Genomic DNA, 837,148 nt, shown 5'->3' with positions numbered 1-837,148 from the left:
CCCACTGAGCCACCCAGGCGCCCCCTGAAAACAGTTTTGATGACTGGCTCAGCTCTGATGGGGAGCGGGAGGGCCCTGGTCTGAGGGCATTTTCCAGCGCCGCCACCGTCTTTTGGCGTTCTCCCTGGAGCAGCTGACTGGTGTTCCTGGGTCTAGTTCACTGTCGCCCCAGTGAAGAAAGAGGACTGTTGGCCAGTGTGTTTTTCGCCAGAACATTTGGTTAAAAGAGGCAACGTAAGTAGAGTGATTGATGAAGAAAACTCCAGATCTGTATACTCTCACTACCGTCTGTCCATCATTTTCTGGAGTGGGGGTCTGCCGGCACAGCTTGCTTGCCTGCCACGTAACTCTCCTTGCTTTCACTTATGTGGGTCCTCGTCCATGCAAACAAATCTCCCCCAGCTCTGAGAACGGCGACCTTTAAAGTCTGCCTGAGTGATGCAGAAACACACATTGCATGAAGCTGATGTAAGATTTGTGTAGAACTTTAGGAAAAAAAACTGGAGTCGGGGGTGGGGGGTCACATTGCATTTTCACAAGAGGCCCATTCAACAACACAGGATATGGCGAAAATAAAACAGGATTGGGTGGGATGCGTGTTTGGGTTCTCAGGGGGCCGAAATCAAAGAGGTGTGCAAACTCTTCTGCATAAATCCCTGCCATCCGCTTTGATAAACGAGATTATGGACTTGAAAGGTCGATTATATATTCTTGAGGAGAAATGCCAGGTTCTTGTTAATGTTTGTGCCTGACAGGATCTTAAAATAGACTGGAGTGAGCTAATCACATTGATGACCACGTACAGCAGTGGAGTAGGAGCTTAATACAGTTTTATTACCTCCTATGGGCAAATATTTGCCTCATGAGACACACCTACTCCCCCCAGAATAGTCTATTATAAACAACGGGCTCCCCTTTCACAAGAGCTGAAATCTTTATGATGTTTGGGAATGCCAGAACCAAAGGGTAAACAGCTTATTTGAATCTTGTCTTTCATCCAGGAATGCTCACCAGTTGATCCCCCCCCCCTTTCTTTATCACTAACTATGCCTAAGGCATGTTCTAGAAAACTAATACTGGCAAGAGTTCTGTTCACCCTTCCCAGTTTTATTCCTGGGAATGACAAATGGTGGGTCTCTGAGAATCGCCCGTGTCGTTGCAGCAGACAAGTCTCCTTCCATTTTCACCTGCTGCCTTGAAGCTGGGGAATTCCTTCAAAGGCTTAGATCTCTGACAGAGAGAGGTGAGAGTCATTTCTGATCAGTTTGCTCTCAAGATTTAAGCCTGTAAGAGTTGAGTCTGTTTTTTGCGTGGCTCATGGAGATAAAGTGAGTTTCTACCCACAAAGCGTGTTGCTTACAATCAAGCGGTCCCTAGGTGAAAATTGTCGCTCCCACTGCGTGCAGGTTTGGGGCAATGTGACTCCTTCAGTTTCAGTTATCTTCCTGTGGCTCTTTCATTGGACACAGGCATATTAAAAAGAGTGAGATTTTTAATAAATGGAGAGAAAACTATCTTTTTCCCCGTCAGGATGTGGCTAGTTGTGTTAGTATGTGCGTTCATATTAATGCAACCCTTTGCACTTGGGAATTATTCCGGACTACTTAAAATCATTCCCATTGTCAAAACTGACTCAGTCGAAGCAGATGAAAACAATTGCGGCCGAAACGGGAGTCATCTGTGTTCCAGCCGGCCTTCAGAATTAGGAAGGCCTCGTTGATTCATACGTAACTTCTGAAATTTTGTTTGGCTTGTTAATCATGCTTAAATTCTATCAAAGGAAACATGGCTTTTGCACAATTATAAGCCTCCTTTCAAATTGTTCTCATACTTTTGGAGCCGTATTAGTCACCACTGTCGTGTGCTGCCGGTCGGACTCGGAGTCACGTACTGGGGCCCGTCTCAGCAGTAAGAGAACCTGCTTCCTCCACTGGGACCCCAAGGCCGTGTAAATAAATAAGTAGAATAAAATGTGGGAAGTACCTTAGAGGATGTGTCCAGGGCTATGTGGGTCACAAAAGAACGGGCAGTCAGTTCTAACTGGGCTGGAGACGACTGGCAAGGCCTGTAGGAGGTGAAGCCTGAGCTGACCATTGGGAAGATACTGAGATGTTCACTGGTAAAAAGAGGGAAAGAACTTTGTAGAGAGATCTGGAGGTAGGCCCCAGGCAAGCCCTTTCTCTTACTGGCTGTGTGATTTCGTGAGAGCCACATCACAACTGTAGCCAAGTTTTCTCACCTGTAAACTGTAATCCCTGCTTTACAAAATTGCTAGAAAGATTATATGAGTGATATACCTGGAAGTGCTTTGACAAGTGGAAAATAGTCTTCAGATGTAATACATTCTTAGGGCACTAAATGTTTTTCTAACTTTCAAAGCATCTTTGAAGATAACTGTGCTTCTGTGAGTGCGTGTGTGTGTGAGTTTTCATATAAGATATGACTGGGGGTTTATTTGTTAAGTTAGGCTCAACTGCTGTCGTAAGCAGAACCAAAAATGTATTGTGGTTTAACAGAAAAGGAGTTAATTTCATGTTCCTGGAAGAGTCCAAAGTGAGTGTTCTGGTCAGCAAGTGGCTTTCCTCCCAAGTGTTTCTAGCTGTGAATCCAATAAGCAAAGGAAAGAGATGCGAGGTAAACGTCTAGCAGGTATTACTACCGCAGGTAGCTGTTTGTGTCTAATATATGTACTAGCATAAGCATATGTGCTTATACTTCCGGCTGCACAGGGACACCTACCCAGAGCAGAAGTCAGTGCACACAAGAATAACCAAAGGCCCTCTTTTGCAAAAGTAGTAATGTATGTTCGGTTTAGGGAAGATGAAAACCAGGGAAGATGGCCCCAGCAGAGAAAGCCTTTTCCTATTTTGTGTGTAATGGCACTAAATCAGCCGGTAAAAGAAACAGATGCCAAGAGGGAGAGATCGGTAGATGGGAGAACCTCAGGGGGAGGCTTTCTGCAACCTTGTCTTCCAGAGTTTTATCACCATCCTCCCTCCTCTTTCATGTTTCCTCCTAACATCATTTCTGTTTGTTCACTGCTCCTCGAGAAAGTCTCCGCTGCCTCCCCCCAGCTCAGGTGGCCCTGACCACCCTAGGCTTTAATGGCAAGAAAAGATCATGTCTTTTCCTCTCTACATGATGAATATGCCAGATGAGCACAATTCCCAGGAATATCAGTGATTTAAAAGCAACCCTAGATTCCTACATCTAAGACAAATGCAGTCAATGGTTAGGGTTCCGTTTCTGTTCACGTGGTGGCCATTTGACAAACCTACAATGTACAGTTAGCACACAGAAGTCTTTGAAAGAGGCTCCGGATTCTTGAACAGCTCAGCACCTCACCCCATCTTGAGAGTGGGAAAGAAGACAAAAGCTACAACTTGCAGAAGGAAGGGGGAAACCCATAAAGAAACCAACCTGACATTTATCAGTATTAGCTCTTTTGTTTTGGTGACATAACACACCATGTCAGTTCCTGGCATGCTTATTTTCTGGCTTGCCTCAAGTAATAACGATGCCAGTTACTAGAAATACAGAAGCTATAAATGGTAACTGATAATATTATGCATATGTTTAATGACTTGAAAAAGTGTTTTCAGAAAGCTGCCTTGGAGGCTCCCGTTTCAGTTCTGTAAATCAAGGGGTGATAAGATTAAGCCGTGTAAATCTGTGCTTTCTTGGGCTGGGATACCTCCAGCATCTGCCCAAGATTCTGGCTGAGCAGTAGGCTGCCTCTGGCCTTGTCTTTGAAACAGAAATTTGGGGGAAGCCCCAGAGGTGGGGGAAGGGCTGGACTCATCCTGAACTGCCACCAGGATTCAGTGGCTACAGGCATTGGCTTTTGCAGACTGGATGGGTTGGAGGCTATTTGGCCCTGCGGGCTGGGATGGAGTCAGCCTTGGTGTGTCGTTGACCCCCACCATATGTGAAGATGAGAATTCGTCCAGAGTGCCTGCCTTCAAATACTGCACATAAAACCCTTGATAAAAATGTGGCTAACAGTGGCGTCAACGTATTCATTTGAGCATTGGCACTGGTTTTTCTCCAGAGCCCAGAAGTAGGTACTTAGTACACTTTTGGATGTGGAGAGCCTTCTCAAAGCACCTGAGAGCTGAAATCCCTGTTTTGAGAGTCCTGGCCTTCACCAAAGTAGCCTCTTACTTCCTTAAAAGTTAATCTGTGGCCTAAATGCCACCTTTGATTAAGCTGATATGGTAGGGTTGTATTCATTAAGGTTTCTAACCAACTGGCATTTTTGTTCTGCTCCGTGGGACCACTCTGATAGCATTGATATGATTTCTTCTTATTTTTTTAAGGATCATTAGGACACCACTCCTCTTTCTCATCACCCTTCCTACATGTGTTACAAAGGAATAACCAATGGTTTGGATTTGCCACGGTTTGAGATGATCAGCTGTTCCGGAAAATCTAGAAAACTTGGACATAAATAAAATTTCCATCAGAGTTAAACCGTTTTATTTTTCTCACCTTTATATATGAGGTAAATGCGAAAATCTTGATGCTGAATTCCACTAAGATGCTTTGAAGAGACTATAGGAATTTTTGGTTAGAACAAAGTAAAGGATTAAATTACTTATATTAGCTTTGAGAAAATCAGATAAATTTCCTATTTAGGAACAATACAGGAAAAGCTTAATTTCCATAAAATTTACCCAGAATTGAAAATATTTTAGCATTTAAAAAAAGTCAAATTTTGTAACCCTTTATGGTCTGTGAGGGGAAAAAAATCTGGTCGTGGATATTCAGGCCTATGTCTTTTCACTTGCCTTATTGGTGTCTTACCATGGGGCAACTAAAAGTTGATGGAATTCAGACTCAAGCTATTTTGCTACTTGCTAGCAAAAATATGAGTGGAGAAAACATTTGAAATCACTGATGTAAATAAAAATGTTAGATTATTTGGATTTAATTCAATCCTTCCATCCCTGACTTCCTTAATTGTGTAAGGATCAGCATGGCCGCAGAGCCTTTCCTCTTTTAAGGAACATTTGAGGCGGCCTGGCCTCTTTGTGAAGGCACCCCCCAACATGGCGGACATAGCAGAACCCCACAGACAGCTCTCACTGTGGAAATCACCCACCTCCTCGCTTCCTCTGCTGCTCCCCTGTATCACTACTCTCATTTGTATGTCTTATCTTCCTGACTAAATGCTAAGTCTCTTGAAATCAGGACCTGTCTACAATCTCTTTTCCCTGTATTTATTACAGCCTCCTTGCACTTATAGCGGTTGTTCTAAAAATGTATGCCGGACAAACAAATGAAGTTGGAAACTCATGAAATTTTCCCTCGCCCCTTGATTTTTTATCTCTTACCCATATTCATACCTCACAATCCTCCCTTTGAAAAAGAGCGTATTACTTTTTCTTTTCCTGATTAGTAGAAAGGGGAAAATTTTTTTAAAAAGGTAGAGAAACAATAAAACATCAGGTGCAAACTTGTGCCCCAACAACCTATAGTGTTAGTATTTGGTATATTTCCTAGTAGTGCTTTTTCTGTGCGTGGGCATGCGTGTGTATACACACTTGTTTTTGGAAGGGGGGGAGTGTGTTTTACTGCTTTCACAGGTTTCCTGCCACTTTTTCACTTAGTTACAAATTAACATTTTCCTCATGTCTTGAGACATTCTTGGTTGTATTATGTTCCATCATAAGAATCTACCATAATTTATTACTTAGTCTCCCTTTCAACTTGCAGGCCCAACTCAACCTAACTGAAGCAAAACAAGAAGGGGGAATATTTATTATCAGGTGACATAAAAAGTACCACAAATGAACATAATCCAAAGCATATAGTGATACGTGCCTAAGTCAAGGCGACTATATGAAGTTGTAAGAAGAGATTATCTCGGTCTGGACAACTGGAAAGGGGGATAGTATTCGATCTGGGCTCGAAGGAGAGGTAAAAGTGATAATGACTTACGTATTTTAAGTACTGACCAGGTGATACATTATATTAATAATTTTACATATATTGGGGCGCCTGGGTGGCTCAGTGGGTTAGAGCTTCTGCCTTCGGCTCAGGTCATGATCCCGGGGTCCTGGGATCGAGCCCCACATCGGGCTCTCTGCTCAGCGGGAAGCCTGCTTCCCCCTCTCTCTCTCTGCCTGCCTCTCTGCCTACTTGTGATCTCTGTCAAATAAATAAATAAAATCTTTAAAAAAAATAATTTTACATATATTATCTCATTTATTCACCCAAAATTTTGCTCTTTCCACTTAACAATCAGAGGGTAACATTTTCCCAATGCTTTATGACATTTTTGGTTATATTATATTCTGATACTTGAATTCCACATATTCTATCATATGGATACATCATAATTTATTTATTAATTAGGCTCCTTTTAAGTTGCAAGACCTACTCAACCTAACGGAAATAAAGCAAGCTTATTACATGTATTATAAAGTATTTTCATTCCCATTTCACAGATGAGGAAACCCAGGCTTAGAGAGGTTATATAAACTTGCCTGTGTTCAGTTAGGATTTTGACATGGATAAAGGAGGAAGGGGGTCAACCTGGGTTGGGGAGGGGGTGCCAAGGGAGGCAATTTACCAAAATGAATAGCTTCCCCAAAGCATCAGTAGCCACATATGTCCGCACAATGTCACAGTGAGTCTGTTCCTTGGGGTGTGTTTCGTTAGGACCTGCCAGATGGAGAAGACAGGAAATAACTACCTTTCATTGTGGCTCTTTCATGTGGTTCCTTAAACAGCCATCTGTGCTACCCATTGCAAGGAACCAAGGATTTCAAGTCATCTCTTGAATCTTCTGTGTGACAGTTCTCCCATAACGGCTCCTAAGTCAAAGATCAAAGGCCACCAGTCATTTCAACATAGAGCCAACTTTTAATAAGCGATCTCTCTGAAGATGTGTAGTTGAGGTGTATGTATGCACATACATACAAAAGAAAAATTTGAGCTCATTCCTAGCTTCTAAAATGTGATGTGTAATCTATTACAGAAGTACAAGTGTTGGTCAAACTAACCTGCTCTGATGAGCTGGTTCTCCTCATTATTTGCCTAGGACAAAAACATCTGTCCGGGACAAATGCAGTTAGGACTTTGCAGAGAGCCCTCGACACCTCTCCTGGCTCATTCTTGCCTCATGCATCATAATTCACAATGCACACGGGGCAGGTCTAATTTCTTGGTTTGCCTTGGCTCACTTGTTGCATGCCGGGAGTCACCAACTGGAGGCGGCAGCCCCCGGGGCTGTTGGAATGGCCGCAGAGGGTCTGTCTTTGAAGTCCTACCCTGCAGTTATCTCTCATTGCACCAGGCGGGCTGTAAGCAAGCCCGTTGCATGCAGCTGTCACCATTTAAGCCAGCAGGCGTTTGAAGACGTGCCGTCCCTCACCCCTTGTGAGGGGAGCCAGAATAGAACAAAGTGTGGTGTTCCATGAAATCGTTTGAATGCTTGATAAGAGTGTGAGTCTGCACCTTTTCCCCTTGACGGAGGTGGTTGAGGGGAGGGGGTCTGAGTAGAGACTAAGGCAGGGCTACCGCCTCTTTGCCGATGTCCAATGCAGGTAGCTGGAGCTGCCCCGGGTCGGGGGGGCGGGGAGGGTTCCCTATGGGTCCTGAGGACAAAGCAGTTTGCACATGGACGAGATGGTGGGGATGGCACGGGAGGAAGGAGGGAGGGGAAAGCGGGTCTCGGAATTGCTGGAGGACTTGTCACACGGGCCTCTCCCACGCAATGTTTCTCTCCTCTCCTCCCTGTGTTTGGAGCCCCGTTGAGACCCCAAATCCTCACGCCACTGGGGAACATATGTTCTAAATGAGTGGTGAGATAATGTCGCAGCCGTTGAGGCAATAAGCTTCGGCTGTGGTTTTCTATTTCCTCACCATGTCTTTATCACTTGACAAGTGCGTTGGTCTGTTTCACCCCTGGAGTGTGAGCTGGGACAAATTTTTGCCACCTCTTCTCCTCACTCCCAGGACCCAGCTCTCAAGAGAAGAAGTCTGTCCAACGAGAGTGGCTGCCCAGAAGGGCACTGCATTTGCCCAGACCTCCCAAACATCTCGTCAAAAAAACGCTTCCTTCTGGGGTTGGTTTCTCTGTCGCGGCGGATACCACCCATGGAGACCTGGCGCTGGGCTTCTGGAGAGCAGCTCTGTGAAACAAAACTACTTACACGATCTGGGCGGGGGCAAGGCTTGGGCGATGAGCTGGAGGCGCCGACTTTTGCTTTCACTGACCATCTGGCCTCCTTGGTGAGCCGCCCTTTCTGCCGACTTCACAGGGGAGCCAAGCGACCAAGAGCAAATCGCTCATTTTCCAAACAAAAATGCAGACAGTTGGGAGAGCCTGTGTAAGCGGGCTTACAAATTGCTATCAGGCCTGGGTGGGAAGTTGGCAGTCAGGAACGGAGCCACAGGTTCCCTGCCACTGGAAGGAAGGCAAGCGACCTGTAATTCATGCTGGAAGGACAGCGGAGGAATTCCTGGTATGAGAACTGTCGGGCTCTCTCCCCATCTGCAGACACCATGTGGCTGGCCCCTTGGTGGCCTGGGACATTACATAAAGAGTTGGAAGGCTCGCCCTCTTTGTGAAGGATAAACATCTTCCTTCTGCCACCAAAGTGGTAGCAATTGTGGTTCCGGGATGAGAGGTTTCAAAACAAAACTAGGCCAGGGCTGGGGGCATTGCCTTGCCTCTGAGAAGATACCATCAGCTCTCATCAGACACCGATTTTCTAGTCTGTGGATGACCCAGACCTTTATTCTTCCCTTCCCACTTGGCAGAGTCAACGAGACAAAATGAGAGCCAGACAGTTTTTCGATTTGTGAACACCTTATAGAAAAGGTTCGGTTGTCGAAATGATTCAAGCTACTAATCAAAATGTAGTTTGCTGACTATGTGTGCCTGTAAGTGGCTCTGGCTCTTGAAGAGAGGTCTGAGGGAGATCAAAAGGCTTGACCAAGCAGGTTCCGGGTCTCCCCATGCCTTACATCTTAAGTCACCGTGAGGCCAAGAAGAGGGTGAGGCCTGTTCCTATTTGAGCATTTTTGGTCCTCAGGGGGATCCTGGGTCCTCTCTCAAAGCTCTGGGCAGCATGAGGTACGGTGGGCGGCTTTCACCACAGAGCATACATATCATGGTCTCGGTGAAATAACTTTCAGAGCGAAGAAGTATTTTGAGGGTTACGACCACCCAGGATGAAGAACTGTCTGAACATGTTGACTCCATTTTTTATATAAAGGATTGAGGAGGCTATAAGGCTGTTTCTCAGGGGAAACTACCTGAAGATTATGTGTCCCTGTGAAGCCTCACATGCTATTTACCTGGTGAAATGAATTTGGAAGGGGACTGTGTCGAGCTTCCAGGGGCTCTGTGCTCTAATCTTTCCCTCATACACTTCAGTTCCATCAGCTGTGTCAGAATGGAGCCAGGAGAGTTTGGAGGGAAAAATACGCTTTTCAGTTCTTGCCTTGCCACTTGATGGGTGTTGTTTATCCTTCCTGAGATGCAGTTGTCTGATCCGTAAAATTGCGATGATCATGTCTATCATAGAGAGCTGGTGAGTGAGGAGATAAATCAGATAAAGCTTGCAGGGCGTCTGGCCCCATGCTAGGTGTATAATTAACACCCAACAAGGGTAATCACCTTCTTTCTATTCCTTATTCCCCTGTGCCCAAGATCAACTGAGAAAAGGCACTGACAGGGGTGCCTGGGTGGCTCAGTCAGTTGAGTGTCAGACTCTTGGTTTCAGCTCAGGTCATGATCGCAGAGTAATGAGCTCAAGCTCCACGTAGGACTCCACGCTCAGTGCAGAGTCTGCTAGAGATTCTCTCTCTCTCTCTCTCTGGCCTTCCCCCTACTTGCTCATTCTCTCTGTCTTTGAAATTTAAAAAAAAAAAAAATCTTGGGTGCCTGGGGGCTCAGTCAGTTAAGCCATCTGCCTTCAGCTCAGGTCATGATCTCAGGATCCTGGGATCGAGTCACGCATCGGGCTCTCTGCTCCGTGGGGAGTCTTCTTCTCCCTCTGCCTGCTGCTCCCCTTGCTTATAGTCTCTCTCTCTTTCTCTGTCAAATAAATGAACAAAAAGATCTTAAAATAAATAAATAAATAAATAAATAAATAAAATCTTTAAAGGAAAAAAAAGAAAAGAAAGAAAAAGCACTGACATATGGGTTTTAGCTATTTAAGACATAAACTGGAAGGTCAAGATGAACTGGAAGATCCATCTGAGTGGAAAAGAATGCGTGTGGTGCCTAAAGCCACCCAGTAATGTCCTGGGCCTGACATCTAGCATGTGCATGTGAAGCAGAGGCTGAATAAGTGGCCCATGATGGAGAAAATTATAAAAAAAGAAGAGTTAATGTCGGCGCAGACATGAATAAAAAGTAAAACAAGCAAATGTACACTACAAACTAGCAATGTGTGATTACTTGTATAAAACCCTAAGAGGCAGGAGAAAGATGTATAAGTATATGCAATTGGGAACAAATTCAAAATATTTCCAAATATGTTGCTAACAAGGGCACCTGGATGGCTCAGTAGATTAGCATGCAACTCTTGATTTTGACTCAGGTCATGATCACAGGGTCAAGAGATCAAACCCCACCAGTCCATGCTCAGGGTGGAGTCTGCTTCTCCCTCTCCTGCTCCTCCTCCTGCTCTCACTCTCAGTCTCTCAAATAAATAAATAAATAAAAATCTTTTAAAAAATATGTTGCTAATAAACAAAATTGGGCCAACATGACTGAGTTGTCTTTGGTGGTACTGAGTTCCCCACTCCTCGGTGGAAGTTTTCCTCTGTAATATTGATATTTAGTAATAAATATCATAAACCGGTGTATTTATTTCTCAATTATTCTGTCTACATTGTAAAAAAAAAATGGAAAATATTCTAGAAACTCTTCTGAGGATTTTGACATTTCCACTGTTAAACCCTAGACCTCGAGATAATTCGCGTGTGCCTGGGTACAAGCGTGGGAAAAGCTACAAATCCCTTGACAATTTCTAAAAGATTTGGAGGATGGGGGGTGGGGGAGTGGACAGTGAGCATCTGTTTCTTCCCTCCCCAGAAGTCTAAGTCAGTCATGTCAGCCAGGCACAGGCAGGTTGGAGGGTAGGAAGCTGCTGACTACTAAATTGGTCCCTACACCCTCCAGCGGACTGGTAGTTAGAATGGGCTGGGGGTAGAGGAAAGGGAGAGAGAATACTTCTGATGCCAGGATAGACTTCCCACCCTCCTGCCACCTCCCACTCCAGAAGGGAGGCACCGGTAGCTAATTGCACCTGGCGCCCAGGGCGCGACATCTGGGGTCACTGATGTTTGGCTGTTCCTCTGCCCAGTTCCTTTACTTGGTGTGCTTGGGTCAATTTCTTCTCTCGCCCATAAATATTTACAGCTCCTACATGCCCTTGCAAATTGGATTAATCTCAGCATATTTCTGGGACAGAGACGCCCCTGTCCAGCCCTAGTCCTGAGGAATAGGCTGAAGGATTTTTTTTTAAACGTCTTTATACTGAGTGAGTTCAAGGAGAGAAAAAGAAGAAGGGAGAAAGATGGAAAGCAAATATTAAAAATTTCTAAATGTACGCCAAATGTCAAAGGAGATAAGAGCTCAACATTTGGGGAACAAACTCGGGAAATGGGGCTTGCGGAAGGATGGTATCAGTACCCAGGTCAGGGTGTGAAGAGATTGGGTAAGTGAGTCCAAAAATAGATTGTGGCATATCTCAGTTCTGGAGAATGATGGCAATTAATTGAAACCTTCTTCCCCAGGTGAGGAATCAAGGATATGCCTTGCAGTCTTTACAACGTTCAGGAAGTGAAACCCCAGATAAAGAAGTTTCTGAGCAAGGTCATTAGTGTGGATAATTACCATAATCATTCAAGTTTTATTTAGATTCATATGGTATCTTTGGGAAAGGAATTTTAAAGCAGTTCAACTGCCAGGAACTCCTTCCTTGCAAATTTTAAACCGCCTGAGGTTTCTATCTTTTCAGATATTCACCATTTTCTGTTAAGAAAATGCCTTCCCTGAAATGTTGCCTGTTAAGGAAATTTATCTTTTCCTTCAGTCTTCGCAGGAATGCAGGCGATTAGCCACGGAGCCCTTCTCTGTCTAGCACTAGGCATCAGTCGCCCAGCTACGCAGAGACCGTTTGAATGGAACCACAGAATAATCTTCAGAAGAAAAAGCAAGCTCACAGGAGTAGCAGCGGCCCATTGTGCGGAGTTAAACACGCTGGACGGAGTCTGATTGGTGGCAGGGAGGTGTGGTGTTAATGACAATGGGGAGGGGGCGTGGCAGTGGTGGAAAGATTGGTATCTGTCTCCCCAAGCCTCGGTAATTAGTATTCCCTGTTACATCCTAATTAAAGACCCCGGGTGCTTTAAAAACTTTAAGTATTTTTTGTTGCTGTTGTTGGCAGCAGAAGACCTTTAAACCCTTTAAACCTAAAAAATAAAGAAATAAATACAGGAAACCCCTTAAAACCTAAACATTATTGGGAATTCCAATATATAAAATGGACAATAATACCTAAAATGTATGTAGCATTTTTCGTGTACCAAATTTTATATATTAATTTATTTAGTCTTCATAATACCCTGTAAAAATATTACTGCCATCCCTATGTACAGGTGAAGAAACTGAGGCGCAGGAAATGTAGGTAACTTGCAGGAGATCCCGGCTTGCTAATTAGCAGGGCTGTGAGTTGAACTTGGACAGTCTGCTTCCTGCTTAGGTGGGTGGGGAGGACTCTCTGGGCTCTGGCTTTCTCCCTCTCTCCTTCTGCTTTAGAGAATTCCTTGGGCTCTATGAAACTGCTCACAGCCCCGGAAGCTGCTCACACAAGAAACTGTAAATAGAAGACAACTCTCTTCTTTCAGGGATGGGGAACTTGAAACCCAGAGAGGTAAAATGACTTTCCTAAGATCTCACAATCAGCAAACAAGACGGTCACTCACAGCCTCTTCTTCATATTAGAGATTCACCAGATTTTCTCCTTATTGTCACACTTTGTGTATTTCCCATTGAAAAAAATGCCTTGAGGGCGGGTGAGACTATACTGAAGAGAGTTTAAACGAATGAAGGAACCCGATGAGCATCAAAATGATCGAAGAGAAGCTTGGGGGAAAAAATTCCGATTAATTAAATTGTGTCTCCCCTTCTTCCTCCTTACACGAAGCTCAGAATAAGATGAGGGAAAATGAGATGCAAGTCACAAATTGTCATCATTCATTTACTCAATAAATAATGACTGAGAGCCTAGTACGTGTCGTGGACTGATCACATGCAGACACATACCACGTGTTACCTACTAGATGGGGGGACACGGTGGAGAAAAAGTCAAGTTCCTGCCCCCTTGGAACTCATGTTCTAGGACTGGTGGGAAGACCAATTAATTTAGCATGGAGATGGTATTTAGAGGGCCTGGAGCCAGTCTGTACCTTGGCCAGCTGTCTCATGGCTCTGGGCCCTTGGTCACTGGAAGACAAAGTGAGAAGATAGATGGCCTAGAGCAAATCCATCACTATTTCTCAGATGCTCCTGTCTTCCTCATGGTGAACCATTAGGGGATTTGTTTAAAAGATTTTTACCTTAACAATTTTAAGCTCTGTGGCTCACTTCATAGTTGAATAGTGAGTACATGTAACATCCTTTATTTCCATGGAAGCATATAGAAATCTTTCAGCAATTGATAGCAACTTTTCCTGTCTACTAACTCACTAGGCAATGGTCTATTCCCATGGATAAAAAAAATATAATACTTTGCAACTTTCAGATAATTTCTAGAGCTTGTGGATGATAGAAACTTTAGTAACAGAAATGCGATGATTAGTAATGTTATATTTTTATGTGGACAAAATGATAGTACTTATAACTATGTGACCATTCAGCAAATATTTATCGAACAATGTTGTGTTATTTTGGAAGCTTTTGACTGCAAGCAACTGAAGCTCAAAGCAGCTTAAAATAAAGATTATTTGTTGGTTAAAGGTAAAAAAGGGTTATTTCAAGCTTCAGGATGTGCTGATCAGAGCTCTGTTTTTTAAATTATTTTTTAATTTAAAGATTTTATTTATTTATTTGACAGAGCAAGAAAGCACAAGCAGCGGAGTGAGAGGGAGCAGACTCCCTACTGAGCAAGGAACCCTATACAGGACTCTGTCCCAGGACCCCAGGATCATGACCTGAGGGGAAGGCAGATGCTTAACCAACTGAGTCACCCATGCACCCTGGGGCTCTGTTTCTTTAAACTTCTCTCAGGACTGGTTCTCCCCTGGGTACTTCCTTTATTCTCAGACTGGTTTTCCTTCTCACAGAAAAATGGCTGTTTTATTTTAAGGCTCATATCTGCACATCACTGTGTCTAGAGTCAGAAAACATTTATCTCCTAATCGGCAAAGGAAAGTCTGGGCTTCACTCATTGGACTTACGTGCTTTCTCTAACCCAATCACAGTGGGTAGGAAATTTGCGTCACACTGATTGATCAAGGCTATTTAAGGTTGGCCCCTGGAGTTGAAGGAGAGGTAGCCCCTCTCATACAAACCACACAGCAGCTACCCAATAGCCGAGAGGAAGGTGCTGTGAGGCGATTCAATTTTGCTTCAACCTACCATGTGCTATGCACTGTGCTGGACTTTGGGAGGATCACCGTGGACCATATATCTAGCCAAACACCCATAGGCAGATCTTGAAAACATTCGTAGCACAGCTTTGGGATTCTTAAAATATGATATAAGGCAAAACTCCCAACTGCTGTCCTGATATTTCTAGAATGATTGCCTGGTCTCCAGTGCACAGTGAAGGAATTGAGCCAGGAGTCAGAGGGCTTGTTCATTGACATCCCCAACAAGCAGATTTTGTGTATGAAATCCAGAACTAGAGGAAGCATAAGCAGTAGGTTCACTCTGGGGATTTATAATCTTCCCATTAGACTCTGCTTTAGATTTTCAATCGGAAGCAATTAAGCTCCATTTCTATATTCTACCAGAAAGAATATATTTAAATATTTAGGTAAATTGAACTAAAATAATTGATTTAGATGATTACATTGTACACTGAACCCAAGTCTTAAGCAAGAGTGCAGATGGGAAAGGGAAAGTTGTCTGGAAATAGTCTCAGTAACAAGTTATGTCTGCAGTTTGCTGGCCTAGCAGCCCCCACGTGTGACAAGACTGTCACTAGTGGATCCACCATGTCATTAAGGCTGGAAGTAGGGATGAGAGCTCATGGAAGCATCCTGAAAATTCCATTCCTCATCCTTGGGGCTATGCAAGTTCTATCTACTGCATAGGAATGAACCGTATCCTTCCGCGAAGTATGCTGTATCCCTGAAAATCTTTAAATTGCTGTCTGAGTAACACTCATGAGCTATATTTTATAGATTTCTAAATTACATGATGCTATAGCATAGTAATCTTTGTCTTATTCACAGTTCTAGCAAAGATCCACAGAAAGCTCATGAAGTTTGCTCTAGGATGACCGTATCAAGCCTTATTCAAGGAAGCTCAGTTCAATCCAGTCTCTGCCAGTAGTCTACTCTTCCAATCACTGTCACCACATCACTTGTGTAACACGCACAAGTTGTTCATCGCCTTATGTTGAGATCCTTAGTCAACTTCGAGAGAACTGCAAAAATGAGAAAAATTAGGTATTGAGATCGAAAGAGAAGAATCAAGTTTATGCTGTGTCCATTTCATTACGCTTAGTTTAGAACAAATTGTACATTTTCCCAATGAACCATAATGATAAAATAGGTAATGTGGAACAACATTTCCCTTTCTCTATGTCTGCCATGACATCGGGAGTGGGTGGGTGAGAGGGGACCTCAGATGACTCAGTGTGCTAGAAGGACAAATCTTCTTACAGAGGGCAATAGGGTACATTTTACCCAAGGATCAGAACTCATAATTCTTTAGTTAAGAGAACCAGGGATGGCCTCAGAAGCACAAAGGCATAGCATTCTGCCTATTCAATGTGGTTCTACGTTAATTTAGAAATTCTTTGTTGATAACCAAATGCATAGCAACCACATTTAAATTTCAGAACACCACAATCAGATGTGTTTGAATAAAGAAGAAAAAAGGGACCCCAAAGCTATTAAGTGGAGCCTCTAAAGTCATGGGTAGGTGCTATTTCAAAACAAACATGGCAGCTCTATCCCAATTAAAGTAGATAGAATCCTCTGGTCTCTTTGGGAGTTGTACTTGGAATCTGAAACAGGAATTTTGTTGAGGGCTCTCCAGGTGTGATGTTTAAAAAATTTTTTTGCAAATACTCTTTTCAATACAGTTGCCTTTGAACAGGGCAGCGGGAGAAGCCAAGTTAGGTTAACAGATCGACCAGAGAAAATTCAAGAGGGTCCTTTGCAAGGTGAGAGGGAGTCTGTGGCTTGACTATGTGGTTGTGTGGCTCCCCCGAGTTGCTCTGCCTGTTTTGCAGGGGTTTGTGGTGTGTTCGCTGACACTCCGGCGGCTGCAGGGCTGAGGATGGCTTTTCTGCGGGCTCAGCCCGCTTGGCACACTCTCAGCCCGGGAAGTCCACGCTGTTTTACAAAGAGCAGGTGGGCGAGAAAGCTCAACACTGCAGGGCACGTTGCGCAGCTGGGAGAGGTGGAATTCCCCTCAAAAGGATCGGCACAGCTTTGAACATAAATTCATCATTAAAATGGGAGGATTTCTGAAGCGGTAGAGGAACACAGGGCTTGATTGGTTTCGAATTAACTCTTTGTACTCGTCTTTCATTCCTCCTTTAAGGGAATGTCTCTGCCTCTTCCAGAGAGGTAACACAAATAATCCTTGACGTCTTTTCAAGGAGGGGAGTGCAATGTTGGAGCACTTAGGCTGCATCTGCTTTCCATTCCCCCCTCGTCTTTCCTCTCTCCCGCGGCAGGGAGGGCCCCGGGGCTGCCATTCCAGCACCCTGCTTGACTTCACGTGCAGTATTTCGAAAAGGCTCCGGCTGTGCTTCTCCCTGGCAGGAGGGCCTGGGCCTCTGCTGCGGCCACAGCGAGGCGGGGGTGTTGATCGTTGCTCCTCCTTCCTTCTCGCTTTCCCTTTCTCCCCCTCCCCCTTGCTGGGTCTGTGCTCTTCCCGGGGCTCTCTTCCTCCCTCCGCACTCCCGGGGAGGTAAGACCGGCCTCCTCGCTTCTGTTCTTCTTGCTACTAAGGGTAAAAGCCTGTTCACTCTCCTGGGGAAAGCATCTGATAACACCGTTTTCTCTGAGGGAGTCTCTTTATATATCTGTTAAAAGTGTCTTTCACCCACGAATCCCATAAACAATTAAATGCAGAGCAGGGCTAGCCTGTGGAAACCTTTCTGGCTACTTAAGTGAAGTTTCCTAATCCTTTTCTGCAGCGACCAGGACCCAAGCGCTAGGGCCCATTCATTGGCTGTGGCTCCTCAAGCACTTTGATCTCGGGCCTTCATTACAGCTCATTTCAGCATTAAGGATGATCTGAATTCATGAGCTCTTCCCTTTCTAATAAGTGCCATTCATATCCATCCTCGGGAGCCACCGCAGCTCACGAAAAACTGGTTCAAACCACACGCAGGAGAATAATGGACCAGCTTCAAACACCAGTGAGAAACGGGGGTTTTATTAGCCAAATGAACCTTTGAATGAGAGGCTTCATTAAACAGGGGAGTCTCATTTTCAGGGCACTGTTAAATCCACCAATTGCCACTCTGAGATTAGTAAGTGTGAATCTCTCACTTTTTTTTTTCAGGTGGGAATCCTGAGGTGGTGAGGAGGCTATCCCCACTGTATTCCAAGCTGTGCTGGAGGTGATTTGGGCTTCATTCAGCTTCATAGATTTCTGAAAACCGGGGATGCCTTTACGTGGCTTTCCTGTTTGATTCGTCTGGAGTGAATTGTGCCCCTCCAGAAAAGAACTTACTCTTTTTTTTTTTTTCTTTAAAAAAAAGAAAGAGAGAAAGAAAGAAATTCATTTGGATTCACATAATACCCTTACAACATCTAAAGCTGTCAAACAAAAAGAGGAACAGATAATTAGAAGATGACAGGAGCCAGCACAGAGCCAAATGGAGGAAAAGACAGGCACACAGTAAGGTGGCAAAAGCCACCACCTAATCCATCCATAGCCTTCGCTATAATTATGTTTTGCTCTGGCTTTAAACTGGTGAGAGCACAAAGGAGGCACTATGAAAGTCTTAATTCCTGCAAGACAAAGCTCATCCTGTAAAACAACACCTAGTGTGCACCAAAGGGGTTCCACAGCACTCTGGCAAATTTTAATTTAGCACTTAGTAGGAGCATTCAGTAACATGGCCCAAAAAAGGGGGAAAGAGTGGATAGTCTTCTGATGAAAAGTCCCTCGGAGCTCCTACAGAGCATTCCTTGTTACTGCTCCGTTGGTTCATTTTCTCCCTACCTCCCAACCTTCTGGACTCTTCTCCCGCACCCCCACCACACCAAGCCATGTACCCCGTTCCTCCGACCCTCCCCATCCAGGCCTTATGAATGTGGCTTTCATGAAAGGTGCTGAGGGGGTACCACAGGCCAAGCCTTCTTCCTTTGGCAGAAGGAGGCATGGCGTGGCAACAAGCTTACAGAGGTAGAAGACTTCAGTTGTTGAGAAAAACAGGTCGGAGGGGATGGAAACTCCACACATTTTTGTGGGCACCACCTGTTGTGCCCCACTCCACCGTGGTTTTGCAGGTTTCTGTGGGTCAGCCCTTCAGCCTCTCTCCAGGCGAACCTCATGATTCAAAATGGCCACTCCCGGCCATCACCTTCACTCCTGTCAGTATCAAAGCTCACATTGAAATTAATGGCAGGAAGAGGAGCCTTGAGATCCCTTCACTGAGCCTTTCAATTAAGGCTACTGATTAGATCCTAGATTTCCTTACCACATAAAAAAGACTGAGGGTTTGCTCACAGGAGTGGTTGTTTCTCCCCGCTTTGGCCCAGCCTGATGTTTTTAATTTTGCTGGGCTGCGGAACAGAGCGTGGAGGCTCCACTGCTATCAGGGCCGACACAGGGCATCTAGGATGCTCCTTCCCTCTGGAGCCCTGCTTCTCCCCAGTACAGTTGACCCTTGAACGCGTCCAGAGCCCCCTGCAGAGTTGAAAACCCAAGCGCCCTGTATATAGTATAGGGGCGCTTGGGTGGCTCAGTCAGTTAAGCATCTGCCTTCAGCTCAGGTCATGACCCCAGGGTCCTGGGATCAAGCCCCACATCAGGCTCTCTGCTCAGTGGGGAGCCTGCTTCTCTTTCTCCCACTCCCCCGGCTTGTGTTCCCTCTCTCGCTGTCTTTCTCTCTCTGTCAAATAAATAAGTTAAATCTGAGGAAAAAAAAAAAAAAAGAAAATCCAAGTATAACTTTGACTCTCCCCAAACTTCACTATTAATAGATGACTGTTGATCAGAAATCTTACTGATAATACAGTCGATTAACACATATTTTGTACGTCATACATATTACATACTGTTATAGATGTAGAGTATGTAGTCTTATAATAAAGTAAGCTGGAGAACAAAAAATGTGAAAAAAAATCACAAGGAAAACACACTTAAAGTACTGTACTGTATTTATCAAACAAAATCTGCATGTGAGTGGAATTCAAACCCCTGTTTGTTGTGCGAGGATCAACTGTGGCATGATCCCCCCCACATCTTGTCTCTGCCAGTGAATCAGGGTAATTACAGCCGTTCCCCCTCAGAGGGAATGATCACTTGGTCGAATTCACTCTCACTTCCCACCCCATGGAGGCTGAGCAGCCAGTTGGACCAAGACTTACACATCTTGGTCCTACTATTAGTTAAGGACACAAATAATTTCTTTTTTTTAAATGACTGGTTTGAAGAAAGACCACTAAGACATTTATGTATCTTTGGTGACAATCACTGTTATTTCTCCTTCTCTCTGTGTAAGTCTTGCCCTGAGACTTCTTTGTTTCTGGGATGTTCTCTGGCTAAATTCGTGTGTGTGTGTGCATAGTCCTTGCAGGTAAGATGTGTTGGAAATAGGGTTGTCATGAGGGCCAAATATTAGACCAAATCTGTGGAGTGCAAACTAGTGAATTTGACCATGAATAGAAAGTCAGTGTTGATAACCTAGCCTTTTAACTGTTGCTCTGAGGCCTGAATACTTTGGTTTTGATACCACACAGTTTATATTCATATTATATTGCCAGAACTTTTCTATTTTTGTTATGTAGACCTGTTTCACTAAACCTGAATAATTAATTATTTAAACTGACCGCAGTGCATTAAGAGGGCTTATATGCAAAGGAACCAGTATACCCAATTTTTGTAACTCATGTTGTTGGAGAAATTGGAAGGACCACTTTTACCAGTTCCCTCTGGTTCCGCCACAAATAGAAAGACAATTGCAACTTACCATTCATTTCTTCCCCATCTTCTGACTTTTCTATGCTAAATACACTAAGTTCAGGACATAGGTGGGCAGATATGATTATTATCATTTTAGAGACCAGAAAACTAAAAAAACGTATAGTGAATGCTCTTAGCCAGGGTTGTGTAAATGAACTTACACCTGAGGCCTCCTGACGACCAGCCCTAAGAAAACCCTTTTTAAGAATGGAGACTCTATAGTCAGCAAGCTTCACTGAATATGCTGGCTTTTGCATCCTTTTTGTTTGTTTGTTTGTTTGTTAAAGATTTTATTTATTTTGAGAGAGAGAGAGCGTGTGCTTGAGCAGTGGGGGGAGTAGAGGGAAAGGGAGAAAAGCAGACTCCCCACTGAGTGTGGAGACCAACAAGGGGCTCAGTCTCACAGCCCATGAGATCATGACCTAGTCAGGCGCTTAACAGACTGAGCCACCCAGGCGCCCCCAGCTTTCACCTTCTTAAAAGTGCATGTGAGTCACTGCACCTCTCTGAGTCTCAGTTTCCTCACCTATAAAAAGGGGGCATAATGGCACCACCTCAGGGCTGTCGTGAGAGTTAAAAGAGATAAGTGTGTGAACTTGTTAGAACAGAGCCACTCTCATAATACATGTTGAATTCCCAATAAATGTACTATTATTACGGTGATTATTACTGTTATTGATGAAGAAACCAAGGATCAGACCCCACAATTAAAGAAAGAGTTAGGACCATGGCCAAGACCATGGTCTTTTTTTTTTGTTGTTGCTGTTTTTGTTTTTGTTGTTATTGTTGTTGTTGTCCTTTTATTTTGTTTTGTTCGTTTGCTTTTTGGTAGCTTTTGAGCCCCCTTCCTAGCCAGAGCTCATATTTCTTTTTCAGCTAGAACTGTGAATTTCCTCTAAGACTGCCGTTGTTCAGTTTGGTCAGTTTCCTAAGAATATACATGTTTTTAAGCAGGATTAGTTTGCAGAAGCAGCCAGATGAAGAGCTGGTGGAAGGACTCATCCTAATATTGCTTCAAACATAAATTTTAATGTGGCCGAATGCCTCCAAGGACCAGGGCTCTGTTTAGCTGGGTACCAAGTATTCCAACAAGTATTACTCCTCGGGGGTGCCTAGGCCAATGCAATGGCCCTAAAATGCTATACCATTTGGAAACGAGCGAGCAGTCAGATTTGCCAACAAACATGTCTGCAATTCTAAATCCATCATTCCAGCAGCGCTCATGAAACAAGGTCCAGATTTATTTTCCACTTGCTGTTTATTCTGCTCATTAATTATATTCATATCTGCTTCTTTGAAGTGATTGAGACTATTGGGAAATGCAAAAGAAAGCTGTATTGATTTCAGTCTTAATATCATTCCATTTCTATTTCCTTCATCTCTGAGTGCTCAGGCATGTTGAGTGACGTGTGGTGGCGGGTGTAGCATGTCAGGCACAGAGTAGGGCATTATCAACAGAGCCCAGGCTCTCCAGATCCGCAGTCTCTTTGGTGTGAGGGTTTAGATTTAGAACGTCTGGATTGTATTCTACGAAAATCTCCACAGCCTTTCCTTTCAAAATCAATTTCAGTTGTCAAAAAAGGGGGGGTGGTGGTGGTGGTGGTGAGTCACTTTGAAATCATATAGCTTATTATGATCATCGTTTTTTAAAAGCTTATTACTTTAATTTTTCTCCCAAGGGAGTTGAGTTGATTTATAACCCCACCCTCCTTATCTCAACATGTGGCTGAGTTCAGAATGGAATTAAAATTGGGGGATTTTTTTCCCTCTAGGAAAAACTGATAGAACACACCCCAGCTTCGTTTTCAAGTTCAGTGGGAACTTTTTTAGCCTCTTGACTTGACTTTAAAAATGCATATGCAGCAACTAAGCCCCCACCTCACTCCCAAATGGACATATTTGTCCTGGGTACTTTGGAGGCAAGGCCTACCTGGGAACAGTCTTCACAACCGTGGAGTGTAGACTCAACATTGCCATATTGACTGGGCCAAATGTAACTTCTTGGAGGCTGGGGATTCCTGTCTGATTTGTCCTTTGTTGTATCCTAAGCACCTAGAACAGCGCCTGCTTCATAGCAGATGCATAGTAAATGTTAGGTAATTGGTTTTCTTCCTCCAAAGATTTTGTTGTTGTTGTTTTGTTTGTTTGTTTTTTTAAATGAATGGGGAAGTAACAGCGGTAGCTAGGAGTCAGGGCGTTAGGGTCAAACAGACAGACCTGGGTTCAAATTGCAACCTGCTGCTCATGAGCTTGGTGACCTTGCCTAGGCTGCTTAGCTACAGCATCACCCTCTGTAAAATGGGCATAAGCATGGGACCCCCTGCTCAGACTGTGGGGAGGCCATGTGTGGAGAAGGCACGGTGGGTTTCTGTGGATGCAAATGCTACATACTCAATTCATGTTCTTATTCTTACGAATCCTCCAGAACGGCGTCTGAAAGTTCCCCTCAAGTCAAGGTATTTGGGGCTCAGGATGCACCATCTGTCTTCCCAAACTGTGCTTCACATTAACACGTGGAAGTAACCCTCCCCCTGGGTCCCATCTCCCTTCGCATTTCTCGGATGGTGGGAGCAGCTCCTCTGAGTCCCTGCCCAGGGCTCCTATCGCTCATGGGCTAAGGGTCTAGGTCATGTCATCCCAGGCACAGCAAAGGGAGAGGAAGAAGCCGTTTTAAGCTTGGATGACTGATGGCCTGGGATTATTATTCTTTAGCTTCCAGGACACAGCGCTCCTATTATTTCCAGAGCGCTTTCATTTATTTTTTCAACGTTGAAAGCTCATGCCAGTGTGCTCTCTGAAACCTCAAGGCAGCATATATATGAGCTGATCATATTCCATTCTTGGTTCCCCTAAACAGGGTGCTACTGTTGCAGAAAGGAAGTTCCAGAGGTAACTATTCCCCTGTGACTCCAATGTGGTCAACGGAACTGTCTTATGCAAAGTAGCCTTTGAAAAGGTGTTTGCTGGCTGCAGCGCAGGACTTGCCATTCCCAGCTGGCCTGCGCGCCCATCCTGGCGCGTATCCTGCCTCTCGCCGCTGCCACGACGTGACATGCCAGACGAAGCTTTCCTTTAGCTCCCTTCCGTGAAAACAAAGACGCATCCTTCTCCCACCTCTTCGGCCCTTCCAGAAGAGACTGCGGGTGTGAGGGAAATCGGAGAGGGGGAAACCCGCGGGAGCACACACGTGTTGGGAATGGCAGTCCCGAAGACAGGAAGATCCTGTGACGGGATGGGGGAGTGCAACACGCCTGACAAGGGGCCAAGCTGGGGGCGGGGGGTTCCTAAATGAGTGAAGAGGGCAGACCATGAGGCCGAAACACAGAGGGAGGGGCAGAAACTGGTGTGGCAAACTGCAAAGTGAATGTCTTGCCCCAAGGGGACAGCCATGACTCGATTTCGATTCACAGTCCTGTGTGGGAATTGAGGCCTAGTGTGGCCAGATCTTTTGATTTTTAAAAGAGAAACCAATAATCCACTTTTTTTTTCTTTGAAAACTCTGAAACGGTAAACATTCACATTTTTATTATTATTTGTAAGTGGTGTGCCTCAGAAAGAAAACCCATGCCTTGGGCTTGACTTCTCTGAGATGAGAAGTCATTCTATAGTCATTGGCTGAGTACCTCAGTGTGCCTGGCACTGTTAGGAGCCAGCAGATCTAAAATGCAAAAGACATGCTGTGTGTTTTCAGATATTTTGCTAAACGAAGGAGAGAGATTCAGAAATCAATATAATACAATGGTGAAGATCAACAGGACAGGATAGGAAGAGACCATCTCAGTTTCTGAGGTGGGAGGTCCTCAGAAATCAGGAGAGGGGTTGTACTTGCCAGAGAGATGGCAGGTAGGAAGGGAGGCTGGTTGTGGTGATTAAGGGCTGTCATGGCAGAGGGAAGAGCATTACCGAAAGGAGGCAGGGGAGATACTGCACGCGCACCTCGGAAGCCATGGGTGGGCTTGCTGGGCTGGTGTGCAGGGCAGAAGACAGGCGAGGAGCCTGGCTCAACCAGTGCGGTCTATCTGACTTTCTTGGGTCTCAGGTTGATCCAGTGATGGCAGGACACACTTCGGCTCACCTCCAACCCTCATGGTGGCACAGCAGCAGCCTGGAGGACTGTTGGGGAACCCACATGGATATGTTTGCCTTTATCCACGTCCAGCCCACATCTGTCGCCATTCTGTCTCTGCTCATCATCTGCATTTCTCCTCCCATTGTAACTGTATCCATTCAGCATCTGCACACTTCAATACCCACCCATACCCAGCATCTGTTTAGAGTTGTGTACGCAAGCTGGATGGCAGCAACACTGATTTCACCAACAGCTAAAATTCCAATATTAGGTAATTGCTTATCCTCCTCCAAAGTTTTTTTTAATACACAGCTGCAAATTCATATGGTTATCTTTAATAATCTTGGAATAGGATTCCATTGTGCTGGGCCTGTCTAATATGTTTGTTGTTTGTTTTTTCTGTGTCTTGCCTTTATCCTCTTACCTGAGTTGCGCAGGTCACAGTATGAAATACATACATACATTGCCTTTCCCCTGCACCAGTTGTAATGTGGCACAGGGTAGCATGATGGCTAAGCATCTAACTTGTGCCTGGGTTCAAATCCCAGCTCTACCTCTGATGTCATGACACCGCAGGGGGGCTACTTTACTGTAATGGGTTGAATTGTGTCTCCCCCCACCACCCCCAAATCTTTATGTTGAAGCTCTAATTCCTAGTACCCAAGAACGTGACTGTATTTGGAGGTAGGGCCTGTAAAGAGGGTGATTAACTAAAAAGGAGACCTGTAGGGTCGGCTCCAATCCAGTGGGGCTGGTGTCCTCATAAAAGAGGGAAATTTGGACCTACAAAGGGACATCAGGGAGGCGGGTGCACAGAGGAAAGCCCATGTGAGGACACAGAGAGAAGGTGGCTGTGTGCAAGGCGAGAAAAGATGCTTCAAGAGAAGCCAACTCTGCTCACACTTTGAACTCCTTCTTGCTTTTCCAGCCTCCAGAACTGCGAGAATAGAATTTTTGGTTGTTTCTGCCCCCTAGTCTGTGGGATTTTGTTATGGCAAACTAATATGTTTACCTCTCTGTGTCTGTTTACCATGTAACCCCCCGCAGGGCTTTTCTAAAGATTAAACATGCTAACATAAGGAAAACACTTAGATGTATATAAGCATTAGCCACCATTAATAGTAATGGTATTATTTCTAATGGCCCAAAGTCAAAGAAAAGAACAGTATAATAAAATTCTATCTTCTGCTGGTCCACATGCTTCTCCGGCTCTATAGTTGAAATGTGCAATTTTTGTAGGTGGATAGAGTAGATCAGTTGAAAAGAGCTAAAACATTTTAGCATGCAGACGTTGGTGAGTATGGCGTATTTTTTTTTACTTCTTTGTATTAAACTGCGGTGTGTAATTCTAGAATTTACTCGCAGATTGGTTAGAAGAGGTTTCCTCTCTAGATTGAAGTAATAATAATCTCATTTGCCCCAACTCTGAAGCCCTTTGAAGTTAAACATTGAGAGAGAGGATGGCGGGCCCACTCAGCAGAGATTAGATCTTGTTTTAAATGCTAGCTGCTCTGAAAATAATTTCCTTAATTAATATTCACAAGATATCATACACTTGAGACTGTATTTTCATGTAACCTACTTGCATGTAATTGTTCTTTGCTAAGGCTCTTCACTGCGTTTGTATTTGCCTTTTGTGTCAGTATTCAACAAAATCATTTCCATCTAAAAGCAGGGCTGAAGGGGGTGGGAAGTTGGTTGGGTCCCCCTTCTGTGTGAAAGCTAGCACACATGGGCTTTCATCTGATTTCTAAAGTTAATATTGTTTTGTGCTTATTCCTATTCTTAACTGGATACACATGGCTCCCAGACCCCCTCTCCCTTCTGGACTCGAGGCCCGGACATTTTCAGGTGCTGCCCTCTTGTCGTCTCACAGCACATGGCGGAGTTTTTATCAAAGCACCCTACACTTCCCCTGGCCCAGGGGCCTGAAAACCTCCAAGAAGCCACATCTGCGATCAGTAACAGCTTCAGAGGTTATCAATGCCCATCTGTGTCAGGCAATCAAACATCCTCAACTGAAGCAACTATAGGTTATTTAAGAGTCTGCTTGCCCAAGGATCCATGAAAGGAGCTAAAAATGACTTGGAAAGAAATCTTTCTGCATGTCTAATTTCAAAGCTTTGCAAGTATTGCATATATTTCTGAGTAAATTGAAAAAATTAAAAGGCTACCTTTTAAATACATTTTTTAAAAAAAGTTTAAATAAATTTGCTCACTGCTTAAGATCTCCAACCAGTGACTTTTCTACATTTGCAAGCAGATGCCTCCCACAGGAAAAGAGCATCCCCTACCACCAACACACCCCACAACACACACACACACACACACACACACACGCACTCACTGGCAAAAATATTTTTCCTTGTTTTGTTTTCACAGCTATTTTTGCATAGAATTTTTAAAATAGTTGATGATTCTGCCATCAAACAATCAATGGTTGAGCTAACTCTCAGGATAGATGAACATTACTGTCATAAAGGTACAAAATACTTGAATACTAAAACATAATATTTATGTTATTATATATATTAAATACAGTATATTCTATATATGTATTCACATTCATCTATTTATCTTTCTAGCTACATATATTTCCCTCCCTGGATTCAGTAACTCCAAGACTAAATTTCTTCAGTGCTGATAGGTTAGAAGGTCTTACATGGGGAGGGTACCAAGTATTTTCAAGAATTTTTGCTTGTCTTGCAATTTCCTGATTGTCTGTTCAGCTGCAGCATAATTATCTGCCAACAATTCTCTCTCTGAAATCATCCCCCATCTGTGGATTTGCCGGCATTAGGGACATGACCTAAGAACTGTCTCTGTGCCAGGCTGCAGGTCGCCACTGTCTAAATTTGCATCGTGAAGCACGGGGCCTCTTCCCCGTGACACGACATCTCACCAGCGTGGCCACTGAAGTAATTGCCCCGGCATTTTCACACCTGTCCTGGTAAGCCTTCAGACATTGTGTGCAAAATGAGAAAACACAGGTAACTGAAATGTATGGACATTGTTTGCTCAGCCTCACTCAACCGAGATTCAGCATGTGACGGATCAGACTGCCAGGATTAAGAAGTGTGATAGCACTGTGTGGTGGCGAGTCTGAGGGGATGGGCACTCTGTTGTGTGGGGGGGTGTCACTGCTACACCTCCAGGGGAAGGCAATTTGGCGACATCATTAGAGTGATGACTTCTCACGTACTCTGACCAGCAATTTGTCCTGTAGGTATATTTTCACATGAGCTACAGGATGCGTTTAGATTACTTATTGCAGCATTATTTGTGACAGAGGTTGGAATGTTCAAGAAGGGACGGGTCGAATAAACTGTGGAGCATCTGGGCCAAGGGGCTGTCATGCAGCTACAGAAGGGGATGAAGAACTTCTTTTGTAATTTGGAGGATCTTGAATGTATTCTTACAAGGGGGAAAAAAAAACCAAGAAGAACAGTAACCACTATTTATGTGAAAAATATGAAAGTGTGAGGCTGAGTGGAGGTACAGAATATAAATACACAGTTGCTTGTATAGCCTGAGTATTGCTGGAAAGATTCTCAAGGAACTATTTACTCTCATTCTGGGGCATGAGGGATAGTGCTGGGTGGCTTTGGGACAAGAATGGAAAAGACACTCTCAGCATATGCACTTTTGTAACTTCTGGATTTTGAAGTATAAAAAAATTTTCTCTACCAAAAATAGTAATTGAATTAAAAATTAAGTAAAACGAGGGGTGCCTGGGTGGCTCAGTGGGTTAAGGCCTCTGCCTTCGGCTCAGGTCATGATCTCAGAGTCCTGGGATCGAGCCCCACATTGGGCTCTCTGCTCAGCAGGGAGCCTGCTTCCTCCTCTCTCTGACTGCCTCTCTGCCTACTTGTAATCTCTGTCTGTCAAATAAATAAATAAAATCTTTAAAAAAAAAAAATTAAGTAAAACGATAAAAATCATGCTCGTATCTTGGCGTGTTCATTCCTCTGATGTACAAATTACTTGAAGTGTGGTAAAACTAGAGAAATTAGAGGAGAAGAATCAAAACTATTAAACACCTTGGTTCAATGGCTGTAAGAATTGGGATCATCTAGCTTCTTTTTTTAAAGATTTTATTTATTTATTTGAGAAAGAGAGAATGAGAAAGAGACAGAGAGGGAGCAAGGGGGAGGGGCAGTGGGAGAGGGAGAAGCAGACTCCTCACTGAGGAAAGAGCCCAATGCAAGACTTGATCCCAGGACCCCAGGATCATGACCTGAGCTGAAGGCAGATGCTTAACTGACTGAGCCACCCAGGTGCCCAGGATCATTTAGCTTCTGAAAGAAGAGGCCAGAGGCAGATTTTCTAACAGTCCTTAAATACCAGTAAGTATACAAGTAAAGTTGCTGTTCTCTTGTGCTGGGTGTTAACATTAAAGTTTCACAATAAATGTCAGCAAGGAGAAAGGGGAACCCTCCTATACTGCTGGTGGGAATGCAAGCTGGTGCAGCCGCTCTGGAAAACTGCATGGAGGTTCCTCAAAAACTTCAAAATAGAGCTTCCCTACGACCCAGCAATCTCACTACTGGGTATTTACCCCAAAGACACAAATGTAGTGAAAAGAAGGGGCACCTGCACTTGAATGTTTATAGCAGCAATGTCCACAATAGTCAAACTATGGAAAGAGCACCGATGTCCATCAACAGGTGAGTGGATAAAGAAGATGTGGTATGTATACATATACACACACACACACACACATATATGTATGTGTATATATATATATATATATATATATATATATATATATTTATTTGAATATTATGAAGCCATTAAAAAAACCAAAATCCTGCCATTTGCAACATTATGGATGGAACTAGAGGGATTACACCAAGAGAAATAAGTCAATCAGAGAAAGACAATTATCATATGATTTGACTGATACAAGAAATTTGAGAAACAAGACAGAAGATCATAGGAGAAGGAAGGGAAAAATGACACAAGATGAAACCAGAGAGGGAGACAAACCATAAGAGACTCATCTCGGGAAATAAACTCAGGATGGGAGGGGAGTGGGAGGGATGGGGTGGCTGGGTGATGGACACTGGGGAGAGTATGTGTTGTGATGAGTGCTACGTGCTGTGTAAGACTGATGAATCACAGACCTGTACCCTTGAAACAAATAATACATTATATGTTAATTTAAAAAATTTAAAAAATTTCAAAATCACACACAAAAGAAACCCCGAAACAAAAAACATTAAAGTTTCGAATGAGAAAAACATAGCTGGGAAATTCCAAGTGAATTGGAGTTAGCAGATTACCACTTGTATATTCTCTGAAGCAAAACAAAACAAAAAAAGAATTGGCTCTATAGTTCTCTGACACCTTCAGCCAGACTGTGGCCCGAAGTGGGTCAGAGTATGTGGGAGAGGACCAGGAAATATTTGCAAGGAAGTTTCTCTTCAAGGGAACTGTGGGTACACTGTGATTCCCCACTCCCTCTAAGACTAGGGTGTTCTTTCCTTCACTGGATTTTGGAGGCACTGTCAGGGGACTGGTCAGAGGACCTGGAGATGGAAGACAGGCTGGTCTTGAGTCTGGTCCTCGGGCAGATATAGAGGACAGGGCAAGTGAAGGGCATTGATGGCAGCCTTGGGAGAGTAAAATTCAGTTGGGGGTGGGCTGCATGTCTTATTTCTTGGAAGAAAGGATGCATGGATGTTTCCCGGAGATTAGATGTGGGCCACGTCTGAGAGGAGAACACACTAGAGCTGCTCAAGTCCTGCACAAGAGGACCCCACCTGCGGGCCCACCTGTGGGTAAAGCTGCCAAAGGGCTGCAAGAGGCCGGGTCCCAGGAAGGACAATCTTGGAAAGGTAAGCGTCAATCATCTGCTAATGGCAGAGAGCACAAAGCCAGCAACCAAAAGATTAATTCCATTCACTTTCCTGGCCTGTCTTGCCTCCCAGTGCATAGCTAGAGTTAGCGTAAGGGGCAGGAAGTAGGCGAGCAGGTGATCAGGGGCAGAAGCTGCCACATGTCCCTTCTTCCAGGAAGGCAGAATCCAGCTACAGACCTCAATGAGAAGGAAGAGGAAGAGCTGTCCACTCTCCGATTGAAAATCAAAGAGTTGATTATCATCTTTGGCTGGATACATTCTGTTTACTGATTTGAGCAAATAGGCTATTTTCTTATCCCAGAATGAGCAGAAAGGCCGTAGGGCCTGCTGAGTGTTCATCAAGTGGCAGAAGAGTAAGTTTGAAGGAGGCTAGATGGCAGGAGACAGAACTTGAAAGGAAAGACAAGAATAAAATTAAGTTTGGGTCCTCTACCACGTACCCAGTTCCTTGGTGAGATTTATTTTCATAAAATCAATAGAGCTGAATGTAAAGTGCAATCAGGAATAGGGAGGCAGAGTGGACACCAAGAGGAACTTTCTTGCTCTAAAATTAGCAAGATATGAACTTGTTTGCTATGGAAAATTGTGATATCTTTCTATTTTTTAAAAACACAACTTAACCAATACAATTTTCTTTTCTTTTCTTTTCTTTTTCTTTCGTTTTCTTCTTCCCCATCTCCTCCTCCTCCTTCTTCAACTCTCTTTTTAAACAAGGTTAAAAAAACAAAAAGTTGATCTAAAAAAAATTTGAAGTGAAAATTAGAACAAGTAGATGAAAATTTGACCTAACCTGTGAAGATGGGACATAAATGAAGTTTGGAAAATATTATATTCTAAACAAGGTTTGTAGAGAAGTCAGAGAACATAATGCTGAGGAGTTCTATTCTAAATTAACATTCAGAGGTAATTCTACACTTTCAGCTAAAGTTTTCCCATGATTAGTTAAAAATAATCCATAGATTTATGATATTTTTCTAAATGATAATTCCAATCAATTGGGTCTAGTGACAGTCTCAGGAATCAGTAATGTAGGACTCAAAAAAAGCGGGGGGCAAAAAAAACTTAAAATAAAAAGAGAAAAGTGAAAGAACAGAAGGAAGGAAGGAGAGGAAAGGAAAGGAAAGGAAAGGAAAGGAAAGGAAAGGAAAGGAAAGGAAAGGAAAGAAGAAAGAAAGATAGGTTCCAAGCAATAGAATATGGATTATGAGCACTTTGGGCCCTTAATTTCATTTTGATGGCTCTGATAGCTCATAAGACACTTCGATTTGCACTCTCAGTTTAAAATATTTATTAAGCTCTTCTGACTCCATAATTCTGGGCCTGTAATACATAGGAATTATTCAGTTTTCCCTGTTATACATTTAAATGTACAGACACTATGATTTTATTTAGCTAATTTCAAGATTAAAGATTTCCTTAATTGTAGTCTTCCGTTAGTTCTTTGTAGTTACTAAAACTGCATGCTTCATAGCTTAAGGGAAAATTTCTACTATTTGAGTCCTTGTTAAAAGTAAACCATGGGCTTCCGCTTCCAGGAAGATAGAGTAGACACATTGCTCCCTGTTACTCCCACTAAGTACAGCTAAAAACTCTGGCTTATATATAAAGCAAACCTGAGAAGACTATGAAGGGTAGAGACAAGAATGCAATCCAACTAATGAGTTCAGGACCTAGAAACAATACAATGGTGAGTTCCTTGGGTTTTCTTTTTTGCCTCATAACCTAGCCCCAGAACTAAAGAAGTCGACCACTAGAAACACCAATGGGCCTAGATGAAGAAAAAAAAAAAAGGTCCCAACAAAAGTTGGCTCCCTCTAACCAGTGGAGCAGAAATGGGACAATGTAGCAAAGCAGAAAACTTGACAATAACTGGTCTACTACAGCCAAAAACTACAGAAAAAAAATGTGGCCACACTCCCTTTAATAACAGTCTATGCTGAATGGAGCCTAGATGTCTTCTCTCACCAGGTTTTAATGAGGTACCCCAACCCTTGCTCCAAGTTGGTGCCAGAGAAGGCTAAGTAGGGAGTCAGGACTCTCACCACTGCCCAACAAGGCCAATACCTCCAGTGGTGTCAGTGGATGGAGGACACATGAAGAATAGCAGGAGGCGCTCCTACCCTGCCCAGTCCAGGGATCAGTGGGGGCTCAGTGGGGAACATAGCTCCTACCACTGCCCAGCAGTAATGAGGAATAATCCCATCTCAGGTGTCAACAGAGGTCAAGAGGAGAGCGTGGAAGTCTACTCCTTCCTGGTTGTAATAAGGCAATGCTCCTTCCTTCTTCCCCTACCAGACCCGTACCACAGACAGTTAAAACTGAGGCTTAAATATGATCCAGAGTCTCATAACATAATACCCTAAGTGTCTAGGTTTTAAGGGGAAAATCATTCACCATAGCAAGAATGAAGAAGCCTTCAGACTGAGTAATGAAAGGAAATCAATAGATGCCAGCACTGAGATGACAGAGATAGTAGACTTACCTGACAAAGTTTTTAAAGGCGCCATCATACAATGCCTTACCATTCAATTAGGCACATGCTAAGACAAATAAAAATTAGAAAGTCTCCAAAAAGAAATAGAAAATGTAAACATGAACAAAATGGAAATTAAGAAATGAAAAATACAATAATAACCAATAATAACAATCAAAGCCAAAGGTTAGTCTTGACAGCGGAATGGAAGGGACAGAGGAAAGAATCAGTGAACTTAAAGATTAAACAACAGAAAGAATATAATCTGAACAACAAAAGAAAAATAGACTGAAAAATTAAAAAAAAAAAAAGAACAGAATCTCAAGGAGCTGTAGAACTATAAATAAAAATCTGATACTCCTGTCATCAGTGTTCCAGAAGGAGGAGAGCAAGACGATCGGTATGAAAAAGACTCAGAAAAAAAAAAGAGTCATGAAAACTTGCCAAATTTGGTAAAAAATGTACAGCTGTAGATTCAAGAAGCTGAGAGATTCTCAACTAGAATCCGAAAAGAAATCTACACTAAGACATATCATAGTCAAACTTCTGAAAACAAAGCAAAGAAAAAAAAACCTTGAAAACAGCATGAGAAAATAAAACCTATTCCATACGGGGAAAACAATTCCAATGACAGCAGATTTCTTATCAGAAATTATGGAAAGCAGAAGGAATAAAGGATATAATAAAAGAATCTTGGGGGCACCTGGGTTGCTCAGTCAGTTAAGCCTCCAACTCTTGATTTCATCTCAGGTCATGATCTCAGGGTCATGGGATCAAGGCCCACACTGGGCTCCATGCTCAGTGTACAGATTCTGTTGGGGTTCTCTCTCTTCCTCTGCCCCTCTCCTTACATTCTAAATAAATAAAGTCCTTAAAAAAAGAGAGAATTTTGGAACATTAGGAAGGAGGAAAAAATCATAAGTAAAAATATGGCTAAATATAACAGACTTTCCTTCTTCTCTTGAGTTTTTAAAATAATGTTTCACTTGAAGCAAACAGGATAAAACTCTGATGTAGTTCTCAACATTTGCAAAGGAATTATTTAAGATAAATATAATGTGAATGTAGGCAAATAAAGGCATATAAAGGGAGGTGATGTTCCTATAATTCACTCATACTGCTAACACCAGTAGGCTGGGAGAAATTATGTATATGTAATGTAATGCCTAGAGCACCCACTAAAAGGGCTTTATAAAAATGCACATTTAAAAACATTGATATGTAATATAGATATAAATACAATATATGCTTAGTTACATATGTATATATCCTAGTGGCTCTGCTTCTCTTTCTTATTGAACCTAGACACATCATACAAAATATATTCTCTGACAATACTGGGATTAATAGAGAAATCAGTAATAGATAATAAAAATTACCAAACAGTTGGCAATTAAAAAACTATTATAAGGAATGAAAAAATGATTATCACTAAAAACACTGTAAACATCAAAAGATAATAAGACAATATTACAAATACCTCTGCACATTTAAATTTGACTTAGTTGAAATGGGCAATGTCTTGAAAAATATAAACTAGTACAACTCCCCCAGTATGAAACAGAGAATTTGAGTGGATCTCTGTTAAAGAAATTAAATTTGTCATTTAAAAATTTCCAATAAATAAATCTCCAGGCCCAGATGGTTTTACTGTAGAAATCTACCAAATATTTTTAAAAAGAATGCAACCAATTCTATACAATATCTTTCAGAAAACAGAAGAAGAAAGAATAGTGCCCTGTTCATTTTATGAAGCTAGTGTCACCCTGATACCTGAACTAGACAAAATTAGTACAACAAACAAACAAAAACCCAAGAAAACTACTCCTTCATAAGTCTAAATGCAAAAGTTCTTAACAAAATATTAGCAAATAGAATTCAGCAATATAAAAAAGAATTATACACTATGGAAAGTGGGATTTATTCCAGGGATACAAGGCTGATTTGATATGTGAAAATCTATCATAATCTACCATATTAACAAGCAAAAGAACAAAAATGGTGATTATATCAGTCGACACAGAAAAAGCATTTGACAAAATTCAATACTCTTTCATGATAAAAGTTCTCAGAAAAGTAAGAATAAGGAGGAACCTCCTCAACTTGGTATAGAGCATCTACAAAAGCCAACAGCTAGCACCATAGTTGATGGTGAAAAACTGAATGCTTTTCCTAAGATCAGAAACAAGGCAAAAATGTACACTCTTACCACTCTTCTTTAGTATAGTTCTATAGCCAGTGCAATAAGTCAAAGAAGGAAATAAAAGGCATATAGATTGGAGAAGAAGAAGTAAATCATTCCTAATTTCAGAGGATGTGATTTCCAACGTAGAAAATCCCAAGGACTCTACAAATACTGCCTATAGTGAATAAGTGAGTTCAGCAAGAATGCCAATAAACATACAAGACCTATTTTATTTCTCTATACTAATAATCAACATATGAGCACCAAAATTTAAACTATAATACTATTTACAACTGACATAAAAAGAGACACATAGACCAATGAGCAGGATCAAGAACACAGAAATAAATGCAAGCATATTCAGCTAAGGGGACCGAGAATAGTCAATTCAATGGGGAAAGATTAGTCTTTTAAATAAATGGTACTAGGAAAACCAGATATTCTCATGCAAAAGAATGAAATCGGACCCCTATCTTAGACCATTCACAAAATTAACTCAAAATGGATTAAATATTCAAGTGTAATACCTGAAACTGTAAAACTCGTATCAGAAAATATAGGGTAAAAGGTCTCTATGACATTGGTCTTGACAATAGTTTTTGGATATCACCCCAAAAGCATAAGCAACAAAAGCAAAAATAAACAAGTAGGACTACAGCAAACTAAAAAGCTTTTTCATAGCAAAAGAAACAATCAACAAAATGAAAACACAACCTACGGTATAGGAGAAAATAGTTGCAAATCATATATCAGGTAATGAGTTAATATCCAAAATGTACAAGGAACTCATACAACTCAATAGCAAAAAACCCCAAATGATCCAATTAAAAGTTGGGTAGAAGACTTGAATAGACATTTTTCCAAAGAAGATATACAAATGGCCAACAGGTAAGCAGAAAGATGTTCAGCATCACTAATCAGCAGGGAAATGCAAATCAAAACCACAATGAGCTATCACCCAATATCTGTTAGAATGGCTACTATTGAAAATAAACAACAGATGTGGGCAAGGACATAGAGAAAAGGAAGCTCTTGTGCACTATTTGTAAGAATGTTAATTGGTGCAATCACTATGAAACACAGTACGGAGGTTCTTCAAAAAATTAAAAGTAGAACTACCATATAACCCAGCAATCCCACTTCTGGGTATTTATCTAAAGAAAATGTAATCACTATATTGAAGAGACATCTGCACCATACCCATGTTCATTGCAGCATTATTCACAATAGCCAAAACATGAAAACAACCCAAGTGTCCATCAGTGGATGAATGAATAAAGAAAATGTGTGTACACACACACACACGCATGCACACACAATCATTACACAGTATACCTTAGATTTACCCAATGTTGTATGTTAATTATATATCAATAAAGCTGAAAAAATTCTTGAAATTATATAAAAATATATAAGAAGATGCTATCTGTAATCACAAAAATATGAAATACTTAGGTTAAATCAAACAAAACAGGTATGAAAGAAGTCAAAGACAATCTTAATAAATGGAGAGACATACTGTGTTCAGAGACTGGAAGACTCAGTATGGTAAAGTATGTCAGTTGTCCCCAAATTGATATACAGATTTAATGCATTTCCTATCAAAATCCAAGCAAGACTTTTTGTAAATATAGATTATTTTATTTATTTATAGATTATTATTATTTATTTATATAATTTTAGAGGTTATTCTAAAATTTACATGGTAAGGCAAAGGAAGTAGAATTCTAAAACAATTTTGAAAAGAATAATATAATAAGAGGAATCAGTCTACCTATTTTAAGCCTTATCATATAGCTACAATAAAGAGGACTGTGTGGTACTGGCACAGAGATTAGCGACACAGATAAATGAACAGAACAGAGAGCCTGGAAATAGACCTCCAACTGATTTTTGACAAAAATGCACAAGCAGTTCAATGGAGGCAGAACAGCCCTTTCAACCAATGAAGCTGGATCACTTGGACATCCATAGAAAAATACAAACAATCAAAACCTCGACCTAAGTTGCATGCCACTTACAAAAACATTAAAAACAAAAACAAAACAAAAGATCATAAACCCTTTTTTTTTCCTAAAGATTTTATTTATTTATTTGACACAGAGAGAGTGAGCATGGGCAGGGGGAGGAGCAGAGAGAGAGAGAGGGAGAAGCAGACTCCCTGCTGAGCAAGGAGCCTGATGTAGGGTCGATCCCAGGACCCTGGGATCATGACCTGAGTCGAAGGCAGATGCTTAATCAACTCACCCACCCAGGTGCCCAAAAGATTATAAAACCTTTAGAACATAGTAAAAGAAAATCACTGGGATCTAGGGCTAGAGAGAGAGAGTTCTCAGACTTAATGTCGGAAGCATGATCCAGAAAAGGAAAAAAAAAAAAGGTAAACTGGATTTCATTAAAATTAAAAAATTCACCCTGTGAAAAAGCCATTTAGAGAATAAAAAGACATACTAAAGACTGACTGGGAAAAAAAAATATTTGAAAAGGACATATCCAACAAAAGACTAGCATCTAGAATATATCACAATCTCTCAAACTCAACAGTGAAGAAACAATCTATTTAGAACATGGCCAAAAGATGTGAAGAGACATTTTACTGATGAAGATATATAGATGGTAAATAAGCAAATTAGGCAAATTAGCAAATTAGGCAATTGCAAATTTAGACTACAACAAGATATTACTACATACCTATCAGAATGAAGAAAATAAAAAATAGTGACAACACCAAATGCTGATGAGGATGGGGAGAAACTGGATCACTCGTTCACTGCTGGTGGAAATGTAAACGGTACAGACACTCTGGAAAAAAGTTTGGCACTTTCTTAAAAAAACGTCCACATGAAACTACCGTATGATCTACCAATTGCACTTCTGGGCATTTATCCCAGAGCAGTGAAGAGTTGTGTTCACACAAAAACCTATACATGAATGTTTACAGCAATTTCTCTTGTAAAAGCCCCAAACTGGGAGTAACTCAGATGTCCTCCAACAGATAAATAGCTTAACCAACGGTGGTCCATCTGTACCATGGAATGCCTTTCAGGAATAAAAAGAGGAACAATCTATCAATGCATGCAACAATCTGAATAAATCTCTAGGGAATTATGCTGAGTGAAAAAAGGCCAATCCCCAAACTTTACATACTATCTGATTCCATTTATATGACATGTTTGAAGTGACAAAATTGTACAAATGGAGATCGCAATGGTTTCCTGGGGCTAATGTGAAAAGGAAGTGAATGTACTCTAGGGCCACATGAGGGATCCTTGTGGATATGGGAAAGTTCTGTCCCTTCACGGGAACGGTACTGATAATGTCAATATCCTGGTCATGGTATCGTACTATAGTTTTGCAAAATGTTACCACTGGGGGAGACTGGGTAAAGGGTACATAGGCATTTTCAGTATTATTTCCTATAACTGAACATGAATCTGTGATGATCTCACATAAAAAGATGAGTTTAAAAGTCAAACACATTATAATATATATGTGTGGTGTATCATCCCCAAACAGCTGGAGAGCTACACACCCAGCGAGCTACACACCCAGCTTTACCAGAGATTACTCCTGGGAAGGTGGACAAGTGGATCTGATGGTCAGGTGGGGATGAAGGGAGGCCTCTTTCCATTTTACTCCCTTTGGAATTGTATGAAAATAAATTCTTAGCAGGAGCATGTACTGCTTTTATAATAAAAGGAAAGAAGTTAATAAAATTTTTAAAAAGTAAACCACATTCTCTTATTATGACTTCAAGAGGATCTTTTCCACACTTTTCCATGTTAAGGAAAAAAAAAGTTTTTTGTCAGAAGCAGCCCTGGTATTTAGGAAATGTGTTAAGTTCAGTCTTTTACAGAAGGAAAACTGTGAACCTTGTCTTTCTGAAGAAAAATTCACGCCAAAACCAATAGCTCACAAGATCCAGGCATTATGAAATGCAATTGTGTTCTACAAAGTGCTTCTCAACTATTTCAACACAATCTCTGACCCAAAGTGCCAGAGGTGGTTTAGGATACATCAGGGTCATTTCTCTTGTTCCTTCATGGAAGTAGAGGGTGCAATCAACACACCAAGAGCCCAGCTGTCCCCGAGAAAAACCTAACCATTGGGAACACCCCAGCTGAGGGCAGGAAACTGGGGCAGTCATCTTGGTCCCAAGCAACCAGGCGACCCTGACTATTCTCCTCTAAAGAAAAGTTCCCACCCCATGGTAGGACAACCCCTTTTGGGTGTAGGCAACATGGTAGAACACAGGACAACTTCATTTACCCATTAAAGCCACATCTTATTCTGTCTTTATCCTGTAGACCACTTTCTATCATGGTTCTCCACTGGATTCACAGCTTTGGGAAAAGGAAAGAGGCAATGGGTTCATGACAACAGGTTTCGAGTTTCCACATCCTCCAAATACTGGTGAGAAAGTTGAAAAGGGAAGATTGTTGGAAAGCTCCAGAGAACATCTTTAAGTAGACAGAAACAGACCTTTGCCTACTGGAATTGCTTTGAAGCCTCAGGTTATTTGACATGCTCTTTCCCCACAGATTTGGAATCAGATGAAGGAATGCTTGAGTGCAGTCAGTGATGAAAAAGCTGACCTGGCAAATGTGGGTATCACCAAAGGAGAGTTGGACCACAATAAGGACACATCATAGGTGGTGATGTCATCCTTTTGACCCAGGAGAAATGAAGAACTAGACTAAGTGAAGATCTTCTCAGATTGCTTTATTCCAATGAACCCCAAACAATAATTAAAGTTCCTGGTTACCGAACATTTACTATATGCCAGGCACTTTCCTGGTGCCTAATTCTCTCCAAATCACATAAGGTCAGAGTCATGAGAGATTTGCAGATAAATAGACAAAGGCTCAGAGAGATGAAATAACTTGTCAGCATCATATAGGTGAAGAGTCTCAGTCAGGATTTGGAGCACACCCAGGCCAGTCTGATGCCAGAGCCCACATCCTTTTTATTCTTGAATGTAACCATCCACACCATATCTTGGATGTAACAGGGCTTTGGGAGGTTTTGCTCAGAATATGTCACCGAGATCCTTCAATCTTTCCTCACTTAGGAAAGTAACCAGCTGGTATGGCCATATCCTCAAAAGGGAAAATCCTAACTCCTGGTTCCCCCATTTTGATGGGACCTCTTTTGCCTGTGCCCTACTGGTGAAGACACTCTCCCCAAATCCTAGGCTATTTGATTGGAAAAAGCCTTAGTGATTACTGGTTTCTTGGTAGAAACAGGCCTGGTAGAAAACTGGTAAATCTAATATAATGCTTATCTTGAAGGCTTTTGATAGGAAATTGAAGTCAGAGAGGTAATTGATGTCCTCAAAACCATGGGGCTAGCTGATGCTAAACAAGACATATGCTCAGACATAGTGAACCCTAAGGTCAAGTGAGATTATGATGGACTATGATGTTGTGGAGAAAAATCCCTCCACAGAATAACATTCAATGACATCTTTAACCACTAGATCCTTCCTCTCACCTGTGTATGATGTGTCTTATTTCGTTTGAATGTCAAAGGGATAAATCCTTTGTTACTCACACTTGACAATTTAGCAAGCACTTTCTTACACATCATCTTACTTAATCATTAGACACCGCTATTAGGTAGAGTAAGTGGTATTTTCTTTCATACTTGAGTCAACCAATGTTGGTGAGATTAAGTGATTTGCTTGAGGTAACAGAGCTATTAAATAGGAGAGCCAGGACCCAAAGTTATCTCTAATATTGAGTTGCAAAGTAGTAATTTTGGAAATTGCTTTTGACATATCATTTGTTTCTAATATTTGATTATGAAAACTCAGATATTTAAAATTAACATTTTTCTTATTATAAAAGTAATAGGTATTTATGCTAGAAAATCTAGAATATATAATAAGACAAAATAAAAATCACATCCTATCTCATTATCCAAGGATGCCTATATATGCTAAGACAAAACAAAACAAAGGCAAAAGGGGATCATGTTGTATGTGCTGTTGTATGTTCTGTTTCCTCCTTTTTAGCATTATATAGTAAACATCACTTCATGTGTTTCACATTCAAAAAGGTCATCATAATCTAGTGTATGAATGCATTGTAGCCTTAGCAAGGCAATACCTTATTGTAAAACAATAGGTTATTTGTAGTTCAGGGGTTTTTGTTTTGCAATTACAAGCAATGATGCTGTGACTAACAATCATTATAACTAAATCTGCACACATCCATGATATTTTTCTTTGAATGAATTCTTAGAATTGGTCAAAGGGTTTGCAAAATATTAAAGCTTTTAAGATGTATTTGGAGAGTCCAAATTAAAAGTTAAGGTTGAGGGGGGCCTGGGTGTCTCAGCCTTTTAGCACCTGCCTTAGGCTCAGGTCATGATCCCAGGTACTGGGACTGAGCCCCACAGCAGTCTCTTTGCTCTGTGGGAAGCCTGCTTCTCCCTCTCCCATGACCCCTGTTTGTGTTCCCTCTTTCACTGTGTCTCTCTCTATCAAATAAATAAATAAAATCTTTTTTAAAATTAAAAAAGTAAAAAATAAAGTTAAGGTTGATTTGGCATGGGATTTGTTTTAGCAAATTTTTATAGTATCTCTAAGCTTTCACTAATGGCAATGTCTGAGGATTTTAATGCTAATTTTCTGAGCCAGATGATAAAAGAGTCACAAGACTGTATTTACTGTTTTGTTCTTTAGTGAGGATTCTAAAAAATTCAAACCTGCACATGAAAATCAGAACTGAGGTACACAGGGCTACAGTATGAGATGTACTGGTCACTGACGGACCTAGGTACTCCCCCACTCCCCTCCCAACCCCTGGTCCCTGCCTCTAGTGTTACCGCCTTTGTGTCATCCCTTTCCTTGAGAGCTGGCATGGCCTGACACTTGCTTCTAACCAATAGAATGTGGCAAAGGTAGTGGGATGCCATGCATAGGATTTTCTGTTATCGCAGACTCCCTCTTAGCAGACTGGAGCTAGAGACCCTCCTTGTGGGCTTCATGAAGTAAGTGGACATGTTGGAGAAGCCCCTGTAGCTACGAACTGCTTGGGAGTAGCTCTGAGATCCAAGGACGCCTCCAGCTGACAACTAGCAAAAAACTGGGCCTTCTCTGTACAGCCACAAAGAAGTGGATTCTGCCAACAGCCTGAGCGAGCTTTGAGGCAGACATCCCCCTGGTCAAGCCTCCAGGTGCAAATGCAGCCCAGCCTATATCTTGATTACAACCGCTGAAGACCCTGAACTTCACCCAGCTAAGTCATGCCCAGGCTCCTGACCTGTAGAAACTAGAGAGAATAAATGTATGTTGTTCTATGCCACTAGATCTGCATTTGTTACCCAGCAACACATAACTAATCTACCCACCTGTGCTGAAACCAGTGAGCTTCTATGGCTGACTTTCACCTCTTCAGCCCATTCTCACCCTGGACTTGAACTCCCTTCAAAGTGGTCCTCATCCTGCAAAGCACAGTATTATCTATTTGGGTTGATCCTGGGTATGATTACCTTTCAATCCAGCTCCCATCCTTCCCGGGCTCTTCTCCAGACTGCAGGTAACTGACCCTGCAGGAGCCACACTCCACTTCCCACCCCAGGGGTCTTGTAGCTGGAATAGGCTAATGGAGGCACTGGCCAGAGACTGGAAGAAGGAAGGAGAAGCCCCTGTCTCTCCATGCTCTCTGTGTCCAACCGGGACTGGGTCTCCTTGGTGGCCCCCATTCCTCAGGACAAGCCCTCTCTGCCTCTGCCCACTGTCGGCTGCCCTTGCCCTCAGGCTCTGGGAACGCCCACCCCCTGTCTTTGTCTCTCCAGCCCTCGTGCGGAGTCCTAGCGGCTGCCATCTGTTGCTAATTTCTAGCTTTGCTTTACTTCTTATTTGGCTTCTAACGTCCTCTGACACCTGTGAAACCCATTCCCTGCATTAAATTCCCTTTACTAGAACACTTCAAGGGGTTCCTATTTTCTGTGCAGACCCTGGTGATTCACACCCCACACATCTGACCCCGTGCGTCCTTCTGTTCCGCATCAGGCACATCAGCAATCGACCTCTTGTCAGTGCCACCAACCCTGCATGTATTGCATCAACAAATGGTCGGTCTATGCCATGTCCTGGCAATGCTTTCTCAGGTGCTCTCGGCAGGTGTTGGGGAAACAACAGTGAATGGAACACTGTCCTTGGGCATGTGCAATCACAGAACTATAATTAGATCAATATGTGAAAGACTACAAGAGAAGTATATTCAACATGGGATGGGAGAAGAGAGTTGGCTGGTAGAGGTGGTGGTTGGGAGGCAGCTGGAAGGGTGTTCCTTTCAGAGGGAATAGTCTGTGCAAAGTCGTGTCGGCTTAAAAGAGCATGGCGGGCTCTGTTTTAAGTGTGGGTAGTCATGGGATCCAGCTAATGGGTTTGTTTTCACTCAGTGCAAAGTTTCCAACCCCAAAATACCAGTAGAATTCTACCAATCTACAAATACAGGTTGGGGCATTTTCTGGCTGGTACTAAAGGAAATAATCTCATTTTGCCAGTCCATGGCACTTTCTTCTTTCTTCCTAGGCTTCTTCATAAAATATTTTCAGGATGACAGTGTCTCTGGAACTTAGCAGTGTCCCATGGAGAGGTCTCCGAAGGCTGTAAGGGCAGGCAGCTTGGTGTGGTAGAAACGGAAGGTGGCCAAGCTGTGTGTAAGCAAGACAGAATTGGGTAGACCAGCAGGTCCACCACTCATTAGCTATGTGATTTGGGGGTAAATTGCTTTACTTGTCTGAGCTTCTTTCTATATGGGCATAATACCTACCCAGGGGGCCCGGGGAATTATCTTGTAAAGCACATTTGCTGCTTACTCTGTACTAGGCACTGTGCTAGAATTTATTACTCATTATCTCATTTTATCCTGAGATAATCCTATGAACAAGGTACTACTATTAGTTCTAGTTTAGAAATTTAGAGATTTGCACTTAACTTCTCCGAGCCTGATTTAAACCTGACTTCTCTGAGCATCAGTGTTTTTATATCTTTAGTTAAGAGAGGCTCAGAGAAGTTAAGGAATTTGCCCAAGGTCACACAGCAGTTAATAGGCAGAAACTTGAAAATCCATTAACCATTTCCTGAATACTGCCCCATGGCAAAGCACTGGTCGTGGTGTCTAGTTTGAACGAAAGGCATGGGGAATTTCTGTTCTTCCCCTTCCTGCTGAATTTCTGTTCCCGCCCTTTCCACTCCCAGAGGGGAGGAAGTGGGATGGGGAGCAGTAATGTACAGTGCGGTGTTATTTTATGAAATTCTCATAGCAGGAGGAACACATTGTTATGTATGTTCTCCAGCTGTTAAAACCAGGGCCTAACTCGTGTGTCCCTATCCCTGGGACAAGGGTGTCAGGAGGGAGGCTTGAACCCAGGGCTCAGGTCACTTAGAAGTCCCCTGCAATGGCATCATGATCTCCTAGTCCTGTGCTCCCTGAACCGTCACAAACAAGCCCCATGTTCCACAGCACAGCCCGAGGGGCAGGCAGAAGCTTGGTGGTGTCCCAGTTAAACTCCCTAACTTCCAACCCTTCCCCGCGGGCCTCCGGGGCGTGGTGTTTTAGCTGCGCTTTCTTTTCTCCTACCCTGGGATTTAGCTCTTGGAGCGAGCTTGGCAGAACGTGGGGCCAGCTGCACGGGGACGCCTCTGTGCTAACATCAAAGAGTTAAGGGCAGGCCTGTCTGCACAAGTGCTTGCCCGCAGAGCCTGCACACATGTCACACACACACACACACACACACACACACTCACACACACCCCACACACTCTTCTATGCCACATAGAATACACACACACACCACACTCGCTCATAAGCACCACATGTAAGACATACACAGCCACACTCATACATATCATATATAATACATATGCCACACGCACTCGTGTATACTACATAGAACATGCCACACCCCCTACCCTCGCATCACACATGCAAACCATACACACAAATACAACCCCCAACCCTAAATACCACACACACCACATACACATAGCCCACAGACCCTACAAACACACACATCAAATCTCACATCCTGCATCATGTATGTATGCCTCATATACATAAAGACTCCACACACACACCTTACACTCGTAAGTATAACACACACTACAGCACATTATTATCCCTCACGGCCTCAGGCACGCATGCTAACACACCACACACATATATTCTTCATACACATGTCTGTAACACACAACACACATACATGCAGTATATGCTACCTCACACTTACACATGGCACACACATGCCACACTTCACATGCTCACTTCACACAGGCCACAAACATATGTGCACCACACACACACACACACACACACACACACACACAGAGTTTTGAGTTCATTCACGTCTAGGTTTCAGCCTCAGCCCAATGGTACCCAATCATTCTGAGGAAAAGCCACAGACAGAACCCCCCCACCCCGCCCAGGGGTTCTTTTTCTCTTCCTGGCATCATTATAGCCTTGTTGCTGGATAAATTAATTACAGAGTTGAAGAAACAGAGATTCAACGCCCACCCACCAGCCCCCTGAAGTATCAACATTGTGGATCTATTTATGAACTTCAAAATCCGAGGTGTGACACGCGTTGTCACTGGGCAGCAGGCGCTCTGGCAGCAAGCCGCGTTCCATCTCTTTTATGTGGTGAGAAGTTACGCCTCTCTGCTCTGCTCTCCTCTCCAGCATTCACCTGGAGTGTGTCACCATTCAGGGAACCGACGTGTGTTCAGTGCCTGTGTCTGGAACACACCCAGCCCTGGGTGGGGATGTCAGCGTGGAAGGGGAAGTGGGGTCCACTCAGGGTAGGGCAGAGAATTCTTCCCATGGGCTTGATTCCCTCTTTGGTCCAATGGGGGAATTTTGCCTGCCAGGCAACCAAAGATCCAAGGCATTATGGGTTATGGGACCCATGTTGTTTAACCTTTTTTTTTTTTTTGGTGATTTTTAGGATTGTTCCATTTTTGGAATGATGGGCAATGGAAGGTCGCTCCTGATTTTGGTGCTGTCCTGTCTGATGAGTGTCATCTGCATATTCGTGATTTGGGCCTTATTCAACTTCGGGCACTCCTTTCCCCACGAGTGTACTGCCCGGGCGTACTTCACTCTCTTCAGAAGCCCGTGTGTAAACCGTATACACCTACCTGTTTCAACAGCAGGTTCGAAGCACATGAGGTGGGCAGGACAAACACTGTCACCCATGGCCAGCCAGGGAGATGGCACAGGAGGTCCCAAAGACCCATCCGTTAACCCACTGGGCTGTGCCTGTTTCTGGGAGCACACAGTCCACTGCCCTCCTGGGTTCTCTGAGCCAAACCTTCTCTGAGAGACCTTCCAAACTTCTTCCCTAGGTCTCCATCCCCACAGATTCAGGGAGGGCTGCCGAGGGAAAGCTCCCCTTTCTCCATAGCTCTGGAGGGTGCGCGCTGCCAAATGGGAGGCAGAATGTGGAGCCAAAGTGGGAGAACCGAGCCGAATGGTATAACGATTTGTTATGTTTGGTTCAGCACTTCAAAGGCGATTAGCTTTCATTAGGGGCCAAGTCAAGACACTCTAGATAATGCTTACAGCCGGGGCTTCTAGATTTGCCACAAACGTGAAGTGGGTGGTCATGGCAACCTTCAGGCTGTTGAGGAAAACGTGAAGGGGCATGAGGAGAAATGCAGGGTAGGGATGGGGGGCAGAGGTTCTTAGCAGGTGATACCAACTGGAGAGCGTCAGCTGAGGTGGCCGTGGGGTCCGTGAGGGAACTGACAGGAGTGCCATCCAGCAGGGTGGGCTGGGTAAGATTCGGGTCTGCGGGGGTGCGGTCGTGTTGATAGTGACCTGCACTTCCCCGAGACTAGATGCCTCCTTGATAAGCCGTTTTCATTTCATTTCAATTCACGTTTTCTCCTGACCCACCTCCCTCAGCCTTAATATAAAGTTTCAGCCCCATTGCCAGCTATTTAACGCGTATCCTTCTCGAACACAGGGAGTTGGGGGCCCACTTGGAGGAGGCAGCCAGAGAAGTGTTCCAGTGTGAAGGCAGCCAGACAGCTCTTGAATGCCTTGCGAAGGAGCTCGGCCAGAAACCCGTAGGAGAAGGTTCCCGCAGTGCGGCCTGGCCTGTGGTCACATTTCTGAACGTAGCCTCCCAAGAATTGTAGGGTGGGCTGAATAATCCTGCTTCCTGAGGGCGTGTATGTACCATGCATCCCCTGATTTCAAGGAAAAGCTCAGGAAATATGTGGTCCGAGGAGAAAGGAGCCTCAATAGGGTTTTTGTTGTTGTTATTTTGCAAGGATCTTGAAGTGAGTGCCCGCAAACTGCCCACACGATGAATAGCAGCATTCATGTCCCAGGGCAGGGAGGCCACAGCTGGGCCTGCTGGGAGATCCTGCCTCCCTTCGGCCTCCGGCTACTACCTTCAGCTGCGCCGCCACTTCTCCCTGATGCGGGCTCGGGATGGCGGGAGCTGGAGGGGAGGAGGAGATACCCGGAACTTCTTCCCCCACCTCACCGTCCAGGCTCTGACACGGGCTCGTTTCCGCCTTGGGCCATTTGCTTGGCTACTTCACCTCAGTTTCTCTATCTATAAAATGGGGATAATGGTGTTTACCTACTTACCTCATGAGTATTATGGGAATTAATTACTGTTTGTAAAGTGCTTTGAAGATGAAAAGTGTGAGGTGGCATCATCGTTATTATTACGAAATATCTTCCACTGCTACCGACCAGGTTCTGCCAGATTCAAGAGAACGTCTCGGTTCGAGTTCCAAGTGAGACCCTCACAGCCCCCCACAGGCACATACAGGCACATGCACATGCACACGGCCCCAGTGGACCATCTGGATGTGGAGAACAAACCACTGTTACCTAGAAAGGGTTCCTTCCTACGTATGAGTGGTGGTAGTTAGGAAATTTGGCGGTGAGGAGAGAGTGTTTGGTGGCCCGGATATGCAACGTGATCTATTATGTTCACGATGAAGCAGGAGTCGAGCCAGCCATCTCCACTTCAACCCTGGGCTCGTGGTGTACAGCACAGATGTTAGCGCTACTTTCTTATGGAGCATTTTTGTCTCTGTTCTTGTGGCCCAGGGACCATACCACGTTGGATATGTAAAATCTAGCTTTACTTTGACCTTCACTAAGATGAAGTGCCTCTGCCAAATTGCCTTTCATCAGCGGCCACGGAAAACAGAGAGCATTCTCAGAATTTCAAAGTCTCCCAAAATATATTAGATCATCCTTCTTCTCCAATGAGTGTAATCTGACTTTTTGGAATATTTAGAGGCAGAAAATGAAGTTTTGTCAAATTGCCTTTTATTTGGGTTTTGGTATTGTCCCTTGGCTAACTGTGGGAATTTTTCTCATTCTGTATATCTGTATCTGGTTGAACAATGGTTTGCGTAGCAGGTTATGCTTGTTAATGGGGTTGAGTTATGTGGGGATGCCGGGGGCAAGGTTATTAAAGAAAAAAGGATCTAAACAGAGGGAAGAAATATTGCATTGGAGTCTAAGTCTGACCACCACCGATGATCTTTTTTAAAAGTTCTAAGTTTCTAATGTAGTATATACAAATATATGTAAATTTGATTTTACTATGAAAGAAAAATAGGCAACATCCCAAATTCCAGAAGATACCATTTATGATTATGCTGTTTGTTTATATAATAATCTAGGTACCTCTCTTCCTAGTAGAGTAATTATACCTAGGAAGCCAGGAGGTAAATATGTGAATTACCCCACAGGGCAGGAACACCGGGTAGGGAACCAGCCAACTCAAATTATTTATGCAAATGGAGTGTACAATGTTTTCCCATTTCATGGCAGATTGTGTTCTTGAAATGGGGTTTGAAAATCCAAAAGCTGTAAGTCGCATGTGATCTTTAAAGAGAAACAATGGTGTGATGGGAAATTGGGTCCCTAGTTAAAGGTGTAATGTCAATTTGATTTCTTCATTACAAAAGTAATTCATGTTCACTATTTTGTAAATTAAATTAGAAAAAAGAAAAGATACTTTACATTTAAAGCACCCATAACACTTTTGACCAGAGGTAGCCACTGTTCATGTCTCAGTCTACTACTCTTGCAGAACTTAGATATATATAAAAAAAAATACTGAACACATTTTATACACTTGAAACATTTCCCTACATCAAAAAAATATACTTATTTTAGTGTGGTTTGGTAGGATGCAACATATATCATATGCTTATTGGCTATATGCACATACATGCATACATGTATGTACATATGTGTATAAATGTATGCATACATATATGTGTATACACGCATACATATGTGTATATGTGTATACATATATACATATACATATATATGCATTTTTTTTTCTGATTTGAGTTTCCTATTGTTCCTATTGTATTGAATTTCCTATTGTTCCAAGTCCATATTTTTCAGATGGGAAGTTCATTTTATTCTTATTATCACTAATTTGTTAGCTATTTTTAAAAAATGAGAACATGAACATATTTTCTTTTTTTTTTTTTAAAGATTTTATTTATTTATTTTTGACAGAGACAGACACAGTGCGAGAGGGAACACAAGCAGGGGGAGCGGGAGAAGGAGAAGCAGGCTTCCCGCCAAGCAGGGAGTCTGATGGGGATCTCAATCCCACGACCCTGGGATCATGACCTGAGCCAAAGTCAGATGCTTAACAACTGAGCCACCCAGGTGCCCCTGAACATATTTTCCAAATATTTTTTCCATTTGTCATTTTCACTTATAAGTTTGTTTATAACATTTCATTTTATTTTTACTTCAGAGAGAGAGGGAGGTTTAAATTTTATATCATCACATCTATAAATCTTTCCCTTTATGATTTTGGCCTTGGTGTCATGCTTAGAAAACTTCCTATACTCTAAAATTATGTAAATACTCAGTAATAGCTTAGCCTAGAAGTATGTGTGTGTTTAGTTCTCTTAAAATTATGTGAGTATATCTTGTGGGGAGATTAGAGATATTTGGTTATTTTTGGTAGACAGGGTTCTAGGAATGTCTCTCTGTTATTCTGGGTTTTTCCCCCTCATTTTTCTTTCTTTCTTCTTCTGAGAAGGCAAAAAGCAGAGAGTTTAATTATTTGGCTATTTGTGATCTTTCTGGGGCTTTCTTGGAATTCCATGTCATTAGTGCTCACTCTTTCCTTTTTCTAGCAATGATGGTATAAAAACTATATGTGTCTTTTTAAAAAGATTTTATTTATTCTTTTTCGAGAGAGAGCACACACCTGTCACATGAGCTGACGGAGGGGCAGAGGAGAAGGAAGACAGAATCTCAAGCAGACTTCTCTCTGAGCAAGGAGCCTCAGGCCGGACTCTACCTCTCGGCCCTGAGATCAGGACCTGAAGAGAAACCAAGAGTCATGTGCTTTATCAACTCAGCCACCTAGGCGCCCCAAAATTATCTGTCTTGGGGCTGTACAACTTTCCCTATTCGCAGAGAATTTTCACCATCTGATCCCTCTGCATGTTGTGTACTACATCAAATGCCTTTGAAGTCTCTTCTAACACCCAAATTTAAGATTTGATTTGAATCCTGACCCCATGAAATAGAAACTCATCCCACCTTTAGCCATATCTAATGCTCAATAGCCCCTCACAGAGTACCACTCTGTCCCCGACTCTGGATTCCAGTCTTGGGCCCTACTTCCTAGTCATGAGATATGGAGCACCTTCATTTAATCCCTGTGAACCTCAGTTTCCTCATCTGTAAAATGGCATTAATAATAACCTTCCTTGGCTGGTTCACAACATTACTGTAAGGATCAAATGAGATCGTGGTTGTAAAAGTGCTTAGTAGGCTGTAGAGCAATATACAAACATAAGATGTTATTATTTCCCTTTTATTTGACATTATAAAGGATTAAATATGATGTGTGACCATAAAATAATAAGAATCTTTTTTTTTTTTTTTTTTTTTTAAGTAACATGCCAGACTATAAGCACCCAAAGAAGGGGAGTCCTTTCAGGAGGCCTCACAGGAAGCCTCACATTAATTTCTTTGCTGTTATCCATGCTCAGAAGGCGTTCTTTTCTGTGTTTTTTTAAATTTTATTTATTTATTTGACAGACAGAGAGAGATCACAAGTCGGCAGAGAGGCAGGCACAAAGAGAGGGGGAAGCAGGCTCCCCACTGAGCAGGGAGCCTGTTGCGGAGCTTGATCCCGGGACCCTGAGATCATGACCTGAGCTGAAAGCAGAGGCTTTAACCCACTGAGCCACCCAGGTGTCCCTCAAAAGGCGTTCTTAACTTCCTTTGTCTTTGGCATCGTCATGGACATTCTCCCTTGGCATGACATTTTCCGTCACATTCACCTACTTCATCCTTCCCTTCCACCCTTCTCTTTTCCTTGAACTTCCTATTCAGAGGACCTGAAGGGGAGATAGAAGCAATGAGAGAGAGAGCTCAGGGAATGGGGATGTATGGAGTATAGGACTAGTCTCCATAACCAGACTGAAACTAGCTGCTAGAATGAATCTTCTGGGGTTTACCTCAGGAAAAAGACCGGCTTACACACACTTATGCGCTGTTTGTTGCAAGTCTCCCTTTAGGGAATTGGTGAACACTCTGTTGCTAGGTATCATCAGAAAGTGAATTTTATTCTCTGCTGAAGTCTGTCCAGTCTCATTAGGTAGCCCTTGTAGAATCATAGCAGCTGCCCTGGACTAAAAAGAAATAAACCTGAGTTCTGGTTCTGGCTCTGCAATAACTCAGTGACTGAGTGATGTTGGACACTCAGGCTTAGTTTCCACATTCTCAAAATAAGAACACTGAAGGTCCTTGAGGTCTGTCTTCACCTTGAAAATATTCAGATGCCAGCAGCCTTCCTCAACATGGTTTTATGGAGGTGCAGACCATTTCCTACCTTTGCAAATTTGGGCAAGTTGTTTGACTTGTCTGAGTCTCAGTTTTCTCATCTGTAAGATGGGGAAAGTATCTACATCTTATGGTATGTGTCGGTGTAGGTTCATCACTTATAATAAATATACCACCCAGGTAGTGGATGTTGATAATGGGCAGGTTATGCATACAGGGGGGCAGGGGACATATGGGCTATCTCTATAGCTTTCTCTCAATTTTGCTTTGCTACTCTAAAAACTACTCTCAAAAATTAAGTCTTAAAAAGAAAAAAAGCAGAGCTAGGAAATGATCGGTAACTCCACGTTGGTAAAAACTGTGATGAGGAAGGCCAGTGAAATCCTAGCTCTATATGGGCTACTGTGTTAGTACAAGAAGTCTTAATCGTTATTTTAAAAATTACTTTATTTCCGTTCAAGGGTGTCAAAAACTGAAAAAATAACATTGTCTCTATTTGCAGATGTATGTTATAGAAAACCCCAAAGAATCTACAAAAAAACCTCCTAGAATTAGGGAGATCAACAGAGGTTGCAGAATACCCAGTAAATAAAAAAATTAATTGTATTTCTGTATTCTACCAAGAAAGAATTGAACTTCAAAATAAAAAGTATATATAGTATTCACAATGGTTGCAAAAAACAAAAAAACAAAAAAAATGAAGTTAGGTATAAATACATCAAAATGTGTACAGGATCTGTATGTTAAAAACTTCAAAGCAATGATGAACTAACTCAATGAAGATCTGCATAGATGGAGGCATATTTCACCTCAAGGGTTGGAAGGCATATTATTAAGATGCCAGTTCTCCCCAGTGTAGTCTAGAGATTCAAAATCCTAGAAAAGTTTTTTTTTTAATCTATTTATTTATTTATTTAATCTTATTTATCTTCTTTTATTTAAAAGTTTTGATATCTATAAGGATATCCAAAAGCCGATACACACATATGGGAAGACAAGGGACTCAGATTAGCTAAAACAACTTTGAGGAAGATAAACAAAGTTGGAGGAATCCCATTACCCAATTTCAAAACTTATTTTAACACCAGTAACTAAGACAGCATGGGCACAGACACATAGACCCAAAGAACAGAGTAGAGGGCCAAGAAATAACTGATTCACATAAATATAGTCAACTTGTTTTACAAAGGTGCAAAGGTGATTTGATGGAGAAAGGATAGTCTTTCAACAAATGGTGCCGGAACATTTAGGCATTCCTGGGCAACAGAAAGAACCTCAATATGTAACTTACATAGTGCACAAACACTCAACTGCATTACTCAGAAAGTATCAGAGATCTAAATGTAAAACTATAAAACTTCTAGAAAAAAAAATAGAAGAAAATCTGTGTGGTTTTAGCTATAACACCAAGAACAGCATTCATACACACACACACACACACACACATGCACACACATACACACACACAAAACTTAGTAAGCTGAAGTTAATCAAAATTGAAAACTTTTGTCACTATGAAAGACATTGTTGAGAATGAAAAGACAAGCCACACATTGGGAGAAATTATTTGCAAGTAACATTTCTAACAAGGATTTGTAGCTATAATATATAAAGAAATCTTAAAACTCAACAATATAAAAACAGTCTTTTAATTAAAAAAAATGGTCAAAGATCTGAATAGACGCAACACTAAAGAAGATGTACAAATGGCAAGTAAGCTTATGAAAAGATGGTAAAAAAGCACTGTGAAATGCAAAATCAAACAACAGTGAGATACCAGTACGCATCTACTAGAATGGCTAAAATCTAAATAACTGGCAATATCAAATGCTGAGGAAAAGTGCAGAGAAACAGGGACTCTCATTCATTGCTGGTGTGAATGCAAAATAGAGTACCACTTTGGAAGACAGTTTGAAGTTTCTTATAAAGTTAAACCTAGACTTAGCATTTGACTGAATGACAACACTCCTTGCATTTATCTAGCTGATCTGAAAACTATGTCCGTACAAAACTTCCATGCAAATTTTTATAGTAGCTTTATTCATAAAAGTCAAAAACTGGAAGTAACTAAAGGTCCTGCAAATGGTGAGCAGAGGAGCAACAAACTGTGGTATATCCATACAATGGAATAGTACTCAGCAATAAAAAAGAATAAACCTGTCATTCTACACATCAACATGAGTGAATCATGAATGTATTTTATAGGTGAAAGAAACCAGATCATTAAGGCTACATACCATATGATTTAATTCACATTATATTCTGGAAAAGGCCAAAATCATAGGGATGTATTTAGATCAGTGGTTGCAAAGAGGAGAAAAATATTCTACTAGGGGAAGCACTGGAAATTTTTTGGCATGATCAAACTAGCCTCTGTGGTACTGTGGTGGTATATACATGATTCTACACATCTGTCAAAACCCAGAGAACTTTATAATAATAGTGAACCTTCATATATGCAACTTACAAAGAAATGTAAGTGGCCAAAAGATCTCAGAAAAGAATGTAGATTCTGACATAGGAATTATCTGTAATACAAATATATAAAATAACCTCACTGAGTAGGATGGAGAGAAAAGGTCTTGACCTAAGTAACTTTGGAAAATGGTGTTTTCACAGGAAACTGTAAGTCAAAAGATAAAGGGAACTGAGCGTGAATGCTGCATTCTAGTTGGTAAAGTTGTTTCTCATGGGATTTGTTTTAACAATTCTGAAATGGCCATCTCTGTTTACTGGTACTGAATAAATAAATAAATGAATAGCAGGTAGTGAAAGCCAGGTTTCTTATGGTTGGAGAGGGAGGTGACAGATAAGCAAAGAGGGAAAACTAGAATGAACCATGTGGTAATGGATTAGAATTAGAGGCATGAAGATGAACTCATATGGTTAGTTCAATATAGATACAGATGAACAGGTACAGAAATAATTACAGGTTTGTGTACACACATAGATAAGTATACACACATACATTTCCTAGCTCTGTCTGCTAAAGAGGACTAGAAGCAATGGCACCACAGTAGCAATGAACACACGTATTGTCTAGATCTTAATTTCTGATATTTTCCTCCAATAAAAGAACCTGGGATCCCAGGAGAAATGGCTAATTGTAGGATTGAGACAGGAAATACACAAGATGAACCCGGGGCATCTTTTGTTGCCAGAAAGTAAGAAAGTGCTCAAAAAAACCAAAGGATGGAGGCATGTCAGAGAGACCCAGGAGCCAACCTGAAAGAGCACTCAGTAGCCAAAACTGCAACACTGGGAACAGGAAAACAAATAATGCAGTGTTGGATTATAGCTCCAAGTTCAAAACCAATAGCCTTGAATCCATACTGAAATGAATAAATGAACTAAACATGTAAATAAATGAAGAAGAGACAAATCTCTCATACAGAAGTATTGCCAGTAATTTATGTAGCATCTTGTCCTTCCAGATGGCAGAGCTCAACTCTATCCCCTTGAGTGTGGTGTGCTTAGGGACTGGCTTCCAAAGAGAAGAATGGGAAACAAAGGGAGAAGTCCCTCTCCAGGGAAAAAGCCTGGCCAGGACTACTTCAACCAGGTGATCAAATTTACCATAATCAGTGATAAGTCATGTCAATAGCCGGCACTCCTGATACACGGTGTGATGAAAATGGGACTTCACCTCCACAGTCTTCCTCCCTAGACCCACCATCTTAGCCTGACCATGAAAAAGAAAAATCAGACAGATCCAAGTTTGGGGGGCATTCTACGAAATGCCTGACCAGTATTCCTTTGATGCCAAGGCTGTGAAAAATAAGAAAGTCCTGAGAAACTGTCGCAGTCAAGAGGAGAACAAGGAGACACTACAACTAAATGTAAAGTGCTATCTTGATGGAATCCTGGTACAGAGAAAGGACGTTAGGGAAAAATTAGCGAAATCTGCATAAAGTGTGGAGTTCAGTTAACAGGGATGTGTTGATGTTGTTTGAGCAGTTGTAGCCAAGGTACTACAGGCACGACAGTGTGAGCAACAGAGGAAATGGGTTGCAGAGTGTATGGAAATTCTCTGTACTGTCTTTGCAACTTTTCTGTAAACTGGTCTAAAATAAAACATTTATTTAAATTAAAAATCATATTGAAGAGAAATATTAATCGTACAGGATGTATTATAAAAAGCATGTATGGAGTGAACTTCCTTTCTTATAACTAATAAATGAGTGTATGCTAGAGGGAACCAGATATGTGTTGTGTATTCAGAGATGTGACTTTTATTTCTCCTTTTTGCTTGTCTGTATTTTTTAAATGCTGTAGTTTACAACAAACAGGTCTACTTAAATAATTTAAAAAGCTGTACTCAAATCAATCAGCAGGAGACCATGATACTGAGCAGTGGGGAGAGGCGAGATGGGCTTCTCCTGAGAGAACAGACACTGTGTTTGTAGACAGGCATCTTGAGCTGACTCAGGAGACAATAATTTTTTTAGACAATAATCCCTGAGTCTCCACGATCATCATTTCTGAGTCACAGTGGAGAATGGTTCCATCTTTCATTTTCCTACCTTAAGAAAATTGAGACTAAGTGACTCAAGCAAGTCCCCACGGTTGGTTAGCATGCTAAACCATCCAGATGTGTTTTATTTGTACTATATGGAGTTTCAAATTTGAATATGAATGCCTTTAGGTGATGCCTCATCTCTCTGTTCTGACTATAGGAAGCTTAATTCACAGGTGGTTTCTTTAACTCTCGGGCCCCTGGAGGAGTTCGTGCGCAAGCCCTTGATTTAGGTCAAGTGTCAGGAAGAACTGTGTATAGGATTCGGAGTTCTGAGATTAAATGAGGAAAAAGTAACTTCTTTTTTAATTCAAGGAGGGCATATGAAGGAGTTCTTACCACTGTGGGTTATTTTCTGACTAGAGCAGGCATAAAAATCCAGCAGGCTGTGTGCGTGTCACCACCACTGTGAGCAGAGTCCATGGAATTGTGCAGCACACAGGCTGTCTAGCCATATGCAACAGCTCTGACTCTCCCCTCTCCCTGTCAAACTGTAAATATAGTGCATTTTATAATGTGGTTTAACGTCTTATTTTAATAAGGTGTGGTTTTAAGGAACATCTTAATTCAAAACTCCATTTAGTCATCATCATCATCATGACCTCATAATATTTACTGAACATTTACTACATGTCAGACTCAATGTTGACTCATTTGTTCCTTCTACTGGCCCCATCCAGAAGTTCTAATGTCATCCCCATTTTACGGATGAGAAAATGGAGACTTGGAGAAATGAAGTAATTTGCCCAAGATCGTGCTATGGAGCAGGGATCTGGATCCAGCCAGTCTGACTCCAGCCCACCTTCTTAACCACCAAACCATAGGACTTTTCACAAAACTCTGCTTCTTCTCTTCTTCCACGGATAGCACAATATTGCATCTCAGCTCAGTAGTATGGAACCCTTTCTGAGGGGCAGTATGTCTGCGAAGATGTTGCAGTTAATGATTTTGTTTCATTTAGAAATAATAACTTCTAATCCATACAACCCTGATTTTCTGTATTGGTAAATTATTACATATATTATCACTAATAATTTCTTCATTCATTTACTTAGGTGAAAATAACTGTATTTTGACCTCTCATTTTTACTCTGTGTTAAATTTTCCTTTTCAAATTACATTATTTTCTTGATTATTTTCAATAAATGCAATACTTTAATATTTATCATGCATAGTTTTTTGTATAATGGCTTATGATAGAGGTCAGTGTTTAGAATTTCGTATCATCATAGTTGTCTCTTTTGTCTTCAGAAGTGATGTAGGTATTTTTAAGCCGTTAGGAATCTGGCAACACCTTGGTTATTTGGATACTAATTATGTTAAAATCTATTAGCTAATCTTCTCATTTAATCTCCTCCTGCACTGGGCAGCATAACCAATGGATTTCCAAAGAGGACATATTGAAGCCCAGATGGTTTTTTGGTCTCTCTCAGGGAAGTCAAGCACTTAAGGAAAAGTAGAGAATGATCATATTTGAAAGGGGGAAAGGGAATTGTGTCCAAGAAAACAGTGTTAAAGCTGTTGAATTTAGTGCCTAAAGCAGCAAGCCTACAAAAGTTTCTCTGGATCAAAATCAAGGCCAAGAGTTTTCCTGATGGCTGTACTTATATCACACTTTGAATGTGCAGGACAAACCTGGTACCACAAATATACCTTCACTTCTCAAGTTATCAAAAATGAAGACTTTTTCCTCCTCATTAAACACATCCTCCATGAATGAGCTGGACATATTCCACAACTTCTAATAACTCTCAGATCTGCATCTCCAGGGGAGGGCTCTCTCTGGAAACCCAAACCTGTGTCCTGCTTTTCACTGTATCCTTCATTTAGATGCTTTACTATCATCACCAACACTTGTCATCACCATCTCCTCCTCCCACCCATATGTTGATAAGCAGAATAACAACCACAACTCAATTCTACCTCTTGTATTTCCCATTTAAGGCCTGGAAAAGCCAACCAGACAATCAAATTAGCCATCTCCTTCCATCTACAAACATAGCCAAATACCAATTCATAAAGATTCTATTTCTTCAATACCTCCCACATCTGTCTCTCTCTCTTACTCCCAGGGCCATCTTGTGTGCCTGTCCTCCTTCCTCCACTTATGGGCACCTTAACAACAGAGTGCCTAATCCAGAGCTGAAACAGTTAATGGGCCCCTGATGTCCATCACCCAGATAGTGCCCAACAGAATGTCTGTTTGTTGTTGGAAAGAAGGAGAAATTAATGAACTGCTACAGAGTTAATATTATGGAAAATGTGCCTAGTTTTGGTCATTTGAATTCGAAGTGGAGCGATTTTGTTTTCTTTGGTTGTGACCCTCCCATCTAAAGCTTTAAGAGACTTCTAGAACATTTCTTGGATTTATCTGAAAGAATTTTCCCTAAACTTTGTGATTATGTGAAAGTTAAATTTCAAGCATGCACAGTTATTTTTAAGCCACTTTAATCATCTGTGTTTCTGGGAGAGGCAGTTTGTATCTATCTCTTGTGACTCCAGGCCTGGGCCTTTAGGTGTGGTGTTTCTCTACCGGCCTTCCTCAACCAGTTCGGAGATGGAATTAAACCCTAATTGCTATAAAGTATCCTATGTAGAAGTTGAATTAACTTCTCTTCTGGGCATCTTCCAGAATGGCACTAGCTCTCCATCCTTGGGAGGACTGAGAAAATAGTCACTCAAATCAATTTCCATTTTGTGGTTCACAAGAAGAACGCTGGTGGAGAAAAGCAGTAGAGTCTCAAAAGAGACTTGAAGAAAAATTTCTCATTAGAGACCCTCATAGAGGGTGGGTCTCTAAATAATAGGCCAGTTTCACCTTTCCCAGGCCAGCTCATTCATTCACTGCCTTCTGCCCCGAAAAACCAGAAGACCCCACTAGGCAGTGGATCCGGTGTCAGAAAAATAGTTTTGCCCTTTATCTTCTAAGTCCTTTTTAAACATTCTACCAATATTTAGCCTTAAGACTGGAAATTTAGAAAAAAAAAATGTGACCTTTGCTTCATTTTGAAGCTCTCTTTGCTAGGAACTAGGCTGGCGCCAGAGAAATGGGCATCAGGGAAAGCTGTGTTTTCTTTTGTTTCTCTTTGGGGAGAAATGGTCAGGGGTTGTGATGGCAGACATGAAAGTAAGCCCTGGCTTTTACAACTGGTGTCCTTTGAAAGGCCTTTCCTTGACCTCTGTTCCCTAGGAAGAGGAAGGTTGCTAACAGGAATATCACAAGGTTCCATTGATGAAATGTCTTTCTAGCCAAACCATGTATGATGACAACTAGAGGGTGGAAAAATTTCCCCCAAATCAGGACTGGCTATCCGCCCTCCAAATTACTTCACCACACGCCAAAAGGTTATCTGTGAGGAACTAGGAAAGGAAGTGTATTTGAAAACATCACTGGGACTTGTATACAACATCGTAAGGTGTTTGATCCTTTTATGAACTGTTGACAGCTTTTTTGCCATTGAAGTCTATGTGAGAGTTACCAGCCAAGCAAAAGGAGGAAGCGGGGCCCAAGTGCTTGACCGAAGAACCCCTGAGAGCCAGTTAGATCACAAGACATGAGACAACCAGAGAGAGGGATTCCAAGAAAGGCTTAGGCATCTGTATTAGCAGTTTCAACAAGACCTATTCTGGCAATCCAAATGCATCCCTTTTCACTCCTAGGATCATATGCATTCATTCAAGGATTGATCAAATGGTAATTCCCAGAGTGCGCAGAGAAGTATATAGTGGCCAAGGATTATTAATATTCACTCCAGTGCACAAAATCAGTAAATCTCTCAGTCTGTCACCAAACAAACTCATTTGAGTTTCTTAATGCCGTGACAATTGCTTCATTGGGATAAGTAACTCTGCTTAACTGGGATATATTTACCACCACTTTGGCTAGGGTGTCTCTCCCCAACTCCTGTTGAGTCTCTCTGTCTGTACTTCATAAGTCCTCCTACTCCTTCCCATGTGAGGAAGTGTTCTGGGTTGCGGCTCCTGCCCGAGACTCTAGCACTGTTGTTAAGATTAACAAGCCACGAGTTGGAGGCCCTTAGCTTAAAAATGCATGGGTTGCATCCCTGCTCAGTCCTGACTCCAGTGTATATTAGGTATATACAAGTCAATAACAATACAAAGTTACCCTTATTCACATGGACAAAAGAATCTTTACCCAAACCTTCTCATCCATCACTCCTACTCTTAGTCTTGGTTTCTATCCCCTCCTCATTGCTCCTTTTATATATATCTAATCTTTCCAACACAGGCTTTGCATTTCTCCTGCAGCTCAGCTCACAGCTTATAACCCACAGCTTTTCCCCACACCTCTCACCTTAGCTCTTTCCCCAAAACTGACCTTGTGGCCTCACAGTTATCTAGGTTGCATTCCCATTAGCGACCCGTTTTATATGAGCAGCCATAGACATTGATGTCAATACCCAGCTCCTTTTCGCTGCTGTCTTCTGGTCGCTATTTCCATCACCCAGTGCTCCTCTAACAGCAAGGCCATATCATGGCAAGATGATTCTATTTGTGCTATAAATTCCTACCATCTTAGGAGGATCAGTAGTTTTAAAATCATACTGGAATAGTCAGACTGATATTACAGACAGCCAAACAACAGCACAGAGTGAAGAGATGACATTTCCGGAGGCTCTAGTCCATCAGGCATTCACAATCTGGGGAAGGGGACCACAAGTCCTACATTTCCAAGTCTATGTTGCAACACTTGACCACACTCAACAACCATAGGGTTTCTTAGAAAAGCCTGATTTCCTTCCAAAACAATCTGCTTTAAAAAAACACAACAACAACAACAACAACAACAACAGCAACCCCCAAAACAACTTAATTATTTCTTTGCTTCATTTAATAGGCCTCAAATTATGTTTGTTTTTTTTTTAATAAGTTTGACTCATTTTCATATTAAATTGCTTGATCATTTCTTTTAAGTTAGTAAGGAGTTTCTGTGCTTTGAAGTACAGTTTTTGGTTTTTTGTTCCCCTTCAGGGTATGACAAACTATTACATTGTCTTGAGAATTGAGGATAAAGTGGATCAGAGAGGGAGAACAAGTGGAGCTCAGAAACCTGATTTCTAAATAACAATTCCCATGTGAGTGCTCCTACAGCATTTCCCTTTTACTCATGTTTTTGTGTTGGTGTTTTTGTTGTGGTCTAGACGGGGACGAAAAATGAAATAGTAGATCCAGATGTGAAATATATCTTTTGAAACTGATGTAGGCATACACACACACACACAAACACACACACAGACACACATCTAGTCAAAGGGCAATAGAACCTAAATGTTTCTGTAAAGACCCCCAGATAAAATAAGGAGTAGCAAAGGGACCTCATCTTTATGGATTTCACAAACAGCTTTTTAAAAAAAGTACATCTTCTCTATTACACAAACGATGACATTGGCAGATTTTTAGTTTGAAGTTGTTTCACTGTAGATCTTAATTTCTACAGTTTGGGAGTGTGTCATGGGGGGAGAGGCAACAATTTTAGGGTTAGCAGATCTGAGCTCAGGCCTGACATTAAGCTGTTGACCTTCAACAAGTCATTTTTCTTCCCTGAATTTCAATTTCTCCCCAAAGCAGAAACAGCAAAACCTACTTGACAGGGGAACCGAGTATTAAATGTCATTATGTACATAATACAGAGCGTTGGACCCATCTCGGCCCAGAGCTCATTAGCAAATGAACTCCTCCAGCCCACCTCATTCCTAGAGAGAGCGTACAAGATTGTGGCCACCGTCTTTGGTCAAGTGCACAATGGTGCCCCCTGCTGCCAAGGCAGCTGACCCAAAGACAGGAAGTTTTCCAACTTTCAGATTTAGCAGGGCTTACTATAAAAAGTTTCATCAACAATACAGTCTATATCATTATATAATACTCTGTACTTCTTGGATATTTAATTTATCTAAGTGTCAACTAGATAACTAGATCTAGTTGACTGAGGTGGACAACCAAGGCATAGTCTCCTACCAGGCTGTAAACCCCATGGGACAGGCACCATATGTGTTCTCCTTAACTACTCTATCTCCAGAACTCATCACAATTCCCCAGCCATGATAGATACTCAGTAAATAGAACGACTGAATTAATGAGGCCAGTCATAACCCAAGAAGTCATAACTTGACCTTTTAAAGGTTTTTCCTATGAAAAAATGAAAAATTATCTGGAAAATTCATTCCTCAATATTTCAGTAGGATCAGAGAAAGAGATTGTTAATGACTTTTCTACCCTGAATATAGTTGTTGCTTTTTTTTTTTTTTCCCACCCAGGGTCATTGAGTAGACAAAGTTTTCTAACTTCACGTTGAGGCGAGCTATGAATTAAACCTCTTTGGTTTTCACCTTCTTTCCAAAGCCAATCAATACTATCTTAACTTTTGATTTGTGTTCACTAGAAACAAGAATAGTAGAGGCAGCTGTCAGAAGAAACACATTCTAAAATGCTCACCATCCGAGGACATTTATTGTAATCCTCGGCGTGAAGGAATCAGTATTGAGGAATACTAGTAGTTCTTGGGCTTCTGAGTGGCTGGAGTATTTTTGGTGCTGAACAAGAGAACCATGTCAGAGGGCACTGGCAAGAATTGATATTTTTAAAACGTTCCCTACTGTACCATCAGCCAGGATGGGTGTAACTGAGTCAGAGGCCAGAAGAGCCAGAGGAAAAGGAAGGAAGCAGGGTGTGTTAGCCACATGACTAAAGTGATAGGGCATATGTTCTTAAGCAGGAAAAGACGTGTAGGCTGGACAAAAATGTAAACACTGGTGGCGTTTGGAGTATTCAGGAGGGCTGGGAATAAAAAGCTCTGCGAGTCTGGTGAAAAGAAAGGGTGGCTTTGATGTGGAACAGATTTTCAACTGTAGCAGAGTTGCCATCTCCTGTGGTTGCCAGAGAACATTTAAAGGAAAACGAAGAGGGTGTTTTTTGCTTAGGGGTGGCTCGTAAGGGGAAGAATCCTAAGTGTTTCAGGTTGAAGGAGAAGACACCGTTTAGAATCTAATGGACAGGCCATGTCTGGTCAGTAGCCATCAAATGCTGCCAGGCTGATGACCGGCAATGTCTGTGGCGGAGGATAGAGCTGAGGAGACTGGAAGAAACCCCGCCCCAGCTGAAACTGGGTTGCTGGGTGGGCTTCCTTAACCAGTGTGCTGTTCTCCTTCTGGGTCTCATATTGGGTCTTCACAACCCCAAAGGAAGGGCAGGTAATTATCCTAGAGCAGATTATCCTAGAGCAGATAATCCCTGGTGGGAATGAGGAATGAAGCACGACCTTGGGGCTAGAAAGCTAGAGAGCTTCCATAGAAACTTCCTTCTGGGGCTCACTTCACAACTGCCTGGGTGGGGCCATATTCAGCCTGTGTGAACGTGGGAAGAGATCCGCACTAGGTTTGAGGGGAGCTGAATTTTATTACAGCTCATTACTATCTTTGCAACCTTAGGCAGGTCATTAGATCTTTCTGTACCTCAGCTTCCACATGGAGGATAGAACTAGATAATTACGATGAACTCTTAGGTTTCAGACCTCCATGATTCCAAAGTCATAGGTGAAGTTCCGTTCTTGTTTCCTTGTGTCATTTTGGGCAAGTTTTCATTCCCCGCAGAGTCTCAGTTTCCCCATCTGTAAAAATGAGTAAGTCACACTAGTTTTACAGTATTTTGAAAACTTACAGATGAAGGGTATTATGCAAATGTTAAGTACCATCAAAGCCTCAAAGGCAATTACAGTTATTTAACTTTTGAACATCTTGTTTGCGATTGAAAATGAGTCCCTGGTCATCTGCACTTGAGTAAACATTCTTTCTTTCTAACTTGCTACAATTTTCACCTGCTCACTCAAATCCATTCTGGTCAGTTTAAGTTGGTTTGCTTGTCCCCTTTACTTACTTTTATAAATTCTTCTGTCCTGATGTCCACCTTCTGTAGAGGAGTCTATGGAGCCATGGTTTGAGTCAGGACTTGATATTCCACAGACCTGGCTTCTAGATCTGGCTCTGCCATTACAAGCCTATGTGCCCCCAAGCAAGTCTTGTCATCTATTTGAGCCTAGTGTACTGGTCGCCAAATGACAAGGAGATTAGGCCAGATCATTTCAACGGTACCTCCCAGCACCAGTGTACAACTTTAGAAAATGCTTAAGGCAATTGAGAAAAGGATGAGGCAGAAATCATATATATGGAGTCCTCAATCCTATAGAGCCATCGGAGTTAATTTCTACAATAACCAAAATCACGGTACTTAGAGTAACTTACTATATAATCCTTTGTGGCCTCATTAAAGCCTTAATTCCTAAAATATTATTAGTATACTGCAGTGATAATTATATTTGTGGGATTCAAATTCCAACGATGAGACTATACACTGCTCTTACTGTGGAAAGGCTATGAGAAGGAAAAAGGAATGGAAGTCTTGGGATTTATACATGTCATCTTGAAGTTTGGATTCAGGCTTATTTGTATTTAAAGCAAATAAGTTTTACTTAAAATGGAAAACAAACTTGTTTATCTTTGAATGTCTGTGGTGGAGAGTAGCTTTGGTTGGTTGGCGCTCTCTGGAGCCATCTCCCCCCATCTGTAAGGGTGGTTTGTGCTCTTAGCCACTCACTGACTTTCGTGTCTTTCACAAGTTCTGCCATGTACCAAACACTGGCTTGGAGGATTCCTTTGGGTTTTCTAGAGTTGTTCTTACCAGTGAGGCAGAAAGACCTCTCTTCTCACTTTACATTTATAACCATGGATTGGAGTTCTTGTATATGGTTTTCTTCTCTTAGATGAAGTGTCCCTATATATTCTCTATATTTGTTGGGAGTGTTGAACTACTTCCCCAAAACATGCCTCGCCAGTTTCCTTGCAACAGGGAGCCAAGGCTGCTCTGGGCCTTTTCTAGGCCTTCACCTAGAATACACTGCTCAGTGATCTCCCCAGAGTTGGTCATAAACTCGCCATGATGTTCAATCAGAAATTTCAGAGGTGTCTCCAGGTGTTTCCCTGCTCCCCTCCATCCCCTCTCTTCCTGCTCTCCTGCTTATATTGCTATGAGGAGATCTTTTTTTTTTTTTTTAAGATTTTATTTATTTATTTGAGAGAGAGACAGTGAGAGAAAGCATGAGCAAGGAGAAGGTCAGAGAGAGAAGCAGACTCCCCGTGGAGCTGGGAGCCCGATGCGGGACTCGATCCCGGGACTCCAGGATCATGACCTGAGCCGAAGGCAGTCGTCCAACCAACTGAGCCACCCAGGCGTCCCTGCTATGAGGAGATCTTATTACCTCTTAATCTAGTGACAAATACTGCATGACAAAGACATCCCCCATTCCTGAGTTTCATTTTAGAGGTTCTATCCAGTGACTCAGTAATTTGTTTGATATTTTCTTTTATTTGATTATCTCTTTTGGAACATCAGGATGCTGAAGAAAGTCTCAGGTGTTCTTGAGAGAGAAGAGATTTCTTGGTTCATGACTAAAAGTATCCATCACCTAAAACTCAGTGCTTAAATTTCAAATCACCGCGTTTTAGAGCATTGACATAAGTCTGTCATTCGATTGTATCACCTCAAGAGTAAAAGTTCCAAGGACAGGGTGAATTGTTAAATTGTTGCGCTCATAAAAACTATCTTCACAAAATTTAACAGAACTGGAATATAGAACACTGGCAGTTGGAGGAAAGTGAACATTGTATTGCTTAGGACTTTTTTGGTGATAAGTGACAGAAGACTCCATACTTAGAGAACTTAAGCAAAGAAATGGTCATTCTAGATTCCCAGAACCAAATCACAGGAAGGTAACTATGGAGCTGCCTTCAGTGTCAATCAGACCCAGTGACTGAACACCACTGAACACAATCAGAAGACTGAACACAATCAGTCTTCTCATGTCTCTCATCTTGGCTTCTGCCTCAGGCTGGCCCTTTGCTCACAACTCTTTCATGGGTTAGGGGATATGAGAACAGGCAGTTTTGGGGTCACATCATTAAAGCTTGAGTTCCAAAGGGAAAGATACATTTTCCTGCCAGCTGCTGTATGGAAAATCTCAGAGAAAGACTTGGGTTGGCCTGATTTAGTTCATATGCTCATCACTAGCTCATCCCTGTGGTCAATGGGTGGAGCAGTCTGAGTGTCTGCCACACCAGAATAATAAGACAAGTGCTGGGGAGAGGGGAGCAGTTCACCAAGGCAGGAGTATGGGCAGGCGCTGTCAGTGAAGAAGGAGGAAAGGGTTCTGGGAATCTCCAAGCAACAGTTACACAGAGAAGCAAGAGTGGAACTTAGCCTATGACCTTGCTGTGAACCATAGAATCGTGGAAGGTTTGAAATGTATGAGTCCATAGTAATTATCTGGTTCCATGCTCCAAGCATGAAAACGAAGGTGCAGAAAGTCTAAGACATAAAGCCACAAACAACAAGTACCATTATATAGGGCCAAGGACTATTCGCAGTGTTCCTCTACAGCTTGGTCTTAGTTTCCAGCTAAATTTTTCTTTTATTTTTTTTAAGATTTTATTTATTTATTTGTCAGAGAGAGAGAAAGAGAGAGTGAGTGCACAATCCGGGGGGTAGGAGGGACAGCAGGCAGAGGGAGAAGCAGGCTCCCTGCTGAGTAAGGAGCCCCAATGCGGGTCTCAATCCCAGGACCCTGGGATCATGACCTGAGCCTAAAGTAGATGCTTAACTAACTGAGCCACCCAGGCATCCCTCCATCTAAATTTTTTTTTATCTAAAATGCATATTTGGTAGGTTTGAGCTTTGCTAATTCCCAATGTGGCAGAAGAGTAAAATAGACAATATGGTAGTTGACAATTTCCTGAACATTTGTCTACAATTATTTCAACTGTAGGGAGATGGCTATTATCTGGAAGCAGGAATGATTTAACTAATAAAATCTCAGAACCTTGAATTAAAAAACAAATAGAAATATAGGTGAATCATTTAGAAAATGTTAGCTGAAGAATTTAAATTATGTAATAATAAAAAAAACTTTATTAACACTGAATTATTTCAGTAATTTATATTTATTTCTTAGTTATCCTTTATGAAGCGATGGAAGGGGTATCTGGTGGCTCAGTCAGTTAAGCATCTGCTTTTGACTCCGGGGTTCTGGGGTCAGGGCCCACATAGAGCTCCCTGCTCAGCTGTGAGTCTGCTTCTCCCTCTGCCCCTCCACCCTGCTAGTGCTGGCCCTCTTGCTTTCTCACTCTCAAGTAAATAAATAATATCTTAAGAAAACAAAAGAAAATCAAGTGTCCTTAGTAAATAATTAAGCTTAAAAGTTGTATTTTTTGTTTGTTTGTTTTTACAAGATTATTCCCAACTTACAGATTCTGTTTTCATGACTGGGTTTCATATGACTTATTTGGTTTTATCAAATAAGCTAAAATGCTGAATATGTATGTTTTTGAGAGTCTAAGAGTCTTACATTTAAATATTGGACATGTAGGCTAATTATTTGAATACTTGGAGGTAGACAGAACTTTATATTCAAGTTTAAATTCTGATCTGCCACTTAATAGCTCTGTCACCTTGGGCAATAATACCAAGTTCTTGTGTATAATATGGGCATAATAAGAGCTATCTCTTAGCACCAATGGGAAAGTCATTGAGATCCGCTGTGAAAAGGTGCCTGCTATGTATTAGGCCTCAATAAATATTACTTTCTTTCTCCTTTTTCCTTTAATTAAGCAAAGAGTTAAGTTTGAGAAAAGCTAGTCTCTTACACCAGACAATAGCCAAAGTTTGAGCTAATGTATGAAGACACCATCCAATGACTTTTGTATGAAGATAGTAAGTAAATTATAATCTTAAGAAGTATACTGACCCTTTTTAATAGTGCACTGAATTTGCTCAAAATAAATCAACAGTCTATAAAGTTATCACAAAACCATTAATAATAATGAAATAGTATGCAACATCTCAACACTGAAAAAGTGACAAGTATGGGCAAGCGTAGGTATTGATGTTAGTATTATTATTGACGACAATAGTAATGTTAAGGACCACAAAACAAGTCTCAATAAGTTCTGGAAAATTTAAATCATACCAAGCATCTTTTATGATCACCATGGTATGAATTAGAAATTAATTGTAAGAAAACAGGAAAAACCATAAAAACATGAAAATGAAAAATCATGTTACTGAACAACCAATGGGTCATCAAATGATCAAAGGAGAAATTAAAAAAAAAAAAAAACCCAGACAACCTAGAGGCAAATGAAAACAGTAATACAACATACCAAAATCAATAGGGTGCAGCAAAAGGAACACTTAGAGGGAAGCTCATAGCAATACAGGCCTACCTAAGGAGGCAAGAATAATCTCAAATTAAAAAAATCTAATTTTACACCCAGTGGAACTAGAAAAAGAATAAAAAGAGCTCAAAATTAGTAGAAGGAAGAAAATAATAAATTTCAGAGCAGAAATACATGAGATAGAGACTAAACAGACAATAAAAAAAAGAAAACAATGAAACTACAACAGGCTCTCTGAAAAAAAAAAAAAATCAACAAACTCTTAGCTAGACTAACCAAGAGAGAAAAGAGGGAAGACTCAAATAAATAAAATTAGAAATGAAAGAGCAGTCAGAACTGCAGAAATGCAAAGAATCATAAGAGACGACTATCAACAATTAAACACCAACAAACTGGACAACTTAGAAGAAATGACTAAATTTCTAGAAATAAGAATCTTCAAAAAAAAAAAAGTATCTTTCAAGACATCTTCCAAAATCATGAAGAAATGAAAATCTGAATAGGCCAGTATCTAGTAAACAGATTAAAATCATCATCATCATCATCTCTCAACAAACAAAAGTCCAGAATTAAATAGCTTCACTGGTGAATTGCACCAAACATTCAAAGATTTTTAATACCTATCCTTCTCAAACTCTTCCAAAAAACTGAAGAGGAGGAAAAGATTTCAAGCACATTTTATGAAACCAGCATTACACTGATACCCAAACCAGACAAGGATATCACAAAAAAAGAAAAATTACAGGCCAATATCTCTGATGAAAATAGATGCAAATATCCTTAACAAAATTTTAACAAAACAAATCCAACACACAAGAAGGATCACATATCACAATCAAGTAGGATTTATTCCAGACTTGCAAGGATGATTCAACATCTACAAATTAATCAACATAATACATCATGTTAACAAAATGAAATATAAAATTATATGATCATCTTAATAGATGCAGAAAAAAGCATTTGAAAAAATTCAATATCCACTTATGATAAAAACTCTCAGCAAATAAGTATAGTGCGATGTATCAAAACATAATAAATACCACATATTACAGTCCCACAGCAAACATACTTGATGGTGAAAAGCTCAAAGCTTTTCCTCTAAGAACAGGAACAAGACAAGAATGCACACTCTTACCACTTTTATTCAATGTAGATATTGAGTGTCACAGCCACAACAATCAGGCAAGAAAAAGAAATAAAAGGTATTCAAGTCAGAAAATAAGAAGTAAAACTGTCAGTATTTGCAGATGACATGATACTCTAAATAGAAAATCCTAAAGAACCACCAAAAGACTGTAACAATTAATAAATGAATTTAGTGATGTTGCTAGATACAGTATCATTATACAGAAATTGGTGGCATTCCTATACAGATAGAACAGAACAGCAGGAAGAAAAATTAAGAAATGTAGGAACTAATTTAGCCCAGCAGGTGAAAGATGTGCCCACTGAAAACTGTAAGACACCAACAAAAGAAATTGTAGAAGACAAATAAATGGAAAGATATTCCATTCTTATAGGTTGGAAGAATTAATATTGTTAAAATGTCTATACTGTCCAAAGAAGTCTACAAATTCATTGCAATATCTATTAAAATTCCAATAGCATATGTCATAGAACTACAGCAAATAATTTTAAAGTTTGTATGGAATCACAGAAGATCCTGAATAGAAAAAGTAATCTTGAGAAAGAAGAACAAAACTGGAAGTCTGTACTATAAAGCTATGGTAATCAAAACATTATGATATTGGTACAAAAGCAGACTCACAGATCAATGAAACAGAATTGAGAGTCCAGAAGTAAACTGATATATATATGAACAATTCATTTATGACAAAAGAACCAAGAACATACAATGGTTTTGGGAAAAGTGGGCATCCACGTGCAAAAGAATAGAACTAGACCACTATTTTATACCATACACAAAAAATAACTCAAAATGAATTAAGGACTTAAATATAAAACCTGAAAACATAAAATCCCTAGAAGAAAATATATGTGGTTAAGTCCTTGACATTGGTCTTAGTGATGTCTTTGTGACTCTGACTGTAAAAGTAAGGGAAACAAAACAAAAAAATAAGCAAATGGGACTACACCAAACTAAAAAGCTTCTTCACAAAAAGGAATCCATCATCAAAATGAAAAGACAGCTTACTGAATGGAAAAAGATATATGTTAATCATATACCTTATAGGGGGTTAATATAAAAAATATATAGAAAATTCACACACTTCAACTACAAAACAAACAAACAACCCAATTAAAAAATGGAAAGAGGATCTGAACAGACATTTCACCAAAGAAGACATACTAATGGCCAATAGATACATGAAAAGATGTTCAGTATCATTAATTGTTAGGGAAATGCAAATCAAAACCACAATGAGATATCATTAACACCAGTTAGAATGGCTGTTATCTAAAAGACAAGAAATAACAAGTGTTGGAAAGGATGTAGAGAAAAGTACATTGCTGGTGGAATGTAAATTGGTGCAACCAATATGGAAAATAGTATGGAGATTCCTCAAAAATTTAAGAATGGAAATATCATGACCCAGCCATTTCATATCTGGGTATTTATTCAGAGTACAAAAACACTAATTTGAAAAGATATATGCACTCTTATGTTCACTGGCACTTTATTTAGGAGAGCAAGGATATGGAAATAGCCTAAATGTTTATCAATAGATGAATGGATAAAGAAGATGTGGTATATATGTATACAATGGAATATTACTCAGCCATAAAAAAGAGTGAAATCTTGCCATTTGTGACAACATGGATGCACCTTGAGAGTATTATGCTAAGTGAAATAAGGGCAGATGGAGAAAGACAAGTAATGTATGATTTCACTCATGTGGAATAAAAAAAAACTTCAAACAAATAAACAAACAAAATAATACAAAAACAAACTCATCGATTGAGAGACAGATGGTCACCAGAGGGGAAGGGTCTTGGGAGATGGGTAAAATGTTAGAAGGGGTCAACTGTATGGCGACAGATGGTAACCGTTGGTACCAAAGTGGGGATCCCTTTGTAGTGTATACAGATGTCGACTTATAAAGCTGTACACCTGAAATTTATAAAATAAAAAAATATTGTTAGAAGGAAAGAGGCAAGCAGAAACAAGGTGTAGCAGGTCTCAAGTTGTTATCCATCCTAATTCTCCATGCAGAGAAACAGAAGATCAAAAACACAGGATATGAAAAATTGGAATAGGCAACCATCCCATTGACATGTCGGTCAGGCTGGCCAGGGGCAACTTCCTGAGCCTGTCTTTGCTGAGGTGATTCTGGTAACGGTAAAACATTCCCTGGGGTGTCTGAGGGGCACTCAGGGGAGGTTCTGAGTTGCAGATGCAAACAGGCTTATGGAGTTCAAGATTGTCTGGTCTAGGCCATCCTCATTTACAGTTGCTTGGTGGCCAGCCTCCATGGCAGTCACTGCTCAGCTCCCGGGATTACACACCAGAAATGGTGGCCACTGCCCACTCTCCAGGGCCCCCGACTAGAGAAAGTCTCTGCCCCTGCAGGGGGGATTGTAAATACATCCTGATGATCCTGAAAGGCAGGAACGAATACAAAACAATGTTTTTGACAGGCTTCTTGCCCTCCAGTGTGAAGTCGAAGAACACGTCAGGAGGAAAGCTTTACGTTCGAGGTCAGGATGGCAAGAAAGGGGGAGATTTTCTTAAGAATTAACATCCAACATGGAAAGGCTGTTTACAATAGCCATGGAATTCCGTTTGAGAAATGGGGTGGTGGGGGGAGGAGAAGAGGGTAAGGAATGTGGGGCTTCCTCGGGATAGAAGGGGTCGCCCGACCCATTTGGCTTACTGATTCTGCTTACGCATCACTTCCATTAGAGAGCAGAGATTTCGTAAGAATGGGGTTGCCCTCACTTTTTAGTGCCATGTTAGTTGAAGCAGTTAATACGTTTATGGAGAATGTCTCATTACTGCCTTTTAAGTCACATTCCAGACCCCCTACCTCACTTCGATAATAACACACCTGTCGGCGTGACTCACGGAGCCCGCGCCCTCTCGGTCTATCACAGGCTGCTCTTCAAACAACCTGCGTGGCCATCTGCCTCTGTGCTGATAATGTTGTGCCATAAAACACGGGGGTGCCTTGGGCTCTGCTCCCCTCCCCTCGTCCCGCTGGCCCCACGTTCCTTTTGGCGTTGGCACCTGGTCAGGCGTTGGGAGGTCGGTGCCCTTCCCGGGACCCTCTAGTGGGTGTGTTCCCCCTTCTAGATGCGGGCGAAAGCTGGGGGGTGAGGGATCCGAGAAGGGGGAGGGCTCTGCTGGAGTCAATGCCTCCCCTTGGCTTCAGTACCTGGTTTAGAAGTTTTATTACGTGGGAATGGTGTGGCTCAGGGGCTTGAGAAAGGGGCGGTAAAGGGTGCCTCAGGGTTTTGGTGCTGAGAGTCTCCCCAGGTTGGCAGGAATCCAGTCCTGCAGGGCAATGGACAGATATTATTAGGCTGTGTGAAGAGGGTGGAAAAGGAAACCGGAGGCTCCAACCTGGTGAGCAAGTGTGGTCCCAGGTCTAACGCTCTCACACGTCAGGCACAGCAGAGAAGCCAAAAATAAAATTGCTTTGGAAACCATAGATCTTTTTCTTTTCCCAGAGTAGAGGCCATGCTATGGGAAGGAGATGTTAGGGGAAAGAAAGAAACCAATTTAATTCAAGTTTAAACCTATTTATCAGTCAGATGAATCCCGTAAGTAAATCTCGTAGGTAAATATGAATCAACTACTGTTGGAATTTAAATCTCCTGGTGGGATTACTGGCTTCAAAGTACTATTTTGGCATTATCATCAAAACTTGATTAAATCTCTAATTTGGTTACATAAAATCACAGAAGATTCTGAGAACTGCAATTGCCCTGATGCTCTTAGGTCTTGAATATACATGTACCTGGACAGGACATGGTTGTATGTTGTACATACAACATATTTGTTTTTTTTTCTTTTTTTTAATTTTTAAAATTTATTTGACAGATAGAGAGCACAAGTAGAGCGGCAGATAGAAGGAGAGGGGGAAGCAGGCTCTCCACTGAGCAGGGAGCCTGACCTGGGGCTGGATCCCAGGACCCTGGGATCATAACCCTAGCTGAAGGCAGCCACTTAACCGACTGAGCCATACAGGCACCCTGTATGTTTTTATAGGCTTTCCTTACCCACACCCATTGCATCAAAAATGTCCTCTTCTGATTTTTCTTTTATAAAACATGGAATATCAGATCTATTATGTATTATTTTTAGACAACTTCTAATAACAATTAACATATGTACATGTATATTTCTTATAGTTCTGAGTTTATTATAATATTATTATTATGTTTAGTGCTTATTATGATACATTGGAAATTTTACTGCTAGGTTACACAAACTTGTTTGTTCTACAAGAAATCCTTTCACTGAGGAGTAGCTGAAGGATAAAAAAAATGTTGAGGAACATATTCTTGCTGTCAATAGTAGTTTCTTCCAGAACAGGCTGGGGATTACAGGTGACTTTTATTTTCTTTTTTTCTCCTTTCTGTATGTTCCAAATATTTTCACAATAAAAATAGTTTATATCTGAGGAGTACTTTCTCTATGTCAGGTTCTGTGTTAAGTATTTCGTATTCAGTAGCACATAGTATCTTCACAATTGCCCTAAGAGGTCCTATTTTTATCCTCACATTACACATGAAGAAATTAAAGTTTAAAGGAGTTTAAATAAATTTGTCCAGTGATTCATATGTGTTAGGGCCAGAATTCAAACTCATGTGGAACTAGTTCTAAAACTTGAGTTATTAGCCCACGTGCTAAACTTCATTTCTTCTGTACTCAGAAATACACACACACATTTTTATTTTAAAAATAAGCCATAAACCCCACTGTTGCATTTAGCATATAGCTTGCATGACAAATACAAAATGTACACCCAAATCTCCAGGCTAGTTACTAAGATTAGAGTCCAATAGCTGATTAAGAAAAAACTTGGGATTTACTTGAATTGAGTCTCACCATTTTTAATCAGCTTCAAAGTGTTATTTGTTCATGATGTCCACTTTTATAAAATTCAGAAGTACATTCGAAAAAAGGGGATATAAGCATAGAAATTATTCAAATAATGAAAAGTAAGTAAATAACATTATTTTACATTAAATATTAAGTAATATTTAAGAAATGACTATGTAAATTGGGTTGTTTTCGCTTTGTCTTGTTTTTGAAAAGGAGGAGAAAATACTGCAGGAAGATTAAACCACCATTTTGAAATAGAGTCAGAACTCTGGTGTGGTTAGTGGGAGCAGCTGTTCTCCGATCTCAAACCACATCTGGAACATTACGTTTAGTTCTGGGTACCACATTTTGAGAGAGACCTTGATCAACTGGAGTGTGTCAGAGAGGGGTGAACGGGATGGGATGTACCTAGAAACAGTAACATGTGAGTTACAGTTGCTAAAACTCTGGTTGTTCCAGGGAGAAGACTAGAGGGAAACAAAAGATCTGGGTCCAAAGCTATGAAGGTCTGTCCTGTTGAAGAGGGATTTGGCTTTTCTGTACCATGCCAGAGGGCAAGAATAAGACCAGTGAGGTCAACTGTTTGTTTAATATAAAAAGAAATTTGGGGCCTAATAAAATGGGCTATAAGTGAACTAATGAGGGTCCCTGGGACTCATCAAGCAAAAGAAAAGTATCTGAATCTTCTAGTTACAGGAGAGGCAGTAGAACTACCAGTGGAAATGGTAGAATTTTCTTAGTTGTAAAGAAATGAGAGGTAACTTTTTTTAGGGAATGATCTGACGGTTCCTTTATCAGATATTAGTGATTATCTTGTATAACCTTTCTGTTACTTTCTGCCACACACTTCTTTCTTTTGTTCAGTAAACACGTCTCCAAAATTATATGACATGGTGCTGCCATTTGAAAATTCGCCTTCTCTTTTTAAGATTTTATTTATTTATTTGAGAGAGAGAACATGTGCATGAGCTGGGAAGTGATGGAGAAAGGCAGAGGGAGAGGGAGAAGCAGACTCCTGCTGAGCAGAGAGCCTGACAACCACGTAGGGCTCAATCCCAGGACCCTGAGATCATGACCTGAACTGAAGGCAGAAGCTTAACCAACTGAGCCACCTAGGTGCCCCTGGAAATTTGCTTTTAAGCAGTGAAAAATATCTCTTTCATAATTGTCTATGTAACACAACTCACTAAGAGAAAAAGGAGGGGGGAAAAGAAAAAAAAATCCCACAACCTTTGAAAACAAGCTGATAAATTTTTAGACAAACATGAACAGAGTGCATGAGGTCTAAACCCATTCTCAGTTAAAATTTTAACATCCCATGTGGCCTTGAGTAAGTGAAGTTACTTAAATTCTCTGTACCTCAGTTCCTTCATCAGTAAAATGGGTATAATAACTCTTGCCTCATGGCTCTTATGGGAATTAGTGAGTTAATGTGTGCCCGGTTCTTTGAGGTGTTCGGATGAAAGGTGTTGTATAAATACTAGGTATCGTTATTAACATTTAATGACCATATCTATTCTTAGGATACCAAGTATCCTAAGAAACAAAGGCTGTTACAGGCCACAGACAAGCTTTCAAAGACAGCTTCACAAGTGTCTATGAATATAAGCTAGAATTATTGAGAGAGCTTTGTGTCTTACTGTCTGCTTAAAAATTGCAGTCCCATGGATTCAACCTGACCATATAGCTGTAGATTCAATGGGTGCTTTTGAAAGCACTTTTGCTGTCTTCAAGCTAGTTTTCATTACTACTTTTAAACTAGTAGCAATTTTGGAATCTTCACGTCATTTCATTTTTCTTTCCTTTTTTTTTAAAGATTTTATTTATTTATTTGACAGATTGAGAAGAGAGAGAGAAAGAGACAGTGAGAGAGGGAACACAATCAGGGAGACAAGTGGGAGAGGGAGAAGCAGGCTTCCCGTGGTGCAGGGAGATGGATATGGGGCTCAATCTCAAGACCCTGGGATCATGACCTGAGCCTAAGGCAGATGCTTAATGACTGAGCCACCCAGGGCCCCTTATTTCATTTTTCTTATCTCATTATAATTATCATCCATGGAACCCTCTCAGTAACATACATACACTAAATGTGGCAGTTTTTATCTTTTTTTTTTTTTTTTTTTTCTGTTGCAAGTAGTAGCTTTTCTCCTTATTGTGGGGAGAACACATTGGCATATCTATTGCCTGGGTTAAAAAAATAGAGCCTGTCTTGCTTCGTCCTTTCTTCTGGTGGCCCCTTGGTGTAAAATCCTGAGTGATTCTGCTTGTTACTCCGTTCCTTATAGTTTTCAGAAACAGCAGAAGTTGGTAGGGAGTAGGAAGGGGGAGGTCCTTCTCTGATCTCACAAGACAAACTTAAACAATAAACATTTAAAGAGAAGGAAAAGCAAGTACAGAAAAAGGAGCAATGCTGAGATATTGAACAGCTCATTTGTCAGCTATGTATCGGCTTCAAGATGGAAGAGTCTTTCACCTGAAAAAGCTAATTACCCAAGAGAAAAATGGGCAACAGTCATGAACAGGTCAAGAAAGATGACTGACTGATCAGTAAATATGAAAAGTTGTCTGGAAAAAAGCGAAACCAGCAGAGACAGTGTTTCATGCTTTAGGTCACAAAACATTTTCACTTAAAGAATACCAGATGTGGAGAAGAGAGTGACAGAATACTGATGTTGGAAGGATAGATTGATAGGATCCCTGGAGAACAATTTAACACTGTCTAGTAAAGTTGAAGATGGATTGGGCCTACACCTTAGTTTCACTTCCAGACTTACACTCCAAAGAAGTTCTTGCACGTGTGTACAAGGAAATGTGAACAAGAATGTTTCACAGCACCACTGGTTCGTATGGTGAGAAACAACCTGAGTGGTGGAAACAATCTAAATGTTCAGTAAAGGGAGGCCAGTAAATCAGCTGTGGTGTATTAAGACATTGGAATACCATGCATTATACGGTAGTGAAATTGAATTAACTAGAGTTACAAGTATCACTCTGGATCACTATAGAAAACTCTCAAAAAACATAAGTTTCAGGACCCCCCCCAAAAAAAAGCTGTGGAAGTATAAAGGAAAAATAATGTTTACTTTAAGTTTAAAAATATTCAAAGGAAGACAACTGTTGGTAGAGAAATTCAAACTCTTAATGTGTGTATAGAGTATGAATTCCCAGTCTTGGCAGTCTCTTTTGAGTTAGTATTTCAGGACTTTCTTGAAATGTTCACCTTGCTAGTGCCAAGTAATTGTTACAATCAAGATTTCTGTAGAAGTCAGTAGGAATGGGCTCCAAGGGTCTCCAGACCGCTCCAAGATATATTTGTTCTAACCCAGAACTTCCTGGTAGAAACCATGTATGTAATTTAAAATTTTCAGGTAGCCACAGTTTAAAAAATGAAAATGAACAGGCAAAATTAATTTTGATAATAGATTTTACTTAACATACTCAAAATATATGTAATCAATAAAAATTTTTCATAAGCTATTTTAAATATTTTTATACTAAGTCTTTAAAACCTGGCATGCACTTTAAACTTAGAGTGCATCTCTATTTGGATGTTAAATTTTCATTAGAAATGCTTGCTCTGTATTTAGATTCATAAAATTTAGAATTGCAAAGATAGATTCACATATCCAACTTATTCCAAACATACATAAAAGTTTTTTAATCACTGAATCAAGCATTGCTTTTAAATTTAAATTCAATTACTTGAAATTAAATAAAATGACAAATTCAGTTCCTTAGTTTCACTTATATACAAAATCTCAACAGCCATATGTGGCTCTTGGCTACCATATTGGACAGAGCAGGTCTAACCTGCCATCTCCATAAACTATCTATAGCCACCTACCTTTCCTGTCTGGAATTCCTCTTTTCATACGATTAAAGTCAAACCAAAAAAGTATAGAACGGCTTTTCTGGACAAAGGTAGCCACACAGAGCCACTTGCAGTAAAAAGGTCAAGGCCAAAGAACAGCAAGGAGTCTAGCCTGATTTATATGTATAGCCATCTACTTCCTAAATTCTCAACTGCCTATAGTAGCTCTAGTCTCCTACTACACAAAACTGGGAAGATTTTTCCAAGGTTCTGTGTCCTTGGATCGACTCTGTGCCCGGACAGCTTGTCTTAAATTGTTAAGCTCCCCAAAAGCAAGCCACTGGGTTTTACTAAAATACTAGTCCGAGTTTGGTGTTTGGGTGTTCTCTGGGACTCCTTAGTGATTTCTAGTTGAAAATTTTAACCCAAAAGTCTAAAGGAACGCACCTGAGGAAAAATACGCAGAAGCTTGCAGACGAGAGATGGTAGGCCCCTCAGAGGCCATGATGATAAAGCAACGTTACAGGGAGGCAGAGATAAAAGGATATTGGAGTATTCAAAGAGAAAGGGAACCTGTGAAATTTAGGCAGATGCGGGGGTTGGGGGAGGATGGGGTGGGTGTGATTTGGCAGAAAAGGGTTGGAATCACTGGGTTGGAGCCTTAGAACTAGACTCTGGTCAAGCTGACCAGAAACTGAAGTAAAATAAATCTATACTGTCCTTCCGGCTGCCACTGCTTGGAGTCGAAAGCAGTAGGGAACATGTCTTGTTGGGGAACAGCAACCAGAGTACCAGTGGTTGAAACGGAGGGCTCTTTGATTTTTAAATGAAAGTCAATCAGACCCTACAGTACTCTCAAGTATTTTCCCACTTTTGTTAAGCTTAATGCCAGCTTATGCACACAACACACTCACTCACACACACATTAAACAGAACCATAGAAAGGGTCTCAAATAGTTCCTTAAGAAAACAATAGCAACAAAGCCTTTGAAACTATTGATAATTAATAAGCCAGGCTGTAGCAATTAATATGTGCAGAGATGGGGCGCCTACTGTTCTCCGAGCCATAGCTCATTTAAAATACTCACCCTGTAATTTATGAGTGATATTTAATACCTCAGTGACCATAAACCTCAATGTTTTATTACCACTGCTTAGCATACCTTTGATGTGCTGCCCAGCACTACACAATCCAAAACAAATTACTTTCAGGAAGCTGGATATTATATAAATGCAGAAAAGTCATAAATAATGCACAGGAGGAACATTTTCCGTGGGTTCCGAAGGGGTACAATGGGTCTCTGTGAGTCTGACTTCTCAAGCATCCCCCAGGCCCTAAATGAAGGGCAAGAGGGCTGTCCGTCTGAGTAGTTGTCAGGCATGGCGGGAATGCTGATTTCCAGGCTCCACTGACACCATTTCTTAGGCCTAAAGCTATTCTATTAGCAGAAGCTAATGTAAATCAGCTGAGGACCCTTCAGGAAGCAGGCAGTCTTATGCACTGTTATCATAAATGTGAATTCCTATGTCCCAATTCCAAAGGCAGTTTGGCAACATCTCAGTGAGTCCACCCTTAGATCCAGGCAATGTCACTTCAGAAGATCTGTCCATAGATAAACTTGCACATACGCAAAATGATGTAGGTGGTCTGTAATGTTGCCGTGTCATTCACTGAAGCTGTGTCTGAACCGGAAAATATTGAAAAGAGCCAGAAGTCCACCAATAAGATACTGGTTAAATAAATTATGATACATCAGCTGGAAGGAATACTTTGCGGCTAATATAAAGAACTGGGAAGATCTCTATGCCCGAGTGTCTACAAGGTATATTGTGAAGACAGAAACACAAGGCACAGCAGGTATGTATGGTCCTCTAAGGGTTTCAGAACTAAAAAGTCAGAAAGGATGCACCAAGACAATATTAACTGTAGCAATATTAATTATAAAATGAGCCCACCATTCCCACGCTTAGGAAAACACAAGGAGGACAGAGGGGTTGTCAGAACCTAGAAACTTAAGGAGACATCCCATGGAGCTAGGACTCAGAAGTCTCAGAAGGGGTGTCACCTGGCTGGTGTTGCGGTTTCTTTGGGGAAGGAAGGCACAGACATTAAGACAGGTTCTGGGGGTGCAGGTACTAGCCGCAGTTGGGAACCAACTGTGCCGCCACGTCCCCATCTTCCTGCCTTCCTGTCTTCCTCTAGTATATTCTATTGGCTGCTTCTCACAGAGAACCAGCTAGCCGACAGAGGAAAAATGTAGTTCCCAGAGTCCCAAAGTAGAGTAGAGAAGGATGGATGTGAAGTTGACAGGCAGTCAGTTAGTAAGTAGCACAATGGATTTAATAAAAATGGCCTCGTTGGGCACCAGACCATACACGTGGCTGTGGGAAGTGATGTAAATTATGATGAGCTTCCCATCCTAGTCTGGAGCTGCCCTTTCCCACCATAGCCTGGGATTAGCAGTGGCGCTAAGGGTGAGGTTTAGATTCACACCCGTAGATGATGTCTCTTCTGTGGGCTAAAGCCTTGGTAGGCTTCTTGTGTGCATTATTTTTATTTACCCCTCTGATCTCACTTATGATGAAGAATATCATTGTCACTTTACACATGCGAAACTTGATTAAGAAAAAGAAATCCTTCTAAGTAGAGGACCTCTCCTCCTCTGTATCTCTTCCACCTACTCCTCCTGTCAGCTAATGGAGGGTTAGTTGTATTAAACAGATCAGTGGTTTCACCCACTCACACGAAATCACCCCTTGGGTCTTACTTGGGATGGATGAGATGGCAGCCACGCTGTGACTGAGCTATTGCACAGTTGTAGCGGAAACAAGTTGGGGCCCATTCCTTAATCCGAAAGCACCTGGCCCTGGGGAAGCTGACTTACCAATTGCCTGTCTGCACTCTCCAGCTTCCTCTTTTCTGCATCCATCTCTCGGTGCCCAATCCTGAAAGATGGCTCAGTGGCCAAATGAGCTTTGCAACAGGAAAGACAACAGTTGACACCATCTCCTTGAGTCAACAGCCCTGGCCAAAAGCAAATAAAAAGATAGTTCTGTGGTGTGATTCCAAAGGAAATGTTTGGAGGAGTGGGTTTTACACGTCTTCCCTAAAAGGCAGAATTGGTCTATCACAACAAGGTCTTAAAGCATGTTTGTTAGTCTTGTCAATGCCTTGACGACTTCTCCCCGCCCCCCAGTGTTTTCTGTTCAGGTCAGAGAACACCCCCACACATATTTCTCCCATGATGGTGACTGGAGGGAGGGCTAATTTCAGTGTTTGTCCTCTTATCTGGAGGCCATACTCCACAAAGGAAATTCTTAAAAACCAAAAAGAAACTTATTTACCAATAGCGATGATGCCAAGTGAATAGCAAGCAGCTCTTAACCGGGTTTTATAAATAGAGTAGAAAGAATATTTTCACAAAGCAGATAAACAATAATAAATTAACCAAGACATAAACCTTGCCCTTCAAGTGGCTTGTTTGGATAAACAACACTTGCGTCCTCCTGAAGAAATCCCGTCATAAGAAAATTCGAACTTACAAAATAACCAAATTGACAAATGATTATTTGCTTTCCAAAGGAATCTCTGAAAAATTACCATAAAACCTTCTTTCAGTTTTTTCCTCAATAGGGGTCCCTTTCCCCAAATCCCTTTCTATTCAGTTACCTATGTATTTAGAAATAAGTCCATTTTGGGAAGTAAAGGGCACCAATATTCAATACAAATATTTTCATTTTTCCGGTGAAGCTCTCTTTGAATCTCAGTATTGAATCCAGGTCCTCACTTCGGTTTCACTTCTCTTGCTTCCTGTGGAAACCTAAACAGATAGTCTAGTGATTTGGGGGTGAATTCCCCAAGCCTCTCCTCATGATCCTCTGTCTGGTGGTGTTCTCCCCAGACATGCCATTCTTGGGACTTCTCTGGGTGACCAGAGTCAGAGTGGATGTATCGGTTCCTTGCGCACAATGGATTGAGCTTGAGTCACTCTATTTACCACCTAACATGTCAAAGGTAAACTGGATCCTTTCACTTTCAGTTGCAATGTTACTTCGGACAAGGACTAAAGAAAAAACATTTGAACTTAGAAAAGATTGGAATCACATTACCCCCGCTCTAATAACACTTATATCCCCCACTCTCTTTTTCTCATAATACTTTTATATGAAAATGTATGTACTGAGATGTTACCACAGACTTCTCAGACTTACTCAAACCCACAGACCTCAATACTGGGCAAACAAATCTAGTAAAATTAGATAGTCTTGGTAGATTTCTAAAGCCTCCAGTTTCCAACCAGGCTTGACATAGCATCGGGAAAAATCCTTTTGTGTGATGTGATGGTTTTGTTGCCAATCCTAAGTCACCTTTCAGTGGGGTTACGGTTTGAAAAGCCACAGTTAAAAATGTTAACTAAGTAGATTAGACTTTCAGAAATTAGAGTAGAGTCTGAATTGAGTTAAAGATTTGTGTTGTCCTCGATTTTACTTGAAATGATTCCCCTTGCCCAACTAATAATGGATTTGCCTAGAAATATAAGTGCTTAATACCATTGTCTGTTGTTATGAAATAGCTGGGGAACCAGAAAGGCCCAGCGGGAAAGACCAGCTTCTTTAACTTCATGGGAGTTCAGCTCATTAAGATGGTCAAGTGTATGCTCATTACTGTTCACTTGTGACAAGCAATGCCCATTTCTAAAAGGTTTTAAAGTAACCTTAATAACTCCTCCATTTGTGTGTGTGTGTCTCTCTCTCTCCTTCTTCCTCTCCTCTCTCTCTAAATATATGTATTTAATAAAATGTAAATTTTCTGAAAGGTACTGTTGAAAAGAGCCCTATTATTAATCTCTGAGTGGAAATCTGATCATTTAGAGGTAAGGTAATCTCCCTCCTAACAGCTGGGTGGGCCCTCTCCAAGTTTGAGGAGGCATTTAGACCACCCAAAAGCAACCATAATGCCAATATATTTTGAATATAAATGTAAAGTAAATGTTAGCTTTCCCATGATTTGTGCTAAGCACAATAAACATCAAGTGAGACCAGAAAAATCATAGGGGCTTTAAGAAATTTGCTTTGATGATATTAACAATCAGACAAAGATATCAGACTCAGTTCCCTTAAGAACAATTACATATTCTCCTTCTCTCAGGTCAGATCTAATAGCACCCAATGTTGAAAAAGTTCTCCGTTGTTCTCTCCACATAGGCAGAACCAGCTGGCCAGTGCGCAACAAGGTGAACCTCTCTGCAAGAGAGCAGGGTCATACCTGGGAGACCGCATTCATCCTGATCTATTTATTACTCCGTGTACACAAGCTGTTTCTCCACTTTGTCAAATGAGCTATTAACTCCTGTGTAGGGGCCATCTCCTTTCCTTGTTCCTCCCCCAACTACATAGAATCTATTAAAAAATATAGATTGTGAGAGCCTAAACATTTGACTCAAATGAACTAGGGTATCAGCAGACCGTGGAGACACGAATCAGGAGAGAGAAGAAAACATGAGCCACAGTAGGAAGACCAGAGCTGAAGGGTGAGGATGAGCTCTGATTCCTAAAAAAACAGAGAGGTTCACATTGATTAGAGTGGGTTTCTCACGGTGTCAAGCCAGTGAATAAGGGTCCTGAGACGGACGGACGTCCAAGACTCCCAAGCGCGCGGAGGCAACACGATGAGTGAAAAGCAGTCTGGACGATGTGGTGAGCTGAAAACACACACTTCGTGTAAATGGGGGGAGGAGGAGGGAGAGGCTCCCTCACTCCAGGCTATTGGAGTGATATGCCTGAAGGGATACAGCACCAACATAGTTAACTGATTTTCAGGAGAAGCTAGAGTCCCAAAAATCTATGAGAACTCTCCCTGTTTTCAAATGTTACAAGATAAATTTTAAAAACATCTAAATACCAGGCAGGCCAAACAAAACACTTCTGTAGGCTGCCAGCTTGCAGCCTCTGTTCTATGGGACGGACATCTTGGGGGAAGCAAACAGAGATGGGCAACATGTCATCACGGGGATGCAAGCATGGAATGAGTGGTTAGACTCTAACACTGTGAAGGTCCTTTCCAACCCTGAGACTCACCCAGCACTGATAAAGCGAGACCTGGGGTCAAATTTGCTGATGACCATGGATTCTGGTCCTTAACCCTAGCAAAGCATGAATTCTACTCCCACGGTAATGAACACCACGAGTGTCCCAGTCCCTTCCCTGATTTTCAACTCAAGCATTTCTTACTGGTCTCCAAGGAAGTCCATGAGAACAAACTTAAAAGTAAGCCAAGTGCTTTGATGTTTATCAAATACCAGAGGTAGACCTTTCTTTTCCATAGAACAAGCTCAGAAAATTATACTTAAAGCCTTTCAGTAACAGAAATCATTTACCCAAAATGTCAGTGCATGGCTACTGCCTGGGACTTTACAGGTGAATGGAGTCACAATTTTAGTACTTGGGTGGCCCTCCCTGATGCTTTACCAAATGTCACTTGCAAAGCAGCAGGTCCCAGACCTTTCATGGACACCTAGAACCAAACTAAATCTGAAGAACAACAACAAAAATGTTAGTAGTTTAAGACCAGGTATTTATCGAATCAAAGACCCAAGACAGAAGACCACAAGAAAGAGAAAGCTGTGACCCATCATCTTTTTTATGAACTGTGACCAGTGCTTTCTTTCTCAATGACCACTTGCCAGTTCTCTGTTATTCAGAACCTGCTGGGCTCAAGCCAAGCCGAGAGAGGGGACTACCTCTCCCATCACCAGCATGGGTCACATGTAGTTCTTCTGAATATGGCAGAAAGGCAGGACGTGGTTCAAACAACAGGTCCCGGAAGCTGCCCAGAGACTTTCAAAGTATGAGACCAGGGACATTTATCCAGGCCTGTTCTAAGACCTTTTTATACCTGGGCCACATAGACATAGTTTTTGCATAGGCACCTGTGGTCCATCTATTGAGAAATGAATTTATTGTTTCTTCATTTCCCTAGAGAAGTGGCATTCTTTTTTTTTCCCCAGTATTCATTTTTGGTTTTCATTGGCTTTGTTGTTCTTGGGTGTGAAATGGTATATAATCCTTTATTGTTTTATTAAGTAAATACATCAGACACTGGAAATGCAGTCAAGGCAAACTTAACTGGTAAAATCCTTACCCTTAAGGAGCTTATCCTTGAGTGGCCAATACAGCACTCTTATTTTTTTGTTTCACAAAATGACACAGAATGCTCGTCCTGAATTTTGAGCTTCAATAAAATACTTCATGTTGGGGACTCTGTCACAAAAAGCATAGAAAAACATATTTCCTACTTCATGGTACTAACATTGGACTTTCATGGGGTCCCAAAAGGAAGTCAGGTTTTATGGGACAAGTTCAGTTTCTTCAAATCTTGGGAAGGCAAAGTGATCGAATCTCTTGCAAGATTCCATATGGTGAGGTGAGGGACCAGGTATATTGAGAATCTGGCAAAACTAAGGTAAATTATCTTCTGAATTGATTCAGCCATTTGTAGCAAGCCCTTCTGTGCAAATTTTCACGACTTCTTTATGGTAATTAGTTTCATGGATTATTGCCAAATGGCATATTTTTCCTACTCCGAGCCCCTTTCTAAGCACTCCTGGGAATGTCTGAAATATGAGATAAGCACTCTTAACCCAAAGTTTTATTAAAAAGTTTAATTAACACAAATGCCAAATGACACATTGATTGCTATTAAGTAGGTAGACTACATGTAAATCTGTGAACCACTGAGTGACTATAAAACCCACTTCCCTCAGCAAGCACAGAGCTTTATTTCTCCTCCCCATCAGGCAGGAAAGCCCTCGGGACACACTTGCCCACCGTTTGCCTGCTGGATTCTCAGGAATTCACTGCACGCCGTGAAGCTTGGTAGTGGTAGGGAATCACCCTGAACTTGCTCTCTGTCAAACCTTTCCTCCTCCCCACCGGCCCGACCCCACTCTGCCTGGGCCTCTGGCTTTCATCTCCTTTACACTGACTTCTGGGAAGCCACCAGGCTCTCTCACTTGTCCAAACCTCGTCCCTTACCTGGGAAACACACTTTTCCTGGATCCTCTCTCAAGCCTCCAGAAAATTACTGAATTTCTGTCTTTTCTAGCAGAGTCCTCCATTAGAACCTTGGTTTTTCAAGGGCAGAAACCACATTCTTACACATCCTTTTGTCTTCAGCACCTCTCACTACTTGTTTCTTTCAGAATGAAAACATGAAGGCCTTATCCCGCGTTCCCATATCTCTTTCCTGTTTTTTTAAACATCTTTGTGGAGAGAACTTCCTTTCCCGCTCTGTCTTCTGAGGGCCTCTACCCTCCTGCAGCCCTCCACCTCCTCGTCAGTCGATTCCTCGTATCACAATCATGTTAAATAAACATACCCAGGGGCGCCTGGGTGGCTCAGTGGGTTAAAGCCTCTGCCTTCGTTCGGCTGAGGTCATGATCTCAGGGTCCTGGGATCGAGCCCCATGTCGGGCTCTCTGCTCTGCGGGGAGCCTGCTTCCTCCTCTCTCTCTGCCTGCTTCTCTGCCTACTTGTGATCTCTGTCTGTCAAATAAATAAATAAATTCTAAAAATAAAAAAAAAAATAAACATACCCAGTTTCTCCACCTGTAATTAGTAGAGAGACGGAAGGAAAGGTCTAGAAGATCACCTGGAATTCGTTGTTACCATGAAATGAACGACAGAGTTCACTACACATTGCTGAGCACTCCCAGCTTACTCAGGGATCCGCCAGAAATATAAATATATTCACAAACACTAGCAGAGGAGAAGCGAGAAAACGAATATGGACAAAAACAGTAGAGCGAAGGGAAGGAAGCTGAACGAACAGAAATCAGAAGGGCTTCAGGAACGGCCACAAGAGTGCTGAGCAGAAAGAGCAGGGGCGTGTACGTGTTTTTGCCCCCGAGTCTGCCCCAGGGTCCGCTAGGTGGTTTTGCTGATCTGGGTCATGTGGCTGAGAGGGGCCGGATTCACTTAGGTGTCTGCAGTCGGCGAGCCAGCTAAGGGCTGGCTGTCCTCCCATGGCTTCAGCCTGTAAGGGGCTCTCTCTGCATGGGCCAGAGCACGGGTGCAAGGCCAGCATGGGTGCAAGGCATAGAGAAATATACCTCATCAATTCACGGGAGGAGCTGTAAATTCACATCACGAAGGGTATGTGTACAGAGAGGGCTGGAGAGTTGGAGACATTTTTGCCATCAAAACATGACCTTAGGAGCACCGGGGTGACTCAGTCAGTTAAGTGTCTGCCTTCAACTCAGGTTATGATCTCAGGGTCCTGGGATCGAGCCCTGCATCGGGCTCCCTGCTCACTGGGTAGCCTTCTTCATCCTCTCCCTCTGTGTTATCTCCTTCGCTTTTGCTCCCTCTCATATAAATAAATAAAATCTTTAAAAAAAAAAAACCCCAAAGCCACACATCATCCCATGCCCCAAGCCCCATTTATGAGTAGCAAGGCACGCATACAACTGTCTTATCTTGAGTTCCTCCAGAAGCTGATCCTGAGACCAGAATCCAAGGGCCAATGGTTACTTTAAGGAGCCAACACTGGCAAGAGTGTGAGGAAGTGAGAAAGTGAAGGAAAGAGCCCTCCTTTGTTATCAGGCAAGTTCCCACTGAGGATAACTGAAGATGACTCTTGCTGAGAAACTCAGAGTAGGTAGAGAACACACGCCTTAGAGGGGTCCCACTGAAGGAAGAGGAAGCTGGGGTATTTATAGCCCAGTTCCTCTCCCATGGGCTGCGACTGCCTGGCGGGTGGGGGTGGGGAGGTGAAAGTGGCACATCTGTGCAGGGGGGCTTTGGATCAGTAGAAGGAGCAAACTAAGCTCCAAGGTCAGCCAGAGAGAGTATTCAAGCCAAGAACGGCCAACTGAGAAGCTGAGCAGTGTGCACTCAAGTGGTAAGGGAGAGAGGATGTGGCAGGGCGCTGACCGCTGACCTGTCCGTGACCGCGCTCCACAGCTGTAGGCAGCAGCAAAGCCTGCCAGATGTTATGGTATAGCTAAGTGGAAGGACGATGGGCGAATCCAGTGTTTCCTTATGGACAAATTCCCTTCCATCTCTGAACCTCATTTTCCTCGACAACAGGTACTTCATAAGCATTTTGTGAAGATAAAATTGAGGCCATGTATTTATAGTACCCGGTAGATACATAAATGCTATGTATGTACTACTAGATGTTAATATCAAGATATTTTTTGTTTCCATTTATTCCTTTCTCCATAATGTGGGTGGAAAGAAACACATCCTTTCAAATGTTGGCTTAGGCCCTCACACTGGGGCCATCCTTTGGCGTCTGCTATAGGCTTCCAACAGCAAAGGACAGAATAGGACCTAGAAGATGAAGAAATGGCAACATCTTTTTAGAGCTTGATAACATGGGAAGTATTCCCACAGGCAACTTCTCTCCTTCTGTGAAACAGGACCAACACCAGCAAATGCTTGCAATAGAAAACTGCTCCCTCCTGTGTGCACAGGACTTGAATAGGAACCGTCAGCAGCCAAGTATACATTTAATTATGCTGTGCTTTCTTCAGAAGGCACTTTTTTTTTAAGGTTGTATTTATTTATTTGACAGAGAGAGAGAGAGCACAAGCAGGAGGGAGTGACAGGCAGAGGTAGAGGGAGAAGCGGACGCCCTGTTGATCAGAGAGCCTGATGTGGGACTTGATCCCAGGACCCTGGAATGATGACCTGAGCTGAAGGCAGATGCTTAACTGACTGAGCCATCCAGGTTCCCCATCGGAAGGCACTCCTTCCTCACCCTTTCTGGAACCCTTGTTTATTCTTTACTGATGACCTTTCATGCTGGGCCGCTATTTAATGAAATCATAATTTTAAAATACAATCCCCTTTGTCTTTGAAGTTCTTGCTTCAGACTTTCTGCTTCTTTCCATGAAGGTTAGGGCCACCCTGGGTAGGAGGACATGGGATCTGATGGACGCAGACTGCACATGTCATGAAGAGAGGGCGAGGCTAGGTTCACGCAAGGAGGTTCTCCGATGTGGACCTACTTACTTCTTCCACTAACCACCCAGAGGCTTCAGTTGATCGTATTGTACAAACTTCATCAGTGCATTTGAAGGCACTCATTTGATTTCCACAGGAGAACTAGAGAAAAGCTTTTTCACAGCATCAAAACCTGCAAGAGACCTGAAGAGATTATTTGGGTCATTATATTGCCTCTAGGCAAATCCTTCTGGAAGCCATCTGTGTTAGATGAGAACTGTGTATATTGAAATGCCAGGGGAATCACGGAGTGTCTTGAGGGCACTATTGTGTGCAACTGTGCCTTTGGTCTAAAGAAAAAAAACCCTCCTGTTATTCTAAGATTTGAAAAAAAAAAAAAAAAGTCCTCCCCCCTCCTCCCTGCTGTCTCTGATAGAAAGAGTATTGTCTTCTCCATAAAATCTATTCTATTTTTGAAATGTTTTTCATGTTCTCAGTATTCTCTTACCAGCATTTCCTCATAGCTTTAATTTTCTATTAGTAATGATGTAGCTAAGGTAGCTCTTTCAAGATTGGCTTCGAGTACTCAGTAAACTTTCTTAATTGTGATGTCCCCAACTCTGGACTTCAGGAAACTTGGGTGTCCATGAAAGTATGTAGGGTGACAGAAAAGTCTTCTAGGGTTGACATTTTTTGGTAGAGTTAGAGGGGGGTGCTTCTTGTCCTCTTTACTCCCATTTACAACCCTCCCTCCACCAACATCACGATGACAAGAATGCCTTTAGCAGAGAATAAAACTTTTCTTCAACTTCATTCTTAGCAAGGAGGAAAAGTGCACGTGTTCTAGGGAGAGAGAATGTCAGTGTCTAATTCACATAGATGCACAAATGATGGACATCAGGTCTTTTCCAGTTAGTTTTTTTTTTTTTAGGAGTGGTTGCATACAAGGGTCCCTTGGTAAGAAGAAAGGAAAGGGGTGGGGGGGGGAAGTGTTTGTCATTCTTTGAGGCCATTCTGTATCTTGTTAAACATCCTTCCTGTATTTTAGGAATTTCCTCTAATATCTGTTTTGCTTCCCTGGTATTGAAAATTTACTCAGTTTCCCAGCAATGTTTGTAGCTGGACATAATCTTGTTAAGATTTCCATTCGGAAAGAGCACCTTGAAGAAGGACATCACTGATCAGAGTTGGTGGTGAAGCATCCGTGGGGGGTGGGCAGAGATGCTAACAGAACTATTAGGGGGCCAGTTCCAGATCCCCAGTACACACCAACTTGACTGGCCCTCTGAGGCTTCCCAGAAGCAATCCCATGGCAGGGTTTGGGCACTCCTACTACCTGCAACCCATCTTTTAATAAATTAATTTTTTGCTTAGACTAGCTACAGTATGTCCTATTTCCATCTGGAAAGATGGGCTGATCTAGGGTTGTTTCAACAACAACAGTCCATGGTGGACTTGCTTCCATTCCACTAATACTCAATGAACTTTTCATTCAGTTGAAATTCCTACCAGACTCTTCAAAGATACTGCAGCCATTTCCCTGTGGAGACAAAACCATGCAGTCTGGGCATTGATGTGGCCCTTTTAAAAATTACAATTCTCTCTGATACATCACTTTCTGGGTTTGGACAATCAACTCAACAGAGAGAGGACCAAAAGAGCCCTACGTTTTGAACACTGAGTTAGATAGTGTGACCTAAACCACAGCCTGGGTTCCCATAGGTTTTCTGCAGGGTTAAGAGAGAGAGGGCTGGTGACAACAGGCTGTGTAGCAGGACAGCTGTTATGTCTAAAAGTCCTGCTAAAACAGTAGTTTTCAACCTTGGCTGTGTATTAAAATCAGCTGAAAAAAATTTTTTTAAATACCCGTGCCTGAGACCCACCCTCGGGAATTCTGTTTCCATTGGTCTGGAGTGGAACCTGGGCATCTGTATCTTTTAAAAACTTGCCAAACGAATTCTGAGACCATAGTTGAGACCTCTACCATAGGTTGGGTTCAGGGCATACATACAAGCTAGAGTTCTTTTAGTGGTATCACTGTTACTATTCACCATGTCCTGGTATAGATACATCCCAGTTCATACAATTGGAATGTTTATGTGTGAGAATATACATCAAATGTTGTGTTCACTGGTCCTGAGAGTGGCAAAACCAACAATAACCCATTCAGGCAGCATACAGCTTCGTCTGGGGGACAGTGTTCACCTGATTTGCCCAGTAAGCTCTCCAGGAGAGCGACTCCATACATTGTACGGATCTATCTGGTTTAGGTAAATCTCTTCAGTAATACCAGCGCACTTCATTCCACACTGAATTTGATAAAACTAACAGGAAGGCTAGTTAGAAGTGATCCTACTTTGGGTCATGCATTTGATATCTCTTACTAAATAATTAATGTAGAAACCCCCCCCCCACACACACAGATAAGTTATCTACCAGTATGAACCAGAACAATAATGGGTTGTGCAGAAAATTGAGAGGCTGGGTTAACCTTGATCTCGCCAAGGAGGCCAGCAGGGTCCAAAGGACAGAGGTTCCCGGGAAATAAATTGTTGCCGGAGCAGCAGGGGGACTGCCCAGGAATGGAAAGCCAGAAGGTATAATGGCACAAATGAAGATCATCCTGATAGCAGGGTAACAGAAGTCAAAGAGACTAGAATCAGGGTAGCAAATGCACTTAACACCAAAAAATCAGTTCCAGTGAAGACAGGCACAGAACTGAGTACAAGAAGGAGAAGCAAGTCACTAAAATAAGGCAGGCTGGGATGATCCAATGCAGATGCAAGGTAAGAATTGGGGCCAGTTAGCCAGAATGGAGATCTGGAAGGAGGGAGAAATAAGGGAAATATAGAAAAATCAATTTAATCCAACTAAAACCCCAAAGCTCATGCCACATGCCCCGGCGTCCCCGAAGTCCTTGCCCTCAGGGGCAGCTTCTGATCCTTCCTCATGAGTGTGCCGATGGGACACCTCACCAAATGGGCCTGAGGCCATCTTGCTCCAGGACTGGGTCCTGGTCCTTCGTAAAATTGCCTAGCTCTTTGTCTCCTTCTTCCTGGCCTTGTCTACTCGGTCTGCTTATTTTGGTAAACACCGGTCAGTCGGTCACTTCCAGTACTAAAAAGGTATAGAAATGACAGAACAGTCCCTCAGGCTTTTCATTCCCAGTTGCTTCAAGCTCAGTCTTTCCCGCTTTTGTGACACAGGCTTCCCCCAGTTGTTTTCTGTTTACCATGCTAAATTTCATCAAAATGTCGCTTATGTAAAAGCCATTCTGAAAATGTACAAGACATATCAAAAAACTATACATGTTTGTTAAAAGACATAAAAGAAAATCCAGATAAAGACTTTATTTCCTGCTAGAGAAGACACAATACTGCAAACATTCATGGAGAAACAGACAAATGCATGAATGAAACAATAGTAGAAATCCAGAATCACACTCACGTGCACTTGGAAAGCTCAGCCATGATCAAGTGGCATTTCTAAGCAGCGCCAAAAAGACATTACTTAAAGCGTTAGGACAGTTGTTCATCCAATTGCAGGAAAGTACTTAGATCCCTGCCATAAAGCTCAGATCGACCACTGTGGGCAAAGAGATAGGGGTGTCCGGGGTGACCTGCAAGGTCATTGTGCACTGCACCAGTCTGCACTGTGCAAACGCCTGCTATTGAAATGGGAAGAAAGGGGGAAGATTAAGCCCAGATTGGAGCTTCTGCCCCTTGCAGTAAACCAAGGACTGGCCTTATTGAGGATGACCTCAGAGAACTTACAAGAGTTGCTCAGAAAAAATACACACATGACCAAGGGAACTGGTAAATCTTTCCATTAGAAACATCCCTGTAACATCTAAAAATGTGAGTTTAGGTTATTTTAAGGTCTCCTTAATGATTACTGAACCAGTGATGTAGACCAGGGATCGGCAAACTACTACCTGTAGGCCAAATCCGGCTCATGGCCTGTTTCTATAAATAAGCTCACTAGAAGGCTGGCATGCTCGTGAGTTTAAACATCACCGACGGCTGCTTTTGCGTTCTAACAGCAGAGTTGAGTCATTGCAAGAAAGACCCTAGGGCCCGCAAAGCCAAAAATATTTACTATCTGTCCCATGGTAGAAAAAGGTTGCCAACATCTGTCTCAAGCGCTAACATCATAGCAGGAAAGCAAGGTAGACACTCATGGAAAGAGCTCTGAGCTGGGAGAAAAAGAGAGTGGTCTGGTTTCTACAATCAGACCCGCTCCCATCCACTTACCCACTAGACAAGTGCTAACTTGGCTTTAATCTCCTCAGGCCTCAGTTTCTTCATTTTTAATAACAGCATTCGAGTAAGATTCTTTGGACATCTAAAGACAGTAATTCCAGAATGGTCTCCGTGAATGAAAAAGGGTAGAATTCATTCATGTTCTTATATTTCACTGTAAAGGATGTATCTTATTTTCAAAGAACAAAACTGTTTTGTAAGCCTTGCTGTGAAGGAAAGAAAGGAATTTAGGAGACAGAAATCCTCAAGTCCGAGCACAGACGAGAAATCAAATTGCGCCTCACATTTTCCAAGGCTTTTATTTTAACTCTTCACACACACATCAGTAATCTGACTCTTTGCCATCGAGAGACAATTGCACGTATTTGCATTTTGTCTGTGTGTGAGAATTTAATTTTTTACAACCCGCTGTGTTTTTCAGGCCCTTTAACTAATAGGCTTTTATCACCTTATGATTGCCTGATTTTCCCTTAATTGCTTTATGACAATACAATTTATTTGGATCACTCCCACCCTGCGGTTTTACTTTCTAATGAGGACTTTCTGAATTTTATGTGTATGGCTAGGCGTCAGCTTAATTTTTCAATCCCTCTCCTTCCCCAGAAATGGAGAAATAAAATTGGAGTGAGGCAAAAGCGCCCGAGGGGGGCCCTGTGTGCTTTCCTGTGTGGGGAAATGTGTGCGCATGGAGTTTCCACTCTCCCAACAAGTCTCTCCCAACAAACCCCTGTGCTCTCTTGTCCCAGAGGCCTTTTCGGTAACCCCCACACGACCCTTGAAGGCTTTTACACACAGGAGCACACGCTGTGGACAAGGAGGACAGCTGGTCCAAGGCCATCTGGAGGGGCAAATTCCCTCCTGATCTGTGACTTGGACTTTATCTCCCCATACACATCATTTGTTAGGTTTTTCATCTGGATATAAGTGGAAGAACTCATCGTTTTGAAAGCAACCCGAAAAGATCCAGAATGGATTTTCAGAACAGCCATTTCTTTCCTTTGTAAATTCTACGGTTAAGGCTTCTAGCAAGCCATTTGGTGAGGGTGAACACAATTTGGGTTTACTCAGTTCAGCTCAACACAAAGGCCTCGTGCATCTCTAGTTCTGCCTGTCACTCGGTTCTCTGAGTTGAAGATCTACCAAGAACCCGGACAGGGAATCCTACTAAGATGGGGACAGCAATGGACAGGACGGGTCTCATAGCCCATTAGATACAAAGCAGATCACGATCCACTGTTACTGTAAAGTCTTTTAATGATTTGATAATAGCTACCATTTCTTCAGAGTCTCCCCTGTGTCAGGTTCTTTATCTACCATTTCTTTTCTTTTTTTTTTTTTCTTTTTAAGATTTTATTTATTTTTCTGACAGAGAGCTGGAGAGACAGAGAGGCAGGCAGAGGGAGAGGGGGAAGCAGTCTCCCCACTGAACAGGGAGCCCGACCAGGGGCCAGATCCCAGGACTCTGGGATCATGACCTGAGGGGAAGGCAGATGCTGAACCAGCTGAGCCATCCAGGTGTCCCTGTCTACCATTCCATTAAATCTTCAAACAGGTTTAATAAGATGATAAGCTGTATTCCCATTTATGAGATGTACTGACCAAGGGGACATAAATGATATATGGCCGAGCTAGGGTTCATGACCAGTATGTTTTGACGGCAAAGCCTTGCTTTTACAAGTGTCCCCTTGGTCTTTCTTACAAAGCACTCTCTCCTGCATTAGCTCATTGAATACCCATACCTTAGCTGCCCTGCTAAGGGGACAAGGGGGTATCCTGTTCTCCCTTTTTACAGATGAAGACTGACGAGTAAGTGCTGTTCTTCAAGCTTACAAGGGACAGAGTCAGAGAAGGCAGGCTTCCTGATCTCGGATCTGGCTCCTTCCATAAGTATGTCTTCTTTCTTTTAAATGAAAACCAGTCATCAAACTAGAAAAGGCTAGTGCAGCGTGAGCTTACAGAGAGGTCAGAGGACCTGTGTGTTCACAAATCTTCATTCAGAGACAAACTGGAGATGGGAGTCTTGTGGCCCCGGGACCAGGAATCAGCTCTAAGATCTCAGAGTGAGGGAGAAAACAGAGAGACCCAAAAAAATACCCCGGCTGGCCCACCAAGTGATAACCAGGTGGTAGGGAGGAGGAGGAAGACACCAGCTAATGGGTTGAGGCCCCAGCAATGCCGAATGGAGGGCAGAATGTGAGACCTCCTAGGGACTGATGAGGGTGTCACTCTGTGATCACTGAAGTCCTAGTGATGGCCCAGAGTGTGCAAGAAAAGGCCAACTTAGATTCAACAGGCACGATTTTAAAAGCACCAGCACGTTCTAGGAAAATGATGGCAGTTGGCATTTATTAAGCTATCGTCCGGAGCCCAGCACTGTTTCAAGCCTTAGGCCCATGTTAGCATGTCAGGTCCCATGATAACCCCTAGGTGACACACGAGAAGCACAGAGAAATGACACAATTGAGTCTTGTCATTGGTGAGTGACAGAGCTGGGATTCGAACCCAGGGAGTTCTGTCCCACAGCCTTCCCTGGTGACTGCCACTTCCTGTACGGTGATCATTCAACCAGGATGCCTACATGCCCCCCACCCCCGCAGAGTCCACCTTTCTAAATCACTAAGAAATTTATTGAATGATACTTGAAACCGATGCTTTTGAAATCCCACTTAGAAAACTGTTGAGTCACACAAGTGACAAAATGGTTTCTGACTTCACAGGACACATCCATGTTCTCAGACACCAGTAAAGTCACCTCAACTTTCACCACCACAGTTGAGACAGATGTAAAGGAAGCAATCAAAAAGTGGTATCAGGAAGATGTTGGTGTACAAGCAATAAAGTCATATGGTTCTGAAGAGAAGTGAAATGTCTAGTTCCTGTGAAACACATATCCCTTAATATAGTCCCAGTTCATAAAACCGTGGTTAAAGAACAGTGAAATTCAATACCAGATACCACATTAAAACAAAACCATAATGACCAATGTTCGGTTCCTAGAAGAAAGTGGTGCTGCTATCAGTCAGAAATGATAAATAATGCAAAGGGAAAGCTTTGAGATTCCAACCCTTCTAGTCCGAGGCTCAGATCTGAAGCAGGAAAACGGGCCCCCCTGGCTGGCCCCACTGAGCCGTGGGATAATGAGACTGGCTTCCAGCCACAGCTGTGGGTTACCCCAGTCCCCGAACCCACAAGTCCCCACCGCAGCTTTTCTCCTGCCTCGAGGCAACCTTCAATTTCAGAAGGGCACAGAATCAAACAGAAAGCAATTAGTGTGGCAGAACCTTGAAAAGAAACCAATAGCCAGGATCTAGAGTTGTCTACAGAAAGCCAGGATTTCCTTATTTGCAGAAAGAAACAACAAGAACAATTAAAAGTTTCAAATCATGTACAATTACTTTCAAGTCGGTTTTGGTAAAACATAAATAAATTTCCTATCAGAGCTTTAGCCCGAGTCCGCTGCTGTTTGTTTGTTTTAGGGAACTCTGCTTTCATCTTTGAAGAGGATGTCATAAAAGCACATTTCAAAAAATTACCATTGGCACCCAGTTTCCTATTTGATTACATTTTGGCACAGAGCCCTGCTAGTAATGTGGAGCCCCTATCTCAATCCCTCTGGTAGGGAGAGAATCAGATGTACTACTTCCCTTTCACCACACTCGCCCCCTAAGCTGGAACAATCTGAGACTGTGGAAGCTACGAGAAGTAACTGAAGTTGTTTGAGAAAGTCGGTACTTTCCACTCAGTTTACCTGGGGCAAATTCATCAGCCCCCCTTGAAACAGCGACACTAAGAGCTCTACAGGTTAGAAGCACCAGATACCAATTATAAGCTGACAACTAAATGCCATAATTAATGATACCTACACTTTAATCTAAAACAAGCCAAAAATGTTGCTGGATAAAGAAAAAAGTAAAGGAAAACTCCATAATTATAATAAATTGGGGTACAGCGTATAGATTTCTCCACCTATCAAACAACAAAGTTCTGTCTTTGAGATGCTCATTGAGTGCTACAATTAACATTGAACTGAGTAAAGATCTCAGGTTAACAACCTCGGAAATTCACGCACGTCAGTGGTACCCACCACACGGCCATTTCAAATGGATGCTTAAAATCAGAGTGTATACTCTTGTCACAATCACCATTTGGATGCAATGTCTCCTGCGTATTTTCCTGACTCACAGCTTCCGGATTTCCTTTGTTCCTTGCAGATGAGTTGATGGCTAAGTGCACTAGATCTTTTTCTTACGTATTCTTTTGTGCTTTCCCTGGACATTTCAACAAATGCCTGTTTGGAAATCAGCACTAGATGCATTGGCTCTTCATTGAGGGCAATACTCTCCTCTTCTACAGCCTTCTAGAATATGTGTAAAAAATCTTATCAGACTCCCATCCTCAAGGGTTTGTTTTTCATCGTCTTAGGAACAACTGGTGAGTACATATGGGGAAAGATGAGGAGGAGGGACAGAGAGAGAGAGAGAGAGAGAGAGAGAGAGAAATATATATATATATGTATATATATAGAACCATTCTCTGATAATTTTAAGAGCTTCTGCCAGGATCAGGGCAATATGAAAGGGGAAAATAGACCGATGAGCGAAGGGCTTTGTGATCCTAAAATGAATGTGTCAAGGTTAAAGTATTCCTCTAATCCCAGGCTGCAGGAGGAAAGCTACGGCTAATAAAGTCCTTCCACACAGTTCGATTCAGCAGCTTTTGCTCTTGACAAATGGAAACAGGAGTGCAGTCTGGAGACCATTACAAATCACTCTACTGATTCCCTTAATCCCTTTGTTTCCATTTCTGATCAAAATAAATTTTTTTTAAGACAGTAAAAAGAAAGAACTTATAAATAGTCTAAATCTTCAGCTTAACAGAAAGACCTTGGCTGGAGCTGTTTCTTCCCCTCAACCTTTTAAGCCACTTAGTGACCCCCTTCCGTCTGCCTCAGGATGCTAGGAAGCCCTTGCTCCCAAGTAAAGTCAAGGCAGCGATGTGAAGACAGTAATGTCTGTATTTCACATGGGACCGATGAGGTCATTCAATGATCCCAAACCTAGAAATGAGACTTTGCTTAAAGACCTGTTTAACCACAAACAGACTTGGAGGAGACCATCCATTCCTGTGACTATTTCTGGTTATGATGACGACAATACCGAGCGTCGACTCAGTACTTCTTATGAGCCGGGCACTCTGCAAAGCTCTTTCTACTCACTCTCACGGTAGGCCTAGGGGGATAAGTATCATGCAGTATTTTTCAGGGAAGAACAAGCTTGAAAATAACTAGCTGGGGGTCGCAGCCAGCACATGGTGGAGTACAAACTCCAGATCTTGGGCAATGCTTTGTAAGGCCTAAAATTTCAAGAGTTGCCTTAGTGTATTTGAGTCTCTCAAGGGTCCCAAAGGCCTAAATATGATATCCCCTGCTCCCACCAGATATGTCCCAGCTCCTGACCTGGAAGAAAGGCTTCCCAACTGGTTAGCTGCACCCCACCTAGTCCTCAACCTAATGGGTTTTACCACCTTGCCAGCCTGCAGAATTATTCAAACAAGCCAATGACATCCTCCCATGGGAATCAGGGGGCATCTCACAAAGCCTGCCTTCCACGGCCCCTCCGGTTCACTCTGCTCCCTAAGGGCAATTCTCCCGTAGTCCTGTACGGCAGGCCGTATCCTCCTCCCCCCAAGCCGTGAGTATGTGTGACTAATGAGGAGGTGGTCAAAACAAGCGGGTGACTCAAATCCCTGAGACCGTAACTGGTGCCTGTACTGTCTCTTTCTGCCAGTCAGCCAGAGAGGAGGACTTACTGAACAGGGGGCTTCTCTCACAGCAAGCTGGACCTCTCTCTCCATATGTGTGCTGCCTCCCTCACCTGACTCTGCTGCTGGGCTGGTGCTGCTTAGGGACAGAGTCAGTACCCAAGAGGCAAAGAGGCCCACAAGAGAGCTGTGGGGTGGCCGGTAGTCTGGTGGTGATGGGAGCTGGGGCTATGAAGCTAGTTAGTGGCCAAACATTCTGGGCTAAATGCTTCATGAGGCCAGATGCTATTTTCAAATAAACGAGATAATTTCTCTGAGCAGATCTATCACGGAGCTGGAGGATCCACAGTGACTGACCCTCCTTTGGTCTTATCAGTAGAAAGAAACCACCACAAGGTAGAGAATGATTCTCATAGGTAAGCCTTAAGTTTTAACCCATGTAGGTGACCTGAGGACTCCACAGCTGAGTTGAGCCCCACGTGTGTCCTAGACTGGGTAGCTGGGAGAAGAGCCAAGACTTGGAAAGTCATATAGTGAAGAGAACGTGATCTAGGCCCAATGTTAGCTAGGTGAACTGATAGTTATTTAATGTTTCTGAGTTCTGTCAACTTCAGCTGTCTAGTAGATGTTATGAAGATTGAGTAAGATAATGAATATCAAGAACCTAGCACATGGTGAGGACACATTAAAGGGAGGAAAGGAGGTCCCATCCTTCTTTTGGGGGTCTCCGTTCTAGGTTTAACCTAACACCGCATCCCTAGCTAAGTAGATACTAGCTAAGGAAACAATGTTAATATGTGGGAGTGGTCAAGTTCTAAGATTCAGATGGCTTCGAAGTGTGAAGAAGCAAATCTCTCCCTCTTACAAGTTTTGGCCAATGTCTATGTCATAATGCCTCTTTTTCTAAAATTAAACTCAGGGCTTGAGGAATTTTTTGGTTTTATTTTGTGATGATATGTTTGTAGTTGTTGCTATTTTATTTGCATTTGATAGGTTCTATTTGTGTTCCTTATTTTGGAAGACGGATTATTTGTTTTCAGTAGGATGCTGCCTTTGGATTGAAAGGCAGCCCAAACTTTTTGAAGGATAAGGGTCCTATAGCAACATAATAAATGATAATTTACATAACTTAGCATGCTGTGCTACCTTTGTATTTATTTATTTATTTTTATTTTTAAAAATTTTATTATGTTACATGCTGTCTTTTTAATAATGGCATGGCTTGAGCAAATCACTACTTTCTCACCCCTCAGTTTTCTCAATTATTCTCAAGGGTTACATATGCTGTAAATTCAGTGCTAGTGAGCTACTAATCATATTTTTGTAATTATCTCAAGTTTATAAGGAATGCTTCTCTACAATGTTACAAGGTAGATTTAGAGCATTTGATTTCTAAGAACTGGGGTTTCTGATCATGAGCTTTTTGGCTTTAGTTACTTGTCAGTTCCCAAGGGCCAAAGTTCCCCCACCTACTCTCACTGGCCACTTCCCTGGGGCTTCAACCCACCTTACTAAATTCAAATTGATGATATATTTGCTTCATCTCTCCTTTTGCTCAGATTCTTGATGGAGACTGGAATTCCTGTGGAAAGACAGTCCAGTTGGCTGCTTTCTCTTGATAGCATTAGGGAAGTTTGAAGTGTATGGAGCCCACCCAAACTCTCATGGTGGTAGCAGGGACCAGCACAGTCTTTCTCCCTGTGCTTTGGGATAACGTAGGCACTATCAGTGATTCCCCCCAGCAGCTCGGAGAAGCCAGTTCTATGAAGCCAAATCAGGACAGACCATTTCCTCAGAGCGGGGTGTATTTCAACAGGAAGAGTGGGTAAGGTGAATACTTCTGAAAGAACCCCCAAGCAGAAAGCATGGCCTTCTGGGCTCTCTTTATTGTTTCTCTGAATAGTTCTCTTAACATCACTTGGGGGAGTCAGGACTGTTTTCTTGAAGCAGAAGGTTCCCTGGAGTTCTTTACCCTCCCCTAGTCTCCTCTCTCATAATCATGTCCCTTCCATGATGCAGCCACTGAACTAGAAACACACCATCAGTTCAGGTGTACAAACTGTTTACACAACAAGGTGAGGGAATCTCAAAGTACAGGTGACACAGAGATTAGGTGAGTTACAAGCACAAAGTCTAACATTACTCAATTAGCTTGGCAAAGGTTTAAAGCATTTGGTTCCACTCAACAAACATTAAACAGCTCCTCGCTCTCCCTGTTTCTTTCTCCCAATTGTCACTCCCCCACCCCATCTAAAACCCTAGTCTTTTGTATTCACTATCCTGTCTTTATTCTTGCTAAGATTTTTAGTCTTTCATCCAAAGAGTATATTTTGTCTCCTGGAAAAACAAGGGCATATTCTTTCTGGATGATACATCAGTCCACTTAGCTTTAGAGAAAACCCTTCTTCTAGAAACCTCATGGACCTTGACTCTCCCTTCTGAAATTGCCCACAAGTTTCTCATTCACTGGGATTCAGAAGAGCCTTCATTATCTCTGTCAAGCTCTATCTCAGTCTTGGTCATCTTGGATCTTCCAAGCTTACTTGAGTTTTACTCTTTCTTCTCCATGGTCCTCTGAAAAGGCTCCAGTTTCTACCTGTATAATTAGTGGATGGTTATTTCCATGTGTATGAGTTATTAACAACATTCAATAGTTCTATGCTTCCTTGGCATAGGCCTCTCACACTTGGTCCTTTACACACTTGGACCTCCACACACCTCAGCCTCCTGCTTTCTGGACCCCCTAAAAATCTATGGGGAGAGGAGCAGTGCCTTCCTGATGGGGAAAATAAAGAATTCTGTCTATAAGGGACCATTTGAGAGGATCTTTAAGAAGGAAGAAAGGAAGGAAGGAAGGAAGGAAGGAAATTAAAAAGAAAGGAAGAGACTTCAAGCTCTATTACAAAGCTGTCATCATCAAGACAGTATGGTATTGGCACAAAAACAGACACATAGATCAATGGAACAGAATAGAGAGCCCAGAAATAGATCCTCAACTCTATGGTCAACTAATCTTTGACAAAGCAGGAAAGAATGTCCAAAGGAAAAAAGGACAGTCTCTTCAACAAATGGTGTTGGGAAAATTGGACAGCCACATGCAGAAAAATGAAACTGGATCATTTCCTTACACCACACATGAAAATAGACTCAAAATGGATGAAGGACCTCAATGTGAGAAAGGAATCCATCAACATCCTTGAGGAGAACACAGGCAGCAATCTCTTCGACCTCAGCCGCAGAAACTTCTTCCTAGAAACATCGCCAAAGGCAAGGGAAGCAAGGGCAAAAATGAACTATTGGGACTTCATCAAGATCAAAAGCTTTTGCACAGCAAAGGAAATAGTTAACAAAACCAAAAGACAACTGACAGAATGGGAGAAGATACTTGCAAACGACATATCAGATAAAGGGCTAGTATCTACAATCTATAAAGAACTTATCAAACTCAACACCCAAAGAACAAATAATCCAATCAAGAAATGGGCAGAGGACATGAACAGATATTTCTGCAAAAAAAGACATCCCAATGGCCAATAGACACATGAAAAAGTGCTCCACATCACGAGGCATCAGGGAAATATAAATCAAAACCACAATGAGATACCACCTCACATCAGTCAGAATGGCTAAAATTAACAAGTCAGGAAATGACAGATGCTGGCAAGGATGCAGAGAAAGGGGAACCCTCCTACACTATTGGTGGGAATGCAAGCTGGGGCAACCACTCTGGAAGACAGCATGGAGGTTCCTCAAAAAGTTGAAAATAGAACTACTCTATGACCCAGCAATCACACTACTGGGTATTAACCCTAAGGATACAAAAATAGTGATCTGAAGGGGCATATCTGAATGTTTATAGCAGCAATGTCCACAATAGCCAAACTATGCAAAGAACCTAGATGTCCATCAACAAATGAATGGATAAAGAAGATGTGGTATATATATACAATGGAATACTATGCAGCTCTCAAAAGAAATAGAATCTTGCCATTTGCAATGATATAGATGGAACTAGAGGGTATTATGCTGAGCGAAATAAGTCAATCAGAGAAAGACAATTATCACATGATCTCCCTGATAGGAGGAATTTGAGAGGCAACATGGGGGGTTTGGGGGATAAGGAAGGAAAAAATGAAACAAGATGGGATATCAGGAGGAAGATAAATCATAAGAGACTCTTAATCTCACAAAACAAACTGAGGGTTGCTGGGGAAAGAGGGTAGGGAGATGGTGGTTGGGTTATGGACATTGGGTAGGGTATGTGCTATGGTGAGTGCTGTGAAGTGTGTAAGCCTGATGATTCACAGACGTGTACCCCTGGGGCTAATAATACATTACATGTTTTGGGGTTTTTTTTTTTTTTTTGAAGATTTTATTTATTTATTTGACAGACAGAGATCACAAGTAGGCAGAGAGGAAGGCAGAGAGGGGGAAGCAGGTTCCCCGCTGAACAGAGAACCTGATGCGGGGCTCGATCCCAGGACCCTGAGATCATGACCTGAGCCGAAGGCAGAGGCTCAACCCACTGAGCCACCCAGGCACCCCAATACATTACATGTTAATAAAAAATAAAAAATTAAATTAAAAAAATAAAAAAATTTTTTTTGAAAAAGAAAGGAAGAAAGAAAAAAAGAAATTTTTTAAAAAGACAAACTATATAAGCATGTTAAAATTGTATGGGGGGAATGGATGAGATTCAAATTATACATGTGATCCTTTTATTCAAAAAGTTGTCCCATTACTTTGTAGTTAAGGTGGGGGTGGGGGTGGAATAGAAAAAAGCATTGTTTACAAAGTAAGATTAAAGTCAACTCCAGGTAACCCATTAGTGCCATGGAAGAGAGGCTGGGTTTTGGCTTCCTGTTCTATTATCTCTTTAGTATCCCTCAGTAGTATCACTCACTTATTTATCCTTTCCTTTACTCACCCATTTTCTGTCCTTTCCTTTCATCTCTGTGGCTAATTCAGTTAATGTTTGCTGAATATTCACATGCTCTTCTCCATCTCCCTGGTTGTCTCAGAGTACAATGGGAGAATATGACTGTGAACAGAAATAACATATCATGTCCAGGGAGAGGCACTTAAAAGCCAGAGTGCCTTCTCCCTCTCTCTCTCTTACCCAGCAACCTTGGAAGCCATGTGTGGAGAGAACAGAATCACGAAGTGGCAGGAACCTGGATTCCTGATTCTCTCAAAAGAGGCGAGTCCCTGCCAAATGGCACTGGACTTGGTGTGAGAAACAAACTTTCACTCTGCTGAGCCCCTGACATTTGGGCGTTCATTTGTTAACACAGCCTAGTCTAGCCTAACCTGATTGATTTGATTAGTCTATCTCCACTACCTTCCGAATATGAAGTGTATTTTTGTAAAAGTGTGGTAGGGCTAGTATCTTGAGAAGATATAAAATTTTTCTTCCGTCTTTTCCTCCTTACTATATTTCTTTTGCTCCCTTTCTATTTAAATTGGTGTGAGGTTGTTGTTCCTACCAAGTCAGTCAACCAAGACGCACATGTGAATTTACTTGTACAAAATCCGCGTTAGCCTAGTGGTATGCGCCCCACCCTGAAGGACTGGCTCTGGGCAAAAACATAATGAAGATCTTTCAGGTCAAATTGCTCTGCCTACAGGAATCTAGTGTCCTTGTATGCTGTGGAGTATCACTCCCTCAGCCCCACTCAACTGAGAAGTCTCGTGGGTGAAGACTCTGGAATGCAGATTCATTCCCAGGAAATACTACTGCAAGGAGGAGTGCCCATATATGACAGATCAGAGACAGTAGGTGACACAATTCTGCACTCATGCCCATTCCTTGTCTGCTCCTGGCCCACCCTGTGTCATACACACCTGCATTGCACTAAAATTCCCTTAAGCTATAGAAATGCCACAACAATCTTTATTGGTATTTTAGATTCTCTGTATTTTCTTAATCCACATTTTTCATAGGTATGTATGTGTATAGGTACGTATGTATTTAAATAGTTTTTACAAAAAAACTGTCATTAAAGAAAAAGTTAAATCACTTCATCGACCTTGCTGACTAGTTTGCTGCAATGTTACAGGATTTTCTCAGATAACATCGATCACATCCTGTAATGTAACATCAGCACTTAACCTCTGAGTTTAAATAAATGTTTTATTTGCCTTTAACCAGCCATAAGAAGTTATATCACACAATTAGTTGCATATCACCATTTAATTAAGGAATCATCTTTTCCATTTCACAGGATCCTACCTACTTTCCAGCACGATCTGATGCTTAAAGCTCAAGGGGAAAGTAATTCATGGTCTTCATTTTATGACAAACTATTCATGAGCCACTCCTTAAAGATATTTTTCTTCAATCAAAAGTTATTTAGTGGGGGTGCGTGGGTGGCTCCGTCGACAGAGCATCTGACTCTTGATATCAGCTCAGGTCATGATCTCAGGGTCATGACATTGAGTCCAGCCCTGAACTGGGTGTGGAGCCTGCTTAAGATTCTGTCTCTCCCTCTCCCTCTTCCATCCATCCCCACCCACTCACACACCCTTTTTCTAAAAAAAGTAATAACAATAAAATTTTTAAAAATCTATTTTTTTAATCAACATATTATTTGCTTCAGGGGTACAGATCTCTGAATCCTCAGTCTTACACAATTCACAGCACTCACCATAGCACATACCCTCCCCAATGTCCATCGCCCAGCCACCCCATCCTTACCCCCACCCCAACCCACCAGCAACCCTTAGTTTGTTTCCTGAATTTAAGAGTCTCTTAGGGTTTGTCTCCCACCCACCCCCAGTCTTATTTAAATGAAGGGGAAACTCTCTGACAATCTCCTCCCTCATATGATTAACTTGTGTTATACAGATTTCTCATCTTGTTCATTTTGGCCATTAAGTTTCCTTTTAAAGTGCATTAGTTTCTATAGAAACAAGAATGTCACTAATTTGGGAAAAGCTTAGAAATGTCCAGACAAAATGTAGTATACAGTAAATTACTGCAATGTTTTGAAATGTGTCTCCTGGTTTGGCTTGAGAAATCAAAGGATTTCTAAGAAGATCGCTGCAGTTACTATATCTAGGATATAAATTTATCTGAGAGATTATACACTCACATTTGGGCCTCTCCCTAACTATTTTATATAATCCTGATAAAATATTTCCCGAGAACTAAAAAGCTCCCTTAAATTTTGCTACATTGTTTGATTATCTTGGAAAAAATGACAGCTGAATTAAAGGAATTGTTTACTCTTATAGTAAAATGCAAATGTTGGTATTCTGGCCTCACCTGTGTTTCTTTTATTAGCCTCAAAACTTTTTTTTTTTTTTTTTAAGATTAACTGAGGGGTGCCCAGGTGGCTCAGTCAGTTAAACATCTGACTCTTGATTTCAGCTCAGGTCTTGATCTTGTTCAAGCCCCATGCTGGGTTCAACGCTGGGTATGGAGCCTACTTTAAGTAAATAAATAAAATAAAAAGAAAGATTCACTGAGATTTGCTCTAAGGGTCTTCAAATCAGGGCCTGTCAGAGATGAGAAAGACAAGAATTTAGATGAGACAATACAGACATTTCTTGAATGACTGTGTCTTTCTATGGTTTTTGACTAAATGAAACCCATATCTCCATCCAATCTTTAGTGGAATGGGAGCTCCCCAAAGTTTAGACCCAGGATGTTTCTGGCTCTGAAGTAAACGCCCTTGGCTAATCTGAAGCAGAACACCCTATACTATTCTAAATGATTATTTTTGTGCAATCTGTCTTTATTGCTGATTGCTAGTAAAGTTTAAAATTTATTCATTTGTCAAATATTTACCAAGTGCTAACTATATATCAGGCACCGTTCTAGGTGTTGGGAATATAGCAGTGAATAAACGAGATCAAAATCTCCAACCCCACAGAGCTTAGATACAACAGTGCATAGATACACCTGAGTAAAATAAGTAAAAGAAAATATATGATATGTTAGGTGGTGATAGTTGCTACTGATGAAAATAAAGAAGGAAAGGTGTTATAGAGTGTTGAAGGGGAGGGTGGAATTTCAGGTAGGATGGTCAGGGTCTTTATCTCCATTATATAACATCTTCCTGGGTTAAAAGTTATTTAAGGTTTGTACCCAGAACCACCTCTATAGATGTATTCATACAGACATATCTACTCTGTATAAATTGATAACTTTCTCTAGCTTTGACTTTCCAGTTTTTCTAGTTTGGGTTATTTTTGCAATATAGCTACACCAAAGATTTTTTTTTTCAGTCTTTATTGAAATTTCAATGAGGTATTGCTGTGCAATCATTAACTCATTTTACAAATATTTATTAAATACCTACTATGTGGCAGGTATCATTACAGTATTTTAGTGAAGATAATTTCAGTAGTACATAAAAATGCACATGACTTAAAATAGCTTAAAAATAAAGGAAATGCTTTGGCTCAGGTAGCCCAAAAGTACAGAGATAGCATTTGTTTCTGGCTCTGCCTAATCCAGTAGCTCAACAATATTACACAAGGAGCCTATTTTCTTGCCATCCACTTTTCTGTCCTGCTTTCTGTGGTTTCTGCATCATTCCCTATTTCTCCCAAGATGGTTGCCAGCAGCTCCCACAGAGACTTTCTTTTTCCCACAATCCCCAGCAAAATTCTGGGATGCATTGTGATTGGACCAGCTTAGGTTACATGCACAGTTTTAAGCCAATACTGTGACCGGAGGAGGAATGCAACTATTGGCTTAGCCCAGCTCATATGACTCACCCCTTCAGCTTTCCCAGAACTCTGTTACTGAAAATGGAAAATGAATCCTATTAGAATGATGACTTTGGTAATAAATGCCAAGAATATATCTGAATTCAGGATTTAAAGATGGATGAAACTGGCATAGTCCTTGCCTTTGGGTAATTTTCCAATTTATGTTCATGTTGCTCTTTTCATAATTCTCACTCATTTTTTGAACCTAATAGGAAATTAATTTGAGATGGGAAATAAATATTTAATAAGCACATAACAAAGAATAAATGTATGGGCTCTGTCTTCTTGTCTAGGATCTAGGGCCCTTATGCAGTTAGCTCCATGTGACCTGGTTGCCTATAGCCTACGCTGTGTGGAAGTCAGAAAGCTGTACGCCCTCATCAGGGAAAGGCAAAACCAAACCATACTGAGATAATACTTCACACATCTTAGAATGGCTAGTATTGAAAAGATAAGAAATAACAAGTGCTGGCAAGGATGTGGAGAAAAAGGAACTTTCGTGCACTACTGGTGGGAATATAAATTGGTGCAGCCACTATGGAAAACAGTATGGTGGGTTCCTCAGCAAATTAAAAAATAGAACTAGCCTATGATCTAGCAATTCTGCTTCTGGGTATTTTCCTGAAACAAACAAACAAAAATCAAAAAAATACTAAATTGAAAAAATAATGTTCATATCATGTACCTTGCAATATTATTTACAATAGCCAAGACACACACACACACACACACACACACACACACTGGAATGTTATTTGGTCATTTTAAAAAAGGCAATCTTGCCATGTGCAATGACATAAATGGACCTCAAGGGCATTGTGCTAAGTGAAATAATTGAGACAGAGAAAGTCAAATGTTACATGACCTCACTTGTATGTGGAATCTAAAATGAAAACCAAACAAAACAGAAACAAGCTCAAAGATACAGAGGACAGACTGGTGCTTACCAGAGGGGTTGGACATGGTGAGAAAAATGGGTAGGAAGTCAAAAGGTCCAAACATCTAGTTATAAAATAAAGAAGTCATGGGGATGGAATGTACACAGCAAGGTGACTGTAGATAACAACACTGTGTTGCATTTTTGAGAGTTGCTAGGAGAGTAGATCTTAAAAGTTCTTATCACAAGAAAAAATTTTTGTAACTGTGTATGATGATAGATGTTAACTAGACTTATTGTGATCACAACGTATACAAACATCAAATCATTATTTTGTACACCTGAAACTAATATGCATGTGCTATATGTCAATAAGAAAATAAAATAGATTAAAAACAAATGAACAAACAAAAAGTAAGCAAGCAAGCAAGCAGTAGATCTTTCAGATAGGACCTCTTCTGACCTTGGACTAAAGCAGGAAAACCTTCCCTGTCTAGGAATATTCAACTGGAAGCTGACTCCAGAAATTTCATAAGAGATTCTAATGGAGTCTCTTTAACACGTTTTTGGAAGTGGGGCAGGTCCACACGCCACATCAGAGCAGGAGAGACAGAATTCTGCTTCGTACAGCCTTAAGTCAGCTGCGTTGGTCAGCTGCAGAGGAACGTCTGATACCTGTGTGCAGGGTTGTGGGGGTGCGGGTGGGGTGGAGGGAACTGGGGAGCAGTGACAGGCCAGAAGCAAGCCAACAACCACGTGCCACCACCTGTGGCAGAAGAGACTATGCGACTGCTGGAAAGGGCTGCAAACAGTGAAACTGGGGACAGAAGACAGAATCCTCTGGAGAATCCCAGGACTGCATGGGTGGCTGTGTTATGCCATGTCCCCAGTGGCAGATGCAATGACACCGCCCTCAGTGGCCTCACTGCAAATGTGGAGTCATCAAACTATTAGTTTTACTGTTACTTATGGAATGGACCTCGAAACCCACAATTGGTTGTTCAACCTAAAAAAAATTTACCTCCTGCTACTCCATAAATAATCACTAGCCATGTGAAACTAAACAGGAAATGAAAACGCTTGGTTCATCCCTGGAGAGATGCCACGGACGTGCACTGTCAGAGCTGCCGTTACAACATGGCTCATTGACTCGTGGCCAGGTGCCCTGGTTGGTTCCCATGCCCTCGGGGACAGCACTAAGGCACAGTACCTGACTGTGATCTGACTTTTCGCACTTAACAAGCTGAGTAGAATCTGTGTGGGAGGTAAACTATTGTCTCTGAACAACTTGCAGCATCCTATCTGATGTCGGCTTTAGTTCTGTAGCATGTTTGCAAAGCTGAACATGGTTTTTAGTCTGGGTTTGGTGGGAATCTCTTCCCACTAAAGCACGGGCCAATTTTTCCTCCTACAGGTACATTCTTTGACTTTGATAGATCAGTGAATATATTTGTCTTGTGTGAAACCCTATTTAGATCTGATAGTCTCTTCTTCCCTCCTAGCTCCCATTCAAATAATAACAGCAGTTCCTGGGTATTGGGTGTGTCTTAGGGTGTGTCCTAAGCTCTCTGTGTGGACCATCTTGTTTCATTCTTACTAAAGCTCTACTAACCAAAGGCTATAATCCTAATTTTTCCAATGAAGGAACAAAGTTCAAAAATTTAAATGACTTGCCGAGTGTCACTAAAAAATATTTACTTAGAGGCCTTTGTAACTTAAAATCTGCAAAATGGGGAGTATGGTGTACTTTCTACGGGGCTGCCAAGCATAGGATCACTGTTTCCTTCGTGTACTCCTAAGACATGGAGTTTAATGAGGTGAGTGGAAGCTGTGCTAACTCACCCCACCTGCTATTCTACCGACGGTTGGTGCCATCAGTACCCCAGATTGTCCCATCTGAGCCGTGGGCCCTTACATGCAGTGGGTGAGGAAAGAATTTCACATGGGAGGACGAGCCAGCTGTGCTGTTCGCTAGATATCCTCTTGGTGTCTACTCTGACTGCTATCAGCCGGTATAATACTTGGCCAGTGACTTTGACCTAGAACGTTGAGTGTCTCTGCTAATTCAGCTCCTCGCAGAATATTCTAACTGCCCACCCAAAGAATTCCTGGCTCCTAGAAATAATTTAGGAAGTCTAGAAAGCGTGAGCTCCACCACGGATAATGCCGTGTGTTGCCTTAAACACCCTCACATGTGGGGTATTAAAATCCAGGAACATTGCTCAAGCTCTCCTTACTTATATAGTCAAAGGTATTACTATTGAAGCCAGACTGCCTTTTTTTTGGTCCAAACTTGTTTGTTTTCTGGGTTTTTTTTTTTTTTGGTCCAAACTTGTTTAACGTAGTATTTATAATGGTAAATAATCATCAATAAAACAACGCATTTCCAGATTTTATGCATCCAACCAAAAACAATGAGGTAAAGTATTTCGTGAAGTCATAATATGTAGTTGAGTGAAAAATGTTAATACAGAACAGTAGGTAAATTCAGGTCCCATTTCAAAAAATCTGTTTATATACATATATGAATACGAAAAAAATAACTGGAAGAATTTGTAACACTGACTACTGTGCGTCTCTACATAGTTTTTCCAAAATATTATGCTCATATCGCTTCCTTTTAAGCACATGTTTACAACTTGGAACAAAAACAGTTCTGTAAGTTTACAATTTAGAGCCACTAGTTCTCCAGCTTCTGGATATTAGCTTTAAAATCCATAGTTTGTTGAAGTTGAGTTCTGCTTCCTCTCTCTCTCTCTCTCTTTTTGTATGTCATCAATGATTTCAAACTTCCTGTAATTCTGAGAAATTCTTTCAATTCTGAGGAGAAGAAAAAAAGAAACCCAAAAGAATAAGCCAGGAAATTCTCGCAGTGTGCTAGAACTACTCTTCGACAGACAGATGTACAAAAAGATGGGCAAGGGATTCAGCTTCAGGCCACATGGCTGGTTGGGAGCTCCAAGGTACTTTCTTGCTCCAAAACAATCCAGGGCAGAAGTAGAGCATCCTGGGGGACCTGGGTGGCTCAGTCAGTTAAGCATCTGCCTTTTGCTCAGGTCATGATCCCAGGGTCCCTGGATCAAGCCCCGAGATAGGCTCCCTGCTCAGTGGAGAGCCTGCTTCTACCTCTCCCTCTGCCCTTCACCCCTCTCAGGCTCTCTGTCTCTCTCTCTCTCAAATAACTTTAAAAAGTCTTAAAAAAAAGAAAAGAAAAGACAAAGAAAAAGAAATAGAGTGGCCTAGAGTGACTCAGCAGTGGGGCAGTGTTGGGGCGGAGTGACGGAGGCAGTGTGGAGGGACTGGGGCCAGGGATGGGTGTAGGCTGTGTTCGGAATGTAGGAGTGTATGCAGTCTTCACTGTCAAATCACACACACACAGGATAAAGTGATTTAGACTTCTTCAGGCTGAATACCAGACCAACAAGTACCTTCCCGAGGCCACCTGCCAGTGGTGAGCCACCCGAGCAGCTCAAAACTAATAGCAAGAGTGCTCTCCCTCCCAGGGTGAGGGCCCCGTGACCATAGGCGGCCAAGCCGCAACGATGGTCCACGCAGTAGTCAGCCATTTGGAGAGGGGCCTCAGTGCTGGCCTCAGAGCTCGCATAGTCCGGCTCCCTGGGCGCCGCACACCAGGCTGTAGCCTGTCCCTCTGGTTCCATAGCACAGCACCTGGTGAAAATGCACCAGGACAATTTTTACGTGTCCTCTCACATTCGTTACGAGTATATGAAATTTGCCCCCATCCTGCTCCCCAACCTGATCTCACTCTCCTCAGCCTCCACCCTAAAACAAAGTTCACCTTCGAAAACAGGGCTGCTTAGAAATGCACACACCTGTGCGCCTTTGGACTCCTGAGCGCAGTCACTTTCTCACTTCCCGCCAATGGCCTCAGACCCACAGCTGCACTTGCCAGTGATTATGATTTCATCCTTACCTTTGGTGTTATTACACAGCCCCATTCCCCTTTGGCTTCCTAAACACAGTCCCACCACCCACCTCTCCTACATTTCCTGGCACACAGTTTTCAGGAGGAAATCCTACAGTGCACACTTCTACATCAGGGAAGCAATAAGGAAGGCATTACGGTAGTCTTGGTCAGTTATAGAAACAACCATTGCAGATTCATGGTCTTGATCAAGAAATTCTGCTCTAGTTGGTTTGGCAACAGTAGAGTAATAATACTTAACTTCCCTTTTTTTTTTTTTTTTTAATTTATTTGAAAGACAGAGAGATCACAAGTAGGCAGAGAGAGGAGGAAGCAGGCTCCCTGACAAGCAGAGAGCCTGATGCGGGACTCGATCCCAGGACCCTGAGATCATGACCTGAGCCAAAGGCAGAGGCCCAACCCACTGAGCCACCCATGCGCCCTTAACTTCCTTTTTTGACACCATTATTTTCAGTTCGATTTGTTCAACTTGAAGTTCTTGAAGATTCATATGGTTAGAAGGGAGTTTCAACTCACCAGGTGCCCCAAGTTGTTCTAAAATGAACACCTAAGTATCCACATCAGTCAAAGGCTTCAGGCTTTTTTCCAGTGCAAAAGTGGAAACAAAGATGACCTTATTCTTAAAGGGTTTTTCTTTCCCTCCATATTTTTGCCTGGCTTGAAATCAGACTTGTGTTCTAAAAACCAGTGATTAAGCACAGACTTCTGTTTTAACAGGATGTATTTAAGTCAGCCAGAAGCGTTCTCCCTGCATTGAGCCAAAGGTCTTAGTAAATCAGTTCTTCTGACTGTCTTGACACACGTGTCCCTGATTGTTATGAGGCGCTATCCATGTAAGTGTGTATTTCAGCTTTGCCTAAATAAAACCTCTCCATTTGTTCTGACCACGAATATTTAGGTTTGAACCAAGGGCGTCTGACTCAAGGCTGCTGTGTCGGAGTCTTCCACTTTGCTGTCAAAGGCGAATTCACATTTATTTCCCCAACCACACCCTTTTTAAATGCTCTACCCTGCACCCCTCCAGTGCTGTCTTCCACCCCAAAGAGATAATCCATGTATTGCAAAGAATTCCTTGTTCGTGGGATGATAACTGGAAGCCCACCAACTTGCATTTTGGGCTTCACTAGGCTTCACTCCTTTTAACGACAAAGGAGAAGTCCACTAATGATGTTTACCCATCGCAGCCTGTGTTTGACTAATGTTTGAAAGGGGTTTTGTTATCATAAGACATTCCTGAACAATCACTCTCCTCGGAACATCAAGCACACGGAAGGAGAGGTGAGGGTCAGGATGGGGGAGGAGGCTCAGAAAGAAAGGCTTCCTGGTTCGGTCCTCCCCGCTTGCTCAGCGCCATCTAGTGGAGGATTGCGATGCGACGCTAGGAGTGAGAAAGCTGGGGATGGTGCTCCAGGGGAGGAAGTCGAGGACCTCCTAGCCACCCTCTCTGACAACACGCAGTCGCCCACTGCTCATCTTGTGTGGATTATACACGTTTTGAATAATACGCAGCGCACATTTAATCTTACTGCTTAATCTTACATTGTCTCCAACCGGAGACACGGGACTCCTTAACTCTCTCTTGATGTGTGGGTGGGGAATACAAGTAATATTAATACAACCCAAGCAAGCAGTGCCTGGGAGAAGATCAGAGAACATTTCCAAAGTTAGATAAAATAGAATGCTGGGGCACCTGGGTGGCTCAGTGGGTTAAAGCCTCTGCCTTCGGCTGGGGTCATGGGCCGGGGGTCTGGGATCGAGCCCTGCGTCGGGCTCTCTGCTCCGCGGGAAGCCTGCTTTCTCCTCTCTGCCTACTTGTGATCTCTGTCAAATAAATAAATTAAATTAAATAAAAAATAGAATGCTGTTCTAATGTGTCTCCTGATTATAGTTGTGTTATCTTTAAAATTACATTGTTACAACATAAACTGGTATGTAATAAATAAATTGTCTAGATAATTGAAGTTTCAACCACCATAATGTTTAATATTATTACTTTCAGAGGATTACTGAAGAAAACCTCACATGAACTTCATTTAGTAAACAAAATCCTCAGGAGCAGCTGTGATATGCCGGACCGTTTCCACACGAAACAGCCCCTATTACTGTTGAGGTCTTGTGTCCTCTTCTGTAGTTCTTCCTCCTTCTCACTTCCATCCGCTGTAATTCTACCTTCTTGTAGCACCCTGCTGCCCCCCATTTCTTAATTGTTTACATCTTTTAAACTCAATGGTAGGCAACCATATAACTAAATTTTGTAGAAACGTGTCTAAATTCAGAGAGAGACCCTCTAAGACTCATCTATGGGTAAAATGTACCTGCTTTAATTAGTAGAATCCATGACAATACTTTTGACTTTCATTTCTGCTTTGTCCTGAGATATCAGAGGCCTTCCAGAAAACCGAAGTGGCTGAATAAGTCACCTTCAAATAAGTTAAGTGCAGTAGATTTTTTATATACTGTTGGTTAAAGGATATTCACTGAACTATGTGTTCACACGAAAAATATAAAAAAGGTCCAATTCAGTTGGTACAACAATCTAAGGAAATGCATATTGGATACTCCCACCAGTCCTGTCATGCAAACTCCTTTCATGACAAATTTTTGGTCTGTTTCCTTTTTGAAATCACGTGGGTGTGAAGGAGAGTTAACTGGATATTCCTTACTTTCTACTCAGTCTCAGACGCCCTTGCCAGGACCGAGTGGCAGGTGATCCTTGATGAGATACTTACTTATCCATGAAATTCTAATCCAGTTCTAGGATGACAAAGGGCCCCCTAGAAAGTAATAATAGGGGCGCCTGGGTGGCTCAGTGGGTTAAAGCCTCTGCCTTCAGCTCAGGTCATGATCCCGGGGTTCTGGGATCAAGCCCCACATCGGGCTCTCTGCTCAGCGGGAAGCCTGCTTCCTCCTCTCTCTCTCTGCCTGCCCTTCTGCCTACTTGTGATCTCTGTCTGTCAAATAAATAAATGAAATCTTTAAAAAAAAAAAGAAAGTAATAATAGTTGTATGGCGTCTCTACTTAGAGGTTAGATGACGTCAGAAGACTGAAATCAGAAATGGGATTCCCCTCTGGGGGGCAGATCCCCTTCTATGCAGTCTAAGGTTTACACCACTTGGTGAGTTCTCTTTAAAAAACAGAACACAGCAGTACAATTAGGTAAGAGAGTAAATATTTAAGAATAATTCCAAAGAGGTGATAAATCCTATACACATCACAAGATCCAGATTAATAGTGTTTTTTATTAGCTACCTGACACTTCTACAATATTTTCTCTACTCCTTTATAGCTTCACACTCTTTGATTGCCTCTTTGAGTGACAATTTTGTTGTATAATTTTCCATAACAATGATGAAGTAGACCTCAGTCCTTCCTGTAGCATTGGAGTTTTGGCTTGGTGAAAAATTAGATCAAGGAGAATAAAGATGCTGTCTATGAATGGAAATGTGGAATCTCTCCCTGTGAACGAGCCTTGCAATCTGAAGGAATAAGCCAAGAGAACAGTGGTTAATGTAGGAGGATCCAGTTGGGGCTACTTCAGAAATGGCTTTGGTATCTTCAATGAAAGGAGGCAGCTTAGCCCAGTGCTGACGAGCTTGGTTTACTTACAGCTATGTGACTTGGGCAAGTTACAATTTCTCTGCACCATGATTCATGAAAACCTAACTCATAAAGTTGCTCAGAGGATTAACCGAGAAAGGTAATACAACATATTTAATACAGTGCTTGTTTTATTATCGGTTAGCTTTGCTTATGAATTGTTTTGCCTTAAATATTACCAACATTACTAAAAAAAAAAAACAAAACCAGAAATAAAAAATGCCCCAGGTGATGCTGATTCACAGTCAACACTGAAACCTACCAGACCACACTTGTACCAAGAATTCACTTACTTTGATGAGAGATGCCTCGGAGGTAAGGTGAAATAATTCCTTATATAGTGAAGAAGAAATGCATTCATTTAAAATCAGCTTTGCTGTCACAAAAATGATGGTTGGGAAGACTTGTTTAGCCATGCTTCTAAATATTAAAAAAAAATTTTTTTCCCAAAAAAAAGCGCTTCAGAGCAACAATATTCAAATCAAATCAAATGTATCTGGAATTTGCCAAATTTCTAGTGCGCCAAAGCTAAAGTTTTTCGCTATAAAATGTATTTTTAAGGGGCCTTGAATGTGATACAGCAGCCAGTGCTTTGTTTTCTCTGTAGAATAGGCTTGAGTTTCAGACAGATCCATGTTTGGGTCTGAGTTTTGCCACTCACTCTCCATGTGACTTTGGGAAAATTATTAACCTCTCTAAAATGGTTAACTTTTGAAAAAAAAATTAATTTATTTATTTGAGTGAGAGAGTGTGTGCATGCATGGGGGAGGGGCAGATGGAGAGAATCTTCAAGTACACTCCCGGTGAGCATGGAGACTGATGCGAGGTTGATCTCACGACCCATGAGATCATGACCCATGAGAGCATGACCTGAGCAGAAACCAAGTGTTGGATGCTTAACTGACGGAGCCACACAAGTGCCTCAAGGTGGTTTACTTTTCGATAAAATAAGAACATTATTTGGGTCTACCACATATCTTTGCTACTAGCCTTGAATTAGAGTGAATGTCATGCTTTTAGCACAGTTCTGACACATTCTAAGCCCTTAATAAAAGTTAGCTATTATTATCTTATCATTTTTATTTTTCTTGTTTGGTTAGGAGCATAAAGTTTTTATTTTGGTTTGTACGGAGCCACAAAAGACCTGGAAGAGCCAAAGCAATCTTGAAAAAGAAAAACAAAGCTGGAGGTATCAGAATCCCAGATTTTGAGTTTATTACAAAGTTGTAGTAATCAAAATTGTATGGTACTGGCACAAAAACAGACACATGGATCAATGGAACAGAATAGAGAGCCCAGAAATAAACCCTCAATTATATAGTCAATTAATCTTCAACAAAAGAGGCAAGAATATGCATGAAAAAAAGGCTCTTCTACAAATGGTGTTGGGAAAACTGGACAGCTACATGGAAAAGAATGAACCTGGACTAATTTCTTATGCAGTTCACAAAAATAAACTCAAAATGGACTAAGGACCTGAATGTGAGACCAGAAACCGTAAAAATCATAGAAGACAGCACAGGTAGTAATTTCTCTGATATCAGCCAGAACATCATCTTTCTAGATAGGTCTCCTAAAGCAAGGGAAATAAAAGCACACATAAACTATTGGAATTACAACAACAACAAAAAGCTTCTGCAGAGCAAAGTAAACCATCAACAAAACTAAAAGGCAATCTATTGGATGGAAGAAGAGATTTGCAAATGATATTGCCAATAAATGGTTAGCATCCAAAATATATACAGAACAGATACAATGCCAAAAAAACCCCCAAATAATCCAATTAAAGATGGGGGGAAGAGGGACCCCTGAGTGGTTCTGTCAGTTAAGTGTCCATCTCTTGATTTCAGCTTATGTCATGATCTCGGGGTTGTGGGATCAAGCCTTACCTTGGCTCAGCACTCAGCAGAGAGTCAGCTGAAGATTCTCTGTCTGTCCCACTCATGTGCATGCATACGCACTCTCTCACTCTCAGATAAATAAATAAATATTTTTTTAAAATGGGCAGAAGAGGGGTGCCTGGGTGGCTCAGTGGGTTAAAGCCTCTGCCTTCGGCTCAGGTCATGATCCCAGGGTCCTGGGATATAACCCCAGGTAGGGCTCTGCTCAGCAGGGAGCCTGCTTCCCCTTCTTTCTCTGCCTGGCTCTCTGCCTACTTGTGATCTCTGTCTGTCAAATAAATAAGTGAAATCTTAAAAAAAAAAATGAGCAGAAGAATGAACAAGCATTTCTCAAAAAAAGATAGGCAGATGGCCAACAGACAGGTGAAAAGATACTCAACTTCATTCATCATCAGGGAAATGCAAATCAAAAGCACAATGAGATATCACCTCACACCTCTCAGAATGGCTAAAATCAAAAACACAAAAAAGAAGTGTTGGTGAGGATGTGGGGAAAAAAGAACCCTTGTGTACTGTTGGTGGGAATGCAAACTGGTGCTACCACTGAGGAAGACGGTGTGGAATTTCCTCAAAAAATTAAAAATAGAACTACCCTACAAGCCAGTTATCCCACTACTGGTATTTAACCAAAGAATACAAAATCACAAATTCAAAGTGGATCCCTATATTTATTGTGGCATTATTTATAATTATTTATAAGCCAAATTATGAAAACAGCCCAACTGAATGGATAAAGGAGATATGATATGTACATACAATGGAATATGATTCAGCCATAAAAAAGAATGGAATCTTGCCATTAGCAACAACATGAATGGAGCTAGAGAGCATAAAGTTAAGGGAAATGAGTCAGTCAGAGGAAGCCAAATATCATATGATTTCTCTTATATGTGAAATTTAAGAAACAACAACAACAACAACAACAAAACAAGCAAAGGAGGGAAAAGGGACAAACCAAAAAACAAACTCTTACCTAGAGAGAACACACTGATGGTTACCAGAGGGGAGAGGAGTGGGGGCTGGATGAAATAGGTTAAGGGGATTAGGAGTGAGTACACTTATCTTGGTGAGCACTGAGTAGTATGGAAGTATTGAAGCACTAAGTTGTACACCTGAAACTAATATAACACAGTATGTGAACTATACTGGGATTAAAATTATATTTTAAGGGGCGCCTGGGTGGCTCAGTGGGTTGAAGCTTCTCTGCCTTCAACTCAGGTCATGATCCCAGGGTCCTGGGATTGAGCCCCACGTTGGGCTCTCTGCTTGGCGGGGAGCCTGCTTCCCTTCCTCTCTCTCTGCCTGCTTCTCTGCCTGCTTGTGATCTCTGTCAAATGAATAAATAAAATCTTTTTTAAAAAATTAAATTTTAAAAGCTTTTATTTGGGCTTTTGTTTTTTCTTTATGATAGTTTCATTTCCTCTAAGAGCTATACTAGGTGCATATATTATCTTGTTGAGCCTTCTTATTTATAACTCAAATCCTGAGGCACTGACAGAGATTTGAATACCCCGTCCATTTAACAAAAAATGAAGTGTATGGTCAGGAGTGCGTGCGTGTGTGTGTGTGTGTGTGTGTGTGTGTTCTGATTCCTGCATTCAGCATCCCTTTAAAATAAATTATACAAGGGGCGCCTGGTGGCTCAGTTGGTTAAGGGTCTGCCTTCAGCTCAGGTCATGACCCCAGCATGCTGGGATCGAGTCCCACATTGGGCTTCTTGCTCAGCAGGGAGTCTGCTTTTCCCTCTGCCCCTCCCCCTGCTCATACTCTCTCTCCCTCTCTCTCTCTCAAATAAATAAATAAATAAATAAATAAATAAAATCTTTAAAAAATAAAATAAATTGTACTTATATATGTAAGTGGCCAGAAAAATAACAAAAAAATGACCTAGAAATAAAAATAAACTTTTGAAGCATTTCTCAGAATAATCTACTTTGGAAGTGTCTATGTATTTTTATAATATATTCCAAGATGCACCTCATTAACTAGTACAAGCCACTTAGCTTCCTAGTGACTTGAGCTCCTCATGTGTGAAATAGGAATAAGATATTTAGTAAGATCTACAGAGTGCCATTCATTCAATATGTTTATTAGGTGTAGCAGTGAATAAAACTGACATGATTCCAGCCCGGGCCTCATGGAGCTTACAGTCTAATAAGAATAACGGACACTGAATAGTGTGATGAGTGGTATAAAGGAGGAGTATAGGGCACGGTGGGACCATACAACACACTCACGTAGTCTAGTCTGAGGAAGTGGCATTTGCATTTGTAAGAATTAAAAGTTTTTATGAAAAGAGGATTGGCGAACCGGTTAATGGAATAATGCATCCATTCATTCATGTGTTTATTTAACAAATAACTGACAAAATGGATGATTATGACTTCATAGAGCTTACTAACATACATATGTGACCAGCTGCAATGCCAAGTACACAGCAGGAAGTCAAACTGAAGGCTCTTCCCATATCCATGCCCATTACCTCTGCTCTCACCGAGTTCTACCCGATCTATTCCAGCAGCTATCCCTACTTAGCCCACCTGCTACACAGCTATCAAAGTTAGCATCCAAAGACACTTACCTTTAAATGCTCTGGGTTTGGAGCATTTTTTAAAAAGATTTACTTATTTTATTTTATTTTTATTTTAGAGAGAGAGCGAGTGAGTGTAAAGGGAGGGGGAAAGGGAAAGAAACTCAAGGAGACCCCCCGCTGAGCTCAGAGCCCCATGGGGGGCTCCATTCCAAGACTCTGAGATGGCGACCTAAGCCGAAACCAAGAGTCGGATGCTTAATTGACTGAGCCACCCACATGCCCCTCGTTGTGGAGCATTTAAACGGAGGAAATTTCATCCAACTGTTCCACGGAATTCTAAAAATGAGGTCTTTTTCCTTGTGGGTTGGTTACTGTTGGCCTCACTACACCCTGTATTTGGAACACCCACCATGAGAAGAATAGACGTTTTCTGAGCTACAAGCTTGAGTTGGCTTTAATAATAGTAAACTGCAATCCCTGTTTCCTCTGTCAGGGCTTAAAATACATCTCCAGCTTCAGATGTCTGGACCGAAGATCTAGTAATTGCTTGTGGGGTCAGCAGGTTTCCATATGGGGTGCGAAGGGGTTGTAACAGGTAACCCAAGACCAGGCTGAGTCAGGGGAAGCAAACAATGAAGAAACAGGAGCAGGCACATAGGGGGCTGTAATTCGCTAGAGCACTATGGGTGCCAGATGCCCCCCTCCATTCCCTACGCCAGATCCAGCCTATCTCAGAACAGTCTTAGAGCCTGGAGGCTATTACTTAATGGGCAATTTTTTTTTTTTTTTTTTTTTTTACTTCCAGCATTGAGCTGCAGTTTTGATACACAGAAAGTGGATTCTTTAAACAAGTTGCTTAGAAATTGATTTCAGTAAATTTACTGGTGAGGAATCACCTTCCGTATGATATTGTTTTTTATTTGGCTTTCTACCAATCACTAGTAGGAGAAAAATTCCCTATGAAACTGCTGGGGTTGTGTGTAAGTGTGTGTGTCTGTGTGTCTGTGTTTAAAAGAGATCACTAGGGGTGCCTGTGTGGTTCAGTCGGTTAAGCTGCTGCCTTCTTCTCAGATCATGATCTCAGGGTCCTGGGTCACAGCCCTGCATAGGGCTTTCTGCTCAGTGGGGAGCCCGCTTCTCCCTCTCCCTCTGCTCCCCTTACTTGTGCACTCTCTCTCTGTCAAATAAATAAATAAAATCTTTTAAAAAGTAAATAAAAAATATAAAAGATCTCTAGCACCATCTTTGAAAATATCTAATTTTAAGAATACACAGACATTTTCCTTCTTCCTGTATTATTTCTACAGCTGAAAAGTTAGATTATTTGGGGGCAAAGAAAAGTGAAACTGAAAAAAAAAAAGTTTCTTCAAATCTCCAAGTTCTTCATGGAACTTGACTTGTGAAGGATCTTCAGCAAATCTAACATTTAGAAATTGAACAGTTTTTCTTTTCTTCTATCTCTGTTAGGATTCTCCTGATGGCAGAAATGATAAATCAAACTGGTTTGAACACAGAAGATTTATTTGCTCACATAACTGAAGCATCCGGATTGAGCCGGGATTCATATTTCTTTCTTCTGTTTCTTACTCCATTCTCAGACCAAGTAATCAGCATAAGGCTTCCAATAGCTTCTGAGCCTGCATTTTTTCCCAGCTTCTAATTAAAAATAAAGAGCAAATGTCTTCCTCCTGGCATTCTTAGCATACTTCCTGTACTTTGCTCTGATTGCACCCACATGGGTCACATGACTGGTTAAATTAGTCTCTGTAGTCAGGCAAATGCAATGTGGTGATTGGCTCAAGACAGAGTCATGTGCTCCACTACTGGGACTAGAGGTACAGCCCTATGGGGAGCAAGTGAACAGAAAGTGGGGGAGGAGCAGATGCACCCAGTAAAGGCATAGTTGTTGCTGGAAGGAGGGGAAATGGATGCTGGAGAGACAACTAATACTCGCTTAACTTAAATCTCACTTCTCGGGAGGCCTGGGTGGCTCAGTTGGTTAAGCAGCTGCCTTCGGCTCAGGTCATGATCCCAGCGTCCTGGGATGGAGTCCCACATCGGGCTCCTTGCTCCTCAGGGAGCCTGCTTCTCCCTCTGCCTGTGCCTGCCATTCTGTCTGCCTGTGCTCGCTCTCTCTCTCTGACAAATAAATAAATAAAATCTTAAAAAAAAAAACAAAACCTCACTTCTCATCAAGTTCCATCCACACCCCCCCCTCCAGTTCACATACCATTGTGAAACCAGAGATAGCTTGAGGGGAGCAGGGATAGACGGGGTGCCTACTTCTATTCCTTCCCTCCTTCTGAAAAGCAGTTTTTAGCTTCCCATTATCTACAGAGAACTTCTCAATCTGGGATCCATCCCTCTAAGGATAGTGGCAATATGCTAGAGACTAAAACGTAGAATAAACTGGTATCTTCCTTGCCCATCACTTTTACTGGAAGATTTAGGAGAATACCCTGAACGTATATTACCAGATAAATGTATTATGGAGTAGGATAGAAAAAGTCACGTGAATTCAGATAAACCACAAGACTTTACGTCCATTTTCTGTCTTCGGTTGTGTGTTCAGTGTCTGGTCCCATGTTGCCCTGGTATGCATGAAAAACCCCAGATTCCTCACTTGGCCCACTAGGTTATTTGCAATACACACCATCTCATGTATCTGCGATCACATACCACATTTAAGTCTCATCTCCTAGTCTCTTCTCATACATATTCTCCTATCCTCCTGAACTTTCCACTGTTCTCCAAATGTTTCTTTCATATGGCTTTCCATGTTCACTCATGTTATGCTCTTTGTCAGAGATGTCTTTTCCTGATCTACTTCTACAACAGGAAAACTTTTATGCACTCTTCAGTACCCAATTCAAATATTATTTCCGCACTGAAATACATTATAATTAAATATTTCCTTTGTGAAAAATTTTTCTGACTTTGGCTATGAGTCACCTCTCAATTTTTGATTCCTAGAATATTGTATTTATGCCACTGTTATTACACATAGTGCATTACATTGGAGTTAGGTTTAAGGGGATGTGTCTGTTTCTTCCCATCAGACTCTGGTCTCCATCATAACCCGAGCATCTAACACACAACTGTCAATATATATTGATTGACTAACCTGAAAACTGATACTGTGCTTCATTCTCATTTGTACTTGTAATGTCTAATGTCAGACCAAAGGAAGTACTCAAACATGTACTGAATGAATGAATACCAAATGTAAGACTCCATATTTTTTAAGCAGGCTCCAGGCACAACATGGGGTTCAAACTCATAACCTTGAGCTCAAGAGATCAGGAGATCAAGATCAAACTCACTCTACCGACTGAGTCAGCCAGGTGCCCCAAGACTCCAGTATTTATTACCAGACTCTGGAGACACTTTAGCTTCTTTTTTTTTTTTTTAATTTTATTTGTTTGATAAAGAGACACATAAGGAAAGGAAAATAAGCAGGGGGAGAGGGTGAGGGAGAAGCAGGCTCCCCACTGAGCAGGGAGCCTGATGTGGGGCTTGATCCCAGGAACCTGGGATCATGACCTGAGCTGAAGGCAGATGCTTAACAACTGAGCCATCCTGGTGCCCCTTAAGCTTTTTCCTGAAATTAAAGGAATGGGTAAAAGTATCTATCAGAGAAAAATGAGATGTAATTACTATGGGTCAAGCTTTGGGGCAATTCCAGGAGCCAGAGCAACCCAAGTCATAGAGTCCATTCCTAATGGAGAGAGAGGACCAAGCTTGAGGGCAGTGGCTCAGAGTTAATGCAGATGCTTTGGTTTCAAGTAACAGAAACCTCAACCTACCATTAAGCAAAAAAGGATGTTTAAGTAAAATGTTAAGTAGATTGCAGATATCTAGGTATCTAGATATATTAGATATACTAGATAACCTAGTATCTAGGTTACTTCCATCTTTCCTTTCTTCCAATCCCAGCGTATCTGCATTGTCCTTGGCTACCTTTCTTCCCAGTAATAAGATGACTTCCAGAGTTCCAGAGTTTTCTGTCATACAGGCATGACAATGTCCAGAGGATGAAGGGGACTATCTCTTTTCTGTAACTCTTTAAATAATAATAAATTATTCTCAGATTTCCTCTCACATCTCACTGGAGAGAACTGACACCCATGCTCACACCCAGAGAAATAGACCATCAGGATTGGCTAAGCCCATTGAGTTCAGAATTGGGAATGGGTGCCAACAAAAAGATGTATGAACATCTGAATAAAAGTTGGTTTTGGATTGCAAAGAAAAAAGAGAATTTACTGTATGGCAGGTGATTAACAAGGTCTTTTATAGACTCCTTTGTCACTTGCTGGTGGAGAATAATTTTGGGGGCAATGAAATTATTACAGTCCAAAGATAGGCAAGATCCCACTGTAAGGATTTCCAGTTTAGGACATTTAGCCACATTTAAGAAAATCATGTCTTGATGCTCTGTGATGAAAGTAAGATATGAAAGTTTATATATTTTATAATTATAGTGTATAGATTTTTTAATTTGCCTAGAGAAAAGATTGGAAAGAAGTAAGTCCAAAATGGTGGTTGTGTTAGATAATTTGAGGTAGGGTAAGTTTTGGCTTTCAAAAGCTTTATAATGCGATTATATTACTTCACACTTTATTTGTCATATATATCTATATAGAGAGATATATATATCTTTTGTTAAAATCTTCTGAAGCCCTATAATAATGGCCTTGACTGGTGATTAATGATGAACATCTGACTTAATCTGTGACAGTCACATTTAAATATAACTCTTGTTGGTTGTGGGTTTTATTTGAAGCAAAGCAATTTTTTTTTCTTTTTTCTTTTCTTTTGTTTTTCTGATTGCATTTTGTTATCCTCTCTTCTTGATCTGAGCCATGCTTTCCTTTTTCTGAGCTCCTTCCTCATGTCTGTATGTCCACCAGGTCCATACCCATGATAGGATTCCCTAGTGTATTCCTCGTCACTGCCGCATGTACATACTTCTCCTCATTTCCTTCTATGACATCCAGAATCATGTGGGAGCTCTGGGGGAGAAAATGCCTCCTCAAATGTGACCAGAAGAAACCATCTGTCCATAAAAAGCATTCTCCCACTATGACAAAAGATTTCCTTACTTCTTGGGCTTATTCTACCCTCTCGGGGATATATGTGTCTTAACTGAACCAGAAGGGATTATTTAAATTTCTTTATTGATAGTAAAGAGAGTGGGGGATGGTCATCAGGTTAATTTTCCATCACATTTTTAGCAGAGGGAACTTAGCTTCCTCCCACAACAGGAGAAAGCTTGTGGGTCTATCATCATTTCATGGGGCGTTAAGCAGCCATGATGGTCAAAGTTTGCAAGCAGCTGTGCAGGCAGATCTGGGTACTCCTTCCCTGGGTCTCTAGGACACCACTTTCTCTTGGATCTCTTCCTACTCTACTGGCTACTCCTAAAAATTACCCTTTGCTGTTTGTTCTTCATGTTCCAAACTTCACAATATCCGAGTGGCTGAGATTTAGGTCCTTGGGCCTCTTCTCTACTGTAGCTACATAATATTCCTTCTCAGATCTTGTCTTCTGCCTGGCATTAAATACCACCTGTAAGTAGATATTCCCAAATTTCTGTCTCCAACGTGAACCACTTTCTCAACTCCAGACATCTCCTCTTCAATGTCTAATAATCTACAATTTAACATGTTCAAAACAGAACTCTTGATTTTCCTCCCTAACAGTACCTTCCCCACAATTTTCTCTGTCTCCAAAGACAACGAATTTATTCCTCTAGTTGTTCGTTGAAAAGCCTCCTCTATCAAATTATTTTGCCTTTACCTTTCATATCTATTCATAATCTGACCACTTCCTACCACTTCCACCATCACCTTAAGGCAAGTCACGCTGTCTCTTTCCTAGATTATCAGAACAGTCCCCTGACTGGTCTCTCAGGTTTTTGTCCTTAACTCCTGTAATGGGTTTTCCACAAAATAAACTGTCCCTTCTAAATGTAAGTCAGGTCATGTCACTTCTCTGTTCATAACTCTTGAAAATGTCCCATCTCACCTGTGAAAATAAACTCCAACCTCCTTACCATCGTGCCATGCCTAGAAGGCTCTGTGGGATTTGTCCTCCTGCTACTATTCTCACTTATGCTGCTAGGCCCCTCCTGGTTTACCTTGCTTCAGTCAGGATTGACTTATCCAATAAGCAGTAGGCATAGTGCCTTAGGCTCACAATGCTTGCAAGAGTCCACAAAAACATTTAATTTCTGGGGCGCCTGGGAGGCTCAGTGGGTAGAAGCTTCTGCTTTGGGCTCAGGTCATGATCTCAGGGTCCTGGGATTCAGCCCCGCATGGGTTCTCTGCTCAGTGGAGAGCCTGCTTCCTCCTCTCTCTCTGCCTGCCTCTCTGCCTGCTTGTGATCTGTCTGTCAAATAAATAAATAAATAAATAAAATCTTTAAAAAAAAAACCAAACCAACATTTAATTTATTTTAAAAACAGAAGAAAAAATATCTAGGTTGAAGGTAATATTTTATTATTATTTTAAAAAGATTTTCTTTATTTATTTGACAGAGAGAGAGCATAGCAGGGGGAGCAGCAGGCAGAGGGAGAGGGAGACACAGGCTCCCCACTGAGCAGGGACCCTGATGTGGGGCTCGATCACAGGACCCCAGGACCACCACCCAAGCCAAAGACAGATCTTTAAAGACTGAGCCCCCCAGTCACCCCTAAAGGTAATATTTTAACATATTTCATATATATATATATATATATATATATATATATATATATATATATATAATGCCCAAGAGGCAAAAATGCCTAGGACTCATTAAAATCCCAATGTATTTGAGGCATCTGGGTAGTTCAATCAGTTAAGCATCTGACTCCTGTCTTTGGCTCAGGTCTTGATCTCAGGGTTGTGAGGTCAAGCCCTACATTGGGCTCTGTGCTCAGCAGGGAATCTGTTTAAGACTCTCCCACTCCCTCTGCCCCTGCCTCTCTAAAATAAATAAATAAATCTTTTAAAAAAATAAAAGAATAAATTCCTAATGTAGCCCTGGAGTTAGTCTAGGAAAAATTCTGAGTTGAGCTAGGAAAGTCTTGCTGTTTTAGTAAATGGGAAAGCTGAGGAATCATTCTGTCCTTTTTGGTTTTTGCATCCCCCATTGGATCCCATTTGTCATTTGTTCGGTGACTTTGTTCCTCCCTTGTGCTCAACTCTTTTCCAACTGAGTTCAGAACCCCACTCACACAAATAATGAGAACCTGCTGTCAAATAAATGGAATCCCACCTTTAGGTCTTAAGAGCCACCTACTTGCCTCCTGGGTGCAGTGAGACAACAAAGGGACATTACCCTAAAGGATCCAAAAAGGGAAGACAATGAGACTCAGAGTTCAGCCTGCCTGATGCCTTATTAGCTGCCTAATTTAAAAAAAAAGAAAGAAAGAAAGAAAGAAAGAGCCCTTACTATCGAATGTGCCCAAATTCCTTTACGAAAACAAATCTTTTATTTTCAACCTCAATGTTTATATGACATTTTTTGGTCTTTTCTTTTATAAAGATTTTTCTATCCTCTTGCATCTCCATGAAGGTAAAAGTTCACCTTTAATTTTCTCCTCCCATAACTACAGCTTTTAAATATGGGTAAGTTATAGGCATTGGTATTGCAACCTGGAAATTACCTATAAATCTAGCCAGACCAGTACCTTTACAAGAGATCAGAGAAATGGCTAAAACACCCTCTCTGGCATTAACTAAGAAGAAAAATTTTGGTAGGGAGTTCTGAGAACATTCATAAACTGGTCTTGCAAAATCCGTTTCTTGTGTATTATGCATACACGAAAATTTACCCATGGTGCATCTCAAAGCAATCTTAATTTAACCTTTTACCTCCATTTTTATTTTCTGTAAAAAATAGGCTCTCTCTAGAACAATTTTTACTACTGGTCTGCTCACTTGCTTTTCCATCCTTCACAATGTTTAGGAACAAGTCACAGAAAGATACCTGAATACCTAGCACTGAAAGCCATCAAAAACAGAATATCCAGGTCTGAAGTATGTTCTTATCTGGATGTACATGTTTGAAGTAACTGGACTCTCAGAATTCTTTTTATGCTCTTAATTCAACAAAACAATTCATAAAGGAACACACTTCTATTTTATAGCTCATTGACACATTTGCCTTTCCCAGGGTTCCCTTTCTGACCAGCTTTCCTCCCAGCTGATACAAGTTCAAACTGGTGAGGCTCCAGACACGCGGTTAATCCACGCTGCCTGCACAACAGAATGATCCGAAGAGTGTTAGAAAGCATGACCCAGCACCCCCTCCGGACTTTGATCCCCTGTATTTGGAGTATATGTGCACAGCTTGGTCATTTGGTTACCACGTCCTCAAAGCAGATCACAGAGGAGAAGAAAAGCCATTTTTCCTTCTGCCTGGCTGCCTTGACACCTAGCAAATTATTTTTTACCCCCGAAAGAAAAATGGGGCCAAAGAAACTTTTACATTTAGCAAATACAACGTGCTAGCTCTCAAGAGGTGGTTGGCCCCTTAAACATCAGGGCAACGCACAGAAAGACAGTAGGGTGGGTCTGCGTGCCCTTCACATAAATGTCAACACCTACTCTGGGTCCCAAAGTCAATATTTTTAATATTGTCTCATTCTGGACTGTTTAAACATGCACTCTATCAGCTTGTCTGCATATTCCTAATGTAATAGCACAGAAGTTTCCAGCAGCTCATTCTGTTTCTTCCCTAGACGTTAGTGCTTCACTACATGTACTCTGCCTCTGAAAAATTGCATCAGTAAAAGGTTGTAAGTAAGATGTCAGACAGACCAACACAATATTGCTAAGGGGTAAGACCCGGATCGTTGTTAAAGAAAATAACGAAAAGTCTTCCACACAGATATGAGCCAAGCCTGACCCCGTGTCTCCAGTCCCTTCCTGGCCTCCAACAATATAGGGTGACTACACCCTGCCACCACTTTCCAGGAATGCTCAGCCTTTGACAGATGTGACTGTTCATCTTATTTCTCAGAAGGAAGTAGTTAGGGCAAAAGAAGGAGGCGGGAGCTCCTTTTTACCTCCGCCATACTCATCTTCTAGTCCTTCTAATGGGAGGGAAGAAAGCACCCCCACAGGAAACACCTCCCGTGCCCTTTCTGCACCATGACTGAGAATCCAGTTTGGTCACCTCACTAATCCCCATCAACACCACCACTGGCCAAACCTTTTGTTCCTGGGTCTCTATAGAGTACGGTAGCAGAAACAGTCTTTCTCACCTAAATGAGGACATTTTTAAGGATGGTTTAGGTGGGGCAGAGAGGAGACAGGGAAAAATGAAAAAAAAAAAAATTCTGTAAAATTTTCCTTATGAATCTGGATTTTTATAAAATTATACCATAGCATTTTTCTCCTTTTGGCACTCTCTTCTCCCAAATGGTTTAAAATAAGCAACAACACTCTCCGTTGTAGTCTCTCTCCTCTGTATGTAGTGCTTGGTTTGGGAGAGGAAGTTTTAACCCTCTAGGAGGTGAATGCCAGGAACCATTTTAGGATGATTTACCAGAAGTCAGTCAGGAAGCTGACATGTGATGCCTGTTTGTAAAGGAAGAAGGACAGAGCCAGGGCATTTTATGTTACTGTGAGAACCCACACTGACCTTTGCTACAGAAACAGGTAATACTTCTTATTCCAATACCTCATTTCCAAGTGAGAAATGGAACCTCACATCTGCCCACTCCCGTATCTTTCGTAACACAATCAAGAGTCTACCTTGGTTTCACACAGAACCACGAACTCTGAAAAATGCCAAAGAAGCTGCCCCAGTCCCTAATTTCACTCGCAAGCACAGACAAGATTGGTGGTTTTCTTATGGTCACCCAGCGACACAGGCAGAGAACCAAGGATCTTCTTTCATCATTTCAGGGCTAATGCATTCCCCAAACTGCTCCTTTTTCTGGGAAACAGACATTTTTAATTGTAAGCTGTTAGAAGACAGAGACTGTGTGTTTTAACCTGAATGGTAAAACAGAATGGAAAATACCTACCTGGGAGACAAGACTCTGGAATTTGGGCTTGACTGCGCCACTGGCCCTGGGAAGTCATTCAGTAAAATGAGGCCATTAGATTATATGAAATCTAAAGGCTTTTTAGCTCTAGGGTTGTGCCCTGAAGAAATATTCATCAACAAACACGAATGGCCAAATACCAAAGGCAAAAGCATCCTATCATGGGTACGTCTCCGCTCTTCCCTGCTCTGTCCAGCACACCCTGCTCTTCCATGCCAGACCACCACCCCCCGTGGCCGCCCCAGCCCAGAAACTCTAACAACTGGCTCTATTTTTAAAGCTTCTTTTCAAGGCTAATGTGACCTGATCACTATGGTGCATTTTGGTCATGTTTTTTCACTCTTGAGAGATCAAAATAATTGTCATTTTTTCCATTTATGTTCATTTATTTTTTCCATTTATGTTCATTTATGTTCAGAAACATACGCCAGCATTGGCGTATAGACCTAGAGGAACGGTTGTTCGTCTTGAGAGACAGGAGAAAATAGTGTTGTTGTTTTTCTCCATCCATATTTTCAGAGCCCTTGAAAGAGCAGGATGCTTGTTATTTAAAAGGTTATGATATTCAGAAAGAAAAAAATATCGTCAGGGTACAGTAACTGCACTGGTTTTCACTCCAAAGGCAGGAAATAGCTTGGCCAACCTGAAAATAAAATATGCTTCTATTAAGCAGCTAAGCTTGTTAGACTCCCGGTCTGGTGGCAGGAACAGAATTGCATACATAATGCGGACACACCAATGCTTCTTCTTTTTCCAGTAATTTAAGGAATCTTTTTGCCGTTTTTTTTTATTCCACAAAAAGATTCCAAAATACAAAACAGATTTTGCTCCAATGGTTCAACCATCTTTCTTCCTTGGATTTATTATTGTTGTTTTCTTTTTTCCTTTTCCCAACAGGCCTCTCAGGAAAAAGGAGAGCTCTCAGTCCATCAACTTTCTAATGCCTCCAGAACCTACTTTTTCCAGAGAAGATTCTAAATGGGTCACTTCCCTCGTGTGGCCTCAATACAAACGCCATACCCACGCTTGTCCCTTATCCTATTTTCAGAACTGAATGGCCAACTCAATTCCATGAGGCCTTGCCCACCTCCAGCTAAGGTCATGGTTGGTACTTAAAAGCAGTGGTCTTTTCCCCCTCTAAAGGCTTGCTTTTATCCCTACATCCACCCTTCCTCCCTTTTCCTTTGCCCTCTCCTTCTTCAATGGGGCTGTGTTATGAGGAACCTGGCCACACACAGAGACTATTACAGGAATAAAACCTGGAAAACAGCACACAGTTATGAAATATTAAACTTCAACTTCTCTTTAGTTTGCTCCCTGCATTCTCCTCCCCCTCCAAGAAAACACAAACCTCAACAGATCTGTGGCTCATGTTATCTTCAGCTGTAAAAGCCAGCTGAACCAACAGAGCAGTGCTCTCTCTCTCTTTCCTGCTGCCTAGAGGTTTCAAAAGGAGCTACTGTAAAGGAACAGTCCCTTCTTTGGCCTTGTGGACGACTTTCATAGAGGAAGCTGATTAAGCTGGAATCAGCCTGATAAAGAACTCTATACACGGCAGAGTCGTGTACTAATGAAATCTGTTAACATCAGGAATTCTTCCATGCCAGTGAAAAGAGAGGACGGGCAAAGACAGGAAAGTTACAGTACTGGAGCCTTCTGCTCTTTTCCTCGTGATCTTTACGAAAGAAGAAAGAAAGTTCAAGGATCCGTCCATTTCTTCGGTCAGCCCTAACCTATGAACTTCAGTGGGAATTTGGCCCGAGGAAAGATTGCCTCATCAGGCATTGATTCAGTTCAAGCCAACCCATTTCAAGGTGCCACCCATTAATTTCTTGACTGCAAATAGGAATTTTGCCCTAGGCCAGAACTCACAATTGGTCCCCGTTGACCTGAAATGGATTTCCACAAGTGGCTGGGGAAAGGGAGTCTCTCTTTACCATGTCTCTCCTTTGGTCCACTCTTTCTTTCTTTATTCCCTCTTCTGCTTCAGCACATGAATAACAGAGCACTCAAAGAGCTTCGTTAGTCGATGGCATGCAAACAGCTGCTCACAGGATTTGCGACTGGATTGATTCTGACGCTGCTGGTATAGACTGACCAGAGCGAAAGGACTGTGCTTTCCAGCTTGGACGCATTCCTTTTTTTTTTTTCTTTCCCATCTGATGTATTCATTCAATGTTCGCTTCGTAAATGAAAAGACAGTATCCTTACAGAGTGGCTCTCTGCATTATGATCGAAGTCTTGGTTTACACATGTCTGTATATAAATATAAAATGGCTCTTATTTTTTATTCCTGAAATGCATATTGAACGCGCAAGCTACAAAACAGAGAAAGCATTTAAAAAAGTAGTACTTTTAAGGGTGATTGCATGTGTAGCATTCCTAATCCATCATTAATCGCAGAGACTGGAAAAATAATAGTTGTTTTATGTATCTGGGAAATGGGTTGTTGTTTTGCTAGGAGTAACTCTTCCTTTCTTGCCAGTTTTTGAGGCAAATTTTCAGACCCCCTCTGTGACATATAGTTGAATTCAACTGCCTTTGTAAGACTTAGAGACCCAGAGGCTAGAAACCAAATTATTTGTACCTCAGAGGAGCAGTTACATTGGTGCACAAAGAGGCCTGTATTAGGATGGTCTTTGCAGCATTTATTGACAGTAGCTAAAATGACAGCCTGGAAAACACATAAGCAAAAATCACAGGGGAATGGCTAAGTAAGCTCTGAGTTGTTTCTACCACAGACACTATAAACCAGTTAAAAAGAATGAGGTAGAATTCATGTACCGATAAGGACCCATCTCTAAGACATAGCAGTAAAAAAAACCCTACTGATCCCTTCTATGTTGTTGGTGGGAATGTAAATTGATCCAGCCACTGTGGAAAACAATGTGGAGGTTCCTCAGAAAATTAAAAATAAATCCACCACACGTTCTAGCAATTCTACTTCACACACAAAGGAAATGAAAACAGGTTTTGGACGAGATACCTGTATTCCCGCATTTATCAACAGCATTATTCACAATAGCCAAGTTATGGAAATAACCCAAACTCCCATTCACAGATGGATGGGAAAAAAGGATGTAGTGCGTATACACAATGGAATATTATTCATCCATGAGAAAGGAGGATGGCCGCCATTCACAACTACGTGGATAGACCCTGGGCACACCACACTCAGAGAGGTAAGTCCGAGAGAGACCAGTGCTGTATGTTATCATTTATATGTAGAATCTAAACAAGTTAAACAAAAATAGAGAGTAAAATGGTAGTTACAAGGGGTTAGGGGTGGGGGCAAGAGTGATGGGTGTTTAAAGCTACAGGCTTGTAACAGACAGTAAATAAGCCATAGATATACAAAGTGAACATAGACAATATTGTACAATAATTATGTAATATGGTCGAGATCACTACATTGGCAATGATATTATACTATATATAATATACAGTATATAATATATTATACATAATATATCAAAGTAACACCCTGTATACCTTAAACTTACACAATGTTACAAGTCAAATGTATTCAATAAAAAATGTTTAAAACCATAGTATTTATTTTTAAAGCACACTTATACACATAGAACAATAGTGCATAGTTTCTACCTAGAAGAAGGTCTATAAAGGAAACAGTAGACTGGTTGTAAAGGAAACACAGTAGACGGGTAAGACTTCCTTGGGAGAGGCTGGGAAAGACTTGGGATTAAGAATGGTGATGACAGGGGAGTTGAGCCTTAAATGTAATATTTTCATTTTTCACAAAGAAATTGTATCCATATATTATTTATGTAGCTTAAATTTAAGTCCTTTGAAACACAGTATGAAGAGGTCGAAACATTTTTTTTTTTTTTGCATTGCTCTATTTAACAAACCCTTAATATTATGTCTTGAAAATCAACTTTTCTTCTTCCTGAGGCTGATGCCCGAGGGTTCTGTTCTAGTAGAGCAATGGGAGAGGGAGGGTAAACAAACTGGAATTCAAACTACAACACAACGCAGAATAAAGCATCAATTATCTCCCTTCTCCACCCTTTCTTGGACCTGAGCCCACTACTTCTCAGTGACCACCCCACCCACCCTGAGAGATACAGAACCCCTAGAACTGTGGGGTCCTTAGAAATCTTTGCTTGAACCCCTTGCGTTAAGGTGAGGGAGCTGGTGTGCTCAGGTTTAATCCCCCCTCCCCCCATCGAAACCTGTCCTCTACCTTGATTTAAGCCCTCCTCTGGGAGTGAGGCAACCCGGCCAGCCTTCTCTGTCCAGCTCTGCAAACTTGGCAAACTCCTCCCATTAATTTCTTTTTTTTCTTTTCTTTTTTTTTCTTTCTTTTCTTTTCTTTTCTTTTCTTTTTTCTTTTCTTTTCTTTTCTTTTCTTTTCTTTTCTTTTTTTCTTCCTTCCTTTCTTTCTTTCTTTTTTTCTTTCTTTCTTTTTTGAGATTTTATTTATTTATTTGACACAGAGAGACAGTGAGAGAGGGAACACAAGCAGGGGGTAGTGGGATAAGGAGAAGCAGGCTTCCTGCTGAGCAGGGAGTGATGAGGATGCGGAGCTCCATCCCAGGACCCCGGATCATTACCTGAGCCAAAAGCAGACACTTCAAGACTTAGCCACCCAGGCAGCCCTCACCCCATTAATTTCAATAGCAAAGAGCTGTTGCTTTGTCAGAGCTGTTTATTTCCATTTGCTGTGGTTGGGGGTGGGGGGGCTGGTCTTTTTGACTGCATTTTCACTATTCCTGTTTTTCAGAAGTCAGTTCCTTTAGTTTCTCCCTTTCTCCTCCTTCTTTTCTTTGTCTCTTGACCTTTCTCTCCATCTCTCTGTATGTCTGTCCCTTTCCAAATGCACGCTGTCCCTCAGGGTTCTCTTTATTTTCTCAAAATGTATTCTATTAAGCAAATTTTTGTTATGATAAATTTCAGTAATACTACTAAAAAAAAAAAGCCTGTAAAAAAGTTAAGACCAGAAGGTAGATTCAGTTTTAATGAACTGTTCTTCTTTTACCTTGCTTTTATGTTGCTCCTTTTTATCTCTTCATCAAGGAAACTGTATTCCATCAAGCCCCAGGGTATGATAAATAACTTACAAGGATGCACGATTGTACATAACTCTCTTGACAGGGTGACTCACAACACTGATAGGTATTATCTACATTCTTTAAATGGTTTCCTGCAGAGGGAAACCTGTGCGCACCCAGAAATACAAAAGCACAGGAGAATAAAATGTCTAGAGGTGACTTGTTTGGCCCATCCTTATTTCCTTGCAAGAGGTTGCTTAGAAAATGCAACTATTTTCAAAAAGGCATGAGCAACTGAGAAACAGATGTTAGCATTCTGCCTGATCTGGATCCTTCCAGGACGGCTCAGCAAACAGCCCATTTCTCAGGGTGTCGCAACCTTTCATGGGCTCCAAGAAAAAAGGCAGAAGTCGTGTTGGCTGGGAGAGGCATGAATGCACTGAAACTGTGCCTTTCCGACCTTGCTTAAGAAACCTTTTTGCCAAGTGCTTTTCCAAAGAAGTGGGAATTCCATTAAGCGACATTTCTCAGGTACAGAATCCTCCCTTTGAACTTGAGTCTTTTGGCATTTTCATTTACTTCTGCTTAAACAGACACACGACCAGTGTTTATCAGTCCAGCACTTGGCTGGGGCCTTCTCCCTTCTAAAGCATGAAAGGAAGCTCTGGTAAAATTATGATTCTTTATACCTGACAGGCTGTGACCTGTAGAAAGCTCTGAGTTCTGGCAAAAACACAAAATCAATTGAGTTTCATCTAAACCATTCTTTGGCTTTCAAGACCCTTTGATAAATCTCAGACGGAAATTCTTCAGTCCCACAGAAGCTCAGGAGGGTAACTATACACTTTGATTTTTTTACTTTATCATGTAATTGAAGTGGCATTTTTATTGATCAGTTGCTCACTGGATCAGTGGTTTTATTAATCTGCTTTTCTAGTCAAATAACCTGACAGGACTTCATTTAAAACTGATTGTAGTGTCTGTAACTGGGCTTCACTTGAGCAGTGACCATAGGTGACTGGAGTCAGCATTCTATGACAAAGCCCACACACAACAGAATAAGGATCCAGTCAAGCTGGGAAAACTGGGAAACTTAACATGGCCGCCATTGTCAGCTTCCTGAGTCCCAGCAACAACTTGTTGTTTGGCTTAGCGGGAGGGTAAGGGAGAAAACTAATCCACCCTCCACACTCCAGCAACAGTGATCTTCCTAAAATACTAATTCTATCATGCCTATACCCTGCACAAACCCCGCTGCTTTTAGGACAAAGATCAAAAAACTCACCCTAGCCTCCAAGATCTTCCAACACTCATCTCCCTCTCTAGTCTCATCCCTTGCCCTTCACACTGTAAACGCTGCCACCTGAACTCCTTACAGTTGAAGAAATTCATCAGCCTCACTCTAACTTCTTGGCTTTTAAGCATGACAGTCCTGTGTAGAATACACTTTCGCTATTCCTCAGGGGCTAATCCTTATTTCCCCTTCAGGACAGTTTTAACTCCAGACTTTTCAGACGTTCTTGATATCTAACACACCATTTTGAAATCTCCTATCTTTGATGCTTGATTGTAAGTTCCTTGAGAAAAGGGACTGTGTCTTAGACATCAGTGTTTAACTCTATTGCAATATAATTCATAATACATTACACAAAATTTCTCCCCTCCAGATTATTTATCCTCTCTGGAAATATGCTGTATGGAGTCTTGTCTTCCTAGCCAGAAAAACATCCACGAGAGCTTGGCTTGCCTATTCACAACACAGAGCAATTTGGGAACACATAGTAGTCATTCCGCAAGTATTTGCTTCTGGGAAGCAGGTACTCAGAATTCAATGAATCTAGGGTATCACTGATGGTGAGATGCGTCAGTATTTTATCTATCATTAAGAAACCAGAAAAAGCCTCCAAAATTGTGACATAATGCTTATTGAAGCTATGACACTCTTTTCTTAGACATTTTTCTATTTGGTTTGAGAGAACTGTTTGGTCATAGATATTTATCCTATCATTCTTACACATGCATAAAAAGGAAAATATAAGCAAAATAAATTGGTTCCACTTTCTAAATGTTTTCATATTCAGAATCTAACTCTGCTGCATCACATTTTTTAATTCAGAAAAGTCCGCATCCATGATGTTTCCCACAATATCATCTGTGCCAACTGAGTGTTGGTGTTGTACCATTTTCTTTCTTTTCTTTTGTTGACAGAGAGAGAGGGAGAGCACAGACAAGTGGGGGAGTGGGAGAGGGAGAAGCAGGCTTCCTGCTGAGCAGGGATCCCAATGTGGGGCTGCATCCCAGGACCCTGGGATCATGACCTGAACCAAAAGCAGACGCTTAACCAACTGAGCCACCGAAGGCCTTACTGTTGAACCATTTTCTTAAAAGAGTGCTCTACTAGTACCTCTTGGATTTTCTTCCAAGCCATTGACACCACCCATTTTGCAGGTTTGGGGACCAAGTGTTGATAAGATCAATATTTGTTGATCTTATCAAGTGTTAGATTTCAAATGACCACAATTCATGTGCTTTCCTCAAATGGTCCTTAAAAGTCAGTTGACAGAAAAAAAGAAGCACTCAGTTATCCAACGGTTCCATAGGGAATGACAGCCAAGTGTACACCATGTTTGCTCTGGCTGACAGCAATGGAAACCACAATCAATGCGAAAACCTACCACAATTTTAGAGTTAATAAAATGTGAATAAATACCTTACTTAGAACTGATGCAATATAAAAGTCTGTGCTTAGTAGGTGTTGTTGAGTGAATGAGACTAGCAGAGAAACAGATGTTGGAAGAACGTTGCCTTTGCCACATCTTTTTCCTCCCCGTTTGAAGTCTAGGGTGATTTCCTTGTGCACTGATACACATACGCTTGAAAAGCATATCTCTCTTCATGGATGGAAAAGGTAGTGAATGTTGCAGTCTACGCACGCTTGGTTCTCTGTGTTCCATGGATGGCCATTTCCTTCCAGTTTGGAAAACACTGGACAATTTTTTTAACTTAAAAATTAAAAAAATTAGTATTTAATTTAATACATTTATTTATTAAATATAATACAATACATTATATTATATAAAAGTCTGTGCTTAGTAAGTGTTGTTGAGTGAGTGAGACTAACAGAGAAACATTTGGAAAAATAGTTCTAGGAAGTTAATCCCCAAGGTATAAATAATTTCATATACGGTTTCTACTTTCATTGACTGAACATATACTGTATACCAACCATAACGCTTGGTTCTTTTTTATACATTATCTCATTCAACGATATGTACATAATTTCCAGGTGGTATAGTCAGTTCCCAGAGTGAAATGTAAATCTACTTATATATCACTCTGTCTCCAGAATTCTCCATTCACCTGGAAATTACTCATATCAAATATCACAAGCAAAATTGATTTTTATAACTACATAATCAGAAAATATCTTCAAATCACCAAGGAAATTATTAGTTTTATTGTCAAAGATATTCTATAATAATTCCTGAAGACTGATCACTGATGTCAGGCTTATTTTTTAATTAAAATATTTAATTAACTTGAAGTTTCCATATGGTTTCAAAAATCAACTATTAAATCGAAATGCAAAGACAGATTGAAACTGGAAGATGGGACAAAGAGCTAGAAAAGTTATTTCTAGCCTTGGCTTTGAAAAAGTCTGGAATGTTGCAAATAGTTTCAAGAGGTATTTTAAAATTGCTAGAACAATTATTGAAACAAAATCAAGTTTAATTCTCTTGGACTTAAAAATATAGGCCTTCTAAGGTAAGAATTAGGAGACTGGGTTACACTCCAAAGGCAGAGAATTAACGGAGTTGAATAAAACCTCTGCCCACTCAAATTTAAGAGCAAATCTCCTAAAACCAGAAGGGGTGTATGTATGTGTGTGTCTGTTTGATTAATGGATCGGTGTTATTCAAAGCTCATCTGACAATGAATCTTTGAGCAGAGAGATTGTCCTGTTATCTGTTAATCTCCTCTTCCTTCTAGCCACAGAGCCTTGGCCCCACCAAACAGCCCAGAGGCAGCTCTGACCTGTGTGCAGTCAAACAATCCCACTCACACCATTCCCCAGCATTATTGGAAATTTGGGTGGTTGACATCTGAGGAAGGAGTGGGAAAAGCTCCCTGGCAGGCCTGACAGTATGGAGGCTAATTTCCAAAGGGCAGAGTAATAAAATGTCATTCACTCACACAAACCCCTGTGGTTTTCAAAGCAAGAGCCAATGTGTTTTCTGCTACAATCTTAGAGGGACAATTAGTGGAGGGGGAAAGGGGCGGAGGTCTGAAACCTTGGCAGTGCGTAAATGTACCTGCTATAAATATCAGTCTTTAGCTCACTTTCCTGGTCACCAGGGATAATGTGGATGGTGGTCAGAAGCTCTGTGTCCATATGGTGAGGTTGCTGCTTTGAGGGTTTTGTTTGTTTGTTTTTCATATTAGAGTGGGCAGCTCTCAATCTGATAGCCAGACTAATTTACATAGCAGCACAAAGGCTTGTATTCTGCAATGAGTTCCCAGTTGAAATGGAAATATCCTTACTAATTACCTGAGCGGGACTTTCTGACGGGGTCTGGAGATTAGAGGGATTTATTCACCTGCGGAAAGGCCAAGGAGAGACAAGCCCACTCCTTTGGAGAAGGAGATAATCTACAAAAGCAAGGGGAAAAAAAGGAGGGGGAGGGGGGCGGGACTCTCTGGGACAGAGCTCCAGGGTTGCTGCTGGCCTGTTTTTGTCCCATATTGGGGCTTACCTGCTGGCAGGCCTGGTGGGCACACACAGGGTACCTAGAGAACACAATACTTTCAGGAGCCCACGAAAACGTTTTTATTTTTTTATAAATCAGTGGGGAAAAAATGAACTTTTAGGTTGAGGAACATATTGTAACATATAATACTAATCTATCTCTTTTTAATTTAAAATTATATTTAATTTTTAATTTAATACATTTTATTTATTAACTATAATCAATACAATATATTATATTATTATAATATATAATTTATATATAATACTATTCCTAAAGAAAATGGATGCTTTCCAGTCTACCTGCCTAAATAAGGAAGTCACCAGAAAATAAGGTAAGTAGATGAAGAAGGAAGGACTAAGGCATAGAGCACATCAGCTCTCAATTCACCTGTTACCCACTGCAAATAAAACTCGTTAGGGCCAAATTTCAGAGTTGGCTGTCCTGGGGGATGAGGCAGTATGTTATCAATACAAACATCAAAAAAATATAGGGCCCTACCCTCAAGGAACTAGAGTTTAGTGGATAAAAGTCACGTACATAAATGATACATGAAAATGAACATCAATGAAGAGGAAAGAAGTACTACGTGGGGATTGATAGAGAAGTTAACTAGAATCCAGATTCTCCTTGGTGATGAGATGAGTTTTAAACATGGGCCATGGTTATCGTGAATGATGATGGATTACCCACTCTCGTCTGTGGTCTATTGAGAAAGTTGCGTGACTTCTGTTAAAACCCAGCACAGAAGCTAGTTAAACATTTGAACTGGAGAAGTCCTGCAGGTTCTGGAGAAAAAGGATACCTGTAAGCTGGGTGGTAAAAGAAAGAAATGACTGAACTCTCATCCTATAGAGCTGTGAAGGGAGAAACGGGACACTCTATGGATTTGGTTCAAGGCCTTCATTTACCTGAACATGTCCAAGAACCTTTGTTGTGTGATTGACTTTCAGAAATTCTAAGAGGAGAAAATGGAGAGAGCCACTATCTGGCTCCTATTTAGAGAACAACAGAAGCAAAATGGTTACCTTCTTAAAATACAGCCCACATCATTATTAGAACAAGGATTACAGAGGGAAAAGCACAGAGTCCATTTTGTGCCAATTTTAGTTTGGGCTTAAATGGTGAGGTTGGAGGCAAGAGGTGGAGCCAGGGAGTGGTAAAGCATTAAATACCCAACCATGACTAATCTTTGAGTTTAGCCTGAATGAATTCACTCTGCAAACATAGGTGTCATCAAAACATACCTTATGCAAGGCCTGAATGGGAAGCATGTCACAACATAGAACCACAAATCCATTCTTTGTCTGCAAGGTCATAATCAACTATGTCTGTGGTGCAGCATTTGGTATGGTCCAGTGACCCGGAATGGTTGCCCCAGGTGATTTCAACTTTGATGAAAAGAGACAAAGGTAAGCGTTTATTAATTGTGTTGTTAGAAGTGAATCTGTGCAAAGAGTTAGTTGTTGTTATTGTTGTTATTTTTAATTCAAAGTACGTGCTATGGCAGAATACAGCTCCCTTTTAGGACAGACCGGATTCATATTCTAGGTCTGTGCTGAGCCGGCTACACGAGGCACAATTACTTTATCTTAAAATGAAGCCCCGTCTCGCGCTAGAGTGCTATTACACTGTTTGGTTATCGTGAAGAGCTGAAAGGCACTTTCCTCTGCAAAGGTGGGAGAGCATCTGAGAAAAAAAGTAAGACACCATTAAATCCACTTACCACTGCATGTGAGAAAGAAAAATAATGAATTAAGTAGGGATTCTGTGAATTTATTTCCTACTCCCTTCTTTATCCACTAATCCCAGCTTTCAAAAAAATAAGTGAATATATTAACTATAAAAAAGAAAAAATCTACCAGGTAGGGGTGAATCATAGGACATTCAAACTTAGTACTTTTCCACTGAGCCCACACACCAAAGAGGGCACACAGTTGGAAGTTTTGACACATGTGTGTGGTATTCTGAAAATGGGCAACATATTTAAGAGACCAAACTATATAAATGAGCTGTTAGAGTTTGGTCTAGGCCAGGGCTTCTCCACCTCAGGGCTTTTAAAATTCTGGACCAGATAACTCTTGGTTGTCAGGGACTGTAATGCACCCTGCAGGATGGTTAACAGCATCGCTGGCCTCATCGATGCTGGTAGCAAACTGCTCTCCTCCCAGCAGGGATCCCCAAAAATGTCAGCTATGGTCAAGTGTCCTCTGCAGGACAAAATCACCCTCAGTTAAAAATCACTGGTCTGGACAAAAGGGTGAGGTGGATTATAACGTTTGCTTTTGATATGTCTGTTCCCACTACCTTTCTTGCTCCTTATCCCAGTCTTTTTTTATTCATCCATTCAACAGATATTTATTAAATGACAACTGTGTGGCAGGCACTATACTAAGAGATGAGGAAAAAGCAGTGAGCAAGAAGGAATGGTCCCAACTTTCATGCAGTTTACAGTTTTGTTAGCAAGACAATGTGAAGAAAATAATTATAAAATAATATGTACAAAATACACAAAATCCAGCATTTTATAAGCTGCAGATTATAAAACGTACAATAATATGAACAAAACCGAAGTTCAGGGAACCTGTGTAGATACAGACAGCCCCTCCTTCCCCTGTTAGTGTTACGCTTAGTGTCACAGTGAATGGTTTAGTAGACAGAAACCCACAAAGGAATGGTAGTGGGAAAGGAGCAGAACAATAAAAACTTTGGAAGGCAAAATTTAGACAGATGAAATGAACTTAATGAACTAGAGGAAACTGAAATAAGACTCAAAACAAAACATAGCATCCTGATGCTGAGTAACACTGAGGTCAGAGAGGGAAACCTAAAACTTCCACAGAAGAAAAAGAAAAAAACCAAACAGATCACATACCAGGATACATGAATTAGGAAGTGATCAGACCTTTCGCTGGCAGCATTTACAGCTGGAAGAAAATAAGCAATACCTTCAAAGTTCTGAAGGAAAACTCTTCCAACCAAGAATTCTGTACTCAGCCAAACTGTTTCATGACTAAGAGATAGAATGAAGACATTTCAAGACATTCTCTCAAATTACTTTCTATATGTTCTAGTTTTATATTGCTATAACAAATGACCTCAAAACTTAGTGGCTTAAAACAACTATATGTCACATTTCTAAGAATTTGAACAGAGCACAGAGAGACCAATCATCTCTGACCTTCAGTGTCTGATATCTCAGATGGGATGACCAGAATATCTAGGAGCTGGCCCTATCATTTTTCTTTTCCTACATAGCCTTTCGACATGTTTGGCATGGGCTAGCTCACAGCAGATTAGCTGGACTTCTTACATGGTTCCAAGACAACAAAACAGAAACAGTTCTCTTAAAGACCAGGAGTTGAACTGTCATACTCTATTGGCCAAAGAGTCATAGGCTAGGAGAGAAGGGGGAAAAAGACCTCTCTCAATGCACTAAACCAGTTCTTTTTTTTTTTTTTTTTATAATTTTATTTTTTATAAAATTATATATATATATATTTTTTCCCCCAGGGGTACAGGTCTGTGAATCTCCACGTTTACAAACTTCACAGCACTCACCATAGCACATACCCTACCCAATGTCCATAACCCCCCCCAACCCCCCTCTGCCCAGCAACCCTCAGTTTGTTTTGTGAGATTAAGAGTCACTTATGGTTTGTCTCCCTCCCAATCCCAACTTGTTTCATTTACTCTTCTCCTACCACATTAACCCCCCATGTTGCATCTCCTCTCCCTCATATCAGGGATATCATATGATAGTTGTCTTTCTCCGATTGACTTATTTCGCTAAGCATGATACCCTCTAGTTCCATCCATGTTGTCGCAAATGGCAAGATTTCATTTCTTTTGATGGCTGCATAGTATTCCATTGTATATATATACCACATCTTCTTTATCCATTCGTCTGTTGATGGACACTAAACCAGTTCTTAAATAGACCAAGAGGTGTTGTGAGGCCAGCAAGTTTGGGATTGAGTTGAAAAGTAAAAGGATCTGCATGGAAAGATAAAATAATCTACTTTATACCTAAATAAAGAGAAACCAAATGGATGAAAATTGCATGACACACTGATGTGATTTTAATTGAAATGACAAGGAAGGGACATGAGATTAAATGCATTTAAGAAATCTCTCTGAACTGCTTTGTAGAGGATGACTTGTGTGGGACAAGCATGGAAGCAGGAAAACCAGCTGGACACTTACTTGGACTAAGAGAGTAAAGGTAGAGAATAAGAGAAATGGGCAGATTTGCAATTGATTTTGGAAGGTTAGCCAAATAGATTTGCTGGTGGGTTGGACATGGGGATAAAAGAAAGAATCGAGGATGATTTCTAGGTTTTTAGCTTGGTGAACTACACAGACACTGATGTCATTCACTGAAATGGGAAAGAAAAGGAAAGATTTGGGAAGGAAATCAAAAATTCTAGCTTGAAATGATTATAAGTTATCAAATTTCGTATCAAGGAGGAGGCTGGCTATGTAAACAAGGAGGTTAGTGGAGCTGATGAAATACGTTTGGAAATCATCATCTGGGTGGTTTGCAAAACCATGGAAATGGTGACGAGTGTCTAGAAGGGGGACTGAGATAGAAAAGAATAAAGAAGCTAAGACCAAACCTTTGGAATGCTCAGAAATTTGGGTGTTGAGCAAAGAAAGAACATCCAAAAGGAGGAAGACAAAAGCTGTCAACAGTAAAGAAAATAACCAGAAGAACATAGTGTCAGGGAAGCCAAGTGTGTTTTTAAGAACAAGAAAATGGTTTATATGCTGACTGGTCAGTGAGATAATATCGTAAGGAATGCTGGGTCTTGTATTTGGCTAGCTGGGATCACCATAAATCTTGGTGACAATGGAAACCGCAGTAGAACAGGTCGAGGAGGAATGGCATAGGAGGGGTTAGAAAAAATAAGATTCTCGAAGCAGTGGGTTGAGATAGGATAAGGAACCAGAATTCCCTTTGGAAAAAAAAGATCCAATGACTCTTACTCTTTTCCTGAGTGATACAGAATTAGGAAAATATATACATCAAGGTGACTTGCGATGACTTGATCCAAAAGCTATTGTAGGAGAGGCAAGGTAGGAGCCGCAGCTAGCCCTGGTGCTAAGATAGAAGGTGAGTGTGATGGTATTTCTGGAATGGGCAGAAGAAAGCTGAATGAGTCCTGATCTACCCACACCTCAATTTACATAACACCCTTATAAACAGTGTAGGTATGAAGCAAAAAGTTCTGGTTGCTAAGATCCATAACACGAAAGGATTAGCCAGATTCTGGACATAAAGTCTCTTGTGATTGGGCATAACCCAAGAAAAAATAATTTTCCCTTGAAAAAATTCTGTGAATGAGAAAGGCTTTTCTCTACCCACTTAGTCCTGGTCATAGTCAGGACTTAGTCTTGCCTGTCCGGGTCCGGACTTAACTTTCGGAAATAGCCAGGGAGAACCAACCAGGAGCATTAGCAATTCCAAGGCTCTCCAATCCCACCAGCTCAGTGGTAATTAACAAAGCCAAAGCCATTAGCTTCACCTTGAGATTGCTTAGCCTAGGCAAGAGTTTTAGTCCTAAGAAGCCTGGCCACTGGGCCTGGGAACCTTCTTCTTCCTCTTCTTTTTTTTTTTTTTTTTTTTTTTCCTTTTTTAAGATTTTATTTGAGTGAGAAAGAGCATGAACAAGCAGGGTGGTGGGGGGAATGTTGAGGAAGGAGGGCAGAGAGGGGGAAAGAGAGAAGCAAACTCCCTGTTAAGTTCGTAGGCCTATGAGGGGAGGGGCTGATCCCAGGACCCCAAGATCATGACCTGAGCCAAAGTCAAACACTTAACCCACTGAGCCACCCAGGTGCCCCTGAGAAACTCCCTCATTGACTTGAGGCAGTCCCCAAGACCAACAGCCCTCTCCCTGTCGTCAGCACACACAGAACCAACAGGACCTTCTCCTCAAGTTACACACATGCACTCAGGGATGCATGATAAAGAAGCAGAGGCTAGAGCTGTGGAGTGATATGTGCCATCCTTCCAGACTTTGTTATTTCTGATGTGTTATTTGAACATAAAGAGTGCAAGAAGATTTGGCAGTTACACGGGGTTTCTTACGGCTTGTTCACTTTCCCTTTTCCCTTGATCTATGTTCAATCTCTGGATAGTATCATCTAAAATGAGGCCCTATTCCCACCCAATTTCAAGTCAAGTGCATTTTTGCAATAATTATAGAAAGGGATCAATCTGAACATGATCACTGGCACATACTCAAGGCTCACTAAATGTTGATCTTCGGAAGTTAAATGAGTGAAACACTGTATAGTACACAGGCCATGAGCAGTGACAGAGTCACAGTTGGTTGGTTGATATCAAAACGGATGTTTTACATCACACTTATTTCCCTAACATCTGTTTTGAGATATATTTACAAGCCATACAACTCATCCACTTAACATGTACAATTCAGTGATTTTTTAGTAACTATATGAAGTTGTATAACCATCACCACAGTCCCCAAATAGAACATCTCCCTCACCCTGTAAAAACCCCCATACTCATTTGCAATCATTTCCACTTCACCCCAAGGCCAGGTCACTGCTAATCTACCATTTGTCTCCATAGATTTGCCTTTTTAGGATACTTCCTATAAATGGGATCATAAGACACAGTCTTTTGCATGTGGCTTATTCCATGTATCACAGCATTTCTGAGGTTCATCCATGTTCTAGAAAGTTCCTTTTTATTACTAAATAGCATTGTATGGACATACCACATTTGTTTATCCCTTCACCAGTTCATGGACATTCAACATGATTTTTTAAAAAATCCTTTCCTGAGTGTGTTTGTGTTCAAATGTGTCCTAAAATTATATTGCAGATGGACTGTTTCCTCCCTCCCTAAATAAAGGTTGTTATAAGCACTTCCTCAAGGAGATCACCAGCATCTTATAGAGACTGTGCTAAGGGCTTCATGTCAGCTACGATAGGCTATGGATAGATAAGTGAGCAGTGATGCCGTTCTACAATCTTCTCTCTCTCTCTTTGTGGAGGGAGGGACAGGGAAATGAGACTTATTCAGAAAATCCACAGGTGGTCTTAGAATACTCATGATACCAAGACATAAGGGTGTCGAATTCTCCTGGGAAAGAAAAATGAAGAAAATCAGAGGCAGCACCAAGATTGACAGAAGTCCTAAACAACAAGGGAAGGAGAGGTTGCGCCTGCCCTGGATGGGTAGAAATCCTGAAGGGAAGTGGAGTTTCTTCTCTTAGTAGAGCCCCAGAAGCTTTGTGCCCGGTCTTGAAGCACCAGCTGGTCCTTTGTGGGGAGGAAGAAAAACACTGTGGTATTATTCAACGGTACCTCCAGACCAGTCTCTGGGGAGACTGTTCCAAGTTCCTTTAAACGGGGGGGGGGGTAAAACTGAAAGAGTAAGACTACCTCTTGGGGGCCTAAAATATCTGTGGCCACTAAACTAAAATATCAGGTCAGACCACCCAAGATTTCCAGAGTAGTTTCACTTGGATTGAGAGGTTGGCTCCTCAGCAGGGAGCAGGCCGTGGACGAGTGCAGGGGTAGTGGAGAGCAGAAAGGCAGCCCGAGGCAGCTGGCAGCCGTGGGAGGAGATTGGGGGATGGTTTGGTGAGCAGCCGTGGAAGCAGAGCACAGAACAACAGCAGAAGACCGTATCGGCCACGGAGGGCCACGTGGAGAGGGAGAAGCCTCCCTGGTTTAGAATTCTATACTACAAGTCAATGGGGGCATGGGGAGACCCAGGACAGCCACTACCAAACCTGGGAGGCAGAAGGCAGGCACGTCAAACATGCCCTGGGCTTTCCTGCCTCAGTGTCCTGTGGCTGCTCCTGCTGTCTAGAACATACTTTCTGGGGCTTCAGTAGGAAAATCTACTTCTACTGTTCAGTTGTGAGCTAAAAATGTGTCTCATCAGAAAGTCTGCTGCTGCTTAGAGATGCCCAGTAACAGCCTATCACGGCCCCTGCTTTCCTTGAGAGTACTGCGTTTCAGTGGTTCTAAAACACACATTTCCCCCCACATTTGAACATCCCTAAGATTGGGATAAGTCACAGTTTAATTGGACACAGTCTTTCTTTCAAAGGGATTTTTAAAAAAGTGATGTACTGGGGCATCCAGGTGGCATAGTAGGTTAAGAGGTCAACTCTTGGTTTCTGCTCAGATCGTGATCTCAGGGTCGTGAGATGGGGTCCCCCAACCAGCTCCTCGCTCAGCACAAAGTCTGCTTAAGACTCTCTCTCCTTCTTCTCACCACCTCCTCCTTGCACATGTGCATGCTCTCTCTCCTCTCTCTATAATTAAATCTTTACAAATAAATAAATAAAATTTTTAAAATGATGTATCTTCAATTCGGTCACCTCTCTGTTCGATAAAATACAGTATTCATCACACTCTGCAAATGTTGTTTTGTTTTTAGGTTTATTGTTTGTCTATCCTATAAGACTACCAGCTTCTCCTTGTCTATCCTATAAGACTACAAGCAGGCACCACCCCTGAATCACCTGCCTACCCAGCATGTAATACAATTTTCAACACATCGTATGTGCTGGATAATAATTAATCAAATGCATGACTTAGCCTTGCTATAGGATCTCGGCCAGAAAAACACCATACACCATACTATGTATAATCAGGTGACATAATAAGCTCTTTTAGACAAAATCAAATATATATTCTCATTGTCGGATTCACACGTACCCAGTACTTGATCCCGAAGTTTGAACTACAAGTGCTGGTTTTAAGCAGAAACTCCCACACAAGCGGATATCTGAAAACAAAGGACACTTGTATCTGTCTAACCAGAAGTAGCTGGTTTTTTGCATTATACATTTCTCAGAAAATCATTTTTAAAAGGGAGATATTAATAGAAAGTATCCACAAAGCCTGTCTCATAGTCAAACCCGGGTACTTTGACAAATATGCTATTTTTACATGTGAAGAAAACTCATTGTCACACATTATGACCATTTTCTCCTGCTTAATTCTAGAGTTAATGCTAATCCTATGTTTATAAACTTCTAATCTATTTTCATAGACACCATAGGTTTGGCCTTATCTATTCATCTGGCCCTGACTTAAATAAGTAGAAAAAGCAGGGGGACTGGATCTAGGCAAAAAAGAATTTAATAATTAGTAAATATTTCAGGAAATGCCACTTAGAAACAGAGGAAACATAAATGGATTCCAATGCATGGTTGATCCATTTGAAACTGCTTCTCTGACTAAAAGTCTTTCTTGAAACTGATGCAAAGTTCTGGATAAATCTCTTTGTTATAAAAATCCCCAAGAGTGAGAACTTAAATACAAAATTATGCAAACTGAGAAAAATGGGTCATTTTTGCCACTGCCTCATTCTAGGGTCTTTGAGCCCAAAAGAGCTGAGAATGAAAGCGTCTCAGCCTCACTATAACCCACGTCTCCCTCCAGCAGTCACGTGACACTTCTGAAGCCGTTTGCAAGGATAAACACAGAAGTGATTCTGATCTTGGGCGGGCCACGCCACTGGGGACCTCAGACGTAATTTCTGCTCTGCGAATCTGACTTGTCCAAGCCCAATTTAATTGTCGTCTCTGAGAAAACCTTCCAGACCTCTCTGGTCACCATCAATGTCTCCTTCCTCTTCTGGACATGTCTAACATTTCTTCTGGACATGTCTAACCCCTTCTTCCACTGAAACAATTACGTAGTCTGCCTTTGTTATAGATGGGTGTATATCTATTTGCAGTGGAAGGCTGGGAACTCCTGCTTCAGGAAGATTTTGAGTCGCCCTTGGGTCTGGCACGTGGAGAGTATCTCATGCCTTTGCCATATCAAATGGAATGGCTTTATAAGATCAGCCTTGACTTATTATTCTACGTATGTTCCCCAAGGCGTTTTGATTTTGTTTTTCAGTCCTAATACTACAGATTTAAAAAAAAATCTTGCTCCTCTCCAACCCTCCTGGGTCTTTGTGTGTGACCTGGAACAAAGAGCTGGGTTCAGCCCAACTCAGCTCAAAGAGTGCCTCAAGCAGTTCATATCAAGTTCATGTCCTGAGCAACTGCTGGCTGGGGCTTCACTGGGTCCCAGGAGGAGAGCGCTTCCTATGAGATCTTAGGGATGAAAATCAATTCCCTTTGGTTCTAAGGGTAGAGGCCAATGCTGTCTGTGAACCATGCCTCCATTAAGGCATCATGACTATCTGCACAGCCCAGTCCTGGCTCCAACACTCATTTTCTGGGTGATGATATGTGGGTGCCTGAAGCCTCATGATCATTAGCTCCTTAGTCTCCAAAACGAGAAATCTAATGTGAAAGTGGCTCCATAAGGTGGACTGGTGTGAAAAGTAATAAATACAAAGCATTCTCAAGGACTCTGAGAAGGTTCAGTGCTAAGTATAGTGAAAACAATGTGGCCAGAGGCCTTGGACCTGTGCCAGATGCAACTAGCCGTGGCCACTCTTTCCCATACTGTTCCCAGATGATGAGGGTTTGGCTGGAGATCCTGCCAGGACCCGCCACATCACCGTTCCCAGAGGGAGTCACAGGGTCCAGCCTGGTGTGTGCTGAGAAAGCCCCTGGGAAGGATGGGAACCACAAAGGCATTGCTAATGCTCTTCCCAAGTCAAATTCATGAACATTCCCAGCTCTAAGCATTGTTTCGTGTATATCCATGCTTCTGACCAGCAGCTAGTCATTTGTGATAGAAAACTCTTCAAATAAAATTCTTTTTACTTCACCCGGTTTTTGGTTTCAGGGAACCTAGCTGTGGGCGAAATTTCAGTCTTACACCTAAATAATGCCGAAACTATTGGCCCACTGAAGCATTTCCTTGGAAAAATCAATCCAACCAAGCTGTTTGATGTTGTCTAGCCACACCAACTGATCGGAGTTTTCACTTCCTAACCAGTTGCTTTGGTGTTGCGTAGATGAAGCCCAAATTAATTTTGTTCTTGGTCACTGTTCATAAAATCTGAAATCTGAAAGTTCAGCCCTAACCACCTCACAAAATGGGCAGTCTTGTTCTTGACCTCATTAACAAAGGACTCTCCTTCCAACTCACACCAACCTGGGGGAGGAAATAAACCAGACAGCCCGAATGACGACAGAGAGGGATGAAATTAACCCCTCCTCGGGACAATGCCTTTTCCTGTTTCTGGAGGCTCCTCCTATTCCCACCCTGGTTTCTGTATCCGTTACTCTAGCAGGATCCTCTTTCACTTCAAAGTGTTCCTCCTTGGGCTTCACAAGTAGGGGCATAACCTTAGCTTCTACAGGGAGGAATTTTCTTCCCAAAGGAAAGGGAAAAACCATGTGTTTGGTCGCTATAAAATTACACACCACCCTCCTTGTTTTTCATTTAATAATCATGCACACGGAAAGTAGAGGCAGGCCTTAAGACACTAAGGGCCAAACATTCGGCTCCTAGACTCCTGTAGTTCAAGTTGAAAGCATTACAAAAAATTAAAACTCTAGCCATTCAGTCTTCATTAATGATATTGAATGCTCGAGTCAGGAAAAGTTTTTGTAGAGGATACGATTCTCTTCTACTTCAAAAGCACATGAAAAGGCAGAAGCTGGACAGATTTTAAGGAAAAGAGGTTGAAGAATACCATTCATTCCATCTCAGTCCAGGCTACTGGGACCCTTCTTGGGAGGTCTGCGTTTACATCCAGTTTTCAATGGCTACATGTAGTTGGTGACAGCAGAGTACCAAAGCTTCTCCAGAGCTGTCATTTGTGTCATTATCAAAAACATTTATTTAGTACCTAACATATCTTATGTGTGGCAGATGCTTGAAGAGGCACATCCCTCTCTCTCTGGGGCATTTGGTCTAAGGTGGTGCGCATATCCTCAGGGATATGGTGTAAATATCAGAACCTTAAGAAGGAGAAAGCTTCCCCCCCCCCCCCCCGCTAACATATAATTCAGGGGCAGGGGATTAAAAAAAAAGAAAGCTCAACAGATTTTGAACTGGTGGGATATGTAGAAAATACAGTTCATTGTCTTTGGCGTAGGGCCCTTTTGAGATGTAGCACATTTGTGGGGTGGGAGGTATTGATCAAAAGATGGCATAGGTTTCAAAAAGTGAGGAGATACTCTTCTAAAAGTGTTCATTAATTCATTCCCTCCCTCATTCAGAATTTATCAAATGCTCCCCGGCTGCCCAGATGTGTAGCTTGCACTATGAAAGGTATAAAATAAATAGACTCATCCATACCTTGAAAAACTCAAACACACTCAGGAGTCCATAACGACACAATGTTAACACGTGGAAGGAGATGATTTATCCCAGTCCAGACAAAAACAACTGGTCGTGTGCAGACAGGGTTAGAGTGATTCTGAATCACTTTGGGCTAGACAGAACTAGGCTTAGAGAAAGACGAGCATAATTCCTAACTGACCTTAAGTAACTCCAAGGCAATCTTCCTCGCTGTTCTCTCCCTCGCTTTTCAACGAAGGGGCAGAAATCAAGCCCTGTGACTTAGGAATTTCTTCTCACAATTAGGAGAAGGTTTCTTTACCAAAGGTGAACACTGTAGGCTTTAGTCTTGGGCTAGGGAAAGGAAATGCTGAAAATGGATCAGCTCTTCCATGAGGACTATCTCTGAGGATTGTCCTCATGTCCATGAGGATATCGTCATATCATCATTTAAGCAAAAAAAAGGGGGGTGGGGAGAAAACGTAGTGCAAGGCAGAAGAGACCAGATTCCACTCCACCAAGGTGTTAACATGAGAAACAGTGATCCCTTCACCCCTACACTGACAGAGAAAGGAAAGGAAAATCATTGGCAAAGCCTCTGTCGGCCCTACGGAGTTTCAAGGCCATTATCTTACTTAATCCTCACAAACAGCCTACCTGGAAGCTGTTAACAGCTCTCATTTCATAGACAGGGAACTGAGACTCAGGAAATGTAAGTAACTGGCCCAAAGTCATATTGCCAATAAGTACTAGAGCCAGGAGTTAAATTCAGGGCTGTCTGAGGCCAGAGCTCGTAATTTTCCCTTGCCCCCCACACGCACCTCACTCCATGTATGCACACATGCACACAACATGGCACACATGTCTGTGAGCCCCGGGCTGGCTGTGGGATCGATAGTCCTTTAACAACTTCTACCTGCCCAGCCTCTCCAGCGATACATGAGTATTTTTCAAATAGATTTTTCACTCACACAAATTCTTAACCATTTCTATAGTATTTTTATAACAGCAGCCATAGTTTATTTTTGAAATGGACTATAGACTGTATCTGGAGGACTTCTGATGAATAAAAGGAGAAGCTTCTACACACACAAAATACTGCAAAATAAAATATTTAAAGACCTGTGCACCTATTTTTATCATTCTGAGGCAAAACTATACTATATTCTATTTATAAAGTTATTTCCTTATATGTCTTCTATTTTTTCCCCCATCCTGTCATTCTTTTTCCCCTGATAATCTCTAATATATCTAAGGAAGAGGAAGCAAGAAGTTGTACCACCTGTGTTTACTAATTATAGCATTAGACCTGGGTATTTTATTAGAATGCTGATTATCTCTCAAGCAGCTGACCCTACCTTTTTTCCTTAGAATTGGCAAAAATTTAGATTCAAATATCTTCACGACGGGCAATTTTATTTTATGTGGCACACCAGAAGAGTAAGTTGGTTTGGGTGTGTTTGGTTTGGGGCTTTTTTCCCCCCTTTCCATTTTTGGTAGAAGGTTATGCTTCAGAAAAGTATGTTCAGTTGGCCTATACCATTGGAAAACTTTCTTGAGTTGTTCTGCCCATATGCCACAAGCCTGAACCCAACAGATACCAGCTCCAAGAAAAAGCAGGGCATTCTATCTCTGTGACCGATTTCCTTTTTGGATTCCCTTTGAGTCTGCCAACAAGTTCCAGATGTGATGCGTCGGTTTTACCAATGCGAGTTACCTGTCCGCTGGGAGCAGAAGGAGACCGCTAGTTTGGGCCACCCACAACTGACAGATGGCAGTGACTTTGGTCACTGATGATATTGGCGGGATTAAACTCAGCTTAGAAGAGAGAGAAACCATAATACCCCTTAACAATTTCCTTTGCTCCACCCAGTCATTCTGCTAAAGAAAAGAAGATTTGAAAAGTCGAGACTCCAACACCACATGTGCCCCATTAACATCTGGACAAGGGCTTGAGGGAATCTCTCTGGAAACAGAAAAGAAAAGGAAAAAAAAACCCTCTTGGTAATTGTTGTTCCCTAACTCTTCAGGGCAGTACGGTTGGCAGAGCTGGGTGGAGTGCCTGGTTTGTGAGACAAGACAGCAGAAGGCCTGGCTGGTTGGTTATATAAACTAAAACTACTTCTCATTCACTTAAAAAATTTGGTAAATAAGGGCACCTGGGTGGCTCAGTTGGTTAAGCATCTGCCTTGGCTCAGGTCAGGATCCCAGGGTCCTGGGATGGAGCCCCTCAGCGGGCTCCCTGCTCAGCGGGAGCGTGCTTCTCTCTCCCTCTCCCTCTGTGTGTGCTCGCACACTCTCTCTCTCACCCTCTCAAATAAATAAAGTCTTTAAAAAATTGGTAAATATAAGGTGCCTGTTACATATACAAAAATATTACTAAAAGACTATAAGTATATAAAATTTTAATATACATGACTTTTTTTCAAGAAGAAATGCTTGAAAAAAGTTTCTGTATTCTGGATTTGGGTTCCCTCAAGAAAAACAATAAATTGGAGGTATCCTAGAGTAGCACATCTGATCAATACCATGGCATATGGGAAGGCCAACTCAGACCAACCAAAATGCAACAGTATCCCGAAAATTTGTTTTCCTGTTTGTTTTTTAAGAGTTCTTACATGCTTTAGTGGTTTTTTTCAGAATTCCTTGTTTTCTGTTCAGAAAAGAAATTTCATAATTACCACAACGGAGTGAACTAATTCCACAGGCTTTGGAGTCTTAAGGATCCCGGGTTCAAATACAATCATGACCTTTGTTTGGCCAAGTGACTCAACATCTCAAAGACCTCAGTTTCCTCACTTGTGGAGTAGCACCCATGTTATAGAGTTGTGAGAATTCAGTGAGGTCATGTCTAACTAACACCTCACACAGTGACCGTCAGGTGGCCAAGTGCTCAATAGTTGTCAGCTATGAAATATAATCACAGCTATTCCCTTCTCCATTCCTACTGCTTCCTCTCCAGCCCACTGGCCATGTTCCTAACATTCTAACTCCTGACATGTGGGGTTGTTTTTTTTTAAAGATTTTATTTATTTATTTGACAGAGATCACAAGTAGGCAGAGCGGCAGGCAGAGAGAGAGAGTGAGGAAGCAGGCTCCCCGAAGAGCAAAGAGCCCGATGTGGGGCTCGATCCCAGGACCCTGAGATCATGACCTGAGCCGAAGGCAGAGGCTTTAACCCACTGAGCCACCCAGGTGCCCCCAGACATGTGGGTTTTATGGGCAGCACAGTGAATGTTTAAAAACATGGATTCTGAAGTCCTGCTGTCTGGGCTCAGTTCCTGTCTCCCCCATTTCCTGGCCCTTTGACCTAAGGCAAGTTTCTTCACCTCTCTGCACATCAGTCTCCTCCCCCTTTAAAATAGGGATGATAACAGTATCTAATTCTTAGGGTTATTTGAGGACTAAACGAGTTAATACATGTAAGCCACTTGAAAACTATGCTCAGCGGTAGTAAGCTCTCAGTAACTATTAACTATCATTATTATTTTTATGCCTATTAATGCAATAGAATCATAACCTCCTTGAGTGAAGTTGCTGGACTGCAAAGTTCATAAAGTCTGCTTTTGTATTCATGGTATCCCCTGGTACAGAGCAGGACCACAATAAATATTGACTTTGACCATCTCTTCTTGCAGACTACGAAGTGACCTTCTAATATCTTTCTCACTCTGCGATAGCTCCCTTCAAGTCCATCCGAACTGGCCCCCAGGTCTGTCCCAATCCTGTCCTACCTGCCGGTCCCATCTCATCTCCCATTCCTCCCCTACATATACTCCACCTCCAGCAAACACTGATTTCCTCCACCAGCCATGAACTGTGGGGAGGGAGGTCTCAGCCCCTGCCATTGAGAGTGAATCATCATTCCTTTAGACCAGTCAAGGTGTTCTCATTACTTGTGCTGTTGACTGATGGAGATATGGACATAAGTGGAATATTGACAAATTAGATGTCAGAACAAGCCTTCAGAGGAGAAGGGAAGTATCTGAAAAAGATTTTCCTCAATGACAGACCATCTCTGTCCTCCCACTAGATACTACGGCATTTGCATGGGAGACCGCCGGAATGGCCACTGCTACCTGACATGCATAAGGGAAACTACCCCAAAGTGTTGAGGATGACTAACGAGGCACTGACCTGCTGAATTCATCAACCCTGGACCACCTAGCTATAGTGTCTGTGTTACAGAAAAGGACACATATATCTGATTTGGGCTCTTCTGTTACTTGAAGCCCTGAGTAGCCTAACAGATACACAAGAAATCCTCCCCAGGCCCAGTAAGCCAAGATACTAAGACTTACCCCCACCACAAGTGCACAAGTGCGCATGTCATAAATATACAGCTCCTTGCATTTTTCACAAACTAAATACAGCCATGAAACCAACACCGACATAAAAATTCAACTTCATTAATATGTTAATAAAAGGAATAAATCTTTTTTTAGCTAGCTCACAAAGTGGCAGAGATGATTGATATTCTTTTTCTTAGATGCAGGAAAATGTATTCTCATATACTTCTGGTGAGAGTATAATTTGGTAATAGGTATCACAATTTTAGGCATGTTCACCTTTTGACTCAGCAATTTAACTTCTAGGAATTTATCCTGAGGAAATAACTCAAACAGGCACAAAGAAGCATATCAATTTTCGTAGCTAGTGTTCCCCAGCAAATGTTTGCAAATAACCCAGGCAGCCATCAATGGCGAATTAAAAACTGAAATAAATTTTAGGTGTACCTTTTAAAAATGAGATCTTTATGAATTGACACGGAAAGCTCCCCATGATTTACTGTTTAAGAAAATCAGCATGTTGTCAAATACGCAGTATAGTACGAGCCCATTTATAGTATGTAAGGATAACAGTGGGGGATAAGAGCACAGACAACATCTACTTTGTACAGCATTGTTGTGTTTTACTCTGTGAATCAATAGGCACATGCTACTATTTTCATCAGAGGTCATGCTGAAAGAGCTGAGAACAAATACTCCGCAGGGTGCTGGATGGACCACCCCAACACCACAGCCGTCTCCTCCTGACATCCGCCGGCCTGGGGTAAGGCGGTGGGTTGCCACTGGGTTGTCCCCGTACTACTGGCTAGATAGAGACATAGTCTAAATAGGACATTGGGTTTTCATAGTGACCACAAAGAATTCACTGGAAAGACCAATTCTATTAATGCCTTTATATTCTTTTAACTTACTGTTAGAGGAATAAGTTTAAAATGTCTGTAAGAATTACAGCTATATGACATTCTGGAAAAGGCCAGTGGAGATCAGTGGTTGCCCGGGCTTAGGGTGGAGGGAGGGATGAGTAGGTGGAGCACAGAGGACTCTCAGGGCAGAGGAAATATTCTGTATGATACTATATGATACACACATGTTGTTACACATTTGTCCAAACCTAGAAAAAGTACAATACCAAGAGTGAACCCTCATGTAAGCTATAAACTTTGGGTGCTAATGATGGGTCAACATCTGGTTCATCTATGGTAACCAATGTACCACTTGGTGGAGGATGTGTGGGGACAGGAGGTTTGTGAAAACTCTGTACTGGGGCACCTGAGTGGCTCAGTCATTAATTGTCTGCCTTTGACTCAGGTCATGATCCCAGGGTCCTGGGATCAAGCCCCACATGGGGCTCCCTGCTTGGTGGGACACCTGCTTCCCCCTCTCCCACTCCTTCTACTTGTGCTCCCTCTCTTGCTCTCTCTCTCTCTCTCTCTGTGTGTGTCAATTAAATAAATAAACAAAATCTTTTAAAAAACTTAAAATCTCTGTACTTTCCACTCAACTTTGCTGTGAACCTGAAACAGCTCTAGAAAAAATTAAGTCTGTTTTTCATTCAATATATGTCTATATTGCAAAGTGATCATAAGTCTAATTAACACCCTTACCACACATAATTATACATGTCTTTTTCTCATGATGAGAACTTTTAAGATCTACTCTCTCAGCTACTTTCAAGTACACGATACAGTGTTAATAACTGTAGTCACCGTGCTGTGTGTTCTATTCCAGGACTTATTTTATAAACTAGATGTTGTGCCTTTTGATGACCTTCACCCACTTCACTCACCCTCCCTGCCCCCACCTACAACTACCAACCTGTATTGATGAGTTCAACTTTTTTAAATTTTTGTTTTTGATTCCACATACAAGTGAGATCATATGGTATTTGTTTTTTTCTTGTCTGGCTTATTTCACTTAAGCATGTCTTCAAGGTCCATCCATATCATCACAAATGGCAGGATCTCCTTCTTTTTTATGAAGGATATTCCATTATGTATATAATGAACAATTATCCATCACATATAATATAGATATATCACATTTCCTTTATCCATTTATCTATCAGTGAACAGTTAGGTTGTTTCCATGTCTTGGCTTTTGTAGATAATGTTGTAATGAACATGTATCTTTTTGAATTAGTATTGTCACTTTCTTCAGGATAAATATCCATATGTGGGATCGCTGGATCATATGGTAGTTCTATTTCTTATTTTGGGGGGGAAACTCCACACTGTTTTCCATAGTGACTACACCAATCAGTTCACATTCCCACCCACAGCATATGGGGTTTCTTTTCCTCGACATCCTTGCCAACACTTGTTATTTCTTTTCTTTTTGATAAAAGTCATTCTAACAGGCGTTAGGTGATATCTCAACGTGGTTTTGATCTGCATTTCCCTGATGATTAGTGGCTTTGAGCATCTTTTCAGGTACCTCTGTATGTCTTCTACAGAAAAAAATGTCTATTCAGATACTTTCCCAATTTTTTAATCAGGTTGTTTTGATGGGTTTATTTGAGAGGGTGTTATTGCACTGTATGAGTTCTTTATATGTTTTCGATACTAACCCGTTTAAGGTCTATTTTTAAAGAAATCCTATAAGCATAAAACTCTTCTTGGGAAATAAGCTCATTTGTTTCTCTCATGAGAAAAAATGACTGGTGTGAGCTAAAATGGGAAAGGTTCAAACCACTCACTAATTATAGCTTGTTTCTGAATCCCCATTGACTCTCGCAACCTAAACAACACTTTGTTATTCTCACACCTAGAACATTTACCCGCCCAAGAAAGGATGTTTCAGACTTAAAGGTAAGTTTTCACCCAAAGCATTGCAGTCATAGATGAAATCAAATAGAGACAGTTCCCAATCACTCGTGGTGCTTAAAATATTTATAATCCTTTCTATAGCCAAAGGCAGCCAGGCTAATTATTTACCAAGCAAGTGGAAATGATGTCCCCAGGGACACAGCACAACTGATACATCAATTGGGAGAAAGATTGGTAGTTAGTTGGAGTTCGGGGAGTCTCAAATCATCGTGAAGTGGCTCTATTTTAGCCTTGTATAAGAACTGGACCATCGAGCTACAAATGACACATTTGCTACTGAAAAGATCAAACGGTGCTGGGAGGGCTTCTGTAGCTAGTCCGCACGTTGATTTTCTGAGCATCTCTAATGAGCTGCTGCGATAGAAATCTATGCTCTCTGGGGCTAGGGGGTCCCCAAATGGAAAGGCTCTGTAGATTCCAGGAGAGAGATTTAATGGAGGTGGGAGATTATTGGGTCTCCACAAAGGGCTTTAAATTTCCCAGCCGAAAAGCTTTCTATTGGTAACAGCAGTGATTTTATGGGTTTTGTTAATTAGAAGACCAATTAAGTCTTGCTTTAAAATTTTTCAGACAACACAGTAACATCTAGACTTGAAATTGACTCTCCCTCTCATCTGACTCCACCACAAATAACAGTAACGACTTGATCATATTCTTCCAGAATTTTTCTACATTGTATACACACGCATATATTGGTATTGGCAGCTCTGTATTTAGATCTCATGTTACAATGTTGTTGGTCATTCCCAGCTCTTCTTGAAATGTTCCATTAATGACAGAGAGGTTTGGAGATTTGATGCGAAGACAAACAGACTGGACTGAGTTTGCCCCCTGTTGAAATGTCTGATTTCCTCCTCATATTGGTTACGAGAATGCTTCCTAAACACTGCTAGCTGTGTTTTCCGAGTTTAAAAACCCTAACCGGTGACCATTCTGCAAGCCAGAAACCTTGAGGTTTTCCTTACCTTAACACCATTCTCTCCCTTACCACCTTCTTCCATCCACAACTCCGTCCAGCGAATCTGAGCTCCTTCCCTGTTCCTGTCTCTCCATTTTCAACATCACTACTGTGGTCCAAGTCATCAAAATCTCCCATCTGAATTGCTATAGTAACCTCTGTATGATCTGGCCCTCTTCTAATCCATTCTCCACAAAACAGCTAGAGTCCTCTTTTTTTCTTTTTTCTTTTTTTTTAAGATTTTATTTATTTGTCAGAGAGAGAGAGAGCGAGAGCCCGCACAAGCAGGGGGAGTGGCAGGCAAAGGCAGGCTGAGCAAGGAGCCTGATGTGGGGCTAGATCCCAGCACCCTGAGATCATGACGTGAGCTGAAGGCAGACACTTAACTGACTGATCCACCCAGGCATCCCTAGAGTCCTCTTTTTAAAGACAGAAATCTAATCTTAACATCTACTTATCAAGAGCATTGCATCGCACATACAACAAAGCCCTTGTATGGTATTCCCATCAGTCCTTGTGTGTTATTACTTTGCCTCCTGGTCCAGTCTCGGCCACTCTCCTTTCATATTCCCAGCCATAATGGCTTTCAATTCTTGAACTGTTCCTCCACCCCTGGCTCAGACATTTGGACGCTGCTCTTCTCTCTGCCTGGAGTTTTCTTCTTCAATCCTCCCTACTTCACCTGGTAAACTCCTAGTAAACTTCACATCTCATCTCGAACACCACTTTGTCCAGATAATTTTTTACTGTGTGTGTGATGGTTTGGTTAATATCTCTGTTGCCCACTAGACTGTAGGCTGCATGCAGACTGATCTGTTTCAGTACCTGGTTTCCCCAGAAACTAACAGAGTACCTGCCACGTGGCAGAAACTAGAATATTCACAGTGTCAGTTTATTCCCGGCAAAGGACCTGAATTTGCTAGTAATTAAAGGACCAGTACTGGTGAAGTTGCTGGGCTGAGTCCCAGCTGGGGAAACACTGACCATGCCCCCTGGTAAAGCAGCCTGCGCCTCGGAGTTTGCTCTCCACTTCCAAGACCACTCAGGCACCCAACCCCAGGCTTTGGGTGGTACTCCGTTCAGCTTGGCCACATCTGGATGGGCAGAAATGACATTACACATATGGAGAGCAGTTCTGATTCCTCCTTCTTCAAGATGAAAAGATGACCTTTCAAACGTTTTTAAAACTATATTTTTACCAGTGAATTGAGCTGGGGAAAGAAGCCAAATCTATCAAACTACTTTTCCATCCTTTGGTGCCCTCTATTGACCATAAACTCAATTGCAGTGCAATTACACTAAGTTTTTTTCTAGCGAGGAGGGCTAATGAGGAGGGTATATGTAAGTCTTTGTACAAATACTGGTTCTGGGTGAATTTAAGATCTGTGGGCAAATCCAACTGCTCTTTCATCAAAAGCAGTGTTTATGGGCTCATGCATCCAAACTTTCTAGCACATCCTTAGGCGTCTTCATCTGGCCAATGTCAGAACTCAGCAAAATTGTGATAGAATTCCCAAGCATCAAATAGCAGTAAGAGAGAATCATCTTTGTCTGTGCAGAAAACACACCCTACACAGAGCTGCATGATTATCTTTTTGTTTTTCCTGCCTGGACAAAAAGCAGAGTTATACCGGAAACAGGGACAAAGCAACTATTAAAATATAACACTGATTTAATTTTTAATTATTTGTGTTTTAATTTGTTAATTAAATAAAATCATGTAATTTTAATTTTAATCATTTTATTCTTCCCAAATAATTTTAGTTCCAAAATAATGTTAGTTCTTTTCAAAATATATGGCCCACTTCTCATAGGAACATGGACAAGTCAGTAAAAACAGAGACATCAACTTTGTATGTGCCTTTAATCAGAAGCTCAGTTATTGGTTAGAAACTTCTTTTTCTAGAAGCATTGACAATTGAAGCAAATAAAAATGTAAGAAAATTCTCTGAATGAATTAATTATATTTTCTTGGTTTTCAGAAATTTTGGAAGGAGATACAAGTAGAACAGAACCCACTTTAAATTTTCCAGCTGTCAGCCAAGAGAACCACGCCCCCCCATTTTTTCCCCCTCCAGAAGTGGTCTGAGGAGAAAAATGAAAGAGTGATGAATCTCCACACTGAATCTACAACTCAGCTTGTCTATCTGAGGTAGATTTGGTTGCTGAGGCTGTGGGACAACACCAGACAAGAGAAATACAATGCAAGCCACACATGTCACTTTAAATTTTCTAGTAGCCAAGCTAAAAACAGTAAAAAGAAACAAACGAGTGCTGTTTTAATATGGTATTTTATTTAACCCAGTAGGTCCCAAATATTACTTCAACATGGAATCAACATAGAAAATTATTCACAAGCTATGGCACACTTGTTTTCATGATGCTTTCAAAATCTAGTGTGTACATCTCTCAATTCAGACACTAAGTTTTCAATGATGAACGTGAAATGCAGTTCTATCAAAGCAATAAAGTTATCTTCAATGGAAAAATATTTTGCACGGCCTCAGCTGTGCAAGTTAGGTAGGACGAGGTAAACTTTGAATTTCAGTACCTGTATCTCTCTTGCCACATTTCAAGTGCTCACAAACCTTGCGAGCTAGCAGCTAACAGTGATGGATAATTTTACACGTCGACTTTGCCAGCCACTGGGTACCCAGATGAAACACTATTTCTGGGGGGGGGGGCGGCTGTGAGAGTGATTCTGGAGGAGACTACTAGCATTTGAATCATCCCACTCAATAAAGTAGACTGCCTTCACCAATGTGGTGGACAGCATCCCATCGATTGATGGAATAGATAGAATAGAACAAAGGGCAGAAGGAGAAATTCACCACTTTTTTCCTGCCTTACCAGTTGGTCTGGGACATTTCGTCTTTCACTGGTCTGGGATTTCCACATAGGTTCCCCTGGTTCTCAGGCCTCTGGATTTGGACTGAATCACATCACCAGCTTCCCTGGGTCTTCAGCTTGCAGACGGTAGATGGCGAGACTTCTCAGGCTCCATAACAGTGTGAGTTCATTCCTCATAATAAATCTTTATATATAACCTGAAGCTTATACATACACGTCCTGTTTCTCTGGAGAGCCCTGCTAACACATTGCCCTACTGGGCGGCAAAGGTCTAACACATTCCCACCCAACAAAATGCTAAGTCATCTCTATCCTGCCTTTGCCACCAACTAAGTGATCTTGATCAAACCATTGACTTCTCTGGGCCTCCCTTTCCTTGTCTGTAAACAAGTGTTGAAGGACATGATCTTTGAGACCCCTTCCAACCTATAATTTTATATTTCCTCCCACACACCCCTTGGATTCACCTCATTTCCTGAAAGGAAAGCAGAAACCCCACGTATCCCTACACTCAGTTCTGTTCTACAATCTTTCATGGAGCATCCACCGGTGTGAAGACCTGAAGACATACAGATTAAACACATTTCTGGCTCTGCCCTCCAGAAGCTCACAGTGGAATGATATTATTCACTGTAACACACGTAGAACAACGCCGCGTGCAGGCTATGAACAACTACTGTGGGAACAGGCCGAACACTGCAACAGCTCTACAGCATTCACGAAAAGATTGTTTTACCTTCATGAATTCAGTGGACAATCGGTTAAGCCATGCGTTTGGTGGCAAACAAAATAACTAATATATTGGATTTTTTTCTCCTTTGGAATCTATGCTCTAGGTTTCACTGGGGCAGCCTCAATATCTGAGGAGAACACAAATGGTGCCGAATTCCTATGTCCCTTCCTGCAACATGCTTTTCTGGTCTCTCAGGGCTAAGAGCCGTGTGCTGATCGGCTTCCCGTGGACTCTGCCGAGAACAGCAAGTCCCCTTGCCAACATTTGCCAAGCAGATACCAGCCCGTGAATTGAAATTTCCAGCTGTGGCCAAGCATTCAGAGCCCCCACTGTCTCAGTCAGCGGTCTCTTTTTCAAATCATGGAAATGCTGCCCACAGTCCACAAAACATTCATTTTAACCCCAACCTCACCTGCTGAGACCTACGATTCACGTCTCCACTTCGACTCTTTGCAAACTGGAGCCCATGCTAGTTCCATGGGCTAATGGTGGCTAAGGACCCCTCCCTCCAAATTCTTGCACTGAAGGACAAAGTGGTAGCTATAAATTTCACCAAGGCCTGATGTAAAAGCTGTGTAGTGTTTCTTAGGACTCTGAAGCACTTATTTCTGCCCCACATAGAACCTATTCGCCACAATGAAATGGGAAGACTTCTCAAAAGAAGGCATTCGATGATCTAGCCGGTAAAAACATAGAAATGATTAAAACAGAGGCAAAGAATCCACATGTTGCTATTACCTTAATGATTAAAACATGTATCTCATTAATTTAAGCTGACAGTGGGCCCTTTTGTGGGTAGACAACTCATATGTAATGTCTTACTCCAGCTGAAGAGACTTGTCCCATGCTAAGCCTGGCTCCCCATTTCTTTTATTACTGAGAAGCCATCAGTACAATCCAAAATGATTAAAGCCATAGAGATTGAATTGCAGACAAAGAACTTCAGACTGGATCAGGGGTGGGAAAATAAAACTCCAACCAAGGACAGAACTCAAGGGACTTACAAGCAAAACATTCAACATTTTTTTTAAAGCTGGAAAATCCAACTTTCTAGTTTAGAACATGTTAAGGAAAAAATAACTGACATGGTCTATTAATACATTAATCCTCTTTCTGTGGGAGGAGTTCTTTCAGGGTCCCCAGATGAGGACGCTTAAAATCATGTATGTACTGTACACTGGCAATATGTGTTGTCAGAAATATAAGGAAACTAATGAAACAGATTCCCAGCTCCAGTTCTCTTTGTCCACAGCTCCTCAAACCTGGAAAAACTTGTGAACTTGATTGGAAAAAACAGCACCTAAAACATCTAATCACAAATACACCAGAGCAGCAAAATTAATACCTCACCAAAATTACAGAAAAATAAAATTCTTCAAATGGCCTCCATATACCTAACCCATGAAAAAGAAAATTTCCTTTGCACAAAACAAACACAAATAATTCAAACCTCCAGTGTTGCTCAAAAAGCACAGAAGTTATTTTCTATTGCTAGTGTTCTGCATTTAATTTTTTAAATCTTAAACCACTTCTCAATCACTAGACTTGAGCCTTGTTCTTTTTCTTCTTAGGTTGTAACTAATATATTAAAGCAAACTATACCCTTATGTGATGTTAAATTAGCCCACAGAGGAAATTCCCATCCCCCCTGTTTAACATCTTCTTTCACACTGTATTTATTTCCATGGGACCATCTTTATCCAGCTCATGATACAGATCAACTGAGCGAAGGGCACAATTCTTAGGATACTTTTCAGTCCTTCTTAAAACAAAAGTGCTTCATGTCGAGATAGATCCCGTTTTAATCAAATGGTAAATTTCATTCTAATATTCTGCTGTCCAATGCCAGTTCTTTCAATGTAAAGACAATCATGACAAATGCCATATGAATTTTCCCCACTTGACTATGGATGGATTCTTAAGTCAAAATAAGCTCATCTTCAGTAATAAAAATACTCAAACAGGGGGTGCCTGGGAGACTCAGTTGGTTAGGCATCTGCCTTCCACTCAGGGCATGATCCCAGGGTCCCGGAATCGTGCCCGGAGGACAGACTTCCTGCTCCATGGGGAGTGTGCTTCTCCCTCTCCCTCTTTCTCCCTGTGTACCTTCCCACCACCACCCCCCTGCTCATTTTTTCTCTCTCTCTCTTTCTCTCTCAAATGAATAAATAAAATCTTTTTTTAAAAAATACTCAAAAATTCTTAAATGGATTATATCTGAAGCAACCCACTCCATCTGTGTATTGACATGAGAGCTGCATTGCCTACGAAGACAAAGAGAGTAACAACTATTAGTTCTTTATTTGTATGGATGAGACCTGTTTCTGGTTGATACTTCCTCTGGTTTGGTAAAGTTGGCTATATGATATTGATGCCTAAGAGTAATGCTTCGGGTAAAATCTTGGCAATTTTAGATTACTTCTTTCATTTAATTTCCTCTCTGTGACCTGCTGTTTAAGAGGTTTCGCAATGCGTTTATTATATTATGCTTCAATATTAGGACTTTTTAGCTGGGGACTAGCAGAAATACTTCAACTAATGAAAACAATGATTTTTTTTCATTCTGTACTACATGATAATTTAAAGCATTTCTATTAAACTGTCTAATTAGAGCTCCTGATGAAGCTCCGATATAGCCAGAAAACCCAAGGAGGCTGCTGGGAGGGACTCTATTATCAAGTGAACGAGCTAAGGAAGGTCACCATGGGCCAAACATTTCAGAGCACCCAAATGACCTACTTTAAAACCGTTTGAAGCCATTTGGTGGTATGGACCCAGGATAAATGACCCCTGCTTATAAGTACCTTCCAGTTTATGTTCCAAAGGACATCCAAGTTCTACCACTGAGATTTATTTGAAAAGGCCCATTTTTTCTCCTATCCTATCTGAAGATTGCTTGAAAGCACATTTGTTTGTAAAGTCCTTGCCTGTTACTATTTTGTTTCTCACAGGATAGGCTAATAATGAATATTATATATATATATATATGTATATATTATAATAAAAGATCATTTATTTATTTGAGAGAGACAGGGAGAGAGAGCATGAGTGGGAGTAGGAGCAGAGGGAGAGAGAGAAGCAGACTCCCACTCACCTGGGAGCCCAATAAGGGGCTCAGTCCTGGGACTCTGTCCCTGGACTCCAGGATCATGACCTGAGCCGAAGGCAGGTGCTCAACTGACTGAGCCACCCAGGTGCCCCAAGCTGGAGGTTTAAAAAGATAAGAAATTATGTTACTTTTAAACTGTGGTTGAAAAGAGATGAAAAATAAATTTTTCATGTTCTTAATATTAGCAAGAAGTGAAATTTGTAAACTTTTTGTGTCACCAAAACAACCACCTTCTTGAATTTAAATACCTGTTAATTTGATTTCAATATCAGATTTATTATTGTAGGTGGCTGTCTGCCCTAGGAGGTAAGAAATGGTTTTTGTGAACACATAGCAATCCTGTTACAAGTCTTTAGAGCTTGGGAAGGAACTTGCCAAAAGGAGTATAATCTTACCATTGCTCTTATAACAGGAGAGGTCATCCTCTGGTCTTTAAATTGAATATTAAATGTAAGTCTGTGTATTAACACTGAAAGTACTATTCTAACTAAAAGATATTGAGTATCAAATAACTGTCTACATAACATGATGTTTAACCACCTTTGTTTGTCTCAGGTGCCTCTTCAAGGCACATGGATTCAGCTTTTCTCATGCAATTCTCTGAATCTTTGAGTTCTGAAATTATTTCTCTTTTCCACTCACCTAGCTACCCAAAATGGCAGGTACAATAACTTACCTTCACTTTAATCCCGAAAGCTGGAGTACATCAAATTAAGTATCACCCAAATACTGTTTTCCTAGGCGACCCAAATCAGTGTTTTAAAATGCACGCCTCCCAAACCAATTTAAAGCTCACGCTGTGTGTGTGCGTGTGTGTGTTTTAAGCTATGTATTTTTGAAAGCCAAACGTAGACAAAGCCTCAACAGAACACCCAAGTAGCCTCTCAACTGATATTTCATTCAGTTGAAGTTCCTGCCAGAGGTCTGCTTTTGTGAGTCCTTGTTAATTACCAAGCTTTCCAAACTTTCTGTAATGACCTCCGATGTGCAAGCAAATCTACCCATTGTATAGCCAGTCTCCAAAGTAAACAGTAAGAAGAAGACTGAGGCAAGCACCAGGAAATTCAGGCAAAACCTCAGACCTTGCTTTGTATCTTCTTTTAAGTATCACAAGCCCAGAGCCAGACAGCAAATAATTGATAGGCAATGGAGAAAAGAGTGATGGGATTGAAACCCTGCAGGGACTGACCCAGAAAGACAGATAAAAGGAACTGAGCGAGACGGTTGTTCCATCTTAACACGGTCCTGAGAGGTAGATATTTCTGAGATCTGGCCCTGACGAATCCCTCCATGACTTCAAACATATTGCTCAATGTTTCTATTTCAGCAACTCTTACGTTTTCAAACGAGGATAAGAAGAAACGGGTTCAGTTTCATCTCTGAGCTGAGGTGCATTCAAAGGGCATCCTTCCAGTCTGTTTTTTCTCTAGGAGACAACTCTCTGAGGAAGGCTTCCCTGGGGAGATTTCTTTGTGACCAAAGGAAAGTTACTTAACCTCCTGGCCTCAATGTTCTCTTCTGCAAAATGGGAGTTAAAAATATCTACCTTGTGGGTGTGGATGAGGACAAAATAAGTTAGATGTATAAATTCACTTAACAAGGGTCTTACAAATTAAAAAAATAAATAAATAAAACTTCAGGAAATGGTAGCAATTGTTACTTTAAAAAGAAAGTTAACAACGACCTTCTACATTATCTAACAAGCCTTCAAGTTGGCAAATTATCATTGGAAACCTAAAACTATCCATATTTAATTTAATCTAATTCCATTCATTTTAGGCTACCAACTAGAGAATTACACACTCTTTTCCATGTGGTTTTATGTAGTTTCAATTATTTCATCTTGAAAATGCTGAGGTTTCAGAAAAGGGGTAATATTGAAATAGATGGTCCCAACCAGAGTCAAGTTTGTCCACACAGAAGCTCAGAAGGAATTTATGGTGAAGCGGTTCTTGACTCACTATAGCATACATAGCAACCGTGTGGCAGCTGCTCACCTCCAAAACATCCATCTACATCTGCAAATGAACATCTACACCTACTAACAGATCCCAAAAGCCTTTTCCAAAATACTTCAAGTGGTCTCTGCTGATCTACCAACCCCCAATAACCTATTTCCAATCACAGTCGTCACACAGAGTAAAGCATATTCTAAATGGGAAAGAAATCTTGAAGATGAACAAACTCATTTTAGCTTTTTATTTTGTTTTTTTTTGTGTGTGTGTCTAGAGCACAAAAATAAGCAAAACAAAGAAAGCGTGACCAGTGACATTTCTTGGTCAAATGTGATAATGGAGAATACCGTGTAGCGTGAACAAATCAAATGAACAATTCTCAAAGCCTGTATGAGAAATGAAAACTTAAATGTTGTCTATATATACAACATCATAGGAATACAAAAGCTTACGTTTTATTTTTATTTGAGAACAAAGAGCAAAAAAAAAAAAAAATCCATGATAGGCAACCATGGGCAAAGCTCCTCTCTGGTCAGAGCTGTTGACAAGTAACTAAGTGTACACATTCTATTTGCACCTCCTCTTCCCTTCCTTGCATGTAGACTAGCAGATGGGGTAATTATCCGAGGAGGGCAAGAGGCAAGAAGGAGCAGGTACAGTTGAGGTGGGAAACCAGACATGCTGATCAGTTCTTGAATAATGCATATCTGTAAGACTATGAAATTTTTGGTGATCAACATAGAAAAACAGCCTCAGTACTAAGAAGAGGGAAAAGGTTAAAAAGCAAACCTACAGGGAAAAGCTAAAAGAAAGCTAAAAAGAAAAAAGCTCAAGGAAACCTATAGGAAAAGCTAAACATACTTCAAAGGAAAAACCTATGAATAAGAAAAAAATATTTCTCCAGAAGCAGTTTTGTTTAGCTCTCGCATAAAGGACAAGATAATCTAAGTTGACTCTGTATAAGGATGCTATCCTTTGGACCACTACCACTGAGAGAAGCAGAGCAGAATAGCAGTGAACAGACTCTAGAGCCAGACTCTCTGGGTTCAATCTAAGTTCTGGAACTTTCCAGCTTTTGACCTTGGACAAGTTGCACAATTTCTCTGTCTCTCATTTCCCTTCTCTATAAAGTGGGGATGATAACAGAACCCAGCTCTTAATGTTCTGAAAAGTTTTAAATGGGCTAATACATCTAACATCTAGAACGCATAATAGGTATTCTTGACATAATAGGTATGATATTTGAATGTTTGCTATTGCTCTTAATTGCTATGACTTGTTAAAGATCAGACCTCAGTGCGGGGGGCACCTGGGTGGCTCAGCTGGTTAAGTGACTACCTTCAGCTCAGGTCATGATCTTGGAGTCCAGGTCCGGCTCCCTGCTCAGCGAGGAGTCTGCTTCTCCCTCTAACTCTCTCCCCTTTCATGCTCTCTCTCACTCTCTCTCTCTCAAATAAAGAAATAAAATCTTTAAAAAAAAAAAAAAAAGGCTCAAACCTCAAGGGATGCCTGGGCGGCTCAGTCAGCTGAACATCTACCTTCAGCTCTCATCATCATCGCAGGGTTCAGGGATCGAGTCCTGCGTTGGGCTCCTTCCTTGGCGGGGAGCAGGCTTCTCCTTTTGCCTGCTGCTCCCACTGCTTATGCTTTCTGTCTCTCTGACAAATAAATAAATAAAATCTTTAAAAAAGAAAAAAGGTTAAGCCTCAAAGAAAAACTAGATTTTTTTTTAAATAGTAGGATGTATTATTGAGTTTTATCATGTGTTTATTTTTAGGTACTTTACAGAATGTGTTGATTTCCTATTATTGCCGTAATGGACCTCCACAAATGTAGTGGTTTAAACAACACACATTTATTATCTTACAGTGCTGGAGGTCAGAAGTTAGAGATGAATCTCACTGGGTTCAAAATGTTGGCAGGGTACTGCCTTTCTGGAGGTCCCAGGGGAAAATCTATTTTCTTGTCTTTTCAGTTTCTAGAACGGGTCCACTTTCCTTTGCTGGCGACCCTCTTCCATTGTCAAAGCCAGAAATGTCCAATCAAGTCTTTCTCACAATATATCACACTGATACTGACTCTTCTACCACTTTCTTTCACATTTTAAGGCATTTTGATTACACTGGGCCCATCCTGAAAATCCAGGACAATCTTCCTATTTTAAACTCAGCTGATTAACAGCTTAATTCCATCTGCAATCCTAAATCTTCTTGCCATGCACCAAAACATATTCCTAGGTTCCCAGGTTTAAGGTGTTGATTTTGGGGGGCGGGGGAAATTGCTCCATCTATCACAGTGAGGGATAGCAATCTAAAATGCTGGGTTTAATTTATATAGTTAGCATGGTGAAATGAGAAAAGTTCTAGAGTGAACAGATAAGAGACCTGAGGTCAAGCCTGTGTTCAATTATTTTCTAGTTTTATGTCTGGGATTAATTTTAAGTCACTTGAATGCTGGAGTATGAACAATGAGCTGATACTGCACTGCCAAAGTCTGTACCCCTAACTAGGTATTTGCCTCAAAAATGGTAATTTGGTACCATGGAGCACAGAGCCCAGGAGTACAAGATCATCACCTCCAGTGGAAAAACCATTCAAAAGTGCTTCAGTGACAGATGATGGTCATAAACAATGTCTCTTTTACTTGCAAACAGTGGCCCATATCCAAACTTGGGCTGATCATTAACCTCGAGATAGCCTCTGGTTCTAACTGGGGAGCAACAAGAATCCCACTGGCTTTCCAGTCTAGTCTGCTTTGGGTTCGTGTATACTTACGCAGATGTTTTTAGCCAGTGATAACATGTTGCCTTCAGAAGTTCATTGCTCACAGAATCTTGGTACGCAGTATGTGTGTTCCCAGCTCCTCTTCCCAGGCAAGAACAGCTGTGTAATAGCAAATCTGTCAGGCATTCAGCTGCTCCTTGTCCAAGACCTCCAGGGTTGGCCTATCTTTCCAAGCGAATTTGAGGTTTCTCTTTTCTCTTTGTTCCCTGTGGCTATCTATGACTAGGGGGTGGGTCTCAGAGCTGTGTGGTCCAGTAGGGATATTGTGGGCTAATAATATCCATTGTCCTTGGGAACTTACATTTGCATGATGCCACAATAAAGTTCCTGGCTCGAATTTGCTTGTCTGTGCTAAAAACATCAGCAGACCATTGAAAAGGAGCCAAAGCCTTAAATGAAGTCAGTGAGGTCACGTCTAACAGATGGTATTGAGCTCGACAGTAACAAAGAGTCTAAAATGAGTGACTTACCTTTATTGTTGAAGGCATGACCTTGAAAAATATCATGAAGCCGGAAATGAAGACATGAACATGACCCAGTTGCTCTTCATTCCCAAGCAAAATACATCTTCTCTTCTACCTTTTATTAGAAGGGCTCATTAACAAAAACTGCAATAAAAAAAAATTGTGTTAATGCTTTCTCTAAGTTGGTCATGTGAAAAGAAATCGCTTGTTATATCATTTAAATTTGATGCCCTACGGTGGAAATATTTGGTTACACTAACAACAATGCATCAAACATAGACTCAGTAGGGTCAGGGGTGGGTGTCTGTGTTAAATGATTTTAGTAGATGTGACTCTTGGCCCCCAGGAGCATGAAATCTCTTTCTGTTTGTTTTGTATACTAATATCCAGCAAAACCATCCCTTCTTTCCTCTCACTTGGAGAATTCTTTTGGTTGAATTTGAGAGCTGGGTCTCTTTCAACATTGTATATATTTTTACTTAATGATGGAAAAAGTTGACTGACTAATAAGAATGCTTGAATATTAGGCTGAACAGCTGTTACCATTTTTAATCACTAAGTTCTACTTAGCAAGAAAATCCTTTCTGCCTCAACTCCTGTTAAGAGAATCATTCAAAAATTGGTTGATATTGGTTTGTTTTCTTACAAATGAGATGTATAATGCACTGAATCTAATTTTTTTAGCGCATTCCTACTACATTAAGGATCTCGTAGGATATGGGAATCAAGATTCTGGACATGTTGGGACATTGTACAGCCATGGGATAAATATGTCTTAACCTTAGAGCATGCCATCGTAGTCATTACTTTTTATTAAATAGCTGATACTCCATTATTTTTCCTGAAAGTCAGTGTAGAAGTTAATTCCAGTGAATTTGTGGTTGATTTCACTGAGTTTGACCTAAACGAGATTTTATTGTAAGATGGCCAGTTCTACTATGAAGTATGAGATTTATTTGGGGGCAGAGTTAATATTTACAAACAGGAAGAAAACGAATGTCTTTAAAAAAACTTGAAAGATGAGGCTTTTCAGAGCTTAGTTTCTGCATGCCACACAGGTCTGTCTGTTTCTGATGAAACCTAATTCCAAGCACCTTTTTTTACCTCCAAGAATTCTGGTTTGTGTCTTTCATTTGGTGACACTGTTGGGGCTTCTTTCTGTTGCTCTGAATTTGTCCAAAAACTGTGGTACATCCTGATAGCTCAGTCTCTCTAATCCAGCTCTAGGTCAAGTGCCCCTCCCTGAAGAGTTCTTCTGGTCCTTGTGCCTGCGGTCCCACCAGCAGGGTCGACTTGGGTTCAGGACTTAATTTACCTCCTTCTAAATCATGTGCTCGATTGCCTTCTTTTTCTCAGATGGTGGAAAGCCACCAAAGAACAGCTTAGTGCTTCCGGAAAAACAAAGTTAGGGAAATTATCCATCTGCTTGTAAATAATAGGTTCACGAATATAAAGCAGCTAATTCTAACACAGTATTAGGTGCTCCTTCAATAAAAGCAAAAGAAATTAAAAGATCCTAGAATTTCTTTGTCTTGCCTAAAAGTCTCCCCAGCTCCAACACCAGTTTTTTAGGAGTATTTGTTCTCTCCTATAATCTGAAAATGCATGTGCCTAATTGAAATAAGATGTACTCCTTAAATGATGAAAATAAAAAGTGATCAAAATAGATTTTTGTTATCCATTGGGCATTGGGGGTTTAAATGCAAACTGCATGGCTTGCAGTGTGGGGAATTAATTATTGGTAATTGAAGTTGTAAGCTTAATTCCCTGCTTGCTTCAGTGAAAATGAATCCTTTTATTTAATATTGAAATAAGCACCAGTAACCTCATGATCTAGGACAGCACTTGCATTCAGTCATTGAGCAACACGGGATGTTACAAAAGCTTTATCTCTTAAATACTGAATTGTGATTAAAACAAAACCAAACAAAAACATCAGGAGGTAGATACATTAGCAAGTAGCATAATAGATGGTGTTGGGTACTCTTAATAGATCCTGTCTTGTTCACTGGTGACAAAAGCCACCATGTATTCTGATAAAAGTCTAAACCATTTAAACACACACACACACACACACACACACATTTTTGAAAACTTGTTTTCATTGAACTAACATGTTTTTCGTGAACATGTTTTCGTTGAAATGCACCATCATATTGAAGCAGGAGGACCATTTAAACCGTTAAGCAAGTAAATGGACTGCCCTGTGGTTCTGCTATGAGGAGTTCTTTTCTTTCTGAGGGAATATTACAGCCAGGCATGATGTGGACTCTGCTTTCTGCCCAGTCTCATCTCTGATCTGTCTCTGTCTGTGTCTGTCTCTGTCTGCCTCTGTCTCTTGGCTCTGGCCAACTAAAGATGCTCTGGGCATTTACACTCCCTGTTTTTTAGGGCTTTCCTGGGCCCCTATACCCACACTTTGCTTAATCAACATTGTTTTACTCCTCTCAGATCTCAGCTCACACATTACAGCTGAGACAGGGGCAAGTCTTCTTCTTTCATATTCTTAACACAGTGAAGTCATGTTGTCACTACTGCTTTTGCGCCTGTCCCTTCTGCCAAAAGACGGTTTCAGGAAGGCAGGGATGGTGTCTGCCTTGTTCACAGCTAGAGCTCCAGCCACTAGTTCGAAGCCTGGCACATATTGGGAATCAAGAAACGTTTGAGAGAAGGAAGGAAAGAGAAAATAGGAAGAAAGGAAAACTGAAGGTTAATGACGGTCAAAGAGCCCCTTGGCAAAATTGCCATTTCATAGTCCTGTAGTACCCATGACAGTTATAAGACAATTCATGATTTCTTTTTTCATTTTTTTATGGGAAACAAATGGAATTTATACTTTCCAATGTTTTATTTATTTATTTATTTATTTTATATATTTTTATATATTTTATTTATATATATATTTATATATATGTATAAATATTTTTTATATATTTATTATGCTTTGTGCTAAGTGTTGAGTGCACCTTCCCAGAAGACAATTTACACATATTTCAATAATTGACACACATAATTGTGTAACTTGGCAGGCCCACCGAGTGCCCCCTCCAACAAACAGAGTCAAGTAGAACTTTATCAAGGAGTATCACTGGGGACCAAGAGAAGATCCTATGAGCTTCCAGAGAGGAAAAACAGTTACATGCAAAGGATCAAGAATCAGAATGACTTCAGACTTCTCAATTGCAACCAGACAAGGAAGAAAGACCTTCAAAATTCACAAGAAAAGTATTCCTACCACCATTCAAGATTCAGCCAAACTATCAAAGGACATTGGAGTAAGAGCATTCATCTGAAGGAAAAATAGGACCCTTCCAGATACGCAAGTTCTCAAAAAGTTAATTTCCATGTACTCTTTCTCAAGAAGTTTGAGAGGATATGCTCCCACCAAAATGAAAGCAAAATAAATCAAGAAAGGGGAGGATGTGACATGTGGAAGAGTTTGTTTCTGCACCGTATCCCGTGTTGTTAGAAGCTGGCCTTTGCGGAGTGCATCTCAGACTCAGGCTGTGTTCAGCCACAGAGATCCACCAGCAAGAGATCTGGAGGAAAAGAAGGCCCGGACAGCCCAAGGGTCTGATGGGATTAAGAGATTTACAAAGTAATGTAGTACTCATTCTACCACTCAAGTCTCGTGGATTTCTCTCTCTCTCACTTTCTTTTCTCCCTTCTTAATCCTCTCCCCTCCTACTTACCTACTCTTTCTCCCTCTCCTTCAATAAACAGACTTTGACAGTACCCTCCATCCTTGCGTTTAACTATAAAAAGGGCAATCAAGCCAAAAGAAGCAACACAGCACAAGGGCTGAAAAGCGTGGATTATGGAGTTAGACAACAGTGGGTTCAAGTCCAGGTCTGCCATTTAATAGAGAGGTGGCCTTGGGCAAATTGCTCACCTTTACTGCAGCACAAGAAGAAAGAAGAAAGATCACTGTATAGATCACTACATATATTCTTTGAATATTTTATGCAAACAGCATGAGTTTTTGTGATATTGATTTAAACAATAATTGATAATTAAATTTATCCACTCCACCAATCTCTTTTAATTGATACATTTAGACCAACATTTAAAGTACTTACTGATATGCTTGGGCTTAAGCTGGCCATTTTATTATTTGTTTACTCTTTGTTTCCACTGTTGCCCTTTTCTTGCCTTCCTGTGGATCACTCAAACATTTTTAAGAATTACATTTTAATTTCTTTACAGTATTAATGAGTATTTTTTGTATAGTTTTCATAATGGTTGTCGTAAGGATTACAATACACATGTGTAACTTATCACGGTCTACCAGTGTCAACGTTTCATCACTCTGAGTGGTATGGAAACCTGACTTCCTTTAAATCTCTTACTCTTTTGCTTCTTTTAATTGAATTTTTTTAAAAATTTATTTATTTATTTTTAGAGACAGAGAGCATGAGCAGGGGGAGGGACATAGGGAGAAGGAGAGAATCCTCAAGCAGACTCTGCCCTGAGCACAGAACCCTATGTGGGGCTTGATCCTAGGACCCTGAGCTGAAATCAGGAGTTGGTTGCTTAATCCATTGAGCCACTCAGGTGCCTCCTTTTAACTGAAGTTTTCATTGACATAATTGTATATACAGACGTAGTTTTAAGAAATAAGAGACTGATAACCAGTCTCCCCCAACAGTAACATTTTACAAAACTACAACAACCAGGATACGGAAACTGATATAATCCCCAGATCCTATTCAGATTTCCCCATCAGACTCATTTATACGTGTGTTGCATCTATGCGTGTATCTTGAGTTCTGTATAACTTTATCATCTATGCAGGATTGTGTATCCATCACCACAGTCGAGATACTGTATAATTCCAACACTGCAGGGATCCCCAGTGTTGTCAACTACATCTGCCTTCCTCTTGCCTCTGCCAACCATTTTTTAAGACCCTAGACTAAAGAAATGGTCAATATCCTAAAATACCTTGCTACCTTCAGGGACACAGAGATTAATATACCAATTAAACCCAATACTACTCATCCCCCACTAAAAAAATAATTAAGAACAATTTAAGTGCTCTAGATATGTATTGACTTTGAAGTCTCTGCACAACCAGGATATTGAAATTGATACACCCTACTGATCATATTCCAGTTTCTTAGTTTTATTGGCATTCATGTGTATGTGTGTGTATTTATGCATTAAGTTTTGTACAATTTTATCGCTTGTGTAGGTTCATGTATCCACCACCACAGTTAAGATGTTCAACAGTTCCAGAATCACAAAGACCGAGCATGATGCCTTTTTATAACCTATTCACTTCCCTCTGCCCATTCCCTCATCCTTAACACCTGGCAACCATTTGCCCTGGCGATATGTCCTCCATCCCCACATTCTTTTTATTTTAAAAAGTGTTACAGAAATGGAAAAATAGAGTGTATAGCCTTTGGGATTAGCTTTTTTCTCATTATAATTTATCCCTCCTCAAGTATTTCCTCTATATACACTAAGCACCACATCTGATGGCATCATAGTTAAATCCTATGGTAGGCAGAATAACACCCCCTGCACCAAAGATGTCCATAACCTAATCCCCAGAACAGTGGATACATTAGGTTACATGGCAAAGGGAATTCAGGAGGCAGATGAAATTAACATTGCTAAGTAGCTGACCTTAAAATGGAGAGATTATATTAGCTTCTCAAGGCGAGGGCACTGTAGTCACAAGATCCTTAAAAGTGGAAGAGGGAAGGGGCGCCTGGGTGGCTCAGTGGGTTAAGCCTCTGCCTTCAGCTCAGGTTGTGATCTCGGGGTCCTGGGATAGAGCCCCGAGTCGGGCTCTCTGCTCTGTGGGAAGCCTGCTTCCCTCTCTCTCTGCCTGCCTCTCTCCTTGTGATCTCTGTCAAATAAATAAATAAAGTCTTTAAAAAAAATGTGGAAGAGGGAAGCAGAAGAGAGAATCAGAGAAATGAGTGTGTGAGAAGGACTTGGCCAACATTGCTGGCCTTAAGATGAGGAAGGGAACCAAGAACCCAGGGAAGCAGATGGTTGCTGGAAGCTGGGAAAGGTAAGGAAATGGACTCTCCCTAGAATGTCCAGAAGGAATACAGTGCTGATGACACCTTGATCTTAGCCCAGTGACACTCATTTTAAACTTCTGAGCTTAAGAATTGTAAGATAATAAATTTGCATTATTTAAGCTATTGTATTTGTGGCTATTTGTTATAGCAGCAATATGGAAAGCTAATACAAAGTATCAAACATGATTTTAAAAACCCATGAGGTGAAGAATCCGCCTATTATGTTTACCCCTATTTTTACCCAAACCACCTTTCTTTGTTTGTTTCTGAAGTTCTAGGCCTGCTGTTACCATTACCTTTAGAGAATCTCTCTTAGCTATTCTTTAAAGGTAGGTCTGCTGGCAACAAATTATCCTCCTTTTCCTTTGCCTGAGAGCTAATTAGGTTTAAATACCTCCTATTCTAATTCTAATATAACTAAGTCATTTTTCTAGCTTAAAAACTAAGTGAACTGATGTTAGGCATGAAACAAAGGCATCCTCTGATGCGAATCAAGTGGAGATACAGATAAGAAGACTTCAACTGGACAAAAAAAAAAAAAAGACTAGAAGATATCACAAATTTATAATGAATGGAAACTAAAATTTGCAGCAACATAGCAAGATAAAGAAAATTATTTGTTTTATTAAAAAAATATTTTAAGTATGGGGCGCCTTGGTGGCTTAGTCATTAAGTGTCTGCCTTGGGCTCAGGTCATGATCCCAGGGTCCTGGGATCAAGCCCTGCATTGAGCTCCCTGCTCAGTGGGAAGCCTGCTTCTCCTTCTCCCAGTCCCCCTGCTTGTATTCCCTCTCCCTCTCTCTCTCTCTCTCTGTCAAATAAGTAAATAAAATCTTTTAAAAATATATTTTAGGTAATAAATTGGACAATATGAAGAAATACACAGTGAATTTGATAAAAAATTTCCTCTTGGTAGTAAAAAAAGTATCGATAAAATTAGCTTGATGTGGGAGTTAAATGTCCAATTAAAAAAACTCTGAAAAGTTTTTAACAGAATCTGAGTTTATAATATTAATCAGCTAAAAAATGTTTCAGATCCTTGAATCCATGAATCTGTCAATAGAAAATCACATTTTTTTTAAAGATTTTATTTATTTATTTGTTAGAGAGAGAGAGAGAGAGCATGAGCACAGGCAGACAGAGTGGTAGGCAGAGGCAGAGGGAGAAGCAGGCTCCCCGCTGAGCAAGGAGCCCGATGTGGGACTCGATCCCAGGACACTGGGATCATGACCTGAGCCGAAGGCAGCCGCTTAACCAACTGAGCCACCCAGGCGTCCCGAAAATCACATTTTGAGAGATGTAGTAAAATAAATGATTTTAGTTATGGAAATATTGATAGAAAATTATGAAGAAAAGACTAAGAGATTTTCTACACAAAGTGAAAGATCACAATTAAGCCACCAAATAATTTCCCACAGACCTTTCTAATAATATCAAACATCAAGGGCACCAGGGTGGCTCAGTCAGTTAAGCATCTGCCTTTGGCTCAGGTCATGATCCCAGGGTCCCAGGATCGACCCCAGCATTGAGCCCCGCATTGGTCTCCTGGCTCAGTGGGGAGCCTGCTTCTCCCTCTCCCTCTGCCACTCTCTCATTCTCTGTCAAAAAAATAAATAAAATCTTTAAAAAAAAAATTTTTTTTAAATATCAAAGATCAATTGATTCATAATTTGACAAATTGTAAGTACTTTTTTTTTTTAACTTAGATGGGTCATGTGAACATAAGAGACATTGTCCATCAATACTTTGGTGTATTTGTTTCTCAAAGGACTTTCAAAATTATGAAGTCTTATCAAATCAGAGGGGGCAATGAGCTTGTGGTACAGATATTTTTTAATCTTTTATAACCTTCAAAGAAGAAATTCAGCTAGATTCTAACATGACACAGTGGTACATTTCTCTTAGGCCCCAAATCCAGATTTATTGGAAATTTAAAACAAGGGGCTGCTGCTGTTCCTTTACTGCCTCATTCCTAAGGATAATATATTGAAAATACTTACGCTTAGTTTTCTGAAGTAGATTCTATGAAAAGTGTTATGGGTACACTTGTTTAAAAGTTATCTGGTATAAACGTACAAATGCTTTGAATCATTTCCATTTTATGGCACCGTCGAAAGAAATAGAAGACCATAATTTTAGTGATCTTGTCAGTGTCTGTTGCCATTGCTTGTTGATAGAGTCATGGAAGGATTTTTTAAAAAATACTGTTGGGGCACCTGGGTGGCTCAGTCAGTTAAGCATCCAATTCTTGATTTTGGCACAGGGTCATGATCTCAGGGCAACGATCTTAAGGTCATGAGACTGAACCCCACATCTGGCTTATGGTCAGTGGGGAGTCTGCTTCTCTCATTTTATCTCTCCCTCTGCTTCTCCCCTGGTTCATGCATGCATGTTCTCTCTCAAATAAATATATAAATTTTTTAAAAAATAGATAAATAAGAAGATAGTGTGGGGCACCTGGGTGGCTCAGTGGGTTAAAGCCTCTGCCTTCGGCTCAGGTGATGATCCCAGGGTCCTGGATCGAGCCCCACATCTGGCTCTCTGCTCAGTGGGGAGCCTGCTTCCCTCTCTCTCTCTTCCTACCTTTCTGCCTACTTGTGATCTCTCTCTCTGTCAAATAAATAAACAAAATCTTTAAAAAAAAAAAAAGAAAAAGAAGATAGTGCTATGTCCGACTTAAGATTATCATGAAACAGAGGAATGTTTGCTAAATATTTGATAAATTAAGACAGAAATCAGCAGTGTGATTTATATTTTCCCATAGATATCAAACTACATATGAAATGTTTAAATTGAAAACTCAAAGAAAGGTTTTGACCAGTTAGACAGGTACAAGAATTTTTGTTGAGGTTGAAATGCTTCATAATACAAATGGACAATTATGATTTTACACATTTTTCTGATATGAATCAAAGTGCAGGGGACTCTGACTATAATCAATGCCATTTTGTAATTTGATTGCAAAAAAGAAAAAGAACTCATGAGAAAAAGTTTGAAAAAGTTTGAAGAAAGTAAATTTAGAATTACTTTTCAGATTCTGCAATACCCCCACTGAACTCAATGTTAATAATACTAAGTAATCACAACAGTAAATTTACTTAACTTGGATCCATGCAGTTTTCTAAATTGATATGCTTTTACTTTAGTGTCAAATCAGTTCTTTTAAAAATAAACCACTTTTGTCAACATGATTGCAAATGTTAAGGGAAAATACCTTTTGGAACTTAATATATTTATTGGAAAAATGTCAAGTATGTTTGGAATAACTGTGGCATGTGAGTCAACTTTGAATGAAAACAAACATAAATCATGTACTTCTAATGAAAATTTATTGTCTAAATCATAAACTGAGATGTCCTATAAGTATAGCACACACACCAGATTTCAAGTACCTAGTATAGAAAATTTTAAAAATATCTCATTAATAATTTTTTTTGGATTACACATTGAGATGCCAATATTTTGGATTTATTGGGTAAAACACACTATTAAATTAATTTCACTTCTTTATTTTTAAATGTGATTACTAGAATATTTTAAGTTTTAAGTTACACATGTGGCTCCCATTATGTTTTTAGTGGACAGCAATGACCTAGATATTAATCCCTCGTTCGCTTTTGATGCTGCAACTATTCTCTCCCTATTAACTTTGTTTTGGGTATCCTTCATTGAACAAGAAAAAAAGCCTTAATATTGATGTACTTAAATCATCAATTTTTCATTTATGACTTGTGCTTTCATGGTTGGATAAACTTCACAAAAATATTCTTCATTTTCTTTTACTCTGTATTCTCAGCTTTTCAGTGAGGTTTTTAATTCATCTAGAATTCATCTTTGTATGGTGTAAGTCAAAAGTCTAGCTTTGGGGGGCCTGGGTGGCCCAGTGGGTTAAAGCCTCTGTCTTCGGCTCAGGTCATGATCCCAAAGTCCTGGGATCGAGCCCCGCATCGGGCTCTCTGCTCAGCAGGGAGCCTGCTTCCTCCTCTCTCTCTGCCTGCCTCTCAGCCTGCTTGTGATCTCTGTCTGTCAAATAAATAAATAAAATCTTAAGGAAAAAAAAAAAAAGTCTAGCTTCTTCTCCAGCTGATGAGACAGTTTTCCCAATACCATACACCAAACAAACCATCCTTTTTCCATTTTTTGTGGCACCACATTGATGAAATATATTCCTGTATACATGAGGCTATACTTCTGAACTCTGCAATCGGCTCCATTGGTCTGTTTCTATACCAGAACACAGTGTTTCTTGCTTTGTAATGTTCCTTAGTAACTAGAAGTTTAAATTATTCCTCACTCCTATGTTGATACCAGCTATAAACATCCCAACAAAGACTTTCTATGGTTTCCTTTTGCTTCATCTTCACTATAGATTTTGCCTTTTAAGTCATATTAATTTATACTGCCACTGGAACTTCCTTGTCTGCCCTTTCTAAGGAGGTTGCTCTCAATGAGTCCTTTAGAACTTTTATGAAGTAAAAATCTGCCTTTTCCTTTGAACACTTATCTAGTCTCATGAGCTGAATACGGTGGATAATATTTGAACTTCTTTTAGCCCAGAACCCAGTAAAATAACCCTCTCACTATAAGATTTGTGTAGGGGCTTGATCAGCAATAAATGGCCATGGATCTTTAGGGTAACCCTCCAGATTCCACTGTTTGAAGTGGAGCTACCAGCTGTTTGAAACTGGTTCCAAAGCTCAGTGAAAACAGTTTATGATAAATGAGCAAATTCAAACTTATTTCATTCACTGATAGACCATTCTGAGGGATGGAACAGCCAGGGCTCAATCATTCCTTATAAAGAATCTTCTAAGAGGGTGGTGGAGTTATGGACATTGGGGAAGGTATGTGCTATGAAGTGTGTAAACCTGGCAATTCACAGACCTGTACCCCTGGGGCTAATAATACATTATATGTTAATAAAAAAATACAAAATTTAAAAAAAAAGAACCTTCTATACGTTGGACATTAGGGCTTCAAATATAAACAAAATACATTTTATTTATACATTTATACCCTGTTTCTTTCCCCAGAATAAACTTAAAGATGACAAAATGAATAAAATATCAACCTTCCCCTTAAGGATTTCACCATCTAAGAGAAAAACGTGTCACAACTATTATCACAATACAAAGTAAAAGTAGTACAATGTAGAGATTGTTAACAAAGCAAGCGACAATTAATACATAACAGTGGGGGCATCTGGCTGGTTTGGTTGGTGGAGTGTACATAGCTCTTGATCTCAGGGTCATGAGTTCAAATGCCACATTGGGCATAGATACTACTTTTAAAAAAAATGTTTAAAAATAAAGAAATACATAAGGAGAAGAGATTAAAGTATTACATTTGATCTGGGCATTGAAAAACAGTCGGTAAAAATTTTAACTTTAAAATGGCGTGATCTTGGAGCGCCTGGGTGGCTTAGTGGGTTAAAGTCTCTGCCTTCAGCTCAGGTCATGATCTCAGGGTCCTGGGATCAAGCCCCTCATGGGGTTCTCTGCTCAGCAGGGAGCCTGCTTCCTGCACTCTCTCTGCCTGCTTGTGATCTCTGTCTGTCAAATAAATAAAGTCTTTAAAAAATTTTTTAAAAAATAATAAAATGGCGTGATCTTGGGGCCATACATTAATCAAGTGATTAAACTTAGCATCACTAATAGTGAAACAACAGATGTAATATGACCCCTGATATGATGCAATGAGACAGACACACAATACCCCATAAGTAGTCTTGCTGAACTCCTAAGGTTTAGCATGAATCTAATCAAACCGCTACACCTAACTTCCAGTTTACCGAAAGTAAAGGGGAATGTGGAGCTAGTTAAATGATAACATGAGAAGAATAATCAGACAAATCCAAAATGTGAGACACTGTACAAGGGAACTGACCTACAGCTCTCAAAAAGGCAACATCATGATAAAAAGGACAGTGCATTGTTCTATATGAAAACTTACTAAAGAAACCTAAGAACCAAATGCAATGAGCAAACAACTTGATTTCATCTTGGTTTAAAATATATATATGACATTCTTGAACCAACTGGATGAATTCAACATGGAAATGATATTAATTTCTTGATGCATAACAGTGGAACTCTGTTATGTAGGAGTATATCCTTATTCTTAGAGGTTGCATGGTAAATGTTTGGCAGGGAAATGTCATGATGTCAAATTTACTTTGAAAACATCTAGAGCGAAGAAAGCAAAATGTTAGATTATTGACCTTTGGCAGAACATAGGTGAGTTTCATTGTAGAATTCTTTTAATTTTGATGTGCATGGAACTTTTTCATAAAAATCTTAGGCTAACTTGATTCGCTTCAGTAGGTGATACATATGTTAAAAAATAAGAAAAGGTGTAGGCATAGAGCAAGTGAGAAGGGCAGTAGGGAGAAGGAGATCCTAGGCTGATGGGAAAAAATTGAGTAGAGGCATGAAAGTAAAATGCTCATGTACTGAGAGATGAGGGAGTTGTCCCTGTAGATTGTACAAGATTCATTTCTGCTACCCCATGTTGTTGGTGAGCAAACCTCTACTGAGCAGGCTGCCAGTGGTAAAAATCAGTTGAAGAAAAAGCTGAACATCCAGAATTCAAGAAGAATTGGAACCCAAACAGCTCTGGGAATACAGGAATCCATAACAAGTCTTCCAAAGGGGACTGAATCAGCTCCAATCCTTTTCTCTCTTTGGGTTACTCTACCTATGAGTCAATTCTTAGAAGAGATCTAGACACAAGCAGGTTCTCCTGGCATGGGCACTAAGGAATCAGTTTCTAACTGGGTGGCATTCTTGTTCACCTAAGTTCAACTCTATTGAATTCTATCTTCTGTTCTCTGAGCAACCCTTGAATCCTTCTCGTTTTGCTTGTTAGCAAGAGTTGCCTTCTGTTACTTGCCACTAAGAAACCACAATACAATTTCCTTTGTCTCTGTTTTATTTGTAGTTAGACCCTTGGACATTTTCCTGTTATACATTTCATGACACAATGCTTGTTGTGGTTTATTTTTGTCTGAATCTCTCTAGTAGATATAAAATTAGGAGATTTTGGAAATGTTTTTTTCCCCTCTGGATTCGGTAGGATATAGGGTTTAAGGATGGAAAGTATAGTAGGGTAAGGGTATGAGATACACAAAGAGAGAACGACAGAGAAAGAGAGAAGAAAGGAAGGAACGATAACTTGAAAACAATTCTGGTGCTGGAGTAATTTTGTTAAATACACTGCGGAACCTCGCCCTTAAGGAGCCTAGGACAGGAAGAAGCAACAGTTTGAGAACTAGTATGATGTCAGAAACTGGGTATGGGGCAAGTAGAGTAGGAATTATAGTTGAATAGCCAAGGCTTTAAGGATCTTTAAATCCTTTGGAGAGGAGAATGAAAACATACAAAGTCAAGATAGAGGAGGAAGGGGGCACCTGGATGGCTCAGTCGGTTAAGTGTCTGCTTTAGGCTCAGGTCATGATCCCAGGGTTCTGGGATTGTGTCCCGCATCAGACTCCCTGCTCAGTAGGGAGACCCTGCTCCCTCTTCCTCTGCCCTTCCCCATTGGTCGTGCTCTCTCTCGGAAAAAAAATAAGTAAATAATATCTTTTAAAAAATGAATTTAAAAAAAAAAGAAAAAAGAGCAGTTTCCTCAGGGTTCAGGGCAGTTCATATTCTCAGGTAATGATGCTTGGACCTGTAACAGCTACAAGAATCATCAAGGAGAGTTTTAAGGTAAATAAATATAGCTTAGATCTAAGGTTATATTTTGGAGTTGGAGTTAGGAAAGATAAAAGTGGTGAAGAGGGATGTAAAAATTGGTATGTGTGTTGGGGGAGGGGATCTTAAGGGGCAAGGGCCGTGGTTTCACTTCTGTATTTGCAGCCCCTGCCACTGCACCTGGCACCAAGAGAACATTCAAATGCTTATGAGTAAACAGTTAAGTGGATGGATGAGAGAGTAATGTAGAAAAAAAAATAATAACTTGTGGGCTATTTTAAAGAAATCCAGTGATGCTACAAGTTTCAAGGATAGGAATGACCATGGAGAGAATCCTTTTACATAGCTCAGTTTTAACTAAATATTTGTTAGATACACATTCTGTGCTCTGCACCTGCACTTGGGAAAGATACAGAGATAAAGTACAGTCCCCACCCTGATATAACTCACCATCTTGTGTGTGCAGAGGGAGAAGCAAGTACATTAGATGCCAGTAAGACTGGAGATACCATATAGCAAGGAAGAAGTAAAACAAAAGTAGGAGATGGGGTGCCTGGGTGGCTCAGTGGGTTAAGCCTCTGCCTTCAGCTCAGGTCATGATCTCAGGGTCCTAGGATCAAGCCCCGCATCCGGCTCTCTGCTCAGCTGGGAGCCTGCTTCCCCCTCTCTCTCTCTCTGCCTGCCTCTCTACCTACTTGTGACATCTCTGACAAATAAATAAATAAAATCTTAAAAAAATTTTTTTGAAGGAGAACTTGGCTGGGTGGGAGGTTAGAAGACTTAACATCAGAGATATCAGGAAGTATTGGGAGGTATTAGGAACACACCTCAAGGCACTGGCAGAATTTCCAAAGATAAAAGCATTCAGAAAGAAGAAGTAGCACAAACAAAAGCAAGGAGGTGGGAAATAGTAGGGTATGTCCAGCAGAACAGGTTGTGATCATACCAGGAAGGTCTTGAATGCCAGGATAAGGAATCTGTATTTAATCGCAGGTACTGGAAATCATTTAAGGTTTCTGAATGAGAGTTATGTGGTTAAAAGCAGTGTTTCAAAGACCATGAGTTCGTCAGAGTTTTATAGGACCCTGTACTCAAAGTCTGGTCTAGGGCCAACAGCATGAGCTTCACCAGACCACCTATGAGATCTGCTGAATCTCAGCTCGCCTCCTAGACCCACCGAACATAAACCCACAAAGGAGCAAGAGTCCCCACATGATCTGTTTGCACATTCAACTTTGAGAAGCCCTGGTGTAGATTATCATGGAGGAGGACGATTTTACTTACGGAGACCAGTTGGAGACTTGGCCAAAGAGAGATGAACAAAGATGTCAGAAGCTAATGAGGTTGGCCGGGAAGGGAGAAGCCGTAAACGATGCAGAACTTTTAGGCTAGATGGGGATGGTGTATTTCGGCCTCACTCATTTCCCTAACAGATTAATCTTCTTCCCTTTGTTCGTGAAAGTCATTGTTTTAACACATTTTTCTTCTGTTTGTTCCTGCTGTTCATTGGCAAGCCCTGCATCTTTCTGATTGCTCATTGCTCACAGGCCATAAAACAAGGGACATTTTCTCAACCGTTGTTCTTCAGGAATGCAGATGGCAACCACTGCTGTGCCACAGGCTGGAGTGAAGAAATCACATGAAGAGATTGCAAGGAAGGAGAAAAGTGAAAATACCTTCGCTTGTACAGCAGGGTTCTCTTCCCTTCTGAGTTTAATACAAATCAAACAGGTGTGCATTGAGAGCATGGGAGTGTGTCTCCATCAGCTTTTCATTGTTGGCTTCCAGAAAATTCAGTTCTCTCAGAGAGAGGGGAAAAATAAACAGCTGAGCAGTGTGACTCATTTACACTTCAAATATACTTTGAATTGGTTATTCCTCAATTAATCAAATAGCTGGTGTGTCCCTAAAGTAGTATAAAGTGACACGCTGTGTGAAATCAATTTTTCTTTCCCCAATCATTAAATCCAGTAGCCTGTGACTACATCCCTGCTAATTCTGGTACCAGTCCTTTCATCCTCCATTAACTCTGGCACGCCTAACAGGCTGTCAAGAATAATTTCCCAGGACGTAAATAATTCAGAAATTAAAAATTAATAAATAATAACAGAGAACTACTGGGAAATAGGCTGGGTCAATTAGTGTGTTCTGCATTCTGTTTCTTCGCAGTGGGGGGGCAGGGGGGAGGGGGGCGGCCAAATTCGTTACTTGAATCTTTCCTTCGATTCTGAGGTCTGATTTACAGCTCTTCATTACTGGATCCAGTCAGACACAATTACTGCCATCCCTATCTCAGTTCCTAACTTCAAAGAAACGAACGTTTTCTTGTCTGCTTTTTTTCTCCTTGCAGCAGGCTCAGCTTGACATCCCTGGAATTTCTTCCACGCAGACTAATTAATAAGTCTTCGACTTATCATATTCACTTCTCTTCTTTGATGTGCTACCTTAGTCAATCATCCCATTTAATTAGAATTTCAATGATAACTTTACTTATCTTATGGCTAGATGGAAATTAAAATAACGGGATTTTAATTCTCTTTCTTATGGGGTTATGACATTTTGGAAGAAAAAGTTTCAACACAAACATGATATTATGTACTTTCCGTGTGGGGGTGGAAGAGCTTTCTGCCAAATCATTTTCCTCTTGCTACAAAATAGTATCACTGTGGAGCAAGCAATGTTGGAAATGCACTGGATTTTTCTATAGCATCATTTCACCGAGTCCTTCACAGGAAAAAAAAAAAATTGTCATAATGATTTGCATAAATAATTGGATCAAGTCACAGGTCATGTTGCCAACCAAGGCAGTGTCTGTTCTGAAGAGAAAAAGTAGCTTCAGAAAAATCAAGGCTTTGGTGTACCAAACCTTTAAAGGCTTCTGCCCTTTTCTGTCAAGCTATGCCATTTTCCATTTTGGAAAGTTCTGTGGGGGTTTCTTCAGACTTCTTCCACAAAATAGCACAAGGAAAATTAAAAGCCTCCCCCAGGAACACAGAAAACATTAGTAGGGCACACGATGTGATATTGATGTGTGATATGCAAAACTGGATAACGAAGGAGAGCAGAAAGCAGCATCTCATTTCTAGGTGACAATGCTAAGACCACTACTTCTTATTCATTCCACTGTGTGCCAGCCTCAGTCACACACTTTACTTCTGTTAATTCTCATTATCCCCATATTAGAGGTAAAGAGAGAGTCTCAGCGAGGTTAACCTGCTTTCCTAAGGTCACAAAGGCAGCACGTGAGGAGGACCACATAGAGAAAGCGTAAGAATAGAGTTTCAAGCCTTGGAGCATAGCAATGAAAGCCTTCCGTGATCTAGCTTTATACTGTCTCTCTGCCTTATTCATGTTCTTTCTACTCAACTACATAAGCTCATCCAAAATGCATCTCCAGGGTCACCTGGCTGGCTGAGTTGGTTAAGCTTCCAACTCTTGGTTTCAGCTCAGGTCATGATCTCAGGTTTGTGAGATCGAGCCCTGCGTTGGGCTCCTCCATGCTCAACGGGAGGTTTTCTTCAGATTCTCTCTTGCTCTCTCTCTGCCCCTTTCCCTCTCTCTCCCCTTTCCCCCCTAAAATGAATAAATAAATTTTTTTAAAAATGCATCTTCAGCATTAACCCACTGCCAGATGTTAGTATAATAATAGTCTTATTAATACATTGTTGATGGTTGCCTTCATGTTTATAAATATTGGCTGAAACTCAGTCATTGTGCTTATAAACAGTGATCTCGGTCATCACAAATACATTATTTTCAAAGAGCAACTACAAACAGAAAATCATTTGCCATATACATAATCTTAGAATAAAAAAACAAGCTTTTCTTACATTTTCTTATACTATTTTTTCTCAGGAATAAAATTATTGGCTTTTCTCTTTGTCACTTAAAAAAAAATAAGTTACTAGCAAGACGAACATCACTGGCAATTTCACATGATTATTCTATCCTTGCTCTCAAGTCCCCTCCTCTCCTCTCAGTAACAATGCCCAGTGAGACAACAAACAGTAGTTACAGTAACCAATGGAAACTTACTTCATTAGTAAGACATGAAACCACTCCATTAATGCCATTTTGAAGCTAACCTTTCAGGGATTTAATACAGTTGTTCTTTAACAATAGAACTTGGTTCATTTGCTACTTAAGACATGATTATTTAAATTAAAGTTAATTGGTTTCCTTACTCCCCTTTAGGGCATTAGGCTCAGAACATTTCTATTAGAAAAATCTAATTTGTCTCAAATTCTTATTTCTAAATTTTAGAGTGGCTAAAATGCTCTGATTTTTTAACTCTTTGTAGTAAAAATCATCTCTAAATGAGAGCTCAAATGGTAAAGCTATGAAAGTCGCAGGTGACGCAATTAGCCCAAGGGCAGGATAGGAGGTGAGGAGACCCAGAGCTCCAGTATAGGGGGAGCCCCAGGGCCCTGGCAGGGCCTGTCAGAGACCTGGAAAGCTGGGACCACTTCTGCTATTTCTCTTGAGGTTCCCAGTATAGAACATCCTCGACTGACCATGGTCTTACTTGACCATGGTGCAAAAGCGATACACATTCGCTAGAAACCACCATGGAATTTTGAATTTGGCTCTTTTCCCAGGCTGGCCGTCCCTCATAGGGTACTCTGTCATGATGCTGGGCAGCTCCCCGCCCGCCGCACCGTCCCAAGGGTGAACCCCCGACAAACGGACGACCATCCCGCACCCAGGAAACCGCCCTGGTTTTCACTTCCAGAAGCATATTCGACTAATTACAGGAGATGTTCAACACTTTATGACAAACGAGGCTTTGTGTTGTATGGTTTTGCTCACCTGTAGGCTAATGTGAGTCCTCTGAGCACAATGAGGGTAGGCTAGGCTAAGCTGGGATGTTCATGCATTGTTAGGTGTATTACAGGCATTTCCAAGTTACACTATCTTCAAGATATGAGGAGTTCATTGGGAGGTAACCCCGCCGTAAGTCGAGGAAGTTACGTATAAATTTTAAAATGAAGACCTGCCAAAGCAAGATTACCAAAACCACCACATATCTGGAATGTTTACATTGAACCAGTTAAAACGTTTAATACACAAAATGCTGAGTGATAGAATTGAGCTAGTCACAAATAATCACAGGATTAATAAAATGCTTTATTCAGGAGCTCTACAATGTGTGATACCCAATAATGTGACAAAGTGTGTACAAGTTCTACCATGAAAGTCTTTCTATTTCTGTCCTGAATCTCAATGACTACCTCTATAACCTCATCTAGAAATACTGTTGAAATTCTTAAGTTCAAGCTCTTCTTGAATAGGAAGCTCAAATCCAAATGCTCCCTCTCATCATTCTTTGTCTCCAATCTCATTCATTCATTAAAAAAATATATATTTTTGAGTGCTTACTATGCTCCACATGCCTAGGTATTGAAAATATATCCATCAAAAAAATATTTGTAAAAGGACATAATTTCTGTACTCATGCAGCATACTTCGAATGGAGGCGGACAAAATATATTAAACATACACACACACACACACACACACACACACACACACATATGTGTATGTAACTATGTATAGTATTTTAGAAATTGGTAAGTGCAGAGTAAACAGAACAGGGCAGTGGTGGGGTAGGTGGGGGAGACTGGGGGAGCCAATGAAGGACAGAAATGAGCAATTTAAATGGGAGACTTAGAATAGGCCTCATAGAAAAAGGGACTTTGAACAAAGAAGCAGAAAAAGTGAGAGTAAGCCATGTAGATACCTTGGAGAAGAGCATTCAAGGCAGAAAAATAGCCAATGAAGCAGGAACAACATGATGCCTTTGTGCAAATCAGAAAAGGACCCTCACTTCCCTCCACTGCCCAAATATTACTCACTACATTAACTGATCTAAGGATAATATTTAAATTATCAACTTCCTAGATACTTAATAGATCTTAAAAGTGTCTTAACAGATACTGAGAAAGAAATTAACACATTCAAAATCCATTCTTGAAATGGTTAAAAAAGCAAAAAACAATTAGGTAGTAATAGATGGCTATTTTCTTAACACAGAACTTAGTAGACGCTTTCCTGTTAATGTCAGGACCAAAAACCAGAAATGCCCATTATCTACACTACTATTTAATATTGCATTTGAAGGATCAGCCAATGGAACAGGACAGGAGGCATAAGAACTAGAAAGGAAGAGGGAATATACCTGGATAATATACCTGGAAACCACCCAAAAATTAATAAAAAATTAAATACCAATAATATGAGAATTTAGTAAGACAGCAGGATATAAATTAATAAACAAAAATTCACAGCCTTCAATGAAAAGAAAACAGTTAAATGGAGTAATGGAACAGAGGAAGCCATATACATTAGCAACAAAACTATTAAACACCTATATATAAACTTAGTAAGAGATGTATAAAATCTCTATGAATAAAACTTTAAAAATAGAGATGAATAAACAGAATGATATCCCATGATACAATGACTCAACATCATAAAGAGGTCAGTTCTTCTCAAGTTAATATATAAATATAGAAAAATAACTGCCAAAAAAAATTTTATTGGAGCTAAACAATTTGATTCTAAAAGTTGCATGTGTGTTAATATGCAAATGTTTAAATTATTTTTAATGTTTTATATAAAATATCTTGAAATCTATAAAAAGCAATCAGCCACATGAGAAGACAAGATAACAAAAGCCAAGAGAAATATCACAAAAGAAAGACATTCATGCAGAATTCAGATAATGGAGTTATCGATCATAAAACACTAAAATGATTATCCTGAACATACTCAAGCACTCAAGGTAGTAGAAGTCAAGATTGAAAAATTCAGCATATAATGTGAAGCATAAAAAGAGAAACAAATGGAAAGAGTAGAACTGAAAAATACAATAACTGAATTTAAAAAAATCTTTCAACGTGTGTAACAGTGCATTAATATACTGAAGAGAGAATTAATGAAGGAGAAGACAGGTCAAAGGAAAGCAGAATGAAGCACTGAAAAACAAAACAATGGTAAATACTAACGAGAGGGTGGGAAACTGTGTGGCTTTAACATATAATCCTAAAGGGTTTCCTGGGTGGCTCAGTAGGTTAAGTGTCTGCCTTCGGCTCAGGCTGTGATCCTGGGGTCCTAGGATTGACCCCTGTGTCAGACTCCCTGCTCAGTGGAGAGCCTACTTCTCCTTCCCCCTGCTTCCACCCCTGCTTGTGCTCTCTCTTTCCCTCTCCCAAATAAATAAATCTTTTAAAAATAAGTAAATAAAATACAATCTTAAAATTATTGATAATCTATCCATCAAGAGGCGACAATATAAGTCCACTGCCTTTGAATCTAGGTTGGTTTGTGATATGATGATTTAAAAAAGGAAATACAGGGGCACCTGGGTGGCTCAGTTGTTTCAACATCTGTCTTTTGATCTCAGCTGGGCTCATGATCTCAGGGTGGTAAGATCAAGCCCCACATTGGGCTCTGTGCTCAGCAGGGAATCTGCTTGAGATTCTCTCTCTTTCCCTCTCCCTCTGCTCCCCCTACTTTCTCTCTCTCTCTCAAATAAATAAATCTTTAATAAAATAGGAAATAAATATTTGGTCTTGTTCTGACATATGGCTCCTAAAACCCGTAGAATTTCCTAAGTGGTAAGAGCTAGAAAGTTTTTTGTTGTGTTACTGTGGTGACTTTGGGGCCTCACCTAAAGCTAGGCGCTGGTTGCCTTGAAGAACCAACCATGTGGTTCCAGAACTGGTTGGGGAACCAAAACACTTCCATGTGTCACTGTGCCAGGCCTAAACTCCATCGTAACAAAAGATCCTCTTTGGGGCCCCTCACCCTGTGTATGCCTCCATCTGGTATTAATACCTTCTGTAATAATTTGGTAATTTGGTGGGAAAATGGATTTCCTGCGGTCTATGAGTCAAGTTCATCAAACCCAAGGAAGAGTTGTGGGAACTTCTGCTTCAGAGCCAGCTGGTCAGAAACACAGGTAACAAGCTGGACTCATGAGGGACATCTGAAGTGAAAGGCAGTTTTGTGGGACTGAGTCCTTAACCTGTGGGATCTGACGTTATCTCCAGGTAGACACTATTGGGAAGCACCTCCTTCCCCCGACCTCCCCCATGCTGGAATTAGGACCCAGGCCTTGAGCATAGTGAAACTAGGAGCATAATAAAATGGTTGTTATTTTATAACACTAACTTTGAGATGATTGGTTTTACTGCAACTAATGACTAGGAGAGAGACCTAGAGATACAGCGATAAGAATACAGTGTGGAGCTGGAGTTCCCAGAAGGAAAGAGAATGGGGCAGAAGCAGTATCTGAACAGATAATGGCTGAGAATTTCTTAAAATTTCATGAACGCTCTCAAGATACAGTTATAAAAGACCTATAAACCTCACAGAATAAATTAAAGCTTGACTAAGCACATCATAGTAAAACTAATGGAAACCAAAACTAAAGAGAAAATGTTCCCAAAGATAGCTAGAAAAAAAATTCCTTTTAAAGAAGAAAAAATAAGAATGATTTGACTTCTCAAGAGACCATAGAAACCAAAACACAACAGACTGATATTTTCAAAGAACCGAAAGGAAAAAAAATCACCAACCTTGAATTCTTATTTAGCATAGCAGAAGCTGTTGATGCCTTGCATCATATTCTTTCAGGCCAATCCTAATTTGGGCTTCATTTGTGGTCAACTGATTAGTAACCTTAATTACACCTTCAAAATCCCTTTTGCCACATAACTTAATTACGAGAATGTCACCACAGGACAGAAGTCACTGGGGACATCCTAGAATTCTTGACCTTCTGCCTACCACACATACCCTATGACCCACCAATTCCACTTCTAGGTTTATACCCAACCGAAAAGTATACATTTTCTTCACAAAATACACGTACTGTAGTAGCAGCACTGTTCAGGATAGCCTGAACTTGGAAACCACCTTATGGCCTTCAACAGAAGAATAGTAGTATGTTTGCTCAATGGAATTCTATTGAGCTGTGAGAATTTTAAAAATACATAAATGAATATTATAAACAAGATTGAACAAAGAAGCAAGATACAAAGAATTTTGTTCATTTATATATAAATTTTGCCAAAAATCGGCAAAACTTATCTATGGGGTAGAAGTCAGAGTAGAGGTTACCCTTGGAGAAGAGGAAAGAATGGGAGTAGGTAGAGAAGTCATTTGGAGTGCTGATGATACTGTGTCTTATCTAGGTGTGTTCAGTCTGTGAAAACTTATAAAATTATATATGTATTGTATGTGCAAAGATTAAAAATTCTGCTTCAAGCAAATCTTAGAAAATCCAAAAGAATCTTCATACAAATTACTAGTAATAAAATTTATCAAGATGGCTGAAAGTAATATTAATATAAAAGCAACTCCGTTTCTATATATCAACAACAAAAAAATAGAATACAGACCTAAAAAGACACCTTTCACAACAGAATCAGAAAATGTCAACTTTTTTTTTTAAAGATTTTATTTATTTATTAGAGAGAGAGAGATCACAAGTAGGCAGAGAGTCAGGCAGAGAGAGAAGAGGAAGCAGGCTCCCTGACAAGCAGAGAGCCCGATGCGGGGCTCGATCCCAGAACCCTGAGATCATGACCTGAGCCGAAGGCAGCAGCCTAATCCACTGAGCCACCCAGGCGCCCCAGAAAATGTCAACTTTAATTAACCTAGAAATTAATTTAACAAAAGGCATGCAAATCTCTCCAGAAAAATTATAAAACTTTATTAAGGGATATTAAAGAGGACTTAAATAGGGTGCCTGGATGGCACATTGAGTTAAGCATCCGTCGCATGGAATCAGCTCAGGTCGTGATAGTTTCAGCTCAGGCTGTAACCTCAGGGCCATCAGATCCAGCTCTGTGTCTGGCTCTGTGCTCAGTGCAGAGTCTGCTTAGGACTTTTGCTTCCTTTCTCTCTGTCCCATCCCACCCTCGCTCTCTCTCTCAAATAAATAAAAAAATAAATAAATATTAAAAAAAGAGAGGACTTAAACGTTGAGAGATGCTACACTCATATTTATGAAAACTTCATATCACAAAAATGTTAATTCTCCTCTAATTGACCCAGGTTCAATGCAAATGCAAGCAAAACTCAGAGTAGCGGACTCTAAAATGTATCTGGGAGAGAGAAAAGGTCAGGATTTTTCGTTCCAAAAAAGAAGGAAAAGTAGTGCATATTTGTACTTCTAGTACTTAGGATCTACTAAAGAATTTAGAGAGTGTGGAACTAATAAAGACAACATGACCAGTGGAATAGAATGAAGAGCCAGAAAGAGACCCACACAGATATGGAACATTGCCATACAACACAGTTAAGATATCAGACTGGTGGGGAAAGGGGGTATTCAATAAGTGGAGTTGGGAAAAAAAAAAAAAAAAGATTATACATACTGGAAAGAAAGAAAATTGTATCCCTACCTCACTCTATACACAAAAATTAACTCTAAATGAATCAATAACAAGACTTTAAATCACTAGAAAACATAGGTGATTATCTTAGACTGTTGAGTAGAAAAGCATTTTTGAAACAAGATGCAAAACGCACAAACTCAGCAAAGATACATTTGACCACATTGAAATTAGTACCTTTTATGAAAAATCTCTCAAATACATGAATTTTAAACCTCAGTTTCCCAGACTGAGCCAGGAAAAAAAAAAAAAAAAGTGTGATAGGTTCATCTTATTTCAATCTCACAAAAGTTTAAAGAATATTTAGTTAGAGTACACAGAAGTCAATGAATGGGGAACTGAGAGACAGAAAGATTAATAAAAACAGAGGAGGTTCTTGGAAATGTTTAATAAGATGCCCACATCTCTGATAAGACCGATCGAAAAAACGCAAGACAAAGGGAATACCAGAAGGACAAAACCTGAAGGATGGAAAGAAGGAAGTAACTCATGATTACGTCAGGGGAGAAGCAGCTATTTGAGAGTCAGCAAAGGGGAGGATATAACCAGAGCCTTCCATGGTGACAAAGATGTGAGGGATGATGTAAGTAACAGGAATCACCAACCAAGGCAGATCTCTAATAGGAACAGGGCGTCTGTCCCCAGCCACTTGCCTGCTTTCTCACCTCAACAGTCAGGCTGGTAAACGGGGAAGGGAACTTTAGTGGCTACTAGGAGGCTCTAGACTAAAATCCCCTCTTCAGGGACAAGGCAGGAGGCTCGCAGCAGCTTCCCTCACTAGAGGCTGCTCTCAGCTTCAAGAAACTGCCTCACCCACGCTCCAACGGCATCCAGGCTCAGGACTGACTGATGTGGAAGTATAAAGGCCTGGCTCCTTGGCGGATTTGGGACAACTATGAAGAGCCATCCTCATTCCAGAGCTCTTGATAGGAACAGCTGAGGCCTCAGAGGTGGATCCCCTGCTCCTACTTCGTCACTTCCTTAGGAGTCGGGTATTTTTTAAGGGCATCCCCCAATACACCAGCGTGCTGCTCTCTCTCTCAGTCTGTTAGCAGGGAGCGTAAGATAAGGATTTAACGGCCCTTTTTAGCATTTTTTCCTTAGGACCCGATCAAAGTGCTCTTTAGTTTTTTGGAGGTCATGAACCTCTTGGGCAATATAATGAAAACTAAGGACTCTTGTCTCAAAAAAAAATACACCTAGGCACTTAATGTAAACTTTCACATGGCACGGGCCCAGCACAAACTTTATTACCTATGTGAAGCTCTGTACATAATCATAAAATTAGCCACCATTTATTGAGCACTTGCTTTGGACAAGACCTCTGCTAAGTGCTTCAGTTTGATTCTGCCTTTGATCACGGCATGACTCATTTAAAGACTTGCTCAAGGGGCGCCTGGGTGGCTCAGTGGGTTAAACCTCTGCCCTCAGCTCAGGTCATGATCTCAGGGTCCTGGGATCAGTGGCATCCGGCTCTCAGCTTCGCCTGGCTCTCAGCTCCGCGCGGAGCCTGCTTCCTCCTCTCTCTCTGCCTGCCTCTCTGTCTACTGGTGACCTCTGTCTGTCAAATAAATAAAATCTTAGAAGAAAAAAGACTTGCTCAAAATAACACAGCTAATAATTAGCAGATACTAGATTTAAATCCAATTTGTTAACCTTGTGCTTTGGATGAATGACAAGAAAAAAGAAGGGAAATTTAGAGTAACTCTTTACTCTCTTAAAAGGTCACCTAGTAACAAGTGTCAGAACTGGGATCTAAATCCTCGACTAACTACAAAGCCAGTACTCTTTGGGTTCAACGCGTCGTTGCGTCCCTCACAATGAAAAAAGTTGACTTTGTCCCATCTCTGCCCTTTGCAGCTCACTTTGTTATTTGCATTTGTTTCTCCAGCGATTCCCGGAAGAGCTTTGTGCGGCGCTTTTGCGGAAGGCTAACTTGCAGGCCCCCAGGCAAGGGCGGCTCGCCAGTTGCCGTACAACATGGCAGCTCTATGCATCTCCCTCTGACTGATGGGCGCTGGGTGGCATCCGTACACCAAGGCGGCGCTGGTTCTGACGTAACTTCCCATCCGACGCAGTCAGAGTTAACCTTTAAACTTGCATGCGCTTCCGTTTTCCTCTTCCGGGGACGGCTTCCGTAGGTATGGCTCCTTTTTCTGTCTCAGTACACCTACTCCTTTTACAATCGGCTGCCATCGGGGGAATTGGGGGAGCCAGGATCTCTCAGGCTTAGCTCTTTGAACTGGCGTGGGGTTAAAGGTTCAGGAGGAAGGTTGGTGTGAGCAGGTCCCCGGCTTTTTAGCTTCAGACAGCCATCCATCCGGACCTCCCTTCCCGAGCCGGGAGTACCTGGAGCTCACAGCTCGGGCCTTTGCCGGCTTAGAAGTCGCGTTTGGAGACCTACGAGTTGTCGTCCGGCAGGTTGAGACTGCGGCATCGCAGAACATTTTATCATTGGGCCTGCATATATGTTTAGGCTTTGGGATGGCGGACGACCAGTATGTCCGGGTCGTTATTTCAGAATGTTTTCATTTCCAAGGCCAGTACCAAGGGAGATTTTAAAAAAATGTTCAGAGGGAGTATTCTGTCTTGATTTTGGAGCTGTAAACGGAATGGTAGCTGTTTGGATCTCCCGCATCGGCCTTTGGTGTCAACCGTTACGTTTTGGTGTAATGTTAGGAGCTCATACCAGCAAATGAAGGCTGTTTTCTTTTACATCGCATGTGATGTAGCGATTGCGAAGTTTGGGGTTAAAAAATGAGGATTCAACTCTTGTTTACATTTTCATGTTATTTTGAGTGGTTAACTGAAAGACGGTTCCTGTGCGTTCTTGCATATCCGATTTGCTAAGTGACCTCATTCAGTATTATTTTCTGTTGGTAAATGAGAAAAAAGAAAAAGATGCTGTAATTCAAAGACACTTTGATACCAAAATAAGTGTTAGTTGGCGCTTGACCTGTCCCACATGCTACTTAGGGCTGAATCACTGAGCCCTGAGCATCTTTTATAGGACAGGCACTCCAGTAGGTTGAGCAGGTTCGCTTCTGTCATTTAATCTTTGTGACAGCCGTGTGAACTCGGTAGAAATCTTGTTTTCGAGACAAGGAGGCTGGGTAGCCCCTTGTGCAGTATTCAAGTGAGCATAAGTGAGGGTATAACTTAAATGTTCAGGTGCAGTTTTCCTTTAAAAACTGTTGTAAACTTGCCTGTTTGTAACACTTTTTTCTGGACACCACGCCAAACAGATTTACTGAGAAGTCTGGCAGATTTTAATCAAGTGCCATCATTGATTACTATCAGGAGAACAAACATGGGCCTCCTAGCATTCTTACCAATCACTTTTAAATATAAGTAGTTTTAAAGTACGGAGTTCTTTTCATAAGGTTCTTTAAGGATTAATGTATATAAGAATATGTATATGGAATGTATGAAGTAGGTGATGCCGTTTTGTTGAGAGATTTGAATTATTTCCACAATTCAGTTTTATTCGTTCTTAATTCAGGCATTCAGAATGGTCCAGCGTTTGACCTACCGTCGTAGGCTGTCCTACAATACAGCCTCTAATAAAACTCGGCTGTAAGTATTTCTGAAATTCAAAATACATATTGTTTACTCTGCAGAATGCTGAGCTTTTCCCTATCCTCTCACTTCCTAGGTCCCGAACCCCAGGTAATAGAATCGTTTACCTTTATACCAAGAAAGTTGGGAAAGCACCAAAATCTGCATGTGGCGTGTGCCCAGGCCGACTTCGAGGAGTAAGTGATCCTTCTGCTATGAATAACAAGAGCTAGTGAGCATTAATACCTTGGTAATAGAATGAGTGGGAAGGTTGAGAAGTGCTAATTATCCATGATCCAAGTCTGTCAAGAACATAGACTTTTAAATCCTAAATGACAGATGTAGTGAAATGCCTTTCAGATAAATGAGTATACCATTTCCTGTTCTGACCTAGCCTGCCCACATGTCAAATCAGGACAGTTTCTGTTAAACCATCAAAATGATCTCAGCGTTGACTTTGCAGGTTCGTGCTGTGAGGCCTAAAGTGCTTATGAGGTTGTCTAAAACGAAAAAACATGTCAGCAGGGCCTACGGTGGTTCCATGTGTGCCAAGTGTGTTCGTGACAGGTAAATATAACTCTTAAATCGAGTGGACTTTCTTGAACTTGTGTGCGCCTGTGTCTGTTCCATTGCATGCTGGTCATAGAAGACTAGTGAACTTTAAATGAAAGTTGCATATTTTGGAATCCTTCCTAGACTAGGGATAGTTGGTGCTCTGCAGACTAATAAATAATGCTGGTTCAAACTAATTCACTTGAGATTTCGGGGCATTCTTATGCTAGATGTAGAAATTAAATTGACCTTGGTTTTGTGGGGGAGGCAGGTAAGAAACTAGTAAGTTGTAGGTTACTCAGGTAGATGGAGAGTGGAAGGTCTTAAAAGTGTAGGAACAAAATAACTAGATGTGGGGCGCCTGGGTGGCTCAGTGAGTTAAAGCCTTTGCCTTCGGTTCCTGTCATGATCTCAGGGTCCTGGGATCAAGCCCCACATCCAACTCTGCTCAGCAGGGAGCCTGCCTGCTTCTCTCTCTCTCTCTGCCTGCCTCTCTGCCTACTTCTGATCTCTTATCTGTCAAATAAATAAATCTTTTTAAATATTTAAAGTAAATCTTTTAAAAAAACAAAATAACTAGATGTAGTTCTGGTGTGGCTGGAGCAGTGTTGTGGGAGGTAATAGACGAAAGGTACATGTCACAGATCAGGAAGACCCTTACAAGACAGATTTTTAGCTTGATCCTTAAACATGGAGGGATTGATGGGTTTCGAGCAGGGCCTTTGGTGGGCCAGAATCTAAACCTACAGCAGAATGAATAGTAACCATATTCTTTCAACAAAAGGTGAGTGCTTGGAACAGTTCAGTTCCTCTTCTTCATGAAAGCTGAGGCACTAGCACCTTTATTAAGACCTAAAGGCTGGGTGGAGAGGGTTGTAGGAGATGAGAGTGTTCCAGGTAGAGGACAGGACTTGGCTACGTGGAAGAATTGGTAGTGGCCTAAGTAGGAGTGGAAACGGTAGAGTCTGTGATGATAACATTTACTGGGTGTTTCGATGATAAACATTGTCACAAGTCCATCTGGGACAGGTTTTTGTTTTACTTTTTGTGAAGAAACCAAGGTTTGTTTAAATCCACATAGCCGCTAAGGGACGGCACTGGGATTCATTCTAGTTTTTATTGAGGCCCTTGCTTTTAAACTCACTGATTTTATAAACATGAATTGCCTCCAAAGACTAAGTGGAAGAATTTTTGAGGTAAGTTGGTCTTCACAAGTTAAGGAGCTGGTTCATTGAGTGGGTTGCCTCCAATTTATTCAGTTCTATAAAATGGTTAAAGTAGGTTTCTAAACCAAATCCGGCACCAACCTTGGCAAGTTCGCTCTGCCTTTCAGGAGTTAATTTGTAGGGGGATGGTAAGGCATGTTATAGTAATACAAGTAGAAAATTAATGTAACTTGCATGAAATACAGGAAAGCTGAACTATGATTGAAGTTTTGAGGAGATAATTACCTTCCAATTTGCTGGGATTCTGGAAATGGCATTTGAATGATAGGTAAATGTTGCCCAAGAGGTTGAAAGGGCATTTAGGCAAGGAATGTAAAGGAATGAGAAATGAGGTTGGAAAGGTATATTGGAGATGAGAGGGTCATGAGTTAGTTTTAAGTGAAAAGGGTTTGGCTTTTTACCAGTGTTTGGTTCCCAGACTTTGCTAAACATAATCATGGGCACATTATTAAAAATAGGATTTACAGGCCCTAGCTCTTAAGAGATTTGGGTGTAGGTCTACTGGTAGTCTGTAGGTTAGTGTTAGCTATGACTCTGAGAGGAGTGTGGTCTTTGAGTAAGTTTAGGGAATGAGTCCAAAATCCCAGGAGTTTTAGGCAGGGTTATTAAATAAACAGGGGTACCAATAAAGAGCGTAGGTGAGACAGGTTTTTTTGGGAATTTACTTTCTCTCTGGAGGTAACTTTGCTTTTAACAAGTGGTAGTGAGAACCAGCTTTTTGTCAGGTCCTATGCACTGTAATAAAAGTGATTAATAAAAAGTACTTTCTTTCTAAATGGAGGTTCAAAGTACAGAAATTGCATCTCTTTCCCAAGTTTCATCTTCATAAAGTCTTGTGAGATGGGTATGAACTTACTGCTGTACCTTACAACAGAGAAGGTAACTTGCCCAAGATCACATAGCTAGGAAGTCGCAGAGGTGACCTCATTCAAGCTGTAGAATCTTCACACTTGAGAAATTGCCTTTTGCTAATATCTTTTAACCCACCATTTTGACTCCGCATACATAAATCCTTCATGACTCAGAAGAAGAGGGCAGGTGCAATCAGCATAGAATTGAGGGATTATCCTGCTTTAAATGCCAGCACAGGAAGGAGACCTTCAGCTAAACGGTCTGCCCATCTAATTTCAGCTCCTGAGTGTTTAGTCTGTACTTGTAGGTTTCGTTTACTTATAAGTGTTCATTTAATATTTTTCTTTCTAGGATCAAGCGTGCTTTCCTTATCGAGGAGCAGAAAATCGTTGTGAAAGTGTTGAAGGCACAAGCACAGAGCCAGAAAGCTAAATAAAAAAAATGAAGCTGTTTTGAGTAATAAAAAAATCAAAAGGCTGGATCTGTTATTGCTGTTGTAATTTGTTAGTATACCCATTTCTATGGTGTTTGGGGATTTCATTATTTTTAGGTGATTGCTTTTTCTGAAACAGGAAATGGAGGTCAGTGATAAGTAGAATTTTTTGATGGCAGCTCTGGAAGACTTGGACGGTTTGAGAAAAGTGGCCCTTAAAATATCTGGATGTTTCTTTTAATTCCTCTGAATAATTTCCATAGAGTCTTCTTCAGCACCAACGTTGACAGGACAGAATTACAGTGTTCAATAAGTTACTTGGAATGGAATCTTTTACACCATCTTATTTAAACCTTCCATTTCTTTAGGTCAGTTCAAAATGGTCTATTTTGGAGAGCTCGGAACTTCATATTCAGCAAATAATGAGCTCTTATATACAAAACTTGTCATGGATCTAATGAAATTCAAACTGGTTGATGTTGAATTTATAATCAGTTCAGAAATTAAAGTAACAGACCTTGGTTATATTCTTGAAAGCTGTGTGATATTTCTAACAACTCTTAATAATATAAAGTGTGTAAAGAGTGAGTAGCTCATTCTTACAGTGCTTAGACGGTACCAAGCATTTTCTAATATTCTATGTATATTAGTTCATTTGAATTGCCTTCCAAGACCATTTTTTTCAGATCATGTCAAGCTTATTTTTAATCTCGGGGGAGCATAGAGAGCAGAGGCCGGCTACTTGCACAAGCAAAGAAATCTAGTCACCAAAAGAGATTTCTATATATTTTGACCCTTTTCCTCAATCTAGGTGTTCAGTTACTGGTATGATGGAACTTAGATGTCTCAGGCAGAGGAGTGTTTCCTCTTATAAATGACCGCCCTTTTAAAGAGGAAAGGTGTCCTGGAACTAGTAAGTGGCTAAGTTGACACAGGAACTCCAGCAGTAAAGAATTTTTAATCTTGGCTTTGCCATGTGTGACGCTGCAAAATACTTCACGTCTTCTTTGAGTCACTTTAATAACCCCGTGACACCTATGTTATCCCCAATTTGCAAATAAGGAAACGGAGGCACACAGGTTATATAATAGTACCCAGAGCCATTTGTTTTTAGGATTTTTGCAAATGATACACTTAGTGGTTGAAATCAAATGACTGTCACTCCCCACAAAGACAAATGATCGCTGAGGCCCCTATTGTCAGCCTAGTCTTAATTGAGATCCACCAGGTAATAGAGTTACCTTCTGTAATGTTTAATCATGATGTAAAATGAGATTTCTAATGGGGTTATAGTACCAAGGAAAATGGAATTCTGAGGTAGATGAAACAGTCATTTCACTGACTTAGGCCAACCCATACTACAGGGACAAGTTTGGTGATTTGGTGTGTGTGTTCTGTATAAGAACGTGAAAGTGAGTATGTTTAAAATAACGTTAAAAAACAATGTCTCAACATTTTAATTCAGTTATTTGCTTGCTTTGTAAACTAATCTAGCTTGTAATTGTTGAATACTGGCTGTGGAGGGGACAGCCTCTGTTTGCCAGTCCAGCACCCATATGCTTCCCTCTAACCACTCAGGGTGCGTAGGACAGCTTGACTGAACGTAGACTACCTGGTGAGTTGGACTAAGGTTCAGCAAGATGAGTAGGTTAAGAAATTTGAGAAAAGCATTAAAGTTACATACTTTCCAAAGAATGTATTTGTTAAGTGGTTTAACCTTTTTTAAATTTGCAACGTTCTCACTTCCATCAAACGTCTTTGCAGACAATTTGAAAAGTATGGAAAAAACCGAGTGAAAAAAATCCCCTTTTATTTAAGTATATAGGTTATTTAACCGTTCGAAGTTTTCCCATTTTGTTTTCTAGGCATAGATTTTAAATCAAAGTTGGAGGGATACTATATAAATTTTCAACCCACTTTATGGAAAAATATTTCAGTGGCTGCATCTGCCATCAAATCTATGTGCCACAATTGACTCCCTTTCTTTTGAACATTTAGGTGATTTCCAGTTTTTCTTTTTTAATACTCTTGAGCATTCTTACATATTTGATCATTTCAGTTATGGTGATTGTTTTTAAATTCATAAGCTGGCACTGAAGTATGGTACAAAAATGAAGTTTTAGTTCCTAGGGTTGCAGTAGTGCTTCCTAAGTGTCTTAGTCTGCTCAGGCTGCTGTAACTAATTACCACAGTCTGAGGGACTTAAACTACAAACATATCTCCTAGTGCTAGACTGATAGGGCTAAGCTCAGTGCTGGCCCATTCAGTTCTTAGTGAGGGCCCTCTTACTGGTTAGCAGAGGGCTATATCTCCTTGTATCCACATGATGGAAAAAGAAGCAAGCCCTCTTGTGTCTCTTACAAGGGTGCTGATGCCATTATGAGGGCTTCACCCTCAAGATTAATTACCTCCCAAAGGCCCCCCTGCTACTTATACCATCACATTGGGGAGTAGGGTTTCCACTTAGGAATTTTGAGGGGGACACAGACATGCTAATTCCGTAACATTAACACTTATGAGATGTTCCTGATCGGTGACCCATTTCTTCACCTGTGTTAGTTGAGCCACTGAAGTTCTTGACCACAGGCCATCCTTCTTCAGCTGCCCTTTGCTTATGCCTCTCCTCACCTCTTCCCCCCCCGCACTGTGCAGTCCAGCTTCCTCCTCCCACCCCTGTACTCAAAGCAGTGCCAAATTCGACCTGTAGTGTGTAGATCAAGAAGGATGTAGATGGGTGTGATTATAGTACCAACTCTGCCCAAGTAACCAAAATGAATTCTGCACTGTTCTGCGTTTTGATTTTGTAAAAAGCGAAACAAAGCTTTTATTGAATCCAGTTCTGTGTGTGTGACTTAAGTATTGTTGACGTTTCCTAAAAAGACATGCGAATGTAGTCAGTGGTTTCTTTTTAAAGTCTAGTATTTCTCCTTCCATTGAATTGCTTATAAATTCTGTTAGAAGGATGGGGGAGGTGGTCTTCTACCCTTAAAAGCAGAAAATCTCCATATGCTTAAGTAAGTAAATTAAGTTTATTTTCAGCAATGTAATAACATACTTAAAATTTTTACCCTAATGATTTGGAGCTTGGTTCCCAGAATTTTGATAGGACTACATGCAGCTTTAAATATAAACTGTATTTCTCATCACACCAATTAAAATCATATACAGTTCTTATGGAGTAAGATTGTGAAGCAGGGTGGAATATTAAGGTTTTTCTCTGAGGTGGATTACTTAGCAAGTTTATAATTATTAGCTATTATTAACAGAGCCAATGGTGTGCAGAGCCAGCTCATTCCAGCTGTGAGAGCCAATTGCGTGCATTTCTTCCCAGCTCTGTCTTTGTTGATGTCCGGTTGGTACCTTGAAATTATCATGGCAGGAGTATTTACATATGGGAAATCACCAAATGCTACAAAAAATTTTTTCTCTCCGTGGGAGTTGCATGTTAAATATTACCGGGGAGCCTGGGTGGGCTCTGTCAGTTAAGCGACTGCCTTTGGCTCAGATCATGATCTCAGGGTCCTGGGTTCGAGCCCCACTTTGGGCTCTCTGCTCAGTGGGGAGCCTGCTTCTCCCTCTCCCTCTGCCTGCCATTCTGCTTGCTTGTGTACACACACACTCTGTCTGTCTCTCTCTCTCTCTGTCAAATAAAATCATAAAAAAATACATTACCAGCAAGCCACTGGCCATTTCTCAACTTAAATATGATTTTGCTTGGGGCATCTGGGTAGCAGAGCTGGTTGAGCATTGGATTCCTGCTTTCAGCTCAGGTTGTGATCTTGGAGTCCTGAGATCTAACCTAGCCAGGCTCCGTGCCCTTAATTCACAACTTAAATATGATACTACTGTTGGTTTCAGGAGCTCTACATAAATCTCGTACATACATGATAATGATTTACACCTTAAAATTGTAATTAATGACTTAATGCTTTGATTCTGTGAATATTCTGGGATTTGATTTTTTTTTTTTTTTAAGATTTTATTTTGACAGCAAGAGAGGGAACACAGGTAGGGGGAGAGGGAGAAGCAGGCTTCCCGCCGAGCAGGGAGTCTGATGTGGGGCTTGAACCCAGGACCCTGGGATCATGACTTGAGCTGAAGGCAGACACTTAACAACTGAGCCACCCAGGTGCCCCTTGGTTTTATAAAATAGAAAAACAAAGCGTTTATTGAATCTGGGTGTGTGAATGTAGAGGAAAATAATTTAAAACCTTGCAAACGTGCAAGGTTCATCTCTTTAAACAATGAGAACTAGATGTGATAAACACTGTATTCTAAACCAGGAGTAGAAAAGTTAAGACAGTCTTCATGAATTTCCTTTCTAAAGGATAAGACCCTTATCCTTTCTAAAGGATAAGATCCAATAATTCTGGATCAAAAGATGTTTTCAGGTTTCCAAAATACTAGCTGTTTAGTAATTTTGAGTAAATCTTAAATGTTTCTGGTTAATTTGAAGGATTATATAAATATTTTTGCCACTACATTTATAGTCTTAACAGTTTGCTTTAGTTTTCATTTGTTCACTCAGCAAATACTTATTAGAAACGACTGTGTTCCAGAAATTGTGCTCTTGGGTAAATAGTAATACAGAAGTCAACAAAGCAGGCTCTTCCCTGCTGTCATGGCACAGAGGGGAGACCATGTTAAATGAGGAAATAAATACATTTTTAAAGGTTTTTATTTATTTATTTGACAGACATCACAAGTAGGCAGAGAGGCAGGCAGAGAGACATGGGGAAGTAGGCTTCCTGCTGAGCAGAGAGCCCGATGTGGGGCTTGATCCCGGGACCCTGAGATCATGACCTGAGCTGAAGACAGAGACTTAACCCACTGAGCCACCCAGGCGCCCCAGTAAATACATTTTTAATTGCATACTTTGGGATAAGAATCAGAGAGAGGAACTACAGTGCTGTGAAACAGGGCAAGAAGGACCCCTCACAGGGTGGTAAAGTAGGCTTTTCTGAGGAAGTGAGGTTTCATATTGTGGCAAGGACAAGTGGATTTTAGCTGGGTGACAAGTAGGGAGAACATTCCAAGCATAAGAACCAACATGTGCAAATGCCTTAAGAAAGAGATTGTATTAAAAAAAAAAAAAGAAAGAAAAATGGGGGCACCTGGGTGGCTCAGTCAGTTGGGCATCTGCCTTCAGCTCAAGTCATGATCCCAGAGTCCCAGGATCAAGCCCCGCACCAGGCTCCCTGCTCAGCGGGGAGTCTGCTTCTCCTCCCACTCACTCTGGTTATGTGCACGCTCTCTCTCTCTCTCTCTCTCTCTCTCACTCTCAAATAAATAAAACCTTTTAAAAAAATAAAAGCAATTCATGCAACCCAATTCACTCAACATTTGTAGCTGAATGAATCTGATATGTATGAACAAAATCACTAAGAGGGAACATCCCTGCTACTATATAGCTTTTAGTCCACCTGCGTGGGCCCAGAGCCAAAAGTTGTGTGCCTCCTTTCCTTCCTAAGGGAGATCAATGGAAAAAAAAGCTTTCCTGTTTGGTTAGGAGAAAAGACACTCTCCTCTGCATTAGAGGATATTTAAATTATGCAATCCCCTAGATAATTTAGGCATCAACCTACTATTAAGGACGAAAGGGATCAAAATTATTGACTGAATTCCCCTAATTTTCATTCAACCTCTGTATTCCTTGGCCTGTGCAAATAGCCTGAGGGCTTCACTTGCTAACTGGCCTGCTTCTCTTTCTGTTTCTCTCTCTTGGGTTGGGAGTAGGCTTACAGCTTGACGTTCCTAAAGAACCAATGGCATTAAAGAAAATTCAAATGTTTACAGCATCTTAATATCAAAGACTTTGTTAGCTATATGGTCTGTGATGAAACTATTCAACTCTGCTGATAGTGCAGAAGCGGCCCCAGACAGTACCCGAGGGGATGCTCACGGCTGTGCTCCAATAGAGCTTTATTCACAAAAACTGCTGTGGGGCAGATTGGGCCCACAGGTTGTAGTTTGTGGACCCTCCCCGCTCTAGCTGACGCCTGCTTCTAGCACAGCTGCCATCTGCTTGCAACTGCATGAGAAACCTCAAGCAAGACCAGCAGAAAACTGCCTTGTTGAGTCTAACCCAAAGGATGATGAGAAAAAACAAAATGATTGTTTTACTCCATTAAATTTTGGGGTTAGTCTGTTACATAGCAGTATACCACTAAAAGAGCGGTACAGTGCAATGGTCTTTAAATATGATTTTGCTTGGGGCACCTGGGTGTTTGGCAGAGCTGTTTGAGTGTTGGAGTCTAGTTTAAGCTCAGGTTGTGATCTTGGAGTTCTGAGATCAAACCTAGGCAGGCTCTGTGCCCTGCATGGAGTCTACTTGGGATTCTCTCTCCCTCTCCTTTTCTCCTTCCTGCTTGTGTGCTTTCTCATGCTCTCTGTCTTTCTCTAATATAAATAATTAAAAAGAAAAGTAAATAGGATTTTGTTTGCATATCCCTTAAAAATCTTGGAAAAACTTTGTAGACATTTACCCATTTTTAGATCATCATGTAAAACTTTTCATTATAAACTTAAATCATTGCAAAGGATATAATTTCCAGCACAGTAAAGATGTGAATAATTTGAAAAAAAAATCACCTTTTAAATATTTCAAATTGAAGCTACATAGAAACCTTAAAAAAAAGACAGGCATAGATTCTTCTAACAGTTGGATGTTTTATATTCTTTATTTTTCTTCTTGACTCCTATCAATCCCATTTCCTCCATGGGATTTTAAACTTTTTATGTTGAAAGTCTGTTCCTGTTTGGTGATTTCCACAATTCTGTCCTATTCTAAGAAAGAAAAGCAGAAGAGAGAGGTATGGAGTCTTGCCACCCATTTGGCCTCTGGGTAAAATAAGGCAGGACCGCCCTTTCAACTGTGTTTTTGCTTCACTTTCATGGGATTCTCTCTCAGGAATTACCTGTTCTTTGACAATTTAAGGGAGATGACTGAAGGGAGGATGGTCAACGAAAATTGTCATTCCTCAGCATTCTGCATTTCATCTGAGGTCAGGTTATCCCAGTGTGGGCCAGGATACCCTACTCCAATGTCCAACATATCCCTCATGGGTGAGATAGGGGAAGACACAAAGTCCTGCACTGATTTTTTATTTTTTGAACATCAAGCAAGCAAGCATTCTTTGTAACTCTTTTACTATTTATAAGGCAGCGTTCTGGGCAAGGATAAACAAAATAGACAAAAATCCCTGCCTTCATGGAAATTACATTCTAATGAGGGGAGACAATGAAGGAATGAACCGATGAGGGAGTGAGTGAATGCATGGAATATTAGTATGACTAATCTACAGAGAGAGGTAAAGCAGGGGAAAGGGACAGAATGCAGGGGGAAGCAGGGCCTTATGATGCAAACAGTGATGTGAGGGGAGGCTGCTCTGAGAAGGCTGAGAACAAGATATCTGAGAAAAAGAGCATTCTAAGTAAAGGACAGTCTGGAGGCCAGAGGGTGCCATTTGGCCGGAGTGTGGCGGGGGAGAAAGCAGGAGAGATGAGGGTAGGAAGTTCTCAGTGTGCCAGATTGTATCTGTTCTTGTAGCTTACTGTTCCGACCACTACAGCTCTCAAAGCTGGGCAAGAGGGGCCTCTGCTCTGGCTTCCGCCTGCCAGTACCCCCCTCCTCCAATAAGCAAAGAGTTTAGGGGACTAGAATGGTATGCTGAGTTCTCCTCTCTGGCCTGTCTCTCAGGGAGAACTGTGCCCCTGAGGTGCTCCCCAGAAGCCAACAGGCATTTGCAGGGGCTGTGTCAGGAGCTTGGATGTGTATGAGCTGAGCCGTCCACACAGCTGCACATGTGGCCCATCAAGGTAGGTAGGGCCAGAAGTCTAGAAAAAAAGCAGCTGGGCAGGGAATAGACTACCTGTATGCCACCACGCTTAGACAGAGAGCCCGTGAAAGTCCTAGGATCATAATGTTGGGCCTGGCCTTTAAGACGTTTGGAAGGTATGTTTGTCAAAGGAGAGACTAGAACTTACCTTGTCAAATCATTTGTTGGCTCAATTTATACTTTCCTAGTGTTTAGGCATGATATCCGATGGGATAGTACACATTTATTTGTACTCCTGCACTAAATCCTGCAAAATCTGTGGTCCGCTCTGGCTCTTTGGCTCTTGAATAGATGGGAAGCCATAGGAGTTTGTTTGAAGAAGATTGTGCTGGTCCCAATATTTAAAATTGTCCATTTATTGCTCCCAAATTTTACAGGCCTCCAGTCAAGGCACAATGGAACACCATCCTTTCTTTGGTAAAATGGGAGACAAATGATTGTACAAGAGGGGATGAGAGGGAGAATTGATGTCACGCCTATCTGGGAGGGATCCGTTTTAGGAAAGAGTACGTGTGGAAAGCAATAGTCTAGAAATTGTTTTCCTTAAAACTGGTGAAACCCAGTTCCCCTTGGGATGCTTTTGAGTAACTCTGGAGAGTAAATGAGTGAAGTACCACAGTTGAAGGTGGCTGAGATCATAGAAAGAGGACAATAGTAGAAGCAAAGAGGCCTCAACTGTGGCACTGGTTCTGTGACTAGCGACTTCTGTTATGGTGCCAAGTCACTTCCTGTTCTGGAAGACTAGATTAGGAATCTCCAAAATCTCCCATTCATGGACGTATGAATTCATTCCATCGCCTTGGTAATGAATTGGACATCTGTGCTTCAGGCACTGGATGGGGTTTAGAGGGTGAACATGGTATCACCAGTGCCCTCCAAGACCTTACAATCCAGCTTAGTTCAGGTGCTCGTGGCTCTTGGTAGATTCATTTAAGTCAATGTTTCAAGCTCAGACGGCAGCTATGAGACATGTTGGAAATGTACTGGGGCACTGATGCTACGCATTCTGTCATGTATGGGACAGTCCTGCTCAACAAATTGTCCTGAGTCTTTTGTGAACTTCCAAGACCCAATCAGATTTTTATATAGATAGGAAACCTATTTATTATTATCTAAGTCTTGGTCAACTCCACTTAAATATAAACAAAAAAATACTTTTGCATGGTTTTAGTAAATACTGAATTTTCCAGGAGTGTGCTGTGTAATACCAAGGGAGACTATGTTTTTCTTCTGAGCAATATCAGGAGAAATTCAACACTTTGGAATAGCAAATCATAAAATTTGGGTCTTCTACAAGGTAATCCAAGATCCCCAGTTTTTAGGAGAAAAAAAAAAAAACCTATAAATGTATGGATGAATATGTTGATTTACATTTTTTCTTAAATTGTTGGTGCTGGATATTGTCTGCATAAAATCTGATTAACAGAAAGTTAATTTGTGGTATAATGTGTTTATCTGTCATACCCTAAAAAGAACACCATGATTTCTAAGTGCTTTGCTTTCTGAACAATTTCGAGAATTACTACTACAGGCAGTTGGGAGTTACCACAGGATTTTTAAGTACATGAGTGTTTCGAATATTTCGATGGCATTCACATCAGTTCATTCAACAGACATTAACTGTGCCCCCCTCTTTCCATACACACAAGCATGTGGCTTGGTGTAGTGGACAAAGCATGGTCTCCACTACTTAGTTATATTACCTTAAGAAATTACTTAAATGCTCTGAGTCTCTTTGTTATGAACCCGAAACGTGGGTAAAGGAATACCTATCTTCCAAGACTGTTAGAAAGATCAGGTATGCCTGGTACCTAGCAGCTACTTAATCAGTCTTAGTTCCGGGTCCCTTTCCATCTCTCCTCAAAACCCAACATCAGAACACATCTGCCATCATCCATAGTGTGAACATGAGTTGGTGTGTTCCTTTAGGCTTATTTACATTTTAGCTTTAGAATTCCTGGTGCTGGGCTGAAAGACGACTTCTGTCAAAGGAATTTCGAGCAGGTGAAGTGGGTGATTCAATCTGCTGGGGTCAGTCTGTTAGATATAAATACAAAGCCTGCAGGTAATGCCAAGGACATGGTCCACTCTGAAGAGCACACCGGGAACACCAACTCTTTACAACTAGATGTCAGGATGCAAATGAGGTTTGTCGTATGAAACGTCCCTTTCCTTTTAAAAAGGTGATCATTAGGGGCGCCTGGGTGGCTCCGTCGTTAAGCGTCTGCCTTCGGCTCCATTCATGATCCCGGGGTCCTGGGATGGAGCCCTGTGTCGTGCTCCCTGCTCCGCAGGAAGCCTGCTTCTCCCTCTCCCACTCCCCCTGTTTGTGCTCCCCCTCTCACTGTCTCTCTGTCAAAAAAAAAAAAATCTTTAAAGTAAACAAACAAATAACTGAGCATTATGATATGGGCAAAGGTTCTCACACCGAAGAATCTGATGGTCAGATTCCTGAGCCCCATCTAAGACTTTCTCAGTCAGAATCTCTGAACATTCAGCCAACAACCTGCATTTTCACAAGATCTCCTCGCTGATTCTCACAGAGATGGATCTTGAACTGCCTTGTCACAAGATAGGGCAGAAAGTATACACGATTTGGTGTTAGACAAATAAGGGTTTAAATTGTAGGTTCCCCTCTTGGTCACCAATTAGATGACTTTGAGCAAGTGTCTTGGCCTCTCTAAATCTCAGTCACCACACCTATAAATGAAGATAATATAACTGGAGCTGTTTTGAGGGTTCAATTAAATATCCTGTGTTATCCACACCCCAGAACGCACAAACCTTTCCTGCTTCTAGCATGGAACAGCCTTCTTACGTATTTATGGAGAAACCAGCAAAATGCATTCAAGGTGGCCATGATGGAGTCTTCTCCTCTGAGTGATTAAAAACAAGTGATAATGTTCGAAATATACCAAAAAGTCAACTGATAACTCATCCTCCTCTATCGTGTCTTATCCAAGTGATTTTTTTCCTTTGTAAGGAATTACACACACACACACACACACACACACACATACACACACACACAGCCTACAAATCCCAAGCTGCATTTGATTAGTTCTGGGCAGAAGCACGTTAGGGCATCTGAAAACCACAACTGGAGACATCTATTCTGATGGGCCTAATGCCCTGGGTATTTCCTTTCAACCGAACTTGGGGGGAAAGTACTTTGATATAACGTACATATGGAAATATTTTACAACATTCTTAAAAAGTTAGATATTGTATTCAGTGTATATATAAAACATACTTTTCTCTTCAATGTGTGCAACTATGGATGAATCAATGTCTCAAGGAGTCCCTTGTCATTTCTAAGATAGAAGTGTTACGTGTTGTTTTGTTTTGTTCAATCGACTTCAGTGAGTATGAAAGGGCTAGACTGACAGCCCTGGAGACTGAGCTCTTTTCTCTGGGCTCCTGGCAGACAGCAGGGCTAGCTGCGGTTCAAGCGTACTGCACATACCTTACCTCTGGGAAGACCGTTTCTGGAGACGCTTTGATTTCTCATTCATTCTGAAGGATGGCCATGGGGATGGCAGTGGTGTGGTTGGCCGTTTACAAGGGCCTTTGCTTCTAAGGCCGCTGCTGCATTTCCCAAGTGCAACAAAAATTCCAGTCTGAGTTTTGGTTCAAGAAAAGACTGAAATTTTTTTTAAAGATTTTATTTATTTATTTGAGAGAGAGAGTAGGAGGGAGAGGGAGAGAGAATCTGAAGAAGACTCTGACCTAAGCACAAAACCCTCACGTGGAGCTCAAACCCACCACCTCAAGATCATGACCTGAGCCAAAAGCAGGAGTCTGACGCTTAACTGACTGAGCCACCCGGGGGCCCCGGAAGTCTGTTGTTTTAAATTCTATTCCTAATCTTGGGGTGAAACATTCCTTGCAAAGTAGTCTTCATCATAAGAATCTATTAACAGCGGTTACTTTTAGGAAGAAGAAATAGGGAAGGGGGAACCTGGAAAGAGGAAGATGGCATTCAATTTTCATATTTTTATCCTCTCTACCTTCTGAATTTTGTAATTCTGAACATGTAATCTTATTTTTTAAACAAAACAGGGACCGGGACACCTGGATAGCTCAGTGGGCTAAAGCCTCTGTCTTCGGCTCCGGTCATGGTCACAGGGTCCTGGGATCGAGCCTCACGTTGGGCTCTCTGCTCAGCAGGGAGCCTGCTTCCCTGCCTCGCTCTCTGCCTGCCTCTCTGCCTTCTTGTGATCTCTGTCTGTTAAACAAATAAATAAAATCTTAAAAAAAACAAAACAAAAAAACGAGGACCATCTGTCTGACGGTGTTTCAGTCCACTTTTGCTACTTATTTTTTTTTATAAATTTCTGCATTGAAAAATGAAATCTACGAGGTTTACTTTAAAAAGCTTAACTGGATATAATTTTTTTTTCCTTAAGATTTAATAACTCTAACTTGCCAAATACACATTTCTTTTTTTGCTTTTATAAGTCTATATGATATGCAAGGCAACTAGATGTAAAAGAAAATATCCTGGGTTTGATATTTTATTCATCTGAAAGTGTTGCTTTCACAGGATTTTTCTTTCATCATTAAAAGAGTAAACCATTTGCATTTTAAAGATATGCTTGACTGCTGTGGGAAGCAGCCTTTTCCATTTTGTGTAATGTTTCCTTGAGTTTATTTGATCACAACATTGAGGCAAGTTTTTTTTTTAATGAGTTTGCCTTTTTATTATGCTTGCAAATATGGTTTGTAAATCTCAAGGTATTGAAAATACATTTTGGCAAAGTACTGTGATTCTTGTAAAAGAGAACTCCTGCCCTGCTGTGGCCACAGAAAGAAATTACATGTGAGCAGCTGTCAGAAAATCATATTTTATTTTTTTGAATTGCCAGAGCTTTACAGGAAAGGTAAAAAGTGTCCAGATTTACAGCTTTTCTTCTTTAAAAATTTTAATGTAAAAATATATGTTATATATATTACAGAAGATTACATATATATTACATGGAAAGATATAATTTAAAATATGTGTATAATTTTAAATATATATATGTAAATAATTTTTTGAAAATCTGAACCCCTAATGCTGCATACTACTGCATTCTTCAAAGTGGCTGAAAGTATTTGCTACTTCTTTTTCTTTTAAAGGTTTTATTTGTTTATTTTAGGGAGGTGGAGCAGGGAGGAGCAGAGGGAGAGGGATGGAGTCTGACATGGGGCTGGATCCCATGACCCTGAGATCATAAACTGAGCCAAAACCAAGAGTCCAGCGCCCACTGACTGAGCCACCCAGGTGTCTTTGAAGTATTTACTCCTGTCCCCAAGCCAACCCTCACTCCAAGTGGCCTAAGAATAGAAACCATCCGTTGGCACAAAGCTTTAATGTATAAAAAGGTGTGGGCTTTGCAATCAGCACGCCAGAGATCGGCCGATTTCTGACTGTGTTAACTTGAGCATTTTGCCCAATCTCTATGAGCCTCAGTTTCCTCATCTAAAAAATGGAGTCAACAACACCTATTGGATGGATTAAATAAGATACCCTAATACACCTCCTGTGTTCAGTACACATTAAGTATTGGTTGCTTTATGTTTCTAATCTTCTGTTCTTCCTCTCTAGAAGATGACTCAAATCTTTTCCAAAGTCAACTTTACCCCTGGTGGGCTCCATCTACACACTTGCACCATGGCCCTGACTCCGCTCCACTCCTTAACACCCTCCCCTCTTTCCGCCACCTTCTGTCCCGCTCTCTTCACAATTTTCTTCCCTTTCTTATACAAACATGCCCAAGTCCCACCATCCTTAGAAACCCTTCTCGGCTACCACCTTGGTTCTCCTCTCCCTTTCATACTCAGCTGTGTTTGGAGAGATAAATCCTATATTCCTTCACTACTCTTATTTTTAAAATTCCCAGTCACTTTTATGAATGAATTAACTCACCAAACAATTAACTCACCAAAAATTAACTCACCCTCGTGTCCTCATTGACCATGATGCTATGTCTTAGGACTGTGCCTTGTCATGGAGTCAGATCTGCTCTCAAATCCTTCTAGTATCACGTGCTTATGATCTTGGCCAATGATCACCAATGACTAATTGTCAAACTCAGTGGCTTCTGTTTGATTTCACTCCATCTGACTTGCTGGAAACTCGTCCTTCCGAACCTTCTCTGCTACTGCTCTCCCACAGCTCTTCTTTCCTTCAATCTAGCTGTATCTATTGTGTAGTATCCTCTTAATCATGTGGGTGATTCCCTAGGCATGGTCCTCAGCTTGCCTTCCTCTCTCTTTCAATTTAGTCTCTGAACCTCCTGTAATTTAGCTGCATTTGGTGGGTATGTGTGAGCATTTTTTCTGGGAAGAAGGTGCATAACTTTTATCAACTCTGCAAGGAGATCTTTTGCAGGATGATTCTTTTAAACAAAACCCCTGCCTGCCCTATCTCATGTTTAGGCATGTTCATCAACTAATAAGACCCCCTACTATCACCCAGATGCTGCTGACTCCTGCATCTCTAAATGTGGCCTCTTTCTTCATCCACCAATGTTCCCTCCTGGAGAGTCCTTCTAGAACAATAGTTCTCATCAGGCAGATGGCAGGACCTTGGCCTCTAGCTCCATGGAAGGCACTGAGTGGGTTGAGGGTGATGGGGTCATGCCCATATAATCAGAGTCCCTGGGAGGAAGCAGCTCCACCCTGGCTCTTGCCACGGAAGATCTGCTCAACATTGACCATTTCCCCAGTCTCCTCCTCCAGCTCCAGGAGAAGCCTTCTTCTTCAGTCCAGCTCTTGGACTCAACTGCAGAGATGCCTGGGACCATTATCACTCAGCTCACTTTCATCAGAGTCCTTTCTTTCCAGAGTGCCCAAGTCTCATATCCATTGGTTGATCAAATTCACCTGACTCTAAAGACCTTTTTATAATCTTTCCATCACCACCAACCTCCCTGCTCTGTGTATTTCCACAGTCTATCCCATGCCCTCATCATCTCTCATCTGTTCTTTTACAATGAGGTCTTGAAAGGTGTCTCCACCTCATGCCTTTCTGCTGTCACCTCCCTCTTCTAAACACACAATTTTTATTATCCCAATTTCAAAAATCCTTCAGTGTTATCAATCTGTCAATTTAGATAAAAATCAAAGTGCCTCCTGGCATTGAAAGACCCTCCACTCCCAGGCTTCCTCCTTTATTTTAGAGTCATATCTCCAACCATTCTTCCATTTATCTTCTGTCATACACAACCACTCAACTTCTTTTGGACTTTTCCACCTCTCTTCAGATTGGTCATCACGGCTGGAAAGCCTGATCCTTAAGGAATGGAGCTCTTCTTCCAGTGCTCAGTTCAAATAGGAGCTCTTGTGTGAGCCTGCAGTTTTCTACCTGCAAGAATGAGTAACCCCTGCTTCAGGACTCACTAAGCTATTGGTCCAAAACTCCAATAAGCATGCACTTCCCAGACAGCCCTGCCATTGATTGTGTGTTTGTGTGTGTTTCTCCCCTGATCAGAATGACAGTTTCTCAAGGCAGAAAGCTGGCATTGGCTATGTTGTCCCTCCTCTACCCCCACCCCAGCGCTTAGAACAGAGCTTGTTCTCTGCTACATTCTCTATAAATGCTTGATAAATAAAGGAAGAAGTGAATGGTGAATATTATCATCACCACCATTGTCTGCCTTTACTGGTCCCCATCTCTCTCGAGGAAGGGAGGAAGTGTATGAGATTAGGCAGATGCTTTCAGAGTGCACCCATAATTCCACAAAACAAGTATTAAAATATGGAAAGGAGCTTTGAGATAGGAAAAAAAAGAAGATAGTAATGAACAAAAACAAACTAAATTTTGTTTAGTTTGTTAGTTTAGCTACTTACTACTACAGTTAGCAGTAAGGATGGTATTTTGATCGGCATACTGAGATTTGCTCAGTCTCTTAGAAAGAGTACCTTGGTGGGGCACCTGGTTTGCTCAGTCAGTTAAGTGTCTAAGTCTTGGTTTCAGCTGAGGTCATAATCTCAGTGTCATGACATCGAGACCCATGTCAGGCAGAGTCTGAGGTTCTCTCTCCTCCTCCCCCTGCCCCCATGCTTGTGATCCCCCCACCCCTTGCCAAATAAATAAATCTTTAAAAAAAAGGAGGGGGGCTGCAATGTGAAGGGAACTGGGGCAGGAGATGTTTGAATCTGGACTAACAAGTGGTGGCAAAGATGGAAAAGAGGGAACAAACTTAAAAAACACTAAAGAAGTACAGTTGTTAGAATGATACACTGAAGCGTGAAAAGAGATGGAAGAGCCAAGAGTTCATTCATTCATTGATTCATTCAACTAATATTCAAGGAGTCCTACTATGTGCCAAGCACTGTAGGGGGGCAGGGAATTCCGTGGTGAAAATACTGTCCCTGACCTCAAGACACTGAGTTTCTGATACTATAAATGGCTGTCTGCTGGTGCATGGTAATGAGCACCCAAATACTCTTACTTAGAATGGAAACTAGTTTGGGAACCATTATTATTCCTCCTTGACAGAATAGAGCAGTGAACAATACCTGGGTAGAGAGACCAACATGCTCATGAAAGATGTCTGCTGTGTTCCAACATAATACTATTTTTATTTATTTTAAAGCTTTAAAAAAAAAAGATCAATTAATTGATTGATTTGAGAGAGAGAGAGAGAGCATGGGGAGAGGTGAAGAGGGAGAGGGAGAAGGAGAGAAGCAGATTCCTCTGAGCATAGTCCAGGGAGCTGGATCTCATGACCCTGAGATCATGACCTGAGCCAAAATCAAGAGTCTGACGCCCAACTGACAGAGCCACCCAGGCCCCTCCCGTAATACTATTTTTAAAACTTTATTTTAATTACAAAAGTAATAGACATTTATTGTAAAAAAATTAGAAAACACATGCAGTTCAAAGAAGGAAAAAATCTGTAATCTCATCACATGGATATTAATCGCCTTTATGTCCCTCAGACTTTTTCAATCTACACTGCCCAGAAAATGCATACAATAACAAAGGGGCCAATTTCTACGTACAATTTTGTGGACTGACTTTTGTTACTTTAAACCTATTGTGAATATCTTCCATTCCAGAAAATAAACTACTCCAGTATCATTTTTCATGGTTGCGTAAGTATTCTACTACTCACTTATTCATAATTCACTTAATTCATCTGCTAATTTCAGTGCTCTGGGAGCAACTGATGATCAGGTGGAAATTTATTTCACTAGCTTAAAAAATAATGTCTCTTAAAAATAATAATATCTCTTGAGGCTCACACTAATTCAGAGCCTCACAGTGAGATACAGTTCCAGCTTAGCTAGGCTCACACAATAGAAATCTACCCCAGTCTATCCCTTTTCAGCATGGTATCCACATATACCTTTTTGAACTATATTTAACTTAATTTTCAAATAATGGCTGTAGCAACAATATGCTTTCTCCTAACATAAAACAACTATCCCTCATACAACTGTAACCTGCTCTCTCCAAAGAGAAAGCAAAGTCCTTTTGTTTATTTTTGGGTGAGAATCATCCCTCTTCTAGACAAGTCATCTTCCTTTTCCAATATCCAGTAAGTTAAATACTAAGAGGTCAAATATTACCAACAAATATTATACTCCATATAGTGGGAGAATGGGAAACAGAAAGAAAAAATATTGGTTAGCATATATACAAATATATTCATATTAAAACAAGGAAGAAATACTCATAACTCCCACAGTGCTTATTTCTACAACTACTCACATGGTCGCAGCTGGTATTTTTAGTTAGAGTTTTTCACTGCCTCTTTCGTACTCCTTTTGCCCTCAGCAAAAACTACAGCTAGTTTTAGTTCTTTGTCTGCCAGTGGACTACAACTTAATTCCTGAAAGGTCTGAGCCATTACCGGTCCTGCCTCTACTGAGCTGTTGTTTCCCATGGATTTTAATCATAGAATATGGGGGGGGTAAGAGGCACCTATGGGGATCTCTTGCATCCTAAACACATTCCCCCTTGCTGACATTTTGTAGTGGCAATCCAATTTTTCCATGAATGTCAGGCTCATATCCCCTAGTCAATATCACACCCTTTCCTTGCTTTTGTGTTCACTGGCATGAGTACACAGAGAGGTGAGGTGATGATTTCATCTGTGTTTAGCGGAACCACCGAGGTGTCCCTTGGTAGAAGTATTCCTTTCCTGGGATTTACATGTCTAGACCAGCAGAGTCCAAAGTTGTAGGGAATGGGAAACAAAAATCTCATCAGTGCATGACTAGAAGTAACAGTGAGAGGAGCTGCTCATTTTCTATCCTTGATTCCTGGACTTGGGAATCCTGGTTCTAAGGAAACAGGCATATGTATTGATCACTGATTTACAGCACATGCTGCATCCTGGCCGACACTGTTTGAGCTCCAAGAGGTGTTGACATTCAGCTGGCATCATAACTGAGTTTTCAGAAGACCCTTCCACCATTCCACACAGCTGCTTCAAGGTGATGGGGCACATGTGAAGACCGGCAAATTCCACGAACATGAGCCACTATTCATTTGCTGTCAAACACGTTCCTTGGCCAAAGCAATGCTGTGTGGTATCCTGTGATGATGTGTAAGGCATTCTTTAAGTCCACACAATGGTGATTTTTGTAGCAGCATTGTGGGCAAGGGAGAAAAATTTGTATCCACTGTAAGTGCTTATTTTAGTAAGAACCAAGTGCCTACGGAAGTGGGCCTATGTAATTAACCTACACCAAATGGGTGGTTCATCTTCCTGGAGAACGGTGCCATTTTGGGGGCTCATGGTTGATATCTACTATTGGCAGTTTGGGTATTCAACAGTAGATCTAGCCCGATCAGTCTTGAGGGAAAGTCCACGTATGACCTCCATCCCTGCTGCCATGGCCACTTTCTTTGTGGGCTTACTGGGCAGACTGGAGTGACTGGAGAAAGTGGATTACTGAGGTCCACAGGGTGGATCATCTTGTCGACCTGATTCTGAATCTCCTTCCCTACATATGTTGTTTTTTGGTGAGTATGTACATGGGGCACAAATATCTTCATACTTTGAAATTTAAACCTAGGTCCATCTCTGGACCTCCTCAACAATTTTCCAATTGTGTCCCTTCTAATTCCCTGGCCAGCCAGCCAGCCAAATAATTAGTCACTCCCCATGAATCGCCATAGACCTGCATCTGTGGCCATTGCTCCTTCCAGGCAAAATGAACAGGCAGGTAGACTCTAACATTCTGCCCATTGAAAGGATTTTCCCTCGTCACTTCTTTCAAGTGAGGCTCCCTCTAAGTGAGGCTGTGGTACAAAGTCATTTACTTTCACGTGCTGCAAGCACATTTTGCAGAATTACCTATAAAACAGCCCCTCCCACACTTCCTTCTTCAGGTAACTGGTCATTAGGCATTTTCCATAATGCCACAGGTGTAGGTTCAGAGAGAAGAGTCAGTGTGGCAGGGATGTGGGTCATGGGCACCTGGATTATTTCTCATGCAATTTAAATGTATTTTTAAGATCTCCATGAGCCTTCTGTCCTGTATAACACTTTCATTTGATGATGGAATGCTGCTGTGGACACCCATGTTTATGGGTTGATAGGTTAGACAATGCCAAGTTGGTGATGGAGGGCTCCAGTTTCATGGTAACTTGTTGCCGATGGGCAATAGCATAGTCTCTGGTAAGATCTAATGGCAAGGCAGAAGCTACTTCTCAGTGGAGATATTTATCTGCAGAGGATGGCAGAGGTTTGCTGCAAAACTCCAGGGCTTTGTGCTATGATTCACCTAAAGGGGCTTGTCAAACTCTCCATAGAGCATCCTTATCTGCCTCAGACATGCCAAGTGCTACTGGACCTGCTGAGTCATTTGGCCCAAGTGACAGAGTAGTTTGCTCAGCAAGCTGGACCTATTGCAGAGGCTTTCCTTATTCTGGGTCCCTCTCAAAACTAGCAGTTTATTGCATTACTCATTAAATAGATTGGAATAGCATGACCAGAAGTCACTACATGATTAAATTTACTTTAATCCACTGTTGCTCACTAAGATCCATTTTTCTTGTAGAAGGGCTGATTTAGCTAACTCAACAGAATGGGGTAGGGATTGTCACTCTGCATCTTCCAAATCTTTGATGGCGGCATCAGTCTCTGCAGCCATCTGGTTTTTTTGTTTCGTTTTTTTTTGTTTTTTTTGTTCCACTTAATCTTTCCTGCCATAAGAACCCTCACTCTATGGGTCAGGAAACCATGGCGGGGATTCTTCCACATCTGAACGTGCTTATTCGAGCTGTACATCTTAGAATTAATCTCATCATTCTCACCACCTCTGAAAGGAGAAGTAAAATGAAAGCAGTGATGAAAGGAAACTCGTTCCATGCATCTCTGTTGTTACAATGGGCAAGTACCTATGTTTTGCTTGTGAATTTTCATTTTCAAAATTTTAAATAATGACAATGACAACAACTAAATTCCCAATCTTTTTTTTTTTTAAGATTTTATTTATTGATTTGACAGAGAGAGATCACAAGTAGACAGAGAGGCAGGCAGAGAGAGAGAGAGAGAGAGAGAGAGAAGCAGGCTCCCTGCTGAGAAGAGAGCCCGATTCGGGACTCGATCCCAGGACCCTGAGATCACGACCTGAGCTGAAGGCAGCAGCCTAACCCACTGAGCCACCCAGGCGCCCCCTAAATTCCCAATCTAATATTGCATTACAACGAGTCTGATAGAACATGAGACATAATAGTGCTTCACCTGGTGCCTGACACAGAGTTGCCACTCAATACTTGTTCAGCTGGGGAAACAAACGTACTCATGCTTATGCAGAACCAAAAGGGAAAGAGCATAGTTCACGAGACTGTCAACACAGCTGCAAAAGGTCTTTGTAAATTAATCTGAGCTAAAATTGTAATTATTATCTGACCAAAAAAAAAAACCAAAAAAAACCCAAAGCTACCAATTTCCTCCCTAATACATATGCACAAAAACTAAAGTCAGTAGAATTAATAGTATTGGTAGCTCTAGTTTGTTTAAAAGTCAGTTGAAGGGGCGCCTGGGTGGCTCAGTAGGTTGAGGCCTCTGCCTTCAGCTCAGGTCATTATCCCAGGGTCCTGGGATTGAGCCCCACATTGGGCTCTGCAGGGAGCCTGCTTTCTCCTCTCTCTCTCTACCTGCCTCTCTGCCTACTTGTGATCTCTGTCTGTCAAATAAATAAATAAAATCTTAAAAAAAAAAAAAAGTCAGTTGAAAACTTATTTGTGGTATTTTCCTTCTTTTGACCATCAGAGCCATTCCCGACTTCAAGGCTTCTAATTAATATTTCCTGTATTAAACATGAAAATCTTTGCAGATATCAGTTTTATGCTCTTTTCTTTTTTGAGTGTATATTTGGTTGTGCATGATAAGAATAATTTTTGCTTTTATGTATAAGCAGCTTAAAATGATAGGCTCTATTGTATATGTTTTAAATCTGTGTTTCTTCCAACATTTGCCCTTCTTCATCTATATAAAACATCCACCCACTGAATGATCAGATTGTATGTTTACTTAAAGGCATGCTCTAATGTCCATGGTTATATTCATTATTTCCTTGGTTTTTGGTTACAGAGTTTATATTGTGTTTAACCAAAACATTTTCTGCAGAAATATTTTTGGTTAGGACACAGATGGTAACAGATGTATGATTTTATTCATAAAAGGTTTTTTTTTTAATACTTGGCTTATACAATATTACAAAGTCAAGTTGGAAAATATTTCAGATTTTAAGATGTTAAAAATAACAATAAATTGGTTTCTGGAACAAACTTACATTTTGGAACAGAGAAAAAATGAAAGTAATAACTCAATACATAGATGAATGTAAAGCTCTGACTAGGTGATTTTATTTTTTACTACAAAATGTTTATTTTTAATTTAAAGTTTCTAGGTTTTCTCCACAATGCATATAGAATTAGTTGTCCTAAAATATATAGGAAGAAGGATAAACTTGTCCCATCTTAAACATCTCAAGATTATACTTTCAGGGATCATTTCTATAGTTCGTTATTAAAGAAGTTTCTCTAAACATGTAGAGTACCCATCTTAAACATCTCAAATCTTGTTTCCATTTAGAACAATTGCCTTTAGGTCTCAACCAATCACAGACTACTACACTTCTTAAGTTTCACTTCTCAAGCTTCAGTTTTGTCGTATGTAAAGTGCTGTTAGTATTTCCCTAACAGAGGTGTCTTGAAGACTAAATAAGAACCAGTGTAAATCATTTAACATATGTCTGTCAAGCAGTGGTTAATTGGTATTATCTTTCCCCCTGAAGCTATCAGAGAAGCTTAAAAACTTTCAATTTCTTACCACCTCAGACCTGTCAGAATGGCTAAAAGTAACAACACAGGAAATAACAGATGATGGTGAGGATGTGGGGGAAGGGGAACCCTCCTACACTGTTGGTGGGAATGCAAATTGGTGCAGCCACTCTGGAAAACAGTATGGAGGTTCCTCAAAAAGTTGAAAATAGAGCTACCCTAAGACCCAGTAATTGCTCTACTGGATATTTACCTGCAAAATACAAAGTACTGATCTGAAGGGGCACGTGCACCCGAATGTTTATAGCAGCAATGTCCACAATAGCCAAACTATGGAAACGACCTAGATGTCCATCAACAGATGAATGAATAAAGAGGATGTGGTGTGTATAAACAATGAGATACTATTCAGCTATTAAAAAAAAAAAACGAAATCTTGCCATTTACAATGATGTGGATGGAACTAGAGGGTATTATGTGAAACGAAATAAGTCAGTCAGAGAAAGACAATTATCATATGATCTCACTCATACATGGAAATTAAGAAACAAAGCAGAGGATCATAGGGGAAGAGAGGAAAAAAATAAAACAAGATGAATCAGAGAGGGAGATAAACCATAAGAGACTCTTAATCATAGGAAACAAACTGAGGGTTACTGGAGGGAAGAGGGGGTGGGAGAATGGGATAACTGGGTGATGGGCATTAAGGAGGACATGTGATGTAATGAGCACATATAAGTGGGTGCTACATAAGACTGATGAATCATTGACCTCTACCTCTGAAACTAATAATATGCTATATGCTAATTTATTGAATTTAATAACAAGTACCTTTCAAATTAAAAAAAAAACTCTTAATTTCTATGTTTTTCCTTTTTTTTAAAAGACAACATAATTTCAATTGTTCCAAAGTTCTGCGTATTTATAAAACTATGGGAACTTCAGAAACATTCTGCTTTATAATACCCAGAGAAACCTGCTATGTATAAATACTGGCTGTGCTGTATACCCACTTCATTATTGCTGATATTCTGGAGATGGGAGTTTTAATAAAGGGAGAAACCAGGATGAGTTAAAGCTTTTTGGCCGGAAAGATTTTAGCATTTATGAAGATAGGGATGGCTGTGGGAGAAGCAAAGTGGAGCGGAGGACACGGGTTATTTAAAATAGTATTTTGGTCACGTTAAGGTATCAGCTTTAGGCATCCTGTGGAGACGTCATCTTGCTGTTTTTGATACATCTGGACTGGATATTTTTTAAAATTTTCCAAAAATTTAAAAATTGTCAAAAAATTTTTGACAATTTTGAGCAATTATTAGTAACAGTTATTACTGTCCCCGCAACTACATCGGGAAGTAAAAGTTCTGCAACTAGGGCTTTCTCAGACTCTTGAAAAAACCGCTAATAGAAAAGGCAGAATTGGGGGCGCCTGGGTGGCTCAGTGGGTTAAGCCGCTGCCTTGGGCTCAGGTCATGATCTCAGGGTCCTAGAATCGAGTCCCACATCAGGCTCTCTGCTCAGCAGGGAGCCTGCTTCCCTCTCTCTCTCTGCCTGCCTCTGTCTACTTGTGATCTCTGTCTATCAAATAAATAAATAAAATCTTAAAAAAAAAAAAAAAAAGAAAAGACAGAATTTTCCAAACGTTCCCATTCATCCTCCAGCTCTGGGAACCTAGAGCACCCGCCTCCAATCGCTTCTAAATACCCCGCGCGGGTGAGTGGGAGGGGCTGCGATGGGTTCGGTCCCCACTGCTTCTCCCGCTTGGCCACGTCTGACGCCCTGCAGGTCCTTGAAGGTACATAAATCACCTGCCTATTCATTGGCAATAATTGAGCTTCTCATTCAAATTTATGATTAACAAAGCTTACAAATATATAGCTTAAAATCATGGTGTTTATCCTTTCTTCATAGTTTCTTCTTTTTCCCCTGGATAGACAAACGGCCTTACAGGGTGGCGGACCTGCCAGTCTCTTCCCGGCGCAGGCACGGGCGCGAGAGGGGCGGTCCTGTTTCCGGGTGGCGTGTGGTGCTGGAGGTCGAGAGAAGCCCGTGCCGCCACCATGGAGACTTTATACCGCGTCCCGTTCTTAGTGCTCGAATGCCCCAACCTGAAGCTGAAGAAGCCGCCCTGGGTGCACATGCCGTCGGCCATGACGGTGTACGCTCTGGTGGTGGTGTCTTACTTCCTCATCACCGGAGGTAACTCGGGCTGGCTCGGCCTCGAGAGGGCCTGAGACGCGGAGAGCCGGCCCGCCCCGGAGGCGCGGCTCTGGGGCTGGCTCTCAGCCCCGAGGGCAGCATCTCTATGCTCTCGATCTCTTCGGAGGGTGGAGGGAATTTCTGGGGTCTCAAGGATTAACGCCTCAAAGGTTTATCTGTCCTCACGCCCTGTTCTATATTCTGAGAGGTCACTCTGATTGTTCTCACTGTTCTCACGCCCATTGCCTTCTCGCACCTCTAGCCTCTTAGCCTAGGGATCCGAATCAGACTGTATTTTTTAAACCTGTCTTGTTGCTCTTTGTTGCCTGCCGTAAGTTTTTTGACAAAGATTCTGGAGGTCTCTAGTCTTGTCCGTTGTACTTCCATGGTTGGTCAAGAGGGCTTGGGACTTCTCCCTTACCTTTGTCTACAGTCCCTGGACCCTTGGAAGAGACGTGACAGTCTTTAGGTTTGTTAGCTCACACCCAAGCGTCCGTTGTTGCTTTTTGCCCCAATCAAGAATAAATGCCAATGGAATTTTCCGAATCCACGGTTTTGATAACTATTTGGGATTAGAGTTAGATTCGCAGAAGGTTTTGTATTTTAAGAAGCAAAAGTTGAGAATTTAAAGAATTAGGAAAATAGCAGTACTATTAAACACTCCAGAATGTCTTACCCTGTTTTTTTTTTTGGGGGGGGGGTTGTTTTCAAATAAAACGTTGCAAAAGCGGCGTTGTTTTGTATAGTGATGAGTTGGCAATCCGGCTACAATTTTCGAGCCACCACCCTTTCAAGCCACAGATTCAGGATTTACTCAAGACTGTTCTACCGAACTGGCAAACTGGGAAGTGGAATACTTAATTTGGAAGTTATAAAATTGAAGCTTACAGATTAGGGACAGCAAAAGTGGCTCCGTTTTTAAGGGAATAGCCATAAACATCTTTATTTTCATAGATGTGAAAAGCATTGGTACTGAAGAGGGATGACTCTGAAACTATGACTATGAGAGCTTGGTACTAGAATGTGCCTTTGAATCTACCTCCCACTCCCAGTCCAGAATCATGATAGTTAACTTGTACTTATTTAAGTAAAATACATTTGAATATTTTTTTATATTGGTAAGATACTGTCCTAGCATTGCATTAGCATTAACATTTGCTCAGCACATTAATAGGTACTGTACTGAATAAATGAAATTTAAAGTGCATGTGATTAAACAAAAATAATAGTCTTCATCTGCTTTGAGCTGCTAGTCTCTTTTTCCTAACCCTTACTCCCTTGGAGTCCAAACCTTTCTTAGAAGCCGCACAGTTCCCCTTCTGTCCACTTATTCCCTATTGATTGTGTATGGGGAGACTCTGCTCCAACCCCAGGGGCAGATTGCAAAGAACACCTTTTAGTGGCCAAGGCCAGAGGTATCTCATACAAGGATTCAGTTTTGCCACTGGAAAAGAGTCTCTTCTAAAAACTGTGAGTGTACTTGTAGAAGTAAATGATACTTACTGCTGAGAAATACTCAGCAAACAATGCATTGAGCCCTTATTAAGTTCCAGGCACTAGGTACTGGGAACAGCAGTCAAGGAAACATAAGAATGCTGCTCTTCTGAAGCTTGTAATTGCATGGTTGAGACAGGTTAAATATCACAGAAATCTTTTTCCACTGCATTATCTTTTCCATTACAAATTACCTGAGATTCATTGAAGGGATAGAACAAGAAGTTACGAGAAAATAATGGGAGTTGGAACATCATTTATATTGGAGTGTGATTCTTAGGGAAATGACATGTTAACCAAAATCTGAAGAATTGGAGGAAAGAAAATACTGGGCAGAGGGAAAAGAATGGACAAATACGGAATCAAGAGACTGGTTAGGTAGGTTTGTAGTTGATTGAGTCTAACTAGGTTGTTAGACTTGTAGACTACTGTTGGCAGTAGAGATAGAGGAAAGTATAATGAAAGATGGTTTGGAAGTAGATTCATTAGGTCTTGATGGAGTGATTGGATATATGGATTAATTGGAGAGAAGGAAGTATGAAGGAATCTTTGAGCATCTGACTAGATGGGAGGGTCATTTTCTGAGATTGAAGAGTTGGAAGGTTTTTTGGTGGGGAACAGTGAACCAGAGGGCACTTCAGGATATGTAATAGTTGGACAACTACAGTTAGTTGGCTATGTCAAGTTTGCAGCTATGAGTTTAGAATTGAGAAAAGAGTTCTCTGTTGAAATTGATTAATAATAGATTTTTTTTTTTTAAATCCTCTCATAAGCCAGATACTGAAGAACAGAGAAAGTCCCTGTTCTTAGGGAGCTTACATCTAATTCTATGGGCACTAACGTTTGATAGGTATTGACACATTGACCATCATTAATCGTTAGTACATGGAGTTAAAACCCTGGGAAGGGATGAGTTCAGTTCAGGAGAGAATGTAGAAAAAGAGGACAGTGCATCAAGTCCTAAGGAACTCCCAACATTTAGTGGGTTTATACAACAGACTCTGTTAGAGATGTAGCAAGAAAGTGTGGACAGGAGTATCACAAAAGCCAATTTTCCCCTAAAGAAGATGGATTTAGTAAACTGGGTTGAGTGCCATTGGGAAGCCTCCTAAGACAACTGAAAAATGTCCATGGAATTTGGAGATTATTGGCAACTTTAGCAAGAGTAAGATCAGTGGAGGCAGGTGCCAGGTTGGAGTGAGTTGAAGAATGAAGGGTAAATGAGGAAAGGGAGAAAAGTTTACCTTTTTTTTTTTCCCCCCAGAAGGCAGTCTGCATTGTTTCAGAAAGGAAGCATAGAAATAGGATGTTAACTAGGAGGGTCTGGAGTCAAGGGAAATTTGACATAGGGAAGGAGAGGTTGAAAGTTTAGGAAGGAAGAGAGATGGCCAAAGGATCCAAGTCTGTGAGAAGGTGGAAAGGGATGGAGTCCTGATAATTGCAGGACTCTCACATTGTTAGATGGAGGGAAGGAAGGATGGATGCAGATACTAGTTTATAGATTTGGTGGTAGTGGAACGACTAGGGAATTCCTGTGTGATTGCTTGTTAGTCAGGGGTGAGGGAGACAGTCTTACTATGCTTAAGAAAAGCTGGAAGTGAGGTTGTTGGAGGATAGAAAAGGTGAAGAGTAGAAGCTGGCAATGGGAGATTGGGAAAACAATTGATTTTTATGGACATTAGTATTAATGAATACAGTGACATCATGACCTAAGTGATGGACGTTAACATTAATGATCACGAATCTCTAGTATCGCTTGTCTGCCTGTTGGTATGATTTAAAAATGTCTCCTCATTTTATATTTAAGCAAGAAAATGTCTCCAGTTACCTCTCAATTGATAGAAACCTATCCAAGCATATGTGGAACATTTTCTTGAACTAAAAACAGCCTTTAATATTAAATCTCCTTTATTGTGGAGTATTAGAAACAGTTACTGAATGAATTTATCAAACACCTGTTTTAGAGATAATCTGAAATATTGAGTTGAATTTTTGAATGGTGTATCTAAAGTTTAGGATATTAGCTGGGCTTCACTTGATTATCATAATATATCTCAGTAGTCTTGTTGAAATATAAATGATCCTTTAGAGACATGAAAACTCTAATCCTTTTTAAAAATTAGGAATCCATTCTAATCTATACTATTGTCTTTCATACAGGAATAATTTATGATGTTATTGTTGAACCTCCAAGTGTTGGTTCTATGACTGATGAACATGGACATCAGAGACCAGTAGCTTTCTTGGCCTACAGGTAACACTTAACTTTTTGAATGATTTGGTGGGAAGGAAGGTTGCTGGAGTATGGATATTTTTTTTAAATATATTGAAACCTGTGGGTCCATCTGCATTTAGATAGTAGCTAAAATGGCAGGAAGTGGGCAAGAATAGAAGTATGTTACTTATTTATAGGACATAAAGTGTTTCACAGTGATTGACGTGATCGCTTATTTAAAGGAAGGTATTGGTTTAAAATACACTTAGACTCTTCTGGGGAGCAGCAAGCTGTACATACCTGTTTATTTGTAAGTCATGTTCTGTTGGAACTAGGCATGCCCATTTGTTTATATACTGTCTGTAGCTGCTTTCAAGCTACAGTGGTAAGCGTGACACAAACCATGTGGCCTGCAAGCCTAAGACATGTACTGTCTGGCCATTTAAGGAAGAAATCTGGGGACCCCTGGATTATACTATCAAATAAAAAAAATAATAATTTTGGACACTTGGGCACTCCATTTCAGTAATGAAGCACCATTCCAGTGTGGTTTGGTTCATTGGAGCAGTGCTTACTGTATTGTTTTCTAAAATTTACTTGATAACTGTCTACCAAATATAGCTATATATTTGCATTTATACTTACTTTTATGGTATTCCTACATAGAATAGTCTGAAAAGATTACTGTGATTCTCCAGGAGTGGGGGAAATCTAGATGATAGGCGATCTTGATGATTGGGGAACCCTTCGTAGTGTTGTCATTGGCACTGTTTGAATTTTGAGCCTAGTACCTGTATTGTGTTTTCAATTAAAGCAATTAGCTAACAAAAAATACATACCTCTGTAACAGATACTTATGTATAAATTATCCCTCTAACAGAAGAATTTGCTTTTTGGGAATCCATGAACTCAGAATTTTGAAAGCTCTGTTCCCAGAAAAATCAGATATACATATATATAAAAATCCACATATAATTCTAAGGGTTTATAGATTGCTGGAAATCCTTGTGGGGTTCATGGAGCCCTGGATAATAACACTTGCTTTTAAAATTTTCCCTTTGAAATAAGACATTTATTGATTGATTTTTTAAAAAAGATTTATTTGCTTATTTTAGAGAGAGAGTAGGTACATGCACACATGCGAGTTGGGGGAGGAGCAGGGGGAAAGGATCTTCAAGTAGATTGCCTGCTGATTGTGGAGCTCCATGCAGGGCTTGATTCCATGATCTATGAGATCATGACCTGAGCCAAAACCAAGATGCTTAACCAAACAGATGCTTAGCCACCTGAGCCACCCAGGTGCCCTAAGAGGTTTATAAATTCTCATAAAACTTCTAGAAACATTCCTAACCAATTCAGAATTTGAAATTTATAATAGAAATTTAAATGCCATAATTTTTAAAAGCTAAACAAAAGTTCTGGGTGAAGAGTTCATATACATACACTGACTGGCTTTTTATGCTGGTAAAATCTCAGCATTGATTTTAAATAGACAGTTGTGTTAGTTGAGGTTTTAAAACTTTATGAATAAAAGCTCCATAAGGACAGATTTTTGTTGTATCCTCAGAACCTAGAACAGTGTTTGATACATAATAGGCTAAATAAAAATAAATTTTGTTGACAAGAATACACAGAAATGTGGTAAAATAGTTTTAACAGTAAGAATAAAAAATAAACACAAAAATATTTTAGCAGAAATAGGAATTTCAGTCCAAAGACAAGTATTTTATTTTTCTGGGAATTTTTACTCACTGTTTTGCTGTGGTCTTTTTCAGAGTAAATGGACAATATATTATGGAAGGACTCGCATCCAGCTTCCTGTTTACAATGGGAGGTTTAGGTTTCATAATCTTGGACCGATCGAATGCACCAAACATTCCAAAACTCAATAGATTTCTTCTTCTATTCATTGGATTCGTCTGTGTCCTATTGAGTTTTTTCATGGCTAGAGTATTCATGAGAATGAAACTGCCGTAAGTTATTAAGTACTTTGTATAATCGGCAATTTAACTTCTGTTGCAAGTTGGTAAAATAATGACTTGGATCACGTAAAATCACGGGTGATTTAATTTAACCTTCATTTAAACCAATGACATTTCTGAGAACCAAAGAAGTTTGTGACTTACTCGAGATTATAGCTATGGTTAGTAGTAAAATTGAAATCAGTAGCAGGTCTTTCTGAATATTTTCTCCATACTGTTATTTTGCTGTTACATCACTGACCACTGACTGGAGATAGTGTTTCTTTAAATTGCTTTTTGGTTAATGTATACAATATGGGATTCCAGTAGTAATAGTGATAATAGGGAATATTTTCAAGACATTAATTATTGCTGCTCTCTGAATAATGATGTGAGGAAAACCCGTTAAGCCTCGGACAGGAAGATGGTTACTACCTCACCAAAAAGTTGGGAAAAGGATTTTATGTGTGTGTGTATTTGTGTGTGTGTGTGCGCGTGCGCGCGCATGTGCGCGCGCATGAGAGAGAGAGATGGAGCTAAATCTAGGATTTAAATTTTTAAGAGGAAGGAATTTATGTTTACAGTCCTGATAAGAACATTTTGTTTCAGAAAACACTATCTTTAGAACAAAAACAAATTGGTTTTATGGCAGCTTTTATATTTCCATTTGAGATCATTAATTTGAAATGTGGACAAGTCTGATCTCCCTATATTCTGATTTCACCTATGGATGAATTAGTAATTGCAGGAACCTTGGGTAGACATACCATACAGAGATTAGCTCTTAGTAAACTCATTTTTTAGGGACTAGGTTAAACATCAAGTGTCAGTGATTTCTAAGAACTGATAACTCCCTTATTATAAGAGACATTAAAAGGAAATACAGGGTGCTCGCTTCGGCAGCACATATACTAAAATTGGAACGATACAGAGAAAGATTGGCATGGCCCCTGCGCAAGGATGACACGCAAATTCGTGAAACATTCCATATTTAAAAAAAAAAAAAAGGAAATACAGGAAGGTGTGTGGGTTTCATTTGTTCTGTGGCTTCACCTCTCCATTGTCTGTCACACATCTGGAGTAGAATGGGCAGACTTCCCTTAGGAAGTCAGTAGTACTTAATCCTGCAGTCATGTTCACATCTTAGCAGGGTGGGAAAAGAGAGCAGAGTTCTTTGTCAACTGAATGAATATCTGTGTATCCAAGTGGTTCCCTCAGACTCTTCTGCCAGTGGTTCTTAATATTTGTCTGGGGAAAATAGTTTTGGGGTGCCCGGGTGGCTCAGTTGATTAAGTTTCTGCCTTTGGCTCAGGTCCTGGGATCCAGCCCCATATTGGGCTTCCTGCTCAGCGGGCAGTCTTCTCCCTCTCCATCTACCCCTCCCCCTTGCTTGTGCTCTCTCTCTGGTAAATAAATGAAATTGTTAAAAAAACAGTTTTGGCCATTGGCTAAATTGTATGAAGAATTATGTACTTCAGCATCCTCTTTTTGTTCCTTTTTTTTCCTCCTCCGTTGAGAAAGGTATATTGGTATGGAAGAGGCTGAAATTTTCCATAGCAAAACAGGAAAAGAGGAGGCTCCCAGAGAGATCAAGAGGCCACTACAAATTAACCAAAACAGATGGAACTTTTGGAGGCATATAGCAGATCAGAAGTGGGCTGGTTTTGCCCATAGAAAGAGATTTATTTTTATTCTGCCTTAAGCTGCTCATTCTTTACTGTTTTAGGTCCTCTCCTTAGGATGTAAGTGCTGTTCTTTTTATCTCAGGCATTTGACTTGGAGGATAATAGAGCTATCTACTGCTTAAAAACAAAAGCTTTGGAAAGTGCTTAATACTCTGATTGCCTCCATCTAGTAAGATTTCAGTTATTTATGTAAATATTTGTCTTCTTGTCCCCATTTGTAGGCTGGCATCCAAGATTGTCGACTAAGTGAACAATAGGAAATAGGGTATACTCCCTTTATATATAATCTCCCAGGTGTAAATTAGATTTAATCCAAACAGAACAGTGATCTAAATTGTAAATTGTCATGCAGCTAAATCTAGGATTTAGATTTTTAAGGGGAAGGAATTTATGGTTCCTTCTTTAATATGATTTCTCATCTGCACCTCCTAAAGCCTGGTTCCTTGGGTGCAGAGCGGGAAGAAACAATGGACAATTTTAGAAGAGAAAGGGAAGCAACAGTATTGCATTTTCTGGAATGTTTGTAGACCCCAAACAAGATGATGAGCCATGTCTGTGGGCCTACATGTTGCACACAGTAGGGCCGTGGTTAGTACCACCAGTAAGGAGGGAATATGGCTTTTTTGCACACAAATGATCTTTGAAGTTCCAGCATACATAAACAGTTTGATACCTAAGTGGAACAGCAATAGCAAAAAGACATTAAAACACACCACTAACCAAGGTTGCTTTCAGATCAAGTAAGTTGCTAGCATCTGAGGTAATGGATGGCTATGCTGCATAAGATTCATCACGATGACCTCCAGGGCTGAAGTCTTTATTACAAAGAGTTTGAGATCTTTAGTAAGAGAAACCTTCAAAAAGAAAAAAAAAAAACAAACAATAGCAGTGAATTGGTACTGTTTTATATTGTTTAATTTATGCTTTTTTAGAGACCTGATGTCTCCCTTACAGATAAAATTTTACAAATCAAAGTATGGCTTTATTTGATGCCATATTTTTTTTTTTTAAGATTTTATGTATTCATTTGACAGAGAGCACAAGTAGGTAGAGAGGCAGGCAGAGAAATAGGGGGAAGCAGGCTCTCTGCTCAGCAGAGAGGACCTGGGGCTCAATCCCAGGACCTGGGATCATGACCTGAGCCGAAGGCAGAGGCTTAACCCATTGAGCCAACCAGGTGCCCCTGATGCCACATTTTTTATAGAAACATGGGCACTAATAAAATGAATGACTATTTCTTGACCATTTGCATATATGACAATACAATTTTTTTAAAGATTTTATTTATTTATTTGATAGACAGAGATCACAAGTAGGCAGAGAGGCAGGCAGAGAGAGAAGAGGAGGAAGCAGGCTCCCTGCTAAGCAGAGAGCCCGATGTGGGGCTCGATCCCAAGACCCTGAGATCATGACCTGAGCCGAAGGCAGAGGCTTAACCCTCTGAGCCACCCAGGTGCCCCAATATGACAAGTACATTTAAAGTGAAAAATCAAATTTTGGTGCCTAATAGTTTTATGGTACTAGTACAGAGTTACAGAAAAAGTTTTCATTTTGAAAATAAAATTCTTCTCATATAATTCAAAAGATAATGTATGTGGGATTGTGTGTGTGCATTAGGTACCTTTTAAATGTGCACAGGTTGAAAGAATTGAAATGATGTTTAGATACTGGGTGGGAGATGGTACAAATTTGTGCTTGGTTCTTCTGAAAAGTAATGGTCATTAGATTCTCTAAAGTCTTCACTATTAGGGTTGTTTTTTGACCTAAAAGAATTGTAAAAATTAAAAAAATAAAAGATGGTGTGCTGTATCATTCTGTGATGTCCTAAAATTAGGCAAAGTGTTTGGTTGGGAGTAGAGGGATGGGTTTCTACTTGTAGGCAAGTCTATTATAAAGCTGTATAAAATAGTCTATTGAATGGATGCTATGCAATTTAGGACCAAAAAAGCTTGTTTTATTTTCTATTTATTTATTTTTAAAGATTTATTCATTTGAAAAAGAGATAGTGGGGGGAGAGGCAGAAGGAGAGGAAAGAGATTCTCAAGCAGACTCCGTGCTGACCGTGAGCCTCCTGGCGCTGGCAGTTCCAAGACCCTGAGATCATGACCTGAGCTGAAGACGATAGCTGGATGCTTAGCTGATTCAATCACCCAGCCACCCCTAAAAAGGCCTGTTTTAGTCCGAGTGGCAAAAATCGCCTTTTTAGCAGTTTGAGCTAGTGTTTATTAAACCTGATGAGAAAAGCCAGGGAGCTCCCCTCTAAGTCCTAAGATCACAGGATCAGTTCAGCGAAGAAATTCTAAAGGAAGGGGGAATGAAAAATAAAAGTAAGAAAATAATAATACGTTACTCAATTAATGTCATTTAGGGACTAGGAGAATGCATATACATGATTTTTCCGTGTAACTGAAATTTAATTCTACACGTACTAAAACACTTTTACTCCTTTATGACAGGCCACTTTCTAAAGTGTTTGTTTTATTGCCTCTGTAACACTCACATTTGTATTTAGCAAATATTTATTATTTGATAACTTTTACTTGCTGGACAGTGAACATGAAGCATAATTTTGCCTTCTTGACTGAGGGTCCTTTTAGGTTCAGACTTAATTAGACACAGCAGCACTTACCAGTTTTTTGTTGATTTCCTTAGTGTAACCTGCCATTTCTCCTTTTTATCATCTTATACCTATTGTCATTTTCCTTTTCTTCCTCTTCTTGATTTTGTTGTTAATTCTGTGTTTTGAGGAGATCAATAACCTAGCTGCTGTGCTTGCATTTTAAATCAGTCCTGGTTGAAGGAGCTTCATGGCCTGGCTTTTTACCTGCCCCGCAGGTGTGTGAGTGGCTTTCCATTTGCTTGCAGATTTGGAGCTTATTGGTTTCTAACTTTACCCTTTGAGGGGAAAGGGTAATGGAAATGAAGCTCAGTAATGTAGTCATTTATTGGGGAGGCAAGATACGAAGTAAAAACCATGAGGAGGAATCACACAATTATATTTTTAGATGGTCATTTGATTCATCATAAAATTTGGGCGCTTTGGAATTTGCTTCCTTTTCACTTTTTGTGTTTATAAATTTTATTCCTACAGGGGCTATCTGATGGGTTAAAAAAATGCCTTTTGAGAAGAAATCAGTGGATATTGGATTTGCTCCTGTTAATGAAGTTTTAAAGGCTGTACGAATCCTCTGATGTGAAATACGGAAAAAGAGCGAAGCAGCAGAAAAGAAGCATCTAGTGAAACTAGGAAGCATATTAAATAAGCTTGAACTAGAATGTCTGCTTGGTATCAAAGAGACAAGCTCATCACAGTATTTATTCCTGCTGGCCTATACTGACATATCAACGATGTTAGGTGGCATTTTCTTAGTTTTTCATTTCTTAAAATAATTCTGTTTCTACAACTATAATGTTGAATAAAGTGATTATTTTTTATAGCCCCCTTAACATTTTTTGGAGATGACATTTTCTGACTTTCAAAAATTAATGTAAAAGCAGGAAGCAAGAGTTCATGAGCTGAGAATTCTGGACAGATCAGCTTTACGTGTGGTGCTTTGCCTTTAAACAGAGTGTGTGATAGCACATTACTCAGATTTGTTTGCAGGACTGTTTCATGCACAATAAGATGTATGAAAGGAGCAGAAATAAATAAGTTTTCTAATTAATAACTTTTGTATTTTGTATTTTTATGAGACTGACCTGCCACCCACTGCGCCAAGAAGGCCACTTATGTATGTGATTTAATTAACTGATAATACTAACTTTTTGGTCCATAATTATTCTTGTGACTCTTTTAAACTACTGTTAGTAATTTTAAGATCTCAAAATGTGATTGATAGGTTGTCTTGTGAGGTCGCAATTCTGTATCCCTATAAATATTCAAGCATGGGCTGCATGTGTATGTCAGAGTTGTAAATGTGGTTGTGTGAGATGAAAACTCCCTTCAGGCATTCGTTTTCAGTAATTAATACAATTTTGGGCATATCTAAAAGGATCCCTACACCGGTCTGGTCTAGCCTTAATTTTTTGTAGCCAAGCCTTTTGGTTCTCCCTGACTGGCTGTGAATGTCACTTCTTTGGTGGCTCTGTTAATTCTTATCCCAAGATGTTTAAGTTTACAGGAAAATTCTGTGAGGTGATTTTTTTCTAATTCCAAGACTGATTTATATGTAGCCATTCATAAGTTAAAAGATTCATTTATTCAAAAAGTTCTACGTACTTACTATATGTCAAGTGCCCCTGAGGACTATAAGGGTGAATAAGACAGATAAAGGCTCTGTTTTCATATTCTGGTAGAGAAGCCAGATAAACAAAAGATAGAAAATGCTTATGAAATGACACCAATAAACACCACAAACAAAAAGTAAGTTACTAATCTACTGATGAGAGATTTGGGGAGAGAATATGGTTTTATCTCAAGGCTCAGAAAAAGGAAAATAAGACCTGTATGTACTCACCAACTTTAAAAGGCTTGATTTAACTTCATTTTTTGTTATTTGGCCATATTTTAAAACCTTGGTTAAACTAGATAGAAGATGACAGGTGTTAGGACTGCAAAAGGCCTTTTCCTAAACAACCAGTAGTGGACAGTTCCCATCAAACACCACAAGATGGTGCTACTGAGGTTTGGTGTGTTTTTTTGTCTCTGCTTTTAAGATTCTGTTTTTGTTTTTATCATAAAATAAATGTATCTTTACTGAATACAGTGAAATATATTTGAATATCTGCTGGTAAAATTGCAAAGTTTTATGTGAAGAAAAAAATCATTTGTACTGGACTTAAAATGCTTTTGGTGATGCTAAAACTAAAATGGCATAGGCTGAAGGAAAGCCTTTCAAGTAATACCATTATTAACACCAGCAGAGGTTAAGTAAATGAGAAAAAGACCAAATTAATATGTTAGATTGGAAACAAACTAGTCTGATTTTACCCCAGTGTTCTCCAGGAGTTAAAGCTAACGTGGAATAAGAAGCGCAAAATGGTTCAGTGAGGGGTAACCATGGAACGCTGCCATTCAGTGACGCAGAGCTGACAAAGTAGCTATCAGTCCCATGGGGAGCTCCATAGAAGAGCCTGCCTTCAGAGCAGTTGGGTGGAAATGGCTAGCCCCCAGTATCACCGCCAGGTCTTCAGCCCGAGGCCACCTGGAGATTAGCAGGATCTTGGACACAGATCGTGTGAACCCTGACAAAGCCAACAACTGGAGGCTGTCACCTCTCCCTTTACCTTGCAGTTAGGCGGTGAGTTGGTCAAAGGGATCTGAGTAGCACACCTGTGGCAGATTCATAAAAGGAAACCTTACAGGATTAAAATGAAAAATCCTATGTATCTGGATAGTAAAAGAAATTGTACTCTGATTGTCATTACTTGACGTGGGAAGTGTGAGGTGACTTAGATTCTGAGAAAATGGTACATACCTGAAGTATAAAGTTGGAATAAAGGTTTTTTTCCCGTTTTGCTAGTAAGTAAATTGAGATTCATCAGCAACACTGCTTGCCTCCACATAGAGACCACTTGTTTCCATTATGAGCTGCTATCTTCTGGTATAGAAGGTCAGAGTTTGAACATAGTAATAAGTCTACATTTGTTTATAAAAGAATTAATGCCAGATGCTGGGTTAGATCAATGTGAGGTTATATAGAAAATGAGGGGTTACATAAAAAATACAAGCCCTTGCTAATGTGGAATTTATAATCTAGTGAGTGTGTACAAATTGGCCAATTCTCTGCTTATAGAAACACATGGGAAGAACACCTAAATCCAGATCTGGGTTGAGGAAAGGCTTAATTTGTTGTTGGAACATTGGGTCTAAAAGTTTCAACTGCAAATACACTTTTCCCAAAACTTCTTTGTTTTTCCTTGTTTTGCTTAATGTACAGTATTCTACTATGTACTAAGACTCTTAACAGCAAGTAAGAGAAAACCAGGCTGGCTGGAACAAAGGGTAATTGATCGGGATACTAAAGTATCATGATACTCAAGACAGGGATGCTGCCAGGCATTAGGTGTGCCAGAATTGAGGATCTACTACTGTAAGGACTTGTGTTCATTTCTGACATATTCTATGATCTGTCTGCTCCAGGCTTTTCTCTGTATAAAACTGGTCACTTCTATTCCTCTAGTTCAGAGTGGTGGGAATCACGTCTGTCAGCCTACCTCGATTGTTACACTTGACAGCTTCAGCCACTCTAGAGGACATTTACTTGATTCAGTGAGTTCTTTTAAGGGTCCCTCTTTTGATGGAAACCCTACCTTTTCCCTCATCTTTGACCAGCCCTTCCTGCCCCAGGCCTGCTTGCTCCCAGTTGACTAGCTGCCTCTTTGCAAGATTATCCAAAGTCCAGTCATTATTAAGTTAGTTCATATTATTTGTTATAATTTATGTGAGAATTCAAGTCCTAATTTCATTGTCCATGATGAGATGTCCTCTAGCTTCTGTTGAACCTGCCAGTGATGGAAATCTTTTTACCTCTCAAGGCAGGCCATTCCATGTTCAGATCTCTCTCTCTCTCTCTCTCTTTTTCTTTTTTTAATTGAAGGGTGGGGGAGAGAAAGAAGAGGTGGTGATAAGGGGCAGAGGGAGAGAGACACTCTTAAGCAGGCTCCATGCCCAGCACATGTGCCTGGGATGGGACTCACTCCCCAGCCCTGAGGTAATGACCAGAGCTGAATCAAGAGTTGGACTCTTAACTGAGCCACCCTCAGATCTCGTTGTCTTTTATTTTATTTTTTTTAAAGACTTTATTTATTTGACAGAGAGATCACAAGTAGGCAGAGCAGCAGGCAGAGAGAGAAGGGGAAGCAGGCTCCCCGCTGAGCAGAGAGCCCGACATGGGGCTGGATCCCAGGACTCTGAGATCATGACCTGAGCTGAAGGCAGAGGCTTAACCTACTGAGCCACCCAGGCACCCCAGAACTCTTTGTCTTTTAGAAAGCTATCTTCTGGTTTGCTTTAGTTCATTGGTTTCAGGTCCACTGCTCGTGTCTGCATCTAGGGATATGAAACTGTACTGTAATGACAGCCAACAGTTCAAATGTTGAAACTCTTAGAAGCCTTCTTTTTTTTTTCAGGCCTACCATTATTAGCTTTTTGGGTTCGGAAATGTGCGGTCTGGTTCCTTTAGGGTCACTCCTCTCACCACACTCTAAGTTGTTCATATTCCTTCAAAAATACGTTCCCTGAAAGATTATGTACTGCGTTGGTGGTTCTTAGATGGGCATAGCCATTTTGGTGGTTACATCTCATAAGCTGTATTAATTATCAGGGTTTCCACAGTGGTTACTATGGACCTTGATGGATGATACCATGAGTTCTCGGAAGCTCAGCTGGGGGGTCAAGTCAGAGTTGGATTCATATTTCAGCTCTGCCAGTTACCAGCTATGTCACCATGGCCAAGTTGCCTACATCCTCCGAGCCTCATTTTCTTCTTAATAAGATAAGGAGAGCAATATCCACCTTATAGGAATGTTCTGAGAATTAAATGAGATAATGCACAGCATCTGTCAGGAGCTCCGGAAATGTTAGGTCTGTACTTATCTTTAGTCATTTTCCCTTCACACTGCGAGGTTTTATTGAATGCATGATTGTACGTTCTCCTCCCTGGGGATGGGAGTGGAGGACACGTGCACACACAGGTATGTGTGCTCCATGGAACGGAACCATGGAATGTCTGCTTTTTACCTCCACTTAAGAAAGCCTTCTTACCACTTACCTCACATCAGTCGCGGGGCGGAAACAGTTGCCCGCGGGCGGGCAGCATGACGCCACCATCTTCTAAAGGCCAAGGAGCTGCCTTTGGTTAGCAGAGGGTGTCGCCTCTTCCTAAAGTCTGTTTCTTCAGACGCGGCCTGACGAGGATGCACCGTCACACACGCCATTCAGTGCTTATGTTGGCAATCGCTCCACCTCAGAAAAAGGTTGTTCTCTTGGCAGGAGAGTGTGGGCGCCAGCCTAAACACGGTGCACTCAAGGTGCACCCGTTTCAGAGGTTGGAACACCTGGAACTCAGAGTCCACTGGACTGTTGTACTGTTTTAACGGAGATGACAGGAAATTAGCTAACAATTTTAAGCCCGGAGAGCTCACGCCGGACTGTATCTTTTCACATAACACTTTATATTTGGATAACATGTAAACGGTACCCTCGCGTCTGTTATCACATTTGAGTGGGAAAGGAGGACCCCCAACTGTCTTCTGGGTCTCTTAGTGTCATGAGAAGAAATGGGCTGTCAGCAAGGGCTGGTACCGTGCTGGGTATTTGAGCCATAGTATTTCCAATCCTTACTGCAGTTCAGTTCATAAAGAGTGCGTCTCCATTTCCCGGGATCAGTTGGGCTGGAACTGAAGCGTGCCTCGCTCTAAATCTCGCATACTTTCTGCTAGGACATCATATACGTTTCATCCTATATTCTAATGTATCGTTTTCAAAGTCGGTGTCTGCCCCGATGGTGGAGGTCGGGATGGTGGTTTGCCTTGAGAAGTGGGGCGGTGACCGGAGGGGTTGGGGGTCTCTGCCCGGGTTGCTGCTAATGTTATTTCCCGATCTGGGACCCACGTGGTAAGGAATGTACACTTTGGGAAAATGAATTGAGCTGTACGCCTAGGATCTGTGTACCTTATGAATGTTATATTTAAATAAAAGGGTCTTTTTACATCCTGGTTTTTTTTTTTTTTTTTTGAAAGCGAGCTCTTTACTTATCCCCGGAATCTAACATTGTGCTTGTTTGTTACAGTGAACAAATATAGCTCGTGGGCATTTTGATCATTTATTGTGGACAAGTGAGGGCTAAATACACAGAATTAAGGGAAATTATTGCTTCTAAGAGTGCTGCTCAATCTTTTGGGTCATAGACCAGTTGAGGATCTCATTAAAATTAGAATAAAAAGTAAAAATCAAAGCATATACATTCTATATCAGGCACTGGACCCAACTTCTCTATATGGTTTTCTCTTTACCTGCACCAAACACTGTGAGGTGGGCATTATTCTCATTTTATAGATACGGGAATCAAATCTCAGAGTCATAAGCAACTTGACCAAGATCACACACTAAGGAATATTTAATCCAAGATTCAAACCCAAGTTTACCTGCCTCTCAAATCCATTCCCTTACCTACTGTACACTGCTTACCTCTAGATACTCTTGCCAAAAGAATGGATTCTTCCCTCTCTTCCATCCCCTCCAACACACACACAGACACACACACACTGTCATCTGTTATTTCAGGAAGCTCAAAAACCTGAAGTACATCATCTTTAGACAGAGTAAGAACCAATTTAAGAAAACTTTCAGGTTGGAAAATAGGACAGAAAAAACTTATAAACAAAGGACTAGTACCATGGTCTAGGACCATGGAAAAACACTCAGATCATTAATTTGATGCGGTTGTGGTTTTGATATCTTATTTTTTTTGTTTCTCCCATAAAGCTTGATTCATATAATTTTTCATGTTAACCTTTTATTATATAATATGTAATATATTCAAAGGGATATATGAAACAGACATGTAAATTGAGAAGCGTAATAAAATGAACAAAGTCCCAAGAACCCATAACCCAACACAAGCATGAAAATATTTCCAATACCACGGGGCTTGTCCTTGTATTTTATCTTATCCAATCCCGTGCCTTCCCTCTAGAGGTATCCATTGCTATGAATTTGGTGCTTATCACTTCTTTGCTTTTTAAAAAATACCACATTTGTGTAACTACTTAAGTAATAAAGCATACAGTTTTGCTTGCTATTGGGTTACTGCTTACCACATAGATAATATTCACTATGTTCGTAATTTAAAAAATATTTTCAGTTTTATGAAATTTGATTGTCAGATCTTTCCGGTGAAATAAAGTTTTCATCATTATGCAGTGACTCTTTTTGTATTTGATAATGATTTTTTTTGGTCTCAAAATCTGTATAGTCTGTAGCTATAGAGAGAATTGAGTAGCTAACTCAACTCTCTGCAGGTTAGAATTTGCCATATATCTTTTTAAATCATTTTCACTCTTTATATTTATATATATATATTTATATAGATATTTATATTTTTAATATAAATATATATCATAATATATATTTATATATTATATATTTATATATTATTATTTTCAGGAATGGTGATGATTACATATTTAGACTTTACTGTATCTCTTCACTTGTCCTATTTGTCTCATTTTTTTCAATGCTCCTTTTTCCTCCTCTCTTACCTTTCTTGAGTTGATGGAATTTTTTTTTTTTTTTTAATCCTTAAATGGCAGACTGTAGTTTCCAATAATAGCTGTGACAATCTCTGGTCTCACTTGTTTTGTGCAGAGTAACCTTGCCACTCCCCATGAAATGGTAGAGATGATGTCTTCAGCCCTTGCAAATTTGCCGGCCCCATGACCCCATGCTGACCCCGTGACCCCGTGCCAACCCCTGACCCCATGTTGGCTTTGGCCAACAGAACATGCCAGAAGTGACCATGCCAGATATGCTTTATAAGTGGCTTAGCAGCTTCTGTTTCCCCCCTCTTAGCATGCTCACTCTTGGGGTATGCCCTCTTGGAACCCAGCTGCAAGATCATGAGAAGCCCAAACCCTCAGTAAAACCACGTGTGGCTCCTCCGTCTTGCTGCTGCCCCTCGGAACAATTTGTTACGTAAATTGTAACCCTTGGAGGATTTTACTAGTTGCCAAGCACATTTAGATATGGCCTTAAGAAATACAGATACTGGCAACAGGTCTTTGGGGAGAAGGACGATATAGGACCATGAAGCTGGGCAGCTGGGGATGCCCAGCTCGCTCAGGGCGGGAGGCCGCCCCTTCACAGAAGCCAAGCAGCCCGGAACGCCCGGCCCGCCCAGGGCGGAACCCCGCCTGCTTCAGGGAAGCCGAGCACCCGGGAACGCCCGGTCAGCTCAGGGTGGAACGAAAACCAACTGCTTCCCTTTTCCGTTATTGCTCCTTTCTCTTCCCAGAAGCGCCCGCTGTTAGTTAGATGAGTCTTTTGAATGTGCTTGGTTAACTATAAACTTTATCCTCCTCCTCGCTATCCTCAAGACATGACTAACGTTTGACCTTCATCGGTCCTTCTGTTGGATATTGTTTCTATCTAATAAAAGTGAGACTGTGGAGTTGCTCGTGGCAGCAGTCCTTTTCAACTGTTGTCCCCTGCTCCCAGTCTCTTGCAGCTGACTTGTTTGTGCCTAATTCTTCTCCTGTCGCCGACTGGAAGCGGCACGTCTTACTCCAACTGAGCTCCAAGCCAGTGGCCTCCACCAACTGCTAGTCCCATGAGTGAGCTCTGGTGGCCATACAGCCCCAGCTGCCATCTGGCAGGGCACCTGTAAGGGACACAGCCACGAAGAACTGCCCACTGAGCCCAGGTGGCCTAGAAAACCTTGGGACATGTTAATAAACTGTTGCTTTTAGGCACGAGGTTTTAGGGTGGCTTTTTATGCAGCAGTAGATAACTGGGATGGAAATGTGGCCTTGGCTATGGGATTGATTGATGAGTGGAAACTGATAGAGTCCTGAGAAGTTGGAGAAAGCAAGCTACAAGGGTTTCGAGAATACCATCAATGACAGTTTACAGGTCCTCAGGGAAGTGCTGGTGGGGGCTAAAGACCGTGAGGAAGGGAACCTCGGTGGCTGAAGAAAAGTGACGCGTGCTACGTAACGTTTACTTACGTGTAAAATAGAAAAGGCACCTAAGACAATCATGAATCCCATGGAGAGATTTCCAGGCAGAAAAGTGCCAAGTGTCAGTTGGGTTCTTCTAGCTGCAATATAATGACACGTGAGAAGAGAGAAAGAAACCAGAGAAGGAGTTGTCTTTTTGAGTTAGAGTGATAGCAAGCCCAGAAAAGACTTTCCAGGTAGCAAATAAAAGCTTGTGTTTTTATATATTTATTTTTTAGAGAAGGGGAGAGAGAGGGAGGGGAAGGGGAGAGGGAGAGGGAGAATTCCAAGAAGGCTCCATGCCCAGCACAGAGCCTGACACAGGGCTCCATCCCACAACCCTGAAATCACGACCTGAGCCGATATCAAGAGTCAGATGCTTAACCAGCTGAACTATTCAGGTGCTCCAAAAGCTTTTGTTTTAAAAACACAGTTTATCCAAGAAACGTTCCTCATTTAACCTCTTTAAAAGACTTTGTGTTAAACTGATGGTTAAAGTCTAGTTTCTAGTACTTCTTCACAACTCTTAGTTGTATTAGACATTTTCTTTTTTTTGAAATATTTTATTTATTCATTTATTTGACACGAGGAGAGAGAGAGAGACAGTGAGAGCAGGAACACAAGCGGGGGAGGGGGATGGGAGAGGGAGAAGTAGGCTTCCTTCCTAGCAGGGAGCCCCATGTGGGGCTCGATCCCAGGATCCTGGGATCATGACCTGAGCCAAAGGCAGACACTTAATGACTGAGCCACCCAAGCGCCCCTGTGTTACACATTTTCAAGGTACAAAGCTGTTGGGCATGTAGGAAACCATCCTTACTCTACAGTGTTGATATAAGCAAAACCTGCAGCCATCCTTTCTTCTCCTACAATTATGGGGCTCTTGCTATGTGCCTACTGATCTGCTTTAGTCAGGTGGTCTCTCCTCCGCCTAGTGGAGTATTATGACTCAGGATTTAAGGATGAAGCCAGAGAGCTAAATATCTCCACCAAGAAACAGCTAGTAGAGATGGAAACTCGATTCGAACATTAGTTTGACTCCAAGTCAAGAGTCTTCCTTTACTTTTTTCTCTGAGAAGAGCAGGGAGCAGTCCAAAAACCAAAAAGCATCCGCCATGTGGATTATTTTCACCTTATCGAATCCCATACTTGCTGTCTCTCGCAGTCAGTGTATTTTAGACTACCTATATGTCAACCATGATTTCAACAAATTATCTGACTTTCTCCATTTCTTCTATTTGGGAATATACCAGTAGTATAATAGGCGTCTTCGTTTGTAAAGGGTTTGGATCAAATGACCTGCAAAGCCTCTTTCACCATGGATGCTGTCTTCATCCTTTCTAATTTTCCAACGCATGGGTTTTCTCAGCAGTGTCTGCGGGCCTACAAAGGAATTCCGTCTGACCAGCAGAGGGAGCTCTTGATAATTGAATAGAAGACGCATTTATTGCGTGTCTATTGTAGGTGGGCAGCTCTAGGCGGAAGCCCAATCCTGAGGCTGCCTCCCAATTTATGCTATCTGTTCTATCTTTAGCAGGCCTATCTCAAAGTATTGTTTTTACATATTGTGAAGGTTTAAAAACACACACACTATTTAACCAAGAAAAAAGCTGCCTGTGGAAAACACTAGTGAGACCTCTCCTAATGATTCAGCGCCTGACTTGAGGCCCAGTTAGTCAAGTGACCCTGGGAGTCCATGACTCCTTTGTGATGGATCTGACATGTCAGATGCCTCTCAGGACCTCAGGAGCTGGAAACGGCGTCTTCTTAAGGCTGCTGTGATCATAAGTGGTATAGAGAAGCCAAAGAGAGTTCAAGAATATTTTCAATTTATATATACATTTTCAACACTGAATACCTTTTATCTATACATTGATACGAATACTAACATCATCATTTTTTTAAGATATCAACTAAATGATGTTTCAAACAGGAAGTGTAAAATCCAAATGTTAGGCGCCTGGGTGCCTTAGTTGGTGAAGCCTTTGCCCTCAGCTCAGGTCAAGGTTCCAGGGTCCCATCCTGATTGGGCTCCCTGCTCAGAAGGGAGTCCGCTCCTCCCTCTTCCTCAGCCCCTCCCCCCCCACTTCACTTGTGCTCTCTCTCATTCACTCCCTCTCTCAAATGAATAAATAAAATCTTTTTAAAAAAATCCAAACGTTTCTGAAACTTGGCTTTCTCTTTGTTTCTCTCAAAGCTCTCTTAACAATTTTCCAGTATCAGTGATTACTATTTTATAAACAGCCACATTCACTGAGGGCGGGGTCGTGATACCGTACTGTACTTCATTGTGTCTAAGTGAGAGATTTCTCAAGATAGGAGCTGCACCAAAGCAGGCAAGACCACTTAAAACTGTGTCAACAATCAAATAGAATATTTGTCAAATATTTAAATAAACTCTTGAAGGTAGGCCAGGACAAAGGTACTCCTAGTTCTTTGACTTACTAAGCTTGGTCATGTGTCTCCTCATGAAAAGTCATGATCCCTCTTCCTGTAAGGGTGACTTCCTTTAGGGAACCAGAGGCTGAGGAATCTGGGCAGATCTTCACAACAAGCTGGTCATCCATCTGGGCCACGTGACTGGGTGTCCCCTGGCCCCGGGCCACGCCTGGTCAGCACTTTGAGAACAGCTGACAGATGTCCCTGAAAAGGCTGGATACCAACCTGAGCCTCAGGGTCTCTCAGTCCAGTACATGCAGATCTGCTTTCTCTTTCTCCCTTTCTCCCTCCAACTCCCCAGATGTCACTGGTAGTTACTAAAGTAAAGCCTTGACAAGGAAATTGCCCGTTTCAAAGTTTACTGTTTTCCTTGTCATTCAACTTCATCTTGGATCTCTTGCCCTGAGCACGTTAATCAGTGTTTCTGAACAAACAGGGTCTAAACAAGGGAGAGCAAAGTGCTGATTCACTAGTCCTAGATTCTCTAGGACTGTTAACACTTTAACTGCCTAATTCTTGTCCTGGAGGGGATTTTCTTTGACTGTCGAAAGCTTTGTTGTTCAAGGAAGGATGGGTATGAAAAATAGCGAGTATTTACGGAGAACGTGCTGGGCTCCAGGCGACATTGCAAGGACTCTCAGTGTCTGAACTCTGCATCCGCACAGAGGATGAAGTAAACTGATTACGTCCATTTTGTAGATGAGGAAACTGAGGGTTAGACAGGTCAAGTGGCTTGGGTAGTTTGCACAGATCCTCAGCAGGGGACCTACAGCCTGCCTCTGGAGCCTCTGCTCTGAACCGTGAGGGAATGTTCCCCAGGAACGTGTCCTTATTTGGCCTCAAAGGATTAGGAAACTTTTAATGTGATTGAGTCAACCAGTTTAGAAATTGCTTGAGTTCAGGATCTGATTCTGTTTCTTGTTTACTTCTTTACGCAAATGTCTGCACCGCAGATGGAGCTCTGTGTTCCTCTCCACCCGCTGTAGCACTTACTACATTTTGTCAGTTTAGTCTCACTCGTTTGCATCTGAGAAATGTGCTCAGAACTTAGCCTGAACAGGAGTTTGATTTTTATTAGGGGACTTAAGAAGAAATAACTTTTGGAGAATGCTTTAAATTTCACAAAGTACATGTACACTGCTCCATTGGTAACTACTTACAGATATTTAACGTGGTCTCTATTTTGCTGGAACTTAGAAAAGTATAGTTTTGGGGCGCCTGGGTGGCTCAGCCGTTAAGCGTCTGCCTTTGGCTCAGGTCATGATCCCAGGGTTCTGGGATCAAGCCCTGCATCAGGCTCCCTGTTTGGTGGGAAGCCTGCTTCTCCTTCTCCCACTCCCCTTGCTTGTGTTCTCTCTCTTGCTGTCTCTCTCTGTCAAATGAATAAAATCTTTTTTTTTTAAAGGAAGAAAAGTATAGTTTTTATACAGTTTTCCTTTGAAAGCGTTAGTTAAATCCTATGTACCAAATTATATATACGTCCCTGACTTCCTTTTTGTAATGTAGCTTCTGCATTTCATGTTATTAACTTCAGGCATGGGAACAGAATACATCGAGGAATTCGCTCATGTAGGTGGTTCATGGTGTCAGCAATGAGGTGAGCTGTTAAGACCTTGAGGAAAATGGAAAATGAGAGCACTTAAAGTAAGCTGGAAGAAGATTCCCTGGATGGAGGTAGTCTGTCATCTTGGATCATAACAGGAAATGAACTGTAGAGCTGAAGGCTGGAGACACCAAGTGCAATCAAGGTGGTCAAGATGTAGTCGCTAGAGACTTGGCCACCTGTGCTGTGGTTGGTTGGCAGGTAGGTGGATAAGGGATAAAATAGAGGAGGATCATTCTGGACCATGAAAAAGAAAATCCTCCACACCAGTCAGTAAAATTTCTCCTACATTGTCCAGGATAGAGGAAACTTCAGTGTGCTAGGCTTGAATAGCTACCTGTTTGGCAAGATGATTTCCATAAAGGAAAAAAGTGCCTCAAACTCTTCTTTGAGAGACATTGCTAGGATCACCTAATCACTGGAAAACTTTCTCCATCCGACACCATTGTGACTGTACCTATTACATCCATCTGTAAAATCCCAGCTTCTTTCCTAGCCAGATATTTGCATTTCCTTTAAAATAGTATGCTGGGACACAGCAATGTCCTGTCCAGGAAGGAAATTTGATTCTCTACTTTTCCGCCATATACCATGACGCATGAGATGAGAGATGTGGACTCTAGGTGAATAGCCCTGTGGGCACTGTAAGTTAGCTTGGAATAGTTTTTCAGATCTTAATGACAGGCTGTTTCAATGAGCACAGTACTAGCCAGGCTACCTCAAGGTACCAACACCTGCTTGGGATTTGGGTTCACAGGGTGCAGGCTTTCTTCCCCTTGCTAGGACTTTGAGCTCCTTGAGACAGAGCCTGGTCTCACACACCCTAGGGCACATGGCATAGCACTGTGCACATTGGAGGGGTCAACGTGTCTTATGTAAATGTTGTTTTCATTATTTCCTTATCTTTTCATTTTTATCACGGAAACTTTAAACAGAGGCAAAAGAAGAGTGAAGAGTAAACCGAACTGCACCCCCCCGCCCCGCCCCACCCCACCATCCCTTAGCTTCACCTGTTACAAACTCATGGCCGATCTTGTTCACCTGGGCCCAGCCCCCGTCCCCAGCTCCCATCCCAGGTTGATTTGCAGTGAGTTCCAGAGAATGAGACATACATTTATCTGTAAAGAAATTTTTAAAAACGTAGAAATACTATAGAAACTAGCTGTTAGACCAAAACCACATACTTCCCTTCAGATTCTGTAAATATCAGTCACGTCTCACAAATACTGTGAAAGAGAAGTCAAATACTGTTAATTTGGATCCTATTTGAATTCTGTCACTCTTCTCTTGATGTATTTCCTTGTGACACCAGCATTCTTGCCCAACCGTTATACCTGAACCTCCAGTCCCTGCGGCTCCTTACAGGTTTCATGCTGACCCAGCCATGCCTGGGCTTTGGTCCTGGGAGACAGTCCTGGCATGTGACAGTTCCCACCGGCTGCAGATGAGGTCAGCCTGACACTCCTCACTCTGGCGTCCATGTGGGGCGTGCTTTCCCTTAGTGTTTCTGAAGAGCTGAGGGTTCATCTTTTGGCATAACAGCAAACAGCTGTCAAAAGGTCCTCTTTATACCATAGTTGGGATTGTAGTCTGCTGAGCAACCACCGTGTGGGGTCACCTGCCTTCGCTTTCCGAGATGCTGGTGTGGTATTGGTTCTGCCAGCCTTCCTGGGCTGCGCTGGTAGCTTGCTTCTCTGCCCCTGCCAGTGGCCCCTGAGCGGATACGTTTCTGGCTGCAGTGATTGTCAAACTAGTCCCCATTCTAGAAGTTGTGCTGCTGCTCATGGTAAACATCAGCCGTTCCGAAGGGAACAATTATTTTATTTTATTTTGTTCTGTTCTATTTTATTTTATTCTCTTCTATTTTGTCTTATTTTATTGTTATTTTATTCTGTTCTGTTTTATTTTATCTTATTTTACCTTATTTTATCATCTTATTCTATTTTATTTTATTTTAACCCAGTCCGGGTATGCTTTCTACAGGCAGGGGCTAAAAAGAAGCCCTTCCCAGGGTGGTCAGGCAGGGCACCGAGAGGCAATAGGGCACAGGGCAGAGCCTGGAAAGGCTAGGGGCAGTCTGGTTTTTAATCTGGCCTCCACCATCTATTTACTGTGTGACCTTGGACAACTTACTTGACCCCTCGGTGCCTGTTTTCTTACCTGAAAGAAGAGCTAATCATATTACCTAGATCATAGCACGTGAGGGGATTATATTTATTTATTCAACACATATATAAAGAATGCTACTAACAGTCAAGTATTCTTTCAGATGCTAGTGATATAATAGTAAACAAAATATCCTGAACTTGTGGAGATTATATTTTAGAGAGGGAGACATATTGAAAGAAAGAAATATATAGTATCAGGTAGACAAGTGTTAGGAAGGAAAACGAACCGGAGTACGGGTATGGAGATGAAAGGCGTTCATACAGGGAAAGGTTTCAACAAACACTAGGCATTATTATTGTTTCTGTTAATCTAGGTTCAAAGGATGGGCGGTAGCCATGGTTTAGCTAAGGAGGGACTGACTTTAAAGACTTGACGTGAGTGTGTGTATGCTTCAGAGGAAGAGGAAAATTCATGACAAATTGGAATTATGGACTTGGCTTCGTGTTCAACACTTTTAACTCCTTCAAACAGTTGTGTAAGTTGGGTATTTTAAAGCTGGGTCTTAAGAAGACAAAACCGAAAGTTACAAGGAATTTCCTTGCCGACTTCATGCCTGTCCAGAGCTCCTGTAGTTTCTTCTACGTGATATCTATCAAGGATGCTCTTTTTTGTGCCAGGGTCCAAAGACGCCAAAGAGTTGGAAACTATGTGTACTGGACAGGCCATTTGGCCTGCCATTTACACAACCCCCCACCTGAGGTAATCGATTATAGGTAGTTCTTGCTGTCCAGGCCTCCATGTTCTGAATCCCATAGTTCGGTTGCCCTGATCTCAGCTGATCCACAGATGCTTCCCCAGCCCAAGGCAGCTGTAGAGAGACTGATCAGTGGCCTACATGGAGACTAGCGGAGACCGAAATCAGATTAGGAAGAGTGATGCAATCAAATATTTTTTAATGGTGGTTGGTGGCAGCAGGAGAGGCAGCTCGAGCCTAAACAAAAGCGACAGAAGCAGGCAGAGGGGAGGGGAGTAGTTGAGGGAACAGAAGAGAGGTGTCACGGTGACCTCCCGTGACCGCCCGTCAGCCCCGCTATCCAGAGTGGCTGCACAGGCCAATTATTTTACTGCTAAGAGAGCTTCTGGTTCTCCCTTCTCTCTGATAACTTTAAAATAAGGGGGGTAGTTCAGAGAGAGTTTGCTTATTTTAGGTGCCGAGAGCAGTAAGGCCAGCTTGGGAAATGCAGGAAGTAAGCTGAGGGAATTGATTCATTTACGTGATATGTGCTCAGATTAGGTCCCCGTTGAGAGAAAGGGTGACTTAACTCACTTGGGGCAAGCAGGTACCATCTCAGGGCTTTGCTACCCCTGCAGTGGAGAGGCTCAAGCTTGGGCAGAGCTAGTCTCTAAAGTCACAGCTCAAATAATCTGTGAGCCCAGAGTGGAAAGCCCGCCGAATAAGAACCTGGGATTTATCCGATGACACTTGACTCAGCCTGATGATCGCCACAGCAGATTCCTAGAGGTAAATCGAATGACATCAATTTGAAACAGACAAAATTTTGTAATAAATCAAGTCATTTTTTTTAAAGGTTTTATTTATTTATTTGACACAGAGAGAGAGAAGGACAGTGAGACAGGGAACACAGGGGAAGTGGAAGAGGGAGAAGCAGGCTTCCCTCTGAGCAGGGAGCCCGATGTGGGTGACACACAGCTGGATCCCAGGACCCTGGGATCATGATCTGAGCCAAAGGCAGACGCTTAACCGACTGAGCCACCCAGGCGCCCCAAATCAAGTCATTTTTAAGTGGAATATTGTTGTGCCTCAAGACAAGAAGAAGGTGAACTGTTTTGAGTCCCAGTGTGAGAAACAGAGTTCATTGTGGGGGTGGGGAAAAACTCTTGTAGTTATTCTAACATAATGCATGTTCCCTTTTCAGCAAACACCTTCTCATCCTTCAAAGTTCCATTGTCCCTGCAGACGTCCTTGCTCTATGTTCCCATTATCCTTCATCCATTACTGGTCTTATTACATTGTGTTGAATTAGTCTAAAATTAGACTTTGATCTCCTCAAAGGCAAGGACCAGGCCTTATTTATTTTTGCATCCATTATACTGTCCTTAGAAACTTGAAAGTCTCTAGATGTTCATCGAATGATGAATGATGTCTTACTTGAATGTTTATGCTCAGGCTGACACTGAGAGACAGACTATAGGTGCAAAAAATTGTAATACAGTCAGTTCCCTGAGTTTAATTAAGTCAGAATAGAATCTTCACCAATTGCATTCGGGAACAAAATTGAGAGGCCAAAACCAGGAAGATTGAGGCCTGAAAACCTCACAGCAGAGTGAAAAAGGACAAATTCCTATTTGCTTCAGCTGATGAATTAACAATCATGAGCTTGTCAAACCGCTTCTGGTGAAGAGCCAGTCCTCTCTGAGCCCAAAGTAAGTTTCTGGTGGAAGCCTGTCATCTGCCCCTCCTGCCGTCGGGTTGAGGTGAGGGTCATCACCAACGCCAGGATTACATGGGCATGCAGATGGCCTAATCCACAGCAAAGAAGTGCTTGGATGCCAATAGTTGATTTTTATTTTCCTCACAATATACCAATTATAATGAACTGACTTATCAATTTGTTTCATGCATAGCTTATTCAGTAAATATTTATATTGAAGGCTTATTATTTCCTAGACATTGCTGTAGGCACGGGATAAAACAGTAAACAAAACAGACAAAGAAATTCCAATCCATGTGGCGCTTACATGCTAGTGTGGAAAACAGGATAAACGAATGCATATGATAGGGGTAGACGGGAGAAATGCTAAGGAAGAAGAAAGACGGAAAAGGGAGCTATGAGTTGGAGGGGAGGGTCCTTGCAATGTTTGACAAGATGGCCAAGGAAGGCCCTCCTGAGAAGGTAACTCTTGGGTGAGGAAATGAAGAAAGTGAGGGAGCCCTGAGGCAATATGGGAGCTCTTCGGTCACCGTGGGCCTCGTGAGTTCAGGGGCTCAGTAAGAAGCCCCCATGGCTGGAGTTGAGTGAACTTGGGGGGAAAGCAGTGGGAGAGGGGCTTTTAGAAAAATGACATAGGATCATATCACATTGGACCTGGTAGGACATAGCAAGGACTTTGCCTTTACTTTGAATGGGATGGGAGGCCACTGGAGTGTTTTGAGCTGAGGAATGATTCACCTTGACCTACTTGAACAGGAGGAATTTGGCTGCTGTGACAGACTATCTCGCAAGAGCCACTGCTGGGAGGTAACTTAGGAGGCAAGTTGCAATAATGCAGGTGAGAAGTGATGGTGGTTATATGAAGGGCAGCCAGCGGGGGCTGGAAGCCATGTATGTCAAAGGCAGAACCAACAAGGAGACTGAGAATGAGCAGGCAGAAGAGGGAGAGGAATACCAGACATCCCGCAAGCCAAGTGCAGAAAGTATTTCAAGGAGGGAGCCCCTGGGTCAGAGGCCCCTGCTGGGTGCAGTGAGGTGAGTGCTGAGAGATGACCAGAGTGCTTAATGGTGTGGAGTGTGGACGCAGCTGGTGACATTGAGAAGAGCAGTTTCAGAGACATGGCGGGATGTTTGTAATGGAATGGGAGAAGAGAGATTGGACCGGTACACCTACCACTTGCAAGGACTTTTGCCAAAAACGGATGGGGAAACATGAGTATTAGCTGAATGGTCAAGTGGGATTTAAAAGGTCCTGTTGAGTTGGGCAAGTTAGCAATCTACTTGCCTACTGATGGGAATAATTTGTTAGAGAAAAGTGGGTGGTACCAATGACAGAGAGGAGAACGGTGGCACAATGTGCTAAAGGAGGTGGGAGAGGGGATTGGCTTAGTTAGGAGCGTGGACAGTTTATCCCCCCACTGAAGTCAGAAAGAAGGCACAAGGCCTGGCGAGGGGGGAGTGTGCACGTTCTCTTTTGAGGGTGCTGGCAAAGTGGGACACCAGCTTGTCCTCTGGATGAGAAAGGGGGAAGAGTTGGAGTTCTCAGGGGAGAAAGGACAACAGGAAACAGCCCTTTCTTGGCGAAAGGGGGAATGATCTACATATTAGGAAGTTTATAAAACCCAACAAATTGTCAATGGAGAGATTTAAGCAGAGATAGAACATGTGTCAGTGATGACGTGGAGGGAATTCAAGTGTCATACTGAGAATGTAGTAAGGGTTAAATGCTCCCTTTTTGAGTCTTTAATACTTAACTCTTCCAGAAACTTATGTATGGAAGGATTTTTTTAATATGACATATAAAATCATTGATGTGGTATAGAAATATAGTATTTATGCATATGTATAAATACATATAAGACTTCCAGAAATCAATCTCACCAAAATATCAGTGAAAGGCCTAGCAAAACTTGAAAGATGAAAAAACCCTGAATTTATTAAAATCTGAAAAATTAAAATTAAGAATTTTTATCTAATAGTCTGATGGGAATGTGTGCTCTTTTATAACACTGGAAGTCCTCAGTAATCTTGCAATAATAACGGTCATACACTCTCAGCACTCAAAGCACTGCTGGGAAATTGCCTCATTAACCTTTATAATACCCTTGTGGGGTCGGCAGGAATTTGATGAGATTTCCATTCTCTAGAGTGGGCAAATGGAGACAGGGAGATTTGAAGAAAATTGTAGACACAGCTAAAATATAAGTAAATCTTGTGTTGAGTCCTGCGAGAGTCATCAGTTTAGGGGCATAAGAATGAATTAAAGTCTATTAATCACGGTAAGATGAGCCAGTCATGTTGAACTTATACCATAGATCTCAAGAACAGAAAGTCTTGTTAGAAAACATGGTGGGGAGCGAAGGTAGAAGAAAGAGAATCTTATCCAGTACTCTCTGTTTGGATCTTTTCAACTGTCTCCAGTCATACATATTCGAGAAGCGAGTGCTCATTAATGACTGCAACAAGTATGAGAATAAAATGAAGACTGAACAAAAACAGGAATTCTAGAGTTGCCAAAATGAGAGAAAGGAATGCAAATGAGGTGAAACAGAAGAATCTTACGTGAGATGTGTAAGGGAAGGAAGGGGAAAATGCCCTGAAATGTTGAGGTCTGGGAAAGCTGAGCAGGACTTTAAATCCTACTATCTTAAACTGACTGGCATGTGTGCGCGTATGTGTATGTGTGTGTGTGTGTGCACGTGCGCGCACATGGGCAGGTGCAGTGGGCTCCAGGGGAGGTAGTGGGCTGATGGAAAAAATTGATAATCTCCTAAAAATAACAATTCCTAATTTGACACCCAAATGGCCTTCTGTTAATACTTAGCAGCAGCTAAAATTTATTGAGACTTTACCACTTTCCAGGTACTCCTCTTAACACCTCACATGTATTAATTCAATCCTTCCCGCATATCTATGAGGCAAGTACTACTATTATGCTCTTTCTCTGATTAGGAAATTAAGGCATGGAGGTAAAGTGAGTGGCTACATGGAGTAGCCTGCTAATCCTGTTCAGGAATTTATTATGTAGCTTCTATGATGAGTAGCTACATATCAGGTCCATAATAAACACCATTTGAATGAATGAATGAATGAATGAACGAAGAAACCAGTAAATAAATGATCTGGCAGGTTTCAATGCCAGAGTAATACCCAGTTAATGATCAAAATACCCAAAGTCCTAATTGAGGTATTCTCGCCTTTTCTTCCTGTGGGATTCTCTTCACCCCAGTTCCCATTGCTTTCATCCTGACCCCGGCAACTTAGGCGCTTCCCCCACCTACTGAAAGCATCTTTCTCTCAAACTTTAAACTCAACAATCCACCGATACCCACAACCTTCTTTCTATTCTCACATTAGCTAAAAATCAATACTGTTTATACTTGAATCCTTAACACCTGCAGTCAAAATGTGCCTACTGGAAGTGATTCTCACTTGGCAGAGATGAGAGACAAAAGGGGAGTCCTTAGAAATATGTCTTCAGCTAGGTCTTTCCTGGCGGTCCTCATTTGATGGTATAGAAGCCCGGCTCACAGCCACTGAATGAGGAAAGCTTTAATAAATATCTTCTATGGGGGCACCTGGGTGGCTCAATGGGTTAAAGCTTCTGCCTTCAGCTCAGGTCATGATCCCAGAGTCCTGGGATCGAGCCCCGCATCGGGCTCTCTGCTCAACAGGGAACGTGCTTCCCTTCCTCTCTCTCTGCCTGCTCTTCTGTCTACTTGTGATCTCTGTCTGTCAAATAAATAAATAAAATCTTAAAAAAATTTTTTTCTGCCCTTAAAAATAAATAAATAAACAAACAAACAAATAAATGTCTTCCACGTGGAAAATCTGGAAGGTAAGTGTGGAAACTCCCAGCTTCCATAGGTAGAGAACTTGTCAAGATAAAAGCCACAAACATTGATATCCATAAAGACGTAGGTCTTCACTATCCTTTTTGCACTTCTATGAGAATAATAGAAGCCATGGCCCAGTAACTTGGTTAATCGCTTCTTATGTATTTTGTGATATGACGTTCACGAGGATTCTGTGGGTCAAGACAACAGGCTAGGAGGGACCTTGACTAACACAATAAACACGTGGAGAAGCCAGAGTTCCAGTTCATTCTCCCTAACTCTAAAACAGGTGTTTCATGGTCCTTCAGCCCTGTAACCCACGTGGCGCTCTCTCTCCGTGATCAGATGGAGGCAAGCACGGCCCCAGGCTCTCCAGAGGCTCCCTGAGGAGAACTTCGCAGCAAATGCTCTTCGGAAAGCAACGAGAGCTTCACTCATCTGGTGCAGTAATTACAACATTTATTTTCTGAAAACTCTTCTAAGTCAAATCCCACAGACCCCAGGGAGAGACACATTCCTGTTCTGGACATCAAACAAGAGTGTTAGCCCTGGCCACATTGTTACTTCTTGTCACTGAAGTGACCCTGAGCAAACCACTGGAACACTGCTTTTCTCAGCCTTACCACCCTGGGCGCTGGTGACCCCGTATTCATGCAAATTCCAGCATCTTCCTCAACTTTGAATTCTAATCCTTTTTAGAGAGTTTTCCGTTTAGCTCCCTCCCTTTCTCATCTGCCAGACCATTCTGGTGTGTCTGTGCTGGTCTCAGGTGTTCTTGAGCTGTTACCTTCCTTCATCCAATGTGCTTCAAATTCCCGTCAGGGTCAGTCGCATATGGACAGGTATCTTGTCTTTGTTGGTCATCCTGAATATACCCCGCGCCTAACTCCGTGCCTGGTATACTGTAGCAACTCAATAAATGTTTGCTCAATGAACGAGAAGGCCAAACTCTACTTAATGGAAGAAAAATAGCAAACTACCTTAACACTTTGGCCCCAGGGTATTTAGGAATTTTACAAATGGAGATTTCCAAACCTTGCAGTAGATCTGCAGAAATAGAATCTATAGGGAGGAGCCTGGGGAATTTGTATTTTTAATAAAAACACCAGACGCTTCTTAGTATTAGGCACATTTTTGAAACATGGCCCCGGGGTTTTCTTTCACCTGGTGGGTGTCTCAAAGTGTACTTTTTTTCATGGTCATCTCACACGCATTTATTGAGCAACTAGTACAGAATTTCTGAGTCAATACCAAGCATTTGTCTTTTTCCTGTTATGTCACATTATTTACGTCGATTCCTAGGCTGTCTTTATGTTAACGAATCCTTTCACTTGTACATTCATTCAACAAACGCATGTTGCACATGCATCTGAGGCCAGTGGTGTCCAGATACGTTCAGATGAAAGAAGTAATGTCCACTGAAGTCTTATCTCTAGGTCCCTGTTTGGCTGTGTTCAAAGGGTTGAACAGGCAGTTTCTAGTGAGGTGCAGGCTGTGGAGAAGGGAGGAGCAGGAAGGTTTGTGGCTTGGCCGTTTGTCAGTATTACAATAGAGTCCTGCCCTTGGCAGTGAACAGACACCAAGGGGCTGTCCGGATTCCTTCACTGGCCACAAATGTGGTTGCATAAAATACGATGTGCCACTAGGGCTCTGTGGTTATTGCTTTTTCACTACAGAGATTGGGGGCAGTGGTATGTAATGTAGAGGGATTCTGTTCCACTCATGCAGGAAGGGTCATGTAGTCTCCAAATCTATTTTGTTCTTGCACTTTGCCTGTGACCTTTGGTTTAAGTGTGGAATCCTTCTCGCTGGACCACACTATTTATTAAACAGAGTGAAATCCCAGCTGAAGCAGTAGGCTTGGCCCTCTGCAATTTTGTCTGTGTTCATGGATGTTTTTACTCACGGGTGTCAAAGTCAAGTTCAATAGAGTGCGTGTGTGGACAGAAAGCACTTCTGTGCTCAAGAACACTGTCTCTGGGCCTGGATGCCTCTGATGCTGCTGTCTGGGCCATGCTGGTGTTTCTGCAGGAGAATATCGCCCCCCCCCGGTCCCCCCAAGCCAGCTTCCCACGCTGGCCCTGCCCCCTCTCTGCCGCCATCCCCCCAACCTTCAGGGTTTCTCATTTTAGCTCTTTGACGTCAACAAGGAAGAAAGCTGACAAGCCCCACAGATATGTGAGGTATCCCTTAACATTTATAACTATTTTGTCACAGTCACCTCAGTTAGTACTCAGTTACTCAAGAATTATTACCCAACTATATTACCATATTACTATATACTATACTATATTAGTATATACTATACTATATACTACTATATTACTATAGTCCCAGATTTATCCTTCCTTCCTCCTTCTCTCTCTTCTCTCCCTCTGGTAATTTTTTCTTGAGCATCTACTACATTGGGAGCCCCAGGAGTGGGGGCCCATGCTTGAGGAAACAGTATATTTGGGAAAATCTTTCTCAAAAGCTGTCTGAACCGCATGCCTCAAACGAAGCTGGGGTGCTTCTGGGGAAAGACTTGAACCCGTCCAGATCTATTGAACTTAATACCCATTGGAGAGGGCCAAGAATGCACCATGAGGGAACACCCTAGTCACTTTGATAGTGTGTCAGGGAAGACACAAATTCTGCGACCCAGGAGTCTTTGTCCTTAGTGGAATGATGTCAGCACCTGAGTTTTCACTTCCTCAGCTAGAGAAACTCCAGCATCACTGTGAGGGATGGAGATAATAAAGGTAAAACACCGTTTCTGGCCTGCAGCAAGTGCTTAGTAGTTCTCAGTACTTAAACCTACATGTCCTGGAAGATAAAAAAATTTAGTCAACATGATTTTCATCACCTTTACCTTTTCCTAAAATCACTGTTTCTCCTGTACATCCATGGTTCTCTGCCGGGGCTGCTCATTAGAATCACATGGGAGGCCAAACAATGTCTAAAATCCTGATGTCAGGGCCCCCTACCGATTCCACCAGAGTCCCTGGAGGTGGGACCATGCTTTATGATTTTGAAAATTCCCCAGGTGATTCCAGTGTGCATCTGGTCTACATTTTCTCATTCTGTCCCATTCCCTTCGTCCATGACTAATCATACACTCGAGGCCTCAAGTTCTTTTTGGGAAAATAGCCCATGGCTATGTCATGCCATTTGCCGTGATCTAGAGGAATGTACTTTTTGGTTGTTTTTACGGGGCAGGTTCTGGGACCCATCCTGTTACTGCGAGGGTTAAGATGGGAACCATATGGTAAACCTGGGATTAGGGTCACAGGACAGCACTGGCAAGAAATGTTACGAACAACCTCTGAAGAGTGCGTGGAACCAGAAGGGGAGGCTATGAGTAGAGCACAAGGACTGGTAACAGGGACAGACACTGAGGGAAGCTCAGAGGCTCTGCTGGAAGGATTAACAAATGACAGTTCTAAGCTTTAGGGGGAAAGGGGGGACTTTTCCTCTTAAACCCCTCTTCCACACTTAAATCACTTTGAGACGAAAGCCAACCAGCCAGCAACTACGGATATGAATGAAAAGGAGAATGGATGGTTGAGGAACCCAGAACAGGTGTGTGGTGACTTCCAGGAAGGGCTGGAATGAGGAACTACCAAGCCCTCAGAGCTCTTTCTCTTAACCTTGTGTTTTCGTTTTTGTTTTTGTTTTTGTTTTTTTGAGACAGAGAGCATGCTCGAATGAGCGGGCAAGTGGTGGGGTGGGGGGCAGGAGCAGAGGGAGAGGGAGAGAGAATCCCAAGCAGACGCCATCCTGAGCTTGGAGCCCCAGAGGAAACTCAAACTCATGACCCTGAGATCATGGCTGAGCTGAAATCAGGAGTCCGACTCTCAACCGGGATGGAGCCAACCAGGTGCCTCTTAACCTCATTTTTCTCCTTCTCCTTGCACACTGTCTGACTGCTCTTCCTCTGGTGAACAGGTTTCTCTGCTCTTCTGGGCACAGGGTACATCGCTTCTTCACAGCTCCCGAGTTTGTATGTTAAATTTCTGGTCAAACAGGCTTCCTGGGTGGCTCAGTCAGTTAAACACCAGACTCTTGATTTCAGTTCAGATTAGGATCTCAGGGTGAGGAGATCCAGCCCCGAGTAGGGAGCTCCACAGAGTCGCCTTGGGATTCTCTGTCCCTCTTCCTTTGTTCCTTTCCCCACTTGTGCTCACGCTCTCTCATGCTCTTTCTCTCTCAAATAAATAAATAAAATTTAAAAAAAAAATGTTCATGGCTAAACAAAGAGACTCAAATTGCTCTTTGTTCCAATTCCAAAGTTTGCAGCAGAGGGTCTGATTGGTTTCTGGGGCCGGTATTTCTGGTGACCACAGACTATTACTTTCTCTAACTTGCAACCAGCAACTACTTTTGTGCGCAGTTGGTAAATTCATTTCCTTCGGCTCTGGAACAATTTGACTATAAGATGCACCTGTGATGACTAGTGTTGTAAGATAGGTGCCCTTTTTCTCTCATTTCATTTTTACTAGGAGAAGTTAATACTTACTGAGCCAGGCCGAGCAGGGCGCCCCCCCATGGCGGGTCCATTAGTGTTCCTATATGTGGTCATTAGTCGTAAAAATCACACATGCTGGAGAACATGCCCCTGTTGTGACAGTCATTCATGGCAGAAATGGTAGATATGACGTGAGCTGGTTTGTAGGCATGAATGTGTATGTATCTCCACTATTTCAGTCTGAAACTTGTCCGTACACAAATTTAGATATACGGTAAAGATCTCCTCAATTTGCTAGTTATGAGACATTGGTTAAGATCTCTAGATCTATTAGATCTAGAGAAGATCTCATAGATCTGGCTTATCGATCTATGAAATGGGGACCTATGAAATGGAGGATAAAAATAATACTTAACTATCCCGTGAGGAGTAATAATAAACAAACTAATGAATATTAAATAAATAAATAAACAAAATAATACACCTGAAGTGCTGAGCAAAAGGCTTAGCATATATATCAATTGCTCCAAATATCTTAGATATTCTTATTTTAATTTTTATTATTAAAAGACTAACTTTGGTGCCTAACTCCTAGAAGAATTGAAGAACATACAGGTACTTGACAGCATGATTTTAAAGTGATATCAGTTCAGTTCAGAATGAACTGTTTTAAAAAACTCTCCCACTATTTGATACAATTTGGCAGGGCTTATGGGGTTGGGGGCGGGGGTCAGAGGCTACAGGTCTACTTTCTCTAGAGCCAAGGACAGAGTCAAAGGGGTGGGGAGAAAGCCCATTGCCAGTGGGTGACTCTGGCAGAGAACTGGTTTAGAGATAAACATTATTGAGCAAGTTTCACTTTGCCCTACACCTAAGGTGATGAAATGGACAGATGTCATGATGTCCAGAAAGAGCAGGAGATAACGTCACTGTCCAGGACAGGACAGGGTGTAAGTCCAAGGCTGCGTGCCAGGTACTCCTGAATACATAACCCTCATAGAGGGTGTCCTCTCCTCTCTGGCTGATTCTATTTGAGCTTGCTGTGGAGGGGGAAGGAAATCAACATTTTTTGATTCTCTAGCATGTGCTAAGCACTGTACTGTGTACTGTTTGGTATGTTGTAAGAAGAGACAAATCTGTGATGCAGGCATGAACTCTATTTTGCAAATGGGAAAAACGGGCCAGGGTGGGGAGGGAGGGAGAGAGAGAGAGAAAGAGACTAATATAACTGAGACAAATGCAACAACTAGCAAGAGGCAGAATTCGAAATGTTAAAATATTTTATTATGAAATATGCATACAAAAATTAGGTAAATCAGAAATATATATCTTAATAAGTAATTGTAAGGCAGAGACCTGTATAACTACAATCAAGAAACAAAACAAAGTCTCCTTATATATCCCTTAGGAACCATCCCTCCTTATTTCCCTCTTAGAGGTAACCACTCCATTGACTTTTACGCTAATTAATTCCTTGCTATATTTTAAACATATCAGTATCTAAACCCTATAGATTAGTTTTTCTTAGTTTTCAATTTTGTATAATTGGAATTGTACTATATGTATGTCAGTTCTCCCCAAAGTGATGTATAGATTCAGCAATCCCAATAGAAATTCCAACAATTACATTTATAGGCTGATATTACGATGTAGACAGAAAGATGAAGAGTCGAAGATCAGCCAGGGTGGGGTGGACCGTTTTGCCCTTTCTGCTGAGAGTCCATAGAGTGAGCCAAACTGACCAATCAGGCAGAGTAGAGGGACAGGTAAGAGTCTGGAGAAAAAGCTTAAATGCTGGAGGGCTTTCTCAGGTCATCATGCAGGTGGCTTAAGCCAATTTTGTTGTTTTAGAGGAGACAAAATTGCTGAGTTCTCTGCCCCATTTGGATGTTCATAGAAACGGAGGGGATGACACTGATTTAGTGATGGGAGAAGGACTTGGGGTGAGAGGGTGGGACTCTACCCTGTTTATTCTCCTTTCTTTCAGATAGTTTCCCTTAGCTGCCTTTTCAGCATAATCATAAGTAAGCGAGGGAAGGGATTCCTTTTCAGTTCCACGATTGATTTTACTATTTCCTTATGTAATATTACATTATACTAAATGGTGTTCAGAAAGGAGTGAGGAGCAATCTTGGAGCCTTCAAAGGCATCAAGGAGTGACCTTGACACCCTCATCGTCTCCACCAGCTCCCTGCAAAGACAGCCTCCAAACTCAGCTAAGCTTAGGGAAAACAAGGTACTTACCTTGCAAAAGCCCCTCTAAGACCAGGACCCCAATTCTTAGCAATCTAATTGGGATTGCTGCCCCGAAAGCCTCCATCTAGAAAACCATGGCTATAGATCTCGATTTGAGATATATAGTTCTAAAATTCTGTAACCATATTTTCTTAGGACAAGCCCAGAAAAAAAAAAAAAGGCAGATAGTTTTATGATATCAACATGAAAAATGTTCTGAATAGCATTAAAGAGAACGTTCTAATGAGGTGGTTTTTCTTGCTATTTATTCATTTATATATTCACACTCATTCAGTAAGGAATACATATGTACCTGTTAGGTAAAGTTAGCTTGCAAAGTAGAAAACCCAACTCAAACTAGCTGAATGACAAGAAGGATTTATTGGCTCATTTAACTGGAATATCCAGAGGAAGAGCAGGTTTTAAGGTTGCTTTTTTTTTTTTTTCAGTGGTTCGGCAATGTGCTTCTCTCCGTAGAGGTATTACTTTTATCCTCTTGCTGATTAAGTGTCTATAGGAGTTCCAGACTCATAACTTTATACCACGAGAGCTCTTCTCTTCCAGCATGCACTCTACTGGGAACAGCTTAGGCTAATGGGCCATGGACCACGGGCCAAGGAACAGAAAACTGACTACACAAACGTGTTTGTGTATTAGATATCCATGTGAAAATCAAGCATTGCTAAAATGAAGGAAGGAGGAAGGCACCCTGGGTCAGCAGACAACAGATACCTAGTGTAGAGTGTGTGCTCACTCTGTGGGAGAGAAAAATGTGAATCAGAGTGACTAGTGCTTTCAAGGACCTCAAAGGGAATAGTGGCGATTAGACATATTCCCCGAGTACCTACACACTTCTGTGCTTTCCTCATATGACCAAACTTGAACGCTGTCATCAAAATCTCATGAGAAAGAACATTCTTAGATTTTGCGAGATTCATAGGCACTGTCACCCCAGAATCACAGCACCTATATCAGGAACACACTTGCACGCATGTGCGCGCACATACACACACACACACATTCTGTGTTGGTAAAAAGAAAATACAACATGATATTCTTCCTCCCTGGAGCCCCCTTACTTTATGAAAGTCCCATGTATCCTACGGGTTCACTGGACTTGCCTCTCATTTGGAAACACTATCACTGTGGCAGACTGAGTGATGGTCCCCCAGGGTCATTCTGTCCCAATGCCTGAAACTGTGAATAGGACCTTCTATCCAAGGCGACTTTGCAGATGTGACTAAATTAGGGATTTTGCGATGGGGAAGATTATCCTAGATGATCCACCTGAATCTGATATAATCACACAAGGCTCCTCAGCCGCAGGCAGCCAGCAGGTCAGAGGAGAGGAAGATGAGATGAGATCCGGAAGTTGGGGTGATGCACGTCGAAGGCAGAGGAAGTGGACCAGGACTCAGGCAGTGCAGGGGGTCTCCAAGAGCCGAGGAGACAAGGAAACCGATTCTTCCCCTGAGCCTGCAGAAGCAACCACCCCGGCAATATATCGCCTTTTAACCCTGCAGGATTCACTGTGGGCTTCTGACCTCCAGAACCCTAAAGGAATACATTTGTGTTTTAAGCCCCTATGTTTATGGCCGTTTGTTACAGCAGCAAAGGAAATAAAAGAGAAATAGCCTCTCTTCCCTATTTCCAGACTCACCTCTTGGCGTTCTGCCCTGGTGCTGCCTCAGAGATCTTTGTCGAAGGCAAATCTGTTTGCTTAAAGCTCTCCTAAGGCCCCTCATGGTTTAAGAGGTAACGTCCAAATTCCTTTCCAGTTCCTTCCTCGCCTTCTACCACCCTTCTGTTCTCCTCATCCTCTGGTCTTCCTTCTTCCCTTGCTCTTTTGTTGGTTCTCACTCTAGACCCTGGGCTTTTGCACTCACTGTCTCTGGAAGGGGGTGTCTACCCTCCTCCACCTGGGAGACGTCTTTCTTTCCACATCCCTTATCAGGGAGCCCAGCACACTCTCTGTGCGTCTAGATGAAATGTAGCTCATAGCACCCTGTGTTGTCACTGTGCCATTTCCATCTTCTCCTGGCAGGGACTGAGCTTAAGCAGGAAGATGGGAAGAATCCAAGAAACTTTTGCCAAAGGCATTGATCCTCATGCCTGGATCACCCCAGCCTGCCTCCAGGTCTCGGGGGAGCCAGGCCGCCTCTCCTTTCCTCCTTGAGCATGCCGCAGATGGACGTTAAATGGTTCCTTGGGGTTGGCATCTACCAAACAGACCTACACCTCAGTCACAGGCTTTCAAGCCAGAGAAAGTGCTCCGGGAGAGGCTGGAGTGGGAGACCAGACCAATGGATACTCTTAGTTAGAACGTAGCTATCATACATATGGGCACAAATACAGGGACAGCAGGCCCAGCATGGAAGTATTTTTAGAAGAAAAGATGGACAAAAATGACAAATCATGGGAAGTTTGGTAGAGCTAATATTTGGCCTTTAACTAGTGATTTGAAGGTAATTTGAAAAAAAAAAACCCACTTGAGTGTGGTGATTCCTTTATTATTGTTTTTTTCTCACTTCCCAGATTCATGTTTCCCATTTCCCCACTTTGGCTTCCTGGGATGATCTCCAAAGCAAACTCTCCATCCCCAGGTCCTTGTCTCAGTGTCTGCTTTTTAGGAAAACCTAAACTAAGGCACTATTTAAAACCACATGGCTACCCATCAGGGAAAGTCAAGACTTTTATGACTTAATTACGGGATGGAGATAAGAAAATGTTGCTGCTCTTTCATTTTGAAGTTTCACTGCCTATCTGAGGCATCTGGTAAGTCAGACATTGCTCTGCTTCTCTTCCCCCTGACGGGCAGCAACTCCCCTTCTCGGGGCCCTGTCAGTCTGCACTCCCAAGTTATAACACCCAGAATCAAGCCAGATCAGATATAAAACTAATGTAGGACTATCTAATGCAAACATGCCATTAAAAGAAAAAAAAGAAAAAAAGACTGTTTTCTATCATTCTTGGACTTGACCTGTGAAGCTTTCAGAAAGACACATGGAAACAATCACAATGAAAGGATTTCATGCATTTTTGGAGCAAAGCTTATTTATTCAAATTCTCTTTATATTTGAATCTCATCACATTAGAAGCATTTAGAGAAACTCCTAGGTTTTCTTTTTAGAGCTACAGATTTCTTATTTAATAATTTATCATTATTATTATTATTTGGTAGAGATAAAGTGACTTCGTTTGAGGGTTCAGTTGGAATTTTGTCTGACTCACTAGAGATGGTTCCTATTGAATATATAAGTCAACAATTCTGTCTGAGGAACCAAAGCAGTTCTTGGTAATAGTGATAACTTTTCGCATTTTCACGGAAAGCCCAACTACCTGTAAAGTACCGGCTATCAAGGCTTTATCCTTTATTCTAATACATCAGAGTCATCTTGATTCTCCTGAGTTTTACTTTTATAACTTTTAATATCAGGAAAAATCCATCACACTGCTCCTTTTAAGCAGATGCATCAAGACCTCAGTGGTTATGAGAAAGATGCTAAAATTAACTTCAGGTTGTTGGGCATCTGTGGACTTCAAGGGCAGGGAAGGTCCTGACTTTCTGAGGGACAGAACTATGACACTGAGGAGTTACGTGAAGTCTCAGTGTGACACGTTTTGACCTGAAAGGGAGTCGGGAAACACCCAGCTTTTGTGTTGCCCACAGAAAGAGTTGATCCTTACTCTTCCCCATTAAGACTTGATCACAGACAAAGAGTGTCTCTGAGCGCTTCTGTTGAAGTAGAAGTTTCTTTACCCCTCCCCTCCCAAACTCAGTTTAGGTCTGAAGATTTGAGCCAGAAATACCCTCCGTGGGTATGCCATCGACGGAACTGAACTTTCCCCACCCCCGACAAATTCCTATGTGAAAGCCCTAACCCTCAGTGTAATGGTATTTGGCAATGGGGTCTTTGGGAGATAATTACATTTGGAGGAGATCAAGACAGTGGGGCCTTCCTGGTGGGATTAGCGCCCTTATAAGAAGAGATAGCAGAGAGCTTGCTGTCTCTCTCGCTGTCATGTGAAGACAGAGTGAAAAAGCAGCTATCTGTAAGACAGGAAGAGGGTCTCACTAGAAACCAATCATGCTTCTACCCTGATCTTGGACTTCCAGCTTCCAAATCTCTGAGAAAAAAATTTTTTAAAACTTTTTTTTTTTAAAAGATTTCATCCATTTATTTGAGGAGCGGGGGAGAGAGAGAGTCAGCATGAGGGGCCGAGAGAGAGAAGCAGACTTCCCGTTGAGCAGGGAGCCCGATGCGGGACTCGATCCCAGAACCCTGGGATCATGACCTTAGCTGAAGGCATTCACCCAACCGTCTGAGCCACCCAGGTGCCTCAAGAAAATACATTTTTGTTATTTAAGCCATCTAGTCTATGGTATTTTTTTTGTGGCAGCCTGAGCCGGATAACACAGAATATAAATTCCAGAAGCACCACTGAGATATTGTAGAGAATTCAAGTAGTCTCTCTCTCTCTGAGACTTTTCGTAGAACATATAGTTATTCTGACAACCATGGCTCCTGGAATCAAACACACACAGACCACCGGCCAGAAGGAAGGAGTTTTGGCTGCTTCTATACTCTTCATATATGTTTGTTAAATGTGAAGTGTACTGTTAATTGATATACCTAAAATGGGTGAATTTTACTGTGCATAAATTATATTTCACACATAATTAACCTTGAATTTAAAAAAGTCAATGCTTAAACAGGTGTCCTTAAAAAGACTCAGAATAACTGGGCTTATTTCATTTAAAAAAAGATCAATTTAGGAGCAATTTAATAATATTGGAAACCCAACTGCCAGTTTTCCCATCCACTTTAAAGATCATTCTGCACCATTATGTTTGGTAAAAAAGGGGGAAAAATGATATAGAGCCATGAGTAGTTTATTGGCTCAGATGGTGTGCAGTGGACTTGGCATACCATTCCAGAAGACCTGCATGGGGGGCCGTTGATCCCTTTAAATCTAATCTTTTTGAAGGACTCGTGCCAGGACAAGTTTTGCAGATACGCTGGTATACTTTTCAGTGTCCTTGACGTACCTGTTGGAAAATAAACACACACACACAACCCTCCCAAGGACCAATACAAATTCTCAGAAATAATGTGTACTAAACACATAACAAGGAAGTCATAATTGACTCATAATTTAAAAGGCTTTGTATGTTCACAAGACAATTGGCCTTAATTTCTCCATTACTAACCCCTTAATGGCAACTTCCTTAGCTATACAAACTCCACTTGTTTCAATTCTTTAACCAGGTGTTTCTCAAAATATGGTCCTCAGACTACCTGCATCAGAATTATCTGGAATGGTGGCTAATAATGGATACCTGAAAGTGAATTTCTAAGGAATCTGTATGTTAATAAGTCCCCAGGGGGTGCCGGGTGGGCTCTGTACTGGGCATGGAGCCTGCTTAAGATCCTCTCTCCTTCCCTCTCCTTCGGCCCTCCCCATTCCTTCCCTTAAAAAAAAAAGAAGTCCCAGTGATTATTATACTACCAGCACTTGAGAACACCCATTTTTAAACTGCTATTAGGAAAGGATTAATTTTTTTCTCTTTCTACTAGATATGAAACAAGAGCAAACTCTCTCTTTTTGTTTGGCAATTGCGTGGTCCTAGGAATGACTTGCAAAACGGAGTAGCTCCTGTATTCAAAAGATTCCTTATGGAGGTGGACGCCCATCTTTTGGCCATGGAGCCAAAGAGAGAGATGGGGCACAAACACCCAACCAACCCATGTGTGTAGGGCATTTGGCTAAGGCGCTGCCTGGAATGATTTCTTTCTTTCTTTTTTTATTTTTTAAAGATTTTTTTTTATTTATTTATTTGACAGACAGAGATTACAAGTAGGCAGAGAAGCAGGCAGAGAGAGAGGAAGGGAAGCAGGCTCCCCGTTGAGCAGAGAGCCCAATGTGGGGCTCGATCCCAGGACCCTGAGACCATGACCTGAGCCGAAGGCAGAGGCTTACTGAGCCACCCAGGTGCCCCTGGAAGGATTTCTGATTAGCTGTCTAAGGTTAGTGGTTTCTTCCTCCTATCCATCTGTCCTTTCTTCCTACCTTCCTTTCTTCCAATAAAACACTTATATGTATATGTGTGTAGAACTGAAAGAACATAATTCTTGCTTTGTAAATAGCTTCATCATTGGTTCATACATGGTCTTTACTCAGTCATTTAATTAGATATTTTAAATAATGCAATAAATACCGGAGAACGTAACACCTAAATTGAAAGCTAGGACCTTGACAATAACTTATAGTAAATGACATGACACCTTCTGTCAAACTATCCTTTGTCAACACTCCCCCTCCTCCTGTGCTCTTCACTACCAGCTTTGATTTCTCTGTACTTCTGTTTTGTATCTAAATGTATTATTAAATACGTTGTGTGTGTGTATAGTGTTCATAGGAAGGGGTCTCATGTTGTATGGAATCTTTCAGGCATATTTTCACCTATGATTATATTGATGAGGTCTATTCATACTGTGTGGCATTGCAACTGATCATTTTTGAATGCTGTATTATATTCCATTGTGTACCTATTTCATAGCTTATTAATCCACTCAACTGCTGAGAGGGCATTTGTGTTTCCAGGTTTCTGCTCTAACGGACAGCACTAGGGACAATACGAAATACATGAGAGGATGTGGGTCTGCAGGATCTCTTCCAAGTTGGGGGAGAGAATGGAAACCGAGGTAATGACTTTGGTGGGAATAGTTTGGCATTATTTACCCCAGCTGAGCATTCAAATACCCTAGGGACTCAGCAATTCCATCCCTAAGCACACGCTCCACGGAAACTATGGCAACGTGCAATCACAGATGGATAGAGGAATATCAAGAACAGGGGAGTAGTGTTATTTTGGACAAGTTCGGATGCCTCAAACTCAGGGAATGGGGCTGGGGTAAGGTTGGGGGTTTCGGTGCCTGAGGTCCAGCGGCAGCAGGGTTCAGAAATCCAGGCCCCCACTACCACCTCTCCCAAGGACTCCCCCTGGCTTTGTTTGCGGGGAGGAGCAGATCTGAAAGGGAGAACCGCTTACATTGTAATTCCCTGCCCAAGGGTCTAGAAGAGGAAGAGGGGCAGAAAAACAACTGTCTGAGGTCGGTGAGTCCTGACGCTGGTGCCAGAGACCCCTCCCCCAAGCTGAGGTCTGAAGGCACTCACCGGGCGACCCAAGGCAACGGGCGAGGGTGAGTCCCTGCGGAGCCCAACGATCTCCCCTCCTGTTACCTCTTCTCTCCACGGAGCTGAAAGGGCGGGCGTCCTTTGTCCGGCACCCTGCCCCCACCGTCAGACGCCAAGGTCAAAGCACCCCCACCCACGCAAGTTTCAGTTTCCTCTCGTGGTTCCTTCAACCCTGGTGTCTGGGGGAAGGATCAACAATCGCTCAGCATCCCCGGGGGACACTGTGCGGGTGTTTGCAAACTAGCTCCTAGCAGCAGACTGGGGTTAAAACCTGGGCCTTCCAGGCACCCGGCTGTGTTCACGCTCCTGTCCTCACACCGCCTGAGGCGGCAGCGAGTCCTGGTGTGATTATTCTGATCTTCCACACGGGAGACCCAGATTCGGCAAAAGAAACGGGTCACCGAGGTCACTCAGTGATGAAGTGGCGGAGCTGGACAGGACACTCTGGCTCCCATGTGGCTGGGGGAGCACTGCTGGGGCCTCTGGGAGCGGGGAGCCTGAGCACGCGACTGCTGCCTCCCACACTAATCTACCCCCGCGCGGGCAACGTATGGCCTCTGAGCGCACCTCACGGTCTCCGTAGATGTGTGTCCAGCTGCAAAGACAGTTTTCTTGCGGGGGCCAGCCTACGGCTGCTCTTTCCTTAGATTTTTTTTTTTTTTTTTTTTTTTAAGACTTGTGTTTTGTGGCGCGCCTGGGTGGCTCAGTCGGTTAAACGTCTGCCTTGGGATCTGATCCTGATCCTGGGATTGGGATTGAGCGACGACGTTCTGCAGGAAGCCTGCTTCTCCCTTTCCAGCTCCCCCTGCTTGTGTTCCCTCTCTTGCTGTGTCTCTCTGTCAAATAAATAAATAAAATCTTTTAAAAAGAAAAAAAAAAAAAAAAGGCCGTGTTTTTTGTGACAGGAGAAGGAAGCCATATTTTAAAATGCTGTTTATATGCTCAGACATCATAGTGAAGGATCATTTCCCTGTGTCTCAAAATAAAATATGTTGGCGGTCTCACGATAAATAAATCTCTTCTGAAACCCTTTTTAATGGAGGCGGAGGATGCCCTGCCCAGACAGACCCTTTCATGAGGCTAGCACACCCAGCCCTCAACTACTCTGAAGTGATGACTGCTGATGACTCAGGGCTTCCTTTTCTCTGGAGAACTGACCTCTGCCCAAGGCAGCTGGCTCTCCCAGAGATGTCTACAAACAGCACCCTCCTCAGCTTGCAGCTAATGACTTCCTGATAGTGAAAAGGTCTCAGCCCCTTGTCTGAAGGGGGGTTAGCTGTACGGTGTTACTCATGTTCCAAGGGTACTGATAGGCTCCTGCTAAGGATAGCTCTGCTGCCTCTTTCCCTGACTTTTCCTCTCCCCTCATTTCCTTAATCCCTTCCTCCTGAGAGCACCCCCAATAAATCACTTGTATAAGAATCCCTGTCTCAGGCTCTGCTTCTGGGGAATCCCATCTAAAATACCCTTCAATTATTAGAGAATGTATTAATGCAGTCTAGATGCTATAGAGTAGCATTAAAAACTTGGTATATTTGATTCAACATTGAATTTGGTTCAACATTTACCATTTCTAATGTCATTTGAGACTTCTTCACTTCTTTGATCCATGATTTAAAGGTGTGTTGTTTGGGGGCACCTAGGTGGCTCAGTTGGTTAAATGTCCAACTTCTGATTTCGGCTCAGATCATGATCTGATCATGGTCATGAGAATGAGCCCCATGTTCAGCTCCACACTGACCATGGAACCTGCTTAAAAATTTTCTCTCCCTCTCCCTCTGCCCCTTCCTGCCCCTACTTCTGCTGTCTTTATCGCTCTCTCTAAAAATAAGTAAATAAAATTGTGTTGTTTAATTTCCTAGTGTTAGGAAATTTTCCTGTAATCATTTCTTTAAGGATTTTTAGATTTATTCCATTATGATAAGAGAACATATTTTATATCATGTTATCAGTCCTGGTTCAATTATAAAAGTGGAACCGCTAGGTTATATATATCTAGGATATATATCTATATAGTATATATAGTATTTTATATATATATACACACATTCACACACATATATATCCTAGTGAGTCTGCTTTTCATATACATACACATATGTTTATGCTTATATTGCATTTATATTTATAAGGATTTGTTACAGGGATTTGACCTTATGCAATCGTGGAACAATCTCTGTAAGGCAGGACAAGCATTTATTTGGAAAGGGAAGGTGGATGTAATATGGGAAGAGCAAAATCTAGAATCCAAAGCATAAACCCATGAGGATAAGCTGAAATCCATGTCAGTTTTTGTTGCCTCTGACCCCAGCAGTGTGAGTGTCATGAATTAGCTGGGTCCTTAATCATGGAACTCAACACGTACCTTAAGTCCAGGATTTGGAAGAACTAAGGGGGACCAGGGGAAGGGGGGCAGTTGTAGCCCAGTCCCTGCCTCACATCAAGGAGATAAGTCAGCACATCAGTGACAATGGGTGTTAGCTACAAAGGGATTTCTGCTTTGCCACCTCCTTTGAAGTCTCAATCTATCTTACGTAAGAATCTATCTTACGGCCTATTCTCACCAAAAACACACAAGAAAAGGAATTCTTGGAAATACAGTTAATTCCAGGCAAATTGACACATTACAAAGCCACCACAGTCCTTCCTTCCTTGGCTAGGAACCTATGCACATCTCCTTAAACTATATTTAATCTCCGAATAAAGACAATAGCAACTTCATGTTTCCACCCACCATGACACACCAATACCACACTGCAACCCCAAACACACATCCCTTTCCCCAGAAAAGGATACAAAATCCACTCCAACACACACTTTTAAAAATCTTTGGGTGAGGGGTGCCTAGGTGGCTCAGTTGGTTGAGTGCTTGACTCTAGATTTCAGCTCAAGTCATGATCTCAGGGTTGTGAGATCGAGCCCCACGTCGGAATCTGCTTAATATTCTCTTTTTCCCTCTTCATCTGCACCTCCCCTCCTAAAAAATTCTTTGGGTGTGTTTATTTTTTCCTTGCATTCCAGAAATACTCTTCCTTACCCCTATTGAATCCCAGCAATACTAGTTCCCCTTAATGATCCCTATCAGTCACCCCATTGAATTAAGGCAACCATCCTCTTTGCCTGTTGATTCAATGGCATGACAAACCCAGAGCAGCCAGGTAGCAGTCTCAGTTTTTAGGAGGAATCATTGTTGTATCCTCTAGGGGAAGGAATATTTCCTTTGGAACCAAGACTTCCAGACCAGGAAAGCCTAAGTTATGGGGATAGGAAGAAAAATTGTTCTAGTGAATCCCTGCGGTTAATAGTGAGAGGATTCCCTTTCATTTCCACCTTTTCATTTCCTAGTCCCGTGCATCCTGGCTGTAGGAGAAAGAACACCATATATCAGTCAGTAATATAGACCATTTACTCCACTCTCCAGCCTCTCAAGATGTTAGCACTATAATTGGGTCATAAAAAGGCCATTCCCCTATTCTTGTAAGCTAATTGTTTCAGGATGATGGAAAACATGGGAAGACCAGTGAACTCTATGATTAACAGACCCTTTTCCACATTTCATTTTCTGTGAAATAAGTTCTTGTGTCAGAAGTCACGTAGCGTGTAGTACCATGACAGTGGACTTATTCTGGAAGTCTATGGGTGATAATTTCGGTAGGAGCATTGCAGGCAGGGAAAGAAAATCCGCACCCAGAGTTAACTATCTCCTCCAGGATAAATAAAGCACTACCCTTTCCATGGTTGAAGCAGGATAATTTAATCAACCTGCCAGTAGGTATTTGGCAGATTCTCTGGGGGCATGGTGCCATCCTGGAGGTTCAGCGTTGACTTCTGCTATTGGCAGATTGGGCAATCAGGAGCAGCTGTATCCAGACTGACCCTGATAAACAGAAGTCCCTGTTGCAGAGTCCATGCATAACCCCCATCCCTGCTGCCATGGCCATTTTTTTCATGACCCTGTTGGGCAATGACAGGAGTGACCGAGTCAGACCATTACAAGGAAACTGGTGTTTCTATAAAACCAGTCTGTATAACTGAAACCCTTTAGAAAAGAGGGATTAAATAAAGATGCAGTTCTAGAAGAAAAAGGGAAAAGAAACAGACTTGTGTTCTAGATAGATACCATAGGTTAGTAATCTCAAGAATATCACACGGCAATATTATCAGTGAAGAAGAAAAGCAAATTATTGAATATTTGAAAGGAATATTCTCTTTCCATCTTCTCTTGTTCTTCTTTTATAATTCTTACATCAAGAAGACCAGAAACTATGTGTGAGGCAGTGGGGGATATGGTTATACTCATTGAGTCCTCAGCGTGTTCTGAAGGAACAGATGTTAGGGGACCCTGGCTCGCTGCAAATCATTATTGCTTTCTGAATCTGCATTGTCTGCTCCCAGAGTCCCGTTTCTCCTCCAAATCCTTTGTTATGACTGCATTTTTTTTTCTCTTGCTGGTGGAAAATGCATCCTGGATTTCTACTTTCCTTGGGGGTAGCTGTTTATTTCCGCACACAGATGATATTGTTATTGGTATAAAAATAGCAAGGATGCAAAAGCCAGCATTTGGTGGCCAATGTTATGTTCAGGTCCATATTACCTAGTAAAATTATTGTGTATTTGTTACTGTACCACTTGAGTGAGTTCCCCTAATTAATATTTTTGTGACTGTCACTGACTGATAAACTGTGTTTTTTTTTTCTTTTGCTTTTAGTACTTCAAAGCCAATTCATCAAAATAACTGGTTTTACATTTCATTAGGAGAGTCAACCGTCTATGTCAAAACTGTCAGTTTTATGTGTCTGATCCCAACATTTGATTATTTTTATTATTATTATCATTTAAGATTTTATTTATTTATTTGACAGAGAGAGAGATCACAGTAGGCAGAGAGGCAGGCAGAGATAGAGGGGGAAGCAGACTCCCTGCTGAGCAGAGAGCCCGATGCGGGGCTCCATCCCAGTACCCTGGGATCATGACCTGAGCCGAAGGCAGAGGCTTAACCCACTGAGGCACCCAGGTGCCCCTATTTTTATTTTTTTAAACATTTTATTTATTTGAAAGAAAGAGAGAGAGAGGGAGGGAGCATGAGTGGGGGAGGGGCGGAGGGAGAGGGAGAAGCAGACTCCCTGATGAGCAGGGAGCCAGATGTTGGGCTGGATCCCAGGACCCTGAGATCATGACCTGAGCCAAAGGCAGATGCTTAACCAACTAAGCCCACCCAGATGCCCCTGACCCCAAAATTTACAAATAATGTAGAGGAAAAAGCACTGGCCCAGGAGTCAGAGAGATCTTGGTGCCAGTCCCAGCTTGGCCTGAAAAGACTGTACTTCATTCAGTCACTTAACATTTAAGGCCTTCATTTTACCCATTGATCTAACAAAGGAGCTGAACCAAGGACCCATTCCAAAGGAAATACTAGAAAGGTGTTCTATAAGAAAAAAAGAAAATAATTGCAGAGAGAAGGAAGAAATGAAGAACAACAAAAAGTATATATATATAAAATGTCAATACATATATATGTCTTAAATTACAGACTTAAAATATTAAACAGTAACATTCAGAGAGAGAAATGAAATAAAAATATCCTAAAGTCTTCGCAATGAACATGAAGGGTTAAAAATTCTAGTCATTACTGCATTGCTGGATTTTTAAAAAAGAGTTTATTTATTTATTTGTCAGAGAGACAGAGAAGAGACAGAGACAGAACACAAGCAGGGAGAGGGGCAGAGGGAGAGGGAGAAGCAGGACCCCTGCCGAGCAAGGAGCCCCATGTGGGACTCCATTCCAAGACCCTGGAATCATGACATGAACTGAAGGCAGATGCTTAACTGACTGAGTCATCCAGGTGTCCCTCACTGTTGGATTTTAATAAGTATAGGTTTGGTTTGCCAGAATTTAGTTTAGGATTTTAGGATATATATATATGCAAAAATCCTAAACTAAATTCTGGCAAACCAAACCTGTACTTATTAAAATATATATATATATATATATATATATATATATATATATACACACACACACACACACATATATATACATATATATGATATATATTACTCCCAAATTCTATATATGCCTATATATAGAATATATATAAATATATATAAATATAAAATAATATACAAAATATATGACACATATATAAATATATATGTGTATACGTATATACAAAATAATATACAAAATATATGACACATGTATAAATATATATGTGTGTGTATATACGGATACACACACATATAATTCTACATATAGTCTGTATATATAAAGCAGTGCATCATGATGAAGCTGAGTTTATTTCAGGTTAGTTTTATATTTGAAAATGAATCTGGGTATATGATCTATGTAATTTTTCTGCCAAAATGTTTAACCTGAATTTAATCATGAGAAAAATTATACAAATTCAAATTGAAAGACATTCTTCAAAATGTCCAGCTGGCTTGGATTCTTCGAAGTCAGTGTGATGGAGGCAAGGTGAGAGTCTACAGCAGGGACCCCTAATTGCCAGGGCAGATCTAGCTCTTGCCCCTTGTGAATGCATAATCTGCCTGCAACAGAGACCAACAGTGAGTCCCTGACATGACACTAACCCTTGAAATCAACTGGCCACTTGGTGACATGTTGACTACATTGGGTCTCTTCTGTCCTGGAAGAGCCAGTAGTTTATTTGCACAAGAGTAACATCTATTTAGGGTGTAGGTTTACTTATAGAGCCTGAGCTAGAACCACAATCTAGGGGTTATTGTGGAATGCCTGATCCATAAGCCTGGACTCCCGCAAAACATCAAATGGGGAACTCACTTCACAGTGAAGATGTATATAGTAGGCCCATGACCAATAAATCGACTGGTTGTATTATACTCACATTACCCAGAAGCTACCACTCTGCTAGGGTATTGGAACTGGTTCAGAGGTAATACTCTACAAGGATGGTAGTCCTTCAGATGGTGGTATCTGCACCCACTCAGGGACTTCCATAAAGCACTGTGTCCCCAGGAGGGTCCTTGATACAAGAGATCAAACCATCAATGACTCAGTGGAGAATTTTGTTCTTCCTATCACTACAACTTTGGGAACTGTAGGGTTGGAGGCTCTGGCTCCCAGAGGGGTGTATTTTGCTAAGAGATAAAGCAAGAGTCCTGCTACCCTATAAGCTACAACTGGTACCTAAGCACCTTGGACTTCTTGCATCTAGGAAGCAGCAGTTGGAGGTGCCATGTTGGCAGAGTTCATTGACTTTGATCTGCACAAGGGTGGGGGCTGCTGTTCCACCGTGGGGGAGACAGGATACATGTGAAGCTTAGATGGTATGCTTTGATGTCTCTTGGTACTCCTTGCCTAATTGTAACTGTGAATAGACAGTGGATCAGCCCTGGCCTGAGAAAGTCATGGTTTCTAGGGGATCATGTGTCTTAGGAATGAGGGCTTGAGATACACTACCACCAGGACATCCAGAAGTGATTGCCCAGGGTGAATAGAATTTCAGTCATGGAGAAGGGAGGTAATGAGTACCAGTTGTGGCCCCCAGACTATTTACAGTGACAGGAGTTGTAGTTGGCTCCGCTAAGCTCACTCCTCTAACTTTTCCTTGAGGAAGAGAGATACACAAGAACCACTGAAGAACTACTTCCCAAACCTGCAGGGAAGTGGATCTGTGCGGCACAAGGGGCCAGCCATGGCAGCCACGGCTGTGTGCTGCTCAGCTCTCCTTCAAGAGGGAGCCTGTGGCGAAAAGTACAGTCCGCTGACAGTCTCCAGCTACAGCATCTTCAAGACCAGCAGCAACATTTGGGCTGAATAAGTGTTCCCTGGGGGCTCCCAGTCAGTGAGGGAAGCCAATAGGGCCATCCAGGGCCGGTCATCTCTGCCTGCAGCTGTCTGCACAGTCCACGACCCTGAGTCCCCAGCGTACTGGCAGAGACTTTCCACAGAGCTGGACCTCAGTCTGAGCCTCTTCCCACTCAGATCTCCTCTCTGGCTCTTCTCTTTTCTTACGTTCCAGATCTGAAAGCTTTTCCTGACAACTGCTGCTTGTTTGCTCCTTTATCTTTCACAGGCCCCACCTCTAGTCCATTGTTCGCCCAACGATCTTGGTGTTAGATCTATCTTGGGACTCAATCTAGAGATCCAGGGGACCCGAGCTGACACAACCTCAATTGTGACACCCCCAAAACGAGGCAGTTACCTGGAACCTCACACACAGGTAGTCTCTGCCACATTTGGGAAGGTGTCACTTGTTTCTAGATCTCTCCTTCTTATTATGGAAACCTAACTTACAGGCAACAAAGAAGAGTGCAGTATATCAAAGAAGAAAGTCTTAATTTTCTATTATCTTATACTTAGAAAACTTGTAACAAAGGTATGGGTTGTTTTTGCCTTGCTCTCTTGAACATACATACCCTCTCCAAAAAGAAAAGAGTTTAAGTACTGTCTGAGCTTGCCCACATGGGGTGCTCACAGGATGTGGATCTGCTTGGTGAGGATCTAATTAGCTGTTCCGTAGAAGCCAGCTACAAAGACCTCTACACTCCCTCCTTTTCATCACCTCCTGGGAACCAACTTCTGTATTATCCAGCCAGAACCCACAGAGTCAGTGAAACTTTTAGGTGGAAAAAGTATTTAATAATGAGACCTTGCTTTTTAAAATAGCATTTTAATTAATCACAAACTCAGAAAGGAAGATTTTACAATTAATTTTCCTCCTGACATCCCTCTCAGTTATGAAACAGCCATAGCAAAATTATTCTCCCTCCTGCATGGAACAAAAACCAAAATACAAAGTTTAATAAGTCTTCAGAAGGCCACAGAGAGAGAATGGGAAGGGAATACGGAAATTCAGATTTCCTCCAGTTCAGTACATCGGCCTCCAAGTGAATGTCTCACGGTACCAGCATGTTACAAAGAGACCCTTGAGGTTCCAGATTTCCTCACTTCCCTTGCCCAGTGTCTGGTTATAAATGTGGGTGTGTGTATGTGTGCACGCTCCCATTCTTATGTGTGCGGGGCTGTGCGTGGTACTGATAAACTTGATGAGAAAGGAAGATGGCTGGTTGAAAGGTACCTTCCTACCTGACAGGTGAGTGACTTGCCAAGGGGACACAACCTGACATACACGGAGCTGAGGTCTCCTGACCAAACACAGCGCTTTGGCTACTGCTGCTGTTCCAGCTGCATCAGTGCGAGTGTTTCTGAGTTTACTCCTTGTCCTTCTTGCTGACGCCAGGAGCCCACCACGACTCCACAGGACCTTGACTAACCTGGTCCTCAGCCAGAGGTCTGATTTATCCACTTACTTCTTAACACTGGCTGTAAGCGACTTTTTTCCAAATGGTTTTGATTTCACCAGCCCTAATATTCTCTGCAAAACAAGAGGACACTTTTCTAGTAAAAATGTTTTGGTTTACATCATCTTTTATTATAGCCCCCAAAATATATATACATTAAATCAATGAAGAATGATTCCTTCGTATTTTAAGGCATAAGTCTGCAAAGGTAATGAACCTATAGTGCTTTGTTCTCTCATTTCAAACACTGAAACGGAGTAAAGCTGCCAACTTCATTTTCAATTTGAAGCATGAATTTAGTAGAATAAATAAAGCACTTTCGGAAATCTCCAGTAAGGAATTAACAGGCTAGAGGCTGAACTAATCATCCTGACATGGTTTGATTATCACTTGGCTTACTCTTTTCACTCCGTTACCTTTTTATTTACACGTCGAAATGGAATGCAAATTCTACCGGTAGAGGGTACGATAGAGCTGCTAGGAGGAGAGAGAGACACTTCCAATGATTCTCTATAACCCTGGACATTTATCCTGCTTTACGGTGTTCATCTCTCATGTCTTGAGCTTCTTACTGAGCAGGGAATGTTTATCAGTGCACAATCCATTTCTCTTTCGGCTGGGATTTTCCCTGGCGTCCAAGGTGCCGTCATCAAGCCATTCCCGTGAGTGTGCTTCGTTTGGCATCTGTAAGACAGGTGCGCAGACTCCAGCGGGCGGCCGCTCCACCCCACCCGACCTCTGCAGGGCTCAGCCCCACACACCACCACAATGCCCCGCCATCCTCCCAAACCCTGCCTAGACTCTCCCATAGACATCTGAAATGCAAGGTCAACATAAACTCCGAGATCCTGAGCCAAAATTTCAGGAACATGGGTGCTAACTCCGATGTGCGATTTCCCATGAACTCCCTTCTCCTTGTCAGTGCACGCTCAGTTCTCAGCTACGGTCCTGTCCTGGACTTGATAATCGAGTGTCAAACTGCAGAGAAGTATGGTTTTCGCGACCTGGTCTGCATTCCACCAAGAGACAGAAGCTGTCCTGTTAGCAAATCATTTGCTCTCAATTCAAAGAGCCTAATGTTTCTGCACCAGGAAAAGGGCTTTGCTGAGTGCTCGGTACGCGCAGGCGGGCTCAAGGCACTGAGTATTCCTTTATGCATCGAAGTCATAAACAAATAGCAAATTATGTAACAAAGCCTCTCCAGGGTTCACCTTTCTGTTTCCGGGGAGTGCTTTCTCAAACCCGGGCAGCTCAGGGAGAGAATGGAAAGGCCCTCTGCTGGAAGCACATCAAATGCAGAAACTAGGCCACTTGGTGCCAGAGGCTTCCCAGGCCCCTGCCACCATCCGTGACGGAACACTGGCCTTTCGGAGCCACGCGGCTAATGCTTCCGCTGATTTTAAAGGGTGATGTGTGGGAATCCAACCCAGTGTCAGGTGGCCTGCGGACAAGTAGGAAGGAGCTTAGGACATCAGTTACCATTTCTCTCAATATTTTGCTGATTCCCTCTGCTGGCCAGAGGGTTTTTTTGGTGGGTATGGGAAGGATTCTGTAAGAATGGCTCTCTGGCTTGCTTTCTTTCAAACAGTATGACACTTGCTTTGAAATGTAATAGTGCATTCAAAATCGCAACACTACGCCAACCCCAGCAAAGGTGGATTTTATTCTAAAGGTTATATCGTACAACTTTTTAAATTTGCCTTCCTTTTAATTGATGTTCCAAAGTTTTAAACTTTTCCCCCCAAAAGAGAACAGCAGACTCTTACCTTTGCTCTGCATGGAGCATTCTCAGAGATCACACTCTCACTTTGGGGTCCGATGCCTTCTTCTAAAACTACATCAAGGAAGATACAATGGAGAAGACAGAATAACATAAAAATCTTAAAAAAAAAAAAGACCTCTTTGGTGTCTATAGAAATACCTTTAATGAAGAACTGAGAAGTAAATGTAATGCATTTAAAACATGTCCCTATTAGAACGGCTGCTCTTAGACTTTTATTGGCACATTTCATCATTTTCATTTACAAGGGCCGCTGAACCTCGGCTGGGTACGCCTCGTTCACTTTATTCAACGGAAATATCCAAATTTATTCAAAGAAAGTGTTCTAACATTTGACAGTACGTTATGTTTTCCAACAGGGTTTTCGCCACTAGTTTACTCTTCAAGTTCAATTTATGCTCCTAACAAAAAACCAAATGAACCTTATTATATAGGTAATCAAAAGATAAATTCCTATGACAGGGGTAGTTCTGAATGGCAAACAAAAAGCCTCAAAATGTAACAAGTGAAATACACATGCAAGTTGAATGACTCATCGTATAGCAAAGAATTGTTAACCTGTAACCCATAGTTTTTATTAATAATGTTTCTCCTGTTTTCCGGGGAAGAATGCTAAAACTCTACACATCACTGCATCTGTGGTGCACAGGGCAAGGCAGACATGCAGTTTTCTTTTTTAAAAAGTGAATTATAGGGAAAAAATAAGGCTGTGCCGTTCCTTAAAAACCCAGATCTGGAGCTGTGGGAGTGCATGCAGACACTTTAGAGTTAGCTAAGAGTCTACAGAGTTATTACTTTTCAGCTATCTTTTCCTGGTGCTACATAAAGTTACCCATCCATTTCCAAGCGCCTCCCCTTCTGTCAGAAGAACACACACCACACCGTCATGCCACGTATGACCGGGTGCGGGATGGGGAGGCATCTGAAATGTCTGCGGACAGACCTGTTAGAATCTCATCAAGTTGATCCACCATAAACTTAGCATCTTCTTCTGTGAAGCACATAGGTGGTTTTATTTTCAGCACATTTCGGTGAGGTCCGTCTGCACTGAGAAGTACTCGCTTTTCTTTCATCCTATTTAGAGCAGGAAATATTCATGAGTGCATATAACTGGTAACCAAGATTATTTAAGAATGGTGTGAACAGGGGCGCCTGGGTGGCTCAGTCGGTTAGGCATCTGCCTTTCGCTCAGGTCATGGTCCCTGGGTCCTGGGACATGGGCTCCCTGCTCCACAGGGAGTCTGCTTTTCCCTCTCCCTCTGCCCTTCCTCCCCCTTGTGCTCTCTCTCTCTCAAATAAATAAATAAAATATTTTTTTTTAAAGAAAAAGGAATAGTGTGAACATAGAGCAGTTCAGTATTCTCACGCAAGCAGCCCACATTTATAAATTGAATGCACCTCTAACTTCCCTTATTTGGAGAGGTGGGAGGAAGTACAGGAAGCTTTCAAGTGGGGGGAGACACCAGGCAGGTGTGGGGGTGCACTTACTTGTAGATGATGTGTTGAGCTTCCTCTGTGGCAGGGGTCCTTTTCTGACGGTCCTTCACCAAGTCAATTCCGATAAACAGGCCAATGCCTCTGAGGAAGGTAAAGAAAGAAAACTTGACAGATGCTCTCTCAGACACTGCATTGTCATAAAATACTAACACTGTCCCCCAACTTCAGTTTAATTTGAAACTGGATTTGATTTGTCATCCAGTTTTTTTCTCTTTACTTTTTTCTTTTTAAGTATTTTTTAAGTATTTTTTTTTTAAGTATAAAATTGAGAAAGATATACAGCCAAAAGTTAATAGTGGTGATATCAGTGTTCTGGATTAAGAACGAGGTTTGTTGTTTTTTTTTTTTTATGTTCTTCAATGTTTTCTAGATTTAGTTTCATGTAATTTATTTTAAATTTAAAGACAAAATTTAAGCTATTTTCATTGGAAAAATGAATAACCACATGACACATTCATGATAAACATACCTGATCTCTCCTATCAAAGTATGTTTAGCCTTCTGTTTATTGAGTAACTCGGTAAGATAATCCCCTACTCTAATGGCATTTCCTTGAAGGTCTTCATTTTCAATTATATTCAGGACAGCCAAACCAACAGCAGAAGATACTGGATTTCCTCCGTACTGTAGAAAAAAGGTTAAAAAACCATAATGGTTGAATTAGTGGTATTGCTTCATCCATGAGAAATTTGGCTCATACATAAGCAGGTAGAGATATAATTTCAATAAATTTTTCCCTTGTGCTGTAAACTTTTTAGATTTAGAATATAATGTGATTTTATTTGTTTATGACTGAGTAAAAATTCATTCCAAATTATATTTTCCATGCTGCATGACTGGTATGGAGGACTATCAGGGAATTTATTAGTTCAACCAAACAAAAACCAGACACTGCATTGGGAGCTAAGGATTTCAGAGTATGGTTCAGTGAGGGGGATACGGGCTTCTGTACCTGGACAGTTATGTGAAAACAGCTAAGCAAGGACATTTTCTCCAAATAATTTATGTACTTAGATTTGATTCTTACTTTTAGTTGTCACAAGTCCTATGACACATACAGCACAAACTATAATAATTTTTTCCAAGCTTAAAGTTCACGACTTTTGGGAGGTAAAACCAAGGAAATAAAACTTCCTAAAGATAAAAAATTTAGTATCTCCTGTGACAGCCATATAACATTTATAGTACTGTATCATCTAAACACTTTGGAAATGTTTGGAGAATTTAAATGTGATATAAAATAAAGAAGATCATATCATCTGTGGGTGAAACATCATAACCTCTAGAGTTGAGCAAGGCAACCATTTATCACTGGAACAATTAATCATTCTAGAAAGGGGAAAGAAACACAGGGAAAAATACAAGGAGAATTATGCCAGATAGGATGAAATACGGTTAGATCGAAGTCTGGCTGAGGACCTGGGGTGGTTAGCTGGCAATACTGAACCTTATTCTTTATTCTTTACTACAATGGCAAGAAGTGTAAGAACACACAGTATTTTTCCTTCTTAGCATAAGTTGGGAGGCCAACATTTACCGTATTGAAATATTCCATCCCAGAACTGCTGAAGGCTTCTGCGATTTCTTTGGTTGTTACCACGCATGCCATTGGGTGACCATTGCCCATTGGTTTTCCCATTGTGACAATGTCTGGAACAAAATCTTCTCCGTGCATTTGGAAGCTCCAGAAATGTTTCCCAACTCGACCAAAGCCCACCTGAACTTCATCAGCTATAAACACACCTCCTGCTCTGTGGACATATCTGAAAAGCAAAAGAGAAATCTTGGGTCTTCAGGTCACCAAGAGTCCCCAAACCCACCCACAAAGATACAGATTATGGAGGACATAAAAAAATGTTGTTAACTTGAGGTTTGGAATAGTTGTCAAAACCATTTCTGTGCTCAAATCCCCAGTGACATCTGCATGATGTCACTGACTTTGAAATATAATCACACATTTTCCAGAGTAGACATGTTCTTATTATTCAGTTTTTTTGTGCTGCTTCGAGTAAGCCCTACTATGGCATTTTAAGTGGGAAGAGAAAGACATGAACAAGAAGTAGTGTTTAGCAGGCTTAGTCTTCAAATGTTTACTTATTGGTAAAGCATGGGCACCAGCCAGAGAGGATGCCAGGCTGGGGACTGGAGCAGAGCCCCGGAGGCCCCCCCCGCCGGACCACATATAAATGCTTTATTTGCTGGATCTTGGGAAGGTGGAGAGGTTCTGGGGAGTCCTGGTGTGGCAGGTATGCCGAAGTGGCTATTGCCAGCTAGTCCAGAAGTACTTCGATATTTTAACCAGGACGGCCTTGCAGAACTGTCACCAAGACTTCAGTTCGACCCAGAGAGCCCAAGTCAGGTACATACTCTGCCACTTTCTGGAAGTAGCCTGCTGGAGGTATTATTTGTCCGCCACAACTCTGCATGGATTCAGCAATAAAGGCAGCAATCTATACAAGAGAAGATGGGGTCAAAGTCCATTAGGTCCCCCTTGAACCCCCTAAAAAAGAGGACTTCTTACAGAGCAGGTTATTTGCAAGATGGTTGGGAATGGCCCCATGGCAAGAGGCAAATAGGCCATGTGATGACAAAGACAAGAAGAGATAGATGTCCGTGCTGGAAAAGCAACTGATCTGAAATTCATCCGTTTCTGAAATTCTAGAGTACCGGTGAAACCACTGTGTGAGAAACGGAGGAGAGGGCAACCTCCGGTTCCCCATTATTAATTCAAATGCAGTGTTTTCATTAGGATCAACTGAACAAAAATGATGTTTTGATCCGTCTTTGACACAATCTTCTAAAAAAATTACCCAGGTGCTAAACCCATTACCGTGGTGCCTGTTTCCCCAGCTGGGTGATGAGGACAGCCTGAGCCTGGAATTTGCTCTCGGAGAAGAGGAGGGTGACTGTGGGCCACACGCATTAGTTACTGAGCTGTATTTCTAGTTCTTACCCTGAACCGGACTTAACGGAATCAGGCAATTCACAAGAGGAATTGCGGAGGAAATGCTCTAGAGGGGAAGAAAGGAGGAGTAGAAAATAGGTGACAACGAACCAAGAAGAGAAAGCACAGACAAGATGAGACAGGAAGTCAAGAGAACTGAGGTTTTCGTCCAGACTACATCTCAGTAACTGTATTACCTTGGCTTAAGTTCTTCACTTTTAAATATTTCATTTAGTAGCTATAAAATGAAGCCACTGGACTTACGAGATTGCTTCTCTAAACTCCTCCGACTTTGTAAGCACATCTATTATTCTGAAGCACCCATCTTTTATTTTCTCATTGCTTTCAGCATTGTTAACAGGACAGCATCGGGTCCATAACTACTGGATGTTAATGTTCTCAAAAAGTTATCCATACCCTTTTAGCAGCAAAAAAAACCATGTGATCTTGGTAATGTAAAGTTTTTGTTTTGTTTTGTTTTTTTCCTGGAAGCACTCTCTACCATTCATGTAAGGAGGGATGGGCTGCCCTTGAAGAAGAAAGGCATATGAAGGTCCCCGTAACAGGGAGCACTGAGGGCCAGCTACACAGATGTCACGTCTGGAGATATGCAAATGACTCTCCAGTCACTAGGATAAAAATATTTACATTGGAAAAAGTAAAGTCTTCATTTTTATCTCATTAAAAAATTTTTTAATTTCCCTGTTTATGCCATAAGCCAGTTTAAAGGCAAAGCATGTGTCCAGTCACTTTAAAACTCCACATGAGTAACCCCCAAACAGGTGGGAATTTATGTTAAGCTGAAGAGAGTAGGGTGAAGACTGAAAAAATGGAAACTCTTCTTCTTACTGTGGAGGATTCTGGTTCTGTCTTTGAAGCCCAGGCTCAGGTTGGGGAAACATTTGCTCTGCCTTGGCTAACGCAGGCTCTGCAGCTTCAGGAAAGTTGTACCAGTTCGAGGGAGGCAGCAAGGCCTCCTGGGCCTGGGAGCCTGCATTGGTTCAAAGGGCCCAGGGCCACTGGGCCTCTTCCCTTCCCTTCCTCTTATATCACTCCCCTACCCCATGGTATTTTCATTTGGAAGAGTCTGTCCATGGGCCTCTCCCCCTACCTCTTTGGGCCAGAGTTTGCATCCCACTGGGAAAATGAGAAATTAGGCCACCAGTTCTAAAACAGGCAGAGTGATTGCATTTCCAGAATAAATAAAAATAGATAGTCTTAGTGGCTTGATCATAATAATGCACTTTTTGAAATACAAACCAAGTGAAATGTAAGCAGAGATAAACAGAAAGGAATTGAGATCTAATCCTTTTCCACCTCGCCAGTGTGTCACAGTGATTTCTATCCTCTTTACAAAAGATGGTAAGCTGTTTCCAAAGCTGTAAATACAAACCTTCCTTCCATTGTTATGAGCTTCTTTAATAATTTCCTTTACTTCATCTGCATAAGCGCTGGCTGGGTCTGCATGATCTTCTCTGTATTTGCCTCTGTAAGTATCTGGAGTTGGTGCCTGGAAACAACCAAATGGTAGTTTCTTAAGATCTACGGCAAAGAAGGATGATCCCAGGGTCTTGGAATCAAGCCCCACATTGGGCTTCTTGCTCAGCTGGGAGCCTGCTTCTACCTCTGTCTGCCTCTCCCTCTGCTTGGGCTTTCGCTCTCTCTCTATCTCTCTGACAAATAAATAAAACCTTTTTAAAAAGTACTGTGAAAATATCTACTTCTGGGACAAATGAACTCTAAAAAAAAAAGGCATTTCCCCACAAGAGCATATTGGAAAGGTGATTATGTGAGTTTAAGTGACTCTAGGTTTTTTCGTTCTGTTTCCTTAACACTTCTGAATTCTGTGAAAACCAAGACCTTGGTATCATGAACAGGAACTTGGATTTGCTCCTAGGACCTTTATAAGTCAAGACTGCATCCCTATTCGAATCAAGAGCAAATTCACATCCATAAGTGTGATTATCGTATTTGAAAATTTCAAGGGATGAACATTGTATTAACTATTCTACACCGAAAATAATACAACACTTACCAACTCTACAGCAAATTGTAATCATTGCAAAAACTAGAATGCCTTAGTACTGATGCCAGGTCTTACCATTTTGAAAGAAGGAATTGACGATTCTCTTAAAGTCTACTGATCCTTAATTAAACTGCCAGAGTTTTAATGTTTCAAAAACAACTTGACTGGTTTCTTTATTTTCTTTATTATTTATTTTACTTCATAACTCTACATAATACTTTAGCATAGAGCAGTTTAATTTTGAGATATTCATACACACTAGATTCAACTCCAAATCTCAAGCTGGCATCAGTAGACAGGAAAAGAAACTGAAGACCAAAATAAAATGATAGCTGTGAATAACAGCCTTCGCTACCACCACACTAAGTTGATTGTGAAAAATCATCAGTGGATTTTAAACAACATTCTGTCATTGACTAGCTTTTCGACTGTGCTAAGTCACATAACTGCTCTAGATCTTAGTTTCTTTTTCACAGTTTCATTTTGATGAAAGGATTGAGCTAGATTATATCATTAGGCATTCTTCCAGAACCAGCTTTCTGATTCTTGGACTCTAAGATACTCACCACATGCACAAATGCTTTCTTGACATCTTTGCCCTTCCGGAATTTATATGGACTGATCTCAATTAAAGATGACAGGTGACCATGATAAGCGCTGAAAAGAAAAAGGATAGTAACCAAAATCATTCAGAGAAGGAAGTTTTTGTAGTATATGAAAAACAATAATGTGTATCATCTAAAAGAATCTTAACCTTAGTGCCAGATTTAACTGTAAACGATCTAATTCTTTGTGGCAAGACTGGCCACTTCATTTATCCAGTTCTCCTTAATCATGTAATAAAACACAGAGGAAACCAAGTATGGATCCTCATAGACTTTTTTTTAAGCAGGAAAAGAAAACTTAATTTCTTAGGATGATATTAGATGTGCTAAATTAGAGTGTCTAAATTCAAAAATTATTTTCTATAGATTCACGGAAAATTGCTAAGTATGTATTCTTTAAATGTATTTGACAGTTATATTCAGGTGAATTTTAAAAACAACTTTTTATCACAGAATGAGTTGTGTTTCTGTCAGGAATCGTTTCTGTGGGATGTCGGATTGCATATGCTGGACAAATACAGCTTGATAAGAGCAAAAGATCTCTTCAGGAAGAACTAAGATTGAGAGGTGACCAAGTGACTGTGAAGTTTCTTTCTCTTGCTTAAAATACAGTTTTCTGTTTCTTGCTCAGAGGCATAAGTGGGAGATCTGGAAAAGAAATTTTTAAAAGTCCACAAACAGATAAAACAGAGAGGACTTCCCTTAACAAAATTAAAGATGCTACAGAACCATAGTAAGTATGAAAATGATATGTATGTGACAGTAAGTATGTATCAGAATGAGAACAAAGAGAAGACTGGGACAGACACCAGCTCAGAGACACCTCCACACATAAATGTTAATGCAGTGGACACCCAGTGGATTTCACAGAGGCAGGAGAAGAAAAAGAAGAAAACATCTTTGTGATCTGGGGGGGTGTGGTCCGTGTAGGGGGAGCGATATTAACAAAACATAGAACACATAAACTATACAATGAAAATGTTATCTTTTTGATTTGATTAAAATTAAAGATTTCAGTTGAAGGATACCATGGACAAAGCTAAAAGACAGATGATACAGTGGGAAAAGATATTTTAAATGTTTCAAACGTAAAGAGATTAATGCTTACAATGGCCATTCTCAACTCGGCCTGCATCACTTGGGAAACTTGGGAATCACTTGGGAAACTTAAAAATACAGTTTCCTGGGATCCACCCCTGATTTTTTTTAATTGGTCTAGGGTGGGGCCTGGGCACTGGAATTTAAAGAATTTTTTTCCCAGATAATTTTAAGACACAGTCAAGTTTGAGATCTTCTGATCTAGACTGTATAAGCAAACACAAACCATCAAGAAACAGAAGGGAATCCCAACAGAAAAATGGGCAAAGAATATGCATTCTGGTCCTGAGAACCTAGGAATATGTCATATGGCAAAGGGGTGCTTGCACGTTTGATTACATTAAGAATCTTGAGATAAAGAGATAATCCTGGGGGGTGGGGAGTTCAGTGGAATCACAGGAGTCTTTACAGGTGAAAGGAAGAGGCAGCAGGATGGTAGTCAGAGGTAGAGGAAGCGAGGTGAGGATGGGGGCCATGTTAGGATTGGTGGAATGGTTGCTCCAAAGAGGGGACCCCTGCGCAGACAGCCTCTGCAAGCTGGGTAAGGCAAGGAAACAGAAGAAGCCTCCAGAAGGAGCACGGTCCTGTTGACATCTTTATTTTGGCCCAGTGAAGACCCATTTTGGGTTTCTGTTGTACAGAACTGTGAAGAAATAAATTTGTGTTGCTTAAGCCACTACATTTGTGGTAATTTGTTAAGGCAGGAAAGAAAGTGAATATATGACCCACCACGTAAAACAAGAGAAGCCTATATAAGGGCGAGAAATAAGGTATCTGCTCAATTTAACCCTCTGTGACTGAGATGAGTGGGGTGGAGAAGTAGGAAGAACATTAAAAGAAAAAATCTTAAAGATGGGGTTGTTAGCTTTCTTGTTTAAAATGGAATGAAGTCACATTAAGGAGATGAAATTCAATAATGGCTGGTAATTGTCGCAAACGAATGAGAAAGGACTATCTTTTACTTGGTTTCTTATTTTCTTCAAAATTTGCTCGACATTGTTATCTTTCGAATTGATTACAGTGGGTCATCACAATGGTGATGTGAATGTATAGAGTCTGAAGAAATTAATTATATTTTTATTTGGAAAATACTGAGTTACCCATTAGTGAGGCTCAATAAACGGTTAGTGATTCAGGCAAAGTCCATGAGGCCATGGCCATAGCATTCAAGAGAGACTCCCCCGTTTGCAGGAATTTGATGGAATTAAGTATTCTTCAGGGTTTGCCTGGCCTTGATACCTTGGTACACAATAAAATCACGGTGCCATATATCCGCCCTCCTCCCCGAGTGCTTGTAGTATCAGCACGGACAGGATCAATACAATTTTGTCTCTTGAAGGAGCTTCTTGCTTAGAAGTCTTACATCCCAAACTTACTGGTCAAGAGTGATCACATCTTGGTGGCCTCTGAACTGCCAAGCCAAGCGTAAGGCCAAGTCATTGGCTTCAGATCTATTAAGAGAACACAGAGAGGGGTCAAGGTGACGTAAGTCCTTTTCAAAATATTGCAAAATGTTAATTACAAAAGTTGTAAGGTCCCAGTTTTTCAGAAATGTAGGGGGGAAATAAGTACAAGTCCTCTCTTTGCCCTTTAGTCTGCCCCCACCCCCAGCAGTCTCACTTCATCCTTCTCATACAAGTTCCCCAGATGTCTTCAATAAAGAATGAAACACACAGAAGAAACCCGATGCAAAGGATACGCTGCTCATTTCAGACTTCCGCCCAACTCAGCCGCGTGAGTAGGGGACTGACTTCGAGGATGTTAGGAAGCCCACATTAAGCCTGATCTCGAAGGGAGGAATGGGAGAACAAGAGCCCATTAACAGACCTCTGAACTATGTTGCACTGACCCAATACGGGATGAGCTCCTTATGGACAAAATAAGGCTCATAATTTTTCTATCTGGTTTACACAGCCTGAAGACACGAGTCAGACACAGAAGAAAATAATCACAAGTGGGATGTTTATTATCCGCCCAACATCATGCTCAGTGTTTGCTTGCATTTATTCTCGTAACTCCTTTGCAAGGCAAGTGCTGCCTTTTTGTGGATGAAGAAAGAGACTCAGAGAGGTTAAGGAGGCAGAGTAAGTTCTCACAGCTACTAAGAGATAGAGCCAGCATTCAGACCAAAGCCTGTTTAACTTCAAGATTATTCTCTGTACTTGCCCAGGTTCTATCATCTCCAGTCTCTGGGGACAGTCTTTGGGGGCAATCCCCCTTTGACAGTATAGGATTCTTTAGAAGTGAAAGTCAAATATGATGGTATTTAATTTATTGAAGGCAAAGATGCTTTACAACAATAAATTAGATCCTAAAATACCTACCTTAACTTTTTACTAAGAAAAAGGGACGATCTTTAAACTTGGTTTTAAAATCTCATTGCAAAGACAGAAGTGAATCACAGAATCAAACATTTACAGAATTTCCAATAGTTTTAATCCACTTATACTTAATTTCAAAAATACAAGTGTACACTGTATGCACAGAGGAAATCCCAATATAAAATTGCGTTGCAAGCTTTTCACGTCAGTAGACATGTATTTCCAAAAACATATTTTTAAGGTCTGCATAATATCCCACAAAATGGATATATAACTTGAATTTACAGAATTTAAAAGTTGGAACATATCCATTCTTTTGAACTTACTCCTTCCTTTTTTGTATTTGTGTTGAGGAAATTGCCTAAGAAACAAGTCAATCAAAAGTCTTACAGAAGTTACAGCTTGTTCAGTAGAATTCTTCTTTTGTAAAACCCCTCATTCATGCCTTAAAGAAACTACGGAGGCCCACTGATTCTTTAGTTACTTACTCTACTTCCTGAGGAGGTGAGAGCCATCTGACAGGTTAGGTTTTATCTTAGGAACCCCAGGCTTGGATATTTTTGCCGTAGTTACCACCCAAGTATCTAACCTTCAGAGATAGTAAAGCATGCTAAGTAATCTTTCCCCATCTCTCTCCAAGGAAGCCACAGTCATGAGAAGTTGAATGGCATGCTCACGTTAATCATCAGTGGCTGGGTCAATCCCCTAGGACACACTGTTGGAGAGCCTATCCACCACAAGCTCAGGAAGTAAAGCCAAAAAACGGAACCATCAGGGCCCCATTGTGTGGTCACTTAGTAAATGGCAAGAATCTCCGGAAACCCGAGATGTCTGGGCTCCCCCAGGAAATCAAGAAGAAAGGTATGTGTGGGGGCATATAAAAACAGATTGGGGGGAATGGGGTCGGGGGGGGGGCGGGGAGCTGGAAACATACCCTGAGTTGGTAAAATAGCAAACAGAGAGTTTCTCCGGCAGGGTTGTTACAAGGCGCCTGGCGTACTCCACGATATTGTCGTGAAGGAATCGAGAATTGGTGTTTAGCAGCTCCATTTGCTTCACGGCAGCCTTGACCACTTCTGGATGACAGTGTCCCACTAAAATGCAGAAGACAAAAACCCAGAAAAGGAATGAGGATTCTAAATACCCGGGAAGTTGGTGGGATTCTGAAGCAAGGGGGAAAAAAAGATAAGCTTCTTTCTCTCCACACTCTGCTGTTAACCTGTTCTGGGCTAGGACTATGGGCCCATCCAGCCAAGGAACAGCAGCCCCTGTACCTCCCGGGGCAGATATTAGTGGTGCCATGTCTGCCCCAGTCCACAAATGTACCCTTCCAAGCGCAACAGAGACAGGATACTTACCGTGGGCCACATTGTTGATGCAGTCCAGGTACCGTTCTCCTCTCTCGTCAAACATGTACTGTCGTTGGGCTCGCACTATTTTGATGGGATCCGCAGCAAAGAAAACTTTGCATGAGGGTCTAGAAATAAGGAAAGGAAACACTTTGATCTGGAAGGACTGCTCAGTGTTTTTCCTTCTCAATGAAGGTCATGATCAGTGGAAATTTATAGCTACATAAAGGAAAGGGAAAACACAACCTGGGTGACATACGTTATTATTATTATTATTATTTTTTTAAATTTCATATTAGCCTGGAAACTTTTACCTTAATCCCCCATTGGTGACCCTGCTCACATTTTGTATGTTTGTTATATTAAATTTGCCATGATTTGACAACTGTTTAGAGGCACCTGGGTTCACTCTGACAACTCTAATTACACAAACCAATAACTAATACTCCTCTGGGAAGTTTTGTCCTACCAGAAAATGAAACAAACAAACAAACTTTTTTTTGAGGTTTATGATGTGTCAGGACCTGACAAATATTACGAATATCATTTCATTTAATCCTGCCAATAATCTTATGAAATAGGGATTATTATCATTCTCATTTTTATAGGTGAGGAAACTGAGGCACAGAAAAATCAAGAAACCTGTTCAAGATTACAGCCAGGAAATGGAAAAAACAGAATTTGAAAGTAGACCGTTCTATACTGCAGCCCAAAACAGTGTTTGCTTGCTTTCTCTTGCTCCCTTTGTAATCTAATCGATAAAGAAATGAATAGCACTGAGAGCTAAATATAAATAAACTGGTAATAAATACTATAAAAGAGATTTTTATAGGAGACCATTTCCAAGCCTTTTGAGGGGGTATTTGTCCTGTACCAAAGAGATTTTCAATTCTTAAATAATGAAATGATTTTCAATTCTTAAATAATGAAATCCAATTATTCTTTTAACCTCTTAATCCATTATTTTGAGCAAAATAAAAGGTCATCCCTATTTTTGGTTATTTGGATGAATGTCTGGAGTATAAACCTTAGCAACATAGAACCATCACAAAGTTTTCTGATGTTGGCCCTATGGACATGTAGAAACTAAAATGTAATAGATTCTTATTATTAATATTATTATTACTTAAAGATTTTATTTATTTATTTGACAGAGAAAGAGCACAAGCAGGGGGAGAATCAGGCTCCCTGCTGATCAAGGAGCTCCATGAGGGAATCTGTCCCAGGACCCTGGGATCATGACCTGAGCCAAAGCAGGTGCTTAACCCAGTAAGCCACCCAGGTGTCCCTGGAATATATTATTTTTATTTTGGTGATTTTGCATGCACAAACAAAAATATGCGACATGCGTTGCAGGTATTTTGGAGGGTAACTAGATGTTTATATATTAAATTGATATGCAAGTGTTTAGGAGGTATTTTAATTATTGTGTATAGGTAATCTTAACTTAAAATTGTCTCAGATTAAGCATCATCAGTTAAAATGGGAAACAATATTTAATGAGAATTTCTTATTGGTTCAATCCCAGCTGTTAGCTTATACCTCTGAGTTAAAAGCCAAAGCAAACCTTTGTCATGAATGTGGGCTGTGAACTGCAGACTTCACCTTCTCTTGCTAAGGGTATTTTCCACCTCGCCACTCAGACTTCAGGTAAAATTCTTTCAGGCTGTCCCTGCTTACATTCCTCCCTTCACAGAATTTCTTCAGTTCACAGTGGAAATCACTGGGTTTGCACTGGACTCTAATTACATTGCAGGATTGAAAACTAACAGAATGGAGTGGTGATTAGAAAAGGACAAGGGGGGGGGGCACCTGGGTGGCTCAGTGGGTTAAGGCCTCTGCCTTCAGCTCAGGTCATGATCTCGGGGTCCCGGGATAGAGTCCCGCATGGGACTTCCTCCTCTCTCTCTGTCTGCCTGCTTGTGATCTCTCTCTGTCAAATAAATACTTAAAAAAAAAAAAAGAAAGAAAAGAAAAGAAAAGAAAGAAAGAAAGAAAGAAAGAAAGAAAGAAAGAAAGAAAGAAAGAAAGAAAGAAAGAAAGAGAGAAAAGGACAAGGGGTGGCTGGGTAATGAGGGAGGAATTGGACCATTTTGGCTTTCCCTGCGTGGAGGTGAGAGAGCTCAGCCAGTCTCCTAAAAGGCCATCTAGAAACTTCCCGGGTTGAGACCAGGAGATGAGTAGGAGCAGCCGCCTAGTATTTCTCAGAAGAGAATACCAGTTCTTTTCTTTCTTATGTCCCAGTCCTCTCTCACGTTCATCCGCGACACTGCTTGTTAATTACGTGTGACCATTGCCGGCCTTTGACTTGACAGTGGCCACAGTCATCATTGATATTTACAGGTGCCTTTTTAAAAACCAGATTGTTATTATTAACGCTTATTAATCTCCCTTGCTGGCTCCCGTGAAGCAGAATGTTACTCCTACTTCCACAAAAGAGGAAATGAAAGTAATCTGACAGAGGTCACGCAGGTAACGAGACACCCTACTAGGGCCAGAGCCCAGGCCAGACTCCGCGTTCAGTCCCGTGCTCTAACCAGTCTTCTACCGAGTCGTTTATAACACGGGCGAAGCAAAAGCAGACTGGAGAGAACACTGCTCCTTTTCATTGTACTGAGGGCACAGCTTGGGAGACCAAGGTGGGTAAGTGGCATTTTTTACCCTTCAGAAAGTGGTTGTAAGGGTTTTTTGTTTTTTTTTAAACTGCCCGGATTAACCCTTTATCTAACCAAACATGCAAGAAGAAAAAGTTCACTTTCAGCAAAAGCTGTCAGAATTCGTTTCTGTTCATAGCCAGTATCCAAAATATTTTTTCAGTTCCTAGTTTGGAGGAACGTTCGAGTTGGTGGGATTTGGCGGAGAGCTACCCAGCTTCCCTCGCAGCGCCCATCCCTGAACTGGAGTTCCCCTCCTGGGGCATTAACCCTCGCGGTTCAACTCTTCCCGCCGCCCGCAGCCCCCACGCACCCGCGGGCTGCGGAGCGCAGGGACAGCGCGCGCGGAGGGGCGGCGGGCACGGGGGGCGGGCGGCGGCGCGCGTGCGCAGGTGTGGGGCGGCTGGGAGGTGGCCTCTCGCGTGCACCCCGCCGGCCTCAGCCCTGTCGCCGTCCCGCTCGCGGCTACCTCCCTGGCTGCGGCTTCACGCCCCCTGCGCTGGTTCTTTCCCGGCTCTGCGCCTCTCCTCGCGGCTTTGGAGCCCTCACCCGATGTGCTTCCTCCTCAGCTCCAGGGTGTCCTGCTTGCTGTACAGCTCGCACATGGTGGCGCGGCCTCCGGGCGCTCCCCGGGGGTCCCGGTCGCGTGTGTGCGCCTCCCTCGCAAGCCAGCGGGCTGCCTCCGCGGCGGGTCTTTTCCGCCTGATCCCTCCTGGGGGTCCCTTTGCCCTGGGCGTCGGAAGTCACCCGCGGCATCAACTGGCTGGGGTCATCCCCCTTTTAAGTCTTGTCCTGCCTTCGCCCTTCGCCAAGCCCCACCCTCCCGTTCCCCTCCTCCGCCGGGTGCCTGCTTTGGCAAGTCGCCGGACTAGCCACTCAATCGCCACCACCCCTGCCCCTGGTCTAACTGGCTCCCGTCCCTGCCCCGCGCTTCCCATTTGCCCTCCTAATCCTTGCTGCTGCTTCGGACTCGCCTTCAATTCCCCTAATTTGGCCTTGCCTTCGCCTTTCGCTCCTGCCGGTGAATTCCTTCCTTACCTCCTCCTTTCTCGTTTCTTTTTGGTGTATTCCCTTATGTTCTTATAAAGGTCTGAGTTAACCCAGACTCTACAGTTGTCTCCTTTCTCACTTTGAGCGTATTTCACTACCATAACCTGTAACTCAGCAAAAGTAACAAGTCACATGCCCTGAAGAAAAGTAACAGGGGACTCAGCTCGGTACTTGTTGGGAATGATAATGTATACAGTGTTTCAAAGATCCACTTTAACTGCACTTCTAATTTCTCTACTACTATAGAGATTATAAAACATATACCTTACCTGGTTCAGTTCTTGAGACAACCCTGAGAGATGATCAGATTTATCATGCCATTAACATATGGGGAAAGTGAGGTTATTCCTTGTCCCATGATTACATGTCTACCTGGTGGTGCCCTTGGAATTCGTTCCTAGGTTTCTTGACTTCCTTTGGGATGATCTTCACACACGGATTAAATTGGAGGTTCAATATCTCGGCAGAGTTAATCCTAATTCACTATACCATTAAGTCATGTTATTTTAAGAACTAAACATCCTCTGCTTTGAACTCCCCTGTTCTGTAGATAAGAGCAGTAAGGCACAGAAAAGGTAGTCCTATTCAAGGTCATGCAACTACTTAGCCATAGAGTTTAAACTAGATCATTTCATTCTTTCTGTGTTTTGAAAGGAAGCGAAGAAATTTACCTGTAACAACACACTTGAAAAATGTTTGCAGACAATCTTCCTCCTGAATGAAGTTATAAATTTACATTAAGGTACTGCAGAAGCAGTATTACTGCATTGCCTAAGATAAGTTGAGAAACCGAGTCCTATGAGAAACAGTGTGGTAAGAATCCTGGGTGATTTAAATAAAGGGCAGAGGGCACTTAGGAAACTTGCAAGAAATCCCAATCACATAATCTTGGTCTACTTCCATACTTGAAAGATGATGCCAAATGTACATTTATTCTCAAAACACCTACACCTGGTGAAATCACAGATAAGCCATGCTTTTTCTATAAATCTCCATGGTTTCCTATTATTCCCAGTACTTTAAAATATGTTCTGTAAATAATGCTGGACCAAGAGTCTTAGGGCCCAGATCTGGTTCTTCCATAAATTGGTTGGGTTTCTTGACCTTTTAGAGGCCAAATTTCTTTGTACTAAAATAAATAAATAAATAAAAATAAAAATCTCTCTTCCACCAAAGTATTACAAAGAACGCTTTAAAGTATTATAAAGTCCACAAACAATGTGGCAGGATCATTGTTAAGGTCTCAATGATCCTATTCTTTTTTTTTTTAATACCTGACCTCTCAGCAATTGACCACTCCTTTCTCCTCAAAGCATTTACTCTTGATTTCTTGGCACCACCACACTTCCCTCATTTTCTTCTTCTGTCACTCAACGTTGATATGTTCGTATCTCTGAGGGTAAGGTCTTGGGCCATTTCTTTTCTCTGTGCTCTTTCCCAAGGTAATCAACCATGACTCCTTTGGACTGAGGACCCATCAAAGTGCCACATTTACATTTCCACCCAGATCTTCTTGGTCCCAGACTCTCATATCTACTTCCTTTCTTGATTTCTCTACTTTGATGTTTCATAGATACCTCAGCCTGAATGAGTCCAAAATGTAAGCTTTGATCCCCACCCCCAAGAGACTGCCTTTGATAGGGCTCCCCCCCCAACCAGACATTCATGGGCTCATTCAAAATATACCAAATGCTCACTGTATGTCCCTGAATGTTTCAGTTGCAGGAGAGAACAGTGAACTAGACTGAATGGACACACCCTCGGTGGCTTGTGCACTGGCCAGCATAGGGCCACTAGCCACCAGTGATTTTTGAGGACTTAAAATGTGCTAGTCTGAATTGAGATGTGCTCTCAGCATAAAATATACACTGTATTTTGATGACCTTATACAAAAAAAAAAAACCCTTTAACATTTCTCATTAAGTGTTATATTGCTTACTTGTTGGAAAAATATTCTGGATACATTGAATTAAGCAAAATATGTCATTAAAAGTAATTTCACCTCTTTTTTAAATGTGGCTTCTAGCAAATTTAAAATTTCATATGTGGCTTGCATTACTTTTCTATTGGATGGGATTATTCTAGATTAAGTTAAATTATTTTTAAGCCCTGTTGACTCCACTTCAAAATACATGCTAAATCTATCTGCTACCACCCTTTGGAAGCCTTCTGCATTTCCTCCAAGACGTGTGCAGATGCATTTCCTTGTTTCCCCCTCCCGCCCTGTGCAGACTCAATCAGATCCTGTCCTTTCCCTTCCTAAAACCCAGCAGTGACTTCCAGCTTTCTTCTCCAGGCTCAGTCTCTCCTGACCCCCCAACCCCATATTCCTTGTCCTTTATGACTTCAAGACTGCATCAGAGAGGTCATTCTTGACTGCTCTGCCTCATGTAATTTTCAGTTAATTAAAAACATCTCTGTTCCTCTGTCTGAATCCCCTTTTTGGTCTTTATCTGCCTTGTTCATCACTGTACCTCAGCACTATCACTACGCTTGACCTATGGTGGATTGATAAATATTTGTCGACTGATGGGCTGACTGACTGAAACAGGAAAGATATTTAAAGACTTAATATCTTGCTTTGAAGATGAAATTTCTTACAGGCAATATAGCCCTTGAAACTGTTGCCTCTATTTGCCGGTTGATGGCCAGCTTATATTTTAACCATTTCTTTAGGAGAGAGATGCTCAGATTCACTATCTTTTATGGGAAAACAAGTTACTGTTGCAAAAAAGTTATTTCCCCATTGTCTTACTTATTTCACAATGTGGAATACTATAATATTACATTAGAATTATAGTATCAATGAAGTACCAGGGACAGTTTTCAAATAAAGAGTAGACATATAATAACACCAAAATAAAGATAGATGAAAGTCAGCAGTTCACCCTTTACAAAGTTTTGTCAAAAAACAAATTCTAAGATATATTTTGGGTATGTTTTCTTGTGTACCTCTCTGTCATATGACTGTCTGGGAGGAGTGGGTGCTGGAGTGCCTTTCTTCCCGGAAGTAGACACTGTTCAGTTTTGGTCTTGATCCTATCGATTGGATCACACTATTGAGTGAGTTCTGACCTGAAGACCACAGATCAGTCAACCATCTAGGCTTGGCCAAACAAACCATACTCTGCGTGACTGATATGAGAAGACACAGCATGCATGAGCTTGGGACCATCAGAATTTCACTCAGTAGTCTGATGAGAAGATTCTAAATGGCAGGTTCCAATTTTCTTGTCAGTGAGAAACAAGCCAAGGTGAGTGAACTCTATGTCCCCAACAATAGAGGCCCTCCAGCTTATTATACAATACTCAAGATAGAATGTGAACATTTGACTGGTTCTTCACTGTTTCCTGTTACCCTGTCCTGCCCTGCCCTACCCTGCCCTTTCTTGAAATCATACATCATCTTGGACAAGTGCTGGGTGTGATTTTTTTTTGACATGACACACCATATCCACAGAGGGTCTCCTTTGCCCCGACAGACCTTGCACGAGAGCGCGGGTCACATGTCTTAACTTCCCCTGAGAGCCCCCACCGATGTCAGCATGTGTGTACAATTGTGCACTCAGCTCCTAGTTCGCAGCAGGAAGAACCTGACAGGCCCTTCCATCCCTGGGACTTGAACACCTCTTAAATGGAGCCATCTAACTACTCACGATGTGTGCGTGTGTGTGTTCCTACGGTACACCGACAGCACATCGGGCTTGTTCAAACCTATTCCTCTCCTCTTTCCATCCTGAGGTTCCCCCTAAACTAAGTCCACAGGAATCTTCCAGACCTGTGATTGAGTGTAACAGGAGGAGCCTTCTGAGAGTGTGTGCGGTGATGGAGAAAGGTGATATTTTAAACACCTGAGGCTCGTCTTACATTTACTGGAACTGTAGCAGCCCAGAAACCATGTAAACACTCAAGAGGCTGGTACTGGAACTTGCACTTCGTGATGCCCTAGATGCAGACAGAGATCTAGAATATGGCCTCTGTTTCTTTCTAGTGAGTTTGTTTCTAGCAATGAAGGGGTCCAGAATATGCCACTGTGGCGTAAAAATTATTTTGAGCTGTGGGCATTTGAGAATCAATGGAGCAGGAAGGGGCTCTTTCCCTAAACTCCCTTTATCTGTCCAACAGCAGAGTCCCCGCCCCCCGAGCCCCACAGCAAAAACTCAAGTGTCATAAATCATCTCTTCCTCTTCACAGCCAGGGACACAATCTTACCACCTGGATACGAGACCTTCTGAACAGACAGTCACAAAACTCCCATACTCGCCAGTTATTCTCCTAGGGGCCCATTTAGCTTCCCTAAATGTCATTTGTTTTCCCATAAGTACTCTTTCTCCCCTTTCCTTTCTCCCATTAAGATGGTGTATAAGCTCTGGGACAGCTGGGTGGCACAGTGGGTTAAGTGACTGACTCTTGGTTTTGACTCAGGTTGTAATCTCAGGGGTGGGACTGGGCTCCGTGCTCAGTGAAGAGTCGCTTAAGACTTTCTCCCTCTCCCTCTGCCCCTCCACCCTCCCTCTCTCTCAAATAAATAAATAAATCTTGTATATATTTTATATATATGTATTATATATAATACATATATATATAAAGAGATGGTATGGGTGCCTGGGTGGCTCAGTCAGATAAGTATCTGCCATCTTAAGTTAGCTGTTGTTTTTCATTATTACTATCTTTGGAATATCCTTTAGTACTTGTGAAGTGTAATCCGAAATTGATGGACAGGGGCGCCTGAGTGACTCAGTGGGTTAAAGCCTCTGCCTTCGGCTCAGGTCATGATCCCAGGGTCCTGGGATCAAGACCCACATCTCTCCCTTTCCCCTGCTCATGTTCTTGTTCTCTCTCTCTCTCTCAGATAATAAATAAAAGCTTAAAAAGAAGAAAAGATGGTGTATAAGCTCCAGATTCTAACTGCCCTGTTGAGTCACATTTTCCTGTGTGCTTCTTCATAAACAAACACAAATTTTTATTGGGCAAATTGATAAAGGGGACAACTGGATGGACTGCACACGGGTTCCTTCTTACTCCCAACTGGGTAATATGCAACTATGCCAGGACCAAGAAGAGTTTTCCAAGGACATAATCCATGTAAAGTCTTGTTATTTTCCTCCAAAGAGCTGGCAGTTGTTGGGGGTAAGTAACAAAGTCCCAAGTTCAGCTACTTCTGGGCTGGGGCAGTGCATTGCTCTGCAGGACGCTTCCAGAATGCAGAAGGAAACCAATGTTCCATTCCATTGCTCTCCGTTCCAGCTGCCCCTGGAAGCTTTGCAGTCAGAGAGTGACGGATTCTCGCCTCTCTTGGCAGTTGGTCATCTACCGGTACTCAAAAAACTCTTATTTCAAGGAACACATTTTTTAAAAACACCGATATAGGCAATCTGAATGTTGAAAATATTTTTTTAAGATTTTATTTATTAATTTGACAGAGAGAGATCGTAAGTAAGTAAAGCAGCAGGCGGGGTGGTGTGGGGGGGAAGCAGGCTCCCCGCTGAGCAGAGCCCAATTCGGGGCTTGATCCCAGTACCCTGGGATCATGACCTGAGCATGAGGCAGAGGCTTTAACCCACTGAATCACCTGGGCGCCCCAATGTCACTGTCTCTTATTGTAATTATACTGACAGCCTCTTAATTACTCCAGCAGGCTTCTGCTTGGGTCCTCCTCTGGGGCCCTGTCCTCGAAACAGCCTCATTGGCTAGGAAAGCTCGGTCTTCCCACTCTCCTACAAACACTTCTTAATAATTTCCCGCTGGTTTTAGGACTACAATCCATGATCCTGAGCAAGGCCTGCAGGCCCTGTGTCTTCCAGCCTCCTGGTCTCTTCCAGTCTCTTGCTCCTTCAAGCCCGGGTGCATTGGCTCCCCGGAGCTGCCTCATCTGGGTCCTCCAGTGGGAAACCCTCTTGAGGCCCCAGGCTGCTCCCACTTCTTCCCCTTCCCTCAGGCCTCAGCCTCCATGCGAGGATTGCTCACCGTCAGCCACCACCCCACCCCTTAGGAAATCATCTCCAGCCAGCCTCTCTCTGTTAGGTATTTCCTCAGGAAATCCCATACTTTCCCTCAGGTGTGTTTGTCACAGTCGTAACTAATGAATAAATGAGTTGTATCACTGTGTGTTGAAGGAAGGTCTATATTTCCCTCCAAAAATGAAAAGTCCCACTGGCCGGAGTCCCACTCTATCCCTTGTGTCTAGTCCAGGGCCCAGCACGTAGTAGGTACTCAATAAATACTTTTAAAGTAAAGATCCTATGTGCTTACTGGTGTAATGGCGGTTATAGCTAACAAATTACTATCTCCATTTTCAGAGAAGGGAATGGAGACTCAGGTCATAGGCTGGGCTCCAGGCCACAGGGCTGCTTTGGGGTAGAGTGAGGTCAAGATCTAAATCTCATGGCCCTGTTGTTCTGTCCAGCCACCTGGAGTGCTACCTGGTGTGCCATAGTTACCTACCTTTTCCTCAGAACTCCCTCCTTAGGGATCCTGTGTTTATTTGCTTTTACACACTGCCAATCTAGTCTGCTGACAGAGGGTTAATGTGGCTCCTGCCAGTGTGGAAGTCTGATAGCATTAGCTGCATTTCCTGGAGAAAGTCTGTGTTGGGCCGGTCGCGGTCCCACCAAGAAACAGTCCTTAAGGCCATCACGGCAGCATTTGGCAGATGTGTTAGCTCATTCTATGTGAAAAAAAAAAAAAAAAAAAAAAGTCCAGAAACATCAGTAAGTGTATTGAGTCACAAATGGGTGACCCTGCAAGGAAAGGCGTGGGACCCAGGGGCACCCAGGCTTCCAGGCCGGCTGCCAGGATCAGCCTCCCTGGGAACTGGCAGGCCTGTGAGCCACGTGGCTGCCAAGTGCCTGGCCAACAAGATTCCTTTCTTCCTGACTTGCCTCGGAGGCTGAGGGAGATGGGAACAGGCCAGTCACAGCCAAGGTTATATAAGATGTATGTTTGATTTAAGCAGTGGAGATAAAGCAGTGTCAAACTTGATGTTGGATGTTTGGAATTATAAGCTTATAAAAGTGAAGTAGCCTGAGGTTTTCCTGACCAGCAGTTTCTGTAGCCTTGATGTTATTCCGCAGCCCAGTTTTCCCAGTGATAAAGACCTGTGGTGGGTTTGGTAGCTGCATGGCCACAGTCAAAGCGAGAGTTGTGCCTCCTCTGGGAAGGCAAAAAAACACCTTGAGAAGGTTTCTAGATATGAAATAATAGGCCTCAGGAGAGGGTCTTAAATAAGAGGGGCCCTGAGACTGAATGACTGTGTGAAAAAGGGGAAGGAGTCCTTGCTGCAGAGACAGAGGCTCAAGGAGAGAGGACAGAGGGTGAAGAAGAGACAGATGAGCCTCCTGATGGGAGCTGGGGCTTGGGTGGAAGGAAAGGTCTGAGAACTTTTTTATTTTTGAACAGAAGTACGGGGCTGTCTGGTACACACTCCTGGGACCACTGTGGAATTCGTGGGGATGGGGCTGGATCCTGGAGCTGGGTCCAGTGGAGAAAGGGAACAGCAGTCAGCTGAGACAGGACCGTGGAGACCAAAGTGGCTGGGACAGAGCAGCACCCCGGATGCTCTCCTCCCAAGATGCACAGAGGGGTTTGTAGAGACGGTTGTCTAGATTTCGAGGGGCAGGAGAAACCCCGCTGACACCTGGGAGGTGTCCGTAGAGCTTGTTCCCCAGAACTATCTTTTTTTCTCTCCATCTCTCACACCTCATTTCTTTTTAGGGAAACTGGGGTAGAGGAACAGGGGTTTTGGAGATAGACTGACCTGAATTTGAAGCTGAGCTCTGTTTCAGCTGCTTAACCTGTTTGAGGTGCAATTTTGTTAGCCATAAAAAGGATCTTCCAGGATACAGGATTATGGGGGCATTCCAATGACCATATCTCTCTTTTTAATAAGTAGGCTCCACCTTTGAAGCCCACCGTAGGACTTCAACTCATGGCCCTGAGATCAAGACCTGAGCTGGGATCAAGAGTCAGACACTTGATGGACTGAGCCACCCAGGTGCCCTGGGGGTGCTCAAATTCAATGGCAAATCATGCGTGGGTTAGAGCTCAGGGCCCAGAATCAGATTGCTTGATTCCACCATTTGTTGGCTCTATGAGTTCTGGGCGAGTTATTCAACCTCCTCTTATGGAAAATAGGGCAAATATTAGGTCGTTGGGAGGATCAGATGAGATAATACAGTAAAGCATTCAGAATAGTGCCTACCATTATAGCAAGTGTTTAGTAAGTGCTAACCACTACTCTTGTTATTATTATTACATATATAAGATGTCTGGTCTTAGTAGAATATTAACAGCTACTTTTTGCTGTTAATTTTATAGAAATAAACATCTAGGAATTCCTATGCTATCAACACATCTTTTCCCAAAAGAGTTAATTAAAAGAGAACCAAATGACTGCAAACATCAGGGATGGTTCATAGAAGCCTTAAACCCCTCTCCACTTACTCTGTCCTGTGTAAAGACTTCTGGCTACAAGGATTTAAAATGCTGTTGATGTATAAGTATATTTTATTTGCAAAAAAAATGCCATCAGTTCTAAGAAATATACTTTCTGTCTTTCCTTGAACTTCAACAATCTCCTTGTAAATTGAATGGCCAGTGCTCAGCCTCTCCCTGCCAGAGGATGCGCTGACTTAATGCTCCTCAGTTTTCTCCCGTGTACATTCATTTTCTTAGTATTGCTTTAGGTTGATTGTTAATGACTTTCCATTGTTATTTGAGGGATACATCTACATGCCAGAATTTTCAATGCCATACTAAATAAAGGGGTTTAAAAAGCATGTTCTGTAAAGTCACTGTTCCTATAAATTGTCTCTCTTCCTTTCTGGTCTGTGTTATTTTTGGGCTCTCTCCACTCAGAGAATCCCCTTTAATATTTCCTGCAGGGCTGCTTTAGTGATCACAAATTCCTTTAGTTTTTGTTTGTCCTGGAAAGTCTTGATCTCTCCTATTCTGAATGACAGGCTTGCTGGATAAAGTATTCTTGGGTGCATGCTTTCCCCATTTAGCATGTTGAATATGTCATGCCAGTCCCTTCTGCCTGCCAGGTCTCTGAGCACAGGTGTGCTGCCAGTGTTACGCGTCTACCCTTGTAAGGGCCTCTTGTCCTGAGCTGCTTTCAGGATTTTCTCTTACCTTGCTATGAATGCAGCAAGAAAATGTATATATTATACAATGGAATATTATTCAGCCATCAAAAAGAATGAAGTCTTGCCATTTGCAATGTAGATAGAACTAGAAGGTATTATGCTAAGTGAAGTAAGTCAATCAGAGAAAGACAAATACCATATGATTTCACTGATATGTGAAATTAAGACTTTAGGAAATAAAACAGATGAATATAGGGGAAGGGAAGGAAAAATAAAACGAGATGAAAACAGAGAGGAAGGCAAAACATAAGAGACTTAACTCTAGGAGCAAACTGAGGGTTGCTGGAGAGGTAGAAGGTAGCGGGAGGGGATAACTGGGTGACGGGCATTAAGGAGGGCACTTGATGTTGTATGCAACTGATGAATCACTGCATTCTACCCCTGAAACTAATATAAAAAAAAATAAAATAGAGGTGCTTGGGTGGCTCAGTTGTCAAGCATTCTACTCTTGATTTCTGCTCAGGTCATGATCTCAGTGTTGTAAGATCAAACCCCATATGGGAGTCCATGATCAGTGGGGAGTCTGCTTCTCTGCTTCTTTCTCCCCCACTGACCCTCACCCTGCTCTCTCTCTCTCTCTCAAATGAATAAATAAATATTTAAAAATATATATAAAGGGGCACCTGGATGGCTCAGTCAGTTAAGCGTCTGCCTTCGGCTCGGGTTGTGATCCCGGAGTCCTGGGATCAAGCCCCACATTGAGATCTTTGTGCAGCGGGGAGTCTGCTTCTCCCCCTCATTCTCCCTCTGTGCTCTCTCTCCTAAATAAATAAATAAATCTTTAAAATAAACAAACAAACAAATAAATAAATACAAACATACAAGCTTTAAAAAAAAGAAAAAGCAGGTTCTGGAAAAGTAAGCTTTCCAGCCACTTGTCTCTGTGGAGAATAACTATTTAGTGCTGATTTTGAGGCACCCTCCCAAGCTTGAGCACAGCTTGATAGGACAGTTAGGCCTTTTTGACCAGGAGGGGATCTGGGTTCAAGTCCTGGCTCTGAGCTTATGCATGTGATCACAGTCAAATCATTTAATTTTTCTCTTTGGTTTCCTCAGTTGAAATAGAGCAGCCAATTCTGGGAGGAAAGTGGGTAAATTATTGATATCATCCTGACATAGGTCAGTGCTCTGCAAGTCCTAGTTCTTACTGCTTACTTGCTAGGATACTTTAGTGAAATTTCAGGCTCCAAACTAGACTCTTTCCCACCCCTAGTTGAGGAAATAATTCAGTCCAGGAGTGGTGAATTACTGGGAAGGACTGAGTGTGAGTGGCTGCTTGTATTCCCCAGCTATGAAAAGACGTCTCCCTGCACAGGGTTGTGATCTTAAGTTCAATGGTTCTGAATCCTCTGATAGTAGTGCTATGTGCTGAGTCCCCGGCACACAGCTGCAGCTTGGTGAAAGATCTCGTCAGACATTTGAAATCCTCTGCCTGAGGCTGGAGTCTGGTCCCCGTGCCCCACTTTCTAGGGGGTACTTAGAGCCATCGTTCACTTTCCTGAGCTTGTTTTTTTGAGTCTGTAAAATTCAGCTTACAAAATCTATGTGAAATTATTTTTAAGGGAAATATTAGAAAGATATGTTATTTTGTGAGAAGTTGATATGAATGTTTCTAGAAATAAGTACTCAGGCTTTCCTAGAGCTTGTTTTTCTTCCCTTTTGGGCAATGCAGGTGATCTTAGGCACCTTGTTCTTTCCCTTTACAGTGTTGAGACATTTGGGCAAGGTCCTAGATACAAGAAAGGCTATAAAATGCTTATTAGTCAAATTTTGCTAATTATTAGCCACAGTGAGTGATCCAAAGGAGAAAGACAAAGATTTGGGGGGGGGGGGATTATGATGTGAAGTTAAACTACCATTGTGCTTTAATTCGGATGACTTTGGAGAGTGTAGAAGGGACTCCGTATATGACAACATACTATAGATCCTTGGTTTCAAGCTCAGAAATGAATGAAAAGGCACTTTCCTTTATTTGTAAATGTCTGTTTTTTTCTGAATTCTCGATCCACTTTCTCTTTTGTACCTCAGTAAACACAGCTAATAATTAGTTGAGGATGAAGGGGAAAGTACATGCTGTCCGTCTTAGTCTAACCACCCTTGTCCTAGAGTGTTCGTCAGTTTCAGCAGAACTACTGGATGTTCCATTTGCTGGGAAACCTCCTTCAAATTCTTCTGGTCTTGGGGTTCACTAGGGCTCAGAGCCACCCATGGTTTCAGGGACCAGCCCTAGGAGTATAGCTCATTGCTGGACAGGTCCCTGCTCTGGTGGGACAATGTCTGACAGTGATGTATTGCCATCTCTTTCTTCTTCCTGTCTTTTTCTTCCTTCCTTCTTCCTTCCTTCCTTCCTTCCATCCTTCCTTTCTTCTTCTCTTTCTCTCTCTCTTTCTTTCCTTATTATATTAAATGTTACCAAATAGTTGAAGCTTCTTTTGTTCCAAACCCACTTCCCCCAATTCCTTTCTCTCAGTCCCGAAAGGAAATCCTATCCTGAACTCCAAGACTGTCTTTACAGCCCAGTTTTTATACTTTGCTTTATTCCTGATCCATAACAATGTAGTATGGCTTTGTGTTCAACTCTATGTCAATGCCATCATCCAATACATATAATTCTGTAAATTTCTGCTTTTCCTCAGCATTGTGTTTTTGAGATTTAGCCATGTTTTCACATGTAGAACTAGTGAATTAGTTTTAACTGCTGTGTGGGATTCCACTGTATGATTGTACTCCTATCCCATCCTACAGTAGCACCATACTCTAGCACTACATAGCATGCTAACATTACTATACTACTTCTGTAGCTTTGTTTCTTTTAAAGTGTAGGAGTTTTACTATTTTACATGTAGGTCATTAATCCACGTGGAAGTTACTTTTCTGTATACTATGAGGCAGAAATTTTATTTTCTTCCATATGAGTTATCCCCATATTTATTCAACTCTTTGACATTATGTATGACAAAAGTGAGGCCCAGAGAGATAGAGTGACTTGCTCAATGACACACAATGTCCCTGTGGTGGGACTGTGTCAGAGAAGACATTTTCCTTTTTCCCTTTGTTTTTTTGACCTGACAATGAGGAGTTATTTTTGTATTACATGATTCTTTATGAATTAATATTTGAATTACATTCAAATAACTGAGTTTGTAAAATTGAGGTATAATTGACATATAACATTATGTTAGTTTCAAGTGCATGGAATAATGATTCAATATTTGTATATACTGCAGAATGATCATCACAATAAATCTGACACAACACCTGACACCATATGGCATTACGAAATTTTTTTTTTCTTATGAGAAAGACACTTATGACCTACTCTCTTAGACTCTGAACTCCGGGAAACAAACAGAGGGTTACAAAAGGAGGGTGGTGGGGGGATGGGGTAACTGGCTGATGGGTATTAAGGGGGGCACGTGTTGTGATGAGCACTGGGTGTTATATGCAACTAATGAATCATTGAATGCCACATCAAAAGCTAATGATGTACTATACGTTGGCTAACTGAACATAATAATTTAAAAAAATTTTAAATAGAAAAATACAAAACAAAACAAAGAAAGGGAGGGGACACTTCCTGTTGTGAACTGGCCTCCAAGGAGCCTCCAGTTTTATTGGGATTCCCCTGAAGTTGCTGCATAGACTCGGCAGATGAGGGTTGTCCAAACCCTCACCATGTTGTACATTACATCCCCATGACTTATTTTTTTTTATATCTAGAAGTGTGTACCTTAATTTTTAAAAAATATTTTATGCACTTATTTGACACAGAGAGAGAGATCACAAGTAGGCAGAGAGGCAGGCAGAGAGTTGGGGGGGAAGCAGGCCCAGAGAGCCCGATGCGGGGCTCGATCCCAGGACCCTGGGATCATGACCTCAGCTGACGGCAGAGGCTTAACCCACTGAGCCACCCAGGCGCCCCAGTACCTTAATTATTTTATAACTGGAAGTTTGTACCTTTATCCCTTTCTTATATGTAACTTTTATATAAAACTTTATATGTAGAAACAAACTGGCAAGTGTACCATAATCTCTGTGAAACTCTTGCGAATGTCCTCACTTGCTAAGAAAAGCCTGATTCAGGACTTGAAAACCATGACAGTAATATGAAAGCACTATTCTTCTGCTTAGGACCCAGGCGTTCAACAACTACTTAGTATTTCTTCTTGGTTTCCCCCACAACACTTTCTTTGTGCCATCGTTATAGGGTTTATTTTATGCTGATGGGGCATTCCAGGGGGTTAATTTGTTTATATAGATTGCAAATAGCTGGAGGGCAGGACTGGCTATGTTTATCTTATTCTGGAGGCTTATATGTTGTGTGCTACAGTGTTTTTGATTAAGAAAAAAGTGTGTGGGTGGGGAAGCTAGATCCAGAAATACAGAGAAAAATATTAAACAAATTTCACTTTCTGAACATAAACAATGTTATGTTAATTGAATTGTTAGAGTTTGCTAATAAAAAGGACTTTAAAATGTACTATTACTATTTTTAAAAGCACTTACATAATTCATTTAATTTTTAAAAATCAATGAATTCATTAACATTCAGGCAAGTTCTTTCCATTGGCTTTCAAATACGTGGGCTTTTGGGGGGCAAATATTTTGTTTAAAGTTGATTTTGAATTGAAATGTAAATCTTTAATTAGCACACAGATTTTTGGATTTCATCAAATACACATCTATCCTTGGAATGACTGGGAAAACCTGCTAGTTTCGTACATAAAATTTTGTACTGATTTTTCTGTTATTTGGATTTGGGACTTGTAGAAACATTTAGTTTGCTTATTTGCTTGCTTTTGGGTACTGTTTTCTTAAAACAAGAGGACATTATCTGAGAGAAGATGTGTTTATATAGGAATTATATTTCAGATAAGTGAATTAGATTAGGGGTCACTAACATAATCAGAAAGACTGGAAGCAGTAATTCTTCATTCATCTGTGAGTTTATGAGGAAACTAGTTCAAGGGCACTTAAGGACACATCACTTTTCTGGGCATTCAGGGTCTGCCCTCTATTGGTGAGATGTGCTGGGGAAAAAATGCTTTTATCCCTTAGAATTCTGCATTAGGTTGAAATAAACTTTATTGATTAAGCATAATGTTGATGGGATGTCAGGTATGAATAAGGTAGAATTGGATTTAAAAACTCAAAATTGGATTTAATTTTTCTTAATCTGGGACCCGTTAATACAGGAAGAAAGATTGGGGGAATGCTAAAGAGAAATAGACAAATTCTGGGAAAATTTCAGTTTCACATTTAGAAGATTATCTGCTTTGAAACCTTAAATCAAATGAGGGGTTGGACAGGTTTACTGAAGGATTAAAGACCATTTGCCTCCATGTACCTAATACACTATTACACTTTATATAAATATATCTTGATCTTTTGTGCATATCAGTCATTCCCTAATAGTAAGCCCGGTGCTCTTGTTATCAATGAGACTCTAAATATTTTGAAATACAAAATTATTTAGTTCATTGCAGAATACCCCTAATTTAAGGGTAATTTACACAGAAGTTAATTGATGAAACAAAGTTATAATATAACTTCATTAAAAAATGTAGGTTTAGGAGGCTCATTAAAAAAACAGTGCAAAATATTAAAATTATACATGATTTTTACTATTTTGCCTTTTATTTGCCTCTTATGTGATCCTTTTTTTGCATTCAAAAATTTAATACATACGAGAAGCTTGGAAGAGGAAAATCCATTTTTATATATTACTCTTATGGAAAAAATGCTACATGAGTGGGCTCAGAAACCAAACTGGGTTTACACACAGACTTTTCATAGCTGAAAAACTGTCTTTCGTGATTGCTATGCAAAGTTATGAGTTATTTATCTCTTTGTTCCAGTTGTTAGCTTGTAGACTTTGGTGAAGTCTGAAAAAGTAAATTCCTATATCAGTTACATAAGAATCTCTTCTTCTTCTTTTTCTTTTTTGTTTTAAGTAGGCTCCACACCAAAACAGGGCCTGAGCACACAACCCAGAGATCAAGTCGCCAGCCAAGATCAAGAATCAGGCGCTTAACCCATTGAGCCAATCTGTTCTTAATAAATAACCTCATAGAATACCAAAACTGAAGTGTCTTTATCATGAAACCCCCTCTTTTTAAAAAGCATCTGGCAGAAACAATGTGCTGTATGCCAAACCCTTTATTTTTAGAGTATCCGTGTCACTCCCAGAACATTACTCCGGCTTTCACAGTAGTCTTCTGGCTACCATGATTCTCAAGCTGGAAAAGCCAAGCTCCCAGGCTGATACCTGCTCTGCTTGTATTCAACTTATCTCTTCTGTTCTATTCCTCTGTTAGGGGATGAATTCTGTCCCCGTAAAGGATGTTGCATTCCTAATTCCCTGATGCCTGTGAATGTGATTTTATTTGGAAATAATCCTTGCCGATGATTAGGTTGAGATGAGGGCATTAAGGTGGGCCCTAATCTAAGAATCAGATTTGGATTTCTGAATGTCGGAACGTTGCATTCATTAGTGTCCTGAAATCCACTGCAAACAATTCCTATTTACATTTTACTGACACTCTGTCTCTTTTCCCAGGTAGGCTCTGCTTGCTTCCATTTTATATGTGAAGGCGCCCTCAGCACTTTAGAGGGCAAGTGGAGGATGAATTCCAAATGTAATTATTCTTCAGAAATACTCTACAGGAAAGTGCTGTGAACCAGGGAAGACTATGTGTTGGAAGCTCTTATTGCGATGACCAGCCTCCCATGATACATGGATTGCAGTTATGTGTTCTAACTCAGAATATTTTCAGCATTAGCTAAATTTATTCTGATTATCAGCTTCTTCTTAGGCATCCCTTTTCATTTTCTGATTCATACTTCTCAAATTTGTGTTTTTAGTGTGAATGACTAAATATTCTCTGAGTATAGCAAATATAACAAAACTAGCACCTTTTTTAAATTTAATTTTTTTTCAGTGTTCCAAGATTAATTGTTTATGCACCACACCCAGTACTCCATGCAATCCGTGCCCTCCTTAATACCCACCACCAGGCTCACCCAACGCCCAAACCCCCTCCAAAACCCTCAGTATAAAATTAGCACCTTAATCATATAGTGAAACTTGTTCTTTATTGTTTTCTATCTTTTTTTTAAAGATTTTATTTATTTATTTGACAGACAGAGATCAGAAGTAGGCAGACAGGCAGGCAGAGAGAGGGGGAAGCAGGCTCCCTGCTGAGCAGAGAGCCCCGATGCGGGGCTCCATCCCAGGACCCAGGGATCATGACCTGAGCTGAAAGCAGGGGCTTTAACCCACTGAGCCACCCAAGTGCCCCAATTGTTTTCTATCTTAATATTATCCTTGTATATTTTGGAATGTGGATCAGCTGCATAGATCATGAATTTTTTTGTGTCTTATTTTCAGAGCTGGTCTGCAGCCCTCTGCAAGTTTGTTGAGCAGAACTAATTGATTAGAGTTTGATCACACCGTGCCCATGTTATATAAAGCCAAGGAACTAGTTAAGTTTCGACATGTTAGTGGATTGCTTAAATTCACGCCACCAGCCTCAAAGGACCTTGAGTAAGAGCATTTTCTTGGTTCATTGCAAACCTATCACTGGTATTAGAAAGCAGCTCAAGGGCATATGAGGAAAGGTCATCCCCTCTGCGGAGGAAGCATTACCATCGCTATTTATTGACTTCTGGCTGTAATTTGGAGCTAAATAGATTTTAGTCAAGTATCTTAAGAGTCAGTATCTTTAAGAGAATACAACTATATGCGGAGTTGCTAGGGAGTCATATGACAGAAGAAATAGTGCTGCAGTTATCTGTGATAATATTTTTCTGAGTTTACTTTTAGAGTGTCACTCAAGTTCTGCTCTGTTGAACTTGAACAGGAAGAGACTGGTCATGAAAAGCCCATTATCCTAAGCTAGGTATTAATAATCTCTTTGTCTTTGTTAATATTATAATATGCCTCATTGTGCCAGACTTGGAGCACAAAGCATCAGACTTATATAAGTGTTCTGGCCTGTGGAAGTATCTGAGAAAGACACTTGGAGTTCTAGATTGTTAAGAGGTGGAACTACACTGGTAACAACATGGGTGAAAATGTTACAAAATGCCTCTATGTAAATGACTCTTAATACAGCTGTCTTTCTTTCCTTTTTTTTTTTTAAGATTATTTATTTATTTATTTATTTGACAGAGAGAGAGAGAGAGACATCATAAGAAGGCAGAGAGAGAGAGAGAGAAGGAAGCAGGCTCCCTGCTGAGCAGAGAGCCCGATGTGGGTCTCAATCCCAGGACCCTGAGATCATGACCTGAGCTGAAGGCGGAGGCTTAACCCACTGAGCCACCCAGGCGCCCCAATACAGCTGTCTTTTGGTGCCCTTCCCTGTAATTGTTCATTCTTGAGAGTCTCATATCTCTCTCCTGTTAGTAGTTCACTATCTTTATGCAAGGAAACATGCTGAGTGTCTTGGGAGGTGATGACATTCACTATTTTTAAATACGAGGTAGTAGAAGAAAACTACCATGGTATTATTCATAGTAGCCAAGATATGGAAATAACCTAAGTGTTGTCAGTGGATGAATGGATGAAGAAAAAATTATATATCGTGGAATATTATTCAGCCTAAAAAAGGAAAGAAACCCTGACATTTGGACAACGTGGTTGAACACAGATATCAGGTTAAGTGAAAGAAGCCAGATACAGAAGGACAAATACTACATGATTTCACTCTATGTGGAATCTAAAACAGGTGAGAGTAGAATGGTGGTTGCTAGGGGTTGGGAGTTAGGAGAAATGGGGAGATGTTGGTTATGGGGCACAAAGTTTCAGTTCTGCAGAATGAATAAGCTCTGGAGACCTCATGTACAGCACGGTGACCACAGCCAATACTATACTGTAGACTTGAAATTGTTTTTGGTGGAACAAAATGTATTTTATTTCAATGATACTAGTACCGGAAGGCCCAGAAAGGTCATGGGTTTGTATACTTGAAATGTGCTCAGAGAGTAGATCTTAAGTATTTTCACCACTTTCACAAACATGAAATGGCAACTATGTGAGGTGATGGATATATTAATCAGCTTGATGGTCATGATCATTTCACAATCTATGTGCACACCAGAACATCATAGTGTGCACGTACGATGTATACACTTTTTATTTGTCAATTATACGTCAGTAGAGCTGGGGACACAAGAAGAAAACCACATAGATCCCACATTACCTTTCCTTTCATGACTGGTGCTTAGGCCTATGTACATGGGCTATACAGAAACTTGTGGGACAGTAAAATCATCACTGAAATTCAAGAAAGAGCATTTAGATTTTAAGAACAAATGGCTCGTGTTCCTGGTACAGACTGAAACTTTCTTATCACTGCAAACTTGCCTCTATCATAACAGACAGGCAGAGCTTTTGTTCTGAGCTAAGGGTGTAAAGAGTACTTACCAGTGGAATTAATTTTTTATTATTATTAACTGACTTGGTGTAATTATAATTACTTATTAATGGAAGATTATTGTCATTCATCACCTAAGGAGTCTTGTCATCTCAGAGTTGGAGGAAATGGTAGAGGCACCGAGTGCCTCCTAGAGGACAGAGCAGTGAAGCTGTAAGGTGGTAGAGCTCTCCACAGCTGTAACGTTTGTCCTGCATAGAAGTCCTTGCTCAGTCACTTATTGACTAGATAACCAGTGATCCAACTTCTCTGAGTCTCAGCTCTTTTTTTTATTTGTAGAAGGAGAACAATGGTTGTTTTTCAGTGTTATGAGGAGTCAGTGTGACAGAATGTAATCGTAGTATCCTGTCACATGTTCTCTCAGGAAATCTTCAAATAGCTTAAAACTAAACAATACAATCAGAAACAGCTTTCGAGTTTGTATCAGTAAAGCCAGCAAAAACCACACACCATAATATTTTGAAGATAAATAGGAGTCAATACATATTTAAGTATTAGCATAATGTGAAAAATTTCAAGTATTCTTGGTAGTATAGCATGTGAAACACGGGATGTGAATAGGACTCTTGCTTTATCTAAAAATATCAATGCTATGTTAACTATTTATAATTTTTAGAAGATATCAATACTACAAAATCTCATAATTTGTAGCTTCTTTGGGTTTATCTACATATACAGTTGAATAACCTGTGAATAATGGCAGAGTGGTAGGCAGAATAATGACCCCCGCAAGGATATTCATGTCTTAGTTCCTGGAAACGATGAATACGGTATGCTATATGCCGAAAAAGAATTAAAGTGGCAGAAAAGTTAAGTTTGCCAATTAGCTGACTAACGAGATTATCCCAGATTATCCCAGATTATCCCAGTGAGATGAATGTAAAGTGTCCTCCAAAGAAGGAGAGGGAGGCAGAAGTGGAAGAACCAGAGAGGTGGCAAAGTCAGGAGGACCTGGTTTTGAAGACAGAAGAAAGAGCCAAGGAATGCAGGCAGCCACTAGAAGCTGGAAAAGGCAAGGATATTGATTCTCCCCTAGAGTCCTCAGAGAGGAATGCTGCCCTGCCAGAAACTTGATTTTAGCCTAGTGAGATCCTCTTAGGATTTCTGAAATATGGAACTGCAAGATAATATATTTGTGTTGTTTCAGATTTTGATGATTTGTTACATTTGGTCATAGAAAATGAATACAGGCAGTTTTGTTTCTTTCTTTTCAACCCCTTTACATTATTTTTTCTTTTCTAATTGCATTGGCTGACACTTTCAATACAGTATTTAATAAAATGGTGATATTAAATACCCATTTCCTGTCTTGATTTTAAAAGGAATATTTCTAACTTTTTGCTATTAAGAAAGACGTTTGTAGATTGTGGTGATGGCTTCATGAGTATATATGTATCTCCAAACTCCTCAGGTTGTAAACATGAATTATATGTGCTTTTTGTATGTCAATCATACCCTTAATTAAGTGATTTTTAAAAGAGAAAGATGTTGGGTGCCTGGGTGGCTCAGTGGGTTAAGCCGCTGCCTTTGGCTCAGGTCATGATCTCAGGGTCCTGGGATCAAGCCCCACATCAGGCTCTCTGCTCAGCAGGGAGCCTGCTTCCCCCTCCCCACTCTGCTTGCCTCTCTGCCCACCTGTGATCTCTGTCAAATAAATAAATAAAATCTTTAAAAAAAGATGTTTACTGTATCAGGTTAAGGAAACTCCATTCCATTTCAATTTTTATCAGAAGTACTTAGAGAATTTCATTAAGTCCTATATCTTAATTTTCCCTTTTTAATGTTTTATATTTCTCCCCCTCTTTTTCTATTAAGAGCATAATATAATTAGTCTTCTTCCCTTTCTTGTATTTTGGGAAAGTTAATGAGATAGGGAGGAAAGAATCTTCCAAAATTAATAAACCCTTTAGTTCTGAAAGTAGAGAAGTTACCTTTATTGTGGAGGCATTCTCAGAGCAGCACCAAAATAGATGAATTAAAGAAGAGAAGTGAGAGCTAATATGGCAGTAAGTTATGCACAGTGAATTATGGGTAGTAAGTTTAAAACAGCAAATAATGCAAAATACGAGGCTAAAATTTATCCAGGGATAAATTCTCTTGTCAAACACCTTTACCCAGTTTTCCCACTATCACTTGCTTTTGTGTGTGTTTGTTTTTATTTTCTGAATGGAGCAGAATAGTCCAGGAAACTCCATGGTTATTGAAGCCCAACATGCCTAAGATATTTGATGCTTTATGCATCTACCAACATTTCAGTCACAGGCAGGGTCAATAACTATGTCTTCCACAATCTGGCCATTTCAGTATTCCTACTTTCTTAATCAGTGACTTTATATATTGGCTCAATATAAATATGGTTCACCTTCATTCCCTTTTCTCATATTCCAACCTCCCCTTTAGTTTGCAAGCACAAACTCATAATTTAGCAAGAAAAGTTGGTTTCTGGTTGACTGCCTATTAATGTACTCTGTTGAAACACATTTCCCAAATGGAACATTATTACTCTTGGATCTTGTCATTGCCCTTGAATGATGGATTTGGGTCAACACTGAAATTAGTTTCTAATCCAAGCTAAGAAATGAATCCTCATACATTTTAGGGTGGAGATATGAGAGGGGATTTAAGGTAGCAATGGGGAGTGGAAAAGAGTGCCAAATAATGAGGCGTTACCACTAAAGACAGCTTTGCATAGAGTCACTCCTTGGAAAAACTCCTGTGACAGGAGAAGAGCCCATATACCTGAGCTATAGCAGGTTTTGAGTGAAATAGGTTAAATAATGCTGTAAAACAGCTGTGTCCAAACTGTGTTCTGTGGAAACTGTACCTTTAGTCCCTTTCCTAAACATTCCAGTTCATAGTCTTACATTTAATGACCTTATCTGTGGAATACCCACTACTATTTCAAAGTGCATTTCTTTTCTGGAGAATATAATTTGGACGAAAAAAAGAGTGAGGAATGTTTCCTTTAAGGTTTTTTGTTTGTTTGTTTGTTTGTTTTTTTCCTGTCACTATTTAGGGCCGATACTATAATTAGTAAGAGAATAGAAAGAGGAAGATGCTTATAGAATTATGTCCTTTGTGACAAGGGATTCATTGTTATCATGTCTGAAACAATGGAATAGTCATGCCAGTTTTAACATGGATTATATGCTTACTGTTGATTGCATATTCTCACATTCAGTTGTTTATATTATCCTTGGATAGCCTGTTCTGCATTCGTTTGGGTAATTGCTTTTACTCATTTATTTATTCAACAAATATTTGTGGAACGCCAGCTGTATGCCAGGCATCATGCTGGAATGAAGGACATAAGAGCAATCTACAAAGATATACCTCTATAAAGAAAAACCATGTCAAAAGTGCTGTGATAAATGACCTATAAGATGCAAAGGGAGCACAGAGGAGCGATGCCTAATCAAGATTTGAGGTTCTAGAGAATTTTCCCCAGAGCTAGCAATGTCTAAACTGAGACTTTAAGGATTGTTAGGAGTTAGGGAGATGAAGTGGATTTTTGTTTAAAAAAAAAAAAAGATGAAGAAGTGTCAGAGTTAAGACCTGGAAATGATAGAGAAGAGCCTGATTTAAGAACTGAAAAATAAGTACATAAGTACATAAAGTGCAAGGGAAAGAATGATGAGGGGTAAGCCTGGAGAAGTAGATATGGGCTGAGTATAGAGAACCTTGTAAATAAAAACAAAGTCTGAAATTTATTCTGAGAGAAGCAAAGAGTTTCAGTTTAAAGAGTTTTAAGCAGGGAAAGATCATTCTGGCTATTGTATAAGGTAAGATCAACTACAGATGATCCTTGAACAACACAGATTTGAACTGCTTGAGTCCACTTACGTGTAGAATTTTTAAAATATACAGTACTGTAAATGTATTTTCTTTTCATTAAGATTTTCTTAACTTTTTTTTTCTAGCTTACTTTATTGTAAGAATACAGTATATAAGATATACAACATACAAAGTATGTGTTAAGTGTTTATGTTACTGGTAAGACTTCTGGCCAACAGTAGGCTATTAGTAGTTGAGTTTTGGGGGAGTCAAAAGTAATACACAGATTTTCCACTATGAGGGGGTTGGCACCTGTAACTCATGGATTGTTCAAGGATCAACTGTATTGTAAGATATGCTACTATAGTAATCCAGGTAAGAGATACAAGTTACCCAGTTCTCACCATGGAGATGCCACGAAGATGATAGATCTGGTACACGTTGAGCCAGGAGAATCAGTTGGCCATGGAGAGTAACTGGCAATGGTGAGGGTTAGGTTTGAGTCAGATATCACAGGTAAGTTTTGGTGTTGCCCATGATGTGAATGGTGATCCCATTCCCCGAGATATGGAGCACGGGAGGGAGAACAGGGTCAGGTGGCAGAGGGCAAGCTCAGTTCTGCACCTACTGAGTTTGAGGTGCACATCTCAAAGTAGGCAGATGCAGTAAAAATTGGAGATTGGAGGGAGATTGGGGCTCTTGATGGTAACTTAATTTGTAGAACTTTAGGAATTCACTATGGGAGAGAATAGTTAGGTGGACTGGTGGGGCAGAACTTATCAGTGGATTGAGGAGTTAATGGGAGGTGAGGCATGGGTTGGCTGGATATATAATCAATCTCCAAGCTCTGAAGTGGAAGCAGCAAAGAGAGAGGGCAGCAGCTAAAGGGGTACGTGGCATTGTGGAAAAGCTTTTATAAAAATGGAAGATACTTGAATATATTTAAATGTGATTAGGATGGAGTTTGAAGAGTAGAGATTGGTATAACAGAACACGATTCCAGCAAATCCTGGGGTGGAAGTGGAGCATCTGGAGCTGAGGTTAGCTTTAAGTGGGAAGAGCGACATTAATTTCCATCATAATAGAAGTGAAAGAAATTAATGGTAAATATATGAGTACATTTTCAGTCTTGGTGGAAGTATTCGAGGGAGTCTCTTCTGTGGATTGTTTTTCTTCTGTGCATGCAAGATCAGCCATAGAGAGCAAGGAGAGTGGAGATTGGAGAAGATGGGGGGAGGTTTGAAAAAGAGAAGGGTGTTTAAGAGCACAGCTGTGTAAGCGGCGCCTGGGTGGCTCAATGCTTTAAATCCTCTGCCTTCGGCTCAGGTCATGGTCCCGGGGTCCTGGGATGGAGCCCCACATCGAGATCTCTGCTCAGCAGGAAGCCTGCCTCCCCCGCTCCCCACCGCCTGCTTCTCGGCCTACTTGGGATATCTGTCTGTCAAATAAATAAATAAAATCTTAAAAAAAAAAAAAGAGGACAGCTGTGGGCAACTTCATCCAGTGGTGCTGGTGAGGGCAGTAAAGATGAGGACTGCATTTAGTCAGGACTGGGAAACAAATGGTGACTTTAGTGGAGGCATTCAGTCATTCATTATTCAATGCATTCAAGTGATTGGTATGCACTACATTTTACTCACACAGTAATGACTGATTCAATGTGGTAGAATTAAGAGCCAGTTGGGTGTAAGGAAGCTTAAGTCATGAAAATGGAGAATCCTGAAAGGAAAAAGTGAGGTGGGAAGGCAAGCCCAACCTAGAAGCATAATCTAATAAACAAAAGTGCTAGCTGTTGCTGTTGTTGTTCTAATAGAAAATCACCAGAGTTTGTTATAGTGCACTGAGTTGAATGGTGACATTGCAATATTGTGAAAGAATGAAACAAAATTCTTTATGGACTGTGTTTAAATCAGAGAAAACAGGCCAAGGTGTCCATGAACATCAATAAAGCTTTATAACAATACAATTCATTACCATTGTTTGGATTAATATTGTAATAATTACACACTTTTTACATTATGAAAATAAGTCATAAATAGTGTAAAAATAATTCTGAAGTTCAACTTCTCACAAACTAGGAACCCTGAAAACAAGTTAAAAAAGCAAATAAAAACAAATTAGAAAATGAACACAATGCAACTATCTCCAAACTGCACATCAAAAACCTCATGTCTTTTGATTCAGCAATGTCAGCTGGAGAAATTATAATGAAATTGAAATAAGAAATCAAACAGGGAGCATTCAAGCTTTCAGTTATGTACACTATAGAGAAAAACAGGTTTGTGCCATATTTACAGTGATAAGACACAACACATTCTTAGAATAATCAATTACATGAGACTGGCCCACAAAATGTTAAGAAAAATATGCAGTGTAATGCTTGCCAAAATATTTTTTTTTGCATTTTCTTCTCATTTTGTATTCACGTGATTTTTTTGGCAATATAAAAATAGCTGCACATAGAGATGAACTTTAAAATGTAAAAAATACAAATAAAAATATAATATTTTCTAATGGAAAATCAGATACATACATCTTTTTAAAATGTTATTAAGTTGCATGAAACATTTACAACAGTATAAAGAATATTCACATAAATGTCAACAATAGATAAGACATTCTTTTGTGAATCCAATTTATTAATATTTCTGAGATATGTGAGGATATCTACTACATTTTGAGAAACGTTGGTACTTTATCGATAAATCAAACACAACAGATCAGGTTGAAAAAAATCTTCCTATTCCCCAAAGGACAGTTCTGTCAATAAAGCAGCATAGGGAATCTTATGCATTAAACACGTTTAAAATATCAGAAATACCATTAAAATGTTTCAGTATTGGATTAGCAAAACAAAATCCACCAAAAGCTTAAGCTGGAAGCTTATCTCTGCTATGGCATAAAGTAAATCTAGCCAATATGAAAAAAAGGGGGAAAAGTAGGGACGGAAGTTCCTCACATTTTAAAATAATTTTAGCAGAATCATAATTGATCAGATATGTTAATTCCACTAGAAATGAAGATTTTTTAATTGCCAGAATCACAGGTGCTTGTTCTTAATTATTATTTTTGAGAACATATGATTAGGTTGCTATGGCCTTGATTTTACAGAGATAGCAGAGTTTTTTTTTTATTTGTTTTAGTAGAAATTTAAAAAGTTCATTTTAGTAATGTTAGTTATTAATATAACTTGGTTATGAAGACATAGAGGGAAAACAAGGTTTCAAATATCAATCTCTGCATGTTTCTATGATTGCTTACTAGGAGATTAAAACACCACCTGCTATTCAAGCATAACTTATTTCTGGGTAAGATAATATATAGCGGCAAAAAAAAAAAAGGATGAAAAGCAGTATTAGCTCTTTATGGTACAATAGTAATATAAAAAGAAACCTTGGAAAATTAAGCACATTTTTAAGTGATAAAAACATAAGATACTGGACAATTTTTCCATAGGTCTTGACATGCTGATTTGACCGTTTTCCAAACTAGCAGATATATGTATAGACAGAGGAACTCTAGCATGAACTACAGAAGCATATGTTCTTACTGTCTCATCAGAACATCATGGACAGAAAGTAAATTCAAGAACAGATTTTTTTTGTTTTGTTTTTGGTAGAAATCCAAGATATTCTTATGTTTTCTATAAAATCAAACAAGAAAGAAAAATCCTCCAGAATAGCTTCTCATAATGAAAATAAAAGCTAGAAGAAAAATTGGGGCATATTTGTGTGTCAGGTACTCTATGAATGTGTTAGACTTCTTTAACATCGGTTTTGTCAGATTTCATCAAACGAAATAAGCTAAAAAAAAATGAGGATGAAAGTTGGTAAAGACATATGGTATATGCAATGAACATGAAATAAAAGGATCCATGATCCAAGTAAACACACATCATCTCTAGGTACACTGTTTTGTTTTACATTAGGAAAGACTGGTCACTGAAACATATTACAGCAAATTCATGAACTTTAAAAAATAAAATCACACACTAACAGTTTAGGAATGCTATTAAACAGAAAAATGAAATTATCCATAGTAGAGTTGCATTGTCCATAAAAAAAATGCATTAGCACCAACATGAATGGAAAACAATATTAAAGCTAAAACACATACCAATTTGGCATCCTTAAAAGATGCTTATCAGAAATAGAAGTAGCTCTTGACTTATTTCCAATGTGTCTTTCACATATTTTTTCTCAATCTTCTATCCAATAATACAAATTAAGGGTTGGAAATCTTGAAGAAAACTAGATATCTGCCAACACATATACCAGCAGACATAAGTTTTTAGTTCATTTGGCAATATTTGAGAATTCTCTATATTGATGACAACATGGATGGCTGGAAATATTTTAGTAACTAAAAGTTCAAGATTATCCATGGTGGTTAAGACCTAATAATTCCACTGAACAAAGAAGAGTACTATCATCTCTTTGTTTTTCTCAGGGAAATTAATGTAATAGGAGTCTACAGCTTCCCTTACTCATAGAATAAAAATCAATGTTGTCAAATCAGTTGTAGAGCAAAAAACCCAACATAACCTAGGACAGAAGGGCTATGTTCAAAAAAATTTTTTGTGTGTATAAAATGTTTCTTCTTGATATTGAGGTATTTTGTTTTGAAGCTGCACAAGTTTTCAATAGTGATTCATCTCAATACCTCTTTCTACTGGAGGAGTAGAAAGAAAGATAGAAAGAAATATAGCCACCAGATTTTTTTCAAGACACTGCTGCTTGTTTTCCTGAAGAGACAGTAGTTCTACCTGCTTTGGTTCATTTTTCTAAACCATGTAAGACAAATCGTTTCAGACATTGAACAATACTTTTTCCTAACCATGTCAAACAAGAGATGGTTGGAAAATAAAGGCCCTCTATTGTTTTAAAAATGCCGAACTGGCCTCAAGTGTGGAATGTTACTAGAAATGTTACCAATTATATTGATCTAATAATTTGGACATCTTTCCAATCTCAAAAACTTATTAGAAATAAAAAGAAGGCATTTTGTATAACTGAACATTTGGTTGTAGAATATGAAAGAGATCCCAAGCATCTTAAGATCTTTGTCTTATCTATCTTAACTGTTGTCACCATAAGTCAGTGATGAGCTAATTTTCCCTCTGGTGGTGAAAATTTATGAATGGAGCTAGAAATTTTCCCACAAAATGACATTAAGTCAGGAGAGAAAGTATATTGTCCTATGGGCTGAAAGAGTGACTACTCTTCGTTGATGGGGTTTCCCTTAATGTAACCCTTCCACTCAGAATAAGCATTTCAAAACATATTTCCAACTCTTTACTGTGCAAAGAAATGCTCGGTCTAATACAATTAAGTAAGTTTTGAGCAAGTAGATGAAAAATATTCTATGGCAACTATATTTCACAGCTTTCTGACACACAGATTTGGTCTGTGCATAAGACAAACATTTAGAAATGTAAAAAAAAAAGATAAAGAAATCTAAATATGGACAAAACTTAAATCTAAATAGAATGATAAGAAATAGAAATGAGTTAATACTATCAAATGTGACCAAATCTTGACTTAAATGATGATCGCTCTGTAAGTTACAGTCATCATATGAAAAAAAAAGTCAACAAGAACTCAAGAAATTGCTTGACTTTGATACTTTACAATGACCGAACTGAAAGCAGAGTTTCTTTTATATTCTCTTCAGTTATTCAGAACGAGAGAGAAGTTAGTAAAAAGTCAGCTTGACAACTGCTACCAAGTTATTAGGATTTGAAGAACTTCTTTTAAAAAATTGTACAAAACAAATGTGACAAAAACTGAAACAAATCTTTTCTTAATATTCCTGGGACTAGAAAAGAAAAGCATAAAAAAAGAATGAAAAATATCTTTCTGTTTCTAGAACTTTGTAGAAAATGTTTGAAATGGGTTGGATCTCGGAAGGAAGGAGAGCATCAGCTTCAATAGAGCTTGTAGGGTGCATTCCCCCACCATTTCAGAAGAGGTTATTTCAGCCAACCTATTCTCAGGAGTGGTACTCCTTCTCTTTGGTGGGATGTACGCATCCTTTGTCTGCAGGAACAGGGGCTGACATTCCAAGAATCTCCTACCCAAAAGAAGTGCTCTATGCCTCTGTCAGTTTCCAAAAGCACCCATATTAACACTTGTTGGAATTCAGTTTATTTTTTTTTTAAGTCTGTTGTTCTGGGTGCCCGCGTGTGTAAACCTCTTTCCTACTTGGTCACAGGAGAGATAGCGCAGGATGCCGAACTGGTCCTCTTCCCTTGTCTTCACTGTCAAGGACAGCCCAAGGAAAAAGAGCGGCGGCAACCAGCTCAACCCCTTGATAGTTAACCAAGGTAGCCATGTGAGCCCGTGATCCTGGAAGCTGGAGGTCTGCAATCGGGACTGCAACGCCCTCAAAATACAAGACCATTTGTGTGTGTGCTCTCCTCCACCTTATCTCTTTTTGGCAATAAGCCATGGTGTAACCCCCTTGAGATGACAAAAGAAATAAAAGCTCAGATGTGATCAAAGGACTCATCAAGTGGCATGCTAGCATCTGAACGACAAGCAGGCTTGGCACACGGTCATGCTTTTTTTGTTAGTTTCAGTGCACGGTGTGGGCATGAAGCAATGCTAACAGTGAAGGTGAGTAGGGATGTGATGGTAGGCTCTAAAATCAGTTAGTTAGTATAGTACATTTTCATAGTTTTGAGTCCATATTTGGTCACAATTTCATGTAAACTATTTCATGGCGCTTTTTGTCCATGCAATTAACAAGCCCGAAGTCAGAAAAGAGCAAAAACTATCATTCTGTATCACTGATGTGTCCGTTTAAATACATATCTTCACATAAGATAAAGAGATACTGATTTATATTTTTTTGCAGGCTTCTCACTGGTGTCACATACTGCCCAGTTTCAGATGTAAGTGGAGAAAGGATGGACATGTGTACTACTGCAAACAGGAAGAAGCAGCTCTATGTAAACATATCTCAGACTTGTAAAATTTGCAATTCGATTTTCAGCTATAAATATAAAAAGTGGACCATTATATATACAACTTCATGCTCGGAAGGTTAGATTCATCACTGCAGAAAAACAAACAACAGAAAAGACATACGTAGAATTAGTGGTCTAGAATAAAAATCTCAAATTAACATTTATTTTAAGAAAATTGGTAGAACCCTGAGTACAGTGTTTTTTTTTTTTTTTAATTAATGAGCCAAATGATGTGTGTCCCAAATATTACTTTCCTAAAACTCCAGGGTATTATTAAAATTTCCTGGATTCAACCCACTTTTTTTTTTTTTTTTTGGCCACTGAGAAATTAGTGGCGTTTAGTAATGATTCTGGGAAAGCAGAAAATTAGGATTTTTTCACATATGTGCCATAATTAAAATACATTTCCTATACTTATATGATCTTCTCCAAACATTAAAAGCCACTGGGAAAGAGGCTGAGGATTCTGCCCTCGGTGGCACTGTTTACCTCACCCAACCTGACTGTAGTACTACTATCCTTCCGGTCTTATCTCCTCTTGGCTTTGGCTAGCCCTGCTCTGCTGCAGCCAGTGTGCCAGGTAAACCTGCCTCTTCTCAGGTCTTCAAACCCTACTGGAGACCTAAGGTGATCTAAGGTACCGTAAATCTCTGCTTGCTCATTCTGAAGTGCCATAATTATTAAGGTTTTCCTAGAATTAAAGTTAAGTCTGAGAGAACTGGGGGGCAACAGTCTTTCAGGTACACAATTACAGAGCAAGATCTTGGGGACTATGACTTTTACTCAACAAACAAAACAAAACAAAACAAACCCAATGAGAAAAGTAGAAAGCCCAGTTCATTAATTAAAAATATTTTTCTCGCTCCAAGAAAAATAGATGCTATATGAGGTGGGATTAAGAGGGTAGGTACTTTGTGATCTTTGGAGACAGAGTTTGCCCAATGTTTTTTGCATGTCATGTCAATGCCAGAGAATGTGCTTATGGAAGTATTCTTTTCCGCAAACTCTCACTTAGCTTGAAATTCAAACATATATATTTTTTGAGTACCAATGTTTTGTAAAAAAAATCTATGGAATTTTAAAGATTCTCCTTTTTTTCTTCTTTAGGATTTTAAAACTTAACTAAAAAAAAAATCTCATTTTTTGCTGCAAACCTGTCAGCCCTACCTCACAAAATAAAGTTCAGTGAAACATTAAAAAAAATAAATAAATAAATGAATAAAATATGAATAAATAAAGTAATCGATGAATAAAAATATATGAAGCCTATAGGTATTTTCCTATTATATAGTTTTTAATCTTTGGATGAGGATGGATAATTTAATAGCTTGAAAGTACTTTCTTTTTAAAAAATATTTTATTTATTTATTTGAGAGAGAGAGAGCACAAGAATGGGATGAGGGACAGAGGAGAAACAGACTCCCCACTGAGCAGGGAGATGGACACCGGGCTCGATCCCCAAACCCTGGGATCATGACTTGAGAAAAAGGCAGACACTTAAACTGACTGAGCTACCTAGGCGCCCCTGAAAGTACTTTTTTAAACATGAATTCTGCCATTTATTCACTGTACATATTATACTGTGAACTAGTAAATTATTATTCTTTGAAGTTTAGAAAACAGAGCTATATCTAGAAAGAAAAGTCATTTAAACAAACATCAGTTTGGCATGAAAAAATTAGTATTGAGAGTAGTATGGCAAAGGAGACTTGCTCATTAATCACAGTAATTTACGTTGCCACTGCATTCTAAATTTTCACACATTTATCACTGTGCTCTGGAGGCTAGTACAACAGTGTTCAAAAGGGTAATTCATGTAGAATATGGCTAACTAAAAGTAATCTGCTAGCCTTCCTTAAAAAATATTTAAAAATCACTTAAAAAATAATTTGAGATAGCTAATTTGACTATACAAGAGATTTTAGAACATTTTGTTTTTCTAATTCTTTCTTTCTTCTTTTTCTTTCCCTTTTTTTTTTTTTTTTTTTTTTTTTTGGAGTGAGGAGGTGTTGGGCCAAGCTGATCACGATTTGCATTTGTGTGTGTTGGGGAGTGTGGTAAGCAGGGCTGATGTTTTCTTATTGAGTTCTTTACATAAGAAGATGTTAGAGGGGAGCCTGGGTGGCTGAGTCAGTTAAATGTCTGACTCTTAATTTCAGCTCAGGTCATGATCTCAGGGTCATAATCTCAGGGTTGTTAGATGGAGCCCCATGTCAGGCTCTGATCTGGGCATGGAGCCTGCCTGAGATTCTTTCTCTCCCTCTCCCTCTGTCCCTCCCCCCTCTTCCCCACATGCTCTCACTGTCTCTCTCTCAAAAAAGAAGTTGTTGGATTTAAGAAATCCTTAACCCTATGTAGAACATAGTGTCTATTCCGTGGGAATATGAGTCCTTAAAAGGGCAATTTCTGATTTTCCAATGTTATTCATATTACTACTAGGTTTGGCCATTTCATGAACCAGAAAGATGAGACCTTTCTTGGTGCCATGATTACTATGCCCTCACAAAAAGGAAATGATTTAGAAGCAGCCAATAATTAAGTAAACTCAAGTTCTGAGTTCTGTCAGAAGGCTGGATAAAATAAGCCTTTCAACATTTCCCTCTATGTAAAGTGCACCTAGGACTGTATTAAAAAATCATTACAGTATTAGATTACAGGTCAACGGTTAAAGAGTAAATGGTAATTCCAGCTCAGGATGGTATTCAAGATGCTAAGAACAGGGGTTCTGAGGGTGAAAGGATACTTTCCTCAGGTGAAGAAGAATATGATGATAGGCCCACCTTCCTGAGAACCCCTTGACCCCAGCTGTGACTGAGCTAATCCTCTGACAGGCTGAGAGTGAGTATGGGGAGCTGCTAAATAAATGACACTCCCAACGGAGAGGGTTTCTTTGCTGAGTGGGGGGACTCAGCTAAGTGGGAGAGTGAGTCACACAGGATCTCCTCACCAACGAAGCTGAGGAGATAAGACACACCATGGAGTCAAGTTTCCCTTCATCTCTCTGCAATCCTAGAGTTCTGTGTAGTCATGCTAAGAAGGCATGCCTATCAAAAGTTACTCAATAAGCCAAAAGGTGTTAGAGAAAAAAACTTCAAAACGATCAGAGCAGCACGATGCTTCCCCCTAGCTCATGTTTCCATCCGTGGAATTCCTTTATCCATTAGTAGCATATATGCACAGTTCTTTATATAATTACATCCACACCATTATTGCATAAAGGGTTGGTATTCTTGGACTAGGATGGCGCCAATAGATCTCTTCCCTGCTTCAAGTCCTACCATTGCTTTCCACCGCTTGCTTCTGGTTTTGCTGGGTATTGGGTCTTGCCCCTGGAAGTTACTTAACCTCTCTGAGCTTCAGTTTCTTCATCAGTGTCATTGAGGATAATAACACCCTCCAGGGTTATTGTGAAAACTAAGTAAATGCTATCCCCTGTATGAAAGGGCTCCTCATACAGCCTTTGTACAGAGAAGACTTGCTATGAAGTTCCCTTCCATACTCAGTATGTACACAGTGACCATGGGTAGCCATATGAAGAGGCTAGAATCAATGGATATCATACAAACACCAATTTAAATATAAACAGATTCTTCTAAATAAATGATCACTGAAGGAAAAAAAAATCATGCTTACACTTTCTGCTTTCTCAGCCTTGTGATTAATATTGGCAGGGTTCTACCATGTATTTGCATGTCTGCTTACGTAATTGAGTGAAATAGAAAAAGAACCACAATTAAGAATAGTTTTAAATAGTAGGAGGAGCTTATATAAGCAAACCATTGTCAAGATGCACTGCCCCTTTCCATTCCACAGAAAGGATTAGATAGGGAAGGTTTCCGAGTTACAGTGCTTGTTAAGAACTGTTTCACTCATCAGTTTAGGAGGAAATCAGTAGTAAACATATTAATCAAAATATATTCTGGAGACAGAATCTTTTGCTTTCTAATGCCCGAACAACATTCAGGAATGTCAATTTCAAAAGACCTATTCTGAAAGGAAAAAACCAGGCCAGGGGAAGAGATAGGGGGAGTGCTTCTTTCAGAAATAATTCTGTAAAGCCTACCTTTTGCCAACAGCCAGGCATGGGTAATCCATCTGGCCCCTGTTTTAAAGAGAACAGTAAGAATTCCTCAAACTCCACAGAAGTGAACATACCTCACAATTCACATGCTCAGAAGCTTAAAATACGGATTTCTACCCACTAGGTGCCTGTGGCCATAGGCATTTTTTTCTAGTTATAGAATACCCAACATTAGGTAAAAGGAAGAAAATTCAAATGCTTTTTAGAGTGAGAACACATTTTGAAAATGTGAATAGAGAAAATAATGCCTAATTTTGAAAAAGTAATTTACAAAGCATAGAGGCCTGCTCAGCTCTACCTTTAGCTAAGCGATCTGGACTATTCCTCTTAATTTTACTAAAACCCATTTCATAATTATCTTGATTAAATAAACAAAATCAACTTCTCTTCCTTCACTGTGGTCTATGGTTGAATGCATGATAATGACGAATAATCCATGATGAACCATTTCTATCTGAAGTTTGTAGCTCTTCACATGCCAGTATCTTTTATTTTTCCATACTAAAAGCCAATATAGTAGAACGCATTCTATTAATTGAATTAAAAGACAGGCAGCACATCTATATCTTTATAGTAAGATGTTATCCATAGCATTCATCAATTTTTTAATTAAAAAGTCTTTAGAAGTCGGTTAACCAATTCTGAATCAACAAGGGATTCCTGAACATTGCACCGTTTATTTTCATTTAAAGTGCAAGCACTCTTCAGATACAAATGATAGAAGGCAGGAAGAGCCGTTATATTGAAGCATGCTTGTGTTTTCCCCTGGCAAAACGATTGTAAGGTATTTATTACTAACAACAAGCAAATAAAATAAAAGACTAGGCACCCAAATGGAGATTTTTAAATTGTAATTATTTACCAAATACATTTTTTCCTATAACCATACTCTCTTAACAGGCTTAAGAAATATAACATTATCTTTAAAAAAATCATGCTTAACACTGAAGAATAATATAAGAACATGCAGACCAAGGATAACAATCAATAAATATAAAACAACCCCCCAAATTTTCTTTTATACCTCAGAAAATATGAATATACTTTCTTTCTAAATGTAAAAAAAAAAAAAAAAAAAAACCAAACCCACTTTGAAATAGCTTTATAAGGTATCTGGGAAAAACTTGGTAATGCCAGATTGGTACAAGGAGAGGATCACCCAGTAGAATTTTAGATTTTAGTATAAGGAGGACTTTGAGTTCATGCCAATGGGGATAGGGAGTTGTGTCTACTTTAGGAAAGTGAGTTTCAAAAGGAGAGACCATTACATTGAAAAGGTTATGTGACAAAGAAGAGGGTCGGGCTGCAGACTATTACCACCATCTTTAGAAGCTCAGAGAAGTTTGATTTCCTTCCCTGTGGTCTCTTAACAGCATTCCCTTGAACTGGTTAAGTCTTGACCACAGAAGCTTAACTCTGTCCGTCTGGCCTTATTTACGGCCTGACAGAAATGCAGCGGAAGAGGCAAAATGCCTTTATTTCTCTCAGAGAAAAAGGGGAAAAAAAAAAAAAAGAGCCACATTTAGGGATAGAACCCAAAGTTATGGCCTAGCAGTCCCTTTCCACGGAAGATTTTTATGTCATTTGCATGTCCTCTGTCAGTATTTATCCAACAGGTTAATATTCCCCAGAACGCAGACATGGCAGCCCGGTGAGCTGTAAGGACAATGTCAGGAGGTTAACGGGCAGTCCTGGACGGAGAGGCGTGCCTGCTCTCCTCACTTCGCAGAGATGCCCAGCGAGCGGTTCATGCACATGCATGTAGCGTGTTTATCATGTAAAGCTTGCTCCGCAAGTACCACTTTACACTGAGAGATGAACATGTAATAAACAAAGGAAATGCATGCAGGGTGGTAGGAAAGAGAAATACTGTACCAATTGGCAAGGGGCATCCAGCCCATCCAGGCCAGGCTGGCCTGGCTCCCCTTTTTCCCCCTTAACGCCACGGAATCCCTGTTTGTAAAGATTAACTCACAATGTTACTAACACAAGAAATCACTTACGCACAAATTCTGCTCAAGAAATAACTACGATACCGAACCGCTGGGAGAGGAGCAACTCTGAAGGACAAAGTAACATGGGCTGAAGCTGGTTGAAGAGCCCGACCTAGCCCCGGAGTCGGGCTTCCCTGGGACACTGAATTTCTCTTTGGCCTGGTGTGGAGGAGCACCAACTCCCCTTCAGACGCTGCAGTCACGTCCAACTGCAGGTCTGTATCGGAATGTTAAGAAGCCAAGCACAGCTGGCGGCCAGAGACGGGGCATGGTTTATCCCGGGAAAGCCCGGGATGGATGCGTGTGGTCCCTCCCAAGCGCCTGTGCAACAGCCCGCAGCCAGAGCCCCTGCCGTTCCGGGTCCCTCCAGCGTGCTCTTCTCCCAGTGTATTCCTCCACACGCGCTATCTGGAGACAGAGTTCCAGGAGTCAGACATACCAACGGGCAAGGTGCATCTAATCCAGGAGCACCCTGTTCTCCTTTCTCCCCTTTAGGCCCCTTTTTGCCTTTCTTTCCCTTTTCCCCCTGTGGATATAAGAGTTTCAATAAAAGACAGGTTTTATTTGGGGCGGGGGGAATAATGGCGATTCAAAAAATGGTTTAGCCAATAAACGTCTGGAAGGGCATTTACCACTGTTTTCCGGTTTAGGTAAGGCATGATATTATAAAAGATAACTTAGATTTTCAGAGTGACAGTGGCTTCTGGGCAGTGATAGGTGGGATTTTACTTAAGAGGCTCAACAGGACGAAAAAAGATTTAAAAGGCCGACACATCAAGGGCTGACTTAGACCCAGCCGCCACAGTCTTGGCGAATGAGCTGTTTCCACCTTAGATCTGGTGAGGATGACAGATACCAACTGTATGGGAGGCAGCCAGTGGTCGGTCAAATGCAGAGGAATAGTGAAAACCTTACCCAGTTTTCAATACCTTGTCAGCTTACTTTTTTCTAACCCTGTAACAGATGAAAGCTACGCTGAGCCAGACGAAAAGGACAGAATATTAATAGCTTCTATCTTTTGGAAATGTATCCAATTTTATAACATTTTTGGTAGCTCTCATTAAAAAAATATTCAGTATATTGAAATATGCTTCTGTGTTTTTTTTTAAACATTTTTTTAGGAAACTAAAAGCAAATATTTTCTTTATTAAGTCAGGTAAAGAAATTTTAAAAGTGCGAATACTTCTCAGAAATGTCAGTTGGAGAAATAGACTTATTTATAAATCCAGGGATGTTCTTTAATTCACCCTTACAGATTTCATGCCAGGTGTTCACAATGGTAAATGGATTTCCAGGTTACTCACAATGTAACAAAAGCAAAAAAAAAAAAAAAAAAAAAAAAAAGTTCTGTTCAAGAGAGGAAAAGCAGTTTGGACTCAGTTGAGCTAACACTAAAAATGAGATAGGCAGGATAATTACATAGTGGGAATGTAGCCATGGAAATTAGTATTTAGGAATCACGGTAAAGGTTGTGGAAATCTGCATGGATCATGGGAATGGAGGAATTAAGGAAAGGAGGCAAAAGGAGGAGAAGGAAGGAATGCACCTCAGCTGTTTCTTATTAACATAAATATCTCTGCATATTTATAGACAAGAAGTTGGTGCTGTACAGAATACGAAATACTGTGCAATACATATTTAAATTAGTGTATTCATTCCACACTCAGGAAGGCAGTTACAATAAAAGTGAATAATTTCAGAAGCGAAACAACATGAATATTCAAATACATATACACAAGATATATATGAAATAAGCATCCAAATTAACACATTCATTCTGACTGTGTGAGTGAAAGCTCCTCATTTATCTCCTGTGTGCCAAAAAGATTGCATCAGAAGGCTCAGAATCAAAAACACTTGGGTTTCTTGAATACTGGGGAAAGAGAGAAATTCTGTGTGGTTTATTAATCATGATCAAAGACAAAGACCTGAGAATCCAGGGTGACATGAGAGCAGGTGTGATAGGAAGTAAGTGAGGAGGGGCGGTCGGGACTAAATTGCTCACTCATGCAAGATCCGTCAACATTCTCAGCAAACAACTTCAGTGTCACGACATAAAATTGATTTAAACTTGTTTGGGTGAGCTCTTCTCTCCCAGGAGACAGTGGACTCTTCGTCACATAGGTGAGACAGGTGTGTTGGGTATTGATAATTTAGAATTCAATTCATTATTTGGTAAATCAACTGAAATTAGTCACTCCGTAGAAAAGTGTTGTCATATGAATGTTGACTCAGGTTATAGGAATCATTTTTCAGTAATATGTTAGCAGACCTCAAGCTTTATGGAAAACAGACACTATTATATGAGGAATAATGAATCAGCGTTATTATGAACCAACCTCATTTTCTAATAGTCAGTGATGCCCTATGCAACACAAAAGCATCAGCCCTAGTGCGTATGAGCACATGAGGGCTCTTGTTAATTTTTATCTTCCATGTCAAAGAATGATATACATAAAGTGTTCACATTTGGATCTAATTTTCTTAAATATAAAACTTCTAATCATGGAATCTGAAATATGGAGATATTTTTGTATGAGTGATTAACATTATTCTGAAGATTAAATTTTTAGCTTTGTGTTTCCATCAGTTATAATACTGGTAATTTCATCTTTGTTTGAAAGAGCATTAAAATGAGCATCCCCATAATGGTGACATACTTCTGAGTGAATAAGATTATAGACTCCTACAACCCATTAAAAAAATGTAAAATAAATATCTATAATCTTTAAAGCACCCCCACCTTGGACTAAAAGCTTACATGTACAATTTGTCTCAAATCAAAACATGTGTATTTTACAGTTAGAATTTATAATTTGGAATAAAAAGGATTTTTTTAATGTTTCACATGCTTTGTGAAAGGGGACAGTAACAGCACCAATCTCGGGGTGGTGGGGGCTGGGGGCTACGAGGTTGGAAAGACTTAGCTCATGTAAAGCTTTTGGGGAAACATGTAGTAAGTGTTCAATAAAGGTGATGATGTTGATAATGATGATGATAGTGTTTTTACATAACTGGGGACAGAAGCTCTCTTACCAATGGGAAGCCAGGTAATGTCTAAAGTCTAAGGAACACACAGCAGGGTTAATATCCTTTCTTTGACAATTCTAATTCGGCCTTGCTTTTCAACAGCAATTGCCTTCACGGTTAAAAGGAATTTATAGGTTTTGAAAACTGTGTTGTTAAGTACAGCAGGAGGGCATAAATGAACCTGAGAAACAGAACTGGTGTCAATTTGAAGTGGGAAGGTCCAATTCCAGCCACTTTTACTTGTTTTGCTGTGTCTCATGTAAACAATGAGTCTTCAAGGACCCAAGCAAAGGGGAGAGAAAAGGAAGAAATGATTTTAAAAATTTGTAATCCAAATTTTGCTTTCAGACAAAAAAAAAAAAAAAATTTTTTTCTGGCATTGGCTGCTATATACCTGCGGCCGGTGGTCCCGAGACAGAACCTGAATGCCAGCCTCATAAAATACATGAAAATCTTCATTTAAAAATATCTCCAGCATCGAAAGTGGAAGGTCCTAGTCCCTGATAAACTCACTGGGGTTTATCAGTCACACTGCTTGCCCTCTGTTTTCCGATCAAATAGTTGGGATACAGGACACACCTTCTATGTCTCTGCTGGGAATGCCGTGCCTGAAAATGAGGCTGGCTTTACAGGGTTAGATGAGCTCTGCCAGAAGACCTTTGCAGATTTGCGCTATTTAATTTTACTTTAATGTAATAAACGCTTTTTTATTTCACTTTTGAGAATCCCTGGACATTACATCTTTCAACTAATTGGTGTCAGGTAAGCCTGGCAATATTCTTCTATGCTAGACCGTGCCCTTATTTCCAGCACTGGAACCTGTGAAGACCTGGCTTTTTTAGAACAGGCGTCACTGTGTTTTTGGAGCACAGGATGGAGAACAATTAGATACATGAAAGAATTGCATAGGTTGAACAGCAAAGCACACAGCAAGAGAAAAATCAAACAGGCACATGCTAGAATGGAGAGGTCACCTTTTCTCCCTTTTCTCCCACATCACCCTTCTCGCCTCGTGGACCAGGGAAGCCCTAGACGATAAAAAGCAAACCAAAAAGATCGATTGATGTAACTGTGGTAAAATCACATTGAAAGAAAAAACATAAGATTCCATGCTCCTGAACGCAATATGAAAAAAAATGGCACGACCAAGATTCTCAAAACTTAGTTAAAGTAGCACTTAGGAGTAATAGTTGTGTAACATCTCAGTTATCTATATGAAACACATTTCTTGCTTTTTCTCCTACGATTTATGTAGTGGAAAGTGTATTAGGATCCTACTCTGAATCCGAGCTAGGACACTGACTTATGTGGGCTTGGGCAAATCACTTACCTCATAGCATTTTATGCTTGTCCATAACAGGTGCTCAATAAAAAGTTAACTATTATTACTTTTGCTATTATCATTCTTCACATAATAAGGCTGCCATTGTATTCACACAATACAGTGATCATTTCAAGAGGCCTTTGCTTTTGACATTCTCTATTTTTTATAGAATTATGTTATTATAAAATATATAGACTCTTCATGCTAAAAGGAAAAAATATTGCACAGCAGCTTTGAGAATGAACATACTATACCATTCCCGAAGGGTGGCACGCGAAAGATACTTCAATTTTATGCATATTTTTAAATAAGTGGTTCAACTGCTGGTGTTCAAGGTGTCCCTAATTTGGGAAAGTATTTTGAAGTGCCATTATCAACTGTTGGTTATTAACTTTATACTGATTATGTGTTTTGCTTTCCTGTTTATCTCATGCAGACACTAGTGGTATATTTTCTACTGCGATCTATACACACAGCAATATACGCTGTATGCTTAACTATGTGCCCAGAAAGAAAAAAGTATTCTTGCTGTTATTGATGATGGAGACCATCCGCATCTATTGTAATAGGACGATGTTCATTGTACATGTATTACTTACATCAAGACCAGGCTCTCCATCTTTCCCCTGCCAAAGAACCATAGTAGCTACATTAGTGTTCCTAAGTTTCATGAATAGGTTACTGTTATTGTTTTATTTAAGGCTGCCTGGACATGCAACTACTAGTATTAGAACAACTACTTCAGAAATGGGAAAGAGAGTCTCTATTGATTAGTAATATAAATTTCTTTCACCGAATCAAGTGAAGTGACCGTTAATGCTGGAGTTACGGATCATGAAAATTTTTTTTATTATAGATTAGCTTACACAGCCTGCTATTTTGCTGAGGTTTAATGCTTGGCATCCAACTGACAATCCAGGAATAAGTTGAAAGCATAAGTACCATTTAGTTGATTTTAAAAACATAGTGGCGCTAATAAAATACACAAATCAATGCTCCTTCAACTTGATCAATTAATACTTGGCTCACAAATGAGTAAGGAAATGGAAAACTCTTGTTAAATATAGTTTAATTTGGCTAGATGTGTATCTTGTCTATAAATATTGAGAGTCTGTCACAATTTTTTTTAATTAACATATAATGTATTATTAGCTCCAGGGGTACAGGTCTATGAATCACCAGGTTTACACACTTCACAGCACTCACCACAGCACATGAGAGTGTGTCACAATTCAAAAACAGTTTTGAAGTAAGCTTTGTCAATAAATGATCCCCAGACGCAAAGGAGTCAGACTATTGTGCAAGGATTGATAATTTCACCCCCAGGGTGCAGATTATTGGGGCCATGGTCTTATTATGTCACACAAGGGATCCATCCAAAGTTACTGGGAAGTTGCTTTAATTTCGACAATCAGATTTTGAAATCTATTTCAAAATCAGCCTCTCTCTCAGCCAGCACTAATCCTCACTTAAGTTTATTACTTTGGTTCACGAAAACTGTCAGGTATAAAGCATGTGGTAGGTACATAGGGATTAAAAAACCTTAATACACTATGTTTCTATTATAGTCTTACCCTACCCTATTGAATGACTTATAATTACCCCAAAGATAATGTTCTGAAGCATGCCTGCACTCTCAATTTGAAGACTGTATAACCGAGACTTTCCGGAGACAGGCCACTACCAACATTCTATGTTCTAAAGCTGTCATGTCACTGCAGCAAGTTAGAAAAGTCAGAAACCTCAAAGTCATTGCAAACATCAATGTGAGAAATCACTTCTATTAGCAAGATTAGTTTTAGTAAGTTGTGAGAACAGATAAAGTCTGAAGAAAGCCGTCTGGAATAAAACTTCCATGCCCACACAGGGAGGGTGTTTTCTGACAGTGGGGATCCTGCTTTCAGGTTAATTCTGTTTATCTTGTGGACAATCTTGCTTTCAGGTTAGTTCTGTTTATCTTGTGGACAATCTCTGATCTTCTCAAGCTCACGAAGTATGTGTGTGTATGTGAGTGGGAAAATAGATGTCACTATGACCCGTGAAGGACATGATGTTGTGGATGGTCAGTGGATGGGTCTTTGCTCCTCTAACGGGATTAGTCTGCCCCACCAGGGAAGGGTTAACTGTGCTCGTGTCACGTCATCTACACATGCTGAACAGAACTCACAGGCAGACCATAGGGTCCTCTGGGTCCGGGTTCTCCCATAGCTCCTTTTTCACCCTAAAATAAAAGCCATAAAGTTCAAATCATATAAAATGCCTATATTCACACACTTTCCCTAATGTCCTGTGTATAAAAGCCTCCTTATGAGGTACCATTCTATTAAGATTCTGACGACACAGGCTCTTCTGGGGTCTCAGTCCGCTATGTGGTAAAGGAACCCATATTTGCATATTTTACCAAATTACCTCTGAAAGAAGGGCAGTAAGTAAGAATGCAGCAGCCAAGTTGCACCAAGGACTTGCATATTCTAGGGTGCTGTACTTGGGTTTCTTTAACATTCGTGGGAAACATTTGTCGCTCATTATTTTAAGTTATTACATTTTTAAAACAGAAGAATAAAATGTCTTTTTTTCCCCTCTCAAATATTTTCCTCGGCTGCCCTGGCCCTTTACCGAGATGTATTTTGCTTTAGAGCCTCCCACACCAGGAGACACAGGCGAGTTTTATTCTCCATTGAGCTCACTAGAATAGGCACACTGGGAGCCAGGACCTCTGGCTTGGCTCCCTCCCCCATCCATATGGATCACGCGAGTGTCCGGTGCATCAGGAAATATTTGTTGAATTAATCAAGTCAAAAAAGTACAATCTGGTACATGCTTTGTTTCCTTTCTGAAAGAGAGTTTAAAAACTTGTATGCCTTCTTCTAAATGCCCGAGAAGGTAGGTATATATTATTTTCATTCCTTGCTCTCCACGTGCCTATTTAAATACTCTTGCCCCCGCTCTAACAATATATGTGATAATGATGATCTTGAAGGCTTATAAAGAATAATATAGACTAGAGGTCATCCTAGGAATATGAAATAATTATAATAAAGAGATGTTCTGCATTTCAAGTTGCATTTTCTTCTGCTGTCATCTCCAAAATTAAAGAGTGTGTCAGGATTTAGGATGCTAACTTCAGGAGTAATGGAGATATTTATATGAGTGGCCGAAAAGAAAACATTACCTTCTTTTATCACACCCTTAAAGTTTATAAGGTTAGCAAATCTTTTTCCTGGCTAAAATGCGAACTTCTGCTGGTAGCTGTGTGTGGAGATCCAAGTATTATGCTGTGTGTCTCTGTGTGAGATTCCTATGTGAGCAAATTTCAAGTCACTATTTACATTCTTCTTTCTTTCTTTTTTTTTTTTTAATATTTATTTATTTATTTATTTGAAAGACAGAGATCACAAGTAGGCAGAGAGGCAGGCAGAGAGAGAGAGTGGAGGAAGCAGGCTGTCTGCCAAGCAGAGAACCCGATGCGGGGCTCAATCCCAGGACCCTGGGATCATGACCTGAGCCGAAGGCAGAGGCTTTAACCCACTGAGCCACCCAGGTGCCCCCACATTCTTCTTTCTAAACTTAGGGGTTGGTGGAAGTAATCAGCATTGTCACCTAGAGGTACATATCATGTGGAGAGAGTACTGAAAAGAAATACGATAAAAGCTCATTGAACTTCTACTCACCATTACTTTATGTTTAATATTAAAAGATCAGCAATCCTATTCAGTAAGGTGGCCAGGTTTTGAAATGAAACAGATTTAAATTTGAATTCCAATTTGATACTTACTGACTCTGTGGTCTTAGGTAACTTTCTTAACCTTTCTGCACCTGAGTTTCACTGGCTGTTAAATAAGAATAATAATACATATTCTACAAGAATTTTTCTGAAGATTAAATGTGATTGTAAAATATGAAATGGTATGCCACCAAATAATATGTCCCATAAATAGTAGCTATTGTCATTAATATACAATTAGAGGTCTTGTTTTTAAAGAAAAGGGTTTGGCAACCCATTCAAGTTAGATTTCTTTCAGTTGTATTTGGCAGTGTGATTTATGATGTTTTAAAGATTTTATTTGTTTACTTATTTTAAAGAGAGAGAGAGAGAGTGAACAGAGGGAGGGGAAGAGGGAAAGAATCTCAAGCAGGTTCCAAGCTGAGCACAGAGCCCAGCGTGGGGCTCAATCTCACAACGCTGAAACCGAGTCAGACGCTCATCCCGCTGAGCGACCCAGGTGCCCCTATTTATGATTTTTTAAATGGTGATGGTGTATATGTGTTCATGTGCAAGCGAGTGGGTGGTATGGAGAGGCTGGGGGTTAAAAGGAAAGTTCACATCACCTGGAGTAGGTCTACTTGGAAAAATTTCCACAGATTTTTTTGGATATACCTATTCCCTTCTCCTTCCTCTGACTGAGTACTCTCAGTTTATTGTGTTTTTAAAATGCATATACCATGGCTTGTTTGAATTAAACTGTCAGTAAAACATTTGTCTGCTGGATCTCCTCTTACAGAAATGCTCACCCCAAAAAATTGCTTTAAGGTAATGACAATTCCATTGCACTTGCCAGTGAATGCTTCAGAAGTGGACACATGCTCTGATTCTGGCCAGTGAGGTGCTGGGGGAAATCTTAGGGGAAGCGATGGGGAAGGTTTGCTCGCTGCTAAGGAAGAGACACGGGAGGAAATGATGTCTCTTGGTTCTCTGCGGATGCCTCACTGGAGGGAAGGTATGTAGGGACTGTGACCAGCTTGCTTGTGATCAGAAGACCAAGCTAGCTTGTGGAAAGGGAACAGAAGCCAAGCCAAGAGTCTCTCCTTTCAATATGTTGTTACATAAAACAACAAATTTTTCTACTGCTTAAGCCATTTTGAGTTGCGATTCTGTCACTTAGAGTCAAATGTATCTTAATCGTCCTAGCTTGAAAACTTTTGATTTGAATATGAAATATGAAGTGAAATAGGGATTTACAATTCCTCTCCTAGATTAAATAATTGTTAAAAACTTTGAACCTCTCAAATTTAACACCCTTCACAGAGCTCCTAAGCATTACAAGGCCCGATGAAGAAATCAGCTCAAGGCAGGGAGACCAACAGGGCTCACGCTGTCACTCATGTATTTGACATTTCTGAATGACACTGTCTGTGGAAGGCCTGGTTTCTTTTAGGCCCATCTCATTTCTTTCAGGGTCTTTAATTTGCACGTCTACACTGAGGAATTCTTCCAGAATGGATTCCTGATTCCTCCCTCTTAAAACTGCAAACTTTTCCAGGAGAGTCTAGATAGCACCTCAGTCAATTAACGTCAAGAATTGCACTCGTGTAGCACTTTGGGTGAGGGGCACTTGGAGAGTCCTGACACATGATCCGGTTGAGATAGTTAACGTGCTGAGTAAATACAACTGTAACACTTTAAACTGCACACCATTTGACTTGAACTATGTCTTCAAAAATTCTTAGCGATTTCATTTGCTCTGCTGGTTAATTCTGCCCCAGCGCCGAGACCTGATACTCTTGTGACACTGGGGAGCTATCGGAAGTAGCAGCTGATTTACCAAACGGTAAACCCTCTTGAGCCCCCAGGGCATCCTGCCAAAAGACTACTTGAGATTTGCTGCTCCATTTTTAGTACGTGGGCTGGATCTCTTGATACAGTGCTTGAATGCATCAGCAGCATGAGGCTCTCCGCTTACAAATATTTTTAATTAAGATGGTCTTCATAAGTCAGTTTGATTTTAGAGATAAGACAATTGCAGATTCCGGTGATTATTCTGTGAGGACTCACCTCTTTCTAGAAGCATTCTTGGATAAAGCCAGACTTCCTCATCGTTGTACGTACAGTCTGTACTACTTGGATTCACTTTGGTTATCTGGCTATTTCTTGCTGATTATTTTTTTTTCCTGCTGCATTTAGATTGTAAACTACGCTAGGTCAGAGAAAAGAGCTGCTTCCTTTACAGTACTGAGTAAATCCATATAGTGTATTAGTAAGAGGTTATGGGATGACGAATCAATTTTAACGGCAGTACTCAACTCACGGCATCAAATTAGCAAAACAGACTACACAAATGGGAGGAGAGTGCTTCCATTTCACACTAGGAGTACACTGTGTTTTCTAGATCATAAAATGTAACAAATATTTACTGAATGAATGAATTCATTTTATAGAACACTGAATTAGGGAATTGGGATGGAGGCCAAAGAAATCACTCTGTGGCCCTCTATTTTTTTGAGCAAATTACCCCAGACTGAAGAAACTCTATCTAGTTTTAAAAGACCGCAGCCTGCACAATGAATCATCCCAACATTTCGAAGCCCTTATTCTTAGGATACTTTCTTTACAGCCTCTCCTGGATGGTGGGGAAATTGATGACACAATTCTGCTCAGACACAGAAAAAAAAACTTCCAAGTTTCCCAAAGCGGAGAAAAGAAAAAGTGGGAGAAAAACAGAGAAAGAGGGGAGAAAAGTTCCAGACAGATGACCAGCTGCTGAGGCTCAATGTATTTTTTGGTGTAGGTATTCATCTTCTGTTCTAAAGGTTTTTTTTTTTTTTTTTTCCTTTTCTCCCAAGGGTATGGAAACAGGGCCTAGCAATAGGGAGGTTAGTGAAAGGTTTTTGTTCTATAGTGCACTGAAATTATTTCCTTATGGCTAAAGAAAGGCAGCCTATTCTTTTGCTTAAAAAAAAAATAAATAAATAAATAAATAAATAAATAAAAGAGCACGTGTAACTGTGGAGAAGAATACTTAGGTTTGGTAATTTCCTTTAAAAAAAAAAAGGTTGTAACTTACTCTGAATGAATACAGTAGCTTTATATAAAAGATCATCGACAAAATATGAAGTCCTGGAGATTTTAGCCCCATGGACTTCAACTTTCTGGATTAAGGCCAAATGAAAATACCTTCCTTATGGGTTAAAAAGGAATGGTCTGAGCTATTTATTTGAGCTATGTAGATGTATGCATGATTTTTGAGTAAGGCAGCCACATTCTATTTTAATACCCTGTTGTTCTCTCAGTGTGAGAACTCTGATTAGGACTTAAGATGTTTTCATTTAATATTTTATTTTCATTTAATATTTTCATTTAATATTTTATTAAATGATTAATATTTTATTAAATAATATTTATTAAATATTTTCATTTAATATTTTAGACAGTCCTTTATTTCTTCTGGGAAATGAACAGTTCAGTTTAACTAACACAGAAAAGCCACACTGGGTTTTCTTTAGGTCACCGTTCAATAACCTCAGAAGCAACTTACTCTTTCTCCTTTGGGACCTGCGGGGCCATGGGGTCCCATAGGGCCATCTGTACCCTAAAAAAAGAAAGATAAAAATAATATGAGACATATCCCAAGGGCCCTAAGGAAAGCAGTTATAACTCATCCTGGACTTTTCCTGGGTGAATGATGCTTTAGAACGCCAGTAAGATGATTCGTCTCCTTTCAAAGAGCTTTATGTCTGATTCAGGCCAGCGATTTTCAAGAAACGCGTGCAAAAACGATGAGTTACATAACTGCGTATTTCAACGAAGGGCACACACGAGAAGCTGGAAATCATATTTAATTATATACTTCCTCCCTGACTTCACGGAACATCTTCAGGAGAGAAATGGGTTGTTTCCCCTCCTACCACTTCTCCAAGTCCATCCTCCACCTGCTGTCACCCCCAAGCTCCTGGGCCACGAAGCCTTGTTCTCAGCTGGTTAAGAGGCTCGAACAGTTACACAAGGGGAAAAAATTATGAAATAAATGAGAACAGTGTTGAACTGTTCAAACCAAACTTTCTTTGGCTCTGCGGGGAGCAGCGGGGGGGCTTAGAGGAAAGGAGTTACTCTCCCAGGGTCTGCGGCTGCTTACAAGGCACAAAGCCGGCGGCCGGCTGATTTAATGGCGTAATTGCCCTCTGGCCTCCTGGTTCAGGATTAGGATTTCTGTCTCAGATTGAATGGATACAGGAACACTATGTCCAGTGAAAACAATGACTGCCTGAAGCACGTTTTTAGAATTGAAGAGCTTGGAATTTCCTTTTAATTCTTAGACATGTAGCAAGGACTTCAAGTAATTTGCTCATTTTCAGGAAGACTGCACCTCTTTGCAAAGAATTTGTTGCAGTATTTGCAAATGTAGGAACTAGTCCAGCACAGGTTTATAAAATAGTATTCTTATTTGTGTTCTACTGTTCTTTTTTCTTCTGTCGGGCCTTTGCGATATTAAATCATTTAGGGCTTCGACTCATTCTGATGTTGGGGAATTCCCATCATCTTATCTAATCTTTTCCTTACTGCCTGAACTCGAAGTTCCATCTTCAGAAGACTTCTAAATACTGATTATCTGTGGCTGAAATTTAAGAGACAGAGCAGTTAAGAACCAAAGAAAAGAGACAAAATGACAGAAAACAGGTTATTTTGATGAACCGAGATTTGAAAGTTAGTGTCAAGGAAGAAGTTACCTTTTTAATATGGACAGAAACATAAAAGGAAGAACAAGTTCAACTGAATTCACATTATTTTGATCTCTTCAGAGGAGCCTGCCTACGGAATTATAGGAAATGTCCATTAGTTCTGGAAAAATTTGTCTGGGATTCTAAGACCGTGAGGCTAATCAGACTGGTCATTCTTGCCACCTAGCAAGTTCTCCAGCCTGGAACTCAGGCTTCCGAAGGCTGTCCTGCAGTTTAAAAGCTGTGAGTGGATCAGAGCTGCAGACTCTGCTCTGCCCACCTTTCCCTTTTGTACCACATCTTTGTACACTTTCTCCTTTCACTCCAGTCTATGTCCCCCTCATCACGTGACGGGAGTACCTGGGGCAAAAGAGTCTGTCCTGAAGCACAAATTCATAGCCACACAACAGGTTGGAGCAAGATGAGGTACTGACTCACCCGGGATCCTGGCTTTCCGTCTAAGCCAGATGCTCCCTGTGTATTTGGTTGGTAGCAGGTTTGGTGGGTATAACACGAAGGACAAGAACAGAGATTAGTATGAGGTACTGATGAACAAATGTAACGCTTCAAACAACATCATACACAGTCATGGGGTTCTGGGATGACTGTCACATTGCTACAAATTGTTAGTTAAAAAAAAAAAAAAAAAAAAAAACACGTGACGATAAACACCCCGCAGATGATGGCATTTTCATGACATTTCCATTCAAAAAATTCTTATTTAGAAATAATGAGGTTTATAAAGAGGGCTTTAAAGTAGTTTCTGGTAACATTCACAGACCGCTAATTTCCATTTGATACACATTTTCTAAGGACTGTACTGTCGATAATGAACTTCTTAAATTTCGAGAAAATATAATGGCCAATATTCTAAAAAAAGGGCTCATTATAATAATCAATCAGAGTTAGCGTTTCTGAAAGGAATAAAAAGGTTCCAGTTTTTCTTGTTAAAACAGAACTTATGAAAAACAAATGCAGAACTTCACCATGCCAAAATGACTGGATTTTACATGAACAATTCTCATTGTTTTCTGCGTTTTCTTACTTTGTTCACATTAATTACCACTAGAGGGACTTCTAGGAACAGGAAAAAGCTGGAAAAAATTTCATGAGTCCAAACAAAAAATAACCGTCCTAAACAAAATTGTTCCTCAATTCAGTTCAAAAAATCATTGCATCAAAGTCTGGAGGTGAGATGCTTTAAAAATATGTTATTCTCAGGCAATGCATACTTTTTTTTTTTTAAACCCTAAACTCCAAGCTATGCATAGTATATGATTAAAATATGACATTTTCAATGCTTGTTTCAAGAATAAGCACAATTACTTCTATGAATATGTCTTTTGTATCTCAAAACTCAAATACTGATTTATAGTCCTTTAAAAATATTGATTAAATAAAGGAGTATTTAAGAAAGATGATACACTAGTCCTATAAATTCTCTTGGCAAGGTTGAAGAACTAGGTTCCCACTTTATGCTTCAGATACAGTTAATGATAAAAAATGGAAGAAAAAATCTATTCCAGCTGCAAACTCTACCAAAAATGCTATACTATATATACTTGGATATTTTTAGTTTTTTGTTTTACAATTTCTTCTATATAGTTCTATTGTGAGTCAGACTATATTGCAAAATGCATCTTAAGTTGGCAATGATTAAAAATTTTTTAAAAACCTGTGTTGTTGTTTAATGCTAACATATGTAGAGCTTTTGGCTAATTACTGCATAGAAATTATCACTAGCTCTAAATTTGAAATTAAGGCAAACTTTAAAGAAATAAGATAGAGGGTTTAATAAAACAAATTCAAACTTTCTTTTGTCCTTTGATACTTTGTTCAGAGTCACCATTATTGTAACATTTGAAAACAAATAGGGAGATGGTAAAATTTTGTACTGATAGTATAACATCATATTTGCCTGGAATAAGAGAATTAATATATTATTATATCATATATACATTTATATATAATTAATATATTATAGAAGTTTTGTGCCTCTAGTCCATGGTCTAATTGGTGTGATTGAACCTATACTCTAATACATCTTGTATCATTCATTCATAAACAAGCACATTTTGAATATCTACTATGTGCCAGATCTGTGTAAGGCACTGGCTATCTAGAACACTTCAGAACTTCAAGTACCAAAATGTTTTAATCTTTTAAAATATGTGAATAAGTTATTTTCTACCAATTTTATGTCTTACTTTAATAAAATAATCTATAATATTCTTTACTGACTTTTATCTGCATTCACTGAATAGTCAGCATGTTAATACCCTGAAACTAAAACCTTATATTTTACTATCATTTTTAAAAATCTCTTTTTAGTTGTGAGAAGAAGACTGGCATAAAATACATGGAAGATGAAAATTCCCTTTTCACTAAAAATAAAAATCTCAAAAAAAATCTCAAAAAAATTGTCTCGAAGCTACTGCAAAATACTTCTTCCATCCTGTCCACTGTTGCCAAAAGAACCATATAAGAGGGCATTTTCAAAACAAACAACACAAAACATTTAGACTATGATATGATTGATTAATGTAAGGAGCCACAGCACTGACCCACACCATCAGCAATGGCCAATTGCATACCTGCCACCCAACAGAGGGCTACAATTTTTGGTATCAAAAGAGAAAAAAAAATTGAGGGAGGATTCTGACCTGCACTAAATTATTAAAACATTTGGGAGAAATTATGACATAATTAGCACAATGCTTTTTTTTTTTAAGGGCAAGGTGAGGGGAGAAGAATCATCCGTCTTTAAAGAGGAAGGTTGGCATGTATGTAATTGAATGACAGAACACTAAGAGCGTCGTTTGTCATGGGGTCTTCCTCTGACACGAGAAGCAGTCCTCAAACAAAACTGGTCTGAGCTCTGCTCCAATAGAATACATTTTCCAATCACAGAAATCTCAAATGTAAGATAGTCACCGAGTAAACCAGAGTTGTTACTTAAGGTAGAAAGAAAAGTCTGAGATTTGCACTGAAATGGAAAGTTTTCTTTACTTACTGGAAGACCAAGGGGTCCTCTGTCACCCTTTTGACCTGGTTCACCCTTCAATCCTTTAACACCATTTAACCCTGGTTCACCCTAAATGCAAAAGCAAATGCCAATTTTGGTTGCTATCACGGGTGTTTCAACTGCTGAGAGAAGAGAGCCAGTCTCCGAAATGGTTGCAGATTCCAGTTCTAGGTAACAGCAGAGTCAAGCTAGACTTGTCTTGCATCCGTCCAAAATTCATTTCAGACATTTTAAAAAATTAATAAACTGAAATTGACAAATAACATTCTAGGAAGCAAAACTCCTGAGCAGGCGTACTCCTTCTGACTGAAACGCGTACGCCTGAGTTCCAGTTTTCAGTTCTACGTCAGAGAACCTAGTGTTATGCTACCTTGTTCTCACCAAGCAAATCAAAGACAGAGTGGAGGATGCCGAAGGAAGCTCAGTAGGAAAAAGCCACTCTGCTGGAATGAAAAACTGGAATATGCAGGACAGTGTTATATACAGATATTTTAAGCCTTTAAGCATTTTGCCCTGGGGAATGAGCTAAAAATGTAGCAGCTGATGTTTGAAGTAGTGCCATTTAGTGAGTCCTCATTCACTGACATTGCCAAGTCAGATCCCTACATGGATTAATTCACAGAATAGACAACTGATAGCCAATCCCAGAAGAGAATATGAAGACCACAGTGCTTACATGTAGTTTTATTGTTTGCCTATCCAATGTTAAAGTTAAAGAAGGATGGATTTTAACCTCAGGTGACATTACAAAAGTCATGGCGAGTGACAGTTTCTCCTGACTCTGATATTTAAAAACCTAAAAATACAGTATAACTATTTTCTATCAGCAGCACCATTTTAGAAATAAGAGTTCTGACCTGCTAACTTGTCAACTTTTAAGTAAAGGCATTAATTTCATCACAAAAATCTGGAAAGATTTGTGAAAGGAAGATGCAGTCTCCAGTGCCCTATAGAGTCTTACTGGGTAGGAGCGGGAGTGGGGAGAGAACATGCTTACATGGCAGGAGGAATTACTAACTTGGGTAGTATTTTCTCCATTTGTCTAATTGATGAAAGTCAGTGTGATGTTTGTTAAACATTGAGTCCAAGGCCCCACTTAGCGTTTAAACTTCCAAAGAGGTCACAAAGTAATGAACACATTGACATGACCTATTGGATTCTGGGGATTCGGAAGGTAGGATGTTTGAACTATAGGAAGTTCAAATGTGCTGTGGTGGGTAAAGTGTGATCCTGCAACTGTCCCAGAGCCAAAGTCAATGTGAGGTTAAGGCCAAGGCTCTAGGAGTCAGATTTAGTTAACTGGTCTCAACTTGAGGTTGATGGCTTTGCATGTATGTGGACTTTTAGCTAGAGGTCTTGGGATGATGACTAGGCAGAGCTGCCTTGGTAGGCCACAAAATTCTGTGGTGAGGAATCAGACATTGACATGAGTGGGCATTAACCAAAAAAGTGAATTTATACACAATCAAATGTAGAGACAGAAAGACAAAATTCCAACTCTGGACTTAAGTTCTAGTTCCAGATCAGTCATTTAATTAGCAGTGTAACTCAGGGCAAACAATGTAAATTTCATGGGCCCATAGTTTATCATCTGTAAAATCAAGGAATAAGCACAGGTAATCTACAAGGTCTTTTCAACTTTATAATTTTGTGAAATTTATGATTTAAATGGTGCCTTGAAATCCAACGAGAAGCCCAGAGTAACTACTGATTTAGTCCAGAGTGGGAAAAGAGACCCAGAGATGTTTAGATAACTACCAAGATCTCAAAGATGATAGATGGGCTCTCTCTTCTGACCCCCAGAAAACAATGTCCTTACTCCAAACTATAACCCATACTTCTGAGACACTGTCATTCACTGGTCTTACCAGAAGATAGGGTGGTCTAGAAGAATAAAGAGGCATGAACTCTTTCCATTCTTGAGTGAGTCACCTGTCTGACCCCAAAAATGAAACTTAGGTTTCATTTCAGACCAATACTTCTACACTCCTAAAGTTTGGTGGGCCAGGAGGAGCCCCTAGAGGAGAGGGTGGACTGCCTCTAAGCTTTCTGATTTCTAGCTCTTGCATTTATGTGTTCCCCTACCCCTCACCATTTAAATGCCTCCTCACTACTGAGGAGCTTTCAAGAGTGCTTAAACCTTCTCTCATGCTTTCTCCCCACTAAATGCTTAAATTTAGAACAAAGCATCAAATCGGAAGACACTAACAACTGACATTTACTGGGTATTCATCGACAATTGCATCAGATATTTTGCTAAGTCTCTTACAAATATGCCTCATTAAATTATCACAACACTAAGAGGAAAATTGCCTAGTTCAGTGAGTGAAGAGAGGATAAGTAGTCTGCCTAAGGTGACACAGACGGTCAGTGGCAAAGCTGAAATTAGAACATAGGTACTAACTACATAGGCTCCCTGAAGGAAGGAACCTTTCTTTCAGGGCTCTTATTAATCCTCCAAAATGTCCTCTTGGTCTACACAAAAGCAACGAACAGGTGCAAACCATCTTTCCAACATAAACTGCACTAATTCTGACAAGGAGGGGTATTCTCTATTGTTCTCTTGTTAATCCAGAGTATAGAGTACATGGTAAGTGATGTAATCTTCTCTTGACTAGAGCACACCTGATACACCCCACCCCATTCTAAACCAGTGATCTCTGGGGGAGTACAAAATTAAGATGTTGGGTAGTCAAAGCATTTAGCTACAGTGCTGTTATATGACAAACAAGGAGTATCAGTAACATCTGAATCTGCAACTAATGAGACATCATAAGAAAGAGCATCTGGACTAGTCTGAGAATCTCATCAGGTCCATTTCTAAAGGGTTGATTTTGAGTATATTATGATTAGTAACTTAAGAAACCTATATAGTATAATGGAAAAAGGCAAAATGAGGAATAATTCATCTGCAGGTGATATCACTTAAATTTGTTTTAAGTCATTCTGCGTTGTGAGATTTAAACATCTGGATACTTAAAGGCTTAAAGATTATCAACATTACTTGACAGATAAATAAGACAGGACAGACATGCTTCCGTCATGCTTCTCCATGATTAACAAGGAAACAGAAATCAAATAATCAAGGGATTTTTTGGATTACCTTTGGTCCAGGAAGTCCATGGGGTCCCTGAAAAAGAAAAACACAGATTTTAATTAAGAATTGATTCACTATTTCCTAGCAGAAGTGATTATTGTATAGAGTAACCAAAGAGATGTAAAACAAGAATCCTCCTGTTTGAGCTATAGCTAGAGGCAGGACAGTGGATGCTAATACATAGTGAAAGTTCCTTCTAGCTCTTGAATTGTTCTGTAATTGGAAATTCATTAACAGCAATTCTTTCTGCTAAATACCCGTGGGAGGGAGGGAGGAATCTGCTAGGGTTAGATGGAAGAAAAAAAATTTTAAATGTATTGTGAACCTACACTATACCTAGTTCTCAAATCCACATTTTAATAAAATCTAGGTGGAAAAATGTGAAACACGTTATAAGTTTATATGGAATAGAGGTGGGTTTTAAAATACAGAAATTTGCCAAAGAAAAGTTCCAGATTTTAAGTACCAGTGAATAGAAGACCTTTGAATTATTGAGTCCTCTAGACCCAAGAGGAATCTAAAAGAAGAAGGAATGAGGAGATGACAGTCAAGTTTGGAACCCTGTTATAATTTAATTAAAATTAATTTAAGACTAAGCAAAGGATTCTAATACAGATGCACTAAGAATTATTAGTTAGAATGCATTTGTTCTTACAAAGATGAATTCTTCAAGGCTCTCGTAACTGTTGTTTACCAATAGAAAGAAGTTATACTGCATACATGAATCAGGGCTTTCCCCCTGTATTTTGTGGAAAATCTAACTATAGAGACTAATTTCTAACCTAAATTACCTAAACTGTACTGTGGATTGCTTTACACTTCTCAAGTGATTTAAATGAACTCTTTGGAGAGAGGAGTATTTAAATACCCAACAGCAAAATCATACAACAGTGTGAAAAAGATTTTTATCATGCAATATACAGATATTTGTTACATATGTCTACTTAGAAAAATATTTTCCTTTTAGGTTAGTGATGGATAAGCATTTTCAGGAAATGGCTGCTACTTTATCAAGTAGTCTTATTTTAGTAATGGTATAAAATCCCTTTAAGCTAATTAAGTTTATATGAACAGAAAATAGCATTTTAAAATTTAATTTTCTAACTTAAAATGGAGGGAGTATTTACAAAGCCCAAAGTGTGCCATTTGCTTAATTCTTAAAGAACTGTTTAGTTTTAAGAAAATAAGGTTAATTATAACTATTTTGCGGTATGAAATGGAAATGGCAGTTGGTAAGAAATAGATGATTGGGTCTATGGCTACGCTTTGTGGCTTAGATCATTTCAGTGACATTCTTTCTTAGAGCACAATAGGAGGGAAGAGTGACCCATGGTTTATTTAATCTGTATGATTGAAGACATGGGGTTTATTGAGAAACCGTAGAGATGAATGTGACCTTAGAGCCTGCCTAACTTGTTGGAGTCCTGCCACCGTCAAAGGCATTTGAAGCATGCTACATTCTACGTTCTAGCCTTAACACTAGTGCCGTTAAGTGGACATTTTAAGAATTACACTGGTTTAATGGCTGCCTTCAGCACCAGACGTGAGTTCGATGAGGGCATGGCCATTGACTTCATTGGTCATTGAGGGATAGCTGTGGTGAACACTGGATCCACCAGAGCACCATAAAGATGAAAAGAGAAACAAGCAACAATACATGTCATCTGTGGAAGTGGGCTTCAATTTTTACCTTATTATTTTATAAATGTTCCTATTAAACATCTCATTAAAGGATTTCAACCAAGGTTGGTTAGACACATTCATGAATGGCTACAATTATTAAACTTGTTATACTACTAATGGCCTAAACACTGGCTGGTTAAGATGATTTTTTGATGTTCATACTGCAGGTTGGAGTAAAGCTTGTTAAATCTATCTTCAAGTTTCCTGTCACAAAGCTACTCTATCTCTTCTCAAGAGATGTGTTTGGGATAGTGAAAGACAACACTATAAAGTCAGTAACTCTCAATGCACGTTATATTTTCTGTCCATTCCACAGAGAGTAGCACAAAATACAAACTGGCTATTTTGAGGGATGTGTTCATGTTTTTTTTCTAGTAGCATGCTTGTAAATAAAATAAATAAATACATTTTGAAGAGAAAAAAGGCTTACCATGGGGCCTGGTGGGCCATGGGGGCCTGGGGGGCCTGGTGGACCTATGATCTGTATGTCCAAAACATAAACATGGATTTGGTTACTTCATTTAGATAAGGCAGTTTGGCTTGAATCTTAGGCTGGGGTTCTGCTAAGGCCATTAGTAGTTGCTGTGGAACAATACTAGAAGAAGTGATGCAATTGAGTCTTTATGTTTAGAAATTCATTAATGAGAATTTAAAAAAAAACACTAAAAAATACAGTTGTTTTACAAAAGCCGGGATAAATTTAAAGTACATTAAATGAAAAGACAACAACTGCTTACCAAGAAATGCTATAACACCACTACCACTATTAAACTCTCAAATTATTTCACCGAATAGCAACAGAGCTCTGGAGGAAACAAAAAAGTATGTTCTGTATTCACAAATCTCTACCCAAAAGCTTGATGGGAAAACCATTAATTTTCCCCTTAGGATTAGAGGGTCCCCTAAAAAATCTGCCTTTATCTCAAATCTCTGAGATACTTTATCTCTCATTATACAAGGCCGACAGATACACTCTCTACAGTTTGACAAACTAAGAGGTTCACGGTCTTTTTACTGTTAATAAGCCATCTGGCACAGGTCGAACTGGGCAAATAATAGGCCTGTTTCAGAAGTTCAACTGCCAAGGACTTACAGAAGGACCCTGAGGACCTGGCAATCCGGAGTCTCCTTTTTCTCCTTTCATTCCATTGGCACCCTACAAAAAACCAGTGAGAGTTGAGCCAGTAAACTTTTCCCAAAGTGTAAGAAACATCTGAATTTTCTCCCCAGACCCACCATTCTTTTGCAATTTTTATAATATTATACACATCACATATAAAAGAAGGATTTATCCCTCTGCATTTTAGTCTCAAACAGCAAGCCTCTCCAAATCTCTAGGATTGTGGGTGATATGTGAAATAAAATATAAAGTAAATAAAAACTAGGTTAGGCTTGATAGGTTAAACTTATACATTGTTAAATATACCAGATTATAAATGTCATATTTTTTATGGTGGTGCTCACTTTAAATAGCAAGTTTTTAAACTTGGTTTTCATTGACATTTATTTATATACTTCCTTGTTTTAAAATAGATCTAGGGCAGTGCAATTTTCTACATTTTTTTCTATTTTGCCTTCCAAATTCTTAGTAAAAATTATAGGGTAAAACCATAAAAACACCATTCCACACACACAAAGAGAGCACTTTCAAGAGTAACTTCTTTCTAAATTGTCTTATGTTTTTTAGCTTGTTAATTTTAATTATTACAGTTTATTTTAAAATGACCAGTTACCATCATTTTACACATACCAAATTCAAGTGATCAACTATTATTTTACTATCTTTTGATGAAAATAATTCAGGAAAACATGACAGTTTATTTTATAATTCATTTGGTTAGATGCTTTAAAACTTGTTTTAGTGGCCCAGTTGGAGAATAAACCAACAATACCTCAAATATATAAAAGTAAAAATATTACTTTTTTATATAATATTAACCACTAGATGAGAGTGCAGCTAATTATATAACTCCTTTCTGATTAATTTATCTTGATATGAACACACCCTAAAAGGTATAAACATACCGGTAATCCAGGAAGTCCGATTCCTCCTTTTTCACCTGGCATACCTGGGTCCCCCATGTCTCCCTTTGAGCCTTTAAGTCCCTACAAATGATATGGTTGCATGTAAGAATCATATTAACCCTTGATAGTAACATTCTAGGGCAAACAGAATTCCAGATCAGTTTTGTGTGCGGGTGGTCCTATCCGGAGAGGATTCTGATTTTCACTGTTAGGTAGAGTTATTTCTTAAAGCAACCTTCTACACTGAGTCAATACTATTTCCTCATGTAATGAAAGGGGTTAAATTCTACTACTTAGCTCATTTAATCACAAACTTAGGTGTTTACATAATTTCTCCTGATTCTATATTTTTTTCCTGGCAGCTAAGTTGATACCACTGGTCCTGAAAACAATTTAAGGGATTGAATTCTCAGCAGTACAATATACATTTTGAACCAGGACTAATGTTATAATAACAAGAGGTTCAGATAAATTTCTCCTATCTCTACCCATGATACTCCCCTCCCCCTCTTAAAAGCATGTGGAAGCTCTGGTCACCATCAGTTTCAAGGGTTCGATAGAGAGAAAGGTAAATAATGTAGGCACCAATCATTAGGTGCCTAGTCATTAGGCACCAGTGCTCAACTAAGCTTAGAATCACTTTAATTGTTCCACAGTGTTCTTATTTTATTCTCAAACACCCCATGAGGTGATCGATGATGTTATTTTTATTCTTTTACAGTGAGGAAGTAAATAAATGTATTTTTTTAGTGCTAGCAAATCTCAATTTTGTAATAATACTGAAGTTAATTTATATTGTTTTTATATATATTTATATTGTTTATATATATATTTATATATAATTTATATATAAATATATATATTATATATAATTATATATTTATATATAAATATATATAATATATATTTATATTTATATATAATTTATATTGTTAAGCATTTTTATGCAAGGAGCTTCACTACCGTACGACCACATGGCCCATTCTTGAGCAGGGATGATCATAGTTCTGATAGTCAGGGGCCCCTGGCTGCCCAAACCTGTTCAACTTTTCCATACTACAAACTACTTAGGGACAGGAACATGTCTTTTCTTGACTTATACCTACAGCACTTAGTTCAGAATCACTTGCTAGGTGGGTGGGTAGGCGCCCGAATGGGTAGATGGATCTTACTGGTTAATCAGCACCTGGCTGGTTTTAGGAATCTAGTGATGGAGAGTAGCAGGGCAGCCAATCTCTGCTATTGGACTTAAAAGCCTATAGAAAAAAAAAACAACCCAACTATTGTATATGTAGGGACCATGTAATATGTTATTCTGCATGTTAAATTAATTATTTTTAATAACTAACATTGGGAAAGGTAATACAACTAGATTTTTTAAAAAGATTTATTTATTTATTTTGAGAGAGAGACAGAGAGAGTGTATGAATGGGAGGGGTATGGCAGGGGGCGGGGTGGGGCAGAGAAAATCCCAAGCAGACTCCCAGCTGAGTGCAGAACTCAGTGCAAGGCTCTATCTTAGGACCCTAAAAATCATGACTTGAGCTGAAAACAAGAGCAAGATGTTTAACCAACTGTGCCCCCCAGGTACCCCAGGACAACCAGATTTTTAAATTCTAATATGATTTCTGATTAATAATAGCAAATCATCTAAAGCCTCTTACTTTTTAAATTATCACATTTATTTAATGTGACATTAGAGGATTTGCAACATACCACTCTGATATTAAAATAACTTTTCTCTTAAACTTAATTTCTTATCTAATACTATTTCCCAAGGAGCATATTTTGCCAACTGTATCAAGAATCTTTTTGATTTCTTATGATCTTCTTGATGTCAGCCATTTCTCGTGTAAATAATGGAAGCCCAGAAAACATCAAATGTCTTGAAGCTAACCATTGTGATTTGACTCTGAATTCCCCATAATGTTCACATTATCCTCGTCAGATTCTTTTTGGTCAGAGGTAAACCACAGTTTCTAGGCCAAATTCAGCCCAGGGATTATTTTTGCACAGACTGAATCTTTGAAAAAAATTTAAGGTGTGTTCGGGTAAAAAACAAACGTGACAAAGACTCTGTGTGACCTGCAAAGCCTGAAACACTTACTATCTGTCCTTTACAGAAAAAGTTTGCCAACCTCTGTGTTGAGGGAAACCCTTGGAGATACTGCCGTTTTCTGTGAAGGTACAAACGCCCCACCTGTTTCTGTTTTTTTCTAACGATCTTGAAATTTAGGCGTAACCTTTATTTGGGAAAAAAATCTTGTCAAAATAACACATATAAGCAATATCTAATTTTGTGGAAACTTTGACCGACTGATTTTAATCTTGAATGATTTGTATTTATTGACAAAATTAGCCTACTCTTACTAAATTAGTAATGATCTTATAAGTCTAATAAAAATTTACTGAAGTGTCACTGGTAGATTGATAAGGAGTATTAAGACAAAACTAAAATGTCATACCACTTACATGTTTCTGCAAAGAAAACTAATGTCTAATTTAAAAGCAATTGCTTTTTAAAGTTAATATAATCTCTACAACAGATGGTAAAAAAATAGAGAGGATATCCTATATCAACACTCATGTCTTTTTGGCTCCAATCTATAATAAAACTGGTGATCAATTATGATGTTTGAATGACAGTATATATCTTTGAAAATTACCTGCTCTCCATCAACTCCTGGGATTCCTGGAGATCCTGGCTCTCCCTGTTAAGAGAAAAAGTGATGGCTTGATTCCATTTATCATTGGTAAATAGAAGTCATGTTAGCTGGTGACAGTACAATCTGACTTTCAGCGTATGAATCGTAACCCAAGAACAGTTTGTTATATCATACACATATCAAAACTAAGTGAAGTAACATTTTCTTGAAGATTATATGTAACAATAGTCATGTAGCTCAGATCCAATTTTTTATTTTTTGCCCCAAGTGAGATGTAGGCTAAAGGAAAAAATGGTGAAAGAAAACTGATAGAGATCATTTAGTGGTTGACCATATTCTATAACAAAAACCTATATGCTTAGTTAATTTTTTCCTCCCTAAAAAATCTGTATGATTTCTCTTCATTTTCCAACTTCAGAAAAAAGCAAAAACATGACAGCTGACTTAAGAACAGAATACAAAGCCATAAGTTTATAATATTTTAGCAGATAACATTTGAACAACGGATACAGGTTCATGATTATGTATGTGGTATTTCCAGACAGAATCAATCAGATAACATCTCAATGCACATAAAATTACTTTTGGATTGATTCAATTACCTGTACTATGCTAGGAATAAATTAAAGTTTTCTATTCATATGATTTCTTAGAAACCTTGACAAACCCAAAAATCTATTTATTTTTTCTTAACTGAAGATGTCCCATTTAAAACAAATGTAAACAATATGCTAGATATTTATTCCAACAACAAATCTCCAGTCATTTTTCACTTGGAAATGTACTGAACAAATTTTTTGAACACTTTAGATCAACGCATCACTTCTGTAAATCCCACTATATTGAAATTGTTAGACAGTCTTTCCCCGGTAAAAACGTTAAGAGCTATCAGCCATAGAATGAAATTTGAGCTTTCCAAACATTTAATGAAAGCCTGACAAACAAATGTGGAAAAAAAAAAAAAAAAAAAGGAAAAGCCTTTCCTTACTCCTGACTTCCCGTTCTTTGTGGGAGCAGCAAATTTATTTTGCCACAAACAAGTCTGCTGAGGTTGGATGCACCTGGCCAAGACCTAGTTTCAGGCTGAATACTTGTCAGCACTCTGGGTCCAGTAATGATTGTTTTGTTATGCTTTTACCTTCAAAATGTGACTCGTGAGTGTTTAAAAGAAAACATAACTCATGACTTATGAATTTATCTTTCACTCATCAAATGTAGTTGGTAAAGAGTTACTTGATGTGTAAGAAGTCAACCGATCCTGGTTTGATAAGGGAAAGAGAAACACTAACTGAACAGGTTTCCGTTCAGTCTGAGGTTGTGAGTCCCCAGGGCAAATGGGTTCTGTATTTGACTCAGGCTGCATTTGCTGACTCTTGGTCATAGGCATATCTCATCTCAGATATCCCAACCTTCTCAAGGAAAGATCACGGAAAGCTTGAACGACTGTATCCGTTAGTCCAAGAGCTCAGTTATGAGATCACTGTGTTTTGTGTGGGGTGGGGCAAGGTAATAGCATAGTAGGAAGTTGGCAGGACTGAGAGGTAAGGGAGGCTCACTACTCCTCTCCCACTGCCCACTTGTCATGACATTCATTTGGCCAGCTTCTTTCTATCCCAGTTTCAGCTCAAAGTCATTCTTGATTCCTAAGACTGAGAGTAACCTTCCTATATGCGCATCCATAATGTGTACTCTTCATCAAAGTACTTACTCTATTGATTAATAATTGTGCCTTTACTTGCCTATCTCCTGTTCTAAACTGTAAGCTCCTTATTGAAACCCTTACCATATCCAAGTATCTCTGTTAGATATTAGTCCTTATCATAGAGTAGAGGCTCAAAAATTACTTACTGAATGACAATTAAAATGAATAGTAATTGGATTATAAAACAAGGAGGGAGGTACAGGTTTTACCACTCCATATATCCTTCATGGCTGGGTGGTTCTTTTTGTATCTTTAGAACAAGGGATGGATTCCCTTTGGATTTCTGTAGATCCTTTGGGCTTTAAAGAAGGGTAAAGTCCTAGAAGCTTTTAGGGTGTGTTTAGCACTGGGGCAATTTGGGTTCTGGAGACTTAGTTAAGTGAGGAGAAGGACAAAGATCCTTAGATCCTAGTTGACTCTACACAGAGGAAAAAACGATCTGCAGATTTCCTTTGTGGCTGTCTAATCCAGCTCACCAAAATATTAGAGTAGGAAATCCAGGCTGACTTGCTCACCAGGAACAAACAACTGGAGCATTTTTGTGTTACATTTCTTAGGGACCAGAATGTGATAGAGAAATAGAAAGTTTAAAAATCCCAAATCTTACATTAATGTTTTACACAAGATCTGTTTGAAATTAGGCTCTGTGTTCTAAATGTATCTTATATGGGTAAGGACCTCAGCACTATTTTACTTTATACTCCTTTTTATAATAGAAAAATATTTTTCTATGTGCTAGCTTTTTGTTTCTAAGCATCTTAAAAGAAAAGGATACAAAAGCTGATGTGTGTGTCTGTGTAGGTATATGTGTGTATGTGTATGATAGACTTAGCAAATAAACTGCTTTAAAAGGTACCAACAAAAGATGGATTTCAAAACTACTTGAATCTCCTACAGAACTCCAATGATGAAAGTCATATTTCAACAAACATAGCTCAGTTTTGAAAAGCTAGAGACACTGGTCATGTGTTAATTGCTCAAATGTGGCTAGACAAATCTAAGTTTAAGTTTGGAGGGATAAAGCGAACACCACTAATAAATTTGAGATATAATCAAGAAATTCTAGGCTCCTGCTATTCATAAGTGGTATGTTTCATTAGTTAAGATTTAAATGGCAGGGGCGCCTGGGTGGCTGAGTGGGTTGAGCCGCTGCCTTCGGCTCAGGTCATGATCTCAGAGTCCTGGGATCGAGCCCCGCATCGGGCTCTCTGCTCAGCGGGGAGCCTGCTTCCTCCTCTCTCTCTGCCTGCCTCTCTGCCTGCTTGTGATCTCTGTCTGTCAAATAAATAAAATAAAATCTTAAAAAAAAAAAAAAAAGATTTAAATGGCAGAATGTTTGAATAAGTATAATAGGATTCCTTATAAGAAATGACTCAAAAATGATTCCTCAAATTGTCATCTGTGAATACATCTCGCTCAATCTTCTCTTGTTCTTATTATTACAAATGAATTGAAGAGAAAAATCTTTTTTGGTGTTAAGAGTAAATTTTCCTTAGTGGTTCTTTTACTTTTATAATTTCTGTAAAACTTGTTTTTCCCTTGTTTAATATTGCTTTTCTTAGTATCTTCCCTCTAAATTTAATGCTATTCTTATTTCTCTCTCTTCTTTACTAATTGTCCTTTCTTTTTTTTTCCCCCAATCCTGCTTTCTTAAGCCCAGACCTCAAAGTTTATTCTTAGCTCTCTTAAGCAATATTGCTGATCTCAGATCCTTCAGCATTTTGGAAGAATGATTTTTCAAAGATACATAAACTTAAGGTGGGATTCTCTATATCATACATGGTAAATGGAAACAAGTAAAATAAAGAATAACCTTTGGCCCTTGTAGTCCTTGAGGTCCAGGTGGTCCAGGGGGGCCCTAAACCAAGAAAAGACAAAGTTTTAAAAAGTAGCAAGTATATGTATTACTATTTATGCTTTAAATAATAAGTACACTATATACTTCTTTTATTTCTGTCATAATCAAACATCTCTCAATCTTAATTTGCAATGAGGGCAAATTTCACCAGCTATGGAATTATAAAAATGATTTACTTATATGCAAAAATATCAATACATTTAGGTAAAATAACACTGAAGATGCTTTTGAGTTTACTTTCTAAGATAATGCAAAATTGCTGCTGTGTCCCACATTTATCTCCTTGGGTTGAGAAAGCTTACTGATATTACCTGTGTTTCCAGACCCCTGGCCTCCCACACATACACAAGGGACTTGATTCCCCAAACACTGAGGAACAAAGCTATATTATTATAAGGCCAAAGACTTTTAGAAAAGTAACAATAACTTCTCTTTTTTTGGTCTTTTTCACTACACAAACAAATGACTTAGTTGGGCAAATGTCATAAAAGGTTATTAATATAAGGAAGCATAAAACTCAATATCAGACAAAAACAAGTGCTACATTAATTCCATTACGGCCAGCATGCATCAACACCAAATATGAAGTCACAGACCACAGAAATCATGCAATAGGAGTTACCGTGACAGTTAAGGTGGTAATCCTCTGTTGGGAAAATGCATTGACAAAGACAGAGTTACCTATTTTGTGTGCTAAAGTACAATAATACATTTACGAAAAATTCAGTTGTCTGAATACGTTCTGGCAAGCCTGATGTCCTATAAGAGACTGACAAGATACTGAAAACATATTATCCTATCTTTAAATGAATATAGGATAGAAATAAAGATTTTTCAGGGAGCAGGGGTCAGATTGCCATTCATCACCTGATAAAGATTGTTTTTAAACGATTTTTAGATTTTTCTTTAAAAAAAAATCTATGTGTTAAGAAAAAAGAAAATGTCAAAATTTTAATTCATTTGATTAAAAAAATTATGTAGTAAAATGATGTTCTGGAGAGCTTTGTTGGCATGACTGTGAACTGAGAAACTGCTATTTGCAAGAGTTCCATTCTAGAGCACTTCAGTTAAAGAAAAGGGAAATATCCAATTGTAGGTGTAAGTAATATTTTTTCTTTTTTAGATTTTAGCTTATTTATTGCATTTCAATTAGCTTTTTTGGGTGCCATGGCTAAAGACAGAAGGTGACATGGAATTCATCCAATTTCTTAGTGTAAAGTACTACAGCACCACAACAAAATGTATTCTGTTGAAGGATGATTTTCCATATTTCATTTTGAATCCATGAATCATTTCTGCATTAATGTTTTCTAGTCTAAGTCTCATGCTGAAAGTTCTTTTTGTGTTGTGTGTATGTGAGTGAGAGAGATAAAGAGATAGTGTGTGTGACCAGAGGGGTGCGGGGTGAGGAAGGGCAGAGGGAGAGGGAGAGAGAGAATCTCAAGCAGGCTCCAGAGCCAGCAAGGAGCCCCGAGTGGGCCTCCATCTTACGATCCTGAGATCATGACCTGAGCTGAAATCAAAAGTTGGTCTTTCAACCAACTGAACCACCCAGGCACCACGCATGCTAAAAGTTCTGTAAGGTTTGTAACCACCTAATGTAGTCATAGAGGGAGCACACTTTCCTTCAGCGACTCTGGTCACAGAAAAATGTTATCCAGTCACATGTAAGCTTGTGAATATCAGTTTAACACCATCTGTTTATTTGCCACTCTTCCATTCCAATTTCTGATTCAGGTTGCTGCTGTTGCTTATTATTATTGTCGCAAAAAATAATCTTAATATTACCGATCTTGCTTCACACACTTGGGTCTCTAGTGACATGACATCATCATTTCTTAGAAAACAATATATTTACGCATGTGTAGAAATTATTAAAGTCTGTATTCTATGATAACATCAGTTGTGGTCATACAGCTTCATGGATAACACAGTAGGGAAAAAACCACCACCAGTGCTTCTAAGACAAAAGGCAAAGTGGTCACAAACTGGAGGCAAGTTTAAAAAAAATATACCAAGGCTCAGATTTTTATTCTATGGACTCCGGGAAACAAACTGAGGGTTTCAGAGGGGAGGGGGTTGGCGGGATGGGTGAGCCTGGTGACCGATATTAAGGAGGGCACGGATTGCATGGAGCACTGCGTGTTATATGCAAACAATGAATCATGGAACATGACATCAAAAATTAATGAAGTACTGTATGGTGACTAACATAATAAAAAAAAAACTATCGTATTTGTGTAACACAAGGCACCACTTACTTTATTCTTAAGGGATTCACCTAGAGCTTGAGTCAGATTTACAGTCATGAGAAAGCTACTTCTTTGCTCCTATAAGTAGGTGAGTCATTTCTAAAAAAGGCTATTAGAATATTATAGAGTAGAAATAATTTCTTTATCACTGTCTTCCAATTATATATTATATTTTTAACTACAGAGCAGAATCATGAAACCTTAGAAAGGGAAGAGAATTTACAATTTGAACTCTCTGAGGTTTTCTAAATGTAGGATATTTGAATTCATTTTCCACCTGGACACAAAACTAGTTTTGTCTTTTTTTAAGGATAACAACGTGTTTTATCATGAGTTGCCTAATAAGGGCATATTATTAGTGGTAACTGAACTACCTAACAGATGGAGTTTATGTCATCTTGTTAAATAACTGTATTTTGTGAGACCTAACAGTTACATAGGGTGGCTTTCATCCTGCTAATAATAAAAGAACAAATGACAAACTAAGCTTAACTTCTCAGCAACATAGTTTTTACCACCATCCTAAAGCACCCGTGTGCAGACACACGAGACATCCTGAAGATGTTGGCTCACTCTGGATTTCTTCTACCTGGTTCCTCTAAGTTAAACCTATGTGAACTCAGCAGCATTCTCTTGAACTCCACCAATGACTGGAAAACCATAATTTTGGTAGTGATGGAGAAAGACGCGTTGTTCTCTATGAGGCACGATGTGAAATGGGAAGCATGAACTGGAGGAACTATAAACAGGTTGAAGCCCCTCAGGCTGTTTTGTGATTTATTCCCTGAGATCCTTATGTGAATCTCTTTAGAATTAAAGGTTAATTTCTGTCATTTCTCATAATGATGCAAGGTGAAAATCGCCCGTATTTAAACTAAACAATACGTTTAAGTTATATGGTATTGAACGTTTTTAAAAACTTGAGTTAGGAAGTAGAGAGGTTTTACTGTTAATTTTAGAAACCTAAAAATCAAAATAAATGGCTTATGGCAGATGTTTATGTAAATAACAATTTTCAGTAGAGGCAATGGTAAAATTTTCTATTTCTATTGTGATGTTTTTAGAATTGTAATATACATCTATTTACTTATTTATTCTAGATTTTTGGGGGCAGATTTATTTTTAGAGGAGGCAATAATAAAATGAAATCTGTGGGGTGCCTGGGTGGCTCAGTTGGTTGAGCGGCTGACTCTTAATTTGGGCTCAGATCATGATCTCAGTGTTGTGAGACTGTGCCCTGAGTCTGGGCTCCACGCTCAGTGGGCAGTCTGCTTGAGATGCTCTTTCTCCCTCTCCTTCTGTCCCTCCCCCTGCTTGTGCACTCGCTCGCTCTCTCTCTCTCTCTGAAATAAATGAATAAAATCTTTAACAAAAGTGAAATCAGCAAAATGCTAAATATCCATCACTGGCTAAGAATAGAAGAGAAAAATGTCGACTACCTCTTCTCAGGCTAATGGCTTAACTAATTTTTTAAGGGCCCTTGTTCTAGTAGAGTACTATATTAGGAAAACAAATAATTTTTAAAAAATAACTATAAGCTATTTACAAGCATAACATATAGTTGCCCTAACATCCCTGTTGAAGCAATAAATCTTTAGGTTGAGATAAAAACATAAACTACTGGGGCACCTGGGTGGCTCAGTGGGTTAAAACCTCTGTCTTCAGCTCAGGTCATGATCCCAGGGTTCTGGGATCAAGCCCTGCATCGGGCTCTCTGCTTAGCGGGGAGCCTGCTTCCTCCTCTCTCTGTCTGTCTCTCTGCCTACTTGTGATCTCTGTCAAATAAATAAAATCTTAAAAAAAAAAAATAAACTACTTGACCGTGATGGATATTGACTGGTTTATTGTCATACAGAACTTGAGGTGGAACAAGAAACTGAGCACATACATCATTTCTTGTCAAGACCTAGGTGTCAGTTTTTTAAAAAGTACAGTACGTTTATATATATCAGCCAAGAGTGTTCAGGAGCTCCAAAAAAGTGACCCTAAGCTTAATATTATATTTTATGGACTCTTAGGAAAAAAACCTATTCTACAACATCTTTACTTTACAAATAAGATAAATGAAGTACAGATACACTCATTGATTTCCTGAAAATGAGTCAGCTAGTTAATAGCAAAGGAGAGATCAAAACAGATTTTAGTTTTAGGCTGAGAGTAGCTTGCTTCATGTCTGGCTCTGTTCATGAAAAGAATACTGCTAACGTTTGAAAGGATCGAAAGGAAGAATCATCTGGGTGGCAGCAGTGCAATGTTGGATGGGATTTAGATAGATGAGGGAAAGGGAAGAAGAATGGGATCAGGCAAAAAAAGGGTGATTTTTATTGATATGGTAAATATGACCACTCTTGGGGAAAATCTGTGCTGTGGAGAAATGGAAAATTCTATATAGGAAAGGCAGGATTAGAGAGCTTTGAAAGTCAGATGAAGGTCAGGCTAGATAGAGTAGGTAGGTAAGGGGGTCATTCGAGTTTCTGAACAGATTAGAGCCATCAAAAAAGTGACAGTTTAGGAAAATTAGTCTTAGAGTGATATGCAGGATGGGTTAGAAAGGGCACTAGGATTAGAAGAATTGGTTAAGGGCCTGTTGCAATGTTAGCCCTGAAACAATTAAGATATGGACCAAGCTGGGAATGCAGAGAATGAGGCAACCTTAGGAGGCACTTCGAGAAATGAAATGACCACATGTGGTGAGATGTAAAGGATGAAAGAGTAACAATAGTTGAAAATGACTCTAAAGTTTCTATCTCAAGACAGTCAAAGAATTACAGGATCACTAAAAGATAATGATTAGTTAAAAAAAGGAATCATTTGATTGGTGGGAAAAGTGACCAGTATAATTGTGTGTGTTGGTAGGAATTGATAGGGCAATGGTGAATAGCTAGTGGAAATATTCTTAGATAGCTGGAGGTACCCACAACACGGACCCAGAGGTGAAAGATTTGGAAGCCACAACACAGAAGAACACAGAGAGAGTGACTGAACCATGAAAAGATCAGAGACTTGAGGATACCAAAAATTAGGGGATGACAGAGAAACTGGAAATACTAACATAGAATGGATCTATCAAAGAAGAAAACTAGAAGAAATCAGAGTAGAGTATTAGAAAAACCAGAAAGAAAAAGTTTCAAAAACAAGGTAGTTTAGTAGAAATGTCACAGAAAATCAAGGGTGAGGAGAACAATAGGCTTGACCTAGAGGTCACTGATGGCCTTTTAAGAGAAGTTTTAACAAAATATTGATATAGGCTAAAATGGAGGAAGCCAAGCATAAAAAAAAAGACTCTGAGAAATAAACTGAGGGTTTTGGAGGGGAAGGGGTGAGGAGTTGGGTGAGCCTGGTGGTGGGTATTAGGGCACGTATTGCATGGAGCACTGGGTGTGGTGCATAAACAATGAATTCTGGAACAATTGAAAAAAAATTAACATTTTAAAGAAAGGGATGAAGAGAAAGCAAAGATGATGGAGACAAGCTACATGGTCTACAGACTTTTACTCTATAGGTATTTCTCTATGGTAGTACATTATATTATGAATGGTAGCAGTAATAAGAAATACCTAAAGAGGACTTAGTATGTGCCAGGCACTGCTTTAAGTGTATAATATGTATTTAGGTATTTATTTCTCATAACAACTCTTGAGATAGGTGCTACTATCTTCATTTTGCAGATGAGGACACTGAGGCAGAGAGAAGTTAAATAACTTGCCCTCACCCATGCACTGAGTAAGCAAGAGATTGGCACCCAGGCAGCTCTGACTCTAAAGCCACAGGGCTCTTAATTGCTCTGCTAGGCTTGCTATTGAAGCAAGGAGACAACGTGGCAAAATAAGCACAAGGTTTAAACCAGATAAAACTAAACACTAAAGCATATCCAAAGACAGAAGGGAAAGAAAAGGAATGATGGAAATACGCTAAGAAATATGCTAAGAACACACACTGGGGCATGGAGAAGGGGATGGGCTCAGGAAGAAGGTGTCCTTTGAGCAAGTGGAGCCCTCTGGGATCATGGAATGAGGGGCATGGGAGCTGATATTTACACATATTACACGGGTGTTCATTAGTGTCACTGTGTCAGGGTTGGCGACAGTCACTTACCTGCAAGGCTTCATGGAGGTTGCCATTGTAGTCTATGATCTCGGTGGCTCCCTGATCTCCCTTTTGACCAGGTGGACCCTGTGAAGAAAACCAACCATGGGAAAATCATGGAAGTTAAGCTAGCCTGTACAGGGAACTGTGGCAGAAACAAAAATAGCAACATGCAGCTCTCTCTGACCAGCCGTTCTGTTGTAGGACTCAATTGCACTTCAGAGTAATTATCCTCAAATTTCGTCCTTACTGCAAAGAATACAAACGCTTTTGATGTCCTACAGATTAAAGATATGAAACTTGATTTTTTTAAAAAAGAGAGATAATTCAATCTCTGAAACTGCTTTCTGAAAATTATAAAATATAGGCTAATCTGATTTGACTTGCAACATTTTGTTGGCTTTAACAATACTTATTAAAGCAACCCCTAATCTCTTCTTATTCTTCTCATCTAATCGATTGTTTCCTTATTAGAACACTGTTCTGTAGGAAATGCTTGGCGTCTTCAGTAGGAACAGAATTCCATTAAAATTAAACCAAATAGGGAACAGATATAATATGTCTACCGCACTCATTAGTTCTGCCACCGAATTTCCATTAGTCATGTCCTAATTCCCTGCCTGTCTTTAAAAAAGGCTTAGAAAATATGGGCTATTGCTTTCCTTATAATTGGCTTAATTGAAAAATGGAAAATTCTATTAGCTGGATGGTTATGGGCTTGCTATTGCTCAGTTAGCAGAGGGAAAGTAGAGAGAAAATGTTCTTTAGAGCTTTTCTTGTGAGCTTATTTTACGTGTTAGACTCTATACACTCATTGTTCCAGTTGACTCAAATAAAAAAAAAAAGAAAAAGATAAAAGGGGAGCAGCAGAAATCAAGTAGTCCACCTCCAGTGCTATTATTGGGTAATATTAGTCCAGGTGCCTTGTGAAAAGCCACATGGATATATGAGTCGAATCTGGGCTTGTAGGGGCCAAAAACTTAAATGAAAAATGTACTCACCCTTGGTCCCAGGGCTCCAGAGTCCCCTTTCTCTCCACGATCACCCTTGCCCCAGGGAAAAAAGAAAAGACTCAATTAGTAGTGGGGCCAATGGTCCAGAAATATCTCAAATCTAAGGATATATTTAAACTATGCAGAAGCACCTCTGATATGAACTTCTGACATGGAAATAATAGCTCGAAGAACAATAACCAGGGACATAGCAAATGCTTCCTTAAGATGCACTGTAAATCCCCCTTTCAGATGACAGAGTATCTTGGAATACAGGAACTCTCTTACTAGAGATTTTCAAAAGCAAGGCAAGTGGTTTCTATGATACCCAAAGTAAGCTTTTACCTCTCAGACTGAGCCATACTTTTGTTTTTATATGAAGAGATTTGGGGCAAAGGAAAACAGAGCCAATCACTGGGTTGTCTGTTTGCTGAGAAAAAAAAAAAAAAGGTATGTAGAAAATCTGGATAGGGAAGGAATGGAGAGCTCAGTCTAGGGAGGTTTAGAAGGGAAAAGTGATCAGTGAGGCCGCTCTTTGATGATGATGAAGATCTAAGGAAAAGTCTAGAGATACAGGCCTTTTAACATTCAGAAGGTGCTGAAGTAGACAGAGCTAGCCAGAGCAGGTTGGCAGGGCTGAAGGTCGGGGGTAGGGGGAAACCAGCTTTGTTTTTAAAATGCAATATGTAAAATCACTGAAGTTCCATTCATGGTGTTATTACCCAACCTGGAGAGAAACCAGGAATGGCCCAAGCATCAAACCACACAGGCATCCCTCCAAGAGCACTCAAAATTCTCCTAAGTCTAAAAAGAATCTTTGGAGAAGAGGTTTGAACCTGTGTAGACTAAAAAGTTCTTTAAGACAGTCTTAAATTTGTCGTATTCTTTTCCTAGGTGGAATTCAAAGCCTTTTAATATGTCTCTCTACATATTTCATAAAATGGATATGGACCAATGAAAGTAAGCAGGAAAAGGGTTTTTCATTTTTTTCTATCCACATTATACTAATAACATTGACCATAATAATTAAATTTGCTATGAATAGAGAATTAATGATTTCTGCTCTCTGTTTTCCTCATTTTTTACCCATTTTTTTTCATGTTATTAGCTGATAACATCTTAAATAACATGATTTTGCTTACAGTATTAGATTATGGCAAATATTATAAAAAGCATGATAAAGGAAAGAATTTTAATAGGTGGTGAAATTTTAATGTCATGGAGGGAATCAGCTAACTTAAACGCAAAGTATAATTTGAACATTTATCACAAAGACTGCCAGGAAATAAATAAGATCATACCCTACATAATGTAAATTAAATAAAGTCTTTTTTTTCGCCCAAAGAAGCTATTCTCACGAAATAGGAAATACAACTTCTCTTAAATAGTAGTCTGAAACACAAGAACACACTAAAACAACAAGATAAAACAAATTAATTGTTTTGAGATAGTATCACAGGGATGAAAATATTGTGATCCCAGTGTGTGAGAATTTAAAACATGATTCTCTGTGGAAGAGGCAAAAGGCACAGCTCTTGAAGGTGTCATGTGACATTAAAATGGTTACTGACCTTTGACCCCTTTGGGCCTCTAGCTCCTGATTCACCTTGTTTGCCCTATTATGGGAGAATATGAAAATGGAAAAGAGAAATGACAGAGGAGATAAGAACAGAAAAAGGAAATTAGCAGTGACTCAGAATAATGAAGAAAAATGGAAACACTTTATTATAACTGTTTCAATATATGGCTCTATGTAATTTTGGATATCATAATATAAAGCTTAAATAGTTATCACCATATCATTAGCTCATTCTCTGGTCTCGCCACCACCTTCATTCCATTATAATTCTGAAGACTGCCCACCCATCACTGGATGGGAAGAGTTCTGTGAATAATCCTCATTAGTCTCAACAGTGTTGGCATAAATTTCTTTTTCATCAAAGACTAAACCATTTCCTGTGTCTCCAGGATGGATTATTAGAATAAAGTGTTACCATATTAGTTTGCAGGAAGTTTAGAGGAATAAAGACTGAACAGTGAAATAAATCCCTAGCTCTGATATTTTCAGAGTGTTCTACACCTTCAAGTTACCACAGAAACTAACACATCACATATAAACATTTTTCTCAGTAAGTTTTAATACGCACTGAGTGACAACATGTTAATATGACTGCACCTTTCCCTTTACATTTGGATGTGTTATTAGATTTGTTTACTGGACAGAACAGACTAGAAAAGTTGAATCGTAAAATTCCTTTCAAAAAGAACCAAACTGTGCATTTCAATAAATTATGATTTTTGCTGTTTTAATACCCGTTAAGGAACTATATTTTAGTTTCATGTTCTAAAGTAAGTAGGACACATTTCCAAACCAAAGAAAGCTATCTTCCAATGCAAGAATAACTGACCTTTGGTCCAGGGGCTCCAGGCTCCCCTCGCTCACCTCTTCCAGGAGGCCCTGTCTCCCCACGTTCACCCTATCGCAAAATACAAACAAGTAAATGGCAATTCCTCCTTCACCTCCGCCCCTGGGTTGGTCCCTATAGATTAACAAGTGAATTCAATAAAATGAAGGAAAGTGCAGAGTTACCACTTATTTACCACGTGTCCTGCACTGTACTAATCTCAACATAGATTATTTCATTTAATAATCAAAACAATTATTCAGTGTTTGTATTATCATTTCTATTTTATACATAGGGAAATGGTTTGGTAATGCTTATCTGATATCTATGTTGGTAAATGGAAGACGTTTAAAGGGAATTGATAAGAGCATCATTATATTTCAAGACAGACATGGACACAGTTTTCATTCTGTGGCAACTTTTTAAGATCTGCCAGGGGGGAAGCATGGCCAAGTGGCTAAGTGTCAGGTTTTGTAATCCAACATCCTAGATGTTAATCTGGGCTCTGTTATTCACCAGTTCTATGTTTTGGGACAAATTAGTTAAGTTCTGAAAAAGTTAGTTTTCTCTGTAATGTGAAGAAAAGTATAAAGACAAAGTGCTCAGAATGGTGCAAGATACATAGGGGTTACAACTTTTGACTATTTTCATAGCTCTATGAAGAATGAACATGATCACTGCTCGCAAGGAGCTAATGATCTGGTTAGACAGACAAGATCCACATAAGCAATATAGTTCAGAATTAAGGAGTAATGTAAGGCTAACATGTGAGAGAAGAGGAAATCCCATAGGGTTTTGAATGGTCCAGATTGGCTAGCTGGAGGGGAGATGGAGCCATGTCCCAAAGGATGGATATGGTGTATTTTATAACTATTGTTGTTTATGATTGTGCTTTTGATGAGTCCAGCAGCTGCCTGAAACACTTCATATGCATTGTCTTATTTAATCCTTGGGACAAAGGAGAAAGGTACTGGTTCCCAGAGTCTTACAGATGAGCAGACTGAATAAAGCTCAGGGAGGTTAAGTAACATGGCCAAAAATCACAAAGCTTTTAAAGTGGGAGAGCTGTGATATAAAACTGATTGTGCTCAATACTCAACTTCTGCATAAATGTTTCTGTATGTAAATCTTTTGCACATATCTGATCATTTTCTTAGGATAAATTCCTCATTGGGAACTTGCTGGGTCAAAATGCACAAACATTTGAAAAGCTTGCCAAATTGCTCCCCAGGAAGACCATGTCATTTTCCATTCCTGAGCACAGAGTAGAGAGTAACGGCTTCCTGCATGATGGGTAGAATTGCAACAATCAAACAGGTTTGGAATTCAGACTGGTGCTGGCATGTTTATGGGTGAAAAGTCACCCTCCTCACTGAGGGAACTGATTCATCATGGAAAGGAGAATAAACTAGCATTGGATCTGTCCTGGGTGATTCAGGGCTCTAAATTCCAAGATCTTTATCTGTATCATGCCCACAGTGGGTTTTTGCGGGGGAGGTGGGATAGATTAGGGCAAGGATTAAAGAAGACTCAGCAGGTTCTTCAGCATGAACTGAAAAGAATGTGAAAATGGAGAACCTGGGAGAAAGGCAAGGGACTTGTCTGGGTGGAAGAAATGGAAGAGATCTTCCAGAGGGATTTTCCAGGGATTAGAGACAGAAGGGCCTCCACTGGTATACGGAATTTTAATTTTTAAAAAGTGTACCATATTTAGTCTTTCTTTAAATATTTTGCAGAAGAGTTCTAAAATAGAAGTTAGAAACTTATTTTAAAGAAAAGCAAAAAACCTGAGAAAAACATTTATCTATAGCATACTACAGGAGTCAAGCATATATATCTTTACCTAGAATCACTTTTTGTCACAATGCTCCACATTAGCTGCTTGTTACCCTATGGAATTATACTATTTATGTGTCTACTTCCATCTCTCCTTCCACCTCTGTCTAACACATACTGGAATGTAAGCTTCAGGAGAGTAGAGACTTTTTGTTGCGTTTACTGTTCATCCTCAAATATTAGAAAAATGTCTGGCAAAAAAAATGTGCTGAATTAATGAATAAACATTTTATTCAGAGTATTCTGAGTTATTCATAATAAAACCTCATTTCTTTAGGCTGATACAGATGCTGAGGATACAGCAGTGCATACGAACAGATTTTGAGATACCATTATACATCTTCCTTCCTTACAATCTTTCTTCATTATGTTGGAGATAAAATATGCAGGGTTAGTTTATTTTTTAAATCTGAATTTAGTGGTAAAAATCCAGACTTGCCTACACAACTGGAAAAAGGCCACTGTTCAGCTAAGACAGAATTTTAAATAAACATGACTTTTCTATTATAATACCAAATTCATGTTGGTCAATTCAGCTGAAAATTACTCATATTGTTAATATAATTGTTAAAATATTGTTAATAAAACAAATTTCCTGCCCACATCCCTTCTTGTGGAAATACAAAACAAGTACAGTATGTTCTTTACTTTTATTGGGAATTCAAAGTAGTACCTGTTAAAATCAGCCTGGGTTCTTCATGAGGAGGAATCAATGTTGATTTTGTGGATTTACATCTGAATTTTTTTGAAACCCCAGAGTAATTTATTTATTTATTTTTTAAAAGACTTTATTTATTTACTTGAGAGAGAGAGAGACAGACAGAAATAGCAACAGAGATGGTAAGAGATAGCACGAGTGGGGAGGAGAGGAAGAAGCAGTCTTCCCTCTGAGCAGGAAGCCCAGTATGGAGTTTGATCCCAGGACCCTGAGATCATGACCTGGGCCCAAGGCAGGCACTAAACTGAATGAACCACCCAGGAGCTCCAATTCCAGAGTAGTTTAAAGATTTTATTTTTAAGTAATCTCTATACCCAACATGGGGCTCGAATTCAGAACCCTGAGATTGAGAGTCTCATGCTTTACTAAATGAACCTGTCAGGTGACCTGAAACTACAGGGTAGTTGAAAATCAGTGAACTGAAGAAATGATACTTAGGGATGAACTCCATTCCCTACAACCTGTGTTTCTTCTACTTCCCCCTTTTCAACAAACAGAACGCCACAAACATTTAAAGATCTAGTTCACACCTGGTTCTCTCTGGCATTGACCAAGTTTTCTACTCCTTTGTGCTGACCTATGAGGCTGGCTTCTTTCTTTACCTGGCTTGAGGCAGCACGCCTGAATAAACACGACAGTTCTCATATGAACACGGAATCCTCATTATTCTCTTGCTTCCTCAGTCTTTATTCCAGAAAACACATTACTTGCGTGAATCTGTTCAGGCTAAAAGAGGCATTCTTCATATTTTGTTAATAAGCTTGACAGCTTATTATGTGAAAAAGAAATTGCTTGAGAAAACAGAATTTTGGATAAATTCAACTGAGTTTCAGTCCCCCTTAGGCCACACATAGTTTCCATTTACTAGGATTAGAGTTGTTTTCTCTTGATCAGCGGAAATGAGGACTCCTCTGTCAAAACAGACCACGAACATATTTCCCTAGCTCTTAGAAACCATCCTGGCTAATTTCTGGTGAATGCGATACACATTGAGGCAAAGACTTCTATGGCTTAAAAATAAAAGAATATAGTTTGATCTAATTTTGCCCCTTTGATTCATGAATCTATCATGAGTAAAGTTCCATCTTCAGAGCTATACCTTTTTATAACTTACTGAGTAGATAAAAAGAGAACTATGGGTCCAACTACATCCACAGCAATGTAATTTTTTATATGGTGGCATAAATATTTTGCTTTTAGGGCCCTCTCTAGAATTGCCAAGTGGAAGATTATGACATGGTTTTCATTACAGGATCTTTCTGTAGACATTATTCAGGATAGATCCTTTTGAAATGAGACACTTAGGAATCTATATGACATCAGTACTTGCCTTTGAAATTAAGGGAGTGGGGGGGTAGTAAAAATGTTTGATTAACAAGTACGTCCTAAAATTGGTGAAAAGGGGCAGAAGTTAATGAATTCTATTTCTTCTCATCAGAATTCTCCCACTTTTTCTTATAGTCAGGAGGTAAACAGCATCATATCTACTTAGGAACAATTTGGGGGAAAACAGGAGCAACTAATATATTTCATTATCCTATTGTCTAACCTGAGGCTTTCTGGAATTAACTTCTTATGACTCTATTTAATGTGGTATTCCAATCAGAAATGTTCATAATAGGTGATAGGTAATTTCATTCTCTGTTAGGCAAAAATATCTGGTCACCTAAACAATAAAGTCACTCCACACTTCTTTCAACACAATGGACTAAAAATATATGACAAAATATTTCAGAAATAAAGAAAGGAAAAACACCACTAACCTTTGTTCCTGGTAACCCTGGTAAGCCTGGTTCTCCTTGAGGACCAATGAAACCTGGTTCTCCCTTTAAAAAGGATAGGCATATGAGATTGTTATTCATTTGGCAGTAAATAAGTAAAGTTAAACTGATTTACTTCTACCGGGATTTTGCCCCTTTGATTGTATGCAGCTTTCCTGCTGAGACCCAGCTACTGAGTATCAAAGCAATCAGAATCGGTTTTGGTCAGTGAAAATACTCTTAGCAAAGTTTTGGAGAAACTTGAAAAAGTAAAAGTGACAAAGAAACAAGACCAATGTCTTTACAAATTTCTTTGGCATCTGTTGTCCTCCATTTCTTATCATTTACCAAATTCAGATCCACTATGTTAGGGTGGATATGGTAGGTGGCCTCTAAGACAGGCCTCAATGATCCCACCTCCTGGGTATTCACGCCCTTGTGTCATCCGCCTCTGCTAAAGTGTAGATTGGACTGACTTACTCATATCTAATGAACAGACTATATTGGCAGAAGTAATGGGATATCACTTCAGAGACCAAGTTATAAAAAGACTGTGGCTTCCATCTCTGTGGCCCTTTCTTGTTCTCTCTCACTTGGATCACATGCTTTGGGGAAAGCAAGCTGTCATGCTCTGAGCAGCCCCATGGGAAGCCCACATGGTGAGGCCCAAGTTCTGCCAACAACCATGTGTGTGAGCTTGAGAACAGATGTCCACCCCATCAGAGTCTTCAGATGAAACCACAGTCCTGGCTGACAGTTTGACTGCATCCTTATGGGAGACACTGAGCCAGAGGCCATCATCTGAGTTGTGCTCAAATTCCTTTTCTTCCAAAACTGTGAGGTAATTTTTGTTGTTAGTTTTGGGGGTAATGTGGTAGGCAGCAATAGACAACTGATATATAGGTGTGGCTAGGGAGGAGATTCAGGAATGTTCAGCATGTAGGGAAAAATATCTCTCCTTGCTATACCTCCATAACCTCTTCCCTACTACATGGAGGAAACCCAGTTGTGATATAATAAAATATATATTTTTATATATATATATATATATAAATATATATGGTCTTGTTCCTGGTTCCTTGCACAGAGCTTCTAGAACCCTTGGAATTTCCTGAGTGATAAAGAGTAAAATGAGTAACTTTTGTTATTCACAACAAACCTCTTTCAGATGTACCTGATGGGTTCCTAGATAGCTTCCGGAGGGGAGTGTTAAAGTTGGAACTCCTCTCACCATCCCCAGAGAGGGCAGAGGGGCTGGCAATTGAGTTCAGTCACCAATGGTTAATGCTTTAATCAATCATGCTTATGTAATGGAACTTCTATAAAAATCTTTAAACAGTAGGGATTGGAGAGCCTCCAAGCTGGTGAACACATCAGGGTGCTGGCAGGATGGGACATCTCAACTCCATGGGGACAGAGGCTCCTGTGCTCGACACTCTTCAGACCTCACGCTATCTAACTCTTCATCTTAATCTTTTATAATAAACTGTGATGGCATGGCATTTTCCTGAGTTTTGTGAGTTATTGTAGCCAATTTTCCAACTTCAGTGCAGTTGAGGGTGGATTGGTTGTTAGTACCCTCAAATCTGGAGTCAAGTCAGAAGTGCAGATAACCAGGGGACCTAGTATTTCTGATTGGGGCCTCTAGACCGTCCTTTAGACAGAGGTTGAAAGTGAGGGCAGCTTTGTGGGACTGAGCCCTTAAAACCTGTGGAGTCTGATGCCAACCCTAAATAGTTGGTGTCACAATAGGACTGAATTGTAGGACACACAGTTGGTGTGAGAAAACACCTGAGACCAGTGTTCATATTTTCTCCAGTATCCATAAAGTTTTATTTTCTTTTTAACAATGTGAGCTCAAGTGTAAGAGTCTAACTTCTTGAAATCTATAAAGAAGTTTTAAAGCAAAAACTGTGATGGCTCTGTTCCCATACTTACTGCTCCACCCTCCCCCATTTGCATTATTTCTGGAGCAGTTGCTAATGTTATTTAATACGTTTGATTTTTTTTTTTTATGTAGTGATATTTCAACATTTGTTTTTTGATACTTAGAGTTGAGCAGGCAGATACAGAGAGGATGTTTTATGACAAATGTTTATATGTCATCTAATATTTGGAAACACATTAGTTTTTTAAAATATGCCTCAAAAAACCTTGGGTACTGGGTGGGGAACAAAAGGATATCACTATCACAAAATATATCACATTGATATAGAACTCAAAAATATTTATCTTTATCTCTGATACTCATGGTACTGGTTTTAGATAAAAAAAAATGTGGAAGCTAAGTAATGCTTTAGGTTTATTGTTTGTGAGCTTTTTCAGACTCTATTCTACCTGTTCCCATAATCTTACACATACAGAAAGGAACCTCCAAACAAATAATTTTTGTATGATCCCTTAATGGTCTAAAATGAAAATCAACAAAATTCAGAGAAATCATTGATGACCATTCTACTTAAAGAGTTTAACTTGTTATTTTAAACAAACAAACAAATAAATAACATGGAATACATTTATTTACAAGTAAGATGTTTTTCCCAGTAAAATTTCATATATAAATACATAAATATTCTCTGTCCATCCTCAAGAAAAAAGTTGTAATAAAGTCAATGTGTATCATTAGTAATGACTTACTAACATGAAAATCTAATGTGAGTTAATAGGTTGAAAATTTATAGGTAGAAAAGACTCTTGCATATCTTCAAGTAGAAATAAACTGATCTCACTATTTAGCAAAACAAATAGAATACCGTTAAGCATACTAGTTAAAGAGAAGAAAAAAGAGTAAATATTGAAAAAACATTTTTCTTATTCAGGTTAGTGTTTAGTTTATAAAAAGATGAAGCATGCAGTTTCAAAATTCACAAATAAATAAATAAGGTTTTGTGATCTCAGTGGTCAGACAAAAGTGATTTTTCTTCTTTTAATAAAATAGAATATACATTAAATTCTCCTAAGGAAAGTATAGTAAGTTCCTTTAAATAGAATGTTCAGGGGGGAAATTTTTTACTTCCAAATACACAATTAGCCATGCCTTTGACAGTCACGATGATTTTAGCACTGCCTATGTTGGCTAATTTTAAAGACTTTTGAGTATGATTAGTTTGACCTTATTTCACTCTAAGAAAGCATCTGCCATATTGATGTATTCATTTCTTATCTCAATTTATTCAAAGGGAAAATAGCATACTTAACTTTAAGATCACAGTTTTATGTTTATTTAATTACAGAGCTCTCAACCACTTTGGAGACATTTTCTTAATCCTCTCTATATCTTGGCACAGTAGGGAGGAAATAATCATTTGTGTCTTTTCTGTCTCAGGCTTGAAAGAAACTTGTTGAGGTAAACAATGCTTAAATAAGTTTACTCATAGTCTTGAGCTTTTCGGGTTGTTTCTTAACTTCCTAAGCTAATGCGAGAAGAGAAGTTCTCAACCTCTTTCCTTTACTCGTTATTAGTGTACACAGTAGAAAAAGTTCATTGATAGGGTTTCAGATTCCACATTTCATTTAACACTTAATAAACTACCATTGGTAGAGTTTGGAGTAGTATTGAAGAAGAATATCCATAATTTTATGAAAAGACTATTAAAATAATCATCCCTTGTCCAATGACATATCTGTGTGAGGCTGTTTTTCTTCATACACTTCAACTAAAACAACAAATGGTAACAGAATGAATGCCTAAGCAGATATGACAATCCAGGTACCTTCTGTGAAGCCAGACATTAAAGAGATTTGCCAAAAAAAAAAAAAAAAAGTATAACAATGCACTGTTCCTGCTAATTTTTGTTTTGTTTTAGAAAATTCAATTATATTTCATAAAAATGTTATTTAATGAACACATAATGATTTTTTTAAATGCCTGTTTTAATTTCTAATAAAGAAACCTCGGTAGATATAATAAGCCTACATAAATGAAAATTCTTTCAATCCGAGTTTTTAAGTGTGTAAAGGATTTTTGAGGCCAAAATTTTTGAGAACTGTTGCTACAAAGGTCCAGAATTGAGTTAAAGCATGGATTTGCAAATTGAAATCCTGAGGTGCCCAACAACGGAAAATACTACTGTTCTTAAGGGGTGGCTTAGTCAAGACTTATCAGATAATGCAAGCAATGCACTTAATGCTGTCACCAGAATAAAGTAAATAAACAATAACTGTTTGTCATAATTGTTGCCTTTATCTTTCAGTCTCAAAAATGCTGGCTATCATCATAATTACTGCGGTTAGTAATAGTATTACAACATCTCTGCAACTAATTGGTGATATACAAGGTGACTTTTTGTTTCTCTACAATCTATATGGGGCTATACTCAATACCTCTCCAACTTCTTCTGAGAAGTAGTGCTAAAATTTCTCATGTGAATATATCATCATTTCATGAGATGATATGCAGCCGTAAGAGATTTTAGGACTGCAAAAGCAGAAGTATATAAGGTAGAGAAGTGACAGGTGTACTAAGAATGAATTTTTTTTCCTGTAAGGACGGAAAAGAAGAAAATGGTCATACCTACTGAATTTCTCTAAGTAAATGTAATCTTAAAAAAAAAAAAAATCTTGCCTCTTTGACAAGGACTGATTAAAAGTTCCAACCTCCTAAAATGTCTAGGACAAAGGCCATGACAATCTATGGTTTTGTGGCAAAAAAAAAAAAAAAAAAAAAGCAATTGGTTTTTCTACTATAGTCATGATTCTAGTAAAGCAGAATAGAGGAAGGAGAAAAATTTGGTTTAATTTTCTGCTCTTGCCTTGGATGATGTATCTGATTTCTTCCTGAGTTGTTTCATGAGTTTTGTCCTTTGTCTATTCTTTAATGAATTAGCTCCCCACCCATGAGTTTGAAAATCGAGTCTCAATACCAAAACTGTAAAACTTTTCCCTGTGTTAAGCTGGTAGAAAAAAATCAATAATAGAGTACCTGTGGTTTTGGCAAGTAGACTGGGATTTGGGTTGGCCAAAGAAATGCTATTTATTCAGCATATAACACAGTAAAGGTCTAGTAGTACATTGCTGGGAGCTGCAGTCAACAGCAGTCAGCAGTCCTATCTGAAAATCGGACACAAGTTGCTAATTTCAATGGAAGCTTTAAGCAGCCAGGGCACATAAAGATGCAGAACCAAGTCTACAGAGAATAGTTCTAGCTGAGATCAAGGATGTTTCTTCACATGACCAACTTTGGAGGGCCTAATTGTCTCACGTTGACCTTTCCAACTTAGCTAACCATTTCAGCAGCCACAACCTTGACCTTGCAGTATGAAGCTCAACAAAAATAAGTCACAGTAGCTAGTAAGTACTATATTTGAGCAATTATCCTGTTTTTGCACCAAAAAGTTTCCTTGCTAATGAGCGTGTTAATATTAGATCTCTCTTTCTTCTTCTCTTTCTATCCACTCAACTTTCTTTCTTACCTTGGCAATGTATGCCTAAACAGGAAAATTAAGCTGTAGGTAGGCAGAATCTGTTCACTCAATAAGATTAAAAAAGATGCAAAAAAGATAAGACTTTTGACCGAAGCCACTTTTATTACTTTTAAAAATTTTAAGTAGCCTAATGAGATAGCTTAGATTCTGTGTATTCTGACAAACGTCCCTCCTACACACAAAACACCTATGACAAAACAAAATACCCCAAAACAATGCAAACAATTAATGTCTTTAACAATAAGAAAGGCAACAAAAACTGGCCTTCTATATTACAACAAGGCAAAGGAAAGGTAGAAAATTCCCTAACATGACCTTTCTGAAATCTAACAATAACCAACAAAGGTCTCATTAAGTTTCAGAATTCAGTAATAAAATTCAGACTGATTTCCTTCAAACCCACATTTAATACATAGCAAGAAAGCATTTGAGATCACCTTCTTTTATTTTTTTAAACGGCTATTGGAACAGTGTACTGAATATTCTTCTATCAAATTTACATAAAGGATGTCCTCAACATAGGTGAGAAGAGTCAACAAATACATAGATGGGATTATTGGTCAAGATAAAAAACGAAGAGATGGCTTCATTCACACAGAAATGTCTCCCTGGGTGTTTCCCTATAAACATCCAGAACTTACCATCTGTTAAATGGAATAGTGGCCAGAAAGTCTTAACTGATTAGCTCTTGCCCACAGAAAAATCTCTGGTTTTTCATTTATTACCATTTGTTTTATTTTTATGTCATTATCAATTAAAGCAGTAAAAGATATTATTTTTTTAACCTGTCTAAAAAAGCCTCTAACACACCAGCTTAAACCAAGTCATGTTTTCCATGATAGTTATTACTCCCAAGCAGATCCAATTTTCATTGCCCCAAAAATAGTACAATAGGGCTTGAAAGATATGTGCTGATTTGCCTGGGCGCTAAAGCATCACCAATAATTTTGATTAATGTGCCTTGACACTGAATGCATTAGCCATACAATATCCTTCTTGCTTAAAGGCTAATTAGAATTCAAGTCAGCATGATACCTGCTTCTGAGGCTTACAGCAAGAACATTTGTTGTAATAAAGAACGTCCAGGCAGCTAGTTTTTGTAGTGATTGATTTGTAAAATTATTGAGGGGGAAAAAAAGAATGAAAAAGTAGAGTCTGTCCCTGAAACACTATTTCCCTTAGGGATAAAATTTGAGTATAAATTAAAACATCTTGGTGATATGATGAAAATGAACTGCAATAGCAGGTTTATTTAAGACTCAGAAAACATACCTTTCTGCTTTTTTTTTTTTTTTCTTCTTAACAGGATTACATCATGAAAACACATTCAGTATATTTACTGGAGGTTTCATTATGGCTGCTAAAAATCTCTGATTTCTGGTTGCGTGAGTTTCCTAACTGGATTCTTAAACTACTCAGCTGCTCAGACACAGACTCTGGGCAGGCAGGAAATAATTACAAGTAACAATAACACAATCTTATCCTTTTAACCAGTATTTCTTCCTTTTCTTTTTTCTTTTAGGAATACATTTCACACTCTATGTTACTTCCAGAAACTTTCCCCTCCTGTTTTTAAAATGTGATTTGATGTTTCTGAGGAAAGAACCTCATCGCCAGTGAATTTAGATGGTAAATTTCTATTAGATTATTGAACAATGTAATTAATCCTAAGAAGGCCAACCTAAATGTTCCTGCCACCTTAAAAACTTAGCCTTTCCATGACTTGGTGTCAAAGATGATTTCATATAATGAGGTATAAAGAACTGGTTACTGTCTCTTACCCTCCCAATCCTTGAATTCTTAATCTGAATGTCAAATTTTCACTAATGTGGAAACCAGAAGAAAACTATCAAGTTTGAGGGAAAATACTTAAGAATTTTTTGCCACCTAAATGCTTTTTTCATTTATGTATTTTTTACTGTATTATGTTTCCCGAATCTATTAATTTTACTGTGTTATATAAATTTTTCCCAATTTACTTTCTGAATATGATGAGATAAACTAGTGGTCTCTGTTGAAAGGAGGAAAGCAAGTATTGAAAACCCGTATTTGTAAAAAACTGTCTAGGTCTGGGCAATGCTATGACTGGGGCCTAGAAACATTTCCTCATTACATGTCCAGGTTCTCCTGGGAACAGCATAGGAAGAGGAGTTTTAACAGTACCATGCCTTATGCCCAGAAGTTTGCATTCCTTCATCCTTTGTTCCTGGAATGAATTTGAGTTATAGGAAAAGGAGAATAGTGTGATGTTTCAAGAAAACTAGGTTTCTTACAGCTCTTAAAGGTAACATTCATCCATCACTGCAAAGGAGTTTTCAGAATTTACCTCTATTAACCTGTAGAATGCAAATGGCTTTATGTTCTCCAGGTTAAAATAACTCACATGAGGAAAGATTAGATTGAACATGTACATAAACCATGTCTCCAATATTCTGAGTTGCTCCAAGAGAAAAAAAGAGTAATAGCTAATATTTTTTGATATTTACTATCTGCTTGGCAATATTTTAGGAGCTACACATATATTAATTCACTTAATATACACAACTCTCTGAGTTATATACAACAATGATTCTCATTTTATAAGGAAACCGGAGAACAGGGAGATTATTGTAACTTGCTCAATGTTATGGTGAGGGGTAAAACCAGGACCCGCACACTGGTGGTCTGGTTCTAAAGTCAGGTTTCTTGCTCACTGCTCTATATTGCTTCATTACTAGGGTAATGTAATCATAAGAGGGGTAAGTAATATATTTATGTTTTTCAAAATAAGTGTGGGAGAAAAAAATTTTAAAAATAGGAACATCAGATCTTATCCTTTTATGTGATATCAGAAAAGCTAGTTACTCAAAAGTTTCACTCATGAAAAACATATTTGAAGTCTTATTTATAAAAATCATTTTGTGAGCTCAAATCTTATTCCAGAAGATCAATGTCTGCATGGTACATTGTGCATAATTTAATTTTCCCAGTTGAACATCTTGACATGATATGAACCATGAATGCATGAAATAGGAATTCCAAATGTCTTCCACATGGTGAGAGAACTTTCCAATACTTGTGCAGGAAGCTTAAGAATAGTTTGAAATTAAGTTATGCCTGTTGTTGGTGACTTTTATTATGTATGCCCAAGGTATCAGCACTTCTCTCTGAGTGGGACTCTGAGGTGATAGATAGATGAGTCTGCTGTCTGTATTTAGGCACTTTGCTCATTTCCTGAGAGCTGTGAGGAAGGCATTTGGGTGCTCATTAAGTTCCCCACCATTCCCTGAGAGCAACAGGTGGCAAATCAAAGCTTCCCTGGTATGTCATGGCTGGTTTCCTCAATGTCTTGGAAATAATGGATGGCATTTGCATGCTCTCTGTAGTACCAGAAGATAAGAAGGGGATGAATAGCAACAGGAAGTATTTCCGAAGCATGAACTATCACACAGTTCTTGCTACCACACGTTCTAAATCCATACATGTGGTTTCATCTTTTAAATATTGTTACTCATTCAAACTATGAAATCACGATTAACTATCCTGTGGTTAGCAACTGAGTAGAGGCAAGGCATATTGGAGGAATAAAGAACATCTCAGGTAATGAAGCTATATTGTAAAGTTATAAACATGTAACTCTACATTTATAAATATCCAATGCCTGCTAATGACTATGTGTTCTTAAATTATCTCCTTCACAAGAGGACTTCTGTATTCTGAGCACCTACCATATTATAAAGAAAGAACATTGCTCACATCCTGAACTAGAGCGAGAAGACAAAGCTAATTACAAAATCTGTGATTTAAATCAAGTACTGAGTAATTCCCCAACAATATTTGATAATTGCATAGAAAAGTATTTCCAGCGAAGGATAAAAAGGTTTTGTCAGTTGACAGCTTCTTGTCACAACAGTCACACTCAAGGTTTAAAAAACCAAGGCAAATATCAGCTATATGATCCTAACAAAATACTTCTGGCCATGTCTTAGGACCCTTGGAATAAAAGCATTTACTGGAGGTGGCAAATCACCAACACTCTTCCCAATTTGAAAAAGTTCAAACCTTTCGACTAGTTCACATATGATTAGGGAAATTGCCATGGGCTATTTTTCATGGTGGAAGACATAAAATGAATAAGAGGTAACGATAACAAATAGAGTAATTCAAATTGGTTTTTGTTCGTCTCAGAGGGAAAAACTCCAACAACTTCACCCTTACATACTCTTTCCCACCAAGACAGTGCCTCATCCTCAAGCGCATTTCAATGCAGGGCTGGAGTTCATGCCTCACCAGTGACCATTGGAAGCACAGCCTTGCTAACTTAGGAGTAAAGCACTATAGGAAACCCTCCCCTAGCCCTTCCCAAATGTCCCTCCTTTCCAGTGCCCTCCCTCTTCTATATAATGCAACCAGGTTCTTTTTAACTCATGTTGAATTAAATAATAATTTTAATTATCATTTAAAATAATTTATAAATGTACTTATAAATAAATTTAATAATAATAAATAATATAAATATAAATAAATATACTTATAATAAAATTTATAAATAAATTATAAATTATTATTTAAAATAAGACTAAAATAAATTAAAACTTTAATAATTTCCTTAAATTTGTTTTAGAAATCTACGATCTCCCAGTCATTTGTAAAAGGATCTTTTTTTAATGTGTGGGTATTACTAAGGAACCTTCCATAAATTAGCTCTACAATATGAAATCACATATTTAATTATTTTGCTAAATAGCAAGTGGTAAGTAAAAGACTTTGACCTTTTAGTAAGCTGTTCTCCTACAGTGTACTTTTTTGCTGAGGAAGCCAAAGACAAAAATAAAAGGACATATCTGAATGTCCATGATACCAATCTGGAAACATCAAAGAAAAAGCAGAAATTTCTGACCGCCAGCCTGAAAACACAGTTTTCATGTCTGTTACTTATACCAAATAAAGTCATAAAATATATAATACCATATGGTGTCTGGGGAACTCAGTAATTTATCTTGTTTTATTCTAAAGCCATATTATTTCATGTACCATACTTCAAACACAACCTTCATCAAACAGTATACATAGCCCACACACTGAAACTGGGATTATTCATTTTAAAATGGTCTAACGCACACTAAACATTGATTCAAAGTTTATGAGAATAATGTAAGGAAAAATATACTTGCATTATGTTACTGTATCAAACGGTTCTAGAAACAACTTTAAAGCTTTTCAGCTTTAGAAATCAGATCTTAGAGACTCGCTACTGCTAAGGCAATAGAACTTTAAGCATGTCGGTTGCCCTGTGAAAAATTTTAAGCAATTAAAAAAATGTTATGTTTCTTAACATTTTTAGATGGTTTTAACACATGGAAAACATTGTTTTCAAACTAAGCTTTTAGCAGTTATTTCAAAAGATACACACAAAGTTTATGGAAATAATATATGGTATAGGAGAGTTTAGTCATCTGACTTGTCCTTTGCAGTGAGAGTTATTGACAGGAAGTGGAAGCAGAAGCTATTTTAGAGCGATTGTTTTAACGAATGAATTACAAAAACAGCTGCCTAAATGTTCGATTTATGGGAATGTTAAGACTCTGATTCCAGTCAGAGTCTAAGGGATGCAAAGAACAAAATTAAAATGTGTAAGTGGACATCCTAGACTTTAAAGAATTCCTTTGTGGCACTTACATTTTTTTCAAGGTCATAGTAGGTTCTAATAGTAGAATATATAGTCCAGATAGCAACGGCAAATGTCAGCAATACTTGTGCCTAGTTTTCAATTTAAAAATGCTAACGTGGGCCTCAAACCCATGACTCTGAGATCAAGACCTGAGCGGAGATCAAGAGCTGGATGCCCAACTGACTGAGACACCCAAGCGCCCCTCGATTTAAAAAATTTAATTGATTGTGGGGCACCTGGGTGGCTTAGTCATTAATTGTCTGCCTTCAGCTTGGGTCATGATCCCAGGACCCTGGGATCAAACCCTGCATCAGGCTGCCTGCTCGGCGGGAGGCCTGCTTCTCCCACTCCCGCTCCCACTCCCCCTGCTTGTGTTCCCTCTCTAGCTGTCTTGCTCTCTGTCAAATAAATACATAAAATCTTCTAAAAAATTTTAATTGATTGAGATGGCTGGAGAGAATTTAAAGGATAGCATTGTATTTTTATTTTTCATTTTTTTCCTATTTTCCTTTGATTTCTGTGACTTTCACAGTTACAATTCTATGAAACTGAGACTGTCAGTGCAGTATTTACCTTTATCCCCGGAAGTCCAGGAAGCCCAGGAAGCCCTGGTTCACCCTACATAGGAAAATCACATAGCATTATAGAACAATAGTCACTCAGTCACAGTATTTGGAGAAAAACATGGTAAGTGTTCCTAACTGAATACTTGCTGCATATATATATATACACATATATATAAATATTGTCTAGTTCTAAGAACTTTGGTGAGATTATACAGTTCAGTCAACTCTTGATTCAGGGATGGGTTGACCATTTGCAGATTTTTCAGGATTTTTTCTCTTCCTGCCATCTCACTGCTCGTTGGCATCTCAACCAGAAGGCAAGCGAGAGAAGTAAAAGGAACAGAAACTCTTGTGTTTTATTATTCCCTGGTAAATGATTTCTTGCGGAAGCTGAAGCTCTTTGCTGAAATGAGGATTATGTATGCATTTGAATAATGCATCCTGTTCCCAGGCTCTCTTACCTCAGATAATCAAGAGTTGGCTGTGTGAACAGATGGTCACATCAAAACAATATATATTAAAAGTCTTGCTCACTTAAAAGTATAGTAAGATTTCTTTTCCATTCCTGAATGATGAGAAGATAAATGCATGGTCAAGATCATACTTAACTTCAGCCTGTATTTCTGACAATTGTTGAGTCTGGGTAACCCTGCTTAGCAATTTAGGGCTAATGGTACCATGCGTGCAGCTGTTCCTGAATACAGGTTTGAGATTAAGTGGTACATTTTGTGTGAGCACACTGGAGTCAAGCTAAATCTCATTTTCACAGAATTGTCTACATTATTTTAAGTACAAAGTATAGTGACAAGAGGTTACATTGCTTAGAAAATCCCCTGAATTCCACTAAAGAAACATAAAGGAATTGCCAGGGAAAATGAAAGTCCGTCCTATATTGGACTGAGATGACTATTATTTGTGGAAACAACATTTGAGGGTCAAAGACATACATTGCTTCAGAATGGTCAGTCAGTGGGATAGACAACGATACTAAAAGAGACTAGGGCATTAAACTAAATAAAAGTGGTAAAGGGAGACACTTCTTTTCATCTAAGTGTTTCAACAATCCTCATTCCAAGGAAAACCTAGGAACAATCAGATATTTTGTCTTTAATAGTATTACTCTCATATTATGAAGAGCCATAATTTGTTTTGGTATTATCAAAAAATGACTCCAGATACTGTTAACTAAGCTGTATGGTTAGCTGTAGAAGGGACAATGACTTTCCTGATGGTTTAGGTCACAGGTACTTCAGGAATGCAAAAGAAAAGCTACACTGTTTGAAACTATATAACTCAAATTTTGTACTGTGAACAGTAAGTAAGACTAAGATGAGGTTATGCCAGAGAAGAAAGAATGATCATTAAGAATTTAAGATTGCATTCAAAGAATACTTGTCCAAGTGGATTAAACTTGCCAAAGAAACAGTATGCATTGGATTTTCTTTTTTCTTTACCCTTTGCCCTTCATTTGATAAATTTAAGAAGATCCAGTAAATAAGGTTGCATCTATATTTTACTGAAGATTCTCTTTTACTTAAAAAAAAAAAAAAGTACAAGGCATTCGAATATACAGTAAACTTCAGGAGAACATACAACCAATAAAAGCAAACCTATTGGTGAAAAACCTATAATTTTGTATTGTTTGCAGAAAGGCCTCTGAAACTCAAGGCATCTTATTTGAAACACGTGAAAATACAAGGGTTATAACACTGTTTGCCTGCAGGAGTTCTTACCACACACTTCCCTCCTACCATATTAAAAGGATTGTACAACTACTTTAAAAAAGATACGTATATACACGTGTGTACACAGACACATGCCCATGTTTTCCGACAATGAGAAATATGTACGAGACATTACAGATATTTTACAATGTAGGTTGAATACTTAACAGAGACTTCAGCATTTAGCTGTTCCCTATATTACACGTGTATGTATGTAGGTATGTATACATATTACATTATTAAATGGACTTTTTAAAGGAAAAATATTTCAGAAAGGAATTTGCCATTTCCAAATTTATGTTTATTTAATGCAGTAGTCAACACAATGAAAGATTATAAAATATTTCATGCTACTCTTTGTGGAACATCTCAACATTATTAGGAAGACTTTTCTTCCAGTATAAAAATTTTCCTATATTTATACCACGAAGGCTTGTCTTCCAGTAAGACCCAGTTTTTGCTGACTTCTCCATTTTTGCCTATTTCTTGGTCCAGGAGCTTCTCTGGTTTGAATTCTTGGGCATGCATGGCCTAAAGTCAGATCTGGGTCATAACTGAGAATTGGTTTGTTCTTCGGTTCAAAGAATACTTGTCCAAGTAGATTAAACTTTACACATTATACTTTGGGTTCTTTTTTTCTTTCCCTTTGACTCTTTACCCTTCATTAAAGGAGACCCTTGTCCGCTGTCAAATTTGTGACTCTGCTTTTGCTCCCAGTGCCTTGTACTTTTATATATACTTCAACTGCGAAGGTCCCTTCTAATGGGGGATCAAGTATTTTCATCCCTTGAAAATTAAAAAATGTATTTTAAGAAGATGCAAAGAAGTTAGAAAGAAAAAGCTATGTGATGAAACACAATACCTATTTTTGTATAAATCTACACATTCAGTTTACAAACGTAAATACGCATACTAACTCATGTATCAATCACACACTTTCCTGTTGAATCTATCAAAGGAAAAAGACTATGATGAAGTCATTCTAAATTATGAATGTTGCTCTTAGACAACACCAGACAGTGGAAAGCTTATCAATGGGCTTTTCGTTCTGTCACAACACTCTACATTTCTGAAATGTCCCTCACACAGGAGCTTATGTATAGAATGCACAACACAGTTCTTCAATGATGAGGAAAATGCCATGGAAGTTCTCTTGGATTGGTTCTGTGTTCAGTTCTGCTTGTCATTTTCTAACTTGAGTAAGCAGCAAGTATGGGAATACCCTACTTCTAAAGCAACATTGGGGTAAGTATTGCCAAATCCCAATACTAGACAAAGGAAGTTATAAATACTGTAGGCAAGTGAGATTGCGTCAAAGGATAGAATCTGGCCGAAATATTAAGGAAAAAGATGCTGTTCATTTCAGGGCACATACTCATTCAGATAGGTTGTGAGCTTTTAATGAATCCACCCCTTCTCCTGATATAATTTAAAGCAGATTTTTAATGAAATACAAAGGAAATACAATGTTTCCATATGTAAACCTAAGAACTTCTAGGAATGAATCTAAACTGTATTTCTCAATAATCATAATAAGGCAATATTTTATTAAGCAATTGAAAGTTATTTTGGATCTTCCACTGTGAAAACAGTGGAACCTATATAAAATTATGGCAGATTTGTTTTGTTTTGTTAAAAAAGCATAATAGTCCTGCAGACATTTTTTTAGTATATCACATATTTGGAGAGCACTTTAAATTTAGCCTTCAACGTTTAAAGATGAAGGAACCTAAAATTAGGTCATCTGAGAAGATTATTTGCTTTTTCAAACCAAAGCAGACCATGGATTGCTGATGATACCACTAATTTCCAATTCCTTACATAAAGAATCAGTAGGAAATGTTGGGAGTTTAAGAGCAAAATTCACAGAATTCTGCTGGGCTCTTTGGAAAAGTCTGAACTTTACCTGAAACTGGGCCTGATGAATCATTATTCTTAAAACCTAAGTTTCAAGAGAAACTGAGTTTCAAAAGAAAACTCTATTTTTAAATTAGAGGAATTTTAAAAGAACATGATAGGCCTTCTCAAAAATTACTTTAATCCTAAGTGTTAAAACAAAGCAATCATCCTCTCAAGGACTTCAAGAGTGTGGGAACACTATTTTACCACGTCTTAGGATTCCAAACTCCTATAATGAGATTTATTCTTTCTTTTCCTTTACACTAATGGGGTAAATTCTGTATCTCTAATTATGTTTTTTCCTACAACATCAGCTATTGCTAGATAAAGGTAGAGTCACGATCTTGAGAGATTTAGCCTAATGTGGAATTCACATTTACTTGTTAGCTCTAACACATCTGTTACCTAAAGTCTGACAGCACTGGGCACTGATATCCAGATGCTCAGACAATAAACTGCTAACAGTTGTTTCCTGCCTCAGACTCAAATGAGAATATGAATCTAAACATAATCACTGCATATCCTCTAATTTATCACTGAAGTGAAGCACAAATGATTCAAAAAAATTCATGTATGCATTCACAGATCGGTTAAAGTGCTTGGCTAGTGTCTCCAATTAAAACTTCATTTATTAACAAATCTGGTTTGTATAACATAACACCCACTGCATAGGGAGACATAATTCACATAAGAAACATCAAGAGGGAAGTATTTGAAATGAAAGGAAAAGGAATATAAGAAGCTCTCATTCCCAATTGAAAGAGTTTAGTAAATATTCATTTCTTCTCATGAATGACAGAAACATGCAGAGCGACTTTAAACATGCAAGATAAATTGTTGACATTCCAACCCGACTCATCTTTGTTAGCCTCAGACAGCTGAGCATATGCAGACGTTAGCTGATAAAACATCTTTTTACACGTACAGAGTGTTTCATATTTTGCCATGGTCCGCATCAACCCTTCTACAATGCAAAACAATCAACAGCACTCTGCATGCAAAGCTTGAAGACTACATCATTTTTCAATTGTTTTCATATCACACAGTGGATAGTAGGTATAAAAAATGGCAAAGATGAGGCAATAGAAAGAACACACTAGAATAGCAGTATTACCTTTTGTCCTGGGCGACCAGATTCTCCAGGTTCTCCCTGCCCAAAAGAAAACCAAAGATGTTAAAAACAATCTTACAAGAATTTTCCAAAACCTTTAGGCCTCTGGACAAGTTCACAGAGATGGCCTAGCCTTCTTGATCACATGCATTTCATTCACTTTATTCTATTACGCTGTGTCTCACCAGAGACAGGAAAATTTTTTTTTGCTGCAAACATACCTAAAGCTCACATACAAATTCACATTTCCATAAAAAACCAGCTGCAAAGAGAAGTGAAGGCAAGACCTCTTATTTAAGCCTTTATCAGATTTCCAGCAGATATGCCCTATTGTGTTTGGAAGCAGATCATTACAGAAGAATAGAAAACAGTCATAACCATCAAAACTGGTACGAAAGAAGAGAAAGCAGAGGCTTATAAAATTCAGAACTGTAACTCCTGGGGTACAAACACTTGCAAAGTTATAGTTACCTTAATTCCTGCAGCTGATGACCCAGGGTCACCCTAAAACAAAACCCATGAGAGATTATTCCACAAGTTATGAGAATAGGAAACATACAAACACACAGAGAGCCATTATCAACATGGCATTCAAAGATACCCCATGACTAACAGGACCTAACTATGCTCCATAAGACCACACCAACATGTCAGCTGTTAAGATGTCAATAATTTCCAAGGTAAACAATGCACTTTCTAAAAACATGGGTTTATTTTGAATGCAAAATACTTAAGGGCTATATTCCTTGAAGTCAAGAAATATATAAATATATATCTCTTCCCTTGATACAGTGCTAAATGGGTATTCTAAAGTAATAAATTATAATTTGGAGATCTGGAATTTTGGTTTTCTCTATTTCTGGAATTTATTAATGTCACGGGCTCTCGTTACTGGGAGTTCCTTGACCCTCTCGGTCTTCAGAAAGTCAGGGTTCAACAGATGAAGTCAAAGGGTTAATGATGTCGAGCTGGAAAAGCCACGTAGCAGGTCGGTTTGTTTTCCTCACGAAGTACTGTCACAGTTACGACCGGCACATTTTCTCTAGCTTTACACTTATTTCTTTGTGACACAGTCACCGGAAAATTACAGGATGATGGATGACTCTCGGGTGGCAGGGACATATGTAAGACCTGAGAGAAAATCTTGAGGTAGAATCTGCTTTCTTTTCTTTTTCCTTAATTTTTTACTGTTTTATTTTTCCTACCAAACATTTATTTATTTAGGTATTTTAATTTAAATTAAATTCATTAACATGTATTACTAGTTTCAGAGGTAGACTTCAGTGATTCATCAGTCTTATTTATATAATACCTAGCGCTCATTACATCACGTACCCTCCTTAATGTCCATTACCCAATTACCCCATCTCCCACCCCTCCAGCAAACTTCAGTTTGTTTTTCTATGATTAAGAATCTCCTTGGAGGAGGGGAGCGCTCCTGAGTGGCTCAGTCAGTTAAACCTCTACCTTCAGCTCAGGTCATGATCCCAGGGTCCTGGGATCAAACCCCACATAGGGCTGCCAGTGGGGACCCTGCTTCTCCCTCTGTATGCCCTCTCATCTCTCTTTCTCACTCTCTCTCTAAAATAAATAAATAAACTCTTTTTAAAAAGGAAAATCTCTTATGGTTTGTCTCCCTCTCTGATTTCATCTTGTTTTATTTTTCCCTCCCTTTCCCTATGGTCCTCTGTTTTGTTTCTTAAATTCCACTTATCAGTGAGATCACATGATAATTATCTTTCTCTGATTGACTTTCTAAAAGGCACTCTTCTCCATTGGGATACAACAAGAGGGTGACTACATTCCCAAAGTAAATATGCTATAAAATCTGCAGAGAGGGATTGGTGTAAAAGAAAAAAGAAAAGGAGGTTAGTTAAGAATGTTGCTTCTTTCTTTTTTTTTTTAAATTTAAATTCAATTAGCCAACATATAGTACATCATTAATTTCTGATATAGTGTTCTCATGAGTTGCGTATAACACCCAGTGCTCATTACCTCACGTGCCATCCTTAGTGCCCATCTATCTCTAAAATAGGGCAGCAAAAGGGCCTTGATTTTCAAGCTCCTTCTAACCCCCATCCCATAAACATGCTACAAGGCAAATTAAAAAAAAAAGAAAGAAAAAAAGAAAGAAAGAAAGAAAAAAAAAGAAAAAGAGGGAGAAAACTTAACTACTTGAGACTGTTGAGAAAATAGGAACTGCCATAGAAGGAAGGTACATACTGGAATTTCTTCAGTTGTCCTATGCATTCAAGTGCTCAAGGAACTCCAGGAATCTGGTTCCTTGTTCTGGATTTAGGAAGTTGCTCATCACCCTCTTTTAGAGACAGAGATGAAGCCTTGGGCTTCATGTCCATGGAGCCCTGGTCCCCTTCACCCAATTCTTCCCACCTCTTCCCCAGGTTGGCACCTTCTCTTTCTTGAGGTCTCAGCTTATATGGTTTTGCTTCAAAGAACCTGTCAACAACCAACTTCAGGCACACGCCCCCACATACAGCTTCCTCCCATCCAGCATTGAGCTCTGTTCATGTCCTGCAAAGCTCACTTCAGAATTACATATTTATGTTTTCTGCTTATTCATTGTCTGTCCCTTCATCAAACAATCAGCCACATGGGGAGAGATTCAGTGCCTGTTTTTATTGCATGCCTAGCCCATAGGAGATGTTCAACACCTCTATGGCAAAGCAATGAGCAAATCTCAAAAAGAATGTTTTAAACAAGTCAGCAGTCAAGGATCACAATGAGAAAAAAATTTAGGAGCGGGGGGAAAACTTGGGAAGGAGAAGGAAATCATGAATTAGTTTACTGAAGAAACTGATATATATGTGAGCTTCTTGGATGTCTGTAATTGTTATTACCCAAGGAAAAATTAAAACATGATAAAACATACGGGCCCTAAATACTGTCTTATACTGGCTTCTCTTTCTGATCACTAACATTCACCTGAGTTCCAAAGGGGAGTGAAATAAATGTGGCTAATAAAATAATACTTATTTTTACCAAATCAAATCTGAAAGCCATCAACACCAATGAATCTGGTTTGTAATATTTTGCACAAGGAGACCTTTGTATTCCTAAAAGCAATTTTGACTTTGCTAAGTCCCTTCTCTCATCTCATTTAGACCTCATAAAATTCTGGTGAGATAGGGCATATATGACTATTTTCACTTAATAGATAAGGAAATTGAAGCAATGAGAGGATAAGTGAATTTTGGACTTCTCATGTTCTTTTTATTAGAATAAGAATTATTGGTTTATTTCATTTTGACAACAAGGCATAAACGTTGCAGTAAACTTAAAAATAAAGGGAAGTTGCTAGTATTAACTGCAATTTAAAACCTTTTTATTTCAATGTCCTAATGGAAAGTGGCTGGATAATCTACTGATGAGACTAAGGACTAAATTTAGTTCTCATAGGAAGTGGATGAAGAGAAAGACAGTTTCCTGAAAGGCTGATTTACTTGTGGAAATTGGAGCAGTTTCATTTGAGGTGACTATGAGTGATATTTTAATTCTCTTTTTAAAAACTTAGACTGTGAAATCTTGAGGAATTTTTATAACTTTTAAGTGGCAAGACAACTGCTGAAAGACAGTCATAAGTTAAACATTTTAAAGGCTAGTCCTGCAAGTCGTGGAAATACCTTATTTCTTATTTATGTGCTTATAATCCTCATTACTCCAAAAATGAAAATGAATACAGGATTAAAGGCGGAAAAATCCAACTATGTCTCAAGTATACTCTTCGTTTCGTAAGTCGGCTGGTCTAGAAACACATTTCCACAGGGTGAGTCACAAATGGGAAAATCCTTTGAGAAGACACTTGAGGTAAATGAATTTGACTTGTGATCATTCAAACACAGAGTTTCTATTTTGGGTGTGATTATTTTCAAACACAATAGTTAATATATAATGTTGTGTATGTGTTAATAAAGTCTAAGTGGATAAATCAAGTGAATGTGGTGACATTTCTATCATTTATTAATTCACTCGATAAGTGTTTGTTGAGCACGGAGTATGTGCCAGCCATGTTCTGTTTGCAGGGATGGGGGGAGGTGGGTGAAATCGGGGAGCAATGCAGTTACAATCCCTGCCCTTGGCCGATGCTCATGACAGCCACGTACTAAAATATATACAAAAAAATTCCTGATTAAAAGCATTAAAAAATACTATCTTTTTCTTCCTTTCTTTCCATTTTTTTAAAGAAACATCTGGGATAGGAAGAGATTCTCATGCTTGGGAAATCCTGTGTCTCTGTATATAGCAGAAGGCATGATAAACAAATGCACGTCACAGGAAAAAGTTCTACCATTCCATGGAAATAAAAAACAGTTGAAAGGAAAACAAAATTTTTAAAAACTGGTTGTTTATTCAATAAATATTTATTATCTTACAAGTATGTGCCAGGAACTTAGACTGGCGCTGGGAATAGTCTGACATCATATAGTTTCTCTTTATTTGTGTGTTTTTTCTTCCCCAATGAGCTGGATGTCCAACTAAACAAGGAATTACAATAAACCATGATAACGGTTATGAAAGGGATTTTAAAGAGTGTTGTGGGAGACTAGAATAGATAACCTAACCAATCTGGAGAAGACTGAAATGACTGCCCAAGGGAAATGACTTATAGACAAAGGTCGTCTCAGGGGACTAAAGAAAAGAAAGTGGAGGAAGGAGTGGACAGACAGGAAGAGTGTTCTAAGCTGAGGCAACCACATGTGCTGAGTTAGAGAGACCCCTCATTGACCGGGGGTGCAGGGGCCCACTGAGATAGATCTTCACACAGGATTTTAAGAAGAGACAATTTGGTGGTAGCTCCAAATACAGGTGCGACTTCTGATATGCAAACAATGAATCATCGAACACTACATCAAAAACTAATGAAGCACTGTATGGTGACTAACATAACATAATAAAACAGAAAAGAAAAGGCTCGGAGGATGCAAATCAATGATGCTATGCAGGCATAAACCAAGAAAGCAGTGTGTTTCTGGGAATGGACACAGAGGGACCAGAGAAAGTGAAGGCACCTGTCAGGTCCAGCAGACTGAATTATGAATGATAGAGTGGGGTGACCAAACCATTCAGCTTGCTGCACCAACGCCTACTTTCAAGTTGCTAGGAAGAGATAACAAATCGATGTCTACGTTTGTCGGTGGGAGTAACGCTCCAAAGAGCAGAACATAACCTTTGCATAGTTAACTCCACACATGACTGAAATCATTCTTTGGCGTGTTACTCGCAAGACTAGAGTATAGCACAGTTGCTCGCCGTGGACAAAACCCAGCCTAGTAGTTTTTACAGTTCCACAGCATTTCCAGATGACTGGTCTGGAAAGGTTTCGATTACTTTACCATCCAAAGGCACAGAGTTGGATCAAAAGGAAAAAAAAAATCCTATTACAGTGAATCAGTCAATGACGTAATTTACTACATCAATGGCACGGAAAATAAAAAAAGCATTTTTTTATTTTACATCTCAGACTTGGTAAATGATGAATGAGTTTCACATACTGAACCCAAAGGCCGTGAGAAGAGTGTTTCCAACATACTGGAAACAAATTATATGACAGAAGCAGGAAATGTTTTAAAAAACACATCAAAAATTATATTCCAATTACAGCATTCTCAGGATGAATGCTATAGGTCAGATTACATATTGTATGTTACAGATTCCTATTTACAATCCCCGGTTTAGGCCCATTGAAAGTTTATAAAAATGATTTCCGTTTTAACTGCAGCATTTCTGGTACTTAATTTCAGTTGACTAATAAAACTTTTTGATAAAAAAGAAAACAACCTATCCAGTTGATTTCAATTTCCATGTGGTAAGAAAGCTAACATTTATTGAGAGTTACTCTGTGTGAGTTGTTATGGTAAATGATTTGCATTAAAATAAAAAATAAGAACGATATTCCCTTGAGATAGACTTGGTCTTTTCAGAGAAAAAAGTTGCTTTGTGACTGGAAAATTGAAATTAAAAAATGTGTGATTAAAGAAACTATTATTGGCCTACATTCCAAAAATGAAGCTTTAAAAATGCATCTTGTAAAGCATAAAATTTTCTGCAGAAATCCACATAGGTGTAGTTGAGACTTGGCATAAACTTTTCTTAGTTGAAAAAACTGCTCTCCTTTCTTTAAACAGAGACTGGCAACTGAGACCTGTGGGCCAACTCCAGCTAGCACCAGCATATGTGTGGCCCACGTGCTAAGAATGGGTTTTGCATTTTTACATGGCTCAAAAAAAAAAAAACAAAACTATAATACTTCATAACACATGAAAATTCCATAAAATTAACATTTCAGTGTCCAGAAATAAAGTTTTATTGGAACACAGCCATACTCATTTGTTTACATATTGTTAATGGTTGCTGTCACACTGTAACAACAGCGTTGAGTAGTTGTGACAAAGACCACAAGGCCCCAAAACTTCAGATATTTATTTTCTGGCCCTTTATTGGAAGTTTGCTGACCTCTGGTTTTAAGTATAAACAGGAAAGTTAAATATAACATCCAGATTTATATAGCTGGTGTTTGAAATTCTGACTCTGAGAGTGATCGAGGTTTATCATTAGTCTTATTAAGTATTAAGCTCATGCATGCCATATTTGATTGGAGCATGATAATTAGATTTGACAGATACAGAGAACGGGTCTACAGCAATGGTTCTCAACTAGAAGTGATGTTATCCCACAGTGGCCATTTGGCAATGTCTAGAGATAGTGGGATCTAGCAGCAGCAGGCCAAGTATGATGTTAAACATTCAACAGCCCCCATAACAAAGAATTATCTGGCCCAATATGTCAATAATGCTGAGGGTGGGAAACCCTGGTCTACCAGAGACTGAGGGCCCACTCTAATTTCTGGACTGCTCCTCGAATGCAAACATAACTACAACTTGGTCACATTAATTCATTCCTACTATCCATGCCATATTTATATTAATATTTATAAGAATGAAAAAGGTAAATTTCTCCTTTTTTATGGGGATGCTTTTATGACTAACCATTACCCATCTGTACTGTAATAATTTTCAAAGCAAAATATTTTTATCCTCAACTCTAAGCTTAAATGAATAAATCTTTTTTTATCACTCAATTACTTAGCTTGATTTTCATGAAAATCTGACTATTCTAACTTCAGTTGCTTAAGAGATCTTTTTCTTAATTCTTTACAGCACAAGTGCAGTAAAATATCCTTCGTATGCCAGAGATATCTGTGAGGCATGAAGCCAAGCAGAAGCTATAATGATAGATGGGGAGGGGGGTGATGAGAAGAGGTAGGAAGATGAGTCACAAGGCCACTGTGATATAAATGCTAATAACGATTTAAAAGATTAAAAAAAAAAACAACGCAAAGGCTGACGAAATATCTGGATTTAGTAGATTTCAAGTGAAGGTAAATTTTTAAGATTGCACTAGAGGTTCTAATCAAATGACATTTACTTTCAAACTTGTATATCTCATCACAATCCTGTGACTTGTTCGCTCCCCAAATTGGAACAAATGGAATCACTCTAGAATTTTTATTTTACAACTTTGAGTGGAGAGTGCCCCACTTACATATGAATAAATTGTTTTCTTTTTGAAGACCATATTATTATAAACAAGGCTACACATTTTCTAGAATTTGTGACATACCCTTTTATTTTTAAAATATTTAAATTTGTAGCTAGGAGTTTGTGGAACGATCACCTTTACAAGTTTGATATTCAAATATTCTCTAAACTTGTAGAATTATTTCCCATCTTATCTTATTAAGCTACTACCACTCACCTTTCTCAAAATCTTCTGCTTTCACATACATGGAATAATATTTCTTGCTCATACACATACTCTTTCATATTTCACAACACTGTACCTTTTCGCCTGTGTCACCTTTGGGGCCATGCTCTCCAGCTTCTCCCTAAGGGGGGGAAAGTGATATGGTGAAATATATTGGTGACATTACACACAGTAGCTTTCATTATTTTGAATTTGCTTTCAAGTGCACTATATATCAAAATCTGTTGCAAATGTTCTACAGAGCTAACGTATTTTTACTTGAGCAGCTGCCTGATATCAAGTGATCCAAATAAAATTTATTACAATGAACATAGCTGAGCAGTTTTAAACTATTCTATGATATCAACAGAAAGCAGTACTTTCTCTGATTCGAATAGCTCATTCTGGCACCGAAAGCCTCCTTAACATTATTTGTGTTCGCCTCAAGAAAGCCTTTTCCTGACCATTCCCTCAATATGCCACATGCCTCAGCACTTCCCTGTCCATCCTTCCCGCCATTCCTGCCCCCCTGAGCTCCTGCCCTCCCCTTTCCCTCCTCTCTGTGTAAATCCTACTGTGTCTTCAAGTTCAGCTCAAATCAAATCTCCAGGGCTTAGAAGTGCATGACACAGCCCTCAAAACTGCAGGCGGAAGATTAGTTTGTCTGCACCTAAGTGTTTTGCATCTGTGCATTGAACACCCTGTATTTTATTTGAACGCTCTCTCTTTTTTTAACTATGGTAAAAGAAACTGGAGAGTTTATGCTTTCTGGGTTATTTTTTAGATTTCCTGTGCTTATTCCCTCCCTGACATCTCCTTTCTACCACAAAGCAAAGCGTTAGGGGAAAAAAAAAAAAGTCATTCGCTCATTATCCATGCTTTGATTCCTTCAATGCTGAATTGTTTCATTTAAGTCTTGCAGCATGTTACAGTGGAAACATCATGGACCTTGGCGCCGGCAGACTGAGCCCAGCTCCAACACCTACTGGGCAAATGAAATCCTCCCTGAATCACGTTTCGCATGTGTAACAGAAGGGCAAGAATGCTTTGTGGGGTTATAAGAAATAAACACTATGCTTGTGCAAAACAACTAGGCCAGTTTCTGATGCAGCATAAACTGTTAATGATAGCCGTTAGCGGTAACAATGCGTTATTGTTCATAGATTGCCTAAGCTGGAAGGCCCTTCTTCTGTTTAGCTTCCTAAGAGGTCAATTCAGCATTTAAAAATTTCCTTTACATAAGACATCAAGTACTGATCATGGTTTCCGTGGAAGAAGGCAGAGATTAGGAAAGAGACTGCTACTTTTTTCTGTTTCCTTTTCTTGTTTCAGATAAAGAAGCAGCTAACCTGCTCAGGCATTTGTCTGTGGCGGGGGACACACCACAGCAGCCCAGCAGCCCCAGTAGCTCTCTCTGATGAATCCCTGGGATGGTGGGGCCCTGCTCCTTTCCCCTCCTTAATTTCTACACAAAAGAGTGACCTGATGACTAATTAATTTCAAGTTAGTTACAAAGAACTGGTTGGAAGCCAAATAAATGTACCGATAATCTCTTAAGAGGAACCTTTCACAGGCAGCCTATTAGCATACTTTTAAAAAGATTGCTTGGAAATCCCTTTATCAAAAAACAAAACAGACACAACAGACTTTCTTCTGAGGAGGACTAACTCAGAGTGGTCACGAAGTGAAGGGTTGGACTAGCCTTTCCCTCTGCTTTGCTCTCCCTCCATTTAAATAAGTGTCTTTTTAATTTTTGCTTCACAGTGCCGAAAAATACACATTCAAGAAGTGTGCTGGATCTTTAGGGGTACTTCTTTTAGGATTGGAAGTGATGATACTACTTTATCAGAATATTCAGATCACTTCTGAAGAGCATGATGTAATGTTTTGGTAGCTTCCTACATAGGCAGCACATGTCTCAAGCATTATCAAAGTAAACAGCATGAGAACCAGGAAAATTAGCACCACGATATGTAATGAGAGTCTAAAAATAATCAGGATGCCCCAAAAGTAGTCAGGAAGGACGTCTGTGAGAAATTTAACATATGGCACTCTCCGCCTCCTTTTGTGTTTCTTTTGCTTTTTTATAAGAATTCTTTGTGGGGCAATTTCCAGTGTCTTTGTTACAGGTAAACATCTGTATTTCTTTAACTTCGTGACCTAGGAAGCAGTAAGGAGAGATACAGATGCTTAGAAAAGCATTGGAGTGGCATTAGAAAGTAGGCAAAAACAAGTTTTTCAGGCCTACGGATTTCTGAATACCATTTAGAAGCTTGACATAGAATGTTCAAATTTGTTCCCTTTCCCTCCATTTCTTTAAACCTTTTTATCCAAACCTCTTTCCATACATAAGAATTACACTATTTTCTCCTACTAATTAACAGTTAGACAAGCACAGTGGTTGTTATATCTCTCTGTATCTATGGATCTGTATCTATGGCTAGCTACTCATCCATACTTCTATACAGTTAGGTTTGATATCTCTTTGTGGGGGGCGGGGTGGATTACGGGCAGAGTCATTCTTACCTTTTCGCCTTGATCTCCAGGTTCTCCCTGAGCAAAAGAACAAAGATTGAGAGACACATTAAATTATAAAACACCCAATTAAACACCACCTAACAAAATCAGATATTGACCATAATAAGTCAATTATATGCGACACTTTCTATTTTGCCAACATAGAATTGCTATATTGAAAACAAATTTCAAGATGAGTTTCCTGAAGAATTGGGCATGGATATTAATATCAAATGTAATCTTAATTCTTTGATTTTAAAAGATGAAAGAAAGGTATTTAAGATTATCATCCAGAAACCATTTTGGGGGCATTAAGAACAATGTGGTACCAATTCAATGTCTTGAGCAGCTTCTTAGTTTTCAAGTTTTTATTCCTCCCAAACTCAGAATCAGTAAGGTGAACTAGCACATCCTTTCATGGTCTTTTATTCAAAGCAGCCCCAAGCGTATGGATTATTTTAGGGGCCTAGAGTCTGTGTAGTTCCCCCATCTGTCTTCTTCAAACATGATCCTGAACACAGATCTGACTTTGGACCCCTTAAGAGTATCATGACTCTCTTTAACCTGCTGATAACCTGCATGTTCCAAATCAGGTATATTTTGTGCAACACTGGTACCTTCAGGAAAGAGATTAGAATGGGGCAGAGTGAACATGAGTTTAGGAGAATGTCTTTATTTAAAATGATGACTGGGACAGTATGAGGACTAAAATGCAAAACTGTGCTTTGAAGAGAATCCTTATTTTCACTTTACCTAGGAAGGCACAGGCAATGGAGTGGAAGAACTCTAAAGTAAATCAGGCACATCATGATAATATTCCTCTTACGAAAAGCATCAGTAAGTGTTGCCATGAGATCAGGCTGCTTAAAAAAATTGGCTCAAGATGATTATTGTGTTTTTTAAAATTAAAAATCCCTCAAAATCAGTTTGGAGGCAAGACTGTTTTCAGTTGCTGGGACTCAGTCTGACCCTTTGGCTTTCTGAATTTCAAGCCACCTTTCAGTGCTCAACATCCATCCTGATGGTTGCTAGGCAACAGAAGACTAGCACTGAGAACATGCATTAAGCATTAACTCTTATCATTTGGCTTTTTAGCATGGAGGAAGGGAGGGGGAAAAGACAGGAGAATGGCGTAGTCCCAGAAGGAATATTTTCTTTCCTCTCCTGCAGGACAAAGGACAGGTCTATAAATTTTAGGTCTGTCCTAGGCGCCTGTCAATGGCAATGTGATCTGTAAAATCAGCTGACAGGCATCTGTGGGTACGGACACACACCCGCACAGCTGACGGGATTAGACATTAGTTATGTACCTCAAGGGATATTCACTCATCAAAGGATTTGGGATTTGTCTGCCTGTTTGGTTTAAACTGTCCTCAATCTTTTTATATTTAATAAATTCATTTGTTCTTCAAAAAAAAAAAAAAAAAAAAAAAAAAAAAACAAAGAAAGTCTGCAACCTCCCCCAAACCCTCATTACAAGTTTTCCCTCTATAGTAATTCAGACTATATCCGTTTTCAAATTTTAAACATGCCGCATCTCGGGCCACCTGGCTGGCTAGGCCGGTAGAGCGTACCACTCTTCATCTAGGGACTGTGAGTTTGAGCCCTGTATTGGGTGTAGACATTACTTTAAGAAAGTAAACATCTTAAAAAAACAACAAAACATGTCACATTCTTTATTCTGCTCTTCGTCTTGTTGACTGGTTATATTCTGTATGTGCTGGAGGTGACCAAATACTGCAGAAAGACCACAGTGGCACCATGAAAGTCATCTTTAGTAAATCTTGTGAATATTATGCACATTTCAGGCAGTATTAACATGGCCTATGATTTAAAATGCTTATTAAGTGGCAAAATGACAAGAGTCATATTTGAAATATGGGCTTTTTTTCATGTTATTGAAATATCCCAGAATAAAGATTTCGACAATTGTATCTTATTTGCTTTTTTGCATGTGTAATGCTAATGAGAATCATACACATAATTTAGTCATTAGTCACAAACTTCTACTCAGCAGCATGTTATACTATTAACAATATTCCATCCAAGTAACACCAGTGGGATATAAAAAACTGTTATAGCTTACAATTTCATGAAAACTCATATCTCAAATGATTCTGCTTGGTTTCACTTGTACTAACCTTTGGCCCTGGTATTCCATTTTGTCCTACTGCTCCAGGCACCCCGGGATCACCCTCATGAAAAAAATAGACACTATTAAATAAAAGACATAAAATCTATACATTATATAGATCATTAGAGGATATAGCTGTCCAATAATGATCTGGAAGTAGAAAAATAAGTGTCTACTAGTGTAAATACAAATTAGCTTATTTGGTCCCAAATCCTATGTGCTAGGGCCCAAGGATAAACAGGGTTAATTTCCTTTGTTCAGTCTTTTCTCCATTAAGAAAGCTGAAGCAACTTACTGACAGAAATGTATATCTAGCATGATGCGGGGTACCTTGTAGGCAATAAATAAATATCTGTGGAATGAGTTAAAGACATCTGAAAACACAAGCCCTCTCGATGGAGAACTTGCAAGTGGTTCATCAGCTCAGGAAAATAAAGACCAAATCATTACATTTATGAGACTTAATCAAATGAGCATTTCTAAACCTATAGCTTAAAGAACACACACATCTTTGAACACCAACAAAATTAGACACATTTGACGCAAAAGTCAAAAGTCAAAATGGCTTTGGTTTCTCTTCTCAATTTCACGGCAAAAATAATTAGAATAAGACATTCAGAGCTGTGCCTCTCATTGTCCTATTGAATGACAGGCATTTGGGAGAAAGATGATGGTTACTAGGTCAGAAAAATTTCCCATCTCAGAAAGAAGAGACTGTGGAACAGTTTTCCTAGGCTCTGAACCAGTAGTTGTTTTCCAAAAATGAGAAGTCATGAAGTGCCCAGCAGCAAGGATAAGATACTCTGACTCTCAATTCTTCCATGTGGCTCCAAGTCATATCAAATAGAATTCTATTTCAGTTAAGAACATTCCCAAAGCCCTTTACAGTGTGCACCAATGATGGATGGTACAGCTTTCTTCTTTCCAGTGAGGGTAGTAAAGCTATTAGTTGATTTAAAAAAAAAAAAAAAACTTTATTTTTAGAGCAGTTTTGGATTCACAGCAAACTTAGTTGATTTTTTTTTAAGATTTTATTTATTTATTTGACAAAGAGAGACACAGAGAGAGACAGACCACAAGCAGGGGGAGGGGCAGAGGGAGAAGCCAGCTTCCTGTTGAGCAGGGAGCCCAATGCAGGGCTCAATCCCAAGACCTTGAGATCACCACCTAAGCCAAAGACAGACGCTTAACGACTGAGCCACCCAGGCGCCCAACTTAGTTGATTTTTAAGCTTGTTTTCTAAGTCTCCTACAGGGCAGAGATTGCGCTTCAATATTTGTACTCTCAGCTTAAAAAAAATGCACATTAATAATGATAAATAACTACCATTTTTAAGTGCCAGGAACTTTACATTCATCAATTCATTTAATTCTCACCAGTTTCTATGAGGTAAGTACTACCTTTATCTCTATTTAACAGATGAAGAAATTAAGGCACAGAGGGCTTCAGCAACTTTTCTAGACTTACACAACTGTAGCCAAGATTTGAACTCTCATGATCTAACCTAAGAGGTTGTGCTCTTAAGAGTACGATGCATTCCAGAATGAATGAAAGCATCTAAATATTGGGAGAGAATACATGGGAGTATTTCCATCCTTATTATCCTTTGGTTTATACTCCTCACTTATAAATGACCTTTCGGGGTGCCTGGGTGTGGCTCAGTGGGTTAAGGCCTCTGCCTTCGGTTCAGGTCATGATCCCAGGGTCCTGGGATGGAGCCCCACATCGCGCTCTCTGCTCAGTGGGAAGCCTGCTTCCCCCGTCTCTCTGCCTGCCTCTCTGCCTACTTGTGATCTCTGTCAAGTGAGTAAATAAAATCTTTAAAGGAAAAAAAAGAAAAAAAATGACCTTTCAGAATGTATGGAAACCTGAATTAATTATAGCTTATATAAAGATGATTTATATCTTTATATAAATCCAGATAAACTAAGAATAGGAAGCTTATGTCATCCTTCCAGAAAAGCAAAAAATATTTTACTACTATACTGGATTATATTAATTTCCTGGAAGAAATTCTGCTTTGTATATAAAGTTACACTATAATTGTAACTCTTGCACTTTCCGTGGATAAATGGCAAAAATGCTGACAGAAGAGCAATGGCCATTATAGGAAATTTTTGACTGGCCATTTGCACATCACAAAGAGTAAGAACTCAGAAATAGAATATGCCCAGAAAAAGGACTGTCATTTACTCAGCAACAGAAGAAGAGCTATCACGTCTGCCTTCTTCAGAGAACCCACAACAGGATGCACTAATATCATAACTCGTGGTTTAATGCAAACAAGAGATGTTGCCAAGAAACAATATGAACTTTGTTTAGACTTTCAAAGAATAACCATGGTAGCCAGAATAATAATAAAAAAATAGTTAAGCCTCTGGAACTGAACAAAGTACACGCTGAGATTTTGAGGCAAGGAAGAGAAACGTTGCTTAGGTATCTGGTTAACATCCTCCTTAATATATGAACACTGAGGGACTAAAACTTGATCCCGTTTTAACATTTTTATATACTGTTAAAATAATCTTTTAACATAATACAAAACAAAAAATTGCACCCAGGATTCTATTACCCTATAATAATTGTTTTCTTTTTGTCCTGTTTCCTTCTAGTCTTTTTTATTTATACTTACATGTTTTCAAGCAATTGCAAGCTTATTACATAGTTTGACATTCTGATTTTTTATTATTTGATACTATTGATATTTGATACTAATATCTGGTATTTGTTTTCACATGATATTCATGATTGTCTTGTGAATAGTTTGATTATCATCAATCAAAGTCCTCTATGATCATATGTTTAGTCTGTCCCAAACACTTGAATACTTGCTTGTTGCCAGTCTCTGCTATTAAAGATAAACTAAAACACCCACCTCTGTAAATATTTCTAAATTGTCTTCCAAAGGATTCAAGTTTTATCTGCTTCAATAGGTCCCCCCTCTGTGTTACTTTTTCACAACTTCATTGGCACTAGATATCACAATTTTAATTATTTGGGGGGCAATATTAATAAGCACAAATGAGAGTTTACTGTTGCCCAGTTTTACATTTATCACTTGTAAGGTTAAATTTTTGTATGTGTGTTTATCATTTCAATAGGTATCTCACAAAATTTTAAAGCTAAAAGTGAATAAAGCTGTTTCTTGAATGAACCGAAGGAAGATAAAAAGAAATGTGAGAAAGTGACTCACAGCATTTTACCTTTCTAATAAGTTTTATCAAGAAGAATACACTCAGGGGCACCTGGGTGGCTCAGTGGCAAAGCCTCTGCCTTCAGCTCAGGTCATGATCTCAGGGTCCTGGGATTGAGCCCCGCATGGGGCTCTCTGCTCAGCGGGGGAGCCTGCCTCCCCCTCTCTCTATGCCTGCCTCTCTGCCTACTTGTGATCTCTGTCAAATAAATAAATAAAATCTTAAAAAAGAAGAAGAAGAATATATTCAAACTTTGATTAGGAGGCTATGGAGCATTCTGCTACTATCCAACCGTAGTTGTGGGAAGGAATTGGGAAAGGTTGTGGGAAAGGAATGTTAAGAATGAAATGCTGTGTAACTCTGAGCTCCAAGTCCAAGATGTGGGATTTTGGAAGGCATCAATTCATTCAACTAACATTTAGTGAGAATTTTCTACCTGTTCTACTCTAGACTGCATGTTTCGTGGGATATAAAGATGAAATACGTATGACAGGCACCTGTGACCAAAGAGCTGACTTTTGAGCCAGAAAAAAACAATACATACAAAAATAACTTAAGAGGACATCTAATTAAGATCATAGAATTTTTTGCTTTGAATGAAGTTTTCTTGCATTTCATGAAATAAAGAGACACAAATCAAAAGGAATGAATGAAGAAGAATGAACCATATGTCATGTAGTATATTAATATTTTCTGGTGTATGAGCATAAAATACTATGAGTCCCCTTCACATAGAGTTACAATATTACATTACTATGTAATGTATTAAAAATATACATATGAAAAAAGTCAGAAAAGTATAGACGAAAAAATGACAGGTTTCAAATGTAGAGAGTTTCCTTTTTGTTATAGAATCTGTCCATCAGTTTCTGATTGCATTTCACAAGTACTGAAGGATATTCCAAAGATAGTAATAATGAAAAACAACAGTTAACTTAAGATGTAGATTGATAAGGTTTTCTCTCTAATAGTTTAAATTCTAAAGCATTCCCTATTACTCACAAATGATGATCGGTGCATTTAAGCTAAAAATAAGTTGGACTGGCTTTTAGGAAACCCTCTCGCTATTTTCTTTACTTTCTTCCTTCCTTCCCTCCCTTCTCTCTCCCTCAAACCAAACGCTCTTTAGCTCCTTCGAATTCTAACATAAGACATCACTCAAGATTTTTACAATTGTTTCAGGTACTGCTAATTGGGGGCAACCTGAAAGAATGCTGAAAAAGAGGAAGGAGTGTGGTTGTCTTACGAAATTGACTGCCAAAGGGAAATAGGTCATTGGTAATATCCCTCGCCTGAGGGCAACTGTTTTCTATTCTTGCAATGCGAATTTACAATGAGTTGGAGCTTAAAATTTTTAGCATCATATAATTTTACATTCACTTGTCAAAACCGATTTTGTTTAAGTGCTGCATTTTCAAAAAGAACTCATCCAAACAGAAGAGGGAAATAACTACAAGGAAGATGAACCATCAGTGGATGGAAAGAGTGATACTGAGCAGAATATGGTGTTGGTCTCCCCCCGCCACACCCGCCTGGGCTTTTCAACTCTTCCTTAGGCTTATTTATTTTTATTTATTTTTCAATTTTTTACTTGAGTATAATTGACACCCAATGTCACATTAGTTTCAGATAGCATAGTGATTCCACTTCTCTATACATTACTCTATGGTCAGCACGAGCGTAGCTACCACCTGTCACTATATGTTGTTTTAACATCACTGACTAGATTCTCTATGCTGTGAACATGGTATCAGTCTTAAGGTTGCTCCCCTGCCTCTGGAGTTGGGGGTGTTGGTATTCTCACGCAGTAAAATAAAGACTAATGGTCACTGACACCTAAATGAAACACTGAGTGTGCTTTTTCTCCTGCCAGTGACAGTGCACAGAGTGATCTCAGTGGCTTGCAGGGTGAGCAGGACTGGCTTTTAGATGCCTTCTGCAGGCAGCCATAGTGGGGAGTGTGTGTCCTTTCATGAGACTTGGGGGCCTCAGTGGCTTTAGAAGCAGTTGGGTAACACCTGGTAGAGGAAGATTCATTGGAAGCACTGAGCAAGGCACCCAACAGGGACTTCTGGGTACAACTGTTTGGGAAAAAGTCAAGAAAATGGGGGTTTCTGCTCTCCATTCCTATTTATTCTTTCTAGTTTAGTTTTCTACTCTGATTTCCTGATGGCAAATGAATATGAACACAAAATGCACAAAAAGACCTACGTATTTTGAAATTTATAGGAATGTAGCATTGTACAACACAATAAAACAAAATAAAATCCTAGCCCCACCCTATAAGTGCTATTAATGTTTTGAAAAAGTCATTTGTCTTTTTGCACACCTCTCAGCCTTGGCTCAAATGTCCCCTTACTACAGGGGTTGACTGGATACCCCATCACCACTTTCTTTGCCCACTATCTTACTTAATTTTCTCTATTGCACTAACTGCCATGTAACATATACTTTTTTTGGTTTCAAATCTGTCTCTCCTACTAGGAATGCCAGATTTGAGAAATCAAGATACAGAACAACTGCTTAAATTTTAATTTCAAACAAACAACACTATTTTTAAGTTACATATATCTTAAATATTGAATGGGACATAGTCATATCAGAAGTTATGGGTTGTTTATCTAAAATTCAAGTTTAATTTGGCATCCTGTATATTATCTGGTGACCTTATTTCCCTCTCACCTCCACCCTCTCACCACACTAGAATATGCATTCTGTCTATTTTGATCCCTCCTCATTCCACATTGACTAGAAACTATATCTTACACATAATAATTGTTCAGTTACATATATGATGGAGAAATGAATGAATACAGGAGAAGCATATACATTAAGGCCACATGGAGATATAAAGCTCTTATAGGCCTGGTGAGAGACAGACAGCGCAAAACTTCTCTTCTGGGAAACTGAAAAACCTGTAAGGGTGTTGGTAAGAGATGATTCATCTCAGCTACAGCACACCAGCCCTTGGTGGGAAAAGAGAAGGGGACCCAGGAAAAAGATGGGAGAAATGTTAAGCCAGCAGTGATACCTACAAGTCACATAGGTCAGTGTGGAACATTCAAGCTGAGGAACAGAGGAAAAGCTCAAGGTACATGAAGGGCAGAGTACGATGGGCGGAGGAGTCCCCTGAGGGGCAAGATGCCTTGAATGAGCAGAACTTTCATGGCTTCCAAGGGGCTCACGCCCCTGAGTCCCACCAGAACTCTCAGGGAAGGATGGCTGAGAGCACTAAAGCCTGCTCTAGTTGTGCCTGTAGGTACAGAAACTGGGGCCTTCTACATATTTCCCTATATTCTTCCATCTGCTCTTTCCTGCACCCCAAGTGCCTCGGGGGGTGGGTGGTGAGCAGGAGGTGGGGCAGTGCTGGTTATATTAATTATCGTGTCATCTAAAGTTCCCACAAGACCCTTTCAGAGCATACACATGCCATCGTTTACCTTATGAACTCACCCTAACATCTGCTCTTCCCTAAGCAGAAGCACTCACAGAACAGTGAATTATTTTAGGTGAAAGGACCCAAGCCAGTTATTCTTAATAGACAAAGAAGCACATTCAGAGAATAACGTTCCAGAGGGAAATACCTACAAAGAGCAGATGTAAGATTAGAGCCCAGGCCTTCCCATTCCCCATCTTGTGTGCCTTCTATTTGAGCAACTCATGTCTAAAAGAAACCTCATTCATTTTTATTATGCTTCTTTCCTGTTTAACTTGAGTATGAAAGAGGAAAGTGGCTTCAGGAAGCCTCCAGTCTAATCTCAGGTTGTCCACCTCTGGTCTTGTGACATAGAGCAAATTGCTCAAGTTTCTATGGGGCTCAGTTTTCCTTCTCTGAAGTGTGTGGGAGTAGATTAAATGCTCGTCTTCTCTTCACTCTAAAGGACTAAGATGTAGTTTTATTATTGTTTTAAATAGGAACTTAGAAAATTTTATTCAACTCACGATACCTATATATTATTATTATTATTTGTTGCTGTTGCTGGACTCAAGATGTCACCTGGTGATTCTTTATTCCTCAGACATTGATTAAACTCAGCTCAGAGCCCAATTTCACAGGTGAAGGACGTTACGAGTCCGGGGCTCCCGGACCCCTCTGCTGGGGTTCATGGTGGTTCTGTCCCAGACCAGTTCAGATGGGCCAGTCAGTTCTCTTCACCAGTTGCCTCCAAAACCCCACTCTTCCCAGGCCTTTTGTGGGTTCAGGATATGGTGCTCCTGGGACGGTCTCACATCAGAGCAGGCAGCTTTCCTCACTTGCTCGCTTCCACCCCGACTTTCTCTCTCCTCCCCTCTCTCTTAGACCACCCTGGGCATCCAGCTTTACACTCTCTTACGTAAAGCAATTTAGTAGTTTCTAAAAGGCTTCTGCTTGCGTGCCCGGTCTCCAATTCTTTTCTACCTCCTTGCCTACAGGCAGAGGAGTCTTTGTAACTTGGCCAAAGAAAAACCAGAAAACCTGGGCAGTTGGGTTTGGTTCTATGTCAGAGAATCCGGTGTCCTGTAGAAGGCTCTGTCTTGTTTATCTAATCAGCAAAATCCCTCCCTAAAATTAGAATCTCTCTGTCCATACCGATTACACGAATGCTAATGAGTAGAAAGTTGATAGGTCTATCAGCCAGGAGCCTAATAAAAACATTCTGATTCAGATAATCTACTGAAATGGGTCTTACACTGATTAAAGTAATAACTAAACTGAACCTAGTAATCAAACCTTCATTATTCATTTTTTTAAAATACAAATGTTTAAAAATGTAAAATAAGTAAACATAGCTGTTTTATCGATAATATTATGGCATGGACTCTCTCAGAAATACGCCTGCGAATTATGACTGTTTATTTCAGTTTTTGTTCTGCTAAGAAATGTAACAGAAATGTACAAAATATAATTTGAACAAAGAAATTCAAATACAAAAAGATAGCTAAGAATTTAGTGGTCACAGGAAATAGCTAAATTGCATTAATTTGGGCAAAATTTACATTAATGAGAATTATATGCCTTGAGTACACCCCTAATCTTTGAAGATCTGGATAGAAATCCACATGGATGACTCCACATTCCACCCCATAGTGCTAATATCCTCTCTTCTTCTTTCCAACCCCCATCCTCTTCTTCACCAAGAAGGGCCTTGGAGGCTACATGTGAATCTCACAGCCTGCAAGCTTTGTCCACACTCCCCACCCAGAGCGGCTCCAAGGTCACCAACAGGTTTAGGGGTGCCTACGCCAGCTGTGTGGTTGTTCATGGGACTATGGACCTGCAGAAGAGGCCAATACAAGCACTAGAAGCAGAATCAGGACACACGAGGCAGAAATTCTTGGGTCGTGGACCTAGGATATGATCAAGAAATGGGGAAACTGGGCTTTGAGTAATCGTGCCTCCTTGGCCCTCACTCTGTGGGGAGGGTTATACCACAGGTGGGACAGAGGAGGCATCGTGAGAAGCACTGCTTGCCTGGGTCTAAGGGAAACGCTATCCAGTATCACCTTTGTAAGTAATTTATGAAAGGTACCAAAATGAGCAAAAACCAACCAGGGAGCATGGTGTCATAGAGGACTGTCTTTTCTGTATGTATATAAAAATTGTTCACCATGTACATGCTTATGGGGGAGAGAAGATTGAGAACAAAGACATGTTTTAGGAAACTATAATCAAAGTGGTTCTGTTAAGTATTCTAGGACTTGCAACATAACACGCCCTTGACAATATATTGACTTTTTTTTAAGTTTTAAAGCCCAGCTAATTTCTTCTTTCCTAAAGCATAGTCCTTAATGATAAATCTATGTACAGTTTGAATGATGAATTATTTTTTTTCTCTTGAGAAGAGAATGTGCCTAATTATTAATAGAAATGTTAAGTGGTTATATCCAACTGGAAAAATTCTAAAGATCAGTGAAGAGTAGTAGAAAGAAGTAATAGTTCTTACTAACATTTGCTTATACACCCAGGAGGCTTCCGAGTCATGGAGTTATTAATGCCCCTAGTACAGAAAGGAACATAGTCTGTTCTTATTTAATATTGTAAGAATATTTAACATTTTAATAAAGTTACATTTGTTACCTTATTTTTCCTGATTAAACTTTCAGATAAATATTTTAATCTTCATTTGATGAATGAAGACACTAAGGCTCAGAGAAGATAAATACCTTGCCCAAGGTCCTACAAATACTGAAAAGCAAAGCTAGGTTATTCTGAATTTAATATCCTCGTTCTTTTTATTTTTTATAAAGACTTCAGTTAGTTTCATTTTTTTTTAAGATTTTATTTATTTATTTGAGAGAGAGAGCGCAAGCATGAGACGGGGAAGGTCAGAGGGAGAAGCAGACTCCCTGCTGAGCAGGGAGCCCAATACGGGACTCTATCCTGAGACTCCAGGATCATGACCTGAGCTGAAGGAAGTCGCTCAACTAACTGAGCCACCCAGTCACCCTAAGATCCTCATTCTTAACGGTGGAAGCAGAGTCATGCACAGTGAGAACAAACTGCCTGGCTTTGAATCTGAACTCTAATACAAACACCTTGGTAACTCTGGGTAAAATATTTGTCCTCCCAGTTGCTCGTTAATATAGTGGAGATGCTAGTTCCTCCTTCATAGGATTGCCGTGAGGAATAAGTGAGCTCATATGCACACCACACTAAGGACAATACCTGATACTAAATGCTGAATACATACACCGCGCTTTTCTGTTCTCTGCAATGGGCAGAGAAGACAGAGAAGAGAATCCTGAAAGTAATTCAATTTCTCACAAATTAACCCTTCTGATACTGTTTCGCAGTTGGAAAATGGTTACGATCTCTTGGCAGTGTGGTCTCATAACAAGTGAATGGAATTGGGGAGATGCTAAACTGTTAGGATTGTCACAGTAAGTTATTTCATTGCAATGCCTTTTATTTATTTCTGTATTTTTATATATTTATTTATTTATTTATTCATTTCAGAGAGAGACAGCATGAGTGGGGGGCGGGGGTCATAAGCTTGGAGAAAAGGTAGACTGCGATGAATACAGAAGCCCCATCATGATTGGTAATATGGTATTTTGGAAACCAAATTCTGAGAGCAAGCTTGTCTGTAATTTAATTCGTAAGTAGTGCACCATAGGGGTAGTTTCTCTTCCTTCGCCGAATGCTGGCCACCTGTGGGGTCTCACCTGAGTCACCTCTCTACTGAGAGAAGCATCACTTGGCATAACTTGGCTCTGCACACCAGACTCTCTGCCACAGTCCTTAACAGAACTGTGACGTAACAGGTTTTTGGTATAACTGTTCATTTAATGTCCCCATCCCCAGTTATGCTGGAAATTCCATGCGGACCGGGAGAGATGGTGCCTGGCACCCAGTAGTAAGGGCTGTATGGATGACTGAAAAAATCAACAAGTCAATCAGTGGACACATTTATGGGAACTTTTTTTAAAAAGCTTTCCCAGATTACATGCACAATTGAATCAGATGTAGTAAATCAGTATTTTTGTAATCCCTTCTGGAAAATACGGTGTTCTTTCAATTAAAATGGAAAATAAGGGGACTTGATGATCTCATAAATCAAACACATTTGCTTTGTTTGTTTTGGGACAGTCTGTGAGCAGCTTGCCTTCTCTCATACCCTTCCCCCAGGAATCCCTTTCCCTCAACTTTTCATTCTTCCTTCTCCCGATATTTTAGTAGAATGACAGAATTTAGTAGAATGATAACTATTATCAAATTCTATAGTAATATGCCTAAATGAAGTCAGGGTGAAAGTGGTTTAAAAAAATTTTTACTGTACTTCATTTATTTCAAGCCAACATTAAACTACCTCTTGTAACTAACTTTTCATTCCTCTCTAAAGGAACGTAAAATTAATTACATACAGAATAGAAATAATGTTTGTCCCACTTAACAAGTAAAATTGAGTGAAAAGCCTCTTTGAGAGTAAGAATGTATGCAAAAATGCCTGAGAATGTATGAATCACACTTAGGGAAAAAGTGATTTGACTACATGAAATGTTCTGTAATAGGAAAATGATGATGTCTCTTTTAGAAGAAAGAACGCATACTATTATTATAGTTACTAGAGGAAAAGAAGTCCTGTATTCTGAGAATTCTAATGTACATAACTGCTAACTTCAGAAGAGAGAAAAATTCATAAAAACAATTTGTCTCAACTTTAACCTGCAAAATGATTGAATTGCTGTAAGATACTTTCCCTGAACTATTAATTAATCTGGAATCAGAAATCAATCACTTCATTTACTCTGAGTATTTTTTCTTAAAGTCTAAAATCAGAAAGTCACAACTATATTGGATAAAAGGACCACTGAATAAATTCTGCTATAGGAAACTTCTAAGCTAACCAACCAGAAAACAAACAGAGCTATACCATATTCAAATCCTTCAGGAATTTGATTCAGAGCCAAGGAAGCCAAAGAAAAGAGGGTATTTAGTTGTTACAGTAAGTGAATCAAGAATAAAAAATATTGAGTTCATCGAATGGTGCACTGAACAGACTTGAATAAACAGCTTGACCTTTGGAAGTCTGAGACCTTCAATTTATCTGTTCTCTAAATACACTTACAATAAAAATGCCATTAGAAGTATGCTGTGAGGATTAATGTCAGTGTAGACCATGAGATCCACAGATAGGAGATGAAAAGGAATTCTAAATACCATAACTATAAACTAATTAAAATTTAATGTTCCTTAAAAATCACATAGCTATCTGGGATAGACTGTAGATGACACACTAACATCATTTTTTATTAGTAGATGATAACGCTAGCATCATTTTTTATTTATATTATATATTGAAGTTCAAAAATAATAAATTACAGAAAATACTTGAAAAATCCATGAATAAGATCTTCTGATATTTGTCTTTTGCTTTGGAAACAATCCCTATGACTCTGGAGCCTCAGAAATACTCTAGCTTGCTGAGACAAAATAATTGGTTCTTAATCCTGAAAATATTTATTATAATTTTCATGGTAACAAACAGACAAGGGTGTTAAGTGCACCAGTTAGACTTTTTTTTTTTTTTTAAAGATTTTATTTACTTATTTGACAGAGAGAAAGATCACAAGTAGGAAGAGAGGCAGGCAGAGAGAGAAGGGGAAGCAGGCTCTCTGGAGCCTGATGCGGGGCTCGATCCCAGGACCCTGGGATCATGACCTGAGCTGAAGGCAGAGGCTTAACCCACTGAGCCACCCAGGCGCCCCACCAGTTAGACTTTTAATGTACCCTGTCTCTGTCCCCAGATCTCTTCTTCAGTACTATTTGCTCAATGCTCTTATTCAAGTAAACTGTCATTATGATGATTCATTTTTATGGGTGCTAATTAATGTGAAAATGTGGAGAGAGAAGAAAAATGTGGGGTTCTAATATCACTAATAAAAGCTGAGATTTTGGAAGTTCTGATACACACATATAAACAAAATTTTTTTTTGTTATATTCAGTTAGCCAGCATATAGTATATCATTAGTTTTTGATGTAGTGTTCAAAGATTCATTAGTTGTGTACAACACCCAGTGCTCATCACAACACATGCCCCCTTTAATACCCATTACCCGGGTATCAAAAATCATAGACAGCAATTAATTTTGTCAAAGGAAAAAAGTTTAAAAGATGGTTTAAAAGATGGTTCTACCACAAAGTTACTTTTAAAAGCTCCCACTTCTCCAGTATATCTGAGATGTAGGGTTTAATGGTCAAATATTTAGATATACACATATATGTATGTATGTATAATATGTATGTATCTCTTCATGTATGCATGTGGGTGTGTGAGAGAGAAAGACAGACAGAGAGGGATCATGAATAATGGGACACAAACAAAATGCTAATTACACCTTTAAACTAACAAGATCTATTGCTGAGAATTACAAAAGTTTGTGTCCAATACGATTAACTAGGGAAGAAGAGGACAACTTTTCATACTTATAGGTAAGACTTAGTATGAAATCCACCTTAATTGCTTTGGCTGCTGACAACAAATTGGAAATTATGGAAACAACAGCTTTCAGAAATGGGAACTGATAATGCTAGAAGCCGGTTGACTCGAAAATGAGACACAGCTGACTCTATCTCTTAGAGACTTAGAAATAAATAAGTGCATCCCCTGGTCTCATTTCACAAAGCAAATGTGAAAAGGGTCTTCCAAAGGCTGCCCATGAGATGGAAGGAAACTGAGCATCCTGACCCCAGGGCAGCGCTCTAGGGTGGGTGAGTGGGGAAAGAGCCAAGGGACAGAGAAACGTTTTACCTTCCTGTGTCATTTTGCATTTTCGTGTTCTTCCTATCATGATTCAACTGGCTTCTCCTCCCTGCTAAGGGTAAACCTGGGGCTCATTTGCTGAAACTTCTGCAGTGTGATACTATTCCCGCAGATAGTAACATGTATTGAGCATCTGTAACATTGCCTTCACTTTAGAGACATTATCTGGTTAATAGTGCAAGGTCTGTATTTCTATTTTACACCTGAGCCTTAGAAACATTTAACTTGCCCAAATGAGAACTGGGATCTGACCCATTCATTCTGTCTCTGACTCTAGAGTCCACACATTTCCCCTCCATACCACACTGCCTTCCACATTTCACAGAAGAGGCTCAGGAGCCCTTTGTAGACTGTGGTGCCAGAAAGAGCTAGATTGGGGTTCACTGCCATGGTACTGCTTATGTAAGTCCTCTCCTAATCCAATCGGAAGAACTGGAAGACCATTACAGAATAATAAATATTCAGATTAGCAGTCAAGGTGACCCACATTTGAAGGAAAATAGTGGGGGGAAAAAAAAGTCACTACCAAGTTTATTGGCCAAAGCCAGTCACCAGTTTTGTCAATCTGAATGGATGGAAAACAAATAAAATACATTTTTAAAAATATTTTTCTTTCATTTTTTAAAGGAGAAAAATCTTTCTATTTTCTAGTTGTTATTCTGTTGTGTTTCTGATGGCTAGAAAATCATATTTTTCCTTAACCATTATCTGAAAAATATTTTCTAAGCCACAAAAATACTTCTTTGAAAAAGTGAAATTGTAATGTGGGAAAAAAGTTTTCTTAAGACAGTTTGAGGACATTTAGGTGCTTTAAAACAATTATGTCACTGTAAGCTCTTGTCTTAGAAAAGCAAATTGTAGACATCCAAAACATATTTCATATGCTTAATTACAGAATTATTACTCTTTTTCCAGCTTTGTTTTTACTGTCTAAATGACTTGCTGTTTCAGTGAAGGACTCATGGTTTTGCACTTTATTTTCCTAAAGATAATATAGCAGATATTACAAATGTTAGACAATGACTAGTGTTAACAGAAATTTCATCCACAAAGTTTTAGGTTAAATTTTATGGAGTAGGAAAATCAATCATAAACTACGTTTTGCTAATGCCTTCATAAAAGTGTGAAATTATTTAGCTTCCCTAGGTCTTATAGAAAACACTTTAAAATGCCACAAAGATGTATAACAAGACATAAAACTGCAAATATTAACTATTTCCTTGAAATATAATTTAACCTTGGTGACTAGGACAAGAAAATGTCACATTCCTTTCTCTTGCTAAGGAAATTGCATATTTCCTTTGCAAAAATAAAGAATATGTAGTCTTCATAAACATGTATGTGACAGCTTTAAGGTTGTTTTGTTTCAGGTTAAAGGTTTCTATAAATTTTCATGATTGTCCCAAAGCTGAAAACAGAAAAGAAGCAAAGAAGAAAAAGCAAAACATTAACCTTAAGGGTATAAGCTTTGTTCTTCACCAATGTTAAAAACATTTCTCTTATATTCATATCTGTCCTTTCAAAAATATTATCTTGACTTACATAACTTCAAAATCAATCTTAGAATGAGTATAATTCCAAATTTTTATGTGTCCCTCCAGGATCTACAATGCTCTAATAGAAAGTTAAGCTTTGACCTTTACCAGGACTTGTGAAGCAAACAGATACGCATTTTATTAAGTGGTAAACTGAGCGGTGACTTGGGCAGTTCACTCCTGAGGAGTATTGGTTTGTGGACTAACGGATACCATAAGCCTTGGTTGAGGACATCAGTTTCACTGGGAATTGAATAACTGTGGAAGCACAGAGCCTTGTTTAAGATACAGATCAATCACATTTCCAGAATTTCACCAAAACAAAACGAAAGGATAGTTTCATTGTAAGATCCCCCCTGTCATAAAGGCATTTAATCCTCACATCGACCCTAATAGGTGGAAACTGTTACTCCCTTCCATTTACAAACGAAGAGACTAAGGCCAGAGAGTTCAAGGACTTTGCCAAAATTCATGTGGCCTGTACGTGGCAGACTCATGCTTTTTGCTAGCCCCTCTGTAGGTTTTAAATGTGATTGTTAATTATCATCTTATCGGAGAAGAAAAGATGGACAGGATGGAAATGTTCCTAGCAGGTCTACTCTGTATGTCAATATTGGGCTCTTTATGATTTCAGAATTTTATCCAGAGTGCACAGATTTAAAATTTTCTGTTGAACGCAAGCTGATGGGTCACAGGCTTTTATACGGCTAGTCCAAAAACCCTGTGGGAGACACATGAAGTCCCTAGCTCAGCCAGTCCCTGGCTCCTTGTAGACGGACTTTGTTAGCTGCCCCTATGGCTTTCCTGGTCCCTGTGAGGTTCCAGATTGAAAAGCCAGTCAGCACTGTTGGGGAGCATAGAAGAGCAGCCGTACCTGTGGGAAGACGCAAGATGCTTTGTCCAACCAGTAAATATGTTGCAGGAGTAGATGTAACCACACACATAGATATGTCTGTGTAGAGTTGTGGTGGGTTCTTATTTTATTCCCCCTTCATTATTAACAGTACAATAAAAGTGTACCACCAGAGCTTGGCAAGTCTATTTAAATCCTGATTTTTCTTAACAGTAAAAAGAGCTTGCTCCTAGGTTCAGAATATTCCAATAGGTTCCCTCTGTAAGAATAACTTTTGTTAATGAGAGAAGTAACACATGTTACTTTTGCCATGCCAAGAATAAACTGGAGTGTATTTTGTTTATCACAATTAGTGTTAAACACAACATTTTTCCTATTCTATGTATAAGAAAGATATAGTTGTATTCCTATAAAGCTTATCAAAAGAAAATGGAAAATTTTCTAAGAGTTTCTATTTTATGCATCATTAAAAATTAAAATAATTGGATCTTTTGCACCATAATTTCCCTACATTTCAAAAGTATATGTAGTGTTTTTATAAGTATATAAACTTTTTACTAACATTACTGACTAGAATGATTTTGTGATTTTAACCCTTTAAATGATCAGAAATAGTCTATAGAACTTACCTTTTGACCATTCACCCCTGGAATTCCAGGTTCTCCCACAGAACCCTAAGAAGACACAGGATTAAATTAAGCAGATGAAATCACAAAATATTTCAATTTTATATTTGTATTGTATTAATTATGTGAGCCATAACCTTACCTTGCTAAAACATGTGCGAAAGGTTAAGGTTTCAGATATATATCCATGGAATTCAGATATGTAATAATGTAAGCAGATTCATCAAGCATTCCCAGAAACCATGGAGTTGAATTTAACCATGTTTTTAAATATCCACTTAAACCTAATATGATTTTAAAGAAATTTACATCATAAATTGGGATCCACAGCTCTCCGAAGACCACATGGCTCTACATTTTGGTGCTTTTAAGAAATAAACAGGCTTAGTTCCATCTGGGAAAGCCTAGCAGTAGCAGTAACTCTTGCATTTCAAGAGTTTAAATGCCATAAAACAAAAGGTAATTAAAGTAACAACCACTTGTTTCACAATTAGTCAAAAAAAGCACTCAGGCTATAAACTCAAATTTGCTGTATTTGGAGCATTTTCGCCTGGACTTTCAGGGAGTACATTTAAGCCAGAAGAGTGTGAATATGTCTTCCAACGACTAGAAAAGGTGTTACAACTGTTAAATACTGACTAGGAATAAAAAACAGCACATCAAATATTAAGTTAAGTGTTTGTGTGTGTGTGTGTACACATGGGCACACGCACACTGGGGTGATTATGAATGGTTGGACGTAGGTTGGGTGAACTGAGAATAAGAAAGCTAATAATCACCTTAGAAAATCTATGACATTTACCTGAATATAGAAACATTAACAAATATTTTCAAATAGTGATGTCATTTCCCCTTTCAGGCTCCGGAGAAACCATTTTTAAATAAAATGTGTTTATTCTTTGTCTAGCCTAGAAAACAGTTTTTTCTCAGTTCATGTATGAAATAAAATTTCTTTAATAATAATGGGAAAAAGTTTTTTTAAACAGTAAATACAAACCTTAAGCTGCTCTACAAGAGGAAGTCTATTAAAAATACAGTCACTATAAAAATATACAGCCATTATATGCAAAACAAATTGAGATGGCCAGTTCCTTAGTGCTTTAGGTAATTATATTGAGTGGGTCATTAAATGACTTCCTGAAGCCTCGGGCAGTAATTTTACCCTGGTTGCATGTGGATTAGGGTAGCTTTACAATTTCACACTATGCTTAATAGAGACATTATTGCAAAGGACAAAGTGTTCTTATACACAAGTTGTCTCACAACTCATTGGCTTTGGACTTCGTTTTGTAGGATTATATTTCAACAGATGCCACATACCCAGCACTTGGGGGATAAAAAGTCTCTATCTTTGATGGATTCCAAAGATAAAGAATAATCACTTTTCCACCTGTTGTAATGCAATTGTTTTCTTTAGGTTAAATATCCTTTTCCCCCTATTGTGAGGTGGGAGTTATAATAGGGAAGGGGGACTTAGCAATATTTTGTTGGCAAAAGGCCATCTACCTACTACTGATATATTTACTACTGTATATTGATGTAATTTAGAAGTGCTAGACCACCTCCATCAGAATGTAATGGTGAATTCTGATGACTGGAAAATGACAATCAGGAAGTCATTTTTCAGATTACCTTGCAAAGGGAAACATTTGTGGACCAATGGAATACTGTTACCAAACAACAAGTACGTCTTCTGTTATGGTCCGTTCTACGATCATTCGGTCATAATACCATGCAGTCGATCTGCAATGTCCTATGAACCTTCAAATTCTGAGCTTTGTCACAATGTTTAACACTAAAAATTCAGTAACATAAAGTTTGGCAGAGAGCTTAAAAAGAGTTTACTCTGGATTTATTGGATTCCCTATAATGGAGTTGATTAGAAATCTAATGGCTCACATTAAATGATTGTATTTTTAGAAAGGAGAATGAACAATCAAGATGCTTCAGCATGGCTTACAGTAGCTAATTCTATTCACCTCTCATGCTAGCCATTAGGCAATGCAAGTATAATTACTTCCCCAGTACTGTTTATACTCTACCTTTTGTCCTGGAGGCCCCAGAGGACCCTAAAAAAAGAAAAATTCTTCAATTAACATAATAATGTAACCGTTGAAACTTAAACGACCAATTAAAACTGTCCTAGTCTGCAAGGTTCTCTATGCTGTGCAGAAACATGCTGATGTTTTGTATGCCAAGGAAAACGGAAATTATTGGTTGGAAGTACACAATAGGTCTTCTCTCTTGTTTCCTTTTGAAGAACATCAAGCATCTGTAGTAAGAGTCTGATTTTTTCCTTTCAAAAAAAAATCTTTGCTGTTCCGGTGCATCTGTTTCTTCAAATACGGGCAAATCCATCACCTCCATCTCATTTAGAAAGCTGGAGTTGTTGCTGCTAGAAACAGAGAAAACGCAAGGCAGTTCCCAGCAAGCAGCACATTATGTGACTTCTGCATCTGCAAAACTTCAGTAAGCAGAATTGCAAAGGGAATCATTGAATAGCATGACAAAGGAACATATTTTGTTCAATTCTTCCTCTTATGAAATGTGGCCAACTGACTGGCACAAAAACCTGTTTATAAACTAGGGGATGCCAAAGTCAACTGTGGCAACTAGGGTGTACCAGAAAAGGAAATAAAAGATGCTGTCAGTTGTCGATAACCTATGACACTGGGCACATTGGAGGGGTTAGAATATTCAGGAAGATGGACGGGAATATTAAATATAAATATAAAATGAAAATATAGCAGTTCTGAGATTTAGCTGTTTTTCAACCACAAAGTCAGCATTGGGATTCTATTGGCTTTATGTAGAATTAAATGCAGCTTTGGGATGGTGGAAAAGAGCAAAAAGACATCCAGCTATAATTCTGACTATTTTTGTCTATTTTTACATAAAACATTGAGCATTTTCCTACTAATTCAAAAATACTTTTAATGTTAGTATATTTTAACAAAGTTACACTTTATAAGTGATGGTAAATGATAATTTATGACTTCAGGTTAACTAGTTCTGTATTCTGTTACATCTAATGAACAGCTAACATATTTTCAATGTGTGACATCTCAGTTAATCAGCATCTTAATTCATATTCTGTAACATTAAAAAAAGCATAGAGTGCACATTGGAGGGAGAATTGGTCATGCATAATTTTTTATTAAAAATACACCACGTGGGGCGCCTGGGTGGCTCAGTGGGTTAAAGCTTCTGCTTTCGGCTCGGGTCATGATCCCAGGGTCCTGGGATCGAGCCCCGCATCGGGCTTTCTGCTCGGCGGGGAGCCTGCTTCCTCCTCTCTCTCTCTGCCTGCCTCTCTGCCTACTTGTGATCTCTGTCTGTCAAATAAATACATAAAAATCTTTAAAAAAAATATACCACGTTTAGGACCATTCAGAGAATATGTTCCTCAGAAATTATTTTGTAATCCTCATAGGAAGACTAAGAATTTCCTCACAAAATCAGTTTTAGGTTATTGAAAGTGCACAGTGCAACATCACTTTTCTGGGTTCCTTTTTTATTTACTCCACCAGCTAGCTTCTTCATGAGCTGGGTATCTGGCATATCTGTGTAGTCCGAGAGCCTTCCTTCCCATTTCACACCTCCTATTTAAAATTCTCCCTGCGTTAGATTTTGCAGAGAAAATAGAGGCTATCAGGTGTAAATTCCCTCACCACCATGTCTCTCATCAATCCAAACCCACATGGACCTCCTTCCTAGCCAGAGCGAGAATAGGCACCCCCTCCTCCACAGGCAGATACATCCAGTAGACTTTGGAATCCATCCTTCCCTCTGTCCTTGGGGATCTTTCTCCATCAATTATCCCTGCATCTGTATCAGAGCCTCCTGCTTTCCACTAGTTCCTTCCCCTTAGCCCATAAACAGGTTTAATCATCTCTCTCTTAGGTAAATAGTTTGGGAAGTGAATGCTAATGCTAAGTAAAGGCAGAATTTGGAACTTGTAGCGATAGGGGAGCTGAAAGTAGAAGACGACTTGGGTTTTATCGTGGTCTATAATTCCATTTGCCCCACCGTCTCCAGGGCATTTCACTTCTTAAAATGTTGATGTTAGGAAGGAAATCATATAACAAAAAGTACATTAATTCAATGTTTAGACTGAGAATGGATATGTGCAATTCGAAAAGGTTTGTTTCCATTTAAACCTAACCTTGCCACTTGAAAAAAGATTGTGCAGTAAAATTGAGTTTTTCACTGCATTGATGTGATAACTCAGGAAGGGAATATTTCATTGAAAAATCAGAGCAAATTTGAAATCAAGTGTTTTAACTAGCAACTAACATTTCTGTATTTTCTAATTTGGTCTCTGTTGCATGACCACATTAAAGTAAAGATTTAGGAAGACTATCCATAACTGTGAAATCTACAAAATTATATTGCCTATTTTAACACAATATTTCATGAAAATCAAAGGAGAGCTATAGAGAAAATAGATACAAAATTTTTCCTTCATGGTTAGGAAACTACTTCTATTTTTGCTAAACTCTAAAAATAAAAGTAGTTTTAAAGATGTAACATTAATTTTGAATTGTGAATACAAGTCTTGTGGATTATTCAGAACCATGTTGCCAAGGATATATTCTCAGCTACCAAAAATGTGCATACAGTCCTTTGATCTCACTGGCAGGAAAAATGGTAGCAAGCCAAGGATAGTGTCATCTGTTACTAGCAGTGGAGTGGGAATTGACTGGAGTTGGATAAAAGGCACAGACATACTTTTAAGTACACACACACACACACACACACACACACCACAAATAGTTACTTTGCTGATCAAGATCTTGCTTATATGTGTGCTTTGAGTGTCCTTTGATTAATAAACCCATTATACACCCATGACATTGTGGTCATTAAATTCAAGTTTACAAATGAAAGCTTCACTGCTCAAAAATTGACTTTAGGGGTTTCTGGGTGGCTGTCAGTTAAGCATCCGGCTTTGGGTCAGGTCATGATCCCAGGGTCTCAGGATGGGGCCCAGCATTGGGCTTCCTGCTTAGCAGAGAACCTGCTTCTCCACCTCCTGCTCCCCCTGCTTGTGCTCTCTCTATCAAATAAATAAATAAAATCTTCTTAAAAAATGGATTTTGAAGTTAGAGTATGTTATGGCCAATTGATTAAGATATTTACATTTGACTAGTTTTGTGGCTTCTAGAGCAAATATAAATTAATAAAGTAACAAGCAAATGCCATATAGCCATTCATTAACCTATCTAATCCTCTTAAATTAATTTATATTTTCAGCCTGCTCAAAAGTCATTACGAATAATGACTCAGATGAACAATGTCGTAAGTTCACTACTCATTGGTCACATTAGTTCTTTTATTATTCCCAAAATTAAAGACAATTGTCCTAGTGTTGTAAGATTTCTAAAATAATTCCATTATTATTGTCTCTGTGACTTAAGTTTGGATTAAGTATTTTTCCAAAATAAGAGTCAATTTTTCACCACTGTTATTAATCAATAAATTGTTCCTTTTTAGGTATTTTCTTGGTGGGCAGCGTTATGTTTGCATATACTTTATAGAGACTCAATTTAAATGGGAATAATCTGGTCCTTCATTTTTCAAAATAATTTCTGTGCATATGTCTCAAGATTAAAAACTGTTCACCATATAGAATCTCAACATATTAAACTGTATTTATTCAAGCTTAACTACAGAAGGGTCAGACTGTAATTTAAACCTTAAAATACACTTATTTCAGTAGAGATATTAGGCAATGTATTCAAAAGATAAAAACCAAATGAGCCATTAAAAAATCCCAAGTGCCGAGTACTAATATCACCTATCTGCCGACAAATTTTTAAACTAAAGCTTTCGTGATCTTTTGGAAGAGGCCATGGAGAGCCATGCAATGTTGTTAAAACTTACAAACAACACAGCGCCCTTGATTTTCTTTCCTGTTTACCTTTGCCCCTGCTAGATTCCATTTTTAAATATCATAAAATATGTGGACTATGTGAGCAAGTAAGTCAGAGAAATGTGATCTTCCTATTTGATGATTGCCTTCACCAAAAAGTGTGTGACTCATGGACTGGGAGTGACCCTCTACCCTCCTGCTCCAAGTCTATCAGATAATTACTTAAGAATCTCTCCAGCGTGCTCTCTTCGTCACCTGCATCACTACAACCTTGTTCAAACTCTCTTCTTTCCCAGCAAGCTGATAGGCATCCACCTGCGGGCCACTCTGCCTTTAGTCTCCTTCCACCTCTCTGCACATTGCTACCTGAGTGAGCTTTCTAGAAGCTAAAGGGTTTATACCTTTCCTCTACTGAAAATCCTTCAATGGCTTTCCATAGCTTTTGAAAAAAGTTGGAGCTCTTGTAATAATGGTAGTTCACCACATGAGCCAGGCTTTCTTGTCTAGGCATTGCTCTACCTCTTGCTGTCTGCTCCTGCAACTTCACTTTGGTTCCTCTCTCCTCTACCCGTTCCCTCATTCAAAGCTCAGTGCCCCCACCTGTGGACCTGGTCCCCTTCTGTTCTTCAAAGCACCCCTAAGACAGCACTTCTTTCATAAAATTTACCAACAGTATTGTAATTGTCTGCCTACTTCCTCCTTCACTAAATGTCTTCACTAAACACATAGCAGCTGGCATATGGTAATTGTTCAGTGACTCCTTTGCATGCATTCATTAATTCATCTATTTAATAGTTTTCAAGTACCCTTTGAGTATCAGGCAATGCTCTTGGTGCTGGGGAAACAGCAGTGAACAAAATAAACAAAAATGCATGCCCTCCTAGACATCATATTCTAACGAATGGAGAAAGACAGTAAAAAAATAAATGAGTAAATACAAAGTGTGTCAGGCGGTAAGTGCTAAAACAAACAGGAATAAGGACTGGCAGGAGTAGGTGTGGTAGTATTCTAAAATGGGGGCGGTGGGGGGGGTCAGTGAAGAGCTCAATGATAAAGTGACTCTTGGACAGAGCTCTGAAAGAGGTCAGGCAGAGGCATGTGTAAAAGAGGGAGAAGAATGTTCCAGGCAAGGGAACAGCAAACACAAAGGCCAAGAGGTGGGCACATGAAAAGCGTATTTAAAAAACACCAAAGGGGAAACAAACAAACAAACAAAAAAAACCACCAAAGAAGCTATAGGTACGAAATTGAAGGTGGGAATATGGACAGGGAAGGGAGACTGCATTTGTATGGAATTTTGGAATTTTTGTAAGCACAAAAGTGTTTACTTAGAGGATAATAAATATTACAGGAATAAATAAATACATATAAATAAATCAAGTTCTTCTTGTACCATAGACAATAGTGTCTCAAGAAGGGAATGAGATTTTTCACCCTTGCATTTACCCAAGTCATTCCAACACTACTGGAATATGTTAATAGCCTTTAGATTACCTTAAGTGCAAAATGAGAGGAGGAATTCACTTCAAGCCTTCTATATTAAAACAGCCAAGCAAAAATCATCTTAGTTACACAGTCTCATTAATATGGAAAGTGTTGTGGATGTGGATGTAGGTCCAAGGTCTCTAATGCACTTCAGAAAGTCATTATGTAAACCATATCTAGAATTATCCACTCAAAATAATCTTCAAACACATTGCTAAGAAATGGATGTTTCTATAACCATTACTCATTGGCTGCACTTTCCAGCTTGTAAAAATTTAAAAAAGCATTTTAATGAAGAAAAGTCCTTTAATTAAAAACAAAAAGCTTGATAGATCATGGAATGGAAAAAAAATTAATGAATTCTTCTGACACCACCAATGTTAGTCCAAATTTGATTGAGGTATTAATTACTTAAACAGGATGCAGAGTTTCTAAATGATGTGCTTTAGGTTGCCTCTTGGGAGGTGTTTTAAGGCAAGTTCTGGTTGCCTGCTATTAGGAAATGATGTTCTGTGTGAGCAGGGGGCGGACATAGTTCCTGTTCTGTCCCTGATGGCTAACAGTAAAATTTGAAGCTCTGAAAGCTGCTGGTCATTTCTGGATACAAGAATATACAACCAGCTTCTGTAATAAAAAGCACAGGGAACAAGAAAGAGGTGGTCCATCTGTGAAGGGGAGGATAAAAGCCCCAAACTATTAAGCCATTTAAAATTATTTCCTTTTTGAGTTAAGAATCTTCCCATGATTTAATAAGAGTTAAGCAAAATGAAGAAAATACATTAAAGTCAGGTTCTGTAGGGAAGAATGATAACATACCTAATCTAACTTTTGGTGTCATAAAATATTAGTACCAGAATTTCTCAGGGACATGGTATAACAGACTTTAATTGTAATTTTTTCAAAGATATTAACTTGGTCAAAGGCATCACAAGATCAGAAAATGCATTAACTTAGTTTATAAAGAGTAAGAGGAAATTTGAAATAAATAATGAAAACTTGTCTTGCTTAAGAAGAATTCATTGAAGATATATAAAATTCCATATTCTACTTGGATGTTTTGATGAGGGAAGGTCAAGAAACATAAACTCTAGCCACTATTACATGTATGTCTGGAGTATAATTCAAGTAATGTTTTACAAGATTCAGATTTCATAGCTTAAGTGTGTGGAAATGCCAAACTAGGAACTACGGGGAAATGTTTAGAATATAAGAGAGTGTGCTGAAATGTTTTCAGTGTAAAAGCCAATGATATAGTTGCACTGGGTATGAAGGAATAAAGCATAAACAAGAAAGACCAGGATAGTGCTGAGATGGGAGAGCCACCTATCTTGCTTTGAGTCTTTCATGGGCTCTGTCTTCAGTCACACTTAATCATTTATATTTTCCCAAGCAGTCTCCTATTAGTCTTCACGTGGAGTTCTTAATAATTCTTCGAGTCTCAGCAGTCATAACTTACTTCCTTTGTGAGCCTTCTCCACTGCTCCCAGACAGAGCTGGTTTTTATCCTCTGTGTTTCTCTAGCACATTTTAAGCAGCTATATTTTATTATATTCACATATTTATAAAATCTACTTGACTAGGCAGCAAATTCTTTAGGTCATATATTTTACATCCTCAGTACCCAGTTCGTGCCTAGCAAATAAATATTGACTAAACTGAAGCAATGAATTAATGAACATAAAAATTATTAAATGACATTTATCAAATTTCCTTCATAATCTTACCACTCAAACCATCATACCTCTATCATGGGAAAGAGTTCAGAGTTTTGAAACACTTGTTCCTCTTTAAGTATCTGGGAGTTTTATGTCAATAATACAACACCATAATTTCTATTATTTGAAATAGTTATTTTTCTAAAAAAAAAAATTATTTATTTATTTGCTTGAGAGAGATACACAGAGAGAGAGAGAGAGAGCACATGGGGGATGGGACAGAGGGAGAGGGACAAGCAGACTCTGTCCTAAGCACAGAACCTGATCTGGGGCTCCACCCACCCTGAGAACCTGACCTGAGTGGGAACCAAGAGTCAGATGCTCAACCAACTGAGCCACCCAGACATCCCTGAGATAGTTCTTTATTTTTTTAAATTTTTCTAAAACAGGTCTACTTTAAAGACTATCAGTAGGATGGCATGTCATTCTATTAATTCATGAATACTTGACCAAAAAAATTTTTTAAAGGAGAAATTATTTTTTTTTAAAGGAATAAATTCTTTCTGACTTCTCTATCTGAAGTGCTGAGTTTGTGGAGAGGGGAGAAGGATGAGTCATCCACTGGTGTTTCTCAAGATTATGAAGCTGTGACCTCTGTAAGGAAGGTCTCTTAAAGCTCAGGAAATTAAAGAAGTAATCCATTTTTTTTTTCACTACTTAACAAAACCAGGACCCAAGACTAAATATTGAGCATTAATTACCACCTCAGATTAAAGACAAATCTAGGTATTTGAGAATCTATGTTCTGATTAGGTCCCAAAACAGAGACTCTATCACCTCTCACCAGATATCCAGAGCTGAAATTAGCTCATTCCATTCCTTCTAAATACTTAATAAATTGTTTCTTGTTGCTGAACTCAAAATGGAAATGACCCGGAAAGAAAGAAAAATTAACAGGCTTCCTCTGCCCTCTGTGATTAAGCACACTTCCCTAGTGTACCATAAAGGAAACAAATTTATGGTTCACGAAGGCCTATCACTGTACACTACACTCAGTAAAAAATATTTCTATTGAGTGAAGTATAAGTGCTTTTCCTATTTTAAATCAACAATGCTGAGAAACACTAGCTGCTAAAATTTAAATATCCCATGATCAGCAGAAGGAGGACATAAATTTAGGACTAGAATATATACTCATCTACTCTTCAGGTCTATTTCCCACCTAGACCAGCACTGTCCATCAGAACTTTCTGGAATGATGGAGGTGGTCTATTTTGCTTGATCTAGTATGGTAGCCACCAACTACAAGTCGCCATGGAACCTTGGAAATGTGGCTAGTGCAATTGTTTGGAATTGGTTTTAAAATTTTATTTAATTTAATTAATTTACATTTCAATAGTCACATGTGGCTAGTGGCTACTGTATTACAAAATGCAAATCTAGACTTTGGAAAACACAGAAGACTTCAATCAGGTGAACTGAATTCCAGCCTATTTCTGCCAGACCGCTTTGTGACCTTGGTCAAGTCATTTAACCACTCTGATGCTGTGTCTTTATCTGTGAAGTGATAAACTAGATGATTCCTAAGATTTCTTCTAAACCTTTTACACCCTGCTTTAAAAATAGCCACGTAGTATGACCAGAAATTGATATAGTTACTTCCCACTATTCTCATGAAAATCAGTGTTTTAGTTGCACCACACATATTCCCGCACACACATATAGTCCAAATAATTGTTACAGCACAAATGAATTTAAGAAGATAAAGGAGAAAGAGCAGTTTTATGGTAGTGCTGTTGCATTGATCCTGCCTATTCCCACTCCTGGTGTGCTATGACACTTGTTGGGAGAAAACTATAAAGCTGAATCCTTTTATTAGTACCTGATTTATTGATTCATTGATTCATATAATTCAGTCATTTAATTTATGCACAATAAGTACCAAGCACAAGTACTGTATGACATGATAAATGCTGTGGAGGAGAGAAGAAAGCTTCTAACTTAGCTCAGTGTGAAGGGGTGTGAATATGTGAGTGTGCATGAAGTTTTTTCAAAGAAGGTGAGCAAAGGAGAAGTCTATTTTTTAAAGAATCCACCCAGACATGTGGACTCTGTTCTGCCCTTCGCCCTGGGCCGGAGGTCTCTTGCTTTAGGGCCCATGCTTTAGAGAGTTCTTCTCGGGCTGCAAGCCTCATGCTTGGCCCCCTGACTTCAGACTCTGCTTTGGGCAATAGGGACCCTAGAATTCTTTGCTCCACTGACAGGAGATCATTTCAAGGACTCTGAGTTGCCTCTCTCTCAGTTCTGTTTTTCCAAAGATGAACCACACCACTGGTATGCACAACAATGAACTGGTGTAAGAAGCAGAGAGGTGGGTATTTTAAGGCGTGTGGACATAGTTTGATCTTTGAACATAACAGAATGTCTACAGGTGACAGCTCCTGTCTCATAAAGTCGAGGGATGAGGTAGGTGTGGGAAACAAAGGGAATAGGCCAGGGCCAGGGGCTGGGACGAGGTTATAGCTCTCCACATGCTGCCACACTTTGGCTTGAATCTCCAAGGAGTGCAACAATTTTGCATTTGAACTTTCCAAATCACTATGAGGACATACCTTTGAAGGTCATAGGTCAGAACATATTTTACTTGCCGGTTTATTAGCTTGGCTTATCCTCTAAATATTTCAGCACATTGTATGAGGGCATCCATTTATATTCTTGCCCTAAAATGTGCACATTTGCCCTTAATCTGCAGATGTAAGGCACAGAGCTTACATGGACATGACTTTGTTTTGAGAAGTTTCTTCCTACTCTAGGAATGAGATATGAGTATTCGGTAAAGAGATTTCAATGTCATTAAATATCCTCATACAAGAGTGATTTATTTTGCCTCAGTATTGCTCTACAATATGTTGGATCCTAAAGATAAAATAAATGATAGCTAGAGAGGTTGATGATACATTTGAAGGGGACAATTTTTAAGGCTTTCTTCCACTAAAACTGAATGTATGACTGTTTTTATTGTATCTCATTATTTACAGAATGTGTAGATGGATAAATGGTTATGTAATATGTGTCTGTGCATTTACAATGAAACAGAATAGAATGACAGGACTTTAGATCTGGAAGGGGTCTCAGATATCATTTGGTCTCACCACTTTAATATTTGTCTAATATGATACAGCTAGATAGACAAATTTAAATATCTAAATTTGTCTAATATGATACAGCTTTCCAAACCTTTAATTGGAACCAGACTAAGACAGTTAAAAATAGAGTTGATGCACATCATAGAGGTTAAGGAAGACAAAACGAGATGGAGAATAACACAGACAATAATCTATTCAGCCTTGTAGACTATCTTTTCAGACTTGTGTAACTTGATTGTACTCTTATACCACTATAAAAATGCTCCTTTAAAAGTCTACTTTTTGTTCCTAAGTCACTGAGCCAGCTCTAAAGACAAGTCAAACTCCACGCTTTCCGACCACACCAAGGTGACCTTTCAACACCTCTGTTGAAGTCCACGCAGCCAGGAATCCAAAGTGAGTCCCTCTGAGTTGGGAAACTAGACAGGGAAGTGGGCAGCACCAGGAGAAGAAGGCATTACTTGTCTACTTTCCCTTGGTCCATTTGGAAAACCAAACATTACAGTCTCTGGACAAAAAGCACCAAGGAGATGGGAAGGACTCTGTTGTTGTGGCCTTTACTTGGACTTCATGGACAATCAGATTAAGTGAGGATAATAAAGCATTAGAGAGGTTGCTAAGGCATCCCAGCAGGCAATGTGCACAAATGAAGCAAAGCAGTGTTACTCAATAAGATTCCATTGTAAAAATCGAGTCTAATCGCCAAATATCCTAGGATGATGTTGATCATTTTTGTTATTGTGATTTGGGCTTTTGCTTTCTTCGCCAGATTAAAATCAAAAAGAAAAGACTGCTGTTGTCTCCCATGTCTGCCATCCTGCTGATCAAGACAGTTGACAGACCAAAGTACAGTTAGGTAAAATGAATTTTGGAGGTGGGAGAGCAAAGCATTGTAACTAAATACATTTAAAGTCAACCTTCACATATTGGTTACTTCAATTTTATTTTAAATGAAGCAGAAGCAATTATTTATGTTTACTTTATCAGCTAACATAAAATGCATTACTTTCACTTGACCCTAATGTATTAAATGTATTTGCGGGCAAAATTAAAATAAACTGAACACATCTATAACCTGTTCAGACATAAGTCCAAATTTTACTGTAAGGAATAATAACAGCAAAAGTACTTCTGAATTAAAAAAAAAAAAAAATCTCTGACACTACCAGGCCCAACAAATGAATTTGAAATGCTCTTATAATTCAGAAAGAAATGAGTGGATATGCTATGGAGTTTACATACATTTGGGAAGAGAATGAAGGATGAAAATAGGGTTTCAGAGTAGAGAAAGTGATTTGGTCTATAAAGCATTGGATGTACACACTTTGGGCCACAGAATAATTTCCAGGAAATTGGGATGAGTCGACATATTAATAGAGATTTATAAAACATCTATCTTTCATGCTTTTGAGAACTCCTATATTTGCCAAAGAAAGAAATAAGAATATCAAAAGAAAAGCTAACTCCAAAAATGCTATTTGAACAACTATTTAAACCTCTGAAGACCTTGAAAAATAAAGATCACTTGCACCAGGGTTCAGAACTTGAGCACTTCCGATTGTGGTCAGTCCTAACTTTGATTCTTGGGTCTAGTTTTATGACTCAGAGCCACTCTCTTCTTATTTAAATGGAGTCCAATTTATTTTAGCTCATGATTCCGTCTTTTACAATCTCATCCTGAACGTCTCTGCAAACCCAAAGGTCATGTTTACAGAATAGATGCACAGCAGGATTAAATAAATGTGGAACTGCTTGAGCCGCAGGCCTTCTTTTTTATTCTATCAGAGATGCTGTTAATCTTCAGATGATTATTTTTGCAATATAAAATATATATCCTGGATTATGAAAACTAATTCCCCACCTGACACACTCATAAACAGTTTTGTAAGAGCTAATTTTAGAACGTTCCCAGGTTTTTTCATGTCATCATCAGAGACATTTTACATTTTACAAAATTCTCCAGTGCCTCTCAGGACCCTTTTATAAGCAAACACTCCTCCATGATACAAAGCAATAAATGTAGTGAGTTTTGCATACCGTGGAAAAGACGAGAGCCATGTTTTTTATTATCTTTCCTTGTTTAACTGGTGGATGAGAAGATAGTTATGAAAAATTGACAATGTAAGATGATAGGAAAAGGCCAAAAAAAAAAAAAATGACAACAGCAAATAGGACCAAAGGATAAGTTGCACTTTCGATCATAGTATTTAATACACTGCAATTTCACTGACAGCTATAATCACGCTGTACTTAGCCCTTCTGTTTCACAGTGGCCTTTCTGTGTGTTATTTCTACAGGGATTCATCTTAACAGCCATACTTCTTATTTATGGAACTCTTTATAGTTCATAAAGTATTTTCATATTATTACTATTTCACTTGTTTCACACAATAACCCAGTGAGATAGATGAATTAGGAATTACTGCCTATACATCATAGATCAGTTAAAAAAAAGATCACAGACTATAGTCAAACACTCTTAACCAGTTGTGAGGCCAGAACTACTGATGCAATGTAATTTTCTCCCTGCCAGACTTCGAGTCAAAACAAACATGGGCATGTGTGTGCACGTGTGTGCGCGCACACACACACACACACACACACCCCACACATACATAATATTTAAAAGAAAAAAAATTTCTTTTTTCTCCCATGACAACTGCTATTATTTTTCCAGGATCCTCTTTTTTCTTTGAGATGGTTTAAAATATATAGGTGCTATTTGAGTTAACAAATATGACTAGTGGTTTTTTGAGAATAATAGTTTTTTAAACCATAGAAATATTTTACTTTAAGCAAATATGCGATATAAAAATTCAGTTTGTTGGGAAGAGGAATTAGGGGATTATATTGCTTTACAAAAAGACTCTGAATGGGATTGCTTTAAATAGCAAAATTCCCCAGAACTTTTAAGATATGTTGATTTATGAAAATCTGATTCATACAGAACTTTACAGGAATACATCTGTTATATAAATCCGTGTTCACCTGTAATTTACTCTAGGGGAAACAACTGAGTGATAATAATAATAACATACTCATATAGTTCTTCGTTATGTATTTTAAAGTGCTTTCCCCTAATTTATTGCATTTGTCTTTGGCAACCTTCTAAGGGAGGCAGAGAGGGTATTATTATCCTTTCTTTACAGATGAGAAATTGAGAGGTTAAGTGACTTGCCCAAGGTCAGACAGACTATTCATTCATTTACTGCTATTTGAGTGAAGTAGATTTAACGGGTTAGTCGAGGAAGTAAGGTTCTTCCTCCTAATTTTTTTTTTTAAGCAGCTGTGAAGGCTATTAAAACAGAGGTGGATGATCTCACAAATATAACATTGAACAAAAGAAGCCAGACATAAAAGTGCACATACTGTATGATTCTATTAATATAAAATTCAAATGACGGCAGAATTAATCAATGGTGGCAGAAGTCAGAATGGTGGTGAACTTTGGGAAGAAGTGGATGGTGACTGGAGGGCAGATGGGGGTTTCTGGAATATACTAATATTGAACATCTTGCTCTGGTTTGTGGTTACATGGTTAGGCTCACTGTGAAAAGTCACTGGGGTGTATACTTGTGATTTGCTTACTTTTCTTTATATATATTATGGAAGTTTTCTTCTAAAAAAAGAGTTTTATATCTTAAAAAACAGCACTTTAGAAGATCATTACATTACAATATCCTTTGAACATTTGTGATTTCAATTAAGTTTCTTAGCTACATTCTAAAAATGAGAATATGAACTAAATTAGAAGAGTTTAAAGATAAGTAAAAGTTTATTAAAAAACAGAAACAAACATCTGAGATTGTCACCTGAAAAGGTGCTGTATGAAATGGGAAATCAAAGCAAACTAAGATATGAACATAATTCACTTAGGACAAGTAAAACTAAGTCCTAGGAAGTTAGGAATTGTAGAGAAATGACGTTAAATTGTGATTCCCATAGTATATTCTAAAGTATATGTATGAATTTAAGGAGGATAAGATTTTAATTTTTTATGAAATCTGCTTTATTTTAGAATTTTGTATATTAGGATGCTGCATTGAGCATCAAGGTAGAAAGCCAATGACAATGATAAAAATCTGAGGAGAAAAAAACATAGGCTCCTGAGAATCCCACGTGGTCTTCCATGTAAGAATGTTTGGAAGAAATATGTTTTGACCATCAGCCAGGATAGAAATTACAGTTGCATTCAGCTGCTTAAGGCAGTATTAAAATTTATATTGTAGTTTTCTAAGAATCCTTCACCCCCTGTGACCTGCTAACCCTGAAAACGAATTCTGTGCTTGTACCCAAAGTTACCACTGATGATATAGGTTTGGTTTAATTTTCACATATTATCTTTTTTTGTTCTTTCTCTTCCATTTTATTTTTCTAAAAAAGAATCCATTATAGTACCTCCACTTTCAAGTCATCTGAATCAATTCTCTATCTTGATACCATAGGTCGGGAACAAAGAATTTCCAGTGGGGGTGGGGGGGCTCAGACTCCATTTTAGGGTACTTTCCTTTAACTGGTGATGTTTCAAAGCCAACCCCACAATGGCTAGGACTACAGCTTGGTGAGTTTCTTCCCAGGAGGGCTGTTGAAGGCATCCTATTCAGGGAGAAGCCTTTAACCTTTAACCCATTCACACATTTGTTTTAATTCCTGACCAACTGCTGTATTCTCGTGTGTTAGTTGCATTAGGACCTAGCTAACTAGTTTTTTAAAATAAACGTTAGACCCTAAACACCTGTAAGATGCAAGCCACACATTGTGTATAAGGCACACAATCAAGTTCACTGTGACCACTGTATCCAGGATGAGTGTGAAACACAGCTGTCCTCTGGAATCTGGGTTATTAGAAGGTCCAACTGAGTTCCCCAATATTATCTATGTCATAAAATAGGTTAGAAAGGTGGCTCTGGAAATAGGAAGGAAGAGACAGGAAGAGGTAGGTTGAAGGAATTCTACTCTTCCAGGCCCCAACTTCTCTTTCGTTGGCAAAGAATAAACAAATCATGAAGAATGGGTCATGCATGTCTATTGGCCAGTCCATGTGGAATCATTTCATGATCTTTTTTAATGACAGGACTCAAGAAGGCACGACTGTTTCTTTCTGGGGGGAGCCCTTCAACAACAAAATCTCCTTGAATCCTTCTAGAAGACTCACTATACTAATTCACAGTCATATTCCTCTGAATGTGACTTTTGAAAGCTTTTGAAAACTCATTCCTTTGAAACTCATTCCGATTTAAGCTAATATGCATATCCCTGAATATAATCTTCCTTACAGCAGGAAGGAAGAAAGGAATAACAAAAATTCCATCCTTTGACCTTCCTCACTCTCTTTGTCATTTCTCCTGCCTGGAATCTCCCACTTTTTCCTTATGCATATTCTGGACCACAGTTTTGAATAAATTAGACTTCTATTCTTTTTAGCATAGAAAAAGAAATTGAGATACTTGCCATCAAGCCTTGCTCTCCTGGTTTCCCTGGTTCACCCTTAAAAAAGAACAGTGATAATTTTTATTAATGCTATAAATATTAAAAAGCAATTTCAATCTTTTTTTTTTTTCCTCTTTCACAATAGCCACTGGGGTGCATGAATGTCAAATATACTTTTCAGGCTAAGTAGAGAAATGCAAATACAATGCAGTAAAAAGAGAGCCACGTTCTTTCTTCAAATGCATTTTATAAACATTTTAGGATTTATTAAAATGAGTCTAGATCACAGCAGAGATTTAAGAATTATGCCAAGAATGTATTCTAAATAAAAATCACCCCTACTGGGTGATTATATTAAATCAGTAAATGGTCCTAGAAAAATATTTAATTGCAATTCCAGTAATATCTCGTTTATTATGTTCTGTTTATGAAGACATAAAGACGATGACCTGATCCTCTTTATGAGATCTCAGAACTTCCATACACAGGACAGAGACACAACTGCTCTTAGTACAGTAATTAAATAACAAAGTGAGCAAACCGAGTTTGAATTTTGATTTTCCTGAATTAATGATGGCTGAAATAACATGTTTTATTAAAATGAATAGCATATGTTCAAATACACAGAATGTTTTGCTATATCATACCCCATCATAGTTTTCTAATATGCAGATTCACACAAAATTCCTTATTATGTTTTATCATCATATTATCATATTGATAGTCATTAGCAATAGAGAACTTTTAGAAGAACCATTCTTGTAATATCAATAGCTATAGAAATTGTTGGGACTTTAAAAATAAGTATTTCTCAGTTTGTTCTTATAAAACCTTTTTCTAGTGGTTATGATGGCATATAAAAATTAACTGCGAGACTATAAAACCTGTTCAATTTCTCTAGGTGGAATTAAAAAAAAAAAAAAAGCCTGTTCATACTTCTTTGTAAAAAGCTCCATTCTTACTCAGATGAATAAACTATATTCATTTGAAGGATGACATAATTTTTTAATTCTTTACAGGTTGTCATATCTTACCTTTATCTTCTATCTTGAAAGTAATCTATACTTTGAGTTTTCTGTAGAGTATATAAGACCCAACGATCTGACTAGTTTTTTTTTTTTTTTTTTAAAGATTTTATTTATTCATTTGACAGAGAGAGAGATCACAAGCAGGCAGGGAGGCAGGCAGAGAGAGAGGAGGAAGCAGGCCTTCCGCGGAGCAGAGAGCCCGATGCGGGGCTCAATCCCAGGACCCTGGGATCATGACCTGAGCCGAAGGCAGAGACTTTAACCCACTGAGCCACCCAGGCGCCCCTGATCTGACTAGTTTTATACCATCAAAATGGTTTTAACCGTTCTTTTTAGTTGAAGAAATACTCATTGCATCTTTCTTGGCAACCAGCAATTATTTGGGGAGATTTAAGTATCCCTAAAGTTATGCTGTCTCTATCTTTTGGGATATCATCCCAGGAAAAGATCAGACCTTCAAAGACAGTTTCAAGGTAAAACCACTACCTTTGATGGTTCAGTGAGACATCCTAACGGCCAACCAATCATAGGTTGGGATTCAATCCCTCCTTTCATATGACAAACTGACAGCTGCTTTCAGAAAGGGAAATGGAACTTCCAAGAGATTGTCTCAGAAAACCATTCTAACAAAGAGAATTACTCTTTGAAAAAAATACATAAATATATTGAATATAAAAATGAAATACTCCAAAACATAAATGACTATGGCTGATTTTTTTTCTTTTTGATTCTTTAGTTTTAAAATCTTTCCATTTTGCAGAAAAATATTTTCATTCTTTTGTACTATGAAAACACTTACGAAAATATTTAAGTCAAAGCAATAGATAAATAAATATAATAAGTAGATTAATTCAGCAATAGATTTGAATTTCAAGTTCTAAGGCCTTAATATTAATTTTTTTTTTTTTTTACCTTTTCCATATATTTTTTTCAATTGCTGGGCTGTCTCTACCAAATCAAACCATTTATCTCGTGTCCTGTACTACTGTATTATTGACACTTGATCAATCTTAGTAACTAAGTACTTAGATCTAACTATTGAGATTGCTTTAAAATCACTTCTATTGGGATGCCTGGGTGGCTCAGTCAGTTAAACATCTACCTTCTGCTCAGGTCATGATCTCAGGGTCCTGGGCTTGAGCCCCACATGGGGCTCCTTGCTCAGCAGGGAGCCTGCTTCTCCCTCTGACTGACGTTCCCCCTGCCTGTGCTCGCTCTCGCTCTCTCTCTCTCTGTAATAAATAAATAAAATCTTTAAAAAATTTTTTAAAAAAATAATTTCTATTATTTTTTTTTCACATGTATTTTTTTTTTAAGATTTTATTTTATTTGACAGAGAGATCACAAGTAGGCAGAGAGGCAAGCAGAGACAGAGAGGGAGAAGCAGGCTCCCCGAGGAGCAGAGAGCCCAATGCGGGGCTCGATCCCAGGACCCTGAGACCATGACCTGAGCCGAAGGCAGAGGCCTTAACCCACTGAGCCACCCAGGCGCCCCAAAAGCTTCATATTTAAAGGACAAATGATATTCAAACCATACCTACTGATGTTTTAACCATTAATGTTATTATTTTATTTGCAATTGTTTTTCCTTTTTGGTCAATTTATTTACGAGGGAGTAAACATTAAAAAGATTTACCTCCTTTGCTTTCCATAATTCACATGGGACTTAATCATCTACCTCAATCCTTTGGAGAATGTTACCAATCTCTCACCTTGAGTTTCAAGCTATTCTCCCATTTAAGTCAAAGGCATTGATGTACTCTAAGGTAGTCAGGGCCCAAGTGAGATCAGGCATACTCAATCATAGATTTCTTGAGGCTTACCTGAAAACCAGTTTAGCTGCCTTCTCCAGGTCTCTCTTTGTGGTTCATATAGGTTCCCCTGGGTTGAGCCATGAGGCAGAATCCTGTTGGCAGTGCCCTGTCTGCTTGGGTACTTTCTGTCACCTCACTTCCTGCAAACCTCTAACCCTATGGCCCCTCCTTACTCCACTCCACCCCTGTTCTCAGCCCTTAAAACAAATGGATCCAAAATGCAACTCACGGGCACTCCTGGCATTCCACGGGGGCCATCTTTCCCTGTGTCCCCTGGAGGCCCTCTTGGGCCAGGAGGGCCTGGAGGTCCTGGAGGCCCAGCCTGTCCTTGGTCACCCTATAAAGGGGAAGGGAACAGACCAACAATGACCATGAAAGATAAAGACCCAGATTTTCTTTTCAACACTTTAAATTTGTATTATCTAATCCACGTTTACTCTATGAAAAAAACCAGAACAATCAGAACATGATGCCTGTAGGCAATTTGCCTTCCAGCAGGGAGCAAATAAATATTCATGCTGGGCGAACTGAGTAGATGCTATTAAAATCAAGGCAGCTCCGGAACCAGCCCTCTCAGCTCTTGGAAATGGTGTAAGTTATCATGGTACTCAGAGCTGGTATAAAACTTTTGCATAACCTGATTTGTGGAAATGCTGCATCAGTTATATTCACCTTATTTAATAAAATGGCTGCATTTGTGGTTGGACAAATGTGTTTACTTTTTCACAACCTATAAAATTAAACATACAAGCTCTTGTCAAACTGTGTAATGATTTATAAATTACCAAAGCCAAAGAGCTTAGAAACTTGATCTGTTACTGGATATAATTTCAGTTGTCTTTCTTTTCTAATGAAGAAAAAATTAGGCATTCTATGCCTTTTTACTTTGGTACTTTCATATACATTTCAAACAAATGCAGCTCCCTACACATAGTTTTGCTCTAGGATATTTCCAAATAAATACCCCCACCCACGAGAGATAAATGGTAAAGCAACAGTAAATGGAGTAATAACTGAATGTTAAGAAGAAATCAGACTTGAGCAAGAATAAGCACTACCTTAATGAGGCGGCGTTTAATGAGCTGCTGATCAGCAGAGAGAAACCCATGATTGATTTTAGGAAACACCATCTGATCAGTCAGGTGAGGTCAAAGGTTGAAGTTCAGAGGTGAGAGAATTGGAGAATAGACATCAGAAGGCCCCAAGAAAGAAATAAAGACATACACATTAGATTTATAATGATCATTAAACAAAAGGGAACTGGTGCTTGTGTCTGACATCAGACTGTCTGGCTCTTCTTGAAAGAAACATAATCCTAAAATAGGATGGCGAGACCAGATCTGTAGTTAGAGAGGGATCTTTTGGTTGTCCCATCCTTTTGCTGCGGGTATTAGGCCTCTCGAATGCAGTATATGAAAGCAGCAGGAAGGCTCCCATCACCTGTGTCCTGCACACTGAGCAGAAAGTCTGGAGACAAAGCACCAGTTCAATTTCCGTCAGACTTGTCAACCAGCATAATGTGGCATGAACGCGACCACCATTTTATAAATGCCCCAAGTCCAGAATACTGAGGATTCTTTAATTGACTGAAAAATGTCACGGAGTGTTGTCATGCACGTAAATCAAACCATTGAGGGGTGGCACAGTCTTAGATAGTCATGCCTGCCTCTCTTCATCGACCCTGCTCGACTTTGATATTTTCTTATATGTTCAAGATTCTCCTTCTCAATAGATATTTGACCTCACGGACGTAGGTGAGGTCCCAAGGATCCAAAACTTCCCTGCATACGGTGAAAGGGAGCAACTGGACTTGGCAAGCCAATTTAGCTGTTCTTGCTCACTCTTATGCTGATTGTGGGCTCTGACTGAGCAGCATGGGTGCCAACCACAAACCTTGACGGTGAGGATCTGATTACTGTGCAGAGCAGCAACTGTGGGGAAGCCTGGCAGACCCTATGGACGTGGGACAGCACCAAAACAACACGACACAAAACGTCACACAGACATTCCACTGATGGACAAACAAAACAAGCATATACCTAATGCCACCCTGTCCTGGCTCTAAGTCTTGTCTTGTTTGACACACTGTAAAGGAAACCAGGCACACACACGAGGCCCTCAGGCCAAACGTTCCTTTAATGGAAAGGCCAGATTGAGAACTCCTTATAACTTGCTGTTGTGGCAGTTACACTGGGATCTGTGTACACGCTCTTAACATTTCTGGAATCTTACACACAAAATGTTAGCACAATATGGAGATAACTACAGACACTGTTATGAAAACAACACCGTGATTACCCTCCATTGATATTCTGTTTACAACTCAGGACATACACGTATTAATTCTTCTTTAGAGAACAGTGAATAGAATTTTGCCATCTGATCAGAAAGATTCCTCAGAATAAATGCAGTCTGCCCCACAAAAGATAGTCTTACCACCCACATATCAAAATTTCCCTCTCCAATCATATGATGAATCTCAGGTCTTTCCTGTTTCAGGAATTCCTGCAGAGGTGGTGGATGGAAATCTGTCTCTTATAACATGCGTATTTCATGTCAGAGGAGTTTATGGTCACACTCTGCAGTAATCGCTTCTGTCACGTAACTTTTCCAAAAGAACTTGACAGTTCACACAACCCCTTGAAGTAGAAAAGTGGTTTTGAATTCCTTAACCAGGGAGAACCGGGAAGAGATGTTTTAGAGACTCATATTCACAAATTTATACTAACTCGTGGACATAGGCATTTCAATTGGGTAGGTCTGAGAGAGAACTTTTGCCTTTGTTCTATTTCTTTTCCAGCTATGTGAGATATTGGAGCCTTTTATTCCATTCCCCCCCCCCGCCCCGCCCCGCACACACAGAACATGTTTAACATACAAATAAAATGAACAGCAACCACACCTTACATGGCCTCAGGTGTGTGCAGGCTTCCTAGACATTCCCTCCTCATTGCCCTTCCCCTCCTCTGCTCAAATCTGTTCTGAGGATATTTGTAGCGAAGGCCAGTAAGTTTCTAGTTTGTTTTTTTTTTTAATATTTTATTTATTTATTTGACAGACAGAGATCACAAGTAGGCAGAGAGGCAGGCAGAGAGAGAGGAGGAAGCAGGCTCCCTGCAGAGCAGAGGGCCCGATGTGGGGCTTGATCCCAGAACTCTGAGATAATGACCTGAGCCAAAGGCAGAGGCTTTAACCCACGGAGCCACACAGGCGCCCCAGTTTCTAGTTTTTTAATTTTATTAATCGTGGTATATTTTTTCTCTTATTTCCCCCTTATTCAGGATATACTTTTCTTTTTAAAAGAACCAATAAAATTATGTTTGTGGTATGAAGACATCTCTTCAGCCCTAATGCCTTTTAATTTCATTCTTTAGAGCTGGGACTTCTCAGGAAGCGAAGCAGAGGAAATCTTATCTGTTTTGCCAGATCCTTTCTGATATGGCTATCAAGTGTCTGGGTAATTTTGAGGTGACCTGTATCCTCTTTTTCTTCTCCCAAAGTAAAAGTCCTTGAAACATAGAAGCTACCCAAATTCAGAAATGCTACAAGTTGGAAAACAGATGTGTACAATTTGCTTTTGTTTTACTATGGAATATGAGTTTAAAATGTTATTAGATGGTAATGTGCCAACATCTTTCCATCTGTGACTCATTAGCCCCATATTACACAGTCAGAATTTTATATATAAATCTCATATTTATGTAACAAAGAACAAAAACAGATACAAACAAGAGGTCTACGAGGGATCAGAATCTTGACTAGTGGCGATAAATCATAATGTCACTTTGAACAGGATTATCTAACAAAAATAATTTAAAATTAAAAGCCTTTTAAAAGCACACATGGTAGGCCTTACAAATGTTTTGAAATTTGAATGTATAAATAAGTCACTTCTCGTACTCCTATCTGAGCATGACCAGCTTGCTGTTTGATCATATTTTCTAAATGCTCACAAAAAGCATTAGTTTTTAATTTTAGTTTGTTTTCCAGTGTTAATGAAATCTAAAGAGGAAAGTGGAAAGGTAATTCTCTCCTTGGATGGATACTTTTCATCAAACAGAAAATCTCTATTTGAGGAAGCTGATTTTTATATTCCTCAATCATCATAACTGTAGAAAATGCTAGCAATTAGGTGCTTAGAGATGCATTATAAAGATTTTATTAGTGACTTGGGAAAAAAGACTTCAGAAGTTTATATGCAACAGAGTAGAAAGAGACATGTGGAAGAATTCTCTTAAATTCTAACAAAAATCCCATGGCCTGGGCTGTAATATTCTAGGACCCTATATTTTTCAAACCTAGACAATGCTTGAAGGGTATATGCAAGTGTTGGGGGTGGTGGTTAAAGGTTATTTACTATTGAAGGCAAGAGCAAATATGGCACATCTTCCTTAAGATTCAAGTTTGAAAAACACTAAATAACTTTTTTTAATGTAAATCAAACATTGTCATATTATGGGGTAGAAGGCAAGACTTATACAAATATTTAAAAATTTTACCATTTGTTGGTGGTAAAGAACCTCACTTCATAGGGGATACCTATAGATTACAGGTAGATACTGAACTGACCCATGCAAGGTACTCAGAGGATAAACTTAAAAAGTACTGGCACTGAAGGCACTGAGTACTTTCCTGTTAAGTCATGGCTTTACGTAGCCATAACAGTTAGTCTTCTCTGGCTGTTCACACAGAGTGTAGTTTTTCATTAACTACACCATTTTTTCCCACAGTATCATTAGTCATAGTCCTTTCTAAGTAAATGGAGTGGACATATTTCACTTGGTTTTACATCTTGGAAAACTAGCCTGGTATACAGATGGTTCACCTGGGTGTGGGGGGAAGAAATGTGTCTCCAGAAAAACATGGAGAAAGGGATCAGGAATAAGCTGAAATGTTGGAAATAATGTGTAAAATTTTGACTCCCAAATAGTTTGAATTCCTAAGAAATTGGATGTACGAGAGTGTAAAACTACCTTACAGAATGCATTTTCCTCTTGGGAGCCTACTCAGACTTTACAAATCTTCCCAACATTCTTTAAAGTAGGTTATCACCTTGGACCAGTGTTTTAATATCATTTCAGGAGGACCTCTATGTCCTTTCATTACCTTCTAGAAGCAAAGAGGAAAGCCTAACCCAACAAAATGCTGAACAAATTAATATTTCATAAGACATGTTTCTAACTACTTAGGAGCCATAAATTCAAGATGCTATTATTTATTGTATACTCAGCAATGGTGTTGTATGATTACATTATAGTGAGAAAACTTTGTATTTTTTCAAAAGTATTCAATAAGGCAATGTTAGAGGCAGGAATTTAATCCATGACTTCTAATTCCAGACTTTGTCATCATGCAGTTTATGTATTTATAATTTCTTTCTACTTTTACAGTTTGAATATTAGAAATATCAACAATCTATAAGAAGTATTTATTGAGTGCCTTCTGTGCAGCATTTGCTGTGCTAGGCATGGGGATTGAATGGTAAGCACGACCACAATCTCGCAGGGGTCAACATCTAGTGGAGAAATAGGAAAAATAAGCAGGCAGTAATCATACGGAGGGATGGTCATTTAGGTGAAGAAGAATGGCTACAAAGTAAATAAAAGTGTACCTAATGACAGGTTTGAGGAACCCTGGAAGACTTCCCAAGCCCTGTGAATGAGGGGTTGGGGGTTGATACAGCAAAAGGAAAACTAAAGACAGAGAGCCCATTTAGGAAAATGTTACAATAGTCTAGTAGAGGGACTGTGCCCTAGAACTACAGAAAGGACAAATCCATAGTTTCAAGTGATATTAAGATGGTAAGATTCAGACTTGTAGTCTGGCTGAGAACAGAAAAGAGAAGGAGAATCAGTGAGTGCTTCTTAGTCTCTAGTCTGAGTGATGGAGAATGGTAGAGGAAACACTAAAAAAAGAATGGGTTTTCTGGGGGCGGTTAGGTGGACATGGATAATGAATTCAGTTAGGGGCCTATTGAATTTGACATGTCGATGAACAGCCAAGGCATGGCAGTTAGATATGCAAATAAAATAGTCAGGAAAAAGGTGGGAATCAAAAGTCTTAGGGCTGCTTGAAGTCATGTAAAGAGGCTGCAGAGAGAGCAGATCTAGAAAACAACTCTTGGGAAGACTTCAATTTAAGGGATGAGCAGAGGAAGAAACAACTACAAAGAAATAATAAAAATGTGATTGTAGAGGCAGGAGGAACACTAACTCACCTCACAAAAATTCTATACAAGCAGTGACTCAAAATGACAAATTAATGAAAACTGCATCATTAATTGTACTGTTTGAATAAGTGTACATGAACTGAATTCCTCCACTCACTGTTGCACTGGGAGGTAATCTAGAGGCTAACAATGGCCAATGCCACCAACAGTGGATGCTCACTGATACACACAGGGGAGTATGTCTGAGGTTGTAGAGGTATGAAGGAAAAATTAAACTAATTTAATTTTTAATTATAAAAGTTTAATTATAAAGGTGGACAAGGAACCTCCATAAACAAATTAAATCAGAATAAAAGATATGTCATGCTGAGAAATGAAAATCCCTGAGTTTCTCCATAATGTAAATAGTATCACGACTCTGTTAGCCTCAAATATATCACACATTACAGCACAAACATTACAGTTGGTATGTGTACAGCATAAATAAAGATGAATATTCCTAGTAGTTGATAAAACAATTTCTAGCTAAGAGAGACCAGATGGGGAAACATCGTAATAGGATGCAAAAATATTTAGGTAAAAGAATAACTTTAGTTTAACAGCAGGAACTGTTAGAAAGCAAAACAGTGAAATAAAAGAAATTAAGAGAAAGGTATTTGCTGCTAGATCATTTCATATTGCAGTAGGTGATATACTCTATCTGAATAGAAAAATCAGCTACATGAAGCTAAAAAACTAATGGAATCCTTTGAACAACCAAATACCATGACCCTATGAAAATCAGAATTTATAACTGATAGGAAAAGATTGGCTAATGGAAATATTAGTTATGGGAAAAACTAGCTTTCTAAGTTGAATATAGTATTGGCTCAAGAAGTTAACTTTTCCTTTTTATAGATACTTCAAGTTCCACACTATTGGGTTCCATCATAAATGTTAATCTTAGTCACTCCAGGAATTGTCTTTTTATATATAAATGATACATCTTCATTTGAAAATTATTTAGAAGAGAAAGAGAGCAATACAATGTCTACATTGACAAATGTCATTAAATACTATAACTACTAAAATGCTGAGTAAAGACAAACCACAAAAGTTCCGTGTCCGTGAATTAGCAGAACAATGGCAGATACATTTCAACACTGGCAAGTGTCAAGTATAAGAAAAACGTCCTAAACTTCACATACGGAAAAACACTCCATTAGTTTTGTGTGATCTCATAAGGTGTTCCACAGATTGTTGTAGCGTTTGCTAGGATATACAGCTAAGAAGCCAACAGATTAACAGTTGTCTTATGTAGTTGGCTGCTCCTGTAATAGGGGCATAAATATTTACAATTGTTGAAATTAAAAATAGAGCTACCCTATGACCCTGCAATTGCACTACTGGGTATTTACCTCAAACATACAGATGTAGTGAAAAGAAGGGCCATCTGTACCCCAGTGTTCATAGCAGCAATGGACACAGTAGCCAAACTGTGGAAAGGACCAAGATGCCCTTCAACGGACGAATGGATAAGGAAGATATGGTCTGTATATACTATGGAGTATTATGCCTCCATCAGAGAGGAGGAATACCCGACTTTTGTATCAACATGGACAGGACTGGAGGAGATTATGCTGACTGAAATAAGTCAAGTAGAAAAGTCAATTATCATATGGTTTCAGTTATTTGTGGAGCATAAGGAATAACGCGGAAGACATGGAGAGATAGAGAGGAGAAGGGAGTTGGGGGAAATTGAAGGGGGAGACAAGCCATGAGAGACTGTGGACTCTAAGAAACAAACTGAGGGTTTTGGAGGGCAGTGGGGGGCGAGGGTTGGGTGAGGCTGGTGGTGGGTATTAAGGAGGACACGTATTGCATGGAGAACTGGGTGTGGTGCATAAACAATGAATTTTGGAACACTGAAAATAAAACAAATTTTAAAAGAAACCAATAACATACCAAGTTTTTTATAAATCATTTGAAATGCATATTTCACTGTATATTAAATAAAAACTCAGCTATCTAAAAAAAAAAAAAAAAGGCCAGCAGAAGATAAGAGCCGGTGAAAGGAGGTAAGATTCCTAAAGAAGCATTCTCTTGCCCTGAGACAAACAGAGAAATGTAGACACAGGATACATGGAAGAAAAACAAAACAGCTTTGTCTAGGAGACTGCACAAAAATAAAGTCATGTCAGTTTTATTTATATAAATTTAGCTATCACCAAATAGGAATGATTCTCCTGAAGTGAATATCAAGAGAACAGTCCTGTCTTAGAGGTTCTTCACAATAAAGATAATAAACAATGATGATGATGATAATGACAGTGGTCAGCGTTCACAAGATACATACAATGTGCCAGGTACTATCCTAAGAGCTTTAGAAATGTTAACTCTTAATCCTCACAACAATCATTTCCCAGATGAGGCATTTGATGCACGAAGAGGTTAAGGGTTTTGCTCACTGAACTGTAAGTGGAGGAGCAAGATTCAAACCCTGGCCATCTCCTCCAGCATCTATGCTCTTCGTCACCACAATTTCCATAAATCCTTCAGATTTTCTGAATTTCTTCCCCATGTATTCATCCATTTATCAAGGAGAATTTAAGAGCATCCTATTAGGCGCAAGGCAATATTTGGACATTAAGAGTAGAAAGCCTCATCCCAGGCTTCATGGAACTTAGAGGATAACCAAAAAAGGCAAATGTTAAGCAATTACAAATGCGGCTGTGATCTCTTTTGAGATACACACACACACACACACCCTTTTCCTCTTATATTTTTTCCTATTCCTTTTCCCCTCAGTCAAGTTCTCAGCTAACTCTCTGCTATTGCTTCAGAAGCTATTGCTTCCAAAGAGGTAAAAGGAGGCAGGGTGGAAAACAAAACTTGCCTACCAACATGTCAAAAAACCAGAAATGTCTAGGAAGACACTCCCTCAAACTGGAAGAAAGGAAATAGGTCTGTGATTCCCAAAAGCAGAGGGAGCCTAAGCCCTCTTTCCCAGTGGCACTTCCAAGAAGCAACAATACCTTGAAGAAAAATGGCCATGTGACACGTCTAGATGCAGGAGACCACGGGCAGCCTTGCAAAAGATTCCCCTGTATTAAGCGTGGCACAGAAGTAGCAGAAATTTTCCCATGTCCTATAGTTGCAGCAGTGACAACCTATATGTGAAGACTCATGCCGGTCAGTCAAGCTATGCCGCCCTCTCAGCAGCAAACTGTGTGGACTGATGACCGGAGACCAGGTGTCTCTCAATTTCCACCCCAAACCTGTTGACACTACAAGACCTCAGAAGTGTGAATCAGTCCCAAAGGAGGGGAAGTGTGGAAATCCCAAGAAAAGTGATGTTTGGTATTTTTTGTCAGCTCAGGAGAAGGAAAGCCTCAGTTTCAGAAATCAAGTAGAATTCAGATTCGGAAATCAAATCAGATTCGGAAATCAAGTTGTTATGGAAAATTAAGTCATATTACTAACTCACCTGAGTTTGCGGTTTAAAAATCATACCCCAAAAGTGAACATGATGACTGTTAACAAAACAGAAACTATGAGAGTGCAAAGAAGGTGACCTAACCCAGATCAGCTGGTCAGGCAGGACTGCCCCGACGAAGTAGTGCAGAAGTTGAGACTTGCAGAACAGAAATGCCACATGGATCCTCAGTGTCTGGTCACTCTCTAAGGACACTGATACCTTTCCTTCCTCAGAGTATAGTATTTGGTGAATACTAAAACCAAAGAGAAAATATATTTTTCTTTTCCAACGGGATACCGAATATACACTTGGAATACAAAGATTGGGTCCTGTTTTAGGTACTTCCTTGAGATCTAGGTGCCATTCTCCATTTGCAGAAGGTTAGGATAAGGGCAGTAACGATGGCTGTGGGAGGTCCAATTAATGAGAATGAGAGTGAGATTTACTAAAATATTCATGTCTCTTAAGTACGTTCTACATGCCAATTACTGTGAAAAAAAGCTGTGGGGGTTTAAATCTAGTGGAGAGGGGAGGTAATCACAAGAATATCAATTTATAACGAAAATATACTATACTAGTGCTGTAATTACAGGGGCAGGCAGTAGGCTAGTTAAACACATTGCATTTGGGAAATGGAATAAGGCTCCTAAAAAGATGGGATTTCATACATAGGAGGAAGTATGAATAGGACAAAGGTATTTGGGGTGGGGTGTGGACTTGGGTTTGGGAAAAAGGTATTCCAGTCTGAGGTACAGTAAGCAAAGAGGAGCAAAGTGGGGATGGCTGGTAAGTTGAGTTTGGTTGGGGTGAAGCACGTACTTTTTAGGGAAGAGCCTGGAGAAGTTGATAAGGTAAAGATGGGCAAGGTCTTCAAAGGAGCTCAAAGAAGGAAGGAAGTAATGGGAAGCCACAGAGATATTTACAAAATGAAGGTTCCATGGCTTATGTAAGTTTGAGAGAGACAAACTGGTAAAATTAAGAAGAATAGATTAAAAATCAAAATACAGTTCATGATCCCTTATCTGCAATTTCAAAATCCAAAGTCCCTGAAAATAACATTTCTTCATAAGTTTAATTAAAGGTTTTCTAAGTTGGCAGCAAACTCATTTGAGTTGGCAAAAACTTATTTGAACAGATGTGAGGGTATTTATGATCACTAATAATTCTTAGTGTGAACATACATGTATTTCAGTGCAGAAACTGATGGTTTGATTACAGGGTGCCTCAGTCCTCTCTAAGGGTGTCAAACAATATGCAATGTATGAGTACTAATAACTTTTTTAATGTCTAACAACTAAATTCTGAAACACATTTGACTCTGAGGGTTTCAAAAAAGGATTGTGAGGTTGTTCCAAAGTTGATGACAAAGATTCCCTTAACAGAATTAAAACTTACAGAAAGAATAGTAAGATTAAAAGTTAAGGCAATGAATTTGGTTTTGAACAAGAAAATTTGTTAATATAGCCTAGTTTGGCAAGTGCCCTGTCTAAACAAAAGGCGATCTGAATTAAATAATTTAAACAAGTTTTTAGTAATTAAAGATATATTTACTTTTATGATTTCAATTTTATATGTTAATCAGAATTACCCCAATCAACTACTATCTAGTATGTATCTTTTAATTGATTGTTTTAATGAATAAATAAGCACATAATAATTAGCATATGTTTTGCAAGGAATTATTAAAAAAAAAAAAGACCTGTGAAAATGTTGCTCTTTCAGGAAATTAAAAAAAATACCCTCCAGAAGTCTTGTTTAGAACAGTATTTGATTGGGGCCCCTGGGTGGCTCAGGATTAAAGCCTCTGCCTTCAGTTCAGGTCATTATCCCAGGGGTCTGGGATCATCTGGGCTCTCTGCTCAGCAGGGAGCCTGCTTCCCTCCTCTCTGCCTGTCTCTCTGCTTACTTGTGATCTCTGTCAAATAAATAAATAATCTTAAAAAAAAAAAAAAAAGAACAGTATTTGATTACCAAACACTGCATAACGATTTGATGAACAACCTCCACTTAAAAAAACAAAAAAACAGTGCAAAAGTAAGCTGACATTCCACCCCTTCTGAATTTCATGCAATTTGCATTTGTAATACAAATTCTGAATCATGGAGCCCAAATGACTAATCTTTTAATTTTCAAGAAGTCCTCCCTCTAGGATGGTACAGCATCATGATGGTGTGCAATACAATATCTTATATTCATTCTTCCGGAAAAACCAAGGTGCTTTGTAGTTGAAGGTGCCAAGTGAAGGACTCAACTCAGCATAAATATACTCGAACAGTTTTCTGAAAGGAAGCAGTCTACACTAGGGAGAGGAGGCACAGCATGTTTCAGGAAAGGACAGTGCCAAGAAATGGAGGATTCATTAGCAGACAAAGCACCTTATACTGAAAGGAAAATAAGCATTTGACCAAGAGCCTGTGAGAAAAATTCAACTTTTTTTGCAACTTTTTTTTTTCTTCATTTTGGAAGAAAAATCAGAAATGTCCTGTTGTTCCCTAAATCTAGGGTCTGGCTTGATGGTATTTGCTAAACTTCCTTTGAGTGATATTAGATGGAGTTGACTCTAAAATTCCTTTGGCATGCTCCCTGGGTGGCAGCCTCTTTTTTCCTTCCCACGAAAGAGATAGATGGCTGGAAGCCAGTCTGTAAAAGAGCTGGTGAGAGTCCCATGGGGCTCAGCTACGATGGGTGGAGAGTTACCGTTGTATTTCCTACTCCACCTCTGAAGGTCACCATCTCCCATAAATAAATTTGAGCCCACAGCAAATGTCTCATAGTCCTATGTGATAATGGAGCTCTTCAAAATGAACTAGCACCAAAAAAGATAATAGGGTACTTGGGCAAGTTCACCAGAGAGTAATGTTACTTGAAATAAAACTACTCTAGATACCTTCCTCCATTAGTCCTATTCTAGATACCTTCCTAACTTGTCCTGTTCTCTAATGTTTCCCTTTGGTCTACATCTTAAATTTTTAGTGTTTTCCCAAGGGCTGTTCAATTACATAAACCTGGATTGTGGCTTGAAAGCATCTCTAAAATTTGCAAGTTTCCATACCGGACTAAAATATCGATTGCAATTTAGAACACGTTTGAATGCCCTATAGTTATCTTCTTTTTGATGTCACTTGCTCATATGGAGTAAACTCAACTGACTGTAAGGACCAGGCTGACGACATAGATAAAAGAACAGGATGAAGTGGGCAGACTTGGCTGAATAGGAGACAGTCCAGGGCTAAAAGGAAACAGTGAGGACTCAACTGATTTTTCCTCAGAGGAAAGCAACCTTAGGGTTGCTCCATCTAAACATCCTTAAAGAGAAGCCAGAAATCCAAGTATTCTGTTTTAAATGAATGCTTCAGATACTAAATATTTGTAACCAATTCAAATATACTTGAAAAAATTTCACAGTCCAAACAGAAATACATTTGAAGGAAGGATGTGGCCCACAGACCACCAGTTAAAGGTCTCTGATCTAGCCCTTTTGAATGCTGAATTAGAAACAGAACTAGTGTAGAAAGGCTTTGCTTCAGAAAGGAAATAATAACAGTTAGTTGACTGACAGAACTTTATTTTGTTGTATCAGCGTCTGAAGAAAGGGTTACAAATTCTTTTTGCCTCAATCACATGTTGTAATTCAGAGCACTGGTTCTTAAATCATAAAACTTTCAAAATGTGATTGTTACACAGAACCTCTAGGAGGAAAACAGAACAAGGTGTAATGCCTTTTTGAAAAGGAAGTACTGCATCCCATAGTGATGGATCCATTTGGGAGGAGTCCCATGATTTGAGGTCCTAATGAAAGAGGCTGTTGTAATCTATGTGAGAGTTATGGGTTCTTTGGGAATCTCAGAATAGAATTTCCTGACTTCTGTGAAATTAGATCTAAACTTTATAATTATATGGATATTGGAAATCATAATATGAACTTCTAGCTTTTGGTTTTAATTTCCTGGCTGTGGTTGATGATAACATTATTTAATGAAATGCAGTATACTTTTCATCTTAAGTTGTAACATACTATAATGCTTATTATATTTAATTTTTAAAAGTGGTATTTACTTACACATACAATTTAGTTGAAACATCGACACTGATCGTACGCAAACATTTTTACCTCAATCTTCTTTATCTCCCAGTTTCCAATATCTAGATAATAATATGTGAGCCAAGAATGTTAAGAGTAGATATTAGGTTGTCTTGGAAAGTTACTGAAAATGAAGGCTCATAACAAGCTGTAGCTGTAATTTCTGATAAGGTCAGTTCTCTACTTAAATGTACTTAATATGCCAGCTATCAAAGGAATTTGCCATATATAACAGAAGCAAGATTTTTTTTCTTCCTATGATTACAAGAATTAATTCAAAGTGTAACATGGTCTTTTAACTTAATAAACATTTAATGAAATGTTTGCCTTATTCGTCAGTAATAAAAAAGGAAAAAAAAGCAACCGGGAATAACCATGTTCTGTGTTTGAGCACATGAAGTGATGAATATTTCTCTGATGTCTTAGATGATCTGAAAGCAATAGCCCACCCTCGAAAACACAAACATATTTCATAGGTCTAATTTTTCTCTTCAATGGGTCTCCAATTTCAGCACCACAAAGAATAAAGTTTACGTTTTAAGAACCAGGTGGCATTCTGGTTTACTCAGGTAAGTAGCCAGTTCTGTCACTTCATCAGCTATAACTTTTATGATTCCCATATGTGGCTAAAAAATTACAAGATGTTGTCTATCATATCATTATTGAATTTAAATTACTTATTTACACACAAGGCACTGTCAACCTTTCTCCTCGTGTGATAAGGGATATTAGTAATTATGGAACACAAAAGTGAGGAAGAATAATTTATCATTTTCCAGGACTGGGATGAAGCTTCATAACATTAGCACAATTATCTGTATTTCTTGACTTACGAAATAGGGAAATTATTAAATATTGGGAAAATGGCACAAAAAATGTGACTAAGGAAAAAAATGTATTTTCAAAGGAACTACCACAATCAGCTTTTCCAAGGCATCATTATCCAATTTGTGAATTATTACGCTCTTAATTTCTCTTCCACTCTCCTATTCTTTGTAAGTTCTCCTTTGTTATGGTGAACATAATTAAATGTAAGGAAAGAAAGAAAAAAGGGAGGAAAAGTCAAACTCAGGATTATTCCACGAAAGTGGCATGGAGCATATAAATTTGTGTCAGGGGCACTATGATCCCATTAACTTTGGGGAAAAAAAAACCAAGGGCACAAAGAACATTTTTAGTTAGAATCAGAAAAAGAACAATTAAAAAAATAGATATTTTTAGTCAACTGAGAGTGAAACATTAATAGTTGATAGAAGAAAGCAGAAGCAACCAGTTCCTACTTAGCTGCTAACTCTCTCTCAAACAGAAAAATATACAGATATTTTGATTAAAAATTAGTATACATATTGGTAGTATAAAATACCAAAAAAGTGAAGAAACTGTAAGTGAAAACTTTGGGAATCTAAATGCTCAATACTGAGCATTGGCCACAGAAATTATTAATAATTTCAATAATTAATAATATCAATACTGATGATTTTTCAGTAATGTGAAAAGTAGAAGTAATAGAAGAAAAAACAAGGAAGAATATAAATCCTGCAAAATATAGACAGATTGGTAAAATTTTATATACTTAAGACTAGAATAAATCATTAAAGGGTTTGTTGGTGAAATTTTGCAAAAAAAAATAGGTGCTGTTTTAAAATATTTTATTTCCTTCTTAAAATAAGTAAAATAATACATGGATATATATATATATATATATAACCAGATGACAGCATGAGGTATGTCCAGGTTTCTTATATTATCCTTAGATACTAAATTGAGAAATCTTCTTAAACCTACTAAAAATAGTGGATTTATAACCAACTGAACAGTTCACTTATAATATTGCTTAATTGGTCACATAGTTCCTGTTCTCAGCCCTGATCCATTCAACATTTAACTTTTGTATCAATGAATTAGATTAATCTTCTCAAACTTTGGGTCTGAGAATCATTTCTCTCTATGTATGTATACCTGTTTTTATATCTGTGCCTCAGATGTCCAGAAAATGTGACAGAGAAGAGACGTAATATTTGTTAGATGGCAGAATCAAACCCTGGAGAGAATCTCAACAGAATATACTTATACTATGGGAATAAAAAGATTAGTGTTTGGATCCAATAAAGAAGTTATATAAAAACACAACTGAGGAGCTGAAGGTTAGTGACAGTAAGAAAAAAGGCTTTGGAATTTAAGTTTATAGTAAACATATGCATCAATATATGATATGAGTGCCGATGTTGTTTAAAACTGATCTAATTCCAGGCTATATTAATGTAAACAGAAGCAGGTAGGCTACCTCCCACTTAATCAAGCTGCATTAATGTGTTTATTTTCTGGACATTACCCTTTAAGGAGGACATAGACAGGAACATATGCCATAAGAAAGCACACAATTGTCAAGTGAGGAATGGAGAAAGAAGCTGGGCTGGAGCAGGGGAAGATGAGGTGGGATCTAAGAGCTACTTTAAATAGGTTCAGAACTGCCTGTGGGGCATCATCACCTCGACCACTGCGAGGCAGAATGTAGTGCCTGAAGGTTTGGATGAGAAGGGCTCTGGGGTTCATTTTAACCTTCATTCACTGATTCTATAAAATCACTGGAGGGCTGTCATGTGTAAGAAGAATTAGTTCAAAAGGCAGGACTAAAACTAGAGGTAGAAGAAGTAGAAAACAGCAGATGTTGATTCAAAAGAAGTCACAATAAATACTTGTAGTATAAATGATTTATTAATTACTTTGTAATATTTAGAACTGCCTATAATAATTAGCATGCCTTCTAATATTCAGAATTGTCTATAATTATTAATCTGCTTTGGAAGAGAGTGAGTGAGCTCCTTGCCACTGGAGGTGTTTGAGTAAAACTCAAAGCCATGAGATAAGCATACCCTATAGGAGTTTTTAGGCAATTGGCTGGCTATGAAATGGATTTATTTTGTAGTTACAAGATAGAATTTGGTGTAGCGGCAAGCAAAATCTGTTACCCATATTGTCTGCCTCCTCAGCACCTTTTCAAAGTTGAACAATCAAGATTTATCTAGAAACCCTTTCTGGCATTGCCAAAAGATTTATTATTCTCACAAAAAGCGAATTTTTAGTTCCTGTATTATCCAACAGTTAAAAACACTGCAAGAAAGAAATGTTTCAAATGCATACAACCTTTTTCTATAAAAAGAAATAGAATCTACCTTATAGGACCCTCTTAATGCCATATTAAAAAAATCTTTTGGACCACACCCTCAAACCATGCATTTGTTACACTCAGAAAAATCAGGTTTCAATTTAATTTATTATCAAGGAGGACACAGAGAAAAAGAGATAAAATAATATTAGCCTAAATTAATTCTTTTTCTTAAGATTTGTCAGTAGACCTATAAAGGGCAATTCCAAACAATTCATGAACTTGTTTTTTATTGGTGCGCCATCAAGACCATTTTGTTAGAAATGTTATAAGGGGAAATGTTTCCATTAACCAAACTCTGCAACCACAACACCAAAAACCCAGAAAATATACACAGTGCCTTAAAATAAGAATGTTTCTGGAAGTAGACTGACTAGTATCATAAAGGAAATTATTTGGGTCCAATAAAAAAACATATGAAACTAAGTTTATATTATGATTTTAAATATCTACAAATTTCAGCTACAACCTACACAGGTGTGTCTAACCGATACGATCTTCAGTAATAAACGAACATCTATACTTTTAAGAAAAACCAAAAGGAAATTCCAAAATTTGGGGCCAGACTTTTCCTTAAAGTAGTGACTCTGAAGTGTAAGCCTGTGTTGTTTCTAATTTTAAACATATAAAACTAAAGGACTAAAATTTATCTTTTTACCATTAATTTGCATATTAAATTACTGTTCAATTCTACATGCAACTGGGGTAACTTTGAAAAATCTGTTATTCTACAATTCATATTTCAACAAACTTCTTAAAGATAGCATAAATTATATCGACATCTTGATTTAAAAAACTACCAAGTTCGAGCTAATATTAAGATTTTTCATTTGAGTATGGATGACACACTTTGTTCCATTAGTTTCAGGTATACGACAGTGATGCAAAAACTTTATATGTTATGTTATGCTCACCACTGTAGTGAGCACCTGTCACTGTACAATTCTATTGCAATACCATTGACTATATTTGTTATGCTGTAACTTTTACTCCCATGACTGATTCATTCCATAACTGAATGTTTGTATCCCCTACTCCACTTCCCCCATTTTGTCTATTCTCCCCCTCTCTGACAACAACCCATTTATTCTCCGTATTTACAGGTCAGTTTCAGCTTACTGTTTGTTTATTCATTTTTTTCTTTTAGATTCCATATACGTGTGAAATCATATGTCATTTGTGTTTCTTTGTCTTACTTCATTTAGCATAATACCCTCTAGGTCTATCCATGTTGTTGCAAATGGCAAGATGAACTAGTACTAATTATCACCTTTGAACAGACTGGTATACAAAATAAAAAACTCTACAGAACCTAGATCAACAATCACCAATGTAAGAGGAATTCTATGTAATTTAAAAACAAATGGTATACTAATTAAATTAAAGGGAATAATGTGCCCTTCTTCCTAGAAAATAAATGTCATTAATTGTTTTGTTACCTGTGTGTCTGCATATTTTGATGGACTTTGTTGTCATAGTATCAGAGACAAAATAATCTTAAAATCTAATTCAGGTATTGCAAACTCCAGGGCCAACAGAGATAATAGACATATGTAAATAAATAAAGTAAGTAAGCTAGGTGTCACTGTGTATAATGAAGAACACATGTTCCATCTAAGGCAGATAGACCCAATTCAGCCTCAGCCAATGGAAATTATAAAGGAATGTATACTCACTGGTTCCAATTTTCCAAGAGGAATTAAAAATTATATTGTAATAATTTTCTATATGACAGATGGTAACTACACTTACCATGGTGGACATTTCATTATGTATATAAACATCAAATCATTATGTTGTACACCTGAAACTAATACAACAATGTATGTCCGCTATGCTTTTCTTTTTAAAGATTTTATTTATTTATCTGTCAGAGAGAGGGAGAGTGAGAGAGCACAACCAGGGTGAGCAGCAGGCAGAGGGAGAAGCAGGCTCCCTGCTGAACAAGAATCCTGATTTAGGGATTCGATCCCAGTACCCTGGGATCATGACCTGAGCTGAAGGCAGATGCTTAGCTGACTGAGCCACCCAGGAGTCCCTCAGCTATGCTTTTTAATTAAAAACATTTATATGAAGGGGCACCTGGGTGGCTCAGTGGGTTAAAGCCTCTGCCTTCAGCTCAGGTCATGATCCCAGGGTCCTGGAATTGAGCCCTACATCGGGCTCTCTGCTCAGCAGGGAGCCTGCTTCCTCCTCTCTCTGACTGCTTCTCTGCCTACTTGTAATCTCTGTCTGTCAAATAAATAAAATCTTTAAAAAAAAATTATATGAAATTTCCCAAAACTTAAATGTTAACAAATAATTTGGGAAAGACAAATAAAATTTATCTCATCTCAGAATCTGGTGCACAAACTACCAGCCTGTAGCTTCTCATTTGCCTCATGAGAATTATTAATTCAAAACATAGAGGGAAGGTTGCACAAAATAGTTTACAGACTTCAAAAATAAGGAAAAACAGGGGCGCCTGGGTGGCTCAGTGGGTTAAAGCATCTGCCTTCGGCTCAGGTCATGATCTCAGGGTCCTGGGATCGAGCCCCGCATCGGGCTCTCTGCTCAGCAGAGAGCCTGCTTCCTCCTCTCTCTCTGCCTGCTTCTCCGCCTACTTGTGATCTCCGTCTGTCAAATAAATAAATAAAATCTTTAAAAAAAAATATAAGGAAAAACAAAGACACTGAATTCCTTTCCCCTGCTATAGCCAAGGGTGTTACTACTCTCTACCTTAAAAAGAAATCCCATATAAATTGTGACAGTTTCTCAAACTACTACCCTGTTGGCACATGCCATTTCATTTGACACATTCTAAAAAATCTTAAGTTATTGTAAGAGTTACTACATAAAATTGGGGGTAGATACCACGACTCGAACTTTACATTCTTCTCCGACACATTTTATTAGAAAGACAGGGCTCTAAAGTAGAAATAATACTACAGACCGGTGTAGAGTTACAGCATTCACGGTCAACATTGTGCCGGGGACACAGGAAGCCTTCTCGATTTCGATTTTGTTTGACTTTTCTGCCTCAAAGTGTAAAATGAAGGCTGAAGTTGTAAATCTCTACATTAATTTTCCGAGCAAATCTGAAACGTCTAATAGATCTCCAGACATTCCCCTCTTCCTGTAACTCCTCAGAATTAATTTCCTTTTATAACATTATCGAATAATTGTGAATGACTACCAAACAAAAGTTTGAAAGTAATTTTGTACTAAGCCCCCCAAAAAGCAACAAAAATGGCTTTATCAAAAAATGGCTTTATAAGGTTATATTCTAAAATTTCCCAACACTGAAGTTTCTTTAGAAACTTTACTTTGTATGGAGTGATGGGTGTTGTACAAAAACAATGAATCTTGGAACACTGCATCACAAACTAATGATGTATTACATGGTGACTAACAGCACAATACAAAAATAAATAAAGGACTATATTTTTATGTAAAAAAAAAAAAAGAAACTTCATTTTTTCAAAGTCAAAATAATGTGTTTACCTATAGCACAAAATGAAAGTGGTGAGCATAGGGGTGAAGTTTTCAATTTAAACAGAATAGCTATCTACTTGGCAGTCAAAGAATAACATACAATTAAAGGGTAAAATATTTCTTACTATTGTTTTCATTATCAAAATTATACTGATTGTTATATAGATTATAAAGTCTTTAAACAATAAAGACACAATACCAAAGAAATGTTTAAAAAATCAATAAAAATGGTTAAGTTATAGCTAGCAGTTTTTTATCAAATGATGGAAAACTGCTATGCTAAAAAGGCAAAACAGTTTCTGATTTCCAAAACACCTGATCAAACTATATTAATGATTTACAATCTTTCCAATATTTACTTTCTCAAAGAACAGTTCAGTGGCATAAAAAATATATCGAGAGTAATGAAAAATCAGGACTGAAAAATTACAAGGTGCTGCTATAACATACATTCAATTCAAAGAATACTATATGCATCCCTTTCATATCAAAAAGTTTATATCCCTAAAAGGAAATTCTGGTGCTGACATTCTAGAACCTTATGACTTCCTCAACCACTAAGAAATATAAAGAAGAGAGATAGCTAAGAAAATGCTAATGGGTTGTGAGCTAGGTCTCAAACTTTTCCTGATATTCAAGTCAAGGTAAGTATTGATCAAATAATTAACTAATTAGTATTAAGCAAAAAAAGCTTAAGCTTAATCAGTAGACTCTACAACAATGTCAAAGCCAATTTTTGATGTGCTACTCAGGAACTGTCATCATGATGGTTTCTGTCTTACTTTGTAAAGGACCACTGAGAACAGTTTTCCTTACAGGCTAAGACGTTCAGGAAGAAAAATTAAGCATTAAATTATTAAAAGTTAGTTTTTATTCTCTTTAAACAATTCTGCAATGCCACACTGAATAGAAAGGCAATTTTAAACAAAGAGTTAAGGAAGATATATCAATTTAATCCAATAAAACTTCAGAGATTGCTTTGAATGTTTGCCCTTCTTTCCATCCTCCCTCCCTCCTACATTCCCACCTTCCTTCCTTCCTTCTTTCCTTTCCTTTTCTTTGTTCTCTTTTCTTCTTTCTTTCTGCAATACTTTGACTATATTCTCTATGCTATACTTTGCATTTCTGTGACTTATTTGTTTGATAATTGGAAGTCTGTACCTCTTAATCCTTTTTATCTATTTTGACCATCCTTCCCACCCTCCAGCCCCTCCCTTCTAGCAACCACCAGTTTGATCTCTGTATTTAAGAGTCTGCCTGTTTTCATTGTTGGCTTGCTCCTTTGTTTTGTTTTTTAGATTTCACATATAAGCATAATCATATGGGGTTTTTTTTTTTTCTGACTTATTTCACTTAGCATAAGACCCTCTAGGTCTATCGATGTTGTCACAAATGGCAAGATTTCATTCTATTTTATGGCTGAGTAAGACATTGTGTATGTACAGGTATATTGTGTATTTATATATGTGTGTGTGTGTGTGTGTGTGTGTGTGTGTGTGTGTGTGTGTATTCTTTATCCATTCTTCTATTGATGGATACTTAGATTGCTTCCGTATCTTGGATACTGTAAATAATGATGGAATAAATACAGAGTTGCATATATCTTTTTGGATTAGTGTTTTCATTTTCTTTGGGTAGATCCCAGTAGTAGAATTACTGAATCATCTGGTATTCTTATTTTTAATTTTTGGAGGAACCTCCATACTGTTTTCCACAGTGGTTGCACTCCCACCAATAGTGCCCGAGGGTTCCCTTTCCACCATGTCCTTGTCAATACTCGTTATTTCTTGTCTTTTTGAAACTGGCCATTCTGACTGGGTGTGGGGTGATTATGTCACTGTGGTTTTGATTTACATTTCCCTGAGGATTAGTGATGTTGAGCACCTTTTCTTTTTTTTTTTAAGATTTTATTTATTTATTTGACAGAGAGAGATCACAAGTAGACAGAGAGGCAGGCAGAGAGAGAGAGGGAAGCAAGCTCCCTGCTGAGCAGAGAGCCCGATGCGGGACTCAATCCCAGGACCCTGAGATCATGACCTGAGCCGAAGGCAGCGGCTTAACCCACTGAGCCACCCAGGCGCCTGAGCACGTTTTCATGTGTCTGTTGGCCTCTGCCTATCTTTTCCTAATAGGAATTAGAGAATAAACAAAAGTAGGTTCACATTTAAAGGTATCTAGATCTTGTATATATAAATAATAATCTGTACTCATGGGGTACTGTTTCATAAAGATAATATAAGCAACTGCAATTTTAAGTAAATATTCACACAATCTATACATGTATATAAAATATCTCTGTAGATGGAATAATTCCTTAATGAAAATTGATATACGTACAAACACCTACATACAGAGTGATATTCAGTATAGTATTTTAATTGACTAGCTGTGTAAAAGGCAAGTGTCTGATAATTTTTAATATGAGAAACACCTTGTAAGCCTTGAAAAAGACCAAGTAACACAGTCTACATAGCTTAGAACCAGGAATGTTTTAGAAGATTCTCTGGTGTGCTCTGCATTTGGGGAGGTCTCCCTGAGTCACACCCCTCATTCCATACTTCCTACCTTACCAGCAGAATGTCCCTTCAGCCATCCTGAAAATCTCACAAGGTGATCACCTCCTCTAAGTCACAGTGGGCTCAAGACTTGGGTGAGATGGCGAGGTTGGGCCACAATTTTAATAGATTAACTCAGCTTCTGAAAATAAACTTGATGAAAAGCCCAAGGAATAAAGAAATTAAAACAACAGAATCTTAATCTTAATAATCTTAATCTTAATAAAAAAAAAGATTGGTGATATCTCATTCAGTCTTTTTTTTTTCTCACTTGCCAAGAAACTCAGATTGTTCAGACTGATATGAAGACATGGGAAGGAGGCAGGACTTACCATCTGTTGCCCCCTGCACCTCCTAAGGTTATATTTAGTTTCTCTACTTCACATCACTTCACACGGGCTTCAAACCATAACAACATTGACACTGACACATCAATTTCTCTCCTCTTGCTCACCCATCATCATTTTCCCATCTTCGTTCTCAATTCCAATGAATTCCTTCAGGCCTGTCACTAACTAAAGTTCCTGTCTTGGAACGAATGTTACTAGTTTTTTGATGTTTTGAACACTACATTAGAAGGTTTTTATACCAGCTTTTCCATCACTAAGGTTCCTTTATTAACAGATTCATGCCATACTCACAAGTTAATAAAGCACGATAAGACTGCCCAATTTTTTTGGTATAAGGAACTATGGGAACAATAATGTTGCATTATTACTATTGCTGTTATTTTTACTCTTATTACTACCGTTTTTTTTTTAATTTGTGTGTGTGTTGAATCATTCAAGTTTCTTTGTGCTAAATATTAAAAAAAAAAAACTAGTGATCAGTAAAGACTTCTTTGAATATCAATATTTTTCAAACAAAATTTAACTGATTTCTAAAGAGAGGAAAATCAAAGCTTCCTGCCTCCCTCAAAAGTCACTATAGAAATGCATTTGAAGTAGGTTCTTGTAACTGACATTATTTTTCGACAAAGCCAGTCCTGTTTGCCACTTGTGATTTACAGGCTATGTCTGCTACCAGGAGCTGCTGGACACATTAGTGCAGGTATGCTTATGAAAGGGTGCTGCTGTCTGGCACTAAATGACTTTCCAGAGACCCATCTCATTCAGACCTACAGGAACTGTTCTCCCTAAACACAGTCTGTCAATGCATAAACCATTATTTCACCCATTCTGAAGGGAAGAATCAAAAATATAGTCCTATATTCTAGTCCCTTCTGCAAATCCTGATGCACCATTAAAAACCTGCTGTTTCATACTTTCTTGATTTCTACTTGGTGAATGCACTTCACTAACATTTTTGTTGCTGCATTTGGAAATGTTGGAAAAAGAAGGGTGGGAATTGTGTTGGATTTTATTAGTGTAAATTGCTTTTAATTTTCTATATTTCCTACTTGAAATATGCTCATTGTTCATATATATTACCAACTACAGTATGATCAATTTTCTGTCCATTCAAATACAAATTTTAACATATTTCCCTAAAGGCTTACTTTCTCTTCCTTATTTAATATTGAAAGTCACCAACCCCAAATCTATCTTTCCTTGCACATTTTATTATATGCTTCATTTGCAGCATTAATGCAAACCATAGCTCCATACTTCTATGGATTAATAAACACAAGATTCTTACATATGATTTCAAGTGAAAATTAACTTGCTTACATACACAATAAAAAAGAATAAAATATGTATAGTTTTGTATTTGATAGAAGATCATGAATGTATCAAGGAATTATTTAAATTATTTAGAAAATACCTCTAGGCACTTACAAAAATTCAGACAAAAATATAAATGGAATAATATTAAATATATATACATGTATCCTTTCTCATCTGAAAATTTTCATTCCATTCATTTTTAAGAAAAATGTGTAGCGGTGTACATTAGCCTGAGAAGATTGAAAGGTATATATCCTTTCAATAAATCATGTACAAAATAAATCATGTACAAAAGTAAAAAGGAGACTACTGTAGTTTATTTAACCAATGAGTATAAGACTGGGGACAAATGAAATCTTTCCTTTACTTCATAAAATGGAATGAGTAATTATTTTATTGTGAAGGTCACTACATTAAAAACATTGAAAGAAAACCCCATTGCTATTTAAACTAGTTAGAATCATTCTCCAGAATTCCTTGTCAGAGGATATGTTTAGGATGGATTTTTATTTAATTTTAATACATCCATGGTCATTAATAGAATCTTTAGGTAAAGGCTCAAATCTCAAGCTTTCCACTATTTTGTTGTCGTTGTTTTAATACAAGGGTTTGCAAATTGTTCATTTTTACTTCTAAATGTTTTGTATAAAAGTTTACCTAACTGGATTACTATATTTACAGGCTTACTTACATAATTTTTTTACATTAGACAAAAATGTACAAGACTTATAGTGTTTTCTTTTTCTTATTTGATGGGCTCACCCATACAACCAACAACTGAGATATAATTCACAAAACTGAATTCCAAGGGAAATATTGTCTACATACTAACAATTGTATGCAAAAATAACTTATTTATTTCAAATTGACCCACATCGGGACACATATACAAATGTTCCCAGGTTTAATTCAATATCAGTTCTTAGTGGTTTGAAGTACGACAGAGAACACTCAAAAGAGAACTCTGATTATAAAAAATACAGTACGAACGTTTGCAAATCTTAACGAGCTTGCTGTTTCCATGCCAACTTCTGCTGAATCTGGAAAGCATTAAAATAATTTTTTCACAATTTATTTCTTTCCATTGTGTTATATCCCTTCCCTTTTCACAGGCAATACATTCAGTACCAAATGAGTAGTGTATTCATTAGGGCTGAAGAGAAAGGCAAGGGTTAAGTAAATAATAACATCAAATTAATATCCAGGCCTAAATGTTTTAGCAGAGCCAAAGAATCTGTTTAATCATTCAAGTCAACAAAGGTTAAGATAATAAAATAAACTTCTAAATGCTTTCCTTTTCTGGAACTTAATCTTTCTTGCTGAAGATGTTTTTAAGATGCTATCAGTTTTGCATAGTCCCAGCTGTTATGAAAATTTACTTGAATACATGGGGAAGAGAAAGAATTTTATGAAAAGAGTTAAGCGGAGCTCCTGGGTGGTTTACTGAAACTGTGAGAGCCCAGCACTCATTTAAAACCAGCTGTTGGCTGATGATGTTAAGACTAATAACCACTAAATCTTTCACTTATCAGGCCTCTGTGTTATTTGGCAAGGTGTTGGTAGCCAACTGATTAGAAGATTAATATATAGTCAAAAGATAAATTCATGATGTTTATTCATTTTATTACTCAAGTTTGATTAGTAAACTTACCACAATTTCAGAGCAACATAGTACCCTAATTTAAACAGACAGTACTAAGCATTAGAACAGTTTTGCTTATTTTTAAAAATATGTTTTTAAGTCACTAAGATAGGGAAAAGAAATATGAGCCACTAATATCAAAGCCTTGAGTACCACTGTGATTCCCAGGGCTGTGGTTCATGACAAGGGCAGAGGCTCTTAAGAACTGGGCAAACAAGAAGTCCTCTTAGAAGACCAATGGTAGTAGTAATAATGGGTGCAGAAAACAATGGGAAAAGTCTTGAAGGTCTTGAGTCTTTTACACTTGACATTCAGGTTCTGTGACTGATGAAGAAATATAAAACAATCTTTTGCAAAGAGAGGCTCAGAATAAAAGTGGAATCAAGGGGCACCTGGGTGGCTCAGTGGGTTAAAGCCTCTGCCTTCGGCTCAGGTCATGGTCCCGGGGTCCCGGGATCAAGCCCCGCGTTGGGCTCTCTGCTCCGAGGGGAGCCTGCTTTCTCATCTCTCTGCCTGCTTGTGATCTTTGTCTCTCAAATAAGTGAAATCTTAAAAAAAAAAAAAAAAAGTGGAATCAAAGTATCTTGGAGAACATGTAAATACAGCATTATAAACAGCAAAAAACAGACTTTATTTATCTGGTTATCTATCCTAAAGAAAAAAGTCACTAATAGTTAATATAGGAGGATTTTGATATTATACTATAATTTTCAAATTGGTTCCAACAAGTTGAGAAGAAAAATTGCATTATAACGAGGTAACTGGGTATTCTGATGTCCCTTGGATGGGGATTAGCATTCCCCTGCCCAATTACGTTACCTGAGGTTCCTGGGTATGACTGTGATGCATTCACCCATTTGTTTTCTGGAGGGTCAACAGTGAATGAATTGTAAAGACTGAGGTTACCATGACTACAAATAAAAAAGATGCTCCTATTTGCACTTGTGTTCCCCCAGACTTTTCACTTTCACTCACGGAGGCATGGAACTTAAAAGTTGAAAAGGTACTAGCAGCCACCTGAAGGCAGCTTACGATCGTGTAAAGAGAACAGAATTTGAAATCTGGGTCTGACTCCCAGCATTGTCTTTTGGTAGATGTGTGTATGTGAACTTGTAGAAATCATTTAACCTGCTTGAGCTCAATCCTCACCAGGAAAAAAAAAAAAGGATCATATTATGGGGCATCTGGGTAGCTCAGTTGGTTAGGCACTAGACTGTTGGTTTTAGCTCAGGTCATAATTGCATGGGCCATGAGATCAAGTCCCCACTTGGGCTCAACACTCATCAGGGTGTCTGCTTGAGATACTCTTTCTCCCTCTCCTTTTGCCCCTCCCCCCACTTTCACACTCTCTCTCTAAAACAAATAAATAGATCTTTAAAAACCGGCCATATTATTTATTATGCTGTTAACTAACTCACTGCATTAATTTTAAGGATAAATGAGAAAATATATGGAAAATGTGATCTGGAAGTACCCAGCCTCAAAACCTGACTCTGCCACTGACTGGCTTTATTGTGGACAAAATAGTTAAACCTTCTAAATCTTGGTTTCTTCATCTGTTCAATGGAAACAATGAAAGCAACTATTTTGTAGGGCTGTTGAAATAAGATACGTCTTCATAGAATGGTTAGTGCATCTTAAGAGATCAATAAAATTGCTTATCATTATTATTGGTGTTATTATTTGAGCCATAGGTATTTTTTGTCGTCCCTGTTGTTTCATATTGAGGTTGATGACTTCAATAACTAACTTGTTAGTAGGGGAGCAGCCTGACCCACTGGGAAAGGTACAAACAAGGGGTTGAGAGACCTGGATGTGAATTCATTTTCCTACCACTTACAAATTATGTAAACTTGGGCAAGTGAGTTCACCCCAGATTCCTCATGTGCAATATGGTGAGAATGATCAGCTTTGATCAGTCAAGGATTTGTTATAGGTTTTCTCATACACTTTCTTATTTAATCCCTGTCATAACCTGAGGGGCAGATAGTGGGAGAGTTAGAATTTGGTCCCATCCAGTCTGACCCCAGCCCATGTGTATATAATCATCTCACCCCACTGCATGCACTTTTCCTACTTTTCTTCCCTCATATCCTATCTTGCTGAGATAGGCTCGGAGATGCTGTGTGCAACTTGCCTAATTACTTGTAAGACTAATAATTATAACTATGACATGTGAGGTGTAACTTCTTGGTCTAATGTTTGTTCAGCCTAGGAATGCCCCTACAACTCCCTGACAGCAGGTCTCCAACCTCTGCTTGATTGCAGGGTACAGTCATAGCCTTAGAACTCTGTGCCACAAACTTAGGATGAAACAGAGTGAAGTCTTGGTGACTGACATCACAGAAAAAGTGCCATCCCTACCATACAGCCCAATGGCCTAACCGAAGAAGTATGGACAATTTGCACAAATGCACTGAAGATTAATGGCAAATCTGTAACAACATCTCCCCAGGAAACAAGGAGGAAACATCAGGATGCATTCAGCTGTGGAAATCTAACAACCACTGTCTTGTAGAATAAAACCAAACAATATCTATGGTTTCTATATTAAACCTAAAATTGTACACTCAAAATTGGTTCAATGAACACTGACAGAAAGCTCATGCCAAAAAAGTTAGCCCACTTTCTTCTGCACTAAATCATATGCCATCAACAATATTCAAAGATAGTCAACGTTCGTCCCATTTACCTTTTAACTTCTCGCAATCCGGCTTCTACTTCTTAACAAAATGTACTCCCTAAATATCTCATGACTCCAAAACAACAAAATCATAGGCTTTTTATAGACTTCATCCCTATGGTTTTCTTTTTATAAAGAGGATTTCATTGGCCACATTTTTTTTTCTTTTCTCTTTTATTTTTTAACTTAGCTCCTCCATTAATGTTCAAATTTTGTAGTGTCCTGGTTTTGACTTTGAATGAATGCTCGTTCTCTTTTCTGACTCTCTTTCTTTAACCCACTCCCTAAATGTGGATATTTCTAAGTGGTTCTCACGTCACACTTTCATGCACAATTTTCCACTTCCACTTTCTATTCTCACTGGGGACACTCCAGCTATGGAACGGTTATGATACCACCTCAGATTCCCAGTCTCGTGCTTCCAATTGTTGCTACATTATTCCAGTGAAATAATTCATCCAGATCACAAATTCAACAGGACTAAATATTAACATATTTATACTTCTGACTGTCTTCTGACCAATTTTATCAAGCCAGAAACTTCAGCCCTATCCTTACCCACTTTCTCAAAATTAGTCCCTACATACAATTTAATAATTCATGCTCAATTTTCACCTTAGTATCTTCCTATTTTATTCCCTAACTGCAGTTTTTTGTTTGTTTGTTTTTTAACTTGACCCTGGCCACAAATTACCAATGATCACAGCTTTGGATATAAATCCCATATGGATTGAATTAATCTCCTACCCTCTGCTTAAAGACTCTTTCTTATTAATTTCTCCTCTACTAATGTCAACCCTGGTTTTTCTTCTTTGAGTTTTTGTTTGGCACTTGTGGCAATTCCTATTGGTGAGATTGAAAACATGCCCCATAGAACTAATGAAGTTGAAACTAGCAGAAAATTCGGTTTGTTTTTCAGAGAACCATTTTCCCCCAATCAGCTATTGTGTCTTTTCAGACCCCACTAATAAATCCAATAGCAGTCTCCACAGAAACCTAGACTCAAGGTCAACTGATATGATTCCAGCATATAAACAGGTATGATCCTGCATTCAAGCAATGCCTTGGAGAGATAATGAGCCCAAGATCCCACCCAAATTATACTAGCTCCTAGACGATTCCCATAGCCCTTTCCCCTTGTCCAATAGTTAGATTTGCCTCAGTATAATGTTAAAGGCTTTGCCCAAGGAGGAGCACAAGTTTGATTAACATAATGTACAATGCATGTATAAGCATGTTTTCTCAGTATGCCTGTGCAACCTTATGCCTGCCTTTATATGTGATGGCAAATCCCCCTTTTCTGAATATTTATCCTAATCAGAAATAAAAGGAACCCACTCACCCCTTCTCAGTGAGTCATAGCTTTGGAAATTATGCCTTGTGATCTCCTTATATGCTGCAAATAATGTTTCCTTTATGTGACAACTCCACTTAGTGTGGTCTCTATCTGTAACTTATCAATGAGCAAACTCACATTGGTTTGATTACAAGATGACCCAACTTTCCTTTTCAACACCAATCTCTTTGGCTCACTTCCAGCTACAAAGTAACTATGTGACACTGTCTGGCTAATGAGATGTGATCTGAAGTCTACTATGAAATTCATGGGAAAATTTTTGTTTTCTTGATAAAGACTCCTCCCCCTTTATTCTCCCTGCTGATACATATGTGATGGCTGGACTTGAAACAGCCTTCTTACAACCATAAAGGAAATGCCAAGAGTGATTCACAGAGGCTTCCATAGTTACATCATTGAATTATGTTAATCACACCACCAACTACCTTCTTCAAACTTCTCATTATATAAGAATAAACTAATATTGCAGTCTGCATAAGAAACATGGAGCTCTCTCTCATATTTTGGTGACTCTTTGGAATTCCTTCTTTGGCTCACCAACATAGCCCCTCCCCACTGCTGAGCTTCTCATTCTGACAGAGCTTTCTGCTGAATGTGACCCCTTACCTCCAAGGAAGGGGTATTTCAGTGTTTCAAACTGAGCCAGCCCATCCTCTCTGCTCACTTCTCCCTGAAGACTGGTCATTACCCCTACAGCCCAGGTTCTTATGAACTTGTCCTGGGTGACTGACAGTTTCTGGTCTTCTTTCAAGTCTCTTTCAATTCCACTCTATATGAGATACCATCATCAGGAAGATTTTCACAAAGAACATTTGGTAATAATACCAAAGAGTCCAGTGGTAATATACATCAAATAATGTACTAAAAAAATCTTCAATGTCTCCTTTCTGCCTATCACACTAAAACACTCAAAATACTTCATAATATAACTTCAGTAAAAAAAAAAAAATCAGCCTACATGATGTAATTTTTCTATATTTAGCTTATATCCTTGGCAAATAAAAAATGTTATTGTCTTTAAATGAATCCTGTCATTTCCGAATTGTATAGTACTGTTTATACTATTTCTTCTTTCTGGAATGTGTAATGTCTTCCCTCTTCATCTTCTCTTCTAAAGATTATCCATTTATCAAGTCCTAGCTCAAGTGTCACCACTTCCACTGTGTCCAATGATTCTTTAAAATGGAGGAATTTTTACTTATCTAGCATCTCTTGGTATTGTTATTTAAGGCATTTAACACAACCAAATAGTTTTCTCACTTGAGTACCCATGAGATTATCAGCAACTTGAGGGCAGTAATGATGTAATAATATTTTATTTTAACATTCAACAAGTATTTATTGAGTCCTTCTTGTTCTAGCTGATGGTATAAACAAGATAGACCAAGCCCTTGTTCTCATAGAGTTTATGTAAATGGTACAGCATGTTTTACAGATAACAAGCAAGTAAATAAATAAACAAAATAGGAGAATCTCAGATTCAGATTGAGTAGTCGGAGAAGTCTCACCAAGGAAGTATTTGAGATGAAATCTCAATCACCAGAAGACCAGAAGACAGCAAATAGAAAGTCATCCAGCTGGGAGTGAGTGTGATGTGTCTGAAGTACACATAGAGGACTTTGTGGCTGGAGCATGGTCGGGTGGAAGAGAAGAGTGGTGTGAGATAAGGTTAGAGACTTAAGCAAAGGCCAGATCTTGAAGGTTCATGAAGGGTTTGGATTTCATCTTGAGGTTTAAACCAGGGAGTAAAATGATCTGATTTATAATACAAAATGATCTCTCTGGCTGCTGTGTAAAAAATGGATTATACAGGGTCAAGAGTAGAAGCAAGATTACTTGGAAGGCTGCCACCATAGTCAAGAAGATGAGATGATAGTAGGTTGAATTTGATGGTAGTAGAAGAGAGAGAAAGAGGATCCATTTATAGTTTCTATAATATTAAGCATGGTATCTTGAAGATAAAAGAAATTCAATGTATATTGCTAAATATATGTACAAGTATTTCCAAATAGTTTTATCCTTCTTAATGTCTTTATTATCTTCAACACTTTCCTGTTTTGAATTGCATAACATGACTTAATATATTCCTGTTTGACAGTTGGGAAGCCAGAAAGAAAAAAAAGGGGGGGGGGGGGGGAACCCCTATTTAAGGAAACAGTAGAAATCCTATAACAGTTGATAAGCTAACAAAGAACTGAAATGGTGAAGGGTCATATTGTTAATGACAGAAGAAATAAATTACTTGAAACAAATGGTAAAAAGTTGAATTCAAAAACTATGATAGGATAAAAATGGGCAGGGTATTCAAATACAAAGATCGACATTTTAGAAAAGAGAGTCTCCATGAATGTTAGCTGGAATAGTGTGCCTACAGAGGATGTGAGTAAAGTGAATTCTCATTAAAATTGAAGACCTTTCCTGTTCTAACTTACTTTTGATTTCTCTGGAAATTATAAACCACTCACTTTACTATGTTGATATGATAAATTTCCTAATCAGTAGCTAATACTTTCTTACTAGAAAGTAAGTTTTATTTTTGGGGGACCATTATCTGTGACCTGCCTTGTTTCTAAATTAGGAATCTGAGAAAAGGTGATATTTGGTAGGTTCTTATTCTATTTCACACATACCTCCCAGGACATTTTAGATTTTTAATCCATGAAGATTCACCTTGCATGATAAAATCAATCCAAATGCCTTCAAACAAAAAGCAAAATTCTGGGGAAAATGGGATCAATTTTTGCCACTTTCCACCTGAAATGCTAAATGGGCCCTGAACCGTGTGAAACTTGGCCTCAGTCTGTGTGAAAACTGGCTGAAATCTGTATGAAAGGCAGTCTAGGCTCGTCAAAGTAGTTCATGAACTTTGGCCAAACTTGCAAGGAAACTGGTCCAAGTCTTAGTTTGTAATGCAACATGAAACCAGGTGATTTTCACATGGTTTCAGGTTTCATCCTGAAAATTTGGCCTGGCTTTATCATCCATCATCACTTTTTGGAACGATGAAAGCCAACACACCTTTTTGAAAATGAGGACTGCGTGCATGCTGATGACAGCTAAGCTGCGAACCACCCCTTTACTTCCTTTGCCAAAAGATTTCTCAGAATGGAAACAGTTTCTCTCTTACCTGGAAAGGGTAAGTTAAGTGATTTTGAGATTTCGTGTGTAAAGAAATGATACTCAATACATGGAGACGTGCTATGTGAAATAATCACCACATACATAGCAAGTGGCTATCCTCTAATCATTTAAGGTTATGAGAATTTTATTCCATTCGCATCCACAACAGATACCATGATGTTTAATCTCCTCAACCACTAACATGAGGTTTTAGCTTGAAGCTAGTCATCAGCTAGAATGACTGCATGAGAAACAAAATGCTCGGAGGCATGGTCATTATTTTTATATAAAGAAATGGCTGAAGAGTGGAAAGGAAAACAAATCATGGCATACATTTTATCTAGTTTAATAAACACAAAGAGATAAGACTCCAAAATTTTTCAAGTTGCATCAACTACATCTTTTGCAATAAAACCTCTACTGCAGTATAAATGAATTCAGTAATTAACAACATACAGTGCATTTTAACAAAAACCCTACAGTTTCTGTTTTCAACCTCAAAGTTTTAAATGTGCTTTTCCACTGTAAAAAATGACTCTTCAACCAAATACTTGCTCTTGTGCATAGTGACATGAGAAAATTGAGAGGTATGTCTGAACGGAGCCACTACATCATTGGAACAGTATGTCTGAACATTTGGGTAATAAGGCACAGATGTGAAGCATAGGACTTGGCACTGCCAAGGTAACAACAAAGCATTCACCATTGTGTTATAATGGTTAAAAAAGCCACATTTGAGAAGAATAAAAGAATGCCCCTCCTCCCTGGAATGCTAAGTTATATTACACCTATTATCTGCTTAAAAATCTATAAAAATAAGAAATTCAAATAAGTATTATTCAAATTTATGATGAAGAATAAAAATATAACATGCATTAATATTTTCATCTATAATATAACATATTTATGCAATAGCACATAAAGTTTAACTGCAGAAAAAGGTCAAATTCAACAGGAATCCAAATGGCCTCATTATTGCAAAACAATGCATGCAAATCTGAAGGATCCAATAGCCAAGGGAATGGTGGTTGTTATTGACTTTTTAGTAGTGATTCTGGCCCTTCATCAGAGGGCTAATTATTGTACAGTGTCCTATTTACAGGTATCAAGTTAAAGCAATGCTACAGGATTTATCCATTAATTATTATTAAGGCTATTTCACTTACAAGTGGTATGGCATTTTTTGCCAGCTATTTCTAAACCATGACACAAACGCAGTTATAAAGCCAAAGCTACTTTAATTCAATAAGTTTGGAGCTGAAAATTAATTTTCTACCCAGGATTGGAAGAATACAACTTACCCGAGGTCCCTGATCACCTTGTTCTCCCTGTAGAATAGGAAGATGAGATGATAAATAGTTTTAGTGTAAAGGCTATATGTGACATGCATTAAAAAGACCAAAATGCAACATAGCATAGACCATACCAATGGATTTACACTAACTTAATTTGTTTCTGCTAAATATTTTCTTACCTTATCACCTTTTGGACCTGGAGGGCCCTAAAAAAATAAGAAAGAAAAAAAGAAAACACTTTTTAATAAATTTCAAAAAATTATAACTTAAATAGATCAGCTAGTTATCTGCAAGATTCATGCAAAGGGCAAAGAGGTATACCCATCAGTGAGGTTTATCAAGGAATTTTAGGTTCCAAAGTATAATTATAAGATGGTTAGAATGTGAAAGTGGTATAATACATATACTATTATATATATAGTATAATGGTATTTATAGTATGGCATATATCATCACCCAGTATGCATGGTACTATACCACACTGGTACACATACCAATAAAGTATAGTACTATACCATAGCATATACTATATATACTGCCATACTACACACACAGAGAAAAGTGCACAAAGTCCACATGTCATAACTATATAATATGCAAAATAAATTTTCCCAAGCTAAATGTACCTATGCAAGTAGAACCCAGCTAAGGAAAACTAGAGGGCTTATGGTAACATTTTCTTATCATTACTCTCAACTACTATTTCTGACCTCTGACAAAATAGTTTGTCTCTTTTTGTACTTTACAGAAATGGAATCATACCAGTATGCATCTGACCTCCGTTGCTCGGTAAGTGTAAAATGTATGCATAATTTTGTATGTAGCTGTAGATAGTTTGTTCTTACTGCTTTATAATATTCCATCATGTGAATAAACCATAATTTATTTGTTTATCCTACTTGGTTGATGCCATTTGTTTCCAGGAGTTTCTAGGTCTTGACTACTGAAAATAGTGCTGCTACAAATATCTAAGTTTATGTCTTTTGATTAAAAACTGTATGCATTTCTGTTGGGTGTAAATCTAGGAGTGGAATTATTAAGTTATAGAAAATACCTAATATGTTTAGCTTTAGTAGGTACTGACAAATAGTTTTTCACTGTGATTCTAACAATTTATACTCCCATCACGAGTATACAAGAATTTCAGTGCCCCTATATCAATACCAATACTTGGTATTTTACATCTTTTTTTGTTTTAGACATTATGGTGGGAGGTGTAGTAGTTTCACACTGTTTTAATTTGTATTTCTTCAGGGATTAATTAGCTTAACTCCTTTTAATGCATGTTTTGTCCATTTTGCATCTTCACCCAAAGTGTCTATTCATATCTTTTGCCCATTTTCTATTGAGTTGTCCTTTAGACTTACTGAAGTTCTTTACAAATTGTAATATCTGTATGTATCAAGAGAGAGGTATGAGAGTACTTTACATTATTCTGAATATGAGTTTTCTATCAGTTATTTTTTGCAAATATATTCTCCCACTCTGTGTACTGTGTATATTCTCTTAACTGAGTTTTGATGAACAGAAGTTTAATTTTAATAAAACTCCATTTAGCATTTTTTTCTTTTTATCTCTTTTTGTATTTCATTTAAGAAATCTTTGCTACTTCAAGGACATAAAGAGGTTCTTTTATGTTTATTCTAAATGCTAAAAGCCTTATTGAAACTACTATAACACTGTATGTTAACTATACTGGAATCAAATTTTTTAAAAATTAAGATAAGTAAAGTAGAGATGTTATATATATATATGCTAGAATATCACTCAGCCATAAAAAAGAATGAAATCTTGCCATTTGTGGTAACACAGATAGATCTAGAGTGTATGATTCTAAATAAAATGTCATAGAAAGACAAATACCATATGATTTCATTCATATGTGATAATTAAGAAACAAAAGAAACAACAAAAAAATAAACAAAAAAGCAGACTTTAACTTTAGAGAACAAACTGGTGGTTGCCAGAGGGGAGGGGGGGATGGGTGAAATAGATGAAGGGAATTAAGAGTACATTTATCATGATGAGTACTGAGTAATGTATAGAATTGTTGACTCACTATATTGTACACCTAAAGTAAATATAATACTGTACATTAAACTTATATTATTTGGGATGGGATGGTACACAAAACAAAGTAAGAAAACCAACAATAAAAAAATAAAGTAAAAAATAGAGGTTTTATTACTTTATTTTTCATACTCCGATCTGAATTCATGGAGAACTGATTTTGTGCATGATGTGAGGTCAACGTCAAGATGGTTTTTTTTCCTATGTGTGGATCAAATTAACCCAACACCATTTATTGAAAATGAATCTTTTCCCCATGGTAGTACAGTGTTATCTTTGTCATAAATCAGATAGCCATAAAGATGTGGCTCTTTTGGGGATTTTCTACTTTTTGGGCAGCTGTCTATTCTTAAGCCACATTGAGATTTTCTTCATCTCTGAACAAAAATGCTAGCAGGACATACTATTTCTAGAGGCATCAATACTCCCCACCCCCCAGCTCTTAAAATTGAAATCATATTTCAGCTCAGCCTACTTGAGAAACTAGAGCATTTCAAAGTTACCTTCAATCAATCTCTCACCTTCACCTGGGAGTGACTAAAAGGCTGGGAAACAAGTTTAAGTCTAGACTAGAAGCACAGCCAAGGTTTTAGCAAAGTACTCCTTCCTAAGACCTTGCAATGTCATTTCAGGTGGAAATGTAGGAATACTCAGTCTACTAAAATATCTCTTGCTAAGTATCTGCTACAGAAGAACTGTCCTAAATTCCTGCTCTCAGTTGTGAGACTTCTGGTAACAGCTGTGAGGTTATCATGAATTTAATAATAACAATAATATCATGTCTTGTAGTTTATATATTTTACCATCAACAAAGAACTTTCACCTGTTACTGTATTTAATCTTGTCCCGATCCAATGAAGAGAGTATTATGATATTCCTTTTATAGATGCCAAAAATAAAATTCAAAGATTATCAAGGTTAGACCTCTTGCAAGTGAGTTAGCCAGGACTTTAACCTAGTCTGTGTGACTGGGTTAGGATGATAAGTGTTGGGACAGAGCTCTAGAATTATATTTTCATAAAGAATGATTACTATGTTCCTGCCTTCAACAGATGCCTTCTGAAATGGCTCCCAATTACATTTCCAAGTATCTTGTAGTGACCCCAGGATCTCAAGTACAAAATGAGATAAAGAGTAATTGTGGAGGTTTAGAGAGAGAGAGAGAGGGAGCTAAGATAACAGAATCAACTAAACAAACTCTTGTTTCTCTTAGCCCCAAAATAATTGTGCCATTAAAACAAAGGGAAACGAAGGAAATCATTTTTCTTTATGTTTTCAGTAAAATTTTAATGTTTTATTAATGTTTTCAGTGAACCAAGTAGTGATTAATTGGTATAGACTATGTGACTACCCCTGTAAAATTAAGTCTAAAGAATTTATTTGATAATTTTTAACACACATAAAATGTTCTCTAATGCTCTACAAGTAGGGTTTTATTTTTGGTGAGACAAAGGAAACCCCCAAAAACATTGAGAGAATACCTACCATTCAGTTTAAGAAATACAATGGAGATTCCAGTCTTGATTTAAATAACATGTTATTTAAGTCTATTTTGATTTATTTAAATACAAATGCCTATAAAAAGTTTGGCAGTGTTCTAGGCACTGATAGAAGATATGGTGGGAGAAGCTAATTTAGAAAACATGAATGGTCTGTTTTGAAAAGCTTAATAGTCTAGTGCTATAGTTAAACACTTCCTACTACTAGCATTAAGAAAAACTCGCCTAGAAAATCCAGCTACTATAAAGTTACTTACTTTATGTACGTTACAGTGGAACTCCTCCCCTGCTCCTACCCCTTTCCCCCCAAAAGCTTCTTCTTCTTAAAGTTTAGTTTCTTTTTCCAGGTGAGATTTCAGAGGCCAAGCCTCTCATTGTACCAGTCCTCTAAAGGCACTTCATTAGGTTTTATGGCATGTTTGAGGTTAAAACTTTTCTAAAACAATTTACACTGGTGAGCAGGGATGAGTTTTTTCCTCAAAGTTCAATAACTAATGCCAAAATCACATATGGAAACTAGACTTCTTTAGACAGCTTGCCATAAGAAAGGATCCTTAATTCATGAACACATAAAAATTTGCATTCACAATTGAGCAATAAAATACTGCTGTTTCAAAAGAGGTTGTTTTTGAGCAGACTGAATGGCGTCCTGGCACCTGCCAGCTCAAGACAGAACCAAAGCAGAGGTCAACCTCCATTCACAGCTGTGGTGGCTGCCTCGGACACTCCAGACCCCACTTGTGCTCTTGGGATTAATGGCAGGTGTTTTCTTCTGCTCTAACTGAAATCCCACTCTTCTTTCTGAATTGGATCCTCTTCACTGCAAATATGGATTGAATTTGAAGAAAAAAGAGGATGACCTTAGTAAACACAGACAGTATTTCAAAATTTGGGAGCCATGGTTTTCTTCTAGGTCAAAATATTACAGAGGAAAGAAAGGTATCTTTGATTATTAACTTTTAAAATTAAAGCTGGGTCACTATTTAAATTATTTTGTCTTTAGACAGATATCAGCTAAAGGATAGGCAATAAATGAAATTAAGGAATATTTGAATTACAGTATATTTTACACAGCATTTTGTTGTTTCCAGCTGTACTAAACTAACAATTTGATACTTAGTGGACGTGTTTATTGTTCAGGTATCAGTATCAGTGACTGGCAGCTATTTGAAAATAAAACTTTGTTGCTAAAACAAGGTTGAGGTCAATGGTAAGTAAATATGGTAAAATTAGTGGTCGTAAATAAGGTAATAGTGAGTCATTATTTATGACTCTTTATGTAAGGCTTCTTTTGGAATTCCTTTCCTTCTGGTTTGGTCTGGTAGGTTGGAGTCAGATTTTTTATTATGTCTGCTTAAATAAATAAACAAGAATGTTTGATATGATTATTTCTAATAAGTTTTTATCTTATTAGCCCTAATTACATAAATTTTAAAAGTTTTACCAAAGCTTTTATTATTAACAGTAGTTGGAACATTTCTTTAGAATGGTGTTAGAGTGTTATTAATTTACTTCCAATGTACGTATAAATAGCAGTGGTAATTTCAAATTAGCCCCTAATCAAATGACTTCATGTTCAGGATTTATGGCAACAATACTGTTTGTACCAAGCCTTTAATATGAATCTTGGCCTATACCAACTTCAGCCTCCCCAAATCCATTTCTATCCTAGTAACAAAGATTTTAGATATTTTTTACCATGCTCTATTATCTATTTTGATTAAATTATTAAACCAAACTAAAAGCATTGTGAATGAGAAGCACAATAATTGAGATTCAGTAAAATGTTGGATTTCAATCTGCATAAAAGTAATTGAAATATAGCTGGAAAAGATATATTCATGGAATCTAGATATCCCAGTTAAGACCTTTTGTTCACTAGAACTGTAAATTTTACCTACTTTGAATGACAAAAGCTAAAGCGAGAATGATTTTTTTTAAAGATGGCAATCATGAAAACAAAACTAAATTCTGCTAGAAGTTAAAAAAATGGAAAAAAAGCAAACCCTGGACATTCTTGGCAGCCAAGCTGCTAGAATAAGAATGGAGTTATGATTCTTATCCCTGAAAAGTGTAGATCATTTTCATTTTTGGACTATAACAACCTTCTTCTGATTAATCTTTTCATTACCATAGAGTTACAAAGACCAGAATGTTTTATTTTCTAAGCATCTATAGCCAACTACCAACCAGTCAATGTGCTCTGAGTCTGGAGGAAAGATATGTAAATGTAATTGTAATCAGTGGAAGGAATGTTCTACAGACAGAAAAGAAAGTGGGAGAACTAGAGTTCCAAAGATGATACTTGAACTGGCTCTTGAAAGTTGGCCAGACATAAAGGGGACTGGGAACGAGTAAAGAAGTTCAAGCAGAAGGGGAGAACATGCACAAGTGTGAAAGAACATCATGCTATCAGAGAAAGACAAGGAGTTCAGGGTTGTAAGAACATATGTGGTGTGGGGAGTGGAAATGTGGAATAGTAAGATTTGGGGAAGAGATTCGGGAAGGTTGGCTAATAATACCCAAGTCCCCGGGCCAAATTCTGTAATCAATTTAACAAGGGAGTAGTTAAGATCAAGTGTGCTCTGTGGGACTCTGAGAGCATGGAATGCTATCCTTCTTAGAAAGTTGCTGCCTTGGTCCAGGAGATAGATGATCATGGGAGCAAAGGAAAAGTTCTAGATTCAGAACACATTTCTCAGATAGAACCAACAAGACCAGTTAATGGAATGGACATGAGAGCCATTAACAGATCACCAACATGGTGACTCATTTCAAAGTTCACAACATAGTGCATTAGCAGAAAATGGTTGACCTATACTGCAGTAACTCTGATGAACACAAGAGCTCAAGAGCCAAGTGAACCATAAAGAATTTTAAATCTGGTTTTAGGGGTATTCAAATCCAAATTGATTGTTGGCAGCCTTGGCTGCCCCAATTAGAGTAGCTGAGAAGGGGAGAAAATTCTCTACTGTCACTGTTGGGTAAAAGGAGAACAGATGACATATGGTGGCTGTACTGTGCAGCCACACTTCCTCTGTATTAACTTACTAATAAAGTACACCATTATTACATTTCTTCCTCTGCTTTTAGACTGCAAGCTGACTGTGGGCTTACTATATTTAAAAGCTGTAATTTCCCTAGTTTTTTAAGGATAAGGACAACAATCTCTACAGCATGGGCCTTTCTCAGGCATTCTTGCAAACATGGTTTAATCAATGTTCACAGACCCCTACAGAGCAAAGAAATAGGAAATAACCCATTTTCCCTTGTTCAAGTAGGATAAACGCCTAAGTTCTACAGATGGTAAGATTTCTGCCTACTCTCTGACTGCAGCATGAACTGGCCCATTGTGCCAATGAGATAGATGCTCTTAAGCCATACATTCATGAATAAATTGAATTTGGTAGTTTTTAGCAGGTATCTGAAACTCACAAAATCATTTTGCAAATAGTATTAACAATGGAAAAATACAGTGCTTACTTGAAAAATAAGGACCCTAGCTATTTACATGTCGATAAATCTACCATACTACAGAGTGAATGTTTTATGAACTTAGCTTAGGCTCACTTTGAACTAAAATGTGAACTTGTATTCTTCCAAGTATATACCTAAAACCTTGAACTCTCTAGTTCTCTGCTTTACTGGTGTAATACATATTTTTAGGGAAATTTCTTCCTAAAATCACCTTTTTTTGTTTGTTTCATAGACTTTTAACTTTGCAAATAACTTCAAAAGGTAATGTGTAAATTTTAAACTTTTTATGAAAAACCTGACATGAAAATGTAGGAGGGCCTATAGGTAAGTATAGATGTGTGTGTGTGTGTGTGTGTGTGTGTGTGTGTGTGTTTGCATATAATTTCTTTTTAAATGCTTCAGATAAAAATAAAAATAAAAAGCAAAAGTATCAGGGTGCCTGGGTGGCTAAGTCAGTTAAGTGTCTGCCTTGGGCTTAGTTCACAATCTTGGAGTCCCAGGATTATTCCCTGCTCAGTGGGGAGTCTGCTTCTCCCTCTGACCCTCCCCCTGCTCATGTGCATGCGCTCTCTCTCTCTTTTTCTCAAATAAATAAAATAAATAAACAAATAAATAAGTAAAAATAAATAGATAAATAAAATAAAAATAAATAAAATAATAACTATAATAAAATAATTAAAAATAATAATAATTTAAAAATAAATAAATAAAATCTTTAAAAAGTTTTTTAAAAGTGAAGGTATAATTTGGAGAAACTATTTCAAAATAAACTACATGAAGTGTTTCGGTGTTTAAGAGCTCAAGCCTTGGAGTCAAACATATTCAGACTGAAATCCTGGTTGTGATCACTTGTGTGAATTTTGGCAGGTTAATTAAATTGTTTAAGCCTCAGTTTCTTCATCTATAAAATGGGAAAAACAATGTTTATTATTCGGCTAACATAAAACGCTATCCATGAAACAATTTATAGAATGCCTGATTGACCAATGGTAGTGATTATTAAGTACAAAATTAATGTTTTTAATATTTTAAATATGATAAACATAAAATAAGCGTTTTTTCTTCAGATATTTGATCTGAGGATAAAGAAGGCAAATATATTAATTTCCTAAAATCAGGAGGCCATGTAGTAAGAAATGTGATAGGCGTATGGTTGAAAATGTTTGGAGAATACAAGCTTACCTTGATATTTAGTAGCTATTGCCAAAAGAAAACCAAACAGACAAATGCATTACTTAATGACTAACCAAGACTATGCTTTAGGTCCTAGAACTACCTAGTTGCCCTTAGCATAGAGTAGGTGCTCAATCAAATTTTGCTGAATTGAAACACCCAGAATGAAAAGAATGCAATAAAACTCTCAGTGTTCAAAGCAGCAACATATAAAGAATTATACAAGAACCAGATTCAATGTTGCTGCAGAAGAACCGTGTTTATTATAGTGTCAAACTCTGCTAAGTCAGGGAAGGGAATTATAGCTATAAACAGATTTATAGCTTCAGACTTTACACCTTTCATTTTGCATTGAAGATTAAAAGAGACCTAGCAGAAAAGAGTGTAAGTATAAACAGAAATTTCAAATATCAAAACCAGCCCCACTTATTGCAAAACTAATTTTTACAACTATTCTTGTCTGGGCATTTTCTGTGGTGAGATTGTAACTTTTAAGTTCCTTTGTGATGTCAGTTCAAGCCCTGAACAAGGGATCATAGGTGCCCACGATCAGTCTTAAATCATAAGCAGCTGCCATAAGGAAGCAATTAGTGGATCTAGCACTGAAAGAAAATTTAGAAAAACCAAACATTTAAAAAGGACTCTCAAAAGTAAGACTGATGTAGCTCAATGGAGTTAAAGGCTTATAAAACAGCAGGAAGAAGTGAGCGGGGAAGATCACTCTGGCTTTCTTTTCTAACACAATACAAATTAAATACAGCCAAATTACTGCTCCTGCCAATCAAAACCAAGGGTTCCCTTCTCTCTAGCCTCATCCCTTATATCCAAATGTTTTAAGTGACTGCTAAAATTTTTTTGTTTAACTTTGCTTTTTTTTTCTTACTCATTTTTAAGAGGTCAAATAAAATGAACTCCATGGTGAAAGACTTGGAATCCTAAACATTCTTTTTGTTGAAAGAAAGTATCAACTTGCTCTCTAAATGCCCACAGTAGCCCCTGTGATTTTACAGCTAATGGTGTAAGCTATCCTACAATACTCTTACCCTCCTCCATAAAATTTGAATGTATTCAGAAGCATAGCCTTCTTCACACTGTGGGTTTAATTTATAATAGTTTTTTTTCAGCATGCTTCCTAATATACTGTCCCAACATAATCTTGCCCAGGCTACTCAAGAAAGCCTGGTTTGCAGGTCACCTTGATTCTTTGCTTCATTCGTTGTATTTTACAAAGCGATGCAGTTTTGTGAAGGGCAACTGAGCACAACCCAGAGGTAAGGACAGATATCTCTTTGAGTCTAAGGAGATATGGAAAAGGAATAAAAAACAATCAACTGTTAAATGAGACCAGGAGAGTGGGGTGCCTGGGTGGCTCAGTGGGTTAAGCCTCTGCCTTCGGCTAAGGTCATGATCCCAGGGTTCTGGGATGGAGCCCCACATCGCATCGGGCTCTCTGCTTGACAGGGAGCCTGCTTCCCCCCTCTCTCTGCCTGCCTTTCTGCCTACTTGTGATCTCTGCCTGCCAAATAAATAAATAAAATCTTTAAAAATAAATAAAAAAAATAAAATAAAAAAAATAAATGAGACCAAGAGAGCCTGAATCTCAGGGCTTGTCTATGATTCTCAAGCTTCCTCTATAAATTAGAAGCCCAGTCTCTCACTCTCTGCTGTTGACCAAAAGGTCAAAAAATTTTAATGTAAGCTTCTACAACTACCGTGCTTTCCATTTCCACATCCTTTTGTAGCCTCACCTCCTCTCCCTGTGGAACAAAGATAATATCCTACCAAGGCACCCGGGGCCTCCTCCCAGCCTTGCCTGCTATGTGTCATCGCTCTCATTGTCTTTTCAACCAATACATTTCCCTTGGGCTCTTCCCCTTGCTCTCCAAACACATCCATTGGTGCTCTCCAAACACATCCATTGGTGCTCTCCAAAAGTTAAAGGGAAGAAAAGTTGCTTTTGCCCTCTATTCCATCACTTTAAGGTCATATCATCTTCTATCTCCATCAAACTTGTTTAATAATAGATGGGCCATAGAAAGAAAGAAAATTGTATTTGAGGAAAGAGAAAGGAGGTAGCAGAGTAGAAATCATATTTTTACAGTCTGGTTTTAGGAAAAATAAAGTAACGTGAGTTGAAATACATATTGGTCTTGAGGGCATTTCTTTCCATTAGGAAGAATAAAGCTAAGCTATGAGAAGGGAAACTGCTGAGCCAGTCTTTAGGGCCCTGGAAAGGAGTCAACCTGGGCTAAACCAAAACTAAATAAACCAGAGCTTTGGGGAGGAAGGGTTGACAAAACCCAAACATGTCATGACTGCCCAAATTTGTGTCTAAATCTTTTCTCTTTTCACTTTACTCCCTTCATCAGCTATCAAATGTACCCTCAAGGCTTTAATTATTACCTGACTTATGTCCTCAATTCTTTTCCAGGCCACAGGGCTACATTCCCAACTGCTCACCAGATGTCTAAGCCAAGATATGCCATCATCAGCTCAAACTCATCATTCTCAAACCAAACTTCTCAATTTCTACTGCAAGCCACTCATGACTCCTAACCTTCCTGTTTTTGTTATACACACCACTACTCCTCCAACGTTAAAAGGTCAGTGTTATGTTTGATTCGGTAAATGGAATCTATTGCCAAGTCCCAGAGATTTCATTCTCCAGAAAATCCCTTGAATCTATCTTTCCATGTTTGTTGCCAGCATCCTTATTCCTGGAAAACAGGAATAGGCTATAAGCTCTCCAGGTCTTCCCTCAATTTATTCCATCCTACATACTTTTGTCATATTATGTTTCCTAAAGCACATTTCTGAACATATTCCTCAGCCCCCAAACTGTCAAGGACCCAGTGAAAAAGTTATTATAGGCAACAATCCTCCACGGCTCCAAAAGCTGTTACAGGAAAGGTTGCGGGGAATCAGGCCAATAGCACTTGACCTGCTGATCAACAGAATATTACCTGTCTCTTGATATAATGAAGAAAGGAGTATACTACACCTTCATAAGAGACTATTCCTAAAAACTAAACCAGGACTTCATCAAACTTCTAAATGGAACTTGCAGTGTATGAGAGATACAGAAGACAGGGGAACAAGTTAAACAGCACCACGAGGGTCTTTAGATCTATCCAGAATGTGGGGCATTCTATATATATATAGGTCAAAGGTTGTGGGAAAATTAGTGACATGTAAAAAGATTTTTCAAAAGAAGAGGCCTAGACACTAAAAGAGTCTGAAGAGTTATAACAATTAAATGCCAACTGAGTTTGGGATTTTGATTCAAACAAACCATCTACAAAAAGACATGTTTGAGACAACTGGGGAAATTTGAATATGCATTGGGTATAATGATAATAAGAAATTATTGCTGATTTTATTAGTGTTGATAATGAAATGATGATTATATTTTAAAAAGAACCTATCAGAGATTCATATTTTAGTATTTGCAGATGCAATGACAAGATATCTAGGTTTTGCTTTTAAATACATCAGCAAACAAAACAAACGAGAAACACAATGGAAAAATAATTCATGAAATAAGATTAGCCACTGATAATTTCTGAAGCTGGGTGACAGTTCCAGGGCAGTTTATAATACCATTTTCTTCTCCTTTTGAGTATGTGTGAAAATTCCCCAAAGAAGTAGTTACATAATTAAAAATTTTATTTTAGGCAACCCTTCAGATTCCTACTGACTGAAGTGTAAACTTCTGCCTATGTCTGAAGTCCTCTATGATCTGCTCCTAACTTTCCTTTTGTGTTTTATCCCCTCTCCCACCCTGCCCCAAACCCCAACATGAGGATTCTATCCTCCAGTCAGCCTGGAATATCAGCAGTTCTCAGAGGAGCCTTCACTGCTGTCACCGCTGTACCTCTGTTTCTGCCATTCTTTCTACTGAATAAGCTTCCTTAAGTATCATTAGACTTGAAATAGTTATCGCACACCTTCTTGAAACCTCTTACCTGGCAACGTGACCTATAGAGCTATTTGGAAAGAAAAAAAAATAAATAACCACAGCAGAAATTTGAGTTTCTGAAAGAAATGTTAGTCCCAGTACAAATGTTACTCCAGTAAGCATCCTGTCTCCACCCCTCTACAATCTCACGGTCATTTATGACCCATCATTGATGGCTCATCTCAATGACTTCTCTTCGCTAAGCTTTCCTTGACCCTCCTTTGGAGATGTTTTCCCTGTTTTGAATTCCTAAAGCACTTGTGAGGCTTTGATAAAACTCAGCTCACCACGCTAGGCATAAGATTTGTGCTTCCTAGTAAGCTATCAGGGCCCCTGAGGGCAAGGAGAAAGGCATATGGGGAAATATAACTAACAATGCCTTTGGAAGCTTTAACATGTACTAAAACATGACCTTAGGCAGGTCACTTAACCTCTCTGACCCTCAGTTTCTGCATCTGTGGAACGGAACAAACAATATTTACCTCATATGTGAGTTGCAGGAAGTAATTAAAAGAACATATGGTCTGTAAATATTATTTCCTTCCACTCTTCTCTTCCTAATTCAAATGTAGTCTTGTACCTTATACATGGTAAGTATTAATAAATATATTATCAGATTTCTTGCAACAGAGGTCTCTAAGAAGTTATCAGAATCAAAATTAGTATTCCCTGAATAGCCTATTGACTTTCAAAAAGCCAAAGATATCTGTAGGGCCAACATGCTTCCAATGAATGTTTATGAGGACATATTTGACTTCAGCTAGAAGTTGTGCTTTTTGGGGTCACTATAATTTCTCATCTGTTGACTCACAACTCTAGTTCAGAGAATAAAGACTAATAGTAAATGGAATAAAAAAAACTTTGCACAGTCTCTTGAAGATGAACTCTACTCAATGAAATACATATTTCTTCGCACATCTCAAATAAGGACAGATGTTTTTGGCTCCTGTCTACCTCCTGCCTGTGACTCCCAACTTTTAGAAAGAATGTTATCTTTTTACTCTTCCCGCATTTTCAATACTGAGTCATTCCTAAAACCATGGCAGTATTGCCTTGAAAACCACCAGACCACTAAAGTCTCTAAGTAAACTCATAGTTGGAAACCTGGTGACTAGTTCACAGAGCTAACAGCTCCTCCTTTAGCTTCTCTGGCAACGCCTTCTGCTGGGTCTTCCACCATCTCTGTAGGAGAACTTCCTTTTCCTTTTTCTCTCTGTAATTCATAACTAACCCTCCTCCACCCATGACTTATTTTACCCTCGATAACACACTTTCTGGGCATCTCACTCATTTCCACAAATTCTGTTGCGACTGCACACCCAGCTGTGGCTTCTCTCCAGGACTATGCCTACTGCCCACTCTACATTTCTTCCTGAACACACTGTTCTCATCTCACATCCTGATGCCCACCACTAAGACCGGTTTGTTTTCTTCGAGTAAGTTGCATGTACTTCATTCAGGGTCCTGAGGGTCTACACTGAGACTGTGTGAAGTAGATAAGGAGGCTTTCCTCCAGGTAGATGCAGCCCCATTCCAGAGCTCAAGTAAAGCACAAGCTGAATTTCACACTTCCCTGTCTGTTTGCTGAATAGCTTTGCACAGTATACAACTTACACGAGTGTAAATGGTGGCCCTGAGTTTACTGCAAGGATAAGATTTCTTTTGGAAACTGAAACCCCCACTGTATTTGTTCTTTTCCAAATAGCTCCATAGTTCAGGTTGCCAGGTAAAAGGTTTCAAGGGAACTGTGTCACAAGTATTCTTTTTTTTTAAATTTTGTCATAACTATTCTTACTATATAATACTTGATATTTATTCAACTTTATCAATTAAGGATGCATCTCCTTTGATTTGTTTTCAACTCAGTGTACTTTTAAAAAATATTTTATTTATTTATTTGAGAGAGAGAGCATGAGAGAGCATGAGTAGGAGAGGGGCAGAGGGAGAAGCAGGCTCCCTGTTGAGCAGGGGGCCTGATATAGGGCTTGATCTCAGGACCCTGGGAACATGACCTGAGCAGAAGGGGCATTCTTAACCCACTGAGTCACCCAGGTGCCCCTCAATGTATTTTTTAATAGAAAGACTATTTACTGAATGTGAATTGTAACAATAGATTATGCCTGATCTAAATATTAAATAGTTAGCATTAAATATACTGGCCATTTGAAAAAAATAAACCTGAAGTATAAAGGCTCACATTAACTACGGGAGGTATAGAATCTCCTATAGTTATTATTTAAACTAAGTTCAAATGTGGCCTACCCAAAAAAAAGAAGGTAGAATAAAATGTTTCTGGAGCTATCTTTCTACCTACTATCTTATAGCATTCCTCCATTTTAATCTCCACATGGTAAAATAAGTACATTCTGTATTTAAAACAAGCAATCAATTAAATATGACTAGAAATATTTAGAGAGAAAATAAATTTAGCCAATTATGAATTTTAGTTAGGGAACCCCTAGGTAGCTCAGTTGGTTGGGCATCTACCTTTGGCTTAGGTCATGATCCCAGGGTCCTGGGATCGAGTCCCACATGGGGCTTCTTGCTCAGTGAGGAGTCTGCTTCTCTCCCCTCACCCTGCCCGCCCCATCACTTTTCATATTCCCTCACTCTCTCTCTCTTAAAAATAAATAAATAAATTCTTGAAAAATAAAAAAATTTTGGTTAGGATCTCAAAATTATCAAACCAAAGAATCCATAAAAACATATATGTGGGGGCGCCTGGGTGGCTCAGTGGGTTAAGCCGCTGCCTTCGGCTCAGGTCATGATCTCAGGGTCCTGGGATTGAGTCCCGCATCGGGCTCTCTGCTCGGCAGGGAGCCTGCTTCCCCCTGCCCTTCCTCTCTCTCTGCCTGCCTCTCTGCCTACTTGTGATCTCTCTCTGTCAAATAAATAAATAAAAATCTTTAAAAAAAAATATGTGAAATTACATACATTTATATAATATTACTTCAGAAAATTCACAATTTTTTTGAAGTTTAAAACATTTCAAAGTGAATTAATTTTACTCCTCTGAAGAACAGTATTTTTAACTAAAACTCTTCACCAGCTTTAGAAAGAATTAAATACACAAGTATGCACTAAATATTTGTTTTAGAATCCTATACTAGAATCATATCTAGTAGTGATAATCACTTTTCATGGATTTCTTAATTTTAAAATTGAACTACTTAACTTAAAGCCATTATTCTATTGGATACTTATCCAGCAGATGAGGTCCCATTTTAAGGGTTATATGACATCACAGCTGTGTCAGCGTGAGTGCTCATGTGAGAGGGTTTGTATGCAGATGTTTACATGTGCATAAATAAGACCTGAATAATAACACACGTGCCATACACAGTTCTGTTTCATTAAGTCGATATTAAGTATGTATGTATTGAGCTTTGTTTTACACTGAAAAACTGAAAAGAAACAGATAATTTGCCCAAAGTCATACAGTTTGTAAATGACCAGTATTTAAACGCAGGTATCTGTCCATGTAGCTTCCCTTGCTCTACTCAACATATTCTGTATGCTCCCTTTAAAAACAGACTGCTAAAAGCTAGTATTTTCAGTTGTTTCAGTCATTCATCATCAAATATATATAAAATTATCTTTAAATCTGAATTATTAACTGTAGTCATTTATTTTATTTCTTTAAATTTTATTTACTTATTTAAGACAGAGAAAGAAAGAGAGAGAGACAGAGCAGGCAGAGGCACAGGAGGAGGGAGACGGACAAGCAGACTCCATGTTTAGGTGGAACCAATCTCAGAACGCTGAGATCACAACCAGAGCCAAAGTCAAGTATCTGCCACTTAACCGACTCAGCCGCCTAGCTGCCCCAATTGTAGACATTTATTCAATGTGCATTTTCAACAGCATATAAAGAAGGCTTATTGGTATTTTATAGGTATTTTTTGAGATACAAAAAAAAAGGGATTGATAACTTCAGCATATATAAATCAAAGTTTCAGTATACAAATCACGTTTAAAAAAGATATATGGATGATAGTGAAATAAATGAGCTGCTATACTATGTGTATAGTATATACATTTATATTTTAGTTTTTATTTTTTTTAAGATTTTATTTATTTATTTGACAGAGAGAGAGCTCAAAAGTAAGCAGAGCAGCAGGCAGAGAGAGAAGGGGAAGCAGGGTCCCCACTGAGCAGAGAGCCTAAAGCGGAGCTCCATCCCAGGACCCTGAGATCATGACCTGAGCAGAAGACAGAGGGTTATCCCACTGAGCCAACCAGGCACCCCTATAAATTTACATTTATATAGCATTAAGTATATAAATATACATAGGTATAAGCCATATGGAGTACAGGGGAGTCTTTCAATTAACCAATTACTTAATCAAAAACCAAAAACTCTAAAATGTTCAGACTTTTATAATTACTCTTCATCATATAACCACCATATAAAATACAGATAGTGGGGAATGATACTGCTTTTTCAGATCTAGCATAATTTATTCACAAATGAATACATTACTAGTTTAATATAATAGTTCTATAATGAATTGAGTAAAATAAATACTTTCTGTAGACACACACACACACACGCTTTTCAAATTTCTTGGAGAATGTACATGTCCTCCCCCTGCCCCCAAGTGAGACTATATGGATCTGAAAAAGGCTGGACTGGAACACAAACGTGAAATATGGGAATTGCTGAAGTGTTAGGTTAGAAGGAGCTTAGTATATAATTAAAAACATATGAACAGAAAGTTAAATATTGTCCCAAAATACACTATTTTATTTGGGAATAATTCCTTACAAGACACACACAGCTTGATTCTTGTACATTTTAGTAAAATATTGTGAAATGGCAGTGATAATGTCAGAACAACAACAAAACAGCAAAAAAGGATTTGGGGGGGAAAGGCAATGTGACATCTTCTACTTCTTCTCAAGTGCATTTGAAAAAATACAAATGGAAGCCCCACGACTTCATGTGCAGTTGTCTGATGGTATTTGCTTGTGGTTTTCTCTTACATTTTTTTCTCACTGAGTAATACAGAATTACAACATACATGCCGCATTAGTCCTCCAAATTCCTAAGGGAATTATATCTCCTTTATGTTCACATGCAACTCCAAAGGAGAGTGATGAGGAGGGCTTTGAAATTCTGAAAATTTTATGCAAAAGAAATGCCCCTGGTACAGAAGGGGTACTTTTCAGTTAATATAGTGGTTCTGTGTATCTCACTACCTTCTATATAACATGCTGATGCAGTTATTGGGGGCAAAGAAAAGGCCACCGTATCTCTATAATGCGTACAAGAGGGACTCCTGAGAAGGTTTTTTTAAAAACTAGTTTCTATAATTTCTATTAAATTACTTACTAGTGGAAGAATGTTTTTGTTAAAGAAATGTGGCATGAAACACAACCACCATAAACTACTTTTTATAACTGTCTTGATTATTAAAAATTAAAGATAAGCCTTGAATCCTACAAATAAATGGCTAAAATCTACATAATACATCTTAAGTGTGGCCCTGGGTTAAAGTAATCTGTTTATTTTACCAAATATTAAATATAAGTATAAAGAAAATACTATAATAAAAGGAAACACAGGTATCCAAACTTGCCAAACCAAGTGGAAGTAAGATATTAAAATTAAAAATATTCAGTAAAATCTCAGAGCTTAGAAACCTCAGAGGCCTATTTTAAGTGGCATTATTGATGACACATGGTACTACTGACAGGGTATTTAGAATCATGAAGAACTGATAGTTTTCTATCTTCCTCAATTTCCTTTTCCTTAAACTCTTGCATTTACTGTTCATAACTCAACAATATTTGTTGAACATCTACTATGTACCAGGTACTAAGTGAAGTGTTAGGGAGGATACTAAAGATGAGAGAATGCATAGTTCTACCCTTGAAGACCATAAAAGCTAGGAGTCAAGAGAGAAAGGATGTGTATAAATGACTACAATATAATAGAAAGAGGGAAAAGTACAATGGAAGGAGGAAATTATTATTTACTAAGAGCTTGTCATGTACTAGGCACTGCATTAAAAGTTATACCTATATTATCTTATTTTAATACTCCTGTATGTATCTGTTGAGGTAAGAAATTATTATCTCTGCTTTACAGATGGGGAAAATGAGACTCAGAATGACTGAGTAACTTGCCCAAGGTCACAGAGCTTATAAGTGAAAACCTAGGGTTTGATGTGCAGTCTATCTAGGCTTTGCTGTCTATGACCCCTCTAGTGTAAAAGAGTATAAAAAGCTGTATACAGGGATGCCTGGGTGGCTCAGCCTGTTAAGTGTCTGCCTTGGGCTTGGGTCATGATCCTGGAATCCTGGGACTGAGTCCCGCATTGGACTCCTTGCTCAGCAGGGAGCGCTTGCTTGTCCTTCTGCCTACCACTTCCCTTGCATCTACTCTCTCTCTCTCTCTATCCATCTGACAAATAAATAAATAAAATCTTAAAAAAAAAAAAAGCTGAACACATAAAGTGTTGTGGGGATTCAACAAAAGAGAGAGCAGATATCTTGCTGGAATAAATGTCATGTGAGTATGAAAGGTGACCATATCTGGATGTGTGGAAACTGAGTATATCCAGGAAACTGAGTATATCTGAGTATATCTATCTAAGAGGGAAACAGTTCTGAGAAAAGGTTATTCTAAGAAAGGACAAATGAAGAAAAACATATTTGAAGAGAGAAAAAATGCACATGGATATATTTGGTGATGAAGGATAGTGTTCAGAGCATTAAATGAAAAATTAGTGCGATATAGGGCTAGAAAAAACAGGCCAAATCCAAGGATTTAAATGTTGGGCTAATAATTAGATTTTGTTAGCCTCTAAGCGGTAATCATAGTGAAATTTAAAGTTTTGGAGTCAGAAGAACATGATCATCAGAGCCATGACAGAATAACTGTATCCATCAGACATATATGGAATGACACTGGCCACTGCTATTCTCCATCCTACCCCTTGATATCTCCACCATCAAGACAGGAAAAAGTTCCATGTTCCCTTTCCTGATTCACTACCCTCGCAGGCATGACTGGCCAGGCAGGTAGCAGTCATGTCCTCACAGTGTGCACAATGGCAATGGGGAAGTCAGGATCAAAAGACATAGAAATGTGGGATTCTGTCGAATAGGCAGTGAGCTAGAGGGATTTCACTGTGGTTGCATAGAGCATGAGCACTTTGACTCTCACACCTGGTAGGAGAGAGGAGAGGCAAAAGAGGACCTGGGATGAAGAGCATCATGTAGACAGGGAATAGTGGGCATGGGGAGCCTGGATTCAGCTATCAGAACAGGGGTGCCTGAATGTGGGCAGGACCTCAATCATTGGAACTAAGGCCTGGCACCAGGACCCCACTTAGAGCAATGGGTCATCTGCATATTGGAAAAGAGTCTTAAGTGTCTCATGTTTTAGGTCCCCATTACACCTACAGATTATTAGATGTGCAGGTGGAGGGCAGGATTCTGGGTGGAATTGAACTCATCCTTGGAATGGCGGGTCTGCAAAAGTTGAGAGAACTTCAACACTCTCCTTGACTATTAATATTACAAGAACCGTCAAAGGAACAAAGACTGGATCTGTCTTCTTTGCCACAATTTCACAGCCTTATTGCTGTGCCTTGTACATGGAGCTAAATAAATCCTTAAGGTATTGACTTAAATTCTGTTCATATGAATTAATGAATAAATAGTAGGGTGACTTTCATTTCAATAGATAAATTTTGCCCCACCTCCCAAAAAATTCTCAGGACCTCTAGTTTGAAATACAAAAACGCGTCTGTCTTTTTTCTCATTTCCTTTCCTCCTTTCTTCCCTGACTTGCTCTCTCATCACTTATTTTTTCTCTTCTTACCCAACCACTTTTCCCCAGTCTCTGTCACATTATTTAACCTATCCCATGCTTTTTCCTCTCCAAGGATTTGATTTCCTTTGATACAATGGATTCACGGCAGCAACCTCTCCATTCGTTTCTCTACCTCTTTTCCCATCTTAACCACAGCTGCTAGAATTGCCTTTCCCCCCCCCTTCTTCCTAATATGCTTTCACCATCTCATTTCCCTTGTCAAGAACCATTTGCTTACCCATTTAGGTAAATGCAAAGACTCACCTCTCTTCCCTAAGGCCTATTTTCGTATTCAGTTTCACACTATCTCTGCCATTTAGCGTTACAGGCCTCACAATTTCTTAACAATCTAAGTTAAATCCATCTAAGCTGTCTTCAGCTTTCAGAAGATAATCAGAAGAACTCCCTGAATAATAGACATTTTCCCTTTCTACCATCAGTCTACAAAATAAAACCTTATTAATCTGGAACTCCTAACTAAAGAAGGTGTGATACCAAAGAAGCAGAATCTTGCCTTTCCCTCTCTCAGGGAGAGACTTGCACTGAATACCATGAATAAGATGACATGGGAATGTTCAACCTAAGCAAGAACACTTTACTGACATAAACATTTACACATGAAAAATAGGTTGCTGATTATAATTCTGTCCAAGTTCTTTAGTAAACTTAAAGGAGGTGCAATCCCTCAGCTCAAACATTGACAACCCTTTTTTTGGAAGTTGGTTGTTTGGAAATCTGATTGTATCTTCCCACAGGAATCCTAATAAAAGATGGTTTATGTTCCCAAATCAACCCACAAAGCCTACTCTTAATGCACAAAAAAAAAAAAAAAAGAAAGAAAGAAAGAAAAAGTTCTTATTGTTCCCTAGAACTGTTTTGGCAAGCTATCTTAATGGAAAATCCACTGTAAATTAGGAAGTAAGGATTTTTAGTACAGTAGGTAGTCCAACTAAGGTGTCATCCCCCGGTGACATGGTTATGACTCAGGGAGCAGGAGAGAAACTTGGGTTTGAGGACTGGTTAAGGGAACTTGTTTGGAGAAGTCTTGTTTAGGTAGCAAACTTTCTTCTTCCTTTTTCTCCCTTAACTAGTTGCAAGGGGAGATGGGAGGGAGAGTAAGGAAAAAGTTTTACAAAGCTCATGCTCTTCCCTTTCCCCACAATTAACAATACATGCTAAGAAGACACAGCGATAAGGGAGGAGCAGAATTAGCAGGGAAGGAATGTGGCACTTTGGTTGCATTGAAACTTACATATATAAATAACAAAAAATAAGTTCTGAAGAATTTAAGCTCAGAAATCTTATAAAATTTGGGAAATTAAAGAAGTAGATTTTCAAGAAAAAAACTGGGTATCATTTTAAGTCACCAAAGAATTGAAAGAAAAAAAGGGAAAACATACCCCAAATTATAAGTTCCTATACGCACTATATATGCTATATGTGAATAAAATCATTTTTAGTAGACCAAAAAACAGAACACGAATATTTTAAGAGAAATTTGATCAAATAAAAGAAATCTTTCAAGTATTTAACAACCCATAAAAAATTTCTAATTTAGATTTTAAATCTACATTGCTTGCTTATTCATTGTATCTACATTATAAATATATATTAAACAGATTTAATGTGTAGTTTATATAAATCTACTCAGGAAAAAGTGGATTTGTGGTAACATGGTAATGTAAGATATAATTGTATAAAATACTATAACTGTGCTATACATATTGATAATCACATTTACTACATCATTTCTATGTGTTCATATTTTTAGAGACAAAATTTGTCCTTGGAGGTAAAAGCCTATTTAGTTTCTACTTTTTGCAGAAGAAATTTCCCAAGAGTAGATTAGAGGTTGGGAAAGTAATACATTATGATAGGTGGTAGGGAAAATAAAAATGGAGACTGTATATCAAAATACATCTATAATTTATAAAAATATCAGTACATGGTTAATAATCATTAAGCACTAAATGGAAACTTCCATTAAGAATTACTTAATTTAGGGCGCCTGGGTGGTTCAGTGGGTTAAAGCCTCTGCCTTCAGCTCAGGTCATGGTCCCAGGGTCCTGGGATAGAGCCCCGCATGCATCGGGCTCTCTGCTCAGCAGGGAGCCTGCTTCCTCCTCTCTCTCTAACTGCCTCTCTGCCTACTTGTGACCTCTCTCTCTGTCAAATAAATAAATAAAATCTTAAAAAAAAAAAAGAATTAGTTAACTTAAAATCTAAACTTGGAAGTTTCTTTTGAAAAATGTTATGATGATGACGTAGAGTTAAGAGGTAGGTCAAGACTTTTCCTTGGGGACATACCAACAAAAATCTTTGTCTATTTTTTGTGCCATAGAAAGATGATGTGAGTTATCTCCGGGCTTTGCGTTTCCCTCATGCTAATTCTTCCTGAATCCACTGCTTATCCTTTTGCTGTGACAAGAGGGAGACATTTTGAAAATAATGATCATGTGATTCAAGTATCCACTAAAGGCAAACAGATAGCCAAGATGAAGGAAAACCAGAGCAGGTAACTATTTTAAAATGCCAATTCTATCTTCCTTGAAAGGTTCCAAAGTTTTCAAGCACAGGCAGTTAGATAGACTTTAATTTTTTAAGTGTCATGATCTACTTTCAAATCTTGGTTACAGTGATTCATAATGTCCTGCCCATTCTTGGCTCCCTATGCTGGTTTATCGCTGGTTTATCATCTTTCTTCTGCTCATTAACTGTGGCAGAAACTCAAGATTTATTATGAACATGTTCTTCTTAGCTATTTTCTTTAACATCTCATTAACTAATATGCTTTCAATGCTGTCTTTTTGTCCAATTTTCCAAGTCTATATATCTCTATCTGAATTTTTCCCTCTCTGTTTTGTCTGTAGGATTCTTGTACTTGGACGCTGTTCCAGATGTAGGTGCCAAGCCTCACTGCTGCCTCCCTGCAAGTCAGTGTAAGGATGCAGGTCGCACACGTCCTACAGCTGCCTGCATTCCTCTAGCAGCTGGAGAGCGCTGGACCTCCTGGGCCAGACCAGAAGTGCCAGAGAGTTAACACCCAGGCAACATTCTCAACAATAGAGAAAGGGAAATTAGCAGATAAATACATCAATCTCCCCAGCCTTTCAGTGAGCAATTCTGAGACAAGCTCTACCATCTCTCACAGCTTCCTCAAGAATACATCTGTTTTCTGGCCTTGTCTCTCCTGTCATTTCCCCCATGACATCACAATGCTTCCTGGGATTGTCTCCCAAATACATTACTTATACCCAAATCCTTATCTAAAAGACGGCTTTAGGGTAGGCAGAGGTGATCCTAGCAAAGACAGAGGTCCTATTAATACTTAAAATATTTTACAGATTATAATAATCTCTAAACCAGCACTCCAACTTCTTTTATCCTCTGCTATCTTACCTTTTCGTCTTCTCTTGTGAGCTGAGTGTAGAGGTTTTTACAGACATTCTTGACTTCTGCCCCCAGTTTTATGGTGTTACCCCATGCGAGTCATGGATCTCTTCCAATTTCTGTGTGTGTGTGTGTGTGTGCGCACGCTCACATGTATACAACAGCAGGACTGTTGTAAGCATTAAATAAAATAAAGCATGCAAAGCACCTTTTATTTGATGTCATCCCATTACATTGTAGCAGTTTCAAATTTGGTAAATAAGCTACAACTTTCTTTTCTGGGTTTTTTTCCCTCCAATAATTGAGCCAACTTAGAAAGCAAGTGTGGAAATCACAAATAATAAGAGTATTCTCTGATACGAGTATAAGTTAATTACACGCCAAACTTTCTCTCATGAATGTGGTATGGAAAGGACTGCTCTACTGAAGTACGTGGGTTTCTTTGTTTATTTTGTTAGATAGACTTAGACACTGAGCTCATAAAAACTATAAATAATATCCTCATGGTCTGGTATGAGAATTAGCCCACAGCAATTTGGATATTGACCTACAAAGATATCATGAAAATTATTTATTTACTAAATAGTCTAGGACAGAAATAGCATTTGGTATATCAAGGGGAAAGAGACATAAGAGGAATTCAATAAATATTTATGTTATTTATGGCTACTATGGTGTTAAAGGTAAAAACATTAATAATGGCTTTCCCTTCTCCATAGCTTCCTACAGACCACAATCAGTATTAATATTGAGTGTGTTGTTTTTTACTGACTCTTCATTTCTGACTCTTCATTTCATTCCTTTCTTTTATACTTTCATCTTCCTACACATTCCTCCCCTTCCTAAAATTTCATTTTCTTCAATAGGATTTATAGCTCTAAAGATTTTTCTGTTGACTGCATTCACATTTAATTATAAATCAAGTCTTCAGCAGTTGGTTTATATTGAAAGTGTAGATCAAATTCAATATCTGCCTGTAGTGAATCAAAAGTCACCGGTATGATCACTGTCTAAATAGTCTGTGTGGATTTACGGCAACATTATTAGTACGTGATTAATCAATACCTAACGCAAACCAGTTCATACCCGACATCTACTAAGTCATTTATTCTTACATTAAAGTCCTGTGGCACTGTTTTAGATCAGTTTAGAGTTTTGCTTTGTATGATAGTACGGTGTTAAATTTGCCATCTGGCCCAACAGCTGATGTGGCTCACAAACCCTGGAGAGGCCCCAGAGCTTTACTCCTGGGAAATATTTGGTCTACTGTGTGGTGTCATGATTACTGGTTCATAGCTTTTTTTATAGCCATTGAAAAGAATTACAGAAAAATCTCCACATGGAGGAAATCCTAAACTGAAATTAATTTATTAGGAAAGAGTTCACTTACCTGAGGACCAGGTTGACCCTGAAATTGAAAAGAAAAGAAAAGAGGAAAAAAATTATAAAATTTTCTTTTTAAGTGACGATTTTCACTACTGAAACTTAAACTAGTTCTGAAAGTCTTTACCAAATGTTTTTGAAGATCATAGACCTAACTACTGACAAATTTTACATTGTGGTTTTGAAAAATCATATTATATCTTGCTATTTTAGTTCTATGCTATTTATCTGAAATCTTGCTATCATGGTCTGTTTTATATTAACTCCAAAATGACTCAGGGGCTTTAGTATGCGCTAGAGTTAAATTGGAGAGAAAAAAAGGTAAAAGGTGAACTATGTTATCATAATGACTGGGTTACTTCAACAGAGGGCCTTCTAGCACAGACTATTACTATGAGCTACCTATTCAAAGAGCACAATGACAAGAAAAAAAGAGGCAGATATTTTTAGTTTTAGAATTCCCTGAGTCTTTGGAGTTCTCATTGTTTCAATAACACTTTAAGTCAATTTTGAAAATAAACACCTATCTTTTACTCTGTACAATCCGACCTAAGGGCATTTTAAAAGAATATAGGAAGCCTTAGGCTCAATTAAAGTGCATCAGAACTCCTCACTCGGTCGATAGTTCATGGAACCATTGGACGATCTAATTCGGTTTGAATGGCACTTTTCTGTTCTTTAAGCTAACAAAAATTTCAAAGCAGCATTGACTATAAATACTTCTCAAGGAAAATCACCTGTGAATAAAAGTATTGATTACACATCACCTTCTTCTCTAATTGGGTTTCATATAAGAAGAGATGAAAGAAAAAGTGTACATCAAGTTAAGGAATCTTTAAAAATAAATTAATAACGTACAATTTCATTATACCAGCTGTATGCCACTGGGTATCCATCTAAAAAAGCACAGAACTAATACAACTCCCAAAGAACACTCTCCTTCTCTCTGCCCCCCTCCCTCTCTCCTTCTCTTATTCTCTCTCTCTCAGACCCTCTCCAGGCTTGGAATTTCTCTAGGTACTTATTCTCTAACTGACTGGGAATAGAACAGATGATTTTTAAGAGCTTTGTCTGAAAATGTAGTTTGCCAGGTTTTATCTAATCAAACCACTTACTGTGGATATTACTCACAGCAATCCTGTATGCTAGTGGTGGTACTTTCCAAGTACTGGGCACGTTTGGACATGTTAGTCCATTTATTCCTTATGACAGCTCTGCATTTTACAAATGAAGAAACTGAGGCTCATAGAAATAAAGCAACAGTCACACAGCCGATAGGTGGAAAAGAGAGAATTTAAACCCAAATCTGATCCACAATGGTATCAGGGCACCCTTCAACTGAGAGGATGCTCTAAACTTCCCAACCACTCCTGACTGCAAGCAACAGCGTGAATCTCTGCTTAGAGATGTAGACCCAGGACCAGCAGACACCCAGCCTTTTAACTGATACTTGTATACAAACCAGGTCAGCTAAGGATCTTGAGGGTAACAGACAACCCAAAAATTAGCGCTGAACTTGGGGAACCTAAGGTAGATGGAGGCAGGGCTCTCCACCTACATGTGAATGCAGATCTTCCCAAAGCCATGTAATGGATGAGATTACAATATGTGCTCACTCCCACTTATACTCTGCCTCTCTCTCTCTGGATGCTTTAAGCCTCTGACCTTCCTAAAATTTCGAACTACTGCAAACTCAGAAATGTGAACATGCATCTTTTAAAGAAATCCAGAACACATTAGATCTTTTATATGTTGTTGTTGTTGTTGTTGAAAACACAAAGGTAGGATTGTCTAAAATCAGAAATACTTTCGACAAAAGAATAGTTTAGCATCATTGCTGAGATTGTTTGATTCCTACAATTGTTCTACACATGACAGTCTATTCCTGTCTATCTTTAAAATGTGGCATTCCTGGGGTGTCTGGGTGGCTCAGTTAGGTGTCTGCCTTCGTCTCAGGTCATGGTCCTGGGGTCCTGGGATCAAGTCCTGCCTTCAGCTCCCTGCTTAGTGGTGAGTCTGCTTCACCCTCTGCCCTTCTCCACTGTTCATGCTCTCTCCCAAGTTCTCACTCATGCTCTCTCTCCCTTGAATAAATAAATAAAACCTTTTTTAAAATGTGGCATTCCTGCCATTGCACTGAACAAAAGATTTCAGCATAATGTATGCATATATTTATGTTACTATAAACAAATACACATTAGGTTCTGGATTTTATGTTAGTGGTGGTGAAAACAATCAATAAGTGACAGTAAAATTGAAAAGTTGGCTTTTACATAACTATTAAAAATTATGTAGTACCAGGAGACTCAGACTACTACAATGTATGATGCAAATTTCAAGTGTCTGTGGTGTGCATGAGTGAGTGAGAGTGTGTGTGTGTGTGTGTGTGTGTGGGTGTATACATAGTGGGGAACATGAAAAGGAGGGATGGAAGAGGGTGGTAGACAGGCTTCCCTCCAAAGCGATGCATATAACTTGACAAATTTGATTAAGTCTCCCTAAAACATGGATTACACAGTGTAAGCCTTACACAAGATTCCAGGACTGCCTACCTCAAATCTTCTCACTCAGTGGGATGTAACAAAGATTCCCCAACGGATACCTAGAATACTGTAAGGAAACAGTCTAATGGCTGGAGTCTCGTAGTCTTCTGAATAGAGCTATGTGGATGAATGAGGAAAGTGATCAAAGGACAGGTTCAGTGGGCATGGCAGTGGCAGCTTCCCTTATGGGAATGCAGAGCATAGAAGGAGATTGGACAAGAGCCCAAAAGTGATGGAACAGGGAGCAGAAACTCCGTAGTGATTGAGGACCCTGGCCATGAAGACTTCTTCCACACCAATCATGAAAGAAATATCTCAGAATTGCTTTAAGTCGCTTCTGAGTAGATCATTGAGAAATCCAAGTATCCTCATTCATTTGTGGGTATTTTCTAGACTATTCTAATTTACAGATAGTGAATGTTATTAGTAATCAACTGTGAGAGTTAATTTTATTCGGTTTTCTAAAACACACTCCTAATAAATAGTTATACATTATGACTAAGGTTTACAAAATACAACTTACGTTGAATTTTTAAACAAGGAATTCCTTAAAAGGACGTTTTCCCCAAACAAATCACCAAGCTGTTTCGAAAACTCAAATCTAGGATAATCAAGAGCCATCCCAAGGGTTAAATCACAGAAATACTGAAGTTTGAAGAGTAGATGCAAAGGTGAAGAAGGCTGAGCTCTATGAGTCACTGATTTACTCTATGTCAACAGCTCGATACAATGCCCTCCAGGCAGCTAAGGCACAGCGTGAAGAAAAAGAAACAGCAGGAGGAGTGATTTTAAAAAGTGGTAATCAGAACAGCATGGTGGAAAACAATCAGCCAGTAGCTGATGCCTGACAGAAAAGTGTTCAAAGCAAGTTGAAAGTTTTGTGAGGCAAATAAACCACAATGGAGCATGATAAATGAGATGACATATCACTTAAGTATCTATCATTACTTTAGGCAATTAAAGAGCCATATTAACCGTTCTTGGTTAGGCTGTTATCACAATTATGGCTGCCAGAAAGTGCTAACATCCTTCTCTAAACCGACAAAGCCATTTAGATTTCTGACTGAGGCAATTAGTTTCACTACATGATATTTTTTTTATGGATGGTAAATCTGTGTCACTCCTTTTCAGATGGGAAAAATGCCATTTTCCCATTAACACATGCACAGCCAGGCACACAAATTTGTACTTTTGAAGTACAATCTTACTTTGAAACAGTAATTAGGATAACAGACCCACATACATCTTTACTGTGATAAATTCTGAAATAAAAATACTCTCATTTACAAAAACTTGAGGGAATATTAGTATTGTTCATGCAACTCTAAAAGTTGCTACCTCTGCTTCAAGATAATTAGAAAGAAATTACTTCAATAACTTAGAAACTCATCCTTAACAATCCCAAACTTGCTACTACGTTTAGTACCCTCAGATGCAGATTCGTTCCATTTTCTTTAATTGAAAGAAAACACTTCAAAATAATAACTTCTAAGTGTTGCATTTTGGAGCTCTTACTACCTAAAAAGATCATTGGAAGATGATGACTGTAATTTCATTATCTCTTTATAAGTCTTAAATCCACACATTTGGACATCAAGTTTATTTTTCTTTTCAGGTGAAATAGCATCTAAAGTAGACATCCAGGTAAAGCTTTAGAATGGCATGATAGGAACTCTGAGCGGAAACAGGATTGTCCTGGTGGCAGGATGTTTTGAGGACCCACAGATCCTAGTATAAAGCCATCTAGTGGGATCCCTCAACCTTTCAAGAATCGCAGTCTGACCTAGAGTCTATGTCACTAAGTGGTGCAGAAATGCTCTACCCCTGTAGTACCAAGAAGAAGCATCTTGACCATCCTCACCACATGAGCTTGTTGACATTTCTTCCCCAGTATCCCAGTGCCCAAGTTAAAAAGTATTTCAGAAACAATTATTAAATTCCTAAGAGGTGAGGCTATTTTGACTAGTCCAAAGATATGATTTCCAGTATCTCAAAGGAAACGTTAATAACTCTACTGTTCTTACACTACAGGATTAGATTTTCAAAATGTACCTTCTCAATCTAATAGCCTCTTTGCTTCTGGTCCCTGCAGAATAAACGCATCTATGTCAAAGATGAGGTCTTTCCCCTCAATGGAATCATCTTCAGATAAAAGAGATGGAACTAAGAAAGATGCCTGTGGAGGCTTCAAAGGAGGACATACCAACCTATACACATGCCACTGAACAAAAGGCATGAGAGTTCCATCCTGAAGAAAAGTCACTCCCCAGTTTGATTAAGCCTCCATAGGCAATTAATGTGAGAATATTATATTCAATTACTTTGTAAATTATAAAATGCCATACAAATGCAGCATGGTAATTTATAGTAGCTTATAAAACCAATACAAACAATTCATTCCGCTAATTCAAGTTTAGATAAAAAGTGTCTATTAATTTTAAAAACAAATTAACATGCAAATGATATACTACAGAGAAAAGCAATTGAAGAAATAAAGCATTATGGATTATGTGTATTAATTAAAAAATGACTTAGCAAAGACTGAATAATCTTTCAATGTCTGAAAGCTGCTCATGCTTCCAAGGACTTACACGCTTGACTGAAATAAACATTATTCATAATTTATACTGCCTGTTGTGTTACCCTACAGGATAGATATTAATAATTCTTACTTTAGCCACATTCACATAATACGACTTAGGTAAGAGTATTTCAATTTAAAGTTTTCTTTTAAAATTATTTAATCCCTGGTGGTTTTAATTCTGGGAAAGAAATGCCATATTCTACTCCAGAGGAAACAAAAAGCTATAGTTTCAAGCCTGGTGGGTATACATTTTCTAAAGTTTGAGAGAGTGAGAGCAAACATGGAGAAAGAAAACAAAAATTAATTCAAAATGGAAGATTTGGGGGTGCCTGTTTGGTTCAGTCAGTGAAGTGTCTGACTGGTGATTTTGGCTCCGGTCATGATCTCATGGGTTGTGAGATCGAGCCCAATGTCAGGCTCCACACTCAGCGGGGAGTCTGCTTGAAATTTTCTCCCCCTACTTGTGTAGGTACTCTCTCTCTTTCTCTTTCTCAAATAAATAAATCTTTTTTTTTTAAAATGGAAGATTTGGGGCACCTGGGTAGCTCAGTGGGTTAAAGCCTCTGCCTTCAGCTCAGGTCATGATCTCAGGGTCCTGGGATTAAGCCCCACGTCGGGCATTCTGCTCAGCAGGGAGCCTGCTTCCCCCTCTCTCTCTGCCTGCCACTCTGCCTACTTGTGATCGCTATCTGTCAAATGAATAAATAAAATCTTTTACAAAAATGGAAGATTTCTTCCATGATATTTGCCTTTCATAATTAAATAACATAACTTAAAGATTTACTCTTATATACAAACAGATTAACATATCTTCACAATAATTAAAAAGCATTATTATATTTTCTAACACAATACCATATTTATCTTTTCAAGATTAAATGCTCATAGTGAGAACATAGAAAAGAATTTTATCATGTGCATGTTTTGTCATTAAAAATTTCATAGACTAAATATAAGAAAGATAAGGACTCTGCATTAATTTACAATGTTAGAATTTATTGGATTCCTACCATTCTCCTGAGGTTGATTTGAATTTTTGCTTACATATTTCTATATAAATATTTAAATATTTATAAATATACAGATACATTTGTATTTTTTGTATTTTATTTTTACTTTCATTTTTATTTTATATTTATTATTTATTTATATATTATTTCTTTATGATATAACACTGAAAAATCAGTGTTATTCCAGTTATGAATTTCATATATTTTATTTACTTATATTGTGGTATATAAAACACAGATTATACATTTTTAGGATACAATTGTACATGTGTGTACATATGTATTCACTCAGACCTATATTTGTAACTCTATCTCTATGAAGGAAAGGAAGGAAGGAAGGAAGGGAGGGAATGAGAGGTGGGAGGAGGAAGAGAGGAAAATGTATACTTCTGGGGAGTGGACTTATAAGTAATTATTTCCATCTTTAGAGGTTTCTATACTATTCAAAATGTTACTAGCCCCATGTCTTGATTGTAAAAATATTTATCAGGGGCGCCTGGGTGGCTCAGTGGGTTAAGGCCTCTGTTTTCAGCTCAAGTCATGATCCCGGGGTCCTCAGATCGCATCAGGCTCTCTGCTCAGCGGGGAGCCTGCTTCCTCCTCTCTCTCCCTGCCTGCCTCTCTTGCCCACTTGTAATCTCTATCTGTCAAATAAATAAATAAATAAAATCTTTTAAAAAAATATTTAATCTTTAGAAAATATTTATTTTTAATCTTTAAAAAATATTTATCACACAATACTTAATTCACTGCAGAAAACTTTTAAACAGAATCTTAATTAGTTTGTTAAATTTTTTCCATACTAAATTCATTCATTCAAAGATCTAGGTCCATAATTTTTTTTTTATTTTTTTTATTTTTTTATTTTTATTTTTATTTTTTTTTTAGGTCCATAATTTTGAATTCCATTTCCAACTTCTCCTAATTCAGGCTCTTTTTAATTACTTGGAAGAATGTTGTAAAAATATTAAAACTATTCTTCAAAATTCGATAAGCAAAGGTTTTAAATTTACTTTCAGTGTATGTCCCACATCACTGTTATAAGTAGATTAAGAGTAGGGAAGGGGGCAGGAGAGTTCCAGAGTCAATCACCTGATTATAGGAAATCATGAATCCAGATAGTACAGGATCCCAATTAGGCAGAGTTTGTTAGAACCTTTGCTATTTTGCAAAGGTTTGGGGATTTGGCTGTGTTATTTCATGGAGTTACTTGGAAAATTTATGCTTTAGGCTATCAGTGTGTGTATCAAACTTCTAAAACATAATACATATCCAAGTCTTTTCACCAACTGGCATGCAATCAGGAAGGGCTCTCAAGGTCTAAATAAATGACAAGTTTTACAAACATATGTTTGGTAGGACACAATAAACATACAGAATACCTGTGAGGAGAGACACCTGCTCAGCTTCTATAGTTTAAAAACACATGCTTTTTGAAGAATGCAAAGGCATTTTTTACTGCCTTGTCAATTTTTATTGTATATATATCTTAAACTGATTTCTCCAAAATAAAAAAAAAATGTTTATTAACATCTTTAAAAGTGTGCTATTCTGATTATTCCAGATAAATACTGAAAATGAATTTATAAACATCTATCAAGCTTATTAAATTTATGTCAGTATCAAATTCCAATTTTCTAAATAGTGTGCAAAAGATGGGTGTTAACAGTGTTCTCTACAGCTGCCTGTCCTAGATGTTTTGCATTAACAGATAAGTGCTAACAGAGTAGTTAAGTTCATAATGCCTGAGTCACATAATGCTTATTGCTCCAGCAAAAAAGAACCCTAAATATGAAAACTTATTTTAAAACTGGGGAAAAGAGGTCTTGTAAATTGAGAAGCTCATGTGCCTTCAGATCCGAGAGGTTTGGGTCTACATGGTAATAACTACTACTTACAGACTACCATAAGACACCAAAAGCATTATAAATGACACCTCTGTTACAATAACCCTGCAAATTAGGGATCATTTGTCATTGAACAATCCAAGTCTCAGAGAGGATAGGGTCCCCAAAATTACACAGCTTCTAAAAGGGGAAGCTGGAATATGAACATGGGTCTGACTTGAACCCTTTTGTGTTCTCACTTGCATGATGCTTATGACTGAAGCCATGGGTTTGGAAGAGATTCCCTCCAAAGGGAAGCATGAAGAAGGGATCCTTAACCCTTTTTTGAATTGAATAAAAAGTTATTTTTGCTATGAGAAATATTCATACATGAAACACTTAAAATTTTACACACACACACACACACACACACAGACTTCCTTAAGTCTACCCATCAATTCTCTGCTGAATCATTCACCCCAGTATAAGAGAAATATACCCCTGGGTGGAGAAATAGAAACATTTCAGGAACAAGAGACGAACAGTGTCCCATAAAGGAAACAGGAGGAAAAGAATTAAAAACAGCAGCAAACTAGATTTATAGAAGTCAAGATTGGAAAGAATTTCAAAAACAGAAATTAAAATGAGGACCAAAGAGAGTCCATTGCATTTAACCAATAGGAAGTCAGAATCTTTCGTGTAATTAATTGAGCAGTGAGGTGAGGAAATTAAGACAAGAATAACCTCCTTAGATGGCAAGTGGCTGTCATCTGAAGGTCAAGTGTGATAGGTTATTAATGGCTGCCTGGAGTGATGGGTTAAAAGAAGATTCTGATTGGGAAAGGTGCTTGGATTAAACACCAAAGGGTAAAAAGTAGAAAGTATGTGTACCAACAATTTGCCAACCTGTGTAGACAATTCTCTTGAACAATTGTGTGTGAGAGAGGAAAAGAAATAGGATAGTAGCTAAAAGGGACACAAGGCTGAGGGTTTTTTTTGTTTTTGTGGTAAAGTGAGAAAGATCTGAAAATGTTTACAAAACTGATAGAAAACATAGCTAAGAGAAAAAGAAACAGCTTGTAGAGAAAAATAAATATGTAAGAGAACACAAAGAAAGAGAGAATAAGGGTCAGGAGATGGAGCATCATTTTGTCTGAGAAGAGGAGAAAGTGAGGACAGATACAGATACATTTGGATATACAGAGACAGAAAATGGAGGTATTCCATGCCCTAAATCTCAAGGGACTCTGAAGTTTGCTGGGTATGTGATGGGTGTGGGAAGAGTGAGGCTGAGTGTTTATTCACTCAGCTAACATTTGTTAAGCACCCCCAGGTTTCCAGGCATTCTTTAGGTACTAGGAATATGGTGAATAAAACTAAGTCCCTGCTATCATTCTTGTTGGGGGAGATAAGACTGTTAAGAGAATGTTTATAAAAAATGCTGCAGGTGGTGGTAACAGCTAAGAAAAACATACAAGAATAAGGAGGCTATGAGAGCCATTCAGTGGGAGGGTGTCATTTTATAGGGTGGTCAGAGAATGACTGTCCAACCAGAAGAAAAGGGGGAAAAGGAACAGCAAGTGGAGGGACCAGTAAGGGGGAGATAGGGTGTTCAAGTAACTGCCAGATTTGCAGATAGATTGAAGGGGGTGAGGGTGTGTGGAAAAAAAGAGAAGTTAGGAATGAGTCCAACGTTTGCCTGGGACAAGTAAAGGAATGGAGATGCCATTTCCTGATGGGGGATGGCTGTGAGAGAAGTAGCTTTGCAGAGTAGCAGCTCAGGAACTGGTTTAGGACACGTTAAGTCTGAGATTTCTATGAAACACCCACATGGAGATGTTGAGTAGAAGGTTGGATATCCAAGACTAGAATTCATAGAAGACGTCCAGGATAGAGATATAAATTTGTGAGCCATTGAGATATAGATAATATATAAAACCATGAAATTATATGGGATCACCTACAATGTAAATAAAAACAAGGAAGAAAAAAGGTCCAAGGACTGAGCCTTTGAGCATCCAAACAGGTACTGACCATGAAGAAGAAAAAGAACAAGCAAGGCTGTGGAGAGGCCAGTGAGGTAGGAGGAGTGCCTTGAAAGAGTTATGTTGAGCAAGGGGATAAGAAGAGAAAGTGCTACAAGAAGGGAGTGATCAAGTGTGTTGAATATAGTCCGGTAAAATTTGAACTGAACCCTAACTACTAAATTTGTCATGGTGAAAATAATCAGTGATCTTGACAAAAATGGTTCCAGCAGAGTGGTAGAGATGAATGCCTTGTTAGATTTAAGAGAGAATGAGAAAACAGTATTTTGGTGACTGTGGACAACTCTTTCTATGAGTTTTGCTGTGAAGGGCAGTGGGAGTAAACAAATACAACAGTGTCTGGGTAAAGGTACGGGGTAAATGAAGTTGCTTTTGTTGTTGTTATTGCTGTTTAAGATGGAAGATATGGCTTCACTTTATGCCAATAGAATTATCCAGTAAGGAGGAAAAATCACTGATTGGGAGGGAGACAATTACAAGAACAATGACTTGAGCAAGGCGGAGAGATTAGCTTAACTGCACAAATGAAGGGGTAGTTGATCCCTTGTAACAGGAAGAGAGGAGGGTATATATGTCAGTAAATTATCAGATCTGCTGGTGGGAGTGTATGGAAGCTATATTCAGATTGCTTCTATTTTCTCAGGGAAATAAGAAACAAGGTTATCAACAAAGTTAAGTGTATAGGAGATGCTGGAGGATTCAGGAGCAAAAAAATTTTGAAATAACTAAGAAACAGACAGTCACTGGATTATGAACATCGATCGATCAGGGGTCCAGGAAGCATGGTGGATCCTTGTGAGATTAGTGGTGTGAATTTAAAATGAAACCAGTTAACTGGGTTGTTTTTGTCCTCCTTCATTAGTGATCTGGGTGCAGGTGCAGAGTAGAGGGTGAGTTGTATTTTGCCAGGCTTGGGTTTCCCCAGGCTAGGCAAGAGAGAGGAAGAAGAGCGTTTGCAGGTGTATGCAAGAGTGTGATTAAAATGACACACTATGACATGCCATGTATCAAGAAGGAAAGTGAGGATACAGGAGGTGTGTAGGTTGTAGTCTCCATATCTCTGTTAGATATAAATATTTTGTTCTTCCACATTACTTTTGTGACATACCACTCTCTGAACTCTATTTAATATGTTCAATTGCACAAATGTTTTGTAAATTAGTAGAACGTATGATGTGTTGATCTGTGGTTATAGGTTTTACCAGAACTGTTTTAACAGTTTCTTGAAACATGCTGTTATTTTATTTTAGTTATTTTATCTATTTCTTTAGACTTAGTTGTAGGAATATAGTCTCAAAAACAAAGTCTAACAATAATAAAGATGTTATCTATATTTATTCAATAAGGACTCAAAAATCATTGAAGTATTGAGTAATTACACAAAATATTTGCCTGAAGTACTCAAGATTTCCTTACAATTCTGAGTGTCTTTAGACATTATTCATGACAAGCTACTCTAAAATTTATATGGATCACCCATTTCCTACATTTTCTGTAACAAGGATAAATAAACTTTACCAACCAAGTCACAAAACTTTAAGGGTTACGGCATCTATGCAAATGAGGCACTGGAAATGCTGGAGAAAGAAATATAGCCCTTAGAGCACTCAGGCACTCCCAGCAGGATGGACTGACCTAAGTTTAAAACTTCACTTTTACTCTATCAAAGGGAATGACATCTTATTTTGACCAAACTGAGGCTCAGTTGGACCTGCAAGTCAAAATCTGTGGCTCAGCCTCTAAAAAGACCTTTAGCCCTCATGACCTCCCTGCAATCCTCCAGGCTCCTGATGTCTAGCACATCCTTGCCTGGTTATCTCTTCACCTTCCATGCCCGCTGTCCATTCCTTGTCAAAATCCCATCCAATATTACACTAGATATTAACTGACTAGAATCTAAATAAAAACTTGAAACATAAGCTGCCCCCCAAAAAAAGGAAAAAAGAAAAAAGAAAAACAAACCCTATCCAGACTTTAAAGCTGTCATAAAGATTTGCCCGATTTCCCACAGCAGATGGGAAATTTATTTCTTAATATCCACAGATTGTTTTCTTAATTCCTTTATGATAATACATTCTGCCTAAAATTATATTTATTGGCATCTTCTCTCCCCTATTAAATGGTATGCTCCTTGAACAGCTAACACTTAACCATGCTGTTACAACATACCAGGCACTGGGCTGTTTCCTTTGTACACACTAGTGGATGCCATTATTAGCCTATTTTACAGTTGTGGAAACTGAGACAAAAAGAGCTTGAGTGATTTAGCCAGGATCACACAACTATTAAGTAGAAATACTGAGATACTATTAAGTAGAAATACTGAAATATAAATTCAGATTCCAAAGCCTATGCTTTTTTTCTTATGCTCTACTGCACCTTGGACAGTGGAAGGTAAACAATAAATATTTGGTTTAAAAAAAATTCATCTTTCTATGAATTTTCATTCAACCAACCTACTAAATTCTAGGCACTTTGGTGGTGCCGGGAAAAAAAAACAACAACAAGGAAAAATATGGCATGGACTCTTCAACAGGGAATCCACAGTCACAGACAACTGAGAAGTGAATACATCTTCAGATTCCCATACTTTACTGGGCTTTTTCTTCCCACACAACTGAAAGGCCTTGTGACAAAGGCTCCAGTTGTAAAAACTAGTTATAGTGCTCTCTTGTCACTGCAATAAAATTGATTGTATTAAAAAATAAGCCACCTTAATTTAACATTCTATGGTTGTACAGTTGGTGATGCGGGGACTGAATTAGATACTATAATGCAGTCTTCGAGAGTATATTAAATACACTTCATTTCTTCTGTAATATAGATGTTCTCAGTTGAGACAGGGAATGTAACTTAGCATTTTCAGAGGCACTGGCTAAATTACCTCTATTGATGAGGCTCAGCAGGTTCTTTCTGAATGATTCTAAATAACTGCCTAGGGATAAAAGATAGTGCTCCGTGGGCTGTAGCCACAGCATGCTCAGAGCCTACTGGGAAGAGAATAAAGCACAAGGTCCTGTGCATGAATGGTTCTATGTTCTGCCTGGAGCATGGCTGACTGACCATCCCTGAATTTGTATAAATGAAAGGAAGTAGGCCAAGGTAGACATTTGTATTAATAATTGGTGTGTACAAAGTAAATTAGGCTATCCCAACAGGTCCTTCCTAAAAGAGTGGAAAGGCAGTACAAGTCTCCAGAAATAAAGTCTGCTAAAGCAATCTTTCAAAGCTTTTGACAAACTGCAAACCTCAGCCATTTTTTTCTCATTGAAAGGAGAGTTCAGGGAGAACTTTCAGTCCGGTTCACATGTGTATGCGCGTGTGTGTGCGCGCGCACACACACACACACACACACACCTAATGTATAGGAGTATGAAGCATGAACTAGGAAATCAGAGTTACATAGCATTGTCCTTATTCACAACGGAAGTCAAGGGACCTGGTTCTGTCATTAAGCGGAGGGAGGTTTTTCACCAATGTCAGAGGGCAGGTGGAGTGCAGTTCCAGGTTCCTTTAGCTCCGTGTATATTCCCACGTGCACAATCTGTAGTACAGTGGAATCTGGGCCCCTTATCTGTATAGTTATGTTGAGACTGCAGGCAGGAACAACAAGAGCCATCCCAATAAGAAGAAAGAAATTGAGAAATTCAACCAAACCATTATTAAGATTTCTAATTTTTTGAAGAAAACAATAAATCTGAAAACTTTTTGCTTTCTGATCCTAAAGGATAGAATTTAACCTGCTTATTTTCTGGTGTAGAAATTTCCCAGTTTTCTAAATTCTTCTTTTCAACATGTCCTTTTCATGAAGAGCCCATAGTAGGGAAAGAATGGTGAGAAATAGTAATCCCATTCAGTAATGCTATAGAATCATATTTTGATCTAACCTTTATAGAAAAACAAATGAATCTGTTTGGCAACAATATCCTTTACATCAAAAAATACATATCATTCAATCTTATGTCATTTCATAATAAATTTTTTTATTTTCACTTGTATAAATACTAACCATGTCTAAATAAGATTTGAATCTAAAAGAGCAATCAAAGTTTATAAAAATTGCCAAGTCATTCAAATATCTTAACTCAATTCAATAATAAATAGATTTCCAAACTTTCTCTTAACCTATTTTCATTGAAATTGGGGTAAAACATAAGATTTAACTCAAGTAATTAAGGAATAATACTACTTAAATGTAGGAAATAGATTTCTTCATGGTGTTATTCTATTTCTTAACTATGCAAGCATTTAAAAAACAAGAATGTAAAAGTTTATGGCTGATTAAAACCTGAAAGACATTATTACCTAAAAGCCCTTATTTTTCTTAAGAAACTGAAACCTCCATGTGCAGAAACAGAATGCACATGACTAATTCATCTTAAGCAAGAAATATACTTGATGTGGCTTGTGCCGTGATGATGAGAACACAATAAACTGTGAAAGATGTCATTTCTGGAAAATTATTTGGCTAGTGTTCAGCAAGAGACGAATCTTTGTAACAGATGTGACATGATGACTTTGATGAATTGAACTTATTAAAATATGGAGCATTTTAGAAGATATTCCCTGAAAACTGAATTAATTTAGATAGAATATACTGTATGTCAATATTCACACAGCCATTTCCATCACTGCAGAATAGATCTGTGTCAGTGAGATGATGTCTTCCTTCAAATACCTGCTTGGGGTCCACTTTTTGTTCTCTAATTTAAAAAGTGAAGAGGAAACTTGGATGTACTCTCTGAGGTTTCCACCAGCTAGAAGTCTATAATTTTTATATTTTATGCACTCGGAAACTTTCCATGTTTGAAGATAAAAATATCAAAAGAAGATCTCTCTTCTAAAAAAAGTTTTTTTTCTACTTAACAGAAAAGTCTGAGCTACAAGGCATTCTGAATAAAGAGTGGATATCTTGGTCAATCACTACAGACATATCATTTTTCAATTTGTTACAAAGAAATTAAAAGCCCATAAATATGAATATTAGCACTTAATACTCTATTATGGGGCTTTAGTGTCCCATAATGTATACATTGGGATGTCAGACAAGGAGTCAGTCTTATAGAAGTGGATGTATTCTTATTTCTGGGCTTCATATGATGCTCTTAATGGATCATGCCAAACCACATTTAGCTAATTTTGGTTATAGTTTAAAAGTCAGAAGTTTGAAGATCTGTAATTTAGGAATCTATTTAGATACCATTCTTGGTATCCTAATGCATTTAAAAGGCTAGCTAGTAAAGAGTGAGACAAGATGAGAACAAATATGTGACAAAAGATGTCATTTTTAAGAGACTGATCATGTGATTTTAAGACCAAGCCACCTATAGCTACTTTCAGCAAGCAAAAGCAAGATGTAGCAAAGAAATGTTCCACACTTAAAATGATGCTGACTTCCAATGCCCAAAAACAAACATTCTCATATGAACTGTCCACTTTGAATGTTATCAAAACACTTCCTAAAAAGAACACTTATATTGTTCATGGCATCTAATTTACAATACAACAAGGGTATTATAAATCACTGAAAGTACTAAAGTAGGTGACATCTTAGCAATCATTGTACTTTAGGGAAATAGACTGAGTTCCTGCTTCTATAGAGTAATAAGGTCAATTTTCACTAATTCACAATGAATGAAGGCATTCTTATTTACTCTATTTCTAACAGAACAGAAGTCTAGAAGATGAGCAAGGTGCTTTAGTTCCTAGAGTTTCCAGAAAGTACTGGAAGTTCTAAAAATGAAAGAAATTGCCTATTCTTCAATGACAAAATAAAACCTTCCCCCTCCTCACAGTGACAAATAGGAGTGTCTCAATCCAAATTCATTTGCCTTGTGGTTTTGATTAAATATATACACATTGGAAACTTCATATTACAGAGAATGTACAATTCTTGCAGTGAGATTCTTACAAATTATGATATTTGATATGAGGTCAAGCAATCTTCCATTTTGTTCAAAATGTTCCAATGACCTGAAATTGTCATCAGTTTATGTTCTGCAAAGTCTCTCTTCCTAAAGTCTATTCATACTGCCAAACTAAAGATTAAGACTTTTCCCTCCCTCTAAACAGGAGAGGTAATGCCTATGAGAAAATAACATTTTTAACAAATAAAACCCAGGGGATCTAGTCGGGCAAAGGAATAAATCCTCATCCTTCGCACAACTTTCAAACTGGAAAACAATACAAGAATTCAAAAATCGCTTCTTTTCAATTCATGCTCTATAATGTACAAAGTAAGTTTTATGTAATGGCCATGCCAGATCCACTTTGCTGTCAGACATGAGAATTCAATGGTTAGAGGCTTAACTTTAATATGCAAAGTAGAGGGTTGGGCGGAAATGGAGGGGGGCATCAGGATAAATAACCCACACAACTGGAAGTAGGAATTCAGATCATTTCCTATCTGGGGATATACAAGGCATATTGGAGAATGGTCAGACTACCTGAAAGGAAACCACAAGCTGATTAGTTCCACTCCAAGGGATGGTTTTTAAAAACCCGTTCTTATTCTTTACCATTGATTGGATGTCTAAATAGAAGGCTACATATGGCGAAAGATATATACATTGGGTCATTATAACAGAAAGGCGATAAATTATTCGGGGTGCCTGCAGAGAACTCTGTAATCCACTCTTTCCATTTTCACCCTCACCTGTGAAAAAGCCTGAAACTCATGCCAATTGGTTGTTAATAATGTGCTCTGGAAGGGAGCAAGTTGAAATTGTTCCCAAAACTGCAAATCAAGAGACAAAGTATGTGTGTCTACTACTGTTGAATGAAATTATATATCAGAACAAAAGACCATGTCTGCAGTACAGGACTAAAGTATGCTTTCATGTGTCCTATAAAATCCAAAGCTCTGGGCGGCACAAAGCTCTGGAGTGCTTATATTTCTACTCCCAGAAGAATATCATAACATAGATGCAGCTAACAGAAGCCTCCAAAAGGAAGTTTGTGATATGAAATGTAAAATAATTGTTTTTTAAATTTGTAGTTTCCAGATTGAGTTTCTACTGTGCCTGCCAAACATTCTCCTTCTTTTTCTGTGGGTTAGCTACACAAATATGGATTTCATTTGTTTATTAAGAAAAGGAAGTGGTGATTCAGCCACTTTGTATAGATGTGCTAGTGTTCCTGTTTCTATTCTTCCACAGGAAACAGTAAGAGGTGACAGGTCAAAAGCTAAGAGGAAGGGAGAGCACAGTGGGGCGGTGATTAGGAAGAGCGAGCTCCTTGGATCTCTGGCTTGGTCTGCAGCCCAGGCTGCCTCCCTCAGACCTTCTGATTCACCTCAGTGCCTGGCCAGCCCCAGCTGCTCCATTTTTGTCCTTTTCCTCAATCTGGATGGTCTCTGGGCAGCAGAAATGCTATTACCGAACTCTCTTTTATGTAGGTTCCAAATGCCAGTTTTCCAGAAATCTTTCATCCTCAAATGTGTCAAGGAGAAGAGACTCTCCTCTTGTCTTTCTCTAAAAATGTTGTGGGTCTGTATTTATTTGCAACAGGAACATCAAATATACACATTCCAATGCTTTGTGCTGTCCACATACCACTTATGGGCCACGTGTCACAAGTATGCCACTCCCTATCTCTGAGCCCCATTTCAAGTTGATGAGTAAAACAGAGCAATACTAGCAGTCCTGTCTACTTCACAGGGCTGTAGCATCAAATGATCTATATGAAAGGGCTTTTGACCACTAACTTCCAATTAAATGTATTGCAAAATAAATAGCCAAGAATGTTTTCAAATGAAGGATGCATATATTTTTACATATCACAGGCAAAATTATAAGGCTATGCATATGGACTATAAAAGCTCAATTAACTCAAGGAACAAAGAAGGGAGGAGGAAGGATTTACAAAGAAGGGAGTAGACAGAGATAAAGGACACATGTAAAGGTACACTGCATATTCAGCAGGGATCTGAAAAAGTATGGCTTGAAAAGGAGCTTATTTGAAAACATCACTACCATGGTTAAATTTGTGTCAGTGTAGCTAGGCTATGGTGCCTGGTCGTTTGGTCAAACTCTAGTCTAGATGTTACTGTGAAGCTGTTTTAGAGATATGATTGACATTTACAATCAATTGACTCTGAGTTAAGCAAATTATATCCTTGATTATATGGGTGGGCTTTGTCCAATCAGCTGAGGGCCTTAAGAGCAAAAACTGGGGCTTCCCAGGGAAGAAGGAATTTTGCCTCAAGACTATAACACAGAAACCCTGTCTCAGTTTCTACTCTGCTGGCCTGCCCTACAGATTTCAGACTTACCACCTCCCACAGTTACGTGACCAAATTCCTAAAGTAAATCTCTCTCTGATAGATATCCTATTAGCTCTGTTTCTCTGGAGAACTTTGACTGATACAGTCACCAAACCCATTTTCACTGGAAAACGCAGTGGACTCTTTTCAGCCCTCATATTGTTTGCCATTTTGTACCTCAACCACGCCAGCAATACAAGGTAGAGAGAATACAGCCCCAAATGAATAATCATTTTTGGTCACAGAGAGAAAAGTTTAATATCTTCTGAAATCATAACTATCTCCATTTGGGTATCTTACCAATAACTCAAACCCAAAATCTCAACAATGACAAATTTTTCCTCCATAAAATATTCCTTTTTTGAGCTGCTGCTCCCATGGTGTACCATTTGTCCCCACTGTAGAATCATCCTTCACTTTTCCTCTGCTTCACTCCTCATATTCATTCTATAAATCCTATCACTCTTCTTAGATAAGTTTTTTCAGATGAAGCCCATCTTAGGTTTTCTTCACGTTTCCTCCAGTAGCTACCTACAAATTACTCTCAGATCAATCATTCTAAATAGGCTTTCATTTATTGCTTACCAACTGCCCATTGCTTTTTTTTAAATTAAAATTGAAGATCCATATCCTGCTAAGTCTGGCATTCAAGGCTCTCCATGTGGAATGCTGACCAAGCATTCCAGAATATCCTCCACTACTTCTATCAAGAGCTATCGACTCCAGACACCTTGGCCTCTCCAATGGCTCATTTCCACCTCTTAGGCCACCTTCTCCTTCTTCTAACCTAATTATTTCCCATCTTTCTGGTCTCAGCTCAAGTTCCAATTTTCCTAGCCATTCATATGCTTAATAGAACTTTCTCATTCAGAATTAGTGTTGTGATTATCTGGCTCATTCATTTGGCATTTAAGTATAAAGTGACTTGTAGGGTTAATAAATAGTAAACAGTGCAGACCATTCTCTTCAGCCAAATTAAAAGCTGTCTGAGACAGGACTATATTTTTAAAATAATTTAAGGAGGGGTGCCTGGGTGGTTCAGCTGGTGAAGCCTGCCTTTGGCTCACATAGGTCATGATCACAGGGTCCCGGGATGGAGCCTGGCATCTGGCTCTCTGCTCAGCGGGGAGACTGCTTCTCACTCTGCCTCTGTCCCTCTGCCTGCTTGTGCTCACTCCCTCACTCTCACTCTCTCTGTCTCTCTCAAATAAATAAATAAAATCTTAAAAAAAAATAATTTAAGGAACAAAAGAAGGATAGGAGGGATAGAGGGAGAAACTGAATGAGAGACCTTCCTTTGTACTCATAAGCTGTGAGTTACAATTTGGCACTGCGTGTATCTTACATCCAAAAGCTATACTTATTTCCCATTGTGGGAATAATCAAAAGAGACATTTTAATAAAATGTGCTGTCCTGAGGATACATGAGTTTTCCAGTTGTGGTTGATTTGTATTACATCTGTTCTACCCACTCTGGGCAAAATGGCTGATAGGTATAGACCACAGTCAGGGAACAAAGTGATGTTAATTAATGTGCTTGGGGGTGCTCTGAAAAACAGCACCAAGGCTTTCTGTATTGGTAAACACAGTGCACATTTTTCAGTCTTCATCCCATTTACTAGTTTGCATTATCTAACACTGTTCACCACTCTCTTCATTTTAAGACTTTTCCCTTGTCTCCCTTGACTCTAATATGTCCTGATTCTCCCTCCACCTCCCTAAGTCTTCATCTCAGTCTTCTTTAAGGGTTCTCATTTTTCCACCTACTTCTTAAGGGACAAACTCTAAAAGGGAATAGGGGAGGGTCTTGTCTTCATGAGCTGAATAGCCTGATAACTTCAATCACTTTAATAACCAGCTCTACTTTCATTATTCCCAAACTTACACTCCAGCTCAAACCTTTCCCCTGAGTGGATTGACAACATAGCCAACTGGCAACTGGATGCTTCTGTTTGAATGTCCAATATGCATCTATGACTCTCCATTAGACAAAACCTCTTCTGCCTTCTTTATTCCTTGTCCCAGTGGCCTGCACTATTATTATCCAGAGCAAGGCCTGAGAATCACCCCCACTTCTCTCTCTTCTTCACCCTTACAACTAGTCACAAATTTCTGCCTTTTACCTTATTAATAGCACCTAAATCTATCCCAATCTCTACTTCTCTCCAAGCCATTACAGTTCTCACCTAAGGAATTGCAACAGTACCTTAATCATCTCTCACTTCCCTTTTGTCCTTCTGTCCTTTAGTAAGAATGATCTTCCTAAAATATTCATCTGACCATGTCTCCCTACTTCTTACATCTTTCAGACTTTGTATACTCTCAGGGTAATGACTTAGCATGCCTGCATGGTCCTTTGCAGACTTATCCACTCCAATTTCTGCTCTCTTGATTTATGGCCCTGAACTTTACACTTCAAACTATTTAAAATGCAGCTTTCCTTAATACCATTCTGTCTCATACCTCAAAGCCTTCAAAAATGCTAGCCTTCCTGAAAACATTGCATTACTTAAGTTTTTCATGTCAATAATTCCTTGACTTATCATAAATCCGGAGGTACCCCTGATCCCATCCCCCACCCAAATCTGGGTTATTTACCCTTCTATTGTTCTCCTTTTGTACCTGGACATAACCAGAGCATACTTCTTCTCACATAATATTGCTATATTTTTGTTTGTTTTGCTTCCACTAGACTCTTAATTTCCTTGAAGACTTCGTCTTATCTTCTATTTTATCACCACCATATACAGCAGAGGGTATGGCATATATTAGGTACTCAACATGAGTTTGATGAATGAATCAGTGATAAATGGCACTATATTTGAATAACTGTATTAGCTAATTATTAATAACCCTTTAAAGTATTTCCTGACCCTATATCCTATGATTCTATACTTTATTCATTTCCTTGACCATAAAGACATACTTTCTAATAAAAAATTTCTACAGAAATAAAAGCTAGAGATGTATATGTATTTCTGAGAATGAAATTATTAACAAGTAAGAAAATGAGAAAAAAGCGTTATTTTATTTAACTCTAAGCAAATCTCAAGAAAGCATGTGGACTTGTGAAAATAAAAAAGGCATTAAAAATATCATTCAGAATGATTTTTTTTAAATCATATGAATATTTAGGTAACCTAAGATACTTTAGGTTCATGGCTTGACTTTTAATTACACCAAAGCTAGAACTAAGGTTCATTTAACATTTAGATGGGGGAATTCTTTCTATATTATAGTCTAGGACTCCATTCTGATCAAACAGGTCACTTAGTCAACTGAGGCCAAATGTAGGCCAAATTCACGGTGTCCCTATCATCAGAAATGAAGCTGAAGCCACCCTTTTACGAGAGGAAATTGCAGCATTTTAAGTAGCTAGTTTAGAAGAACGGGAACATTGAGGATTTCTTTGTAATCACATGCTCCACAAAGATTATTGAGTACATAGAAATTCACGAGGAAACAATGATGTACCCTTCAATTACTTGTTTGACCTTGTTCAAAATGCTAACATTCAAAATGATTCCAAACTTCTTTCTAACAGCACTTAATTTTAGAGTGACTTTCTTGACCAGGCTAGTTATTGCCCACAAATCCACAACTGGGAAGTCATATAATTATCTCCCCTTGTCCCAGAAGCTTTTTATTTGCAGGCTTGCATAGGCAGAGAGTCTTAGGAATTCAGCAACATAACTAAATATTTGATCACAAGAAAGTCAAACAGGGAAGAGTGCTGTGACACCCCATTTGTTTGTAGACTGGTTACTTTGAAAGGTTTGCAGGTGTCTGATGGGCAACCGACAGCAAAAACTTTAAAACTGAGAGGTTCCTTTTTAGTAATTCTGACTGTGTTAGTGCTACCTGTTCTGTTTTTTATTTTTTAATCTAAAAAGAAACACTCTTTTAACTCTCTCTTATTTCATCTATCAAGTATCTCTGGGAGAGTGAGGATGCATGTCTAAACTCTCTTTGGTTTTAATCATCTGTTTCCCACCAAAAAGTGACAGTTGCTTACTTTTCAAACCTTCTAAGAGCCGCATTAAAAGCATTAGTCACAGATGGAGACTTTGGCTGTACAGTTGGGACTTTGGGGGTGACTTTGGTGGAAGGCACTCATGTACACACACTTAGGACATGAGCCTCCCCCCAAAAAACACAATCAGCCCTTTAAAAAGTAAAAATTAAAAAAAAAATAAAAGTGCTAGTCATTTTTTTCATAAAAGTATTACTAAACATTAAGCTTTCACCTGAAACAACTGGGAGTTTGAAACAAGAGAGATAATCAGAATTGTTCCTTGTTGAGTAGGTTAGCCTGAACTCAATACTGTTGTAGCAAAGGTAATGAAGTCACTCAGTGGCACAAGAGACAGTAGAGAAAACAAAGAGGAAGCCATAACAGAGTCTGATGATGCTGAAAGTTAAAAAGCCCTCCTTATCAATGATGTTACAAAGTAACCTGGGCAGGACTGGGGCTCATGACCTGGCATTAAAACCCTACTCTTCTTATAAACCAATTCCCAACTTAAAAACAAAAAACAAAACAAAAAAAAAAACCTCTTCCTTTTTACTTTTATTCCCTGCCCAAAAATTCTAGTAATATTTCTTTTAAGATTATATTTATTTCTTTATTTATTTGAGAGAGAGAGTTCAAGTAGGGGGAGGAGCAGAGGGGGAGAGAAAGAGAGGGGGAAAAATATCTCAAGCCGACTCCTCACATAATGTAGAGCCTGACACAGTGCTCAATCCCATTACCTCAAGGTCATGACCTGAGCCAAAACCAAGAGATGGATGCTTAACCAACTGAACCACCCAGGTGCCCCATTCTAGTGAAAATAGTTTTAAAGAATGTTTTTCTTCTCTAAAATGTTACAGTAAGACAGAGGTTACATTATTACCCAACTGGCATACCTATGTAAATCTCTCTGAGGATTTCTGGCTTTTTCTATTCCTTTTTTTTTTTTTTTCCCATATTTCTTAAGGAATTATTTCCAGACAGGACAGCAGAGATTGGCTGTTACCAAATGTGTTTACCTTTTCTTCTGAGCATACAGCTACATTTCTTGTTCTCTCTTGCAGTTATATGTGAAAATGGAAGTTGACTCTTGCCAAAGGAATGTGGTCAAAAGTGATATAAACCATAAAACCCTGAACTTCAAGTGCTGGCCAAAAAAAATTCTTCTATCTAACCTTTAACTCTCTTTCCTTATTTTTCTTATCTGATGGCTGCATATCTATGCTCAGTGTAACTTTAGAACACTCGGATGAAAGATAGTCTCCATCACTCTGGGTCCTTGAAAGATTATCCCTCATCATGTATAAGAAATAAATGTATATTGTGGTAAACTACTAACATCTCAGGGTCTGTCTGTTATAATAGCTACAATTATTCTAAAACAGATGGCATCTAGAAATAGATCAGTAGAAAAAATAATGTTGCAAAGAAAAACATTGTCAATATTTTTGTATGTCTAGTTCCTCCTCTCCCCCCCTTTTTAAATAACCTTATTTGCCTCAATTTGTGGGTCTTTTCCCATTATCTTTCCCTTTTCAAACATTCCAAAGTTCTGCTTAATCTGGCACTAAATCTACATAAACAATATGAGAAGGAGCATTGAAATAAATTGCCACTAAACGCATTTCCCTCTTCAAAAATGGCAGCTTGAATCACTCAAAACAGAAGACATAAAAAGACACTAGGGAAACTATTCTGTGTAAGAATTATAGTTATATCCACTTTTTCTACCTTTTGTTCCAAGAGACAAACCTGTGTTCAGTGTCCCAAAATGAACTACCCATCTGTGACAGCCTATGGTCATTCTATTATAGCCCTGTCCCCAAACAGCCTTAGATGCAAACTAATTCTCCAAGCTTGTTTTGTCTGTTTCATTGGTTTGTTATGGTGACTGTATCTGAATTTTATCTAGCCATCCTAGTATATTACTGTGATTCTGCTTCCTATAAGATAAATGGTTTGTTCTATCAACAATAATGCCCGTTATTATAGAAAAAATAAGCCACTACACACCCAAAAGCATATTCTTTGAGCCCAAATAGAAATTAAAATATGCTAATAATTAAATGGGAATATAACAAAGAAGAAATTAAAGGAACATTTACTGAAATACTCTAAGACAATTTTATATTTAATTTTCTTGACACAGAGGAAAAGCTCTTATCATCACACATTAGATGTGAATTAGATAATTTATAAGCTTGTCTTGAGTAACCAGCTGTATGAAAGAGCACATGGAAGATGGGAGATCTATAGGTAACTAAGAAAACTTAATAGGAACTGTAAATAAGAGAGGGTAGGATAAGACACAACAAAGAAGGTATTTGCAAAGAAAGTGGTAAACCTTAAACCTTACTTGCCTGAAAAACATCTTATAGAGATATGGGAATGGGAGAAATGGGCTTAAGAGAGATAGAGATGACATGGGTTCAAATTTTGGTTTTGCTTCCTGCTAAATGTGAGTGCTTGATCAAAATTACTTAAACAGCCAAACACACAGTTTCTCATTCTGTAAAATGGATATAATAAATCTCTACATCATGAGGCTGGTGTGAAAATTGGTCTGTAAAGTGACATGTCGATGGAAGTTTACCACAAACTGCAATTATTAGTGTATCTGGAAAAGATTTCCTATTGACTTAAAAGTCATATTGCTTTTTCAATATGAAGTAAAGATATCAGAGTTTTTCATCTGAAATTTCCTCAGAGATTTCTTTTCCTAATTCATCTACCATATTGGCAGAAATAGCATTGTAAGCTTACCTTGGCTAAGTCTGCTTCATTCATCTGTCAACAAGATTCTGGGCTTCAAATGGAGTTGACAATTGCTGAAGGTAGATGGGACAAAACAGGCTGCACGAGAGCCTCGTATTTCACACCTCAGAGGGTTCTACGCTACCAACAATAACATCATATTTCTGTCAGTCAAGCACAATTATACGGCTTGATAGACTGATACAAATAAAAAGCCAGTTAAAACAGGTCTCCTGACTCTTTTCTGGCTACACTTATAGGACTCGATTGAATCTGCTACCTATGAATATTAGAATAGCACTTCCTTTGGGGACAAAAGGACAGAGAAACCACATCCTCCACTGACTCGAAAAACGGTCCAAAATAGTGCAAATTTTGCTACATTTGAAAACTTTTGAAGTCTCTTTGTAAATTTTAATCTTACTGTTTGCTTCTTATTGAAACATGAATGTATTTTTTTTTTTAAGATTTTATTTATTTATTTGTCAGAGACAGAGAGAGAGAGAGAGTGAGCAAGCACAGGCAGACAGAGAGGCAGGCAGAGGCAGAGGGAGAAGCAGGCTCCCCGCCGAGCAAGGAGCCCGATGTGGGACTCGATCCCAGGACGCTGGGATCATGACCTGAGCCGAAGGCAGCCGCCCAACCAACTGAGCCACCCAGGCGTCCCACATGAATGTATTTTTAAGACACCCAAAATAGAAGGTACAATTCATGCTGTGTGCAATCAGGTAACACAACGGTCAGGCAAATCCTTCTAGCAAATATATTCATGATACCCAAGCTAGGCAGTCAAAGCACTTTCGTGGATTCCTTTTGAGCAATGTTTGAATACATGTTACCTTTATGAAAAAGAAAATAGAAAAAAGTTCCTGATATCCATGTAAAAGTAAGTTACATTATCGTAAGATAACTCCACTGGAGCCTTCTATAATAGAGACTCTTATGATAGTGATATCTTTTTGTCAAAGAGGGTAACTGAGTTTTAAGCTGAATAGCTCCTTCCTAAAGAGTAAATTGATATGTGGGATCAAAATCAAGTTGTATTTCAAGGTTTAAATTATAAATGATCTCAATATGCAAGACATAGAAACTGACAGAGAATAATCACTTTGGCCAGACATAATTCTAGTGTAACGTACCTAAGTTTTCCAAAATACATCAAATGAAGGTGTAAATGGAAAGTTGCTACATTAAATTCTATCATTATGCTTTTTAATTTTTTTTTTAATTCTACGTCAGGGTATTACTTCAGAAGGGCAATGAAAAAGGTGACTCTTAGTGGCAGGAGATCTGATTCTGTCCTTCAGACCAATCAATCTTTTATTTGTTTGTTTCCTAAGTGTGTGAATGGTGATTTGTACCTACTGAGCACATTTCACAACAAATGAACATGAATGGCAAGAAAATACACAACAAGACACCAGGTTACACTTCATAATCTTTCTGTACATGTGAAACCATGGGACCACAGAAGCTCATGGCTAGAAGGAGCTCGAGGAATTTACTGTTGCCAAGGGGTCTGGCACAGGCTCTGTGCCATGGATTCCTCACCAAAAGCAAGACTATTGAAATTCTCAGACCACCTTGTGCTTTACACTGAATTTAAAGGATGGAAGGAAGGGCAATTGCCATTAAAATGGCAGCATAAGCTTTGATATTTCATCCAATTTCTTATTTGTGAAGACAGTTAAATATATTTTTTAAATGCAAAATTAGGGGAAAAAATTCCTCTAAAAATAAAAATACAGAAACTTTCAGATTTCAGTTCATGAAAAAGAAATGGAACGAGAGAAAAAATACACATACAATTAAATGTTGCTAAAACTAGGATGAGTATGGTCACTTCAAATTACAATTGTCAACAATTAGATATTACACCTCAATAAATATATCATTGGTAAATCTATTTAGCCATAATGATGTCACTGTTCATTTATTTTTATTCAGATGCAAGAAATATAATGGAAATATTTTATAACTCTAAAGTAAAATTTGATAAAACACTAATCCTTCTTGAAAATCATAAATGTTTAGAAATTAAAGGCTCAAGAGGATTTCATTATAAGGCATTTCACCCATAAGTGTTTCCATGATATGGGGTCCCAAGTACTAGAAGACTCCATTTTATGAGTAAAGAGAGCATGATCAATAGATACTTTTTCTCTTTTTTGCAATCAATGGTTTTTCATCTTTCTAAACGTGACATCAATTATCTTTTAGTCAGTATTATTAACCCATTTATTATTAAATTATTGATTTAAATATTTATTGAATAACTAAAATTATAAATTATAAACTCAACTAATGTTAAAACTTATAATTATACCTTATTTCTTGGATTTCATGCAGTTTTGAAACACAGTTTACCTTCTTCAAAATGCCATCAAGATGGGATAGTCTGAGTGCTCATTTTATAGAGCAATACCTTTACATTTCTTGGACATGTTTTTAATACATATAATTACTTATTTCAAGGAATATGATTTGACCATAGCCTGACAAACTTGTGTGACAGCGATCCATGTTGTAACATACTCATATCTCATAAGGGATAGGGATAATGTGGTAAGTGGAAAGGGTTTAAAACCAGACACATCTAATTATAAACCCTCTCTAAATGTGCAACCATTGATAATTAACTTCTGTGAGTCTTGCCTTCATTGAGCATTAGGAATGGTAACACCAGGATTTATGTGAAATAAAATGAAAGTATATGTGTGGAGTGCCTAGAATATTACTTGCCATATACAGACATGTGTATTACATTTTGCATTATCGAGCTTCACAGGACTATAGGGTTTTTTTTATTATTATAAATCGAAGGTTTATAGCAATCCTGCATCAAATAAGTCCACAGAAACCATTTGTCTAATAGCATTTGCTCACTTTTTGTCTCCATGTCACATTTTGGCAATTTTCACAATATTTCAAACTTTTTAATTATTATTGTATTTGTTATGGTGATCTGTGATTAGTTATTGTGACTCACTGAAATATCAGATGATGGTTAGCATTTTTAGCAAGAAAGTATTTTTTAATTAAGGCAGGTACCTTGTTTTTGTTTTGGACATAATGCTATTACACAACTGAAGAGACTACAGTACAGTGTAAACGTAACTTTTATATGCACTAGGAAGCCAAGAACTTCATTTGACTCATTTTATTGTGTTTATCAGTAGTCTGGAACTGAACTCACAATATCTCCCAGGTATGCTTAAACATATTAGTTTGATTTTCTTTTCTATATAATAAGAAAGAACAATTAAATCTTTAGTGGAGAACCTGGACTACTAGATAGTCCCAAGAAGGGAGGGGCTGTATGGCGGCTGAAAACTTTTGAAGGTCCAAAGAGGAAATACTAGAACCCAGAATGTCACCGTATGGCAGAAGCAAGATTTAACTACCTCTTGGCATGTCTAATACTTACATCCAACAAAAAAAGCCTTGAACACTATATTCTGGCTATAATCTCTAGAGTTTCCTCTCAGTAGTAATGGTTTGTTTCTAGTTTTAAAGACAGAGGCTTACATAGGAAGCCAAAGACTAAGGCTCCTAGACCTGGGCCATGCCATCTGCCTAGCATTAAGCAGGAGCTGAAAGTCAGTTACAGAAGCAAAGTCACTTCTAACATGATTTATGTTCCAACCTTGAACGTGGCAGGAAGACTGCAAAAGATATTTGGAAGCCAATGCTTCCTCTGAATAAAGTAAATGAGTATACGCTAAGCCCCTCTCCCCAGACCATGCTGGCCTGTTAGATACGTTGCCAATGTGGAGTCTTTGAACCCTGGAGCAAACTGGCTATGCGGGATGAGCAAATATCTCAAGGCCAATGATCATTGCTACTGTAAACGTACAGTGGACAATGCAAACACTGAGGTCAAACAACAGATATCCAGGATATTATTACTCAAAAACACATCTAGCTCAAAGCTGACAAGATAATCTGTTCCTGTGAGTGCAAAGCAGTCTGGAATGCTACAGCTTTGACCTACTCAAGGAAAGAAAAAAGAAAGTGCAACCCTCCAAGGACTCCATCTCATGTTCTTTAAGCAGGCAAACTCCAACAAACTTCAAAGGGAGTGTTGCCTAAGGAGGGAGTACCAGACCAAGCCCACGGGGGATATCATTTCCATGATCATATTGCCATCTACATTTGGTGAACTGGCAAATGCAAATATTTCAGATACAAGTTTAAACAGATGAAAAAAGAAGTGCGAAATAGCATGGGGATTTGCTTCAAGAGAAACCTCAGAATTCCAGGAAAAGTATTTAATATTAGGAGCTTCATAAGTTATTCCAAAATTCCCAGGAGAGTAACTGGTTTGTGATCATATTAAAAATAAGGTTTTTTTTTTAATAAACATGTTTTGCACGTGAACATATGCAAAATAGTTTACTTAAAAAATAATTTCCCAACACTAAATACTCTTCAAAGGTCAGTAACATTTTTCTAATTGAAATATTGACTATATTTTCATGTCATAACAAAGTTTTAATGTACTTGATCCCAATTAATGTACAAAAGCCCAAATGCAGCAAATATACTTACGGGAGGACCTGTGGGGTGGGAGTGGGTTGGAGAGAATAAGAGAAAGGGGAAGACGAATTAGTGAAGATACAAAATATTAAGATTAAACACAAGATGAAAACATTGTCATAATCATCAGCAAAATACAAGATGAAGAAGTCATTTAGAATTCAGTAATTTTTAATCTTTTTATTAGGTCATGGACAACTTTGATGCCACATCAGAAAAGTGTATTTACATCTATCTGAACTTCAAATTTTACATGAAATTTCAATGGATGTTCAGATTCCCTGAGACCTGCCTATGAATTACTGAGGTTCATCTTAAGACTCATCTTAAGACTTAAGTCCTACTTATACCTAAAAATTTACATAAAATATGAATCAGTAGGATCTTTGGTCATTTATGATAGCCTAGTTAGAGAGAATTGATATATAACTTTCTTGAGTTTGATAAAGTGGTTAAATGAGAAATTTACCCATGATTTGTTCTAAGAGTATTTTTTCATTCAGTAGAATTGCCAATATATAAAGCACTAAACTCTAATATTTGTTTCTTTGAAACTGTACATCCTCATCAAAACACAGGCAATGTCTAAGAAAATTTCAATATTTCCACACTGTATATTCAATTAAAACACAAGTTTTTAGTAGTCAATAAGTTAGGAACTGACTTTTTAATTTTTCTATAAAACTTCACATCAGTACGAAAGGTTTACCTTCCCCCCCAATCCTGTTTATTTCCTTTGACAAAGATCAATTCACTGATTATTTTGTTCCACTAATATTTCATTATTTCTTTCCTTAAAACACATTTATAAACCATCTTCTAATATATTACTTTGTATTGTGAAAGGGATCCCTATACAAGCATCCAAGTATATAGAATAAATGAGGTTTAAAGGTAACTTTTAAGAACACTTAAAAGGAATTAAGCAGCTATACTGCCCAAATTACTGAATTTTCATAAATCCCTTTTACTTTGACATCTTTTGTTTTCTTTTCTGAAAAAGGAAATGAGACCAAGAAAAAAAGAAAAAATAAAAAACAAAAAACAAAAACACAACAACCCACAGCAAATCAATCTGTTGCTTTTTTTGGTAGGTTAGTGTTTCTGCTATTTTAACACTTAGAAATTGCTTGTTTTTAACATTGATAAGTACTTACTAAAAAATAGTGGAAAATGGTATTTCTTAGCACACTAGAATCAAACCTTCCATTTTTTTAAAGTGAAGAAAAAAACTCAAATAAAAAGAATATTTTTGAAACCAAATATCCCAATGAGTGTATACTTACTGTCTTGCTTTTTTTATAAAGTCTAAAACACCAAAAATGTCAATGACCATGTGAAATCTTATCAGGCCATCAATTCTTCCTTGCAAGGTAAGAGGAAGATACGTACAGCGATTTGGCCTGAAAGCAAAAACTCAACTGAAATGGGCACCAGGTCAATTGGTCCCATTTCAAATTTTGCTCATAAACTATTGCACGGCCTTGGCCGAATCACCTGACTGCTCCAGGGCCTCCATTTCCTCAACTACAAAATGAAAATGCTGGACTGATTACTGAGGCTGCTGTCATCGTGAAAATTCTAGGGTTATACAAGAGGAATAAAAATTCCAAATTTTGAAATGAATGAGAGTAAAAGCATAACAAAATTGTACCACTTGGATAAAATAACAATAAAGCTTTCCAAGACATGTGCCTCAGTGTCCCAAAGCAGATGTTTTCATACAGATCCTGCATTTGCTCTCTATGGAGAGTGGCGTGGGCGTATGGCCACACTGCATGCAGCTAGAAACCGTCGACTGTAGCAGGAAGGCCAAACTTCACCTGATGCAGTAAGTAACCCAAAACTGGGTCCCAGTGGTTATCAAACATTAAAAAGTAACAATATTTTCCAAACTTCTAACTACAGTTTGATGGAAAGAAGAAGATGAAAAATATTCTAGGTCTAGCGGAGGAGATTTAAACACACAAGCTTATGCGCAACCTTTAGAAAGACAATATAATCATTAATTAGGAGGAACAGATGCAGGAATCTAACCGAAACATTAATGACAAGGAGCAGCTGAAAGAGAGACTTACCAGATTCTCCTCTTCGGCCCCTCTTACCTCGTTTCCCTGGAGGGCCTAAAATATAAAGAATATTTTTTTAACATGGTTTTTATACTTTGTTTCTTATTCAAAAATGGCTAGTAAGTAATTTCTACAATTTATCACTGTTTTTAACTGACAACCTCAAGAAAGGGACCAGATATTTGTAAAGGCCAGCATTATCCTATCAGCATAACTCTTAAGCCTCATTTAATTATAAAACCTACACCAGATGTCTAAACATCGAGCATTACTTAAGAAGGATAAACATTCAGAACTTTCATTCATCCTGTCTGGATAACATCAATAAAGAAAAACTTTAATTGCAAATTGGTACTGTTGAGATTTCATGTTTCTTATGAAAATTTTTTTTCTAAAGGTTGTAGTATATTAATAATTAAAAGCACTGAGCACAAATGACAATAGTTTCTCTTCAGTCAGGTCCATCACGATTCCTTTAAAAATATTTAGTTCACAGTTAATTAAAAGTATATATTCATAAAGAAAATAATCCTTACAATATTTCCATTTTATTACATATGAATTTACATATATTGAAATTTCTCTAATGGAGAACCAGTGGAGTTAAAACCATATTTTTAATTGGAAAGTGTTTAGGTACTAGCTATAGGTCTCATTTTTTAAGGAGCTAGCTCATTATTGTCAGTCAGTAAATATTTAATCTTTACGATGATCTCACTTTGAAAGTGGAGGAAAAAACTTCTTTTTTTTCCCCAGTGAATTGCCTATAGAGACCACCTAGCTAGTATGCATCAGACTTAACACAAGATTCTAGGCATTCATGGCTTTTAAGCCATTGCTCTCAATTATATAATTTCTGCCTTCATTTCCTTTAGTAGGACTAGATCCCACTGAATTATGGTTCAGGCAAATAGAAAAGAATAATTAGCCCACAATGAGAATTAAGGTCTTATAATATTTGCTGGAAGAGGCCAAGGAAAATACAGACCCTCCTGGTTTTAAAGAACGACCTGCTAAGTTGGACTGATGACTTCAAACTCCAGAAAGTTTAAGAGACAAGCAGCACAGGCCTTAGCATCCAGCCAGCTTTCAACGGGATTCTGAGCTACCAACTTCCACATGGAAACACTGTCATGAGAACAGAAACATCAGTGGGCCAGTTAGTTTCCCCTCAAGCTCTTACATAGAGTTAGTCTGGCCATCTGTGTTTTGTAAGAGGTTAAAAACAATCAAATAATAAAATCGGTTGAAAATGTTAGGAGAATTTTTGCAGCAGAGTCAAAAACTGTTATTCAAAATTTCAGATTCTCTCTGTATTCTGGAATAAGAGAAACTAATTTCTTTCTCCTTTCTTTCTTTGTTTCCTTTTGCATAGAGTAAAATTTCTTGGATACTATTCAGGATATACTTGGCCAAACTGAGAGTAGAAGGAGAATCACATAAATAGGCAAATAAACTTAGTAGGACCCTAATAGGTATGAAAAATATATGTATTCACACACACACTCAAACATACATGCACAGAAATATATTGACATATTCTGATATTTACAATGTCCTTAGGATTAGGAATCAGATTTTCTTCTCTATACAAAATCACTTAAACTAAGTAGTTAGTAAACACTATATACTTAACGATGTCTGTGGTCTGCATAGGAGGCGATACAGGTTATGTATAAGATGGATGGGATGTGTAAGATGTAATAGAATAATTAGTATTCAAAACAGAAATGGGTATGTCCACAGGCTAGAAATGGACCAGAAATGCAAAGTGGAAAGCAGGGATAAAGCAGAGAACCTAGTTCTAGAACCTAGTTCTAGACAGAGGAATGATGGCCACAAGTACTATTTCTAGAGAATAAATACACAAAAGTTGTCTAACCAGAATCAGTGACTTAGAAATGCTAAAGACAAGCTGAAAAACAAACAAACAAATAAAAAAACCAACAACAACAAAAACCAAGTCTCTGGCTTAACGGCTGAAGAATACAGACATAATCTCTCAATCAGAAAATGAAGTAACCATCTGCTGGTTGGGTACCTAACTCTATGATATCTACAACATAAATCTGTGACAGGAGTCCAGAAATGCTAGTTTAGGACCAACCTGGTCTAGAAGGCTGAAGATGTCAGGTAAAAACAAACATAAAAGAACTAGGTAAAAAAGAGTGAGTACAGAGAAAAGAAAGGCATTCATAGTGAGAAAACTATAGCAAAAGAAAGAAAATACTTCCTACTCAAAATGGGTACACAAAAAAATTCCAAAACAAATGAAGAAATCTAAGGCTGCGACAGGCAATACTCAATAATAGGATCAAGAATTATTTCCAGGTAAAATTAATTTTTAAAAACCATCAGACAGGAGCACTTGGGTGGCTCAGTTCATTAAGTGTCTGACTCCTGATCTGGGCTCAGGTCATGATCTCAGGGTCATGGGATTGAGCCCTAAGTTATGAGCTCCATTGTCAACACGCCTGCTTAGGATTCTTTCCCTCTCCATCTCCCTTTACCCTCACCCTGCATGCATGCACACACATTCTCTATCAAATGAACAAATAAATAAAATCTTTTTAAAAAATCAGACAAAATTTGGTATGTTAATTATACTTTAAGAGATAAATGAAGAAGTAACATCTATTGAAGAGTAAGGGATTTAAAAGATAAATTTTTTTAAAAAATGTATTTGAGGGGCACATGGGTGGCTAAGTGGGTTAAGCCTCTGTCTTCGGCTCGGGTCATGATCTCAGGGTCCTGGGATGGAGCCCTGCATCAGGCTCTCTGCTCAGCGGGGAGCCTTCTCCCCCACCCCACCCTCCACCTGCCTCTCTACCTACTTGTGATCTTTCTCTCTGTCAAATAAATTAATAAAATATTTTTTAAAAATGTATTCAAAAGAAACTTTTAGAAACCTGGAAGATAATTAAAAGAAAAATAGTCATTGAAATTAAAAAAAATTAAAAGAACAAAATATTCAAATTCTAGCCTGGATACGGTTGAAGACCGAAGTGATGTAAAAGATGTAGAATGCAGCCCAGAGACAAATCCGATACTGATCTCTCTCTCTCTCTCTAACTACTCTGCTCTGAATGTTTGTGTGCTCCCAAAATTCACATGTTGAAATTCTAACCCTCAGCAATGATGGTAGTAGGAGGTGGGGCTATGGGAAGGCAATTAATTCATGAAGCTGGGACCCTCATGAATGGGATTAGTACCTTATAAAACAGACTCCACAAAGATCCCCTAACCCTTTCCACTCTGTGAGGATAGAGTGAGAAGACACTAGCTATGAACCAGGAAGAGGGCTCTCACCAGAAGATGACCATGCTACCACCTTCATTTTTTACTTCTCAGCCTACAGAACTATGAGAAATAAATTTCTGCTACTTATAAATCATCCAGTCTGTGGTTTTTATTATAGCAGTGCAAAAAGACTAAGACCCTATCTATCTATTTATATTTCTAATTGCCTATCTATCTACCTAGCTATTTATTTTTGTCAAGGAACAAAATTTTACTTATATCAATAAGAGAACCCAGAAGAAATGATAGAGACGTCCTTGTTTAAGAGATAATAGATGAGAGTTTTCCAGAACTGAATATCTGAGTTCTGAGGTTGAACTTATACCCCAAGTGGCAATAGAAATAAATCACACTTAAATGTAATAATGTTCAAGAATAATGAGAAAATGTCAATAACTACCAGAGGGAAAATTACAATGGAAGGTACTTAGGTTGACTGTTGTCTCACCCACATAAATATGTCAGAAGAGCCTAGTCCTGATTTTCATAACAAATTTCAGAAATCTCTAATTATTATTTGCTTATTGGAATTAGTTTCTCATTTTCCCCTGAAGAATGTTCCTTTTAAACAGTAGAACTTATCAATAAAAATAAATTGCATTCATGTTTAAAACTAGTTTGAAATAAACCATAAAAATAATTTAAAATATATTAAATTATGAAAAAGTGATTTTAAAAAAGCAATGACATCTTTTTAAGAAATTAAGAAACAAAGAATATTTCTGAACACATATGTCTTAAATATTCAATCAGAGCCTTAAAGAAATAAACCAGCGGAGCGTCTGACTCTTGATTTCAGCTCAGGTCATGATGTCAAGGGCTTGAGATCGAACCCACACTGGGCTCTGCACTCTGCAGGGAGTCTGCTTAAAGACTTCCTCTCACCCTCTTCCTCTGCCTCTTCCCGCCATTTGTGTGCACTCTCTTTTTTTCTCTCTCTCTAACATAAATAGATAAATCTTAAAAATACATATACCAAATGCTGTGGGAAATACATCTGTTATACTGAGACTTGAGAAAGAATAAAATTTAAGGAAATGGAAAAGATAATTGGCAAAACATACCTATTGAAAGTCAAAGGTTTTACAAAGAATTTCATAATATGTGAGAGAGAAAATGAAGCTGAACTAAGTTGTGATAAAGTAAGAATCTAAACTCAGTGAGGTTTACAAAAAAAATACTAGATTTGAGAAGAGGATGTTTCAGTTACTGTAAGAAACATAAGACTGAAATGAGTCTTATTATATTATATTAGGATTAGTGAAGTAATAAATTATGTAAAACTCTCAGAAAGACATAGATACAGATCTTGCTTAAAAGGGAATAAATAGGGGCACCTGGGTGGCTCAGTGGGTTAAGCCTCTGCCTTTGGCTCAGGTCATGATCTCAAGGTCCTGGGATCGAGCCCCGCATCGGGCTCTCTGCTCGGCGGGGAGCCTGCTTCCTCCTCTCTCTCTCTCTCTGCCTGCCTCTCTGCCTACTTGTGATCTCTGTCAAATAAATAAATAAAAACTTTAAAAAGAAAAAAAAAAAGGGAATAAATAGAAATTCTGAAAAAGTCTATTGTGCCTCTAAGACAATTTGATTGTGCTTGTGAATTTAAGGGAAAAATCATTTTTAAACAAAAATGATAGGATGGGATGAATTTAACAATAGACAGCTGGCAGATCACTAGAGTGAGAAAATGAGAAATCAGAAAAGACAAATGATAAATGTTGCCCAGACAAAACTGATGTTAATAATAGTGGAGAAAGATAGTGACTGTTTCCATTCCAAACTGAGTGATGAACTGTTGGCCAGGCATGAACTCTAAGAACAAATAGAGAAGCTAAAACCTGACTCTTATTCACTGAATTTGGCCAGATCCTTGTAGCAGAAATTTTCAGTGAATTCTATCAGCAAAAGCCATGAGTCTGCAAAAGAAACTGGTTCGAGAATATGAATGGGAAGCTATCAGCAACAGAGGAAGTGAAAATTTACAAGCAGAGAATTCATGAAATGAAGAATGAGTCATGGAAAATGGAGGGAGGCCATAAAACCAGATTGCTCTCTATAATAAGAAAATTCATGACACTCGGTGCTCTTCATGTTACAGAGTTGTTGCTTGAAAGACAATGCAAACCATCAACCTGAGATAGGCATTGAAAAAAATTAGCCATGATGATAATGCTTTAAAGACCTATGTCAACAAACCTAACTTGAGACACATCTGGGTCATCAAATCACATCATAGTAAGGTGTCTTAAGCCAAGCCAATTCTTTTGGTCCCAAACTAATATGGCTGAAGCACTCTACACCTTACTAATGGCATACCCAGCTGTCACAAGACTTTTCTAAGGTGAGATATCTGCCAAGAAGTAAACATGCTTACATATGGGCCTTCCTATATATATATGTATATATATATATATATATACATATATATATACATATATATATATATACATATATATATACATATATATATGTATATATATATATACACATACACACACACACACACACACACACACACACATGGGTGGTTATGGCATATGTCTGGAATACCCTTATCTGGTTTAGCAGATAAACTACCCCCAACTGGTCAGTTCTACTCCTATTACTTGAATCTATTCATTCTTTCCCACCCCTACTAGTATGTCATGGTGAGCTTAAACATAACCTTTCTGAGTACTCAGAGAAGAGATTTTTTTACTAGGATTTAACTTTTCTTTGTAAAATATTTTACCACCTATAAACATTTACAATTAAATAGGAAGAGTTTGAGAAAAGTTTCAGAACTCATAATGGGCTAGGGTTTTGTTTTGTTTCATTTTTATCTCCTGCTTTGTATTTCAACAAACATTTCTGACTGTATCTATTCTGGGGTGGGGAGGGAATAATGTGGATAGAGTTCCTGGGTGGCTCAGTTGGTTGAGCATCTGCCTTCAGCTCTGGTCATGATCCCAAGGTCCTGGGATTGAGTCCTACAACGACCTCCCGAGCTCCCTGCTCAGGTGAGAGTTTGATTCTCCCTCTGCTCTTTCCCATGCTTGTGCTCTCTCGTGTACTCTCTCTCTCAAATAAATAAATAAAATCTTAAAAAAAAAAAAAAGAAAGAATATAGATAGAAACACAAGAAAGAAATCAAATCATAATGGATCACAGATTTAAACATGAGAACAGAAACTATAATCTCCTAGAATAAAACATAGTGAAAAGGCTCCTTGATATTGGTCTTGGCAATGATTTTTTGATTATGACACCAAAAGCACAAGAAACAAAAGCAAAAAATAAACAAGTGGATTTAAACTAAACTAAAAAGTTTTTGCACAGCAAAGGAAATGATCAACAGAATAAAAAGTCTATGGAATGTGACAAAATATTGGCAAACCATATAACTGGTAAAGGGTTAATAGCCCCCAAATATAAGGCATTCCTACAATTTAAAAGCAAAAGAAGAAACCACCGGAATTAAAAATGGGCAAAGAACCTATTTAGACATTTCTCCAAAGATAACTACAAATGGCCAAAAGGTATATGAAAATGTTTTCAACATCATTGAACCATGAGAGGAATGAAAATCAAAACTACAATGAGATATCATCACCTAACACCTTGTGTACTGTTGGTGGGAAGGTAAATTGGTGCAGCCACTAAGGAAAATAGTATGGAGATTCTTCACAAAATTAAAGCTGAGACTAACCTACAATCCAGCAATCTCATTTTTGGGTGTTTATCCAAAGAAATTGAAGTCAGAACCTCAAAAAGAAATACCTGTACTCCTATGTTTATCACAGCACTACTCACAATAAGATATGGAAAAAACCTAAATGTCCATCAACAGCTGAATGGTTAAAGCAAATGTGACATATACATGCAATGAAATATTATTCAACCTTTAAAAAGAAGAAAATTCCTGCCATTTGCAATAATATGGATAGACCTGAAGGGCATTATACTAAGTGAAATAATCCGGATATAGAAAGACAAATACTGTGTGATCTCATTTATATGTCCAATCTAAAATAGTCAAACTCACAGAAGCAGAGAGTACAATGGTTATTGCCAGGGCCTGAGAGGAGAGGGAAATGGGAACATGATGGTCAAAGGGTACGTAGTTACTGTCATGGAAGATAAGTTCTGGAGATCTACCATGCAGCACAGTGCCCATAGCTAACACCAGTGTTCCATATATGTAAAATTTCCTAAGAAGCTAGATCTTATGCTAGACACAAAATAATAGTAATAGAGGGTGGAAGGAAACTTTGGGAGATAATGGGTATGTCTAGGGCCTTGATCATGGTGATGGTCCCACAGATGTATATTTATCCTGAAATTTGTTGAGTTGATAGATTAAATATGTACAGTTTTTTACATGTCAGTTCTATTTCAGGGAAGTGGATTTTTAAAAAAGAAACAAAGGGAAGACTCATCTCCTGAGTGATCATGCTTAGATGATCTAAAACCTCAGAATAGGGAGAACTGTGCTATCTTATTACGAGAATGACCTAATGATCACTACTGACATGGGTCATTTGTGAACTAGTTCCTGAATGAATTTCCATGAAAAAGATAATGAACATATATAACAACATAAACTAGGAGTTCACTAAAGATTAGCACCTTCTTTCGCATTATTTATATTACCTTGTTATATTTAATCAATAGTAGTAATGTATTTGAGTATTTAATAAGAAAAGTTGAGTGTGTGTGTGAATAAGATTGAGAGAAATTAATGTTACCTTCCAATTAAAATATTCAAAGGGGCAAGTTAGTATAAAGAAAGAACATGGAATGCAAAGTTAAGAGACTTCAAGGTTTCCACTACTGTGTAAATTGAGCTGACTTCCAATTAACCTCTTTAATTTTAGTCTATTTAAAGATCTGGTAAATAATACTAAAACCACCCCCTTTTATATGATTATTGTGAGGATAGAAAACCATAAAGTGCTATTTACATAGTTAAGTGACCGTTTCCTTTATTTCTCATAAATTCCTTGAAGCTTATAAACTATTTCCAAGATATATTACTGTCATATTCATCAATTGAAGTAGTAAGACTTCAAAATTCAAATTAAACAATTTGACACCTCCTAATAAAAAGCTAAATTGTTTTAGTTAGTGGTTTCAACTCCAGAGGCAAAGAGACTCTTTAAGAGTAAGAGAAATGATATAAAAATGCCACAAATAACAGTAACTATTCCAAAAATTAAGTACTCTTATCCAGAGACCTGGAGGCAGAAAAACAGAAAAGATAAGGCAAGGGAAAGAGCAGGAGACTGAGCTGGTAGTCAGGGAGGGAAAGGACAAGTAGGAAGCAGGAAGCAGATGTTGAAGTCCTGTGTGTCCGTGCGTGCTGGTGTAGGGGGCCTACAGGAGAAATGTGTGCAAGCCTAGGATGTCCCTCCCCTACACCCAATCTCAGGAATAGGTCTCCAACAGCTGCAGATGGCTCTCAAGAGGGAGGAACCTGTCTGGGCACAGAGGAGACAGCCTTCCTGAAACAGGTTTACCTTCATTCATTCTAGATTAACCTTACAAGTAGGCACAGATTAATTTCAGAGCCTTCCCCAAAGTCCCCCCACCTGCTTGTTTGCTTAATGCCTGAAATTCTTTTAACATAGACCAAAGCTTTTCATTCCACAATTAGAAATAAAAGGCTTAAACAGCAAATGCTTGGTAGAAGTACAATATTAGCTAAAATGTATTTTCTCTGTACTCATAAAATGTCTATAGTACAACATACCCAAGAGGTCATGTAGCCCACAGATCTTCATAGCGCTTTATACCCGACTTATGAGCAGTTCAGTGCCATATTGAATTGTAACCATTTGCAGTAAAAGTTCAGCAGATTAAACAAGCTTGTACCTCAATGATTCATATTTCTGCAAATGTAAGATTGAAGCCAAGAGAGGTGAAAACAACCTGCTGAGGGTCCCACACAGCAGACACCAGCTTCCTGATTCCAAGCTCAGTGCTCTCTGACTCAGCATGCCACTTCTCACTTCTGATCTCATAACTCCGTAGATTGCAAGACTGGACACAACCAGCGCCAACTTTCCAAACAGCTTCATTTTCTCAATGGCCTGCTTTTTCTTTTTATAACATGGCTACTTAGGCAAATATACTATTATTACTTGTTCTACTCTCCCACCAGACTGTAAGCTCTTGGGGGTATAAATTCCCTTGTTCATCCTTGTGTCTCTAGCAACTGGCATAGGACTTAGCACTCAATGAACTTTTAAAGAAATACTGCCTATGGGCAATTTGATCATGCCAACATTATTTCATATGGTGTTAATTTTTAAAAGAAATAACTTTTTTATTCAGGAGATTTATTTCCCAAGATAATTTAGATCAGCATGTACTGCACTATATGTAATACAGACTTGCTTGTTTTAAATATCTTTTATGTGTGTGTTTTTGTTTCAAATTTCCTCAAGTTTCTAATCTCCATGGAATGTCACTTTATAAAAGAAAGTTAATCATAATAAATAATAGGTAATAATTAAAGAGTGTTATTCAGATATACGTTATTTATTTTAAAGGCAATGAGTTCAATTGAAAAGTTGTAAAAGTATGTTTCTCTCTTTTTTTTTTTTTAAACACGAGAGACACACTAAGAAATGTTTTAGGGTATTCTATTCTAATAAGTTATTCCAGTAATAAAAAATATAAAAATTAATTGTTTGTTAGTAAAAATAGCTCATTGGTATTTTAGTTAGAAACAACAAAAATGGAGTGGCTCAATTTTTACTTTTTAGCCTAAACCAGGCTATATCATAATCTCAATAAGGAGAGGGATATCTATAATGTACCAGACTCCTAAGGTTAGTAATTAGAAAGGTTTTATCAAATTCCTTGAGGAAATTTTAAAAATCAAATAAAAAGATCAAATCCTTGAAGTAATCTTATGAATATTCTTTTCATAAATCTGCTTATTTTCTAGTTTTTACACCAGCAAGTTTTTCCTGGTGATGATTTCAAGTTAAACTTATGAAATGTAAAATATGTGCAGAAATTGTGTTCAATTAATGAGGATAAAATAATGTGACTTATGGAAGATATTAAAAAAACATTTATTATCCTTAGGTGGATAATAAATGTGAAAATATTAGGAGTGTACACATTAGGACACCTAAAGCTAACTGAACGGATATGTATGTGTGCACTGGATTAAATGTAAAATGATGTACTTCCTTGGGGTAGTAGCCAAATAGTTTTAAAGAAACTAGTTTAGAAAAAAAATGGGGTACTTATTCCAAAATATATTTCCCATTAGAATTTTTAAACAGCTATGCATGCCCTTCTGGCAAAGTATGTTTTTATTTTCTCATGAAATGCATTGAGAACAAGACTTTTGTTTTATCTCTTTCTACATTTTTGTCCACGTTATAATGGAAATTTTAACAATTGCCATTTAAATGTTTTAAATAAATATAAGCAACTTACATCAGAATCGTGGTAAATGTAATTCTCAACATTACTATATCATTGGCATTTTTTTTTAATTGGTTGAGTTCCTATGCCTTGTTGAGGGCGTCCAATGGGCCAAAACTGACTTCCAAACTTCTTTCCTGTTACTCAATGAAAGTTCAGTTCTAGCTTGTGCTTGGTTTAAATGAGGCACTTCAAGTTTACTCAAGAATTAATTGATAATCATAAATTTTATAATGAAGGGAAAATGATCATATTTATGAGACAACTGGGGACTCTCCCAAGAACATACTGAAAAACAACTGCACTTCACAATTAAAGAAAAGGATTTCCAAACCAAGTGCAATGGAATCTTTTCTGGGTTTTATGTTGAGGTTTTGTTTCCAGCAAATGAGGAGTTGTCTTTATTGCTGTTTTCAATATTTAGATAATAAATACAGTACAATAGTCAATAGAAACTGTTCAGGACTACAAATAGTCCCATGTTACAGTTCATTGACTTTAATGAGGTCTGATGTGGCACAGTTGTTATTTCTATCATTCGTCTCCCACACATAAAGTGTTTCATTATTATGGTACTAGACGTTTTACCCCATGATCCAACAGGGGATTTGTCATGACAACATTTTCTATTTCTACTTGCAGGGAAGGGGGCTGCAAGATGTCAGAGAGTAGGGGTTGGGACAAAGAAAGATGTGTTTCTTTGTAAGATTATATGCTTTATAATGAGTGGTAATTACATACACAATGTAATATATTAACATGAAAAAAAGTTTAGTTCCCAAGCTTGCAGAAAAATCTAAATGAGACTCTAGATTCTATGTTTCTAATGGAATGCAGAGCAGTGAACAGATCTTTAAAGATAAAGAGAATTTTTAAAGTAACAGAAAAAAAACCCAAGATCAATGGTTGAATGTAGTTCTTCATATAGTCAATAAATAATGTTAACTCTTAATATATCAGAGATTGAAACAATGGCAAATGGGGGGGGGAGTGGGCTAATGGTAACCGGAATTTGTTTTCATTAATGGTTCTGCAATACCACAAGCTTTTGCCAAAGAGCTGATGGATGAATTAAATACAACAGCACCACATATGCCATTACACACATGTCAATGGCCCACATTTCTTTCAGCTGGTATTAAATGAATTATTTAGCATGCCCATTGCTAAAGTTAGTCAGCAATGGGAAAAATGATCATAAGAGAACTGGTTTAACCCTGAAAATTAGTGATGGAAAATAGTACACAAAAAGTAAAGAAGAAGACATCAGAATAGGAATAGGAGTACTCAAGGGGGAAGGGCGCGTGCCAAGGAGGAAGGAGAAGGGTAAGTGAAAGCAACCAAAGCAGGCATGAGAAGGCAAGGGTCCCTCTGTGCAACTCAGCCATCCTGATGGCCCCATAGTGTCATGGGGAGAAAAACAAGTACTTTGACGTAATGATAGGGATCATGATGACAGTTAATATTTGGAAGTACTCATCAATCATCTGGCACCAGATTAAGTACCACCCATGCATCGTTTCATTTATATATACTAGTTGAGTGATATCCTTATAATTGTGGAAAGCGATGCTATAAAGAGGTTAACTGTCACAAATCTAGTAAGTGGTTGGTTAAGGATTTAAACCCAGACACTCTGGCTCCTAACTTGTCAATTCCAAAACTAAAGACTTGCTTGTTTACTAAGCACCCTACATGGAACACTCTATTTTCTGAGACAAACACGCAGAGCTGCCATTAAGGAAAACAGAAGCTTTAAATGAAGTTGGAAAGAATTGTTTCATGAGTATTCCTGAAGGTCTCTGTTTACAATTCTAGTCGATAGGTTTATTTTCAGCTTCTCATTCTAAATGTAAAATAATCATGAGAAATTGCTTGCCAAAAGTTAAACTCTTACTTTAGAAAGCTAAAAAGGAACCCTGCACTCTTCATACACTGAAAACACTCATGGGGTAATTTAGGTGGTTGTGATTAGCACACATGCCAAGTTAATATACTTTTATACCATGTATGTTGCTTTATTTTCTTCATTTTTTAATTGATGGTAAGAACACTTAATGTAAGATCTACCCTCTTTATAGAATTTTAAGTGTACAATACAGTATTGTTAACCACAGCATGCATACCCGTTTTAACAAGCCTGTTACATGTAAGTATTGAGAGTGAAACAAATAAAAAAATTGGTGTTTAAAAATGAGGGATGGTGCCTTTTTCACTATTGTGTTCTCTGTACCTGGACATAAGTCAATATTAGTTAAATGGATGACGTTAAAAAAAAAAAGCTAAAATAACAATAACAGTTTTGTAGTATTTCTTCTGGTTAAAAAATAAAACAAAAACCCAGTGGAGTACAATTTTTGAAACCAGCCAGAGGGACACATGTTTGAACCTTACTCTGCAACACAATAGCTGTGTGACTTTGGATGGATTAGGTTTGTAAAACCCAGTTCATCATCTATAAAATGTAGATAATATCTACCTCAGAGAGATTACATCTTTGCTCTTTCGGTCTCAGTTCTTACTGATCTCTCTCAAAACCAGCAGCATAGAAGTACACAGGTAATCATTTTATATATTTTCATCATATGATCCCATTGACCACTATATTTCCACAGAAATATGAAAGGAAGTACTTATTGGCTCAGCAGACGAGGTTTTCCCACCAGGAAAACCCAATCCATTTCTCAACCCCAATTCTCCATGCCTAATCCCTAGTCTTTCATAATTCTTATCCTCCCCTTACTTAAATTTTAATTTCAAGAAGACAGTATAATAGTGACAATGCTTTCTCCCTTGCCATGTATTTGGTCCATTTTTCTCTCCAGTCTTTTTTCCAACATACCCAAGAACTAATTCTGTGCTATATAAATTCTGCCTTCTTGCAATATCACAACCAGTTTAATAACATTTTAACATGACTGTGAAGTAAAAGTACCCAATTCTTTTTTTTTACCATTATTCTAAGTTTCCTCAATAGGAATAGGAATGGCATTTCCTACTTTAAACTGTGGTTTAGGGAGGAGCTGCTATTTGCCTTGTAGGGAACTAATTTGCTCAATGCTATGATGTATTTGAAATGTCATGCATATGAAAAGTGCTCTACAAAATGTCAAGTTATCTTGTAAAACTAACGGAGAACAAAATGTAGTGCAGGTTAGGATAATGGTTGGCCTTCCATAGAAATGTTAATATAGGTGAGCTTTCCCAGAAAATCCAGTCCCATTTTGCCCATTAAAAAGATACTTGAAATCTCCAAACCACCCGACAGAGTTTCATTGCCTCCTTCAAAACAAACACAGTTGTTTCCTTACAGTCAAATCTCATATTCATCCTGACAGGCAAATTCCCTAGAAGACAAAAACATTATGAGTAGACTTCTATGAATAAAATGTTTCCCCATATGATTTCACAATAACTCTGGCACTTCAATGCTGCTATATCCATCACACAGCAAGCAAACATTTTCCAATGAAACTGCAGAAGGGCCAATCCAAGAATACAATTTTAACTTTGCAAATGAGGGGTTTTTTTCCATGTTGTATAAAAACTAATAAAAACTTTAAAAAAAAAGAAAGTCTTTTATTTTGGTAGACACACTCTCTTATGGTTTTAAACAATAAGGAAAACATCCACTAAAATTATATTGGCTTTTTATCCGACATCTTTTGTTCTAACCAAGATGAGAACCTCAAAGCATGCCAACATTTAGATGTGTGTCAGAGGCCAATAAGTAAAATGTCTAAGACCAAACTACAAATGCCAATCAACTTTAAAGGACTTATGAAAGACCTCTGATAGAGTAGACCAGGAGCTCTGGAACTAACTATCAGGGGTGAAAGTTCAAGAATTACAACTTAGGTCATGAGGGAGAGGGTAATTTCAAAGTAGAATTTGAGTACTTTAATTTTGCAACTTACTCTCACAACAGCTTTACATAAAATAGAATAGTTTTTAAATATGGCATTTTATTATGATACCAAGTAACATTAGAGGAAAAAACTTTCAAGGGAAATGTTAACTGTGGTAAATAGAGATGGAGCCATGATGCTCAGAAATGGAGCTGGTACCATGAAATCTATTTTATGCTCCTTAGTAAAAGGATTCTTATTTTTCATGTACCAACAAGTGGGCCCATTATGTGTTTTTTCAAAACACAAAAGATTGTGTCTTGAATAAGAAAAGCGTACAATACCAATAAAATAAATTTCTTACACAAAGGGCTTTGTATAAAATGTTCAGTAGAATACATTTTCGTTTTTAGTGGTTCTCCATATCTACATTTGAGTGTGAACAAAAATAAGGAAATTAGAATCTATATCCATTTCAACACTACCCACACTCCCTCCATATACATATTTATGAATATGTACGACTTAATCAGGTCATGCATCATTAATCATTCTTCATATTCAGCCTCTTCATTTCATAATCATTTTAAAGAAGTTCTTAAGTTTTACTGGTACACTTTGAAGTTAGTTTTTAATGGCATAAAAAAGAATTCCTATAAATGAAATAAATTCCCTAGATATCTGACTGAATTTTATTGTTCCCTGAATATTTTATGGTGGGACAAAGGTGAACATATCCAAAAAAGTTGTTGACTTTTAAAAAATTTTAAGTCAAAGAACAGACAAGAATTCTGTATGTTATCAATAGTATATATGTATGGTTTCTTCCTGAAAAGATCTCATGATCCTGTTAGAGATTTAAGGTCTAAAACACAAATAATGAAAGAACAATTTTAACCAGTACATAATACAATGTTATACTGTACATGGCATTGGTTATACCACAGACGCTCAAAGAAGAGAATTGGGAAAATCTTCTCCGAGAGGTAAAACTAAGCTTGACTTAACAAGTAGACAAAAATAGAGGATAAGGCAGGATGTAAAATAGGCATGAATAAACACGGCTAGCTATGTCCAGTGCAGCCAACCATGAAACCACCTTCCCTATAATAGGAATTTTTGTTTAAAATAAGATTAGATAAATAAGGTGGGTCTAGATTATAGAAGGTCTCAAGTGGCAGAGAAGACGTTAGGAAATAATGACAGGAAAAAGGTATTTTGGGAGGATTAACCTTTCAGCAGTTAGCAAAGTCAAGTGGAGTCTCTTACAAAACCAAAGGCATAAAGAAATAAAGAGTATAGTAGCAGTGGGACAAAAATTAGATACTAAAAATAATTTTGATAAGAAGAATAAAGCATGGGGGCATCTGGGTTGCTCAGTTAGCTAAGCATCCAACTTATGATTTCAATTCATGATCTCAGGATCATGAGACAAAGCCCCACATCAGGCTCCCCACTCAGCCCAGAGTCTGCTTGAGATTCTCTCTCTCCTCTCTCTCTACCTCTGCCCCACCTTTTGCATATGCACAAGATCTCTTTCTCTCAAATAATTACATGAAATCTTTCTTTAAAAAAAAAAAGAAGCATCAAGCATGAAGGCTCAATTTGATGTGATAAATAAGAGAGGTTGGACATCAAAGATAGTTTCACAGGGGCGCCTGGGTGGCTCAGTGGGTTAAGCCTTCAGTTCAGGTCATGATCCCAGGGTTCTGGGATGGAGCCCCACATCGGGCTTTCTGCTCAGCAGCGAGCCTGCCTCCCCCCCTCTCTCTGCCCACCTCTCTGCCTACTTGTGATCTCTGTCTGTCAAATAAATAAATAAAAATTCTTTAAAAAAAAAAAAAAAGCTTCACAGATTTGAGTCTTATAAACCAAAAAATAGGTTTTTTTTGAATTTTTTTAAAAAATATTTTATTTATTTATTTGACAGACAGGGATCACAAGTAAGCAGAGAGGCAGGCAGAGAGAGAGGGGAAGCAGGCCCTCCCTGAGCAGAGAGCCCGATGCGGGGCTTGATCCCAGGACCCTGAGATCATGACCTGAGCTGAAGGCAGAGGCTTTAACCCACTGAGCCACCCAGGTGCCCCCCAAAAGTAGGTTTTTATAGGTGTTTATATTTGTTAGGTAGATTAAACAAAATGTCTTACTATCATCAGTGTAACAGTCAGATGTCAACCATGGAAATAGTATCAGAATATTAGTAGGTTAATATGAATTAGATTCTGTGCAGTCTGCATTTCTTCTTTCAAGATGTGATGCACAGACCTTTACAAAAAGTTGTAAGCTCCAAAATTTGGAAAACCTTTCTTTTGAATTTGGACATCTATAACATTATAGGTCAGCTTTATAGACACAACTTTCAGAGATCCACCCAAGTAAAATGGCTAATAACTTGATGATGATATTATAGATTATACGATAACAAATCACAAAACAGGTCAAGCCTATAAGTGTTATTTGTATCTTTCAATTGCTCCCCTTTAAAAACTATGAAATTCTTTCCAATATTTCCACTCACATACAATGAGTTAATTCAGGATTTTGATCAGTGGAATATTGACTTGAATCATCCAAGAAATAAAACGACAGTGGGATAAGTAGACTGAGAACTAAAGATTTCCTATGCCTTGTGGTCACAAAGTTTTGCAGAATCTTAGACTTCTATCTATAATAAGAAGAGATTGTACTAGAGTTCCTTCTACCAAAATGCTTCTAGAAGAAACAAATGAAAATAATGCAGTTCCTAATTAATGGCCACACCTGCTCTTTAACACCATACAAAAGTTTTCATGAGTCTAGTTACACCAAAGTAAATACAAGAATGCCAGTTAAGTCTGTTGATTTGATATCAAATAGGCAGGCTTATCATTAAGTGGGTAGAATGATAGCAGCCACTGCCATATTTTTCTGGAACAGGGGTGGAGGTCCTGTCTTGAGGAGGTAGAAGGTAGAGGCAGAGCGATGTTGTATCACATACCATGATAGGGAGGTTAGCTGAGCCTGTAACTGTTTCGCTATTCAGAACTATAGCAAGAAGGAGGCAGCAGTAATGAAAGAAAGCAATGCGGCCTGCTTCTTTCAGGCTCATCTAACCCCTCGGACTGATGGCTGCAGCTGAGAAATTCCACAGGGATTGAGGAAGGGAAGTGCCCAGGGCATGATGCAGGCACACAAATCCCCCTGGAGTCCTAACCATCCTGCCTGAGTACACACAATCATGAAGCACAGTTGTTTGATCTTGCTACACACTCTGCCTCCCACATGAAGAAATGTTCAGAAGTAGGAACACTTCCATTCAGTTACATCACAAGTTGTAATAAATCAATAGCTAGTCTTTGTTCCATGGAGTCAATTATAATCTAACCCGATAATTTGTATGTTACTGAAGAGTGTAGAAAGTGGTCTTCTATAGCTACGTGACTGAAACTTACTGTTGTATTTGTTGTGCTATAAGATATTGATACAGTAACCTTCAAAATGCCACATAGATGGTAAATACCTTTTTTGCACTTTTGGATGTGTATGTGTTTGTTTAAAGAATAAATTTCAGGGGCGCCCGGGTGGCTCAGTGGGTTAAAGCCTCTGCCTTCAGCTCAGGTCATGATCCCAGGGTCCTGGGATCAAGCCCCACGTCGGGCTCTCTGCTCCGCAGGGAGCCTGCTTCCTCCCCTCTCTCTCTGCCTGCCTCTCTACCTATTTGTGATTTCTCTCTCTCTGTCAAATAAATAAAATCTTAAAAAAAAAAAGAATAAATTTCATCCCAGTTTTATTCCTTACTTCTATTCTATTGACTGAAATAACCAAATATTAAGTGAAAAGAAGTCATACAAAGTAACTAAGTAACAAAGTAGCCTTTATTTTTATTTAAAGATGGTCTCCAGTTTAGTCATAAAACCCAGATTTTTGAGCCAAGACTGACAAGACCTTCTTCATGCCGATAGATTAAAGTATTCACTCTATGGCAAGGTTTTTCATTTCACTGCAGCAACCAATGATGAAATGCAATATGGTCAGATTAAAGGTGGTACATAACTACTCTTTTGTAATAGTAATATCTTTGGTGAACCCACACATGCTATCAGTCATTTAAATCCAGAACCTCAAGCTGAGTAGAGTCCCATCAAAGTCTTTACATGTCCCACCTGCCCTAGGGTGATACATACATCATCTGAAGCAAAGCTTAGTGACAGCTGCAGAAATGTACTCAATGAATTTAAAATAGACAGCAATCTAGATTAACAGTGATGGAAATATCTGGACATTCATTTTCAAATGAATTGTAACACTCCAAATCCAGAGCTGATTCCCAGCTGGTACAACTGGTTATCAGTTAGCCAGTTTTGAATGTACTTCCCCACCAAGTACCTCTCCTTTTAATATCCTACCTCCCAACTTCTTCCTTAAAGCACCCCTCGACCCCGAACTCCACACACAATGGCTATTAAAGGGGGAAAGACTTGCCCCACAGGAAAGTTCTCAAACTCTCAACAGAGCTGAGGTTGATATCTATTTAAACTTGTTGGTGCGAGTGCCATACTACTTGGTCATTATTTTTGAATACCACCTTGCCCACTTCCATCATCATTATAGCACTTATCATGTTGTATCACAATTCTCCCTGTAAAAGTCACCTTCCATCTGCTCTTCCCAAGTAGCTGAGGACAGAGAATCAATCTAATTCATCTTTGAGCCCTAGGACCTAAGAGAATGATGCTGTATTAATACATATTTGGTGAGTGTATGAATGAATGAGCCATAAAAATAGAGTCTCATCTTGTCACTGTGGTAGTAAAACATTTACAGATAAAATTATTCTCATTGTTGCACAGTATTTGTTATGACTTGTCAGGATTTTCCTGTACACACATGTGGCCTTTAAATTTTCTTTGGCTTTCATAGAGTGGGATAGCAACAGAGAAGTAAAAATCCCAAGAGAGAACTCTTTTGAGGTATTTGTGCTTTTTATCAACTTTCCAAGAAGTATACTAAGGTTTTAAGAGACTATCCTATGAGAATAAAACTATAAAAAATTCTTGAAAACCCTCGTTCCTCTGACTCCCTATAGAAATAATCTTTAGAACTTGTGTTCTTCAAATGTCCATACTTTTCAAATGGGTATGATTCCTGAGAGTCTCCACTATCTCTCCACCAGCTCTGGCACCTTCCCCACTTTAATAGGCAGCCTCCTCGTCTAAACACAGTGTAACTCTGTCTTTCAGGAGAAAAAAGTCCTGAAAATGTTTTATCTTCACAGCATTTTAAAATTCGAGTCACCAAATCTTTTTTAATGGTACAGTGCCAGATGGGAACCCAAATTTTGTTTCATCACATTGGGAACCATCTAGGATATCAAAAAGCACACTGGAAAAAATCTCTTTACAGAAGAATATATCCTCCATCTCCTGGTGAACAATTTTTGTTTTCTTTTCCAGGGAGTAGTTTATGTGCTATGTTTAGGCCACACATGAAAGTAATATCTCCCTCATGAGACTGACTTTGGCTTATGCTGATTTTTTGAGGCCAAGATTATGGTAATGATTTAAAGAGGGAAAGAAGCAAATTCAATAGGAGGAAAATATAGAAGAAAAGGGATTAGTGAGGCAAAACTTTTCCCCAAACTAGTAATACAACACAAAGTATGTCTTAGGAAATTGAAAGGAGAATCAAATCTCAAATAAAACCAAAGATACTGGGATAGTGTCTTCATTAGGTAAACAGACCATGTATTCTACAGCCTGAGGCACCAAAGGAATGTCGAAGCTTCTAATAATAATCTAAAACCAAAAACTTGTTTTCTAAGTTTAGGTCCTATTCTACGAAATACCCAGAAGTCTACTAGGGCACGTGCCGTTGCCTTTGGTGTCTCCTCCAAGACCAGCTGTGCATATCTTCGGTAGCTTGGAAGCTGGCCAGTGCAGTAAGCCCCATGCTGGACTTGGAAAACTAATCCCCTCCATTATTGCTTTTTCACAGGTGGAACACCTGCCCTTTTCTTTTATCAAGGTCTTCCTAATGACATATTAAAGGCTCCCCAAACTCAACACAACATTTGGATCATTATATTTGGATGAAAAGATAAATGCAATGAAAAAAACACCAGTAAAGGGTAAGTAGGATATTTAGTCTAAGGACCTGGTGCACATGCAACAGATTTATCATTTTTGACAGCCAGACTGAAAACGGAGGGAGGGTGTGAGGGAGGGGAAGGGGAAGGAAAGTAGGGAGGGAGGGTGGGAGAGAGGACAGATGGAAGGATGGATGGATGGATCAGGGCATTGTTCAAACGCAAACAAGCATACTTTCTAGGCTCTTTGTAAATGAAAAACTCCTATCTATCTATGGCTTTATTTTCTTTTCTGGGGAAAAATGAGAAAACTAAGATTGTCTGGGAGATATAGAAGCTGCTGGCTCTTAAACATTTGAAAACTCATTTTATTTATTCATTCATGAGGTAAGCATAATGCTACTTACCTTAAATAGCTAAATTTAATAAGATACAATTAAAAAAATAAGAGCAAGATAAGCATATGACAAGAAATTTAGAAGATTAAGAAAAATTTTAAAATTCTCAGTTTCCTAATGCAACGATTATTTCACTTTGGTATATTTTCACAACCATATATTTGATATGTTTATTTTACATGTGTAAGATTTTTTTAAATTGTTTTTTTCTTACACAATCTCACACAAAAAGCATTTTTCATATTGCATCAGTCATCATAATCATTATTGCTATTCATATTTGGTTAAATAAGTATTTCACGTTACAGTAAATGGCATAATCCTCCATCCTGCTGAACATTTTGGTTGCCCACGCATTTTTGACTACTACTACCTATATCATGATGAACATCTTGTATGTATGTTTTGCTGTGGTCTGAAGGTTTGCAACCCCCTAAATCCATGTGTTGAAATCCTAACCCACAAAAGGTTGGTATTAAGGAGTCTGGGCCATTGGGAAGTGATTAGGTCATGAGGGAGGAATCTTCATGAATGGAATTAGTGGCTTTATAGAAGAGGGTCCAGAAAGATCCCTTGCCCATTCCACCACATGAGGACACAGTGAGAAGTGGGCAGTCTGCAGTCCAGAAGAAGGTTTTTACCCAAACTTGACCGTACGGGTGCCATGACCTTGCACTTCTAGTTTCCTGAACTGAAAAATAAATTTCTGTTGTTTATAACCTACCTGGTCTACAGTATTTTGTTATAGCAGGCCAAACAGACTAAGATGGGTGTTTTGTTTTATTTTGTTTTCTTAACAGAGACTATTTTCCTTGGGATAGAGTATGAGAAATATGACTCTGAAACTAAAGGAGTCAAAGATTCTTTTTGTGGAAGTTGACCAAAAACATGTGATAGTTTCAGCCTCTACATCTCTGGTAGCACTAGATAATCTCATTAATTTTGAAACTTTTAAGTTAATAGATGAAAGATGTTACCTCAATTTCACACATGTTTTTTTTTTCTTTACACATTAGGGTGAATATTTTGTATTTAATAGTTCTATGTCCTCTTCCATAAAACTCAGTTTACTTCTTTTATATGAGTGAGCATTGGGAGAGACTGAAACAAAGAAAGTTCTTTGTGTTATTTTCAAAACTCGTACTTTAGATTACTAGTATCACTGGAGTTTTATTTCTAGTGTGAAGCATAATCCAGTCATTTTATAAGGATCCCATATTTTGGATTTTTGCTCTTCCTGTAATTACAGCATCAATATGGGTCTCTCAAATCTGGTGGTTGATAGTGATTTCACTGTTTCTGTTCTCCATGAAGTCTGTATTGCAGACCCACCCACATTCTGAGCTTGCAAAACCCTCTGCAAGTTTTCTGTCTTCTTTTTAAAACCTTTTGATTACTCTGAAATGACAAGCATCATGACCACTACAGACCCCCAACCTCACCAAGATGTCTTATTTCTCAATAATAAATGTTGCAATCAGTGTGATAGTTGCCAAGCTATTCCTTGCCCAGATGTGCTAAATCAGTTACATAACTCTACAGGGGGCCCACATAAAACTTTATACTGCTCAGCACCATCCCATTCCAACCCCCAACATGAGCACTCTGACTCTGCAACACAATGTATGATTTAATGGCTTATTCCATTCCTCCACTGTGTTCTGGGCTGGTACCTACAACCCAGTTTTATCAGTTTGGAGCTTTTCTCTGCAGACAAATTTACCATTATTCACCACATTTTCCAGATGGGATCACTATACTGTTATACATACAATCTGGGCTATCTCAGAGAACCACTGATAAACTGCGTGAGTGCGTGCGTGTGTGTGCACACGTGTGTGTGCATGCGTGTGTGTGTGTGTGTGTGTGTGTTACGTGAATGGCAGAAGTAGAGTGGTGTGGGAAACAGAGAAACCGAGCCCTAAGCCTCCTATTTCAGAATAAACAAACACCTTAAAAACTTTTAAACTCCTGAACACAATTTCTGCTACTTATCTTCTATTAAAATCCCTCTAGGATTTGGAAATGCCCCTAGAGATAACCTCCACCATGAGTGTCATGAAGACATTGAGATCTAGTAGACCAGAGATTCTATAAAGACAAAACTCATTATCACCCTTTGAGCTGGCTTCTCTACCTGGTATTTATTTATTCAAAAAGAAAACTCAATTGCAAAAGATCTTTAATAAATGTCCCCTGGAATTTTGGCTTTATAACAGCATTTCATTGTTGACTGCTAGATATTTAAGGTTTAATTCTGAACCACAACAAAATACATCCTTTGGAATATTGCAGCCTTATCTGGTTTTGTAGCCTACTGATAATCCATGTTCTTGGAGTCATTCCAGCATTAACTTATATACTTTTAAGATGCTATCGTATCTTTCCTGGTTGCTTTCTGTCAAGGGTAGCAATGCTCAGTTTTTAAAAAATATCTTCTCATAGATCATATCTTTTTTTAAAACATCTTATTTATTTATTTATTCATTTATTTATTTATCTGAGAGAAAGAGAGAGGGAAAGTGCACAAGAAGGAGAATTGGCAGAGGAAAGGGAGAAGCAGACTCCCCACTGAGCACCCTGATAGCGGGGCTCTATCTCAAGGTTCTGGGATCACGACCTGAGCTGAAGGCAGGTGCTTAACAAGCTAAGCCAGCCAGGGGCCCCCTCATAGATTATTATCCTCAAGCTTCTTCTATTCTGCTGCTCAGGATTCTACTTGGATTCTACTTGGATTAGATTCTACTAATTTTTAAGTGTCATTTACATGGCACAATAACTACAACTAAAAACAGTTGTATAATATACAGAAACAATATCCCCTTGCTCAAATCCTAATCATTCAATTCACAGAAAAGTGAAATGTAGATTATCAAGGCAGGATCAATAGTCAATATTTATGTAACTGTTTGAACTAGTTGAAAAGTGAATCAAAGTGGCTCCAGAAAATAACGTCAATTCTAGTCCCTCCTCCATTCCCCCTGTTGCTCCCCCAACACAGCGAAAGCCCCCCCAACACAACATTACTGGCTTATTTTGTTTTAAAGAGGAAATAAACAACTACTCTAGAAAACTGCTATTACTGTCATAGAAAACAAAATGTACAACATAGATGTGTTTAATAATATGAAAACTTTAAACAGCGTTAGCTAATGTATAAAACCCAAAGTGTTCTCTCAAACTATGAAAACTGCGTCCAAATCTAATTCAAAAGCAGATGACATGACTTAGTTTAATGAAATTAACATAAGATCCAAAGGGAGTGTGTGTATGATTAATTATGAAAATATGACTAAATGATTCACACTATAATAATATCATCATTTAGGCATTCAATGGAGACTTAGAGTTCAAGAAAATCACAAAACTTTCATTTTTAAGAACACTGAGCTTGTTTTAACAAATTCTACAAAATTACTAGAACGCCATTGATGCTACTCAGGCCTAGTAGCATTAGGCTTTACTAACAGTTTCTTTCTCAAAAAGGCTGCAAGGAGAATGCACGTGACTTTAAAAAACTGGTGACCCCATTCATATAGTCCTACCTGAAATAGTTCCCCTAAGACCAAATAGTAGAGTTGAATTTTTTCCTTTATGTATCCTTAACAAAAAAAGACAAAGAAAAATGCAAATTCGCCCGAATAGGTGATGGAGTTTCTCAGTAACAGATATAGTAGGTCCTATAAAGAGAACATTCCTCAGATAGCAACTTCATTTCACACTTTTATGAAGGGACTACGATAGTCAAATATCAAGTCAAAATCCAGAAAACACCAATATTTACTGCATTGCTAGTACCTATGGTGTCAGTCTTAGTAACCAGGAGAGAATAACACTATTCGTCTCTATTTCGTTCTTTAAAATTTAATTTTCAAGTAATTTATAGGTAATTTCTATCCTCTTGTAACAAAATACTTAATTGCTAGATAAGTAACCTAGACATATTTTAAAATGGGAAACATTTCAGAACTAAATATACAAACAGATAAATAAGAAATTTTAAGTTATTCTATAAACTTGGGACTAAATTCAAGACATGAACAGAATATGTTTGACAGAGAAATCAGTCATAAGAATTGGTATTATGTGATCTGAAAAGGATAAGATGACAAAAAGATAAAAGTGTATTAAAACTCCACTTTTCACATATTATATCTTCAGATGAGCAGACACTTTTACATTTTCCCTCAAAGACTTTCATTATTATTGAAAAACATACAGTCCCCAAGGAAAAATAGTTAACAATATGTAATAAAAACACATTGAGAATTTTAATATGTATTTCACTTTTTGTGTATATTTTACTCTCTAAGTAATCCATTTAGACTTAATCAAATCAACAATCTGCATGATCTTATATGTTCACTTGAAAGCCCACATCAATGCCAAAACATCATATGCTTCCTAGGAATTCTGGTGACGTAAATTTTAAATGTTTAAACATTCACAATAAATACATCTATATTATAAGCATTCAGCAGAATTCTGTAGTTGGAAGTGTCACACAGAAATAATTTTTCAGGTGTTTTAAACTACATACTTTATACTTCACAGTAAAATTATCCCTCCCTCTTTAAGTAGAACTTGCTCTCTTGACCCACTGTCAACATTTATTTACCTTAGTAACATATTCACTTATTAATCAATCTAGCATTTTCTGAGTGCTTATTATTTTCCTCACCCTGGTGTTCCATAGTCTCCTTACAGAGAAAACAACAAAATTTTGTGTATCTTTTCTAATATGAATACTTTTTATGCTAATAAGTAGAGCAAAGGGTCTTGTAGGAATCCCTATTATTACTTTAAAATAAATCATCAGAAAAAAAAAAAAAAGGTAAGCCATTGGGTAAACTGGGTGGTAAATTGCCATAAGGTAAGTGAACAGTTTGATAAATGAACATGGGCTAAATGAAAATAGAAAACCAAATTAGGAAGTATTAAAGTCATATAAGGAGACATTTTAAAACCATAAAATTTTAGAACACAAATCTAGTAGAGAATGAAAGACTGGGAAATCAATATATAGATCTTCCTACACTTACAGTGGGGTTAGGTGCTGATAAAGCCATCATAAATTGAAGATATCCGAAGTCGGAAATGTATTTAATGCACCTCAGCTGCTGAACATCCTAGCTTAGCCTAACCTACCCTAAACATGCCCAGGACACTTACATTAGCCTACAGTTGGGCAAAATCATCTAACACGAAGCCTATGTTACAATGAAGTATGAAATAGCTCATGCAATTTTTTGAATGCTGTACTGAAAGTGAAGAACAGAATGGTTACATGGGTGAGGAATGGTTGTAGTTTATCAGTAGTTGACGCTCATGATCCATTGGCTGACTGGGGCCTGTGGCTCGTCGAAGCTGCCCAATATCACAACAGAGTGTCATACTGCATATTGCTAGCCCTGGGGAAAGATCCAAATTCAAAATCGGAAGTACAGTTTCAACTGAATGTGTATCATTTTACCACCATTGCAATGTCAAAAATAATCGTAAGTCAAACCATTTTAAGTCAGGTATGTGTGTGTGTGTGTGTGTGTGTGTGTGTGTGTGTGTACACTCAAGCACAAGGCCAGGCCTTTACTCTAGGGAGCATGGAATAAACTATCAGCTTGTGGAATTTCTTTCCAGATCTGTATTTCCATAATTCCATTAAAAACAAAACTAGCTTCCCATCTCCTGCCTCTTCCCTCACTTCCCACCAAAGAACAAAGGCAGCAGCATAATCTTTAAACAGTCCAGCTCACACTGACAGCCACGATTGCATCTAGCTGTCCAGGTCTAAGTACAGCTTGAAGACTTTAAATAGTCATAGGCCCATATTAGAACCCCGCTGTACACCAGCCCCAGGCATGTCGGCCCCAGAACAATGGGCGGCCATTGATACGTGATATCAACCGTCTGAAGGGTAAGAATGAAGCCATTTTAAAACGGAAACAGACAAAAAGGCAAACTCCCTCAAGCATTTTCAAACTATATCATAATCAATGGTGTTGAAAGCTGCCCTGAGATCATGTGCTGAAGGATAAGACTGTGGGAGAAAGCGAAATCTGCAATGTAAGGGAGTCATTTATAACTCTGACAAGGTAGTCTCCCCACTCACTAGGCTTTGGGTGACTGAATGCATATTTAGAGTAGTTTGGTAGCAATGTATTCAACTCTTTGGCCATCACCCATAGAGGGTAATTCTGGAAAGGAGGATGATGGCCATGGTGTCTGCGTAGTAAATGGTTGGAGGGTGTTCCCTTTTCTTACTGATCCTGGAATGTCACAGTTTTCTGTGTCTTTCCAGAGGGGCTTTTGACCCGTTTGTCTCTTAAGAAGCTTTTTGCAATGTTCAAGTTTCTCCGTACAACTAATTTTCTCCAAATTTTCCTATATCCTCCAGAACTCAAAGAAACACTGGGATAATATTATCCATAACTCATTTCCTAGCATGATTTGGAACGGTTTGTTTTGCTTCATCAGGGATCTCAGTATTATTTAAAAGTTGCTTCTGATATTTATAATGCTCCTTTAGAGACTTATCATGGTGTAATTTAAAAAGTTGTACTGTTTGGGGAAATTTTACTATTACTTTATGTAATTTTTGAGGTAAGCAATTTATCATATATTGCCAAACACTCTCAAATCTGCATTTTTCTAACCAAATAAAATAAAAGACATAAAGCATGTGTACCATCAGAACTGTCAAGGAAGCTTTTCTCAAAAAAAAAAAAAACTATTGAATAAAGCACATTTTTTATGGTTTTAAAGTTTCTATGGTAAAGCTGCTTTTCATCATCAGATTAAATACACATTTATTGAAATAAAATGGATAAAGGCTTAAGTGCATTATGAGATAGAGGGAAGACACCACTTCCCAGAAGCCCATTCAAATGTGGAAGTGGGGCTAATCACGTGAGGAGAATTATTTCTAAGTGGAATGCTAAAATGCACGGGGGAAGAAACTAGAAGGCAGGAGTATACTGTGGATGATTGTGATGGAAGCAGCAACAGCGTAGGGTACCTGGAACTCAGCATCACATGTCATTCCACACCGGAGTCTTGGGGGTGTCCTTCCTACCTGCCCTTGTCTCAAGTCCTGAACACCTTCCCGGTTTGCTCCGACCTTCAGCACGCTGGCTCCTTGGGGCCGTTTTCAATGTGAGTGCTGGGGGAAGAGCAGCCTACGGAGCTTTTGAAACCTGATTTTTGTTTCTGCTCACTACACGGCACACCAGATGCAAAGGACAAGAAGAAAAACATGCGTGTTTTCACTGGCAAGCTTACAGAGCCTCATGGTCAGAGGAATCTTATAATTTCTGCTGATGCTCCTGGACACAGATTGATGATATAGGTTCCTGTGTGTGAGTGTGAGTTTTCAGGAAGTGAATGAAAGAATGATGTTAAGACAGATCATTCTGAAATATCGTTTCATAATAATCCTCAGACTCAGATTGAACTAAAGCAAAGCCTCATGATTTTTAGGTGGATTTTCTTCTACCTAAGATTTTCATTTGTTTTCATTTATTCTTGGTGTTCAGACAGATTCCCCCACTACTCAGTTGAATGCCCTCATTGTTCTACTGAAGAAAATTCTCCATTATTCACTGTTAACCCACTTAAATTGGATAGGATAGAGTTTAGCTTAACTAAAACCTTCATAATTATTTGGGCAATTCTTTTGGATTGATTCATAAATTCATTCCTTCAGCAACGACATAAAGTGTTGGCACTTTCTGGACTAGGTGCTGTGCTAAGCACTGGGGAGGAACAGCTGAAAGAAAACACATTGCCCTTAGCCATAGCAGATAAGAGCCATAAAAAATTCAAGTCCAGAGAACGAAAAAGGACATAAAGGGAGTTAATTCTGTCTTAATAGGACACAGTAGCTTGAAAAAGTCCTTGTCTCCCCACTGCAAAACATAAGAAGAAAAACTATATTTATTTATTTAGAGTTTTCTGCATCTTGGAGCTAACATGTAAATTTTTATGTCACATGCTTCCAATGCTCCTGAAAAAGTCTTATTTCACATTTCCAGGAATTGATGTGAGTTAAAGTGAGCCGTTTTGAGAACTTTATCACCTCTATTGAAATAACTTGGACAACAGGGGCAATGTGGAATAGCAAGCAATGATAGGGAACTCAAAACCAGATCACAAACAGGGTAGAAATGCGGAAGTCAGTCAAATGGTTTACTTTCCCACAGGATAGAACTGTTTACAGTCACAGCAGGTGAGTGCTCACTTAACTCTAGGAAACTGGCCCTTGCAGGCTTCTGTTTGCCCGTCATCATCACCACAATTCGTGCATTGCACCAGCCACTATTCTGTTATAAATGTTACTCATTTAATCCTCACTTGAACTTTATTTGATCGATATAACAATTATCTCCATTTTACAAATAAGAAAACTGAGGCCTAGGGAAGTTAAGTAACTTCTTAGCTACTTAGTAGTGGAGCTGGGAAATGAACCCAGGTAGTCTGGTTCCAGAGGCTTAGCTCCTAACCACTATATTAAACTGATTCTTTATGGATTTTTAAAATATGATAAATACAAGTACAGTAATATAATATTTCCCTAAGAGAGTTTGTCCTAATAGAAAAAAAAAGTTAAGTTTATGTACAAGAACAAGGAATAAATCACTCCTGAGTTTCTGTAAGTCTGTGATATCCTTACACAAATGTATTCTACTGCAAAAACTGACCAGTTCTGTCTCCCAAACTCTTCAATCCTTCTCATCTAAGTGTACTTAATATTTTTTAAGATTTCATTTATTTATTTGAGAGAGAGAGAGCATGCCCATGAATAGGGGGAGGGGCAGAGAGAGAGGGGGAGAGAGAAGCTGGCTCCCTGCTGAGCAGGGAGACCCATGTGGGGCTCAATTCCAGAACCCCGGGATCATGGAATCATGCTCATGATCATGGATTCATGGATCATGACCTGAGCCGAAGGCAGATGCTTAACAGACTGAGCCACCCAGGCACTCCTAATTATACCCAATTTTTAAGATTAAACTTTAAATATGTACCTCATTAAAATTGCCTTGAAAATGGCAGTGAGGAGCCATTTTCTTATGTAACTCTTGAAAGATGTTAAACCCAGAGTTCCAGTGCATATCATAGGGGATTCCTACATTTTATGTTCTTTAGACATCTCAGGCTCACCTGCTTTCTATTTATTACTATTCTTTCACAACTCTGCTACTACTAAATTTTACCTCTTAAGTTTTATGAGTATTTCTCAAATATATCTCTTCTTTCTCATCCTCAGTGAAAGCCCTCTCTTTTCAGCTTTTACCTTTTATATCACTTACTGCAATCAACTCCCTTAAATTACTGAGGTCTAACCATAGGTCATTCATTGTGCTGGAAGCATTATCTTTACCTCATTTGATCCTCAAAAACTCTGAGCAGGGTAGTAGTATCCACATTGAACAGGTAAGAATAAGCTTCGGAGAGATGAAAAAATTTCCCCAAGGTCACACTACTAGTAAGTGGTACAGCTGGGAGAACTCAAAACTGTTCCAGGTATGTTCCATATTTTTCCCAAAATACCATCTTCATTGACTTTGTATCTCCCCTGCCTCATACATGTGAAATGATAAATACATGTTTGATGTATGTGTAATAGGAAAAATACACATGGTCCTTCCAATCTACTATACCGTCATGGCTTAGCATTCAATACTCTATCATCTACCAGAGTTTTTGCCTCATATCAAATAAATATGTTCTGGATCATCTACTCAGAAAAAAAAGAAAAAATATGAGTAAATGTCTTTAGATTTGAAAGATGGAGAGAAAATTAATTCCATTTGTTTTTATTTCTTACTGTTATGATACTTAGTAAGCATTAGGAATGAACCCAGACCTAACTGTACCATGTTTTCAGGACTGATATTTTTAACAAAATAATTTTTTCTCTAAAGAAAAGAATCTCTCATGAAATATTACTGGATGTAAAATACAATATGATGAGAGAAGGAAGTTTATTAAAACTGTTGTATATAAAAGAAGTCGAACAGATTTCTAAAATAAAACTTTCGAAAGGAAACAAGCAGTTTTTAAAATCTGATATTCTAATGACAATTTAATAGGACATTCAAACAAAGAAGCATTCATCTTTTTCAGTACCTATGGAGAAACAAATCCAAGTATTTGCCTAAGAAGTCCAGCCTTGGAGTTTTTGATACTGTTAACTCCATAATAGTCATCTATTTGGTTTACTGATATAAATTAGTTTCTTTGGTTACTCCTTCTAAAAGTCAAAACTAGGACTGACAAGCTCAAACAGAAAGTCTAAATAATAAAGTCTACAAACAAATTCTAAAAGGAGATAACGATTCATACCACTCTGTACAATCCAGATTGCTTCATTTCTTCTTTAAGTACATATTCAGTATGACCAAAATACAGGAATGCCAATAATTATCCTACAAACAAAATACTTATATGCAGTACTTGTATGCAGAGTAAATAGGTTTCTTTGATCATCTTCCATAAAGATATAAAATAAGGGGACAAAAAAGAATAACTCTCATCTCCCCAGTTTTTCATGAAAGTTTCCCCTACACCTTTTCCCTCTATCATCTATTCTTTAAAAGTGAGCAACAGGAAAACTATTTAAATTTTTTTTAAGTTTTCTTTTTTTTTTTAAGATTTTATTTATTTCTTTAACAGACAGAGATCACAAGTAGGCAGAGAGGCAGAGAAAGAGAGAGGAGGAAGGGGCTCCCTGCTGAGCAGAGAGCCCGATACGGGGCTCGATCCCAGGACCCCAAGATCATGACCCGAGCCAAAGGCAGGGGCTTTAACCCACTGAGCCACCCAGGTGCCCCTCTTTTTAATTTTTTAAAAGATTTTATTTATTTGAGAGAGAAAGAGAGAGAAACTATTTAAATTAAAGAAAAAAGACTATATGTACTTTTTTTAAAAAAACAGAACACTCACCTACCCATATTTCAACACCTATCATAAGTATCACAAACTTTCCAAAGCATTTTCCTGATGACCCTACCCACAAATAGAACAAACTTCCTTTGTTTGTTATCCTCTTGAAATCATGTACATTCGTCTTAGAGGCCATACCAGATTACTGTGTTAATTTGATTCATCTGTCCTCACCACAGGATTGAAAGTTCCTTGAGGGCAAGGGACAGGTCTTACTTCACCTTTGAATCCTCAGTGCCCAGTACAGAGTTTGGAGGGGACTTCATCAACTGATGTTTTTTGGAAGAAAAAAATAATGGTAAACAAAAGAAAAATAAATAAATTATACCCAAGCTTGTTCCTCATTAAGGCTACAATATTAATTCTATTCTTGCAATGTTGAAACTTATTTTTTTAAAGATTTTATTTATTTGACGGGGCGCCTGGGTGGCGCAGTAGGTTAAAGCCTCTGCCTTCCGCTCTGGTCATGATTTCAGGGTCCTGGGATCGAGCCCCATGTCAGGCTCTCTGCTCCACGGGGAACCTGCTTCCCTTCCTCTCTCTCTGCCTGCCTCTCTACCTACCTGTGATCTCTGTCTGTCAAATAAATAAATAAAATCTTAAAAAAAAAAAAAAGATTTTATTTATTTGAAAGAGAGAAGCATGGGGGTGTGTGGCGGGGTAGGGGCAGAAGAAGAAGGAGAAGCAGACTCCCCACTGAGCAGGGAGCCCATCGGGCTGGATCCCAGGACCCTGGGATCATGATCTGAGCCAAAGGCAAACACTCAACTGACTGAGCCACCCAGGCACCCCACAACGTTGAAATTTAAAAACCAAAACTGTAATGAGGGAAACTGCTTACAAGTTACCACTAAAAAAAAAAAAAAAAAAAAAAAAAAAAAAATCGCAATATCAAGAAGAAAAAACACATTTTTCACTGTAGATTTTTAAGATCTGATAATTCCTGGTGCTCCAGATGGTTGAAGCATGTTTATTTTCACATCACACAATCTCTATAACACTACAGGGGAACTGAAACCACTTTTTACATTAAACTGAATTCCTTGAGAATTTATTCTGGCATGTTGTTATACAAGCAATGCTTACACCAGGAACCACATTTATGCCTAATATCCAAGCCTGTATTCCATTATGTTCTGAAGGCCCAGCATGATTCATTTATAATGCAATAGCAATCTCCCACTTTGTAGAAATCAGCAGTTTTCACACCTGAGACCGGCCCGGTTGGTTTGAAGACTGTTTCATTTCAGTTTGTTTTATATTGTTTTCTGGGACATATTGTTTAGTGCTCTTCTCTTTTCTCAAGTAGTAATTACAGTAACATTTTCCTATGTGCCCTGTTCTTTCTTGCATTTTGATTTTTATCCCCATAGTTTTAAAAGAGCTCTTTCAAAATCCACCAATAACTTTTGAAGCTCAATGACCTTTTTCTCTTTTGTCCCCATTCTTAGACTTTACAGTAGCATTTGATGTTTCTCTTTCTGTCCTCTGTGACACCAGAATATCCTGGTTCTCTCACCACTCCTCTCTGACCACTACTTCGCAGTCCTCTTTGATATCAATGTGCTGTTCTCCGTGTGCCAGTCTCTATCGCATTTTTTCTCTGTTTACACACTCGTCCTCTGCATCCTGGGCTGCCTCACCTCTGTTTGACACAGTCCTGGGCCCTACACAGATGCAAGCCTGCATTTCTAATTGTTTTATATGTCTGCCTAAGAAACCTTCAAACCCCTCAAATATAAATTTTTGAAACAGAGCTGATCTGCCCCTCATGTGCAGCCCTTGGATCTCATTTCTGCTAGTAGCCACGCTATACTCCTTTGCCTCGGGCTCCAGTCTTGTAAACTTTAACTACTCTCTTTCTTCCCTGTCTATTCTGCAATATATCTTGCACCAATGCTTTCTTCTGGTTCCACTTACTTCACCTCAATTTAGGTCTTCAATTCCATCCACCTGGACAGTTGTAAACTTGCAAGTGAACTTCTAGCTTCTTTCCCCTCTCAGATATGATAAGCAAATTCCTCTTATTCCTCTTAAGTTAATCTTCCTTGAGGACATGCATGATTATGTATTTCCACTTCACAAAAAACCATCAAGGGATAGAATGCAAACACTTCAGTCTAGTTTTCAAGATCCTTTGCAATATCTACCACTTTTCCAACCTTATCTCGCTTGGTTCCCCTTGGGTATTTGGCATTTCAGCAGGACCGACATACTAAATCATCTTTGTGCGTGTTCCAAGAGAATATGTCCGTCTTTGCACTGCTAGCTCCAAGGACATTGCGTAGCACATAAACATGCTCCATAAATACTGGCTAAGAGAATAAACGATAGCATATAAGAGTCTTTTACCCTGAAAACACATCCGGTATACTTTATAAGGATGAGGTAGAAGTTACTGTAAACTTTATTAAATGCAGAGAACAGAGTAAGCCAAAGGAGTAATGGGAATAGAAGCTACTAAGGAAGCCCCAGGAGGACCCTCTCCCTAAAAATATTATTAGCTTTGTTGGAAAGCACTTGAGTTTTCTAGTCTGAAAGTAAAAGGGCAAATGGTAACTTGCCAAAGAAGCTCCCAGTCCTACACATTTTTTAAAAGAAATTCAGTTCCTGCTGTTCTTTATTTACTTAAAAATGGGTGTGACCTATCAGAGTCATTTGTCAAGGACTGAACAGTTGCAGCATAACAAATTTGAAACTTTCACTATGAATAATGCATAATTAACATAGTAGCCAAAAGATGCTCAATGTTCAACTCAAAAACATCCTGGTACCAAAAGAGAAAAGGAATCTTATTTGGTAAATTAAAACATATGTTGCATGTTGACTCTCAACATCCATAAAACTGAAAGAATAGATGCCAGTTTGTCTGATAATGATGATAAACTTGGAAGGATAGAAGGAAATCAGCCCTTAAGTGACTATATTCCAGATAACCTTTCTCTTAACTTTACTTTGAGAATGATTTGTGATAAGATCTTTATAACAAGATTTGAACCATATAACAATAAAAATATTCAAAAATAAACAGAAAACCTGTGTGGGCTGTTCTGTAATTGGCACTCTTGATTTATCAACAACCAGAGCTTTAAAATGTTTCTAAATAAGAAATCAATGTTATACCGTGCCTTAGGTTTGACCACTAAAATTATTTCTTGACTATTAATAATTAGTCATTACCTGCACTTAGCTATTCAAATAAAATTCTTGTTACTCTTCTGGGAAGAGTCCCCTCTGACTCAGAACAGCCTAGTAAAGCTGTGTTTTCAATGCAATGTCCCATTACACACCTTTAATGGAGTTAGTTGAATGTTTCTTGAAGTGCCCAAAGCATTATCAAAAAACCACAAATATGGAGAATGCAAACAAAGAGTATTTCAGCCAGGTGATTAAGGTCAACATCAACAGTCATAAATCATGTAGCTGGTAAGTACCCTTGATAAATTCGGATGGAAATTGTACTTTATCTCCATGGTTTTCTTCCCCAAAATCCATAATCCCAGTCTAATTAAGAAAAACATCAGAAAAACTCCAGCTGATGGACATTCTACAAAGTACCTGATAAATAAGTAATCTTCAAAGCAAAGTTACCAAAAACAAGACAAGTCTGAGAAACTGTCACAGCCAAAGAAAAAACCCTTAAGACATGATGACTAAAGTTAACATGGTAGCCTGGATGGTTTCTGGAACGGAAAGTGGACTTTAGACAAAAACTAAGGAAATGTGAAAAAAGTACGGACTCTGGTTAATATTTTTGAATCCATATTATTCATTAATTGTGACAAATGTACTATACCAATGCAAGATGTTAATAACAGGGGAAGCTGTGAGATGGCTGTGGAGCATAAAGAAACTCTCTATTCTATATGCACGATTGTTCTGTAAATCTAAAACTGTTCTAATAACACCAAATAATTAAATGAAAATACCACAAATAAGTTCAGTGATAGGACCTCTGACACAAGGGGCTGTATTATATGGTTCAGCAGGGTGAGGTTGGGGGAGGGAGAACAAGAAAAAGGTCTATCAGGGCGCCTGGGTGGCTCAGTGGGTTAAGCCGCTGCCTTCGGCTCAGGTCATGATCTCAGGGTCCTGGGATCGAGTCCCGCATCGGGCTCTCTGCTCAACAGGGAGCCTGCTTCCCTTCCTCTCTCTCTGCCTGCCTCTCTGCCTACTTGTGATCTCTGTCTGTCAAATAAATAAATAAAATCTTAAAAAAAAAAATAAAATAAGAAAAAGGTCTATCAGACAGTGAATAACAGGATACCTGCGGTCACCTAGCCTCCGTGGTATCCCTCCTATTCAGGTCAGGAGTGTGAGGATCACGACGGCCAAAAATGGACCTGCCTATCAACCACCAGGTGTATGGGCAAAATGTTCCAAGAAGCTAGTGGAGACACAACATTCAAGTCATCCGAGAGCCACAGCTGAAACCCAGTCCTCAATAATGCCACTGTTCACATTCATGCTGTGGCATTATTTTTTATTTTAGCAAAAACAAGACCCAAAAACTTTCTTTGGGGGAAACAGCATATATAGGATGATTACGTTCAACATCAATAATTGTCAGTCCTGTGGACAGCAAGTTCCTTAGGATCTTTAGGTTGACATAAAGCTTTTGACGAGGCAGAGCAAATAAGGGTTCTGTACCTATAATAGAAATTTAACCACATTAGCCTAACCTCTCTCTTCTAAATGTCCTCTCCCACACTCTCTCCAGCCACAGAAACAGCACCAGGCATGGAAAGAGATCTGCCTAATCTAAGCCTTGAAGTCTAATGGCCTTCTCTGAAGTGACCCCTGTAGCACCCTTCCCTGAAAGACAGAAATGAACTCTACCTTATGTGCACACCAGAAAATAGATCACCTAGAACATTCAAGATCCTTGTTTCACATTGTATTGTACTCTGCTCTTTTTAATCCCTTTAAGTTAAGATCATACACATGGAACTCGTTGCTACACCTCCAGGAAGGCATGTTAGTTTTCTTCTGCCTTCTTTATTCTAATAAGCTCTGTATTGAATACAGACATTCAAGTATACACATTAGGATTTCTATTTCTCGAAAATTTATTGCTCTCTGCATAGTATGTCTCAACTATATTTTTTTTGAATAATTAGAATTCCCATAACAGTTAAATACTGGGTCAAATAGCCGCAGTGGACTGAGATAGACACTGTACTCTGATTATTATTTAAACTTCATTCTATATACTATTCATATCATTATATTTTAAAAACAACACACAAATTGATGGGGATCCAAGAAGTTAGTGAAGGAGTCATTTAATACCCTGAAGCTTCTGGGTAATGAATAGACTCTAAGTTTCCCTCTTTTCACTGAAAATACATTTTCACCAAAAAAATATTTGAAACTTGGGGCGCCTGGGTGGCTCAGTGGGTTAAGCCTCTGCCTTCAGCTCAGGTCATGATCTCAGGGTCCTGGGATCGAGTCCCGCATCGGGCTCTCTGCTCAGCAAGGAGCCTGCTTCTCTCTCTCTCTCTCTCTCTTTCTCTGCCTGCCTCTCTGTCTACTTGTGATCTCTCTCTGTCAAATCAATAAATAAAATCTTTAAAAAAAAAATATTTGAAACTTAAAAATTGTGTTTCAAAAAAAAACAATATACCTAAAAAGGCATATTTTACATTGCTCATTTCAGTTTGAGATAAATGCTTTGTAACTTTTAATCTTAGCCATCTTGTCTGATACTAGGGAAGATTAGTTAACACAGGTGAGGGGTTGTCTCAGTTGAACTTAATTGATGAAAAGCATCTCATACACTGCTTTGTACAGGTGTTCATCAAAATACTACTACACAGATACAAAGAGAAGATGATAATAAACTAGAGAAGACAACTTTAAAATAAAACTTTTATCTTTGATGCTAGCTCATAAAAACATCTATTAAAAGACATTTGAGGAAATGATGTATATACGGAATTTAGGTAGTATCACAGATATTTTATGTAGTCCATAATTACCAAAGTTAGTGGTAATAACTGTGACTTTGCTTTTGATTTTGTAATCTCATCTGTCCCTAAGTTTCAAAAACAGATAATAGGTATCCATCATTTCTTAAAAAATATTTTTTTCTAATTTGCTTAGGTATAAATCTGAGTTGAAGTTCCATAAGGAGAGTTAAATGTAAACAAAAGCAAACTGAAAACATCTTTTATTTTCTCAGCTATGTGAGCCTACATTTCTAATACCATTAGATGACAAAAATAACTTGCAATTCATTAAGCACTAGAATAATTATGGTTCCACAACAAGAGTCAGGCATGGGGGCACAATTTAAGTTTCTAATACCAAACTATTAAGTTTCTAATACAATTTAAGTTTCTAATGCCAATCTGAGTTGAGGTTCAAGTCAGTGGTTCTTAGATCTTCACTACGTACAGGTTGTAAAACCCAGCACAAATATTCAAAGTCCACATGAAACCATAAATTTTTAAACTTTCTAGTACTAAGAGGGCTGGACTGCTTTTAATCCATATACATAAGAAAGTTCCAAGCCTGCTAAAAAAGTTTCACCTTCAATATAATTCATAATGGAGAAATTATTAAATGAGACCAATTTCACTTTTCCAATTTTATTGATCCAAATAATCAGCCTTCAAAATGTATAAATGAGAAAACTTTGCATTGTCAGAGTCTATAGGGAGGATCAAGGCAAAAGACATCCATGGTGAATAATTTTGCCACTTCATGAAAATACTATTACTTTTAGTGTATTTTGTAATAGCTCATATTTATGATTCATAACATTCCAAGCTCTATGCTGAATTTCATATTCTTTATCTACAGAGGTCACAAATTATATGCCAATTCAGTCTCCCCAAACCACTAGAGACAGAAATAATAATGAATCTAACAATAAGAAAGCAATAAGGTAGGCACCAGGGTGTTCAGTCCATTAAGCATCTGCCTTTGGCTCAAATCATGAACTCCAGGTCCTGGGATTAAGCCCCACACAGTGCTCAGCCAAGAGCTTTCTTGTCTCCCTCTCTCCGCCCCTCTCCCGCTCACGCTCTCTCTTTTTCTCTCTCTCTAAAATAAATAAAATCTTAAAAAGAAAGAAAGAACACAAAGGAAGAAAAAAAGAAAAATAAAGAAAAAAGAAAGCAAGCTAGCTAGCTTTAAGGTATAATTTAAGAGTTCGACTCAATTTTTTAAAATACCTCATTTTAACTTTGCCATAATGTCACAAATTAGAATAAACCACATATCTTATTCCCATGTGAACAATGAGCAAATACTTCTAGATAGATTGAGTAATCACTTTAGAACTTGGGGACAGATTCAGGACTAGAATCCATTTATCTTTTATCTAAATTATATTGAAGATATGAAAACTAAGTCTACTATAAAAATAATCGTTACTATCAATAACTTTGCTTTTGTTTTTGTTTTTGTTTTTAAACCATTCAGGGTTTTCCAGGAATAGATTTCAGATGTTTGTTCTTTCAGGGAACCCACTGTATATCTCAATTATCACAAGAATCCTACTGTAGTAAAACTGGCGATTTATCTGTCTGCTTTCCTCACAAATCTATAAACTTCAAGAGAGCAGGGACCTTGTCCGATTCGACCTGGTCTCATAAAACTTAACAACTCCTTATTAACACAAAGTTGCAGAGAGGACGGCAGCATGAGCTGTGCCTGTACCTGACTGGTGCCTGAAGATGGTGGCTGGACACAATGGGAAACCTGGAAGTTCAAGGATGTCTTAAACCAAAAAAGCCTTGAATTAAAAGGGTTGTTATGTCCCAGGAAAACTGACATGGAACAAAGTGGAGACATAACCTTAAAAAACTTTGGATAAAGAATCATTGCAGCATTCTGGTAGCAAGATCAGGTCAATACTAAGAGAATTAAAAAAAAAAAAAAAATCAGGCTGACTTCACCCTTCCCCATGGCAAAATTTGATAGTAAAAGATAACAGAGACACGCCTATTACAAAAATCGAGGAAAGAAAAGTTCTTCCAATGAAACAACTTTAATCCATTTGGGCTGTGCAGGTCAGTTTCATTTCTGATCTTCAATTTCTTAACTAGAATGCCTACCTCACAGGACATGAGGAAGGAACATGACAACACTCCTTTATATGAAACATTAGCTTCTCTTCCTTTCTACGAAGTGGAGAGTTCAAAAGTGCTTGGAAGTTAAGCTTTTAGACATAATTGTACTAATTTTATTTATTCTGTTCTTTTACCAAAGAATGCAAAGGTTAACTTCACCCCAGTTCTTATATGAATGATCCTAAACAATGAGATCAGATCTATTTGAGGTAGTTAGGACAGTTAATGAGACTTATTTGAGTAAGTTTAGAACTATAGTGCTGAATAGGTTAATGGTTTCTTCAAGATTCATCAGAACTGACATAAATATGAAGCACCATATTCTGCATGAAGTTTGAGCTTATTTATTTATAAATAAATAAATATTTATATATAAATAATAAAATAAATACATATTTAATATATTAATAATTGTATTATAAATTATAATTTTTATAAATATAATATTATAAATAAATTCACACATATTTAGTATTTATAAATATTTATTGTATATGTAAAACATTTCTACTTCAGAATAAAGTGTATCTGTAAATACAAAATGTTGTTACTTCAGAAAAAAGTGAAGTTATTTTTGAAGAAAATTCCTTTTTCTCTAAATAGAGTTAGTTTAAATTCATACAATGGAACTAGAAAACGCATAAAGAGATGATGATTTCACACAATTTCTTCTATAACACACATCTTTGATAATTTTTATTCATGAAAGTTTAATCTGAGTCTTCATCTTCTACTGTTTCCCTGTTAAGAGTTTTTCTTTATTTTTCTTCTATACTGTATCTTCACATAATAATTTTTCCCTTTGGTAAATCACTTTGCATCTTAATTAAACATAGAGGAAGATATCTGTCATCAGTCATTTCATGGCATTTATCAAAAATTCAAGAAGCTGTTAGGAAACCCTGAAATTGTTTTCAGAAATTAAATTTAAAATTCACAGTTCTAGAACTTATAGAAACCAGAACTAAATGTATTGCTTGCAAGCATTGAAATGTAGTTATGTTATGTCTGAATGTCTTATTAAAGACAATATAATTATAAGCAAGTGCCATTTAAAAAAAACAAAACCATCTTTCCTCCTTACGTTTCATACATTTACTCATGGTCAGAATGCCAAGTAGAACATATCAGTTTTAAATTCAACCTAACAGTTTATTTTCTGAATGAATATCATTGAGAACTATAGTGAGTTACATGATATGATGTAACAAGCACAAAAACTGTCTTTTGGACTCAGCATTAGTGATTGACATCTTTAAAAGATGAATGCATATCACACAAGTTAAAATCAAGTTTGCTAATATTCATAGCCTGGATTGAACAAAGATACTTTTTTTGATAAAATAGTTTGAAAAGGGTCCTCGCTTCAGCAAAGCCTGATTTTTATGTACTAGAATGGAATCTACTTTTGCTGATGTCCTTCATTTTCTTCCCCACTATGAAGGGCAAAAAAAAATTGGCAACATCTTTGGAAAAAAAAAGACACTTGTAAATAGTTGAATAGGAAATTGGAAGCAACATATTTTGAAATACATTGAGATAAATTCAGGTCTATAGCCTGTCATCTAAGGGCTTCTATAATCTGGACCACAGTCTTAATTTCTACTTTGTTGTTTTGACAAATTTAACCTTTAACTACATTAGACTCTTCCCTACTCCTCTAAAAGTCTTTCCCTTTTTCTGGCTTCCTTCCAAAAGACCCACACTCTTCTTTTTTTCCCTCCAGATCTCATCTCTGAAATGCAGCTCAACCTAATCTCACTAAAATTAAAACCACTGCTCTCAAAACCATAAGAGACTCTTAATCTCATGAAACAAACTGAGGGTTGCTGGAATGGAGGGGAGGTGTGAGGGATGGGGTGGCTGGGTGATGGACACTGGGGAGGGTATGTGCTATGGTGAGTGCTATGACTTGTATAAGACTGATGAATCACAAACCTGTACCCCTGAAATAAATAATACATTATATGTTAATTTAAAAAAAACTACAGCAATTGTCTATGCGATTTAATTCTCAACGATTATCCATTTCTTTCTGAGATATCCTATATTATTGCTTATAAAGTTATTTTAATCCAAATTGTCTTTGTGTGTCTGTCTATCCTATACTTTTATGCATATCCACAACACTTAACACAGAGTTCAAAATAGAGTGCTAAAATGCATGCATCACTTCCTGAGAGCCCTTTTAGAAGTCAGCCAAAGCATTTCCAGGACAATTCTTCCCTTTCCTGCTTACTAGTACTGGTTCACATGTCTGGCTAATAACTCTTTGGGTGAAAAAAGCCCTGTGCAATGCTGTTGTCCTTAACACCAGACTCAGAGGGAATCCATTTTAATCTGAAATAGGCCAGGACACATCACCACTTATTTTGAAGAGTCTGGCTGCTCTGCATGAACACACAAGTACAGGAGAAGTTTTCCAAGATTTCATTGAGATGTGAGTCCAAGCTGTAGACCTCGGATTAGAACCAAGCCCAAAGCTGAAAGAGCTGCAGACTCTTCAAACATTCATGACATGTGGGTCAAGGGCAATGGATGACAGCCCAAGGAAACAGTAATGTGATACTGAGCTTTTCACCTTGAGGTGACTGGTTAAAACTCAGCTTGGGATCACGAAAAATTTATAGCCCTCTAATGCAATAAAGGAAGCTATTCGTGACCAAGGGAAAGTGGCCATTAGACAAGTGACTAGCACTGGTCCATGATGAGAGCTGAGACAGAGGCACGAGCCTGAACAGAAGCAAAATGCACACTGGCACACGTGTGGACACACAACCCACCATCCCCCACACAGTGGAATAAACAGTACTTTCACACAAGAAGAGACTTCCTTTGGGGCAATCCTCAAGGTTCACTCTCTTACCCTCTTACTCTTTCAGAAGATACCTCGAATTATAAGGTATTTATACTAAATGATGGATAAAACAAAACTGCTAAAACGTGTTCTCCTGAGCCAATCAAAACCAAAACTATGAATTTGCTAACTGTATACGTAAACAACGTTTCTTAGACCACTCTATTGCCTCCTATATGTATGGCATTTTTATTAACTCCCAAGATTTCTTGGAGGTAGCTAAGTTGCAATGAAAAAGAGCAACCAACTTGGCATGAGCAGACCTAGTTTGAGTCAGAGCCCCAGGCTTCTCATCTGTAGAATGGGATTGACAGTAACCTAAGTTCAGAGGCTTGAAGTTAGATGAACTATTGTTAGAAAAAAAAATTTAATTTTGACAACCACTTCACAATTCATTTAAACTACGGTCACTTTTTTTTTTTTTTTTTCCATCCTCACTGGAAAGTTAAACTAAACTTTGGTCAAATTTCCTACTCTTTACTGAACAAAACTAGAAATCTTAGACTTAGGAGTTCTTCCAGGCACATGGAGAGCCTGGATGATAAATTAAAAGGGCACTATCAGACATAATTTTAAAAATGCCTTGAGAGAGACAAACTGAAATTCCCATTCCCCTTCCTCTCATTAGTCTGAGATAGCATTCTCAACCCTTTAGTGAATTACAATTAAAAATTCTTTGACATCTCAACTAATTTAATCCTTCCTCTAAAAAAATGCACACATCTAAAAGGTAGGTTTAAAAATAAAATGCTGTGGTCTAAGGAATAAGAAAAATTTTCAAAACTAATGACAGTCCTGTAAAATAATACCTAAGGCAAAACTTATAGGGCCAAAAATTTTAAAAGCATGTTTTTGCACTAATTCTTAATGCAATCTAGATTATATCATTTAGGTTACTTCAAGATTATCATCAAAAGACTTCAATATTTTCTAAAACCATAGCAACTCTTCCTGATTTTTTTCAGTATCCTCAGTGTAAAAATGTTTTTAACTCCTTAAAAAACTTTACTGGAAAACATTGATAACAAATCAAATAAGCTATAATTTTAAAGGACTTATTTTTTATGTTATATCTCAAATCAAATTCATATAATAATTAAAAGTACTTTAAAAAATGTTGAATAAATGAAGAAATAAATGAATAAAATAATAATGAGTGAATGATGACTAAAGTCTGCCTTCCAGGGTTTTGTAAACTTTTCTACAAGTGTAAAATATCCTTTCCAAGAGGGACAGTGTTCCCTTCCTCTCTCCATTGACCGTGGGTAAAAGTACAAAAGGAAATCTATCCAAACCACAGGCACATGTTGGATAAGAGATAATATTTAGGGCTGACTAGTCAAACAAGTCCTAATTCAGATTCTGCCAGAAGAACTGAAGTTTCACAAGGCAAACTCTTGAATTTTATTTTCCTCATTTCCATTAATTTGCTTGGCCCAAACACTGAAATCTGTCGTAAGAGAGCCAGCCATTAAATACATCACCGTAATCCTCTTGAACATTCAAGTTCACTTTGTAACAGGATTTTTTTTTTTTACTTTCCTTCCTTCCTTATTTTAAAGTTTTAAAAATGATTACTCGAAGATAATGTGTGCCTTTATATTTAGTAACTTAGGAATCTTTATTCCTTTACCTGTCACTACAACTTTTGGACCTAGCTTGATTCATACTCATACCTAGTACTTGACGTAAGCTTCTTATGTTTGGTAGCTGACTGTCAACTCAATCAAATCATTTATATCACACAGCATTAGGATACTACATTTTGGCAACATCCTTCATGCCACATGTCTGAAAACTTTAGGATTTCAGACATTCATCAGTGGAAATATGGATAGTTGATGATTACTGTGCAAATCCTCCCCTGAAAGTCTAAATAAACCTTCCTTTAAGTCATTTGATAAGTCAAGACAACATTTGAAGACAGGTTTTTCAAAAACTGCAGAAGGTAAAGCAGAGACTTTAATTCAGTAGACAATAACAAATCAGCGAAAACATCTTCTAATCCTGCATTTGAATCCTTGGCCCATGTTTCTATCTTTGTCGAATTTTTTCAAGTTGGTAAAGAATATTATTTACTTTATTTTACTCCTATATAATCAACCATTGGCTATTAATGTGGCAAAACATTCTCTTAAATAAAACTGTTTCACCTTGAATATTGTTGCAATATACTAAAAATTAGCACATGTGACAAAATGACTTAAATATTCAACGTGATGAATGAAAATTGCTGATACTCCTAAAATCCTACTTCTTTAGATGACGATGAATAGACATAGTATTATCATATCAATACTAACTCATTAATGATTCTCATGTGCACTGAGAATCCATTCCATTCTACATCTGTCAAAACACCAAAGACACTACTTTCTGAGGACTCCACTTCCATTAGAACAAAGTAGATGATATATTGTATTTCTCCTCTAAAAATACACAGTGGGTTTTTTTTTTAATCTTGGAAGAGTGAAAATTTGGTGCTCAGACATACTTTGGGGAACAAAGGAAACCCACCCCATTATTCTTTATTGGAAGAGGGCATAACAAGGCAAAACCAAAACAAAAGGAAATGGATAGAGACTGTGGGTTCTCTCTGACTTATCTTAGCGCACGCTGGCTGAGTGCGGCACATGTGTGGCCAATATGTCTGGGCTCAAGGGCTACATACCAAAAGATCATACAAAGACACGCAACTCACGCCTCTCTTGGGAAAGCTTGGAGGATTCTGAACCAAACCCTCCCAGACTCAGAAAATCAGCTGCCCTCCTGAAAAGTCTTTGAAAAGATCATCCTGAGTAAGACAACAATAAAATGAACCAGGATGTGGTAGGAGACCAGAGTGTTTGGAAAACAAGGCTAGCGGGACTTGATATGGTTGCCTTCTCCCTTCTCACAGGCTCTTAGCTAGAAAATGAGAGAGGAGACCAAGCTGCCCCATCAACCCCAGGGAACCCCTCCGGGACATGCCCACATGCTCAGAATTATGTGAAGGAGCAACAGAATTTGTTAACCAAAACTAGAAATTTGGTCTTTGCACACCCAAGATTCCAATTTGTGCAGAAGCTGAAGATAAATTCAAGAACTGAATGAAGGTTTTGGATATAGAAACAAAGTGGAAGTTTGTGGAATTGGAATGAAGCTATGGAAAAGTGCAAACTCGTGGTGTCATGAGAGCCAAATGTACATCGCCGTCATCTCTCCGCATGTAACCACACTTACTTCACGCATGGTAGCATAGCATGTCGGCTGTAAACAGACTCTGCCCTACTACATCATTTTCTCAGCAGAGAATAAAACTTCTACAGTTCACTACCAAGAGACTGGATTTAGGGGCGCCGGGGTGGCTCAGTTGTTAAGCATCTGCCTTCAGCTCAGGTCATGATCCTGGGGTCCTGGGATCGAGCCCCGTATTGGGCTCTCTGCTTGGCAGGAAGCCTGCTTCTCCCTCTCCCACTCCCCCTGCTTGTGTTCCCTATCTCACTGTCTGTCAAATAAATAAACAAAATCTTTTTAAAAAGAGAGAGAAAGAGAGACTGGCTTTATTATTATTGTTATTAAACCTGCCATTGGTTTAAATTTCCATTTGCCAACTCCTTCTCCTAAGAGAAACTTTTTTCAAGTTCAGCTTCTTCTATTTGTAATTTTGTATAAAAACACCGACCAAGAAACAGCCCTGTCAAAGCTTCAGAACTCCTAACAAACAGCTCTTTCTCCTCTCTGATTTTGGGAGCAGTTGCTGACAGATGAACCATGTTAACTGAAATCATATTACCTTAGGTAAACAAGCAGTTTCGTTTTTTAAGATGTAAGTAACAATTGTGTGAAATGATGAAATGATCACATCCACTAGGGACAGATGGTATGTCACTGTTATAAAGGCCTCTACTTCAGTAAACTATGTCTTTCCATCACTATATGAAAGTGCAGGCATGAAGGCTTTTGTTGCTCTAGACAGAATTTTTGTGACCCTACATCAACATCAGATACTTCCTGAAGATTTTCTCGATTGATGGTGGGCTACTACTTTTCTTGAAGCAAACGTAGAAACACAAAGTTGCTTATGCTGATGCCTAGTTCCTAAAACCCAAGCTGTCTTACAGATAAGCCTCTGTGAGCCAGAAGAAGGCCTCGGGTAAGCTGAATGCAGAATGTGATGGTTAAGCAGACATGCTCGGAAACACAGTTACACTTGGCTGAGAATCCACACCTCTGGACAAGTGCGTGCTTCTGTTCATGATACCAACACTTGTTTGAAGTGCAGAGCCTCATAATCCATGCAGATGTAAAGCTATGCATAAGATGATAAAGCAACCTGTCCTATTTAGTTGAATAAATATTTTTCCATATGGCAGATGCAATTTAAGTATAATTCAAATATCTTTGATATTATGAATCATTTTCACTCTCTGATCACTGAACCTTCTTATTCTCAGAAAAACACAAAATGTTTTATCTTTAATCATTAAAGTTTTCATCTGCCTTCTTCATTTACATTAGTTTTCTTTACTAATTTAAATAAGTATACTATCTAAGTTAGATAATTTCACCTGATAGAAAGAAATATAATTCACCAATAAGATAAAAAAAAAATGATCCTTACTTCCCAATCTATTTCAAGCAGAGGACATTTATATAATCACTGCCAACTGCAAAATCTGAAGGATTAGGAAACCAAATGAAATAATTTAGAGGTCATATCAGGTAGTGATTAAATAAAAATACAGATTTTGAAATTGGACTGTCACGACTCATTTCTGACTCCAGCACTCACCAGTTTTGTGATGTTGGATAGGATCCTCAACCTATGAAAACCCAGTCTCCTTATCTGTAAAATGGTTGTGTTAACAAACTACTCCAAAGGAGGTAATCCACGTAAAGCATTCTGGGCATACAGGGCTCACAACAAATGCACAATGAATGTTAACTCCATTATTATTTTATACTACTTCCTAGTGATCTAAATATTTTTAACAAGATGCTTCCCTTGAAGAGGTTTTATGTGCAGCAGGGAAAATATAGTAGAGTCAAAACTACCAAAACTACCAAAAGTCAAAACCTAAGTCTTTTGTAGAATTTTATATGTAGAAAGAGGAATAATGGATTTATTTGGGAAAAGGTAGATTTAACAAGCAAGGAACTAGAAACCCACATGAACATAAAGGTTATTTCAACCTGATTTGGAAAAACCAGCAATAAACAAATTTCTAACTGAAGTATTTAAATTTCAGGCAAGAAGCAACCCTATAGTTACTGTTATAGGAAAGAGATAATGTAGCAAAAATACAGTATTCTATTTTTTACCAGAAGTTCTATTTAATTTCCATGTAAGTGATGCTTTGGTTGTATTACAAATGGAATATTTATGTGTAATGTCATAAAGAAATGGTGAGACATTTTTCAAGAAATTATGAGAGCATAAAGGAAATGTGCAAGATTAACAAAGAAATCATTTGGGGGAAATGCAACTTACGTAATCACATCAACAAGGGTAAAGACTGTTCACAAAGAAAGTAAGATTAATTAGATTTAAATTACATGCAGCCACCCTCATCATCAAATATTGTTTTAAAGTTCCCTCAGTCAACTTTAAAGTCATTATTCTTATCATCAAAATCGTATCATACACAGTTGAAACCCATCTTTTTCCAAACCTACCACAGTACTTTTAACACCCACCATTATTAGCTTCCCACTTTGTTTTTCTCTCACGCATATTTCCTTATCAAATAAAATCCATCAGAGCATGTTGTCTACATGTTTAATCAACCTTCAGTCTTGAACCTCCAACCTCACCCATAAGATCTGCCCATCTCCGTTTCTAAGTACTTTCAGATCATTTCTTACACATTGCCCATCTCAAAATTCAAGAACTTGTATTTAAAATGACTGGGAAATTGACACAAATACCTTTCTGGGCATAAAGGAAGTAAAATAATGAGATACTAAACCCCATGCCTTAATTACTCTTCATATCTAGCAGCCCTGTGCCATCAGGAAACATAGTTCTGGCAACAGTGATGACTTTTCTCTATATAAGTAAAAGGGGCAAGTTTCAATGGCCAAAGGTTCTGAAAAGGCAACTCTCTTCAACAGAAACATGTATCTTTCTCAGTATCATATCATATTAAGAACAGGAGAATATATAGAATGGGTATTTAATAAATACCTCTGGAATCCAACAACTGATTATCATACATAAAACAGGATGGGAAGTCTTTTAAAGATTTACTTTATTTATTTTAGAGAGAGTGAGAATACGAGCAGGGGGAGGGGGCACAGGGAGAGGGAGAGCATGTCAAGCAGACTTCCTGCCAAGCCTGGAGCCCAATGCAGGGCTTGATCTCATGACCCTGAGATCATGACCTGAGTGGAAACCAAGAGTTGGACACCTAACCAACTGAGTGACCCAGGTCTTCCAGCCTGAAGTCTTTTAAAAATAAGTTCCCACAAAGATTAAAAAAATCAAAAAGAAAAAGAATGATCATTTGAACACATGAAAGTCATATCTTCCACTTATCTAAAAACACTGTAAATAAATCTGAAAAGTCAACAAATGGGAGAAAAATTATAATGAATATATAAAAAGTTTTGATGAAAGCATAAATAGAAAAGTAAACGAAGAGATGAACAGGTTATTTTTTAAAAGGTGAAGGACTAGGGAGCCTGAGTGGCTCACCTGGTTAAGTGTCTGCTTTCAGCTGAGGTCATAATCCCAGAGTCCTGGGATCCAGTACCGCATGGGTCTCCTTGTTCAGCCGGGGGCCTGCCACTCTCTCTCCCTCTGCCCCTACCCCTGCTTGTGCTCTCTCCCTCTCTCTCTCTCTCTGACAAATAAATAAATAATTTTTTTTTAAAAATCCAACAATGTGGTAATGACTGGAATTTTTATCCCCTTCATATTCAATACAGAGACTTTAGAATATTTTTATTTCATTTATCTCTCTGAATCATACTGTTTAACATTTTAAGTCTTTAATTTTAGACATATATATGTATTTATGTATTAAAGTTGTTTTACATATATATACAATTTGTTGTACTTCATTTCTTCCTTCTCTCTGCAATTGTTTTCCTTTTTTCTTTTAGAACATCCTTCTAGTATTTCCTTTGGAATGGGCCCTTTGTTCAACTCCTTTGTTAGATCAATGGATAAACTGAAGGACATTGATGTTAAGGGACTGAATGAAGTACAATCTTCAGAGGCCAGGCTGGGACAAGATCACTCTGACTCCTGGGCCAGTGATTTTTCCTCTATATCATTTTTAAATGTTGGAATCAGGGGTGCCTGGGTGGCTTAGTCAATTAAGTATCTGCCTTCAGCTCAGGCCAGGATCCCGGCGTCCTGGGTTTGAGCCCCTCTCAGGCTCCTGACTCAGTGGAGAGCCTGTTTCTCCCTTTGCCTGCTGCTCCCCCTGCTTATGCTCTCTTTCTCACTCTCGCTCTATCTCAAATAAATAAATAAAATCTTTAAAAATAAAGAAATAGGGGCACCTAGATGGCTCAGTGGGTTAAGCCTCTGCCTTCAGCTCAGGTCATGATCTCAGGGTCCTGGGCTCGAGCACCTCATCGGGCTCTCTGCTCAGCAGGGAGCCTGCTTCCACCCCCTTTTCTCTGCCTGTATCTCTGCCTACTTGTTGTGATCTCTCTCTCTGTGTCAAATAAATAAATAAAATCTTTTAAAAAATAAAATAAAATAGACATATTTTATTTTTATTTTATTTTTAATTTTATTTATTTTTTGAAAGATTTTACTTATTTATTTGAGAGAGAGACAGAGACAGAGCATGAACAGTGGGGAGGTGCAGAGAAAGAGGGAGAAGCAGGCTTCCCACTGAGCAGGGAGCCCTATGTGGGGTTCCATCCGAGGACCCTGAAATCATGAGCTGAGCTGAAGGCAGATGCTAAACTGACTGAACCACTTAGGCACCCCCAACAGACATTTTTTTAAAAGATTTTATTTATTTATTTGACAGAAAGACACAGAGAGAGGGGGAACACAGCAGGGGCAGCTGGAGAGAGAGAAGCAGGCTTCCCGTCCAGCAGGGAGACCAGTGTGGGCCTTGCTCCCAGGACCCTGGGATCATGACCTGAGCTTAAGACAGCCGTTTAACGACTGGGCCACCCAGACACCCCTAGACATATATATATTTTTTTTAATTTGAACTGTTAATATTTCAGTGAGTATCCTTTGGTCAAACTTAAAAAACAAAGAGACATTATTTTTTCTTATCAAATTGGCAGATTAAAAATGATGATACAAATTCAAAAAAAATTGGGCACATTCATACATTGTTAGTGGGGTAAAAAATGCTGGGGTTTTTTTCAAGGGCAGTTTAGCAACTTGTGCATATTCTTTGATATATTATTTTTAGTAATTTAACCGAAGGAAATAATTTGGATACACTAAAAAGATTTGTCTACAGGGTTTCTCACAATAAAACATGCAGTCATAAAAAGGGAGAAACCACTAAATATTCAATAATGAAGCATCATTCAATAAATTATTCAAAGAATACTAGTTCTTATTAAAAATTACAAAATAGAATGCCAATTAATGATATAAAAAATGTTATAAAAATATTGCTAAATGAATCAAAGCCAGTTACAAAAACTACACATGATATAAGCCCATTTTTGTAAAAAGAAAGAAACCAGAAACATAGGCTCACAAGTTAATAGTAGCTCTCTTTATTTCAGGCAACTGAAATAAGGAGAACGATTATTTTTCTATTTGTTAATCTTGTTCATATTATCTAAATTTTTGACCATAAGAAGAAAAAATATAAATATTCACATTTCCCCTATAGTATTTCTAAACCTAAAGAACAAAAATACGTATATAAAGCCCTTTAAACACTTCTAACACGAAGTTTATCTTCTCCAGCAAAAAAATGTTAACCCATAATAATTACTGCTAGTCATGAATTCCTATAGAAATAACCCTAGAAAGATTTGTTTTATAGGGCACAGAATTTGGGATGTTGTGTACTATGTTGTGTACTCTGCACTGCAATCCCAGAGACTGTGACATACTCCCAAGTTCAACAGCCTCCTAATCAGACTTCAGATCGAAGGTTAGAAGATCACATAGCAATAGCTATGAAAAAGTTACCTCATTCACATTTAGGTTGGTTCTCTCTGACAATTTACTTTTTTTTTTAAATTTTATTAGATTTTATTTATTTATTTGACAGAGAGAGCAAGCACAAGCACGCAGAACAGCAGAGAGGGAGGGAGAAGCGGGCTCCCCGCTGAACAGAGACCCAGGTGCAGGGCTGGATCCCAGGACTCCAGGATCATGACCTGAGCCAGACGCAGAGGCTTACCCAACTGAGCCATCCAGGCGTTCCTTCTCTGACAGTTCAACAAACATTTATTAATAGCTATTTCTGGTTCCAGAGTTCTAGAGTCAGCATTGCAGGGAAATATAAAAGTGGCCACCTTGAAGGAGACTTAAGTAAAGAACTAAGTGAAATACAAGAGAAATATGTGACAATTCACAATTTCCCTTCCCAAGTGTGCTAAGGGTATTATTGTTTACATCACAGAATTGCCCCCAGACAACTTGAACATACTTCAAAATGGAATTCAAAGGGAGTCAGGAAGAACCATCTCTATCCAACAAATTTGTCCAACACTATGTGATTTAGCCATGATAGTGATTAGAAGGGTGGAAGTTGAGGAGGAATGGACAGGTAAAGCCAAATGCTCCATGATTACATGTACGAGAGGACTAGATTAGTGAAAACAAGTTGCAATCAGTAGCAGCAAAGTCTACTACATAATCTATAGTAAATGGTTCTTGATGCCCCAAGCCTCAGCTTAGCTGACTGTTTAGAAGAAAACCATGTGATCTGGGAAGGATAGCCCTTAAGATAGAAGTTTCAAAATATGTAGAGATGTAAAAAGTGTGCAAAAGAAAAAAGACCATTTTTCCAGTATAACCACTTTGCTGGCAGAAATTAATAAAACTCTCCTGCTTTCCCATAATACTTAGCAATTCCCTTTCTGCAGAAACAAGTCTAGGTGTCTCTTGAACTCATCTATGCTCTCCTCTGATTCTTTTCCTCAGTAATTTATTCCATATGTTTATTATCTCTTTCATGACATACTCTACCCAACTCAGAAAAGAGACAAAAGCTACTCTTTGGAAGACATTTGGCTGTCTCTTTCACAAAGCGAAGACCCTTCCAATGCTTCCCTTTGATTACTCTTTCACTCACCCCAAACTACTTGAGCTACTGCTAAAACGTTCTTTCTCATCTCCTATAAAAACACACAACCAAGGGTTCAGCAAACTTCATTCTATAAATAAATAATCCATTACACATTATCCAGGCTTTTATTTTTATACAAAGTTTAAAGAGTAACATGAAATGCATTGCATTTATAGTTTTGTGACACTTTGTGCCTCCTGGCAATTAAATTCCTTGTGAGGAACATTCTCTATCATACAGAGCTGCAGCATAATTATCATGTTTGCCCTATAGAAATCAGTCTGTCATGTTCTACTATTCTAATTCCACTCATTTCAAATAAGCTCAAACATGTATGAAACCTTCAACTGTAAGTGCATGCACATATGTATTTATGTATAAAACGTGATGCATAAAATTATAAATGTATAAATAATCATTTACACAGGTAGATAAATGTTTGTAATTGACTTGTGATTTTTTTTCTTCTTAAATTTTGTGTAATTTAGAAGTGTTATCTAATTTTCATATACCTTTAATTGATTTTTATTAAATTAATTAATGGTCAAGAAATATATTCTGTATGGTTTCAATCCTCTCAAGTTTATTGAATCTCATTTAATGGCTCAAAATATAATGTAGTGATGAATGTACACTTGACAATATTCTGCTGTGGAACGGAATGTTCTATAAATATCAATAAAATCAAGTTAGTCGACAGTAATTTTAAGGTCTTCTATTTCCTTATTGATTTTCTGACTACTTATTCCATCAATTTCTGAAAAAGACGTGTGGAAACCTTTAACTAACATTGTAGAATTTTTTACTTTCTTCTTTTAGGTCTATCAATTTTTGCTTCATATATTTAGAAGTTCTGTTATGAGTTACATATACACTTGGGATTATTGTGTCCTTTTGATGAATTGACCCTATTATCATTATGAAATATCCCTCTGTATCCCTGGTAATCTTCCTTGTTTGAAAATCTAATTTGTCTGATAGTAACACAGCTGTGCCAGGTTTCTTTATATTTATGGTGGATTTCAGAGCATCCACATATGGTTGAATTTTGCTGTTTATCCAATATGATAATATCTGCCTTTTAATTGAAGTGTTCAGACTATTTACATTTAATGTAATTACTATGTTTGGGTTTAACCTACCATTTTGTTATGTATTTAAGTAGATACTTATCAGTCATATAAATAATGAAATCATCTCATTGGTTTGATAATGGCACTACCATTCAAAAAACAAAAGACTTAATACAAAGAACTTTAATTAAGGGTCATAAAAACACACTGATGTTCTGAAACACTCATTCTTGTATTTAGAGGGTTCCTACAAAGAGATCTAATTCCATCACCCTCAATAAAGTTCATGCATCACTATGCAAAACAAGTTGGAGACCATGACCAAAAAATATTTGTTTTCAGATATAACAGATGTTGGTGAGGATGCAGAGAAAGGGGAACCTTCTTATGCTGTTAGTGGGAATGCAGACTAGTGAAGACACTCTGAAAAACAGTATCAAGGTTTTTCCTCAGAAAAGTTAAAAAGAGAACTACCCTATGACCCAAAAATTACATTACTAGGTATTTACCCAAAGGATAAAAAATTATTGATTCAAAGGGGTACATGCACCCTGTGTTTATAGCAGCATTATCAACAATAGCCAAATTATGGAAAGAGCCCAAATGTGTGCATTGACTGATAAATGGATATAAGATGTGAGATATATTCATAAATATATATATAATGGAGCATTACTCAGTCATCAAAAAGAATGAAATCTTGCCATTTGCATTGATGTGGATGGAGCCAGAGTGTTATTATGCTAAGCGAAATAAGTCAGAGAAAGACAAATACCATGTGATTTCACTCATACATGGAATTTAAGAAACAAAACAGATGAACTTAAGGGAAAGGGGGGGAAAAAAGAAAGGAAGGCAAACCGTAAGAGACACTTTACTATATAGAATAAACTGAGGGTTGCTGCAGGGAACGTAGGTAAGTGATGGGCTAAATGTGTGATGGGTATTAAGGAGGGTGCTTGCTTTCATCACTAAATTCTACTCCTGAAACTAATATTACATTAATGTTAACTAACTAGAATTTAAATAAAAACTTGAAACAAACAAAAATGAAAGAATGTTAAGGATAAAAAGAAGGATATAACTTTAGATATAAGAAAATATGAAGAATTTTATGCAAAAAATCTTGGTTTAGATGAAATAAATGATTTTCTAGAAAAAAATGTTTTCATAGAAAGTTCCTTCTTTTTCTTAGTAGCTAATTATATTTTCTAAATGATAATTTCACAAATCAAATATCCATATTAAAATGTAAACTCTTTAGACAAATTCAAGGAACTCTGCTATTTATAGTCCCTTTGGCACCATTATCAAACACTTTTATTTTCTGCCTCCCCTTATGTTATGAACTCAGTCTGCGCTGGTCAGTTGTTCCATAAAAATTCATTACCCACCTAACTTTTAGGATCACAAAGGAAGTCATACAAGCCTGCCTATAAAGCACTAATATCTTTTTTAAATAGATAACCCATACCTACTCTCTCATAAATTAGTGAAAATTTCAAAGTAATTTTTCTACAAAACAAAACATATAACCAGGACTGTGGCGTTGAAATACCATTTCACATTAAAAGGAACCAGGATTCCTTAGAGGAATGACTGAACTTAGGTCTGAGGTAGGAAATGAGCAAGATAAACATGAAACACTTTGTCATACTATGTAACAAGAAAGCAATCAAGACTAACAGAGTTCAAAGAACTAAGAGCCAACCTAAATAAAAAATGGGGCAATTTAAGCACTAATAAGAATAATAACTACAAAGTATCGAAACATTAAATTCATGAATTCTTATTAGTAGTAAAACTAACACACATATTGATCACTTTGGATAGATGCTAGGAAACCAATTCGTTATGTTGAACACACAAAAATAAAGGAAAAGAATTATGCAATCCTTTCTTTGCTACAAGAATTCTAGTTCCATGTAACTTTAACAGATGATGATGGGAAGTTCCTCTCAATAGAAATATTTCAGCTAGTAAATGAAAAAGAAATACTAAAATTAGAAAATCACTTTTTCTGCAACCTCTAATGAATAAAGGGTTCCACTGAATGTTCATCCAAGTCAGATAATGAGAGAGAGAGAGCAAAATCAGACATTATTTATCTCCTAACAGAAACCCCAAACTCCCATTATGACACAGTCTTGCCAAAACATGAACTTTATTCTGATCAAGCCTCTAGCTCTAACTACCAATTTGAAGGAAATACAGGGAACAGAAGGACACATTAAAAGACACCTTTGGGAATGCAGTAACGAAATCCAGACTGTGGGAAACTCCAGGACAATTACCTAATTTCTTCATGAACAGAGAAAAAAAAAGTGAGAGAGAGGTAGCCTATAGATGAGAGAAAACTTAAATGACATATCAACCAATTATAAGAAGTGTGGGTCCTTCTTAGAATTGCTAAAAATTTACAGTTCAAGGTATTTAAAATACTATTTGGATATTTAATGATATTAAGAAATTACTGCCATTTATTAGGTGTGATAATGGTATTATGATATGGCAAAGAAAGATTCCTAAACTTTTGAGATAAATAGAAACATCTGTAGATGAAATGATATTTTAACTTGTATTTTTTTCTTTTCTTTTCTTTTTTTTTTTTTTTTTTTTCAAATAATCTTGGCAGTGGTAGAAAGTAGGCAGGGATAGACACCTAATATTGATCATTGTTTAGACTGGCTGAAGATAAATTAATTTCATTTGGCTATTCTCAATACTTCTACATTTATTTCTAATAGTCTGTGATTAAAAAAATTCTAAGAAAAAATTGTGCTTTCTCATTTTATTCAAACTAAATAATAAAACAATTGAAAGTCATGAAATAATCTTATTTGTGACAATTTCATAACATGTAACAGAAGGAAAAATGGAGTGCTATGAAAAGGTGAAATGGAAAGCTATGAAATATCTCCACTCCTTGGAAATATGCCATTTTCCTTGTTTTAAAGACTGTAAAATGACCCTAGGAAGAGCTCTGGTACTTGTGCTTAAGGCAGGTTCTCCCAAGGAAACAGAAGGTAAAGATATTAAATAAAACCCCAAATCCTCTTCAGCAAACTTTAATGTACCAAGCAGCAGCTTTTCCTTTAAATATGCTTCAGTTTCCTTCATAAAACCTATCAATTTTATTTCCATCTATTGAATACAGTTCATTTTAAAAGCTGTAAAATTTTCTGTCAAAACCACTTTACTCTATAATAATCCTAATTACTAATTTTACTCAAGAACGTATTATTACTGAGGATGTCAGTCATGATCTTTTATTACATTTGATGAATGAACTGCTTGTACTTTCTACATTTTTAGTATGAGTTGATCTCTCTCATACAATTGGGATGAGAATATAAATGAAGAAACATTCTTGATCTCTATGTAAAAAACAATTTTTAACATAGAAATGAACTATAGGGGCTCCTGGGTGGCTCAGTGGGTTAAAGCCTCTGCCTTTGGCTCAGGTCATGATCCCAGGATCCTGGGATTGAGCCCCACATCAGGCTCACTGCTTGTTTGGGAGCCTGCTTCCCCCCACATTCTGCCTGCCTCTCTGCCTACTTGTGATCTCTGTCCAATAAATAAATAAAATCTAAAAAAAAAAAAAAGGAAATGAATTATATATTAACATTCTTCTTTGTCTCCCCAATCCCATCCCCAAATTTCACATTAAAGATCATTGTTATAGTGACATAGGACATCTCTTTAAATTTTTTATTAATATGGACAGTGAAATTTCTATTTTAATTCCTCTTCATTCCTCAAATTACCACAAACTATACCTATCTAAAATCAATACATTGACATTTCTATTTACTTCAAGAGTACAAAAGGTGTTTTATTTATCTTAAAATTTGTCCAAAAAATAATCCAGGAAATTCTAAAATTACACAATTTCTAGGGATAGTCTTGCCATAAAGACTAATTATGTTTTGGGGGGCATTTGGGTGGCTCAGTCATTAAGCATCTGCCTTCAGCTCAGGTCATGATCCCTCCTGGGATCGAGCCCCACATCAGGCCCCCGGCTCAGGGGGAAGCCTGCTTCTCCCTCTTCCACTTCCTCTACTTGTGTTCCTGGTCTTGCTGTCTCTCTCTGCCAAATAAATAAATAAAATCTTAAAAAAAAAAAAAAAAAGACTGATTTTTTTTGGGGGGGGGGATTTTTTATTAACATATAATGTATTATTTGCCTCAGGGGTTCATGTCTGTGAATTATCAGTCTTACACAATTCACAGCATTAACCCTCCCCAATGTCCATAACGCAGCCACCCTCTCCCTATCCCCTACCTTCCCCCCAGCAACCCTCAGTTTGTTTCCTGAGATTAAAAGTCTCTTACGTTTTGTCTTCCTCCCCGGTCACATCTTGTTTCATTTTCCCTTCCTGGCCTCCACAACCCCCCACCCTGCCTCTCAAATTCTTCACATCAGAGACATCATATGATAATTGCCTTTCTCTGATTGACTTACTTCTTTTATAGCATAATACCCTCTAGGTCCATCCATGTTATTGCAAATGGCAGGAAATGGTGAATTTTTGATGGCTGCAGAGTATTCCTGTGTGTGTGTGTGTGTGTGTGTGTGTGTGTGTGTGTGTGTATCTCACATTTTCTTTATCCATTCATCTGTTCATGGACATCCAGGTTCTTTCCATAGTTTGGCTATTGTGGACTGGTATGCTTTTTTATCAAAACTGCCTTAAAATATTATTCATGACATGAATACCTTCAAGAAATAGGTATTTAGCTAACTCAGAAGCTATAGAAAATCAAATAAGGAATGCTATGTGGGAAAGGTATAAGTGAAATATCTTCTTAACAGTGGACAAAATATATTAAAGTATAAAAGAGCAGGAATTAAAAGTTGTCCCAAAATGGGGCAAAATTTGATCCCAAAGAGTACTCTGGGAAAATACATATGAGATCATTATCAGTATCCATTTAAAATTTAATAGCTATTCCAACAAATGTGTTTTTTAAAGGCAGTTTAGTATAAATCTGAGATAAATTCAATATCCATCATAAATCTCAATGAAATAATTTAGACAAAAAGTGATACTAAAAAAAGGAAGTTAATAAAAACACTTTTTCTTATCTCCATGAAATACTCAAGCACCAATTTTTTTCCTAAATTTCCATATATCTTAATGAGGTCTTAAAGAGTTATTTTCTACAAAATCTATATTTACAGATTTTTTCCCCATTTCATCCTCAAAGATGACTAGATATTTTAAAGTTTATACCTCAACATCACAATTCATAAGTAAGTAATATTATTATAGTTCCCTTGAGGTAATGTAAAATGTTTCATCTCTTTCTACTGAGAAAAGTAAACTAACGTTTGTTATTTAGTGAAATAATAGAATTGTTTTCACCACTGACAAGTGAAACTTGGAAGTGTTGGGCATGGAGGGGAGAAAAAAAACAGAGGAAAACGGAAGAGAAGATGGTGACATATCCTACCTCTTTCATCACCAAATTTCACCTAAAATAAACAGAGAAAGAAAAGAGGGATACCAGGCTCTACTCAAAGAATAATGCTGAGGGGCACCTGGGTGGCTCAGTGGGTTAAAGCCTCTGCCTTCGGCTCAGGTCATGATCCCAGGGTCCTGGGATCGAGCCCCATATCAGGCTCTCTGTTCAGCAGGAAGTCGGCTTCCTCCTCTCTCTCTGCCTGCCTCTCTGCCTACTTGTGATTTCTGTCTGTCAAATAAATAAATAAAATCTTTAAAAAAAAAAAAAAAGAATAATGCTGACATGTCTGAAGACATATTAACAAATATAAGAAACAAAAGAGGACCGCCAATATGACCACTAATGACTTCTTTAAACAAAAACATACTTAAAAATAAATCCAAGTTTTGTGTTCTTTTTCTCACTGTGGGTGGCTCTTAGATATACAACTTACTGTTGAGCAGAGGAAGGGATCACTATATAACAATATATTTTTTAACATTCCATTTAACTTTGAATACCATGTGATAAACTCCTCCCATTCTTTTTCTCTTCCCATTTATGCTGAATCTGATTAGTATCAGCATAAACTTACTACATACCATAAAAACCTAATTATGCACATGGCCAACTATCTTAAACTCTGTATCTTAAGTGAGAATATAGATAATTGTTTGTAGCATATGTAGGAAGCCTCTTTTTATTTTTATTTTTGTATTTTTTTAAGATTTTATTATTTATTTTAGAGAGAGGGAGTGTGCACATGCGCACAAGTTGGCGAAACGGGTGGGGGGGGGCGGCGTGGAAGAGAGAGAGAGGGAGAATCCTCAGTACACTTCCTGCTGAGTGCAGAGCCCAATGCAGGCTCCATCCCCAGACCCTGAGATCGTGACCTGAACCAAAATCAAGAGTCAGCCGCTCAACTGACAGAGCCACCCAGGTGCCCCAGAAAGCCTCTTTCTAAAATTTTACATTCGGCTTAAAAATGCCAGCTTTTACCTATGGACAGAGTAATCAAATACTGTGTTTATGGTGTATTCATTTCTAGGAACAGGATACATGCCTTTCCATAAATTATAGAATCATTTAATATATACATATAGTATTAAAAAGTCCAAATAATTATTTCTAATACAAACATGTTTTGACTAATATAAGAAGATACAGAATGAGCGTGTCCTATAGATTCAAAGGAGAAATCACTGCTGAAAAGAGATTTTCTTATAGCCTTGTGTGAATTTACCATCCTTCAGGATAGAAGAGGGTAGTAGCTATTGATCATCGACAGGGTTGAAGATCAACATTATCTTTCCATGTCTTTCTGTATTTCTTGTCCTTCCAACCATACCACATTGCTTCCTTTAAAGAACAAATCAGAGGAAATCCCTTACTCCACCATTCAGTGATGAGCTTGTGCTCTTGAGAATGTGCAGGACTCCCACCACAAAGGTCAGGAGCAATCAGAGAGCTGCGGGAGCACCCACCGCATTTTTCGCCTTCTCTATTCTTGTTGACCTACAGTTATGTGCTACTTATTTTCTGTTGACCAAAACCTGTTAACACCCTTCCACTCTGGACCATTGTGTTCATTACATCATAAATAACCCCTCTCCTTTCCTCTAGCCTTTGTTAAGATGATTTCTTAAAACAAAAAATGGTACTCTTTATTGCTTCTCTTTATATTAACTAGTGGCCATGCTTCCTCACACTCTGAATCACGGGCTGGAGGAAAGCAGGTACTCCCCAATAGGTACCAAAGAAGTGTTTTTGGATCTGTAGCCCAGGGTTGAGTTTTAGCTGGTACTTCTCCAAGAAGCCTTGCTTCTTCTCTGTAGTGCTTACGTTTTCACAGTCTCCCTGAAACTTCTTCACTCTTGGTTTCCATAACCCCATGCTGTTCTTCATAGACTCCACAACTCCATTCGTTCCCACTGTCCTAGGAGTGTTAATGTTTCTTGAAGTTTGTATCCTTTACACCCTTCGTTATTTCTTGTGGAAGTTTACCTACCTCTAAGGCTCATCCTAAATAGTCAAGCCTTCCCAGTAGCTTTAACTCACATATCATTCCTGATCTCCAGCTCACTATTAGCAATTTCACGTGGGCAAACTCTACAAATAACTCAAGTATAAGGTAACCAAAACTGAATGTTCAGAATATTCCTTCACTCCTCCCCTTTCTTGCAACAACCTCACTCCCTTCATTTATCCTGCTAAATGATAAATTCTCTAATTTCAATCAAAAGTAATGGTACCACTGTCCCCCAAAAAGCTGAATGGAGATATTTGTCCTGGGCTGTTACCTCTGTATCACCTCACACACTTAATAGGTCTCCCAAACCTATAGTGTTTGGAAAACATATAGTTCCCATTCCCCTCCCCATGTCTACTACCCCATCTTCAGCTTAGCCCCCTAGTCACTCTTGTTTGCACTACCCTAAGAGCATCCTACCTGGTCTCCAGGACTCCAGTCCCATCTCCCTGAAATTTTCCTCCAAACCAGGAAAAGAGTGATCTTTCTAAAAGTCAAAGCTGGAAGCACTTAACCTTCGAGGCTTACTCATTTATAGATCAGTTCAAAACTCTCCGTGCTACCCTAGCCCCTTCAAAATCTTTCCCTGGCCACTGATTCATATTTTTCTCTAATGTCTCCTCGTATATCTACACATGGAAACTTCATTGAGCCATGAATCATGTTTCTTCAATGTTTGCAACTACCGTTCACTCTATATGAAATGTCTGCCCTCCTACTTCTCTGCATCCAGCAGGAATGGAAAGCTTACAAGTGCGATTCAGAATTTAGTCCAGGAAAATTAATCCTGGACAGACTCAATGTCACAGTCACTTCTCAGTTGCCCTTAGCTTGCTCTAAATTTGAAGTGCCAATGTATCTTTTTGGCTGCCCCTTTTTATTTAGTCGTCTATCTATGGTTGTTCTTCACTTTACAAATTCTTGAGCCCACAACCCACCACTTCACCACCTATATCACAGCTTGTTTTTGTTTACCCAGACCAGCACAAATTAAACAGTAATGGGCCCTCTTTGTTTTGACGTTGGAATCCTTCATCTGGACTTCTCTCTTGATGCTATGATGGGTACGGTCCAGTACTTCAGTCTACATTCGCCCTTGCCAGTTGGGCAATGATCATATCACCTGGCAAAATTCTTCTATTCCTGTAGGTCACAGCTGGAATGTTACACTCCTCCTGAAACCTTACTGACCTTCCCAAAGTCATCAACTGGTTTTTTGTTTTTGTTTTTTTTAATTTGAGTATACTTGACACACAATGTTATATTAGTTTCAGGTGTGAAAATTAGTGATTTGACAAATTTATTCATTATGCTGTGTTCACTACAAGTGTAGCTACAACCCGTCCCATTATATCATTATTACAGTGTCACGTACTATGCTCCTTACACTGTGCCATTTATTCCAGTGACTTCCTCATTTCCTAACTGGAGACCTCTATCTCATAACGTGTGCATAAACTCCTTTACACAGACTTCATATTGCTTAATTGCTTAACTATTGTTAATTGCTTAATTAAGTAGATGTTTAATGCTTAATCACACAATGATTAAAAAATAATCATGTGCAATATCATTTTTCTCCAGTGGCTATTCTCCTAAAACTAAAGAAATTCAGGGGCACCTGGGTGGCTCAGAGGGTTCAGCCTCTGCCTTCAGCTCAGGTCATGATCTCAGAGTCCTGGGATTGAGTCCAGCATCCAGGCTCTCTGCTCAGCAGGGAGCCTGCTGCCCGCCACCCCCGCCTCTTCTCTGCCTACTTGTGATCTCTGTCAAATAAATAAATAAAAATTTTTTTGAAAAAAAAACTAAAGAAATTCATATTTTAGTATGTTCAAAGAATCTAAATATTTAATATTTGAGACTAAGATTCTGGTATCCCCAGGCTTCTGATTATTCCCTCCAGTTTCTGTTTGTCTTTTTTCCTTGTAGACCCTTTTGTTATATATTCTTACTTTATTTGCACTAAATAAATATTTATTGAGAGAATTAAAGAAATAGTTAATGAATGAACTTATTTAGTAATACAAATTAAATTATCTCACTATATTTCTATTCTGTTATGAATAAGCATGAGCAATAAACTTTGTTGTTATGGAAGACTTCCAGAATATTTAATTAAGATCTGGAACTCCTCCCAAATTCTCACCCCATTCTGTAGTGATTTTACTCCTTCTCATGAGAAGTTGATGGGATTAAAAACAGTAACTACAATCTATTTTCTTAGGGTACATCAAAGCACACATATCTTTTCCAAGCTAAAGCTTATCTGTTCATAGTAAATATGGTGAATTGTGGAAAGAATTTTCTGTAACCTAAATTCTTTTTTGGTGGAAAATTACACATTTGCTTCTTAGAATATATGATTTTATAAAAGGTTAGAGAAAGCTTCATTAGAACCTAACATCAAACTTTTCAAAGCAAGCTGGCTGAGAGCACAGGCTAAGAAGAGACAGACTGCCAGAGTTTGAATTTCAGGTCACAACTCATTAACTATATGTGGCAGACATCACTGGTCACCCCTCCAACAGCCACATGCTCCCCACCACCCCACAATTTTCCTTGTTAAAATAGGTTCCATTTTGTTCACCTTCTAAGAGTCTATTTCTAGGAGAGGTTGAGCTCCTCTCCTTCTCCAGGGACTGGATCTTTATTGGATTAAGCCAGTTTGGTAGTGGTTTTCTCCTCTCCTGGAAAATGGTTTAAACATGAATATATGGTGTGATACTGGTCAATGAGACACCAGTGGAAAACTGCGTGTGGAGTCTCTGGCAAGGGATTCCTCTTTATTTAGAAGAGAACTCAGTAAAGGACTTTTCCTTTTTTTTCTGTCTGGTTACAAAGTTTTCTGTCCATGATGTCTGAAAACATGCTAATCACCAAGAGGGCAGCTGGTCTGGGCAGACAAGACAACTTGTTAAGGACAGCAAAACAGAAAAAAGAAAAGAAAATGGGTCTTCAGTGATGTCACTGAATTAATCAACCCTAGAGCAGACCTACCTTTAGACTTCTACTTATTAGGTAAGATGATAAATATCATTATTGTTTTGGTTTCTTTTACTTGTTATCAAAAGCATACTAACTGAAAATGCTGTGTGAACATAAAAAAGATTCTTAATTTGTTTCATTTTCCTCTTTTATAAAAAATAAAAATTTAATCCTCATAAGACTCTTGTGAAGATCAAATAAAACAATATATGCAAAACACTGACAGTAGTTCCTACATATAAATATTAAATATTCAATAAAATTGTTATTGTCATTATTATTACTATTAATAAATTTAATTATGAAGCTTTAAGAATTTTTTTCTTACTTGATGCCTTCAAAGGTTACCTAAATAGATGAACAAATTATAAAACTAATACTACTGGGATACCCGTGTAGCTCAGTTGGTTAAGCATCTGTCTTCAGATCAGGTCATGATCTCAGGATCCTGGGATAGAGTCCCATGTGGGGGTCCCTGCTCAGTGGAGAGTCTGCTTCTCCCTCTCCCACTTCCTCATTTGTGCTCTTTCTCAAATAAATAAATAAAATCTTTAGCAAAAACTAATATTTCCATCTTGCTATGCTACCTATAAAAAGGCAATTTTTATTCTTTATCCCTGGAATATCCTTCCTGTCTATATCAAATTTTAAGTATAACTAATATACAAATATTTCCTATTAAGAAAGCTTATCCTCAAAAAAGGAAAGCAAAATGAGGGTCGTTCCAAAGAAAGTACACTTTATGTATGTAACCTGAAAAATTCCCATTATTACAGAGCAAAGAAAAATGAGTAAGTGTATGATATAAACTATTCAATCACTTCCACAGAGGTTTTTCTATTCTCTATGTAAGATTCTTTCTGTTCTTATCCCAGTTCTCTTAGAGGTGGAATCTTGCCAAGAACACAAAAGTCTGTTGAACTCTCTAGTAGTTTTTACAAAATTGGCAAATGTCCACAAAGAAGGACCACCAAATTCAGCTGAGCTTTGAACTAAAGACCTCTGTACGGTCAAGTTAAAATCTGATTGATATGGGGAAAACCAAAGAACCGAATAAGCAGCAGTAGCAGTAGCAGTATATAAGAGCAGTTCTTCAATTTCTGTGTTAAGTGAAGAGGAAAGGCTTCCACACTGGAGAGAGGAAAAACAAACAACTGTTTTAGTAGCACTGGGGCAAATGTGAATAATCTCTACTTCTGATGTATTTCCCTGATCTTTCAGGGGAAAAAAAAAAAAAAAAGTCTCCCAACAGCACAGGAAGAAAACTGCTTCTTTAACCCCCTGATGACAGAAACAAATTGTTTTGCAGCTTTAGGAAGAGATTTGTCACAAATGTGCAAACCAGACCCAGTATCCTGGACACTGTGCAGAGCTGCAATATCACATTTTAGGGAATTTCAAAATGATCCTCTAATAACACAAGAAATTTTTTTTAACACAAAATTCTGTCTTGATGGTTCAGTATGTATGGATTTTCTGTGTGTGTGTGTGTGTGTATGTGTGTGTGATAACAAATGCCATTTTGGTTTTAGTTTAAGTGTTATTATTAATCTGCTGTAATTCTCAAAGTATCTAGGAGACTCTGTACTAATACAGCTTTTGAAAATGCTCACTTTATTGTTGCTTAATGGATATGTTTAAAGCCAGACATATTTAAAACTAAATAGTTGCTCTTGGTAAATTTGAGCAATATGGAAGTGTTGGTGACAGAGCTAAATATTCTATAAATCACTCCTTTAATATTATTTCCATAAATGAAAATGTTCTTACAGTAACCTTTCATAGGCACTTCCTAGGCATTCTAAATGCATCTAAATAAATACTACATATATACACAGAACAAAAAATAGGAGCTGTAAATAATAGACAGACCTAGAATTCAAACTTGGCTCTGCCACTTAGAAGACATGCAATTGGGCAAACTACTTACTATCCCTTAGTGTCTAGTTTCTCAATTGTATAATGAAGATGATAAACACAATCTTGAAGAATCTTCATAAGCATTAAATGAGAAAATACACTAGGCACCTAGTAGAAGGCCTAGCATATACTAGATATTCAATAATTCTAAGTTTCCATTCCTCACAAAAAATAAAAGTAATAGCAACAATGATAATAGTTCTAGAATAAGATTTAAAATATATTAATAAAAAAAAACTTTCCTATAAGATTTATAAGTAAATTGGCTTAACAGTAAGCTATCTACATCATCCAAATACAACAGAAAAACCAGAATGAATACTCAAATAAGTATCCACAAGTCATATTCATATCCATTCATTAAACATTAATTGTCCAAATACTATGTACTAGCAATATGGAAATAAATGGCATAGCCCCAAAGATCAACAGGTTCACAATTTAGGATGCAGATTTACAAAACTATATACTTCCAAAGACGGTAATTATGTGTAAGTCTGAATGTAAGATGGACAGTCAATCCAGACTTGAAGGAAAGAGTAGAATCAAAAAAGGCTTCCTAAAGGATGTAACATATGAGCAGAGTTCTGGAAGACAAGGTGTTCTCCAGGTAGAAGCTGACAGAGAGTGAGTCTGAGAGGTGGAATGCGCCATCTAGGCTGAGGGAGCAGCGTGTAAAAGTCAGGAAGACATAAAGAAGCAGTCTGTACCCTGGGAACTCAAAATACCTCAGTAAGGCTAGAGCACAGGTTTCAAACACATTACCCAAAAATATCAATATGACACATAGGAATTTCATTTTTGGCAGGTATTCGGGTGTGAGGTTGCCAATGCTAGATAATAGGGTCTTTTCTTTTTACAAGGTAAGTGCACTACTGGTAGAAAATAAAAGTGGCAATCTAGTTGCTAAAATTACTCTTGAATTTAAATTGTGGTAGTACTACGTCATCAGGACCACCCAATGTTTTGGTCTTCTGAAGAAAGGAGTAGCTATATATTTAAGGCATAAGAAAATTACCAGCAGAGTGAAAACAGTTTCTATAAAGATTTTGTTCAGGCCAAAATCAAACTGCAGTCAAATTAGATAGTTAGAACACTAATTGTTAGAACAGTAGGAAGCAGGATATTATTAAAAATTTATAAATATAAGCATCCAATGAAATACTTGTAAAATAGAAACGAAATGCACTGACATGGTTTTAGTCCAAAATTAAATTCATATGTTTAAATAAGAGTCAAAATAAGCTATAACTTTCTTGTAATATTACTTAGAATCATAAAATTATATATCAGAAACTTTCTCATAAATCATCTTATGCAGTAGATCTTAAACAGCAACTGAAGAATATCCCCACTCCTTCTTCTGGGGGATTTATTTGAACAGAAAAAAAAATCTTATTTTACTCCTTTCCACATTCAGCAGTTATTGTACAGAACATGTTAACTCTAAATTTGAGATGGCATAAGCTACAGAAGTGTAATTTCAAGACCATGCCAAGAGAGACAGGGCAGGTAATCCATAGCCTATTACTTTTAAAAGAACATGATAATGGACCCATTCCTCATGCAATATTGACCTCTGGGTACAAAATGGTAATAGGAGGGTTGTGAGCACAGAAATCTGCAATTTAGATTATATTTAGGGAAATATATTTGTTTGGTATGGATCTCTACTGCTCTTCAATCAAAAAGATTTTTTGATTGTATGTGGGTATGTGTGGATATGTGTGTGTGTTTGACCCAGTCATCGTCCACTTCACTATAATGAAGAATTAAGGGTCAGAGCACTACTTTGTGTTAGCAAGGAGACCTAAACGGATACAGAATTGAATTTTTAAAAAACCCACCTAGACCCTTCTACTAGAGCATGACCACTTCACCTAATATTCCCTCTCCTGTGCTGAATTGAATGTTTCAAGCAGTGGGAACTGCTGTAGCATTCATGCATCTGAACAACTTTCTTATATAGAAAGGAAAATGAATTCTAAAAGGTCCATACTCTATGAGATGGGATTGGGTGGGGACAGACATAAAGTAAAAATGTAAGATTTTGTCAAAGGTCAAAGGGTAGACTTCAAGTCACGGAGTAAAGCTAGAAGAGGAAGTAGACATAAAGAGAGAAAGAAAGAAAAAGAAAGGAAGGAAAGAAGGAAGGAAGGGAGGAAAAATGCAAATGAAATAGACAGGGCTTAATTTTTTTAGCTCTTTTCATTTCAGCTAGAGGAAGAGTCATAACATCAGTTTTATAGCTATCTTCCTCTATGTCCTAACTTCTATTAGTCATTCCATACCTTGGATAAAGTTGATAAAAATTTTAGAAAGTTATGTGATGTGAGGAGCATCTAGTGGGGAGAAGGCAAAAGTATTAGGCAATTAAAAAAATTGTGCCTTTTCTTACAAAATCCCCCTACTGAGACCAGGGTAAGGACAGTTCATCAAGAGTCAACAGTTTTTGAATTCTAGCTTCTCATGTATCACTGTGAGAGGTAACCCCAGCAGTGCTTAGATTTACAAAAGAGCCCAAAATGCCTAAACATTAAAAGATACTTCTATACTGTATGGGTTCAACTACATATATAAAGGCAATATATGGCCAAAAAAAAAAAACAAAAAACAAAATACAACAACAAAAAAAACTATATATATGAAGGCAAAATTATGGAAATAATAAAAAGGTTAGTGGTTGCCAAAATTTGGAGTGGGAAGGATTGGGAGATGAATAAATATGCTGAGAACTGAGGCTTTTTAAGGCAGTGAAACTATCCTATATAATACCATAATGGTGGTATACCAAATTAATAGAATATACAAGGCCAACAGTAAACCATAATATAAACTATGGACACTGGGAGATTATGATGTGTCAATTAAAGTTCAACAACTGGAACAAATATACCTGGTGGGGGATGTTGAACATGGGGGAGACTGGATGTGTAGGAACAAGAGATATATGGGAAATCTCTGTACCTTCCCCTGAATTTTACAATGAACTTAAAGCTTCTCATTAAAAAAAGTCTTAATTAAAAAAAAATACTTCTTAACACATGGGTCAAAGATGAAATTGCAAGAGAAATTAAGAAATGTTTTATGAAGGGGTGCCTGGGTGGCTCAGTGGGTTAAAGCCTTTGCCTTGGGCTCTCTGCTCAGCAGGGGGCCTGCTTCCTCCTCTCTGCCTACTTGTGATCTCTGTCTCTCAAATAAATAAAATCTTTAAAATCTTTTTAAAAAAAGAGAAATGTTTTATAAAAAATGAAAATAAAAATACAACTTATCAAAATACCATATGATTTTACTTACATGAGGAATCTAAAAAAGAAAAGAAATGACCAAACAAACAAAAAACTCCGTAACAGTCTAATAAATACAAAGAACAAACTGGTATTAGCTAAAAGAATGGGGGTGAGGGAAAGGATGAAATGGATGAATGTGACTAAGAGGTACAAATTTCCAAATAGAAAATAAATAAGTAAGGGATGAAAAAATACAGCATAGAGAATATAGTCACTAATATTATAACAATATTGCTTGGTGATAGATGGTAGCTATACTTATTGTTTTGTGCATCACATAATATATAAAAGTGTTGAATCAGTATGTTGTATCTGAAACTACTGCTTCAATGAAAAAATTCCAAGAAAACAAAAACAACAAGAAAAAGAAATAATGAGCCTTATTGAGAGTGGATGAGGTGGCTGGGGAGAGGAGTGAGATAGTTCTTTTTTTTTTTTTTTAATTTTATTTTATTTTTTCAGTGTTCCAAGATTCATTATTTATGCACCACACACAGTGGTCTATGCAATATGTGATTTCCTTAATACCCACCACCAGATTCGCCCATCACCCCAACCCCTTACCCTCCAAAACCCTCAGTTTGTCTCTCAGAGTCCACAGTCTCTGATGCTTCGTCGGAATAAGATAGTTCTTTAAAAAAAAAAAAAAAAATTGTTCTTTACTAATAAAACAGTAACATCAATAACTACGCAAATTATTCAATAAATGGCAATTAATGCTCAGCGCGTATGAGGGAACTGTAGAAAGCAGTGGAAACTGCAGCAAATTAGAAACTAATTCTCAGTCTCAAAGGAGTAACTGCAACTAAAATAATAATGATAATAATAACAAAATTAATAAAATTGAAAATAAGAAATCAATAGAAAAGAATCAATAAAACCAAAAGCCAGTTCTTTGAAAAGATCAGTAAAATTGATAAGTCTCTCACTAGACTATTAAGAAAAAAAAAAGGAAGATACAAATTAATATCAGAAATGAGAGAGGGGACATCATTACCACTATCATGGACACTAAAAGAATGATAATAAATACATCACTATGAAAAAAGTGATGACTACTAATTTAGTAACCCAGATAGAATGGATCAATTCTTTGAAAGACCCAACTACCAAAACTTATTCAAAAAGAAACATTCAGTCTAACTGGGTCTATATCTATTATAGAAAGTGAATCAATACTTAATAAACTTCCCATTTATTAAGATAGATAGAAGTGGAAGGAATACTTTCTAATTCATTCTATGAAACCAGTATTACCATAATACCAGAATCAGACAATGATATTACAAAAAACAAACGATCCCTTGTGAATATAGATGAAAAATACTCAAAAAAAAAAAAAAATAGCAGCAAATTGAATCTAACAATGTGTAAAAGGAATTATACACCATGACCAAGTAGGATTTATCTCAGATATAAAAGACAGTTAATGTAACTGATAAAAATCAGTTAATGTAACCCATCACATCAATAACTTAAAGAAGAAAAATCAGACAATTAAATAAATAGATGCGGAAAAGCATTTGACAAAATCCAATACCTTTACAAAACGAAAATTCTCAGCAAACTAGACATAGAGGGGAACTTCATTAAGTTGATAAAAAAAATTTTTTTTTCCAAACAAACTTACAGATAATATCATACTTTATGGTAACAAACTCAAAGGTTTTCTACCAAGACGAGGGAAAAAGCTGGGCATCTCCTCTTAGTACTGCTTTTCAGAATCATACTGGAAGTACTAGCCAATGCAATAAGACAAGAAAGGGAAATAAAATGTATTTAGGTGATGAAGGAAGAAGTAAAACTGGTTGTGTTCATAGATAACGTGATTTTCTATGTAGAAAGTCCAAAAGAATCAACAAAAACAACAACAACAAAAAAAAACATCCTGGAACTAATAAGGTTTATAACAACATTGAAGGATACAAAGTTAATATACAAAAGTCAATCACTTTATTATTTACTAGCAATGAACAAATAGAACTTGAAATTAAAAAGACAATTATCATGTGATCTCACTGATATGAAGAATTTCAAAATCAAGACAGAGGATCAAGGCAAAGGGAGGGAAAAATGAAACAAGATTAAATCAGAGAGGGAGACAAACCATAAGGCACTCTTAATCTCAGGAAACAAACTGAGGGTTTTTGGAGTGGAGAGGGGTGGGAGGGATGAGGTGGCTGGGTGATGGACATTGGGGAGGGTATGTGTTATGATGAGTGCTGTGAATTGTGTAAGACTGATGAATCACAGACATGTACCCCAGAAACAAATAATACATTTTATGTTAATTTTTTTAAAAATAAAAATAAAAACTCATTACCATGTATATTTGCACTTTAAAAATTAGGTATAAATCTAATAAAATATAAAGATTTAGATGAGAAAAACTAAAAAATTATGGTGAAAGATATCAAAGAAGAAGTAAATAAGTTAGAACGTATTTAGAAGAACTAAATAAGGAGAGATAATCCATGCTCATGGATAAAAAGACTCAACACTGTCAAGGTGTCAGTTCTTTCCAGATTGATTGCTAGACTGAACACAATCCAAATCAAGATCCCAGCAATATGTTGTGATTATCAACAAACTGATTCTAAAGTTTATATGGAGAGTCAAAAGACTTAAAATAATGAACTCTATATTAAAGATCTGAGCTAATGAATTGACACTACCCAACTTCAAGATTTACTGCAAAGCTAAACAAAACAGTTCATAATGGTGAGAGAATAGACAAATAGATCAATGGAACAAAATAGAGATCCTAGAAATAGACCAACATAAATACAGTCAATGGATTTTTGACAAAGGAGCAAAGGCAACCAGTGGAGGAAAGATAGTCTTTTTAAAAAATGGTGCAGAAAGAATGGGATCGACATGCAAAAAAAAAAAAAAAAAATCTAAACCCAGACCTTACACCCTTCACTAAAAATAACTCTAAATGGATCACATACTTAAATGTAAAATACAAAACTATAAAACTCCTAGAAGATAACATAGAAGAAAACCTAGATAACCTTAGGTATGGTAATGACTTTATAAATTCAACACCAAAGGCACAATCCATGAAAGAAATAACTGATAAGCTGGACTTCATTAAACTTAAAAACTTGCCCTGAAAAAGATAATTTCAAGAGAATAAGAAAGCAAACCATAGATTGGGAGAAGATATTTGCAGAAGAGATCTGATTAAGGGCTATTATATGAAACATACTAAGAACTCTAAAAAGCAACAATAAGAAAATGAATAATCCAATTTAAAAATGAACCAAATTGGGGTTTCTGGTTGGGCTCAGTCGGTAAAGAGACTGCCTTTTTCTTAGGTCATTATCTCAAGGGTCCTGGGATCCAGCCTCACATTGAGCTCTCTGCACAGTGGGGATCTTGCTTCTCCCTCTCCCTCTGCAACTGTGTCTGCTTATGATCCTTCTCTCTCTTTCTCTCTCTCTCAAATGAATAAACAAAATCTTTTTAAAAAATAAATAAAAATGGGCCAAAGACCTGAACAGATACTTCACCAATGATATACATATGGTAAGTATGCATATGAATTTATATGTCAATAGGCAATTGCAAATTAAAACAATAATGAGATACTACTATACTTACTATCTATTAAAAAAGCCAACATTCAAAACACTGACAACACTAAATGCTGATGAGAAGGTAGAACAACAATAACTCTCATTCAGTGCTGATGGGAATGCAAAACGGAATTTTGGATTAGCACCATGGAATAATGTTTTGCAGTTTCTTATAAAATGAAATCCTCTTGCCATATGATGCAGAAACCTCACTCCTTGGTATTTGCCACAAAAAAACTTGCATATAGGTGTTTAAGGTCACTATGTTCACAGCTATCAAAACTTAGAAACATCCAAGATGTCCTTCAGTAAGTGAAATAGTAAATTGTGGTACATCTATACAACAGAATATCAGGGATAAGAAGAAATGAGTTATCAAGCCATGAAAAGACATGGAAAAACCTTAAATGCATACTACTAAGTACAAGAAGCCAATCTAAAAAGGCTACATATTATATGATTCTAACTGTACGAAATTTGGGAAAAGGCAAAATTATGGAGAAAATGAAAAAATCGTGATTTCCAGGACTTAGGAGGGATGGAGGGATGAATAGGCAGGGTACAGAGGAATTTTTTAGGGCAATGAAACTACTCTGTATGATACTACAAAGGTTATATGTCATTATACACTTGTCAAAACCCATAAAATGTACAATACCAAGAGTGAGCCCTAACTTCAACTATGGACTTGGGTTGATGATAATGTGTCAATGTAGGTTCATCAATTGCCCAAATGTACTACTCTAATGCACAATATCCATAGTGGGGGAAGTCGTGTGTAGGGGGAGTGGTGGAAGGGTGAACAAGGTTATATAGGAAACCTCTGTATTTTCCATTTAATTTTGCTGTGAACCAAAAACTGCTCAAAGAAATAAAGTTGTCAGTTAAAAAAAAATAATTATATATATATATATATATATATATTCATTCAATGGTAAAAGAAGACAGACTGAGATGTGCTCTCCATGCTATAGGAATTAGGAAAGAAGACATTTCTTAAACTTGCAATATGTAAGTTACAATCTATAGTAATTCTGATTACAAGATTGAAGTGAAGAATTCCCAATGAACTTTCTAAGGGAAAGTATTCATAATTCTAATCAAGAGCTATGTTGGGGGGGGAAAGGAGCTATTTTGGGCTGTGAGTGTATAAGGGATAGGAAAATAAGAAGAAATATATGTATGATTTTTAGATATACCAAAAAGTATATTTGATACTAAATCTACTGAGCAATGACTTTCCAGGAAAAATGTAAACCATAAACATGGAGAAATAGATTTCTTGAATTATTCACATACTTTGACAGTCCTCTAAAATAAGGCAATTGCAAGAAAGAGGGTAGAGTAGAAAAGCAAAAGGACAGCAAAGATTTCATAAAGATTTCACCATGTACTGTTTGTCTCGACTCATGTTCATCAAACACAGGCAATGTAGTTAGTCCTCTGCAATTAGATTATTCAATAAAAGAAATTAAAATTTAACCATTGCAGACCCTCTAAGGTCATGCAAAAAAAAAAAAAATCAAATATTCCTATAATTAAGCCCACTATTTAAGAGTTGTGAACCGTCTTCCCAAAGATCCCAATCATATTTATTTGGTGCTTTTCAAGTACGGAGCAGAGTGTAATAATTGATGTGGAGGGTGTTTAGCCAACTTTTCTCTGCTAACAAGAACTTTAATAAGGATGTCTTCCCTCCTCAAAAAATGAATAGCAGCTAGAAAAATAAGGCTCCTATATTAGTGCCATCAGATTTAGTGCCCCATATCACACTCTGCTATAAATTTAAATCTAGAGATCTTCATTTAATAAAACAAAATCGGAGGCTCCTGGGTGGCTCAGTCAAGCACCTGACTCTTGATTTTGGCTCAGATCATGGTCTCTGGGTCATGAGACAGACTCCCACCGCCAGCTCCATGCTTAGCAGAGAATCTATTGGAGATTCTTTCCATTCTCCTTCTCCCTCTGCCCCTCCCCATTCACTGTCTCTAAAATAAATAAATATATTAAACCAAAAAAAAAGCAAAATCATAACATTCTATTAAATATATCCTTCTAAATGAAAACTTGTTTTTCATTACTTTCACAATCTGATCCATATTACACCAAGAAAAAAGATCTCAACCCAAATTAATGTTTGTTGAATGGATGAATACATGATTAATTTGCTATGATTAAATTGTAACAAAATTAAGGCTTAGATAAATCAATAAGTACTTGGAAATACAAGAGTAAAGTGTATCAAACTTCTCCCAAACAAGATATGTATGTAGTAATGTGTTTATTTGAGGACCAAAGATTAAGAAACAAGACATTTCATAATTACAAAAAAAAAATATTCTATTGATGATATTGGAATTGAAAACTGAAATTATTTCCACATTTGTGTAAAGAACCATGATATATTTATAATTATTCTAAGGTACTTGATGGGGCCAGCTGTTGTTCTTGGACATGGGCCTGGGCGCTAAAGCCATCATGGATTACTTCTGTCTCCCTAGCATTTCTTCTTCTTCTTGAAATCCCTGCATCTCCTGATCCTTGCTCACTGCCTCTGACACACAAATGCAAACAAACAGCAAGACAAGTTTATACAAGTCTAGGGATAGATATATAAAATCCACATGCTGTTTCAACCCCTTCTCCCCAGTATCAGATTTTATACTAATGACTTTACATTAAAAGTTCAGAGTGTTTTTGATTCATGAAGAAAAAAGGAAGGAGGGAAGGAAGGAAGGAAGGAAGGAAGGGAGGGAGGGAAGGAAGGAGAAAGAGAGGGAAGAACGGAGGGATGGGAAAGAAATGAAATGAAATGAAATTCACAAAATGCAAAACTAGAAATGTAAGAGGGAAAACATTACTTTCTATGATCATTCTTATCACGCGGTTTCAGGCATTGACATGCCTTTAAAACATAATCAACATTTTACTTGGTGCGAGGTGGTATTTTTTATAATCTCTGCTCCCTATTTAATCAGTGTTTTATTTTATATAGTAAGATACTCAGCTTCTCCCCACCTCATATATTTCTCAGCATTTTATCCTGACTTAAATTGATGGTTTTAATAAATCTCCTAAAATATAATGTTAAATTACATCATGTAATTATGTGGCCAAAGTATTCAATGGAGGCTATAAATTATTAACTATAATGATCTTATAAATAAAAGTTTAAAATATATGATTTTGAGAAATTTTCCAATCCGGCTACAATTTCTCCTTAGTGATACACAAACTGTTTATTTTATTTTCTGTTCTAAAAGAGTTTTTTGAAAGAGAATTTCACATGAGAGAACATGAGCTCCTAAAGAAAGAACAAAACAAATTGAAAATGTTTTGTTTCCTTTCCAGAGTCCAAACCTTTATTGCTAGTGGAGAGTGCATAGTTATATCTTTTTAAAGATTTATTTATTTGAGAGAGAGAGAGCACACATCTGGGGGGGTGGCGTGGGAGGGGACATGCAAACAACTGAGCCACCCAGGATCCCCTATCATATCTTTATTAAAAAGGTATGTTAACGGCTGAAAATAATAAAATTTTCCTTCTACAACAATTAACGATAAATGTAAAATGGTCCATCTCTACTTGAATTGGCCTAATTCCAACACAGGAAGATTTCTACCTAACATCAAGAAGAAAAACACAGACTAGTATAGCCAAATAATCGAGATCTGCTAATTTGTTATCTTATTTGAATAGAAAAACATAGCAAAAGATTAAAAATATGATTTTTATTCCCCTTTTTACTATAATTGGGAATTTCTTGGTGAATACATTAAACCGTATTAAATTAAGTACTTATGGAGTATAAATTAACTGTATTTGATTCTTGACCAAGTGTTCTGAAAACTTGGAAGAACCTATTTATTTATCATATTTTCTTAATACTTACAGATTTTTTTTTGAAGAAAACCCCAATTTTTCCCCTAGAATAACAACAACATATTAAGCAGAAGTATTTTGAGAGGTAATTCCACCCAACAAGACCATTCCTTCCAAAAGAAGCTATGTCTACAGATGGGAAACTGCTTTCCTAAGAGCTGTCAAAGGGATGTATAAATTTAAACTTTATTTCTACATGCATGGTGGAGGGATGGCAGGTAGCAGAGTGCTATCCCTCAGGGAACAAACCATGACAGTAATTACATCACTAATGATTACAAGTATTTTTTTAAAGAAGTTGCTGTCATCTGGGTAGTCCATTCAACACACAGATTTATCCCCAGTGAAGGGGGAAAGAACATTCTCAGGAAGTAACACTTCTAAATTACACGCACTTTTTGCTAAGTACAGATTGAAGGGTACTGAACAGCCAATTATTCTCAATGGGTATATTTTCACGCTCAGTCTAAAGCTACCCTGAATGCATCTTCAAAAATTGAGACTGAAATAGGCAAGTTCAATTCAACTTCTTAAATGAAATGCTTATGGTGTATAAAACTGACCATTTTCCACTTCATTTCTTTATGAAACTTAGTCCTAAGGTGTTTGTACCCATGATCATTATCTGAGAAGTCAGGAAGTTGTTAGTGAAGTGTTTTAGCATCATTATTTTCATTGTAATCACCATCAATTTTCTGCACTTGAAATCAATAACCTGTCTCCATTAAAAAGTAAAGTGGTGGAGCACCTGGGTGGCTCAGTGGGTTAAAGCCTCTGCCTTTGGCTCAGGTCATGATCCCAGGGTGCTGGGATCAAGTCCCATATCAGGCTCTCTGCTCATCAGGGAGCCTGTTTCCTCCTCTCGCTCTCTGCCTGCCTCTCTGCCTACTTGTGATCTCTGTCTGTCAAATAAATAAATAAAATCTTTAAAAAAAAAAAAAAAGTCTCTTAAAAAAAAAAAGTAAAGTGGAGATGGAGTGACTTCTGGTAGGAAAAAAGGGTGTCAGTTGTTCCACTTTTGAAGCCCCAGAAGGCAGATAAGATGAAAATTGCAATTGATAGTAGATATAAACTTAGAAAGAATGATTCATTGCACATGATTTCAACATCAAATAAAAACATTTGCCATTTTTCTCGTAAGATTATTCATAAGCAATATTTTATGCCTTTAAAAATACAGCATACTAATGGTTCCTCCTTTGGAGGAGACAAAAAGAAGGAACAAGGTCCGCATAATGACTCCAATTACTATTCTAATACAAGCTTTGATCTCATTCACTAAGCTCTGTAATTATTTCCTATGTACTTTGTTATGCGGTAGTATTCATTTTTAGGAAAAACACAAGTATGTGAGAATTCCATTATTTTGTTAATTGAAATGAAAAAAGGTATTTTAAAAACCCCAAAATTCTTTCATAAGTCTTGTGGTAAGCAAGGATAGAAAAGCATTCAAAATGAAAAACATAACTTTCTTTATAAATGTTGACATTCATTTGTCATTTGTCATTTGTTGAAACAAGACAAATGAATTCTTTAGAGGCCAATTTATTTCATTCTGTATATACCTTCTTTTAAATCAAGACTTTCAAGGAACCAGACTACATTTGCAAACAATGAGATTCAACATCTTATATTCACTCCTGAAAAACCAAGAAGATAAAACAACATTTCCTAACCTGGTCTGCTCTGATTTGAGAAAAGAATCAAGAATATTTCATTACCATATCACCATTCCTGTACTGACAGTAAAAACAAAGCACTATAATGATATTAGAATGTAATATGAACTCAAACAAATGCACATTTTGATAATATTCCAAAGTGTAGCCGCTCTTCTTGTTTTAAGGACAAAAGAAATTAAACTGTATCATCCATCTGTTACATTCTAACACAATGTTTATAGCATCTATTCCAAAAAGTAGATAAGATGACCTAATAACTTTCATTTTAAAAGCTTTGAGACACAACCTCACAGGATACTTCTCTCTTCACTTCCCTTTTGCATTCACACTTTCCCAACTCATCTTTTCATTCATTAAAGAATTAAATGCGAGCAATAACAGAAATGGAGAAAGAAATGAAAATCTTCAAAATACTGAATAAGAATCACTCTTGATCAGGCAGAACATTATACTCCTACAGTGCATTATTCCCTAGCCATTAAATATTCTCAATTGTTCTGATACATTTGAGTATTACGACCATGCCTTCATTCCTTAGTATGTGCTGCTCGAATTAAACATTTATGCAATACAATGAAACCTCAGCATTGTTTGGTCATAATTTGGTCCGTTATTCTCTCTAATATTCAAAAAGAGGATTGGTTATTGATGCATAAGTAAACTCTAGTGGAAACAGTATGCTAAAGTAGAAAAACATTTGATTTTGGATTCAGACAAATCCAATGTGGCACATAAACGTAGCTCCATCATTTTTTAGTTGGGTGACTGCAGAGAAGTTACTTTCTGAGATACAGAGTTTCATCAGTAAGAGGGAATAAAATAGGACAGTAAAACCAAATTCAGAGGGCTGATACAAGGATTAAATGGACGAACAATCACTTAGTACTTAGAAAGCAATAAATGTTAGTTCCTTTTATTTATATTGTACATTTATATCATGTAGGCATGTACAACATGGACCTAGTGAGTAAAAATATATTATTGAATGAGATGTGTGGCAATGTACAGTGGTCATAATCACATGTGAGTGGGGAACAGTGTATATTGATCCTGCCTGTATGTACCACAAGTTTAAATGCAATTCCAAAACACTTGTGTAAACAAGTGGAAACACTCATAATTTAAGTTATTCAATTTAAATGATTTCAAACCTTATGGGGAAAAAAAAACCCTTATATAGAACTGAAATTGAAATTGTTAAAAATGATGAGAAATGGCAAAACTATTCCCTGAAATGCTTCCTCTAGTATCTAGGTATATGCTATATTCTCTTTTAGCAACTGAGTCTCTACCTCTCCAAGAAAAAGCTCTGCCAGTAAATCATGTTGGGCACTTAGCACTGCCCTTAAGCTTGAGAGTTAAGCTAATCCTGGGAAGTCATCATGATGAGACTGTTATCTTGCTGGGCATTGTAGAATATGACAACGACCACATTCAGGCTAGACTGAAACAAGGGCCCATGGTACATTGAAGTAACCCTACGACAGTGATTTCTGGGGATTCTCTGCTATCCAATCACCACAGTCTCCTTTGAAGTACAGAGAATCCGAGAAGCTTGAAACCAAGGTCACTTCCAGCTTGTCTGCCCCAGACCAGTATTCCTTTCAGAACATGTAAAATCATGGTAAGACTCACGTGCTGTAACAATGTGTAAAATAGGGAGTAGTGGGAGCAGGGGACTTCCAAACTGGGGCCATCAGAAAACACAGACTCTAAGCCTGAAGAGTATGATTTAATAGGTCAAAGGAGGCCTGGAGATTGCTTTTCCTGCAAGTTCTTCGGGTGACTTTGATATATAACTAAGTTTGAGAATAAGTGAAATAAAGCATATCTTTACTTAGTTATATTCTTTTTGCCCCTCATCTTGTTTTGTCTTTAATTGTGGCAAAATACACATAAATCTTACCACCTTAATGATTTTTTTAAAGATTTTTTTTATTTATTTGACAGACAGAGATCACAAGTAGGCAGAGAGGCAGGCAGAGAGAGAGGGGGGTAAGCAGGCTCCCTGCTCAGCAGAGAGCCCGATGTGGGGCTTGATCCCAGGACCCTGGGATCATGCCCTGAGCCGAAGGCAGAGGCTTTAACCCACTGAGCCACCCAGGTGCCCCCCACCTTAACCATTTTGAAGTGTACAGTTCAGTTGTGCTAAGTACCTTCACATGTTGGTGTTAACATCACTATCATCCATATCCAGAACTCTGTTCATTTTGCAAAACTGAAATTCTGTACCTATTAAACAATAACTCTCCAACCCCCATTAAGTTGTATCTTACTTTGTCAAGTAACTTCTTTAATTTTTCTATAATTTTTCACTCAAATCCCAGTTGTAATGTGCAAGTGTAACATATGTTATGAAATAACTTCTCATTTCCCTCAAGACTAAAAAAAAAATATTCTAGAGAGATAACACAGAAGTGGTCAAAGAAGACAATTTATGATTAACATAGGCAAAATGTGAATTAAATGGTGATGCTACGATGTGATAACACTGGAACCCAGGAAACCTGAGCTTCGATTTGTGAAATTAGTCCCATTCCCTTGACAGATGTCAAATGCTATCTTTTCACCTACACAACGTGACAGCATTTCTGCTACTAAACCATGCCATATTTCCATTCCTGCTGAATTGTCACACCGAAATAACAAGTTATGAGAGATTATACAGACTTGGCCAAGTGTATTAAGTCTTAATTGTCCCTCTCTCTTGCAAAGACAAAGTTAACAGTAAAAGAACTATGGAGTTCTGAGTTGAGATAAAAGAAAATTCAAGCAATTAATTATTTATTAAGCTCATCTTTCCACAAAACATATACATATTAATCAATAAAATCCCTCAAGACCACTAAAGGCAAAGATAGGTCCTACTGATGAGAATGATTAAAATCTTAAAAAGAGGAGTATTTAAATCCTAATTCTGTTTCAGGTAGTATTTATTTATATAGTATTATGTAGTTCTCTACACTATAATATGCACTAAAAGGTCACACAAAATACATAGGAAGTCGCTGTTTTCAAGATATTTAAAATTTAGTTGAGAAAACAGAGCATACACTAAAAATAATAGTAATAATAATAGTAAAGATAAATAGTAGTAAAAGCCTATAAGTAGAGGTCAAGATAAATGGCACAGAAAAATAATATAAGAATTCAGACTGTAAAGACAGAAATATGAGATGGAGTGATCATTCAGGTATGATACTTGGGAGATAGAAATTGTGCTGAGTCCTAAAGAATGAACATTATTTCTATAGCTGAGAAGATGAAGGAGAGAAGCAAACATGAAAGTAAGTTTAAGCAAAATTATACATGAGAAATTTAGTATGTGGGGTACAAGCAAACAAGAAGGAAAATCTGGCATTTGTTGGTGGACTTAACATAGAAGAACCATGGGGGGAAATGATGGTAGCTTCAATGAGGTTAATATATATGCAAAAATAAAGAACCTTAAAAACTAATCTGAACTATTTGGACTTTATCCTGTATGCCAGTGGCCATCAAACATTTTTGATCATGTATCCCTTTCAATTTTGAACCTGCACTCATAATATATATTTAGTTATAAATTACATATTACAACCATTGGTTTGTAATTCATATACAAAAAGATATTTTTAAAGAAATTATATAAAAAAGGAATAACAAATAAGTTTAAATATCTTGCTAATAATAATAGTTTCATACCATCATTACTTAATATGTCAAGGCACAGTATTAACTAGGAATGAGTTTCATTCAAAGGCATGAAAGTTCATATTTCTAATAACATTACTTCAAACTATTTGGAAATAAGATCTGACTAGACAATCACACTCAACCCATATGACAAGCTCTTAAAAGGGCATATCAAGTCACTGTGTTTCACACATTGTGTGTCACCTATACTTAAAAGAAAAGATAAAGAAGTGGCTCTGCTGATTCTGAAGACTTAATATGAAAAAAAGAATTTAAAAATCTCATTAGTTATATTTTCTTGATCGTTAGAAAGATTATTTGGGGTACGTTGCGTTAAGTTAAATATATTATTAAAATTAATTTCACATGTTTCTTTTTACCTTTTTAACTATAGATATTAGAAAATTTTAAATTGTACTTGTGATGAACACTGGGTGTTTTATGTAAATGATATATGACTGAATTCTTCGCCTGAAGCTAAAACTACACTGTATGTCAACTCAGTGGAATCAACTAACTTGAAACTATAAAAACAAATAAACAGTAACAGTAACAATAATAAAACAATAACAACAATGTGGTTTTTTAAAAGATTTTATTTATTTATTTGACAGAGGTCACAAGTAGGCAGAGAGGCAGGCAGAGAGAGAGGGGAAACAGGCTTCCTGCTGAGCAGAGAGCCTGAGCCAAAGGCAGAGGCTTTAACTCACTGCGCCACCCAGGTACCCCAATAACAACAAGTTTAAAAAAGAACACTTTAAATTTTAAATTGCATATGTGCTCAACATTGTATTTCCATTGGACAGCACTGCTCTAGATAATAAAGTGGTTGAAAGATTATTCTGAATTAAGTTTTAAATACACTGCTGAATTCATGCCTGACTTAAAGAGATTATGTTTGGTAGGGTACACGTTTTATTTTTTAATACCCCATATTTTACAGTTATTCAACGAAAATGTACAAAGAAAAAAGACAAGAGGAGTCCATGAATATGGTACAGGGTAACAAAAAATATGTTATCAATACACCACCAACCAGGCTGGTAAAATCTTTCCTCTTATACATCATTATCTAGATGTAATCTGTATTGGGGACAGAAGAGTAGGGTGCACATGGAAAAGAGGGTAGCACGTACCAAGCCAAATCCATCACAGAAGCCAGTCTTCCTTCACCTCCACCTCTACCGGGAACCCAGCCAGTGTATATGAATGGTGACAGTGCATGACCAGACATCCTGCAGGGCCAGATGGGTTAACAGTGCCACTACTGGACAATGTCAGCACACTTGCAAATGACACCATTTAACAGAAGACAGAGAGACAGTGATGCTTGCTGTTCTCCCCTAGCTGCCAAGCTACCATGGAATCAGATAGGAAGGAGTTTTATCCTTCAGTAGAGATGAAGGTCACTAACTAAGTTCTTCATAGCTAAATATGGAGACTCATGGTGCTGAAAATTGCCAGTGATTAAAATTAAGATTAAGAGGGGCACCTGGGAGTGCCACCACAGTCAGTTAAGCATCTAACTCTTGATTTCAGCTCAGGTCATGAACTCAGGATTTTGGGATTGAACCTCTGCACTCAGAAGGGAGTCTGCTCTCTCCCACTGCCTCTGCTCTTCCCCCCAGCTTGGGCGCACACACCCACTCTCTCTCTCTCTCTCTCTCTCTGTCTCTCTCAAATAAATAAATAAATAAATATCTTAAAAAAAAACTAAAATTTAAATTTAAATTATTAGATTTAAAAGATTAAAAAGAACAAGGGTAGAACGATGACTAGTCACAAATGCATCAATAGACAGTGTCACAGAGAGAGACTGGTTACTGCTCACTCAAACACCTGAGAGAAAGCCATGAGAATTTAAATAGTCTAGAGTTACATACATACATACCTCTGTGTGTTTGTATATATATATTTATGTTTATAATATCTTTATTTATAATATATATAAAACAAAATTTCTTGAAACCAAATACAACTGGATTGGTTATGATTGGTAAATATGAAATAAGGAACTTATCTCAGATTTGCTTTTACTCGCTTTTATTTTTGAAAATATGGAAAAAAGATTTTAATATAAATAAAATGTCAAAAAGCCGTTTAGTAATTTGATTCAAGAACATTTTAAATGAATTATATCACAACATTAATTCCATCATACAACATATTTTTTATAGCAATAGGAGAAATTTCAATTAGTTCTTAGGAAAACCTATTAGAATCAAATAAATGTTTTCATATATTGGAATGTGTTTTCTGGGGTTATGCAATATCATCTGAATATAAGGAATTAATGACAGATTTTTTTCATTTTTAAGAGATATAAAAATGGAAAGGACAACTTTAAAAGCCCTTTTTAAAAATACAATTCTTTAAACCTTCCACAGTCTGACATTACTTTTTGGAAATATGTTCTACTTTTATTTTTCCATTTGCAAATACTGAATAGTGTATTTAGGACTGTGAGAATTCATTCATAGTGATATACTGTAGCATAAAAATAGTATAGTTTTACATATTCCTTTACATTTTTCCTAATAAAATACTTGATTTTTGGAACCGACTTTTTCTCCTGAAAATGACTACATTCATTGTTTAGAAAGACAACTTTAAATATAAAGTCCATTTATAATATTAATTAGAATAGGATCTACTACTTTCATTAAGCTGGACCTATGGACCCATCAACAGGATTATTCTACATTCCTAGTTTCAAAGATAAGATAGAATTCTTCTCTTTCTTAAAATGATATTTAGTATGATATATTTGTAAGGAAACAATTTTTACAATTTTCTTTGTACAATTCCTGAAGAAATAATACATTTGTAGTTATATGATATTAAAGGAAGTTTTGTTCCTGTGGTGCAATAGTAGTAAAAATTTAACTGAAACACTAGATCTTATTTTAATATTACTTTACACTATTATTCAATGCTGTTTAATATTTACTATTATGACTTACATTTTTTTCACAACCCCAACTAATAAGTACTTGCCCATGAAGAAATGTTTAAAGAAGAAATGTCCACAATACAAATTAAGAAAATAATTGGCAGAGATCCAATTATTCACCAATAAAGGGCCTAACTTGTTCAGTGTTCATCAGGAAGGCCCCTTCTCCTTATCAAAATGTTCATGTAACAATCAATGGTTATTATATTAACCTGTGTTAACAAAATAATGTAAGGTCCATGGGGTAGGGATTCATTTCCTTTTTTAAAACCTTACTATTATAGTGTTCAGAGTGCAGAATGGTAGTTGGCATGCAGCAGGAATACAATATATACATACATATTTTAAGTGAAGGAATGGATAAAATGCTTAAATCTATTAATTCACACTTTCCTTCAACAAACATTTATGAACATAAAGAGATGCTATATAGATACTAGAGATAAAGATGAATAAGACATGGTCTTCAACCTCAAAAAACCCTTGTTCAATGGAATGAAAATAAAAAACAGATGATAACAGTGAACTACAGCAACTGCAATGATTCTGATTTTCACAGAATTTTGTGTGCATACATTGAATATATCTTGGGAGAACTGTGGGGAAAGGGAAGGGGGCACAAAATGCTTCTTGTAAGAAATTAGTTTTAAATGATGACAAACTGTCAGCCAAGTAAAGACAAAGGAAAGAGCACCTCAGACAAAGGGAATAACAAAGATGAGAAAAAGAAGGGGACACTTAGAAATGACACATTCCACATGGCTGTGGATTACATGAAAGGCAGAGAGTTGAAAAGGGAGACAGAGGCCAGATCATGGAACTTGTTTTTGTTTTCTTATGGGTAATGGAGAGCTTTACAAAGTGTTAAGTCAGAGGTGATAGGTTTTTATATTAGAGAATTACTCTGGCAACTATGTAAAAAGTAGAATAGACTGAAGTTGAAGTAGTGTTCCAGTCGTCACGCAGAGAACTGATAAAGACTTGAACTAAAACAGTAATATCTGTAAGCAAAGAAGAATCTGATTCCCACAATGCTTAGGGCAGCAATTCTGAATCTCAGGAATCTCTTACAACCATGTAGAGGTCTGGCCCCTTCATCCACTCCAAGTATTTCTCATAAGGAGCGCACTCCCCTCCTTCAATGAGAATCCTTGACATTGTGGCCTATTTTAATGGTGTCTAAAAGTGTGTCATAGCTCTCAGGTGTCTGGGGGAAAGGAGGTTGGAAACCACATATGTAGAAGGTAAGATCATCTGGACTTAATAATCAAATAATTGCATTTGGATGATGGAAGAGAAGGAATCTAGAATCATTGTGTGAACAGCATGGATGATACAGCCATCAACTGAGATGGGCAACAAGGTACAGAAAAAAATCAAGTTTAGAGTCTGAGATGCTTGCAGAACACCTAGGCAAAAAGGTCAACGGAAGTTAGAAAAAAAAGACTGAGACTTGGATAAGTCTAAGCTGGAGATCTGAAGTCATCAGAACACAGATGGCAGATAAAATGCAAGTAAAAAAAAATCTCTTGTAGACCAAGAAAAAATGGAGGGTCAAAATAGAACATGTAGAGTCCTCCTTAGGGAGTGGGCAAAAAGTAGCTCAAGAAGACAGCTGAGAAGAAATCACCAAACAAACAACAACAACAATAAAAATGTGAAGAAGGAGCAGAAAGAGTAAGTGACAGAGAACCACCACCAGTGGTTTACCTCTTTGGTAAAGAGAGTTTTAAAAAAGATGTGGTGGTCAGGAGTGAAGTGCAATAGAAAAGTTTAATGAAATAAGCACTGGGAGCCCCCTGCTTTTGGCGGTAAGGTGCTATTGGATAGTTTTGCCAGAAATTCCATGAAGACATGGAGGTAGAAGATAGGTTAAATTGAACTGAGGAGTGAGTAGGAATTAAAGAAATTACTAAAGTGAACACAGACTTTCTAATTAATTTGTTCTTGCTGCACTGCTTCCTTGTGTTTATTTCCTAAAAAGAATTTGTTCTTCTCAACTGAAAAGATATACCATCCTCATGGATTGGAAGAATTCATATTGTTTAAAATTTCCATACCTCCCAAAGAAATCTACATTTTCAATGTAATCCCTATAAAAATACCAATAACATTTTTTACAGAACTAGAACAAATAATCCTAGAACTTGTGTGAAACCACAAAAGACCATAAATAGCCAAAGCAATCTTGAGAAAGGAGAACAAAGCCAGAGGTATCACAGTCTCAGATTTCAAGACATACTATGAAGATGTAGTAATTAAAATAGTATGGTACTTGCACAAAAATAGACACATAGCTCAATGGAACAGAATAGAGAGCCCAGAAATAAACAAATGCGGTTATGGTCAATTAATCTATAGTGAAGGAGGCAAGAATATACAATGGAGAAAAGACATTGTCTTCAACAAATGGTGCTGGGAAAACCAGACAACTACATGCAAAAGAATGAAATTGGTACCAATTTCTTACACCAAACACAAAAATAAACTCAAAATAGATTAAAGATCTGAACGTGAAATCTGAAGCCATAAAATTCCTTGAAAGAAAACACAGGCAGTAATGTCTCTGACACTGGCCTTAGCAACATTATTCTAGATATGTCTCCTGAGATAAGGAAAATAAAAGCAAAAATAAACTGTTGGGACCAGATCAAACTAAAAAAGCTTTTGCACAACAAAACTAAAAGACAACCTACTGAATGGGAGAAGACATTTGCAAATGACATCTGATAAAGTGTTGGTATCCAAAATTAATAAGAATTTATACAACTCAACAACAAAAGACCCAAATAATCCAATTAAGAAAGGGAGGAAGACATAAACAGACAGTTCTCCAAAGAAGATATATAGATGACCAACAGACACATGAAAAGATGCTCAACATCACTCATCATCAGGGCAATGCAAATCAAAATCATAATGTGAAATCATTTCACACCTGTCAGAATGGCTAAAATCAAATATACAAGAAACAAGTGTTGGTGAGAAAGGCGAACCCATGTGCACTGTTGATGGGAATGCAGACTGGTACAGCCATTGTAGAAAACAGCATGGAGGTTCCTCAAAAACTTAAAAATAGATATACCATATGATCCAGTAATTCCACTACTGGGTATTTATAAAGAATACGGAAACACTAATTTGAAAAGTTATACGCACCCCTATGTTTATTGCAGCATCATTTACAATAGCCAAATTATGAAAGCAACCCAAGTGCCCATCAACAGATGAATGAATAAAGAAGTTGCATATATATACAACAGAATGTTAGCCATAAGAGAACAAAATCTTGCCATTTGCAACAACATGCATGGATCTAGACAATATAATGCTAAGTGAAACAAATTAGTCAGAGAAAGACAAACACCATATGATTTCACTCGTATGTGGAATTTAAGAAACAAATGGACAAAGATAAAAGAGATAAACCAAGAATCAGACTCTTAACTATAGAGAACAAACTGATGGTTGCCAGACAGGCAGTGGATAGAGGGATGGATGAAATAGGAGATGGGGATTAAAGAGTACACTTAATCATGATAAGCACTGAGTAAAGAACTGTTGAATCACTATATTGTATACCTGAAACTAATATAACACTCTATGTTAACTATACTGGAATTTAAAATATAAATAAATAAATAAATAAGTTATGGAGATGGAAACTACAGTGTGGAGAATATAATCAGTAATATTATAAGAATGTTTTATGACAACAGAAGGAAACTACACTTACTGTGGTGAATAGTGTATTGTATGAAATTGTTGAATCACTATGTTGTACACCCGAAAGTAATATAATATTGAATGTCAACTGCACTTCAATAATAATCATTTGTTCTTCTCATTTTTAATTAAAGAAAAACAAGCAATCACATAAAGTTGCCCCAATTGTCAAGCCAAGAAACACAAACAATTTCATCCACATTTCCAACACAAAAATGTTAATGCTCCCTAAGACTGCATCTAGATGGAAAGAAAATATACCGTGCACAAATTGAATTCTTTTGATCCTTCTTAATGTAATTGACTATCAACTCTCAAAACAAATGAGGCCAGTTTAACTCAAAACAAGGACTGGTTTATACCAAAGAACTGCAGCTTCACTTAAATAGAGCTTTTTTTCTTAATCTCATTCTCAAAACTCCAAATTCAATCTGCAACACAGGCCCACCTATTTAGTCATAGAATGAGAGGAAAAAGAATAAAGTTATATAAAACAGAAATCTAGATTTATTTTTCAAAGTAACAAATTAGAGACCTGGCTCAATAAAATTTAGTCTGAGGCAGTTACAAGTGATGGCTCTCTGATAGATCCGGAAGTGTGAGGCCACAAGCTTGTTGATCATATTGACCATATCTTATGCACACTGGTATTTATTTGGCTGCTCATTCACAGATACTAAAAGGGTACAGCATTGCATCAGGGGAAGCCCTACTGTTAGAGCTTATGACTTGAAGAAAGGCACGCAATTTTAAAAGCAATGATCTTTTTTTTTTTCTTAGAGTTATTTATTTTAGAAAGGGAGAGAGTGTGCACGCATGCAGAAAGGGAGGGAAAGGGAAAAACTCTTGAGTAGACACCGCACTGAGAGCAGAGCCCCATGTGGGGCTCTATCCCATGACCCTGATACACCCTGAGCCAAAATCAAGAGTCAGTCATTTAACCAACTAAACCACCCAGGCACACCAATATCTTTTATTTTTTAAGTAATTTCTACACCCAACGTGGGGCTCACACTCATGACCCTGAGATCAAGAGTTGCATGCTCCACCGACTGAACTAGCCAGGTGCCCCAGAAAGCAATAATCTGAAAGTCTAATATATCTAAAATTGTGGAATAAGCAAGAGTTCTTACTCTAATTTGGGGAAATGAGAAAGAATAGACAGAAAATGCCTCCTCAGGGAATGATACTTAAGCTGAAATCTATGGGATACGAGAGTTAGCCAAGTGAAGAGGAAAGGTCTGGAGGCAAGAAAGGGGATGGAGCTGAAAGAAGTTTGATTTGGCTGGAGACTAGTGTGGATGGAAACCTGACAAGGCATGAAGATGGAGAGCTGGGTAGCTTGGGTCACACAACAATGTGAACCGTATGTAGTAGGCAGCCTCCGGGAAGGCCACAAAGATCCCTTGCTTGCGTAAACTTCTGCCCTGGTGTATGGGTTGAATTACTGCCTCACTTCTAATGAATAGTATGTAGCAAAAGTGATAGGCTGTCTGTTCCACAATTAGGTTATAAAAAGGCTGTGGCTTCTGTCTTAGGTGTTCCCTCTCCCTCTGAATTAGTCATTTTGGGGGAAGCCACATGCCACATCCTGAGGCAGTGCTTTGGAGAGGGCACATGTCCTCTGAGGCTTATATGAGTGAGCTCAGAAGCAATTTTTCTCCAAGTTCCACACTGAGATGACTATAGCCCTGTTTGACATCTTGACTTAATTTTATGAGAGACCAGGCGTCAGTGCCACACACTCCTGGACACTCGACCCACAGAAACTGAGATAATAAACGTGTGCTGTTTCCAGCCACTAAATTTTGGGGTAATTTGCTAACAAGTAATAGTAGCTAATTTACCATGTTAAAGAATTAGATTGAGCATTAACCTAAAGGAATAAGAATTTATTGAAGGGTTTTAAGCAGGAAAGAACATTAAACATGTCTATATTAGCAATCTTAAACATTCAGTAAAACTGTCACAATAAGCTTGAAAGAATAATCTAGAACCATCAATAAAAAATAAACCTTTAAGGGGCACCTAGGAGACTCGGAGGGTTAAGCCTCTGCCTTCAGCTCAGGTCATGGTCCGGGTCCTGGGATTGAGACTCGCATTGGGCTTTCTGCTCAGCAGGGAGCCTTCTTCTCCCTCTCTCACTCTGCCTGCCTCTCTGCTTGCTTGTGATCTCTCTCTCTCCATCAAATAAATAAATAAAATCTTTTAAAATAAATAAATAAACCTTTAAGCAAATCACAATTTCTGCTACAAAACGCTAGTTCTAATATTCAATATCCTGTATAAAACTTCTATCTCACTCCTCAATTCAATCAGTCAATAATTAACATGATTAATCTCTTAAACACTGTAGTACCTCTCCTTTCCTATTTGGACCCACTGGCTCACTGCCCTTATATAGGCTCCATCATCTCCAGCCTAGAATATCAGTGATACCTTCCCAACCATTTCCCCACCTAGAGTCTTGGCACTTTACCAATCCATTCCCAAACTACGAAGAAGAAGAAGAAGAAGAAGAAGAAGAAGAAGAAGAAGAAGGAGAAGAAGAAGAGGAGGAGGAGGAAGAAAAGCATAGGCTAAAGAGATCATAAAAGGGTTGGTTATTTACATTATACCCCATCAGATCATAGGGAACAATGTGATTGCTATGCAAGCCACACATACACTGCAGTGACATGCCTCCTGCCTCTTCTTCCATCATCTCCCGTCCAATACTCCAGATTTAGGCTCTCAAAAAATATCTCTGGAGCGCTTAGTAAAACTCTTATCAAATTAAAATGAGTAAGTTTGTCCTGCATACACCATCTCAAAGAAGGAGCCACGGTGCTGAAGCTCTCTTATTATCATTGTTTTCAAATATACACTCTAATTTAATGAAACTAAAATAGTAGAAGAGGGGCGCCAGGCTGGCTCAGTGGTAGAACTTAGGACTCTTGATCTCGGAGTCGTTAGTTCAAACCCCACATTAGGTCTAGAGTTTACTTCAAAAACAAATACTCGGGGGGAAAAGCAATTTTATCTTTATTATGAAGCTAAACATGTTTGGGGAAAAAAACTTCAGACTCACATCTCATCAGAAAACTATTCCATTTGCCAGTTTGACACCTCTGTGTAGCACTTCACAACACGGGCTAAGTCCATGGCCTACTCGGGGAGACACGTTTTATAAGTATTCAGGAGCAAGGCAAGATCAGTACCTCAGGAGCCATTAGCATTTCCAAATGCATTATATGAATTATTCCTGTGTGAGACATTTCATTGTAAAAAGGAAACTGGTAATTAATTCACAGTGATTTCAACTGCGTGATTATTTCAAGTAATATTGATGTCATGAAATCCTTTAGCCAAATAACAAACTCTTAAGTGAATTTGGAAAGTTCCAATAACCAAGAAAGGAAAGGTTTCTTTTTCCTCTAAATCCAATGACCCTAAGTATTCAATAAAAGTAGACAGAAGTTTTCAACTAAAATCTTCGTGTTTATTTATTTAAATGATGTAGCCACATTCTGTGAAGTTACTGAAAAACATACCTAATCCTTTATCTTTAAAAATTGCCATTCACTGAACAAAACTCCACTTCTTTACTTTATTCCTTTTATAACTTTTGAGAAGATCAAATACCGAAGGTCAGAGGCACCATTGAGATAGAAAGTGAAAAATACTTTTTCTCTTAACCAGCTTTAGTATATTTCCAAATATGAAATAACTTTCCATGCTAAAGTAATATTAATTAGCCTATAAGGTAATGCTGCAAATTAAAACCCGTATTTTTCCAATTTAAGTGCATAGGTCATAATTAATGTCAGAAACATCTTCTGTAACTTATTATGTACATAATTAAATAAATTCTTCATTACCACATGGAAATATTAATACCAAAGGAAATATTCACCTTGCTATAAATTCAATTTACAATGACTTTTAAAAAGTCTTTTCATTTTTTTTCTAATCAGGATTAAAATAACCATAATGAAGAAGTTAAGGCAACTGTTAGATAAACATATATATTCTAACATTTTGAGAACCTGTCAATAAGTAATAACACCCCGATAAATACCACATAACAAGAAAAATTCATTTACATCTTACAATTTAAACTTCACTTAGATGGTTCAGAGTCACAAGAGCATCCTTGGAAAGAAATTAAAGAAATCATTTTACAACAATATTTGTTTAATAGGAAGTGATGGCTTAAATGTTACAATATGTTTCTTGAATATCTTCACATTAAATAGTAATTGAACAAAAAGCCCCCTGGTTCTGCTCAAGGGCAAGTCCCACAAAGCTGCTCATTATTGGAATGTCCAACTTGGAAGCCAAACTAAATAACAAGGAGTAATTTGCCAATTAGAACTTCCTGCTCTTTTCTCTTTATTCCTTAAACACCATTCAGGGGCTGAACCGGTCAAACACTTTTAGCTTCAAAACAGCAACTGAAAGGATTTAATTTGTGTCTCTCCAAGGTGAACCTGTCAAGAGGCAACAGTGATGTAGTCCATGTCCCCCTGCAGTGATTTCCCCTCAAGACAGAGAAGTGGGTTTCCACTCTTGCAGAATATGGAGTTTCCTTTTCTCATTTCCCATTATTTTGTTTCAATTAATGACCTCCAAGTTTTATACTTGTGTAACTACTGGGCTTAAGATGGTTGAGTCAGTATGTCCCCGGAATCTGCTAACGTCTGCAGACCAAACCTGTTTATACACAGGAAATAAAGCACTTCACGGGGGACTGACACAGACTGGAATGGGGGGCCACGAAAGCTGTGTAAAACCCCAAACTTGGTGTACCTAGAGAGAACCAGGAGATCCTATTATTCGTGCAGGTGAGGACAAGAGAAGGGGTAAACGAACCAGCACTTAACAGACCCTTGGCAACATTTGCATTCCTCACCTGCCTTTTCATAATTGCAAACCAAACTTACATCTCAGCTTGTTACTCAATTTAAAATGTCCAGTGATTAACAGAATTTAGATGCAGACTTTTAAATTGCAAACATATTCACAGATTAACACTAAATCAGTGAAACCCAGTCCTCTTTTCCAACCTAAGGAGACCTGACATGAGGCTCTGGGCTTTCTCATCAAAGACACACACGCACTAGAAAAAGAGGCTTCAGCTTTGCTCACTGTAAGCCTGCACATGACCCCATGGAACTGCTCACTCCTCTGAACCCTGGCCCAGGAAAATTAGTGAAGGAGAAACTGCTTTTCAAATGTTTACTTGCAGAAACTAATTGTAATAGTTTGGCTAAAAAAATAGGTGTTTGGCTTTTTTTTTTTTTTTTTTTAACTCGCCGTGTTTTGGGTCTGTACTGACAATCCATTGAAAATGCAGTAGTATATTTATTTCTTTTTTCTTGATTTTTTTTTTAAGATTTTATTTATTTATTTGACAGAGATAGGCATAGTGAGAGAGGGAACACAAGCAGGGGAAGTGGGACAGGGAGAAGCAGGCCTTCCGCCAAACAGGAGGCCTGATTCGGGGCTCAATCCCAGAACCCTGGGATCATGACCTGAGTTGAAGGCAGATGCTTAAGGACTGAGCCACCCAGGTGCCCCATTTCTTTTTGTATACTGAAAAATCAATCTTAAAAGGAGAATATGTTGCTTCTATCAATGAGTTGCTTGAACGGTTACCTAGTTAAAGAAAAGAAATTATTTTTACTGTAGAAAATAGAAGGATATCTGATCTCAGAGGTGACAAAATTCCTTCCATGACCAAACTTGAGGCTCCTCTGAGCTCTTTTTAAACAAGGCCTCGACCTTTCAGCTTTCATATTTGTCTCTGCATTGTTCAACGTTAGCAAGAATCATGTTAAGTTGGTTTAGGCAAAAAACTTCATCCTCTACCCAATGACTCAAAATCTGACCCACCAGGGGTGTTTGATCGCTCTGGCCCATCTTCAGCAAGAATCCCCACTGTCTCCTTGACTACAAATCCCCACTCTTCCTTGTTGTCTTTGGAGTTGAATCCAGTCTCACTCCTCCACCGCAAAACTCCATTGCCGTGGTCCCTGGGCCTATCCTGGAAGTCCCCCTGACTAAAGTCTGCTCTGCTGTTTTTCAACAGTATCATGAAAACGTTTTTCTTTAACAGAGATCAAGAATGACTAAGCCTTTTTAAACTCATTATTAGGGCAAGCTTCCACACTTCCTAGGCAGTTTTGAAAGGGTCCAGGAAGTAAACATTAAAGTGAAAATAAATATGGTAGAGATAAAGTATAAAGAACTTGAAATTCATACCACTGTCTTACTACTGTGCTATTACGGAAATGTTTCAGTTTTAAAAAACTAGATCAACAGAGATTTATCTGAGTTTAGAACGTCAGCAAATCTCAGTGATAGTTTAATTCTTAAACCAAACTTCACAATTTTCCAGATAAAGAAATTAAACTTGAAGTAATTGAATTTACTAACAATATTTTAAGACATTAGCAAAGGTTGATTTTACTTATACATAGGTTGCAATTAATTCCAAGTATTACCTAATATGGAAAAATAGTTCGTTCTTACCTTTACCAAAAAAACCAAAAAACAGAAAACAAAAAACTTCAAAATCAGTTTATCCAAAAGAAATATCCATTCTACCATCTCATCAGGTGGCCAAATTAGAAAAATTTAAACTCCCTCGGATGGCCGTTCTTCTGTCACCACTCACAGAACGTCTCGTGACTCTCTCACCTGGGTTCTATTCACACTGCCCTGCTCTTGCGCAGGACGCGTCATTTATCTCCCTGCCACCAGGCTTGCTCAGTTCCAATGCCTCCTCCACACAGATGCAGTCATTGTTCTCAGGTACAGTTTTGATCTTGTCACTCCCTCACTCTCCAGGCTCTGGTGGCTCCTTATCACCACACTTTGACATGGTATTCAATGACTTTTCATGCTCTGGCTGTAGCCTGTGACCAGTCTCCTCCTTGCCCCTGCTCCACTCACATTGGGGGAGTAGTGGCACCTCCCTTGTCACCATTTCACAAATATCCATGCCATTATGACTTGGCTTCTGCTTCTCCCTCTTTTGGAATCTTCCTCCCTCCCCTTTCTCTTCTCCCCCTTCTCTACCTTCCGAATTTTCACACATCTTCACCTCTTCTTTTAAGTTGTTGTTTTTTTTTTTCAAAAACACACAAAATAAATCAAACGATTGTTTCTCCACAGTAATTAATTATCACAGCAGATATATTTGTATCATCATACCTATCTCTCTGAACTATCTTCAATCTCCACATACACCCCCTGAATTGTAAGCTGCTTACTTATTTTTGTGGCCCTGCTTTCCAGCAAAGTGCTCGAATATAGTAAGTATTCTATAAACATTCGTGGAATCAAATCATTTGGGCAATGAATCCATTCGTTGCCAATAGACAGTGCTCAAGAGTCATTTTAGAAATGCTTTCCTAGAGGATCAGTCGTCATCATTAAAGAAAAGTTGAATAATATTGAATAATTTAATGTATATTAAATTTCAGCAATTGAAAACTGAAATACATGGAAAACATTATTCTTAAATGCTCATCAATGAATATTGATTGTGCCTACTGAAGTGCATGACAGTGCTGTGCACTAAGCTGATTTTAAATAATATTAATAAAATACAATTTCTACCAATGGCATAGGATATACTTGTATATAGCTGTACAGAGGTATATAATCTCTACAGCTTAAAAATTATGACATCGGCAACATACACAGTTCTGATTGGAAGCCATGAGGGTAATATATATGTTATATCATTGAGGTTAGGAGTTGCTAAATATAAGTGAGTCTACAAAGCACAGGAAATCAGACATCTATACGGATGTTGAATTGAGATCATTGTAACACATCTGGTTCCATGTTACCTTTTTTAAGTTTTCCGCTTCTTTCTTAAATAATTAGGATTTTTAATTAGATATATATATTTATGAAAAAATAATGGAAAGCATATAATAGCGGGCTATTCTACAGGATCAAAATGAATGATACTGTCGACACATACAAATGACCAAGAAGGCACTTCTGGTTCTTATGCTTAATGAAAGTTTCTGGATTGATAGTCTGCTGGAAGTAATTTTATATGAACATAATGAATGTGTGATGTAAACACACACACACACAGTCTTTAATTTATCTAAGCTACTTCAAACAAATCAGCGGCTATTACTTTGAAATACAGGAAGAAATGCCACACTTAGGCCATTTCAATACTATGAATGATAACATTCTGATCTATTTTTCTGTGATTTTTCTATAAGCTGTCTAGCCCCATTGTGATTCTTAAAAAGAGAAACTATTAGGCTTCTTAAGTTTCTAAGGTCTCTGGCAGTTCTCTCCTGTCTAGTTAATCAAGTAATACCTCCTAAGGGTACTTATGAGATGAGTAAAAACTATGGTCATAATTTCTAGACTGCCAAGAAAATGGGAATTTATACTTTGGATAAACCCCAGGGATATTACATAGCAAGAAGTTTTTCAGACTAAGGGTGGGGGGAGGGAGGAGAAATACAGAGATGTGGTGAAAAGATTCTTTCAGCTATCTAATTTATTTTAACAGCATGTTTCAAAAAATTACCATTAATTTAATCGATAGTTACGTGAAAGAGGAAAATTGCATCTATAGTTAAAGTGGGAAAAGGAACTGTCTCTATGAGAATCAAAACTTGACACTGTGACTTTTATGTCTACTGACAAATTTTAATACTGAAATATATTATGTATACATTGACATTCTTTACCATTTAGCCATGAGTGGTCAATTTTAGGTCCCAATATAATCTACATATCAAATTGTCACTGAATTTTGTGAAAGAAGCTATTTACTCTTGAGATTATATTTCTTGATTGGTAGCTTTGAAAAAATAAATTATATTCTCTATTCATATATTAATTTAATATTTCCAACTATATTAGGAACACAAATGCAAAAGGAAATTATTAGATATCAATCTCTGTTTTCCTTACTTCTATTTTGATGGCTGAAAATTAATTAGGTAAAACCTGCAAAAACAGAAATTAGATTTTTTTTTTTTAAAGATTTTATTTATTCATTCAACAGAGATACAGCAAGAGAGGAAACACAAGCAGGGGGAATGGGAAAGGAAGAAGCAGACTTTGCACTGAGCAGAGAGCCCGATGCGGGACTCTATCTCAGGACTCTGGGATCATGACCTGAGCCGAAGGCAGACACTTAACAACTGAGCCGCCCAGGCGGCCCCTTGAAATTTTTTAAAAGGTGTCTAACTTGGCAAAATTAGTTTCTAAGAATGCCCTGGATATTAATATTACACAGCACATAGTTTTAAAAAGTATGGTTTTCACAACATTGTGAATGTACAAAAATACCACAGAATTGTATACATTAAAATGGTTAATTTTATATGAACTTCACCTCAATTTTAAAAACATATTAATGTTAATAGATGCCATTGCTATTCCATTGACATTTACCCACAAATTAATAAGGGCCCTAAAGAATGATGTCCTCCTAACTATAAAGAACCTTCTAGAATCGCTGACCATTTATTGTCTTTTTGTAAGACACACTAGACTTAGTTGGCATAGTCTTTAACAACTTTCCCATAATAATGTAACTGACATTAACTACATAATAATCAAATAATTGTTAATTACTTTATGTCCATTAGCGATTTAGCATTGCACTTTTATTAAAATTCCTTGGTGAAGAAATAATCTATGTAACATAGATAGATAGATAGACAGATAATTTCCAGTAACCTGATCTTTTTTAAGTTCTTTATTAAGTCCAGGAGCAATATCAAAAATTCTTTAGTTAGTATCAGCTTGTTCTAAAAAGCTCTCCAGTTTCTCCCTAGGAATCCTAGAAGTTCTGGAAATAAAATCTCACACTCTTGGGATCTAAGAATCACCATTTTCTGTAGTATCTTTCAATTGTTCCAAAACTGGCTAATCTCTCATAGACTCTTAGTAATAGCCCTAATAATATGACTAGACTTTTATCTAATCTGATTACATCAGGCAATATAGGCAAGACTAAAGAAATGTTTACTATCCAGTGAATAAAACAAACTTAGCCTGCATAAGAAGGTATCCATTACAATTCTATGAATTTAAGGTTAGTTGCTAAATTCCACTTAATTAGGTGCTTAACTAGATCTAGTTCAGTATTCCCTAATGATGTTCCTAGATGAAATGTGTTTTAAAAGAACTGCAATTTCAAGCTTACCAATTCTCTATATGAACAAGTTATTTTCCAAGACAATGCTTGACTTTTTAATAAAAAGAAAGTAAAATTTACCTTACACTAAAAGGAGAGAAAGGACTCGATCTTTTTATTTTCTTTTTTTTTTTAAGAAGGACTCAATTTCAAGTGTATTGTATAACTTAAAAAAAAAAAAAAACCTCAATAATGAGCCCAAGAGATGATTAAAAATCCTCAACATATACTGTAACAAAACACAAATGGAACAAAATTTAACTTAGTAAAATACAATAGCGGAGCTCAAAAATTATACTTGAATTCCTATTAGTTTAGGTGACACAAACTCATCAGCATATATTTAATTACAGCTAATGTGGGAAAATTCTTATTTAGCAACTATGAAAAACAAGGTACGCTACATTGAAATCAAATCTGCACATTTTTTCCTTAAAACTATTTCTCTCCTAATAACATTAAATGTACCAGTATTTCACTAGTAGTGGTATGGAATATATATATGTTAGTTGCGCCTATTTATCCCATTAAAAAAAACAAAGGGGTGCCTGGGTGGCTCAGTGGGTTGAAGCCTCTGCCTTCGGCTCGGGTCACGGTCCCAGGGTCCTGGGATTGGGCCCCGCGTCGGGCTCTCTGCTTGGCGGGGAGCCTGCTTCCCTTCCTCTGCTCTGCCTGCCTCTTTGCCTGCTTGTGGTCTCTGTCAAATAAATAAATAAAATCTTAAAAAAAAAAAAAAAATAGTAGTATTCATCATAACAAAAGGTAGAAGCAACCCAAGTGTCCACTGGTGGATGGATGATGAATAAGCAAAATGTGGCACATACATACAATAGAATATTATTCAGCCTTACAAAAGAAGGAAATCCTGATACGTACTGCCATATGCATGATCTTTGATGACGTGCTAAGTGAAATAAGCCGGTCATAAAAAGGCCAATATTGTATGATCCCACTTACATGAGACACCTAGAGTAATAAAATTCAGAGTGAAACAAGTGGGATGGTGGTTGCCAGGGACCTGGAGAGGAGGGAAGCAGGGAATGGGGAGTTATTGTTTAACACATGCAAAGTTTCCATTGGGGGATGATGAAGAGTTCTGGAGGCGGATGGTGGTGATGGGGCCATCCGTGAGACGGCAGCACGACAAAGTGGATGAACTCAATGCTACACAACTCTACACTTGAACAAGGTTAAACGGCAAATTTTATGTTACATGTATTTTACTACAGGGAAAAAATGTAAGTATTTTTAGCAGTTAGGAAGTACACTATACATTTTTTTAAAAGACATGTGTTTGTTCACAAAACAAAAACAAAGGAAAACAAGAGTAATATCACTAGTGTAGCCAAGTCCTAAGCCTAAAGGAAACTTGACAAAAGATAGCTCTGCTCCTTTTTACTGTAAAATACGTGTGCCTCTGAAGAAAAACTACATATTTTATCTCTTGCCTCAACAAAACTTAATAGTCACCAACAATGTCCTCCTTGTGTGACTTTCATGAAGACAAATAATATTTGAGAATAATAGAAAAAGGAGTTGAAATTAGTTCAGTAGATTTATACAAGTTTAATTATTTAATTAATATAGTAAATAATTTTTATATATAATAGCTAAATAATTAATTAATATATTTCCACTGACTGTCTTCTGTATGCAGGGTTGCAACTATGTAACTTACGAAAAAGTTAAGACTGAGCAATAATTAGTTTTTTATTAAGTGGCGTGTTGTATACCAAGCACCGTACATACGTGAGCTCAATAAATGTCTACTACAACCCTGTAAGGTCAATGTTATTTTGTCTCTTTTCAGATGAGGAATCTGAAACACAGGGAGTCTGGAGCTTGTGGAGGAGCCCATACAGTGTTTGAGGAAGACCTGCCTCTCTGACTCTGACTACCAACACATGACCCTGCCCCTAAGCAATCAGAAACGAACAGACTTATACAAATGAAAGTGTAGAGCAGTAGCAAGAAAATTTTTTAAATAATCTATTTGCAAACTAAGAATATTGCAGGGACTTGGACTATCATCATTAAATCAAATCCAGGTTAAATATATTTCATGTGTAGGTAGCAATGAAAGGTTACCCAGTGAAATGGGGAATTTCTACATATGGGACTCTTTAAGTCAGCATAGACAAAAACAACCATCTGTCTTATACAGCTTATACAATATTACCTAAGATCACTTTTGAAGTCCTTAGCCACTCAAGAACTCTCGATTTGTATTAACCATGTATGTATTTTTTGTGCCTTAATTACAGCCCCAACCCAGTTGTGCTTTATCCAGTTTATGTTTCTTAAAATTTCTCTCTCTCCCTCTTTCAGTTCCTCTCTCTCCTCTCCTCTCTCCCCCACAGGCACAATTACCCATTGTAGTTGTTTCCAAAGCCCCAGGGGAGAGGGAACTGCTGAGCACAAGATGGGTGTGGACAAGGTGAGGGACTGTGTGGTGTAACTGTGAGAGCATGATCCTGGGCACTTAAGAGAGACCCCCCCCCCCCAGGATAGCTGTTTATCTCCACAACTGAGGCAGTTTCCCTCATCAGCAATAACAGAAAAACCCCACTAAAAATGAGTGGGAAAGAAAACATTCAGGATCGTCATCAATAAGTAGATGCAAAAAAAGCAATGGGAAATTGAAATCATGAGCAGAAATGAAAAACATCTTTCCTGAGGAATTAAAATCCCAAAGTATATCAACTGAAACAAACTATACAGAAAATTTCTCTTCTTTTAATTTAACTTCCCTCCTCTTGAGACTTAAATCAGGACAAATCCTTTCTAATATTTAGATACTCTGTCTTCTTTCTTTAGTGGACAAGAGAGAAGGGCCTGGCAAATGTATTCTTGGGTGCGGGGAGTGGAGGGGGAGATAATCCTATTATACCCTCTCTGAGTCTCTATCCCCACCCCACCCCCATATACTTAGATCTTTTTGACCACAAAGGAAGCCCTGATATCACTGGATGAATTTCAGAACAAGGCAAGGAAGATGTTTATGATGTTAAGTATATTCATAACACTCAATTTTCTCTTTTTAAAAACTCTGGTCAAGGGAGCAGAATGCTAATCAAACTTTGCAATACTTAAAGATAAGAGTCACTTGGCATTCTTACACCCACTGTTCAGAAACAATTCCTCTCCTTCTTCTACAAGAACACTACAGAACCCAAGAAAGAGAAACAGACTTAAGTTGTCTGACCTCCCCGGTTATCCCTCAGGCTGTTGGGGAAAAGAAATACATTCTTCACTCTCCAATTTATCACCCCTATTTTCACCATCATAAATTATTCCTCAGGCTTTAAAACAACTGGATTCTAAAAGGACACTCACTGTAAGTTACTTAATTGCCAGTAACTAAACTCAGATGTATGAGGCAATTTAAAATCTTTATAAAAGCTTCCTGTTTAAAAGTTACCCAAAATGGAATCCTAAGAAATCTGTATTGCAAAATGTTATAGAAATGAGATTAAAGTTAACGCATTAGACAGATCTTTAAAAAAAATCCTGGTACATGCTAGATAATCAATGAATCAATGGATCTTTTGAAAGAGTCTCAGATCACATCCTGCCTTTGTTAATCAATTATTTTTGGTTCTTAGAATATTCAGTATAAATTATCACCATCTAGTCTACAATGCATCATTTTTTTTTAAAGATTTTATTTATCTATTTGACAGAGATCACAAGTAGTCAGAGAGGCAGGCAGAGAGAGAGAAGGAAACAGGCTCCCCACTGAGCAGAGAGCCCAATGTGGGGCTCCATCCCAGGACCCTGGGATCATGACCCGAGCCGAAGGCAGAGGCTTTAACCCACTGAGCCACCCAGGTGCCCCTATAATGCATCATCTTCATCAACAGACCAACATAATAATTCAGGTGTTCAAAGTTCTATTTTGTTTACTCAAGCAGAATGAAATGTCCTAAGAGGTTAACAAATTTAAGAGCTTGATTAAGCCAGGCACCATTATGTAAGTATGCTAGGTGTGATACACAAACAAGAAAGTTAGCATATGCTTTTGAGCAAACTGAATCATGGCAAACAAAAGGCAAAAACAAAGAGAACAAAGCAGAAATCAGGTGTTTGAGGGAAAACCATGGTTTTGGCACTGATCCAGAAGAAAAACAAAAAAAGCGTCTATGAGATACACAGTCAGAGTAGGGCCATTTGTCAAAAGTCTGTAGGAACAAGCTCTAAGTGGCTGTCTTGCATGTCTCAAGACACAGAATTGAGCGGACGCTGTCAACTGCCAGTGTTGTAGCCCAAACCACGGGAGCTCTAATTTGACCCTCCTGAGAAAGAATCCCAATTAGAAACTCATAAAGGAAGCCGTTTAGACATGGTGCTTTGGGACAAGTCTGACCCAGTGTGTCAATGTCAACTGAAACAAAAAGCTAAGGGAACTTTCTCAAGCACGTTGTCTGTTCTAGATAAAAGCTAAGGACCTTTGAGACCTAGTTTTTTTGAAGTAGGCCTCCCCAGACAAAAATGAGGACAACTAAAATACTGGCTTGCTTTTTTTTTTTTTTTCCCATGCTTGCTAGTGTGCTTTGTAAAAACTGAGGAGTACCATTCAATCTAGTCATACTCTAGCAAAATTATGCTAGTCATAGTCTAGCAAAATTAGGTAGATAAAAATGTTTAAATCTTAGTGGTCTAATAGCAAGCAATGAAGAGTACTCATCTGTAAGATTTAAAATCTGGCTTCCTATAGAAAGTTGCCATCACTGACAGCTCCTCAGATCTATACCACGTTGATGTTGTATAAACGGCAAAGCAAACTTATGTGTTGAGATACAAAAACTAGGGCCTGGTTGGGTATTTAAGAGAATAAGGGGCATGGGGAAAAAGAATAATTTAGGATTTCAACCATAAGCCACAAAGAAACAAGAAAATATCATGAAACAAAGCAAAACTTCACTCTATTTCAGCCATTCTTGTTACCAGTACACCGCAAATCAAAGGTTCTTACACTCCACCAAGTCTTTTAACCTTCTAAGATTACAGTCAAAAAGTTGTACATGTGTACTTTTTCCTGTGTATAGGTACCATAGCTTTCACTAGATTCTCAAAGGATTCCCTCAAGAGCCACTGTTCTAAATTTACATGAATTTGCACTTGGATCCTAGCCACCTGTGATAACATCTGGAGTGCCTCTTTCACTATCAATGTAAGCTTGAAAAAAGCAAAAGCATTGTAGCAAACAAGTGCATGAGGTCCAGTGCAAGATCACGCACCTACATTCAAGCTTTTAACTGATAGCTGATTGCCTTGCATATAGCTCCTGAATTGGAAGACCTTAAAACTCATCCCCAGGAAGGGCCAAGGGATCAGAAGAGAAGAACTGCGAATTCAACAGACATTTTCCATTGCTAAGGAAATTGAGATGAAAGTTCACAAAATAAATTTTGACTTAACAAAAATTCCTGGGATTTTCAAAATCTCACATCTTAAAGATCAAGTCTCAATTTAAAAATACGAGTTAAGACAACCAAAATCCAAAGAGCACACTCCAGTAAGACCATAACTATTTTCAATTAACTCAGCTTAGGAAACTATCCTTGGCAGATGACCTCCAGAGTCCAGTGCACACAGTCAAACTGTTCCATAATTTAGTCAACAAAATAAGTTCTAGTGCTTCCTGTGGGTTTTCTCCAATACATTCACCTGTACTATTTCATAACTCCTCAAGGGAACCCTGAAGACAATATGTGCAATGTGTTTTAACTTCCCTAAAGAAAGATGGCAATAAATTCAAAAGCGTTTTGGTACTATTGCTGCTCTTGATGTATAGTCTTAGTCATAATCACCTGAACTGAAATAAAACCATCTCGGCGATTTTGTTTCATATTTGTTTAAAAGTCACCAATCCTGTGTTGTAAGAATTTTGAAGTCTATCAGTAACAAGAAAACCATCTAGCATATAAAAAAATACTACTTTTACAAGTACAGCTGCCAGTTCCCGCCGGAAGGCGCGGTCTCAGCCAGGAGAAGCCATCTCGCTGGCACTAAAGCACACAGCCGGCAGCCCCTTGCCGCCGATCCCTGCGTGGAGCGCGGTGCCGTGCTGCTCACCAAAGCACACACGGGATCAAAGGCATACACATAACTGACATGCCATCCTCTCCAGTGCTAAAGCCTCTGAATGCTTCTATATAAAATTACATGGATGTTGACAAACCACCTGTTGGACTAGAGAAAAAATAAATTAAATTGTGCGCCACTTTTCCCTAGATGCTGCTGTAAAACTTGTTCTTTGACTTTTTTCAATGCATGTGTTCTACTTCAAGTGCTTTGTGGTATTCATCCAATGGAAAATCAGGACCACTTAAGAAAAAAAGAAAGAAAAATACTTTTAAGTTTTAGTTTGTCAAAATGCTTTTAAGCTGGCAGAGGGTGGGGTTAGTGCAAGGGAGAACTTTATCTCTGTTACTTACCAATCTGTTTATCTTCCTATGAAGGACAATATTTTTAAATTCATGAAAATAAAACAGACAACACATATTCTCAGTAACGCCTCCAGCTCTCCCCACTAAACATTTCTAGAAAATATTGTCAAAAAGCTGCAGTATTCTATACTATATAATTTTATATTTAGAACATGTTGAATGAATAGCACAATGATAATAATGCAAGGTAGAAATAAATATAAAAGATAATTCAATAAGATGTTTATTCATTCATTAAACAAATACATATTTAAGTACTGATGACATTCTGGAAGCAAATCTGGGATCCAGAGATAAAAAGAAGAATGAGTCACGGGCCTACACTCAAAACTATCAGTAAAGGAGACAGAGATTCGAACAATTACTGGAATTAAATGTAATCAGTGAATTAATAGAGGTGTGTGCATGGTGTTGTACTCCAGTGATTAATGGAAAGCTTTATAGGGAACAAGCTTGAGAATTCTAAAGAGAATACTCCACCTTCTAAAGTTTTAACACTATTTCTAATGGGTCCTATAGTCACCTGGTTCAAAATTCAAAAAGAACAAACAGCTAGATGATGAAAACTTTTCTTGACACACCTACTCCTAGTCACCTACTTGCTTTCCCTGTTAACACCCCAAGTTAAATAAGAGTTTCTTATAACACCCAAATATTGCTTTGCTTAGACTTTGCCTACCAATGACACTCTTCCGCGTCTACTGTTATGTTTTACGTATTGATAAGCTATGTATTTTGTTACATGACTAAAAACAACTCTGTATTTGGCTGTGTTAATTAACTAAATGGGGGTCTCCTCTCACAACCTCTATGTATATCACACCATCATAATGTACACTTCAATTATTTTACAATTTTATTTGTCAATGATACCTCAATAAAGCTGAAGGGGGAAAAAAGGAACTCTGTAGTAAGGGGAATAATCCATAAAACTGACTTGCAATGTTACTAAATAACAAGTAAAAATCTCTCTGTATTAGTTAAACATGCTAAAATTTCTCATAGTATTCCAAAATAGAGAAGATAATGAATAGGAAAGAAATAGAGGAAAATAGATTATAGAAATGATAATAGAAAATAGATTAAAACAGAAAACGGTAAGGACATTGTAAAGAGTATTCTCCAGTACATAAAGCTTTTATTAAATCTCAGCTCACAGCCACAGGTTCAGTTGAATGTATTAGTGGCTCTTACTATAATCGCACAAAGTGTTTTCAACGCTAGTGGTGATTCTGGTAATAATTTTTAAGGAAATGAAAAGATAATTTCTACAATGAGTCCCTTCTCGCTTTTCCTCATAATGGAGGCATACATGAGAATAGGAGAGAGCCCTCTGCTCCCCACTGCTTTACCACTAGCAGTATCCCAACATCCTTCACTAGATCTTTGCCCCCACTACACCAGCTCCCCTCAGGCTCTCCTCCAAATAACTACAATAGCTGACAGTTAAGTTACTGGACAGTGTGAAGCAGGGTGTGCAGGACAGAATAAATGATTAAAAGAGAAAGAGGTATGGAAAGCATTCGTTGTGAAGAAAACAATCAGGAAAAGGCCCTACTCTTAGATATTCGAAGCTCCCAAGAAAGGATTCCAGATTTGGGGTTAGAATGACAGCGGGTTTCCTGTACTATCAACATTTCTGACATTTTGCAAGTGAAGAGTGGATTCCTCAGCAACAGAAGAAATATTCATGAGCTGACAAGGTCAAAGATAAGAAGGTAAATAGGCTTGTCACATCAGAAATAAACAGAATAATCTACATAAAATAACACAGCAATCAGAATAAAGAGATTGGTAGCAAGGAAATAAAACGGATTACCTAAGTATAAATAGGACAAAAATAAATTTGAAAACCAATTTCTCTGAGAATATATAAATAGAAATACCATAAAAGGCATTATGCTTGGGTAGGAATAGTGTAACAAAATCATGACTACAGTTTAAACACAAGGGCCAAAATCCATGTTGCTTTTTCTAACTTATGTTCCATTATAGAAACGTATATCATTTTTGGAGGCACCTGGATGGCTCAGTGGGTTAAGCCTCTGCCTTTGGCTCAGGTCGTGATCTCAGGGTCCTGAGTCAGCCCTGCATCGGCTCTCTACTCAGCAGGGAGCCTGCTTCCCCCCTTTTCTCTGCCTGCATCTCTGCCTACTTGTGATCTCTCTCTCTGTCAAATAAACAAATAAAATCTTTTTAAAAAATGTATATCGTTTTCCTTAACATTGTCAAGATACAACCATAACTACATAAAGTTCTAAGTAAAAATATAATTCCATTGCTCATATCAGAGCTCCCTAAAAATGAACAATTTGTGTAGAGTTGAAGAGAAGAAGAAAGCTCCTCTTTGGTTCATTTTTAGTAATGTTTGAATAGCAAAATGAAGTAAAAAATTTTGTTATATATATAAATAGAGCAAACTATTTGAAGGAAGTAACATTGTCTTAGAAATTGGCCATAATTAACCCAAAATAATACATATTATCAAAAGTTTCTATTATTCCATTTTAAGGATATAGAAGCCAATTGTCTTTAAATTTGAGGTAAAGAAAAGCAAAGGAGATTTTTGCTTACTGTACGTTTTTTTATCTAACTTAGCCCTACTTCAATCTATCATAGATAAGCCACTACCACCTAAACAGGCTCTGTCCATCTGCACGATTTAGAACATTTGCTCTAATTACTACAAGAGTAGCTTATTGTTGGTCGAACAGACCATCAGTGAGCCAGAGGTCAGCAGGAAGATCTGTATGACCCAATCGCTGACCCTAAAGGACAGCCAGCGACCTGCTGACCTGACCTGTAAGTGAGGAAAGGACTAAAAATTCTCATTAGGATTCACTGTCTTTTAAACAAAAAATAAAGTTTTAAAGTAAAGATACCCAAGTCCATTTACCATCTTATATACTATATAATTGGCCTACTTTCTAGCCCTACAATAAATCAGTTTTCATAAATTTAAATATTGTTAGACTCTGACATTTTATATAATCAATACAAGAAATATTTATAATACTGAACACATTTCAACTTCTTTATTTGGATTTCAAGTACAGCATGCTCTAGTTCAATGATTCTTAATCAAGACAATTTTGCTCCAGGAGACATTTGACAACCTCTAAGACATTGGTTCTCACAACTGGGGGAGTGCTGCTGTCATCTAGTAGGTAAAGACCAAGGATTCTGCTAAGCATTCTACCATACACAGAGCAGTACCCACAATGTTCTAGTTGTTACAAAATCAAACTAGTTATTACTGATTTGCCTTATAATCCAGTAAATCAATCTTTCTTCCTTTACCCCTAAATATTACACTAAGAAAATACTATAGTATACCTATAATGAAATTACCTGGTTTGATTGTTTAATTATAACTTTCCTGAACCCTTAACACTGAATCTGAACTGTGAAAGGAAGAGATCACAGAATTTACACTTATATCCAGAAGTTACTTTTTCTCCTTAACTCTAAATTTTGAAAGTCAAATCTTTTCTTTGCTACAATAAGACCTTTCTTTCTCACATTTAAATTCTAGAAGTTATGGTCTATTTCTTTAAACATCTTAGAAAAGCAAATATAGGTACATCATTCCAATCACTACATTAATATTAATATTTTAAAGTTATACTGAAACTGGGTAAGAAGTTGGAGTTCACTTATAAAATGTTCATATTTTATAGATGAGAGAATTAAGACGGGAAGTGCCTGAGTTCACCTACCCAGGTATCTTGTGCTAACTAAGTATAAAGAAGCAGTTCACTCAAAGCCTCAGGCAACAGGTAACATTTAGTAAATCTTCTCTCTGCAGATCCCTGAGATTTCATGGGTGGTCTCTGCCAATTCCTGCAACACTTTCATCCAAGGCTCTGCTTATGGCGCCAAGAAAGCAAAGTTAAATCAAGAAACTTTTGAAAACTTTTTTTTTCCCCTTTCACCCATTTCAGCCTCTTCACACTCCACTCCTTTGGCAAACACTAGCTTGTTTTCTATATTTATGAGTCTGCTTCTCTCTTTTTTGTTATTATTGTTGCTTGTTCATTTGTTGTGCTTTTAGGTTCTACATATAAAGGAAACCATATGGTATTTGTCTTTCTCCGTCTGGCTTATTTCACTAAGCACAATACCCCCTAGGTTCATCCATGTTATAGCAAATGGTAAGAGCTCATATTTTCATGGCTGAGTAATATTCCATTGTTATGTATGTTCCTTCATCAGCTGATGGACACTTCAGCTGCTCCTATATCTTGCTATTGTAAATAATGCTGCAGTAAAAGGAGGGGTGCATATATCATTCCAATTAGTGCTTTTGTTTTCTTTGGGTAAATACTCAGTAATGGAATTACTCAATTGTATGCACTTCTAGTTTTATGTTTTCGAGGAAATTCCTCACTGTTTTCCACAGTAGAGGTACCACTTTACATCCCCACCAGCAGCACACAAGCGTTCTTTTCTCCACATCCTCACCGACACTTGCTTTTTCTTGTCTTTGTGATTCTAGCCAGTCTGACTGATGTGACGTGATATCGCCTTGTGGTTTTGATTTTCATTTCTGTAATGATTAGTGACATTGAGCATTTATTTATGTATCTATATGTCTTCTTTGGGAAAATATTTGTCTGCCGATCTTTTTATTATTTTTTAAATTTATTTGTTGGAGAGAGAGAGAGAGAGCACAGGCAGGCAGAGTGGTAGGCAGAGGCAGAGGGAGAAGCAGGCTCCCTGCCAAGCAAGGAGCCTGATGTGGGACTCGATCCCAGGATGCTGGGATCATGACCTGAGCCAAAGGCAGCCGCTTAACCAACTGAGCCACCCAGGTGTCCCATTGTCTGCCTATCTTCTAATCAGATTGTTTGTTTTTCTGGGTTGAGCTTTATGTTCTTTATATATTTTGGACATTAGCCACTTGCAGATCTATCATTTTTGTATGTTTCTTCTCCCATTCAGTAGGTTGCCTTTTCAACTTGATGGTTCCCTTTGCTGTGCAAAAATTTTTGCTCTTCTATAACCTTTTGTTGAGAGTTTTTAACATGAATGGATGTCGAATTTTGTCAAATGCATCTATTGAGAGGATCATATGGTTTTAATTCTTCTTTTTGTTAATGTGATTATCATGTTGATTGATTTGCATACACTGAAACATCCTCATGTCCCTGGAATACAGACCACTTGATTGTACTGAATGATTCTTTAACTGTATTTTTGAATTTGGCTTGCTAACATTTTGTTGAGGATTTTTGCACCTATGTTCACCAAGGATATTGATATATAATTTTCTTTTTTTCCAGTGTCTCTGTCTGGTTTTGGTATCAGCGTAATGTTGACTTTATAGAATGAATTTGGAAGCATTCCTTCTGTTTTTCAAACAGTTTGAGAAGGATAGGTATTAACTCCTCTGTAAATGTTTGGTACTATTTACCCTGAAGCCATCTGGTGCTGGACCTTTGTTGGGAGTTTTTTGATTACCAATTCAATTTCATTACAAGTAATTGGTCTGTTCAGATTCTTTCATTTCTTCCTGATTCAGTTTCAGAAGACTGTTTCTAGGAATTCATCCATTTCTTCTAGTCTGTCCAGTTTGTTGGCATACATTTTTTACACCAATCTCTTATAATCCTATTTCTGTGGTGTGAGTTGCAACCTCTCCTTTTTCATTTCTGATTTTATTTATTCGATTTTTTAATGTTTCTTGACTAGTCTAACTAAAGATTTATCAATTTTGTTTATATTTTCAAAGAACCAGCTCTTAATTTCATTGACCTTCTCTACTTTTTTTGGTTTTTATTTCCTTTATCTCTGCTCTGATCTTCATTATTTCTTTCCTTCTATTAACTTTGGCCTTTGTTCTTTTTTCTGTAGTTACTTTAGGTGTAAGGTTAGACTGTTTGGGATGTTTCGTGTTTCTTGAGATAGCTCTATATTCCTATAAACTTATCTCTTATGGAATTGTTATGGCTATGCCCCAAAGATATTGACATGTCAAATTTTCATTTTCATTTGTCCCCAAGTATTTCTTGATTTCCTCTTTGATTTCTTCAATGACCTACTGGTTATTCAATAACATGTTATTTAGCCTCCACGTGTTTGTGGCTTTTTCTTGTAATTGATTTCTGGTTTCATACCACTGTGACTAGAAAAAAATGCTTGATATTATTTCAATCTTCTTAAATTTATTGAGACTTGTTTTGGGACATATTATGTGATCTATCCTGGAGAATATTCCACACACACTTAAAAAGAATGTGTTCTGCTGTTTGGGGGTAAAATATTCTGTTTATATCTGCTGAGTCTATCTGATCTAATGTGTCATTCAAATTCACCATTTCCTTATTGTTTTTCTGTCTGGATGATGTATTTATTGACGTAAGTGGGTTGTTAAATCTCTTACTATTATTGTATTACTGCCAATTTCTCCCTTCATGTCCATTAATATTTGTCATACATAGTTAGTGTTCCTATGTTGGGTGCAGAGATATTTATAATTCTTGATTGATTCCTTTACCATAACGTAATGAATAAGATAATGTAGAATTCACTTCAAACTAGTGTAGTAGTTTATTTCAGTAGAAACTGAAATAAAAACAGGCAACTGAAGATATAATAAGGGAAAAAGATATCTTGAAAGTCTTCATAGAAGGTGAATTTTTAATCAGATTTTAAAGGAAGAACAGGAGAAAAACTAACTAGGAAGAGGTGGAGGCCATTTCTTTTTTCCAATATTTATTTATTTATTTGAAAGAGAGAGAGAGAGAGCACAGGGAAGGGAAGATGGAGAGGGAGAGAGAAACTTTAGCAGACTCCATGCTGAGTGTGGAGCCCAACATGGGGCTTGATCTCACAACCCTGAGATAATGACCAGAGCCAAAACCAAGAGTTGGATGCTTAGCCAACTCCTCCTCTGAGGGGCTCAAGGTGGAGGCCATTTCTACTCAAGGACTGATACATGCAAAGACCCTAAAATGGAAATTAGCAAATCAAATTCAGAGGATTTTGAACAGTTTAAAGTTCCAGGTCCAGAAAGACCATATTAGATTATAACAGAAATTTATTTGTTGAAATTAGCAAGGCAGTGCAGAAAAGGGAAAGATTCGGTGAAAACGTCTAAGTGCCAAGCTATATGTATTCTCAGAGCACTTAACCAATTACTGTATACCACCCTGTTTTATTTCCTACATGCACTTATTACCTTCATGAAATCATATTTATTTGCTTACTTGACTTTTGTTGGTCTCCCTAACCACACTAAGTTCAATGCATGAAGAGTTTGGATTGCAATGAAGAATATCTACAGTCAAGGAGACCACTTTAAAATCAATGGTACTAGATAGTATGGAAGCTATAGAAATCCGAAGGAATGTGGGTAAAAAATAATTATACGGAAAAAATCAAAGTTTACTGAACTCAATTGATGTGTCCCCACCCTCCCCCACCCCCCACATCTGAACACTATTTTCTGGACAGAGCAGCCTCAACAGCAGCAATTCCTAAGGTCTTAGAGCCTGACCCCCACTACAGATGACGCCCACACTCAGAGCCACTGCAGTGGCCTGCAAGGCAGTGTCTGCACTGAACTCTTGAGGAACTGATATCTTAGCAGTTGCCTGGAGATGCAAGTACACAACCTGAAAGGGCAGAGAGGTTAACTCTCCCCTCTCAGGGAGTGGGGGAGGAGAGGAATGGTGAATTATAACTCATAAGGAATTTTAACTAATTTTAACAGGAGGGAGCCCAGTCTCTCTTTCTCTCCCTGAGAGACCATTTGACATTCAATAGTTCATATACTCTCTCTGATGACACCCTATGAGACTGTGCCATCTTTGGGGAGCTTGTTAGAAAGCTGTGGCCAGGTTGGGAACGCACCCCTTATGTTTATTTGCCTATCTTCTACCCACCCTTGCCTGTTCCTCTTTTCCCCTCAGTTCTGCTTCCCTGAGTTTGTACTCCCCATGAAAGTACTAGCATGTGAGCTTCTCATTCAGGCTGTTTCCTGGACATCCCAAGCTAAGACAAAAGCTACCCTATCTAGTAAGTGAAATGCAACCCAGCATTTATTGGAGCAAATCCAGCAAGGTTTAGACATTAAATTGGTGGCACAGATTTCAAGTTGTCAGTTCATCAGCCCCAAAAATTGTTTCCACCAGACTCTAGCCTTTGCTGCAGCCATGTAGCAATCAATTTTCCAGACTTTTTTGTTTTATATGACTAGGGGATATGCAAGATGGGATTTGAAGGAACTGAGGGTGAAAAAGAGGTGGGCTAGCAACATACAGAAGAGAAGCAATGGGGAAATTGAAGGAGACTAATTGCAGAAGATCAACTGTTTCCCCTCAGTAGGAAATTCTGCTAGGAGTGTTGCACAGCAGCCCTTGGATGCCTAAACAGCATAAATGGCTAAAGGTGTTTTCTGATGAATGAGGCTTTACTTCTTTGGCAGGTAAGTGAGTTCTGACTTTGGAAACAAGAACACCTGGAAGCCAGCTCAGTTTGCGAACTACTCCAAATTCCTCATATCGAGTTCATTACAAGAAGCCACCTGCACCTCTGCTCATCAAACCCTGCCAGTTTCTGGTTCTGATCTATTGCAATACACCAAAGAGTCATTTCTAATTACAAAAGTAAAATAAATAATTCGTGGGGATTTCCTGACCCTTCAGCTTAGAGCCAATGTGAAATTGGTCTATGTTGATGATCATAGAATTGCAAATTGCTTCAACACTTCTGCTAAGTAATCACTTAATCCAAGTAGTAAAACCTAAGTAGTATAGATTAACGAGTGGTATGGCTCAGTTTTAATTAGCGAAAATTATGAATTGCTAAATATTTTCTTAGGAAATGCTTATGGAAGAGGATGCTATGTATTCACCAAACATCGTCTTCCTTTCTCTCTTAGGCATGCAATGGAATGTGGGCAAAACTAAAATGGACCACGTTTAGATGTGGCTTGTGCAAAAAGCCCTCTGTGCAAATCCTCATGATCTTTCTCTTTTCCTATTATACATTACTTGATAAGAGAGGAAGACAAGGCCCTGAAAGGATGTGAGCCCAGAGACACAATGAAAAGATCCCTGAATGAACACATTGAGCAGAGGCAATCCCTCCACCTAACACCTCCATCCCCCACTTTGACCTCCACAAGAAATGCACATTTTTATGTTAAGAGGCTAGATTTGGGGGAATGTTGGTTAAAACAGTGAGTCAATCCTGACTAGAGCAATACAATTTCAGATTGATCATTCAGACTAGGTTAATAACATTTATTGAACAAGTGATAAATTCAACACTTCTTCTCATCCATTCTTCTATTCAACAGGTCTTTAGGGATCATGTTTGAATGAACAGATAAGACAGAATTAAATTATGTAAGCCAATTTCTCTAAATGGTTTTATGTTATATGACGGTGCTTTTTGTTTTCTTAAATATTTAAGCATTTCCACAATTTAGTTTATGACATTAATTTACAATATGAAACTTTCAGCCCAGTCTCTATCTGAATAATCAGAATTAGGTCTAGTTTGATATATCATCATCTTCCTGCTTTCTAATACTTTGTTTATTATTAAACCTGTTTGGAATCTCAGAGAAATATTAATCCTGAATCTTTTAGCTCCACTTCATTATGATTTTTAGACTCCATCCTTGAACTCAAACATCTTTCAAATGTTTGCCATAAAAACCATTATCTCCAAATAGAACATATGATGATTTGTTGATATGATTATAGTTATATAACACCATCTGCGTATAAACTAGATTGTATATTCTCTGAGTTAACAAAAATAAGAATTTAAGTCATGCACGTTAAGTTTGGGCTTTAACTTCAATAGTTAATAAACAAGAAATTTTTAAATTTTTGAATAAAATTTTAATAACTTAGAAGTAGAACATGTAAAGGGATCACAAAGTCCCTGTGCATTAGGCTGAATATGAAAAAAGTTCTCAATTCTATCTAACAACAGTCAAGACCCAAAATTGGTGATCAGGGGTCACCTCTAATAATTTCAAACCACCAGCATGAAAAAAAGAAAACACGGAGAAAAATTAAAATTAGTGCAGAGATGTAAGTTTTTAAGATCATTAAAGGGAATTCTGGACATTCTACATTGTTAAAAAAGTAATTAAGATTAGTGGTCATGATGGTGTAAACTAGTGAGAAAAATAACAATTTACATTAAGCTTATGCTACTTCCATGGCATTGGGAACTTTTCAAATAAAGTAAATGTAATGTAAATATTACATTTACAAAAGGTTTGTTTCTAGAAGACGATTTGCACATAAAAAGGTGTTAAATATAAATGTTCCTTGAGCTGAAGCATCTTCAGCATCTGGAATTTCCACATTTAAAAAATATATAGTTCTTGAGCCCTTGCTTTAAAAAGAAGACTTTTTTTTTAGTTTGGATTGCCATTTTTACTTTTTAAAAAATTTGCACAAAAGATGAAATTCGTTCAAATTTTCTATTTAATAAGAGTCATACACATAGTACAAGTCAGTGCAGTCTATTCAATAGAAGTTACCTATGAGTGTGTGAAAGTGTGTGTGTTTTTAGTTCCAAGTCATAAGATGAGCTACAGGCATTCACTGGCGTGTTCCAGATCCCCCACCAAACAACAAATGTATTTCATTTGGCGTGTCTGTTAGATCAATTATCCCAATCTCCTTCCTTCCATCACTACCTATGCTTAAAAAACCTTAAAGCTTGTCTTTTAAATACAGCTGGGACTCATTAGCTCCTTTCTGCCAATCTAACTCCTCATTCTGTCACTTTTCCCTCTTTCCCTTTATGTCCTCAACCAAACAAGTGTCATTTCCCTGCTTTCGTTTTGGCTGGGAATTCAACTGAATCAGCTTTCGAACAAATCTGGTGTGTAGAATTCTAATCTTCCCTGTTACTTTTGGCTCACAAATAAAAATAATTTAGCCATCTTCTAGTGGTGCTGTGACTCTCCTGTTTATTTGGGTTCTTCATTCAGAGTTGGAACAGGTGACATTTCTTCCTAGGGCCTAAACATCAAAATATTTGTTAACTGAGCTTTGCCCTCTACTGATCTGTGTCAATTCATAGTTACAGTAAAACATATTTACAACAAAAAGATTTTCTGGCACTGTGAGAACACAAGTCTTATTAAGGTTCTAAATGTTTCACTTTGCCAATGTTTTTGTCTCTGGAAAGTAATGCCAAATAATGCAGTCACTGAAAATGAATCAAATTTGCACATTATAGCTTGTGACTAATGGCTTTTTCAAGAAGTCTGAATTCCTTTTTTATTTTTTCTTTTTACTTATTGAATGATATGAGATATTTCTGCAGGATTTGATATATCTGATGGTCTTCTTTAGTTCTACCTAGTGATTGGAAAATCTGCAAGAAGAAAGTTATTTATAGATGTTAGAAATAATATGCCTCTGAAATTGGAAAATTAATTTTAATCAAATTTCTAGAAAATGGATATGCTCAATGAGGTCTTTTTCAGTAATAGTATAAGCAAATACGCTATTCATGAATCTTATAAAATGAAAGGAAAATGAGAACTTTATTAGACAAAACTTTATAAGGGGGAAAAAAAACCCTATAGGAATTTATATAACATCTTAAGTAGGTTTAAATAATCCTTGAAATGGAACCAGAAGTACATTTTATAAAACTCATCTTTCTCTCTCAAGAGTCCCATTCAGGATAACATGTGTGCAAATCCTAGGCAATATATGGCTGCAAAGTGAGGCAAGGGACACATCAAGATTTGAGCCAAGTTCTTTCTGAGTTATACCCCATGACTCCTCTATATATTCAATCACTAATTCCAGCTAGATAGCACAAAATAAAGTATTTTTGTCTCTGGCTTATTGAATAGTTAAAGAACAATTAGGGGAACACTCAAGAAAAACAAATATTTACTGTGCCAGCCACTGTTGTTAAAATGTATCATTATATTTTTCACATTTTAAGAGTAATGTCAATATAATTACATTTGGAACTGTAATTGAAGTGATGAGATTTTGCTCTGTCCTCTACTCCCTAAGACCAGCTTCCCTTCTTGTCTCTCTCCTTCCCAATCTCCTCCTTCCTTTCTTTTTGAGATGTGTCTAATGTGTATTAGCTTGGGGATAGGCAGTGGGTTAAGTTCTGAATATACCCCATCAACCAGATAAATATGGTCTGTATTTACAGTCTCGTAGAAAGGACCATCATTGAATAAGTAAAAGTAAAAGCAAAAGAAAAGAAGTTACAGGACATGATGGAGGAAAGAACAGAAGGAGATCATCTATAGTGATGCAATAACTTATCAATGATTTCAGATAGTGGGGATGGAAGGTAGATTAACTAATAATTTCTGAAATGAGAGAAACAAATGAGTCAAAGTTGTTCATCTTGGCCTCCGTTCATAAATCCTTAATGCCTTCATCCAATAAATAGGCAGAGATAACATGGATAGCGGCAATGAGTTGAGCTTTTATGTGGCCATTTCTGAGGATCCTAAAATAGAATGATGAACTAAGAACTGAGAATCTAATGCCCCATAATGGCTCATGATTTCTTTTGAAGGAGGTTCAGCATCTTGAGGAATCACTGACATGGACTGTGACAGTCCCTTGGTGGACTGTTTTCAGGGGTTATGTGAAATTTCAGTGATATCCCTCTGAACTCTTCCTTCAAATTCTTGCTTTCTCTTCTGACTTTAAAATGCTGAAGATGTGAAGTGAATTTACTACAGCACTCTCAGCATCATGAACTGAAGAAATACTACCAAATAAATTTAAGAGATTAAAAGCAAGTACCAGCAAAAGAGTAGGAGTTTTTGCTCATTCACTTTGGAAACGCAACGTATTTCTCTCACTTTACAGTTTCTCTAAAAGTTACAGTTCTCCCTTAAACTTACAAAAAGGAAAGGATAATTATTATATCATGCCAACACATTTTATTGCATCATTTCACATGCAAACATATACATAAACAATCCTCAGTCATGAAAGATTCACAAATTTCTATCATTATTTATAGTATTTCCTTTGCTAAACTCAAAATGCACCTATGAAGTTCCAGTTCTTGTTGACATATATGACTCTCAGGAGCTGTTATATATCATATTAAAATCTCCTTGCAGGGGAGGCTATTTCAGAGCTGTGCCAAAAGTTTATCTGGAACCAGACTAGACTAAACCAAGCTGTGATTCAAACTACTACAAATGTGAGTTCGAAAGCTTCACAAGCTTATAAAACAAATGAAAGATTAACCATTCTAAAGAGAATCAAAACTTACGGTTGTCAGAGGAGAAGGGGGTTGGGGAATTAGCTTTCCTTTCTGATGCGGCTTTTTTTGTTATTTATTTGAAAATCTTGCTAAATGGCTTCCCGTTTTGTAACTGTTGGAAGGGCCATAGTATTACTTCTCTAGACCTGAACTTCTGGCTAGCATGGTGACCACTAACTGCACATGGCAACCGGTATATAAATTTTAATTAATTAAAATTAAGTAAAACTACCAAAAAAACTGTTGAGGGAGAGTGGGAGGTAGATGTTTTCAGTTATTGATGAATAAGTCATGAGAATACAAGGCAGAGCAGAAGGAATACAGTGAAAGACATTATAATAGCGATGTAGTGGGACAGATGTTAGCTATATTCGTGGCGAACACAGCATAACACAAAAAGTTGTAAATCACTCTGTTGTATACCGGAAAGCTAAGGTGCCATTATGTGTCAGCTCAAATTAAAAAAAAAAAAAAAAAAAAGGTATTCTTGAAAAAATATGTAAGATTTACGAATTGTTATACATGTATTAAAACTTGTGTTATGCAAGGGGACATTTTATCTTGATCCATCAGGGATGGAGTTGCTGGACTCGCACTGCAGTTTTGGTATGACTCTTGGAACTCTGGTCTACCCTGCCTCCAACGGTCAGGCCTTCAGAGATGATGAGGTGTTTACTAGGGTTCCTAGCTCCTTGGTGGGTTCTGAGCTACAATATTTCTTTCCTAAGCCCTGCAAAACTGCTGAAAACTGATTTTTCGGGGTGCCACAGCTTATCTTCTTAACCTCTTGCCTCACCGCTATAGAATCTGGTAAAAGAGTTGAGGAGAACACCACAAAAGTTGTCCTCACATTTTTATCCTTCCTGTTTCTCCAGGAATTTGGCCTCTCAATTCCAGGTGGCCTAGGAAACCCTTAGCTCCAATTTTGGCTCTCCATTATTCTAAGACTGACAGCGCTCTGCGGGCCTTTTTCCTCCCTTGCGTAAATTTTGCACTCAAATTTTCACCTTTTTCCTAATATCAAGAATCAGCAAAAGCCCAAGGTGAAGAAAGGTTCAGAGAACTATGTTAACCTCTTCCTGGTTTCCTTCTCTCCAACACCTTGGCTACTCAGTTCCTGGTTGTCTCAGGAACTTGTGGTGCCTTCAGTCTTAAGAGTTGTATTTAAGATGACTTTTTTAATTGTTCTTAGTAGCTTGGCATCCCTCTAAAGATATGCTAAACACAGTCAGTAGTAGAAACCTTGGCACAACTAACAACATTTTCACTAAACTTTTTTGAGTTACACTTGCAGTGTTAAGACCTCTTTTTAATTTAAAGAAGGTGATTTTATTGCCTTGTAATTATAACTTGAATGAATATCGTGTTACATATGACAACAGTGAACATACATTGTCTAAGTGTATAAACAAGAGTTGAGAAAACTTATTTATGGGTAGATTTCAAAACATGATCTATCTTGACATTTGTAAAATCCCTATCCATGTTTATCAAAACATTTTAGCTATAGACCTCATTTTATGAAAGCTAATTTTTATCAAAAGGCCATGGATAGATTTTTACTTTGCGTTACTGACATTACAAAAACAACATTATTACTAACAACACTTATTCCTATTACAGATCACTTTTAGTAATCAATATTATATCTGGGCCATTATACATTGTACACCAGGAAATACTTCAATCCCTGATTTTTAGTAAAATAATCCATGAAATCTACTTTACCTATATATATAAGGAATTTGTCACAGTCTCACTGGAAAATTTCAACAGTGATAATGGAGTGATAATGGAAAAATAAGATTTTCAAGCCAATTAAACCTGAACGTGGAATTTGGAGGTAAGGTGGTGGAAAAAGATTTCACAGTCCTACATTAATTCAGCCAATAGCAAAGCCCTACTGCCTTTGTTTGAAAAATATCAAATGAAGCTGATCGATAGACTTCATGGATAAAAAGAGAAGCGGATTATGGGAACTGAATAGATCTACTCATGAAGCTCAACTCATTCATTAGTGAGATGGGAATAATGTTGCACAGTTTTTTGTTTTGTTTTTTTTTTAAGATTTTATTTATTTATTCGATAGAGATCACAAGTAGGCAGAGAGGCAGCAGAGAGAGAGGAGGAAGCAGGCTCACTGCCAAGCAGAGAGCCCGATGCAGGGCTCGATCCCAGGACCCTGGGATCATGACCCGAGCTGAAGGCAGAGGCTTTAACCCACTGAGCCACCCAGGTGCCCCTGTTGCACGGTTTTTTAAAGAAATAAAGAGAATCAAATATTTTTAAACTAAATTTCTTAAAATCTCTTTATAATCTCTTGACAAGTATTCACTGGAATGTCCAAATTTGCCTTTCTCCATCTGCACACCTGGTGGCTGAGCATCTTTCTTGGCGTCTCTCACCCGCACTCCTGCATGTGTCTACTCTCCCCGCCTTCTCCCTCCTCCACACATGCTAAAAATCTGATAACATCACCCTCCTGTTTAAAGGCCTCCACATGCTTCCCACTCTCTACAGAATATATTTTAATTGTTTAACTTGGCACAAAATGTCCTTCTACAAATGTATTCCCCAAGCTACCTCTCCAGCCTCAGCTGCTTTGCCACTTCATTTACTCAGTGTGCTGGCTACATATAATGCCTCACTCTGGCCCATATGAGCTTCTTAGTAAATCCTGTCCTATATTTTGCTAAAAATTTCCATTCTCTCCATTCTGTACCGGGAAACTTCCCTAACCCAGCCTTGTCCGCATTTATCCAGGAATGGTCAGCCACATTGTCACAGTAATTTGCTCACCTCTGTTAGGACAATTACTCATATTGGTCTCTAGTCTCTTCTCCTTCATTGGCTGTAGCCTCCATACTCTGAGGGCAAAGGCCATGTCTTGACTAGCATCCTGTGTGTGCATGTATATCTATATCTGTATCTATAGCTATCACCTACCTGATGCCTAGTGTAAATACTCAACAACAGCTGAATAAATGAATTTTCTAAATGCATATTTCTACTGAATTAAACCATTTTGGCTAAGCTAATCAGAGTCCATCATAGCTGTAGAGATTTTAATTAAGACTAAGTAGTCCAAATTAATTTAGATAACAAATTATGTCCATCGTCCTTTAACAAAGTATACCTTTTCAGCAACTAATTAATTTGGATTTATATATACATATTTACTCAAAGTTATACAAATACTGTTTTTCTTTCCAAAAGGGCAAGGAACAGTACAGACAAATCAAAACATTTTATATTTCATAATCACAAAGCATGTCTCTTTGCAGCATATAATTATACTGGGATTGTCTAAGTAACCACAAGGGTTATGTAACTCAATATTTAAAATTCCCTGACCTATTTAAAAACTATGTTATTTCATGTATTCATCCATATGGAAGTGTATTATATATTAGATGAATTAACCTCTACATTAATTATTCAAATCAATAAATATTAAAATTAAAAATTTGGTATTATAGCCATGAACATGAGTTTAAAAGAAAAATATGTCTAAAACAAATGTGAACTTTTTAGTTCAGATTATGAATTCATATTTTATTTTCCATAAGGAAAAAAATGCAAGTAAGGAGGAAATTAAATAGTATATGTAAACATACATCTTTTTCTTGATATTTTATTCATAAGGGAGAAGAGACAATTCCTTAATGGGAAAGATAAAATTTTAGATAAAATTGTGTTTATATGCTAAAAAGTATAGTTCTCAAAGTAGGAAATACATATCAGGTCCCTCTAGTAAGTAGCTTTCACAAACTCTTTTGTCTAGTTCAAGTACAGAACTGAATTTACTACAGTGCAGTATAGACTATGTAATGCACACATCTTTTTAGGAGTATCAATACTTATATCCAATGAGAACTCTTGGTATTGCCAGGAGCTGAGCAGAGAGGGAAATAGAGAGATGATGGTTGAAGGATATAAAATTTCAGTTATATAAGATGAATTCCAGAGACCCAATGTACAGCATGATAACAGTAGTTAACAAAACCATATTAAACATTTATAATTTGTTAAGAGGATCACAAAATAGTAATTATGTAGAGTTAATGAGAATACAGTTTCCCCTCAAGGAATTGGGACCTGACCTAAGAGCTCCAGGCATTTTAAGGACTTATCTGTCCCTCAGGGTCACTAGAGCCACCAGCTCTGGAAACCTGAGACTAGGTAGGAGATATGCTTACTGAGCTCACTTCTAACCTTCTCTGGTACACATACTTCTCTTTGCTTCTCTCTCATCCACTGTGAGATATATTTATTGTGCAAGGCACTGTGCTAAGTTATGGGGATAAAAACAGTAAACCACACAATTATAGTCTTTGCCCTCATATAGTTCACAGTCTAGCCAGGGCAATAGATACTCGTGTGCAAATATAATAAAATGTGATAATAAAAAAAAGAATAGAGAAAGAATGAGGTACTTGGCAAGGATACAACCCCAAGGGATTGAAGTAGGGTTTTAAAAAGGCATCCCTGAGGCAGTAATGTTTAAGTTGGGACCTGAAGATGAATTTAATTGATTTAAGCCTTTCTACAAATGCACTTCCTGACCACAATCTGATCCTTCTTGCCTCCTGTGGTCTAAGTGTTCTGCCGGTAGGACCATAATCCATCTTGATTATAATACATTTTGATTTTATCACTTTGCCACAAACTACTTAAATTCTTCAACTAATGACTGGACTCCTATTTGTTCTATTAGGACACTACATTCCAGAATCCCTCTCTGAGGCAAAAATTCAAAAGTGTCTTTAATGAAGTTCAGTCAAGTAAACAGCATCCTAGGATCTCTTAAGGCTGAGAGTAGCAATACAATGTTTTATGGACCTTCAAAACAGCTACATTTGCTTCTGGCAAGCACTCACTGTATGAAAGAGAATAGGAAAATAAATCAAACTTATGTCAAGGTAAGATCATCATGAGCTGAACAGTAAAAATGATGGGTCAACAATTTACAAATGTCAGATATTATGCAAATACTTAAAATTTCATATTTAAACATTTAAAAACATCTTAGGAAAGAATTAAAAAATAAAACATCTTAGGATAGATGAACATTTTATCTAGTAGCTTTCATTTCAGTAAAGCTTGATCTTTAAGATGTTGCTAGGTCACTGTGAAACAGTATGGAGGTTCCTCAAAAAGTTGAAGACAGAGCTTCACTATGACCCAAACAATTGCACTACTGGGGATTGACCCCAAAGATACAAATGTAGTGATCCAAAGGGGCACGTGCACCCCAATGTTTATAGCAGCAATGTCCACAAAAGCCAAACTATGGAAAGAGCCTTGATGTCCACCAACAGATGAATAGATAAAGAAGATGTGGTATATATATACAATGGAATAGTATGCAGTCATCAAAAAACGAAATTACCATTTGCAATGATGTGGATGGAATTGGAGGGTATTATGCTAAGTGAAATAAGTTCATCAGAGAGGGACAACTATCATAAGATCTCACTGATAGGAGGAATTTGAAAACCAAGACAGAAGATCATAGGACAAGGGAGGGAAAATGAAACAAGATGAAACCAGAGAGGGAGACAAACCATGGAGTGATGCACATTGGGGAGGGTATGTATGTGCTATGGGGAGTGCTATGAATTGTGTAAGACTGATGAATCATAAACCTATACCCCTGAAACAAATAATATATTATATGTTAATAAAAAAATAAATCCTTCTTAAATAAATAAATGAATTAATTTAAAATTTAAAAAAAGAAGATGCTGCTAGAAGTTGCTAGGGTTCCTAAAAGCAGCCATGATAGAAACCATGCAGTGAGATGGAAGATATTTTTTGATAAATGTCTTTTAGTTATGGTCCTATCTAACTAATATATTATGAGAAATATTATTTGAATGTATCAGGAAACTGCATTAAGTAAGTATGTAATTTTACTGCATATGATATTTTTTGATAAATGTCTTTTAGTTATGGTCCTATCTAACTAATGTATTGTGAGAAATATTATTTGAATGTATCAGGAAACTGCATTAAGTAAGTATGTAATTTTACTGCATTAAGTAAGTATGTAATTTTACTGCATATGAGGGCTTGCAGTTATACCCTTTCTTCATAAGAAATTTAAAGTGATTGCTTCTCCGTAAGCATTCTCTGTGAGCTTCTCTACAAGCATTTCTCCTCTACGAGCCACCAATTGGCAAGCCTGAAATGGCAAAAATATCAATGTAAAAGAAATGTAATTATAGAAATTCTCACAAAGAACTCAGTTCGTTATAAAATATGTTAATAGTCATAGTAAATTTAAAATAAATTGTTCAAACTCAAAAAATATAATTATTATCAGGTATAATGCTTATATAGAGTATTACTAATTTTCTAATATTATAAGGATGAAAAGCTAAGTGCTGGGAGAAGTGTTTGGAACACACAAAACATAAGCTTAGGCCACTTTCTAAATTCTATCTGTAGACTACAAGTAAAAACTTAACACCTTCTAAGTCTCTGAAGTTTATGAGAAATGAATACAACTCTGTACCTAAAAACATTATAAAAGCCTATGAGTCATAAGTAACAAGTGTTGTACAAGGACTAAAATTAAGGCCCAACATTATGTGTTGCCTTGAGATCTGGTAAAAAGGGGAGGGCCCCAAGGGGCCTATTTGCAAGTTCCCCTCCCCACTCTGTTCCCACAGATACAGCCACCCCCACCCCCATCAAACAACCCCCTTTCATCAAGGGACCAGGCACAGTTCCTACTTATCCCTGAGCAGTGGGTTCCAGTTACCTGTCAATACACAGACGTTTCCAAGCCAGCCAATCACATCATCCCATGAGAACCAGGGGCACCCCGCCCTCTTGATACCATGAAACCTATCACAGACTTTGGTTGTGCAACCCCTGTTGGTCCTGCATGGCATGTGGTGTCCTCCTACAGCTATGAGAATATGTGACTAGGAAACTGCTCTTGATTCATCTGTTCAGTGTTTGGTGTTGTGTGTTCGGCCTCCCTTAAAACTCTAGGGCAAGAATTCTTCCTTCACCGCTGGTGTGAAAAGGAGGCAATTAAAATAGCAACTTAATTAGTAGTTCTAATGCAAAACCACACACTTGCCTTTCATCAATACAGACCATTGTTTTAATTGAATTTAGGGGTAAACTCTATTGACAGAAAAGGATATAGAAGCTTCCAGGGGCTGCTACTCCTGGCCGAATTCATGAAAAATTACATAAGGTTTCTAACATTACAAAGAAAATAGTCTGTACCAAACTCAAAGCTGAGTTTTTATGCAGCTAATATATTTTAATTTTAAAACCCTCAGAATAAATCTTTACCACTCAATGAATAACCCACGAAGTGATCATTAACTACCCAACTTTAACTAGTTTATATTAATGTAGGTTCAGGTGAGCCTTGTCTAACTGAGCTACAAGATTGGTGAATTATACAATACTCCAATAAGAGTTCTTCATACATAACACACAATTGTGATTATATCTTAAAAACATGTGACTTCTTTCTCCTCATACTTTTTAAGATTAAGTCTTTCCCTGCTGGTACATAAAGTCAAACTGCCCAAGTATTCACAAAACATGAGGTTTTATTTTTTTACTGATACCAAGATATTTAACTTTTACAAATAATCAGTCTCATTTTTTTCTGAGAATAAAATACTTATATATCTACAGAACTTCTAGCCATTCAATAAATATGTTGAAGGCCACACAAAATGCCATGGTAGAGCTAAAATACAGGTTGGATCCTGCCTCATGAAGACCTACAGATATTCAGTTGCACCTAATAAATTGCTGTAAGGAGCCCGTAGTCTCAGTATTTCCTAATTTTAACAAAGTTATAGCTTCTATTTTATGATCTACCAAATGTCTTTTCCAATATGAGTCAATCCCTATGTTGAAGACACTGTTTTATGTAACTGCATTAAAGAAGAGTATAACAGGTCATAAATGTTTGAAAACTTCTACTAATTATCATACCATCATTCCTCTAATCAACAAGCATTTATTGGACACCTACCAGGGCCATCTATTGTAGCTACAGTAATGAAATATACAGCCCCTGCCCTTAAGGAATTCACACTGAATCTGGAGAGGGGACTTAACGTATTAAAGGATCCAGGGAAATTGCTGATAGTTAATGCTTCTCTGAGGAATAGAAAGGGCCAATAAAAACAGACTGGAGTTTAAAAAATTAAAAAAAAAAAAGTAAAAATGAGAAAGTTCCTGTAAAGAGCAGAGTGTGGAAGGAATTAAGATGGCCTAAGAATGGTATAGTGGGTTTAACTATACCCCCTCCCCTCCAAAGATATGTCCAAGTCCTAAACCCAGTACCTTGAGGGACGCTTTGTTTGGGAAAAAAACAGGGTCCTTACAGATTTAATTAATGAAGAGTCTCAAGACAAGATCATCCTGGATTAACCAGACGGGCCCTAAATCCAATTCACATAACCTTATGATAGATGGAGAAGACACAGACAAGAGAGGAGAAGGTCAAGTAAAGAAGAGGCAGAGATAGGAGTTAGGCTTATCACAAACCAAGAAAAGCTTGGACCTATCAAGAGCTGGAAGAGGTAAGAGAGGATTTTCCGCAGAGTGCTAAGGGAGCATGCCTTCCTGACACCTTGCTGGCTCCAGAACTATGAGAAAATAAAGTTTGGTTTTAAGCTACCAATGTTGTGGTAATTTATTACAACAGCCCTAAGAAACCAATTCTATGTACAGATTTCCTGGTCTGAAGCAGACAGCAGGATCAAATATGGAGACCAATAAAACCAAATTTCTAAATTGGAAAATAACATTCTCTTCTGTGATGACAAGAGATGGATGTAGAGGAGTCTGTATTGGCCTAGATCAGAAGTCCCATCTGTCACTGCCTAGCTGTGTCACTTGGACACATTCCTCTCAGATCCTCAATTTCATTGTCTATAGAGCGACTGAGACTGGGGAAGAAAATGTTAAGATTAAAAATGTGGGGAGGTGCCTGGCTGACTCAGTTGGTGGAGCATGTGACTCTTGATCTCAGGGTTGTGAGTTAGAGACTGGGTGTGGAGATTGCTTAAAAATAAATTCTTTAAAAAAAAAAAAAAAGTCATGTAAACAAAACCTGAACAATGGCCTACAGAACCACCATCGCTGCCCTTGGGGATAGTTGATACAAATCTTTACCTACAAACATTTAATGGGCAATCTTGTATTATTCCAGGGACCAAGGCAGACTATAAAACTTTTATTTCCACAGGTTTCCTCCTCGTACCCTCCTCCATCCCCCTCCCTTTTCTACCATTTTGATGCTGAAACTTTAGGCCAAATGTAGTGGGCACCATCTGCTATCAATACAGCCTGCACTCTTCCTAGCCAAGATGAGTTCCAGGCCAAGTTTATCTTGTGAGTTAACAGGAGGTGACAAGCCTGGCAGGACACGAATTCTCCCTGCATGATTGATTCAGCCTGGCTGACCAACTCCATGCTAATGACGATGTGCCAGAGCTCACAACAAAAACGTTTTTGAATAATTTAAAACTTTGAAACATGATTTGCCAGATAATGTGATTCATTGTGCAATTACAGCCCCCGTTGAATCTGCTTCTGTGGCTGCCTCCAGAGCAAACATCAGTGATTGCAAACTGCCTGTTATCAAAATTAACTATATAAATAATGCAAAAGAGCAGAGACATGTTAATCTTCTAAGGGAAGACAGTGAGGGCAGAGCTGGCCTAAGCTATCACAACCTGCTGCTTTAGAAAGATATTAGTAGTATTTCATATGTAGTACTTTAAAAAGTATAAGCGAATTAAATACCAGTAAAATACCTTTAAATCCATTATAAAAGGCTTAAGTATAGACTGATACTTACAATTTCTGGGGAACAGATTTTAATTTCTTCCCCTTATTCAATTATCTACTTAAAGAAGTTTCTTTTTACCATTCTGGCAGTTTACATCCTCACGTCAGTGTATACATCTTCACGTCAATGATTCAAATAAGGTATAACAAATTCAATTATCTGAAACATTCCTTAAAAGGAGGAATTGTCAAGTACCTGTCTTCTAAGGAATGGAAACAAAAACTTCCTCAACTGTGGTAGGTAGAGTTTTATTAATAATGGGCCCAGTGTTTTGTTTTTTGTTTTTTGTTTTAAAAAAAAACATGTTCCTTTAGGGGGCGCCTGGGAGACTCAGCCAGTTGGGCTCAGGTCATGATCTCCGGGTGCTGGGATCCAGCCCCACCAACCGGGCTCCGTACTTAGGGAGGAGTCTGCTTGTCCCTCTGTCCACCTCCCCCTCTCAGTGCATGCTTGGGCTTTCTCTCTCTCTCGAATAAATAAAGTCTTAAAACAAAACAAAAAACCACACATGTTTCTTTGGACTGAATATCGGGGAGCTAAGGGGGAAAAACAATAACCAAAACTTTAGATCCAGGCAGACCCTAGTATAGCAGAAAGAGCACGGAACTAAATGTGGAGGCAAATGATTCAGATTTACATTTGACCTTGAATTTGTTAGCTCTGATGAGACTGAGGATAAATTGAGATATCCTAAGCCTCAGTTTCTTCATTTCAAGAATAGATTTCATAACACTTAGCCAACCTTTAAGCTTCAAATCTAATGGGATATTGTATGTAAGAGTTTTTCTGTAACAACAGGCCTTAGCAGGATATTAATATATTCTATATTTATAGTAGCATATTAATTATTTGAGAAGGTAACATTGAGGAAAATACTCATTTAAGCAATGTTAAACTTGTATTTAAAAAAAAAAAAAAAAAGAAAAGCGTTGTCTAAAATGTTTCTATCCGTCTCCATAGACAAGAATTTGAGAAGGTATATCCTCACTTCCTAGTCTGAAGGCACAGCAATCAGCTGCGACCAAGGACGGTCAGAGGACCTTCAAGGTGACGATCACCACCTGTGTCCCTCTCTGTTAAACCAACATCTCTGAGATTCCTCCCAATTGGCAAAAGCAGCACATCCTCTCCTGAGTCAGAAAGAGCCTTCCAAGCAACCTGCCTTCACTGTCCTCACCTCCCCCCCAAAGCACCTGACGCAACAACTGTTTGGGCGGTTCCCACAAGAGCTGCTGATTTCAAAGCCCTGTCAGTGCAACTATGCGCGTGCATCCCATCCTGGGACTCCACAGTCATCTGAGACTTCTGATATGCATTCGTGATCCTAAACATTTGCTCCTCACTTCAACTTCTCTGAATCTCAGAAACTAAACTCCCTGTTAGAAACCTTGCATGAAAAAAAAATTAAATTAAATTAAAAAATAATAATAATAAAGAAACCTTTCATGATAGGATGGAGAAAGGTAGCTCCCAGGGGAAGATGTCATCATTTCTCTCAATTTGCTTTATGAATCTCATTATTTGAAATAACTGGTTGCAAAAGCGTTTAACAAACCCGTGTCCTACGGATTACCTTCTGTGTTAGAAACCTATTTTTTTTTTTTTTCATATTTTCTGCAAAACCAAGTTTGGAGTTTTTGGAAGTTGTATTTTTGTTAATTTAGTCTTCTGTAGAGTAGAAGACTTTATCAGAATACTGCTTTATTTTTAAATAGACATTTAGAAAGTTCTGTGTGTTTGTTATTTAATCAACAATTAAAACTCAATGATTAATGCTTCACATCTGAAATCAATAGGGATTTTCTATGAGCCATGACTGTAAAATCAGTACATTATGAAGAGATCTGCATATGTAAATTCTTTCGTTATAAGGCTTTTGTCAAGAAGATGCTGCAATGCACTAAGCACCATGCGGTTCTGGTAAAACGTTAACTCTGCTCTTAGTGTGTGTGTCTGTGTGTGCGTGTCTATAGTTAGAAACATAAAGATGTTAAGATAGGAGCATACCTTTTTAGAGTGAGGTCTTTAACACAAGTGTTTAATATCTTACTCTCAGAACTTCTTTAGAAAATGGAAACTAAAAAAGATTAAAATGTAGATAAATTGTTTATAGCCTCAAGTTAATTAGTAAATACACATAAATGACCAGGACAGAAGACCTTTGGCAATATTGCCAAAGTGACCTCACAGTAAAAAACTAAGGGGTATCTGGGTGGCTCAGCAGGTTAGGCATCTGCCTTCCACTCCGTCCTGATCTCAGGATCTCAGGGTTCATCCCCCCGACCCCACACACCCCCCAATCTGGCTCACTGCTCAACTAGGAGTCTGCTTCTCTCTCTCCCTCTGTCCCGCCTCCCACTCTCCTCCCCAGCACCCCCAATGCTCTCCCTCTGTCAAATAAATAAAATCTTAAAAAAAAAAAAGATACAAAACTGAATTCTAAAGTCACTTTGACTTTGAAGCCCAGATAAGGAGTTAAATGCTTAAGCATTCAGCCTTTAAATACTCCAGCTGCCGTCACCAGATATAAAAAGAAAACAGGATACTGAAATTTAACTACTTGCTTATTCACTCATTTAAATTATTTAGAGAGAGTATGTTGAGCAAATTACATAACCGCTCTTTGCTTCAGTTTTCTGGTCTATAAAATGGGGCTAATAGTAGTACCTACTGCACAGGATTATTGTAATTAAATGAATTAATACACAAAACATACAACAGTGCCTGGAACAAATGGCAGTGGTGATGGTTACACATAAGACTTTCAGGATTCAAGGATTTTTTTTTTTAAAGTCTCTTATATTAAGGTTACCACTAAGAAGTTTATAAGAAAAGCTTCAAACGTACATTTTCAGCGTTTAAAGATCCATTTGATTTAATGTTAGAAAAGGCTACAGTTTTGGAAGATAAAAGCAGTTTTTGTAAGTTACTGAATTTTCAATGAGCAATAAAATGTTGGTTGCCTAGTTTTTAAATATTTGAAACAAGCTACCAAATAATATATTGATACACACATTTGTATACACGTATTTGTACTGTATTTCTAGAGATGTGTTTTTTTCAAAAAGAAAGAAAATTGAACATGCAATGTCGTAATTCTTAACACTAACTTTGTGCAATGCAATTTTCCATGAAGGACTTGTAGAAGGTCTATATTGAGGGAAGTACCTTCTGGACACCAAGAAGTGATTACTCACTGAGCTCTGGGTCATTAAATAATAGCAAACGTGGAAATAAACCCTTAAAGCTTTTTACCAGCCCACCAAGTTTTACCAGCCCCTTCTTAATCCTCTGATTCTTGAATTTTTTATGTGTTCAAAAGTAGGGATGGGGGATGGAACCTCCTTGAGAAATTGACAAAAGTCATGGGCCTTCTCTCCAGAAAATTCACGTAACATCATTTCACATTCAATTTCAGGGGCTTCACGACCAGAGTTCAATCCATAGTGCTCTCAATTCCAAATGGTGATAATTTGATTTTATCCTGAAATTAAATTTAATAATTTAGAAAAATATCATTGACCCAAATGAAATATGGATGAAATTATTGGCATAGATTTAATTTCTATGTAAATGTATTAGGTTATGGTTTTATCTATTAAAGTTGTTGCTATCTATCTCTTGAAAGGAGAGCAATTACTTTCAAGGCTACGTGTCATTGTCTTAAATTGTTTGTAGAAAGTACAGAGCAAGAAATATGGGCAAAAGGGTATGTTCTATTCAACACTAAGTAAAGGGAACTCAAAAGGGTAAACTATAGTTATGATCATATTGATCCCAACTATATATTATAGTGTTTGAATAAGATAGTCTTCATTTTATTTTTTTTAAGATTTTATTTATTTATTTGTTAGAGAGAGAGAGGGAGAGAGAGCGAGCAAGCACAGGCAGACAGAGTGGCAGGCAGAGGCAGAGAGAGAAGCAGGTTCCCTGCCAAGCAAGGAGCCGGATGTGGGACTGGATCCCAGGATGCTGGGATCATGCATGACCTGAGCCGAAGGCAGCTGCTTAACCACCTGAGCCACCCAGGCATCCTGATAGTCTTCATTTTAAAAAACAATCAAAGTGCTTCAAAATAACATTTGACAGACATGGTAAAAATGTGGGCACTTTTCCTGGTGAATAGGTTCTTGCTATCCTCCCAGTAGCATAAATGGGTAGAAAACACCAAGAATGCTAAGGTATTGGCTGAAAAGAAAAATTCAATTAGATGGCACTACATCAAATTTATCTAAATTTTGCCTATGAAACAAACCTGAAATTACAGACATTTAGAGTTCCCTCACTTTATGGCCAATGGCTAAAGTCACACACCATAAGCCCATTAGAATTAGAGGCAGATCCAGAGCCCCGGTGACTGCCCCAGTAGGTGTTAAGATAAATTGCAAACTTGCAGCCTAACAACATTTGGTATTATAATATAGAAAAGTTTTCCTATTAGCCCTCAAGCTTCAAGCTGCTTTTCTGGGAACAATAGAGGTCACAGCACAAAAACAAAACAGAACCAGCCGAGCTTTAATTGAAATCCTTTTGTCCCCACTTCAGTGTTCATAACACCACAAACTTTTCACCTGAGTGTCAGGAATATTTAAAGCAAGGACTGGCCTCATTACTTTCATTACATTCAATTATTAAAATTATCATGTATTAATCTTGTAGGACTATTAACCTAAGTACTATGGTGACAGAAGGAGAAGCCCTCTACCCCTCACATGGCTACAGACATAATAAAAGGAGGTTGTAAGATGCATAAACACAACCAGATTGTTCTCCATTTGTACCAACATTATTACTCTACAATATCAAGGATTCTGATCCTTTGCCCCCATGCACACCTACCACAAATCTAGAAGGGAGGAAAGGAGAAGAGAATGAAACTCAAGGTTGGGGGAGGAGGTTATTGGCGATGAAAAATTTGTACCCATTCCAAATGGGGAACAGACTCAAGTTCATCAATTCCTGTTCGTCAACCACATCTCAAGACCCAGAAGCAAAGAACCAAGGATTTGTTCTGTAATTAGTGGGAAAAATCCAAAGACTTTCATTACACTTTATAAGACTTACTTTTCTGTGTTTTTCTCTTTCTTTTTCCCTTACCCCCAAGTGATTTCAAATATAAAAGGTCATTTTAGAGATGATTTGGAGATAAAGCAGGAAGCTTTTTATCTTTATATTAATCAAGAACTATAGCGAGGCATTTCAGAGTCTCTAGGGCATCTTGAAAACATTTGAAACTCGAATGTGAAGAAAATGTTATGTACTTTAAAGCATTCTTTGTCATTACAAACAAATGCAAAACCTAAAAGCAAAGTTTTCAAGGACAGCACAGCACATATGCCCATATGCACATTTCCTTTGTTGGATTTTAATAAGACAGTTAAACTATTCAGAACTGCCTTGTGATTTACAGTGTCCACGTTGAAATGGCAAAGAATGAACTGATTTTTAAACTTAAAGTATTTATAAAGCCCATATTACTAATACCTTTGAAACACACAGCAGCTTTAAAAAAATGATTGAGCTTCGGAAACGCTTTCAAAGGTTCTTTCACAAGTCTCCTTTGAAGCCCACTTCATGAAGAAAATGCTGCTGTCTAAAATTCTTCAGCTTGGAGAATACAATGTTATTATTGTCTTGCACTTCAGAGCTAGGAAAAACACATATTAGTATTCTTGGCTCTAAGGTTCCATGCCTGAGCAAGCATATGGATTTGTTCCAGATAGAAGTTTTCAAGGAATTTTGCTTACAAGGAAGTGTTAAATCAGATATTTTAATTAATATTCATATTTACTTTGTTGCTAAATGAAGTTAAGGATTCTATTGGCATGGATTAACTGTCATTCTCATAAATCCAAAACCCTCTAGAGGCTTTTACTGTGGGAAGAGAGTCGGATGCATTAACACTCCATTAATATCTTCCTTGGAAACATTCTTTTTAACATTTATCTCGTCATCATTTCCTGAATCTGTAATGAAATGCTTGTGCTGGCATTTAACAAAAGGATCGTGTCCAGAGCCTAATGAAGTGTTAGACACCAAGGTAAGAAGCAAGTCTGCTGCACTGGCTCTTAGGATCAGATACACAATGGTACTTTCTAGACTATATTTAGCTCCAAAGTCATAATCAGTAGCCCTAAGACTTAAGGTACAATCTGAAAGAACTTCAAGTTCCAGCGCTGCCTGAACAAGCACACAGAGTTCTATTTTCTAAATCATAAGCCAGGCAACTGAGGTAATTTCCATGTGTACATCCTCTTCTAAAGTGACAGATTTCCTGAAAGTGACATTTTGGATCACAGAATTTCAGGGTGGAAAAGATCTCTGTGAGGTCACCTAGAGAAGTTTCCTGCCCATTTCTCGAAACCCCTACCACAGTATTCATGCCAAGCAATTCTGGTTCAGAGAGGAGGAACTCACCACCTCATGAGAAAACTCATTCCTAATTCAGGCAGCTCAAATTGTTCTACCATTTTTCTGTAGTTGATACTAAACCTTTCTCCTGGGGAATCCCATTTCTTGGTCCTGATTCCATCCTCTGGGGTCCCCAGAACAAAGAGGAGTGGGTAGAAAATCTTCACTGGTATAAATTGGCTTGGTGTTTCGATATTCAAAGATTTGTAGAGAAAGAGTGTTGTAAGTCGTCGGAATTTTGTTAAGGTTAAAAAGGTCATTTATAAAGGCATAAAAAAAGATATTCGTAGCTTAGCTTCTTCCCTAATTAAATGCTTTATAATAATAGCTTTACTTCTCCTAAGATTATTCATATCATAAGACAACCAAAGCCTAGGAAATACTTGCTTATGATAGTTTTACTTAGACAAGGCAAATGGAGTTCTTGGGCTATACTGAATTTATGGGCTAATAATAATCACTTTCATATGTTGAGCACTTTACCGTATGAATGGCATTATGCTGGGTGCTTTATATAATAGTCCTAAAGCATAATCATTCTCATTTTACACAAGAGAAAACTAATGATCAAAAAGATTAAATAGCTTATCCATAGTCACATAAGTACTCAGTAGAGAAGCCACAGGTTCAAATCCAGATTCTTCTGCTGGTCCAAGCCCCGACTGCTCCCCACCCTTTCTTTTTTGATGAAGAGTTTCTATAGTGTTCTCCATTCTCTTTATTAGAGGATACCACATGTTTGTTGTGAACTGGATGTTTGTGTCCGCAAAATTCATATGTTAAAGCCCCAATGTAGCTGTATTTGGAGATGTAGCTTCTAAGGAAGTAAATAAGGTTAAATGAAGTCATAAGGGTGAGGCCCTGATCTGATAAGTATGAGTGTTTTCATAAGAAGAGATGCCAGAGGGGCACCTAGGTGATTCAGTTGGTTAAATGTCTGCCTTCAGCTCAGATCATGATTCCAGAGTCCTGGGATCAAGTCCAACATCGGGCTCCCTGCTCAGTAGGGAGCCAACTTCTCCCTCTACCTGCCACTCCCCCTTGCTTGTGCTTGTTCTCTCTCTCTCTCCCCGTCAAATAAATAAATAAAATCTTAGAAAGAAGAAGAAGAAAAAGAAGAAGAAGAAGAAATGCCAGAGAGCTCACTCTGCCTTAACCATGCAAGGACACAGCAAAAAGGTGGCTCTCTGCAAGCCAGGAAGAGAGCTCTTACCAGAAACAGCCCTGCCAGATTTTGATCTGGAACTTCTAGCATCCAGAACTATGAGAAAATTAATATCTGTGTTTAAACCACAGACACATATCTTGTTATGGCAGCCCAAGCAGGCAAGGTCTTTCTGCCATTTGCCATAATCTACGAAATATATAAGAGAAGAGTGACAAAAGGGCATTTGTCTCACCAGGACCTTGACTGTTTTCCCGACCTTCAAGTGACTGTGATCTGATAGAACCAAGGAGAACCACACTATAGTCTCTTTCTCATGGCCCACTTGTTCACTTTAAAGAACCCACTTGAGTTCTTTATAATTCTGTCTTCTCAGCAAACTGAGAAATCTCAATTCTAATACTCCATTACCTTATATGCATGAAAACAAAGCTTTCTAATCTCTATTTATTTCCTGATCATTTTTGCATTGTTTATCCACATTCTTCTTTTCTCAGATATTTGTTATTTCTTTGGACTTTTAATGTTAAAAACCTTGAAGAAACACTTAGTCTAAATTGTGGAAATGTTCAGGAAAAAAAAAGATCTCTAGCTTTACAGTTCATTTTGTTTGTGAATTCATTCTAGTCCTCATCTTTTACATTATTGTAGGAAGCATATTAAAACATCCCAACATAATCCTTTATTTTTTTTGTAATTCTTTTTAAAGATTTTATTTATTTATTTGACAGACAGAGATCACAAGTAGGCAGAGAGGCAGGCAGAGAGAGAGGGAGGAAGCAGACTCCCTGCCAAGCAGAAAGCCCTACGCGGGGCCCGATTCCAGGACCCCGGGACCACGACCTGAGCTGAAGGCAGAGGCCTCAACCCACTGAGCCACCCAGGTGCCCCCCAACATAATCCTTTAAAAAGCATTCCAAGAATGTTCTAGTAGATTCAGGAATCCTTGAAAATGCAAAAAGGCTCAACCAAGACAAAGCAAGCCCTTCTGTGATAGCCCTTTCAAGTCGTCCCCTCCAGAAGGGTAGCTCATTCCATACTCTGACAAAAGAGACATGGTTACTACACCCAGGAGATAATAAAATGTAGACTTCCTCAACTGGGGATAATTCTGAGTCCCTTAAAGAAATGTGGGAAGAAGAAGCATTTACATAATGCTTGCCTTCCAGATGTAAATAATCTGCTCCCAGGAGCTGATTTGATTAGAGAATGTTTCTGAGGAGATCCAAGGTCATGAATTCAACATCAGTGCATGATTTGCTCTCTTCTCTGGCCAAAAACTAGACTCAAAACTGTTCATCCATCTCACAAATTCAAACTATTGATGGTCTGTGGGAAGTGGTATGAGAAAATGAAGAATGAGCCAATGCAATTTTATCATTATTTCAGGGGAGAACTCTTAAATCTATCATATTGGGAAATATTTGCTGTTATTTCTACATACCAAAGAAGGCAGCAATTTTAAAACTACTTTCAAAATAAATACCTGAAAGAAAAGAGAAATTATAGAAATCGGTGTGGTAGGATACTACCATTTTTTTTTTTAAAGATTTTATTTATTTATTTGAGAGAGAGACAGTGAGAGAGAGCATGAGCGAGGAGAAGGTCAGAGAGAGAAGCAGACTCCCCCTGGAGCTGGGAGCCCGATGCGGGACTCCATCCCGGGACTCCAGGATCATGACCTGAGCCGAAGGCAGTCGTCAACCAACTGAGCCACCCAGGCGTCCCAGGATACTACCATTTTTGATGCTAATGTATACAATGTGCATGTATTTGTGTCTGTGTGTATTTTCTCAGTGAATAGATGAGAGATTTTATTAAAATTTCCAGGCTTTCTTCTTCTCAGTTAGAGACTTTTTCAGGATTCTTTGCTTATACTTAAATTAATGACATTCAAAAATGCTTGAGTTTGAGATTTTAGGATAAAAGTTCAGTCGTTTGGCTTCTGGTTTTCTAACAAGATGTTTAAAAGCATAGATAATAGAGCTACACCGTCTGATTACAAATTCTACCTCTGACACCCGCTATAAAAGTTAGGGCAAGTTAGCTGACTTCCCTGTGCCTCAGTTTCCTAATCTGTTAGACTTTGAAAAGAATATTTACCTCATAAAGTTGGTGAAAGAATTAAATGAGTTAATATACACATAATGTTTAAGACAGTACCTGGTATACTCTAAGAGCTACAGTAGTTAGTTAGCATTAAAAAATCACATCGTGGCATAGCTTCACGATGAAGCTACATTACAATTCCATATAATTGTGTTTCTGCTACCATCTGTAGTTGGCAGCTTCATTTGATTATAGGGATATAACATGGCAAAGTCACTGCAGTGAAGAAACGTGGTCATTTTATTAAAATCAGCTTGCCCAAGCAACAGAGGTATGATATCTTCTCTCCCATGCCATTGCAAAGAAAGTCTATCAACTGAAGAAAAAAAAACAGTTTAAAGATTTTTTTTAAAAGAATTTTTTTTCTTCCTCTTCCTACTTAAAATTATGTTTTGTTAAGCAGCCCCTGAAGCAATCTTTTCCAACTTCATAATAAAGCACCTAAGGAGATAGCCTCCCAAAAGGAGAAAAGTCACATAAAAAAATGAGGGTAATGGGAAACCCTAACAAGAATCTTGAATAATTTACCACTAATTACAAAGCCAATGAAACCAATCAGGAATCAATCAATAGATTATAACCACAATGGCAACTCTAATGTGGGTCTATGGAGCCCATGTTCCTCATCTACCATCTCTTCTTTGGTTTACAAACACAAGGGCTACAAGAAACAAAATTGGCCAGCTACCCTTTCTCCCAGCTGCTTCTCAAGCCAGTCCTATACTGTTCTCTGCTCAATAACTCTCCTTCCATGGAGACCGAGCTAGAAATAACTGGAAAACAAGTCTGAGAACAAGAGGTTGGGAACAAGTGCTGGTATATTGCATCCTCTAAGTGAGGCAGACAAAGGACGTTCTCGGAAAGCAATGGACTCCCTATTGCAGTTTCTCATGATTTCATTTGTTCAGTGTATCAGAGAAATGTGGGCTGAGAGAAAAATATAAGAGAAGGCAGTATTTCAACCCAGCTGAGCTATACTAGATGAAAACCAATTAGACATGAAAAATTGGGCAAGAAGATATACGTATCAAACTTCCAGGGAGTTGCAAATCTGAGAATGGAATAGTATGCATGTGGTCTGAGAATGGGGCCAAAGACAGCTCATTGGCAATCATCAATTATAGGCTTATCTCCCATCTCACAACTGAGCAAAGAAAAATCAAACAAGTAACCTAAGGAAAAAGGTACTGCAAAACAAACTAAGGAGACCATTGATCTATAGAATGAGAGATATCGAAACATTATTAACGACAGGAAATCCTCCATAGGATGTAAGACAAGAAGAATTCCATGAAGGAAAAGAAATCCAGAAGAGAAGAGGGTGTGATTAAAAGATCATAGGATGAACTAAATGGTTGAAGCTTGAGTATGCATGCGTTGGCTTACGTGTGTGTGTGTGTGTGTGTGTGTGTGTGTGTAAAGAGAGGAAGGAAGTTAATGTAATCATGCACAATTTTTTTTCAGTTAACATTAAAATGAATAAAAGGGATGTTTTCCCTACATCACTAATATCTCTTTCAAAACAGGGCTTTTTAAAAGATGCATAATATTATATCATGTATGCATTCTACTATTATGATTCTCTTAACATCAGATATTTAGGTTTTTAGATTTTCCAATTTTAAAGTATAATAAGCATCCTTGTACTTTCCATTTTTGTATTTTTTATTTCTTTAAGATAAATTCTTACAAGCAAGATTGCTAGGTCAGTGAATTTTCTCCTCTTTAAGATTCTTAATACAAATCAACAAACTGATTTTAAGAAATTTGTTGAAGTTTGCTCTCCTGCTGGCAAAGTTTGTAATTATCCATCCATGTCACTAAATCTACTTCCATGTTGTATCCCACTTTTTAATCTTGAAATTTCATATTTAAAAGTATTATGGTGGTCAAAAGTTTTTACTTCTTAGGTCGAACACTTGACTTGTATTAGTCAATTTGTCATCTTCCATGAATAGCTTGCAACTGCCTCTAATAGATTTTCTCTTAGGGTATTGTGAAATAATACAAAAAATATTGGTCTCTGTCCCTGGTTCATGGCACAGGCTCTTAAAATCCTTGTAATTTCCTAAGTGATATACTAGAAGCATCTTTTGTTCTATATTTGGTCTTTGACTCCCACAAGGTCCTGACATAGAGCTCCTGAAACCCTTGCACTTTCCTGGGTGATAGAGTGTCTTTTGTGCTGATGAAGCAACTCTGGGTGGGCTCATGGATAGCTCCTGGATGAAAGCTAGTCACCAGAAAAACTAAGCCATAATTAGAAGCTTGGGATTTCAGCCTCACCCCCCATTCTCCTGAGAAGGCAAAAGGGTGGAAAACAGAATGATCACCATGCCTATATGATAATGTCTCCAAAGTCCCAATAAAACCTATTTAGAAGAGCTTCCAGGTTGAACACATACATGTATTAGGTAAACACACCCTATTTCAAGAGGACAGAAGGTCCTATACTCAGTACTCTTCCAGACGTGAAATTTTGCAACTCTTTATCTGGCAGTTCGTCTGCATTCTTTATCATATCCTTTAATAAACTAGTAAACATAATTTGAGTGTTTCCTTCTGTCCTCTGAGCTGCTCTAGCACTTTAAAACAACCTGAAAAAGGGTCATGGGAACTCCAGATTTAGAGCGAATCAGTCAGAAGCAAGGGCCACAAGCAGGGCTTGTAATCGGTATCTGAAATAGGGTGACAGCAGTTTTGTAGGACTGAGTCTTAACCTCTGGGATCCTATACTATCTATAGGTAGATAGTGTCAAAATTGAGTTAATTACAAGACACCCAGTTGGTGTCAAGAAGAATTATTTGGTGGGAGAAAAACTCTACATATTTAGTGAGCAGAAGTGTCAGCAATTAAGTGTTCTGTATGAGTAATAAAGAAGACACATCAAGGATAGGGAGGAAGGACTGGGTTTTTGCCTATTTAAGAGGGAAGGACTATAGGTTTGTTTTTGTTTTGTTTTGTTTTCTTTTTAATATTTATTTATTTATTTTAGCGGGGAGGGGCAGAGAGAGAGGAAGAATCTTTTTTTTTTCATTTTTTACTATTTAATAAATTTTTTAAAAAGATTTTTTTTTTAAAGATTATTTATTTATTTGACAGGCAGAGATTACAAGTAGGCAGAGAGGCAGGCAGAGAGAGAGAGAGGAGGAAGCAGGCTCCCTGCTGAGCAGAGAGCCCGATTCGGGGCTCGATCCCAGGACCCTGGGATCATGCCCTGAGCCGAAGGCAGAGGCTTTAACCCACTGAGCCACCCAGGCACCCCTAAAAAGATTTTTATTTTATTTTCAGTGTTCCAAAATTCATTGTCTATGCACCACACCCAGTTCTCCATGCAATATGTGCCCTCCATAATACCCACCACCAGGCTCACCCTACCCCCCACCCCACTCCACTCCAAAACCCTCAGTTTATTTCTCAGAGTCCACAGTCGGAAGAGAGAATCTTAAGCAGACTCCTCACTGAGCACAGAGTGCCATGCAGGGCTCAATCTCATATACTGAGATCATGACCTGAGCAAAATTAAGAGTCAAGACACTCAACAGACTGTGTCACTCAGGAGCCCCAAGACTGTAGGTTTCCTAAAATGGGTTTTGAGGGGGACCTGGCTGGCAAGTGGTTAAGCATCCAACTCTTGGTTTCCACTCAACTCATGATTCCAGGGTCCTGGAATCAAGCCCTATAACACACTCCACGTTCAGAAGGGAGTCTGCTTATGGATTCTCTTTCCCTCTCCTTCTACCCCTCCCCTTGCTCATGCTCACTTTCTCTCTAAAATAAATCTTTAAAAACAAACAAATGAAGTAACATAAGATAGGTTTTGGTACTCTTTTCAGTTGAAAGAGATTTTTTACATTAAATTTATAAATATTGGTGGCATTTTCCCCCTGCCAAGTATTTGCCTTTCATTTTATTTGTGGTATTTTTTAATGGTATTTTTAAATTTCATGTTACATAGAAAAGTAAAGCAGGGATAAAATAAATTGTACCTAAAGACAATAAAGAAGCAAAAAAGAATGCTTAATGAAATATAATCAGTGATACAAAAGAAAAACTTGAGATGTTATCTATTAATACAAAAAAAAGAAAATAGGGAGAGAACATGTTTGTAGACAAAAGAATGGAGAAACAGTCAATTATTGTGGTATTTCACCAAAGCAATAAAAACAGAAACAATACTAGAAGACATACCAAAGAAAAACTTTCTTAGACTGAAACAGATCACAGACATTCAAGTGAAATGAGCTCATCATATTTCAGGCAAAATTTCCAGAAAGAGATCAATACCAAGAAACATAATGGCAAATATTTTAACCACAAGAATAAGGAAAATACTTAATAAATATTGAAATAGAGAAAGAAGAAAGGAAGGAGGAAGAGAGAGAGGAAGACACATATATACATCCATACAACACAAATATATATCCACAACCTCAGGATCTAGGCAATTCCAATGTGGGGACACCTGATTCTTTATGGAACATAAACAATTCAACATTGGCAGGGGCATATGAAAGACTGAAATTGTAGGTAGGGTAATAGTTTGGCCAGTAGCTAAGAGAATGTCATGTGTGATATTAGCAAACTTAACAAAATGAGTGGGTACTATGGAAATGTTTTAAGGAATGAAGTTTTAAATGCCTTTTCCTTTTATGAGTCTGTAGATTTTAATGCTAACTAATAAAACAGGGTACATAAACCAAATATTTAGAGCTACAGAGAGGTATCTTTCATCTGTTTTTTCACATTAGGCAGAAAAATGATTCAAAGTAAGAATTTGAGAATGACCTTAATTTATGAGTTCTGAAATTATTTTATATCGGTTGCATAAACCATATCACCCTTCTGGGTTATGGTAGTGTTAATTTTAAGGGAAAATAGCAAATTGCTTCAGCTCTTCCCACAAGGTTGCTAATATACACCAGATCATTATCCCGAAGCAGACAGCTTGCTAGAATAGTACCCAGAAAGTAGCGTTTTAAATGAGCCACAAACCATGCTTCTTGGTTTTGCTTACATTGGTTCCACACATTAGGAAAACAATTGGTTTCACAGTAAATTCAGTGATGAAATAAATTATGCATTTGCCCATCAGGTTAGGGAAAATACATTCTTGTGGGAAACCAAGAAGGACAATGCAGGAGGGAGCAGAGAATTTGTGCTATTTGACTATGGTGACAAATTCAAACAGCTAGGGCCATGAACCCCAAACTCTCATTTTCATTCCCTTGCATGCCTTAGAGCTTTGGTACTTGTCACCCACAAGAACGGAACACATGAAACACAGAGAGAGGAGCAGCTGCTCAAAAAGACTGAGGACTTAGTAGGCTGCTCACATTCAGCTATGTTTCTGAAAGCCTCTCACTCGGACCTACCACCTTCAGCCTTGAGGACGCCTCTGTTTTCCATAAGAAACGCATTCAACCCTCAGTCTCCACATATTTGGGGTTAATAGATCCAGTATTTATTGTCCACAAAATGGATGTCATTGTTTAAATCATTCACTGAATATTGACAGCAATAAGAACTATGAGCACGTATAGCAATGGTCTGCTTTTTAAAAATTATACCACAAATTATTGAATCGCTAAATAAGATGTTACAGAAAAAACATCTAAGTGAGTTTATACTCTACAAACTATACAAAAGCACTATGGGTAACACAACATTCAATCTCTATGCTAAAGAAATTTACACACTGGTTCCAAAGGTAAGTAAGAGCATATAAATTACTGTAATCAAAGGAGAATGCAGCAATTTCTCTATAAGAAATAAAACTAAGTGTAACACAAGTAGTCAACAGAGAGCAATTTGTTCCTACCGAGTGCAAAGGAGAGCTACGTAAGTTTAATAGCCATCTAAGCTGAGTCTTAAAGGACAGGTAGGATTATAACTGGAAAGGGACAGCCAAGGGAAATGCCTAATCTGCTTGGGACACAAGATTAATTTAGTTTGACTAGAACAAAGGGCATGTTGAACAACAGTGATAGCCAAACCTGGAAGACAGACCTGGCCTCATGTTGGATGGCCATATATGTCAGCCTAAGTCACCAAGTGACAAGTGACTGAGTGACAAGGTGTCACTGAAGAATACAAAATATTTGCTTTAGAGAAATTAATCTAGTGATCACAATGAAAAAATAGTCAGGAAATCCAGGGGGTGAGGTAGTACAATAGACTTTGCAATAACCAAAATGAGAAGTACTGTTGAACCTTGAACAACATGAGGGTTAAAGGGGCCAGCCTCCTGCCCAGTCAAAAATCGAGATACGTTTTTTACTCCCCAGAAACTTAACTAATAGCCTACTGTTGAACAGAAGCCTTATCAGTAACATAAACAGTTGGTTAATACTTATTTTGTATGTTATATGTATTATATACTACACTTACAATAAAGGAAACTAAAGAAAAGAAAATATGAAGAAAATCTTAAGGAAGAGAAAATACATTTACCATACTGTACTGTATGTATCCAAAAAAAATCCATGCATAAGTGGACTCATGTAGTTCAAACAGGTGTTGTTCAAGAATCAGCTCTAATAGGGCACCTGGGTGGCTCAGTGGGGTAAGCCTCTGCCTTTGGCTCTGTTCATGATCTCAGGGTCCTGGGATTGGTCCCGCATCGGGCTCTCTGCTCTGCAGGGAGCCTGCTTCCCCCTCTCTCTCTGTCTGCCTCTCTGCCTACTTGTGATCTCTCTCTCTGTCAAATAAATAAATAAAATCTTAAAAAAAAAAAAAATCAGCTCTAATAAGTTGACTAAAGGTTACAGCTGAAATGGGTAGTTTTACAGGCTGAACTGCATTCCCCCAAATTCATATGTTGAAATCCTAACCCCCAGTGTTCCTATATGCTGCTATATTTGGAGATAGGTTCTTAAAGAGACAATTAAATTAAAAATAAATTCATTAGGTGGTGCCTGGGTGGCTCAGTCAGTTAAGCATCTGTCTTCAACTCAGGTCATGATCCCAGAGTCCTAGGATTGAGTGCCACACCAGGGTCCCTGTTCACTGGAGAGCCTGCTGCTCCCCCTGCTTGTGCTTTCTCTCTCACTTTCTCAAATAAATACATAATCTTTAAAAAATAAAATAAAGTAATTGGACTGGGCCCTAAGTCAATATGAATGGTGTCATTATAAAAGGAGGAAATATGGAACCAGACACAGAGGGAAGACCATGTAAAGACAAAGAGAAGATGGCCATATAAGCAAAGGAAAGATGGCACAGAAGGAAAGAATCTTAATAACATCTTAATCTCGGACTTATAGCCTCCAAAATTGTGAGAAAATAAATTGCTAGGGTGCCCGGGTAGCTCAGTTGTTAAGCATCTGCCTTAGGCTTGGGTCATGATTCCAGGGTCCTGGGATCGAACCCCACATCGGGCTCCCTGCTGGGCAGGAAGCCTGCTTCTCCCTCTCCCACTCCCCTGCTTGTGTTTCCTCTCTCACTATTTCTCTGCGTGTCAAATAAATAAATAAAATCTTTAAAATAAATAAATAAATAAAATAAATTTCTGTTGCTTAGGACACCAAGTCTGAGGTACTTTATTATGGAAGTCTTAGGAAACTAATATAGACAGAAACAGACAGATGTGAGATATTGGGGAAAGACTAATTTAGAGCTGCGGGAAACAACAAGAAGGAGGTAATGGAGAGGGGTAAAAGTTCAGAAGATAGGAGTTTGGACGGCCAGGAAATAAGAAATAACAGACATTAAGGACACTGGGAGAAGTTGGTTTGAGGAAAAATGATAATTCAGCTTGGAAAACATGAAGTTTGAATTCTGACAAGACATCCTTACAAAAGCATAAATTAAAGTGATTGCAAATGTGGCAAAGGAACTCAGGAAAAAGCTAAATTTTGGAGTCATCCTGATGTAAGTGGAAGTTGAAGCTATAGGAATAGAGGTTTTCAGTAAGGGTATGAAGAATAAGAATAAAAAATTGAGACAAAACTTGGAGGAGGACCTAAGTCTCATTGACAAAATGAAGGGTCAGAGACTGAGGGAAAGGAGTAGTCACTGAAGTCTTCAGGTTTTATGGCCTCAAAGCACAGAAGTAACTTAATCACCACTTCTACTTCATTCTTTATTCTCCTGATGTACAAATTTCTGTCAACGACCTGACATATAGTTCAGTGCCTTTGTTACTGGGTAACCAGATGCTGAATGGGAGTTCCTCAATGTTCCTGTTAGTCTCCCAGTTGAGGCCCAAGAGGCACTAAGTATGTCACATTATACGGTTGCCACAACTGGAGCTGGATGGCTTCCCCTGGTTCTTACACAGAGTTGTAGAGCAGCCCTACTTTGCCCCAACAGATACTCCCCCTAGCATACATGTCATACAAAAACTGAAAACTAGTAATGAGGGTGAGAGAAAGAGCTGAGTCACCACCTTGTTAAGGAGTGATATGTTTGTGGTGATGGGAAGAGGGTACTTTGCCACCCACCTCCATTCATTGTACCATAGGATGAGTCTGGGGATGCCATACAGGAAAAATGGTTGGCATTCTGTTCTTCAATTAGGTATCTACTTGGGCAGTGGACTTGAACATCATCTTTACCTGTGCCAGTCCAAACAGAACTGAAGGTACCTAGAGTGTGATGATAGGGAGAGACAGGTACCCAGCAAGACAGTTAGATCTCATACCATCCAGGGTGGAAAAGAAGTATGAGTTTCCTGTGGTCTAGTGGACACTGAATCAGGTGGTTAGGCTTGTACCTTGCTGGTTCAGACCTCAGAGAACTACTTACTGGATGACGGAATCTCATCCCTAGAGCCTCTTTTCATTCTGCATATAGATTTACTAAGCCCTTATTATGTCTTCAACACTATGTGAGCTTCCTAGAATAAACAGATGTATGGAACATAGCACCTGACATACAGGAATTTGCACACACACACACAAACAAAATAGCTTTTTGGGCAGTCACAACTTGTGAGAGTACCAACATGAAACATGGGAACCTAACATCAAAGGGCTGTGATGGTGAGAACTGTTAAGGAATGCAAGAGGTTGATCTATCTGGATCCCTCATCTCAAAGTGGGGCAGAGAAATAAACTCATACCTGCCCCCAGAAGACAGCCAACATTTGAACCCTAGCCCCATAGACAGCAACAAATGTCAGTCAGTACTGGTCAGAAAAACAAAGATACCAACAAAGTGAGGATAAGAGCTGTTCTCCCATTTCAGGAAAGGTAAGGACAGAGCTGGTGAAGTTCAGGCTACACTCTCCCACCACCATGCAGAGCTGAAGAAGTGGGGTAAAGAATAAGAAGAAGATGACAGCCTCCCTCACACTTCAGATCCTGGGAGCAACTGGTCAAGACATCCATAGACAGAGGAGAGGAGATAAGATTTAAATCAAGATTGAGATTAAAGTGCTAAACTGGACAAGATTTTTAATAAATGAAAGTAACCAGAAAATTATGATATCGTTACAAGTTATCCTTGAGAAATTAGAAAAAAAAAATTAACAAGACATTGAAAGTAGTGATTGGGGAAAAAAAATTAAGTTTCATGTTGTTACTCTCACAAAGTTGTAATGCCCCCCAATAAACTAGTTTTGAATGCAAACACTTAGATGCCAGGCATGTGTTCTCTGCACCTGTTTATTCCAGGAAGCTTGCATAATGCTGAGAACACCATAAGTGGTTAATAAATTTATGTGCAAAAAAATTTATGTGAAAAAAGATCCAAGGCATAGTAATTTTTGGCAACCACTACAGAGAAACAGGGATGACACACCTTAAGAAAAGGATTTAGATTAGAAACTTAATCCTCAGTGAGCAGGGCAGAAGAGGAGTCAGAGTCTGGAATAAGAAAGTAAAAGATGAGTTGGAGGGTAAGGAAGTAGAAACACCCTGTAAGTATAAATAACGTCCAGAAATCTGGTAATGTAAGGGGAAGAGACATGAGATGGCCCTAGGAAGCCAGAAAATCAAAGACTTAGGATGTAATCAACTTGAGCCTTTTTTAACATCTAAAAAAAGAAACCACTGAAAAGAGAAAGAACCAAGATTTAAAGACTAAAGATAGTAACTGATGAACAACATCTTTGATTAATAGCATTCTCTTTCTTAAACAATTAGACTGTGTCAAACAATTTGTTTTAAGCACTATTAAAGTATTTTATCTATCTCTAATTATCAAACTCCTTAATGACAAGATCTCAAATATTGGAGCAAGAAATGATTTTGCTAACAATAAAACCACAACTCCTCATCCTGTAAAACGTTTCTCTAAACTATAAAGAGAACATTGCATTTGAAAAAACCGCTGTAAAAAAAAAGAATATTTCCACACGTATTTTATTTCCTCTCTTTGAAGTCAGAGGTTATGCCTTTTACAATGTCACATCCCACAAGGTACTAATTGCAGTGTATTACATATCATAAGTGTTCAATAACAGTAAAAATCAATTAATCTTGAAAACAGATTAATTAAGAAAACAGTTCCATTTAAAGTTGCATCAAAGAGAACAAAATATCTAAGAATAAACTTAAAGAGGTAATAAACCTCTACATTGACAATGATAAGACAATGATGAAAGAAAAAGACAGAAAAAACATCTAGGGTTCATGGATTGGAATAATTAATATTGTTAAAATATCCATACTACCAAAAGCAAACTATGTATTCAATGAAATCATTATCAAAAGTCCAACAATATTTTTCACATAAATAGAACAAACAATCCTAAGATTTGTGTGGAACTACAAAAGACTCCAAACAGCAGAAGTACTCTTTTTTTTTTAAGATTTTATTTATTTATTTGACAGAGAGAGAGAGAGAGAGATCATAAGTAGGCAGAGAGTCTGGCAGAGAGAGGGCGAAGCAGGCTCCCTGCTGAGCAGAGAGCCCGATGTGGGGCTCGATCCCAGAACCCTGAGATCATGACCTAAGCCTAAAGCACAGGCTTAACCCACTGAGCCACCCAGCTGCCCCATGAGAAGCACTCTTGAGAAATGAGAACAAAGATGAAGGCATCACACTTCTTGATTTCAAACTATATTATAAAGCGCTGGCAATCTAAACAGCATATTTGCAGAAACACAAACATATATATCAATGAAACAGAGCAGAGAGGCCAGAAATGTACCCATATGGTCATCAATTTATGACAAGGAGCCAAGAATATACAATGGGGAAAAGAGAGTCTCTTCAATAAATGCTGTTGAGAAAACTGAACAGCCACACACTAAAGAATGAAACTAGACCCTAAATTACACCAGACACAAAACTCAACTCAAAATGGATTGAAGACTTGAACATAAGACCTGAAATCATTAAACTACTAGAAGAAAACAGGTGGTAAGCTCCCTGACATCAGTCTTGGCAATGATTTTTTGGGGGTTTGACACCAAAAGCAAAGGTAACAAGCAAAAATAAGTAGGACTACATCAAACTAAAAAGATTCTGCACAGCAAAGAAAACCATCAACAAAATAAAAGGCAACTTGCTAGATGGGAGAAAATATTTATAATTCATATATGTGAGAAGAAATTAATATCTAAAATGTGTGGAAGACTCATAAAACTCAATAGGGAACAAAAAATGTGATTAAAAATGGGCAGAGGATTTGAATAGACATTTTTCCAAAGCAGACATCCAGATGGCCAAAAGACCTGTGAAAAGATAGATGCCCAACATCACTCATCATCAGAGAAATCCAAGTCAAAACCACAATGAGATGTCCCTTCACACCTCTCAGAATGGATAAAATCAAAAACTCAAGAAACAAGTGTCGGTGATGATATGGAGAAAAAGGAACCCTCATGCACTATTGGTGGGAATGCAAAGTGGTATAATCACCATGGAAAACAGTATGGAGTTTCCTTAAAAAAATAAAAATTGAATTACTATATGATCCAGCAATTGTACTTCTGGATATTTATCCAGAGGAAACAAAATCACTATCTCAAAAAGTTATCTGTTTCCCCACTCCTTTTTCATTGCAGCATTATTTACAATAGCCAAGACATGGAAACAATAAAAGAATTCATTGCTAGATTAATGAATAAAGAAAATGTGGTATGTACACACACACACACACACATACACAATGGAATATTATTCAGTCATAAAACAGAAGAAAATATTGCTATTTGAGATGACATGAATGGACTCGAGGGCATTATTCTAAGTGAAATAAGTCAGACAGAGATATGCTTGATCTCACATTTATGTGGTATCTAAAACTAACCAAACTCATAGATACATAGAACAGATTGGTAGGTGCCAGAAACAGGAGGTGGATGAAATGGGTGAAGGTCATCAAAAATTATGAACTTCCAGTTATAAGACAACTAAGTTGCTCGGGATATAATGTACAGCACCATAATTATAGTTAACAGCACTGTAACGTGTATTTGAAAGTTGCTAAGAGAGGAGATCTTAAAACTCCTCAACACAAGAAAAAAAATTTTTAAGAATGCGTGGTAATGGAATTTAACTAAACTTATTGTGGTAATCATTTCATAGTATGTGAGATCATTATGTTGTATACCTAAAACTAATATAATGTTATATGTCAATTATCTCAATGTAAAAATCAACCACTATATTATTTCAATTGATTTTAAAAGAAACCTAACTGTAGATAAAGTTCACTGATTCCTTGCAGTAATATATGCTGAGCTTTCATGCCAAGAACTAGTCTAGACCCTAAGAATAAATGATGAATAAAGAAGATGTCATTTGTACTCCATGGAATACATGGAGGAAAAAGAGAAGGAGAAAAAGATATATAATCATGCAATTATATACTCAATCAAGCAAAAGATTGGGTTGCATTACTTTATAAACTGCTTCCTTGGGTTCTATCAATCTATTCTATCTATACACTCTGTTCTCATTAATAGCATGAAAATGAGTAATAACTCTTGTGATACATTAGGTTAATGGCCTCAGTTCTTTGCCACTCCCTATATCCATGTGCTTTGCAATTCCTCCAGTAAAAGGAATGATAGCTTTCTGTTCCTTGACCTTGGATTTATCCATGCTTTGATCAAAAGAACACTGGTGAGCGTAATGCAACTCTCCCCCATTTAACACATGGATGTGCACACGCATGTTTGAGCTTGCCCTCTTACATGTCTACCACTGCCATAAGGAGGACATGCAAGACTTAGCCTACTGTCCCAGGACAAAAAAGGGAGATGTGTGAAGCGGACTAGTCCCAGCCAGTTACCCTAGCTGAGCCTAATCTAGGTATGCTGACCTTCATCTGACCCACAGACACAGGAGCTTAGTAAACGTTTTTGTTTTGTGTCATTAAGAGAGCGTGGCTCCTTGTTACACAGCATTATTACAGCAGTAACTGATACAACTTTATATATACTTATCTCAATAGATCCTAATGCTGTGTTCATCTGATAGAACAGAACAAGCACTGTACTGGCGTGGAAAAAAAATGCTATAGGATATGTGGATGTGTCTGGACATGTAGTTAGGTGTTACAATCTCAACAGTGAGAAACTAAATTCCCAGTACATAAATTACATAAATAGGAGAACCAAGTAGAATATCAGTCCACTTCTCATTACCAGACTTCTTATCCTTACCAAATGAAGTTCATGACTTAGCCCTAAGACCTAGCTAAAATTTACTGTTTCCCAGACTGTCATATTGAACAGATCATGACATACAGAAGCCAAGGAAAATATATAAAATTCATGTTTTGCTGGGTCCCACATGCTGTGGTGTTTTCAAACCCACATGCATCCACCAAGAAGCACTCAGAATGTTTGATTCTGAAAAAAAATTCCATTAACAAGAATAGAGTACAGAACAAAAATCAACTCAACAAGTCCCCCCATATGTTTTTCATTTTCTTGTATTCTATAAAGGAAGTGAATGTGGTATTGTACACTGGATTCCCAGCCCAGAAACGTCTAGCTATTCTTTTTAATTTCATATTTAAAGAAAGCCCTGGGTTACCCTCTGCCCTACTTCTGAAATAGCAACAGTAGTAAAGGAGGTAATCCACCAAGAAGTAAATGTTGTATCTTTCCTAGTGTAACAGGTTTGGACTTGTGCTCCATGCTTAATGCTAAGATGTCCTCCATGTTTTGTATACAGGTTGCCAGGATCCACCAGAGAGGATAATGTACCTCCACTACAAGAAAAGAGACCTCTGGCAAATCACTACTGCAGTGTTAAAAGGAAACTCATTCAGGTAGCCTTCTTTGCTCTTAAAGTCCAAAGTAATATTTAAAGATACCCACTCAGTCTGGATGCCTACTTAAAGTTAGCTATCTAGGGGCTCCTGGGTGGCTCAGTCAGTGAAGCGTCTGCCTTCAGCTAAGGTCATGATCCCAGGGTCCTGCGATCAAGCCCTGCATTGGGCTCCCTTCTCCCTCTGCCCCTCCTTCCACTCGTGCTCTCGCACTCTCTCTCTTTTTCATTCTCTCTTTCAAATAAAAAAATAAAATCTTTAAAGTTAGTTATCTAAACAAAAACTTCTCTCATTGCTTGGAATGTATAAAAAAGATAGGTATTATGTGTATGCATATGTCTGTATAAACATACATAAATATATATTACATATATATTTTGTATATTAAATATATTAACCCTAATATAGCTATAAACACAGACACAAAGCATGTATCTTTGATTTCATTCTACCAGGATCCTACAATGAATATGACAGTACTCTATACTTCAAATCTTTCAGAAAAAGGTTGTTGAGGTTTTTTTTTTAATTGTCAAAAATATGGAATCTATCATTTATAAAAATTTAGTGCATCCCATGGGTAAAATGAAAACATTTCAAAGGATTCTTCTGTGCATGTAGAAGTAAGAGCAGACAAATGTATTCCATCTTACATATCTTACACATCAAAACTACTACTTTCATAGTGAATTTAACAAGAAAGTTATAGCGTTCCTGAGCAGCACAGAAAATCAATCCATTGCTGAGACATTTTGATTATCAATATGCAAATGCTGATAGGTGCCAGATGTTTCTTTTTCTTTTTTTTAAGATTTTATTTATTTATTCAACTGAGAGAAAGAAAACGAGGAGGGCAGGGAGGGAGGGGTAGAGAGAGAGGGAGAAGCAGAATCCTATGCGGCTCTATCCCAGGACCCTGGGATCATGAGCTGAGCCAAAAGCAGATGCTTACCTGACTGAACCATCCAGGTACCTCACCAGAATTATTTTAGAAAGGCTGGTCTTTAACATAATTATCAGGTATGATAAATTCAGGTAATCTTAAAACTCAAAAACTTTTGGATGAATAGTATTGCTATTTCTTGTTACTCATTGTCCATTTAAAATCCATTAACCAGAGATATATAAGTTCCACAAACACATATATTCAGTCAAACTATATATGCTCAAATATTAAATAGCTGAAGTCAAATGACAATATTTTTATATTTCACATTAAAATATGCAAGCTCTCATTGGGAAACAACTAAATTCAAAGTCAATATCTTATTTTCATAAAGCTAATAGTGTAGAGGCATTTTCTAAACCTGTATTCCATTTAAAATACCAGATGAACATCTTAATCCAGAATCTTTAAAATCAACTAATAACTTCTCAGAGCTAATACTGACAACATGCTAAGTACTATTACACCTTCAAACTGACTGGATTCAACAGATAAATAAGTCATTATCCTGTCAAAGTATTCTATATTCCATTAAATTCATTAACAGGTATTAGTGGAATGCCACTCTAGTATAGGTTAAGATTATTCATTATACACCTGAAACTTTAACATGTTCCCCATATTTATCCATCCAATACACTTTCTCATTAATAAAAATCTATCTTAAACAACCTCTGATCCTCAACAAGATTTTTTATTTTTGTTGGGGTATACATGTCTTACAATTAATTTTTCCTTAATAGCTGCACATCAATGGTTTGCTTTTACTTTGAACCTTTTCCTTTTATCTTACCATAGTTGTTTCAAAGATGAGTGCGGGGTTCTGACCAATACTTACTTCTTTTGTAGATTCTAACCCAACACAACACTGGCCTGAAGGCCTTCTTCAGAAATAACTCATCTATTTTCAGCTTCCCTAGCCATAAAGTCTACTTTTTTAACTGCCTCAGATTCTATCTATCCACACACACATCAAAAAAAAACTGATGTGTAGATTTAATATTATGCACTTATCAAGAGAAAAACAATGTTAAAGACAAATTACCTTTTATCTCTCTTGCAGACATCTTGACATCTGATTTCACTCTTTTTAAATGTTCCAAGGAACTCTACTAGTACTCTAGAGAACACTCCTTTCACCTCTTAAATTCACTCATAGCTAGGTAAAAGCCATTGAACAGTGAAGTCCTACAGAGAGACTCTTGAAAGACTACAGAGGACACCAAGGAAAGAGATGTCACCCAAAAGTGTTAACACCCTGATTGCATTCTGTGGAGCCTCACACTTTAACAGACACAGAAAAGTGTTACAGATAAATCTGCTTCGGCTGTGATGAGAAAAACACTTCATAATCCATAAAATTACTACTCCTGCCATGCCCACACTTAAAATGGTTTACAATTTAAATCCTTAATAATGCTAAACATGTTTAGGATGCCTCCCTGAAGACTTCTAATATGTACATTTGTGAAGAATCTGTCAAGTTCATGAGATTATGCTGGTACTTGAAACTGGGATAATAAAGGATAGCTCATGCTTTGAACGCTAAATACTTCCCTGTACAGCATTTATAAATTGCCACTGGTGACTGAATCTATGCTAAACCAAACATATGTGGTCACTTATTCAAAGAAAATGTATCCTGTTGGGATAACAGGGAATGTTTTTACACTGTGAGGATTGTACAGTTAGAGGGAGCTGAACTCTGTACCCTGAGAATTTGATTAGTGTGGCCAAGTCCAGATCTTTGTTTCACCTTCTATTTTATCCCCTTATAGCACCTGACATTGTTTTAAAATTTTTTCCAGAATTTTTAAAAAATGAAAAGGATCGCTAGTCAACTAGTTCTAAGAAAAATGTTTGTTAATAATTTCTAACTTTAATTTTAAAGTGATAATTGGTAAAATCCGACGTATTCCTTTCACATTTCTACCACCATATCACGTACTTCTGGCACACAACTGAAATTACATTTCCAAAAATGGCATTACAAATGTAAATCAGCTATAATTCATATTCTCCCCTTTAGAAGCAAAGCTATAATATAGGATTAGTCTCCTGAAGAAAAGTCTAACACCCAACTTTGGTAGAAATTTCTGATGACTATAATTCAATAAAGTAATGCAAGTCAGTATACTCCTAACAGAAGCCAACAGGAATGTTTGTAATACTCTGGTTAGATCTCTTCATGTGTTAGGACTGTACTTCCCTCCTTCCTTGGGAAGGCAGCATGGTCACATGACTTGATTTGGCCAATGTAATGTGAGTTACAGTGACTGAAAGTCACCTGCAGTTGGAAGCTTTAAAAGTTAGTATATAATTTAGCACGCCTTTTCCCTCTGCGAGGGTGCCTATCAATCTCAGAAAGAGGGCTACTCTATTAGCCAGGATCCTAGAATACTAACGAACTGCAGCAAACCCCCCAGCTGACCTGATATATAATATACATGAAGTGTCAGCAAGAAATACACCTTAGTTATTACAAGCTGCTGAGATTTGAGGATTGTGGGTTATTGTGGAGCAACCTAACCTAAAGTAACTGATGTACACTTTTTTTTTTAAGATTTTATTTATTTATTTGACAGAGATCACAAGTGAGCAGAGAGGCAGGCAGAGAGAGAGGGGGAAGCAGGCTCCCCACCGAGCAGAGAGCCCAATTCGGGGCTCAATCCCAGGACCCTGAGATCATAATCTGAGTTGAAGGCAGAGGCTTAACCCACTGAGCCATCCAGGTGCCCCCTGATGTACACTTTTAGATATTAAACTAGTATAAAGCTCTCTAAAAGACATCTAAATCCTTCAGTGACCAATCACATAAATGTTAACTTATTCTGAGGCAACAATATATTGAACAGTAATCTCATCCATAAATCGTGGGGTGCCTGGGTAGCTCAGTGGTTTAAAGCCTCTGCCTTTGGCTCAGGTCATGATCTCAGGGTCCTGGGATCAAGCCCCGCATTGGGCTCTCTGTTCAGTGGGGAACCTGCTGCCTCCTCTCTCTCTGCCTGACTCTCTGCCTACTTGTGATCTCTCTCTCTGTCAAATAAATAAATAAAATCTTTAAAAAAATAATAATAAGTCGCCTTCTGTCTTGCATCTTCAACATCTCTCTCCAGTGGCTCCTTTCACACAGCAGTCAGACAAGCTAAAAGTCTCACTGCTGGTGAGACACCTCCTTTAACCTTGTTATGTCTGAATTTTTTAATTCACTTCTCTTCTCTCTTCACTGTTAATATTTCTGAGGTCATAGACTATAATCACTGCCTCCATTTTCCATTTTACTTTATGCATTCTGGCTTCCACTACTTATACTTTAAGGAAAAAAATCAACTAATGAGTTTCTAAATACCCACCCAGTCCATGGCTCCTTGCTTGCAATTCCTCCTTTTCCTTCTGTGATATTATATCATTTTAGTTCTCCCCTAAAATGTGTCCTATCAGTCTCCTTTGTTGGTTCTTATTTTTCTTCTATTTCTCTCTATATAAGTATTCCCCAGGGTCTTTTCAGATCTTTCATTCCTTTTCCATCTCTCCCTTAATAATATTATCCACTTGCACAGCTTCAACTGTCATTAATATACAGATGGTTCCCAAGACTCTCTACCTTCAGCTTGTTTCCTGCTTATTCAGTTACCTGATATATATTTCCTCTTGACCATAATGCTGGAACCACAAAAATAAGTATTTTTTAATAGCTTCACTTATTTTTAATATCTATTTCTCCTATTGAATTTTCTTTCTTCATTAATATTCTCAACAAGTCTCAACAGTGTAAAATGATCTTCAATTATTTTTTTTCCTCATTAACCACATTCAACCAGTTTTTAAATCCTATCTGTAAATTTATTATTAATTTAACACAAGACTACTATGAAAAAAGGCTACATTTTCTGTTGGTATGACTTGGCTTACTAACTTATCATAAAGAACAGAGTTACACATAATAGAAAAATTGAATCCAATAAAGTAGAAAAAGAGTTATATGCCACAACCAAGTGGGATTTATTCCAGCTATGCCAGACTGGTTCAATAATAAAAAAATCAATTAGTGTAATCCATTATATCAACAGGCTAAGGAATAAAATTCGTATCATCATATCAATGGATACAGAAAAAACATCTGACAAAATCATAAAAACTCTCAGAAAACTAGTAACAGAGGGGAACTTCTTTAATTTGAAAAAGAACATTTACATAAAACAAACAGCTAATATCATACTTAATGGTGAAATCTAGAAGCTTTCTCTCTAATATTAAGAACAAAACAAGGATGTGCCCTCTTATCATTCCTATTCATCATTATACTGGAAGTCCTAGTTAATTTAGCAAGACCAAAAAAAGATATAAGAATTATATAGGTTGAGAAGGAAAAGACCAAAATGTCTTTTTTGCAAAATTGTTAATGTAGAAAATCCCCCAAAATTGACCAAAACAAACAACTTCTGGTACTCCTAATATAGGAAAGTGGCAAGATAAAAGGTTAATACACAAACACAGCTGCTTCCCTATATACCAACAATGAACAATTGCAACTAGAAATTTAAAACAAACACCATTTATAGTTACCAAAAGTGGCAAAAAAAAAAAATGAAGTAGATATAAATCTAACAAGTTATATAAAGATCTATGTGACGAAAACTACAAAACCCTGATGAAAGAAATCAAAGAATTAAACAATAGAGAGATATTCCACATTCATGAATAGGAAAACTCAATACTGTTAAGATGTGAAGCTTTTCCCAACTTGATCCATAGACTCAATGTAATCCCAATCAAAACCCCACCAAGTAGGGGCACCTAAGTAGTTCAGTTGGCTAATCATCCAACTCTTGATTTCAGCTCAGGTCATGTTCTCATCAGTGTGAGATTCAGTCTCGATTCATGCCAGGTTCCCCCCGGATGTAAATTTGCTTAAGATTTTCTCCCTCTCCCCCTGCCCCTCCCCACCCCCGCAAAAAAACAGCAAGTTATTTTGCGGCTATTGACAAACCAATTGTAAAGTTTACATGGAAAGGCTAAAGACCAGAACAGCAAACATAATATTGAGAAAGAACAAAGTTAGACAATTGACACCACCCAACTTTAAGACTTATTGTAAAGCTATAGCAATTAAGACTGTGGTATTTGTGAAAAAACAGACAGACATATGAAACAAAATAGAGATCCCAGAAATAGACCTACACAAATATTGTCAATTGATCTTTAACAGAGGAACAAAGGCAGTACAATGGAGTAAATGTAGTCTTTTCAAACAAATGGTATTGGTAAACTGGACATCCACATGTAAAAAAAAAAATCTAGACATAAACTTTATACCTTTCATAAAAATTAATTCAAAATAGATCATAGATCTAAATGTAAAAGACAAACCTATAAAACTCCTAGAAAATAACATAAGAAAATATGTGTGACCTTGGATTTGACAATGACTTTTCAGATAAAATACCAAAACCACAGTCCATGAAAAAGAAAATTGACAAATTGGACTTCGTTAATATTAAAATTACAAACTTCTGCTCTTCAAAAGACACTGTTAAGAGATGAGAAAACAAACAAAAGACTGAGATAAAACATTTGTAAAATACATTACATATATCTATAACTGTATTTCATATTTGTGTGTATGCAAATATGTGTGTGTATATATAGAGAGAGAGCAGACGATGTAGGTATCTATATGAGAGATTAAATATTTATATATTAAATATATATTTAGTATACATTTATATATTAATTAAAAATATTTAATATATATATTTATATGAGAGACAGGAGGATGAGAGAGAGAACGTTTGAATAATGGTAGAAGAAAGGCAGGAAAAATCAAATAAATAATACTTCCTCTCACCAAAAATCTCAGAACTAGGAAATTACAGATTGAAAAGTGCACCACCACAAATACCCACCTTAGCGAATGCATAAGACTCACACAAAAGTATTTCATACTACAATTTCAGAAAATTGTGGATAAAGAGAAGCTTCATAAAATTACAGATAGAAAACCAGAATGCCTGGGAAGAATAGAGACTCAGAAATGCATTCGAATTCTCAGCTATAATAATGGAAAGTGGAAGACAAATGTGGCCAAAATTCTGAGCTAAAATGATTTCCAATTTAGAATTCTTTCATAACTAAACTAAAAAACCAAACATGGCAACTGAATAAGGACATCCTCAGACATAAAAAGTCTCAAAAATTAACTTCTCATATACCCTTTCTCAGGACTTAATGGCTGATGTAGCCTGCCACACGCAAACAGTCAGCCAAGGAAGAAGAAATGAGATCCAGGAAGAGGTAGAAGAAGCACAGAGAATGCGTAAGACCAGGCTGAAGGGAAGCTTCAGAACAGTTTCTCCGGCATAGAAAACACCAGTCCAGAAGGGAAGTAGATTGAAAGCTCCAAGAAAAGCGTCACCAAGAAAACAAAAATGAATCTTATAGGTTGTCTGAGGGGTTTTGTTTGTTTGTTCGTTTGTTTACCACAGTGACGTGAATTTGATAGCTTTGAAAAAGTATCTTAAGGTGAAGTGAATCTTAAGAAGTATAAAAAGTAAAGAAGTAAACAAAAATAAGGCAATATCTAATTCCAAGGGGAAATGTCATCATAGGACACTACGTAACTCAATTGTGACAAACTTCTATGTAATCATAATGAAATAATCATTGAATAATGATTGAACAACAAAAAATAAGACAGCTATATTTAAAGGGTAGGAGGGAAATATATGTGTGTATTGCGGGGTGAGCCATTGCGGGCATAAGAGAATAAAATCTTCATCTTAAAAGGCTAGATATCAATGGAAAATGTGTGCAGACTTTTTAAAATAAAAAATAGTCTTGCAAGCATATTACTTACAAATAGGGAGATAAATAACAGAAATAACATCTAAATAGTTTCATGTGGTTGTTTCTATGAAATAGCAATCAAGGGTAGAGAGAGAATGGGGCAGGAAAAAAGACTATTTTATCACACTATGATTGTTTAAGCTATATTTCTACATTAACATATTTATTGGCATTTGTTGGCTGTCAGTTTTGCTTTTACAAGTTGAGCTTCTTTTTTGACAACAGCAAATGGGAAGAGAGTTGATATTTTCCTAAGGTCTATCCTGCAAATGAAAAAATTTTCTAAGGTATGTTGCAAGAAATTTATTTTTAAAAGGTGTTACAATACTTACAAAATAAGAGACAAAAGAAGAAAAATATATACCCATACCTCTAAAAACCACTCCTGGTACCCTATCCCAATAAGAATTTGTTCATTACCTTCTTTTGCAGCTAACTGGTACTTCTGCTGATTGTAGCATTATTAATAAACTTCATTTTGTAATAGAGTAGTTAAGTAAGTGAATTCTTTTTTTTTTTAAGCTTTTATTTACTTATTTGACAGACAGAGATGATAGATAGGCAGAGAGGCAGGCAGAGAGAGAGGAAGGGAAGCAGGCTCCCTGCTGAGCAGAGAGCCTGATGCGGGGCTCAATCCCAGGACCCTGGGATAACGTTCTGAGCCGAAGGCAGAGGCTTTAACCCACTGAGCCACCCAGGTGCCCCAAGTAAGTGAATTCTTAATACTTCCACCAGACTCGACTACAGTGCGTGTGTGTGTGTGTGTGTGTGTGTGAGTAATTTCTTAATTTCTTAATTATTCCAATGTAATTAAGATTACTCCAATGCAAAGTGTTAACAAGCATGGCAAAAAATAATGAACTTGCATTTGCCCCTTTAATATAAGAAATACATAATTCATTTTCTTTTCTAAAAAAAGATTTTATTTATTTATTTGACAGAGAGAGAGCACAAGCAGAGGGAGCAGGCAGGCAGAGGGAGAGAAAGAAGCATGTTCCCCATTAAGCAGGGAGCCCAATGAGGGAATCTGTCCCTGGACCCTGGGATCATGATCCTAGCAGAAGACAGCCACTTAACCGACTAAGCCACTCAGGCATCCCCATAATTCATTATCTTAATGATTTGGTGACATCATTACTCTCAATTGAGTTAAAGAAAATGTCTCAGAGAACATGTACTCATCAGCAATGTTGTGTAGAATGTATGTCTGGTAGCATTTCATGCTAAAACAATCATAAAGATGATATATCTTAAAATAGATTAAAACTTTGTCACAGCCCATTCTGTGCTGGAGACTGCGGGGTTTTCCTCACTATATCCATTCTCCCCACCTTGCTTTAGTCATCAGCTCCTCACACTTTAGCTGGGCATATGGGTACCTGGCTAAAGACTACATGTCCCAGCCCCTGCTGAAGCTAGACGTGTTCGTGGCCCATGGAGATGCAGGACTTCTAGTTTGTGCACTCAAAAATAAGGAGCAGGTTTTCCATACTTCCAACTGATTAGAATACGGACACAATATGGGGGAATAAGAACCATAAAATGAAAGGTTGAAGAAGGATCCTGGGTTTCTGATACTGTCAAACTTCGAGACCACCCCAACCACTTAACCAGACCTACAAAAGAGAATAAAAATTTCTATCTTGATTGTCATTCTGTTTTTAGATTCTCTATTGCCTTAGGAAAACCTGTATCCTATCTAATAAAGTTCCACCTAACACTTTCCTCAAATATCATTCAGGGGCTCTCGACAACATATTTATTTTACCAAACACCTTTTTCCAAAAGAATCCAGCTCACTCTCCATAATTTTTCATCATTTTTCTTCTCAGCGTCTCTGACGTAATACAGTAACAATGCTTTAAATTTGGCTCAACCTCTATATCCTATGACCAAGGTGCTCATGTTAGGCCGCTTTCTGCCCTGGAAAACCACATCTGGTTCTATTTCATTACTGCTAGGCAAGCTAAATTTCCAGTTTTCAAGGACCAAGAACAAGATTATCTTAGCCCATTTTTCAGACAAATTTATTTTCATTCATAGGTCTTTCAATTCACCAAAACTAGATTTAACATAGAAGAAAAGTGATTTAACAGATAGCAACTTATTGCTTTTCCCTAAAGTTATGGCACAAAACAGTTAGTATTCTTCTACTATACACAACTCACCCATAATTAATAGCTTTTCACAGAATAAAAATAAGTTTAAAAAATAGTAAGTTTAGATCTCTATCAAGTATTTTCATCTGTTTGGAAAGAAAAACACTGCAAAGCATAAATATTCTGTGCCCTTTTCGTTTCCCTTGGCACCTCATTTCTCTCTCCATAAAAAAAGGATAATTATGCTTGCCACAAACTATTTCATGCTGATGTTATGAAGATAAATGAGATAACCTATATACGAAAGCATTTTGTGTTTTTAGGAAGAATAAATGCATCTAAATCCAAGACGGTATAATTCTTTATAATGTTTTCCAGGGACTTTCAGAACAGCTCCAGAGAGGTCATTACCCACAACAAACTTTTGGCACGGAAGGAACACCTTTCTAAAAAAATTTCATCCCCTGCACCTGACAACATTTTTCCATTAATTGAGGGTAAGTCCAGATGCTGTTGTGTTCGGTCATCTCCAATGTTCTAAAAGGATCCAGACTTCTCACTTCAATTTCTTGCGCCAATGAAATGAACAAAAAGCCCTCTAAATCACAGAGGTTTCGGTTGACAGGTTAACAGTGAGACCCATTTCAATCAACTTCAAATGCAAAGCAGATCTGGCAAGAAGCAGAGAGGGGATAAATGGGAAAAGGAAAGCCCCAGTGGCAGACTGAGGACTCCCTTTTGTCTACCGTCTACTGTAATACATCAGCGACCCCCAAGGGCTGGTCCAATCAGCTGAAATTGGCCTCAAACTCGACCAAATGGGGTTCTTTTCATTGATACTCCTTAGCTGTGTGCGGAAATCTGTTTTAGGTACCTAATTTCAGCGGAGAATTTGGAAATAAAATTTACAATGGCACAACAAAAAAAGCCAGAATTTTATCAATCTGACCCATAAATTATATCCCTTAACCTAATGGCCAACTCATCAGTGACCCTAGCTAACATCCTATTTACCCCCACACTGGGTTCACTAACAGACATCTTTACTTCTTGGGGATGTGCCAAGTGTTTCTGTGTGCCCCATGCTGCTTTAGGAAGTTGCCAAACAAAGAAATCAGCAATGAGCATGCCAGCTGCCTCTGGACCTCACGGTGTGTATATGTGATATGCCTGAGTCAAGGCATCCCATATCAGATGATCAATTAGCTGTGGGGGCTGGCGGGGAAAGCTGTAACATCTTGGCAGTCTTCCTGGAGCATGGTCATAGTGATGTAAAGTAATATCAGAGTCTGAGTGGATTGGAAAGGATCATCGAGGTCCTCGGTACAGTTCTGTTCTCACTACTGATGGCTCGTCCCCGAGGCCTCTGTCACTGACAAAGCTCTTAGGATACAGCTCAGGTGTTAAATGTCACTTTTCATTGAAATTTCTCAAAATGCTAATTTTCCGTGGCACAGTTTTTCCCTTAAGAAAATATTGGTAAGGAAACAGCAGCTTGTCTGTTTAGATAATGTGGAAGAAAACGGAAATAATTGGCGAAATGTTGTTTTGAAATAAGCACTAAACATTGTGCCATCATTCAGGGTTTGTCCTAATCTTATTTACAAGGACTTAGTGACCACTAACCATACTCGTTACTGTGCATTAAAGAATATTCAGGATGTTGAAAACGATAGAAACAGATGAAAGTGAATATTTAATTTACAATTTGTCCAAATAGACATGTAGAGTCATGTTTTGAAGTTCAGTACCACCTATATAGCGCTACCAATAACAATAGTAGAGCGTGGTCTGTGAAAGCACTGGTTTTCAACATGACACCATGACACCAGTTGCTAAGACATTCTTCAACTCCTTCCAAAAGTCATTGAAAGACCTTGCCTCATCTTTCTAAAGCAGGCCCCTTATAATCACTTTTCCCGATCATCAACAAGGTGCTTTGCGGCTGAAGAGAGCATGAAAGGAAGCAGCACCCATAAACCCTTTCTCTTTCCCATAAACCCTTTCTGTTTGTCCTCAGCTCATTGAAATGTATCATGCACTAAGATGAAAATTTCATCACTGGAACAGCTGAAATAGAAGTAAGGACTCTGAAGCGACCCTTTCGTTTTATCTACCATGCATCACTCTTGGGAAAACTGCTTTGACTAGAGAAATGGGTTCCTCCAGCTCTATTAGCTAGCTCTTACTCTTCTGAACATAGGCAATGCAGTACATCAAAATAATGAAATCACTTAGGATACTCTGTTCTTTTGGTCTGCACACATTCATTCAACCAACATACACCAAGCCATTTTATTTTAGCGGGCACTATTCCACACCCTGAGGTCCCATCCTCTACCTCTGCCCAGCAGAACCTACAAACCCCTGCGGGAAAAAATTTCCAAGAAAGAAAATACTGTCTATAAGAAAAACATACATTTTTAGATCTCATTCAGGTCATTTAAAAACAGGTATTTTTCTCAAAAAGTAATCAGTATAGTGATTTTAGAGTTTTTAAAAAAAAACTCAATATACTATTCTGTAAAAAAGATATTGATCTCATTGAAGACATTACAAAGAATCATATTATGGAGAAAAGTGATAATTGAAATATTTTTGTTTCCTTTTAGGAGAGAAGAAGGTACACATATACAGGAGTGCTTTCCTTTATCCGGCCACATTGGATTTCCTTCATACTAAGCTACAGACAGAGCCGTCTCATATGGACTATAAGATGCCCTGAACAAGATCTTTTCGCTCTCCATCTTCTCTCTTCTCATTTATGCACACAGACATAAACCAAACTATTTCTTGCACTTATCTACCTTCTACTGTTAGCACTATGCGGAGAAAACAAATGGCAAGTGATAAACGAGTTAATTGAATGAAGAATTTTAACATTGTACTGTTGATTATAGTCAGTAAATATCTCGTCCATTCCTATGACAGAGAATGTTTTAAACAAATTCTCTTCCACCAGTATCCATCATTAAACCAAGATGAGTTTTGATTAACATTTTCAAGTAAACTTAATAGCTTAAGTGAGAGTTCTATGCCACTAACTTTGGCCTGAAAACAATGGGTGTATGCTGCTCCATACATATCCAGAATAAGCTAGTATCTATTTCTGTTTCCAAAAGCAGGTGAAGCTAATCACGTAACAATACTGAATGGTAAAGACGTTATTTTTATTATACCAAACAGCTGATAGGAGATTATGCCAGAAAAAAATAAGAAGTCCTAATGTGTTCGTATTTGACTGGACAACCCAGTAAACTCCAGAAATAAAAATCTCATCCAAATCAATAAGAATATTTTACTCAATAAAAAAAAGGCACCATTAAAATGTAAAATAAAACAGAAAGGGTTAACTGGTAAGCTGTATTTCTTTCCAGATATGTGATATTTTGACATCTTTGGGGAAAATACTTCATTTATAAACCCAAAAAGATAGAACAGAAAATGTTATCAATAACAACCCTAGTCAATTTCTTTTGTTTTCTTTCAACAACTTTTGGTAAATAAAACACAATTATTATCTTTCTAAGACAAGATCTGAAAATTACTATATAACATATCTATCTCGCTGGAAAGATTATATGATATCTCATTCTTTACTAATACTAGCGTCTCAACAAAGACACTTGCTCTCAAGAATAAAAAGTAAAATATAATGTGTTCCTGTTAGATATTAATTGTATTACAGTTTAATGAGGGGACCAATTTCAGAAAGGAAAAGGGAGGGTACAACATAAAGGAAAGAAGCCTCAAAAAAATCACTTGAAGAGCTGAAAGCTCCCTAATAGTATAATTATCCAAACAAATTGCAAGTTACATAACATGGTCATTGGAAAACTCCATTTTATATTCAATAGTTATAATATTTTATATTGACATTTTCACAATTCTTATAAAAGGGTATAGATTCTCTGTTTATAGCTAAAGATCTTCTTTTGCTTAAAATTTTAAAATTCACTTCTATTCCAAAAGAGTCCATAGTCGAATCATGTTCACAATAGTAGCTCTCCCATTTAGGCTTCTGAGCCATCTATGAAATATGCAGTGTCATCCAGCTGCAAGATACCTTAGATGACAGGTGACTTGAACCAGCTTAATTCAACAGCATCAAATAGCAATATGAACCTATTTTGTTTCCCACTCTCTCTTTAGAATTTTCATAGTGGATCAAGCTCTCCCCTTTCCCTGATGGAAACTCATGACCTTTTGGATGAACTTTAAGTAATAAAAATGCCTATATTTTAAGTTGAAAAGCATCTCACTCTGATACCTAGAAAGTTAGTAACATAATTAAGGCTGTAATTAAGAGTTAATTAACATCACCCCTTATCCCAGCTAGTTCACAGATACCTAAACGAAGCCTGCCCCCTGGGAAGGGGGTAAGTGGAACTTCTCTCTTTCTAGATCACCTCCTATCCTTTCTAGCTGCTTATTCCGACCCTTCCAAGGTGGTGGTTTGACTGAGAAATGGGCAATCATAATTGCAGAGAAAAAACAGGTATTGGTGGTAAAATGTTACTTACCTGGCATTGTCCTAGCTGACTGTATGGCCTACTCTATGCACCTGGAAGATGGTTAAAATTTCTTTCTTTTGCAGGGTGTCTATGAGGGGCTTTGGATCCACCCTCATTGTTGGGGATCCCTGACCCTGCCAAATATACTTGCGGTCTGGTGGTTGTTTTATCTCTTTCTAAGCCCTGAGGAACCAAAAAAATCCAACTGGAACTTCTGTTTAACATCCCAGGAAATCATGTTGAATAATACCTAATATTATTTCACAATGGCATGCAGCTTCACCTGAAGAATGCTGTAGTAGAAAGAATTTGGGCTTTCATATCCCAAAGACTTGCATTTTGAATTCTAGGATCTTTGTTTCCTGTTTGCCCTTTAAGAGATATAATTAACTTCTCAGAGCCTCAGTTCCCCTGTCTATAAAATCATACACAGATTTCAATGTTTTTAGGGAAGATTCTCTAGTTACAATTCATAAAAGGGCATTAATAATTAGAAGACCTTATAAGAGAACAAGGGAAAAATGGTGTTCTGGTTATCTATTGCTGTATAACAAATCACTTGTAAACTTAGTGACATAGGAGAATAACTTATTATTTTGCTCATGGTTCTGGAGGCTCAGCTGGGTGATTCTCTTATGTAATTACAGGTGATGGATGGGACTATAGTCATTTGAAGGCTTGATTGGACTGGACATCCAAAATGGCTCACTCACCTGGCTGGCAGCTGATGTTGGCCATCAGCTGTGTTCAGCTGGGCTGGCAACCGCAGCACCTACACACAGACTCTCTGTATGGCTTGGCATTCTCACAACATGGAGGCTGAGTTCCCCAAACGATCAGCCTACAAGCCAGCATTCCAAAAATCACGGGGGAGTTTGCAAGACTTCCTAGAATCTAGCCTCAGAAGTCCCACAACATCATTTCTGCCACACTCTGTTGATCCAGAAAACACCAAGACCAGCCTATATTAAAAGACAGGGGAACTGGACTCTACTGCTTGACATGAAGAGCAGAAAGGTCCTATAAGAAAAAAAGGGATTACTTTCAGACTAGCTGACATAAATGGATAGAGAGGAAAGTGGGAAGTCAAAAAAGGAGAAAAACAGTAGTCTAGAGTTCCCTAAAATAAGGTGCACAAGCCCATGAGGTTAAAATATTGTGACATCTTAAGTTTTTATCTTTTATTTTTTAACTCCTATTTTTTATTAAGTAAATAAAATATTTGTACTCTGAGCATGAATGGCGTATGCTCAAAAACTTCAATTAACAGAGATGAAAGGAAGGAGTTATCTGTTCTCTGCTGCAAAAATGATAGAGTATAAGAAACAGTGACATAAAAAAATAAATAAATTTTGTAAAAAATAAAATAAAAATAAAATTTAGAAAAATTTTTAAAAAGTAAAACTATCAGATGTTCCAACAATCCCACTTCTGGATATATATGCAAAGAAAATAAAATGATATGAAATCAAAAAAGAAAAAAAAAAGAATTAGTGACATAAACAGCGCTTGAGTGGTTCATTTAGTTAAGTGTCCGACTCTTGATTTCGGCTTGTCATTAACTCAGGCTGGTGAGATCAACCGCCACACTGGGCTCTAGGCTGGGTATGAAGACTACCTAGGCTCTTTTTCTCCCCCTCTGCCCCTCCCCCTCATTGCTCATGCTCTCTCTCCACTCCTCTCTCAAAAAAAAAAAAAAAAAAATTAGTGAGATAAGTCTCTACTTAACATTCTTCACCATTGAAATAGAAGAAATATTTTTTAAGTACAAATAGATATGAATACTCAAAAATCCTTTGACACCACTGACAAAGAGTCTACTGCCTCTAGAATACTTTCTTTTACAATTCAGTTGCTATGCTGTTGAGGAAGCCCAAACAGTGCAGTAGGCAGGCCCATGTAGAAAGAAACTGAGAACCCTGGTCTACAGCCCCAGTTAAACTCCTATCCAACAGTCAGCACCAACTTGCCAGCCATGTGAGTCACCTTAGAAATGAATCCTGAAGCCCTTGTTGAACTACTCTAGCTGACTCCACGTGGAATAAGGACAAGCTTGGTAAAAACTGCAGATTTGTGAGCAAATGAAATAATGGCTGCCATTTTGAGAAAGGGTTATTACACAAAAATGGGTAACCAGAACAATGTCCTAAGTTGTCCAAATTGTAAATTTACTTTAATGCTGCCTTTGTTCCCCCAAAACTAAAGACGAGTCTTATTTAACATGAGAACCCATCATCTCTTATTTTATGACAAATAATGCAACAGAATTCTGCTATAACATACTATTCTATCACAGAAATAGGAAAAATAGTGTCCTTTCTACAATAATCTTCATGCCTAACAGTGACCCTACTGTCACACATCAGAATCTGATGTCCCATAGTCATGATAAATAGCCTCAAGACATCATCACCCATTTTCCTTTTTCTCTCTGTAATCAATACTACGTATTGGTGAGTTTGCTCATCTGTGATTAAAGGGACAGTGTGCAGTCATGAAACACAATAAAACTTTAGACTCACAGGGGTCAAATCTGCTTTCTTGGTCTCATAAATGGTCCATTTTAACCAACCTAATCCCAAGCAAAAAAAATAAATAAATAAAAAATAAAAGCGAAATAACAGCAAAATACATTGAAAATTTCATAATATTAGTTAGGCTGGTTCATTCAGCAGCATTAAAATGAGATTCGACTGTAGCAAACCAAAAAATTCTAGGGAGAATATAGATAGTATTATTCCCTGACTTTTTAATTAATATTTCATATACATAATCTATAGGCAACTGGGAGTGGCCACAAAAATCTACATTGTTTCTGTGAAAGATCAGTAAGACTAAGAAAAGTCCTAGACTATCAACTTTGTTAGAAAAACTAATACACAGTAGTTTCACAATTACTAAAAGTATACATTTTATTTCCTAACAACAGAAGTTTGACAGTCTCAGCTTGGATATAAAAACAATCTATAAAATAAGTAATGTGTTGGAGGAGGGCCAAGTGGATAGAAAAAAACTATCAGCATCAGATAAAACACACCACAAAAGGGAAGGAAGGCTGTATCTATCCTAGGCTTCAGTAAAGCTGTAGAGCCTCAGAACTGGATGGGGTAAGTGTGTCAGAAACACCAGACAGGAGCCTCACTAGGTGCTTTAGTGAATGCCATGCCTTCCCAGCAATCACAGCACAGCTGGCACAGTGCTAATAAGAAAGATCTTGTAGGGTCCCATTCTGATTTAATCTGGTTTACGGACTAGTAACAGATGCGTTTCATAATTTTTGCTTTAACATGATATGCAAGAAAATCTGAATGTACAATCTGCCTGTGTGCCTGGAGATTTTTCCCTTTAGCTTGATGCATTGCCTTTTGATGAATATTTAGCTCAGCAATTTTTATTTCTGTACACTAAGGAATTTTACCATTCTAAAAGAGCTTTTAAACCCTTTGGCAGTGATTCATTCATCTTAGTAAAACAATAGCTGGCAGATATACACAGTCTACAGGAAATCAGGGTAACAGCTTGGATCATTTTTTAGGTGAGCTTCTCAGAAAGCTTTGATTTGTCCTCTACAAAATGAAGATTTGTTTTCTTAAAATGAAAGTACATGATTTCTTTTTATTCTATATTCTAAAAGTCAATAAACAAGTCATCAAATAAAATCTGGTCTATACCATCTTTCATAATTCACATCTGGGGTTGTACAATATTACAATATTTTCCACCATAATATTTCTGCAAAAATAACCCTATAACATATTAAAATCAAGGAAGACAATATAGTTGATCTGGGGTCAGCCATCAACACTCATACTAAAAATGTATTTATCCCCCTATTTTGATACATGACCTTTAGTCAGTAAGGTATGAATATTTAAGAAATGTCTTTTAAACAGCTCCTGCAAATATAACCAATTTTGTCTAGAGATTAGCAGAAAGGATATAAGTAGCGTCAGATTCAAATTGACTCTTTCCCATATAACAATCAGCTGCTGGCTCTTGGATATCTGTTGTTCTTTGTTATGTTGGTGCTTTGTTTCCACGAAACTTCTGAGACAGTCCTACAGCAAGAGTTGCAGGAGGGCAGAAGCTGCCTTTTTTCTTGCTCACAACTTTGCATGCCTGTGCCCGGCACAGTTCTCGGCACATGGAATACATTTAGCACATGAGTTTAATGACTATAGCAAGAGGCATTCCTCAAAGCCATTTTTCTACCTTCTAAAATAAAATTATTTGCACCACTCCTCTGAGTTAAGGAATTATTTCTAGAAAAATCTTTTTAATATACTGCGTAAGTGAATCAACACATTGGGTTACTGATAACTAGCAACAGTTCCGTTAGGCACAGTAGATAGCTGGTACTGATCATCCTATCTGAAATGTAGCTCCCATATACAAGCCATGCCTCTATCCACCCCTGTCTCTCCTGATCCATTTTCTCTGCTTGGTCCTTTTAGAAGTTATTATCAAAGATGTCTTAAACAGTTGATGTTTTCATTGTCTGTCAACTCCTACTAGAATGTAAGTGCACGAAGGCAGAGATTTCCTTTTATTCTATCCTGTATTACCGATGTCTGTGATAATGCTGCCACACAGCAGATCTCATTCCATTTGTTGGATGGGTGGATGGATGGATCGATGGAACAATATCCAAACATATCAGAAAATAAGAAATTCAGTGGGCTGCCATAAAAGAGTTTAAGAAATTAAAGGTAAGACCTGGGTGTTATGGGTTGAATTGTGTCCCTCATAAAAGAAATGTTCAAGTCTTAATCATTGGCTCCTATGAATGTGATTTTATTTGGAAATTAGGCATTGGCAAATATAATCAAGTTAAGACAAGGTCATATTGGATTAGAGTGAGTCCTAATTCAATATGACTATTTCCCTTTGAGAAGAGGAAAAAAAAGACACGTACAGAGACAAGACAGCCATATAAAGATGGAGGCAGAGATGGGAATCAAGCTGACACAAGCCAAGGAACACCTGGGGCTAAAAGCTGCAAGGAGCAAGGAAGGATCCTCCCGTAGGGGCTTCAGAGGCTATGGCAGGATACCGCCAACATTTTAACTTCTGACTTCTGGCATCAAGAACTGTGAGAGAATACTTTTTTGTTGTCCTAAGCCACACAGTTTGTGGTACCTTGTTACAAAAGCCCTAAGAAACTATTACTATTACTAATAATTTTATTATTCTGTTACTAATACTAATGCTAAAAATTTTATTATTCTGTTAATTTTCACTACTTAGAGATTTTTTTAATATTTTATTGAAGTTATTTTCAATTAAACCATTAAAAAGCTTTTTCCATTCTAATAAATTCAAGTAACATTTTTCAAACTATTGAGCCAATAAAACCGGTTGGTCCCTGCTTTCAATCAAAAAAAGAAAGAAAGAAAGAAAGCTATAATATACCCTTAGACAAAAGAGGAGGTTGTTAGGTTTATAAAAGATGATTCTTTTTTTTTTAACGATAATCTCTGAGTGGTAATCTCAAGTGATTTATTTTAATTATTCTACTTAAAAAATTTAATTTGTAATTTTCAGGAATATCACTACTTTAAATAGTACAGTACAAACATGAACTGGACATATGTTAAGCCACTCCCTTAGCTATTACCAGATGCATTACACAGAGAATTAAATAAGCTCATGAAGAGAAAATCAAGATTTCAATAAAAAAATAAAGAAATAGTTTTCTGGGTCCACTTAGCTCCAGCTGATGAGGTCCTTGAGAATACTTCTATCACCAGCTTCTTCAAATTCATAAAGGGTATCCAGGGAAATGAATTTTAATCAGTTAAATAAAATTCAAAATAATCTACTATTTCCAATGTATTACTAACTACTAATCACTAATGCAAATTTTGTTCTATTTAGATTTTTCACTGATGTCTCTAAAAGGAAGAAAGTTCACTTCACTTCACATTTCACTTTCAGTTTTTGCTAAATTTACACAAAATCAGAATGCCCGGTGGAAATTTTGCCAATAGCATTAGCATATCAAGACATGAAAATATTAGAGGTTTTAACAACCAAGAAAATAACAGATGTTTGGTGAGGATGGAGAGAAAGGGGAGCCCTTTTGTATTGTTGGTGGGAATGCAAACTGGTACAGCCATTCTGGAAAACAATATGGAGGTTCCTCAAAAAGTTAAAAATAGAACTACACTATGACCCAGCTTTTGCACTACCAGGTATTCACCCAAAGGATATAAAAGTACTGACTCAAAAAAGCACATGCACCCCAATGTTTATAGCAACATTATTAAGAATAGCTAAATTATGAAAAGAGCCCAAATGTCCATTGACTGATGAATGGATAAAGAAGATGTATACACACACACACACACACAAACACACACACACACACACATATAATGGAATATTATATATATTATATATTTAATGGAATATATATACACACATATGCATGTACATATATATATAATGGAATAATAGTCAGCCATCAAAGAGAATGAAATCTTGCCATTTGCAACAATGTGGATGGAGCTAGAGAGTATTATATGCTAAGAGAAATAAGTCAGTCAGAGAAAGACAAATATCATATGACCTCATTCAAAACGAATGAACATAGAGGAAGGGAAGGAAAAATAAAATAAGGTAAAAACAGAGGGGGAGGCAAGACATTAGAGACTCTATAGTTAAGAAAACAAACTGAGAACTGCTAGATGGGAGGTAGGGGGGGATGTGCTAAATGGGTAATGGGTATTAAAGTGGAGAGCACTTGCTGGGATGAGCACCAGGTGTTATATGTATGTGCTGAATCACTAAATACTATTCCTGGAACTAATACTACACTATATGTTAATTAACTTGAATTTAAATTTAAAAATATATATATATGTTAGAGGTTAAGTTAGAAGTTGTAATTGACACTATGATCTTGGTAAGCTTAAAAGATGGGAGGGCAAGGTGGGAGACTGAAAAAGTAATATCAAAATTTTGGCAACTGACTCAATCAAACAGATGTTGCTTGTTTTTTATATCCTTTGCAGAACCTAGATAACACACTGCCTCATAAAAATGAAATTCTAGGGAATAATAATAATCTATAATTCAAGTGCATTGAGGATTCCAAAAAAGACAGTGAGGGAGCTTCTTTAAATTTTAACTTTCTTTTGTAAATTATATTAGCTCTTTAAGTGAATTTTCAACTAAGAGCTGTGAAAGTTCTCCCAATCTCTCTCAGATTTTGTTAATAAAATTATTTTGTAAGTTTCTTTAGTTTTACAATATTAATCATTTTGGTTACTAAAAGTAAAAATATTTTAGATGTTTATTGTTGCTATTTATTAGAAGGGTTTGTTTATTCTTTTTTTTTTTTTTTACAAAATTCAACATTTTAATTATCTACTTTTTTTTTTTTAAGATTTTCTTTATTTGACAGAGAGAGATCACAAGCAGGCAGAGAGAGAGAGGGAAGCAGGCTCCCCACGGAGCAGACAGCCCTATGCGGGGCTTGATCCCAGGACCCCGGGATCATGACCAGAGCTGAAAGCAGAGGCTTTAATCTACTGAGCCACCCAGGAGCCCCAATTATCTACTCGTATACAAGCAAATATTTTATCCTACTATGTTAATTCTTCAATTTAAAAAGCCTAGGACTTTTAGAGTGAGATTACAGTATAATCTATATAACTGAGATGTTATATTAAAAAAAGAGTACAGTAGATGGAAAGCTTACAAGTAAAAACAAAATTCAGGAATTTAAACTAATAAAAACTACACTGCTTCAAATAAATATGATGTTTGTGGAAATTTTAATTTAGTTTACCACAAATGAATTAAAGAACTAGAATACAATATATTGGTAACTCAAATTCCTTTGCTAGCCACAACTTCTATCCAAATTAATATTTTTCCTCTGAATGTAATAAGCAACATCTAAACAGAAAACTAACTTAATAACATATTGCAAGAACAAAAATTATTGACTTCTAGAAATAAAATTAATTTCAGGTGAAATTAAAAGGTGGCACAGTAATAACAAAAACTGTCCATGATAATGATTTATCAACTGAATGAAAACAAAGAGAGTTTATTACACAAAATCCTTAAGAAAAATCACACTCACTTTTCTATTCAACAGGAACAAATTAGATAAAGTCCAGATTTTGAAAAGGATATGGGACTTAAATTTACTGTCAAATGCTTTTTTTTTTTTAAGATTTTATTTATTTATTTGACAGACAGAGATCACAAGTAGGCAGAGAGGCAGGAAGAGAGAGTGAGAAAGGGAAACAGGCTCCCACCAAGCAGAGAGCCCGATGCAGGGCTTGACCCCAGAATCCTGGGATCATGACCCAAGCCGAAGGCAGAGGCTTCAACCCACTGAGCCACCCAGACGCCCCTCGACTGCTTTTTGATAAGAATGCCAAAACCAGGAATGCTTGGATGGCTCAGTCGGTTAAGCGTCTACTTTCAGCTCAGGTCATGATCCCAGGGTCCTGTGATCAGTGGGGAGGCTCCTTGCTCAGTGGGGAGACTGCTTCTTCCTCTACCTGCTGCTCCCCCTACTTATTTGTTCTCTCTCTCTCTCTCTCTCCCCCTCTGACAAGTAAATAAAACAAATCTTTTTTTTTAAATGTCAAAACCATTCAATAAGGAAAAGACAGTCTTTTCAATAAATGGTGCTGGGACAATTGGATATCCATGTTCGAAAAAAAAAAAAGAAGTTGAACCCTACCTACATATACAAAAAGTAATTCAAAAAACAACTCATAGACCTAAATGTAAGAGCTAAAACTATAAATATTTTAGAAGAAAAAAACAGAAGCAAATCTTCATGACCTTAGATTAGACAATGTTTTTTAAAATATGACACCAAAGGCACAAAAGACAAAAGAAAAAAATAGATAAAATAGACATGATCAAAATTAAAAACTTATACTTCAAAGAACATCATCAGAAAATGAAGACAACCCACGGAATGGAAGAAAATATTTGCAAATCATGCATCTCATAAGGAACTTGTATCCAGAATTCAAAAAACATCTAAAATTTCCCAACTGAAAAAAAAATCTAATCTTAAAATAGGCAAAGGATTTGAATACACAGTTCTCCAAAGACATTATACATATACCTAATGAGTACATGAAAAGAGGCTCACTAGCAAAAGAACTCTGTTTTCTTTTAAGCAACGTAACTACAATTGATGTGGAGTTCTCCCTTATGCTTGGAAACAGTCTTTCTTGCTACACCTTGCCACCAGGATAGAAAACAGTAATATTTCTTATGGCTTGTACATAAAATGATTTTAACAATCAGTTCTCTATATTTCTTTGAAATGAGATATAGATTTTCTTTGACCATACTTTAAGGCTAATTCTATTTGTTATTTTTTGTTATTTGTTATTCTATAAAACTTAGTGGAATACTCATATAACAGCTAATATTTTTAAGCACTTGTTATGTGTTAGACACACACGTAAGCCTTTTTTGTGGATGATGTTAAGCTTTAAAATAACCCTAAGAGAAAGATACATTATCTTAATTTAGTAAATAGAAACACTGAAACTTTGAAATGTGTAATGCAATGGTTTCAAAGATGTCAACTTGTTTACATTGATCTAAGAGCCAGGGATTTAGTCATGTGAAATCACATGTAATTTATCTACATTCCCACAGATAGTAGATTGTGGAGCCAAATTGATGCTCAGGTGACCTGGCTCCAGAGCCTACACACTTTTGCACTGTTCTTTATTCATGCCTTCCCTTTGAAGGTATGCATTTTTCTTCAAGCTGGCTTACTCACAGATAATTGCAGTAATACAACAGATCAACTAAAAGATTGACAGTACGATCATTGCCAGTAATGATGAAGATGACACTCACTTTAAGGCTAAATCCTGTAATAAGGGTTGTTCTGTTTGACAAAATGTGATTTTGAGGCTTCACGATTCTTTGTAGATTAGGAGACATTGTTTATTATTGTACTATAGTGGAAAATGTAACTGAATACTAAAGTTCTATAGAATCAATTGCTACTTTTGGGTTGTTTTTTCTGTTTGTTTTTTTGACTTTTTGGCTTTTGAACTAAACTTTTTCTTTATGGCAGCTAAACAAGAAAAGCCCCGTGAAGGTTCTAAACTCTATCCAAACTCAGGACAATCCAGTCTCTGTCTAGATTTTGTTCCCACACATTGCAGATTTTGATATAATTTGTCACTCTGCCATGTTCTTGTTCAAACCATATAGTCTGTATTCTCAGTTCTCATGCCAGAAACCACCATAACTCTCCTCACTTCAGGAAAATATGTTGGATACATATTCTCACCCAATAAACTCTCTCAAGTTTAATTGTTTTGATCCTATTATATACATCACTAATTTTCACTTTCTTCACTTGAAAAAAAATTCACTTCTTTAAGCAAGTATCCATATATATAAGCCTTATACTCATCTACCAAAAGACCAAATTTCAGTCCATGAGATGGAAGTTTTTTATTTCATTTTGTTCCAAGTTTTTATTTAAATTCAAATTAGTTAACATATAGTGTAATATTAGTTACAGGAATAGAATTCAGTGATTCATCACTTACATATAACACCCAGTGCTCATCCCAACAAGTGCCCTCCTTCATGCCCATCACCCATTTAGCCCAGCCCCTACCTATCTCCCCCTCCAGCAACCCTCAGTTTGTTCTCTATAGTTAAGAGTCACTTATGGCTGCCTCCCTTTCCTCCCCCCCCATACTCATCTGTTTTGTTTCTTAAATTCCACATATGAGTGAAACCATACAGTATTTGTGTTTCTCTGACTAACTAGTTTCACTTTGCATAATACACTCGAGTTCCACCCATGCTGTTGTAAATGACAAGATTTCATTCTTTTGATGGCTGAGTAATATTCCATTGTCTAAAGGGGTTATGTTGATCTCTACAATTCAAATCTAGAATAAATTTGGATTTAAGACCAAAGTGATCATTCTTCCTCCTTTATAATATTCATTACCAAAATAGATTGAGCTAGAATACCTCCACAACACTCTAGATGCCTTACAAATCTTGTGTAAGCCAAACTGTGGTAGGAGCCAACATGCCCTTCAACAGATGAATGGATAAAGAAGATGTGGTTCATGTATACAATGGAATATAACTCAACCATCAGGAAGGATGAATATCTACCATTTGCATCGATATGGATGGAAGTGGAGGGGATTATGCTAAGTGAAATAAGTCAAGCAGAGTAAGACAATTATCATATCATCTTACTCATATGTGGAACATAAGGAATAGCATGGAGGACCACAGGGAAAGGGAGGGAAAACTGAATGGGAAGAAATCAGAGAGGGAGACAAACCATGAGAGAATCTGGACTCTGGGAATGAAAATGAGGGTTACAGAAGAGAGAGGGAAGGGGAGTAAACAGGTGATGGGTATTAAGGAGGGCAAGTGTTGTGGTGAGCACTGGATGTTATATGCAACTAATGAATCATTGAACACTACATTAAAAATTAATGATGTACTATATGCTGGCTAAATGAACATAATAATAAAAAAAAGTTTTTTTAAAGACTTCTATAATCCAACATGTCTCAACATGTCAATTTAGCTCTAGGGGGGAATCTCACTAGCCAGTTATAAATTCTAGAAATTAGTCAGGGGCAAAGAAACTTAAATTTAGATGAATGACTTAATATAAGCTTTTCCTGGGCAAGTTGTTTATGACTCTCAGCTGGAACCCTGCAAGCGGGAAAGCAAGTACACCTGTCCAGAAGTCTTTATTTATAGAATTGTCTAATCACAATAAGATAGAACTAGAGGGAACTGCACAGATAATCTATAAATTATTTTTGTTTCACAGGTGATAAAATGGAGGCCATAGAAGACTGATTACACATGACTAGATTTCTGGGTTCTTTTCTTTCTAGCCCAGTGTACTAACCATTAAGTTATACTGTTTCTCATTTCTCAGAAGCCTCTACTTTGAGGCAGATGGTCAATGGTTACACAGAGAATGAGTTTTATTTTATCTTGATTTCAAGGGACAAAGAAAGACTGAGAACAAATAATTTAAAACTTTTAATTACCAACTTTTAATCTCAATCTCCATTCCATGTTATCTGCCCTTCTTCCCACACTACCACCCATGTCTACCCCGCAGCCGGCCTCACCACCACCCTCTATGCCACCCTCCCAAAAAGAAACCTAAAGCTGGATATAAGTTTTTAGCTCTTTTTTTTACTTCTCTTATGCCATGCCTTTATTTCCATTTATACCTCTCTGTCCTTGACGAACTGAAGAGGAAATTATACATTCTAGTACAAGCAGTCTCCTATGACTCTGTACAGTTTAGTTTTGCTTAGCCTGAAAGAAAAGGCTAATAATTCCTTGAAATCCAAGCTATATCTATAATTTTAGTTTCTTCCTGAGATCATCTTCTATATGATAATCCAAAATTACAAAATGTCAATGAGCTTCCAATAAATCAACTTTTTTTGGTACCCTACTAAACAAAAAGTCATGTTAGAAAAAAATGATCTTCTGTTTATTGTTTCCATACTAATATAATCTCCTGAAAAACAAGTCATGTCATGCTTATTCATATCTGTGTTTAATAACACAATGGGAAATCTATATGTATTTTTTATTTTCTAATTTAAAAGTAGGCTAGAAGATACCATCCATCATTTATAGCCTTATTCCTAATCTAATAAGGCAACAGACTCATATCATAGCCACCAGTTGTTTTAAATTCTCAATTGAGTCTTTGTATGTGCTATAAGGGAAAAATTCATCAAAATCATGCTATGAGAAAATCTGTTTTCTGGAAGACATTTAGTATGATGTCAGCCACTTGAACTGCAGTTCTTTTATTGGTTCATTACATTTTATTTTAAAGATTAACTGATTTTGCTCTTCAGTGAACTCATATTTCTGAACCTGAAGATTCCTTGAGATTAAGCAGACATCCAGTTCACTTTAGGTACTTGTGGTTTATATCAACTGATGAGATATTCAGAAATAACTCTACACAACAGATTGTTAGAAATGAAAGCAACTCAAACTAGACACAAAGACTATCTAAAAGGTTTTTCACCAAGCATTCTGTGATTCCCTCAACAGAATGCCGAGAATTTTAATTTTATTTTATTGAAGATTTGAAGGCTGAATAAATTGTACCATGTATCAAACACAGCAGTAACATTTTTAATATATGCCTAGACTATCTATAATAAGTTGAGTTTTTTCCTAAGTATATGGAAATGTGTTTTGCTGTTAAGACCAAATGAAACCTTAGAGGGATAAATCACTAAGACTACAATAATAGAAAAAAGTTCAAAAAAGTTTCAAACGTACTTTATTGAAATCTAAATTCTGGAAACTAAATTCAAAATCTTTTAGACACATGGAAATAATTTTCTCTCTTTCTAGTAACCAACATATGATTTATTTCCTGTAATAATGTTAGTTCATTGTTTTTGGTATCACATTGTTTATGAGTTTTCTTCATTCATAATTCCTCTAAAAACAATATAAAATAGACAAAGATCTTACTGATATATGCGAATATTTTTGCAGAAAATTTATGGCTGGAATATAGAACCAAGATTGAATAACATACAAATTGAATGTGAGGGTAGGTCTTTAGAACCAAAAGTTCCTAGGAAGCAAGAGTTTCCTAACCTCGCACAATGTCTCATCTACATCAAGTACTAAATAAGTTGGGTGAATAACTGACAAAATTCTATGGGTGGGGGGTGGACCTGTATTACCCTCTGTGTGAATAACTTTTCTATGAAAGCTGACACACTTTCTTTTTTCTTTCTTTTTTTTTTTTTTTGGTACTAGAATGTATTATTTCCTCTTTAGCTCATCAAGAAGGACAGACAGGTGTATATGAAACTAAAGGCATGGCATAAGAGATAGATATTGCAACCTCCAATTTTAGTGATATTACAAAAGTGAAGAAATCTTTGGCAAAATAAATCATTTCTCCAATCGTTATCTGAATTTCCGTATCTTGGTGATTTTTTTTAAATTCTTGTTATTTTACAATGGAATAGAATAGGGTGTCAATTCATGTAAATTTTTCTGATAAGTTCTGTATCAGTACAGCTTTTAAAATCTTTATCTGTACGGACTACAACAAATCACTAAACTTGTTTGAAATACTAACAGATGGAAATCACAGTTAATGTTACAAGAGTATGCAGAAATAGATCTGATCCCAGCAGGCTTCTGTTGTCCTTAAAACTCATTATATAAGTGCTTCATTATCCTCAAAAACATATATTCATAACTGTTACATTAAGAAAGTGGAGTTAGAAGGTAATTGATACACAAATACAAAATAACTGTTTTAAAACTTCTATCATTTTAAGCAATACTGTTTTTGAATATCAGATTGAGGCCAGTGCAATGCTGTTAACAGTTCTGAGACCCAATTTATACTTTCTGTATAAAGGAATCCAAGCCAATGTTACCAAACACCCAGCTGTCTTAGCCTCCCATTCACAGATCAACCAACTTAATGTATGGGCTCATGATCATATCTGAAAGGGAAAAACCTTATTATTCAATAACTATTTTAATATAACTTTTATGTCAGTCTTCAGCATTATAAATTTTAGGAACTTTGTATGAAAAAAAAAAAAGTAAAGACAATCATGGGCCAATGTTGCTGCTATTCCTATTATAACCCTTAAAACAGGGTGGGGGGGTGGGGAGAGTGGGGGGAGGGGAATAAAGTGGGTATAAATCTTAGCATAATAAACATTGGTGTTTCAAGAGAAACTTACAAAATTTAAAAATCAAACCAACGATTCCATCATGTTTTTGTAATTTTAGTTTTTTTATAACTATATGTATTATCATGTTTTATAATTCAAGCATAATATTCCAAATAACTATTCTTTAACCTCAAACCTAATACTTCCCAACATTTGAAACAATTATATTTTTTAAAAAGCTGGTTTTCAGAGAAAGTTGATAAACTAAAAACTCAGCTTTTTAAGCTTTGGGCCTAATACTAAATATTTATAAAAATTTATGTTCTCAATAATTAATATTAAACTAATAATCAGTTTAGTGATTACTACATAAATATTTTAATATGTTAACTTTTAAGTTCCATCTCCTTTTACATTAATGCTAAATGTAGAATTTAGAATCCTTACTTGACACATGTAGTCAACTATTTCCTCAGTGACCCCAGAGAGCTTTGAAAGTTCATGTTGTCTTCGCAGCTATAAACCAGACATAGTCCCAGAGGAGGCTGTCAGTCCTGGGCTCTAGATGAAGTAAATCTGTATTGCTGAATGGAAAACCCGCATTGTTGGTTTTTGTTTTTGTTTTGCATTGTTTGAAAGAACTTCCTGACTAAAAAGATTCTCTACCAATTCACTTTTTTGTGTCAGTAACTCTATCTTGTATACCTCTGGAAAGAAATGTGATTAGTTTCACTAATTAAATAAAAATATTTAATTAAATAAAAATTGATTAAACTTTTAAAAAATCTTATTGAGTGATGTGTATATATAAAAGTGTGTTTATATGAGTTTTGTATCCAGAAGGCTAAATGGGACCACAGAAGCTGATCCTCTCACTTTAATTGATGTTACACATAAACCAACTCAAATAGACCAAGAATTAATTTCTGAATAAGTGATCGCAATATCTTTTCTTTTTTTCTTCTTTTTTAAAGGTTTTACTCATTTATGGGACAGAAAGCACAAGCAGGGGGAGCAGCAGAGGGAGAGGGAGAAGCAGTAGAGGGAGAGGGAGAAGCTGAGCAATGAACCAGCTGATGCAGGGCTTTATCTCAGGACCCTGAGATCATGACCTCAGCTGAAAACAGATGCTTAACCAACTGAGCTACCCAGGTGTCCCTTCAGTATCTTTTCTTAAAGATGCTTTAAGTTGGGGTGCCTGGGTGGCTTGGATGGTTAAGCATCGATCTTCGGCTCAGGTCATGGTCCCAGAGTCATGGGATCAAGTCCCATATCAGCTCCTTGCTCAGCAGGGAGCCTGGTCTCCCTCTTCCTCTGTGCTCTCTCTATCTCTCACTCGCTCTCTATCTCTGACAAATAAATAAAGTCTTTATCTTTTTTTAAAGATGCTTTAGTCCATACACTACCGGGAAATGCTTCTTTATTCCCAGTCTAAATCTTCTCACACTAAAATTTTTCATTTCCAACTATACGGTAATATATAGTATAGGTCTAAAGAAGCAGTAAAATTTGAAAGTGAGAACGAATAAAATTTCAAACAACAATATTAATATCTTAAGGAAAATCCCAGGAGAGGCATCTGGCAAAAACATAAAATAGTTTTAAGTTGTAGGATTGCCACCCTCCTCTAAGAAAACATGACTTCTGAATAGCTACATTTGAAAAGTCTTCCTAATTATTTTGGAGGCATTTTCTTGTAACTCTTGTTACTCGCAGTAGTTAAGTCCTATCATGTTCCTACAAACACTAAATTAGTGAATTCTGAGCCATTGCTCTTCAGGTAAATACACGGTTAGTTTCCTGTGAGCCTTTGACCCATCATTCTGGTGAACTGCTCAGTACATACCCCCGTTTTATGTATGTTTCTGTTTAAAGATATTTTATTTAATAGGCATTTCTAATTCATTAGTATTAAACACAGGCAACAGTACTGTTACTCATGACTGAACAATGCTTGTCTAACTTAATTTCTCCAAAGAGCATGTCACCTCCTTCTTGTGTTTAGGAATACTACGCAGTACTTCAACACCATTCTTGGGGGCCCTATTCACAGTGAAACAACCAAGAAAATGAATAAAAATTTAAAAATATATAAATGTGTCACTAAATAGACTGCAAAAAGGACACGCATTTGCAGTTTAAGAGCTGAGCCAAGAAGATCAAGAATCACCCTATTGGAGATCAGTTGGAAATGGGAGTGTGGGATGACTCAAATTTGTCATCACTATGTGTATACCCACAAATGGCTGCAAAAGCAATGCAGGTATGATTTGGGGTTACAAACAAATTTTTGCAAGTAGATGAAATATAAATATGAAATCTGTGAATAATGAGGATTTACTCCACTTTTACTATCAAGGTAAAAGTCTTTAAGGTTTGATACACATACAGCAGCATTTTCTAAGGCCCCTTTTCAGTAATATAATACTGAAATAAGATATATTATTATACCATAAATAGTGTTACTTGCAACATTTTCAATGATTTCCTGCATCAGGACAATCAATAGTTGTATTTCAACAAAAATTTCTTATATAATATTAATTACATGTGTACTTAATATCTGTAAGTGTTTAAGCACCCAGAAGATCCTACAAAATTAACCAACATATGTTAATAAACACACACAGGCCATTTAAATTGTCAAAAGGGGGATCATCTATGCCAATCTCAGTATATCAATCCAAAGGTTCCATTTCAAAAGCACTTAATCAAAAAAAGTTTAAAAGATGGAAAAAGTATATTCAAACGCACTGCTTAAATCAGTAGCACAGAGAAGAAATGGAGGTTGGATGACATAGAAAGATATTTCTATTACTGAAAATACAAACTTGATGTTGATAAAAATTAAAAGTTAATCAATAAAATTATTCACTCTCCCATGCCCACAAGAGTTCCTCAGTATAACTACTGTTATTACTGGTTACATTTCCATATTCAAAACTACTAAAAACTCATAGTCAAGTCTTAAGTGACAAAGTAATGCATACATCTTGAAATTCTACAATGTAGGATTTCCAAGATTGAACTATTATTCAGTTCCAGTCCTCATCTTACATCTAAGACTTCAGTGACTACCAGCTCAGCTTAAGCCAATCTCAAGCTGCACCACATTCTTATTTGCAGTGTGTGATATTATATATCAAAGAGGACAAAAATTCACAGAGAAATCCAGGAAAGACAACTGCTGGGAGATAGAGGGTCTTTTTACATGACATGAGGTGTGTGGTCAGGGATGCGATGAAAGAGGTCTATTTAGATGATCACTGTAGCTATTCTTACTTTAGTTTTGTAATCCACTATGAACTCCATCCTGATCACCCAAACTAAATGTGATTTTCTAACCAGATTTACCAGTGTTTATTGAGAGAGACGTCTCTTTATTGCTGAAAAGCAACATGACAGAATGGAAAAGAGTAGCCTTGCAATTTGGACAAACCTGGTTTAAACCTCAGCTCTACCAGTTACTAAAAGTATAATCTTAGGCAAGTTAGAAACTTGCTGATCTTGTTTCTTTATGTGCAAAATAAAGAAATTAAATTCTTCCACCAAATGGTTGTTTTGTGAAAAGTAAACAGGTTAAAATATAAACAGCATCTAACACAGAACTTAGTTAAATACGATTACGCAATACATGATAGCTCTTTGGCAAAGGACAATGTCAAAGATTTCTGAAATCATCACCTCAATTTCTTAGGTTACCAGATGTTACCAAATATCTAAATATGATTGCTGTTGATTTCTGAGGTCATCCAGTTTTATATATAATCAATTTGTAGAGTATGTGAACAAAAAGAAAAAATATGCCTTCAACTCTTAAGTATAAACATCAATACATTGTCAATAAGCCACACCATGTGCAAGAGAACATAATCATAATCCATGTTGACAATTTTTCCCTCTGGGTCTTTGGCACAATATAGATACTCAGAATTCATCATACCCAAATGACTTTTTAAGATGACACACAGAAAAAGAAATAAGATAGTTAAGTATTACTGTTTCAGTCAATAAAAATTACAAGATAACTTTAGATATTGAATAAAAAAACACAGATGCTAAGCAATCCTCCTACAACTCTGGCTGAATTTTCGATTCACTTTTTGAACATAGAGAGTAAATAAAACTTTGTCTTCAACAGGTACACTTTCAAATTAAATTATCCTAATAACATTGGTGTAAATAGCAAGAAAGACATCAAGAACCTTGCCAAGGGCACCTGGGTGGCTCAGTTGGTTAAGCAATTGCCCTCGGCTCAGGTCCTGAACATTGAGTGCTGGGATCGAGTCCCACATCCGGCTCCCTGCTCAGTTGGAGTCTGCTTCTCCCTCTGACCCTCCACCACCCATCCTCTCTCTCTCCAATAAATAAAATGAAATAAATCTTTTTATTTTATTGCCTACGGGGCGCCTGGGTGGCTCAGTGGGTTAAGCCTCTGCCTTCAGCTTGGGTCATGATCCCAGAGTCCTGGGATGGAGCCCCTTATCAGGCTCCTGCTCAGCAGGGAGCCTGCCTCTCCCTCTCTCACTCCTGCCTCTCTGCCTACTTGTGATCTCTCTCTCTCTCTCTCTCTCTCTGCTAAATAAATTAATTAATTAATTAAATAAAATAAAAACCCATGATAATTCTCTTACATAAGACTGAATTCTCCTTTACTAGCAAAAAAGAAAAAAAAAATCTCTTTCAATTGTTCACAGACACTGCTATAGTTTTTTGTTTTGTTTTGTTTTGTTTTTTAAGAAATACCCATAGGTAACCTCAGTGACAAATCACATAATTTGGTCCAGATCAGAGAAACAATGCATTATAAATCAGTGTCTCATTTGCTATAATTCCCTCCTTAAAATAGCTACAATGGGATCAATGTCTCAAATTCTGTTTTATTATACACACATTATTAAAAGCATCAATGACAAAATGCTAACTGAGAAGGCAGAAGAACAGCTGGTCCCATGACTCCATGAAAAGAATGTTCTGAAAACAGTTCAAGAATGTTTGATCCACTTCACAAGGATTCTGTTCTAAAATTTCAAAGCCACATTAAAAAGTGATAATTGCTATCTGCAGTGGAAAAGAGGAAGTCCAAATGTTGGAATTGGGCCAAACATTAGCAACAACTATCTTTTGGGGACTTAATGAATTTCGCCTCTTCCTTCCTAGCAAATATGGCTTCAACGTACATATTATGAACTGAAGGACCTGGGGATGTTCTTATTTCTTTAAGGGAGACACAGCTTTTTAAGGCTAATCAGCTGTATAACATTCCAATTCACTTCGCAAGACAGAGGAATGTGCTGCCTAATGAAAATATAATCACTCTCATAATTAAGTACTTCATAAATGTGTTATAATTTTATTTTGAGACTGCTTAATCCATGTTCTCTTTCTCTTGTTCTTTCTTTGTCCCTGCATATGAATTACATTTGGATTTCTTTCTATAGTACCCTCACTTCTATAACCATTTTGGTTCAACTAGTCCAAAACTATCCCACCTTATGAGCATCAAGAAACAGAGAAAATTAAAAGATAGCATGTGGTTTTTTTTTTTTTTTTCCTGACTATCGGAAGAAATCATGTGTAAGTCTGTTTATTGAAAGCAGCTCACTAAGCATTGAACAAACCCTGGAAGAACTAATTCAAAAACTTACTCAGAATAGAAGCTATGTTTGTGATCTATAGTAGCGTGGTTCGTATTGTTGAGATTCAATTTATTCACCAGGTAGGAGACAGAAAATGATTATAATAATACTGATCCACTTCACCAAGATATTGTGAAGAATGACAAATCAACAAGTCATCTGATATTACTAGATAGAACTTGAAGCCCCATTACTCATGCTGCAGTGTTCTGGAGTGGGTAATTATTAGCTTCTAGGGGCCAAAGAACATAATGTACCATGCTTAATAACACTTGATAGGTACAACTCTGCCAGCGTTTCCCAACTACTGAATAATTCCATGCTCTGCAAATCATACTATTGCTTCCAAACATAATATGCACTCTTAACAAGCTCCCCAACCTGAGTAACAGAAATGCAACACAATACTGCTCATTTTTTAAACATATTCTGATTTCCTACTTACTTACTTTGTCTTTACAAACTTTTTCTCAGTGATGCATCCATAGTAGTCTCCTAGGTGGCTCAAGCCATTAAGCATCTGTCTTTGGCTCAGTTCACGATCTCAATGTCCTGGGATCTAGCCCCACAGAAGGCTCCCTGCTCCACAAGGAGTCTGCTTCTCTGCCCCTCCCATCCCGTCCCGTCCCTGCTCATCTGTGCATGATCGCTCGCGCTCCCTCTCTCTCTCAAATAAATAAATAAAAATCTTTAAGAAAAAAATGATGCATCCATAGCCCCACACAATTTCTTGATGTAACTTCATTCAAAGCCTTTCAAGGTTACGGGGGGGAGGGAATGGGTAGAAACCTATTATATAAAATTTTAATTATTCCATAGTGTGACTAAATAGTCTTCTTATATCAAACACATTTTGCACAAATAAAGATGAAGGCAAAAGCTGAAGATAAGGTGTGGGCAAGAATACTCATTACTGTCTCCAAGCTTCCCTTTCCGAGTTGTTTTTCTCCTTCAATACTGTGTCTTCCGCTCATCTAATGTTATTCTCCAGAAGTAAGCCTACCCACAGCATGGATCACTCTCCAACATCCATTCCAACTCCAAATGTTCAAATCAAGCACACCATGATAACTTCCTCTCCCTTGCCAGCAGTTAACATTAGTTTCAGAGAAGAGCTGGTCTACATCGATTTGGTTTGCTCAGAGAAGATAGTTCTCCCTCCCTCTCTCTCCTGCCCCAGACCCCACAATGCCCCTTGATGAAAACCAGGAAATGTGTTGTTTTAGTTGCTGTGGGCAGCCACTTTAGATCACCAGAGAAATTTGCCTCAAAATAAGGGGATACTTACTGGTTCAAGGTATTTAAGAAAATCTTTGCCAAATCATTAGCTGACCACTAAGCTAACTGTGCACTTCAGCGGCAGCCTATGACAGAGGACAGACCTTACAGAAGGCATTAAGTAAAATCATGAAACAAATAAACAATAAGGTAGCAGTGAAACCCAATCTATGGCACAGATTGTACAATGAGGCCTTGAGTAACCTCTTGTGTGGCACAGATTTCGCAGCTGGGTTCAGATATAATCTTTTCTATGGGAAAAATGTTTATCATTTATTTATGGCAGAGTTATTTCCAAGTATAACCTCATATTTGGCACAGATCAGGCAGTTAGCTCTAAGTATACACTTTCTCTGTAGAACAATCTACACATCTATGATGATTAGGCATGAGGCTGAATTCAGTTTTTGCTTAATGTAACACTGATTTCTTACATATTGCTTATACTTTGGACTCACTTCATTTATATTCTTCATAAAATTACTTGAAAATAAAATGCTGTACCGTATTGTAAAATAACAAGAGCTCAAAAAAAAAAAATCACCGAGATACAAAAATTTGATAATGATTGGAGAAATGATTTTGCCAAAAATATCTTCACTTTTGTAACATCACTTAAATTAGAAGTTACAAAATGCATCTAAAACATTTAATTTATAAAATTTTATGTTACACAAAATGTTTCAGAATACATCTGTTGGGTACACCTGAAACTAATAGAACACTGTACATTAACTATACTAGAATTAAAAAAAAAAAAATTAAAAAAAACATTTGCTGAATAAAGCAAGAGTAATTTAATAAGAAGCTAAGATAAATTTCCTCTAAATAACAGCTATTTTAAATTTGCTGGTTTGCCAGACATCAGAAGCAGAGATGCTGGCAGAGAATATTGGTCCTCAATTGGATGAAACCCAAATCTACTCCCCAAACACCTGTAACTTCCCCAGTTTGTTCTTAAAAACTCTCATAAACCTTATGGGTACAATTGCAAATGGCTACTTTTCCCATTCAATACTTTAGGAAATGAATAAATGTTAGGCACAAAAAAAAAGTTGATTGCTAAATACTGTTTATTTTGAAAAGTTATCCCAATCCAAAAAAAAGACATTTTAATTCTGATTCTCCTCCAAATAACTATTTTTTAGAAATATCTTGTTATTTATTGTCCTACAACACTTTAAAGTAAGATTTTTTTTAGAACATTCTTTGATTTATTATTTCTCTCTAGTGATATTTACATTTTCTAAAATCAATTTATAGACTATGTTAAAAAGCTATAAATATCAGAGTGCCTGGGTGGCTCAGTAGGTTGAGTGTCTGCCTTTGGCTCACATCATGAGCCCAGGGTCCTGGGATTGAGTCCCACATCAGGCTCCTTGCTCAGCAATGAGCCTGCTTCTCCCTCTGCCCCTCTACCTGTTTGTGCTTTCTCTCTCTCTCTCAAATAAATAAATAACATCTCATTTTTTAAAAAGTGATAAAATATTGGATACTTATCCTTTTTATTGTATTTCATTCTCAACAAAAATTGATACCAAGACCTCCAGACTGCAGTGGGCTCTTCTTGATTCTCTAAAAAATTTTAGCGCAAAAGGAAAAATTTCTAGGAACATCATTATAGTTTTAAATTATGTAGAAAACCATTAAAAGTGAAGGAAAAGCTTCAACATATTTTAGAAACATGTAAAATAAAATCTGATAAATAAAATTTGTCAACTAGCAGCTGTACTACCTGTTGGTCACAGCTTAGTGTGATCTGAACAAATCATGTACAAGCAATATAATTTACAAAATACCCTGTTTCATAAAAATGCTAGATATTACCCCAGCACCCTAGTAACTATTCTTCGCTCTCCTTCATGGATACTAAAAAAGAAATATAAAACATTTCTAACATGATCTACACATTATTATAAAAAAATAAGTACTGAGACATGAGTGTTCAAATAAATGGCACAGCCAGGGAAATAGAAAGCAAGTGCAATTCATCCATCAGTGGAAATGAATAAAATATCTCATGCATCGTTATTTGAGGAATTCTCTCTCAGAACTCAACATATTTGGGGGGAAAATTAGGGTTCACTCAGATGGAAATTTTCAAATGCAAAATTTGCAAGGGCATAAACCTCCACCTAGGGTAGTAAAAAGAGGAACAAATATTGTATGAAAAAACAATGAGTTACCCAAAGGATTATTTAAAGTCAAGATAGGTAAATTTCTACTGCTACTAATGCACAGAATGTATACTGGTAAGAGAATGGTGTAATAGCAATTAATGAACCAACTATTCTTGAATTCCTCCCATCATTGCTAAGTGAAAATATAGCACCTTTAAACTTTGAGGAACATACTTTTCATCAGTATCTGTCTAAAATTCATCATCCCTCAAAGGCCCTACAAGGGTCACCATCTTCAGCAGACCCAATTCCAACCCTGCCCTCCAACTTGACAAGAGTGATTCTTCTCCAATCTTTGAATTCCACATACAAGGCTATATAAATCTTTCCTAGAGAATTTAGTATTTTGCCTTGTACAGTCAGAGGCACAGAATGTCCCAGTTATGAACTGACTGCAGACAGACCTGAGATCAAACTCTACCACTGTCACTTGAGCTAAGTGATTTAACCCTCTGTGCTTCAGTGTTCTAAGCTGCTAAATAGAGAGGACAATAGTAACAGCACTTGATAAGGTCACTGCGAGAATTAAATAATATACTTAAGTTGTCTGCCTAGTAGTTTGGCAGTCTATTAAGTTCAACCACTACTACTATCTTGTGGTCACTTATACATCTTTTTATCCTGTATTAAATTAAAAAACCTTCTGAAACAAGTAGACTATTAAAAAGTAATTCCCTGAATACTCATTTGTTTTCCTTAAAGTCAATTTGCTATGATTTGCTAATCTGAGTAGAGATTAATTCTTCCAAAACAGTACACTATTTGCTTTTTGGGTAAGTGTTTACTACCTTAGTATTCATCCCCCTAGCCTTTCAGTAGAAAAATTAGCAAAAAAAAAAAAAAAAAAAAAAAAGGAAGACTACTGCCCCTCAGAGATTTTTTGATTTCCATCTATAAATTTAAAGGCTTGAGCTACATCAACTCTAAGATATCTTTCAATTCTCATATTCAAGAAACCTGTAACACCCATTGGAATCAAATCATCCTTGCTCTATGATGAAGCTACTCCTTTTGAGTTTTGCCAACATTCTTTGCATTCTTGTTTCAATTCCCTCTTTCCAAAATGTGATCTCTGGTTTGTGTTTTCTGGAGTGCCATGTTACTTCACTCTCCCTTTTGTCCAATCCCTAAAATAACAGATACATTATCATGATCTTCAAGATCTATTGCTAAAACCTGTATTAAATCATATATACAGGGAGGGTAGTCTTGTTGTATAGACGGTTTCTGAATATACAATCATTAAATCACCTGTTAGCCACTTAATGGGAGACCTTACAAGAAACAAGTCATGTGCTAACTCAGATCTATGAAATATTTGCCTAGCAAAAAATATTTGGCCTGAGGAAGAAATGACTCATAAACACTACCAGTTTTCAGCTTGGCACTCTTTTAGTCCCCAAGTCCTTCTGAGCTTACAGATGGTCTTAATTAAAAACAAGTAGTTTCTAATTTACAACACAGGAAACATTTAGAATTTGTTGTTGAAGTAGAGTTAGTGGAACCTAGTAACCCCAATCTCACCCCCAGACAACTATGTCCGTGATTTTAATTCATTTGTGCAGATTCCTGATGTGTTCATAAGTCTTTTTTATTACAAGTATAATATACTTCTATTGCACTTTTTTTTTTAAATGTTGATAGACACCATATCGAGTCTTATCTTTTTTCACCTTGTGTCCTTGTTTTGTGTCAAACTTGTAATGGGAGCTGATTATAGAGACCAAGAGCTCTGAGTCTAGAATATTAATGGCTGATGGTCTCCATCTCTCACACAGGCTGCATCCTCTAACTGTGACACCAGTGTCCAGAGCCTTTACAAAGTGCAATACTGCTTGTTTTGCACATGCTTGTGTGCCTGTCACCCAGTTTTTCCTACAAACAGTCCAATAGCTGCCATGTTTCACAGCCACGTTTCCTCAGCTTTGTATCATTTGTGTAACAAGAAGTCAGTTCCACCACCAACTTTCCTAAAAGTCTACTCTGCTTGAAAATCTTTAGCTTCTTTTTTTTTTTTGAAAGGCAAACCCTAACATTGAAATAATGAATGTCCTTAACCCGTATGCACTCCACTTCACTCCCTGCAATAAACACACACACCAACACACAATTTGTCAAAGTTTGTCAAGAGGTGAGGGGATGAGGTTGAAGGTCAAATTAAGAATGGTAGTTTTATCGTCTGGGAGACTAGCCAATGCTAGTGTTCATAAGATGAAGGCTGACTTGGACAGGGCTTATGGTATTATCCCAATAGACCAGAAGTTATACACTATGTTTCAATGATTCCTCCCTGTTACTTAAAACTCACATTCTACATAAAACTTGATATTGACATTTTTGCATTTAGATACTCACACTTTTATAAGAATAAATGGAAGTAATTGGCCTTTTTGTTTTACTAAAGCTTTCTTAATGCTTTTATTTCCAAAATCTGAGGAGTACTTTATTCAAAATAGTTATTCATTATCAATTTAGCAAATAGTGCTCACTTCAGCGGCACATATACTCAACTTAGCAAATGTATTTGTATTTCTTTTATTAAATTAAAAAAAAATTCTTTAGGTAGTTTTCAGTACCTTTAAAAACTTTAATTTCTCAATATTAACCATCTACTTAAAATATTCTTCCTACTAATAGTTATATTCATAAACGAAATAAAATTTTTCAAGGTAGGAAGAGAAAATAGGAACTAGAAAGAATATGGGTTTCAAATTAAGCCCTCATCTCTTTCTGACCCCATGAGTTGCCATGCCATCAACACACATGGAAGAAATCACTCTGTGCACTGGGAAGGTCTAAGAACCAACCCAGCTTCTGGGAAGAAAGGGGCCTCTGGCTGCACCAGTAACTCTGCCAATAGCTTTGCAGGATCAGATAGTTATTCTTTATTCTAAAAGTAACACTTTTTTTAAACCTGTACCCAATTTGTAGGTTCAAATTTAACTCTACTGAGATGGAGAAGAGCCACAAAGATGATTAAAGGGTTGGAAAATAATATGTACAGGAAAGATTAAAGAACTGCGATTACTGTGCCTGGTGAAGGGAAAACTGATGGATGATTTAATAACATTCTTAAGGTATTTGGTAAGTTATTCCATTGACCAGCTGCTCTCTACCTACAAGGAGGATAGTACCAAAGAAAATAGTAAGTACAGTGCACTTAGGTCAGAGCTAAAAAAGATTTCTCAGGAAATGAGGCTGTTTAATACTGGAACACACTGGGGATCCTGGGTGGCTCAGTCATTAAGCATCTGCCTTCAGCTCACATCATGATTCTGAGTCCTGGGATCCATCCCCACACTGGGCTCCCTGCTCAGCAGGAAGCCTGCTTCTCCCTTTCCCACTCCCCCTGCTTGTGTTCCCTCTCTCACTGTGTCTCTCAGTTAAATACTTACATACATACATATATACATACATACATACATACTGGACATCCTCACATCTGACATAGATGACCATCTTCCTGGAGTTGGTAGTGCTAACGGAAGGTAAGAGGATAAATCCTCTCATAACACTTTTATACCTATGAAATCTAGGATTTATTTTATTTCATTTCATTTCATTTTTGAGAGAGAGAGAATGGGGGTAGAGGGGAAGAAGGAGAGAGAGAATCTTGGAGACAGACACAGGACTCAAGCTCACAACCCTGACCTCATGACCTGAGATGAAATCAAGATTCAGATGCTCAACTGACTGAGCCACCCAGGTGTCCCTAAAATCTAGGGTTTTGAGTCAAATTCTCTTACATCTATTTTAATACACAAAATTACATATGTAAAAAGATACTGGGGGCAGCGAAGTTAGAAATAAAAGTTGAAACAGGTCTGGAAGACAGACACTCTTGCCCTGTAAAGGATTCTCAGGCCTTACACATAGCAGCCCTGGACCACAATAAACACCCCTTTGTTGGTCTTTCTTTCTTTCTTTCTTTCTTTTTTTTTTTTTTAAGATTTTGTTCATTTATTTGACAGACAGAGATCACAAGTAGGCAGAGAGGCAGGCAGAGAGAGAGGAGGAAGCAGGCTCCCTGCTAAGCAGAGAGCCCGATGCGGGGCTCAATCCCAGGACTCTAGGATCATGACCAGAGCTGAAGGCAGAGGCTTTAATCCACTGAGCCACCCAGGTGCCCGCACCCATTCGTTGGTCTTACAAGTATGCAAAAACACTAGCCTCTTTACCTAGCCTGGAATAAGCAGAAGGATATTAGAAGAAAAGAAAAGAAACAGATTTTTTCCTCATTCTGAAAACTAACCCAAAAGTAGACATTTAACTCCCTAGGTCAAAGTAAGAATGACATGCGCAATAGAAAAGCACAGTTTCTATACTGGGGACTATGCACCTTGTTCCTTTTTCCAGTATCTTACTACCCAAAGAAATACTAAGAGAGGCAGGATAATAAAATCCATAAAGTTCACCGAATTTAACAGAGAATGTACTGTGTCACCTTGTAGGCCTCCCTATGATTATTTTTCATTTAAATGTACTCATATGATTGCACTGTTCCCTTTCTATCGCAGTAATTTGCAACAATTTTAGAAGACTTTACAAAGTGAATGAAAAGAAGTTGAAGTATCTGCAATTCAAGGCATTTAAACCTTAATTCACAGGGAGCAACTCTGAGAATAATTACCAGGGTCTCCTCATTTTCTTCTACACTGCTCATGAAAGACATGCCATCACTGTTCTTGAAAAAAATACCACAGATGCAATATTTTTAGAATTGTTATCATTTCTCACTTGAGTGATTCAATAACTGTAGCACTTGTTTTATGGTCCCCAAAAGAACTTACATAACTAAAAACATACAATTATAGACACTCAAAATAAAGTATCTTAGGCAATGTGTTGCTTTACAGGCTCTCTGATGAAGGGCATGAAACAAACCTTTTAAAATTGGCTTTCCAAAAATTCTTAAGCTTATGATAATATAATACACAAAAACTGTGTGAACCTTCAGAAAATTTTTGCATTGTGATTTGTCCATCTGATATATTTATATTTTATAATCTCTATTCAAATAGCTACAAGTTCAAAATTACTTAATTAATTAGATTCTTTATGTTATATGATTTAAAAAACTGAACTTCACCATTTCTCAATGTGACACTAATATGGATGCAGATAAGACAAAATATAAAAGTTCAGTTACAATCATATCTTAGGAAGAGGTTAGATGAACATATTACATAATATGCCATCCCAACTGAGATAATTTTGAAAGTGGAGAGGATATTAATGACTAAACCCTAACAGCAGGTGGAAACTAGAATTGTCCTAGGCAAACCAGGAAATACGGATACCCCTACCATAGAGCAACATGATCCAGTTTGTAATAGCCAAACACAGAAGCCTGCAAGGTCTCCAGGGACTTGGCCTTCTGGGTTAGAACTGGTATGCAGGAGATAATTAACTGGTATGAAGGAGTGGAAAGAAAGTTTATTTTAAAGGTCAAAGAATCTACCGAAAGGCCACCCCAGAGAAGCCAGTAATGATGGAGGCCCAGCCTGAAATAACAGAGGTGTCCTACCATATGCAGCAACACAGTGATGGGCAAAGAAAAAGGCAGGAAAAACTCAGACCTTCAGGGAAGCCAATCAGCAAGCAGCAGGTTTGACTGGAGTTCAAAGGCTGGTCCCATTCATCCATTCACTGTACAAATACTAAATGGGCACCTACTATGTTTACCCTGACTACAGGGACTGAGAAAGTAGAGCACAGTGATGGTTACCAACAGAGGATATTGGATAAAAACACAGCATGTGATAATTTACCAAAACTACAGCACAACAGAAGGATTCCATCTAAAAGAAAAAGAGAAGGTTTATCTTAAGAACTATGCCCATGGGGAGGGAAGGTATGCTGAGGCTGGACCTGACAGCTACTGTTGTTCTTTAATAGATGATCCTGTAGTCATGTTTTATTAAATAACAAAAAATATTTTGCTGAAAAAGTTTAACTAATCCACAAAATGAAAATCTTCTCACAGGGGAAAGCAAGTAGAGAGAGAAAAGTGCAGGGGCACCTGGGTGGCTCGTTGATTAAGTGTCTGCCTTCAGCTCAGGTCATGATCCCAGGGTCCTGGGATGGAGTCCCGAATTGGGCTTCCTATTCAGTGAGAAGTCTGCTTCTGCCTCTCCCTCTGCTCCTACCCCCACTTGTGCATATGCACACGTTCTCTCTCTCTCAAATAAATACATAAAATCTTTAAAAGAGAAAGAGAAACCTGAAAAGATAGGAAGGAGCCCAATCACGAAAGACTCTGGAAGTCAGGTAAGGAAAGATGAAGCGAAGTAAATTAATGTTTTTCGATATCAAAGAAGGTAGCAATTACAACCAGCTGAAAGACTAACAAAGGAACCTACAAGGGTTGATATGAGCCTGAACTAGGGCAGATGCAACACTGGTTAGGTACCATTGCAGGCACTTTAAAACTAATAAATAGGAAAATCACACAAAAGGAAGACCTGGGTATTGTCAGTAACAAAAAGCCAGCAGGTGGCTAGCAGGGAGGAGCAGATTCAGCAGATGAAGTTAATCTTAGACATGCTAAATATGAGGGGAAGCTAAGGCATCCTACAGGATAACCTCCAGGGAGTTGTAAAAAAACATGGGCTTCAGCTCAAAAGATCAGAATTGAAAGCAACGATGTGGGATTCATCTGAACATGTAACACCCAGAGGAAGAATATAAAGACATTAAGGGATGAGATCCAAGTAACAAATCATGAGGTACCCCCACCCACCATAAGAAAGGTGAGAATCTAGAAAGGAGAGATCAGAGAGAGAAGAGACTCAAGAGTTGATTGGCACAGAAGCCAAGGGAAAGAACGTTGACAGAAGACAATACTGTCAACAGAATCAAATGCCAAAAGAGTTGAAAAGAATGAAAAATGAGAACAAGCCATCTTGTTCACCAGTCAAGGTAATATGTTAGATTATTTTGCCCTCCATACAACCCTATATAAATTTACTGTTAATATTATAAATATTATTATTCCCTAGTCCTTGGCCAGGGTAATTTGAAACCTTTTATTCTTCATCTAGCTTGATCAAAGTTATGATTAATCAAAAGATGATTAATATTTCCCTTCCTCAGACTCTCATCATTTCTATCATTAAACATGTATATATTGAACATTGGCAAAGGTTTACTTTGCTGACCAGTGTGTCCAGCATATGCCTTGATTGTACATGGAGATTGAAATCTTCATTGCTTATCTGGGCAGCTGTGTGGGACAAGTCCGCTGTGCCACTGACTCTTTCAATTAGCAACAGTAAAGACCCACAAATCTCGAATCATATGGTGCTAGGTTCTGTACTATACCTGCCTCCAGGAAAACAGCATTTCAGATTGGTCCCCCCCTAAAATTATCAGCATATCTCTGGCCTCATAACTGGCTTAAATGTAAGTATCCTGGGACGCCTGGGTGGCTCAGCTGGTTAAGCAGCTGCCTTCGGCTCAGGTCATGATCCCAGCGTCCTGGGAGCGAGTCCCACATCGGGCTCCTTGCTCATCCGGGAGCCTACTTCTCCCTCTGCCTCTGCCTGCCATTCTGTCTGCCTGTGCTTGCTCTCTCTCCCTCTCTCTCTCTGACAAATAAATATATAAAATCTTTAAAAAAAAAAAAATGTAAGTATCCCTTGGGCACCTGGGTGGCTCAGTTGGTTAAGTGGCTACTTTTGGCTCGGTCATGATCTCTAGGTCCTGGGATTTAGTCCCAAGTGGGGCTCCTTGCTTAGCGGGGAGACTGCTTCTCCCTCTGCCTCTGCCTGCCACTCCCCCCGCTTGTGCTCTCTCTCTCCCTTTCTTGCTATCTCTCTCTGTGTCAAATAAATAAATAAGTAAATAATTTTTTTTTCTTTAAAAGAAGTATCCCTCAATCTCCACCCATGCAACGTAATAAAGCCAAGCCAGAGCACCAGTCCCACCCATCCTCCACACCTCCAGCTGCTGGGCTACTCCTCTCACTGCAGACAATCATCTGTTTGTCAGACATCAACCCAGCTCTCTGGGGAACAGCTGATTAGTGAGGGATGGGTGGAATAGCCACCAAGCAGCTGTACCATTTTTCCGGGACAAAGGATGATGGTTAATGTTTATGAGAGGACGAATGTGGGAAAACTAAGCATTTAAAGCCCTTGATAAGTGCAGAAGCACTGCTGAAGTCAGCACCTTGGCAAAAATTTTCCAGTCACTGTCCTGACGGTACTCCTATCAGGAAGATAGTTGAATAATGGCATACAGTTAACTATGAGGTTTATGCACTTATTAAGCCTTCATCTACTGAACACCTAGAGGTGCCCGACTTTGTGGTAAGAACTAAATACTTTAGCCACCTTGACTAATTCCTATTTATGATGGAAAGTATCCAGAAATATCTTCTTTTTGTTCAAATCCAGCCTGACCTTTAAGAGTCTGGCTCAAATGCCAGGTCCCCTAGAAAAATTTCCTAAAGGCTCCCAGGCATAAGTAACAACTCTTTTATCTCAATTCTCACAGCATTCTATTTGAACCTCTTCTATGGAACATGATATCCCCCATTATAATTATTTACATGTGTCATCTCCTAATAGGCTATAAATAACTCGAAGCCAAGATTCATGTCAGCTTAATATACCATCATCTTCATATTCCTCAGGATATAATGACTATATTAATGAACTACCTGATGTCCGCCTTGGCCTGACACAGATTAGATGCTTGAGAGAAAACATTTTCTTATTCTCTACACTGAAAACAATTTTAAAACATAAATGGAAAGGGGCACCTGGGTGTCTCAGTCATTAAGCGTCTGCCTTGGGCTCAGGCCGTGGTCCCAGGGTCCTGTGATCCAGTCCTGTATCGGGCTCCCTGGTCTGAGGAAAGTCTGCTTCTCCCTCTACCTCTCCCCGCACCTTGTGTTCTCTCTCTCTCTCTCTCTCAAATAAATAAAATATTAACAAAACAAAATAAAACAGGGGCGCCTGTGTGGCTCAACTGGGTGGCTGAGTTAAGCCTCTGCCTTTGGCTCAGGTCATGATCTCAGGGTCCTGGAATCCTGGGATGGAGCCCTGCATCAGGCTCTGCTCAGCAGGGAGCCTACTTCCCCTTTTCTCTCTGCCTGCCTCTCTGCCTACTTGTGATCTCCGTCAAATAAATAAATAAAATTCTTTAAAATATATATATATGGAAAGACAAAATTTTAGAAAAGGTTATATATTTGAGTACAATCTAGTAATAATCATAACTCCAATGTCAATAATATTGAATCTATCATACATTGATCAAAATGAGATTTAACTTCACCTTTGCATCTATTAAAGAAAAGGTTAATTAAGAAAAAAGCACTAAAGTAAATATTCATGACCTACTCAAACTTTCTAGGTCAACTATTTTCAAGTATTTTAAAACATTAATTATACTTGAGGTTCACAATCATCAAAGCAGGCCAAATAAGACTTCTACTTTCCCCTGTCAATAAAATATTTGTTAGCAAGGAAATGGGGTTACATTATACTTGAAACAATTTTTTAAACTTATGCTTAGTTATAAGTAATTCATAATTCATGTTGTTTGCTAATTCATGCACATGTCCTTCAAAAGTTTTAATTTATGACAGAAAGCTTAAAGTTTTGGAAGGATCCTGAGGGATTTATGGGCTACACCCACTAAGTAAATGGGAGGTGGGAATTAAAACCCACTTTTTTTCTTGAGGAGCTGAGCACCCAGTAGTGGAGTGGTGGGGTATAGTAGAAAGAATAATGAGGTACAGGTTTGGAAACCTGGATTCTACAGGATGCTATCCAAACACATGTATATGTTTATATGTGTATATGTGAACATGTATGTGTTTACATGTACATGCATATGTATATGTACAAATGTGTAATATTTTAAATTTATGCCCTCCTCATTTTCATGAACCCTGGATTATAAACTCCTTGAACACAGGAACAATGCTGCACTCATCTTTCTATCCCATTCAAAGTCTATACAAGTACCTTGTTTATAGTAGATAGTAAATAAATTTTGTTTAAATCGAGCTGAATTGAATGAAATGCCTTTAATAAGCTAGGTTACTACCACGTTTTGATCAATATGTTTGAAAATTAAACGCACTGCCCAGCAGAGAGATTTTTCTAAGTTTTTTGACAGGGTTTCCAAGCCGATAAGTATATTAATTCCTTAAAACGAATTCTGGGTATTTCCGGAGATCTCTCGAGAAAAAAAGAAAAGGGAAAAAAGAAAATTAGCACTCCTTGAGGTTCTACCGTGTATTAGGCCTTGTATTAAGTGCTTTCACAGAATTCTTAGTTTCAAAAAACAATGATGCAAATGACAACACTTAGAAAATAGGCTTCTGTGAGATTGGAAAAAAACAGGTAATAGGTAATCTGTTACAGATAAATTATGGAGTCACCGGACAAAAAAACACTGTCTTTTCCACGATGTGAAATCTGGCTTGAAGTATTAAAAAAGTAAGTACTCTGTTTTGGTGGGAAGATACTTTTTCCTCAATGAAATTTTTACTCAACAGGAAAGTCCTGTCACTTGGAGCTATAAGAATATTACTTTTGCAATTTTTCAAGAATTCTGAACTGAGCCATAACAAAAAATTATTTCACTCTAAAATAGTATCATTGCAATGTTTAAATTCATATTTCAAGAGTAACTTCCTCTCATACTACAATTTAATTTAAATATAAAACTTAAATCATCAAACCAAAAAAGTACTACATTGCTAAAACAAACCCAGACCCAATGAAGTTGAAAATTTGGTACAAATCTCACAGGCTTTGTGGTTTGAGTGTTTTCCAAATTTATCTTAACTTGGTTCTCCAAACCCATGGTTCTCCCCCAGGCAAGGGTCTCAGAATAGGAAAGAAAGTGAATATTTGTGGTTGGGAAGGGCTAACTGGAGAATTCTGACGTACAGCCCTCTCTGTCCCCCTCAACTCAATCCCCTCCCAAAGGAGAACCACACTGCTCACTCATCTATTCAAATAATCTTTATCATTATATACTAGACTGTTTTAAAAACCTCTTTGTCTTTTTTCTGGTTTTCTCCTAGACTGGGAAAGTACAAATGAGAAGCTAATGAAAAATCAAAATAGCAACAACAAGTAAATTCGTCTCATTAAAATACTTCGTAACTTCCAAATATTGATGCTGTCTGACAATTTCATACATATTTACCTCACAATGAATACTACATCTGTTACACACTCCGAGAAAACTCTCTTTGAGTTTTGGACACATCAAAGCTTTCTGTTCCATTCTGCTTTTGTGCCTTTACTTAGTTAAGTAAAATGACTATTATTTAGATTTCAAGTGACAGTTCAAAATTCACAACTAGGCTTTAGAACAGAGCATACAAAGTTCCCACATTGTCTATTTATCAATGCTAATCTCACCTTCTCTCATGTGAACTTGAAGCCCTTTGGAAAAGAGCCACATACAGAAACTATACACAGATATGAACATTTTAAGCATTCCTGTGTGTGTGTGTGTGTGTGTGTGTACACACATGCATGTGTGTGTGTGTTGGTACAGATTCGATCTAAACAGGAAAGCAAAAGAGTTTACCATATTGTTTTAAAGTGGCCTTTTTGGTGTTCGGGTTCCAATAATTTTCAAAATAAAATAAAATCTGATCAACAGTAAAATGGTAAGGTTTTTTTTCATTCAGGATATGTGTTGATAGCTAAATTAATTTTTTGGTGATCAGATTCACCTTGGGTGAATGCTTACAACTACAAGAGCTTGTCCATCAGTGACCTTTGAGGCACCTTCTCATCAAACTAGAGTCCATGTCCTCAGCAGAATACCAGTGCACAAGTACCCACTTCGTGCAAATATTTGGGACATTCTTGAATTTCTGTGATCTCAAAGATTTTTAAATTTGTTTTAAAAGAAAAGTGGAGGGGGGCCTGGGTGGCTTGTCAGTTGAGCGTCTGCCCTCAGCTCAGGTCATGATTCCAGGGTCCCAGGATTATGCCCGTGTCAGGCTCCCTTCTCAATGGGGAGCCTGCTTCTCTCCCTCTTTCTCTCTCTCTCTCCCCCTGCTTGTGCTCATGCTCTCTCTCAAATAAGTAAAATCTTGGAAGGAAGGAAGGAAAGAAGGAAGGAAGGAAGGAAGGAAGGAAGGAAGGAAGGAAGGGTAGAAAGAACAATCAGGGATAATGATTTAAGAAGTTTTAGGTCCAAGTCCTATTAACTATTTTTTTCCAATTTCACAGAAGCTTCATTTCCAGACCAGTGTTTGGTTGAAGTAATGTTAATACCCAGGAGCTTTTGTGGCAAAGCGGCAAGAATCCTGGGAACTGAAAGAGCTTCTTTAGACCTTGGACTTGCCACTATCACTCTCAGAGTCTGGGATAAGTCCCATTCAATCTTTAGGCCTCCTTTCTTCCTCTCAAAACAAAGTGGTTACACTAGATCACACCAAAAGCCTCTTCCCGCTCTCTGTTCTGAGATTATTTTTAATATTTTGCTCTTGACATAATGAAGTCCGAGAAAGTTAGGTGAGTCAAGGGAAAGTCTCCTGTGAGTCATACCCAAATCCAACAACTAAACTTAGCTGACTAGACCACATTGACTACTTCCCCATACCAAACATATCGAAGCTCCTCTAGCTACAAAAAGGTGCTTCTTACCATTCTGTGTAAGTCAGCATTTTGCTGAGATACATTCTCTTCACAATAGCATCTGTTTAACCAAATGAAATTCCTGTTCTAATTGCTACATTAAAGATCAATCATTATATCATTCCTAACATCTGTACAAATAAAATTTCTAGATATGTAAGGGGTTTGGAAAATTTTGTATTTCATATATCATGCTCCCACAGCTTGTCTTCATGTTGCACTTAAGAATCCAATTTGAAGATAAATTTTCACCCCCCATCTGAAATGTAATTTTGCATAAAACCCATTTATTATTAAATCTCTTTATAGTTCATATCTTATATTTTTAGAGTATTAACTCATTCCATGTTTAAAACAGAAAGACGATCACTGTGTTATTTATCCATGAAAGATGATAACGTACAGTTTCACATCTGGCAAGCAAAAGAAAATCATGACTATTCCTCTTAATGTAGGAAGAACCCCCATCAGGGAAACAACCTGAACTAAAGGGAAGTATTTGAATAGGAAGAAAGAGAGCAAAAAGAGCAAATGAAACTTGGTAAGAGACTACTGTGTTTGAGCCTTTTCCCTAGACACATTTTGTGCTCATAACTCCATAAGGTAGGTATTATTCTTGTTCATAAATGAGCAAACCAGGATCAAAGACATTGTGATTCCACAGCTAATAATGTGTTGTTGGGATTCAGGCCCAGCCCTGTCTCCCTCCATGAGGTTACGTTGCCTCCAGATTAAAGATAACTGGACAGCATATACACTCTATAATGAAGTGGGCATGTGAAAGCCAACAAAATGAGTTCCAGATTGAGACTTTGAGGACTGTGCACCATAGGGAAGAACTCTGAGGAGCAATTAGGTAAGAGGAGAATCAAGATTTAACAACAGTCATCAACACAAAGAAGAAAGGAGAATTTCAAAAGGTTGGCTGAAATGTTAAGCATTCGGAATTGGCTATACTGAGGACAGACTGAATACCTGTTAATGATATCACCATTACCCTAAGTGAAACATCTGCAAATCATCATCGACGCCTTCTTCTCCCTCACCAATTAGGAACAGAGCCCAACCGAATCTACCTTTCCACCTCTCTGCTCTTCCCCAACCTCAGACCCTTAAAATTTCAAAAGCTGCCATTAACTTGGTCTCACAACTTCCAGTCTGTGTCCTTTACACTTTCTAATTTAATCTCCCTAAAACACTGTCTAACTATATTACTCTTCAGTGTGGAAATCAAAATGGTTTTCCATTAACCATATAAATTCAGCCTCATAGTCTTTTCCATTACCCATATGCATTCTTATATTTAACTGCTCCCCATTATGCTGTACACCTTAAAATTATATGCCAATTATATCTCAATAAAACTAGAAAAACAAAACAATATTTTAAAGAATGAAAAAATAATAAATAATGCTTCCCAGTATAGCCCTAGTTATTATGAGCTCTATGACCATTAGACCAGCTGTTTGACCTCGGGCAAGTCAGAGTAGCTGCACCTCAGTTCATTACCTATAAAATTGGAATAAATACCAGCACTTATCTCATATAATTATTTTGAGAATATTTTGAATTAAGTGTAAGCACAAAGTAAATTAAGTGTAAAACTTAATGGTGGTTGTACTGTTCATTAAGTCCTCAATACATGTGTCACTAAATATTAACCATCATTAATGTCACTTTATAACATAACTTATAATAAAATTGTTTTTATTACCTTTTCAGCCAAATACTGTACAATACCCAAACATAAATATTATTAAAAGAATATAATAGCAGTAGAGACACCTAAATTTGAACGTATATAATCCGGCCCTAGAGTTATGCTTTAACCACTATACTACAATGCCACAACAAAATTATCAAATTACTGCCTCTGAAATATAACTCCAAGCATGCATTTTTGCTATTTTTTCTTTCTGAAGGATCATCCACCCATCCTCAAATTATCAAATCCTTAAATATAATATTAAAAATCCAGTCCAGGGGTGCCTGGGTGGCTCAGTCATTGGGCCTCTGCCTTCAGCTCAGGTCGTGGTCCCAGGGTCCTGGGATCAAGCCTCGCATCGGGCTCCCCACTTGGTGGGAGGCCTGCTTCTCCTTCTCCTACTCCCCCTGCATGCGTTCCCTCTCTTGTTGTGTCTCTCTCTGTCAAATAAATAAAATCTTAAAAAAAAAAAAATCCAGTCCAATCACTACCTTTTTATAGACACCTTCTGTGAGTTTTCCAGCCAAACATGCTCTACCAAGTTCAAATTCCATTTGTACTTTTATCTTTACCTTTTTGTGAGACATTAATTCATTGTTACCAAAATTCTAAATTGTAATATAACCTGCTGTATTTTCATTTACTTTATTTTTCAAATTAACATATAATGCATTATTTGCTTCAGGGGTACAGCTCTGTGAATCATCAATCTTACACAAGTCACAGCACTCACCCTATCATTTACTTTTAAAGCTTACAAATCACTTTCAAATACATCAATTCTTATGTTTTATTTCCCTAACTAAGGCCCTTGTGGGCAGGGATGGGGACATAACACTTTTGAGTAACTTTAGCATCCCCTAATACAGTTCCTTACAAAGAGTAGATTCCTACTGATATCTGTATGGTTACCCACATACAAATAGTATGTTTCAATGGAATGATCAATAAGAAACCAAACCAACTTTCACAATGAGAAAAATTGGTCAAGTGTCATAATAAATCCTATTTCCCTTTAAGAAATAACTTTCTGATTTCAAAAAAAATCAGTTTTCCTTTCAATGTCAGTTGCTGCAAACTGTCATCTATTTCTTCCAAATATACCATTGATACTTCTGAATTACTAGAAAAATGGGGTCAATGCCATAATGACTAAAGAAAAAGTCGGTAGAGAGGAACCACAATTCTCTCCCTGACACTAATGGCATTCTCCTTTCCCATATCTTCAGTTTGATTTAATGTAAGAAGTCCAAAGTTTATGTTGATGAATTTCAGTGACATAAGACATTACCCTCTTTCTGATGCCCTAGGAGTGCCATGTTAAATTTCAATAGCAAAGTCTTCTCCATGGTTTTGGACAACCCCCAAGGATTGCAGTTAAAATTACCAAAAGCATCACTTAAAATGAGACACACATTCATGTTTATACTGCTGAGTATTTACATTCATCGAAATAATCTTTGATGTGTATGCAGGCAGGGAGCTACTATCTATTTCCATTTTTTATAGCTATCTCTGGTATCATTTTCCATTTAATCCCATTAAAGCAATGCTAGTTTAAAACAACAAAAGAAACACAGAAAGAAAAAGACACAAGCAAAACAGTCAGAGCTGCCCTATCATCATTCATGCATTGCATGCACTGTGGGGAAGACTTGAAAATAAATAAAGATCTAACGTGTGACTAACAAGAGATGAATGAACTCCTTCTGAATTTTGTTCTTGGAGAGCTAGAATTTCAATTTCTTTTTTTTTTTTCCCTAAGATTTTATTTATTTATTTGACACAGAGAGAGACAGCAAGAGAGGGAACACAAGCGGGTGGAAGAGGGAAAGGGAGAAGCAGGCTTCCCACTGAGCAAGGAGCCCAATGCAGGGCCTGATCCCAGGACCCTGGGATCATGACCTGAGCTGAAGGCAGACCTTAAGGACTGAGCCACCCAGGCACCCCCAGAATTTCAATTTCTTTTTTTTTTTTAAGATTTTATTTATTTATTTGAGAGAGAGAGATCACAAGTAGGCAGAGAGTCAGACAGAGAGAGAGAGAGAGAAGCAGGCTCCCCGCTGAGCAAAGAGCCCGACGCGGGGCTCGATCCCAGGACACTGAGATCATGACCCGAGCCGAAGGCAGCGGCCCAATCCACTGAGCCACCCAGGGGCCCCTAGAATTTCAATTTCTGACTCAAGATGCAACTGCACCAGCTACAGAGTGAAAATAGTAAAGGAAATCCTCCTTAGTTTAACCCAGTTTGTCATACAAGGCTACCTCCATTACCGACCTCAATATTTTGAAGACATTTTCTTTGAACTGATGGATATTATATTGTAAACTCTTCGAAATATCTTTTTACTCAGCGAGTACTGAGCAACAGGGGAGAAATTTTCATAATAAGTTGATTTCTTAATTAGGAGAGAGCTACGTAGCAAAGTGAACAGGGAAAACAGTCAACCAAATTATAAGAGGTAATGGGTGCCTGGGTGGCTCAATTGTTAAATAAACATCTACCTTTGGTTCAGCTCATGATCCCAGGGTCCTAGGATTGAGCTGTGCATCAGGCTCCCTGCTCAGCAAGGAGCCTGCTTCTCCCTCTCCCTCTCCCCCTGCTTGTGTTTTCTCTCTTGCTGTGTCTCTATCAAATAAATAAACAAAATCTTTTAAAGAAAATTATAAGAGGTAAAATGGGGAAATAATAAAGCTTTTGCAACTTAAACAGGAAGAAATATTTCTACATATACAAAGAACAAATATTGCTTTGAACATATGTTATCTCCTCCAAAAAGTTTTACCTTGAAGCTACACTATTTTTAAATGTCTAAGGAAAAATACTGTATATGAAATAGGTAGAAGCATTATATAAATCTTTACCATGTAAATACTGAAAATGATGTTTACAAAGATTTTTTAATAACATGGGAAATATTTGTTGATTAATGTTAAGTGAAAGAATAACGTATTATCTCCAGCATATGATCTCAGTCACGTAAAAATATTTAACTTTTTTTTTTTTTTAAGGAAACATGTTAATACATTAACAGTCATTGCCTTGGGTAGGTAGAACTATCTCTTCCAAGTGTTCTAATATTTTAGTTCATATTACCTTCCTAATCAAGGGAGAAAAAAATCAAAACTAGAAGAAAAAGATTTTCAAAATTTAGTTCAAGCAGAAAGTACTAGTCAATTCATTTCTATATCCAAATTGAATGTATAAGTTATAAAGAATGATACAAATTATTGCTATTAATATAATCATTTTAAAAATAAAGCAACCAAGGGAAATTTCCTATGAATACTAGAAGGTAATAAAAACCATAAAAATGTTTAAGCAGCCTTATTTCAAATTATAGTATTTCAAAGTGTTAAATTTCTTTGAGACCTAATTATCTTTAACTTCTTAGAATCAAAAATAGCATTCCTCATGCTAATATTACTGAATTTTTATTAATATTACTATACTATAATTTAAGACATGGGGTTCTTCCCAAGAGTGTTCAGTCTAGTTCAGAACTGAGTTACAACCACATGAAATAAACAACATTGCAAGAAGAAAAACTATCCAGGACCACATCAGAGGTCAATATACCACTGTAGAGTCCAAGGAAGAAATCAGTAAAGGTAGGATCTATCAGGAATGCTTCACTAGGGAGGGGAGGAAGGGAAAAACAAAGCAATGTTTGTCAAAGTAGGCTCTGAGGATCATCTGCTATTGAACCACTGGGCAAACTAGCAAAAATGTAAAACCAGATGGTGACTATAGTTAACAACACTAGATTATATATCTGAAGGTCACTAAGAGAATAGATCTTTAAAGTTCTCATCAGAAGAAAAAAATTTTAATAGTATTTATCATAGTATACAGCTTAATGGTATGTACAATGTAAGTGCTAAATAAATACTTCTTGGCTTGAAATCAGCTTTTTTTTTTAATTATTTATTTATTTGACAGAGAGAGATCACAAGTAGGCAGAGAGGCAAGCAGAGAGAGAGAGGGAAGCAGGTTCCCTGCTGAGCAGAGAGCCCGATGCGGGACTTGATCCCAGGACCCTGAGATCATGACCTGAGCCAAAGCCAAAGGCAGAGCCAAAGGCTTAACCCACTGAGCCACCCAGGGGCCTCTTGAAATCAACTTTTAAATATAAAGAAATTAATTGTGTTCCCCTCTAACAGGAAGCATTTTCCCACTTGAGCATCTCTGTAGACATCTGTCAAGGTATTCTCATAGTAAATTGTCAATGAGGCAATAAAAGTATAGTTATGTAATATTTTGATATCTAGCAATTCAAAACATCCTTGGCCCATGCATGGTATTTGCCTTCTGGTCCCCTATAATAAGTCTCTGTGGGTCAGTGAAAAAATGAATGGTAAGGTAGGATAACATGTCTTATGGTCAGCCTAATCTTGATTTCTGACCTGTATATGTTCAGAGCATTTCCTCATCTCCCATGTATTTACCTACTATATTCTTAAATGTATGATATAATGCAAGCTCTAACTAAAATTCTCCCTTATTAACCATCACCAACTTTCTCTATTGTTAAGAAAGATTGTGCTATATAATAACATTATATATGCTATATAATAACAACATATATAATAACAACATAAAATAATCTATACAACCACTGCAAGCCTGAAAGAGATATTCCTCTCAGTTCACTAACAAAAGATATTATTTTTTTTTAAATGTCCAACAATTTGCAAAGTACATATTACTTCCTTTAAAGTCTCTTTGACAAAGGAGTCATAATGAAGCCCAATCTGGACAAAACACTGAAACAGGCACATATATTAACATCTCTATGGATCACACAAAGTGATTTTAAAACTTTTTGCAAAATCATATTTTATTAGAAGGAAGGATTTTTCTAGCAATTTGTCCATCCAAACCTTTCAGACTAAGGGGAATAATTTACTTTTATTGCCCATTATGAAATCCTTTACATTATATCATATGGAGATTTGCTGGAGATAAATTTCAAAGGAACACAATAATTAACCTTAAAGGGTAATAATCTTTTCATTGCATTCAGTACTTGTCAGGTTTTGAAAATCCCCATTTATGACTTAAAGGGTGGCATAACCAGAAAGTTTCTAATACTAGTAATAGAAATAATTAAAAGGTAAGAAAATAAGATGGGTATGAAAGGAAGGACAAACCCCTTAGATATTAGAGAAAAAGAGGAAAAATTTAGTTAATAGCCTAAGCATGTGCATAGACTTCTTAACTTCACCTAACAAAGATCAGAAATGAGTTTATATTATAGTAAAGAGAAATTTAGGTTAGATACTAGAAACATCTATCTAATTTGAAGTTTCTTGGTTCCTATAATCCATTACTGTAGAAAACTACAGATTCTGTTCTACTGAAAATTGGTATGAGGTTGATGGATAGAGTGATCATTTGAACATTGTTTAAATCAAAGCCCTCTCTGGGGCACCTGGGTGGCTCAGTTGATTAAGGGCCTAACTCTTGGTGTCAGTTCAGGTATGACCTCAGGTGATGAGATTGAGCCCCGCACCAGGCTCCATGCTGGGCATGGAGTCTGGTTGGGTTTCTCTCTCTCATTCTGCCAACCCCTACTCATGTGTGCATACATCCTCTCCCTCTCTCTAAAATAAATAAATAAACAAATAGCCTTCTCTGCCGCTGGAATTTTATATCATTTCCTCATTTTCTATCACTGGGCCTTGTGCACTTTACTACATACATTTTCTAAATTCTCTTCTTTCATGCTACCTTGAGAATATATTTTGTACAGCAACATAAGAGATACCATGCTCTACCCCCCCCCAAAAAAAGCACACCTCAATCATTTGTTTATTAAATAAGTATTTACATGTCTTCTATGGGTCAATCACCATGAAAAACTCTTGCCAAAGATGGGCAAAAAAGAGTCCCTTCCCATATGTATCTTAGAATCTAATAAAATAGAAAAGACAAACCATCTAACAAGAAATAGCAAAAAAGGAATTATAAATGCAATTTTCTAAAGTACTGAGTTCTGTGGAATCCAGACAGAAGCACATAAGCAGGAGAACTTAAGCTTCAGGAAAAAGGATAAATTTAAGCTGTAACTGAAGGTTGAGAAGGGTGACGAGTCTCCCATAATGTCACAGGTGAAGGTCTAAAGGTTGAAAAGAGCACAGAGCAAGAGAGAACAGAAAATATTGCAATAGATAAAGCCCCACCAAAGATCCTATTAGTCATGCACACATGTTTGGACTTGTTTTAGGATTTACCAGATTTCACTTTAGAAGGAGCACTCTGGCTATGGTATGGAACATAGAATAAGGAAGAGCAAAAATGTACTAGGGGAAAGCAGTCAGTAGGTTGTTACCATCAGCCAAGGAAAGATACTGGTGAGAAGAATTACAGTAGCAACAGAAGGAGCAGAGAAAAGTAGACAGAGCGGAGAAATTTAGGAGAATAGATAGGAGTTGAAGAGTTATAGGGAGGGCAGGGGAAGGTAAGGATAGTTTCTGAGTGAGTGATATGGACCATGACTACCATTCACTGAGAAATGAGCAGAGGGAAAAGCAAATTAGATGGGGGAAGTGGAATGATAAATTCAGTCTGAGCCATTTGACTTTGAGATGTCCAACTAGATATCAGAACCACTGATCAAATCCCTGAAAAGAGATTTCAAATGAAATCCAGCAACATATGGTATTATTGGCACCACCAGGTTCACAAACATCTTCAGCAATCCCACTCATTCACAATAATGAGTTCTGACTTCTCCTATTTTGGACCATGTAGGTTTTTCCTCTGAACTTGGGTAATTCATTAAGTTTATTATATTGTATAGAAACCAAAAGTACCATTGTTGAAGAACATGAGTGTTTTCCAACTTAGAAGCATAGTCCTGCTAAAAGACAGGTTAATAGGTATACACCATAATTTCTAGTTAATCTATCCATAATGTCTTTTTTTAATAAAGAAAATTGAAAGTGAGTTCAGGTTCAAGTCCATGAATCACAATCTTAGTCGGACATTTTTGACATTTCCAATTTTAACCATGTCACTAAGATGGAAAAATTCATGATTTAGTAAGCTGCACAAAGCTCACTGACCATCCAGGATTTAACTACAAAATCCTCGAGTTTTCACAGCAAACCATGAGCTGTATCAGTTCAACTCTCCTACTCTAACCTATTAACCTATCTATTGAAGTTAGAGAACTGAGACACTAGAAAGTATTCAGCACGGACTAAAACTTTGGGCTAATGATCATATCTGCACTAAATAGTCTAAACTGAAGACCAAGGAACAATTTAAACAACACAGCTTTCTGTAAAGAAACTAACTAAGCTTTCTCTTTAGTGTTTCTTTTCAATTAATAGTGAAATTTTCCTTATACTTTTTTAATTAAAATGAGCTTATAATTAAGGCAATAAATGCCTATTCTGGCACGTATTTTCTTGATGTACTAACAGTATATACTAAGAGGAATAAAAGGTCTTTGTGTTTTCATGTCATTTGAACCATATAAAGAATTAAAGATAAAACAACTTCAAAATGCTTATTTTGGGATTCTTCTCCAGAACAACCACTGTTTAGTCCTACACTACATACCACCGGCCCTTCCTAAATTTTACTTCCAGAATTCTTCTTTTTCTGATTATCTACCTGCTGAAAGGCTATTAAAAAGAAACAACATTAAGAGGATAAGCCCTGAGAAAGTCAACTTATAAAAAGAAAATAATTAAGTGATGTACAAATTTTACTGGTAATACGTGTTTAAAACAACAGAATCTATCATATTAACATAATGTTTTCCTGCAGTCATTCTCTTCTCCCAAGTACTTTTCTATTCCCTACTTGTCCTCCCTATTCCTACCTCCAAACATTTCCCGTATGAAAGCTTTTTTTTTTTTTAAGATTTTATTTATTTATTTGACAGAGAGAGAAGTCACAAGTAGGCAGAGCAGTAGGCAGAGAGAGAGGGAAAGCAGGCTCCCTGTTGAGCAGAGAGCCCAATGCGGGGCTCGATCCCAGGACCCTGAGATCATGACCTGAGCCGAAGGCAGAGGTTTAACCCACTGAGCCACCCAGGCGCCCCATGAAAGCTTTTTTTAATAGGGTCTTCTCTTCAAGAGTAATAGGCATACTAGTTAAGAGCTAAAACTCTGGACTCCAGAATCAGACATAACTAACCTCCACTTTAAAAGTTATGTGATACATAAAAGTTATTTAACCTCTTTGAGGCTCATTTATCCCATCTACAAAATTGCAGTAATAGGTCGTTATACAGATGAGGTAATACATGAAAAAAGAGTTAAAAATACAATGATTGGTACATGGTATAATAAATATCAGCTACTACTTTTATTATATGCTTGGAAGACTATGGATGAGCAGCTGAGGAAATGAGACAAGTTACGTTTATTCTCTGTAAATGAGATGAAGATGAAAGACCTCGGAAACCTGTACACGTAATGCAATGGTTTGAATAAAGAATGCCAGCATCAATCGGATGCCTTCAGCACAGCTTCTAGTAACCTAAAAATGCTCCATTGATCCCAAAATATACTTTATAGACTGTTGATGTGATTGACACTAAACTAATCAAGATGAGAAAGCCGGCAGAAAATTTTATGAATAACCTAAGGCTGGCTTTCATAAGTAAATTATCACATCCTAACCAGTCAGCATGACTGTCAATTTGTAATGTTTATACCCAAGTCAACCATCTTATGAAAGGAATTCACTCTAGGAAGAGAGGGTAAAGATTATTCCCAACCGGGGGAGGGGGGACATAAAAAATGTGGATACAAATCTCTTTCTGTACAGTTGAATTACATCTTTCTTCCAAGCAAAAACCAAGTAGCAATTATCATTATAAAGTCAACCCATGACTTTTGTACTGTCAGCCTTTTGGGAGTCCTCTGAGAGCCTTCACTATTGTACTCCAAGCTTACTCTGCATTATGTCTTAATTAGATTAAGCTGCATCACTTGAATCTGAGATCATCCTAAATCACATAGTGGAGAAACTAATGAACCCAAATGCTGAGCTGCAGCTGTTAAAACCAGATGGGAAAAATCGAGAGTTTTTTGGTGGGTTTGTTAAAAAATGGTCAATTTAGTCACCTTTCCAAAATTACTGTCAGAAAACCCTATTCATCTAGCACTACTAGTGACAAATACAAGAACAAATTCTCACTCAGGTTAAATCCCATATTTACCTGTTTTTCAAATAAAAGTTTTCCAAACTCATAGCAAACAAAACCATTTTCACATTCAAAACATTAAGTGTTCTTTCTTATTTAACTGTATTTATAAAGATCCACGGATCTTAAAAAGAAAAAAAGATTAAAGAAACTATAAAATAATTCAATTAAAAAAAAATGTTCAATGTCCCTGATCAAACTAAGCAAAATTCCATTGCAAGTTTTGAGCACAGTAATTAAATAATAAATTGTAAATTAATATTTTTCTTTAGTCGGTATGGCTTTATACATCTCCTTAATGGATAACATAGTATAAAACAGCTTTAAAAAAAAAAAAAAAACCTTAATCAAATCTGATGCATCTGAAGTTTGGATTAAGCCCGTGCTATCTTTTCTTACGTATGACATCCATGCACCAGGATCATTTCACTCGTCTGGAAAAACAGTGCATTGTGGAAGAGATTATTTGGGGAGAAATCTAACACTATAATTTACCATGAAATCTGGACTGCATGTAAGTCATCACAGTGAAACTCACATTTGAACATTTTTTTAAACAACAAGTGTGAATATCTGCAATATATTACTTTATTTTAACAAAACACAATTATTCTCACCACAGGTAATACTGGAGGCATGAAGAGATGTAAGTGACCAGAAGATGTCTACCATTATTTGAGAATCTCCTCTTTATTTCATTTTGTTTTCTTTTCAAGACAGTGTTAAATACAATGTATGCATGTCCATTTAATCACAATGCTTATATATTTTTACGTTGAAAATTACTGCTGTTATGAAATCAGAAAGTGGTGACCACTGTCCAAGTTTATAAAGCATATGAAACATGCACACTTCATACTCAGAAAATACACAAGGAATAGGTTACTGTGATAGATGAACAGTTTAGCTTAGGGAAGGGGTGGGAAAGACTTCTTTTATCTTTTTATTCTTGTACACTGAACCTATGTAACCCACTCAAAAAATAACAAAGTATTCTAAATTGAAAGGTATGGAGCCAAAGACATGCACAGATTTAGTCCCATTGTTTATGAAACAGCAAAAGATTACAGGCCAAAATGATAACCTAATTATGTATGAACCATAAAGGGTACTTGCTAAAAAAGGACTACTTCCACTGCTCAAGGGGTCAAATCCAGATGTCCCAAGGCTCAGCAAAAAGCTGGCCCCACAGGTATGAGTGGGCTCAACAGGAGGATGAGCTACCTAACCTTGGAGATCTACAGACTCCCTTTTTCTAAGGAGATCACCTCATCAACCAAGTAGCTTCTCTCGGTTCCATCCTTCATGGTCACCTCACTGTTGCTGTCTCTCAACCCATCCACACAGATATACAAAGACTTGAGTGGCAGGCAGGTCCCTTTTCTGGAGCCCTCCCTTGAAGGGTACAACCCAGCAGTGATTCATGAGAGCCCAAGGATTTTAGAGTGCTTCTCCACCCTTGAGTTTTTCCTTAAATAGTCCTATTTCACATTTATACTACGTGATACTAATGTGATCAAGCACTTTTTGCACAAAATCATACTAGTTCATTTATTCAATAAATATTTATTGAGATACTGCCATGTGTCAGGCTCTGAAAAACCTGTGACATAATTCTTTCAATAAAAACTAGAATTCTTCATGGATATTAGTATTTTTATTTTATGGATGAGAAAACTGAAGATAGAAGGATTTTACCAAAGGCCAAACACTTGGTAAGAAGCAAAGCAAGAATTATGACCAGTTTTTTCTGGTTCTGAACCTGAGTTCCTCCCACTTGACCGTACCTCTGCAGCCTCAGTGGAAAATTACCAACTTTTTTTTTTTTTTGCATTTAGAATCGATGTTATTTTTCTTTCTATTTTTTTTTACTCAAAAACACTTAAATTCAAAATTCCTAATAGTGTAGAAAAGCGAAGTTAAGACATAATTGTAATGAAAGCAAATAAAATAACATTGGTTGTTAAAAGAAGCTGGGAGAGAAAATGCCAAATTTACAGTATATTAAATTCTATTTCACGTAGCTGAAAATGATATTATTTCCCCTGGTCTTCTTTTCTCTTTGGCCTTAAGTAAGTGGCTATTAAATAGAATAGTCTTTCCTTTACTAAAATAAATTAGGTGAATATAGGTCTTTCACTTTCGTGATGAAGCACCCCCAGGAGACCAACTATGTCAACTTCTACCTTGTCCTCACAGTAATGTGAAAATCCCATCTACCATCTTGGATTTGGTCTTCAGAGGCCTACATTTTCAAAGGCTCTATAATTCATTATATTAAATATTATTGAGTACCAGTTACATGCTATGAACTATGCAGAAGAGAAATTTGACCAGCACCTTTCAAGGGAGTTCTTTATATAAAAAACTTCAACCCTGGACACCATAGTTATTTTTCATGCTGATAAGTTCCTTTTTACTTCAAATTTTAAGATGGGGTTGGAAACTTGGGAGAAATTATAGAACTTTTACAGCATTCATGCTAAACTTTTCAAAGAATTAACAGGGAAAAGAACCCCAAATATTTTCAAAATTCAGTATTTCATTGTAAATGCCTTTTACAGGAAATTCTGACTCAAGCTGTCATGCAGTGTGTTTTTGTAAATTTCTGAACAGTTAAGAATCAAGAAGTCTCTTTCCATCTGTAAGACAATAAAATTATGGAAGGGGATGGAGTTTTTCATTAATATGTGGAAGAGTATGCAAATAAACTACTACTTTCTACATGCCATTATTACAATATACCAAATGTGACTGTCCTTACATGGCCAAATTTTAAAAGCAACTTAAAAGCTATATAAAAGACAAATTTGACCATGTAAGGCCATCTACTCTGGAAATCATTTGATCCAATGCCATTATTTAAAAGATATAGAAACAGAGATAATTATGAGAAAGCAGAGGTTTTCCATCAAATGCATCCTGAGTATGCAGTATGAGGGAGATATTAGGTAGGCTAGATAGGCCCAGAAATAAATAATTGAGATACAAAGAGGTTATTATTGTGAGAAAGATGTATCAAATCCTCGTGGAGCTTCTAACTGTGCCTAGAAGATAGGGGGAGGCTTATCATCCGGACTGACATTTGTGTGGGTCTTGAAGAATGGATGGGCATCTGCCAGACAGAGAAAAGAGCAGAGAACATTCCAGGCAAGGACACAAAGTAGAAACGCAGCTAAAGGCCACACAGAGCATTATATAGTCCTGAGGAAGGATCCAATTGGCACTGAACTACATTAGGAAATTATGCTGTTGAATAATCTTTAATATACAGAAAATTGAAGTTACCTCTATATTTCCTTCTTGCCAGAAGATAATAAAATGCCAAGTTTTCAAAATCGTGCTTTTATATGACTATTATTTCTGAATAGATATTTCTGAATAGATATAATTAGTTGGCTGCAAGCAATTATGTTTGCCTAATAGTTTTCCCTTCTCTCCTGCTTCTCCCTCTCCCACTCCCCCTACTTCTGTTCCCTCTCTCACTGTTTCTCTCTCTGTCAAATAAATAAAATCTTTAAGAAAAGATTTTATTTATTTTTTATTATCAAATAAAATCTTTAAAAAAAAAAAAAAACCGAAGTACTATAGACCATCTTTCTCAGCATATCAACAATCACTCTGTACAGCCGCAGAACACCCATCCTAAGAATCGGAAAAAAGAAAAGCCTAAGTTAAGACCTCTATCTTGGGCAAGTGGCATTACCACTGGGTCTCAATATTCTTATATGCAAATTATGATAGTAATGCCTGTCATATCTGCTGTCCAGGTTGCTATAGAGATCAAATGACATAAGTAAGGTGAAATCAATTAGAAACTTAAAAATTATAATTATACACACACACACATGCACACACACATATATAAATAAATAAACTAAAGGATTTTTAAGGAGTATTTCTTCTATATATAATGAAAAGCAGCATTACCCACCACACAGATCTGAATCCTCTTCTCTCTGAATTCATAGCACATACAGTCAGTACCATTACTTAAAAAAAAAAAAAAATCAATCATCATGTATTATGTTTCTTCTATACATTACAGGGATAACATGTTTTTTCAAAGCATTCAAATTTTTCAAAGCATCTTTTATTTCCTGCCAATCAATTGTTCTATTTTTTATTTTAAAAAAATCTTAATAATCAGAATCTATTTTTCTGATTCTCGCACTGAAAAAGCGCTAATTCTCTATATACCGATTACTTTCATCTCAAATTTCCGACTTTGGATATAACAAAAAGAGATCAAAAGAACAACACATAATTTAATAAGATTCTAATGCATTAACAGCTACTCGTTTTAGCTTTAGTCTGGTTTACAGAAGGAGAAATCATTTCCACAGATTAGTTGACAACTATGGAAAGCAGAAAATTGTCTTCCATACAGTGAATACATATATTCTTATATATTCTTTCATCTAATATTTTATATTAATATTATTGAATCTGTGGAAATTTGCCAAAATGACCTAGGGGAAAAGGGAAATTCCTTAAAAATACTACAAGTTAGGGGCTCCTGGGTGGCTCAGTGGGTTAAGCCTCTGCCTTCCGCTCAGGTCATGATCTCAGGGTCCTGGGATGGAGCCCCACATCGGGCTCTCTGCTCAGTGGGGAGCCTGCTTCCTCCTCTCACTCACTGCCTGCATCTCTGCCTACTTGTGATCTCTCTCTGTCAAATAAATAAACAAAATCTTTTAAAAAAAAATTCTACAAGTTATATTTCCAATTAATTTTTGTTAAAGCAAACAGATTAAGAATTCAGGGAAATATATAAAACTATTCCTTTTTAGAGTTAAAGTAAGTGCTTGAGTTTCTTGAAAATATTATTGAAAAAATCATATTCTATATACACTGAAAAATAATTACTAAATTCAGCAAGTAAAACTGATCTAATGAATATTCAAGTAGCTTGGTACAGAACAGACAGTTATAATACTTAGCAATTGTCTAGGAACTTTATACCATTCATCTTTTTATATAATGCACAGATAACTAACTTTCTCTATGAAAAATCTCAGTTTGTGTTAGCACAGTAAAAACCATTGAGATCTCTAACCACAAATAATTGAGACCCAGAGTTATCGGTTGTTGAACTTTCCTTTGATTGTGTTTAACATGCAAAATTAGTTTTTATACAGAAGGTACATGTATATACAATAGCCCTTTTTATGGAGCTAATGTTTTACTAAATCCCCTTTTTGTCATTCTACAAAGGGACAGTTTTAGCCTCCCAACTAAACAGTTGAAAAGAACAGTAGCAATGAGTAAATGTCCCCCCACTGGGTTTATAAAAAGTGTATGTTCCCATCATGAAGAAAGCGTGCGTATAGCATGATTGGAAAGCAAGTACTGGAACTATTGTATATTGTGTATGATCTCAAGTCAAGAAAACCATCTGTCCTTTTGCCCTGAAAAAGGACCCCCTGTGAGCCTCTTCTCATGGACCATTATAGTTTCCTTCAACCCTTACACTGCTCAGGCTTTGAACTGATGGCTGCCTGTCACAAAAAGTTCATCTCAAGTCACTTATCCTGAGAGGTTTCATAGGGTTTAGTCTGAGGTGAACAACCATGGCTTAACAAAAAGATTAGTGTGTCTGGGCACAAAGAGAGACACAAAAATATGAGTGACCCTCTTTGTAACATCTCACCACACAGAATAAAGAACAGTGAATGTAGTCAACTATAGAATATGCAGAGACGCCTGAGGGAGAAGAAAAGAGGACTGGAGAGGGAATCTGTCTTTACTGGGAAACAAGTGCTCTTTAATGCCAACAGGCATTTTCCCAAAGAGTTTTAATGATTCTGTCTCCTCCACTCTTTGTACAAGAAATATTAATAGAAATGACAATTTCTATTCAACCCCAGGAAAATTAAGAACAGAGTGCAATGTTAGGTTTCTCTCTCTGTAAAGTTATTTTAGAAGGCAATCACCCAGTAGAGTTATAGAATTATATAAGGCCCAACGGGCTATCTACCCACCACCCTAATGCCAAAGGTAAAAGCCTTCCTACAAAGTCTTTGACAGGACATTGTGTGAGAGTTTTTCTTCCTCTCAACTTCCCTCCCCTGGTGAATACCCATGCACTGCTAAATGTTAAACTCAAAGATAATTCCTTCTATAAAGTCCTCCTAGCTCACTCTTCTCCTCCATATATACTGCCGTCATAGAACTGATAACATTTGATTATGCTCATTATGTATGTGTGTCCTCTTATCAGATGATGAGCTCTCAAGAATAAAGGTCCTGTCACATTATTTTGTACACCTAACACAGTGTTTGACCCATAATAGTCAAGTAATAATTACTTCTACCGTAATTCTTGAACTCTCCCAATGATGAGGAGCCCAGCACCTCAAAATGAAGCCATTTTTAAACATTCATGTTTTGGGGTGGGGTGGGGTAGTGGAAGGCAGAGATTTGTTCCCTGTTTATTTCCCCACTGGGACCCAAGTTCTACCCTGTAGTTTCAAGTATAAATGGTCCACTACACATGTGAAGATAATCACCCTGCTTTCCTTAACATCACTACCACCATATCTAGCTCTTGCCTTTTCAAGCTAAGTGTTCGCATTTTCTTCTGCTGTTATTCCTACAAAACAAATCTCAGTTGCTTTTTTACCCTCACTGCCATCTTCTAGAAGTGCTTCAGTTTGTCAATATTTCCTTTAAATCTAAATCAAATACTGCATGTCTGGTCTAAACTGTGCGTCACATTTTAGAACTACTGCCTACTTTGTTCCAGGCACAATAGCATTCTGCGGCATTAGATGCTCCTTAGTCTTCCCCTTGGTATCCCCTCATCTTCTGAGAGCCATGACAGGAAACTTCTGTGGGCTAGGACCTGTTGTTTCAATGACTTAACCAGACAGAAACTCCTGTATAAAGTTCATCACCATCCACACATTTGTACTAATTTAGAGCTTTTCTTAAAGGCCCAAGATTATAATAGTTGCTTCAATAATTAGCTGAATTGAAAGACAAGAAGAGTCAGGAGTAAAGCAAGAGATGAAAGGGGGGCATTCTGAGTTGATTTCTTCTGTTTTAAAACAGAATTTTAAATAATTTTCTCTTCTCAAAATATTTAGCACCTAATTTGGATTTTTTTTTTTTTGGCCTGTAAATAGTTTTTTTAAACGTCCCAAGAAAACTTGTTTTTTCATACACTTCAAACAACAAATAGGAGTCTTTGTTGAAAATATTAGTGCATAGATCACAGACAATATTTACTTGATAGCAAATTCCCGGAAATCTTTCAGAGAACTTAGATGACACAACATTGTCATGTATGTGATTCTACCTCCATAGTCCAATATTTGAGTTTTCTGGCCCATGGAAAACATTTTACTACTATTATGTTCCACCATGACTTGCATGTGAATATTCTCTCTTATCTCTAGAGTTAAAATATGTTTTATGATGTTAATGAACTTGAATTGAATCAGCACATCAGTTCAGGCCACCCACCTCTTTTGAACACAGTAACAGAAACTGACCTATATAATTTCAAACACAGTATAATTTACTTCCTAGTCAGACAACATGCAAATATGTTCAAATACTTCGTAAATGTCCAATGATTATATCCTCTGTCTAGCATTCATATTTCTTCTATGTTGAAATTGTATACCAGAATAAGAAATATTTGGCAGTTTCATCAAATAAAAGGGCTGGATGCCTTAAACTATTAATTTTTGTTCAACTTAGGACTATAATTCCTTGGGAAATGTTTTCTATGTTTTTCCTGTAAATTATATTTGTAGATCTGAATGGCCATTTACCAGCTCCTGCAATATTCTGAAGAACAAAATATACATGCTACCAAATATATGAGAAACATATTTCTTGAAAACTTACAATATGCTACACTGAGTACTTAAGTCTGCCTTAATTGTGAGAAATTGCCTTCTGTTAATGATATAGTTAAAATAAGAATATTGTTCCCACAGAACACCTTTCAATTTCAGTTCTGTTCTTGAAGAATTTGGTGACTTGGACATGATGTTCACTTCCTTTGATGAACTCTCTCAACAAATGATTTTCTTAAGAAAGTGAACTAATCCTCCAATTTGCTACAACTTGTTTAATATCCAATTTCAAGTTCTGCCTTAATTACAGCAATAAGATTTTCATAGTCAAGGATCAAGGAATCTAACTGATAATAGTATTTAGCCATCAAGAAGGTAATTTTATGATTTTTTTTAATGTACCTCTCTCATAACTAGAGGAGACCTGTGAGTTCTTAGAAATATAAAGTACATAAAAGCAAATAACCATATAAAAGATATTTTATAAAACATGTTTTCTTCAGACCAGATCAGTTCTAAAAATCCTGCAATTAAGAGCACAGACATGAACACAGTCTGCTCTTACAAGGAAATCCCCAACTATTGATCCTAAGGGTCCTGAAAGATGAGGCAGTTTCCAGGAACCAGCAAAGGCTTTCTATTATTTCATGAGGAAGCCAGGGCTCCTAGAGTTCTTCCACAAGCTGATCTGCAACCCCTAAGTCTTCCAGACCACAGCCAGTACAAAAATACTTCAGCCTTTGATGATGATCCTTTAAACAGCTTTAACAAAAATCACACTGAGATTCAAGTTTTTGTCTTGGTCTTAAACTGTTTTTACACAAGTGAATGCTAGCTTTCTGAGTTTGCCATAGGATGAAAGAAAACAAAAATATTCTGCACTTCAAGAGGACTGATCAAAGATGAAAACATGAGCAAATTTGAGTATTCCCCTCTCTTCACCAAAGTATATGTTTAAAAGTGATTTTAAGATGAGAAACAACCCACATGTCCATCCACTGAAGGTGTTTTTTTAAATAACACATCCACTTAATGAAAATCCATTCAGCTCTTAAAGCAACGAAAAGTGAAACAGTATCATCTACAAAATAACCTTGCCAAAAATTTTAAACTGAATCTTAAAGGAAACACATCCTTGTGACTCTGAGCAGCACCATGGTTGTTAACAAGAACAAGCACCTTACAAAAAAGGCAGCAAATGGAGCCAAGAAGAAAGTAGTTGATGCATTTTCTAAGAAAGATTGGTATAATGTGAAAACAATAGCTATGTTCAGTATAAGAAACACTGGAAAAATACTAGCCACAAGAAGTCCAAGAACCCAAACTGTATCTGATATAATCAACCCAATCTCAAGGGTTGATTATTCAGCATGCAATCAAGCAACTACAGAGTACGAGGTTCCTATGAATTGAATTTGTCATGCTCTGGAAAATTGGTATCTTGAACAAATTACTGACATCAATATCTTCTAAATTTCTCTCTTTTCCAAAAATGATAATAAACCTAGATTCTAAATAAATAAGGTACTTTAAAAAGCTGGATTGATGGGAAGAGCAGTTTTTTGACATTGTAGGTTTCTTTTGAATCAAACAGTAGAAACTCTAATTTTGCAAGGAATGACTAACACTTTACCTCTCAAGCTGCTTTTCAAATGTGTAGGTAGACAGGTGGTCCATTCTAGAAGGCCCGTGATTATAAGCTGACCTAAAGGGACAACTTAATGGTGGTTTACCACTAATGATCTCCTCAAAACCATATCTTACAAGCAGGAAGCTCAACACCGTTCAAGAAGAGGAAAAGGCACTGCCAAGTTCTTGGATGGTTATATAATGGTTATAATCTGTTTATTTCCCTCCAAAAGGAAACTACTTTAAAGATTATATCCAGCTTGTTAATAAGGAGCACCACTAAAATAAAGAGAACTCCAGAGGGTGTTTTGTTTTTTAAGACAATAGCTTCATTTTACAGCAATATAAGCAATTCGCTAATCACGATGCTAAACTTTCTTCCTTGGAAACACTTCACCTCCTTGAAAACCCTTAGAACAGGGACTGTTCTTTCTAAGTTACAGTCAAATCCACTGTCATTAATATAATCCTAGATTCTCCTAGCTGAGTTTATGGGTTATGTCAATACACCATCCTGCAGGCAGCAGAAAACCAACCTAATAGGGAAACTAATGAGTCATGCACAGTTAAATCATACTTGGCTTCATGATTTTAAAAGTAGTTCATCTCTCAATGAAATCGTGTTTTTATAGGAACACTAAAGTTCAAACTAAGCAATTCTTCAGCTACTCCAAAAAATACAGTAGAATGTTGATGGATTTCTGACTGGGTTTTAAACCCAGCTCCCCAAAGAATAAGAGCAACAGAAACCAAAGTTTCTGCAAAGCCTTCAGAACAAAACTTCAAGAGTAGAAAAAGTGTTTTCAAGAATGATTATTATAATTAGAATACTCTCTTGTACTTAGAAGACTACCGTATTTTTTCCCTCTACAGCACAAAAACTGAACCAGAAGCCAGAACTGGAAAGAAAACAAAAGTTGGTGCATTCAATGAAAGGAAAAGAAAAAAAAAATTAAGATTACAAAGACTGTACCCACCAAAACATTACTGATTCGAGCTAAAGAGTGGAAAAAATGAACAGACTTCAGAAGGAATTCTGCAAAGATTTCACTTAACTATTTATAGACTCAAGAACAGTTTAAAATATTCTTAAATATCATTTGCTAATTTCTTATACTGTCTTATAGTAATCTTTCATTTTTTAAGTGAAAGTGAATAATGGTTTTAATAAAAGATCCGATAATCTTGACCCCATCAAAGGCTCCCCATAACATCAGTGAGGGTGCTGGCAAATCAGTACTTGGATTCACTTTCTAATGTGTGGTTTGACTATATGCATTACAGGCTGTGCAAAAGTTCATAACCTTTGAATCACCAATTCCACTTACACGTAACTATCAGCAATGCCCACAAAGACCTATGTATTAGATTATTCACTGCAGTTATTTATAAAAGCCCTGAAAGTAATCTTGAGACATAAAAAGAGTAAAATTGTTAAATTATGGGAAATCCATATGAATATCATACAGAGAGTTAACATGGTCCTCAGTGAATGTATACTACCTTTTTCAGAAACTATTTTTTCTACTTTTACAAGAAAACCTTTTTTAAGTTTGTTGTGTTCTAGATTTACCTTTGCAGTTTTGAGAATATTCATCTGAGCTGTATATTATTAGGTCACTTGATACAGACTTCACATAAAAGGCTTTGGTATACCTTAAATATATATTGTAACTAATTATGTCCAGTTACTATTTACATTCTAGTATTACTGCTCTATCCATAGTGGATCATCAAAGAAACAAAGGATAAAGATCATATTTTTAAGGAAAGAAAAATACCATAATAATAGCCTGCATACCCTGAAATGGATCACAAAGAAAATTAAACAGCATTAATGAGACAGGATAACTGTACTGAAAAAGAAGAAGTTTATATAAAATATGTTATTCAATTTTTCTCCAAAAATGAAAAGAGCATGTGTGTGTGTGTGTGTGTGATTGAGCTAGATAGAGGCTATCATGAAGTTCAGCCCTTAGACCAGACTAACACACAATGATTCGCTTTGTTTGGCAAAGTGCTTTTATAAAAATATATTGAAATGCTTTTAGCTGGGGAATGCCTGGGTGGCTCAGTCGGTTAAGCATCTACCTTTGGCTCAGGTCATGATCCCAGGGTCCCAGAATCGAGCCGCAGGTCATTGGGCTCCCTGCTCAGCGAAAAGCCTGCTTCTCCCTTTCCCTTTCCCTCTGCCTTCTGCAACCCCTGCATGTGTTCCCACACTCACTCTCTCTCTCTCTTTCTTTTGCTCACTTCTCTCTCTCTTTTTTGCTCACTCTCTCTCAAATAAATAAAGTCTTTAATAATTAATTAATTAATGCTTTTAGCTGGGTCTTAACACCCCAATCTGAGGATAGAATACTCAAGTCTAACAAACCTCACACATCTGTATGACTTCCCTGCCATTTGAGTTTGCCTTCCAGCTTTAGACTTAAGTCTTCCCTGGAGTGTCCCCAATTACAGTATGTTTTGCTTCTCCTTCTTCTCCTCCATCTCCTTTCTACAAGCTCCTCAAACCCTAGTCCTGCAAGTTGGAAACCACTTTCCTAATTAAACTTCAGACAATCTCAGCTACAGTTTTGAAAAATTCCGAAAAGCTTCTCTATATTTCACCCTTCTAGGTCAACCGACAGAAGAATTTGCTCTGAGCCATATTATTTTTTCTAAAAGGAAAAAAGTGTTCCATGACCAATCAAGTTTAGAAAACATGACACATTATATTCCCCATTTTAGAGATTCACAATTTAAAAATCCTACAGTGACTAAAACTGCTTTTATTCGTTTAACCCAGTGTGTTTCTAGTTTGTCTTGAAAACTTTCTTCCTCAGAAAATGTCTTAACATGAGAAAAAAATGCTGTTCTCAGGAACACAGCTGGACAAACTACAATACACCAAAGACCCCTGAGTGGATTAATCACTGGTAGAAAGACAATTCCTAAAGTACTCAGAAAATAGATTTCACCAAAAGTGAAAGACTACTAGAAAGCGACTGGACTCTTTATGAACTTTCTCATGTTCAGACATTTCAGCACAGAATCAAGAAGAAATGCTGCTAGTCAGCTCATCAAATTCCTAAATCATATTAAGCCAAGAGGAGTTGGAAACTTATTTTTAAAAATCATTATCCCAACAAATCCTGATAAGGCTGGAGCTGGAGTTTAGTAGGGAAATTTAGTGAAAATAAACATAAAGTCTTGACTTGCCTTCCTCTTCCAAAAACAAACAAACAAAAAAGACCTGTACTATAAGGGCCTATTCAACCAGAGAGGCCCCACCCCAGTTGAACTGCCATTTTGTTGTAAAACTTAAATTGACTCTGCCCACCCCCACAGGGGAACTTACTTAAAAACAAGTACCGGAAACCAGCTCCAGGTAACAAAGTGCAGATACAAGGGTGGGTCAGGCCCGGTGGAGGTATTCAATCAGTGGGGGTGCATACTGTCTCCTAGCTACCAAGGAGTATGGGCCCCGCCCTTTGGGCACCTTTTCAGCGCCAATTCTGAACTAGGTGATAGGCGGTTCAAATGTCTACTAGGGTAAATTGTAATTCAATTGGTCACCTAGCATGACTGTGCAGCTTTCTCTGTGTGTTACAACTTCACTGGCAACCTGTGTATGGTCAAGCCCAACCACATGGCCTTTGCTCTATAAAATTTAGTCTGGAAAGTAGGGAGGGGATGTTCTTTCTGTAAGGGGTGGCCCGAACCGGTCTGTTTGAGGGTCGGTCTGAGTCTTGATGCTTGGTGCGAAATAAAGCTTTGCTTGACTTTCACTTTGTATCAGTCTTGCTCCTTTAATCATGGACCCATTATTGGAGTACCCATTTTGGGGGGGACCCAACATGTACAATAAAAGGAAGACAGGCCTTAACACCAGTATACATAAAAAATAACTCAGGTTTTCTCAATGTTAAACTCAAGTGTTGGTAAATACGATTATGGGACCAGCAAGAAAATTTCTGCAATTTTTAGGATGCATAAGTTAGCATTATAGTATCTAGAACTCGGGAAATTTTCATTCCTCCTCATCTCTGGTATTTACCAGTCAAGATTATTGGAGCTTTTATTCAAACCATTATCCAACACTTTAAGAATTAAGTACACAAAATGGAACACCTGAATGATTCCAAAATATAAAACTATCAGTAGGAAATACAGTAAATGACTTCAAGCATTTGAAGAGTTGTCTTCAACTCTTGAAGAGGTAATCGTTTATTTTTTAGGATATAAGGTGAGGATGGTGATGGCGTACAAAAGCAAATGGTGGATGCTCATAAGGAGATAAATTTCAACCTAACAAAAAGATGACGCTTTTCAACAAGCCAGTCTGAAGGCTGAGTGGTTTATTCAAAAGATGCTCATATACTTAATAAACATTTAGCCAGAATATCACTGAGAGAATTCAAGTATCAAACCAATGTAGGTCTAGCTAGCCTTTAAAGACCCTCCCAACACTGAATACTGTCAGAGACACCACTACCATTTGGAGATGTTACTAAAAACAACACAATGAGAGACTGTGGACTCTTGAAAAACAAACTGAGTGTTTTGAAGGGAAGGAGGGAGAGGGGTTGGGTGAGCCTGGTGGTGGGTATTAAGGAGGGCACGTATTACATGGAGCACTGGGTGTGGTGCATAAACAACGAATTTTGGAACACTGGAAAAAAAATTTTTAATTTAATTTAATTTAAAAATAAAAACACAATACACTCTATATGGAAACAGGACTATCAGAGCCTGTGGGTACTGGAAGCTGAGTCAGGAGAGCTAATTATTCAGTTGTCAGGATTTTGCAAGCCCACTGTTAAACACTGTCATTAGTATAATTTTAATTACATGAACTTACAATAAAATAAATTGTATTAAAGCAAAGTTAATAAACACTCAAACTTCTCACTTCCTAAGGTCACTTCGTTAACTTGAAATCAACCTTGGTAGGATATTTACACCCCGAAAATCTACAATTGCTACAAATCAGGACTTTCTCTGAGAGCAGTTGTTAAAGATTTGTCATCAGCATACCACAACAATAATACATTTAGTCAACAAGTATCTATTACACTCCCACAAATACAGTTTGAGGCTGTGCAGGAAGAAATCTGCACTGGAGAAGAGGAAATAAGAAGCAGCATCTGAAGATGAAAAAGTGACCTGCTTTCTCATTGAATAATAAATTGTGGCCCATTAGTACAATAGAGTTACTCTACAGACTTTAAAAACAATGATGTAAATCAATCTGCGTAGTAAACATCAGCTACAAAAAACGCTAGACTCCTCTGCAAAGAATGAGGTACCATGTGCCATTTTTAATTCAAATGTTTGCATTTCTTGGCCTAAGCTTTACTTTGATAATAACAACTATGGTGTAATCAAACACAAAGAAAGGGGTCAACCTTAAACAATACCTTGACCAGAGGGCAACAAACAAGCAGCGTCAGAAAGACAACAGAGGAAAGCGGGCTTGACAAAGGTAGCAGAAGCAGAGATAAATTCTGAACCCTGGAGAGCACTGCATTGAATGCCTCCTGCTGAGGGAAAGCAATATATCCTGAAAGATCTGATCACCCTCCATTTCCTGTTCTTCTCGGGGAGCCCACAGTGATCTTGCTATTCTTGCCTTCCTTATTCACCGAATATCTTTAAAAGAAAGGTTCTCAACTGGGGGTGACCCCTAGGGGACATTTGGTAATGTTGGAGAGGTCTCTGGTTGTAGAAAGGTGCAAGTGGTGTCTAATGTGTAAAAGGCCAAGGATGCTGGAAAACCTCCTACAATGCACAGAACAGCCTCCCACAAGAACTGGGGAGCCGGGGGAGCTATCTGTTAAGCATCTGCCTTTGGCTCAGGTTATGATCTCACAGTCCTGGGATTGAACCCCAGGTCCTGCTCCCTGATCAGGGGAGCATCTGCTTCTTCTCCCTCTCTCCTGCCCCTCCCCCCTGCTCATGCACACGCATGCTCTCTAAACGTCTGGCGCTCCCTAATAAATAAATAAAATCTTAAAATAAAAAAATTATCCAGCCCAAAATGTCAATAGTGACAAAGCTGACAATCCCTGTACCACTATTGCTTAAGGCCACCTGAATGCATCTCTATTTTTTATAACCCAAGGGAGTCTAGCCAAGACCCAGAGATTCTATCTTCACTAGAAAACGTGATCATAGAATCTGAACTGATGTTCAAGAAAGCCTATAAAAGTCTTCTTAAAAATAACTGCCATGAAAGGTAGCCTGGGGAGGGGTTAAAAATGTTGCACTTGACCTAACAACTGACAGAGATCATTTTTCTTCAGAAAAACTACCTAACTGAAGTGCCATCAGCATTTCTGCAAAGTATAACATTCATTAAAGATCATTCTCAATTTTCTTAGAAGAAAGTAAAATAAATTCAAATACCATCTTCTCTAATAACATGTTGCTATTTTTGCAGTCAAATGCTCTACCACTGAGCTATACCCCCCACATATTGCTATTTTTGAAATTGTGAAAGTTAATGAACTGGAATTATGAGCCCAAATAACAATTATCATTGTAATTTTAAATCCATTAAAATGAGATACAGTTGGCTACAAGATCTACTTAAATAGCTCTTCTTCTCTTTCAATCTTCAGTCTGCATCTCTGATACCATGATTCCTCCACCAGAGCTTTGCAGCCTGCAATTTATTTAAATAATAAGGTACACAGCACAGGGTCTAGCCTATAGTAAATCACTTTATCATTTAATACTTAATACTTTATCATTTAAGTGAACAAAAAGACTTTCAAAAGACTAATATAACATGATCCTTTCACCTTTGTCAGAGTTGACCGGAGTTAGGTAATACCGCAAATCAGTTACCACCCACAATATGTACTTTTCAGAGACTAGTATCTAAAATATTTAAGATTTATAATTAATTCTCTCCCCCTAGTAATATGAGACCTTCAGATAAAAAGCTGCTTCTGCAGGAAGATAAGTATCACTCTATAAAAACGACCAATAACCATGTGGTCTCAATGTATCCCCACCCATCTCTGGCTGCCATTCTAAAAGACTCTTTCTAGAATGTGTAGGAAGGGCCATTAATCTAGCGTCAGCTATTCTTCTGACAAAATCTCAGTGAGCTGAGCCAAAAGGTGTTTAGCAACTGAAACAGGTGGGAGCAGAGAATAGCATCTATTCCCCGGGGGCACTGAGGCTGAGCTGTTTTGGGTGCTGGCAGATAAAGTAAACTTGTGAGTTGTTATACACAGAAGCAGTGGGAGATCAAACAAGGCAGGGTCCAGCAGGACAAGCAACTGGCAAAGAAGAAAATATAGCTTAGAGTATGGACTAAAGACCAGTCATTTGAAGCAGCAGCACATGAATATGACAGGAGTGCCCAAGGAAAAGCCAAACTAGTCCGTATTTGAAGACGGAGGCAAAATGGCCGAAATAACAGCACAAAATCCCCACGGTAACCACATGCTCACAGCGGATAAGCCTATATAAATAATATAATTGCCTGGACACAGTATCCCAAAGCACAAAGGTAAGGTCGGCAACTCATTCTTTAACATTAATGAAACTACTTCCTGATACTGAAATACAAGAAGCTGAGTCTTCCAAAGTGGTCTATTACCGTAAACAAATATTCAATGTAAGGGATTTAAAGTCCACTTCCGCAACTCGTGCCAGTTCTTCAGGCCTAGGAATCAGCACAACTCTCATGCGGCGATTGCATACAGTATGTAAAGCTACAGTGAAAGGAACTGTCCTTTGAATAATGAATTTTAGCAACACTAAGAAAATTAAGTACCATATAACCCATAAGATAACAACAGGGAGAGAGGTTAATAAACAACCATTACTACACTGAAGAGTGTAAAAAAAAAAAATTTCTTTGCTTACTTAAAGAATTTTTTTCCTGTAAAGTTGCTTTAGTAGAGGGAAATATGTGTTTCAGTGGAAAATTGTGCATTGTCTAGAGCATGCCCTTCCCACTTCTCTAATTCTGATTCTTTGGGAGCTATTTAAAATTGTAAGCTGTAGGAGTGCCTGGGTGGTTGAATCGTTAAGCATCTGCCTTCAGCTCAGGTCATGATCCCAGGGTCCTGGGACCAAACCCCACATCGGGCTCCCTACCTCTCCCTCTCTTTCTCCCCCTGCTTGTGTTCTCTCTCTCACTATCTCTCTCTCTCGCAAATAAATAAATAAAATCTTTAAAAAATAAAATAAAATCATAAGTTATAGATACCTAATAGCAAAGCAAAATAACTCTTGTCATAGACATGCAAATTCTTTATGACTAAATGCCACTGACATCCCTCCCTCACTTTGGAAAAAGTCTGGTTTTGCTTACATTTGCACATCAATTTCAATATTCTAGAACTATAAATGTGACTGGTTTTAAATTCTCTTTTAAACTAATTAAAACATCAGTTACTTCTTTAATGATTTAAGTAAAATCTTTAACATATGTTTATTTTATATCTGTATGAAAGTCGTGATTTTACCTTATTGGAAATTACCTTTAACAGTAATTTTTGAGCAAACAATTAGTTCCTTTTGAAAATTTGGGAGAAGTATTGACCTTTACCCATTCATTATTTCCTCAGTTATGCTGCTGGATTTCATCATAAGAATAGCTCTTGCCCAGGAAAGGCATAGAGGTTTTGAGACCCAAGGGTGATAATGTCCCTAATGGAACAAATTGGAGGTAGTCCATAAACTAATCAGTGTCACCAATGGAGTGGGGACAAAACAGAGCTTTTGTTCATATTAGAGAAGGCAAGGGAGAAAGGGAAGATAGAAAGGAGAGCAGACTGACTCCTCCACTCAGTTAGGAATATGGAAGGTCCTCTGTGTTTGTAGTCTCATAGATACATAGTTACATCCCATAGGCAATTCTGTCTATTCTGTTTGCCAACCACAGATCACACCAGGGAAATGCCTATTCATTGAGACCTTGACAGAGCATCATGGGTGTGTTTGCTAAGTTTGCTCTTGGTTTTCAGGAATTCAATGAACATTATTCTTCTCAAAACATCCTGTAATTGTGAAAGCTATGTGAATGTTCAAAACATCACTGGCACAGTTAAAAGTGGAAATTTGTAACAAACTGAAAATGATGAAAAAAATGATGAATGATGCATAATACAAGGGTAAGTGTGACTGATTAGAAAATCCCTTTACCTGGGTTTCCTTCTTGAGGACTGTTACTAGAAGCAAAGGTTTTCTGCTCAAACACGTGAAAGGCTTAAAAAGAATAAAACACATTCTGAGTCTAATGTGTTATGGGCTTACACATAGAAAACTGAGGAAGTATACCTCAGACCTCCCAATTCAAGGATGGTTTTGACATAAAAATAAATTAATTTCTTGGGACGCCTGGGTGGCTCAGTTGGTTAAGTGGCTGCCTTCGGCTCAGGTCATGATCCCAGCGTCCCGGGATGGAGTCCTACATCAGGCTCCTTGCTCGGTGGGGAACCTGCTTCTCCCTCTGCCTCTGCCTGCCTCTCAGCCTACTTGTGATCTCTCTCTCTCTTTCTCTCTCTCTCTGACAAATAAATAAAATCTTTAAAAATAAATAAATAAATAAATAAATTTATTTTTTAATGCTGTAAAAATGGTAACATAAATTTTACCAACTCATAGCATTCCCCATATAGAACTTGACTGTAGAACCAAGCCAATATCAGGAAACTATCCTCAGAAGAAGCTGAAATGTAGAGCGTTAAATAACTTTGCACAGAAGGAAACTATATACAAGAACATAAAAGCCCTGGTTTCTTTATGGATGTACTTTCTCAGTGCTAGAGTTTTTCCTTTATTAAACATTTCCAGATGCATAACATGTATAGTAGTACTAAGCCACCACTGTCAGTCTCGCTTTTTAAACTTCTGAGAAGTTGTCAGCATAACTGTAGGACTTGGGAAGTAAATGTAGACCATAGAGTTTGTTCAGTTAAACCTCTTTTTTCCAGCTTATGATAGCTTTGGTTGGTATATACGATCTCTCCAACCTTTAGTACCTAGTCAGCCTTCCTATCTTTGCTGCTTTACTGAAAATGGTCCTCTCTTAGAAGCCAAAGTAACTAGAGTTAAGTTTAAAAAAGAAAAGTCATTTTTCTCCTCTAAGACTTCCCAGAAATCCATAGGTAGAGATTATGTATTAAAGAGAAAATAAATCACTCACCAAAGCTCAATCACTTGTGCAGTGGCTACGCCATTCTATTATCTGTCCAGTAAGACAACTGAGGAAGGTGTTACACTTGGCCAAACTACTGTCCACAACTAGCTACTCAAATGGTAAACAGCATTGCTGATGACAGTGGACATTCATTTCAATGGGAGGTAGAACATTGCCTTTCAAATTACCTTTTACAGACTTGTTACAGTATGATTGTAGCCAGATTTACACTTTCTCTGTGAAATATACTGTATATATCATTCACTGTTGGATAAAATATTGTTGTTCATTCTTAAACTTTTTCCCTTTTATTATTTAAACATAAATGCCCAATTCATATATTCTCATTGTACTGTAAATTTCAATCTTAACACATAAACATTATCAGTTTAACACACAAAAATCAAATCAAGTAAAAAAATCTCAAAGATCTTAGAAGCATCTTTCATAACAACTCTCTCACAATATACAACTTGAGGGATAGTTATTTTTCATATACTACTGTATAAACTAAGTATTAACCATCAATTAAAAAAGCAACTGCTTTATATGTATTGTAAAAGGCAATAGATTGCCATAGCTTGGTGATAAGGCCCAATATTAATATCTAGAATTAAAGAATAAAAACACAAAGAAAGAAATTTGAAAAAGCACAGAAAACTTATAAATAAACAAGAGTAATATTGTGACTTGAAGGCTTAGAAAAATGAGTGAATTCAAGAGAAAGGATGAGGTGGGATACTGATTTTTCTAGTCACACAGTGCCCCTCCCCAGCTTTCCAGTACTCCTACCATTATTACACCCCCTTTGCTGAACCCCTACAATCCAGGAAAGAGACAATATTACATTAATCGTCATTTCTAGATTCCATTCATTTTTCTTTAATTTATTTACTTGACAGACAGAGATCACAAGTATGCAGAGAGACAGGCAGGGGCAGGGGAGATTCTATTCACTTTTAATAAATAACTTTGCCTCTATCATTCCCAGTAATGTTTCCAGGTACAGAATTTTTGAGACTAGTTCTGTGTTAACAAGTGTGTGGTCTCCTTAGACACGGGAGCTGAGAGATCACACCGGGGATTGGACTTCCAGTGCTTTTCCATCAGTATCCTATGGAGTCCTAAGGTTCTTTGGATATACCTCAGAGGCTACCATGGGGGAGGGGGCTGGGAGGCAGAAAGAAAGAGCATGTAGGGTGTTGGCCTCTGTCCCCTCAGACCTCTGAGGTCAATCAGTATAGTGAACATTGAATCTGATTTCATTTACTGAGTTTCCTCATAAGATTAAACAGTTCAGCCTCCTTAAGAAATGTTGGAAAACCCCTGAACTACTTTATTTGATCTCTGAGATTTGTATTAGCTTTAATACATTATGGCTCACAAAATCCTCAGAGAAAATGTTAAAAAGCCATGGGGATAAGAATATTAGTATATGCAAAGAGATAAACCACAATAAAAGATCTCCATTATATGAACTTTTATAGAGTAACTTCTGTAGCGAACTCTACAATAAGCCTTAGAGGTACACAGATACAAACCAGAACCCTGACCACGGAGATCAAAAATGACATAGGTAGATACAGACTCCCAACCCACTCCCTCAGGAAGTAGAATACAATATACCATGAGACCACTTAGCAGTTAAGGTCAGGATCTGCCCACAAGAGTTGCGTGATCTTTGACCCACTTCACTCATCTGACTCCCCAACCAGACTGATAACTCTCCCCAGAAAGGCAGTTATTTAAGAAGCTTGTTTCCATTATAGCTTCATCTGCTCGGACCTTGAGCCTTAATTCTTTCAGTAAAAAATGATTTTTAGTTTTCCAAAGTTCACTTACCCCTAGAGTTTGCCAGCATTTCTGGTGTGACTTTAAGGTCAAAAAGTCATTTTTGGGGGTGCTTTGTGGAAAAGTTTTACCTTATGATCATATCATCTACCTCTAAATAATGCTGGCTGGATTCTAGAGTCCCTAAGACACAACTTGGAGTTTCATAACTCCTAGAAGGGTTATACAAACAACTTACCTTTGACAGCTGCCACAACTGACTGAAGATACAGGAATGCTGGGAAAGAACTTTATCAGTTTTCCAGGCTAGATATTTTATTCCAGCATCTTTAGGATCAAAGATAAGAACACAATTCTGGCCCTGTAACAGACTTGAAGGAGGAACTCCTAAGAGATTTTTCTCTCCCATTCACTGTTAAAAGAAGCCAAACAGAATGCTGGACACAGAGCTGTAAGGGAGAATTCTTCTGACTCCCTCTACATTATAAGAACTCTAAAAGACCAGTTTTGTTAAAAATGAAGGTAAAGCAATATGATTCCAAGAGATTATGGGATATATTCTTTCCTTTACTCCTCCTCTTTTCCTCCTCTTACATGTGAACTCTTTGCTAAAGAAAGAAGAAACAGACTCTACCCTCGCCACAGCCAGGTTACTTCCAGTGAGATATATTCTGATTCTCATTATTACCATAATGTGCAAACTAGATTTGGCCACAATTCATCTGATTTACTCGGCCACTTAGCCTAAATGTGAAAATTGTATATAAATATGTGCTGACCACATTTCAAATATAAGAATAAAAACTTTGTATATATAACCCAGGAGCCCAGAGTTTCTAAAATCTAAATTACTAATATCCAAATGAACAGACACAGTTTTTGGCATTCCTGGCAATCAGACTAAGCAATCAGGCTAAGGAATACAATATGAGAAAAATAAGGAACACATTTCAACTATCATATGGTAACTGAAGTTGAAATGAACACAACAGATGAAATGATGTCAAAATCATGATAGTGATTCCAAAGGATTCTTGATTCTTAGAAATTACAAAAGATGAGCACAAAATCCCCAACTGGTATATTCAATTATATTTAGTTTCTTTATTCTAGCTATTGGAATATTGGCCTTAAGTTCCTATCTGTGAATTTATCTACTAAATAGCCAAAGTTTTGACTAATACAAGTGTGGAATTTACTAGATTGTTTTAAATATCTTAAAGCTCATAGGATATTCTAGTGTTCAAATATAGATGGAAGAAATTACTTGCTTCCTCCATTAATCTTTTCCATTGCAAAGAGAAATCAAGAAATCACCTAGGAATTTAAGCAGGAAGGAACGGACAGAAGTCCCCTGTTCAGCTCAGTTCCTCCTCCTTGTGGTCACAGAGGGAAGGTGCCTGCCATCTGGTGGCATTTCTTAAAGAAAGCCTATCTTTAAATGACTTACAGAACAGTCCTTTAAAAGAATGTATGGTAACAATGGAAAGTGCTCGATTTTAATTTGTAAGCAATTCCACTTACTTCTGCTTCCCACTCTCCTGCAGTCCTCCTTTTTAAAAGTCAATTGAAAATATTTTTTAACTGTGATAGTGCTGAACACATTCCCAAATGAAAAAATGATACATACCTAAGAATTTAATATGCAGGTATGCCACAGTCATTGTTAGCACACCTTGGCAGGGCGGGGCGGGAGGTGGGATGTGTTAACTATTATGATTCATTAAACCACGGCATGGAACTTCACCCATATTGGCAAATCAGGGAGGGTGGGGATGCTTCTGTGTTTAGCTGTCACATACAGGGCTACAGCCGAAAGCCCAGACCAACTTATGCACTGTTTTCTCATTCTCAGCTTCCATCAAATCACCCAATAACGTGTATAAAGTGGCTGGACAGAATAAAACCACTTTTCCTTAATAGGTTTTCGATGGTTTCCTCTCAAGATAACAAAGATTGATGTTCTTTTGATGAGTGTCTAGTGAGGTTCCCCCTGAAACAGGAAACACCCCCCGCCAACGTAAAACAGTCCTCATTTATCTGGCATGTTTCCCCACCAGCTCTCCATTTGCCTAATTTTGTCTATGAGAGGATGCCCTCCTTCTTCATTCCTTCATTCCTTGTTTTGACATTCAAATAGTGTTTTTTAAAATACCACACAGTTAATTTTGCAGTTAGAAACCAGTCCGAAAGTGTAAAATGTTAATATGCCCCAGTGAGGCTACTTCTACCTACACATTCATCAAATGAGCTGGAAAGAATTGACCCCTATTTAGAATGTATGCCCTTTCCTTAAGTAGCTCCCAGTTCATGGAAAAACAGAATTACCCAGGTAAGTCAGAGAAAAGAAGATCTCAAGAACTTGCTTTTTAGTAACTTTGAGACAAGAGAAAACAGAAGAGAAACTAAGAAGCAAGAACATTGCTTTAAGAGGCAATTTGTCGCTGGTCCTTTGGGTGACAGGGCATTTTGCCAGCTGTCATTACTGAACCCACTGAAAGTGTTACACCCAAACTGTTGTCCTCATTAGGACAGAAACCATGCTCTGAGCTGCTTGGAGGTCCCACTGTATTGTCTGGCCTCACCAAAGGAGAGGAGAGCCTGCTATTCTCATTTAAATAGCATGTATAGCATTTTAATTTGCTTTCTTTCTGCAAACCATTTCTGACTATTCTTTACCTCGCATAATTGAATATCTACATATTATTATGCCCTTACGTGATGCACTCTTTCCATTCATTGTGCAGCTGGTTAGGAAAAATGTACAGCATAAGTGAAAAACCATGTTAGTGGGAAATACACGTATTACATGATAAAGTAAATTTCTGCTGGCAAGGTAATATAAAGGTCTTCTCCTATGATGGGAAAAGGGTGCACAACCTTAAAGCTACAATTAGTATTTGTTTCTACAAGAAATGGGGGAGATGCCATGAAGCCAGCCACTGGAGGTTGCATCACTCACATACATGAATCAGAGATACTCTTACTTGCCTACATTTATGTTTCTTTTGGATATGATCATTTTCACAGACTTGCAGGGTGTATGGGGACCTCAAAAGTTACGTAGTGTGTCTTTATTATCTCTAGTCACTCTCCCCACAAAGAGGACTGCTGTGCTCCATTTCCTCGTTGTCAGTGAATGGAGAAGAACCAGGTCTAAGAACACTGCTCAGGACCACCAGGCAGGAAGTTCTGACTGTTATTCAACCCAAATCCCACTGTTTTCAGGGAAAAACGTAGAAGAATAAATCACCATCCTATTTACCACAAGACTTGATAAACTGAAGTCTCTTTTTTGCTTCAGTTGGAGATCAGTGTAGGTAAGTCTGGTATCAGTGCACCTTCATCTGACCATAAGTTCTCAGAAAGCCAAAAGCCAGGGGAGGTTATGCAAAGCAGCTTTTTATCCATTGCTAGAGCTTTTATTTGTAATCAAAAGTCAGATTTTCTTATATTGTGATTTCTCCTACTGGGAATTTCTCCACCTACCTACCTGTTGCCCCAGAAAAGAACAGAACAAAGAAGTCCTTAGTATTTACAACATGAAAGAAATTGTGGGCATGTGCTCCAAAGAACACAGTCCTTTTTCTTGGTCGCACTTGTCATGACTGTACATTCAGGTCATTTAAAAATAAATGTCTGCCTGTCATCCTCATTGAACTGTAAGCTTCATAAGGGCAGACCCTAAGTGTGTCTGGTTCATCAGCGTATTTTCAGTACCTCGTGTAACATTTGGCATACAACAGGCTCTTTATACCTAGAGAACCAACAAATGCACTTGAAAATCATTCTAGTCCAACATTCCTGTTTTGGGGCTATGAAATAGAGTCTATAAAAGTCATTCTTGGAAATGACTTGCCCAAGATTGTATAACATGTTAATGACAAAGCCAGGATTATAACTGGATTCTTTATTGCCCATCCACATTCTCTGTCCATTACGATACAGAGGTTCTTATATCTAATATCCTGGGCAAACAACACTACTAATGAGTAGGGTACAGAAATATGTCTGATCTAAACATCTTTTGGTTGGCTGCCTGGCTTCCAGTGTTCTCTACCAGTTGGAACACAGAGACCCTCCTATAAATATGCCTGGTTTATACATACTTGTAGGACTCCAAGAACAAAACCCAAACAAGATTCTCTAGCCATAGCAAACAGCCAATTTATTCTCTCCTATGAGTGTCAAGTTTTACAGAGGCTAAGCCACAGATGCCAGCTGAATTTCTATGGTTCGGCTACTACTAACTCAAATGTTATGCTAAGCAGAGCTTCACTTCGTATGGTTTTTTAAATTTTATTTTAGGGTTTCTTTAAAGCAGAGATTCAAAAAATAGAGCTTCCCCTGAGCACATGAAAAAAGTAAATGTAAATGTTCAGGGAGCAACGAAGGTGATTTAAAATTAGATTATGGCAATGGCTGCCCAACTCCATAAATTTATTTTTAAAATTAAATTTTTTTTTAATTCAGACACTTAAAATGGGTAAATATAAATTATACTTTAATAAAGCTGTTAAAAAATAAGTGTGAAAATGAGTCAGACAGTTGAAGCACTTCTTTTAGAAAACATTTGGTATCAAAACGGTAAAGACATAACCTCATACTCTTTTAAGAGCAAATTCTATCTACTTCCATCATGGTTTACCTACAAGGCCAAAAGTTTTTCCTTCAAATTTGGTAAAAATAATTTAGTAGACTAACACAAAAAGTGCAAAGAACCAGTCTCCACTGATGTAGCACTAAGAGATATTGACTCATTTGATTATCTGCATGAATACATCTACAGATATATTTGCTTAATTAAGCATAGTATTCTCATCCAAAACCTGCCATTAACTAGCCATTTCCAGGGCTCAGTTTTTCCACCTATATCATGTGCCCCCATGGACCAGATTAGAGTTAAGTAGTATACAATATATTAAAAAGAATAATAACTGCTATCATCTAATAAATAACCACAAAGAAGCCACATTTTAGGTAAATTATCAATCTCTGAGGAAGGTAGTATAAGCCACTTTTTTGCAGGTGAGGAACCTAGAACATGACAAGTTTGATCACAACCCCACGGTTATTGAGTGATAGACCCAAGATTCCAACCCTGTCTAGTTCCGAAACCTATATTCATTCTCTATGGTTCATTAGACTGTGCTTTTGATTTTTTCACATGTGGGCATGAATCCTGACCCTGCCTTAACTATGCTAAGTCAGTCACCCTCTCTGAGTCCAGTTTCTCCACCTGTAAATAGGAGATTACTAATACTTAACTCTGAAGGTTTTTGAGAAGAGTAAATGAGAGTCCTTCCCCTACAATTATAAACCATCCAAGAATAGTCTTTCCCATCCCTCTCCCACAAAAGTTCCTTCCTTTGTTTAAAAAAAAAAAAAAAAGGAAAAAGTATAAATTCTAAGACTTCCTTATAGCCTACCTGGATAGACCTCACTGGACTGAGTTCTATCAAGAGCAATTAAAGTGAACACAAACAACACAGCACTAGACCTTTGCTATCAGTCCTTGGCTCTGTGATGGAGACTGTCAACAAGAGTGTCAACTTCAAGGGGTGGGCATCTGTCCACAGGAACTGAGCTGAGGTCACAGACTTGTCTCACTCTGCCTTACAAACAGATGTCTGGGTGACAACTCTTAGTCACTGCAAACCAGGGTTAAAGCCAAACCAGGTGGGAAGCTCTGTATCTCCTTTCTAATCCACTTGGCCAGGCCTTTCATTCCCTAAGACAATACCTCACTGACCATAATTCAAAATAACTAGTTTTCCCCCAGAGTACTATTTTCAACATAATGCTTTTATTTTGAAGCTGTCTAATTATTCCACAAGCAGAAAAAAGTATATCTATGGTAGTGATTTGTTTAGCAGGAAACCTGTTTGATTTTGCAGTTTGGAATGCACACCTTCAAACGTTTACCTTGCAAGTAACCTGGTGAAAACTGATGTAATGTGGAGCTCTAGTGGTGGCAAGAAAGTAAAGCAGCCATTAGTGAGAGCCAAAAAAAAACCAAGGAAATCACCATTTATCATTTATTTATGTTATTATGGCAAAATTACCACTTATTATTAAACTACTATGTTAAGAAGAAAGGGGTTCAAAATAATATTCCAAGATAATATAAGGTAAAGTCTAACTGTAATGGCTTCCCTCCAGATTACAAATTAGACCTCAATAACTTACATCAAACATCATGAAGCAGATTTCACCACAAAAAAACAACTCAGTGTTGCGGTTGTCACTTTTCTGCTTTTTACCAAGTTCACTAAGAATCCTATTAATTAAACACTAGGTATTTTTCACATAGCTAACAAGAATACTGTATACAGAAAATTCTGGACTCTAAGTGGTATGATCAGTGAAGTACTGTACCAACTGTCTTGGGAATTTAAATAATCCCTAGAGGCTGATGAGGTTGTTGGAAGTTAATTCCTGCACTAGAAAAGTGCCTTCCTTGAATTTCTAACTTCTGAGGTCTTTCCCAACTCAAAACAACCAAGAATGTCCAATATTAACTCTTTGTTTTCTTGTTATCTAATATATATGTCTTCTCAATTGAAAGGGCTTCCTTTAAAAAAAAAAATACAGCTCCATTATTGTCAACAATGTAGCAGAACATAAATAAAATTTTTATACTATACAACCAGGAGTTGACATTTGAAACTTCTAAACATGGTGCCTGGTTTAGCTATGTCAAGATAAGTTATCATGAGAAAAAAAAAAAAACCTCAGAATATGAAAAAAATACAGGATCTAGCCTTTCTGCATATAAGTATCTAAGGTATCATGTTCCTGAACATTAAAGAAAATGTAACAGACTCATTTTTCTATAAGTGATGATGGAAAAAATAAAATGCTCATAAATGTATTAATGACATTTATCTGAAATAAAAATCTCAAGACTCATGGGAGATTTTCATAGCTTCTATCAGTTCAATCCACTAGATATTTTTCAGTGGACACATTCAGTGGCTCCTAAACTATCAGAACTAGTTGACTGACTACCAAGCCTCAGAGGTCTGTGAATGTAGATTTAATGATTACACCGGGGTTTTTATTCATTGATGTCTCTCTTCTTCATCCTTCTGTTAATATGCTGTCATTAGTCCAGTTCCCTAACGCTACATAGAAAAATGAAAAGATATAACGGCCTTTTCTGAGACATCATCAAGAACACAATGTTTGAAATGAGAAACTCAAGATAAAGAACTAATTTCCTTTTAGCCCTCATCGTTAGCTATAGGGTAGGAGAGAGAACATTTCTGATAGAAAAGAATAAAAGCAGGTGTGGAAGTTAAGGTAATTTACTAACATAACCGTATGTCAAAGGGAACAAATGGAAATCTGTACTAATGCAATACTGGCCACCAGGGAATTCAGAATCTAACATGTTCTGCAGTCTTTCTCACCACAGACATGAAAACTGAATAAAAAGGAAGAATATTTTTCAATCTGTGAGTCCAAGAACTTTGTCCTTGCATGCCATCTTGCCTGTATTTTCCGTGATGATTATCTCCCCTGCTTTCCCATAACAGGCCTCGGTATGCTGCTTCAAATAATATTTGGGGCTTTATTTGCCATTCTTTTGACTGAGACATGCTGATTTTATTAAAGTCAGTTGGGCCTGCATTCTTTCTTTACTATTATTACAGGTAGACTTGACAGATACCGGACTTCGGTTTTAAAAATGCTCTGCTAGGGAGGAAACCTTGTGAAATGAGTTCCATTTTACCTGCTGGGCAGTTGCACTCTGAAGGTGCTTCTCTTGCAATTCTTATTTTAGCCATATGTTCATAGGATTTCTGTAGGAAAAGAAGAGGTATTATCATCAGTAGCATGGTAGAGAAATGGATTCTTCAGGAACTCTGGCCATATGCTTGATTCGCCAGCATTTGAGAGCCTGCATAACTAACATTTACATATGTACTTGGACTTTAGTCAAAAGGTAACAGTACCCAAGCCCTAAAAAAAGAAATGACTACTGACACTGTATCGAGACTGCTGGACTTGTACAATATCTTCCTCCATTCCTCAACTACCACCGCCCTCCTCTTTCTCCCTCAGCTCAAGCACATGCAGTCAATGCAAAAACCCAGCTTTAACACGCTGTAGTTTTAGGTAAGCTATGGGCTTTAAAATAGCCACTATCTTATACATGAAGGTCAACTGCTTATCACACTGCACAGCAACCACTGCCAAAGAGCCTCTCTGTTCGAAGAGCAAGTTCCAGAAAACCCCCTCACTCTAGTCTAATGCTGCCCCTGGTTGTGATAAATGTAACCTAGATTCCTTTCAACTCTCAACTGTAATGGCTCTACATGCATTAACACCACTCCCATTGCATCCTTCATTTAAAAAAATGAAGCTGCATTTTTTTTCTTTTTAAATACTGAATACGAAAACATTTCATGTGGGAAATAATCAACCTAAAAACCACATATAGGACTATTTCACTTTTAAAAGTGATTACCATTTGTGTATTAATAACACCTATGACACTAACCTTCTTATAACATATGAAGGACATAACCTATGTTATCTCAGGAAGGAATATTTTCCACAAGATTGGAAAAGATTCTTACGTCACTTTAGAAAACTAAAAAGAGATAAAATGCCACCCTGCCATTCTGGCCACCCTTCCCTCTTTCAGTCCTTCCTATTTGTTCAGCATGCAAACATTAAGAGTGAGGGAAGATGATAGAGACACAGAGGGTAATATCAAAGGATGTGCATATACAAATATACGCTACAGGGGGCATAGATGGTCGCCTAGCGTATGCACACCCAGCCACACCAAGTATGCATACAGTAAGGGTAGAGGCCGGTCCTGTACACGCGTGCAAGATATTATCCACGTGCAAAATACCCCAGCCTTTCACACCTGAGCCAGAAGTTGCTCCACTTTCTCTTGCACCATTGCTTTGAGCTGATCCAGGCCATCGGGAAGCAGATGGATGGAAGGGTCCCCTTTTGAGGATTCGAGAGCAGCGATCCTCGCCTGGAGGTGGTTGGTTTTCACCCCCAGGTACAGACAAGACATCACGGCCACCACCGACAGAAGGGCCGACAGGGCGGTGCAGGGGGGCACCGTCCAGGCACAACGCTGCCTGGCGGGGCTCGGGTCCTCGGAGCCTGGCTCCCGACCCCCACCTTTCCCTGCATGCTTTTTCACCAGCATCGTAGAGGGATCAGCTGCCTCGGCTTCGCCTCCCACTTTCTACCACTTCCAAGAATCTTGAAAGGAAAGAAGGACGATTCCTCCAAAGTTCAGTCTAGGCGGCTGCACAACTAGTTGGCGGAGATCGGGCGCGCAGATGGAGCTCCGCTTTCCTCAGCGCCGACACCAGCAGACGTGGACCATCCTCTCCGCTTTCTTGAAAAGCACCCTCAGTCCGAGGACTGGTGGCAAAAAGGTAAAAACCAGAATGAAACCCTCCCGGCTGGCCCTCCTGGCCCCTCAAAGGACGGACACCTCGGAAGGGGTCCTCGAGAACGGCCGCCCAGGGTCCAAGGGACAGCGCAAGAGGCGCAGCGAGGGGCCGCCGCTCGCCTTCGCCACCGAGCCCCCGACCTGTTGCGTCTCCGTTAGTTTGCCTTATTTCTACCTATTTGGTGCCCTTCCGCAAGCCGACCTATTTGCCACCTAGATTCAGCTCCAGGCAGAAAGGCTGAGAGAGACCGCGAGAGCGCCTCGCCAAAGGGATGGCTAAGGGGCGGGGGGGGGGGGGGGGGGGGGGGGGAGACAGGAAAACGAAATAACCTAAGGAGCAAATTCGAGTGGCGAGGCTCAAGTCGCGGCTGCCCAAAGTATCTCCGCAGCCTCGCGTGTGCGAGCCTTAAATACCCTTCGGGATGCTCGTGTGTGAGTGTGTGTGAGTGCGCGCGCGCTCCGAGCGCGACGTTCCTCCCCTGACCCCCTCCCGGCGCCCGGCCTCCCGCCCCCGGCTCCTGCAGCATTGCGCCCCCCTTCCCAAGCCCCGGCAGAAGCCCGCCTCATTAGCATAATGTATTCACCTTCGCCCTGCCCGCGGGCTCCGCCGGAGACCCTCCAAGGGGAAGGAGAGCTCCGGAGGGAGCTGAGCGGGAGGTCTTCATTAGCATAATACATGCAAATAGCGGAAGCGGCCGCCGTGATTGGAGGGGAGCCTGGCGACCCCTCCCCCTCCACGGAGTAACTTCAGCGTCCCCTAAGGCCACATCTCCCGCCTGGGCCGGGGGCCGAAGCGGGGTCTACTGTGGGGAAGGCGGTAACTCTGGTTTATCCTGACGCGGCCCAGCGCCCCTTCTTTATCCCTGTTAAATATGGAGAAATGGCTTCCGGGAGGGAAGAAGCGAAGCGGAAAGCTCTAGCTCTGTACATCTTCACTCAAAAGCAGCAGCGGGAGCTGTTGCGATCTCGCTCTGGTGTAACCTTTCCCCCTCTCCTCCCTCACTTCCCCACATGTCCTGAGGCGAAGTGTCTGACTGACTCCTGAGGTAAATGTCCCCACTTCCCTTCTCTTCCCAAGGCCGCGCTGTAGAGTCTCCGACTAGGGGAAGTTTTCTCTCCCCTCCCCCAGTTTCCTTCTGTCTTGATGGGGTTGAGTCTCCTCCCCGCTCGGTGTTCTAGTCTGTACTAGGGTGCTAATGCTTTTTCCTGATTCCCCGTTTTGTGGGCTTGAAAAAAGGAGCGTGGAGGTACACACATTTCTCAGGATTTAGGAAAGGACTGAAGAATGAGGTCAATTTTTCCTCTTACCTGACTCTCCGCCCTCTGGATCAAATTACAAGTTCTCTAAAGGGATTTTTGAAAGTAGGTAATAAGTAGCATTTTACATCTAATTGATTTGGGGGAAAAAAATTCTCATCTTTTACTCCAAAAAAGTCTCTTCTTATCTCCTCCCCACGGGAAATACCATATATTTTTCTTATCCTTCTTAATCAAGCTAATGTCAGGTCGATGCTCATTAATGTAAGCAAGGAAATACTGCGCCTAGCTCGTCTTTCACAGATGTAAAGAATAGGTATGAAGCAGGCTAAAGAGGTTTCAGCTTTTGTTGATGGAAATACAGAAACGAAAAAGGAGTAGGGGAGGAAACAGACACAACATTGAAGGAAAACAGTGAATTGTGTTATAAAAGCAAAAGCCAAAATTCCTCACAGTTGTATTACACAGTAGTCTGAAAGGGTGGTCCCAGACTGACAACATCATCACCTGAGAGCTTATGCAAAATTCAAATTCTGGGACCCCTCCCTACACCTACTAAATCAGAAACCACAAGTATTAATGATTCAAAAACAGAGATCTGTGTTATAAGGAGTCCTCCTAATGATTTTGATGCAAACTTAAGCTTGAGAACCACTGGTGTAACACTTTACAAAATTGTTTCAAATAATTTTCTTATTTGAACCTCATAACCCTGTGATACCAGTAAGGAATTATTGGCCCCATTTTATAGATAAGGAAACAATTTTCAAGTCACATTTAATTGTGATTAAACCTGTTTCCAAGTAATAGCACCCAAGGACTAGGTACAAATTTTTTTAATATGTCAACTCTTTCTGATTTTCCAATTACCTCTCTAACCATTCCTTGGTCTCCTTTGTGGGTGTTTTCCTCTGCCTGTTTTCTAAATGTTTGGTGCTCCTTAGATCTTTATCTTGTGCCATCTTCTAACTTTGTACATAATCTCCGGTGGTGCTCTCAATTACCATCCATAAACTGATGAGTAATCAATACATATTGTAAGCCCAAACCCCCTTCTCAAGCTCAGACCTTTATAGCCAACTGCCTGTTTGCTAATTCCATCTGGATATCTCATAAGCAATTCAATTTAACCTGAATCTTACCTCCAACCCCTACTTTTTCCTTTGTTTCCCATCTCATTAAATGGAGTTGCCATCGATGCAGTGTACCCAAGCCAAAATACCACCAATAACCCTTGACTTCTGCCTTACCCTCCTCTCCTCATCTACCTAAATTCCTTCAATACTTTCTATCGTCCTTAGGATGGAAATAATATACCTTACAAATCACCACCTGGTGCCTGTCATCTCACCTTCCTCACAGCTCATCTTTCCCCTCACATTCTCCATGCCAGCTTCTCTAATGGAAGTATGGAGATAGAGAATGAAGAACTTCCTTTGGGGTAAGTCACTGGTCTTTTGAAATTTCAGTGGAAAGGCTATTTTCTGTGTTGAGTGATGTTGACAGTAGGTCACATATTTAATTTGGATGATGCAGTGTTCTTATATCATGCTTTATGGAAACTGGCCATGAGAAGGTCCATTAACAGCTCTTTCAACCTCTCAGAATGGTCAGATCTTAGTAGAGAGATAGAGTTGGAATTTTGTGGATTTGGGATCTTTAATCAGAGAATTAGTTTTGCTCTATTTCTTTGGTGGGCACAATATAATAAAGTACAATAAAGAAATGTACTTTAGCACTAATATTTCAAAACCCAGTAGATTTTCTGCATCAAGCCCAGAGAAGGCATGGATCAAGAAAGCTCTGGGGATCTAAACCCATATTGTTCTATAGATTCATCAGAGCCCAGTTGTTGTTTTGGTTCCTATGTGGGAAAGGATTCAAAAAGTAAAAATAGCACTAAAAATGATACAGTCCAGCTGACTCTGATTTGCCTGAGACTCGTATCAGTATTAAGAAAAGGCAAGCAGCTGGTTGCAGAATAGGTATGTGATTGGAAGAATAAAGATGTCCACATCCTATCCCCCAAAACCTGTAAATGGGGAATGTTTGGATTTGCAGATGTCATTAAATTAAGAATCTTGAGATGGGGGGCATGCCTGGGTGATTCGGTCGCTTAAGCGGCTGCCTTTGGCTCATGATCATGATCCCAGGGTCTTTGAATCTTGAGATGGGGAGATTTTCTTCTACCATGTGGGTGGCCCAGTGTAACCACCAGGGTCCTGATAGGGAAGAGAGTCTCACAGAGAGAGATGTGACCATAGAAGCAGAGGTCAGAGTGATATGAATACTAGTTTCAAAGATGGAAGCAAAAGAATATGGCAGTCCCTAGAAGCTGAAAAAGTCAAGAAACAGATTTTCCCCTAGAACCTCCCGGAATATAGCCTTCCTAACCCTTTGATTTTAGAACTTCTGACCACTAGAACTATAATTAATATGTTTGTGTTTTTCAAAACCCTGAGTATGTTACAACAGCCACAGGACACTAGTAGAATCTTAATCACAAGAAATCAGTCTTCATCTGCTACAGCATCATAAGCACTGTTATAACCACTATAATGCCCTGTAACTCAAGCAGACCCTGTAATAACCGTCCCTGTCTCTCAAATGTTTATGCATTCCTATTTTACTGACATGCCCATTGGGAAAGAATTAGAGATATATGCGTTCTCCTATGACATGTAAAATTAGGATGCCCACTATTGAAGCATTTTAAACAAAATACAATGTGTTCTATTTCTTTGATGCCTCCCATTGGTGCAACTCAAAAATAATAAACCAGTCAAGTTGTAAAGCTGCTCTCATCCCTCCTCCCTATTGTTAGCCCAGCCACGATCATGACCCAGGACTCAATATTACTGCTAGCACTACTGTTACCAATTTCCAGGCCCCCGAAAAAAAGAGATAAACAGAATTCTGACAGAGAAACATGGCAGGAAGTTGAAGTGAGAAAGAAGGTGACCAGGAGAAAACAAAAATGAGGAAGATATAAGGGCTTTTTAAGTGGTTTTTGTTGTTGTTGTTGTTGTTATTGTTGTTGTTTTTAGAAAAGGCATCATCCACTCCTATTTCCCTCTAAAAGGCTCATCAATAGAGGTTATATAGGATGGAGGTGAATTAACACATATTCAAAATTTCAATGTCTTATGTGTATTTTTTTAAAAGATTTATTTATTTTTTGAGAGAGAGCTGGCAGGTGCTCCTACCAGCAGGCAGGGAGTAGCAGAGAATCTCAAGCAGATTCCCCACCCCAAGTGAGGAGCCCCATCCAGGACTTGATATCATGACCCCAAGATCATGACCAGAGCTGAAATCAAGAGTTGGTCACTCAACCAAATGAGCCACACAGGCCATCTCCAGTGTCTTATGTGTATTTAGAAAGATTCCCTGACCAAAATAAATAGCTGGAATTATCATGTTATGATGTTTTTAGATATTAATTATGTGACAGAAAAGTATTTCACTTAGTTAGAAAATGTCTTTTAGCACCACTAATTTTTAAGGCTAATTTGGTTCCTAAGACCACCATTTTAACCAAAGTTCGCCACCACAGTTCTCCAACAGAAGTAAATGTATGAGGCAATTTGTGACCATCTTTGTACACCCACAACCACCCGCTGTGTGCCTTAATAAAGAAAATGGTGGAATAAATTATGTGTTGTATTGAGCATGCTATTTCATAAACTTCAGATAAGAATGTGCTCCCAGGGAAACATCTTTTAAGAAGACAACGTTTCCCAAATAGAATGGAGTAGGCAGTGAAGTGAATTTAGAAGATGCAGTTCTCCCACAGCCAGGCAAATTTCAATAAATCATAAACAAATTATAAATATCTTAAGGAGTAGAAGAGCAGAAGAGTAGGATTTGGCTCTAATGACAGGCTGAAAAATTCCCTTTCAGACAGATCAAGGAACTGATCCCATTTACACAAGCCTAGTTAAGCAAGGGGTTTACAGCTATATGAATCCAATAATCTACATGATACAAGCCCTTCAAAATCCCATTCCTCTCCACAGAGTCAGTTTAATGTTTGTTTGTATTCTGTTTTTGTTTTGTTTTATTTGGAGAGAGGAGATGATCTTCTTCTCAAACCTTAAATAACAAGATAATAACAGATTTCCCCAAAATATGCTAGTTTAATTGTTAGTTCTAACCAAAGCAACTTTTCACTGAATTTACCAAATCAACCTTGTGTTGTAATGCTATGTGGACAGAACATGTTTGTAGCATTGATTCAGATCATTGTTACAAGCACAGACCCTAAGGCCAGACATCCTGGTTCATAAGCCACCTCTGCCATTGAATAACTGTGGGACTGGGGACAAGTTACTTAAACTTTTCTGTGCCTCTATTTTCTCATCTATAAAACAAATATAACAGTACTCTATTGCAGTGAATAAATGGGGTGATATGTGTAAAGCATCACAATGCCTAATATTAAGTATGATGTAAATCTCCAAATCAAGGAGACAGACAGTAACAAATATAACAAATGTGGAGCAACGGGAACTCTCACACACTCTGGAATGGAAATTTGCACAAGCACTTTAGAAAACTGCTTGGCACAATCTACAAGACCAAACGTACACAAACCCTTTGTGGAAGGATTTTAAAGGGAGTAACAGTAAAAGTCTGAATCTAGAAAGCTCTGTCAGTAGATGCCACATGACCTTCTGGGAGACTTCAGATGAGGATTCAAAGGAGAATGAGGAAAATGTCCTTGGAAATTATGAGGAAATAGATTCTCATTACATAGTAGCAGACGCTGCAACACTATCGTCCATGGTAAAATGGAAACTAGAAAAATGTTCTTAATGAAGCGTGTGACTTAGCCAAGAAGATTCCATTCAGAACACTGAAGATGCCAACAGGTTTCTTATTACTGTGTGTAGTAAAATATAAAAGGAGATAGGTACAGTAAAGGAATGACTCTTAAACAAAAAGAAAGTCAGGAATTGTTGCAACAGACATTTTTCATTCTCTCCAGGTGACAAGTGATACTAATATTAAGAAATAGCTTTTGGATAAAACCAAATCCAGAAACTCTCAGAAAAACAGAAAAGCTGAGTATACTATCTTTTGTTAAGATCTCAGAAATATGTAAAGTGAGACCTCAGAGAGCTGTTTAATCAAGCAATAGAGCATATACAAAGTTTAGAATGCTATTCCTTAGTGAACTAAATATAAACCCAAAGGATAATATGACTTATCTCAGTGGAATGAATCCCGATAATATTTATAAGAGACCAACAAACCTTTAAAGAAAATTATACTGGAGAAAACATCAGCTTGAACTGAAAGAAGAGGGACAGTACAAAAGAAGAAGAGGCCTTTAGACTCTAAAATCTCTACAGTTGAGAGGCAGGCTAAGAAAACTGTGGAGCTGAAAATACAGGATATATTTCATGATAAAGAGAAAATAACTCAGAGCACAGAGCCAAAGGGTCAAAAGACAGAGCCAAAAGTTATGGAGAATCATTACCAGGAAGAAATAAACCTCAGCCCTAATCAAAGAACTGCTGATATATGCCCAGGTGAATTACAGAAGCTCTGTGAACCAGTGGTTCCTGGTGATATTTTTTTTTTCCACTTTTAATTAAATAAGGAAGACTAAAGCAGGTATTCTATGCCTGTCCCACTGTTATATGTTGGCCAGATATGGGGCAGCTAACTTGTTTCTTTAGTTCACAGGGCTTTATATGGAAAGTAACTGTACTTAAAGAGAGGAACTTGAGGTTCCTCATCAATGAACCACACCTGGAGGGCCTCATTCACACCTGGATCTGATTAGGTAATAAACTTCTTTGACTTCAAGCTGATGCTGTTATACAATGTGAATTTGGAGGTCAGTAGAGGATGAGTGTGTTTCTCTACCTCTGAGGAAAGTAAGTCATCGTGTCATGAACACATTCAAACAGCCTAAGAAGAAACCCATATGGGGAGGAACAGAAGCTTCTTGTCAAACATGTGGATGAAATGGATCCTCCTGTGCCTTTTAAGCCTTCAGACAATGGAAGTGCCAGCCAATGTTTTAAATGAAATTTCATGAAAGATCTAGAACAAGAAGTACCCAGCTAAACTGCTCCCGGTTCCTCAACCACAAAAACTGTGAGATAATAAATGTTTATTATTTTAAGCCACTTTGGGGGAAAATTAATTTTTAAATGATAGATAACTAATATACCACATCCTGAATATAATGCTTCATTTCCCTTGCATTTCTTTAATTTTACCGTATACATATATCCTCATAATCAACTTAGAATTTAGTTTATGTGTTTCTTAATTTCATATACATGTAGTATTTGTATAAATGTGTTACTTTTTTCAACATTGTATTTGAAGGATCTATTCAAGTTGTAACTCTCTTCAAATAATTTTACTACTGTACATAGGCTATTGTAGGATTATACCACCTGTATTTGTCCATTCTTCTGTTGATGGATTTTGGGTGTCTCTTTTTTTTTTTCCTTTTTCCCCTCCATTTCAAGTAATGCCACTATAAGCATTCTTCTGTACCTCTATTTTACACAGGTACAAGAATTAATTGAGACAATTATATTAGTTATCTCTTTTACAAGAAATTTTCCCCAAACTTAGCAGCTTAAAACAACACAATTTTATTATTTCACAGTCTCTGTATAACAGGAATTTGAAAATGACTTACTGGATGTTTCTTGCTCAGAGTCTCTCATGAAGTTGCAAACTGGGGCTGCAGTCATCTGAAGGCTTGACTAGGACTGGAGAATCTTCAAAGATGACTCACTTCCATAGCTCACTCACATGGCAAGAAGTTTTAATTTTTTTCTGACTCTTCTAGAAGACTGCAGTTCCTGGTAACTTGGGTCTCTCTAAAGGGTTTTTTGGATATCCCTATGGCATGGCATTTAGCTTCCCTGCAAAGCAAGTGATCCAAGAAAGAGGTTAAGGAAGAAACTTGATTGCCTTTTATCACCACTCTTGGAAGTCACACACTGTCATTTCCACCATATCTATTCATTAGAAGTGAATCACTAAGACTAGCCCCTCCTCAAAGGGCTGAGGACTAAGCCCCACCTATTATAGGGAGGACTATCAAAGAATTTGTAGACATATTTTGAAACTACCAGAGGTATATTTCTACTTCATAGAATGTATATATCATCAACTTTGGTAGATAAGCTATTGTACCAATTTATATACAAACTATCAATACATTACAGTTTCCCTTGCTTCATATCCTCACCACAGTGGGCACCATACACTTTTATTATTTGCTTATCTTCACATATTCTAATAAATCTATATTGACATTTCAGCAAGACTAGCAAAATTAACTCAGTTACAACACTTATTTCATTGCATTGAATAAAGACCAGAAGATGATGACGAAGTGAGACACGTGGATAACGTGAACATCTGGAGAAAATGTACTACAGAAAGGGGGAATAAGCTACGGCCCTGAAGTGGTTGTATATGTAGTGTCTTTGAGGAAAAGCAAGGAGGTCAACGTAGCAGGAATAGAGTAATCAAAGGGAGAGAAGTAGGGATGATGTTAGAGAGATGACAGGGTGGAAGACAGATCATAGAGGACCTTCTAGAGCTTTACAGAAAGTTCTATTGGATGATGGAGAGCCATATTTGGGAGCCATCAGTAGGTAAATCAATGCTTCTCAATTTTGGCTGCACATTGAAATCACTTGGATTCTATGCAGCCTTGATTCTCAGAGTCACTTGAGTTCTTCAGCTCTACTGAATGGTCCCTCAGGGCCTCTCCCTCTGCATTTAGTCTCTTTGTGTGGTCTTTCCACATAGTCTCTCCAGCAGGGTAGCTGGGCTTCTTCTCAAAGAGCAGTGTCATTTCTACCACATGTTATTGGTTAAAGCAAGTCTTCTGGCCAACACTTTTTCAAGGGGAGGGGACTTCACAATGGCGTGAATACTGGAGACATGGTTCCCTGGGGGCCATCACTCCAACAGAGTACCACAAAGGGAAGTATGGACACTAAAGGTGTGAAGAACAATGAAAAGATGCCAAAATGGATGGGTTGTAGATCGCAGTAGAAGATTTGTTGGAATGAGTCCACTTAAAGCAGTGAGATGGAAAATTAGGAGGTGGCATGTGGATAGTGGAATACTTGATATAAGGTAAGTATTAAAGTTATTGGTAATGGCAATGTCTGGGGCAGTATGTTCACAGTCCTGGTGACACATTAGAAATAATGATGCTCAGGTCATATCCCAGGAGATTTTGATATAATTAGGCTGGAGGAGGACTGTCATTGATGTCCCTTAAATTCTCCCTAGCTCATCTAATTGAGAGCTAATTCTAATTCTAATCGAGGACTACTGATCTAGAATATGACCTTGGATACAAATGGCTGAGGTAAGCTGTACCAAAAAAAATCATCAGGTTAAATAAAAATCTTAGACACAGAGGTATTAGAATAATCATCTGCATGGACATTGAAATTATTAAAAAAAAAAAAATTTGAAGGGAGCAGTGACAGAGACTGGTGAGCACAGGGCTAAAATATTCAAAGAAAGAGAATGAGAACTCCAGGTTTCCAGTTTGTGCATGAGTGATGGTGCCATTGACAGAAATGAAGAAACATAGCAGAAAAAAACTTCTTTGTAGAGAAAAAGTTCAGATTTTAAGAAAAATAATATAAAGATATAGTATGTCTTGAATAACTGGATATCCACAGGCAAAAGAATGAAATTGGGCCCACTTCATATCATATTAAAAAGATTAACCCAAAATAATTAAGACCTAAATCCATAAAGTCTTTAGAAGAAACATTGTGATAAATCTTCATGACCTTTGTTTGGGCAATGATTTCTTAGATACAATAGTAATAGCACAAGCAACAAAAGAAAAATAGATATATTTGGCTTTATCAAAATTTAAAACTTTTGTGTTTCAAAGATCAAAGATGATCCACAAAATGAGAGAAAATATTTACAAACTGTGTATCTGATAAGGGGTTTGCATTTGGAGAATACAAAGAATTCTCCCATCTCAATAATATAAAGGTAAATAACCCAATTTAAAAATGAACAAAGAATCTGAATAGATATTTTTCCAACAAAGATACATGAATGGCAAATAAATACATGAAAAGATGTACAACATCATTAGCCATTAGGGAAACATTTATCAAAACTGCAACAAGATACTACTTCACACTCACTGAGATGGCTATAACAAAAAATAGAGAAAATAACAAGTGTCATCAAGGATGTGGAGAAAAATTGGAAACTTCATACACTCCTAATGGGAATGCAAAATAGTAAAGCCAATTGGGAAGAGCCTGGCAGTTCCTCAAGAACTTAAATATTTAAAAAAAAAAAAAAGTAAGCTCAACATAGAGTTACCATATGACCCAGCAATTCTCCTAAGCATTCCCCAAGAGAACTGCCAACAAGTGTCTACACAAAAACTTTTACGTGTGTGTTTATAGCAGCATTATTTCTAATAGCCAATATGTGGAAACAACACAAATGCCCATCAATGAATAAATGAATAAAATATGGTATATTCATACAATAGAATATTATTCAGCCGTAAAAGAAATGAAGTATTTGATACATGCCACAATGCAGATGAACCACAAAAACATCATGTTAAGTGAAAGAAGCCAGACACAAAAGGTCACATATTCTATGACTCTTTATATAATATATCCAGAATAGGAAAATCCATAGAGACCAAACATGTATTAGTAGTTATCAGAAGATGGGATGAGAAAAAAGGAGAAGTAACTACTTCATGGGCATAGGGGATTTTCTCCAGGGTGATGAAAAAGTTCTGAAACTAGAGAGAGGTGATGATGGCACAACACTGTGAATACCCCAAATGACACTGAACTATACACTTCAAAATGGCTGTGTATTTTGTGAATTTTACCTCAGTTTTTTAAAAACTTTATTATTAAATCTCTCTTTCCATTAAACCAAGTATCCAACAGATTGAGAACATTAAGATCATCGAAATTTAGCATCTCATTCATAGAATATATCTACAACAGACATGTATAAAAACTGAAATATAATATGCAGCTAGAGTTTATAATCTTGGGGGGAGGGAAATTTTTTAAAATAAACTTTATTTAGTTCTCCTAACATGATATGTTTGGCATGTTATTCTAAAATCCCCAAATAATTATCATTAAAGCCAAAAGTGCTTGTTTGTGGAAAGCATATAATTTTTCTGGGAGCACATTGACATCACAAAGAATATTTGAGGTCTCACTTCTTGAGATGTAATTTCCTATAATTGACAGAAGATATTTAGCTCATTGCTAATGGGATATACATGTTCTTACTCTTGTCACTAACGTGTCTGGATCTGAGACATAATTAAATGAATTCCTGGAACTTAGTATTAAATGAAAATCTTTGCAAGTGGGGAGAATGTGACATCAGAAAGGGTCTGGCAGTGGGCTGTGGGCTAAGATCCAGGCAGGCTATATATTTTAATCACCTCATTTATTCCATTTTCCAGGCCACCCATTATATAGATAACTATTAAACATCTTGAATATGAATAGGAAATTTCTCTGATTTAGGAATCCAAGTCTTACAACAAGACTGATGTTAAGTACAGTTTTGTCAACGTGAGTTGGCTACTCTCATGTTATCATACCAACAAATCCAATTCAGGGAATTTGACACAACCTCAACTTCACGAAGTTCCTAGATGACTGATTATTTCTTATTAGTTACCTGCTTTGAGTACTATAATCAAGCACCATGTGCGGTCTTGTAGGTGCCTAACCTCACCACCAAAGTCTGTCCACACCCACCCCCACTGCCCACACGCAGACATACAAATCACCTCTTGGCCACATTCAGGGACCTACAAATGCACACCCCAATGACAAGATATACCCTTTGGAGGATGGGCCCAAGGAAGAAGCCTTGGAGGCCTAGGAGATGGGCTTTGGCATCATTTGGTAGAGAATTCCACTGTTCAGTACCCGAGCATAGTTGGGAGATGGGGAAAGTAAACAGAACCAGCTGTAGTTGGGCATGTGGCCCAGTAGACTTTTCGCTCTATGGGGAGAGGATGATCCAGAGAAGAATGCAAACAGGTGCTTTCAAAAAGTGGAGACCGAAGAATAAGGTCGGTACTACTCAGGCTGATGTTCAGCATACCCTGTAGAACTTTAACAGTTCCATTGACAACAGGCTCAAGAATTATTTCACTTATCATTAGCCTTATCAGTGAGTTACAAAGAAAGGAAGCTGATGTTGAAAGCCAAGTCACCAGCCTGTGCCAGGGCAAAGGGTATGTCACATGAGGTTTCTGACCTCAGATGTTACTGAGCTTCTACTTCTATCCCTCCGAAGCCCAAACCACTGTTGAGCTATTTTCCCAGAAAGGCCACATATCTAATGTGGGGGAGGCAAGGACATGGGGAGAGTCCCAGCCAAGGGGCTGTGGGTGAATCTCCAAGATCTCCATCTTGTTTTCCAGTCTTACTCACTTATGGAGCTCTTCCTCCTCTTCTCTGTCACTTTCGACACATGATTAATGCACCCAGGATAAAGGACTTCTCAATTCACCAGTTTATGTTCTTTATCCCTGTTCTTTCAAAGCAATTCCTCACTATCTTGTTTAGTCTCTGATGCTATTAATTAGATGTTTTATATATTTTGTGGAGATATTTTAGTTTATTTTATGAGAAAGTTGGGTTGAATTATAGTCAACTATCACTGGAAGCAGAAATCCCAAGATGGCTTTCACGTCTTTCTTTTTTGGCAAATTGTGTTTCTATAAATGGACCCCAAGTAGAGCTTCAAGTTTCATTGACCAGCTTTGAAAATGCACTATTGAACAACATTTGTTTAACCAGCACTCACTGACTGTCGCATTATTTAAAGCACTATAGTAATCCTCAGAGAAGATACAAAACTGAAAATGATGCTAGCTGCACCATCAGAATAAGGTATAATCTTGAAGGGGAGTCAGACATGTGTGTAAATAATAAAGGAGTGAAGGAGAAAGGTGAAGTACAGAAATGAACTGAGTCTGGAAGTAACAAGCCTTGAGATTACAAATTGGAACAGAAATGTCATGTTTTGTGAGGACTATAAATCAAAGGTCTCAAAATGGTAGGCCACAGACTGAATGCAGCCCACAAACGTGTTTGGTTTGGCCCACACAGTGTTTTAAAAATAGGAGATTTCCCATTTTAAAAAATCTGGATTTCCATCCTCTGAAAACTCAGAAGATCTGGCAACTGTCCTTATTGCCAACTGGCAGCCATCAACTGAGGCTAAGTAGAAGCAGCTTCCTTAGGGAGAGTTTAATTTCTTCAACTCACCGCACTTCCCATCAGCCCTCCACTGCCGTCCTTCACCCTCCGCATGCCTCACTTTCTCCATCTAATGAAAAGTGCTATATAAATGCAGCTTCCAGCCCTTCTCCTTGGAATCAGAGAGCAGTGACCTTCAAGTCCACACCCCCTACACACACTCTTTCTCACATACACGCCACCACCTTCTTTCAGTCATCTGTCTACTTTCTGTAGGTATTTAAGTTGAGGGCCTCTGTGTGTGTTGATCCTGTCCCCACAGAGATGAAGAAATGGTGCACATAAAGATTCACCGCTCCTGGTTCTTCCAAAAAGAGAAAAACATTGGACTCTAGTTTTCACAGATTGTTAGGGAAAGAAAAGAAGAGAATACAGCTTGCACTGAGGAATGATAAAAGAGAAACTGGACCCTGCGGTTGGGAATAGGGAGAGAGAAAGGCCCTGGGCAGCTCAGAGGGAGTTCCAGTTAGGGGTGGCTTTCAGGTGTGCCACAGCTGTGTTACACTGACATCTTTGCCAACTGATCACCCAGGCTTTGCCTGAGAAAAATCTCCCACTGCCTCTGTCACCTTCTGTGTACTTCCCGTGGATACACTTCAGCTTTTATCATTGGAGAACAAAAAAAAAAAAAAAAGATCTTGCTGGGTGGTGAGGATGGCCTTCTCGTTTTGGTAAGGGCTGAGCTAAGGGAGATGTACAGATACATTCACTGAGATTTCAAAGTATTTTTATGTATGATGGTTAAATATAGTTGACAGTATAAAACAGCATACAGTTTGAAGTCAAACCTGGCCTTGAACTCTGGCTCTGCTCCTCATCACTGACTACCTTTTTTCCTACATTTCATGGTAGCTATAAGGATTAAACAAGATGATATATGGGGCACCTTGGTTAAGCATCCACCTTTAGCTCAGGTCATGATCCCAGGGTCCTGGGATCAAGCCCTGCATGGGGCTCCTTGCTTGGCTGGAAGCCTGCTTCTCCCTTTCCCTCTCCCTCTACCTGCTACTCCACCTGCTTATGCATTCTCTCTCTCTCTCTCTCTCTCTCTCTCTCTCTCTCACTCTGTCAAACAAATAAATAAAAATTCTTTTTAAAAAAACCAACAAGGTGATATATGTAAAGTGCTAGGGACAGTGCCTAATATACAGCAAGTACTCAATAATTGTTAGCTTTTATTATTGCTTCATTTTACATGGGACCATGTACCAATCATGAGTCAGTACAAATTTTACTTTGGGTCTCTGCCCGTCTTAATTATACTCCTGCATTGATAAGAGACTCAGAATTAAATGGGCAGATAAAAGCTGGTGTACTTGTTACACCATGTTTTCCATGTAGAAGTGAGAACATGGTTTGAAAAATAGGGGAAAATTTAAAGTATAGGGCATGACTTATATGAGTAAGTGATTTATAAATAAAATGGTAAGTCATGTCATTTTTTTCTCCAGCTTTCTGTATAAACCCTAAAAAGTTACCAAGGCCTCACTCATGGGCAAAAGAACTTTAAACCCAAGTAGGGTTTGTCAGGCCATTCCAAGCCACTGTGCAATACACTGCTCATACCTCTAACAGAAATTTTTGCTTTCTGAACTCTGGCATTTCAGCTTGTCCCAGCCTCTGGTCTTACCCATTTGAAATCCATATTTGTGTCTATTCTGACTCAGGCTTGGATATTTTCATCTTTTCATTATTAATGGTCAGTCTATATTGTTATTAATCATGACCTAAAGTTTTACCCAAATACTCACTCTATTCCCCTACATATTATAGACTGGATACATTGACTATACCACCCTCCCAACTTTTCTTCCTGTTCTAAGCTCTACATCACCCTTTCTTCCTAAAGTTCTTCCCTTATGGCTTGAGTTCCCAATTCAGGACCTGTCTTTATTTGAAGAGAGTAAATTTTTTTATGGAAGATTAACATGCATTACAAAAATAGAAAAATACACAAATAGTAAGTGTCCAGCTCCATGATTTTTTTCTTTTTTTCTTTTTTTAGAGAATGCGTGCAAGCCCAGAGGGAGAGGGAGAGAGAGAATCTTAAGCAGCTCCAAGACCAGTGCAGAGCCTTATGCAGGGCTTAATCTCAGGACTCTGAGATCATGAGCTGAACTGAAATCCAGAGTCAGAAGCTTAACTGACTGAGCCACCCAGGGGTCCCAGCTCCACAAATTTTTCTAAAATGAACAATCCTGTGTAATCTATGCTCAGATCAGGAAATAGTCACAACTCTCTCCCACCATTCCCCATTTGAGAACAGAGTTTAGATTGACGTACTGCTTTTTAACTTTCTATACATGGAATCAAACAATACAGATTTGTCTTTCCCTGACTACTGTGTTCAATATTATGTTTGTGAGATTCATTCATATTTTTACATATGGTAGCATATTTATACTTGTTACTGTATGTATTTCTGTGCTTAACTATAATACAATTTATTTATCCATTTTACTATTGATGGATATTTGGGTTTGATCCAATTTTTTGGCTATAACTGTTCTGTTAACATATAACTGTTCTATAACTGTGCTGTTAACATATTTGCTCAAGTCTTTTGGTTACTGTCCACGCATTTCTGTTGAATGTGTACCTATGAGAAGTCTGGTTCAAATGATTTGCAAGTGTTTAACTTAAATGGCTACAGCCACACACTTTTTCAAAGTGGTCGTGACAATTTATATTCCCAGCAGTTGTGCAAGAGAGTTGCATTTGCTCTATATCCTCCCCAACACTTGGTGTTGCAGAGCCCCATTTAACGCCTTTTTCTTTTGTGCTGCACAGCTCACCCACCTCCCACTGTATTCAGATAGGTTTCAGCTTCCCATCTCACCCTCTATCACTACACTCCTACATCCCTAATTCAGCAGCATCCCTGCACTAGTTAGTATTTACATTAAAACTAAACCCACCCTGGGGTGCCTGGGTAGCTCAGTCCTCAAGTGTCTTGGCTCAGGTCGTGATCCCAGGGTCCTGGGATCGAGCCCCACATCTGGCTCCCTGCTCTGTGGGAAGCCTGCTTCTCCCTCTCCCACTCACCCCCTCAACCCCTGCTTGTGTTCCCTCTCTTATTCTGTCTCTCTCTGTCACATAAATAAGTAAATAATAAAAATAAATTTTAAAGAAAAGTAAACACCATTGTGATTCTAGAACTGCTTTATATATCTTATCAGTAAAGAAATGACATTACTCCTTAATAGTCCTCTTAGACTTCCCATATTACCTTTTGCCTAGCTTGGAGCTTGTTGACATGAACAATCATAGACGTGTCTTTATACCTGGTACTAGTCCTGTGAATGTGCAAATTTTAAAAACCTATTTCAAAAATATTGCTGCATTAGATTCTGAAATGTAAAGGATCTTTAAAATGACTAAAAATAAAGTGGGAAGGAGACAGTAATCTTTGGGATTTATTGCTTTACAGCAAGCATGACCTCAGGACCATAATGTTGGAGATATCATAGAGGGAAGGATTAAACTGAAATGCAAGTGTATGATATCAAGGCCCTCTAAGATCTGCTTCTTATTAAACTTAGCCAAAAGAGAATCCACTCACATTCTCCTTCTCCTAAATGTAGTTCTTTTTACTAGAAAAGAGATCACATAAATTCTAATGTATTCAGTTTCCTTCTAAAGCATTTTTCAGTACTAAATTAATTTTTTTCCAAAAGCAGAGGACAGATGAAACACTTAAAAGAAAACACTTGAGGTAAAACATTATTTTTTTTTCAAATCTATGTTCATGCTTATGTATTCTTCTTTACTCAAAATGTTTGAGCACCTACTTAATACACATAGAATTATGAGGAATAAAGTAGAGGATTACAACATGCCTGGTTTCAAATAACTTTGGCTTATGAGACATAAGTAATAAATATTCGTAAAGAAAATCTTTATTTGTAACCCCCAACTTTTTGCTCCAAGGAAAAACGTCCTTAGTTTTCTGTCTCTTCTGGATAAAAACCTTTATTATTCACTTGGATTATAGCAAAGTAATCTCAAATTATTCTTCCAGAAACAATTTCTCCCTTGATTAAGAGATTTCGTCTACTAATTCCCATACAATTATGTGTTTTTCAAATGCTTTCTTTTGTAAATAACCAAAAGCCAGAATTTTATCTCTGTGTAAGTGAATCTTTATACGTCTCTCCTTTATGACTGTGAAAGCTAGGAAAAATGGTCAGTGGTTTTTGAATTCCTTATATAACTCTAATTTGAATGTGAATTATAAATCTTTCACAAAGGGTCAGTTTTACCATCTGGAGTGCGATAATATAACCCTTAACTTTAAGCAATGATTCTGAGAGCTAAATTTGGGCTCGTTTTCTCTTTGCCATTTTTATAACTTTTGTCTGTAGCAAAAGAAAAATGCATTATTCCATTGATTAAATTAAATGCTTCTCTTCCAGATATCTGTAAGTCTATTAGACTCCTAAACCACCATTTGTGGCTTTTAATTGACTTTTCCTAGACTTCATTTAACCCAAATATACAAGTCACTCTATTCTCCCCTTGAGTCATGCATTTAGGTCCTATTAACACTAATGGAATTTATATGCATGCACGCTGAGGGAGAATAAGCCCCTTAAACACCTTTTTAATGGAACAGTTTTGTTTCTTTCCGTTCCTCTTCACACTCTCAATTTGGACTTTCTCTTATGAGAATGTGCTTCCAAATAATGTTCTGATTTCTTTTATTGATCATTCCTGGAAAAAAGCAGCATGACGAAATCATTACTATTGTATTAGATTTTCTGGTTTCACAATGAAATTCACATGTTGCTTTTGTTCCAGTCCATAGTTTCCAGCAAATATGTTTAACCCACAGACTTTTTTTTATCCTCCTAAAGACTTGACTAGCCAGAAGTCAATTAAGATAATGAATATTTACCCAGCAGGCTAAAGATTTTTCCACCTTAACATGAAAATAAATAGGCATGTTTTCATCCTCTCCCACCTTACAGAGTTTTTTTTTATTTACACTTTAGGGTTTTTGTTTTTTTTTTAAGTACCTACGACATAGGACTTCAGCAACATGTTCAAATTTAGATCAGTAAAGTAACGGAAAATAAATTGTGCCACAGGAACCATAAATCTGCAAGAAGTAAAACTACACCTTCAATGCGTATGCTAACAATTCTATTTTTGTTTAGCTTGTAGAAATGTATTATTCTTTATTGTTCTTAAAATGGCTTTATGGACGGTCTTTACAAGCCAGCTTTGTTTTCCTTTCTCATCTGTGAAGTGAGGGACTGGGGTGCCTGGGTGGCTCAGTTGGTTAAGCATCTGCCTTCAACTCAGGTCATGATCGCAGAGTCCTGGGATCAAGCCCCACGTCGAGCCCCACACCGAGCTCCCTGCTCATTCCCCCTAATTCTGTTCCCTCTCTCGCTGTGTCCCTCTTTGTCAAATAAATAAATAAAAATCTTTAAAAAAAAAAAAAAAGACAACAGATACCTCTGTGTTTTTTTTTTTCTTTTAAGATTTTATTTGACAGACAGATTATTTATTTGACAGAGATTACAAGTAGGCAGAGAGGCGGGCAGAGGGAGAGGAGGAAGCAGGCTCCCTGCTGAGCAGATAGCCCGATGTGGGACTCAATTCCAGGACCCTGGGATCATGACCTGAGCCAAAGGCAGAGGCTTTAATCCACTGAGCCACCCAGGCGCCCCAATACCTCTGTGTTTAAAAAAAAAAAAAAAAAAAGATTATCATGACTAAGTGCCTCACGGAGTGCCAGACATATAGCACTAATCTGAATCACAGAAAATTACCATTTTGGTAGGTCAGAAACAGTTGATTGAGTGCCGAACAGTATCTGTTGAAAACATCTGTTAAAAATTGAATGAATGAAGGAATGAATGAATGAATTCTCTTTCAAGTCTAGAACTAAATATTTATTTTATTTTCAAAACTTAGAAATATACAGGAATTAGTCTAAGTAGCAAAAGTATACATAAACACCAGACTTCCCCAAACATTCAATGGAATAAAACTGAAACTGACTAGTCTGTTTTTATTCTTTCACTTTTTTGGTAAACACTCGGTATAATAAACCCGATGTTGATTATTTGCCACTCTGAAGTAAGCTTAAACTTTACATTAAAAAGAGATGATATTCTGATATATTTGAGCATTTGGAAAATTAAATTCATGTATACAGATTTTGATGGTGCATGTGGAAAGGATTGAGGATAAACTTACAAAGAACTGGATAAGTAAAAAGTTCATAAAAAACATTTTGCAAGAAAGGAATCAAAATCATAGTATATTTCTTAACTGTTTAATGAATATTCAGCTGTCACAATAATATAATGCTGTTGATTTATCCCAAAATATTGTCTAAAAACATAAATGTCAATCCCAGCAGGAACAGCTCAAAATGTTGAAGGAGATTATGTCTGGGGACTGAACTAGAGGTATAAAAGGTAAGGGAAGAATTGCTGCTTTTAACTGTGAATTTTGGAATTACAGGAAAACCCCTTGATGGCACACCCCACAATAACACGAATTCCTAATTGAATGAATTGGTGATTGGTCCCTGTGATCAATACTAGACTCACCCTAATAATTTTGTTAACAATGCTACAACTCCATATTCTATCACCCCATTGAATTTTTCTGGACTCAGTTGAGAGTGTTGTGTGAAATTTTATGTCATTTATATAAATTATATCATTTGCATTTTAACTGTGTACGTGTATTAATTTGTTAAGAATAAAAATTAATTTGGGGGCACCTGGGTGGCCCAGTGGGTTAAGCCTCTGCCTTCGGCTCAGGTCATGATCTTAGGATCCTGGGATCGAGCCCCACATTGGGCTCTCTGCTCAGCAGGGAGCTTCCCTTTCTCTCTCTGCCTGCCTCTCTGCCTACTTGTGATTTCTGTCTGTCAAATAAATAAATAAAATCTTTTTTTAAAAAAGAATAAAAATTAATTTAGAAAAGCTTAAATTTTACATTGAAACTATCTAAGTTTTACCCTTTTTTAAAAAAATCAACTCTAGGGCGCCTGGGTGGCTCAGTGGGTTAAAGCCTCTGCCTTCGGCTCAGGTCATGATCCCAGGGTCCTGGGATCGAGCCCCGCATCGGGCTCTCTGCTCAGCAGGGAGCCTGCTTCCCTTCCTCTCACTCTCTCTCTGCCTGCCTCTCTGCCTGCTTGTGATCTCTGTCTGTCAAATGAATAAATAAAATTTTTTAAAAAATCAACTCTAATTCAGAAGGCAAGTGGTTATAGTGAGAAAAGAGAATTCAGCCCCCTCCTCGGTGACTTTAACATGACTTCCCCATCTAACTGTCTTTCTCTGATTCCTCACTGTTTCCAACCACCTTCCTCTCACAACTGACTAGAAGGATTGGTTGGGGCATTTTAGGTGGCATGGCCAGAATGAATACAATAAGAATACAGCACTCAGCTTCCTTAGTTTTCCTGCTGTAAATCTCAGGGCAACTTCATTATTGTGACATTAAATTTTGCATTAATGCAATAAAATGACTTTCATCATATTGTAATGATATAAAAAGTGTGAGAAGGTAATAGAATTCATGAAAACTATGACTTTATATTCTCTGACTTTCAAGGTTGGAAAATTTTAACTCTACAATAATTTATCTACATGTTTTATATTAATGTATTCTCCATTATGTATAATTTATTATGGAAATAAGTCTTTGTTAGAATAATTAATCAAATCAAATAATTTAGGGTACATTCTGAAGCTGTCTGGAGTCCTTGCATACAAAGATGAACATTATTCATAAAGTATGGTACTTAGTACTTACTTAATCAGAAAAGCTTTTAGGTTCAGTCTTGAAGTTGAAGGAGGAGCATAATTAAACAATGGCTTTTAACATAAGCCTTTTGATGATCAGCTTTTTTCTCTCTCCTATCTTCACTTCCTTCTCTCCCATCTCCTGTGGAAGGACTGGATACTCATACCACAAATCTCCCCCCAAGAATCTTTTTGTCACAGCTTCTTTGATCTCCATCAAGTACCATGTCCTGAAGGGCCAATCCAACATCTCTCCATGTCACATGGACTGGGCAGGTACTGTTTTATTCTCCGCCTTTACCGCCTCAGTAAAAAACTGTGATTGAAAGGGTCCTATCTTCTATCACACTTGCTTTTAATAACTGCTCACCTCCAAGCCACTTCACATTCCCCAGGTCTTTGACTGCCGGATCAATCTACATACTGAGACATTTCTCGGTAGAGAAATTTAATTTATCTAAATTTAATTATACATGACTGTGGGGCAGTAAAAAGATAAACAATCACTTAAATAATGCCTGCATTTCCATGGCCATTCCTTTCAATTTATAACCCATTGCTGCTCAAGTTGAGGGTGGAATCTGCTATTTCCTAGACATACTCTGTTCCTGATACTTTCTCAAACTATGAGTATCTCACCTTATTGGGCATAAGTCTCTTATTAAGCCAACTATTACACCTGGTTCTTAATGAAAAAACATTGATCTTTTCTAAAGATGGAGGGAAAACTGAAAATTGTTTTAAAAAGAGAGAGAGGAAAATGGGAATAATCAACTCAACCTGGTTTGCTCTGGACTTTTCTGATTATCGCACTAAAAGTCCCACATCCTTGGAAGCCTCCAGTGCCAGGCAAACTGGTTGATCATCCCACTAGTAGAGTCCCGGCGCCAGAAGGAGCAGAGGTTCTTGGAGGAGAGTGAGACTAAGTGTGAGCACACTCCATCCCAGGCTCCAACTGTCCTCCTCCACATCACTCTGTCCAAATTCTCCTCCTGCCTTTCTCAGTGTTTTTGCTTAGGGTAAGTGAGAGAAAGAAAGTAAGACTTAGCTGAGTCTTGACTTAAGCCAAAAGACTAGAAATCCAGGTTGCTAACATTTTATGAAAACTTTTTTAAAAAGGGATTTCTAGGGGCGCCTGGGTGGCTCAGTGGGTTAAGCTGCTGCCTTCGGCTCAGGTCATGATCTCAGGGTCCTGGGATCGAGTCCCGCATCGGGCTCTCTGCTCAACAGGGAGCCTGCTTCCCTTCCTCTCTCTCTGCCTGCCTCTCTGCCTACTTGTGATCTCTGTCTGTCAAACAAATAAATAAAATCTTTAAAAAAAAAAAAAAGGGATTTCTATAACTTTTCACTGTGTACTTCTCAGACTTTTAGACCCGAGGAGGAAAAGGAAATGAACCACAGATAGCAAAGGGGTCTACCCTCAGCCACATAATAATTATGGGGAAGATCTAGGGTTTCCTGTTCTTGGCCTGGCCCACTGAGCCATTTTGTCTCGGTAAGTTACTTAACCCTCTCTGGGCTTCAGTTTGGTTTTGTTTGTTTTTTTAATCTTTAGCCTTTTTAAAAAGAGACCATCTATTTCTGGCTAACTGACTGAATGAGGGTGAGGATCAAATAAAGAAGATGGAATCATTCATGTGAAAAATCCTTACTCTGACCTCTTTTCTCCAACCTTCCAGGCCCCTCCCCCTGCCAGTTCATTTCGGCCTAGTGGCCTAGTCCTATGATTGTTTTCTTTATCCCAAACATTAAAGTTGCCTGTCTGAGATGCCTAAGAGGTTTTTTTCCCCTCATTGTGAATGTCAAAAGAAACCAGTGATATGAAAAGAAGTCAAACCCTTGGCTAATGGGAGAAGGTAAGTAGGTCTCAGTATCCTTCAGGTTTACATCATGGGCTTCCTCCTACATTTGTCTGGTCCAGAAGGGGTTATCTAATGATGGGAATATCACATCAGGTAGGACGTCATGGCAAAAAATAGATGAAAGAGCTATCTGAGGAGAGCAAATTTTGGAGAATTTTCTAAAATGGCAGTGACATCCATCACTGATTCCAACTCCTAGTTAACATCCTGAAGTGACAGAAGGGTTCAGAGCTAGACGCCCAACTGACAGATCCTAGTAGTCAAATTGAGGATATCAGGAGAGTTTTGTTCTACTTCTAACAAGTTTATATGTTAGCATTAGATTTTCTAAAACTATGGCCATTTCCAGGGACAAGTATAGCCAAAATCAGAAAAACAAAAATAGAACATATTCCAAAATTAGAAATATGTATCTGAAATTTTCACTTGAAAAGTTAAGCAGCAACCAGGTTGGGAATGTTAGTGTATCATACTGATGTCAGCAAGCACTAATTAATTAGAGCAACTGAGATGTGGGTCTATTCAAATGACTCTAATCACCTTTGTACAGTGTGCTAGCTATTCTTTCTTTACCTCTTATTCTGTAAGAGGAAACACTGCCAGGATACCAGAGAGAACTGGAAGAGAGAAAAATTGGGGGATATATTCCATATCCCTACCCAGTTCCCTCTTCCTCCAGCCAGGCTCCACTTTGACCAGGACTGCATTACTCTGTGTAAGGCCTCAGTTCCTGTTGAGTGGTCCTGGCACCATGTCTATACCACTCAGCAGCTTCTAGTAAAACCACTGCTGCCACTTGCTCTTAAGGTTAAGTTACAACTTAAGGTTAAGTTACAACACCTTCCCATTGATGCTAGTAAAAGTCAATAATTCCTTGTTAGTTTTTTTGACTATGTTATATTAGTTTGCTAGAGCTGCCATCATGAACTATCACAGACTGAATGGCTTAAAAACCAGAAATTTATTTTCTCATAGTTCTGGAAGCTGTCCAAAATCAAGATACAGCAGGGTTTGGTTTCTGGCAAGGGCTCTCCCCTTGGGCTACAGAGGGCCAGCATCTTGCTACGGGCTCACATGAGCTCTTCTTTGTTCGGGGGCACGGGCAGGAGAGATGAAAGAGCTCTCTGGCCTTTCTCATAAGGACACCAATCCTGTAGGATCAGGGCCCCAACCTTATGATCTCATTTAACCTTAACTGCCTCCTTATGGGCTCTATCTCCAAATACAGTTACATTGAAGGGTAGAGCTTCAATATGTGTACTTTGCAGGGAGAGGGAGGGGGTTGGGACACGAACACTCCATGCACAACACATGCCCATCTTTCTGTAAATAGTCTCTATTAAACTGTCTGTAATGAACCCCTTAAAATATGTTATCTTCTTCCTGCCAGGACATTGACTAATACATGTATGAATGATAAAACAGTGAATTGAGGCAACCTCTGGATTTTATAGGTTAAAAAATGAAAAAGAAAAAGAGCCTTTTATCTAAATTTTCATATAATTAAAGTATCTTCTTATTTCTTTTCTATATAGACAATACAAGAATCAATTCCTTTCAAAACAGTTGCTTCATTTTATCTAGCTTTTTTACACAGGCTCCTAAAAATATCTTAATTATAATGTCAAATTTTTTACTATCCTCTGAAAGATTATTTGTACCTATTGAGGCCATTTTGAAAGGCCACTTTGGTATAATGCCAAAAGAGAATCTTACATAAAAAAATTTTTAGCTAAAATATATATATGGAAGCAACTAGCTCTGTTTCTAAAACACATCAAAACACACCAAAGTAAACATAAATTCAGGGATATTGATCAAAGAAACCAAATGCAGTGTGTCCGGGTGGTTCATCAGTTAAGCATCCAACATGATTTCAGCTCAGGTCAGGATCTTGGGGTTGTGAGATGGCCCGGAGTGGGCTTCACTTTGGGCATAGGGTGTGCTCAGGATTCTCTCTCTCCCTCTCCCTTTGCTCCTCCCCTGCTCCTGTATGGGCTCTCTCTTTCAAGAAAGAAAGAAAGTAAGAAAAAAGAAAGAGAAAGGGGGGGAGTAGGAGGGAGGGAGGAGGAAGGGAAAAAGAAAGAAGGAGAGAAGGAAAGAGAGAGAGGGAGAGAAAACAAATGAAAACCCTAGGCTTCATTTTTTTGTTATTGAATGAAAATCATTTTTAATGGCTCTTCAAAACAAACATTCTCAGTTTTTAAAATTTAAATTCAATTAATTAACATATTAATTAATTATTGTATTACTAATGTATTATTAGTTTCAGAGGTAGAGGTCAGTGATCCATCAGTCTTACATAATACCCATTGCTCTTTATATCACATGCTCACCTTAATGCCCATCACCCAGCTACCCCATGCCCCCACCTCCCTCCTCTCCTGCAACTCTCAGTTTGTTTCCTATGATTAAGAGTCTCTTATGGTTTATCTCCCTCTCAGATTTCGTCTTGTTTAAATTTTTCCTCTCTTTCCCTATGATCCTCTGTTTTGTTTCTTAAATTCCACAGATGAGGGAGATCATATGATAATTGTCTTTTTCTGACTTCTTTTACTTAGCATAATACCCTTTAGTTCCATCCACATCATTGCAAATGGCAAGATTTCATTTTTTGATGGCTGAGTAGTATTTGGTTGTATATATATACGCCACTTCTTCTTTAGCCATTCATCTGTTGATGGACATCTAGGTTCTTTCCATAGTTTGGCTATTGTGGACATTGCTGCTATAAGCATTGGGGTACAGGTGCCCCTTCGGATCATTATTTTTGTATCTTTGGGGTAAATACCCAGTAGTGTAATTGCTGGTTCGTACAGTAGCTCTATTTTCAACTTTTTGAGGCATGTCCATACTGAAAAACCCTAGACTTTAAAGAACAAAACCCTACACTTTGAAGAGCCCTGCCATAGAAGACTAAACGCCAGTAGACAATAGATTCAATATCAAAGAGAAGCGGCTATAATCCAACTCTTTAATAATATGCCTTCACTCTTACAAAGCTCTTTGCAGTTTTATATATATGGAAGCTTGCTAATAGCTTCCCAAGTGCAATTCTCTTTAGCCTTGGAAATAGAACTTGAAATCTGGTTTTTAGCTAAGGATGTAGCTACTAATCCTAAACTACACAGTTTGTATTATCTGATCTAATTATAAACTAAATTATAAATTGTGTGATGGCAGAGACCATGTCGTTCTTTCCTGCTAAATTTTCACAGGACTGACAAGAGTAAATACACAATAAACATTTTGATAATTAGATGAATAAAAAAATCAGCCATGATAAAAAAAAAAAAAACCTTTTTTATTTAAAAGAAAAAAAGCATTATTGCTTTCATAACTTTCCCCAGAAGGCAGAAGCATAGCATTCCGATACATTTGTGGGTTCTGGAACCACTCTGCCTGGGTCCATTCCCTGCTCTGATACTTACCAGCTGTGGATTAGGAAAGTTCATTTCTTTTTGTAACACATAAAACAGAGAAAATATTAATACCTACCTTATAGAGATTTTAGGAGAACTAAATAATTTGGCTTTAAAAGCTTAAAATAATTACTGGTATTGGCAAGTGATCAACAAATATCAACTAATAGTAAATATATATAATCAATCTTCATCATTTATAGATTCCATACTTGCAAATTTGCCTGTTCACCAAAATTTATTTATAACCCCAAAATCAATACTAACAGCCTTCCATAGTTATTCGGAGACAAGTGGAGTGGGGAACATTTTGAGTTGCCTCATACACGTGTTCCCTGCTGAGTCAAACAAAGTGAAACTGCTTTCATGTTTTGGCTCTCATAAGTGTCCTTTTCTCGGCCTACTTAGATTTTCAGATTTTTGTGCTTTTTGTTGGCGATTGTGCTGTTTAAAATAGCCCAAAGCATGAAGATGAAATGCTGTCTAGAGTTCCTAAGTGCAAGCTGTTATGTGCCTTGTAGAAAAAATGCATGCATTAAATAAGAATTATTCAGGCATGAATTACAGTAAGACTGGCCATGAGTTCAGTGTTAATGAGTCAACTACATATCAAAGAAAGTACCTTTATACAGAAATACACATAAAACAAGGTTATGTATTGATTGGTTGATGAAAATGTTGTGACCAGAGGTCACAGGAACCTAACCCTATGTTTCCCTGAGGCTCAGTATTCAATAATTCAATAATTCAATAATTCTGTTTTCTAGAAAGTAAAACATAACCATCACAAATAATGGAATTGACTCTGTTTATGTGCATAAAACAATACAGAATTTTTTCCCTAGGACCCATTTATGGCTATCCTCGATTTATATATTTTGTTCCAGGAGTTTTCAGGAGGAAGGTAGGGTGATCTTTTCCGTGGGGAGAAAATTTTCTAGCTGGTCTAGATGTACACAAAAGGCTAATAAAACAGAGGATGAAAACACAAAAAGCCCAAAATGGAATTTTAGTGAAAATAAAGATCAACAGGTAATTAACCCAGAGTGGTAGCTGGTAGACTGAAGGGAGAACCAGAAATCCCTGGATGAAGTGGAATCTTTTGTGTTGTTTTAAACTTCTGTCAAGTTACTCAACCAACATTAAAACATCTTGTTTTTTTCTAAAGATTTTTTATTTATTTGACAGAGAGAGCCCAAGAAGGCAGAGCAGCAGGCAGAGGGAGAAGCCGGCTCTCCACTGAGCAGAGAGCCAGATGTGGGACTCCACCCCAGGACCCTGGGATATTAACCTAAGCCAAAGGCAGACGCTTAACCAACTGAGCCGCCCAGGTGCCCCAATGACTTCCTTTGAAGGTAACTATACTTTGTCTTTATCTAGCAATATAGCAAACAGTAGGAAAGTCCCAGAATTGACAATGTGGACTGGGGGCAGGAAAAGAAGGGGTGATCTCTGGGGAAAAAGGAAGGTAGAGCGAGACTGTGAACTCAATCTTAAGGTTGTAATTACAAGTTAAATAAACTCTTAATAAGCTAGGTAGCTTATTCCTTGAAATTAACAAAAAATAAGTGTGCACACCAGCATTAGCTCCAGCATTGGCAGAACTAAGTTTGAACTCCAGCTCCACAACTTCTTAACTTAGGAGTCCCAGACAAGCCACAAAGCCTTTGTTTCCCTATGAGTAAAACCAGGACCTATTATCTACCAGGACCTATTATCTACCTCCAAATATTGTTTGAGTTTAAATGATGAAGTCTGTGTATAACCAATAATGCACTGCTAGGCCTGCAGTGAGTTTTCGCTAAGTGACAGGCATCTTATTAACTCCCCAGCTTTATTTTTCTCATCAGTACTCTTAGCTAATATGTATCCAAAGAGATGAGTATTTCAGGACATATTTTAATACACTTTGAAAAGAACATAAGTAAGTTGGGGCCCCCGGGTGGTTCAGTGAGTTAAGTGTCTGCCTTCAGCTCAAGTCATGATCCAGGGTCCTGGGTTTGAGCCACACTCCAGGATCCCTGCTCAGTGGAGAGCCTGCTTCTCCCTCTCCCTTTGCCTGCTGCTCTGCCTACTTGTGCTCACTCTCTCTCACTGTCAAATAAATAAAATCTTTTTTAAAAACCGATAGAATGTATTTGATGAGTTCCATTTCAACTACAAGAATCATATGAATGTTCAATCTCTGTACCTCTTAATACCATAGGAATGTGGTGAGGAAAACAAAAATAACTTATTTTAAAAGTTTCTAATTATAAGCATCTGGAAACCAGCTCAGGATGCCTTCTTCTGGAGAACTTGGTCTGAGGAGAGCATAATTTTGTCACTAAGACCAAAGGTGATATTTATCTATTTATTCATTTATAAATGAACTCATAAACAAGACATATTGAGTCATGACATCCCCATCCCCTATTCCCCCATTCCCCCCACCACCAACCTCTCCCACCCCAGTAACAATCAGTTTGTTCTCTATAGTTAAGAGTCCATTTCCTGGTTTGTCTGGTTCTCTCGCTCTCTCTCTTTTTTCCTTTGCTCATTTGTTTAGTTTCTTAAATTCTACAAATGAGCGTAATAATTTATTTGTCTTTCCTTTGACTGACTTATTTTACTTAGCATTACACTCTCTAGCTCTATCCTATATTGTTGCAAATGGCAAGGTTTCATTTTTTTATTGGTGAATAATAGTCCATTACATATATATATACACATATATATACATATATATGTATATATACACGCATATACATATACATATACATATGTATGTATATGTATATATATATATATACACACATATATATATCTTCTTTATCTATTCGTTAGTCAGTAACACTTGGGAGCTTCCATAGTTTGGCTATTGTAGATAATGCTGCTATAAACGTCGGGGTGCATGTAGCCCTTTAAATTAGTATTTTTGTTTTTTGGGGGGTAAATACCCAGTAGATCACTTGCTGGATTGTAGGATGATTCTATTTTTAACTTTTTGAGGAAACTCCATACTGTTTTCCACAATGGCCAAGGGTGATATCCAGAGATAAGAAATCTAAAACAGAATGGAACAGAATTCATTTAGTCATTCATGCATTCAGCTCTCACGTGCTGAGTGTCTGCCATGGGGCCAGACCCTGTCCTACAGCCTGGGGAGTTAGCGATGAACAACACAGGTACGAGCTCTGCCTTCGTGGTCTTGGGAGCAGGGGAAGAAAAGCAAAAGCAATCACACAAACAACTGTATAATGTAAACATGATACACCTTAAGAAGTGTTGTTCACACCAAGACACATGAGATCCAGTCTCAGCATTGTCGCAAAGAAAGTGGTCTAGGAACTCACAGGTAATTCCAGTGTCACAGTGGGAAGAAAATATGGATGTTCAGATACACTCCCGCAAATTCCCTCTCCTCTGTCACTTGCCTCACTCCCCTGAGCCACAGAACATCTCATCCCCTAGCCCAAGGTCACATTGATCCCCTTACTTCTACTTATTCTCCATTTCCCACCTCCCCAGTTTCTTCCCCACTTCCACTTTCCCCCACAGTCTCCCAGCATCCTCCTTGAAGGTGGGAAAGTGAAATGAAAAGACTAGCATACTCTCTAGCAGTTGACAGGGAAAAAGTCAGGATCTTCCTATGATACAAGTTTTTATCTCACACAAAAGGAAAGAAAGAGGGCTTAATGTAAGTGTTTGATGAGAAGACTTAACCAGCCTGGTAATGTGTAGAAAAGTCCCTGGGAAAATAACATTTAAATTGAGAAGCGGGGGTTAGCCAACAGAAGGAAGAACATCAGACATAGTGAATGAGAAAGAAAGGAGCACAGTGTTGAAGAAACAAAAAGAAAACCAATGTGGTTGGGGCAGAGCAAGGGGAGAGATTTGAGGAAAGAGGCAGGATAGGCAGAGAAGAGCCAGATCATGCAGGGGTTTTCTCCCCAAAACAATAGAAAACCACTCAAGAGTATTATTTTATATTTGTAAAGTAAATATTCTTTGTATTTTTCAGGGCAGATTTTATTAGTAGTATGTTTGGTTATACAGTTGAACCTGAACAACATGGGAATTAGGGACACAGACCCCCTGCACAGTCAAAAAGCCATATGACTTTTGACTCCCCCAAAACTTAACTACTAAGAGCCTGCTGTTGACCAGAAGTCTTACTGATTGCATAAACAGTCGTTAACATGTGTTGTATGTTATATGTATTAGACACTATTCTCTTTTAAGAGAGTAAGTTAGAAAAAAGGAAAGATTTTTAAAAAATAAAGAAAATACATTTACAATGTTGTTCCGTGTTTAATAGAAAAAACACATATAGAAGTGAACCAGTGCAGCTCAAACCCATGTTATTCAAGGGTCACTACACTATTTTTTAAGCTTTAAAAAAAAAGATTTTATTTATTTGAGCAATAGCGTGCACACAAGCAGGGGAGAGAGGCAAAGGGAGAAGGAGAAGCAGACTCCCCTCTAAGAAGAGACCCTGGTATGGGGCTTGATCCCAGGACACCCTGGAATCATGACGTGAGCTGAAGGCAGACCCTTAACCAACTGAGCCACCAGGCACCCCTCACTGTGCTATTTCTTAAAAGCCAAGATCTATAATCATTTACCCTGAATCTCTCATCCACTGTCATAACATTTGCTGAAGGTTTTTATTTTGGAATGAGAATGATCTGTATCTATTCATTTCTTTCTTTAGGGAAAAAATCATGTAGGAAAAATGAATGTATCCTACACCTACACACACATTTATCCCAGTTTAAGCTGCTGTAGACTGCGTACTGAAACAAATACTCCCAACTAAAGTCGTTACAGGGAGTAGAGCATAATTATAGCTCAAAATGCAGCTCTCCTTGACTATATCATGAAACCCAAAATAGACTTGTGAAGTTAGTATTTAAAAAACATCCAAATACACAAATTTTTATCTTCCTCTATGCTTGTAACAAAGATTCCTTTTCTCTGTGTTCACAGTGAACGGTTGTGTTCAGCCAGAAAGAAACCAGTCTCTCATGCCATTCTTTTCCTAAACACCTGGTTGTTCAGTTTTAACAAGGTGACTGGTTTCCACTATAACTCAGCTCTTTTTCCACTTGGCTGGGTCCCCCTGGACCTTAAAGTAAAAATCTATGTAACATTAGCTTTCTTTCTAACACTATGTGGGGTTTTTCGCCTCCATCATGCCACTAATTTATGGGTGATTCTGTGAATAATGCAAATAGGGATTCCTCCCTCTGCTCTTTCTTTTAAATTTCTATTAGATAAACCAAGAGGCAATACTATGCAGATCTTTTGGGTTCTGTGATCTATCTCAACCTGTATGTCCCTTATTACTAAGCACAGGTAAGAACTCTGACATCTGCTACTGGCTCCTTTCCTAGTTTATTGTGTATGTGAAGTAACCATAAAGTGAAAGGCTTTTCCAAGTTCCCTTATTTATAGGATTAGAATAATGGTTGCCTTTTACCTTTCAGACCAAAGTCCTGTCAAATATAGCTAACTAAAATGAGGCCATTCCACATTTGCACTCACCCTTCCAAACCCTATAGAAATGCAGGGGAAGAATGATCTCCATGTTGAACCACTGGGTTTTATATTTTATGTGCAGCAGTAAAGAGTTTACTTTGTCCATACTGAAATTATTCCCAGGTTGAGGGCAGATGGGTCATAAACACCAGGTAATAAGTACTGGCTTTAACCATTCTTAATTAAATGGAGAACTTATAAGTTAGCCACAAAGTCGTCCTCCCTATCTGGCCATAGCAGGAACAATATTATGTACTTTGAGGTTTCAAAGAAGAATATTGTCCTTAGACCAAGGTAAAGGGTCCCTTGTCGTGAGCCCCTTGCTGTGGAGGGCCCTGCTCTGGGCCTCTTCCAGCCCTACCCGTCGCCATGTTGCAAGCAAAAGGGATGTGCCCCCTCAGAGCCTGAGTTTTCTCTTCTGGACCACCTTCTGAACTCTAGGACAACAGAATTTCTCATCCAAATTATCCTCAACCTGCTTCCAGAGTTTCTAGGCCTAAGGGTGACCAAGGAGCAGTGTCAGAAAGGGGGTGTGGATGGAGCCTGGATATGTGGGTTGGGGTGTCCACACACGCATATGAAGCCCCTAGCTTTTGCGGGGGCAGAGATAGAAGGATAAGGGGGCTAGGGGGCCTGGCTCCCTTCACATCTCCAGGCTCTGCTAGAACAGTCCAAATTAGGAGAAAGAACATCTCTTACTTAACAGTTTGTCAACTTGATTATAACTTGTAGATATTTAGATATATGAGATGTGGATCTTTTTCTTTATATTCTTGCCCCAGACCTCCCAAATATGGGAGGTGGGCCTTTAAAAGGATATCCTGAGTTCAGAGAAATCAATGACTCACAGTAAATTGGGAAATTATACTCTTTTCTGAACATAAATCACTGGGACCGTAACACAAAACATGTAAGGGAGGGAAGGCAGAGTAAAGCGCCCCCTTTTAGATCCCACAGTAGCTTCAATCTCCTAAATTGTGCTCTTTGTTCACAAAGCATGGGGAGCCAGATAGAACATTCTTCTCTCTGCCACAAGAATTCCATCCAGAGAACAGTGGCTCCCAGGCTGCCAGCTGCTCTTCACTCCCCTGTTGTAAGAATGCAGCTGAGGTTGAAAACTTGTCACCAACTTGGAGCCAATATCCACCTGTCCCTCTTGTCAGTCTCTTTCTGTAAAGTCCTCCTGGGATTTAAAAAGTAAGGCCATAAAAGTGGGATTTGCCTTGACTCTTTCTAGAACAGCTATACACCATGCTTGCATGCATCACATCTCCCGGGATGACAGGGTCTCTTTAAAATCATGATATTTAAATAAAATAAAATAACAGCTGTGCAAGACTATGAACAGCCATTATACATATTCCCAAGAATGATTTTCTTATTTCATTGTTGGGTGTGGATTTTATTTTTCAAATAGAAAATTTTCCAAAAAGAAAATGATGAAAGGTGAGAGATACTCACAGTTATAATTTGTACAAACATCATATCAGTAACTTAAGTCTATTTCTCATAAGTAAAAAAGTAAATATGTATAATTACATAGGTCATACGTGTAGGCTTTTTCGTGCTATAGTAGGAAATTAAGTGCTTTTGTAGAATGTGCATATTAACCTACCATTATTTTAATATCTAACATATTTTGAAAATATATAAACCCTTAGTGGATTTTGGTTCCATTTTTAAATTACATTTAAAAATAAATCTACCTTTTCATCAGATCATTGATAGAAGGAAATGATTATCACATATGTAAAAAATAAAACTGTAACTCTTTGGAAGTAGTAGATAAAGATATTTTACATAATCTTAAACCTTAAACAAAAGAAAACAAAGAGTGGACTCTCCTAAAAATTCATAAGATGTCAAAATATGGCAAATCAGCCTAGAGAATTGACCTGGCTCCAACTGTGAACCAACACGCCATTGAGCAGGACCATCTGAGGTTTTAGCTAGGTCACTGCCAAGGTACAGTGAGCAAGTCATGCACACATTTTGGAATACTTTCTTTGTTCCATGACTACCCCTGTTGCAAATAGATGCTGCTGTTGCTGTGTGTATGTGCTTTTTTTTTTTTTAAGATTTTATTTATTTATTTGACAGACAGAGATCACGAGTAGGCAGAGAGGCAGGCAAAGAGAGAGGGGGAAGCAGGCTCCGAGCAGAGAGCCTGATGCGGGGCTCAATCCCAGGACCCTGAGATCATGACCTGAGCCGAAGGCAGAGGCTTAACCCACCAAGCCACCCAGGTGCACCCTCCCCCCATTTCTTTAGAGAGAGGGAAAGAGAGCATTTGAGCAGGGGGGAAGGGAAGGGTCGTGGCAGAAGAAGAGAGAGAGAAAATCTTAAGCAGACTCTGGGTTGAGCATGGAGCCCCATACGGGACTCGATTCCATGACCCTGAAATCAGGACCTAAGCAAATCAAGAGTCAGCGCTTAACCGACTGAGCCACCCACACACCCCTGTGTGTGTGCATATGTGCATTTGTTTTTTAAAGATTTTATTTATTTATTTGAGAGAGAGAAAGCAAGAGCAGTGGGGAGGGGCAGAGGAAGAGGGAGAAATAGGCTCCTCACTGACAGGGATCCCAATCCAGGGCTCAATCTCAGGACCCCTGGATCATGACCCAAGCTGAAAGCAGACAGTTAACCAACTGAGCCTCCCAGGTGCTCCTTCTTGTGTGTGTGGGTGGGGGGGTTGTTTGTTTGTTTTTTTAAGATTTTATTTATTTGTCAGAGAGAGAGAGAGACAGCGCGGGTGAGCACAGGCAGACAGAGCATCAGGCAGAGGTAGAGGGAGAAGCAGACTTCCTGCCAAGCTAGGAGCCCGATGTGGGACTCGATCCCAAGACACTGGGATCATGACCTGAGCCGAAGGCAGCTGCTTAACCAACTGAGCCACCCAGGCGTCCCTCTTGTGTGTGTTTTAAGCAGCTTTGCAAATGGTTATCTGTCCAAACCCTCTCAATGGAGAAATCAAAAGAAATTTCTATCCTTTCTTGTGCTATAGGTGACTTTTACTCAGGAACTGGTGAAAGTGGAAAGGGGGAATGTCAACCAGTTAGATATTGTGTAGACTAACTTCGTTAATTTTGATCATACATAAATAGATTCCTGAAAGGACATCTTTTTCATACCTCTTAATGATGCTCAAGCCACATATAATGAGGATTAAAAAGGATCCCATACCACTAGAATAATTTAAATACAAGAGAATATTAATAGCCAATGGGTAGACTAAAGTGAGACATATCATGCCTACTAACACAAAACTAATACGACACAGAGTTGTGGGATCAGATGCTTAACAAGGCACAGTCCCTACGCTCTTCTTCAGAGTGAAATCTTTCAAGATGGTGCCCAATTAACAGATTTTGATTGAGTTCATGAGAATGATTGAATAATGAGATTTATCCAATACAGATGTACATTAATCTTTAGAGAGCCTTCTAATTCTCGTTTTTAAGAAAGAAAACATATGTATTTCTCTATTTGAGAGGTTAAAAGTAGGTATGCCTTGGAGAAAATGTAGTAGACTTACAGAGCCTCTTGAACACGTGCTTCTTGTTCTGCTGATACTGAGATCAGAAAGCAATTACATTTATTGACTCCATGTAGCATAGCTATTCCTGAAACAGAGCTTATCAATGAGAAATTGGCGAGGAAAGTCACTTTTCAGTTCTCAACATTTCAATCATGGAAAGTGACGCAAATGTCACAGGCTGTGATTTTTCTAACTCCCTAATTTGTTTTCCCTCACACATACCACTGTTTCCTTTGGAGAGGAAGTAGCTTCTGGAAGCCAGCTGCTGCATGTTAGTCCCTCTCAATGGCTGCCTGACTTCCCACCCTTCATCACCCCTCACCTCACCACCGCCTTCACCTTTCATGCCGTGAAGTTCTAACCTGCCAGGGCAGCCGGAGGAACTTTGTAGTAAAGCTTAGGTTTAATAAAACCTAAACCTGTGATATCCCTTCTTAAATCAGAACATGTAAATCCACCTGGCAAGAAATCACATCTGCTTTTAAATGATACACTCTGCCAGGCTACAACGGGCGCACTCAGTACCCCACATCCATGTTAAGTGGTAATAACTTAAACATTTGCCCATCATAACCTCTGTGTATGTTCAAATAATACAAACCACTAAAATTTCGCTACCCGTGTACTTTTCTACCACCTCTACTGCACAGAGAGCTCATTCAAATTTAAGTCCAAGCAGCACTGGAATGTGTTTATTTATAAGATTATTTTCCAGTTTGGGTAGAGAGCCAATTTACACACTTTCAATAATTTTAATAAATAAATAGACTCTATCCTTCCTATCACAGTGTTTATGGTAAGTCCATTATTACATATAGCAAGACTATTTTTTTTCAATGCTGACCATACCACATATGTGTGTATGTATGAGCAGATACAGATATAGAAACAGATATGGACGCAGATAGCTGCCAGTCATCAAATGTTTGCTATATGCCAAGCAGTGTGCTCATCACTTATGTCAGTGGTTTAACAGATATTTGTCAAATGTCTCTGATGCGTCAGGCACTTGAGTTGGGTAGTAGATAGGTAAGAGCTAAAAAGACAAATATAGCCCTAGTCCTCAAGAAGCTTAGAGTCTAGTAGATAGGACAAACACTGAAGAGAAGCAATCTAACCAGGGGGCCTGCGTCTGTGGTAAAACAGCATTTAAGCTGAGACCTGAAAGATAATTCAACAGGCGAAAAGTGAAGTGAGAATGGTCCTATCAAAGGAAATGTTATTCTCATCTGTGAGAATAACAAATGAGTCTGAGAAAGTAAAGAACTCAAGGAGAAGGAGAGTGATTAGCGGTGATGCTGGAGAATGGACAATGGCCAGGTATAAACGGGCTTTTTTGAGGAAATTAAGGAATTTGGGCTCTGCCCTGAAGGCAATGGACAGCATCTAGGCGATTTAAGCAAGCAAATGTCACCATCAGATTTATATTTCCTAAGATAACTCTTATCTCACTATGGAGCAAGGATTAGAGACAGAGAGACCAGTTCAAAGCCAGTGCAGGAAGCCAGGCTGGAGGGAAGATGACCCAGACCAAGGCGCAGAAGTGGAGAGGAGCAAAGGCAATGCATTCAAGAAATTGATTTGGTGTCAGTGGGACTTGGGGGTAGATCGAATTCCGGGAGTGGGGAAAATAGGGGAGATGTGTAGGAGAGAGGAATCAAGGTCTCATCAATTGTCTGATAGGTACAATTGTGGTAGAGAGCCAAACCCGGTTCTTCCCCTCAGAACACGCCAGTATTTTCTTTAATGTTGTGTTTCAGTTATCTGAGTTCTCAGTTGTGATGACAGATATGCCCAGGGGATCTACCATGAGGAAGACCCTTTCAATTAATGGGCAAGAACAATCTTCATTTCACACACAGAAAAACATATTTTATAAAAAAGAATTATTCTATCTTTGGCCTCATCTGAACCTTATGTGAGGGAGTGAATAGAAATTAAGACCTAACTCCCAAATGAGCATGTTTTCCTGACATTATATGTCATCACTAAAATTGTCTTGTTTTCCTTCTCAGGCATTCTGGGTTCTAATGTTGGTTTCAGTTATTACTGGGAACCATAAATATGTGACTTTGAGTCTCCAATAAGCAGACACTTAAAAAATACTTAATTGCTCAGTGATCACACTCATGGCATCATAAAAGCTGAAATCAATGAGAAGCCAGCAGACCCTATTTCAAAAGCCAGCAAAAATCTATTCCAGTAACTTCCTGTCAGCTTCTAAAATTCAAAAATTAGCCCTACAAGACCAGTAAGGGACTGGTGTGAAGTAGAAGATTAGAAGAGACCCCACTAAGCACACTTGTTAATAGGATAAAGGGCCATTTCATCGGAGTGTGGGTAGAATTCAGTGTACATCAAATGCAGGAGTAGAGAAAACAGAGTGAAAGTGTGACAGCTGGCACATCAACAACTCTGTCTTCTCTAAAAATACACGAAATATACATTGCTAAGGTGGCTTGATGATGGCTGTTGTCAATTCTAGTGATGTCATCATAAAAATCAACTTGTTTGTGAGAACTCGCCAGAGTTCTAATCCCTGTCTACGTGGCAGGGAAAAGATACAGGTGCAGTGGGGACATCTGTGAGTGTGTTTTCTTATTCTACTAACAATTCCCCCAAATAGTGTAATGCTGATTCTTCCATTACTTACTGAATGAAAATAAGAAAGAATTAAAGTTTAAGACAACATCATCCAAAGGGCGTGCACACACAGGAAAAACAAGTCAAGGCAAGTAATTGAATGTTCTAAAAAGATCATCTAAGAAACTGACTAAACAGGCAAAGATGGATATTATTCATAGCTGACCATGTGTAAGAATATAGAATTAGCAGGTGGAAATATCTAGTGGAAATGTACACAGATACAGATGGCTATGTGCTCTAATTGCCCTGAAATCCTGCAGAATTAAACTTACTCTTGTCTTACTTACTTTTTAACAGAAGTATTTAACTTTTGGTTCTTATGTTAGTATTTTGCAAACGTGAAAATGCATTAGTTATTCTTGGAACTGTCTCACAAAAATTGCCCCTAGTGGGTGTTATGTGTGTAGAAAAGAATAGGTGTCAGATAAGCAGTGTCAAAAGAACAGAGATCACCATTCTAATCAACAGGGAGGAGAGATCAACAAATTTGCCGCCCTCGGGGAATCCGCAAAATCTCTTTCTCTTACCTGAAAAAATGATGTAGAGATCTTCTTTCTCAGGACAAGTCCTTTAAGTCACAACTCACCATAAGACAAGTTCCGAAATATTAACATTGTTGAGTGAATTCACCAAGGGCTCAATATAACTTTAGTGCTAGCAGGAAAGTTCCTAATGCCATCTACTTCAAGAGGAGGAAAAGAGGAGTAGAGAGGGAGAGGGGAGGGGAGAAAAAGAAAGGGAGGGAAAGAGGAAGAAAGGAAGGGAAGGTGGGAGGGAAGGAGAAAAAAGGAAGGAAGGAAGAAATTTTATACTTAAGAAATAGAAATGGTTCCTCCCTCATCTCCAGGTTGCCTGTGGAATGCAGGTGAGTGTGAATGAATAAATTGCTTCTCTTTCCCACATGATGAAGCAGTTCTGATCCCACATAGGTCACTTCCTTGAATTGCCCTGGGCATCGGAGGACACCACCAGGTAGAGGACAGGTGAATCACAAAATCTGCAAGTTGGAAAGACAAGTCTGAACTATTATCTGAGACAGCGAATCCCCAAGATGGTCATCCAATGTCTGCATAAACTTCTGTGATAAGGAAGTAGTCTCTTTAACTGCTAACTTTGTACAACTCTAATAGTTAAAAAGTTATTTCTTAATGTTGGGCTAAAAATCTGCTTCTCTGAATTGTCTCTACTGCAATCTCTAGTTCCTCTCCTATAGCAGTATATAAATTTTGTTCTTCTACCTCATCCCTTCACACACTGGAAAATGGTCATGTGCCCACAGTGTTCTCTTTTTTTGAGGAAAACCCCAGTTCCTTCAGCCTTCTAGCATAAGACATGGTTTCAAGAATCCAGTCACATTGCTCTAGATACCTTCCAGCACTAGTGAGTGGTTAAGAATATGGGTTCTGGAGGGGTGCTTTGGTGGCTCAGTGGGTTAAGGCCTCTGCCTTCAGCTCAGGTCATGATCCCAGGGTCCTAGGATGGAACCCTGCATAGGGCTCTCTGCTCAGCGGGGAGCTTTCTTCCCTCTCTCTGTCTACTTCTGATCTCTGTCTGTCAAATAAATAAATAAAATCTTTAAAAAAAAAAAAAAAAGAATATGGATTCTGGAATTAATTGTCCTCTGAATTTGAATCCTGGTTCTACCATTTCTCAGCTGTATAAATAGGGAAATTGATTCAACCTTTCCGTGTTCCATATATTATATATATAATATATAAGATATAATATATATCTTATATATTATATAAGATATATCAGGAAAAAGAGTGTTCCAGCAGAATCTGTGGTGCACAGATTCTAAAATGGGACGTACATGGCATGTTCTAGAACAAAAGGAGGTCATTGTGTTTGGAGCACAATAAGTGAGGAGAAGCAGTAAAAGAGGACATCCTAGAGGTAACAGGAGCAGATCAGTTAGACTCCTTGGGTAGCAGGGAAGAGCTCTATTTTGAGGAAAATCTAGAGCCCCTGCAAGAGTGGGAACAGACTCAATGATATGTTGTATTTTGAATAGATCGTTCTGGATTCTGAGTCTAGAAAAGACGTAGATTCCCTCCCCTCAGGCTGAGGAGAGACCACATTAGATTATTGCCATATTGGGAGAGAAGATGACGACTCAGACCAGGGTGACAGCAGCAGAGGAGATGAAAAGTGAGAAGACTCTGGGTCTACCTTAAGGGTAGAGTCAAGAGGATTTTCCTGATGGATGAGTTGTGAAGTGTGAGAGAAAGAGAGGAGTCAGTACTGCCAAGTTCTCAACCTGAACACTGGGAAGGTTGAGGCTGCTACCAATGAGCTGAGGAAGGCTGCAGGTGAGGCAACCTTAGAGAGAAAAAACGAGAATCCACCTTGGAGTTTGAGGAGTTTTAGCTGTTACCTAAACCTAAGAATGGAAGTGTAGAGCAGGACATTGAGTGTGGATATCTCAAGCTGGGGAGAAAGTCTTGGCAGCAGACATATGTGTGGTAACATGTCAGGAGCAGGATGAGATGAGGCAGGAGTGAGTGGGGACTGGGTGAAGAGCGAATCCAGTGACTGGATCCTGGGGTTCTCAAATATTCAGAGGTTGAGGGAGAAAAGGGGAAATCACAAAAGGAACCTGAGAGGAAGCAAGGTAAGGCAATGTGCTGTTCTGAAAGCCAGAGGAACAGAATGTCTCAAGTGTACCAAATACTGCCAGCAGGCAAGTAGACTGAGGGCTGGGAATCGGATGTAACCACCTGGAGATCAGCGATGACACGGGCAGCAGGAGTTCAGAGGATGGGCTGGGAACACTTCCTCTGCTTCTAGTCATCATGACGTACTAGGGACTGGACCCACCCTCCCACCTTAAATGCAAGAATGGTTGGGATCCAGGGCACAAATAGAGGTTCATGCTGGGGATAATTCTTTTGCTGACAGAAATAGATTGGTGAAGACGCTGAGAGGTGGGTAGACATGGTGGTGGTGGGAAGTCTATAGAGGCTCTCTTCTGTTTCTCTTTTTCCAGTAAAGTAGGAGGCACGAGCATCAGCCAAGAAGGAGGACAAGGGAGGAGATGCTGAGGGTTAGAGGAGAGAGGAGAATGTGTGAAATAGTCCTTCAGCAAGGTGACACATGGAAAAACCCTGGTGCACCCAGCAGCATTTGTATAGTTTGACTGGCAGCACCAAGAGCTTATTTGGTAATGAAGTGAGGACCTCCAGTGCACTCCTATTGTTTGTTGTTGTTTTTTTTTTTCAGCCACTTTCAGCTGCACAAGTGCAAGTTTAGGATGGTAGGGGTTAGATTTCCCTGAATTGTGGATATGCTAAGTGAGTTAGATAAAGGGAGAGAGGGTCAAGCAAGCCATGTGTCAGCACAGTTAACTTGGATTGAACATGTAGTCCTTTCTGGTTTTTCTCCCACCAGCTGCTACTAAGCCAGATCCTCTCTCCATTATATTTGTGTGATTGGTTCTTTTGAATCTAAGGACATTCTGTTCGTTCTGTTATTCCATCACACGTCTCAACAGCTATCCTTCCAACTTTGGATCAGTGACTCTCTCTCTTTCTCCAGCCACCACCAGAAAAATTGAACAGGACAAAGTCAAAGGCAGAGTCTATTGCTTCCTCTCTAAAGATTTATCAGGTTAACACTAATAGATTTGTCAACATAGAAGGTAAATATATTTAACCAGCTTTATATTCAGATATTCTATCACCAAGTTCAATTTCTCCATCTTTCCTGCAGTGATATCAAGAGAGTTTATTAAAAGTCTTGCTAAAAGCAAGCCACTATATGTACAGTATATTCCCGGGAAGGCAACAGAAGAGGTCTTTGGAGTCGCCCCTGGAGCCAGAGCCATCATGTCCCCTCCTCAACCATTGCAAACAATAAAGGCCATTAGTACCCTAAAAAAAAAATTAAGTCATGATGTTAAGTTGGCATGACTTATTAACAAATCCATATTGTTATTAGCAATTAATGTTTTGGGATTTTTTCTTTTTTTTAAATATTTATTTTTAAGCAATCTTTACATACAAAGTGGGGCTCAAACAACCCTGAGTTAAAGGGTTGCATGTTCTACCAACTGAGGCAACCAGGCACCCCTGTTTTGGGGGTTTTTTTTTGTCTAAGTGCTTTAAATCAAGATAGCATTCTTCTGGACATCCAGCTCTAATTCACTTAAAGTGGAAGACAGAGGAATTGTGATGGCTGATGGCCAAAATACCTTACTTGAGCCAACCAAACAACTCTTATCTCCATGCTGGTTTTAATTTTGATCAAGACTAACTTGAGTTACCCAAATGGTAGAAGTCTTGGTATAAGGATGCTGAGGCACATCCTGCTACCTGTTTCCCCAGTTCTTGACATCTTCTTATTTAGTGGACTCCCAATTTTGTCCTGGGCAGCAATGTACTAAGACAGAAAAAAAAAGGAAGGGGGAGAGGTAAGGAGGGAGGAATAAATGAAGAGAGGGAGGGAGGAAGGAAGATAAAGTAAGAAAAAAGGCTATATTTCCTACCCTTTTTGCTGCCAAGCATCCTTGTTACTATTCAGAACAGTGAAATGAAAGAGATTTTAAACTCCTGATACTTACATAGGGAAACACATTTCTCTTCATCAGTTCCCTCTTCTGCATGGAAACGGATGTGATGTTGGAGGCCCTGAGATGGCAAACCTGAGAACAAACTCTCCCTGTCAAGGAAGGTGAAGAGCAAAGCTAGATGCGCCCACACCATGATGGGGAGCTGCTATTCCAGCCCCCAGTTGCGGGCCTCCAGACTTCTTGTTATGTGAAGACTACAGAACCCCTTTGGGCTAAGTCACTAACACAGAGTTTTTGTTCCGCACTGCAGAACTTATCCATATATATGTGGAGAGAAGCTGGAAAGTTGCCAGTCACCAGGTCAGTCCTGGAAACTGGCTGCTCCCTCCATCTCTCCCCCTCTTCCGATTGCTGCATGGTCTGTTTCTCATGGTGTATTTTTTTCCCCCTGAACATTTCTTTATTTTTCTTTCTCTAACTACTTGCTTTTTTATCTGATCACCCTGTCTGTTCTCTAAGCCAAACCTTTTACTTACCAGTAATTTTTGCTCTCTTATAACTTTAGTTTACTCACAACCCATCATGGCTTTTCCAGAATATCTTTCATCATAACTCTCAGCTCTCAGTTCCCATGCTAATTATCCCATTCTTGATTATTCTAATTTATGGAGAGGAGGAGTGTAGCTGTTCCCTTTCATTTAAGCTCCAAGCCAACCTATTGATTAGCCTCCTCTGGGGCTGGTGTCTAACTCCAATCTAGGCAACTGCGCTTTAGAGGATGGATGGGTTTAGCAATATGGCAGGAAAGTTGGCCTCCCAAGGCCCTTCTTGGTGGGGACCATGAGCAGGAAGGGCAAGGCAACCATCAGGATGAACCTCAGGTCTGGTAAGTTGCAGCAACAGAAATCACAGTCACCCCTGCAGAACAAAGCCAATTAAAGTCTCCTTTTAAATTATTCACATTTTAGAAAATGTAACCTAATAAACTATGGCTGGGAAATTCCAGGGCTCAAGGCCTAATCCCAGTTTTTCTATTAACACGCTATATGAAAGTTTGAAGATCTCATTGTGCCTCACTTTCTCCATCTGTAAAAATAGGCAACTCATATCTATTACGTTTTGAGGTCGCAGAGAGGAACAATAAAATTGATTTGCCGAGTGTTTTATTGCCATAAAGCGCTATGTTGAAAATGGCCTGTATTTAAATAGCCTGATTTGTTGCAGCAGGTAATAAAAAGAGCTATTTAAAGAATATATTTTAAATAAATACATGTTTAATTTGTTTTCTTTCCACTGTTACTTTTGTGAAAGTCATTAAAATCAAGGAAGAATGGTATGAGATGCTAATTAAAGTCTTCTATCACACTAAATTTTTCTTTCCCCAATAGATAAAATTCTAGCCTATATCCTTAGTTCGCTCTTTCAAAATTTGTTCAGCAAATGTGTCATCATGGCTCTGTCTTGAGCTTTATGCTTCAATGGGTAGAATCAGAATCAATGGGGGGAGCTCTGCTCATCTACTTCCTGTTCCATTTCCAGTGATGATGTGTTTGTTCCCGAAACTGGCCATGGTGGGAGTTCTTACACCACAGAAATTAGCAAAGCCTATAAATGAGGCCTTCCTTTTCCTTTTTCCAAAAAGCTGGTTGTTAAACATTTACCAGCCCATCACTGGAATGGATGTACCTCCTACAGAAATACACAGATACAAACATACATCATCATCAAGGACAACAGCAAAAATAGGCCTAAAACATGAAAGAGATAAATTTTTAAAAGAATATATTGTCTCGGGGCGCCTGGGTGGCTCAGTGGGTTAAGCCGCTGCCTTCAGCTCAGGTCATGATCTCAGGGTCCTGGGATAGGGTCCTGGGATCGGGTCCCGCATCGGGCTCTCTGCTCAGCAGGGAGCCTGCTTCCCTCTCTCTCTGCCTGCCTCTCTGTCTACTTGTGATCTCTCTCTGTCAAATAAATAAATAAATAAAAATCTTTAAAAAAAAAAAAAAGAATATATTGTCTCTCTTTTTTTGTTTTTTAAAGGTTTATTTATTTATTTGACAGAGAGAGATGACAAGTAGTCAGAGAGGCAGGCAGAGAAAGAGAGGAGGAAGCAGGCTCCCTGCAGAGCAGAGAGCCCGATGCGGGGCTCGATCCCAGGACACTGGCATCATGACCTGAGCCGAAGGCAGAGGCTTAACCCACTGAGCCACCCAGGCGCCCTTATTGTCTCTTTTTTTTTTTTTTTTACAAACTTTTTCAGGAGAATCTTTAGGAATCCACCTTACATATTTGCTCCCGGCACATCCAGACACTTTCTTTTCTTTTCTATTCTTTTCTTTTTTTTTTAAGATTTTATTTATTTATTTATTTGACAGAGAGAGAGCACAAGTAGGGAGAGTGGCAGGCAGAGGAGAGAGAGAACCAGGCTCTCTTCTGAGCAGGGAAGCTGATGTGGGACTCCATCCAAGGACCCTGGGATCATGACCAGAGCCAAAGGCAGACACTTAACCCAAGGAGCCACCCAGGCACCCCAAGATCCAGACATTTTCTTAGCCAAAAGCAGTAAGTCTCAAACATGAGCTTGCCATTAGAATCACCCAGAGGGCTTATTAAAACAAATTGAGGAGATCCGACCCCCGGGCTTCTGATTGAATAGGTTTGGAATGGACCTTATAATTTACATGTTTAGCAAGTTCCTATGTGACGTTGCTGATATTTAAGGACAAGTGGAATAACACAAAACAAAACAAGGCATAAACAGGCACTGATGAATGTGGATTGGACTAGTGAAAATGTAGTGACACAAACAGAATTCTGATGAGTCTAATACACTTGAAAACTATATAGAAGGCCCCTTTAAGATGCTGGCAACCCCAGATTTCTTTGTTTCTAGGTCTTCTCACAGTAATTGAGGTTACTAGTGTTTGCTCTTAACACATCTAAAATGTTGTAAATTTGGAGACAGGGTTTTTTTGGTCTTTTGTGTTTTTTGTTCCCTCATCAGAAAAAATCACTTTGCTTCGCTTATTTGTCAAAAATGACAATTTAATTCTATGTTCACATTTCTCTGTTAGCTTTAAAATGAGAAGAATTCATCGCACATTTCCGTAATTAATGAAGGTGTGTTGTAAGAATATAATAATACACCGAGAAATAGGAAACCAGGACCTTAGACGCCTAAGACATCCACAAACAGGACCTCCAACAAAGTCAGCTTTTGGAGACAAATGGAGTTTGAGAAGTGGTGGTACTTCAGAAGCCAGTGTAGCTTTGACAACCCAGCTACACTGATGTCAAGTTATCAGCATGTGGGGTGCCAGTTCCAGAGTCCTAATGTTACCATGACTGTTGTTCCTCTCTGTCTCTGTCTGTCTCTTCATTTCTCTTCCTACTACCAAATGGTCATAACGGTCTCCCTCCTGCGGCTTCTGCATTTATGCGTGAGATATCCATTGTGTACCTGCCGGCTTTTGCCACAATTTCCTGCTTGCCATTTCTGTAAGCCACGCCTTCAAAGCCTAATAAAGGATGAATTTAGATCTACCTTGTTCACGGCCATACCCAAAATGCCTAGCATAGAGGTTGGCACATTGTGGATTCTCAATAAGTATTTTTTGAATGAACAAACACCTCATTTAGGCCAACTTAGAGAGTGCCCCACTCCAGATATATCTGTATTTGTAACCAAGAAGGCAAGGCTACTTGGTTAAAACTCAATCGATTACTAAAAAATTTGAAGATCTACTTCACTCAGCCAGAGTTCTCAGAACATGAATATTCATCTATGGGTATTTACCCTTACCCTGTTTGGACCCAGCAGCAGAAGAAAGAAACATTGGATCGGTTAAGGAGTGTTGGGGAATGTAGAAGCATCCATACAATTATCCTTACCAACTGTCTAGGAGCACTAAAAGCTTTCATCAATTAGTCACTCTGCAGAACTCTTGAATCAAGCCACTGGGTTATCCCATGGAGGAGGGAGAGACCTGGGAAGGAGGAAGGACCTACTCCCACTAGTTATCGATGGGACTGGAGGGTAGGGATGAGGGCATTAATTCTCTGGTATATCCTGCCCGCTCACACTGCCACAGAAAATTTTCAGGCTGTCAGAATTCAGCCATAGTGTTACTACAATGGTAAGGTGGGGAGGTAATAGCCCAGGCACTAATAGTGGCTAGTACAGACTCTCTTCATACTTGAGTATTTCACTGCCCTAAGAATATCAGAATTCCATCAGTAAGCATAACTATTTCCGTAATTTTCTGATTCTCCACACCTATGCCCAACAAAATCCAAACACTGAAAATAAAAATCATGACAGCAACTGCCATCCGCTAATGCAGCTCTCCACCCAAACCACTCCCCACCTCCACATACACCCACACGGTGAGGTCACTGAGAGAAAGGTCTCTTTGTTACTCCTTAATTCCCCAACATCCAGATTAGCATTGGGCAGGTAGTTGGCTCTCAAATGCTGCTTGAATGCATTAACTGAACTGACAAACCTAGTCCAGATCCATGGAATCACAACAAAGTCTAGCCTCGGAATCCCACACATGTTCTTCCGGCCATTTAGTTCCAAAACAGAATATGTTGGCTGTTTTGCCAGATTCAAGCATCAATTTTGATACTTGAGAACATTGCTCCTTCTCAGACAAAACCGTGTTGCATATTTTATTAGGAACTGTGGAACTACACTATAGCATTTACCACTCTTAGCATAAGAAAGAAAAAACACAAAGTGCTACTAAATACCAGTAGTACTTTCATTTCCTGAACACCCAAGGGTATGTGTTACTAGCGCCCTTGACAGAGGAGTAACACATCTGTTACTAAGGGCACCAAGTACAATGCAGGGTATAGAGCTGGGTTTTTTTCTCATCTGTTATATTTACAGGTATCTGCTTGGGTTTTCTCTGGTTCTCTCATTAAACTATATACCCCTCAAGAGCTTACCGTTTAATGTGTATCTTCTGCTTCTTTCATAATCCTCCAAAGTGCCTGGTAGAGGGCTTGGTGTGTGAAAGATTGTCAATAAACTGTGGCTGATGGCTAAAAATCTCCCTGTACATAGGTGGAACAACCCTAAGCAAGCATTAACAGCTAGAATTTCTTCAGTCTTGAAAGTAGTCAGTGTCTAAAACCTGGAAAACAGGACACTCTGGCCACATCAGTACTCAGGAATGACTAAATATTTCATTTCTGCAACCAGTGTGTTTGTTTTTTTTAAGCCATCTCCAAAAGTAAGTAAGCATATAGTGACCTAAATCTTTCATTTTTATGACCCACTGGTATATAATAAACAGTAATCATAACGTAGACTCAATGTTTAGTAGTAGATGGCATAAGAACAGTCATTCTAAATGGAAGCACTCAAAGACTCAAGCTGTGGAAAACATAACTGAATTCTGTGAATGCCTATTAGTTAGCATAAATGAGGTTTTCAGTGGAGACTTTTCCACTCAAACTTCTAAAATATTCATCTTTGCTTTTCAGGCTTTGTATGAGCAAAATTGAAAGAAAACATGTAGGGTAAAATAAAAATTAGGAACTCTACCTCTAGAAGAGTAACTCCTGCACTGTGATTTGACAGGGTCAGGAGCTAGGAGGAAGCATTCAATTTTCAGCAGCTCTGCTCTGTCCCTAAAGCCTGCCATGTGTTCCAGCTTGGCCTTGATCTGCAGCCGTCCCTATTTACTGTGTGACAGACAGCTGTTCCCTCCCGGCTCTCCGCCATCCTTCCTCCACCTCACACGCCATCCCTGTGTAAAATAAGTCACTTGCCAAAACTGCAGCCCAATGGGAGCAGTAGTCTTTGCCTGGAAGGCTCAATATCAGACAAGGACGGATCAATCAAAGGGACAGATAAAAAAGCAGGCAGAAAAGAAAATGCTCTGATTCACAAGACTACCAAGACACAAAGCCTCCAATATGCCACCAAAAATCTTGTACTTTTTATCATATTTGGTTCTATTCTTGGCTGTGAAAGCCTTCCCCTCACCTGCTGGTCTCTTTTTGAAGTAGAGACAAGAGGAAAGGGAAGCTCAGTGCAGATCATGATTGAGAGCTCCCTGTGTGGACACTCAAATCACACCTGGAGACAGAGACGCTATTGTGTCTAGCAGGGACAGCCATTTGTAAATGTCCCTTTCTCATTATCAGGCTCAGGAGTCTCACCACCACATTTTTATGTAACAACTTAAAAGCTCTTTACAAAAATAATTTGGGATGGCCTGAAATAAGGTATTTAAACACGTGAGTTTGTGCATGTGTATTCCTTATTGGCATATGCGTGTATATATTTTTACACAAATGTATGCCACTAAAATAAAGAAAAAATTAATGCAACAAAAATAAAAGGGAACACCATGTCTTCTTTCAATTCTATATATATATTTTTTTAATACAGTTTGCTTTCATTTTCTTTTAGATTTCCTGTTTCTGGAAGACAATGATTTGAATGAAGTAGAGGATTATGGAGCCCAAAATACAGAAATTCACCTTTTTCCTTAGAACAACTTATTTTATCATTCTGAATGATGAACAGCATGGTTGGCCATCTGTTAGAGAGACTGAAGAGGGTATGCCTGCTGCAGCTGGGAGGTTAGACCCCTAATCTCTCCTGTTCCTCCCAAATTAAGCAGTTCCATGATCTTCATGTGCCAGGCAAATTGCTTTTAAAACATTTTTCCAAGAAAATTGTCAAACTCAATAGTAGTTGATTCATACAGATAATTGCCAATACTTTTGGTATCTTTTCTGTTCAAGCGGGAAAAGAAGAGTGGAGAGGAACAATTCCATGGGATTCCATTCCATTGAAAGTAGAGAAATCCTTTCAGACAGTGACTTAGTCTGTGTCAGCTTCCCATTTGTGATGCTGCCATTACATGGTTGGGTTGTAGTTTCCATTATGGTTCCCATCTTCAGACTTTGTTATTCACACCTACCTTGACATTACTGACTTCAACCAGGGAAGAAATATTCCTATGAAAGACTATGAAATTTATGTTATTAATTTGCTTTTGAGGTGAGAAAAAGCAAGCAGAAGATGATTTAAATTTCAAGAAATCTCTTTACCATGTCTAGTTGCATTACCACCTATGGACACGATTTTTATTTTCATTTAAGAAAGGAATACATAAATACACCCATGGCCTCACAAGGGGAAAGTAGAGCAAGTCCTACTATGCTGATCCCCATCCCAAAACCTTCTCATGTTGGTAAATCCTAGTGAAAATAAAAATCTGGGGCAACTTTGAAGAGTGAGAGAAGTTGTTTGTTTAATGCAACATAACCTCTAGAAAAGTGGAATGGAAGAGAGTAAAACTGTTGCTAAGAGCCAGCCCCAAACCTGCAAAGCAAGTTTAAAGGATAATTGTATGGACTCTTTGTACCAGCTTGAATCATTTTTAGCTCCAGCAAGTAGACTCAGCTTCCTCTCTTTATAATGATGCTCCTTAGTATCTACTCACAGCACTAGGACAATTACCCCATTGAAGATAATCACCACTGAGCATTTCCACCACATGTCTAAACATATACACATAAATGTGTGTGTGTGTGTGTGTGTGTGTGTGTGTATAAGGACACTTTGAAATACATTTTCTGTCATCCTGAAGAGTAAGTACTTAAAGTACCAGAGAGTTAAATCATGGATATCATATCTACCATTACACAAGTTAGGAATCTGAAGCTCAGAAAGATTACTTCCTTGCCCAAGCTACGCTGCTAATACTGGTGCTACAGAATTTGAAATTCCATTTGACTGGTTAAAGCCCATGCTCTTCCCAATATACCAGACTGCTTTTCAGTCCCTTCTCCCTGCTGAGGGGAGAACTCTGTAAAAAAAATTGTCTCATTACTATGAGTTTCTAGTCCATTGGAGTGCATTGTTCTTAAAACAAATAGTGGAGACTCCTTTTTCTACTTAAAAAAATCTAAAACATCAGGTATTAATGTATTAAAACAGTTGTTCATTTAGCTATGGGGGCATTTTCACTGGCAGAATGAATGTTTTAAGGCACAAATTAGTGCTTAATTTTAGTAACACATTTAGATAGTAACCCTTAAAGTAAGAATTTTCCTGGTAAAGCTTCATTTGTTTTGCTTAGTAATGAGAATAGTCAAATACATTAAAAACTGGATGATCACCAAATCACAAATGGGATTTGAGTGGACAGCTACAGTGAGTAGCACCGTTTTGATTACTTGAACAAAGTAGAAAAGAGCATTCAGGCAAAGAATCAGGATTATGTAGGGTCTAATCTTGGCTTTCCACTGACTACCATAGTCAACTGTCTTAAGCTCAGTAAATGTAAAGTTCTTGTTCTACAAAATGCACTAAATAACACCTAGCTCCACTAAGATATAAATTTCTATGCTATATTCAGCACACCCTCTCACTATATGAAAGTTTCGATTAGAGACCACCCTTGAATAGTATTTTTAAGGAAGGAGAATGATTTGAAGGATTCACTGACAGTTTGATTGCATTCACATAATCAATCATATTCTAATAACACTGCGTTGTCTAATATATCAATGAACATTCTAACCCAGGTTTTAGTTTATCAACACTACATATAATACAAAGTAGAATGGAAGGCCCTTCAAAGTTAATGAGCTGACTGTGAAGGCTGTCTTTGGAGGCGTTACTCGCTGTTGCCTCTTCCCATTTTCCATATACGCACTAGTTAAAATATATTGGTTGTACTGGTTACCAATACATATAAAATATATTGGTTTTGTAATTAAAGGATATTTTACAATACCTAGCTTATTCTCTTCAAAAATACCAAGGTCACGGGGCGCCTGGGTGGCTCAGTGGGTTAAACCTCTGCCTTCAGCTCGGGTCATGATCTCAAGGTCCTGGGATCGAGCCCTGCATCGAGCTCTCTGCTCGGCAGGGAGACTGCTTCCCCTTCTCTCTCTGCCTACTGCTCTGCCTACTTGTGATCTCTCTCTCTGTCAAATAAATAAATAAAGTCTTTTAAAAAAAATACCAAGGTCACAAAAAGGTTGAGGAAACTATTGCACATTAAAGGAGAGTAAAGGGACTTGATAATTAAATACAATGTATGCTCTCGGATTGAATCCTAAACTAGGGAGAAACTAGCTCTAAAGGATAATATTGAAATAACTGATAAAATTTGAGCATGAAATAAAAGTTAGGTAACAGTATAAAATCAATAATAAATTTCCTGCGTTTATGATTGTACGCGAATTATGTAAGAGAATTCCTTGTGCTTTGCAAATATACACTGAGGTATTTAAGGGTAAAATAGTATGATACCTCTAACACATTGAAATGGTTCAGAGAAAAGATATCTGAATATTTATATATGTATCTATACATATATAGAGAGAGTATGTCTAAACATATACACATATATACGTGTGTATATATATAAGGACATATATACATATAAGCATAGGCTTATACATGCATGTATAAATATATATGTGAGAGAAAGAGAGAATTTTATAAAAACAAATGGGACCAAGGGGTGCCTGGGTGGCTCAGTTGGTTGAGCATCCAACTCTTGATTTTGGCTCAGATCATGATCTCAGGATCTTGGGATCAAACCCTGTGTCAGGCTCCCCACTCAGCAGGGAGTCTGCATGAGGATTCTCTCTCTCTTTCCCTCTGCCCCTCCTTGCTCTTTCTCCCTCTAAAATAAATAAACAAATCTTTAAAAAAAAAAATAGGACCAAATCTAAACTATTCTTAAATCCAAACAGTAGTTATATGATGGGTCCTTGTACTATTCTTATAGCTTTTTTGTAAGTTTAAATTATTTTAAAACTAAGTTACAAAAAAATTGGCTCAGAACAAACATTTTACAAAATATGTTATTAACTACCTTATGGGTAAAGAGTTATGGTTTTATATACTCAACCAATGCATCATCCAACACGTATCCTATTTTCTGCGAGTAATATCCTCTATATCTTGGACCTGCTTCTTCTCTTTATTCCCTTTACCCCTGACTCTGAGCACTTTTTCCACTATTCTACCCATATGATAGCTACCATGTCCCTGCTCCCATGGCTGCAACCAGTTGGACCATATGTAGGCATTTGACCCAAGATGGGCCAATCTAAGAATCTCTCCATTAATTTTGCACTAGTCGTAAAGGACTAAATCAGCTATTTTCTGAAGGTTGTCTCAGTTTGGATTCCACCCCCCAAAGGTTCTGAGGAAGAATTTGAGTACAAATACTTTATTTGGGAGATGATCCCAGGAAGCGTGGTAAGAGAGTGAGGAAATGAGAGGAGGAAAAGAAGAAAGCAGTAACGAAAGATGTTGAGTCCTGCTGGGGACATCTCAGAGGCCCATAACACAAAACTCAGAACTGGGGAGAGGGGGTGGTTTATGTACCCACTCCTATCCCTCTCTGACTGAAGCTAACTCCTGTGCATACGAACCACTGGGCACTTTTGGCCTGCCCTCTCTGCCATCCCAGCCCGTTTCTCCAGCCTGTGTTCTCAGAAAAGAAAATGCAGAAAACAGAAAAAATTGTTTCTGTTTTTCTCAATACAGAAAAATGCAGGTGCTCAAGGTAGGGAGCCTGGGACAGAGAAGGGACTAACTCTTCAGCCACAGGTGACCTCACGGATGGGCCAAGAGTATGACCAAGGCAGCAACAATGCCTAATACAGCGGTTATTGATGGAAATTTAAAAAGTTATCAGTGAGCTGTGCTTCCTGCCATGTGGAAGAGTCTGGTCTAGAGCAAAAGAGCGGGAAGCAGACTGGCAGAGAAAGAGGAGAGAGTGTTGCAGTAATGGGCATATTAGCTCCAGACGCTCTTGAGGCCCAGGCCCTGGCTTTGTCCATTCCACCTTTTCTAGGATTCAGGGAGCAATTGAAGTCACCTTTACTGCTCAACACAGCTGAATTGAACATGAGTTCTCTCATGTTGTTCTTTGAATATGGTGAATGATAAACATTAGCACTGCCTTTTACTTTATAGACAGCCAATGCAAATACGGTTTTCCTTTTTCTTCTCTGTTTGGTGCAAGACACTTAAATGTCTCTTTTGAAAAGCAAAAGAGCTTTGTGCAGTGGCAGTATCGTAGCCAATGAGGTTTATCCAAGGTGCGATTATTGCTAATTGAAAAGCACAAGAAATCTGACTATTAAACTTACTAAGATAGTATCATCTACATCCCTGTGATGAGATAGCAATACTTTGACCTTAAATCCCCACCATATAAATGTAACCAAAATAGAGTAACAATTGTGAAAACTTCAGCTGGGACCTCTGTATTTCCTTTTAATTTGAGGCCATTTTTAAACTTCCTCAAATATTTTCTTTCTTGATCTACTGTTGCATATATCTTTGTACAACCAAAACTCATCAGACTTCATAAAACATTCTCCATCTATCCTGAGGGTAATCTTGTGAAAAAAAAATTCAATGATTTCAATCTCTAGAATGGACTTTACAATTTTTGAAAAAAAATCTGTTTCCTAAGTAACTAAAAGGAAATCGAAATATAGTTTAGCTTACAAAAACAACTCACACATTTTATTTTGTGAGGTAGGAAACAAAAACATATTTATTTCCTGATCCTGAGAACACAGCAGTGTTTTGAGACAAAACAAAGATGGATGATTTTAATGTGCAGTGAAGTTGAAAAAAAAAATAAGAAAGAAAAAAAACAGCAAGATATATGCCATATGCACACATACACACACACTGTAAAGACAACCCAATAAAAAACATTCCTCAGAACACATTTCTCATGAGATTCTGGAATGTATGTTGTAAAAGCATATATGGAGTATGTACAAGTTAAGACACAGACAAGTCAATGGCACAACAATGCAGATCATGGAATGATCACCATCACCATTTTCCCCACACCCATCCTGGCCACTTACCTAGGAAGAGTCTATTGTCCAGGCTGTTCTAGCCTTCCTAGAGTAACATTTCAAATCACTACATGGATGTATATAAGATATACCCTAAAAGTCATGCTTACAGATATTAAGAGCTCAAACAAGGAGCTCTTTTTCATGATATTTTCACAAACTGGTCATCCTCTTTCTTAATTTGTATCTTATCTATCTTATTATCTATCTTATCTGTCTTATTATGGCTGTGTTTATTGAGAATTGGTTTGATTTTGAAAATATGAAATTGTCTAGATTGCCCATATCAAAGCAATTATATGAGCAATTTTTTAAAAAGGCAACTCAAAAGCACAATGTTTACCTGAATTATCTGGATAGCTCTCAACTTTATAATTCATTCTGTCAGCATGATTTTCATTTCTCTTCTTTATTTTCCATCCCCTGATGCAGGACACCGAGATGTCTCTTTTGGAAAATAGAATAGCACAGAGTTAAACATGGGAGCTCTGGAATCATAATTAGTTGCTTAAACTCTATATGCCTCAGTTTCCGTATTTATAAAACTGGGGTATTAATGGTATCTGATTCATAAACCTGTATTAAGGATCAAGTGAGGTAAATACAGTAAAGCACTTAGAAAGTAATTGAAAGCAGAGATATTCATATACTATTATCATAGTAGCCTTATGGTCAATAGCCAAAAGGTAGAAGCAATTTAAGTGGCCATCAATGGAGGAATGAATAAAGTATACATAGATGTAGATATAGATACCATAAAATACTATGCAGTCTTAAAAAGGAAAGAAATTCTTTTTATTTTTTTAAGAGAGAGAGCATGCGGTAAAGGCAAGGAGGGGCAAAGGGAGAAGGAAGAGAGAATCTTAAGCAGGCTCAACGCCCAGCAGGGTCCTGCACGGGACTCCATCTCACAACACTGAGATCATGACCTGAGCTGAAATCAAGAGTCATACGTGTAACCCACTGAGCCACACAGGCATCCCAAAAAGGAAGGAAATTCTGACACATGCTAAAACATGCACGAACCTTGAGAACATTCTGCTGAGTGAAATAAGCCAGTCACAAAAAGATAAATACTGCCTCATTTCACTTACATGAGGTATCAAGGGTAGTCACACTCATAGAAACAAAGTAGAGTGATGGTTGCCAAGGACAGGGGAAGGGAGGAATGGGGAGCTGTTTATTGGGTATAGTTTCAGTTTTTAAGATGAAAAATTCTGGAGATCGATTGCACAACAATGTGCACCTACTAAACATTATTGCATTGTACACTTAAAAATACCTAAGATGGTACTCAAAAAACAAACTGAGTGTTGTGGGGGGGGGGGGGGTTGGGTTATGGATATTGGGGAGGGCGTGTGCTATATGGTGAGTGCTCTGAGGTGTGTAAGCCTGATGATTTACAGACCTGTACCCCTGGGGCTAATAATACATTATATGTTAATTAAAAAAAATCTGAGATGGTAAGTTTTGTTACATGTATTTTACCACAATTTAAAAAAATGAAAAAAAAAAAAACAGAAAAGGAATTTTTCTTAAGAAGATTTTATTTTACCTTTAAAAAATAACACTTAGAAAGTACATGGCACAGAGAGCTTCAATTAAATTTTCCCTTCTCTCTCAAATTTTCTAATTCAAGATGAGGCTTTTTTGCATATTCTGTAATCGTGTGTAGATATTTAATAAACATCAGAGGATCCTCTGGGTTCAAATGGAAGCAAGCGATTGATATTTTGTAGGGTTGTTCAGGGGGCCCTGGGTGGGGATAAGCCCTGTGAGGAAGGAAGTGCCTGGAATCAGATATCTAAGCAAGGATCAGAAGCACAAGTGGTGCACTCTCCGTGGGGTAACATGAAAAAAGCTGGCAGCCAACCAGTTAGCTGTTTATGTAAATGAAGGAGAGCTACTACATACAGATTCTGGTTCCTGATCCAGCAGTGGTTCACTATAAACTCTCTCCAGGCCATAAAAGGAGACTAAGAGGTGGGCAATTCAAGCACAAGAAGAATAAATAATATCCCTCAGACCCATGGCATTCAAAGCTCCTGTCAACTGCTTTGACGGG

The 837,148-nt window shown here is 38.4% G+C and overlaps 4 protein-coding genes, 1 long non-coding RNA gene, 1 other non-coding gene and 2 pseudogenes across 11 annotated transcripts; 6 read left to right on the top strand and 2 right to left on the bottom strand.

Annotated features, from left to right (window-relative positions):
* The first annotated feature begins 199,111 nt into the window (after positions 1-199,111).
* RPL34 (ribosomal protein L34) lies at positions 199,112-203,678 on the top strand. The gene is made up of 5 exons (XM_032860160.1): positions 199,112-199,143; positions 200,505-200,578; positions 200,658-200,757; positions 201,024-201,127; positions 203,542-203,678. The coding sequence occupies exons 2-5, from the start codon at positions 200,514-200,516 to the stop codon at positions 203,624-203,626; spliced, it is 354 nt and encodes a 117-aa protein (XP_032716051.1). The 5' UTR covers positions 199,112-199,143; positions 200,505-200,513; the 3' UTR covers positions 203,627-203,678.
* Positions 203,679-225,405: 21,727 nt separating this feature from the next.
* LOC116871970 lies at positions 225,406-225,499 on the top strand (annotated as a pseudogene).
* Positions 225,500-227,702: 2,203 nt separating this feature from the next.
* OSTC (oligosaccharyltransferase complex non-catalytic subunit) lies at positions 227,703-238,698 on the top strand. The gene is made up of 4 exons (XM_032860147.1): positions 227,703-227,896; positions 231,551-231,644; positions 233,381-233,578; positions 238,343-238,698. Exons 1-4 carry the CDS (start codon positions 227,758-227,760, stop codon positions 238,359-238,361), a joined length of 450 nt encoding a protein of 149 aa, XP_032716038.1. The 5' UTR covers positions 227,703-227,757; the 3' UTR covers positions 238,362-238,698.
* On the top strand, positions 234,454-234,561 carry LOC116871585. The gene has a single exon (XR_004383442.1). It is a non-coding gene; the product is annotated as a U6 spliceosomal RNA (small nuclear RNA).
* Positions 238,699-281,861: 43,163 nt separating the features above from the next.
* On the bottom strand, positions 281,862-299,550 carry ETNPPL (ethanolamine-phosphate phospho-lyase). Its single transcript, XM_032860128.1, has 13 exons — positions 299,336-299,550; positions 296,142-296,260; positions 295,718-295,877; positions 293,839-293,913; positions 291,326-291,416; positions 290,127-290,243; positions 288,157-288,239; positions 287,327-287,552; positions 286,259-286,413; positions 285,781-285,870; positions 285,236-285,366; positions 284,279-284,346; positions 281,862-283,196 (listed from the first exon to the last, which is right to left on the bottom strand). Exons 1-13 carry the CDS (start codon positions 299,389-299,391, stop codon positions 283,065-283,067), a joined length of 1,503 nt encoding a protein of 500 aa, XP_032716019.1. The 5' UTR covers positions 299,392-299,550; the 3' UTR covers positions 281,862-283,064.
* LOC116869152 lies at positions 298,193-328,698 on the top strand. The gene is made up of 2 exons (XR_004382974.1): positions 298,193-298,771; positions 328,407-328,698. It is a non-coding gene; the product is annotated as an uncharacterized LOC116869152 (long non-coding RNA).
* On the bottom strand, positions 328,669-780,531 carry COL25A1 (collagen type XXV alpha 1 chain). 6 transcript variants are annotated; one of them, XM_032860080.1, is made up of 39 exons: positions 779,817-780,531; positions 778,668-778,737; positions 534,897-534,941; positions 532,831-532,838; positions 503,250-503,267; positions 478,647-478,673; positions 478,474-478,500; positions 444,860-444,931; positions 444,031-444,138; positions 440,981-441,016; positions 425,411-425,437; positions 423,372-423,416; positions 406,923-406,976; positions 404,791-404,817; positions 402,362-402,406; positions 394,975-395,007; positions 394,507-394,542; positions 389,777-389,821; positions 378,134-378,196; positions 373,820-373,888; positions 372,983-373,027; positions 371,421-371,465; positions 370,429-370,506; positions 364,704-364,727; positions 364,037-364,081; positions 360,522-360,566; positions 357,856-357,936; positions 356,924-356,986; positions 356,261-356,311; positions 354,154-354,180; positions 351,039-351,119; positions 348,464-348,499; positions 346,846-346,899; positions 341,760-341,813; positions 340,192-340,218; positions 339,243-339,296; positions 335,120-335,197; positions 333,227-333,265; positions 328,669-329,252 (listed from the first exon to the last, which is right to left on the bottom strand). In XM_032860080.1, the coding sequence occupies exons 1-39, from the start codon at positions 780,111-780,113 to the stop codon at positions 329,250-329,252; spliced, it is 2,082 nt and encodes a 693-aa protein (XP_032715971.1). In that variant the 5' UTR covers positions 780,114-780,531; the 3' UTR covers positions 328,669-329,249. The 6 variants fall into 6 exon arrangements, with proteins under 6 accessions (XP_032715971.1, XP_032715962.1, XP_032715980.1 ...); XM_032860071.1 differs by lacking the exon at positions 340,192-340,218 and adding an exon at positions 335,678-335,764; XM_032860089.1 differs by lacking the exon at positions 340,192-340,218.
* A 53,727-nt stretch (positions 780,532-834,258) lies between these two features.
* Positions 834,259-834,371, top strand: LOC116871493 (annotated as a pseudogene).
* Positions 834,372-837,148: the final 2,777 nt, after the last annotated feature.

The sequence above is a fragment of the Lontra canadensis genome, unplaced genomic scaffold, assembly GCF_010015895.1.
Source record: "Lontra canadensis isolate GAN:19392208 unplaced genomic scaffold, GSC_riverotter_1.0 scaffold1, whole genome shotgun sequence".
Classification (NCBI taxonomy): domain Eukaryota; kingdom Metazoa; phylum Chordata; class Mammalia; order Carnivora; family Mustelidae; genus Lontra; species Lontra canadensis.
This window is presented reverse-complemented; position numbering and strand designations above follow the sequence as displayed.

What these genes read in the sequence shown, in the direction of transcription:
- OSTC (XM_032860147.1), top strand. Translation starts at nt 227,758, where the DNA reads ATGGAGACTTTATACCGCGTCCCGTTCTTAGTGCTCGAATGCCCCAAC. An exon ending in TTACTTCCTCATCACCGGAG is followed by an intron (nt 227,897 to 231,550) that starts GTAACTCGGGCT and finishes TCTTTCATACAG; the next exon opens with GAATAATTTATGATGTTATT. An exon ending in GTAGCTTTCTTGGCCTACAG is followed by an intron (nt 231,645 to 233,380) that starts GTAACACTTAAC and finishes GGTCTTTTTCAG; the next exon opens with AGTAAATGGACAATATATTA.
- RPL34 (XM_032860160.1), top strand. Translation starts at nt 200,514, where the DNA reads ATGGTCCAGCGTTTGACCTACCGTCGTAGGCTGTCCTACAATACAGCC. An exon ending in GCCTCTAATAAAACTCGGCT is followed by an intron (nt 200,579 to 200,657) that starts GTAAGTATTTCT and finishes CTCACTTCCTAG; the next exon opens with GTCCCGAACCCCAGGTAATA. An exon ending in GCCCAGGCCGACTTCGAGGA is followed by an intron (nt 200,758 to 201,023) that starts GTAAGTGATCCT and finishes TTGACTTTGCAG; the next exon opens with GTTCGTGCTGTGAGGCCTAA.
- COL25A1 (XM_032860071.1), bottom strand. Translation starts at nt 780,113, where the DNA reads ATGCTGGTGAAAAAGCATGCAGGGAAAGGTGGGGGTCGGGAGCCAGGC. An exon ending in ACCTCCATGAAGCCTTGCAG is followed by an intron (nt 364,728 to 370,428) that starts GTAAGTGACTGT and finishes TTTTCCCAACAG; the next exon opens with AGGATTACCACCTTAACTGT. An exon ending in TCGGACTTCCTGGATTACCG is followed by an intron (nt 356,987 to 357,855) that starts GTATGTTTATAC and finishes GGTTTTTTGTAG; the next exon opens with GGTGCCAATGGAATGAAAGG.
- ETNPPL (XM_032860128.1), bottom strand. Translation starts at nt 299,391, where the DNA reads ATGTGCGAGCTGTACAGCAAGCAGGACACCCTGGAGCTGAGGAGGAAG. An exon ending in CATCAACAATGTGGCCCACG is followed by an intron (nt 295,878 to 296,141) that starts GTAAGTATCCTG and finishes TCTGCATTTTAG; the next exon opens with TGGGACACTGTCATCCAGAA. An exon ending in GCTCAACACATCATCTACAA is followed by an intron (nt 285,367 to 285,780) that starts GTAAGTGCACCC and finishes TGCTCTAAATAG; the next exon opens with GATGAAAGAAAAGCGAGTAC.